Genomic DNA, 1,153,433 nt, shown 5'->3' with positions numbered 1-1,153,433 from the left:
TGTCAAAAAAAATTCTGTGATTGTGGTTTCTCTACTACTTCAAGTATTTTCAGTACTAATTTAGATCCAAACAATAGTTCGTCATGGAAACATTCTTGAGCACAGTTACCTTGATACGGGTGAAAATTATAAAAGTAGACTAAAACTCCACACAGTACCCAGAATTTATAGGGAAGTCTTAGAGGTTTAACTCAAATACGATGTTTTCAGAGAAATGTATTCCTAATAACATGCAATCTTTTTATCCACAACAACAGAATCTTCAAAACTTCCAGATTTCATTATCTATATTGATATCTTATTTAAAAGAGAACATATTGTAAAACTCCTATCAGCTTTACTGTTTTCACATTCCTCATTGTTACAAAATTATATGATGCTCTTCTAATACAGAAAATGATTTCTGGACATTGAATTTTGGATAATAGATGCATTCATATCTTACTTATTTGAATAGTTGTGCCTTGTAGAGGATAATTTATAATAGCTTGAAAACATTATTACTCCTATGAATGATATCACCAAATATATCACATTTGTTCTTACTCACTGCATAATACTGTAGTGTTACTTTTACAATATTATCATATATTTCAGAGTCATAATTTCCTCAAAAGTATATATGGGACTAGAATATTCAAGAGATGCCTTCATATGTGTGTATTGTCTATATGTCAACTATTGGTGTAAGTTATAACATGTTAAGCCCTGTTCAAACTTGTCATCCGGACACTGCAGTCAGGGTACTATGGTATCCTATACATTATCTCAGCATCCTATTTGGAGGGTAGACATTTAAAAAAAACTCTCAAATGAAATATTTTTCATATATTGTTATCATACCCCGTGACCCTGTAGTTAGGATGTAGCGGGTTGGATAATGGGTGGATGGATGGATGTTATCATATGAACAAAAGGCTTTTAAAAAACATTTACATAGGTACGTACTACATTGCATTAGTTTTAGTTGTTTTGCTTTGTTCAATGGGTCACTTAGTAGTTGCATTTTAAAAGCAAAATATTTAAACATTTGCAAACTGAAAACTTTATGATTTTATCGTAAGAAAAATGATCTAAAACAATCTATTTATATCAAAGTTATTATAAATGAAGTAATTAAAGGGAATTAACATTTTTAAGAAGGTTTCCTCTAAAGAGGACACTGGGACATAACAGGTTTTAATCATTGTTTTGACAGATAATGCACTGAAATTTACAGCACAAAGTTGATTCTTTAGTTCCCATTTGTGACCCTGACCAAGTTACTTAATATGCTTGTGCACACATATATGTAACAATTGTACTGTATCCTAATTAAAAGGAATCGACTCACAGAAAATAAAAATAAAACAAGGTACTTGTTGTTGTCACAGCTTTTATTTTATAAGTTAATTGATTGTTCCTTAATTTGTATTTCAAAATTTCTTTTTCAAATATAGTGTGCTAGAGAGGAGCTGGAGCATATTCTGGCCTCCACCAATCTTGGACAAAACAGCACTCTTTACAAGGTATCTACTGGACAGTACGTAGTCCTTCTTTGTTGTTTTTTTTTTTTTTTTTGCTGTTTTACTTGAAAAGAGTCTTGTCCGTCATCTATTGTTTTCTAATAACAAGCAGTCAATAAAGTTATTACCAACTGAGGCAGTCACTCATTCAGTGACATTTGCACCTGTGAGAATTCATCTTCAAGCAGCTGGGTTAATAAAATATTCATAAAGAAACCATTCAGCTGTACTAATCATCTGTTTCAGAAAATATCTTATGAACTCGCACATTTTTACAGAATTTCCTAGGAAGAGATACACAACATTAACTTTGTCTGGTGCTGCAGACTGAAAACAGAAACAAGCAAATGACACTTCAATTAAGGAAATTAAGTGTCTGTTAAATACAAATAATAACAAAACCCAGCAGTCTCCAGAACCATGTTTGAAAATCACCGATCTACAAACATCGTTCCTGGTTGGCTGTGAAGAATAACTGAGATTGCAGGTTTTAGTTTAGACCTATTTTTAAATCTTACTTCTTTGTAAAATTTAGAAGGATGGCCTGAGTTAGATGGGGGTGTATAGGAAATGGCAGTACAGATACATACTATTTTATTTCAGTTTTTAAAATTTTTTATCACTTTTTATAAACTCTTATGTTGTTATTCTTGCTTGTGTTTGTTACCCCAGTGGTAAAGTAGTCCCATGGATATCACAGCTACTGTTCACCCCAGAGACCAGGGTTTACTTCTTAGTAAGGTTATTGTACAACCTCCAGAAGCTGAACTGTGTTTTGTCTGGTTTCCTTCCATCTTAAAAGTATAAAGGTTAGGATAATTTGAGAATTTAAATTAGTCTAAAGTGGGTTCCTTCTGCAGTGGATTGTTATGTGTCTGGTCCAGCATTTATGCGTAACTTAAACTTAATGCTGCTTGAATGTGTTGCTGCTTCATGAGTCCCTGTAATGGGAAAACATGATTTGGAATATGAAGAATTTTTAAAATTTGTTTATTTCATTTTTATTACTCAGCAATTTTCTTATTTTCAACCAAGATTGAAAAAAATAGAGGAAGTTATTTGGAATTGCCTGCACCTTTGTATTCTTGTAGAAAAACATTTAAAAGACATTTTTGAAGAAATGATTATGAATTACTTTTCTGTATGAAACATTCTGAAGATGCTCTCTGAAAAGTGTAATATATGCTGGTAGGAAAAGTTGGGGGGTGGGGGGAGACACTGTGGCACTGTAGTTAACATTGCTACCTCACCTCTTTGGGTTTGACTGTCAGGCTGTATTCAGGATAAACACATAGTGATGACCATGGATCTTGCATGTTCTTCCCATTTCAATATGGAGTTTTCTCCTTGTATTATGGTTACCACCCACATCCAGGCACCTTCTTTCCTTGTGGTAGATTTTACCAGAATAAGCTCCTGTTCTTGGAAGCCTGAATTTGATTAAGTTGATTAAAAAAAACAGAAGTCACCTATTAGGGGTCTGGTTTAAGACAAGAGGTTTTTTGGACACTGACCTGGGGAACTGATAGTGGCTATTGATATTTTTTCCAAACAGTATTTTGATTATCATTAATGTCATACATTGTCTCATCTATTACTCTGGAGCATCAATACTTTAAAACTGTGTATATTTCATTTTAGTGAAAAAGTGTAATGTTACATGCTCTAGGTCAGGGGTGGGCAGATTTAGTCCTGCAGGTTTTTGTTCCAACCCAGTTGCTTAATAAGAAGCACTTATTGCTCAAGTAACACTTCTGCTTCACTTTAGTTGTCTTGCTCATTAAGATTTGGAACCCTTATTGCTTATTTTAGTCTTAAACAGCTGTAGTCTTGGTTTTTGATTGCTTCTTATTAGCAACAAGATGCAAATGGCAAATTAAACCAGCATTTCTCCATTTAGCTTGTTTCCATTTACACCTGTGTGTATTTAGCATGCACTATTGGGTTTAATTAAATACTTGGAAGGAAAGTGAAGAGTAAAAAGTGAAGCACTGAGAATAACTTGTCTGTTTTAGACTTCAAATCATTTGGATGATATCCTTAGAAAGGAAAAAAAATCTAGGATATGAGAATGACTTGATATGGCAGAGTTAAAGCACTAGCAAGCCATTAAATTAAATAATTGACAAGGATTGTTTTTTAATTAAGCAACTGGGTTAGAACAAAAGCCTGCAACCACTGCAGCCGTCCAGGACTGAATCTGCCCACCCATGCTCTAGGTGCATAAATATTCATGTCCTTTTAGTGCAGTCTCTCGTAAAGATTCTGATACCTTGATTGGTTCTCTTTAAAACAAGTATGTAAAGAACAAAACAAACTAATGAGTAGGCACACGTTAAGCCCTCATTCAATAAAATCCACACTTGTGTGTATCCTTTATAAAGTAGCTGCCTTAATCAAATATCTAAAAAAAAAACAATTTAACATATTGATACAGGCACATTTATGAAACTTTTAATTTCTAATAGTACATCCTTAGGGTAGAAGCACATTAAGCTGTTCGATAACACCTGCATTAGTGACTAGAATTGGCCTCTAAATAGCAAATTATGTAATAGCAGGCAGTAGGCACTGGATGTATTTGGAAAATAATTTGCCTAGGGCAAAATCCCCCATGGTTGCCTTTTTTAAAATTTAACTGATTTCCTAATGAGAAAATATTTTTTGTCCTTAATACATGCTTCTGCTAAACTGAATTTTGTTTTCATTTCTATATTGCAGACTCTGAAATCTCTCCATGTGTAAATGAGTTCCATAAGAAATTAAGGAATATATTTAGAAAGGCTAATTAACAGTCATGTCATAAACCTGCTGCATTTAGGGTGCATCACATGGAGTGGACAATGGCATGCCCCAATTTTAAATGTGGCAGAATGAGCAAGTGACCCATGATGGCAGTACAGGGATGCTTGTAGCATTTTGTGGTGTGATGTTCACAAAAAGCAGCTGTGTGGTTAAAGTTTAACTAGAATGTTTTCATGTCCTCCAACCTTTACCGATCACACCCTTCAAGGGCACTAGTAATACTAGTAATCAATGTCTTATGTGTCATATCTAGTTCCAGTATTGATACCAGTATTTATTATTTGCCATTATTTTTTCTAGATATTGTTTAAACACAAATTGCAGCCAAGGTACATAAGTTACTATATAATCTAATGATTTAAGTGTGTATATAGTAGTCAAATGAGTTATTTTAGTATTGTTTTCCATTTAACTTGGTTTCAAGGGCAAATTACATTCAATTAGCATGCACTCTAACCATTTTTATTTTGCCTGTGCACAAGTGGTGGACTTTTATCCTCAAGTGCTTGAAGCATATTTTATGTACACACAAAGACCACATACTGTAATCTTCAAGATTTTCATAGTTCCTTAGTCTTTGTGCCTCTTGTGCAAGGTAGTTTAGAATTACATTTATTTCAAATTGTCATTTTTGTACAAATTAAAATGTGTTAAGGTATTCACACTTCAGTGTAACTATCTGTGCTCTACCATCTACTGGAGTGCATATGAAGTGCAGAGTTTTAAGTTGTGAGACATGGATATTCACTGCATAGAATAAAAAAGAATCCTCCAACCAATAAAACATTGCAAGAACAAAGAACTGACCAAATTTCATTTAACGTTTTAGCCAACATTTAAGTTTAATTAAATGGCCAGTATGATGAATATTCTTAAAATTCATTGATGACGTTAATGTTAAAAGAGACTGGAGGCGAAGAGGAAAAGTGTTGTGGCATCCTCATAATCTAGAACAAGAATAACCCAAAATTGTTTTTTTCATTTGATGATAATTTGTTATGGTTTCCCATTTCTTTCTTACTTATCCAGTACATTGTCATGGGGAGCCAGTGCTAATACCACAATCAATTGACATAAGGAGAGAACCATCCTTATCACTGTAATGAGTATATTGTACTATAAGCAGAGAAAGAACATTTTCAGGAGTGATATTTAAGATCAGGAGCCCTAGCTGCAGATAGAAAATTCAGCACACTTACAAGTATTGGCATCCTGTAATGATGTACTCTGTGAAAGTACAATATAAAATAAATATATATAAAAACAAACTTTGTTCAATGTGTACATTTGCTTCTGACTCCTCAGAAAATAGCATCTTTAATGTTCACATTCAGGAACTGGCCAGGTAGGGGATATTTTTTAAAAAGATACATTTTTGCCCCAACTATCCCCCAATACCCCAAAATCCAGGGGTATTTTATAAATAATTTGGAGCATTGTGCAAAATACATAACAAAACAGTTTACCTCATCAGAATAGTGAAGCGACCTATTTAGACCCATTAGCAGATAGTAGGAAAACTTACAATGTATACCTTTATTTTCCTTTCTTTCTTTGTTATAAATTACGCTTGCATAGATTAAATACCTGTTCTTTTTCTATTAAAAATGATCAAGGCATAAGCAGTATATTGTTCTAATCAAAAGAAAGACTCAGGTTTAACTCCATCATCATAACAGCTCTTGGCCATTAGGAAAGTATACAAGTGATATGTCTGATAGGACTGGTGCAGCTAAAGCAGCTCCTGCCTCCTGCCATATGGAATTCAGACTGTGGTGGACTTAAGATAGACCTGATCTTGAAAATGTGTCAACCAAGGGAAAGGAGGATCACAATAAGCAAATAAGAGCAGGAAGGAAAATTACTGAAGTAAAAGTTGTTACTCTAGTGCAAGAATATCAAACTGAGATCCCAGAGGGTTGGAATGGTTTCAAAGTTTCATTTCAGACACTTTCTTAATTAGTAATTGATTACTGATGGTATTAAAACACACTTTATTTGCTTTAATTTTAATTGAATTGCTGTTTAAGGTTCAGAACTCTTACTGGTTATTTTCTCCTTCACCTGCAGCCAAATAATAAAATGCAAAATCAGTCAAATTTAGGTCTCTGGGGTCTCAGTTTGACACCCCAGTTGCAGTATAATGGTAAGGTATGCAAATACACTACCAGTAACACAGTAGTGTACAGCTTACAAAAAAATTGTAATTACAGTAAGGCAGAATGGTGACAGTTGAGAGTGAAGATACCTGTACTTTATAATATTGAAAAATCGCAATTACAGTTTTCCTGCTCTAACTTTTTCTTACAGATTAATCCTGTTGGCAAATTTTGAAACTTCATGGTAGTGGTGTTACACCAATTTCTGGTGGATCAAAGTTCTCCTAGATGTCAGGCAGTAGCCTGGTTGCTGTAAATATCTATGGATGTAATGGACTGACATGCAGTATCTGAGCAATTTAGAGCTCCTTTTGATCTGAAATGATAAGTGGCATCTTGCAATCCACTTAACTAACACTGGTGGACCAGAGGTGGTCAGGGGACTGCTTACATTAGTTTCCAACCTGGTTTGCTAATGTAATGTTTTAGCCTACGTTATCCAACTTTTTAACTACCTAAATTAACTAATTAATAAACATTGATCTGAGTTATTATTACAAGCTATATGCAGATGAGTGGTGTTTGATCAATTGATGCCACATCTGAAAGATACATATTTTTTATATTTTCACTATGTTTCATGAGGGAAAAGCCTGTAAACCTTGCAATAAATTTAAGATTCTTTATAAATATTTCTATTTCAAGCAAATGTAACTTTCATTTTTCAATGGTTTATACTTGTAGACTGACCCATTTAACAGTTGTCTATCATTGTTTAGGTGGTGGGGTTGTAGTCTATGTTGCAAGGCTGTACATTTTGCAAATGAGAGCATTTTCACAGTCACCACACAAAGGATGACGGGGAAGTTCTAAATATTTGATATAATTAAAATCCATAGTGACAGTCATACATTTTAAATTATTACTAATAGTACATGTCATTTTGAGGACTTCTATGTCTTGGTTATTTCTGATGCAGTACAAAATATAAATAAAACACAGGGTCCACATGATGTGCATTCCTCATTAAGTTACATCATAAACCTTATCATAGCCAACAAAAAAAACAAAATATTATTTTCCTTTGCACAAATCTTGATTATAACAGTTACACAGACATTCTAGTAAGCATTTTAGTTGAATACAAATGTTTTTTGTAAGCTTTCTGAACAACGAGTGGTCCTTGAGGGTTATATCTTGGGCTACAGTATGTGTGAATTGTAAATATCCTGGAATAAATTTCATTAGCAACATTTGAAAGATTGTGATTCTGAATTAAATCTGGTAGCACTGGTTTGTAAAGTAAAAGGAGTTAATTATTTATTTTTCCTTAATCTCCTCAAGAGACTAATAGTTGCACCTAATGGTTACTTTATACTAATTGTTTTCTTACATATTTGCCATAGCATATTTCCAAAACTTGAGCCAATACAACAAGTACAAAAAATGGATCAGTATACTGTATATTTTGATTGTGTAGAATGCAGTCAATATACAGTATATACTGGAGAAGTACTGCAGATAAAGGATTTAAGTCCAAGCACAATACAATGAACAACAAAAAGAAACTCCATAGCAACTCAGAACAAAGCTTTTTAGAATACTGCCATGTCTTAGTTAGGGTTCATCCCCTGGCTAGGGTTCAAATTCATATTTTATGTGTCTTTTGTTCAGCTTTGATTCTTTTATTTATGTTTATGTGCATCTTTCTTTCTTTTTGGTTTTGTCTATGAGTATAAGCTGCCTTTGTTATGTTCCATTTGTTTAATGGGGGATTCCCCACAAGGAGGGGTCACCTGCCAAGAACTGTCCCCTGCCCAATAAATCTGGAGGGTCTTCTACAGTTCCTTGCAGTTCATCGTGAATGCGCTTAGGAGTGTTGAGTTCTTGTTTTTCCTTGTGACTAATGAATTGCCAAACTTTTTTTAAACTGTTGCTCTGTTTTTGACTATTCTTGGGTTTTGTCTTGGGACTCTGACTTTAGATTTGCCTTTTGTGCTTTTCAATGCTTCTCATTGTTAGAGAGCATTTGAGCATTTTTCTTATGAGGAATAAATAATTTTATATATAAAGATTTATGTTTGCCCTTGTTACAGGCCATGTTTGATGGCTTTGCCCTCTAGTGGACATTTTTCAGACTACGTCTTTTGGAACACCTAGTCCGTGACAAATAGCTTGTGAATACCTTGTATTGTTTTTCTGTCACTGTCATCTTCACTCATATTCGTTCTACTGGTGACTAGAGTTTGTCTTTGATAGCATGCACATTAAATGGATCTGAGGTTTTTGTATTTACTACATGATGATTATCTATTTTAATACATTCTGTTAAAGCATCTGTTAATGCATGTGTAAGTGATAGCAGATATACTGTATTATTAAAACCATTAAAAAACAGATTTGCTACACAAGATTAGCATAAAAGGAAATTATCAAGGAGTTAAACAAATAAAAGCACAATAAAGAATTATACAGAATAAGTATTTGATTCAGTGATGTTTAAAAACATAAAATTAACAAAAATGATTAATAATACTGGAATTGTTGGAGAAAAAAAATAACTAACAGTAATAACTAAAAATACAAAATAAACAATCATATAATAATCACATAATAAAAAGGATCATAAAAACTGTAACTAAATAGTATAAAATGCAAAATTGAAAGACAGACACACATAGAAAATAGAATACATTGTATTAGAAAAATGAGAAACAAAGTAGGAATTACACTTAAATGAATGATAAAAATAAGAAGAAAAATGAGAAAGAAATAAGACAACATATACAGTAATACTATACAATAAATGACAATAATAACCAACTGGAACAGAGAGGTATTTAACAGTAAATATAAATATCTCTTAATTTGTCTTGCAAATAAATACAAGTCATTAAGAGATATCAATTGAATGTAATGTTTTCATCATACTGATGTGCTGATGTGTTTTTAAAGCATCCTTTGTTTTCTTAATTTCTGCTACTTGTTTTTCTTGGTTATTTAAATCAGGGCCCTATATAACTCCATTGGGCTCTTAAGAAAGGCCCTAAGCCTGCAATTGCTCTGTCCTGGGTATGACATTAATCTGCATCCAGCCCTGCAAGCAGGTGCTCCAACATGCAATGAAAATTCGGGGACTGGTGGCAGGATTGGTACTCCAGCCACTGTAAAAAACCTCACACTGTTCCACTCCATTCGAACTAGTGTGGTGCTGAGGTGTCACCTGTTGCATGGCTGCGCTCGGGCCCTAATTTGAGATCCTGAGGTGGTTCATCGCATGGTGGGTGTGGCAACACTCTGTATCAGTGCATGCTCCCAACCTCTCTCTCTCTCTCATATATAACAGAAACAAGCATAAGGCAAGAGTAATCATATTGGATTTGAGAACAACATGCTTCCATAAACATAATAAAAAAAATAATAACAACACAAAAATATTCAACAGTGATGGCTCAGAAGATACACGGACTTGAACGGCTGAAAAAAAATATGCGAAAAGCCAATATTGCCCTCAAAGATTAGATTGGAATGAGTGGAGGCTGACATACAAGACAGCGAACCTTGAAATGCCATTACTCAGGTCGAACAGATTTTAAAAAAAGGCTCAATACTAAAAGAAATAAAACTCCAATAAAAAAACAAAAAAAACAAAACAACAGGCACTTTAAAACTAATTGGGGTAAAGCAGTTGAAATGCATACATTTCCTATGCTTGTCTAGCTCTATGTAGTCAAATATGAGTGCCGACTTAAATAACCAGCTCCTAATGAGTAAAACTATCACCCCACTGTGCTGGGAAACAAAGCAAACAATTAAGCAACAAAAAATGCAGGAAAGGCACAAAATAAAATAGTCAAGTAGTAGCTTCCAAACAGCAAAAACAAAATGTAAAAATGACACAATTTAGCTTTGTAAATTAATCAGAAGAGGTGATCATGTTAATTGTGCCCCCAGTGCTTTTTATAAAAGGAAAATGGCTGTTCTGTTGTTAAAGACCAACTAGGACAATGGCCATCAGGCTGTTTTCAAAAAGAAAAAACTATGGGCCCATCAAATCTTAAACAAGAGACTTCAGAATAAGAGTTAATAATAATAATTTTTATTTTTTTTTAATTTTATTTTATTTATGTAGCACCTTTCATACACTCAAGGACACTTTACAATTCAATAAACACATTAACAAGACAATAGAAATTACATACAAGAAAATGAATAATGCTCATTGAAGAGATGTGTTTTTAACAGGAGTTTGAAATGAATAATACTGTAGATTTTTCCTCGTGAAGACTGACAGGAAGAGAATTCAAAATTTTAGGGGCTATCACACTGAAAGCTCTGCCACCCGTAGTTACTAACCTGCATTTAGGTACAATGAGTAAGTTAATGTCCAATGATCTTAATGCACATTATTTTATCACTTTTGATTTAAAGCGCCAATGTGTTTAAAAGCAAAAGGTGTTAAATAGGAAGCTTTAAATTCAAATTTACAACAAAAAGAAAAAGAAAAAAATCTGCAGCAACATATTTGTGTGTAACATAATATTTTTTATAAAGCAAAATTATAAAGACTCATGAAGTCTCAAGAAATAATCAAAAGTTCAGATATTGATAGCAAATTCTGATAAGGAAGAAAAGTTTTTTCAGAAAAGCAATAGGGGAAAACCCAATAACTAAAAGCAAAAATAAAAACTTGGAAATATAAATAAAATATTACTTATATATATATATAAATATACACCAGAAGCAAGCTTAAGTAAAAACAATCTAATCTGGGAAGGAAGCCATAACTGCCCCAGCACTAAGCAGTGCCCAGAAACACACTTTAAATTGGGCAGACTCAAGTGACTGCCTAATGACAGCATATCTGATGTAAAGGGAAGCACCACCCCTAGGGTTGAGGGAAAGGAACTGTCAAATATAACACCAATTATTAAATAAAGGAGAAAGTAACTAGCAAAGAAAAAGAAAATATAAAACAATTAATTAAATCTAAAGTGAGAACCTGACATAAATAATAATATTGTGAGAATTGTAGAGACTGATAAACAATGAAAAATTGCCATCCAAACAAAATAGCATGGAAACAAAATTCATTTAATATGTAAAATATTACCTAAACAAGCCCTCAAATATGGCAAAATGGGTGACATTACTGAGGAATGCAAAAAGGCCTCTTTTTAGGTACATCAGTCCATTGCATGTAAATAATTGTTCAGTCTCTGATGGTATGAAATATGCAATACAAGGTGAAACAAGTAGGCAAGCAGCAATTAACACTATTTTTGTTTGTGTGGTATTAAGTGGGAGGGTGGGCAGTAGTAGTAGTAGTAGTAGTAGTAGTAGTAGTAGTAGTAGTAGTAGTAGTAGTAGTAGTAGTAGTAGTAGTAGTAGTAGGCGGCTCTATAGTAGGCTGTAGTAGTAGGCTCTATATCAGGGGTGGGAAAACGTTTGGGCCAAGGGCCACATACAGTTTTGAAACTGTATAGTGGGCCATTTTAGGCTTCCTTTACACATAGCCTAGGCCTTATGAAAAGTCATTATCTCTTTTTGAAAGATAAAGCAAATACAGTAACATGGTTTGTATGCGCTTGAACATCCAGGCCTCTCTCGTACACAAAACGTCTGTCCCAGAGCATCTCTAAAAAGTTCTTTCACTGGGAAAACCAACAACCAAACATCTGGAAAAAACTCCTGAATCACTATTCCTGTCTGCATTTGATTTCAGATACATTTTTTTATCCTGGAGAAAATGTAACTATCTCTAGGTTTCTGGCTACCCTTGATCAATCACATGAGTCTGCAAGCTCATTTCTCAATCCTCAAAGATATAAAACTCTGCTGAGTCTGTTATTGTGCACTTCTAAGCCACAATCTGTTGACTATTCCTTCTCGTTTTCGTCACTGCTTTGTGGAATTATAAGCTTCATTTTGCTATTTCACTGCCATATCTGTTTCACCTCATACAGTAATTTAATCAAACTTGTGGGCACTTTAACTATGCAATGATCAGTCCTTATATATTCTGTAAGTTTGCTTTATACCATACTAGGGGCTCCGTCCCCTGCTCGCTTTGTTTGCCAACCCCCCGGGTTTGATTAACTGGAAATAACAATTTAAACACATTGTTATTTTCATGGGAATTGTTATATATGCATTATTTTCACTTTTACTTTAAAACTTCAGTAAAAACAATATTTGGAATTAACTTTTCTTCAAGATCACATTGAATTTTGATTCTGTGTTTGATCTTACATCGTAATGTTTCTTTCTCTCCAATAAATAAACAGACTTTTTTGATTGTTTGTCCCTGTCATTTGTTAATTGTCATAGCAAAAGCTATTCTCACTGGGAACTGTAAACATTTTAATACGAATGGCATATCAAGATCTCCTTTTGTGTCTAATGTTATCCGCGGAATATGTACTACATTACCTTTCTTGTCGCCTGTTAAAATTTTACATGTTAGAATTGTTCGACCAATTTTCAATATAACGAAAATTGTCCCATTGCATAGTCCATCACTTATACATAAATTACGCAATAACATTATGATACATCCTTCTTTCAACAGTAATTCAGCCGGTGGGAGACCTGATGTTGTTAATGCTTGTAGTTATTCTATGGGATATTGTAAATTGATGTTTTCATCTTCCACACTATCACCACCAACTGCTTCAGCATAGTCTATTGATACAAATTTAATCAATTTGGCGTGTAACCAATTTACAATTTTCGCATTAATTCATTTCACTTCATCGTTTCTCACTGCTAGGATTGCCTGTGTACTCATTTCTTCTGTTGATAATCCTTCGGGATAAAATTCTTCAATAAGATTTGGGAGATTTTGAATTTTACAGTTGCCAATGTCAAGTAGCCAGTTTGCGAAATCATCCGAAGTTTGATTTGCTCGCATATTTTTTTGTAATTTGAATTGTTGAACAAAGACCATAAAGGCCCACTCTTTAGGCATGCATCGTAAATTTTCCTTCGGCCTCCTTTCTTGACTACTGGTAGAACTTGCCTAAAGTCACCTCCCAGTATAAAGGTTTTATCTGCAAATGGTTGTTCGGATCCAAAAACGTCCCGAATTTGTCAATTACATTTATTACTGTTTGTGGGACCATTGACGCTTCATCCCAAATAAACATTTCGTTCTGTTGCATTTCTTGTTTCATCTTCTTTTTCCATTTCAATGTAACATTTTCGTCTGTGATATTTAAAGGTAGGTTAAACGTTTTGTGAGCCGTTTTACCGTATGGAAGAAGAATTGCTGCTATACCTGTCCACACTATCGATGTAATGTTTTTGCATAAGTGTTTGAAATAATGGACTAAATATTTATACAAAAATGTTTTTCCTGTTCCGCCCGGTCCATCTATCAAGAATTGACGGATTTCTGGTCATTGTGGATTGCATGTCATTGTAATAAATAAATCTGGCTGACCGATAGTTCGGGATATTGCCATTACATCATGGTATAACTGTTGCAATGCTCTTGGACTACCTTGATATGATGATGGTAATATTAATGTTTTAACTACAGTAATCCCTCCTCCATCGCGGGGGTTGCGTTCCAGAACCCCCCGCGAAAGGTGAAAATCCGCGAAGTAGAAACCATATGTTTATATGGTTATTTTTATATTGTCACGTTTGGGTCACAGATTTGCACAGAAACACAGGAGGTTGTAGAGAGACAGGAACTTTATTCAAACACTGTAAACAAACATTTGTCTCTTTTTCAAAAGTTTAAACTGTGTTCCATGACAAGACAGAGATGACAGTTCCATCTCACAATTAAAAGAATGTAAACATATCTTCCTCTTCAAAGGAGTGCGCATCAGGAGCAGATAATGTCAGAGAGAGATTGAGAAAAGCAAACAAATCAATAGGGCTGTTTGGCTTTTAAGTATGCGAAGCACCGCAGCACAAAGCTGTTGAAGGCGGCAGCTCACACCCCCTCCGTCAGGAGCAGAGAGAGTGAGAGAGAGAGACAGAGAAAAACAAACAATGAAAAATCAATACGTGCCCTTCGTGCTTTTAAGTATGCAAAGCACCATGCAGCATGTCGCTTCACGAAGCAACTGCACAGAAGGGAGCAACGTGAAGATAATCTTTCAGCATTTTTAGACGAGTGTCCGTATCGTCTAGGTGTGCGAACAGCCCCCCTGCTCAGAGAATGTCAGTGCAAGAGAGAGAGAGAGAGAAAAGTAAGTTGGGTAGCTTCTCAGCCATCTGCCAATAGCGTCCCTTGTATGAAATCAACTGGGCAAACCAACTGAGGAAGCATGTACCAGAAATTAAAAGACCCATTGTCCGCAGAAATCCGCGAACCAGCAAAAAATCCACGATATATATTTAAATATGCTTACATATAAAATCCGCGATAGAGTGAAGCCGCGAAAGGCAAAGTGCGATATAGCGAGGGATTACTGTATTTTGAATTTGTCTGAACTATTGATATTTGAATTTTGAACGTGATCAATGAGACCTTGCATATGTTCCATTCTAAGTTTTGTTTGATTTGATTTAATAAAGAAGAGACAATTAGCTTTTACTTTTAGATATACAATAATAATGTAATGTTACAATAGACGTTGAGATGACAGAAGTTGGTTAAATACATTGGAACGCATCGCTAATTTTGACCTGAAATATTGTGTGGGTGTTATTTGTTTTTCAGAATTTGTGTGTTTCATATTGTACATCCGTCCTGTTTCGACATCAGGGAAAAGCAAAGGAAAGAGTAAAGGACCGGAATGTGGCGATTTATTTGACAGAAATGACGAATCGTGCTTTGCTTTTGGATATACACAAATATCTACTATGTCTTTGATATCTCCGTCTTTCAAAATTATAATCGCTGACAATTTGTCACATGTTTGTTTATTATAAATGATCTTTTGGAATCACATAGAAATCCAAGAAAATTTCTTTGTCCATGTTTTGCAGTTAAACATGGTAAAGTGTGATACTTTTGGATGTATGGATTTTTATCCATTATTGGCTGTATAATTTCCAATACATCTGATCATTTAACTCTTTCGATTCTATGTTGCATCGCTTCTCCATGATCATAAATATACACCTGACCGAATTGTGGTTTCTTCATAATTAAACTTGTCATAGCTTTAATTGTTGTGGGACCACAGATTCTCATAGCGTAAGGTCCATTATTGTGTAAATCTACGTTTTGAGCATAATCTACAAGTCTCTGATATATAACCTATGTCCATATATTCGATCTCTTTTTCTTGTTGTTATTTCACTGAGTAATAATTTCTGTTTGTTAGCGCTAATGCAATCTTTGCTATCATTTTTTGAGTTTCGAATTTTAATACTTTCATAATCTGTAACTTGCTCTGCATGTGCATCGCGCCGTTTTTTTTGAGCCTTTCAAATTCCACTGCTTTCATAATCTCTGTATGTGTATCGTGCCAATGTTCTACTCTTTGTCTTTTATTTCTCACCCCACTTGGACCGGCTAGGTTTTCAACTCCACCTGGTCCGGGCTGATTATTATTTTATTTTCAGAATTTGCACATAGATTATTATTGTTCTTTTTTGCATTCTTTTCTCCCCAACACTTTTGAGTCTCTTTTCGCCGCGCTGCTCTTTCTTCTTCGCTTAGTCGTTGACATGTCATCTAGAACATATAAAATTTATAAGAGCTGAGAGTGTGTCTGCCAAAAGAATTCCAACAACTGAGAGATTAGATGACCATGGTCTTGTTTGAAACACAGGGCATGACTTGCAAAAGTCACTGTCTCACAGAACTTGCTTCCAAAGTATGACATGACTTGACAGTCTAGCGGGACGTGCAAGTGTCTCTCTTCAAAAGATCACGCCTCATTGTAGGATAAAAAGTCTCATCTTGTCCCAAGATTTTTTTATATAATAGAGATATATTTAATTTGTCTCACTTTTATTCTCATGATGCTAACTTGTACATGCCATCTTGACATCAACCAAGGTTTACTGTTCAGTGTCTTCTACTGACTTTCATTACTGGGTACCATCAGCAAAATTTGGAAATTCTTTCTGTGTCCCCTGCTCCTATGAGGGGTGTTTAATAATTTGCCTACCTGAGTATGGAAGAAAATAGCAAGTATGTTGAAACAAGTCTGGGCATGTAGTGACATGTCTCAAGGTTACTCATGCACAGTTGTGGCTCAGTGCGAGTCTAACATTCCAAGAGACAGGATGTCAGGAAAGTCCTTGTGTGAAAACTGCGCCAGTTCACATGTTATGTCAATCATAAGCTGCCATCCAAGAATGTGGGGTCCAGCAGCTGAACCATCCACCCTACAGTCCTGACCTGGCTCCCTCAGATTATTTCCTGTTCCAGGTTTTGATTAAATCTCTCTGTGGACGGCGGTTTTCAAGTGATGAAGACGTCAAGGCAGCTGTGATGTCCTAGTTTGAAGGTCAAACAGAAGATTTTTTTCAAAGGGGTTAAAGTCATTGCAGGGTTATATTGAACAATAAAACAAAATTTTGAAAACTCTTTCTACTGAGGTAGATAAATTATTGAATGCCCATTGTAAGCTTAAAACATTTCATGGGTTTTGGTGTTACAAGCTACTACATTTTCATAAATATTCAGTTCAATTCTGTTTATTTTTTGTATAGTACTCTTCGCCAAGTGCTGGTGCAGAGCACTGTGAGAAGTTCACAGATGAAATGGAAGATACATATTTTACAAAATACTAATTATGTAAAGAATATAGAAAAACACAAATATGAAATAACCATAAACCTCAATGCAACATTAAATTCTTTATTGGCATGACACAAAACCACAAAGACCTGACAAAGGAAGGAGACGACATATTGGGGAACTTTGCATCACGGTGAAATAACAATACTTGTCCATATAAGGCAAACCCCTTTCTAAGAGATTTGACAAAAAACTTTTATAGCTGGCGTGAATAATGGCAGGACAGAACAGAGAGTGTCTTCACTAACAATTGCTTGCTCCATTAGCAGATTAAGTCAGTTGAATCAACAATTACAGTGTTGTCCACGAGGCTGAGGGAATGTGCTCATATTCTACCACTTTCCCAACTGCTAAAACCTTCTTGAGCAAGCACAAAACTTCACACGCATTTTTTACCAATGCCATCAAGTTAAAGACCTCACAACACTTAGTCTCTGTGGTTCAGAATAGAACAATATAAAAACATTTACCAATGTTGTAAAACAAAGAAAGACTAGTCACCCGAAAGGCTAGAAGTGGTTTATATATTGTATTGTGACCTTCCTAACTTTGTTTTGAAACCACAAAAAGCTAATTATATAATAGGTTAGTAGATAATTTAAATCTAACAATATTCTTAGAAGAAAATAAGGCTGTATTATCAATAGTCAGAATGGTATGAACTACTTGTATTGAATGTGCTCGGTTAGTGGATTTTGTATAAAGCAGACTGATTCCTAGTAAGCCGAAGCTTACCCATGGATGACAAGGGAACATGCACCTGTAACTGGTATGCCTGGAACAAGACCTGGGAAGTGTGCAAGCATTTTGCATAATATATAAAAAACAATAAACAAAAAATTGGTTTATTGAAAATGAAAATTGTGGATCACACAAAACAAATTTTGCAATTCCAGAGTTTGTAATGATTGGAGAAAAAAAAATAGGTTGTATACCTGTAGATATCTACAACAGAAATTAAGAGATAATAGTGTAATGCACTTATCATAAATATATTTTGTGTATTTGTACATATATAATGTGGGTCACTAAAAAGGGCCCTCATCCAGCTCAGCTATGAGTTCTCATTATGTTCACTATACAACAAACTACATGAATCAGTTTTTGTCTTAAGCTTTTTTTCTATATTTTAGCAGATATCAATATCAAAAACTTTTACATTTATTTGCAGTATTCCAATACAATACTGCAACATAACTTAAAACAGTTTCTGAATTTAAACCGTTATTTTGCATTGTATTCAATTTACAGCTATATGCATATCACAAGGCCTTTTTGCTGCTTCTGCAGTCTTTTTTTGTCATGGAGCAGGTAACACTTTACTATGTACTGTACATAAAAGGACCTAAAACAGTGTTTTATGGAGGGTTGTGCATTTTCCTTCATACTTCTTCAGAATCCAAATGCTTTACCATTTCTTTTATAATGTTATAGAGATAAAACATAAACATAAAAAGACCTGTAGTCATGAAATATGCAGAGAATAATGAAGAATAATTTTCATGACTGGTGTTTCAGTTTGTTTGTTGCCAATTTCCTTTCTTCTTCAATGGCTGAGGAGAAAATGTCAAAAATAATAATTATATTAAAATGCAATATATATATATATGCGCAAAGTAATATTATCTAGATGAAGTCATATTATTTATATCTGATGCTCCAGAACTTGAGTTTTAGAGTATATTGAGGGCTTACAGGCAAGCTAAATCTCACTGGATGGGCATTTCATAATGTAAGTTACTCTGACCCTTTTGTCCAGCGGCAAGGACAGATATAACACAGTATAAGTAAATTTAAGGTACTTATATGTGAATATCATGATTTAGGGACTGGGGAAAAACAAACAGTTTTACAGGTGGCGAGGGTCTGGTGGCTCCAGTGCCTTGAAGGACATCTTCTTACCTAGTGAGTAATTGGTAAAAGTTATTAATAAATGTGTCCCTATGTTTTCACTTCAAACAAATTTACACTCATGAAATCTTTTTTTCTGTTCCATTTACACACATTATGTCTATTACAATGCCCAGGTTGGAGGAGGCATAGGAGGCATGCACAAAGTAGATGGGACCAGCAGCGTCTCCACTATCAATGAAAAAAAAAAAAAACACTGGTTAATGGAGAGCCTATACAAGTGTCATTGTACTGTCATTGGCCATTATGAAGAGAATGATAGGTCATACATGCTCAAGATATCTTTTGGAGGTCACTGAGGACATGCAGAAGCATTGAAACTCTCTTAAAACCATCAGCTGGCAGGGAAATGTTAAAATACAGAATAGATGATGTTCTGGTTCATGCTATGATGAGTCACTAATGGTGTCTGTCTTTTTAACTGTACATTGGGCTAAGTGTTACAGCATGCAACACCTACTCCTAAAAGAAAAATGTTTCTAGATGGGAATTAGCATTAAGCTTATCATAGGACAGAGTAAACCTTTTCTTTCATAACTAGTTTTAATTTGTGATAAAACATTTTATTTTAATAAAATGTTACACTGTTGAGGCGAGTTCACAACTTATTTAACTTTTTCACAGCATTTCCATCTATTGGGAGATGGGGGTAGTGCCACACTTGCTCTTAATGCAGAGTTTTAGCTAGTTAGTAATAAGGCCTATGATAATGATGTGTTCAGTAAATGTAAAAAATAAAATTTGGGCTGTATTTGGCCATACACAGCAGAGCAAATGACTTGGAAAAGTACTTTGTGGGTGCCTGGTTTGGGGATTAGTGTGTTGGATGTTATACAAAGTCACCAGTCAGTCTAACATACTCATGCTGAAGTTGAAAAGGAAATGAGTGTACCACTAGAAAACTACAGACAAAAAGGATAATGTGAAAGGTCACCAGAGTTGAGAATGATCATTGTTCACTATGTGATTTCACTAATTCCTAAACAAGCATTCAGAGGAAATAAGAGTATTGTATGATTTATTACAAGCAATACTCTTTCTACCCTAAGAAATAAAAAATATTACTGCATTAACAACTGGCTAAAAGGCAAGCATACTAAAGTAAATTAAGTGCTTGGTGAAATGTGCAGCATATACACATTACCTATTACCTTCAAAATTGTAACTTATCTCCCTGCAAAAGAAATGATATTCAATAATTTTCATCCCAGTAAAATAATGATATACTAGTTTTTTAAGTAAACTTGTTAGAAACCTACTTTCTTTTGTTGGCAGTGGATTCTTCTCAATAGTCTCTGTTTTTCTTAATTTACTTTTGTCAAAACCCATAATTTCTTCCAGGCTTGGCTTGTCCATTTTCATAGAGATTCTTAGTGTAAAAAAAGGAAAAAAATATATCAGTTACCCTATATGATGTGCCATTCTTTCTTTCCTTTTATCATTTTACATACAGCTTCGCATAACTATTCATTAAATACTGGTCAGCACTTACTGCTTCATTTTTTGTTTTTTCTTTCTTAGATTTCTTTACCAGCCACTATTCTCCTTTGACAAAAGCATAAACAACAATGTGTTAAACATATTTTATTATTACTAAATTTTAAAGAAACAGTTTTATAAATGAAATATAGAAAAATGAAAATCATTTTTCCAAATTTCTCTGCTTCTAGGGTGTAGTCAATTGTAGGAAGGTCACAAATTCCTACACAATCATTTTCACTCTATTTACATTCAGTTAGGGGCACCAATTAAACCAGAAATAAATCTTGCTTTTACAATCAGATAGTAGTCCAGGAACAATAAATAAAAATAATAATATTCATTTATTTCCAATTACGATCATTGAAAACAAATCAACCCCCACCCCTGAGAAAGAGAGCATGGCCAATGGAGTAAAGCTTAAAGCTAGTAAAAATAAGTAAATTAATGCGTTTAATAAGCGGATAAAGATAAATGGAAAAGAAAAAGAAATGGGAAGAGAATCTGCTTCCTCAGTGCTTTAAGAGCTTAATCTAAAATGTTATTGATTAGATCCTGCCAGGTTTTGAAAAAGTTCTGCACAGATCTTCTAAGTGAGAATTTGATTCCGGGTACTCCGGTTTCCTCCCACAGTCCAAAGACATGTAGGTTAGGTGCATTGGCGGTCCTAAATTGTCCCTAGTGTGTGCTTGGTGTGTGTGTGGCCTGCGGTGGGCTGGCGCCCTGTCCGGGGTTTGCTTCCTGCCTTGTGCTCTATGTTGTCTGGGATTGGCTCCAGCAGACCCCCGTGACCCTGTAGTTATGATATAGCGGATTGGATAATGGATGGATGGATAAAACATCAGTTACCCACTGACTTAAAAGAGGAGAGTTAGAATTCTTCCAGTTTAGCAAGATAAGTCTATGTGCCAATATTGTAGTAAAGGCGATCACAGTTCGTTTGACCTTCTCAACTTTAAACCCATCTGGAAGTACACCAAACACATCTGTTAATGGGATGGGGGAGATTGTGACACCAAGGCTGTCTGAAAGGCACTTAAAATTTTTGTCCAGAATGATGTTAATTTGGTACAGGCCCAAAACATGTGACCCAGTGAGGCTGGAACTTGATTGCAGCGTTCGCAGGTTGGATCTTGCCCTGGAAACATTTTGGACAATTTTAAACAAGATAGATGTGCTCGATATTTAATTTTGAGTTGAATAATTGTATGCTTTGCGCATATGGAGCTCGAGTGAATTCTCTGCATTGCTACCTTCCACCCCTTTTCTGATATGTTGAGTGAGAGATCCTTTTCTCACTGTCCTCTTGGATCTTTGAAAGGGAGGGACTGTAAAATGGTTTTATATATTGCAGAAATGTTGTCTGAGTCCTCAAAACTGAGTAATATTTTTCCAGCATAGTGGAAGGTGGGAGATGAGGAAAATCAGGCAGGTTCTGTTTAACAAAGTTTCTAATTTGAAGATAGTGAAATAAATGTGTTGCTGGAAAGTTAAATTTGGAATCTAATTGTTCATAGGATGCAAAGATGTTGTCTATATTAAGATCTGTAAGTAATTTAATCCCAAATGTTTTCCAGATATTAAAAACTGCATATGTTTGCGAGGGTTGAAAAAGGTGATTCTCATGCAGAGGTGCCACAGATAAAAGCTTCTCCATCTTAAAATACTTCCTACATTGGTTCCATACTCTGAGTGAGTGAAGCACAATTGGGTTGTTAGTATATTGGCGATAACTTGCATTTATAGGGGCACAAAGCAGGGAATATAGAGAAGTACTGCAGGATTTTATTTCTATTGCGGACCAAGCCTGTGTATGTTCATCTATTTGTGTTCATGTTCAGATTTTTATAGCTTATATGTTTGCTGCCCAGTAATAAAACTTCTGCCTTAGGTCTTTGTAGGCTGGCTCTTTGGATATGTGGATGTTTTAAGTTCCAAATAAATGAGGTTATGGTTAAATTTAATTGCTTAAAAAAATATGTATTGATGTATATTAGAATGTTTTAAATAAAAAGAGAAGCTTAGGAAGGATATTCATCTTAACAATGTTAATTCTACCAGCTAGAGTGAGATGAAGGGTTGACCATCTATGCAAGTCTTGCTTAATTTTTTCCATACAGACGGCAAAATTTTGTTAATAAAGAGCTTTATGTTTACTTCTGATATTTACCCCTAGGTATTTAAACTGATCTGCAATAATAAAAGGGAAGGTGTCCAATCTAATATTGTATGCTTGAGAATTCACTGGAAAGAGCACACTTTTATTCAAATTAATTCTGAGACCAGAAATCTTTTGAAATTCTGTAAGTGCTGTTAGGACTGCAGGCAACAGTATTTTGTGGGTCTGATATATACAGTACCATATCATCTGCATATAGAGAAATTGTCTGTTCAAGTCCTTCTCTGATAATCCCCTTTATCTGATAAGCATTTCGACAGTGAACTGCCAGTGGCTCAATGGCGACTGCAAAAAGTAGTGGTGACAGGGGGCATCCTTGTCTGGTACCACATTCTAGTTTAACTCTTTTAGGGCTAATTTTTTTTTGTTTTTTTCTCCCAGGGCTGAATATTTTTCCAAAAACTAACTTTTTTACAAAAAGAACACAAACCATTTGTTTAACATACTGTATCAAATCAGCAAAAATTTTTTACTTTTGACAAATGTTACTGTCTTGCATGTTGTATGAGCCTGCATACTATATGATTTCACATACTATGATTTCACATACATATCACATACATGTTACACAGCAAAGTCCTGCAAAGTATGATATCGTTCAAAGCAGCCAATTGCATGCATTGCCACATTGCAATGCTTACAATATGTGTTGTAATGGTGTTTCATTTTAAATTGTCTATTGCTGCACTTTCTCACATATATTGTTAGTGTGTACTGTAGAGAGACAAGTCACCCGTTTGACATCGTGCCATGCCACTGTCACCAAGTTTTCCGCCAGCATGAAAACCGCATTGTCACCTCTTTTCAACTTCAGCCTGTCTGGCTTCAACTGTGAAGGCATGTCTTTCCTGTTCATCCTCACTGTGCCACAAGCTCCAATTCCCCTGCTCTGTAGTTCCATGAAAATGTGTCCATGTACACAACATGACTCAAATGTTCATAGCCCTGAAGCAGCTCCAGCACAACCTGACTTGTCAAGGGACAGTTCTCTCTTTGAAAGAAATACTTTCCTGTATATGTAAGTACTTTCAGGCAGAAATCAGAGTTTGCTTCTGCCAGTGCAAAATCCTTTATGCCATACTTTGCAGGCTTGTTTGGCAAATATTGGCAAAAAAAAAGGCGTCCCTTTTATTTTACCATAGATTCATGCACAGACAAATCACAGCCAGGCTGATAAAATTGTTTATATGTTGGTTCCACAATGTCTAGAAGGGGCTGAACTTTATACATGGGGTTATAGCCTGGCTCATCCCTTGGGATTTGCTTCTGGTTATCACAGAAGTGAATAAAACTTTGCAGCAGCACATACCTATCACACGGCATAACCTGTCCAAAGCCTCCATGGGACAAAGCACATTTGGACCAATGCTCCCTGAAGTTATATCACCAGTCTAGTCCCATCTCTATTTGTAATGCCACAAAGCCCTTCATCTCGTCTTTTGTCGTGGATTTCCACTTTGAAAAATGAGAATGCGGTGCAAGTGCAGCCCGCGATTCAAAAAATTACTCTGCTTACCTGTTTGTCTCGTCTGACAGTAGCTGAAAAGCAGCATCAGGAGAGAGCAGCCTGAAGTAGTCCAGCGGCTGGTAATCTGTCAAGTCCAACAGCAAGCCATGCTGTCTTGTGAAGTCCGGTAGCCAGTTTGGCTCCCACTGATCAATGTCTGGGCATTCCTCCCACACGAACATTGCCGTAAGTGCGTCGGCTGCACTAAAGCGCTGAGCTGGCAGCCAATCAGCTGGGGAGGCATCGGCTGTTGTCCGATCAGCTGATGCCAGTTCCTTACTCTCTTGCTCGATCTCCTGATCACTGACAACAAAATCAGATTCTGAAAAATCAGAGTTCGACTCAGCGAAAATGCGCAAAACATCACCTGCAGAGTATTTTCTTTTCTGCACTCTCTTCGCTCCCTTGTGAGATGTCGATGCCATCTTGCCTTTGTTTACATTTGTTTACATTTCGTAACTCACGCACACACAAAGATTAGATGCTGAGTCAATGAGTCTAACGTTCCTTCTAGCAGAGAGGGAATACCTGTAACGTAACAGTGAGTTTTGTCTCTATTAACTTCTGATTGTGGCCCTCTACCCCTGGATGTCAACTTTTGTCAACATACGCCCTCAACCCCTCCTGTTGACAAAAGTCGACATCTGCCCTAAAAGAGTTAAAGTAGTCTGAATTAATGTTAATACAAACTGAAGCTTCTGGATTGGTATACAGTAGTTTGATCCATGCACAAATGTTCGGGCCAAACCCAAATTTCTCTAATGTAGTGAAAAGGTAGTTCCGTTCAATTATATCAAATGCTTTTTCTTCATCCAATGATAATAATATCTCTGGGGTGTTTGGTGAATATATTATATTAAACAGGCATCGAAGATTGGAAGCTAAGTGTCGGCCTTTAATAAATCTAGTTTGATCTTGTGATATTACCGAAAGAAGAACTTTCTCAATACTACTGTCAAGAACTTTGGAGAGTATCTTAACATCGTTATTTAGAAGTGAGATTGGTCTGTATGATACACATTGTAATAAGTCCTTATTTTGCTTAGGAAACACAGTAATTAATGCTTGGTGAAAGGTTTGAGGTAGGATTTTATTGTCTTGTTTAATTAGTTTTTAACTTTTAAGAGTTTCTCCCAATGGTTTACATCAGCCATATTCAGGTTTTTATTGTTTTCATTTTTCTGAATTCATAGAATGTCTTTTTGTTCATATCAAGGATGGTGCTCAGCAAGTTTCAGAGACTGAGAGAAAAACATGGATTAGCAATGCACCGTTACTGCACATTCTGGTAACCCAGGAGAAATAATGTACAGGAACACTGCTAAATGAGAGTAAGATGTGCAATCTGAAAGAAATCTTGTTAATGTCTCCCTACACAGACAATAGAAACAGGACAGTAATGCTTAATGGGATGCTTGATAAGAAAGTTGCTTTGGAGTGCCTTGGCTGGAGGATAGGAGGGAATAAATAAGGTTTCAAGTAAAGAAAACTGTAACAATGTTGACTGTTTAAAAGTAAAGACTGGCAGTAGATTAGTAATTCCTCAAAAGCCAAACACATGTTAGCATATGGTCTTAAATTTGAACAAATGGCTTGATTATCTAAAAATTACAGAATGCCCAGAAATGGAGTGATCTCAAAAGTGATCCTTGTGCTCTTTGGCCTGAGAACTTATTCACTTAAACTAGATAGTGTGGCAAGCGGCTGGGGGTGGTACCCAGACGGGACGCCCAGAAGGACTGGAGGAGGGCTTACGCCTCCTCCAGACCACGAGGGGGCGACTGCCCTGGTGGTTTTGTGGACCATGGGAACTGAGCTTGGAAGCTCAACCCTGTAGGGGCCTGTGGTCACCGCCAGGGGGCGCCCCGATGCCTGGAGAGCCCTGGTTCTCAGCACTTCCGCCACACCCAGAAGTGCTGGGGGGAAGATGACCAGGGACACCCAGAGTGCTTCTGGGTGCGCCGCCAGTACTTCTGCCACACTGGGGAGTGCCGGCGGAGGCTAATCGGGAGGCACCTGGAGCACATCCAGTGTGTATAAGACAGGCCGCCTCCCTCCATTCGATGGCTTGAGTCGGGAGGAAGAGAGATGGAGCTCGGGAGGAGAGGAGTGGAGGCGGACCTGAGGAGAGGAGTGGAGGCGGACCTGAGAGGAAGAAATTGGAGAAAGGCTTGAACTTTGGGGGAGTTTTGGGGTTGTATGTTTCACCTGTAAATAGTAGTTAGTGTAAATAACCGTGTTGTGGTGCTTAAACGATGTCTACCTATCTGTGTCCGGGCCACACTCCACAATGCCGGGTCTTTACACGAATTTTGTGCAGGTCCCAGCCCAAATGGATGGACCGGAATCCTGCTGGCTAGGCCATGTGTGTGAAAGGCACTATATAGCGCCCGACCCAGCACAGACTGACACAGAGGCACATGTAAAATCCAAACAAGACTTTTATTTTCTTCAGCTGGAGGGCACATCTTCCCCGTGAACCCCCCAGCCACAACACAGTCCCAAAAGCACTGAACCCACAACACACAATCTTCCACCTTGGCACCACCACTCCTCCCAGTCAACCTCATCCTCTTCCTCCTGATTCTGGCTCCTGAGGGGTGGATGCTGGCCCTTTTTATAGCCCACCCGGAAGTGCTCCAGGTGCTTGACCATCTGTTGCTAATTGCACTTCTGGGCGGGGGTGTAGAGGTGTCCATGTTGGCTCCGGGATACATGCAACACCCGCTGGCGGCCACCCCAGATCCCCACAGGGTTGTGGAAAACTCCATCTCCCATGGAACCCTGCGGGAAACTGAGGCACCTTAGTCAACCAGGGAGGCTGCCACCAAGCATCACGGAGGAGGTACTGAGGAGCTCATGGCTGCTCTCCCAGAACATAAGTAGAAGGGGCGTCCTGGCCGGGCATGGTACCTGGCCGCCCGCCACAATAGATAGATAGAGAGGTAAAGGCCTGATATTGAGTGCATGTTATAGACTCCCACAAATGCAGACTGTAGTTTCAATGCACATATTGATAATAATGGCCTGTTATACTCTGTTATACTCTGTGGACTGACCAGTGTTTCAGGCAGAATGTGTGAGATTTTTGTTAACCAGCAGCATAGCCAACATCCTTCTCTTTGTTACTCCCTCCAGGGAGTCCAAGCTAGTGCCTAGAATATATCCAACCCCTTTGATTAACCTGTTTCTTTTGTAGGTATTTCCATGTCTCCCACTGCTGTCCTAGGGAGTACAGAGGTGAACAAGAGAGGTCACTCTACTTGAAAGAGTTAAATCTCTACAAAGGAAGGTTGGAAAGTTAAAGGGTATTTTTTATCTTGTATATTATCTTGCAAAAAAGAGAAAATGAGCTTAAATCGAATAAGTTCTATTAATACAACAGGATAACCCATGCCTTCTGAAGCCAGTAGATAAGATCAATCATTTATTACTGTGTCAATGTAATCTATAAATGTAATGAATAAATACCAATTCATATACAGTGCAACCGGAAAGTATTCACAGCGCATTTTTCCACATTTTGTTATGTTACAGCCTTATTCCAAAATGGATTAAATTCATTTTTTTCCTCAGAATTCTACACACAACACCCCATAATGACAACGTGAAAAAAGTTTACTTGAGATTTTTGCAAATTTATTAAAAATAAAAAAAATTGAGAAAGCACAAAATTGAGAAAGCACATGTACATAAGTATTCACAGCCTTTGCCGTGAAGCTCGAAATTGAGCTCAGGTACATCCTGTTTCCCCTGATCATCCTTGAGATGTTTCTGCAGCTTAATTGGAGTCCACCTGTGGTAAATTCAGTTGGTTGGACATGATTTGGAAAGGCACACACCTGTCTATATAAGGTCCCACAGTTGACAGTTCATGTCAGAGCACAAACCAAGCATGAAGTCAAAGGAATTGTCTGTAGACCTTCGAGACAGGATTTTCTCGAGGCACATATCTGGGGAAGGTTACAGAAAAATTTCTGCTGCTTTGAAGGTCCCATTGAGCACAGTGGCCTCCATCATCAGTAAGTGGAAGAAGTTTGAAACCACCAGGACTCTTCCTAGAGCTGGCCGGCCATCTAAACTGAGCGATCGGGGGAGAAGGGCCTTAGTCAGGGAGGTGACCAAGAACCCGATGGTCACTCTGTCAGAGCTCCAGACGTCGTCTGTGGAGAGAGGAGAACCTTCCAGAAGGACAATCGTCTCTGCAGCAATCCACCAATCAGGCCTGTATGGTAGAGTGGCTAGACGGAAGCCACTCCTTAGCAAAAGGCACATGGCAGCCCACCTGGAGTTTGCCAAAAGGCACCTGAAGGACTCTCAGACCATGAGAAAGAAAATTCTCTGGTCTGATGGGACAAAGATTGAACTCTTTGGTGTGAATGCCAGGAGTCACGTTTGGAGGAAACCTGGCACCATCCCTACAGTGAAGCATGGTGGTGGCAGCATCATGCTGTGGGGATGTTTTTCAGTGGCAGGAACTGGGAGACTAGTCAGGATAAAGGGAAAGATGACTGCAGCAATGTACAGAGACATCCTGGATGAAAACCTGCTCCAGAGTGCTCTTGACCTCAGAATGGGGCGATGGTTCATCTTTCAGCAGGACAATGACCCTAAGCACACAGCCAAGATATCAAAGGAGTGGCTTCAGGACAACTCTGTGAATGTCCTTGAGTGGCCCAGCCAGAGCCCAGACTTGAATCCGATTGAACATCTCTGGAGAGATCTTAAAATGGCTGTGCACTGACGCTTCCCATCCAACCTGATGGAGCTTGAGAGGTGCTGCAAAGAGGAATGGGCGAAACTGGCCAAGGATAGGTGTGCCAAGCTTGTGGCATCATATTGAAAAAGACTTGAGGCTGTAATTGCTGCCAAAGGTGCATCGACAAAGTATTGAGCAAAGGCTGTGAATACTTATGTACATGTGATTTCTCAGTTTTTTTATTTTTAATAAATTTGCAAAAACCTCAAGTAAACTTTTTTCACGTTGTCCTTATGGGGTGTTGTGTGCAGAATTCTGAGGAAAAAAATGAATTTAATCCATTTTGGAATAAGGCTGTAACATACCAAAAGGTGGAAAAAGTGATGCGCTGTGAATACTTTCTGGATGCACTGTAAAATGCATCGTGTATGTGTATAACACTGCATTTGTCTGATTATTACTTAGCATTTCTTGGGCTCAGCCAGTAGCAATTTTAAGAAAGTTCTTTATTTTTCATAAAGTTTTTGAAGAGCAATGTGACACTGATGGTTTTATTTTACCAAAACAATGTTTTATCTTAAAGTTACAAAAAGTGTTAGGATAACCTGGCTTTTTGAGACCACACAACAACTGGCCTCTGGACACACAGATCTTTAAATTGAGGCCCTCCTTAACATTCCACCCTTCAAACTTCTGCATGCTTTGACAGCATCTGTGGAACATCAAGAGCACCTTGGCTTACTGCAGCACTCATCTCTTGTCAACGTTTACTGAGGATGTCCTAGCAGTGGATGATTGTGGAATGCTGCAAGATTCTTCATACTTAAGTATAAATTACATTCAAAGTAAAACTTATTATTAATGTTGCAAATGATTTGTGGTGCTGTTGTGATTATTCGTTGCTATTGTGGCTTTAAGGTAGCACCGGAAGCAGGGCAATCTTTCCACATTGCAGTGTTGAACCTAGTTTATTCATGGTACTAAAGCTTCACTGCTAGACAAACTCTGACTAAAAAAATAGTCAAAATATGAAAAATATGGTGGTATAGAAGTTCAAAGAGAGTTCAAATTCCACCCGGGATACTATTTGTGTGAATCTGGCACATTCTGACAAGTTTGCTCCAGCTGTTCACATTTCCTCTTAAGTCTCAAATACATGGCTATTCTGTTTTATCAGTAACTCTGCATTGGCCTGCTATCAGGGAACATTGGTTTGTAGATTATGCATTCAGACTGGCTGTTTCCTGGGTGTTGAAAGTGAAAGTTAGAAATTTCTGGAATCCCATTACTTGGTAACTATAAATAAGTGGGTGCAGGAAATGAATCAATGAATGTCAAATTCTCCCACACAGGAAAAAGCCACGTAATATTCAATGTTTTTATTTTTATTGTTTTCAAAGTTGACACCTGGAAGTCACTTAATGCTCTTTATAATATGTGAAAGGCCTATCAACATTAAACGTCTTTAGCACCACCATAATTTGCAGCCTTATCAATTGTTTAAATAAAAAGAAAAAAAATAATTTCTCACCAGAATTAACTGCCTGGAATGCCCTGCTGCTGAATGTAGCTGTAGACTTAGAAAGAGCTGACTTATACAGAGGGATATGCAAATGACAAGGGGTCTGCTCATCCAACAAAGATCATAGGGATCATGTGAGCAATGCATTGTACACAACTAGTTCCTTAATTTTTAGTGCCATCTTTAAGAATAGTACAGCATATTGTTTTCTCTGATGTGTGCTATTGTAAATAATGCTGGACAGGCACAAATTAAGCTTTGCTCCCTTAGAGCAACAATACAGGCATAGTTGGTTGAGCCGGAAAATCTCATTCTGGATGAACTGCATATTAAATTATGCAAATGTAAACCTTAGCATTATGGGATCATAATACAGCAGAAGTAAAAATATCAATAAACAAATGTATATGTATTATGAAGACATCTGTTGGGTCAGGATGAATACTTCATATTGCAAGACAGCAAGTTACATAATATTGCACCTTGCTTTTTTTCCCTAAAGACATTATAGTTGTCAGAAATTCAAGGATAGTTATATCCAAGTTAACTGATGTGGGTTGCTAACAGTACAGTATTGGGTTTTAGGACAGTTTTATCAGCATTAATAAATTTTAATGTAATGGCCACTGGAGGGCAATAGGAGTTTAAGGATATGTTCAGTATTTTTGAAGTCAGTCATTTTTATATACTAACAGCATACTGTACATTCATTTGCTCTGAAAACATGTAAGGAAAGCATTATTTATTGTTATAGTCTCGTCGGGGATTTACCCTTGTTTGTTTTTGCATTGAAAATGTTCAGTTATTAGTAGATTTAAGAATTATTTGGATTTGAATCTTATTTGGGTGGGCCACCAATTAAGATTAACTGTGTCCTGCTGCAGCTCATTATGAGGAAGACATTGTGGCTTACTCTATTTAAAGCACCTTAGTGGATTAGTGTTGTGCAGAAGTATTCCCTACTTTATCCCTAATACTGCTTGCTTTTCAGCCCTGATCTTCTTTTTCTCATTTTTTATGCAGTCTGGATACTTTTTGTAAAAACTAAACTTTACATTAGTGTTTGTAGGTTTAGTGTTTTGTTTTGTAGTTCTTAATTTGAATTTGGTTTAAATGTTGTTTTTGGTTAAATTGATTTGTTATTTTGGGGTTTTTATAGTAATTTTGAGTTTGAGATAATATTTAAATTTAGTTCATTTTTATTTTGTTTGATATATAGCCTATAGTTATATATTTTTTTATTTTTTTCAATTTTAGTTTTCAAATTGTAATTTCAATTAGTTTATGGAGTTTCTTTAATAATTTGCAAATGCTCTAAATTCTTTCATTTGTTAATAAATTTTTAAAAATAAAGCCTTAAAACTTACTTTAAATGTTTATTTTAGAACAGGTATTGTTACAAACCACTGATTAACGTCTTGAGTTGTCACATGTATTGGAAAGGTGCATTTCTATATTACTTTTTCAAAAATATATTTTTTTCTGAGACTAAGGGGTGTGGTTACTGGTATCTTGCTTTATGAGCAACAGTCATTTCAACTTTACTTTGGTGACTATTTTCAATATATTTTTTGAACAAAGAAGTGAACATACAAGTATCCTTGCCTCAGAAAAAATAGCAGCAAGGATTTTAACTAAAAATTTGTAACTTTCATAATTTTTTGTTATGATAAACATACCTCCAAAACATAGACAGCATGTTTTCTGAAATCCAAACCTTTTCTACTTCATAGTATATTTGTCAGGTTTGAAAGCTTTTATTTCATATGTGCTGTAGTACCCCATGATCCATCTTTGTAAGCCAGTTCCTAGACATTTTTTTAAATTATAAATAACGTTTCACTTGCCTTAATTGTGAAAAAATAATTTGATGTCAAAAATATTGAACTTAAGCTTGCAAAGTTAGTGGGGAAAGCAAGCGTTCTAGTATTTCACTCATTTTCACTTCTCCAGTCATCATCAAGCACCTGGATTAATCCTTTTTGCATAATATTTGACACTTGTAACTTCTCACTCATCATTTGTCATTCATCATTTTTCACTTACCTGTCCTAGTGAGTGTGTCTGTGCATTCTCCTAATGATGGACTGGTGCCCTGTCCAGGGATTGTTGCATTGTTTGTAGGGATGGATGCATCACTAGTCATCTGTCCCTTTTGCTCATGATTCATTATTTGTGACATCATGCATCACTATCAAGTAGTGCTCTGCCTCAGCAACAACATTACATTACAAATGATAAAACAAGCCAGACTGAAAAAGTGCAATGTGTTTTTTTTATTAAGCTTAAAAATTTGTGCCATCAGTTTTAAAGCCCCAGCAGATGTTATGCAAAATATGTAAATTAATTTTAAATATTTATAATGATCCTCAACTTTGTCATCTTAAGCAATTTTCATGCCCTATGTAATAGAAAAGATTTCTTTTTGTAGTATATAAAATCATTTTCATGCTGGAGCTGGAACAATTGGCTCTCCAGTGTTCTGTGTATGCTCATATCCAGTCTGAATTTTTCAGTTTAGCCAAGTTGTCTTTGCCAGCTGTTGTTGAGTTTTTGTGTTTTTTATTTTTAAATTGTGCATATGCATTTATGGTTCAAATTTTTCACATTACGACAAAAAGCAATGAATGATTTTATTGGCCAAGACATTTTTTTTTTTTTGATGACTCTCCAAGTATTACATGACAGATATACACACAACTGATGACTACACACAGGCATACACCATTTATGAGCCTGATGACCCGTGGAAAGAAACTGTTGTTCTATTTGCTTGTAGTTTAGTCTATAACACCTGGCCAATGGGAGAAGTTCAAAGAGGTTGTGACCTTGATATACAGTTAGGTCCATAAATATTTGGACAGAGACAACTTTTTTCTAATTTTGGTTCTGTACATTACCACAATGAATTTTAAATGAAACAACTCAGATGCAGTTGAAGTGCAGACTTTCAGCTTTAATTCAGTGGGGTGAACAAAACGATTGCATAAAAATGTGAGGCAACTAAAGCATTTTTTAACACAATCCCTTCATTTCAGGGGCTCAAAAGTAATTGGACAATTGACTCAAAGGCTGTTTCATGGGCAGGTGTGGGCAAGTCCGTCGTTATGTCATTACCAATTAAGCAGATAAAAGGCCTGGAATTGATTTGAGGTGTGGTGCTTGCATGTGTAAGATTTTGCTGTGAACAACATGCGGTCAAAGGAGCTCTCCATGCAGGTGAAAGAAGCCATCCTTAAGCTGCAAAAACAGAAAAAACCCATCCGAGAAATTGCTACAATATTACGAGTGGCAAAATCTACACTTTGGTACATTCTGAGAAAGAAAGCAAGCACTGGTGAACTCAGTAACGCAAAAAGACCTGGACGTCCATGGAAGACAACAGTGGTGCATGATCGCAGAATCATTTCCATGGTGAAGAGAAACCCCTTCACAGCAGCCAACCAAGTAAACAACACTCTCCAGGGGGTAGGCATATTGATATCCAAGTCTACCATAAAGAGAAGACTGCATGAAAGTAAATAGAGGGTGTACTGCAAGGTGCAAGCCACTCATAAGCCTCAAGAATAGAAGGGCTAGATTGGACTTTGCTAAACAACATCTAAAAAAGCCAGCACAGTTCTGGAAAAACATTCTTTGGACAGATGAAACCAAGATCAACCTCTACCAGAACGATGGCAAGAAAAAAGTATGGAGAAGGCATGGAACAGCTCATTATCGAAAGCATACCACATCATCTGTAAAACATGGTGGAGGCAGTGTGATGGCTTGGGCGTGCATGGCTGTCAGTGGCACTGGGACACTAGTGTTTATTGATGACGTGACACAGGACAGAAGCAGCCGAATGAATTCTGAGGTGTTCAGAGACATACTGTCAGCTCAAATCCAGCTAAATGCAGTCAAATTGATTGGGCGGCGTTTCATGATACAGATGGACAATGACCCAAAACATACAACCAAAGCAACGCAGGAGTTTATTAAAGCAAAGAAGTGGAAACTTCTTGAATGGCCAAGTCAGTCACCTGGGGCCTCATGTATAAACGGTGCGTACGAACAGAAATGTTGCGTACGAACCTTTCTACGCTCAAATCGCGATGTATAAAAAAAAAAAAACCTAAACTTGGCGTAAAGCCATGCACATTTCCACGGTAACTCATACCTTGGCGTACGCAATTTCTCCGCTCGGTTTTGCAGACTGGCGGCACCCAGCGTCAAAGCAGTGCTACTGTTCCTGTGTGATCGCCCTTTCTTTCTTAGATCCACATTCCTGACGCGGCTTTATAAATACACTGAAACTAACTGCATATTGTTTATTAGTGTAATGCATCTGATTGTAATTAACCTGTAGCAATATAATGGTCCAGGTAATAGCCATAGTATTCCAAATACCATAACTGCTTTAGCGTTGTTACTCTCACTGCATCTTCTTCTTCTTTCAGCTGCTTCCGTTAAGGGTTGCCACTGCGGATCATCTTTTTCCATATTACTCTCACTGCACCACTCGGAGTATTTATATCACTGTATATGAGTGTGAATCACAGCAGCAATTGATCGGAAAGAGAATTATCGGTATACAGTTTCAAGTACACACTACCTCAACCACGGCAAAAAGCGTCAAAAGCTTTTCCTGTACGGACCTCGCGTTTCAGAAACAGTTTCATCTCAAGAATTATAAACGCACCCAATCAGTCCATCAAGTGCTCCTTGTAGAACTGTTTGTACTTATAAGTACAATGACCTCACTGTAAACTTACACTACACTTATAATATTGCACAACCTGCGCCACTTTATAAAGCGCGTATGATGACAATATCATTTTTAAAATGAAATGCAGCAAAATATGTTGCTTATAGTATACAGATAAAACTTTAACTTCATTTAAATAATCTGTATTGTTAATAATTAAACATGTGAAGACACGGTGCCGCAGCGCTAGCTAGTTCAGGGATTGTTCCTGCATTGCGTTGTATTCTTGCGCTGACGCAACACTGGAAGGATAGACGGATAGAATAATTAAACATGTACTATGAAGATATATCAATGTTCCTTAAAAGTTTTGAAGAATCGGCGTTCTAAGCTTACAGATGGCTTAACGTCTATTACAGAGCTGATTGTGTGGCGATTGGGTATTTGGAGAAAGAAAAGGAAGGACAGGAATTGGAGATTAGTACGTTTGAAAGAGACAGTAGTGCTGTGATAAATTATTTCATCGAAGGTCGCACATGGCGCAGCAAGCCTCTTGCGTGAGATATGAACAATCACTGCACCACCGTGTTCCCATGTTTAATAACATGCTTTCATTCCTATCATCATGAAAATGATATCACGTATACATCTCAGTATTTTAATTATTCAGAGAGCTGTAATATCATAAATGTAATGGATTCTGTGTCCTGTCGGAGAAAGAGAAAGAACGGAAGCACGTAGTGATTCACACACATAGAGCACATAGAAGATCAAATACAGAACAAAGCATTTAACGTGCTACTTGAGAAACTAGTAAAATAAACGATTTTAAGATTAAGTTTATGATGTTCTACTTTAATGTCACAATAAACTACGTGATTAAAGTGGAAATTTCGAGATTAAAGTTGACATTTCGTGCATTTTTTTCCCACTGTGTGCCTATTTTTTTTGTCTGTTCCCTAATAAGCTTTCATATGACACTAAGACGGTGGGCTACGACTTGCTTTTCACGGCAACTTTGATATGTGATTTCTTTTTTATTTCGGGCACTGTGCGACTTTGTGAATTTGATCTTTCGAGTTTCTCCAACACTCTGTCACTCGATCAACTTTCTTTTGTTGATTATACCACTGTTTAAACCAACAAATAGTAGGTTTTTCCTTTGCCTCCACTTGGTATTCGCTGAAATTCTTATATTTTCCCCTGTGCTTTTCCCATTGTCTTTTCACAGAAGGCTATTTATATTGATTTGCATATTCAAAGAGGCGTAATTCTGGGAGGAGTTGGGGCGGGACAGAAGGTGCGTGCACATGCGTTACGTTTCACGCTGATCGGGATTTATGTAGTGGAAGAACGTGAAATTTTACGTGCGCACAGATTCCTGCATCTGGATTTTTCTGTGCGTACGCACAATCCCGCTTTTGTGCTTACGCCATGTTATAGTGTGAGTTCTACGCACGGCGTTATACATGAGGCCCCTGGTGATGTCCATGAGTTGAAGACTTCAGGCTGTCATTGCTAGCAAAGGATTTTCAACCAAGTATTAGAAATGAACATTTTATTTCCAGTTATTTAATTTGTCCAATTACTTTTGAGCCCGTGAAATGAAGGGATTGTGTTAAAAAAATGCTTTAGTTGCCTCACGTTTTTATGCAATCATTTTGTTCACCCCACTGAATTAAAGCTGAAAGTCTGCACTTCAACTGCATCTGAGTTGTTTCATTTAAAATTCATTGTGGTAATGTACTGGACCAAAATTAGAAAAAAGTTCTCTGTCCAAATATTTATGGACCTAACTGTAAGGGATCAGTGGTGATACTCCCTTCCCTCCTATTCATGACTTCAAATAGTGCAGGTCCTGTAAGGTGGAAAGTGATCTTTCAGCAGGCTTGACTATTCACTGTAGCCAGTTCTTGTCATGTTTAGTTGCTGATACAAACCACACTGTGATGGATGAACTTAGAACAGATTCAATGATTACTGTGTAGAGTCAGCAGCTCCTGTAGTAGATCGAAGAAGTATATCTGTTGCTGTGCCTTTTTTACGATGGAATCTATGTTGGTCTTCCATGTCAGGTCCTGGGTGATTATGGAGCCTAGAAATTTGAATGTTTCTATAACTGACACCTTATTGTTAAGTATGGAGAGTGGAGGTCATATTAAAGGGAACCTCCTGAAGACCACTGCAATCTCCACAGTTATAAGCATGTTTAGCTCCAGATTGTTCTGACTACATCAAAGGGCCAGTTGCTCAACCCCCCTTCTGTATGCAGACTCGTCACCCTTCCTGATGAGTCCAATGATGGTTGTGATGCCTACATATTTGACTAGTTTGACAGAGTGGTCCTTACAGGTGCAGTCATTAGTATAAAGGGTGAAAAGCTGTGGGGAAAGCACACATTCCTTGGGGAGCACCAGTGGTGATTGTATGGGAGCTAGAGGTGAGATTCCCCAGTTTCACCTGCTGTTTCCTATTTGTCAGGAAATTGGTAATCCACAGAGAGGTGGAAGCAAGGACAGAAATCTGGGTGAGTTTAGAATGGTTCAAGGATGATTGTGTTAACCACTGAGCTGAAGTCAACAAACAAAATCTTTGCATAGGTCCCTGGGTTGCAAAGATGCTGCAGGACCCAAAGTGCAGCGTAGTGTATATCACGGTGCAGCGTAAATCATAGTTTAGCATAGGGTAATGCAGACCCATACTGATCAATTTACTCATTAGGCAAACTGAACTTTGTCTAACAGGTTGACTGTGATGTCCTTGAAGTGAGCTGGTACCAGTCTCTCAAAGGTCATCATTACCCTAGATTTCAAAGCTATAGGTGTGTAGTCATTCAGTCTTGTTATGTGGGATTTTTGAGGATTGGTATGATTGTGGCTTGTTAAAAGCATAATTGAACTTCACACAAAATTAATGATTTGTTAAAAATCAGTGTAAAGACTGCGGCCAGTTGATCAACACAGATTTTCAAGCAGGAAAATGAGACACCATCTGCAAATCCTGCTTTCTAGGTGTTTTGTCTTTTGAAGACCCAGTACACTTCCTCTTCACAGATATTTAGCGCAGGTTGAATGTTAAAAGGTGTGGGGAAAAAGGTCATGATTGTTAGTAAACTAGGGGGGCTGGATCTGGTGTGGAGTGTGATCTGGGGTTTATCAAACCTGCAGTAAAACTCATTCAGGTTGTCAGCCAGGTAAATGTTATTAGCAATGTGGAGGATGGTTTCCTGTAATTGGTGATATCTTGCTAACCTTTCCACATTAATGCAGTATCACAGGGCAAGAACATATTTGTAAGCTTTTCAGAGTAACTCTTCTTAGCAAGTCTAATATCTTTTGCCACCATTCCTTGACTGCTTAAACAGTGTTCTGTCCCCCTTTATCGGCAGCTTCCTTGGTCTGTTGAAACTGCCTGAGTTTTCCTGTGAACCCATTTAAAGACCCACACAAATCGCTCCAGAAATTCCTTTCTACCCAGTGTCATATATCTTTTTAATGAGGAATATCAGAGATAATAAATGTTCTCAGAAGTGCAGAGTTTTATTTATGTATCGTGTAACTATTTTAGGTAAAAATGTACCATCAAATGGCTAGAAACAGTTAACAAATAATCTGTTTTTCAGTTAATGTAAACATTTGGAATTTCTGTGTAAGTTTTAATTTGCCTTGTCTATTTTATTTGATTTCTGTCTGTAATTTGGATGCAAATGAAAAGGCAAATGTTCATGTTTTCTTGTGTAAACATGACTAAATAATAACCTTGCACTCGTAATATGTATATGCGTAACATACAGTAGGTTGTGCTTTTATGAAATTTCCTTCACTTAGAACAATAAGGAGACCAAAGTATCAAAACATAGTTTTTATTTTAAGACACATGTTCAAGCTGGAATAAATAATGTGTAATGAAGTTCTGGTAGCATACAGTATACAGCTCATGCAGTTTCTTAATTTCCCCCAGCACTACAGAAATACATTAGAGAAGGCCAGATAGACTGCTCTCCCCATTATCCTTGCTGAGCCATATTACATAATGTCCTATACAAGCTTGAGAAACGTTTTAATACGTGTCTCAGGTTTTTGTATAACCCAATTTCCTGCTAAAAGCATCTCATGCTGATCATAAATTGAGATGCTGCACAAGGCTGTGGTAAGTCTTGCTGTGGGGCTGTTGTATACCATGTATGAGTGTGTAACTATTTATATATTTTTCATTTTGTTTAACTAGTTATACAGAAGTACTTACCTTGAATTGTTGCCAATGAGAGCACTCTTTAATGGGAAATGGCAAGGCTAGGGCTATCACTAGCTTTTGCAGGTCCTGGAAATGTTTTCAGCCAAATGACAGCTGAAAACTCACCTGAAAATGGCACTGTGGACCACGCTGATGAATGAAGCTGTTTACGACTGGGCAGGATTTTGGGGCTGTAGACGTCCAGGTTGGATTTTTACCACTATAGACGTCAGAAGTTGCTCACCTTGGAGTTTTGCAGTTTTTAGTGGCTACACATGACCTTTAAAAATAGCACAAAAAAAAAACTCACTCCGCCAAATCTAAAATTTTCTCTGCACCAAAAAATAGTCCAATTTTGCAAGAAGACCACACATCTGGCAAATCTGTTTCACTGAGGAGTTTACAACAGTCATACATGCATGTCAGAACACATGAATGCCTGAGATCAGCTAAAAATCTGGAAGCCCTCCCACCAGTGATTACACTGGACAAGGTAGCTGCACAGGTGTGTGCACATCTGAAGCAGTGTGGGTGCGAGCAGTGGAGCACTACACCACTAGACCCAGCCTGGAAATTAGGAGTCAAGCTATGTGAAAGAGGAAAAGTTTGATAGTGACCAAAGGGCCCGATAGAGGGAGATTTGCTGGAGTCTGGCGTCTGCAGCATGGTGTGTGCAAAAGCATGGAGAGTGGATTTATTGGTAATTGGAAGGGGCTAGGTGAGGCGTCCATTGGGACTGGAGGAATGGATCCTGATGGACTATAAACACAGAGAGAAGGATGTCAAAGATCACCTTTTTTTGCAACACAGTCTGTCGCCAGTGCAGGGTACACCACAGTACTCCTGAGCACCCTGAATAAGAATAGGAAGTGGTGTACTAACTCTTAATTATCCCCTAGAGAACAGAGAGGTATGCATAATGTGATGAACTGGACATTAGTTTTATTTGAGCTATGTTTCTTTTGGAAGAAGTCCTTCATTCCTTGGAACAGCCTGAAAGAAGGTGACGGAAAAAGAACAGAGAATTTTGCTGTGTATTTGGTTTTGACTTGTGATGTCCTTGGAGTCCATTCAAACAGCGCGGACAAGGCAGAAGGGAAAAGGGCCTAGAGTCGCAGAGTTGATGATCATTTTTTTGGAATGTTATCTTTTTATTTCTGTTACTTTTGATGAACTTACTTATGTCATTTTTCACTTAAACAGAGGATTTTTAACTTTTGATATTTTAAATTTTTATATTAACTTGTTTTTTTTTTTTAGCAAAGAACAATCTATTTTTATACAATTTTGTCTGTGTCTCTCTCACCTCACCCTAGCTTATCTTGGTAAGACTACTAAATGCCCCAAGGTCAAACCATTGCAAGGTATATGGTGAATATGGGGCATTGTAAAGGCATAGACTGAATACAGTCAAAATAATAATAAGTTAAACTGCAGACCACCACTAAAATGTACATAGAAGTGCTGATATTGAAAGTGGTTAAACAAAGATTTCAATAATCTCTAGTTTTTATTCTGACAAGTCATGGCAGCGCTGCTCTTACACCACATCCCTTTTCCTTAACAGCAGAGTTTGTCAACAATAGGCAGTGACTGATGTGGCATTCAAACTATGAATTCAACTTTAGTAATTGGATTTACTTGTATATTGTTTACTTGTAGATGATACTGTTCAGTGGATGCAGTGGATTCTCCATGATTGACAGGAGCCTGCTTAGAGCCCGTCGCTCTGCCACAGATATCAAACTGTCCTGCTCCATGCCTATAATAGAGCCTGCATTCCTCATCAGTTTGTCCAGGCGTGAGGTGTCCTTCTTCTTTATGCTGCCTCCCCAGCACACCACCGTGTAGAAGAAGGTGCTCGCCACAACCGTCTGATAGAACATCTGCAGCATCTTATTGCAGATGTTGAAGGACGCCAGCCTTCTAAGGAAGTATAGTCGGCTCTGTCCTCTCTTGCACAGAGCACCAGTATTGGCAGTCCAGTCCAATTTATCATCCAGCTGCACTCCTAAGTATTTATAGGTCTGCACCCTCTGCACACAGTCACCTCTGATGATCATGGGGTCCAGGAGGGGCCTGGGCCTCCTAAAATCCACCACCAGCTCCTTGGTTTTGCTGGTGTTCAGTTGTAGGTGGTTTAATATGCCTATTTATGATGATAAAGGACTTCTTCTTGAATTTAAAGCACTTTTCCTTATCAGGTATGACAATGGATACTCATATTAATCAGCATCCTCTTGCTTGTTTGATGGCATACATTATACAGAAATATATACAGTAAGGTGACACTGGTCAGTGACTAATTCTAATAGTTTCAGTTAAGATTATTATTTTAATAGTGCTTTAAAAACTCAAATATTATTCTTAATTATCTAATTATATGTCCACCATCCATCCATTTTCTTCCCTACTTATACAGGTCATTTTTCATAGTGGAGCTGCTGCCTCACAGTGAAATGGTGTGGCCAGACAAATGCAGGCACCCTCACACCCAAACACTACTCCAACCCAATTCACAGTCATCAATTAAACTTGCATGCACACCTTTTGGATATGGAAGGACAAAAGGAGTACTCCATGGAAATCCCACTTTAGCCAGGGCAGTATATGTCAACTCCACAAGCCAAGTGTTGAAACTCAAGATTCTGGAGCAGTGAATAAGCAGTGATAAAGAATTCACCATATTAGTCATGTATGCAGAACATACTGTGAAGTTCATCATTGTGCTTTTTATTTCTTAAAATATTTTAGTTAGTTTTGCAATTTACTCCATTCATCAAATCTGCAGTTAAATATTTATATATAGTGTCTTATAAATTAAAAGGTCATTTTTTATGTAATATCAGGGATCTTTAATTAAAGAATTTGTTTAGAGTCACATAGTGAAATAAGGATGAAGACTGAGCCAGCATCAGCAACTACAGCAATACAATGACATAGTGCCAAGTCAGGTCTCTTAATAGCATTTACGTAAGTGTTTAGGGACCAGGCCAACAAAAGTGAGAGAGGCTTTTAAAACAGGGAGGTGTGCATTATTTTCTTAATATCATATTATATGTGAAATTAGTTTCAATAAATGACAATGCAAATAAGGTAAGTAACTCATTGTCTATTGATCTTATGATTTCTTAAATCGCTTGTTTGGCTCAAGGAAATGGGGAGCTGGTATCTAACCTAGTTGTAATGGGCACAAAGGGGAATCAACCCTGGATGGAATGCAGGTACATCATAACTCATGTAAACACCAGTATTTATTTACAAGGGGGCAGGTTAGAGCTAGACATTTAATTGATCTGTACATCTCTGGAATTGTCGGAGAGAAATTGGAGTCCACAGAAAAGAAAACACACACAAACAATGTGGAAAATGTACCAGTCACTAGGCCAGGATTTGTAAGGCAGATGTAATCAAGTACAACATGCTTGATTATTTTGCAGTTCTTTAAAATGAACAGCAGAGGGTACCCAAGGCAAGGCATTTCCATTCAAGAGGTACAGAAATAGGTTTAAATTTTCAAAAGGTATTAGAAGTGGGAAGGCCTTTGGGGACAACCATTTTTCCATTTTTTTATCCTACTTATTTCCTTACAGGGCTAATTTATGTGAGGAACAGTCCTTGGAAAGGATGATAGTTTTATTTATGGATATGTTAACATTTGCTGATATCAGGCATACATAGAATTACCAGTTAGCATGGGGTTTGGAAAGAAACCAAGATGCACTAAGAATATATAGTGTATGTGAACAAAAGAAGAACATGCAAATCCCAGGCAGTGGTTATGTCAGGAATGTGATACTTATTGCTGGTAAATGTCACCAATGTGGAACTTCTCCCTGAGACACTGACAGAAAAAGGAAGGAAGTTATTGTTTTTTTAGTGTTTTTTAAGCCTAGGTCTCTGAGAAATGATTTTCTACACTTAATGGCAAATCATGTTTATTTATTTTTAAATATAACCATTGTTCCATATTTGCACTTCTGCATATAGCTTGTGGGTTGAATTGGATTCATGTTTGACTCTTGTGCCCTACTGTTGTCTTGGTGGAATTTACATATTCACTCAGTGTCTATGTGGGTTTTTCTTCTATTGCTCTAATTTTCACCCTCATCCCAAGAACAGCAGCCAGGATTGTTTTTTTTTAATTTGTGCTCATTGCTGTAGGGATAGCTTTCAGGCTCCTTTTAAACAAAACTGGGTTAAGGCCATTTCAATATGTTATTGGAACATTATGATAATTTTGAAACAAACATTCCATTCAGCCCAACAAAGTTCACCAACCCTATCCGTTTAGTTCTTCCAAAATAACCTCAAGTCTAGTTATGAAGGTCGCGAATGTCCTACTGTCTACCACACTACTTGGTAACTTATTCTGTGTGTCTGTAGCTCTCTATGTAAAGAAAAACTTCCTTCTAACAATTTGTGCAAAATTTTCCCTTAACAAGTTTCCAAATGTGGCCCTGTGTTCTTGTTGAACTCTTTTTAAAGTAAGGTGAACTACCACAGCTATGCAGATGACACGCAGCTTTATCTTTCAATAGCACCTGATGACCCTGATGCTCTGGACTCTCTGACCCAATGTCTTTCTGGTATTTATAAATGGATGAGTAGCAATCTCCTCAAGCTAATTAAGGAATAAAACTGAAATCTTCGTTAGTCATTACTAAAAATAGAAATAATGAGGGCATTAGAAATAAACTTGATTGAAAGTAAAGAAATTAGGTGTGTTAACTGATTCTGACCTAAACTTTATATCACATATAAACTATATTACTAATACTGCATTTTTCAACTTAATGATCATTTCAAAAGCCAGACTTCTTATAACTTTGCAAGATGCTGAGAAATTCACACTTTTGTTGTTAGTCAATGAGATTTCTATAATACACTCCTTACTAGTCTACCTAAGGAAGACATCAATCGGTTGCTGTTAGTCCAGAATGCAGAAGCAAGTATTAATTCACAAAAAGAAAATCTAAACTCACCACCAGTTTAAACATTGTTCCATTGGTAATTATATCCATCCATCCATCCATTTTCCAACCCGCTGAATCCGAACACAGGGTCACGGGGGTCTGCTGAAGCCAATCCCAGCCAACACAGGGCACAAGGCAGGAACCAACAATCCTGGGCAGGGTGCCAACCCACCGCAGGACACACACAAACACACCCACACACCAAGCACACACTAGGGCCAATTTAGAATCGCCAATCCACCTAACCAGCATGTCTTTGGACATTGGGAGGAAACCGGAGTGCCCGGAGGAAACCCACGCAGACACGGGGAGAACATGCAAACTCCACGCAGGGAGGGCCCGGGAAGCGAACCCGGGTCCCCAGGTCTCCCAACTGCGAGGCAGCAGCGCTACCCACTGCGCCACCGTGCCGCCTGGTAATTATATATAAAGCTTTAAATAATCTTACTACTATATATTGGAGTGCCTGTCCTCTTACATTCCAAGTCCTGTACCTTAGATCTTCTAAAAGCAGCCTACTTATTATTCCAAGAGTCAACCATAAGAGAAGTGGTGAGCCAGCCTTTTGCTGTTATGCACCAAAAATCTGGAAAACTTTTATCAATAAAAATAGGTCAGGCTAACACTGATCGTTTTAAAAAAAAGTCCTAGAAACAAGCCTTTTCAATTTGCCTTTTAAAATGTAGTTCCACTCTTAATAAATTAGGAATTCATAGAATTATGATACTCTTCAATGAAACTGCAACCATTATTAAACTGTACTTTTCTCTGTTTCCGGTTCTTCTATGGTGGCTCGAATAGCCACCTAATCAAAGTCCTATGAAGCCACCTGTGACATTTGAATGAAAGTGAATACCCCAATCTGCCACAAGACCACTGCATTGAATCGTCTAACACAAAGCCTTGAAAACTGAGAAAATTTATGTCCGGCAGATTTTGTATTTTTCTAGCTTAACTGGGATATTTTTTTAATTTTTTGTTTTTATGTCCACCTGACCTTGTCATCAGACAATCATTTACAGACTTGAAAAACAATTGTGTATTTAAGGAATCTGTTTCTCTTAGTTACATATCTGTTTTATGTAAGTGTGCATTGTTTATTGTTGGATATTGTTTATGCATTATTTTTCTAATCTAATTTTAATTTGTTTTTAATTGCATGTAACTACTTCTTTGACCTTTGAGCAACATTCGTCGTGAGAAAATGAGTTATAGAAATAAAAGTTGTTGTTAATAACTTTGAACACTTCAGTTATGTCATGTCTTAATATCCTTGTGCTTAAACTGAAAAGGTTTATCTCCTTTAAAATATTTCATAACTCATCCACCTGAAGTCCTGGAATCAGCCTAGTCGCTTTTCCATGGAATTTTTGTAGCACTGCTATGACTTTTATGTAGCAAAGAGACCAAAACTTTACACAGTATTTCAGTTAAGGCCTCATTAGTGCATCATAAAGCTTAAGCATAACCTCTGCTTACTTTAACTGCACACATTGTGCTATATAACCTAACAATCTGTTAGCCTTCTGAATGGATTCTAATCACAAAACTCCTAAATCTTTCTAATAAGCAGTACTTTTAATATTCAGACCTCCCACTCAGTATTCAAATGTAACATTTTTACTTTCCATGTGTAATACTTGTATTGACATTAAATTTTATCTGCCACATATCTGCCCAAGCCTGTATGCTGTCAAGGTCCCTCTGTAATGATTCAATGGATTCAAGATTAACTGCCAATCCACCTAGCTTGGTGTAGTCTGCAAAATTAACCAGCTTGTTGTTTAAATTCCTACCCAAATCATATCATGTATTTTTTTAAAATTAGAAGTAGCTGTAGAACCCAATGTTAAATACAACCATAGTCTGCCATTTTCATCATTTTCATTTCCATTTGAGCACTGGAGAATTCAAATCAATACACATTGACTTTTGTGGCACCACACCCATTGTCTCTAAAAAGCATTAATATTTCAAATAAGTATTAGACACATGCACATGCAGCTCAAAGTCTCATCCACAGGTACAAACTGAAACCTTATAGCATGCAGTTGAGTATTAGTGAACATCTCCACACTTACCCAGGGTCTCTCCAGTGGTAAACCTCCGGAACAGTACCCAGACCGGCTGCCATTAAGAAGTCTGTTTTCAGAGAAATTGCTATGTGTTACCTTTGGCTTTACTTCATATGATTCTTCAACTGTAGAGCTCTTGATCATGTAATGAAAAATGAGCCCACCAACCCTATGCACAAACTTCATTTTGGCTACTTCTTTGTACAATCACTTATCTGTAAGTAGATACAGAAAGCAAATAGTAATATATGAGGATGGAGATTGACATTGAGTGGGGAATTAAAAATTTGTCTTGGCTTCTCCATCTCCAATAACATACAGTTCAGAGGATGAAAAAAAAATAAAACTTTGATGTACACAATTATGCAATTAAATAGTACACAATTTGTTTCTCTGTGATGCCCAGGTTGCCCACTGCTTTCATTCTCCCCTTGCACTTGAGTAATCAATAGTTGTGAACCAAGGATGAACTGGGCAATGAAGAGCCATAATAACAGAGGTACTGTAGGTGCAAAAGAGTTCTTTGTGACATTTCTTTTCAATCTAACGAAGTGTTCAAAATAAAGTGCAGTGCAGTCTTCTTAATAAGTAATCCTCAACAAATAATCCCAAATAAAATCAGTAGTCGTACAGGTTAAAATTAGTAATAAATATTTCAATTAATAATCCAAATGGTTAAAAATCCAGGTTAACACAATCAAGATCAGTCCCTTTAAAACAAATCAAGTGCTTCAGTGCCTCCTTCTTATTTCACATTCTGGCTGCTCAGCAACCAAAGACACACTCCGACAAACATAGTCAATCTTTTAACTGCCTCATGTACCCACCACTAGTGTCCGCAGTGGCCCAGCGAGCCTTGCTCCCTTCTCCTGGAACCAACACTTACAGTACCATCCGCAGAAATCTCTAGGAGAAGATGGTCACTCCTGCTACTCTAGATGCCCAGCAGGAGCAACCTTGCCCCCAGAATGCTACTGCTCCAGCCAGGGGCATCGTCCCAGATCACTTTCCTCCACTCAGCCACACCAGGTCTGACATGATGCTGACTTCTCTTTTTACTTCCTTTTCTTTTAATGTTACCTTCTTTTCTTTTTAGGTTCAGTTCCTTGTTCTTTTTCAATCCTCCATCTATCTATTTCAGGCTGTTTATATCTTCTGCGGGTGCAGGTGAACTCTAATGACCTATGGAACGTTAATGAGAAAACCAGCTAAACTGATTCTGCTTTCACACCTCCTTAATAATTCTATATTCCTTGAGCCTGAGTATACTTCTTTTTTTTTAAGAACTTGCACACTGTCACAGTCCTCTAACACACATTGTCAAGTTCAGGTGCATAGTCAAGTGTACATTGTACAGTGAAATTCATATTTGCAAATCTCATCAGAGCAGTGACAAAAATCATAGTATTTTTGTATTTTGACTAGAGTATCCTCTTGTTTTATCCTCTTTGTTGGGATTGTGTTCTTTCAGTGTATCATGATATTCAACCTCTTTGTGAAAACAGATTAAGCAAGCTGACAACCATTATGCTGACTAGGCTATGTAGCCAGTTACTGAAGAAAGACAGACAGCCAACATGTTGCGATTCCAGCACCACACAATAGCAAGATGAGCAATGCCTTCAAAAATATCCACAAAACACAGGCCAGAGTCCTAACTGGCCTACCTAAAAATTGGTCTCAGCCCAGGGAGCCTAACCCTGGGAGATTAGGAGTCTTGAGCCAACAATGCCCTAAAAAAGGTAGGGCTGGCAATGTCCTAGAATGTACACAGTAAAATGTAACTATATAAATATAAATCGATAAACATCCCTCACTGAGGAAAAACAATAAATGCATGGCTTGAACAGACAAGTCCCACAAATAATTGTAATTAAAAATTACAATATTTATTGACAGCTAAAAGAAACAGCAAAAGGTGAAAAAAAGGAGCAAAAAGGAATTGCCTAAAAGCCAAACAGAAGCAAACAAATCCTAACATGAAATCCAGAAGACTGATCTAATAAACTGAAATAAAAGATGAGAAGCCCAGCAAAACAACAAAGATACACTATAGCAATACTCACACAGTACCTCCTCCAAATTGCATTCAAAGAACACACTTTCCCAGCCTCCTTTTAAAGGTTGGGTTCCCTTAAAAGTGAGGTAAGGGAGGTCCCAACTCTTGGGGATCCACCCACAAAATACAAAAAACATAGTACAACACAGTCACACACAGAAAAACTAAAAAGTAAATGACAATTTACAAATAACAAAAAATAATAATAATTAAACATGAGCTTAAAAATAAAAAAAAATAAAAAATCTCTTCACTGTGTTTGCATACGTATGTGCACAATTGTTCAGATTTCATGGTAAGCATACTGTAATAATGCCTGTATGTTATACTGTAGTTAGGCAGGTAAATACTCAGAAATTGTAGTGTACATACACTGTATTAGGGAACTTATTGTAAAGTGGTACAGTTTATTGCAATATTCTGACACAAAAAAGACATCTCTGTTTCATTGCTTTAAATAAACAAATTCATGAAGTTTCCTTTCATGTTCATTCAAAATTGCATGAAGATTTTGAAAATGAGTGAAAGTGTATGAAAATGTGCTCTAGAAATAGATGTTGTTGTTGTTGCTGGATCTCACTCAAGGAGATGAAAACCCATTGATTGGAAACATTCTTATTACTACTAGGAAGAAAAAAATTAAAGATTTTGAGAAGAGCTAGATATTATTAAAATAAAATAAGGCATTTTGAGTTTTAGCTTTGTAATCTATTACTTTGAAGTCGCAAAAGCCATGCCTATATTTGGATGAAGATGTTAAGCTATGTTTTTTTGGACTTATTAGCAGTCAGTACCACATCATGAAACCAAATAGCTAAAACAAGTGAGGCACCTGAGGTAACAGTAACAACTAACTGCTGAACCTTACTAGGTGGGCCCAAATTACCCAAATACAGCATTTGAAATGTCTACAGAGATTTCATTGAAACAACCAACATATAAGAAGTGGATGATGGCAGGCAAAAAATATTGCACCATGACAGAAAATACAAGGAGATTTGGAGCTTTGTTCACAATAAGTTTATTTTGCAAATAACTCAAAAAGAGTAACAAAATGTGAACATTTCAAGTAAAAAAAAAACAGTTTGTTTTCAGTTATCCTTTTTCCTTATTTTACTATAAAATTTTAGTCTCTTCTACATATACAGTTTGTGGAACATGAATGCAACTTGCACTAAACTAATGTTTTTTGAAATAAATCTTAAATGTACATAATTAATTGCATTTTATGGTGACCATGAATTTTTAACAGAAGTTTTAATCATGTATAACGCCATGTGTAGGATTTACACTAAAACATGGCATGGCATACAGACAAAAACAGAAATATGCATACGCACAAAAAAATCCAGATGCATAAATCTTTGTGCACGGCAACATCCATGTTCTTCCGCTACACAAATCCCAGACTGTGTGAAATGTAATGCACGTGCACACGCCTGCCGCCCCATCCCAACTCCTCCCAGAATTATGCCTCTTTGAATATACAGATCAATATAAATAGACCCTTAAGTTCAACGTTGTGTGAAATGACAATGGCAAAAGCATGGGGAAAATAGAAGAATTTCAGCGAAAACCAAGTGGAGGCAAAGAAACATGTAGTATTTGTTGGTTTAAGCAGTGGTATTAACAACAAAAGGAAGTTGATCGAATGACATAGAGTGACGGAGAAACTCGAAAGTTCAAGTTTAGAAAGTCACACAGTGCCCGAAATAAAAAAGAAGTGGACAGTTATCATAGTCGCCATGAAAAGGCTGTCTATTTTTTTTTGTTTTTTCTGTCCTCCATGGCCATCGGTCCTTACTTTTTTTCTATGTTAATTAGTATTGCCTAATTTTATTTTTACATTTTGTCTTTTTTCTCTTTCTTCATCCTGTAAATCACTTTGAGCTACATCATTTGTATGAAAATATGCTATATAAATAAATATTGTTGTTGTTGTAGCCCACTGTCTGAGTGTCATATGGAAGCTTATTAGGGTACAGAGAAAAGAAAAAGATAGGGACGGTAGGAAAAAAGCTTTAAATGTCAACGTTAATCTTGAAATTTCCACTTTAATCACGTTGTTTATTTTGTCATTAAAGTAGAAGTTCATAAACTTCATCTTAAAATTGTTTAATTTACTAGTTACTCAAATCCCATCGTAACTAAAGTAGCACGTTAAATGCTTTGTATTCTGTGTGTTCTTCAATGTGCTCTATGTGTGTGAATTACTACGCGCTTCTTAAATGGGCTTTCTCTTACACTGACAGAACACAGAATACATTACATTCATGATATTACAGCTCTCTGAGCCATTTAAATACTAAGATGTGTACTTGATATCATTTTCATGATGATAGGAATTAAAGCATGTATTAATCATGGGGTCACGTTGGCGCAGTGGTAGCGACAAGCTGGCACCCCTTCCCGAGATTGTTCTTGCCTCCCGCAAGATGCTTGCTGCACTTTGTGCGACCCTCGATGAAATAATTTACTGCAGCAGTAATGTCTCTTTTGAATGTACTAACCAATTCCTGTCCTTCCTTTTCTTTCTTCAAGTAACCAATCGCCACACGAGATCTGTAATAAATATCAAGCCATCTCTAAGCTTAGAACATAGATTCTTCAAAACTTTTAAGGAACATTGAAATATCTTCATAGTACATGCTTAATTATCCCATTCACCTATCCATCCAGGCTCGTGCCAGTCCCAGCAACCATACAGCGCTAGGCAGGAATAATCCCTGAACAGGGCACCAGCTCCTCAGTAGCACTGTCCACTGTGTCCACACGTTTAAATATTAACAGTAAACATTACTTAAATGAAGTTAAAAATTGGGCGGCACGATCGCGCAGTGGATAGCGCTGCTGCCTCGCAGTTAGGAGACCCAGTTTCGCATGCCGGGACCTTCCTGCGTGGAGTTTGCATGTTCTCCCCGTGTCTGCATGGGTTTCCTCCGGGTGCTCCGGTTTCCTCCCACAGTCCAAAGACATGCAGGTTAGGTGCATTGGCGATCCTAAATTGTCCCTAGTATGTGCTTGGTGTGTGTGTGTGGGTGTGTGCGTGCCCTGCGGTGGGCTGGCGCCCTGCCTGGGGTTTGTTTCTTGCCTTGCACCCTGTGTTGGCTGGGATTGGCTCCAGCAGACCTCCATGACCCTACAGTTAGGATATAGCGGGTTGGATGATGGATGGATTTTTAAAAAATTATCTGTAAAATGTACTATACATATTTTACTGCATTTCTTGTTAAAAATAATATCAAGAGCTCCAAGAAGATAACACTTGGAAATGTAAATCAACGTAGAAGCCAGTCATCATCATAAGTAAATATGTGCTTTATAAAGTGTCTCAGGTTGTGCACTATTACAACAGTAGTGCAAGTTTACAGTGAAGTGATTGTACTTATCTGCGGTGGGTTGGCACCCTGCCCAGGATTGGTTCCCTGCCTTGTGCCCTGTGTTGGCTGGGATTGGCTCCAGCAGACCCCCGTGACCCTGTGTTCGGATTCGGCGGGTTGGAAAATGGATGGATGGATGATTGTACTTATAACTACAAGCAGTTCTATCAGAAGCACTGGATGAAATGATTGAGTTTGTTTAAAGCTCTTGGGATGAAACTGTTTCTAAACGGCAAGGTCCCTAAAGGAAAGGCTTTGAAGCATTTTGCTATATGAAGAAGTTCAAATAGACTGTGCGCATGGCTAAAGCAGCATGTGCTAGATGCTGTATCCCGATAATCCTCTTTCTGATCAATTGCTGTAGATACAGTGGGTTAAAAATACTCTGAATGGTGTGAATCTAAAAAATAAAGGGAAAACATACAGGAACAGTAAAACTGCTTTGATGCTGGGTGCCGCCAATTTGCAAAACCGAGCCGAAAACTTTTGTACGTAATGGTTTGAGCTGGCATGAGAATGAGTGCAGCTTTCCGCCAAGTTTAGTTTTTATACATTGTGATGTGAGTGTGAAAACTGGCGTATGCAACATTTTTTTGTGCATATGCACTGTCTATACATGAGGCCCCAGATCCCTCTCAGTATGGCTTTTGTATGCTCTTGCCGTGTTTGCATTACTTTTTTTGCTCAGTCCTCTGATCTTGCCAAATACAAAATCCCTGCATGTTAGGTAAAATGGCAACTGTAAACTGACCTGATGTGAGCATGTGTGTCTTGAAAACCCCATCAAGGGTTGCTTACTGTCTTGTACCAAAGGTATATAGGTTTTGCTAAGGTTTCTAGCTGCCTCGTATTGGACAAAGTTTATCTGAAGATTACATTGCCTGATACTAACTGATTAACTAGTGTGGTGCCGAGGTGTCACCCATTGTCCAGCTGCATTCAGGTCCTAATTTGGGATCCTGTTGTGGTTTGTTGTGTGGTGGGTACAGCAGCATGCTGTATCAGTGCATGCTCCTAACATCCTTCTCATCCTATTATAGAAAGAAATTAACAAAATGGTTGGATAAAGACAGCACTGAAGGCTGAAAGTGAGTAGTCTTCATTGCTTTCTTTCACACTATTTGTCCAAACAATATAGTATTAAAGCAAGTTACATTTTCTTATCTTAGCTATACATTGAGTGAATAAGTAACACTAAAACATAATACATTTAAAATACTCTGTATGAGAGAATGTCCACAAATGTAAACTAAAGGACATGGGAATAACAGCATGGCTTAAATGAACTGAAACATTATTGTCATTTTGTAGCATTTATGCACGTGTTCTGAGATGCTGTTAAAATAATGTAGCAGACCACACTGTAGTATGAACATTTTTGTATATTGAGTGCTTTGGCCGTGCAATGGGTTTTGCCATGCAAAACAATTGATTTGTTCAACAAACACTCTTAAGTATACAGTTAACAGCTGATCAAATGAGAACAAAATAGATTGAAAGATGAACCGATCAACACTGAATGCCTGTTAAATATCAATTAAGCAATGCAGATAGTTTGAGTTCCATTAACTTTTTAAAGTTTTGATAATAATATAGGATTACAGTACTGTACTTTATTTTTGTTAACTAGTACGCTGATTGTTCTTTAAAGTGAGTTTAAGTTTTAAAAGGGAATAATGGAAAGTTTATCTAAAAAGTTAGCAATTTTGTAGTCCTTGGCTTTTGCTAGTTTTGTTCACTCTTGATAGAATTGCCATGATGTGGCATAAAATAACTGGAATAGGCCCTGTTATACAACAAACAACCTTCTACTTTAATGACATTTCTTAAGCACTGCCAAAACCAGACCTCTGCCTTAGGATTTGCTGGCCACTTCAAAACTGAATTTTTACATAACCTTTTTCTTAATCTTAAAAACTGGGAATGCTGCAGCACTGGTTCAAGTAAGATAAGTACAATTACATCCACATTTTCATCGAGCAGTCTTTGATGTGCCAAATAAAAGGCTACTTTGAAGTTTCCACTCTTTATATAGTTTTCCGTTAGCACAAACACTGTCTTTCCACTGCGCTGGATGCTTTGAGAAAGGTTGTCAATGACAGGAACCCCTGGCTGCCAATCTCTTTCTTCTAAGCATGTTATGAAGAGTCGTTCACCTTGATCTTCAAGCTGAACTCTTAAATGATTTACAACCCAGTCTGTCACAAATGGATCTTTGGAGTCAAAAGCTATAAAAGCATCAAATGTGTTATTATTATGTTCCAATGCTCTATAACCCTTCAATCTGGCAATGAAAAAATGATAGAAATACCAGGCATCCCAGTAAAACAAATGCTTTGCAAATGCTACAATCAAAGTAAGAGTAACCAAAACAAACCATAACACAAATAGTATTGCTGACATACTTCCATTAACACACGAATAAAGGTCAAAGGTTACAATTGCCCTTCCTTTTTGTTCTCCAGGTGAGGAACAGGCGACATCAGTGGCAAGGCGTTGAATGTGAACATCACTTTGATCTATCCACATTAGAAAGTCCATGAGGTCACAAGTACAGTGAAATGGGTTCCCTTTCAGTGACAATACTTTCAAGTAATTATTTGATCCTGAGAGAAATGTTGACTGGTTTATCACTGTTAGTTGATTGTAATCCAAAAAGAGACTATGAAGGTTCTTGGCTCCTTCGAGAAATCCATCTGAGAGCTCGGCAATGCTGTTATAACTTAGATCGAGTATTCGTAAGGTTTCTGATAGCATCCCAAGATCCTTCGTTACATGTGTTAACTTGTTTCCATGTAGATTAAGTACTTCGATTGAGAGATTCTTTAGATTCTCCCATTGAAAATATTTTAATTTATTATTATGTAAGTTTAGTATGGTTAGAGTTTTTGGTAAAGCAAAGAAAACTTTGGTCGGAATCATTTTTATCTTGTTGAATGATAAATCAAGCACTTTCAGACTTGTGAGATTCTTGAACAGATTAACGTATCGTTTGTCACCCTCTTTCCATAGAATATCAAGTCTGTTGCCTTGAAATCTTAGCTCTTCTAGAGTCCTGCTCTTCATTTCTGTGTCAGTTAAAGAAAATATTTCATTGTAACTCATGTTCAGCACTTTTAAATGGTGCAATTTGCTAATAAACGTTAGTTTTCTGGTCACTCCTTTGGCAGTAAAATAATGGGAATTATAACTGAGATCCAAAACCTCCAATAGTTTTAATTCAGAAAAGGCATAGTCATATGCCAAGTCAATCTTGTTAAAGCTAAAGTCCATATACTTCAGTCTTTGCAGATAGGTAAATTCAGTTCCATTCAAAGCAGCTGAAATGCCATTTTTTGAGAGATTTAGACAAGCAATGTCCCCAAAACTCTTGAGCTGTTCAGGTGCAATATAAAAAATGTTATTCAAACTTAAGTCTAGTACTTTTCCATAATCAGAACACTTGGTTTTTACTACCAAATTACTTAATATGTGATTTTTTTCATTAAAGCCAAGCTTACTATTTTTAAAGTATTCTGACATTTGAGGTTGATTTACAACAATATTGTTTGTATAGCCTATGTCATGAGTAATAGATTTATTGTTCTCCTCAGGGGACAATCTGTTTTCAGATAAACAGACAATCTTCAGATTTTTAAATTTCTGTAAAACAGCAAAGTCTGCATGTCGTATGAAGTTTGTTGCTAAATTCAGTATGGAGAGTTTTGGCAGTTGAAACAGTGGGGCTAAGTCATTCATGCCAAGTTCCTGAAACACATAGCCACTGATATCTAGAACCTGAAGAGAGTATAGCTGGGCAAATGTTGTAGAAAGTCTAATTTTTTGAGGGTAACTTTTAAGTGCATAATTAAACGATAAATCAATTTTCTCCACTTTAGGAATTTTGCTTAAAAACTTTGCTTCTGCGATCTCATTCATTAACTGGTTAAACGAAAGATACAGATGTTTAATATTTTGACAGTTTTCAAACCATGCAGTTTTGACTCGCTTCAGGGAATTTTGTGAGAGATCCAACACACTTAGCTGGGTAAGGTTCTGAAAAGCATTGTCATGGATGCTGATGAAACCCTCATTGGGGCAAGACACACACGGGAATGGAGCATTAAAACAGTGAGGACAATTACCGGAGAGGTCGAGATATTTCAGCTTTGTTAGATGCCTGAATACACTCTCCTCAATGTGCTGTATTTTATTGGATCCAAGATCCAGCTTTTCAAGATTTCCTGGTAAATCTTTTGGTACTTTTGTCAAGTTATTGTATGACAATAATAACATAGTTAACTTGCTCAGGTTTGCAAATATATTTCCTAAATCTAGTGAATAGTTGCAAGGATTTCTGTAATAACAGTTCTTTCTCAGAGATATATTAGCAATGTTTGGAAGATTTAGAAGTTCTTTATTGTTTACTGAAAACAGAGAATTTGAATCCAGACTTAAATCATTCAGTCCCGGGGGGAGATCTCTTGGTATCATTTTCAGATTATTACCATCCAATAACAAAGATTTAAGTTTTGTCAAAGAAGAGAAAACTCCATCAGAAATTATTGTTGGTCCTTGTTGGTGATAATTCCATCTTAAGTCTAGGTAGGTAAGGTTTTTCAGATTTTGTAAAGACATTTTACAAATGTTGATCTTATTTTTAGAAAGGATTAAATGTGTAACATTATAAGCAATCCCTGTAGGCACTTGTGTTAAATGTCGATCTTGGCAATCAAATATAATTTTGGTTTTGTTTCTTTCCACACTGACATCACATGGAAGGGTTTTTGGTACCCAGCACTGAGCCTGGAGTTTGCCCATTACTTGCAATACTGCAAAAAAATGTAGATATCTCAACTCAGTGAGCTGAAAAAGATAACAAACAAATATATCATCAAAAGATGTTGCTTATTAAATTACACAATGCATCATTTTTATTCAAAACACTGTGATGTTAGTTTAGATATCCCCAATTAAAGAGTTCTTACAAAGGAATTAATTTGTAATTTGTAGCAGATAGTTACGAGGATGTTTAGGATAAAAGTAGCATAGATGGACCTAACAGAATCTATTCTTATTAGTAGCTAAAGAGCCCACTGCTATTGCCAGTGTAACAAAATGGGGACGACCAGTGACACTAAGAAATATTTATGACTAGTTTAGGCACGGAAGTGTAGTAGAAGCCATGGAAACCAGCTGATAACCAAAGAAAAATGCCCTAGGCCCAGGCCTAGGCCTACAGCAGGTAGAAAAGGGTTTATAACTAGAGCAACTGGAATTTTGATGCATATGATAGAAGGCAGGCATTCTTGGAACTATCATGTGTGCCAGGGCTTTGTGAGGGATGACACACGAGGACTGGCGTCAAAGGCCGGACTTAAATTGGGAACCTTACATGGCAGGGATGCCAATATTATGAAAAGACAGGAGAAGGCATTATTTTCAGCTTATTGTCTTCATCCATACGCTATGTGGCAGCATTGCTGGGCTGCGGTACCCATATGAACACCCGCAGGGAATGCCAGGAATTGTAGTCCAGGAGAGCAGCCCTGCCACTAGGGGGTGCTTCAGGGAGTTACACTCCCCATCCTTGGGGACTTCTGCATAGCCCGGAAGTGCTTCCAATCGGCAAAGTCCTGGAACTTCAATAAAAGAGGCTGCACTGCCTTTTACAGGGGAGTTGGAACTGAGAGCAGAGACAGGCAACACTTGCCTTGAAGGAGTAGCAGTGCAGAGCGAGAAAAAAAAGAATGGACAACTTGTGTGATTATTATAAAAGGTATTTCGTAATGAATCTCTTTTATTTGACCTCAGGACTTGTTTTGTGTATTATTATTGTGTTTGGGGCTCAGTGGCACCCCATAGCTTTCATAAATTTTAATTGTGAAAAATGGCCCAGGGTGCATGAATACAAGAGGCTGCTAAAATGCTCTGATAAATGGTCTCAGATATTTTAAAACAAATTCCTGAGTCCATAAGTGATTCCAAGGGTTGTCCTGGACATAAGTTCTAGCCTCAGTTTAAAAGCTTCTCCTTGTCAGTGGTTTTTAATGCTAAGAATTCGGGAGTGATTCTGGGCTAAGTTTCAATTGGCATTGAAATAGAGAGGCCAGAGCAAAACAGAGAGGATCCGAAATAGAGAACAGAGGGTTAGAGGAATTATTTGGTACTTCAGCCCAGTGGTGACCCCAGGATTTCATGTAAGGGTGTCCCTAAATTTGTCACGAGTGGGCCTAGTGTTATTTCATTACTGTTAAATATACATTTATTCACAAAAAAAAAAAATTATAAGTCCATTCATATTAACCTAAGCTTTTTTGTCCCTCTAGTTTGAATTTTTTAACACTAGTGTAAATCTACTTACAAATGATGAAGATAAACAAACTGCCTGGCTTTTGTTGATACATAAGACATACCAGCCAATCGTAAGGCACAAACTGCCAAATAATAGCCGTTATACTTTTGACCAGTATAGCAACATTTTACGTTAGTCTTATTTTCTAAACCTTACTATGTAGGCATATGCTGTATAGTCGCCATATATGTACTTTCAACATACTTTTTAAAAGTTAAATGACCTTTTCTAGTGATAAAGTTTCCTAGTGTGCAAGCCTATAATCAAGTGATATTTTAATCAAGGGAGATATTTATTAAAATGCATGTATGCAGACAGGCAATTTTCATTTGAGGAAAAAAATTAATTAAAAAGCTAAGCTATAGGGTAGGTCAATGAGAAAAGTGTGTGGGCCTAGACCCACCTGGGCCCAACACTGGCATTGCCCCTGCTTCAACCATTATGTTTAAAGTGGACAAGTGTGCAACATGGAGAGAGAAACAGAGAGAGAGTGAGAGAGACGGTTGGTCAGCTAGGTTATACTTTGTCACTCTTCTTTTGCTGTACATTCCTCTTTATATTCCTTGATTTTGGTATACATTTTTAACTTAAACCACTATCCTCATTATTTGCATGCTTTGTTTTAAGTTAGTATGCCATCCATGCTTGCACTATTACACTTTCTACTTAACTACATGGTAGTTATGTATTGTTAAGCAGACATACAGCTTCCTAAGTTATCAAATGTAGAATTATAATGTGACATGTGACATAGAGGACATACTGTACACTGTAACAAAGCATTACTACACTGTTGTTATACAGGTTGTTGCCTACTGATGTGTCGCTGGTTGAAACAGATAAATTCAGTTTAAGTTTGTGCAGTTCAATAATCGTGAACACTGAAATAATAAAATAATTTACGATACTTGATTGGAAAAACAGTGTAATGAAAGACAAAACAGAATGTTTGCAAGTGACCAAAGAAAGACAATTATTGCTCTGGAACTGACCCCAGCTTCCTTTACTGGCCAATTGGATATGACTTATGTAAACAGGCTTAAGGTCACTTGTGAAAAGACAAAACCCTATAATACCGCTGTAAAATTATACTTAGTAACTTATGACTTGCTGTGATCTATAAGCATAGTTTTAATTTTAAAAATAGCTGGCTAAGAAAATAAAGATTAATCAACTAACAAATTTTTATAGAAGTACATCAGAAAACATCTAGGGATCAACAGGTGACTGAACAAGGTTTTAGGAAATTTCAGCAGCCTAATTTTATATAAAAAGTAATGAGAAAATACAGCAGACGTCAAATGAACCTGGACAGCATTATCAATAGTAAAAAAAATGTACATTAGTTTAGGCTGATATTAAATCTTTTTGAACACATGTACTTACTTCATTGGTTGATTTGAGAGAAAAACTGCATGAAGTTATAAAATGGTGTGGTGGGTTCCCAAGGAAAGTCCCGCAACTCTTTTTTTTTTACACCATTAGCCACTGAGACTTTAACTATGAGAGAAAACCAGATATGCCACTTGCTTTCACTTGCAGCGGTTAGGCCTTTTCCTCCCTGCCTGCTTGGACACTAACATAAGGTGATGACAAGCCAAGGAAAGTGTGTTTTATAAGAAACAGCGCCATTGTCTTAGAGATGCAGCTTCCTAGACCTCTACCCTTTCGAGGTGTGTGTGTGCAACAAGAAGCTATTCATTGGAGTGACCCAGTATTTTATGTGTGGGTCTGCCTGATTTCAACTTGCTGGTGACAGTTAATTAATAAACAGGACTCAGACACCTGCACAGGGTAAGGATGTTGGAAAGTTTCAGTCAGATGATGGACATAGGGTCAGGTGATGGGAATTAGATAAAGGTGAAGACCTGCCAAGTGTGCGTGATGAGCAGGACAAAGCACTATTCATTTTAGGCTGGGAAATATTGATGGACCTAATTGGAAGCAGGTCCAAGGCTACAAGATGATTGGGAGTCAGACAAGTATGAGTAATGGGTTTTATAATAAGAATTGCAATAAAAGTATGGTCTGCCCATTGCTTGGCGCCCATTTCACTTGATTTGAGTCTGTGTATGCATCACACAATAAAGCTTGATTCTACTGACTTCCTGAGACTCCATGTGCCTTCTTGAGAAAAGTTGGGGCTGCCACAACATGAGCCTAGTGTCAGAAACTTGCTGGTCACACATTTGATTTTGTCTTAAAAGTCATAAAGAATGCCTTGTATGTGTATGAGAACTTCCAAGCAATGGCTGTTCATCTGGAAGTACAATGCATTAAGTTCAGCTTCAAGGAAACTGTGAAAGCACTTGTTTTGGATATTGCAAGTAGAAGAGAGGCTCAGCTATGCGATGTCTTGTGCCTTATGTACTACTACAGAATGAGATTGCAGCAAAACTCACCTTCCTGGAAAGCACTCTTACAGCACTGGCACAGTCAGGCAGCATGTTGTAGGCTGTCAGTAAAAGGAGCTTGCTCTTAATACTTTAGAAATGTAAAACTATGCTAGAAAGCCATAATGGAATTGTGTAATTCTTCATCCTTAATAATAATAATAATAGGTTACATTTATCGAGCACCTTTCACAAACCCAAGGTCGCTTTACATACAGAGTAAAAAAAAAAAAAATACACAGAAGACTAAAGTTTGTAGAAGGGGAAAGTTTTGAGTTGCGATTTAAAAGTGCAGAAACAGGAGTAATTTCAGAGAGACTGAGGAAGAGAGTTCCAGAGTTGAGGTGCTATAGCACTGAAGGACCTGCCTCCCAAGGTGGAGAGTCTGGTGCGTGGGACAGTAAGGAGATTACTGCTTGAGGACCTGAGAGAGCGACAAGGAGTGTAAGGAGCTAGGAGCTGAGTGAGGTAGAGAGGGGCAAGGTTATGTAGGGCTTTGAAGGTGAGAAGCAGAATTTTTACTTTAATCCTTCATAGAGCCGGTAACCAGTGAAGCTGGGAGAGAACAGGGGAGATGTGAGCAAAACACTTTGTGTGGGTGAGGTCTTTGGCTGTGGAGTTCTGAATGTACTGTAGCTTCTGTATAGATTTTGCAGGGAGGCCAATGAAGAGGGAATTACAGTAATCAATACGAGACATTATGAAACAATGAACCAGAGTTTGAGCATCAGACAAGGACAGAAATGGACGGAGGCGGGCAATGTTACGGAGATGATAGAATGATCCTTGAGATATCATGAGAAGTGTCCATAGTATGGAGTATTTTAAAAATAAATAAATAAAGGAGCCCTTGTACTTCAGTGATACAGGTGCACGTAGTAGTGCAGATCCAGAGTTTTGTTGAGGTCCTCGACTGATTATGCATTCACATACAGATAAGTGCTGTTTGGTTGATTGCCTCATTAGCTCTGTAATCAGCACCATCACACCTGCTTCCCTAATAGTATAAAAAGAAGCCTCAGCAAGAAATTGAGAGATTGAGAGACAAGAAAGAGAAGCATGGAGGTTAAACAGAAAGTAAAAAAGGCAAAGAAAAGAGACAGGATTACGGCTAAGCTGATGTTACAGGCTGGAGACAGGTTGTCAGATTTGGCCCCAAGAGGCATGTGTGACCGGCGCTACAGTGTCAGGGTTACTCCTTGTGGCACCCGGACGGGGCTCACGCCCGGCCGGGACACCCAGGAGGACAGGAGGAGGGCTTATTGCTCCTCCAGAACGCGAGAGGGCGCCCGCCCTGGTTGTATTGGGGGCTTGGAAGCTCTACCCTGTAGGAGCCCGTGGCCACCTCCAGGGGGTGCCCTGATGCCTTGGGGACCCTGGACCCCAGCGCTTCCGCCACACCCGGAAGTGCTGGGGGGAAGAGAAGAAGGGACACCCGGAGTGCCTACAGGTACACAGCCGACACTTCCTCCACACTGGGGAGTGCCGGTGGAAGATTGCCGGGGAGCACCTGGAGCACATCCGGGTGTGTATAAAAGGGGCCGCCTCCCTCCAGTCATGGACAAGAGTCGGGAGGAAGGAAGGTGATGTCAGTAGGACAGCAAGGAGGCGGCCTGAAGACAGAGAAGGCATTGTTGAGAGGCCAGAACTTTGGGGTCTTTGGGGTCTGTGAGCACAGTAAGACTGTAAATATTAGTGTAAATAAACCTGTGTTGGGTAACATGAACGTGTCTGCCTGTCTGTGTCCGAGCCAGTTGCCACATCCTACAGAAAAACCCTAGGGTTTTCTGGTGGTGGTGGTGAATAACAGATGGAGCAGGTCTTATGAGATCCTTGCGGTCATCATGGGATGATGGCAAGGGACACAATCTTTGCTTGGGGTGCCCCAGTAAGGCACTGCCTAAAGTGACTGGGGCCCAAGCTGATAAGAAGGTGGACTGCATCTGTTGGTGAGTGTTTCCTTGGGCTGAGGAGATCTTGTGGTGAGCTGAGGAGACATCAGAGTGAGAGGGCACTGGGGCAAGCTAAGGATTTAGAGAAAGATAGATCCTGTGTGTTTTAAACTTGTTTTATTGATTATTTATCGATTATTTAACCTCCACAAAAGACCCTATTCTGATTGAGAATATTTATTTATTATGGAAGATTGCACTGCCTTGATTTAGACTTTTGTTTGGAATTGAAAAAAATGATAGCACAAAGCACTTTGTACAATCTCTTGCTTGGTTATGTGCCCTCATTGCACTGACTCTTTTGGTCTTGAGTATCAATTGTTCTGGGTTCATGGATGATGTGGCAGCTGGAACGAACCCCGAACAGCGCAAGATCAGCAACTGCTCTCTTCAAGTTTGACATCCCTTCGGACTAGAAGTCACATAATGTGATCCCAGCTTTAGGCAGCTTCCTGTTTACCTTACTTAAAATGTCCAGATGGTCTCATTCTTTACACTTATAAATCATGTGCTACAGCTAAGGTTTGGAGGGTAACAACCAACAACAACCAATCTCCTGCCATCCTGCTGGAGTCCACTTTTACAATAGCAACATATTGTGTCATCTATTGACCACAAGTTAGTTCAACTCCTGCCGGCCCTTCTTCACTTTTATGTCTCTTCTGACAGATGCTCAGGTATCTCAGGCCTTAGCTGAGTATACAGGTACTAGAAAAATATTGCAGATTTCTCCATGCTGCCCTCCTCTTTTGATCTTTTATTTTGTTGCGCCTTTCCATGGTATCTACTATACTTAGTTGTAGTAGTGCACATTTTGGCTCCTTCTTACCTTTTCTTTGGGCCTTTGAATGTCCTGTACAACCCTTTAATTTAGGGTAACATTTGATTACCAGACCATCCATTACATTAGATACAGTATATCAGATCCTGTATGGAATGTGATGTTAGGCAATGCCTTGAAATAAAAAGGCTTTGTAGTTACTAGGTGCCAAAACTTGAACAGTAAGATAATACACCACTGAATCCATTTAGATCTGCATCATAATAAAATAATGAGTCTGAGTGACCAACACTACAATCCTACCGGCCCCACACTAGTTCAAAACAAACCACTAGCAGTAAACAATGAAAAATGAGATCAGTACTATCTTAGGAAACAAAAAAGATCAATAATATTCATAAATCCACTTTGTGTTGTAATGCTCCCCAATTTACAGCAATACATTTAAACAGCAAAACATAAACAAGATATAAAACATTTCCCAAGCTAAGATGTATAATGATATAATACCAAATCCAAATAATTAATACAATTAATCTATTTTTTCACTGCTCAAATGGCAGTGTGTTCACTATTCATGACTTTGTCATTACCACAAAACACTCAACAACATTTTAGGTGGAAGCAAACTGTAGAAATATAAACATAATGCTATGGACTGATTTTACTAATCCATTTCACTTCTTGTTATTGAGCAAGCCAAGAAAAAAGTGGTTTAACGTGCCCTCTTTTGCTTCCCTGAAAGAAAGTGACACTGCCTGCATGAGTAAGAGCAACACGCTATTTTTGATTATATTATTAATTAGTTACCTGGAACCTTATGTGGATAGATATGGTGGCCATTCAGCCCTCACTTTATAAGTCTCCACTGTAGGGACTGACCCTTAATAGATAGATAGATAGATAGATAGATAGATAGATAGATAGATAGATAGATAGATAGATAGATAGATAGATAGATAGATAGATAGATAGATAGATAGATAGATAGATAGATAGATAGATAGACACAAAAATGGTCTGAACACAACAGAATGACTAAAAAGGAAGAAAAATTTAAAAAGAAAACTTCTGACTTGGCAGTCCCAGTGACAGTGTTGTATCGTGCAGGCATTAGTATAAAGGAGTGACAGCAGCATTTCTTCACCCACTGTTAGTGTGTCAGAGAGAGGATCTGCATCATTGTTCATAATTGCACTCAGTTTTGTTTTAATAAGTGACCGGTCAATAACCAGTTCCTTGGCTTTACTGATGTTAAGTTGCAAACAATTGTATTTACACCAAGAAACAAACTTTTTTACCTGACACCTATATTCAGTCTCATACCCCTTGATTGATACATCCTATAAATGCATGATCATTTGAGAATTTCTGCAAGTATCATGACCTGTGTTATTTTTATAGTCTGAGGTGTTCAGAGTGAAGAGGACAAGAGACAGGATTGATCCTTGTGGTGCTCCAGTGTTGCTCACATCCATATTAGAAACACAGTCCTTGAGTCTCCCAAACTGCGGTCTTCCTGACAGACAGTCCTTTATCCAGGACACCACAACCTCATCCACCTGCATATCTCTGAGTTTACCCCTGAAAAGGGACACTTAGATGGTATCGAAGGCACTAGAGAAATCAAAAAACTTATCCTCACAGTTCTGCCAGCTTTGTCCAGGTGAGAATAAGCCTTGTGAGGCAGACAGATAATTGTATCCTCCACTCCAGTCTTTGTCCAAAAGGCAAACTGCAGTAGGTCCAGGTGGTCTACCACAAGAGGACTTATATAGTCCAGGACCAGTTTCTCAAACGTCTTCATGATGTGAGACATAAGTGCCACTGGTCTTTAGGTGAAGAGGTGCCCACTTTTTTTGGAACAGGAACAATGCAGGATGTTTTCTTTAACAGCTGCACTTTGAAGCCTTAGGGACCGACTGAACAGGTGACAGGGGACACCACAAAGTTGGTCAGCACAAGCCTTGAGATCTCGCGGACTGACTCCACCAGGTCCAGTAGCTTTTGCTGTTTGTGGTTTCCTCAGGTTGTCTTCTTACTTGTTCTTCAGTTATGGACAGTTCACACTGATGGTCCGAGGTGGACTTGTCATTGGCCATTACAATTGATGTGGTAGGAGTTCCTGTTGTAGTAGGGGTGGTCAGGAAAACTTGTCTTTGGAAAAAGATAGGAGTGGGAGGGAAAATCTATTACAAAATTTAGTTCAGGGTGTTAGCTTTGTCCACATCCCCTTCTAGAATTTGAGCCTTGGATTGTTGAGTCCAGTAATTAGTTACAGTCCATTCCAAACATATTTCATGTTATTCAGAGGTTTTTTTTTTTTTTTTTTTTTTAGCTTTGTAAGCCTGCTTTCCATTACTCAGCTTTTTCTGTAGTACTAACAGTGGGAGTTGAACATTATTATGGCGTGAATGTGAACAGAGTAATACTAGTTTTTGGGTTAAGCAAAAAAATAAAAATTAAGCCATTTCCAACTAATTCAAATAAATCAAATCAGATTCTCCTGTTCACTTACTACTCTCTCTCTTTCTGTCTCTTTCTGATTCTCTGCCTTGTACACTTTGAAGTAACTCCTCAGCTTTAAACTCAAAGATAGATCTGCAAGCAGTAAACTCCTCACTGGAGTTACCTTGGGAGCCACAGCTTAAAATCAATTCAGAGAGCAGACGTGCCCAAGCAAAATTCAACAGCTGCTAGACTACATCAGATCTCTGAGTGCACCCTTTTACATGCACTCTCATTAATGTTCAGAAAAGCTCCAGCCATCTTACATAGAGCACCTTTCCTGCTACCTACTAGTATGAGGGACTATGTCTGATTTCAGGCCTACCTACACAATTCTTTTATTCTGAAGCCCTAGGAACTTTGAAGCATTTACTCATTTGGCATTTTCTAAATGTGCCTTGGCACCCCAATTCTAACCAAACATTTTAGATGGAATTTCTGCTATCTCTTGAATGCTATTTTTTCTGTAAATGGACCATATTGGGAATTTCTCCTGTTGTCTCATATAATAGCCAATTCTCTTCCAAACAAGTTTCCACTAGTAGATCATCAGATTGGACAGCTTTGTCTTTGATTTTCTTTGTTGTAACTGACCATGGACCCCCCAAGAGCTTTGATTTCTCCATAGATGCTTCTTACTCAATGTTTTGTTTTCCTTTTCTCTGTTGTCAACTGGCCACAGTTCAAAAATTAATTAATGAACGGATGTTGCTGGGCTCAATTTATGTATCAGTTTCACACTACTTTGTTTTTCCTGTCTCTTTAGACAAATCTGTGTCTTTATTGTTACTATTAAACATATAGTTCCTAAATTAGAAGTGATTACTTGAATATCTTGTTCCAATCTATATTCCCTAGAGCAAATATTTACAGCTTAATAAGAAAACTGCTTAAAACAAAAACTATTTGCAAGCAGTATCTGGAACAAGCCAAAAATGGAAATATGGTGCCTTATAGGAGCAACACAGTCTCATTTCAACCAGCCAGGGGTGACGTCCTGCCTCATAGCATCTACACATGCAAGTATTAGCCTTCTTCCAGTTTTATCAGTCCATTCCAAAACTGAGTGAACTGATATTACCTTCCTCAGCTGATGATTGTGTGTTTACCTGTTGGTCAGGAAGCCTTACATCCTCTTGTTCACCATAAAAGGTGTCACATTCTCATCAAGCAGACAGAGGACACACTCAGCCCTTCCATCAGCAACTTTCTAAGAGATCTGTCCTCTTCTCTTTCTTCCACACTTCTCTCTCTCTTTATCTCATTTTTTCCCCTGGACATTTCCTTTCTAGAAAATAAAACTTAACAGGGTCTCTCTTGCACCCTTATTAGCAAATGTGGAGATCTGGATATGTGCCTTAAAAATCTTGGAGTTACCATTCCTTAGACCGTACCAAGATGGTAACTCCTTCTCACTACCGTAACCTGTCCAAGTTGAACATCGGTGTTTCAGAACCAATAGAACCATTATAAGTGGCAATATTGCTATTCATGCCTAAAAACAGGATAGGCTCTGGCTACACCAACAATGCGTTTCATGATGGATTGATGGACACATGGTTCTGGATTTCTAAAATTTTCATTTAATTTCTGTAAAATAAAAAGATGATAATCATCAAAGGCAGAACTTCATTGTAGTTTATATGCTATCTGCCATTATTCCCTGCCAAAGGCAGCTTTTGAGTACAAAAGTATACTGTATTTGAATAATTTTAATATGAAATCTATTTCCAACTATAGATGAAAGAGTCTTATTTATTATGGATTTACCTTTTCTTTATTACCACATAAATAATTATATATTAGAACTAACATGTACATTATGTATTATGTGGCAATTGGCAAAAAATATGAAATCAATCAATTAACTAAGAATGCAGACTTAAAATATGTACTATACCAGGTAGGTTGATGGATTTTGCTCAGTACCCTGTCTTAAAGCAAGAAAAACTAATGACTTCATGACTTCTGTGCTTTTAAAGTAAAAAAAAAAATGCATCTCCAGCAGCACGTTTGTTAAAAAAAAGATAACTGAGGTATTAATACAGCAGCCATAGAAGGATTCATCTATCAGCTTTCTATACAGGCCAATTCCTGTACACGCCAATTCCATATACAATTAGTTGTTGTAGGCAGAACATATCCTGGCATGAATTAGCCCTGAATAGGACCTTGGTCTATTTCATGCACACTCATGCACACACCCAGATTTAATGACAGTGAAAACAAATTCTGTGGAAACAATGATGACCATCTATTCAAACTCTACTGAACTGTTTCAAATGTACAATTATAGAAGAGTGCTAATACTGTGAAAAGCAAGCACCAAATCTCTAACTGCATTTAATTAACATAAGTAAAAAAGAATTAATAAGAAAGATAATTCAGACTTACCATTCTGCTTTATGTTCCAATTAAAGCCACTTCTGCATGGAAGGGAAATTGTCTACTGGCTTGACTTCTCTAATTTTCATTAAAAGTAACTTACAGTTAGTAAAGCAGAAACTCTGTCATGGTGTGCCACAAAGAATCTGATTTAGTAATACACTTTTGCTTCCTAAATCTCAAGGCATATTTCTTTAGGTGTTATTTTTTCTCTTATTATTGTCATTACAGGAAATTAACTTGTAGCAGCTTGGTAACTATCAAGAAGACATCCTACCCCAAGTCCTCCTGGATTCTTTGCTCTGTCCACTGCTTACCAATAATTATCATCAATAAGGTAAAATGCAGGATCAATTTAGAGGCAGAGATGTTAAACTCAATTACAAAATTATGTACAAACATACATTGTATATCCAACATATACAAAGTATACTTTTTAAAATCTATGGAATATGTTTGGGATTGTGAATATGTATGTGAGTGTGGTTTACAATGTACCAGAACACTATGAAAGGCTGGCTGTGTCCACTGTTATCAGAGTTGTCTACCATTCTCCACAACTTTATAATGTTTTTATATATTAGAGAAATGCCTGAGTCCTCAAGACTAATCAATATTTTTCCGAAGTAGAAGTAGGTGAGGAAAGTCGGGCAGGTTTTGTTTAACAAAATTTCTGATTTGAAAGTAGTGAAAGAAATGTGTTGCTGGAAGGTTAAATTTGGAGGGTAATTGTTTATAGGATGCAAAGACATTGTCTATGTACAGATTTCTAAGTGATTTAATCTCGATGTTTCCAGACATTGAAAGCTGCATACATTTGAGAGAGAGGAAAAAGGTGGTTATCATGCAAAGGTACCAAAGATAAAATCTTCTCTATCTTAAAGTACTTCCTGCATTGGTTCCATATACTGAGTGAATGAAGCACAATTGGGTTATTAGTATATTGGCGATAGCTTGAATTTACTGGGGTACAAAGCAAGGAATATAAAGAAGTACTGCAGGATTTTATTTCTATTGCGGACCAGGCCTGTGTACGTTCATCCATTTGTGTCAATGTCCAGGTTTTTATAGCTTGTATATTTGATGCCCAGTAATAAAACTGGAAGTTAGGTAGAGCCATGCCATCTTTTGCCTTATGTCTTTGTAGGGTCACCCTTTGGATGCGTGGATGTTTTGAATTCCAAATAAATGAGGTTATGATTGAATCTAACTTCTTAAAAAAATGATTTGTTGATGTATATTGGAATGCTTTGAAATAGAAAAAGAAGCTTAGGAAGGATATTCATCTTTACAATGTTAATTCTTCCAGCTAAAGTGAGATGAAGGGTAGACCATCTATGCAAGTCTTGCTTAAGTTTTTCCAAGCAGATAGCAAAATTTTGTTGTTAAGAGCTTTATGTTTACTTGAGATATTTGCCCATAGGTATCTGAACTGATCTGTGATGATAAAAGGGAAGGTGTCCAATCTAACATTGTGTGCTGGAGAGTTCACTGGAAAGATTACACTTTTATTCAAATTAATTCTGAGACCAGAAATCTTTTGAAATTCTGTTAGTGCTGCTAGGACTGCAGGCACAGTATTTTGTGGATCTGATATATACAGTACCATATCATCTGCATATAGTGAAATTTTCTGTTCAAGTCCTATTCTGATAATCCCCTTATCTGATAAGCATTTCGACAGTGAACTGCCAGTGGCTCTACGGCGATTGCAAAAAGAAGTGGTGACAAGGGGTATCCTTGTCTAGTACCACGTTCTAGTTTGACGTAGTCTGAAATAATATTGTTAATACAAACTGAAGCTTCTGGACTGATATACAGAAGTTTAATCCATGCACATACTGTATGTTCGGGCCAAACCCAAATTTTTCCAATATGGTGAAACGGTAGTTCCTTTTAACCATATCAAATTCTTTTTCTGCATCCAACTATAATAATATCTCCGGGGTGTTAGACTTTGTGGGTGAATATATTACATTTAAAATGCGACGAAGATTGGAAGCTAAGTGTCTGCCATTAATAAATCCAGTTTGGTTTTGTGATATTATTGAAAGAAGAACTTTCTCAATCCTACTGTCAAGAACTTTGGAGAGTATCTTAACATCGTTATTCAGAAGTGAGCTTGGTCTGTATGATACGCATTGTAATAAGTCCTTATTTTGCTTACGAAACACAGTAATTAATGCTTGGCGAAAAGTTTGAGGTAGGATTTTATTGTCTCTAGCTTCTGGAAATGTTGGTAGTAAAAGGGGAGCTAACTTAATTGAGAATTTTTTATAAAAGGGCCTGCTGCTTTCCTGCTCTGAAATGAGTTCATAGAATCTAGTAATTCTGATAGTGCTAGAGGTTTGTCCAATTCTATTGCACTGAGAGTATAGTTGTAGTATTTGTAATGCATCCAAAAACACGTTAGGTTGTGTCTTTTGTTCTTTAGTCTGAGTAGAATATAAGGCCTTATAGTAGTTTCTAAATGTGTGTATTATATTTTTAAATGATCAATGATTTTGTCTCTGTCTGTGTTGGTAATTGATGTTATTGCATTGCGAACTTCCTGCTTGTGGATTTGTTGAGATAAGATCTTATTAGGTTTCTCTTCATGTTCACAGTAATGATGTCATATTTAAAAATTAGTTGTTCTGTTTCTTTTGTTGTACACTTCTCATCTGCTAATAACAGTGGGTTAAGGCACCATCTGCGAGATGAACATATGGGGCAAAGTGATTTAAGCTCCATGATCAAAGGGACGTGGTCAGAGATAACAATAGCGTCGTACTTACAAGCTTTAATTGTGGGCAAGAAATTGTTATCTATGAAGAAATAATCAATTCTTGAGTAACAGTGATGCACAGGTGAGTAGAAGGAATATGCTCTTGAATTTGGGTTTAGGAATCTCCAGGGGTCTAATAAGTTATGATGAGTTATAAACTATGTGATTGTTTTTGCAGTGTTAGATATCATCACTCCTGTGGCAGAAGACCTATCGCGGTCTGGATTTAAAACACAATTAAAGTCACCAGCCATTATAATTTTATGAGTGTTCATATTGGGAATGAATGCAAATACGTTTTGGATGTGTCCCTATCATCGACATTGGGTGCGTAGATATTTATCAAAATTACTTTACAGTGAAATAAATTACCCATGATGATCACATATTGCCCTTCAGGATCAAATACTACATCTGATACTACAAATGAGATTGTTCTATGTATAAGAATTCCCACACCTCTAGTTTTCTTTGTAAAGCTGGAATGGAATATTTAGCCAGTCCAATCTCTGTGCAGCCGGACCTGATCCTTGCTTACTAAGTTGGTCTTCTGCAAAAATACTACTTTAGCATTTAGACCTGTTAGGCGGGCAAATACTCTCTTTCTCTTTAATTTGTGATCGAGACCTTTAACATTCCAGGTCACAAAGTTAACTGTTTGGTGATCTTTTGTTGACATTCTGTAATCTTAATTTAAGATAATAGTACATTATTACATAAAACAGCTTTGACCTTAATTTCCAATTCTTCCAGGTGTTATTGCCATGAAGTCTATTGTTATGTTGGCTCTTTCCAATATAAGGATTAATAGGATAGATAAGAAATAGCTTGCTCTCTTTCTCCCCCCCCCCCTTGTCCCCCCGCCCGCCCCATTTTGCCTCCCCAAGAAAGGCTAAACTGCACTTCACAAAGTCCCAGTCCTCTGACATACCATGCCAGCATGTCCAAAACAAAACAAGCCCCCAAGCAATGGTGCATGAGGATTAAAATAAAGATATCTATTGATCGTACATTCCAAATACTATAAACATAACATGTAATCTTAAACAGTTTGAGAAAATAAACCCAGGGAATGATGTTAAACAGTAGACTGGATAAGCAGATCACATTTGATAGTAAGCCCTAATACAATGAACCAAGGGTATAATGTTAAACAGTCCACTATGAAGAAGCAAAAAAAATCCATATACATACATACACTCTTATAATTGTAATTAAAACATAAAAAAATGGCAGATAAGGGAATAGAATGTGTAATTATGGAATGAGTTTCATTGCGAATGGATCCTACAGCAGGTAAGATTTTTCCGTGCTAGGACACAATGCAACTCACGATCATCTTTCAAAAAGTGTTGGGATCAGTTTTCGTAGCTCTTTTTCTGCTTCCTTTGTTGAGGTAAAAATGTAGAACTTGCTTTGAATATCCACTTTCAGTTTGGCAGAATACAAGAGGCTGTATCTGATCATGGCTTTCCTAAGCTCGGTTTAATTCTGTGTTTTGGGACACATTTAGCAGATGTTGAGGGTGAGAAATAAGGGAAAATACGAATGTGGTTATTTTCAAATATAATCTCTTGTTTCTGTCTGAGAAGTAACATTGTATGTAGTTTAAACTGTAGTTTTTCAAGCACACAATGAAAGTCCTAGGCTTTGAGGTATTCGATCCACATATGCGGTAAGCTGCTGCTATCTCAGTGTCTGATTTGAAATCCTCTCCAATTATTTTAAAGAATAGTTCAGCTACAAATTTCACTGGGTTTGGACGTTCACGATTTTCAGGGAGACCTTCGATTCTGATATTATTCCTTCTGCATCCATCTTCCAGTGCAGCAAGTCTGTCTCCAAGCACTTTGCATCCGGAATTAGCAGCCATTGCTTTTTCATCAGCGGTAGATGCCAGTTGTTCCGCTATTTCAATATGAGTCGTGAACGTTTGCTTAACGCCTTCAATCTGAGCACCAAGTGCTCTAAGCTTATTCTCAAATTTAGGCGCATTTTCCTGTATTTTTTCCTCAATCTTTTCTAGCATACCTTTAAAGGCTGCCTGAAAGCGATTGCTTAAAAGGGTTTCCTGGTCTTTAATATCCTGAAACAGCTTCTCGTTTGTCTTGTGTATGCCCTTTATTTCTTTCCTTATATTGTTTATGGGGCAACACGGTGGCACAGTGGTAGCGCTGCTGCCTCGCAGTTAGGAGACCCAGGTTCGCTTCCCGGGTCCTCCCTGCGTGGAGTTTGCCTGTTCTCCCCGTGTCTGTGTGGGTTTCCTCCGGGCGTTCCGGTTTCCTCCCACAGTCCAAAGACATGCCGGTTAGGTGGATTGGCGATTCTAAATTGGCCCTAGTGTGTGCTCGGTGTGTGGGTGTGTTTGTGTGTGTCCTGCGGTGGGTTGGCACCCTGCCTGGGATTGGTTCCTGCCTTGTGCCCTGTGTTGGCTGGGATTGGCTCCAGCAGACCCCCGTGACCCTGTGTTTGGGTTCAGCGGGTTGGAAAATGGATGGATGGATATTGTTTATGTCCTTTATATTATCATTGAGCTCCTTTATGTCTTGAGCGGTGGCCGTGGTGGCGATCATTGCCTTCAGCTCGGACAGATCATTTTGGTCTTCCCCGAACTCTGTGGGTGAAGTAGCATGCCCAGTTGTAGCCGATGTTATTAGCTCGCAAGGGGTAGATGACAAGGCGGAAGGTAAGGCCATTTTCAGTTTCATGGAACCTTCTGGAATCGGCAAATTATCCCTGCCCGAATCACTTGCACGCTCGCTCCCACTTTTGCTCTTGGCTGGGGATGATGCAGCAGCATCAACAGTTCCCGGGAAATCTGTGCTTTTTTAGATTTGCATGAAGCTTTAGCTGTCTTTTTCATTTCTTTCAGAGTCTTTTTTTTGCCACTCATGCTTATATATGCTTGTATATACTGGAATTGAACCCCCCCCCCCGGGTTGAGTAAATACAGAATAACTCAGAATTATAAAAAAAAATTGAAAAAGTAGCACCGCTTCTAACAGAGTTCAGCCTCAGACGTCCATCTCCCGTAGTGGACAAGACCACTTTATAGTGTTTAAACCAGATGAAAGGATTGTTACAACTTAGTGTTGTGATGTTTCAAAGCTTCATATAATAGCAATGGATCAATTTATATTATTTTGCAAAAGCATTTAAATTGACACCTATTTATCCATCCATCCATCCATTTTCCAACCCGCTGAATCCGAACACAGGGTCATGGGGGTCTGCTGGAGCCAATCCCAGCCAACACAGGGCACAAGTCAGGAACCAATCCTGAGCAGGGTGCCATCCCACCTCAGGACACACACAAACACACCCACACACCAAGCACACACTAGGGCCAATTTAGAGTCACCAATCTATAATTTTGCTTATTTACACTTTACTGAAAGAAAAACAACCCAATAACCTAGAAACAGGTGTTTTTATCTCTTGACTAAAAGAGCAACAAGGAACATGAAGAAGAAGAAACACAATGTAAAACTTTTGATTGGGACAAAGAAAACTACTTGCATTATTACTTGTCTAAGTGGGACAGCTTGAATCTTGGTCCCAGTCATTGTCTGTCTGCACATTCTCCCCTATGTGTTTGTTTTTTATCTCCAGGATTTCTGTTTTTTCTCCCACATCTCACATGCATTTTGACTGTATGTTAGAGTGTGCCTGAGTGGGCTGTGCAATGGACTACTGTCCCCTAGGGAAGTTTCCTGCCTTGCACCCAGTGCTGTTATGGTAGGTTCCAGCCCTCCCTAAACCAGAATTAAATTAAGGAGGCAACTTTTGATTTGCATGCTGTTTTTCAAAAGTGGCACTAATATTAATTTCGCTGCTGACTGTGCAATAATGAAATGCAAAGCTCATTAAAAAGAAATATTTGAAAGTTTTAAAGTTTTTTTGGAGAACAAGGAATATTGCTTCCAAAAGCCCGTGGACACTTGTGTTTACCTAAGTGCTTTCCTGCAGCCATGTAATGCATATAATTTGTCATACACCAGTAAAATCAATTCTATGTATGCCTAAAATTCATTTCACAGTGGAGGTGCTTAAGGCATTTTTTTAAATGTGACATGCTGTATAGTTTCCATACTAAAACACATCATCGTGCACACTACTGTGCTTTCTCCTCGGGAAAGTCTACAAGGGAGCAAACCTTTAGCTAGCAAGTGCCCTTTCTAATTTCTTGAATCCTGCAGAAGACATTGAGGACATGCACGTTCCTAGCACCATGGATCTCCACGCCTCTTAACAGTCTTCAGGCTGTAATTGCTAAGACTGTCATCATAATTGGCAGACTGGCATTAAGAGAATGCTTCTGTCAGCTAAACAGAATGTCTACATATGAGAAGAAGGTATTCTGGCAAGAAAAAATGAGAATGACTGGAAGAAAAAACATAGGAAAAAATAGAAATGAAGTAAAGTAAAGGCCTGAACCAGGGGATCAAGAACAAGACAAGAACAAGGACAAGAAGGATTACAGAGTTCAGAATCAGTAAGAAATCAAACACTAATTGAAGAAATTAAAGTACAAAAACGGTTTTCGAATCCAAGTAGTCAGATAAGGAAGTGAACCTAGAATGACCCTTTAATCCTGATGAGTAATGACTGGCAGGATCACAACCTCTGAAGCTATGCCCATTACTGGGGGAAAAAACAGGCAATTTAGCTCAGCTAAACAAAAAACAGAATGGTGGCAGAAAATGGCCCAAATCAAAAATGAACTTTAAAACAATGCATTGAATCGAAAAACAAACAATTTCACCAGATTCCTCAGTGTCAAAAACCCCTATAATGATATGCAGTTCAATACACTCAAAATTCAACAGGTTGAATGTGAAAAATTTTATGTTATAATTGGTTATTTTACAATTATGCTCATTTAGACTAGAAGGTAGGAGAAAATGAGAGACTATTCAAATAAGCATAACAGTTCTGACCAGCTGGGGTTTTTCCATTAAACAACATGGGATACAAGTTGTTGGAAAAGACTCTGCACAAAAGACAGAAATGCACTTTAAACATGCAAATAATGAAAAAAAAATGAATATATTCTATTATAAAAAATGTACACAACTACATTTCAAAATGCCTACAGAACAAAGCCTAATGATTAAGCACATGTGGGTTACCACAATGCAAAAATAGAAATATAAAAACATTTTTGAGAAATGCTATGGAGAGATGTTGCCTAAACTTAACAGTAAATGATTCAGACAAACTTTTTTTATTCAAAGATTTTCTTTAGTTCCATGTAAGGGGACCATGCAATCTTGAGCTTCCTTTTTTGTCTTGAAGCATGGTGGCGCAGTGGGTAGTGCTGCTGCCTCGCAGTTGGGAGATCTGGGGACCCGGGTTCGCTTCCCGGGTCCTCCCTGCATGGAGTTTGCATGTTCTCCCCATGTCTGCGTGGGTTTCCTCCGGGCGCTCCGGTTTCCTCCCACAGTCCAAAGACATGCAGGTTAGGTGGATTGGCGATTCTAACTTGGCCCTAGTGTGTGCTTGGTGTGTGGGTGTTCGTCCTGCGGTGGGTTGGCACCCTGCCCAGATTGGTTCCCTGCCTTGTGCCCTGTGTTGGCTGGGATTGGCTCCAGCAGACCCCCGTGACCCTGTGTTCGGATTCAGCGGGTTGGAAAATGGATGGATGGATGGATCCTCTGTGATTCCAGGCATTCTGCTCCAGTGGTTAGCTGTTCTGCCTCATAGCTCCAGGAAATGTAGTTCAAATCCTGACTCAGTCACTGTTTGTGGGGAATTTGCATTTTTTTCTGACTACAGATGCATACAGTTAGAATAATAGGTACACTTCTATTGGCCCTGCATGTTAATGATTGATTTTTTTCAATACTACTATTACAAACTCAAGTACAATAAATACAGTGTCTTTAAAAATCATTCGCCCCCTTCGGAGGTTTTCACAATTTAATGTTATATCAGATTGAGTTATAGTGGATTTTGACTTTTTGACACTGACTATCAGAAAAAAGACACTCTAATGTCAAAGTGAAAACAAACTTCTGCAAAGTAATTTAAATTGACTACAAATATAAAACACAAAATAATTTATTGCATAAGTATTCAAATCAGTAATTGACTGATGCACCTTTGGCAACCATGATGACCTTGATTCCTTGCAGACATCAGCTTTACACATCTGGAACCTGCAATTTTTCATCATTTATCTTTGCAAAAATTTATATCAGGTTGCCTGGGGATCAGGATTGAACAGTCTTTTTCAGCTCTTAGCCACAGATTCTCCCTCTGCCACTACACTACAATAACATTCTTCTTTTAAAGCCATTCTATTTAACTTTGGTTTTATGCTTGTGGTCGTTGTCTTGGAAAACAACTCTTCCCCAAGCCACATGTTTCTTGCAGACTGAATTTCCTTCAGGATACCCCTGTATTTTGAAGCTTTCATTGCTCCCTCTTCCCTTAAAAGCCTTCTAATGTCTGTGGTAGAGAGGCATCCTCATAGCATGATGCTGCCACCACCGTGCATCAGGGAGGAGATTGGGCATTCTTGATAATGGGCTGTATTTGTCTTATGCCAAACCTGATGTTAAGTTTGAAGGCCAAAAAAATATTGGTCTCATTAGGCCATAGAACCTTCTTCCAGCTGATTTTGGAGTCTTCCATGTGCCATCTGGTAAACTCTAACTGAGACATCACGTGCATCTTTTTTTAAAAGTCACAGAGGACTCGAAGAATTAGAAAGCAATCTGTTCCTCGGAGAGTTGCAGTCAGGGTGGTTGATGGAACAGTTCTTACGGATGACAATGTAGTTGTGTTGGCTACTTTGAGCAGCTGTTTAAAGCTGATCCTCCAGCTAGGACGTTGCACAGCTCTGGATCCATGGTTCTTGAGGCGAATCCTCCAATTATCTGTGAACCAGCCAATCTCACTGAGATTGCACAGGCAGTAAGGGTAGGGTAGGCTGCGGGGATCTGTGGTATCCGGGGTGAACTTCTCCAGTTTGGTGGTAAGGCTGTCCTCCTGGCATTGCAAGCAATCCTTGCTTCTCTATGGGAGATTGGCATCATCCCAACTGACTGGAAAACGGGACTTGTTGTCCCTATCTGTAAATAAAAGAGTGGTTGCCTGGATTGCAGCAACTATAGGGGGGATAACACTGCTCTCTGTGACAGGTAAGGTCCTAGCTAGGGCCATCCTCAATAGGATTCGTGATCACTTGCTGACCTACCAGTGACCGGAGCAGTCTGGTTTTATGCCTTAGAAGTCTACCTTCGACTGCATCCTGGCACTAAGGGTTCTCATGGAACGCGGACACAAATATTGGCAGAGTTTCTTTGTAGCCTTTGTAGATTTTCGTAAGGCATTCAACTCAGTTGGTCAATCTGCCTGTGGGACATCCTTAGACTCTGCAGAATCCCCTCAAGGTTGCTGGATATCATGGCCTGTACACTTGTACTGTGAGCGCTGTGCAGAGTGGAGGAAGATCCTCTGCACTTTTCCCAGTTGATTCTGGGGTTCATCAGGGGTATGTTCTTGCTCCTATACTCTATTCAGTGCTTGCATGGACTGGGTGTTGGGCAAGGTTGTTGGGTCCAGCAGCTGTGGGGCATCAGTTAGTGAAGAAAGATTCACTGATCTTGACTTTGCTGATGATGCTGTGATGTTCGCGGAGTCAATGCGGACTCTGATCAGGGCTCTTGAGAGATTGAGCGAGGAGTCTTAGTGTCTGGGCTTGTGAGTGTCCTGGAAAAAAACAAGATCCAGGCCTTTAATGACCTCTTAGGCACAGCCATCAACAGTATGTCTGTCTGTGGAGAGAGTGTTGACCTTGCAAAGAGGTTTACTTACCATGGCAGTGACATTCATGTCTCTGGTGACTCTTCCTATGTAGTCAGTAGACAGATTGGGAGAGCATGGAGGGTCATAAGGTCACTGGAAAGGGGTGTGTGGCACTCCCAAAATCTATGCAAAAGGATAAAGGTCCAAGTCTTTCGGGTCCTGGTGCTTCCTGTCTTGCTCTATGGTTGCAGGAGATGAACGCTATCCAGTGGCCTGAGATGAAGACTGGATTACTTTGATACTGTGTCTCTTCAGAGAATCCTTGGGTACCACTGGTTTTTTTTTTTGTCAAATGAGCAGTTGCTCACGGAGTCCCGAATGATGCACATTACCTGTATTGTGAGGGAATGTCAGTTATGGAACTACGTCCAATTGGTGTGATTCCCTCAGGGTGATCCGCCTCATAGGATCCTCATTGTTGAGGACCCGAGTGGCTAGACCAGGCCAAGGGGATGGTCACGTAACACCTGGTTGTGGCAGATAGATGGTCATTTCCGGAAGGTGGGACTAGACCGTGTGTCTTCCTGGGAAGTTGCCAACCAGGATACTGAGCTGTTTCAGTGTGTTGTGGGTGCGGCAACACGCTGTACTGGTGCTCCTCAACCTGACCTGATCTGACCTGACTTCTCCTTGCCAAGCATCCATAAAGTCGCAACTGTTGATGCATCCAGGCAACAGTTGTATGCATAGTCTCTCCAGTCTTAGCCACTGCCACTTGTAACTCCTTCAGATTTATCAGAGACCTTTTGGAGGCCTCCCTCACTAGTTGTCTTCTTGTGCAATCACTCAGATTTTGTGGACAGCTTGTTCAAGACAGATTTGCAGTGGCACCATACTCTTTCCACTCTTTACTCTTTCATACTCTAAGGGATATTCAGTGATTTGCATATTTCTTATCTCCATCCCCTGTCATGTGCTTTTTAAACACTTTTTTTGAGTGTTTGTTTGTTTTCATTGTGTAGGCCATGTTACCATATTGACTCATCAAAGGTTGGACCCCCCAGATATGGTGCATTCATTCTACAAACAATTAAAACCCCTTGAGTTCAGACAAGTGATCTCCGTTGAACTAGTGATCTTCTGTGACTTCTAAAACCAATTAGCTGCACCAGTGATGCTTTAGGTGTGTCATATTAAAAGGGGTGAATTCTTATGTGGTCAGTTATTTTGTGTTGTGTATTTTAAATTAATTTAGATCACTTTGCAGAGATAATTTTTCATTTGGATATTAAAGTATTTTAATGTTGGTCAGTATAAAAAAAATTCACTGTGATTCAATGTTGTATAATTATTAAATGTGAAGACTTCCAAGGGTTAAATAATTTTGGTAGGCACCGTACTTCACATAGTATGCACATCTTTGGGATGTGGAAGAATAACCGGCATACCCACAGTACATTTGTGAACCTACAAACTCCACAAAGGAGTCATACTGTAGTAGTCATAGTGGTAGTAATGTCTCATGTACAGAGAACAGTGAAATTATTAGTAACGCTAAGCAAGGCACCACAATGTAACCCTTGACAACAAACTGAAGTCAGCAGATGCAAAGGTAGTGCTGGTCATTGGACACATGTTCATGAAATATTTTTAGAATAAGCATAAGGCATTGGAACAAGTTTAGTTTAATGAAAATAGCATACAATATATTTTAGGAAACCATAGTAGAAAAGACCAGAGGAATCTGATCGATTCCTACCTGATATTTAATGCATCAAATATGCAAATTCAATAATAGTAATAATGATAGTATGGGTATGAATGCACATATGAGAATGTGTATTTGTATAGTGTATATACATATGAAAATGAGTGTTTCTGTGATTATGACTATTAATATTTAAGTAAATACCTTAATACCATAACATTAGTTGTAAAGAAGTTTATGTGGTAAAGCTTAAAACATCCATACAAACATACAACATAGGTTCAACAGTCACAATCACTCCCTAACAGCCAATTCATTTGATAGTCATATGCTAAGGGCATATGTGTAAAGGGTAGTGTAATATATGCAGCCGAAAAGTATGGAATTGAAGACATTTTGTTCAAGTATGCACAATAAAGAGTATAACAGTGGAAAATAATTGGCACTGCTGCTTTACATGCCCATAATCTTGGGATCAGATTTTAGCCCCAGCAGTACAAGTGTAAAGTTTTCATGCTTTGTCCATGTCCTTCTGGCTTTTTACTCCAGGTACTCCCCTTTCACTCAAAGACTTCCCTCTTAAGATAATCGGTTAGTTTAAACTGTCCCTGTGTGTGTGAGTGTTGCTTGTGTTGAACTGATGCCATGGCCTTGATTTGATTCCTGCATCACACACAATGGTGTTACAATGTCCAAAACACACAATGCTTTCAAGTCAGAGACACTATTCTCTATCACCATTTGTCAAATTGTGTATTGAAGTAAGTTATTTGGTGTATTATTCAGTGTTAGGTAATCATTGAGAAAGATTTCACTGATTTAATAGAACATTAATAATCTGTTCCTTGTGGCAACACTAAAGTAGGGAAGACTTTAGAATTTCATAAGCATTCTGTTTTTACTTAATCCAAGTAAAAATCCCAATGTGATAAAAAGTTCCATTTTGGTTTGAAAAACTGATATGTGGGCTGATTTTTGTAATGCGCTCGCTAGTCTAAGGCCGTATAGTCAGGGCCTTGGAATTGAGCATGTAGAGGAATCTGTAATAATGATGGAAGAAGCCCAGTATCCAGAAGAAAGGATAAGTTTATTTCCTCTCAGATTGTTAGGTGATGTCCAAGATAACCAGAAAAGGGGACAACTCTGTGTTCAGTCATGGGTGCATGGGAGCCAAGAAGTCACACCTCCAGAGGACATTACTAACCCTAAGATTTTAATGGCCAGTTCATTAATGCAAACTCAGTTTGGAGCTAGGAGGCACTAGAAGACAGCACTGTGACAGCGTTAAGGGTGGCTGAGCACTAAAACTAATAGAAAAGAAGGTAACAGGAAGGAGGAAAAAGAAACAAAAATCTGTCCCATCTTGTTGTTAACAGGGTTGATTTTTTTGGATGTATGCATGCATGAAGATGCTATGAATTTAAGGCAGGATTGAGTTACAGTACAAAACTATGCCTGTTACCATTAGATTTTGAATAAAGCTTCCAAGAACAAGGTTTTTGAGTGCATACATTTTCCTACCAGCTTATCTGTTCCATTACATTGGTAAAATAGCATATCCCTTTCAATGAGATCATGGATTTGCTGATGCCTCTGCAATATATCATTCTAGAATCAACATGCTTTCTGCATGCTAGTACAGTGGAACCTCGGTTCACGAACGTCTTGGAACACGTACATATCGGGTTACGACCAAAAAATTCGCCAAACTTTTGCATCTGTTCACGACCACACACTCAGTATATGAACAAACCAGTTTCCCTTTCGGTTTGTGTGCACCGATGATTTCCGCACGTGTTCAGTCTCTCCCTGTGCTGTACATTGTTCTCGGTGCATCACGCAGAGGGACTCTCCCTCAAAACTGTAACCTCCTCTCAACCCAGCTTCCTCCTGTGGTATAGCGGGTCCACAGCTCCCGTCAAAAAGGCCAGTTTTAATAAATAACTAAATAAATAAAGCTGTTGCAGGAAAGAGAGAGCGCAGGCTCGCGTGCTACTGAGAGAGAGAGAGCGTGTGCAGCTGAGCAGGGAGCCTGGGTGTTTGTCTCAGTGTTATTCAATGTTTTTACATTAGTTTACTATTACACTGTGCATTCTATAGTATAATTAACGATTTTTGTGCTTAAAAATCTTTAAAGAAAATATATTTACATACAGGTTGTACTGTCTGGAACTGATTAATTGTGTTTACATACAATCCTATGGGGGAAATTACTTTGGGTTAAGACCAGAGTTTTGGAACGAATTATGGTCGTGAACCGAGTTTCCACTGTATCTGACTTTGCAGGAAACAATCAATCACACATATACTCAAACCAAGCTAATTTAGACTTACCTGCTAATCAAACACAAATTTATTTGGAGGTCACTGGAAATCCGCGTACCTGGTGGAAACAAACACACATGCTAGGCAGATATGAAAACTAAATAGAGACAGTACATGGCTATGACTCAGTCCTAGAACCTTGGAGTAATGAAGCATCAGAGTTAAATATATGGTCAGCATGGAAGCAGAGGGTGCTTTAGAAGTTAAATGTTGCTGCATTTTTTTGTTGATTATGTGATCCTGCATCCCTCCTTTCTTCCAGTTTTCCAGTATAAGCTTGTATGAAGTTAGATTCAACATTGGATGGGATGGTAGTCCAGTGCAGGGTATACTCACACAAACCTAAACTTACACATAAAGAGTCAACAGCTAACTTAACATGGACATTTTGGCAAGCAGAAAGAAAGCACAATGACTGGACAAGATGACATTATAAATGCTTTAATCAGGTTAGCCCTGCTGCCATTACCCTGGCAATCTGTGTTCTATCCCTAGTTTTTCGTCATAGTGTGGAGCCTGTATGTTCATTTCATATCAGCGTTTTTCTGGTAAAAGTCTGTAAGACTGGTGCGCTATTCAAAAATGGTTCCCACCTTGTGCCTGATATGCCTAGATAAAAGCTGACTCTGGAGACTCAAGATTTGAAAATAGTAAATTGGTAAATGGATGGATAGATTTAAAATGGAAATCAGTTCAAATCAGTCCAGCCTGTAGGTTTGTATACTATTATTTTTGTGTGTGAATCTGGCAGTATTTAAATCTTTCCTCACAAGTAACTCTTGATTTTCACATGCAAGTAATTGCTGAAGATCTCACCCAACTCTGTTTCATGTTCTCAGACTGACAGACTGGCCACAAATCTGGTGCCTCTGAGTTAGGAGTGAATGCTTGTACAGTTTTGTTAAGACAAGATCAGAGTACCTGGGGAAAATAGACACATAGAGGATTAGAACGTGTTAACTCCATGTATCTGCTGAGCTTGGTCACTTGAGTTGTGAGAAAGTAATGAAGAATTACTGCATTACCATCTTTCAAAAAATAAACCTAATTGAGTTTATGAATTTTGTTTTTGTGTTTTGTCATGTGATTTGTTTTGAGTTTTATAAACATGGGTGTCATTGGGTATGGCTATATGGGAGCTGTTTTGGAGTTTTACTCTTGTTTGTTGTATCACCTGCTTTAAATAATTATTTCACTAAAAATGTGACACAGCTCTAAGGAAAAAAGCAAAAACTGACACAAGGTGTAAACTATTATACATTTACACAATTTTGCACCATGTTACTGATCAAACAAAGATATTTACTCTGTTTAAATACAGAAAAAATGTCAAAAATGAAAGGTAGCTCATATTTCCAACAATTTATTGTGATGAGAAATGACAGGAATATAACTTGTTGTATAATGTTTTGTTATCTACTCTAATCACTTTTCTCAGGCAGTGCCAAAAATAGACTTCGGCAGGAGGGCTTTCGGGCCACTTCAGAATGGATTTTTTACATAATCTCTTCCTTAACCGTAAGAACTGTGAACTCTGAAGCACTGGTTCAAGTAAAATGAGTACAATCACATCCTTATTTTCATCAATTAGTCTCTGGTGGGCTAGGTAAAATGCTGTTTTGAAGACTCCACTCTTGATGTATTTGTTTGTCAGAACAAACACTGTCTTTCTGCTGTGGAGAATACTTTGGGAAAGGTTGTCAATGATAGGAACTCCAGGTTGCCAGTCTCTTTGCTCCAAGCATAAAGAGCATGCTTTATTGCCATGGTCCTCCAGTTCTACTCTAAGATGGTTTAGAACCCAGTCTACTACTAAAGGATCATTGGTGTCGTAGGCAATAAAAGCATCATAATAGTTTTCTTCACAGTTCAGAGATCTATACCCTTTAAGAGTTGCTTTGATATAGTGAAAGATATACCATGCATCCCAGTAAAACAGATGCTTTGTAATAGCTGAGGATACGACAACAACAATTGTAAGAGAGAAAATTACAAATAACATTTCTGATAAACATTCATCAGCACATGAATGTTGGTCAAAGGCTACAATGCTCATGCCAAGGTGATCTTTTGGTTTTCCACAGGTAACATCACTGGCCAAACGTGGAATCTCAATGTCTGTTTTGTATACCCAGAGGAAAAAGTCAAGGTTTTCACAGGTACAGTGAAATGGGTTTCGTTTCAGAGACAGGACTTTCAAAGAAGTTACAAATCCAGGTTGAAACACTGACCGATTTAATGAAGTGAATTTGTTACTGTCTAAATAAAGATATGACAGACTTCTGGCATCTTTCAAAAAGTCATCAGAGAGTCTGCTTATTTTATTATTGCTCAGGTCCAGTTTTAGAAGGGAAGCTATGGAAAGCATGTCCGCCACAGACACCAATTTATTAAATCTCAGGCTAAGCACTTCCAGGTTCTTCAGGTGTTTAAATTGGTCCCATTCAAAAGTACGAAGCTCATTATTATCCAAGACAAGCGTGTTCAAAGTGGTGGAAAGATTTCCAAGGAATTCCACAGGTATTTTTTTAATTTTATTATAAGAAATGTCTAGATGTTTAAGGCTGTATAAGTTTCTAAATATGGCAAAGTATTCACTATTATGACTCCACAATACTCTCAAAAGGTTACCTTTAAATTGTAGCTCCTTTACTGAGCTGCTGACCAAGTGCTTGTCTGTCAGCATAAATATGTGATTTTCACTCAGATTTAGTACTTTTAAATTGGGTAGGTGTCGTAGAAAGGTTAATCTATGTATTACCCCAGGCACCTCAAAATAATGGAAGTTGTGACTGAGATCCAACACCTCCAGCTTTTTCAGTTCAGAAAATGCATATTCATAGACCAGATCAATCTTATTAAAAGAAATATCCAGATACTTCAGATTTGTAAAATGGACAAACTCTGTTCCATTTAATGCATCTCCAATTCCATTATTGGACAGATTAAGGCATGCAATATTTTCAAAACTTTTGAACTGCTCAGGAGAGATAAAGAAAATGTTGTTTCTGCTAAGATCCAGTGTCGGACCATAAGCAAGGCATTCCTTCTTGATAGGCAACTTTTGAAAATGGTAGTTCTTGTCCTTGTGTCTTTTTAATGACCTCTTTATTCTTTTCAACAAAGGAGCCTCCATTGATTCATTTCTTTTACTGTAGTTTGTGTCATTTTTCTGAGTTTCAGGAACTAGCCTGTTTTCTGACAAGTAAATTAAGGACAGGTTAAACTGATGAAATGCTTCAAAGTCTACATGTTTCAAAAAATTTGTCCCGAGATTTATCAATGTCAGATTTTTAAGTTTAGAAAGAGGGAGCAGATCAGATTTAGAAACAGATTGGACAACATAACCTTCAATATGCAAACTTTTGAGAGACTGAAGTTTTGCAAAATTGTCAGAAAGTGAGAGGTTTTTATAATAATGTTTTTCAAAATAATTATAGGAGAAGTCAATCATTTCTACCCGAGGCAAAACTGAGAAAAAATCACCATTTTCAATTTCATTCACCAAATAATTGAAGGACAGGAACAGATATTTAAGGTTTGTGCAGTTCTGAAACCAAGAAGGATGTAATGTTCTGAGAGAGTTCCCTGATAGATAGAGTGACTTCAGATGGGACAGGTTCTCAAAAGCTTTCGGATCTATATTGATACTTTTGTCTGGAGTTGAGCATGCTTCGCAAGGAAATGGGGTATTGGAACACCTTGGGCAATTGCCGGACAAGTCGAGAACATGCAGGTTAGAAAGATTGGCAAAGTCGTGTTGACTAATGTTTTCTATTTTATTACTTGCTAAAAAAAGTTTAGTCAGTGAAGGTGGCAGATTTTGGGGAACAGTTTTTAAGTTATTATAATTTAAAAACAAAGTTTGTAACTTTTTCAGGCCTGAAAATGTTCCATTTTCAATTTTCAGTGAGCTGGTACAATCATTCCTGTAATAACAGTTTTTGTTCAGGCTGATCAGTACAATACGAGATAAATGAGTGAATGATTTCTTAAATACTGCTTTGATTCCATTAAATTCAATGTTAAAACTCGTAAGCCCGGCAGGAAGTCCGTACGGTATTTCTGAAAGTGTGTTGCCATCTAGAATTAATTTCTTTAGATTGGTCAAGCTTAAAAATGTTTCATTTTCAATTCTACTCAAATACTTATTCCATCCAAGGTTAAGGTATGTAAGATTTTTAAAGTTGTAAAATGACCATTTTGCGAGTTTTTCTATCTTATTTTTGGAAAGATCCAGACTTGTCGCATTCCATGTAATATTAGGAACACTCTCCAGTCGACGATACTTGCAGTCATAGTCTATCTTTGTGCCATTTTTTCCCACGGTCACATCACATGGAACTGTCTTAGAAACCCAGGGAGGTGAAGAGAGTCCACTGGTTAGCCACAGAAATATGAGGAAAAATGCTTTATGATAGCAAATGAGCACTGTTTCCTGACAAAGAAAGATAAAAAAAAATATTTAGAACGTTTACCTTGCAGCATGTTTAACATTCAACACATTCAAATGATTTGTCTTACATTTTAGTTATTCACTTAAGAGGAACAATTGTCATCCTGGAACAATTATTTTCATCAAAGCAATTTTGTCAGAACAAAATCAAAAGGAAAATGTTTTCCTAGGCAATATTTAAAAAGTCATATAGTGTAAAAATCTGTAAAATAGCTCCTAAAGTGTTTGAAAAAATGTAGATAAATGTTTTTCACTAGCGGGAGGCACGGTGGCACAGTGGGCAGCGCTGCTGCCTCGCAGTTAGGAGACCTGGGTTCGCTTCCCAGGTCCTCCCTGCATGGAGTTTGCATCTTCTCCCTGTGTCTACGTGAGTTTCCTCCGGGTGGTCCGGTTCCCTCCCACAGTCCAAAGACATGCAGGTTAGGTGGATTGGCGATCCTAAATTGTCCTTGGTGTGTGATTGATTGTTTGTGTGTGTGTGTGTGTGAATATGCGCGCACTGCCTGGGGTTTGTTTCCTGCCTTGCGCCCTGTGTTGGCTGGGATTGGCTCCAGCAGACCCCCATGACCCTGTAGTTAGAATTAGGGTTGGATAATGGATGGAGGGATATTTCACTAGCTCAATAAACTCACAGGTTAATTGAAAAAAATGTTTTTAAAATTTATAAGCAATCTAAAATTGAATTTTTTTTTTTTTAATGTATAAGCAATTTAAAGGACACCACTGATCAATAAAAACATTCATTAGAAATGAAATATGAGAAAATAAGTTTTAAAATCCATTTCCTTAACTCACATATCCAGGGAAGGGCCACGGGGCAGCTGGAGCCTTTCCCAGAAATCACAGGAACAACACCTGGACAGAGCCACCCACACACATACCCCTCCACGGGGTAAACACCCGCACGGTTATTAGGGGCCAATTTACAATGATCAATTCTCCTAACCTGCCCATCTCTTTGAATATGGGGGAAAACCCACATGGACACATGGACAACATGCAAACTTCACATATGGAGCGCTCAGGAAGTGCACCCCAGTCTCCTTATTGCAAGGCAGCAGCACTACCATTGCACCACAGTACTGACAGTTTTTAAAATATCAATATGCAAAATAATAAAGTCAAGCATACTGATGGAATTGCTAAAAATGTTTACACTTTTTATACATAACTAGCCAACCCGCGGCGTACCATACGCCACATAATTAGGCTGGGTTTTTAATGATTTTTAAGCACAGGGAAAAAATTAACATTTGAAAAATCCGGAGGAGGGGGGAAGGACGCCCATTACGCCCCATCCGTCATGCTAGTCTGCTGATTTCTCGTTCAGTATCCTGTGAGTAGTGATGGGCGGAGTGAAGCCTCGCGAACCATCAACACGTTTGAAGCAATTGTGTGGGAAATCGTATCGAAGCTTCGAAGCATTTAACACTCACTTCTCTAGTGACACCTCCTGGCCATTTTCATTAACGTTACAGAAACTTATGATACACTTGAATGACGTCTGTTAAAACTCGTATTGCTTTTATTTTTTCGCAGCTACAGACTGACAACGAAGAGAAGGGTTCGTCAGCAGCTTCTAGTGTGTGATGTGTAAAAAATATAAATATAACTTGTTTAACTGCCTTGTGGCGGTGTAGTAGTACGGCTGCTTTGCAGTAAGGAGACAGTGGAAGATTGTGGGTTCGGTTCCTGGTTCCTCCCTCTGTGGATAGCAAATTATCCGCGACAAACAAACTGTTTTACACGCTGCAAACCAACCCGAGGCGTAGTATACGCCGCTTTTTCAATGTTTTTTAAGCAGAGGGAAAAAAATGAACATTTGCAAAATCCGTAACGCTGCTTTCAGTAAGGACAATGCACACGCGTTTAGTTTGTTGGTGACTTTTTGCCAGCTGTCTTTCCTGGTTTGGGCTGTTTCTGCAGTGTTACCGCTTGTGCATATTAAATCTTGAATTCCTTTGAGTAACTAATTAACTAACTAACACCCACCCACTCAGCTTGTGTGAAAAAAATGCGCCCGTTCTTTCATCATTTTGTTGCAGCAATATACATTGTGTTTTCACTCAGCGCGGAGGTACGCATTCATCTCGGATTATTACATCCAGCTAATCTGCTACAGGACTGCGTTTGAAAAACCGACTTATCCCAGATGAGTTTCACCGGCATTAATGATTAGGAATCTGGTTGGAACAAAACACTGCAGCCACAGGGGTTCAGCAGGACCGAGTTTGGGAAACACCGCTGAACACTCGTGGCTCTTGCCAACTCACGGCGTATCATATGTCGCATAATTATGTATTGATAGGTGAACACTTTCTGAACGACACAGTTGTCCAAACAGAAGTGAAAGTAAAATCGAGACTGGTGCATTCTTTAACTGCATTCTCTGTCTTGTAGCGCTGTGGTAGTGTTGCTGCTTTACAGTAAGGTGACTGGAAGATTTTTGGTTCGTTTGGGCTGCATTTGCAGTGTTACCGCCTGTGCATATTAAATCTTGAAATCCTTCAAGTAACAAATTAACTAACACCCACCCACCCACACACAGCTTGTGTGAAAAAATGTGCCCGTACTTTCATCATTTTGTTGCAGCCTATCAAATACTTGCTGCCCCCAACTCAAGGTGGCTCAGAGGTCCATGTGTAGCGTACAACAGATGAACATAAATGACGGCGTTTTTTCCAAGGCGTCGCGTCCCAGTTAGTAGGCGTGGCTCTGCGAGTTGTCGTCGTATCCAATGGTCATAGAGTTAGTGGGCGAGGCTCTTTCCTACTTGTCGGCGGCTTAGTGAATTCACGCCTCTTCCTGCGTGCTTTCATGGGTGTCTTGTTTTCGTGTGCGTGCTTTCATGGGTGTCTCCCCCTTCTGGCGTCGACTTTGTGAATTATATATATAGATGATTTCAGCCCGCTGCAGAACCCCAAGTTTTAGTTTAACATGACATTAGTTTTGTAAAGGCAGCTTCAGGTGAGACAAGGACAAATAGAAACAATCGAAATAATGATGGAAATGTACATTTGAGAATTAATATGTGCAGTGAAAAAAAATGTCTGTTTTCCCAGAGTTCTGGAAACACTAACTGGATCTTTGGACCATGTCAGCATAGTTCTATTTGCTGCGTCACCCTTCAACTCTTCATTATTTGTCATTTTGAAAGTAATAACTATATTACATTTTGGCATAATGGAATAAGGAGCATGAGTGACACACCTTTCATATTTCTTAAAAAATAATCTGTCAAGGGCGGCACGGTGGCGCAGTGGTAGCGCTGCTGCCTCGCAGTAAGGAGACCCGGGTTTGCTTCCCCGGTCCTCCCTGCGTGGAGTTTGCATGTTCTCCCCGTGTCTGCGTGGGTTTCCTCCAGGTGCTCAGGTTTCCTCCAGGTGCTCCGGTTTCCTCCCACAGTCCAAAGACATGCAAGTTAGATGCATTGGTGATCCTAAATTGTCCCTAGTGTGTGCTTGGTGTGAGGGTGTCCTGCGGTGGGCTGGCGCCCTGCCCGGGATTTGTTCCTGCCTTGCATCCTGTGTTGGCTGGGATTGGCTGAAGCAGACCCCCATGACCCTATGTTAGGATATAGTGGGTTGGAAATTGACTGCCTGACATTGTCTGTGCCTCAATAATCAGCATGTTCAGTTACACCATTTTCTTTTTTTTTCATTCAGAACACAGAATGGCAATAGGCCCAAATGCTCCTTTTTTTGAGAAGCATGTGACCATCATGTTTTTTTGAATGGGTAAAACCTTCCACTGGGGTCATGTACATGTAGAAGTCACTTACATCGTGGCATGTCAATTAGACCAAACGTGTAATTGATTGCCCACGATTGTATGTCTGGCATTACAGAAAGCAAGTGTGAAAGTTCTGCTTCTGGCTGCTACAGCTCTATGATGTCATACTGGCCTCACAAATCATCATGGGGTGTTTGGAAAAAAAATGTTCACCTAAGCCAAGCATATTCACTGCAAAAAATATTTTGTCAAATTTCACCAGTCAACAATCACTAGTCAGCAAACTGTAGTCAATGAACACCCTGTCTGATTCATTAAATGGTGCTTTATTTTGAGATTCTGATGAGGTAACCAAAAGATGGTGACTAGAAGTACAAAGTGTAAATCCAAATACGTGAAACCCTTTCTCACCTCCCTGAGATCTATAGCTCAAGGACCAGACCCCTTTGCCACCTAAGATCACATCTCTAAGGCTACACAAATGCTGCAGCTCAATTCTACATTTTTTTCACTCATATGTGACACAGATTCAATTTTCAGAGAAGTGTAAATGGCAAAAAAAAAAAAAATTACAAAGAATTATAACTTTTCAGTTTGGATTTAGACAATTTTCATATGTGTTGCTAGCCCATGATGCAGGTACATGCAACTCAAGTGTGACCTACATCTGAATGTGGAAAGTCTATACATTTACACTGTAATTTTCCATCACTGTTTATGTGACATTTATAATACCTCTGAACTGAAAATCAAGTTGGATAAGAGTACTTAAGAAAGAAAGTGAGGTGCTGAACTTAATAACCAGACAACGCAGCCCAATTGCTACATGTGTTTTGATGAAAATTATGCATATTTTTCAGAGAGAATATTTGAAGTCACAATGGCATACATAATCAAACATCCTTCTTGACATACTGTTATTGTTAAACCACAGTTTTGTATTAAACCCTCTAACTGTCACCCTAACCAGCCCTCGCTTCTCTCTCTTGTTCACAGGTTTTCTAGATACAGAGAAAGCAGTGAAAATTGCACTTAATTATTTACCTACTACAGTCGATTCCGCTTAATTGGGCCACCGGTTAATTGGGGCAGCCACTTATTTGGGCCAAATCTCAAGGAATGAAAACCAAAATAATAAACTAATACATAATTTAAATGCTTAATTGGGACAACATTCTGATAATTGGGACAGTAGCAGACGCATGCTGCAAGTCAGTCATCTATCGTCGCCCGTCGAAGAAGCACTGGTAAGTTTAGATAGTACAATCTTAGAGTGGAGTAGCACATGTCTGCTTAATAGTTTTCCATCACCACTACCGAACCGTATTCAGTTACCCCTACACCACCTCGCGTGTACATATAACGTATAAGTAAACTTTTTTTTTGTCAATTTTATTTATAAAATTATAACCCTTGCCAAGATGCCAAGAAATTATTTTACACTTTCAAGTAAAATTGCTTTGCTGGATAAAATTAAAAGCCAGCCATTTAATACAAGCTATCGTAGGCTCGCTGAGATAACTGGTGTACCAAAATATACCATAGTGCGTCTCTTACAACAAGAAAATCAACTGCGTGAGGAATGGGCATTACAGAAAAGACGAACTGCAAAGGACAAAGTACAAATTTACAAAAACAAAAGACAGACTACACTTGATGAATTTTTGCAGCATTAATTTGTATGTACATACCTAATTATTTTACTTTAGAATTTATTATTATTTTTTCTTCACAGCTTATATTATTTTCTTATAATTTATATTTGGGTTCAATAATTTTATTAAAATATTGAAAGAAAATTATTTATTGTTTAATTTTATGTGGAATATGCTTAATTGGGGCAGCCGCTTAATTGGGACAAAATGTTCTAGTTCTAATGTGTCCCAATTAAGAGGAATCGACTGTATCTTTCATTTTCTATTAGTCTTTCTTGCTATCGTGAGATGAATTATTTGCAGATGTGTACAGCTGAAAACAATGTGAAGTACTGCAGCAGTTGTGCTGTTGGTGTTCATGGTGGTCTGCTAGCTCTCACATGACTGGCAAATTTGTTTTTCTTCAATTTTGCTCATGCACAACACATTCAGGCCAGAAGTCTGTAGATACTCATACCTTAGGTCATTTCCAAGATTAACTTAAACATTCATTCAATAAAATTAGATTAGAGCTAAAAATTGGAATTGAGTCACTTTAACCTACAGTGTGAATGTGGTCTGAGTGGCAGAAAGGGACAGAACAAAAGCTGCTCAAGCAGTGATACTTCTACATGCTTTCCTGTTTGTGACTATTGTTCCCTTTTCAGCTTTTTCCTGGAAATATACACACTTTCAATGTGATGCCATTTACATGTGACTTCTATATGTCACTGAATTGATTAGTGGAACTGCATGTTAGAAGAAACTCTGTATAGTCAGTGGAGCACAGAGGATAAGGCACTGGACTATATTTCACAAGTCTGGTAGCACAACCCTCATCTCTGACTCACTCTGTAACCCTATGTTAGGGACATCCAACTCCAGTCCTGGAGGGCTGCATTGGCTAGAGGCTTTCATTCTAACCATTTTCTTAATTAGTGTGCAGATTCTGCTACTAATTAAGTTCTTTTGCCTTGTTTGTAATTGACTTGCTATTTATGATGCAACTCCCTTAATTTTGTTTCTTTTGTCTTTAATTACCAGTCAAACAATAATGAGACTAAGTGAGCCAACACACGACTAGCTAACCTGTGTCCATCATCCAATATCTCAAAATAAAGAAAGGTGAAGGCTTTAGTCATGTTGATTTACTCAGATCCAGAACACATTTAGATGTTTTTCTTAGAAGAAAAGAAAATCAACTGTTTTGGCAATGTCTGCTGTGGCAGAATGAGAGCACCAGCAAGCCATGAAGGTAAATGACATGTTTAATTAACAGCAAGAATCGTCTTCTAAGTAAGAAACTGGTTGGAGAGAAATAGGTGGAAGTTAGCTGGTCATCTGTTGGCTTACTTTACATCTCATTTTTGTTTGGGTGCCATTTAAGGGGAAAAAAATCAATTCAGAGGAAAACACAGCAATTACAATGAAGGAATGGAAGTCAATTACCAGCAGAATTTGGTCCCTGATTAAGAAAGTGACAGGAAGGAAAACCAACAGCCACTGCAGCCCTCCAGGATCAGAGTTGGACACCACTGCCCTAAGTGTTCCAAAAGTAAAATCTAAGTGTAATTAACAACAACATTTATTTATATAGCACATTTTCATACAAATAATGTAGTTCAAAGTGCTTAACATGATGAAAAAAGAGAAAAAAAAAAAGACAAAACAAGAATTAAAATAAGAGAACACTAACATAGAATAAAAGTAAGGTCTGATGGCCAGGGAGGACAGAAAAAACAAAAAAAACTCCAGACGGCTGGAGAAAAAATAAAATCTGTAGGGGTTCCAGGCCACAAGACCACCCAGCCCCCTCTAGGCATTCTACCTAACATAAATGACCTCAATCAGTCCTCATTGTATTCATGGTTCTCATGGAAGGACTTGATGATGATGGTCATGTGGACTTCTGGTCTTTAATCCAATTAATTGTAATGTAGCCTGATCTTGTCACATGGGGTAAATGTATTATTGTGTAGGGCACAAGGCAGGAAACAAACACCGGGGAAGGCGCCAGCCCACCGCAGGGCACACACACCCACACACCAAGCACACACTAGGGACAATTTAGGATCGCCAATGCACCTAACCTGCATGTCTTTGGACTGTGGGAGAGCTGCTCAAGCAGTGATACTTCTAGATGCTTGCCTGTTGGTGACTCTGGAGCACCCAGAGGAAACCCACGCAGACACGGTGTAATAAGAATGTAAGTTTAATGTCACTGTGCTCTGTACAAGAAATTATTTTATAAATCCATTCACATGTACAGGCCAGGCCAAAAGGGGCTCTCAGCATTTAGAAGTGCTTAGCCAAGCATAAGACAATGTGGACGGAGACAGCTTGAGGAATGTGTAGTCAGCCTAAAGACAGGTGTATGCTATTTTGTCCTCTGTTGGAAGTGAGCAGATGATCTTCTTTCCTTGTTTGCCAACGTGGAGGAACCAGTATAAAAGGCCTGGACAGCAGCCAAACACTTTGAAGCTTATGGACGGAGGATTATGTCATCTGTCCTGAAAATCCTTTCAGCGCAGCAACGAAAGATGGCAGACTATATAGATTAGGATCCCACCTTGATAAAGTTTGCCATAGGCTTCCCGTCTGTAATGCTGCGTAAATCGTCAGTAAAGAAAGCTAAGTTATTTTCTCTTATGTGATTTTTACTGCCGTATCACTATGGGAGGGATATCACCTTTTATATCATACCTCTATATTTTTTGGTTATTTAAAACGCCGCAATTTCAAAAGAACTTATTCCAACTAGGGAGCTATATCGCCCCCTAAAAGGAAACACACGGGAAGAACATGCAAACTCCACGCAGGGAGGACCCGGGAAGCGAACCCAGGTCTCCTAACTGCGAGGCAGCAGCGCTACCACTGCGCCACCGTGACCCAAAAATCAGTTTAATTAAAAAAAAAAAAAAACACTATTTTGTGTTTGTAAAAGTTATGCTTTTTTTTTTACTTTTTTGGCTAAAATTGCAGAGTCAAATTGAGGAAGGAAACATAACAGATGGAAACCAAGCACACAAGCAAGAGATAAAAAAAGAAACAAATGCAATGCCATATGAAAACATCTCCATTTTTAGCTTTTTGTCAGTATTCAATTCACTATGAAGGACAAAAGAAAAATCTTTTTTTTGACCTCGTATCTGCTAATGGCTTTGTGAAAATCATAAGAAAGAAAAAGTGCAGATTTTCGATAGAAGACAAGCCCAGAACTATTCAAATGTGATCAAGTATGGCAAATAACTGAACAGCTTGATATAGAATTGACACACAAACAAATGGCAGCACACATTCTGAGCACCCCATTTGGCTTTTGTGTAATTAGATCTGGATATGTCTAATAACTGGACACAACTTCACTAAACGTGTAAGCAGACTTCAGGGCTGCCATATCTTTCTTACTTTCTCAATGAGTATTGTGCACCTTGAACTGTTTGTGGAATTAAACTAATCACTGCTGATCTTTTAAAAACCTTATTTAAAAAGTCTATAATCTGGAAAACATGAACTCTCCATGGATAATGGTTTTAAGCGTAATTTTACAAAATTAGTTTGCAATAAAAGTTGAAGATTTTCTTTACACAGATTTTAAGGAACATATTCTTTTATGGCTTTTTAGTTTTTTTAAGTTGTGCTTATTATTACAGAGGACCTGGTTAGAACTGCAAACCCCACCAGTTTTCTATGGTCTTGTGTCTGTCCTGTATTATCTTAAATCCCCTACAGTCTGGGTTCCAAACTGGTCCAAAAGTGCTCATTAACCACACTTTGTTGTCGTATTTCTCATTTGAACTCTAATAATAGCTGTTCACACATTCATGCATACATATATGTTGAGCTATATGGAGACTCTCAGATCGTGAATTACACACACTTTTTTGTCAATAGTAACAATGTGAGCACTGTTAGTGAATTTTACAGACACAAAAAATTATTTAAGATAAATGAAATTCACTACACAACAATCTTCTCTGCAAATGTCTAAAGTTCCCCTTTATATTTTCACAACATATCTATCTAGCACAAAAAAGAAAATGTGATCATTGAAATAAATTTTACAGCTCAGCTTACCATGTTTGTACTTGTAGCTATAAGTGTGACCGTCTTCTAGAAAGGAAGGAACAATAAAAAACACTTAACTGCTAAGAATGAATTACTCTATGCATGCCTCACAGGGAGAAACAGGAAACATCACAACCAACAGTTTGTTCAATAAGAGTGTATATTCACCAAATCAGGTTTTCAGTAACTCAGTGTGGTATTAACTCCATTAGAGATTAATTATTCTCTTGGGTTTTAGGAATGAAGGAATTTCAGGCAACTGGTATGTCACTACTGCTTATTTGCCTCTAATGTGACAAAAAACAGAGAAGAGGAGACCACAAAGTACATTAAGCTTGATGAGAATATTAATCGTTAAGTTGTTCAAATATTGTGTCTAGACACTTTTTAAAAGTTTTCAATGTTTCCTCTTCCATTACAGAAGTTGCTAGTTTGTTGTTCTAACGTACCATTCTCAAACTCTCTTAATCCAATTTAGGGATGCAGGAGGTTGGAGCCTATTATGATAGCATTGAGCATAAAGCAAGAAAGAGCTCAAGTCAGGGTGCAAGTCCATCTCAATTGCCACTCAGGCACATACCCACACTCATGCTCTTACAAGGTCAATTAGAAATCTATAATGAACCTAACCTGGGTAAGTGAAAGAAAAAGCAGAGCATCCGGAGGAAATCCCACACAGATGCAGGAAGTATGACACCTCCACACAGACATCAACTGGGTATTGGATTCAATAGGTCCTGGACTCCTGTAATTCTGAATTTGATTAAGTGGGATATGATATTTTATGATATGTAAATACTGTTATGTTTTTATGGATTGGTCCAGATTCCAATGATTGTGTGTAGGAACATTTCTTGAATTTTGTTTTCAGTGTTGCTTCTTTATTGCAAGTTTCAGATTTTGAAAGAATCCTGCTGGATCAACCCTATCATTGCCTTTAAGAATTTTGAAGACCTAGGGCACTTTCCCACTTTAGTCCATGTCACATTTGACAGCTTTTCCAGCGATTTTTCAGTCATAGCCTTCATTTACATAACCTTAGGCAGTCATTCACATAAAGACAATTGCCTAATGCAACACACCTAACAAGTGAGACCAATTAGTCTGCGACTGGCTAGAGTAAAATAAAACAGGTTTGATTTTCTTGCTAGTTGGAGAGGCATGCAGTGCGCGCTGGAGAGTTGACCGCAAAATTAACCAAAAGATGCTTATTAAGAAATAGAATGTATCGAAAAATAAATAAGGAACACTATTGTTTTTGACCTGACAAACAGAACAGAAGCTTGTCTATCTGTTGCCTTGTGTTGTACATTATATAACAGAATAGAACAAAAGAATTAAGTGGCACAGTTTTCAGTTGTGTAATTTGACATGGTGTAGCAATGATACCAATGACTGAGATTGACAAATCTATGACAAAAAGTTGCCTTATTTGACATTGTGGAAACCAGGGGCGCACCTACTGCCCTGACACAACACAAACAGGTAGAGACACCAGTTCAGTCCAACACAAAGACTTTTATTCAGGGAAAGGCTCCCCGACCCTTACCAACAGTCACAAGCAGAGTAAAACTCTGTCCCTTTCTTCCAGAGCCTTGCAGTCCCCTTCCGTCTCCACACCTCATAGGCAAGCTTCTTCAACCTCCTTCCGATTCAGGCTCCCTTCTGTGAGGTAACTGGATCCTTTTAAGCCGCACCTGGGAGAACTCCAGGTGGCTTGTTAGGGAGACCAGGACTTACTCCCAGGAGTGGCGGAAGCCCAAAGTAGGTCTTTGCAGCTCCCGCTTTTCTCTCGGTCGGCATCCTTGGAACCCAAGCCGAGCAATACCAAGTCCCATATAGCCCTGTTGGACTCCAAGGGGCTGTTACACCCTGGGGGACTGTCAAACAGCAGTTTGGGGGAGATAATGCCCTTCATAAGTCATCTTCCCCTGCCCTTCCATTGTGGATGCATCCCGGTCAGGTAATTTGCACTGGCCACCATCCATCACAAAATAAACTTAGCCATACCCATTAAGACTAAAGTGGTTTCATTTCCTTGTCCTTCCAGAGTGATACATGCCCATTACAGTTTTTCTCAGTTGCTTTGGTGCATTTCTCACAACAGACTTAACATTTGCATAACAGCGAGTGCATTTCTCAAAACACTTAGTGCAAATGGCAAAACATCATGGATGACCAGCAAAAGCAGGTAATCTCTTCAAAATCCTTAATCCATGCCTCAAAAGCAAGTATTTACATCGCTGAATATGTCAGTGCCATCAAAATGCCAAGTCCATGAATCGGACATGACAGCCAAAATGTAAAGTCATGTTATCAATATAAAATTGGCACAATCTAAACATTTTCTGATGCACAAAACATCTGAATGACAAGGGCAGGAAACATAAAAATACAAAACACCGATTGCGGGAGATTGATTCAAGAAGAATATTTTATTGATTGCACAGGTATATGGTGACATACCATGCACTGCACTTGGAGTCTAGCAAAAAATGCATTTCAATACTTTATGCATAACATATGAAATGAAGGAAAAAAAATTACAACATTGAAAACAATATATACATACTGAAACTCTAAATGCTTTCTACAATTGCTGCTGATCCTGTATATTGGACCACATGTTCTCATCCACATCACAACGGATATCTTCCTTGGCAATGCAGCGTGGAAAGAACCTCCTAGAATGTCTTATCCAGCCTCTGCAGGAGTCTGCTGTTAAATCCCCACACGCAGCTTCCATGGCAGCAAGCAGTGTCATTTGTGTATGTGGGTTATGCTCATAAACCTTCCACCTCCAAGCTGAGTAGAACTCCTCAATTGGGTTGAGGAATGGGGAATATGGAGGTAGGAATTCCATCAGCATCCTGGGGTTGTTGGCAAACCATTGTCTGATTAGGTTGGAGTGATGGAAACTCACATTATCACAAATGATCACATACTGTGGTACATTTTCTTGACCAATCTCCTGTTCAGGAATGAGAGAGGGTGTTCATGAAGGTCAGCAGATGTTGGGTATTGTATGGCTCCACAAGAGGAATAGGAGTGTGGACCCCATTGTCTGCAATAGCCGCACACATAGTGATGTTCCCACCCCGCTGGCCTGGCACATCAACAGTAGCTCTCTGTCCAAACAGATTACGCCCACGTCTTCTTCCTTTGGCCAAGTTGAAGCCAACCTCATCCATGTATATGAAAATATGTGGTGGTTCACTTGATTCCAGGTCCACTACACGCTGTATCAAACAAGATACTACAGTAAGTTTGATGTAAAATGTATTTTCATTTTGGAGACAATAGAGTCAAATCTAACATATTCATGTTGCTTTCACAGCGGTAGCAAATGTGTCAAGGTGAAATCAACTGTACTGCATGTTTATGTGGCCCTTATTTCATCAGAAACTGACCTATGTGTTGAACCTCTTCTACCTCTTCTGTTTTGTCTCCTTACATCACACACCCCTACTCTTCTTGGTCTGGGCTGTTGGCCCTGTCCATTTTCTTGCTGTTCTTCCATTTTCAGGTTGTCCTTCCTTGATGTTCTTCCACGCTGCATTGTGCCTTGTCTTTATATGCTTGCCAGCTGCAGGTTCAGGAGCAATTTTAAGGGACTGCTCAGTGATTAGTTGCTTGATTGATCTAAGATCTCACACCTGCCCCGAATAATGTGTCACCTGAGAGCAATTTAAAGTGGTGCAGGAATCATTAGTATTGTGAATACAAACCAAAAAAAGTTTTGTAGAAACCTATAAAATACACTTGACAGCCAATGATATCTTGTTGAATACTTTTGACTGCAATGACTTACACAATGAAAAAACGACAAGTTTGTCTGGAGTGTAAGACTATGCAAAAGAGGGCTACACAATGCATTTTGATCATCATGACATAAGCAACCGCTGATGCATGATATAGCTTAGAATTGCACATAAGCATCTGCCTGAGTGAACTAAAGCAATTGCAAAATGACGAAAACACACAGAAATTGTTGTTATGATGTGCACAACTGACTAAAGGTTGTGGGAATTGAACGAGCAGTTTTGAGAACTGCAATTCTGTTGTGAGATATGCACCAAAGCAACCGAGAAAAACTGTAACCAAATTTAATTGGTCATCTTTGGAGAACTTCTAGAGTTGCTTTGTCTTTTTTGTACTATGGTGACCAAAGTCAGGGCTATTGATCAATGGGCTAGCATCTCTTCTGTGGATGTTTAGATCTTTGTGCCTAATAATGATGTAGTAAATGTTCTCATGATGTACACATAATAGCAAAAAGGGAATGAGGTCTATATCTGTTCTTCTTCTTCTTTTGGCTGCTCTGTATCTGTTCTGCCATAGAAAATGAGAATAACTGGAAGAATAGACATAAAGAAAAAACATAAAAGAAGCAAGGGTCTGAACCAGGAGAGCAAAAAAACACCAATTACCAAAGTCACAAATCACGGGACAAGAACAACATCAAAAAAGATTGCAGAGTTCAAAATCAGTAAGTAAATAAACACAAATTGACAAAAATAAAGTTCAAGAAGGGTTTTGGAATGTAAGCAGTTGGATAAGAAAGTGAACCTAGAATGACACTTTTATCCTGTTTAGTAATGACTGACAGGCTCATAACCTGTAAAGCTACTCCCTTTACTTGGTAATTTAGCACAGCTGAAAACTATGGCAGCGGAAAATGGCCCAAATTGAAAATGAACTTTAGAATGAAGAATTGAATCGAAAAAGAAACAATTTTATCAGATTCCTCAGTATCAGAAACCCCAGTTACCACATGCATCCAATACTAGAGCCAGAAGATAACCTGTAAAAAGTGTTTAAAAGGTCCTAGAATCCTGATAGTATCACTCATACAGTAAAACAAGCCTGGACATTCCCTATCCTATCTAGAATAGACATTACCTGACATTAAATTCTACTGGCTGGCTTTGGCTTGTCCGGGCACCAAAAATGGGGAACAGGCCTATAAAGTCCTAAATGTCCAAATGCATATTCCCTCTTAATGGATAGGAAAAACATAAAAAAAACTTTGGCTTGAGAAACGAGCCCACAAAGAATCTTTATAAAAGTAGAATTTATTTACATATTTGAAAGATAAACAAAAAAATGGCATAAAAGACAAAAGGACTTGCCTAAATAGACAACATAAGGTAAACATATCCAAATCTATAAAACAAGAGTAAAATCAAAGAATAGAAGCAACAAGCCAAGAAGCAAGAAACGTAAATACTCACAAGAAAAAAGTAAACACCAAACTTCAGTGAACTACCTAAGAATCCGCTCATCAGCCCCACGATATACTGATTGAGGTGACATCAAGACGGAACCCCCTCTTGGTGTTCTAGCCACAAAACACAAACAACACAACACAATACACAGATATTAAACAATAAATAAATAGAACAATATCAACACAAATACAAAATTACAATAGAAAGGAAAAATAAATAAAGACTGCACAAAAAAATAAACATAATAGCCAGGGAACAAACCTTGGCTATAACATAACAATAGGCAGCGGATCCCTGGGTTCATTTACTGAACCATGAATGTTTAGACAACTGATAAATGAATGATGCCATATTATTTAATGTATAGTGGGAAATAATGTAATATATTGACAAGGGCATTACCATTCACATGTGCTTGATGGGGGACAACAAAACTGCAGAAAAAAAACCCCACAAGGTTCTAGATCTATTTTTCAAATAACTACCGGTAGCAGGGCTCTGAGCCAAAAAATCAGGATAACCAAGTTACAAAAGCTAGTGTGCAAATAAAACTTACAGTTTAATAAGCACACAGAACAACTCTCTAAAAGGTAATTAAATGTACCAACATATATGTTTTTTTAAATCCAGAAACTTGAACATAGAAAGTAGTCCACTGTCATCTTATACTGGTTTGGAAGTGAACGATGACATAAGATATATTGTGGCCCTCATGGCACATGACCAGCAATGGATACAGCAACCTTACATACTGTAATATGGCCAGTACCATGCAAAAGCACAGAAAATGGTGTCACCATTACTATTCATATATCGAAAATGGTGGCATGGAAATGACACAAAAACAGTAATTAAAAATATTAACATTATCAAAACAACCGGAAAAGTAAGCACAAGAATGGATTCAGCATGGTCTAAATCCTAAAATTGTACAACACTTCCAGTCAGCTGACCAAATTCAAACTCACAAAGCCCATTCAGGATGGAAAGAATACCTTTATTAAATAGCAACTTGAACCCCTGTAGTACCAGGAAGGAGGTGATTGAATTACAGATGTTGATAGCACTTCTTAAATACACATTTAATTACAGATGTACTTGATTAATAGGCATTTCTCATGTCCTTACAAGTTACTGATAAACAGACCCTTTTAATCAAACTGTCTAAAGTTGCGAGCTTTCACTGCTTTTTCTAGTAACAGCAGGACTTGGTCACAAATCAGTGAGGCTAATGGCAGAAAATAAGAGTTTAAAAATATGAAGTCAGTCAGTCAGTCAATATTCAATATAATCAATATATAACCAAATACTGAAAATCATATTTAGCAGTACATACTAGCAGCAAGGCTACATGTGTTATGGAACCAGAGTGTGGAAATCAACCATTATGCTTTTCATTTGACTGACAATGACATTGTCTTAATGCACACACCCCTGCAACTAAACCTAAATTAGTTGTTCATTCAATGTGGCACCACAACCCTTTTCTGTTGTATTTCTCTCCTAATTTCCCAGTATACTTCGTCATTATTATGTCCCTTGTGCAATTTTAAATAATCTTAACTTCATTTCTATGGATGAAAAAATTAATCTGTAAAAAGGCTAAGTGAAAGTTTTTATTACATTTTTACACAGCTGTCTTCTTGAGATTGTCAATTATCAACATGTCACCATTATAACATATACAAACTGTGATGCATTTTGCAGTTGCTTTTCAATAGCACCCTGAATCAAAATATTTATCTTAGTCTGCAGTTCATCCAAAGAACATGGCTTAGTTGTGTGGTGCATCTTACTTGCAATGTGTTCTAAATCTTCTTTGGTTCGCAATGACCGATTTTAGTTTGGCCATCCACAGGATACAGTTTACTTTCTCTTCTATTGATGTCATTGGTCAATCGTAATTCTGAAAACAGAGTAATGAACAAATAATTAATTAAACATTAAAAACTATTACAAATTTATTGCTATACAATACAATACAATACAATACAGTTTATTTTTGTATAGCCCAAAATCACACAGGAAGTGCCGCAATGGCCTTTAACAGGCCCTGCCTCTTGACAGCCCCCCAGCCTTGACTCTCAAAGAAGACAAGGAAAAACTCCCAAAAAAAACCTTGTAGGAAAAAATGGAAGAAACCTTGGGAAAGGCAGTTCAAAAAGAGAACCCTTTCCAGGTAGGTTGGGTGTGCAGTGGGTGTCAAAAGAAGGGGATCAATGCAATACAATACACAGAACAGAACAAATCCTTAATACAGTATAAAATAAAAAGTTTTTTTTTTAGAAGTAACAAAAATAAAAATTTTAGACGTACAGAGCAGAATTTAACAGTAGATGATATCACATAATAAGATTAGGATATTTTTAGAGTCCTGGAGACTTCATCCATCAAGCTGCCTCCCCCATTTGGCCATTCCACGGGTGAAACAGTGCTGGGCCAGCCAATCCGATGAAAAGACCCCTCTTTCCCACGATGACTTTACCTTAGGCAGGCAAAACAACTTGGCAGGTGGGTCATGGCACCAAGTGCCACATTTGAGTACCGAGAAGAGAAACAGAATAGGTGAGGGTTAGTATCCAATTATAACTATCATGTTACTTATGTTTTAGTGCTAATGACTAACGACAGAGATGCAGTCTGTACAGTTAATCAGCAGCTCTAGTCAGGATATGCTAAACTGAAGTAGTGAGTCTTCAGCTGGGATTTGAACGCTGAGACCGAAGGGGCATCTCTTATAGCAGCAGGCAGACCATTCCACAGTTTAGGGGCCCTGTAACTAAAAGCTCGACCTCCCATTGTTATTTTATTAATCCTTGGAATCATAAGCAGACCGGCATCTTGAGATCTTAATGTGCGCTCTGGTTTGTAAGTCATGATAAGTTCAGACAAGTAAGCCGGACCTTGGCCATTTAATGCTTTATATGTTAAAAGGAGGATTTTGAAATCTGCCCTAAACTTAACCAGGAGCCAGTGTAAGGATTTAAGAACTGGAGTTATGTGTTCGTATTTTCTTGTTCTTGTAATAATTCTTTCAGCCGCATTTTGGATTAACTGGAGGCTGTATAAAGAACAGTTTGAACATCCAGTGAAAACCGCATTGCAGTAGTCAATCCTACTATTCCTAAATTGTAATAAAATAAATACAGAATTTACAGGCAAACCAAGACTTTTCAGCTGACAATAAGAGTGTCTGGTAGCAGATCACTAAGCCTGGATTTGGGTTCCAGCCTGACAAAATAGATAATGCCAGTCTGTCCTACAGCAGTGATTATTACTGTATTCTGTCTGAATCCCAGCCTGTCATTGTCAATGCAGAATGTGCAAGGTTTTATTTCAGGTAATTCTAGCTTGGCTAAATGGCTACATCATACTGGCACAGTGATCATAAATGTGCCATTTTGAACAGTTCATGTCCCGTTCAGGATTTATTCTAGAATGGACTATGGCTCTCCTTAAAGTTGTATTGTTGACTACAGACCAATGGGATTCACTAGAATTGTGATGAAATGCTTTGATAGACTGGTGCAGGGACACATTAGAGGTAATATTTTGAATAGTTGGATCACCTCCAGGGCAGCACGGTGGTGCAGTGGGTATCGCTGCTGCTTCGCAGTAAGGAGACCTTTGTTCGCTTCCTGGGTCCTCCGTGTGTGGAGTTTGCATGTTCTCCCTGTGTCTGCGTCCAAAGATATGCAGGTTAGGTGCATTGGCGATCCTAAATTGTCTCTAGTGTGTGCTTGGTGTGTGTGTGTGGGTGTGTGCATGTGTGTGCCCAGTGGTGGGGTGGCGCCCTGCCCAGGATTTGTTTCTGCCTTGCACCCTATGCTGGCTGGGATTGGCTCCAGCAGACCCTCGTGACCATGCATTAGGATATAGCGGGTTGGACAATGACTGACTGGACCACCTACAGTTTGTATATCAATGTGATCAGTCCACAGATGATGCTCTAACGAGGGCTAACACCTTTAAAATCACTGATGATCTGAATTGGACATGGATCTATTTTCATCAAGAAGGCATTCCAACACCTTTACTTTCTCAGATAAGTGTGGAAAGCCTGGGTGTCTTCATCAGTGCCCTTCAAAATCTATAGGTAAAAATTATATTTTATCCTCATACTTTGCATATCATTCTAGTTTGACACCTGCTCAGCTGTGGACTGCAGAGCTGTGGACTGCAGAGCATAAGATGGAAAAAGTTGGCACAGAATATTGCTGTCTCCATCTTCATTCTTTTCAGGACATATAAGACATACTGGCATAGCATATATCGATTAAAGACTTTAGGCATCCTGCATAGTCATTTTTGCCACTTCTCAATTATAGCAAACAGCTTAAAGACAATAATGTCAGTTTTAATCCAAAGGTCATAAAACTATTCAACAGCCACTAACATTAGCATTACTGTTTCTTGTATCTATCATGGGATTTTGTATTTAATGTGTGATGTTGTATTCATTGTTTACTGTTGGTATTGTACTATGGTTACTAGTATGTGGGAAACATAGAAGTTAGAATTTCTGTGTGCTAGGTACAGATGACAATTAAGCAAAATCTGAAATTTGAACATGATCTTCTTCCACTTTTTCCACTTCTATGTGGGGTCAATGTTGTTGATCAGCCTTCTCCAAACAGCTCGGTTCTGTACCTCTTCCTTATTCAAACCCTTTTTTTCAGATCTTCTTTTATTTTATCCAACCACTTCTGATTTGGCCTCCCTTGTTTTCTCTTCTCCTGTACTTCCATTCCTATCACTCTTTTGCCCACATATTCATTGTCTTTCCTCGTCAAATGTCTATACATCTTCAAGCTACTTTCCTGTACTTTATTAGATATCTCCCCCACTTTTGTTGTACCTCTGATTGTCTTATTTCTTACTCTTTCCTTTTTTTGTAACTCCACACGTCCATCTCAACATTCTCATTTCTACCACATCTAACATTTTCTAATGTGCTCCCTTTGCCGCTCATGTCTCAGCTCATTATTTCATTGCTGATCACACCAGCATCTTACAAACCTTTACTTTTGACCTTCTCTTTAATTCTTAAGTAATACAATACTCTTGATTCCTTCTTCCAAGTGTTCCATCCACACAGCACTCTATGAGTTATCTCTGCATTTAATTTTCCATCTTGGGCTTCCGCTGATATTTAGAGCATCCAATCTTTTCAATAGCTGTCCCTGCAGGCCATCTTCTGAATCCTGATTATCATTAAACCTCATTTATTCCTCCTTCTTCATATTAATCTTTAATCACCTATCTTCCAAAGCCCTTCTCCATTCTTCCAACTTCCTCTCCACTTCCTTTTTTCTGGAGTTACATAGCACAATGTTATCAGCAAAAAGCATGCATCTGGGGGACTGGTCTTTTATCCCAAGGAACATAAATTAATTCAGTAAATGTATGCATAAGGAATTTGTAATTATTCACAGATTCTGTCCTCTGTAATGGTGATTCATTTCCTCAAAGAATACTAATAAGTGAATAAAAATGATTAAAATATGAAGATAACAAATCAAGTGGATTCCAGAATATTAATTTAAAATAGTTTATTTAATGAGAATGAGGGACAGAACTGTGTTCAAATCCTGGAGTTTGTATGTTCTCCCTGTTTTGGAGTGGATTTTTTTTTGTTCAGATAAATGGGGAGGGTTACGTCAGGAAGGGCATCCGGTGTAAAATTTTGACAAATCAATATATGGACAGGATGGTCCGCTGTGGCGACCCCTAATGGGAGCAGCCGAAAGAAGAAGAAGAAGAATGTGTGTTTTAGGATAATTGGCAAATTGTAAAGGACTAAAAATGAACTGTCTTAAACAACTATTATCATACACTGATAATTTCTGTATTATCTAAATCTATTATTTATTTATTATATTACATATCTTACACATCATTATTGCTGCTACTTCTCTGTCTTGTCTTTGTACAATGTCTTGTCTTGTTTGTGTTTTAATTTTAAATTTAAATTTTAATTCTATTTTTAATTTATTATTTGCACGTCATGTTGTTACACTGTGGACCCTGAGCTTCGCAATTTCATCTATCTGTATACTTGTATATGGTTGAGATGACAATAAAGTTCACTTTGACTTTGACTGTCACCTGTACAGAACTGCTTCCTGACTTTTGATCCATGCCTTTTAGATAGACAATTCACCAGGACACCTAATTGAATTTAAAAATGAACGAACAAATAGACAAATTTTGGACAATATATTAAAACAGAGGTTTCTGAACTGTTTAATTCACACACAATGATGGAATTCTAGAAAAAAATATGTAAAAAAAGATGTTCCTCAAGCAAGTTAAAGTATTCCGTATTAGAACACATAACAGTGTGCATCACAGTGTGACTCACAAAAGACTGTCATTCAGTCCACAGATCATCTTTAGTGAAGGGGATATAGTCTACCCCAAACTCCATAGCCATGGAAGAAAATGGGAGACTGGACAGATACAGTAAGTAGACAAACACAGAGAAGGTTTTAGGGAAAGCAAGAATCCAAAACTATAAAGCTTGTTAACTCTTAAAACTTAATTAAATGAGTCTAATGGACTAAATGGTCTCCACTTGTTTGTGGATCTTCTTAAGTTCTTCTTCTTATGTTTAGCATTGTGTTTATCTAGGTAACCTGAAAACTATCCTGTTTTCTGAATTTAGAGCCAATCACTTAAAGTAAAATTATGGCCATGTTGTTTTTTCCTCTTTCAGTATGTTCAATTCTTCTCAAGTTCACTAATAACATTTGACCCCACGTTAGTTTACAGATTTTACACTTTGTCATTTGCACCAATCTGTTCCATTCATTTGCCTTTTATGGGTATGAGTTTTAACTCTGACAGCTTAGCACAACATTCAAGTGTAATAAATATAATAAATATCTGACTTCATTGTGCTTCCTCTTTTTCAAAGATTTCCTCTTATAGCGTGGCTTTTGTCAAATGCTGCTTTTTCAGAAACCACACACTATCTTCACAAAGAACACAAATTAGCAGACATTACAAATAACTATTAGGATTTCATTATACTGTATAAAGCATATGTTTATATCTTAACTTGTTATTGCATCCTTAGTGTTGCATGTGTTTTTTATTAGATATTTTCATTTAATGCATTTACAGTACTTTAAATTCATGAGCTTTGACTTTTGATGAATAAAACAAATTCTTTTTAGTGGGTAACAGTGGTGAGCCCTGTTGTTTCACAGACCCATCGTCCACGGTTCAAATCCTGTGCAGTCATTGTCGGTCTGAGTTTTCCTCCACACATTCCAGTTTTCCTTCCCAAAGACTTGGGTTTTAGGTTATTTGGCAAACTGAAATCAGCCGAGGCATCTGAGTGGAAAGTTTAATTGATTCGACTCATGCATTTCATAAATCAAAAATCTAGAAGTCCAAATATTCACATTTATTTGTTATATAACAACTTTCTTTTATTAAGTGTATTTAAAATTGTGGTCATGGTCCACAGTTTTTGTCCTCTGATGAAGAATGAGAAATTTCATATTTTTGAAAATAGAAACTTTTCAGTACTTCTAACGACTGTGTTTTTTTAAATCAATAAGGATTTTCTTTAGTTTCAGATGTATTATTTAGACTTAATCTGTGCACCAGAAGGACAACTCACCTAGTTAATCATACACTATGACAAGCCAAATTAACATTTAGACATGTCTCTAAATTAATTCTGGATATTTTAAATCTTCTCAGATATGTGAAACTCATTTCAAAATACATCAGTTTATTTAATTGAGCTTAAATTCTTGGTGGCTGCGAGAGACATCTGTCACACATTTATAATATCACATTAATAGAGTCCCTACTAATGTTAGAATATTAGAAAGCTTACCAGTCCTATCCATTTAAATACCCCAATGCTTAACAACATTTGATATCGCAAAAATACTGAGCACAACTTGATTTTAATAGGGTTCAACTGGCTTTAAACACTTAGCAACTCATACTTCATCAATAAGAATTACCAAAACAATTAAGGCCTTGCTGTCACAATATAGCATACTAGTGAGCACAGAGCTATTATCATGTCTTTGGCTTATGAAACACTAGCATCATTTTTATGCTTTGATTCCATCATTACTTCTTGTGGTGTCAGGTTTTACGAACATGCATGTGCATAACTCAGATGTATTGTTGGATGATGACATCCATTAATGCTTAACTTAGCTTAAAGCTGAGCATATTCTATATAGAAAATGTTATTTGTCTCACAGTAACAATGTCTGATATTTTGTTTTCATCTTTTGGTGTAGGTAAACAAAAATTCCTGATTATTACATTATTCTGACTGACATAATCCTTAAATTTCCTCATTTGATTAATAAAGTTAATTAGAGTACTGTATATTAGAGTAGATAAACTATATTAATCCCATGAGGAAGTTCAGATGCATACAACAACAAAAACATAAAAAACAAGGATACATACTCACAGAACAAATAATACAGCCACTTAGCCTAGCAATCAATAAATAAATAAATGGATAATGTGCTGATATTTAAAATTAATTTAAATAATAATTTTCCACAACAAATCTATCTATCTATCTATCTATCTATCTATCTATCTATCTATCTATCTATCTATCTATCTATCTATCTATCTTCTAGTGTGTCCAAGGTTTACCCTGTGATTTCCTGATAGGTTTGTTCAGGCATTCTGCTTCTTCTGAGTTCAAGTTGCTTTCCCAGGAGACTGCAGCGTAGAACAACACACTGGCTACTGTGGACTAGTAGAACATTTCCAGCAGTTGCTGCATAAATCAGGAAGTACAGTCTGCTCTGGCCCTTCTTGTATAGCACCACTGTGTTGACAGACCAGTGCAGTTTGTTGTTTATGTGAAGCCCCAGATATCTGAAGCTCTGCACCACTTCCACATCTTCCCCTTGAGTGGTGACTGGTCACAGGGGCTCCTTAGTATACTAGAAGTCAACCACCATCTCTTTTCTCTTGCTGATATTGAGTTACAGGTTGTTGTCCCTGCAGCAGAAGTCAAAGACCTCCACGACTTTTCTGTACTCTGACTTGTCTCCATTACAAATACAGCCTATGACGGACAAGTCATCTGAAAATTTCTGTAGGTGGCAAGTGCTGGAAATCTGTTGTGTAGAGGGCAAACAGGAAGGGAGACAGGACAGTCACCTGTAGTCCTCCAGTATTACACACCGCCATTTCTGATACACAGTCCCTCAGCCTATCTATTTTATCTAATCTAATCTCAATTTATTTAATGTATCTAAATTTGTTAATCTTCTGTTTATCAACTTCTTGAATCTTTCTGCAATACAATGCACATAACCGTTACTATCACAAAATAAACAAAACCACCATTGACATGAGAAAAAGAGACACAGGTATAGAGCACACATATGTCTTTTAGGGATAAAATTTTAATTTTTAAAAAAATTGAAAACATTTTTGGAAGGAAAGGAGAAGGCTATTCTTCTTTTAATTTTGGACAAAAAGTGTGCCACTGTCTCAAAATTATGTATAACCAGTAACGGCACACTGCATGATAACATGCAGTGAATACACTTGACTTGAACATTCATAGTTTTCATTCTCTTTCTCTGTATGTTTATTATTCATTTGCTCGGAGGTTGATGCGCTTGCTGCTTCCTGAGCAGCTCTTCTTTTCTCCACCCTAGCGGCCCGCTTCTTCTCTGCTTTCGTTGGCCTCTTTTCACGTTAAAACAGTGTTTGTGTTGCAATTACTTAATATGTTTTCTTTAATTTTTCACTTAAGCTGGCACTTAAGTCTTCAATCTGCCACAAAAATGATTTAAGATATGAAGAGTTAGGGGAAGAGATGGCAAAGTTGGTAGGGATGAGAACTGTGCCTGTATGCACGCGCCACACGACCGCACTGCCGCACTGCTGGCCACTGCCAAGAGTGGATTATACACTGAAATAAAATAAAAATAAAAAGAGGCATAACCTTGGAGGTCAATCATCACCCCGAATGCAGATAGTAGAGGTCACGTAGTGTATGTGTACCAAAGTTCAGGTCAATAGGTCAAATGGTTTGTGAGCTACACGTGATTTCAAATCCTGGACAGACAAACGAACAGCCAAGGTAGCGTATTATATATAAAGATTGTAATTGTGACACTGAAAAAAGCAGTATATTACCCATGGTTTATTACAAAACAGCTCATTTTTGACCAAGTTAATACAGTATATCTTTTGTTTATTAAAACTCATCTTTAAAAAGTACAATTTGAACAACTTAAGTACAAAGGTTTGATTGAGTTCTCAACTGAAAAGGCAATGCCAAATGCAAAGGCATCCTTAAGAGACATTTCAAATACCTTAGTAATCCTCCATAAAAGAGAGAAATGCATTCTGGGGGTCACAGAGCAACTCTGATTGCTAGAGTAAGAAGACAGAGGCCACTTGGTGGCCCACTTTATCATTTAAGCTACCCTGGAATTGAAACATCTACAAACAATGGTGCATCTCTAGACAAAGTGAGGGGTGCTCTGGGAGGTAGTGCAACATTTCCCTATAAGATTCTAGTGAATGAGTGACCCAATAGATACTAATGGTATCAAGTGTTCAGTTATGACAGAGAAACAGAGAGAAAGACCATGTAGAGTTGGCAAAGGTCATGTTGTTTAACATGCAAAAGCACATGGTTACTAGCTGGGAAATATGTGACCATGTGCTCAGTACAAGGGTGAGGCCACAAATGTGTTGCAGAATGCTGGAATTGATCCACCCAGCTGGTAAGGGACAGCATAACACCCAGAAGTAGAAGGAGTAGGACTGTGAACCTCTTTAAGGTAATTTAAATTTATTTCTAGTGAAAGAGAAATGAGAATACTTTGGTGTAACTTTTGTAAGCTGGACAGGAAAGCGAGTCACCAGACCATGAAAGCAGGCAGGCAGGGCAAATACTGTGTACGTGAAGGCAGGCTTAGAGATGGTTTTGTTTGTTTGCTTATTTTTTTGTTCTTTTTGTACTTTGGGCTGCCTCATTCTGTGACATATCTATTTAAAATATGCCACAATTTTTTTACTGTCTGTAGAAAAGGGGAAACGAGAAGTGACTTAAAGGTGAGAGGAAACAAAAGTTCAATGCCTTCCTCTGCTTTGCCCACTTTTTCATCTTCCCCTTTTCTTCAAAATCCTGAACGGCATGCACCTGGTGTGCTCTGACTGTTTTACTTTCAGCCCCCTGACTTATTCACTACCTATTTCTTACAAAAAGTACCTAAGATAAGCCCAGTGTAATATGATAAACATATTCAAAGTTGCTTGATAGCCCACTTACTAATGGACGCATTTTTCTGTCAAAACAAGAAAACCAAAGGCATAGCAAAATAATTCCAAGTACATTCAATTGAGCAGACGTCATTTCTATTGATAGTCAATGGACATATGTCAGTGTCTCCTGTTTTTTATATATTTTTTCATGTCGCCTATGGGTTATTCATTAATATTAAATAATAATCCTGGTTTTGAGTATGCTTTTTGATTTGGGCTGTTTTTTCACCACCATTTTAATGTAGCTATTGTTGATTCCTGTTGCCCTCAGAGGTTCTGGTCTATCCATCATGACACAATGAGATAAAAGGTCATCTAAGAGCATATTTGCTCAGTCAACGACATGGATTCCAAAAACTTTGAAAGCTTTAAAATAATTTTTCTTTGTTTTATACAATCCTTCTGACTTTGATTTTTGTTTTGTAATTCTTGGCTTTGGTTACTCATTGTTGTTCTCTTGGTTTTAACCCTCACTTTTCACTTTTCTTCCAGTCAACATTTTAAATCTTGTGCCAGCTGGGTATAACAAACACTTCTTAGTTTTTAGCTGACCCTAACCCTAACCCTAATTTTACAAAATTCTCTGTGCTAAGTATATATACTGTACATTTTTAATTTCTGCCTGATTAAATGATTGCATTTATAGTTGTTTTAATTGAACAGTTACAGTGTACCTGTGTTCAGAGATTTAACATGACACCAGGTTTTTATTGTCCATATTTTTCTGTAGCCGCCGAAGTATAAGGCGAGATCAAGCACGGGTAAAACGCGTGCCGAAAGAAATCTCTCAGTCCAAAAGTGCATTTTAAAAATATTTAGTGAAAGTTAAAAGCAAATAATCCACACAATAATAAAGAAAAAAGTAGTTACACACTTAGAATAAAAGGCAAAAACAAGAAAAAATGTATCTTCTCTAAACTTAGGTTTTCTTGAGAAACTTTAGCTATTTCTGTACTTAAAAGTTCTTTACTTCTTCTTCTGTACTTAAAGATTCTTAACTTCTTATTTACGTAAAGATTCTTAGCTTCTTCTTCTGTACGCTTTAAACGTATGGCACAACACTCAAATAAGCACTGTGTTCTTAGAGTTAATTCACACACTCAAAACATCCATAGGCCCGTAGGCACGGGCACGATTTTAAACCTTGTGCCCTCTACACCTTACACATGGCAAGGCTGGTCACTAACTGAGAATAATGTTTAGTCAGAGCTGTTAGAAATAGCTACAACATACCAATTCAATTCTACTTATGGGGGGTTATAGGAACCTTCCATAGATTATTCATTGTCATTTAGTAAAACATTTATGAATCTTATGTAACTAGGAAAATTGCTCTTACACTTTCTTTTAAATTTGTTCTTCTTTTAATTGACTCTACTCCATTGGGCCCTTGAGCAAGGATCTTAACCTGCAATTGCTTCATCCTGAGTGTGACATTAATCTGCATCCAGCCCTGCAAGCAGGTCCTCTAAGTTACAGAGAAAAATTGGGGGTTGGTGGCAGGATTGGCACTCCAGCCACTGTAAAAAAAACTCACACTGTTCCAGTGTGGTGCTGAAGTGTCACCTGCTGCACTTGGGTCCTAATCCAGGTGGTTCAATGTGTGGTGGGTGCTGCAAAGCGCTATCAGCACATGCTCCCAGCCTGCTGCTGCTGTTTACATTACAGGATTATTTATGCATTTTCATTCAAGTAAATATTATGTTTTAGTAAGATAAACTACATAGCTAATAAATCATTAAAGTGAGGTGTAAAGTTAATGCTGGCCAACATCAGAATAAAAGTGAATAATGTGTTGACGTCCACAGAGGCCAAGAGTAACTTACCCTGGTAAGAATCCCTGGAAATAACTGTACCAGGGTTGGCTTAATAAGGGAAGAACAGTGGGGGTACACCAAATTGTGTGCCCAGAAGGCTAATAGCAATAGGGAGTTACACTAATGTATTTGTGGCTGCTTACCACTTTTATTATGCCTACACCTGTAAGGATGCCTGGGAGGTGGAATTTTCCTGAGCAGTCCTGCTACCTGAAGTGATCTCCAATATGCCTTGGTAGCAATTCAGAGCCCTGTTTTAAACATTTTCTGACCATAAATGATGGTTTGATGACAACAGACCAACTGGTGGGAAGAAGTGAGGTCAGTGCCATTGCGAAGGTGAGATATATGTTAACCTCTTGACCAAGCTGTGCTTCACCTTTGAGATCATAAGACAGTCTACATTGTGAGAACTCGGAAAAGATTTGGTATAACAACAGCGTCTCTACTTTCTGTCATTACTAAGGAGGGTCAGACTTCTCTATTCCATCATTACAATCTTCTACAGAGCCACCATAGAGAGTGTACTGATAAACTGTATCATTGTGTGGTACAGGAATTGTAAGGAGTGTGACTGGGGAAAGCAGACCAGAGTACACTGTATAAATGTTAGGGTACCAGGTGGGTCACCCCTTTCAATGAACAAAATGAAAATTATAGACACTCTTGCACACAAACAGAAAATAAAGTGGCTTCAAACAGCTTTAAGCACTCATGGAAGTTGTGGGAGCTCTGTCCTCTTTTGTTAGTTAGACTTCTTATAACATTGAAAGACGCTGAGAAATTAGTTCACGCGTTTGTATTCAGTCGACTAGATTACTGTAACGCACTCCTCTCAGGACTACCCAAAAAAGACATCAATCGTTTGCAACTAGTGCAGAATGCAGCTGCTAGAATCATATCTAGGAAAAGAAAATCCGAACACATCTCTCCAGTTTTGATGTCACTACACTGGTTACCTGTGTCATTCAGGATTGACTTTAAAATTCTGCTTATGGTTTATAAAACTTTAAATAATCTCACTCCATCTTATATATCGGAATGTCTGACATCTTATATTCCAAATCGTAACCTTAGATCCTCAAATGAGTGTCTCCTTAGAATTCCAAGAGCAAAACTTAAAAGAAGTGGTGAGGCGGCCTTCTGCTGTTATGCACCTAAAATCTGGAATAGCCTGCCAATAGGAATTTGTCAGGCTAATACAGTGGAGCATTTTAAAAAACTGCTGAAAACACATTATTTAACATGGCCTTCTCATAACTTCACTTTAATTTAATCCTGATACTCTGTATATCCAATTCATTATAATAATTATCCATGGTGGCTCTAAAATCTGTACTTACCCCTACTCTCTCTTCTGTTTCTTTTTCCGGTGTCCTTTTGGTGGTGGCGACCTGCACCACCACCATCTACTCAAAGCACCGTGATGTTCCAACAATGATGGATGGATTAAAAGCCAGAAGTCTGCATGACCACCATCATCAAGTCCTTCCATGAGAACCCTAAATACAAAGAGGACTATTTCATTTATGTTAGGTAGAATGCCCAGAGGGGACTGGGCGGTCTCGTGGCCTGGAACACCTACAGATTTTATTTTTTTCTCCAGCCGTCTGGAGTTTTTTTTTGTTTTTTTCTGTCCTCCCTGGCCATCGGACCTTACTCTTATTCTATGTTAACTAATGTTGTCTTATTTTAATTTCTTACTTTGTCTTTTATTTTTCTTTTCTTCATTATGTAAAGCACTTTGAGCTACTTTTTTGTATGAAAATGTGCTATATAAATAAATGTTGTTGTTGTTTTGTTGTCATGTCAGGATCTGATGCCACCTTCTGGGAGCAATTTGGTTTTATGGTACAGGGCACTGGACATTGTGTGTGGAGCTATGTGTCCTAATTGGGCAGCTTTTTGATGCTACTGGGAAAAGAGAAAACACTGTTAGTGCCAGCACCCCTTTCATTCCAGGGTGGTACAGTTTTACATTCTCATAGCCTTGAAGGTGGTCCCCAGGTAAACATGTATGACCTCTGCCAGATTGCAAGACTCTCCAGTGGATTGTGGAGCCTACAGAGAAAATCATTGTGTCCCTACCCTTAATCCAGCACATTTTTAAAAAACACTCTATTCACAAGGCCTCCAGCATTGTGGATGAAACATCCCATCCCTCCCAGAAATTGTTTGCTCTCCTCCCATCTGACAGAAGGTAACAGAATATCCAGACCAGCACCGCCAGGCTATGCAATAGTTTCATTCCCTAGGCTGGCAGACAACAGCCTTCTGCCTCCAAATTCAATTTGGATTAAATCACTGCACAGCCACTATTATTGCTGCTGTCTTCTTATAAAAAAAATCTACTGACTGTTTGTGACTGTTTAAATATTTTGGGACTTCACAAGCTTCATGTTTGCCACTGGCCTATCTTGTTTCCTCATGTCCAACGTGCTTGAATGTTTATAAATGTCCTGTCTATGTTTGTTGTATGCTGCATTGTTATATTGATTGCATTGTAAAACTCCCACAGTGTTCTTTAATTACTTAATTGAACATATTTATAGATTTACTTACTGTATATGTATAATCCTTCTTGTATGTATCCCTCCCTATGCTTTACAGATAAAACTTGCTTTAGTTTACACTGTGGTACTGGGGAATGACATTTTGTATCATTACAGATGATGATCCACTGGACTTGACTTGTCTTAGCTTGAAAAAAAAAAGGTGGTTCCATGTATCATGACAGTATGCAAACTTCAGCAGCTAAACGTTCTGAGAGGCAGCAACCCTTAGAGGAAACTGTTTATAACAGTGAGAGGAATGAAGCACACTCTGTCTCTGTGGTAAGGAGGTGGCAGAGTGAGGTTTGTGTCAATGCAGACAGCAGCATGAAGTGCCTCATTGAGTGTAAAGAGGTGGAAATCAGCGGGCACTTATACATGGCGTGCTCCGGAGCCAGAATACCAGAGCAGATTTAAGGATAGTAGTGGCCTATTCAGTGGTCAGAACACTGGAGCAGTTTGTAAGGTGATAGTAGGGTGCTTCAGGTGCCTTAAACAGCAGTTTTATAAAGCAGCGCCATGTTCTGGGCTCTTAAACACTGGAGCTAATTAAGTGAATACCTTCCCTTGCCATTATAGTGGAAGGTAAAAACTAAATAATTCTTGGTCTAAGTTTTTGTTTTCTTTTTTTTTTTAACTCTGTCTTGAATTAACAAGCCATTGGCTCAGTTGCAGTTAACCTTGATTGCCATGTTCACGTTTTTATACTCTAACTTGGTAGCTTATTACAATTATAAGTTTGCTGCTTTACCTCTCCTTGTGTAATTCCCTTCCTTTTATTGTTATTCTGTAGTACTAGGGTGTTGTACCGTGTTAGCCATTATGAATGTAGAGAAAAGCCAAGAAAAATGACACCTTTTATTGGCAAACTAAAAAGATTACGATATGCAAGCTAATCACATCTTACATCTTGCCTGAAGAAGGGGCCTGAGTTGCCTCGAAAGCTTGCATATTGTAATCTTTTTAGTCAGCCAATAAAAGGTCTCTTGTTATTCTTTATAATAACATTTAGTACTGTTGAGATGTCAGAGGGGGATATTTTTTGTACACTGAGTGGTTTTCATTTCTCTTTTAGGCAAAGGAACATGTAAATGCTACATTTAAAACACAGTAGATGAAGAGGCAATAGGCATCCATTGTTGGGACAGGGGTGCGAAGTTAGAAATGAACATGTATTGATAGTTGGTAACAATACTTTTTGTTAACCTGTGTTTACATTATTTATTAAACCCAGGAAATTTGGATGTCCCATTGTTTAATCCATCGTCCTGTTGATCTAGGCAGGGACAGAAGAAGATTTAAACTTCTTGGCAGGAGAAGGCAGGAAGAGGGACAGTCCACTGAGAATGCTGCCAAGACCACTCACACAGAGCACAGGGGCTCGCTGGCAGACAAGGGTACATGGCTGGTGTGACGTGAGGCACAAAGACAGCAACACTTACCTCCAGGGAGGAAGAGACAGCTCCACAAGAAGACACCGGTTGTGGGTCCAGCGAGACAGGGAAGCCACATGGAAGGACCAAGCAAAACTGGCTGACGAGAAACGAGGAGTGCCTAGGTCTTAGCAACACAAGGAGCCCAGAGTGGGAAAAAAAAGAACAACAAAGAGACACTGAGAGTGATTTGACAAAACATCTGTTGGGAAACGAGTGTCCAATAAACAGAGTACATCCGTGGACAGTTGGACAATTAATTGTTGGGGTAACACAGTGCGCAAACTGGACTCTACACCACTAAAGGTTGTATCCTCCACTTTATGTTTTTTAATGGACTTTTAGAGTGTGGACTGTGTGCTTTCCTTTTAAAAAAAGGTTTTTGTCCCTGATATTGTTTTTTATGTTTGTTTATCTTTTAAATGTATAATGCATAATAGAAGTTACTGTGTCTTCCATTGTATGTTCACTCATTGCCCAACGTAAAGAAACTTGTGCGCTATTATCGGTAAATTTCAAGAGTTCCCAGTCTCTTAATAAAACTGGGTGGCATAGTCAGATATTTTAACAGTGTCTAGGTTAGACTACCTGTAAGTGTTTCCAGGCACCTGTCACAGAAACACACAGACTTATGGTCCTAAAATAAAAAGCAAATAATATACCAGTTAAAGATAAGGTGCTGCTGATAGTTATTTTTTCTAAATAGGTACTTCTTTCAGTTTCTCTCAAAGTTATAATGTATTTATTACTTGTAGATGCTCATACAGAGCAAGCTAAACATGGGTTTGTGGGGACCACAAGTTAAAAATTAAATAATTGTTTTATTGAAAGCAAGAAAAATACATCAAAACATACATCAAAAATACAAATATTAAATATATGTTATCTAATGGCTGAATGTTTCTAGTATTTGACGATCTTCTCATCTGACATCATGCACTTCTCTCTTGTTCTTGTATTTTGTATTCTGTAATTTGTCTTGCATGCCAATAAGCCACTATGTTTGTCTGCTGCTCAATTGCTCTATATTCAGGATTGCATCTGCCATTGCTAAGTGCCTCAGTGACTTGTCTTCTTGTTGTTTTTCATTCTCTGTTACTTTCAAGTACTGTCTGCAATTTACTTGACAGTCAGCAGCTGTTGCTACTCACCTTCCTCCTCCCTTTCTGGTGGCTAGCAGTTTGATTCTCAATTTCTTTGCCATAAACACATGTACACAGGTCACTTTACCATCCTTTATGGATGTTTAATAAAGTTGTGTTTTCTGATCAATAAATACAATAGATTCCAAAATTGGATGTTGGTTTTATAAGCATGTTGTTTATACAGGTAAAGTGTGGAGACTTTCAAGTTAGTGTAAGGGTTGGGTCTCATAACTAATGGCTAGGAATAAAGCACAGTAAAATCTCCACCAGTTGTTTACTCACATAAAAACTTACACTTGATTATGAATTTTGAACACATATTTAACCATCTTCTTGATTGTCGGTATGTATTTCTCGTTCTTGCATTATGCATTCACCCTTCACACTCAGCAGGTGTCACTGTTCCTCTTCTTTTTCTACTTATTATAGTGTTCTTCACCACAGAATCACCCTGTGTAATTTGCTTGATGCTCAGCAGATGTCACAGGTCTTCTTCTCTTTTCCACCATAGCAGTTGGTTTTGCGATCCCCTGGCCATAATAAACTCACAAGCACAGGTCACTATGCCGAGGTTGCCAAGGCTTCATTCCTTCTTTAATTTCCAGAGCATGTCAGGTTTGTCATGATCTGGGCTGAATTTTGGGGTCCTATAGTCTTTTCCTAAAGTGGAAGCTATTTTTGTACCTTTGTTAGGATTGCAACCTGCGTTTCTGAGTATTCATGCATATTCCTACATGTCACAGAGGCATAATATTCAAAGTAAGTATTCTCTACAGAATCAGATACTGTGTGTGTTTGAGTTGATATGTTTACCAAGATCCCTATACAAACAGGTTACAAATATTGTCTTCACTATCTATCACACTTCTACTAAAATCATTCTATTGACAGGAAGAATATGCTTTCTCAGTATAATTAGAATGGAGTGGAAACAGTAGATTTTAATAACAAAAAGAAACTACAGGTTGCCTCTTTTGTATCATTCATTTTTATGTATCAGTCTTTATTCTCTGAATGCTATCAATGCAGAGTGTAGTAATAATTTATAATAATTATGCATGTAATTATGGAGTGTGTAGGACACCACTGTACTCACTGACGCTTTGATTTAAAAAGATTTTTTTTTTACAATTACACTTCTAAAGTAGTTATGCTCTTTCTTATTCCGTTTGCTAAATGCCATTTTCTTGTCATTATCACTGGAATTTACAACTTTCTGCAATGTGATATTGTCCAAGTAGTACTTCAGAGGGTATAGTATTGTGAATTTCCCCTTGGGATTAATAAAGTATCTATCTATCTATCTATCTATCTATCTATCTATCTATCTATCTATCTATCTATCTATCTATCTATCTATCTATCTATCTATCTATCTATCTATCTATCTATCTATCTATCTATCTATCTATCTATCTAGTAACAATTCTGATTTAAGACAGGCTGAGGGTTTTAAGTAATCAACAGAAGTTGGGACACTTGTGCAAACTGTTTGCTTCAACGTGCAAGGCTCAATTAACTTTAACTACTGCAGAACATCTGTAGGTTGTAACCTATTAGTTGTTCCCTGAACAAGGTCCATGTGTAATATTCTGTGATTTTTGACATTTTTTCATTTTTTGCCAACCTAAACTTTCAATTTAAACCTCTGGCAATTTACTGCTTAGCTTCTCGCCATTTTAGGCAATTCATTGCATTTCATCTGATAAAATTTAAAAACAAACTGGAAAAAGTGAGGTGTTCTTAAACCGGTAATGTAGATTAAAACTTTCATTAATTTATGGTAAATATTATTATCCATTGTTCGCCACTACCTCTGACACTCTTCACATTCATTCCTGGAAAGCTTAAAATGTTGGGTTGATCTAGTCCAGTACGTGAGATGGATGTCTGAAGCGGAACTCTGTTAGCAGCGGCGTTATTTTTTCTCTTTTTTTATCATCCCAGGGTATCATGTATTTACTTAACCCGAGGAGGCTCAATTACAGTATATCCAGACATATATTAACATGACCAGCAGAAATAGGGTTCAGAAAAATACAGAAAAGACGGCTAAAGCTCCATCCAAGCCTAGAGGGGCATCAAGCCCAAGTTCAACTTCAAGGTACGGTCTTTCAGAAAATGACCTAGAACAGATTTTCTTGGACCAGACACTACTGCATCATCTCCAGTCGAGAGTGAAAGTGGGAACGATTGTACAAGTGAATCGGACCAGGATAGCTCGTCGATTCCAGATGATTAATTGAAACTGAAAATGGCCTTACCTTCCACGTTGTCAACCACTCCTCACGAGCCAGAATCATTGACTTCAACTGGGCTTGCCATTTCATCTGCGGTGCATGGGAAAGACCACAACGAGCTGTCCGAGCTGAAGCTAATGATCGCCGCAATGGCCACCACATAAAAGAGCTCAAGAATGATTTAAAGAAAGATATAAGGAAAGAAATAAATGATATAAGGAAAGAAATAAAGGACATACACAAGACAAACGAAAAGCTGCTTCAGGACATTAAAGACCAAGAAAGACATTTAAATAATTGCTTTGAGGCTGCCTTTAAAGGTATGCTAGAAAAAAACAAATACAGGGAAATGCATCTAAGTTTGAGAGTAAACATACAGCACTTGGCACTCAGTTAGAAGATGATAAGCAAACACTCACAACTCGTACTGAAACAGCTGAACAACTGGCATCTACCGCTGCAAATTCCAAATGCAAAGCACTCAGAGACAGACTTGCTGCACTGGAAGATGGATGGAGAAGGAATAATATTAGAATAGAAGGTCTCCCTGAGAATTGTGAAAGTCCAAACCCAGTGAAGTTCATAGCTGAACTATTCTCTAAAATAATTGGAGAAGACTTCAAATCAGACAACGAGATAGCATAAGCTTACCACATACGGGATCACAGGGATCAAATCCCTCTAAACCTAGAACTCTCAATGTGTGTTTTGAAAAATTACAATTTAAACTTCATATAATGTTACTTCTCAGACAGAAACAAGAGATTATATATGAAAACAACCACATTCGTATTTTCCTGGATTTCTCACCCTCAACAGCCCCTAAACATGTCGCATTTTACAACATTAAACAAAACTTACGGAAAGCCGAGATCAGATACAGCCTGTTGGATCCTGCCAAACTGAAAGTGGACATTCAAGGCAGGCTCTACTTTTCTACATCTAAGGAGGAAGCAGAAAAAGAGCTAAGAAAACTAATCCTGGCACTTTTTTTAAGTATGATTGTGGTTGCATTCTGTTCAGGCATGACAAAAAAGATCTTACTGATGGTTTGATCCACCTGAAATGACACTGGTACCATAATTATACATCCTATTTACTTCTCAGCCACTTTTTGTTTATATATTAATTACAATTACATGCATATATGTATGTATGTATGTATGTATATGTACACCTTTTTTATATTTTTTAATTTATTTTTATTTAAAGAGGCTGTTTAACATCATATCCTTGGTTTATTGCATTAGGGGTTACTATACTTATCCAGGGCTACTGTTTAACATCATTCCCTGGGTAAACTCTCTCAAGACTGTTTAAGATTATATTTTATGCTTATGCTTATAGTATTTGGACTGTATCGTCAATTGATACCTCTATTTTGATCCTTATACCCCGCTGCTGGGGGGCTTGTTTTGTTTTGGATCGTGCTCTGTCTCTAGGTATGTCAGAAGAGTTGGATTTTGTGAAATGTAGTCTAGCCTCATGTGGGGAGCCAAAATGGGGGGAGTGGGGGGGAGTTACTAGGGTGGGAGAGAAAGAGAGCAAGCTATTTCTAATATGTCCTTTTAATCCTTATAAGTGCCAACGTAAAATTAGGCTCCTGGGATAACTGGAAATTAAGGTCAAAGCTGTCTTATTTTAAGTTAAGACTACAAAATGACAGCAAAATCTCAGAAGCAAGATCTTCATGACCAAATAGCTAACTTTGTGAGCTGGAATGTTAAAGGGCTAAATCACAAACTAAAGAGAAAGAAAGTATTCTCTCCCCTAACAGGTCTAAATACTAAAATAGTATTTTTACAAGAGACCCACTTATTATGCAAGGATCGGTTTCGGCTGCACAGAGAATGGACTGGCCAAATATTCCATTCCAGCTTTACAAAGAAAACTAGAGGTGTGGGTATTCTTGTTCATGGAACAATAACATTTGTAGTAACAGATGTAGTATCTGATCCTGATGGGAGATATGTGATTGTCATAGGTAAATTATTTAACTGTAAAGTGATTTCAATAAATATCTATGCACCCAATGTAGACAATAGGGACTTAATCCAAAACAATTTATCAGACCCATGGAGATTTTTAAACCCAAATTCAACAACATATTCCTTCTACTCACCAGTGCATCACTGCTACACAAGAATAGCCTATTTTTTTTTTAGATAATAATTTCTTGCCTACAATTAAATCTTGTAAGTACAATGCTATCGTTATCTCTGACCAGACTCCTCTGATCATGGAGCTAAAATCACTATGCCCCACATACTTATCTTGCAGATGGTGTCTTAACCCATGTTTATTAGCAGACGAGAACTGTACAGAATTTACATCCAAACAAATCAATTTTTCTTTATACACAAAAACATCTGGTTTTTGCAGGAATATTCTAAGTAACTCTGAAGGCTTTATTAAGAGGACAGATTATCTCATATCTTACCCACAAAAATAAACTGGAAACCAAGAACGTATCGGAGCTAATCAGTGAAATTTCCAGAATAGATCAAGAACATGCCAGGGGCCTCATGCATAACGCTGTGCGTATAATTTGCACTATAACATGACGTAAGCACAAAAGCCGAAATGTACTTACGCACAGAAAAATCCAGATTCAGGAATCTGTGCATTCGCCAACGTCCGCGTTCTTCCGCTACATAAATCCCGCTCAGCGTGGAAATAAACACACGTGCACGCGCCTGCTGTCCCGCCCCAGCTCCTCCCAGAATTACGTCTCTTTGAATATGCAAATCAATATAAATAGCCCTTAAGCCCAGCATTCTGTGAAAAGGCAATGGCAAAAGTACGAGGAAAAATAGAAGAATTTCAGCGAATACCAAATGGAGGCAAAGAAAAACGTACTATTTGTTGGTTTAGACAGTTATATAAGCAACAAAAGAAAGTTGATTGAGTGACATAGCGTGTCGGAGAAACTCGAAAGCTCAAGTTCACAAAGTCGCACAGTGCCCGAAATAAAAAAGAAGTTGTCCCATATCAAAGTCGCCGTGAAAAGGTGAGTCACAGCCCACCGTCTGAGTGTCATTTGAAAGCACAGTGTGAAAAAAGCACGAAATGTCAACTTTAATCTCGAAATTTCCACTTTAATCACATAGTTTATTTTGTCATTAAAGTAGAACATCATAAACTTCATCTTAAAATCGTTTAATTTACTAGTTTCTCAAATCCCATCGTAACTAAAGTAGCACGTTAAATGCTTTGTTGTGTATTTGATCTTATATGTGCTCTATGTGCCTGAATCACTACGTGCTCTTCCTCCGACAGGACACAGAATCCATTATGTTCGTAATATTACAGCTCTCTGAATAATTAAAATACTGAGAAGTATACGTGATATCATTTTCATGATGATATGAGTTAAAGCATGTTATTAAACATGGGAACATGGTGGCGCAGTGATTGTTCATGTCTTACAGCAAGATGCTTGCTGTGCCATGAGCGGCCTTCAATTAAATGCTTTATTACAGAAGTACTGTCTTTTTCAAACATACTAACCCCCAATTCCTGTCTTTACTTTTCTTTCTCCAAATCTCCAAATACCTAATCGCCACACAATCAGCTCTGTAATAGACGTTAAGCCATCTGTAAGCTTAGAACGCCGATTCTTCAAAACTTTTAAGGAACATCGAAATATCTTCGTAATGTTTAATTATTCTATCCATCTATCCTTCCAGTGTTGCGCCAGCCACAGCATGAAAACAGCGCGAGGCAGAAACAATCCGTGAACAAAGCTCAAGCTCGCTTGTGCTGCGGCACCGTGTAGTTAAAGTTAAAGTTTTATCTGTATAATATAATCAACATATTTTGCTGCATTTCATCTTAAAAATGATATTGTCATCATATGTAAATATGCGCTTTATAAAGTGGCTCAGGTTGTGCAATATTATAACTGTATCATAAGTACAATTACCTCACGGTAACTTGCAAGTACAAACAGTTCTACAAGGAGCACTTGATGGACTGATTGAGTGCGTTTAGAGTTCTTGGGATGAAACTGTTTGTGAACCGCGAGGTCCGAACAGGAAAGGCTGTGAAGCGTTGGTCAGATGAGAGCAGTTCAAATGGCTGCGGCAACGAGTGCTGTATACCGATAATTCTCTTTCCGATCGCTGTAGATCTGTGATTCACACTCAGATACAGTGATATAAATACTCCGAGTGGTGCAGTGAGAGTAATATGGAAAAAGATGATCTGCTGTGGCAACCCCTAACGGGAACAGCTGACAGAAGAAGAAGAAGGTGCAGTGAGAGTAACAATGCTAAAGCAGTTATGGTATTTAGAATAGTTTGACCATTGTGTGGACCATTATATTGTTACAGGTTAATTACAATCAGATGTGGCACCTGTACACGAGAACGACCTTTTTCCTCCCTCTCAAACGTATGCAGTTTTTAATGTCTGGAAACATCCGGGATTAAATCACTTAGAGCTCTGTACATAGACAACATCTTCGCATCCTACGAACAATTACACTTCAAATTTAACTTTCCAGCAACACATTTCTTTCACTATCTTCAAATTAGAAACTTTGTTAAACAAAACCTGTCCAATTTTCCTCACTTCCCACTTACCTCTATTCCAGAAGAAATATTGATCAGTCTTAAGGACTCAAACAGCATTTCTTAAATATATAAAAACATATTAAAGTTCCTCCCTTTCAAAGATCTCAGAGTTCAGTGGGAATAGGATCTCTCACTCAACATCTCAGAAAAGGACTGGATGGTAGCAATACACAGAATTCACTTGAGCTCCATATGTGCAAACCATGCAACTTAAAATTTTATATATCAAGCGCATCTCTCTCATTTAAAAATGTCCAAAATGTTTCACGGGAATGATCCAACCTGTGAACATTGCAATCGAGCTCAAGCCTCACTAGGTCACATGTTTTGGTCCTACACCAAATTAACATCATTCTGGACAAAACTTTTTAAGTGCCTTTCAGACAGCCTTGGTGTCACAATCCCTCCTAACCCATTAAGTGCCTTGAGCATGGGAAAGGCGCTATATAAATAAAATGAATTATTATTATTATTGTTAACAGGTGTGTTTGATGGACTCCCAGATGGGTTTAAAGTGGAGAAGGAAAAGCAAACTGTGATTGCCTTCACTACACTACTGGCACGCAGACTTATCTTGCTAAATTGGAAGAATCCTAACTCTCCTGTTCTAAGTCAGTGGGTAACTGATGTTTTATATTACAGTGGAACCTCGAGTTACGATCACCTCTGTATACGAGAAATTCAAAATACGAGGAAAGTATGAGAGAAAAATTCAGATCTAAATGCGAGCATTGGCTCGTGTAACGAGCCACGAGCCAGGCTGTGGGTATAGCTCGCGACTTAGCGAGGGGGCATGGTAGCAGTTGCGAGCCGCGATCTGCGGTGTCTGCGTTTCTCACTTAAGTGCACAGGTGGGAAACTGCCCACATCCATGATTGTTCCTGTGGCTGATGGGCTGCAGCTGCCATGTCCTCCCCGCATATATAGAGAAGCGCGAGCCGGTTAAGTGGGAGAAGAAGTAAAAGAAAAGAGAGAGAGAGAGAGAGAGCGAGAGCGCGCGCAGGCAGGCAGGCAGGCAGGAAGTCGGTGCGGGAGAGCGAGCGAGTGAGTACAGGCTCGCGTGTAGCTGAACAGTGAGCTGAACAGGCGAGCCAAACAGCTGAAGCAGGACAGTGTAGAGAAGGTCAGCTTGCATTAAGAGTGTCTCGCCTGTTGCAGAGCCCGCAGGTGAGACGCTAACAGAGAAGAAGCACCGGGGATTGTCATCTGTTTTTTAAAGACTGCATCCTTTTGACGTTTTAACCACGTGTTAAAGGATTGTTATTCTTATGTACTTTAAACCTCCACTTCACAACTGTTTTAAGGATTATTTATTTAAAGATTTATTGAATGCTCTACTGCACTTTGGACACCTGTTTTGATTCATTTAATAATCAGTTATATTATTTACCAGTGTTATTTATTAAAGGTAGACTACAGTATATATAATTTATCAGTGTTATTTGTTAGGAAAATTGATTTTTATGTTAATATATTTGGGGTGCGGAACGGATTAACTGGATTTCCATTATTTTCAATGGGGACGTTTGTTCTAGATACGAGAAATTCGCTATACAAGCTCAGTGCTGGAACGAATTAAACTCGTATCTAGAGGTTCCACTGTATTTGAAATTGGAAAAAAATCAAATTCTCACTTAGAGGATCTGTACAAAACTTTTTCAAAACCAATCAGGATCTGTTAAATAACATTTTAGAATAAGCATTTAAATTGAGCAAGTGGATTCTCTCCCCTTTTTTTCTATTCTATCTATTTTTATTTATTTACATATTTTTTATTATTATTAAAGTGCTACTCTGCTGACCTACCTCTCTTTCTCATGGGAGGGGGTTGTTTTGTTTCAAAACTAGTTTTTATAAACTTGACTTGCATGTATGGAATGCTTTTTGTCAGTTTTTTTCAGGGACTTACATTTAATTAATATGTAAATAGTTTATGAGGCTACATGTTAAGATTATGATTGTGTTGTCACCATCACCATAAGCTACCTGCTAGGTTGGTGGATTGGCACTGCTCAATGTTAATTTACTTCACTATTGTGACACAAATTTAATCACGGCAGAGAAATTTGAAATGCAAAAATAACAAAGAAAGCCTCTTTGCTACATGTTTTCTGAAATGTCACACCTAAAGTGTGCATTTTTCAGTGATAGTTTTGTGATAATTATTCAAATGCTCATCTCAATATTCTCTATGTCTCATTCCCACCAGTCCTGACTCATCAGGTTTCTACGAACAGATCCAACACGGATGATTCCACTTCCAGCACCTTTGAAAACTGGACATTGTGAATTGATGAATTTGTAGACGTCCTGCCGTGTGACCAATTTGAAGTCAGCATGTCATTATGTACCTGATATTCATGGTTATCTGTTAGGTTGCATCACTTTGATGAATTAATGTTTATTAACTTTGCAGAATCAGGGTAGATGTTTGTATGCAGTCAAAATGTAAAATATGTGATATGAGCCAAAAATCAGAATTGAATCCCTTTTAAGTACAGTCTCGGTGATGCTTTTGTGGCCTCTAGCAACATATAGACCCAAACATAGTCATTATGGACTTTTCATTTTGTTTTTACTATCACAGTTTTTCTCTAGCATTTCCCCCTTAAACCTAAAAACTATCGAATGTCAAAATGAAAACAGATCTCTGCAAATTTAGACCAATTTGCAGGGAACTCTTTTCACTTTGACATTAAAGAGTCTTTTTCTGTGGATGTCAAAAAAGAAAATTCAATCAACTGTGTTTTGATATTGTATAATAATAAAGTATGAAAAGCTGTAAGGGGTGAATATTTTTTATAGGTACTACATATATAAGTACTGCATTGAGGAACTTGATCATTAAAAGTGTAGCTAACACAAGACAAGATAAATACACAGATGCGTTTTAATAAGGCTGTTAACGATACTTTTTATTGAGGTTTAATAGACGACTTCTGGTGACAAGCAGCCTGGTCAAACACTGCTAAGAATTTCCTTGTACTCTGCAATGTAACAGTACTACTACAGCTACTGTCTGTTACTACTACTACTGAATTGCTTCTTGTCTTGTGAATAACTGCTTTAGCTTTGTTCAATTATACAACTTTTATAGTTTTATTACAGGTTTACCTTGCATAAAAAAATACCATTCTTTATTTTTATACTTAAAAATATCTCTTGAAAGGAATTCTTAGAATGATGGTACGTACAAACACTGATACTGTGTGTCACTGTTGTACTGTAAAACAGTTAACTCAAGCATTTTTAAATGAGTGTTGCATTAAAAAATATGTAAATTTATTATGAATGATACAAGATGTGTTTATTTACAAATAAGAACATATATACAAGTTACCACACAGAATTCTGGACCATATCTTTGCTTCTTCAACAATATAATGGTAAATAACCTGAAGCATAAGTGACACCGTTTTTTAGTGTGCAGATTTTATTTCCAGTTCAATCGTTGTCTGTGTGGACTTTGCGTATTCTTCCCGTACATATGTCAGATTTACACTGAATGGTACACTTTTCTCCCCACATCCTAAAGACATGCAACTTAAGCTAATGTTTAACTGAAAAATATAAAACAACTGTTGCCATGTAAATGTTAGTGTGTATGTGACTGTGCCCTGTAAGGAGCTGGCGCCCCAAATAAGGCTGGTCCCTGCCTTGTGCTGAATGTTTCCATATATTACTCTAGTAGTGATTAATAGGGTTTGGAAAGGTTTTATGTTATGAATTATGTTACAAATGACATATAAGGACACGATAACAATTATAAATCAATCCTTGTCTAATTTTAGTGAAACAAAAAGTAAATATCTTCTCAGGTTATTTAATGACTTCTTTTCATATTTGAAATCTCCTGTGTATAATATTTGTTATTTTTCCTACATACGCTATAGCCAGAATTGACCATGGACTTATTTGTACATCAAGAAAATCACAATATGGTGAGTTCCTCCAAAGTGTGATATTTTAATGTGACTGCTATAAAGCATTATGTCTTTTTCTTCATTATTACATTTGTCTCAGCTAGTCACTAGACATATAATAAAGTGAACAGCAGCATGTTATTTGAAACTTACTCTTCTTTGACACTTCCAAAAACAGAAAGAGTGTACTGATGTGCAGGAATAGTAGCCTCTTATACTAAAGGCAAACTGCCGGAAGTTAACCTCTTTACTGCTCAACAGGAGACTTGGAAATTGTGAAGTTGTACACCAATGTCCTTCAGGGTGATAACCTGCAGCACAGACTACTTCCACTTTGTTAATGGAAGGGAGACTTCATAAAATGCTCACCACCTTTGTCTGTCTCTGTCATTGCGTGATGCATTTCTTTAGGACATTGGGACTTAACAGTATGGAGTCGTGTGCTCTTATTCAGCAACAGAAAAATGAAAGAATGAATAATGAAAATAATGAAAAGCTTGCTGTTAAAAATGCAAGCCATATCAGTGGATGTTGTGGTTAAACTTTACCAGCCAAATTTTTGTAGGGCTGAATCATCTGTTCTTGTCTAGATTGCTCCAATAGTCCAAAGTATTTGGAAGAAACTGCAGTAGTGACATCTTTGGTACAGCGGGTAGTCTCTATAATGGGAAACTACTAGGAATAAATTTTAATATTATTTACAAAATCTGTTTAGGAGTTCAATCTAGGAGGAATAAAGGGGTTTTATCAAAGCAAGGTGCAATAGTGAATCCTAATGGGCTTTACATGAGAGTACATATTCATGTACAGTATGTTATGCATACCAAAGAGTAGTACACATTGCTATTTAACGTTTAAAATAATATGCAATACTATCAAGATGCAGGATTTGAATAAATGGGCAGGCTTTCAATAATATCCATAAACTACAGCACAACATTAAGTAGACTTATCACAAATACAAGGTTGTACAGGGGGTCGTCGAGTTACAATGTCTCGACATACGACGTTTCGAGTTTACAACGCTCACTCCCATAAAAACTTAAAAAAATTGAGATGTGAGAAGGAATAAAAGTAAGGATTTTTTTTACACTCATTTTTTCTGTTACTACCGTACAGTGTACAGTACAGTATATTTATGTCCTTTTCCTTTTTCTGTGGCTTAGTTGTGTTTTTATGTGTTAGGATAGGTAAGTGACTTATGCTAGGGTGTGTTTCGACTTACACCAAAATTCGGTTTACATCACTGTTGTACGAATGGGACTGTGTCGTAACCCGAGGACCCCCTGTACACTTAAAAGAAGTCCAGGTTGCACAGTGTGTTATTGAAATATAATAATGTGAGCAGACAGCCATTAAAGAAAAATGTCAAAGAAGTAAAACATCTGTTTTAATAAATTAAACACTGAACCATGCACTGAACTACTTGAAATTGCCTTACTTCTTGATCCAGAAAGTGCAAATGTAAAGAAGATCCATCTCCATCCTAGGTGATTAACAGCAATGTTATGCACAAGGAGTGTGGGGTTCACTGCATGTACACTCACTGAGCAAATTATTAGGACCACTATACCAACACCGGGAAGGGCCTACATTAGCATTCAAAACAGCCTCAGTTCTTCATAGCATGGATTCCACAAGATGCATTAAACATGCCTTAGAATTTCCGGCCCATGCTGACATGATTGAATCACACAAATCAGTTTCTGCAGATTTGTCAGCTTCACATTCATGCTGCAAATCTCTTATTCTACCACATTCCAGAAGTGTTCTGTTGGATTCAGATTTGGTGACTGGGAAGTTCACTGAAAAACACTGAACTCTTTGTCATGGTCATAAAACCAGTTTAGGATGACATTTGCTTTGTGACTTGGTACTTTATCATGCTAGATGTAGCCATTAGAAGATGCGTAAATTGTGGCCATGAAAGGATGCGCATGATCAGTAACAATACTCAAATAGTCCCGAACATTTAACCAATGATTGGTTACTATTAAAAGGCTCAAGGTGTACCAAGGAAACATGCCCCACAATATTACACTACCATCATCAGCCTGACTGAAATGATGACACAAAGCAGGTTGGGTGCCTGGGTTCATGCTGTTGGCCATCTGTGTGTCTCAGCAGAAATGGAGATTCATCAGATTAGGATACAGATTTTCATTCTTCATCTGTCCAGTTTTGATGAACCTGTGCCCACTGCAGCCACAGCTTCCTGCTGTTGGCTGACAGGAGTGGAACTCAATGGGGTCTTTCACCAGAATTGGCCCATTCTGAGATGCTTTACTGCTCACCACAGTTTTACAGAGTGGGTATCTCACTTACTGTAGGCTTTCTGTCAGTTTGAACCAGTCTGCTCACTGATGTTTTTTGTTTTATGAACCACTCAAAGTAAACTCTAGAGACTGTCATGCAAAAGCCTCAGACGATCAGAAGTTGCAGAAATACTCAAACCAGCCTGTATGGCATAAACAGTCATGGCAGGGTTGAAATAATTCAGATCTTGTCCCCATTCTGGTGTTTGATGTGAACATTAACTGAAGCTTTTGACCTGTATCTGCTTGATTATATGCATTATGTAGCTGCCACATGACTGAATGATTTGGTAATTGCATGTAAAAGCAGGTGTGCAGGTATTACTAATAATTTGTTCAATCAGTGTATGTTCAACATTGTTACTCTTGCTTCCATTCTTAGCCCTCCTTATTTACAGGTATCCCTGCTGTCAGAGCTGTCATAATTAACAGGAGTAAACCTTTAGAATCTTCCATGGATTAGGCCTCAATTGGGCAGATCTGTAGACCAGCTAAGGACTAAACACATAAGTGGTAGAGAGAATAGCATAATAATAATCTGTTTAGTGGTACCATCACTACATTGTAACAGGTTCACAAGTTGAACACACCTATCCTATATTTTCATAAGATCTTCCTTGATGAATATTTCTAAAGTTCATGATTTCGTTTTTTTTTGAGCCACTGAGTGGCAACTCCTAAATAAGTTAGCAGTGTTCATATAAAGTGATTTTACTCTGCTCTAATGACAAATGGGCAGTACTGCTTTCCAGTCATACACTATGGCATGGTATATAGTATAGGTTAAAGAAAGGAATCACTCTCTAGCGACGGTGGTAATCACAACAGCTATTGCGCTGGATTGCTTAGTGTATGAATAGTGTATGTAACAATGGTTTGTGTAATGAAATGAATAACTGTAATCCAAAGATATGTGCAATAATGCATAATCCAGGGGGCAGCCTTAGTCATATTCTTAAAAAATGCCTGACAGAAGGTAAGTTATTTCAGTTTTCTATGTGACATCTCTTTTCCTTGTTAGATTCTTTTAAAATTTCCTCAGCTAAATTGTCTGATGTGCAATAATCTTTTCACTTTCCAGTGTAATCAGAATCACTATGACTAATGCATAATATTTGCTTTAAAGATAGATAGACAGATAGATAGATAGATAGATAGATAGATAGATAGATAGATAGATAGATAGATAGATAGATAGATAGATAGATAGATAGATAGATAGATAGATAGATAGATAGATAGATAGATAGATAGATAGATAGATAGATAGATAGATACTTTATTAATCCCAAGGGGAAATTCACATACTCCAGCTGCAGCATACTGATAAAGACAATATTAAATTAAAGAGTGATAACAATGCAGGTATACAGACAGACAACAACTTTGTATAATGTTAACGTTTACCCCCCCGGGTGGAATTGAAGAGTCGCATAGTGTGGGGGAGGAACGATCTCCTCAGTCTGTCAGTGGAGCAGGACATTGACAGCAGTCTGTTGCTGAAGCTGCTCCTCTGTCTGGAGATGACACTGTTTAGTGGATGCAGTGGATTCTCCATGATTGACAAGAGCCTGCTCAGTGCCCGTCGCTCTGCCACGGATGTCAAACTGTCTAGCTCTGTGCCTACAATAGAACCTGCCTTCCTCACCAGTTTGTTCAGGCGTGAGGCGTCCCTCTTCTTAAGGCTGCCTCCCCAGCACACCACCGCATAGAAGAGGGCGCTCGACACAACCGTCTGATAGAACATCTGCAGCATCTTATTGCAGATGTTGAAGGACGCCAGCCTTCTAAGGAAGTATAGTTGGCGCTGTCCTTTCTTACACAGAGCATCAGTATTGGCAGTCCAGTCCAATTTGTCATCCAGCTGCACTCCCAGGTATTTATAGGTCTGTACCCTCTGCACACAGTCACCTCTGATGATTACAGGGTCCATGAGGGGCCTGGGCCTCCTAAAATCCACCACCGGCTCTTTGGTTTTGCTGGTGTTCAGTTGTAGGTGGTTTGAGTTGCACCATTTAACAAAGTCCTTGATTAGGTTCCTGTACTCCTCCTCCTGCCCACTCCTGATGCAGCCCACATTAAAGGAATAATCCACCCAAAAATTATATTTTTTTAATATGTTACTTGCCCCATGTAGTTTGTGACAGGTGAGCAATGCTGGATAGCAGGAAGTGGTATCAAAAACATCAGGGAAAAAGTCTCACTTTAATCACATATATCAAAGAGAAGGACATCTAGTTGTGCTGCTCAAAACATACAAAACACATGTATTTTTTGCTAAAATGTTTTTAAATAAATAACTTCTCAAAATAAAGGTTGCCCACAAACAGGATGCCCCTTCACACGAGGTCATGCTTTTGAACTGAAGCCATCCTCTCCCCCTCATTCACTGGTCAAGAGTCCTGTCTTCAATTCCAAATCACAATTCCATGTAAAAGGGGCCTCCTGTCTGTGGACTGCTTTCATTTTCCAGATTAATTAATTTAACAATTTTTTATCAAAAAATGTATGCATTTTGCCTGTTGTGAGCATATGACTGAATCACTTGAGATGTAGATTATGCAGTACAAGTAACATGAGTTTATTTTTCATGGGTGTCTTTGTTGTCCAGCATTGGTCACCTTTGGGTTCCGCTTTATGAGAAACTTTGTGATGTCTGTTCTCCAAGAAAAAGGGAGATTCAAAAGTTTTCTCGACTATCAGTACAACTACACGATGTAAGTAACATATAAAAAATATCATTTTTGGGTAGAGTATTCCTTTAAAGAGACTTTTGCAAATTGGAAAGTCCAATAGATTATGATATCCACTGGGAGGGAGATGTTTTAGTCAAGTTTACCATCTGATCATTTCATTTCTCTGTATCCCATTTTGGGACTCAACTCATTGTAAGAAGAGCAAAGGTATTAATGTCCCAAATTACGTGATGGCTGCTTTAAAAAAAAATCAGACAATTATCAATCAAAGTTTAATACAAAATATTATGTTGAATCCAATAAGATAAAAATATTAAAGTCATTGATCATTTCAACAGGTTACACAAATAATAATAACATTAGATACAGAAAGTCATAAATGCAAGGGTTGGAAGGGTTTGGATATTTTGTGTATGTAGCAATATGTTGTCAGTTGGAAATATGTAACTTAAATGGATTCTTTAAACAGTTTGTTATATTGTGAGTAGTTATCTGTAGCTAAAACACTCTTCAGAGACTGCCAGAAAAATCCCTGGGCCTGAGGGTTATTTGGCCACTCTAAAATGGAACCCCTGCAGAGTCTTTTACGAAGCTTTACATATTTGGAACTATGACGAACCTTTTCAAGAAAAACCAGAATAATGACGTCTTCTTTCTCGTCAATGAGCCGTTGATGTGCTAGGTAGAAAGAGGTCTTAAAGATTCCACTCAAAATGTACTTTTTAGTGAGCAAAAATACTGTTTTTCTGCTCACTTGTATGCTTTGAGAAAGGTTATCTATAAGTGGTAGACCAGGAACCCAGTCTCTTTCATCCAAACATAATTGAAAATGGATGTCCTCTTTATTTTCTAAGTGGAAGAGCAACTCATTTAAAACCCAGTCAGAAACCTCAGGGTCTTTCTTGTCATAGGCAATGTAAGCATCATAACAAGTTTTTTCTGAAATGATAGGATGATATCCATTTAATTTTGCAATACAGTAGTGGTAACTGTACCATACATCCCAAAAGAAAAGATGACATGAAATTGAGGTTACGATACACATCAGAGTGAGAAACGTTGTTAAAATATGTAGAACAAGTGAAATGGAATCCATTTGGCATGTATGTTGGTCCAGAAAAATGACACTGCGTCCTTTTTGTGTACCAGGAGCTGCACAAGTGACATCTGTAGCCAGACGAGGAATGTTAACTGAGGTTTTGTTAATCCACAAGACAAACCAAATAGTATCGCAAGTGCACATGAATTTATTTCCATTCAATTTCAAGACTTCCAGGTTATTGATAATATTTTCTGGGAAGCTGGATTGCTCAATTTTTTGTAGCTCATTGAAACTGAGGTCAAGATACCTCAGGCTTTTGGCATCTTTGAGGAAATGTTTGGTGAGCTTTGGGATCTGATTCTTTTGCAAAATGAACTTCTGCAAAGTTTTGGTGCAGTTAGAAAGCTCCCGAGGAACAGTGGTTAGTTTATTATTACTCAGATCAAGTATCTCTAAATGTTGTAGTTTTTCAAGTTCTCCCCAATTAAAACCATGTAATTCATTGTTGTTCAAGTACCATTCATGTAATTTTGGTGGCAAGCCACTGAAGACCATTTGTGGTATAAAAGTAAGACTGTTATAGGAGAGATCAAGATATGTCACATTGTACAGCTTGCTGAAATATTTGTTAAATCTTGTGTCCCCGTCTTTCCATAAAACATCTAAACGATTTCCTTTAAACTCCAAAATTTCTAGGGATGAACTTTCCATCTCTGTATTGGTGGACGTGGAAATTAGATTGTAGTTTAGCATTAGCTTCTGCAGGTAGGGCAGACTTTTGGTAAAGTTCAGCATGTGTGTAACACCCTCCGCCACAAAATAATGGTCATTATGACTTAGATCCAGAATTTTCAAGTTTTTTAGTTCTTGAAATGCCGAGGAGTAAAGCAAATCAATACGATTGAAAGAGAAATCTAAATACTCCAGGTTGGAAAGAGAAGTGAATTCAGAGCCGTTCAGAGTCTGACTCATTGCATTCCCAGAGAGGTTTAAGCATTTTAGTTGATGGAGCTCTTGAAATTGTGTGGTATCAATGAAAAATATGTTGTTCCGACTTAAATCCAGTGTTTTTCCAAATGTGCTGCAATCCTTTTTAACAAGTGGAATGACAGATCCATCTTCTTTGTCATTGGAAGTGCAGCTGCGAGCAAATTCATCGTACTGGAAATATTGAATTTCTCGCACTTCTCCGTTATAGTACTGTCCTGTGGCACCCAGAGGGTTAACATCAGAATGACTTGCAGCACATGAGTTAGCTAGAGATTCACCAGAAGGAGAAATTTTGTTTTCAGAGAGATTTATTATTTTGAATGCTTTCAAATGTTGTAAAATGTTCAGATCAGCCTGTTTAATAAAGTTTGTACCAAGATCAATGATTTCAAGTTTTGTAAGATGCTTTAGTGGTTTAAGGGCATCATCATATAATTGTTTGAACACATATCCTTTAATTCGTAGTACTCTGAGTGAGACTAGACTGGAAAAGTCTGCTGAAAGTTTCAGGGATGCTGAATATTGTGATTGTTTGTAGTTGAAAGAAAGGTCTAGCTCTTCAAGATTTTTCAGAGTGTTTAAAAATTGTGCGTCACTTATTTCGTCAGCCAGAAAATTAGATGAAAGATCCAAGATCTTTAATTCTGTCATTTTATTAAACCATTTACTCTCTATTTTTTTAAGAGAGTTACTATGAAGACGTAAAATGCTGAGATTACGTAAAGAGTTGAAGGCTTCAGGGTGAATGAAGAGTGGATTGTCATTTGGACACGGAGTGCAGGGGAAGGGAGCATTGAAGCACCGCGGACAGTTTCCACTCAAATCAAGCACTTCCAGGCTTGTCAGATTTTGAAAATCAGTTTTAGATATTTTTTCAATTCCATTGTTATATAGATAAAGTTCCTTCAAATTGGGTGGAAGCATCTGGGGAACACTGGTGATATTATTGGACTTCAGGGACAACAAAGAAAGTCTGTTCAAGGAACTGAATGCCCCAGTCTCAATGTAAAATGTAACATTGCATGGATTACGATAATAGCAGTTTTTCCCCAGGTATAATTTTTCCAAGTTTGTTAATTCTGAAAGATTTCTCTGATAAATGGAGGAAATGCTGTTTACTTCAAGACTGAGCAAAGTTAAAGTGGGTGGCAATCCTTGAGGAATCTGTGAAAGCTGATTACCGTCTAAGTAGAGAGATTTTAAATTAGGAAGATATGCAAAGCTTCCTTCTTGAACATGCAATCCTTTGGTACAGACATGACTTTTAGGGCCTATTTTAATAGGAACACAGTTGCATCTGAAATCTATCTCTGTAAGGTTCATCAGTCCATGAAATGACTTTTGAGAAATTTCGGAGATGTGGTTTGTAGTAAATGTCAAATTTGTTGCATTTTTAGGGATTTGTTTAGGGATCTCAGTGAGCTGTCGATCCTTGCATTCAACAAGGACTATAGTTCCATTATTTTCCACCAATACATCACATGGAAGACTTTTGGGATACCACATTTTTGAGAAAAATGTTGGAGTAAAAGAAAAGCATAGAAGTACAGAGGTTCCTAAACTGAGCAGGCTTCTTGTGGTAACCTGAAAAGGAAGCAAAAAGAAAAAGTGATAAAGGGTCTGACTGGGGAGGAGGTGCAGGACTGAGCTGTTTGGAGAAGGTTGATCAAGCGCATCAGCCTCATAGAGAAGTGGAAAAAGATGAAGTGGAAGAAGACTCATATCATTCACATACAACACACTGTAGTAAGGGATAAAAAACTTAAATATTTGGCAGAAAAATGAAAACAAAACTCTAATGTATCTGTGACTGAACGCGTATTGCAACAAGTGAATTTCAGAGTGGGAAGAAATCAGAACAAGCGGGTAAATACTTACAGTGGCTGATGGTACCATCTGTTTACTGGTAATGCAGCAGGTGTCATTTGTGAGGTAGATCAGCTATTGAGTAGGCATTCGGTTTGGGAGGCCTACCAGCCATTTGTACAGTCTTGATTATTTCTGATGCCACTTTGCGGGAGATGCTCTATCTGCGAGTACACATTTGTCAGTGTGGGATAGAATTCTTGCTATTGGTTTCTCTAGGGGAGGCAAATGGATGCACATGGAGGAGACAATCAGCAAGAAGTGCATGCATGTGCGAGTAAACACTGCTGTCTAGAGACAGTGCATGCACGTCAGTAGGGCACAGATGTGTCAGCTGTGAGGCTGGAGAAAGTATAAAAGCCAAAGTTATTAGTAAAACAAGCTGGTTGGTTTAATGCTTTGAGAGAGACTCTGCAGATTGGTTTATGTGAACATCTGTGTGAAATTTACGCTTAACATGTTTCCATCTGAGACTCTGTGTTCCAGTTGAATAACTCCATGTAAGCAAACAGCTTGGATCCACTGTATTAACCCCTTTAATAAATTAAAAAAAGAACAAATTACTGAAATCAGCATAATTGCTCTTCTCTGGACTTTCTCTAGGTCTGCTATGTTTATTTTATAGATCCCCTGAGGAGGTGTGGTGATTTTTTTTTTCTGGGAAGCAATCTGTTGTGCACCACTTACTATATAATGTGCACCACTTAATATCCTGCATGCACCTCTTACTATCTCATGTGCACCACTTACTGTAATATCCTGTATGCACCACTTACTACCCTATGTGCACTACTTGCTGTCTTGTGCACACAATTTACTATCCCATATGCACCACATACTATCTCATGCGCACCACTTACTATCCCATATGTACCACTTGCCATCTTGTGCACACCACTTTCTATCCCGTATGCATCACATACTATCTCATGTGCACCACTTACTATCCTGATCGTACCATTTACTATCTCATGCACACCTCTTACTATCCCTTATGCACCACTTACTATTCCATGTGCACCACTTGCTTTCTCGTGCACACCACTTACTATCTTGTATGCACCACATACTATCTCATACACACCACTTACTATCTCATGTGTACCACTTACTATCCTGTATGCACCTTTTACTATCTTGCATGCACCATTTACTATCTTATGTGCACCACTTACTATCCTGAGCGCACCACTTACTATCTTATGCACACCACTTATTATCCCATGTGTACCACTTACTATCCCGTATGCACCTTTTACTGTCTCACGCATGCCATTTACTATCTCAAGCTCAAAACTTACTATCCCGTATGCACTAGTTACTATCTCATGAACACCATTTACTATTTTGTGCGCACCACTTACAATCCCGTGCCAATTATTTGATACCTTGAGCCTGTGCACCACGTACTTTGAGGTTGCACCAACTAATACTAGTACGGCACATAAATTCAGATCACCATCATATACCATTGTGTGCAATCATTTTCTGTGACCAGGAGATATTACTTATTACGTAACAGTTTAATGTTATGCACACAGTTACGAAGAAATCGATATTGCCAATTTTATTAAAGTAGGTTATACATTCAAGCCCAGGTCATTGGATCCTCAAAGCAGCAGCGCTAACCACTGCACTACTGTGTAGAAAAAGGAAATGATATTAGTTAGCTAACTACTTGCAGCTATGTACTAGCTCACAGCCAGCTTCTTATTCACACAAGTTACGAGAGGAATTCATATTTCATATTTTGATTGTATATGAAGTTTCTACATTTCAATGCAATTCTCTGGTAAACTTGGCACACTCACTTATCTACATCAATGGATGGTGGTATTTAACATGTACTCTAAAGAGTTAAATCCAGTTGGGCTCCTTAACTATCACTGTTTTCTCACAAGAGATATGCCCTTAAAATGAGACAAGATGGATTCCTGAGTTAAATTGTAGGTGATAAATATTTAACCCAAATGTAGGTACACTAGGGAAATTCATTGGACAACTTGCCGAGTTATTGTGTTTACTGATAGATACCACAGTTGTAATTATTCTAGGAAACAGACATTTAAACAGGTCAGTGGGAACCTGGTGATTTTGGGTTGAATGTTCCTCAGTCCAACAGATAGAGGCAAGGGGGCCATGTGCAATGTGAAAGTGTCAGAATTTTTTTCAACTAGTCCTTGGTTACATAAATATTTAAAATATATTTTTTGGGGGTTTAGAGACCAAAGAATTTAGTGGTTGTATTTGTGTGTTGATATGAAGAATTTAAGTTTCAATATAATTGAAGTTAAATCATGTTCTGTTTTGACACCATTTTGTTTTTCTTCTGCGTGCCACAATTTTGAGAGAGTTGTTTTTATATCTGCCATTTCAGGACTACCAGGAGTGTGCAATGCATGACACCACTACTACTATGTCAGTATAAAACGTCAGCATCATGCACTTCCTGGTTTGTCCAAGCTTGTGGATACAACCCAAAAAACCCTGGTGTTTGTTTCTTTTCACTATAACTGATTAGTGGATACAAACATTTTTCTGTTCTTTATGACCTTGACCTTCAGTTTACATTTTTGGCTTAGTTCGAGTGCTTTGCAGGTTTTTGAATGTCTTCCTCTAATTAAAATTTTTGGACTTGAGCCTGTTTCTCTCAATTTTTGTTCTCCTAGTTTATGTTTTCCTCCCTTCTTCAGATTCCATTCTTCATTCAGACTGCTGACATTTAGTTCAGTTAGTACAACATGGAAGCTTGCTGCTAAACTGTGCATAGGGGACGTCGAACCACCTGGGAAGTCTCTGTTTCTTTACATATGGACTGATGCTCTGGGTCCCAGTGGCACCTCAGGAAAATAATGGAAGCTCTGGAAAGATGACTCTAGAGCATCCAGAACAGCATACTGACCAAGAATGTACTTAAAGGAATTAAACTAGAATTAGCCAGATTATGAGATGTATAATCACCTCCTCCTCACTAACCAACTGAACTTGGAAGGAGGATGTGAGTCAGGGCAATGTTGAAATAGTAGGTGGAAGAGAGACCAGGGAGTGAAGGGTTGTCAAAGTGGTAAGGAAAAGAAAAGTGAATTTGTATGTGTATGTATAGGTGGATAAGTATGGCAGACTTCCCACCAAGTAGAAAGGGATGCCATTTCTGCATTAAGGAGATGTGGGGCACTGCCTTCCCATCCTCCATCAGATGGCGCTGTAGTGCAAAAGCTAAAAAAGTAGTAAACTTGCCTTAAAAATGTAAACATAATGATAGATAGATAGATAGATAGATAGATAGATAGATAGATAGATAGATAGATAGATAGATAGATAGATAGATAGATAGATAGATAGATAGATAGATAGATACTTTATTAATCCCAGGGGGAAATTCACAAATGTAATAGTGCTAACAAGTTGCATCAGTCTTGGGTTAAGTCACCCACAGTATGGGTATTCCATTATGTAAAAGGACAGCTTCAGCACCAGCTACAGGAAAACCTATAAAAAACTATAAAAACACCAGACCTGCCAGAGTCACATATCACTTCCATCTAGTGTGGCAAACAGTGAGCCACCATTTTATGGATAGCGAGCTACCTGAAAGACCAATGTAAATAGTAATATTGTTTAAATGGTTATAGCTAACAAAACTTAGTTATCATAGTCCAGTTTTTACAGTTTTCCATGATATACTCAAAGAAAGTTCTGTATGTACAAAAAATATATATATTTTTGGAAAATGTAATTTGTTTTTCGCCCAGCCCATTTCTAAATTGCTTGGGCAGGCCACTCAGTCCAGTAGTATTCTAGGTATGGGTTGGTAGAAGGAAGGATGTCTGTCCTGTATCATTTATATAGCAAAGAATTCCTGCTACCTTTACGATAATCTGATACCCTGTTAAAACAATGTTACTTGCAATTAATTAAAATATACAACTTTGAAAACTCTGCTTAATACTAACATCTACCAAAACAAAGGCAGCAGCATGGGGCTGCAGAGTGATGAAACACCATATGCCTCATGGATACCTTTTAGGTATTACCTAGGTCAGGGGTGTCAAACTCCAGGCCTGGAGGGCCGCAGTGGATGCAGGTTTTCATTCTAACCATAAAAAATTAACTGCTAATTAACTTCTTTTGCCTTTGTTTTAGTTGACGTGACTCAGACCCCTTTAGTTGTCTCTTTTTCCTTAATTAGCAGCCAAACAATAATGAGACACAAAACAAGCCGCCACATGACCAGCTAACCTGTGCCCATCGCACAATATGTGGAAATAAAGAAAGGTGAAGGTCTTAGTAAAACAGAAAATCAACAGTTTTGGAAATGTCTGCTGTGGCCGAATGAAAGCAGCAACAAGCCATGGAATGAAATCCATCCATCCATCCATCCATTTTCCAACCCGCTGAATCCGAACACAGGGTCACGGGGGTCTGCTGGAGCCAATCCCAGCCAACACAGGGCACAAGGCAGGAACCAATCCCGGGCAGGGTGATGGAATGAAATGACGGGTTTAATTAACAGCAAGAATCAGCTTCTCATTAAGAAACTGGTTGGACTGAAATTGGTTGGAGTTTTAATCCCCAGTTTAATTGGTCATCTGTCAGCTTGTTTCAAATCTCATTTCTGTTTGGCTGTCATTTAATGAAGAAAAGAATCAATTCAGGGGGCTGAATCCTTAAAAACAGGGCTAAAGAAAAGAAGTTAATTAGCAGTGAAAACTGGTCACTTATTATAAAAAGGGTTAGAATGAAAACCTGCAGCTACTGCTGCCCTCCAGGCCTGGAGTTCGACACCCCTGAAATAGGTAATACCTAGCTTTTAGAGCACAATAAATGTGAGGTAAACTATAAAGTAAATGCAAAGTGCCTTTTGCTGTGTACGAATGACACCAGAGGCCTATTATGTTTTGTTTTTTTATCCTTGCATTGTAATTTCACAGTTTGCTTATAAAAACCGAGAACACTTATAGTTTAGGTACTGCAAAAAATGATCTATTACTTATATACTCTAATGGAACGAGATCTCAGCAATGGCTTCTTTTGGTGTTAATGGCATTTACAAAGCATCACTAACGAGGATATTCATCTCCGTGCAGTGTGACATTTGATATGCTGGTAAAATGACTTATGAATATGAAGGACTCACAAGTCAGTTATTGAAGTATGCAATATCAATAGACATATGTCTCATTTAAGAATCTTCTGACCCTTAGAAAGTGATGTTATTTTAGAAGGTCACATTGCACAGATGAATAATCAGTTTACTGATGCTTTATAATATTAGAACATTAGGACAATCTTGACAAGTATCGGCTATTCAGCTCAACAAAGCTTGCAGTTCCTATTCACTTAATTCTTCTAGTAAGTGTTGTGAAGACCAAAGAAGCCTTTGCTAATGTCTTGTTACATAAGAGGAAATGAGTAATAGATGCATTGTTGCAGTACCTAAACTAAAGTGTTCCTGATAAATTAATGTTGTTTTCATTAGATACAATACATCAGTCCTGGTCATATTGCCATTGAGCATTGAAAAGGCACTATATAATACAATGAATTATTATTATTATTAACATTCCTCTTACAAATGCAACATCCTGAAACCTGCTTAGTCCAAGTGTTGTGTTGTGGGAGGCAGCATTGGGTCCAAGATGAGAGCTAACCCCAGGTGGTACAAAGTCACACAAGATTAATTTAGAATTACCAATTAACCTAAAACACTTGTTTAGGAAAGAGGAAGGAAAACCCACACATCATGGGAAAACTGTCTAAACTTCATATAGACGTTTAGACAATTTAGAATGGGTGGGACACTGCTGCCCATTAGTTGACACAGTTATGCAAAAATGAAATAAGTAGTTAACTCGCCTCAAAACCTAATATAATAAACATGTTGTAAAGGTGCTGACAAGTTGTATCAGCCTGGGGAAGAGTCACCACCATTATGAGCTGGTATTCCATCATGTAAATGAGGAACTTCAGAGCCTGCTGCAGTGAAGCCTATAGACATGGCAAGCCTGCCACAGGCACATTTGAATCGTAGCTAGTGCAGCAGCAGTGAGTGGTTCTTTAAAGGACTGTGGGCTACTCAGAAGTGCAATTTAAAGAGCAAGTGTCTATTTGTACTTTATATTAGAACTACAATGTTAGATTGGGAATAGAGATCTTTATTGTTACATACACTGTGAGAGCATAGTGAAATTTTTGTGACACATGTAAATACCCCAGAGGACAGTTGGGTGTCCTGCCCTGAATGGAGATAAAAGTCCTTAGCTGACCGGGATGCCATAATGGGAAGATGGACTTAATTGGGGCAATACCCAGCCGAGACACCTGATCATTTCTGTACTGGTTGGGATGCCTGAAGACTACAAGAACTTGCAATAGAAGACGGCAAGGAGCAGTTAATCCCCCACTTTTAAAAGGTGTCAGTGCCCCTCATATAGAGTCCCAGTTGGGACACCCACAGGGCTGCAGCCCTGTAGTAATCCCTGATAGAGGGTGCTGTTAGTGGAGGGCCTCCCTGGCTTTCTTATGACTCTGAGGTGCTTCCAACTGGCCACATCATGCCTCTAGCAGTACTCCTGGGTCCGCAGTAAAAGAGACCGCGCTGCCTGGTCCGTGAGAGTCATATCTGTGAGGAAGGAAGGCAACACTCGACTGGAGGAGAGCAGTGCGGTGGGAAAAGAGAAAGTGCAAGAGTGATAGAGGAAGAGAAAAATGACCTGTTAATTGTGTACAAAGTATTCTTGTAATAAACAACCCTTTATTTGAATCAGGGACTGTATTTTGTCTTTGTGTTTTGGGGCTCACTGGTACCCCCTAGCCTTCACACATAGTAGCAGTGATATATAAATAAATACAGAAAACAAATAAATGCATGCATAATTAAATACAGTAAATAAGATTTAAAACAAAAGTAACATACATTAATTACACATAAACTAACAGGTGGGTACAGCACACAGTAGGTGCAGGGCAGGTATGACCAGGTTAATGGGAGCTGAGTGACATTATGGCCTACGGGAAGAATCTGCCCCTGAAGCCAGTGGAGTGAGTGGTGAGGCTCTGGTAGCTAGAAGTGAAAACGGGGAATGAATAGGGTTGCTGTCTTCAGCTGTCCTCCAACAGCCGGTCGAGTGGATGGCATGAAAGTGCAGAAGGTCAGCCCCAATTATTTTAGAAGCTGTACAGACAGTCCTTCAGAAGAGTTTGCAGTCCTGGCAAGTAAGGTTATCAAACCACACCATGATGCCTCTGGTTGGGATACGTTCAGTATTGCAGTGGTAAAAGTTCACTGATGTTTTTGTTCTCACCCCAAAGCTCTTTAGCCTTCTCAGGAAAGGCTAAAGCCAAGTGGTATTGATGGACCAGTCGGTGATGTGGACACCAAGGAGCCTGAAGCTGCTAACTGTTTGCTCAGAGGAGCCGTTGATGTGCATTGGAGCGTGACTGTGTTATTTCTTTCTGAAGTCAACAGTGGACTCATTTCTTTTGTTGACATTATTAAAAATGTTTAATAATTATTTAAGGCTGGAATAATGAGGCATGACTGGAAAGCACTATGCTACCGTGCCATTAACTAAAACTAAATAAATTATTGTTGTACATACAATCATTTTGCAGTTAATATGGTTTGCGACTACTGTCCTGATTATTCAACACCATTCCCATTGTTGTTTGCCCAATTTTAAAAGCTATCTATGAAATGTGGCACTACTGTGGTTAAAAGTCATTGGCACATAATGTATGCTTTACATGTACAGTAATCCCTCCTCCATCGCGGGGGTTGCGTTCCAGAGCCACCCGCGAAATAGGAAAATCCGTGAAGTAGAAACCATATGTTTATATGGTTATTTTTAGAATGTCATGCTTGGGTCACAGATTTGCGCAGAAACACAGGAGGTTGTAGAGAGACAGGAACGTTATTCAAACACTGCAAACAAACATTTGTCTCTTTTTCAAAAGTTTAAACTGTGCTCCATGACAAGACAGAGATGACAGTTCTGTCTCACAATTAAAAGAATGCAAACATATCTTCCTTTTCAAAGGAGTGCAAAGCAAGCAGTCAAAAAAAAAATCAATAGGGCTTTTTGGGTTTTAAGTATGCGAAGCACCGCTGGTACAAAGCTGTCGAAGGCGGCAGCTCACACCCCCTCTGTCAGGAGCAGGAAGACAGAGAGAGAGAGATAGAGAGAGATAGCTAGAGACAGATAAAAAAAAATCAATACGTGCCCTTTGAGCTTTTAAGTATGAGAAGCTCCGTGCAGCCTGTCCTTCAGGAAGCAGCTGCACACAGCCCCCCTGCTCACACCCCCCTACGTCAGTGCAAGAGAGAGAGAGAGAGAGAAAGTAAGTTGGGTAGCTTCTCAGCCATCTTACAATAGCGTCCCTTGTATGAAATCAACTGGGCAAACCAACTGAGGAAGCATGTACCAGAAATTAAAAGACCCATTGTCCGCAGAAACCCGCGAAGCAGCGAAAAATCCGCGATATATATTTAAATATGCTTACATATAAAATCCGCGATGGAGTGAAGCCGCGAAAGGCGAAGCGCGATATAGCGAGGGATCACTGTAATGTAATAAGAGCTCCGTCTGTAGTGTCAAACGTTTGGTTACTCACACATGTTCGGAAGTTGTTTAGTGAGGCTGAAAGAACAGTGTGGTTAATTCACCAGCTTAGTGAAAACTGCTCACTTCTGAGCAACGAACCGCCCTCAGTAAATCAGTATCTGAAACACTGCAGCTGTTACAGCAAACACGGGGTGACCGAGGACATTTCTCCATATCTGTGTAATTAGTGAACATTTAATCTTCTGCTTTGTTTAATTGTTGTAGAGTCTCATCTTTAGGTGCCGACTTGGACAGTTTAAAACTGTGTGTTATCTTCTAGACCTAGTTTTATCTTACTGTGCTAAAAAAAAATCTTAGCTAGTTTTAGGGTTTTGAATTATTTCGCTAACAAGCAGTGCATATATTTCTGTTAAGCTGCTATCTTAATTTCATACCAAACACTGCACTGTCTGTGTGCCAAGTTACAGTATATGACTTATTATTTGACAGATGTATTTATCCAAGGTAACTGACAACCTGAGATACAATTGATTTTTTTTCTTTTTGTTTTTTCCAATAGGAGCACAGGCAAGTGAAGTGAGTTGCTCGTGGTCACACAGTGTCAGTAGTGGGATTTGAACCCACAGTCTCACAGATTGAAGTCCAAATCTTAACCACTACACCACACTGATATTTATACTGTATATTCTGCTTAAAGTCTTTAAGTGTAATTCTGACAGTATCATCCCAGGTATCTAAAGAACATGTTAACCATTATAGGTTTCCACAGTAATGCGGACCTAGAGGTGCAGAATAAATCCATTGTGGCATCAGTATCTGCAGTTTACAGAGTAAGAATAACTTTGTGACATGTTGCTCGATAAATATGATGACACATTAATTGTATGCAACTAAGGCAGGAAGCCTAATTGATTTACAGCACTTGGAACACCATGACGTTTACTGGTTTAAAATGTATTCTGCATGGTTATTTGTATCATGAATGCTAACAGCAACAATCATGTAACACATGCTTTTGTTGTAAACCCTGAACTGGATTAAGTAGTTGTGAGATGTTCAGTATTAGGTTATTATTGACTACAACAGATTGGCACACTCTTTAGGTTTGGCTCCTACCCTACCCTTGGTGCTGCTATGATAATCACCATCACCATACAACCCTGAACTACATAAGTGAAGTGCAAAATGGATGTATAGTAATAATAATGATGGGGATGATTAGTGTTAGTGAGATATGGTGCTGCTACCCCAAAGTCCTTCTTTCAAATCCCAGCCCAGCCACTTTCTCCCCTTGTTTTTTTTTTTTTTTTTGTTTTGTTTTTTTGAGTTTGTTTTAAGTGCATATTTGTTCATTTTTCTACAATACTCTAACACCCCTTGCAGGTTTGGCATATATCTGCTTTCTAGTTCTGCCAGGAGTGTTACTTGTCCCCAGTGATCCTGAACTAGATAGATAGATAGATAGATAGATAGATAGATAGATAGATAGATAGATAGATAGATAGATAGATAGATAGATAGACATGAAGTGCACTAGATTGACTATATACAGAAGCTTAATAAATAGGTAAATAAATATGTAAATACAATAATTACACACAAGAGGGTGGCACGGTGGCGCAGTGGTAGCGCTGCTGCCTCGCAGTACAGAGACCTGGGTTCACTTCCCGGGTCCTCCCTGCGTGGAGTTTGCATGTTCTCCCCGTGTCTGCGTGAGTTTCCTCCGGGTGCTCTGGTTTCCTCCCACAGTCAAAAGACATGCAGGTTAGGTGGATTGGTGATTCTAAATTGGCCTTGGTGTGTGTGTGTGTGTCCTGCGGTGGATTGGTGCCCTGCCCAGGATTGATTCCTGCCTTGTGCCCTGTGTTGGCTGGGATTGGCTCCAGCAGACCCCCGTGACCCTGTGTTTGGATTCAGCGGGTTGGAAAATGGATGGATGGATACACACAAGAATTGCTCAATTTTCTGACTTGGCTTAAGACAAATGTGCAGTCACAGTCACACTGAGAAATTATAGGACTGATAGATTAAGCACAGGTGTTTCATTGTTAACATGTGTATAAAGTCAAGCACACGGCCATACAGTCTCCGTTTACAGTAGAAAGGGTCATACTGGAGAGCTCAGTGACTTTAACCGTGGAACTGTCATAGTAGGTGCCACAAGTCAATACTTGAAATTTCTGCTCTGCTAGATCTGCCCCAGTCAACTGTAAGTGCCATGATTGTGAAGTGGAAGCGTCCACGAGCAGCAGCAGCTTAGCCATAAAGTGGCAGACCACCAAACTCACAGAGCGGGGCTAGTGAGTGCTGAAGGGCATAGCACGTAAAACTCATCTGTCCTCTGTGGCATCACTCTAAGTAGTGTTCCAAAGTGCCTCTGGAAGCAACATCAGCACAAGAAGTGAGAATAAGGAGCTTCATGAGATGGGTTTCCACGATCATTCTAAGTTTACTATGTCAAATGCCAAGCTGTGACTTAAGTGGTGGCCACCATTGGACTTTGGAGAAGTGGAAATGTGTTTTCTGGAGTGACGAATCATACTTGACTATCTGACTGTCTGATGGACAAATCTGGGTTTGAAGGATGTCAAAGGAACACTACCTTCTGGGCTACATAGTGCACACTGTAAAGTTTGGTGGCAAAAGGGTAATGCTATGGGTCTATTTTCCAGGTTTGGACTAGTTCCCTCGGTTCCAGTGATGGTTATTGTCAAAGCTACAGCATGCAGATATTTTAGTCAGTTTGGGGAAGGCGCATTGCTGTTCCAGCATGACTGTGTCACGGCGCACAAAGCCAGGTCCATAAAGGTATGGAGGAACCTCCCTAATTTTACATATGAAAGTGGTTCTACCAACTGGTAAAAAAATCCTTTTCTTTTTGTTTCACTTATGGGTTCTTATGTGATTGTCTTTCCTGGTAGCTTAGCTGTATGTGTTGCACTGCTGGATTGGCAATATCTTCTAATATTTTTTTTTTCATTCAGATGTGCTGTTTCCAAGAATCAGAACAAATCATTTACAAAACATTGAGTGGAAAAGGGGAAGACATCAATAGTTCTGAAGAAATAACTATTGTGATTTTGCCAGGCTACTATTTTTGTATTTACTGCATAACACAATGTTCGCTATTCACTTCCTCGATTTCATTTTTTTTTTGTATTTCTCAAAATAAAAGAGGAAGTAAACAATACTGAATTAGATAAAGCTAAGCAAGGAGAAAGATTGTGTGTGTTTTTTGTACAGAAATACTAAATTAATAATAACTTGAAAACTGCAAATGCAGACAAATTTAATAACATAAAAAAGTGGAACAAAAAATGGGTCTCAAGAGAGCCATTCACATGATCTGACCTCAAAAGTCCCTTATTATTAAATCTAGTGTAGTGTGAACTTAAATAAACGAAACGGGTCCCACCCTGCCTGTAAATTACTTTCTGTGTGTATAAGTGTCACTGCCTCACTGTGCTGAATATATCATCGGCTTTGTCGCCCCAGCATTCCACATGACAGCACTTGGTTTTTGTTTCTAATGTATGTTTACTTTGGCCATATAGAGCTTAACTTAGATAGATAGATAGATAGATAGATAGATAGATAGATAGATAGATAGATAGATAGATAGATAGGAAAAAGCATTATATACAGTAACTGATAGATAGATAGATAGATAGATAGATAGATAGATAGATAGATAGATAGATTATAATTACAAATATTCACTAATTAATATTTTACAGTATGGGATGTCTGTGATTGGCACAGTATATTGGTACAGTATACTGCACATATCGGTATTGTCTGTTAAGATGTCTGCTAAATCAGCTCAGTACCATGTGAAATATGAATTCATTAATATTAGGTTGTAAAGTGCAGTGTGAAAAGTGTGAAATGTAAAGGGCAGCAACTAAAATAAAATGTAACAAACAGTTCAAGGTGGTTGGTGGAGGGTTGGGTAATGAGTCAAAGTCTGTTCCAATGGCATTGGGATGGAAAGCAGGAACCAGCACTGGGCTGGGCACCAGTTCATCATAAGGCATACACCACACTCACACTCATCAGACCAGTTGCCAGTGAAGTTAAACTGCATATCTTTGGGATTTGGAATGAAAGCCAATGTACAAGGGGAAAAAAACCCAAACACAGCTACAGGAGAGCACACTCTGCATAGACAGTGAAGTGAGGAGGACTCAAACGCAGTGTTCTGGAGCTGTGAGACAACAGTGCTAGACACTATAAAATTCAAAAATTCAAAATGCATAAACTGTAAAGTTAAGTAAATGGTTTAATATTGATCATTATGTATTACTTACCACATTCTAACAATTACACAGAGATAGTATAAATATTTGCAGTGAAGTGAATATCAACAGCAAACTCAGATATATTAACAACAAGAATAGTTCGTCTGAATGGATAGATTATTTTTGATTCCATGTGCCAGTTATGTAGGCTCTGCTGAAGTATCGCTAACATTGTCACCTCCTTCTCTCCCTGTGGCACAAAGAAATTACCAGTATGAGCAACTGACTCCGCCCCTCCTGTTTTACTGTACATAAAAGCCCCGTCTTCCCTGAAAGAGGGGTCCTTTTGGCAAGAGCCAATCCCTGGAGGGAGCTCCCAAACTGCTGGACCCTGACCTATGGCTAGAAGCCAAATCAATCTTCAGTACCCTTTTGTAGCCCAAACACAAGGACAACGATGCTAAAGGAGCATTATTTTCGTTTATTTTTGTTTAGATAACTAAATGTGATCACCTGGTTGGCGCCCATCACTGTCTTTCCTGTAATACCGATTATTATTATTATTATTATTATTATTATCCATCCATCCATCCATTTTCCAACCCGCTGAATCCGAACACAAGGTCATGGGGGTCTGCTGGAGCCAATCCCAGCCAACACAAGGCACAAGACAGGAACCAATCCCGGGCAGGGTGCCAACCCACCGCAGGACACACACAAACACACCCACACACCCAGCACACACTAGGGCCAATTTAGAATCGCCAATCCACCTAACCTGCATGTCTTTGGACTGTGGGAGGAAACTGGAGCGCCCGGAGGAAACCCATGCAGACACGGGGAGAACATGCAAACTCCACGCAGGGAGGACCCGGGAAGCGAACCCGGGTCCCCAGGTCTCCCAACTGCAAGGCAGCAGCGCTACCCACTGCGCCACCGTGCCGCATTATTATTATTATTATTATTATTCCCTCCTTTCAGTGCTCTATAGTACAGTGGTGCATTTGCCAGACCACTCAGGCTTTGAATTCAGCTTGTTGTTCAGCTAAGGACTTGTTGAAGAATGCAGGCCATGGGGTGCAATCTTCTGGATCTCTTTCACGCTGACTCTACATGGGACTTTGTCCAATTGCTCTTGGAACCTGATGGTCCTTCTTCTTCTTCTTCTTCTTATTATTATTATCAGATAAAACCACCATGAAAAATCCCCTCCATCCCCACCAGAACACTCTCTATTGAAGCATTTTTAGCTACAGGTTCATTCTACCATAGTGTGCTATCAAGTAAATTAGTGCTTCCTCCCAATTTACTTGATAACTTCATTGTAAAATATCTGCACAATATACCATTATTAATTTACTTCTATTTATTCATTTATCAATTGATCTATTGGTTGGTTGTATTATTTGTTTGTATCCTTTTTTATATTTCTGCTGCAGTATGCATCTGAATTTCCCGATTGGATTAGTGAAGTTTATCTAATCTAATCTAATCCAATTTAGTCAAATCTAAATCAGTGAGGCAGTGGTGGAGAGATGAAAACCTTTAAATTTCTTGCCACTTCTAATAGTGAGGATCTTATCTCATCCCTCAAAACTATTTAATTGATAAAGAAATCTCAATAGTGTTTGCACTTCCTGATCAGGCTAAAGGAATTTGAAATGCCAGCCAGAATCCTTGGTCACTTTTAAAGGGGTACTATTGAGATCCTTCTTACAAATGGTCTGGTTTGGTAACTCCACTGCACAGGATAGCAAAGCCCTACAGCAGATGGGCAGGACTGCCCAAAACATTTAAGGAACAGCTCTTCCATCGCTAGATGATGTTTATTATCCCAGAGTTATCAGGCGGGCTCATGGCATTATAAAGGACAGCATCCAACCCCAACACAGTCTATTCGCAATCATAGCATCAGTCAGACGCTATAGTAGTGTGAAATCAAGGACTACAAGACCACACTACAAAATTACATTTGGAAATAATTCCTGTCTTTTAGTTTTCCTCCTCACCATGTGTGACTATGCTGGAAGAGAAGCCCTTCTAGAAATGTGGCTATCCTATTCACCTTTTGATTTATGATGTTTGCTTTACGTTGTCTTTGTATTATATATGTTTCATTCTCACTATCTGATTAAAATGTTTAAGTAATACACACAGTATTTGCATTATATGTATGCTCACATTGTACTGAAATATTTATTATGAAAATTTGTTTTTTTTTTTATCTATTCTCTGTTGAATATTGGCACTTTAATTGTATTTTGTGGCATTTAATTTGTGTATGCTGGTGCAGAGTAAGCTCAGACTCAGTTCAACTTAGTCCACATCAGCATCCATATATAAATCCTATACAGTGCTCTTCATATCTACGCTATCTGTTTACTGCTTATGCGTGCCTTTATTTAGTGACTTTTATATCTGTCTATCTATATTTTAAGGTGTCTTTCATAAGAATCTATCTATCTATCTATCTATCTATCTATCTATCTATCTATCTATCTATCTATCTATCTATCTATCTATCTATCTATCCTTCTTTTTATAGCACACTTCATGTCTATCTATGTTTGTAGTAGATAGTGCCTTCCTATCTATGACCATGGAAACCCATCTCATGAAGCTCCTGATTCTCACTTCTTGTGCTGATGTTGCTTCCAGAGGCACTTTGGAACACTACTTAGAGTGATGCCACAGAGGACAGATGAGTTTTACGTGCTACAGTATGCCCTTCAGCACTCAGTAGCCCCGCTCTGTGAGTTTGGTGGTCTGCCACTTTATGGCTAAGCTGCTGCTGCTCGTGGACGCTTCCACTTCACAATCATGGCACTTACAGTTAACTGGGGCAGATCTAGCAGAGCAGAAATTTCAAGTGTTGACTTGTGGCACCTTCTATGACAGTGCCACGGTTAAAGTCACTGAGCTCTCCAGTATGACCCTTTCTACTTCCAATTCTACTGTAAATGGAGACTGTATGGCTGTGTGCTTGACCTTATATACCTTTCAACAATGAAACACCTGAGCTTAATAATTTGGAGGGGTGTCCAAATATTTTTAGCCTGTGAGACAGAGGTTTGTGGCGGTGTTATAACGGAGTTGCATAGGTTCGAGCAGTAGTGTGGTAAAGCAGCCCCAGGGTGTTGATGGGAAGATTGGCACCTTTCACATGCAGTTGTGTGTGGTTTGGCCAGTTTACTCATTAGTGCTCTGTGGTGCGAGACTAAGGCACCTGCATCCTCATCAGTTGGAAAGGAGCCTGAACAGGATGGTGAAGAGGACCACAATCAGACTGAGAATAAAAGAACGGAAAGGCATAATCAGGAGTGTCAGTTATCACAGTGGGGAGGACGAAGGCAGTTAGTGGCCCCACTGAGGACCGAGCAGATGCCACTCCAGGGTGAGATTGTTTAACAATGAGCACCATAGAGGACTGGGGAATGATTGAGCAGCCTTCTAGGGATACTAGACTCCAGAATGTTGGAGTCTAGTTCCAAGTGTTCCAAGAAATGCTGAAGGAGGGAGTCAGGACAAGAGTCGGAGAAGGGGACTGCAGCAAGAGGCGTCTCCGACATCCGAGAAGACCTGCTAGGGTGAGCTGGGGTGACAGAGAAAGAAAAGACAGGTGGGCATAGAAAAGGGAACCTGAAGTCAACACGGTTTCATTTGTAGATGTTGTTTTCATTCAATTTATGGGAGTTTAATTTGGTCGAAGGCATTTGTTTTTATTGATGACTATTTACTGAATTCTTTATTGATTGAAGCACTGCACTTTTTTGCACTTAGATGTTTGAAAGAAAAACACAATTGCACTTTGCAACTTTCTCTGTTGCTGTTGTGTGTTCTTAGTTCCTGGCTCATCCATCTATCTATCTATCTATCTATCTATCTATCTATCTATCTATCTATCTATCTATCTATCTATCTATCTATCTATCTATCTATCTATCTATCTATCTATCTATCTATTATATAGTGCCCTTCATCTATCTATCTATCTATCTATCTATCTATCTATCTATCTATCTATCTATCTATCTATCTATCTATCTATCTATCTATCTATCTATCTATCTATCTATCTATCTATCTATGCATCTTTTGCATGTTCTCCCCATCTTTACACGGATTTTCTTCCCACATCTCCAAAGACATGCAGTTTAGTTTAACTGGCACCACCAGTGTGGCCAGGGCTGTTTTTCTCCGGGCACCCTGCGCTGCCAGTTTTTTGGCTCTGACCCCAAGTATCCTTGCATTGGAAGAAGTGGATTTGAGAGTACACAGTATGTACGCATGTATGAATTGGACTGAATATCTACTGATGTTCTGCATGCAGTTTTATCATGCCTGCCAAAGTTTTTTGTAAACTTAGTTAAAATTTTTACTTTTTTTAGTTTTTAAGAGTTTCTGAACTATAGAAAAACATAAAGTTGGTATTTTAGATACATTAATGTGTTATGCAGTATTTTGCAGATATTTTTAAACCCAAAACTGCGAAACAGCTGAAAGAAATCAGGAAGTGACACTTACCATTTTTCCTGTAGATTGATGAAAACGTTTATATTTTGCTTTTCCTTTGCTTCATTCCTTTTCTAAAGCATTTCAGTAGCATTCACCCCGTTTGCAGTAAGTGGCCAATTCCATGTCTCTCCACTATCTGCTGATGGAACTGAAGATCTTTGTTTTAGATGAAACAACCAAACACCTTTAGCATTTACATTTTTTTTCTTTAATTCTGAATATAGAGAGTGTGGTTGAACACAGCAGTGCTGGAAAGCGAACATTCAGACCTTTACTTCCCTAAACCTGACGATGTAAAAACCCTTCAGAATTTTGACTTCCTCTGGCCTGAATAATGAGAACAAGGCTGTGTGACGCCTTTTGAGAGAGTGCTCAAAGTCACATGGCCTTGCGTGCAGGTGCATAGGAATCATGGTGAATAATAAAAGAGATGGGGGAGACTGGGTAAAGTACACTGCAGCTGTTATTAGAAAATAGAAACAGCCACTTACTTAAAGAACTTTGATTGGTTGTGTTTTACTGGAGTTGTAAACACAGTGCTTATATAAATGGCCACTACTGTTGGGCTAATTATCAGAAATATGTTAAAACCATTAGGGCAGAATATTACTGACATCATCTCCAAAAGTTCTCATTCTTCGAGAGTCTTATTTAGTTCAATAGATTCATGTGTTAAACTGTTGCCCTTCTACTTATCCCAATGTAACTGCTGAAAACCAAAAAATGCCAGAACTTCTTAACTGATGAATTTAGCATGATAAGAACTAATGCTTTGCCTTCCACCCATGATTCCTCTGAGCTAAGATTAAGTTCCAATGTCTTGAAGCACTTTCAGCCTGTGCAGCCTTTGATACCATCGCTCACTCCATCCTCTTATGGATATGGTTGGTATTCAAAGCACTGCTTTAGAGTTGCTCATTTCCTGCCTAAGAGATGGGACTTTTTCAAGGAAGATGATGACGTTTCTTCTTCTTCAGCATTTATCACCTGTGAGGATCCTCAGGGTTCCATTTTGGGCACTGCTTTGTTCTCATTGCATATGCTTCCATTAGGTACACTTTTTAAAAAAATATAACATTTCCTTCCATAGTTATGCAGATGACACTCCATTGTATCTGCCACCATTTAAATCTGATGAATCATTAAACACTTGTGACAGACATCCAGGGACCTTGCCCCATTGGGATGCCAGGAGAAGGGAAGGACTGGGAAAAGGGCAATATCTCCCCTGGAACGCAAGAGGGCAGCCTCCCTGGATTGCATGGGGGCCACAGACCTGCGGAGTCCAACCCTGTGGAGCAACGTGGAACTTGGGTATGCGGTGCTTCTCCCACACCCGGAAGTGCTGCCGGATGTCAATTGGGGAGCACCTGGAACACATCTGGGTGACGTACAGTGCATCCGGAAAGTATTCACAGCGCATCACTTTTTCCACATTTTGTTATGTTACAGCCTTATTCCAAAATGGATTCAATTCATTTTTTTCCTCAGAATTCTACACACACAACACCCCATAATGACAATGTGAAAAAAGTTTACTTGAGGTTTTTGCAAATTTATTAAAAACAAAAAAAACTGAGAAATCACACGTACATAAGTATTCACAGCCTTTGCTCAATACTTTGTCGATGCACCTTTGGCAGCAATTACAGCCTCAAGTCTTTTTGAATATGATGCCACAAGCTTGGCACACCTATCCTTGGCCAGTTTCGCCCATTCCTCTTTGCAGCACCTCTCAAGCTCCATCAGGTTGGATGGGAAGCGTCGGTGCACAGCCATTTTAAGATCTCTCCAGAGATGTTCGATCGGATTCAAGTCTGGGCTCTGACTGGGCCACTCAAGGACATTCACAGAGTTGTCCTGAAGTCACTCCTTTGATATCTTGGCTGTGTGCTTAGGGTCGTTGTCCTGCTGAAAGATGAACCGTCACCCCAGTCTGAGGTCAAGAGCGCTCTGGAGCAGGTTTTCATCCAGGATGTCTCTGTACATTGCTGCAGTCATCTTTCCCTTTATCCTGACTAGTCTCCCAGTTCCTGCCACTGAAAAACATCCCCACAGCATGATGCTGCGACTACCATGCTTCACTGTAGGGATGGTATTGGCCTGGTGATGAGCGGTGCCTGGTTTCCTCCAAACCTGACGCCTGGCATTCACACCAAAGAGTTCAATCTTTGTCTCATCATACCAGAGAATTTTCTTTCTCATGGTCTGAGAGTCCTTCAGGTGCCTTTTGGCAAACTCCAGGCAGGCTGCCATGTGCCTTTTACTAAGGAGTGGCTTCTGTTTGGCCACTCTACCATACAGGCCTGATTGGTGGATGGCTGCAGAGATGGTTGTCCTTCTGGAAGGTTCTCATCTCCACAGAGGACCTCTGGAGCTCTGACAGAGTGACCATCAGGTTCTTGGTCACCTCCTTGACTAAGGCCCTTCTCCCCCGATTGCTCAGTTTAGATGGCCGGCCAGCTCTAGGAAGAGTCCTGGTGGTTTCGAACTTCTTCCACTTACGGATGATGGAGGCCACTGTGCTCATTGGGACCTTCAAAGCAGCAGAAATTTTTCTGTAACCTTCCCCAGATCTGTGCCTCGAGACAATCCTGTCTCGAAGGTCTACAGACAATTCCTTTGACTTCATGTTTGGTTTGTGCTCTGACATGAACTGTCAACTGTGGGACCTTATATAGACAGGTGTGTGCCTTTCCAAATCATGTCCAATCAACTGAATTTACCACAGGTGGACTCCAATTAAGCTGCAGAAACATCTCAAGGATGATCAGGGGAAACAGGATGCACCTGAGCTCAATTTTGAGCTTCATGGCAAAAGCTGTGAATACTTATGTACATGTGCTTTCTCAATTTTTTTATTTTTAAAAATTTTGCAAAAACCTCAAGTAAACTTTTTTCACGTTGTCATTATGGGGTGTTGTGTGTAGAATTCTGAGGAAAAAAATGAGTTTAATCCATTTTGGAATAAGGCTGTAACATAACAAAAGGTGGAAAAAGTGATGCGCTGTGAATACTTTCTGGATGCACTGTATAAAAGAGGCTGCCTCACTCCACTCAGGGAGCCGGAGTCGGGTGGAAGAGGAGGGATCTTGCGAAGGAGGAGTGGTGGCAGAAGAAGTAGCGAGAGAAAGAAAACTCCGTTTGTTGAATTGTGCATTGTTTGTTGTGTCATTGTGTGTTGTGTAATAAACGTCTGTATTTTTTGGAACTTTTGACCGCCGCATCTGTCTGTGTCCGGGTACAAGGTTCACACACTACTTGTTTAGTAGATGTTAAGCATTGGACATCAACATCATTTTTCAGGTAAATGTAAATAAAATTGAATTTATTATATTTGATTCCCCAAATTTTATCAGCAGTATAACCAACATCTTAGAGCCTCTATCAGCAAATGTGTGCACCCATGTCATAAACGTGGTGTCAGCTTTGATCAGCTTTTTAAATTAGATAGGCATAAAAACTAGGCAGTAAAAGGCAGATTCTTTCCACTTAAGAAGATTTCCAAATTGCAGTCTGTGCTTTCTTTTAAGGACCTATAGATTGTTGTTCATGCATTTATTCCTTCTCGTCTTGACTATTCCATTTCTTTCTATTCACTTTTGTAGCTGGTCCAAAATTCAGCCACTCATCTCCTGACTGGTACAAAGAAGGCAGAACATGTTTCTCCAGTGCTGGCTGCCAGTATAATGCAGAATTAATTTTCATGTTTAATTATTTGTCTTCCTGATCATCCTGATTGTTACCAATGCCAAGTTCACAGACCAGCTTTATTAGGGTAGTAGAGGCCAAAGACACCAGCCAAATATGTGAGGCCCCTTTAACTCTGTACTTGGGCTCTAAAGAGTCCTGGGGCCACCAGTGAGAACTTTGAGGAGAAAATCACAAGACTTGTTAAGAGTCTGCCCCCTAAGTAACCCATGTCTGGGGAATAAAGCTGCCTTGGCTCAATTATATGGATGGGTTTAAAGTAGGAAGGTGAGTTTGAGAAGTACACAACCTACTAGAGAAGTAACATAGCAATTGCAATGTAGATCAAGACGGTGTGAGGCTGCATTTATGGATATTTGTGAACCACATCTTTTGTTTGGCTGGTGAGCTAGCGGATGAGCCACCACACATAGAAGACAGGATCCAGAACCTGTTAAGCTTGACCAAGAGAGACGGCTGGGATTTTCTTCTTGTTAATTCATTTGTTACTTTTGAGTTATCCCATTATTCATTATTCATAGACTGGGCCAGAGAGCACCAATGCTTCATAATTGGAATTAACTTCTTCAAATTTTCATCTCTCTTTCCTTCCTTGGCTAACAGTCTTAGAATGAAAGTTTACTTGATGAATTAAGTGACATGACAGATGTTTCATCGCTACCACCTGGAATTATTTTTGGTGTGGTAATTAGTTATGATTTTTTTTTAAAGCCATCTACCAAATACACAATAATAATGGAATTTACAAAATACATCCACATCTACAGGCACCCCAGTGGTAGCGCTGCTGCCTCGCAGTTAGGAGGCCCAGGTTCACTTCCCGGGTCCTCCCTGCGTGGAGTTTGCATGTTCTCCCCGTGTCTGCGTGGGTTTCCTCCGGGCGCTCCGGTTTCCTCCCACAGTCCAAAGACATGCAGGTTAGGTGTATTGGCGATCCTAAATTGTCCCCTGTGTGTGTGCGCTTGGTGTGTGGGTGTGTGTGTCCTGCGGTGGGGTGGCACCCTGCCAATGACTGACTGACTGGCTGTACAGGCACAGCGTTAGTTCAGTATTCCCTATCTACCACTAGATACAATGCATCTCTTATCTTTCCTTTTCTCTTCCCTTTTCGGTTAATTATTTCCTTTGAAACTGTTGACTTTCTAAGAAGTGTTGTGCTTTGAAATGCTGTGATGTTCAAAAATAGAAAGCAGCATCAACAGCTAAAGGCTAAATATATTGGGTGGCAGTGCAGTGGTTAGCACTTTTGTCTTACAATGCCTTGCTTCACACCCTCATCTGGGGAGAACAATGTCTCCCATATCTCAGAGTCATTCAAGGTATGTTAATTGTGTGTGAGTGTGCAAACTGGCACCACATCTCAGGTTATCTCTTGTCTACATGCTGGGCTGCTAAGTTAGGCGTCCTCTTACTGTGACTTTAAATGAATGAATGAATGAAAACGTTTTTGTTATTGTTTTGTACAAAATGACAAAGTTTGTGTAGGTACATCAGAAAAATCAAGGCTTCAGAGACTACTTTTTAAAAACATTGTCATTTGTGTTATATATATATATATATAGGTAAAATTCTGTAACAACAAATATCTTTACAACAAAATTTTCATTACAATGAAGTATTTTTATGGTTCCGACAGTTTCCCCACATGACACAAGACTATAGAAATCTTACTACGAAATACATTCAGTAGATACTTTCATTACAATGAAGTGCCCAAAGGACCTTGAAATGCCTGAATGAATCATCCACAGAGCAGTTAGTTCTGTGGTCGCAGCTCAGTTGTGCTCAGTTGCGCTCCTCGGAAGCCCCCTCTTAAACGGTGATACAATGGGAAACAAATACAGTTTTGTTTTACCTCCTCTTTGCTCAATCAGCTGCTGCTGCTGCTGCTACAGCTGGTTTGCATGAATTGAGCTGTATTTATTTATGGCCTCAATTACCCATTTTAAATAAAATAATGTGTATGGAATAAACCTCACTGATTACAGTGGCACAACTTTGGCTACAGAGCCTTGGAGCTGGATACTCTGATCTAGCTCTGACATCCACTCCTCCATGCCTCAGCTCCACGCAAGTGACCAAGTGCTGCCTGGAAAGACTGAGGAACAGTGTTACGTCAAGATGGGGACTTTAGTGCCCAAACTCTTATACTAGAAAGAGTCACGCTGCTCAATATTAGGTTGCAGTGTAAAATGCAAAGAGCATCCCAGTGATGTGAGAGCAGCGTGCAACTCCACACAACATCAGACATCATCCTTAAAGGCTTGGTGTGTCTGTGATACGATAAATTAGCAAACAGCCAGCTAAACACCTGCATTCTCAAATTGAATTTGTTACCGGACTGTAATAAGCCCATAACTGCGTTAAGAAAACTTTCAATTTTTACAGATATTTTACAAAACTAGAAATAAAAGCCTTGCATCTCAATAGACAGCAGCAGGTTAGCCTTCTGTCACACAAGATTGTGCATCAGAGCAAAGGCCTGCGATGGCCGCCTGAAATCCCAAAAGTGGAATGCTAAGCAGAAAGGCTTATAAAGCCAAAAACATCTAAGAAACCAGCAGAGAGCCAACCCCACTTCCAAACGTCTAACAAATAGAATTAAGTTTGTCTGTGAAAACACTGAGAATCTTTTCTTTGTCCTTTTGCCTGTTAAACAAAGGTGAATTACCAAATTACAGATTTTAGTTTTTATTGCATTTTTAGAAAGTGTCCCAACTTTTTGGGAAACTGGGGTTGTATATCTGATAAGCTGTCATTTATTTTGATATATAAGGAGTTATCATTTTTTGGCCTTATATTTATTAACAGAGATCAAATTGTGCTGGAATGAACTCTTTTTGATCAAAATTTTCATTTTAACAAATTATTTTTGGTCCTGTCCAATTTCTTAAAGAATCAACATTTTAAAAAAAAAAGTCTGTTTTATAGTCAAATACATTACAACAAAGTAGAAAATCCACTGAACAGCCAATGAAATCGCACGTTTATGTCACGTGGTTTACTCGATAGTCATCATACTCTCGCAGAGGAGCAGAGCTCAAGAAGTGTTACGGCAGACTGGCGGCCTTGTTGGTGTGTCTAGGGAAGGCCATAACTGCCAATCAGATTGGACTTCAGTTGCTCTTGCGGAGCTCTGGAGGTTCACCGCAGCTCGACTCTGTCGCTTACCTCCGGGTTTCTTGAGGTGTGGTTTGACTTCGCTGAGCACATTGATCAGACTGAGGGTTGGTTTTTGGTTTGCCCTTCAGCAATACTGCTGACTGCTGAGCTACCCTCATGTTTTTGCTACTCAACCAGCGTTTTACTAATTCACTGAGATTTTACCCATAATACACTTGCACTCTATAAACTTACAAAAAATAAAAGTTACATTTGAATGAATGTGCCTCTGAATTTTGTGCTTGTAAATGTATACACCTAAAGTTTTTTATTTACAAATGTGACTTTAATTCCGGCGGCACGGTGGCGCAGTGGGTAGCGCTGCTGCCTCGCCGTTGGGAGATCTGGGGGCCTGGGTTCGCTTCCCGGGTCCTCCCTGCCTGGAGTTTGCATGTTCTCCCCGTGTCTGCGTGGGTTTCCTCCGGGCGCTCCGGTTTCCTCCCACATTCCAAAGACATGCAGGTTAGGTGGATTGGCGATTCTAAATTGGCCCTAGTGTGTGTTTGTGTGTGTCCTGTGGTGGGTTGGCACCCTGCCCAGGCTTGGTTCCTGCCTTGTGCCCTGTGTTGGCTGGGATTGGCTCCAGCAGACCCCCGTGACCCTGTGTTCGGATTCAGCGGGTTGGAAAATGGATGGATGGATGGATGGACTTTAATTCCCTCAGACTTTTTATTGTGATCTTTTTATGTACACTTTTTCCAGGTTAAAAATAAAGGTCGACTCACAAAAGAACAGAGGACAGCCAGAGAGAGTTGGTCAACCCAGTAAGCGATGTCACCCGAGTGGTGCCATTTCTGAAAATGAATAGTCATGCCTTATGGACACCGAGGGTCCCCATTTATGTAACTTAAGCACAGCATGCTCTGGACACCTAGGGGGACCCCTAAATCTCCCTCTCCTGGACCTCAAAGTCGAATAATACTGACTGTACGCTATGGACACCAAGGGATGCTGGTTTTAAAAAAAAAGTTTGGAACTTTTCACTGCCATTAATGATAGCAAGAAGTAAACAGACGTTGCCATCAAGTTTGACTTTGTCTGCTGTATGTGTGAACAGATTGTGCTATGTGCTATTTTCTAATTCTATTATAACGAAATCCCTGTTACAACAAATTATTTTTTCAGTCCTGAGCTTTTTGTTCTAATGGAATTTGACCTGTATATTATTTTGTTCTATAGACTGAAATTCATTTGATATACAATGGCCAGGAACCCGACCTACACCCCCCTCAGACGCAGTGCCAGGCCCACCATAAAGACTGTTACAACCTGGCCTGAAAATGCACTCTCCAAATTACAGGACTGCTTCGAACATACGGACTGGGACATATTTGAACACCAAGAGCTGGAAACATTCACAGGAACAATACTGAATTATATCAGGTTCTGCATCGGAAATGTGACTGTGGACAAAAACATTCGGGTTTTCCCAAACCAGAAACCCTGGATGACCAGCCAGGTCCGTACACTCCTCAGAGACCGCGAAGCTGCCTTCAGGTCAGGTGACAGAGCTCTGTACAGGGCTGCCCAAGCCGCTCTGAAAAGAGGACTTAAAAAAGTCAAGATGGACCATAAAAGGAGCATAGAGTCCCACCTGTCCAGCCACAATACACGGGAGGTGTGGCAGGGAATACAAAACATCACAAACTACAGAGGCTGTGATGCAACAACAGGAGATCTGAGTGCATCGCTAGCAGAGGAGCTAAACTGCTTCTTTGCTCGCTTTGAATCATCACAACAGCAGCACACACCTGCTCCAGCCCTGCTCCCACCCTCACCGGGTTCCTGCACTACTCCACTCACTGTAAAGGAGCATGATGTGAGTCGGGTGCTCCTGGCAGTGAACCCCAAGAAGGCTGCTGGCCCAGATGGAGTGCCTGGTAGGGTGCTCAGAGCTTGTGCCCACCAGCTCACCTTTATCTTTACCAAAATCTTCAACCTCTCCCTAGCCCAGGCAGTCATTCCATCCTGCCTTAAATCAGCCACAATTATTCCAGTGCCGAAGAAGTCTCCCATCACCAGCCTAAATGATTATCGCCCCGTGGCCCTCACTCCGGTAATCATGAAGTGCTTCGAGAGACTGGTTCTGCAGCACATCAAGGACTATCTCCCCCAAGACTTCGATCCCTACCAATTCGCATGTCGCACGAACCGATCCACAGAAGACGCCATTGCTGTAGCTCTCCACTCTGTGCTGAGCCATCTGGAGCAGCAGCAGAGCTACGTCCGGATGCTCTTTGTGGATTACAGCTCAGCTTTTAATACAATCATTCCTGACATTCTCATCACCAAACTGGTCACTCTTGGCCTCCCCCCTCTCACATGTGTCTGGATAAGAGACTTTCTTACCAACCGGCTCCAGACTTTGAGACTCGGCCCCCACCACTCCTCCATTCGCACACTAAACACCGGTACCCCGCAAGGCTGTGTGCTGAACCCCCTCCTATACTGTCTCTACACCCATGACTGCAGTCCGGCCCACAACAACAACCTCATCATCAAGTTTGCTGATGACACCACAGTGGACGGACTCATCTCAAAGGAAGACAAGGCAGCTTACAGAGAGGAGGTCCTGAAGTTGGCAGCCTGGTGCTCGAAGAACAATCTGGCTCTGAACACCAGAAAAACCAAGGAGATCATTGTCGACTTCAGGAGGCACAGCACCGACTTAGCCCCCCCTTTACATTAATGGCGAATGTGTGGAGATGGTCCATACCTTCCGGTTTCTTGGCGTCCTTATCTCCGCTGACATCTCCTAGACAGACAACATCACAGCAGTCATCAAGAAGGCTCAGCAGCAGTTACACTTCCTGAGGGTCCACAGAAAGCACAACCTGGACTCCAAGCTGCTACTGACCTTCTACCGCTCGTCCATCGAGAGCCTGCTGATGTACTGTATCGCAGTATGGTACGGCAGCTGCACCATGGCAGACAGGGAGAGGCTTCAGCGAGTAGTAAAGGCAGCACAGAAGATCATCGGCTGCCCTCTCCCCTCCCTGATGGACATTTACATCTCCCGCTGCCTCAGCAGAGCAAAAAACATCATCAAGGACAGCTCCCACACTGGCTCTGATCTGTTTGACCTGTTGCCTTCAGGGAGGTGCTACAGGTGCATCACAACAAGGACAAACAGACTCAAGAACAGTTTTTTCCCAAAAGCCATAACCATTCTAAACTCACACATGCACTGACTACGCAGTCTAACCCCCCAACCCCTGGACTTCCTTCTATCTATCAACTGTGCAATATCCAATATCTAAATGGTACTGATAATAACTGTGCAATATCAGTATACTGTACAATATCATTACTCTCAGGGTCCAGCATCCACTACTCACTGCACATGATCATCATTATTGTGCAATATTTACATTATGTGCAATAACCCAATAGTGCAATAGTTATTTATTCTTTCCAGTACTTAAATAATGTGCAATAACTCGATTTAGTTATTATTCTTTCCATTTGTAAATAGAGTCGCAGAACTTTTTTTGCAACTTTTTGCACCATTTGTTTATTTTATTTACTTGTTGTGTTCTACATATACAGTATGTCTGCACTGAAAGGAGCTGCTTTTAATCTCATTGTACATGTGTATAGTGACAATAAAAGGCATTCTATTCTACAGTTAAGAAAGTAATGCATGAGCCTTTACTCGACTGTCTAATGAATTACTTGCAATGCTAAAGGCAATACTGATCATTAATGTACAGATCAATCAACTTCTCTCAAAATATCAAGTAGCATTTCCTTACACACAATTTCTCACACCATTTTGGTTCAAGAACAGCTTGAATTCTTTGAGGCATGGATTCAACAAGGATGCTTTTCTTTAAGGTTTTGGTCCACAACTCCAGTCCTGGAGGGCTGCAGGTTTTCTTTCTAACCCTTTTCTTAATTAGTGACCGGTTTTTGCTGCTAATTAACTTCTTTTGAATTCATTGTAATTGACTTGCTCTTTATGACTTGGAACACTTATTTGTTTCTTTTTCCTTGGTTAGCAGCCAAACAATAATGAGAAACAAAATGAGCCAAAACAACTGGTGTCCGTCATACAATATCTGAAAATAAAGAAAGATGAAGGTCTCAGGATTATCGATCTACTCAGGTCCCCAAAACATTTTAACGATGCTCTTAGAAAAAAGAAAATCAACAATTTCAGAAATGTCTGCTATTGCATTATGAGAGCAGCAACAAGCTGTGGAGTTAAAGAACGAGTTTAATTAACAACAAGACTTGGTGCCTAATTAAGCAACTGGTTGGAGTGAAAATGGTTGGAGTTTGAGGCCTTGACTTAGTTGGTCTTCTGTTGGCTCCCTCACTTCATATTTCATTTCTGCTTAAGGAAAGAAAAGAAGCAGTTCAGAAGAATGATAAAGAAATTCAGGGGAACAAATCTTAAAAATAACAAGTCAATTAAAATGAAAGGAAAAGAAGTTAATTAGTAGCAACAAAAGATCACTAATTAAGAAAAGGGTTAGAATGAAAACCTGCAGCTACTGCGGCCCTCCAGGACCGGAGTTGGAGACCACGGCTTTTTAGCATTATGTAGTTTCTGTTGAATTTTTTGGCTGTGCTTTCATACTGCAGACCACCCGTTCAATCACATACCAAATAAGCGTAAGGCCGCAGCGACACTGGATTGGCTCAAAAACAGAAAGGTGAAAGTTTGGAATGGCCAAGTCAAAGCCCTGATCTTAACTCTATTGAGAATCTAGGGCACTATTTGAGAACTGCTGTCCAGAGACTCCATCCCAAAAATTCTGCAGAGAATGGGGAAGAATCACTCCTAAACAAAATACAAAACTGGTACATACTTACCTGAAAAGAAATAAGACTGTTATTGCAGCAAAAGGGTTCTCAACTAAGTATTAATGTGAAGGGCTTGAATATTTATCCAAACACTAACTTTTGAGTTTTTCTTCTTCCTTCAGTTAAATATCTACAGAAAATGGTTTACTTGACTTTGGAAATGTTGTGTTACAGCATAAGAGTTCACATTAAAAATACTGAAAGGGTAAATATGTGTGCAGATCTTTTGTCATTCAGAAAATTAGGATGACTTTCAAAGGGATTGAATACTTTTGCATGTCACTGTAAACACAAGAGGAAAATAGAAGGAGAGCACAAGCCACCGAAAGGCAGAATTGGATGTGAGCCGCTCTCACAGAGCACTAAATAGTACGTTCTGTTCCATCCTGAAATAGAAGCACAAACCAGCATTGTCCAGTTCCTAAAAGTAATCATGTTCAGAGTGTGCATTCTAAAAAAGTCTAAAAATTAAAACTTGTCCCATAATGCATCTCTTCCTTGACATATGGTGACAGTCAGGCTGTCTATCTGCAGTTATTTTTAAACTTAAGCTATATAATACACATAAAATACTGCATTACTCAACAAGTGCAAGCAGAACAAAATAGAAGAGCTCCACATTGAATAAATGTTTAGTGGCACAGTTCACGAACGCAAAAGAAGCAGACAGCAATTTGTTAAAGGCTTTGGTTAAGTCACACAGAGAGCTGCACCCCACTGTAAGAAAATGGCAGGCTATGCCACACAGTAAGTCAGAATGAGTCGTACAATCAACTTATTAAATCAACAAATGAAAATCCAGTCAATAAAGCTGATAAAAACTGGCAAGGGATACCTCAGGCAGAGACGCAAAAGAGGAGGTGAAGGCAGTCAGACGTGAAGTACCACAGACTGCTGCCATTTTTCTGGCCTTGCACATGCATTATAAGACCCCTCATCTGGTCACGTCTATCTCTACTAGACAAACAGCCATGACTCGAATGTTTCTCTTGTGTGAAATAAATTGTTCATATATTCAGTCAGATATACTGTATGACATTAACGGTGTGTTCTATACACACTCCATCCATTTATCCATTTGCTCTGCCTGATTCAATTTCTGGAGCTGGAGTCTGTTCCTGCAAGAACCAATGCTGGAGGAAAAATAAAATGTACACCAGTTACTGCATGAACATTTTTAACATATATACATTTTATAAATGTTATATATTGGGTTTATTACAGTCAGTCATCGTCCACTGGAGACGGTGGCACTGACCAGAAAGCAGGAGACAGAGCTGGAGGTAGCAGAGTTAAAGATGCTAAGATTTGCACTGGGTGTGACGAGGATGGACAGGATTAGAAATGAGGACATTAGAGGGTCAGTTCAAGTTGGACGGTCGGGAGACAAAGTCTGAGAGGCGAGATTGTGTTGGTTTGGACATGTGCAGAGGAAAGATGCTGGGTATATTGGGAGAAGGGTACTAAGGATAGAGCTGACAGGGAAGAGGAAAAGAGGAAGGCCTAACAGAAAGTTTATGGATGTGGTGAGAGAGGACATGCAGGTGATGGGTGTAACAGAACAAGATGATGAGGACAGAAAGATATGGAAGAAGATGATCTGCTGTGGCAACCCCTAACAGGAGCAGCCAAAAGAAGAAGAAGATCCTCCATTTTCTGAATTGTTTTTTCCAGTTAGAGCCAACTCCAGCAATATTTGATGCAAGTTGGTAAGCATTCCTGGACAGAATGCCAAACATTCAAGGGGCATACTAACCCACACTTACCACGCTGAGTCACGTTATACCATCCATACACAATGGCACAAAGTAACATTGCCTAGGACTACGACACAACATAAACACAGGACAAGCGCAAGACAAGGGGAGAAGTGTACAATACTGTAATATACTGGCTGTACTACTCCTCTAAGATGGGGTGAAGTCTAACTAATCATTTATTTGATACATGCATTGTCCATTTAGTCTAATATAATAATACGCACCTGATGTCGCCTTTTCATCTTTGGATAGAGACACCCATTTTCTCCTCTTCCTCTCGCCGTTGCTTGTCGAACTGACCACTCTTCGAGTCACAGTGTTTTTGCTGGGAAAATGCAGCGGTGGTCGCTAGCGCATTGATTGGCCTGGTTTAGCAATTCTAGCCTAGGCGTGTCAGAGCTTTAGTTTCCTGAGGTGCGCTTTGATTTATTGTTATTTTCACACATCCATTGCTCACAACTTGGTTATCAGTTATTAGGATTAAAGCTATAAACCTTGTTCATGTGGCTCGTGCAGGTGTAAGAAAGGCGCTACCACACTGCTGTTGTTGGCAGCATATAACATCGGACAACCAATAAGATTGGTTTTCTTATTTGGCATTGCTATTTTTTTTTAAACTGTTCTTCTACATGTTTTCCTATTTTAAAGTTTTTCTTCCTGACCCCTAGCAACTGGATGGACACACACACATAGAGACACTTGTCCTTCTATTAAGGTGGATAATAGATAAATAAATAATAGATCATAAATAGATAGCAAAAAGTTGAAATAGACAGTAATAAAGAAATAACAACAACAACAACTAATATCATAAACACCAATAGTAGCAAAATTACTGTATATAGACCACTAGGAGCAGATCTGAGGGCTGGGGGGGGCAGCACAGAGTTCAGACAGCCATGGGGTAGAAGGTGTTGCAGAACTGGCTTGGACACCACAGTACCTTCTGCCAGATGGACGTGGAACAAAGAGACCATGAGAAGGCTGGGAGTGGTCCTTCACAATGCTGTGGGCTTTGCAGAGGCATCGCTTTATAAAGATGTCTTTAATGGAGGGCAGAGGGGTCCCACTGATGTTTTCTGTTGGGCGCACTATCAACATGTAGGACCTTATGCTCAGAGACCCTGCAGTTCCCAAACCTGACCATAATGCAGCAGGTCAGGACACTCTCTATGGCGCCCCTCTAGAATGGCATGGACTCGTTCTCCTTAGTCACTGATGGATGCGGAGATGCTGCTGCATCGTCTTGGCTATGGAGGTAGTGTTAATTATCCAGATAAGGTCAGCTGCCATGTGCACACCAAAGAATGTGGTGCTCTTGACCAGTTCTACCATGGAGCCCTCGATGTGCTGTGGACTGTGGACAGCATGGGCCTTCCTGCAGTCAATGATCATCTCTTTTCCATCTTGAACACACTGCACCAGTCTGTCACTCACCGTACCTCCATTCTCTATCCCCATTGCTGACGAGACCCACCACAAACTTAACTTATGGTGTTAGAGCTGTACGTCGCCATACGGTTATAAATCAGCAGAATGAACAGGAGTGGGCTGAGTATGCAGCCACTAACAGACCTATCAGCGTGTAGTTGAGATGTGGAGGAAATCCCCAGGTACACAGAGAAAACATGCAGCCTTCACACAGACGTAGTAAACGCTGGCAAATCTAACGAGAACAGTGACATGAGGATTAACGTACAGATAAGAGGAGAGAGGTTAGGAGCACGCACTGATACAGCGCATTGTCACACCCACCACACGACAAATCAACTCAGGATAAGATTAGGACCCGAGTGCAACCATGTGACGGGTGACACCTCAGCACCACACTAGTTCAGATGGAATGGAACCAGTGTGAAGTTTTTTTTATAGAAATAACCCGAAAATGTAATCAAATGTCATTCTGTGAACTATCCAGTATTTTATTTTTTTAATTTGAATCTTTTCTGATAAGAATGTAATAGTGAAGTGCACGGATTGTTTTTTTTTTCTCCCAGCACCTCATAAACCAGTGCATCTGAACACAAGTCACATGCTTTCTAGCCGCACCTGCTTGTTCATCAGAGTAAAACCACTCGCCGATGTGGGGGTCTTTGTTAGATCCGCTTTGTAGCTGCAGGAGTTAACCATCAATTGTTGGAACAAATCAGGCGGCTCGCTTTCAGTTAACAAATGACTGAACGTGCAGCTGTTGTGAAACTCGGGCGTTTGCATTTCACTTTCATCGGGCTAGGAAACGGTAACTGAAATGGTGACTGACATATTCTAATTAAAGCCATACACGCTTTATGTAAATTACAGATACACTGTACTGTACATACATACAGTACATCCTCAAACCTGCTGAATCAAACACGTACTGTACGGACTTTGTGTGGATTTTAGTTTTGTAAGCGGTTTTCTTTGCATTTCCTCTCATTTGCCCACATTACGTTGTTTTGTGACTCAGAGGTGAGTGTGGGTCTTGTAATGACCTGGCATGCCATGTTTAATTCCTACTTTGCATTCATGAGGCTTACCATAATCTAATAATGGAAACAGGTTTTTATAGAAGATATACATATTGACAGTTTTCTTACAAGTAAAATATTGCTGCAGACACCCTTAACTGGTTACTTCTACAAAGACCCTAGGTTCAAGCCCCGACCCAGTTTGCATGTTCTCCCTGTGTCAGTGTGATTTTTTTCTTTATTCGCCAGCCAGCTCCCACCAACATTGCAAGACAGGCTTTTCCTTTATTTTCTAAGCCTTCTCATTCTAATACAGGGTTGTGCTGAGCTAAAGTCTCTCCTGGTAGCATCAGGTAAAACAGGCAGTAACAGATCCAGGATGGAACACCAGTCACTACAACACATATACACTCACGGTGGGCCAACTTGGAGTCACAATTCCACCTAACAAACACACAAAGAGAAACCTTGGGAGTAAATGGAGTAACTTGACAAAAAACAAGCCTGAACCTCAATTTGGGCTAACTACTGCACCACTTTGCTATTCCAAAAGACATGCAAGCTAATTTTGTGTTCTGTGTGGCAGACTGGCGCCTTATCCCAGACTCTTTATAATGTACAATGCATTAATGTAAAATACACATTCAAGAGTGAGATGGAGCTACTCACAAAGCATGCTAACTAATAACACCCGAGAGATACTGTGAACATTAGAATCTTCCCATCAGTCAATTCCATCATCAGAATAGATGGCTCAGCACAGACCTGAAGAATGGCCCAGAGCTAGTTGGCGGAGGTCTCCAAAACTATAAACGTGCTGTAATAAACAAAACACTTCCACAAAGGAAAAGAGTTGGAGACCGTCCCTGCATAATGTCCAATGGACAAAAAGAAAAAAATGGTGAGGCAAATAGGTGATCAAAAACCATTTACATAGCAGCTGATAACGTGTATACAAAAGATGGCATTTTTATACATTGACAAAATGGTGGACGGAAATGAGGTGGCAGGAGATGATGTTGAAACTGGTAGATGGATACGGCGTCATCAAAAGGATGGAGGAAGTGATGGAGGAAGTGACATCATCTTTGGGAGACCGGACTTATCGTTATTGGATAGAGCCAAAAGTGACATCATCAGAGGGGGCCAGAAGTGACATCTGGCGACCATCTTGGGAACCCCGAAGTATGGTATGTACTTTATTTTTCTTCTTTGGGTCTCACGAAAAAGAGAGAGAGGTGTTAGTACCATAAATCAACGCCTTGTCTTGCGATATTTCACTCACCTCCGGACTTGTTGACTGCCTCCCAAACGCACATGTGTGACAGTGCATTGACTTTGTCTGTTATAACCGACTGTGGACCCCCCCAGAGGTTTATCTTTTCCAGTGGTGCTGCTGGGTGGAGTTTTGGTTTTCCTCTCCTCTGTTGTCACCTGGACGTAGTTCAGCAGTTCATTGAGAGATAGCCATTGTAAATGGGGTCCAGCACTATTTGAAACAAAGATTAATTGTTCCCCGATTTACTCTTCCGCTCCACAGTTTAAATCGACTGACATCCATGGGGACACCATGATGAGCGAAACAGGCCAACTTTCAATTTAATGAAGTTGTATGGAATTTGAAACTAAAATTACTTTCACAGGTAAGTGTGCAAATTGCAAAACATAAAACTCAACTAAAATGTGTTTTGGGTGGAATTACTGCTTCCTAAAGCCTCATTTACTGCTGCGTGTTTATCGGTGTTCTTTTGTTTAGCTGCATAGGTTTTACCGTTAAAAGCTCTTCTATTTCTGCCTCTTCTTTTCATCATTTTTTTTTTTTTTTTTACATCTTCTTGCTTCCTCCAATCTCACACCAGTTTCTCAGACACCTCGAATTTTGTTTCAGCAGTGCAGTTACCAATTTCTTTCACAACTTCAACAATGTTTAATTTAAAACCGGCTTCATATTTTGTTCTGATCAAATGTTTCATCATAGATAAAGGATGCTCTTACGATAAACGTGTATGAGGATGTGAGATACAAAAAACACAAATCAGTGCAAACGTCGCTTCGGAATAGTTTGGGTATTACCGTGTGGTCACGTAGGCACAATACATAGAAAATAAAAAGGCTGTGTGCTCCGTGGTTAATAATTCATTCATTCATTACATTTATATAGCGCTTTTCTCAGTACACAAAGCACTATCCACACAGGGAGGAACCGGGAAACGAACCCACAATCTTCCACAGTCTCCTTACTGCAAAGCAGCAGCACTACCACTGCGCAGCAATAGCGTGAGTTTTCCGCATTCGACTTATACGACCGACATTATAAAATACCAGAAATTTATACTGTAAAATCAAGCCCTGACTTCCGCGGGAGAACTTTTTAGTGAGTATATATGGTAAATAGACTATGAGGCCACGAGAGAAAAGATTCTACAGTCTGATGAAACAAAAACAGACCTCTCTAGGTTGCACGGCAAGCATTTAATCTAGAAGAAATCAGGCAACACTTATCACGGTAGTGGCAAGAACATATTATGGGGTTCTTTTTAGCAGCAGGGTTTATGAGGATTACCAGAATCAAGAAGAAAGATGAACAGGTCACAGTAGACACTGATTCTTGAAGAAATCCTCCTCAAGAATGCCAAGGACCTCAGGATTAGGTGAAGATTCACCCAATAACATGACCCAAAGCAAGGCAGGACAAGAAGGTCAATGTCCTCAAGTGACCCAGCCAGAGTCTGGACTTGAACCTAATTAAACATCTCTGGAGAGACCTGAAAAGAGTGGTACATCGAAGCACCACATCCAACCTGACAGATCTTGAGAGGTTCTGCTATGGAGAATGAGAAAAGGTGTCAAATCCAGGGGTGCCAAGACCTGTAGCACTGTATCCATCAAGGCTGTAACTGCAAGTACTTGAAAAAGGTGAAGTAAAAGTAAAGATCTCAGTACTTACTGGGCCAAAGTCACAGGCACTTAGTTTACAAAAATATTGTGTTAGACTATTATTTTAGGTCATCCGAATTAGTGCATCAACAGAAAAGAAACAGATATTAGATTCACAAAACTTCCTTTTGTAAAAAGTGAATCAACAGAAGAAGAAAGTTGAATGTTCTTGAAGAAGGAAAGTAACCTAGTAATTAATAGACCACTTCCCAGTTAAAGCAACTTTGTAGGCATGTAGCCCAGTGCTTGGTTAAACAAATATAACAAACAGGTGCCAATGACCAATGACATCAAGCATAAGTTGAACCAAAGTGATTCACTGTAACAGAAACAGCTGTGTAGTGGGATTTAAACTGGGCACGACAACTAGACAAAAAAATGAGGTTGCATTTGTACCAAATCTTACACCATAGCAAAAGTGGGTATAGCGACAAGGCACAAGGTGGTCATCCTGCATCAGCAAGGTTGCCCCCATGCAGAAATTTCACAGCAGACATGTGTTTCCAAATGTGCAGTCCAAGCTCTTCTGCAAAAGTACGAACAAACGAGCAAAGCTGAGGACCGTAAACGTAATGGTTGGCCACAGAAATTGAGTGCAAAGATTGAAAAAAAATGCATCAAGCTTACTTAACTTCAAAATTAGAGAATGTTCAGAGATGCGTGAGAAACCACAGGGCCCTAGCATACCCATTAACAGTCCAGGGAAGGTCTTATCAGAAGTGGTCTTCATGGAAGATTTGCAACTAAAAAGCCAATCCTAGGTGGTGGGAATAAAACTAAATGACTCGGCTATGCATGAAAATACATACAGCGAGGGGACGAAAAAACGGCAGCAGGTGCTCTGGAGTGAGGAGTAGAAAATTCAATTTTTTGTCTTGAACAGAACGACGATTGTCCTCCAAACAGCTGGAGAACAGAACATGGATGAATATTTGAAGGTGACAGCCAAGCTTTGTGGAAGGTCCCTGTATGTTTGGGGTTACACTTCTGCAAACGTCGATGGTGATTTAATCAAACTTTATGGATAGACTCCTTAATGCTGAGATGTACAGGCAGACTTTTATCCATAATGCAGTACCATCTAATGGGTCCCAATGGCCCTTAACCTGAAAACTGCTCCAGGGGTACTGAACAATGGCTGATCCTGTGCTCTGATCTTCAAAGTTCATGCAAAAAGACGTCTTCCCCTCAGGGATCAAAAAATACAAAACAAACATTTTTGCTACACTTGTTCTGATATTCTATTCAGGAAACTTAACGGACGGTATCTTTCTTTTTTTTCCATGAAGGACCACTGCTTATGACAACACCAACATCACTGAACACTGATACCCAGTTATGTATCGTGACCTCTCCACTTCTCACGGTGCACAGTTTGAGAACTACTGCTATAGAAATCTGTTGGTGTGGCTGCATCAGGCAAGCATCTCAGATGGGTTAAGCTGACTGCATCAATCACTTATCAAGGTTTTTATTACTGTGAGATAACAAAGACTTGTGCATAGCCAGAGCTGATCCAGCATTTCTGTGACTTCTGTCTGTGTGAAAGTGCAATGAGCCAGCTCTAGAAAATGACACCACCACCTGAAACGTGACAGGATTTCATTTCAGGGAGGCTGGGTAGTGCAGAAATTAGGACTTCTGGTCAAATTTTTGTCCACAATAATTGGCACAGCATAGTTGGCAGAGGATTCCCTAACCCTCAGGAACATTTAACAGACCACTGCACTATTATAATCTACTGAAAACTAGTTCAGTTTCTCATTCTCCATTGACTTCAATGAATTTTGCAGAGTTTAGCGGAATTCCTGAACATTTCCACGTTTTCACCAAACTCAGACAATTCAGCGAGGTTCGCTCATCACTAATCATCCATCCATCCATCCATTTTCCAACCCGCTGAATCCAAACACAGGGTCACGGGGGTCTGCTGGAGCCAATCCCAGCCAACACAGGGCACAAGGCAGGAACCAATCCCGGGCAGGGTGCCAACCCACCGCAGGACACACACAAACACACCCACACACCAAGCACACACTAGGGCCAATTTAGAATCGGCAATCCACCTAACCTGCATGTCTTTGGACTGTAGGATGAAACCGGAGCGCCCGGAGGAAACCCAAGCAGACACGGGGAGAACATGCAAACTCCACGCAGGGAGGACCCGGGAAGCGAACCCAGGTCCCCAGGTCTCCCAACTGCGAGGCAGCAGCGCTACCCACTGCGCCACCGTGCCGCCCCCGGCGAGGCGTCGTCGGATGGCGCCTCCGACGTGACGGCCGGCAAGGGTGTCGGAACTGGCGCGGCTCGTCCCCGCCACCGGCCATCCACGGAGCGTGGGATGGGGGGCTGGGACTTTTAGGCGGGGCCTTTCCCCGAAACTGCCGTCGCGTCGGCGGACCTCCCGGGGGTGGGAGGTCCCGAGACCATCACTAATCATCAATCACATTTTCTGAGCAGAAATTTAAAGTTATAACAACATATGCCTCTGTAGTGTAGCTGTTTAGGAAGGACAGCAACACGACATGCACCCGAATTAAATACTGTAAATGTAAAACATTAGCTGGCATCCCTTGTGGCACTTCCAGGGTTAATGGTTCAGAATTCTTTTACTGAAACAGAAAATAACTGGATATTTTTATATTCTACAAGCAATATAAAAAACACCCCCACACAACAACACACTCTAAAGTATTTTAGCATTTATTTAAAGCAGCGCTTAAAGTTTGGAACTGGTAAGGATAAACACTGTGCCACAACATAAATGTAAAAATGAGAGACAGTAAAGAGGTACATTACCAGCAACAACCCCTAATCTCCAACAGATAATAAATTTATAAAGATTACTCCCCCCACCCACCTTAAAAATATACACAACTCCTGAAAAAGCAATTTGGAATGTTATAACATTTTAAAAGTGTCAGAAGAGCTTAAATAAATTCACCAAGTGGTTACAAATAGCAGTTCTGTATGTGTACAGGTTTACCATTCTGATATTTGTATTTTAACTAAGCAGATGTCCTTGCACAAGTACATTTTTTATAGAGTACTTTTTATAACAGACTTACTTCCTTTACCTGCTTGTAAGAAGCTGAAAGAAATGCACATAGAAAGTATTAAGACCCCTTCACTTCTTTCACATTTTGCTATGTTGAAGCCTTCTGCTAAAATCTTTCAAATTCATTTTTCCCCACATCAAGCAACACTCAATAACCTAGAATGACTATGCAAAGATGGCATTTTAGAATTTTTTTTGAAAATTTATTAAACATTAAAAATGGAAATATCACAGTTTGCAATTTTTTTATTTTTAATAAATTTGCAAAACCTTCTAAACCCCTCCTTTTGTTGTGTAATTCTGGGGCATTGTGTGTTGCTTAATAAGATTTTGGTGTCAAGGCTGCAACATAGCAAAATGTGAAAAACGTGACGAGTTCTGACTACTTTGTGAATGCACTGTTCAAACACACATTTACTTAAATTCTTCATTTGGATCAAGCCACAGCAATCAGACAGACTACTCAAAGATATTACCCCACGTAAGACTTTTTTTTTTTGCAGTTTAAGATCAGAAAGGAACTCATTGGAAAGGAGGAATCAGTCACTTATTTGGATGCTCCTGCTCATGGGCCTGCATGATTTCAGGTAGTGGACTGCAGACATTGATGAATGATGTAAAAATAGTAATCAGTTATCTTCTCATAAGGGGACATGACTAAATAAGTAGGATACAGATTCTCCATTGTGTGTTCTGCGAATTGCTTCAGCGAGGATCATTGAAATATCAATCACCTGAGGAGGACAAAAAAAATATTTCTAACAGTTTGTCTTTTTTGCATGCTTCCTTTATCTTTCTGTAAACATTATGAAGAACACCCACATACAAATTCGACTCCCGATTTATTCACCACTGCAAAACTACACTTTTAATTTGGTTTGTGAAGGACTGTGTGAAGAAAAGACTCAAGATAAAATACTGTTTCACTTAAACTTGCTGGATCACATGGGCTATAAAATTCCTGCTAACACTTCAAGCATCAATTCACATTCACTCTACAGATCAGTGAAGATCCAAAGCCTAACCTGGAATCGTCAGGTACAATGCCCATGATATTCATGAATACCCAAGGTAATGCAGAGTCACCATTCAGCTACATTTTCTATACAGCATAAAACTACTATAAAGAGTTTATTCATGGGTAAATCTTCATGACAAAATTAAGTGTATAATTACAGGGATAATCTACAAACTCATCACTTATCAGCATACTTTAGATATATTGTGTGACCCTGTGGTCGAGATACAGATCTTGAGTCTGCCAGATTGCTGGCTAAAATATCAAGACACCACAGCAGATCACTTAATACAGAGTTTATTCTGGGAATAACTGGACAGGCTAGAGACTACATTATGCGGTCCGGAAAAACATATGACAGAGAAAAACAGGACTAAGTCTTTGTTAATTTCAGATCAGTTAATTTTACAATAAACGAGTGAAGGTTTTACTAGTTTGACAATGCGTACCAAAGGCAAGCAGCAAGTCATAAAATTGAAAGATGAATTATGGGTAATCATAGTATAACAACAAATATAAGGAGCTATAAACAGTGTAAGGCAACATCTAAACACATTGGACATTTATATGCTAGTATTACTCATTATATACTTCTGTACAATATACATATAGGTGAAGAAGTGCATTGAATATGACCTAAGCTAGGTATGGCCTCTTAAAGCAAAGCCAAAAGTAAAAACTGCGTAATTACATTATTAATATTTAAATATCACTAGGCCTTTTCGGGAAATAATACGAGGGATGTTCAAAAAGTTTCCACACTTTATTTTTTTTAACCATTTATTAAGAATTTCAAAAACAAATTACATCACTTTTCTACATAGTCACGTTCGCTTGTGATGCAATTTTTAATGCCCCATTACTACTCCTTCCGCCTTCATCGTTTCCAACGAAAATATAAAAGTGCGGAATCATTTTGAACGTCCCTCATATTTACAAAATAAAGAACAGTCCGCAGGAAGAATTTATTTTTGTTATGAAGAGTCTATTAAACTAACAGACATAAAATAAGAAGATGCATATGCAGAAAAGGGCACACAAGGAATGTTTTCATTGGCTTTCACATTTGATAAGAAATGTACCTGAATCTTTGGACAATGCTTCATTTTTTCTTCTTGAGGAATGGTATTAGTCACAACAACGGCTTCAAAGGCAGCATTATTTATTCGAGAAATGGCTGGACCAGAAAAGATTCCGTGGGTTAAGATGGCATAGACTTTAGTGGCTCCAGCTGACAATAATCTGCAATAAAACAAAATGGTGATATTGAATACACAGTAAAAAAAAAAAACAAAACAAAACCACAAAAAGGATCTGAAGCTTACACTCTGCACTACTGAAATAGTCCTAAAAAAATCTATCACCGATTTAATTATGAGACCTGGGAGAAGCATAAAGACAAAGACTAATTCATGAAAAGCAAAATAATTATACTTGATCAGTTAATGTTCAATTTGGCAAAGGATTGATTTGAATTAGTTACAATTTAGGGAGGTTTCTGCTCTGGACTCACTTGTCTGCAGCATGGCAAATTGTTCCACAAGTGTCAGCCATGTCATCCACTAAGATAGCTATGCGATCCTTCACATCACCCACCAGGACCATTCTGTCCACCTCATTTGCTTTCTTTCTTTCTTTGTGAATCAAGGCAAATTCAACATTCAGTCGGTCTGCAATAGATGTAACTCTAAAAAAACAAAAAAAACAAACAAGCTTCAGGGTTAGCAATGCTTAAAAGAATCTAAGGTGTTTACAAGTTTACTCCTGAAGGAATTCAGAGATTGTGTGCTTTCATTATAATTACTTGATCAAGCTAATCTGGATTTAAAACGCTTAGCCAAAATTAAATGCCCTTCCTAAGGACTGTATACATAAAGTTTTCACCCAGTGTCTGCTCCAAACCATACTTTTCACCATTAAGACTGAAGAAATAATTTTCACTGTACTATTAACATATAAGGGAACATTTATAATTCTTTGGCAGAATGAGTAAAACATTCACACTTCTGTGGACATTTCAGTAGATGGAAAAGTTAAACAAAAAAGGAAGAAAAAAAGATTATATTAAATACAAAATGCTGTAGGTTTTAAGAGCTCTCTGTTCCCCTATTCTTCCCTCCGACTAAAGATAACATACATATATCAGAAAATTAAATAAAAGGCACTCTGCTGTTGCCTTAGAATTTGAAGTGAACGGTTATTTGATTTATTCAGGTTATTTGCTTATAGCACTGCGACCCTCACCAGGTCAAGTAGTTAAGAAAATGAAATGAGATTTCATTTGATTATAGTCACTTCTGGTTGGAGTATCAGTAGATTTAAAAAAAATAATAATTGAAATGAAAAATTTATTTTATTATAAAGAAATCTAAACAAAAAATGAACACAAACAAATATGGACAAGTATATCTGGGAAAACACTGCTCGGCTAGTAGGTTAAACTGAGCAAAAGATGTCTATCAAAATAGTGCTTGGTATACAGTGTGGTTAGCAAGTGGGAGGAACTGAAATATTTATAAACATTACACCAAAAAAACCTTGAATGGCAGATAAAAGTCTGTGACTTTAATATACATATATAGCAAAATAAAAAGTAAACTGTTTAAATACAATAATTACAACAGTTTCAAGCAATATGGTGTTCTCATTCTGACAAAACATATCTATAGATGAATCATATTAAATTTCAAGACCTCAAATCAGGCTGGTTGTTTCTCACATTCAACCCAGTACTGCTAAAATAGGCTCTGGTCATCCTGAAATGGAGTTTAAAAACATACACTTTCATATTTATCTAATGCCAACGTGGTGCAGTTGGTAGTGCTGTTGCCTCACAAATAGAGTGTTCCGAGTCAGTTTTAAACTCACAGGTGGTACCCAGGTTCAATCTGGGTACTGTAGAATTTCTTAAAATGCTTGTTTTTTTGTGGATTTTTAAGTGTAATAGTGATACTAAATTGGTCCAGGGTGAGAGGCTGAGATAGTTGGCAAGCTCTGTGATGGACTGATGCCCAGGACAGGTTTCTGCCTTTGTTCCTAGCAAGAAAATACACAACAACAAAAAACTACACTGGCATTCCAGTGAGTCCTTATTCCTAAAACGATTTCGGAAGTCAAGCTCTGTACATAGAACTTGCTCCCAAAGTGCACACCACTCTTAAAGTAGAGTGCCTTTAAAGTAATTCTATCCACATCTGAATGCCTCACTACCACAAATGTATTTCTTTCACTATGTAATGAACCATACCAAGATTGACTCCTGCATGATCATAAAAAGAAAGACAGGCTTAAAATAACTCAGTCAAATGACTGAATGCATAACAGAATCAAGCCTGAAACACTGTGTTGTTTATATGAACACAAAACATACTGTATTTCTCTTGACATAAGATTGTAGACCACAATTGATTTTTTCTTACTTTAAAATAATTTTACAAACAAAAAGGAACATTAGCATGCCTCTGGCACTGAAAATGGATAAGCACATCTTATATGTTTTTAAAATTTCATTGGGCTGGGGGGGGGGGTGACACTTGATTCAATGAAAATCAAATTGTAAAAGAATAAAAGGGAGAATAACTTGTACTCTGATTCATACTGACCTCTTGTGGCTAAACTGCATCTGTCACTTTTAAAAATTTGTGTATTAAATTGCAACACTGAAACTACACTGCTCAGTAAATTTAAGGGACACTTCAATCACACATTGGATCTCGAATAAAATATTCAAGTAGAAAATATTTATTGAGTAATATTGTGTAACACATTGAGAACAAAGCGATAACACAACAGTAAATGTAAACCAAAATCACAAACCCATTGGGGCCTGCATTCAACATTTCACTGAAAATGAAAATAAAAAACTGAAATCAAATGCCGATCCAACATGCATGAATTTCATCACGGCAACTCATAATATGACTCAGCAGTGTGTGGGACCCCCATGTGCCTGTATGCACCCCCAACAATGTCTGGGCATGCTCCTGAGGGAGGGTATGCTGGGTCATCCCTTCCCAGACCTGGGTCAAGGCATCAGTGAACATCTGGACAGTCTGTGGCACTACTTGGTGGTGTCAGATGCACTAATGCATAATGTCCCAGAGGTTCATAATTGGCAGTTATGAATGTGACATCCTGGAGGAGCTGGACTACCTATGCAACCTGAATCAGCTGCAGGTATTGGCTCATGCTACCAGTAGTGACAAGGGCACTAGCAAAACGCAAAACTAGACAAGAATAAGTCAGGAAGGATAAGGAGAGAGCGACTGTGGCCATCTTTCCCTTTTTGGGGGTTGTCGTGCTGTTGCCTCTCCATTGCACCTGTTGTCACTTTCATTGTCACCAAAGCAGGTGAAGTTGATTCACAATCGCTTCTACTTCCTAACTGGGGAGATTAATATCCTTGAAGCTTACTTGACTTGATATTAGACTGTGATGATTAAAGGTTCCTTTATTTTTTTTTTGGATTACCAACACATGACATGATGACAAGATAACACAGTTCAGTTCTATTGGAATACTTGTTTTAAAGATCAGAATCTTAATCTGTCAAGTTAAGATTATTTGAACAAGTAAAGAAAAATAAAAGATATGAACTGCCCACCACAAGGGAGAAGTGAGTAAACAGAACAATGCTGTGAAGTACTCCACACACATTGTGCTCATAACTGCATTAACAGAAATGAGAATATTTAAGTAAAACTTAGTAATAGAGTTTACCTTACATTTTACCATTAGTTTAATTCTTGTTTTACTATTTAACCACTTAATAATAATAATAATAATAATACATTTTATTTGAAGCGCCTTTCAAAAAACTCAAGGTCACTGTACAATCAGGTTAAAAAATAAACATTCAATAACTAGACAATTTAAAATCCAAATAAAACATCAGATAAAACAGCAATAACAGTTACAATGAATAAGCAATTTTGAACAGATAAGTTTTAAGATTAGCCTGAAATTGGTGAAGGGTAGTCATATTCTTAAGATAAGCAGGTAATGAGTTCCATAAGGAAGGTGCCGATCTGCTAAATGCGCGATATCCCATCGTAACAAGACGTGCTGGTGGATTATTTAAGTTAATGGAAAAAGAGGATCTGAGCATACGAGAGGGTTTAGTGACTTGTAGGAGCTGTGAGAGATATGTGGGGGCAAGATTATGAATGGCCTTATATGTAAGGACTAAAATTTTGTAGTTGACCCTAAACTTTATTGGCAGCCAATGAAGCTGCTGAATAACGGGTGTAATGTGATCAGAATAGGGTGTTTTAGTAATTATACGAGCAGCCGAATTTTGAACAAGTTGAAGTTTATGTAGTAACTTTTGAGGCAGACCAAAGAGAAGTGAATTGCAATAGTCCAGGTGGGAGGTAACCAAACTGTTGACTAAAATGGCAGTAGAGTGATTTGACAAAAATGGACGCAAGCGATTAATGTTTCGCAGGTGAAAGTAAGCTGCTCGAGTAACAGAACTGATGTGAGACTGGAAAGATAACGTGCTGTCCAGAATTACACCAAGGCTTTTTATCTGATCAGTACAGGTAACAGAAGTATTGTCTATTACTACTGAGATCTTTGATGCCTTCGCTATTGCAGATTTCGTGCCCATAAGAAGCACCTCAGTTTTATTAGAGTTCAACTGCAAGAAGTTGGAAGATAACCAAGACTTGATCTCAGCAAGGCAATCAGTAAGTGAGGATGGTGGAAGCGATGCAGATGGTGAAGTGGAAATATATAACTGCGTGTCATCTGCGTAACAATGAAAGTTTATCTTCCATTTACGAAAAATGACACCCAAAGGAAGCAGATAAATGATAAACAGCAAGGGGCCAAGGACAGAACCCTGAGGAACCCCAGATACTACAGGAGTGGGAGTGGAGGTACATGTATCCAGCTGAATGAATTGAGTTCTGTCTGTAAGATATGACTTAAACCAAGTTAATGGAATGTGAGAAATACCTAGTGCAGATAGCCTTTTTAGCAGGGTGAAATGACAGACAGTGTCAAATGCAGCACTGAGGTCAAGAAGAACAAGGATTGTGATTAGGCCCGAGTCTGCAGCCACTAAAAGATCATTAGTGATCTTAACTAGTGCCGTCTCAGTGCTGTGAAAACGTCGGAAGCCTGACTGGAATGGTTCGTATAAACTGTTAGCAGATAAATACTGATGAAGTTGGGAAGCCACAGTTTTTTCAAGAACCTTTGAAATAAAAGGAAGATTAGAAATTGGTCGGAAATTATTAAAGTCAGTAGGGTCAACCCCAGGTTTTTTCAGTAGGGGGTGAATCACTGCAGTTTTCATAGACTGGTGAACAATTCCGGTGGAAAGTGACGAGTGAATAATTGAAACAACAAGAGGAGCTAGTGAGGGAAGGCAGGTTTTAATCAGAACAGTGGGAATTGGATCCAGGCGACAGGTTAAAGGCTTAGAGCTATTGATGAGATCCATGATTTCTGAGGTGGAAGGAAGCTCAAACATGGAAAATGAATGAGTAGGAGGAGGAAAATCATCAATGGTGGAGTCAATAGCAACAGAGCCTAAATTATAATGTATTGCCTGGATTTTATCATTAAAAAATGTCATTAAGGTGTTACAAAATTCATTAGAAAGGCAGTGCAAGGAAAGAGAGTCTGGGGGACTTGTTAGCGATCTAAGCAAGGAAAAAAGTGTTCCAGAGTTCCCCTTGTTGGAAGAAATTAGGGCAGTAAAATAGGCAGCTTTAGCATGCCGTATGCTGCCCCTATAGTGATGCATATGGCTAAAATACATTTCTTTATGAACATTAAGACCTGTCTTCCTATACAGCCGTTCCAACTGCCGACCTTTAGATTTTAAAATGCGCAAAGCTGGTGTAAACCAAGGGGCAGTGTGTGTAAATGAAACTGATCGGGTTTTGAGTGGGGCTACCGAATTCAAAATGTCAAGAAGTCCACTTAGCAATTTTAAATTGGTTCAGTGTAAAACTGGCCCCAGTCCAAGGAGATTATATATATATATATATATATATATAGGGTAGGATTCAAAAGTAATGAGCCTCATTTTGTTCTGACGCGAACGTACCTTGCCGCGCGCCCCACTTGCCAGCGACGGCGGGTAGGATCGGCCTTGACGGGAAGACCTGTGCAGTAGTGCGTTACACGGCGGAATGGAAAGTTCGTTAGAGCAACGGTACGCATTGAAGACGAAGACCATGCTCATTGCCTTCTTCGGAGTGAAGGTGATCATCCACTACGAGGTTGTCCCATAAGGACAGACCGTGAATGCTGCTTACTATTTGGAAGTCCTGAAAAGGCTGAAAAGAAGCATCGCGCGCAAGCGAAGGGACATCAAGAACACCTGGAAGCTTCACCACGATAACGCGTCCAGCCACACTGCCTTCATCGTGAGCGCCTACCTGGCCCGGGTGAACGTTCCGGTGGTCCCCCAGCCTCCCTACAGTCCGGACGTGTCGCCTTCTGACTTCTTCTTGTTTCCGCGCTTAAAATCAGCGCTGAAAGGAAAACGCTTCGACTCGATCGAGGACATCCAAGCAAATGTCAAGGCAGCCCTTGCAGCCATCCCGGAACAGGCCTACGTGGACGCCTTCGAGTCATGGAAAAGCCGCCTACAAAAGTGTATTGATGCAGGAGGTGCCTATTTTGAAGACTATTAATTAGTTGTACCGATTTGCTCAATAAATTTGTCTTTTTGAACAAAGGCTCATTACTTTTGAATCCTACCTTGTATATGTATATGTATATATATATATATATATATTTTACACACACACACACACACACACACACAGGTATATATTTTACGCACACAAACACTACATGGCTAAGATTATGGAAAAACAGAGCATCACACCTATATGGGCTTCAGAGACATCCCATTCCAAAACCATGGGCATTGATATAGAGATAGCCTGCCCTTTGTGGCTATAACAGCCTTCACTCTTCTAGGAAGGCTTTCCACAACATTTTGGAGTGTTTATGAAGGAATTTGTGCCCATTTGTCCAAAAAGCATTTCTGAGATCAGGTATTAATGCTGGACAAGAAGGCTTGGCTCACAATCTGCACTTCAATTTTCCCCAGAGGTGTTTAATAGGGTTCAGGTTAGGGCTCTGTGCAGGTCACTTCAGTTCCATCACAATAAACGAGTCAAACCATGTCTTTATGGACTTTGCTTTGTGTATTTGTATGCTGTGGCAGTCACAGTATCCTTCACTGGAACCAAGGTCCCTAGCCTAAACCCTGATAAACAGCCGCAGACCATTATGCCTCCTAAACTAAACTTTACAGAAGGCACTCTACAGTCAGGAAGGTGGCATTCTCCTGGCAGACTGCCAGATAGTGAAGCGCGATTCTTCACCCCAGAGAACACATTTGCACTGCTTCAGAGTCAAAGGATGGTGTGCTTAACACCACACTCAAGCAGACACTTGGCATTGCACATTGTGACCTTGGGCTTGCGTAAAGTTTCTGGGGCATGGAAACCCATTCCATGAAGCCCCTGACACACAGTTATTGTGCTTAATTAACAAAGGATAGGCTATTTTTAGAAGCTTTGCACTACTACCCTCTGTGGCCCTGCTCTGTCAGATTGCATGGTCTACAACTTTTTGGCTGAACTATTGATGCTACTAGATGCTTCCAGTTCACAATAACACCACTTGCAGTTGACCAGGGAAGATTTATCAGAGCACAAATTTCACATACTGACTTAAGGCAAAAGTAGAAGGCTATGACAATGCCACCATTCAAGTAACAGAGTTCTTCAGTATAACCCATTCTACTGCAATGTTTGTCAATGGAGATTGCATGGCTATTTGCTTGATTTTGTGCACCTGTTAAAGTGTGTGGCTGAAACACCTGAACTCCACTATTTAGAGGGAAGACCACATACTGTAATTATTATATTATACACTTCAAAATTATTTTTCAAGTTACTGAATTCAACAATGTTGACTCATCTAGTTCCAACTTTTACATTGTTTTCCAGTAGTTTCCTTTTCTCAGCAAATCATTCATTATGCACTCCTATAGTCTACAGAATTGGATAAAACACTCCAATTACTGAAATGCAATTATGTAAAGAGAAAAACTATACCTTTTTGCACCGCCAGCATCAGGTGAAACAATAATGCAGTTTTTCCATTCAGGAATATTTTCCTTAATCCACTGTAGAACTGCAGGCTCTGCATATAGATTATCCACCGCAATATCAAAAAAACCCTAGAACATAAACACACTTAAATTAGCCACATAATTTATATGTTAACACATTTACTTTGTGTATACAGTAGGTCTCAATTACACAGGTGAACAAAAGTTTGTTGTGAGCCATGCAACTATAAATGTTTATGTGATATAACCTGCCACTCTGCTTCATGATCACATATAAAACTTTTAATTTTATAGCATATATTAATTTTGATTGCATTATTAGGTAAAAAAACAAAAATAAAAAAAAATCTCTCTTATTATAAAAACACTAAAAGAAAATATTAAATGACAATTCTGGACTATGCAAACAAATTTAGAAGTATAGAATATCCTTTTCCATGATCTCTCCGGGAGTATTTATACAACTTTTTTGGCCCCCATTTAAGTAAGCTATAAGTACTTATGACCCATTAAACATTTCACAACACATGTATATCACTTACTGCCTACAATTATGTACAAGGACTACCGATTACAAGATAAATTTGCATTAAGCACAAGACATTCTCCCAGATCACTGCCTGCCTGCTAGGCCAAATCTTGGCTAATCTCACAATTATGCTGCTCTTTAGTATTAAGATTGTTTACTTCTACACATTACATAACCAAATAAAATTCTGAGAAATGCACATCTTTTGCCCACCTGGATCTGGGATGCATGCAAGTCCATTGTAATGATATGATCTGCTCCTGCAACAGACAGCATGTTTGCCACTAGTTTTGCAGAAATAGGAGCACGGCTCTGAAATGAAATATTAAATAATCAAACAAGCAAATAAAAAATATTAGACCTGACTAAAAATTTGCTTTTTTTATGATGGCATAGAAATTCTGTACCTACAAAAGGTCTTGACAAACATGCCAGTGATTTACTTGTAGAAAACAGTTCATATATCTTCTTAACAATGTTTCTTTAATTACACACACACACAAACAGATAATGCGTACATAAACACATACTGTACATTTATATACACAGAAAAACAGACCTTGAAAGTCTTTTGAGCATGCGCTCTTAACTCTACATTTACATGATAAAAAACACACATATACAGGAGGCTTTCTCAAAATCATTTGGTGAGCCAGTCATGAGAAATAAACCTGAATCAGGGGAGCTAATTTGTGGGTAAAGGTCGAGTTAATCAGGAATGGCGTTAAAATCAATCAGAACATACTGTATATCTATAAACATGTTATTTCAAGTGAGCCTGCTCTATGTACAGTGACTTTAAATTCCAGTATAAAAGGACTATAACATTAAATGCACTTTTTTTAATTACTGTACTGTTAGAGTATATTTATCCTTCTGTGAAATTTACACTGAAAAATACTTTATACAAATTTTGTTTGTTTGCTTTACTAAGAACAAGTGTGGAAAAAAAGCAACTAAGACAGAGAGAAAATAAAGCAAAAGCAGACCTGCCATAAAAAAATAAATAAAAAAGTTTTATCTTTATAACAAGGAAAAAAACAAATCTTTAAATGGATCATGTTTTGGAAATGCTGTTTTTCCTTTTTTGCTACAGTGGTAAGAATTTTCACATGATGCGAGAAGAAATACTGTATATTAAATAAGTACTTAATAGCTATGAAATGCTGATTCTGAAACTCTCAGAAAGGTAGATATACAAAAACTACTTAATCGCCAGGATAAATGTAAACCTGATAAAATTTTCTATTTATTTTTCAAGGTCTTTCCTTACTCCTGTTTTCTTACCACTTATCCAGTTATGCTTGTATTTCCTGAGCCCTTGTGGAACAAATCATGAGAAAAACTCCACAGCTGCCAAACACTTTCCACTGTTACCACCCTAAGCAGCAGTTCCTGCTATTGTCTACAGTAAAAACCAACTCTGCACATTAAACACGTAAATGCTATTTGCTAGTTGTACTTGCTTTTTAAATAATTTCAGTTATAGTAACACTGATCTAAAACTTTTGCAGAAATAACATCTGTTCCTCCACCTGTTAAAAAATTTACTTTTATAAACAACTGTCAAAGTACATAGGAAAACAAGGATTTCAAGCAGTGTAATTCAGAAACTGAAAAAACCTTCAAAACACTTATAAAATAATGTGTTAAGTAAAAGTCCAGTACACAAGAGGGAAAAAGCAAAGCACATATTTATGTAAACATTCGTGTTCTGCTAAGATGATACAATTAACACTGACACTCGAGATCAGTTATTGTTTTAATAATGTAATGAATTTTATTCTGAGAACTACTTTATTTGTACATGTGCAATAACTACAGTTAAATTTCAACTCTAAAAGTCCAGTTGCTGAAAGTTATTTTTTTTACATACTGTAAACAGCTGACTCCCACACTGTGCAGTGGATACTACTTATTACACCTCAAACCTCTCAACAGGAAAAAGCCTCAAATTAGATCACATCTCAAATTAGAGCCTTCTCTGGGTCATACAAGTGTGTTTATGGTGTAAAAGAGAGAGGGTGGTATTTTTGCTGGCCTCATGCACATAATACAACCAAGGAGTCAAAATATACATTAGTGTTCAAATATTTGGAATCATCCAGAAGTTTTCATGTTTTTAATAGAAATGCATACTTTTTTTTATCATGGCACCATTAAATTGTTTTAAAAATATAGTCAAAACATTACTAATATTGTACATGCTTGAAATGACTGATTTTGTTTTTAATTCAATATTCACATATGACTGCAAATCTCAATTTTCAGCTGCCATTACTCCAATGTTCTAATGGTCAGCTCCCTTACGTTATCCTTTATTAGTCATGTTTAAATGCTAATTGGTTATTTTAGAAAAATATGTAATTGTAATTGTGTTAGCATAGCTGAAACATGCTATTCTATTCAATAAAGCAAGTAAATTATCTTTGCATTAAGCACGTTTATGAAATCGAGATTTAGCTCATTGAACCTCACTTGAATAAGTCTCTTTTTCCAATGGAGGTTCAGTAGGATCCAGAAACTGAATGTTTCTAGTTAACTCAAGACATGCTTTGGTAATCCAGATTATGTGCACACTTGTGAGATTCAAGCAGCCCAAACAACAAATTGTTAATTACATCTATCATAGTTTGGAAAGTGCAATATCTGAAGATTGAGTTCTTATGACTTTAAGCATGAAACTAATAGGATGCATGATGCATTATAGCACAGCTTGGAAAGGTTTACAGTTTTAATTGTCATAAAATAAAAACAAAGACAATTGACAGCCTTTCCAGCAGTTAATCAAAAAATAATAGTTAATCTATAATAACACACAACAAAAATGCATCCACTATAAAAAAGGCAAATCAAGCTGCATGGCTATCCACAGCAAACCAATCTCAAAAGTACATTACAGTTCAGAATTTGTATACTGCAAAATTAAATATTAATTGCATTATTCAAATTAAAAGTTTACTTTCAATTGCCCAGTTTGTACTGGTTTGTGAACACCACTCTTCAAACACTTAAAAACAGGGACAGACGTGAACAATGTTGGTACACCTCTATGAAAAAGAACCACCTACAACTGTCACTGAACTAACTTCAAACTGACAAAAGTAATTGGCACCCATCATTCATTCATTCATGCATGCATGTATGTATGTATGCATGCATGCATACACACATACTCCAGCAGCAGCATACTGATAAAAACAATATTAATTAAAAGACTGATAAAAACACAGTGCCAAAAAAAACAAACAAACAAAAAAAAAGCAAGGTAGAGAGTGCAAGGCAGATATAATAGACAATAATCTTGTATAGTGTTAACGTTTACCCCCCAGGTGGAATTGAAGAGTCACATAGTGTGATGGAGGAACGATCTGCTCAGTCTGTCACTGGAGCAGGACATTGACAGCAGTCTGTCGCTGAAGCTGCTCCTCTGTCTGGAGATGATACTGTTCAGTGGATGCAGTGGATTCTCCATGATTGACAGGAGCCTGCTCAGCGCCCGTCACTCTGCCACAGATGTCAAACTGTCCAGCTCCATGCCCACAATAGAGCCTGCCTTCCTCACCAGTTTGTCCAGGCGTGAGGTGTCCTTCTTTATGCTGCCTCCCCAGCACACTACCGCTTAGAAGAGGGCACTTGCCACAACCGTCTGATAGAACATCTGCAGCATCTTACTGCAGATGTTGAAGGATGCCAGTCTTCTAAGGAAGTAAGGCCGGCTCTGTCCTCTCTTGCACAGAGCATCAGTATTGGCAGTCCAGTCCAATTTATCATCCAGCTTCACTCCCAGGTATTTATAGGTCTGTACCCTCTGCACACAGTCACCTCTGGTAATTACAGGGTCCGAGAGATTTTCTAAAATCTACCACCAGCTCCTTGGTTTTGCTGGTGTTCAGGTGTAGGTGGTTTGAGTCGCACCATTTAACAAAAAAAATCAGACTTTAAATTATTCTGTTAAAACAAAACCCTAAACAATAACACAAATGAAAATCTCACTGACAAAAAACGATGGGACCCGTAATGTAATAATTTTGTTGCACAACCTTTAGAAGCAATCACTGCAAACAAGCGGTTCAGCGAGCTCTCAATTCAGGGAGACGTCTGAACCAGTCAACAGGTAGTATGGCCCACTCGTTTTGATCAAACTGCTCCAGCCGTGTCAGGTTTGAGGGGTATCTTCTCCAGACTGCACGTTTTCAGTTCTTCCCACATATATTCAATAAAAATTCAAATAAGGGATCAAAAGGCATTCTGAATAGTCCAATGTTTTGCTCTTAGTCATTCTTGGGTGCTTGTAGTTGTGTGTTTTGGGCCATTATCCTGTTGGAAGATCCATGATCTGAGACTGACACAAAGCATTCTGACACTGGGCAGTATTTCACTTCAGAACATCTTGATAGCCTTGAGATTTTATTGCTCCCTGCAGAGACTCACGGTACCCTGTATCTGATGCAGCAAAGCAGCCCGAAAAACATAACAGCCACTGTAGGAATCGTTTGCTTTTCTTTGAAAGCTTCAATTTTGCATCTGTGAACAAAGAGGTAATGTGACTTGCCAAAAAGCTCCAGTTCGGTCTCATCTGTCCGCAGGACATTCTCCCACAAGCATTGTGGCTAAGTGCCTTGAGCATGGGAAAGGCGCTATATAAATAAAATGTATTATTATTATTATTAATATGGATTTTAGCAAATTCTCATTTGGCCTTTTTATGTCCACCCATTGTAAAATAAGGAATACTTTATCTCTTTTTAAACTTGCTTTGCTTTACTCAACAATATACCAAAGGCATGCATGTATACTGTATAAGGGACAAATGATTTTCATTTTACCATTCTTCAAGAGATATACAGCATTATTTCAATTAGTTATAGGGTTACCAACAAATCTGTCAATGTTCATATTCGATAGCAATATGAAAACGCTTTCAGCAGTAATTGAAAATTATATAAAAACATAACTTACATTTGTTCTGTTTTAACAATGAAAAAGTATATTGTACATTTCATAACCAAAAACAAAGCTGCAGCTTCTGCCACTGGTGTGATGTACCAGTGTCACTCCTGCTCAAGGAGTTTGCCTTCATGAGAATGTCTAATTGCACAATATGACTGGTCTGTGTCACTTAAAAGGGATGCTCTATGCTCTGATGTTACAGAATTATTTGTATTTTACGTATTAATTCTCTAATTAACTTGGCACTTACGCTATTCACACAAGTGCAGTCTATTGCACCTATGACATTTGGAAAACTTAAGTAACAGTGTCAAATTTAACTGATACAACTTTGGATAAATGTATCTTACAGAGGTTCACTCATCACACTCCACATTTTATGCATTGAATTCAACCACAAACATCTGTATAAAAAACATTGTCATAAGTACTAGACCAGACTTAACCTTTTTTTATAATGTTTCTATTTCACCAGCATATCCTCAACTACAAAACATTTTGTATTTTAATTTTCTATCGGAGAGAGAAAAATAATGTGCTATAATTGTAATAAAGGGATAAAGTCCATTTAATTTGACCTGCCTGTGCTTCATCTGGAAAACCAAAAAGAAATGTAACCAATTGAATTATAAAATGTTGCATGTCACCTTGGATAAAGGCATCAGCCAAATAAGTACAGTAATCCCTCGCTATATCGCGCTTCGCCTTTCGCGGCTTCACTCCATCGCAGATTTTATATGTAAGCATATTTAAATCTGTATCGTGGATTTTTCGCTGCTTCGCGGGTTTCTGAGGACAATGGGTCTTTTAATTTCTGGTACATGCTTCCTCAGTTGGTTTGCCCAGTTGATTTCATACAAGGGAAGCTACTGGCAGATGGCTGAGAAGCTACCCAGCTTACTTTTCTTTCTCTCTCTCTTGCGCTGACTATCTGTGATCCTGACGTAGGGGGTGTGAGCAGGGGGGCTGTTCGCACACCTAGACGATATGGACGCTCGTCTATAAATGCTGAAAGATTATCTTCACGTTGCTACCTTCTGTGTGCAGCTTTTAAGTATGCTGCACGGTGCTTCACATACTTAAAAGCTCAAAGGGAAGTATTGATTTTTTTTTATCTGTCTCTCTCTGCTCCTGACAGAGGGGGTGTGAGCTGCCGCCTTCAACAGCTTTGTGCCGCGGTGCTTCGCATACTTACAAGCCAAACAGCCCTATTGATTTGTTTGCTTCACTCCTTTGAAGAGGAAGATATGTTTGCATTCTTTTAATTGTGAGACTGAACTGTCATCTCTGTCTTGTCATGGAGCACAGTTTAAACTTTTGAAAAAGAGACAAATGTTTGTTTGCAGTGTTTGAATAACGTTCCTGTCTCTCTACAACCTCCTGTGTTTCTGCGCAAATCTGTGACCCAAGCATGACAATATAAAAATAACCATATAAACATATGGTTTCTACTTCGCGGATTTTCTTATTTCGCGGGCGGCTCTGGAACGCAACCCCCGCGATGGAGGAGGGATTACTGTAAATGTAATTATCAAGGTGTGCAATTGCATCTATTTAGTACAAGTTATTCCTTATTATTTTACAATTTACAGACAAATACTGCCATTTAAAATTGGAACTGACAAGGGGCTTTCTTTCTATTCACTACTTTGGCTGGTGGTTTATAAGTTTTTCCTAGTACACGAGAACAGCAGCCCACCACGGTTGATCCTATAATTTCTTGAAGTGGGGCTTTTTCTTGTGCATTACATTACTAGAAACATCTTTGCATCCTCACAGGTGGCGCAGTGGTAGTGCTGCTGCTTTGCAGTAAGGAGACTGTGGAAGATTGTGGGTTCGCTTCCCGGTTCCTCCCTGTGTGGATAGCGCTTTGAGTACTGAGAAAAGCGCTATATAAATGTAATGAATTATTATTATTATTAATATTTGCACTACTTTAAGGTTTGAGGGTTACTAGTATTGATCTAATTAAAACTGACGACTAACATCATGACTCACTCCCTTTTTTTAACTTTTTTTTTTCTATTTCTATACCCTTTGCTTTTATCTCTCACTGAAAAAAAACAGCAATTGGATGAATGGCATAATAAATTTAAATGTGATATATTAATTCATTCTTGTTTTTATTTCAATAAGCAGTGTAGCTTTTAATGTTTTACCACTTTGCAACAAATAATGGGTCCATTTAAACAATAATGTAACTAAGAAGGCAGTCCCATTAAATATGCTACAAAACCCTGTCACTTAAAAAAATGTTGGTAATGAATAACATTTTTAAATGTAGCTTATTTTTCAAGGGTAGTTTAGGTTATAATGTTTTACCATTTTCTAATGACTTTTGTAATGAACTTTAAGAAACAGATGACTTACAAGTCCTTAGTTGGCTGCTTCCTTAAATAGTATATGCCTGCAATAATATATGCAAATACCTTTTGCAACTGTAGTTGTATATAAGAAGCCATGGAAAAAAAAATGTGCTTCAGTATATCGGTTTAGTTTGATTGATGAATAAATGAATAAATGAATGAACCTGTTTGTGCCTGAACAGATTAAATAAACATGCTTCTAAATTAAACATGCCACTTTAATACATACACTTTCAAGCGTGTGATGTAATGTATAATAATTTCACATTATTACTCATGAAGAGATAATTATGTAATATTATCAAGGTAATGTAACTGAAAATTTTCCTCACACTCTTTTTTTCACTAAATAGCTATAAAACTATAGGACTATGTAGCCTAATGAGTGCAACAGTTTTCAGCTGCCCAGATGTAATTTTTTTTTTTTTTACACTGATACATAGCAGCAAAAAGGTAAATAGAAATGCACTGCCTGGAACTGCTCTGAATATGCCACCGACAGTAGCAAAGTCAGTGTATAATCAATGACGTGGTGGCTGGGTATGTGGAACACATTTTAAACCACATTCACAAAGATAATGTAAAAAGGCTAAGGACTGTGACACAGTGAAAAAATACAAACCTACTGAAGAAGGAAAAAATGACCTTGCTTAAAAAAAAAAAAAAAAAAACCACAACCAAAAAACCTTAAACTTTGCCTCTGCAAAAAGCTGGTATTTAGTCACATCAGTTGATAGCAAACAAAAAGACAGTAAATACAATGGTACAGTCATTTCTTGAATGTCGAGAGTATTTATGAATTACCTCCCATCATTGGGTACTATGAATTACTTGATACTGCTGCCAAAGTAAACAGCCTGGACAGTGATACTGTACAACACAAGTTTGCACTTTATCAGATGTTCAAATGATAACGCTACAGTTGGCTGAGGCATAAAAGGATCCCTGTATCTTTCACAAGCACATGATTCTCCGGTACCTTTGCTATGGAGGGACAGCATGCATGTCTTACCTTTGTCAAACAGCCATTTTTAAGCTAAACCTAAAAGTAAAATTAAATAATTCCTTCAGAATAAAAACTTACTGAGGCAAGTCAACAAGAACAAAAAAGTCTAAGAAATCATAAAAGTAAACTGACAATAAGACAGGAGAAGTGAATATAGAAAAATCACGCATGCTCACAACCTGCACTCAATGAAGCAGCAAATGGATCAGTTCTTAGGTCAGGGACAGCCTCCCAACTGTTTCTGGAACACCAGGCTAGAAGGCCCTCTAGCGGCTACTTATGATCTAGCATTTCCAGAGCAAGTACGCCAAGGCAGTAGTTCATCCTAACAGATGGATGCATGAAAAATGAAACACTCAAAAACATTTCACCACTGTTTTTGAGGTTTTTTTTTTTTTTTCAGGAATGCTTACTTTCAATGACATGGTAGAAGTATGCCAGTCAACAACGAACAACAAACATCTAATTAGTATATATATGGTATTTTGCAATTGGTTCAAAACTGCTATTTGTACTACGCAAACTGTCATGATCTCCTTTCAGACACATTAATCAAATAGGTTAATGGAGCATTTAGCCTAATACAGTTTAAATGACAATGACAGTAGATACATAAAATGAAAATACACATTTTAAATTAATTCAAATACATATGGTCTCTAGTTCATGGAATTGCAAATAAATAAATTAATTAATTAATGAAGTGTGCGTTTTTCAAACCACAATGTCAATAGCTCAAAGAATGAAATGGTAGCAGAGACAGTGAAGTTCAGTGTCTGAACTTGCTTCTTCCTGTTACTGCAGTTACCCCCCATCCCAAATATATATAAGTCTAGATAACTGAGGTTTCCTAAATTGGCTAAGTAAGTATTTATGTCTGAACAAATATGCTCCCTAATATGCACGATTCTACAGCAAGTACCTACATTTGTCTGATGTTAATGAAGCCTCACCATGACACTTGGAGGGAAAAAAACAAAGTACAGAAAATGGGCAGACAGATTTACAAAAACGGTGGTGCCCAGACTTGGTGCATTTTAAAGAGATAACTACCTGGCAGTGCTGTGGGCAGGGGTAGCAGAAAATTCTTCCAAATACATTTCTTGTGCTGTGAATATTAACTTTTATACTGGAGGCCATACATTCCTTATGCCACACGGTCAGATAAATGTGTTTTTTTAGTTAGTCCAGTACTATTGCTTTGTCTAACTACCATTTATCAAATGTATACTCAGGTACTTAGTAATATAGCCCATCCCTGAAATACAGCTCTATAAATAAATTTGTTGGTGTTTTCTTATACAAAATATGTTCATGGTTGTATTTATATGCATTTGTAAAAGTTATTTAAAAATTTAATTAGAAATAATTTTAAAAGAAATAATACAATGCCAGACCTAGTGAAACTGAAACTGGATTATTTAATGACATGATTCCAGTAAGAGTACCAAATACATGCCCAGCCACTACAGTACAAGCGTATACTTGGGGAAAAAACTAGTTAAATTACCCTCCAGTAAACAATACCCTACTTATTATTTAAAAATTACTGGCACTCATGTTTTTGATAAAGAATGATAAACTCTGCAAAGACTGCTACATCTTTGCCTGCATCAGTGAAAAGGAAACATTTTTAACTAGAACTTTTAATGATTGGCACAGTTTTACAAACTACAAAGCTATTCAGCTAATATTTATATTTATTGTCAGCAAAGCACTAATAATTTTTTAAATGCCTGAAAGCAAAGTCAGTTTTGAAGTATTTATGATGAAAACCCTACAAATTGATTCTGAAAGTTTAAAAAGGGAAATGGAATTGATTCTCAGAGAACATTTCAGCTCATTGGGGACAAAGCAGCAACAAGTACAACCTTACCAATTTGACATCTTATATTAATGTGTTTTTACTTAAATGCATTAAAATGCATTGCTTAATTAAAAATATTCCTATAGTAATTGAGGTAGATGCTGAACACAGGATGTTCACAGCATGCCAGTGAAAGCTGGAAGCAGCCTCATCTCTCTGCTTGCCATGTGCAAGTACAGTGGGGTGCACAGTTCTTTAGTTTCAAGGGTAAACAAGTTCGCTGAAAGGTACTCGTGAATGTAAAAACAATAATCTGGATTATTACACCACCCAAAACAGCATTCAATCTCGAAAATAATCATTAAATATTAAAAAGCATTTGCATTATTCTATGCAATAGATTAAATAAATGGAAGTAAATGATTAGCACTTTTATTAATCATTATTGGCAGACACTATACCTCAGTGAACAACTAGCTATCCTCCTTCATGTTAGGAATACTATCACACTGTATTTTTTTTATCCAAAACCGACTGTTTTATTCAAGCTTCCAATAAAACCGAATATTAACATCTTCTGTACTTACACATCAACACCACAAAAATAACTAGGTATGCTCTGATCAAGTTTCAAATCAGAATTATTATTTGTTGAAATCTGCTAAAGGTAAAAAAATTGGTAGCTTAATGTTCAAGTTTGTATGAGGTATACAGTATGTACTTGTTAATCAAAGTTTGTTGAAAGCAGTTTCAAGTGATTATTATAGTTACCTGTTAATGTCTGAAGAAAACAAACACACACACAAACACACACTCCACATCTTTTTCTTTTTTTAAAGAGTAAATGACTTTTTCCTTTTGCCCACAAATTTGTAGCATCTTAGGCACCACTGTCATTGTCAGCAGGAGGAAAGTGATTTATACTTCAGTTTAATTTTGTACAGCACTCTTCATTGAGTACAGGCACAGCGTTCTGTAATATGTTTATGAGTAGAATACAATTACCAATTTTACAAAATTACATAATGTGCACATAATAAATGTACAGATTACTTTAAACACAAAGTCACAAAGTGACAGTGAAAGAAGAGTCATTAGTCCGTTTGTAACTTGCAGGTACAATTCGATCAGTGCTGCCACAGATGACAATACAATGTGATAGTTCAAAATCTCTTACTTAAATTGGGCCCCTGTGACTCATTGTCATGTTCCACAGTTACACTTAGAGGACAATGTGTTTAACCTTGGTGGCCCCCCTCAAGCACAAATTCCAAGGATTTAGCATATGATCAAGTAAGAGCCATTATGACATCGGGATTGAGCATTTGATTTTAGATAGTGTATGTACAATTGGGGTAGCTTTCTTGAATGTTAAGCCTGAATGAGGGTGCTAAGTCAACACTGGTAAACTGTGAGGAGTCACTGACATTGCTGTTTTCATCTCTTGTTGCAAGTTCATCTCTCTTGTTATTATATATGATCTGTGTTACTGTGTGGTCTCTTTCTTCATCCCATGATTTGTCTCTCTCCATCTTGTCATTTTGCTCTTCTTCATGCACGATCATTGCAGCACTGACCAGGTGTAGTTGTTGGCTGGCTTAAAGGAAGTAAGTGTGTACGTTGACTGACAGTTGAAGTAAAGAGATACATCTTTCTTGTCGTTTTGAGCACTCCAATGCACCTGGAGTGCACTTACCCATTGTTTAGCAGGATAGCATGCGGGGGAATAGCTTTGGGGACACAAGATGCATTTAGGCATCATATGTCCCCTCAGTGCATAAAATAAATAGTTGTAACTGGCAGAAGTAGTGCACAGCTTTTTCCAGGTCAAAATTAATCTTAAATGAAGAATAAATTGGGTCTAGGAACGTTACATGCATCGCTGTGCTGAACAGCTACTTCAGCTGACACGGAGGTTGACAAGAGATTACCATTAAGCTCCACTAGAAACCTGTGTTTGAAATGCTAAAAGATGCTTTATTTCACTAGAGAATCTAACAATGTCACTGGTGGCAATAAAACCTGACACACCAAGGGAGAAAAAAAAAAATGCTCTTATAAGTGATGTTTGAACATAGGTACGTTGTATAGCTTGGACAGCATAAAAGTCTTTAGTAAAATATCTGTCAGTGAAAAGTCGAATATACATATTTTAAACTCAGTCAAGGTCAAAAACTTTCAATATACTTATTATTCTGACTTGAATGCAAAATACCTAATGCACACATACATTTTTTAACTCAACAGAAATGCTTCACGGCTCAAAGTCATTTTTATTTTAAAAATGCAGAGGACGTCAAGTAATGTAGTGGGTACTGCTTCAAAGTACTGGAGTCTTAGTTCAAATGAGTAATATATGTGCACAATTTGCACATTATCTAATGTTCTCATATGCATCTTCCCATCCTTTAATGACTTTTACACAACTACTGACACTATGCTGCTAAAAGAACTGTGTAGGAAATGTTTATTGATGTGTTCTATGCACCGAAAAGCTGGATTCCCAGTCAGGGGTTGAAATTTGGTAGTTTCAGAATTGAAACATTTCAATATACAGTGATCCCTCGCTATATCGCGCTTCGCCTTTCGCGGCTTCACTCCATCGCGGATTTTATATGTAAGCATATTTAAATATATATCGCGGATTTTTCGCTGCTTCGCGGGTTTCTGCGGACAATGGGTCTTTTAATTTCTGGTACATGCTTCCTCAGTTGGTTTGCCCAGTTGATTTCATACAAGGGACGCTATTGGCAGATGGCTGAGAAGCTACCCGGCTTACTTTCTCTCTCTCTCTCTCTTGCGCTGACGTAGGGGGGTGTGAGCAGGGGGGCTGTGTGCAGCTGCTTCCTGAAGGACATGCTGCACGGTGCCTCGCATACTTAAAAGCTCAAAGGGCACGTATTGATTTTCTGTGGCTCTCTCTCTCTCTTCCTGCTCCTGACAGAGGGGGTTTGAGCTGGCCTTCAACAGCTTTGTACCGGCGGTGCTTCGCATACTTAAAAGCCAAAAAGCCCTATTGATTTTTTTTTTTGACTTCTTGCTTTGTTCTCTCTCTCCTGACGCGCACTCCTTTGAAAAGGAAGATATGTTTGCATTCTTTTAATTGTGAGACAGAACTGTCATCTCTGTCTTGTCATGGAGCACAGTTTAAACTTTTGAAAAAGAGACAAATGTTTGTTTGCAGTGTTTGAATAACGTTCCTGTCTCTCTACAACCTCCTGTGTTTCTGCGCAAATCTGTGACCCAAGCATGATAATATAAAAATAACCATATAAACATATGGTTTCTACTTCGCGGATTTTCCTATTTCGCGGGTGGCTCTGGAACGCAACCCCCGCGATGGAGGAGGGATTACTGTAGCAAATATTGAGAATAACAATATTCCCTAATAAAATGGTTGTATTCTTCATTTTAGTACAATTCATGTTATCATAATGCAGATTCAGTAAAATATCTTACTTTCCAATCATTTAGCTGGAACTGTTGCACTTTGTTATTTGATAAAGCAGGCAAAGGAAAAAGCAAAGAATCCAGCGAGTCATTAACTGTGCCCATTAAAAATGACCCCAGCAATAAGTTCAAACAAATTTAACGCAGTAATTCTACACAGGGTGGTTGAATTTTAACCTGGAACCAAGTTGTGAAATATTTTTTAGGCTAAGGGTTATAACTAATTTAGGACTGTAGGTTTTAAAATGCCCTTCAAATGTAACAGGGTATCAAACAGCACTAAACAAAAATGCTCTGCACATGAAAATGCATTTTTCAAACCAGTCTTCATCTTTATGAATAAAGCATGCAGATAAACACCTAAATAGAAGATAAAACAAAATACATAAAATCTGTTTGAGAGTAATGTTTAAAGAATATAAAAGTTGTGATGCGACAGTATGTAGGAAGATGTGCTGTAAATTAGATATTTTTCATCTTATATTTACGATTGTGAATATGTACACTTTCAGATTAAGTACTTGGCACTGCTGGTACATGCACACATACAGACATCAAGTCATTCTTATGAGTTTTAGAATATTATTTTGCCATTTGCATGTTGTTCATCAGGATGAAAATTACTGAAATTAGTCGGATCGGCACCAGGATTTTTCAGTATTGGGGTTATTGCAGCAGTTTTAAAAGATGAGGAACAGTACCAGTAGTGAGAGAAGAGTGGATTATAGCAGAAATAAGAGGGGCCACAGAGGGAATCATAATGGTTATGATTAGTTAAATACCTGTTGCCACTCTAAGGAGTAGCAAAAGTGATATTGTCTTGATTAGGTTTGCACAAGCCACAGCTTCTGGTATTTCAAGTTTTACTGGGGAACTGTTTGCAGTTATGAATAGCTATCAGATGAGTAAAAGATGAAAACCTCTTTCAAAGAAAATTTCAATTAGCGACTTAAACTGTCATTTTACAATTTCAAATATTACCAAATTTGTCATTGCTTTTTAATTGGAAATTTTTCATATTTAAAAAATGTATACAGTGTGCTCTATTCAAGATATCTTACAAAAAATTAACTTTCCAGGCAAACGTACTTGAGAAACAAAAGGTACTTAATTTCAACTAAACAGGCTCACAGGGAGCCATATCACTTCACGCAGACAACAACAGGTGCTTTTCTATCGATTTTTTTTTTTTGTATGACAAAAGGATACAGTTAACCTAATTTTTATAGTATTTCAGAGTAAAGCCAGTTCAGCTGGGACCAGGGTAATTAATAATTCAAAAATTAGTAAATTACATAGGTGTCATAATTTTGTGAAACTTCACTCCTATACCAAAACATCTGTGCTTACTGGGAGTTCTTCAATAATAGTAACCATTACCTTGTCCTTCTTGTCTTGTCTGGCATATGGAAAGCAGGGAATTACTGCCGTCACCCTGGAGGAAGATGCAATTTTGCAGGCATTGATCATGATTAGAAGTTCCATCAAGTTGTCATTGATTTCTCCACAGCCACTCTGCACGATGTACACATCTTCACCCCGCACACTCTCTCCAATCTCTACGCTGAAAAAGCAAAGCACAAAATATTATTACTTAATGCTGTTCATATCTCTTCTACAGGAAGATTTAACACTTGATTATGGCTCATTACAAAAGTCAAGGTTACATTTTTAATGTGCCTTGATGCTACAGGTTAGCTCCACACTCCCTGGACCTTCCAGGAGCCTCTCAAACCTGTAACTGTAAATATTAACATACTAAGATGAGCCGGGCAAATGAGGAGGCGCACATTCAGCAAGGGTGCAAGTATTCTGTGTTTTTGCTTTGCACCCTCCCCCGCCATAACCTATAATCGTCTATTGGGGAGGAGCGAATGCTTTCGATTCCTCAAAAATTTTGATCTCTGGTTTTTGACAGATTGATGTTTCAGGGTCCCTCGATATCAAAAACACGGATAGTTCGATGATGGGTGTGTGTCTGTCAGTGTGTGCGTGTGTGTCATAGTTTCTTGACAATCTAGAGCTAAAACTGCTTGAAGGAAAAACACCAAACTCAAAAATTTAGCCTGTTATGAGATAACAATGTGTTAATTAGTTTTTGAGCCAAATAGTGCAAGAGAAAGACGCATTCTAGAGGAACTCTTAAATACCATAATTCTGCAAAAATTATGAATTCTTCTCGTTAGTTGCTATCGTAATGAACTATTTTATAATCAGAAAGTTCAGCATCAGAGTTGTAAATAATTTTTTTTTTTTATTTTAAAATCGAACACACGTGCAAGAAGTGCAGTGCATAAAAACTCTTCCATAATAAATAAAGAATCTAATAAAAACTGATATCTGGGATTTAGAATCAAATAATCTCTGGATAAAACCACAATAAAACACAGTCATCAGGTCCATGATGTTCTTCCGCTATTCCGTGCCGAGCCTAGCACAACTCCCTCTCTATCTCCCCGTTTCACCCATAGCTCTCTTAGCTGGCAGAGACTATAGCAGCTATGGACATCTGCACTGATCCCCATTTTGGCAGCTTCTAGTCATGTCTGGCAGCCTGCTTGGGAATGGTGGTCCTCCCTGTCTTCCTTCTCGCTCCTCTGGCATACCTCAGATCCCCGAGGGGGACACCATTGCCATGACACCCTGCTCCTCTAAAATATCAGTGGGAAGAACGATCTGCGCCTAGAGCACAGATCCTTCGCCCTTCTGCAGAGTTAACGATCGTGCTGCTTCTCACTCGCCTACTGGCTGACTCGTTGCCAAGTTCTGTTTCAGCACCCAATGTTGGTTCTCTCTTTTTCTGTTAATCCTTTGTTTTCCACCTCTTGCATGCAGGCTCCCCATTATTCTGCCTGATTGGGTGCAAGTATGGTAATCTGTGTGCCCTAAGGTGTGAATGAGGCACCTGACCGATCTGCTCACATTTCCATCCGAGTACATGATCAGCCAAGCACCCCAATCAACCCTCGAGTGATGCATGCTCATGCACACCCACAGCTGATCATGTTTCGCCATGGACTCCATATCATATGTGCCAATACCACTGAGAAATATTAGAAATAAATTTTTCAAAGACGTGGACAACTAAACATATACTCACACATATAGTATCACTTTATTATCTATCATTATACTAGTGAGAGTGATTAAATTCAGGACTAAAATTTAAGTTACTGTAAATTAAAGAAAATGGAGAGCAAAACAAATAGCCCATTCACTTCTAACACTGTTTGTGCACAGCAGGTGCAAGCCAAACTCGATATGAGCAAAAGTACAAACATCGATCCTGAAAACGCTCCACATACTTAAAATTACTAGAAACAGACAGATGCAACCTAGACGACAGTAGGAACGGGCTGTATACTTGAACAATGATATCACAATATTGCTTTTAGTAAATACTGGCATATTTGTATAATGTACACTGTTCTGACTGAAACTTATTATTTTAACAAAGAGAAAATGCATTAACCATCCACAAGTGCCTCTCATCATTTGAAACGCTTGTTAATGCTCCATAACTCATTTAGATTATGGAGCAGGTGTTCACTTCTACAGCTTAAACCAATGGAAATTCAGCTTCTTTCTAACTAATGCAGCCAAGCAAAGAAAGGAGAATGTCGAAATTAGTATCACATATTACCATGACTTTTTTTTTTTTTTTTTTTTTTTAAACAGTGTTACATATGAGTGGGGAAAAAAAAAGTGTGTACTTATTCAAAGAGGTCAGAAACACTCACTGGACATCTGCAGTTTACCTTGCTGCACCCACAATTTCAATCTTTTTTTTTTTTTTTTTTTTTTTTTTTTAACATTTAGCATCCTGTAATTAGCAAAGCTGACAAGTGAGGATGAATGAATGAGGAAATTGAGCAGTTACTTAATGGGAATACAGGCGTCGTGTTAAGTATAAATCAAGACAAATTTTGAAATGACAATCTATTCCTATTGCTAGTCTACAATAGTGATGTTACCCATTTCACAAGCACATTCTCTCTATTACTTAAAAATTTTAATTGAAATTTTAGAAGTGTTTTAGATTTTGACCTTAGCCAGTTGCTTGGGCGGCTCAGTAAGGAAGATCACTCTAATGGTACTTTATACAATGTGTTAATGACAACACATTCTCAGAGTCAAGGTATTTAGTAGGGCTGCTAAAAAAAATGAGAATCAGCTAAACAAAACTTGTTCTATTTGTTATGGACACTCTGTTGTCTGTAAAAGCCTAAGATATTATGAGACATGAAAATACAGTCACACTTGGGTCATCATCGGTAAAGTTCTTTTAATTTTCTTAAAAAAGTATTGTAAATGTTTTAGCCAGCCATTTTCTGGACATTATAAGAGGGGCACAAGAATGCTAATATACAAAGTGCAAATTTACTTTGCTTATTAAACACCCAAATTTCACCATCTGTAGGTTACAGTGTACACAGAACATTTGCCAACAGCTGTTTGCAGTTAGTAAAAGATAAGAAAGGCTTCTCCACTATCATTAACAAAACAACCCAGGCACAAATTGAACATTTCCTGTATCAGCACATTTATGAAACGTTTTCTCCTTAATTCTTGAGCATATACAGCATATGTAGCTCAGCAGATTATAATGTACCTATAGCAACAGGTCGTTGTCCAAATAGATAACCATATTCAATGACAATGCATCTCTCTCTTCAGTGTTACCACAGCTTTTTTCCTCTAAAACATTGTGTATTCATTCATTCAACGCTCAATGGTATTAAACAATTACTACAAATATTTGTATAATTAATTATTAAAACATTTATTTATTGGCTCCACTTCAAAAATATAAAATTATGCTGTAACTGTGCAACTTTTGTTGAAAGTTATGTTATTTGCAGCCCACATTTTCAAAGATGTAACATGAACACACATGCATAGTTTTTGGTTTTGTAATGAGTTACACTAAAACAACTGCATCCTTTCATTGTAATGAGTGGTACGCAAGCATGCTGTGTTGTGCTAGAGGTTTTCTATTTGCAGTTTAACTTCCATTCCTGTAAGGAAATATGAAGATGTTCAGAACTTTTATAAGGTGTGCAGCATTAAAAAAATCCTTTTAACAGTTCAGACATTGGTAATCTTAAAGCAAACATAAAATACATTGAAAAGCTCAGTCAGCATGTCCAGAAATTTCACAACTCTTTAGATTTAAGGAGACTATGGATCTATCCATTATAAGAAATTTGTTAACTTATACCTGCAAGGAAAAAGTAGACCTCGTTGTTCCTCAGCAATGGAAAAAGTAGACCTCGTTGTTCCCCAGCAATAGATTCAAATGCTTTATGAAAGACCCCAAGAACTTCCATGAGAGATAACATGCAAAGTGCTCTGCATCTACTAAATGTGATTTTTTTTCCTAATCAACTGCCAAACTTCATACCATACTCTGATAATTATAACCAACACAAAAAAAAATGAATTCTGTTATTTTAATGTCAAACTTTCATTTCTAATTAATAAACAAAAACCAGGAACACATGGGAGTCCCAACATGTAAACTACACTATAATTAGTAAGCCTTGATCAAAAATTCACCCTGTCACTTCACCTGGAATGGATAACACAAGGTCTACTAAATTGCAACAGTGTCAGACTTGTAATCATCTACGATACTCAACTTGTGTTGATACTAACAGCATTTTCCTAATTTTGGTACAGGAAATTAACGATTGCATATAGGCACCTCTCGCGCTGTCATATACCAGCACAATCGGAACTCTAGGTGGACACCAACCCCCAGCTCTTAGAAGCAATAATTGTATATTAGCACACTATAAAATTCCCAGTCCAGTGGGACGAAGTAGCTGGGAGTTTGGGTGGGAGAACTATTTGTTATTTACTTCAGTATTGGTACCAAAGTCAAATTTTTAGTACAGATCCAACACTACACTCAACAGAGAATGAGGATTAGAGGTACAATACTTTAACTGCTTCACCATTTACCTCCCAAAACAAAGAGGAGGTGCTCAATTACGGGTGAGGAACCCATTATCTCAAATTGAACAGAGAATTTGGGATTACACATGTACAGCCTTGAGCAGAAATTATTGCGATGTTTCAAATGAGAAGTCAAGCAAAATGACACCTTTTATTGGCTAACTGAACAGATTACAATATGCAAGCTTTCAAGGCAGCTCAGGCCCCATCTCCACTACAACTTGCCGAAAGAAGGGGCCTTGTATAAAGCTTGCATATTGTAATCTGTTCAGTTAGCCAATACAAGGTGTCATTTCCTTGACTTCTCATTGCATCCATAATGGCTAACACACTAAAACACCTTACTACTGTGATGCTTTTTTAAGAGGGAGGCACAGTGATTATGCAAGATTCTTGTCTGTTATTTGCACTGTATCACTGTTCTCTCTCTGTCCTGGAATGTTTCCTGCATGGCATCCTGTACTGCCATTAAAGTCTGCAGCCCTCCAACAGCACCCTGAATTAGACTAAGCATATTTGAGAATATAAGTCTATCTATTCAAGGTCTTCCCTAGGCTTTTGACGTGGAGCATTACCCTAATGAAAAAGCTCATTCTCAGTTGTGTGCTCCTCTGTCATGAAGAGATGCATTTTGTTCTATGGCATATCTAAGCACCATAGTGCTTCCCGAAAATAAATTTTCCACCACTGCCACAAATTCAAATGCCTGGATGCTGCCGCTATAAATGTGAATAGGTAGAGAGTAATCTGGTTACACTGTTTCATCTTAATATTCGTTTTGTGAAGACCATTAAATCAACATGGTGTCTTTTTTGTAAATGACACATGTTCATAACAAACAAGAAAAAGATAGCGACTAGTTATTTCTGTAGTATTTTTTATTAAGCTGGCAGAATGGCTTACTTCGTCCCAGATTTTCAACATGCCGCCAAAGTTTTAGTTTCATTAAAACAACAGTTTAAACAGTAAAACTACAGTTTTCAAACCTTCTCACCAACAAAGTCCAAACATCTTTTGAATATGGAGCTGAATGTAGCATCACAGCTACAATTTTAAAGCGTTTCATGCCAGATAAAATTAAGGTAGTTATGCAATACACCTCAGTGATTTCAGATTTGATTTCTAAGCTGAGTAGACAACAGCAGCAAAATACTTATTTGTGTGATAATTTGAAGTTGCAAGTTAACAATTCCCATGAAACAGAAAAGTGTCAGTGTGCACTAATTATTAAGTGCATAAAATGGATTTAATGTCTATTCAGAGAAAGCATTTAATTGAAAATTCATTTCTGTGTACTTTATTATATAAATAAATCCAGTTAACACATATTTGTTTAAAATGAATGTTAAGACAATAATTGGGGAAAGTAACATTTTCTTTTTCTTTTTTTTATATAAACTGCTTAGATAAACATTATGCAAAATAGTAAAAATCATCATTTAGGTACATGTATTAAATTAATCCAAAAATAAACTGCAAACACCAAAATAATGAAACTAAAGGAAATTTTCATGTGACAAAACCAGCCAATTGAGATTTCTGTGGGAAAACACTACTGGTCTGTAATGTGGACATACCAGTATGATGGAATCAAAAAAGTGTGTTTAAGTTATCTTTGTAGTGGTATAAACATGAATAGATAGAATAGAATAGATGGAAACAAGTAGTCCTTTGACCAGGTAAAATTGTTCTAATTGTCAACTGTTTGTGTTCCTCAGATTTACATTTACTTATTCGGCTGACACCTTTATCCAATGTGACTAATAGCTTACATGAATTGGTTACATTTCTCCTGGTTTTCCAGTTGGAGCATAGGCAGGTCAAATGGCCTGCTCAAGGTCACACAGTGTCAGTAGTGGGATTTGAACCCACAGCCCCAGGGTTTGAAGCCGAAACCTTAACCACTACAGCACATTGCCTAAATGCTAGATCTTGGTTGTCAGTGAAAAATAAGAAATTGTGTTTTTGATGAAGCACAAACGTCATAAGGAATTGTGCATTCTGACAAGATTCCCTTGCAGGTAGGCTGTATTGATCTGTATGGCGAGTAACTGTAAGTCTTTGGTTAACTCCACACAAGTCCTCTCTATTCCGGTAAGCTAACTTACATTATTCACCCATTTCCAATTATAGGACCAGTGTTGCCAGATTCATCTATAGTGATAGCCAGTTTTCAATATTGCCATGATACTGTTGAGAAAAAAAAAAAAAAAAAAAATCAGAGCAGGGTGGTTGCTCTCTATGAACTCGTACACATGCATTTGCCACTCACTATCCTCCCAGGTTCAAAACTACCAAAAATCTTTAGTATTGCGAGTTCTCCCTCTAAACTGCATACACCCAATCCACTGGTACTTATTAATGTTTAATAGAACTGTCTATATAACCGGACTAGAAAATGGATGGATCTGATGGATATAAACCAGTGAAATAAGTGGGAAAAGCAAATGTAACCAGCAAAACACTCTTGCCATTATATCAGTCCTTTAATACAGTACCTTTTAGCACTGTCACCTTGCACACCGATATAATGTTTCACATTAAAATATACATTTAAGTAAACCTGAATGTGAATTAATTTAAAAGCTGCAAGTACATTCACACAATTATAAAGACTATTAACATGAGATATTTTATAATGTATTATGACAAATTTACACATTCTTAGTCATACATTTTAGTTGTAAATACTGGTTAAGTTAAATATTAATTAGCCATTGGGGAAAACACAATCTGGTAATGTTCTAAATCCCTTCTTGATAACTGTTTTTTCAATACCTATTCTAAATAATGGAATAATAATGAAACTACTTGTGCTCTACTCCTCTGAGTAATTAAACTAAAAGTAATTCCTAAAATACATTCTATTTATATTGACATTTTGTAACTTTTTTTGAATAAAGTAATTAGTATTTGAACAAATAATAATGATTCAATCTCGCTCACTGCTCACTACAATAATGACTTAGAACAACCAAATGTTCAGTTTTTGAAAGCAATAAAACCTCACCATGACCCACTTTAAATAAAAGAGACAGTGATCCATTTTAGCCTCTGGCAGCACAACACAGTTGCTGGAAACAAAATGACAGTGAGCTATTCTGTCAGTGATATTTTTTTCCTTTATAAAATTCCTGAAGATGTCTGATTAAATGAAATGTTAAAGGAATGCAACTATGAAACTCCCCCATCACACAGCTTTTAAAACTAGAAGTTTACAGTACAATTTAAACAGATAATCTCTTAATTTGGGCAGTAGGTTTTGATTCAAATCAGACTCTTAACTAATGACCAGTCACAGTTGTAAAATACAGTAGCTGCTTTCCCAATAAATAATTTGTCCCCGGGGGAAATTAATCTCTTTACAGAAACTTTGTAGATAGATACACAAACACACTATGGTCTGAACACACACCAGAATGACTAAAAAGGAAAAAAATTTAAATAAATAAATAAACGTTTGACTTGGCAGTTATAGTCACAGTGAGGCATAAAGGAGCTCCAGCAGTGTTTCTTGATGCACTACTGACGAATAATTTGCTGGCTGAAAGTACTCAATGTTTAGTGTGTCACAGAAAAGGTGTGCAGCCCATTGTTCATAACAGCCATCACTTAGGTCTTCATTCTCTCCTCCTCAACTTCCCCCAGGTTGGGGGGCGGGGTCTTTTCTCTGCTTAGCCGTTTCTGAATTCAGTACTGCAGGCGATATAACACATCATTCTATTTAAGGTACACATATTATTGTTGTCAAACGTTTTAAAACCACAGGGCTTAAAGGAACACTCTAAAAGTAAAATTATTTTATATATGTTACTTTCCCCATGTAATTTCTAGAGGAGGCTGAGAGAAATTTTTAATCTCACATTTTCATGGAAAAAGGACATAAAAGTTTCAGATAGATATCAAAGATGTGCATGAAAAAAAAAATCTCACACTACTTTTGTCACATAATCCATACCTCAAGCCATCCAGCTCTATGCTCACAACTTGCAAAATGCATGTAATTTTTGCTGAAGTATTATTAAATAAATAACTATGGAAAATGAAAGTAGTCCACAAAAAGGAAGCCTCTTTACAAAGCATTGTGCTTTTTGAATTGAAGACAGGGCTCATGCAACACATTCACTGGTCATGTTGTAAGCATACGACTGGGTGATCTGACATCTGGATTTTCGTGGATGTTTTTGATCTTGTTTCCTGTTGTTCAGTGTTGGTCACCATTGAGTCCTGTTCTATTGAAAACGATTCTGTGTCCTTCCTCCACAAAAACATAAAATGACATTTTTTCCCCCCTTGTCCACCACTACAAACTACATGGGGTAGGTAACAAAAAAAATGTAATTTTTGGGTGGAGTATTTCATTAACAAAGTCAGAGCTGCTGTGATTAGTGCTGTTGCTGCGTCATGGCTCCAAGGGACACTGTTCAAATCCCAGCTGGGTCACTATCTGTGTTACTTTTTCATGTTCTCCTTTTGTCCATGTGGATACCCTACTAGTTACTTATGGTGGGATCCAAAAGACACTCATGTTAGGCTTAACTGGCTTCTCCCTATGTGACGGATGTTGGTCAATACATGGGCATCTAGCTCAGGGCTGCCATGCAAGGACTTTGCTAAAACCGGCCCTGAGCACCTTATGACGCCAAATGTTCAGTAAATTGGTGGATCAATCAATAGAATACTTCTGCCTAAACATTACATGAAAAAGATGCTAGAATAAATTATATTGCACTCTCCAGTAGCCTCATCATGTGCCACTTGTTATCAAGGACTACATTTAATTTTAATTGGGTGGGGTGTAATATATTTTTTTTGTTTTTCCTTTATCAATTTCAAACTTTACTGAAAGGCAACATAGTTGCTAATAATTTCACTAGGTGTTACATCCATACACATAACAAGGGAATTACGATTAACACAATCCATGAAATCATCAACAATATATACAGTAGTACAGAAAAATACACTGCACAAAACACAAATATACAGAAAAATAATATAGGATTGCACTCTTTTCAAGTAACATATCAAGTAAATCCTTATAAAATAAACACAAAATGGACATAATTTAGATTGGATGGAGGAGTAATAGCAAAGAAGCTGTTTCTATGTCTAGTAGTTATTACCTTTAGTGACCGGTAACATTTCCTTGATGGGAATAACTGAAAGACATGGTTGTCTGGGGAGTGTATTCTTTGATTATATTTCCTCAATAGAGTTCAATTACAGGCTTACCAGCTTTTCTGAAGTCTGAATAATATGCTGCAGTTTATGTCTCAAGTGAGCAGATGCATTGCTATACCAGACAGTATGGAGAAAGAAAGGTTGCTTTCAAAGCTTTATAAAACTATAACAGCATTGATTGGGACTGGTTAAGCTTCTTCAGTTGACTGAGAAAAAATACACACAGCTGGGCTGTTTTTAATAAGAGCAGTTATGTTTTCATCCAAGTTTAAATTGTGAGTGATAGCTGTGCCAAGAAATTTAAACGATTCCACCCTGCTCAATGTGACATCATTTATAACTAGCGGTGTAGGAGGTGAGGAATGTCTTCTATAATCCTTAAACATTTCCACTGTTTTCAAGGAATGTTTGTATCTGCAAATGTCATTATCACTTAATTGAGAATTACACTGTTACAGTGGTTTTGCAGGGATGAACAGATCAGTAGTCTGGATGCCTGGGACTACCAGATTTTAATTCTGGATCAACAAACTATAGACTTGCAAAGTCCAGCGGACTACCTAATGTTTTGATTTTTTGGTCTATGCAGCATTTTCTTAATCAATAACAATTTTATAAAAATAAAAGACCCAATTCTTCATGTACGATCTTAACTTGGCTTTTAAAGAAAGCTTCTTATAAGCAGCATGTCATAAGCCATAACCACCATCTAAACACACTCACACCAACTAGTGAGCAATATAATGAAACTTTGCATCAAGTCTACAAAGATAGCATGAGAAACAATAGCATTAATTGTAAATCAACAGGGGCAGTGAGGGCAAGAATGCCAAAAGTAAATTTTATTTTCATGTTGTTTACCACAAAATAATGTAATAAATAACATATACCTTGTTATTATAGATTTTAAAAAAAAAGACAGTACAAGACAAACCACTCAGCTACTGCTTCAACACCAGTTAAAAGTGAAAAAAATTGTGATTACACGCAACATTATGACAAAAATACAGTTGGCCCACTGTATGCTTGGGGGACTGGTTCCATGACCCTCTATCATTACAAAGAATATCAACTTCCAATTATCAGGCAGTAGCCGCTGACCGAAAAATTAGTTGCAACCCAGTGGTTAAGAAACACTAATGTAGAGTGTGCAGAAAGTGAGGAAAGTAAAAAGGCATGGATAGCCTAAAAAGTTGAAAAGTGTGCAGAGAGTGTAAAAGAGTTGAAGATCACCAGTTCTAGTCTGGATCTGCTGAGCAATAGAGCAGTCAGGACAGTGGAATGTGTGCAGCTGGTTCTGAAAGCTTTAAAGAGAGGAGTGGTTGATAATTATTTCACTCGCATGGCTTCAGCATAGTGCTTGGCAAGCTGAAAGTTCAAGGTTTTCTTTTTAAAAACTTCTGGATTTTTTGTTTCCCCCCACATTGTCTATCCACAATTGATTGAATCCGCAGATACAGAGGCCCAGTTGTAAACAGAAAATAATTTAATGCTGAAAGAACTTTTTCAGTGGATAATATCACAGAAAGTACCATGCTATATGCAGACAATATCCAGAAACTACATGTAAAAGTGGTCTTTTGTTTTCAGGCAAAACTAATTTTAGGAGTGGAAAGTTGGGAAAGCATAGTAACATTAGACTGTTATTATAATAGTCACCTCACAAAATCTAAAACACTGATGCAGTGCAGAAGTCATTTCATGAAATGTTCACTGATTCAGCAGGTAATTCTTTTCAACTGACAGTGGTACTTACTACCACTGAGAAAAAAGACCTAAAATATTCAACAATTTGTTAACCACGTGTGATGGCTTGACTGTTCCAACAATGCTCCTATCACAAATTTTCAATTGTTCATCCGCAGGAAGTGAACATTACCCTTTTGAAATCAGAGGGCTATACTCTATTACAAACAGATCTTGCTTTACACAGTCACAAAAAAGGAACAAAGGTAATCTGATAAAAAATAAGATGCTAATTATTAATCAATATGTACTCTGGGCTCCAAACATGTATATTTGAGATAAATATGCTCCTTAATATTAACCCAAACGAGTGTGAACATGCTTTTTTCAGGCTTAAACCTCATCTAGTAAAATGAAGACCCACTCAAAGGTCTGATGATGTTTTTGACAGAGAAATTAATTGGTGGAGTCTAAACCATCTCCGAAAACATAATTCGAGAAAGGGTTGAAGGTAAATAGGAGAAGACAAAATATATCGTATGAGGTTTAATGATGATCAGTATTCAAAAGTATAACCTGCAGGAGAGCTATTGAAAAGAGTGGAAATATTTAAAAATCTAGGATCAGTGCTAGTCCAAGATGGAAAATTAGATGCAAAGATAATTCATTGAGTGCAGTGTAGATGGAACAATTGGAAGATGTGTGATCAAAGAACTAAGGCAAAGGTTAAAAGGTAAGGTTTTTAAGACATTGCTGATTTTACCACTGATGTATGGAGCTGAGACATGGGCAATAAAGGGGGCGCAGGAGAACAGGTTAGATGTGGCAGAAATAAGAATGTCGAGATGGATGTGTGGAGATACATATAAAAAAAATAAAAAAAAAAAGAATATGAAATGAGGCAATCAGAGGTACAACAAAAGTGGAAAAACTAAGAAAAATATAGGAAAGTAGGTTAAAGAAGTATGGACATGTAATGAGGAGGGACAATGAATATATGGGAAGAAGAGTGATGGTAATGGAAGTATAGAGGAGGGAAAGCAAGGGAGGCCAAAGTGGACGTGGATGAATCAATTAATAGAATATGTTAAGGAAAAGGGCTTGACTTGAAAGGAAATGCAGGACCAAGCGTTTTGGAGAAGGTAGATCAAGCACACTGACCCCACATAGTAGTGGGAAAAGATAAAAAGTAAGAAGCAGAATATTAATGCAATATTTTAGTTTATTTTGTTTTATATATTTTTTGTACATTATGAAAAAGACCACACAAACATGGCACAATTCTTTCAAAATCATCTACTTACTAAAATATTCTCTTTCAAAATGCAGATTGCGTTTATATTGTAAAAGAACTCTTGCTCAATGAAACTTCATAAATAAATATTGTTGTAAGTATTTGCAGGTAATCCTCAACCCAGTCTACTACATTTGCAAAGCTGGTAGCCTAGCAGACTACCACATGCATTTACAATGTGTACCCCATTCTGGATTTCTGATAGATATACAAGGGAAAAAAAGAAAATGATTAAACCTGAAGACCGACCTGTGGTTCTCCTCTAGTCATTGTGTCACATTAAGTAAAATTACTTAACCTCCCCCTACTGAAATAGTACAAAAACACTACTGCTACATTGCATTCTGATCTCGCGAAATACACTGGATAATCGTCAAGCTCCAGCCATTAAATGGAAAACTCGGGGAAAAAATTACTAGTGCTTCCTCGAGCATTATCTTATACTTAAAGGTGTATTTTGGAAACAAAAGTAGATAACGCATACTATCTAATCAATTCCTTCAAATACATGTATGAATACAGGCCCTCCGGGACCGAAATTGCTGATACCTGCAACTACATGAAAAGAAAGCTCCTGAGCTCCATAAATAACAGCGTGCCACTTAAAAGGCAGGTACGGCCAGCCAATGGGAAAGCGCGTACGCGGATTTACGTCACCACAATTCCCGAAGGTGGTCCGACGCCCCTCGTCACGTGAATAAGGACAGGTTAGACAAGAAGAAACTGGACCTGTTCTCGTCGCACTGTGACCCGTTCTGTGAGATGTTGCACGTAGGAGAATAAAAGAACGTACGTAGTCGGGTCCTCACTGAAAGGCTTGATCGGTGCACTGTTACTACACTGTCAAACAATTGGCGCCCTTTAACATCGCCGCCTTGACTAACTTGCCAGTAATGGAAAACGATCGAGAAGTGACCAACTCCGCCCACCATTTCTTTCTTGCACAAACTACTATCAAACCATTTTAAATGAAACGGAGGCAAAAAGTACAGAAGTCCAAACTATCAAGCTCGTTACTATCGAAGTCGCCCGCGAAACATTTTCTAACGGGTGCGACAAAAACCGCGCTTGGAGTTATTCCCGCGCCATGTTATGATCTACTTATTTTTTTGGCTTTTTTTTTGTTTCCCTGAAACACACGACAGCCACACCACAAACCGAGGCGAACAGCGAGCTTCTCTGCGAAGGGTAGTTGTGACAGCACGTGCGCGCCAGCCGCCCCGCGGGAAGCTGCCAGACCGGCCAAGCCAACGCGCTAACAAAGCTCCCCCGCCCCAAAAGCACGCTTACCACGTCTCCTGGTTGCTGAACTTCTTGGTGACCACTTTCCCCAGCTCCAGCCCTAGCCGGTCGGCCACTTTCTGTGACAGGTCCTGGTGGGAGCTCCCGCTAAAAAGCACAATATTGGGCATGGCGTGGAGAGCTTTAACGTTGAGCACACGAAGCAGAATGTGGGGGGAAAACACACACGCTGCACTGCCAACTCGGTTCCGTCCTGGGCCTCTGCACTGTAGTTTCTTCCGGGATGATATTCTTTATCCGTCTTTCCTATTAACTCTTTCTGTTTACTTTATTTTTCTTTGCTAGCTTTCAAAAAAAAGAGCGTACCGAAGCGTGAAATGCAGGAGCTAATGCGTGCAGACCTGCCCCTTCGCCCACCCCTTTCAAGCTGAGAAGCCTGCATTTAAAGGCACAGGGCTCGCCCGTGGCCGGGATGGACAGAGACCCCTCTCTTCCTTCGGGTTTGGCATTTCCACTGATATCTGATGGCGAAAGCGAATGTTATCGATTCGAATTTCCCAACCATATATCAGTAATTTGATTACAGTTTTCCTAACGGATTACTCAACCACAGAGCTACACGTTCACCTTTCCTCCAGAAGAGACGTGGGGTGGTTGTATTCTATAGTGTGACTGAAAACTCCGCAGATCATGCATTTTTAAATCAAAATCCAAGTCATTTTTTTTTCTTCTGATTTTAGAGACATGTGAGGACATTACCCAAAACACACACCGTTGTGTGATCTTTCCTTTTCACTTAACTGTGGGGTTTGTTCTATGTTAATCTATAATTCTAATAAAATGATTATACATAATACAAGGTTTAGCAGGGTTCATCGGGAAGTACTGCTCCCTGTGCACAGTGCTTGTATGAATTCAAGGATGTGGATTTCATCTTTATTCTAAAACAAGGCTATTAACCTGAGGTCTGTGGACTCGTAGGGTGTCCATCAGGCCCGGTCTTAGGTATTATGGGGCCCTAGGCGAAAGGGGGGTCCAGGGGCCCCCTGAGGGGGGGGGTGGAGCCCCCCTGGAAGCTCTGTGAAATGCGTGAAAATTAGACCAAGGAGTCGATCCGGGGCCCCCTGGACGCCGGGGCCCTAGGCGGTCGCCTACTTCGCCTATGCCTAAGGCCGGGCCTGATTGGGACAAATAATGCTGTAGTATATTTAAGTATATATGACAATTGCTCACTCGGACAATTTGTTTTGGGGGCCCCCAAGAAGGCGGGGGCCCTAAGCTATAGCTTGTGTAGCTTATACGTAAATCCTGCACTGGTGTCCATGGATAGGTATCAGGGGGTCCGTAAGGGTAAGATAAAAATTAATATTTATATTTACTATACAACCCAGTACTGTTGATTTAGAGTAGATGTAGTAGTAGTACTGGTAGTAGAAAATGATCTGTAGATCTGTTTTAATTTGCACAAGAGGATTGTATTTCATAATTATAATGCGTGGCCATTACTTTTTGCATAAAAAAGGAGTGTTTTTTTTAGATTGTTTACTTTAAAGTTTAATAATACTTTGTGTATGTCATATATGTATGAGACAATCAAATCTCAATAAAATACATTATATTCATTGCATGCAAAGTTTTGTTTATATGACTATTGTTGGGGAAGGGGGTCCATAGCTTTCATCAGATTCTTAAAGGGGTCTGTGACTCAATAAAGATTAAGAATCACTGTTATAAAAGGTCTGACCTCATTTCCCAATCCAGGTGGTTCATTGTGTGGTGGGTGTGGCAACACACTATCAGCGCATGCTCCTAACCTAAGAAAATTAATCCTAACAAGAATGTCCTGAATGTTCACATACAGTATGACAGAAAGTTCAGCATTGTTCATCAAGAAATTGGGTTCTTTCCATAAAGTGCTTGCTTGAATTCAAGGATGGGGATTTCATCATCTTAAAGTTGTGTTCTGTTTTGTTGTGAATTTCTTCCCACAGAACATAAAAACAATGTACGGTTAATTTCAGACACTGTATTGGTACTGTATGGCTGTAAGCATTGGAGTCCACTACGAAGGGCTGATATCTCATCTGCTTTGCTTCTGTTGCCACTGGTATAGCATCTGGTTTCCCACATCAGTATGGAATGGTCTATTCAGTACTTCCATGTAAATTACACGTTAGAGATACTGTTGGAAATCATTCAACAGGAGAGTTTAAATACAAATGATTAAACTGTACATAATATAGAGTCAAGAAAAATTAATTTATATATATTATGTACACAGATAAAAGGAGAATAAAATGAACAGGAAATTTATTCAACTAAACACATTGTGTCAAATGTGGTAAGCAAGCAGCAGCGACAGACAGGTTGGTACAGGGTATCTTAATTCCTGTATGTCAAACTTCACAGATCTATTTTATATGTGTTTGTTCATTACTTTCTCTGCATTATCAAGTATATGCTTTAGTGGGGCAAAAAGTCTGTCAGCTAACTTCACTTATGTATTCTTTGAGTGTGGGTGTGTATGCATTCCTCTTTGTGTGCGCACATACTGTACATGTATATTTAAATACATTATGTATCCCAAAAGCTATCCTTGCTAAAATGTTGCAATTGAATATGCCTGGTTCCATACAGCCTGCAATAATCCCAGTTAAATGTATACAAGTTCTATGGCACTTATTGTTTAGACATAGGTCAAACTGTTTTTGAAGGGTAGGATAATAAGTACTGGACTAAAAACAATAGGCCTTGAGCCTGTAACAAGAGAAACAATACAATTGATTGAAGAAGACATGTTCATTTGTTCAGAAGTTATCATTTTACATGGGTCTCATAAGTATCTCAAAGTGCTCTAACATGTTCAGCCTTTGTTAGGATGTAGTCATTCAGGAGCTCTGTACAATACAAAAATGGTATCATTTTTCAGCAAAAATTCTAATTTTAAGATGGGAGCATCAATTTAGAATTTTTTTACATATAGAGACACCATGCTAAAATCAACTTTTCTCAATGTTTTGAACAGTGTAGAATCAGAATTTGAACTTAAGTCAATACCGAATTGTTGACCCCATCACCAAACTTCTGCTTACATGGAAGTAAAACTAGAATATGGCAGCACTAAAAACAAAGGACTCATAGGGACTATAAAGATGCTGAATACTATGTATATAGAAGTATGCATTGAGAACAAGTAGTAAGATAAAAGGAGGTGACTTACCAGAAATATCTTTAAATTATGTTAACACTGCATCAGAGGAGAAAACTTGGAAGCATCTTTCTCTGCCCCATATTTCAGAGGATGTTTACCTAATACTCCAGTTTTCTCACATATTCCATCACCAAATTCCCATCTACATAGAAGTAAAAAAGCAGGCTTATAACATGAATGGTTGTTTAAGCTGAAAAATGTGTTCATACAGAATGGAAATGGAATTTCATTCTGGGTACATATCTTGAAAACACCAATGGGAACAGTTAGAACATGATGCCAGGTTCACTGCTACCTAAAAAGAGACTTCCACCAGCTTGACACACAATAGCATGTACCAAAACTGCTCTAGCTGCAATGTTAATGTAATTTTTTAAGCATATCCCTAAACCCATGAGTGTAATTTCCATGTAAACTTGACTTTCTTTACAAGTAGAGGTCCTTTTTATGGAATCAGAACAAAAAAAAAATCAGTGATCAATTTTAGGTTTACTTGTTTTTAACTCTTACTACAAAAAATAGTTTAATAAATCAATTTTAATTCAATTAAAATAATTTATTGTAGTTATACCTTAGTGAACCATAAAATGCTCCCAAGTGTTGGGAGAAGAAATATGTAGCAAACGATACAGCTGACACAGCAGATATAGGTCACTCAGCAGAACAATGTCAATAAACAACAACAATTCATATCAATAAGTAAGTAACAATCACATAACATTATATTTTCAAACCCAATTAATCCAGTTCAGTTCCACATAGCCTATCGTAGCAGCATCTGCAGCAAGGCAACACACAGCCCTAGTCAAGACAGCAGTCCATCAAAAGGTCAAGTTATGCTCTACCAATTTAGAGATACCAGTTAGCCTAACCTGCACATCTGATTGTGTGTGTGAGATTAAAACAAGGGAAGTGTAGACTCCATGCAGACTGTGACAAGGTGCAGGGATTTGAACCAAGGGCAATATTGTAGATGTGGGATGCAGAAGTCCTAACCTCAGACCCTCTATGCTACCTATAAGTAATAGTATTATATCATAAAGAAAGAAATTATATAAAGAAATAAACAAAAAAAAGATATACACATAACTATGAGACAGAACAAGTAAGAAGAAGGCAATGCAAGTAACAGAGCTATGAGCGTCAGAGTGCTCAGCAGCATTGCATGGGTATTAAAAACTGATTAACTGATTGTGTGAGTGTTTAAAACAGTTCTGGCCACAGGTCATGCGGATGACTGCTTGTGAGTAAACTGTTAAATGGCTCAAGGCTGAAAACTATTTACATGTTTGTTGGTATGGTATCAAATATTACAATATCACTTGCTGGACAAAGAGAAACACATTTTGTAGCTGTAATGTGTAGTGTCTAAAACTATGAAAAAATAAGACAGTTCATAAAATTGTTATGGGCATTTACCTTGTCTCCCCTCCACGGTTTTGTTTTCTGTTTGCAAACCACTTGCAAAACTTTCTAAATAAGATTTGTTTTCTTTTGTGAGAGAATGAGTGTAGTTCTACCATCATTAAGTCTATAAAATGGACTAGTATGATTTGCTACTTTTTTTGTTATCCAATCATCTATCCATCCAGCCAGGTATTATTACACCTGCTTAATCCCATTCAGACTTCTGGGACCAGCATTCATCCTTGTAGTGCTGGACAAAAAGTATAAACCTACACGTGATCTGGTGTCAGTTCATTGTAATTTTATTATTATTGTCATATTCAGGTTTGCAAGGCCCAGATGCAGCAACACTGTATGTAAAGCAGCAACTATCTGTGGATAAAGTGCCAGTCTGTCATAGGGCACATTCATGCATCCACCCACACCTCCACACCTAGAGTGTCCAATGACATTTTTTAGGACGTTGAAGGGTGGGGATGGCCCATACATTTATTATTATTGTTATAATCTATATATAGTTGACTGACTGACTCACTCACTCATCAACAAAACACTATTTTCCATTGGAAGAATGGTATATACCTAGGACAGTAGGTATCCACTAAGAAGGACATTTTGATATATTAGGGGTAAAACCCCTTCTACATTAGAAAAGCAAACTATTCCAAAATCTCAGAAATGCCTTGACAGATTTGATTGAAATCTAGTGACATTACAGAAAAAGAAAACTAGATGACACAGTTTTTTTTATTTGTTGGTTGTGTTTAATTACATAGTAGATAGCAACAGATAGAGACAGAGAGAGGTTTGGAGCATGCACTGATAGCATATTGCCGCATCCACCACACAATGAACTATCTGGATTGGGACCCAAGTGCAGTGGGGGACACCTCAGCACCACGCTGGAACAGTGTGAGGTTTTTGATGGTTGGCTGAAGTGCCAATCCTGCCACAAATAAAAAAATGAAAAACTCTTTGTCCAGTCCCTCTGAACAATCTGAATAGCCAGTTTGCCCTTGGTAAGTGAGAGTTTGAGATGCACAAAGAGGAGTAAAGGTGCATGAGCCATGCTGTGGAATGGTCTGCCTGCTACTATAAGTGATGCCCCTTCGGTCTCAGCTTTTAAATAACGGCTAAAGACTCACTACTTCAGTTTAGCATATCCTGACTAGAGCTGCTGATTAACTGTACAGACTGCATCTCTGTTGTTAGTCATTAGCACTTAAACATAAGTAACATGACAGTTATAATTGTATACTAACCCTCACTTATTCTGTTTTTCTTCTCAGTACTCAAATGTGGCACTTGGTGCCATGGCCCACCTGCCAAGCTGTTTTGCCTGCCTAAGGTAAAGTCATCCCTGATGGAGGATCGCAGGAATCATGGGAAAGAGGGGTCCTTTCATCGGATTGGCTGGCCCAGCACTGTTTCAGCCGTGGAATGGCCAAATGGGGGAGGCAGCTTGAAAGATGAGGTCTCCAGGACTCTACACAAATCCAAATCTTATTATGGGATATATCATCTACTGTTAAATTCTGCTCTGTACTTCTAAAATTTATATTTTTTATTTCTTACTATATTGAGAAATTGTTCTGTTCTGTGTACTGCATTGTCTTGTATTGTATTGACCCCCTTCTTTTGACACCCACTTCACGCCCAGCCTACCTGGAAAGGGGTCTCTCTTTGAACTGCCTTTCCCAAGGTTTTTTCCATTTTTTCCCTACTAGGTTTTTTTGGGAGTTTTTCCTTGTCTTCTTTGAGAGTCAAGGCTGGGGGGCTGTCAAGAGGCAGGGCCTGTTAAAGCCCATTGCGGCACTTCCTGTGTGATTTTGGGCTATACAAAAATAAACTGTATTGTAATTAATATTTTGCTAACTTACATACTCTGCATTGTTCTGAGAGCATGCTTTATACAAGGCTGAAGTTTTCTCCTTACTTCTAGATTTAGCATTTTACGCATTAAGTGTGTATTAATGTTAAGGTTGTTATAGCACAAAACAATAAGAAAGCTGTATGTGTCGCAACAGTTGGTTGAATTTGTAAAGATGAGTGCAGCAGCATTTTCAGTTCATGATAGTGATTATGTGTTCTATTTTCTTTGTATATATTTGAATTGTTTTACTAGGGTGTTATACTGTGTTAGCCATTATGAATGTAGAGAAAAGCCAAGCAAAATGACACCTTTTATTGGCTAACTAGAAAGATTACAATATGCAAGCTTTCGAGGCAACTCAGGCCCCTTCTTCAGGCAAGATGTAATCAATTATTACAAGATTACATCTTGCCTGAAGAAGGGGCCTGAGTTGCCTTGAAAGCTTGCATATTGTAATCTTTCTAGTTAGCCAATAAAAGGTGTCATTTTGCTTGGCTTTTCTTTGAATTGTTTTGAAAGATGTGAGAAACACATCCACAACACCCCCCATTCACGGTCCTCATTCCATGTGCCAACCCTGCACAACTTACAAAATGTTTTTTTTTGGTAGCATATTAAAGGGCACAAAAAGGAGCCACAGATACAATCAAAAGATTGTAAATCTTTGTCAGTCCAAGCCCTCAAGCTTTAGCTTAGCAACTGATTTAAAGACAGCATAGGTTAGTCCCCTGATAGATAACAAGAAAAAATGGTAAATGTTTCACTTCTATCTTAAGACATCAAAAAAGAAGGAAGGATAAATCAATTTGGAGGAACTTTGTTTTCTTCTTTAGACTATCTTTGTTATTCTGCAACCATCATTGATTAGAAAATAAACAAACTCATCAACTTACTGCTGGTTGTTAAGAAGACAGAAGCCAGCAAACCAAGTTGTGGCTCAAGTGGCATCTTTGGTTGATGGTAAACATGGTGATTGTTTTCTGTGATCTTTGCCAGAGTAGTATGTTAGCACTTTTCATGGATTTGATTTCAGGCCTGGTCACTGTTTGTGTGAAGTTTCTGTATTCCTCTTATATCCAAGCATGTCTTCAGATTTCCACCATCACCCCAAAGATATGTTTCTAATGAATCTAAACTGCTGTAGTGTGTGTATTTGTTTGAGTGTGTCCTGAAATGGAGTGGCATCCAGTTCAGGGTTTGGCACATTGGTATGGGAGGTTCACTGAGCAATTAATGTAACAATCCGATTATGCCAACTGTGATGATATTAATCTGTAAAATTTTTTAAGAGGGGATAGAGAGATGAAAAATTAATAGTCAAATTTCAGGGAAAATATTGCAAATACTGCAGAGTAAGTAAACATAAAAGATATGTGTATAATAACTGTAACAAGATAATATTATGAAATAAGCACAAGAAGTTATCATAAAGAGTTAAAGCACCACGTGTGACCCTGTATAACTGATGGAGAAAAAGACCAAATAATAAACACATAAAATAGCAGAACGTCGTCACAGACGCAAGTCTTTCCAATTACTGGCAAAAGATGGAGGTGGAGCCGGTTATGAGGCATGGCAGGCAGAAGAGGCAAGTTCAGGTGGCTGAAAACTCGAACTGACATCTGTGGTCTTTGTCCATCGATCTTCCACTCTGCAGAGGGAGGAAGAGGAGAGGCATTTAGAGATGGCACCAACCTGCGACTCAGAGTGAAAGTACCATCATGCAGGCCCTCAAGTTGTCCCCCAAGTACACCCACAATAAAAGACAGCTGAACAAAACCAATCCCAAACAAAAAGATTCTCTGTTTGGAATACATTATATGAGCTCTGTCTGTTTTGAGATCTCGGTCACTAAATTAGACACTACCTTCTGGAGCAACCTCTTTTTAAAGAGTCCTGATCAGAAGGGGCTTGCCCTGCTTTAGATGACACAGGCAGGGTTAGGAGCCCTTACTTGACATCTTGACAACAAGAGAAGAGACAGTTAGCTATAACATCCTCTCTTGTCCTGGAGTGGTATCACTTACCTTAACTGAGCAAGGAAGATGATTCCCTAGGCATACATGTATGTATAAAAGTTGATCCTAAAAAATTAAAGGAGCTTGACACAGCTGTGTTCCCTTCAGCAAATAATGGCTGACTTCTTATTAAGTTCCACTTTATACTCCAATGTCTAAAAGGGGAAGAATCTGGAAAGTGCAGATGTGATACATGCATTGAAGTCTCAGGTTTGCAAGCTTTAAACTTTGTTTTATTACTCATGTTAACACACTTGAGAACCATCAGGGAGCAAAAATGTAATAATAGCTGGGTTTTCATTTTAGTATTTCCAATGTTTAGAGGTGGAGATATACTCTAGAGAGGAAAGGAATGAAGGTCAGTAAGAACAAGACAGAATACATGTGTGTAAATGAGAGGGAGGTCAGTGGAATGGTGAGGATGCAAGGAGTAGAGTTGGCGAAGAGTGGTGGCTCTGAAGCTAGGGATCTGCACTGGCAATTGGAAGGTTGCTGGTTCGAATCCCGTAAATGCCAATAGGGACTCTGCTCTGTTGGGCCCTTCAGCCAGGTCCTTAACCTGCAATTGCTGAGCGCTTTGAGTAGTGAGAAAAGCGCTATATAAATGCAAAGAATTATTATTATTACTTAGGATCAACAGTACAGAGTAATGGGGATTGTGGAAGAGAGGTGAAAAAGAGAGTGCAGGCAGGGTGGAATGGGTGGAGAAGAGTGTCAGGAGTAATTTGTGACAGACGGGTATCAGCAATAGTGAAAGGGAAGGTCTACAGGACGGTAGTGAGACCAGCTATGTTATATGGGTTTCGAGACAGTGGCACTGACCAGAAAGCAGGAGACAGAGCTGGAGGTAGCAGAGTTAAAGATGATAAGATTTGCATTGGGTGTGACGAGGATGGATAGAATTAGAAATGAGTACATTAGAGGGTCAGTTCAAGTTGGACGGTTGGGAGACAAAGTCAGAGAGGCGAAATTGCGTTGATTTGGACATGTACAGAGGAGAGATGCCAAGTATATTAGGAGAAGGATGCTAAGGATAGAGCTGCCAGGAAAGAGAAAAAGAGGAAGGCCTAAGCGAAGGTTTATGGATGTGGTGAGAGAGGACATGTAGGTGATGGGTGTGACAGAACAAGATACAGAGGATAGAAAGATATGGAAGAAGATGATCCGCTGTGGCGACCCCTAACGGGTGCAGCCAAAAGAAGAAGAATACATAAAGAGCTACTTGACAAGTTTTCTGCAAATTTACTCATGGTAGCTACACACAGTAATGACTAAATATGTGGCTACATAACATTTACAACGTTGCTGGGTCCACATGTCACAAATCATCCCCAGAATTTCACACTGGTTCATTGCAGGCGCCAATTGTTCATAAACCAATGCTTGTTAATGATTGTCAGCTTAGCCCCACCAATTAATCTTAAAAGCTGTAGTTACCACATGGATGGGACGGGCATCCCAGCCAGAGGAGGGGATGATTCCTTACCTGGACAGAAGGCTCCTAGTAGGCAGACAGGCATCCCGGCCAGGGAGGAGAAGGGGATCAGATCCAGAAGGAAGGACCAGAAGGGTTGGACGGACAGCCCACTGAAGATCGAAGATGTTGCTGAGGGCTTTTTACTCCCCCAAGACGCTAGATGGTAGCAGCCCTCGATGAAGGCGCCCATTCGGGAATTCTGAGAGATGTAGCAGCCCTGCTGGGGACCATACTTGCTACAAGGGGGCACTGTAGGAAGTTGCGCTTCCTAATTTATGGGACTTCCATGTGACCCGGAAGTACTTCCTTTGGGCAATCACCCTGGCACCAGAAGTACTCCCGGGTCCATAATAAAAGGGACCACACTCCCTTATCCAGGTGAGTCAGAGCTGGGAGGACATACAGCAACAATCAACTGGAGGAGGGCAGTGTGGTAGTAAAGGAGAGGTATAGATAGATAGATAGATAGATAGATAGATAGATAGATAGATAGATAGATAGATAGATAGATAGATAGATAGATAGATAGATAGATACTTTATTAATCCCAAGGGGAAATTCACATACTCCAGCAGCAGCATACTGATACAAAAAACAATGTTAAATTAAAGATTGATAATAATGCAGGTAAAAACAGATAATAACTTTGTATAGTGGAGAGTTAAGACTTTTGTGGAGGAATTGTGCAATAAACCCTCCATTATTTGAACCCAGGACTTGGTGTGATTGTGTTTAGGGGTTTGGGACTCACTGACGCCCTTGGGATCCATCACAAAGCATATACCTTTATAAGTTGTGAGGACAACAGGAGTATCTTGAGAAAAAACTACATAGGATTTACTGTATTGTATCACTTTTGAGGGTGTGATGAAGTAGTATTATCCAAAGCAACACCATGATACCATTATACAATACACTATATTGTTCATACTATCCATCTGTTTTGTCATTCTCATCTCCTCCACTGCCTGCAGTGGATTGAGAGTACAACCCATAACTGAGCTTGCCCTTGTAATCAACTTGTTCATTCAGTGGGGCTTTCCTGAAGTGATGTCACTGGCTCAGCACACCAAAGCCCATAAAATTCACACTGCCCATCACAGAGTTATAGAACATGTAAAAGATAACACTACCCACATTGACGAAAGGACGCCGTCTAAGAAAGTCACCTCTGATCTGTCTTTTATAATTCCTCTCTGTTTTGAGACCACTCCAGTCTGTCATTGATGTGGACCCCTAAGTACATATAAAATCATTGAACTAATTGGTTGCTGTACTTTTTTTTTAACATTTATTGTGCATAAATGTTTTATGAAGTCTATGAAAGGTTTTACTAGCAGGTAAGTCAGTCAGTCTTGAAATTCAAGGCTGTTGTAATAAATCTTAATGTTTGTTTTTATTATTTTTTTCTGGGCAAGCCATTTTGTGTTTTGTTTTTTCAATTATTGCCACCAGTTCATAACTAGTCATCAAGGCCCCCTTATAAAAGATGGAGGCATACCACTTCTAGCTTTTAAGCTTTTGGCTTTGTAAATAAAACCAAATGTTACATATAGTATAGTGTTAGTTAGGGGCAATACATTCAAGCTAGTTTTAGGACCCTTGCAACATTATTCTGACTATGGTTCTTGCTTGGTGGCTCTGGATTCTGAATTTCACGTATGCCTCTTTGCCATTCTGACCCACTCTAAGATTGCATTTTCTGCCTAAATCTTTCATCTCCTTTTCATTTTCCTTTTTCTAACCCTCTGGGCACATGTCTTATATAAATATCCATAAGTGTTATTTGTGCATAATTTTAGTAATCCTCTTTAATAAAATCCCTATGTGCGTCCAGGTGTCCGTGTGTGGGTGTCTTCTGGTGAAGTGCGCATGCGCGGGGCATGGTGCGATGCGCGATATTACTGTCAGAGAAAGTTTGAGGCGTTTTACGGAAATACAAACCAGTATTACTGCGAGAGGAAATTAAAGGTACACAATACAGTGACGCATATTACAGCCACATACAAGCCAGTATTACTGTCTGAGGAGATTAAAGGCATATTACCGACGCGCACGCCTGTATTACCGCCAGAGAAAATTAAAGGTATATTACGGACGTACAAGCCAGCGGACGTACAAGCCAGCGGACGTACAAGACGGTATCCTTCAATAAGGCGTGCACAGGCATCCTTCAATAAGGGCGCGCACAAAAAGGCAAGCTTCAAAAGGGCGACCTCAATTCAGGGCGGCAAATAAAGGCGTTCGTAGATAATTTAGTTCAAATGGCTCTGGAATATGTGAAGAGCAACAAAGGTGCAGATCTTTATTTACGCGCACCTTTATTCGCTGCGCCCTTATTGAATAGAGCCGTACAAGACAATATTACTGTCACAGAAAATTAAAGACACACAATACACAGTGGCAGCCCACGAGGAACGGTCAGCTCAGCAAGTATACATCAACTAAAGAAAGGCTGAAAGAAAGAAAAATACGACCAACAAAAAGAATGAGGTCAAAGTCCCTTGCCATTTAATATAGACTGTTCCTACTAATGTTTATGCACTACTGTTCTAGCGCCTGTTATTGTAACAGGCTAAATGACTAGTTCTATATAATTTAATTTGATGGATTATGTGACATGTCTCTGGATCTTTCACTTTTTAAGAAACAGATGACAAACAGTAAAGATGGACAAATTTCAGTCAAGGCCCATGATCCGGAACACAGGGTCCTGTCAGGGCTGTGTTCCGTCCTTTTTCATTTTCTCCATCTGTACTAATGACTGCACATCCAGTGTGACCTATCAGTTAAACTGATAAAGTTTGCTGATGACACCACACTGTCCTCATCTGAGGATGAGGTGCCATACAAAAGGGAGGTGGATCAGCTAGCTAGTTGGTACACCCTGAACAATATGAACTTAAATATCCTGAAAGCCGTGGAAATGATTGTGGATTTTAGGAGACACTCCTTTCCTCTTACCTCCCTAGTTATAAATGGTTTTACTGTCACAGTGTGGATTAATTGTAATTTCTGGGCACCACTATCACTAACTGTCTGAAGTGGGATGAAACCATAATTTCTGTTATCAAAACAGATCAGCAGTGTATACTTGTTTTCTGCCAGTTTAAAGAGTGTAATCTATCCAAATCAGTTCTGGTTCCATTTTATCAAGCTGTCATTGGAAGCATTCACATTTTCTCCATAACAGCCTGGTATGGCAATGCATCTGCTCACTCAAAACATAAACTGCAGCATTTGACCAGCAGAAAGGATTGTGGGACTGAAACTAGACTCTATTGAGGTCACATATACATCACAAGTCAGAATATGTGTTGTAGATATAATTTAAGATTACATTTGCCTGGGCGACCATCTCTTTCAGTTATTACTATCACAGACGCATTAGTGGTCACAAAAAGCAAGAACCACCAGACACATAAAGAGTTTCTTTTCTACTGCAGTCATGCTGGTTAAACACAGTCTGTGATTCCTGTCTGTTTCTTACTAATCTCAATTTTTTTTACTATATAAAAGTTTACAGTACATGATATAAGTAGGCATGAGTGCAATTCTGCATTGTCAACTTGTTTTATGTATTTGTGTTTTTAAGCAATATATTATTATTCTCTATGACAGTATATTGTGATGTTAATTGTATTTAATTTTGTTATGAGTATGGGCATAACATCAAAAAAAGTTCCTAGCAAATGTGTAGCCTTGAAATAAAGTTCAGTTTTATTTTATTCAATTGTTTACTCTTTTTCCATATGAGTTATGTTACAGTATATGGCAAAGTTCTCTATTGCATCTCTGTTGTGAATAGCATTATATTGAAGGGAAATGTAATTATATTGAATACTTTACAGCATTGAAATACATTCAGAAAATGTTAGGAAGAAAGTTATAAGTTAACATTAAATAAATCCTAGTCTGCCTAAGGACTTGTTTGTTTCCCTCATGTCAGTTGTATTATGTTGTGGCTTTGTAGAACACTTTCTGAGTAGCACACACTGCCTCTGTATAACGGCAGGGACACTACATGCAGTTCTTTTTTCCAGAAGGGAGAATCTGTCATTCTAAAATAATTTAGCCAAGTAAGCAATTCAGCCCTCACTATCACTGTATTCATTTATTTATTTATCTATTTATTTAGATAGATAGATAGATAGATAGATATTTTGTCTACTAGTGAAAACTTGCTTCTAGTTTGTCTTCCTTGGAATTGCAAACCTAAAATATTTACCTGCTTAACAGGTTTAGCTGGCATCCTCGGTTTATTTATTATACAGTCTATCATGCAGGGGGTAAGACATTGTCTTTTAACTTTTATTTTGTAGTCTTTCTTTTAAGTGGCAGAGATAACAATGAAGAGTCCATCATATTTAGTTCTGAGCTCAAAGTTCTGCCTGTGATAAGTAAAATATATCGCTTAACCTTTTGATTTCAAGTTGACTGCCAAAGACATGCAGGTGACTGTAGGCTCATTGGCAGCTATAAATTTCAAACATAAAAATGAATGTGTGCACCTGAACAGGGTTTGTTCCAGCCTTGTGCTACCCAGATAAATGCCAGCTCTTCACAAGCCTCAGCAGGATAGGTAGGTTAAAAGATGGATGGTTTCATCCCAATTGTAATTCTTTTCTGTTAGGTTTCAGTCTGCAGAGCTCCATTTAACTGTTTCTTCATCTTATGTGATCTTTTTGTACTTTTTTACAGTTAATAGAGTGGCAGAAGAACTGACAAATATGTTCATATAGACTTAAAAAAGTCAATATTATGTGCCTCTTAAATTGTAGCCTTCTGCCCACATTTAAGGATAAGTATCAACATCTAATTAAGGTATTAAAAAGCAATAAAAAAGCATTGTTAAGTGCAGTTAGCTAGGAAGGTGCCATGAAAAGGTGGCAGAAGCTAATGGACCTCCAATCCAGCAAGAGAAAGAACAGAAAGCACAGAGTCTGCCTGGGAGACCTGGCCATTTGAGGCATCCTGAAAGTTCCTGAAAGTTCAATGATGCACAGAAAACAAGTGTCCACTTGATGGAACTCTAACTTGGTATCCTCGTAGCTAAAGAAAGTATGCGCCTAACTCTGAAACGTATTCCAGAGATTGGGCAGGACTGATGTGGAAGTAGGGCAATGCTGTATTACATTTACTTCAGTAGTCAGATGTTGGAGATGGGAATGATGCCACACCGAGTTGACCATGTTCCAGTAAAACAATACAAGCACCTCCAGGAAAACATTTGTTTTGCTTTCTATTTTGGAACACAGACAACTACTAAACAATGCATTATGTGGTATTTTGCACATCCAAACACTGTAGCAACATGTCCACAGATAGAGGTTGGACAGGAGTGTGCATATGACTGATTTAATGAGACACAGATAGACAGAAGTGCTAATAAAAAGTGTAATACTTCAGCTTTTGTTTAAGTTTTCAGTGTACATTGCCATTTTGAATTGACATCATAATCTGTAGTCGAACAAACTTGGACTTGACAGACCAGCCCTGAGTTTCCAAGTAGGAAATCCGACTTTGGAGGGGGGGGGTTCCAAATCCCAACTTTCCAGTTCAAATGAAACGCAGCGTTAATCTACCACCGGCCAGAAATCATATTGAATCAAGAGTTGCTGGAGGGAGTTGGGCTGAAGACACACTGATGGTAGGAAGATAGACAGAACGTGGGTACGAGAGAGAGAAAGAGAGGGAGACACCAGGTGAAGACAATGCTTTGGAGGTGAGCAACTAGATAAGCCTCTCCATCAGACAGATGTGGAACTTGTTTTGGAGACCCGCAGTGGCAGCAGGTTTCTTCTTTAGTCATTTTGTTTGGACTTTGGACACTGTTTTAAAATGAACATACTGTTTTTGTATTAGAGGTTTATCTAGCATTTTTCAAGTTATACTGTATATACCTTTCTTGTTACACCTGATTAATCTGAAAGAAAACTAAAAATGGTACTGAAGATGATCTGCTAAGTAACATACATAATGAATCAGATTTTGGTTTTTAGGTGTTGAGACTAAGTACGTTAGTCAAATAATAAAAATTTAATATTACCTCACAAGAACTCTTGTCTCTAGACCCTGCCCTCTTCTTCACCCCTTCCCTCTAAGGATAATTTTAGATTAATTGACATAAACTTACAGATATAATGAAATGTATTTTTATTTACTGTAACTTAAATGAATTCACAATTAATACCTTTATTTAATGCAGTTCCTTTCATATCTATCTATCTATCTATCTATCTATCTATCTATCTATCTATCTATCTATCTATCTATCTATCTATCTATCTATCTATCTATCTATCTATCTATCTTTACCTTTAGCCCTTCTTTGCTGTGTTCTTTGTTGAAATAAATTTATGAAGAATTATTTCAGCTAAATCAGTCCCTGCTTAATAAGGGAGCACTTACAGCAATTAGGAGTTTTACTTCTAATGCATTTACTCTTTTATATTGTGCTATATAATAGACTGAGAAATGAAAGAAGAGGGCTCCATTTGCCAAAAAAGCTTTCTAATGTTAACTCAGTGTTGGAAAACATGTATGCTGACAGCAGACTAAACTTACATTGAATGATTATAAAGTTTATTTGTCCTTTTGAGTTGCATTTGTAAAGTTGTGCCAGGTATCTGTGGTATGTGTCCAAACTTTACTTTAGTTATTTACAGTCTCCTTGCATTTTCCACTTCCTTGTAGAGACATTTTAGGAAAACACAAATATGCGTTTTTTGTCTAGAAATACCATACAATACATAAATTAATAAGATTCTGATTTGATTCTACATTTACATTTAGTTACAAATATACAGTATTTACATGGCACTTTTATTCCAGAGACATAAATTAGTTGTTCAAAGTTTACATTAGTGAGTCAGTGGTGCAGACTGACTGGAGAACCTAGAGGTTTACAATTTAACTTATTAGCCTTTGGGCTATTATTTGCCACATCCCAGTTGAAGCATAAAAGTGTCACAGTTTAATGCAATCTTTTGATTTAAGTTTAATATTCTGTCTGTGTTTCATAGCTCATAATGTACAGCAAAAAAGTACTGGGTAATTTATGCTGTCATTTAATTATGAAGTGTTGCATGGGTAAGTACAGTAGAATAGTTTCTCAATCAAAATTCACTTGCATGATATGTAAGCATACATTTCTTAGTAGAAATTGTAATACTATGGAGTAACTAACAATATTTTATCAAAAAAGCCTGCATTTGGCATGTTTTGAGTATACAGCTGGATAACTGACATGTGGATTATGCAACACCAGCAACATACTGTAAGTTTTTTTTTCTTTTTTCCATGGATGTTTTTTCACGTCATTCAAGTTCTTATTCCTCTTCTGCCATCATACACTGAAGATGAAAACGTTTTTCACAACAGGACTTTGGAACTGTGAGGCAGCAGTGCTATAGAATGTGTTACCGTCCCTCATTTGTCGTATACCAAAACAATTACAGTAATTTATTTTAAATCTTATTTTAATAAATCTTTGATTGGTTAAAGAATTTATTGGTCTATTTTTTTTTAATTAATTATTTAATCAATTAATTAATTTATACACACAGTGCCCTCCATACCTGTTTGGGACAAAGACTAATTTTTTCCTTGATTTACTCCTGTGCTCCACAGTTTAAAATTACAAATCAAACAATTCAGATGTGATTAAAGACTTTCATTTAGGGGTATTTGCATACATTTTGTTCACCCCATGTAGAAATGACAGCACTTTTTCTACATGGTCTCCCCATTTCAGGGCACCATAATGTTTGGGACAATTGGCATCACAGGTGTTTGTGATTCCTCAAGTGTGTTTCATTGCTTCATTAGTTCAGGTATAAGATACCTCGGCTTGTTTCTACCTACAGCCTACTTTTGCAGTCTGTTGTTTCCATTGTTCAATATAAGGACAAAAGCTGTGCCAGTGAAAGTCAAAGAAGCCATCATGAGGCTTGAAAACAAGAGTATAACCATTCAAGACATCGGTAAAACCTAAATGAACTGTCTGGAATATCATTAAGAAGGAAGTACGCACTAGTGAGTTCAGTAATCGCAAAGGGACTGTTAGGCCAAGGAAGACCTTCATTGCTGATAACTGATGAGAATAAATACTATAGTAAAGAAAAAGCCCCAAATGCCTGTCTGAAAGATCACAAACAGTCTTCAGGATGCAGATGTGTATGTGTCAGAGATGACTATCCACAGAAGACTTCATGATCAAAAATTCAGAAGCCACACTGCAAGATGTAAACCACTATTTAGCCACAAAAACAGGATGGCCAGATTACAGTTTGTGAAAAAGGACTTAAAAGAGCCAGCAGAATTTTGGAAAAAGGTCTTGTGGACAGGCTAGACAAAGACTAACCTGTAAGAGTGATGGCAAGAGCAAAGAGTGGAGATGAAAAGGAACTGCCCAAGATCCAAAGCAAACCTCTTCATCTGTTAAACATGGTGGTGAAGGTGTGATGGTTCAGGCATGTATGGCTGCTACAGGTACTTGAGCACTTATCTTCTTCTGAGGTGTATAGAAACATTTTATCTGTTCAAGTTCCATAAAATGTCTCAAAACCCATTGGACTATGCTTTATCCTACAACAAGATAATGATCCCAAAAATTCTTCTACGACAACACAGGAATTTTTCAAAGCTAAAAAATTGATCCATCCATCCATCCATCCTCTTCCGCTTATCCGAGGTCGGGTCGCGGGGGCAGCAGCTTGAGCAGAGATGCCCAGACTTCCCTCTCCCCGGCCACTTCTTCTAGCTCTTCCGGGAGAATCCCAAGGCGTTCCCAGGCCAGCCAAGAGACATAGTCCCTCCAGCGTGTCCTGGGTCTTCCCCGGGGCCTCCTCCCAGTTAGACGTGCCCGGAACAGCTCACCAGGGAGGCGTCCAGGAGGCATCCTGATCAGATGCCCAAGCCACCTCATCTGACTCCTCTCGATGCGGAGGAGCAGCGGCTCTACTCTGAGCCCCTCCCGGATGACTGAGCTTCTCACCCTATCTTTAAGGGAAAGTCCAGACACCATACGGAGGAAACTCATTTCAGCCGCTTGTATTCGCGATCTTGTTCTTTAAGTCACTACCCATAGCTCATGACCATAGGTGAGAGTAGGAACATAGATCGACTGGTAAATTGAGAGCTTCGCCTTGAGGCTCATCTCATTTTTCACCACAACAGACCGATGCAGCGCCCGCATTACTGCGGATGCCGCACCGATCCGCCTGTCGATCTCACGCTCCATTCTTCTCTCACTCGTGAACAAGACCCCGAGATACTTGAAAATTCTTGAATAGCCAAGCCAGTCATCCAATTTAAATCCAATTGAGCAGGCCTTCCATATGTTGAATAGAAAACATAAGGGGACAGGCCCGTGAAACAAGCAGGAGCTGAAGATGGCTGCATTAGAGGGTTGGCAGAGCATCATCATAGAAGATCCTCAGCACCTTGTGATGTCTATGAATTACAGACTTCAGGCTGTCAATGCATGCAAGTAATATGCAACAAAGTACTAAATATGACTGCTTTACTATACCGACCATTTATTTGTCCCAAACATAATGGTGCCCTGAAACATCTAAACTGATTTGTAATTTTAAACTGTGGAACAGAGGAGTAAAACAAGGAAAAATGTTTCTTTGTCTCAAACATTATGGAGGGCAATGTATCTATCTATCTATCTATCTTACACATACATATTATATATATATATATATGTCCTGCGGTGGGTTGGCACCCTGCCCGGGATTGGTTCCTGCCTTGTGCCCTGTGTTGGCTGGGATTGGCTCCAGCAGACCCCCGTGACCCTGTGTTCGGATTCAGCGGGTTGGAAAATGGATGGATATATATATATATATATATATATATATATATATATATATATACAGAGAGAGAGTATTATATACTAGCCAACCCACGGCGTAGCATACGCTGCATAATCACACTGCTCTTTTAATGAGTTTTAAGCACAGAGAAAAAAATGAACATTTGAAAAATCCATAATTTAATAAACCACCAAGAAAAGTACAATTGCAACAATGCACGCCACGAACCAACATACAATTGTCCCTGACTGAAAACTGGAGGACCGCCGTCATGCCTCCACCTCCCAGAGCGAGGGATGGGGCCCCCGGCCCCCCCGCCATTCATTGTTCTTTGCAGTTACGGCTGCTTTTCTATATATAATCCACAAGTCACCCGACCATGGTAGTAGCGAGGGGGTTTGTGTACAAAGGGCAGGGACGTAATCAGTGCAAGCGTATGACCCGCACTTACTGGGAATTCCTCGTTCATGGGGAACAATTGCAAGCCTCGGTCCCCATCACGAATGGGGTTCAACGGCTTACCCACGCCTGTCGGTGCCGGGTAGACACACGTTGATCCATTCAGTGTAGCGCGCGTGCAGTACTGGACATCCAAGGGCATCACAGACCTGTTAATGCTCAATCTCACGTGGCTGAAAGCCAGTTTTCCCTCTGTCACAGGTGGCTGGGTGTGGTCAGCAATCAGCCGCCTATTTAAGGAGCCACCTCCCTGCAATCAAGGCTGGAGTCGGGTGAGGAGGAAGACGAGGTCGGTGCAGAGGAAGCGAGGAGAGGCCCAAGTGTGATTTGTGTGAGGAAGAAGAAAGTGGCTATTGAGAGCCTGGACTTCGAGAGGAGACTGTGGGGGGTTTGGTGGCGGTGCAATTAGAGACTGTAAATAGTAGTATTGTGAATAAACGTGTGGTGATGGCTGAATTGGTGTCCGCCTGTGTGTGCCCGGGCCGCCCTATTTCACACCTCTAAGAAGTTGGACGCCGACTGCTTGACAGGTCGGGTAACTATTTAGCAGTAGGGAGTCTCATTCGGCCGTACGGCCGCCCTGCTGCTCGCTGCCGAGAGTTGATTCTACAATAAAATAAAATAAAAATAAAAAGAGTAATAAAAATCATCACCCCGAAAGCAGATAGTAGATGTCACATAGTATATGTGTACCAAATTTCAGGTAAATACGTGAAACAGTTTGCGAGCTACAGGTGATTTAAAATCCTGGACAGACAAACGAACAGCCGCAGTAGTGTATTATATAAGAAGATATAAAAAAAAACTATACATAGAATTTTAATTATGCAGTTGGATTGAAATGTAAAGTTTTGCTTCTAGATGAATAATTGTTTCCAGTCTCCTTGGGGTGTGTTCAGCCCCCCTCTTCACAACAGTGCGTAGCGCTGGAGGGGAACGGGGTAGGGGTTGGCAAGTGAAGCGAGCAGGGGGCAGAGCCCCCTAGTATATACAGGTATATAGCTTCAAAAAATGTGTTTTTATTTGATCCAATACCTTAAACAGGTTGCAATTCTCGTTTAACAGACTTTCTTCCACAATATCTCCTCCCTCTCTCCTCCAGGCAAATTTTGTCCACCTCCTTGTGACTCAGCTCACCTGGATGTGGCCGGGCAGCTCCTTTTACCTCCGGACCCAAGAGTGCTTCCTGTGACAAATGATTACAGCCTGGCAGCACTTCCGGATCAGGCAGAACCTCCTTTGAGGTGTGCACCTTTCTTATAGCTCCCTCTGGCAGCAGCCGCACACTCTGACATGGTTGTTTTCCGAAACTACATGTCCCAAAGTGCCCTGCGGGAGTATGAATGGGAGCTTTGCCTGAGGGAAGCTGCCACCTAGTGTACTGGGGGAATAAACAGTCCCCAGAGACAGTCCTTCCCTGTCGTTCCATTTTATCCCGGTCAGGAAAGTACTGAAAACACATCTAGCCAGGACGCCAATCAATCCACCAGGGGTTTCCTGTTTCGGTAAAGAACCTTCCTCTTTCAAGGGTCGGGATGCCCATCCATCCACCTGAGGTCTCTATATGCAGCTCTATATATGCAATTAATCCTCGATTATCCTTCACTCAGTTAACAATCAGTCTCCTTTAACCGTCAGGTTCAAAACAAAAAAAAATAAATAAATTGTGCACACCGGAGCCTGTCTATTATTGTACTGCTACTGCCGTATGGTATGTGATGAGCTCTGCACATTGGAACAACTCTCACTTGTGCTCACCCATAATGTACTTCCCAGCACCATATATCATGGCATATTTTGAAATCACTGTGTCAGCTACATAAATTCTGGATTCATAGGATTTTGTAGCTTTTCACTTATGTTATAATTAATCTATTATACATTGTTATGGGGGCAGCACGGTGGTGCAGTAGCTGCGAAGCTGCTGCCTCGCAGTTAGGAGACCCAGGTTCGCTTCCAGCATGGGTTCGCTTCGCCCGGGTCCTCCCTGCGTGGAGTTTGCATGTTCTCCCCGTATCTGTATGGGTTTCCTCCGGGTGCTCCGGTTTCCTCCCACAGTCCAAAGACATGCAGGTTAAGTTCATTGGCGATTCTAAATTGTCCCTAGTATGTGCTTGGTGTGTGTGTGTTTGTGGGTGTGCCCAGTGGTGGGCTGGCGCCCTGCCCGGGGTTTGTTCCTGCCTTGTGCCCTGTGCTGGCTGGGAGTGGCTCCAGCAGACCCCCGTGACCCTGTGTTAGGATATAGCGGGTTGGATAATGACTGGCTGACTGATTGACATTGTTATGGCTGATAATTGTCACAAAAATATAACTTATTAAATGTTTACAAAACAGCAAAAGTATTGTTTCAATTTACAGAGAAGGAAGAGCAAACAGAGCAATGTAAAGTGTGATGCCGACAAAATTGAAAAAGTGTTGAAAATGGAAACCATTGACGGCAATGTTATTCTGTATTAATATTAATGTTCTTCTGTATTGTAATTTTCTTATTAAATTCTATCATGCTTTGTTAAAATATTGTGACATGCAAGAAGCTTGTGATGTGCTGTGGGGAAGCAGAAAAGGTGGAATGAATAATCTAAGTGATGGGACGGAGTGAAGGGCTTCTGTTCTGTGAGGGGCAGACACGCCTCTTAAAAGATGGGTGACAGAAAAAGGACGGTGCAGCGGAAGAAAGTTTGGGTCAGGATAAGCAGGAGTGTTTGCAGTATAGAGAAAAAAAAAGAGGAGATAAACTGATTGGTAGGGAAAGCTTTCTTTTATTGTTTTGGAGGTGTGCTCTGTAACCCAGATAATGGAGTATAAGACAAGGCACCTTTGTTGGGGAACGAAGACTCCAAGTAAAATGTAGAAAACACCAGTGCCTCTGAGTTGTGTTTTTCTATTACACTGGTTGTTACAAAATTATGAAGTAATTAATTTTGTTAATACTATATTTTCTTAATAGTTTTGTTTTGTAAATAAATAAGACTATTTGTTAAACTAATATATTGTATATCATTTTTACAGTACCCATTTTTTGTGTCATCTTTTTTACAGTTTACCCATCCTTTGTCTTATCCATCACAGCTTTGGGCCTGACCCCTGATGGATAATGAATGTTTACTGTATATATATATATATATATATATATATATATATCCATCCATCCATCCATTTTCCAACCCGCTGAATCCGAACACAGGGTCACGGGGGTCCGCTGGAGCCAATCCCAGCCAACGCAGGGCACAAGGAAGGAACCAATCCCGGGCAGGGTGCCAACCCACCGCAGGACACACACAAACACACCAAGCACACAGTAGGGCCAATTTAGAATCGCCAATCCACCTAACCAGCATGTCTTTGGACTGTGGGAGGAAACCGGAGCGCCCGGAGGAAACCCACGCAGACACGGGGAGAACATGCAAACTCCACGCAGGGTGGACCCGGGAAGCGAACCCGGGTCTCCTAACTGCGAGGCAGCAGTGCTACCCAATGCACCACCGTGCCGCCTATATATATATATATATATATATATATATATATATATATATATATATATATATATATATATATATATATATATATATATATATATATATATATATATATACACACTCGTATATATATATATACATAGTAAACATTCAGTATCCATCAGGGATAATAATAATAATAAGAATAATTCTTTGCATTTATATAGCACTTTTCTCACTACTCAAAGCGCTACGCAATTGCAGGTTAAGGGCCTGGCTCAAGGGCCTAACAGAGCAGAGTCCCTATTGATATTTACACGATTCGAACCGGCAACCTTCCGATTGCCAGTGCAGATCCCTAGCCTCAGAGCCACCACATATTCAAACATTGAGTGAGTTAAAATTATAGGTTTAATGTTAAGCTATGCTGCTGCCTTCTGACTTCAAGATAAAGATTAGACAGCTGTTGGAAAATCTAAAAGGAAAACTCACATAAAACATTGCCATTGACAAGAAAATATCTTAATGATCATGTATGAATTTTGCATTGTTATTTTGATACAAAAGTTCCTCCAAAATGTTTATACAGTTGTGAATAAAGCTGCCAGATTTTCATTGTATTAAACATTCTAAATAAATGCAGGGTTGCTCATCATTATCTCTCTACAATCAATAAACCAAAATGGCCTTGTTTATTGAATGTTAGAGTGCTCTGGTAAAAGGTGGAGGTCAGTCAGTTCACAATGTGGTTTGTTCATCCTTCCGTAAAAATTGGAAACTGTGTTTGTTAAGTGCCCTTAATGACATGTAATAGGTCTCTTTTCACTATACCTTTGGAATATCAATGAAATTTCAGACATCTTTATTGATTTTATTGTAACGTCATAGTACTGACTCAGATGTGCCTTTTCAATGCTATACCATAATTAGGGCCCCCACATTTCCACTTGCTCAGCCTGCCACAAAAGTGCATTTCTTACAATTTATGTTTTTAGTCCTAACACTTGATTTATACATGTCTGAAAAGTGCATTGATATATATATATATATATATATATATATATATATATATATATATAGAGAGAGAGAGAGAGAGAGAGAGAGACATGTGTATTCATAATAATTCGTTATTTTTTTATTTTATACATATATATCTAATGTGAAAGCTAGGGGACACCACAGAGCTCCAAACCCCAAACACAGGTTCAACTAAAGGGGTTTTATTACAAAATACCTAGTACCAAACAATAACGGGTTTCTTCTTCTTTCTCACTCTCCTCTCTCCCTATACTGCACTGCTACTCCTCCAGTCGAGAACTGCTTATCTTCATTCTGAGCTCCAACTCGCCTGTATAAGACAGTACAGTCTGTTTAATTGAGGACCCAGGAGTACTTCCGGTGATGTGCTGTAACTAGTTGGAAGCACTTATGAGTTATGAGCAGGCTAGGGTGAACTTCCTCAGGGATCCCTACAGGGCTGCTCCTCTGGACTCCAGCTCTCATGCAGCCCTGTGGGTGTCCAAACTGGAACTCTATATGAGGGACATTGCCACTATTAAAGTGGGGGATAAACTGCTCCCTGCCATGCTTTCCTGCCAATTCTTATACTCTTTGGGCATCCCACCCTAGATGGGAATCATACTGCCCCTCCACTGGATATTGCCCCCATTTACTCCATCCTTCCATTATGGCATCCCAGCCAGGCAAGGACTCCACCTCCATTCTAGGCAGGATGTTCAACCGTCCTATGGGGAATCTACAATATATACAGTCACGTCCATAAGTATTTGGACAGAGACACAATTTTCATAATTTTATCTCTGTACACCACCAAAATGGATTTGAAATAAAGCAATTATTATGTGATTGAAGTGTAGACTTTCAGCTGTAATTTAAGGGGTTTACCAAAAATATCTTATAAGCCGTTTACGAATGTCAGCCATTTTTCTGCATAGCCTCCCCATTTTCAGGGGCTGAAAAGTATTTGGACATTTGACTGACAAGCTGTTCCATAGCCAGGTGTGAACAGTAACCCTAACCCTAACCCTTAATTATTTCATTAACTATTAAGTAGGTAAAAGGTCTGGAAATGATTCCAAGTGGAATTTACATTTGGAAACTGTCGCTGGGAACTCTCAATATGAGGTCCAAAGAGCTGTCCATGCAAGTGAAACAAGTCCATCATTCACCTGAGAAAACAAAACAAGCCCTGTAGAGAGATAGCAGAAACACTAGGAGTGGTCAAATCAACCATTTGGTACATTCTTAAAAAGAAGGAATGCACTGGTCAGGCCTTGAAAACCACAAAAGAGAACTGTGCTGGAGGATTGCAGAATTCTTTCACTGGCAAAGTATATAAGCCCTTCACAACTTTTAGCTAATCTAAGAACCCTCTTCGGGAGGTAGACCTATCATTGCCAAAGTCTACAATCAAGAGAAGACTTCATGAAGGTAAGTACAGAGGGTTTACCACAAAGTGCAAACCACTGGTAAACCTCAAGCATAGAAAGGACAGATTAGACTTTGCCAGAAAACATTTTTAAAAGCCTGTACAGGTCTGGAACATTTGGACAAAGGAAATTACAATGAATACATAAAAGAATGCCTGAAAGAGAAGAGTATGGAGAAGAAATGGCTCATGCATACCACATCATCTGTTAAACATAGTGGAGGCAATTTTACGTCATGATCATGCATGGCTGCAAATGGAAGTTACTCACAGGTGTTTATTGATGATAGAACTGCTGGCAGAAGTAGCAGGATGAATTCTGAAGTGTACAAGGCTATACTGCCTGCTCAGATTCAGCCACATGCTGTAAAACTGATGGACAACGCTCCACAGTGCAGATGGACATTGACCAAAAACATACTGTGAATACAAATTCTTCTTTATTACGTTCCATTAGCATTGTGGTCATTCATTGTGACCTCAATCAGTGCCAGGTAGGCTGTCATTCACCTTCAACCAATCAGTTTTGAAGATAGTCTTAATGCTCGACAACATGAATCATCAATATCGATTTTACCAAGCCCACCTCACCAGTGGATCAAGGCACCATGTGGCCTAAACTCCAAGCTGGACTATCCCCGTGTTATCTTTACAAAAAAAGAAATATAGAAGCTGTTTTTGAGCGATGCTGGAACAAACACACAAACAGAGGCCAAGTCAACTTTATTACGCACATATAGCTATGATTCTTATGATTATGCAGGTATCATTTGAAAAGTTCACTGTAAATATGAAGTGGGAAAAAATATTCCATTTAGATGTTCAAACTTAATATGCTCAGTGATTCCAGTTTATTATGAGATTTGACTTAGCTGTGAGGTTAAAACTAGAGGTTAAGAGAGAGCAGCTTCAAATCCAACAGGGAAATGCCGCTGAGCAGGTTGGGAGAGTGATTATGCTGGCAATCACAAGAATAAATAGCTCAGAGGGCAATATGACCTCACTCAGGGGCCAAGACAAAAATAGTGAGGGAAATGTTTAATATAATGAATGAGGATCAAATCCAGGTCCTCTGCTTGACAGGGTTATGTGCTGGCCATTACAGTCACACTGCAACTTGCATGGCACTCTTACTACTACACTGTACAATAGTATTTCTTCACACTTGCACCGACCCCAGGGTTCACTCGCCACCCCCAAGGAGTAAGACCAAAATGATATGCTGGAAGCCTGACTTATGGTGAGAAGTACCAGCATGCTAAATTTAAAGCATGTGGCTTGAGAAACAAGGCTGTACATGAAGAACAAACAGACAGACATTGTGCTTTATGCTGTAGGTATAGAGATATGCCAGCCGAACATACACAGTATAGACTCAGTATATATACACATACTACCATGAAAAAGTCTAAGGGCACCTAACACAAGGTGACTATATGGACAGCAATTGTTTATTTGCTTCTAAAATACTACACATTCACATTGACAGAGAAAAAAAAATAAAAGAATATCTTTTATATATATGTTTTTAAACAAGTCAGTTTTTGTCTGACATCCCTTAGAATGCAAAAATGAAGCTATTTCCTCTGGTATACTGAAGGTGTCATTTTTGTTTTTCAAATATTCCTATGGTATATTCTAGAATGACCACCGAGATGGAAAGACTGAGACACACAACGAATGGAAGTTAAGCCCAATAATGGACACGTTTATTCCACAAGAAATCATTTACAGCAGTCTTCTAGAAGAATCAGACTCGCAAATGCCCTGTAGAGAAATAACAGTCGCTTCACTAGTCAGGCTGTTCTATTCTTGCAGTGTTCTCAATCGTTGTCCAGCTTCTCAGGTTGTGTCCCTTTTCCCAGTTATCCCCATTATCATCTGCAAGGCTGCATTTATAACACCATGGGAGTCTCCACCTGCCTTATCGGACTTCAAAGGTATAACAGGAAAGTTCCAGGGGTTGCTGGAACACAGAGCTCAACACACTTGTGAACACCCTGCCGTCAATCACCTGTCCAGAACCTGCCCATCTCTAGGGTAACAATGCTGGCCATTATAATTCTTCCAAGGCGTATTGCGGGATTTGCCATAACCCTTCTTTCGTCTTTGGCTACTTTTTGTTGATTTCCCTGTCCAAATGATCCTACACAGCTTCAGTTACTTTGTGGTCAAGGCTATGAGGGGGGCAATTTAATACAATTAGTGATCTTTGTACAGACTTCTCCATTTAGAGCTTGTGTTTTGAATTAGAATTGTGTTTGTAGTGTGTTTTGGGGTCATTATCATGCTGAATGATTTTAAAATAAGACATTTTTTAAGGTACTGCATGATAATTCAAAGTCTGTTTATATTCCTTGTTGGGCGTCATTGCTTTAATTTCAACTTGATTTCCTACAGCACTGACTATAGTACACCGCCAGAGTATAACTGAGCCACTACACTTTATGGAGGAGTTCAGACAGGCATCACTGCCCTTCTTTCCAACTCTTATTCTATAATAGTTACTTTTTTGAATCAGTCGATTCATAACATTTCCTGCCACTGACTGTCACTCCATATTTTATCATCTTTCATATAGTGCAGTTTCTTTTGCTTTTCACACTTCCACAAGAGTAGTTTATTAGCTGCAACACTGCCTTTAAGACTATTTCTTTAAAGAGTTTTTCACATGATGGAATTAATTTGGTGCCAGATGACTCTGCCAGATGCTAAAGCAAGCACTTTCTTGAATTTCTTATCCTTTAACAAATTGATTTTGAAATATTTCTTATTAGATGCGAACAGCATTTTAGATCTTCCACTGTGTCGTTTTGTCTTCAGCTTGCTCTGTTTCTTCAAAGTTCTATACAAGAGCTTGGTAACTACAGCCTGGTTGATACAAAAACTATGATTTTTTTTGTCTATCAAATTGTGCAAATTCACTTTCAAATCTTTAAGATAACTTGAAATAAACTATTAGATATTGTGGACACCAGGGATGCACCAGCTCCCCAAACCCGACACAGACAAACATCAGGCACAAATCCACCAACACACATGGGTTTTTATTCAGTTGTGGGAAACACTTTCTAGTCATTTCCCACCAATACACAGTACAATAAAGCACTAAGCACAGATAAAGCAGCACACAGCACTTTGGCTTATTTTCTTTCCTTCCACCTCCTCCAGCAAGCTTTGCCATCCTTCTCCCAATGGTGCCTTTCCGAAAGAAAGCAAGACAGGTGTCTCCGTTTATGCTGCACCTGAGAGTAAACCAGGTGGCTCGTTAGCAATGTAACATTCCCAGGTGTGGTGGAAGGCCAACAAAGTAGTGCTCTGCAGCTTCCCCCTGGGGGCGCCCATGGAATCCGAGGCACAGGGGGTTGCCCTTTAGCAGTACCTTGCGCAAATTCACTCCCCCGGTCCTCCCTTTAAGAAGGTGTCCCAGCCAGGTAAGGTCACTGGCCATCCATCGAAATGTATAAAAAAAGATAAGACTCATTTTGAGAATGTATTTTATAGTGACTCTGAAAATATTTCGACCCGCTTTCTGTGCAAAAACTAGATATCTGAAATACATCTGAGGCAATATGAAGGTATCCGAAATAGATTTTAAGACATCTTGATTACATTTCCAGATATCTTAACCAACCAGACTATGTTGAGATATCTGAAATGCTTTTCAAAATCTCAGAATAACATGTTGCTCATTTTGAGATATTTCATTTCATTTCAATGTACTGTATTTTAAAACAGATAAGAAGTTCTATTAAAAACATACACAATTCTATAGAAGTCATTTTGAGTTGTTTTGAATTGCACTTGAGATGTTTTGAATTGCAAAATCCCTACTAAATTATTCCAAGATATCTTGAAATGCATTTGAAATATCTTAACATGAATGGAGTATCCATTCATTTTACAATTCTGCAGTGCATTTTGAGATACATCTAAATGTTAAACAAGCTTGTCATAACCAGAAATTGTAAAAGAACAGAAACAAGCAATATTAAAGAGGAGTGTGTCTTGCTGTGCAGAGGTGGAAAGTTTACTGGCCACTTCACCAGACAGGTATGATGGATAAATCATGTAGAAAGGCCAAGAGAAGCATCAGGATCTTGTTTCTCTTTTTTCTATGTATTTGTGTATGTTGCGATTGTTGAGAATTTTCCATACTAGTCTTTAAGAATGAATGTTTAGGGATGCTCACAGAGATTTCAGTTCTTTGTTTAACTGTGGATCAGAAACAGACAAAGTACAATTTGGTACACCAACAATAGAGAAGGATAAAAAAAAAGTTTGTCTATTGAGAAAAATAAAGAGAAGAGAAGGAAAACACTAAAAAGCAACGATGAAAGAAGGGGTGAATGAAGAGATATGTAACCTCTCTGATTTGCCCTCAAATCTCTACCACTTGATTGTCTTCTCTATATCAATCTGTTTTAGAAAGATCAAAAGGTCACAACACATTTCAGTCCACACTGACTAATCCGCAGAAGTTTGTTAGTCTTGGCAAAAGGGGGTCCAGCTTAGCATCAGTCACACAAGGGGGTCCTCAAGGCCCTGTCCTTGGCCCTCTGCTGTTCTGTACTCCTGTAAAAATAATGGTTCTTTAATGGCAATTTTATGGTTCTTTACTGGGCTGTGTGGCTCCTTGTAGCACATTTAAAATGTAATCTATAATATAAGTTAGGCTACCTAGAACTTAGCCTGTGTACGTATGTAGCAAGAGTCCTTTTAAAAATCATGACCCATTGGTATTTCACAAATATGTTACCATCTATTACCATACTATATACCATCAACCATCTTGCAATTGGAAGGTTGCCGGTTCAAATCCTGCAAACGCCAAAAGTGACTCTACTTTGTTGGGCCTCTGAGCAAGGGCCTTATCCTGAAATTGCTCCGTCCTGGGTATGACGTTAATCTTCATCCAGCTCTACATATAGGCCTTCAAACCAGCACGGAAATACCTGAGGGTTGGTGGCAGAATTGGCACTCAAGCCACCATAAAAAAACTCACGCTGTTCCATTCCATCTGAACTAATGTGGTGCTGAGGTGTCACATGGCTGCACTTGGGTCCTAATCTGGGATCCTGATGGCATGGCATCCTGATCCATGGCATGAGTGCAGCAATGCACTGTATCAGTGTGTGCTCCAATCCTTTCCCTCTTACCATCTATTTATTATTATTTACTGTATGGAGCCTGTTGCAGATTTTAATAAATAAAGGTTCTCTCTGGAACTTTAATGTAGTTGGATATTTTTGAAATCAAAAATGGTTCCCCTATGGCAGTGCTCTGAAGTGCCACTCTAGCACCTTTATTTTTAAGAGTTTATCTACACCCTTCCCCTTGGCCACATTAGTCATAGCTTTAGCTTGGATTATCATTTATATGTGGATGATGCTCAGATACACTGTATTTCAGTGTTAAATTGAAAGTTCAGAGCTTTCTCAGCTCACAACTTGTCTCAAAATTAAAACCTGGATGGAATGTACCCTTTAACATTAAACTGCAATAAAACACAGCTCAGCTTAAGAAAATGAGCTCCTTTACAATAACTCTTCAGATGATCTCATCTGATCTTTTTCTGGTAGGAATCTTGGTGTCATATTTGATTCCTCCCTCTTTTATTCCACCCATATAAACCACATTAAGAAACTTTCTTACTTCCACTTCTGTAACATACCCCGTGTTCACTCATTCCTCTCCCTTTCAATGCTGAGAGACTTGTCCATGAACTTATAACATTCCACATGGACTACTGTAACTCCCTACTTCTACACACTCCTTCTAATTTGTTATCACAGCTCCAGTTGGTCCAAAATTCTACTGCAAAAGTCCTTACACAGACCTGCAACCATGAGCACATCCTGCCCATCCTGCTCCACCTTCACTGCCTCCCTATATTCCACAAGTTATTACAAAAGCCTTAATAACCTAAAAAGCTTTAAGAAGCCTTGCACCAGACTACATCAGTAAACTACTCCATCACTACGCTCCAAACCGCCATTAAGGTCCTCTGGTTCTGGCAGTCTTGTGCCCCAAACTAACCTGTGCTCAATGGGTGTAAGAGCCTTCATCTCCATTGCACCCAGACTTTGGAGCGACCTCCCTAAATTAATTAAATCAGCCAACTCAATCCATTCTTTCAAAAATAAAAACACATTTGTTCAGGAAGGCATTTAACTTACCTTGACATTGTGAGCCTCTTCTCAGTTTACCTTCTTTGTCCAAAGACTCTGGATGATGTGTGTGTGTATCACAGATTAAGCTATTTGTTCAGGGGTTTCTTGTAGTAGCTTATATTTTATTGTGGTTTATTTTCTGTTATTCTAGTTCAAAGCGTTGTGCTTCTAGTATTTTTATTATTTAGTCTTTTATGGTTATATTGTTTTGTATCCACTATTGTGTGTTCAGTCATTTCTCAGCTTTTTCCTTGTTCATTGTTTATTTCTGTGAAGCACTTTGAGCATGGAAAAGGCTCCATCCAGGGCCTTCTGCTAGAGGTATTTTTCAGGCTCTATCTACACAAAATACAATGAGTGAACTCATCAACTTCAAGGTCTCAGAAACACACAGAATAAATAAAGCAAGTGACTATTACGAGTCTTAGCTTTAAAATGAATGGCAAAAATCTGAAGAACGGAAAAAATATGAACTGGGTCTCACATCATTTCAGAGAGAAAGTATGCGCTGTCAAAGCTTATATTGGTAATTAGCCATTGCTGCCCAGCTGACAAGTAATCATCACAAACAAAGGTTTAAAAATTTATCTATAGGACCTTGTTGAAAATGCCTGCAGTAAGCAGAAATATCAAGTACTTCAGAGGTCAGTCAGTCAGTCATTATCCAACCCGCTATATCCTAACACAGGGTCACGGGGGTCAGCTGGAGCCAATCCAAGCCAGCACAGGGCACAAGGCAGGAACAAATCCCAGGCAGGGCACTAGCCCACCACAGGGCACCCACACACTAGGGACAATTTAGGATCACCAATGGCAATAACCTGCATGTCTTTGGACTGCGAGAGGAAACCCATGCAGACACGGAGAGAACATGCAAACTCCACACAAACTCTCCGGGGAGAGCGAACCCAGGTCTCCTTACTACGAGGCAGCAGCGCTACCACTGTGCCACCGTGCCACCCATACTTCAGAGGTGATTGTCAATATTAATAGAGACAAATGTTTGCTCTTCCAGATTTCTTTGTAAAAAGACCCTTGATCAGATCACTAAAATCCAGATTCTGAAGCAGATCACCCTTAATTGACTCCAGAGTCAAATAATTCAGTCTTTTCTGCCCCATTATGGATCGGAGGCTATACTTCACTAGCCTGAGCTAGGAGAAAGATTACTTAGCACTTGTATTTGTGACAGGTAAAGCCTGTAAGCCATTTTTTAATTCTCTAAGACACAGTAAAATGGCTGGAGTTGGTGAAATGGCTTCAGTTCATATGAATTCCCTGAACTGGACAATCTACTAACCACGGCACCACCATACTTCAAACAACAAAAGACACAGAGGAACAATAACCTCAAACAAAATGCAACAAACACTCAGAAGCTAGAAATAAGTAAACAAACAAAAAAAAAATGAAATCAGAACAAATCTCTGCACTCCTGAGCTCGTAATACTAAGAGGTTGTGAAGCACAGGACCAAATCAAAACAGGATGAGCGTAAATGTTATGATTAGCAGTCTTTGTTTATTTTTTGTAGATTCTCCTGGACAGATTTTCGATAAGTATTAAGGCTTTCAAAACGATCATTATTCAAATATCTTTCAAATCTATACAAAAAAAAAATGTGGACAGTCAGTTGTTAATGTATTATTTCACCTCGAACTAACCTCAGCATCGTCTTACTCCAGAGACTTTATGCTGCAATTGTGCCTCAGATCGTGTGTGCCATCTAGGCTGACTACGGCACCTAGTGATAATGCAATGAGCACTAGGACTCTACTACATCAATAATTTTTTTTTTTTATGTATTTCTAAACCAGGTTCTTTTTCAGGTTCCACACATTGAAACTGTGGTTTCCCATATACAATCTTGCAAAAAAACAAAATATATAAAAAAATAATGGCAAAAATGTCTAACAAGATTTGAGACTGAAATTGCGTCTTCAACACCGACACCAATCCGTGCAGAGAAAAACCATGTCCTTTAGAAACCGGAAAGAGCCCACCATACCCAAAGAACCTTCCACCACTATCTGTGGTCAGGTTCCTACTTCACGAGGCACCTGGCTTAATGTAGAAGCTGCCAGGCAGGTTCCACTTCAGTTCTCTCCACCACCTTTCACCTTAAACGCCTAGCCTCTTGAATTCCTATTGCTCCGGGGTCTAACCCTTTGCAGTTCACCTTGCTAGCCAGAGTCATTTTCTCAGTAAGAAAACTCATTTTAGCCCCGCAGATTGCTTAGTGTCACTTTGAACAAAGATAGATAGATAGATAGATAGATAGATAGATAGATAGATAGATAGATAGATAGATAGATAGATAGATAGATAGATAGATAGATAGATAGATAGATAGATAGATAGATAGATAGATATTATCATTGTCATCTTTTAACGCATAAGCGTTAAAAAGACAAGAAGAAAGAAAATAATAACAAACCGAATAGTAATAAAAGTAATTTACAAAATATACAAATTGCACTTGTTAAACGTACTAATTTCACTGTTTGACTTAAGGTCTGTATTGCACATTGGGAGAATGATATGTAGCAGTTTTATTCTGAGTTCAGGGCCATGATTGCTTTTGGATAAAAGCTGTTTTTAAGGCGGTTCCTCCTGGTTTTCATTGCTCATAATTAATGACTATGTCCTCAACTAAAAACATAAAATCTTGATAATTAAAACATTAACATGAAAACTAAAAACAGTACTAAAAAACCTCAAGCACCTGTACAACCTCGTTGTCTGGGGAGTATTTTTCATACGTGGATTACTCGTTTAGCCGGATGTAATTGTTGACGATTTGGCATGATCCTGGATCTGTCGGTTTTTCGAAACTCTTGCTGGAAGTGTTGTCATAGCAACAAATCCTAATCCTCAAACCTGCTCAGAGCAGGTTTGTTCGATGTAAACAAGGATTAGCTCACACACTTAATCAGTGTCCGTGCATGGAATTCATTCAGTCATGACTTCGCCGTTCATGAATGAGCGACCAATTGATATCGGTGCGCAAATTATAAGAAGAGAATTTCATATAGAGAGGGGTTTGAGTGATCGGCAAGATCCTTTATTGCTCCCAGAGGAAATTCTTTTCGAAAGATACCGCTTTAGCCGAGAAGGGAAAATTGTACCTCAACAATTCATTAGGACCTTATATTCGAAGTCAAACTCAGTGAAGTCGGGCTCTCACAACCACACAGACAGTATGCACTGCTTTGAGGTTTTTTGCAAGCGGCACTTTTTTTATATACTGTAGGTGATGCGGAAAATCTAACTAAAAGTGCAGTTTGCCAGACAATTCGTAAAGTCTGTTTGGCTCTGAAAGATTTCCTTTGGGTTTTGATAGTGTTTCCTGGACACCTGCGTGTGCAGACAAAAGAGGCGTTTCATGCCATTGCATTGTATTCCATAAAGAATCTCACAATCAGCCTAACATTCTCATCACCAGGGTTTCCAAATGTGATTGGGGCACATGGGACTGATCAGAGTGGAGTTTGATCAAACATTATTTGGAAAATGTACCTCTCCTCCTGATGAATAATCAGACACAGTGTCTTCATCAAATATTTGACCTTTGTCAATATCTCGTTGGTCAGACACAGGTTCTAGGGATATGACATTCCCTGCAACTTACCCAACAAAAAAGAGGGCTATATGGAACATACCTATGGCACACATTGAGGACAAATATATACAATGACCATCCTTTACCTGAAATGAAGTGACCACTGCATCCTGACACTGGTTCTGAGGAGGAGCTTCCCCGTGGAATGCCCCCAGAAACAGGGTGATGGGCATTTTGCTGGAGAGTCAACTCTTCTGCAGGGATTAGGTCTGAACCACGTGGACCTCCACCTGTTTTTTGCTTGTCTGCCTTCTTATTAGCTTTAAAATTAATGTTCTTTACATTATACAGTATATGATTCTTTATGTCATCAATTCTTTAAATAGTTATATACCAATATTTACCAGTTTGAAGTATATTCTTGTACTTCACTTTAACCTGTTCCCGTGGTCTCCTTGTGCTCACGTTTGATCTGGAATTATGACATATTAAATAATAATTAATCTGACACATAGGAAATGAAACGCTGCTTTTGGTAAGTACGATGCACACGTATTTAATTTGTCGGCCACTTTTTGCCAGCCGTCTTTTCTTGTTTGGGCTGCTTTTGCAGTGTTACCCCTTGTGCATATTAAATCTTGAAATTCTTCCTGTCCTTCAAATGAAAGGTCTTGCTCCGCATGTGTGTGTGTGTGTGGGGGGGGGGGGGGGGGGGGGATTATGGATGCGCCCGTTCTTTCGTCATTTTGTTGCAGCCTATCAAAGATTTGCTGATCATGTTTTCTAGACTCAATATATATGGGCTTTTCAATCAGCGCGGGCGCGCGCATTCATCTCGGATGATTAGATCCAGCGAGACTAATCTACTACACAGCTGCGTTTGAAAAACCGACTTATCCCGGATGAGTTTCACTGTCATTAACTCATCCAAGATGAGGCATCTGATCTCGGATGGTTTAAGCGACGTACGGAAAATACCCCCTGGTCGCCCCATTTATTTATTTATGTATTTCACTAACTCAACTTCACCTGCATGGGAGAAATCAATAATTAACCCATCAATTAATCAATGAAATGAAAATTCTAATTGGTGGGAAAACACACACACATGCAATACATCAATTAACTCAGCTTATGAAAGAAAAAAATCTAATTTAAAACAAACGTGAATAATTCAAACAATAGCTGACAAACCGTGAATCATTCTCACTTTAAACAAACACAATTATTCAAACCGGTGACACAATACTAAGTGTTTTGCCTAGCACTTCTTTTTTTCTGCGTTTTTATCATTTTTAATTTTTAGTTTACATTGTCACGAGTGTACTAACAGCAAATTTTAAATATGCCTCCTGCCCTAAAAATACATCTGCTCCTAATCCTGCGTTTTGTTTCACTCATGAACCCGAGATCTCTTATTTATCGGTGTTTTATATTAAAACTGTTAAGCATTCATCATAGCAAGCAAAATCTATTTTTCTTTCTCATTGGAAAATAACTTCACTATTTCAGATTTTTCTTTTATGCTTTAAAATAGATATTTTAAATAGCATTTTCAGCGCCAGGAAAGGTACCTCAACCAACTCGGGTCTTTTGGTCACTGCTGGCTTGACACGTAACTCCTAAAACAAAGGCGAAATTAAAAAGAAGTATTAGGGTCACGTGTTATATTTTTTGCTACACCTGCGAAAGAGAATTCCTTTTGTATTAATCCTGCCTGTTATTCTTTGACCACTGAATTGACAAATTAGATCTCCCCAGGAAAAAAAATGTCAATCAACCCTCCAAATCCGCACCTTTTTATAATGTCAAGGCTAAAGCACACACTTCTCTACGGATCAGCACAAGATTCTGTTCCGCTTCATTGCGTTAAAAAAGTTACTTACGTTTACGAACCTCCAGCCTACATCAAGAAACGCGCTCCGAAGTGCTACCGCTCCCTTACACGTGCAATGTGCGCTCTTTGCTTGAGTCCTTTAAGGTGAAGAGTTCTGAACAAAAACGAAGTATAGCAAGCAGATGTGACTTTATACATACGATTATTTTGCATGAGTTAGTTCTCCGGTTTATGGCATGCAGCCTGCCCAAGTATAAACGATCGCAACCAGAAGGGAGCAGGATTACTAACCTCTAATCTCTCGAACTGAAAATTCAGCAATTGCCAGTGTGCAAGTGTGTTCTTTACATGTATTCTAAAGAAACCCATTAAAGTATAATAATTACAAAGCCTTTTATCATTTTTCCCTGCAAATATGTAAATAATTTGTATTTTTTTTTATATAAAGATATAGCCGTTAGGAAGCACAAAGCGTTATTAAATACAACGTACTTCATGTCAATATAGAGGCCCTGAAGATGACAAAATTTAATAAGCCTCCTTTTGCTGCAAATGTTCTGTTCTGTTCTCAAAAAGCCTTATTGGAGGGAAGACATTACTGCAGAAATGTCACTTTTCATAAGGTTGCTAGCTCCTCTCTTTCTCTCGGGAGGGGTCGAATGTTGCTTTGATTTGTTGACTATGCCTTGACTGTATGGAATGTTATCTTTTTCTAATTAAAATGGATAAAATATTTAAAAAAAGAAAAACAAATTTTTACTAGCATATCCTTACTAATAATCAAGTTTTAAATGTATACTAATATAAATTGTTACTCTGCTTTCTTGTTTTATTCACTGAAATGGCACTTACCTGGATCAGACCATTTACACTTTAAACATAAAGGGCTTCAAAGTGGATAGATATATAAGCTCTCTTACATGTTGAATAAATCATGAATAGGAAATCAGAGTTAAACAATTATAATTTACTGTTTTTACTGCCTGACAGGTAGGTCATCAGATTTGGTCCCCCTCTAACTTTATGTATCAGTAAGGAAGAAGAAATCAGTTGATACGTGTTCTGAGCCACGTTTCTTGTGTCTCATAATATAAATTGAAAAAGCATTCAGTTTAATTCTTTGGTTGACCTGAAATTAAAGGGGGAACCATAATTAATGGCTATGTCCTCAAATTTGCTGCACCTATAATATAATGTGTCAGTTCTTATAAATACGGTTCTTTTGATTTGTTTTAAAATGTTGCTCTGTATTTTTTCACTTAGTAGCAGAATTTTTAAGTTACTATTAGTAAAAGTGTTTGCCAAATAAAAAATATGACGAGGAGGGAATGCTCAACAACCATTACAATGTAATAAACTCAAATGGGGCATTGACTTCACGTCTTTTGCACCCAAGGATTAGAATGGCATACAACAAAGCCTAGGGCTGGAGGACAGTGGGGAAGACTAAGGTGTGCGTTTATTGTGCTTAAGGAATCAAGGAGATGGAATGATTTTGTAGCCTCGCAAAGCATCATGGGGTGCAGGGAGATAAAAAGTTTTGTTAAACTGGTCACATGACAAATTTTTTGAAAATAATTGAACTAACAAGGTCACCAGCAAACCCAGCAAATTTGCAGCAGAAATAATTTTCTGGGCGTCCCCTACAGGTTGGCGTCTCAGACAACTGCACTGATAAGCCCTTGCTAAAATGGTGATATATAAATTAAATGTATTTTTAGTATTATTATTACTATTACCTATGGTACATGGGGTTTGAATACTTTCCAGCGAGCAAACACAGCCAAGTGAGCATCAGAACCATCCCTACCTTTGCTAGGGGTCACCACGCTAGACATTTCCACTGTAATGCTCTTGTTAGCAAAAGAGAATTGAATTTAAAAGAAGTAAAAAATATATACAGACGAGAAATTATAAAGGAGCAAGCAATAAAGTGGTCTAGAAACAGACAAAAGGTCAAAATACAGAGAAATAAAAAGGAAGAACTAGGAGGGACGTTCAAAAAGTTTCCGCACTTTTTTTTTAACTCTGTTTATTAAGAATTTCAAAAACAAATGACATCGCTTTTCTACACAGCCGCCTTCGTCGTACCCACATTTTAATGCCCAATTACTACTCCTCCCGCCTTCACCATTTCCAACAAAAATATAAGAGTGCAGAGACTTTTTGAACGTCCCTCATAATTGTCAAAACCAAAATCTTTAGCTAAAGGTTGAAGTCCAAAGAAAGCAAGCAAAAAGTTTAGTACACATCTATAAAAACCAAGGAACTGCTTTAAAAGATTTGAAGCATAAACTAGGATGGTAATGGTGCCATTCCTTTGTGAGTGGCAACAGACACTGAAACAGTCCGCTAAATAGTGCTGACTGAACGAAACCAAATAAAAACAAAATAGTTCAGCAGAAATATAAAAGTAAATGTTATTAACATTTAATGAACAAAAATGAAAACACTGAAAGGGTTCCCCAAATTGATGGTGACTGAAATTTAAACAAGTTAAAACAAAATGGTGAATCAAAAATATCACACTGTTACTTTTTAATAAACAAAAATAATGAATAGAATTCTATAAAAAGATTTTGTAATCAATTCATATTTATAAAAAAACAACATTTATTAAAACCTATTCATTTGTTTTAAAAGAGTTCTCCTGCTCCTACCAAACAGATCCTTTGTCTCTCTCTGCCTGGAACTGCAGTGTTCGCTGCCCCCTGTTTTCCTGGAGGTCTTTCATCCTCTGTCCAGCCCTCCAGGGCCTCATTCTCTTTCTATATATAAAGGTTAAACTGCTCCCGTCAGTGCACTTCTTCCATCACTAGCATAAAGACATGAAGTGACACTGTTAGTCATACTATTTCTCCTTCTTAAAGAGTCCCTCCGATGGCCGTGCTGCTCTCTGCTTCTGCCCAGTGCCACCCTATCCTGTCTGGCAACCTCATTCACAAAAAACAACCCATCTCAGTGGATTCACAAGTGATTACACATCAAAGAACAGCTCTGATTACTTTCTACTTGTGGATTGTGGTGAATGAGTTCACTTCAGTTCATGCAGAAGAGAAACTGGTAACAAAATGAAAAGTTAAAAATTTAGAAGTAACTTTCATTTCATCAGAATATTAGCGGCTCTGAAGTTTCTACATTCTATTTCCCTCTGCACAGTGTGATCATTACAAACCTTATCAACATCCCGTCCCGTAACACACACATCCTTGCTGCTGATTCCATTGTGTTGTTAGTGTGTATTGTGTAGAGTACGAATTTAAGTGTGTCTAAGTGTTTACTTATGTAATGTGTTAATTTTTGCACAGTGTGTGATTGGTGGATTCATATTTAAGTGCATTATTATTAAGTGTTTAGTCTATCATGTTAATGTTCCTCTACTATTGTGGGCTTTGCACAACACTTTTTAACTCACTTGTACATTTGTGCTAAGTGATGTGACAATAAAAGTGACTTGACTTGACTTGAGAAATCAACTTTCAAATGAGAATATTAAATATTGTATACAGGAAATTGAGTCCACATTGTACAAGATGAAAATGCTAGTACAGTGATCCCCTGCCTATTGTGGAAGTTACATTCCAGACTCATCAGCGATAGGTGATAATCCGTGATATAGAAAGACAATATAAATAAACATTTTTTTTATAGTTTAAGCCTCAAAATACCCCTCCCACACGCTTTAAACACATGTAAACTTATTAAAACACACTTTGTAAACACATATGATATGTGGATGTCGGGCTAAGGATATGAGTAATATCTCTCTATTATGAAAAAAAATCTTGACAGAGAGACCAGGGAGTTGAGGCGTGATCTTCTTGGAAGACAATTTGATGTCCCGTGAGAGACATTTTAATGTCACGCAAGACAAGGCAGTGAGACAGAAGGACAGCTGCTGTACAGGATTTTAAATCATTGACGTGCAGAGCGACAAGCAGAACAGGCATCTTGGCAGAAGCAGCACAAAGCCAGTAGCTGATCCGTCCACTTCTCCTTAACATGCATTCAGCTCCCCCATTTCACAACACGAGCAGGAGAGACGCGAAGTGGCAGGTGCATAGCGCCACTTAGGGGGGGTTGAGCAAAGCGATCAAGACCAGATCATCTCGGAGAGACACTTTGACGACATGTCGAACCTTAGGAAGCAAAACCCGTGTGACTTTTGCACGTCACACCCTACTTACAAACACTTTAAAACAAGTTCATGGACATCTAACCTCGCAGTTGTTGGAATGCTCTTGGCAGACACACTTCATGTGCTCCCAGCTCTTAAAACAATGACAAGCAGAACACACAGCTCGCCAGCAGATAATCCGAGCGCTTCTCCTTAGCGTGCATTCAGCCCTAACCTCCCCCACCCCCCTTCAGAACGCTAGCGGCAGAGACTCGAAGTGGCAAAAGGACAGCTGCTGTACAGGCTTTTATGTGAGCGAAGCAAAGCACGACAAGCAGAATACACAGATGGCCAGCAGCTGAACCAATCACATCTCTTTAGCGTACGATCAGACTCCCCCCTTCACAACAAGAGCAGCCTTATAACTCCCGTGAAAAAGAGATTTAACCACACCCAGGGCAGGAAATAAAGGACAAATATTGTTTTTACAAATGTTTTAAAGTAAAAATGAAAATAATGCATATGTAACAATTCCCATGAAAATAACAATCTCTTTAAATTGTTTATCCAGTAAACCAAACCTGGTGGTGGGCGAGCAAAGCAAGCAGGGGGCAGAGCCCCTTAGTAATAATAATAATAAATCTGTGATGTAGCGGGGGCGCGATAGCTGAACCGCGATATAGCAGGGGATCACTGTATTTTAAAAACAGATGTCCTTTATAATAATCAAAATATTAGTGTCGAGCCTTTTCTTTCATAATAGAGAATGTTACAAAGCACACTCAGTCTCACCAGTCCATTTGCCAAACCTGCATGTCTTTCGGGTGTGGTAGTGAAAACTATCGACAGAGCAGTAAATACCATGCAAATACAAGAAGAACATACAAACTCCACTCAGGTGGTGACCAAGCATATAATCTGAACAAAGCCACTTAGACTTACTGCACCCACATGTCACTCTATTCAACTATTTTTTTAAATGATCATCATCATCACTATTTTTAAAACAAAATCAGCAATAAACTCAATTGTACCTTTCTCACTGAAACAGCCTCACAAATCAAATGTAGGTCTGTCAGCTGTCACACACGTGCATGGTAGGCAGCAAGGGGGCCTGGTTAATGCTGAAACTCCGGTACGCTGGGCTAATCAGGTGTACTAATGCCTCTTTTCCCATCACTGAAGGAGCAAGTAAGATCTAATCCATTTCCTCTTCTGGCACAAGACCATGCCCTCCGATGACCTCACTTCTGCTCTTCCTCTTTCTTGGCTACAAAAACCCACTACCTTTGCTCAGCACTCAGTCCTGTTTTGTGACTCAGTCATAAGTTACTACTCAACAGAGTATTACGCAACGTTTTTCCTGCAGCATAGTTACAATACATGAGGTGGATCCCTAAACCTTTGTCTTTGTTTCTTCTTTCTTTATACAGCGTTAAGTGGTGCAATCACGTAGTGCTTGGCAACAGAGTGTACCCAATTGGGTATCTACTGGTTGAGAACTCCTGGCAAATATTAGGTTGGTCCTTTCCTTCTTCCAAGAGCAGGCACCTAGGCATCTGAGTATATTAACTGAAAGGTTTTTGATTTCTTATTAATGAAAAGCTGCTCAGAAATTCAATATTCAGGTTAAGAGAAGTAAAGAGTATCTTATTTACTTTACAGTCACTTTATTTACCGAACACAGATGATGACCAGAAGGCTAATTTACAGACTTATGTGATGGCCGGTATTGCTTGTATTTATGCTGTTTTTTGATTAAATATTTTTTCAGGCAGTATGGCCTAGCAGGTCAGGGAATTAGTTCTTGACCCACAAGACTGCCAGTTTAATCCCTGCTATTCATTCACTATTTGATCCCAAGTAAGCCACTTCACCTATTTTCTATTCCAACTGTAAAAAATATATTATATATTGTATCCCAATGCTGCAAGACACCTTGAATTGCCACTATATCAGACAAATGGGTAGCAAGCAAATTTCAATAATATGTTGTGTTAGCTAGCGGTAGAGTATAAATCTCAAGATGGCTTGTTTAATCCCTGCCACTGACTCACTGTGTGGTCCCACTTAACCTGTCAGGGCTAAAGATGAGGAAATATAAAACTAGTCGTGATTTGAAAGGAAAGGTGCCATTGATATAGAGATAACAGTGTTAGAGAATGTCCAGATGAGATTGACTAGGTTCATTCCAGGACCAAGGTTAGCCATGAGGGGAGACTGAAGCAGTATAACTTTTTTCTGTTTAAGCAAAGGGAAATTAGGTGGTGACGTGATTACAGTGTTTAAAATTATGAAATGAATTAGTACAGTGGATCCCAATTGTTACTTTAAAATAATGTCTGCAACAGGATCACAGGGGCACAGTTTAAAACTCCTTACAAACATATTTTGCACAAATCTTTGAACATTTTTCTTCATGTAAAGTACCATAGACACTTGGAATAAATTACCAAGTACTGTGATGGAGAGCAGGAATTTAGGGACATATTTCAGATTTCAAGTTGGTATCATTTTGGATAATCTACAATAGGCTGAACAGGATGGACAAGCTTGTTGGACTGAATGGTCTTTTCTAGTCACAGTCATGTTCGAATGTAACATGAATGTGAAAGAATTCTTTTGACAGTTCATTTAATCCATTTCTTTATGATAGACATCTGCATTATTTTGGAAGTATTTGAAAGTGTTGACTTATTGAATTTTTGTAAAAATAAATTTAATGCATCATTTTTAGAAAGACCACTGCAACATTGAATTAGATTAAGTGGCCAGCTAAAATTAAAGACTTAATGAAAGCATAAAATAGCACAGACAAATGATATTATATGTCTTGAAATGAAGAACAGATTATCAATTGTGCAATGTCTTCTTATGTTCTGCATGCCGGCAATGGTGCAAATAAAGAGGCTACTGGCTAGAAATAGGGCGGCATATTGGATAATGCAGCTATCTTAGTTTAAAATCCTGGTTCAGTCACTGTGTGAAGTAAAACATTCTCCCAAAGTCAGTGTGCTTTTTTTGGTACGGGGGCGGGGGGTATCCTGGATATCCCAAAGGCATTGTTTAGGCAAGTTGTTGATGCTAAATTAGTAGGAATGTGCTCTGCAATTAAAAGATGGCTCTCTAGGGTTGGTTTGTTCATTTTATTTGACATTGTATGGATAGGCATGGGGTGACACGACAGTGGGTTAGAAAATGACAGATAAATGGATAGTTAGAGAGAAAATAAAAGATTATAGATAATATAATAAAAAGTGTATTGCTAAATCAAGCATGGGCCACTAAAATGGAGAACTGCTTACAAAACATGACAATAATGAAAACATCACTTGAGGAACAGGTTTGTCAGTAGAGCCTACCATGCTCCATACCAGTCTACAGACAGATATGAAAAGCACTGTAACAGATAGATAGATAGATAGATAGATAGATAGATAGATAGATAGATAGATAGATAGATAGATAGATAGATAGATAGATAGATTTAATTAATCTTCAAAGAGAAACACACAGAAAACAAATAGTATGAACACTGAACTATTTGCACAATATACTGATAATGTTGACATAATATGAGGAAATATTATCTCTGTACAAATTCTCGACTATAGTATGTTAATGGGAATATACATTGTAAAGTTTAATGGCTGTGGCAAACAAGAACCACAGTGGATGTTCTTAACACAATGTGGTGGAATGCACATGTGCCTAAAGGTGCTCATGATAAGGATAAGCAGCTTTAGGTGTGATACCCTCTAATCTTGCCACCCTCCTCTATTCTCACACTATCTGTTGTGACTCTATGGTCAGTCATATCATGCAGCCGGCCTTTATGATAATTTTATTCATCTGACACCCCTTCTGCTGGTGTTCATACTCCAGCAGACCACCGTGTAGAACAATGCAGACCACTATTGAGATACGACATTCCCTTCAGCCTCTCACACTTATGAAAGGATGTAGGTGTCCTCAATAAAGAACAAATTGCTCTGGGCCTTTGTACTGCAGGTCTGTGATGTCCATCTAGTCCAATCCATTGTTAATGTAAACATCTGCACTATCTCAACCTCCTTTTATTATTGTGACTAATCTCAGGGACTCCCAAGTATGTCAAGCATCCACCAATAACTTCTTTGTCTCTGTAATTTTTAATCCAGGGTGAATTTTTGAAGGTTACTTGAGGTGCTGAACTAATATGTACATCCATCCATCCATTATCCAACCCGCTGAATCCGAACACAGGGTCACGGGGGTCTGCTGGAGCCAATCCCAGCCAACACAGGGCACAAGGCAGGAACCAATCCCGGGCAGGGTGCCAACCCACCGCAGCTAATATGTACAACAAAGTAAAATAAGAATCAGAATGGAATGGTCCATACAGTACTTCATTGTAAATTCTGCTTTTGTGATACTGCAGGAAATCATTCAATAGAAGATTTTACAATATAATACAATTGATTGTACTGTAAAGGAATATACAATCAAGTACATTAACTTATGTAATATTTATGTTAGACAAATACATGTAGATTAAAATGAACATGAAACTGACTCAAATGTAAGTTGAAACTAAACACATTGGGTCAAATGAAGTAAACAAGCTGCATGGATACTGTAGATAGCTTGGTACAACGGTGGCTTAATGCCTCTATCTGCGTTGATCATTACAGATTCATTGCAGAAATGTTTGTGTGTGTGTTTTGTGTTCAATTCTTTCTCTTCATAATCCAGCATGTGTGCTGGCAGTGCAAACAGTCAGTGATCTTCACTTATACTGCAAATTTCCTTGACTGTCTGACTGCACACACCTGCTTGTGCCTCCTATGCATGTGTAGATGTATTTTAAATGAATTATATACCTCCAAAAGTACTAAATAGAGAGGACTGCACGGCAGTTATTGTTGGACATACTGTAGGTCAAACTGTTCCAAACTAGACCAGAAACAACAGACATTGAGCCTGCAACAAGACAATCATGATGGATGTTTGAAGAAGTCAGGTCCATTTTCATGGAAGTTATCATTATACATAGGTCTTGGCATTCAGGGTGGATAGTTTGGAAACCACTTGTTCTAAAATGTTCATTGCTGGGATTTTGTCAACCAGGATCTCTACCCAATGCAAAGAAAACATAATCTTACAATGAAAATCATAATTTTAAGACATGAAAATACATCTTGGTTTTCCACTGACAAACAGACACCATGTTAACATCAACTTTTCTCAGCATTTTGAACATCATAGACTCAGAATCAGAACTTAACTCGATAGTGATTTTTAGACCCCATCATCAAACTTACATGGAAGTAAAAACAGAATAATGCAAAATTAAAAACAAAGGACTCATAGTACATGGGACTAAAAAGGTGCTGAACAACCATTTATATGGAAATATGCATTGAGTGCTAGTAGTAAGCTAAAAGGAGGCGACTTGCCAGAAATATCTTTTCATTCTGTTAACATTGTATCAGAGAAGAAAACTTACCTTAAGACATCTTTCTGTGCTGCATGTCACTGAAGATGTTTATCCAGTACTACCATTCTTCTCACACATTCCAAAAACATGAATATTAAGGAAATTGACAACTCTAAGGACATCTTCACAGTTATTTTGTTTGGACCAGATGCGATTTAGTAACTCCAGTTCGTTTAGGTGGATGTGAACACACAAATCACACTCTAATGCAGACCTAAACACCCTTTGGAAAGGGTGGTCTCAGTGTGGTACCTTGGAGCAGTTTGCATGAGGTTTGATTGTGATCCAGCACAGAACTGATTTTACTACATGAATTTTGTGCATTATGTGTGACATTTTGCATGCTGTGGTAATCAAGCTAGACTTCTTCTGTCTGTAATTGGAGAATCACATTCATGGTATAATGAGTTGCGGGTTAACACGGAGTATTAGAAACTATAAAAAGGTAAAAACAAACATTCTAAAAAATAAACATTAATGACAAATATGTACAAGAGTTCAGACAGCAGACATGTGATTTGAGAAAAACTAAATTGAGGATGCATTCATATTGTGAGTACTGGATAATAAACATGCTACATCATACAGTTAAATGAAAAGTCTAAGTCTAAGTCTACTGTTTTAAAACTGAAGCACATCATCAACAGAGCTTGTCTTTTCTTGTACACTCGGCTATTTAAAACGTGTCCTTCAGTGCATAAACTTGGTGGCGCAAAATTTTCAATTAGTCTTCCAGTTAATAATTATGGAAAATGTAGCAGCATGCAAATACCTGGAATGAAAATGTTTCTGCCCAATGAAATAAGTCCACAACATACCCAGAGGATTTTTATTTATATGTTTAGTTCACTTGAAAGTTTACAGTGTGAAAGGCAACCGAGCTAACTGGAAATTGAAATAAAGTAACGAAATGGACTATGAGTGTGAAAACGCCTTAAAAGTCACCCTACGTGAAAGACTGTGGGCAGGTAAAAGTGCGAGGGTGTCCTATCATGCACTGGTATCCAGGTAGGCTCTGGTTTTGCACAGCCCTGTTACAGAATGAATGAGTGTTGGCCTAAAAAATTTGAATCTGAGAGAAAAAGTAAAACTTCACAGATGAAATGATCAGGCTAGGGCCATTTAGTTGTGAAGAACCAGAGCTAATCACTGTGCCACAATGCCACATTATTTCAAAACTACTTGTAACAAATGACTGTAGGAACTGAAAAGAAATAAAAACATTTGGCACTTAAAGAGTGATACTTGGTTTGATTATACTGTACTGTACACCAACACCATGAAACAACCAGCTTCCATTCTTTATTATCTCTTTTAATGTATTTAAATAAGGTAGGCTGGAAAACACAATTTTTCAAACAGGAGAAATCTCATGTAATAATTTGTGTTGGGAATTTCAGTTGGTTGAACATATTCTTTTTTTAATGATTGTCTTTATAACACAGTATATGTAAAGTTTGTTCAGAAATAATAAAATATAAATTAAAAAATACATTCAAGGAAAAATGTAGGGAATAATTCTAAATAATTTTTCTCTGATTTCCTTAAGACTTTCGTAAGACTGAAAGTAAAATGTAACTGTTATAAAAGAATGTATACTGTATGAATAAAAGTTATTATATATTTTTTAATAGTTTGCATTTTGTACTTTTTATTTGGTTATTAATAATGATCTAAAATCTCAAATAAAAATTTCAGATTTACAAAGCAAAGCAGTGCTACTGTAATGTATATGCATAAACATCGCAGTGTCGTATGCCACTTATTTCTCATTAAAAATCTGAGATTTCCTTGTGTACACATTGTGGACACTGCATTGGATAAAAAGCAATGTAGAAGCAATGAACAAGTGCATTACGAAAAATAACTTTTGTTTTTCTTACAGTCTCTTTGATGTACCCTTCTTGAGCCGTTAAGAGAAATATAGCTCTTATAATATATTTCATTATAGCGTATATAAGTCATTAACTTTTTACATATAAAACAAATATACATAAAGTTTCTTACAGTAGTTCACAGTGTGGAGATCCCACATTTAAGAGAAGAATAAATCTATGTATGGCTTTGCAAAAGTACATTACAAAGAGTAAGATGCTATTCATTTGTTCAGAAGTGTTTTAAGTGAACGTGTTAATGTGCTTACAATAGCATACATGGTAGTTGAATGTCGTGCCAACACTTTAACGTTCTGGCCACAGGGAACGCTACCTGTTGCTGCCTCAGCTGCTTTGAGCAAACAAATATAGTTCATTACCACCTCATCTACTTTAGCTACGATCTCCCGTTGCTGAGTTTCATCCTCCATAGCTTTCACTAAACACATGCAGGCTTCTGTTAAGGAGCAGAGAACCTGGAAACTGGAAGTCACAACCAGAATCATTTCTTCTGGACTTTTTTCTGCCTGAGATATTTTCTTACATGCACTTCCCAGCTCCTTGGACTCAACTGACAGTAGCTGCTTATACTGTGAAAGTTTGGATTCCTGAGGCTCACATTCTCTGCCTTCCTTCCTCCCAATACTGGAGCGAACTAGTGCAATCAATTCTCTTGCGTCTTTCTGTGCAATGGAAAATCCCTCTGGAAGTGAATAAGTTTTGTCCTTCAGTTCGTTAATCCGACTAATTCTTGCATCAAAGCTCAAGTCATTGAAATCAACCTCACCGTTCTGGTGATCATTTATAATGACCTCGGTAGAAGTCACAGTTTTTACAGGATCAGGTGTTTCATTTTGAAGATCAGCAGCTGATGCCTGATCAGTTGTTGGTAATGTCCCTGAAGGTGCCTGTGAACAGTAAAGCCTGGAGAGTTTATCTTCATCCTCCTCTTCCTCGTCGGCCTTGCTGCCTTTATTAAGAAAACAATAGCTAAAAGGACCATGGCACCTCCACGTGCTTGTGTCCAGCTTTGGCAAATTCCTGAATTGCTTGGCATCTCTATGCACTGGCATCACAACCGAAGACCTCCTCTCCTTAGTGTCACTCATTATGGACCAACATGAGGAGCTGGTAGCAACAGAACTTTGAGAGAAACTTTTGGACAATCTTTTCCCGAAGGGAAGGTCGATTCTCTTCTGCGATTTGCATTCGGCGGGTTCTGGAGACTGCAGGCATTTGGAGCCGAGACTGGATTTGGTTCTCTCAAAGAGCACTTCAGCACTGCCAGATCCTGCCGTCACACTGCTGTTGCTCCTCTTTAGTATTTTTCCCTTCTGTGGATGTCTTAGATTCCCCCCACTGAGATCAAAGGGTGTTAAGCTCGAGGATGTTGATTGAGCATGGTCCTCCTTGGGTAAGTCTGTGATTTCTTGACTTGGCACATTAGAATCTGTGCAAATGTTTGATGGCAGTGGAATGGGCTTGGCTTTGACCTGTTTAGAAAAAGCTGCGGACATGCCTCCTCTTCTTGCCTTCTCGAGTTCTGTGCAAACTACACTAGGGGTATTAGAAAAACAGAGAGAATCGTTAAGCATCTCCCTGACAACATGCTTAGTTTCAAAATCAGGTTTGAACTGTTCATCCTCATCCCATAAACGTCCAGGAGTCCTGGCACCACTTTCTTGTGATTTCCTTTTACTCAGACATAGCAACATTTCCAAATCACATTTCTGGTCTAAATGCCCTTCAAGACAGGGTAGCGAGTTTCTCCTCTCTGTTACATCTTTCACTTCACGATTGTTTAGGGGTTTCTGAGCATGCAAATCAAGACTTGTCTTCAACTTACTTGGTAAAGTGGCCGAGAAGAAATGCTTAGGAAACTTACTTACACTTGAGTTGGAAGACCCCGTTGGCACTACTCTTTGCTTTTCAAGGAGCTCAAATGTCGGTGGCATGCAGGGGGACTTGGCACTCGAGTTAGCTCTACCCCTAACAAGCTCTAGAAATCCTGGCTTAAAACATGCATGCTTTTTATTGTCCTTATTTCCCTCCTCAGCCCTCCAGCTCTTTCCTAAACCTACCGGCCGTTTCAGCTTTCCACTCTGATACATCTGAGATAAAGTAAGAAAATTTAACATTTGGTTATAAGCTTCACTGTTACTCCCTTCTTTTGCGTTATTTTTACAAGTGCCCTGCTTCACATAAAGATCAGACAAAATATTCCTTTTTGCTGTACCTGTGGTTTCTTTTATCTTGGGCATCCGATGACACCCATCTCTTAAGGTGCCAAATATTGGTTCAGAGTTTGATGATGCATGCAAATTAGGCAGTGTTTTCCTATGAAATGTCCCCTCTGCTTGTTGATGATCTTTACTCTGAGTCCCGTGGCTTGACAGCAAATGAGATTTTTCATCAGATGTCATGTAACTTAAATTTTTTAGAGATGATTCTGTGATTATGTGCTTACTGTCCGGCGTGCACATCGGGGAGTCCACTGGAGTAGCACACGTACTACTGCCAGTGCTGCAGCCGGCATCAACAGAAGAACATTGGGAACTCTGGAGAGAAAAATGGCCCTCGCTTTGCAAAGAGGACATTCGTTTGGCCAAATGGTATTCACAGAGCCTGGGCACAGTTTGCTCAGTGGGAAGGGGCTTGGACTGGGGATCGTCAGCAGGGAAGCCGATTTCTTGTGAGTCACTTATTTCTTTGGTCACAGGCACAAATGTGGTATCTGCATGGACGTTCCCTTCCTGCCTGTGCTCAGAAGTGTTGCATTGCTCTCCTTTCAGTTCAACTTCCTTTCCTTCTATTTCGGGTCTGCAAACAGTGGATCCTTTCACTGAGCTTTTTTCATTTGCAACCCCGAGAACTTGTTTCTCCACCGCTTTAACGTCCGAAAGCGGGTACCACCTTTGGCTTTTTTCACGGAAAGATGTTCTTTCTAGGTCAAATTGGCTTAGACGATGGGCATCCCTTGAAGTAAAAGTATTGTACTTTGCAGCAGGGTTGATCTCCTCATTTGTCTCCATCTTCTTTGCTTGCTGTCTTTTAATAGTGGCACTGACTTCAAATTGTACTCTAGGTTCCATGTCCCCCTGTTTAATTTTTCTCTTGCAAGAGTATACCAACGATCCCATATGCAGCTTACTAAAGTAATCTGTGACCGATTTAGTCTCCATCGTCTCTGGCTCCATTTCAATGTCATCAGAGTGAATTATCTGCTTGGAGGGCACTGCTTTATTCTGCATTTCAGTGTCCTGCCGACCCATGGGCTTGAGAGCTGCATCCCCGCTCTCACAAGGAGAGACAGGAAATTCGGTTTTCTCTTCCACCAATGGCTGGTATCCTTCAGTGGTTGCTACAAATAGGCGCATTGAGTTCTCTGAAAGCTTCTGTGCTGCAGCTAGTTCAGAATTCTCGGTCATTTCAGAGGAGTTTGTTTCATTTCCAGAATCTGAAGATGACTCGGGACTATAAGCCCGTGATATCGTTACACCTGTATGTCACAGAAAGATAAACAGCTGATTAATAAAATACATTAAAGGCACTATACACAGTTTTAACAGTGCATGTTTTATTAAAACAAAAATAATGTGGTGAAGTGAATGCATTTTTACAAAAAAAGAAAGAGAAGACATTATCAGAAAAATGACACACCACAGCAGATGAGCTATGCTGTTGAAATTAATAGGTGACATATGGTTTATGGAAAAATGAAAATGAACTCTGGAATGGATACAATGCAAAAAAAAAAAATTTACATCAATGAATAAATGTTACTATGGTGTAAGAACCTGAGCTATCGTCTGTATGTTGAAGGGTCTGCTCTTCAGATGCTGCCAAGGCTTCCAAGGCTTGGAGAGTGGAAACCACGGCATCGTCCAGTGCTTTCTCTGTGCCGCTGTCACTTTGAGTTGGAATTGCATCAATCAGAGAGACAGGAATATCATCTGTGCTGTTTTGGGTGTTTCCTTCAATACCCTGAAGTCCATGGTTCTGAGTGTCTTCCTCATCTGAACTATCTCTAAAGCCAGGTGGGGGAGCAGCAATGGCAAGGTTTAAAGAATGCAGAAGAAAATCGTTATCTTCATCATCGTCACCTTCAGGCGGAGGAAGAGATGTGAGATCAATAATATCATCACTGGAACCTGAAAGACTCAGGAGAGTGCTTTTGTCCATCTCTCCAATAACAATGTCCTCTTCACAGCTGGCTTCATCATCATCCTCTGCATCATCTGTGTTTTCTGCATAGCAGATATCATGCAGCAAAGGCTCTTCAATGCCTTCGGCATTGCCAAATATTTTGGCATCATTGATATTGGCATAAACAGTATGAGTTGCAAAATGGAATCCTTCAGGGTCTGAAGATGGGTCCATAACCTTAAGGTCACCATCAGTGTGTAGAAACAATGACCTTTGCTCATCTAGTACCTCTGGACTTTCATCCATTAATCGTTCATATCCAAGATTTTGTGGATTAATGCTATCCAAGTTATGATCTCCAAATATAAATGAAACTTTAGCACTTCGTGGAGAATCCTGTGCTTTATTCCCTGCTACACTCAGAAACGATTGAGCACGCACACCTCCGTTGCCTAATTCCATGGCTTCTCCTGGCTGAAGGAGGTTTTGACCATAACTTGTTTTATGAACCTTGGTAAGATACATAGGAGTTCCTTCATTTTGGCTACTCGGGCTGTCCAAGAAATTTGAAGCATTGTCACTTGGATCTTGAACACAAGGCTGGTCTTCCCCCATTGTAAATGACGTGCTATATGTCCAATCAGTTTCATGAAAATTATACTTTGACTTTTGATCTGAACCTAAAACAAAACAAAAATGGTTAATTATAGCAGAAGAGATGTTAGAATAAAACAAAAAAAAATACCTTTAAAAATTATTTTAAAAAATTTGGTCATAATTTTATTTTGTAAACTTAACCAACCTTTATACAGTGTTGTATTGTGGCTACGACATTTTAAGCCCCAAGACTGTCAGATTAATTCTCACATTTGACTGACAGTCAGACAGTTATGATCTTTGTTCATTATTATTTATCTATATATTTATTTATTAACTGCTTTGAAAGATTATATCTTTTGTAGCACACACACTCACATAGGGATCATCCACACAATGCTATTGAGGTAAGCACATTGATACCACCCACTGGGGAAACTAACAGCCTCTGTCCTTTCATTTGCAGACAGTTGTTTAATCACCAGTTAGTTTGTCTAATGTGAGGAATATGTTGCAAACATTTTGAGCTCATCATCTTACTGTTGCATTTGTGCAAACAATTCTAAGTAGTGCTTATTCAATTTATCAGAGCACAAAATCATTTATTTGATAGCGACAGAGGCTTTCAGTGTGTGATTTGAGAAAAATCAGGCAGGCTGTTTCGGTAAACACTATGCTCATCAAAGCAGGCAGAAACAAAAAAGAGCAAGAAGAATTCCTGTGTCTTTAAGGAGGCAGGAGATCAAAACTAAAAGAAAACCAGAAAACAAAGTCGCTCAAGAAGCTAACCATGTTTATTGATAAATCTTAGTGCAGAGACTAAATTAACCATATCTTGGGAATTAATAGATGACTACCATGATGGGCACTTGATGTGCATGTGCAAATTCACCCAAACAATGCACAATACTGTAAGCATAAAATGACGCAGATAATGTCATCAAATAAATAAAAAATAAAAAACAAAAAACATAAACAAAAAAGCACTTACAAAAGTTTGCTTAAACTTGATAACAACTGAATGCAACAATCTCAATATTTTAAAGTGCATGCAGTAAGTAATTCAGTAATGTACAGCTGTATATTCTACAGTATTTACTAAGTCAGTTATGCTTATGACAGCATCTCCAGCACTACATGCTTCCCAAGTCAGTCATGAAGTAACTAATATTCTCAAAACTGCTTAATCCAATTCAGAGTCACAGGGAGCTGTAGTCTACAGCAGCATCATCAGTCAGGGCACGCTTCCATACACACCCACACACATTCACACCACAGTACTTTATAGTTATCGGTCGATCCAACGGGCACATCTTTGAAATGTGGAAAGAAAATTAGTTTGCCAACTCCACTCAGACAGTGTCCAGGGTAGGGTTTCAAACTGGTCCCTTTTAGCTGTTAGGAAGCAGTACTAATCAAAGCACCACTTAAAACTATCAGAGCAGACAAAAATAAAACTATACAAGGTAATATAAAATGCAATCAAATATTAATTATTCAAATATAGCTCTAGTCTAATTTCTCTGTAACATGCTGTTACCAGAGCAAAAAGGTGTAAAAATATAAAAACATTTTAATAACAAATAAATAAATACATACATGCATACATACATACATACATACATACATACATACATACATACATACATAATGAGCAGTGGGTTTATAGCATGATGCAAATCCATAGGGGCTCCAGACCTAAATGATAAAGACAGCATCTGAAATGCGAGGTTGGGCATGGTGCGATAGCGTCCTAAGACACCAACATATAACAGTTTACCTGACAGCGAGGGTGGGATTGACTTGACATGATATCTGGAGAGGGTTTATCCCAGCTAAATGACCCCTGGTAGCTGGGCCTGAAGGTTTGAAAAAGCTTGCTATAATGCATGTTGCAGGACAAAGTGGGCATTGCCCATTCTGCAAGGCTTTTGTCACACACCAGACCTGTTAAGAAAGCACATTTAATATGGATGCAGGCATCCAGCCGCACAAACTCCCCACTTGAATTCTAAACTAAGTGACTCAACTTCAGCTACTACCTGGATCTGCTTGGACTTCATCAGATAACAAAGGTGTACTTCAAATGTGACCTGACATTTCTCCAGAGGCCTCTCTACAGACTACTTGAGCCAGATTGTGTGGAATGGACTCAAGCAAGGACAAAGAGCTGTAAATCTGATTAATAGAAGACACACTGATTTTTTAACTGGAAGTGACTTTAATCCAATCAGGAGAGGGTTCAACCCTCCTTTAAAACCACATGGAATTCTCTCTGGGAGGGGGAAACTCTCCAAAATGACCTTCTGAAACTTGGTCTCTGAAACTTAAGAGGTTATGAGCCTAATAAAATTATAAAGCAAAAGTGAAAATGATGATGTGTAAGAGAAGCTGTGAGTGCAAAGTGTGTATTAACATGCACACTTATACATGCACATATACTTACATATATAGGTAAGTATACTGTATATGTATGTATATTGTCACACACGTGCGAATAGGAGGACCAATCAAATGTAATTCCACGCCAGGCCAGGGGGTGGCGGGGTGCACTAAACCTTCTCCTGTTATCACTGCAGACCAGCCACGGGAAAACCTGTCTGATTTAGAGCAGATGACGTCCCTTCCAGTTCTGGCGCCCAGAAGAATATCACTTCCGGCACACAATCTGACATCAGAAGAACATCACTTTCGGTTCCCTTATGTCACTTCCTGTCTGATCCCTTAAAGCCACCATCTTTGCAAACCCTCAGCAGTTCTGTTTTGGACTCTGTACTGAGAACATCTCTGTACTGTTTAAAAGCATTTTGTAGCCAGGAATAATATACGGGTGGCTGCCCCAAACCTTTTTAAGTGTATTGAGTCTATTCCTTTTACATTATGTAACAGTAAGCAATTATTCTACCAGTTACCAGTTCTTGTTTCTTAGGAAGAGCACTGTTTTGTTAGTTTTGTCAGGGTTCAGCTTTGAAAAATTTTATTGCACCTAAGGGATTACTTTCCCCCAAGTGGCAATAAACAACAGAAATGTTGTTAAGGTTTTCATTAGAAATACATTTATTTGTCACAGGTGTAATCGATTAATTTTACTCTACAGTTGTAGTAACTGTGTTTAGTTTGTTCGTCTCACATTCTAAAGAAGTGTATGGTAGGTTGGTTGCCAATCCCAGATTGCCCTTTGTGAACGCGAGTCTAGGTGTGTCTGTGTTCTAAGTGGGTCCTGCGGTGGTCTGGTGCCCTCTTCAGGACTCATTTCTGCTTTTCTTTAATTGGTGCTCCAGTCCACTTCTGTCCTGATTTGGATTAAATAGTTTTTGGAATGCTATACTGAGTAATTCAGTTTGGCTAAAGTGTAAGACATGCTTTACATACAGTTCAGAAGACAACCCATCATTGACCTCTGCAGTATCAGACTAGCTCTTCCTGTTCTGGCCATAATAGTGGTTAGTTGAAGAAGGATTTGAGTCAAATGAGTGCTGAACCACAAACCAGATAGTTTTTTTCAGTTTTTCAGAATTTATGAGTGTAAAATCCCACAGAAAACTATAAAATTTGAAAATGTGAGATAATAACCAAAGCTAGTACAAACAGAGACCTGTATACAGCTTTATTTAGATTCACTGTAAAGGTTTCAAATGCATAAAGTGTGTCCAGGCTCATAAAGTCAACTTTTATATTCCATTTACGCAGAACACTGCTGCCTACTGATGTGAAATACTGGAAAAGCACCCGGACAGTCCAGCCCTATTTACTCATTCATTGAACTAATAATTGCTTACATTGTATTTGCAGTGTTTATTAGAACTAACCAAAAGTTATTTTCTGAGTTCAAATATTCAAAGTACAAAACAGATAAACTGTAATTTTTTAAACAGCCATTCAATGAATAAGATTAATTCCAGTATATAAAATATTCATGGTGTAAAAATAGAAAATATACTTTAATAAAGGTAGTATATATTTATATTTTTTTCCTGAAAATATTTGGCCTATATAAAATTGACTTAGCTCTAATATAAGCATGATGCCTGATTTTTTTAATATAATTTTTTTTTAGTTCCCTCAATGGGACTTTTTTTTGTATTTTCTGTTCCAAATGGCTGCTGTTGCTCCACAGATCATAAGGCTACTCAATAGCCGATTATATTAATTTCCTCTAGGGGATTAACAAAGTATATTTGAAAAAAAATTGTAAAATAAAAAATGCACACTCTCTCATATAAAGTTAAGCTGCATAGCTTTCCCTGTATTAGCCACTAGGGGATGCTAGAATCTCAGTAGCAGGTGCAAGAGAAATTTCATGTGCCAGTACATTTACCTTGGGGAAGATGGTATGATATCATTCTTTTAACTGTAGTAATTTTATTTAAGAAGTATCTATTTAAGGAAAAGATGTTTAGCAAAGATATTTAATTTCTCTACATATTTTGGTAACTTCTAAAGTTACATTCGGCAAATTGTCCAAGCCTTCATAAACTCAAGCTCTCAAGCATATTTCTTTAGTCTTGTCATAGTAAACTGAGATGTTCATAGGCAGGTCCCATCAGATCTTTTGTAATAAGGGTTGTCCATTGGAAATATTACAGTGATGATTGTGGCTGTTATTTAAAGGAAAATTAGTATTGGGTAGTAATATAAGCTCTACTGCTGATTTTGGAGTTCCCTAAACTGCTAGGGGTCAATGAGTTAAATTCCCACAAGGATATTGGGGAAGGCAACCAACCTGGCCATCTCAAGTACACCTCTGCAGTAAGGCTAATGTGTAGAAATACCTGGTACCACTGCAGGAAGTTCTACCCCCATGAAATCAGAGACTGATGCTGTCCTCCAGAACTCCAGAAGTGCTTACAGTGGGGTATGTGAGAGGAGTTTGAGGCATCATAAAAAAGGACCCTGAGTTCTTTGGTTGAGAGAGCTTAGTCTTAGGAAGTAGCTGGTGACAAAGGCTCAGCTGGCCAGAGAGAGGAAGGACAGACAATGTATTAGAAGATGAGAAGGGGAAACAAGTGACAAAGTAGCCAGGGGTTGCTACTGTTTAACTAAACTCAGAACGCAGAGATATATCATTTTCATTAATAATATCTTTTTTTACCGTTTTTGACTCCCGTGTTGTTGTACATTGCATCCTATTCGTACTTTTTTGTGTATTTGTGTTTACAACACATTTGTGATGACTTATGGGTAGTCCAAACATGCACAGTGCAGCACCCTGCCATTAGTGTAATTGAAGCTAAGACCAAATGAACATGGACGCACTACTGAGGGATTGCACCATTGTTGAACAATGTGCTGTACCAGCAAAAACTGGTAACCATTCAAGAAAAGGATTAGAATGAAAACCTGCAGGCACTGCGGCCCTCCAGGACTGAAGTTGGAGACCACTGCTTTAAACCTTTCTACCCACTCACAAACGTTCATTTGAGTCGTGCTCTTCTCACTTCCATACTGAGCCAACATCCTTTGGTGAATTTCAGCAGGTTTTACTCTCTTCTGATAAAGGAAATTTCACTATGGCACTTTATTCAACAATGGTGCAATCCTGCCACAAAGCTTCCATGTTTATTTGACCTTGGCTTCAACTAAACTAATTGTAGAGTGCTACGCTGTGAAAGTTCAAATTAACCATAAGCCATCATAAACATGTTGTATAGGTGTCAGTTTCCATCCAGTACGGTTACTGCATAATTTTCAAACTGCCTGTATTTTTTGATTTACCCACATATTACTGTTCTGAGCAGACACACAAGTAGAAATTTTATTATACTATACACTCATGACAAAAGTTGAACTTGAACAAAAATAAACTGTATGCAAAGGTGAGAATTGTGGTCATACATTACATAAAATAAAGTTTCTGTAAGGAGGATTGTACTTCCTCCTGTATGTATAAAATCAGGATAATTCTGATTCATCAGTAATGAAACTCTTTTTTGACTTAAGTTGGTTCACAGTCTAGATTCTTGTCAGTTGTTAGTAGAAAGACTGCAGTCAGCAGTTCAAACTACTTTAACATACTGTGTGGCACCTTCTGTGGGGCTGCAGCAGTGTTAATACTCCCCAAACCATGAGAGGACATTTGAACTGAACATAAATGAAACTCTAGTAGAGCTACATTACTGCTTTACCCTGGGATCTGCAACTTTGTGTGTCTTCGTTGTACTTTTAATGTATGTAAATCTGTATCCACTGATCTAGTCAGAAAGAAAAATGAAAAGCTGTCATCAATGTAGAATGGATATTGGGTAATAGTATTGTACATTTGCCAGACTGTAAGGAACGGAATGATTCGGAGGAAATGTCTCGATTCAGGGTGATTAGTGAGACCTAAGCACATCTCTACTGGATTAAGCACTGGCTTAAAATTACCTGCATCAATATTTCCTATATTTTTCTTGTTTGCCATGTTAAAGATCGAGCGTCTTGAGTCCACCAGCAATCTGTAATATCCAGCTGTTAAACAAGCTAAATTCATTGCATCACTTGATTCCATGAGTAATGTGATAGGCTGTAAAAAACAAAAACAGAGTTCAAATAACAGCAGGAGAGACGACAAATAACCGCAACAAACAAAACAAACCAAACTTTTTTTTCTCTTTGCCCTCTGCCCTCCTTTTATCTGCCTGTGGCTACCTTTGACCCCAGCAGCCCCAGCCGGGACTGCTGGGAGATGCAGTTCTTAAGTAGCACTGCTACAAGCACTGAGGAAGAATTGACATTTCAGTTGTTTGTAGCTAAACTATTTCAAGTAAAGGCCTCATATATCTTGATCCCATTAGTCTCTCTCTGCAAATCTGTGACCCTATGACCATGATTTTGTAAAACTTATGCATAATCTAAATGTGGACATTTTCTAAAATTTGGGTCAGTTATGTATTGAAATATTTCATATAGTTTTGAAATGGTAAATTAGGTACATTTGTAAACCATACTAACAGTCTAAGGTAGGACCTTTTATGATTTTGCCAACATACAAGAGAGTTCCCTTAATGTGACTTTGAGGTGTAGAAAGGAAACGTATAAAAAAAAAAGTGTCAGCTAATCAAAGAATTTTTAGAGAGAGTGGACTTGGTGCTCCAATGGGTGATGCCTACTCAGTCTTGTCCTACTCAGAGAAGTAACCTGCCTGATATGAATATGAGTTGTGATTAGTGATGACTGAAACACACAAATTTCAATTTGAATAAAGTTTTGCAAAATTTCAATTGCAAAATGCAAAAATGTACTCAAGAGTGTTTTCAAGTTCTAAAGGCTGTGTGGGTGGTAAACAGGGAATATTACTCCTTAAAATTTCATTTCACTTCATCTTTACATGTGTAATTTCCTGCAGCTGCATAAAGCATATAATCCATAGCACAGCAGTAAAATCGTTTCTATTTATGCCTCACTGTGGACATGCTGCATATTTTCCATACATTAAAACACATCATCATTTATATTATTTTCTCCACAGCAAAAGTAAGTATCCAGAAAGTTGCTGCTGTCAAAGCCCCCTTCCCACGCCATTACCTACCAAATGTCTTATCCTAGCTGAGGATATGCACACTTGATTTGTTCTCTGCTAGACATCTTTATATAAGGACTAAATGTCAGGCATACACATGCAGAATTAATACATGAAAATTCATCCAGGCAGGGACAAAATGCCCTCTTCTTGTGTAAATGGCATGAATTTCACTGGAAGTGTAATGCAATCTATTTGCTAATTCAATTCAGGTTGCGTGAATTGTTTCGTTCATCACGAATGGTGAGTTGCTATTGGATTTCTAAGCTATTCGTATCAACAATCAGCTTTGTCAACTTGAAATCTGATCTGAGGATGTATGTTTTGGACATTTGTGTTAAGAGAAGCATTGCAATGCCAACTGATTATCACTTAGTGCTGAGTGCATTTCACAGAATGAGCTGGACGAACATGGGAGCAGCTAGAGGATCCTTCTGTTCAGGAAGAGTCCAATTCTCACTCCCTGACGAGCTTCTCTGACATCTCAAGTAAGGTCATGGAGTCAGAATGAACACTTTAAAAGACCTCAGTAGTGGAAGCAGCTGTAGGAAAGTAGCTAACACATGGCCTGTCTCTATCATGTTTCCAACCGTAGGGCATGCTGATGAACACTGATAATAAAGGAAGCTTTCAATTTAAAGAAAAAGGCTTTTTGTGTAATGTCCTCGTTTAACTTTGAGGTACAAGTAAGTCGAGCAGCTTGTGACAGATGCTACAAGAGTATGGAGAATGTGAAACTGCTAGATGGCATTCAACATCTTTATTTGTTTGCAGACTTTACATTGAGTCATCTCTAATTAAATTAAGAGTAGGAGTCTTCAAAGTGGGTCTCACCTCCTCTCCTTTTTATGATTTTTAAATGCATGAAAATGTGATACTGTTAAATATTCATTGCTATTTTAACTGGCATTGCTCTGTCTAGTAATTTGTGCCTGCCATTCTGTCATGTACTGTATGATTCTGCACCAGTAAGACACGTAAAAAAAACCAAAACATTTTTATGTCACTGTGAGGCCAGAGTCCTCAAGTTTAGTTCTGATGTTTAGTTTACATTTAATTGCGCCTTTTGAAGTCAATGCAGATAACATAACTAGTTATTTGACTTGTTAGTGCAGTCCTTCTGCCATTGTAGATTTGTCTTTTCTGAGAATATCATTCAAATAATTTCAGAACAGATAAGTAATTCTCAGTCCTTTACTTCTTGCTGTTCCTTTTACTTTGTAATATCTTATTAAAGCAGATATTTTATGATGAACACACAGAGGTATAAACAGGGCCATGTTAGATAGAGAACTGCTGGTTCCATTGTAATTTTCATCTTAGTTTTATTTTATTGGTAACTGGCAGCTAGTTAAGAAAATTAAAACAATTAAATTAATGAATGCTACTATTAAGACTAAATGAAGTGATAAAAAGTTAGGGATCTTATAAAGTGAGATCACTCAAATAAATCACATAAATTTGCTTGCACAATAATTGTATCAGCAAAATTAATTGGCTTCTAATTACAAAATAATTGTGTTGGATCATAAATCTGCAGCTAGTTTAGTCCTCTAGGACTGAACTTGAGGACCTGTGCTGCAAAGTATAGTGACATTAAACTAAACTGAAATTGAAACAACCTTAGAAATGATACCTCGATGCTGCTGTGAGTGATTATAACAAATTTGAGCAGTCTCATACATCTAGAACTAGCTTAGAAGATTTGACAAAGAAGATCTATAATAAGTTTTGAAACATCATCCTTTTGAAAACTAATAACAAATTAAAGAGACTCCAATAAAGGAAGGTTTTCTACACCCAAGTCTGGAAGGAACTTTTAAAGTTAGTTTCTACTAAGTCATCTGGATGTGCAATCTACTCTACTTTATACATCCTTCCACTGTATTAAATGCACACATTTTCACCAGCAAAAGGAACAGTAACCTCAGCCATATAATATTTAGCTCTTAGAGTTTTCATTTTGTCATCCATCGTCTTGTTGATTTCTTAGATATGTCTTTGTGACTTCTGTGTGTAACAAAAATTAAGCCAATTCAGGACACACATCAAAGGATGGTTCAAAAACTGTAATAACAGAACAAACACTGTACTAAATCAGCAATGTATTTAGACAATAAAAATAGGATTTTGGTGGTTTACATAACTTCAAGGATCAGAGATGGTCTTGTCTGAATGGTACTGTCTCTGAAAAACAGCAGGTCATTAAAAGCATAAGAACATAGACTGTAAAAGAGAGATTATGCAGACCATCAAGCTTGTTTGGTCATGCTGATAACAGTCAATGGGAGAATATCAACACATTCTGGAAAAATTCCTCAGTTTCCGCTCTAAGTTCTGTCAGGGAAAGATGACTAATTAACATGTCTTTGGTATTTACAGAATAATACAACGTTAAAGCCTAAGAAACAAAATATAATGTAAGATTTGAAAAAAAAGTTAAATAGTAATGAGTAAAATATTTTACCTTCACATCCAGCACATGTAACTCAACTCGCACGTTTTTTTCATCTTCTGTAAACATTTCAATTTTATTCACATGGCTAAAATCTGCCAGCAGAGCTACCAGATTTGTTTTGGTGTTTATAACATGGCTTATCCCATATCTTGGACCGACTAACAAAGTCACTTCTGTGTGTTTTTCACCTTGCTGTTGTAAAGATTAAAAAGACAAGCAAAACATCAATTACGTTAACATATATTCAATTATTTTCCTTACACTGAATTTTTTTTTGTGTCTAATTTGTATGAAAGTGTTTCATAATTAAATCATTTTCTTAATCTGGTAAATTAAATCCAATATATTAGTAATGATAAGTGAAATAATTAGGGAATATTATTATACCAATTTCTAAAAGAATCTATACTACCGGTCAAATGTTTTAGAACATCTCAGTCTTTCCAGTTTTTCTTCAAATTTAATCAGTTGAAATGCAATGAATGACCCTTTTCAGTAAGCAGTAAACTGCCAGAGGTTTAAATTTAAAGTTTAGGTTAGTAAAAACTGAAAACAAGGAAATTTCAGAATATTACAAATGGGCCATCTTCAATGGAACTTCTAATAGGTTACAAACTACAAATGTTCTTCAGCAATTAAAGTTAATTAAGCTTTACAAGGTGAAGCAAACAATTTGCACAGGTGTCCCAACTTCCATTGATTACTTAAAAGCCCTCTGTCTGTCTTAAAGCAGAGTTGTTACTATACCCGCTGAAGTACTACATGGACAATTTTGTACTGTAGAAAGTTGTAAATTCCAGTGATAATGGCAAGAAAATGGTAATTAACAAATGAAATGAGATTATTATTATTATTATTATTATGAGAGCATTATTATCCTTAGAAGTGTGGGGCTTTCATTTAGAGAAATTGCAAAAAAAGTGTCAGTGAGTAGATTGTTGTCCTACATAAAGAATCTCTGATAGGAAGAGATCTGGCAATCTCAAAGTCACAACCCAATAGAAGACAACTTTCTGAGGGTCACCAGCTGGTGTGAAAGCTTAACAGAGGTCAAAAAAAGCAAGTCTCAATTTCTACTGTAAAGGGGAGACTTTGTACAAGGCTAGTGGCTTCATTCCTTAAAGGACAAAATAGGGCCTTGAAATACCGGCTATGGACTACTGCAGACTTCAAGAAAGTCTTATCGACTGATGAATCAAAATTTGAAATTTTTGGTTCATCATGCAGGGTGTTTGTATGCCATCAAGTTGGTGATGATGATGGTTCCTCAGTGTGTGACACCAACTGTCAAACATGGAGGAGGCAGTGTGATGGTCTGGGGTTCTTATGCTGGAGACTGAGTTGGCGACTTGCATTGTGTGACTGCCATTCTGAATCAAAAGGGTTACACAGTCTGGCTGTTATATCAGCATAAGGTGGCTACTTTGATGAATTAAAAATCTGAATTAAATTTTGTACACTTAACGATTACTTGACTTTTCTTTTTATTTGCCATTGTTTATTTGCTCTATGCCTTGATTTCATGAAACATTAAGAAATTAACCTGCGTGCATTTCCATAAAAACTGAAAAAAATGAGCTGTTCTAAAACATTTGACTCTGGTAATGTAATTTCACAATATTTCTGTCCATTTAACTGGAACTTGGGTGTTGATAAGAGTAAATGCAACATTGAATACGAGTGCCAAAACAGTTCCCAGTGCCCAAAAGCTAACTGATTAAATGATCCAAAGTCAAGATCTGAATGGAAGAAAATAGAACAGAACGTATAAGCAAACACATTTAAATAACAACAAGTTTTACTTCTACCAGTTAAGTGTGCTTATTCATTGTACTTTATTGCTACAAAGATTTTCCCACTCACTTTTCCTTCTTATTCTCTTTCTTCCCAGCCATCTAGTCTTTACTCACTTTACCTCAAAACTCAATATTTAATACAGTTGTGAAGGACAGCCGGGTCCCATGCCCCTGCTGCATCTGTTCTGGGGGAGCCACCATGGGCAGCTCAGTACCTCCCCCGGGACGCTTGGTGGCAGCCTCCCTGGTGGACGATGATTCCCCAACGTGGCGCAAGGCTCCATGGGAGATGGAGTCCTCCACAGCCTGGTTGGGGGCTTGGATGGCCGCCAGGGGGAGCTGCATGGACTTTCCAGCCCAGCTGGTCGACTCGTCAGCCCCACCCGGAAGGTCAATTAGGGCCAGGTAATCAAGCACCTGGCACGCTTCCGGGTGGGGTATAAAAAAGGCCAGCCACCACCACTCGAGAGTGCCAGAGTCGGGAGGAGGAGGACTAAGCCTGAGGAGGAGGAGGAGGAGGAGGAGGAGGAGGAGGAGGAGGAGGGGTGGTGGTGGTGCTGAGGTGAAGAGAAGTGTGGTTTGTGAGTGTTCCGTATTTAAGTGCTTGTGGGACTGTGTTGGGCCTGTGGGACACGGGGAAGGCGTGCCCCACGGCTGAAGAAATAATAAAGAGCGTTTTATTTAAGTACGTGCCTCTGCCTGAGTCTGTGCCGGGTCGGGCGCTATATAGCGCCTTTTACACAGTAATGGAAGGGAACAGCATTTTATCCCACTTTGTGCTGATTTTCAGGTTCCTTTGACATCATTTGCTAAGTAAGTTCTGGACTGTCATCCCTTAAATATAAATAGAAGAGCTCCACTTCTTCTTTGTGATACTTGTGTGATGCCTCCTAGTGCTCTTGAAGAACAGTGCAGACTCTTGGAAGTGCTCTTTGTTCACCAATTTTGGTTCAGCTTGATGGAGCCATCTTCTGTCTTGTGTTTTTAGTATACCATCTACCTATTTTGTGAACCTTGTGCTCCCAGAAACCATTTGACAGCCAGGCAGTCTATTATAATGTTTTAATTAGTTATTTCTTTTTAATATTTTATGTTTTCCAAAAAACATATTACAAACAAAAGTTATAATATGATGATAAAACATATATGTCAGTGAAAAAAACGTGTTGCGTCAGAAATCAATCCCATATATCATTGAAAGAATTAGGATTTGTAATTATTAACCACCCGCACCCTCATTCGGAACAGAGAACTAATTGCTAATAAAAAATGTCCCATTGAGTTATTCAGCCTCATTAATTAAAACCCTAGGAGTTTGGCAGAGACAGCAGCGGGAGTCCAGCAGACTAACTTTAGAATAATATAATGATTTCTTGTTAAATTCTAAAGAAGCTTTGCACAATTCTACACAAAGAAAATTTCATTTTTATATTTAAGATGATAAAAGGTATCATTTTCCCAATGAGTTATGGAAGGTACGTTATGATTCTTCCAAATGAGCAGACTTAGTCGATGCACTAGCAAAGTAGTGTAGGAAATAATAATCAGTCCATCACCATAGTCTAAACCTGTCTGAAAAACACTCCAAACACTGCTGTAAAAGGAACTACAGTGATTTTAAATCTTATATTGTCTAACAGATAAGACAAAAATCTTTTCCTAAAAGTGCTTTAATTTTGGACAGTCTCAAAACATATGCCTGGGTGAGACTGGAGCTACCTGGCATTGCTCACAATAAACGTCTAGTCCCTAAAATATTTTAGATACAAATTTCAAGTGAATTACAGGACTTTTATTTGCACAATGATTGTTCTGAATTAATGAATTTCACTCTTTCTCTGAGATATTTATAGAAAGGTCTACTTCATCACATTGCAAAAGGCAGTCTAGCACTAAGTAGTGTGACAATAATAGATATCATCTGAAAATTCTGCCAATATTTTCACCACTAATTAAATATTTTTTTGAATGCGTATATTTGTGGAGGATTAGGGAAGTTAGGCAAATTCTTTTTTTACAAATCTCCTAACTTAACTTGTTAATAGAAAAATAAGTGGGTTTGAAAGAACTTTCTTTTTCAATTGGCTCAAATTACAAATACTTGCAACCCAACAGTATAGCTGTGGACTGGGCATTGCTAGGCCACCTTCTGCTTCTGATCTTTCTGATGCTAACTTTTTATAAGTGGTCTTTTTGCCTTCCATATAAAGTAGGCTATAATAGAATTAAACTTTTCAAAAAAATGATTTATTGATAGTTACAGGAATACTCTGAAAGAGGATTAAAATCTGAGGAGAACATTCATTTTAACTATTTAAACTCTGCCTGCTAAAGAAAGATGAAGAGTTGACCATCTATTGACATCTCGCTTAGTGCTATCCATCAATCTGCCAAAATTGTGCCTAAAAAGATCTTTATGCTTCCTTGCACCTGTAACTCTCAGATACTTGAACTATTCTTGAATTATTCGATACTTTGTACAACATTAATTTTAAATCCTGTGATCCTGTAACAATCATTTAATACATTTATCAAGATCATCAATTGTATATATCTGCATAGGGAGATAATTTTTGTATCATTCCTTCTCTTATAATTCCCTTTATTTCTGAGTTTTGTAGAAGACACAACATGACCAGAAAATGCATAAATAATAATTAAGTTGGCTGCATATTGTCACATGTACAGAGTATAGTGAAATTCTTACTTGTCTGTGCTAATCAACATGCAACATGTCGCCACTTTAACTAACGTACCTTGAAACGTCTGTCTCCTTTATCTTTCTGCAGTGATGTTAACAGAACGTCTCTAACATTGAAATTTCCTTAATCATTTTTTACACATTAATAATATTAGTAATAGTATTACCTTATCCTGCATCCTTTTGTTTAATCCACCTTATAAACCTACGAATGTTGTCTTCTGTCAGACTGATTTCAAATTTACTACTCATATCACACTCATATATTTGGCAAAATGCATCGGTAAACATTTTCTTAGTATCTCTCACTCCTAAATCTTCAACTCTGAAGGGAGATCAAGGATTACGTGTTCCTCCAGCAGGGAGCTATTACTGGGCAGACTGATATTATCAAGGAATGAGAGGGCAAGTGGGTCTTCACTTCAAAAACTTGACCTTGCTTGAGTGTACTTCACTGTCATGCAGGAAAGGATTTTCTGTAAATTATAACATTAAACCAATTTTCACAAGAACAGGCAATTCAGCCCAACAAGCTCATCAATTTTAGTCCCCTAGATTCTCCAAAATAATATCAAGTCAAGATTTGAAAGGCCTTAAAGTTCTACTCTTAACACATTGCTTGATAATTTATTTCATATGTCTCTGCTTATTCGAGTGAAGAAAACCTTTCTAATATTTCTGCGAAATTTACCCTTCACAAGTTTTCAACTATGTCCCTGTGTTCTTAATGAAAATTTTATTTTAAGGTCACAGGAGTGATCCACTGCACTAAGTCCCTTCATAATTTTAAACACTTTGATCATGCTGCGGTGGGTTGACACCCTGCCCAGGATTGGTTCCCTGCCTTGTGCCCAGTGTTGGCTGGGATTGGCTCCAGCAGACCCCCGTGACCCTGTGTTTGGATTCAGCGGGTTGGAAAATGGATGGATGGACTTTGATCATGTCACCTCTTAATCTCCATTTGTTTAAACTGAAAAGGTTCAACTCTCTCAGTCTCTCCTCTGGAATGTCTCAAGTGCTGCTATGTCTCTTTTGTAATATGGGGGGACCAAAACTGTAAAAGAACTCCAGATGAGGCCTGACTAGTGACTTTATTTAGGTCAAGCATAGCCTTCCTTGACTTGTACGCCACACACTGTGCTGCAGTATATAAACTAACATTCTATTAAACAAGTCTCCTATGATGTCCAGGTCCTAATCATAAGGAGTAACAGATGCCAAAACTGTTATTTTTGGATGGAGCATTCATTTAAACTCACAGAGCACACAAGTAATTTGATCAACCTAGGAAGGTTTTCTGTGACTTGGGTTATTTGACATCACTGTTATCAGAAAAGATCCAATAAAACAGGTCTTATGGTTTACTCTTCCACTGTATGTCCCGTGAACACATAATCCTTCTACTAAGTAATCGACTTACTGTATACGGTTGACCTTCTGTAAAAGAAATTCATGAATAAATGGTGTTGCTTCTTACTGGTAAATTATTCCAAATAAAATGCTTATTTGAGTAAAATCAGAGCCTAAAACTATTAAATATCTAATATATTCTTTAATTCCTCCACCCCCCCATCTAAAATATATTTTCAATTTGAACAAAACATGAAGTATTACAAGTCTGCAATCATAAGAAAACATCATTTCCAAAACTCTCTAATAACAGGACTATAGCTGCAGCAATACAGAATAAAGATCTTACTTATTACATTTTGCTTCTCATTAATTGGCTTTTTGTAGTTTCTGAAGATTAATGTAAATTATTGCCTAATGTAATAATAACTTAAAATAAAAAAACAAATTTTATTACCAATAAAGTAGACTTGAACACACGCCCACCATACAATCGCAGATCACTAAGGTACTTCAGATAATGCACTTTTGCTTGCAGAGCTGAGAGCTGTAAAATTAAAATGGAAATTAGCATAGGTGAATTAATATATCACAGGTATAAAAAATAATAACTGAAAACCTAAAATGGCAAGAGAATACCTATGGCCACTGCCTCATCAAATTAAGTATACATAGAGAGTAAGGCCTGACCATTCTGACATTTAACTCAATTTCTTCCTCATTAGCACATTCCACTGACCACAGGGTCAGTGTTCTTATACACATTTACAAATATAATACAGTAACAGTAAAGTACAAAACCTTCGAACATTTACATATGTAAACACATACTTCAAGTTAGTAACATAACATGCTAATGAAGGATCCACAAAAGCAGCATAGATAGATAGATAGATAGATAGATAGATAGATAGATAGATAGACAGACAGACAGACAGACAGACAGACAGACAGACAAATAGATAGATAGATAGATAGATAGATAGATAGATAGATAGATAGATAGATAGATAGATAGATAGATACTTTATTAATCCCAAGGGGAAATTCACATACTCCAGCACAATTTCTTTCACTGTCTTACTGAGTGCAAAGGCCCAAACTTATCAAATATATGGACGCGGGTCAAAAATTCCCAGATAATACATAAATAATAATTTATTTGGCCACATATTGTCACATGTACAGAGTATAGTGAAATTCTTTCTTGTCTGTGCGAATCAACATGCAACATGTCGCCACTTTAACTAACTTCCATTGAAACTTCTGTCTTCCTTATCTTTCTGCAGTGATGTTAACATTGAAAACTCCATCATCATTTTTACATATTAATAATATTAGTAATGGTATTACCTTATCCTGTATCCTTTCGTTTAATCCACTTTATAAACCTATGAACTTTGCTTTTTGATCAGACTGATTTCAAATTTTACTACTCACACAACATTCACATATTTGTCTTTGCTCTTCTGTGACACTACAAATTTTCCCACAAATCTAAATATTTTGCATTTCTTTTCCAATTTGTAAATGTGTCAGAGATTAATATTTTAAGCTTTACCTGTCAACTGGATGAATGTTAGTTACAGTAGGTATATTTTCCAATCCACTCAATTCAGATGCATGTCATTGGTTCTGTATTTCTCCTTTTGTCCCCCTGATCCATGTAACCATTGTGGGTTCTGTCACTGGATACTGCGAGTGCCAGAATTCAATATCAGTTTTGATGCTTCTAAAGGAGGGTCTTGTGCTGTGGCAGATGTTGCTGGGTGGTGTTAAATGTTAGGTCTGCTGGGTCCGGATCTGGGCTATCATTTATAGGGTCGGGACAAGAGTTAAATGGCCATTGTTCACTAATAGCCTAATCATGATGAATAATCCATTTGTCTATAGTTTTACATTTGCTAGTTAACTTTCAATTATGATTCTGCAAATTCTGATGTGATGTATAGAACTGAAATCATAATCCAAAGAAAATCACTCATGGGGACAGAGTAGATAGAAACCATAAGTGAATGTTTAAAGATAATTATTATTAGTGCATAGAGGACAGCTTAAGGGCTCTAGTGATTGTAATTCCCCACTGCTCCAGGGGATGGCGCTGTGTCCTAATGCCCTTTCTCTTCACATGTAGATTTGTTCTCCTTCTCTGACAAAAGTTTTATATCTACATACCATATTCATTTCTGGCACACCGTGATAGTTTTATTATTGCCTGTTTTAAATATTGATTCACTCCCATGGGAGGTATATTTCCAAACCTATTCAGTTTTTGAACTGAACACTTGTAAATAATATAGAGCATAATATTATTATAGTGTGCAGTCTCACAGCTCACTATGTCTCACAATGCAGAACATGCTGGGAGTACAAAGAAAAGACTGCAAAAGAGAAGACTCCAGAACCTGTTCCGCTCCTTTTAAGGAAGGGTTCTGTGAGTGCATCATGGAAGGTGCACGGCGGCAAGATAGCCAGCAGATATCCCCAAGGGATGACCTACTTCAGAAGTTGAGAGGCCAGGCAAGAGGACTGCACCTTTCTGTCACAAAAAGGTATAAAATGGAGGCAAAGGACAGAAAGAGTCAGATATCATATAGTTATTCCTCAGCCTTCCAAAAAAAGTGAACGATAAAGCACAATCAGCATGTCTGTTAGTTGTGTATCTTGGTTTGTTGAGTGCCCTCTAGTGGTAAAAGCGTATTAACTATAATATATTAAAACAGGGGTAGGCAACGTCGGTCCTGGAGTGCCACAGTATGTGCAGGTTTTTGTTCCAACCCAGTTCCTTAACGAGAACTCAATTATTGCTGATGAAGCACATATTGCTTAAGTGACATTTTAATGCTTCATTTTAGTGGTCTCGCTTGTTAAGGTTCTCCAACCTTAATTGCTTATTTCAATCTTAAACTGCTGCATTCAGTGTTTTAATTGCTCCTTATTAGCAATAAGATGTAAAACAGGGGTAGGCAATGTCGGTCCTGGTGAGCCGCAGTGGCTACAGGTTTTCATTCCAACCCAATTGCTTAATTAGAAACCAATCATTGCCAATCTCAGACCTTATTTAATTTTATGGCTTGTTAGTCTGTGCAATGTAAGGCTTTTATATTGTAGATTTTTTTCCTTTCCAAGGATATCATCCAAATGATTTGAAACAGATCATTTTCAGTCTGTCACATTTTTCTATTAAGTGTTTTATTAAATCAAACCGTGCATGATGAACACACACAGATGTAATTGGAAAAAAGCTAGCTGGAGAACTGCTGGCTGCTTTGTCTTTTACATCTTATTGCTAATAAGGAGCAATTAAAACACTGAATGCAGCAGTTTAAGATTGAAATAAGCAATTAAGGTTGGAGAACCTTAACAAGCGAGACCACTAAAATGAAGCATTAAAATGTCACTTAAGCAATATGTGCTTCATCAGCAATAATTGAGTTCTCGTTAAGGAACTGGGTTGGAACAAAAACCTGCATATACTGTGGCACTCCAGGACCGACGTTGCCTACCCCTGTATTAAAACATGCTGAATTCAGTTAGGTTCGGTTAGAGGGTGGCAGATCCTAACCTGGCAGAACTGGACACATATTTTGCCAGTTCAAAATTTCTAATTAACTTTACTTTCACTTATTTGGAAATGTCAGAGAAAATTCAAAAAACGCATTACAACTGGACAAGGGATTCAATCAAACCAAAGGGCACTGGATCTCTGAAGTAGTAGTGCTAACCACTGTGCCAGCATAACTCACAAAATTGAATTAAAATAAAATACAAAATAACTTTCAGTAAAAGACAAAAGATAGATATTTCACACATTTTATTTATTTATTTATTTATTTATTTATTTATTTATTTATGTATGTATGTACAGTGGTGTGAAAAACTATTTGCCCCCTTCCTGATTTCTTATTCTTTTGCATGTTTGTCACACAAAATGTTTCTGATCATCAAACACATTTAACCATTAGTCAAATATAACACAAGTAAACACAAAATGCAGTTTTTAAATGATGGTGTTTATTATTTAGGGAGAAAAAAAATCCAAACCTACATGGCCCTGTGTGAAAAAGTAATTGCCCCCTTGTTAAAAAATAACCTAACTGTGGTGTATCACACCGGAGTTCAATTTCCGTAGCCACCCCCAGGCCTGATTACTGCCACACCTGTTTCAATCAAGAAATCACTTAAATAGGAGCTGCCTGACACAGAGAAGTAGACCAAAAGCACCTCAAAAGCTAGACATCATGCCAAGATCCAAAGAAATTCAGGAACAAATGAGAACAGAAGTAATTGAGATCTATCTGTCTGGTAAAGGTTATAAAGCCATTTCTAAAGCTTTGGGACTCCAGCGAACCACAGTGAGAGCCATTATCCACAAATGGCAAAAACATGGAACAGTGGTGAACCTTCCCAGGAGTGGCCGGCCGACCAAAATTACCCCAAGAGCGCAGAGACGACTCATCCGAGAGGTCACAAAAGACCCCAGGACAACGTCTAAAGAACTGCAGGCCTCACTTGCCTCAATTAAGGTCAGTGTTCACGACTCCACCATAAGAAAGAGACTGGGCAAAAACGGCCTGCATGGCAGATTTCCAAGACGCAAACCACTGTTAAGCAAAAAGAACATTAGGGCTCGTCTCAGTTTTGCTAAGAAACATCTCAATGATTGACAAGACTTTTGGGAAAAAACCTTGTGGACTGATGAGTCAAAAGTTGAACTTTTTGGAAGGCAAATGTCCCGTTACATCTGGCATAAAAGGAACACAGCATTTCAGAAAAAGAACATCATACCAACAGTAAAATATGGTGGTGGTAGTGTGATGGTCTGGGGTTGTTTTGCTGCTTCAGGACCTGGAAGGCTTGCTGTGATAGATGGAACCATGAATTCTACTGTCTACCAAAAAATCCTGAAGGAGAATGTCCGGCCATCTGTTCGTCAACTCAAGCTGAAGCGATCTTGGGTGCTGCAACAGGACAATGACCCAAAACACACCAGCAAATCCACCTCTGAATGGCTGAAGAAAAACAAACTGAAGACTTTGGAGTGGCCTAGTCAAAGTCCTGACCTGAATCCAATTGAGATGCTATGGCATGACCTTAAAAAGGCGGTTCATGCTAGAAAACCCTCAAATAAAGCTGAATTACAACAATTTTGCAAAGATGAGTGGGCCAAAATTCCTCCAGAGCGCTGTAAAAGACTCATTGCAAGTTATCGCAAACGCTTGATTGCAGTTATTGCTGCTAAGGGTGGCCCAACCAGTTATTAGGTTCAGGAGGCAATTACTTTTTCACACAGGGCCATGTAGGTTTGGATTTTTTTTTCTCCCTAAATAATAAAAACCACCATTTACAAACTGCATTTTGTGTTTACTTGTGTTATATTTGACTAATGGTTAAATGTGTTTGATGATCAGAAACATTTTGTGTGACAAACATGCAAAAGAATAAGAAATCAGGAAGGGGGCAAATAGTTTTTCACACCACTGTATGTATGTATATTCCATACTAAATATAGTACAGTTAACAGTGTTTGCTCTGTATACTGCAATGAACCTATTTACTTTATATTCCAGGCATGCTGGACTACATGCCATTAATACTGTAGAGAGGGCATTTTATGATATTATGACTCTGTGGACTAACAAGATTTATACTCCTTTCAGAAAGGACATGACATCATCTTCCTTTGTGAATTTCCACTTTATAAAGGAACATTGCCCTTCGTGTCTTGACTGTGCGAACAGTCACTAGTGAGGATGAATGCTAAATGAACCTCTGACCATGTTGTACAGCAGTTTAAATCTATTACTTGACCTGCAGAGAACCTCCACGGCATTATTTGCTGCAGGACATTAACAGCAGATCACTGGGAATGAATTTTAGGAAGAAAGATGAAAAGCTTTTACTGAGGACACACTTGTACTTTTTAGCTGACCTAGGCCTTGAACAAGGATTCTTTACAAATTCTTTATGCTTTATGTAATAATTCTGTACTACAGCCTTAAATGGGATATTGTCAATTTACTTTTGAGGGCATATGTTATTTTAAAGAGAACTAAAATGAAACCATCCTTTTAATAACAAATGCTGTAACGTGATACAAACTCATTTACCTTCTTTTCTCTCAAGATCACACGATTTTCCCCTGCCATTAAGAAGCCCCCGATCCCTTTTTTTTAATTTTTATTTTGAAGCTATTCTTTAATTCACTTCAGCAGAGTTTCTCTCATTGTGTTTTGTATTTACATGAGTGGATGATGCAGGAATTGGTGTTCTTATCTCATATCCGCAGTATCCCACTCACATTTGTTTTCTGTGAGAAGCATTAATGTTAGCCCTGTGTCTATGGGTGCAACTATGTGCTTCTGTGCCCATATTTATTAAGCATCTCAGAGCAGGAAATATCAGCGCAATATCCTATCTTAATAATGTTTTATTTCTTCTTCTACTAGTACTTTGAATATTATCATTATCATCATTATCATCTTTGTGGTGCATCCTTAGAGTTAGTATGAAAAAACTAAAAAACGCCATCACGAGTTTCAATTCGGGTGTCTGGGTGTCATGAAGTCGTGACATCATTTACTCTCAAATGTGAATTCTCACTCCAAGTTAGAAGTGGGTGTAGGACACTTTGCATATACTGTACTTCTTATATCTTACCCTGAGATAGTAGAAATTCTTACCCTTGAATGATGTTTATTGAAATTCCTAGGATTAATTCTGATACACTTGATAAATAACAGCTCTGGGGTCTCTGACAAAGATGTTTGTGCCAGATTAATTAGTGATTAGAAGTTGGCCCTGTATTTGTGTGTCTGAGTTGGCCTTGCGCTGGTCCAGCAGCCTGTTTACAGATGAACTGGCTTAAGCAGGTTAAGGAATGTTACATTATTTAAGTGAATGCTACCTTCATTTCAGTACTTACTTCCTATGATATCTTAGAATCTCAGATACTGGTACTTACCTTTTATTTTTTCACATAAAGATTTTAAGTGTCATGATATGAGGAGGTTTTTATCTATCTATCTATCTATCTATCTATCTATCTATCTATCTATCTATCTATCTATCTATCTATCTATCTATCTATCTATCTATCTATCTATCTATCTATCTATCTATCTATCTATCTATCTATCTATCTATCTATCTATCTATCTCTTGGCCATTAGATTTAGAGTTTACGGTTTTGAATATTGTTTTGTATTTTCTGTTTTTGGTTTTCTGTCCTTGTTACTCCAGCTCATAGGGCTCTTAGTCTTAGCTTACTTAATTAGACCTCTCTTCCTTTTAAAAGTTTGTTTCTTTCTATGTTCCCTTTTTTAATTTCTTACTAGATTATGGAAGTTACTTTTCAGTTACTTTTGAGTTGAGTAATTTTATAATTTTTGGCTATTTTTCAAAGTTTTATTTTGTAATTGATTTTGTGAAAAATTAGGAGATTAGGAAATATTAAATTGTGTTTTTCCCTTGCTCATGGATGACCCTTAGTAAAATGTTGTCACATTGGTCATTGTCAGCTTTACTATTATATTACAACCACGGTTTATTCCCAAGCTAGTATTTATTTTCTGTTTTTGTTAACTCTGAATTTTTTTGCATTTCTCTAAGTAATTTCTCTTGGTTTTGTTTATTGCTCAATAATTATGCACATTCTCTTTAAAGTTGTTTATTATTTAATTTCTATGTTTAATGAATTGTTCTGTCATGTTGCTTGTGCTTTGTGGGTGAAGCCCCAAGAGGCCATTGCTACTTTGATGTCACTTTTATAATCAGCCCGGACCAAGTGGAATTGAAAACCTAACAGGTCCAAGTGGGGGCAGAAATAAAAGACAAAGAGTAGAAGACAAAGTAGAACATCATAAAGAGGTTCAAAAACGTTGGCACGATACACATGCAGAGCAGGATAAAGATTATGAAAGTACTAAAATTCGAAAGTGTCAAAAAACTGATAGTAAAGATCGCATTAGCACTAACAAACAGAAATTATTACTATGTGAAATAATGGAACAGCGAAATGAGATCGAATATATGGACATAGATGACATGACAGAAGTATGTAGATATTGTTCGGCTTTAAAGTTTAAGTCGGATACTTGTAGATCGTATTAATTCATATTGCCATCAGGGAAAAGTAGTGTTTCTTCCCAATGAAGAGGAGTATCCGCAAGAAATAAAAGATCTGTTATTTGGTGAAAGTGAAATCCACAAACACTACAGGCAAAATATCTGAATCTACAATAATCTGTTCGCATTCGCATCATTCAATGCTCAAAACTTAGATTTACATGATTCAGGACCATACGTTATGAGAATCTGTGGTCCCACAACAATTAAAGCTACTACAAGTTTAATTTCAAATAAACCACAATTCGGTCAGGTTTATATTTATGATCACGGAGAAGCGATGCAATATGGAATCGAAACAGTTAAACGATCAAATGCATTAGAAATTCTACAGCCAATAATGGATACAAATCCATATGTCCAAAAGTATCGTACGAAATTTATCTAAAAAACACGGACAAAGAAGTTTCTTGGATTTCTAGATGAATCTGAAGGATCACGCTCGCTTTTATAATAAACCAAAATGTGATGAATTGTCAGTGATAATAGTTTTGAAAGATGGAGATATCAAAGACAGAGTTGATATTCGTGTATATCCTAAAGCAAAGCATGAATCGTTGCAAGCGGCAGATCCAGGAAATGATGAGTGCATAGGGCCTGCACGGGGTTTTAATAATAATAATAATAATAATACATTTTATTTATATAGCGCCTTTCCCATGCTCAAGGCACTTCACAGAGTTTAAGAAAGAACGGCAGGGTATACAGTACATAGCATTGTACAAACCAGATAAATAAATAAAGAAGATTAAGACAGTAAATTCAGAGAAAAAGCCTAACAGACAACATAATTGATGGTCTCGCACACACACACACAGGTTACATTAGCATCTTGACAGAAAGGTAAACTGAGAGAAGAGCAATAAAGTCAGGTAGAGGTAAAAGCCTTCCTAAACAGATGAGTTTTGAGTTGTTTTTTAAAAGACTTCATGGAGTCAGCTGATCTAATTAATTTCGGTAGGTCATTCCAGAGTCTGGGCGCTATACAGCTGAAGGCCCTGTCACCCATGGAGTGTAGATTAGTGTGGGGTACAACAAGATTGCCAGAATCAGAGGACCTTAGTGGGCGGGCAGGCACATAGTGATGGAGAAGGTCACTGATGTAGTTTGGCGTGAGGTTATTTAAGGCTTTGTAGGTTATTAGTAGGATTTTATATTCGATTCTGTAAGACACAGGGAGCCAGTGAAGACGGAGCAGGATGGGTGTGATGTGCTCGCTGCTGCTGGTTCGAGTAAGGACTCTTGCAGCTGAGTTTTGAAAAAGCTGGAGCTGTGATATAAGATTAGAAGGGGCACCTGCCAGTAGGGAATTACAATAATTTATGCAGGATGTAATAAAAGCATGGACAAGTTTCTCAGCAGTAGAAAAGACAATAAGAGGGACAATCTCAATGCTTGATTAGGAACTTGTATTAAATTTCAACAGCATTGTGAGGGGGACCAAAATCAGAAGAAGAACATTTATTTGTTTCCATTTCAAACATTGTGTGGAATCCTACTGTATATGTTCATATGTTCATTTGTGAGGGTTTTTTTCCCCCAGATGATCCCTCTCTGATGGTGATGAGATGAAGCACACATTAAACAAATCAGGATCAGCTTTATGTGTGGGTGAACATGCTACACAAGTATCCCAGTTTCAGATTTTGAAAATCTGGTCGAACTATGATTTACCATCAAAATGCCACATATGATGTACATAATCGTCACTTGTTGTAACTAAGTAAAGAGTGTGTGTGTGTGTTATGTGTGTGTGTGTGAGTGGTCCCAGTGATTGACTAGAATCCTGTCTAGGCCTGTTTTCAGCTCTTTGCCCAATCTGTGGATTCAGAAGGTTCCAGAACCTTTCTGCTAAATGGAGTCCATTGAGAACTAAAGTGTCAGACTTTGAACACACCTGAGTGTTATGCCATGTGTACATTTTCCAACTTATTTTATATTTGGATTGTGAGCTGGAACAAGGATTGCCCTTTTTACTTTTTTTTGGTATTCTTTGAATGTTCTCATTTATAAAGATTCAGCACTAGAACTTGTTGTTTCAAATCAAAGATGTTATGGTTGCTTTGTCTAGAAGGAAAGTATTGTGTATTTTTTTATCTTATGCACTTTATAACCGTTTGTTTGGAACTTTGAAAGTTTCTTCCTTATTTTGAGCCTAGTAGGCTGAATTCTCCCTGTGGAGTCAAAAGGTCAGGCTGCCTGGAGTGAGTCAAATTCTAGGCAGGCTAGAAAGGCCTACCATGTCTTGTGAAGATTTTATGAGGCTTTGCTACCTCTTTGCTATAGAAAGACACGTAACAGTTTCTCTACTGGGGAAAGATGCTAATCCTACTTTTGTGTTGATTCTGACAGCTATGTAGAGTTTTAGGATTTCAGATAGGTTGCAAGACATCAGAAATAGTCACATACACAGTATAAACATTTGTTAAAGTATAACTCAAATTAGGCTAAAAGAATATTACATTAGGATGATGCAGTGGTAAGCTCTTGTGCGTTATGGATTTAACATCCTGGGTTTAAATCAAGGTGTAAAATGCAATGAGTCTAAGACCCCGAAATGAACCCTTCAGACATCATAAAGTTCTCCAAAAATATTTTTTTAATACATATTGCAGTATTTTGAATCACTCAGTGCCCATTTACTGCCATTGCCAGAAAACAATGCTAAAATATGAATTCAAAAGATGATCATTGTGTGGTGGACGGCCAGGGCCTTTGTCTGGCTGGGTGCCTCCACGCTGGGATGACCGGGGAAGCAAGCGTGGCCAGAGCGTTACCTCCCCCAGAGCGCTAGATGACAGCCCCCCTGGGTTGCAGCGGTGCCTAGGACTCCCACGGGGCTCCATGGAAGTTGGAGTTTGGTGCAGCCCTGTTGGGATCCGTGGAGCACTTCCAGGGGCATTATAAAAGGGGCCAGCAGATACTATTCGGGGAGCCAGATTCAGGAGGAGCTTGCCGAGGAGGAGTGGAGGAGAATGAAAAGAAAAAGAAAGAAAGAAAGAAAGAAAGAAAGAAAGAAAGAAAGAAAGAAAGAAAGAAAGAAAGAAAGAAAGAAAAGAAAAGAGTTTTGTGTGGGGTTGTGCTTTTGGACTGTGTTATATCTGTGGGAACGGGAAGATGTTGTGCACAAGTGAAGAAACAAAATTAAAAAAAATGGTGTTTTTATCAGTGTGCCTGTCAGAGGGGGACACTTTTACATTTTTTTGTGCACTGGGTGGTTCCATTAGGCACCCACGGTTGGGACTGGGGGGTGAGAAGTTAAAAGGCTGTCTGTACTTATTAATGGTATTTGCTGTCTTGCAAGGGAGTCACTGCTTTGAAGTTTGGCCTTAGAGAATGTCTGTATTTACCTGGCTTGGAAATATTGGTTTCTAATCAGCATATCTGTACTTATTAATGTTTGGTAACCATACATTTTGTTAACTTGTGTTTTTATTAATTGTTAAACCCAGGCAATTTAGATGTGCCATTGATTAAACTGTTTGTCCAGGACTGACAACAGAGAGGTGAAGTAAATATAAACTGCTGGCCAGCAGAAGGCAGAAGGGAGAACCCACAGGAAACGCTGCCAAGACACTCGAACAGGGCACAGGGGCTCGCAGGCAGACAAGGGTACCTGGCTGGCACGACGTGAGGCACAAGGACGGCAACATTTACTTCCAGGGAGGAAGAGACAGCTCCACAAGGAGACGCCAGTTGTGGGTCCAGCGAAAGAGGGAAGCCGCATGAGAGGACCAGGCAAAGCTGACAGACGAGGAATGAGGCGCGCCTAGGTCCCAGCCACACAAGGAGCCCAGAGTGGAAGAAAAAGGAACAACGAAGAGACGCTGACAGGGAGTCAACAATTTGACACAACTTCTGCCGGGGAACAGAGTGCATCCATGAACAATTAAGTGTTGGGGTAACACAGTGCCCAAACTGGACTCTGCACCACTAAAGGTTGTATCCTCCAATTCTTGTTTTTACGGACTTTTAGAGTGTGGACTGTGTATTTTCCTTTTAAAAAAAGGAAATTAATTCCTGATATGTTTAGGTTCTGTTATGTTCGTTTATCTTTTTAATGTACCTTATATTGTCTTGTACAATAGAACTTACTGTTGTTTTTTCTAAATTACTGTTGTGTCTTTCATTGTGTGTTTACTCACCGCCCAATTTAAAGAAACCTGTGTGCTATTATTGGTAAATTTCAGGAGTTCCCAGTCTCTTCATAAAACTGGGTGGCGTAGTCGGATATTTTAATGGTGTCTAAGTTAGATTACCTATAAGTGTGACCAGACACCTGTGACACGCCTCTTGCGTCTGTCTGTGTCGGGCTGAGTGGCTGCTATGCCCTTTACATTTGTCACAGTTGTCATAGTGCTTCCCTTTATTTTAGCCGTCGTACCCAAGAATTGCAATACTCCTGTGGTCTATGCTCTTAACTAACTTGAGTTTCTGTGCTGTTCTTTGGGAATTTGGCACTAATGATGTTTTTTATTTAGCCTAACTCTTCTTTGAAACATAGAAAAGAAATTAAACTTCTCGGCCTGAAAACTTTTGAATTAGTTTAAAAAAATCCAAACATAACAATTATTCCAACTGAAAGATTCGCTGCTGTTGGAATGAGCATAAGCACCGCTACTGTTATGATCCTGCCAATTCAAAAATCTCAAAAAGGATGTGGGTCTCATAAACAGAAGCAACCCCTAGGCTTCAGAGCAGGGCTGCACTAACAGAATAGGCCTAGACCCGAGTTCAAGAGGCAGGCTTACAACTAGTATGGTGTTATGTTTCAGCCATGGGGTTCCATTTCTGTCAAGGGACTGCCCGCAACCCTTTAAAGATGAGGAAATAAGCAGTCCCTTGTGGTTCATTGAATGTGCTTATGGAATTGGTGAGTTTGTGGGATTTTGATTATTGATTATGGATTTACTGAATTTTGACCTTTGCACTGTTCTTTGACCACTCTTTGCATTTGTGTTTTTTGGAACTTGTTTGCTACCAGATCAGCTATTTCAGGCAACTCTTTCTGGGCCTTATTGTTCTCCTTTGAGCTTTGATTCTTACAGAACATTTTCTTGGAAAATACACTTTTATTTATAAGGATTTCTTTCTTTGCCCTTTTATGACTAATCAAAATTTGACAGTTTCCTCCCCCTCTATTTCCTTTATTTGAAGGCCTCACGTCATTTTGGTCCTGCTGGAACACAACACACAGGCTCATATTTCGGAAAGTGCAAAGAAAATGTAAAAATATCAGTAAAAGGAGAGAGGAAAAAATAATATTTCTTTAATTTTTAGCATTCATTAGAAGGATTCAAAGAAAGCAAAGGCAGCAAAAAGTAAAGGAAGCAAAATCGAACACAGAATACCAAAGCCAAAGACAAGTACCTGAAAGAAATGCAAGAAGTTGAAAACCATAAATACAAAATGCAACATTAAGAATGAAAGGACAGGAGAGTTAAACAATGCTGGAATAACACCTTAACATACTGCTTCTGCTTAAATACTACTGGGGTGGAACTGCATATGGAGCATCAGACTACATAGGCACAATACGGGCCAAAGGAAAGACATTACATAATCAATAAACAATACATAAACTATAAAAAAAAGGTATTTACAAAATAACAAACAATAAAAATATTAAATAAAAAGAAAACACTTGAGCCAGGGATAAAATCCTGGCTGGACCATGACAGCTATGACAAGTGAATTGGCAGTGCCTGCTCTACCACATAGAAGTCCACACGATTCTGCATGATGCTGGTCAGAAGTGCAAGGTGGCATTGCTTTCATTTAAAGAGTGCGTACATGTGTGTGATGAGATGCATATATTTAAGATATGTGATAACATTCTACATACTGTAGCTAAATGTATATTCCTCATATTCAGAGTAAGATTTCAGTGTTCGGACCAACTAGCAGGGCCTGCCAGTTACTAAGGAGTATTTGGCACCCTGGTTTGCACCAATCATTGTCCAGGAAGAGTTTGCACAATTTCCTTGTGTCTACTGTATTTTCCTTTGGGTACTCCAGTTTGTCTGCCACATCCCATAAGATGATTGGTTATTTGGCAATTTCAAGTTGACCCATCTGTGTGTGTGGGCATCCTGTGATGGACTGGACTCTTGTCCAGTTTTGTTTCTTGCTTTGCTTTTAGTACTGTCAAGATATGCACCAGCATCCCATAGCTCTGAATTGGACTAAGCAGGTTTGAGAATGTCATGTTACGTTAACAAAAACTGGTCCAGCTGGCACCAGCAGATAATATACTTTTCTATGTATCACATTGGACATTATCAACATGCAAACACCGCACAAATCCCACACAGCTTATTGTACACCTTGTGAACGTGTCCTGTGTGCTTTTCTTTTATAATCAGTATGGTAAATGACATTTGTGTTCCTAGAAATTGGTGTGCAAAGTGATGAAAATTATTACTTCATATACAGTCAGAGAAAAAACTGTTTGTGTTTTCATGAGAACAGATTTTTTTGTTCAGGCTGAACACCTATAGACCAGTTGTACCAATTACCCAGCCACACAGATTTATACTTATGAGCTAATAAATGAGGACCAAGCTGTGATTAGCAGAATTGTCTTATTTAGTTTTTATATACATATAATTAAATAAACAATGGCATTTAAAATGAATAAACTGACATATGTAGATGTGTTTTGTATTAAGCTACACTACCCAATACAGCTGTGAATGGCTGAGCTAAGCTACACTGAAATGAGCTTTATATATACTTGAATATTGGATCAGCTTTAAATTATGTGATTGTCAGTCAAAATAATCCTGCTGTTACAATTCCATAAGCAGAAAACGTGGGATAATTGAAAGTGTTGATAAACACATTAAAATAATAGTTTTTCTCTCCAATTCTCTCCAACATTATTATTAAGTTTGTTTAATAAGGAGGGGGAAGATGGTTGTAGGTGCAGTAAACATTTTTTTTTATTATTAATGGAGTGTAATTATGGAAAATAATGAGCAGGAGATGGAGCAGAAGTCTGGGGGAAGAGAAATTATATAAAAGTCAATATATATGTGTGTGTGTGTGTATGTATGTTCCGAACGGCTGGAGCGCTTTTCATGAAACTTGGTACACATGTTTCTCATTGGTCGACTAAAAATACTGTAGGGTGAAATCAACCCTAACCCACCCCCTTCTGGGTAGGGTGGGGGGTGATCTTGCGGTCTTGTATGCATGTTATCATCCAGTTGACACTCGGAACGACCACCAGAGGGTGAAATGAAGGTGACTGCCAGCATTCTTTATTTTTGAGCACCACCGCACCCCTGTTGCTTTTCAAATTAAATAGAGTTGGCCAGTTCCGAGCAAGACAAGCACATAAGTGAGTCTTCATTGTTTGTTAATTTATTTATATTTTTAAAGTTGTGTTTTTTTTATTATATTTTTCTTAAACAATTAAAAATAACACTTTATTTTTGTCCTGGGCAACACTGGGTATTTCAGCTAGTCAGGGACATGAAGGGCAAAAAGAAGAGGAATAAAGAGAGAAAGGGAAAAGTGTAGCACCAGCAGTACCAGAAAATGAAATCTAGAGCTCAGAGAAGACAGAATTCTCTGCATTTGGGAGGAACATACATATTCTAGAATTTAAGAACATAAGAAATTTGACAAATGATGGAAGACCATTCAGCCCATCAGACTCATTTGTGTAGTTAATAGTTAAGTGTCCCAAAATCTCATCTCATCTGACCAATTTAGAACCATCAGTTAACCTAAAGGCCATGTCAAATTAGATGAATTGTTGAGAGATTTTCAGTTGTAGTCCTCATGCATATAATATTAGCGAGTCAAAGTAATTCAGAGGCACATATCTGTCATGTAATGTGACATGCCCAGTGACAAACTTCAAATAGTCCACAACTCGCTGCGACAACATCAAACAGGTTGTACAAGAGGGCTCTTTGTGTATGAGGGCAGACAACCAATGAATGCTCATCCAGAAGTACAATGCATATAATGTAGCCATGAGGAATAAGAAATTTGGATCTCAAACAGAAGAGAAGCTGGTCTGTCCAGTGCCTCATGCTTTATGTACTACAACAGAATAGAAAAAATAAAAATGGGAAAAGACTGTGGCAGTACTTGCTGTTACTTGTTAACCCTTCGTACAGCTAAAGCACCATCAGGCAGCACACTACTGGCTGTCAGAAAAAGGGGCGAGAAGGACTGTGCTGGAAAGTTGGTGTGCAGTCACTAAATTTGACATGCCCAGCCAATTTCAATCATGTAGAATAAGGGTGTGGCAGAGAAATGGAGTGCTGGTAGGAAAACCAAAACAGATACAGAGGAAGCTGTGTAAACCACATATAGACAATGAACCCTGGACACTGAATCTGCAAGTCAGCAGTACTAACCACTGTTTCACCTTCATTTCCTTGTTCTAAGACTATTAAATGAGAGCATTTCATTCCAGATTTTTCTAGTATATTTAGGACATGGTGGTGCAGTGCTAAGCACTGTGTCCTGTGTTTGAATCCTGTGTGCATTTGCTGTCCGTGGGGACAGCATAAGGTATTATCAGTTAGTATGCTTTTCATCACACATCCAGAAAACATGCATGTTAGGTTAATTACCAAGTTCAATTTTGGCTTCGGTTGGATGTGTCAAAAAGTGAGTGGGTCTTACAAAGGACTGTCACCCTGTCCAGGGTTTGTTTGATGAAAATATCATGTTATTTCAAGACATCATCATTTTTCACTTCTTTAGCCATCAAGTTTCAGCATTAGCCCATGTCACTGGTCATTTGTCACTTCTCATTTATCACAGCTCACTTCTTACTAGTCACTCATCACTTCTCACTTGTCACATTTCATTCGCAGCCCCTTTTTAACATAACCAATCACAGCCATCAAGGCCAAATCATTGGTTCACTCAAATATCAGTCTGCTAGCAAAATGTTGAAAACAATTCATAGGAAGCCTGCCATTTTATAACATTTAGTAACTCTTTCTAGACTCTCTCTGATGACTGTTATCCTTAAAATAAATAGTAAAAGATTGTCCTGATTTACTCATGATTGTATTTTGCATTATGACATGGAAAGTATGTTGGTCTATTTTTATTATGGAATACAATTCCTGTTAAAATGAAAAAAAAGAAAATGGTAATTATGAAATAAATAATCACATGAACAAGTGCAGTGCTATATATAAACGAATCAATACAATGTGAGAAAAAATGCACAATAAAACAAAATTCATCTAATTAATGTCATTGTTGTATTTTGGTTCAATGATGTAGTTACCACACATTTAACTATTGCAGGTTTTATTTCAAGTTGGCCTTGTTTTTAACATTTCTGAAAATGTTTGTGCTGGTTATTTCAAACTGCTTCTTTTCATGATGGCTTCATCATCAACAGGCTGACCCCGCTCTTATTGCTTATTCCTGTTCTGCCGATTACTTCTTCCTGATTGCTGGCAGCAGGTTACCAAAAATCTTTAGCGCACTTGCATCCTATCTGACAAAGATGTGGAGGGATAGTTTTACAAACAAAATAGAAGGAGACCATTTAACATATAATGCTATTTTGAGAAAAAATGATGATATATTGGAAATGCTTAGACGGACAAGTGCTCTTCAGATGTTGACATTGATGAAGAAGTTGTTAATAGCTTAAGACTGAATGAGCATCATGCCTGTGATCAGGAAAGAAATTGCATAGGCATGTAATCATGTTGAATGTTCGAGGATGGAAATTCCAGGTGATGTGCATCCAGGTGACCTTCTGTGCAAACATGTGGCTCACACAGTTTTAAACTCCTGACAATCTAGTCATCTATGAGAATATTTTGAAGAACACTTACCCATCCTAGCATTCCCAATGTATTTCTCAATTTGTCTTAAATTAGCATAACTTTTTGGATGACAGAGGGGTCCTAAGATTTCAGAGGATTAAGTTCTTTAATCACAGAGACTTTCACAGAGGATAAAGAGCAGCCCGACGCAGGAGTTATGGGGTTGTTCTGGGTGGATTGTGAAGGGAGAGAGAGAGAGAGAACAACAATGAGGACGATGGGAGATAGAAACACTCTTATGTTAAGAAGTGGGAACAGTACGAGAGTAGCAGCGACTTGTCTTTGGTGTTTGCTTTTTGTTTTATGAGGCTTTTCCCATTAATTGTAACAGAAGGAAAACGCAATTAGTTAATCAAGCTTTTAAAGTTTAAAGTTTTAAAGATTCATGTATATATATACTGTATATATTGTAGTGTGCGGCTCTGGATCTTCCAGGGCCGGGATGCTTCCACGCTAAGAGGACCGAGGGAACAAGTGTGGCCAGAGCATTACCTCTCCCAGAGCACTAGATAGCAGCCCCCCTGGGTTGCAGCAGTGCCTAGGACTCCCACAGGGCTCCATGGAAGTTGGAGTTTGGTGCAGTCCTGTTGGGATCTGCGGGCGCCGCCAGGGGGTGCTGCAGCAGGATCAGCTGAGCCCTTTTGGGCAGTTCTTCTGCCACACCCGAAAGTACTGCTGGAAAATAGGTCATCAAGCACCTGGAACACTTCCGGGTGCGTTATAAAAGGAGCCAGCAGCCACTGCTCGGGGAGCCAGAGTTGGGAGGAGGAAGATGAAGATTGACCAGAGGAGTGGAGGAGAAATAAAGGGAAGGGAAAGTATTGTGCATTGTACTGGGAATTGTGCTGTACTTGTGGGAAATGGGAGAAGGCGTTTCCCACGAGGTAAAAAAGCAAAAGTAAAAATTGTGTGTGCCTTGAACTTGTGTCCCACGCCTGTCTATGACGGGTTGAGGTGGTGGTGCCAGCCTGGTGGTCCACAATGTATATGTATGTACATTTTCATATGATTATTAGACATATATAAATGAAAGTCCTCTGTGTGTGTGTGTGGGTGCGAGTGCGTGTGCGTGTGTGTGTGTGTGCGTGTATGGATCAGTCCGCTCTGCTCATGCTCAACCACAGCCACTAGATGACACATGCATGCACTTTTTAAATTTTTTTAGCGCTTCCATGTACCTCACTACGATGACCTGTGTGCAGCAAATGCCACTACGTAACAATGACATTGTGCTAATGACAAAGATGAAAAGACAGAACATAGAAAGGAAGCAAACACCGCGACTCAATAACTTGCAAGTGAAACATCTCAGCAACGGAGGGAAAGGCTTGAAGTTTTAACTAAAATCATTGTCTATCTGGAGTTATTCTCTTGAGACGAAAACCAGTCGGGCAGCAACCACAGGTGTGTCCACGTCCTCTACACTGGATCATTCTTAAGAGTTAGCTGACGCCTCTCCAAGATCACGAATACAGTAAAACTGTTAGGGAGTCTTTGGGAGTCTTCGGGTTGTTTTTTTGTCCTGAAGACCACATACAGCTAGTTTATTCCATAATTGTCATTTTAATTATTTAATTTTGGTACAAATGTAATGTAATTTTCTAACCCACTTAATAAAAAACTGGGTTGCCGGGGAGCTGGAGCCTATCTCAGCTAGTATAGGGTGTGAGGCAGGATCAAATCCTGGACAAGGCCTGAATCAATCACAAGGCAAACACACACATATACAGTATACACACACCAAGCATACACTAGGGCCAATTTGGTGTCGCCAGTTCACTAAAACTGCACGTCTTTAAACATTGGGAGGAAACCAGAGCAATGAGAGGAAACCCACGCAGACACACAGGGAACATGCAAACTCCATGCAGGGAGGACATTGGATGTGAACTGTGGTCTTCTTACTGCGAGGCAGCAGGGCTACCACTGCACCAAAGTGCCACCCTTTGGTATTCTAGATTTTCATATGTCAAAATTAATTAAGTCACTGCCTGATAACCCTGACATGTTGAGAAAATGAATGGATGGAAGTAATCTAAAAAGAAAAACTTGCTGATCATAACACTGGAATTTCACAGTACTCAACACATGACAATAATCTTGACTTTTAACTTTATGGATCCATAAGGAAACCATTTGTTGTTTTCTTCTCACAAAGTACTAATTTCATCCCAGCAATTTTTAACTGCTTTATGCCTACAATATTCAAAACAGCTCTAAGCTACTTGCAATGCGACAGCTGGTCAAACATTGCCCAGTTTTGTTTATTTCCAATTTTACAGAGTCATTCCTCTACATAACCACTAGATGTCAGCCTCTACATCTTTACATGTGAGTTCCAGTTGCAGTAAAGAAGGCACATCTGTTGTCTGCTTCTTGCAAAAAGAAAAATGCAATTTTTCCACTGTTTTCAGATAAGCAATGAAATACACATTACCTATTAATAAAGCCCTCATCAAACATAAAACTATGAGCAAAAGCAACGGTAACCCATAGTGCAGTAACTCAAAGGATTTGAAACTTACAACATGTCAATAAAATGAAAATGATGCAGGCTACAGATAAGCTGGCTCAATGAATTTTGGGAAATCCCAACCTGCTACTACTAATATTTAGAGGAGGCAGACCTGTTGAAAAACAATAAAGCACCACAGATGGACAAGAACCACGAGTCTGGGGATCAACTGTCTTTTGTATATTTTATACTAGGGTGCTCCACCCCCAGGTCGCTTCACTCGCCAGCCCCTGGGTTTGGTTAACTGGATATACAATTTAAAGAGATTGTTTGATTATTTTCACTTTTACTTTAAAACTTCAGTAAAAACAATATTTGGAATTAACTTTTCTTCAAGATTGCATTGAATTTTGATTCAGTGTTTGAATTTACATCATGACAACGCAACGTATAACTGCCCATGAGTGAATATTGTTTCTTTCTCTCTAATAAATAAATAAATTTAGAATGTCTGTCCCTGTGATTTGTTAATTGTCATAGCAAAAGCTATTCTCATAGGAAACTGTAAACGTTTTAATACGAATGGTATATCAAGATCTCCTTTGGTGTCTAATGTTATTTGTGGAATATGTACTACATTACCTTTCTTGTCGCCTGTTAAAATTTTACATTTTAGAATTGTTCGACCAATTTTTAATACAACTAATCTTGTTCCATTGCATAGTCCAACACTCATACATAAATTACGCAATAACATTACGATACATCCTTCTTTGAACAGTAATTCGGCCGGTGGAAGACAGGACAGTGTGAACACTTGTAGATATTCTATGGGATACTGTAAATTGATGTTTTCATCTTCTGCACGATCACCACCAACTGTTTCAGCATAGTCTATTGATACGCATTTAACCAATTTGCCCTTTAACCAATCGACAATTTTCACGTTAATTCGTTTGAATTCATCGTTTCTCGCTGCCATATTTAGATGAATGGGTGATTCTAAACTGGATCTTCGTAAGTGTCTGTGTGTGTGTGTTCATAAGTAAGCCCTTTAATGGACTGGTGTCTGTCCAGGTTAAGTGACGGAATGCACCTGATGACTGGTCTTGCTTGAAAATAGTTGTAAGTAGTTTGTGGCTTGAAAGAATCTCATGGCAAAAGTCTTCATCTCGCATGACTTCCTTCCAAAAAGTCTCTTCAAAAAGTCACATCTTGTCACATGATTAGTCTCGTCTCATCCCAAGATTTTTTTATTATAATAGAGAATTTTTTTTATTTTTCAGATTAATTTTGTACCCTAATATGGCAACAACATTGTTTTCTTTAGTTGCTGGATGACTATTTGAAAACAGCTGTCATTTGGACATATACAGTAGTGTGCCTCATATTTGCTATTTCCTACATCTCTTACACTGATTGTGCCCACCAAGTGACTTCTCCCATAAATGTTCACTACACTAGATAGATAGATAGATAGATAGATAGATAGATAGATAGATAGATAGATAGATAGATACTTTATTAATCCTAAGGGGGAATTCACAATGAATCACTATGTTAAAGATTTAAAAACAAACAAACAAGTGAATAAAAGAACACAAAATGTCAACATACCTTTTTTCCAGGTGGAACTAGATTTTGGTTTGCTTTCAAAATGTGTGAAAGGGCCTTTTTAATGTTCTTTTCCTTCATGCTTGTTAATACTGCAGGAGGCAGAAAGGTGTCTAGGCCCCATTCTTTCCTTGTAGAAGAGAAACAAGAAATCTTAATTAATATTAACAAGTTTTTCTCTTTGCACTTACTTTCACCTTATCATGAGATACAAGCAATAAAGACTTAAGAACCTTATTTAAAAAATAAGTACTTAATGTTGCTTTTTATTCAATTGGTGCTTCCATTTGATGGCCTTCTTGACTAATATCTCAAAGAATTCTTTACAAACACCAAAATGTAACTTAATGGGATGCATTTATTTAAATGTACGGAGCAGGCAGGTTAAGAAACTTGCATATAAATATAGAAAGAACTTGGAGGGCAACCCTTCAGCGCCTGTGCCAAACTGCTTTACACTCTTTTTTGCCTGTGATGCCTTGCAGCCCAGAAAGGGAACTGAAATCTGTGATTATGGAGCCTTTTTTAATTAGTCAACATACAACTTGATTTTTTTATTATAATAATTCAAATTGAAAGAAATTAAATTAGCTTTAAGTACAACACGTTGCTCTCATACATTCTTAAATTCTTAATTCAATTCAGGATCGTGGTTAAAAGAGGGCATAAGGCAGGAAGCTGCCCCAGACTGGGCTCTGGTCCATCAAAGGCTTTCAATCAGCTGTTGTTTGTTATATAGCACTAAATAAAAAAAGACGTATTGGTTTATCACATACGGTACAAGCCCAAAACATGAGCAGTTTTCCAATGCGGCTGTATGCATACAGTATCTTCAGGCCATCCTGAATGTTTGAATTAATCAATTGAGTTTTACAGATAAACTCTGTGTGGTAGGGGTTTTTGTGTAGACAATAGTGTTGAAACAACCATCTAACCGAACACCACCATTGAAATCAAGCATATCGTAGTACATTTAATTACATACAGTATGTGTGTAATTAGCAGTTGTAGGGACAGAAGTGGATGCAAGTTCTCCTCAGATTACAAGTCTCATGCATTTTACATTATCTTTCATTGCCATCCACTCAACCAGAAGATGATCCACTAATATGGAGGAGAGGCCATGCATCCAAGTTACCTCACCTTGACAAGGTTGATAGGAAGCTTTTACAAGTTCCAGAAACAGGAGTACCATCAGAGAGACTATTCAGAGCGAGTGGGCACATTGTCTGCCCTTACAGGTCTTAGATGAAGCCCCACAAAGTAAATATGTTCTATTTACAATGCAGGAAACCCAATACATCAGAGATTAGACTAGAATTGTTTCATTTGTTTATGAAGTGTGTGGAAATGTCCAGCACTAACACACACAGGCACAGTGACACATAAGTCCAAAAACACTTTTATTTTCTTTTTCTTGCCCTCTTCACAGCACCATGCCTAAATCCCCAGCAGCACTATTGCTCAGTCCCCTCTTTTTTCCATCTCTATTTCTTCTCCATCTTTTCTTCTGCCGCCTTCACTCCTCCACACAAGTTCTGTTCTCCGACTCCGGCTCCTCAAATGGAGTGAGGCGGCCTCTTTTATATTGCACCCGGATGTACTCCAGGTGCCCCTTGACAATCTTCCGGCAGCACCTCCTGGTGTGGCGGAAGTGGTGCATGGGCACCCGGAAGTACTCCAGGTGTGCCCAGATTCTCTTCTAACAGCACTTTCTGGTGTGGTGGAAGTTCTGCAGTCCAGGGCTCTGGAATTGTCCAGGCTCCCCCTGGCGGTGGCAACAGGCCCCAACAAGGTTGAGCTTCCAAGCTCCAATCTCGTGGCCCCGATGCAAACCAGGGGGGCTGCTATCTCATGTCCCTGGGGAGGTATTGTCTCTCTTTTACTCCTTCCATCCTACAGGCATCCCAGCTCGCGCCACAAGTGATTTAATTTCACTGCTTTGGTTTGTTTTGTTTACAAAGTTGTTCAAATCATGTGTCTTCCATCTTAAAAATGTTGGGAAATTAAGGTGCTTCTACATAAACAGGATTCTGAGTAATTAATTCATGCATTTATTTCTAGTAGGATTGACTACTGCAATGCGGTGTTCACTGGATGTTCAGACTGTTCTTTATACAGCCTCCAGTTAATCCAAAATGCTGCTGCAAGAATTATTACAAGAACAAGAAAATACGAACACATAACTCCAGTTCTTAAATCCTTACACTGGCTCCCGGTTAAGTTTAGGGCAGATTTGAAAATCCTTCTTTTAACATACAGTGGTGTGAAAAACTATTTGCCCCCTTCCTGATTTCTTATTCTTTTGCATGTTTGTCACACAAAATGTTTCTGATCATCAAACACATTTAACCATTAGTCAAATATAACACAAGTAAACACAAAATGCAGTTTTTAAATGATGGTGTTTATTATTTAGGGAGAAAAAAAATCCAAACCTACATGGCCCTGTGTGAAAAAGTAATTGCCCCCTTGTTAAAAAATAACCTAACTGTGGTGTATCACACCTGAGTTCAATTTCCGTAGCCACCCCCAGGCCTGATTACTGCCACACCTGTTTCAATCAAGAAATCACTTAAATAGGAGCTGCCTGACACAGAGAAGTAGACCAAAAGCACCTCAAAAGCTAGACATCATGCCAAGATCCAAAGAAATTCAGGGACAAATGAGAACAGAAGTAATTGAGATCTATCAGTCTGGTAAAGGTTATAAAGCCATTTCTAAAGCTTTGGGACTCCAGCGAACCACAGTGAGAGCCATTATCCACAAATGGCAAAAACATGGAACAGTGGTGAACCTTCCCAGGAGTGGCCGGCCGACCAAAATTACCCCAAGAGCGCAGAGACGACTCATCCGAGAGGTCACAAAAGACCCCAGGACAACGTCTAAAGAACTGCAGGCCTCACTTGCCTCAATTAAGGTCAGTGTTCACGACTCCACCATAAGAAAGAGACTGGGCAAAAACGGCCCGCATGGCAGATTTCCAAGATGCAAACCACTGTTAAGCAAAAAGAACATTAGGGCTCGTCTCAATTTTGCTAAGAAACATCTCAATGATTGCCAAGACTTTTGGGAAAATACCTTGTGGACTGATGAGTCAAAAGTTGAACTTTTTGGAAGGCAAATGTCCCGTTACATCTGGCGTAAAAGGAACACAGCATTTCAGAAAAAGAACATCATACCAGTGGTATGGTGGTAGTGTGATGGTCTGGGGTTGTTTTGCTGCTTCAGGACCTGGAAGGCTTGCTGTGATAGATGGAACCATGAATTCTACTGTCTACCAAAAAATCCTGAAGGAGAATGTCCGGCCATCTGTTCGTCAACTCAAGCTGAAGCGATCTTGGGTGCTGCAACAGGACAATGACCCAAAACACACCAGCAAATCCACCTCTGAATGGCTGAAGAAAAACAAAATGAAGACTTTGGAGTGGCCTAGTCAAAGTCCTGACCTGAATCCAATTGAGATGCTATGGCATGACCTTAAAAAGGCGGTTCATGCTAGAAAACCCTCAAATAAAGCTGAATTACAACAATTTTGCAAAGATGAGTGGGCCAAAATTCCTCCAGAGCGCTGTAAAAGACTAATTGCAAGTTATCGCAAACGCTTGATTACAGTTATTGCTGCTAAGGGTGGCCCAACCAGTTATTAGGTTCAGGGGGCAATTACTTTTTCACACAGGGCCATGTAGGTTTGGATTTTTTTTCTCCCTAAATAATAAAAACCACCATTTACAAACTGCATTTTGTGTTTACTTGTGTTATATTTGACTAATGGTTAAATGTGTTTGATGATCAGAAACATTTTGTGTGACAAACATGCAAAAGAATAAGAAATCAGGAAGGGGGCAAATAGTTTTTCACACCACTGTATAAAGCATTAAATGGCCAAAGTCCGGCTTACTTGTCTGAACTTATCATGACTTACAAACCAGAGCGCACCATTAAAATCTCAAGATGCCAGTCTGCTTATGATTCCAAGAATTAATAAAATAACAGTGGGAGGTCGAGCTTTTAGTTACAGGGCCCCTAAACTGTGGAATGGTCTGCCTGCTACTATAAGAGGTGCCCCTTCGGTCTCAGCTTTGAAATCCTGGCTGAAGACTCACTACTTCAGTTTAGCATATCCTGACTAGAGCTGCTGATTAACTGTACAGATGGCATCTCTGTTGTTAGTCATTAACACTAAAACATAAGTAATATGATAGTTATAATTTGTTGCTAACCCTCACCTATTCTGTTTTTTTTCTCTGTACTCAAATGTGGCACTTGGTGCCACGGCCCACCTGCCAAGTTGTTTTGCCTGCCTAAGGTAAAGTCATCCCTGATGGAGGATTGCAGGAATTGTGGGGTAGAGGGGTCCTTTCATCGGATTGGCTGGCCCAGCGCTGTTTCAGCTGTGGAATGGCCAAATGGGGGAGGCAGCTTGATGGCTGAGGTCTCCAGGACTCTAAACAAATCCAAATCATATTATGGGATATCATCTACTGTTAAATTCTGGTCCGTACTTGTAAATTTTTTATACTGTATTGAGGATTTGTTCTGTTCTGTGTATTGTATTGTATTGTATTGTATTGTATTGTATTGTATTGTATTGTATTGTATTGTATCGGCCCCCTTCTTTTTGACACCCACTGCACGCCCAACCTACCTGGAAAGGGGTCTCTCTTTGAACTGCCTTTCCCAAGGTTTCTTCCATTTTTTCACTACAAGTGTTTTTTTGGGAGTTTTTCCTTGTCTTCCTAGACAGTCAAGGCTGGGGGGCTGTCAAGAGGCAGGGCCTGTTAAAACTCATTGTGGCACTTCTTGTGTGATTTTGGGATATACAAAAATAAATTGTATTGTATTGTAGTTGTGACCTTTTCATACTAGCAGTTGCATATTTGATTGGTTTGTGCAAGAGTTTGGATATAGTTAAAAATCTGCATTTTGTATGTCTACTTACAAAGAGTGATGCTTAGGTCAGTTATTTATGATTTATTTATGTCCATTTATAGCATTTGACATTATAATAACTGGTTTAAAACAGTTGAGACAGTGAATTTTTGCTTTTTTAAATAACAATAATTTATGTTCTGTTTCAATATACATTTTTTTGTTTTTAAATTACCACATTTTAACAACACTGTGATAATACCAAAAACTACGATAATTGGTCGCTTTAATCATGATGTGAAATTTTGTTACTGTTCCATCTCTAGCTGGCACCCTGGCTGGAGTGGGTTCCTGCTTTGTACTTAATGCTTCTGCACTCTGCCTGTCCATAATTCTGAAGTGGAATAAGCAAGTAGAATACATAAATGAATGAATGTGAGAAATAAATAAAATATGAACGAGAGGCAGTAAATGTGCAACACAAAGAGCACTGTACCAAATACAAACGATGTCAGATACGTTAAAAGATCATACAACTGATGCTTGTGTGTAAAATAACATAAAGTGATAAAGAGTAAAGTAGATTGTCAGTCTTTTCTGTCATAAACACCCATCTCCTGCCAAACTCAAGGGAGCCAGTGAACCTGGAGAGGCCCATCCTGGCATCATTTTGTGCACAGTTGAAACCAACCCTGCAAAGTGCATCAAGCCACTGGAAACCAATTGAAATAAGTAAGAGAAATAATAATGTTCAGTTGTAGGTACCGTCAAGCATTGTGTTTGGAAAACAGAGGAAAATGAATATATGAAAAATACTTTATGTTAAGAAAAAAATACAGAATATTTTACTTTCCCAAGTGTATTGAGTTGATAGAGAATGGACCTGCATGGTTGGAGGTCTCAGATGAAATGTTGAGATGTATCACAATTCTGCCTATGTTTTCTTCAAGGAGTTTGAACCAAAAAAAAATTGGTTGTTCATTCTTAAACTTACTGAGCAAGTTACTTAACCTACATGTGCTACAATTTAAAAAAATGCATATAATTTATCTTGATTTTATAAGACATCTGGCAGACATATAATAATAGCACAGCCCAGCATGGATGTGTGAAAGACCCAGCAGTGCTTTAGTATCCTATTCGGAGCCATCTGTGTCTGTGGCTGCAAGGCACTCCATGTTCCAGTAACAGAAAAAGAGCAATCAGAAAATGAATGGGAAAACGGGTTAGCCGGTTAGCTAAAAATTAATTGTTAGATGATAGCCAGTTAGCTGATAGCTAACTCAGATACAGAGATGCCAGCACTAGAGGAGGTGGTGCAGTGGGTTTAGTATACACAACCGCCTTCTATTCAGAACTTGTGTTACACTTACTGTCTTAGAAACCCAAGGAGTATTATTAAAGACCACAGCGTTCATGAACATTCACTTCTCTCCCTCTTGTTCTCCCTCCTGTTCTATTAAATGGTATAGGACCATTAGCACTTGCACCAGTAGATTTAGGGCCAGCTTTTATACAGTGTGGCAAGTGGCTGGGGGCGGTACCCAGCCGGGATGCCCAGAAGGACCGGAAGAGGGACTACACCTCCTCCGGACCACGAGAGGGCAGCCGCCCTGGATGGTATGGGGACCATGGGAACAGAGCTTGGAAGCTCAATAATAAATAATAATAATTCATTACATTTATATAGCGCTTTTCTCAGTACTCAAAGCGCTATCCACACAGGGAGGAACCGGGAAGCGAACCCACAATCTTCCACAGTCTCCTTACTGCAAAGCAGCAGCACTACCACTGCGCCACCTGTGAGGACACCCTGTAGGGGCCCGTGGTCACTGCCAGGGGGTGCCCAGATGCCTAAGGAGCCCTGGCCCTCAGCACTTCTGCCACACCCGGAAGTGCTGGGGGGAAGAAGACCAGGGACACCCTGAGTGCTTCCGAGTGCACAGCCGGCACTTCCGCCACACAGGGGAGTGTTGGCAGTCACTCACTGGGAGGCACCTGGAGCATATCCGGGTGGGTATAAAAGGGGCCGCCTCCCTCCATTCGAAGGCTGGAGTCGGGAGTGGAGAAAGACGAAGTTTTGGAGGAGAGGAGTGGAGGCGGACCTGAGGAAGGCATTGAAAGGAAGGCCTGGACTTTGGGGGAGTACTGGGGTTGTGTGTTAGCACTAATTGTAAATAATATGTATAATAAACGCGTGTTGGATGAACTATCGATGTCCACCTGTCTGTGTACGGACCAGTCTCCAAAACAGAGTTAAAGTGCCTATGTAAAGTATTCACCCATTGGAAGTTTGCATAAAGAGAGGAAAATGAATATATGAAAAATACTTTATATTAAGAAAAAAACTGAATATTTTAGGTCAGGGATGGTATGGGACATTTTCTCCTACACTCCAAAGATTTGCATGTTGCATTAATTCCTAGTTCCAAACTGACCCAGAGTTAGCGTGGTTATGTGTGTGAATGCATCCTGTCATGGACTGATGCCATGTTCCTGGGTAGGTTCCACCTCTCTGTGACTCTAAATTGGATTAGGTGGCTTTGAGAATGTGATATCTCTTGGACAAGGTTTTATTAAAATACACAACAACACGATCTGCTACAAAGCATAATAGCACTGAACTCTTAACTGCTGCTCAAGAGCCAGTCCCATGCATTAAGCTGCCTTTGCAATAGCTAGCCTTATGTGTTTAAACTGAGCAATTGGTGTCTGGCATCAAAGTGCTGAAAGAAAAAGATTAGACAACTTCTTAGAATGTGAAAGCTGTCAGTATACATTTTATACACAATGTATGGTTTTCTATGTAATTTTATTTGGCTTCAGTGTCTCCCCAGTGCAAGATGCTCTAGGCCGCAGTGCTTTCAATGTACTCTATAGATAGTGCAGCCTTGTGTTTTCATCATTGTTGATTTATTCAGGATGTACAGGGCAGAGAAGATCTTTGTTCAACTACATAAAAATACTGCAATACCCTCAGCAAAAAGTTGATGGTCATGTCAGGAATAAATAATGAGGAAAATTCACAAAAATGAATGGAAAGCTTGAAGCGTAAGAACTAATATGCAAATTATAGAAGCCTGAAGCCTGATGTACCCCCAAAGAAGAGCTGACGTCCAATCTTTAATGTGAGAAACATGCAGAGCAAGCGGCTGGTGATATGCCCCTGCAAAGCTTGAGCTTTCATGGGTCAGGAGAGTGCAGCTAGAAAATTGAAACGTGAATTAATGCTGGGAAGACCAGCACCATTTTTCCTCTTATGAACATTACACTCATCTGTATAGCAGGCATTGACTAGCATTCATTAAACATTTTCTTAACACAAATGACACACTTAGACTGGCACAGCACTTTGCTCATACCGTAGAATGAATAACAATGTCTGCAAAAAATCAAACAATGAAGAGAGTAACTTGCAAAACAAGTTGTTTTATATTTTGCACTGGTGAAAAAATCAAATCTAACTCAATTCTTCATGTTGTTTAATGACTATTAGAAAATTCATAAGTAATACTAGAAACTGAAATTTAACAGAATTCTTCAAAAAGTTTCTGCACTTTATTTTCTTTTCAAATCGAGTGCAAAGCCAGCACTTTCACCTTGACATTACTGGTTCAATTTGCTCTAGCGTTATTCTGCAGTGGAGGAGAACAGTTGTGCTAGCTTCTTTCCAATACTCATCTGAGGTTGGCACTGTTGACCATCCTGAGTGCTCTGCATTTATCACACTTATCTAACCAAGTGCAAGGTAAAGCAAGTGTGTGAATTTCAGGTCCTCTAATATCTTGTGCACACGCAAATTGCACAATTCTCAGTTACTCTTTGGTGCAAGCTGATGGATGTAGGGGGCTGTATTTGTGACTAACATCAAGGTCAGCAGCACTCGAGTCGGTCCTCTTACCACCAGACAAGTGTTATAATGTAGCAGTGAGCTACCTTTCCAAAAAAAGTGAATAAACCTTTTGAAGGACCCACATTTAAGTTTGATGTGTTTTATACTTACTCAATGTACTTCAGAGAAACCTTCTGAGACTGTTTGGTAGTTACAGTTAAAATATACATATGCAGTGCTGCAAGTCTCAATGCCATGTCATACTTGAGCTCTGGTCCAAACTTCTCATGAACAACGTCATTGCAACTCTGGAATAGCAAATGGGAACATGTATCAAAGGAAGCAACGGTAAGTGAAGCTGTCCTGATTACAAAAGGCTGTCAAAACTCATTTGAAGCAATTAAAATTTATAGATCATAACAAGCTAAGAAGTTTTTATAAGTAAAAGAGTTCCATTCAGTTCATTTACCGTGTTTGGATGGCTAATGATTTTATTGTCCCAGTTTCTCATCCAGTAAGTTCTCAGAAGCCTTTGGTATTTCTGTGTCAATTATAACACTTGACATTTTTTTCTAGTCTGTGAATTTGAAATGCTTTTTACATAAGCATGAACTTGAAAAACATACATTTTCCCAATCCTCAGTTCTTATATAACTTCAATTATGATTTGATGAATTAGAGCCCACCTCCAGGATCACCTGGGGTCTTCTCTTACCCTTTGTGCTTATAATTATCGTGAGCATTACCTAATATAGATCAACAACCATGATACAACCTTTACTGATTTTATTCCAGAATCCTATAGGAACCACCTAGACAGACTCTTAAGCAAATATAAATGCATGTATTTTATCGGTTTAGGTGCATTTTCTTACAATCAGCATTATACACACACAATCTATATATATAATTACCTAAGGCACGACTAAGGCACGCAAGACAACCATGAAGCACGCAAGACAGAGCCATGCCCGCCAACTCACAGAGCCCTGCCCACCAACTCTAAGACCATGGGATACAACGACAACTCACAGAGCCCCGCCCACCAACTCTAAGACCATGGGACGAGAACGCCTGCCCGCCTGCCCGCCTGACTGTTACCAGTATTCACCGCAATGTACTGGAATGTGGAGTGTACTGGAGAGAGGGCGGGGAAGCGGGCCTGAGAGGTAGCAGAGACGAAAGCGACTGAGGCGGTGTTTGGTGAGTTGTTGCGTCCGGGCACATGAGCAAGCAGTGCCTCGAGAGCCTCTGTTGTTCGTATCCCATGGTCGGGCGACTTGGTGGATTATATATAGAAAAGCAGCCGGAACCGAAAAGAATAATGAAAGGTCAAAGTGGCTGAGAGCTGCATGTGGACTGTAGCAGAGACGAAAGCGACTGAGGCGGTGTTTGCTGAGTTGTTGCGTCCGGGCACATGAGCAGGCAGTATGAATGCCTCGACAGCGAAGGTGGACGTGGACTGGGGAATAAGGAGTACGGTATGAATTTTTGTAGACAAACGTTTTCCGTGTTCCTGCAGGACCATCTAAGAAGAAGCATGTTTGTTGCGGAATGTGAATCGCTGTATGCAGCATGTAAAACAGTTTGCGACGAAAAGAACAGTCCACATGCAGCTCTCAGCCACGTTGACCTTTCATTATTCTTTTCGGTTCCGGCTGCTTTTCTATATATAATCCACCAAGTCGCCCGACCATGGGATACGAATGACAGAGGCTCTCGAGGCACTGCTTGCTCATGTGCCCGTACGCAAGAACTAACCAAACACCTCCTCAGTCGCTTTCGTCTCTGCTACCTCTTGGGCCCACTTCCCTGCCCTCTCTCCGGAGAGGTGGGGGGGGGGGGGAGCCGGGGCAAAGTGGGAGTCCTTCCCCTCTCCCCCCGTTCCGCCCTCCGTGCTCGAGCACTGTCCAGCCCCGTCCCTCGCTCTGGGAGGTGGGGGCATGGCAGTGGTCCTCCAGTTTTCAGTCACGAACATTTGCATGTTGCTCTCTCCAGAGTTCCATCTTTTCATTCACTTACAGTCGTATCCTCAAACCCACCCCATTTGGAAAACTGTGTCTTTCACGAAGTGTTCACCCATCAATACATAATTATGCGGCGTACGCTACGCCGCGGTTTGTCTAGTAAATATATAAATCTTAAGCACTCAGAGTATAACACCATTTGCTGGATGGATGCAACAATGAAAGGTGGTTCTTGAACACAATATATTTAAGTTAATGAGCTATACAGCAAAACCATTAAAGTAAAACATCACTTCTCTTCACAGGTACAAGACAGATGAAAAGAACTAGAGAAACCAGATTGTTTGAAATAATGGTAGAAAATTATATCTGAATTCTGTAAAGTGAGCATTACTTCAATGTACACTGGAGTATGGTTACTTATTTAACTGGATCTACAGAGGTAATGTGACAGACAGACAGACAAACAGACAGACAGACAGACAGACAGACAGACAGACAGACAGACAGACAGACAGACAGATAGATAGATAGATAGATAGATAGATAGATAGATAGATAGATAGATAGATAGATAGATAGATAGATAGAAGGGTAAGTCAATAGTTATCTATTTGGTGATAAATTTGAAAGGGTTAGCTCTACAGTTTTTTCCACGCACATCAGTCAGTTTCTCTTGTTGTTTTTTAGGAGTAAACATGGCCACCTCACTCTCCGTTTGTATCAAAGAAGAGCAGCGAGCAGTGATCTGCCTTTTATGACTTGAAGGTGTCCCAATGGCCAAAATCTTTATTGGGTCATTAGAATCATGGTGCAGACTGGTTCAAAGTTGTGGTCTGTAGTGGACGTGGACAGGCGTGCCCCTGCTTCTTTGTGCTTAACACATGCAGATAACTATTGACCTTGACAGATAGATAGATAGGTTTGCATTTTTGTGGAAATTCTTTGTGAAATTTGCTGCAAAAACCATAAAGATTAATCATTGGCTGGCCACTAAGTGTGCCACTAAATTGAGGACAAACTTCTTTTGCTAATGATAGTGATGTACTACTAATTAACTTTCAATGAAAAATTGAGTAGAAGTTTCTTATTCTGGGATAGCATGATAGAAGAGGCAGCAAATGGACATAAAAAATAGCTACTGGCCACCTAATATTAATTGAGGTGGTGGTGAAAAAAAAGAAAGTCTACAGCAGAATATCAATACAAATCTTACCTGAACATAAAGATACTCAAAAGCCACAGCATCTCTACGAAGAAGATCTAAAGGGTCCTTTGGAACAAAAGTAATTCTGAAAATGCATTTCATCTTATGTGAGCCTGGCCTTTGTGTCACCTAAATGGATACAATACACAGGAAAAACAAAACCTTAAATTCAGAATACAAACAGTCCTGTTTTTTACATCATTAATCCAACATTTCTCTCATTTTCCTTTTGTGACAAAATCATCAATAAAAAAGGAAACTTTATTTTCCAAAAAAATAAAATATTCTGTGATGCAATAATCAAATCGTGTCACTATTCAGTTTGATCTAATGACATACCCAACCTGCACACTGAAAAACATAAAATTGCAAATTTTCTAAATTAAATTCTCCATCTGAGAGTGATAATTCAACTTCTTATTCTTTTTCTGCAGATTCTAAGTATGTTAATTTGAAAAAAACACAACCAAAAATTATGAGTATATGATTACAATGAGATATACATAGCAAAAATAACACTTTAAATATAAATAATATGAAATGAATGGCACCCGACCCCCTACTTACACCATACAACCAAACTCTCAAAAGAGTTAATTTACCAGTATAAAACAGATTTCAAAGCTGAAGTAAGCCACTTTGTATGACTTGATAGGTACAGGGATGTTTGTATGAGGCATTGTGAGGTGCAGCGTCTTGAAGAGGCTCATGGCAGTGACCATCTCAGCACACTCCATTATTCATTTAATTGTTTTGTTGATGTCACTATAATGTTTTCATCAAATATTTACATTATATTGATTCTCCATCACATTCATGCTAACAGATACTCAGAAGAGATACCACACAATGAAAATTCACACCATCTGGCATCTCAGGCAACCCCACTATCAGTAGCTTGTAACCCCAGCTTTAAGAAGCCCTCTGTTAATCTCAAGCTAAAAACAATGCAGCCACATACTCACGTGAAAAGTGTGCATACTTACTATTTTACGATGTTTTTCTAAACTGCTTAACCTATTCAGGCACAGGTGGTGCCAGTCCTCGTTAATTAAATTCAAATCAGTATTTTCGATTTATTCTTATAATTTCATCTTTTGCCAATAGAAGTTAATACACAAACATGCACAATTTTGGTTTGAAGGTAAAGAAACATAGCCAAATTATAACATGCCCAGGAGGAACTGCAGTAGGCGGCAATTAGGTATAGGCCAACATGTCCTTTTATTGTCGACCTATTAGAGAGTGTTGGCCTCCAGTATTTTTCTTTGGACTTTGTTCCATGAAAATTGTTGTTTGCTTTTCTTGTTTACCATCTGGTCACAGCTATTGTAAAAAATAAATTACAGGCTTGTTAGCATTTATAAGACAAACGCATGTTGATTGAAATCATTTTAACTGACTTTGAAAGCCCTATTTGTTTATGGACCCCCGTGACCCTGTGTTCGGATTCAGCGGGTTTGAAAATGGATGGATGGATCGATGTTTCTTTATTATTATTAGCAATATATACATACATTCTCAAATCTGTTTAACAGAGCTGATGGCAGATATGAGTCTGACCCTGTTAGGAAACAACTCTGGGCAGGAACATTGCATGGCAATTATTATTATTATTATTATTATTATTAAAATATTTTCTGGGATTGTGCCTTTGCTGCTGCCTGTATCGGGCCTAGGCCATGACACAGGAAGGCTTATGGGGAGTGTATACATGTCTTAGGGAAATGTGTTTGTATTAAGGAATTTCCTCAGTATGTGTTGTGTATTTAAAATAGGTGCTTTCTGCAGTTTTATATATGTGTACTGGATTATACACTAACCAGCCACTTCATTAGGTACACCTTGCTAGTACCGGGTTGGACCCCCTTTTGCCATCAGAACTGCCATCATTCTTTGTGGCCTAGATTCAACAAGGTGCTGTAAACATTCCTTAGAGATTCTGGTCTATATTGATATGATAGCTTCACGCAGTTGCTGCAGATTTGTCGATGCACATCCATGATGCAAATCTCCCGCTCCACCACATCCCAAAGGTTGCCTATTGGATTGTGAGCTGGTGACTGTGGAGGCCATTTGAGTACAGTGAACTCATTGTCATGTTCAAGAAACCAGTTAGAGATGATCTGAGATTTGTGACATGCCACATTATCCTGCCTTCAAAAGTTGGTTACTCTACGGTTTTAAAGAGAAGGACAGGGTCAACAACAATACTCAAGTAAGCGGTGTCATTTAAACAATACTCCATTGTTACTAAGTGGCCCAAAGTGTGCCAAGAAAATATCCCCCACACCATTACACCACTACCACCAGTCTGAACCATTGATACAAGGCAGGATGGATCCATGCTTTCATGTTGTTGATGCCAAATTCTGACCCTACCATCTGAACGTCACAGCGTGAATCGAGACTCATCAGACCAGGCAACATTATTCCAATTTTCTATTGTCCAATTTTGGTGATCCCGTGTAAATTGTAGCCTCAGTTGTCTGTTCTGAGCTGACAGGAGTGGCACCCGGTGTGGTCTCCTGCTGCTGTAGCCCATCTGCTTCAAAGTTCAATGTGTTATGCTTTTAGAGATGCTCTTCTGCATACCTCGGTTGTAACAAGTGGCTATTTGAATTACTGTTGCTATCCTATCAGCTTGAAACTGTCTGGCCATTCTCCTTTGACCTCTGGCATAAAACAAGGCTTTTTTGCCCAGACAACTGCTGCTCACTGGATATTTTCCTTTTTTCCCACCATTCTCTGTAAACCCTAGAGATGGTTGTGTGTGAAAATCCCAGTACATCAGCAGTTTCTCTCATACAAAAGTATGTCATACAAAAGCATATAAAAATAGCACTTTGAGCTACTTTTTTGTATGAAAATGTGCTATACAAATAAATGTTATTAATATTATTATACTCAGAGCAGTCTGTCTGTCACCAACAAGCACACAACATTCATAGTCACTTGAATCACCTTTCTTCCCCATTCCAATTCTCAAGTGAATCGAATAAAGTGGCTTGTGAGTGTATGTAATAAATGCAGGCTTTTGTAGTAGTAGTAGTAGTAGTAGTAGTAGTTTATTTACAGTATATAGCACCCTTCACAGAGAAAAGGTCACAGAGCTCTGAACAGCAAATACAGTACAAATACAACAGTGAAAATAAAACATAAACAAAACCAATAAAAATAATAAATAAACAAACTGGAACTATTCAGCACTGATTAAAAGCTTGTTTAAAAAGAAATGTTTTAAGTTGTTTTTTAAAAGAATCAACAGACTTGATTCCACGCAGACCACAAGGCAGGCTATTGCATAGTCTTGGTGCCACGGACTGAAAGGCACAATCCCCACGGGTTTTTAGCCGAGTGCAGGGGACAACTAGAAGGCCCTGTTGCCCAGATCTAAGAGTCCGACAAGCTGTATAGCATTGGAGCAGACTAGTTAGGTACTCAGGAGCTTGTCCATGCAAAGCTCTGAAAGTAAGTACCAAAACTTTAAAATGAATTCTATAAAACACTGGGAGCCAGTGCAGTGTGTGCAAAATGGGGGTGATATGATCACTCCGGCTAGCACGAGTTAGGGGCCTGGCAGCTGCATTTCGGACTAACTGAAGACGTGAGAGAGAGGACTTGCTCAAACCTGTAAAGAGAGCATTACAGTAATCAAGCCGTGAGGAAATAAAAGAATGAACAAGCACCTCCAATTCTGATTTTGAAGCAGCATTTCTTAGTTTTGAAAGATTTCTTAAATGAAAGAAACACGAGCGGCTGAATGACCTTACATATTCATCAAGCATCAGGGACTGGTCAGAAATAACCCCGAGGTTACGTAGACTTGACTTGATAACAGGAGAGACAGAAGATTTTGTGTAGCATATGTGAGATGACACCTGTGCTGGATACAACAATGGGTATAATCTTCACCTTGTCCATTCTCCATAAGCAGTGTATTTCTTCTGTCAGTTCTGTGCCCTTCTGCATTGTATTTGTGTGTGTATTTTGTAAGTTGTGTGTGTTTGGTATGGCAATGTCAATAATATCTGTAGTTTTAATTTTGTTTGTCTACCAGTGTTATGTCTGGTCTTCTATAGTGGATAGTTTTGTCGGTCACTATACTTCTGTGCCAATGTCATTAATGGGTGGGATTTTCTAATACTGTGGTGGGGTTGGGTGTACTTCTACTGTAAATGTTTGTAAATGTTTTCTAGTTTGTGTTGTCGTGCCAGTTAATGGTGTATAATGTTTGCCATCTTGTTGTGTCTGAGCATGTTTTCTGTCTGTGTCAGTATCTTACAACCTGATGTGATGTGTTGAATTGTTTCTTGTTCTTTGTCTCAAGGTACTGTCGATGTGTTGAATTGTTTCTTGTTCTTTGTCTCAAGGTACTATCTGTAATGTTAAGAGTCTGTAAGAATACATTTTCTATAGTTTATCATGTTTATAACTTGATCTTGTATGGATAGCATTAACCCTTCCTATCAACACGGCTTAGCCAGCTATCTGACATTATCTTACCCACACAAGGCTGACCAAGTTTATGAGGATATCTGCCATGCAATGTTTTCTGTGTCCATGCTTATGTTTTAAGTTGTATAGTTGTTATGTCTTCTGTGATGTTGTCTTTGGTATGTAGATTCATTTTCTGAAATTATTAATCTGTGTATTGTATAAATTAGTTATATCTATGAGACTCCTTCCTCATTCAGCACGTGGAAGAGTGAGTCATTCTGTAGCTACTTTAGGGTGGTGTTGTATGTGTTGTAGGTTCCAGAGAGGAAGGTCAGGCATCCTGGCCAGGATAAAGGAAGGTTTCATACCCGGCCAGGAGGCAATTTTTGAAAGACTGGGTGAACAGGCATGCTGGGAGAAGTTTATTCCCCCAAACGATAGGTTTCAGTGTTCCTCAGGGCTAAACCTGATCAAGACACTCAGGGTGGTGTAGAAGTTGGAGTCCCGAAATGCAGCCCTGCCATGATCTTTGGGGACCACCAGAGGGCTCTGCTGGGGGAGGACTTCCCTGGTCTCCACACAACCCAGAAGTGTTCCGGATGACTTGGGCAGGGGACTGGATGCTAGTTTTAAAAAGAGCCTGCTGACTCGCTTACATCATTTTCTTGGAGGTGGAAGGAAGATTGTGAATGGGGTAATTTTGCTGCTGTTTTTGTGGAGTAGGTGTTTTGTCAAATAAAAATAATTTATTTGAACCTGGGATTGTGCTGGGTATTGTTGTGTCTATGAATCGGGGCTCAGTGCCCCCTCTTGTGGTTACAGTGTTTTGTGAGTAGTGTTCATGTTTTCCTTTGGAGATCTGTTGTAGATCTATTTCTGTTGTAGATCTGTTTGTGACCAACATATACGTCCAAAGGAATACGTGAGCATTAGCATGGCATATGTATTGATGGCTTTAATTGTTTGGCACGCATGCAGGAGTGTTCTTAGCATTTGTGAAAGACGTGTAAAGAGTACATTTAATTTGTTTGTGTTGCATGAGTTTGCCCTGTTGAAGGTATTTGTTTAGCTGACCATCTGCCATTGCCTCAGTTCAGTTGCCATTTTGAGGGTATACCCGCCTTCTCTAAGGATTAAATTTTCTACATTATTATTATTATTATTTATTATGGTTATTATTATATTTTAGTTTTTTGGTTCTCACAGCCTTTCAGCTGGTATGAAAACTATACCCACTTAAGAGACCTCTTGAGAGGGGACATAGTTAAAAGTCATGGATAGGGGTAAATTCCAGAATTTAGGTCTAGTCTGGGTTTTGGTCAGGGTCATCTCAAAGGAAAATGTTTGGTATTAACTAATTAACATGGACGCCATGCATATTACCAATTGTTTTTGTAAAAGAGAGATGTTGATGTTGGGCAAGATCTTTTCAGTATATTGCTTGATAACCTCAGTAGCACCTATGATGATAGGGACTATCTCTGCGTTTGTTTTCCAAAGACGTTTAATCACATTTTAGAGCTGATGGTAGTGCTCTCATTTATGCTTTTCTTTTGGACTGCTGTTAAAGTCCAATGGCACTGAGATATCTATTAAAATGTTTTATTGGTGGATTGATTTGTATAAATGATATATGGCTGGTTAGCAATGACAGTGATATCTGTTTGAACAGGGAGCTTCCAGAGAATCTTAGCTGTAAAATTTTCCAGATTTTATGCTCCTCCAAACTCCATCTCTCTCATTGCCTTGGCACTTGGAAATTATTGTCTTTATCTAGAATTCAATGGATATATTTTACCAAATTGTGGTGATGCCATAGATAGGACTAGTTTCACAGGTACTGACAATGATAATTTTTTAAATAGGTGGCACAAGCTATCTTCTTGTAGTTGTTTGAGAATTTGTCTTATGTACTATTCAGTTTTTCTGTGCCTTTACATTATTATTATTAGTATTATTATTATTGTTATTAATGTGATCTGTTTCGGTACTGCATGGGCTGTGGGAAGTGCAAGCAAGGTTGGGGGTGGTGTTTTGGGGGAAGCACTTTATGAGGACTCAGGGCACCTCCCTAGAGAGAGTTGAGTGACAAGGGTCAGGTTTAATTAACACTAGAATCCCTGAAGCCTACAAAAATATTCATAATGCTGGGCCACATTAAATTCTCTTGCACCTATTCATCAACGCCTTTGTTTTTTCAAATGTGTCAATCAGCACAAACAGCAGGCAGCCTGCTCACTCATCCCCCACCGACGCAGCTGAAGTCAGACGTAAAATTCTCAGAGCTCAAGTCTGTTTATTTGGGTATGAGGTGTCTGGAATTGTATAGGGTAAATAATATATCGTTATTTTGAATACATACATTCAATGGGTGTTCAGTGTCTACAACGATCTGTGTAAATGTAGCATGACTGGAAATGTAAGGTAAGAAACGTTGAACACATAACTAAAACAGAAACTTTTTTCATGTTATAGTAATAATGACAAAATGTGGATTTGAACTTTATAATGTGTGAAGACTGAAGTCCAAATATCAAATAAACACTTTCACAAAAGGTACAATAAAACAAGTCCGCTTTTATTCAAGAATATAACCAAGGAAAAAGAAATTATTCAATTTATATGATGCTGTCAATGTGTAAAAAACAAAACTCAAATATTAATCAACACAAAGTAGACATGTCTGCTTGCCTGGTGCAGAGGTAAGAACTGCTGTCTCGTGATCAAGAGGTTGCAGGTTTGATCTTGGGTCCTCCCTTCATTTACCGTTTTAAGTAGGGATATGCTATTATTATTACTATTATATAATAAAAACATACATTTTATTTGAGTCTTTAACTCCCGGTGTAAATTTATGGTACTTGTAAAAGTTAGCGTTTCTCTTTTTTTATATACTGTTTTATTCTCTCAGTCACGTTCACACTCGCCCCAATCTGACATTATTAGTTTTCATATAAAGATGTGGTATAACGAACTTGCCTCTCCTACTGTGAGTTGATGGCGTTTATCTCCATTCTTTTCACAAGAGCAGTGTTGACCATAATTGGTGTTATGCTTGATGCCTGCTCAGAACTATTTGTTGTTTCGTAGGCTTCAGGGATTCTAGTGTTAACAGTGCTTTCAGGCAAAAAGAGGGTGTGTGGTTGGCAAGCAGAAGCATTGGAGGTAGGAGGAAGACAGCTAGAGGAAGACAGCATTGCGGGGAGAGGGGAGTGAATGGTTAAAGAGCAGGCAAGAGACAGACAAGCTAAGGCTATCTGTTTAAATTTTTTTCGAGATGTCCACTGTGACCCAGACAACGGCAGTGGTAGGGCACCATTTATATCACAGAACACCAAATAAAAAGCCAGACTCCCCTGAAAAAGCAGCTCCTGTGCATCTTATTCAACAGGTCGTCATATTATTATTATTATTAACTTATATATAACTTAAGTACCATATTTTAATATCACTGTGGTGGGCTGGCACCCTGCCCGGGGTTTGTTTCCTGCCTTGTGCCCTGTGTTGGCTGGGATTGGCTCCAGCAGACCCCCGTGACCCTGTAGTTAGGATATAGTGGGTTTGATAATGGATGGATGGATAGATGGATGGATGGATGGATTTTAATATCATCACCTTTTTATGTTTATAATTACGTTGTGATGACCTACCTGAATTAGCCAAACAGTTGCTTTACTGAGTGAGTTTGCAGGTATATATTTGTAATTCTACCATACAATATCCTGTTGCTGCCTGTTGTTTGGGTTACTTTGTGTGTAGCCTGGCACTGTCCAGGTTTAGGATCAAGTTACATTGAACTTGTGAGCAGGGGGCTGATGACAGGTGTAAAAGGTGCTATAAAGGCACCCGACCCAACACAGACTGGACACGGAGGCACACGTAAAATAAAGCAATTACACTGCACAACAAAGTTTTTGCTTATTGAACACTGTTGGGTGTTTACCGATCACGTACCGTTTCAGAGAAATCTTCAGTTTTGTCATGATTTGTTCTTATATTTTCGCTCCCGTAAGTGACTTATCAATAACGGTTTGTGCAGCCTGGGCATGTCCAGGCATGGAATCATGCCAGGTTGGAAGCTGTTCTGTGGAAGTTGACATCCTGGGCAGGTCAGAATGAGCTTGACGCTGTCTCAGCATGCTATAAACGTGTCTTGCATACACCGATCCTGCTCATTTGGTTAATATAGATAGTCAGTGTGTATGTATAGTATCAGGGTAGTAAAGTATAGTATCTGTAGCAATATAACAGTAAGTAAGCTTGATACTATAGACATTTCAGTCTCGGACGATATGTCTCGTCAATGTTGTAACAGCCGCAATACATTCTGCTATATCTGTGGCGAATATACACTTGCGCCTCAGAAACGTTGGATGAATGCTTTTGTGAAGAAAGATGATCATCTGTATTTTGACTGCAAAATTGGTGATCAAGACAAGGAATGGACGCCTCACATTTGCTGTGCGACATGTGCTGTCAGTCTGAGAGCCTGGCTTAGAGGCACTCGAAAGACGATGCCGTTTGCTGTTCTGATGATATGGCGAGAACTGAAAGACCATGTGACGGACTGTTACTTCTGTTTGACTGATGTGTCTGGTTTCTCTGCCAAAAACAAGAAGTCAATTGAATATCCTAATCTGCCTTCAGCAATGAGACCTGTGCCACATGACGACAGTCTTCCAATTCCGAAACCACCAGAGGATTGGACCTTAGACAAACCAGATGAAGAAACTGCAATGCAGGGTGCTGACAGTGACATTGACCCAGATTTTGAACCATCAGGCGATCCACATTTGATAACACAGTCCGAATTAAACGATTTGGTCAGAGATCTGGGTCTGTCAAAAGCAAAAGCCGAGCTGCTGGGTTCGAGACTGCAGGAATGGTGGTTGCTGTCACCAGGTATGGAAAATTCTGTGTTTTGAGGCTGACATCATGATATAATCAAATTTTTTGCACAAGTCAACAGTCTCTGTTTCTGTTGTGACATTGAAGGATTGTTCTCGGCCTTGGGTTGTGATCACAACCCGGAAGAGTGGCATCTCTTCATTGATTCATCAATCTTAAGCCTGAAAGCTGTTCTGCTACACAATGGCAATGTTTATCCTTCAGCACCTGTTGGCTATGCAGCACACATGAAAAAAACGTATGAGAATATGGAACTGTTGCTGAAGCACGTCCAGTATAGCAGGTACAACTGGAATATCTGTGGAGATCTTAAAGTTGTTGCTCTGTTACTAGGACTGCAGCTCGGCTATACAAAGTACTGTTGCTTCATCTGTGAATGGGACAGCCGTGCCAAATAGTCGCATTAACTGGCCACTCCGTAAAAAGTTAGTTCCAGGACAGAAAAATGTGGCACATGAATTGCTTGTCAACCCGTCAAAGATATTTTTGCCTCCTTTTCACATAAAACTGGTACTCATGAAGAATTTCGTGAAAGCACTGAACAAGGAAGGTGAAGGTTTTTGTTATTTAAGACAGATGTTCCCAAGAATAACTGATGCCAAGATCAATGAAGGCATTTTTGTTGGCCCCCAGATAAGACATGTTATGAGTGACAAGCAATTTGAAGATCTGTTAGTTGGGCCAGAAAAAATTGCCTGTAAAGCCTTCAAAGACGATGCAGTAAAACCAAAACTATATTTGTGCATACCCAGTAGGTACCTGTCACAATCAGCAAAAACTTTTCAGGAAGCAACACTTTAAAAAAAAATTGTTGTGTAATGTTATTTATTTTTCTTCAGCTGGAGGGCACGTCTTCCCTGTGTTACCTAGCCACAGCACAGTCCCAAACCACCAAATAAGCACCAACACACTCTTCTTTTCTACCACCACTCCTCCATCAAGCTTCGTCCTCCTCCTCCCGACTCTGGCCATTGAGTGGTGGTTGCTGGGCCCTTTTATAGTCCACCCGGAAGTGCTCCAGGTGGTTGATTACTAAGTTCCGGCTGCACTTCCGGGTGTGGTGAATTCACTGCCCATACAGGCTCACGAGTCCCAGCTACAGCACCCCAACAGGGCTGCACCCAACTCCAACTCCCATGGAGCCCTGCGGGAAACCGAGGCACCACTCCAACACAGGGGGACAGCCATCTAGTTTCCAGGGGGAGGTATTGCACCGTCCATGTGTGTATAACAAAAGGGTGTCCTGGCCGTCCGCCACACAGGTCACCTTACTGTAAGGCCAGAAGCACAGAGTGTGTCTCTTACTGTCCTGTCACTGATTCAAGTACTGTATCTGCAAGCAGTTTCAGCTGCAGTACGAGTGGCAGATCTGAAACCATTTCTGAGACCAAATGTATGTGTCTGTCCAGCTCTGGTCTGGACAGATCTTAGATGGTCATCAGTCCTGTCAGTGTGCTTAAACCTTTCTTGCAGGCAGAATGCAGTGAATTGGCTTAATCCATACTATCCGCAAATGCTGGCGTATTACATGCCTTTTTGCCATCTGCCAATGACATTCTCTCTTTCTTTTGGTAAAAATTTGACATGCACAAAAACTACCCATGTGTGTCTTGTGTCTTGCTGTAAATTAAGCCATTTTTAAATGTGACCCGGGGAAGAATAAGGAAGGACAATATTAAAAAAGAAAAAATACTGTTTAATTAATGTATAACTATTTAGAAATTTAGGTGATGGGAATACAGTAAGTGGTCTAGGTCTGTAGTGAATATTTAAAAATGTTTAAAGAAAGTTAATATCAGCATGAATTTTTGAGTGGAAATTGAAACAGATGAAAGTGAATTCCAAGCTGATACATTAAAAGACAATTAGAAATTCAATTTTCAGTAAAAATACATGAAGCAACACTTTTTTAAACTTAAAAAAAATTAGGTGAGGCCCATACAATGTTATACAAAGTCTGCTCAATGCAACTGAGCTCTTACCTGAGTTAAGGTTTCTTGTTCATGCAGTAAAAGTAATTTAATTCCAGTCCCTTCTGTTCGCTGCTCCAGCATGAGGGAAAAATGTTCGATGCATTTAATGGACAGCTTCTCTTGAAGAGTAAGGATAACATCCTTTAAAAAGAGAATTGGAAGCTGATCAGTCTAAAGAAGTACACATATTTCTCACAGCAGTGTATAGAATGAAGGATCTAAACAGAGTCATGAGTAATACGTCAAGATGTGAAGTTTGAATTTTTCCACATCATTGTGACTTGAATTTTTGGCAGATACATAAAATGTATACAGAAACTGACTTTTTAAGGGATATATTGAGTAAAGTAGGTCAACCAATTAAATTAATGTCACGTTGTGATATTTTTTGTAGAAATAACCTTGTACAATTCAGTGTTTTTATATATACAGTATATATAGATAAGTTTTATATTTTTGTTTTATTTCTTCTTGCCCAGAGGATTTATTTTTGGCACGGTAGGGGCCTTGCATGTGGTCTACAGGACCAGGTTCACCTCTCAGCTGGTCAGAACATTTATGTACAAGTCCTTTGAACTGCAGGTGATGAAAGCTGGTTGGCAGAAGGCCTTGTACTGTGCTTTAATCTACCATCCTCCTGGCCCAGCCAGTTTATTTTAATCTGAATTTTCTGATTTCTTAACCTCCATTATCAAGCTCTATAAGGTGATACTGCTTGGGGATTTGAATCTTCATGTTGGTGATGACTCCTTGTGCAGTACAGCCTTTGATTTTATGAGCATTACTGAGGCTTTTAATTTCACAAAGCATGTTTTAAGCCCCACTTATATAGGAGAGCACATGTTAGACCTCATTTTTTCTCATGGTGTAAATATTGCAGCTATCATGTCGAAACACATAACTAGCAGTGATCACAATGATTCTTTTAATCTGTCCTTCATTTCAGATTTTGTTCAACCCAAACTGGTGAGTCATGCTCATATTATCAATGAAACTATAATTACACGATTCTCTGAAATATTTAGTAATATTGCTGATGTGAGCAACAATGTTGAACTTTTGGTTCGGTATTTTATTGATCAGCTTATTTACCAACATTCTAAACATTATTTCCACTATTAAATTAAGATCTAAATCTGCTGTTAACACATCTGCCTGGATGAATGAAATCTTCCGTCATTTCAGATGTGTCTATTGGCAGGTTGAGCGTTTACGCAAAGCCACTAAACTGAAGGTGCACCTTCTCCATCTTAAAGATCTGCTTTTTACATATAACAACATGGGACTGGTTCCCTGCCTTGTGCCCTGTGTTGGCTGGGATTGGCTCCAGAAGACCCCCGTGACCCTGTGTTCGGATTCAGCGGGTTGGAAAATGGATGGATGGATGGACAACATGGTGAGAGAAGCTAGAGTTTTGTATTTTTCCACTCTTTTTTCTAAGAGTAAGTGCAACCCTAGAGTTTTATTTGATATAAATTCCAATATTGTTTCACCCTCTACATCTAATATTTTGGTCTCTTCAAACAGCGATTCTGATGATATTCTTAATTATTTTGTTAGCAAAGCCATAGTTTGCAGCTCCATTTCTCCACATATGCCTGCTATTCTAGATGTCAATCCCTCAAGTACTTCAATTTTTGACCCTTTTAATCCACTTTCTCATGAGGATTTACTGTATTTTCTCTGATTAAGAAAATATAGCCATCTTCTACTTCCTCAGATGTTTTACCAACATCCCCGTTTTTAAAAGTTCTTAACTCTATTGACCTTAGTCTAATATCTGTTATTAATAGCTCTCTGGTTGTGTCACCAGTTTTTTAAACATGCTGTTGTTCACCCCCTGCTGAAAAAAACTGATCTAGATCCCAACATTGTAGAAAACTATAGGCACGTCTCAAAACTGCCGCTCTTTCCAAAGATTTTAGAACAGCAAGCAACAACTGTCCACCTTTCTTGAGACAAGCAAGGACCCTTTACAATAAGGGTTTTAAAAGAATCATTCCACCCAGACAGCCCTACTAAAAGCCTCAAATGACTTACTAATAGCTGCAGATGCTGGCAAGTGCTCTGTACTGGTATTGCTTGATCGTAGTTCAGCTTTTGATACTGTTGGCCATAAGATCCTTTTAGATAGGTTATCCCACTCTATACGTATCAATGGCTCAGCTTTAGCCTGCTTTTCATCTGATTTAACTGATAGGACTTTTTCAGTTCATGTGGGCAAGTTCATGTTAGTCAGTCAGTGCTTCTCTGTTTTGTTGGGTGTCCCCGTGTTCTGTCTTTGGGCATACCCTTTTTATTATTTTATATGTTACCATTAGCTCATATTATTAATTCATTCAAGGATACTTCTAATCATTTTTATACCAATGATATCCAGCTCTATTATTCTTTAACGAGCCAACAACTATACAATTTTGCTTTTCTTGTTGATTGTCTGACAGAGATTAATAAATGGCTTTAAACCAACAACTTAAAGCAAAACTCTCAGAAAACAGAGCTTCTAATTTTTGCCCCTCCTGACCTATACACTGAAATTAGCCAAAAGCTAATCTCTCTGCTCGACTTAGGTGTTGATTTCCTGAATTTTGATTCCCATGTGAGGTCCCTTAGTCGCTCCTGCTTTGTTCACCTTTTTGCTGTTTCTCAGATCAAGGTGGAAATGCTCATTCATGCTTTTATCTCATCATGCATTGATTTTTGTAACTCTTTACTTGTCTAAGCAAATCTGGTTTAACTCGCTTTCAGACCATTGAAAACGCAGATGCCAGGCTTTTAACACACTCCCATAAGTGGACTCCCATTTCTCCTATTTTACTCTCTTTGTATTGGCTTCCAGTAGAATTCAGGTCACATTATAAAATTCTTATAGTCACAGAGCCCTGCATGGTCATGTTCCTCTATACATTGTGGATCGCCTGCACCATTACACCACTAGTCAAGCCCTGAGTTCCAGCCAACAAGGCCTTCTTTCTGTCCCCGCTCCAGGTTGAAGACGCATGGGGGTCGCACATTTCAATCTGTTGCTCCCAGACTGTGGAACAGTCTTCCTCTTACACTGAGATCGGTGCAACTGGTTAAATGGTTTAAAGCCCAGTTTAACACTTACCTTTTCAGACAAGCTTTTGGGTAGTTTTTGTTAGTATATTTTTACTTTATTTTATTTATATTATAACTTTGTTTTTATTTTATTTTATTGTGCAGCACTTTGTGATGCCTGTCTAAGAAAAGCACTTTATAAATACTTTTTACTTACTTACTTATAAGTGAAGTGCATATTACATTATTTATCTTGATTTTCAGAAGGCTTTTGATAAGGTACCTTGTGAAAGGTTAGTGATGAAACTAAAAGAAGTGGTAACTCAGGGAATGGTCAGTAGGTGGGTTCAGGATTGGCTCAGACATGGGAAGAATTTAGGTTGTGTTGAGGGGAACTTTCTCAGCATTAGGTAATGTTAAAAGTGGTGTCCCTCAGGGACTGGGGCCACTGCTCTTTTTGATATACATAAATATATCAGAAAAGATAATGGGATATTAGGTTATATATCACAAAGAATAGAGTATAAGTCAAGAGAGGTTATTCTGAGCAACAACATTCATGTCTCTGGTGACTTTTCCTATGAAGTAAGTAGACGGATTGGGAGAGCATGGGGGGTCTTGAGGTCGCTGGAAAGGGGTGTGTGGCACTCCTGAAATCTATGCAAAAGGACGAAGGTCCAAGTCTTTAGAGCCCTGGTGCTTCCTGCCTTGTTATATGGTTGTGAGACATGAACGCTATCCAGTTACCTGACACGAAGACTGGACTCCTTCGGTATTGTGTCTCTTTAGCGAATCCTTGGGTATTGCTGGTTTGACTTTGTGTTGAATAAGTACTTGTTCGCAGAGTCCCGAATGAGGCACATTACCTGTATTGTGAGGGAGCTTCAGTTACGGCACTACGGCCCCGTGGCGCGATTCCCCGAGGGTGATCCAACTCGCAGGATCCTCATTGTTAAGGACCCAAGCAGTTGTACAAGGCCAAAGGGAAGCCCATGTAACACCTGGCTGCGGCAGATAGATGGTCATTTCTGGAGGGTGGGACTGGACTGTGTGTCTGCCTAGGTGGGTTGCCAACCAGGATCCTGAGCTGTTTCGTCATGTGGTGGTTGTGGCAATGCGCTGTACCAGTGCATGCTCCCCATACTGACCTGACCTGAAGTTATTCTTAAGCTTTACAACACACTTGTGAGGAGTAAGTGGTATGAGCTATGAGAAGAGACTGAAGGAGGTGAACCTTTTCAGTTTAAGAAAATGGACATTGAGAGGGCCCATGATTGAGGAGTTTAAAATTATAAAAGGAAATGGTACTGTGGATCCCAGTTGTCATATTAAAATAAATTCTGCAATAAGAAAATGGGAACAAGGTTAGAAACTTGTAAAGAGCAGATTTCGCACAAATGTTAGAAAGATTTTCTCCACACAAAGAACCATAAACACATGATATAAATTACTAAGTAATGTGGTGGTGAGACCTTCACATTTTGGCTTCATGTTATTTTAAACAATCTAGGTGAATAGGATGGATACGTTTGTTGAGCTCAATGGCCTGTTCTTGTCATAATTTATCTAAAGTTTGAATGTTCTAAAAGAAAATGTGACAGTTCTTTTGCATTCATTTATCATAAAACTGGTCCCAATTCAAAAGACATGTTGTGCTTTTGGTACAGGGTCTAGCATTTCAACAAACTGACGTCTCATCTACCCCCACAAATAATAAAAAATCAACATTGAATTAAAAACTGAAATATGGTTTGAAATATGGTTTGATTGTTTTTTAGCAATGCATTATCAGGTAGAATAACATGCTTCTCCTGTAGTATTCATAGGCTTTTAAGATACTTTTAATGAGATCCCAATCCCAACAAATATATCTGAGAAAAAGTTTTATTGCAGACAACTAAGAATTCTCATTCACACAAACAAGCCAAAAGAACAACACATAAAGTGTATCAATGAGATCTTTGTATTAAGAAAGACATTATTTTCCTCAGCTTTGCAAATTGAGTTAAGTCACTAAACAACATTACATCCAAGAAGAATTTAAAATGTACTTCTCTGTTTTACAGTATTATGCAAAAACAAATTAAATCTGATGCTCTTGCTGATAGATATATTATAATTCCAGACATCATATATTAAGATGCAGTGAAAATTCAGACAAAGTTGTACTCTGTGAGCAAAGATAATTGTTTGAATCGCCTCTGAATTTAATTAAGTTACTGCTATCAGATCTCTGAATCTCAAAGATTTTATGCAGTTAAATTTTAAGTTTTGCATAAGTGGCATATATACAGCTATATAATGTACCCAGCAAAAGTCTTGGGTCACCCAATAAAATTATTTTTAAGCTATTTTCCTGGGCAGTATCTACTTACTTGCTCACGACACATTATATGTCTTGTATTTTTAAAACAATTCAGTATGTTGTCTGCCATCCCTTAGAAAGCTTGTTACTTTCGTTCACCGTTTTTCAAATAGTCCGGTGATAAATTCTTCCACGCTTGACTCTTCTTCTAAATTTTCTGCTTTTGGCTCTTTTTCTTGTCCAAGCGATGAGATGCATTTTCCGTTATGGTGAGGTTGGACCTCACCAATCTAATGCTGTAGGTAAGTCTCAGTTATATTTGCACTGATGTTTTTACCATTAATTAATTTTCCTGAACATACAACACAATGAATCAATATGGAAAGGTTTCATGTGATGGGGTGTGGTGTACAAGTCAAGGGAGTTTATGCTTAAATTCTACAATGGATTGGTGAGGCCTCACCCAGAGTACCATATACAGTTTTCGTCTCGGTGATACAAAAAAGATATATCAGAGCTAGAGAAAGTGTAGGAGATAGCAACTAGGCTGATTCCAGGACTAGGAAGTATGAGATATGAGCAAAGATTCAAAGAGTTGGACCTTTTCAGTTTAGTCAGAGTATTTAAAATAATGAAAGAAATTAGTATAGTGCATTCCAGTTGTTATTTTAATGTAAATACTTCATCCCTAACCCGGGGACATAGTTGGAAGCATGTTAAGGACAGATTTCCCAGAAATTTTAGAAATGTGTCCTTCATGCAAATACCATAGACACATGGAATAAATTACTATGTATTGTGGTGGAGAGTAGGACTTTAGGGACCTTCAGATCTTCACTTGATGTTATTTTGGACAATCTAGGATGGAGGAGCTTGTCAGTTGAACAGCCTGTTCTCAACACTTAACTTTTTGACTATGAACTTTTTAATGTTTTTGGTTTTGATTCTGTTTTTTCTCTGTATTCACATATCAGCCTCCATCAGTCTTCTGATCACATATTTTGCCTGCTCCCTTCTATGTTTTTCACCATCATTATTTCTCTTTTTCGTCACCGGTATACCTTAACAATATTTCATTCAAAACTTTAAGTCCCTCGGGTGTTTATTGATATTTTAGGTATGGAAGCCACTTGAACAAGCTAAGCGATTCTGTCTAATAATGATATGTACTTTATAGGCATTACAATGTCATAAATCTTGACATGCTCGTTCTCATTGACGTTTAACAGCAAAGATCTGAAGCAACTGAAAAGAACAGAATTATCACCAACAAGTGCCAATGGGGATCAGAAATATCAAAGGTAATATGTCTAGTAATTTAAATGATACATGAGAAAAAGCAATGCAGAGTAATAAGAAATGAAAAAGAGAGAAGTTTACTTATTTTAAGAAACAAAAATAACACTTTTTTCAAAATTGTAATATCAAAAATGATTTCAAATTCATCTGTGCAGCAATTAGAACTAATCTATTAAATGAATGAGTTAACGATTTTAATCGATTAGGAAAAGTAAAAATGAAATACCACTAGACTAAATATTTATTGAAATTAAATAAAAGAATTTTGGTTCAAGTTCTTTTTCATGCTCTGACCACCTACGTTTTAATAATTATTTAATGAACGTCATGGTATTAAAATTTAAAGTTTCTATCCAATAGTTCTCAGTGCAATCCACAAGGAATGAGGTCTTATCAAATGAATGCACACAGTTGTTCCTATTTATTTATATCCCTCAGGGCCTACCTAAGGTAACTTATCATGATATATGACTTGAATACAATATAAAAAACTAAAAATGCTATTAATAAAGCATGCATAAAGTACTATCATGTAAATGAAACTTTTCAATTTAATTTAGCCTTTAGAAAATTCACTTTGTAATTCTGCTGACCTACCTTAATGCAAGTGTTGCTGTCAAACCGAAAAGACTTGGTCTGCCCATTTTCAAGATAAACCTTCAAAACATTTGGCATGAAAAGGAGAGAGTTGTCCTTCACTGTGTCCTGATAAAAAGAAAGGGATTTAAAAATTCATTAAACAAAACCAGTATTCTTTTTACGTATTCTACACACACATACACATATTCCGACTCTACCACATTAAAGTAATTTTCTGTTTCTAACTCCGCTTAATCCAGACCAGGGTCACAGGGAATTGAATGGAGATTATCTCAGTCAGCACAGGAACAAACCCTGGAGAGGGAGCCAGTCCATCGCAGGACAAACACACACACACACTTCCACGTGCCAAACACACACTAGGGCCAATTTAGCATCGCCAACAGCATATATTATATATGGTGTGCTTTCTTTCTTGTATTGTTCTTATTGAATGAATGACACTTTTACTAATGTATGTGCAGTCTGTTTCATTATACAGACCTACCCATGTTATGTCATTTGAGGCCCTTTTTCAGATGTCAATTACCATTTGTCTATTTAACTACAAGTACCTTGATGAGAATCAGATTTACTTTAAACACAACTCAAAGCACTGTAAGAAGATGTTGATTAAAAAAAGTAATTTCTAAAAACCAAACGACTACAAACCTTGCCTGGAAAGAGAGACCTGGACTAGGGAAACAAAGAGTAGCAGTGATGAAGAAAGGGAGGTGTGCTTCAGAAGGCCCAGATTCCCCTGAGGTAGGGCCTTATCGTGAATTTCAAATACCAGTAGGATGAACTGTCTTCTCTTTTTGGGAAAGCTGTAAGCCAGGGCACTGCACTCCACCCTTGTACTATAATCCATAAACTTAAACAAGTCATCCTTTTTTGAACCTGTCACTTTCAGTTTGATCTGCTTCACTTTAATTCAAGTTTTTTTTTTCCTTTTCTTTTTTACTTACAGAGAAGCCAATACATCACATTAAAATCTTGCATTTTATTCTACTGACAAGTTGTCAGATAAAGGAGCACTGGAGTCATCGTTTAGAAGAGTCCATTCTTCAGGCTGGCTGGCATGGCATTGACTCAGCTATTGAATGGCCGATAGTGGGAAGGTGGCTTTTTGGCCGAGGTCTCTAGGACTCTGACTGTGTCTAGCTTGTCTCTGACTCCTTTTCAACAATCTGGCTGTGGTTCTACAGTTCACTGATGAACAGATATTGATGTTTTTCATATATTTTAAATAGTTTCTACTTTGTTATAGATGTAGTTGAACAAACCTGTATCCTTATATGTGATAGTTGTGTATTTAGTGAGTGGTATAATCTATTTTTGCATTTTACCTTGAGAGTTGTTGTGTCGCTCGGTGCCTGCACTTAGTGAGGAGTGCTGTGCACGAACAAAGTAGTTTGTACTATAATATTATTTTTCTGAGGTGGCAACGTTAGATTGGACATCTAGCTCTGTGAAGGGGGTTACTTGTGTTCTGTTTTGTGTATTGTATTTACACCATGTTGACACCCATTGCACACCCAACCTTCCTGGAAGGGGTCTCTTTCAGAACTGCCTTTCCCAAGATTCCTTCCATTTTTCTTCCCTACAAGGGCTTTTTTGGGGGGGAGTTTACTTTTTGCCTTCTTAGAGAGTCAAGGGTGGGGATCTGTCAAAAAATATTGCCTGTTAAAGCCCATTGAAGCGTTCCTTGTGTGATTTTGGGCTCAACAAGAAATACATTGTTGTTGTTGAATGTTCTCATATTTTGCAGTCATCAGAGCCTAGCATGATTTTGCTATTGACTTGTGTGCTTACCAAAGATCAAAAGTTTTACTTTTCCTTGATGGACATATTACATACTGAGAGACGTTTGTTAGAGATTTCTTGAAGTTGAAGTAATAAAATATGGCACAAGAGTGACTGCAGACTTTAAATATACAGAACTTTTGCCAGTATTTCTTGAAATTCTCAAGGTAAACAGAACAGTGTAAATCCACATTTACTGATATGATTCAGATTTCTTCCTACACATCTGACAAAGATCAGATTTGGTATAAACACCCCAAAACCACATGATATCCCATTTTCTGAGATTAAATACAGCCTATTTTCATTTGTGGTACTGAATTACATTTTGTCCATATCCAATCTGAGTTTAAACAGTCAGACTGGATTTTCACTGAAGAATGTGGCTTGATTTTGTCATTTCACTGCAACATATTACATATTAAAAGGAAAGGAAAATGTGGGAAGAGACAATTGTAGAGATATTAAAATGTTATTTGTCTCATCTGAAACTTCACCACTGGGATTCATTAAAGCAGCTTAACAGTACAGTCCCACCACTCTTGACTCCTGTTGTGTATCCATATTCTTTTCTGAATTGAGGCCAAGGAAATTATGACAGAAAATGCTGAGGCATATAATGCTTTATTCCTTCTGTGCTGACTCAATATATTTAACACTTGAGACCTGCTTTTAATGTAGAAAACTGTGATTAAAATTAAAATGGAACTGCAAAGTTGCTTCTTTCTTTCTGAGACAAAAATACCACTCTGTAGAGTTCGCTGCATGGACTTTATTTTGGCTAGTTATTGTTTCTAAATTTCATGACATGTTTATATTGCATGTTGCTGTTTTATTTGTTGCTTTATTTTCTGGGGTTAAATAGGTTTCATTTTAACCATTTATAATGTTGGAGATGATTTTGTTAGGTGGGGGGACAATTAATGACGTTAGTGTTCAATATTTGCTGAATCCCTAAACCTCATTTTTCACATAATCACCATCAGGCAGTTATGAATATCTAATTGTGAATTTCAACAGTCTAAAAATGTGGGGTTTGCAAGAGATTCCTTAAAGGACTGCAGATCTAGTGTTTCTCTAAACTGAGTACAATATAAACCAAAGAAGGCTGAAACAGATATCTATAATGCAAGGGAGCAGCTGATAGGTGCAATCCTGCCTTAAGCAATGTTCTACACCAGGGGTCTCCAACACGTCGCTCGCGAGCTACCAGTAGCTCGCAACCCCTTTCCAAGTAACTCGCCAAAAGGCTAATGAATCCTACATAAATTTGAAAACTTGATTTGTCAAATTAGGGGTGGGCGATCTTTCCAAAAAATCATATCACAATCCTTTTAACACAAAATCACGATCCACAATCTGAATTGCAATCTATCTTTTCAATGTGGCATGCACTTAAGAGAATATCCGGACTCAGACTCATCAAGACCTAAGTAACACTTTATTTTAAATATCAAACAACGTTGAATTCAATTGTTCTCTCATTCGCTAGCTAAGCAGAGCTAAGTAACATGCCCCAAAGCTGGCGAGTGAGTGAGGAAGGCCCCGCCCCCCTCCCCTCTGCCCGCTGCGTCTCACTCGGATTCACACAAATAAATCGTTACCGCAAGCGAACTACGATACATAGCGAAATGACAGAAGTCACAAATTCAACTGGAATGTTCGAGCAAATTGTAGAAAAATAAACCTGATCTCGATCTGTTAAGTAGTTCTCTCGTGAAACGCGGACAGACATATATACAGACAGAGAGACATTGGATTTTATATATTATATATAGTAAACCTTCAAAATAATGTGCAGTTAAAGTCTCAACAGCATTCTCAGCATTTCTGGAGTTTAGTAGAGCCAGATAACTATAAGAATCTTCACCAAGCAGCTCTGAAAATGTCTGCTTTGTTTGGGTCTAAATACCTCTGTGAGTCTGCCTTTACTGACACGAATGTCATGAAATCAAAGTTTAGAACAAGACTGGCATTTAAATGACTCCATAAGAGTGAACCTAAGTGGCTACACTCCACCATACACCTCTCTTGTTGACTCCATGCAGTGCCAGTCATCTGACTAACTAAAAAACACATCACACATGCAACTGGACATGTGAATAAAGTGAAACAGTGACATGGAACAAAAGGACAAATGAATAAGTCATATCTGTGTATTTGGAATTGCATTGTTTTGACAGCATTCATGTTTTAAATCAATGGTGTGAGATACACTAGAAAATGCATACAGACATACAAAACGAACTTGCAGGTGAACTAAATATTTTTTGTGATGTGTTAATGCAAAATGTGAGTTGTGGACACCAACATTTTGTAAATATTCAGGCAAAACAAGCTTATTCAGCTTGTTTGGGTTGAAATAAGCTATGAGAATAAACGTTAGAAAACATGAGTAGCTCTCGGCCATTTTCATTTTGTAAAAGTAGCTCTCAAGTGAAAAAAGGTTGGAGACCCCTGTTCTACACTGATGTTGTATCTTACAGTAGGTGCAGAATGCTCTTCTTTTCCAGTAATCTCTGTCACCAAGCCCCTTGACAAAATTGAGATAGTACATTTGAAACAGAGTGCATTCCATAAATTAGAACTCCGTAGATAGTGGAGCTGTAGTTGCACCCATTGACACTGGCTATTGCTTTCTTTTAATGAATCTCCTGTGGTGAATTTCATATTTCATCAATTTCTTAAGCCTTCATTACATTTTCATAACTGACTGGCCACACCATTTCCCAAACAGATACCCAACCATTTAGATGTAGACATTTACTCTTGAAAACTGAAATCTGCATGCTTTAATGCACCCCTAAGTCATAAGGCATATTGTATAATAAACGTCCACAAACGGAAGTGTGTGTGTGTGTCTGTCTGTCACACGGAAGTACGAGGCTACAGCATGAAGGTCAAAGAGCCAGCAAGGTGACCCCAAGTTAACAAGTCAGAAGAAGAACGAAGTATGAGGCTACAGCAGGAAGCTGAATGAAAGTGACTCCGTTGCCAAAGTGAAACCGCTGAGGAAAGACAAACTTAGCTGCTAATACACAAGGGAGGCGAGCACATCGGCAAAACGAAACCTCAAAGGAGAGAGAAACTCGCTTAGCTGCTGGTAGACAAGGGGAGTGAGCATGTCCGCAAAACAAAATCTGCATTTCAATTTTTTTTCTGATGTTCAATAGTTTCTAGGATCTCAGGCTTTTTACAGCAAGAGCTTACACAGCTAGTATTGTATAATTGTGGAGTAAGCCATCAGATATATGATTCTTCTGACAGGCCCTTCAAGACTCTACTGAAATCATGTATTGAACAGTTCTGAATAGGGGACCAGAGTATTTCAAGATAAACCAGTGTAAACTTTTAAAGTAAAATCCTTGGATACTTATACTGAAAAATATCCAGTTGTTTGTCACATCCACATAACAAATGGATTAAGACAGTGAAATGCAATGGTTCTCAAAAATTCCTTTACAGATCTTACTCTCACAGAATAATAAACAAAAAAACAATCAAATACTCATTTTCAGTCCCAATTTTTCCAGGACTTGGAGGCTGGAGCAAATTTCTACAGCATCGGCCAAAGGGTCTGGCCAGTCTACATTCACCAATTAACTTAACCTGCACGTCTTTAAGATGACGGAACAAAAATGGAGTAACTGGAGAATGTTTAAATGCTACACAACTGCAACTCAGGACTTTTTTTTCATCTTGATAACCAGCCTTATAAACAAACAAATAAATAAATAAATAAATTTCACCATGATTCTGTGATTTTCAGGATGTTACAATAAGCTTTATTGTTTAAGTCTTGGGATTAAGTATGTCTTGCAAAAGTTCCCAATCATAGCCATTGAAATGGCTTTTTTATTTTAATTGGTTGAACTACACGTGTAGTCTGTAGGACAAAGTGGACATTGTGCATTCTGGTAGGTTTTATTGGCACACCAGGCCTGTTAAGGCAGCAGATTATGCAGACATCCTGCTGCACCATCCCCAACTTACATTCTAAACTAAGTGACTGAATTCCAGGTGGTACCAAGATCTATCTGGACTTCATCTGATAACAAAGATGTAAATCAGAGTTGCACTGACATATTTGCAGAAGGCACAAAATTAACTCAAGCGAGAACAAAGAGATGTAAATCAATGAATGATGACTGTCATGGACAGAAGAACTTGCTTAATGAGCAGGCCCTGATTTTGTAACTGAAAGTGACTTTAATCCAATCAAGAGAAGTTATACATTCCCTTAAAACTCTCTGCACTATCCTGAAAGGAATCTTGGGACACTCTTTGGCTCTCTCTGGTGGCTCTCTAAAATGACTGCTGAGGGAACTCCCACAGGAGCTCTGCTCTCACTTTCCTAATTAACTAAAATCCTCTGAAACCTGCTCGCTGAAACTAAAAAGCTAGGAGACACTCTTCCTAGGATAGCTGATCCAGACACTGTTCTAATTGTGAACCTCAGAGCTGAGATCCAGTTTGCCAAGCTAAACAGTGAGCCAGTCTTAAAGCTGAGAAGCAGCCATTACTTCAAGAAGGGATCTTCAGCATCTAAACTCCTGTGGCAGAAAGAGTAGTGCTTTTTCCTACGAAGTTGCAGACGACACAGCAAAAAGCTTAACTGAAAGTAGCACTGCAGACCACAGACAAAGGCTCATACAGAAAAGAGTGTGCTCCAATGCAATAAGAATCTTCCACTTGAACCTGGAGCAGCAACAAAACAACAACTCTACACAACATTGGACATCACCTTTAAAGACTTGGTATCGTAAAACTACTTATCTATGCCAAGATAAATTAGAATACTAAATTACCAGTTTTACTAGCATCTCTGTGTTATTTGTTTGTCTATCTAGTCTGTCTGCATCCTGTCTTATATGTCAACATATATATTGTGGCGGGATGCCTTGATGGTGGAAGAGAGACAATACCTCCCCTGAAATGAAAAAAGGCGACCCCCTGGATTGCATCAGGGCCATGGGCTAGGAGCTTGGAAGCTCAACCCTGCTGGGCGCCTGGGCAGTGTTGGAGCCTTGGACTGCAGCATTGCCGCAACACCTGGAAGTGCGGCCAGGAGAGGATCTGTATGCACCTGCAGTGTTTCCGGGTGCCCATGCAGCACTTCTGCCACACTATGTAGTGATACCGGATGATTGTCAGGGAGCACCTGGAGCGCTTCCGGGTGCAGTATAAAGGAGGCCCCCTCACTCCATTCAAGGAGTCAGAGTTGGGAGGTGGAGAACAAAGCTTGCAGGAGAGGAGTGGAGGCAGCAGAAGAAAACAGAGGAAAAAGAAAGCGGAAGGAAGAAGGGATTGAGCAAATATTGTGGGCGATTTGTGCACTGTGTGCTGTCTAAGGAAAAAAAGAAAGAAATAAAAGCATGTGTGCCTGGACTTGTGTTGTCACTGTGCCTGTCTGTGTCGGGGCTGACTTCCACAATATATATATATACATGGAAGGACCGGAAGAGGGGCATCAGGGCCATGGATTGGGAGCTTGGAAGCTCAACCCTGTTGGGGTCCGTAGCCACCACCAGCGGGCGCCTGGATGATCCTGGAGCCCTGGATGGCAGCACTTTGCCACACCTGGAAGTGCAGCCAGAAGAGGAATCAAATGCACTTGGAGTGCTACCGGGTGCCCATGCAGCACTTCTGCCACACCAGGAGGTGCTGCAGGAAGTTCATCAGGGCGCACCTGGAGCACATCCAGGTGCAACATAAAAGGGGCTGCCTCACTCCATTTGGGGAGCCAAAATCAGGAGGCAGAGGACTTAGCTTGCGAGCAGGGGAGAAGAGGCGGCAGAAGAATAGAGAAGAGAAGGAAAAGGAAAGTAAAAAGGACTGAGTTTATTGTGGTGGTTGGTGTATTGTGTATGTGTGCAGAAGAAAAATATTAAATAGAGTGTGCATTTGAACATTGTGTGTCCTTGGTGTCTGTCTTTAGCCGGGCCGGTCTTTCACAATATATATATCTTCTTCTTCTTTCGGCTGCTCCTGTTAGGGGTTGCCACAGTGGATCATCTGTCCTCTGTATCTTGTTCTGTTACACCCATCACCTGCATGTCCTCTCTCTGGCAGCTCTATCCTTAGCATCCTTCTCCCAATATACTCAGCATCTCTCCTCTGCACATGTCCAAACCAGCGCAATCTCACCTCTCTGAAATTGTCTCCCAAACGTCCAACTTTATCTGATCCTCTAATGTACTCATTTCTAATCCTTTCCATTCTTGTCACACCCAATGCAAATCTTAGCATCTTTAACTCTGCCACCTCCAGCTCTGTCTCTTGCTTTCTGGTCAGTGCCACCGTCTCCAACCCATATACCATAGCTGGTCTCACTGCCATCCTGCAGACCTTCCCTTTCACTCTTGCTGATATCCATCTGTCACAAATCACTCCTGACACTCTTCTCCACCCATTCCACCCTGCCTGAACTCTCTTCTCTTCCACAATCCCCATTACTCTGTACTGTTGATCCCAAGTATTTAAACTCATCCACCTTCGCCAACTCTACTCCCTGCATCCTCACCATTCCACTGACCTCCCTCTCATTTACACACATGTATTCTGTCTTGTTCCTACTGACCTTCATTCCTCTCCTCTCTAGAGCATATCTCCACCTCTCCAGGGTCTCCTCAACCTGCTCCCTACTATCGCTACAGATCACAATGTCATCAGCAAACATCATAGTCCACGGGGACTCCTGTCTAAACTCGTCTGTCAACCTGTCCATCACCATTGCAAATAAGAAAGGGCTCAGAGCCGATCCCTGATGTAATCCCACCTCCACCTTGAATGCATCCGTTACTTCTACCACAGACATCACCACGGTCACACTTCCCTCATACATATCCTGTACAACTCTTACATACTTCAACATCTTAAGATAACAATAAGATGCTGCAGATTTTCTATCAGACGGTTGTGGCGAGTGCCCTCTTCGACGCGGTAGTGTGCTGGGGAGGCAGCATAAAGAAGAGAGATGCCTCACACCTGTACAAACTGGTGAGGAAGGCAGGCTCTATTGTAGGCACGGAGCAGGACAGTTTGATATCCGTGGCAGAGCGACAGGCACTGAGCAGGCTTCTGTGAATCATGGAGAATCCACTGCATCCACTAAACAGTATCATCTCCAGACAGAGGAGCAGCTTCAGCGACAAACTGCTGTCACTGTCCTGCTCCACTGACAGACTGAGGAGATCGTTCTTCCCCCACAATATGCGACTCTTCAGTTCCACCCGGGGGGGTAAACGTTAACATTATTCAAAGTTATTGACTGTCTGTATACCTGCATTGTTATCACTCTTTAATTTAATATTTTCTTTATCAGTATGCTGCTGCTGGAGTATGTGAATTTCCCCTTGGGATTAATAAAGTATCTATCTATCTATCTATCTATCTATCTATCTATCTATCTATCTATCTATCTATCTATCTATCTATCTATCTATCTATCTATCTATCTATCTATCTATCTACTTCTCTGCCACTCCCGACTTCCTCATACAATACCACAACTCCTCTTGAAGCACCCTGTCATATGCTTTCTCCAGGTCCACAAAGATGCAATGCGACTCCTTCTGGCCTTCTCTGTACTTCTCCATCAACACCCTCAGAGCAAACATTGCATCTGTGGTGCTCTTTCTTAGCATGAAACCATACTGCTGCTCACTAATCATCACCTCACTTCTTAACCTAGCTTCCACTACTCTTTCCCATGACTTCATGTTGTGGCTCATCAATTTTATCCCCCTGTAGTTACTACAGTCCTGCACATCACCCTTATTCTTAAATATCGGCACCAGTACACTTCTTCTCCACTCCTCAGGCATCCTCTCACATTCCAAAATTCCATTAAACAATCTGGTTAAAAACTCCACTTCCATCTCTCCTAAACACCTCCATGCTTCCACAGGCATGTCATCTGGACCAACGGCTTTTCCATTCTTCATCCTCTTCATAGATGTCCTTACTTCCTCCTTGCTAATCTGTTGCACTTCCTGATTTACTATCTCCACATCATCTAACCTCTTCTCTCTCTTGTTCTTTTCATTCATCAGTCTCTCAAAGTACTCTATCCATCAGCTCAATACACTTTCCTCGCTTGTGAGTATGTTTCCATCTTTTTCCTTTATCACTCTAACCTGTTGCACATCTTTCCTAGCTCGGTCACTCTGTCTAGTCAATCGGTAAAGGTCCTTTTCTCCCTCCTTAGTGTCCAACCTCTCATACAACTTATCATATACCTTTTCTTTAGCCTTCCCCACCTCTCTCTTCGCCTTGTGCCTTATCTCCTTGTACTCTTGTCTACTTTCTGAATCTCTTTGACTATCCCACTTCTTCTTCACCATCCTCTTCTTCTGTATACTCTCCTGTACTTCCCCATTCCACCACCAGGTTTCTTTTTCCTCCTTCCTCTGTCCAGATGTCATGCCAAGCACCCTTCTTACTGTCACCCTTACTACATCTGCTGTTGTTTCCCAGCTGTCTGGTAACTCTTCACTACCACCCAGTGACTGTCTCATCTCCTCCCTAAACTCAACCTTGCAGTCTTCCTTTTTCAACTTCCATCATTTGATCCTTGGCTCCACCCTCACTCTCTTCCTCTTCTTGATCTCCAACATCATCCTACAGGCCACCATCCTATGCTGCTGTGTACTTCAGGTACACTTTCCCCTGCCACCACTTTGCAGTCTTCAATTTCCTTCAGATTGACTCTTCTGCATAGGATGTCATCTACCTGTGTGCATCTTCCTCCACTCTATGTTCCTCCCTCTTCTTAAAATATGTATTCACCACAGCCATGTCCATCCTTTTGGCAAAATCCCACTATCCTCTGACATTCATTCCTCTCCGTGAAACCATACCTACCCATCACCTCCTCGTCTCCTCTGTTCTGTATATATATGCAGTTATCATATTTCTATAATTCTCCAAAGACAAAACTGATAATTAATTAACCAAATTAAAATTAATCTTCCCAATTCTAACAAAGCTTTGCTTTCATTTGATTTCTACCCAACCCCACTCCCTTCTCTCAAAACTAAACAAACATATTTTTCTACTCAGTTCCACTTTGGATGACATGGCTGTGATGCCCATGCAGAGTTGCCATGGTGTCCATCATTGTACATTTTGTAGAAATTAAGCAATTAGCATGTGATTACAAGGTGTTATATTTTTAAGGTGTTGGTTTTATCGTTTAAAGTAATGGGCATCAATCAAACACCTCTAATTAAAAAACAGAAAAAGCAATCTGTGTATATTTAATGAACACATAAAAGGACAGAAAATTAACAGCCACATCCTTTTCATATTTTCATGTCTATTTGTACCCAGACTGAAAATTTAATGTGGAAATGCTTCTGCTGTTTATTCATTTATTTCTATTTCCTTTCAACCTGGACTACTCCATTTCACAGATGTGGGAAGATGGACTCTATTCAGGAGCATTAGACACAACCAATTTGTTCCTTTACCCACTCCTAAATCCCCAACCTGCGTGTTTGAGGATATGGAATAAATCAATTAACGTTCACTTTCTGTAAGCCATTTCACAATATCCTATCACAAGCCACATAACAAAGCAGTAAACTAAAGTTCAAGAATGCAAATGTATAATTGCCATAGGAAGGTCATCTATTTAGCTATGCCCATCTGCATCAGGAGGTCTAAGGATTTAAATTGTACTGCTTTGACTCTAGATGTGCATTATGGTCTTTTCAAAACCCGTCAAGAAAACAGCAACCTAGGACCATAACATTTCTTGATCAACACATCTTTATTTTTTTTATTTTTTTATTTTGATACACTAATTGCAAATATTTTCCCCTTGACTAGGGCTCTCTATCCCATATTTAATAGGTGGCATGTGCACGAGTGAAAACTGTAGAAAGGCACATCTCCCATGATAATGAAGCATAAAAATTGAATTACTTAATTTAATTTGGCTATATTAATAATGTAAAATATTATAATGTACTGTCTTATTAAATTAAAAAAAACTCCTATCCATCCATTTTCTATTCCCTCTATCTAATTCAAAGTCACAGAGTTAATATATATAATAATACATAATTTAATTTAATTTTATTAGCACAATTTAATGAAGCTTTATTAGAAGGGATGTTTAATACTGTTTAATACTGATAAATTGAGTGCCTAGAAAATTAATAAATGACCAATTTAATCTTTTTCACATAGGACTTAAAAAATCATATATATATAAACTGTATATACATTTTAGTGTGATATGATTACAAATTATAGCAATTAGAACTGCTAAATAGCTCGTATCTTTAGAATATTTAATGGAGCACATAATCAGCCTAAAATATTTCTGTTTTCTATCTTTTCAAAACCTTATAATTACTGTTGTTACTAATGAAGCAAGTGAACCCACAGTCCTAAAATAAAATGCAAATAAAAAACAACTTAAAGATAAGGAGCTTTTGATATTTCTTGCTTTTTAAAAAGTTATTTTTTCAGTTGCACTAAAAATCATACTGTATTTTACTATTTTTAGTGGTTCATCTAGAGCGAGCAGAACTTTTCTATTATGGTAACACATTCTTTTGTTTTTAACATTAAAAAATGCAGCTTTATGTTGATCAGATTGCTGATGTAACTTTTGTTAAGTAGTGGTCTTCAAAGAAACATCAATGCAATGATTGAACGTTTTGAGTAATTGACTAATTTCCAGATTTTCCCTGTGCATTTCTGTCTCTTTGGTGTTCTTGCATTCTGTATCCTGGAATTTGTCCTGCATGCCTAAGAGCCTTCGTGTTTAACTTCTGCTCTGTTGGTCTGTATTCAGGATTACTTCTTGCTTGTCAACAGGTTTCAGTGTCTTCTCCTCTTCCAGCTGGGGTGGGTGGTGGTGGGGGGGTTTGTGCGACCCAACAAAAGACTAGATGTAAGCAGTAAACTCTCTGCACGATTTTCAACATGGATTTCTCAGTTTTTCTCATTATTCCATTCTGTATCCCACATTTGATGCTCACCAGATCTGGTGACTGTTAATCCTTCTTCTTCCAAAGGTGGTGTTTTTCATCACATAATCAACCTCTGCAATTTGCTTGATGTTCAACAGATGTTTCTGCTCTTCTTTTTCTTTCTAACTTGTCATTCGATTTTGTGATTATTTTGCTTTTATAAACCTATGACCACAGGTCACTTTCCAGAGGTTGTCTCTACATTAATTTTTTTGAATTTCCAGAACATACCAGGTCATAAGCTTTCAATTAAGATCAAGGTTCTAGCCTCAGAATTTTTATATATATATATATATATATATATATACTGTATATATATTGTCACACACGTGCGCATGGGTGGCAGTTAAAGGGCTCGAGGGACGGCAGTTCTGATACATGCCGGGAAGTGGCAGAGTGCACTGACTCTTTTTCTCTTTTGCCTGCAGACCGTTCCCGGGGGATTCCACCTGGCTCTCGTGACATCATTTCCGGGACCGAGCCAATGGAAGGAGACCTGACTGGCTCCGGCCCCTCTGACGTCATGTCCGGGCTCGGTCCAATGGAGAACGAACACATCCCTGATCCTTATGACCTCACTTCCTGTCTTCCTGCCCTCTTTCCTAAATTCCTCAGTCTTATCCTGGACTTAATTGTATGCACATCAGTGCTATTCATTGGCTTTCAATGACTTTGCAGCCGAGGATTTTGAGATTATATGGGTGGCTGCCCCAAACCTTTTTCTGTCTCAGACTCGTTTTGTGACAATATATATATATATATATATATATATATATATAGAATGCTGTATATGTGTGTGTGATATGCATTTATTTCCAAACCTGCCATAAAAAACTACAAGATAGAGCCTAAGTAGTGCAATTCTGTCAGTGTGTGCACTCACACATTCAGATTAACCAATACTCATTCACACAAGGCCAATTTAAAGTTGTTAGTTGATAAAATTGCCGTAAATCTATGATATATTGATAATCAATTGTCATTTGGTATTACTGTTCATCGATATATTGAAATTACACTTTAATAAGTACTTTACCATGTTTCATCCAATTCATAATTTGTTTGTAGAACTCTAGTAACCATAAGTGGGAGATGTAATGTACAGGGCAGTAATTTACCTCCATTATTCTTCACCGCCCCTGCTGGTTTTCTTTCTTTTTTTTTTTTTTGTTTGGTAACTTCATTTTGGCATTCATCCACTCTCAAAAATAAAATGGTGAATAAAGACAATGGAGATTTTTGGGGAACGTAAAAGACAAAGTGATGTGTGGAATGTCTTTGGATTTTACAGTATCTGGTGTCAGACATGTGAGCCTTGATTTAGCATTGCATCAGTACGACCAGAAAAGTTACACCATGTATAAGCCACCAGTGAAAAGTTTGGACACACCCATGATTTAAAAATACAGACAAGATATTATTAGGTCATTCCCAGGCAGTACTGAAGGAAATAGCACTAACAGAGTTTCGTTATTTGAAAATATTTCCCTTCATTGATCCTCCATTCAAGATATCAGACAACCTAATTTATCCCTCTGTCAGTCCAACTGCACCTCCACTTTATGCATTTCTGAGAATGAAGTCTGTTTGCTCTTCCAGAGGCAGAAATGTCATAAAGCTTCTGGTTCAGACAATACTTTCTTTCCACACTAAGTCATTGTTTTGATTAGGTCTTATCTCCTGTATTTACAGAAATTTTCACTCAGTCTTTGGCCCTATGCAAAGTCCAGTGCCTGTTAACACAATCATACCAGGGCTTCTCCATAGCACACTTTTCAGGATGAATGTGGACTACGCCACAGGTCTCTGGATCTCTGGAACATGGGAAAATTTCAGTCAGGGTACCCTGAGGGCTCTGTTCTGTCCCCTCTCCTTTTTTCTCTGCACACCAATGATGACTCATTGAGTGACCCATAAATTGCTGATTATACTGCCCTGATTGACATGATTAAAGGAGACGATAAGGTGCCATATCAGATTGAGGCAGGTCAGCTGGCCAGTCGGTTCACCCTCATCAATCCTAATGGAGTTCTCATGTTACAAATGATTGTGTGGCAGTTGTTGAGCTGTGCTCCACCTTCATCTTGTCATTTATTAACACACCTGTCAGTCACGTCCCACACTGACAGTGGTGCCATAAAATGTCTATGAAACTCACGTAAAGCATGTAGGTCCCATAATAATCATTTAAATAGAATACACACAATGTGTCTCACGTAGGCACCCCTTTATCTCATGTTTCGGTCACGTCCGAAGCGTATCTTTAAGATATATAAACCCCTGGGTCTGGTTAGTTGTGGTACACAGCAATCTAAACCTCTGTCTGTGCGCTTCTCTTTGTCTTGATCCAACCGTGGAAATCACTCACCTTGTAAGTGTCTTTTAAGGCTTTATTGTTTAATGTATACTCTCTGCTATGTATTGCTTTGTAAATCATTCTTTTTAGTCTTTTGTTGTACACCTGTATATACCTGTATGTTTCTTTTGTATATATTTCAATTTACAACGAGGTACGTCCAGTAAAAGCCTTCAAGAAAGCTCACCTCTTGTTGTTTTTATGTGGATGTGCCGAGTTGTTTAAGCTCTCTGTCACCGCGTTGCACGGAGAGCGCAGAGTGAGGCTAAAAAGCAGTGAAAGTACAAATGATCGATTCACATTTGAGATGAAGTGTTTTGTATTGCAAACTGCTACCTATATGAAATGCTTTCAGAGGTGGAATGTAAATTGGAAACTTTACATTGTGACCCAAAACCTATTTATGTCACAGACAAAGCATGTAATATTACAAATACCTTGCAACTGTTACAGCATCAATACATTGGCTGCACAGCGGATTGGCTGATAAAAGTCAATAATCAGTTGGAAAAAATATCCAGATCATTGATGCGTAATAAAGGAATTGATGTCAGGCTTACTATTTGCCCTAACGTGCACTTCTTTTGGAGGTGGGAGGAAAACCAAAGTCCCTAGAGAAAAGCCTGTATAGTAAGAGGAAGAACTGTCAAGCTCCACGTAGTCATGACCAGGCTGGGCTTCAGACCCTTCAAACTAGAGCTGTGGAGCAGCAGTGTCACACTATTGACATTTTATATTTAAATGTATTACAATGCAGTGATTTTCAATTAATGAATCAATCATTCTTTATTTTATATTGTGATGGAAACCAGGGTGTTAGCGAGCCCCAAACCCCCAATCACGATCACACTGAGTCCTGGGTTCAAATAAAGAATGGTTTATTAACCAAATTCTTCCACAAAGTCGCACAAGCACAAGTAATTTCTTCCCACAATACCTCTCCTCACAATATCTCTCGCCACTGCACTGTCTCCAGATGAGTGTTGCTCTACGTCTTCCCTGTTCCAACTCACCTGAATAAGGGAGTGCGTTCCCTTTTATTAAGGACCCGGGAGTACTTCCGGTGCCAGGGCTACAGACCGATGGAAGTATTTCCAGGTCATATGGAAGTCCAACTTATTAAGGTAGACCCCTTGTGACACCCATGTTCCCCAGCAGTACTGTGTTGACGGATTACATCTCCCATCATCCCCCCGCTGTTTCCCAAATGGGCACTGATACAAAGGACTGCTGCCATCTCATGTCCAGTGGGAATAACCTGTCCCCTGCAGCATCTTTCATTCCCATTGGACTGTCTGTCCATCAACATTACTTCCCATTACTTCCGGGTCTGGCTCCTTCCTTTCTCCTGGCCGGGATGCCTGTTCAATCCATGTGGCATTTACAATATATAATATTCATGGTGCTTTGAAAGCAATAATAGATTTCAGAATAAAGGATATATATATAAAAGCTTTTAATACAAGTGAAGAACAAAATAATACAGTGGAGAAAAAAACAACCTGAGAGACATTACCCTACAATTGGGATTAGTAAATTTGCTATAAGGAGAAAAGTATAAAAATACAATGATCATCTTAAATAGAGAAGAAGTGAATCTTTAACTGAGATTTGCAGGGCTAAACCAACGGTGCTCCATGAAAAGATATATGATAAACATTCTGGATATTAGAAGCCTGGGGTAAGGCAAGCATAAGCAGATCCCAATTGTCTGATGAGTCAGTGAGATACATGTAGGGAGGACAGGTGTTGAAATTAACATTGTGGTAAATCAGATAAAGATTTCCAAAGATCATTTGATATAGTTAAGAAAGCCAGCATTGTTGAGTGAGATGAAGGCTGATGTGTTTATTGTGCACAGTCCTTCATTAACTGGTCCTTATTGAAATCTTTAAATTGTTGTTAGGAGATCTCCATTTTTAACTTGCGTAAGCAAATTTTTTATTTTGCATTTTATTTTTACACTGTAGGGACGAGAAAAACATTATAAACAAGCCAATTATGAATTAAAAATATAAATTCTTTTTGTGTATTACCATTAGAAGCCTTTGACTATGAGGGGTGTCTAATGTGAAGTGAACCTACCAGTGAAGGAAGTGGCACAGCACAATGCCAGTTTAGGATTTCTCAATGTGATCTTCCTAAAGGTGAACACACCTCTCCTATCAATCTCTGGATACCCTCGGAAAAAAAAAATTAAACTTCTTTTTTTTTAATTTTATTTATTTTATTGTCATCATTCCATACAAATAGTCAATTTTTACAAAAAATAGGATTGAAAACAAATCAACCCCCACCCCTGAGAAAGAGAGCATGGCCAACGGACTAAAACTTAAAAATAGTAAAAATAAATAAATTGATGAGTTTAATAGGTGGATAAAGATAAATGGAGAAGAAAAAGAAATGGGAAGAGAATCTGCTTTCTCAGTATTTTAAGAGCTTATTCTAAAATATTATTGATTAGATCCTGCCAGGTTTTGAAAAAGTTCTGCACAGATCCTCTAACTGGGAATTTGATTTTTTCTAATTTCAAATAGTATATAACATCAGTTACCCACTGACTTAAAAGAGTAGAGATAGGATTCTTCCAGTTTAGCAAAATAAGTCTGCGTGCCAATACTGTAGTGAAGGCAATCACAGTTTGTTTGTCCTTCTTCATTTTAAGCCCCTCTGGGAGTCCACCAAACACAGCTGTTAATGGGTTAGGAGGGATTGTGACACCAAGGCTGTCTGAAAGGCACTTAAAAATTTTTGTCCAAAATGATGTTAATTTGGTGCAGGCCCAAAACATGTGACCCAGTGAGGCTGGAGCTCGATTGCAGCGTTCACAGGTTGGATCTTGCCCTGGAAACATTTTGGACAGTTTTAAGTGAGACAGATGTGCTCGATATATAATTTTGAGTAGAATAATTGTATGTTTTGCGCATATGGAGCTTGAGTGAATTCTCTGCATTGCTACCTTCCATTCCTTTTCTGATATGTTGAGTGAGAGATCCTTTTCCCATTGTCCTCTTGGATCTTTGAAAGAGAGGGACTGTAAAATAATTTTATATATTGCAAAAATGCTGTCTGAGTCCTCAAAACTGAGCAATATTTTTTCCAGCATAGAGGAAGGTGGGAGATGAGGAAACTCGGGCAGGTTCTGTTTAACAAAGTTTCTAATTTGAAGGTAGTGAAAGAAATGTGTTGCTGTAAAGTTAAATTTGGAATGTAATTGTTCATAGGACGCAAAGATTATGTCTATATAAAGATCTCTAAGTAATTTAATCCCAAATGTTTTCCGGATATTAAAAACTGCATATGTTTGCGAGGGTTGAAAAAGGTGGTTCTCATGCAGAGGTGCCACAGATAAAAGATTCTCCATCTTAAAATGCTTCCTACATTGGTTCCATATTCTGAGTGAGTGAAGCACAATTGGGTTATTAGTATATGGGCGATAACTTGCATTTATTGGGGCACAAAGCAGGGAATATAAAGAAGTACTGCAGGATTTCATTTCTATTGGTGACCAAGCCATCTATTTGTGTCTATGTCCAGGTTTTTATAGCCTGTATGTTTGCTGCCCAGTAATAAAACTGAAAGTTAGGAAGAGCTGTGACACCTTCTACCTTAGGTCTTTGTAAGGTAGCTCTTTGGATACGTGGATGTTTTAAGTTCTAAATAAATGAGGTTATGGTTGAATCTAATTGCTTAAAAAATGATTTATTGATGTATATTGGAATGTTTTGAAATAAAAAGAGAAGCTTAGGAAAGATATTCATCTTAACAACATTAATTCTTCCAGCTAGAGTGAGATGAAGGGTTGACCATCTATGCAAGTCTTGCTTAATTTTTTCCATACAGACGGCGAAATTTTGTTGATAAAGAGTTTTATGTTTACTTGTGATATTTACCCCTAGGTATTTAAACTGATCTGCAATAATAAAAGGAAAGGTGTCCAATCTAATATTGTGTGCTTGAGAATTCACTAGAAACAGCACACTTTTATTCAAATTAATTCTGAAACCAGAGATCTTTTAAAATTCTGTAAGTGCTGTTAAGACTGCAGGCACAGGATTTTGTGGGTCTGATGTATACAAAACCATATCATCTGCATAGAGAGAAATTTTCTGATTCAAGTCCTTCTCTGATAATCCCCTTTATCTGATAAGCATTTCAACAGTGAACTGCCAGTGGTTCAATGGTGACTGCAAATAGCAGTGGTGACAAGGGGCATCCTTGTCTGGTACCACGTTCTAGTTTAAAGTAGTCTGAACAAATGTTGTTAATACAAACTGAAGCTTCTGGATTGGTATACAGTACTTTGATCCATGCACAAATGTTCAGGCCAAACCCAAATTTCTCTAATGTAGTGAAAAGGTAGTTCCATTCAATCATATCACATGCTTTTTCTGCATCCAACGATAATAATATCTGCGGGGTGTTTGACTTTTCAGGTGAATATATTATATTAAACAGGCGTCAAAGATTGGAAGCTAAGTATCAGCCTTTAATAAATCCAGTTTGATCTTGTGATATTACCAAAAATAAATAAATAAATAAATAATTTAAATCTTGTTGACTAGAACATTAAAACCGTCTGGACGAGAACAGGACATTCAGGCCAACAAAGCTCGCCAGTCTAGTCCACTTAAATTTTCTAAATAAACCTCAATTCTAGTTTTGAAAGTCCCTAAAGACTATTCAGTGAAACTCCTATTTTTACCATGTGCTGCTCAATGTTTACGTAGACGTTATATACAGTAGAAGTCATAAAATGTGTTAAATGGAGGTCACTTGTCTGTAATCAAGGGGTTTCAATTGATTGTAGTGTACACATACCTTACCTGGAAAAATCTAACTTGTGGTGAGTTAGTTTGGTGGTCTGACCTACACAATAAAGACCCAAGGAACACTCCCAACAAGTCCATGAAGAGGTGATTGAAAAGCACAAGTCAGGGGAATGGAGACAAGACAATTCATTTGGACTACTTTGCAGAGATCTATTTTAACTTCAGCATTGAGGGGTCTTTTCTGTTTTTTAAGGTCAAAAATGCCAAGTTAAATCCAATGTAATTCAATGTTGTATAAAAATAAAATGTGGAAATTTCCAGGGGGTAAATACATTTTATAGGCTGAAGGCTGAAATAATGCACATCCACACTCAAAGATCCAGGTGGTCCCCACCCCTTGAGCTTGGAAGACTTTACAAGAAGATACAGCTGCTTCAATGATATGGACACCATTGTAGTGAACGTCCCCATCACTGATATACAGCATCCAACTACAGTAGTGTTTTTACATCCATTTACAAAAACGTTTCCTGCCAGACAAGAACCAGATGCTGTTTATACATTAAAAGAGTACAGCAGCTCAACAATGAATAGGATATTCATACAAACTCGCAAACCTTGAGATCACTAAAGGATAAAGTATAGGAAATCCCATAACAGTTTTACATGGCTTAGAATCCAGAACCTACGGTGATTGGAAGGGACCATCATGACAACTGCCTCAGAAGTGACACCTCAAAGGAAGAAGATATAAGATATGGTGTCCTTATCAAGAAAAATAAAATCAAAGACGGGATGAGTGGAATGGTGGCTCTACGGCCAAGGAGCTCTGTCGGTATCCAGATGGTTGCTGGTTCGAATCCCTGTTACTCCCTGTTACCCTGTTACTCTTCTGGGCCCTTGAGCAAGGCCCTTAACCTGCACTTGCTCCAGGGGTACTGTACAATGACTGACCCTGCACTTTGACCACAAGGGGTATGTGAAAACTAACAAATTACTAATACAAGAAATCATATAAGGTGAAATAAAAGAACAAAAGCATAGCAAAACCTAGATGTACAAAAAGACAGACAGGACCCCAAATCCTGTCTAAATAGCTCATGAACCATTATCTACCTGGTGGAGTGGCTCATTCATTTGACATCTACTAAGTATTATATCAGCACTGCTGTCACATTCCATTTCTCTCTGTTACTCTTTCTATCTCCAGTCCCTGAAGACATTAATGCAGGCCTTGCTTCTTTGACTACATGTGAATTTCCCCTTGAGATTAATAAAGTATCTATCTATCTATCTATCTATCTATCTATCTATCTATCTATCTATCTATCTATCTATCTATCTATCTATCTATCTATCTGTCTGTCTGTCTGTCTGTCTGTCTGTCTGTCTGTCTGTCTGTCTGTCTGTCTGTCTGTCTGTCGGTCTACATTATTCTGCTTTTGTGTTTTGATTTTGACGTTCAGTTTCTTTTTTGACTCTCTGTGTTTGGAGCATCGGCCTGGTCCTGACCTTGCTTTTTCTTGTCAGTATCTTTTGCCCTGGTTAGATTATTTTTCAGACTGTGGATCTTTGCATTCACAACAATCATAAGTGGAACTTATGGACTGGCCTTGCTCATAGATGACAACTGAAGAACTAGAAGAACTGCTGTGGGAATCCTTCCACTGACTGCATTGAACCACAACAATAATCTCAAAAACAATATACATTTTGTTAATATATATATTTGCATTATATTCTTGATTTGACAAACACACATGCTGTATAGTAAATTTGTCATATTAGTCATATAAATACATTTTCTTTTTACTTGCATAATCATCACTGTTTAGTTTGAAGACATTTCTAAAAGTTAATAAAAATGTGATACATGAGCTACTTTGGACTTTCCCAGCTAACTAGGATTTACCCTGCTATCATACTATCATATGTACTCGAGATATATCATTAATATGAAAACACATTAGTAGTAGTACATACAGAAAGCAACTGTCAAAGGAGGTGTTAGATTGATTTATGACTTTAAGCCCCGCCCCCAAATATGAAAATATGAAAATATAAAATATGAAAATATGAAAATATAAAAAATATAATTTATGAAAATATAAAAATATGAAAATTTATGAAACTATAAAAATATGAACTATACCCCGCCCATGCGGGGTTGGACCACCGTCATAATTGATCATCTCTAAACCACACCTTTTAGGGTGGGTCTTTCGTAAATCGGACACCTATCACGCCCCATTAACAATACTCACGCCCCTGAGGTACGCCTTTATCTCTCAATCCGCCTATAGGGTTAGGGGTGAGGCGTGTCTCTCACCACCGACTGTGGGAGGAGCCAAAAGAGTTCTTGTATAAAATTCTAGACATTCAGTGAAAACGCCACGACACACAAAAGCAAACAGAATGGACGGTCTTGTGAACGCTCCTAAGAAAGCAAACAGGGTGTCCAGAAGAACGTTACGGGAGTTACGGGAACCACGCTTCAGCTCAGTCTGGTACGACTCTAACTGTGCTTTGTGCCGGGTAGAGTTGAAAAGAAATGCTGATGGACAGCTCATGATCGCTGTTTCCAAGAAGGAGCCTATCCTTCCCGAATATAACGAGGCCAGTCACGAAGAGGAGGAAGATAAAGAAAATGTGCTAAAGGAGCGAGTGACTGAAATTAATTTTTCTATAAAAGACTGGACTTTTTTTAAAGCTCTTATGCCAAATATTGATGAAGCTATTTACCAAGGGAAACTGTCTGACCAGATGAAAAGAATTAAAAGAAAATTGGAGGAGGAGTTTAGCATGTTGAATAATTCATGCTCGGAGGAGGAGGAAAACTGGGAGGCAACCACCCCTAAGTGAGTGGGGATAAATACAGAGATCTTTTCCCCCCAGTCTACATTAACCTAAAAACCTATCGAGATGTCTTCAAATACTTACCCTACTGAAGCTGGTGCTAGCTGGTCCGGTCGTCTCCCTGTTCTCTCGGCCTCTGAGGTGGCAGAAGTCCTCGACATTCTGATGCGCTCCGAAGAACCAAGCTCCGGAGGTATGGAACATACGTCCGCCGCTGACTACCTTTTTTGGCCGGCTAACCTTCAAGCCAACACCGCCTACTCTACTCCCGACGAGATGATTGACACTAACCTACAGCCCTGCTACTCGGCTGCTGACCAGATGCTGACAGACAACGATGTGTTTTGGTCGGGTGACAACCAACACCCCGCCGGCTACGCTCCTGATCAGACCTGTTGGTCTATGGAACAGACGGCGCTCTGCGACGGCCTGTTTTGGCCCGACGACATCGTACCTAACTCCGGGTACTCTGTCCCTAACAACTCTCCTTCAGACCCACCGTCTTGGCCGGATCTTCTGATGCCCTCAAACGACCAGATCTATTGGCCTGAACCTCAGTTACCTGCCCCTGATGATATGTATTGGCTGGACTGTCTCCTGGAGAACCGTACAGTACCTGACCATTTTGTCCCTGCTGAGGATGCTCGGAGGAGCCTAACGGGAGCTGAGGAGATAGCCGTGCAGGCCATGCGGCAAGAAGAGGCCATGGACAACCTGGTAGATGCTCTGTCCGCATGGAAGCCATCGTCCCGGCATGCTGATTATGAGAGTATGGACATTGAGCAAACTGACGGGCCCCTGGGTCAAACACTTCGAAAGACTCTGAAACTGGTCAAGAGTTTGATTGCGGCTCTGCTGGACATAATAGTCGATCGGGACCTAAAAAGCACCTGTCATGGCTGTTTCATAGATCACCCCAGCCAGACGCAGCATACGTGTCTGTTTGAGCCTGACTCTGTTTATCGGGTTGGCCGCTTTCAAGAGGTTCTGACTGTTTTCCGCAAACCATGGCTCAGGAGCCTGGTCATAAAGACTCTGGGTTGCTTCAACATCTTTCCGCCTTTTCACAAGGTTCATTCATTTGTGCAAAATGCCGTCGATGAACTGGAAAAAGAACATTCTATTAGCGAAGCCATTGTACAAGCCTTTCACAACATGGACGATCCCTCTTACTCGAAAATACGTGAAATAGCCGATGCCTTTTCTAAAAGACATTTTTCTGAACCGACCGATGCACCTTTGGGGTTTTACGGGGAGTATGACTTAGAAAAATCAGACGAAGTGTCTGCACTCAATGTTCCTGTTCTATGAAATGTTTTAATCATGTTTTTTAATACTGCCGTTTTGAAATTTTAATAATGTTTTTAATCATGCTGTTTTCAAATTTTAATAATGTTTTTAATCATGCTGTTTTGAAATTTAAACAATGTTGTTTTGAAAATTAACAATAAAGACTCATTTGATTTTTAAACCATTGACATTTTTCTTTCACCGTCGACGATGGAGGGTTACTTGAAAAAAGTTTATTATAACCCGGCAAATCCTGGTAGCTTTGGGGGAAAAGACTCTTTGAAAAGAGCTCTTGAGGTTTCGGGTCAGAAAAGTAATGACCAACAGGTGTCGGATTGGTTATCCGGTCAATATGCTTATACAATTCACAAACCCGCTAGAAGGCATTTTAGGAGAAATAAGGTTTATGTATCCGATATAGACTCGCAATGGCAGCTGGATTTAGCGGACATGACAAATGTGTCCGAGCATAATCTGGGGTATAAATATTTGTTAACATGTATCGACGTACTTTCTAAGTACGCGTGGATACGCCCCCTGAAGAACAAAACGGGTAAGGAAGTGACAAGAGCCTTCCAAGACATTCTGAGTGCCGGTCGAACTCCAAAGAAGCTCCAGACCGATAAGGGTAAAGAGTTTTTCAACCGAGATTTTCAAAAACTGTTAAAGAAGATAGGAATAAAACATTTCACCACAGGAAACGAATTAAAGGCCTCTGTGGTGGAGAGATTTAACCGCACACTAAAATCTAAAATGTGGAAATATTTCAGCGCTTATAACACGAGAGCCTACATCGATAAATTGCCGGATCTAGTATACTCTTACAACAAAAGGTATTTTCGACCCAGCTGTCCTTTCAAGTGTATAGTTTCATCCTTTTCACCCGGTACCACGTAGACTCTTCTTTCCACAGCATTATAACTGAATTTCGCAGAGCTCTCGGAAGGGACAAATCCAGCTGCAACATCTGTCAAAGTGGGCAGGTTTAAGGTTGTCGAATTCATAAAAGACAGTAGGTCGTGAATACCTTCGTAATATCCGTATGGAATGTAGTAATGTTTTTTAACCCCTGGAGCTGAAACGTAGAATTCGTTATCCGGTTTGTCTATGGTATTCCACGTATGTGGGTACTGAATTTCGGCTAGACCGACTTCCCAAGAACCTTCTAATTCTATGGGTTTAGCAAGCTTCGTCGTGAAATTGGATATTGTGTTTTTAGGGAAAATGTCTGAGGACGCGTTGCTCGGTAGAGTCACAAAAAAACTTTTGCGCTCCATGGTATATCGCTAGAGAATGAAGAGTCGATTAGGAGCGTTCTGGATTTTATTGAACATCTTGGGCTTGGCTCTCCGGTATCCAGCTGTTAAATTTTTCTGGCCAGCCGAGCCATTTGACTAAAATGAGTCGTTTTTTATTCTTAACTTTCCTAGCCAGTATTTTTTCAATCCTGTAAACGTCTGTGGATCCGAATTTAATTTTCTGTAATTCAGGGTCGTAAAAGGATCCTACAATCTCTTCACCATCGTAGTCTTTCAGTTTGTACACTGCCGGTTCCCTAGGTACAAGTTCAGATACGGTAAAGATTTCATCTGAAAATGATTGCTCATAACCTTTCTCAAAAGGATGTCTGGTTTTAGACACCCTAACTGTGTCTCCTACTTTGAACTTAAACATCGGCGGACCCGGGGGGCTGGCTACGCCGTATAAGTTTTTGAAAACTTTCCAGGAATTTAACGCGTTAACATCGGAAGGAGCCATTTTTATGCTTCGATGATAACTTTTGTTGTAAGAGTATACTAGATCCGGCAATTTATCGATGTAGGCTCTCGTGTTATAAGCGCTGAAATATTTCCACATTTTAGATTTTAGTGTGCGGTTAAATCTCTCCACCACAGAGGCCTTTAATTCGTTTCCTGTGGTGAAATGTTTTATTCCTATCTTCTTTAACAGTTTTTGAAAATCTCGGTTGAAAAACTCTTTACCCTTATCGGTCTGGAGCTTCTTTGGAGTTCGACCGGCACTCAGAATGTCTTGGAAGGCTCTTGTCACTTCCTTACCCGTTTTGTTCTTCAGGGGGCGTATCCACGCGTACTTAGAAAGTACGTCGATACATGTTAACAAATATTTATACCCCAGATTATGCTCGGACACATTTGTCATGTCCGCTAAATCCAGCTGCCATTGCGAGTCTATATCGGATACATAAACCTTATTTCTCCTAAAATGCCTTCTAGCGGGTTTGTGAATTGTATAAGCATATTGACCGGATAACCAATCCGACACCTGTTGGTCATTACTTTTCTGACCCGAAACCTCAAGAGCTCTTTTCAAAGAGTCTTTTCCCCCAAAGCTACCAGGATTTGCCGGGTTATAATAAACTTTTTTCAAGTAACCCTCCATCGTCGACGGTGAAAGAAAAATGTCAATGGTTTAAAAATCAAATGAGTCTTTATTGTTAATTTTCAAAACAACATTGTTTAAATTTCAAAACAGCATGATTAAAAACATTATTAAAATTTGAAAACAGCATGATTAAAAACATTATTAAAATTTCAAAACGGCAGTATTAAAAAACATGATTAAAACATTTCATAGAACAGGAACATTGAGTGCAGACACTTCGTCTGATTTTTCTAAGTCATACTCCCCGTAAAACCCCAAAGGTGCATCGGTCGGTTCAGAAAAATGTCTTTTAGAAAAGGCATCGGCTATTTCACGTATTTTCGAGTAAGAGGGATCGTCCATGTTGTGAAAGGCTTGTACAATGGCTTCGCTAATAGAATGTTCTTTTTCCAGTTCATCGACGGCATTTTGCACAAATGAATGAACCTTGTGAAAAGGCGGAAAGATGTTGAAGCAACCCAGAGTCTTTATGACCAGGCTCCTGAGCCATGGTTTGCGGAAAACAGTCAGAACCTCTTGAAAGCGGCCAACCCGATAAACAGAGTCAGGCTCAAACAGACACGTATGCTGCGTCTGGCTGGGGTGATCTATGAAACAGCCATGACAGGTGCTTTTTAGGTCCCGATCGACTATTATGTCCAGCAGAGCCGCAATCAAACTCTTGACCAGTTTCAGAGTCTTTCGAAGTGTTTGACCCAGGGGCCCGTCAGTTTGCTCAATGTCCATACTCTCATAATCAGCATGCCGGGACGATGGCTTCCATGCGGACAGAGCATCTACCAGGTTGTCCATGGCCTCTTCTTGCCGCATGGCCTGCACGGCTATCTCCTCAGCTCCCGTTAGGCTCCTCCGAGCATCCTCAGCAGGGACAAAATGGTCAGGTACTGTACGGTTCTCCAGGAGACAGTCCAGCCAATACATATCATCAGGGGCAGGTAACTGAGGTTCAGGCCAATAGATCTGGTCGTTTGAGGGCATCAGAAGATCCGGCCAAGACGGTGGGTCTGAAGGAGAGTTGTTAGGGACAGAGTACCCGGAGTTAGGTACGATGTCGTCGGGCCAAAACAGGCCGTCGCAGAGCGCCGTCTGTTCCATAGACCAACAGGTCTGATCAGGAGCGTAGCCGGCGGGGTGTTGGTTGTCACCCGACCAAAACACATCGTTGTCTGTCAGCATCTGGTCAGCAGCCGAGTAGCAGGGCTGTAGGTTAGTGTCAATCATCTCGTCGGGAGTAGAGTAGGCGGTGTTGGCTTGAAGGTTAGCCGGCCAAAAAAGGTAGTCAGCGGCGGACGTATGTTCCATACCTCCGGAGCTTGGTTCTTCGGAGCGCATCAGAATGTCGAGGACTTCTGCCACCTCAGAGGCCGAGAGAACAGGGAGACGACCGGACCAGCTAGCACCAGCTTCAGTAGGGTAAGTATTTGAAGACATCTCGATAGGTTTTTAGGTTAATGTAGACTGGGGGGAAAAGATCTCTGTATTTATCCCCACTCACTTAGGGGTGGTTGCCTCCCAGTTTTCCTCCTCCTCCGAGCATGAATTATTCAACATGCTAAACTCCTCCTCCAATTTTCTTTTAATTCTTTTCATCTGGTCAGACAGTTTCCCTTGGTAAATAGCTTCATCAATATTTGGCATAAGAGCTTTAAAAAAAGTCCAGTCTTTTATAGAAAAATTAATTTCAGTCACTCGCTCCTTTAGCACATTTTCTTTATCTTCCTCCTCTTCGTGACTGGCCTCGTTATATTCGGGAAGGATAGGCTCCTTCTTGGAAACAGCGATCATGAGCTGTCCATCAGCATTTCTTTTCAACTCTACCCGGCACAAAGCACAGTTAGAGTCGTACCAGACTGAGCTGAAGCGTGGTTCCCGTAACTCCCGTAACGTTCTTCTGGACACCCTGTTTGCTTTCTTAGGAGCGTTCACAAGACCGTCCATTCTGTTTGCTTTTGTGTGTCGTGGCGTTTTCACTGAATGTCTAGAATTTTATACAAGAACTCTTTTGGCTCCTCCCACAGTCGGTGGTGAGAGACACGCCTCACCCCTAACCCTATAGGCGGATTGAGAGATAAAGGCGTACCTCAGGGGCGTGAGTATTGTTAATGGGGCGTGATAGGTGTCCGATTTACGAAAGACCCACCCTAAAAGGTGTGGTTTAGAGATGATCAATTATGACGGTGGTCCAACCCCGCATGGGCGGGGTATAGTTCATATTTTTATAGTTTCATAAATTTTCATATTTTTATATTTTCATAAATTATATTTTTTATATTTTCATATTTTCATATTTTATATTTTCATATTTTCATATTTGGGGGCGGGGCTTAAAGTCATAAATCAATCTAACACCTCCTTTGACAGTTGCTTTCTGTATGTACTACTACTCACATTAACAAAAATTTTTCATCAATTAAATAACAATACTAAGAAAGCACAAGACTTTCTTAAATAAAGAATATTAACTACAGTATGTGATGAGATGACACTAATCATGTACAGGTTAAGATTGCTTCATTTGCAGTTTATATGTGGGAGAGATGAATTCATGCAAATGCAAGTGGAACAAATGGTTTAGTTCTCTCCCTTTATTTAATTAACAATAGTTTCTTGTTAATATTAATACTCTGTGTATAGCATGCAGATGAAGCAGAGATATAGATCAAAAGGTGTCTGATACATTTTCATGCAGATCATAAAATATAGATTGGTGGTCTACTTACTGGAACCTGACCGTTTATAATGACCTCCTCAGAGAAGCGCACTTTGACAGGGTTTGACTTTAATCTGGCCTTTTTTGCAGCACTGATGAAGGCTGATTTGGGTGACTGAAAAGAACACAGAAAACAAGTATGCAGAAGCTTTGCTGTTTCAATGAATTATACTTTTCCACATTAGATGTCAAGTCCCATCTAATGCTTTCCCAATAAAAACAAATGCAAATTTACAAGCGCGCATACACATGAAGAAAACAACATAAATTACATTTTATGACTAAGTAAGTTAATTTCAAGTGAGTACGAGTACTGGCTGTGTGAATACCTGAAAAACATTATGCTGAGAAGCGTACAAAAAAGAAATAGAGAATCACTGTAACCAAATCTTAGTCCATACCTGAATATCACAGTTTAAACATGTAAAGGTTTTAAAAAGGAGACCTTATGAGGTCCAGATAAAGAGTAAGTTTGGTAGCTTTCAAGAAAAACTTTACTGTGCCTACTCTTGAGGTCTAAAATGGCATCTATAGGGTACACATCCAAACAGGATTACAAACCCCTTAAGACTTACTGAATATGTCTACTTTGAACCTGCAGGGTTTGATTTAAGCACACATGCTGTCCACCATTCTTCAAGGTTTTCTTTATTTTTTAAGTAAATTTGGAAGTAATAAATTGTGTTACTGATTATTGACACAATTTTCCCTAAGAATACATTCCTGTACACTTGTCTGTTCACAGTGACTGTCATGGTTTTTACGTAAAAAAGGAAAATAGCACAAAATCACTCTTGTGTTTGAAGCTATTTAGAGTAATGTTGTTTTTTGTTGGGGTTCATTTGTTTTGTAAAAATTGATTTATTTGTATGGAATGTTGTGTGATTTCAATAAAATCAATACAATTAAAAAATATATATTGTCTTTTGAATAAAATGGTTTGAAAAATGTTTATATCTTCAATGTAAAATAAAATTTTTTAAAATCAACAGTTTACGGTTGCCATTGATCCCCATCGCAATCGGGATACCTTAAAGTTAATTTGCGAGTTGTCCAGAGCCTTGCTTATAGGCTCAGGCTATTTTCCTCCTTTTCTCCCATCACATTCTTTCTTTCTCTTTTTTCTCATTTTCAGTCTGTTGGAGTTCCTTATCAATATATTCTGGTTCATACAGACAGGTGTGAATGATCTTAGGGAGACAAAATTTTGACGCAATCGTGGTGAAAAAGGAGCTGAGCCGCAAGGCGAAGCTCTCAATTTACCAGTTGATCTATGTTCCTACCCTCACTATGGTCATGAGCTATGGGTAGTGACCGAAAGAACGAGATCGCGAATACAAGCGGCTGAAATGAGTTTCCTCCGCAGGGTGTCTGGGCTCTCCCTTAAAGATAGGGTGAGAAGCTCAGTCATCCGGGAGGGGCTCAAAGTAGAGCCGCTGCTCCTCCGCACCGAGAGGAGTCAGATGAGGTGGCTCGGGCATCTGATCAGGATGCCTCCTGGACGCCTCCCTGGTGAGGTGTTCCGGGCACGTCTAACCGGGAGGAGGCCCCGGGGAAGACCCAGGACACGTTGGAGGGACTATGTCTCTCGACTGGCCTGGGAACGCCTTGGGATTCTCCCGGAAGAGCTAGAAGAAGTGGCCGGGGAGAGGGAAGTCTGGGCATCTCTGCTCAAGCTGCTGCCCCCGCGACCCGACCTCGGATAAGCGGGAGACAATGGATGGATGGATGGAAGACAGCAATGAACATGACAGATAATAATCACAGTCAAAGAAGCAGGCAAGGCCGTGATACCAGGATACCAGAGAACACAAGCTGACTCTCCAGAAACAAGCGACAACGTCATACTGAATAAAACAGGTAAGAGTCTTAGTACTCGTCATAATCTGTCTTGGCCCTGAAAAAATTAGTAAGATGTTGTTTTGGAGGTTTTCAAGGTCAGTCAAATTCAGTGGTTCCATTTACTTTTTGATTTGACGCATTTTTATGACTGCTTCCTTTTTTAATTATTTCTTCTACAACGTCATATTGTTTTTGTGTAAATGTCACAATTGGTGTGGAGCTGTTGTTAGATTAATGTTTGGAAGTGTGCATCGGGTGACGTCATCGCAGAAATGGGAAAAAGGTTGGTATTGTATATTTCCAAATTCGATTACTTCTAAGAATTTGGCATGCATCTTATTATATTAGTTTGATCTCTTGGTTTTGGCTTGTTTCGGTTTCCTGATTTTGATTCTTGCCTCTCGTATTGGTTAATAAATAGTGCTCAACTCCAACCCTCTCGCTGTGTGTTGTTTGACCCAGGTTTCTTCGTCATGATTTGGGCTTCGCTTTTCTTACCTTGTTCCCTGAACCTTAATCTAAAACCATCTATGACTGTTTCTTCTTACACAGGAAGTGCCTTTCAGATTCTTCTAATACTAATGGAGGTGTGAAAAGGTTAAACAGAGCAGAGACAAAGTCAGAGATGGGCATTTCAAAGACTATCGTTTTTAGCATAAATCACATTGCCACAGCCATGTAAAACTAGCTTGGTAAAGTTGTGCCCACAAGCAAAAGCTAAAAACAAAACAGCAATATACTGACGTCACTATCATAGCAATAAAAAACATTGAGGGATACATGAGCATTCGATAAATTTATAAAAAGGGAGAAATGGGAAACACTGATCCCAAAACCTAGTTTACAACAGCACAGTTGAGCAATGAGGCTACATGCACCCTCGCTTTCATGATCACACATGTCGTCTCTATAAAATGACTGCTTGATTGCCTAAATCCTGACAATAAGTTTACTCAGTGCTCTCAGATCACGCTCAAAATAACAATGGCGACTGCTGCATTCACAAAACAAGCTACAGGAAATCAAACTCCGGAGGGGAAAAGATTGATGATGAGGGAAACAGGCAATGAAGTGACTACTTTCAAAATGGCAGAATGTTTCCAAAAATGACATGCACAGCTTTTTAAAATTAATTGTTACTGACAAAGATCAGTGTTCTTGGCACTAAAAAGGACAAATTGAGTAGGTTTTAAGGATTTTGCTTTCAAATTTAGAGGGTGACCCAGTAGACACCATTTTAAAATGCACGAACAGACACAGTGTTTTTCTTTAATTTTTAGAGAATAATTCAATTAAGAATACAATTACCTTTGGAGTTTAATTATTAAATACTGTGAAAGTTCAAAGGGAAAAACACAACAGAGGAATATAAACACCTGAAGCCGCTGTGTGCCCTCCTGCATATGGTAGTTCCACTAACTATTTCTGTTGCCCATTCTTCTCTACTGAGCCCCAAACACCAAACGTGCTTTCAACACATTTATTTTGCTCAGTCCATTATTTCTCATGATAGTCAAGATTATGCCAACCATTGGACTCCTGACTTCAAGCTTCATAGGCCTCTTAGTTGAAGGAAGCAGTTCTCAAGTTTCAGAATCATTTCCAGGGTCAGGGACTACTATATATTTTCTCTGTGGACACCAGGATAGAGGCGTCTTTAGTGGCTACTGGAGCATTTTGGAAGTCTTAACAGTCCAGACCTTAATGGCATGACCCATGCTGTCTTGTCTCCCTGAAGGACACTGCTGTCTCTTACCTATGTACCTTCTGTCACTCTGCATCTGCTGCCACCGTGACATCTCTTTCAGATCTATTCTAATTCCTCTGCGTGTAGCTCTTCCTAAACACCCTGCACCCACATAAGTACCATCCATCCCCTGTAGACCTAAAACAATTGAAGATACATGGTGATGCATGCACATGCTTTGTCAGGGCTTTGCATGGCCCTGCAGTCTGGTACTATAAGGTCGTCTCATGCATTCCCATTTCTAATGCGGTCCCTCTCTACAAAGAGAGAGAAAGGGGGAAAACAGCTTAATAGACAAGAGCTGTGTACTTCTACCTTAGAATGTAATGAATAAACTGCATAATCACATATCAGCAATTTAGAACCCAGCATGGAAACTTGAGGGAGAAAACTATATAATGTATATGTCTGCTAGGTGCATAATGCTACCTTCAAAATTACAGGCTCTCCTGTTACTTTAAATTATGATGGCTATCAAATTGAAGAGACCATATAATTACAATTGCTAGAAACCCTTATCTTCTTCCTTCTGACAGACATGGTCTGTCCTGGGGGAATTTTCATAGCCAATAATGCTGAGGCTGTGCTGAACTGTGTGACAAATGGGGACAATTAGAGTCTTAATTAGTAGACTGGAGATTCCACTTGTTCCAGTCCTTTTACAGGGGGATGGTGTGGAAGCGCTCCTCTTATATCATGTGCCATGATTCGTCCCAAATTATTTCTCAACTCACTAGCAATTTTAACTGCAGCTGCTGAGGCCACATACCTCCAGACTTTGATCTCAAGGCAGTCAGAAAAACCATTAGTGCAAATGAAGCTAATAAAATTTGCTAATCTGTAGACACTGTCATTAGTTATGCATTAAAAAGGGAGAGGAATTAAGGAAAATGTGAAAAAGGTTGTTTTTTTTAATCTTTTAAGTTCTGAATCGACCATCTTGAGAAAAGCCATTACCCATAAAATGTGAATAACACAAACAGCAAATATGTGTGGTATACTTAGAAGTACGGCATTATTTTACAGAGTGTCACTAAGGCTTAATATTCATTAAGGGAGCTGAGGAGGACACATTTCACCATATTATATTGTAGACATACTGCATGGAAAACAGATATTTGGATGGTATCTAGTGTCAGCTCTGTAGTACTAGATAAGATACCAGATTTCATTTGAATTTATTTTCATTATGCAGATTTATGCATCTTTTATAATATATTATTTATTATAATTTTCTTTCTGAGCTTGTTTACTTACACTTAGAGTGCCATATATATTGTAATTAGTATTGTACAGGAATGGCAGTGAGGTGTAATGGTTAAGGCTTTGGATTTAAAACCCTAAGATGGGTGGGTTCACATTCCATTACTGGCTCTTGGTGACCAAGAGCAGGTCACTTTACATCTTGTGAGGGATGGCCGGCTAAATATTCCGGCCCACACCTCCAGGCCGCCAGATGGAGCCCTCCCAGCAGCATGGATGGTCCCCAAATTCCAGCAGGGCGTGATGGACATTGTAGTCTTTATAAACAGCCCTGCTGGATACCGTGGGGACCACCAGGAGCCGCTGTAGGGAGGCTCACAGAGTGCTACGTGCCCTATAACCTGGAAGTGTGTCATGATCACATGATCGGAAGGGACGACGTGCTTCCGGGTTGAAGAAAAGGTATTTTAATCTGACCCGGAAGTGATGAGAACTTATGGCTTGTTGGGATGGAACTACTTCCGGGTCAGGGACTATAAAGGACTCTGGGAAATCCCAGACGAGCGAGCTGAGCTGGGAGGAAGGGTGGCTAAGTGTCTGGGAGAGGAGGAGTGAGAATTGTATTAGTAATTGATTATTGAGTATTGTATAGTGTTTATGAGTAGTGTGGAGTGGAGGGTGCTTAGTGCACATTGTTGTAATAAAAAGAATAATAATTGTACATTTACCTGGTGTTTGGCGTGGTACCTGACGGTTCAAGGGAGCTCTAGCGCACCTTATTGTTACAATGTCAGAGCTCCAATTGGACAAAACAAACTAAAAAAATGTAAACACTTTTATGAAATGTCACCTTAAATAAAGGCATCAACCACATAATATATACAGTCATATGAAAAAGTTTGGGAAACCCTCTTAATTCTTTGGATTTTTGTTTATCATTGGCTGAGCTTTCAAAGTAGCAAATTCCTTTTAATATATGACATGCCTTATGGAAACAGTAGTATTTCAGCAGTGACATTAAGTTTACTGGACTAACAGAAAATATGCAATATGCATCATAACAAAATTAGACAGGTGCATAAATTTGGGCACCCCAACAGAGATATTACATCAATCCTTATTTGAGCCTCCTTTTGCAAATATAGCAGCCTCTAGACGCCTCCTATAGCCTTTGATGAGTGTCTTTATTCTGGATGGAGGTATTTTTGACCATTCTTCCATACAAAATCTCTCCAGTTCAGTTACATTTGATGGCTGCCGAGCATGGACAGCCTGCTTCAAATCATCTCATAGATTTTCGATGATATTCAAGTCAGGGGACTGTGACAGCCATTCCAGAACATTGTACTTCTCCCTCTGCATGAATGCCTTTGTAGATTTCCAACTGTGTTTTGGGTTATTGTTTTGTTGGAATATCCAACCCCTGTGTAACTTCAACTTTGTGACTGATGCTTGAACATTTTCCTGAAGAATATGTTGATTTTGGGTTGAATTCATCTGACCCTCGACTTTAACAAGGGCCCCAGTCCCTGAACTAGCCACACAACTAGCCTCCACCAAATTTGACAGTAGGTAGCAGGTGTTTTTCTGGGAATGCGGTGTTCTTCTTCCGCCATGCAAAGCGCTTTTTGTTATGACCAAATAACTCAATTTTTGTCTCATCAGTCCAAAGCACTTTGTTCCAAAATGAATCTGGCTTGTCTAAATGGGCATTTGCATACGACAAGCGACTCTGTTTGTGGCGTGAGTGCAAAAAGAGCTTCTTTCTCATCACCCTGCCATACAGATGTTATTTGTGCAAATTGTGCTGAATTGTAGAACGATGTACAGATACACCATTTGCAGCAAGATGTTCTTGCAGGTCTTTGTGGGTGATCTGTGGGTTGTCTGTAACCATTCTCACAATCCTGCGCATATGCCGCTCCTGTATTTTTCTTGGCCTGCCAGACTGTGCCTGTGGCCTTAACATTTCCTGATTACATTCCTTACAGTTGAAACTGACAGTTTAAACCCCTGAGATAGCTTTTTGTAGCCTTCCCCTAAACCATCAGACTGAACAATCTTTGTTTTCAGATCTTTTGAGAGTTGCTTTGAGGATCCCATGCTGTCACTCTTCAGAGGAGAGTCAAAGGGAAGCACAACTTGCAATTGACCACCTTAAATATCTTTTCTCATGATTGGACACACCGGTCTATGAAGTTCAAGGCTTAACAAGCTAATCCAACCAATTTGGTGTTGCAAGTAATCAGTATTGAGCAGCTACATGCATTCAAATCAGCAAAATTACAAGGATACCCACATTTTTGCACATCCAGTTTTTCACATTTGATTTAATTTCATACAACTAAATACTGCTTCACTAAAAATCTTTGTTCGGAAAACACCCCAGTACTTAGATGTTCCTAGGAAATGAAAGGCATACCACTGTTATCTTTTTTGTTGAAAATAGAGTAAATTATAATGCAGGCCGAGAGGGGTACCCAAACTTTTTCATATGACTGTACATATAGTTCAATATAGTCAATAGTTCAGCAATATATATATATATATATATATATATATATATATATATATATATATATATATATATATATATATATATGTTTCAAATCTGATTTTAATTCAAATTACTTTTGACTAGGCCTAATCAGTTTTCCAAAGTGGATAGTTCAAACTACATTATCCTGAATTCAACATACAGCTCCCAGGACAAACTGATTTGTCCTAATCTAAACTAGTTTGTCCTGCAATTGCACTTTCCTGGGCAAAACTGATTCATCCTATCACTGTTCAGACAAACTGACTTGGCCTAGTCTTAACTAGTTTGTTCTAAAATCAGGTTTGGCCTGTAACATCTGTTTATAAATGTATATATACACAGTACACAGTATATATATATATATATATATATATATATATATAAACTATTTCAACCATTCTATGATCTGCTCCTAACAAACTGAGGGCACCGTGGCAGATGTTAGCAGATTGCTGGCCAACCACAAGCGTTACCTGGTAGGTAACCACCCATACAATCAGATTGTGACACAGACTACGAATGCCGTGAATGTAATTACCCCGATCTACATGCTGTCAAATAAATGAACCACACGCCGTGGCACAACGTTAGGGGCATCGCCTCTGCCGCTGACGTCCGAGGTTCGATTCCCGAGAGGGAGTGCAGTGGAGTGTGTACACCTGATGAGCCCAGAATGAGGGCGAAACACGTGTCGTGTACTCTTTGCATTTATTTGACAGTAAACTATTTCAACCATATATATATATATATATATATATATATATATATATATATATATATATATATATATATATATATATTTGTTGAAGCTATTGACTATGTATAGTACATGTATTGTACATTCCAATTACTTTTGTTTTCCTGTATGTGTAAACACATCTGTGTCTTTATATGCATTCATTATGTAATTAGAAATTTCTAAATTTTTCATTACAGTGCCTCCAATCAATGAAGAGCACTATAGAAGAATATTCTAAACTGAATTCAATTGAAATTAAATCTATTTCCACCAGTATATACAATATATTCACACCCTTTGCCCAAAGAAATCTCACTACGGTGTGTTGCTCAACAATGCTGCAATCACATAGTGAGGCATCCATGTTCATCTGACTTTAGCTTCAACTAGGCTAATGGCAGAGCGGTGCACTTTGTGTGTGTGTGTTTAAACTACCCATAATCCATTGTGAACATGTTGTATTGTGGCAGATTCTACCTGTTGCAGTTGTCATGTAATTTTCAAATTACTTTTACTTTTTGATTTACCTTCATATACATATATATACTGGATATATATATATATATATATATATATATATATATATATATATATATATATATATATATATATATATATATATATATACAGTGATCCCTCGGTATATCGCGCTTCACCTTTCGCGGCTTCACTCCATCGCGGATTTTATATGTAAGCATATTTAAATATATATCGCGGATTTTTTGCTGGTTCGCGGATTTCTGCGGACAATGGGTGTTTTAATTTCTGGTACATGCTTCCTCGGTTGGTTTGCCCAGTTGATTTCATACAAGGGACGCTATTGGCAGATGGCTGAGAAGCTAGATTGCTTACTCTTCTCTCTCTCTTGCGCTGACTTTCTCTGATCCTGACGTATGGGGATTGAGCAGGGGGGCTGTTCACACACCTAGATGATACGGACGCTTGTCTAAAAATGCTGAAAGATTATCTTCACGTTGCTATCTTTTGTGCAGCTGCTTCCTGAAACGTGCTGCACGGTGCTTCGCATACTTAAAAGCTCGAAGGGCACGTATTGATTTTTGACTGAAAAACAAACTCTGTCTCTCTCTATCTCTCTCTCTCTCTTTGTCTGCTCCTGACGGAGGGGGTGTGAGCTGCCACCTTCAACAGCTTTGTACCGGCGGTGCTTCGCATACTTAAAAGCCAAACAGCCCTATTGATTTGTTTGCTAGAGATTTTTTTGTCTATCTATGTGACATTCTGTGCTCCTGACACGCACTCCTTTGAAGAGGAAGATATGTTTGCATTCTTTTAATTGTGAGACAGAGCTGTCATCTCTGTCTTGTCATGGAGCACAGTTTAAACTTTTGAAAAAGAGACAAATGTTTGTTTGCAGTGTTTGAATAACGTTCCTGTCTCTCTACAACCTCCTGTGTTTCTGCGTAAATCTGTGACCCAAGCATGACAATTTAAAAATAACCATATAAACATATGGTTTCTACTTCGCGGATTTTCTTATTTCGCGGGTGGCTCTGGAACGCAACCCTCGCGATGGAGGAGGGATTACTGTATATATATTGATAAATTAAAAATACAAGACAGTGAACAAATGAGAATGATAGATAAAAAGCAATACAACAACAAAGCAACTAAGAAACGATAACAGGTTTGCACATTAAGAACTGTAATTTTGCAATTCTTCAATATCCTGTGTGATCACCTTTTGCAGACACCACTGCTTGACACCTCTAAGCACTGGGCCAATGGCTCTTCAGTTGACTATTCACTTCTGGCACCTCATCCCACTCCTGCAGGAAAGACTGATCAAGCTGCTGGCCATTGCCAGGCAGAGGATCAACTCACTCAATCCTGTTTTCCAGGTTTACCCAAAGATGATATGTAGGGTTAAGGTCAAGAGAGAAGGCAGGCCAAAGCTGTTGGGTCTGGGAAGTATGATCAGAGGGTATCTGCCAGAAGCATGGAGCCTCTCTCTCACTGTTCAGTCACAAAAATGGTCATTGTGTGTGCCAGAACTTTTGGAAGCACAATGGGCAACAGATCTAAAAACAATCTGCAGGGCCCGATGGTTCTACTCTGGTGTATTCATTAAAAAGATATGAGATCATGGAAGGTCTAAGCGAACATTTATGGATATGGTGAAAGAGGACATGCAGGTGATGGGTGTAACAGAACAAGATGCAGAGGACAGGAAGATATTAAAGAAGATGATCCGCTGTGGCAACCCCTAACGAGAGCAGCTGAAAGAAGAAGAAGAGATCATGGATGGACAGTGTGATGAAACCTCATCTGCAGTCAGAGGCTTTATTCACAGTTTTTGGTAACGCTTGTACTCAATATCCCTGCCTGCAGGATGTCAGTAGCTTTCTCCCTTCTGTTAAAATTTAAGGTTTTATGGAATGCACAGAAGACTTACAAACTGTGGCCTTTGTCTTGCTGTGACTCACGCTTTGAAATAAGGACTTTCAAAGGTGACCTGATCATTGTTGCCCTGGGATTTTGTTGGATAAAAGTGTACCTAATAATCTTTCATGAGTTTGACAAGTGGCAATGCTTTGCTGCACAAGATTTATTGTTATGTCAGAGATCTAAAACCAGTTGACAACATTTTCTGAAAGTATGCAAACTATCAGGAGAGTTTTGTCATTCCAGTACATGCTGTGTTTCTTTATTCTATCAGTATATCTATACCAGGCAGACATTCATATTGAATTTTAGAATATTTAAAGTCAAATCTGACTTACTGTATATGGAATTAAATTTGAATATGCAAAGTCAAATGTGTGTGTGTATGGTGTAAATTCTGAATATATACTGTACATACTGTCAGACACATAGCTTTGGGAGTATTTTACTTTGGATAATTCAGTTAAACCAGGCTTTTTCAAGAGCCCAACATTCATTTCTCATCTTTTTTCATCTTTTTACTTTCTTGTATATGAAGTATAGGGAAAGCATTGTAATCGTCCAAAAATTTGATGTCGAGATTTTAATGAATCTTGATGTTTCAGACCTCCCTGATTTTCTTGTATACGAAGTATTGGAACAGTATTGGAATCCACCAAAAATTCCATTTTGAGATTTTGATGAATCTCGACATTTTAGACCTCCCTGAGTTCAAAAATACCATTTTCGGAATTATGTCTGTGTGTCTGTCTGTGTGTGCGTATATGTAAACACGATAACTTGAGTACACTTTCACTTAGTATCAGTTAAAAAACATAGATTTCTATCAACTTTTGGGCTATTTCCATTAACGGAAGTAGTATCCATCCATCCATCCATTTTCCAACCCGCTGAATCCGAACACAGGATCACAGGGGTCTGCTGGAGCCAATCCCAGCCAACACAGGGCACAAGGCAGGAACCAATCCTGGGCAGGGTGCCAACCCACCGCAGCAGAAGATCGTATTTTACCTTTTATTCATGCAGTAGCAGAGTCTGATTTATTCAACTTTACTTTTAAACTATCCATCCATCCATCTATTATCCAGCCCGCTATATCCTAACTACAGGGTCACGGGGCTCTGCTGGAGCCAATCCCAGCCAATACAGGGCGCAAGGCAGGAAACAAACCCCGGGCAGGGCGCAAGCCCACCGCAGACTTTTGAACTAATTGTTCAATATATTATTAATTTGATTTGATTTGCTATTGATGGTCCTTTAATGTACATAATATAAAAATATAATCATAGTCTTGGGGTTTACTCCTCAAATATCTATCCCCATATCTGAGTATACGAGAAAGTCTAGGGGAGACCACTCTGGAGTTTTAATTTCCAAATAAGGAGAGGTTCCAAGTAAAACATACTACAACACAATAATACAAAATATGATTGAATAATTCAATTAGTTTTGATTTCAAAGACGGAAAAGGCTTACTTGATAAGTCAGTATATGTAGATAGTTTTTCCTGTTCCCAGTATTATACTGCCATTGCTAGTCTATGTGCGATTTTTAAGGATTTGATAACAAACTTGAAGTACAAAAGTATAATGTTAAAACTAAACATTTCTATTTTTCTTCATAATTGCCAAGTAATAGAAGTAAGACCTACAGTACTTACAGGGTATGGCTGTACAACTGTCAACACAATAGATTCTTTGCAGCTCCTAAAAGGCAAAAAGCAAAATAAAAAGTAAGATAAATGTTTTAAAAATTCTCTTTTTAACAGGGTTACATTTCAATCAGCTCTACCATTCAATAGTTTAAAAAACAATATCAAAGAAAATTTAGATTTGATCTATTATGTTGTTTTTAAATCACAGATAATAATACATTAAATGATAAAAGTTAACATTTTTCATCTTATATCCATATCAATCAATCCACCAATGATCCCCAATATACGGCATTTGTCTTTAGAAGGTACTTCACAAGGTGTGAACAGATGCCAGGTAGAGGCAGACATGATGGACTCTTCTCAATATGTTAACACAGGAATTCAAAAGCAAAGTCAACCCCTGGAGCTGCAGCAGAAAACGCTAAGCATCTGTAGGCCTAGCGCCATGGGAGGTAGTGGGGTGATGAGTGGGATGCTCCCTGAACTGAACAGTCCTGCCTCCTCAACTCTGGACAAAAAACGTTTTGAACACTTTTGCCTACTTACCTTGCACCATAAAAATAGTTGTACTTTTTCATTGCACAAAACATGACATAGGTGGAGTGGTGGCTCTGAGGCTAGGGATCTGCACTGGCAATTGGAAGGTTGCCGGTTCGAATCCCGTAAAATGCCAAAAGGGGACTCTGCTCTGATGGGCCCTTGAGCAAGGCCCTTAACCTGCAATTGCTAAGCACCTTGAGCAGTGAGAAAATCGCTATATAAATGCAAAGAATTATTATAATCTGTTAATTCAAAAAAAAAAAAAATCACTGCAGTGTAAGAGTTCATCCATCTCATTCACACTGACTGTGTTTCTTATTATGGGAATAAATAAAAATAGCATCCTCTGCAGCTCTCAAAAAATCTTTTGTGTAATTTTTTCAGCATTTATGTATCAGTTATGAGATAAAGACCTTGGCTGATGATTTTACTTTTGTTCTGAACTTTGTAATTACAAATATTTTAAAAGCAGCAAGTTGTTACAATTAAGAAAAAAAATACTATGTATATAAGTCAAAAATTTCTTCATAATCACACAGTGGCAACCTGAATTACAATCTAAACTAATGATGAGGTCCCTAGTGATTCTCAACTTTACAATGGATGGAAGTTCATAGGTACCACTTACTAAAGATATACACATACTGTACATGTAAGTGCTGGTGTGTCGTATATGTAATTTTACAGAATGCAATAATTGTTAATAAATCAACTCTGACCCCATTTAGGGTTGGTACATGACTTTTGCTCAACTCTACTGGAATATGCTCTGGTTGACTTTGACTCCATCGATAGTATTAAGATGATCAGAAAATGGTTGGATACATTTGTAAATTAAATTTAATAAATGTTGGGTTTGTTTAGTTTACAGTCCTAAATATGTCTTATAGGGGTGTGTACATACAGTAAGTAGGCCCTGTAAGAGACTGGTATCCCATCTCTGATTCTTTCTTTCTTGGTTCCTGATGCTGCTGGGAGAGGTCCTATAATAAAATACTACTACTGTAAATTTTCATCCATCCATCCATTTCCCAACCCGCTGAATCCAAACACAGGGTCACGGGGGTCTGCTGGAGCCAATCCCAGCCAACACAGGGCACAAGGCAGGAAACAATCCTGGGCAGGGTGCCAACCCACCGCAGTACTGTAAATTTGCCACTTGTTATTTATAAACATAAGACTTTACACTTGACTATGAATTCTGAGCACTATGTACCATGTGCTTGCAGGGCCATGTTTTAATTACAATAAACTTTTCTGCCAACCAAGTTGCTGCTAGATTTTTTTGAATTTCTAGTACATAACAGTAATGAGAAGTCATGAAAAATGACACCTTTTATTCAGCAAGTTGTAATCTTTACATTCTTTATAGTTAGCCAATAAAAGGTGTTATTTTGCTTGACTTCTCATTACTGTATATCAGATATCAGTCCGGTCCATGATTGTTGTTCAGGATTCTGACTGTTACATATTCTGGTGGAAAGGCCCCGAATGCTTCGGAATCTTTTTCCCAAAGTGTAAACAGTGAGTGTGAAGGGTGTGTTGGGTCATTCACAATGCTGGTGGCTTTGTGGATGCAGTGTGTGGTGTAAATTGTCATGATGGAAGGAAGAGAGACACCGATGATCTTCTCAGCTGTCTTCACTATCTGTTGTAGGGCTTTACGATCCCTGACCGTGCAATTTCCAAACTAGACAGTGATGCAGTTGTTCAGGATGCTCTCTATGGTTCCTCTGTAGAATGTTGTTAGAATAGCTGGTGGAAGATGGGCTTTTCTCAGCCTATACAGGAAGTAGAGCCACTGCCTGGGCTTTCTTGGCTAAAGAGCTGTTATTGTAGGACCAGGTGAGGTTCTCTGCCAGGTGGACACCCAGGAATTTGGTGCTATTGACGACCTCCACAGTTGAGCCGTCAATGTTCAGTGGCAGATGGTCACTCTAAGTCTTCCTAAAAGATTGGTGGAGATAGAGAGAAGAGGACTAGGAATTGTGGTGTGTTTTGCGCTTTGGGAATGAGAAAGATGTTCCACACAGGAAAAGAATAAATAAAGGACATTTGTGTTTTATCAGTGCCTCCCATGTCTGTCTGTGTTGTGTTAAGTGATGGTATAGGGCCATCTGCTGTCACTGTCCCTAGGGGTAAATTTGGCTTTTTACAGAAGTCAGTCAGTCATTATCCAACCCGCTATATCCTAACACAGGGTCACGGGGGTCTGCTGGAGCCAGTCCCAGCCAGCACAGGGCGCAAGGCAGGAACAAATCCCAGGCAGGGCACTACCAGAACGCAGTCTAAGAATAAAGAGCCTGCTCTGCCCTTTCTTATTTAGTTCCTCTGTGTTTCATGAGCAGTACAACCTGTCTTTAATGTGGACACCCCACTTGTAGGAGTAGACCACCTCTTCATTCACTCCTTGATTAGTGACCAGACATAGAGGCTCTTTGATGCAGTGAAATTCAATAACCAGTTCCTTAGTTTTGCTGATGTTAAGATGCAGACAATTCTCTTCACACCAAGAAACAAACTTCTCCACCTGACTTCTACACTTGGTCTCATCCGTCTTATCAATACCAGTGAGTTTAGGTGGGTCTGTGAGTGTGCACAGGGGCAGACTACTTCCAGGAGGGGCTCAGGTTTTGAGCTCAATGACCCTAAACTGGACTAAACAGTTTCGTTTAATGGATGAATGGATGTTTTTCTTTAGTAGGTGTCTTGTGAAATTTGTTACAACAGGCAACATTCAGTATATGAACCTGCTTATTCTAGTTCACTGATAAATGCCCGCTCTCAATGCACCCTCTAAGTGCAATCCTATTGTAATGAAGAAGTACTTTTAACTAAAAATAACAAAAAATGGCTAGAAAAAAAGTAGATACTGGTATGAGAAAGTGAGCTAAATATAAAGCAGATGGACTTAACCACAGGGTAGTGTGGCGGCCGAACAAAGTCTGAGGAGCCTGCAGTAGGACCATTTTTAACAAATAATATTCATGCCAAAATTATGTGCCACATCATCAATATTTTAACAATTTAAAACTGCTGCTTAACATAAAGTAAAGAGATTTTTTTTTAAACTGAGACTGAAACTGAATAAATCTAATAAATTACATATTTATTCAATGAATTTAAGAATGTTACTTCACTTAGGAATAAGAAAAATCTAAGAGCAGCGTCAAACTACACGACTCTGAGTCAGAGGGCATGTCACACTTACCGTATATACTCGTGTTTAAGTTCTCCCGCGCATAAGTCGGGGCTTGATTTTACCATATAATTTACGGTATTTTATAATGTTGGTCAAGTCGAATGCGGAAAACTCACCCTATTGGTCCAAGAGATTATGATATGCTAACACCCACCTGAGAGAGTAACCACAGAGCACACTGCCTTTTTTATTTTATGTATTGTGCCTACGTGACCACACAGTAATACCCAAACCATTCTGAAGCGATGTGTGCACAGTTTTACATTTTTTGTATCTCACACCCTCATACACCTTTATCGTAAAAGCATCTCTTATCTACAATGGAGCGTTTGATCATAAGAAAATATGAAGCTGGTTTTAAATTAAACGTCATTGAAGTGGCGAAAAAAATTGGTAACCACACTGCTGCAACAAAATTCAATGCATCTGAGAAACTGGTGTGAGATTAGAGGAAGCAAGAAGATGTTAAAAAAAATAAATAATGTCATTTTTTTGAATGGTCATATAAGACGGGGTCTGATTTTATGATCGATTTTTCGGGTTTGAAGATCCGACTTATACGCAAGTATCTTGTTGCCCTGGAGATGTCAGATTACATGACTAGGAATTACAGGGGATGATGGATTACATGACTCCCTCACAACTTTTCAGCAAAAGTTTGCAAGGTTAACCCATTTTAGCAGCCAACCAATGTGCAGTATCTTTTCTTTCTCAACTCTGTGTTGGTGCATCAAAGTCGAGACAAACACACATTTGCACTGGCTCCAAAGTTGTGCAAGTTTGTATTCCTTAACTTTTCTCTGTTCTTCTTTTTGATTGGACTATGCTCTGTTTTTGAGCATTACATGCATTGTACTCCCAGCTGAGTGCTCATTGGTTTTCAACAGTCACACACAGACGAGCCTGCCCTACGACTTTTGATTTTGTCTTGGCTAGTCGCAGATTGTTATCATTGAATAGCCTGGGATATCATGACAGGTGATCACAGCATGAGCACTGGGACTATCCATGACATACTAAGATTATGTGAATGAAGGCGAAAACTGAAAAAAACTGGAAAAGTCATGTAGCATGAAGGAGGTTAAAATAAAGGGGTGGCAACATGATCCATGCATTTTTTAAAGACAATAACTACTGTACCTAACAAGTAAAATAAAGAGAGTAGTTGTTTTTAAATTTTATGATATATTAAAAAGAGGCTTCTTAACTTGACCAGTTCTTTTAATGAGGAAGATAATGGCTTTACATCTAAACCAAGGGAGCAGACTGTCTGAGGTGTAAAACCAGTCTACATGATGAGACTGAGTTAATCTCATTTCATTTGTTTCTCTCCTGTATAGTGTTTCAGTAAATTGGGATAAAAACAATTATTATATTACCTTGATAACATTAGTTTAATAACAAAATTAACACTGTAATTGAGGCATAGTACAATATCTGAGCAGCTAATGGACTCCACAGATTCATATCAGTGGTACTCTTCACTTAGAGCTCCCATATTTTGTTGTACTTGCAAGGATTTTGTTGGTGGACTCGGATTTCCTTCCTCTCGCTCAAGATATGCAGACCAACCAGCTGGTGCTTCTGAAATGCTCCACCATCAATCTGCAGCTCTGTTTTTTGTCCCCATTAGATAGATAGATAGATAGATAGATAGATAGATAGATAGATAGATAGATAGATAGATAGATAGATAGATAGATAGATAGATAGATAGATAGATAGATAGATAGATAGATAGATTCTTTATTAATCCCAAGGGGAATTCACATACTCCAGTAGCAGCATACTGATAAAGACAATATTAAATTAAAGAGTGATAACAATGCAAGTATACAGACAGACAATAACTTTGTATAATGTTAACGTTTACCCCCCCGGGTGGAACTGAAGAGTCGCATAGTGTGGGGAGGAACGATCTCCTCAGTCTGTCAGTGGAGCAGGACATTGACAGCAGTCTGTCGCTGAAGCTGCTCCTCTGTCTGGAGATGACACTGTTTAGTGGATGCAGTGGATTCTCCATAATTGATAGGAGCCTGCTGAGTGCCCGTCGCTCTGCCACAGATGTCAAACTGTCTAGCTCCATGCCTACAATAGAGCCTGCCTTCCTCACCAGTTTGTCCAGGCGTGAGGCGTCCCTCTTCTTTATGCTGCCTCCACAACACACCACCGCGTAGAAGAGGGTGCTCGCCACAACCGTCTGATAGAACATCTGCAGCATCTTATTGCTGATGTTGAAGGATGCCAGCCTTCTAAGGAAGTATAACCGGCTCTGTCCTTTCTTACACAGAGCATCAGTATTGGCAGTCCAGTCCAATTATATAAAATATATAATATATTATATTATATATTATATAAAAAATATGTAACAATATATTGTTTTCTCATTGACCTTGAGCACAATGTTCAGGTTTGGAAAATGGATGGAGACATATTGTGATGTGATCAAACAAAAATAGCATTGCAAGTCCAATTAGGATTCAGTTTTATTGATATAAGCTATGAGAAGTGTGAGAGTCATCTTCATCTCTTAGACTAGCCCATCACTATGGTGTTTTAGCCTGGTAAGTCAATGAAAATTAACTGCCAAGATGAGTTCAAAAAGCAGGCTTCTTGGTCACCATTAGTATTTACTACCGTACAATCTATGGTATATGGATAAGTTTCTTCTTTGAAACCTCCATTTGACATGGGAAAATGTTATTAAAAAAAACAACTCAAAAGCCTGCAGCTAAAATATATTTAATAAAATTGCAAATGAAGCAAAATAATCTTAGTTTTAATCACTTTTGTGCAGTAGTGCAGGAATATAATAATGTGGGCAGATTTCTAAACAGAATGTAAATAAGAAGTTGTTTATGCACCTGGAGTGTTCTCTTCACTGATTCATGAACCTTCAAATTAACTTCTGCTTATAATACGGTTAAAGGTTTTTGTCAGGCAATGCCAATGTAAAAGAATGGAATTAAGTATTACCATTGTATTCTTAATCTGATGTGACTCATTTTAATACTTTAAAGTGACTTTGCAGATTAAGTATTTTTTTAAAACTCTGTCCTAAAAATTGCAGTTTAATTTGAGTATGATTTATGGATATTATGTATGGAAGAAAAGGGTGGATTTAATAAATGGTATTGAATTGGTATTATTAGATGGTCATACAGCAGGTATGGGAACTCTTTTTTTTACATTTTAAAATTATATAATAGGTATAATAATACAACTTTTACAACTTAATAATATATACCTGTAATAATACATCCTAATATTCTTGGTTTATACTGCTTTATGGGAGTAACTTTTGAATTTACAGTAACATTTTACAGTGTATATTTCATAAACTTCACATAATAAGAGCATGAAATTTAGTTTGCCAGTGCCACATGAAGTATTGATCAATATATTTGATAGATCACACAGCAGTGATGTCAAAATAACTGCCACTGTTTCACATTGACAGCAACCATAAATCCAACCAACCCAAGTTTTTGCTGCCAGTTTTTTATTCTTACAAGGCTTACACACATTTATACAAAAAATACTGGCTGTTGACATGTCCCGCGTAGTGACATAATTGTGTTATTGTGCAAGTACTCTTTACAATATGGCTCATTTGAAGTTACGTGCATATAAGCCAGTGAAGGTCCATCTGCTCAATAATGCTTTAAATATATGGCCATAGGTGTAATGGCATTATTTCATATAGTTGGCACTATCACCACAAGTCACTCTCTTTGTTAGACAGGAACAAAAAATGAAAAATAATTGGTTTGGGCAATGGAACATTCTTTTCAATCAAGAATTTGTTCTGGATTTGGACTTCCTGGGCTCATCTTCTCTCGTTTGCTGTTTGACTCTTTCTTGCTAAACCTCTCCCTACACATCAAAACATTTTTCTTATTCCGTTGATATGAGGAATTCATGCCATGGCTCAAATGTAACTGTAATCTCTTCATACAGCATCTGTATTGTGAATCACTTCATCTTTGAGGTATAAACTAAGGTCTTGACTTCTATGCAGAAATAAAAAAATAAGGTCCTCCTAGGCAAGGAGAACTCAAACTAATATTCACACGTTTACTACAAGTGCATATCCAATGCAACTGCTTCAGATAAATTCTTTATCATGTACTTTAGGACACCAGTGGAAATGAAGAGGAAGACAATAAAGGCAAAATCCAGGGAGAAATTCAGTACACAACAGGTCACAGAAATATGCAACAATTTAAGCAGAAATATTAAAAACTTTTGAAAAGTTTTTGAATGAGTTAATCAAGGAATTTAGCTACTAGGAAACCAAACCAAATGAACTTGATGAACAAAATGGCTTCATCTTGTTCACCATATTTCTTATGTTTTTACATTCCACAGTTTTCTCTTTGATAAAGCTAATTAATAATAATGAGTTAAAATATACAGACTTAATTTGTAATACTATGTATATGGTGTCAATTGTGTGAGCATGTTATGAGCCATACAAAGATTGGTTTGAAGGAAACACCAGAGAAGAACATTTAAATGACACTGGAAACTAATCATCACTTCCTCCAAGGAATTCTGATGAAACCACATCCTGTACCCTTTCTCACGTCCGGTTCCATGAACCTACAGCTTGAAAAACAGCTTTTGAGCAACTGAAAGAGGCACACTACTGTGACCAAAGCACAGCCTCTCCAAGACAACTGTTTTCTTTTTCATTTTGCCTCAAAGACTTAAACAGGATTTGAATGTCTTGGATTCACAACGCTTCTTTCAATGTACACGTTTATGTATATGTACATGTATGAGAGGTAGTCAAAGTTCTGAACCTTCACCTACTGTAAAAGGGGTATGCTACATGGAGGCTGATATAGGCAAAATCAAGAATTATGCAGTCACTAAATGTCTTAGACTATAGAACAATATGCCTTCATTCCCAATGTGTAGTAGGACCAGTCCCTGTGACGGATGGGGAATCCACAGTAAATGACTGACCGACTGATATGCTGCATATTTTCCACAGAAAGGCACACTAAAACACACCGTCATGCACATTACTGTTTTTCTCAGCAAGGAAAATCTCAATCTCTTAATCTATGTGAATTTCCCCTTGGGATTAATAAAGTATCTATCTATCTATCTATCTATCTATCTATCTATCTATCTATCTATCTATCTATCTATCTATCTATCTATCTATCTATCTATCTATCTATCTATCTATCTATCTATCTATCTATCTATCTATCTATCTATCTATCTATCTATCTATCTATCTATCTATCTATCTATCTATCTAATTACTGCAGAAGAGGTTGAGGATATTCGCTCTCCAAGCACCATGGACCATCAGTTTTTTTCTGTATCCAATGCATCTTTAGGATTGCATGATTGTGGCTCAAGAAAATGTCTATACAAGGCAGGAAATGATCCCATGTTTGTTGTTTTTTGACTAGAAATCTTTATTCAAACACTAACCGAATGGCAGACGCATGTTGAATTAACTGCTTCCAGACAGGACTAAATGCCTTTCTTCTTTCGACAATCGGATGAATTTCACTGGAAGCAAAACACAATTTGTTTGGTTAATTTTTTTCAATGAAAACATTTTGGATGTTTACTTTGACATCCAAAGAAAAACCCAGTAGGTCATGTGGAACAACTACCATTTTGAATGTTTACATTAATGTTTTTTTCAAGACTTTGCTAACACAAAATTCATACAGTACAATATAAAACCTTAAAGGTTTGGACTTTATTTAAAATAAATAAACAACACCTACGACTTAACAATATAGACTATCAAACATATACACTGTTCTGATTAATGGACTGCAACTGGACAGGTTGGAATATCTGGTTGACTGCATAATGGGGCAGGAGTATCTGCAGTCAGCTTTGCACAAATAAAAGTGGAAATGGGGATTCTGTTTGCTAATATACGCAAAAAAAGTCATGGCTCTGTTCATATGTTGTTCCGGTTCACAGTACATGAAATTCCATGTGACAGATGCAGTGGTACACATGGGGTGATCAACCTTTCAAACAGATGGGCAACTGAACAACAGCCAGATTGGAAAGCCAGCTTTCAGTTATGTGTTCACCAGTTGTCTATGACTAGCATTATGGGTACTTAACAAGTACACAATTAAACTTGTGGCAAAACAATCATTTTCATATTGTGGAGACTCTTTTAACTCATTTCTGAAAAAAACACATATATATGACTAAATTTCCTGTTTGTAACATTATGTAATGGAGCAAACATCCGAGCCTGTTACAGAACTCTTGATTGCATTTACGCCTCCAGTCAACAACTACATAGTAGATGCCTGTCAGGGTTTATCTCAACAGGTTGATGCAGGAGGCCTGGAGAACTCTCTTGATGACTTGAGTTAACAGCTTGGGACCCCGTTATACTAGCATCAGATGTGGGAAGGCCTTGAGAAGAAATTTAAATCAGGGAGAGTGTAAGAGAACTAAACTGTGAGCTCTGACATCACACTCCTCTGTCAACAGCAATAAAAGCCTTCTGGGGTACGGAAATGTTCCTTTACTTAAGCAGGCTGGGTGCTTTTTTCCTGTACTCCACAGGCGGGCTTCAGATCTCAAAGTCGCAGCCCAGCATCCTGGAGGTGGCAGCTCACAGCAAGAACCTGTTAGAGTTATATAAAATGTTACCATGAAAGGCAAGCTTGAAATGCTTTTTAATAGGCCATGTGATAAAAAATTATGACATTGGTCTTGTTGTTGGGGAGCAGTGCCAACTCAAAAATTCAGATTAGTTTTCATGCAATGTATATAGTCTAGAGCTACATTTACAGATCTTTGATTTTATGGAGAAATGTCTATGTGAATTTAAAATGTACTGTGGAATCTAAACTTTAAATTAAATTAAACTGATGTTTACTCAATTATGTTGAGCACTTTTGCAAGTTGCTTTGGATAAAAGCTTCTGCTACAAAAATAAATGCACAATAAATGTAGAGGCAAAGACAGATTAAGACCTCCATGGACACCTAGTTGTCAAAGCTCAAAAAGCCCCCCTTACCTCATGTCACTACCCCCAACAGGCCCACATGTTATAAATATCACATATGTCAATAATAAACACAGTACAGGGATTTAAATATATAAAAATCCCAAAAGTTATATTAGGCCAACTTCATATTTCTTTTTTGTTCATTTGTATATTTCAATGAATTTATAACTAACTAATTAAAAAGTGCATCATAGCATCTGCGGAAATCTACTCTCATCTGATTGGTTAATGAATATCAATTAAACATTTCTAAAAGGCCAATGCCACTTTAATGTAAGTGATTAATATAATTAAGATGATGGCAGCTTGTATACATACAGAGGCTTTGCACTCCATGAAACAGAACTCTTTAATTTGCATTTTGGGTTTATTTACAGTGGAGTGTCACTTATGCACAGGTGAACATCAAATACAGTCATCACGAATGGATACACATTGGCTCTGTGCACAGGTGCTGTGTGTTTGACAAGCAGCACCCAGATCATAACATCCTAGCATAGCTAGTCAGACCGTCGGGGTCTCCCTGGATTACAATACCAGCTGGAAGGTGGCAGAGGCAGTGCAGAATGAGGAAGAAAATGTGTGGCAGCCAAGCCAATATAAGTGCTAGACTAGTGAGAAACCCGCTCAAATCTCCACTGCCAAGTCTCTTCATCTCCAATGCAAGGTCGCTCCTAAATAAAACAGAAAAGCTGAAACTTACCATCTCCATACAGAAAAACATACAAAACTACTGCATTATGGTCGTTATGGAGACAGGACCAGAGTCTCCAGTAAGAGCAGGTGGGGAGGACTGTGTGTATACACAAACAACAACTGCTGTACAAATGCTAAGATCATTAATATTCTCTTTGCCAAGAGAACTGTATACATACCTCGCTGTATACATGCCTCCGAAAGCTCAACACTACAATTGCCTTGGGCTTTATGCTAACTGCCATTAGCAAACAACAGAATGCCCACCCAGACCGAGTGTTTGTAATAGCAGGTGATTTTAACCAGGCAAATTTAAAGGCTATGCTCTCAAATTCTATCAACATGTCCACTGTCCCACAAGAGGAAAAAACACACTTGACCATGTGTACAGTAACCTCAAGCATAGGTTTAAAGCATTACCTCTCCAACATCTGGGCCATTCTGACCACATCTCTCGGTTTTTAGCTCCAATCCTCTTATCAACACAGTCAAACCAACAGTAAGAGACTTGTAGGTGTGGCCAGAGGAAGTTTCTGAGCAGCTCCAGGACTGCTTCGGTACTGCTGACTGGACGTATTTGAAGATGTTAATATTGATATATACACCTCTGCTGTACTGTTATATATAAAGAGCTGCATAGACAATATCACTGTAACAAAACAAATCCGTGCTTTCTCCAACAATAATCCATGGATGACAAAAGATGTACAAATCTTGTTAAAGGCTCACAATAAGGTTTCCACTCTGGTGACAAACAGCACTACAGTACTGCCAAGTCAAAGCAGAAGAGGGGTATTAGTGATGCAAAAGTAGCCTACTAGCTAAAAATTGCTAAAAAGCTAAAATTGACAATTATTTTGATAACTCAGAACCTCAGTCATGTATGGCAAGGTGTACGTCACATCACAAAAAAAAAACAACAATACCTACCTGGCTACCAGTAGCAGCAGTTCCTCACTGGCAGAGCAGCTCAATGGCTTCTTCGGATGCCATGAGGAGGAGAGACCAGAGACTGTCATGACCACCACTCCAGCTCCAGATCCCAACAGCCAGGTACTCACTATACAGTCTGCTGGTGTCATCCTCACATTCCGGAATATCAGCCCCCAGGATGGGTTCTCAGAGACTGCACTATGGAGTTAGCTGAGGTATTTACAAATATCTTTAACTAATCTCTATTACGATGCATAGTTCCTACCTGCCTGAAGACATTCACCATAGTACCAGTTCCAAAGCAGACTGCAGTAACCTGTCCCAATGATTACAGGCCAGTAGCATTAACAAAAGTAATCATGAAGTGTCTGGTCCTCAGGTACATCAAGGCTGCTCTCCCATCCACTCTTTCCCCTCACCAATACACATATAGATCCGATAGGTCAATAGACAACGCCATTTCTGCTGCCCTCCACACTGTACTGCTCCACCTGAAACAGCGAGGAACATATCCACGGTTAATGTTTGTAGATTACAGTTCTTCTTTTAATACGCTTATACCCAGCAGACTGTATTCCAAGGTGTTCGACCTAGGCCTCCTGCATATCTTCCTGTTGATACAGGACTTTTTAACTAACTGGTCACAGTTAGTCAGGATGGGCCCCCACTTTGTCACTCAGCACTGTATACATACGACTGCATACCAGCCCATAACACCAATGCCATTATTAAATTTGCAGACGATACAACAATAGTGGGGCTGATTATTGATGAAGGTGAATCTGCCTACCGGGAGGAGGTAGGTAGACTAGCGGACTGTTGCAAAGAGAGTAACTTGATACCTGACACCAAAAAAATTAAAGAAGTGATCATTGATTTCAGGAAGAAGCAGAATGGCCACTGTATATAAACAGCGACAGAGTGGAGAGAGTCTGTAGTTTCAGGTTCTTGGGTACCTACATCTCAGAAGATCTCACATGGACAATAAACACAAACTCAATGGTTCAAATACACACAAAAAGCACAACAGCAAATTTACTTCCTGTGAAATCTCAGGAGGGTTGATCTATCACAAAAGCTTCTGATGTCTTTCTATCTTTGTTCCATTGAGAGTGTCCTGACTCATGGGATACTTGTGTGGTACAGCAACAGTTCAGTAGCTGACAAAAAGGCTCTGCAGAGAATCATAAAAACAGCAGAGAAAATTACCAGCACACCTTTGCCTACCTTGGAAGATATCAACACGTCTCGATGTCTGTGGAAGACATCACAAAGGACTTGTATCACTCAGCACACAAACTGTTTGAACTTCTCCACTCAGGGAAGAGATATACTGTACGTCTATTAGAGCGCGGATCACAAGACTGATGAAAAGTTTTTATTCCAGACCAGTTGTTACACTTAATTCTGTGCTGAAATTTGAAATTTGGACAACAAATTCCCCAGGTCTGTCATATTCATTATGGAGGATTTTAACAACAGTTACATGAAAGATGATCTGCTCAGATACCACCAACTGATCAACTGCCCTACACATGAGGGCAGAACATTGAATCACTTTTACACCAACATTAAAGGGACATTTCACCATTTCTCGCGTGTATAAAGATCAACTGGAGAAAGGATTCAATAGTAACAGTCAGGCAGTGTGGAGTTCTCACAAAAACTCACAAATTACAGGCAGAAGTGGTTCCAAGCCTCTCCTCTCCCATTTTGGCTACTCAGCTAAATTCATTTTATTGCCGGTTTGTTAAAGACATGAGACCCTGTTGAACTCTGACTTTCTGCCTTCTATATCAACAGTCCCCCTTTCTACTTCTCACAATCAAGTCAGTGTCACCACCCCTCTCAATAAAGTCAGGTTCACCTACTTCAGCTTCCCTTCCTGCCAGTCATACCTCTCTGTTCCCCCGATACTTTCTGTGAGGTAAGAGGAGGTACAAAAACCTTATAGGAAACAGAATATCAAGAAAGCAGCTAGCCCTGATGGAGTCTCACATAGTACTCTTAGACATTGTGCAAATCACTTAACATATTTCTTTACTGATTTATTTTAATACTTCACTGCAGATGGGCAAAGTTCCAGATTGCTTTAAGGTAGCTATTATCATTCCAATCCACAAGAAGGATGAAATCTCTGAACTTTATGACTATAGACCAGTTGCTTTTGGTTATGAAAGTATTTGAATGTGGCATGCTTTCCTACCTAAAGTTCACCATTAACCCTCTCCATGATCCACATCCGTTTGCATATAGTGCAAATCGCTCAGTGCAGGACGTAATTAATTTATGCTTCCACTACATTCTTCACCACCTGGACTTGTCTAAAACCTATATCAGGGTCTTGTTTGTGGATTTCTGCTCAGCCTTCAACATCATTGTTCATTCAGAGTAAAGTAACCCAGTTAGGTGTACCCTATGGTGTCTACCTACTATAGGGGGCTTTTTTTAAAACATAGGACTAATTTTTACTTGGTTCAGTGTTACGTTTCACATCTATATATATAATTCACAAAGTCGCCTCCAAAGGGGGAAGACACCCATGAAAGCACGCACACCAAAACAAGACACCTTTGAAAGCATGCAGGAAGAGGCGTGGATTCACTAAGCCGCCGACAAGTAGGAAAGAGCCTCGCCCACCAACTCTATGACCATTGGATACGACGACAACTCGCAGAGCCACGCCTACTAACTGGGACGCGACGCCTTGGAAAAAACGCCGTCATTTATGTTCATCTGTTGTACGCTACACATGGACCTCTGAGCCACCTTGAGTTGGGGGCAGCAAGTATTTGATAGGCTGCAACAAAATGATGAAAGTACGGGCACATTTTTTCATACAAGCTGTGTGTGTGTGGGTGGGTGGGTGTTAGTTAATTTGTTACTCGAAGGATTTCAAGATTTAATATGCACAGGCGGTAACACTGCAAATGCAGCCCAAACGAACCAAAAATCTTCCACAGTCTCCTTACTGTAAAGCAGCAACACTACCACTGCGCTACAAGACAGAGAATGCAGTTAAAGAATGCACCAGGCTCGATTTCACTTTCACTTCTGTTTGGACAACTGTGTCGTTCAGAAAGTGTTCACCCATCAATACATAATTATGCGACATATGATACGCCGTGAGTTGGCAAGAGCCACGAGTGTTCAGCGGTGTTTCCCAAACTCGGTCCTGCTGAACCCCTGTGGCTGCAGTGTTTTGTTCCAACCAGATTCCTAATCATTAATGCCGGTGAAACTCATCTGGGATAAGTCGGTTTTTCAAACGCAGTCCTGTAGCAGATTAGCTGGATGTAATAATCCGAGATGAATGCGCACCTCCGCGCTGAGTGAAAACACAATGTATATTGCTGCAACAAAATGATGAAAGAACGGGCGCATTTTTTTCACACAAGCTGAGTGGGTGGGTGTTAGTTAGTTAATTAGTTACTCAAAGGAATTCAAGATTTAATATGCACAAGCGGTAACACTGCAAAAACAGCCCAAACCAGGAAAGACAGCTGGCAAAAAGTCACCAACAAACTAAACGCGTGTGCATTGCACTTACTGAAAGCAGCGTTACGGATTTTACAAATGTTCATTTTTTTCCCTCTGCTTAAAAAACATTGAAAAAGCGGTGTATACTACGCCTCGGGTTGGTTTGCAGCGTGTAAAACAGTTTGTCGCGGATAATTTGCTATCTACACAAAGAGGAACCAGGAAGCGAACCCACAATCTTCCACTGTCTCCTTACTGCAAACCAGCCGTACTATGTAGCTGCGAAAAAATAAAAGCAATACGAGTTTTAACAGACGTCATTGAAGTGTATCATAAGTTTCTGTAACGTTAATAAAAATGGCCAGGAAGTGTCACTACAGAGGTGAGTGTTAAATGCTTCGAAGCTTCGATACGATTTCCGACACAATTGCTTCAAACATGTTGATGTTTCGTGAGGCTTCACCCCGCCCATCACTACTCACAGGTTACTGAACGAGAAATCAGCAGACTAGCATGACGGATGGGGCGTAATGGGCGTCCTTCCCCTCTCCTCCGGATTTTTCAAATGTTAATTTTTTCCCTGTGCTTAAAAATCATTAAAAACCCAGCCTGATTATGCGGCGTATGGTACGCCGCGGGTTGGCTAGTATTTCTATATTTACTACTAAAGGCATAGCAGAGATGGCCATTAACTGAGCTGGAGCTGGTGGTGGATTTTAGGAGGCCCAGGCCTCTCATGGACCCCGTGATCATCAGAGGTGACTGTGTGCAGAGGGTGCAGACCTATAAATACCTGGGAGTGCAGCTGGATGATAAATTTGACTGGACTACCAATACTGATGCTCTGTGCAAGAGAGGACAGAGCCGACTATACTTTCTTAGAAGGCTGGCATCCTTCACCATCTGCAATAAGATGCTGCAGATGTTCTATCAGACGGTTGTGACGAGCACCCTCTTCTACATGGTGGTGTGCTGGGGAGGCAGCCAAAAGAAGAGGGAGGCCTCATGCCTGGACATACTGGTGAGGAAGGCAGGCTCTATTGTAGGCACGGAGCTGGACAGTTTGACATCTGTGGCAGAGTGACGGACGCTGAGCAGGCTCCTGTCAATTATGGAGAATCCAATGCATCCACTAAACAGTATCATCTCCAGACAGAGGAGCAGCTTCAGCGACAGACTGCTGTCACTGTCCTGCTCCACTGACAGACTGAGGAGATCATTCCTCCCCCACACTATGCGACTCTTCAATTCCACCTGGGGGGGTAAACATTAACATTATTCAAAGTTATTGTCTGTTATACCTGCATTTTTAACACTCTTTAATTTAATATTGTTATGCTGCTGCTGGAGTATGTGAATTTCCCCTTGGGGATTAATAAAGTATCTATCTATCTATCTATCTATCTATCTATCTATCTATCTATCTATCTATCTATCTATCTATCTATCTATCTATCTATCTATCTATCTATCTATCTATCTATCTATCTATCTATCTATCTAGCTGTCTTGGAGATCTGGTGTTTTTACTGGAATGGATTTCCAAATGTAGAGCTGCCGAGTTTGGAAGTGATTCCAGAATACACCTGGAAGTGACCAAAGGATGGAATTTAAACCTGCCCAGAGTAATCAGTGAGACAGAGAGGAAGGTGGATAATGGAGTCCTAGTGTGGAATAGTACTGAGGTGGATGAAGTCACATTTGAAGATTTTTCCAGTATTTTTAGTTGTAACCTTTATTTACATAATCTTAGCAAGTTGGAGGCAGTCAGCAGTGGACCCTTATGAAGCTAGCTGCATAATGTGACATGCTCTGTGACTTACTTCAACTGATCTAAGACTCTGTCTGACAAGATCAAACTGGTTTGATTTGCCTTTAGTCACAGGGCGGGACTGTGTGTATGCAGGAGAGCTGACAACCAATGAATGCTCATCTGAAGGTGCAATGCATATAATACAGTGACAAGGATTAAAGAGGCAGGTATTTTGGACCTAACAAAGACGAGAAGCTTGTCATTGTGATATCTTGCATTTTATGTACCACAACAGATTGGTGAAAAAATAATAAAAGGGGCAAAGATTGTGATTGAACTCGCCTTGCTTTTTAACACTTCATACAGCACAGGTTTTGTCAGACAGTACATTATTCCCTGTCACAAAAAGGAGCAAGCACAACTGTGCTGGAAAGTGGCCACGCAGTTGTTAAATGTGACATGTGCAGAGATTTTCATTCATGTAAATTGACACGGTTTGGCAATGAAACCAACAACTGACCAGTGACATGCGGTGAGGTTCATGGCTGGTGAGGCACTGCCTCCTTTAGAGTCAGATTTACAAATATATGAACCCAAAAGAGTAGGTTATTCACTATTCAATTGACAGCATGCACATTGACTACTGGTTATGTTTCATATCTCATCAGCATTCTTTACACACACATATAGGTAAGGCACATGTTTGGATAAGAAAGAACGTTACATTTATAGCAGAGACAGAGCAGAGAGAGCGTGTTTATTGTGATTATTTTTTAAGATATCTTTTTTATCAACCTTGTCTTTATTTGTTTTCAGGGATATGACAAGAGCAACACGTAGTGTTCACAAAGTTCATTCATTCATTATTCATTTGTACCCAGTTATTTCAGGGAGCTGGAGCCCATCTTGGCAGCTTTAGGCTCAAGTCTGGAGTCCCAGTTTAATGCAGATTACACACCCATAGTTGGACAACTTTGAACTGTCATTCATCCTAAGCTGTACATTTTTAAGATGTATGGGAAACGTCAGAATGATTGCATTTTTTTGACAAGCTTTTAAACTCTCCACAGAAAAGGACCTGGCTAAGATCTGAACCAAAGTTCTAGCACAGCTTTACAAAGTGAAACATAAAATAGAGACTGAATGACACAAACAAAAGCACAAGGATTATTTTGTAAAGAACTTTTTTTTCTGGCATGCATCCTACTAATACTGTATGTTTTACAGGTGTGCTACACTGCTTCAATATCTCTCCAGTGTGATCACAGGCAGATTGCCTGCCTCACTCAAGGTCATCTAGGGAGTCAGTGGTGCGTATTGAGCTTGTCACCTTCTGTTAGCCTCTTGGCCATAATGTCTAGAAATAGCGTACGGTTATATTGACTATATGTTATGATATCATTCTGCCAACCACAGCTAACTTTTGCACTTTCGTAAGGTGTCATTTAATGTAATATGAGCTATAAAGAAGTCACACTCCAGGCGGAAAGAATATTGAGAAAATCATTTTACTGGCCTGGCAGTTTTCCCACTGCAGAATATTTCTTGTCATAAAAGATTGGGGCTGCTCCAGCCAGGCCACAAAATAAAACAGAAGTGTTTAATAAAGCAGCGAGTTTATAGCTACAAACTCTAGTTGTTCTGTGATATTGATAACTTTTGTAGGTATTCTTGAAACAAGCTAACAAGAATTAATTTTATAGGGCACTCCTGTAAAACTATTTCATTTAAGTTACTAGTTAGGTTCTTTATAAGGCCCATTAGACTGCCTATAGAAAATAGCAAGGATGATAAAACAGATTCACTGTTAAAGAAAATATTGATTAAGAGAAAGTTTATTCTAGTGGTTGGAATAATGCACGTTTAGTGCAAAAGACTTTTTCCAAAATAATGCATTTATCATGAAATTATTTATCTATTTCAAGGTTGTGGAGGCCTGGTAGCTTTGGGTACAAAGTAGTGTCTAAATCTGGGTAGTTTTCCAGTTCATCACAGGGCCCATTCATGGACTCCTCAATTAACTTGACATGCATGTCTTTAAGGATGGGTGAGATAAACCTGAGTACGAACACAAAAATCCACAAAGAAAAACCAAAAGACCAGGCATAGGACTTGATCCCATGAGTTTAGATACTTGAGTCAACAGCACAACATGAGTTCCTTAACACTCCCCGGTACGGAAGATGCTTTAAACTTTTCTACTGACAGATTTCAGGAAAACGGCCAAGGATTGAAAGCCTTGTGAGGCTGGACAGGAATGAAGTACATTCTGGGAAAGAATAAGGGCTAAACAGGGCGTTAATAATAATAATAATAAAAAATTATATATATGTATATATATATATATATATATATATATATATTTATGTACCTCATATTATAGATAGATAGATAGATAGATAGATAGATAGATAGATAGATAGATACTTTATTATACAGTATATATACAGTATACAGTGGTGTGAAAAACTATTTGCCCCCTTCCTGATTTCTTATTCTTTTGCATGTTTGTCACACAAAATGTTTCTGATCATCAAACACATTTAACCATTAGTCAAATATAACACAAGTAAACACAAAATGCAGTTTTTAAATGATGGTGTTTATTATTTAGGGAGAAAAAAAATCCAAACCTACATGGCCCTGTGTGAAAAAGTAATTGCCCCCTTGTTAAAAAATAACCTAACTGTGGTGTATCACACCTGAGTTCAATTTCCGTAGCCACCCCCAAGCCTGATTACTGCCACACCTGTTTCAATCAAGAAATCACTTAAATAGGAGCTGCCTGACACAGAGAAGTAGACCAAAAGCACCTCAAAAGCTAGACATCATGCCAAGATCCAAAGAAATTCAGGAACAAATGAGAACAGAAGTAATTGAGATCTATCAGTCTGGTAAAGGTTATAAAGCCATTTCTAAAGCTTTGGGACTCCAGCGAACCACAGTGAGAGCCATTATCCACAAATGGCAAAAACATGGAACAGTGGTGAACCTTCCCAGGAGTGGCCGGCCGACCAAAATTACCCCAAGAGCGGAGAGACGACTCATCCGAGAGGTCAAAAAAGACCCCAGGACAACGTCTAAAGAACTGCAGGCCTCACTTGCCTCAATTAAGGTCAGTGTTCACGACTCCACCATAAGAAAGAGACTGGGCAAAAACGGCCTGCATGGCAGATTTCCAAGACACAAACCACTGTTAAGCAAAAAGAACATTAGGGCTCGTCTCAATTTTGCTAAGAAACATCTCAATGATTGCCAAGACTTTTGGGAAAATACCTTGTGGACTGATGAGTCAAAAGTTGAACTTTTTGGAAGGCAAATGTCCCGTTACATCTGGCGTAAAAGGAACACAGCATTTCAGAAAAAGAACATCATACCAGTGGTATGGTGGTAGTGTGATGGTCTGGGGTTGTTTTGCTGCTTCAGGGCCTGGAAGGCTTGCTGTGATAGATGGAACCATGAATTCTACTGTCTACCAAAAAATCCTGAAGGAGAATGTCCGGCCATCTGTTCGTCAACTCAAGCTGAAGCGATCTTGGGTGCTGCAACAGGACAATGACCCAAAACACACCAGCAAATCCACCTCTGAATGGCTGAAGAAAAACAAAATGAAGACTTTGGAGTGGCCTAGTCAAAGTCCTGACCTGAATCCAATTGAGATGCTATGGCATGACCTTAAAAAGGCGGTTCATGCTAGAAAACCCTCAAATAAAGCTGAATTACAACAATTTTGCAAAGATGAGTGGGCCAAAATTCCTCCAGAGCGCTGTAAAAGACTAATTGCAAGTTATCGCAAACGCTTGATTACAGTTATTGCTGCTAAGGGTGGCCCAACCAGTTATTAGGTTCAGGGGGCAATTACTTTTTCACACAGGGCCATGTAGGTTTGGATTTTTTTTTCTCCCTAAATAATAAAAACCACCATTTACAAACTGCATTTTGTGTTTACTTGTGTTATATTTGACTAATGGTTAAATGTGTTTGATGATCAGAAACATTTTGTGTGACAAACATGCAAAAGAATAAGAAATCAGGAAGGGGGCAAATAGTTTTTCACACCACTGTATATATATATATATATATATATATATATATATATATACACTATATATTTACGGCATTCGTAGTCTGAATCACAATCTGATTGTATGGGTGGTTACCTACCAGGTAACGTTTGTGGTTGGCCAGCAAGTCAGCTAACATCCGCCACGGTGCCCTCAGTTATATATATATATATATAGTGGCAGATGGCCGGGGCGCTTACCCGGCTGGGATGCCCCGACAATGGAAGGACTGGGAGAGATAACATTTCCAGGACATTTCCTCCCCTGAACTGGCAGAGTGCAGCCCCCTTGGATTCCAACGGGGCCATGGGTCATGAGCATGGAAGCTCAGCCCTGCTGGGGACTGTGGCCTCTACCAGGGGGCACCTGGACACTTGCAGGGCCCTGTTTGGCAGCACATTCACAAACACCCAGAAGTGCTGCCGGAAGAAGCTCGTTGGGCACCTGGACTCCTGCCGGGTGCCCTATAAAAGCAGCCAGTCACCATTACTCAAAGGCCTGAGTTGGGAGGAGGAAGACTGAGCTCTGAGGAGTGGAGGTGGAAGGACTGGCAGCAGAAGGACTGTAGCATGGGCTGGTGCTGAACGGTGTTGTGAATAAATAAACAGTGTGCAGTGTGGCAAAGTCGTGTCCTGCCTGTCTGTGTCAGGGATAGGGCAGCTGTACATACCCTGGGCTTCACAATATATATATTTAGAATATTTTGTATAGCCAGTCTGTTAGAAGCTTAGTGTAGCTTTCACATTGAGCTTGTGTGATAAGTTACCTGTGTTTGAAGAAATGGTAAAAGTGTTTGAAACTTTGCTAGCAGATAGTAAGGCAAGTGTGTGCTTTAATTGGTTCAGAAGTGTGGAGAGAGACAGGCTGTCTTTAGTTAGAATTTTCTTTAAAAAAAATCTCTGTTCAGTATTCAGTTCAATTTTTAGTTCAGTTGGTGCTTTGTTGCAAGAATGGAGTGTTTGGCTTATTTGCTGCTTTTCTGACACTTTGAGAGGAGTTTTCTGTCTGCTTAGCTGCTAGACACTTTCTAATGTCTCTGTCTCTTGCAAGAAATCTTCCTTTTCACGTTTTGATTAAGGATATATAACAGAGGAACTGGGCCATCTGGGAAGTGACGTCTCAGACTCAATAAAGACTGCATAAACCACCCAGCTTGTACAATTCTTTGTATTGCTTATATTTGCTGCTGTTGCTTATTATGCAAATAAATATAATTTTTAAGTAAAAGCTTAAAATCAATGCCCTTGTCTGATTATTAGCATTATTAGCATTGCTGAGTGCTGACTGATCATTCCATGTTCAGTCCCTTAAGGGCACAAATGACACTTTGTGAAGTCCTCTATTGGCTGTAAACAGGGTTGAAGTAAAGGAATGGAAATAAAAGTCAGTCCTAGTCAGCGAGCAGCCTGCCATTAGAGGCCCCAAAGGTTGAATATGTGGGGTGTAATAAGGACAGTGAGACAGGTGAGAGGTTAAAGGTAACAGCTGCACAACTGCTTTTGACATTTCACCTTATCCCCCATTAAGAAAAGAACCTGAGAGGTAAGTTGGTATCTTTCATGTTAGGTGTGCATCACAGGCGAGCTAATATCATAATAAAACATCCCCTCACTATCTTAATGTCCGGCATTAGTTGGGAGGAGAGATGAACACCATGGTGGTTATTGGTGTTCATTAAATTATTCTAAGTGTTTAATTAGGAATGTTAAGTAGTCACTGGGATGATATTGTATTATAATCTGTAAATAGTAAAAATCAGAACAAGGAAGATCCTTTAAAATCATATGCCTAAACCAAAAAAGTTTCCAAAAGTCAAGGAAAACATTGCAAAATGCTTATTCTCATGCTTATTATAATAATTTCTTTGCCTCCAATCAACTTTAAAAAGGATAGTTTGTCTTTATTTAAAAAAAAAACAATATGGTTTGGAAAATAATGAGGAAGTATTGCTTTGTATGGCTTGCATTGAAGCATTGGCTGTCAGGGGCAAAGGCCACACTAGCTGGTCAAACCAGAGAACTGCAAATCCGTGAATAAAACTGTGTTACTTAGAGCGTGGTGAAGGTGGACAACTCATTCCAACAGAGCAGATTACATTATGCTTGCAATATTTAGAATTAAATTTTTTTCAGAAAATATCTATATTTAACATATGATTTTTTTCTTTCAACTGCTCATCATTTCCCATTACCTGTTATTACACCACAAGTATTACATAATGTACACTACTCTATTTTATTTATTTATAAAAAGGTTATGTGCAAAGGCCAAGGTTTTTGTTTGTTGTGTTTTTAATGTGATGTGTTGGTCTGAGTGCAAAAATCCTGTTAACAGATCAAGTTCCCCAATTGGGAAATTTAACTTGAATTGAATTATCCAAGCAGTACAGGGTACAAGACAGGAACAGTCCCTGGACAGGATAGCAATCTAAGATAAAGCTGGTTTAGATAGATGGATGGATGAATGAATTGAATTAAGTTATTTGAAAATCAACATTTGCAAGCATGGCAGAGTCATAGGGGCTGGATGGAGCCCCCAGAGTTGTGAGAAAACACAGTATTCCTAATAACAACTGGATATGCCTGATTACAAAATATCACTTTTTGAGTTATTTATACAGCAAAACCCTCTGTACATATCATAGGCATATCATGCAGGGTCTTCTTCTAGATATGTTTTTGTATCTCTGCTATTCTTGGTTATGGTAATGTAAACAAACCATTATATGTTTGCAGGCAGCATCAAACAGTCATGCATAGAAGTACCTGACTGTCATATTACAGATTAAAGACTGTTATCTGATTTACCTCCCTAATTTTAACATATCATAAAATAAGATGCTCAAAACTGCTTAACCCAACTCAGGGTCACAAGAGGCCAGAACCTACCCTGACAGCATTGCATGTAAGGCAGGAACTAGGCCTGGACAAAGGGGCACTAAAGGCAAGGCCCACCTCGTGGACCTATCCACACAGGGCCCATTTAGATTCACCAATCAACTCAAAACATACAGAGGAAGGAATGCAGGAATGAAGAGAATGGCCAAACTCCATAATCGCAATAACTAAGCACAGGATTTAATTCTAAGACAGTGAATCTATGAAGCAGAAGAGCAAACACTCTGCCACCATCAGGGAAATTTGAAACACATAGGTTTAGATAAACCAAACCTTAATCCAGCTGATGCCAAACAATTGTAAAAGTGTTTTCTCATTGGCATTGCCAATTAACATGGCAATATTATAAGTAATGAACTAGCCTTAGTGTGAAGAAGACATTCCGACAAGTGACCTTATTAGCATGCCACATTGTGTCTCTCTTTGCTTTGTTAGCGTCTACAAATGGAAGGAGCTCTCAAGAGTGCTCATTTGCTAACATTCCATACCTGTCAACTCCTACTGCCGTCCCCCAAGTCACACAGTTTTGTGCTTCGTATACTGTAGCATCCACCATGAAACTGGCACACGATTATGATTTTTCCCAAAAGACAGACACTTCATAATACAAATTTTAGTGCACTGTTGCCTTTTTCTATCCTTTTTTCTAAATATATTCTACAACGAAGATGAGAAAGCAAATATTTATTTTAAAATAAAACTAGCAACAAATTATGCTAAACATTTTTGAAATCGGCCTAATTAATTTAAAATTGTAATTAAAATACTAATCATGCTGAACTTTTTAAAATGACAACAGCAGTAATACTAAAGAGTTAACACATGCATTGCTGAGTTCATTTTCTCCACTATGGAACAAGGCAATTTTGAAGAAAGGATTGTGGCTTTGTGCACTTTAGACACAGAGCACTATGATTGGTTTATTCATTAACCTTGTTTTGTGATGTGAAATTTTGCATATAAGTTGATAAATATTTTGTATGTCTTTATTTGTATGGTTAAGTACCCCTACCCCCATTTAGGACTAAGTCTGTTTGTAATTTTACGACAGGGTTGGGGGAAGTGCCTCAAACAAAGTCGGGCAAGTGATTCTCTGCAGGACTCTCTCAATCAACCCCAACAGGAAAGCCAGACTACAAGCTGGCACACTTCAGCTCAACAAATGGTTTTGGGGGCAGGTGTGAAGGTATTCTGTGCCCCATTGGTCTGAAGTATGGCTGTTTGGAACTGGCTTGTATCAGATGCCTTTAAGTACCATGACGCCCTATTGGCTCTAGGGTTTGGACATAAAATCTATAAATTTGCTCGCATTACCCCTCCCTCTCTCTCTACCAACTTAAGAAAGAGTATCTCAAATGCCATGAACCGAAAAGGACAACACAATGGAGAGCACAGCTTGGTAGCCATATTGAGACAGGCATGTGGCCTGTTCTGAAGAAAGCTGACCACAAATGAGGACTTAACTAGAGACATTTTAAGTAACAAACAAGTCTGTGTGCCGCCTGAAACTACACATCAGCATTTATCAGGTTGTATGGTTGTCAAAATTCAAATGTACTTTGCTTATTGTTATTATTTATGAGTATTATCAATAATAAATTATTTAAAGTGTCACTTAATCTCTGCTTGTCTTTTACTACACCTAATTGCCTGAGGTTATAAATGTAGAAGGGAAGGTCGGGAGAAGTTATATGGTACAGTACCTTATAAAGAGTGGTAAGTCTGTGAGATTTGAGGCATTTTGACAAAGGCTACATATTAATAATACAAAAGGAGAAAGTAGAGTAATATAAATTATTCTACCAAGACAAAATACCTTGTTAAGAATTTAAGGAAGAACGGGTGTGATTTATGTCAAATAGACATGGAGCTTAAAAATGGCCGTTTCCCATAGGTCAGTAGGTGCTGCTGGGTCACTTTGAACTAAAAAACTAAAAAACACCTGAAAAATATGCAGTGCCTATAAAGAGTATTCACCCAATTGGAAGTTTTCAAATTTAATAATCATAAAACTGTGAATCACAGTGAATTTAATTTGTTTTTTTTTAAATTAATCAACGGAAAAAGTTTAAAAAACTACATGGTTGCATGGGGATCACAAGTGAACAGCCTTTTTGAAGTCACAAATTCTGAACTGTGGATATTAATCTTCTTGTTATTAAGTTATTCTTTTGGATTTATGCTTGGGGTTGTTGTCTTGTGGGAAAACAAATCTTCTAAGGCACAGGTTTCTTGCAGACTGTGTCAGGTTTTCCTCCAGGATTCCCTTGTATTTTGCTGCATTCCTTTTTCCTCTCTACTCTCATAAATCTTCCAGAGGAGCATCCCCATAGCATGATGGTGCTTTCAAAATGGAGATGCTGTGTTTCTGATAATGTGCTCCATTTGGCTTACACAAAACATGGGGTTTAGTCTGATGGTCAAAAAGCTATGTTTTGGTCTCACCAGACTATAGAATCATCTTCCAATTGATTTCATCGTCTCCCATGTGCTTATTGGCAAACTCTAGCTGAGATGGGAAGTGCATGTTCTTAATAGGGCTTTCTCTTTATCACTCTGGAAAGAAGCTACAAGTCCCACTGTGCCATGTAACTATTTCAGAATTCTTATTGGCCTCCCTCAATAGTCTTCATCTTGCACAATCACTCAGTTTTTGTAGACAGCCTGCTTTAGGCAGATTTTCAGCAATGTCATACTCTTCCCAATTCTTCCAAGGGATTTTCACTGATTTGTTTATTTTCTTATCTCCATCCCATGACTTGTGCTTTTCAGTCACATTTTCATGAAGTTGGAGTGTTCTTGTGTCTTCATTGAGTAGGGTAGGCCATGATTCTGAATTGCTACAAGATGAACCTTTCAAAGAAAATGCAATCAACTGAAACCTGTTGACTCCAGACAGGTGATCTCCATCTGGCTAACTGTGTGACTTCCATACCAGTAATGATTTAGATGTGTCATAATAAAGGGTTAATAACTATGCAATCAGTTATTTAGTGTTTTATATTTGTAATTCATTTAGACAACTTTGCAGAGATCTGTTTGCACTTTGACATTAAAGGGTCTTTTTCGGTTGATCACTAAAGCCAAATTAAATTCACTGTGATTCGACACTGTAAAACAATAAAATGTGAAAACCTTCAATGGGGTGAAAGTTTTAGAGCCACTGTACATTTTTCAGTTTTTTTTAGTTTCACAATGATAAAGCAACACATCCTAATGTAAGGGAAACTGCCATTTTCAAGCTCCATGTTTATTTAGCATAAACCACACCCCTTCAGGCTAAAATCTTTAGGCTAATGAAATAAACCAATCACAGTGTTCTGTGTCTAAAGTGCACAAAGCCACACTCCTTTCTTCAAAATTTTTTCTTCCAAAATGGAGGAAATTATCTCAGCAAAGCATGTGTTAACACGTTGGCATTACTGTTGTTGTCATTTTAATACTTCAGCATAATTAGTAATTTAATTTCCACTTTAAATGGATTAGAAAAATGATTAACATAATTTCTTGCTTTATGTTTCTATTTAAAAATAAATATTTGCTTCCCCTTCTTCATTCTAGAATACATGTAGGCAGATTTAGAAAAATGATTAACACAATTTCTTGCTTTACATTTTAATTTAAAAATAAATATTTGCTTTCTCTTCTTCATTCTAGAATAAATTTAGAAAAAAAGACAGAAAAAATGCAGCAGTATTGCAAAATTGTATCACAAAGTATCTTTTTTATATCAAAAATCATAATCGCGTGACAGTTCCCTTGCTTCATAAAATAGCTATGCAAGTTAAACTTTCCATCTTAGAATGAGAAAGGCCAAGGAGATCTGGGACTAGCTGTCAACGTAAAAGAAGTCTCTGCAAGTGAACAGTGTACGTTTATTATTAATATTTCCCAAGACAGGCTTCACTGGTTACAAAAAGAAATGAAAGGAATGAGTCCATGACTAAATCATGGATTTAAGTTATTAGACTTGTATGAGTGCCATCTCAATGTCTCTCACTGTGTTCTGAGTTGCCAAAAGAAAATCTGCCTAATAATTTTTTTCTGTTATGACCAAATGAACATTATAAAAATCAGGACTGCATCGTGGGTGGCATGGTCACACAATAGGTAGCACTTCTGGCTCAGAGTTCATATCTCAGCCTGGCCGCTGTCAGTCTGGTGTCTGCATGTTCTTCTCATTTCTTTCCATAATGTGTTTTTCATCCAAAACCCAAAGATGTAAGTCAGGTTAAGTGACGACTCTAAATTCACACAGTGTCAGCAAAAGTACCTTACCTGGTACCTAAACCTGCTGGCATAAGCTCGGACTCTCCCTGGCCCCAAAGAGTGAAAATAAATGGATAGATGGAGTTTTGAATCATAAGTCATTGAGAGTCTTAGGACAATTGTATATTACTAATAGTGTTCAGTAACAACATATGAGGTTGTGAGTGAAGCTTCAATATAAACAATATAAACAATACATAAAATGTCATTATGTTATAACTTTGTAATGACCTATACGTAGTGTTTAAAGTGGTCCACAGTACCGGCTCTGTGTTCTGCCCTTTGGAGTATTGTGACGCTTTCCCTGCATGACAGTACTTCTCACAATCTCCTGCTCAAACACCTGATATGACACCACCAGGAAGATGGATGGTTGTGAAGAATAATAATGACTATAAGAAAGACATTATACGCAAAGCTAAGTTCACCGCCAGAATCAATCCTAGTAGTAAGGAGAATAAAAAAAATGTGTTAACCTAATTGACAAAAAATCATGAAATATGCCTCTTATCAACTTCTGCATTCATAAATACTGTATATAAACATTTTTTAAAAACTAAGTTATCATTGGGATTCTTTTCTCAAAAAATAGAATTGCGGCATCTACAGGGGGGTAACACTGCTCTCAGTGCTGGGTAAAGTCCTTGCTAGTGTCATCCTCAATAGGATCCATGATCACTTGCTCACCTACCAGCAACTGGAACAGTCTGGTTTTACGCCTAAGAAGTCTACCATCGACCACATCCTGGCACTGAGGGTTCTCATCAAGCACAAACACAAATATCAGCAGAGTTTCTTTACAGCCTTTGTTGATTTTCCTAAAGCATTCAACTCAGTTGATCAAGCTGCCCTGTGGGACATCCTGAGACTTCACAGGATCCCCCTGAAGTTGCTGGATATCATGGCTGGCATGTACACTGGTACTGTAAGTGCTGTGCAGAATGGAGGCAGAACCTCTGCATGTTTTCCAGTTGATTCTGGAGTTTATCAGGGGTGTGTTCTTGCTCCTACTCTGTTCAGTGCTTGCATGGACTGGATGCTAGGCAGTGTCATGGGGTCCAGCGGGCATGGGGCATCTGTTGGTGAAGAAAGATTCACTGATCGTGACTTTGCTGATGATGATGAGTCAATGGACGCTCTGATCGGGGCTCTCGAGAGACTGAGTGAGGCATCTGAGTGTCTGGGCTTGCGAGCGTCCAGAATAAAAACCAGAATCCCGACCGTTAATGGCATCTTGGACACAGCCATCAACAGCGTGTCTGTCTGCGGAGAGAGTGTCTACTGTGTCAAGAGGTTTACTTACCTTGGCAGCGACATTCATGTCTCTGGTGACTATCCCTTATGAAGTCAGTAGATGGATTGGGAAGGCATGGGGGGTCATGAGGTCTCTGGAAAGGAGTGTGTGTCGCTTCTGATATCTTTGCAAAAGGACGAAGGTCCAAGTCTTTAGAGTCCTGGTGCTTCCTGTTCTGCTGTATGGTTCTGAGACATGCAGGCTATCCAGTAACTTGAGATGAAGACTGGACTCCTTTGGTATTGTGACTCTTAGGAGAATCCTTGGGTACCACCGGTTTGACTATGTGTTGAATGAGTGGTTGCTCATGGATTCCCAAATGAGGCACATTACTTACATTGTAAGGGAGCATCAGTTATGGAACTATGGCCATGTGTCGTAATTCCCTGAAGGTGAACTGGCTCACAAGATCCTCATTGTTGAACAGGCCAAGGGGATCCCCATGTAACACCTGGTTGCGGCAAATAGATGTTCATTTCTAGAGGGTGGGACTGGACTGCATGTCTGACTGGGTTGTTACAGTCAGGATCCCCAGCTGTTTCATCATGTGATGGGTGCGGCAACGCCCTGTACCAGTGCATGCTCCCCTACCCAAATGACATGACATATCGTGTGATGTTGCATTTATTAGATGTTTTTATTCATTGTCATTGGGGTCTAGAGCCTCATTTTGACATTTTCACAACAAATGCACCTCTTTCTTGACACAAATGGTAGGTTTTTCCATTCACAGTTACATGCAGTTATTGTATCATTTGATCATTTATGTTAGGTAGAATGCCTAGAGGGGGCTGGGCGGTCTCGTGGCCTGGAACCCCTGCAGATTTTTTTTTTTCCAGCTGTCTGAAGTTTTTTTGTTTTTTCTGTCCTCCCTGGCCATCAGACCTTACTTTTATTCTATGTTAACTAGTGTTCCCTTATTTTAATTCTTATTTATTTTGTCTTTTTTCTCTTTCTTCATCATGTAAAGCACTTTGAGCTGCATTATTTGTATGAAAATGTGCTATATAAATAAATGTTGTTGTTGTTGTACTTCTAAGGTAATTTTAAGGTATATAACAAATACAATAGTACAGTACATTACCCGCAGTGGGTTGGCGCCCTGCCGGGATTTGTTCCTGCCTTGTGCCCTATGCTAGCTGGGATTGGCTGCAGCAGACCCCCGTGACCCTGTGTTAGGATATAGCAGGTTGGAAAATGGATGGATGGATGGATAGTACATTACTCTTCAGTATCCCATTGTACAGTGTACAAAAGACAATAAACTTAAATTTGACTGCACCGTTGTCCTTGAGTTTGCCAAATTCAGTTTATTACTAATTAATTTTGAGTTTTCCTTTTCTAAAATAGCCTAATATTTTCCCTCATTTCTCTTTTCACATTATTTTATTACACAGACTTTTGAATCTTTTTAAATGGTAAGCTAAACAATCTTATTTGTCAGTTCATTTTCAACATATACTCAACTCTGTTGTCAATCCTGTCTTGTTTCTATCTGGAGAGAGATATGGTGTAACACAGAGTTCAGTGCAGGGCATGATATTTTGTTTTAATATGTTGACACAAGGAGATATCATTTGGAAACACATTATAATAATAATTCTTTACATTTATACTTTTCTCACTACTCAAAGCACTCTGCACGCAGGGAGGATCAAGGAAGCAAAAACAAAATCTCCTTACTGCAAAGAAACAGCGCTACCACTGCGCATTTTTATTTACCAAAGTGAAGACAGGACTGAAAAAAACAAATAAAAAAAATAAATAGAAAACAAACAAAATGCAGTACTACAGTAATAGCAGTGGATGCACTTTGTGTTTAATGTGCATTTTCCAAAATAATCAAGAGATGCATGCCTACTGTATAGAGGATTTATTACTGTCACTATGGCCAGTTTATACTTCACACTCTGAAGACATGTGCATGCATCATGACTGCCACATGTTCCCAGCATTCTTTTGACAAGTCTTCGCAAAAATCTAGGTGGCGTGTGCGTTCAGGTTTTGGTACGGATGTTGTTTTCTCACTGTGATGATTTCTTGCACTGCCATCTGGTGGAATCCTTCAGATATACTTAAAGTACACACGCGAGTATAGTTAGTACACTGCTTGCATAGCAGAAGCATCCTCAAGCCAGCGCATTGCTTAGCGTTAAGTATCTCCCTGGACTTAGGCTTACACAGAAAAGACTACTTTAAAGGGGATTACTATGCAAGGAAATGTAGCCAAGCAGAAAATTCAGCCTTTTTGAATATCAATACAGTAATCCCTCGCTACTTCGCGGTTCACTTTTCGCGGATTCACAACTTCGCGGGTTTTTAAATACAAGTGATTGCCCGCCTATCGCGGAAGTTATGTTCCAGACCCATCAGCAACAGGAGAAAATCCGCGATATAGAAAGACCATATAAATAAACATTTTTATAGTTTAAGCCTTAAAATACCCATCCCACATGCTTTAAACACATGTAAACTTATAAAACACACTTTGTTAACACATATGATATGTGGATGTCGGGCTAAGGATATGAGTAACATCTCACTATTATAAAACATTTTAACTTCATGCAAGACAAGACAGTGAGACAGGAAAATAGGTGCTCTACAGGCTTTTAAATTATTGACACGCAGAGCGACAAGCAGCACAAAGCCAGCACGAAGTCCACTTCTCCTTAGCGTTCATTCAGCTCCCTACCCCCTTGACAATGTGAAGTGGCAGGAGCGTACTGCGCCTCCGGGGAGGGGGGTTTGAGCAAACGTGCATTCAGCCCTCACCCATCCCCACTCCTCCTCCTCCTTCCGAACGCGCAGAGCGACAAGCAGGCATTTTGGCAGAAGCAGCACAAAGTCCATTTCTGCTCAGCGTGAGTTCAGCTGCCCCCCTTCACAAAGCGAGTGCAGACACATCGACGTCTGATCGCTGCGTGCAGTGTGCAGTGTTGGTCTGCGGTGTTTAAGAATGTAGAAAGTGTTTAAGAGCATAGGAAGTGTTTATAAGAGTGTGGGAAAGGTTAACAAGAGAGTGAGAAAGGTTTATAAGAGTGTGGGAAGGGTTTATAAAGCCTTAAAATATGTATAAATAATAAAATAAATATAGGTCGCTACTTTGCGGATTTTCACCTATCGCGGGGGGCTCTGGAACGTAACCCCCGTGATAGGTGAGGGATGACTGTAATTAAATCTACAGAATACCCAAAAATTGTAGTAGGAGAAATGAAAGCAAAAGTCAAGAACTGAGACATATTTATAGCACAATTAATACATACACAGGGATAGACTTTTCTTTGATTATCTACAAACTCAGACAGTAATACATCGGACATTCTTAAAGTGAATTTTGATGACATCAATCACGTATCTCCTGGGACCACATACCATTGACAATGGCAATAAACAGTAATACTACACATGGAAAAACAAAATGGTGCCAAAAACAGATACTATTTTCTAATTACGGATTGAAATGAATTTTTCTAATAACATAATCAAAGGAATTAACTATTAATAAAAGCAGACTAAAACAAGTATATAAAAATTTGTCAACATAAAGAACCATAATACTTCCCCATTACAAAAAGACGCGGGCAAGAAGGAATGAAGAGATAGATCTGAAGTCAAAAAGTCAGAAAAAAGAATTATCAACAATAAGTAAAAAATGTATACACTAAAGGATTCCTAAAGTTTCCTGGACCAAAATTCAACAAAAAGATATGCACAATTTTTTTAGGTAAATGACAATCTCAAATGAAGAAGAATTTGTCATGCATTGTTATAAAGCTTTGCATCAATGATTTCACATGACCAGGAGTGCATCTTGGCAACAGGACGCATCAAAATGGTAGTGCTCATAAACAAAGCAAAAAGGCATTGTGGTAAAATGTAAACATTATAATAATAAAATTATTATACTTAATATCAGACATTAATTAATGAACAAGACACGCATCCAGAAATTATCTATGAATTATAAAACTCCCACAAATGCAAAAGAAGAATTAAGAAAAAATGTATTATTTGCATAATAATTTTTTCACGACATTTTAATCATAACATTATTGTTGTGCTCAGTATATTTACATTCTAAGATCCTGAAACGCTCATCTTGAAAGCTTTTACCATTGATATAGGTCAATATATATTAGTGTTACTCCCAAGGAACCAATGTGTTGAAGAGAGAAGCAGACAGGTAAGAACGAGTATTGCCACTTCCTGTCTATTTAAACATTTATCAACAGTCAATTTCTTTGTTTTCTCTTTTTGTTAAGCTAAAAAAGTGAGGCCGTAAAGTATTGTGCAAAAACCTTTTGTCATCGAAAAGTTATTTATGCTTTGTTTGTTAAACGCTTCAACCATGCTTCTTCCAGATTTGCTGGTCTGGCTGTGGATTGCAGTTGTAAAAGTCTCAGGTGATACACCATGCTTCTGTTTTCTTTAATCATGGCATTATACATAAGGTCCAGATAACTTGACTTTTGTCACTTATTTCAAGAAGTGTTGAAGTTAGTTTAGTTGCAATTTTGCAAACTAAACTGAAACTACCATGTTCTTTGCTCTCCTTGCTAATATTAAAAGTCATATTTGCTCATTATTTTTCCAATGGTAACTTTTACCATCCTGACAGAGCATGTATGTTGTAGACCTTTAGATGTACAGTAGCTTATAGATTCTGTGTAATTTCTCAGTGTCAAGATCTGGTGTTAGTTTTAATTTTTTTTAACATATCTCTGCTCTCAAAAAATAATAGAGACACCATTTTAGGGGGTTTTCAAGACAGGGAATTAAATTGTTTTCCATTTGATGTGTTTTTAACATTTTTAAAATCCTCAGACAGCAACTTTTCCCAACCATCCAAGAACAGTTTGGTGACAAACAATGCCTTTTCCAGCATGATGGCACACTGTGCCATAAGCCAAAAGTGATAACTAAGTAGCTCAGGGGGAACAAAACATCAAAATTTTGGGTCCATGGCCAAGAAACTCCCCAGACCTTAATCCCATTGAGAACTTGTGGTCAATCCTCAAGAGGCGGGTGGACAAATAAAAACCCACCAATTCTGACAAACTCCAAGCATTAATTATGCACAAATGGGTTGCCATCAGTCAGGATTTGTCCCAGAAGTTGATTGACAGCATGCCAGGGTGAATTGAAGGGGTCTCGAAAAAGAAGGGCCAACACTGCAAATATTGACTTTTTGCATAAACTTAATGGAATTGTCCATAAAAGCCTTTTGAAACTTATGAAATGCTTGTAATTATACTTCAGTATACCATAGAAACATCTGACAAAAAGATCGAAACACTGAAGCAGCAAACTTTGTGAAAGCCAATACTTGTGTCATTCTCAAAACTTTTGGCCACGACTGTAATCAGAGTTCACGTTCTTCAGTGTACAAGGCACATTGTCCAGCAAAGTGACATGTCCTACACCACAAAATGTGTGTTTGTGACATTGTGTTGTCATTGCTGTGGTGTTACAGTAAACCAGCTTGATATAGAATTATTTTTTACATAGAAGTGATAGCACATACAGTACTGATCATTGCTTAAGTACACTTGATTAACCAGCATTGGCTCTAATGATCCCATGAACTGAAACAGAAGCAGTAAGGCCCTACTTAGTTTGGCCAAATGGACATAGTTTAAGAATTAATTAGAGTTATTAAACTAGTGTTTAGTTCTGGCAGTACCATGCTGGCACTTCAGTACATGAGCAATGGTACCGAGATTGCAGTCAGATTTCTTTTGTTGGGCACATACACTGTCAGATCTAAACACTAGTGTGGAATGTCACTTGCATACTGAAGTGTCTATAGCTGCAGGTGAAAGCTGCCATAACACTTTTCGTAACTGATCTTTTCCTGAATAAGGAGTAGCATTGACATGTACTTTGTCAACATGCCCATGTTGATCAAACACAGGAAGCTCTGCAGTCTACTTGTGACTTTACACTGTAGGAAGATAAGTAAATAAATATAGGTAAACAACATTCAATGTGGTGTTTATATAAGTAACATATAAATGTTTTTCATATCAAGACCATCAAGAAACATCACAAACACGAACTTTGCACGATACCTTGGAAAGCACGTAAGCCCTGCTGTTTCATTGAAGGACATGTATATAGCAGTTTGACTGGCAGGACAATGGCAAAACTGTTGCTGCATCCAAACAGTCCCATCTTTCGCCTTTACGCCTGGTGCAGAAGCATTATTCTTATATGTGAGTGGATGTTTCTTGCGGGGAGAGCTTCTGTTCTTTTTCTCCGATGTAGAACCCTCATCCTCATCTTCACCTCTGTTATAGCACGTTTTTATTTAAAAACAGCAGTGTCAGATCATGGGGAGCGTGAACGTGACTGAGAGAATAAAAGTGAATAATTAAACAAAACACTAACCTTTACAAGTACCATAAATTTACACCGCCTGTTACAGACTCAAATCAAATGTAAGTTTTTATTCTATAACAGTAACAATAAGAGCAGCTCACTACTCAAAATGGGTAATGTTAGAAGGGCCTGGAATCGAACCCGTGACCTCTTGATTATAAGTCAGCAGTTCTTTATCGCTGTACCACCCAAATTGTCACGGCAGTGTTGTACACTAACCCAATTTCTTTTTCTTCGGTTATATTCTTGAATCAAAGCAGACTTGTTTTGCTATACTTGTACCTTCTGTGAAAGTGTTTATTTGTTATTTGTACTTCAATCTTCATGTCAAAATTTTGTCATTAGTACATGAAAAAGTTTCTGTTTTAGGTACGTGTTCAACATTTCCTGTCACCCTACACTTACATAGATCGTTGTAGACATGGAACAAACATGAAATGCATGTGTTCCAAATAATGATATATTATTTACCCTATACAACTCCAGGCACCTCACTCCAAGATAAACAGACTTGAGCAGGGAGAACATTTTGTCCAAGTTGAGCTCCGTCAAGGCGGGGGATGGGACAGCAGGCTGCTTACTGCTTGTGCTGATTGACACATTTACAATCAGACGCTAATGGAGAGGTGCAAAGGAATTTAAGGTGGCCCGGGATTATGAGTTTTTTCGTAGGCTTCAGGGATTCTAGTGTTAAACCTTGCTTGGATAACAAAAACCACAAGCCTTTAGCATAACTACTAATCTTTTAGTCAAGTAGGCCAAGTGCTAGGTATTCCTATACATTTTTGATCGCCTCCTTTTGACTTCTGATTTTTGGTTTTACTCTTGTGTTTTGCCTGCTTGATTTATTGGTGCCCTTTTTGCTTTTGACATTGCCTGCCTCCAATAGAATCTGAGTCTCACGTTTGCACCTGCTCATCTTTTCCTTACTGTTAACAATTCTTAGAGATTACTGTTTGGGGGCTGTTGAGGAACAATGATTACTGATATCCTTGTTATATACTTGTATCAATATTTTATTTATATAAACTTCAAAAAATTAAATTGTATGCAACTGGTGTTGAGAACGCAGTAAAGTGAAGTATCTGACCCTGTCCGTCTGCCTTATGTTATATGTGGGATGAAATGCTTGGTGTTAAAATGAAGATTAATTGTAGACAGTTGCTTCTTTTATTATTTAAAGCTGCTGTCAACTATGTTGACACTCTGTATTATTTAAGCAACTGTTATAGAATTGCCCTCTTCATACAGGGCAAGGTGTGGGAAGTAAACAGTTGCTGATGCACAACTTCAGCTGAGAAGAAAAAAATGATGCTTTAGTAATAAAATATGTCTGCAATTGTGCAAGCATTTTTATGACTGATCTCATTTCTGCCCATTTAATTTCGAGTCATTTGTTCTACTATTAAAATGTAACAGGTATGAAATGCTGAGCACTGAACTAAAAAATTGCAGCTGAAAAAAAAACGTGTTTTCTTAAATTCCCCTCATAAATATTACGTATATTTGTTTTTATAAAGCACCGAGTGAAGAAAAGGACAGGGAGAGATAAATGTATAATCAGTATCTGAGCAGTTGCCAATTAGTTGCACATTTAAACTAGAACAGTGGCCCCAGGGTTCAGAAGCAGACTGGAATAAATGAAGGAGAAACTTTTAATGGGAACAGAAAGAACTGTACAAAATAAAAAGGTGAGCACTTTGCATCATTTTCAATTTATTTGCTTTACATGATTTTTCAAAAGTAGACTTCTTAAAATTAACTTGCCAGAGGATAACTCATAACATAATCTTCAATAGGAATCAACTCATGCTAATTAGCAATGAATGTCACTGCTTGGGTTGCATTTTTGTAGACATTTTTCAAATTGTGGTTAGGTATTTGATTCTAATCAGTTTCAACGTGCCTGGCACAGAGGGTGGCTTACTGGATTTTTCTAGAAAGGCCCACACAGACAGGTCATAACATGGAAAGTGTGGTCTTATGTGGATAGTTTTGTGTTACTACAGAGATCAAAAACAAGTGCATTCCCCATACTGTATCTGGCCTGGGTGCTGCTCAGAAGCTCTACTTTTTTTAAGCTGAAACATTTTACAGCTCCAGTCTGGGATGCCCACTAGCCATCAGAAGGCAGAAGATTACAGAGCTCACGCGTCCCCTGTCTTCCAACTTAAACACAGGATTTGTAATGATGGGGACAGACAGACATGGAGTGGGAGTCGAGACAAGTACTTCTGAGGTGAGAGCAGCATAAGTCTGGTGTGAGAGGAATTGAGGAGAGATGAGAAAGAAATGTAGGCTCAGCTATTTAGCAGAAAGGTTCAAACAAAGGAAAAAGGTCTCTCTCTTTGTTAGCCAGCTTTTTAATGATAGCTAATTCCTATTATTGTACCTTTTGCAGCTTATTGCTGTTTTGTTTTCAGTTGAAAGTGTTGGCCAAGGATGGAGCAGAGACAGCTGAATGTCCCTTACTGTATCTTTCATCAACTATCTAAACAAATCTGGCAACTGCCAGTTTTATTAAAAAAATACTTTTGAAAATAATACTGGTACAGTAAGGGATAGTGAAGAATACTTAAATGATATAACTACTTCTACATTGAATAAATAACAAATATTGCTATAGTATTTTTAAAGGGCAGCACGGTGGTGCAGTAGTAGAGCTGCTGCCTCACAGTAAGCAGACCAAGGTTCACGTCCAGGGTCCTCCCTGCATGGAGTCTGTGTGTTCTCCCAGAGTCTGCATGGATGCTCCATTCTCCTCCCATTGTCCAAAGACATGCAGGTTAGGTGAATTGGCAATGCTAATTTCACTGTAGTGTGTGTGTGATTGAGTTTACCCTGTGATGGACTGGCGCCCTGTGCAAGGGTTTGTTGACCATGTTCTATCTGGGATAGGTTATAGCACAAAACCAAAATACCCACGCAAGACCCTGGTCTGGAATAAGCATATTAGAAAATTAATACAATTTGATCTATTTTTTTACTTTTCTTATATATTAAAACTCTGTCATCTCACTCCATCATTCCATGTTCTGTAGCAAAGTGTACTCGCTTAAGTGTGTATGACTGCTGGTGTTTCACTGTTTTGCTCTCAGGAAAAGGTTGTCGAATGAACAAAATAAATTTTTTAAATATACAAGTTGAAGTAACAGCTCTCTCAAGGTAAATTGAACAGTAAACGAATCTGTAATTGACTTTGTTCAGAATGTCTCTCTGTTTTAAGATTGGTGAGTTCCCAGATTTTCTTACACATTTCAATGGGAGATTCTGAAATTTCAAAATGTGTACAACATGCTGTATTTAAAATATCTTAATTAAAACTGAACTGTCCTGAGAAAAAAAAAAAAGCATGCCAAATTTCAATAACATTGATCCACTGGGAGCGGAGTTGTTTCACACAGACAAACAGATGAACACACGGACAGACAGACTTGGCTATCATAGTATGTGCTTTTTGCATTATATGTAAATGTATCCAATAAGGTTTTCCATTAATAAGGAGAGGGTCATGAACCCATCTATGTAACCAGTTAGTGAACTTGATTCTTCTAGATTTAAGATAAACAGGAAATACAGCCTGCTCCGATAACTTTGGCTGCAAGGCAGAATCCAACCCTGGACAGGCAAATTATAATTTAAGATTTATTAAGTCCAAGTGACACATTCATTGATCCATTTTCAAATCCACCTAATCCAACCATGCCATCCTTGGAAGCCAGAGAATGTCCAGGCAGAATCTGACAAGAGCCAATCTTGGAGAGAATGCTGGTCCATGTGGTGAGTTGTGCTAGAGGTCTGTGGCAGTGCAAGTTTTAAAATAAAAATAGTGCTGCTCAGGCTACTTGAATGTTCATGTTTGTGCAGCCCCAGGATGTTTAATGGGGAGACTGAGGTTGACTGCACTTACATATTAGTGCACAGCTAGTGCCAATTTAATCATTGTCTCTCCGTGGGTTGTAATTAGGACACTGTGACAACGGAGGTATAAAGGAGAGTAGTAAAAAACAGTGGTGAAGGTAAAATTTAGGGGCATTCAAGACTGCAGGGATCATATAAGATGGAGGTATTGCTCTGAGCGTTCCAGCAGTTGCCAAAGGAGGGAGAGCCAGAGGATGGGACTGCAGCTGCTGGCATCTCTAGTGGTTGAGAAGACCAGTAGGGTGAGCTTGAGAGGTGAAAAGTGGAAAATTAGTTGGGCTGGGAGAGTGAGATTTCAGAAAAAGAAACCCGATGTCTATATGGTTTTCTTCTGGGATTTGTTTTGGGTTTATTTATTGTTAATTTTAATCTTAACAGAAGACCACCTGTTTTTTATGGCGTATTTATTGGATTATTTTTTTTATTAAAAAGAAATGCTTTGCACTTTTATTTTGCACTATTGTAGTAAATAAAAAAGCACTGAAAACTTTTAATGCACCTAACCTTGCTTGTTTGTGTCCTCGAACATGACTATTGACTGACCTCGTTTCAAAGGATGCTATGCCTAGCTTCAGGCACCTGGGCTATCACAGTCCATCGAAGGACACACTCACTCATACACCCATGTTTATTACTACTGGGCCAAATTAATGTTTCCAATGAATCTAACCTGCAAGACTTTGGGATTTTGGAGGAAAAGTGGAACAGCTACAGAAAAAACAGAACGCAAACACGGGAACAATGTGCACAATCCACACAGACAGTAAATAAGGACTTGTGCAAAGGAGTCTGCAGCTAACTCCATTACCACATTTGGAATGCCTAAGAGTGCCCCAGCAAGAGTGCAGTCTTGTGGTTAACGGTTCATTTCCTAAGCTACTAGGCCACACTTCACTTTTGGCAAAAAACTCACTTAACTTTGGGACTTTTGGGACTCTCTTGCTCTCTCACTCTCTCTGTATCTTCTCTGGAAGCCTTTTTTGAGAATTTGTCTCTGAAGATTCTTTGGCTCTTAATTTCAAAATGAGATGTCTATTGCTTTCTAAAAATAGCAGGCCTTTATTCACTCTGTAATGCTTCATGTCATCTTTTTCTATTGTCCTTGTGTCTGGTGTGCTGATTGTTGACTTTACAGTTGACATCTGCCAACAATTTACATTTATTGCAATGTTTTTCAGACACACAGTGAAATAAACCCATCTACTGTATATGTTCCCTTGAGACATACAAGTAGTTCAATATAAAAAATAATATATAAAATAAAGGCTGATTAATTAATTAAAACAGACCAAGAGAAACAGTATACAATTTGAGAAATCTCAGCTGGGTTATCTTTCTCTTTGTTTCTCATTTTTTGAAACAGCTCAATTTGGAAGAAGCAGATAGTAGTGTCTGCTCAGAGCTCCAGGGTCCTGGGTGCTACCGTCAGCTTGGACACTGTCTTAGTGGATTATGCATACTCTCCCTTTGTGTGGGATTCACCCTGGCTTCTCCCACTTCTCAAATAGGCATATATGAGGCATATACATTTTTTAATACATTTTTTGAATTGCAGAGATTCTGCTGTTATCGCAGATGTGAGTGTTGGACCATGTCAACTGCCTATCTGCCAAGCACCAAACTTGAGAGATGTCATGGGGTGAGCATGAAGGATCTGTTGGCTACCTTATATCTATGACATCTGAAGATGTAGGAGACTCTGAGAAATGTAAAGTGGGATATACAGTATTACATATTCCAGTACTTAGTTGGTAGCACTGCAGTTACTACTGCTTAAGGAGTTGTGTTTCACCCTATTGGAGGAGCAGCTTCTCCAAGGAGGGAAGGGGCAAAAGTCTGGAGTGACGATAAAAGTAAAGTTAAGAGGTTTCAGACCTGTCCTAAATCCATATAATTGAGAATGTTTGATCGCTTTTATATAAATTGAGTGAGCCATCACATCTCATGGCGATTTCAGGTATTGTGGCATTAGATTAGATTAGAGAGTAGACACATACACTGGAAGAGCATAGTGAAGTTCTTGTGCCACAGCTTCAAGGGACATGGGGAGCAGAGAAGTATATACTGGGAATAACACAATAAGATAATGTATAAATAAATAAATACATAAAATAAGATTAGCAGAAGAATGTGCATAGTGCAAAGCAGAACTTGTATTAAACAGTAGTGGGGAAAAAAGGTGCAGATGGCAGTTCACATTTAACACACAGTAGAATTAGACATAAACTAGCAGGTGGGTACAGCACAGGGGAGGTAAGATCAGGATACCGAGAATTCAGTGAGTTTATGGCCAGGTCGTAGATGCTGTCCCTGAAGTAAGTATAACATATGACAAAGCTTTATTTGCTTTTACCAGAAGGCAGAATTGAAAGCAGGAGATGAGCTGTATGGCTGTCGTAAATGATGCCAGATTTAGCTCTCCTCAGATATCTGGTGGAGTAGACAGTATGAAGCTATGGAAGGTCAGCCCCAATGGTTTTAGAAGGTTTAGGGACAATCCTTTAGCAGAGTTTGTGATCCTGGCTACCAAATCACATTGTGATGCATTCAGGCAGGATGCTTCAACAGTGGATGTGGTACAAGTTCTGTAGTATTGTAGTTCCTACCCCAAAGCTGTTTAAGCCTCCTCCTGTAAAAGAGCCTTTGCTTGTCCTTTTTGAGGATGCAGATAGTGTTGACAGACCATGAAAAGCAGTTTGTGATCTGGACACCCAGGAACCTAATGCTACTAACTGTCTGGACTATCTGGGGTAGGAGTTGATGTGGAGTGCATTGTGATTTCCTTTGTTCTTCCTGAAGTCAATAATGTCCTCCTTGTTTTTTTCAACATTCAGGGAGAGGTTGTTGTTCTGGCACCATACAGTCAGGTTTTTTACCTCCCATTTGCAGGTAGCCTCCTCATTATTGCTGATGAGGCCAGTCACACTGGTGTTGTCCATGAACTTGATGCTCCTGCTACCCTCATACTTTGCTATACAAGTATAGGTGAATGGGCTTAGCCAGCAGCTTTGCGGAATGCCAATATTGGTGAAGAGCATGGAAGAGTTCTTCTTGCCAGTCCCCACTGAAGTCATGAAATCATTTTGTGTACCATGAAGAACTGGTTAAACGTCTCATTTTAATACTGGCTACATTTGGTATGATCAGATTGAGTGGAAAGAGCAGGAGAGGGCACAATAATGAATTCAACACTATAATTAAAACTAAATGTGTGATCCATACATTGAAATGTTGACTAACTTTCTCCACATTATGTCTAGGGAGATAAGATGCATTATCATAACTAACTCATTGTGCTCCTAAAACTCTAAGGATGAATTATTATGACTTTAGAATGTTGGTGACTTCAACAGGGAAACAAACCTCTATCAGCATGTTCCACTCATGAACAAATCAAGCTTGGCCTACTCTATTTAAATGTTAATGCCTTAAAATATAAACCTGTTGTGTAACTGGGCAGGTGTGATCCCAACTTAATCCCACCTACAATCCTGTTATTGACAGCAACAACTATCTTATTATCCAAGTCACAGGATCTTATGCACGTTTGTGGTGTGGGGGATGATGTGTTTTGTAATATTGATTTTATTCTTGAGCTTCTGTAAAGTTTTAATTTCCACGTGCGGACAATACAGTGTTTTTGATTTAATCTAATCTAAAATGGCTCAGTATTAGTGTATGTGGTATTGTGCTCTGAGATTAATCAGTTAGGTTTCTTTTTGTGCCTAATGCTACCAGGACTGCGATCCTGAAGTAAATTAGTAAATTAGAAGATGGATGATATTTTCTAAACCTGCTAATTATAGGTGTGTGGGATGCTAAAGCCTTGATTATTATGTGCAGCACAGGAAACAAATATGAAATGAGATGCCAGTCCATCACCAGACACAGACATCTACTGTATTTCCATTTACACAGAGTTAATCTAGAGTTGCCAATTAACACAACATTCCCATCTTTAGATAGAAACCTGAAAACCCACACAAACATACCTAGGATTTGCAAACAACCCTCAGACAGTGCTGGCATTTGAACCCTGGTCACCACAGCTGTGGACCAGCAATACTAACCATTGAGTCCCCATGGATAATCATATGCTGCAAAATAATTTTATGTCATTTTCTTTCTCTAATTTAAAAATAGGGAAACATGCAGTGATAACGATTATCAGTAACAACTTTTGATACTTGAGCATACTGTTAAATTACTTTTCAGATTGGGTAAAGACAAAATTCTACATTTTCCTGACAGCTGAGCTGAGAAATACCTCTTCTGAAATGTAAGAGAAAGAGAAAAAGAATTTCATGAGAGCAGATACACAGGATGATTTCTGAGATATCTGATTAATGAAACATAACAAGCAGACAGTATCAGTTCATCCAACCATCCATTTTTCTGCTGCCACATCATCCCTTTCAACATCATTAGGGTGCTGAAGCCTTTACAGCCTACAGTAGCTGCAAGACAAGAACTCTGTATACGTGAAGCGTACTATATCAAACTGCTCACTCCATTAACACAACACAGAACAACGTATTACCTGACAAGGTCGATGACTCTTTCCCTGGGAGCAGTGCTGACTGGCTCCTCATTTATCATTATGATTTGGTCTCCTGGAATAAGTTTTCCTTCTGATGGTCCCCCTAGGAGTAAAAAAAATGTTAGAAGTAAAAATACGTCCCACTAAGGTTTCATAGGTAGCTTAAAAATGATTACATATAAAGGAGTTAGCATTATTACTGCACATAGTAATGCCTACAGTCTAGAGTATACACTGTGATCACAAGAAGCAGGACTTCTTACATTTCCTAAGATAAATAAAACCACAGTAGAAGGTAAACCTATTGGAGTCTCAGTCTCTGCACGGATTTACCAAACAGTATATGGAATACACCACTTTTAAATCAAGGCTAAAGACTGATACTTTTATTAGGGCTTGTCTGTTAATTTGATCATGACCAGTCACACAGGACTCCCCAATATCGTTTTTTTTTTTTTTTTGCACACTGATCACCTTAATGACAGACTAAAAGGGAAAGCCTCACACAGATATGCCTGCTATGTCTGTGAAGCACCGCTGTGATGTCCCATGCCAGCAGTCCTTGGCACTGTACCATGATGAAGCATCAAGTAGTTAGCAAGCAAGGATGAACTACTGGCAAGTGAAGAGACATAGACATTTGCTTGGTCTTAAAAAAAGTGCCAAGAACAGCTACCAAAAGAGGTGGAAAGTCAGTAGGAATGATTACAGCACCAAGCAAAAGACAGAGAACATCATATAAAGAGAATAGGAATAGAAAGTTACGAGGGATGGTCACAGCGGCTGGAAGCTTATGGAAGTGGCATACTGGGCAAGGGAGGTAGAGAGCCTAGAGTAACGCTTCCTACAGCTGGAAACTGCCCGGGTGAGACATCCCTGAATCAAGAAGGTAGAGAGTGTAGAATACTCATAGCGACTAGAGACTGATCGACAGAAACATAAGGACTTAAGAGAAGCTGAGACCCCTCACCAGCATAAAAAGCCTTACGAATCTAATCACTTATGGCATTGCCATACTGTACATATAGTGCCTGCTCGACATGTAAATGCCAGAGGACCACTGAGAAAGTAAGGAAATAAATGCAACAGCGGCTTTAACAGTAACTCCTTGTGTGATTATGCTCCCGTATCTAACATTGCTTCCAGGGATCAAATTTGCCAGCACTGCATAGCTCTCGGATAGTAAGAGGAATGAAGTGGTATCTGTTGTAGAAAAGGCAAAATCAAACGTTCCCTGATTAATAAGAAAATAAAATTAAATACTGTTTATTTTTTATAGTTTTGAAGGTGTAATCTATCTGTTATAGATGGGTAACTCACTCTGTGTGAGATACTATTTGGATTTTACATTGTTCCGTCCCAGCCTCTATACATTTCATATTCTTGCAGATGGGTTGGTATGGTGGCACAGTGGGTAGTGCTTCCACCACACATAACCAACATTCTGAGTTGGAATCCCTTGCCTGGATGATGTCCTTGTGGAGGATACACACTCTCCCAGTGCTTTTCCACAAAGTACTCACAATTCTTTCTCTAGATTGCCAAAGACATGCAGTTAAGGTTGACTGGCAATAGACTGGCATCCTGTCTGGTGCCATTTGCTGCCCAGTGCCCAGTCCTATGGGGACAGGCTCTAGTCTACTACAACTCAGAACTGGATTCAACATGACTGAGATTGTTTTCTTTTGCTGGTGAAATGAACAGATTCTATGCCAAAGCACACAAGGACACGTTAAGCTACAAAAAATAAAATTTCATCAAACACCAAAACAGTGATAAAGCAAGCCTCTTTGAAAAAGATTCAGAACTGAATTTTGGCTGTCAGTTCTATGCCTCCTGAAGATATAAATGCACACTGAGTATCTGCCTTTGTCACTGTTACAGAATGCTTTTGCTGCAGGCCTACACACACCATCTGTGGCAACACTACCAGTATGGGTGGTGATCAGATGGCAACAAAATAACGCTTTGTGACTTAAAGAATGTGAACCCAACTTTAAGATCATCAGTCTGTACATGTGACTGAAGTCTCCAGAAAGTATATTTATTGATCTGATAAAAACTGAACATCTAAGACATTCTTGTTTATAAAGAAGCTACAAGGACGCTCTTTACAAAAAAAAAAAGGGTTCTTTGTTTTACAAACATATCAGGCAATGTTCTTCCTCAATATGGCACAAACAGCGCTCTTTAAGACAGGACTAGGGATGATGTTCACCACTGACTGCCTAGTGACCGGGTGTGCTAAGCATCACAGTCAGATGAACAACAAGGGGGAGTCAAGGGGATTGTCAGTTGGGTGGCACTCATACTTGAACAGGACAAAACCTTTTTCAATTGAAACAAGCACTTAAACTGGGGGGCTGGTGTGACAAATCCAAATGTACAGGCAACATAAACAGCTGGACTTGTACAAGTGTGACTTAACAGCACACTAACTGTTTCTATAAAGGAACACGTCCCGAAAAGTCTGAAAGCAGCAAAGTGAAAATTCTATCTACGAATAAACAATCATAAATATTATAAGACTTATAATGATTTCCATCCATCCATCCATTTTCCAACTCGCTGAATCCGAAAACAGGGTCACGGGGGTCTGCTGGAGCCAATCCCAGCCAACACAGGGCACAAGGCAGGAACCAATCCCGGGCAGGGTGCCAACCCACCGCAGCTTATAATGATTTGAACCGTTTATTAAAATTATTGCAGCATGCCTCCTTGAGTGCAGCGGTCTATTTGAGGAAGGTTTAAAAATTACAAATGGCATTAAAAGCAAAAATGAGGGCAACGTGCCAGCTGTATTACTGTGTGTGCCCACTTGACAAGAATTAATGCTTTTCCATGATTCCATTCTGTGCTTGTCAGTGTAAAAATCTTTATAAATGCAGTCTCAGAGGAGTTACACCTTTTACAGTAATTTGGGTTGTGGCATAATAAGCTTACAAAATAAAGAGTACCCTTAAAAGGCCACAGAAGAACCATGGAAGCTTAAGAGAGCAGCTCATCACTCTTTTCATACTTATCACTTAGCATAATATAATCTTAAGAAAATGTACAGTACATTGTGATGTAAATAATCCAGAGTGTTATGTGGGTTGTCTCTTCTGAAATAAAGAATATGTGCAAGGGGAGACACTAAAATTGTTTACAAAAAAACTTTATTATAAACTTCCAGCTATTCCCATTTAGGCACCTTCAAAATACTCTCCTTGAGATGCAATACACGTACACTTCTACCATTCCTGATAACATTTCTGATCTTTTGTTACCATGTCTACAGACTCGTGTGTTTTTTTCCTGGACTTCTAACATGGCACCAAATCTTTTTCTCTTCAGCCTTAATTTTAATTTCAGGAACAAAAAAAAAAAAAGCACAGGCAGTGAGATCTGGCAGATACTTAGGGTGTGAAGCAACAGCTACATTGTTTTTACTCAAAACCTCTGACTAAAAATGCAATGCACGCTGGTATGCTGTTATGGAGCAAAATGCAGTTTTGAGTGCACCACGTCATCAGACATTTATTTTCCTGATGCTTTCCATTAGACATCTCAGCAGTTTAATTTAATGCTGCAGATTTTTCCACGAGAAGCTGACTCTTTATGAACAAGTACTATAGTACTAGGGTGTTGTACCGTGTTAGCCATAATGAATGGAGTGAAAAGGCAAGCAAAATGACACCTTTTATTGGCTAACTAAAAAGATTACAATATACAAGCTTTTGAGGCATCTCAGGCCCCTTCTTCAGGCAAGATGTAATCACATCTTGCCTGAAGAAGGGGCCTGATTTGCCACGAAAGCTTGAACAAGTACTACAATGTCGAAAAACACGATCACTACCACCTTTTGAAAATCTGCCCTGGTGGCTTGAGAAAAAAGGTGGCTTGGTATCCGAGTTCAGCATCTAAGATGTTAGGATCTAGAGCTATCTATGTATATACAGTATCTATCTATCAACACAGGGACAGTGGATATTTAGCCCAAACTGATAACCCATATATAGCACTTTTTGTTAAGCACGGCTTCTTGCAGTAAACACCACTCAGTGCTCATTGGAGACAAAGCATTACAGACATATGGCAATGTCATTTGTATGTGTTACTACTTTCCTTTCTGTTGTAAATGTGTAGTATCATAAAATGAAATTATTATAAGGGCTTACTTTTTAGCTGGATTTTGTATATTTTATCCATGTATTCCCCATATTCTATAGTTTGCTTTTCCCACATCCCTAAGAAATGCTTGGTTACGTTATTTGGCTCTGAATGAGTGAGTATGGGTCGTTCATTGATATTTCATAGGTAAACAGAACATTTTCATCTCTAAAATAAAATTGAACATTATAAAATAAATAAAAGTAAAATATAAAAAAATAAAATAAATATAAAATAATAAAAATGCAAAATATTCAGTATGTTAATATCCATCCATCCATCCATTTTCCAACCCGCTGAATCCGAACAAAGGGTCACGGGGGTCTGCCGGAGCCAATCCCAGCCAACACAGGGCACAAGGCAGGAAGCAATCCCGGGCAGGGTGTCAACCCACCGCAGAGTATGTTAATATTTAAAAGGAAAACAATTTATCATGTACTGTACATGATAATTTCTTTTCCTTTGAAAAATAAGATAGCAAATAATCCCATTTCTGTTTTGTTTTCTTTCATTTGTATGACAGTTGATCATGGAGTGTAACAGTTTATTCAAAATTCATATAAAAAGAAAACACTTGTTTAAGGTGACTATGTAAACTAGTTACATATTGGACTGTAGCTAAGTGCTATTGTGAATATTTGTTGTGCTTTCATAGAAACCAATGTGATGCGAGTTGAATCTGATTGATGGACTGGGCCATCATCATAGTTTAGTTCTTGCTTTCCACCTGATGATGCCAGGACAGACATATTGCTCAGCAAACTTGTCCTACAGTAAATGGATTCCTACAGTGCTATCTTGAGCTATCTTATGAGCAGTACTTGTTGCTTCTCAATCTTTTGGCTGTTCTAATTTGGTTGACTGATTTATCTAAGCCTGAGCTGAGAACTCTTAATTGCTTTCTAGTCTTGAACCAGAGGTTTGGAATGATCACCACATGCTTTTGCTCTTTAGAGCATTAGAACAATCGAGACAAGAACAGGCCATTCAGCCCAACAAAGCTTGTGAGTCCTACCCACTTAATTCTTTTAAAAAAACATCCAAGTTGAGTTTTGAAAGTCCCTAAAGTCTTACTGTCTACCACACTACTTGGTAGCTTATTCCAAGTGTCTGTCGTTCACTGTGTAAAGAAAAACTTCCTAATATTTGCACCAAATTTACCCTTAACAAGTTTCCAACTGTGTCTCCGTGTTTTTTATGAACTCATTTTAAAATAACAGTCTTGATCCACTGTACTAATTCCCTTTATAATTTTAAACACTTCAGTCATGTCAACTCTTATTTTAATCTTCTTTTGCTTAAACTGAAAAAGCTCAGCTCTTTTAATCTTTTCTCATAATTTGTCCCCTGTAGTACCGGAATCAGCCTAGTCGCTCTTCTCTGGACCTTTTCTAGCGCTGCTATGTCCTTTTTGTAGCCTGGAGACCAAAACTGCACACAGTACTCAAGATGAGGCCCCACCAGTGCGTTATAAAGGTTGAGCATAACCTCCTTGGACTTGTACTCCACACATCGTGCTATATAACCTGACATTCTGTTTGCCTTCTTAATGGCTTCTGAACACAATCAGGAAGTCGATAGCGTAGAGTCCACTACAACTCCTATATCCTGCTCATAAGGTACACAGTAATATTGAATGGAGATGGTGATGCAATTTTTGTGAAGAACAACATAGCAGTCAGAAGGAGACAAAGATACAATCAAAACAGATGGAATGCTGCTCTATTTGAAAGACAGAAGGTGTTGAGTAGAGAGCAGTACTTCACAAAGAGGTTCTGCAGAAGCTGCTCGAGTCTGAATCAAGAGAAGATGAATTTAAGGTCAGCAGCTTAATTGAAATAATTTTTAAAATGTTTAGGGTGACTGAATTGTATTTAGTGATTTGGAAAACGACAGAAGAAAGTTCATCAGTTCATGTTGAAGGATGTTGTTTTTGTTCCATTAATTGTTAGACCAGAACAAGAAGTGACTGTCATGTTGCACTCAGAAAATGAAAGTTTAGAGTACTGCATAAAACAAAGTTGTTGAACAGATATTCTAAAGTACTATATTGCTTTCACTTGAGAAATGAACATGATAGAGAGGCAAGAATTACAGAATATGGGACCAGTTACAGCAGGAGAATAAGTATGTAGTAGACTTACGTATCTCCCACAATTCGTAATGGCAACTTGGCAGGAATCACATTCTACATGAATTAATCAAAACCTTTTAGAAAATGTGCAGAAGGTGGTCATGTAGCAACTATCTGTGTTAAAGTGAAGTATAGAAAATGTAGAATAGAGGAATATAGTATGCAGAGTATGGACCAAAAGAATAACTTCTAATGTTTGTGGAAAAATTTCACACAGATATAAACAGAATTATATGTCAATAAAGACTATCAAAACGAAATAAGCATCAATTGGGGAAAAGACAGAAGAGAGGAAATAATAAAGACTTGAGTTACTCAGCACTACAATATGATAAAACAAAATGCATCCCCACAGATGATGAATAACTAAGACAAGGTGGAATTGACTTGTCCCAAAGTCCAGTGAATTTGCAACACCAGGAAATGTGATACAGAAATGGAGTCTGAACAACTGTTTGCTGTATCTGCTTTCTAATAGTCAAAGGCTATTTTACTGGTGTTATTATAGTATTAAAATATGTACTAGAGAAAAAATGTTGTGGTTTAAAAGAAAATTTTGCTTTGTAACTTCTCAGTTAATACATAAATAACTTGCCTATTTGCTCTGTTCACCACAAAACAAGTCAGAACCAGTTACCAATGGAACATGGGGTTATCTAAGTTGGCCCATTAACAGCAGTTTAAGGAGGTTACAAGACAAATTTAAATTTTTCACCCTAACCCTTGGTCACAGGTGGAGTGCTGATTGGTAGAAGGTTTGAGAATATAGTTTGTGCCTAGCCAGAATTGGTCCAGAGGTATATGGCCAGAACTGTTATGTATCAATTTCAGTCAGTCAGTCAGTTCTCCAAACCGCTATATCCTAACACAGGGTCGAAGTGTGGGGCGGAGTGGTGGCTTTGAGGCTAAGGATCTGTCCTGGTATCCAGAAGGTTGCAGTCACTGCCAAAAGAGATCCTACTCTGCTGGGCCCTTGAGCAAGACCCTTTACCTGTAATTGCTCCAGGGGCACTATACAATGGCTGACCCTGCGCTCTGACCCCAAGGGGTATGTGAAAACTAACAAATTCCTAATACAAGAAATTGTATAAGGCAAAATAAAGAACAAAATAAAAAAGGAGTCACGGGGGTCTGCTGGAGCCAATCCCAGCCGACACACTCCTTTTTGCCTACCTGGTATCATTTCTTTTGCTCGTTTAATCTTACACTCTGGGTTACTTATTAGACTCACAACCCCTGTATTCCTATGCTCATTAGCACTTAGAATGTCAATTACAGGGAGTATTATTTTTTGGCTGTGTAATTCTGGCTTCTGAAAAGGAAGGAAAATAGGAAGTCAAAGCAAAACAGTTGATATGGAAGAAGAGTATGAATTGGTTGGAGGATGAGGAGGCATTTGAGGAAGTTTATAAAGCTTACAAAGTGTGGTGCTCATTAAAAGAGAGGTGTGAGATCAAAGAGGAGTTGGAATTCTTCTTTCCTTCTGGCTTTTCCCTTATCTGGGGTCTCTGCAAAACCATCTGCCAGGTAGGTGGAAAGTAATTAAGTAATTTTTTTGTTTGAAAAAGCAGTTAAACAAGAACAGGAGAAATTAAAGAACTACAACCGAAATTAGAACAAGGATGGACATTGGAGAGATATGGATTTAAGGGAATACTCTGCCCAAAAACTTTTGTCTGCTACTTACATTGTGTTGTTTATGGTGTTGGCAGAGAAAAAAATTTAAATTCATGTTTTCATGGTGAAAGGAGATAAAAAAAGTTTGTAATACAATGGGTTTCAATGGGGGCCTGCAGGATTCCAATACCAGATAGCAGCAAATAGCATAAAATCATTCATGACAAAATCTCAAGTGTCAGAAGACATATCAGTTACCCAGCTGTATGCTAACAACATGCACACCATGTGCAGCCTGTTTTATTTTATTTTTTTCTAAAACATTGTTAAATAAATATTTCTGGAAAATAGAGGAGGGAATGTATATGAGGCACATTCAAACAGAATCAAGCTATTGAATTTGAAGATTCACCTCTCCCTCCTCATTCATTGGTCAAGAATCCTGTCTTGGATTCTTGGCAAAGCCATTTGGCATTTTGTTTTGGAAAAAAAAGGAAGAAAGAAGGAGAGAGGTAAAGATGAAGAGTTCTCATGGCTTAAGGCATCAGTTCCTCACTCCACATTAGACCTGACGTTTTCATATTATCAAAGCACCGCTCTGGCAAACTGGAACTATTTGCTATTAACTGGAAGCCATTATATTCACTTATTCTTCAATAATTCTAATTGGGAGTTTACATCCTGCCTTAGGTGAACGTTAATGAAGTACAGTAGCAGTTAGCAGATCACTAGTTTGAAGAATAGTCTTGCAATCTTCCCATTATATTGATATGTGCTTTTAATAATGCAAACATAACCATAGAGCTTCCCAGATACAGTTAGAGACAAAAAGACGTTGGATCACTGCTACTGCCCTATAAAGGATGCACACATGACTTTATCTCACGTGCTGCTGGGTACTTCTTACCATGTTATGCTACAACAATATAGCATTTTTTTCATACAACAATGTAGCTCAAAGTTCTTTTCAAGATGACAATGAAAAAGTTATAAGAAAAGAAAAACAATTAAGTTAATAAGTTGCTACGCACTTATAAACAAAGGCTAAAATGAGCTAAATCAGTAAGAAAATCTATGCATTCATGGACTGATGAGTCAGTCGAATCATTACAAGATTGTTTGGACAATGCTTCTGAAAACATTCATGATCTGAATGACACTTGTCACACGTGCGCATGGGAGGCAGCTAAAGGGCTCAATTGAAGGTAATTCCATGCCAGACCAGGGGATGGCAGGGTGCACTGATCCTTTCTCTTTTCATCGGAACACCGCCTGGATTCGACGACATCACTTCCAGTTCTGGCCCCGAAGATGTTACCTCCCCTGCCAAACTTTAAAGCCGCCATGTTTGCCTGTCTATTCATTCATTTGTTGGACTGAAGTCTATTAAGACCTGTTTAACCTGAACTAAATCTTTCCTGTGTTTGTCAAATTCTTTCACACACTGTTACATCATATATCAGTTTCTGTGAAGATGTTTGCATTCCTAGCAAATCTAATGTGATTTACAACAAAGGAAAGTTGTAGTTCACCAAAGAACTAAGGAATCTACATCAGGTAAAAGAAAAAGCCCATAAAACTGGTAATAAGGATCCCTACAAACAGGCCAGGAATACGCTAAACAATGCAGTCAGAAGTGGAGCTTCAGTGTTCCGCAAACAATAGCTTCCCTGTGGGGAGAAGCCTTTAGTCTATTACAAAATACAAAAAGATCTCCCAGGGCTTACTCAGATTTATCTGTCCCTGATAAACTTAACAATTTTTATGACAGTTTTGAACAACAAAGTGCTGAGTATCTACAATCCCTTTGGCTTATCCAGTTCTGAAGCGGTTTTAACACCAGCCACTTCTTCAAAAAAGCCTCATCCACCTCCTTCCTTTTTGATAAAGGTGTGCAATGTCTGGAAGCTGTTTGCAATACAGAACTGCCAAATTCTGTCTCATCTGCAAGAATCAAATATGTCCCAGGCAGCTCACTCCTCTCCTCTCAGACATATTTGAACAGTCTTTTGCACAGTGTACTGTACCAGATTGCTTTAAATCTTCTATTATTGCTCCTGTTCCCAAAAGTGATCAAATAAGCTGCTTCAGTGATTACAGACCTATTGCTTTTACATTACTTCTAATGAAAATATTTCAGCGGCTTACTCTAACCCATCTGACGTCTGTTTCTGCTACCTATCTTGACCCTTATTAGTCTGCATATCAAGCAATTGGGTCTGTGGACGATGCCTTTGACATGGGCCTTCACTTTGAGCTAGAACGTCTGGACTGTAAAGTAACTTATGCCAGAATACCGTTTGAAGACTTCAGTTTGGCTTTTAACACCAGTGTCCCTGAACTGTTATTAACTAAACTTCTAGAGACTGAATTGAATCCTTCCATCTGTAAATGGATTTACAGTTTTCTGTCAAACCAGAAACAATATGTTCATGTGAGCTTCCACCTCTCAGATTGTCTCCATATTAGCACAGGTACCCCTTAAGGCTGTGTAGATGTATACTTTCCCCCTACTTTATTCCCTGTTCACTAATGACTGTGGATCCATAGATTTTACAATAAAAATAACCAGGTTCATTGATGACACTACCATTATTGGACTAATTAGTTATAGCAACAAAACAGCTTACTGAAAGGAGGTGTCTTGTCTTGTGTCTTGGTGTCCTCAATACCATCAAGACAGTGGAAATGGTCATTGAATTTCACAAACAGCAGTTACAACCTCTCCTACTAGAAATGAATGATTCTGCAGTCAATATAGTGGATTCCTTTAAATTTTTGAGCATGACTATCATAAATGCTCTCAGCGGGGACATTAACTTCACATCCATCACTAAGAAGGCTCAGCAGTGGTTGTACTTTTTATGCCAACTAAACAAATGAAATATTTCACAGATAATCCTAGTACAATTTTACAAAGCCATTATTAAAAGTGTAATCACATTCTCCATTGTTTTCTGGTTTGGTTCAGCAATGGCACACTCCAAATATAAATTACAATTGGCAGTACTCTTCCATCTATGGCAGACTTGTATACAGTGCATCCGGAAAGTATTCACAGTGCATCACTTTTTCCACATTTTGTTATGTTACAGCCTTATTCCAAAATTGATTAAATTCATTTTTTTCCTCAGAATTCTACACACAACACCCCATAATGACGACGTGAAAAAGTTTACTTGAGGTTTTTGCAAATTTATTAAAAATAAAAAAAACTGAGAAATCCCATGTACATAAGTATTCACAGCCTTTGCTCAATACTTTGTCGATGCACCTTTGGCAGCAATTACAGCCTCAAGTCTTTTTGAATGTGATGCCACAAGCTTGGCACACCTATCCTTGGCCAGTTTCGCCCATTCCTCTTTGCAGCACCTCTCAAGCTCCATCAGGTTGGATGGGAAGCATCGGTGTACAGCCATTTTAAGATCTCTCCAGAGATGTTCAATCGGAATTCAAGTCTGGGCTCTGGCTGGGCCACGCAAGGACATTCACAGAGTTGTCCTGTAGCCACTCCTTTGATATCTTGGCTGTGTGCTTAGGGTCGTTGTCCTGCTGAAAGATGAACCGTCGCCCCAGTCTGAGGTCAAGAGCGCTCTGGAGCAAGTTTTCATCCAGGATGTCTCTGTACATTGCTGCAGTCATCTTCCTTTATCCTGACTAGTCTCCCAGTTCCTGCTGCTGAAAAACATCCCCACAGCATGATGCTGCCACTACCATGCTTCACTGTAGGGATGGTGCCAGGTTTCCTCCAAATGTGACGCCTGGCATTCACACCAAAGAGTTCAAAATTTGTCTCATCAGACCAGAGAATTTTCTTTCTCATGGTCTGAGAGTCCTTCAGGTGCCTTTTGGCAAACTCCAGGTGGGCTGCCATGTGCCTTTTACTAAGGAGTGGCTTCTGTCTGGCCACTCTACCATACAGGCCTGATTGGTGGATAGCTGCAGAGATGGTTGTCCTTCTGGAAGGTTCTCCTCTCTCCACAGAGGACCTCTGGAGCTCTGACAGAGTGACCATCGGGTTCTTGGTCACCTCCCTGACTAAGGCCCTTCTCCCCCGATTGCTTAGTTTAGATGGCTGGTCAGCTCTAGGAAGAGTCCTGGTGGTTTTGAACTTCTTCCACTTACGGATGATGGAGGTCACTGTGCTCATTTTCAAAGCTGCAGACATTTTTCTGTAACCTTCCCCAGATTTGTGCCTCGAGACAATCATGTGAATACTTATGTACATGTGCTTTGTCAATTTTTTTATTTTTAATAAATTTGCAAAAATCTCAAGTAAAATTTTTCACGTTGTCATTATGGGGTGTTGTGTGTAGAATTCTGAGGAAAAAATGAATTTAATCCATTTTGGAATAAGGCTGTAACATAACAAAATGTGGAAAAAGTGATGCACTGTACATTTCATCCCACTATCCATCTATCCATGTCAAAAGGATCACCATGGACTCATCTCACTCAGGTAATCACTTCCAAAAACTCCCCTCTGGTAAATGCTTCAGGTCAATTAAAATTAAAACTAACAGACACTTCAACAGTTTATTTCCCAGAGCCATAGCCCTCTCAAACCAGTAACTTAGCCTGTCTTCTTTGCATATTCTTGTGTTCTGCCATATTCTGTATGAAGGTGTGTGTGTTTACATTGTATATACATGTATGTGTGTACGCGTGCATACACACTACACACTACACACTCACACTTTCACTTACACATCATCATTCATGGTTAGAGTTTGTGTTCTTTTCTTAAATTCATTCTTTTAATGTTTCTAAAGTTGAATTTACCTGTTAGAGATTTAGCAGTGTATTTGTAATTATGATTTGTTTGTTGTTTTCAAATAGTTTTTTCCTTGTTGGGCATTGATTATTGTTTAATTGCTTTCTCTTTTGTCTTTTAAATGTGTGCAGGAGTTAGGCATTTCAAACCTTGTTAAAGAGCTCTTTAAGCTCCAGTCTGATTGATCTCTGGAGCACAGTGTTCTCCTTGTTGTGTTCCTCTTCTCTAAGTTGTTGATTTATTGTTATTGTTAATGTGTACCTTTTGAAGAATTAGTTTTTTTTTTACTTAAAGCTGTTTGGTTTTGAGGAGTAGCACAGTGGCAAGTGTTATAGCTGCTGCCTTGCAACAAGGAGACCGTGGTGTTTCATGTTCCAGGTGCTCCCAGAATTGAGCTTGCATGTTCTCTCCGTGTCTATGTGGGTTTCCTTTTGGTGCACAGGTGTCCTTCCACAGTCCAAAGACATGCTGAGTAGGTGAATTGCTAATGCCCAATTGGCCCCTGATGTGTGTGTCTTTGTGTTCACTGGTGTGCTGTCTGGGGACTGTTCCTGCCTTGCACCCAAGGCTCTAGCTTCCCCGCAACTCTACTCTGGATAAGCGGGTTAACGAAATGGACAAATGGATGGTTTTGGAGTTCCTCCCCTTCTTTAGAATAAGCCTTTTGGTAATTTAGTTCAAAGAATCAGTACCATATTTGGACGGTTTCACATTAAGGTAATAAATTTCACTTGTTTTGTTAGTTTACCTATTTTTGGGTTGTTTATTTATATTTTTATTTTCTCTTTGTTTCATCTTTGTGTTTGTAAAATTGGTTGCTTAATGAAATTGGCACATTTGTGTTTAATTGATATTAAGTTTAATAAATTAATTACTGGGCCTAATTTTTTAGGGTCTCATGGTCCTTTTCCTTTCTCCTTGCATCCAAATCATAACAAGAATATACTAATATTTAAAGCTTAAAAAATCAATGCTACAATACAATGTATTATTCATTGAACCTAAAATTTGAAATTACATCACAACAGACAAAAATGTGTCAATATATCACACCTAATAAAAAGCAACTCTTGGCTCAATATTTGTCATTTATTCATATATATTTTTTATTTTTAAATACTGGGGATGGATTTCAAGAGGTGGGAATTGCCAGGGGCCCTACAACATGATCTCCAAATGCATTCATTCTATTCTCTGAAATATTGCTGTTGTTTTCCCTGGTTTATCTGACTTAAAGGAAAATCTTATCCTTCTAGGCAAAAATGTGTCAATTAATTACACGTTGGAAGGGAAAACATGGACTGAATGCTAACTAGTTTAATACATAGTTTAATTGTGGAAATGAATGTAAAGTATTTAAGATCACTGCTTATAGTATATTTTCTAACTTAGCTCTGGAAGAATCCTTGTCATATGAGTGTTTAGGTTTGTAGAATTTCAATCAGCTAAATAGTGAGATTAGTTTAATTAATATTTAAAATGTTCTTTTAAAATATTAAAAGGTGTATTTAAAATTCTTGGAGCTATCATAAATGGTACCACAAAATAATTGTATACCACTGCCTCGCTATTGTATCAGTATATGAATAATCTTTCATACTGTTATGATTTGCATGGCATCAAGACTTCAAGGAGATCTATGAACAAAATCAGCCTGGTCCTAAAATTAAAAAGCAAGCTTCCTGGTCTGCACAACCCAAAATGGGCTGAAAATTTTAAAGGAAGAGAGGAAACTATGTGAAAAAATCTGACCTAAATCATGAACAAAGTCCTTTAATCAATATAGAATTCATTAGTAAAAATAAATAAATAAAAATAAATAATTGAGAAAAAAACAAGACTAAGAGTCCAGAACCCACTTATCAAAATCTAGAGACGCAAGTGAAGTCCAAAAGCCAGGATATTGAAAATGAGACGAGATCCAAATCTGAAAACCCAATATCCAGAAAGAGAAGGATAGCCAAACAACATCAGGGAGCCTCCTAACTCAGCCCTGGTACTGGGGTTTCTCCAAACATGCAACGGTCTGGGGCGGTCCAACAGCTGCAGCGGAAGGGAGGGGAGCAGCGCACCTTAGGCTCAACATAAAGAAAACAATGGACATTAAACAAAGAACTAATACATACATACATACATCATTAACATAATGCAGCAAATAAAAGGTAAAAATAACTAAAAGATATTAGCATAGAAAATGCAAATAGAAAGAAAAAGAAAAAACAAGAGGCTCTTGAGACAGAAATGAAACCTTAGCTCTTTAATGATCCAGACACAGTGTTGAAAAGCATTTGGTTATAAAAATTCAATATTAATAAACTGTAGAAACAGGAACCCCCTGTATACGTCACATCCACACCCCAGCTGAATGTCTTGTTCTCAGTTTTTCCTTTAAATATCTCAGTATATCTGTATATTTTCAGCCTTGAAGTGCTCCAATCAGCTGGAACTGAATAGACAGGTCCTAATTTGTAGTGTGCCAGAGTACCTGATTTTGATATGACATTGTTTACAAATTGAGTTGAATTCTTTTATTGTAGCCACATTTTGAGAACCAAAATTAACCCAAATGCTTGACTTAAATGTGAACAGAGCCTTTTGTATAGGAATTTCTGCAGCAGTACTAGCTTTTGTGGGGCGCCATCTGTTAGAGTTCATTTTATTATGTGTGTACTAGTAAAGCAGTAAAAGGCACAGCTTTTACAATTGTGCAGATATCACATTTCACAGAATAGCAATGTTGCAGAGATTGCCATCTGTATGAGACATAGGCACTGGGAAAAAAATCCTGATGCTTGTCCTTGGTGTATCAACTATATTGTTACAGTCATTTTGAAGCAAATGTGCCGCAGATGTTTTAGTTATGGTCATTTTGCAGAAAATTAGCTGTTGAAGTAAGTAAGCTCCGGTTGTGCATTTGAATTATGGTCTTTTTAAAATAAGTAAGCTACAATATTGTTTTGTGCCAAAGAAATGACCAATCGTCTTTAAGGGCTGAGCAAGAGAGCCATCTGTGAGCAGGCAGAAGTGAACATACTAAATTCCCAATAATCATTGTATTCTTGATATGACACTACAATAAATTCAAATTTGAAAAAGTTCCAAACTAAATCTAAATCTATCTATCTAAATAAAGCTACATGTATCTGATTGGCTCACTGACTAACTTACAAGAAATTCTTGGCTATTTGTAGACAATCTAAGGTAAAACGATTTTCATGGCCCTGAGGTTCACAAAAATCCAACATCGCCAAAAAATTAATTTAATCATAAGTGAAACAGGAGAAAATCATAATGACGTTTCACATTCAACAGTGAGAAAGGGATATCTCAATGGAAGTTGTTATGAACTCCAATACTTTGTCATTTTGCTCTATGATTTTATTTAAATTTTCTGGATACTCTTCTTAGATATGCAGAGTTTTAATTTAACAAAAGTGTGTGGGACATACACGCTGACAAAAGAGCACAGTCATAAATGCATGTGCGACAAACGTATTCAGCTAAACAGCTGCTCTTTCCAATTCAGGAATTGGCTGTCGGAGAAAAGTGCAAGAATTTAATTTACAAAAATGACAAACCACTTGCCTACTGCTTTTGAAAACTCATGAGTACTTTTAAATGTAAACCATATGTAGATGCCAGGAAGGAAGGACAGGCATCTTGGCTGGGATAAAGGAAGGTTTCATACCTGACCAAGAGGCCATAGTAGAATGACCAAGTGAACAGGCTTACCAGGAGAAAATCACTCCCCCACACAACAGGTGGCAGTGTTCATCACGGTTGAACCCGATTAGGACAACCACAGGGTGACATGGGAATTGGAGCCTGGAAATGCAGCCCTGACAGTGTCTTTCGGGACAGCCAGAGGGCCCTGCTGGGGAAGGACTGCCCTGGACCCTGTCCAACTTGGGTAGGAGATGGGAAGCGGTTCAACTTTAAAGGAGAGCACAGGAGGCAGTGGGGAACGCTTTCTTAGAGGAGGAAGGTGAATTGTAGATGGTGTGTTTTTGCTGGTGTTTTGCAGAAAAGGTATCTTTGTCAAATAAAAATTATTTATTTAAATTTTAAATTGTGTTGGGTATTGCTGTGTTTGTGGTTTGGGCCTCAGCAGTGCCCCCTAGTGGTTACACATGTTATATCACAAAGAAAACAGGCAATGTGATTTTGTATCAGTGCATTAATGTGTTATATGTACTGTCTTGGTGCATTTGTTGCCTTGTTTGTGAAATATATGCAGTAAGTGAGCCTCCCTCTTTAAGAAAATTGCCCAGAGTGTTGTGCAATTTCAAGCAGGAACAGAGATACAACAAAAGGCCTGCTGGCAAATTTAATTGAGCAGCAGAGTGTTAAGAAGCGCTTCAACAGATAAAGAGGTGAATTATTTGGGAAAATTATGTACAAGTGCATTATCCAAGTATCTAGTGAAATCATCCAAATTTTTAATTATAACCTAACTTTGCAACTCCTACAGTGACCTCCATAATGTTTGGGACAAGGACACATTTTTCCTTGATTTACCCCTTTGCTGTACAGTTTAAAATTACAAATCAGACAATTCAGATGAGATTAAAGTGCACACTGCAGACTTTCATTTAAGGGTATTTGCATACATTCTGCCACACCATGTAGAAATGACAACACATTTTCTACATGGTTGCCTATTGTCCCAAAAATTATGGAGTGCACTGTACATCCAAATGAAGATATGTTGAGGTTAATCAGTCAGTCAGTCAGTCATTACCCAATCCACTATATCCTAACACAATCCCAACCAGCATAGGGCGCAAGGCAGGAACAAACCCCGAACAGGGCGCCAGCCCACCACAGGACACACACACACAAAGCACACACCAGGGATACTTTAGGATCACCAGTGCACCTAACCTGCATGTCTTTGGACTGTGGGAGGAAACCAGAGTACCCGGAGGAAACCCACGCAGACACGGGGAGAACATGCAAACTCCACGCAGGGAGGACCTGGGAAGTGAACCCGGGTCTCCTAACTGCGAGGCAGCAACGCTACCACTGCGCCACCGTGCCGCCTGAGCTTAATCACAAGTGTGTATTTGGACACTTTTAGACTTGCTGTTAAGGGTTGCACAGTACAGGTACCCTGCTATTTACATGGGTTTGTGGTCCCTCTTAATTTGTTTTAAGTGTAAAAGTATTTCTCCTGCTATATGTTTTATATTGTCCTTATTTTGTATTTTGCTTTGATATTTCATTTTATTCTTTGTTTTATTGTTCAGTGCTTTGTGACTTTTGTCTCTGATACGCACTTTATAAATACATCTGTATTTACTTACTTATTAACATGTTTTGTTAACCTACATATACATTTCATCTATTTTAATTAAAAAATATATATATTTTTCCAGGAAATAAAACTAAAGCTGAAGAACGGTTACTAGTTGTGTATATTTGTCACCTTGTGCTTTTGTTGGCACATAGTTGTTGATAGGCGGTGTCTCCTACATTTTGGTAGTGCTTCACAAAGATCAGATATGAATACATTCACAATGTTCTCGTCTAGTGTAGAAATATAATGAGATAACTCTTTCACTGGGTCCATGTATATAACAATTCCTACATGTAATTTTTTACATTTACTAACATTAAATTTCATCTGCCACAAATTGCTGAAGCCTGTACGCTGTAAATGTCCCTCTGTAATGATTCCACGGATTCCAGATTATCTACCAATCCACCTAGCTTGGTATCATCTGTAAACCTAACCAGCTCATTATTTATATTCCTATTCGTATCTTTTATATATATTAAAAATAGAAGTTGTGCTAACACTGACACCTTTGGGACACCACTCTTACCTTCATCCAGTTCTGATAAGGTTCCTCGCACTATAACCCTCTGCTTCTGTTTTAGCCAATTCTGCACCCATTTTCACATTACGCCCTGGACTCCCAATTCTTTTAGTTTGATACCCAACCTCTCATGTGGGATTTTATCAAATGCTTTCTAAGAGTTAAAATGAATAATATCTCATACACCTTCTGTTGCTTCCTCATAGAATTCCAGCATGTAATAAAACATGACCTACCTCGTCTGACGGTGCGGACTGTTCAGGAAAACTCTGTTCTTACCATGTGTTGCTCTTATTCTTAATAGTTCCTTCCATGTCTTTAGTACTAGGATGTTGTATCGTGTTAGCCATCATGAATGTAGTGAGAAGTCAAGCAAAATGACACTTTTTATTGGCTAACTAAAAAGATTACAAGGCAACTTAGGCCCCTTCTTCAGGCAAGATGTAAGCCTCAAAAGCTTGCATATTGTAATCTTTTTAGTTAGCCAATAAAAAGTGTCATTTTGCTTGACTTCTCACTAGTTCCTTCCATTAATTTACCTGAGCTGCACGTTAAGGTTACTGGACTATAGTTACTTGGATCTGCCTGATCACCTTTTTTATATAATAAGATAATATTTATGCTTTAAAGTGTTCTGGAATTTCCCCAGTACGCAATGACTTCCTAAAAATATGCATCAAGGTTTTATATATGTACTGACAAACTTTCTTAAGAACTCAAGGGTAAATATTATCTGGTCCTGGAGATCTGTTTGATTTCAGCCTATTTAATCCAAGCTGCACTTCTCCCTCTACAATTTCCAAATCACTCAGTACCCCCTAAGTAGTCTTTTTTACAGCTGGGAGGCTACCTACTGTCTCACATTTGAAGACCTCAGACAAATACAAGTTTCAAGAATCAGCTTTTTCACTGCCTGTGTTTTTTAATTCCCCTTTACTATTCATGATTCGCTTCGCCTCCTCCTTGACTGTTCTTTTTCTACTAAAATACTTAAAGAATCTCTTTGGGTCATCTTTCGCTTTATCTGCTATATTCCTCTCTAACTTCCTTTTAACCTCTTTAATATCTTTCATAATGGCTGTCTTCATGCTCTCATACTCACTGTGATTCACATTGGAGTTAACAGTCTCATATGCCTTATACAGGTGCTTTTTTCTATTATTTGCAAATTCTTTTTGACTCTTTAGTTACCCACTGCAGAGTTTTTTTAAATTTCCTACTAATTTCATATTGTACGATGTACTATACAGTGTACCTGTCCTTCACTGTATGTATCACATTTTTAAACCTGTTCCATTGCTCCTCAACTTTCTCCACACTTAAAAGCTTATTTCAGTCGATCCTCCTTAGACTTTGCCACATCTGTTCAAAATTTGCCCTACCTGCGCTATACATTGGATTGTAACAGCTAAATCCCAAGATATGTACAAGGGTAATTGTATTTAAATTCTGAGTCCAACAGAGTGTTGGGGTTAATGTTTTTTTTTCCTGATTATATTTTCTGTTTCTTTATCTGCTCCATTTGCACTAGTAACGAGACGCGTTACTATGCGACATGTCCTATGTACATGCGATGTGCATGTTCTCTGCTGTTTGCACTTTGTTTTTTTTTAAATGACTACATGGTAAGGAAAAACTAATTACTCATAAACCCATATTTGTTTCAGGAGAAACAGGATGCAATACTTATGATGGACTGGCACCCCAAATGTCTAATTCCTGTCTTGTTCATTGTACTGCTGGGGTGGGCTCAGAAGCTGAGCCCATGAATTGAATTAAGTGGGTCTGAGAATGAAATTTTCTTACAGACTGTATTTAAGAAAATTACAAAAGTGAATTATCATGCTTCATTAACCAATTTAATATTTCCATTTTCGAATGAAATAATGTATATATATATAAATAACTACAAAAAGCATCCAAACGTGTATTTTTCATGTTTTACTGAAGCCCAGAAAAAAACATTCAAGAAGTCTGCAGTAAGAAAGTCATTTCCTGTTAAAAAATAAAATGAATAAGTACTAATTTTAATATGCTATCTTTCCTTTCTCCACGTCCTTTTTTCATCCTGTGTCTTTTCAATTTCAATTTTAAATCACCATTGACAATTTCTTTAAGAAAATGAATCAGAGATACCTGCTGTTTTTGTAGCAGGTTGCCTCAAACTGAAAATGGAGCCCACTATACAGTATAAAGGTTGACTGGAATGAAAAATGTCGTCTTCTTGTGAAAAACTACTCCTCTTATAGTTAATATACCAATCAGAAATTTGTTATCACAGCTCATTTTATCAGCATTGTATGTCTTTTAGTGAATGATCAAGGGGTATATGCAGTTCTTAGTTAAAATGTTCATTCACCTTTGAATTTGAGACCTGACAACTTGGAAAAAAAAATTCACAAATCAGATATCTTAAAATGCATGGGAACTTATTTTGAGATATCTTGAATTGCACTTGAGATATCTCAAAATAAACACTGTCAAGATATACTGTATGCATTTAAGATATCTGGAAATAGTCAAATTTTCAGGTATCTGTAATATATTAAAATGCATTTGAGATATCTCTAAATGTTAACTCATTTTGCATACCAAGTCTGCCATTCAGTGAAATTTTGAGTGTCATCAGCAAAAAGAAGGACTTACAACCTGTGGCTATCTTCATTATTGTGAATTTCCCCTTGGGATTAATAAAGTATCTATCTATCTATATCTATCTATAGCACACAATTTAAACAACTGCAGTCTAACAAAAGTGCTAACACAGTTCTTACAGCATGTTTGTGTTCTTACTGAAGCAAATAATATTCTGCATTGTGCGTCCTCATGTATTAATAGGTCCATTACACACACTTTGATAAGCATGGCCATGCCTCTATAAATACCTTACAAATAAAACACAGTATGGACAATTATAAAGAGTTGCCGATCAGACATTAGTCATGTCGTGGAACAGAAAAGCTTTCTAGAAACTCAAAAGGCTGGCACTAAATTAGCAATGCACTTTGATCAGTTTAGATAAGATTAGATTAAATAGAATTTCATTTGATTATCAGACACAATACAGCAGTCCAATATGTGCAATGGTCCTACTTGTCCAAAATAATAAATGATAGTGTAGGAAATCTGAGAAATTTATTTTCAAATTTTAACTTCCTCTTAAACCTAATGGATATAGCAGATGCTCATGTTGTCATTGACTAAATGTGAAACTTTTTCAGCGTTTTAGACAAAATAAATAATTGAAGATGTAGAACACCACAGACCCCTTAAGCTAACCTAGCTGCACCCCATATACTGAAGATAGTGAATTAAACTTTACTAAAATAAACCTAGCTGTTCTTCACAGAATAATCACTCAATTAATAATGTTCACCATTTCCTTGATCTGGCCTCTACAGGCTTTTTAAAGAAATCTCTGTCTCGCTAATCAACATTATACTCAACCTAGTTACCGTATATACTCGAGTATAAGCCGACCCGAATATAAGCTGAGGTACCTAATTTTACCTACAAAAACTGGAAAAACTTATAGACTCGAGTATAACCTAGGGTGGGAAATGAAGCAGCCACTGGTAAGTTTCAATAATCAAAATAAATACCAATAAAATTACCGTACATTAATTGAGGCATCAATGAGTTAAATGCTTTTGAGTATTTATTTCAAACAAAAACAGTAAACTAGCTCTGTAAGTGGAGAAGAGGGTCAACAAAAAAAATATGGTATCTCTCTCTTGCTTGCTCGCTCTGTCTCTCGCGCACACGCATGTGTGTGTCTCTCTCTCGCGCATGCGTGTCTGTCTCTCTCTCTCGCACGCGCCCGTGTGTGTGTCTCTCTCTCTCTCGCTGCACAGGGAATGCACAGGGACAGACCGAACATGTGCAGAAATCATCAGCGCGCAATCCGGCTTGTTCGTATACCGGGGGGCAGCGGGACCTGACTCGAATATAAGCCGAGGGTGACGTTTTTCAGCACATTTTGGGTGCTGAAAAACTCAGCTTATATTCGAGTATATACGGTAATTGTTTGTTGGATTCTGTCATCTTTCCCAACTTTAAAACTTATTTTTACTTAAGAAAAATAATTTGGATTGATTAAAATATATTAAAATTAGATCCATTTTGGGAGACATGCAAAAAAGGCATACATAATGTGGTATAGTGGACAAGGTATGGATTTTGAACCCCATTTCTACTGGTTTATTCCCCATCGGTGACTCTGTTCTAAGCATATCTCTTAACATATCTATCTTCCACCTGGAAATTGTTCACTGCAGGTAAGGAAATGTAATGTATGCTAATCTCGTAAGACAGCTTGGGTAAAAGCATTTACCAAATAAGCAATAATATTTATGCTCTATGCAACACATAAAAAATTTGACAAAAATGAGAGGAAACCACTCAGTCCAAGTTTGTTTGATTAGCTAATAGCTAAGTATTAATATTTAAAGTAGTATTTAAAATCCTCAAAGGCAGCAACATTATTTCAGCTTAAGGGTGAATCACATACTTCAGAACATCAGTGGAAATTAAGGAGAAGTGCATTTAGGACTGAAGCCAGGAAGCACTTCTTTACTCAAAGAGCTGTGGGACTCAAGCTACTGCGACATGCATTTGATGCAGAAACCTTGACAACCTTTAAGAAGAACATGGAGAAGATATTGGGAGAGCATCGCTATTAGCTAAACAAATAGCCTTGATGGACTGAATGGTCTCCTCTTGTTTCAAATTTCTTATGCTCTTATGTTCTGTTATCTAAATTGTCCTAATATCTCATCCAGATACTTCACTGTGATCAGTGTTGCATTAATTGAATGAACAGTTATGGAAATAAAGCTTTCAAAAATGTACAGTATAATTGGTTGACAGATTATAATTTATTTTATTGATTGATTTAAAATTAAAAATATATTTTAAGTGCATTCTTAGCTATGGTCATGTGAGTGCCTGTTTCAAAACATCTATTGTCTGCCACACTTGAACGGTGCACAGCCCAAAATCGCAGTAATCCTGGAAATAATAACAGCAACATCATTCATTCTAGCAAGGCAACTGGTGCAATTCAATTTGACCAGGCTATCCTTAAAATTCTAGTTTGAATTAAAGAGAATTAGTTGCAAACTTGTCATGTTTTACTGACTATAAAGAAAAGTAGATAAGCGACTGTTGTAAAATTAATATTAAACCCCCTTCCTTTTAATATTAAAACTTTTCCTGCATATACATTAGCTTTGAATGTAAAAGAGTTATATCAAACTTTGTACTAAAATCCATAACAGTTATCCAGTTGTGCAAATGTCTTCTTTCTGCAAAATTCAACAGGCTAAAGCTTCTGATAGGTATGGAGACTTCCCAGTTTATTTTTGATCAGAAAACAATTTCTGGCTTTATCAAAACAGTTTTTTTTTTACATTAAGTGTTCATAATTGGAAACATTTACTGCATTATGATAATTTCTGGGAGACATTTGTACAGACCTCGAGATTTAACTCAGTTCCTTGTGAAATTTTGCCATGTAATTGAAAGAATGAGTGCAGAGCTGAGGCAACATGTGCTACACTGATACAGCGATATCTTGGTTAAATGTGGAAAATAAATAAGCAGAAGTTTGATCAATTATGGTCTCTTCAATTCAAGAGAACAATTCCAAATGTGAACATTCCATACACTTCTACTGTTTTAACTACATTATACATTAAGAAGCTCATGAAAATACTGGAAATGCCTGGCATATAATAAAGGAAATGGATGACATTAAGGCCAGCAGCTATGGCTGGGCCATTTCAAAATACAGCAAGCAGCTATGATCAAAAAAGACTTTGCTCATACCTGGTGTGACAGATCGGACAACCACAGGCTTCTCGCTGCCTGCCACAAAACCAAATCCTAGCACAGGGTCTCTTCTCATTTCCACCTTGCGGGGGGCTGGAGGAATAATTTGGTTTCCTTCAAATCGCAATTCTTCAAATGGTGCTGTATGAGTCATGTGACTGCAAAAGAAAATGACACAAAGTTGTCAAAAATGTAGTAATACATTCAAATACATAGCTTAATGTTGCCTTCTGTACTACATTTCTTGTATGTTATGTGTCACACATGAGCGATTAGGGGGCAGTTTAAGGACCCGACGAGGTGCAGAAAACCACAGGACAGGGAACTAACACAGCGTATTAATGCTTTTCTCTTTATTCCACCAGGAAAACCGAAGAACAAAAGAATATGGCATCTTGAATTTGTCGCAAAAACATCATCCCGAAATCCGAAGAACTTCCGCATTACTCCCGTCTTGCCCTGATGAATTCACCTCTGGTCGCTCTCTGATGACGTTTGTTCGCCATTGATTGTCAACTGTTTTTTCCAAAACCTGACCATTGTACTTGCTCAAAGAAGATTTCTATTGGGCCACACAGTATACAGGGGACAGATCCCCAACCCTTAATCTGTGTTTCTGTGTTTTCTTCACATATGACATACAACAGTTTTCACAGAATTGTATTGTGTAATGTTATATAAATATTTGACATTAATCACTATATAAATTAAAATTACAACTACTAGAAGGGAAAAAAGGCCATACAAGGGAGGGATGTTGACACGATAGGTTGCTCTATCACATTAGGTGCTTGATTACTCTTTAAGTAGCTTGAATTCCAAGCTGGCAAAAGAAGTGTCAAGATGGCGCTGCCTCAAAGCTACAGTCAAGCTCACCTGGGGTGCCTTTAGTCACTCTTGTGGAGTTGTTTTGGCAGTCTGAGAACTAACAGTATGTCTCTGAGTGAGTAAAGGTTTACATTTACATTTACAACATTTAGCAGACGCTCTTATCCAGAGCGACTTACAACAGTGCTTAGTAGTCTACAACTGTTCTTCAGTCTTTAAGGTTTAGATGTCCTTGCAATGGACAGACATGCTGTCTTTCAGACAGAACTAATTCCAGTCTTGTTTCTAATATTTTGGCTCCTCGTGACCCTTTGCAGTACTGGGGAGATGATATACAGGAAAGGAATAGGAGTCTGGACATAGCAAACAAGGCACATTTTGTTACAGGTATAAAGGATAGTAATTGTTTTTAAAAAATGATAAAGTCATGGAAAGGATGTCCATAATTCACAGAGCACAGAGAATCAGTTTATACTTAAATGCAAAGCTAACACATAATCTTTGAAGAAGAGCAAGCCAGACTGCCCTGAGGAAGTCTGTATTAACATGAGTTTGCAAAGCTGGTGCATACCAGAATGAATCAAATTCAGGATGAAGGATTACATATTGGAGTGTGCTAATGCAATTTCAGAGACTTGTTATTCAGGTCTGTAGTAAATACCCTGGGCTTGGCTTTGGTCAAATTACCACAGAACCAAAACAGTTAAGAGACAATATTTTAAAGCATTGCCTCCAGTGTGTGCATGTTGTCACATTGCATCATGCTTCACTTCTTCATTTTATAATTGTTTGCTGTTTTAGGGGATAGGTGGTGTAAGAGAAGAACAACTGTTAAAATTTAAAGCATTATTTTTCATTCCACCTTTTGTTAATTGTTAATGTTGTCTAGGGTTTGGGCACTATACACTTCAATTATTTTACTTTAACTATAGTTAGTAATAAGGTTTGATATTACAGAAAATCCATCCATCCATCCATTTTCCAACCCGCTGAATCCGAACACAGGGTCACGGGGGTCTGCTGGAGCCAATCCCAGCCAACACAGGGCACAAGGCAGGAAACAATCTTGGGCAGGGTGCCAACCCACCGCAGGACACACACAAACACACCCACACACCAAGCACACACTAGGGCCAATTTAGAATCGCCAATCCACCTAACCTGCATGTCTTTGGACTGTGGGAGGAAACCGGAGCGCCCGGAGGAAACCCACGCAGACACGGGGAGAACATGCAAACTCCACGCAGGGAGGACCTGGGAAGCGAACCCAGGTCCCCAGATCACCCAACTGCGAGGCAGCAGCGCTACCCACTGCGCCACCGTGCCGCCCATTACAGAAAATAGTTTTCTTCAATTGTTTGGCATATTGGCACAGTCGCTAGTATCACTTGCTGAAGGCTAAAGATAATGAAGCTTCAATGACAGGCTGCTACTGTCTGTGTGGAGTCTGCAATTTCTCCCACAGTCTACATGGATTTTTTTCTCCAGGTACAGTAATCCCTCGCTACTTCGCGGTTCACTTTTCGCAGATTCACGACTTTGCGGGTTTTTAAATACAAGTGATTGCCCGCCTATTGCGGAAGTTATGTTCCAGACCCATCAGCAACAGGAGAAAATCTGCGATATAGAAAGACCATATAAATAAACATTTTTATAGTTTAAGCCTTAAAATACCCATCCCACATGCTTTAAACACATGTAAACTTATAAAACACACTTTGTTAACACATATGATATGTGGATGTCGGGCTAAGGATATGAGTAACATCTCACTATTATAAAACATTTTAACTTCACGCAAGACAAGACAGTGAGACAGGAAAATAGGTGATGTACACCTAAAAGCCTGATTGTACAGGCTTTTAAATTATTGACACGCAGAGCGACAAGTAGCACAAAGCCAGCACAAAGTCCACTTCTCCTTAGCGTTCATTCAGCTCCCCACCCCCTTGACAATGCGAAGTGGCAGGAGCGTACTGCGCTTCCGGGGAGGGGGGGTTTGAGCGAAGGTGCGTTCAGCTCTCACACACCCACACACACACACACACACACACACACACACACTCCTCCTTCTGAACGCGCAGAGCGACAAGCAGGCATTTTGGCAGAAGCAGCACAAAGTCCATTTCTGCTCAGCGTGAGTTCAGCTGCCCCCCTTCACAAAGCGAGTGCAGACACATTGACGTCTGATCGCTGCGTGCAGTGTGCAGTGTTGGTCTGAGGTGTTTAAGAATGTAGAAGTGTTTAAGAGCATAGGAAGTGTTTATAAGAGCGTGGGAAAGGTTAACAAGAGAGTGAGAAAGGTTTATAAGAGTGTGGGAAGGGTTTATAAAGCCTTAAAATATGTATAAATAATAAAATAAATATAGGTCGCTACTTCGCGGATTTTCACCTATCGCGGGGGGCTCTGGAACGTAACCCCCGCGATAGGTGAGGGATTACTGTACTCCAGTTTTCTTCCAATATGCCAAAGATGCACATGTTAGGTTAATTGACTCTAAAAGATGTGTGTGTGTGCGCGTGTGTGTGTGCAAGTGTACCCTGCAATAGGCTCACTTCCCATAAGCTTCCCAAGCATCAGCTCTCCATGACTGTGAAATGGTTAAGGCAGACAGCCAAGCAGTTGGACCAAAAGATGGAAAAATGCTGAAGCAAAGTTTAGAAATAGGATAGGCTTAAGTATCGGGAAGTCAAAAATAATGTATTAGAGGTTTTTATCAAATAAACAACAAAAACCTCTCAGAACCACTCACAAAACTACTACAAATCCAGAAGCTTGGACAATGGAATGTAACCTTTACAAACTCACATTAGTGATATCACAGTGTTGAGTTCCATATATGGAAAAAGGGTGTATGTCCTCCAAAATAATCACAAAAATAGGCCAGTAGTTTCACTGGCAAGCCCAGAAGAGCATAGCCCCCAGGTGCAAGTCCCCAAACTGCTACCTGCAGGCCAAATAGGCCTAACAATGTGGTACTTGCTTTAAAAGTTAAAACAAAAGAGCAATAACATTCACAAATTCTCAAACATGCCTTACAAGGGAGATAAACTGTAACAATCTGGCATGTAAAGACAATCCAAACTTTAATCTTAATAAATTTACAGTTTATTTAACAAGAATATAAAAACAAGGAAAACAAAAAAATATATTTTTTTAAAAGGCAATCTGAGGCGAACAAATCCCAAAACACAATACAGAAGCACAAAAGTTCAAGAAGTCAGAAAAATGAAAACATAACAAAACTCATAGTAAATGTTAATGCAACCTTATTGCAGCAATGCTGGGTTTCTCTTTCTGGCTGACTTATAAAGCTGAAAGGAGGATCAAGCCGTAATAATATCAAAATGGCTCCATCCACAGTGGAAACAGATTTAAAGTTACAGAGCATGAATAACAAATAATAAACAAGTCTAACAGAAATCTTCTTATATAATACACTACCGTGACTGTCCGTATGTCTGTCCAGGATTTGAAATCACGTGTAGCTCGCAAACCATTTGACCTAGTGACCTGAAATTTGGTACACATATACTATGTGACCTCTATTGTCTGCTTTTGGGGTGATGATTTTTATTGCTCATTTTATTTTTATTTTATTGTAGAATCAACTCTCAGCAGCGGACAGCAGGCCAGCCGTTCTCATTCCCTACCATCTTCGCCGTCACTTCCCCTACCTCTTCATATCTTAAATCATCCTTGGGGCAGATTGAACACTTAAGTGCCAGCTTAAGTAAAAAAATTAAAGAAAACATACTAAGTAATTGCAACACAAACACTGACTTAGTCAGTTTTAACGCGAAAAGATGCCGACAGAAGAAGAGAAGACGTGGGCCGCTACAGTGGAGAAAAGAAGAGCTGCTCAGGAAGCAGCAAGTGCATCAACCTCTGAGCAAATGAATGATAAATGTACAGAGAAAGAGTATGAAAAATATAAGTCAAGTGTATTAACCTGCAGTACGCGGTTACTGGTAACTTATATAAAATATGAAAAACAAATCAAAAACGGGCATAAAATGGAAAATAAACACAAGCCAGGGAAAAAATCCTGGTTGTAACACAACACATGGTTCGTCATCTCATGCAGATGTAACATGCAAAACAGCTCAAAATGGTGGCACCCATAAGAAAAACATAATGAAAGTGAGTAAAGACTCCAAATATTTTTTAAACATACTGAAGAAGAACACTGGTAAGAAAATAAATTATAAAAATGAATTCCATGTGATGTAAACAGCAAAAAAAAAGAGGAATAGTTTAAGGAAATATAAGAAATGATCACAGAGCAAAATTAAAAGATAACTGTATGCATGACAGAAATATGAAAGTAAGTTGGAAGACATATTTCATTTCATTGCCATTTATAATTACTGTATAAGGTATAATGACTTGGAAAAATATAGATTTAACAAATCATTTTTTATTTTTCTGTGCATTTCTCAGGAACTTTGTTTAAAACACACAGAACACCATGCAAACTCCATGCAGGGAAGATCCGGGAAGCGAACCCAGGTCTCCTAACTGCAAGTTTAATCACAAAATACACCTTTTCACTGTGTCCTTAATTTTTTTCTCTGTGGCTCAAATACAGCATTGTGCATTTTGTTGCTTTTGTGAAGGTGCAAATAAAAAAAGACGGCACAGAAGATGGTATGTGAGACTTTTAAAATGTATCGTGTCATGACAATGGGGAATACATATGCTTGAATATAAAAGCACCACGAATGCAGTTTTATGTTGGCATTTTGCTTCACCACATCAAACCATTCATCAAACATCGAAGCGCGCACATTTGTGAAAGCACTGAACAAGGAAGGCAAAGGTTTTCATTATTTAAGACAGATGTTCCCAAGAATAACTGACGCCAAGATCAAAGAGGGCATTTTTGTTGGCCCCCAGATCAGACATGTTATAGTGACAAGCATTTTGAAGATCTGTTAGTTGGGCCGGAAAAAATTGCCTGGAAAGCCTTCAAAGACGTTGTTGACAATTTTCTGGGCAATTACAGAGCCCCAAACTGCATTCAGCTGGTAGACAAACTTCTCAAAGCATACAAGACAATGAAGTGCAACATGTCACTCAAGATTCATTTCCTCCACTCACACTTGGACTTCTTCCCCGCAAATCTCGGTGCTGTCAGTGAAAAGTGAAAAGTTTCACCAGGACATTGCTACAATGGAGAAACGATACCAGGGCAACTGGAATCCATCAATGCTTGCTGACTACTGTTGGACACTGCAACATGATGCACCAGACATTGAATACAAAAGAAAATCAGGAGCAAAACACTTTTAATTCTGTTGAATTTAATAGCTTATGCAAAACATAAACGTGACTAAATATGTTATTGTCAGTAAACATATAAATGTCAATTTCTCAGAGTTCCTACGTGAAGCAGTATAACCAAAACTATATTTGTGTACACCCAGTAGGTACCTGTCACAATCAGCAAAAACTTTTCAGGAAGCAAGACTTTAAAAAAAAAATTGTTGTGCAGTGTTATTGGATTGAGGACACAAAGAAATCCTTTTTCAAAAGCACAGTCTTAGTTGGGTGGCACAGTGGTAGCACTGCTGCCTTGCAGTTAGGAGACCCAGGTTCACTTCCCGGGTCTTCCCTGCGTGCAGTTTGCATGTTCTCCCCGTGTCTGCATGGGCTTCCTCCAGGTGCTCTGATTTCCTCCCAAAGTCCAAAGACATGCAGGTTAGGCACATTGGCAATCCTAAATTGTTCCTCAGTAGTGTGTTTTTGGTGTGTGTGTGTTCTGTGGTGGGCTGGCGCCCTGCCTGGAGATTTGTTCCTGCCTTGCGCCCTGTGTTGGCTGGGATTGGCTCCAGCAGACCCCCATGACCCTGTGTTAGGATATAGTGGGTTGGATAATGACTGACTGACAAACTTAGTTTGAAATTTATGCTTAGTGCTTTCAAATTGTTTTGTTATTTTTTTTTACCCCGACTCTACCTTCTCTTTCAGTTTTAATGCAAGATTTTCTGATTTTCATTTCAGATCCCTTCTTGTCTTTAGGACGATTCTATGCCTTGCCCCAATATACTAAGAAACGCAATTCCAAAATTTTACAGAACATCCACACTCAAACTAGTGGCCAGACCTGAGTACCTGCCTAAAATAAGCTATCTCTTGTAGAGCAAACAAAAACCAAAGTCAAAGGAAAAACAAAAGCAATAATAGGAAAATACAAATCAAGCTGAAGAGAGAAGTGTGGTTGTCAGTTATTAGTCTGATTGTGATTACTCCATTATGAGGCTAAATGATTATAAGTAGTGGGTCCTAACTCTTGAAATACGGTAGTCAGATGCCATTGATGTAAAACATACAGGGACTACTAGAATTTGTCTAGTAATCTAATTACAAATTAGATTATTACAGGATGGTGAAAACTGTAAATAGCCATGCACTATCATTAACAGACAAAATGCGAGCAGTATAGGGACATAAATGTCATTTACTATGTAAATCGATCATGTTTCATTAATAATGGTTTTAAAAATGTGAACTAAGGTTTCATTTCTTTCCTTAGAAACATTTAAATGTTCTTAGATAAACACGGTCCAGCCTTCAAAGAGGTGGTCAATGCATTTCGGGTGCCATACATAAGCAGTACATGACTGGTGTAAGGGATGAAAGTTAATTGGAAGTGACAAGCTCCATTCCATAGCCATTCACGCGGACGCGTCAATCCTCTTGTGAGAACTAGGAGTCTGCACACTGACTGATGTGTTAGCTCCCCGAAGGACTGCATTTGCAATGTATTTTGTTTTCCTTATTTTTCTATTGTATTCTGCATTTTGGGACCCCATGTATAATTGGGTTAAGTATCATAAACTATTAAAGAAAATGAAAATGATCCTTTTTTAAAGACAGAGAAAATAACTTTTCTAATTTTCTCTCTTTGATCTTGATAAAAATAATTCATGGTATAAACTGTGTGTTAGGTCTGAAAGGTTAAGTTTTGAATATTAATCTTGCTTTCAATAAAAACGTTTATTTATTTGCTGAATATCCTGTCATCAATAAAATACTACGCCTTTTTATTTTGTTTTTTTCTTTTATACACTGTATTTAGCATCATATTTTTGATTGTTTACAGTGAGCTGACTGCTCAAACATAAACACAGCGATTATTCAGCAAATATCAACATGTATAATTTGTGCAGGTTATATCGTAAATGAAGGCAGCTGTACCTCATCAACTTATTTAAATATTTTGGATTTAGACAGGTGAACCTTGAGGTGATTTGTACAACTGTCATCATTTATTTAGAGTCTGTCAGCACAGACTGCCACCTCAAATGCTGATAAGCAAGACAGGAGCATAATGTGACTAATTTTGTTAATTATGCTCTTGTATTACTCATCTGCATTTTCAGATGTTAACAAGTGGAAAGATTTTACAGCTGCTGAGCTCGATTTTCATCATGATTTACAGTAATTTCAGAAATAGGTTTAATGTAGTGCTGTATAATAAAAGAGCAACATTTATGTGTTGTGTTTTATATTGTTTATTTTTTTCTCCTAAAAATGGGTGGATATTTTTAATATCAGTTGTTAAATTTTACGGATAGTGGAAATGGGATGTGTGCTGCATCTCCTAAATGGGTCCAGGGAGTAGCATTTGTCACGGAGTCTGGAAGGATGTTTTGGATTAAAACCTTTAGAATCAGATGAGAGAGAGATGTAAGACAAGGGAAAAAAGAGAGCTGAAGATGGCTTTATTCTAAGAGGATTTCCAAACCAGTCAAGGGTCCTCCCCAGTATCTGATATATTGTAGACTTCTGCCAAAAGATCTTTGATGCCATTGCACGCAGTTAGACTTCCTACCTGCATCATACCATTTGAAGCTGGCACTAACAAGTACTAAACCATTTTGTTGCAGCAGAGACTCCCAAAATGGAACAACTGTGGAGTGCATTATGCCAAACTTTTATGTCAACATCAGAGTTAAGTGTTACAGAGAAATCCAGATCAGGTAGAAAGGGGTCTTAGAGCATTTCTCTCTGGAAATAACTCTTGTAGGTGTGAGTGTGATACATGGTGGCCCACAAAAAAGTGTCCCGCCTCCACTGAGATGATTGCATTACGTGGTGAAGAGAAAAATTATCAGATTTGGTACTCACATTTACAGAAGATGATGAAAGTGATCTCCTTGTGCATCAATACATCTCTGTGGCCATTTCAGCACATTCACGTACACTCTTTGCAACGTCATGGGATCGATTCTCTATATCGCATTTTCAATGTTCAACTTCAGTTCATTTACAATCCACGGATTTGTATCATACACTCGGTCCTTTAAATGACCCCACAAGAAACAGTCACACGTTGTTAAGTCAGGCGATTGTGGTGGCCATAAACCCTTGCTACTAATCTGGCAGTAGACGAGACAGGAGTCGTCTCAGTGGAGGTTGGCCACTTTTTCATGGGCCACCCTGTATAAATGGCTGCCTCACATTTCAGTGGGAAGAGGAGCCCTGTCAACTGAGAACTGGTGGATCAAATTATCCATTGTGAAAGCACAGCAATGTGTAAGAGGCACTGCACGTGTTTTTTCCTCCAAAGCCAGCCAAGAGTTGGCATGGGATGCCAAATAACCATAGGAGTTGGTATGGACCTTTACTTGGATGGTGGCTGGAAGCTGTTCAGAAAGTTGTCTAAATCATTGCCTGGAAAGGATCCCATTGAGTCATCTGCATGTAGGGGAGGGTATGTGTGATGAGCATGTCACAAACAAGACATTGAAGGCTGATGTAGATTGCCATATAATCTTAGTCCCCATTAGCCTCTCAGAAGCAGCAGGAGGCCGTCATTTTGCTCTAGCCTGTTTTAGGTGTCTAACCCAGCTTCTAAAGAGGTTTTGAATTACCTGGAAGTACTTTCTGGATGAATGGCCTGTGCTCTGGAATTCTTCTATGGTCAGATTTAAAAAGGATTTTCAATCCCCATGTTGGGCGACACTGGATGCGGGAGTGAAGTGCAGACAATCGCTTATCGAGCAAGAAGAAGGAAGAAATGACCAGAGGTATATAGTTAGAAGTAGAATGCACATTCTTTGTAGAGGTAGGCCAAAAGAGGCCCATAGATTTATCGTTATTGCTTGTATGAAATCCTATACTCCTCCCTTTATACTCACTGGAACCTTCAACTCCATGTAATACATCCCTATTTTTCATTGAATCGTAGGGGCTAGGAATGCTCAAGTTTTCTATCCATCCATCCATTTTCCAACCCGCTGAATCCGAACACAGGGTCACGGGGGTCTGCTGGAGCCAATCCCAGCCAACACAAGGCACAAGGCAGGAACCAATCCCAGGCAGGGTGCCAACCCACCGCAGGACATGCTCTAGTTTTTTTTAACACCAATACCAGTAATCGATTTTATTATGACCTGGCCAGCTCTGATACGGATTTTGATTTTTTTCTCTTTATCATTTAAAATGTATTTTTACACTAAGCTCCGGCATAATCAGACATGTAAAAGTCTTATGTTCTGTATTAATGCAGGCTGTCTTTCTGCTGAAGATGCGTCTCTATTTTCCTCCACTCCAAGTTCAGATGCACATTATATCTGACATTCCTTACCATGCACAGGACGACTTTTCTGATTCCTTGTTTTCAATTTATTACTCCAATTTCATTAATAAAAATAACAATAATCTAGTTTCCTCTCTCTTCAAAAGTTTGACTGACTACACTGTATGAAGGAAATTATGGCAGCCAAACAGCATGTGAACTTCCTCAAATGCAATAATTTAGATTTTTTTTTAAAAATTTGATACACTTTGTTAATCCCCAAGGGGGAACTGTCTTTTTGCATAACGCTCGGGAGTCAGAGCATAGGGATAGCCATTGTATAACATGCCTGGAGCAATTTTCAGGTTAACAGCCTTGCTCAAGAACCCAACAGAGTAGCATCCCTTCTGGCAGTAATGAGATTTGAACCAGCAACCTTCCAGATACCAGTGCAGAGCCTTGTCGTCAGAGCCACCACTCCACCTAATAGAAGGCTTTGCCTAAAGAAGCACTACTAAGTTACCATAAAGTTTAGAAAAGCAGACACTAAAAAAAATCATTTTTTTTTAAATCAGCTCATTTACTAGTTGCCAATCAAGTCATTTGTAGTGAAAATTTTACAATTTAGATCAGTGGCCAATCGATCTTAACATCTTTAGTGAGGGCATTAGGAGCTCCTGCTCCAGGTCATACCCTGCAATTAGGAAGGGACACTGACAAATAAGAGTATGGTGAAACAGGTGAAATGGTGAAATCTTGTGAGTGTTTGTTAATTGCACATTGTACTTTGTATATACTGTATTCCTCCTTTTAACCCCCTGGTGGATTATATACAATAGTTAATCCGTAGGTTAAAAACTCAGGTGATTTTAATACAATGTTGGTTTGCCTTCATAAAGTAGGAGTAGGCATTGTTCATAAACACCAAGATCCACAAGAGGGAGTTCTAACCATCTCAAAGACAGAGACATATTCAGGAGCAAGTTTGGAGCAAGAATTCAAATAACAGAAGAGAGAGAGGCCAGTGATATATTAGAGAAAGAAAGAAAGAAAGAAAGAAAGAAAGAAAGAAAGAAAGAAAGAAAGAAAGAAAGAAAGAAAGAAAGAAAGAAAGAAAGAAAGAAAGAAAGTGTTAACCTATTCTGAAACCTGCTTAGTCCAATTCAGATTCATGTTTCATGTGTTTTGAGATAATGGGTGAGTGTGGGTAAGTTCACGTGTGCGTCTTGCAATGGCCTAGCACTCTGTTTCTTGCTTTTACATAACGCTGCTGAAAAAAGGCTTTAACCTCTTATATCCCAGAATTGATTTAGGTGGGTTTCTAGGTGTTATGAATATGCCCTTGCATCTGTAAGGAGAAAGTGTGAGTCTCACTGGCTTTCCACAAGCTTGTGTGACAGACAACTGTGGTCCCTGCCTGGCCTGGAGGCTGATATACCAGAAGGACCAGGGAAGCAGATATGCACAGGACAATGCCTCCCCCATAGCACTAGAGAACAGCCCCATCGCCCCAGGCCCGGGTTTCTGTGGCTCCACGGATTCCCGCAGGGCCTCACGGGAGTTGGAGTTTGGGACAGCCCTTTTAGGTTCCATGGGGGCCACCAGAAGGAGCTGCAGAGCCCTACATTGGGCTTCCACCACACCTGGGAGTGATTCCAGATCTGGCTAATGAGGCACCCGGACTGCTCCCTGGAGCAGTATAAAAGGAGCCACCTCACTTCACTTGGAGAGCCAGAGTTGGGAGAAAGATGGATGAAGCTTGCCAGAGGAAGAGGAGTGGAGGCAGAAGGAGGAAGAGAAAGGAAGAAAAGAAGTGACTGTGTATTGTGTTTGGTGCTTGGAAACTGTGGTGTTGTGTGGAGCAAGCAAAAAGTGCGTCCCCATGTAAATAAAGCCGTGCTGTGTGGCAAGACCTGTGCCTGCGTCTGTCTGTGTCAGGGTTTGGGCAGCTGCAGCGCCCTCTGGTGGCCACACTTGGCATGCAATAAAATTTGCAAGAAGATACTTGAATTTTTTCACAACTTTGGTTGGGCTTCTTCTTTACAGTTCTCATAATAAGTATATAAAAACTTATTTGATAATTATGTAATACCATTGTGCCATGTGATGTCATCAGTCATGACTTCCAGAGATCACAGTTCTATCAATCGATAAAACATCTTGACAACCAAAGTATCATACTAAAAAACAAAGATGGTAGTGGGACAAAACAAAAACATTCTGATAAGCATTAAGACTAAATGGCACCATAAAATAAAAATGAAAGTAAACTGACCATACTTTTGAGTCACTAAAGAAAAATACAAAGTGCCCAAGAAAAATGTATGAAACCGAAGGAAAACGAACAAAATTACTGGAATTCACAACAGTCTTATACTATACTTTATTGTTTTATGTCTTGTTTTGTTATTTCACTGTTAAATGAGAATTTTCTCCAATGTAATGGGTTTGATTTATGAACACAAATTTCAATCCTATCCAAGGTTTAGAAAATGGTGTGTGACATTTTCAAATTAATTTACTTGCTAATGTTTTTTGGACAGGCAGCCTTTTATGCCTCAGTTAGGAGCAGCTGAAAGGTTTCTATAGCTTCATGAAGAGTGTAGCAGGACTCATTTCTGTGGCTGTGAACCTTAAGAATGTTGCACCATCTGTCACCTGTGCATAAAGCCTGCCAAGACCCCAATATTAGCAGATTTAATCATTAGCATGGAGCGTTTCACACAATGTCTATCACTGACAGACAGCACAGCAACAATCTTGCTAAACCAAGAACCTTGTCAGAGCTGGCTTTGTCCAACCAATTACACGTGTAACATCAGTGCTTCAGTGCAGAAACTGAAAACTTGTCCTTACTAATCTTTACCTTGCTGTGGTGTTTAGTGCTGTCTTCTCACATTGTGTCTTTGTTCCTAATGTCTCATGTATAGATGAAGCCACTCTCCCTTGGTTTTTGTCTCTTCACAGACTAAGGACTTATTCCAGGACTTATTTTTCGTACTATATATTTTTTTATTTAATTTTTTACTGCTCTTGATTTTGCTCTTGAATCAGGTACTAGGATTGATCTGGTATTTATGCAAGTTGTTTAATGTGAACTTGTATGCATTTGTGTTTTTTTTTTTGTATTGAGATTCCCTAATTTACAGATGAAGTGTTTCCCATAATTATAGTATTATAGTACATATTTCCTGTAGTTAGACTGGTCCTTGTACGGATCACATTTATATCTCACATGAACTAGATCAATGTTTTCTTGGTACTGCACTGAGACCACTGTTTGCAAAGGGTCTCAGTCTGGTTAGTCCACACTAGAATGAGATTGTCGTGACCAGAACCAGACTAGACTACAGGGGCAATTGCTCCAGAGTTTGAAAAAACAAGGCTCCAAATGAACTAAGTGTGAAAACACCTTTAGATACAAAACAAAAGACCAGAATTCATCACAATGGTTCACAGATAATGCTTTATCTTGTTTATTTTTTTAACAAATGGACAATAGGTATGTTAAGGGACTTGGTAACAATTACACAGTGAGGCCAAGGTGGGTATTGAATAGACAGCCTTGAAGTTTAAAGCCACCACACCATGCTGCTTTTGCCTAGTTAGTCAATCTTAATTGTCCCAATATGTGCATAAATGTAAAATAAAAAATGTGTTAGGAAAAGAGATGGATGGATGGATGATTAGCTGGCATCTGGTTCAGACATGGTTCCTGAATTGTGTTAGCTGAAGCTCTAATTAGCTTCACCTATTTTAGACCCTAATGAAGAAAATGTAGGCCTAGAAGATAAGTAAGTGCATGACTGATTAATCCAAACTTGCTTGTTAGACACCTTACGTAAACTGACACTTCGTTTGCTGCAGGGGTTCTGCAATGTGGCTAATGCCACAATATGCCACCTCTGAGATGCTGCAGGCTTTTACCAAACAAAACTTCTGTTTCATTATGTTTGGGGGATTACTACCTTAAAATGAAAGACAAGCCCTTTTAAAGACTATGATCCATTTTGTCTTTATATCTGATGTCTGTAAGGATGATTTTACTGAAAAGCAACTGTTTCAGACCATGTAAACATTTGTTGAAAGAAAGAATGTTTAAATCATCAGGATTCAATTCTACTGCGGTGACCATTTGCTTTGAGAGCCTTGAGGGAGAGTAGCTGTCTGAGCCCAGGCTGTCAAAATGTTATGGAACATATTGTAATACTAAAAAACACTTTCTGATAAAAGTCAAATTACTTCAGTTATGATGTCTCTTTACAGAAAGAGCATATCATTACCATATCTTTCAAATAAACTGTTGATTTCTACTTTTCTCCCAGTGCTATCAGGTTGAGCTACTCGGGATCTGGAACATTTCGCCCTCCACATTTTGCCCCTCATACAATTTCGCCCCCCACATTGTGCTCCTCACACTTTGCCCCAGATTTTTCCTATCACTTACCTGGATCATTTATACTTTAAAAATAACTTATTATTAACTGTATTTTCTTGTTTTTTTTTATTTTATTTTAAATTTCAAAAAAGCATTCCATAGAACTAGAGTTACAGGATTTCGTGGAGTTTTTTCATCAGCACTGTTACTCCATTTAATGTGTCTGAACACACTAAGGCCGTCACTGTGCGTTTGCTGTTTTCACCGCCTGACTATCTGTGGTGCTAAAGAACAAGCAGCGCAGTGCAGACAGTGCAATACCAATAGATACGCCACCACGCCACGCACCGCGTCGTATAATATTATAAAACTTTACATTTGCAAAGAGAGTTCCGTCAAATTGAGGCAAAAGAAAATTGATAGATGATGACAAACACATTTACATGTTTTCAAAGAAAACGGTAAACCAAAATAAATTACAACATTAGGTGCATTATTTATATTTCTGTAACCTACTCATTATCTAAAGGGGGCAAATTGTGGAAGGCGAAATGTGGTAAGGGCGAAATGTGGTGGGAGCGAAATGTGAAGGGCTAAATGTGGGAGTCAAAATGTTGGGGGTGAAATGTGAGGGGCAACTTTTCCGTAAACCGTCCATTTGGTGCCATTTTGCAAACACGAAGCGGGCTTTCATGTGTTATCTGGCCACTCTCTCATAAAGTCCAGATGGTGGAGTGATGCAGTGGTGGTTGTCCTTCTGCAAGTTTCTCCCATTTCCACAGAGGTTCACTGGAGCCCAGCCAGAGGAACCATCAGGTTCTTGGTCACCTCTTTTACCATGGGCTTCTCCCTAGTTTCTCAGTTTGTATAGGCTACCAGCTGTAGGAAAAAGTGATGCCTCTTCCAGACTAAGAATCATGGAAGCCAATGTGCTCATGGGAACCTTCAATGCTGCAGGAATTTTTGTATCTTTCCCCAGATCTTTGCTTTGGCACAATCCTGTTTCTAAACTATGCAAGCAATTCCTTTGTCCTCATGACTTGGTTTCTACATCTGCTGTTGGACCTTCTATAGACAGGTGTGTGCCTTTCCTAACCATGACTAATCAATTTATTTGACCACAGGTAGACTCCAAACAAGGCTTAGAAACATCTCAATGATGATCAATAGGATAGAATGCACCTGAGCCCAATCTGTAGTGGTATAGCAAAGGATCCAGCATACTTGTGTCAATGTGACATTTCAGTTCTTTTGTTATTAATAAACTAGCTGTGTATGGTTGTTGGAACAAAAAACAACCCAAAGACTCCCTAGCAGTTCTACTATATTGGTGAATTTGCAGAGGCATCAGTTAAGTGGGCCAGGAGTGGTCGTATCTTGTCCAAGATGAACGTGTAGTCGAGTCCAGCTGTGGCACAAATTGAGCAGGACAGGATGGAACCTGCATCAGGCAAATGTATGGGAGCTCGTTGTGTGAACGTGCAATCTGCACGTACCACACAGCTGAGTTTGTCTCTTGGGTTGAATGAAAAGTGAGGTGCATGCAAGCGCTGGAAAAATTTAATAGTGGATGCAAGCACCATCTCACTATGCTTGTATAAGCTTCTACATCTTCAGTACAATTCACACCAACTCCCATGGTTGTGGTTGAGTGTGAGCAGAGAGAACTACTCTGTTCACACACATACACAGACACACGCACATGTCTTTCGTAGTAAGAAGTGAGGTGCGTGAAAGCGCTGAAAAATTTTAAAAGTGCATGCATGCTCCATCTCACTAAGTGGAAGTCACACTTGTAAAAGCTTCTGCATCTCCTGTAGAATCCACACCAACTCCTGTGGCTGTGGTTGAGCATGAGCAGAGCGGACTGCTCCATACACACACACACACACACACAGGATTTTCATTTATAATGTCTAATTTGCAAAAAAAAAAAAATAAATAAATTCCTGTTTTCACTTTATCATTCTGGAGTATTGAGTGTTGTTTGATAAGGTAAAAAATTTATTTAAATGACTTTACCGCAGGGCTGCAGCATAATAAAATGTGAAAAAAAGTAAAGGGGTTGGAATAATTTCTGAAGACACTATATATAAAGGCTCTCTATTTTATTTTCATTACAAGTTTCACTGTGCCTGTAAAAATCATTACATTCCAAGTACATGTTTGTAAACTGCGGTGGGTTGGCATCCTGCCTGGGATTGGTTCCTGCTTTGTGCCCTGTGTTGGCTGGGATTGGCTCCAGCAGACCCCCGTGACCCTGTGTTCAGATTCAGCGGGTTGGAAAATGGATGGATGGATGGATGTTTGTAAAACTGCATGTAATTAGCAAGGAATCATATACCCAAAAATAAAAGGATAAAGGCTGACAATCGTCCCAGTGCAATTTGTGTAGAAGTACGTGGTGTCCAGCTGAGAGTGTGGTGTGGTGTTAAAGAGCTGGGTTCAAAGGCTGTATGAGCAAGTCATGTAACTCATCTGGGCTTGTTTTGTGTGAATATAACAACAATTATCCTGTGTCTGTATTCATGCACTATGTTCACTGTGATAGGTATTTAAAATAAAGAGTATGTTTTAAATACTGTAGAATTGTGCTTTAAATTACATAAATGTTATATAAAACTGAACTGCTGGAGGATTCGTATAAGGTGATTTATGTTTTTTGTGTCTCCGGTTCATTTGTACTAAACCTAGAGCTTGAAAATGATCAGTTTTGTGAATTTAAGTTACTTGATTAAGTCAGCATGTTTTTCAGTTGGCAATAAATCAGAATTAAATGTATTTTCCCAGAAAGAGGCAGTACATTTGACTAGAATGTCCAATTAATAATTGCACTAGAACAGGAAAAGCTCCGCTCATAATTAAAATGACACACATTCTGCAGTGTCAACTACATTATCTTTATTTAGATATTTGTTTATCTTGCACAGGGACCTGCAAATAGCCATATTCATCCAGTCAGCAATGTGCAATTATACATAGCCTGAAAACAGCTTTGCATGCCATTTTATTACTATTAATTTTTGTGCTGTTTTCCAAGGGTGATATGCTTTAATGAAGACAAAAACAGAACAAAATCTTCTGCCAACCATTTAGCACTAGGTCAGCTTGAATCAATACATGCATAAAATGATAGCAGTTTTATACATTTCACTGCTGAAAAAAAGTCATTCAGAGAATTGTAAAGTTTATCTTATTTTTAATATATTTTTTTAACTCTCTGCTCATCTTCCAAAGGCACTATAGTCTATTTTGACAGGATTAGTCAAGTCAAGTCAAGTCAACTTTATTTATAAAGCACTTTACATACAACAGCCGCTGACCAAAGTGCTGAACATAGGCTAAAATAAATTTTAAACAAAAACAAAATAATAAATAAGTAAATAAAATACAATAAATAAACTAATGAAAACATAGTAAACACAACTAAACAGAGTTAAAACAGAGTAAAATCAACTGCTCACACAGGATCAAACGCCAAACCAAAGAGGTAAGTCTTAAGAGCAGACTTAAAAATGGGCAGTGAGGAGGCCTGTCTAATGTGGATCGGCAGTGAATTCCAGAGCCTTGGAGCCACAACGGAAAAAGCCCTATCCCCCCTGAGCTTTCGCTGAGTCCTAGGTACATCCAGAAGCAGCTGACCAACTGATCTGAGTGAGCGGGAAGGAGAGTGCATATGCAGCAGCTCAGCGAGGTAGGGCGGAGCAAGCCCATTTAAGGACTTAAAAACAAATAAAAGAATCTTAAAATGAACTCTAAACTGAACAGGCAGCCAGTGCAGTGAGGATAACACAGGTGTAATGTGCTCATTCTTTCGTGTGCCAGTTAAAAGGCGTGCAGCAGCATTTTGCACCAGCTGCAGCCGAGACAGGGTGGACTGGCTAACACCAACATACAACGAATTTCAATAGTCCAACCGGGTTGTAATGAAGGCGTGGATTACTGTTGTAAATTGATTTTTGGAAAGAATGTTTTTTATCTTCGCGAAACATCTTAGCTGAAAAAAACAAGATTTCACCACCGCACTTAAGTGCAAAGCAGGATCCAGCTCTGGATGGGATGCCAGTTCATTGCAGGTTGCACTCAATTCACACACATACAGATCCTCACAAAGGACCAGTTTATCATCTGAAGTCTACCATACAAGTACTTCTTTGAGATTTAGAAGAAAACTAGAGTACCTAGACAAAGCCAGCCCAGACAAAGGGGCAACTTGCAGATTTCACAGAGACAATGATAAGGCTGGGATTTAAATGCTGTTAACTGGAGTAATAAGGCACAGGACACTTTGGTCTCCTATTATATCACTAGATCTTTACAGTTCTCTATATAAATAAATAAGGAAGCTATACTGAAAGGGCAACTCCAGTCATGTCATCCAGTGTGTCAGGAAATAGCAATCACCGATCAGCCACAACATTAAAAGCACTGATAGGTGCAGTGAATAAAATGGACAATCTCATTGCAATGGCACCTGTCATGGAGTGGGCAGTCAGTTCATGAAGGTGATGTGTTGGAAGCAGGAAAAATGGGCAAGTGTAAGGATCTGAGTGACTTTAACATGGACCAAATTGTGATGGATTGATGATGGGTCAGAGCAGCTCTGAAACAGCAGGTCTTGTGGGGTGTTCCTGGTATGCAGTGTTTAGTACCTACCAAAAGTGGTCCAAGGAAGGACAGCCAGTTAACTGGCAACAAGGTTCTGGAAGCTCAAGGCCCTTTAATGCTATCCTGTCTAGTCTGATCCCACAGAAGAGCTACTGTAACACAAATTGTTGAAAAACTTAATTCTGGCCACAAGAGAAAGGTGTCAGAACACACAATGCATGGAAGCTTGAAGCTTATGGGGCTATGTAGCTGCATACTGGTGAGAGTGTCCATGCTGACCCCTGTCCACCGCCAAATGTGCAATGGGCACATGAGTATCAGAACTAGATCATGGAGCAATGGAAGAAGGTGGTAGGGTCTGATAAACCATGTTTTCTTTTAGATCATGTGGATGTCCAGGTGCTTGTGTGTCGTTAACCTTGAGCAGAGATGGCAGCATGATGTGCTATGTGAAGAAGGCAATCCAGCCAGTGGAGGCAGTGGGATGCTTTAGGAAATGTTCTGCTGGGAAACCTTCATGTGGATGTTATTTTGACATTTACCACCTACATAAAGATTGTTGCAGACCACGTACAGCCCTTAATGGCACTAGTATTCCCTGATAGTAGTGTAGAATCCTTTTTCAGTAGAATAATGCACCCTGCCACACTGCAAAAATTGGTTTGAGAAACATGACAAAGAGTTCAAGGTGTTGACTTGGCCTCCAAATTCCGCAGATCTCAATTCATGGGATGTGCTGGAAAAACAAAAAACACCTCTCAACTTACAAGACTTAAGGGATCTGCTGCTAATATCTTGGTGCCAAATTCTATAGAACACCTTGAGAGGTCTTCTGGAATCCATTCCTTGATGGAACAGACCCTTATTATGCAGATCCTCACTAGGACAGGAGAGCCTCCCCCGGCAGCTGCCTACTGCAGCTCCCAAACAACAGAACTGAGCTATCCATGGGAACTACAGTTCCCATAATACTTGACAGGTGTTTAATTGGGACCTTCCTAATAAGAATGCTTCCACCCAGCACACCCAAGCTGCAGTCTTCCACTGTCCTTCAGCTATTTTGTCCTCTCAATAAGGAAAGGGAACACCAACAATCCTGGTCAGAATGCCCATCCATCCAGAGTGTCCATCCCTGACGGCATTCTGGTTAGAAAAGTTAGCTTTAAGCTTTTTGATTGGGATGTCCATTTATCCCTTGTAACCATTCATTATAATGGCTTCCAGGTCAGGTAAGAGTACAAAGTCTATTCCAGCCATGATGCCAGTCCGTTCCACACTTGGGAAAGAAAAAGCCTGAGATGAAACATGAAAATTAGACATTTTCATGTAAAAATCAAGCACTCCAGAAAACTTCCAAGGAAGGTTGCCTGTCTTTTCAAAACGACAGTAGCACCTTCAGCTGAAATGAGGTGTTAGTCTTAGTTTAAAGTTTCTAATTGGCCCAACTTTCTGTGTTCAGAAAACCGGACTTTCTGAAGGAAATAACTTTTTTTTGTAAGACATTCTTCATTGTAAACACTGAGTGTTTACACACAACATCAATCAATTAATCAATCAATCAATCAATCAATCAATCAATCAACTGAATTAAAGCTGTTTTGCCAGCAGAATATTGTATATATCTACAAAATAACTACCGTATATACTCGCATATAAGTCAGGTCTTGAAACCCATAAAATAAAATCAGACCCCGACTTATACCCCTGTTCAAAAATGCAACGCTTAATTTTTATTTTTTTTTAACTTGTTTTTGCCTCCTTCAATCTCGCATCAGTTTCTCAGACACATCAAATTTTTTTGCAGCAGCACAATTACCAAATTCTTTCATCACTTCAACGACATTTAATGTAAAACCAGCATCATATTTTCTTCTGATTGAAAGCTCCATCGTAGATAAGGGATGCTCTTACGATAAAGGTGCATGAGCGTGTGAGATACAAACACAAAACAGTGCAAATGTCGCTTTGGAATAGTTTGAGTATTACCGTGTGGTCACATAGGCACAATACATAGAAAAAAAAAGGCAGTGCACTCTGTGGTTACTCTCTCAGGTGGGTGTTAGCATGTCATAATCCCTTGTACCAATAGCGTGAGTTTTCCACATTCGACTTTTACAACCGACATTATAAAATACCAGAAATTATATGGTAAAATCAAGTCCTGACTTACCGTGGGAGAACTTATCTGTGAGTATATATGGTAATGTGCATTTTAATTTTTTGTGTGAGCTACAGTAAACCATCAGACTCCATCCTTGTCCTTGCAGACACACAAGAATTAAGCTGCATCTATTACCAGAATTTATATAAAATGGCATATATATATATATATATATATATATATATATATATATATATATATATATATATATATATATATATATATATATATATATATATACACACAGTGCATCTAGAAAGTATTCACAGCGCATCACTTTTTCCACATTTTGTTATGTTACAGCCTTATTCCAAAATGGATTAAATTCATTTTTTTTCTTCAGAATTCTACACACAACACCCCATAATGACAACGTGAAAAAAGTTTACTTGAGATTTTTGCAAATTTATTAAAAATAAAAAAATTGAGAAAGCACATGTACATAAGTATTCACATGATTGTCTCGAGGCACAAATCTGGGGAAGGTTACAGAAAAATTTCTGCTGCTTTGAAGGTCCCAATGAGCACAGTGGCCTCCATCATCTGTAAGTGGAAGAAGTTCAAAAACACCAGGACTCTTCCTAGAGCTGGCCGGCCATCTAAACTGAGCGATCGGGGAAGAAGGGCCTTAGTCAGGGAGGTGACCAAGAACCCGATGGTCACTCTGTCAGAGCTCCAGAGGTCCTCTGTGGAGAGAGGAGAACCTTCCAGAAGGACAACCATCTCTGCAGCAATCCACCAATCAGGCCTGTATGGTAGAGTGGCCAGACGGAAGCCACTCCTTAGTAAAAGGCACATGGCAGCCCGCCTGGAGTTTGCCAAAAGGCACCTGAAGGACTCTCAGACCATGAGAAAGAAAATTCTCTGGTCTGATGAGACAAAGATTGAACTCTTTGGTGTGAATGCCAAGCGTCACATTTGAAGGAAACCGGGCACTGCTCATCACCAGGCCAATACCATCCCTACAGTGAAGCATGGTGGTGGCAGCATCATGCTGTGCGGATGTTTTTCAGCGGCAGGGACTGGGAGACTAGTCAGGATAAAGGGAAAGATGACTGCAGCAATGTACAGAGACATTCTGGATGAAAACCTGCTCCAGAGTGCTCCTGACCTCAGACTGGGGCAACGGTTCATCTTTCAGCAGGACAACGACCCTAAGCACACAGCCAAGATATCAAAGGAGTGGCTTCAGGACAACTCTGTGAATGTCCTTGAGTGGCCCAGCCAGAGCCCAGACTTGAATCCGATTGAACATCTCTGGAGAGATCTTAAAATGGCTGTGCATCTGATGGAGCTTGAGAGGAGCTGCAAAGAGGAATGGGCGAAACTGGCCAAAGATAGGTGTGCCAAGCTTGTGGCATCATATTCAAAAAGACTTGAGGCTGTAATTGCTGCCAAAGGTGCATCGACAAAGTATTGAGCAAAGGCTGTGAATACTTATGTACATGTGATTTCTCAGTTTTTTTATTTTTAATAAATTTGCAAAAACCTCAAGTAAACTTTTTTCACATTGCCATTATGGGGTGTGTAGTGTGTGTAGAATTCTGAGGAAAAAAATGAATTTAATCCATTTTGGAATAAGGCTGTAACATAACAAAATGTGGAAAAAGTGATGCGCTGTGAATACTTTCCGGATGCGCTGTATATTTATATATATATATATATATATATATATATATATATATATATATATATATATATATATATATATATATATATATTTTAAATGACATGACATCACACATGAGCAGGTGGGTAAACTGTTGTCAAATATACAACATATATATTGTTTGCTTGACAATAGTGTTGATCGACAAAATTCACCAAAGTGTTTTTCACAGTGAATATGCTGTGCTCATCAAATATTTTCCTGGAAATTTGGCATGTGACTTTCTTAGATGAACTTTTTTTCCCAGCACCCCATGATGTTTTGCAAGGCCAGCGTGACATCACAGAGCTGTAGTAGGCAACGTTGGGTGAGACAACCCCTGAGCATACTGTATAACTCTGATCCTAGTAGTGGGGTAAAAATTAGCAGACAACTTGCAAATACCTTTAAATACAAAATTGGCAGACTGGAGGAAAGTGAAACTGTGTTGGTGTATTTGTGTCTTAAAGGTAATGTCTTTTGTATGGACTCATATGTGCTCTGTGTGTAACACTGAGCATACTTCTTTAATAGTATCACCCAGATTGCTGTGCAGTTGATGCACATGGAAAGAGTGAAGAAACTTCATGCTTTAGTGTTGTGCTTATTTGGTAGCAGTGGCAGTGAACAAGAGGAACTATCAAGAAAAAAAACATACAGTACTTTTCAGTTGAAGAGAAGTGAGTACCTGTTTTCAAATCTGTGGAGGCCAAGACTCAGTGAATTCATGCTTTCTGTCTGCAATGAATTTTATTGTTCTGATATTTTGTTTTCTTAACTTTATCTCAATTAGGCATGGCGACTCAGTGGTTAGGACCGTCTCACAGCTCAGGCAATATTTTTGGCCACAATAATCTGTCCATTAGGGACAGTTTAAAAATTTCAACATTATAATCAACTCCAAACTGACATCAATACATTTTGCTGAGGTCTGTGAAATTCCTAAACGGCTCCACAATTTCTCCATACTCGAGGTGAAGCGGATTCAGCATAGTTCGCTCATCACTACTTGACAACTTTACAATTCCAAAATATAAACAAATGCAATGTAAAATGTAAAAGAACAATTCACATGAACACAAAACAAAGCACAGCAAAAACCAAATGGAGCTGCCCCCAGATCCTGACAGAGATCACATCGCTCTGCACACACAGAATTAGTTTTTGACTTTTCCATTTCTGTGATTAATTCTTATGTCTCTTTTGTTCTCTTAAGTATTTTTTTCTACTTAAACAAAGAGTCTATCAGCATGGACATTGGAATTGAAATGATAATGTAAAATTGGTGCTAGGATCAGTACAGTTGGCCTCAAAATGAGTATGAGTTTGCAATGGCACAATATTTGACATTTTGTGTAGTGCTTTGAAACTGAAATTACTTCATACAAAGATTGATGACTATGGCCAGCTACTGCTCACCCAATGAATATCAAAAAAAGTCATAGAAAATGTTTCTAGTTGTCAGGAGATTTTTTTTATTTCTAGCAAGCAGAAACTGCAGAGCCGTAAGGAATGTTAAGATTGATACATGCAGCAAAATAGTTGAAAATTTCAACTTAAATATACAAAGATATAAAAATCCCTGGCTCAGCTGCTTCTGAAAAGCTCATCAATTAAAACATGTACAGTTTTTCAATTAGTTTTACTACAGAGAAAAATGGTGTTGGTAATTTTTTAATGCAATCCTCCTGCAGCTGCACAATTTAAAATGAATGATGTGATTAGCCCTTGCCATTAAAGGTAAATAACTAATACATTAACTTATAAATCTCAAACATACTTGATCTAATCTTATGTTACAGCAGAAGAGACCAGTCCTGGTGGGCCGCAGTGACTGCAGGTTTTCATTCTTATCCTTTTCCTTTTCCTAATTAGCGAGCAGTTTTCACTGCTAATTATCTTTTTTCCCTTCATTTTAATAGCCCTGTTTTTAAGGAGTCAGTCCTCTGAATTGATTCTTTTCTTCATTAAATGGCAGCCAAACAAAAATTAGACGTGAAACGAGCCAACAGATGACCAGCTAAATTGGGGCTTCAAACTCCAACCAGTCTCTTAATGAGAAGCTGATTCTTGCTGTTATTTAAACCTGTTATTTAATTCCATGGCTTGTTGCTGCTCTCATTCTGCTATAAGAGACATTTATAGAACTGTTGATTTTCCGTTTTGGTGACCTGAGCAGATTTAACCTTACTGAGACCTTCACCTTACTTTATTTTCAGATATTTTCAGGTACTGTGGTTAGCTGGTCATGTGGCGGCTCTTTTTGTGTCTCATTATTATTTAGCTGCTAAATAAAGAAAAAGGAACTACTAAGAGGTCTGAGACAAGTTAAATAAAACTAAGGCAAAAAAAGTTAATTAGCAGCAAAAACTGGTCACTAATTAAGAAGATGGTTAGAATGAAAACCTGCAGCCCCCTGGTTTAAGGCAAGAGCTGACTGCGGAATGAGGACGAGTCCATCTCATACACACACCCCACACACACTTTCAGTTTAGAATTTCCACTTCTATTATTTCAAAGACGTTAAAAATGTAAGTTTTTAACATGAAATTCCATGAATCATTCATTAGCTGATTAACTATAGATTCAATTGAAAGTGAAGCTATCCCACCTTTTTTTTGGATAATGTTGTCTAAGTCTTTGCAAAGCAGGCATACATTTAGTGATAACAAAAACATGACAATTCTAACATAGTTGATTTCACATTGTATCCTCTTTAATAAAATCCCTGTGTGCGTCCAGGTGTCCGTGTGTGTGTGTCTTCTGGTGAAGTGCGCATGCGCGGGGCACGGTGCGACGCGCAATATTACTGTTAGAGAAAGTTACAGGCATTTTACGGAAATACAAACCAGTATTACTGCGAGACGAAATTAAAGGTACACAATACAGTGACTCATATTACAGCCACATGCAAGCCAGTATTACTGTCAGAGGAGATTAAAGGCATATTACCGACGCGCACGCCTGTATTACCGCCAGAGAAAATTAAAGGTATATTACGGACGTACAAGCCAGCAGACGTACAACACAGTATTACTGTCACAGAAAATTAAAGACACACAATACACGGCGGCAGCCCACGAAGAACGGTCAGCTCAGCAAGTAAACATCAACAAAAGAAAGGCTGAAAGAAAGAAAAATACGACCAACAAAAAGAATGAGGTCAAAGTCCCTTGCCATTTAATTTAGACTGTTCCTACTAATGTTTATGCACTACTGTTCTAATGCCCATTATTCTAATGGGCTAAATGACTAGTTTATTATATTTATTTTACATTCTATTTTTCTATTTCTAGTACTTTTCTTTTTGTCACATCTACATGATATGTCAATAGTAGCTGCAGTTATTAGCCAGGTAGTTCAAGCCGATGAAGCAATATTAAGCCAGCAATGGTGAAAAAAAAGATCATTCATTTTAGCTATAATACCAATTTGCACATAAACTGCCAATTATTATTTTTTTTTTCAATAAAGCACTCCTAGATGATCACAAAAATAGAAAGTTCTGTTTTTGATGACTATGTAGATTTCTTGTAGTAATTTCCCTAAATAAAGATCTCTTACTGAAACAAACACCTTGAATGATGATACTAGGTGAGGTGTCTTAATGATTCCGAATGGGCCTTTTTATTATGCATCTGAAAAACAAAATGGTCTTCGGTGGCCATCAGAAAGAACAAATGGTTCTGCACTGTAGTGTACAGTGTGGTGATGGTGTTGTAAGACAAAAGTTTTGACATAAGGAGGAGGCAGCAGATTTAAAGGTAAGGTAATTATACCATCTAATCGTGGTGCCGGGGGTAGCAATGTGTTGATTAGCACATGCAAGTAAGAATTTCACTATACTTTGCACATGTGAGAATAATGACCCTATAAACACTTTTAAAAGATAGAAAAATGAAAAAAAAATTGATTTCATGCAAAGTTAATAATAGATAGTTGATAAAGTAAATGAAGATTGAATGCCATCACACATACAATAATTTCAGTCATTGCATTCAGTGGTGTAGGGTAGAATTTGTAGGCTCCTTCCTCAAATAACTTTAACTTCTAAAATGAAACCCACTACTTAACCCTATATCAAGTGCCAACAAAACTAGTAAAAAGTGCAATGGATGCTTTGCAGCACCTATTCTTAACAGTATTAACGGTTCATTATTGAATGGCACAGTACCTGATACACTAAAATTGTAAGTCATCAAACCATTATTTAAAAAGTCAGACCTAGACCCACACAGAGTTAATAACTAGATCAATTTCAAATTTAGCCATTCTCTCTAAAATACCTGAAAAAGTACTCGCCAACCAGCTTCACAATTTATTTGAGAAATTCCATACTGTTCATAGTACAGAAACGGCACTAACACGTGTTGTAAACGACATTCTGATATCCTCTGATGAAGGAAACTACACTGTAATTATGTTGTTAGACTTAAGCACAGCATTTGACACCATCGACCATTCTATTTTACTGCACAAGCTAGAAAATTATGTTGGGCTTACAGGCACCGTGCTCGCTTGGTTTAGTTCTTATTTATCAAATTGATTCCAATATGTACAGAAATGTGCTGATAGCACTCCATCATTATACACAGAAGTTCAATATGGTGTCAGGGCTCAGTATTGGCAACTTTACTGTTTTCACTTTACATGCTTCCATTGTGATCTATCATTAGAAAACATAATGTTAATTTTCACGCAGATGACACCCAGTTATACCTTTCTTTTAGGCCAAATGAAGTTTCTCCCGTTTTATCTTTAATTTGTTGTGTTAGTATGTTAAATGAGTGGATGGATGAGAACTACTTGTCTTTGAACACCGGTAAGACAGAGATGTTAATTATTGGGGGGAATGATGCTGATCACAACAGTATTTTAACATTATTTAATTCAGTTGGAATCACCATTAATTCTACTGAATCAGGTGCAATCTAGGCATTATCTTTGACTCTAGCATGTCATTTTAAGCACACATTACAAAACTGTCCAAAACATGTTTCTTCATTCTTAAAAATGTTGAGAAATTAAGCTGTTTTCTAAATAAGCGGGATTCTGAGAAATTAATTCATGTATTTATTTCTAGAAAGATTGATTACTGCAATGCGGTGTTCACTGGATGTTCAAATTGTTCTTTATCCATCTTCCAGTTAATCCAAAATGCTGCTGCAAGAATTATTACAAGATCAAGAAAATACGAACACATAATTACAGTTCATAAATCCTTACACTGGTTCATGGTTAAGTTTAAGGCAGATTTCAAAATCTTCCTTTTAACATATAAAGCTTTAAATGGCCAAGGTCCAGCTTACTTGTCTGAACGTATCATGACTTACAAACCAGAATACACATTAAGATCTCAAGATGCTGGTCTGCTTATGATTCCAAGAATTAATAAAATAACAATGGGAAGTCGAACTTTTAGTTACAGGGCCCCTAAACTATGGAATGGTCTCCCTGCTACTATAAGAGAGCTTTCAAATCCCAGCTGAAGACTCACTACTTTAATTTAGCATATCTGACTAGAGCTGCTGATTAACTGTACAGACTGCATCTCTGTTGTTGTTCATTAGCACTAAAACGTAAGTAACATGATAGTTATAATTTGTTACTAACCCTCATCTATTCTGTTTCTCTTCTCAGTACTCAAATGTGGCACTTGCTGCCACTGCTGACCTGCCATGTTGTTTGCCTGCCTAAAGTAAAGTCATCCTTGATGGAGAATCGCAGGAATCATCCAGTAGAAGGGTCCTTTCATCAGACTGGCAGGCCCAGCGCTGACTCAGCTGTGGAATGGCCAGTAGTGGGGAGGCAGCTTGATGGTTGAGATCTGCTGGACTCTGAAGAAATCTGAATCATATTATGTGAAATCATCTACTCTTGCATCTTGTGTTCTGTTCTGTGTATTGTATTGTATTTTCCCTTTTTTTTGGCACCCATTGCATGCCCAACCTAACTGGAAAGGGGTCTGCCTCATATCTGTTTATTTTTTGTTCAAATATATTTTGCAACTAATCCAAATCTGTCAATCCTTCATGTGCCCTGCATGCACAAAATGAATAAATTATTTTTGACAGATGCAAACTAAAAGATGCTGGTTGCCACTCTACTTCACATCATTTCAGAGCAGGACTTGTGTGAATTCATCAGCTCATAATGGCAAGGAAGAGAATCAAGAAACAAAAGATGACAGCTATTGGATTTATTCCAGCAGGGATTCTGTACATCGAAACAAGTGGCCCAAAAAATAGGAGACAGGACTCGGGAGAGAGATGTGGACGTTTTGGGTGCAAAACAATAATTATGTGGGTAGTGGAAATACTTTCTGAAAAGTTTTGAGTCCATGACATTGTTTGCTGATCATGTAAAATTTGAGATCCTTGTCACAGACGTATGAGTGAAAAAAAGCAAGAATTGAGCTGTTTAGTGGATGGAGGCTTTTTTGGTTTTACATATCAAATACAATGTCATACATGAGAGTTTATAACAATGGCACAGTTGCACTCAACAACATAGTGCTAATCATGAAAAGGAATAATAATTGGATGTTATGTTTCAGCCAGCATTCTCCCTGTAGCTGGGGTTCAAATTCATATTTGGGTCTATTTTGTCTAATTTGGTGTTAATTATTGTATTTGTGTTTATTTTAGTTATTATGTATGTTTTTCTGTTTGTATGTTGGAAAAGGGGAAGGGCCTTAGTTATGTCCCTAGTGCTTTGTGGGTGGTTCCACAAGGGGTGGTGCCACCTGTCCATCACCGCCAAGAATGACCCTCCACCCTGTTTAAGGGAAGGCCTCCCATAATTCATTGAATGCGCTGGGAGTGTAGAGTGTTTTGTTCAGTTTATGTGCTATTGCTTTGCTTTGCGTTTTCTGGAATTTCAACCCTATGCTCTGCTTTTGACTACACTGCATCTCTTGGATTCTGTTTTTTGATACCATGCTTATTAATATATATGAACCTCTATTCTGTTTTTTGACCATGATTTTTTAATTTCTTTTTTGTTTTGTTGTGTATCGCTTTTCTGTTTCAGGAATCTCCTTGTGCTTTTCGGAGCTTTGGGGTTTGCACAGCCTTTTGGTAAAAATAAGCCTTTTATTTTAACAAGATTCATTTCTGCCCTTTTTGTTTGTAGTCAGGGTATTTTGGGCAACCTTGGAATTGTGTTTGTAGCCTTGTTTTTTGAACTCGGGCCACTACATGACATCAGAAATAACAAAAAATGGCAGCTAGCAGATTAAATAGACCAAATCAGGAGACTTCAAACAGGATGATAACTATTAATCCTAAAATATCTGCAGTGAAAATATACACAAAACACCCTGAACACTGAACCCAGACCCATAATAACAGGATCCTAAGAAATCCTTGACAATTTCCTGACTGTAACACTTTTTTTTTTGTCAGTCCCTAGAAAAATTCTACCTGAGCGGTCTCCCATATTTCACTCCACTGAAATAAGAAACTATTCAAACAAATATTTAGAGTTTAAATTAAACCTGTGCTATGCCTTCCCAATTTGTTGTAGTTCAGAGGAAACCTGATGTGTTATTAACATAAAAAAATGAAACATTATGAAACCCCAAAGGAATTATTTATTTATTTCTATTCAGATACTAAATATCATTATATTTGCCTGTGTCTGGCACTGTCAGGTTGCTCAGCACATTAAATAAGTAAATAAGCTTGAGGTCGTCTGCCATGGGAAGAGGTGGGCAAGGAGGAGTAGGGGAAGAAGACTTTACTGTTACATTTGCTGCAATGCTCGATTCACCTCATAGTAGTTTGCCCCACTTATGACATGGGCAACATTTCACCAGTTCCCTCCTCCACTGATGCTTTAAGCACAGATGTTATCTTTGGCTGCAGTGGGTTGGCACCCTGCCTGGGATTGGTTCCTGCCTTGTGCCCTGTGTTGGCTGGGATTGGCTCCAGCAGACCCCCGTGACCCTGTGTTCGGATTCAGTGGGTTGGAAAATGGATGGATGGATGTTATCTTTGGTAGCTTGGCAATGGTCTGTTGTGCCAGTTGCTTGATTTGGACAGCGATTAGCTATTGTCTTTTTCTACTGATATTTGACCTTCATTGTCTTCTTGCTAACTTATAGATTTTTTTCGCATTCACTCATCTGTTGCCTGTAACATCAAATGATGTGACATACCAATATCTCATTGTTTCATTTAGCACAAAAATACATAAAATATTTTTTTTGTTTTTTCAAAAATTACAGATATTTTTGGGGCTGACTTTGTCAAGGTTGGTGAGGGGGCCCTTTGGGTCTGGAAGTCCCCCTGCCTTACTGGGGCTGCAGGAGCCTCCACTACCCTGATTGAATTATAGATATGATTATCAGTATGGTCATATTTTGGATTTTCCAAGTTTGTTCAGTGTAATGCATGTGGTATAATAAATTACCTTATAAGGGGCACAAGTCCAGAATACAATCCTGAAAAAGCTGAGAGAAGGTCCTCTTTATTTTAAAGAAAGAATAGTGTATGACCTGCAGGCTTAAAAACAGAAGAAAAAAATGTACAGTAGCTGATCCAATAAACCTGATGCCATATGAAGAGGATTTCAACAGGCTGGATGGCTTGTGCACCTAGAAATACTCAGAAATGTTGTAATTCAGAGATTTCACAATCTGAAACATGTTAGGGTCCAATTAGTTTGTTTCCAGATTGGTTTTGTGATGCTTAGAATATGTTTATGTTATAACAGTGTTGTGATTTTCACATGTTCTTGCCATCTGTGTTGTCATATGGACGCCACCACTTTGTGATTACTTTTAGGGTTGCGGCCTTGTTGCTGTTGACAACACTGCATCGTTTCCTGCCACATGTTTACAATGGTAGCACGTGAGGCCATCACATGATGTCTGCATAATATGGTGGCATGGTTCTGCATATATCCATGTATTGAAACTCTTTTAACCTTCAAACTTTTCTATTAGTGTTAGCAGAAAGTAGAGAAAAGCCAAGCAAAATGACACCTTTTATTGGCTAACTATAAAGATTACAATATGCAAGCTTTCGAGGCAACGCTACATTCATAATGGCTAACACGGTACAACACCCTAGTACTACTGTTAGCAGAAAGAAAAGCTACTTCTGAGAAAGTTTTAGTGTTAAGACCTCCTGCCTGTTTTCTAGATGTGTTTTTTTCTGGTTTGAGTTTTTTTGTACATCTCATCTCATCCTATCTCATTTTCTGAAATCACTTTTTATGGTGAGGGTTACGTTGGCAGCGGATCAGCCCAGATTTCACTGTTGGGATTGTGAAGTGCAGTGCCAGTTTAGTGGTAGGCATAGGTGGGAAAGACCTACAGTAGATGGACTAGGTCCTGGCAATGGAGTTTTTGTAAAAGAGGATTTAATTTCTGACTTTAGCTTTCACTTTAGTTTTATTGGTGTCATTCTATATTACTGTCTTATTTACTTGATGCCACTTTGTCCACATTTTGTCAGGATCTCATTGTGACAGGAGCTGGGATTAGTGATGGTGTTTCTTCTATAAATATGGCAGTCTGCAGCGAGTTCAGTTTTTCTTTGTGGATATTTCAAACAAGTTAAATATTTTACAGCCGTTAACTTCTTTATCAAGTAAGCCCTAGCATTAGGATTCTTGTATTGGCTCTGACTTAAGTTGTTTCTGAACTTCATGCTTGTCTTTCCTCTTTTGTTTTGAACGTCTTTCTGGCTTAGATCTTCAGTCAGATCTTACACATGACACGTCTGTACCATTGCCCAAATGACACTAGGGACTAGTTTTTTTAGTACTGTTTTTACTGCCTGAGTGACGCTTGTGTTTAATGCTAAGGAGGTTTAAAAAAACAAATTCACATACAATGTCTCAACCTAGTTATTCACAATCTTGGATGCTAGGAAATGCAAAGTTCTGACCTTTAAACAATTGCACTAGTGACATCATGGGTTGGAAACTTCTGACATAATTTCCTCCCAGTGCCATAGCAACCGCTCCACAAAATAGCAGTACCCATATTAAACAAAGGGTACAGGGAAAAGATGCAAAAATATTTGAATAAATTGTAAAATTGAAATTTACTGTCAAAGCTGAAGTCTTCATACCTCAAAACAAAACCAAAAATTTTCCACAGACACAGAGAAAGCCTGTAAACTCCCACCAGAGAGCCACCAGGCTGGGATATACACCTGGGGCCTCATGTATAACGCCGTGCGTAGAATTCACACTATACAGTAATCCCTCGCTATATCGCGCTTCGCCTTTCGCGGCTTCACTCCATCGCGGATTTTATATGTAAGAATATTTAAATATATATCGCGGATTTTTCGCTGCTTCGCGGGTTTCTGAGGACAATGGGTCTTTTAATTTCTGGTACATGCTTCCTCAGTTGGTTTGCCCAGTTAATTTCATACAAGGGACGCTATTGGCAGATGGCTGAGAAGCTACCCAGCTTACTTTTCTCTTTCTCTTGCGCTGACTTTCTCTGATCCTGACGTAGGGGGATTGAGCAGGGGGGCTGTTCGCACACCTAGACGATACGGACGCTCGTTTAAAAATGCTGAAAGATTATCTTCACGTTGCTATCTTTTGTGCAGCTGCTTCCTGAAACGACATGCTGCACAGTGCTTCGCATACTTAAAAGCTCGAACGGCACGTATTGATTTTTGTTTGTCTCTCTCTCTCTCTCTCTCTCTCTCTCCTTCTCTCTCCCTGCTCCTGACGGAGGGGGTGTGAGCTGCCGCCTTCAACAGCTTTGTGCCGCGGTGCTTCGCATACTTAAAAGCTAAACAGCCCTATTGATTTGTTTGCTCTTCTCTCTATCTCTGTGACAGTCACTGCTGCTGACACGCACTTCTTTGAAGAGGAAGATATGTTTGCATTCTTTTAATTGTGAGACGGAACTGTCATCTCTGTCTTGTCATGGAGCACAGTTTAAACTTTTGAAAAAGAGACAAATGTTTGTTTGCAGTGTTTGAATAACGTTCCTGTCTCTCTACAACCTCCTGTGTTTCTGCGCAAATCTGTGACCCAAGCATGACAATATAAACATAACCATATAAACATATGGTTTCTACTTCGCGGATTTTCTTATTTCGCGGGTGGCTCTGGAACGCAACCCCCGCGATGGAGGAGGGATTACTGTAATATGGTATACGGACAAAAGCGGAAATGTGCTTACACACAAAAAAATCCAGATGCATAAATCTGTGCGAACGCCAACTTCCACGTTCTTCCGCTACATAAATCCCAGTCAGCGTGAAAAGTAACGCACATGCACGCATCTGCTGTCCCGCCCCAACTCCTCCCAGAATTACGCCTCTTTGAATATGCAAATCAATATAAACATCCCTTAAGTGCAGCCTTCTGTGAAAAGGCAATGGCAAATGCACGGGGGAAAACAGAAGAATTTCAGCGAATACCAAGTGGAGGCAAGGAAAAACGTTCTATTTGTTGGTTTAAACAGTGATATAATCAACAAAAGGAAGTTGATTGAGTGACATATAGTGTCAGAGAAACTTGAAAGCTCAAGTTCACAAAGTCGCACAGTGCCGAAATAAACAAGAAGTTGCCACATATCAAAGTCGCCGTAAAAAGGCGAGTCGTAGCCCACCGTCTGAGTGTCATATGAAAGCTTATTAGGGTACAGACAAAAAAAATAGGCACACAGTGGGAAAAAAGCACAAAATGTCAACTTTAATCTCTAAATTTCCACTTTAATCACATAGTTTATTTTGTCATTAAAGTAGAACATCATAAACTTCATCTTAAAATCATTTAATTTACTAGTTTCTCAAATCCCATCGTAACTAAAGTAGCATGTTAAATGCTTTGTTTTGCTTTTGATCTTCTATGTGCTCTATGTGTGTGAATCACTACGTGCTTCCGGGCTTTCTCTTCCTTCAACAGGACACAGAATCCATTACAATCGTGATATTACAGCTCTCTGAATAATTAAAATACTGAGATGTATACGTGATATCATTTTCATGATGATAGGAGTTAAAGCATGTTATTAAACATGGGAACATGGTGGCACAGTGATTGTTCATGTCTCACGCAAGATGCTTGCTTCGCCATGTGCGACCTCCATTGAAATAATTTATTGCAGCAGTACTGTCTCTTTCAAACGTACTAACCCCCAATTCCTGTCCTTCCTTTTCTTTCTCCAAATACCCAATCGCCACACAATCAGCTCTGTAACAGACGTTAAGCAATCTGTAAGCTTAGAACGCCGATTCTTCAAAACTTTTAAGGAACATTGAAATATCTTCATAGTACGTGTTTAATTATTCTATCCATCTGTCCTTCCAGTGTTGCGTCAGCACCAGCAAGAATACAGCGTGAGGCAGGAACAATCCGTGAATGGAGCGAAAGATCCTTGCTTGCGCAGTAACACCGTGTCCTCATATGTTTAATTATTAACAATATAGATTATTTAAATGAAGTTAAAGTTTTATCTGTATAATATAATAAACATATTTTGCTGCATTTCATCTTAAAAATAATATCATCATCATATGTAAATACGTGCTTTATAAAGTGGCTCAGGTTGTGCAATATTATAACTGTATTGCAAGTTTCTAGTGAGATAATTGTACTTATAAGTACAAATAGTTCTACAAGGAGCACTTGATGGACTGATTGTGTGCGTTTAGAGTTCTTGGGATGAAATTGTTTCTGAACCGTGAGGTCCGTACAGGAAAGGCTTTGAAGCGTTTGCTGTGTGAGAGCAGTTTAAACAGGCAGCATGGCTGAGGCAGCGTGTGCTTGATGCTGTATACCGATAATTCTCATCTGTAGATCTGCTGTAGATTCCCTACTCAGATATAGTGATATAAATACTCCATATGGTGCAGTGAGAGTAATATGGAAAAAAATGATCCCTGTGGCAACCCCTAACGGGAGCAGCTGAAAGAAGAAAAAGAAGGTGCAGTGAAAGTAACAACACTAAAGCAGTTATAGTATTTGGAATACTTTGGCTATTCCATGGACCATTATATTGTTACAGGTTAATTACAATCAGATGCCTTAAACTAATAAACAATATGCAGTTAGTTTCAGTGTATTTGATAAAGCCGTGTTAGGGATGTGGATCTAAAAAAGAAAGGGTAACCACACAGGAACAGTAGCACTGCTTTGACGCTGGGTGCCGCCAGTCTGCAAAACTGAGTGGAGACCTTGCATATGCCAGAGTATGAGCGACCGTGGCTAGTTTAGGTTTTATACATCGCGATTTGAGCATGGAAACGTTCGTACGTAACATTTTTGTGCATATGCACCGTTTATACATGAGACCCCTGGACTTTGGAGCTATGAGGCAGCAGTGCTAAGCATGTGTTTTGTTTCTTCTTAAAAGTTGTTAATCCAGGACAGGGTAACATAACTAAGAATTGTTGCATTGGCAAACAATCTGAATAATTTAACCTGTGGTCAAATTAATGATGTTTTCTAGCAGCGTAAGACTGTGAAAATTGGACCATCAAAAAGAGTAAACCAAATCACTGGTATTAGACTTGCAGAGTTTGTCAGTTAATCAATCATTTGAAATGCATTTTGTATTTTCATAGCCTGCATAAAAACAGCTATTGTTATTCAGGATGTTAAACCATGCATAATATTGAATTTGCAGCAACCATTTCTTTTCCAGGAGCTACTGTATTTCTTTAGCCATATTTATTTACTTTAATACTAGCTATGTATTATCAAAACATACAGCTGCTTGTTCAAGCTGAGCAACATGAATGCTTAGGGGAAAACTTAAAAATGAAGATAAGAAATATGAAAATCTGTACCTCAGTCCTCCAAGCCCATTTTTAAAAGTCAGCTCTTGCTGAGTGAGAAGAGTTACAATTAATGCCTCCTGTAAATGGTATTTGGGTCAAAAAGGAGCATCAGGTGGGTGTAAAGAAGGCAATTTTGGTGCTAAAATGAATGTCAGAAATTTGAAACGATGAGTGTTCCACAAGTTTTGACTAGATTTACAATGCCTTAACAATGTATGTAATAACTGAAGTTTATTTCAAGCCAAAGTAAAAATCAGCTCCTTGCGCTGATCACCACGCTTTCAGTAACGACGTACAAATATTGTAACACACACCTGATTAGGGCTTCACAGAACGGCATTCTCCAGCAGACGGATTGGTCACAGTAGGCTAACAGTAATATAGGGTGCGCGATTCTTCAGTTATTCCTTTGAATTTTATTGACTCATGTCAAAGTGCTCACTTTGAAAGGATCTTAAAAACCTGTGACATGGAAGCAGGTGTTGGCAATTGTTTTATATTTATCTATATTTTTAGGTTTAAAGCATGTAAGAAGAACATTGTGTTCTACAGAAAATTCCCACTGTAATTGTTCAGCTAATAACTAATGTTAAACTGCTTGCTTTGCTTGCCTATCAACTGTTCAGAACCAGTCACAAGAGCATCCTGAGGTTGGTTAATTTGATATGTGTCTATCTTCACACTTTAACCACAAACTTGGGCTTTCAATGTTTCGGCTTAGCTTCCAGCCATGAGTACAACACTGATTGGTAGAAAGTTTGAAAACATAATTTGTGAATTATTAGGACTGGCTCCAAAGACATGAGGCATGCACATGAGAAGGGGGTTAGCTCCTAAAGTACAATACCACAGAGGGTACAATAAGGAAGGCCAACATAAATTCAGGGTCTACCTTTGGTGTCTCTCTCTGTCTCTATCAATCCCTCCACAAATTTTTCCAGAGATCATACTGGATCAAAGACCTATCAGTTCAGAAGAATGACGCAAGACTGGAAGAGCCCCCTGAAAATCGAAGCACACTTCCATAAAGAAGAACTGCTACCCATCTAGGTTGTATGGGGTGTTTATCATGCTTACCTCACATTGCTTTTGCTTTAAGCACAGTAGAAATCTATATAATGTTACAAGTAAATAAAATATTGAAACTGCTCCTCTGCTTGCTTTGTACTCTGTTGTACTGCCTGAGAAGTAGATGATTAAATAAAAACGTGAAGTTACCAGGGCCAGCGTGATTCAATTTGATAAATTAATTTAGAAGTGGAGCTGCAGACAGCAGCTGCATTTCCATGACAGGCTGGTACGTTTATATACAACTAGCTGTGTAAGCCTGTGTTGTAAAAAGCCTGGGATCCTAGAAACTATTGAAATAGTCAGAAAAAAAACTGAAATGCAGAGTCGGTGCATTTCTATCAGTGCCTAAGCGAGTTTCTCTCTCGTTTGTCTTTCCTCGGCGGTTTCACTTTGGCGATGGAGTCGCCTTCTTCTTCTTCTTCTGTAGCCTCACACTTCTTTCTTCTTCCGACTTATTAACTTGGGGTGATCTTGCCGGCTCTTTGAGCTTCATGCTGTAGCACACACTTCCACGTGCAGACTTTTATATATAAGAAGAACTGGGGTCAGATGGCTTGCAACATTCAGGTCTACACATGAAAGGGCCATAAAGTGAGGAGGGACTCTTCAGCAGACCTTTCAACGACAGAACAAGTCTGACACATTCCCTGACAAAATTTTTAATTTGTGTAGAAGATTGGCTAATTTTTTTTTCTTTGATGCTTTAAAACAGTTAATCCTGTTCTGTTTAGGTAACATGAAAAGGTCTTAATGTGCTCAAGGGTCTCAGCATGTCTTTCAGGACACATCAATTGCCAAGTGGTAGGAAATCTAAATGATCTAAATAAAACCTCCCTCACTGACAACTGTAAATTTGTATTTTTTTCCCTGCCAAAATCTTCAAAAAGAAAAAGAAACTTGGGGCTGATTTATCGAAAGTGAATTCAGTGAAGCAATTATTCTTTTCCTTTTACCACATCTCTCACAATGACAAGTATTAAAAGGTGCTTTACAATGCAGTAACATGAATACAATACAAGACTAGTAGAGCTTGCAACACATTTAAATGGGGGCTATGCAGTTTTACATAACAACATCAGCCATTATTGTATACTGATGGAATAAAGAAATACAACCCTTGTTGTTAGACTTAAATTTCAGTTTTCACTGCTGAAATAACAATAAGAAAATGAGAATAATAGGAATTCAAAGCAGTACAACAATAAAATAATAGCAAAAAAGGAACATTAATGACAATCATCTTCCAGTTCTGCAGTATCTTGTGTGACCACCGCTTGTAGGCACCAATGCTGCCAAACTCTGTCACCTGTTTCTTAATCTGCAGTTGGTGGATGTTATTCCAGTCCTGAAGGAGGATGTAATGCCATGTGGGCACCAACCTCATTCAGGACATCTGATAGGCATAAACCAAGATGTACTAGGGTGAGTGAGAGGCAGAAAAGACTTTCTGTTTAAAAATGCAAGTAGAAGTTTATTAAACAATAAAAAAATGAAGTGCCACAGTGCTTCAATAAATAAATATTCTTAAAACCATGCCCAGTATCTTTGGGTATAAGAAATAAATATAACTTACTAAAGGAATACATTTCAAATGTGTCCTCTCGTCAGGCCATCACAATGAATTTCTGTTTTATAGCCCACTACATCCTGACCTGCCCTGTAGACCCAAATGGCCACTTTGGTTGGTGTTCCACAGCATCTAAATTTCCACCATTGCTAATGAGCTCAGCTCATCTAGCTTTTTACCCCCTACATGAATGCCACTATACCCTGGATCCTCCTGTCTGCTTAATGTTCCTGCGGCCTCTCTGTATATTCTTCTGCTTGCTAAAGTCAGCAGACTTGAATATAGCCACAAGCACCAGCCTTCAGTTCTGCTCCCTTCTGTAGTTCAGCAGAGCCAATGTTGTCCATCCTGTCCCGTGGACAACAAATACCTCTCGATAAACCAATCTGACAAGCGATTGCTCTTTCCTTTCTCATCTTTACTTTTCGTTCTCTTTTCATTTCTCAATCTCCATTTCATTCTCCTCGAGCACTTACTCAATCTCCCTTTTAAATTGTGGCAAACCCTGTTGATGCTTGTTAATTACTCTGCTTCTCCCTCTATTAACTTAACATGGCAGTTGCATGCTGTGATTGACGGCCGGCGGTTCAGTCAGGCCGGGACGTCCCTGAAAGAAAAGAATGGCGGAAGGTAGCCTTTTCAGGGCACTGCATCCCCTGGGATGCTAGGTGGCAGCTCCCCTGGACGGCAACGGTTCCCCGGATTCCCTCAAAGCATCCTGGGATGTGGAGTCCGTTTTCTCAGCCCTGTTGGGTGCCATGGGTGCTGCCAGGGGGAGCTCACAAAGAACCTGGGGACTACTACTGTTACAACAACCCGGAAGTACTTCGAAGTCACGAGGACGGAAGCCCGCAGTACTTCCGGGCTACTTGAGAAGGATGATGTGGAGATTAACCCGGGAGGAAGACTTCCAGGTCATGGACTATTTAAAGGACTGGTGAAGACCCTGCAGGGAGAGCCGGAGTTGGGTATTAGAGTGACGGAGCTGCTGGGAGGAGTGGAGGATTGTGATTATTGATTATTGTTTATTATTGATTTATGAATTGTGGAGTGTGCGGTGCTTTGTACACTTTATTTGAAGAAATAATTAAAGAATTCTTCTTGGTGCTTTTAAACGTGTATCTTGGACGTCTGTCTGGTGGGTTTCACGGGGCAACAGCGCCTCTAGCGTCCACAATGCATTTACATGCAAATACTCATCCAAGGTGGTTAAGCCACTAGGAAAGTACCCAAAGACCCGTTAAAATCAATAATAAATGAATCCCTTTAAAACACCCCTGGACTTAACTTATTACAGAGAACTCTTTTAAAGTTGCTGGCCATTTGCAGGAATTAAGGTGATGTCTTTGGATGTTGCAATTCAGGACATTCCAAAGGCACTCTGTGAGGTTACAAGCAGGAGAGAAGGCAGGCCAATGATAGCACCTGCACACCACCACTCATGTTTTAGGACATCTGGGACTACAGCAGCTATGTGACCTAGAAGGTCAGGTCATATAGGAAATATGAGTAGAGGACGTCTGATTGGATGCCTCACTTTAAGTCCTATCACAATGCACGCATTCCAGTGTCTGCCGGAAGTTGGTTGGTTCTGTTGTGCTGTGGTCATTCAAGGAAGACCAGATCTGGAATGGCCTAGTGTCCTACCATTTTTTCTTACCTTCAGTCTGGTCATAAGGTAACTTGACCATTGTTCTGTCTTGAACTTGTTGTGTAAAAGTCCACATAACAAGTTTTCGTATATCTGGCAAGTTGCAATCAGCTGTAGAAGTTGTATTGCTGGTCAGTGGACTACAACAAATTTACAGCTTCTTGTAGCTTTCTCATTCAGGTAAATGCTGTATTTCTTTTTACCATCACTATATGTGAAATAAAGAGGACTGCAATGAAACATTATGAATACACATTAATTATGCTGGTTCTTTCATATATCTCAATATACCAAACTACAGTTTAAAGCAACTAAGGAAAACATTGTAATGAAACACTGACCTACAGAATTAAGGGAAAAACCAGTAAAACAAACACGTTTATTTTTTAACGTAATCCTTAAGAACACTAATGTACTTGTTATACAGTTCATAGAAATTTTGAATATCCCTGAGGTAAAATGTAGTTAAAATGTAAAAGCTTGTAGCCTTTTTTGTGATCAAATTTTCATCAAATAGAATTCAATGAAGAAAATAATTAAAACAGAATAATAACCCCTGAATGGCACCTAAACAAAAAGAGCTTGCTCTGAGAATATTTCAAACACAGACAGTAGATGCTTACACGCACCAGGGGTGTCGTTTATAAAACTTTCTGTGGATTTGAGCATTAAAATATGCATACTCCACAAACACAGAAAAACACCAAAAAAAATCTGACTTATAAAAACTAACCATATGCACAATTGTATGCAACTTACCCTTTATAATTCTCAATCATTTTGTAATATGTGCATATGTAAACATGTCTTGGTCCCCACCTGGTTGCCACCCTGAAACAATAATATATAAACTATGCTAATGAGTCTTTTATATATCCAATCAGACCTTATTGCACACGTTCATTGGTTGCTACAGCAGCCTCTGACCTGATGCACCGGCCACCTTTATCTTGCCTGCATTGCATTAAAGTGCTGGGTCAGGGAAAGGTGTGCCACTTGTGTCTGAGCGGGTAACCGCTGTCACATGTCCATGTAATGACTTGATTCCTGTTACAATGAATAGTATAGGCCATAGGAAAATCTATGTGTTTAGCCAGCTATCTTACTAATAATTCTAATATTTAGAGATTTCTGTGCGCAGGAAGTGAATCACACCTGTGTTTTTACTGTGCTTTGGTTTCTAATCTTGACGAGTAACAAAAGTTAGCCTAAACTAACACAAAGTTCTTCCATGCAAATACACAGCATATGCCTTCTTAAAATGGAACTAAAAAGAGTCTATACATCATATTCATCACTTTTATACTTTAATACGTTTCTCACTTCAACAGTGATATGAATTATTTTACGTGTGAGATGTCATTTTGCTGGTTTGGCTGCATTTCCCTACTTGATCAAGGGAGGTGTCATTTCCTACTTTCTCTGAAATGTTGTGTACGGAGGAATTGACATAAAAATACACAAGTTCTCCCATCATGTTTTCTTGTGATAAATCCCGGCTATTGCATAGAAACTTGTGTACGCACATTTCCACCCTCTTTTTGTGTGCAAATGACTTTTGAAGCCCATGTCATGATTATTTCATTTGATTGTTGGACATGTTGACTAAATGAGAATTAATCTTCTAAAGGATATTGCTGTCTAGAGTTGGAAATTCAATTAAAGAATAATACTTCATTTTGCAGTTTGATATTCACTTGGTTCTGGAACATGAAGAAGCTCTTATATATATTTCTCTTCTGGTTCGTCCTTCTTCCACTTCAAAACCGGTCCTGCCCACACGCAGCCGACATGGCATTTCTCGATTCCTATTCGTCCTCTTCCATGTCATGCACTATACTGGCCTGCTGAGCGTAATACATCCAACAAGTACTCGAGGTGCTGCCACAACAGTAAAGTAGCTTTAGAACCTTTGTAGGAGCCACCTGTGTCTTTACAACAGCTTCTTACACAGCAAATATCAGAAGCTAAAAATTATCGTGAACACATCCGAGAATATAACTCTTCTCAAGCGCTTGCTTCCATGGATGCACAGATAACTCAACCTCCTGGCCACGGACCATACTGTTTTAAAATACACGGGCAAATTTATCACCAAATCTTTCCACTATACCCTAACATTTCTACCTCTCCAGGATACCGACAGATGTATGTTTTTGACACAGCGCAAGCTATTGAAGTATGATTATAAAATAAAGCAAGCTCTGCATGCAGCAAAAATTTACTTCTCCAGCTAGATTCCATGCTCAGAACCATCAACCACTTCACTAAATAATACAAACACATGCATGAAATTGCTCAGTCCAATCCAACAACATCTGTATGAATGGTTTTAAAGGAAAACCCTAGTCAGGATTTACGACGATACAATGCCCCGACATGGCACACCGATGTTGCAGCGCTTTTCGTCAGACAAGATGGCGAAAGGGACATTTGCATCTATCCCATAGGCAACTCCTGTAAACAGATTTCCATGCTCAATATGAATTGCGATCCTATGGTTTACCCACTTTTATTCCCTTACGGAGACATTGGCTGGCACAAAGATTTACAACATGTTCCCGATGAAAGATCCGCCAAGCGAATAAGGCTTACTCAATGCCAATTTTACGCATACAGATTAGCAATGAGGAATACATTTAGTATTTTGCACTCCAGCGGCAAACCATTCCAACAGTACGTCGTAGATGCGTATGTTAAAACAGAGGGCGTGCGTCTCAACTATCTCAGATTACATCAACAAGATCTGCGCGTGGAACAATACAATGGACTATCAGACGCACTAAATAAAATAACAACGTACGTGTAGGCAAAATGATCATATTACCGTCCACATTTCCAGGAAGTCCAAGATACATGCAACAAAATAATCAGGATGCCATGGCCATAGTACGTAAATTCGGAAAGCCTGATTTATTTATCACTTTCACATGTAATACTGCTTGACCGGAAATTCTACATGCACTGTCGGATACCCAAAGACCGGAGCACAGACCTGATATTGTAGTACGAGTCTTTTGGATTAAGCTGCAGGAATTACTTAGAGACATTCTACAACAGCATCGTTTTGGGGTTGTTATTACACTGCCTTATGCTACAGTGGGCGTCGGCTAGTACACTATAAACCAGAATTGCTCGACTTAGAACTCGGAAGCTAATCTGTGAGCATTGTAAATCAGCACTTGAAAAATGCTACAGTATTTTTGGGTTGAAGCTGAAAAAAGTTCAAAAAGTTTTCATCATTCTGCCTAAATACATTCATACCTTTTCATTCTTTGTTAATTCTATTCACAGTGGCAGTGGGTCAATGTGTATTGTGGCAGCACTCAGGGCACGACAGTAAGCAATCCTTTATAATGCATGGTCCCTTAGACCGACACTCACAATCATATGGAGTCAGTCTAGACTCACCAATAAAAACATGCACTTCTTTGGGGTACTTGGAGGAAACCAACACAGACGAAGGGCTCATGTGCATATTCCATCTAAACCTAGAAAGCTGTTTCCGTGAGGCCTCAGCACTACTTACTTCACAACCTTTATTATTAAGGATTATCTGTCAAAAGGCATCGGAAAAAGATTTCAAGAGCAATATTTTTTAGTCTTAATTTTACTTTTATAGATGCAACTATCAAAAAGCATTGTGCAAATACTAAAGCATAATATTACAATCTATATTTAATAAAGCTCAAATATTGCTGTAAAACAAGCAATGAAAATAAATGTGGAAAGCAAGATTTTATGATGCCTTTTATACAAGATACTATCAAAAGCATTTAAAAAGATTGATAATATTACTGGTCTTTATTTTCTATAATCAAAGATTGATAATATTACTGGTCTTTATTTTCTATAATCAGTAAAACTTCAATAGTAAACAGTATCAGAAAGAAATGTACAAAGAATCATGAACAATAGTACATCGATTTATCATTTTAGCTAATGGCTCTCTTCATGCTCACTTTCATAAAGTACTCTTAAAATCAATTAAGAAAACATGCTCAAGGTTTATTTCTAGAAGACATCACCAAAAAATCAAGAGTACCTTCATTCATTCATTCATCCATCTTATAACCAACTTCTTCAGTTCAGGGTCATAAAAGTAGCCACAGCCTGATCCAGCACAACTGTGCAGGTTAAATAAACCGAGAGCTCTGAGGGTGTATGAATGAGACCTGCCATGCATTTGTGTCATATTCAGGGCTGGTGTCGACCTTGTGGCCAGTTCTGCTTAGATTGGTTACTGTGACTCCATGTTATAGCCAATGGGTTTGAAAAATAAATGAACAAATGACATACTGCTTTACAATAATGAACATAAACCCAAGGTATGCCAAATGTATAGATAGGTAGTGCAATAATAAAGACAGAGAGATAGACAGATACCCATTACATATTTTAATAACTGCAGTCGTACATAAACCAACAGGCAAAAAAAGTTAACATAATTGAACATGCCTTCTGCATTTAGGAGGTATATTTATGGAAACAAAACAAAGGTAAAAGGAGTTCATTGTTATCGCAGACTGTTGGCACTATGTTTTTGTGAGTAGGATACGTGTTTTTTTCTTTGTTCACACCAGATGGTGTAGGTGGAATATACACATAAACAAAATCGGGTATAAAGAAAGCTATGGTATAAATTGGAAGTGTTAGAGTAGCATATTTAAAATGCATATTGTTAAAATATATCTCCTTAAACAGCTTAGATCTACATGCACATTTACATTTATTCACTTAGCAGATGCATTTATCCAAAGAAACATACAAAAGAGGTAAAAAATAATTGAGTAACATTCTGGGGTACTGTTCAGGAACAGGTTACAAAAATTTTTGATCACAAGTGACAAGCTCTAAAACCAAACAGAACAACACAATACTAATTCATCTCATCTTAGCTAGTAAGACGCTCACATCAAAACTAATGTCAGTTACAAAGATATTCACAGAACAAGTGAGTCTTCAAACGCTTCCAAAACACACTGAGGGAGTGAGCAGCTCAGATGGAGGTGGGCAGCTCGTTCCACCAGCGAGGACGCCTCGCATCAAATGAACTGCAGCCAAATGTGGAACAAAAGCTTTAAAGCTTGTGGAAGATTTGAACATAAGAACATGTCTGCATGTTAAGTTACCTTTTAACGTCATTAGAAAACTAGTTCAAATTAGTTCATTAATTACCATTCTAAAATTATAATGTTGATTCAGTTTTAGAAATTGAGCACACATATATAGAAATGTATGTTGTGTAAGTTTTTATTAATAATTCTTTACATTTATATAGAACTTTTCTCTCTCTTCACACAGGGAGGACCCGAACCCACAAGCTCCTTTCTGCAAAGCAGCAGCATCACCACTGCGCCACCTGTGAGGATATGTTATGGATATGTTACATATGTCCTCAATTTTCAATCATGGAGTGAGCTTCTTGAAGTTACCAGTGTACTTTGATAACACTTTGTACAATGAGTACTTTTTAGCAGCTCACATTATTAATTATAATGGAGGCTTACTCCAGCCACTCAAAAATTTAATTGATTTGCTAATCTAATTTTTGCATAAATCAATCCCATTGGATTAATAAAGTTTATCTAACCTAATCTAATCCAATTTCCTCAATTTTTTATAGTTCCTGGAAACATCAAAATTATACTTCCAGATCAATCATTTACTTTTAACCATTCTACCTTAACAGTAGCCTCGGATTTGATAAAACAGGAATGCATTTTTATACTTTAATAATAATGGTCTTAAAACTGTATTTGCATTAGAAATGTATTTGATAGGTTTCTTTTCTCCTTCCAAGGTCATTTTGCATGCATTTTTGAAAATGACAAAAGAAAAGTATTCAAGGGGGATTTTGCGTGCTTTTTAACTTGTTGCTCCTTTTTTGATATCAGAAGCTAATTGGTTAAAGGTAAAAACCTGCCAACCTGGAATGCCAACCCTAATGTCTTTGCAGGAATAAAAACAAATGCAAGCAAATCAAATGCATCTTCTCTCATGCCAGTAGCATCGTGTGGGTATACTATTGTCAACTTGGGCGAAAAGAAAAGATGCCACATGTGCGAAGCTGAAATGCGAAGGCAATCTGGATCCAGAAATACATCCATCCATCCATCATACAACCTGCTATATCCTAACTACAGGGTCACGGGGGTCTGCTGGAGCCAATCCCAGCCAACACAGGGTGCAAGGCAGGAAACAAACACTGGGCAGGGTGTCAGCCCACCGCAGGGCACACACACACCAAGCACACAGTAGGGACAATTCAGGATCACCAATACACCTAACCTGCATGTCTTTGGACTGTGGGAGGAAGCAGGAGCACCCGGAGGAAACCCACGAAGACACGGGGAGAACATGCAAACTCCACACAGGGAGGAACCAGGAAGCGAACCCAGGTCTCCTAACTGTGAGGCAGCAGCACTACCACTGCCATGTGCCACCTCAGAAATACATCATACATTAAAATCATCTATTTAATTTTAAAATGAAATGGTGTAGAAATTAGCAGTCTCGTGTCATAGCTCCTTTGGCCCAGGGTTGTCACAATCTGTGTGGAGTCTGCTTATTTTTTCTGTGTCAACATTGAGATGATTGGTATGAGTGAGTGTGCACTCTTTTGATACTCTTAAGATATTGCTCCAAACATTTTACAAAAACTTCTTTTGGAACAGTTTAAGAAATAGATTCAGCACAGGAGTAGTACCAGTAATCCACAGTAAATCTGAAGCCGTCACATTGGCAATTGCATAATTGACTAAACTAATGCAGACAGCAACACATATGACTAGGTGAAACATAAAGTCCAGTTGTACAAGCACTGCGTATATGAGAAGAAGTTCTGTATTATACACAGTGTGCCGTCTAGTATGTAAATTCTTAAAAGTATATACATTCTATGCTGAAGCACATTTAGTCTATACTGAAGCTACTGTGCTATATAAATAAAATGTATTATTATTATTACTATTAATAATAATAATAATACTGAAATTTTTATGCGGTTAGAAAATGCATGTAGGATAAATGAAAAATGTAACAATGTTTTTGTGTATGTGTGTGTTTTAGAAAATACTTTGTAAATAAAAAAGACCTGAGGAATCGCCATAAATGAAGTTCAATGGTGTCTTTTATTTACACCAACTGGTGCAGACTCACTGTGAGAGCAGCAAAACTCTCCATGGCAAGTCAGATCAGTCTTGAGAGTACAGCTCTTGTTATCACTTAGGTTCATTTACATATAGTAGCTAGTAAACATTTTAATCTCACCCATGAGCACTCAGATAAAAGAGTCAGTCTAGCAATGCCCTTCTGCTATTAAATAACATCCAGAGGTCTCAAAACTAAACTAATCATAAGTCTTATCCATACAGTATATTTACTTTACACAACTTTACTCTATCAGCTTTGCACATCTGGACACTGACATTTTTTCCCATTCTTCTTTCCAGAATGCTCAAACTCTTTCAGGTTGCTTGGGGGTCAGCAGTAAAACAGCCTTTTTCAAGTTCAAATTCTCGGTTGGATTTAAATCTGCACTCTGACTTGGCTACTTTAGGGCATTAACAGTGTTGGTTTGAAGCCATTCCTGCGGAGTTTTGGCTTTATGTTTGAGGTTTGTAAGGGACGGCAGGAAGCTCAACCCAGCTGGGATGCCCTGAGAAGGGAAGGATGGGGTATGGCAACTATGTTTAGACACTGCCTACCCCAAGACACTAGATGGGGACTTCTCTGCAGCATAGTGGTGCTCCAGATTCCCGCAGGGCACTATGGGATTTGGAGTTCGGCTTCACAGCCCTACAGTGGGATAACGATTTTATGAAAACATCACATGAGGCTTGCCTTGGAAATTTAGATGTCTCAAATGACGTTCATAGGTGTAACACGAGTGTTGTCTCGGCTGTAGGTGTAATGTGAGTGATGTTGTTGTTACTGCAGTCTGCAGTTACACTCTATTCACATTTTTATATCTGATCTCAGCATCTCTGCACCATCTGCTTATCTCTATTTAATTTGCTATCAACTTTATAGCAGTACCCCTTGTTTTCTGGTTAGGCCAGTGACTTGTTCGGACAACTTTTGAAACCTTTGCAGGCTTCGAATATTAGCAATGAAGAACATTTTCCTTTTAGGCAATACATCTGTGGCTAAGAATCTGTGCTCTGTGGCTAAGGATCTACGCTGGTATCTGGAAGGTTGCTGGTTCAAATCCTGTTACTGCCATAAGGGATCCTATTGCAATTTCCCCTTAAGGAATATATTTAAAAAAACATAATTTTTTAAAAATGGGCACCAAAAGTTAATGTAGTAGCTAACCATAATTCTTGAGCTGGAGCATTTAATAAAGCAGTTTAGTCCATAGATTTAAAGCATCAGGATTACTGAAGGGGGCCAATGGGAACACAACTTTTTTAACTTTATTTCTACATTTTTGAATATACATTTCTGTACCGTCTTAGCTAGAAGTTGGTTTTGGGCTAATTAGTTGCCAACACTAGTTTTACTTCTGGATTCCTTTACTTCATATCCCATTCATTTGTCTTGTTGTTGTTTTCCATTTGTCTTTTTTAACATGAAACTCAAGTGATACCAGTTGCTCTGAACTCAGAAAAGAAATAGTATAAACTAGGAAAAGACAAAGGTAAATGCTGTGATCAAATTACTTCCTTTGCTTTGTTATCATATTGCATTGAATGGAACATAGGAGACGTTTTGTGAAGCCAGAAACTTGCACAAATGATTGTCTTAAATTAACACTTAACATTCATTTTAACACTGAAAGAGATATTGATTTGTTTATTTATTTCAGTCTGGTTTTAAGACACACCACAGCATGGAGTCTGTACTTTTAAGGCTTCTAAATGATCTCTTTCTAATAAGTGACTCTGGGGATACTGCTGTCATTTGCTGTTAGATCTGACTGCAGCATTTGATGCAGTTGACCATGACACCTTTACCACCCGTCTTGAGAAGTATGTGGGTATACAAGGAACTGCTTTGGAATGGTTCAGGTCATACCTCACAGACTGAAGCTTTTCAGTTAGTCTGGGCAATCTCTCATCATCCTCAGCCCCTATCACCTATGGGGTCCCTCAAGGATCTATTCTGGGGCCTGTTCTTTTCCCACTGTACATGTTGCCCTTAGGATCCATTTAAAAAAAACCACAATATTTATTTTCATTGCTATGCGGATGATACAGAAATATATTTTCCACTGAATCAAATTCTGTTAAATCTTTATTGGAATGTCTAGAAGATAGAAAACCATAGATGTCACTTAATTCCCTTAGTCTACAGCCTACTGTAAAAAAACCTACTTTGCAAAAAATCTTGGTGTGGTTTTTGATAATGCCCTCAAATTTGATAAACAAATTAACTCCATTGTTAAAGCCTGTTTCTATCAGCTCAGGGTATTGGCTAAGGTCAAGTCCTTTCTTTCTGTACATGATTTTGAAACACTAATTAATAATAAGTTTGTCTCTTCTCGGCTTGACTACTGCCATTAATTATACATTGGAGTTAATCAGTCATTCTTCAGCCAAGATATCAAAGGCGTGGCTTCAGGACAACTCTGTGAATGTCCTTGAGTGGCCCAGCCAGAGCCCAGACTTGAATCCAATTGAACATCTCTGGAGAGATCTTAAAATGGCTGTGCACCGACGCTTCCCATCCAACCTGATGGAGCCTGAGAGGTGCTGCAAAGAGGAATGGGCGAAACTGGCCAAGGATAGGTGTGCCAAGCTTGTGGCATCATATTCAAAAAGACTTGAGGCTGTAATTGCTGCCAAAGGTGCATCAACAAAGTATTGAGCAAAGGCTGTGAATACTTATGTACATGGGATTTCTCAGTTTTTTTATTTTTAATAAATTTGCAAAAATCTCAAGTAAACTTTTTTCACGTTGTCATTATGGGGTGTTGTGTGTAGAATTCTGAGGAAAAAAACGAATTTAATCCACTTTGGAATAAGGCTGTAACATAACAAAATGTGGAAAAAGTGATGCGCTGTGAATACTTTCCGGATGCACTGTATATATACTGTATATGTGCTCTATAAATAAAATTGACTTGACTTGAACCCTAGCAATACTGTAGTTTGAAAATTAGCACTTATTTCATAGTAACATCATGGCTTCACTGGTTATGAAATATTCACCAGTTAAGAATGTGCAGCTCTTATATAAAATGCTGGCAGTGACCATGAATGTAATTACTGTACATAAAGGCTGGCACACAATGATTCAAGGTGAACACTGAGCAAACATCTTTCTTTTATATTTCAAGGCAGCACAAGCATACTTAGTCCTGTCATAACAGCAAAAATGAACCATTTTTCCTAATTTCAAGAAGCAGATAGACAAGCTGCCTATGGTGAAATGGTCTCAACTGCAAGGAGGATTATTTTGCAAACATTTATAATATTTCAATACATATACAATGATCACCTTGGCACATGGTGAGTTTTTCTATACAGACTGACTCCATGTAGAGTTGGTTTCTACCGGGCGTCTGACAGTATAGGTACCATACCACTCCGACCTTAAATTGGGGAGGTTGGTATGTATGCTGCACTGTATGCGTGTCCTGCTGCACTTCAGACATCAGCGTTCTTGCATAACGATTTAGTTACAGTTTAAACATGACAGAAGAATGCAAAAAAGAGACTGAGCAGAACCAAAGCATTTGGGACCAGCAGGTATGGAGCATAAACTCTATTTAAGAAACAAAACTGGACAACAGCTCATCCTCTAAATTAATACATGAATTTTTTTCCAGAAACACTTCACAATAATTTGTAAATTACATCATTCTTAAATTGTGTGGACTATCCTGACACATTTCTGCTACATCAAGTTTCTTCCAGTAGACGTTAGATAAATGTGTGATGAACACCAAGGTTGGATGAGCATCTCAACTGGGATAGTTAGTGTCTACTTTCCCGGTGGAAAGGCTACCGTAGATGGACAACATGACTAGATCAGAACCCTGGCCAGAATGATTGTTGAAAGACAGAGAGAAACTGCCTTCTGGGGCCGTGTGTTTCCCCAGTAAACTGGGAGGCAGAATCCTTCTATCGTAGCCCTCATTTGGACACCCACAGGGCTGCAGGGGAGTTGTAGGTCTGGAGGGTAGCCCTACAGGGGTGCTTAGAGATGGCTGATTGTCAGATTGACATTCCACCTGACCTGAAATTGCCTCCTGGTTCATTCATTTACTTGCCAGAAGTACTCCCAGGTCCGGATTGAAAAAGAGCCCTATACTTCACCCAGGTGAGCCACAGTCAGTAGAGAACTTGTAAATGGGGAAAAGGAGAAGGAAATGGAAGGATTAAATCCATATTGCTGGTGCCTGTATTGACCGCATTGTTTTGGAATATATGGATCCATGTAAAGGTAGTGTACTTAATAAAAGGAGTCCATTTAAACCCCGGACCTGTCTCTGAGCAGTTGTGTCTGGGATGTTAGCTACCCACTTGGGGTAATATAAGTAACAATGTTGATACGATACAATTAAAAAAAAATCAGACATGAGCATCAGTAGGCTTTGCATTCTAGGAACCATTCTGAACTATTCTATAACATTTCAGTAATTATTTACCGTTCTGATGCTGATCTTTCTGATCATAAAATAGTTAATTGCGATAGCAATTGACTAGACGAATTCATAAATAATTGCAGAATTATGGTATTTAAGGGTTCCTCTTTCTCTTGCGTAATTTGGCTGTACCACTAAGCAGCACATCATCATCTCATAACAGGCTTAAGTTTCAAGTTTGGTATTTTTCCATCCATCCATTTTAGCTTGAGACCGTCCTCAAGAAACTATGACACACAGACACACACCCAGACAGACAGACAGACACGCACCTATAAACGAGATATCAATGTTTTCAGTATCAAGGGACTGTAAAGCATCAAGATACGTCATAAAACCACAGACTGAATCTTTGATGAATCAAAAGCTTTCACTCCTCCCTCCTAGACGATAGGTTATGGTGGAGAAGGGTGCAAAGCAAAAAGAAATGAAAACTGTTTGTGGCAAGGTGGATTGTCAGTGCTAAAATGGCCCTATTGTGTGTGTTCCGTGTCTTGATGTTTATGTGTGTGTGTGTGTGTGTTTGCCCTGCGATGGACTGGCGACTTGTCCAGGGTTTGTTCCTGCCTTGCACTCTCTGCTGGCTCTAGCACCCCCCGCAACCCTGGTCTGGATTAAGTGGGTTAGAAAATGACACATTCCTGGTAAACAGTCTTTCAGCTTGAATTAGATCAGTTTTCTATTGATTTCAAATTGTCTCAGAACTGTTAGAATATCTAGGCATTACGCTTACAAACATGTAAAAATATATTTAAATATAATTATTGCAACTTGATGGAAAGTATCAAACAGAATCTGAAATTATGGTCACCTCTTCATTTCACTTTAACTTGGAGCATTAGCATTGCTAAAGAGAATACCAATCCAGTACATATGTCCCTTTCATAACGTATATACTATTTTTTTTCAAATTAGATAGTTTTATCTTTTTCATTAGTAACAAAAATGACATTTAGAGAAAACAGAATCTTGCAAATACTTAACACGGATGGTCTAATTCTACTACCTAACTTCTACTTTTACTACTGTGTCGTAAGCCTACTGTATGTAGAAGGTAATGAAACTCTACTGTACTGTTTGGCTAGGCATGAAGAGAAATCCTCTTCATTGCTCTGTCCACCTGCCATTATTAATTATCGCCATGTACCCACTACTATAGTGCATAATCCCTCACAAAAAATACAACACCAATATAAAACACATGATAAGACTGAAATGCTACTCTTAATTGCTCCTGTAAACAACAAACATTTACTTCAGCTATCCTTAATCTCAACAGCACTTAAATCATGGAAGTCCCTCAGGATCTGGAGTGTCAGAAAACTCTGTATTGGCAATATGCTTACATCCTTTGAACAATTACACCTCAAGCACCATCTTTCACTAACACTTTTTACTATGTTTAGTTAGAAAGTGTGATAAAAGAAATCTGCCCAACTTCAGCAATCTTTCATCCTTACATTGAAAGCGTACTGTCTAGTAATGATGAAGATAAAGGCAGCCTTTCTAGACTCTAACAAATTATTTCAAGTGCAGATTATCTAAGGCAACACTGGGAATGGCACCTTCTAATTAGACTCTCACATACTGAACGGGAACTCAGCCATCAACAAGCAACCATCCCTGTAGGTCATATAATTTGACAATGCACTGGGCTCAGACCATATTGGGGAAGGATCTTGGATTATCTGTGAGATAGTTCTGGATTCACAATTGCTCCAAATCCTAAAAGTGTTATCAGGAGAAATATCAAATAAAGGCAAGTCACAAAAAATGTCACGTCTTACATTGTATTTCTTGCTCGTTGTCTCATTATACTCAACCTAAAGAATCATAAGCACTCAGTGGCAAAAATATGTCTTTTTTACTTAAAGATAGGGAAAATAATTCTCTGTAAGGTATAGTTATAAGGTTTTTTACATTGTGAAAGCAATTTATTAATACTAAAATTAAGAAAGCTGGTCCTCTGTAAAGTTTTTTAAATATGTCATTACATATGAGCAACTACTTTATTAAGTTCTCAGATCACATAGCTCTCCAAACTGGCTAAGGTAGTGGTAGTGGAGATTGATGTGAAAGATCTATAGGCTGCAACTCTGATTGTACACTTAATTGATTAGTGTTTTATTCACTGTAATGTAATTTACAAAATCGGTAAAAAATATTCCATAATTGTAACGGTTTCAAATCATAAATGAAATGCGCATACAAAACTGAGGATTGTTCTGCCATTCTGGGGTTCAATAAGAGGATACCTGGCACTAACAATTTGTGTTTCATTTCATGCAGAACAGGTCCAAAACAAGAAAAAGGTATTAGAATCAAGCAAAATTATCTGCCAATATAGTGAGAAAGTTTAACTTGTTAACTTGTTAAATTTTGTAAAAATGAGATTATATATCTTACACATACAAATCTGCTCAAGTCAGTTATTCTTAAAATAAAAAAACAAGATCTATTATTTCTTTTCAAGATTTTCTGGCTTGTTAAGATTTCATTTTTTGCAGTGCGTGTGCCTTGGGATGGTTTTGGTTACAAAAAATGTGCCACTAAAGAAAAAGGGTTGGGAAACATTGCTCTAGACCAGGGGTAGGCAACGTCGGTCCTGGAGTGCCACAGTATGTGCAGGTTTTTGTTCCAACCCAGTTCCTTAACGAGAACTCAATTATTGCTGATGAAGCACATATTGCTTAAGTGACATTTTAATGCTTCATTTTAGTGGTCTCGCTTGTTAAGGTTCTCCAACCTTAATTGCTTATTTCAATCTTAAACTGCTGCATTCAGTGTTTTAATTGCTCCTTATTAGCAATAAGATGTAAAACAGGGGTAGGCAATGTTGGTCCTGGTGAGCCGCAGTGGCTACAGGTTTTCATTCCAACCCAATTGCTTAATTAGAAACCAATCATTGCCAATCTCAGACCTTATTTAATTTTATGGCTTGTTAGTCTGTGCAATGTAAGGCTTTTATATCGTAGATTTTTTTCCTTTCCAAGGATATCATCCAAATGATTTGAAGCCTAAAACAGATCATTTTCAGACTGTCACATTTTTCTATTAAGTGTTTTATTAAATCAAACCGTGCATGATGAACACACACAGATGTAATTGGAAAAAAGCTAGCTGGAGAACTGCTGGCTGCTTTGTCTTTTACATCTTATTGCTAATAAGGAGCAATTAAAACACTGAATGCAGCAGTTTAAGATTGAAATAAGCAATTAAGGTTGGAGAACCTTAACAAGCGAGACCACTAAAATGAAGCATTAAAATGTCACTTAAGCACTATGTGCTTCATCAGCAATAATTGAGTTCTCGTTAAGGAACTGGGTTGGAACAAAAACCTGCATATACTGTGGCACTCCAGGACCGACGTTGCCTACCCCTGCTCTAGACAATAGCATGAGGCTAAATTTTTGATAAGCTTTGTGAAATGACTTAATTTAATCAGAAAGCAATTGAGGAAGGAAAGGAGGGCAAAATTTATGTTCAAGTAAATACAGGTATCCTGATTGTAAAGGCAGAAAAAGGTTTAGGTAGGACATGTCCTATGTATACTGTGCAAGACAAGTTGAGGGGCGAGATATGTTTTAAAATGTGAGGTTCTATGGATATTACAATGAGAATTTGTGCCCAGGTAAGGTAAGCCTGGTAAACTTGCATAGGACTGGGCAGACTGGCAGCAAGTGCATAATAAAATTAAGGTGGCAAATGATAAACTGGGATGCAAGACTTGATAAAAATCAGAGGACTACACTGCAAAAAATGAAAGCTAAGCAAGTGAAAAGTATTTATATCATGACATTAAATCTTGTTTTCCTTATTGTAAGAATTATTGACTTATCGAAAAATTTGTATTTACGATTATTTAGCTTACTTTAAGAAATCTTGTCAAGTAAATTACCCCATTGGCAGATTTTTCTGCTAAATAAAAGCAAAGCAACTCCCATTTAAAAGTTTTTTGTCTAGTTTTTGCATATGCATTTTTTGCAGTGTAGTAATTTTATTATGTGAAATTATGGAATACAGTGGAAATGGCCAAGGACTGGGCACTCTATGAGCAGAGGCAGAATAAGATTTGGATTGGACGTATGCTAAGGATGTGTTATAGAACTGACGGAAGTGCACGTTATTGGAAGATTACAGAGGTGAGGGTCCGGACATTATGGTGTATGTTTTGGCAGAATGGGGAACTGGGCAAGTTGGGAGAGGAAGAGGAAGAGGTGGGAAATTTAGAGATGGCTGTAGTATAAAATGTGGGTAGAAGGTGCATCTGTTCCTTTCCACATCTGTAGGGCAAGTTATGAAAAGAATAAGGTGATTTTTGGAGCACAGTACAAATGGGAAAGCAGCCATCAGACTGGGCAGCATGGTGAAAAGGACATAATACATTTTAGCCTGGATTTGTCCTAAGGGTCTGGTACTGGACAGGCAAAAATGTGCATTGACACTATGATGAGGACCAGGGGCATCATGTATAAACGGTGCGTACGCACAGAAATGTTGGTAAGAACTTTGCACATTCAAATCGCGATGTATAAAACCTACACTTGACGTAAAGCCTCGCACTTTTCCACGGTACCTCATACCCTGTCGTACGCAAGTTCTCCACTCGGTTTTGCAGATTGCCGGCACCCAGCGTCAATGCAGTGCTACTGTTCCTGTGTGGTTACATTTTCTTAGATCCACATCCACGATGGAGGCTTTATCAAATACACTGAAATTAACCGCATATCGTTCATAAATTTAATACATCTGATTGTAATTAACCTGTAACAATATAATGGTCCACAGAATGGTCAAACTATTGTAAATACCATAACTGCTTTAGCGTTGTTACTCTCACTGCACCTTCTTCTTCTTCTGTCAGCTGCTCCCGTTAGGGGTTGCCACAGCAGATCATCTTTTTCCATATTACTCGCACTGCACCACTCGGAGTATTTATATCACTGTATCTGTATCTGTATGTCCTCACAGGTGGCGCAGTGGTAGTGCTGCTGCTTTGCAGTAAGGAGTTTCATCCCAAGAACTATAAACACACTCAATCAGTCCATCAAGTGCTCCTTGTAGAACTGTTTGTACTTCCAAGTTACCGTGAGGTAATTGTACTTATGATACAGTTATAATATTGCACAACCTGAGCCACTTTATAAAGCGCGTATTTACATATGATGATGATATCATTTTTAAGATGAAATGCAGCAAAATATGTTGATTATATTATACAGATAAAACTTTAACTTTAACTACACGGTGCCGCAGCGCTAGCGAGCTTGGGCTTCGTTCACGGATTGTTCCTGCCTCGCGCTGTATTCATGCTGTGGCTGGTGCGACACTGGAAGGATAGATGGATAGAATAATTAAACATTACGAAGATATTTCGATGTTCCATAAAAGTTTTGAAGAATCTGCGTTCTAAGCTTACAGATGGCTTAATGTCTATTACAGAGCTGATTGTGTGGCGATTGGGTATTTGGAGAATGAAAAGTAAGGACAGGAATTGGGGGTTAGTACCTTTGAAAAAGACAGTACTTCTGTAATAAAGCATTTCATTGAAGGTCGCGCATGGCACAGCAAGCATCTTGCTGTAAGACATGAACAATCACTGTGCCACCGTGTTCCCATGTTTAAAAACATGCTTTAACTTATATCATCATGGAAATGATATCACGTATACTTTTCAGTATTTTAATTATTCAGAGAGCTGTAATATTACGAACGTAATGGATTCTGTGTCCTGTCGGAGAAGAGCACGCAGTGATTCAGGCACATAGAGCACATATAAGATCAAATACACAACAAAGCATTTAACGTGCTGCTTTAGTTACGATGGGATTTGAGAAACTAGTAAATTAAACGATTTTAAGATGAAGATGTTCTACTTTAATCTATAATAATAAAAGGCAAAGCCCTCACTGACTGACTGACTGACTCACTCACTCACTGACTGACTGACTCACTCATCACTAATTGTCCAACTTCCCGTGTAGGTGGAAGGCTGAAATTTGGCAGGCTCATTCCTTACAGCTTACTTACAAAAGTTAGGCAGGTTTCATTTCAAAATTATACGCGTAATGGTCATAACTGGAACCTCTTTTTTGTCCATATACTGTAATGGAAGGCAGCAAGATGGCCGTAGGAGACTGAGTTGCGTGTCGCGTCATCACGCCTCCCACGTAATCACGTGAACTGACTGTGAACTCAGTACGTAGAAAAGAAGGAGGAGCCCCAAAGAGCGCTGAAGAAAACACTCATTACACAATTGACAAGGCAGCGAAACAATAAGAAGCGAGTGAGTGACGCATACAAGCATCTTCATAAGACACGAGGTATAAAAAAGCACGGTGTAAACCGTAAGTCTAATTTACTTTATAGAAACGCTCCCGCTGCCGTTTGCAATACCATATTCGCGAGATACAAGTTTAATGAGAAGACACGAGGTATAAAAAAGCACGGTATAAACCTAACCTTAAATTAACTTTATAGAAACGCTCCCGCTGCCGTTTGCAATGCCATATTCGTGAGATACAAGTTTAATGAGAAGACACGAGGTATAAACGAGAGTTTGCATCACTTTGTAACAGAGTTAAAATTGCTGTAGCGAGAAACTTTTAACTGCCGGGTCTTAGCTAACATTAAATAAACCCGTGGACATCGCAACATCACAAAAGAGAGCGGCTCACGTGAAGTGACTGAACGCAGCAGGAGTGATCACTTCCATGAATCAAACCTGTTCAAAAAACACATTACACAATTGATAAAGTAGGAAAAGAATATGAAACAAAGCACGGTATAAACCGTAACTTCAAATTAAGTTTATAGAAACGCTGCCGTTTGCAATACCATATTCGCCCCTGCGAAGCGCGGTGATTTTGCTATATATATATTAAACTATTTCAACCATTGTATGATCTGCTTCTCGCAACTGAAAGAGGGCACCGTGGCAGAAGTTAGCCGACTTGCTCACCAACCACAAGCGTTACCTGGTAGGTAACCACCCATACAATCAGATTGTGAATCAGACTACGAATGCCTGCAATGTAATTACCCCGATCTACATGCTGTCAAATGAACGAACCACACGCCGTAGCACAACGTTAGGGGCTTCGCCTCTACGTCCGAGGATCGATTCCAGTAAAGGAGTGCAGTGACTGTGTACTCCTAATGAGCCCACAATTACGGCGAAACATGTGTCACATACTATGCATCTTCAAAGCACGGTGTAAACAGTAAGTTTAAATTGAGTTTATAGAAACGCTCCCGCTGCCGTTTGCAATACCATATTAGATGACTTTGTAACAGAGTTAAAATTGCTGGAGCGATAAATTTTTAACTGCCGGGTCATGTCGCGTGTTCTTGGGTAGGTACACCAAAAAATGTATACATTTATGCATGTAATGGGCAAACAAAAAATGTACTATACCCGAAAGCACTACAGTAGTACTCAATGTATCTTTACTTCTTAAATGTTAATGTTTTACTGTTTAATAATTTATACGCTTCTTATATGTTATTCAGATTCTTTTATCAAAATACCAGTAACAGCGCACTGCACGATAACGTGGAGTGAATATACTTGACATGACCATTCATAGTATTTATCCTCTTTCTCTGTACGTTTACCATTCGTTTGCTCAGAGGTTGATGACCTTGCTGCTTAATGAGCAGCTCTTCACCCTAGCGTCCCGCTGCTTCTCTTCTTTCGTCGGCATCTTTTCCCGTTAAAACTGATTTTTTTTAAAACTTAGTATGTTTTCTTTAATTTTTCAGTTAAGCTGGCACTTAAGTCTTCAATCTGCCTCAAGAATGATTAGCGGAGGTGGTAGACAATGAAAACGTCAGCCGTACGCATCCGCCACGCACGCACTGGTGCGCGCAGCTGTGAGTTGACTCTACAATAAAATAAAATAAAGATAAAAAGAGTAATAACTTGCAGCACCGCTATTCAATTACACTTGCCTAACGCCTCTCCTAAGGGGAAATACTGTGGGATCTGGGCATCCGTCAAAGCAGCAATCACAAGCCCGATTAGAAAGCGGGAAGCTGTGATTTGTCCTCTCCCTCCCATGTAACAATCGCAGTCCGTGTTGCAACGCACTATGTATGTATATGTATATATGTGTATGTGTGTGTATATGTATGTGTATATATATATATATATATATATATATATATATATATATATATTTGTTCATATGTGTGGGAAAGCGAATAGTAGATGTGACGTAGTATATGTGTACCAAATTTCAAGTCAATAGGTGAAACGGTTTGCGAGCTACAGATGATTTAAAATCCTGGACAGACAAACGAATAGCCACGGTAGCGTATTATAGAAGAACATTTTACTGTTTAATAATTTATATTTATATGCAATGTGCTTCTTATATATTACTTCATATTCTCATATGATAATGATGTTAATGTTGTTTATATTGATTTCTATGTTATTGTAAGTGCCCTTTATTTGTGGAAAAATAAATTTGGCAATTAAACTTATTTTATACATACATTTTATTTTTTTCTCTTGCACTCAGTGAGCGAATCCACTGGGTAATCAGCTATATATATATATATATATATATATATATAGATAGATATGTATGTATGTGTATATATATATATATATAGATAGATAGATATATGTGTATGTATGTAGATAGATATGTATGTATATGTATATATGTGTATATATATGTAGATATACAAATATGTATATGTATATATGTGTATATATATGTAGATATACATATAAGTATATGTATATATGTGTATATATATGTAGATATACAAATATGTATATGTATATATGTGTCTGTATGTGTATATATATGTTGATATATGTATATATATATGTGGATGTGTATATGTATATATATATATGTATATATGTTTATGTATATATATGTTTACATAACCTCTTTAACACACTACTTCTCCGCTGCGAAGGCGGGTATTTTGCTAGTGACAAAATAAACTACGTGATTAAAGTGGAAATTTCGAGATTAAAGTTGACATTTCATGCTTTTTCCCCACTGTGCGCCTAGTTCTTTTTTCTCTGTACCCTAATAAGCTTTCATATGACACTCAGACCGTGGGCTTCGAGTCGTCTTTTTACACCGACTTTGATATGTGACAACTTTTTTATTTTGGGCACTGTGCGACTTTGTGAACTTGAACTTTTGAGTTTCTCCAACACACTATGTCACTCGATCAGTTTCCTTTTTTTGCTTATATAACTGTTTAAACCAACAAATAGTACGTTTTTCTTTGCCTCCATTTGGTATTCGCTGAAATTCTTTTATTTTTCCTCATACTTTTGCCATTGCCTTTTCACAGAACGCTAGGCTTAAGGGCTATTTATATTGATTTGCATATTCAAAGAGGCGTTATTCTGGGAGGAGTTGGGGTGGGACAGCAAGCGCGTGCACGTGCGTTTATTTCCACCCTGAGCAGGATTTATGTAGCGAAAGAATGCGGAAGCTGGCGAATGCACAGATTCCTGCATCTGGATTTTTCTGTGCATAAGCACATTTCGGCTTTTGTGCTTATGTCATGTTATAGTGCGATTTCTACGTACGGCGTTATGCATGAGGCCCCAGAAGAGTATGTGGAATGACCAGATAGATAGAAGTGAAAGGCATTATATAATAGATAGATGTGAAAGACACTATATAATAGATGGATAGATGTGAAACGCACTATATAATAGACAAGTGCTACTTCAGTTTGTACCACCAAAAACTATGCCAAAACCCAATTTTTTTCACCAGCTGCCACTGATTTCTTGCATATGCCACAAAAGTGGGTACAAACGGCCTGTCATTACTGAGCACTACAGTCGCTATAATAGCTGTGTTAGTGAACAGTATTCTCAATTCAGTCTTTTCTGCTCAATGCTTTCTCTAATACAATGACCTTGTACCAGCTTCGAGATTAATTTACTTAAGAGAAGGAAACAAACATGTTCATTCGGTTGCATAACCCATAATACAATGACATTTTCTTGTGCAAATTAACTTTGAAACATGACAGAATTAATCAATTTACTATTCCGTAATGAACAAATGATACTTTTGATTAATCTTTCCGAAAGACTATGCATTACAGATAAGGCTTTTAGAGCTTACAGATGAGCACTATTTAGAAAAAGGTGTCAGCATAAAAATGTTAAAGATCTGTCCATTTATCTATCCACTTTCTAAGCCTGTTTACTCCAATTCTGGGTCACACACAGAAGAGGCAATCCAAGCAGCATGGACATACATTATAGAACCTTTGAAGGTACAGACAACCACTCAAAAAGGGTTCATTTTAATTCATCAGTTAAATTAAACATGATGCAGCGAGAAACTCTAAAACACAGACGGAGACATCAAGAGAATGCTCAGATTCTGCGTAGACAACAGGATTAAGATTTGAAACAGTAGTGCTAAACACTTAAACACCATACATTTATGAAAGTATTTGTTTCTCAAAATAAAGAAACATTTTTATATTTATCCGTCTTAGTCGGCACCTGTATAGTCTGTTTATAAAGATAATCTGAATAATGCTGTAAAAACAATGACAGAGAGATGGGAGGCCATGTTGTAAGTAAAAGAGTAGTGGACAGTACAAAAGGCAGAATTGGAAACAGATGAATATAAACATTGTAACAGGAAAAAAGATACTTATTTCCATGATTACTAAGGATGGAGACAAATGTCCAAAAAATAATGAGAAAAAAGTGAGAATAAAATGTGAACTACGTGCGGCTGACAGGATAGTCATAATGCTGTACACCTACTACTGTAAAGACTGACACTAACAGAGAACCTCTTGATGTAAGTGTCACTTCCTAAATTTAAGTAACATTGTTTAAAGTGGGACATGTTTAGTGACTCAGGGACAGATCAAGGGTGCCCCTACAGTCCACCCTATGAAATCTGTATATTTTTCCCATGTCTGCATTGGCGTTTAATCAATGATGTGCATATTGATCTAACTGAAGATTATGAATTGGCAATATGTGAGTTTAGTTCCTGTAATGGATCAGTAGCACATTTAAGGTAGGTTCTTACCTGTGCCCAGTGCTGAAAGACTAGCTTCCTGCTTTACTGGCCACAAGCAACTCTGATTAGGATGAAGCAAGTTTTATAATATTGTTTCTTGAATGTATTACATTCAACCTGCTTTTAGTAAAGAAAAATCTAAAAGCCTACCTGTCTTCAACAGCAACAACAAACAGGAGAATAGGAGAAGCCTCTCACATAATAAAATATCAAATAATCCCAACTCTGTTACAAAAGGCAAGAATAACTATTTTTACATTGAATCAAGTCCATTACTGCTTCAAAAATTTCATTTGCTTTTGCTGAAATATAAGTAAAGAAAAATGAATGAAAATATGCATAAGGTAAGGCCCATGCCTTCATCCTGTGAACCATGCAGGGAGGTAAATCCTTGTATTCTATAGCCCCGAATAATGCCAGGAAGACAAACTGTACGTGATTTACATATTAAAGAAAGAATAAACAAATGCTTACATTACTTTGGGCTCCCAGATGTGGTCAGAAATGCTCTATAAAAGCCCTGGTGTCATCCATAATTGGTTTGCTCTGACGGCCCCAGGTATTCCTAATGCAATGGTACAGGCAAATCTGCTGACACCTGATAACTTAAAGTACAAGATGCCTTCCTGCTGCCAACTAGTATATATATTTAAAGTAAATACATTTTTCCTTGTTCTATGGACACATTAACATAGTCATTCAGTCCAGAAGATGCCAAATCAACTGTAATAATAGTCCTGACCATGCATACTTTAACAGAATTTACTGGTCCATTTTTGTGTTATATACAGGAGTCATCTGCATGTTTGACAGGAAATGCACAGTAAATCTAGAGTTTGAATAGGAAAACACAAATCTGGTGTCTGATTAATGTAGTCATTTTGTTTCCCTCTCAGAGAAGGAGGTTGCAGGATGGTTCAGTCGTTAATATTGAAAGCTCACGACTCCAAGAGACGAGGTTCAAATTGTGTTCACTGCCTGGGTGTCCCTATGCTAAGTTCTCTGGTTTTCCACAGAGACTCGAGGAAAAAAGTAGCTGGTAAACTAATGACAGTGCTTTATAAAATACTATATCATAATATCCAAAATTGAAGTTTAGTACAAACAATAGTCACCAAATCTTACTCCCATGGTCAAAAAATGTAAAAAAACAAAAGAAAACTGAAATCAGTAGAAAAAACAAACATGACCACAATACTTTTCATTCTTCCTTCATCAGATTGTTCAAGGAAATATAAAGATGTCCAAAAAAGAAATGATACACACAAAAATAAACCAACATTCAGCTCACCAGATTATCCCCAGTTTCACCACTAGGGCATAACAGCAGATGTTGTGTACTCCCATCCGTCTTATGGGTTGGTCAGAAGCCACCATTCACTGAAAACAGACTCAAGGTAAAAAGTCAACCTCTAGTGTCAGTTTTCCTATTTTATACAACAGCAGGATTTTGCCCTCCGTTCCCTGTGGATCACTCTACAGCCCACTCCAAAGATGTCACGTATTTTCATGCATGTTACGCTACGTGTCTCAATCAGGATGCAACTCTTTATATTTATAAACACGCTAGCGTGTGTGTGTGAGTTTGTGGACCCTGAACTTCAGTATACCCACTGTTTGCTCATGGACCCTCTTAATGGCAGCACTAATCTTTTTCCTCTACTTCACAGCATTGTGTATGCACCGGGATGCTATGCAGCCGTTTATTTTACTAGAGCACCACGTTCTAATTAACACTGCTTAACTATTTAAACAAATTAAAAATAAATCTACATATTTCACATACATTATAACAGACCAGTAACGGCACACTGCACGATAATGTAGACTTAAACATTTATAGTTTTCATCCTCTTTCTCTGTACGTTTAGCATTCGTTTGCTCAGAGGTTGATGCACTTGCTGCTTCCTGAACAGCTCTTCTTTTCTCCACTCTAGTGGCCCGCTTCTTCTCTTTTTTGTCGGTATCTTTTCGTGTTAAAACTGATTAAGTCAGTGTTTGTGTTACAATTACTTTGTACGTTTTCTTTAATTTTTCACTTAAGCTGCCACTTAAGTCTTTAATCTGCCTCAAGAATGATTTAAGATATGAAGAGGTAGGGGAACTGATGGCAAATGTGGTAGGGAATGAGAACGGTGCCTGTACACATGTGCTACATGGCCACCCTGCTGGCCACTACCGACAGTTGATTCTACAATAAAATAAAATAAAAATAAAAAGAGGAATAACTCTAATCATCACACCGAAAGCGGGAAGTAGACATCACATAGTATATGTGTACCAAATTTCAGGTCAACAGTTTGTGAGCTACAGGTGATTTAAAATCCTGGACAGACAAACGGACAGCCATGGTTGCGTATTATATAAGAAGACTGAATTCCATGATGTGACCTGTCAGACCTGACAACACTGCATTGGATTAAGCAGGATAGATGGATGATTAAATAGTTGAGAATGACGTGAGATGATGCTAGTGGCATGGCTATAGACCCAGACAGAGTAGATTATGTTTAAGAAAAAAATACTCCTGTAATGTTGACTAGCTAGTTTTTAAATAATACATTTACAGTACTTTAGTACAACTGTCTGACATTTCCAGGGGCTTGGGTCCAATTCCTAATCTAAATCTGCTGTGAGTACGTTCTCCCTGTGGCCACATAGCTTTTCTCCACATCCTATAAATATGTATTAAGTGCTATGTGTGCCCTCTGATGGAAATTGAGCTCCAGCCCAGGGTTCATGCTTGTTTTAATGGGATAGACACCATCTTCTGATGACCTTCTATTAGAATAAATAATGAATGAATAAACTTTAGATAATGAATAAATGAAAAGGAATCAACTTAAATAAAATTTCATAAATGGAAATGAAGCTCTCTACAAAAAAAACAGAAGTGCTTGCAGGCAAAGCTTTAAATTTGAAATTCTTTGAGAAGGCAGGTACACAAGCAGTTATTTCTGTGAAACGAAATAATTTATTTCTTTTGTGAATCAATGTACCAGTGGTTAGCATGATATCTGTGGCCATTTCGTTTTTAAACAGAATTCTCCAGTTTTTATTCTACACCACAAAAGAATGTTATTTGCACTTATTTAGAGACAAGATGTAAGAATGGATGTACATTTTGTCACGCATGTGCACATAAGAGACAATTTAAGGGCTCAGGTGATGTTAATTCTCTACTGCTCCAGAGGTTGGCACAGTGTGATAATACCTTCACTATTCCTCCCTCTGCAGACCAGAAGATTGATGGCTTTTCTACCACCAACATCTCTCCTGGTGTCTGTCTGCCTGGACCCATTTCTTCCTATCAGAAGTCAGCATAACTGGAAACTCCACCATCTTCTGATCAGTCAGATCCGTCCCCATCTAAAAAGACATTTCTTTAACACACTTAATCACATTTTATTTTTCGTTTTGAAATTCAATTATATGAGGTTTGGGGCGGCATGGTGGCTCAGTGGGTAGCGCTGCTGCCTCGCAGTTGGGAGACCTAGGGACCTGGGTTCGCTTCCCGGGTCCTCCCTGCGTGGAGTTTGCATGTTCTCCCCGTGTCTGCGTGGGTTTCCTCCGGGCACTCCGGTTTCCTCCCACAGTCTAAAGACATGCAGGTTAGGTGGATTGGCAATTCTAAATTGGCCCTAGTGTGTGCTTGGTGTGTGGGTGTGTTTGTGTGTGTCCTGCCCGGGATTGGTTCCTGCCTTGTGCCCTGTGTTGGCTGGGATTGGCTCCAGCAGACCCCAGTGACCCTGTGTTCGGATTCAGCGGGTTGGAAAATGGATGGATGGATGGAGGTTTGCCCACAGGCACCCCAACACTCCTTATTGTTTCTTCTTGTTCTTACAGTATAAATGTGCCATATCATTAAATGGTAGTCCATTCATTGGTGATTCTTGCTTTGGGATTACTGCATTAGAGACAGGTTTTTGCTTCAAATTACCTTAAAATGGTTTAAGTTTGTAAATGGACAGAAAGAATTTGTCTTGTGTAGCTACAGTGCTCTAACAGAACTTTTGCCTCGTGTACATTTCTTCTCAGCTGGATTACTGCACTACTTTCCTCAGAGGACTTTGTGATATTAGAATAAAATGGATCAGGCTGTTTGGAGATCCCAACCAATTTCATGCCAATTCTGCATCTTAATCGGTTTCTTTACCTCAGAATATTGTCGAAAAACAGTAGTGCTTGTTTAGCTGAATATATGCCTATATGCTATCTATACAAACCTGTAACAGGTCTCTTATCGATCTGAACCATTTTTTACATTCTTCAGCCCCAGTGAGCTGCCAGGCCAGGATTTTAATTGAGTTACACATAAACATGTGTTCTCAAATATTAATGAACTAAAGCATTGTTATACGGAGAAATGGGAAAAATGTGCCCATTGTAATATAAGAGATCAGGAAACTCATAGAGAAAATGACTATTTCAAGTTATTCCTACTACATGCTACTGAATAATAGGGTATACCTAGGGTCACAGGGTATTGCTGCTTACTTTTTGTTAAATAAAAAATGTATATATCAAGTCTCAAGCCCATGTATTACTATTTAAGTTTCTGTGGCACTGGATTTCCATTTTTCTTTTTCCCCACATAGCTCGTCTCATCACATTCCCATACCACTTTAACCTCCTTTCATGTACTTCTGTAGATATTTCTCCAACTTTTGTTGTATCTCAGTTTGTCTCGATTCTTATTCTGTCCTTTTTTGTAACTCCACACATTCATCCTGGGTATGACGTTAATTTGCATCTCAGACCTGCAAGCAGGTCCTCCAGTTTACTGAGAAAACTTGGGGGTTGGTGGCAGGACTGGCCACCGTAAAAAAAAAACTCACACTGTTCAAGTGTGTGTGGTGCTGAGGTGTCATCCACTGCAGTCAGGTCCCAATCCAGATGGTTCATCGTGGGGTGGATGCGGCAACACACAACCAGTGCATGCTCGCAACCTCCATCCTTCATACATCATTACTGGTCTTACCATCACCTTGAAATCTTTAACTTTAACTCTGGACTTAATTTTTCAATCACACACTGTCCCTGATACCTTCTTTTAATTGTTCAAACCACACAGCACTCTGTGGATTTGCTTTGCATCTAATTCTCCATCTTGGGCTTTCACCCATCATAGATATATTAAACCCCCTTTTCAATAACTCTCCATGTGAACTAAATTCTGAATCCTGATCATCCCTAAACCTCATGTATTCTGTCTTCTTCCTATTTTTCTTCATCACTCTATCATTCAAAGCCCTTCTCCATTCTTCCTGTCCCTCTCCACTTCCTTTTTTCTGATGCTACCCAATACAATGTCATCAAAAAAAAGTATGCACAAGGGGATTGATCTTTTATCCCATGACCCAACACATCCAGAACCAAATCAAAAAGGTAAAGACTTAAAGAAGACCCCTGGTGCAGACATCCTCTAACTGGGATCATGTCTGTTACCCCAACACTGCCTTTAGCCCGAGTTCTCACTCCCTCATACATATGCTGAACAATCCTCATGTACTTCTCTGGTAGTCCTTTCTCTGTCATGCACCTCCACACCTCTTGATGTGGCACTTTATCATAAGCCTCCTTCAATTCAATCAAACACCATATGAAAGCCTTTCTCTTTTTCGTGATGTTCCTCTCTGAGCCGCCTCATTGCAAAGACTGCATCAGTTTCTCCTCTCCCTGGGGTAAAACCAAACTGCTTCACCCTTATGGTGGTCTCTTCACTAAGCCTTCACTCCGTATCTCTTCATTGTGTGTGACATAAGCTTTAATTCCTTATAGTTTCCACAATCTTGAATATTTTATTTAACGATCAAAAGATGGAATTAATCCAATGAGCTTGTGCTTTTCTCTGACAGCCAGTAAAGCACTACCTGACAGAACTGGGGGTCTGTGCAGGGTTTACAGACACAGCAAGTTCAGCCCAAATCCTGGCCCTTTCTTTTTTCTTTTTTTACCCTTAACACCAATCTTTTTTCTGCTTGTGAGGTTCAAAACACCTGCATTTCTTATTTCTTATCACTGCGCTACTTTCACATTAAATCGCATTGTTGTCAGCTCTCATTCACACAAAGCCTGTTTGATTTCAAATGTGTTCTGTTTTCAGGGCGAGTCTCAGACTAGTTGGACTGAGTCGCTGCGTATGTCATACAGGAAGCAACCTCTGAAAAGGATTTAGGGGTTTATGTTGGCACAACATTTTCATTGACTAAGCAATGCAGAGAAGCAATAAAAAGGCAAATAAAATGTTAGATTATATCATTAAAAAGTACTGAAATTGAAATTAAGGGAAGTATTAAAGTGTTGAAGTTAAGGAATGTTATGCTCAAACTATTATAATGCACTAGTAAGACCGCATCTGGAGTATTGTGGATTTATACACAAAAAGATAAAAGGTGCTGTAAGGTGCGTGAAAAGCCACAGTAGACACATAAATTCAATTTCATTACAGTACTACAGATAATATTTGTGATCAGTCTGCTTTAGGCTTTTCTACAGGGACTCTCTGAGCTTGTTTCAGAATTCTTCTCAGGATTCCATTTGATTAGAAAACATCCTACAGCGGCTTACGTCCCCATCCTACTAGAAAGTGTTTAGATTCATTTATTCACCACAGCAGACACAGCAACTGCTTCAACCTTCTTTTATCCTTTTTGTCTTATGAAGCAAAAATTGGAACTGCTAATTTATTCTTAGTTCTCCAAATAAATTGATGCTTTGAGGTTAAACTTCAAATTGCTTCTTTTATCATTTGAGTCCCAAGGCTCCATTGAGCTCAGGCATGTAGCCATCCCTCCAAAGATGTTAGTTGGGCTTTTTTTTTCCTTCTTCCATTCCCTGATTCAGCGGTTGAAGAAATTGATTAAACGAGTTTGGCATCAGAATATACGTATGTGAAGTGATTCTCTTTTTCAAACCTTTGTTTGACCTTTTTTTCGTTATACTGTGTTTTTTTTCTTTGTTCTGTTTTGTTCCTCACAGTGTTGGGCTTTGCTCTGTGCCAACACTTTGTTAGATAATTAAAGTAATGCTGTTGAAACAGGCAGCATATAATTTTCCATCTTAATCCTGATCCTAGTTCCGTCTGCTCATGAAAAGGAACAATTAATCTTTCAAGGCTCTGGTGAAGTGCACAGTGTGTTTGATCAAGCCCCTCAAAGCTGCTGCAAAAGGGTGAATAACTAGAAGTCAGCTCTTCAGAAGAAATACATATTCATCTCTGCATGTATGAGGATTTTATGGTTTGCTAATATTTGAAAATCTTATGTTAAACAAAATCTCTTTGCAGACACTCTTATATTACAAAATGTTCTATTCTGCCTCTCAGTATTAATTTGGCACTGTTTGAGGGATCTTTATCTTAGATTAAGTACACAGTAGTGCTGCACACCTGGTCTGACTGATTCAGGCAAGCTGAATTCATTCTGCCATCCATTTTAACTCTACTTTTGCTCGGTAGCACTTGGCAGTAACCCATTCTGGACATGGAGTCAAAGAATCATAAGGAAAACACATCCACAAACATTTACATTTTGATGGCTTAGAGCTGCCTGCTAAAACACATATCTTTGAGAAGAAAGAGGGAACCGGGGAGGGGAACACTTACATAACTACGTGGAGGATATACTTTATAAACTCCATATCTAATGTGACTGGCCTGCAGGAGCAGACTAACTAACTTGAGGACCCCCTAGGCTGAGGCTAGGTTTGCCCCCCCTAAACATGACCTTTAGGTTAATTATAATGCCCCACCTCTCTTACCTTCAGGTAGTGACCCAAAGTAAGCATGAATTGCAGATCATGATATCAGCAACAGTGACTGAAGGTATAAGTGGTGAGAATCAGTTGCAAACAACACAATAGGAGCAACAAGGTCACTTCTGAAAATGTACACAATGGCCTGCTGCTGTCTAGCCAGCCAACCCACATCATCCACAAACCTCAGGTGAATGCAGATCACAAAATAAAAACGTAATAGCAAAATACATGTTCTTACCTTCATAAGCTTTTTACTGTGGTGTTCTTTTGCAGCAAAATCCTTTATTATTGCTATGAAATGCAGCTGATGAAGGGTCTTTCCTGTTGCACCATAGACCATGGTCTATTTTAAGCTGTAGCCAGCTTTGATAAAGAGCACTCTTCATTGGCAATAGTGATAGGTAATCAGGGATGGATTGGCATCAGAAATTGGTCCTGGACTTTTGCCCAGGCTGTAACACCACAGTTAGCCAGGCAGCTGCTATTCTTGCACCTTTCAATGCACATGCCCTGTTGATTTATAAAGTCGTGCAGTGCACTCATGTTCAGTCCTGCAAACCCCTCCTCAGTGCTACAGGTTTTTGTATCAAGCAGATTAGTGGGACAATGGCTGGTCCATCCCTGCAGGTAATGTAAGGTACAGCCATATATTAATTCTAGTAACAAATTAATCTATTTACTTTTTTTTTTTATTTTTTCTAACTGGGACCCTACAGTCAGTCGGGGCCACTAGGCTGCAGCCTGGGTTAGTTCACTTGTTAATCTGCTCCTGCTGGCCTGCCACTGCAGAATGAGGCACCAGCTCTAATCACAGTGCCACTCCTAAATCTTCCTAAAAATAAAATATAATTTTATGACCTGTTAAGTGATTAAACTAAAATAAAATAAAATGCATAGGCAGCCTGTGTTTACTGTTGCTGTCTCAAACTCACAGAGGCCTGGGTGCAGATTTCAGTCAAGTCAATGTCTGTAAGCAGTTTGCCACATGTTCCTCACATCCCTGCGAGATGCTGCCCATGATTTACTTCCATCACGACAAAAGCTGAGGGCAGGAGTACAGATCGTTTGGTAAACTGGAATTTTTGTTTTTGAATTCCACCACAGACAGGTATAGCATCTGCAAAACAGCTACCACCAGTCTGCTTGATACTCATGATACTTGGACTCCTTTGCCAAGGGAAGTAGTCTCCCACCCCAACTAGACAGAGCAATCTACTCTTTTCTGAGAGAGAACCATGACTTGGTGGAGTTGATCCTCTTACCAGCATCTGATTAGCAACAATCAATAAGTTATGCGCTTTGTTGACTTACTCCTACAATGTCATAGCATCATCTCTACCTGTGAGCCACCAAAGCCAAACTAACAAATGAAACCAAAGGCAAACTGACCAATGAGATTTCTTGGATGCTCCAGATGCAAACACACACCTAGATAGTAACATTTTTATTATAGAGGAGATTTCAAGCACAGGTGAAAAACTTCAGAAGAGATGCCTTTCATGTTGCTTTCATTACATTTGTCTTAAAATTGCAAGCATTGGAAAAACATAACATTCAAAAATAAACTATAGTATTAAAAATTCACTCAAAAACCAACAAAAAATATATGCTGTTCCAGCTCTCTGTTCTTCTAGCCTTCTGTTATTCAATGAAGCCATCACTCAAGATGGTACTACTACTGTTGTGATATTCATAGGACTTTATCGTGACATTCATTCACCCATTTTTCTGGACCTGCTTTTTTTATTACTTTAAATGTATTTCTGGAGTTTTTCGACTGAGGTGTAAACACATGCCTTCAAGTCAATTAGCTTATGAGGTTTACATCAAATTTAACATAATATAAAATTACACAGATGAAGGGGCTAGGGCCTATCCTGGCAGCACTAATGAAGTTCAAATATTAATTTACATTTCATATAATATGTAATAATAATAACATATTTATATAGTTTGAAGATCCGAGGTTTCTTGCATCCCAGACCCCAGACACTACCAATAAGATGAGACTTCAGATCAAATTAAATAGTCCATGTATTATTTAACTTGCACCACAGCACAATCTACCACACTGAGACCTTTTTCTTCTCCTCCTTTAACTCATTTGAGCCTTTGTCCTTCCTACACTCCCGACTTTAAAGTTCACCCAGCTGAGGAAGGGAGGTCTTGTTTAAAGCTGACCCAGGAAGTACTTTAAACACATCAGAAGTGTAGTCCACAAGCACTGCAGGTTGAATGGATGAAGGCTGCCCCCTAATAGTCCCCTCCAGTAGCAGCACAGATCCCTGGCAGGGCTGCCTTCATCAACTGTAATTCCCATGCAGCCAAAACTGGAGCAGTGCCAGAGGAATGCTGCTACCCAGTGTATTGGAGGGACAGTATATTGTGTCCCCTGGCACAATTATTGTTATCCCAGTCTATCTGTCAGTTCAGCACCCCATTTATCTTCAGCTCGGCTCATTATCACTAACAACTGCCAAGTCAGTACACAACCTTGGATGGTGATCGATGACCAGCTGTCATTCAGAGACCATGTTACTATGGTCTCTCAGTCCTGTAGAGTCATTCTATACCATATCCACAAGACCAGACCATATCTAATAGATTATACAGCATAATACTGGTTCAGGCTTTAGTCTTGTCAGATCTGGACTACTGCAACTCTCTTTGGGCAGGAGTACCGCTATGTGTCAAAAAGCCATTGCAGATGATTCAAAATTCAATAGCACATCTGATGTTCAACCATCCAAAGTGATCACATGTCTCTCCTCTTTTCAAATTACTAAAATGGCTCACTGTAGCAGTACACATTTAGTTCATATCCTTGATACTTGCCTACTGAGTAGTTAACGGGTCTGCAACTATGTAAGAAAGGCTCAGGGCACCTTTTCCCAACTCCGTTCCATCTGGAGGTCTAAACAATACAGCCTAAAAACAAAGATGTAAAAAACGTAAAGTCTGTTCTCCTGTATGGTTCAGAATGTTGGCGTGTGGTCAGTACAGACATAAGGAGACTTGAGGTCTTTCACAACAGATGTCTCCGACGAATCTGCCAGATCTTTTCGCCCAACAAAATATCAAACCAACAATCATACAAGAAAACAAACAGTCAATGCATCACCAAGGACATTACATTAAGACGCTTAAGAGGGCTTGGACATGTGTTAAGGATGGAGCAAAACCGCATCCCAAGAGTTGCCTTAAGATGGACACCACCTGGAAAAAGAAAAACTGGAAGACCCAAAAACACCTGGTGTAGAACGGTGGTACAAGAGCTTCAAAAGATGAACCTGTCATGGGGAGAAGCACAACATGCTGTAAAGGACCGCAGGCGATGGAGGGAGCTCATTGAAGCCTTATGTCCCACAAGGGATGAAGAGGATTGATTGATTGATTGAACTATGTACCGTACTGTATATGGAGACACTTGTGGAGTCCTAGACTTCTTCTCAGCCACTCAGGCCTGCTGTTGAATGCCACCTCTGCGTGTTATCGAATCTCAGTCCATACTCTTTTCATGTGGAATAAGCTGCCCATCTCCATTTGAAATACTGACTCCCTCAATGTGTTTAAGAACCATTTAATGACTCTGTTGTTCGGTGATTTCAGTCAGATTTCTGTCTCACTGATATTAACTGTTAGAATTTGTAACCTAGGAAGTACCTGTATGAGTAGCTTGTATTTAGTTCTGAGATCTTCACTTGCAATAAATATGTCCTGTAACACTTGCTGCCAAACGGTCCACCCAGACTGAGGTTTACTCATTTATGCAACCTCTTTTGTAATTCACTTTGGATAAAAGTGTCTGCTAAGCAAATACATGTAAATTAAAATGCATTACCCTGACAGGCAGACCTCAACTTCCCATTTGTCATACTAGAAGATTAGAACAATTTTTATAAAAAAAAGTCCTACTCTCTACCACACTACTTGGTAATTTATTCCATGCTTCTTTGTGTGAAGAAAAACTTTTAACATTTGTGTGAAATTTTCATTTAACAAGTTTCCAACTGTGTCCCTGTGTTCTTGTTGAAAAATATATCTTCAAGCGACAGCAGGGTTCCTCTGTACCTCCTTCATAATTTTAAACATTTTAATTAAGTTACCTCTTAATCTCCATTTGCTTAAATACTGATTCCACATCATCCATGTCCTTCTTCAAAATTTAATTTATATTAATATTTAGAGGCTAAATTTCTGCTATTGTTATTTAATTAGTCGTTTAAGTACAATATAATGAACTGCTCCCTGTTTTATTCTTGGCACTGAACACAAGGTAGAGGTGCCCTTTTATTTTCTCTGTTGACTATTGAAATTCATCTGACAATTAGAAATTTTAAATGCTTCTGTTTTTACACAAGTATAACACAGCAAATGTGTGAAATGCACTCTCGCTCTCAACCTTTCCTGATTTTTTACACACTGACTTCTAACCTAAAGAGGATGAGATAGTGTGGGTGGTCCAAGTAAACGGCAGCAGCAGTGGTGTTAAAAGAGAACATAACAGCACAGTTTGGAAAGCATAGTATTAAAAATAAAATCAGAGGTTGTTACTGAAATACATAACATATTAACTAAAACCTACAAACCTATGAAGACATTCAATAATTGAGTGTGACACCAAAAACTATGTGTACTATAAAACTTTTTATATATTATATAGAGTGCATCCCTAAAAAAAAAAACAAGAAAGAAATTAAAATTTTCATTATAAGCAGTCAGTGTGGCCTTGCAGAAAAGCAGCGAATACTGCTAAGCAGAAAGTCTTTACCACCAACTATGAGACCCTGACTTACTAATTTTACCGTAGCAATTGAAAATAGAATTAGGATTAAAAAGTAAACCAAAAAAATATTCAGCATTTCATTTTAAAATGTACTTTACCCGATTCTAGTGTTGTGATATAACAGTTTTATTCAGTAGCCCACAGTAGAAGGCAGAAACCCACCCAATTAATACACAAATTCATTACAGGGTGCACTCACTCATTAATCACTCGACCTAACATACTTTGGATGTAAGAGTGAAGACCAAGAGAACCAAGAAAAAAAAACGCATACAGACAAATAAAGAATGAGGAAATGCAACACATAAATCGATATGGCCAGAATTTTTAACTACATCTCTTGGAAAGTGAGACGGTACTGGCAGACATTGCCTCAACCACGGCACTCACTGAGTTAATAAATAATTATTGCATATCTGTTCTTTCGGTATGACTGACTGATGCATGTTTGATCTGGTGCATTACTTCAGTTCTTTAACAAAGTCTTTTTATTTCATGGATGCAGGATCTATTTTAAATGGTAGGATGGAACAGATGGTAGTGCTAGTGGCCAACAGCTCCACTCTCTTAAAAATAATGCTTCTTTTATGGCACTTTACTTTGTTGCATGGTTTCTTGTAGGTCCATTACTTGACTAGGAACCATTTCATTCCGGAAAGGATTTTTTTTTTGCATATGAATTTTGTTCTTTGGCCTTTAAAAAGTTCTTAATATGGGGACAAAACTGAAATGTTTAATGTATAGTCCGCTACCTTGCAAGATACTACTAGATTGAGGAAACCTGAACTTAGACATGCAGCGACAGTCTTTTTACAATTTAGGAACTCTTTGGTATTTCATAAATCTGTTATCATATAGTCATGTTTATATATGGAACCTATGAATCTAAATAAATAAAGATCATTCTGGAACATTTCAGGTGGATACTTCTTTAAGTAACCAAAAATGGTTCCCCTAGGTATCACTCTGAAAATCCGCCTTGTCAGTTTTATTTTTAAGGGTATAGCAGACTGGGTTGGAATCACAGTACAGGTAGTTTGATCGGCAGGCTGTCAGGGAAAAATTCTTGATACCAGATTATTTTATTTGATTTCTGATTCACTTTATCAGTTGTATACAAAAGTGCTCTGGACTCCAAGAAGTATATAAGAAATGTATTTAACAATAGATGCAACTATGCAATAGCATCTTTAGAATATAGCTAATAGAGTGAAAATTATATGGAAGTATATTTGCTTAAAATGATAAAGAAGAAATATGTAGATGTGAATATTGGAATATATTTATGGTGCTGAAACTCAAGGTCAAAGGTTTCTTCCTCAAGAAGCATCTGCACACTTTAAAGCTGATAGAAACATATCAGAATAAAGCTTCTTTGTTAAATTGGTAATCTTATTGCATCCATTCAAGGATATGTTGAGCACGGCTTCATCTCTAAGAACAATATTTGCTTATTTAACAGTCTGTCAGAAGAACAGAAGATGCTAAAGGATTATTAAAAAGATTTTCTCCCCCATGGCTAAGGCACTGGACTTAAACCCAGAGTTTGCCAGTTCAATTCCTACCTCTACATTACTGTATGACTTAAGTAAATTATTTTTTGTATTGCATTGTAACAAGATGACAGCTAAAATACTAATTAAAAATGTTATAATCTCAATTAACTTTGTCTGCCCATTATCCACAAGTAAAAGGTTATGGAAATGGATTTGTAAAGTGCCCTGGAATGGTTTTCTCTACAGAAAAATACAATATAAAATAAAGGTAGTTTGTCTGTTTGGAGTTTACACATTCTCTCTTTTTCCAGGACTGGTCCCTGCCTTATGCCTGAGGTGTTAACTTCTCACAACTGTGAAAGAGGATTATGAATATTTGAAAATGAATGAAGAGATTGGCTTAGTTAATAGATGGATTCATGTTATGCTTCTTGAATGGTGATGTATGCTTGTAATGATTGCCTAATTCAAAAAGGATACCATTGTATTACAGTTCAAACTGCTAATCAATATTATTTTTTAGCACAGAATGGTGCATGGTAAAATTGTAGTAGTGTTTCTTCTGAGAGTAGTGTACATTCTTCTTTTTATTTCCAACTGTTTGGTGAGTAAAAACAATCGAAGACAATAATATGCTACAATAATTTACGTATTCAATATGATACACCACTTTGTCTTATATATTCTTCTCACCCAATAATTATCTCCACCTCCCGCCCACAATAAATGAACAGTAAAGAAGGACTAATCTCTAAGATTGCCCTGATTTTTCTTTTTTTCTTTTTTTAAAGATACATCTAAACCATCTAAACCTATTTTTCAAAAGAGTGAGGTAACTTTTACTTATTGTAGTTTCAAATAATATGGCAAATTACTACTCTAGTGAGAAACAGAGGTTACTGAAAGGTAAATCCTGTTAAGCAACATTTAGAAGTAATGGAACAAACATTAAGGTCAATATCAGGGCCAAGGTCTTTTTATTGTCACATGTGCAGTGTACAGGGACATTCTTACTTGAGTAATGTATTTACAGATATAAAAACCAACATAAAACATCAGGATCGTAACAAACAAAAGAACAGCTCAAACTTAAATCTAATATTAATAATACTCACTGTGACTGTAACACTAAACATAACATTACATACACTCAGGGTTGGCGCCACCATTGAATTAGGTGAATTAGGCATTCGCAGAGGGCACAGATCGTAAGGGGAGTGGGGGTTGTGCGGGCCAGCCTGAAGGGTTAGCGACCAAATAGTTGGTTTGGCGCTCTAATAATCTTAGCCTAGGGCACATAATAACATAGCACCGGCACTGCATACTCCAGAACCACAGAAGATATAGCACTTAATTTGTTCAGTTGATTACAAACAGTTTATCACTTATGGCAAATGATAAAAAATTATTTTGTTACATGCAGAAAGAAACTGTTCTTAAAGCTCACTTATTCAGTATTAATAGGGCCTGATGGGAGAAGGGAGAAAAATATCCATGTAGGGTGACTGGGGTCCTTAATGAATCGTTTTGCATCTCCCAGACAGCATTTGGCAAACATGTCCAGCAGAGATGGTATCTGTGCACCAATGATGGACTCTACAGTACATTTATAAAGGTTGATGAAAGCTGCTGGAGACATTCGGGTCTTCATTGGACATCTGATAAAATCAAGTTTCTGATTGACCTTTTGGATGAATGCTGTAGTGTGTTCTGTCCACCTAAGATCATTGGTGATGGTAACACCCAGGAATTTTAAAAAGTTGACCTTCTACCCCTATCTAAATGTAATGGGGATGCAATTTACTCATTTCTTCTTAAAAGCGATGATCATCTCCTTAGTCCTGCTGACATTCAGAGAGAGGTTATTGTCCTGACACCAGTCTGACAGGAACCTAAACTACTCTTGATAGGCTGTCTCATCCATTGTCGGTGATCAAGCCTATGATGGTGGAATCATCAGCAGACTTTATGATAGTATTGGAGCTATTTTTGTTCATGTAGCTGAGAGTATATAGCATCTATAGCACCTAGGCACTAAGACCTAGGTGAAGGAGCTTGGTGATTTATATGAACAGATTTATATGGAGCTGCAATCTACATATAACAGTCTGACATAACAGCTCTTTTTATCTAGATGTTCCAAGGTGCTGTGCAGTGCAAGGGCTACTTTGTCCTTTGTAGACCTGGTCATTGGTCATTGAAAAAGGCCAATATCAAAGATGGCAATACATGAACTGTGAACTATTGAGACATCAGGGACATTTATCAGCAAAGTAAAAACTGATATCCAGTAGAATGTGAGTTGAGATCAAAGTCAAAGGGTGGCCTAATAAGAATGGCGGTTGACTTCCTCTCACACAGATGATCTAATCTCAGGTAGATTTGTGTGTGGAGAGTTAACTAAAGTGAACCGTTTTAAATTGTATTCATTCATATCCAGCAAAGACTAATGCATATTCATTCATTATCTATAAATAAAAGTAAGATATCACTGACATTTTCTTACAAAGTCCAAGGGTGTTTTGTAAACTGCCTGGTTTCAAAGCCAGCTGAATGCATATTCTTATTGTTTATATTAATCTAATTATTTATTTCTTTGTTTTTCAAGCTGCTTTCTTTGGCTGGGGATCTTCCATTGTTTTCCAATATTCACATTGTGGCTATGGAGACACGTGTTTGTGTGTGATGTCATGCCAACTATTTCATCTTGGAGCACAGGTATGAATTTCAGCCCGTCTAGTTTTTGTTTTGGGAATGCCTGGCTCTATCACTTGTTAATATTGAAACCTTCAAATAAAATGTTAATTTTCTGGCACATTGTAACATACTTTTTCGTAACAATATGATGCTTATTTTGTGCTCCTATAAAGGAGCATTTCATTAGGCAGTCACTTATGTCTGTTCACGTAGATAAGAAGTAAGCAAAGCAACTGTTTAAAGTCATGACCTGATGGGAAGTATGTATATATGTGAGAGAAAGACAGATAATAGATTTTCCAGGTGAGAACCCACCCAAATATTGCATTTTTACTGAGATCAGAAACACTGTGCTCAAGGACACCAAAGTATGAGTTTCCCCAGTATTCCATTCCTTGCCCCACCATTACCAGCAGTTACAGTTATGTGGGGCAGGAGCAAAAAGCAGGCATACAGAGGACTATGGGCAGAGCCCCCATCAGTTTCTGACAACTGAGTTTTTGCAGCATCCTTTGCAGTTCTTGTTAATAATTCAAACACAGTAGGGCTTTCAAAGAGAGAAAATCCATAAACACAGTAACCCATGCCAGTGCAAGGTGAAAGACATATAAATATAATCACAATACTGGAGCATCGGCATTTGCTAACCCAGTAAGATAGAAGAAATTCTGATCTGTCTTAGGCTTCTGAGGTTGCAATTTTTCCCACACTGGCCAATTTCTTATTTCAGATTTTCTGTTTAATATTAAAGTAAGATTTATTTATAAACAGGAATCAATTGGGAGACTTTGAAAAAAAAATCATTTTAACTGCAATACTTCTTCCTACCAACGTCAAATTTAAATTGGACAAGTTAATAAAATCCTGTCTGGTTCTTCAGAGAAGACAAATGCAATTTTCTTAAACAAGGGGGTACTATAAATTTGTATCTGTAAAAGATATACATCTTTTATTTATAATTCATTATCTGTAACATAGTGACTAGTGACTAGAAACATACATACTTGTATAACTTGTTTAAAACAAAGCTTCAGAAAACAGTGTTAGCAAGGATATTAATTTGGACCCTAGCCCACAATGTAGGGGGCTCTGCCCCCTGCTCGTTTCACTCACCAACACCTAGGCGCATGCTGTCTCGCAGCTGAGCCACTCGAAGGGCGTTGGGGCAGAAAAGCGATTGTATTTAAAAAGATGGTATATAAAAGAGAATATGTGGCTCAGGATGAAAATAGTTTAGTTGTTAGTTATTATTGAGAGAAAATCAGTTGCTTGAGTATTTCACTACAGCTGTCTATTTTATATACCAGTGAATAATACAACGTAGTAAAAAGTAAAAGTAAAAAAGTAAAAGTAGAAGTTAAAAAGTAAAACATAATAAAACTTAAAAAAAAGTAAATAAAACATTAAATTACATTAACACCTTGTCAAAAACAATATTGTAATGTTCCTTTCCAGGTGGGAGAAACAAACCACACAGGTAAGTGGTTGTAGCAGTCCAAAACAAAGGTTTCATTGATCTTCTGCCTTAACTGGACAATTCAAACTCAGAAAAACAAAAACAACGGTGCCTCAAAAAACATGAAGAACAACTACATGTTGAACACCTCTTGCACTCGTTTTTTACCTCCTCCGTACGTATATTTTTTTGCAAAAAAAACTAACCAAACTTCCTTAACAATTTCCTGTTCCCCAGCATCCCAGTGGTTACTTTATTTAAGAGAGGCAGATTTGGCTCCTCTGCCCGCCCCTCTTTACAGCTCTCTGAGCAACCCCATTTGCATGGCTTTTTAAGACACAGTGCCTCGGTGTTACAATACTGTTACAATGTTATGAATTATTTTATCCTCTAACTTTCATTCTATAATCAATTCTTTTTCGCATTTCTTTTTACATATTGTTCGGGGTATTTTTCTTATTACAGTATTGGATGATTCTCATTGTTCTTGATTTTTATTATATGCTGCTCTTTTTTGTGCATTTTCTTTTTTTTTAACATTCATTATCAGCTCTTGCAACTCTTTTTTATCGCAATCTAAAATTCGACATTTTTGAATAGATAATTTGCTTTTCTTTCTTGCCATTATAGCAGAATGCAATGAAGAGTGAGTTAGCACTGAAAGTGTCACGGGATGGTACAGAGAGACGATGCATGCAGTAGGAGTAATTATTGGGTGAGCGGTGTGGAGGGGAGTGGTCAAGGCTGAATAACGTGGACACGCCGGAAACGTTTTTAATTTAATACATGTTGTGGTTGTGGTTGGTCGGCCTGTAAGCAAACATCCAAAATGTCCTGTCAGTTGTGAGAAGCAGATCATAGATATGATACTGTATCACATATCTATGATCTGTTTCTCGCAATAGATAGAGGATGTGGCGATTGGCTGACCAACCACAAATGTTACCTTGTAGGTAACCACCCAAATAATCAGATTGGGACTCGGATCTAAGAATGAAATACTCCAATCTTCATCCTGTCAAATAAGTCAACCAGCCACCGTGGCACAATGTCAGAGTCTCCGCACTGTCTCAGGCACTGATGTCCAAGGTTTGATCTCTGTAAGGGGATGCAAAAGTGTGTACACCTGACGAGGCCCAATAAGGGCAAAACACGTGGCGTATACTTTTGTATTATTTGGCCAAAACTGTGTCATATTTATATGTATATATATCAATGAAGTGTACTTAGGGAACATCTTCAGGGCTTTGAGAAGGTAAGTAATAACATCCCAAGCAGAAAGGGGGCAGTCTCACTAACTCCACTGTATTTTCGACGATAGGCAGCTGGGTGACACATGACTCAGCTTCCACATCACTAATCCAAACAGGCTAGCACAATAACACCAGCAGAACCACCAGAACTCAGCATTCACTTGAGGACCATCAACCAAGGTGGCTAAATGCTTACTCATTTTTTACACCCTCAAGTGCTATTTATTCGCCCTTTTTTCATTGACTACATTAAACAAGCTTTGTCAGCTGGTCCCCCTAAAAGTCCCAGCCATTGATAAATCATTTATGTTCCTATAAAATGACAGAAGACATTATTTTCCTATATAGTGGTAACTGCTATTGCCAGGTAACATATATCAGTCTTTAAAAGAGAAACAGATTTGTAAGACTTTATAGCAGTTTATTTGTTTTGAGATAAACACACATAAACAGACATAAAAGCCTGGTGCAGATTTCTCTAACACCTCATTTCTTTCTAAACTCATTTAATCCAGTTTGGGGTTATGGAAGGATAGAGCTTTAAATCGGATTCTTTCTTGTTGCTTAACATAATGGATACATTAAGGGGAATACATTAAAACCACAAGGTTTTGGTGTTCTAAAAATCACAAGAATAAATAAAGCTACCATATGAGGTCAAGATTTCTTTTACAGGGCCCCCAAACTGTGTGGCAATCTGTGTGCTTGTACAAGGGATGCCCCGTCGGTCTCAGCATTTAAAACTAGGCATACCCTGATTAGAGCTATGAATTATGCTGTTTATAATCTAACTAGATGGTATCTTTAGGTATGGTTATCAACCTTTTATTTTTCTCTTTTTTCTCTCCTGCTATGTCATTTGGTGCCACATCTGCTCTGCTATACTTCAGTCTCTATTCATGGAATGAGACATCAAAGAGGTGGAGTGCTCGAATAACACAAGAACTTCTCACTTTAGTTTATACTTTTATGCACTTCACACTTTGCTTATTAAATTACAGAATATTCAGAATGAAAAGACTAGCCATGTTGCATAGACCAGTGAAGTAATGACACTAATTGTTATGGATGACCTTGGTTGCACAGAGTTTCGTTTTCTCCAGGAATGCAGTTAACTGGAGTTTTTGATTTCCTTTCCTACCTTGTCACAGTCACTAGTTAACAGGAATTTACTTTAGCATGACAAAATTTATATTATAGCTTTTAGATTGCCTTATATTTTACTATTTGTTTACCTTTGAATATGCATTTATAAGCATTGTAAGGCTTTGTATTTTACTGTTATCGTATTCTAGTTATAAATGGATGTTAAGGGTTTTGAGCTTTTACTCAGTAAAAATCACTGCCAAGGGCTAAACTGAGTTGAATTGAACTTTTAATAATGTCTCATTCTTCAAACCTTCATGAAACAAATTTGTTTGGAAATTCAGGTAGCAGTCTCTCCTCCTACAAGATATGGTGGGATGTGACTCTTGCACTGCATTCAATGCATGCTACAAAGAAATATTTTTATTATCATTTGCATTGCATTGCTGTGGACTCGCACCATGAGCCATCTCAGCTAGAAGAACTGGCGGCAGATTCAGAGGGTCAGCCACGAATTTATGATGCGTGGATTACAAGGATCCTCAGAAGCAGCCTCCCTCATCAGAATGAGCTGAAGGAGTATTCTGGTAACTGTTTTCACAAGGAAAGGATGTAAGCAATGTGAAGTGGAGCAGTGACTGGTGGTGCCATCTGAGCACTCTCTCTCTCATTCAGCTCCCACTGTACTGCACAGCACCACTACTACACTCCACCTGTCCACAGTTCAACAGCTGCTGACTACGCCAAATGTATTGCTGTGGACGCACATCACGAACCATCTCAGTTGGCAGATTTGTCTGGATTACCAGGGCTATTCCCTTATCAGCCTCTGAGTCTTAATCGTTGCGAGACTGCTCCTAAACACTTCAAGTAGAGAACTTCATGGTGACGTCAGGTGAGTTGTCTGCTCAGCATTCTCCTTATTGTGCAGCACTGACACCATATCAATGTTTGTTTTTTTGACCTAGGCAGTGCTGTTTTTCTCACCTAGTTTGAAGCAGATAAATTGTTATTACTGAATTTAATTAACAAGGTATCTGCTTGGTAAACTTACCAAATCTGTTATCTTAAATAAGTTGAAAACGTAATCATTCTAATAGTTTGCAGTATTTCTAAGTGTTTTTCAAGGACGATCTTCCTACAGTCTCTCAGTTTTGCAGATTTACTCTGTACAATATCTGTAAGATCAAACCGTATCCAACAGAGTATACAGAACAACTCCTAGTCAAAGCTCTGGTCTTGTCACGGCTGAACTACTACAACTCTCTGCTGACAGGAGCACTGGCATGTGTCACCAAGCTACTGCAGATGATTTAAAATGCAGTGACACATCTTGTGTTTAGCCAGCCAAGGTAGGCCCATGTCACTTCTCTCTTCAGTTTGCTCCACTGGCTTCCTGTTGTGGCACATATTAAGTTTGAATCCATGATGCTTGCCTACAGAGTAGTCAATGGGTCTGCACCCATATATATGGAGACACTTAGGGTGGAGTGGTAGCTCTGAGGCTAAGGATCTGCGCTGGTATCCAAAAGGTTGCCGGTTCGAATCCCCGCCACTGCCAAAAGAGATCCTACTCTGCTGGGCCCTTGAGCAAGGCCCTTAACCTGTAATTGCTCCAGGGGCGCTGTACAATGGCTGACCCTGCACTCTGACCCCAAGGGGTATGCGAAAACTAACAAATTCCTAACACAAGAAATTGTATAAGGCGAAATAAAGAACAAAAACAAAAAAAAAAAAAAAAAACACTTGTAGATATAGACTGTAGACGATTGGCATTTGGTGATACCCCATTTGTGTGGATTCAAATCTCAGTCCAGACTCATGTGTAACTCTTGGCTGGTGAAATGAGCTGCCCACCTCTATGCGAAACTCTGACTTCCTCAATATGTTCAAGAACCAAAGATTCTTTTGTTTGATGAACTTATGTCTAACTAATAGCTCTTAGGTACAGGGGATTGTAAGTAGATTATATTTTGTTTTGAGCTTTAGGTTTGTGGAAATCAATTCTGTACCCTTCTCCTGCAACTCTTGCTCCCAAACAGTGCCCAGATTCGATTATGTTGACCTCTTTTGTAAGTTGATTTGGATAACAGCATCTGATAAGCATCCATCCATCCATCCATTGTCTCCCGCTTATCCGAGGTCGGGTCGCGGGGGCAGCAGCTTGAGCAGAGATGCCCAGACTTCCCTCTCCCCGGCCACTTCTTCTAGCTCTTCCGGGAGAATCCCAAGGCGTTCCCAGGCCAGTCTCTCTTTGTTTACATCTAGATTCCACCAGGACCGAGCACAATTGTCTCAGCTGTCAGTTACACTTCTGACCTCCACCCCGGCTCCTTGTTTCCTGTGTAAACTGTGCCTTCTGCTATCCATTCCCGCATATTGGTTGGCAGCAGTTCTCTGATACAGTTAGGTGAAGTGAAAGAGATAAGATTTCTAGCTTCATGCCTTTCATCCACTTAAAAGGCTCTTTGTAATTTAACCCAGAGCTAAATGGAATTTTATTGAAAATTGATTTCTCTTTTTTAATGATCTTTGTGTGTAATAAAACAATTTCAATCTTTTATTGTCTGTCCAGCTGCACTTTAGTCTTCCTGCTTATTTGTAATCGTTGTTTTACCTTAGACTGATCCACATCCTCTGTTTCTGATATGGCTACCATTCCTATTCAGATGACTTTCTTGTAAGTAAGTGTCTATAAAACACACTTTGCAAAGATAGTGATGATTAAAATTCTGAAAATTCTGAACTGGTTTTCTAGTTGACTGTAAGAAACTTAGAACTGTCTTATCAAATGTTTGGCAAACCCTAAAGGCACTGCTGGCCAGTATGGACATAACAGTGATGTCTGATCTGTACATGTGTTACAGTGAACTAATGATACTGCCCTGCATAGAAAGTAATACTGCTAGAAGCCCACTCTTCAAAAGATCTTTTTTTACCATAACCTATCAGGTCACTTGGCTATTCTTTGGTGGAGTTTTTAAGCAAGATGATTAAGATTTCATCCTGGGAGGAAGAAGGTTATAACTGAACTTAGTCCAAGTGTGCCTTTTTAAGAGCATCTTAAATGTGTATATAAATACATATACATATACATATATATATATATCCATCCATCCATCCATTTTCCAACCCGCTGAATCCGAACACAGGGTCACGGGGGTCTGCTGGAGCCAATCCCAGCCAACACAGGGCACAAGGCAGGAAACAATCCTGGGCAGGGTGCCAACCCACCGCAGTATATATATATATATATATATATATATATATATATATATATATATATATATATATACAGTATATATAAAATATATTATAATGTAACATAATATTATTAAATAATACGTTATATATAGTGGCGTATGGCCAGGGCCATTGCCTGGCTGGGACACCTCTACGCTGAAGGACAGGGGAAGGGAGTGTATCCAGAGCATTACCTCCTGCAGAGCGCTAGGTGGCAGCCCCCCAGGGTTGCAGCAGTGCCTCGGACTCCCACAGGGCTCCATGGGAGTTGCAGCTTGGTGCAGCCCTCAAAGGTTCCGTGGGCGCTGCCAGGAGGTGCTGTAGCTACTGCTGAGCCCTTGGTTGCTTCACTTCTGTCACAACCGGAAGTGCTGCCAGAAGAAGATCAACCAGCACCTGGAGCACTTCCGGGTGTCTTATAAAAGAAGCCAGTGGCCACTACTCAGGGAGCCAGAGTCGAGTGGGAGAAGACAAAGCTTGCCAGGAGGAGTGGAGGTGAAGGGAGAAGTATAAGAGAGAAGGAAGAGAGTTTAGTGCGGGAGTGTGTTTGTGCTTGTGAATGTGCTGTACAGGTGGGAAATGGGGGAAGGCGTGAATAAATATGAATGCATGAATAAATATGAATACATGAATAAATATGAATAAATGAATACATTTATACTGAAGCATACATTCCAATCTAAAGATACTGGTTCTTGTAGAAAATTAAAGTATAAATAAAACTACAGAAAAGACCCAAACCTTTAGCTCTATTGTCCCGAAATGGCAGAATGATCTGTCTGCTTGTGTATGGAATGCTCAATTATTTTGAACTGAGGCCGAAAGCTCAGCAGTGTAGTGCACCATATCCTGATTAAAACTGCTCATTAGGGTCTTCAGGTGGCAAACATGTATGTTAGTTATTTATTTAAAAATGAAAGCTTTGGAATCACTAGGAATGTTAATTTAACCTTTTCATTTTTTGGCATCCTGTGTCATGATTGTCTGGGATATTTTAAAAACATCTTGTATATTGGAATAACTTATTATACTTGATATTTAGATTTTTGTATGGGTGGCACCATGTTGTTTACAATTGCTATGGCCATTGTTAGGTGCGTAACACATGGGTCATGTGACCTATGATATCATGGCAGCCGTAATATAAAAGCTGGCAGGAAACACCTCACCGTGTCAACGTTTTCAGATTTTCCAAAATGTCATGTATTCTGACCTCCTCCTATTAAGATTCAGTGCTCTTTGATATGTTTGCTTTATTCCATCTTGGCATTTACATCTTCTGTTCTATCTGCCATTACCATTTATAGGACAAGCCTTTTTCGTTAAGGCACAGTATACTGCTTTAGTGATGCCACATACTGCTTAGAGCTCCTTCTTGTTTAATACAATTTTTGAAACAAAAGTCTGAACATTTAATATTGGGGTCTGTGCCTTTTAAGCAAGGTATGCAAAGAGGCAGATGATCCTATTGGCAATGTAGCTTTATTCTTTTTGTTTTCTTCATACACTTTATAAAACAGAAGTCATGGATGCAGTGTGAACTTTTTAAAACGTCATACAAACCTTGTGGCAGTGACACGACTCTCCTGGAAGCAGCCTTTAGGATTTACACAACCAGAAAAGCAGTAAGGTCAGCAGGAAGCCTTTTGGCTATATTTGACTCGTTGGTGCCCTCAAGGAAGGGGCGTACTTCAGAAGGACTTTGTACACTTCTGGAGTTTGTTGGTAGGCCCAATTGTTAATCCTTTTTTCAAGAATGGTTTGCCAGGGGGAGAATCAAATACAGCAAGTTATTTCCCATTTGGATTCGCATCACACCTCTTACACTAAAAGGCTTTCCCAGATCTTAACCTAGCCCTTTAAATTAAAATAAAATGAATCCTATTAAGCTATTTTAACAAAGCATTGATGTCAACGTAATTTAATTTAAATAAATGTCAGACATGCTGATACACTAATCAATCAAGCACTTATTTGAAGAGATGATTTGCAGCAGTCAGTGCCACAGTGAGCAGCAGGCAAACTCATCAACAGAACAGACCTCTCACTCAAATGCTGCCCTATAAAGTTAACCAAAGAACAGAACTGAGCCCAAGCCATTAAAATAACATGCAACCAGCCAATAAACACATTGCAGGCTTTCAACACCATGATGGGTGCTGCAGGCTTAATACAAGACTATATCAATCATAAAGTATATTAATCAAATGCTGCAGACTATATTAATAACCCACTCAATTCAAGAATAGCCCATCACTAAGCCAGGCAGGTCATGTTTGTATAAATCAATAGAAACACCATGGCTGGTACAGGATATGCACGCACACCACAAAGCATGGGAAGGGATCAAAGTAAAAACTTGCCACATGTGTAGCTCCCTCTCTTCTTGTTCAGTGCCACCTTGTTAGTATTTTCTGTCCCCAACTCATCCACAGTGATTAAACTTGTCAAATGTGATTCAGTCTGACTCTGCTCAGCTCCTTTTTCACAGCTTATGCTATCACAAGTTCCCCTCATACTGCTTGGTAGTGAAATTTCATCACCCATGCAGGGATCTGCCGTGCAACATCATATAGTTGTGTAATTCAGTAGTGGTAGAGTAATTTCCAGTATTTTCTAATATCTAATTTCTTGAAAATGATGGTTTCTCTTTGTAATTATCAACAATCTACTTTGGCAAGTTCAAAAATGTGCACAAGCTCTTGCCGACGTAACGTCTGATTACTTACCAGTCTAGCACGAGTCATAGTCACTTAGGAGGTCACCCATCTGTCCAAAAATCGACTATTCAGTTTTTAGTGAACTTATAAGTATCTATATTTGTGATGCAGTGGGTCAGCTCCTGGCTCCCTCTTCTATTATGGGAAACTCTTGAACCTGACACTGTCAGTACCATAACCGAGATGAGCATGACTGATGAGGACAAAACACACATGAGGCAAGGGGATGGTGTAAAAATGATCAGTGCTTTTATTAAAAACCAAGTCCAAAACAAGTGTTCAAAAGGTGCAGTGCTCAGAAAATAGGTCAATAAATAAATAATCCATAAAAACAAAAGGTGAAGTGGAGGTTAAAAAAAAACCAAATAAATAAATCCATTAAAATGAGGTTAAAATCAACTGGCTGGAAAGCCCAGTGCCTTCTTTCTCATTGGCAGCTCCTCTGCTTATCCCATATGGGTCTTGCAGCAGAGGAGTTGCCCTACTGACAAACGCAGCTGACCTTTTGCAGGTCTGGGTCCCTGCTGTTCCATGGTTACTAATAAGGCTCCCTCTCCAGACCTAGGCTTGGGACCCTAATGGCCATGGCGCTCACGTTGGAGCTCTCCTTGTCCCTCGCTGCCAGTCTTCCATGAAGAGTCGCTCCTTTTAGTGCACATCACACTAGCTCCCTGAGTTGCTCAGTCAGAGCGATCACTCCTTCAGCCCCCAAGGTGCCAGCCTCTCTCTTTCTCCCTTTAACCTCCGTCTTTTCTTCTTTCTCGATTCTTGATTCTCTCTGACTCGCTCTTACCTTTTAAAATAGGCACATGGAACAGCTGGGGCAATTATCAGCTCCTGGCGTCAATTAGGTTTGCGGATGATCCTACACCTGGGCACTAAGTGCAGGTCCGTCTGCTCCTGTATTGCACACAGGAACCGCTCACCACACTACCACGCCCCCCCACCCACCTCCCCCACATTAATATGCAAATGCAGCGATTGTTTATTTAAAATGCCAAACATCCATGGACCTCACTTTACCCCAATATTTTATACAAAAGAGTATTTTTTCATCATTGTAAAAATATTCATGGACACGCCTAGCAATTTGATTAGACACAGCGTCAAGGCTCAACACAGATGCTAGATGCTCAGATGTTAAGCTGACCTGCTTCTAGCTCGTAAAATGAAGATGGACCAGCAGAGAAAGACACAAGGACAATGTTTAAGGTGTGAAATGGTGCCAAGTACATATTTATTGAAAAATTCCCACAAAAACATAGTCATTATACTGGTGCATGTAAAATCAATCAACAAATAATGTCCATACATAGAGTGCAAAAAGTGTTTGAATATATAATTAAAATCTATAAAACCCAAAGAAAAATATCAATCCTTTCCACAGAGCATCAATCTTTAAATGTGTCCCGATACTCCACCTTTTGATAGGAGTCTCATTGCATACTTCGCCCCTTTACTAACGAGGCAACTTAGCAACTATAGGCTCACTCTGCCAACTCTGTCCTTGCACTCATGCTTGCACAGTTCTCCCTCTGAAGAGCTTCTCATTCATTCTTCTCCCATTCAGTAGTTCCACCCATCATCCCAGGATTTCACTCTTGGACTGTCGTTCTGCCACCTCCCGTCGGTACCTGCAGAACGATCAGGTTCATACTGTCTCCCCTGAACCTAGCTGCATCAAGGCAAGATCGACTCTGCTCTCCTTGAGGACTGTCTTCTACATCAGGAGACAATCTCACTCACAGGGCAGCCCTTTTTCTTTCTGTGTCTCACATTATTTAATATCTCCTCCTGGCTAGACTTACCACAGAATGTCTTCTGATCACCTTATCTTATTCTTCCAAGCTCTCTTTTTTTCTCTTTCCTACACTCCCTTTGCTCATTCTTCTTATTACTGGCAGTGTAGGTACCGCACTATCTGACCCACATAGCACAGTGCATGAACGCAGAGGCCCGAAGCTCTCTGTTTAGATGCCAATTTGTTCATTATTTTATATTCGCTATGTTACTTTTAAGCACAGTGAGCAGCTGTAGTCAGTCTAGAATAGTTCACATAACATACCTGTATAGTTTGCTAGAAATACTGGTTATTAGAGTGAAGGGCCTTATTCCACCACCACCTCCCAATATCCCTGACAACCTTTTCAGCACATCGGTGCCCACCCGGAAGCCAGCATCCATGCTCGACTTAGAACACCCAGACTATAGTCAACAAGATCAACGAGCTGAGACTGAGGATTAGGTCGCACAGGATGAACAGCTGCACCTCATGTTTCATCAAAGCCTGGCTATTGAGCTTGTATGCCGGACTTTTTACCACTCGGATTGGACTGCTAAATCCAGTAAGGATAAAGGTGGCAGGGTGTGCATATACGGAAATAATGCTTGGTGCACATACACGGTCATTGCTGAGCAATTTTGTTCTCAGGACTTAGAATTCATAACACTGAAGTGCAGACCTTTCTGTCTGCAGAGTGAATTTACGGTTGTGTTCCCCACTGCAGCTTATATCTCTCCACAAACTAATGTCAAACTGGCATTGGCTAAACTGCACAATGCCATGAAAGGTCTGCAAAATATTCATACAGATGGCATGTTTATCTTAGCGGGTGATTTTAATCACTCCAGCCTAAAAACTGTGCTCCCCAAATTTTATCAGTTCATTCATTTCCCAACCAGAGGGAATAATACACTGGATCACACATACTGTAATGGAGTGAATGCTTATACAGTGTCACCCTCCCCGACCACAACCGGTCTGATCACATTTCTTTGTTCTTGATTCTGGCATATAAAACCCAGACTGAAGGAGCAATAACTGAATTACAGGACTGATTTGATGATACAGATTGGGAACTGTTCGAACAGGGAGCTACAAAGGACAATCACACAGACTTAAACGCCTATGCCTCCTCTGTCTTATCTTACATTAACTTTTGTATGGACAATGTCACTATTGCTAAGAGCATCTGTACTTTCCCTAATAGTAAACCCTGGATGAACAGGGAGGTCCAAGAAGGCATGTGACATTGCTTTCCACATGGGTGACCCAGAGACCTACAAAACATCTAGGTCCAATTTGAGGAAAGACAATAAGGAGTCAAAGAACTGCTGCAATGCAAAGATAGAGGAGCATTTTAACAGCTTTGTCTTCTGGCAGATGTGGCAAGTCATCAGGTCCATCACAGACTACAAGGGTTACACCTGCTCACCTGTTTCTTCCTGATGACCTCAATCACTTCTTTGCACAGTTTGACAACGAAGGCCACCAACCTATCACCAGACTAACCCAAAAAGAGGCCCCATTATGCACTCTTGCACTGAATGCACATGAGGTGAGATGGGCTCTAAGCCTCAATAATCCTAAAAGGGCAGCTGAGGTTACTAGATGGGTTCTGATGCATTGTATGGAACAGTGTTCACAAGCCTGTTTAATATCTCTCTAGAACAGGCCACTGTCCCCACTTGCCTCAAGTCCACTACAATCATCCCTTTTCCAAAACAGGCAGTGGTGAGGTCCCTGATCTATTATCGCCTGGTGTACCTGACCTCTATTGCTATGAAGAGCTTTGAGTGACTTGTCCTCAGACACATTAAGAGCAACATCTTCACCTCCCTGGAACAATGCCAATTCACTTACAGGGTAAACAGGTCAACTAAGAACGCTGTCTCACTTGCCCTTCACCCTGCCCTGCCCTGTCACACTTGGATCAGAGGGATAGGTATGTGCAGATGCTGTTCATTAACTACTGCTTCACCTTCAACACATCCAAACCCACAAGCTGGTTATTAAACTAAACAACTTGCATCTCAACTCACACCTGTGGAAATGGATTTTGGATTTTCTAAGTAACAGACCACAAACTACAGTATGTGCATGGGTAAGCACTTCTCTTCATCCATAGTACTGAACACTGGGGTACCCCAGGGCTGTGTACTGAGCCCTCTATTTTACTCCCTCTTCACAAACAAATGCAAATAAACCCATGATACTAGCATCATAATAAAGTTTGCAGATGACACCATTGAGATAGGACTGATCTCCACTAATGACGAAGCAGCCTGTAGAAAAGAGGTTTAGAATCAAGAGAGATGGAGCCAGAAAGCAACCTTGCACTTAATTCCAAGAAAACAAAGGAATTTATTCTGGACTTGAGGAGACTGAACTACAGCAGTCACCATCCCATCAGCATTAATGGTGAGAGGGTGGAGACAGTCCAGAGTTTCAGATTTGTGGGAACCCACATTAGCCAGGAGTGTCACGGACAACAAACGCGACAGCAATGGCCAAGAAAGGTCTTCAGAGGCTTCACTTTCTGAGGAGCTTGAAGAAAGTATAACTCACACAACAGCTACTAGTTAACTTCTGCAGGTGCACCATAGAGCCTGTCATCACATCATTCATTACAGAGTGCTACTCTGGCTCCACCTCTGAGAACAGAAAGGTCCTCCAACAGATCATCAAAATGGCTCAGAGAATTACTGGTGCTCAGCTACCATCACAAGAAAACATTTTCACTACCTGCTGCAGCAGAAAAGCAAAGAACATTTGCAGAGATCCAACCCACCCTGGCCATAGCATTTTCATTCCTCTGCCCACTGGCAGGTGCTTCAGAGCCCTGGATGCCCTGCAATACCAGGCTGAAGAACAACTTTTACCCTAAAGCAACCAGCCTATTAAATGTACAGCGATCACTGCCCCTTCCTATGACATAAACCACCACTGATTGAACTGAACTTCTGCATTAACCACAAATAGTCACACACTTATACATGACACCATGTGGAATTAATGACCATTACATTGACTGTAATCCTCACTGTAACATTGTTTATTATTTATCTATTTGTGCTTGCATATTTACTTTTACTTTTGTTTATGTTTGGAATAGTAACTCTACTTCTCATAGGTTGTTTACTTTGTGATGGATGAGCTGGGATCGCGCCTTACCGGGAGGCCTGGAGAAGCAGGGGACCGGGAGAGGGGCAATTCATACCCCGGGACATGATAGGGCAGCCCCCCTGGGTTGCACTTGGGCCATGGGCTTGCGGCTTAGAAGCTCTACCCTGTTGGGGTCTGTGGCCTCAGCCAGGGGGCACTGGGACAGTTCTGGAAACATGGTCTGTAGCCACTTCCACCACACCTGGAAGTGCTGCCAGAACAGGAGCTGGATTCACATGCAGCATTTCCGCCACACCCGGAAGTGTTGCTGGAAATTAATCGGGAAGCACCTGGAGCACATCCATGTGCATTATTAAAGGGGCCGCCTCACTCCATTCAGAGAGCCTAAGTCAGGAGGCAGAGGACAGAGCTTGCGAGGAGAGAAGTTGAGGTGGCAGAAGAAAAGACAGAGAAAGAAAGGACTGAGTTTATTGTGGTGATTTATTTATTGTGTTGTGTGTAAAAGGAAGAGTGGAATAAACGTGTGCTTTTGGACATTGTGTGTCCTTGGTGTCTGACTGTGATCCGGGCTTCTTTCACAACTTTTAAGTTTGTGCTTCTTGTAGTTTAATGTCTACTCTTATATACCTTTATCTAAGGCATCTATAGGCTTGCTCCAAATGATATTTCATTGGATTATACAGTGACAATAAAGATGTCTTACACCTTCTTATATCTTAAGAGGGATGAAGGTGTAAACCACCAACCTGCATGTGCACAATTAATTACTCCATTCCTCCATTACTCCACTCCTTGTTCACACTACCGATGCAGAATAGCACTATTTCAATAAAATAACAGAATTATACGGCACCATATCCATCTGCCACAGACCCTAGGCATGCTGTGCCATACACAGCCCTTCCAGGTCCACCAACAAAAATGGGTCTGGTCTAGGGGGACTTTTGTGTGTTCAAATATATTATCCATTTCTGGTATTTGTACTGTAGAGAGTTGAGTATATTTTGGTGTAATCTGTAGTATATTGCTGTTTCAGTTTATTCTGGTGTGACTGTCTTTGTAAACAGATGGTGGGATCGTATTTACAGTAGAAGTCTGGTGTTGGCTTCATCATCCATCATAATTCATTAAAGCCTAGTACCAAGATTGAGATATGGATTTCTGTGTATTTTGTTTTATTGTTTGTGTCATTTTTTAATTATTGTTTTTATGTATGGTCTGTTATGTTGGTAATTATGTGCTGTTATTTTTAATGTGCCGCCATTCCTTGAACTTTGTGTTGTGGAGCCCCAGGAGGCAGAGTCACCTTAACCTCATCACTCCTGAGCCCTATCTTTGGCTGTTTAGGACAGAACAGAGGGTGTTCAAATCACGAGATCTTTGCGTTTGTTAGGAGATTTTTTAAGTATTGCTGTTTTTGTTTGGATATTCTTCTAGTTCTGCACACTTTCTTGCTCTGTTTTAAGAATTCTGTTTTTGGATTGCCTTTTAAGCAACTCCTTTTTGCATCTTTTTCCTTTTTTTTGAGCATTTTGTTGTAATTTTCTATTTTTGTGAATAAGTCTTCTATTTCTAAAGATCCTTTGTTTTCCTTCCTGTCTGCAAGCTGGAGGTTTATAGTCCTCTCCCTCTTGTATGGCTTTTTGCTATATTTTGGGACTTTTATAATTATTTTGCCTGTTGTCCTTGTATGTGGCCTGCTAAGGTGAAACTTGTAGATTTGCAGTGAGGAGTAAGCTGGACTGGGTGAGCCTTATCTGAGCTGGCTTGTGAAGGCCCTGGCTTGTTTTCTGGCTTTATTTTGGAGACATCATACCCATTCAGCCAAGTCCGTGCCTCTGTATTACAATAGCTGCACAATTCTGTTGGTGACCTTGTTATCCCTAAAATATTCTGGGTTCACTTTACATTCTACTCTTGCCATTTTTTAAGCTACTGCTCCTGTTAAAGTCAGAATTTAGGGTCCACCACCTGTACAAGTTATCACCATTTAAAAATATGTTTTTTGGGTTTTTTTTCTATCTCACAGGCCAAACAGATTCTTGCTGGGATTTTAGTGACACTAAACCTATTTAGTTATAATAAGGGTGACAAACAGGGGACAGAATGATATTCTATTCAAGAGGAAGTCCTTCATTGAAACAATCTTCTGCCAGGGAAGACAGTTCCACAGTGGCAAGTAAAATGACTAGAAAGGATATCCAAACTTTCCAAATTTCAAAAATGATAAAGTACCTAACACTTTCCATGTTATAATAGTGCTCAGCATGCTGAACAGTCAACTAGAAGCTAAAATGACAGCCAGTAAAAATTAATAATGCAGTGCATGTTTCAAAATTACTAATATGCAAAAAATGGGAAAGGCATGAATGCATTTAACAGCATCATAAAGTATAATGTCATTTTACATTACAAGTAAACTTTTCATTCTTTGCACCTTTCTTTTTTTCATAAATTGATAGGTTTAGGGCATTGTTTATTATGCTCAGAATATCTTTTCCATCGACAATCAGTGTTAATGTGCTGGCCTGCATTGCTGAGCTGGGTGTTATCTTGGGGAATCAAAATGTAAGCTGCTTATTTTGATTTTAAAAGTGTACAAATTGATACTTACAGTAACTAGAAGGGTTTCAGGACTAATCCGCATTTCCCAACATAGCCATCTGCTTTAAGCCTGCTATTTGCTAGTGCTTAACGTAGAATGCACAGTTCTTTTCCTCTGTTTACTGTTTTTTTTTTTTTTGATATTTTTCATCAAGTGCTCCTTAGGCTGAATCACTAATGATCATCCACAGTTTCAGCTCACCAAATGGAATACTGTTTTTTGTTGTGTTTTTAGCAAATCTCTCCAATTGTATGACTCAATAATATGTCTTAGTTTATCCCTTCTTAAATTCCACAAACAACATAATGAATTACATTGTATGATTTTACACTGACATAATTATAGGGTTAACCATTACTCAATGATTCTACCCTCTTATAATATTTACTTTTGTTTTGAAATTCTCAACTTGGCAATATGCAGCTTAAAGTCTTTCTTTTGTATGGCAGGCCTGTAGCATGGCTTGTTCTCTAATGCAGATGTGTGGAGGGCCGCAATGGTTACAAACATCTGCGCCTGTCAGACTCCTTATTAGGAGCCAAAGGGACACAGAATCTGCAATATGTGAAATTTCTGATAAGAAAGGATGAGGACACTAACAAAATCAGAATTAAAAAGTTAAAAAATGAAATCAAAAAAGAAACTGAACTGAATTGAACTGAACTGAAGCCTGTCTAAACGTTTTGAAGTGATGTTACCAGCCCAGCTCACCATGGTGTAGATGATCAAACTGGCCATCACAGAGTTGTAGAAGTTGTCACTTCCCGCAATAAAGTAACACAGTCTCCTAAGGAAGAAGAGCTTGCTCTGCCCTTTCTTATATAGTTCCCCTGTGTTATGAAACAAATCCAGCCTGTCACTGATGTGGACCCCCAAGTACTTGTAGGAGTGGACCACCTCTACATCTTCTCCTTAAATTGTGACCAAACATAGATGCTATTTGCTGTAGTGAAAGTCAATAACCAGTTCCTTGGTTTTGCTGGTGTTAAGAACATTAACACATTAGAACACTCTAGATGAGAACAGGCCATTCAGTCCAACAGAGCTCGCCAGTCCTATCCACTTAATTCTTCTAAAAAACATCAAATCTAGTTTTAAAAGTCCCCAAAGTTTTACAGTCTAATACCAGTCTACGTGGTCTATGGTTCTCTGTGTAAAGAAAAACTTCCTAATGTTTGTGTGAAATTTACCCTTAACAAGTCTCCAACTGTGTCCCTGTGTTCTTGATGAACTCATGTTAAAATAACAGTCTCAATCCACTGTACTAATTCCCTTCATAATTTTAAACTCTTCAGTCATGTCACCTCTTAATCTTCTTTTGCTTAAGTTACAGACTATTACTTCTGCAACAAGAAGAAAGGTTCTCCACCAAACTCCTATATTCTGTCTCACCCACTTTATCAACACAACCCATAATTGCAGAATCATCTGAGAATTTGTTCAAGTGACATGACCTGGTGTTATTTTTATAGTTGGAGGTGTTCAGAGTGAAGAGGACAGGAGACAATGGACTGTTCCTTGTGGTGCTGCAGTGTTGCTCACATCCTTATCAGAGACACAGTCCTTGAGCCTCACAAACTGTGGTCTGCCTGACAGATAGTCCGTTATCCAGGACACCACAGGCTCATCCACCTGCATATATGTGGGGTATAATCCATTATCCAGGACACCACAGGCTCATCCACCTGCATATATTTGTGTTTACCCCTTAACAGGGATTGCTGGATGGTATTCAAGGCACTGGAGAAATCAAAAAACAAAATCCTCACGGTGCTGCCAGCTTTATCCAGGTGAGAAAAAGCCTTGTGGAGCAGATAGATAGGCCTAATTGTATCCTCCACTTCAATCTTTGTCTGATAGGCAAACTGCAATGAGTCCAGGTGGTCTACCACAAGAAGACTCATAAAGTCTAGGACCAGCCTCTCAAAGGTCTTCAATGGTGTGAGACATATTAGCTTATCTTCCTTGGCAATGGCAGCACAAGAGTACTGATTGCTGTACGTAGTTGAAGTCTTACTCAGAAAAGTGCTAGCCATTCCTCAGGCACAATATGCCAATCTACATGAAACCAGGAGCAATTAATATATGAGATGGAAACAAGTAAGGCCTAAAAATAAAAGTTGTGAATAAATAAAACAGGTTTAGTTCTAAAGGCACTTTTGTAATTGCCTAGGGTTATGTATTGAACTTCTAATCCACCCAAGCTTTATTTCTCATTTCTTTGTTAAATGACACTATTTCTGGCACATCCCAAGAGGATGCATTAGTAACAAGTGTGAGTTTCATGTAAGCTTGTAGAAATTCATGTTTCAATAAAAGCCCTAAAATTAACAAAGGAAAAATTAAAAATGCCTCTCAGGGTTTATCTCCATCAGAATTTTTCAGCTTGGTGACAAGGGTAATAATATGAGCGGGAACTTTGTGATCAATGAGTTTGTTAATGCAAAATAAATACAAATTGACAATTTTGAGGCAGTAAGCCATTTTGGATCTTTGAGTTCACCAACCACAGGACTATAAGTATTTTTGTATACTGAAAAACAACCATTTAATACTTGTTTGTTAAGATTAAATAAATCCAGAAACCACAAAAACACGAAAATAAAATAAAATTCTCTTGAGTTCTGACTTTTGAAAAAGTAGTCAGGAGATTAATTAATTAATGGAATTTTGTAAATGATAGATCACAGTATATTTTAGTTTGTTAAAATTGTAATCTTCATTCCTCTGTTCTGGTTATTCATTTGTTCAGAAATTATCAAAAAAGTTGTTTTCAGTTTTTTGTATCTAAAATACAATTTCTTTATTTGATTGTAACAGTCAAATACTGTTTTATATGTTTCCTGAAGTAAAAAGTTCAACTCTTTAAGATGCTGAAGTATGTCTGCAGGGTAACATAACTTCATGTTCCAATGTGTACCCTTTAAGAATTGCACAAGGTCATAGTTTTTGTATGATAGGAATATAAAAATTTCTGTACTTAGTTCATCATAAAATCTATGGAAAGATGTGCCATCACAAAAAGAAGCAAACATCCACATGTAATAATAAAAATAAGAAAAATCTAACTTGAGTTATTTACTCGCATTGGTAATGATTTTTCCAGTAGCTACAGCTGATACAAGACATTATGACTGATGACACTTGGAGCTTCTATAAGGCTGTGCAAAAAGGAACATAATTTATGGAGCACTGCATCAGACAGTGGTTAACAATTTCCAACCATCAATTGGTTTTTGCAGACCTGCTGGGAAGCAGAACCATGGCACATTATATCACTTATGCATTCACATCCATTTTTATTTTTTTCAATAATGCTAATCCTTCTTCTCACCCTGTATCCCAAATGTTGGCATGTTAAGAATGAAATATCAGGTCAGAAAGGTCTGAGATCTAAACTTTGACAAAGTACTGAAAACGAAACCCCACATACAAGATCTCTGTTGTTCCATCTGCAACTACATTAGAATGTTGACTGTGTTCCTTCCAAGAAGGACATGAGTTACAAATGCTATGGCAGACTACACATATGTACAAACAAACGTCGAGTGTCATCTAAGTCAAGAGCTAAGCCAAAATGTGCTCCAAAAGTGCTCAGATTGTTTCTTTTTTGGGCACATAATGTATGATGGTTGAATAGTTTGTTTTGCTACCTCACAGTTTCAAAGTTCTAGGTCCAAATTCTGGCCCAGTCATTGTCTGTGCAGAATTTGAAAGTTTTCTTCATGTATGTGCGCTGTCGCAGTGTAAACACATGCAATACACTAATTGGCAATTCCAAACTACTCCCATATGAATGAATGAAGGTGTGTATTTTGTGACAAACTCCAATTTCCACCTTGTGGTGCCCATGATCAGGAACTGCTTTTGTACTGGACCGGCATCTATTTATTTGATATTTATTCTACTTGTCTTTTTGTGCTATCATCAGGAAAATTCTGAATCTGACATAGCCACATAACTAATTGTAAGTGAATACAGGCAGCAGTTCATAATGGGATCTCTTCCAATCCTCACCCACCAGAAATAAATACTTATGATAAAGTTAATTTTTTCCATAGATAAAACAGAATAAAATATTCCTTTTGTTCATGTGAACCTTCCAGAGAGATCTTTTTCACAAGGAAATAAGTACTGCATATTGCCATTTTAAATTTGTTACAAATTGGATTTATTCTGCGCAATCCATAAAGGGTTTTTGGTTCCATTTTTTGGTTTGGATTTATTGGTGGAATAATTCTTTCATGGTTTGGAGAAGGTGGCACTGACCAGAAAGCAGGAGACAGAGCTGGAGGTGGCAGATGTTAAAGATGCTAAGATTTGAATTGGGTGTAACGAGGATGGACAGGATTAGAAATGAGTACATTAGAGGGTCACCTCTGGTTGGATGGTTTGGAGACAAAGTCAGAGAGGCGAGATTGCATTGGTTTGGACATGTGCAGAGGAGAAATGCTGGGTATATTGGGAAAAGGATGTTAAAGATCGAGCTGCCATGCAAGAGGAAAAGCAGAAGGCCTAAGAGAAGGTTTATGTTTGTGGTGAGAGAAGAAATGCAGGTGACAGAGAAGGATGCAGAGGACAGGAAGATATGGAACAAGATGATCTGCTGTGGCAACCCCTAACAGGAGCAGCTGAAAGAAGAAGAAGAAGATGGAATAATCCTTTCATCCATTCATATACAGTGGTGTGAAAAACTATTTGCCCCCTTCCTGATTTCTTATTCTTTTGCATGTTTGTCACACAAAATGTTTCTGATCATCAAACACATTTAACCATTAGTCAAATATAACACAAGTAAACACAAAATGCAGTTTTTAAATGATGGTTTTTATTATTTAGGGAGAAAAAAAATCCAAACCTACATGGCCCTGTGTGAAAAAGTAATTGCCCCCTTGTTAAAAAATAACCTAACTGTGGTGTATCACACCTGAGTTCAATTTCCGTAGCCACCCCCAGGCCTGATTACTGCCACACCTGTTTCAATCAAGAAATCACTTAAATAGGAGCTGCCTGACACAGAGAAGTAGACCAAAAGCACCTCAAAAGCTAGACATCATGCCAAGATCCAAAGAAATTCAGGAACAAATGAGAACAGAAGTAATTGAGATCTATCAGTCTGATAAAGGTTATAAAGCCATTTCTAAAGCTTTGGGACTCCAGCGAACCACAGTGAGAGCCATTATCCACAAATGGCAAAAACATGGAACAGTGGTGAACCTTCCCAGGAGTGGCCGGCCGATCAAAATTAACCCAAGAGCGCAGAGACGACTCATCCGAGAGGTCACAAAAGACCCCAGGACAACTTCTAAAGAACTGCAGGCCTCACTTGCCTCAATTAAGGTCAGTGTTCACGACTCCACCATAAGAAAGAGACTGGGCAAAAACGGCCTGCATGGCAGATTCCAAGACGCAAACCACTGTTAAGCAAAAAGAACATTAGGGCTCGTCTCAATTTTGCTAAGAAACATCTCAATGATTGCCAAGACTTTTGGGAAAATACCTTGTGGACTGATGAGACAAAAGTTGAACTTTTTGGAAGGCAAATGTCCCGTTACATCTGGCGTAAAAGGAACACAGCATTTCAGAAAAAGAACATCATACCAACAGTAAAATATGGTGGTGGTAGTGTGATGGTCTGGGGTTGTTTTGCTGCTTCAGGACCTGGAAGGCTTGCTGTGATAGATGGAACCATGAATTCTACTGTCTACCAAAAAATCCTGAAGGAGAATGTCCGGCCATCTGTTCATCAACTCAAGCTGAAGCGATCTTGGGTGCTGCAACAGGACAATGACCCAAAACACACCAGCAAATCCACCTCTGAATGGCTGAAGAAAAACAAAATGAAGACTTTGGAGTGGCCTAGTCAAAGTCCTGACCTGAATCCAATTGAGATGCTATGGCATGACCTTAAAAAGGCGGTTCATGCTAGAAAACCCTCAAATAAAGCTGAATTACAACAATTTTGCAAAGATGAGTGGGCCAAAATTCCTCCAGAGCGCTGTAATAGACTCATTGCAAGTTATCGCAAACGCTTGATTGCAGTTATTGCTGCTAAGGGTGGCCCAACCAGTTATTAGGTTCAGGGGGCAATTACTTTTTCACACAGGGCCATGTAGGTTTGGATTTTTTTTTCTCCCTAAATAATAAAAACCACCATTTACAAACTGCATTTTGTGTTTACTTGTGTTATATTTGACTAATGGTTAAATGTGTTTGATGATCAGAAACATTTTGTGTGACAAACATGCAAAAGAATAAGAAATCAGGAAGGGGGCAAATAGTTTTTCACACCACTGTACATCTCATTCATAAGGATGAAATCCACCTTGAATGAAATACACAATCTGCCACTGGGGATGAATAATCTTTTTTATCTGAGCTGTTTTTAATTTCTCATATTCATCCACTTAAACAAATCATTACCAAAAATAAGAATTTTAAAAGAAAATTAATTAATGAAAAATTGCCTCTTTGATGCTTTGCTTTCCTAAAACACAACCCGGAAATGAGGCACATACTGTGTTTACTGAAAACAACAATACTGTATATTCCTTTGATTTAAATGCATCTATTTAATATTTTAGGGTGAACCTTAGTTCAACTGCACACCCAATAACCATCGGTGTAGAGTTTATGTTTTCTTCCTGTCTCTAAATGGGATTTCTGGTTTATTCTCAAACTCCAAAGAGGTGTTCAAATTAATTGGTGCCTCTGTATTGATTATGTATTAATGCTTTTGTACAGCAACTTTAGGGTGAATGGGCCATGTGACACAATGACGTCCCATCTTGTGCTGGTTTTGTATGCTTCTGGTCACCTGGGGCCTCATGTATAACGCCGTGCATAAAATTCATACTATAACATGGCGTACGGACACAAGCGGAAATGTTTGTAAGCACAAAAAAATCCAGATGCATAAATCTGTGTGAACGCCAACTTCCACGTTCTACCACTACATAAATCCCGGTCAGCGTGAAAAGTAATGCACATGCACGCGCCTGCTGTCCCGCCCCAACTCCTCCCAGAATTACACCTCTTTGAATATACAAATGAGTATAAATAGCCCTTAAGCTCAGCCTTCTGTGAAAAGACAATGGCAAAAGCACGGGTGAAAATAGAAGAATTTCAGCAAATACCAAGTGGAGGCAAGGAAAAACATACTATATCACTATTCTAACAGTGATATAATCAGCAAAAGAAAGTTGATCGAGTGACAGAGTGTCGGAGAAACTCGAAAGCTCAAGTTCACAAAGATGCACAGTGCCCAAAATAAAAAAGAAGTGGTCACATATCAAAGTCTCCATGAAAAGGCGAGTCGTAGCCCACCGTCTGAGTGTCATATGAAAGCTTATTAGGGTACAGAGAAAAGAAAAAAAAAAATAGGGACACAGTGAGAAAAAAGCTTGAAATGCCAACTTTAATCTCGAAATTTCCACTTCAATCACGTAGTTTATTTTGTCATTAAAGTAGAACATCATAAACTTCATCTTAAAATCTTTTAATTTACTAGTTTCTCAAATCCCATCGTAACTAAAGTAGCACGTTAAATTCTTTGTTTTGTATGTGTTCTATGTGCTCTATGTGTATGAATCACTACGTGCTTCTTAAACAAACTTTCTCTTCCTCCAACAGGACACAGAATCCATTACATTCATGATATTACAGCTCTCTGAATAATTAAAATACTGAGATGTATACTTGATATCATTTTCATGATGATAGGAATTAAAGCATGTTATTAAACATGGGCGCAGTGATAGTGACGAGCAGGCGCCTCGTCCACAGATTGTTCCTGCCTCCCGCAAGATACTTGCTGCGCCGTGAGTGACCTTCGATGAAATAATTTATTGCAGCAGTACTGTCTCTTTCAAATGTACTAACCCCTAATTCCTGTCCTTCCTTTAACTTCTCCAAGTAACCAATCGCCACACAATCAGCTCTGTAATAGATGTTAAGCCATCTGTAAGTTTAGAACTCTGATTCTTCAAAACTTTTAAGGAACACTGAAATATCTTTGTAGTACATGTTTAATTATTCTATCCATCTATCCATACAGTGTCGTGCCAGCCCAAGAAAGAATACAATGCAAGGCAGGAACAAACCCTGAACTAGCTACTGTAGCGCTGCGCCACTGTGTCCTCACATGGTTAATTATTAACAATATAGATTATTTAAATGATGTTAACATTTTATCTGTATAATGTAATAAACATATATTGATGCATTTCATCTTAAAAATTATATCGTCATCACATGTAAATACACGCTTTATAAAGTTCCGCAGGTTGTGCAATATTATAACTGTATTGCAACTGTATCTATTTCTCCGAGTGGTGCAGTGAGAGTAATATGGGAAAAGATGATCCGCTGTGGCAACCTCTAATGAGAGCAGCTGAAAGTAGAAGAAGAAGGTGCAGTGAGAGTAACAACACTAAAGCAGCTATGGTATTTAGAATAGTTTGGCCATTCCGTGGACCATTATATTGGTACAGGTTAAATTACAATCAGATGCCTTAAACTAATAAACAATATGCAGTTAATTTCAGTGTATATGATAAAACCACGTCAGGGATGTGGATCTAAAAAGAAAGGGAAACCACCCAGGAACAGCAGCACTGCTTTGACGCTGGGTGCCGCCAATTTGCAAAACCGAGCGGAAAACTTGCGTATGCCAGGGTTGGAGCTACCGTGAAAATGTGAGTGGCTTTACGCCATGTTTAAGTTTTATACATCGCGATCTGAGCATGGAAACGGGCTAACGCAACATTTTTGTGTGTACGCATAGTTTATACATAAAGCCCCAGGACAGGCTTTATCATCCTATGACATAGAACTAGCAGAAGACTAACAATCCAGCCACCCACTCATCAATTTTCGAACTCACTTATCCAGTTTAGGATCACAAGGAGCTAAGACCTGTTTTGACAACATTAGAAGGCAGGCCGGCTCAGTTTAAACCTTACTCCAAGTATGTACATTTACACTCAAACGTATCTGACGATTTCAAAAATATCAGTCAACCTGGCGCACACACACAATTGTTCAAATAGGAGTACCAGGAGAACAACCCAATCAGATATTGGGAGAATGCTGTAAACATGACACAGGCAGTGTTTTTGCCGGATCTGAACCCAGGTATATGAAGCTGTGAAGCAGCAGCACTATTTCCTGCCATAATTCCACCCAGACTGTTCTATAGTTCATTGTAACATATCTCTTTTTAGTTTTGTCAAGTACACTGTTCTCAAACATGCAAGTTTGGTGAGTGGTTTGAGATGACTGGTTTAAAAGGACACCAGGTAGATGGAAAGGTTGGTCATACGGTCAAACCACTAATGCTTTATAGTTGTTTTGTCTTGGTAGACTTCTATATTACTCTGCTTTCCCCTTTTGTATTATTAATACGTAGCCTTTGTCAGAATGCCTCAAATCTCACAGACTTTCCACTGTTTATAAGGTATTGTATCATATAATCTCCCCACCTTCCCTTCTACATTTATAACCTCAGGCAATTAGGTGTAGTAAAAGACAAGGAGGAGTTAAGTTACAACCTTAAATAATGTATTATTGATAACTAGCAAAATACCCGCGCTTCGCAGCAGTAAAGTACTGCTTTAAAATTTTAAATAATAAACTGAGGGAAAATGTACCAATAATTATTTGTTAAGGATCTCTTTGTAGATATACCACGTTGTCAGTTTGCCCCTCTGGTTGTAATATGACCAAGCTGTGCGCTGAGCTTACTCTTGAGCATGCAACGTATAGTTGGCCATGTGAAAAGCAATCTTGCCTCAAATCAATGCCAACCTTTTGTAGGGTCTGTCCCTGAGACTTATTAATTGTCATTGCGAAGCAGAGCCTTACTGGAAATTGGAGGCGTTTGAATTGAAATGACGGAGATGCGAGGAATAAAAACTCTCTCCCCTGAGCCACCGCCAGTAAAAATAGTTGCCTCAATTAGGTTCTTTTGCAGGCATGTGACCTGAAGTCTCGTGCCATTACAAAGTTTCGGTGGCTGTAAGTTTCTCAGTAACATTATTGGTGCCCCAACCTTCAAAATTAGATTATGCTCAGGAGTGCCTGGAGGATTCAGAGTGTGGACCGAGCTGCAGGCTATGGACGTATATATGTACGTAAATAGGATTCAGTTAGCGTTGGGAACCCGCGTACCAAATTTCTTGAAGATGGGCCCATTAAGTAACAAAGACTGTTGGAAAGTTCAATATGGCGGCTGACAGTGGTGTCATACCACCGAAATAAGTACGTACATTGGTTTCAGTTAGCGCAGGGAAGCCGCCTACCAAATTTCGTGAAGATGGGGCCATAAATAAGAAAGTTTAACATGGCGGACGCTGTCGACCGTTATGACCGTTACGTGTAGAATTTCGAAATGAAACCTGCTTAACTTTTGTAAGTAAGCTGTAAGGAATGAGCCTGCCAAATTTCAGAATTCTACCTACACGGGAAGTTGGAGAGTTAGTGATGAGTGAGTCAGTGAGGGTTTTGCCTTTTATTAGTATAGATGTATATGTGTAAGTATATATGTGTGTGTGTGTATATATATATATATATATATATCCATCCATCCATTTTCCAACCTGCTGAATCCGAACACAGGGTCACGGGGGTCTGCTGGAGCCAATCCCAGCCAACACAGGGCACAAGGCAGGAACCAATCCCGGGCAGGGTGCCAACCTACCGCAGGACACACATAAACACACCCACACACAAAGCACACACTAGTGTGTATGTATATATATATATATTGTGATAGTTAGAGGCCCTTGCCGTCCTCTTGAACCCTCAGACTAAACTCCAGACACCAGGTAAAAGTCCAATAATTATATTTATTCAGACAATACAGTGCACAAAGCACCCTCCACTCCACAATACTCAAATAATAAATCACAATAATCAATCAATAATCATCCACACTTCCAGACACTTTGCCACCCTTCCTCCCAGCTCAGCTCAGTGTACTGGGCTTCCCAGAGTCCTTTTATACACCCTGACCCGGAGGTGTTCCCGTTCAACAGTCCACAGTTCCTTTCCCCTTCCGGGTCAGGGTAAACAGTTCTTTTCTTCAACCCGGGAGCACATCGTTTCTTCCTGTCACGTGACCGTGACGTACTCCCGGGTTATAGGGCACATGCGAGCCTACGAGCCCCCCTACAGCGACGCCTGGTGGCCCCCAAGGTATCCAGCAGGGCTGTGTATAAAAACTACATAGTCCATGAGGCCCTGCTGGAACTCGGGGCATGTCCACGCTGCTGGGAGAGCTCCTCCTGGCAGCCTGGGGGTGAGGGCCGGAGAAAGAAGCCAGCAATCCACCACAATTCCCCCCCCTTAGCGAAGCCAACTGGGGCGAAGCTACCAGCCCCGTGAGGGACGTCCTCCTCCAGAAGAACGCATCATCCGGACCTTGGCTACGTTGTCTAGATTCCCCGGCGAACCTTGGGGGAACGGTGTATCTTCTTTCCCACCGCTCCCCTGTCCTCTGGGGACAACTTCGCCACACGTGGCCCGGTTGCCGACAGTTGTAGCACCGCCGACGTCCTCCTGGTGGCCTCTCTTCCCGAGACCTGAAACATCTCGGGAATTCGGTCAGCTTCACCTTCTCCTCCGCCAAGGAGGGGCTAACGGCCGCTTTGCTGCTCCCTGCCCGTTTCTTTAATATGTCAGGAGACCCACGTGTTAATTCGGGGATCTCCTACTTTCTCTGGGGCTTGTGCACAGCATGAGGCTCTCTATGGAGAAGAGAGAGCCTCTTTGCTGTTTGCACGACCGTTGTCCTATGTATTATAGGAGGCGGCGTCATTAGTACCACATCGCTCCGGGTAACAGCACTTTCCAGCTGCCCTGGTTTGATTGGCACTTCCTCCGCCCCTCCAGTAACTAATGACAACTCCCTCGTCCAAGGGCCGGGTTGCCTTCTTTGGCAAACTGCCGTCTGTCTTTATTAATTTGTCGACAGATCAATCAGCTACATCCCGGCTCTTTTTACCTTCTTGTGGGTTGAGTGGTGCTTCGCTCGCCTCCCCCTTCCCTTTTGGAAAGTCCAAGTCTGTTTTTTCTTAGGAGAAGGAGCAAACAGCAGGACGTGGACCACCTCCTTCCCAGAAAGCTTCGGGTTGGGTCACATGTCCCTTGTCGGCTGCCGACATGCGGAAGTCAGTCATCTCTCTCACCGGCTCGAACGAGAGCTTGCCACCGTTTACAGGAGTCTTGTCTGCATCCCGCAGAGCCTCCGGATGATTCTTCCCGAGGTATGTGCAAGGTACAAAGTGAGTTAATTCAAAATTATTTTTAATTATTTCCCCGGCACATACCTCGATGCAGTCTTCCTCTGTAGGCTTCTCCCGCTTCGTATGGTCGCTCCTACGCTCCTCCCGAGCGTCGGCCATTATGAGAAGAGCTTCTCCACTGGCGTTGCCGCTCTGCTTACCTCTCTTCTTCCCCATAACGGACCTGGTAAAGGTAGGTTCAGGCGATGTTGCTGCGTGTCTGGACGTTGTCCTCTTAGGGTTCTCTGCCCACAGTAAAATTTATTTAAATTCAGGTCCTCTGCCAAAATCGACGGCCAGAGAATCCTCCTGCCGACTACGCCAACTGTGATAGTTAGAGGCCCTTGCCGTCCTCTTGAACCCTCAGACTAAACTCCAGACACCGCTGGGAAGAACACTAAATGAGATAAAGTAAAAGTCTACTAAACTTCTTTATTATAACTGCTTTATTGTAGAAGGTGAGGGGACGCTGGCACACGCTTGTTGTTGCCGCTCCTCCCTGTTCACAACACTTTCCACAAAATTCGCCTTAATTCTGCACTTTCTTACGCTTGTTTTATTTCGTTTATTGTATGTATAGTTCGTGGATACAGCTGACTCAAACTGCATGGATTTGGCTTAATATTTACAGATTTTATGGACTCCACTTTACTGGGAACAGCTGAGTCTGTGGATCACGGGACGAGACCTATGAACATTTCTTTGTATCTGGTGATCTAGCACCTCGGGATGATCTGCCTCCATGATTATATTCGCTATGCTGATCTGCTCCCGTTTCATCTTACAGTACTCTATGACTGGGAACTGATCTGATGTTCATACTAACCTGGCTTATGGCTTATGGCTCCGGGGCGATCACGCCTGAAATTACCAAGCGTTACTGTTTATGGCTGTGTATTGGAACATCCAAATCCTGCTTCCTCATCCTGCTGTGCTTTCTGTTGCTTGCTATCGCCGCTCACCTACGCTACCACACCCGCCTGTCCTACCAGCTCCGTTGTGCTGTGCTGCTTCTACACTGCTATCAGCTAAGTATCACTCACTATTTTAGCGCTTTGAGTACTGAGAAAAGCACTATATAAATGTAATGAATTATTATTATTTATTATTAAACACTAAAGTACAAAAACGAAGTAGAAAGTAACACTAAACCGCAACACCGCCGGGAACACCAGCACACCGCGTCTACTAAACACTAAGAAACACTAAGTAGAAACACTAAAGGAAAAAATACTATTCAGTAAGTACCACGTCTACTAAACAGTAAATCAGTAAAGGAGAAAGGACTAAACACTATGGAAAAAGAACGGCAAGACCGTGTCAGCTGCTGAGCTCAGCTCATAGCGAAATGAAGTGAATGAAATCAGATGAATGGGAGGGGAGATGATCACGTGACTCCCCCACCTGCCTTAACTCTCCATCCCTCCACAAACACAGTCTCTCGGATCCCAACTCTCCTTTTGCACACCGCGTCTACTAAACACTAAGAAACACTAAGTAGAAACACTAAAGGAAAAAATACTATTCAGTAAGCACCGCGTCTACTAAACAGTAAATCAGTAAAGGAGAAAGGACTAAACACTATGGAAAAAGAACGGCAAGACCGCGTCAGCTGCTGAGCTCAGCTCGGAGCGAAATGAAGTGAATGAAATGAGGTGAATGGGAGGGGAGATGATCACGTGACTCCAACACCCGCCTTAAGTCTCCATCCCTCCACAAACACACAAACACAGTCTCTTGGATCCCAACTCTCCTTTATATATATAGATATTCATAAATAATAACAATACGCAAAGTACAAGTGAATACTGGCAACCATACTACCTGATAAATGCTGATGTGTAGTTTCAGGTGGCAAACAGACTTGTTAGTTACTTTAAATGTCTTTAGTTAAGGTATCATTTTTGGTCATCTTTCTTCAGAACAGGCCACATGCCTGTCTCAATATGGCTGCTGAGTTGTGCTCCTCATAGCAATGGTGTGACAGAGAGATGCTTCTTCATGGTGATGTTTTTAAGAGAGGGAAGGGTCAAGCAAGCAAATTTATAGATTCTTTGTCCAACCCCTTACATCAATACAACGTCATGCTACAGAATGGCCATACTTCAGAACAATGGGGCACACAATACCTTTTACACCTGACTCCAAAACCATTTGCTCAGCTGATGCTTGCCAGCTCAGTAGATTGGTTTTCCTGTGGGGGTTGATTGAGAGAGTCCTGCAGAGAATCACTTGCCAGACTTATTTGAGGGACTTCCCCAACCCTGTCTTAAAATTACAAAGAGACTCAGTCTTAAAAGGGGGAGAGGGTTCTTAACCATCTAACCATTGCTGTTCTTATCAATAATCCATCCATCTATTATCCAACCTGTTATATTCTAACCACAGGGTCATGGGGGTCTGCTGGAGCCAATCCCAGCCAACACAGGGCGCAGGCAGGAAACAAAACCCCAGGCAGGGCACCAGCCCGCCACAGTCTTATCAATATCCATCCATCCATTGTCTCCCGCTTATCCGAGGTCGGGTCGCGGGGGCAGCAGCTTGAGCAGAGATGCCCAGACTTCCCTCTCCCCGGCCACTTCTTCTAGCTCTTCCGGGAGAATCCCAAGGCGTTCCCAGGCCAGTCGAGAGACATAGTCCCTCCAGCGTGTCCTGGGTCTTCCCCGGGGCCTCCTCCCGGTTGGATGTGCCCGGAACACCTCACCAGGGAGGCGTCCAGGAGGCATCCTGATCAGATGCCCGAACCACCTCATCTGACTCCTCTCGATGCGGAGGAGCAGCGGCTCTACTCTGAGCCCCTCCCGGATGACTGAGCTTCTCACCCTATCTTTAAGGGAAAGCCCAGACACCCTGCGGAGGAAACTCATTTCAGCCGCTTGTATTCGCGATCTCGTTCTTTCGGTCACTACCCATAGCTCATGACCATAGGTGAGGGTAGGAACATAGATCATCTGGTAAATTGAGAGCTTCGCCTTGCGGCTCAGCTCCTTTTTCACCACGACAGACCGATGCAACGCCCGCATTACTGCGGATGCCGCACCGATCCGCCTGTCGATCTCACGCCCCATTCTTCCCTCACTCGTGAACAAGACCCCGAGATACTTGAACTCCTCCACTTGGGGCAGGATCTCGCTACCAACCCTGAGAGGGCACTCCACCCTTTTCCGGCTGAGGACCATGGTCTCGGATTTGGAGGTGCTGATTCTCATCCCAGCCGCTTCACACTCGGCTGCGAACAGATCCAGAGAGAGCTGAAGATCACGGCCTGATGAAGCAAACAGGACAACATCATCTGCAAAAAGCAGTGACCCAATCCTGAGCCCACCAAACCGGACCCCCTCAACACCCTGGCTGCGCCTAGAAATTCTGTCCATAAAAGTTATGAACAGAATCGGTGACAAAGGGCAGCCCTGGCGGAGTCCAACTCTCACTGGAAACGGGTTCGACTTACTGCCGGCAATGCGGACCAAGCTCTGGCACTGATCGTACAGGGACTGAACAGCCCTTATCAGGGGGGCCGGTACCCCATACTCTCGGAGTACCCCCCACAGGATTCCCCGAGGGACACGGTCGAATGCCTTTTCTAAGTTCACAAAACACATGTAGACTGGTTGGGCAAACTCCCATGCACCCTCCAGGACCCTGCTAAGGGTATAGAGCTGGTCCACTGTTCCGCGACCAGGACGAAAACCACACTGTTCCTCCTGAATCCGAGGCTCGACTATCCGACGGACCCTCCTCTCCAGGACCCCTGAATAGACTTTTCCAGGGAGGCTGAGGAGTGTGATCCCTTAACCGTCACCCCTCCTTTAACCGTCACCTTATCGTGGTGGAGGGGTTTGCGTGTCCCAATGATCCTAGGAGCTCTGTTGTCCGGGGCTTTATGCCCCTGGTAGGGCCACCCAAGGCAAACTGGTCCTAGGTGAGGAATGAGACAAAGAGCGGTTAAACAAACCTCCTATGAAGAAAAACCATTTTGGACGGCGTTTTCCCTTGCCCGGACGCGGGTCACCGGGGCCCCACTCTGGAGCCAGGCCTGGAGGTGGGGCTCGATGGCGAGCGCCTGGTGGCCGGGCCTGCACCCATGGGGCTCGGCCGGGCACAGCCCGAAGAGGCAACGTGGGTCCCCCTTCCCATGGGCTCACCACCTATGGGAGGGGCCAAGGAGGTCGGGTGCAGTGTGAGTTGGGTGGTGGCCGAAGGCGGGGACCTTGGCGGTCTGATCCTCGGCTACAGAAACTGGCTCTTGGGACGTGGAATGTCACCTCTCTGAAGGGGAAGGAGCCTGAGCTAGTGCGCGAAGTTGAGAGGTTCCGGCTAGATATAGTCGGGCTCACCTCGACGCACAGCTTGGACTCTGGAACCAATCTCCTTGAGAGGGGCTGGACTCTCTACCACTCTGGAGTTGCCCCCGGTGAGAGGCGCCGAGCAGGTGTGGGTATACTTATTGCCCCCCAACTTGGAGCCTGTACATTGGGGTTTACCCCGGTGGACGAGAGGGTAGCCTCCCTTCGCCTTCGGGTGGGGGGACGGGTCCTAACTGTTGTTTGTGCGTATGCACCGAACAGCAGTTCGGAGTACCCACCCTTTTTGGAGTCCCTGGAGGGGGTGCTAGAGGGCATACCTTCTGGGGACTCCCTCGTTCTGCTGGGAGACTTCAATGCTCACGTGGGCAATGACAGTGAGACCTGGAAGGGCGTGATTGGGAGGAATGGCCCCCCTGATCTGAACCCGAGCGGTGTTTTGTTATTGGACTTCTGTGCTCGTCACGGATTGTCCATAACGAACACCATGTTCAAGCATAGGGGTGTTCATATGTGCACTTGGCACCAGGACACCCTAGGCCTCAGTTCGATGATCGACTTTGTGGTCGTGTCGTCGGACTTGCGGCCACATGTCTTGGACACTCGGGTGAAGAGAGGGGCGGAGCTGTCAACTGATCACCACCTGGTGGTGAGTTGGCTTCGATGGTGGGGGAGGATGCCGGTCAGGCGTGGTAGGCCCAAACGTGTTGTGAGGGTCTGCTGGGAACGTCTGGCAGAGCCCCCTGTCAGAAGTAGCTTCAACTCCCACCTCCGGCAGAACTTCGACCACATCCCGAGGGAGGTGGGGGACATTGAGTCCGAATGGGCCATGTTCCGTGCCTCTATTGTTGAGGCAGCTGACCGGAGCTGTGGCCGTAAGGTGGTCGGTGCCTGTCGTGGCGGCAATCCCCGAACCCGCTGGTGGACACCGGCGGTGAAGGATGCCGTCAAGCTGAAGAAGGAGTCCTACAGGACCCTTTTGTCCTGTGGGACCCCGGAGGCAGCTGATAGGTACCGGCAGGCCAAGCGGAATGCGGCTTTGGTGGTTGCTGAGGCAAAAACTCGGGCATGGGAGGAGTTTGGGGAGGCCATGGAGAATGACTTTCGGACGGCTTCGAGGAGATTCTGGTCCACCATCCGGCGTCTCAGGAAGGGGAAGCAGTGCAGTGTCAACACTGTATATGGTGGGGATGGTGCGCTGCTGACCTCGACTCGGGACGTTGTGGGTCGGTGGGGGGAATACTTCGAAGACCTCCTCAATCCCATTAACATGCCTTCCAATGAGGAAGCAGAGCCTGGGGACTCAGAGGTGGGCTCCCTCATCTCTGGGACTGAGGTCACCGAGGTGGTCAAAAAACTCCTTGGTGGCAGGGCCCCGGGGGTGGATGAGATACGCCCGGAGTTCCTCAAGGCTCTGGATGTTGTAGGACTGTCTTGGCTGACACGCCTCTACAACATCGCATGGACATCAGGGACAGTGCCTCTGGATTGGCAGACCGGGGTGGTGGTCTTATCAATAATGTAACACTAATATTACATTGCTTTGTCTAAATTACAAATTTAGACATACAAAATATTAATCAACTTATATACCAAATCTCACAACATAACATTAATGGAAAATAATATCTAACATATAGGTTGATAATATTTTTTATGGTTAATGTGCAACAATATAAATGTTTAAGCCTGTGGATTTACCAAATAAGAGCTTTGCATGTAGCCCCTAGCTGAAATTTCAAAGCAGGAGTTTACTGGCCAGCTAGCCTGGGGAAATACAGGTGGTTATGACATGAGTAGTCCACAACTGAAAAAATCAAATGGACTGGGGAGGTGTAGAAGGCTTTGCTTTGATGTACTTGTAACTGGTTTTACAAAGGTACATTGCTGTAACTCTGTGGAAATGTCAGAGGCACTGTTCTAAGTACTCTTTCCACCTCCAGGGAGAAAGACTGGGCTGGAATGGGGGCTGTGATTCAGGAGGTGTGTCAGGAGCTACAGAGTGACACTAAGACAAGGCTGCAGACTGAATGCCCTCTTTCAGTCTGCCATTTTACATCCATGCAGTAGGCCAAGTCATCACTCATTCCATTCAAATGCCAGGCAGGACTAAAGACTAATCAAACATTGAGCCACCTGGTAGCTTATTATTAGGTAGCATTATTATAATCACCACTCCTTGTACTCTGTTTTCTTATATTTTGGACATACTATCTATAACACATAAATAAATGTGTAACACATTTACCTCACTTTCCAGTTTTGGTACTCTGTCTTGTTGTCTGAGGTCACAAGAATGAAACCTGATGTAAAACATGAGGTATATAGCAAGAATTTTCAAGACATTTTCTTAAGGTCTAAACAATAAAGAGTATAAAGGTGGGAATATGGACCCTGGTATGACAAAATATGCTTCCATTTCTTTTTCCAGACAAGAGGAAGTCTCACCTGATGTGCAATGGCATGACCTTCACTCAGTAAACTCCTCCCATTCAGGTCCTTGAAGAATAAAATTTCAACAAACAGGAAGTCAGTCATTATTTGACTACAAGATGCTGAAAGAGGCACCTTTGGGTCAACTTAAGGCTTATAGCATGATGTTTCCTGCCGTCATTCTTCAGTGCTACTACTATACAACTTTGTCTATTAAATGGGCCTTCCCAGTTGGGACCCTCAACTCTTTTTTCATATTTTGTTTGCTTTCTTTCATACTCTACACACTGTTAAATAAGCAATGATTCAATGAGACTGTTTTTTTCAAACAATTCTCTCATAAGCACATCCACGGGTTAATTAAGGAAACAAGGAGAAAATATGTTTCTCACATTATTTTAGAAGATGCCAGGAAATGATTTTCTGGAGACATCTAAACTGCAAGCTGAGTCAGCGATATGAACTGGCAGGCAAAAGCAAACTTATGCCTGATAATTGTACAAATAATAACATTTTTAATTAAATGAGAAAGAATGTATAGAGGGATTATTTAAGGCTCTAAGGAATTCTGATAAGCTGTAGAAAAATAATTGTGAGCAAGTCATGTTCTTGAGAATTGCAGGATCAGCTAGATTTGATTTCAGCGCGAAGCTCTGTGCTTACTCGATCAAAATCTTTGCTCATTTCATAATAGTAAAAAATGTAGTTTTTTTAACGCCTTAAGTGTAGGAAGTGTACCTCATTTAAGCAATGTTCCCTTTCAAAAGGTGCTTAAATTGCACCGATTTCCAATGCTCCAAAAGCACTTAAAGATACCATAATTTGCCTTTATTACCCTGTCCTTACACAGATTTTAAATCATACAGAATATTTTAAAGTATCAAAGAAAAATAACTGTTCTGTGGTCAACAGATAATTATATGCAGTAATTATCGTTAATATAGAGTGGGAAAAAATCTTAAATACTGCAACTCTTAAAAAAATGAAATTCCCAAAGGTTATTTTGCAAACATTATTTATACTAAAAAAATGAAAACTTTACTTGCAGCAGGTAAAGAGAAATTTGGAGTAGGGCTGCCGTTCTAAGCAGAAATTCATTCAATTCTCAATTACCTTCACAATATTTGTCACCCTTTTGAGGTAAGGTATGTCTTTCAGGTATGGAAGATAGAAGTTTTAAGGTAAGGTAGTTATCCTCCATTTTTATGACTCTGTAGAATGTTGCATGTTGATTAGCACATGCAAGTAAGAATTTTCCCGTACACTGTACACCTGACAATAATAACCCTACAAATCTATCCATCTATCATTTTCTGAACCCCCTTTATACAGCAAAGTGAAATGGGATTTGTTCTGCTTTATAATACATTCCAGCAAATTTTGTTCCCATGTTTGCCTGGGCCTAATCTTTGTTTTATTTTAAATTCTTGAAAATGTATCAATCCATTCATTTATTTGACTAATTAATCTAGTTCTGTTCCTACAGAGCAGTTGTAGACATCCCAGCAGCTATGGGAGCAAAAAAGGAGCAAACAGCAGAAACTGTGCCAATACGCCTAAAAGAATTATTTTATCTTCTGAAGACAGCACACCATTAACATCTCATTTTAGTTCACCCATTTAGATTAAGCACATAGAATAAAAATATATATTTGCCATTAAGATATTATTTATTTAAATTTTAACAGCATATTTTCAGGTACTTGACATAAATATACTGCAAGTATGTATAAGTGGTGATTAAAATATTTTCAGCATGGCTTGTTAAACGACAATAAAACTAAACAAGTTTTACTTTTCAACATAATCTTTAAAAACATTAATGTACTTATTATAACATTCACAAATCTTTTCCTTTTACTCAAGAAAAAAATTTTGTGTTGCTAGCTCAATCCAGTTTTCTGTAGCTGACTTGATGTCTGCTGCCTCTTTCTTCAGTATAAGGCTACTAAAACTTTAGATTTGGGTACCACTGGTTTGAGATTGTGTTGAATGAACGGTTGCTAATGGAGTCCCAAATGAGGCACATTACCTGCATTGTGAGAGAGCGTCAGTTACGGCACCACGGCCATGTGGTGCGATTCCCCGAGTGCGATCCAGCTCACAGGATCCTCATTTTTGAGGACCTGAGTGGCTGGACCAGGTCAAGGAGATACCCATGTAACGCCTGACTACAGCAGATAGATTGTCATTTCCGGAGGGTGGGACTGGACCGCATGTCTGACTGGGGGGGTTGCCAACCAGGATTCTGAGTTTTTTCGTTGTATGGTGGGTGCAGCAACATGCTGTACCAGTGCTTGCTCCCCAATCTTACCTGACTTGACCTGGTAATCACATTGTATATATACAGTGGGTACGGAAAGTATTCAGACCCCTTCAATTTTTCACTCTTTGTTATATTGCAGCCATTTGCTAAAATCATTTAAATTAATTTTTTTCCTCATTAATGTACACACAGCACCCCATATTGAAAGACAAACAAAAAGAATTTTTGAAATTGTTGCAGATTTATTAAAAAAGAAAAACTGAAATATCACATGGTCCTAAGTATTCAGACCCTTTGCTGTGACACTCATATATTTAACTCAGGTGCTTTCCATTTCTTCTGATCATCCTTGAGATCACCTTCATTTGAGTCCAGCTGTGTTTGATTATACTGATTGGACTTGATTAGGAAAGCCACACACCTGTCTATATAAGACCTTACAGCTCACAATGCATGTCAGAGCAAATGAGAATCATGAGGTCAAAGGAACTGCCTGAAGAGCTCAGAGACAGAATTGTGGCAAGGCACAGATCTAGCCAAGGTTACAAAAAAATTTCTGCTGCACTTAAGGTTCCCAAGAGCACAGTGGCCTCCATAATCCTTAAATGGAAGACGTTTGGGATGACCAGAACCCTTCCTAGAGCTGGCTGTCCGGCCAAGCTGAGCTACCAGGGGAGAAGAGCCTTGGTGAACCCAAAGATCACTTTGGCTGAGCTCCAGAGATGCAGTCAGGAGATGGGAGAAAGTTGTAGAAAGTCAACCATCACTGCAGCCCTCCACCAGTCAGGGCTTTATGGCAGAGTGGCCTGTCGGAAGCCTCTCCTCAGTGCAAGACACATGACAGCCCGCATGGAGTTTGCTAAAAGACACCTGATGGACTCTGAGATGGTGAGAAATAAGATTCTCTGGTCTGATGAGACCAAGATAGAACTTTTTGGCCTTAATTCTAAGCGGTATGTGTGGAGACAACCAGGCACTGCTCATCACTTGTCCAATACAGTCCCCACAGTGAAGCATGGCGGTGGCAGCATCATGCTGTGGGGGTGTTTTTCAGCTGCAGGGACAGGACGACTGGTTGCAATCGAGGGAAAGATGAATGCGGCCAAGTACAGGGATATCCTGGACAAAAACCTTCTCCAGAGTGCTAAGGACCTCAGACTGGGCCGAAGGTTTACCTTCCAACAAGACAATGACCCTAAGCACACAGCTAAAATAACGAAGGAGTGGCTTCACAACAACTCTGTGACTGTTCTTGAATGGCCAGCCAGAGCCCTGACTTAAACCCAATTGAGCATCTCTGGAGAGACCTAAAAATGGCTGTCCACCAACGTTTACCATCCAGCCTGGCAGAACTGGAGAGGACCTGCAAGGAGGAATGGCAGAGGATCCCCAAATCCAGGTGTGAAAAACTTGTTGCATCTTTCCCAAGAAGACTCATGGCTGTATTAGCTCAAAAGGGTGCTTCTACTAAATACTGAGCAAAGGGTCTGAATACTTAGGACCATGTGATATTTCAGTTTTTCTTTTTTAATAAATCTGCAACAATTTCAAAAATTCTTTTTTTTGTCTGTCAATATGGGGTGCTGTGTGTACATTAATGAGGAAAAAAATTAATTTAAATGATTTTAGCAAATGGATGCAATATAACAAAGAGTGAAAAATTGAAGGGGGTCTGAATACTTTCCGTACCCACGTAAACCTGTGGCTTTGCTGGAGACCTTGCTGAAAACGGTGTATGAACTTGCTGGAGTGATAGGTTCTACTTAAAGGAATTTTGACTTGGTGTCCTTCACAAAGGGACATAGAGTGTTTCAGAAAGGATGGGAAATGATTCCAGAAATGATTATGGGCTGGGGCTTATAAGAAACTCTTGTCCAGGAAGCTATTGAACTTGAAGTTGGACGGAGAGCCAGACAGGGCTTCACCTGGTAAGAAACAGAGAGGTCAGATACATTTCAGATAAGGTGCTACAAGAGAGAAAATTAAGTAGGTCGATATTCGGTACAGGTGGGTATGTGCTATAGGGACCCCATCAGCTGGTCAGAAAATTTTTATGTATTTATTTATGAGAGACGTTTGATGGTCAATGCTTCTTTTTCTGCTTTACAGTACACTTATACCCAGTGCTTAATTTGTGCTGAAGCTGAATAGAGCTTAGCACTCCAGGACCTCCAAAGACACACTCCAAGACATCCACATAGGTTGTGGGTCCCGAAAATCTACATAATATATTTGTTTTCAATCTTTTATAATGCAGTATGCTTATTTTTTTGACTGGCAAGATGCACAAAAGCTAGACACCATACAAATCAAAATTGACTGTAAGGTCAGTGTAGTGAAAAAAAAAAGAAAAAAAAAACACAAAAAAACCCCAGCTGTTCTGGTGCAACGAGTGTGGATGTTGACATGGACATTAAGAGATAAAGGAAACAGGAGTGAGGTAATAAGAACAAAGTTGCATCAAACAAAGTTGAGCAGGATAAAAACTCCATATTGATTGTGCTGCACAGAGTATGAACAGCGGACAACATAAGATTGCAAGATCCATAAGTAACATACTAATTAATGCGTCTGAGTATACATGTAAACAATACTGACTTCATATTATTAGGCAGATGACATTATTCAGCGTTTAACAGTGCTGTGCTCTGGTGCCCAAATTGCCGTTGCTATCACACCCAGTTACTATGGGCACCTTATCATTCACAAATTAAGCACCTCTTATACCAGCAGTCTACAGGCAACTGAATGTTTCCAGAAAGACAATTTTAGGTTGAGTGCAAAGCAAGCTGTCAACCACTTCTTCCACCTTGTCATCAACTGCAAATGAACAACTGGTCCAAGTTGTAATGTGATTTCCATTATATTTACTATTCTGTAGGTGAGAAAGATTTCCCAAGCCTCTTATTACTAATCATTAGTAGTTGATGTTGATAGTTTTCCCAAACGTTCTGTGTCCATCACACTTGTTACATTAATTTTGAACATGTTTTCCATTCATACTGTATAAAGTACAGTGAGTTAAGTTGTGTCGCCATACTGAGCACATAAATGGGTGTGAATTTCAGCTCCTTATACAGCGTCTAGCTGCAAAAACTGAACAACTCTACTTTTCTTTGGTGACAACTGGTAGGCACATATCCGTCTTTACACCTTAGTGGAAATCTGCTCACTGACATCAAGGTCAACAGCAGTAGGATACTTATTCACCAGACTAAGGGTTGCAATTTTGTCTCAGCAAGCTACCTCACAAACATGACACTGGAACAAAAAAGTGCAGAAACCTTTTGCAATATTCTTTGATTTAAAGGTTTTGAAGACTAAGATTATATAATTCTACACTCTGTGGAAGCAATTCATTTGTCACTGTAGGAAATATAAATCAGGAAACAAGATGAGATTAAAAGAGACAATATAAAACAAGTGCATTGTGAAAGGGGCATGAAAAATGAAGGAAATAGTATCCCGATATTGGAACTGTTGCTTTGAATATGAGCACAGTGCTGAGGAATAGAGTGAACAGAACACATTTTTGAGGATCTGAGTTAAAAAAGAATTTTAACATTTCTTTCTGTTGATATCATTAATGTGGAGGAATAAAAACAGTAAATATCTTGGCTTCACCTGACAGTCTTACACCAAAAGACTTTGCCATATCAGTCTATTTGATGACCTACATGGTGGAAGGGATGCAATCCTAAACCAAACACGTGGCAAAGTGAATGTCAGTAGTGTGTATAACTAATTAAACTTAATTCAGCAGCAATTAGGACTTTCCTAGTTGGTACCTCAAATCGGATCTCTTCAAAGACTGAATAAAGAAATATGAAACTTCTGTAGTTTGCACAATTGGTCAAGGCTCTTTTCTTTTTCTTGATTTTTGGATCCAATGGAATTACTAGACATGTGTCAGGACATTTATCGGGTTTCAAAGCTCGTTAATAATCTATGTTATGTTTTGTTTGTGTGCTTTCTGACTTTCCCCTGTATATAGTGTCACACACGTGCGCATGGGAGGCAGCTAAAGGGCTTTAGTAAGGGCAGTTCTGAATCATACCAGGATGTGGCAGAGTGCACTGACTCTATTTCTCCCTTTCCTGCAGACCATTCACGGGAGATTCCACCTGGCCCTTTTGACGTCACTTCCGGGTCCGAGCCTATGGAGGAAGACCTTACCGGCTACGGCCCCTGTGATGTCACGTCCGGGCTCGTGCCTATGGCTGAAGACCATCATGAGCCCGACCCCTATGATCTCACTTCCTGTCTTCCCCTTTAAAAGCCTCCACCTTTTCCCTATTCCCTCAGTTCTGTTTTGGACTCGGTTTTGTGCACATCAGTGCTGTATTCATTTTTCGATTTTGCAGCCAGGATTCCAATTATACAAGTGGCTGCCCCAAACCTTGCTATGACTCTGTGTGGAGTTTGTGACAATAGATACTACTGTGATGTCACGCAAACCCGACCCTTCCCGTATGCAGACCACGCACTGTGCATGGGCACAAGATCAGAGAACTGATGTGTTGGGTGGGCATTGAGGGTTCACAGACCTCTGAATTGGAAGCTCTGCTGGAAAACCAATTGGATTGCACATTTTTGTTGTTTGGTTTATTTCAACTGAGTCAGTTAACTTGCCTCATATCACTTATCTTAACCATAGGGTAACTGGGCATATCGCATAACATCACTGATGTATAATGCAAAGTGACAGCCTCCTCAATGAGGTCTGCAGCTTGATTCTATTGGGGTTATTACTGTTTCATGAATTGTCAAATTAACATTCTTGACAGACACCTGTTGCAATAATTTTACATTAATAAACAGAGACATAGCTTCAGTCAACACCAGTCAGGAGTGCAGAACAAAATGAAAGCATGAAGAAGCAGCTTGTGCTGCACTTGTAGTTGTATTTAGAAATCTAAATTTGTCCAAATTCCAGTAAGTAAGCTAATGTTACATCAATTGCTACTACACTAAAGCTAGTGGTTTACTGGAGTAATGGAGTAGCATTATGTGTAATAGTTTTGATATTGAGTTCATAACAGATATTATCTGATGTTACAGTAATTAGATGACACATTAGAACACTCGATAGACGAGAACAGGCCATTCAGCCCAACAAAGCTCGCCAGTCCTACCCACTTATTGTGTAAGTTGAGTTTTGAAAGTCCCTAAATTCTTACTGTCTACCACACTATTTGGTAGCTTATTCCAAGTGTCTATCGTTCTTTGTGTAAAGAAAAACTTCCAAATGTTTGTGCAAAATTTACCCTTAACAAGATTCCAACTGTGTCCCCATGTTCTTGATGAACTCATTTTAAAATAACAGTCTCGATCCACTGGACTAATTCCCTTCATAATTTTAAACACTTCAATCATGTCACCTCTTAATCTTCTTTTGCTTAAACTGTATAGGCTCAGCTCTTCTATTCTTTCCTCATAATTCCTCATCCCCTGTAGCCCCGGAATCAGCCTAGTCGCTCTTCTCTGGACCTTTTCTAGCGCTGCTATGTCCTTTTTGTAGCCAGTAGACCAAAACTGCACACAGTACTCCAGATGAGGCCTCACCAGTGCATTATAAAGGTTGAGCATAACCTCCTTGGACTTGTACTCCACACATTGAGCTATATAACCTGACAGTCTGTTAGCCTTCTTAATGGCTTCTGAACACTGTCGGGAAGTTGGTAGCTTCGGGTCCACTATGACTCCTAAATCCTTCTCATAAGGTGTACTCTCGATTTTCCGACCGCCCATTGTGTAATCAAACCTAACATTTTTACTTCCTATGTGTAACGGTTTACATTTACTGACATTAAATTTCATCTGCCACATATTTGCCCAAGCCTGTATGCTATCCAAGTGCTTCTGTAATGATATAACGGATTCCAAATTATCTGCTAATTTGGTATCTTCTGCAAACTTAACCAGCTTGTTACTTATATTCCCATCTAAATCATTTATATATATATTAAAAATTGCAGCGGCCCTAGCACTGACCGCTGTGGAACACCATTCTTAACATCAACAATTCTGCACCTACCTACAAACATCACCCTGAACTCCCACTTCTTTTAATTTGATGCCCAACCTCTCATGTGGCACCTTATCAAATGCTTTCTGATAGTCCAGATAAATAATATCATCTGCTCCACTTTCATCGTATCCTTTTGTTGCGTCCTCATAGAATTCCAGCATGTTAGTAAAACACGACCTCCCTTTTTTGAACCCATGCTGACTGTTCAGAATAACTCCTGTCCTTGCCAGGTGTTGCTCAATCTTATCCTTAATAATTCCTTCCATTAATTTTCCTGTGATGCATGTTAAGCTTACTGGCCTGTAGTTGCTTTGTTCTGCCCTGTCACCCTTTTTATATAATGGGATGATATTTGACATTTTCCAGTCCTTTGGAATTTCTCCAGTGCGCAGTGTCTTCCACATGGGTGAGGACTACCGCCATACTGTATGAACCTCAGGACCAACACACATTGATAAAGGCTGCTAATGTTAGCCGACATATGATGTGCTCTTGTATTGAGGACATGTTGGTAAATTTCACTGACAAAAACAGACTCTTACTTACTAGTTAGTCATCAGCTGAAATGCTGAAAAGCACCAAGCAAACAACTTTGACATACAGAAAGAGCAATTAGCTTAGTTTATCTTCAACTGCTGGTTCATTTTATTAGCAGCTAAAATTACAGATTTAGTTAATACCTTATTGTTATCAGCTGTCATTGGAAGGACAAAATGAAGTTTAGATAAATTCATAAGTGTAGGTCATATATTCATGTGTTAATTTTTTAAATATCTAAATATTCAGCTTCATTTTGACCCTGTATTTACTGCATTAAGCAAGTTAGTAATAGTAGTAGTAATTTTTACTGTGTTATTATTAATAGTAGTATTATATATATTACTATCAGTAATAGCAGTAGTTGTATTTTATTTTATTATCTTTATTATTATAAGTAGTAGTAGTACTACTTGTATTAAAAGTGTTTTTTATATGAGAGTAACAATGAGTAACAGCACAATGACACCCTGGACCATTATTATTATTATTAATTAGGATTTCATTTATAAAGGAAGAAATTAATTGGTATATCATTGCATTAAATACCATTGAAGTCCAAATACCATTGAAATCTATGGGTAGCCCTCCAAAATGCAGCAACCCTTCCAGTTAGCAGTTTTTCTCAACTTAAGCAAAACTTACCATTCCAGTTAGGGCCCCAGTTTGACTAGAGGCAGCACTGATACCATGTATAGCGTCTTTCACTACAGCAAATGCAGGCCCTGTGCCTGATCCTGTCCAACACAGCAATCTGGTGCAATTCATGATCTATTCATCATTACCTGATATTTGAAGCATGGGAACACAGTTATTTTGTCAGCTTTTTTGCACTTTCAAAATGCTGGCAACAATGAAGTAAGTAAACAGGTCTCAAATTTTACATAGGAAGAAACATGGAGATAATTCATGAAAAAAAAGTACAGTGTACCATGACTTGCTTTATGTATCATAATATCAGTATGTTGTATTTTGGATTAACCAATTGAAATATAACTGATTTTTTTTTTCAGGTGCCTTCTGTTGAAATGTGTAGCTGATGTGTTTTATAAGGTTTATACATCATTTCTTTCTACAGTTTATCAAAACTACAAGCTCATATTGCTGCCTTTTATGTGGGCAGAGTAATAGCTCACAAGTTAATTTGAGGTTGCACACCTTATGATTGAGGTTTGGGTGCTAAACTATACATGATGATGCTCGTTTTTCCTTTGTTGACAGAATTAAAGCACTAAGATGAAATCACTAAAGCATAAGGGGATGAAAACAGCCCGGCCCTATCTGTAAATTGTTCTTATCTCTTTTTGTCATGGGCTAATTACCTCTCATCTAGATTACTACAATTCTCTCTTCAATAGTCGTTGTGTGAGAAATATTATCGAGTTGTCCAAACTGCTATAATTAAAGTCCAGAAAGGCTCCAAGAGCCAAAGCTGAACTGAATACTTTAGCCTCCTGTCTTTTCTCTTAAATATTCACACTCTTTTACTGACCTCCTAAGCTTTACGTGTGACCCTGCATTATTACTTGTAGAATTAAAGAGCACTTCTGTGGTAATGAAGACTATTGAATGCCTTATTCTGAATTACCTCAAGAATACTACAAAAGACTTTCTGGACCCGTTTCAGTTTGTATAGAGACCCAACCGGTCTGTGGATGATGCAGTGAATTTAGGTCTGAGCTTTATTTCCCATCACATTGATGAGCCAGGGGCAGATGTGAAGATCTTGTTTGTGGACTTTAGCTCTGCTTTCAATACAATCATCCCAGAGCTCCTAGATAAGAAACTCACCCAGTTCAACCTGCAAAGTTCAATCTGTCATTGGATCACAGACTTTCTTACAGCTAAGAAACAGGACATGCGGTTGGGCACACACACGTCTGACCCATTAACACTTAGTACTGGTGTACTGCAGGGATTTGGCTTTCCCCAACTGCTCTCCTCACTTTACACAAATAACTGTGCCTCTGGCAATTCGTCTGTAAATCCTATTATATTTGCAGATGACATAACACTAATTTCAATCAATGATACAGTAACTCCATATACAGACAAGAGGCTGAAAATCTGACATTGTGGTGCAGCCATAATAATTTGGACCTTAACATTCAAAAAACTGAGGAGATAATCACAGATTTCAGGTCACCTGCTCCCCTATCACTTGTTTTAAATGGCTCAGCCACCGGGATTAACAGAATCATTTACAATTCTGGGCACTAAGTGGAAAAATAATATCATTTGCATTATTAAGAAAGCCCATCAGAGAATGTTCTTTCTGCATCAGCTGAAGAAATTCAATCTCCCTCAAGCAATATCGGTCCAATTCTACACAACCATCATTGAGTCCATTCTGACCTCATCTGTAACTGTCTGGTTTGGTGCTGCCTCTGTTCAGGCTAAGGCCAATCTGCAACACATTATCAAAGACAGGTGAAAGAATCATAGGCTGTAACTTACCGCATACTGAATCCGATATGAGTTCAGTGTAAGGAAGAGGGCCACAAAGATCATTGCTGATCTGACTCACCCAGGGCATCACCCGTTCAAAAGACTTCCCTGGAGAACATCTTTGTGCAGTGAAAGCTAAAACAACACATCACCTAAACAGTTTTTTCCCCATGAGCAGTTATTTTTACTAATCAGGTCTGTGGGTCTACTAACTATCTATATACTGTATACCTGCACACTAGACTGCCTGGACATTTTAATCCTACTATTGCTTTATTTTTGGTATTGCCCTTGTATGCTGTATCATATTTTATCATTTTATGTTATCATTTTGTATTTTATCTTCTTATATTTATCTTTTCTATTTTGTGAAGTCTTTGTATGTTGCAGCAATATTTTCAAGACAAATTCCTACTACATATTAATCTACCTGGCCAATAAAGTGAATTCTGGTTCTGATTATGCTTAGGTTCTTTATAAGCTAAGGAAGGAACATCTTGAGCTTTTAAAACAGGCCTTTTTCAAAGGGTCTTTGTTATGTTCTCTGCTCTTACTTTGCAATTCAATCTTCTTCTGAGTTTCCAATAATTGTTTTCAATATTACTATTATTATTTTATGATTTTCAAATTTTCTTGATATTCTGAGAAACTGAAACTTAGTTATGGAGGGCAGTATATAAATCAGTATACATATATTTATAAGGTTTCCTGAAAGAGTCCTTAAATTCAGTCGCACCGAAAAAACAAAGGTGACTAGAGCGCACAGAAACCCACTCTGGCTTAATAGAAGTACTTGCACTCTTAAATTAGAATGTTGAAAATAAGCGTGTAGATGGAGATAGAGAAATAAATGAAAAGAGATAAATCACCATGTACTTTTTAGAACAGCTGATAATCTGACAAATTGAAATTCTGGCCTGCTATGCAAAACGCCTACAAACATTAGCAATGCAGAGTTTTTGAAATGCTTTAAATGATAATTTAAGATACCAGATTCCAACATGATCTTGAAAACTAAACTAAATATTGCAATGTCAGATCACTTTTTATTTGGTAAGAGGACAGAAAATCATAATGTTAATTTCTACTACCTGTCACATAGACCACTAGTGAAAAAATCCAAGTCATATCCACATATCCCTAATAATTAAATTTACCTTTTCATTATTAATTATCTGAAATTTGTATTGTTGTCCTCATATTGATTTGGCAAAATTTTACCATTTTGGGTTGGAGACAGTGGCACTGACCAGAAAGCAGGAGACAGAGCTGGAAGTAGCAGAGTTAAAGATGCTAAGATTTGCACTGGGTGTGACGAGGATGGACAGGATTAGAATGAGGACATTAGAGGGTCAGCTCAAGTTTAACGGTTGGGAGACAAAGTCAGAGAGGGGAGATTGCGTTGGTTTGGAAATGTGCAGAGGAGAGATGCTGGGTATATTGGGAGAAGGATGCAAAGGATAGAGCTGCCAGGCAAGAGAAAAAGAGAAAGGCCTAAGAGAAGGCTTATGGATGTGGTGAGAGAGGACATGCAGGTGATGGGTGTAACAGAACAAGATGCAGAGGACAGAAAGATATGGAAGAAGATGATCTGCTGTGGTGACCCCTAATGGAAGCAGCCAAAAGAAGAAGATTATTAATTATCTGAAAATGTAGTCACCACACAGCTTAAGTCTTTCCTTACACATTACAGTTCCAGTTTGGCTTTCTCACCAGTCACAGTACAGAGAGGGCACTAACCCATTTTGTAAGAGACATTTTAATATCTTCTGTTTAAGGAGATACTTCAGTAATTATGTTGTTAGATTCTCTTACATAGGCTGAAAAATTATGTTAGACTGTCCTTGTGCGGCTTATAGTTCATATTTATAAAAGAGATTTCAGCAAGTACAGAAATGTACTGACAGTACTCCACTGTTATCTTCAGTAGTTAAATATGGTAGCCAGAAGGGTTCAGTATTCAGAACTTCACAGTTTGCACTTTACAAGGTTCTGCTGGGAAATAACCCTAGAAAACATAACATTCACTTCACTTATATTTAGCTTTCAAGTCCGTTCTGTTTATTTTTATGTAGCGCTGTTCAGGTGTAGGTGCCGAGTGCTATAACAAATTCTTACCAGGTCAATAAAGACTTGCTAAATATTCCTAAAAAAACATCTTGGGGATGTAGGAGAAAAAATGAAGTACTTACATAAGTTTCAGTAAAACACAGTTTTTAAACTTGACAGACATTTTTTTAACAAAACCTTAAACGCATGAACTGTATCTAATCTACTAAGTAATTGTAAAGTTGCACATCTACCGCCTATGTATTTCTAACTTAATTTTACATTCTCAACTGTTGTTCCTTTTTTTAACTAAGAAATAATTTGTCTGTGTCACTGTATGCCTCCTCCAGGTTCTGCCAACTTATCTTATTTCTATTTGAACTTGACAGTGTTCATAAATAAGAAAAATGTCTTGTTTAGGAAAAGCAACAAGTGTAAACTAATGTCACTTTGCCAATATGATAAGTTTGCTGTGTTTTTATTTGTTTGAATCAGCTATATTTGAATGTTAGCAATTCATTTTTTTGTAAAACAGATAAACACTGAAGTAGCTTTTTTGCATGTAATTTCTCATCATTAATACTCTGGCTTTCAATTAAAGTGCTTGTCATGTTGGTCTCTCTTTTCTACATCACTGTGGTTTTCCAACTCCTCGCTGTTGTAAATCTTGAAGAAAAAAAAACTCAAACAGATCATCCCATAAACCCCACATATTTCAAACCAAATTGCCAAAATGTCTACTTTTTATCAAGGTGATAGCAATTCCTTATCATCATCTAATGAAGTGCCTCTGATTAGTACCCCCTGGTTCTAATTATCTTCTCAAACTAATGATGCACTTACTTTTTCACATATACATTCCATATATTGACTTTTTCATTTAATAAATAATTTCAGTTTACTTTCACTCTGGTTCTTGTGGTGAAGATTGTGGCCTGATAAACCAGACTACAGTGATCCTCCACCGCGGAAGTTACTTTCCAGACCCATCAGCGATAGGTGAAAATCCACGATATAGAAAGACTATATAAACAAGCATTTTTTTTTTTATAGTTTAAGCCTTAAATAACCCCTCCCACACACTTTAAACACATGTAAACTTATTAAAACACACTTTGTAAACACATATGATATGTGGATGTCGGACTAAGGATTTGAGTAACATAATAAAAATAATAATAATAATAAATCCACGATATAGCGGGGGCACGATAGCTGAACCGCGATATAGCGGGGGATCAATGTACTCTGTTTTCAACAAACACTTTGTACTCCTCCTGAGGAAACCCAGTTAAGAGATGTAAACCCTCCAGCATGTCCTGGGTCTTCTCCCATAGAAGAAAATGATTTTTAAATGTCCTAAAGGTGACCCCTTGGAAACATCAAAATGCTCGTACTGCTTGATTTGGGTTCTCTCAATTCTAGGAAGCAGAGGTTCTACACCAGACTCCTCCAGATTTACTGAGTTGCTCACCACATCACAGACATTAAGTTCACCAACCCTTCTGAGGAATCAGTCATTTGTACTTACGATTTCATTCTTTCTGTCACTACTCAGTAGATTTTGGAAGTCTTAATCTTATGAGGTCAGGAGGGCAACATCATCTGCCAAGTGCAGAGACGTGGCATCTCTTTAGAGTCCCAAACTGGATACTGTCTAACATTGTTCTGTGCCTTGATACCCTATCCTCAAAAATGTTATAGACAAGGGAAGCAAGATGTACCCTTTCTAATTGTGCACATCAAGACATAACTAACAATCATCTGGTTCTTGCTAAAGCCTGAAATGAATGTACATATAATGCCACTCGACCAACAGCACTAAGCAAATTTAACTTTGTCATCATTCACTACAAATTCTTGCAGCTGCGTCCACTACCTATTTAAGTATGCAGTGGTGCACAGAGGCATCCATAAATAATGTCAATTTACAATTTTTGATGTTGTTTGTAAGTTGTGGTCAGATTTATCTTAGTTGAGTACTAGCACACTAGAACATCTAGTGGGGACTAGATGATTAATTATGTTCTGTGACCTGCAGGGGGCGTAACAACTAGACTCCCTGGGTGATGCTGTGATGATCCGGATTGGCTCCATGTCCTTTGGCAGGTTCAGCCCAGCGTCTTCAATATTCATAACTGAGAATGAGCCGGGCAAATAAGGACACAAAGAATCAGCAAGTGTTGGTGCAAAGTGATAAGAACTTTATTGACATCAAAGCGTTCAAAAAGTGCAGCGCCAAAATCCCTCATTCAATAAATAAATAATCCAATAAAGCAGGTGTTCTGTGCAGGCTAAAGAGTTCAATAAATGATTCCATTAAAATGAAGTTAAAACTCGGGCAGGTCTTCCTTTGAAAACATGAGAACCAAAGACTTTTCATAAAACCTGGTGTCTTCTCTTGCTACAAGACCCTGAAAGAAGAAGCAGAGGAGATGCCACATTTTAAAAAGAGGCACTGTGGCTTGCATTTGTTTTTAATGGATGGACTTTTTCCTGCCTGTGTGATTTTTACTTTCAATTTGTATGGATCTATTTATAGTTTGTTTTTAACCTCCCCATTTCACACTGCTTTTATTGGATTACTTATTTTTGGAGTGTCACTGCATTTTTTGAACATTTTGTTTTTGTGGAATAAAACACTTATCACTTTGCACCAGAGCTTGCAGATTGTTTGTGTCCTCATTTGCTTGGTTCATCCTAGGTTATGACTATCAATGGCTTTGGGTTCAAGCTGCCAAGGAGAGTGGAGCCATCTCAGACCGCTTCCGTCAGAGTTAGAGTGGTTACTTTTCCACCAAAACCCAGGAATACTTCCAGGGCAACAAGATTTGTCCCCTGGAAGCAGTTTTGGGTGAAGCAGAACCACTTCATGACATAGCAGCCTACCTCCAGCAGCTCCCCAAGCTGGACCCGAGGATCCTAAAAGGGCTGCCCACCAAAACTCTGATTGAAAATATATGGGTGTCCAAATGGGAGCCATACTAAAGGGATACCGCCACCTAGTGTACTTGGGAAGTACATGGCTCCAAGAAGGCAGTCTGCTACTTTCCTTCCCTTAGTAATGGCCTCTGTTGAAGCAGATTAGGTAGCACAGACACCCTCAGTCCCAAAGAAGGCACTCGAAGTCTCAGGACAGGCAGGCAGAATCAAACTTTATTATGTAATGCATACACAGTCCCAGTTCAAATGAACTGAGCAATTACTGAATACGGCAATCTTGTATTTATTGCAATTCTTATCAAAAGTTTCACCTCAATCAATTTCACTCCACACTTCTTTCTGACTCCAATTTCCCATGGCCTTGGTTCTACCTCTTACTAATTCCACCATTGTTTCCTAGCTTAATGAATATGGCATTCTATCTTATCCTTCAATGGCATCTGGCAGGCTTCCTCCCTTCCTGGGTCCTGTCTAGTTCCTGCCACCATTATTTGCAGCCTTCAGTCCTTGACCGCCACCTGAAGAAGGGGGGTGGGTTGTGGTAGTCGTTGGGGGAGTGGGCTTTCTTTGCATACTTGACCTTGAGTCATAAAATACTGGTAGTTTCTAGCTTGCTAAGAAAAATAAAAAATATACAGCCACAAGCCTTTTGTGACTTAACCCTTACTATACAAACATCTATTAGGATATACAGTACTGCTTACTTTCATACTTGCTTATGATTCTTTTTGAATATATGCAAATCATCAACTTTAAGAATATACTTTTCTATACCTCCTGACTGGCAAAGGTACTACTAACCAACCTGGTCAGGACACCCATCCATCCATCTCCTTCCTTTATGAAAGCTTCCTGGCCAGTTAAGGAACCATCCACCTTGGCCGAGATGCCAGCCAACCAGTGTCATCTATGATAGTCCTTATAGAAAGTATAAAATCACAGAATCTGTGGTACATGCTTTTCACATGACCAAATGTGACTTAGTGGTTAGTCTGCCTATAGTTCACCTGAAGAAGAGTGCAATAATGAGAGTAAAGTTAACAGTGAAAATATCTCAATTCATCTCAAAAAGCACAAATTTAGAAAGACCAACATTCAAGATACAATGCAAGTAAGACGATTTTACCAAACATAAATATTTTATGGCAAATCCTTAGTCCTATGTTATTTTTTCCCAACAATACTATGTTAAATATGCATTACTACAAAATGCCCTCATGGTACTTTGGGCATGTTTATATCAAACGGCTCCGTTGTAAATATCTTCCTTCCTGAAACAGCTTCTCTTTGTCCCCATTTAACTGGTCCTACATTACAGTGCAGCCATAGCAAATACTGATATTAAGCCAAGGCAGAACAAAATTTGTTTTTAGTTTCAGTAGTGAACATTGAGAAATCTACACATTTGACCTACATCAATTTAGATAAAGTAAATGTATGAATATTTGGCCAGCTTTCAATTTTGGCAACGAGGGGCTCTTTGATTTGAATATTATTTTATCACATCATTATCTGCATGCACTATCTCAAGGCACTTAGCATAGCAAAAAACATTACATTATAATATTAGACGGACAACTGATCATTACAATAAAGACTAAAAAGCAGATTTAATTAATAATGTTAAATGCAGACCTAACTGATACCAGAAGGCTTTTAAAATTATATCTTAACATTTTTAACTGCAAATATTACAGGAAAACACCTACACAAAACAGCTAAAATATAAAAATACAAAGAAGACTACCTGGCAAAGTAAAAGAACAGGATAAATAAGGCCAAGATAATAGTATCAACAACTAAACATACTCCAGAGCATCTCATTGGTTAGCATGGACAATTTGGCAGATCAAGTAGTCATTTCAGTCAAGGAACATCAGGGCTTATAAGGCAGCAAGCTGGAAACAAAAACTGAATGAGGTGCCAGACCATCAGAGGACACAATCTCTCACACACATTCCATTTATCATGTATTTGCTTGGGATAGGGAAACAAATGGAGAAGCCAGAGAAAAGCTTATGCATATACTAGGAGAACATGCAAAGCACACCCAGACGACACTCAGTCTATGAACACAGTTCCTTTTATCAGTGAGTTTTAGCTGGTACTGTTAAAAGTCATAAATGACTGCAACATAATCAAAACATGTGAAATCTGAAGACTAGCTGAGCCTAAGGAGCCACATAGAAACACATTGGAAGTTCTAGAGATTGGAAGCCACAAAGGTTATAGAGAGTTCGATGAAGTTGCTAATGTAAAAGAGGTAACTGAGGGATGATGTCATCCAGAATTTTATGTATGCCAAAACTCTAGTAGCAGCATTATGGACCGGATGTACAGTAATTGATGTATAGTTGATGTAGGGAGGTCTTAGTCCAAATGAAACATAGTTAGACTCTGGCAAGGCATTATAAATGCTAAGGCAAAGTTCTGACTAACCTTCCACTGGATTCAATGATTAGGCTAGTGTCTCGTATGACTCCATGGCTGGTTACAGTGGTCAGTGGTATGGTTTGGAAGTAAAATAGGAGTTAAGGTTTTGGATTTGTCTAGATAATCAACAACAAGTAGTTCAATGTCCTTTGTGGTGAGTCATTGGAAGTCTGAAGCCAGTCAGGGAATTAAGCCTTTGAGGCTAACACTTAACTTGTCCAAGGTGAATGTGGATCCAGAAATTGTATTCAGATTAGGTTGGGTGTCACACTTTGATTTACAACTAGGCTTTGTAGTACTAGGGTGTTGTACCGTGTTGAACCGTTACGGCTATAGCGAGAAGTTAAGCAAAATGACACCTTTTATTGGCTAACTAGAAAGATTACAATACACAAGCTTTCGAGGCACCTCAGGCCCCTTCTTCAGGCAAGATGTAATCAATCAACAATGCTTTGGAAATGGTCAAGTAATGAGCTCTAAGAAATGCCAAAGTAGGTTGTTAAAGCTCACCTGTTCTAAAAGGGGAGAAGAGTTTGTAGATGTTCTAATTAGAGGTTAGGATAATGAAAATTTCATGGGCAAGAATTTTAACAAATATGTATCAGTGCTCCAATGGCCCCATATGCATGAATGTTGATGTGTACTGTACATGAGTTTGCCTTACAGTGGTCTGGTGTTCAGTCCAAATCTGCCAGTATAGGTATGTACAACAAGTTAGAAAATGTGTGCAAGGCATAGCAATCAGGTGTGTTTGGTGGCTAAGTTACACTGACATGAAGGTGAAGCATTATACATTCTTTTTACTTCAAGAGTTAATTATGTTATTTTTCTTTATTAAATATTTTTGTAGCAATGAGTCAAGTTCAAAAATAGCAGTGATAATAGGAAGCAATTACATGTCTTAGTAGGCTACATTAAATACCTGCTTCTTAACAGTACTTGTCATTACGTTAAAAACGTAACCTAAATAGGCTTGTGGTGGCTCAATAGCTTTCGTATATAAAAGATTCTAATTCAAGTGATCTGAAAATGGCATCAGTTAACATGTGCTAGTGGTGTAGGGTCTGTGACTAACTTTTTCTATTTTTATAAACATAACATTTTTGAAAGTATACCCACTAGAGTAGTATCCAATAATTACCAAAAGGAAAATAAGTACTAATCCAAAATGACCAAAAGTAGCCTTAAATTGCTATTAGTATTACCTTATGAGAGGAGAACAGCAACTGAAATAAGCTCCCCATCCAGAAAATAATGTTAGTTAAAACCCTGTAATTCATTAAAATCATATAAATAATTAAGGATTTGGTAAGGAACATTTATTGTGTAACATGAATACCAAACGTGACACTAACCTTAAAGATGTGAATTGCAGTCTCATGATACACAGAATCTTGTGTAGCCCAAAACCACACAGAGAATGCCTCAATGGGCTTTAACAGGTCCTGTTTATGACAGCCCCCAGCCTTGACTCCGTAAGAAGACAAGAACAAACTCCCAAAAAATGTTGTCAGAAAAAAAATGGAAGAAATCTTGACAAGTGATTCAGAGAGCTAACCCATTCTAAGTAGGTTTGGGCGTGCAATGGGTGTCAAAAATGGGGTAAATACAACACACAAAACAGAATGCAAGTAATCCTCTTCACAGAGTTACAAGGCCAATGTATCATCGCCACCACAGAAATACAGCACAACAATATAAACTACTTTGTTCTTGCACACTGCTCACTTACCAAGTACAGGCTCAAAGTGCCTCAAACAACAAAAGTGACTCTTTAGACATAAACTGAAGACTCGACTCAGATTATGTCACCCAATCTTTAGACATAAACTGAAGACTCGACTCAGATTATGTCACCCATTTCCCACTAAGCAACTCTTTTAGAATGGCACAAGATAGAGTTCTGCTTCATCCTTCATCATCTACGACACCATTAAACTCTTCACGCACTGTGGAAGCTGAACATCGCAATGTAGTTTTTGTTGAATGAATGGCAAGAGGCTCCGTCTTCTGTTTGCATATCAATCACAGTTCCCTTTCTAAACTCATCATAGGTTTATACTGTATTAATTAGTGGAGCTGCATCCTTCCCATGTAATTAATTAGTTCAAACAACATCTAGTTGAAGGTTAGTAATGCAAGTTCTTTACAGCAATAATCTGCAGATAATTTATGTTCAGTCAGTTCAGTCTTATATACAGTATGCTTACATAATTGCTTTCCTCTTCCATTCATTTCCTCTGTGTGTGTGTGTGTGTGTAATTTTATATTTACTTCCCTAAAAGCAGCAGGACAACAGTGCTGCTGTTTGAGCTCCATGCACATTCTTGCCCTTTCCATGGTGTTGTACTGGGGATTTGAGTGTCTGGTGGACCACTAAAAGAGGAAAATATACAAAATATACAAGTTGCGGTAAATGTTCTCAATGAAAAAAACTGAAACAGTAAACTAATTTGTAGTTGAAGTCATACCGAAAGTTTCTCTGTTTTAAATCAGATGTGTTTACAGATTCGAAAAAGCATTTCAATGGGAGATTTTGAAATTTCAAAACATTGTACAGCACAACCTATTTGATATCTCTCAACAAAAATGAAACTGTCTCAACACATTTCCTTGAAGAATAAATATGCCAAATTCAACAAAATCATTCCATAGGAAGCTGAGTTGTTTAATTCAGATACTGTAGAGGTGGCTATCACTATAGGTGCTTCTTGCATTACATGCAACCTAAAAATGGTTTAAGTACCATTTGTTTAATGAACATCCTAGAGGTAATGGTATCTTTAATTATGGTTGCCTTACATTAGTTAAAAAAGGTGTCGCTACAGACAAAGCAGACATTAAACAAACATATTATATGTAGAAAACCCCATATACACTGCAAAAACAGCAAAACCAAATGAAATATGGCATTCAATAATAGGTAAGATATCCTTTATTAGGAAATGTAGTCTCAATGTTCTGAGGCCAAGTCATCTGAGATGTGCATAACCCAAACAACTGGAGCAGCCATCCATTTCAATTGATGTGGGACCAAGCCGTTCCAATGAAGAACAACAATATAACTGCATCATTTACTTATAGCTTTTTCTACTCTGTAACTAACTAACTAATTATTTTTAGGGCATTAATAGTACTATTATCAAAATAGTAGTTTTAACTCAATTTGCAAAAATATTTTACATTTACATTCATTTACACATAGCCAGTCATTTAAAAAGCTCAAGGAATTTTGTGGCTTGTAGGCTGAAGCAGAATGCAGGAGAATGCGGGTCTTCAGAAATTTTCAGTAATATGACTGCACGTCCTCATAACACCACTAGGTGGAGAAGTGAAGGTTGATTTGGTGTGCGTTGCATTTGTGCTTCTATCAGAAAAACAACACGTCCGAATCTCAGTCGACAGTCAGTGACAATCTTTATTCACCTAAAAAATGTAGTTTGTTTACTCTGTCATGCATGCGTGTCAAAGAATCTCCTTGCTGGCTCACTTTTTTGGTAACCCACTGGGGCGAGAGGGGATGCTGTCGCTAACTGTGTTGTCTCCTTTTCTTCAGCCGCTCCAAAAAAACGCCCAGTGAGGGAAATTAGCTCCGCCCCTTCTGGTCCTCCCGTTATAAGAAGCCTGACTGCCTCCTAAGCACTAAGGTGTCTTTTCAGACCGATACCTGATGGGTTCAGAGCTCCACAGAAAACCTGCCATTTGTTAAGAAGGCTAACCAGAGCCATCAGCTTATGCAGATTGTTGCTAGAAGGCACTTTTTTAAGTTAAAGAAGAAAAATCAGAGATTAAAAGGGACGACCCGACTGCTATCCAAACTATTCTTCACTTGTCACAGCTTTGTTTTGACATGCGCTAGGCCACATCACAGCTCTTTAAACTTTGATTTATTTTAAACTCTTATCATAATGTAGTTTTTGAACATGATAGATATTTTTAAGATTTACAGGAACACAACAAAAACCCACAACTAATTATGGTAGTAAAAAATAAAAACACTAATAATAATATAGTTTATTAAATTGGGCTTTTCAAGATACACAGGGACACTTTTCAATATAAAACCTAAACTACACGGAGATGATAGCAGTACTGTAGCCAAACACTCAATGAAAATGTGTTCCATTCTCTTCATCCATATTTTATGTAACACTGATATACACAGTAAGTGAGTAATGGTGCTTTTGTGTATTACTGTAAAGTTTAAGTTACTGTATAATCTTCTATCTTTCTCTAACAAAATATACTATATTTCAAAAAAACTTACTGAGTAATCTTTTTTAAGAATATGTAATGTACAGTAATAACACCACTTGCTGTTATTGTAAAAAATGTACTGATTTAATACAAATTGAAGATGAAGGTAATATTAATATGGAACCTTGTATCTGAGCAGCTAAAATATAACAGAAGATTGGAAGTATTTTGACATTTCCTTTAAAGATTTTTATTGCCTTTATTGTGGTAGTGGATAAAAGACTAATGTAGCATAGTGCACTCATGCGGTTCTAAGATGATGTGAGCTTTGCTTTCTTTTTGTCCTTATATAACGGTAACACTGCTATAGAGAAAACATTACATAAATAGAGAAGCACACTAGATAATGCTGCTGAGTTCAATTCCTGACCGTGGCTGTTGTTTGAGTGTCCAAGTGGGTTTTTCTTCCACTTCCACAAGCACCTGTACATGTAGTAATTTAATTTGACTCTTGCCAAGTGGCTTTTCCACCTGCTTCAAAAACATAAGAAAAATCTCTTTATTTTTAATTTGATGTTACTCTTGGTTATTTTGTGCCCTGTGATGGACTGGCACACTGTCTGCAGTGGTTCCTGCCTTTGTGCCTAATGCTGTTGGGATGGGCTCGACCCCTCCACAAGCCTGAACTGGATTAAGCAGGTCTGAAGATATTATGCTACCTAGTGTCTTATAATATTGTTTGGTTGCTTTATTTTAATATCCTTTTTTTCTTTTTGTACTTCACATTGGGTAGGATAGGTCATTTAATGACAAAGAATATGCCAGTGTACATCGCTGAACAATCTGAGATGGCTATTGCCTATTTAGCATTCTCCAAAACACTTAAAGAACTGTAAAGCTGTGAATTAGATTTTCACAAAAAAAGAATTATTAAAAAAAAAAAATCCATCCATAAACTGAATAAGCTTAATGATGTTTTATAGTTGCAGGGAGTATATGGGATGCAAGGGTAAAGCAGGGTACAACATGAGAAGAAAGAATAAATTGTTGGATCTGTAAGGAAGCAGCACTGCATCTTTAAAATATAAACTATATATTTAAACGTTAGTGGCCAAACTACCCAAATTTCTTAAATAATGTAAAAGACCTATATGGTTAGAGTCAGCAGGACAGCCATGGCTTTTTCATAGATTGATTTTTCCTGATTTAGCTCTCCAATGTGTTGCGAGGCAAGTACCATGTACTGTAGCTATCTGCTTATGGGAGATAGTAAAGAATTTGAGCTAAATACCTGCCACATAGACTGACAGTAACATTTTACAAAGATATAGTGCTGTTAGATGTTTAATAGTCACCAAAGCTGTGGCAATCGCTTTTCCAGCCTCACAGTAGGTAGCAAGCCTGTCAAAAAGCATTTCTGATAATGCAGGAAAAATGAAAAGAATCTATACACTTTGGAGAATGACTGAAATAGCATCTTAAACGCTGGCCTTTACGAATGAAGGATATTTAATTGATTTTGATATTATTGCTATGAGCCAATCAAATACTACTTGTTTATTGTCAAAAAGCATGACTCGACCTCCTAGTGCGTCCTAGACGTAAAAACCATATCAAGCTGTATTTTAGCTGTCTGTCTCCTGCAGTTATTGCACTAAGCCAAAGAAGGCTAGTAAGAACCCCTGAGGAAGTGGATCCCTATGATGAAATTCGGAGGAATGATAATAGTCTTTAAGATAATAACAAACACACCATGAAGCAGATAAGATGTCAAAACAGGAAACTGCACACCCAGTAGCTGACAAGGACTAGATGATTTGTATTAAACAAGTGGTGGGTGATAAGGAAATTAACCTGTTTAAGGAACTTTTGATTTCCTGCTCACATAGCCACACAGATTTCAAGAAACTGCCTTTAAGCAAACGGAGATTAAGTGGTGGCATGATCAAAGTGTTAAAAATTATGCAAGAAATTAGTGCAGTGGATCCCTGCTGTTAGTTTAAAATAAATTCTTCAACAAGAACATGGGAGCAGAGCTGGAAACTTAAGGGCAGATTTCACACCAGGCACATGAAATAAATATCCAAGTAGTGTTGTGGAAAGTAGAACTTTCCTTCAAAACTTGTCACAACCTAGGAGAACAGGATGGACAAGATGAGACAGTATGACGTGTTTATCCTCAGGAACTTAGAAAATATATGCCAACTGTATTTACTTCAGTATCTTCTGACTGACCATAAGCTGGTATATTTTGGTAGATTAAATGCATTAAAAATAATTTAGTAACTACTGTAACTTGGCTTTGGAGTCTTTCTCTGATATTGTCCAAAGTGAACAATGCACCACTTTGGTTTAGACAGTTTAATTACTGCCTAGGGTCAGAGCAGCTAAGGCCCTGGTGGAAAAAAAAATGAATCATGAAAGTCTGCCTTAGTCAACCGGAAAGAATGGTGAGAAGCTGTGAAGGTGTAACTGACTACTTTTACCACCCTTATAATTAGTAAAGGGGGATAGGGACATAACTAGTACGCGGCACAAAAGAGCACCAGTCCATGAAGCAGATCATTCTTTACATGGTTACAAGGTGACCATCACAGCAGCAATAGATGTGACACAGGGGCTTGCAACTGGCCATTAGTTGTTACACTCACACACACGGTAGAACCATTCTCAAAACAGAGCTAATAAATTTTGCCAATCAACCTGAAAGTACAGCTTTAAACTGGCAGAAAGTTCAAGTTCAGGGAGAAAACCTGCTTAAAAATAAGGAAAACATTTAAATTCTTCTTAAAAATCGATCTGGAGCTCAGGCATTATACAGTGTCACGCATGTGCATCCGAGGATCTCCTTGCTGGCTAATTCAAGGTAGATGGTAACCAACAAGGGCGAGAGGAGGTGCTGTCACTGTGTTGTCTCCTTTTTCCCCGTAGCTCCCAGAAACCTCCCAATGTGGGAAACTAGCTCCGCCTCTTCCGGTCTTCCTGTTATAAAAAGCCCGGCTGCCTCTGCTGAATCGTCTTTTGAAACCAGTTAATGATGAGTGAGGGCTCTATGGGAGACCTGTATTTGTTGCAATGACCAAAGTTAAAAGCTTAATTTTCTTTTCTGTTTTGTATCCTGCAGGGTTATGTTAGCTATTGCCAGAAGGCACTTGTTTAAGTTTATAGAAGAAAAGCAGGGAATTAAATGGGACTACCCAGCTGGTGTCCCAAATATTCTTCGTTTGTTCTGAATTTGTTTAGATCCGTGCTTGGCTAGCTCACAACAGCAACATTACTGCCTGTAGTGATGGGCCACACTGCAGCTGATAGTCAACTTAAAAGCATGTCTTTGGACCAAAATAGGAAACCGCTCTGAATACAATGAAATTCTATGTGGTAAGCACATCAACTTACTTGTTTCCCAATTACTTTTTTTGTATGTTGCATATTTTTGCAGTATCAATATTTTCTACTTGAGAGAGGCTCAAATAAAAGTGTTTTCTGTTTCATTATTATGAATAATGACAGTGCTGAAATAATTTTTTCTGGTCAATTTTTCAATATTATTATTCTTCACTAACAACATTCCACATTGTAAATAAACCTAAAAAATGAATTTGCAGTTTCCAGAATGACAATTAAGGCTAACCTAGAGCAATACAGGAAACTATATTGGGAGATTGCTTCATATTCACTTATTCAGCCTGCATGAATGGAAACAACCAAACAGTTTAGATCAGTGGCTCACAAAGTGTCTCAGTCTAATGTCAATGTTATGGCAGACCACTTAAGGCAACAGTTGTTTTATGTATTTACATCTTACAATGTGTATTATAGCTGTAAGCTTGTGGCAAGGCTCTCAGCATGCTGCCCGTGAAGAGCACATTAAACAAAGCATCGATAAGTACATGGCACACACATACTGTATACACACACCCAAACAAAAACATACAACAGTAAATGACAACAGTTCTGGTCATTTGGAGGTGTTCTTAACCATTCTTGAGAATTTCATACCCATCCACAGGTATATGGTGCCTTCAGAAAGTATTTACACCCCTTCATTGTTTCATATTTTTGTATGTTGCAGTCTTATGCTAAATTAATTTAAATTGTTTTACCACATCAAGCTACTCTCAATATCCCAGAATGACAAAGTGAAAACAGGATTTTAGAAATTTTTGCATATTTATTAAAAAAAAAAATGGAAATATCACATTGACACAAGTATTCACACCCTTTGCTATGACACTTCTATATCTTGTTTAGGAGCCCACCAGTGATCAATTCAATTAACTGGACTTGATTAGGAAAAGCATACACATGTCAGGGTCCCGCAGAGGCCAGTGTGCATCAGAGCAAAAACCAAAACATTTCCTGAACACCTTAGAAATAGGATTATACTGAGGCACAAATCTAAGGAAGGCTATATATAAATTCTTATAGCACCGAGGTTTTCCAAAAGTTCAGTTGCCTTCATTATTCTAAAAGGAAGAAGTTTTATGTCTCTTTTAAGTCTCTAAGAATCATGTTTGGGGACAACTTGTTAAAAAGTTTGCAGTCAACAGCCACTGAAGAGGCTCCGCCCACAGAGTTCCTTCCTAAAAAAATGCCTCCAGTTTCTTCCAGTCCGTGCTATTTAAACATTTGGGGTTACAGTGTCCCATATCTCCTCATATATTAGACAACTACGTAAAGTAAGTGTAAAAAGACCAGGAGAGAGCAAAAGAAACTGAACAAAAGGCTTGAGGAAATACAAGGTTAAAATTACTGTTATTCATTCAAGAGCTCTGTAGCACAAGGTAACTAACACTTAATTAATTTGCTGTAATTTTGACTTTTGAATCTCTATATGGTATAAAAATGCAACAGTGTGTAGAGAATGTTATGGTCTATATACTGTATATTGACATGCACTTAATTGATCCCAGATCTGAACAGGACATTTGCTGTACTTTCTGACACATGACAGTGATAATGTGAATTTACCCTTGGGGATTAATAAAGTATCTATCTATCTATCTATCTATCTATCTATCTATCTATCTATCTATCTATCTATCTATCTATCTATCTATCTATCTATCTATCTATCTATCTATCAAAGCAGTCGGCAGTGAACGTGAGACCCATTGAATTCTGTCTTGTACACCTGAGGTTGCCAGGTATGGTACATTGATTAAGTGGCCCTAGATAATGGAAAAAACTCCCTTAAAGACACAAATAGGAAGGACTGTTGAGTTACCTAAGATTTTTAGCCAAAGCCAACTGATGTGAACAGACGAAAAAGGTGAAGTCTTTCATTCTTTTTTGTGTTCTTTGTGTTACAATGGGTGTTAATCCTTTTGAACAAAGTTCTAAGATAACTCTGTTTATGTGATGAAGGGTGGATGCTGGAAAAGTGTGATATTTTTTCTGCATAACAATCCTTGCGATAAACACTCATAATTAAACTGGTGCTGTTACCTCTTTCAATAGAAATGTCAAGGAAATTGATGCATCCATTCATTTCTTTTTCCATCGTGAATTGGATTGCGGGTAATACTGAGTTGATGTGGTTGTAGAATTCATTCAATTGGTTACTTTTTAATATGACGAATGTGTTGTCAATGTAGAGTATTCAGAGTTTATGTTTGAACTGAGTTAGAGCCACGCTTTCAAATCACTGCGTGACCAGTTCAGCTGATCTCTATTACCAAGACTCTTAGCAATCAGGAGATAGACATTTATAGGAAGCTTGGTTCACTACCACAAAATCAGTCCTACTTTTGTCACAGTTCAAAATGCTTATTCAAAATCAAAGTCAAGAAAACAAGACAGGTCGAAAATTAAAAGCCTTTTATGAAAATAAACACAGTATCATACACATAATTTAGCACGAATGTCTGCAAACCTGGATACAGAAATGACAAAGATGCTAACCTTTGCACTGACACATGGCTGAAGTCACAGAGATACATTCTAGCACAATAAACATAGCAATGTCAAACAAATAGCAACATAGCAATGATGAAAGTAAAATGTGTGTGATTTAGATTTGGCACTATTCAGTAATAGTATGAGTTCACGTATAACAACTACTTCAAGCCTGTTTATACACAATAACCATAAATAGACCAAAAACAAACCCTAAAATAACACTGCCTGGACTTTACATACTATAAAATGTAAAATATGATCATTACAACTTTCTAATCAAAGCAATGTTTAAGAAATAATTAAACAAACCTGAGACAATAAACCTAGGCTGCTTATAAATCAAAACCAATCTATTCAAACCAATGTGTCTCAACTGGACTATGTATGCAAGCAAATATATACAAACTAATGCATAAATCCGAATGGATGTATCTGTGTATATATTGGGCGCGGCGAATAAAGGCACGTGTAAATAAAGGCGAGCTTCAAAAGGGCGACCTCAATTGGGCGCAGCGAATAAAGGCAAACGCAACTATGTGCAATGCCACGTAGATATTTTATTATTATCTAAATTATCTACGAACGCCTTTATTCGCTACGCCCAATTGATGTCGCCCTTTTGAAGCTCGTCTTTATTTACGCGCGCCTTTATTCGCCACATCCAATTGAGGTCGCCCTTTTGAAGCTCGCCTTTATTTACGCGCGCCCTTATTCGCCACATCCAATTGAGGTCGCCCTTTTGAAGCTCGCCTTTATTTACGCGCGCCTTTATTCGCTACGCCCAATTGAGGTCGCCCTTTTGAAGCTCGCCTTTATTTATGCGCGCCTTTATTCGCTACGCCCAATTGAGGTCGCCCTTTTGAAGCTCTCCTTTATTTACGCGCGCCTTTATTCGCCGCACCCAACTGAGGTCGCCCTTTTGAAGCTCGCCTTTTTGTGTGCGCCCTTATTGAATAAAACTGAATATACCATCAACCATTCCAGAATAATATACATTGCATACCCCTTGCCCTGGTCCTCAAGGGATGGCTGTGTTTAATTACTTCTTTTTAAATATCCAAGAAAATGAAATTGTTAAAGACCAAAAATAATAACAAGAAACATTTTGAAAGGCAGAGCATGATAGCTACACCAAGATGGAGGAGGTGGAGGAGGTAGGGTATGATGAGGCCCAGGTTGAAGCCTAGAAAGATGTGATTGGAAGTTGTTTCATATGTTATCAAAACAATGTGTCTTTCCCAAAAGGATGCCCAGGACTGTGGAAATCCAAGGGAAAAGATTTCAGAGTTTGGGCAACTTGTTAACCTGGCCCGGAAAATGACTGATAAACTGTTGTTGATAATGATGATGGAAGTCTTAAACCTAAAGTACAGTTAGACATTTCATAAAGTAAAGAGGCAATCTAAATACTGGTTTTACATCTCATAAGAAGCACTTGGAAATATCTGAGCTCTGCACTAGTGCAGCTCTCACCTTTTATTTGCTCAACCTACAATTTAAAAGCGATTGAAAAGTAATTAGAGGCCACAACTGATAATGAGGAGACAACAGAAGTCTTTATCCCTAGAATGCATGAAATAGCACAGAAAGCCAAACCTGTACCCAATAATGATAAGTTATACTCATGCTAACTCATATACATAGGCGGGGAAAAAACAAAAAAAAATGTGATAAACATGGGGTTACTGACAGAACTTAGGCCAGGTTGTGACATGAAATTGTCATATATTTGCATTTAGGAACGGTAGGTAGATGAATGGAAATTTCTGTAATAAAGACAGTCACAAAGGTTTTATAAGCCTGACAAGTTAAGAAGATTTTTACTATTGCTGGCTGCCCTCCAATTTTTGAGATATGCAGCCTAATCATTACCTAACATAACTCTGTTCTAATAATCAAGTAGAGATCACAGAAAACACTCAATTAACAATGCCCTTAAACATCTTACTTCTGGAGGAATCCCAAAAAATAAAAGTCTGCAGTGTTTTGTCTCCTTGCCTGTAAGTCAAATTCCTGACATCAGAGGTGAGAAACAATTGTTGGCTTGACCCTGTCAAGAACAGACAAATAGAGGAAACATAGAACGTGTTCCATGTGTTCTCAATTGGCTGAATAACAGAAAACAATAAAAATGAACTAGCTTGGCTACTGTATATTTCAGCTTTAATAGATTATCTCATATACTGAATGCGACTTCTTCAGAATAACCACTATAGTAAGCACTTTCTGTATTTTAATTTACTTTCAGACTACAACTTCTGAACGTTTACTGCAGCCACATACATTACTTTGTTGAATCAAATCTGCATTTCATTTTTTATTTAGCTACAGATATGTAGAGATCTAAAATTAATACATTTTACAATGTAATTCACAAATAGTTCTCTATTGGTTACTGGCACTATTACAATCCTATTTCCATTTTACACTTCAGCATTGTCCTTTTCCAAAGAGATCCCTTGTTTATAAACAGTATTTTTTTTCCTGTAACTACTTAGCAACTAGATTGTAAAGCTGCATTTTATCAGATGTCTTCAAGATAGCATTTCCATCAATTAATTCTGTCAATCCATTGTTTTCATTTCAGGGTCATAATTAGATATAATTTATCTTGGTATAATCACCCTCAAGGTAGGAACAAACCCTGAATAATATGTCAGACCCAGTTAGACATCTTGAACTCTGATATTGACGCTTCTGAAGAGATTAAACCCGTTGACTTGGGCCTCCATCTAACTATAACGAACCTGTCTGTACCTTTCACCTAAGGAGATGCTCCTGAATCACCTACTACTGTTATGATTTGTATTGTGTATATCTTTATTATATTCTCTCCATATTTTTTTTATTCATTAGTCTGCATGCTATTTTTGTTTTTGTGTTTTTGGTTTTTATCTTAAGACCCTGAATCCATTTCTGACATGTGTTATCTTAGATTCAGACATTTTAGACAGCTAAAAATATTGTAAATGTTCTTGTGACGCCATTTTGTTTTTCCTAGGTGCCGCTGTAGTGCAAGTTTCATATGGTAGTTGTTAGGGTGTTACTATGGGTGACATTTGGGGTAGCACATTGTGAGACATTTGTGATGAAAGATATGATGAACTTCCAGATTTTATGAGTTTGTGGATAATTACTAAAATGAATTTAAAAGTATTAGCAAGCACCAATTTGGAGTGTACACTGTCTCTTTAAAGGAGACTTGGACAAGTCCCTGTGATTCCATCGTGCAAAGCATGCTAGATAACTGCTCCTCGAGTTTAGTAACTTTATGCCTGAGGTGCTGGATTTGCTGACATCTTTTGTAGATATTGGCCTCCAGGAAGTGAAGAAAGGAGACTCATCTATTACAGTGGTTCAGGGCAGATCATTACTGCCAAATTCGCACCAATATCCCTTGAGAATTTAAAACAGACTATTATGTCATATGCAAATCAAATTCTATTCCAGTTGTTGAACAGAAACAGTGGGCACTATCTTTCCATTCTCTACCGGCCTCCTTCCACTTTCCGCTGCCATTTCTCTGATTGTTACCTGTTGATTCTCTCAGATAAGTCTGTTTATATTTTCATATATTATATTTTCACAATTTCAAAGTTTACGCTTTATTTAGCAAGACATGCTGGTTAGATGAATTGGTGATGCCAAATTGGCACTAGTTTGTTGTGTGTGTGTGTGTGTGTGTGTGTTTTGGTCAGGAAAGATTTCTCAAGTGCCATCAGTTGGCTTTGGCTAAAAATCTTAGGTAACTCAACAGTTCTTCCTATTTGTGTCTTTAAGCTAGTTTTTTTCCATTATCTAGGGCCACTTAATCAATGTACCATACCTGGCAACCTCAGGTGTACAAGACAGAATTCAGTGGGTCTCACGTTCACTGCCGACTGCTTTGATAGATAGATAGATAGATAGATAGATAGATAGATAGATAGATAGATAGATAGATAGATAGATAGATAGATAGATAGATAGATAGATAGATAGATAGATAGATAGACAGATAGACAGATAGATAGATACTTTATTAATCCCAAGGGGAAATTCACATACTCCAGCAGCAGCATACTGATAAAAAAAGAAACAATATTAAATTAAAGATTGATAATAATGCAGATAAAAACAGTTCCCAAGACGCACATACTGAGGTCAGTCTTTAAGATAGTCCACGATCCATGCCACCAGGTATGAATCTACTCCCATCTCTGTCAGCTTGTCCCTAAGGAGCAGAGGTTGGATTGTGTTGTTTTTGGATTGTGTTGTGTTTGGGGGGTATGAAATATTTTGGGCAATGGTAGTTAATTTAAATTACCAAAAAAAAAAGTTTAAATGAAAAGGAAATGTGTCAAGTCCACAAAGAGGGAATTCAAATCAGTAAAATTCACCTGTCAGGATTGTTGCCTTTAGTAATCCCTTAACAAAAATAAAAAATAAAGTTTATAACTCTCCAGAACATTAAGGAAACTCATAAAATACAGCAGGGAGCATAAGTTCTAGTAATAAATATGAGCAATAGCAGTATTTCACTAGTCAGTGACAAATCTCCATATGATAGCACATATAATAAGTCAGAATAAAATATTTTGGTGAGATGTATTGATGTGGCATTCACAATTTTTATGATGATGAAACTTGAAGATGCAATAGGCAACTAAATGAGCAAAACAGTTTATGATTGTCAAAAGGAACATAATAGGAACAGTTGATCTTTACAGTTATAGTATGTATTTTTATTTCTTGAAAATGTGAATCTATTCTTCTAACTCGATAAAACTGTAGTAATACATATATGAATACACATCAAATAATTGACAGAACTTTAAAGAAATTTATATCAAATAATGAAAACACATTTAAACCCAATTTTGATATTGCAGCGTACAAGAACCACTGCTGTTTAGCACAGTATAACATTCAAATGCCAGAGTCTACTCCAACAGCACAAAGCAAACACACACACACAATAGACCTGCCAATTCATTGAAATTCCATGTCTTTGGGCTGGATAATCAGATGAAATTTACACAATAATTCTATCGTTTTGCTTGGACTCTGTTCTTGTCTTGAGTTTTGTTCTTTGTAGCCCATGTTGCAATTGAAGTTTTCTCCAAAGCAAAATACATTAGGCTTCTCAAAATTCAGCCAAGAAGCAGGCCAGGATCTTCACTGGTCTGCCCAGTAGAAGCTCACTTATTTCAGCCAGGCCAGAAATAATATCTACTGGCTTCAGATGGAACAGGCCCAAAAATGGAAAGCTAACAAAAATACTATAAATATCACAAAAGTAAAGCAAAAGCCCCACAAGAAAGAGGGACATCATAAACCCCTGGCTTGATCATAAAAGGGCAACATAGAATCTGTATACATAAAGATTTATTTAAAAAAAAGGATAAATAAAAGGGAAAATCTCACAAGAGACAAAAGGATGCAAAAAGGAGTTGCCTCAAAAAAACAATCCACAGTAACCAAGTCCCAATACATTTTAGAGAATTTCAAAATCATTAAACAGAGCCCAAAAAAATGCCAAATAGCCAGAAAATCCTAGGAACATGGTTGCTATAAAGAGGAGGACTCACCAACACCAAGCACATAAAATGTACAGCAAGGGACTGCATTTCCCATGACCCTACCTCTTGGGGAACCACCCAGAAAACACAAGGAAAATACTCTCATACATAGAAACTAATAATCAAAACTGACAAAAATATATAATTATACAAATAATAGACATGAGTAACTATATAAACATAACCAATAATATCAAAAGGGCAAACCCTGAACAAAAAAGATAAAAAAAAGAATTTAAACATAAGCTAGGGGAGTCTGTTTACATGTTAATTTTTTCAAATTGTTATGTTATTCAGTTTTTACTTAATTCTTTTGCTTATGCTAAATTGTTTTTTCTTTGAGATTATTCTTCTTTGTAATGATTTTGTTGTCCTTCAGTTACATTAATTTTGTTTCTCTCTTTCCTTTTTATGTTGAGGCCTCCTACGGTTGCAGCTGCACAGCTAACTGGGCTGCCATTAGAGTCCTTATTTAAAGTCTACTCAGGCCACAGGCCAACTTCCGAGTCATTGAATATTTCTCTATGCTGTTTCCTGCCTATTCTCTTAGATCTTCAGGTCATCTTCCTTTCCATGATTTTCTGTGTCTAGCTGATAAACTAGCTGATAAAATTCCTTAATATATATTTTCCCTGTTAGTGTAAGTTGGCTCAGTATGAGTGTGTTGGTCTAGGGTTGATTCCTGCCTAAATGGATTACTTTTGGCATTTATGAAACCAGCCTTGCTTTAACTTTTATTACCTGCTTCCATTAACTTTCTTGAATGACACTGTTTGCACATATATGCGTTCATTTGTCGATTTTTGGCTCCAGTTGAGACTGCCCATTTGATCATATGTTAGTTACAAAGTGTACAGGTCATTGTAATTGAGGCTCTATTGGTCTGGTGTGGGTCACCAGTAGACATACAATAACTAATGGTATGGAGTAGAAAAAAAAACAATCTGCAGGTCTCGACATCTGCATTTCTGCTCCTTGTAAAGCAATGTTTCTCAACCACTCGTGCCTCCAAAAGGTCACAGGTTGTCCTAATTAGTTCACAATTGGGTCGAAGTGGGTCACCTAAGCCAGTGTTTATCCACTGGGTCATGACCTTGATTTATTACTGTGCCTGATTTTGGCTATTTCTAGAGCATTATTACCCTATTGTTCCACTATGGTCCTTGGACATAAGTACGAATCAACTCAACTCGGTTGGACATAAAGCAACACATGACTGTATATATATTTTTACAGTATATGTATTATGCACTAGGTTCTTAAAGTATTCAGGCCCCCCACATTTTTCACATATTGGCATATTACAGCCTTGTGTTAAAGTCAGTTAAATTTATTTTCTCCACATCAATACCCCAGGATGACAAAGTCAAAACAGGACTATGGAAATGTTTACAAATGTATTAAAAATAAAAAACTGAAATATCCCATTGACACAGGTATTCAGATCTTTTGCTATGACACTTGAAGTATGGCTCTGGTGAATTCCATTCTATTAATTATCATTGAGAAGTTTCTACGTGTTGTTTGAAGTCCATCTGTGGTAAATTCAATTAAACGGACATGGTGTGCACCTGTCTATGTAATGTCTCATAGTTGAGCAAAAAAACACCCATGAGGTCAAAGGAACTGCCTACAGAGCTTAAAGACAGGATTGTGTTGAGGCACAAATCAGGGCAGGTGACAAAAAAATCTTGCAGCATCAAAAATTCCCAAGAACATAGCTCCCTTAATAATTTTTAGATGGAAGAAGTTTTGAACATTCACAACTCATCCTAGAGATGGCCATCCAGCCAAACAAAGCAATTGTGGGAAAACAGGTAACCAAGAACATTATGGCCACTGTGGCTTAGCTCCAGAGACCCTGTGTGGAGATGGGAGAATCTTCCAGAAGAACGACCATCCCTGCAACTCCACTGATCTGAGCTTTATGACAGAAGCTTCTCCTCAGTAAAAGACACACGAAAGCCTGCTTGGAATTTGCAAAAAGATGGTGGAAAACAACATTGTCTTGTTTTTTGAAACCACGATCAGGATTATGTCTGGAGGAACCTAGGCACTGTTCATCACCAGCACAGTGATGCTATGCTATAGGGTTACTTTAGGGTTAGGTACAGTGGAAAAGCAGGGTTGGGTTAGGGGTAGGGTAGGGACTGGCAGACTAGAAAGGGTTGAGGGAAAGCTGCACACAGCAAAGAAAAGAGATATTCTTAATGAAAACCTGTTCCAGAGTGCTCTAGACCTCAGGGAAGCTTCACCTTCCAATAGGACAATGACCTTAAGCACAAAGCAAAGACAGAATCTCTGAGTGGCCCAATCAAAGCCTGGAATTGAACCCAGCTGTACACCTCAGTAGAGACCAGAAAATAGCTGTCCACCAGTGGTATCCATCCAATCTGACAGAGCTTGAGGGGATCTGCAGAGATAAATGGCAGAAAAATCCCTATATCCAGGTGTGCAAAGCTTGTCATGTCAGAGGAGAAAAACTCCAGGCTGGAATCTCTGTCAAAAGTGCGTTAATGGAGTACTAAGTCAAGGGTCAGAACACTTGTGACAATGTCATAGTTCAATTTTTATTTTTAGAAATCTATTAAAATTTCTTAAATCCTATTTTTGCTTAGTCATTTCGGAGTATTGAATGTTGCTCATTATGGGGAAAAAAATGAATTAGATGACTTTAGCACATGGCTGCCACATAACAAAATATGAAAAAAACTGAAGGGGTCTAAATATCTTCTGAATCCAATATATGAATGATTTTCTGTATTACTTACTCTATATGCTGAGAGTAAATGAAGAGAAACAATACTCATTGTCCCAATTTCCTAACCTGCATTTTCATTTCTACATTTACAATGAAGCTGCCAAGCATGAAACCCTGAATGAGGTACCAGTAAATCAAAGAGAACACTCATGAATACACCCATGACCCAGTCATAGCAGCATTTGTAACAAAATTCAAGCAATAGGCTCTGAATATTCATATTCATTAGAATACATTGGCTTAACCTTCTATTCAGCTATGTATGATGTGCATGTGACAGTAATGGCCTTATAAAGTGGTAGTTTTGCTTAACTTTAAGGAGGTAAAATGATTATAATAAATGAGTTATAAGAAACGCAAAACCTGAGTCTGTTTAGTTATCCCAGAGCTCTGTCAGCACTTACACAACACTCATAAATTAAACATCAATTACTAGTATACATACATGTAGAGTAATGGAGTAGCAGTGTTACGTTTTAATAGTGTGGAGTGACTTAACAATGAAACAACGTTCAGTATTTACAGTATGTGCCAGTGCTACACTAGCTACTCTAAAAAGGGGGTTTGGAGCATTTGAAACAATTTAGAAGACAGCCAAAGTGCTCCACGTGGTATTGTAGCCAAATACTGTACATCACATTCTATCATTTTAAACAGAAAAGAACAGATCTTATGTTTGGTGTACTTTTCCTCTGGATACCTGTTACCTGACAGTTATTAAAAATGTGTGAAGTCTTTTGTTACATTTAAGCCTAAGATTTTCTTTCTCTTTCACAAATGAGCAAACCATAAGCAATTTTACTTGTATTAACTTGAAAGTATAAGGTGAAGAAGACTAATAAAATAAATGCAAACAGTCATTGAACTCTGTCCAGCAGTTCTGAATGGCCTGGTGATGATTCTCAGATTTCTCCTCTATACTTATCTGCTAGGCCAATTACTTTTAAAACAAGTCACCATAAATCCCCTAGAGCAAAAGTCTTCACCGTTCACCAGTGGTTTGCATAATGTACTATAGCACATCGTTAGATTTGGTATTGTCATCTTATCATTTGCTTTATAAGACATTTTGGGCTTGTGCTCATTTTAAAAGAAGCTACAGTGCATCCGGAAAGTATTCACAGCGCATCACTTTTTCCATATTTTGTTATGTTACAGCCTTATTCCAAAATGGATTAAATTCATTTTTTTCCTCAGAATTCTACACACAACACCCCATAATGACAACGTGAAAAAAGTTTACTTGAGGTCTTTGCAAATTTATTAAAAATAAAAAAACTGAGAAATCACACGTACATAAGTACATAAGTATTCACAGCCTTTGCTCAATACTTTGTCGATGCACCTTTGGCAGCAATTACAGCCTCAAGTCTTTTTGAATATGATGCCACAAGCTTGGCACACCTATCCTTGGCCAGTTTCGCCCATTCCTCTTTGCAGCACCTCTCAAGCTCCATCAGGTTGGATGGGAAGTGTCAGTGCACAGCCATTTTAAGATCTCTCCAGAGATGTTCAATCGGATTCAAGTCTGGGCTCTGGCTGGGCCACTCAAGGACATTCACAGAGTTGTCCTGAAGCCACTCCTTTGATATCTTGGCTGTGTGCTTAGGGTTGTTGTCCTGCTGAAAGATGAACCGTCGCCCCAGTTTGAGGTCAAGAGCGCTCTGGAGCAGGTTTTCATCCAGGATGTCTTTATACATTGCTGCAGTCATCTTTCCCTTTATCGTGACTAGTCTCCCAGTCCCTGCCGCTGAAAAACAACCCCACAGCATGATGCTGCCACCACCATGCTTCACTGTAGGGACAGTATTGGCCTGGTGATGAGCAGTGCCTGGTTTCACACCATTCACACCAAAGAGTTCAATCTTTGTCTCATCAGACCAGAGAATTTTCTTTCTCATGGTCTGAGAGTCCTTCAGGTGCCTTTTGGCAAACTCCAGGCGGTCTGCCATGTGCCTTTTACTAAGGAGTGGCTTCCATCTGGCCACTCTACCATACAGGCCTGATTGGTGGATTGCTGCAGAGATGGTTGTCCTTCTGGAAGGTTCTCCTCTCTCCAAAGAGGACCTCTGGAGCTCTGACAGAGTGACCATCGGGTTCTTGGTCACCTCCCTGACTAAGGCCCTTCTCCCCGATCACTCAGTTTAGATGACCGTCCAGCTCTAGGAAGAGTCCTTGTGGTTTCGAACTTCTTCCACTTACAGATGATGGAGGCCACTGTTCTCATTGGGACCTTCAAAGCAGCAGACATTTTTCTGTAACCTTCCCCAGATTTGTGCCTTGAGACAATCCTGTCTCGGAGGTCTACAGACAATTCTTTTGACTTCATGCTTGGTTTGTGCTCTGACATGAACTGTCAACTGTGGGACCTTATATAGACAGGTGTGTGCCTTTCCAAATCATGTCCAATCAACTGAATTTACCACAGGTGGACTCCAATTAAGCTGCAGAAACATCTCAAGGATGATCAAGGGAAACAGGATGCACCTGAGCTCAATTTTGAGCTTCACGGCAAAGGCTGTGAAAACTTATGTACATGTGCTTTCTCAATTTTTTGATTTTTAATAAATTTGCAAAAATCTCAAGTAAACTTTTTTCACGTTGCCATTATGGGGGGTTATGTGTAGAATTCTGAGGAAAAAAATGAATTTAATCCATTTTGGAATAAGGCTGTAACATAACAAAATGTGGAAAAAGTGATGCGCTGTGAATACTTTCCGGATGTACTGTATATATACTGATCAGCCAAAACATTAAAATCACCCGCCTAACATTGTGAAGGTCCCTCCTGGTGTTACTAACACAGCTCTGAACCATTGAGGCACTGAAGGTGTTCTGGCACTGAGATGTTAGCAGCAGATCCTTTGTGTCCTTTAGGTATAGGCACCAGGCCATCCACATGATCTGAACAACAAGGTGATTCATCAGACCAGGCCACCTTTTTACATTGCTCATTGGTCAAGTTCTGACGCTCATATACCCATTGTAAGTGTTCTTTGCGGTGGAAGGGGGTCAGCATGGGCACTCTGACATATATGCAAGTTATGCAGCCCAATACACAGCAAGCTGTGATACATTGTGTGCTCTTACACCGGTCTCTTTGTGCCCAGCATTAAGTTTTCTGCACTGTGTGGTATAGTAGCTCTTCTGTGGGATCAGACAGGCTAGCCTTCGCTCCCCATGCATCAATGAGCCTTGAGCGCCCATGACCCTGTTACCAGTTCACCAGTTATTCTTCCTTGGATAGCTTTTGGTAGGTACTAACCACTGCATACCAGGAACACCCCACAAGACCTGCTGTTTTGGAGATACTCTGACCCAGTTGGTCAGCTGTCTCATTTTGGCCTTTATAAAAGTTGCTTAGATCCTTATGCTTGCCCATTTTCCCTGCTTTCAACCAATCACCTTCAAGAACTGACTGTTCACTTGCTGCCTAACACCATCCCTTGACAGGTGCTATTGCAATGAGATAGTCAATAGTATTCACTTCACCTGTCATTGTATTTAATGCTGTAACTGATCAGTTTAGAGAAAGAATTGCTTAATTGATATTGAAGTGGTAAACATGAACTGCTGCACCCAATATAATATCCTTTTTGAATCTGCCACACTCCCTGACTAATGATGAGTAAAACAGACTTTTGTTTTGCATAAAGTTTCACAAGATTGCCCCTATAATTTATTTTGCTTGCAGTTTCACAATTGTGAAACACAAATCTCACTAATATGAGGTTTTAGAGTTTTTTGAGGGTGTTGAAAGCAAACAATTTTCCTCCCTAAGGTTCATTCCAAAGCCAAAATCTTTTTCTGCCTCCTAATTTCCCATTGGGATTAATAAAGTATCTATCTATCTATCTATCTATCTATCTATCTATCTATCTATCTATCTATCTATCTATCTATCTATCTATCTATCTAATCACCCACATATCCTTCCTTCCACATTCACACCACTCATTTAGGATCAGAGGTAAGCTGACTCAGGCCAGTGGATTTTAGAATTGCATGCTGGTAAGCGCCGTCTACCCAAGTGCTGCTCCTTACTTGTTTCTGTACCAAAATGAATTAAGCTATGCTTTTGCACATGGAACAAGTGTTTGTAGATGAGATGAAAATACATGTGCTATTGGTCTCCCTTTTTATATGTGGCGAAGCACAGTTGAGTTGTTTTGCAAATTCAAGTTTACATGAATTGTTTTGCTCATCACTATCCTTAATGTTTATCACAAAAAAGAAGGCCAGATACCAAGTTCTTTAAACATTTGAATTTTTTTGGAAAAGGCAGGGGTTCTGTGTAATTTTGTGTGCCTAAGCAAAATGGCCATGGGATGGACAGATATTGACAGAATTGTATTCAAGGGAGTAGTCGGATAAACCAGAATAACATGTCAGTACAACCCAAAATTCTAACCAAAGACAGTCATAAAACATTGCAAAAAGTACTTACATAGATTCAATTGTATTGGCAATCATTTACACTACAAACCCAGGTTTGTTTTTGACTAAGATCCAATAAAGGGATGTCAGACTTATTCCCTCACGTGACCTCCATGTCATGTCATTGCCAACAGATGTAGTGAATTCAAACAATATGGCAGTGACAATGTAAAATGTCCACAATATTATGGTGACCATCCAAAAGCAATATATAAAATTATGTTAAGGTGATGCAATTTTGAAAGCATTGACATAGAAAAACAAAAAAAGACCCCATGGAAACTACAAAACAGATCAATGTTGGTTTGATGTAGTAGTTAAAACACTGAACTCAAAACCCATAGGGTCTGGATTGTGAGCCACAGTTTGATCTGAGCAGGTCACCTAACATGCCTGTGCTCAAGCTATAATAAAGAAAATAGATAGATAGATAGATAGATAGATAGATAGATAGATAGATAGATAGATAGATAGATAGATAGATAGATAGATAGATAGATAGATAGATTGCATAAGCAGTTATACCGTATCATCAACTCATAAGTAAGTTATCATTTCTTGCAGACATTGTTCTATCAAAGATTTCTGGTCATACTTTAGTTTAAAACAGTTATTAACTACTCAATAAACATTTTATAAGTATGTAATTAACAATAATACAGATAAGTTATTAAAATAATAAAACTCAGTATACAGTATTTTACTCTTGTTCTTCTTCTTAGTATCATTTTAAATAAGCTTAAAATAGAAACTAAATATTTTTTCAGCATACTAGTAATAGCTGATTATAATGGACACCTAAACTAAAGTGTAACCAAAGTTTCTTCCTTATGATACAGATTCCAAACATGCTATTAAATAGAAAGAAGTATGTTATAAAGCAAGTGAAGCAAAAATATTAATGGAGAGCAAAGAAACAATAATAACAGCAATCTTCCTCTGCCTCACCAACAGCAACTAATAAAGAAACAATAACCTGCTCTTCCACCATCTTCATTTTATGGCCACCTTATTGTAAATATAATTACAATAGAAGGCAGTCATGAAACATATTTTACACACCTACAGAATTGAATTTATAAGAGAAATGTCAACTGTAATTGGGTACCGGCTGACGCACAGAGTATTTTTGATTGTCCTGTAAATCTTTGATTTTGAAGATTGCAAAGTAATATCAATGGCAAGTGAGAAATGAGGTGGGTTGAAGAAACGCCTCATTTAACATTGACTTCAGGCCTCCTGTTGTTCTTGTTAAGCCAAGTTATTAGTTGACAAGAGACAAGCTGTACTTAATACTGAGTCACTATCACTCTTCCATAAAAAAGCAGTTAAAATGTATATTTTATGTTTTAGTTGATATTCATCTACATAGTTAAGAGTTAAGAAGTAAATATGTGCATTACATTGTGCAAAGACTTCACTAACGCGTACTAAGCAAGTCCAACTGTTGCATCCTGGGCTTTAGGAATGTTAGTTTATTTCGGCAGTCTAAGATTTATTGTTGCCACAGAGAAGCTGGACAGATTTATGTAATGCCGTAAGGTTTGAATGTTAGTAATGACCTATGGTGGATGTGGTACATTGAGTATAATGAGAGAATTTAACATAATTAAGGAGTGAACATGTTGAACTGGGCAGAACATGGATTACACCAATCATCCACCTGAAGAAGAGTGACAATACCCTCTTAAACTGTAACAATGTGCATTCAGCTTTTGCATTTTTGTTTTTCATTCTGTTGGCTATTACAAAGTGTGGCACTATGAATCATATATGAAAAAGACTAATATAGCAATGCACGATTTGAGCTTCCTTTTATCTATTTATTATACATAATTAATAACTACTCTATAAAATGCTAGAGCTAATAAAAATAAACACAAGGCTCCTATTGTATGCTACAAATATGTAGAAGCTATTTCATTATTGATATGATTTTGTTACAGGTGCCAGCAATGCTAAATGCAACTCTGTGTGTACATATGAGGATGGGGAACCAAACTATTTTAAAACTGAATGAAGTGCTATTATAGTTTAAGCAAACTTTGCTAGGTTGCTAATTCCAAATTTTTGATTGTTCACATTAAAAAATGGTTGTTTTGTGCTTTTTCTTCCAATGTGTGATCAGATTTAAATCCATAGATGTTCCTATTCATTCTGGTTAATTTAGCATGACTGTTCCTAACAAGGATATTTTTATTTTCTGAATAAAATTAGGGTGGTTCATTTAAACACACGGTAGAAAAAACTTTGTCCTTGTTTTGTATCAAAGATAATTCTTTTACAAGGCCGAAATAACTAGTAGCATTGCTATTTGCGTTATTATTATAACAATAACCACTTTTTCGCACAGACATGTCAGTTTATTTTATACTTAATATGTTTAATACAATGGTGTTAGTTAACTTTCCATTGGATAATCATACAACAGTACGGTTCCTCATTAATACAAATAACTAAAGCTTTTTATATGTTAAAGTATAACAATATTAAAAGCAGAAGAATATGTAAATAATTCACTACTAGTAAATATTGCTGCAGTTTAATTATAGAACATGCACTCATAACTTGAAAAGCAGACCACACACACAGAGACGAGTGATTTATACAGCTGGTTTTTTTCCCTCCATTAATAAAGCTGCCAAGCCATTTTAGTGCCGGGACAAGGGCACAGTAATCCTTTATAAATGCACCAGCCTCCCCTGGATCTTTCTAGCTGTTTAATTCATTCATTTTCAATAGGAAAAGAGCCAACACATTGCAGAATTTGTATGATGAAGCCTTACAACAGAATGCAGCACCGCATTGAACATTCCTCTACAGAGAGCCAAGCTAAGCAAATTCAATTTGTCATTGTGAGCGGCTGCCTGTGACACTGCAGTTCCTACAGTCGTAGCAAAACTCTACAGCAACTCCTAGCTAAGCCAGTACAACACAAATCAAAATGGTATTAAAAAATAAAAAAAAGCATGAAAAGACTGGTATTTACCTGTCATCTTGTATGAAAGAGCCAGTGTTCCCTAACTGCAGTCGCTGATGGCATCCCTATATAACACAGCACTTCCACTTCTATCTGAGATTATAATTAAATAGCTGCTAGCAGCTTTGTGCGCTTTCATTTCTAACTATTGACTTCATCTTTTTTGTTTCACGTTCTCTTTAGAAAACAGTCAGCACAGCTAAATCTACTGAAACTCACTGCAAGCCAACTATCTCTCTCTTTTTTTTTTCTTTTGGCTCGCTCTTCTGACTAGTCAAAGCAACACATCAGTATGCTTCATACACAACAGCAGGAGCGCAAGTGGTAGGCAGTGACGTGTGAGGAATAATTACATACTGCAGTAGCTTCTAAACATCTGTAGCTCCTCCATCTCTCCCACTTACTTGATGTAGCAGTCTTTTCCCTCTCTATTCGTCGCCATCTCCCATCCATAAGGTGGTGCCTGTGAAGAGGTCCAAGTACCAGATGGTGGTGGCCAGCCTGCAGATTTGTTCTTGTGGCTGCAAAGGAGGAGAAGAGAAAAATTTTAAAAAATTATAATACTTTCTTTTTTATTCTGATTATGCTAATACCAGGCAAAACTTTATGTTAATGTCAGACAATAATAAAAAGCAGCCTTTGTGTTTTAAAATCTTTTATGCTTGTTTTCTCAGGCTTGGCGGATGCAGCTGATTCTGTCGCTTCTGAAATGGAATGATCAGTGAGGAAGTGCTAATGTCAAGAAAATGGTGTCAAGTGCATTGCTCTTCAATAGTCTCACTGAATATTTTGGCTTATTCAATGTTGAGTGTTTAATCATGCATGCAGAATATAATTCCAAAATGTATCACCAAAAGTTACGACTTTATGGCTACCTATTGTATTAGTGAACAAACATCACATACACTATCAGGTACATTTCTTTTATATGTCATCAAAATATGTTTAGTTTTAAAATAATATAACTTTCATTTAGGTTAGTCCAGTTAGGGGTCTCAGCAACTCTAAGCACAAGGCAGCCCTGGACAGACCGTCACTCCATCACAGATCCCACTCCTGTAAACACCCACCTGATGAATAAGGAACTGCCAGTTAGGGTACTCTAACACATCTTTATACGTGTGGGAGGATGAACCTACACATACAGTAGGCAAACTCCACAGTAGCTGGTGCAGGAGTCAAAACCATCAGGCAGCAGCTTCATGAACTATGCCATGATGTCAAAATAATGGAAAAATTAACCAAGACATACAAAAGTGATTACAGGAATTACAGATTTCAAGCTGTGATTACAGTATTAGCTTCCTCAAATAGTGCATCATAATAATAATAATGATAAAGACAACGCAAATAATAACAAGTAACATTTTCAGAATGTAAAATTAAAACAAACAAACAAATAAATGAATAAATAAAAATAGCAAGATCACAGTTCTTTGCCTACTAAAATGCACACACACTTTTCTTTCAGTGAACACACAGCACTAATGTTAACTTGGTGAGGTGAGCATACCTAGTGATGTTATTCCTGATAACACAAAAACCTTGTTGTAATAATAATAATAATAATAATAATAATAATACATTTTATTTATTTGTAGGTGCCTTTCTAAACACTCAAGGACACCAAACAATAGATAAAACACAGATTATAAACAAAACTAAAATACAAAAATTTAAATATTTCTAAGCTCAGGTGGTAGTGAGTTCCAGAGCTGGGGAGCACAGCAACTGAATGCTCTGCTCCCCATACTGGTAAGACAGACGAAGGGGACAGTCAAGTGGATGGAGGAAGAGGATCTAAGGGTACAGGAGGAAATGGCAACATGGAGGAGGTCAGACAGATATGGAGGCGCAAGGTTGTGGATAGCCTTAAAAGTTAGTAGGAGAATTTTGAATTGAATTTGGAACTGAACTGGAAACCAATGAAGCTGCTGCAAAACGGGAGTGATATGGTGAATAGATGGGGTTCTAGTAATGAAGCGGGCAGCTGAATTCTGGACCAGTTGAAGCTTATAAAGAGATTTGCAAGAAATAATCCAGACGAGAAGTGACAAGGCTATGAACAAGGATAGCAGTGTTGTGGGGAGTGAGGGAGGGGCGAATACGATTAATGTTACGCAAGTGGAAATATGCAGACCGGGAGATGTTATTGATGTGGGACTGAAAGGATAAAGTATTGTCAAGGATGACACCCAGACTGTTAACCTGTGGGGAAGGGGAAACAGAGGAATTATCAATAACAAATGAAAAATGATCAGTTTTGGATAATGTTGATTTTGTACTAATGAGGAGAACCTCAGTTTTGTCACTATTTAATTTAAGAAAACCAGGATTTGATTTCTGCTATGCAATCAATAAGCAAGGAGGGTGGAAAGGAAACAATAGGATTGCTAGTGAGATAGAGCTGGGTGTCATCAGCATAACAGTGAAAGCTAATGTTATATTTATGAAAGATATTTCCAAGGGGAAGAAGGTAAATAATGAAAAGCAGGGGCCCCAGGACAGAGCCCTGGGGCACACCTGAAGTAACAACGGTGGGTTAGGATGTGAAAGTTTTAAGCCGAACAAACTGAGTGCAGCCTGAGAGGTAGGATCTGAACCAATCTAGTAGAGTGTGGGTAATGCCAATCGAAGATAATCTATTGAGAAGAGTAGTGTGACAAATAGTGTCAAAGGCTGCACTCAGATCAAGGAGGATGAGAATAGTAATTAAACCAGAATCAGCTGCCATAAGGAGGTCATTAGTAATTTTTATAAGCGCCATTTCTGTGCTGTGGAGGGGACGAAAACCAGACTGGAACTGTTCATACAGATTATTTTGAGATAAATGAGAATGAAGTTGAATAGCCACTATTTTTTCAAGAATTTTGGAAATGAAGGGTAGATTAGAAATATTGGATGAAAATTACTGAAATTAGTCGGATCGGCACCAGATTTTTTCAGTATTGGGGTTATTGCAGCAGTTTTAAAAGATAAAGGAACAGTACCAGTAGTGAGAGAAGAGTGGATTATAGCAGAAATAAGAGGGACCAGAGAAGGGAGGCAAGCTTTAACTGTAGGGAGGAGGTCCAGTTGACAGGTGGATGGCTTAGACTTACAGACAAGATCTGAGATTTCTGAGAAAGTAGGAAGCTGAAAAGAGGAAAATGAGCGAGTTGGTGGGTGAAATTCAAAGGAAGTACTGGAGGAATCCGTACCGAGAGACTGATCAATCTTCTAATGTACATGCAGCCATAAGACTGTTGTGAATTAAAACCCAAATTCAACATTTTTTTGCATTTACATTTTTTTAGTACATCACTGCTCACTGCTATTTTCAGTTCGCCTTTAGTACAGAGGTTACCTATAGTAGCTTCCTCTGTTGATCGATTTCTACATTATAACAAGACCTTAAACACTTTGTTTGCTCTTAGTCTCCAACCACAGTACTAGCACAGACACATTTTTTACAGTCAGATACTTTGGAAAACACAGCCTCAGTGTTGTAATGTGGACAGGAGGAAAATGCAGATTTTTGAAAATCGCATTCTGATTGGTTCATGCTTATTTTGTGGCTCTTACCTGACTGGATCCTACTCATTACAACATCTCATTCACTGATTCATCACCCTACTTGGACGAAAACCATATTCCAACATAGCAGACAGAGAAGAGTTGCTTACTTGTATGTATCTGAATTGCATTTTGTACAATGTGAATGCTACATACACATGAAAAAGACAAATAATTTACCAGTGGATAAATTTTTGTAATACACCCTGCAGCCATGGCATTACCTCTCCTTCAAAGATTTTTCTGCCGATGCGCGCATGCCCAATACAGGCAAACATCGGCGTCATATGTGTTTTCAGTCATTTCAGTTTGGATGGGGATTCTTTCGTAGACAATGCTAGTATGGAGAATGATTGTTAGTTGTTTAAAAGCACTATTATTAAATGAAAAAGTTGTAGTGTAGATTTAGACTTACTAAGATTTGTAAAACATCAATAAGGCTTTAAAATAGCCTTGCCCATTTTTTTTCTTTAATTTGAAAGACAAAAGTCTGAATTAGCATAAGCTGCCCTAGTTAGAGGTATTCATAAGGAAGGTAATGATTTACTTTATTAGGTAGAAGTACACAATTAACAAGAATAGGTGCATCAAACGTTTGAATTATTAAAATGTGTGTTTAATTTAAATGTTTATAATCTAAATATTCTCAATTGTAATAGAAATAAAATAAAAATGAACATTATATGTGTAATTATTGACCTCAAAATAGTTTAAAACAATACCCAACATGCTTATGTATAAATATTGTCATTTTTAACCTTCTGGGTGTGGCTTTTCTAGGGTAGGACCATCAGTTAAGAATCAAATATCAAAAATATTATCATATTTGTAATCACAATCCTCAAAATAAGATAAAATGACACCCCACATGCCCATATTGACAGATCCAATTTTTTTGAAGTTATGTGAAAAAGAGTAACTTTGACCCCTTGTATCCCATAAGAGGGTGAATCCCTGGGGTTGGTTGATGTGGCATGAAAAACGTCAAGTACTTCTGATCATTTCTGCTGAAGATGCCTTATCATAAGGATGTCATTTCTTGCACAAAATATAGTCTGAAAATGACCTACAAATTAGGGTTTTTGGGTCAAGAGGGCTAAAAATATGAGGAAGTCCTAAAAACTGGATGTCTTGTATATCTAGACAATAAGACGCATTGAACATTTATTGAATTTATCATACTGGTGTGTTAAGATGCACCCAGCAAAAAAAAAAAGTAATTTCAAAGCATTGACAAGTAATTCTTAATTAACACAAACGCACTTGTTGTCGCTTGCCTACTACTTTAAGTAGACTCATCCATCTGACTGCCAAACAGAGAAACATGATTTGTCACTCCATAGAACATGTTTCCACTGCGCCACAGTCCAGTAGCAGTGGGCTTTACACCACTCCATCTGACCCTTGGCATTGAACTTGGTGATGTTAGCCTTGCATGCAGTTGCTCAGCCATGGAAACCTATTCCATGAAGCTCATGAAGCAGTTTTTGTACTTACATTAATGCCAGTGGAAGTTTGGAACTCTTCAGCTATGGAATCAGCAGAGCGCTGGTGACTTTTACGCACCAAAACATTCTTGCTTTAAAGTGAGTACTGAATACAAAATCAGATATTTGAACAGTTTAATATACAGTAGCTGCACAATAAAATAGTAAGGAATTATGGCAACACCATGGCTTGAAATAAGTATAAGAAAGTGGAAGTGAAGTGCACTGAGAGCAGCAGGGGAACAGCAAAATATTGCATTAACTGCTAGCAAATACAATTAAAGGTGATTCTCACTCTGGAAAAAAGCAACGTTTTGGCTATGTAGCTTTTTTATCAGGTGTGCCTCTAAACTTCTTTTTTTGTTTTTCATTATGGGAATAACCTTCAGTGCTTTCCATTTGTATATGTATTTGATATTTGTTTGACTCCTTGAATAGGTCACTTCCATGTTTGTAAATTGCAGGAAATATGAAAGTCATACTATTTTATTTGTAGATGAACAAAACTGAAAAAGTTAAAAAACCAATGAATCTGCACGAGAACCACCTTTTTCCACCGTCTCAAACGTGCGCAGTTTTTAATGTCTGGAAACATCCAGGATTAAATCACTTAGAGCTCTGTACATAGACAACGTCTTCGCATCCTACAAACAATTACACTCCAAATTTAACATTCCAGCAACACATTTTTTTCACTACCTTCAAATTAGAAACTATGTTAAACAAAATCTGTCCAATTTCCCTCACCTCCCGCCTACCTCTATACTGGAAGAAATTTTGATTAGTCTTGAGGATTCAAATAGCATTTCTTTAATATATAAAACATTTGAAAGTCCCTCCCTTTCAAAGATCCCAGAGTACAGTGGGAAAAGGATCTCTCACTCAACATATTAGAAAAGGAGTGGAAGGTACCAATGCACCGTATTCACTCAAGCTCCGTATGTGCAAAGCATACAATTATTCAACTAAAATTATATATCGAGTGCATCTCTCTCGTTTAAAATTGTCCAAAATGTTTCCCGGGCAAGATCCAACCTGCGAACGCTGCAATCGAGCTCTAGCCTCACTGGGTCACATGTTCTGGGCCTGCACCAAATTAACATCATTCTGGACCAAAATCTTTAAATGCCTATCAGACAGCCTTGGTGTCACAATCCCTCCTAACCCATTAACAGCTGTGTTTGGTGTACTTCCAGATCAGCTTAAAGTGGAGAAGGACAAGCAAACTGTAATTGACTTTACTTCACTATTAACACGTGGACTTATCTTGCTCAACTGGAAGAATCCTAACTTGCCTCTTTTAAATCAGAGGGTAACTGATGTTATACAGTATATTATCTAAAATTGGAAAAAATCTAATTCTCACTTAGAGGATCTGTAAAAAACTTTTTCAAAATCTCTCAGGATCTGATAAATAACAATTTAGAATAAGCATTTAAATTGAGGAAGTGGATTCTCTCCTCTCTTTTTCTATTCTATTGATCTTTATTTATTTACATATTTTTATTATTATTAAAGTGCTACTCTGCTGACCTAGCTTTCTTTCTTATGGGTGGGGGTTGATTTGTTTCAAACCTAGTTTTGTTGACTTGACTTTTTGTATGGAATGTTTTTTGATTTTAATAAAATAAAACATTAAAAAAAAAACAATGAATCACTTGGACTACAGAGTTCTTAATTACAAGCTAGTAACTAGATATATACAAACATGTAACAAGATATTATTGGTAGCCAGAGCTTACTTTGGAGTAGATTTGAAACTGGAAACTGCTGGCACGTTATATTAAAAAGCTGATTGTGGCAACCTTGGTCATTTAGGTCAAGCCAGAAATTCTGAGGTGACAGCACCTTGCGGTGGACAGAAAGTACATGTCCTTGGGGCAAATGAAAGGCCAGTATGGAATAAAAAAAGTGGTAATGGACATTGCCACAATAGGCCTCCAGAAGGAGTTTTAAAGCAACAGAGGGAGAACCTTTGATCACAGAGTATGTCCAAGGACTGTCACCTGCCAAGCGATAGCAAGACTAGTCTCTGCAGGAAATCAGAGACACAGGAAGTAAAAAGGGATTTCCTTGTTCAGCTTAGGTATCTGTGCAAAACCAACTCAAATATTATGAGATATGAATAATCACAATAACGATTAATAACAATATTAAGTGGAATTCTCAGAGAATTTAATTAAATTTCCAGTCTGGTCAGTGTCTACATGGAGCTTGACTGTCCTGCGTCACCATGGGCTTTGTCACCATGGGTCATTTGGTAGGTTTAATTGTACATGATGTGAGTGTATTTGGGTGTAGGAGTGTGTCCTATGATAGACTTCTGTCCTGCCCAGTCCGGGACTGGTGTCTGCTTGTACCCTTTGCTGCCAGTTACAGGTCTTTGGCTGACAATGACTTTGCAGTCAGAAAATGAAGACTTGGTGAATGAATGGGTCAAACACGTATTTTAAGTGACTCTATGAGGGAAAAATGCTTAAGCAATTTACAGTACATACTTCTAGACATGTTTTCATTACAGTTCTGCTGCAACATAATTAGGTCATAATCTTCTATTGTGAACATTAGTAGATCACACACAACTGAAAAAATGAAAGCTAAGCAAACATATCAAGTTTAATAGAACAGTATTTTTGTACTAAGCTGTTTAAGATGAAAACAAATAAACGTCATTTCTGTGTCACATGTGTATGTTTTAGTGGTAGCTGCCTTAGCATTTTATCTTTAGTTTTTTTTTTCCCTTCCCCTTGATGGTTTAATTGCTTTTGAAGACATTTCAGGAATCTTTAATTATCGTGTCAGGCATGAGAATAGTGGAATATTTCACTTACTTTTCAATAATGCATGGGTTTCGAACTTTCAATTGGGAACCTTCTTTTATTCTATTTTTACATGCACTGTATTCATAAAAATCATTATTGGTTTCTCTGGAAACACTAATGTAAGATTCACATTCAAGACACGAATGAATTTTTACGTTTTATGCAAACATTTTCAGTTACACTTCCTTCTAAAAATCATTTTCAAATGTAATGTGAACATAACCTGAAGTAGGCTAACCTAAAATAAAACAACTTTTATAATCATTCAATGTAAACTTTGAAAACTGAATTTTTGGTAATTAGTTTTTTTGTGCTGTCCTAAAAGATGTTGATTTGGAGAAGACTGACAAGCTCGTTCTTGGACATCTTATTTCCAAGAACACATGAGTAATAAACAGACAGACACAGTAATATTCAAATTCTTTGTTAGCGTTCAAATAATGAAATAACACTTTACATCCATTAATGTAAGAAAGCAAACATAAAAAACCTTTGCAATAAAATGCTTAATGAGAAGCATGGCAGTGCAGTGATTAGTGCTGCCACTTCACCGAGCCAGTGTCCTCTGGAGTTGGCATATTTTTGCCTTCAGGTAATCTGTTTTTATTTCCACTTCCAAAGATTTGCAGGTTATGTTACATGGTGATTTCAGATTTTTCCATTTGTGTGTCACAGGGGTCTGTAATGGACTGGAATTCCATCCCAGTGCTGCTGGGACAGGCTCCAGCATCATAAAACTGAATTGGATTAAATGACTTTGAGAATAATATGATATGATGAAATATAAGGAAAATTAATTTGAACTGATTCTATTAAGAACTATGGAAGAGCAAATTGTCATATTAAGCTGCACTTTGCTGAGGTTAATATTGACATGTTACTTTCTATAACATGTCCTGCTGAAAGCACTTATCTAACAGCGAAGTAATTTATTTGATCTGACTCTAGAGTAAAATGAGTCAAATAGCTTTTTATTGCAATTTCAAAGTTAATGGTAGGCGCACTAATTAATGTGAATGAATTATTATTAAAGTCATCACAATGGAAGTAGCTCCATTATCCAGGCCTCAAATCCCAAACCAGGCACTGTCTGTGTGTAGCTTCCTAGTACTCCCCAGGTGTTTGTGGGTTTCTCCTGCAACTCAGAAACATCCATGTTGGTGTAATTGTGTTGAGCTATGTTTCAATTTAATCACCAGGAGGCACAGGAAGAGATCACAGTTACCCACTAGAAGTCATTTTTACTGCAATACTGTGTATAGTTATAATACTTTAATTTTAAGATCCATCGAGACAACTCATTAACAAGCATACTGTAACATCACATAGGACATCTTAAATAGGGTTTGACTGGTTTGCCGTCAGTTACAGTGCACTTGCTACCACCACTAGATAAGTAAATAGATAACAACCACATTGGACATAAAATACTTGTTGAAGAGTATAATATAATAAATAATAAGACAGTTTTATCTTTCACCTCTCTGTTCACAGTCCGTCCTCAAAATGAAGGTCTCATTGCCTTAAGGCAGGCATTCAACAAACATCCAGTCCAGGATCCTTCCATGAACATCCTCATCAGACTGGCAGAACTGGCTCTTAACCTCCAACCTTTCTCATTTGACAACAATTATTTTCACCCAGTCAGTGGAGTTTCAATGGATACTAGAATAGGACCTAAGTATGCTAACCTCTTCGTCAACTGGTTAGAAGAGTGTTTCTTTTCTTCCAATGGAAGTTTTGTACCAGACTTGTACAAAACATATGTCAATGATTACGCTGACGCTGATGCTAGTTCCAGGTGTCAGTCAGAGGAATTTATTAATGATTTTATTAGTTTCCATAAATCTCTCTGGTTCACGATCAATGTTTCAACCATATAGATATCAGTCTTTTTATCAGGTTTCTGGGACTTAAAACCTTCGTCTATTCCAAGCAAACTGACTACACAGATACATTCTCTACAGTTCCTTTCACTCCTGGTATACTAAAAACTCTCCTTCACCGTTCCTTAGACTCCGCCACCTCTGCAGTGATGAAGTTGACTTCTTTATTCTTTGAGAGAGGATACCCTTCTCATATTTTACACAGGGCCCTCAATCAAGATAACATCCACTCTAATAGGAACCCTAATAATTAAATCTGCATCTTGCTGGTTCTCCCATTTCACTCTCTCCCACAGGTCATTTTACAAAATTTCACAATTTTGCAGACTGATCCTTCCACGGGAGCATTTTTCCCTTGATCTCCTTTTGTCAGCCACCTAACCTACACAAATTTGTCTATCAAAGCTAACTTCACATTCCTTCACAGGCATTTTGAGTGGTAACTGGAGCTGCTGTGTCACTTGCAAATATGTAACCAACAACATCCTTGTATCTGGTCCCTCTGGTAGATTCAATATTAAACAAAAGGCCTCCTGCCAGTCTAAAAATCCTATTTACTGCATTCGTAGGAAGTGTCCAGTCATATCTACATGGGTGAAACAGAGCATGCCATTTCAGGGAGCAAGCTCAAACCATTGAAATTAATGTCTTTATGAAGTCTGCTATAGAACACTTCACACTCCTTGATCATATCCACACTGATCTCTCAGTCTGTGTTCTTTCACAGGGTCTTCAAAGACACTTTTCATACAAAAACAGAAGAAGTACTTCTCCAGGTCTTAATGACTGAATTTTTAATCTCTTCCTTAATCTTCTCTAATGACAGCATTTTCACACCTAGTCTCACCTTTCCTCCTTTCATCTCCTCTGGCTTTATTCCCACCTATATTTGTTACATGCATTTTCTTTTTCAGTTACACACTTGAAATATTGTTTCATTAACCTTCTTTCCTTTAAATCTTCAAAATAACCATTGACCCTTATTTTCTTTGCAGGTCCACACAAAAACTGTCCAGTTTTTTACATATGACAAATACATAAAATTGTTTCTTGTAACAAATGGATCTTTATAAATTGTCGAACCATTCTGTCTGTCCTATTCTAGAATGAGATTGAGAGTCACTAACATAACTGTAGACACTAATAGCGTTTAAAAGATTCTGAATGAGTTGCTGGGACAGCCTCACTAATAAACAACCAAGCTCCAAGGACTCTCCATTAGGTTAGCGAGCCGAATGGCTCATCTGTACTCTCCACCCTTGAGAATTCATTATAGGATAACCAGTAATGAGTGGAGTGCATATTTTCTACTTATGTTTTCTTGTGTTCAAAAAGCCAAAAGGGATAAGAATAATAAAGCATTTGTATGTTATTTTCTCTTGGGCTGACTTGCACAATATTCACATTTCTTAATTGTTAACACGTTTTAAGGGTCATATTTAAAGGACATCATATTTGTGAAATTGGTGCAATAATCATTCATGACACATTTACTAACATTATAATACAGAATTCTGTAATACATTTTACAATTCTATTTTTTATCTCACATTCCAAAAATGAGCATATTAGGTTAATTAACAACTCTAACTTGACCCTAAATGGGTGAGGGTTGGTTTGTTTGTGTGAACAGGCCCTTCAATAAAATGGTGCCACATCTAAGGTTAGTTTGTGCCTTGCGTCCAGTGTAGCCAGGTAAGGCACCAGGTCCCTGGGACCCAGAGCAGAATATGTGGTTTCATAAAATGGATGTCATTTATAAGCTTGATTGAATATAATAACAGATTGATATAAAATACTTTATTTGTCATGTAATTTTCTAACCTGCTTAATCCAGATAAGAGTCACAAGGGGGGTTGGAGCCTATCCCATCTAGAACAGGGTGCAAGGCAAGAATACACCCTGGACAGGGCACCAGTCTATAAGTAATCACACACACACGCATAAACACATCAATTATATACATGGGCCAATTTAGGTTCACCAACCCACCTAACCTGCATGTCTTTGGACTATGGGAGGAAACTGGACCACCCAAAGGAAACCCACACAGACACAGGGAGAACGTGCAAACTCAAAGCAGGAAGGACCTGGGATGCAAACCCTGGTCTCCTTACTGTGAGGCAGGAGTGCTACCACTGCACTACCTTGCTGCCTATTTTATTTGTCCAAATGGGAAATTTAACTTTTACAGAAGCTCAAGAAATTTAGAAATAGTATAGCAAAAAACAATAGCAGGCCCCCACCCCCCCCTACCAGAAACAAACACAATAATTTCAAAAAACAAGGAAATGACAGAAGAGCAATGATGCTCTCTTATCCTGGGCGATAAAGGAGCAGTGACAGTGAGGCATTATAAAGGCACATTGCTGAAGGTATGAAGAACTCTCGTTAGCGCTTCTTGAAAAGCTCCTCCTGAAGAATTTGATAGTGTGCCATGCAGAGGAGTTGCAGTATTGTTCATAATAGCAATCAGTTTTATCTTCAATCTATTCTATTAATAATTTATGACCTGGGGCTGTGTGAGACAGAGGAATGGTCTTAGCACTCTATACAAGGGTGGTGGTAGATGGTCTTTTGAAGAACCATTGGTTCTGAAGAACCCTGCTGCTCTCAGCACTTGCATGTTACTGGCTACTTCATCTCTGATCCCACCCATACAGTGTATGCTGCCTCACTTCCCTCTAGCTGGGGTCAGAAGCAAACCTGTCTCAGAGGCTGGCCAGCACCACACACCCAGGTTGGTGGACTTGCATCTGAAGTGTGTCTTGAAGTGCTGTATCTGGGCCACAAACCCCACAAACACTCTCAGAGGTTGCCTTTATGACAGGCTTCTCCAGGCATCTCCTCCCTTGAGAGAGTCCTCATTCACCTAAGCAATCTGTTCCTTTCAGGGCCAGGCCACGGACATTATGCTAATTAAGTACAACAACCACACAATCATAAACAACATAACATCACTTTATTCTTAGTAATCCATTACATATCTAGAATTTAACATTGAATGAAATATCTTTTTAAATTTGTGTTAAATAGCTACACAGATTTAAGTATTCTGAAACTGAGTTTAGTGTTTTTGGATGTTGACACCTGATTTTCTGTGGGAGCAGTTTGAACAATTTGGATGGTAAAAAAATGTAGAAATGGCACATTGGTCTCAAATATAATACTCTTTCTGTAGCAAAACTTGATCCTGCTGACCCCTATGGCCATTAGGATAGTTTGTCTACGATTCATGTTTTTTCTCAGCATCCAGAAACTCAAATGAATTCAAGCTCAAAGTCACTGGCCATTATTGCTGAACTGGTTATTGACTTGTAATATTGTTTGTTCAAACTTTCATTTAGAATGACTGTGATTTATTAACACTGTATTGGCAACCATATCTGGACATTTTTATTGAAGCCTCTCGATATAAATGAATTTAAAAAAATCAGTTAAGCTTTATTGAATGTAGTGAGCTAATGGCGTGTTAATGTAATGGAAATCTTACAAGAATTGACGTGCTGTATGCAGTATGTTAGAGCTCCAATTGCAAAATAAAATATAGTAAACTGTCTTTTTCACTGGCTAACCCTGGTGCATATATTGGCTTCACAGTTATATTCCACAAATTTAGCCTCAAAACCCAAATTACTTTGCACATTTTTATTATAGCACTTTATAAACATTCTCACCAAGACACCCACAACTGCCTATTACCTGACTGGCAGCTACTGGCAGCTACTACTATTACACACTGCTGTCTTTACATGTGCTTACTGCTATAATTACTCATACCATGCAGAAATGTAGATGATTTGCTGTACTAAATTCAAATAAAGAATGCTATACAACTCCACATGTCCAGTGAATTATTAGCTGCTTTAACTGTGTACTAAGTTATTTGATAACAGTCAACTGTTGTCATGCATACATTAGGCATCAAATTGCTAATGCATTCAAATCTCTCACATTTCTAAAGGATTCTGCCAGATCCTAACTGCAAATGTCTATAGTCAGCCACCTCTGAGTGAATTTATTAATAAGATACCATACTTCTTCCAGAGGGCTTAAAACTATGCATTTCCTTAGACAAATCTCATGAGTATTATGGAAATGGTAAAATGAATGAATAACAGCAGCTACTTGCCTCTTTGTGGCCTTTTTTCCCCTTATAAAGACAGTGATGCATGAAATGTTTTAAAAAATTATTCTCTCCAGTTAAATATATTATCTGCTCTTACAAACAGAGAATATGAAAAAAAATGTTTGCAGCCCCTGTTAATTGATACATTTGTTTTATAACTCATTAAAAAGCTACTGTAATAATAATAAAAACAAATTTGCAGAGCACATTTCACACTGTGAGCTCAGCTGAAAGAGCTTTACGGACAAACTGAAAACTTTAAAAATATGTAAAAACATGTGAATAAGCTAAATGAAAAAATAAAATGATAGAAGTGGCACAGCAGGTAGCCCTGCCACCTCACATACAGTATGTTTAAATTTTGTGCTCAGCCACTGTCCCTTTCAGGTCTAAATGTTCTCTGTTTTTGCATTAGTTTTTCTCCAGCACTCCTGCATTATAATAATAATTAAACATTATTAGTAAATGTAAATACAAGTAACAATTATTATTATTATGTAACAAATCTGTATTTTTAATAAATATTGTATATACAATTGTATGTAATAGTTTCAGAATATTTTAACATTTTTGACACCAAGCCATTCAGGCCAACACGTAATCTAACTCATTTCTCCAAAATAACACAAAATCAAAACCTGAAGGTCCATAAAGTATTGCTCTCTAATACACTACCTTGTAAATTATTCTGTGTGTCTCTATTTATCTTTGCAAGGAAGAAGTTCCTAAAGTTTTTCAAAACACTCCCATACAGTAATAAGTTTCATTTGTGTCTCCAAGTTCTTCTTCTCGTGCTTTTGTTGAAAAGTGTATTTTAAAGTAACAGTTGGGATTCCATGTACTAACTCCAAACATCATTTTAATCACTTCAATCATGTCACCTCTTAATCTTAGCTTGCTTAAATTGAGATGGGTTCTTAAGTCTGTCTTCATAGCTCATGCCTCAAAGTTCTCTCTCCTCTGGACCTCCTCTTGCACCACTGTGTCTATTTTTTTCCTAATATCGAGACCAAACCTGCACACAGTACTCCTGATGTGGCCTCACTAGTGCATTATATACCTTAAGTATAACCTTCCTTGACTGGTCTATATAACCCAATTCTTTGACATGCATTAATGGAAAGACTTCAATGGTTGCTTTGTAATCATTATATGTAAAGTAACCATTACACATTACAGAAACACATTTCATAGATGCAAGTGTCAGAAGGCCAGGCAGGATTGCTCTCTGTAACCAAAAATAACAGTAAGTAAGTAAGTCCAGCAATGATCGCAATAAATCGTGTCTTGTGAAAAAGGATTTTAAAGAGTAACCAGGAGAAAAGACATAGGTAAAAGACAGAAATGGATTAAATAACGGGAGATCAGGAATTACAGCAACCAAATCCAAAACATGACACAAGAATCACAGTCGAAACAACTTAAAACGAAGGTATTTAACCAGCAGTAAAAGATGGTAATAGCAAGAAGTTGATTTTTCAATTCCATGAACTTGTACAGTATATTCGGTGGAACTTCTATCCCATCGTGTTGTGATTGATGGTTTTGCAACCTCAGAAACTGGAGCTCAGAAAATGGTGGTGGAAATGTTCTAAAATATTACACAAAAACAAAACTAAGCCATAAAGTAAAAAAAGTAAAGTCGTAACCAAAGTCCCTGGAGTAGAAAACCCCCAGATTATGTACAAATTTGTATCAAATGAGCCAGGAAAGGTTGGAAAGATTAACTAAGACAAAATACCCTGCGTAATGTTTGCAACTCTTCTTAATAAAAATGTTATTGGCTCTTAACGGATAAGTTCAATGTTTTTCAAGTCAAAGTTGTTTCTTCACAAACATGGTGTGTATGCATTTGACTTGCGAAACTGAGTTCTAAAGTTAAGCATTCTCTATAAATTTTTAAAAATACATAGCCTGGCATTTTATTATGGAACCTAATGGGGACAAGGGACACTGAGAAAACAACAGCTGAAAAACACACTAAAAATGTTCTCTTTGAAGCAGCAGAAGTTTTGATATAATAACACATGGTTTTCTTGTTTCTGATGCATACTTCTGAAAATCATCATTTATCACAAATTCCTCATACTTTTTTATTACGGTAAACAATACATTTTCTATTTAGTTGTGTGATAGCAGTGACCATCGTGAGAGGATTTCTCAACAGAATACCAAGCACATGGCACAAATAATTTACTGTATTTGTCTTTCGAGAGAAAACTACACCCTGGGGAAGTGAAAGCTTGCAGTAGAAGAAGACAAGCGTTGAGGTAACATGAACAGCTGGTCATAATAACGGTGTTTTGTTTGTTTGAAAATGACATGTATAAAATGCTTTAAAATGTTTTTGTAATCGCAAGACACAAATCAATGCTCAACAACTGTCTTGGCTTGTGGGCAAATTTTTAATTAATTTTTATTTAATTTTAATTTGCAATGTTTGGGAAAAAATAACTTTGACTTGACAGATAATAAACTTATCCTTTACAATTCAGAGCAAAAATATTCCTAACCAGGAATTCAAAAGCAATAAACGATGAAGACAAAGGTCTTTTGATTTGAATCCAATCAACTACAACCACAATATAAAAAACACAAAAGTCTAATCATGACAATGGCACGCACACAGTGTCTAACCTGGTCATATCACTTTTGAAATGAATATAAAGTAACCAATCTATTTGTGAGATTTGCCCGATACTTCTTATCAATTGAATCTCCCTCCGCAGCAACCTTTCACTTCCCAGGTGAGTGGTTTCCACTCGCTTGTTTTGTGAATGTCGGACATTTCTTTCAGGATTTACACAAATAAGCTATCATATTAAATTGCTAATATTTTAACATTTAGCATAATTGCTGAACTGTATATATGTAAGAAAAAAAATTGTAAATTGTTTTTGTACATAAGGCATAGTTTCACCAAAATGAAAAGCAGCATATAGTGCTGTAACCGCTAATAATGGTAGCTACAGCATTTTGTACATTAAGTAATGGCAAAATACAATATTTTCAAGGCAATCAAAAAATACTTATGTTTACTTCTTTCTACTGTAAACCATAGTATCCAATACATGGTCACAGATGGTTGGTACCCCGACAACACTGTGGGAAAGGCAAGAAACTAGCAGCAGGAAGAACAACTCATACACAAGCACGCACAATCCCATTCACACTAAACTGGATTCACCATTTTATATTATCTTTAGTGTTTGATTGTTCGAGAAAACACAAAGAGAACATGCAAACTCCACACAGACGATGACCGGGCACACGATGCAAACCTTTGTCGCTAAATCCATGAAGTATCGCCACTAACAATTGTTCTAGCCTGTCACCCTACTTAAGAAGTACTCATCTATGCAGTATCTGATTTTTTAGCAAGCGACATTGCTATTGTTATTATTCTACGGCTCTACATTTCAGCCTGCTTCAGCTGCAGCAAATTGAATCACCTGAAATAAATATGGAATTCATTTTAGATTTGAGAATATCTTGTTGTTATTATGCATTATGACTGCTTGCATACCTTTTAATAATTTGCAGTGCCCTATGTTTCTTGTGAGCAACCAAAAGTTATTAAAACAAAAGTAAGATGTAGCTAAAACCCTATTCCTGATACTTTTAGAAGCAGTGGCAGTGGTAGAGGAGCCGTCCTGTGGCTGTATATTTTGATTTCCTTTATTCCTTGACTTGTTGCTTTTATAATTGCTGTCGTTATTAACATAATATAAAATATTAACAGATAAGAAAACTGGGGAAAACAAAGCTGCTACAGTTTGGACATTTGTCAATCACCATGACTACATTACTATTCAGCTTGCTCAAGTACATTGACCTCCTGATCATTCATAAAGCCCTGAAATCAAACAGCTCAGACTTCCTGCATTCACAGGTTACTGCATTATTTCTAAAAATCTTCTAAAGCAGAACTTTTTGTTATGTGAAAGCATTCTGGTATGCTTAGAAACCATTATGTGGTTTTGTATGGCAGCCATTACGACGTTTGGCTTTGAATTTAGCTCAGTTTTAAAGTTACAAAGCAAGTCTGTAGAATTATGTTTTAATTGCATTGTTACATGAATTGTTCAAGCTATATTAGTTGTTCTTGATTTAACAATGTCTATTTGTTCCAAGTACTTGGAGTTTAGTGCTGATGATGGGACTGTGATTCACTTCCTGCAAGCTGTCAAATGTGTAGTCAAAAACAAGGACTGATTGAATGACCTCCTTTTACTTACATGGAGTAGCTGCTATGGATTGGTGACTCCTCATACATGAAGTGGCTAAATTATGGACTGCTATTTACAGTCAATAAAATTATGGGTGACTGCCTGGATGACATGTGGTTTGTTAACTTATTGACAAAAAGTCAATTGTAGCCAAAAGTTTAAAAGCATTCTGGACCTGTCACTCACTGCCTAGAAAAAAATCTACATATGAAATAGGAAACAGATATGTGAACCTTTTTATGTCACATAAAATAAAAATAATAATACATCTTTTGCCCTGCGGTGGGTTGGCACCCTGCCCGGGATTGTTTCCTGCCTTGTGCCCTGTGTTGGCTGGGATTGGCTCCAGCAGACCCCCGTGACCCTGTGTTCGGATTCAGCGGGTTGGAAAACGGACGGATCTTTTGCCTGGTCTGAGAACATCTAGAAATTTTCCAGGAGGATCTAAAGAATATTATTGGTAAAATCAAATTTTGGTTCTCACCAGGAAAAGTGGAACTGATGAGTAGATACAATAAAAGAGTTCAGTGTTAAAAATGACCTTATTCTTACAGATTGCTAAAAATACACTAAATTGAGACTATTTGATCAATTCTTATAGATTTATACTGGAGTTGTGTTGTCCATCTTAAGTAGATTCCATGAACAGGCCCTTAGAATCATCATTTAGTTTGTACCAAGTTTACCATTTGATTTACACTTCTTAATTCACAAGTCTTTGATAGTGTTGATTGGCAAAATAAACTTTACATTTCATAAATACTCATTGTTTGGATTTGTCATATTTAGCCTGAAGTTATACAATTCCTCTCTCTATAGGGGTATTTTGGTATATTTTGGAACATTTTAAAGTATATCCAGGGCCTAGTGCAGGTTGAAGCTTGTCTGTGGTCGTTAGGAGTTGGCTGTCTGGAAGGAGATCATACCTACCAGGTTGGCGACTGCCCTCACTCTTTCTCTATCGTTCAGTTAACAAACAGCGAATTGAAAATCAACTTTAAAATCAAGAAAATTTTATTCAGAGTGGTTGGAATGAAGTTTTCTGGACAGCATAGTGAAGAATTTGACTCTTCAGGTTAAGCAGTGAGTGAAGCTGGTACTGCTCCAAATCACAACAGATCTGAGGTGGTTTGGGCACCTTTTTGATTTCTAATTGCCTCCATGGAAAGTGCACTGGGTACAGGCAACACAAGGGAGACTCAATAATAATTATTTGCATTTATATAGCGCTTTTCTCACTACTCAAAGCGCTCAGCAATTGCAGGTTAAGGGCCTTGCTGAAGGGCCCAACAGAGCAGAGTCCCTTTTTTGGCATTTACGGGATTCAAACCGGCAACCTTCCGATTGCCAGTGCAGATCCCTAGCCTCAGAGCCACCACTCCGTCCTCCGTTTCAATGAGAAAGTCAGGAGGCCATAGAGAAGTCACATTTATCTGCTAAATTGGAAACATTGCAGGATCATCAAATGATAAGATGGGTATTCCTGTTGGAGAAAGGGAACTCTTGTCTTTCCTGGACAGATTTTCATAACTGTGACCCACAACACATCAAACAGTTACACTAAATTACTGGAAAATTATGAAGTCTTGTGCTGAAATGGAACTCTCAGAAACTGTTACATAAACTGAGAGCTCGATACACTAAGTTAATTTTGTAGATCCCATGCTAAAGTACTCATTCCCAGTACCCTCAGTTTATAAGAAATCAGCTACTTTAAGGCGTATGTATGTGATTGCTCTAGGACAGCAAGGAAGACAAGGAGCTATTTTTCAGGGCACTGAAGATTTACTAATGCTGCCGACAACCTCAATTTTCCTAATGCACTGAACCTCTGCAAGCAGCATGTGCTTTTTTTAATATCTCACTTTATATGGTGCTCTAAGTGATAGCAAGCATAACCAATGCATATAAAATCTTATAAACTTCATGAAAGCTTAGCACCAACTAAAATACTTTTCTTAATTAAAATCTGTCAGTATAGTGCTGTTAGATTTTATAATGACATGCAAAGCCAGAAGGTTGCATGTCATAACCTTGAGATGATGTGAAATATAGAAATGTTTTTTAAAAGCAAGACACAGTGAAGTACTGAGGTGGTTTAAAAAAAAGGGTCCTGTAACCTCATTAGATGTATCATAATTTAAATACTGTACATGGCCACCTTTAACTATTTAAACAAGAGGTTTAGATATAAGTCCATGCTGTTAATGCAGTGAGGTGTTTAAAATCAACATTTTTCCCAAATTCAAATTTACTTCAGGCATGTGTGACTATCTCCCACACCAGGAATACATTTTATAAGTCTTTGACCATTCAATGGTAAGTTATTAATAAAACTGAATTCACCTTCTACAAAATAAAAGCTCACTTTGATATTAATTAATAAGTTTAAAAACAAAGCATAAGTTTAGGACTGGGATTGGCTCCAGCAGACCCCCGTGACCCTGTGTTTGGATTCAGCGGGTTGGAAAATGGATGGATGGATGGAAGTTTAGGACAAAATACATTTAATCTGCTAAAATTCAGCAAGCAATAGGTATATAAAAAGACACCTGTTTGTTTAGTTTCTGAAAAAATTGACAGAAAAGCTGTTTATGTACTGTATGTATGAGGAAAGGCATTTAAAATTTCTAAATGTAAACACTTTCCTATTGCTAATGTCTAAACTAGGTGAATCTCACTCTAAACCAGGAGTACCCCTGACACCCACTCTTCATTAATGGAGGAGGAGCTTTCATGGTGGATTTTTCAGATGAACACTTTTATTCTTTACAGATTGTCTTAATGTGTGTTGTTGTAACTGACAGTATTTTCCTAAAAAACATCAAAATGGATATTAATGACTGATACAGAAAGATCTTTTTTTGAGGGCAAAGAGAAAGAGGAAGAGCAGTCTGAATTAAACAGTATTCATCTACCAATTAGACTGAGATTACTACCAAATCAAAAGGGCAAGACAGATTCAAAGTTCCTGAAAATCTGGTAGCCTCTTCCCAGCAAATAACATTTTCTGAGCATGTGGTTCTTACATAAAAAAATGAACACTATGATGTGACACATGTGCACTCTACAGACACATCGCTAGTAATGTAGAACATCATACAATCATGTTCTGAAATGTCAGCTCATGGTAAAGTTATCAAGTAGCAGCATCATAGAGAAGACTAATACAAGGAAGAGAAACAAAAGACTAAATGGTGGTCCTGGTATCTCTGTTCCCTTCTTTTACCAGTTTAACAAAGCGAGCACTAGCATTGACACAATGTTCAGGTCAACTTAGATGATTCAAGGAAAACACAAATCACAATGGAGAAAATACACCTCTTGCCTGGTCTCAGAACATCTAGGAATTTTTCAAGAGGAGCTAAAGACTGCTGCTGGTGAAATTATATTTTGATTCTCATCAGAAAAACTGGTACAGATGAAGAGATATAATAAAAGAGTTCAGTTTTAAACAGGACCTTATTGTTGCAGATTGCTAGAAATTCAATGATTTGAAACTAAGTATTTCATACTTTTTCAATAGAAATAACCTGTAATTGTGTTCTCCATTTTATTTGGTATTTGGTACACTGTATTAGTCCCTGAGTTTTAAGTAGATTCGCTGAACAGGTCTTTGCAATAATCATTCAGTTTGTAACAAGTTTACCAGTTCATATTCACTTTCTAATTCAATTTCTTTAATCGTGTTTTTCACAGTAAAAATGCTGAAAATTTTCTTGGAAATTGACCTTGCACCTGGCTTAGACACAAAATTTTTTCCCAGCGCCCCATGATGCTTCGGGAAGCCAGTGTGACATCATGGAGCCGTAGCAGCCAATGCTGGATAAGACAGCATCCCAAGCATATAACACTGATTCTAGTAATGGGCTAAAATCTACTATATAACTTGCAAACACATTTAAACAGAAAACATACAGATACAGTGGTACCTCTGGTGACAACCATAATTTGTTCCAAAACTCTGAACGTGACCCGATTTGGTCACGACCCAAACGTAATTTCCCCATAAGTTTGAATGTAAATACAATTAATCCGTTCCAGACCGTATGAACTGTATGTAAATATATATATTTTTAAGCACAAAAATAGTTAATTATACTATAGAATGAAAAGTGTAATAATAAATTAAATGCAAAAACATTGAATAACACTGAGAAAACCTTGAAAAACAGAGAAAACTAACATTGTAAGAGTTCTTTCTAGACCTTTACGAACCACTCGCTGTAAACACTTTTTTATGAGTTTTAAGCACAGGGGAAAAAATTAAATGCCACTACTCTTGCGAAACTTTTCAAACCATCCTCTACTGGCTTTAAATTCCTCACTTTCGCCACTTAAAGAAGGATTTTTTTTCAGCAAATCGCCATGAATCGTCCTGGCTTTCTCGCATATGATCGCCTCGCTTATGCTATCCCCTGCAAGTTGTTTCTCGTTCAACCACACTAGCAACAGTTTTTCCACCTCCTCCACCACTTGAGACCTCTGCTTGGTTAACATTGTAACTCCTTTTGCAACATCAGCTACTTTGTTAGGCCCTGTATACACAAACAAAAGAAAATGGGAAATGGAGAATGGGAAATCATCGGCGCGTACGAACTGGAAGGGAAACTGGCCGCCAATGTATTTGTTCGCCACCAGAGCATGTAGTCGTGAACAGATGCAAAATTTTGGCAAACTTTTTGATCGTAACCCGATTTGTACGTGTTCAGAAACATTCGTGACCAGAGGTTCTACTGTAGAAGGAAACTGGAAATGTGTCGCTGTACTCAAGTCTTAAATACGATGTCTTTTTGTATGGACTTGTATGTGTCCTGTATGTAATACGCAACCCTATCCATCCATCCATCCATTTTCCAACCCGCTGAATCCGAACACAGGGTCACGGGGGTCTGCTGGAGCCAATCCCAGCCAACACAGGGCACCAGGCAGGAACAAATCCCGGGCAGGGTGCCAACCCACCACAGGACACACACAAACACACCCACACATCAAGTCCAATTTAGAATTGCCAGTCCACCTAACCTGCATGTCTTTGGAGTGTGGGAGGAAACCGGAGCGCCCGGAGGAAATCCACACAGACACGGGAAGCGAACCCGGGTCTCCTAACTGCGAGGCAGCAGCGCTACCACTGCGCCACCGTGCCGCCCATGTAACCCTATCCCTTCAATAATATTATCCATTGTGTAGTGTAATTAATGCCACCTGGAAGGATGATTTAGTATTGTGCTTATTTGGTAGAAGTGACAAAGAATGAGCAAAAGCTTCAGGGGAAAAAAAATAAAACCTGTACTTTTCGGTTTAAGAGAGCACCAGCTATCAGATCTGATGGGGGCAAGCCTTAGTGAATTAATGCTTCCTGTCTGGCCACTGTCTGCAAGAAATTTTACAGATCTGATATTTAATTATAATCCACTCAAAACTAGTTCAGTTTCTCCTTCCCCATTGACTTCAATGCATTTTGCTGAGTCTGGAGAAGTTTTCAAACATTTCTGTAATTTCACAGAACTCAAGGCAACGCACATTCATCAGGATTCACTCATCACTAGTCTTTAACAAATACAAAATTGTAAGTCATCTTTAAGATCAAAAATGATCAGGTCCTACCCTTTCTTCGTCGTTCCCTGCATTGATCTATTCTACATGATCTGAATGAATGCAGTCCTACTCAATGCTGTATAACCTTCAATTATCTAGACATACATGAACATTTATAGTAAATACTAAACTAACCAGAAAATTTATTAGGAAGAACTTGGAAAGTCAATGCTAACACATATGGGCGAGTTTAGTGAATTTTATTTATTTTCTTTTTTAAAAATTTTGTTTGTTTGTTTGTTTGTTTAAACCAGGAGTGTGCAGCACATGATATCAGTATTGTAATGGTATAAAGGTCACTTGAGAAAAGAGTGGTAATAATTAGAAGATGTTCCATATTAAAGAATAAAATGTAAAAATGATTGATTTAAATAGCAATCTCATATACTTCCCCTGATTCAGTGCTATATTAAATCACATTAAAACAGTCACTGTAAAGCTTTCTTTGTACGCCCACCATGGAACCACTCAGGGTTATGAAAAAAAAAAAGAAAAAACTGATATCAAGCACTTGGCTGTTTTAAATTACATTGTTTTTTTAAAATTGGCATAAAGACTCCCATGTTTTTTCAAGAATAAAAGGGTAATAGTGCAACTCAAAAAAATAATAAATAATTGCACACAAAGTTAATAATAGATGGTCCATGTACCGGCTGCCCACTTGTACTGTTTCTTCAGTAACCACCTAAGATATTGTTGGGATCAGTGAGCCCCTGGTAAAGCCCCTGGTCAATCCTTCCCTCTGCCGTACATTTTGCAACAATGATATCTGGGTTTCTGTTTTGCTACTTGCAATATGTAATGTTAAGAAAAATGTTCCATGAAGCAAAAATCTTAGTGATTAGCATAATAGATATAGCGAGGATATTGAAAATAAACTTGAAGCCTTAGGTTTAAAAATTAAGGTGGAGGTAAAGAATTTAGGGGAAATCATCAACTCTGACCTCAACTTTAAATCACGAATTAACCAGATTGCTAGTACTACATTCTTTCACTTAAGGAATAATAGCAAAAGGAACTTTGCAAAATACTGAAAAAATAATTCACACGTTTGTTTTCATTCAGCTAGATTACTGTAATGCATTTCTAACTCAACTGGCTGCAATTACTGCAGAATGCAGCAGCAAGAATCTTAACTAGGAAAAGAAAACTTGGGCACATCTCACCTGTTTTAGCATCATTACATTGGTTACCTATGTCGTTCAGAATTGATTTTAAAATGCTGCTGATGGTGTATAAAGCCTTAAATAATCTTGCCCCATCCTGTATTTTGGAATGCCTGTCACCCTACCTCGTAACCTTAGATCTTCAAATGGAGGTCTGCTTATAATTCGAAGAGCCAAGCTTAAAAGAAGTGCTAAGGTGGCCGTTTGCTGTTATGCAACTAAAATACTTGTACTAATCCCCACTGTTCTCTGCAGTTTCTTCTGTGATAGTGATCTACACCACCACCACCTGATCAAGGCAACATGCAGCCGCCTGAGAAGCTGAAATGAAGGCAGATGTCTCAGCTTTCAATGAGACAGACTTCATCAGATCCTATCATTTGAAGCATGAAAACTAAGAGCTTTGATTTAGGGACATTTATGTTAGGTAGAATGCCCAGTGGGGGCCTGGTGAACTTTTGGCCTTGGAACCTCTGCAGATTTTGTTTTTATTTTTCACCAGCTTAACTGGAGTTTATGTTTTGTTTTTTTCTGTCCTACCAGCCAATAGCAGGGCAGTAGTTATCGAAAATGCCTCTAGGTATGCCTACAGACTAGTCAGTCATTCGTCAGAGTGGAATTGTGCCGAGTTAATCGAGCGTTCGTTTTTATAGTTTACTAGATGAGTAAACCCATGCTGTAAAAAGCCTAGAAACTATTGAAATTGTCAGAAAAAATTGAAACGTAGAGATGTGAGGTAATTGAAATGAACTACTCTGGGTATATCTCTCCTAGGAGGATTTGTTTTGCCGACGTGCTTGCATCACTTGTCCATTAGTTAGCAGCTAAGCGACTTTGTGTTTCTTTGGGAGTTTCGTTTTGCCAACATGCTTGCCTTGCTTGTGTATTAGCGGTGGGAGGAAAAGTAAAAGGGATACTGTTTTGCTGATGTTAGTAGCTAAGCGACTTTGTCTTTTTTCTGAGGTTTCATTTTGCTGATGTGCTGGCCCTGCTTGTGTTATTAGCAGATAAGCAAGTTTTCTATTACCACGGAGATTCAGCCCATACCCCAAGTCCACCTTTCACTTCCGGGCCAGACAGACACAAACACTTCCACACGTAGACATTTATATATGATTGTACAATCATGCATGCGACTTTGGGAATTTTTTCTCTAAGTTTCCATGACAGATTTTCAAAAGACAATGATGATCATGTTTTCCGACATTGATGGGCTGTTAATCAGCAACATTATATTTAACTCCTGAGGCATCAATGGGAAAGCATCTGGGAAAAAAATACTTTAAAAAATTGGTATACCCAAAACTGCTTTTTGCACCTTAGCAGTTGTGTACCTACATACACCAGAATCAAACACAATTTGGCTGTTGCTTTGCAGCCCCCATATTCACCAGATCTCACTCCCTGTGAGTTCTTTTTGCTTCCTAAATGAACATTCAAACTGAAGGGAAGAAGATTTGCTACTGTGTTAAGACTTCCAGGGGGCTCTTAACAAAAAAGGAGTACAAGGAATGTTTCCAGGAATGGGAAAAAGTGTTGGGACAAGTGTTTTGCATCTCTAGGAGAGTGTTTTGATTATTTACTATTTTATTATTTCGATTATTTAACCTAACCTGTATAACAACAGGTTGGTCAGAACTTTCACAGTACTCCAAACTGTGACAATACACTTGAACTTGAACATTTGTGGGATAACATTCATACAGATAACATGCCAACTGCATGCAGACTTGAATCTAACCCATTTCCTCTCAGCTGTTAGGCAGCAGTGTTAAATTCTATTCCCTGTACTATCAATAAAAAAAGAAAAAAATATTCAAACACTTGGAAAACTTATGAAAACAAATCGGCTAAGTAGAAAAAAACCATATAATTACTTTGAAAATGTTCAGCAGTCTAACTTAGGCAGGGTGGTGTATTGCCTAAGGATTTGTATTCTAAGCCCCAAGGTTGCCAGCTTAATTCCTGTCAGTGATTATGAGCAAATGAATTAATGTTTGTGCTCTACTGTACAAAACTATAAAGTAATTTATTCTGATCTTTCACATTGCATTAGACTTAGGCATCATCCAAATACACTATGTAGTAGCACTAATACATTTCAGGCAACAAGATGTGGAATTTCTGGCTAAAAAGAGAACAACCATGGATGGTAAATCCTTATTAGCTTTGAATTATAGCTCTCAACATAGTCAGACAATATCTTTAATTGTTTGTGGCACTTCTGGCACATGATGACATATCCATTATCTGAGATGGCAGTCTCCTGGGTACAGATCTACTCCTGGGGGTCATGCCAAGGTAAATCTAATTATATGGATCCTAGTGAGTAATTCTTCTACTGTCTAGAAAATCATTTTCAGTCCCAAAACAATCATAACTCTCCCCCCAAGAAAAAAAAATTACAATTGATAAACTAAGCATTAGAAATTCCTAATTACCCATTTTTTCATACAGCATGTAATATCTCTCAAAGACTGTGTTTTGCTGAAAACATAGTTAACAAACGTGTCTTATTTATTTCAGACAACACCATGCACCAATCTGATTTCAGCAAAGGCCATTCTATTGAAAGTGCCCTGATTTGGTCACAAATGCTCTTAGCTCTGCTTGAACTTTTTCTGTAACTTCTGGCCTTATTCTTCTCAGTCTTTCATCTGTTATCACTGTTAACACCTGTCTGCTTATCACTTCTTTTCAAAATCTTAGAAGCACAGGTTATTCATTAAACTGGCTCAGTTTTAACCGATTCTCCGTGCATGATGGTCTAACTCTGCCTTCTTCTTACTCTTCTTGGAAACTCTGCAGAGATGTCTGTTTTTGTCTCATTTCTTCTCCTAATACTTCCTGTCAGATGATGCACAGATCTTTATTTCGATTATTCCTTAAACTTCCTCGATATCACTGGGCAACAATATTTTTCAAAAAGTTTGGTTCCGAGAGAAATTTTGTGATTATGATGGATAGCTTCAAGTGAAATAAAAATATAATTTGAGATTGATTCATTCTTCTTCTTCTTCTTTCAGCTGCTCCCATTAGGGTTTGCCACAGTGGATCATCTTCTTCCATATCTTTCTGTCCTCTGCATCTTGTTCTGTTACACCCATCACCTGCCTGTCCTCTCTCACCACATCCATAAACCTTCACTTATGCCTTCCTCTTTTCCTCTTCCCTGGCAACTCTATCTTTAACATCCTTTTCCCAATATACTCAGTATCTCTCTTCTGCACATGTCCAAACCAACGCAATCTCGCCTCTCTGACTTTGTCTCCCAACTGTCCAACTTGAGCTGACCCTCTAATGTACTCATTTCTAATCTTATCCATCCTCGTCACACCCAGTGCAAATTGAGATTGATTCATTATTACATATTAAATAGGAGAAACATGAAATAATCTTTTATTGCATTTAGCATGTTTAATCACTTAATGATGCTGACACATTGCATTAGTTCAAATAAGCTAAAAATGTTTTGCTGCTAATTTTAATTTCTGCTCAGCATCTGATGCTTCTTGTTTCAGTGTCCAACAATAGTCAGCCAGCATTAATGGATTCCATTTGCGCTGATATCCCTTTTCCATCATTGCAATGTCATGACAAAACCTTTCACCATGTTTATTACTGACTGTACCATGATTTGAAGGGAAGAAGTCAAAGTGTGAAGATAGAAAATTAATTTTTAATGATATGTTGCACTTCATGGTTTTGTAAGCTTGAAGTATGTTGTTATCCAGCTAGACATATTTGTCAAGGAAATTCTGAATAACATCCTTGAATGACTTCCATGCAATTCCCTCTGGTTCACTCTAAAAAGAGAAAAAGGGCTCTTTTTGATTTAACGTAATTTTAGTATTTGTAATGAACTATATTAATATGTTTGTTCACCTAACGTAATTTTTTGCTTTACTTCAAATTGAAAAACCTTGCTGTCGCTTAATGTAACTTCTTCTGTTTAGTCTAAAGCAAAAAATCGCTTTGGAGACCTTGCCAGCTCCGACCCCTGTGATGTCACGTCCGGGCTCACACCAATGGCAGAAGACCTACATGAGCCCGACCCCTTTGACTTCACTTCCTGTCTCCCCCTTTAAAAACCTTCACCTTTTCCCTATTCCCTCAGTTCTGTTTGGACTCGGTTTTGTGCACATCAGTGCTGTATTATTTTGAAAAGCAACTTTGCAGCCAGGAAACCAAATTATACGGGTGGTTGCCCCAAACCTTTATCTGACTTTGCCTCGAGTTTGTGACTATATATATAAAATTTAAGTTGGCATTACAGTGAATACAATAATGGACAAAATTTTAATTTGAGTCCATCCATCCATTATCCAACCCGCTATATCCTAACTACAGGGTGACGGGGGTCTGCTGGAGCCAATCCCAGCCATCACAGGGCGCAAGACAGGAAACAAACCTCGGGCAGAGTGCCAGCCCACCGCAGTTAATTTGAGTTTTTAAAGAAATTTGGTTTGAGCTAAATACATTTTTTGCTTTTATTCAAGTTTTTGAAAAGGTTAAAACAAACTCAAATGAATTAAGTTTACTCAAATACTTTTTAAAATTTGAAAGAAATCAATTAAATTGCTTGTTACCTTGTGAAGTAATTTATTTAGGTTGATCCAACAAAACATTTTTTACAGTGTTCCACTAGCAAAGTTCAAAACTGCTTGTTATTAATAACATGTCTAACTTGCGGAGCAACAAAAATGCCTTCCTTTCATGAGTCCAGGTTTCATATGTGCCATACTTTTCTGCACTGGAATCAGCTGCTTACAGAGTGGTTAGTTTGTTTAAATGTAATGAGACTCTATAGTGTGGCTTCCCGTTTCCAAATGAAACAGCAGTACTTGTTAGATCCGAGCTGCATTCCTAGTAATAGGGCCACTACGTTTAGGACACCACAGATTTTCCAATTGTAGTTGTCGTACTTCAAATGTATGTTTATAATATGAGAGGAAGTCACAAAAATAGGCAATTGCAATAAAAAGGTCATTTTTGTCATTAGTAGGCCAAAATCAATAAGGTATGCCCAAAAGTGTTCAGGAAGAAAAGTATTTGTTGTCCAGTGTGTCTTATACTTGCCATAATTCTCTATTAAAACATGCTTAAACACTGTCCTTGGTGATGACACCCCTTTCACTATACAATCATATCAGGAATCTTGGTTTAACCCTGAATTATTCTCTCTCCCTCATCCAACACATTTCTTCATTTTTAACAAGATATGACCATCACCCTGTACCTTTGCCATTCAATCCCTCATTGTGGATCTTGTTCTCTCTCAGCTGGGATACTTCAGTGCTTTCCTGGAACAGTGCCTATCAGTTGCTGTCCAATTTCTCCAAGTTCTTCAGAATGCAGTTGTCAACTGTTCGTGGTTTCACCTTCACTAATCCTTTTTCTTTGCTCTCACCACTGGCTTCCAAATTATAGCAAAAATCCAATTCAGAACTAATTTCCTGACCCCTGCGTGGTTTTGCTTCTCAATACTGTTAGTCTCTTGTCTTTCCATATATACCTTCAAGAAGCCTCCTTTCTGCTTCAGTCTGTCTGTTGACTGTCCAACTCTTGCCAGAGGAGCTAATAGTAGATGGTATTTTTGAGTTTTGTGTCTCTCCCAAGCTGTGGAATGACCATCAACCTTGTGATCATCTCCAAACCAACTGGTGTCCAGGATGTCTTAATTTTCTAAAAATGTAACATCATTTACACATTGTTTTGCTAGTCTGTTTTAATGATGTTAACAAAACATGTAAAGGATAAGTTGTTGGACCTTAAACTTGTAGGGTAACAATATAATGGCACATAGTCACAATACAACAGTAAGCAGACAAAGTAAATTATTGAAGAATAAACTGGGGTTCTAAATATTTCAATTTTATATCTACAAAGACATGCATTTTAAATAAACTGCTGATTTTAAATTAATCCCATATTAATGAGAATATGTGCATGGGATTGAGGTTGTGTCCTTGATGGAGTGGTGTGCCACTAAAGCTTTAATGCTTTGAATTCAACTCTACTGGGATAGGCTGGGATAAAATGGTCACCTTATTAGATAAGCATTTACATAGATAGATAGATGGGTAATAATTTTTACTTTGTAAATTATGCATGGTTAGAAGTGGACACATTTTATATCACCCTTTAAAAAAATTCACTTTTGAATGCCAGTGCAGGGAAAAACAAAACAGCATTTTTCACATAGTTAAGCTGGATTTAAACTGCCAGAAGCAAACATCTGCTGACCCCTGGAAGCCAGTTTAGGCTGACACTTTTATTTTTGCTAGAACTGTCAGCTGGTTTTTAATTCTTTTTTAATTTTCCAATGGGATGCAATGCTAATCAGGCCTTTTTTGTTTCAATAGCTAGTCCTCTGTTTGCCACAGAGCTTTGATTCAACAAGATTAAAGAACTGACACATTATTGATCCTCATGATCATAACACATAGTATTTATAACACAAACAAAAACAGCACATTAGAAGAGCCAGGGTTTAGTTGCTTAGCAACAGTATAAACATCAAATTCTCCCAGCCACAAAGATCTACTCTAAAGCACTTATCTAGAGCTTTTCTGGATCAAGTTCTATATTTTTATTCTGATTCTCATGTTTTGCCAACATATTTCATTTGTTCAGATATATCTACGTACCTATAATAGTAGGTAGACTATTGTTTTACATGCTTTACTAACTTAACCTCTAATACCATTCTGTTTAAAACAAAAAGCAGCTGCTGAAATAAGAATTCTTTCTAATGTATCTTGAACCCTTGAAGAAGGTTAAAAAACTGTTCTGAGTATTCTCAGATTTCAAAATACAAGTAGAAGATGATGAAATATTTGTGAGGCTATGGATTTTTTTAAGAACGGAGGACAAACACACCTACTGCACCTGATCTGACACTTTGATGGTAGTGTCTGGGCTAAACAATTTGTAAGAGCCAGTGGTTAACAGGAATATACTACTACTACTACTACTACTACTACTACTACTACTACTACTACTACTACTATAATAATAAGACTGTGTGTGATGAGTCTATAATTAATGCAATTCCTTATTAAGAAACTTAGCACAAGAGTACACTGATCTAATGCAAAGGAAAACTTTTTTCAAACATAATCGGTACATTGTGCTGCGGCAACACAGCAAATGCTCTGCCCAGTCATTGGGTTTTTCTCTAGGTACGTCACTTTTCCTCTCATGTCCTCAAAGACATGCATGTCAGGTGCTGATTTTAAGTTGGCCTCATGTGAGTGTAGGTGTGATCATGAGTAAATCATATATAATGGACTGGTGTTCTTACAGGGTTGTTGTCTGCCTTTTGCTCTGTACTGTCAGGATTGGCTTTAGCTTCTCCATTTTTCCAATATATGTATGCAGTCACTACAGTAGAACCTCTGGTCATGAACGCTTCAGAACACGTACAAATCGGGTTACGATCAAAAAGTTTGCCAAAATTTTGCATCTGTTCATGACCACACGCTCTGGTGGTGAACAAAAACACTGGCGGCCAGTTTCCCTACCCGCGTTCGTACACTCCAATGATTTGCCATTCTCCGTTTCCCATTTTCTTTTGTTTGCGTATACAGGGCCTAACAAAGCAGCTGATGTTGCAAAAGGAGTTACAATGTTAACCAAGCAGAGGCCTCAAGTGCTAGAAGAGGTAGAAAAACTGTTGCTAGCGTGGTTGAACGAGAAGCAACTTGCAGGGGATAGCATGAGCGAGCGGATCATATGCGAGAAAGCCAGGAAGATTCATGCCGATTTGCTGAAAAAAAATCCTTCTTCAAGTGGCGAAGGTGAGGAATTTAAAGCCAGTAGAGGATGGTTTGAAAAGTTTTGCAAGAGAAGCGGCATTTATTTTTTTCCCCTGTGCTTAAAACTCATAAAAAAGTGTTTACAGCAAGCGTTTCGTAAGGGTGTAGCACAAACTCTTACAATGTTAGTTTTCACTGTTGTTCATGGTTTTCTCCGTGTTATTCAACGTTTTTACCTATAGTTTACTATTACACTGTGCATTCTATGGTATAATTAAGTATTTTTGTGCTTAAAAAATATATATATTTACATACAGTTCATACGGTCTGGAACGGATTAATTGTATTTACATTCAATCTTATGGGGAATTTAAGTTCGGGTCGCGACCAAATCGGATCGTGTCCGGAGTTTTGGAACGAATTACAGTCATGACCAGAGGTACCACTGTAATTATAAAATATTGCCTTACAGAAATAAATATAATGAAAATCATATTTAAATATCACTACTGTTTTTTGCTATACAGTATATTGTTTATCTTTATAAGACTTTTGAAATTTAGAGCAAATAGAAATGCTTAGTCTGTATGTAGTATAAAAGTCAAACTGGTATAATCAATTTATCACTATATTTCATATGACACACATTTCATAGAACTTAAGAAAATGTTTGGTGAATAAGGGGCTTTTCAGCCTGCTGTATTGTAACTCAATTGTTATTTATTTATGTTCCTTGAAATGCAACATTTTAATGTGAAGTTTCCGAAGGTACTGCTTTAAAGTAGACCACTATATAACATGCTTCATGATTCTACAATTCTTGACTAGATAGATAGATAGATAGATAGATAGATAGATAGATAGATAGATAGATAGATAGATAGATAGATAGATAGATAGATAGATAGATAGATAGATAGATAGATAATACTATATTTGTCCTAAAAGAGTGTTAATGTTATAACAAACCTCAGCATCCACAAAACAAACAGAAGAACTTGTTGCTCAAATGATTTAAGAGCTGGTGCCATTTCATGCTTGTTCATGGCAGTAAAATATAGTCAGATCTGCCCAGTTGTGGCTCAGGTTTACATTTAAAGGAATTGACTGTTTGCTGTTCCCACAAATGGAACATGCTGGTAGAAGTTTGTTCTTCCCAAAGGTTCCCTGGTAAAAGTCATCAGCAGTTTAGGGTGAGAGTGATTCATCATTAGAGTGTTGGTAACATAGTGAATAATTTCAGTTGCTGAGTTAATAAACATTAACAAGGATGATGTAACTTATTTCCATAGGTTGTAACATGGACAAATTTCAGTATTTCAATATCCAAATTATACATATTAATTCTAGTTGTAATGTGCTTGCTTTTTTACTGCTGCTCATACAGATTTTCAGTCCTCCTCCTGCCTTTTCCACTCTGACTAATTGTATTGCCTGTCCAGCATATTTCTAACTCTTACACAACATATACTCCTAACCCATCTTCCAGCTGTGTCTGTTGTCCTTTTTGAGGATTTAGTTACATTTTAAAGCTGACAGGTGCATTACTTATTTCCTTTGTGTTTTTTTTTAATCACATCATGTCCATTATCCTGCCTCAGTTTTCTCATACTTTGGCTGTTTTAATCATTCCTCACAATTTACACCTTGCACTCTTTATGCTTTTCTTAGCATTGTTTCTATGATTTTCCTTCTTTCACGCAAGTCAACATCTGTTGATTTATGCCCTACACAATGTGTCCACTCTATAAGCACCCATCTTTGTAATCACCTCTGCACACTTTCTCCCTGTAGAATAGTAAAAAGTCCACTTCTCAATAGCTTCACTTCTCATATGTGAAAGTTCACTTTTTGATAGGTGCTGTGTATCTGCCAAAGTTGAAATTTGTTTTTCTACTTCTGACTGTGAAGAATTTGCTAACTTTAATGTATATTCCAATCTTCTTAATTTAGGCCATCTTTTCATTGAGTATTGAACCCTTTAAACAGAGTTTACACTCAGGACCCCACTTTTGACATTTTATTTTTTCAGGCACCCATCAATTTTAAAGGACTATGTAGACAATTAGAACATTAGAACAATCTACATGAGAATAGGCCATTCAGCCCAACAAAGCCCGCCAGTCCTATCCACTTATTTCTTCCAAAAAAACATCAAGTCGAGTTTTGAAAGTCCCTAAACTTTAGGGCCTAAAGTGTTACTGTCTACCACACTACTTGGTAGCTTATTCCAAGTGTCTATTGTTCTTTGTGTAAAGAAAAACTTCCTAATGTTTGTGCGAAATTTATCCTTAAGAAGTTTCCAACTGTGTCCCCATGTTCTTGATGAACTCATTTTAAAATAACAGTTTCAATCCACTGTATTAATTCCCTTCATCATTTTAAACATTTCAGTCATGTCACCTCTTAATCTTCTTTTGCTTAAACCATATGGGCTTAGCTCTTTTAATCTTTCCTTGTAATTCAACCCCTGTAGCCATGGAATCAGCCTAGTCGCTCTTCTCTGGACCTTTTCTAGCGCTGCTATGTCCTTTTTGTAGCCTGGAGACCAAACTGCATATAGTACTGCAGATGAGACCTCACCAGTGCATTATAAAGCTTCAGCATAACCTCCTTGGACTTGTACTCCACACATCAGGGAGCTATATAACCTAACATTCTATTTGCCTTCTTAATGGCTTCTGAACACTGTCGGGAAGTCGATAGCTTAGAGTCCACTATGACTCCTAAATCCTTCTCATAAGGTGTACTGTCGATTTTCCGACCGCCCATTGTGTATTCAAACCTAACATTTTCGCTTCCTATCTGTAATACTTTACATTTGTTGATATTAAATTTCATCTGCCACAAATCTGCCCAAGCCTGCATGCTATCCATGTCCTTCTGTAATGATATAACGGATTGCAAATTATCTGCTTATCCACCTATCTTGTTATAATCTGCAAATTTACCGAAGTACAAAGGCAACAGAAGGTGTGGCACACAGTCTGATGGACTAATCGACACTTTCCCAATGTTCTCCAGGAAATGTTCCACATATTCCAACAATGTTGATTGTACAGCGATAGCACAGCCTCTTAAGATAAAAGTGATGCCTGCAATCAGGCTACAGAAGTTGTTCTTTAGCTCAAAAAGTGGTGTTTTGTCTTTCTCTCTTTTCCGGCCATTCATACAAGAGTAAGGGGATCAATGCCATATAGTGGAAAGGCACTGAGTAAGTGCTAAATCCAAATATGATTTTAATCCCAATACTGTGTTTCTTTTTTACAACAGAAAACATCCTGTTATTTTGGTTGAACTCATTTGAACTGTATTTTGCACTGCATTTATTAGTTAAATGTTGCATCTAGTGCTGGATCAATTTCTGACTGTTCTTCATATGTTAACACTTGTTTTACTACAACATCCTACACATGTATGGGTTAGGTAAATTGGAGTTAAATTGATCTCTTATGTGTGGAAGCAAGTAGACGATGTGCCCTGTGATAGAACTGAATCCCATCTAGAGCTGGTTTCTGTCCTTTTCTTGATGATGTCTGGATAGGCTCTGGCCTTCATGACACTGAATTATATTAAATGAATTGATGATTTTTTCAATTTTGATGTTTTTGAATACTATGTGGTAACATTTCATATAATCTTAATACATTTCAGTCTTTTTTCAAAGTATGCCAACAAAATAAGATTTACCACACTGAGCGTTATTTTTGACACTGTCTCTAGTGCCTAATTGTGTTGTCATTGTAATAAACACTTCAGAGACACAAGCAAATCTGTATTGCTATCCCCCTTAAGGAAAACACATTTACTTTTTAATCACCCCTTCATCCATCATCTCTTATTCATTCTGTTGTGTGATTATGCTCCCTTGGTGACTGCCTGATAAAAATCTGTCGCTCACACGTGGCACATTGGATGCCCAGCTGCCGCCATGAAGCAAAAGAAAGCTGGATTTCCACTTTGCATTAAAGGATACAATTAATGGATTGATAGCTTTTGTCATTGCATTAATATGCTTCAGAATATATACTATAATGTATACGCTTTAATTTATTTTAAATAATGAGCTATTCACTTCAGATCCTGACGTGATCATTTGAGCAGCATCATTCTTAGCTTGAGTAGCAGATTGTAATTGCTTGACTAGTAAAAGCTTTGCCAATAGAAATGACAGAAATGACACATGAACAGTAAGTACTATCAAGGCATAGTAATCAGCTAACCCTTGGAAACGGAAATTAGACTTATCAGTACTTAAAAGGAAAATGTTTAAAAAACCATAAATCCAACCATTCACAAACCTCTTTGGTCCAAGTTCTTTAAATGTTGCATGAATTCAGAAGCCAATCAGGCTAGAAATAACCCCAGATAGGCCAAAAAATATGACTTTATTTGAAGGTTAAATTCAAATAACCATCATGAAATTTATGTAGTATAGCCATTAACTAAACAATCACTAGGTAATAGTAATAAATTCTACTTCATAGATTGAATACACATTTAAAAATTACAATGCAATTCACATGATAGATAGATAGATAGATAGATAGATAGATAGATAGATAGATAGATAGATAGATAGATAGATAGATAGATAGATAGATAGATCTTGAAGAATAAATTAATGATTTACAAAATCATCATTTCAGATGTCACTGTAGTGTAAGATCAAGTTATATCATGGCTACTGACTTTTTTGAAGTAAATCACATTTAAAGAACTCCAGAAATGTTAATTATGTACTGTAAATATTGAAAATAAACTAATTTTTTAACCAAAAAAAACCATCAGGGGGTGACCAGAGTGAGGAAGAAAACCTAGTCAATTAACAAAATAAACCTTCCACCTTGATGAGCCACACTGTCCAAGTTTTGCAAACATTTCTACCAAGTGTGTGTCTCTCTCTTGCCCACCTCAAAATACCACAAAAAAGGTCTCATTATTCCATCCTTCCCACTAATGTCTATTTCCCTCTCTGCCTTCTACCACTTCTGTATGTTACTTCACTCATTTATCAACTCTGCAAACAAGGGGTCACCAGCAAGGACAGTTCTTAAAGATGTACTCAGTGTATTCTGTGCAGTCACTTCAGGGGTCAAGAATGCTGCTTGAACCTCTTGGGACCAACTTCCCAAAGCTCCCTCAGGTGACCCCTGACATCAAAGTGTTGGCATCTCTGATGTTCTCTCAGTTAAAAGCAGGTGACCATGCAGAGTCACAGCACAAACACACACACATAAGGAAGGCTGCCCTCTGGTAGCACCTGTATTGTTGCAGAGAAACGGGGACTTGTACTGCATGCCGCACTTTTTCAACCCTGGTTGAGCCCCCCCCAATACAATACACAGCACTACCAAAAGTGACAGTTTTCTGCATGGTCTGTCTAATGCAATAGTCAACCAAACAACCAATTGATCAATCCTTGATATACCTTAATATCAGGAAATATTAATTAATATATCTTTTAAAACCATGAAATATAAAATGCTGCTATCCATCCATCTATCTTAATCCAGTTAAGTGACAAGAGCAAGTCAGCAACCATATCTGGTTTTTGTGCACTCACCTACACAGCCTCACACACAGGCACACACTAGTACAGGACCAAATACTAGGATAGATCAGTTTAACCAAAATATTTTGGGAAATCCTAAGAAGACCAAGAAACATGAAAAAAATCCAAATAGAGAAAGAAAAAACAAAGAAATTTCACATAGACAGGAATCCAGCCTCCTGGAGCTTTTAACAGTACTGCTAACTGTCACAGTCTGTAGCAACAAAAGGTGATGAATAACATAATTATTTACACATAAAATGTAGAAGATAATACATTAAAATTAAACAATGGCACTAGATTTAATTGTCATAATTTGTTTTACCTTTCGAATTTTGGTATGGTAACAAATCTATTTAGTGAAAACTAAAGAATGTCCATCCATCCATCACAGGGTTTCAAGGAGCATGAGCTGGAGCCCATCCAGGAAACCCAGAACAATATGACGCAAGTAAATCTCAAGTAAAAGCGAAAGCACACTGTTACACATATGACATTACATGATATGCTCATGTGTTTGATATGTAGGAGGAAGCTGGAGAAACTGAGAAAGCACAGAACAAAGGAGAATGTGCAGACATTTAGAGAGCCACATATTAGGAGAATTAAACTCACACCTTTGGAACTATGGTTCTCCAAACACCCTTGGAACTATGGTCCTTCGATATTATCCATTTTTCCTCTAAAAGCAAAGATTATGTTGCGCTATTAAATCATACCCAAATCTATATTAAAGGATAGTGCTTACAGAGATGCCCACACATAGAAAAATTAAACAAAAATACGCAGGCTAAAAGAGCACTCTTCACCAAAACCATCATACAGAGATCTGGCTGTGTCCCAGCAAATTAGGCAGTGGCTAATTTTACAGAATATTTTAAAGTAGAACTCTTTAGTGTATCACCAATTATAATTAAGCTTCTTAACACTTTGTAATTGTTTCAAGATTTCAGAAAGACTGCAGCTAGAACAGAAATTAAAGTTTAGTATAAATATTGGCTGCAGTACTGGATATATAAGAAGATAAGAAAGGTCTAAAAATGAAAATAGAAGTAGCTTACAGAACAAACCATCAATGAGGATGGTGTGATTCAGTCAAAGTGACAGAAAATACAAGCTCACGAATGACTGTTGGTATGTACATAAGTGTGTCCTACTTTGGATGTCACAAGCATGAATTTACTCAGAGTCCCATTACATTCCATTTCACGTCCTCACATAGCGATTATGTCCAAACACTCAGCCCTCAGTGACAGTAAGCAGAAGCTTTACTAATTGGGCCAAAGAGAATTCCTTCCCTACTATTGGAAACAAAGTAACTACTGTATCTGTCCATCACTGGGTTTCAGGGAACCGCAGGGCAAAAGGGTGCCAGTTTAACCAAAGGGCAGACTTACTCATATAATCTGACTTGACCAAACTGCAGATGTGTCTGGCATATGATAGTAAATGATTTATTTTCAATACTTGAACTAGTCTGCACGTCTTTAGGTAGCTAGTAGCTGGTATCTTTTCCAGAAGCACTGATCATAAAACAGAACTATCCTTGGGTGACACACGAAACTCACAGACACATCAGTACAATTCAGTGGTAAATTTAAGAATTCGTACCTGCTGCCTTAAATGAGCCATCTTAGTCTGCGGGTTCATGTGTAGACAGTGTAAAAGCATATACTTTAATAATGAAAAACAAAACGCCTTACAAAATTTTTGATTTTCTGAGTCCCTCTGAAGTTTGCCCTTCTATGCTTAGTTTTAAATTCTCAAGATATTAATTTATCATGGAGTGTTGACAGAACATAACGGTCAAATTATATGGTCCTAGTACCTATTTTGTGGCCTCTGAGGAATCAATCCAAGACAGAATGAAGTGATTTGGGTGACATGTTGTATCACTTGGATAAAGCATAACTGGCCAAGTCACAGTGCACATGACAAGTTGACAGGAAAATATGCCCTGTGTCACGTTGGTTGTCAAAAATGTCCTCTGTTTTGACAGAGGAACTGGAGTCTATGTGGAATTTGTGAGTTGTGGTGCTTGCTTCTCAACTTGATTTTATTTAGTGAACATCTCATGATGGATGAATGTAATCTAACAGTAGCTAGGAGCAGAAGGTGTTCCTTAGCAGTAATTCATTTATTTTAGAAAAAAAATCCCATGCATAAAGTGTACAATGTAACTACAATACACTGCTTTACATGCACTTCACCTACAACAGCAGTCAAAGTTATACTACAAATGATTACTGTGTGTGTGTTTTTTATATTGACAAAATAACATTGTTTAAAGCTTTAACAATTCAATTCAGTTCAACATAGTTTATGTTTTCTGTATAAGTCTCTTCACAGAAGAACCTTACTGCTACAATGCAATAACAGAAACAGATACATTCATAAATATACAAATTATGTTAAACACACAGTAAGAATGAGCAATTTCAACTTGATTAACAAATTCAAATATAAGTCCATTAATAATTTAAGATAATTGATAACGAGAAGAGAAAAATTACTGCTCTAATCAGCAGAACAGAAGAAAAGTAAATCTGCGAGTGGTCCATGGTGAGTTATAGCAGGTAAAGTCACTGATCTGGTGACCTCGGCCAACTGGCCCCCCAAAGGACTATTCCACAGTATTATAAGGACATGATGGGCAGTTTAATAAGACAAATAAATTCATTCTTCTTTTGCATCCAGTATCTCTGGTGTTAGTTTCTTTCACAGTATAGGAGTGGCACCAAGTGGTAAAGCAGGACACCGAGAATAGAAGAGGGTCTGTAAATGTTCATAAAGATAGTAACAAACAGACTAACAAGAAGAACTGCCATATGAACAGCTAATCAATGGCTCTAATCAGGAGATGGTAGGCTAAAGAACTGAGGCTTCTTCTGTCACATTCCACAATGCAGCTCTGCTCAGGGTGAATACGTAATTGGAGCATATCTTTCTATGTGAGTAATAGAGAGAAAAGCCAAGCAAAATGACACCTTTTACTGGCTAACTAAAAAGATTACAATATGCAACCTTTTGAGGCAACAAAGGCCCCTTCTTCAGTTGAGTTGAGTTGCCTCGAAAACTAGCATATTGTAATCTTTTTAGTTAGCCAATAAAAGGTGTCATTTTGCTTGACTTTTCTCTTCATTCATAATGGCTAACACGGTACAACACCCTAGTACTATGTGAGTAATGGGAGCTAACTTCAGTTTGGTTTTCTGATGTGAAAGGGTACAAGGCAGTATTAGGGCACCATCTTGAAAGCCTTCAGAGAAGAGAGATAGAGAGACACTCTTTCAGGGCGCTAGATGCAAGAGGTACCTAACCTTTAATGTGAGCCATCGAGACAAGAGGTGAGAACTTAGGATTACTAGCAGTGAGACACAGAGAAATGTTAACTTTTGTAAAGGTGGACTAGTGGGTCATAACCTCAAGCATCTCATGGTATCAAATTGGAAGGACTAGAACCATATTTCCTCATCTTTTAGGCACACAACAAGGGGGCTGACTTGGAGATTCAACCGTTTAATATAAATAAAAGGCTCATGGGTACATGAAAAACACAGTTTCAGCATGATGTTCCTGAAATAAAACTTAGGAACAACCAGAAATGATTCCAAAGCTTGGCCAGAAACAATGTAAGGATGGGGTTTTATATGCTTCCCAACTAAAGATTTCTGAATGGTGTTGGCCTCCCTGCCAGGTCCCTAATGCCTCTGATTTTTTAACTCCCTTTTGTGATAAGGAGCAGTTTGCCATTTTCCCAGCTGAGAAGCTTGTTTTGCTTTTTTGTTGGTCTGGAGGACCTCTAATAGTTTTCTGCCAGCACACAAAATCTGCTTTATATCATCAACAGGGGAGTTCAAGGCACTTCGTATGTATACTTTCTAGCCCTGCCCATGATGATTTCTCTTTTTGTCTCAATGGCTATCATTTGGCCTATCCTCTTCCTTGTGCCATTCAAGCATGCCTTAATCATCATTTTGCTAGGAGGGAAGCCTATTATGTTAGATAAATGAAAGGTGTTGCTTCATCTGTTTGTCAAGTCAATGGTTTAGTGATTGATTCATTAGCTTTCAGTATACACAGGGTAGTGTAGAGGTACACTTTTGAATTGTCAAGACGCAGTACCAGTCAAAACCCATATGGGGACCTTGGTGTGGTCCGGAGTGTGTGCCCATTAAGTTACCAAAACAGTGACCCTTTATGTCCGTAGCACAAGGGAGGAAGGTGGGGATTTCAGAGTGCACACCATTTGAGATACATAAACCATGTCCTGGGCTGAATCCTAGCTCTAGTCCCCGTCTGGTCTTGTGATGTTACAGTAAGTTAAACATCCTCAAGTTCCAGACAAGTGTTTTATAGAAAAAAAAATGCGATCTAAATCTATTAAGTAGTTCTCTTGTGAAAAGTGGACAGACAAACAAACAGACAGACATTGGATTTTATATATTATATACCAGTAACGGCAGACTGCACGATAACATGTAGTGAATACACTTGATTTAACAGTTTTCATTCTCTTTCTCTTTAAGTTTAGCATTCGTTTGCTCAGAGGTTGATGCGCTTGCTGCTTCCTGAGCAGCTCTTCTGTTCTTCACCCTAGCGGCCCACTTTTTCTCTTCTTCTGTCAGCATCTTTTTGCGTTAAAACTAATTAAGTCAGATTTTGTGTTGCAGTTACTGTATTTAGTATGTTTTTCTTATTTTTTCACTTAAGCTGGCATTTAAGTGTTCAATCTGCCTCAAGAATTACTTAAGATATGAAGACGTAGGGGAAGTGACGCCAAAGGTGGTAGGGAATGAGAACGCCGCCTGTACACATGCGCCACATGGCCACCCTGTCACCTGCTGCCCTCTGCCAAGAGTTGATTCTACAATAAAATAAAATAAAAATAAAAAGAAGGATAAAAATCATCACCCCAAAAGTGAATAGTAGACGTCACATAGTTTATGTGTACCAAATTTTAGGTTAATAGGTCAAACGGTTTGTGAGCTACAGGTGATATAAAATCCTGGACAGACAAAGGACAACCACGGTAGTGAATTATATAACAAGATTAGTAAACCTTCAAAATAATGTGCAGTTAAAGTCTCAACAGCATTCTCAGCATTTCTGGAGCTTAGTAGAGCCAGTTAACTATAAGAATCTTCACCAAGCAGCTCTGAAAATGTCTGTTTTGTTTGGGTCTACATACCTCTGTGAGTCGGCCTTTTCTGACACGAATGTTATGAAATCAAAGTTCAGAACAAGACTGACAGATGAACATTTAAATGACTCCATAAGAGTGAACCTAAGTGGCTACACTCCACCATACACCTCTCTCGTTGACTCCATGCAGTGCCAGTCATCTGACTAAATAAAAAACACATCACACATGCAACTGGACTTGTGAATAAAGTAAAACAGTGACATGAAACAAAATGACAAATGAATAAGGAATATCTGTGTATTTGTATATTGCATTGTTTTGTTTTGACAGCATTCATGTTTTAATTCAATAGTGTGAGATACACTAGAAAATGCATACAGACATACAAAATGCACCTGCAGGTGAACTAAATGTTTTTTGTGATATTTTAATGCAAAATGTGAGTTGTGGACACCAACATTTTGTAAATGTTCAGGCAAAACAAGCTTATTTGGTTTGTTTGGGTTGAAATAAGCTATGAGAATAAACATTAGAAAACATGAGTAGCTCTTGGCTATTTTCATTTTGTAAAAGTAGCTCTCAGGGGAAAAAAGGTTGGAGACCCCTGCTCTAGGACATTTTAAAATTCTCCACATGTCCATGCTAATTATGTCTGTGGTTTCAGTTTCCTTCATATTTGGGAATGAAATATTTAATTTGCTTAACGGTGCCTGATTTGTCTTAATTTTACCAAGAAATCCCAATATACTAGGACTACAAATAAAAAAAATATAATAGATTTCAAAGCATTTTGATTGTTTCAATGTCAAGAACGTGTCATAATGATGTATGAATCAAACACAATTGGAAGTTCATCATACAGGTAAAATAGTATATCCTGCTTTGGCTCTTCAGCCTGTCGCATCTCCACTGGTGCTGTTAGGTCAGCTACAGGGTCGTCAGCTAGAAACCACCGTTCACGGATGTTTAGCCCCCTAAACCAGTACATCTCCCAGCAGGGGGATCGGGGGCAGTGGCATCCTGGGGACATCTCCCTGCCACCACCCTGCAGCTGCCTTCACTGGGGTGTTGACCCCCAACCAATGTCTTTCATCCACAGCCAAAGCCAGTAGCTCCCTTTCTCCGCTTCCTCTCCCAGTGTCTTTATGGCTTTCCTCAAGCTGGAGCCCGCCACTCCCACACTGTGCAACAACTGGACTGTCGCTTTGCCAACAAAGCCCTGGCAACCGACCTCCACGGGGTAAACTCTGGCTTTCTAGCCAGCCTCTTGGCACTCTGCTGCCAGCTTGATATACCTTAAGTGCTTCCTTTCATGGGCTACTGTCATACCCTTTTCTCAAGGGATGGTTAATTCGACAGACAGACAGACAGACAGACAGACAGACAGACAGACAGACAGACAGACAGACAGACAGACAGATAGATAGATAGATAGATAGATAGATAGATAGATAGATAGATAGATAGATAGATAGATAGATAGATAGATAGATAGATAGATAGATAGATAGATACTTTATTAATCCCAAGGGGAAATTCACAATGAAAGGTTCGATGAGCAGGACCCTCTTCTCCACCTCAGACCACATGACAATGTTTGGCCGGAGAGTAGTTATTGGAACCTCTCTTGGGAAGACCAGCTGTTTCCTGTGGTTTGCCAACATCTGCCACTCTTTGCCAGGTGTAAGCATGCTAACCCTCTTCTGCACATTATTATGTTTAATAAAATCGACTTGTTTGTAGGTATAGTACTGGAGGTCTAGGCTCCTTGATTCAAATAGCAATTGGCCACTGTCTATGTGGGGGTTCTTCTTCTCTCTTTACATACATGGGCTTTCCCATTGTACTAGGAATTCTGTCTCTGTCTTAAGTTAATACAGTATATGCAGTAAGAGTTTTTGATTTTTAAGAAAATAAAGATCAAAAGTTTAAATTTTATACTCATCTGAGCAAGGTTGAGAATCAAGACAAAACAAGAAGGAATGTCAGGAGAGAGCTGGAGTTGATACAGAAATCTAAGAAATCACCAACCATGAGGTTGGGAGCATGTGCTGATAGCGCGTTGCCGCACCCACCACACGACGAACCACCTGGACTGGGACTCAAGTGCAGCGGGTGACAGCTCAGCACTACACTGGAACAGTGTGAAGTTTTTTACAGTGGCTGGAGTGACAATCGTGACACCAAACCCCAAGTTTTCCCTGTATGTTGGAGGACCTGCTTGCAGGGCTGGATGCAGATTAAAGTCCTTCCCAGGACGTAGCAATTGCAGGTTAAGGGCCTTGCTCAAGGGCCCAACATAGTAGAGTCAATTCTGGCGTTTACAGGATTCAAACTAGCAACCTTCTGATTGCTGGCACAGATCTCTAGTCTCAGGGCCTACACTCCATCCAAAATAAGAGGGAAATTTAGCTCTTGTTCAGAACATACAGGAAGTGCAAAGCAAAAGTCAAGAATCCAACAAAAAGAAATCCCCATAGTAACTCTTTTTTTCACGATGAACAAAATTTATGTGCTTTGAAACAAAGTGTAGGCAGTTACAAATAATGTGGCTCACTCTTAAAACAGGATGGTTACCACATCTATGTGAGGTCACACACAAATTCACATAGGACATGCCACCTAGCATCATATGACAACATAGCAACCAAATTCTGAAATGGTAACCCATGTCACCAACATGCAACTAAATATCTATGTTTCAGCGAGGGCTGTTGCCTTGGTACAAGATTTTATCCTGTTTAATATGTAGTCTTTTCAATGTTATTTGAATATAAGTTTTCATATTATCAAAAATGATTTTTTTGGTCTTGTTTTGTTTTTATATTTATGTAATATTATGATTGTTATTAATATGGCGTTATCTATTGTAAAGACATGGGTTCAAAGCCACATGGATTTGTGGAGTCAAGTGAGAACCCCATTTCAATGATGGTTTGTTGCAAAAGGCTCAACATAAATTGTACACAAGGGTGCAAAACTATAGCCATGCCTGTATGAAAAGAAGGAAGCATGGCCTTCTGCACAGGACCGTCTTCTGGTCCACAATCAAAAAAGGATTTTCAGTGGTTTGTGTACATTCTGGAGAAGGATTAAGTTGAACTGACATCAGTGCTTCTTCACTTTAGAAGCGTCCAGACTGTAGATGAAGAAAAAGAGTATGTTACCGATGGTATTGCTTACGTTTTTAGAGTCCTGAAGATGACACACTATTTATTTGCAAAATGATGTGTCTGTACGTTAGTTTTCTGTGTTATCTGCCCTGCCACCTGCATTTGGAGCCCAATGATGCTGATGCTTTAGCATTGTGCTCCTGTTATTAATTCTTGTGTTTTTGTGTTTCTGAGTTCTGGATTTCTGGTTTGACCCCCAGCTACTGTTGATGGTACTGCCTTTAAATTTAGTATTGGATGCATTCCCTTTAGGCAAAACCTATTTTTGCTCTTCTTTCTGGCCTTGCCTTTTTGTGATTAAATGGACAATTACTTCATTTTTTTCTGAAAACAGGGGTTTAACAGTTTTCTTCTTTTTGTTGGTTGACAACTTTGAACTTTAGCCCCGTTTCTAGAGCAGTGCAACCTGGAGACTGCCATTTGAGTAGGGGCTAGACTGCCTCGTGTGAGACCAATCTAGTGACCCAGACCTCAATTACAGGTAGGTCTGGCCTTTTGTGTTTTTGAATTAATATTTACGACATAATCATGACAGTGTTCATATATATGCTGTTTGATAGAATGCCACCCCATTTATGGTTTGAGCCCAAATGTTGGAATGACTGGTGGTACTTACTATGACTGAGTGTGGGACTAGACTGCAGTGATTCAGTATTTGGATGAATTAACATTTACTGGTAACACTGTTGATATACTGAAGTCAACTAAAGACATGACTACAATAATGAACAGTACAACTGTCTTTCCTAACTGAAAGATGATACAAGGTGTTTGTTTTATTGCCCTAATAAGTACTAAATGAATAATATTATTTCCACAAGAATGCTGAATGCTTTCATCAGTTAGTCTTTTAAAATTTATTGAAAGGATCTTCTAAAAATAAACTTCAGGAAAGCTATCCAGAGGACTAATCAACGGGCATCAAGTGCAGGACGTACTACAAGTCAAAATTTTGTGGCTCTGCATTCAGGAAGAAGAGCTCAGTGTGTTTGGAGAGCTTCTCAAGAACCCTTCAGGTTTCATTCAGATGCCACCCAAAAGGCAGATGGTCTAACAACAGGGAAGGCTATGGACTGCAGCTGGCAGAAATGAAAGTGAGACACAAGCCTCAACTGAGTCTGATTGAAAGCGCATGATCAAGAATCAAGCAGATGGAGCAGGGAGCCAGACTAATTCAATTGCAAAAGAGCAAACACTTGACTCTGTTTGCTAAAACATTTGTGCCTATAAAAAGCAGGAGGCTGATGGATTGCCTTTAATACAAGGCTGGTACAAGAGAAGAAAATCAATCACTGGGGATTCATGTTTTAATAAACATGTCATACTAGACAGCCATTGCATTCTTCGTAAAACTTATGTGCCATCTGAAGTATTACGATGACTGCCCTGTTATCAAAGAAAAAACATTTCCCTTAAATTCACTCTGAAGGAGAAGCAGAGCTGATTCGTTGACAGCAGTTAATCAATCCAAATAGTAATTTATAGACATGGTATAAAACCTCTGTGCATTATCTCATTCTTTCATTTGTTGATTTTTGAGACAACTATACATTTGTCTGTAGCTATTTATTTTAGGTGGGAAGGATGAAGTTATTGAAATTTTTATTATGCTAAATATAAAGAATGTATGCCTATTTCAATAAATCAATAGCTGGAAAGCAAGCATAAGAATATGAATTGCCTCAATATGTTCTCTGCAGGTTGTCTTCTTCTATTTTTACTATCTTACATTCTTTGGCAATGGCTCCCCATAGCACCCTGTGCCAATTTATTGCTGTCTTGTAATAGCTCCTTGAAGTTCTGGGTTCAAATCCAAGCTCACTGCCCATGAGGATTTTTTTCTTATTTTGTGTTGCTTGACAGTGGCTCCTTTGGTAACAATGCATGCCACATAAACACATTTTTGGACCAGAGAGTCACCTACCTGGTTTCAACTGCATTTGTTTTGCTTCTGTGTTTATAGACTTGGACATTTATGTGTTTTCCTGCCTACTGTGGCAAAGTGAGGTCCATGGCTGATCGGCACCACTTTAAATAAATAATCGCCACACTCGTGGCTTTAAGGAGGGGTCGTGGTAGTGTGGGAGGAGCGGTTCCCGGGCTCGATGTGGGCGGTCCTGCACTTAACTGCACAAGTGTGGAATCGCCCATGGTCGTAATTGATGTTGGGAGCTGCCAATCACCACACCGGTGCCACTTCCCAATTTTAAAAGGAGAAGCGCGTGTGCAGTGGGGAGGAGAAAAAAAATACAGAACGAAGGTTAGTGACGGCAGAAGGCGAAAGGGAGTGAGTGAGTGAAAGGGAGCAGGCTCATTGGAGAGAAGGCAGAGAGCTGGAAGAAGAGCCCCTGTAAGGAGTGTATGACAGACACTTGGGGGCAGTCTAAATGGGTTGCTCTAGCAGAGCTGTTTTGAGGCGCAGGAGTGACCAGGAGTTTGGATGACTTGCTGCGGAAGGCAGCGGGGTTGAGGAGGCGTGGGGGAGAGCGCCCTGACTGTTGGGAACCCAAGTCTCATTCCGGTGATGGAGCCTGTACGTAGCCGTGGTACAGAAGGCAACCGGATGTGTGGAAGGTCAGCTGCGTCTGCAGATAGGGCGACTCCTCTGCTGCAAGGCCTGTGAGGGATTAGCAGGAGAGCTGCCAGTTAAAGGAAGGAAAAAGGCAACGGGTTTTTAGAAAAGAACAGTTCCCCTCAGAGGATTTTAACCTTGTTTTAATGAGATTTATTGGATTAATTTAACCTCGACTTTTCCACATGTTCTTATGGATTATTTATTTATGGACTGTTTTGAAACACTGCACTATTTATTTGGACACCGTTTGTTGTTTTTAATAAAGGCACTGTACACTTTTGCACCTTCCCCTTGCCTCATGTGGTGTACTCAACACTGTCGACAGTGTTGGGTTCAAGAGGCTCCCAAATCTGGAAGGGGGAGCATGGAGCAGGCCCCGCACTGTTGACACCCACATCTCGTAACGTTCCTTTTCCCTTAGGCATTCAGCCTGATCTTGACTAGGCCCATGTCATTCGCTTTGTTTTAGTTCAAGCCATACACTGAACCTTTGCCTCAGAGTGATCCTCCAGTCATCTGTCAAGAAACCAAACTACCCTGGCTCAAAATATTGAAACTGGCTTGTGAAAATGCAAAACCTGAGCAATGAGCTAAGCATGAGGGTTATAATGCCAGTTTAAAAAAAAAAATAGAAAACATATAAAGTGCTGCACAAAAAAAACGGTTCTTTTAAACTACCATTTTTATTTTTAATACTCTGAGAAATACAGCCTGAGGAAGCTGATCTTTTCAGCTCTTACAGTTTGAAATAACTAACTGAATAATACTCATAATAATGTGTTTAAATAGTGTTAAGTGTGAGGTATGGGGCAAATGGAAGTGAAAATTGAAATAGAAATAAGAAAAAAATACTTATGGAAAGAAAAGTATCCATTAATTATGTGCTATGGGTTGATATACATGGAAAGAAACTATTCACTTCAAAAGAAGTATTAACTCATCCCTGAAGGAAAAGTTTATAAAGAGGTAGGAGGACCTGGACAACTGCACACAGACGTTTATTATATAAACAGAATGAGATTTGTACAATTAGAAAGATCATCTTGAAGACAGAGTGGGCGGTCACTGATGCCGAACTGTTTTAAGACTATTATTTTTATAATTTCTTCTTTTTTAAATGTAATCCTCTTTTTTATGCTTTAATAAATAAACTAAACTCTATTCATATTAATTTGGTCTAGATTATTACCCTTTTTTTTCTGGTATCAGTGGTTCAAGGGTGGGGTTTCATTGAAGGCCTAAGCACTTTTAGCCTTGTTACAGGTATGTAAGACAATACCCTACAATGGGAAACAAGACCTGTAAAAATCTCAACACAAGGCGCTAGGACCAGAGATTGACGGGGTGAACCTTGAGGACCCTTGGGCCACCATTGCCTCCACACCTCTCACCTTCCTAGACTGGTAAAGAGAGACAGATAACCTGAGTATTACTCCAGAGCTGGTCTTACGATTTCAAATGCACATTCAAACAACCCCTATAGAAGATCTCATCTGTCAGCAGAAGCCCAAACCAAAAGAATAGGTGGGTGCATCAAAAAAAATGATAAATGTCCAACATTTGAGGAAGTTTTCTTACAGAATATTTTCTGTTGCTTTGGTAAAACAGCAAATGGCGTGCTATCCATGTACACAATATTTGGCAAGTACAGGCAAGCAGTGGTTAGTGCATAGCTGTATTTTTCAGGGACATCTTAGAGTAAATAAATAATTTAGTAATAGCTACTTGTAGAAACATGGCATAAAAAGAATATTGGAAAATATTTTAATGAAAAGCCTGTTCTGTGAGCAGAAATATATCTTTCTATTAAAAGCTAATTTGCTAGTAAAAAATATATCCAAGGATGAATTAATCAAGTGGACTTTCCATTTAAACAGAGAACCAAGCAAAATGACACCTTTTATTGGCTAACTAGAAAGATTACAATATGCAAGCTTTCGAGGCAACTCAGGCCCCTTCTTCAGGCAAGATCTTGCCTGAAGAAGGGGCCTGAGTTGCCTCGAAAGCTTGCATATTGTAATCTTTCTAGTTAGCCAATAAAAGGTGTCATTTTGCTTGGCTTTTCTCTACATTCATAATGGCTAACACGGTACAACACCCTAGTACAACAGAGAACCAGAAATTGTAGTTTTGAGGGCTTACACTGTTCCCTAAAATTCTCAGCAAAACTGCGCCTGTCAATTCATTTTGTTTCTTTTATTTTTTAAGCATAGACAACTCTTGGCAGTTAACTTTTAATTGGCACATGCAGAGAAAAACACTGCAATGAAAAGTTGTCCTTGAAAGTGAAATGTGAAATGCAGCATGACATCATCAAAATGGTGACAACAAAAGAAACAATAATAAAATTAATTTTCAAAGAAATAAAAAGTGTAAAAATTCCTGTAAGAGCGTCATGATTTATTTAACTCGCTGACACATTCAGCTCAGCATGAATCATCAATTGTTTATTCACCCAGTGTTGTCTAAAACATATTGACATTTCAAGATTGAGTGGCATATTAGCACAGTGTTCATAAATGGTCGGTTCCTGAAGACTTAGTTTGCATCTGGACTCAATCTCTCATTCAGCATTTTCCTTGTGTGTGCATTGTTGCTTGTGCCAGATCTCATGTTGGTGTTTTTATGTTAATTGCTTAGAATGACTGAGTGAGGGTGTGTGGGGTCTAAGGCAGGCTGGTGTCCCACCCTGGGTCGATGCCAGCGGAGATGCTTCCTGGAAATGTTCTGACACCTGTGACCCTGAGCAGGAATAAGTGAGTTTTGTAAATTGGATTGGTTAATGGAATTGGAATGGTTTCTACATGCACTGATGTCTACATTGAAGAATATTTTATATCTCACTGCATTATTCCTTATTTCTTACAAAATGTAAATATATGTAAGGGACGGCTGGGACACCCAAGAGATGGAAGGATGGGGGTAGGCAGCTTCTTTAGTGAATTGCTTCCCTCAGAATGCTAGATGGCAGCTCCCCTGGACAATTACCCAGGGCATCATGGGACTTGGAGTTCTTTACCTCAGCCCTGTTGGATATTGTGAGTGCCGCCAGGGGGCACTGCAAAGACTGAGGAGCTTTTATGGCATGGGGTTTCCTCCTTACCCAAAGGTGCTTACAGACAACTTCTGGATGAGGACTTGCCGGCCTCACAGAGGTGAGCCAGAGTCGGGTGGAAGGTGGACGACGTTTGTGAGGAGGAGTGGAGGAGACAGTGACCAATAGAGAGAGAGAGAAAAAAAGAGTGCTTTATTGTGCCACGACTTGTGCTTATTGCATAATTTTACTTGTGGCTATGGTGGGAAACACTTTGTGAAGAGTAACCCACGTAATAAAAGACTCTTTGCCCTTTTAAATTGTGTCCTTGCCTGTTTGTATTGGGTGTTTGGGGAGCTGGAGCGCCCCCTACTGTCCACATATAGCACATCTGTCACATTTTCCCTTGTTTCCTAGGCTCAAATGTTTCAACCAATTCATTATTGTGCATTTCTTTTAAATACTAAATAAATTACTTCTATCACTTCTGCTGTTACCCTTTGTTTGCTAGGATCAAATGCTTCAACTCCTTCAGTCTTTGTTAGTGGCTCTTACTCTTCAGTTCTGTAACACATTACTTTAACATGGCTTTCTCAGAACTTCATTTTAATTTAATCCTGATGCTCTGCATATTCAATTAATTATCATTACTATTCATGGTGGCTCCAAAATCCTTACTAACCCCTACTTTCTCTTCTGTTCTTTTTCCGGTTTTCTGTGGTGCTGACCTGCGCCACCACCACCTAATCAAAGCAACATGATGTCCCCACATTGATGGATTAAAGGCCAGAAGTCCATGTGACCGTCATCATCAAGTCCTTCCATGAAAACCCTGAATACAATGAGGACTGATCATTTATGTTAGGTAGAATGCCCAGAGGGGGCTGGGCGGTCTCATGGCCTCGGAACCCCTGCAGATTTTATTTTTTTTCTCCAGCCGTCTGGAATTTTTTTTGTTTTTTTTCTGTCCTTCCTGGCCATCGGACCTTACTTTTATTCTATGTTAATTAGTGTTCTCTTATTTTAATTCTTACTATGTCTTTTTTCTCTTTCTTCATCATGTAAAGCACTTTGAGCTACATTATTTGTATGAAAATGTACTATATAAATAAATGTTGTTGTTGTTGTTGCTATAATATGACTAATAACTCTTCCCTTAAATTTCAATAGTGTGGTTATGAAATGCAGACACAATCTGGACCCAGCATTCAGTGTGTAGTTTCTCAAGTGTGTTACGTAGCTTAACCGTTGATTCTCAAAGATTCTATTACACACTCAGCAGTCTATTCATCTAAACCACAGAGTAAACTGTGAAGAACTGTCAAAAGACTGAAGCTGGCCATAGAGAAACAAAAATACAAAACATAAAAAAAATATTAATAATAATAATAATAATAATAATACATTTTATTTATATAGCACCTTTCCCATGCTCAAGGCACTTACAGAATATAAGAAAGAATGGCAGGTTATACAGTATATAGCATTGTACAAACCAGATAAATAAATAAAGAAGATTACGACAGTGAATTCAGAGAAAAAAAAAACAGACAACATAATTGATGGTCTCGCACACACACATACACACAGGTTACATGAGCATCTTGACATAGAGGTAAACTGAGAGAAGGGTAATAAAGTCAAGTAGAGCTAAAAGCCTTCCTGAACAGATGAGTTTTGAGTTGTTTTTTGAAAGAATTCATGGAGTCAGCTGACCTGATTAATTTCGGTTGGTCATTTCAGAGTCTGGGAGCTATACAGCTGAAGGCCCTGTCACCCATGGAGTGTAGATTAGTGTGGGGTACAACAAGATTGCCAGAATCAGAGGACCTTAGTGGGCGGGCAGGCACATAGTGATGAAGAAGGTCACTGATGTAGTTTGGCGCGAGGTTATTTAAGGCTTTGTAGGTTATTAGTAGGATTTTATATTCGATTCTGTAAGACACAGGGAGCCAGTGAAGGCGAAGCAGGATGGGTGTGATGTGCTCGCTGCTGCTGGTTCGAGTAAGGACTCTTGCAGCTGAGCTTTGAATAAACTGGAGCTGTGATAGAAGATTAGAAGGGGCACCTGCCAGTAGGGAATTACAGTAATCGATGTTGGATGTGATAAAAGCATGGACAAGTTTCTCAGGATTAGAGGAGGAGAGGAAGGAGCGAACACAGGATATGTTACGGAGGTGAAAATAAGAAAGTTTCTTAATGTGATTTATGTGGGCGGAATAAGAGAGAGAGGAATCAAAAATGACACCAAGATTTTTTACAGTAGAGGCAGGTCTGATGAGATCACTGCCAAGATAGACCGGGAAAAAGCTCATTTTATTAAGTTGTATTTTAGTCCCAATTTGCAGGAGTTCACTTTTATTGCAATTTAATTTTAAAGAGTTCTGCTCCATCCAGGTTTTAATTTCACTAAGGCAGGTTGTGAGCTGAGAAAGCTCTGATGAAATTTCACTTTTAAAATTGAAGTAGAGCTGAGTATCATCTGCATAAAAATGATAACCCAGTCCATAGCTACGGATAATATGGCCAAGGGGAAGCATGTAAATACAGAAAAGCAGAGGACCAAGGACAGAGCCCTGAGGAACTCCTTGTGTGACTGGTGCTGAGCTGGATCTGCTGTTGTCAAGACTAACAAACTCTTGACTATCCATCAGATAGGACTTGAACCACTGGAGGGCAGTGCCAGAGATACCCAGCATGTTCTCCATTCTGGACAGTAGAATGTCATGTCTGACAATGTCAAATGCTGCACTGAGGTCTAATAGAATTAATATGCTGGTTTGTCCAGAGTCTGCTGCCATATTCACAACTGTATTTACAGAGATCGTTTTTTCTGCCTAATCCGACACTCTAACCATTCTGTTTCCTTGTATGCCTTTTTTTTATTTCTGTACTTTCTGTGTTTGTACAGGTCGTATTTCAGCAACTTAAAGTACAGAATGTTTTTCAACAGTGATATTTTGTGCACATCTTTCATGGCCTTGTCCAAATTATTTGCAGTTGCTATGCCCAGGTCTTGAGATGCGGAAATATTGTGACATATTACATTATCACATTCTGCCTAGGGTGGCATAGTGGTAGAGCTGCTGCCGCGCAGTATGGAGACCAGGGTTTGTGTTCTGGGTCTGCTCTGTGTAGACTTTGCATGTTCTCCCAATGCTTGTGTGGGTTACCTCTCACTGTCCAAATACATGCTTATTAGGTGAACTGGGTGACACTAAAATTGCCCTAGTGTGAGTTTGGTATGTGGGTGTGTGCTTACTCTGCGATGGACTGGAATCCAGTAAAGGGTAATTCTGTCTTGCATCCTATGCCCTCTCAGTACTAACCAACCCTGGTCTGGATTAAGCTGATTAGAAAATGACATGACATGACATTCTGCCTATTTAGGATGGGGGCTTGGTGTTGGTTGCATCAATGTATGGGAATCATTTACTAAGCAAAACAAATGTATTTTAGCTTGAGTAAAACAGTCAGTCAGTGATTTTCTAACCTACTTAGTCCTAAACATGGGTCTGCTGGAGCCTATCCCAGCTAGCATTAGGCACAAGACAGGAACAAACCCTGTGCAGGGTGCCAGCACACATACACACCCCAAGCACACACTTGGGCCAATTTAGAATTGCCAGTTCACCTAACCTGCTTGTCTTTGGACAGTGGGAGGAAACCCGCACAGATATAGAGAGAACATTCAAACACTGCTCTGGGAGGCAACAGCGCTACCACCATGCTGCCCTTGGATACAACAATTACCAGGTAAAAGATCTTTTTACTTGCTCTACTTTGATTTTAATTGAATTTCTGTCTTTCTGTCAAATGGGCTTTGATGATTCTGGTAGTCAGGCTCTTTACCTGTAAGTGTCCATTACATCTAACTACTGGTCAAGCCCCTAGCACATATAATGTGTGGTGATTCTAGAGTGATATATTGCAGCGGCGTGAGCTATTTCCAAAGAATTACTCAGAAGAGGAGGCATTAACCCAAAGTAGTGGATGTGTTATTTTGGAAAAACTGTTGCTTTGTCCACAATTTATTGCTGTAGTATGAATACTATGGACTGCTGACCGACTGTTGCTCATTGCCACCAGCAGCCAAGTTAACAAAGGAATTTTTCTGCATTGACATTTACTTTAGTGCATGCACTTGTAAAATGCATTCGCTTGTACATGGTTCATTCTACACAAATACATACATGGAGGCATGGTGAAGGATACAATGTGAATAATGCACACCAAGCAGAAGTAAGTTAGCCTGCTGAATGTATGTAGCATCTGATGATATGGAAATATTGGACATATATACTTACTAACTCAGTACAACTCTGGTATAAAGGAATAGATTTTCCTTATTTATTTTGGCCTTACAGGCAACATTTGAGTTTGGCTCAATAGCAACCTCTAGAGATCACAACTGACATATGCAGTATCTGATTGATATTGAAGTATGCTAGCCACACTTACTACAGAGTGAAACAGTTGCTTAAATGAATAGAATGCAACTCAGTTTTGTTTGCTCAGTTCTCTTGATTCTCTGTTTGATCCCAGTGCAAAGTAAGAGTTGTCATACCCTCTGCACTCTCATATCCTGGTCTCAGCCTTTAGAACAATTTCCTTGATCTCTAAAACTTTATTTTTATGACCTCTAAAACCAACTGAGTTAGTCAGGGAGTCCTTGCACGCCCAGATCACTGTTTATGCATGCAACTCAGTGATATTTACCATTTTCCAGTAGTGAAACAAACAGATGGAAAACGCTACATAAAAGATGATGCAAAAAAGTTTTTTGATTTAATATTTAAGCTGATGGATTACATTGCATGACTGGGGTTTGGGATACTGGTAAAGATCCAGTATTGGTGATTAATTTGGGCATGTGCCACTTTGATTCAAACTTAAAAATGCAAAAAGATCAAACTTCCAATGGGAGCTCAGCAAAAAATAATGGAAAATCAAAGCAATGAAAAGGACGAAAACAAAAATTCTGGCATCTTGGAATTTCCTATAAGACATCAGAATCTAAAAACATTAAACCGCAAAGGATAAAAAGCACCGAGGCAGCTACCTCACCTTGTAAAGTGAGGGTAGTCATTTTTGAAAACTGAACAGGGTATCTGCTTTAGCTACATGACTAGACATCTTCTGGACTGTGTGATGAAGTGACTGACATTGTTTTCCACTGTTTTCCTTCCAACTGTTTTCCACTCATGTCCTTTACTCATTGTTTTATAAAGGGTACAATTAAACCAAAAAGGGTTTTCAGAAGAGATTTTGATGATTAAAAAACAAATTACAAAGAGTGCCAGCGATGCAAGCAAGATTGCAACCTTTTAGGCCTGTCTTTGATCATCTCAATTATGTTTCATTATGTTATGAGTATGAGTCTTTCACTGAAGGATTGACAAATTATTTTTTTGTTTTTTTTAAGTGTTGTTATTTAAGCTTATTACAGCTCATGTTATGTGTTTACTACTCTTCATCTATCTTAGAACTTCTTGAGCAGATTTATGGGGTCCCTGGATGCTAATCAAAAAACAAACTGCACACAGACACTTTCACTAAGGTACTGTAGGTCAATTTAGAGTTACCAGCTAATTTAAAAGGCATGGGTTTACTAAACATTGCAAAATACTCAGAGAAAACGTACATGAGGACACATCAAAATGGCAGCTAATGGGCTGGGAATCAAACTTCAATCCATGGCCATCCCTCTGCCAATTTTTATTTTAGTTGGAGGGTGAACTTTGATATGGATGCACAAGGGTTACTGTTACTGCCTCAAAGTTCCTGAGTTCAAGCCCTGGTATGGATACTCCCTGCATCAAATTTGCGCTTTCTTACCATTTTGTCTCCGGTTAAACAAAATCTGTGTGCCTCTCAAAGATGTTCAGTTTATTTTGGCAGTTCTACATTTTCCTTGTATGACAAGTGTGTGTGAGTGAGTGTATCATGTTATGGGCTGTCACCGACCTCGTGCCCAGTGAAGCCAGAATAATCTCTTGTTATGACTGAACTGAAAAATGGTCCACCTGAAACAGCTAAAGACCTGGAAAATTGCAGGTTTTGAAAGGGGAAAACAAAAGTGTAGACAGGAATCAAAACTAAAACTCTTTTTTGAAAGATGCTCAGCTAAAACACTGTGCACTAATCTTTTATCCTTCACCTCACTAACCTAGAACTTGTCTCTATTAGCAATAAGGTCTAAAGTTTGAAAGGTAGTGTCACCATATTTTATGGGGTGATGATGTTGTGTGAAGAGACAATGGATGCAATGAATGCCAGATATGACTTCTGCACACAGACACAAAGCTATAATGGATACCAGAGGTACACCTACTAAATAATGACTTGAAGTGGCTGCATACTTTTGGAATCAAATATTTTTGTTTTATATTCCTAACTAATTTACATTATTTTGCAGAGATGTGTTTTCACCTTGACATTTCTTGGCATTACAGAGTCTTTTTCTGTTGATCAGTCTCAAAAAAGCTAAATTAAATTAATAAATAAACAATAAAACTATAACAAAATACAGTAACAAAATAATGAAAGCTTCCAAGGGGGTTTAATGCTTTTTATAGGTGCTGTATACACTATATAGATATTTACAGATGCACCCTAATACTGCCCTACACTAACTCCATATCTCTCTATTATAATAAAAAAATCCTGGGACGAGACAAGACTTTCTCAGAGAGATACTTTCACGTCCCGCGAGATGAGACTTTGTGCCAAGAGATTTAACCACGCCCGGGGCCGGAAATAAAAGACAAAGAGTAGATGACAAAGTAGAACACCGTAAACAATTCAATAACATTGGCGCGATACACATGCAGAGCAAGTTAGAGATAATGGAAGTACGAAAATTCGAAAGTCTAAAAAAATTATAGTAAGGATCGCATTAGCACAAACAAATGGAAATTATTACTCGGTGAAATAACGGAACAGCGAAAAGAGATTGAATATACTGTTCAGATTTAAACTTTAAGTTGGAGACTTGTAGATCGTCTAATTCATGTTGCCATCAGGGAAAAGTGGTGTTTCTTCTCAATGAAGAGGCCTATCCGCAACAATTAAAAGATTTGTTGTTTGGTGAAAGTGAAATCCACATGTGCGAGTGGCAGAGACGCGAAGTGGCTGGCGCATAGCGCAGGCCAGGGGGGTTGGGGAGCGAAGCCCGCTAGTGTATACAAATTATTAGGAACACCTGTACACCTGCTTATCCATGCACACATCTAATCAGCCAATCACATGGCAAATTAATGCAGAAACAGGCTTGGAGCTTCAGTTAATGTTCACATCATATACCAAAATGGGGAAAAATGTTATCTTGGTGATTTTGATCGTGCCATGACTGTTAGTGCAAGGTGGGCTGGTTTGAGTATTTCTGTAACTGCTGATCTCCTGGGGTTTTCATGCAAAACAGTCCCCAGAGTTTACTGAGAATGGTGCAAAAAAGATCCAGTAAGCAGCAGTTCCGTGAAAGAAAATGCCTGGTTGATGAAAGAGGTCAGAGAACAGTGTGAGCTGACCACTCTGTACAACTGTCGAACCATATTGAATGCATGACACATGAAACCTTGAGGCAGAAGGGCCTACAAAAAGTCACTGACCCGTTTGAATATTTTTTTTAGGTCCATACAAACATGGGCTCAAATTATAAGCATTCCAAGAGCAAGTTTCTCCTATATTTACAGTGATCTGTTTTACTGTAAATGTCATGTAGTCCTTACATCCTTTTATGTTCTGAACATGCATAGATGGGGCCATGATTTGTTATAAGAGACAAACACACAGATCTGATGGCCTAGGTCAACTGGCCACCCTGCTAGGCAACGTGGAAGCAGCACCAAGAGCCACAGCAGGTTATAGTTATGGAGAAGAGTAACAGAATAGGAGACAGTCAGTAAGAGATCAAAATGATTGCCAAGTCTTTATTTTTGAGCTAATGACAACAAAGAGAGTTACTGTAAGGACAGCATAATCAGCAGCTCTAATGAGGGCTTGTTGTATGAGTGTCTATTCCAAAAGACTATTGTCTGATTTAGTTTCAACTTCTGTCATCTTTCCATTGCTAACATAGTGATATTTCTATATAATTAACCCCGATCAGATGAAAAACAAACAAACAAAAAAAAGAGATAGACAGAGGATACAACTATGTACAGATTTGTGAGTTCAGGAGGGCAACTACTTTTAGATCAATCATCATCATCCAACGGTCAAGTGAATACGCAAAACAAAATCTCGACATAATGGTGAATTCTGCATGCAGGCAGGTCATCACCCAAGGCTCACATTTCACTTTAATATCATTTCACTTACAGTCTAATCAGACTCAAACACTCACACCCACAAACGCATTCACACTTGCACCCACAGTGCTTGTTGTTTATCCATCTGTGGCCGTTCTTTGAACAAGCTGAAGCTCACAACCACATGAGGACATTCCAGCTTATAAATATTGTGTCACAGTCAGCTGGCAAGAAAACACATAGTGTAACACACATGGTAAACTGAAAGCAAGTTTTGCCAACACAACACTTATTAATCATGTAAGCTATTCACTTTACACTAGTTCTGTCATGCCAGTTTTGTCACACAACAAAGTTTTTTTTATATATCCCTAGATTAAAATGCACTATAACCCTTTAATAAAGTTAAGAAGACACCTGCTGATCTGACCCTATTACTGTTTTACTAAAAGACATGGAATCAAAATACAATGGAACAATATCACACTTACATCTTCAGATAACCTTTCTTCATAATTGCTGTCTTTAGCTTTCCAAGGTTTAGAAAAATCCATGGTATTTTTTTGTTGTTGTTGTTATTAAATTGACACTTTTTTAGCTTGGTAAAACAGTCGTCTGTTTGGTCGTCGGATCATAATGACTCATTGCTCCACAAGCTGCAGCATTTACAGAGTGCGAAAGTCGAAGTCAGAGCACTGCAGTTACCGTAATGTAAGAAGACTGAAATTGTACCCCAGGATCTGTCATTAATTATTGATGTTTTTACTGTCACAATCATAGCTAAATAATTGATGGTCAGTATAGTATCGACCATGTAGAATTAATGATCTAGGAACTCTGAACGGTACTGAGAACAAGGATAATTTGTGACTCTTTCAAATAAACGGTACTTAGATATAATTTACTGTTGAATGTGGAGAGGTAGGCTTCAGGATCCATAGGTGTGATCTGTAGACTTAGCAAAAATCAGAGCACAGGAAGTGGGCAATTTTATCTTTTACATGTGAATGTTTTCAATTTGTATAACCTTATGAAGCTGATTGTTTTCTGCTTTTTATAGTTTTTAAAGCATTATAATTAATTTAGGAGGTGCATGGATAATGTTATTCTCTTATAGCTAAGGTTTATTGTAATTTTTCTGGCTGATGTCATTATCCAAAGAGATAAACTATCAAGGTGTGTTACATGACTTACTTGGGATTATTACCATGAGCCGCAGGTAGGAACAGAACCTGCAGCCTTGGAGTTTTATGCTCAGTGCTTCAGCCAATACGCCACATTAGTAGATAGTTTAAATCTTTGCCTAAGCACTATTTCAGTTTGTATGTTCTCTTCATTGCTATGTGGACCCTTTTGCATGGATTAAAAAGATGAATCGATATGTGTATGCTTCTCCTGGAAGGAATTCAATCACTGGAATATATGAAGGTGTATAAGAGGCAGCACTGGATTTCTGTTTCTGTCTTCAATGATTTGTGCAACTTTGTGGAGGTCACTTAAACTGCCTGTACTCCAAATGTAAAATATAAACATAAACAGATGTAATTTCAATCATACCAACGATGAAAGTCATACATTGGTACACACGTGCACATGGAAGGCAGCTAAAGGGTTCAAAAGAGGGTAATTCCATGCCAAACCAGGGGGTGGCAGAGTGCGCTGATCCTTTCTCTTTTTCCTCTGCAGACCAACTATGGGAAATTCCACCTGGGCCCAATGATGTCACTTCCAGTTTCTGTCCTGATGATGTCATTTCCCCTGTCCGGCTTTAAAAGCACCATGTTTTGTCTGTTATTTCATTTCTGTTTCGGACTCAAGTCTGTAAAGACCTATTGTTCATATTTTGCCTTTAACTGCTGTGTTTGGTGTACTTCCAGATGGGCTTAAAATGGAGAAGGACAAACAAACTGTAATTGACTTTACTACACTATTAGCACATAGACTTATCTTGCTTAAATAGAAGAATCCTAACCTACCTCTGTTAAGTCAGTGGGTAACTGATGTTATATACTATTTCGAATTGAAAAAAAAATCAAATTCTCACTCAGAAGATCTGTGCAAAACTTTTATAAAACCTGGCAGGAACTAATCAATAACATTTTAGAATAAGCATTTATAAAAGACTCCTTTCTTTATTTACTGTTCTCAACAGTTTTGCTCTGGTTGTTGGCCTTCCTCTCTTTCTCATGGGTGGGAGTTGATTTTAATTTAGTTTTGTTAAGTTTGACATGATTGTATGGAATGTTATATGCTTTTAATAAATTCAATAAAAAATAATAAAAAAATATATATTTTACCTTTTTTTCTGGACCAATTTTCAAGTATACAGGGTGGCTACCCCAAACCTTTTTGTGGTGTCCTTTGCATCATTTCACAGCATCTATATGCCTGTAACCTTTGGATTTTATCTAAGTGGAGTAACATTTCTTATTTTTCTTCATATAAATCAATGGTGTTATGGAGTATTTCTATTGTAAATGGCTTTGAGTTGGTGTTAGTGAAAGAAAAGCATGCTATAAAAGTATTTGTTTTAATTGCTTAAACAAAACCTCTTTCCTAGAGGTCATTCCAGTCTATTACAAAGTAGTAAAGTACTAAACTGGTCAGGAATTACTGGAGGTGTCATTTTTATGCCAGGTGTCTTCCCCTGGGTTATATTTCAATATCTTTTTTATGCCTTTTTTTCATTTTTGATTGCTTTAGTAAGTAATAAAATATTGGCATGTGTCTTTTTATTGTTTGCTGTTATATATTATATACCAACCTGTTTGCTTTGCTCGCCAACTCCCCTGCCTGCGCTATGCACCAACAACTTTGTGTCTCTGCCGCTCGCATATGTGGATTTAATTTTCACCAAATAACAAATCTTTTAATTCTTGCGGATATGCCTCTTTATTGGGAAGAAACAGTACTTTTCCCTGATGGCAAAACAAATCAGACGATCTACAAGTCTCCGACTTATATGCTTCATAACTGAACAATATATTCGATCTCTTTTCGCTGTTCTGTTATTTCACTGAGTAATAATTTCCGTTTGTTTGCACTGTTGCAATCTTTACTGTCATTTTTTGGAGACTTTCGAATTTTTGTACTTCCAATATCTCTAACCTGCTCTGCAAGTGTATTGTTCCAATGTTTTTGAATTCTTTACGATGTTCTATTTTGTCATCTACTCTTTGTCTTTTATTTACGGCCCCGGTGTTGTTAAATCTCTTGGCACAAAGTCTTGTCGCGCAGGACATGAAAGTGTCTCTCTTCCCAAGATTTTTTATGATAATAGAGAGATACTGTATATATACAAGGTGAGAAAAAAAATTAACTGGACTGGGCTTGGGGCTTTCCTGGAAAACCGTCTGGAGGTAGGCTGGACATGAATCATAGAACTATACCCCCACCTACAAGGTCTCTCAAACTGCCAACCGGCTAGGTATATCCTGTGAACAGACCAGTCAGTATTTGCACAACAATCGCTACACGAGTTGCCACGATAATGTCGGGTGAAAAAATCAAACAGCGAATCAACATCAAATTTCACACGAAATTGAACAAAACGGCCACAGAAACTTATGAAATGATAAAAACAGTGTACAGTGATAACAGTTTGTCTTACACACAAGTTTTTGAGTGGCACAAATGTCTGAAGGAAGGACAAGTAAATGTGGAAGACGTTCAACGGCCAGGTTGAGGGGGGAGGGATATTTCACCAAGACAACATTCCTGCGAACAATGCTCTTTCCGTAAAACAGTTTTTGACTATGAAAAACATTCCTCTCCTTGATAATTCTCCCTATTCGCCCTATGATTTTTATTTTTTCCCAAAAATCAAAAGTGACCTGAAGGGAACACATTTTCCATCAATGGATGAAGTGAAGACAAAAACAGCAAGCCTCTTAAAGCGCCTCAAGCAAGAAGACTTCCAGCACTGTTTCAATCAATGGAAGATACGTATGGAGTGGTGTGGAGATTGGGAGTGGGAGTATTATAGAAGGTGATAATGTTTAGAATACTGTAATTCATTAATAAGTATGTGTTTTTTTTTACCAATCCGGTTATTTTTGTGTTTCACCTCGTATACACATATGTATATATATATTTATATATACAGTAGATAGATAGATAGATAGATAGATAGATAGATAGATAGATAGATAGATAGATAGATAGATAGATAGATAGATAGATAGATAGATAGATAGATAGATAGATAGATAGATAGATTTTCTAAACCTGCTTCAGAAACTATCCCTCTCAGACAATGCAAATATGCAAACTCCACAAAGATAGCAACCTGAAACCCAGAATGTCAATGTGCTACCCATTTACTTACAGAAACCAGTTTTATCCAATATAAGTTCTTAGAAAGCTTATTCACATGACGATTCTATACTTTTTCCTCTATTAAAGCAAAAATAGGTATTTTTAAAGTTAAGAAAAAGAATTGCCTCATGTTTGATTTAGGAGGTAATGTCTGATGTGCAAGTCAATTTTGGGGTGATGCTACATACTGTTATAAACACCAGGAGAAGAACTACATGGATTTAGTAGGGCCATGGTGTCACACCAAAATCTGAGTTCATCCCAAAATAGACACCATAATAATGGACAATTAAGCTACATTTTTTTGGATTGCAGGTAGACAATAAAGAGATCATTGCACAAAACCAAAACTAAGACAAAAAAAAACAAAGAAAACAAAGGAACTGTTCATTGGAAGCAAACCAGACTAACATCTACAACTGCTAGGATGCTGTGGAGAAAATCAAAAGATTTATTTTTTGCAGTAACCATCACTGATGGCTTGAACTAGGCAAACAACATCTTGGCTATCATCAAAAACCTCACCAGTGCCTTTACTTTCTTAAATGACTAAAGAAAAGCCCGGTCAGGTCCACCTGTGCTCAAAGATGTCTATACATAGTGAAGTTTCTCCTCACAAACTGATATGGCAGCTACTCAGTTACAAGAATGCAGTTACACACAGTAGTGAGGGAACCCTAAAACATTGCTGGCATATAGTTCTCGACTCTTCTGGAAATACATAACATGTCTTACAAAGACTAATAGTATTATTAATGACCCCTGCCATCCTGCATAATCAGTTTTCAAGCAGAGGTCATAAAGCTTATTATAGTGACAGCTGCACAAGTGTTTCTTGTACAGTATCCATCATCTGATGTTGTATTTAATGTATAATGTTGCATTCTCTGCCTGTGTTTGTGTTAAATGTGTTCAGTATTCTACTACTGCCACTAACTAGTGGATGACATACATTTCAACATTTCATTGTCCTATGTACACATGGCAAAAAAACCTGAATGTAAACTTGGTAATTGCTCAAGCTTGGCAAAACAGTAACACCAATTAAAATGATTTTAAAACTCTCAGGCTGGAACTTTATCTGAATTACATTATTTCCATTTAAAAATTAACCTCCTGGCATCTAAACCACATTATAATAGTGTACAATGTGGGGCACCGCTATTCTGTAATGGATATAGATAGAAGAAAGGGAATTTACTATTACATTTATTTATTTCTGGGCTGCTAGAAACTTTCCATAGCAACACAGAATTTGGAATATGCTGGAGATCAGTTCAGAAGAAAAACTGCACATCCTTCAGACAATGACTGGCTAATGACTTACTAAAACACGGCACTGAATAACTGACAAAAGAAGTGATAAGTACTGCTGGCACTGCACGACCCACCTCAGTAAAAGCAGCCAAGTTCAATCATGAAGGAGGATGTTTGAAGGGTGAAATACAGTACCTTTAAGAGCTTAAAATACTAAGTAATTCTACCACACAAAAGAAGTTATATCATGTCTGCAAAAGTAAGAGAGTAGAAATATTGATCACAGCTATGAGTAATGTAGAATCTCTCGTCTGAGCTGCAAGTCACACATCTTTCATGTTAAAGCTGTCACAGCAAAAAATCAGAACATCAAATTAAACACACATTTTTTTAAATATACAATAAATGGCAATATTATGTCAGTGAGTTTGCTTCAGACTGTGAATAATACAGAGCTTTGACTAAGAGGGCTTGTGTCAGTCGGGTGGAGACCATGTGTAGATTCAATGTTTTCACATGTGCAACCTGCTAGCAAAAATGACCCAAAGATGGCACTCCTCATGCATCACATTTAGTGATAGGATTGTGTCACTTACTCTCTCACTGTACACTATTAAAACCATTTACTACAGAATTTAAAAGCTGCTAGGTCACTTGTGATGAAGTTTTTGAAAAACATTTTGGAATACTGCCTGTTTTCAATTTATATATTTTGTAAAAAGCTGTAATGTTCTGCACCTTCACTTTTCACTCATGTTTTACTTACATTGAACTCTTGAGTTTATCACACTGAAAAAATGCTTACTTTTTAGAAACTTCTTAATAGAAAATATAACCAATCAAAAAATGAATATCTATGAGATGCTAAATATTACTTTAAGTGTGTATAGTTTTGCTACTACAAGGATTACTATAATCTAGTTATTGTGAATACCAGTAACCAAAAATCTCACAACCTAAAAGACCAGACTTCAAATCTGGAATAGAGATTTGAAAGACCTAGATATAATTACTAGAGAGGGTCAACACTCAGGTTTTCAGCATTCTCTCTGTGGTGTTTTGCTTTAGGTTTTGGATGGTATCAGAATGGGTATCTGTTCACCATCAGAGACAGTAAAAAGTAGAACTTATGCCATGGAGGACACCTCATGAGCAACTACTACTACATTGTTAATGAAGAAGGCACAGCAGTGTCTTTATTTTCTCAGAACATTAAAGAAGTTAATTAGTCTGAGCAGCTGCTGATGTCATTTTACCGATGTTCTATAGAGACAGTCCTCACTTATTCTCTGAAGGTGTGGTACTCCAATTGCTCCACAGCAGAGAAAACCCTTCTAAAAGGCTCAGAAACACAGCACAAAAGATCACTGGGACTCTGCTTCTGTCCATGGATAACACCTACTGCTCCTGTTGTCTCCATAGGGCTATTAATTTCACTAACGATTCAAATGACCCCAGTTACTAACTGTTCAGGACTCTGTAGGTTCAAAGGCAATGTTTACTCTAGAGGTATTATTCAACTAAATCCAGTACTAAATGCATTTGATCCATCAGGAAGTTCTCACTTTGGGCACCCAGTGGCGGCTCGTAGCTAAAATTAGTGGGGGTGCTGCTCCAGAAAATTTTTAGCCTTTGTTTTAAAATTGTGTAAAAGGAAACAAACATGTATAAAAAGAAAATTAATTCAGAAACCGAAGAAAAAAAAGAATCAAATAGAATAGCTGGGAGCAGGATAATAATGTACTGTAATTGTACACTTCATCACATTCAAGACTATGGTACATGGCACAACACACGCGGAGTAAAAAAAAAACCACTACCTTCCACCAGCACGCCAGGGTCGGCACTGCGGGAGCGACAGTGCTCTCGCTCCCGCGCAGCCTCGCGTGCAGGTTCCTATGTGCGCATGCGCACAACAGCCAAATACCACGCCGCTGGAACTATGAAGCGCACAGTTCCATACAAAGATTTTTGTATCTTTTTCATAAACTGGGGGATGGCTACTGACATTAAGCTTAAGGATTAAATATTGTACAAGTATAAAGAAAGAATTAAAGAAAAAGGGACTCATTATATTAAATGTTATCGATAATATCAAGTGGAAATAGGGGGTGTTGCAGTTCCACAGTGCCTATACGCGAGCCGCCACTGGGCACAGCTATCTTCATACACTGTTTTTATTAGGACTGTTTTTTCACACCTAACTATGCTTTATGTTTATATATATACTTATTTTCATGTACTTTATATTTATTATTTATATGTTGTTATGTTTAAATTTACATCATACTGAGAGCTGCCACTAAATTTTGTTGTACACAGTGCAATGACGATAAAGGCTATTCTAATATTAATTCTTATCAAGTGTAAAATGCCAAGAACTGTAAAAGAATAAAGTGCTTAGTCCAGGCAATACTGTACTATTGAAAGTCCAGAGAAAAGTAGCTAGGCTAATTCCTGGACTGCAAAATAAGAGCTATGAGGAAAGACTGAATGAGCTGACGTTGTTTAATTTAAGCAAAGACAGATTAAGAAAGGATATGATCAATTTGTTTTTGCTTTGGAATTAAAGTATGAAATGCCAAGAACTGCAAAAGAATAAAGCGCTTAGTCCAGCCATACTGTAACTCTCCAGTTAGAATGAGGGATGATGAATGTGTTGCTGGGAAGCAATGGTTAATTATCAGATCTATGGCTACATACACATTACAAACCTCATTGCTCCATTCCAATTTTTTGCTCAGATCGGATTTGCCTATCTTGACGGTTTGCATTCACAGGTACTAATGACCGGTATCTAACTGTAATGTGAACACATCTAAATGAAACTGTACATATGCACACATTGATACATTTGTGCACGAGTCACCTGTGTCCCTAACGACAAAAAACTTCATATTTGTGAGACGACTCGTGGTGTTTAAACTGAAAAAATGAACGCAGCTAGTGTATACATCGCATTGTGCTCTGGAGAACAGTTCATCTGCTATACGTGATTAGGTCAAGAAGGTGAAACAAAGCCTGATGGTTAGCTTTTCTGGCACTGCTGCACCAAGAGCCATGTGAGTATGAGAAAGGAGCCAGCAATGGTGGGGTAGTTACTGTTGTCACAGATGTAGATCTCATCCTTTGTTGTTTTGCTCTCCTGCTTTTGCTAGCAGGCCATGTGTATAAGCAAAAAAACACACGAATCATGATCTGACCAGTCTTATTCATGTCGCCTGGACACAAATTTGATACATATCCGATATAGAATCATGTATGAAAGTGACTCAACTTTGATTTGAAAAGATCAATTTTATATGTCCACAGAGCTCTGAAAACATCAAATTTGAATCACAGTAAGGCAAAAAAATCAGAATTGAGTCACTTTAACCTGGTATTGTGAACATAGCCTAGCAAAAGAGTTTCTTGAATTAGAGAGTGTTTCTTATTTTCTACATAAACTTTTAGAAAGAGGTTACCACAGCCTTGCATTCTTACATAAGATATTGTTAACACTCATTTGCAAAGGCATTATGGCAATAGGAAAGAATCTCTATACATAAAGAGCAACTGAAACAATGACATTATCATATGCATAAACTGTAGAGATCGAGTTTTGCTAAAATCCTGGAATTCTATGAGGACGCATATGATCAGAAAGGTGCATATTTGAATACAGAATGGGAGGTCCGAAACTTGAAAGTACCCCTCATGAGAAGGACCAAAGAGTCATAGCAGACTCACCACTCACTAACACCAGACAGTATACTGAGGTGATTAAGAAAGCTAATAGATTAAGTTATATTACCCAATGTGAGGAGGACAATTTAAGAGAGGCCATATTTAAGCTATATAACATTTAAGTCATATAATGTATAAACTGCAGAGGGTGCAGACCTATAAATACCTGGGAGTGCAGCTGGATGATAAATTGGACTGGACTGCCAATACTGATGCTCTGTGCAAGAGAGGACAGAGCCGACTATACTTCCTTAGAAGGCTGGTGTCTTTCAACATCTGCAGTAAGATGCTGCAGAAGTTCTATCAGACGGTTGTGGCGAGCGCCCTCTTCTACGCGGTGGTGTGCTGGGGAGGCAGCATAAAGGAGAGGGATGCCTCACACCTGGACAAACTGGTGAGGAAGGCAGGCTCTATTGTTGGCATGGAGCTGGACAGCTTGACATCTGTGGCAGAGCAACGGGCGCTCAGCAGGCTCCTATCAATCATGGAGAATCCACTGCATCCACTGAACAGGATCATCTCCAGACAGAGGAGCAGCTTCAGCAACAGACTGCTGTCACTGTCCTGCTCCACTGACAGACTGAGGAGATTGTTCCTCCCCCACACTATGCGACTCGTCAATTCCACCTATGGGGGGTGTGTGAAATGATAACATTATACAAAGTTATTGTCTGTTTTACCTGCATTTTTTTTATCACTCTTTAATTTAATATTGTTTCTTTATCAATATGCTGCTGCTGGAGTATGTGAATTTCCCCTTGGGATTAATAAAGTATCTATCTATCTATCTATCTATCTATCTATCTATCTATCTATCTATCTATCTATCTATCTATCTATCTATCTATCTATCTATCTATCTAACTATATAACATATTTAAGCTATACTGTATATAGTGATCCTTGTCTGGAGACTATATACAATTTTTCTCTTTCCGTGCTATAAATATAACATATCAGTACTAATGAAAGTCCAGATAAAAGTAGCTAGGCTAATTTCTGGACTGCAAAATAAGAGTTATGAGGAAAGGCTGAACAAGCTGAAGTTCCATCCATCCATTTTCCAACCCGCTAAATCCGAACACAGGGTCACGGACAAGCTGAAGTTGTTTAATTTAAACAAAGACAGATTAAGAGAGGATATGATCAACTATTTTTGCTTTGGAATTAATACGGTAGATCACTGCTGTTACATTAAAATACAGATACAAACTTAGCAAGGGTCAAATCTGCACAAGTAAGTTTTTCTTTACACAGAGAATCATTGACCCAGTATATGGGATGAGTTACCAAGTAGTGTGGTAGACAGTAGTACTTTGGGGGCCTTCAATAATCAACTTGATGAAATTTTAAAGAAATTAGGTAAATAGGATTGAGGACCTTGTTGGATTAAAAGGTATGTTCTTATCAAACATTTTCAAATGTTTTAAAATAAAAATTACATAACATTTTTATATACAAAAATAATAGAAATAACAAGGAAATTTCAAGAAAAGGTTATATGGAGCGCCCGTAAAAGATGAATTTAATGAACAGCCGTTGTTGTTGACTGGAAAGTGTAGTATGGAGAATATGATTACAATGAGTAACATCAGTGCATGGTGTAAGAGAAAACACTCAATTTTCGATTTATTAAAGGATGCCTGTATTAATTAGACAAGCTACTAAACTAGCTAGAATTGTCAGTTCATCTCCTTTAATAAGTTGTTTTATTAATTACATTCACTTTCCTTAGTATTTATAGACATTACTATGTATTAATTATAGACATTATAATTTATGACAGACGAACTGACGAACTGAACAATGTTCAGTGCTCAGTGATTGATACAAACTGATGTAAGTGTATTGTCTATATACTAAAGCACCGTTTTTAATTTTTTCTGCAAAATATTAGTTTCTTTAAATTATTTCAGCACATCACCATACTTTAAAGGAAAATCTTGCCTTTCTTTCGTTTTCCTCCGATGCATAGTAATGACAGGCAATTAATAAATAATATTTTTTTTTCTTATCCCCAGAGCAATTCTCTCTAGAGTATGTTAATTTATCATCTTTGGTATAATTAATTATACTGCCATTTTGAGTCTGTCATTCATTCTGGCCTGTAACCTACAGTTTGTTAAAATTTAAATAAAAATGTATTTTTGAATCATTGACCTTTATTATGTATATCAGCATCTTATTGCACACCATCTGGAAATTCTAATCAAAGCTACTGAAGAGGAACTCACAAATAAGAAAGGCAAAGCTTTAATTTAGTTTACCAAAACATCAATGGCTTAGCAAAGTGATCGAAGGCTGGTTTAATTCTAATTTTTATTGTTATTCCTTAGTTCCTGCAGATCATTGATTTTAATTGCAGATACCTTTCTCATTTTCCAATTCCTGCTTCTTTTCTGACAGAGATGTATTCCTCATTTTTATCGCATTAGCATCTTAACATTTGCTGCGGTTTCTATGATAGTATTGCTGTGCCTTCATCACAACAGTATTTTGTTATTTTTATGAGGAATTACAAAAAATGCTTCTTACTAAAACCTTGATTTTGCAAAACATTTTTTAAATTAACTGCCAGACTACAATGAGTTCAATTGCTGGTTCATATACTTAGGGGACATAAGTTTTAAATAGTTTTAAATGTATTGATGCATGTGGTATTACCTCTTGATGTTGTACTTGTGAAAGTGGAGAATGGAATCAATAAAGTTGGCTGAGCTATGGCCTGACTGATCATCCTCGGGGCTCATTAATTTGCAAATGAGAGAATGTTTTTGATTTCATCCATCTTGTTTTGTTAGCTAATAGATCAAATGCCCTCTATTCTTACTTGTTAATTTATAAAACAGCGTTCACTTCAGCTATATCACTGCAGCAAGGATCTTGCTCCAGACTCCCATAATTATTTTGTGTAAAAATGGCTACTTCTTGGTGTTCTCATTAAGGGCTCTTCAATTTACATTTTGTTACTATCTAACATTATTTCATTTCTTAGATTTTTGTTAATATTTCCAAAAATATGAAGTTTTCCTTTTTGCCAAAGTCTGAACATGCTGAGTTTCCCAAGCCTATTAGAGTCAGTCATGCACTATTTCCAACTTGTTTTATCTTCTAGTTCTGTATTTTAAACTTTGTGCTTATTCATTTTCACTCACATTAACTCTGTGTCATTACCCTGCTTTGCTTTAATAAATGCAACACTCATCACATAGATCTCTGAAGGGATATTCAAATGGCCTCACCCCAGGTAAATCATTCTTGTATTTGCTGTATTGCAGCTGGGGTTTGGTCCCTATCCTATGCTCATTTTCCTTTTTTATTGTTATGTTTTTGTAACCCATGGTAGATATTTAAAGACAGAGAGAAAGACACAGGGATGTCTTGAGGTAATAGTGACTTCTTAGTTTTATCAGTGTGCTTATTGCAATAAAATATGGGTAGAATAAAAAGGCATGAGAAAGAAATATCTCCGTAACGGGAATTTGGCTGGGATGGGGTGTGGATGAAGACACTGAAAGAAGGGAGGAAGGAGACAAGAACGCCAGTGGATTTGTTTTTGGATTGGCTGAAATGGGGATTAGAAGAAGTATTGCTAGAGCGCAGAGCAAGAAGTTGTATTATATCTCGTTTTTCTACTGAAGATACTTTTATTTCCTCTTCATTTTTTATGTGATTTATGTAAGCAAAGAGACATTATTAAATGAATTTTGCCCCACCACACGCAAGAGTCATCTCAGGCCTGCAACGTTAGGACATAAACTTTTTAATTATAAAGTGGGCCCACTACTAGAAGGAAAAAGTAAATGAACCCAGGATTTCATTTTATAAGTGTAATAAGTGTTCAAATACTTTCAAAAGGACCATTGGAATTTCTGTATCATTGTTTCGTATTAACGTTTAAGAAAGTTTTCTTTTTTTGTCTAGTAAAGCTCCGTAAGTAGTTTGAAATATTTTTCTCTTTGATTAATTTTCTGTATTTAATTAGTACTAGAGTGTTGTACCGTGTTAGCATATTGTAATCTTTTTAGTTAGCCAATAAAAGGTGTCATTTAGCTTGACCTTTCACTGTATTTAATTGAAAGTTTAAATGTTTATCCTTAGGACTCTGTGGTTACTTACTAGTACAACAACCTAATTTCAGATATATTATTAATATTTTAAGGGAACTCAAAGAAATTATTGAAAGGTTGGTACATTTTAATTATTTTGTATGCTTTTATGTACTTTCTATATTAATTATTGTGTAGTATTTATGTACTATATCTTTAAATATTATTGCATTGTACTTTGTACTTGATGGGTGGAACCTCAGGAAGCAGGGCTACCCTGATGTCACAGCAGCCTTTACATCGAGGTAAAAGTGAAAGTCCCAGCAGTGGTTAATTGAGTGTTGTTGAAGTTCTTTGTGATAAGTATTGTTTGAATATTTTCTGTTTTTTCACTTTTTCTTCACTTTTTGTGAACATTACTTATTAAATGTCATAATATGATTTGAGGAAAACACCACCTTATTTTTGGGGATTTATTTGTGTTTATTTTTATTTATGTGAATAAATTTGTTAATTTTATAAAGTCTTTTGTTGGGAATATTCAAGACAGAGATTTGAAGGTTTCTTAGTCTTTGATATTTATGGGACATTTATAGCATTTGTTTAACTTTAAAAGCCTCATTTTAGGCCTGTGCAGGCTGAAGTCTAACTGTGGAGTTTGGGGTAAGGTGACATGGGATGAGACCTATCTTTAGATGGGCTAGAGAAAGTCCAAGTCTGGTTTATAGGTCTTTTGGAGGCCACAAATCTTTTTCAGTATTTGGAGTGCACTCATATTACAACAGTTATATTTATGTATTAACTTTATAAAAGTCTAAGTTGAATGGGGTGGCGTATGCCCTTATTGATTTAGGAAGCTTTCAGATTTATTTGTGACTATAGTTACAATCCCATCCTAAGGTCAATCATTTTGCCACCATTTTCTAAACTTGTTTAATCCAAACTCAGGGTCACAAGGATTACCAACTTTCCCTACCACATTGAAACAAAGAAGGAGCTAAATTGGACAGCAAACCATTCTAGTTGCACAGGATCATAGGTGTCATCCAAACTTTAAAGGGACAATCTCAGAGTAATTATAGAGAAGAATCAGGATGGTAAAAAAGTTGCAAGTCCACACTGACTGCATTTGAGTATATATATTGCTACAGGATACTAAGGCTACATTCAGACCAAAGTGACTCAATTCCAATCTGTGGCTCAAATTAATTTTTTTTGGTTGATTGTTCAAATTAATTTTTCAAGTGATTCCAATCTGATATAACTGTATTTGGGTATCTATCCTGAATCTGCAAAATGAATAAAATTTAATTTATCAGAGAGCTGTGACATAATAGAACATGAAATGGACCATGAATACTAGCTACAATCATTACTGCTAAAAAGCTGACTTCAGATTGTTTACAGTGCAGGACTCTATGAATATGTCAGTGCATGATGGGAAGTACTCAAAGATGCTTTGAGTGATTATACGTAAAAATGGTGGACATGAGAAATGAGCCTCTTTGCAAGACTGTCTCTGAAAAATGTATTTCAGAAAACATGTAGCAATTGGGCAGAACTGACTGGCTATCTTTTTGACATATTTTAAATGTCTCTAAAAAGATCAAGTCTGTCTCACATAAATGAAAACAATACTGTTGAAGAACAATATGGACATAGCTGTAAACAGGTAACTCTCTGTTTAACTCTTTAGCTAACAGATAGCTTACACTGACGGTGACAGCACAATCAGTCTTACCAAGGCATCCCCTAAAACCACATAATTAAATGTAGGTCTCTGACATGAACTAAATATCCTAATATTATTACACAATTAAGTGAAATAAAAAATGATAATCTTCAAACATTTATCCAATGTTTCTGTTTACTGTGCCTGCGCTAATGTGTTCAAATAGCAATATCACCATCTAATCAATGCACAATGTCAGTATTTTTCCAGTAAGAGACTGACTATGAGGAACTTTTTTAGTGTGCTGGGGTGAATGTAAAGAGTGTAATCTATCAAGTTAGAACTGGTGGTAAACAACGGATAACGATATTTGCAGAGTTTTAATGAAACCCACTTGAGGAATGCTTATACTTTGAAGAAAACCAGTCTTTATCAATGCATTCACAAACTGAGGTTGCAGTATTGTTGCTGTGTCTATCATTTAATTTTACTGTGTCTATGCTCTGTTATGTCAGTTTGAGGATTACAATAATAATAAGAAGAATCATTAGTATTACTGTTGTCACTGTTATTTTTGGATTATTGCTTATATTGTAATTAACGTTATTTGCACATTCCCCAGTGTTTATGACGAGTCGGCACCAGTGCAAGGGACGATCACACAGACACATGCACATGTACTAAAATCAAGTAAATATAAAATTGCCAACTAAGTCCAGTGTCTTTGAGATGTAGGAGAAGATGCAGAATACTCATAAAATCATGCAGACAAATGAATAATGCAGACTCCCTACAGACAGTACTTGGAATGTAATCCCAAAATTGTGATGCTCTACCTGTTGTAAATGACTGCTGTAAATGTAACATAACAACTATACTCACTCTGTTAATACAATTTTTTTCAGTTTAAGGTTTTTGTTTGTCTTTAATGTATCTAGTATTGAGAAATCTTTTCATTACACCATTATTTTGGATACATCTTTTATATATTTTTTTCATTAAATATTTCTTTATTGGGCGGCACGGTGGCACAGTGGCAGTGCTGCTGCCTCGCAGTTAGGAGACCCGGGTTCGCTTCCCGGGTCCTCCCTGCGTGGAGTTTGCATGTTCTCCCCGTGTCTGCGTGGGTTTCCTCCGGGCGCTCCGGTTTCCTCCCACAGTCCAAAAACATGCAGGTTAGGTGGATTGGCGATTCTAAATTGGCCCTAGTGTGTGTTTGGTGTGTGAGTGTGTTTGTGTGTGTCCTGCGGTGGGTTGGCACCCTGCCCAGGATTGGTTCCTGCCTTGTGCCCTGTGTTGGCTGGGATTGGCTCCAGCAGACCCCCGTGACCCTGTGTTTGGGTTCAGCGGGTTGGAAAATGGATGGATGGATGGATATTTCTTTAGTGAAATTGGACTCTTGTGACCATCTATATATATAATTCACTAAGCAGCTGCCAGCGCAAGCAAAACACCCATGGAGCACGCAGGACGGAGCCATGCCCACCAACTCTAAGAACCATTGGATACGACGACAACTCGCAGAGCCACGGCCACCAACTCAGACGCAGCAACTCACAAAACAGGGCGTCATTTGCGTTCGTCTCTGCTACACTCCACATGCACCTCTGAGCCACGTTGACTTTTCATTATTCTTTTCGGTTATGGCACACGACCGCGTCCACCATCGCAAACTGTTTTACACGCCATGGTCTTAGAATTGGTGGGCAGGTCTCCGTGAGTTGCTCTTGCGAGCGGGTACATGACCAGGCGGTGTGTATGCTTCGAGAACGAGGGTGGACACGGCAGGACCATCTAAGAAGAGGCATGTTTGTCGCGGATGTGAATCGCTGTATGCAGCGTGTAAAACAGTTTGTTTGTCGTGGATGTGAATCGCTGTATGCAGCGTGTAAAACAGTTTGCGAGAGGTATCCCATGGTCTTACAGTTGGTGGGCGGGTCTCTGTGAGTTGCTCTTGCGAGCGGGCACATGACCAGGCAGTGGTATGCTTCGAGTGTGAGGGTGGATGCGACAGGACCATCTAAGAAAAATCATGTTTGTCGTGGATGTGAATCGCTGAATGAGCGTGCGACGACGGTCCTCCAATTGTCAGTCACGGACAATTGTATGTTGCCCTCTCCAGAGTTCCATCTTTTCATTCACCTACAGTTGTATCCTCAAACCCACCCCATTTGGACAACTGTGTCTTTCAGGAAGTGTTCACTCATCAATACATAATTATGCGGCATATGCTATGCCGCGGGTTGGCTAGTTTTTACTATTTCACTATTTAGACTGTGTTTCACATTTAAATTTTCAATTTATTACCGTGGATTCAGAACATATTCAGAACGCTTAACTTTCTGTACACTTTATTCTGTTGTGGATTTAATTTTACAATGGTAAATTTGCCATTTCTGCACATCAATCTACACTCTATAATCTATAATGACAAAGTCAGAAAGATTTGCAAATGTATTCATTCTTAAAAAGTGACTTTCCTATAAGTATTGAGACCCTTTGCTGTGGCACTCCAAATTGTGGTCATGTATATCCTGTTTGCTTTAATTCTCTTTTGAGAGTTGTCTGGAACTTGATTGGAGTCCACCTGTGGCAGAATGATTTGATTGGACATGGTTTAGAACACAGGCACACACCTGTGTATGTAAGCGCTCACATTTCACACTGCATATCTTTCAGATTGCTCTGAAAAGCATTTACTGAGTTAGAGGATGGAAATTTAACTATTAAGGCTTCATGTAGCATTTCAATGTATTATGGTTACAAATACATATATATACAATCACAATGTATTATGACATTTCAGCTTAATGAAGGTAAACACGTAACACACCCATATATACACAAAATGAAAATTAATTTGAATATGTAAACACAATGACAATATGTAGAAGTTGAAGAGAGAAAATGGACTTTTGTGCTAAAAAGTGCTACTACCTTCGCAAGCGTCTCCCTTGTTTAGGGGACTGCATATCTCGTTCCCCTCCTCTATTTAAAGGCTTCACGTGGCTACCATTCACTTTCACACCAAATCAACCTCACATCTCCAGGCAAGTAAAAATCAAGCCCAGTGTTGTAATGTATTAAGTCATGTCCTGTGAGTTCTACGAATGTCCCAGATAAATACATTCAACAAAATGTTCATGTTCTGTTATCAAATATTGTAACAAATAAAGTCCACTCATTTTTTGTTTCTTTAGGTCAATTACTGCTCTTGTTTTACTTCTAAATATCTATTTAAGAATGGAGCTTAAAGGATGCTTTAGATCTAAAGAGCCTGAAACATTGTTATTTGTAAGATACAACTTTTAAAATTACATATCAGTATCCAAATGACATCTGGTTCCTCTTCCTCTCAATGAAAATTAAAGATAATGGGTATCCCTCTTTTTCTCTTTTTATAAATTTATTCGCTTCAAAATTACCTTGTTTGACAGGCATTTCAACATTACCGATGCTATTTTCATCTACCATCAGCAGCCATTTTTGCTTTTGCTTTGAGTTTGGCATAACTCTTTCTGTGATGGGAGCATTTCATGCTCTCTACACCCTCATTGACTGTCATTTTTCTACATAGTTCCAAAAAAACAACCCATATCCTGAACCTTCCTACATATACACACACACACACACACACACACAAATAATAGATTAATTCATTTGGATTCATGGAGCAACTGAAAAAATAAATGTTTCATTAGATTGTATTATTTTATGCTTTATTTTATACTCATTAGGAGGCTGGGTGGACTCCAGCATCCTGAGCTTGAATTTCATGTGTGCCTAATGTCTGCGTGGAATTTCCGTCTCTCTGTTGGTATTCCAGCAGGTACTCCAATTTTCTCCCAATTCCCTAAAAGAAGTGCATGTCAGCTTGACTGGCAATTTCAAATTAGCCGTGTGAAAGCGAGGATGTGTATGTGTTCATGAAAGGGCCCTGAGATAGTCAAGCATACCATCCAGGATTTTCGACTTATGTTATATCCAGTATCTCAAGACATATTTTGCCCCCCTGTGGTTCTGAAATGGATTAAGCAGGTTAGAGAATATTATTATGAACTGCCTTTCCAACACAATGCTAAAATTATAGATCTTTAACGTTTATTTATTTCTGACACTGATGTGACATCATAAATGAATGATTATCCATTAATTATTAATTGTCATTAATCATTTCCAAGCTTCTCCCCTTTAAGTAAGTATAGTAACCAATAGCATGTGTAGCAATTGTCATACATGAGCGCTTAGACGGCATCTTCAGGGCTACAGTAAGGTGAACAATACTATCCTGAGCTGAGAGGGAGCCCTGTCACTAAAAGCCTCTCCTTTTATACCTGCAGTTCAGAGGGAGGTCAGTTGAAGGATGACTGACATCAGATCCACAATGACCATGGAAGGCCTGCCCATGCTGTGAATCCGGTATAAAGATCTGACAACAACCCGAAGTGGTCACTCGTTACGGATACCCAAATGACAACGATAGAGCTTCGAGTCATGAGCCATTTCAACCGGCTTTTGTTTATTCATGGCAGAAGATGTTATTTAGTACCTGTATGTGCTCTTTTCTTTGGCCTTTTTCATTTTGCAATGCCGGTATCCCAAATCTTCATTTTGACTTCTCTCCTGATTTATTAAACATTGTATGCTATGTCCTCTTACTTCTTGACCTTTAATTTTCCACTTCTTGGAAAAGCAATGATTTGTGAACTTGAAGGTTTAAGGGGAAATTACAGTCGCATATAAAAGTACTGTGAAATTCTAGCTTGCATAGCCTAATCAAAATTCAACATGATGTAACTCTTCAGTGCCATGTCTAGTAGTTGTTGGGGAAGGACAAGTAGCAGGAGTGGTGCAAGCCCATTATAATAAACATGGGTACATAAGTGAAGATTGCTGAAAAGTCAACGCCATCACACCATGTAAAATAAGGTGAAAACACTCCTGTTAAGTAAGGTATTTTAGCTATTGATAAGGATGAGGTACAGTAGGTGCAGATTTCTGAAGTCATTGCACCCAAAACAGTAAATGTGCTTTACACCACTCTAGCAAAACACACTTCCAATAAAATGGAATTGGATGTTTCTCCTAAGACATGTAGTACATTTTGAAATGTCAGTTTTAATTGTGCCTTAAACTATTAAGTTAAAAATTGCTTCACTTGTGTTTTCATTTGTACCCTGAACATTCAAGTGGACAGAATTGACGGAATGTTGGGCAGGTTTTAAGAAAGCAACCCTGTGAGTGTACACTTTTCAGCAGTGGATTTTGCCACTATCTGCTACCACACACATTTTTAGGAGTTGTCTCCAGATGTGTATTCTCATCCTTGTGAGACTAGCAATATGGGCCCCAGGGTCTATCAGCTAATGGCCAAATAAAGGTGTTCAGCGTGGACCATTGACGGGCCCTCACAATTGTATTAACCCTGAGACAATTTGAATTCAGTTTATGAGGCTCAAGGACAGTGTCTCTGATACAGATGTGAGAAACACTGGAGCACCACAAAGGAACAGTCCTGTCTTCTTTTCTCTTCACGCTGTACACTTCCAACTATATAAATATAACAGCAGGTCACGTCACTTGCAGAATTGGTGATGATGATTCTACGCTTATGCAATGTATTGAAAAGGTGAATGAGACAAAGTATGGGAGTCAGATGGAGAACTTTGCTTCTTGGTGCTGAAAGAATTGTCTGTAACCCAATATCAGCAAAACCAAGGAACTGGTTATTGACTTTCACTGAACCAAAGACCCTCTATGTTCGGTCACTATTCAGGGAGTGGATGTGGAGGTGATCCACAGTTACAAGTATTTGGGGGTCCACATCAATGCCAGACTGGACTGATCTTGTAACACAGAGGAGCTACAGAAGAAAGAATATAGCAGACTCTTGATTAATTTAATGTGGGTAGTGACACCCTCTGTGATGTCCAAAGTAATTTTTTTCGCTGTGCTTTTCTGGGCCAGTAACATCATTTCAAGATAGGCCCACCAAATCAACAAGTTAATTAAAAAGAGGAACTGAATAAGGTTCAGTTATGGGATGCACTCTCGACCTGCTGGAGGTAGTAGGGAAGGAGACAATGAAGACAAAACTGATGGACAGTACTACACAACCCCTCTCTGATACACTAACACTGAGGCCTTTCAGCCAATGTATTAATCAGCAGAAGTTTATCTAGAAATGCTGCTAGAATGAACACCAACATGGCTAATAGTGGAAAATTTAGTAGGGCAGTTGCAATAACAAGAGAAAATAAGAGATCTGACCAAAGCAAGAGTTAAAAACAGATAGTAGCCCAAGTGCATAAGCAAGTACCATCACTTCAAAAATATGAAGGACTCAGCTGTCACAAAATAAGCCTCAACCCTACTTAAACACACACCTCATAACATGCCTTCCCATTAATGTTATTAAGAGCGTGGCATGTAAATCATCTTGACACAGAATGAGGCCCAGTGCTGTTAGACATCAATAGTGCCACTGTTCTAATCGATATTACTCGTTTCACATAACACTGAAATGAAGATCTAAATTTGTGAAAAAATTGCAGAAGCCTTAAATATCATGGTATACATCATAAATATACATTGTAGTGCTGTACTTTAATTAAATATTTGAAATAACCGCTTATAGGCATTGTCCAGTGATGGACTATGACCTGTGTGTGATGCTGCCGGAATAGGCTCCAGTTCCTGCCAACTTGAACTATGCAGTGGATGCATGATGACTTAGAAATGTGCTTAATTACGTAGCTCCACCACTCACCTCTTAGTTCAGACTGTTACTTGTAACAAACATGCATGGCTGATTTGATGAGTTAGACAACAAAAGAAAAAAGAAACAAAGGTAGCAGATGTTTGCTCTGCTTTGATTAAAAATGCAGACAAATCGTGCCATTTCTTTACTTATTCAACACCTGTTTTCTTTTTCTCTTTTTTATTTTTGGAAAAAAAGAAAAAGAGATAAAAACAGACTTTTATATTCAATAAATCTCAAGTGAGAGCTTCCAGAAAAGTTATCAAATGCAAAGTATTTGGTCCAGGCCATTTCATCTCCCTGATCTCTCTGATGAGACTGTAGCCATTTGTGTGTATTTCAAATGACCAGCTTATATAATTATATGAAGTTATAACAATGAATTATTAAACATAAGGATATGAACTGCATGTAACTGCAGGGTTAACCTAATGTTGCTTTAAGCCTAGGCATGTGAGGCTGTTGCCTCGTCTTACAGGAGCCACCAACATAGTCGTTAAGGTTAAAATGAAGTAGATGAGTTACAAACACCCCTATAAAAAGCAGGAATAAACTAATGGGAAAGCCCAAACACCCCTCATATGAAGTGGCGCTAAGATCAATAGAAGAGTCTGCAGATCACCCCATTTACAAGGCAATATTCAATGGGAGAGACAAAAGAAGTCAGATTACACTTGTGGCACTCATTGATTGGGTGAAGCTCTGCATATTATGCATGTTAAGTGTCAGATGATATGATATGTATTAGATGAGGTCATGTAACAGAAAAGCATAACGGCAGTTGAATTGTTTTCTTGATTGCTCACTCCATGGACATTTGTGCATACCTGTGTACAAATAAACAATCATTCAGCATTTTCATCTGGTCTCTGTGAATGACGTCTTTGAAGACAGAGGAACGTTTTTCCACTACAAGTTCAACATTGGAAAAGGCAGGGGAGTATGCACTGTGTTTGAGCTGTCAATGGAGTTTACTGTACTTTATGTCATTGTAATAATCATCTGGTACTACGCCTCAGACAGAATGGACACATCATGAGTGTAGCACAAAGGTAAAAAAGAGTCAACACCCACTACAGAATTTAGAATTTATTGTGTCACATATTCCAACATATTGCACTTCCATCTAGACCTCTGCAGGGTGGCAATGTGGTTAGTGCTGCTGTCTTGCACTTTTTAGCTCTGCATGAGAGTATTGTAAACTGTGTTTGGAAATTATTCAAAAAAATAAGACTGCAGATTCAAGGTAAAGTCATTACACTCATTAATCATAGTGACAGAGAAAGCTGATTAGCATATGCATGTAAGAATTTAACTATACTGTATACATACAACCTTTTAAGTCTGTAAATATTAAGCATGGTCTATGTGAACTTTGCATACTTTTCAAGTGTCTTTTTTGGTTTTCTCTGAACTTTTCTACCCAAAAGTAAAGTGGCCACAAGGTTGCCTTAATATTTTATACCCAGAAATTTCCAGAACAAATCAGGCTACATTCAGGACTATGTTTTTCTTTTTGATGTACTTCAGCATCTTGTCTGCTTATTGTTTCTTGGTCTTCATCACATAATCACCTTCTGTATTGTCACTGCTCTTCTTTGTCTTTTGTTGTATTACGCTGTTCTTTGTCACATTTGATGATCACTAAATAAAGTACTTACACTTCATTTTGAATTCTGAACATGCATGTCCCATGTCGTAGGGAGTATCAAAAGATGGGCTTGCAAAGACTATCCTTTTATTAAAATATACTTTTCTCCCCACCACTGAAGTGGCCACCTAAAATATTTTGAATTTCCAAAATATATCTGAATCCATTCAGAATTAATTCTTGCTTTTCTGTGTGTTTCAGCATCTGGTCTTCGGCAATTAATCACCTTCTATGAGGCGCATGACTCTCAGCAGATGTTGCTTCTCTTCTTTTTTTTTCTTTCCTCCTTCCTATTATGTTATTCTTTGTCAGTTATTGGCTTAATAGCTTGATGTTCAGCAGATGATGATGCTCTTCTTTTTCTTACTTCCTATTACAGTGTTCTTCTTCAAGTAATCTATTTCTGTGATTTACTTGATGCTCTCCCATTTCAATTTCTTGATTACTTTGCCATATTAAACACACAACCAGAGCTCACTTCGCTGTGATTCCTATTACCTAATTTTTTTTTTAAATTTCCAGAACAGATAAGGTCATAAGCTTTGGACTAAGACCAAGATAAAATTTGTAGCCCCAGTAGTTTGCAGCTAATCATCTGACAGATAGACAAATATTAGCATTTTATATATATGTAGATATGTATAGGTATGTACTGTATTGTCAAATGTGCAGGCGAGGTCTGTTCCTTATGAGGAAGGAGTTAACCTTTTTATCCCCAGGTTGGAAGATGCACCAAGAGAGGAACAATGCCCCTTCACCTTCACCTCTCCTTCAGGAAGTAGCCATTATCTTTAGGGCTGGCAGAATAAGAGCAGACCTCTCAATAGCTGCTAACTAACTGTTGTGGTGTGAAATTTTGCATATAAGTTGATAAATATTTTGTATGTCTTTATTGGTAACTTGTAACACTAATGTCTATCATTGATAAGAACAGCAATGGTTAGATGGTTAAGAACCCCTTCTCCCCTTTTAAGAACCAGTGCTTTGTAATTTTACGACAGAGTTGGGGGAAGTGCCTAAAACAGGTTTGGCAAATGTTTCTCTGCTGGAGTCTCTCAATCAACCCCCACAGGAAAGCCAGACTACAAGCTGGCAAACTTCAGCTCAACAAATAGTTTTGGGGTCAGGTGTCCAGGTATTCCCTGCCCCATTGGTCTGAAGTATGGCTGTTTGGAATTGGCTTGTATCAGAAGCCTTTAAGTACCAGGACCCTCTATTGGCTGTAGAGGTTGGACAGAAAATCTATAAATTTACTTGCTTTACCCCCCTCTGTCTTTCTTACAAACTTCAATGAAGAAGCATCTCGCACCATGAACTGAAAGGGACAATACAATTAAGAGCACAGCCATATTGAGACAGGCATGCGGCCTGTTCTGAAGAAAGGTGACAAAAAATGACAACTTAACTAGAGACATTTTAAGTAACTAACAAGTATGTGTGCTGCCTGAAACTACATATCAGTATTTATCAGAATGTATGGTTGCCAATATTCAAATGTACTTTGCATATTGTTATTATTTATGAATATTATCAATAATAAATTATTTAAAGTGTAACTTTACTCCTGCTTCTCTTTTACTCCATCTAATTGCCTGTGGTTATACAAGTAGAAGTCAAGGTGGGGAGAAGTTATATGTACCTTATAAACAGTGGTAAGTATGTGAGATTTGAGACATTCTGACAAAGGCTACATATTAATAATACAAAAGGGGAAAGTAGGGTAATATATTACTCTACCAAAGCAAAACACTAACTGTGCATTCTTCTGCTTGCTGCTTCTATTCCAACCCAAGGCTGATAAATGGGGTCACCATCTTTTCCTCATTCTTGTCTTTACTATATACATCTGCACTATATAAATCCATGGCATCAGAATTCATTTGGAATTTTATGGTGTAAGTGTGACTGTGACAATTACAGATGTGCTATAGCTTTACAATAGTTCTTTTGGATAAGATGTGTTAAATTATGCACATGTATGTACTGCCTTTAGAAGACTATGTAATCTTACGTGAGCAGCTTGGTACATTCCTCCCTTTGGGTCATAGCTTGCTGACTCAGTGACACAGTAACCAGTCCTTAGGTGAGAAACCATCCATGTTCAAGTATCAAGTTAATATATTAATTTATTTCTTTTGACCGAGATCCAGCTTTTTTTTTTACAAGTATTGTGGGAGAATTTTTTAAACTTCTTTCCAGGAAGTTGACTTTTCACTCCACACCTGCTTCTCCTCTGCATGTCTCCCTTTTATTGTGTAAAAGACAACAGCCCCCTCACCTGTAGCTCTGATTAGTCGTGAATGTGCCTTTACACATTAATGACCATGATAACTATTATTTGAGCAGCTAAACACAGTCTCTAAAACACCACTTGATAATTAAGTATGCAACATGCACTTTGTTGTCTATAGCTTATTTGAAAGGTATTATATAATTCAACAAATTCACAAGAAAGTTTAAAAATTGCACATGTTTCTGCTTTAAAAGGCATAACATGATGGTGCCCCGTGACATGCACATCTAATTAATAATTCAGAGTTTTCCTCAACATTTGTCTTAATCCATATTTAAACCCACTTAATCCAGTTTCAGGGTTGTCAGAAGCCAGAGCCTATTCCTTCGGCACTGGACTGTGGACTTGGCACCAGCATGGCCGAGGAGACAATTTCAGTATATATTGTGTATTCCCATCTAATTATATCCATTTGCTTATGGTATCTAAATACCTATATTTCAATGTTCACAAATATATTTAAATCATTCCCTCTGTTTTCAAAACCATATTGTCTGTCACATCACATTATACTTACAGGGAATAATAAATACTCAGAAGGAACAACATCCTATCACCTGGCTGACCCGTGTATTGTTTTTAATCTCGAATTCAGTGGTCCCCAACCTTTTTGACACCAAGGACCACTTTACTAGAAGCAAATTTTTCCAGGGACCGGTGAGGGGTGGAGGATTTGGGGCGGGTTCGTAGGGCAGTTTTATACAGAATTTACATTACATTTCTATTATTATTAAGTTATAATATCATAATAGAAATTATACAACTTACCATAATGCAGAATCAGTGGGAGCCCTGAGCTTGTTTTCCTGCAACCAGATGATACCATCTGGGAATGATGGAAGACAGTGACACGTGAAGTGTGTTGCTTATGTTCAGTCTACTCTGTAATCTCGTTTTGGTTGCTGTCACTGCAGAAAACGCTGGGATGATAGGATGTTGGAAATGGAAGCAGACTTTTCAGTGCGTTTTTTTTGCAACCTCAGGATATTCCACCTTGACTTTAATCCAAAATGTATGGAGATTTGAAGTTGTCTCAAACATACTTATAAGGCCACCATCATTTGCAACCTCATGGCAATTGATCCTCTTCAAGCACAGACAAAGTTGATTCACCTGGCTTATTCACAAATGGGTCACGGATCCTTTCCATCCCATTTTGGGGGTCTTTTGTGGTTGGGAATAATGCTCATACTCTTGAAAGCTGAGATCATCCACCAGCTGGGAGAAAGAATGCCCTGGCTTGGTATCTTTCACAACCTCTGCTAACCTCTGCTAACGTTTGAAACATATCAAAAATCTCATTGTTCACTTGTCGGCCCCATAAATCAAGTGTGGCTTTGAATGCAGCTACTTTATCTGCCAACTTGAACAATGGGTATCATTCGGCCTCTGCCCCATCTGCTGCTGCTCCACCGCTGCCTCATATTTTCCTCCTAAGGCTCCTCCAGCACTCTTCCAGCCTGGCTGGATACTGAGTCTGCAGAGTGGGTAAAGGTGGGGTGCCCAATAGTGCCTTTATGCCTGTTCTTATTGTGAGGTTTCTGAACTCTTTCGTGATCCCACCCCCACCCCACCCAACGGGAACGTCACGCTGAAGTGTGTCCCAAAGCGTGATTGCCGCGTCTGTGTAAGATTGTTTGTCCGTTGGTGGGGCAGGGCAACAGCAGGCTCACAGCGCTGCAGTGAAGTGCCACAGAAGTGAATCCTAAAAGATCGTGGTCACGCTATAAGTCCCTGTCTTACACCCCAAAACACGAGGCTGAGTCTCAGTACTTTAGCAAAACCAGCTTTATTCAGCTTGAAACAGGAACAACACACTTATTTATTGTAGCGGGATCTGCCACTCTCCTATAAACAGACACAGCAGTCAGGCAGGGTTGTGACCAAGTTAGTGGCCAAGTAATCCTGTTCCCTGCATTTACAATATTCCTTGCATCACCCATCGAGATCTTTTCTGTTTGCTTTGGTGGAGAGACGCAGCAGAGCTGTGAGCCTGCTGTTGCCCCGGCAACAGATAAACAGTCTTCCACAGATACGGTGATTGCACTTCGGGACGCTCTTCGCCGCGTTGTCCCATTGACGGAGGTCCCAAGAGAGTTTAGAAACCTCACATTTTCATGAATGAGTGCTGCATTAATAGGAATGTTTCTTGAACGAGCATCACTGAACCACATAAAAACGGCTTTTTCAACATCTTCAAATGCAGCAGTTTGCATACGTTTGCAACCCAAGATTTTTCTTCTTTTTTGCATATAACAAAAACATTTGATTTGCATAGATAGATAGATAGATAGATAGATAGATAGATAGATAGATAGATAGATAGATAGATAGATAGATAGATAGATAGATAGATAGATAGATAGATAGATAGATAGATAGATAGATAGATAGATACTTTATTAATCCCAAGGGGAAATTTTCAGTTATTCACAGAAATTCACTGTTATCGTTTTTTCGTGTCTGCCGTTTCCATAGGAGGGTGGCCGTGAGTTAAATTCCAATGAATGTTTTTCAAATGTTGACGAACAATAAGCAAAAGGTATCACTGAAAACCACCGAAAACAAAAACAGCAAAAAACAGTATGAGGAAAGTTCAAAGAAATAATTTTTTTTACAATGTTTCTGTTTGGGGATTGTTGTGCAAATGTGCACAACTGAGCTGCGACCACAGAACTAACTGCTCTGTGGATGATTCATTCAAGCATTTCAAGGTCACTTCATTGTAATGAAAGTATCGGCTGAATGTACTTCATAGTAACAAGATTTCTATAGACTCGTGTCATATGGGGAAACTGTCGGGACTATAAAAATACTTTGTTGTAATACTCTCTCACCTCGGTCTCTCTCCTCTCTCTGTGCTGCTGCAAAGCCCCGCCCGCCTAGCATTCTGAAAAGTGTCCTCAGTAAAGGGGGCAGCCATTTTGCTGTAGCCCTTCACTGAGTAAGTCTCCGTTGCTGGCAGTTCTCTCTAGTGGGCCGTGGACCGGGGGTTGGGGAACCCTGCTCTAATTACTTAAGAATGTATAGCCAACAGATTAAATGAACACATCTCCAAAAAACTGAAACTAACCCTTAGAGAAGTAAAATGTTGAAAGCAACCTTGACTGGAGGTCATGCAACTCAAGAAAGAAAATTGATTATCATTGCAATACTGATAAAAATATTCATCCATTTATCCACTTTCTGCACCAACGCACCTCAAAACTTATCTGCCTCTTTGAGACCAAAACAGTCCAGCACAAGGCACACCCTACACACATTCACAATGGGACAATTTGTAGTTATCACTGCAAACCAACGTCCAAGTTGTTAGGATCAGTAGCAGCTCCAGGATTTTAAAATAGGATGGGCCTATATTTGTCCTGAGTGGGCCTAATGTTATTTTTGTTACTATTGAATACAATAATGATTCTTTATATTTAAATATCACTTTTTTAATACCCAAAGATACATTGATTTAAAAAAACATTTTAGAAATCTAGTCTTTGTAATGTAAAGAGGGTCATCATTTTTTGTTAACATTAATTTAAATCCATTTACAAATGGTGAAAATAAACTGACTGCCTACCTTCTGATGATACATTCAACCTCAGTACAACAATAACCAGAAGCATACAGCCAAGACAATGATGGAGTGGCTTGGGGACAAGTCTCTGTTTTTGACTAGCCCAGCCAAAGCCCAGACTTAAACTTCATAGAACATTTCTGAAGAGACCTGAAGAGGGCAGTTTGCTGACACTTCTGATCCAATTTAACAGAGCCTGAAATTATCTGCTGGCAAGAATGGGATAAACTGTCCAAAACCAGGTATGCAAAACTTGTAGAGCCATACCCAAGAGGATTTGATGTTGTAATTGATGCCAAAATGGCTTCTCTAAAGTAATGAATTAAGAATCTGAATACTTACATGTATAAGAGATATCAGTTTTTGATTTTTAATAAATTTGTAAACATTTCTTAAAACATTTTTGCACTTTGTCTTTATGTATCCATTTAAAAATGAAATGTACAACATGATAAAGTGTGCAGAAAGTGAAGGGTGTGGAATACTTTCTGAATCCACTGTATACATATCCAAAGAAATGAAATGTAATGCAAATGCCAAAAGAAAAGATGTCTCTCTAACAGTTTAACTCTCTACTCAGCTCATAATTTCACATAAAAATTTATGTTCACACAATGCAATCTCTGACCCTTAATGTTTAAGACTGATAAAGGATAAAACATGCCCTTTTCAAAAAGTCATTATTAACAGTTAAGCCATCACATCATAAACCCTCTCCATAAAACTTTCATTTTAAAGTTTTAAGAAATTTTCCAAATGATTTCAACCTTCATGCTTTCATCTGTCAGGGTACACTCAAAACCTGTAGCTATTTTTACAATGCATAAATTGAATTTTCTGCACTATTAAATTTCTGTCCAAGGCAGAAACTACCTGGCTTTCAAAAGTGATGTTAATTTTGGGAATCAGACTGAATAATTATGGCAGATGGTGAGAGTGCTAGCCCAAAAAGTGTCAGGTAGCAAAGCCTCTGGATATCATTCCTGGGTCACGCTGGCTATTATTACCCATGCGAAAAGATCCATAATCATATTGAAGCAACCACCTACTCTGACTGCAAACTGTTTGGTATGAATTAAATTAAATGTCAATTAAATTATACAAAAAACGAACATCATGAAATATGCTTTGCTAGGAACTCAGCCAGGTTCCAACAGGAAACCTTTAATTTCATTTTGTGTAGTCATAAAATGTTATGTTCTATTTTAAAAGCACCACAATAGCTGGGAATTCAAAAAAGGGATTGGCACTACTTACTATAAACATAATTTTTCATTTATCAATCAATAAAAGAAACAACAGACAAAAAAAACTTTCCAACAATACGGAATCAGTTACTTTCATTTAAGTAAATAAGTATGAATGGTTAGTGCTACTGCCTTTTAAATTCAGTGCCTTGAGGTCAGCATCTAATGCCTGAACATTACATGAACTTCACAACACTGATCAGCCAGCTTAAAGAGAATGGCTCACAGTGGTGCCAAGAGGTGATTATAGTCTACAAGATCTAGTATGCAGGATACGCTCATATCTTAATGGAAGGTGATGCTGAGAGTCAGCAATGTCACTTTTAGCTATCGTCACTGATGACCTAAGATAGGCACAACATAACTCAGCAAGAAAAACGTCAAGAATTTACTTTCAAAGATATCGAAGAAAAGCGCAAATGTTTCCATTAAAGTTTATTGTCTTTTTGATAGATAGATAGATAGATAGATAGATAGATAGATAGATAGATAGATAGATAGATAGATAGATAGATAGATAGATAGATAGATAGATAGATAGATAGATAGATAGATCTGAATTCTATGTAAAAATGGTTAAGCCTGAGTGTTTCTCAGGTTAGGCTGTTATGATCAGATGTACAGCAAAAAAGCCTGAATAATGGTTGAAAACTATTCTGCTGCGAACTACTGGATAATAAAAAACATGTTGCAAAAAATGATGACTACCTCAATGTGTTTTGCCATGATACTGTAACTCATCAATATTCATGAGTGGGGTGGAGCCTTCTACCAAAACACACAATGGTGTGGAAACAAAAAGCTGTATAGCCAGATTGACAACACATGGAAACTGAACCATTAGTTGGCAAAGTTGTCGATCAAACACATGAAGCTCTGCAGTCTACTTTACACTGACTTTACACTGTATGAAGATAAGTAAATAAATATAGGTAAACACATTCGATGTGGTGTTTATATAAGTAACATATAAATGTTTTTCATATAAAGACCATCAAAAAACATAATCACAAACAGCTCTGTAGGCCCTGCTGTTTTGTTGAAAGGACATGCGTGTGGTACATTGACTGGTAGGATGACGCCCGACCTGTTGCTACATACAAACGGTGCCATCTTACGCCTTTACGCCTGGTGCAGCTGTGTTGTTCTTATGTGTGAGTGGATGTTTCTTGTGGGAAGGGCGTCTGCTCTCTTTCTCCGATGAAGAACCCTCATCCTCATCTGAGTTCACCTCTGTTATAGCACATCTTTATTTGAAAACAGCAGTGTCAAATCAGGTAGAGCGTGAATGTGACTGAGAGAATAAAACTGAATAAAAAAAAAAATGTAACCTTTACAAGTACCATAAATTTACACTGGCTGTTACAGACTCAAATCAAATGTATGCTTTTATTCTGTAATAGTAACAATAAGAGCAGCTCACTACTCAAAATGGGTAATGTTAGAAGGGCCTGGAATCAAACCCGCAACCTCTTGCTTATGAGTCAGCAGTGCTTAGTGCTGCACCACCCAAGCGGTCATGTCAGCATCGTACCTTAACCCAATTTCTTTTCTTCGGTTATATTCTTGAATAAAATCACACTTGTTTTGTTATACTTGATCCTTGTGTGAAAGTGTTTATTTAATATTTGGACTTCACTCTTCACACACTATACACTCCATGTCAAAATTTTGTCATTAATACTAAAACATGAAAAAAGTTTCTGCTTTAGGTATGTGTTCAACATTTCTTGCCTCACATTTCCTGTCATCCTACACTTACCCAGATCATTGTAGACACGGAACACACAAATAACTCAAGGACCTCGTATGTAGATAAAGAAATCTTGGAGTACCTTTTTCCTGAATTGAGCTGCGATGGTGGGGTTGAGGTCTTGTGGTAGATGAGATAGCAGGCTACTTGTTGCTTGTGCTGATCGACACATTTACAAAACAAAAGACGCAAATGGAGAGGTGCGAAAGAATTTAAGGTGGCCCAGGATTACAACTTTTTTCGTAAGCTTCAAGGATTCTAGTGAGAAGTGATAGTGATGACAATATCAATTGGCCATCAGATGTTGACATTGACAGTGAAACTGATTCATACAGCACTCGTATGAACAAACTGCCATGTTATGCCTAGTGAACCTAGTCTTGTGAAGGGTCACCATAGAGCAAGTAGGTGCATGGGGAAAAAAGGCAAACTGTGATCAAGTGGAAGAATAAGAACTATGTTAGCCCCCTTAGCAATCTTCACAATGCAGCCACTGGTAATGTTTGTGTCAGGTGAAACAGGGAAGTTGCTAAGCCTTGTGCTGTGGTAGCCTACAATAACACAAAGGGCGGCTTCCATCTTGCAGATCTCCATTGACATTCTATATATATATATTGACATATAGTGTGCAAGCAACAGAAAAAAATATCATAAGAAAAGTGCTCAAAGAAACACGCTGCTACTGACCCGACTGCAGCCCTGGGATCTGCGTTGGTAACTGCATCAAAACATATCATGTGGAGGATGTGTAGTAAATCTGCATCAGTACAACAGTGGACACTGGGTATAACTTTCCTATGGTATTGACATTGACTTAACAATATTTACATGTTTCTATTAGACAATTAGTTTCTATTATAACAATTCAAAGTTTTTGGTTTATTTTTCCAGAAGTAAACATAACACTAAGGAGGTTACATAGTGACCTACACATGGTACATCTTTACAGGGTGCATAATAGAGTATAATGTAAAGTCATAAGATAAATGCACATAGTAAGGTTAAATAATGTAAAGGGGACATTTTTCTTAATTTCATTAAGTAAATGTTTTGTCATCACGTAAAGCTAAACACAAGAATTTCACATACTACAGGAAGCAATGTTTTTCTAGGTAAGTTATAACATTAAGCATGTAATAGAAAATTGGAAAGCAACTGCTTAAGAGGACAAAGCTACAGGTTGTTATAAACATTTTAATATTAAATTACAGAACGAAGCATGTTATTTATTTTGCATGGCATTTAGTGGGATTGTGAACCACTTACCCTTATTAACAGAGAGACACCTTTGCTAACAATGTACCAGGAAATGCATTTCGAACCGCAGCTCTATCGCTTCATTTCTAAAACTTACCTAATAATATGGCATAATACTAGTCAAGATTAAAATTGCATTCATCTTTTATTGAACCAACTGAATTAAACTCAGGATCATAACTTATTTAGAAATGGAATTCACTTTTGCTTTACAGCACAACCTGTCCTCATGGTCTGTCTAGCCAAATGCTAACACTTGGTGAATCAAGTTAACATTTGCCAAAAGCAGTGAGGGTGCTTGTGAAATGCTAGCTATTATCTAACAATTTACATTTTAAAGCAGATATAATGCACATATGTAATATGTTTATTTTTTAAAAATATTTATTTTCAATAATTTGTGATGAGAGGTCCAGTAGATTTAACCTCATAGTCCAGGTTCAAATCCCAGATGAGTGGACACAGTCTATAAGGAGCTTGCATGATTCCACAATGTCTCTATGGGTTTTTATCTCAATTTCCTAACCTCTCTCTCAAGATATATGTGTTATGTTGACTGATGGCAAACTTAAAATGTCTCTTGAGCAAGAACAGGAGGATATATGTAAGTGTGCCCTAAGTTGGACAGGCAACCTATCCAGGGCAGATTACCAAATGACACCGAGTGCCATCAGAATAGTCACCAGTTCCCTGTGACCCTGAAACAAATAACACAATAAAAAATGGATTGGGGTTTCATTACCAAAATCCAAGTGTCACATGCTGTGCCATGAAGGTGTTAGTGTCACATCCTTATGAGGATTCATAGCAATAATTAACTTAAAACATGTTGCAATCTGTTGTCCCACTTTCCTTTTTAAACAAATTCTTTTATATTTATGGGACACCAGTGAGTCTTTGAAATTGGTTTTCAAATGAGATTTGCATTAGTAAGATAATTTATGACTCTAAAAATTTTTAAGACATGGCAAGTTAATTAGCACAGCAAGTTAATCTATAAATACAGCACTTCATTACAATTTACTACAGTGGGAGGCAATGGCTTATGGGTGGAGAAGTTCTTCGAGGTCCAATTTTGGGTTAACAAAGTGAAGTAATTTAAGAGAGATTGTTGCAGAATTGAGACTTATTAGAAATGCAATTTCATTACAAGATATAATTCTGATCTCTTCAGATTCTCTGTAAGCAGAGCCATTTCCCTTGCAACACTGTAAAGTGTCCTGCTGTATTTGTTATGGCACAGTTGTTCTGATTACATTTTAATATCAATTCAGTGTACCAAATATAAGTTTACAGCTAAATAGAAACAGGCTGCATTTAAACATCAAACCAGAAAAGTCAAAAACATGCTTTAAATTAGTAGCATTCTTTTTGGATGGTCACAGGGGGCCACAGTGGGAGCTTGCAGTCCACCCTCTGCTTTATAAGTGATTGCTTTATTATTTGACTATTCAAAATACCATTAAATTGTTACATCGGTGAAAGTCTGGCAGAGGCATCATAAAAATTGTACTGAAATTTTCTTCTTTTTTTGCTGTTATTTCTTTGCAAATATTGAATTATGAAGTCATAAAAAACAAAATTGGAGGAAACAGAAGAAAAATGTGAACAGTGACTTGTTTTTCATTTATTTTAATGCACAGCTGAAAGCTATGAATATAATTCATTATAATCCCACACACTGACTTTTTTTGGGGGATTGTGTAGGAATTTTTCGAAAGCTGAAAAAAGGTTTGTCACATTAAGCCTGTCTTTTCACTTATTGAAACACTTACTCCGTTCAAGGCTCATAAGGATATTAGAACAGTTTTTATAAGAAAAGAATGTTCAGCTTAAAATTTGTCACTAGGAAGTCAAAGCTAGCAATGGGTTCAAAACTGAATATGATGCCAGTCCATCAGCGAGGACACTTGCAAACACGGGTGGCTCAGAATTGCCTATTCAAATAATCTGGGGATTAGTGATGGGCAATTTGAATCATTTTACTGATTTGATTCTTTTGAACTACCTATTTAAATGTTACAATTTTTGTAATTATTTTTATTGGTTAATCAATAGAATTTGAGTTTGCAAAATCCAGGTCGGGCAGAGAGAGGTGTGGGGATGTTGGGAAGGTTGTGGGGTAACAGAGGATTTGAACTGCAAATATATATATATATATATATATATATATATATATAATATATAATAAAATAGAACTTCTGTCTGTGGGTATGTTTTACTACACCCTGTGATGAGTGGCTTACGCCTCCTCCAGACCACAAGGGGGCGACATCTCTGGTGGCTTTGGGGACCATGGGAACAGAGCTTAGAAGCTCAGCCCTATAGGGACCCGTGGTCACTGCCAAGGGGCGCCCCAATGCCTGAGGAGCCCTGGCCCTTAGCACTTCCACCACACCCGGAAGTGCTGGGGGGAAGAAGATCAGGGACACCCGGAGTGCCTCCGGGTGCGCAGCCGGTACTTCCACCATACTGGGGAGTGCTGGCAGAAGCTAATCAGGAGGCACCTGGAGCACGTCCGGGTGTGTATAAAAGGGGCCGCCTCCCTCTGTTTGATGGCTGGAGTCGGGAGTGGAGAAGACGAGATCTTGGAGGAGAGGAGAGAAGGTGGACCTGAGATGAAGGCACTGGAAAGGAGGCCTGGACTTTGGGGGAGTTTTGGGGTTGTGTGTACTTTATTGTTGTAAACATGAATAAACATGTGTTGGGTTTTGTACCTATGGTGTCCACCTGTTTGTGTCCTGGCCAGGTTCCACAACCCTTTGACCAATCTTAACAAATGTTTGCAAAGTTGTTCTCTAGAACTATACAGACAGATTAGACTACTTACCCACAATTTTTCCCCTGGTGGTCCCAGTGTTTTTTTTTTGTTTTCTTTTCTCCTGTGTACTGCAGTTTCTGTACCAGTGCCAGCTGCTGGCTCAGAGCAAGTTAAACAGACGGACGTCAGACTAGCAGACCTTAACATTACTATAATACAAAAAGGAGGGTCCTGTGCTTTTGCAGGGGGGGCGACAGAGTGAGGCTTAACCGAGAGCAGAAGTTTAGTGCAACACAAGGAGAATCAAAGGGTTGTTGTTTAACTCCTGCTTTGTTTGGCTTTTACTCATAATCTAAGTACTATGAACATTCCATCTTTAACTAACAGGACAACTCAGACATACTGTATTAATGTTTATGGTTACAACCCTGCAAGGTGTAACCGCACTTCTTTATTCCAAAAAGAAACATATTCTCAACTCACGAGAGCAGAGATATTGTTAGTGAAACAGTTTGGATGACGGATGGGATAACAGCTAGCAGTAGCAATAGGGTCACCATTTTAGAAACACATAAACTTTTGCTTTCTTTCCGCAACCCATTCTACAAATACACCCAAGCAACTCTGGGTACTTCAGCTATTAACTTAATAATTTATACAATATTGTACATAATAATTATATACTAAACATGCTGATTATTCATAAGACATTAACCTTTTTCAGTACACGAAGCTTGACAACACAACTAAAATGTATAGAAAAAATAAGACGAAACATCAGAGAATCATAAATGAATAAAGATTGTGCAACTTGTTCTTGTATGAAGATACAGTTCACAAAACAAATGAACGCAAATCATCTACCTTGCTCGTGAGTAACCATTTGTTTGTGAGTCAAATATATAAGAATCATGTGCTTTGCTCCAAAGTAATGATTCGTTCATGATTTCAGTGAATGAAAAATATGTGCCTCATTCCTGAGTAAAGATTAATTCATGAATTAAATTAATAAAAATCATGAGACTTGTTCTGGGGTAATGATTCATTCATGAATCAAATGATTGAGAATCATTAGACTCGTTCTCAGGTAATGGTTTGTTCATGAATTAAATGAACAAGAATTGTTAGACTCATTCTTGGGTAATGTTAAGTTTACAAATCAAATGAACAAGAGTAGTGAAGTAGTGACTTGTTCTCAGGCAATGATTGAGTTCAAACTTTAAAAATATCAGTGAATGACATTAAATTTGAAAGCAAATAATTGTTAAAAATTAGAATAATATATGTATAGGATTTAATTTTGTGTGACTGATTTGTTGAATGTTTAAAGGGACATAAATGTATTAGTTTAATGTTATGTTGATATATATTCTGTTGAAAACAATTCAAATAACAAATTATACAAAAAAATTCATACATTTTAATATGTGTTGTTGCTGTATTGTACTTGTATGATGAACAAAAGAATCATCAGTGAATGTTCTTGTTCACTGGTAATGATACAGGTCAACCTCGAAAAAATCAAAACTGAAGTGCAATAAGAATCAGACAGGCAGTACTTACACTTGTGCTGTAAACATCTACTGTTTCTACCTGCGTCATGAAAGATGATGACAACATGTCTCACTCCTGGTGCACTTCACTGAATCAATTAGTTTGTGTTCATGAATCAATTCATATGACTCACAGAAAAGAGTCATTAAAATAAAATTAATCATACGCAAATCGCCCGTCACTAGCGGGGATATCAGAAGAACGTGCAAATTTCATTAAGATTTCCACAGCTAATGCATTTATTTCCAATGCTTGTTATTGTAGTTTGAGGTTATGTGGAACTTACAATCACTTGAATGCAAGGTAGGAAGTGAAACTTGGAGGAATCAAGTGAATAGGATTGGTGAACTTTTTTGGGCTGAATGGCCTATCCTCGTCAAAATGTTTCTAATGTTCTAATTTCCAGATTTGCTTGCTTTTATTGGATTTTTAATGGCTGAGAATGGTCACTAAAAATTCTAAACAAACATAACTGCCAACTTAAGAACTGTCAAGGGGTTGCTAATGGGCAGAGTCAAGATTATATGCCCTGGTCTTTTATACTATGGTGTTACATTTATCAAATGTATATTAGTAACAGATAGGTGATTTTAAAAATAAATTAGTTTGGACTGTTAGCAGCAGTTTAAGGAGTTCAATTATACTGATAGTAGACTTAATAGTTTTGAATTCAGTACAACATAGCTCATCGATCTGTGTTCATGTCACTTTTTCAATATATCCTCTAACCTGACTGTCCCCAAAATAGCCCCAATAGCCCTAATAAGCTTAATTGTTTATTCCATACATGTATTATTATTGTCTGTGTTTTACTCTCAGACATTTCTGTGAGATTAACCCTTGAACAGGTTCACTTGAGTCTTGTGTTCTTATTGAACATTTCATTGTGTCATGTTCTGGGTTTTATTTTAAAAATCTTCACACCGTACCTTAGTCTCAAAAAATATTTTATTGATTTTGGGGCTAGAGACCAAGGAATAAAGTGGTCACACTCATGTTTTACTTCTGTAGATTTTCTTTTATGTTAAAAATTAGTTACGTTCTCCCATGGTTCTATTTTGTATATGTATGAACACTGCCATTTTGAGACACTTAGTGTCTGTCGTTTCCACAGCATTGCTAGGTAATGACAACCAGATATGTGCGGTGCATGACATCACCAAGATGTTGAAAGGTCAGCTTTGTCCAGGTTTGTAGATGCAATCAAAAAAACTTTTCATTATTATTGTGTATTATAATGAATTGATCTCTAGTTACGGATCTTTTCTGTCTTTTGACTATATAACTTTCATCTTGTGTTTTGGCTCCATTTACATGAATTATTTAGATTACTAACTCCCTTGCTACATTTCTTGAACTCCAATTTTTGTTTCATGTCCTGAACTTTATTTACTAGATTTTTGTTTATGTGGTTGAAATGTTGTCTTGTTATTAATATTCATCTTCTGATTCCATTCTTCTTCAAAACAGTTGCTGCCCTACACAGCTGCTATAAACACTTGGATCATACTTGATTCAGATAAGGAAGGTTATTCTATTTTTCACAAATCCTAACTAAAACTGGATAATTGTAGTCCATACTACAAACTTCTCCTCCTCTGGTTCAGTTAATAGAAGGCAAGGACCATGAAGTACAAAAAATTTTGGATTCATCACGTCATGGCACTCATGTGGGATATTTAATACATGGGCAGGGCTATGATTATGAGGCCCATTCTGGGGTCAAAGCAGATCATGTACATGCCCCTTTATCATCTGGTAATTTCATTACAGAAACTGTGGAAAGCCTGATGGATGCGTCTAGTGGACACGTGCCAAGTCATGTATGTTTTTCTGTGGCACCTCTTGTTTTAAAGTCGACACTGACATTTTGAGACGCTTTGTGTGTATCGTTTCAATGGCATTGCTAGTTAAGGTCAACTGAAAGTGTGCAGTGCATGACATCATCAGGTTAAATGTATAAAGGTAAGCATTGTGAATGTCCTGGTTGTCCAAGTATGTGGATGCAACTATAAGCCCAGCATTATTGTAGCATGTTATAATTAATTGATCTCAAGTTACAAATTCTTTTCTGATCTTTTTGACTATGACTTATGTCTTACGTTTTGGTTCGGATTACATGGAATACTTTTGTTACTGACTCTCAAACTACAGTATGTTTCATGACCTATGATTTTTGTTGAATGCCCTCAGTTTTATTTACTAGATTCTTGATTACCCCATTACAACCGTGTCATATTATTATAGTTACTATTCATCTTCTGATTTCATTTCTATTCAAAACAGCTGCTACTCTGTACAGTTAAAACACATTCTAGCTATCATCCACCATATTAATCCCCTTCATAATTTTAGTAATTTCTTAATCTTTAATTAATTCAGCTCTTTCAGTTCAACTAATTCCAAACCTTTACAAGCTAAATATACAGTTACTAGCTGTGTAAGCCTTTGCTGTAAAAAGCCCGGGGTTCTAGAAACTACTGAAATCATCAGCAAAAAAATTGAAATGTAGAGATGTCAGGTAATTGAAAGGAACTACTCTGGGCATCTCGGTTTTATTTTGCCGACATGCTTGTATCATTTGTGCTATAGCGGTTAAGCAAATGTCTTTCTTCAGAGGTTTCGTTTTGCCAGCGTGTTCACCTCGCTTGTGCATTAGCAGCAGGAGGAAAAGTAAAAAGGATACTATTTTGCCAATATTAGCATATAGTATAGCTGTGGCTTTTTTATTTTAATTTTGTTACTTCCTTTTAAAAACATATTCCATATGTGCAGCAGTTTGCAAAATAAAATAAGCATTTCAAATATACATTTTGACCTGGATATTACCTTTATATATGGCATCCCATCAGAGTAGAAAATGTGCATTGTATTTATACTCCTGACATTTATGCATGACCACCAACAGGACAGCAAAGGGACTGGGATGTCTCTGAATCTAAATAAAACTTTTAAGGAAACGGTAAATGTATAAAGGCAAGGAATACAAATTCTAGTGGTTAAAAATACAGGAGTTAGGAAGCCTGAGTATTCACCCTGATGCTTACTTGTTAACACAGTTCAGTTTGGTCAGTGGATAAAGTAAGTGCAAATAATAAAAGGTTTGGCCTATTTCTAGAGTGCACCACAATAATTTCATGTACTTATTCCAGAGAATTTTTTGCTCGAAAGATACTGTCAAAGCAAATCTCATGTTAAATGGATGGATGTAAAAAAGAGCAAAGGGAATCGCTGCGAAGCTAACATCACACAACAAAGAAATAAATATTACTTGACACTAGCATCATTCTGCTGATGTCCATCAGGCTGACCTATCTTTATGTATTGTCCACACATAACTTAACAAAGCAGACCTTGCAATGACTGTAGGATTTGGTGCATAATGTTGCTAAATAATGCGATCACATGCAACAGTGAGCAGGTATTTGCTGTGTCAGTATTTGTATTCCTTTGACACTACTGTGGTCACTGAAATGATCCTGCACATCACATTTACTGTACCAGTTGTCATTGTCTGGTGCCCGGGTGTGGGGGGGCTGGGGATGCGAGCATTGTGTCAGCATAAATATCTAGTGCCTTTTCACTATGAACTTCTAGTAACACTTTCACCTTGAGTTTACAGGGAATGGTTTGTTATATACTTGTAGGCTACACAATGCAATTATTCTACACGGAAATAAATTTTTACAAAAATGTTTTTGATAAACACTCCATATTTGCTATACTTTGGCAAAGTTTGCTTATCTGATAACTTTACCCCAAATAAACCAGCTATTAACAGTTTACTAACTAACTATTATCAATGATAAGTTATGATTAGAATATTATGGCCCATGGGCAGCAGGTGGTAGCGCTGTTGACTCAAAATAAGAAGACCAGGGAATTCCCTGCATGAAGATTGCATCCTTTTGGAGTTTGCATTCCTCACGTAGTTCAAAGATATGCAGGGTTGGTGTTCCTAAATTGGCTGTGGGGTGTTTGTGTGTGTATACCTTGTGATGGACTGGCACCCTGTCTAGATGTTGCTCCTGCTTTGTGCCAAATGATTGCTGGGATGTGTCTCACGACTCTATCCTAAATAAGCTGGTTAAAAAGATAGATTGATGTGAATTAAGGCCCTTGAAATAGGCTACTGTCATTTTTCACTGTTTTATATCATGTTAAAAAAGATTTTAATATTCTGTGTAACCTGAGATGAAAAAAAAAACTATGCCTTATTTTGATCTCCGAACGTGCTTTTTGTTTATTATAATTAGTTAGCTTACACACGTATATTTTGAGCAGTATACTGCATAAAATTTGCTTTTACTTGTGAAAAGGGGACTTTAATGGTGGTTACTGATTTGAAGAGGTGTATTATTTCTATCTGAGAGAAGTTAAAGCTTGTGATGCAAAATGGGCTAAATTGGTGGAAGAGAGCCTAATTTGTGCATATCATTGGTCAGCAGAACCTGCAAATGGCTCACTGAATGTGCTAAACTAGTAGCACATCGTATTGGTCAATGGAAAGTGTGAATATATGGCCTGTCACAGCATCATTGACCTACTGTAGAAGCCACCTTGCACAGATTGAAGAAAAATCCCTCCTACTCCTCTGAAGATAGGCATTCAGGTGTTAAAGATAACCACTGAAGGACTGCAAGATAATTATGCTATTCACTTTGGCTGTATCGATGTACTTATATATCATATTAAATACTATAAGGTTGAGAGGGACCGACCGTTCTCCCTGTCAGGATGGGTCCTGCTCCCTTGCCTGACCAAGAGACCATAGGAAATGAAGGCCAGCTGGGGAGTGGTGATATTCCGCTTCCATGCCAGGGCATGGACCTAGAAAGAGTCTGCAGTAGCAGCTACACTGGGGTTAAAGTCCCAGCAACCACAGAGGGACACTCTGGTCGGGCTTGCGTACCTGAAACATCAGGATAGTGGGGCACTGCTATGGGCAGAGCAACTCCTTGTACACTGGGTGGCAGAATCCCATGTGGCAAGACCCAGTACAGATACCCACACGGCATGATGGGAGTTGTGGTGCCATGTTTTGTAGGGGCTAGCAGTGGGAGGCTGTGGGATACTTTTGGCACAATAACCGTCGGGGTCTTGCCCTAGCCCAGAAGTGCTTCCCAGAGACAATACATTAAGCTCCCAATGTGCTCCTAGGTCCAGAGTTAAAAGTGAGCCCTCCACTTGGCCCAGGGAGTTGGACTCAGGGGGAGGCGGACAAGGCTTGTTGAGAAGACAGGAAGGAGGACACTGGGAAGGGAAACTGTGGACTGTTGTACTGTATGTTGTGAAGAAAAGCCTTTTGAGAGGAATTTCCTAATTATTAAACTATTATTTGCCTATTATTTGCACCTGGGACGTGGAGTTGTGCAATTGTCTCTGGGGTTTGGGGTGCTGCTATGCACGCTACTGGCCACAAATGTATGTTCGGAGTGAAATCATTTTAAAACAAGTTAAATATATCCTTTCTTTGGCACCTTTTTTCTCTTGTCTTAATATCCCCACCATGGGAATGCTGAGAAGGGAATACAGTTATGTTTAGATTTAAAGTATGGACTGCAGTTCTAAAAGAGCATATTCCTAGGGAGCATGAGCCCATGTTGGATAGGTGGTCTTTAACATCCAGACTGGGTTAACAGGTTAGCAAATGAATGGATGACAGAATGATACAATTGTTGAAAATTATGACTGGAGCAAAAAAGCTGATCTCTTCAACTTCATTTAGTTATTTTATAAGGTATTTCCTATAACTCTTTCGGCGTCTTTAAGTCTCACCTCAACACTTCATTAGGAAGCTGAAGTAATGGTCTTTGCAACTACTTTAAATTGATGTATCTCTTATTACAATTTTCTTACACTGTACATGCTGGCCTAATTACAGTGGAACTGAGAACTATTACTGTGCCTTTACTGTGTAAATCGAGCAACATTATGGTAAGCACACCTTTTCTCTCTTAGTCTTTATCTGAATTTCTACATATGCATTTTTATTCCAGTTGCACAGAAAAAACATGCTAGTAATGCCTAATTACATTGTAGTGGAGCAGTTAATTACTGAGTAATTACAGTAATAGTACCCTGTAATTAGAGACAAAGCAAAGTTTTTTTGTCTTATGGAAATGATCTTCAGTCCATTCGTCATTTACTTGAAGCCAGTTATGCTTAAGTTAAATATTCTAGTACCATCCAACTCTCCATCTTCTATACCTGCCTTATTCTGAGCAGCCAAAGCCAGCACCCATCCCAGCAACCACAGGGTGCAAGGCAGGAACAGCCCCTGGACACCACAGTGCCAATTTAGCATCGTCAATCCACCTCACCAGAATATCTTTAGACTGTAGGAGGAAACCCAATACCCTGGAAGAAACCCTCACAGACATGAGGAGAACATGAAAACTCCACACAGGATGACTCAGAACATGAAAATCAGCCTCCTTATTGCAAGGCAGCAGTGATATCAGAGTGCCACAGTGCTACCCGATTCCAGGACCTTCAGTTTTAAATTATTTAAATATATTACTTCAGATGGCAAAACATTTAACCATTAAATATAACTATTTTGAAAATAAGTAACAGAAGAAACTAATATATCTTATGAACATTAAAAAAAGACTGAAGTAAAATAAATATGCTTTTTTACTCCCTGGCTGTTTCCCAATGCCTTAGACTTTCTAAAAAAAATCACTTTAAGCCTATTTTTCCCTAATTATAAAACAAATAAATAAATAATAACAATCATATACTAGCTAAGAGCAATGTTCACGTCATGCAAAACTGCATCACACAGAGTCAGTGGAGTGCAGCTGTTATAATTGAAATCAGACAGCCTTTAATGATGTTCCTTTAGGGTAAATTACAGTCACTGACAGCCTATTTTTTACTGTACTACTTTATATATTTTGGTGTTTATTAACTATATTATTATCCAACGGCGATTTATAATAAGCATTGCTTTTCTTAAGAAAGTAGGTGTTTAACTGTTACAGTTGTATAGCTTAGCCTGCTGCTAATTCTCTAGGAGATTTTTCTAACAATGCTGCAGTATTTTTTTTTTTACTTCAGGTCATTTTAAAAAATATCTTAGCTATATTATATATCTTTATAAAATGTATCACCCTGTTTGTGCAAGGTTTTGCCAGTTACTCTGTATTGAAAATAGTATAAAGTCACAGTGAACATTCATCCATGCTGTGAACTTCAGGGCCATAGGGAGCCAGAGGCTATTCCAGCTGCTTTGGGCACAATATGGGAGCCATCACCAAGTAACGTAACCTGTGCGCAAAATAAACTTGGAGTGCTTGGACAAAAAAAGCTGTAGGGAAGTTGTACTGTTCATTCTACCAAAATATTAAAAATCAACCTCCAATAGTAGCATTCTCTAGGTTTGTTTCAATAAGCAGTATAGTATCAATGGACTGTAAATAATGAATTTTCAGGTTTAATGCCTAACACTGACTCATTGTGGGACTATGAGAAAAGCACGTAACTTGCTAGTATTAATATTATACCGATATGGAAACAATGGCGGATTCCTTTTGTGAACTTTTTTGTGGTGTACTCTGTGAAAGGTGCTAATAAAATATAAACACTATTTTATTGAAACCTCTCTGCAGGCTTGTACAATTTCAGCATCTATCCACTGAGTAATCTTTCATTAATTACTGTACTTAACTGTAACGCAAACAGAGAAGAAGAATAGTTTATAAAATAATTGTGAAAACAAAGAATAAACAGATTGATACACATTCTGCATATATATATATATATATATATATATATATTGTCACACATGCATGCTTAGAGGGCAGCCAAATGGCCTAAATGAGTGTGAAAGAACAAAGGATAGGGGTTTGGAAGACTGATAACACTTTTTTCCCTCTTTTGACAGACCATCAGAAGAACAATAAACTGCTCTTACCTCAATCTCAAGCCCAAATACCACTTCCAGCTCCCTGTCATGACTCCACTACTGCTTCCGTCTCCCGAAGACGTCATTTACGGCCCCATGCTGATGACCGCACTTCCATCCCCCCATAACAACTTCACTTCCTCTGCGTCCATGATGACATAATGTCCTGACAGCTAACTTCCAGTTCCTATCTGTATCATTTCCTTTCATCGTCATATAAAAAGATCCAGTCGAATCTCCTAATTGTCAAATGTCTTTATTGCAAATTTTGACCTAAGTATGAGTCTTTAGTGACTACTTGTCATTGGAAGACGTTATATGGGGAAGTTCCCCAACTCTTGACATAGATAGATAGATAGATAGATAGATAGATAGATAGATAGATAGATAGATAGATAGATAGATAGATAGATAGATAGATAGATAGATAGATAGATAGATAGATAGATAGATAGATAGATACTTATTAATCCCAAGGGGAAATACTCCAGCAGCAGTAGTGGATGCAGTGAATTCTCCATAATTGATAGGAGCCTGCTGAGTGCCCGTCACTCTGCCACGGATGTCAAACTGTCCAGCTCCATGCCTACAATAGAGCCTGCTTTCCTCACCAGTTTTTCCAGGCGTGAGGCGTCCTTCTTCTTAATGCTGCCTCCCCAGCACACCACAGCGTAGAAGAGGACGCTCACCACAACCATTTGATAGAACATCTGTATCATCTTATTGCAGATGTTGAAGGACGCCAGTCTTCTAATGAAGTATAGTTGGCTCTATCCTCTCTTGCACAGAGAATCAGTATTTGCACCTGTGTTTGTTTCTTCACAATATATATATATATATATATATATAGATATAAATATATGGAAGCAAAGGTCTGTGATACGGTTTGCACATTCGTAGCTAGAGATCCACAAAGGGAGAAAACAAGTCACGTATCTTAAAATAGCTTTTTTCATTCCTAAGCTTTCGACAACCTGCCAGGTGTCATCATCATAGGAAAATGTTTACACATACAAGAATCAAAGGTAATATATAACAGGTGAAGGGTGGGGATAGAGGGGGAGGTTGTAAGGGGGTTTGGGGGTGGATTAGTAAGGTGGGGTTCAGAAGGTGTTGATCATAAAGTCTTTTTTTATTATTTAAATGTTCTTCTTTTGAAAACCTGCATATTCTGGGTTCAAGTCCAAGTGTCTGTTAATGGCATTTTCATTAGGCAGCCACAATTCAGCCAGTTCTCCGGGACTCTTAGTGTTGGCCCTGAATTTAACTTACACAGGGTCCCAGTTAAATGTGTGTCCAGTGGAACTCATACATGTGTAAATCAGTGACCATGGGTCTTTTCTTCTGATGGCATTGTGATGGTCCTGTATACGTGTTGAGGTATACATATATGTATATGTATAGTAAAGCTTGTCCTATTTGAATGCATGGTCCACAGGTAATTCTTCTGCTCTCAATACTTTTCTATCCCAATCATTGCTCTTGCTTGATCTAAGATAAGGCTTTTGTATACCTGGCTGCTTCTACTTGATGGCAAACTTCCTCCGCTGCCAAATGTTCAGATGGTGTTGCTTTTATCCCGGTAGATTACCTTTTTCCTATGCCTAGGTTCCCTCTGCCTTATTGGACAAAGCCCCCTATACCCCGATGTTGAATGGCTGATATTACATCCTGTCCTGCTACAACCATAATCCAAATTGAATCCCCTAGTGCAGGGGAATTTTTCACCCCGTTTACCCCATGACAAAATCATTTTGAAAGTAAATTTATCCTCCCCTGTTTTGTTCAGTAATTTGAGTTTATACTTCTAATATAATAAAGCAAAAGATGCTGTTTTTAACAATTTTTTTTATTTTGGGTTCAAATAACAATAATAGGGCGGCACGGTGGCGCAGTGGGTAGTGCTGCTGCCTCGCAGTTGGGAGATCTGGGGACCTGGGTTCGCTTCCCGGGTCCTCCCTGCGTGGAGTTTGCATGTTCTCCCCGTGTCTGCGCGGGTTTCCTCTGGTTTCCTCCCACAGTCCAAAGACATGCAGGTTAGGTGGATTGGCGATTCTAAATTGGCCCTAGTGTGTGCTTGGTGTGTGGGTGTGTTTGTGTGTGTCCTGCGGTGGGCTGGCACCCTGCCCAGGATTGGTTCCTGCCTTGTGCCCTGTGTTGGCTGGGATTGGCTCCAGCAGACCCCCGTGACCCTGTGTTCGGATTCAGCGGGTTGGAAAATGGATGGATGAATAACAATAATAATAGCACATAATAATGCTATTTCACTAATGAAGAGCTGATGCTGGTATACCAGAACGAAACACATTGAGTCGATGAGAACACATCAATCAGTGAGACATTTCGCCTACAATTTGGGATATTCTTGGCACAGTTGTTAAAAGAGCAAGTCTCATCTTGTCTTTGGGAACTAATCAAGATTTTTTGTGACCAGCTTTTTTAAGAAAATTTACCGCAAGAGTTGGCAAAATGTATACCCAGGAGGTAAATTTGCCCCTAGTTGGGATCTTCTGCCTTGTGGCTAACTACTATTATGGGAGAGTGTAAATAAAACATTCAGGCTACAAGCTCATGCTCTCATTTTCATGTGAAGGCCTCTCTCTACACACTTAAATTCGCCAGATCCATGTGGAGCAAACTGAATTAGCTCACCTACCTCAAGTGATCCTTCATGTAAAATAGGCCTGAGTAGTAGTATTGTCACATGAACAGGAAAAACCTTACTTGCTATACAGCAGTAAACAAAACAAAAGGTAATGCATAAAAAAGTATAAGGAGCTTCAGTTGGAATGTCCATAGTAGCTACATCAACGAAAACACCAGCTTTTCTTTTTGTCATGTGCTAAGAACACAGTCCAAAGACAGTAGGTCTGCCTGTTAGGCTTAGAATGGACACTGAAGCACAAGCATTAATATGATATAAGAAAATGACAATCTAAACCATTTAAGAGTTCATATCTTCATAGAAGGATTAAACGTTGACTAGTAGGTCTGTGCAAAAATGTAACTAGCTTATTGGGTGCAGGCCGAATAAGGCATTGAACAGTTAAGTCAAAACCTTATCAGTGCAACATAAAAGCCTAGTAGTCAATACCAACTCTGAGGAACTTCTAAGGAGTGATAACTGGCTTCACTTTATTATTAACTAGCCAAAGTACCTGGCGATGCCTGGGTGTATTCATAAAATGCGGTTAAGGAAAGAAAGCAAAGGTTTATGTGTTTTTTAAAAGGTGACTCTGTTGTTATTACTAATTTTTCCAATTCGTCATTAACACTGCCTCTCTATCAATGTTTCTACTCTTGTGAGCCAAGAATTTATTCTTTTCTGGTCCGATTGGATTCCAGAACTGCAGCACCTACCTGTTTGTGGGTTCTAACCATGAATGCTGTCACGTCTGACTTGTCCTCGTAGTTCAAGGTAGACAGTTCATAGTGCTTAAATTATGAGAAAAGCCATCAAAGTAGGAGTTAAACAACAACCCCCTGATTTCCCTTTGTGCTGCGCTGCACTTCCACTGTCAATCGAGCCTCACTCAACAAAACCCAGCAAAAGTGCACAATACTCCTTTTTATATTATGGTAGATAGAAGAAGTTAAGCTGTGTCATTTAGACTGTTAGTCTGACTTCGGTCTGTTTGGATGCTTCACTTGCTCTGAGCCAATAGGTGGCACTGGTGTGCAAATTGTAGAATACAGGAAAAAAACAAACAAAAAAAACCACTGGGACCCCCGGGTCAAATATGTGGGTTTCCAAAGTAGTCTATCATGTCTGTATGGTCCTAAAGATCAACTCTGCAAAATTTCATCCGGATCCGTCAAAGTGTGTAGGATTGCATAGGGAATATACTGACAGACAGACGTTCTATTTTAAATATCAATATGTGTATGACTTGCCACATTCTGTCATCACGGGTTCCCTTCTTAAGTAATAATGAGCTGTGCAATTGTACAAAAAATGCAAAAAAGATAAAGGAAGAGCTATCTCTTATCAAAAGAGAATAATATATAAACATAATTTGAAAAAAAATGTTGAAGTAGGGTCACTGCAGCTTTCCACACAACTTAAACCTTCGTAAGCATTCTTTATGCTTCATCAATGAAATGTCATGCAGATGAGCAATTAAATCAGCAGCTCATCTAATGGTAGACAAACTGACCAAAAGATGTAAGTACAGTGTCCAAATTGTTAACTTCTGATGCTACTAATAAACAAGTTGTTTCCATAACCGGCTTCAGGTTTCAAGCTTTTATTACTTAGTGGAGACGTATAGCTGAAAAAGACTTCCAAGGAATTAATAATAATAGGGGTCACAAAAAATTACTAAAACATTACTTACATATAAAAAGTACTGCTAAAAGATTAAAAAAATGTCAAACTTAACAGTAACTGGAGCTGGGCATAACATTCCATGAATCCAAGTATAATGACAATCAATGTATGAATGCCTTAGGGCTAAGATAATTACTGATAAAACAAATCCATTCTTTAAATGCAACTGTCAGCTACATCATTTGTTACTAATTTTCTCATTGCGCATTAAGAATTAAACTGACAATCTAATTTTATTTACTGTATAAAAAACACATTTTCATGTGCTAAGCTAATAGGAAATTAAATGTAAGATGTCAAGACAATTAAACTCCTTTGTCTTCCTATTGCTTAATGAGGTTTCTCCCAATTTTATTTGAAGATGGTCAATGAAGGATGCCTAAAACATCATCTCTCTATAAATGAAGATGTTAAAAATAATAGTACTGTCTGTTCTCTATTCACTCATATCCTTTTGTATGAACTACTGTATCACTTTAGAAATGATAATTGTTATAATGACCGATATGCAATGATTAAGATTTTCTTGATAGATTATATAGTAGCAGAATGAAAATTATGTACTATTATTACATCTTTAGCAACTATATTAGCAAAGTGACCTCCAGTAAGGCAATTAATCACCTCAAGGAGGAGTGCCAATGTCGTTTTTATCAGCATACATTGAAATGCATAGTACAATTATTTTTCTTAGGTAAATGATTGATTTTCTTGTCATATTAACAACATCAACAATGATTTTACCTTGACCATATGACTCAACAAATCATGGCCTCTGTTAATTCTCCTTGTTATGATCTTGAATTATACTTCCCCAAACACTCACAGTACAGGTGGTAACTGTTGAGTATCCTGGCTAACTATGCCATGACTAACCATAATGTCATACCTTTGTAAGACTTTCTAATTTTAATTCATGGTCGTAGAAGACTTACTGTATGTGTATCCCAGATGGACTTGGGCACAATGTAAGGCAGTGGTTCTCAAACTGTGGGGCGGGCCCCCCTAGGGGGGGCACGAAGTAACAAAAAGATGTGAAAAAAAGAAAACAAGAATCAAAAATATGAAAAATACATCTATTGAAACCAAACCAAATTAACTTAAACTACATTCTGATACTAGAAAAATAAATATATAGTAGAGTTAGATAAATATCGATAAAAGTTAAGTAGGTATAATAAAATATGCATCTATGATATATCATTAATTACAAATGAACAAATTGGTATTAGTGGGCTCCTTTCAAAAAAACATTAGGGGGGCGCGATTAAAACCGTTATGAAAACTCGGGTCACAAATACTTAAAGGTTGAGAAACGCTGATGTAAGGATTGACCCTGAACAGTGTGCCAGTCCATTGCAGGGTCCACTCATGCACTCCTGAACATATGGCTAGCTTGGAATCGTCTTCCACCATTTTATATAAAAGCACTGCTATTCATGAAATTGTTACACTTTGAAAAAAAAAAAAAAAAAAAACAAACAACCTGAGAAAATACAGCAGGTTTTGGACTCTGTTTATAAAACCTGTACATGCATATCTTTATGGTGCTGATCTTTAGTCTTAACATGTTTTGAGAACATATCATGATAAACTGTATGGCCAAATGATTACAAACAACTGAATATCGCACCTATATGAACTTGTAGGATACCCCATTCCAAAACCCTCGGCATTAATATGCAGTTGGCTACCATTAACAGCTTGCAGTCTTCTGGGAAGACTTTCCGCAAGATCTTGAAGTGTGTCTGTGGAAATGTGTGCCCATGCATCCAAAAGAGCATTATTGGGGCCTGGTACTGATGTTGGATAAGAAGACCTGGCTCATAATCAATACTCCAATTCTTCCCAAAAGTATTCAGTAGGATTGGGGCCAGGACTCTGTGCAGGCCAGACAAGTTCCTCCATGTCTTTATGGATGTAGTTTTGTGCAAAAGCATACAGTCATGCTAGAATAGAAAAGGTCCTTTCTCAAACTGTTGCCACAAAGATGGAATTAAACAACTTGTCTAAAATGCCTTTGTATGCTGTAGCATTAACAATACTCTCCACTGGAAACAAAGGACTTAGCCCAAACACTTAAAACAGCCCCAGACTATTACCTCTCCTCTGCCAAGCTTTACAGTAGCCATTATACAGTCCAGAAGGCAGTGTTCTCCTGGCATCCACTAAACCTAGATCCATCCATCAGACTGCCTGATAGTAAAGTATGCTTCATCACTCCAGAGAACAAGTTTCCACTGCTCCTTAGTCAATGGCAGCATGCTTTACACCAGGGGTAGGCAACGTCGGTCCTGGAGTGCCACAGTATGTGCAGGTTTTTGTTCCAACCCAGTTCCTTAACGAGAACTCAATTATTGCTGATGAAGCACATATTGCTTAAGTGACATTTTAATGCTTCATTTTAGTGGTCTCGCTTGTTAAGGTTCTCCAGCCTTAATTGCTTATTTCAATCTTAAACTGCTGCATTCAGTGTTTTAATTGCTCCTTATTAGCAATAAGATGTAAAACGGGTAGGCAATGTCGGTCCTGGTGAGCCGCAGTGGCTACAGGTTTTCATTCCAACCCAATTGCTTAATTAGAAACCAATCATTGCCAATCTCAGACCTTATTTAATTTTATGGCTTGTTAGTCTGTGCAATGTAAGGCTCTTATATCGTAGATTTTTTTTCCTTTCCAAGGATATCATCCAAATGATTTGAAGCCTAAAACAGATCATTTTCAGTCTGTCACATTTTTCTATTAAGTGTTTTATTAAATCAAACTGTGCATGATGAACACACACAGATGTAATTGGAAAAAAGCTAGCTGGAGAACTGCTGGCTGCTTTGTCTTTTACATCTTATTGCTAATAAGGAGCAATTAAAACACTGAATGCAGCAGTTTAAGATTGAAATAAGCAATTAAGGTTGGAGAACCTTAACAAGCGAGACCACTAAAATGAAGCTTTAAAATGTCACTTAAGCAATATGTGCTTCATCAGCAATAATTGAGTTCTCGTTAAGGAACTGGGTTGGAACAAAAACCTGCACATGCTGTGGCACTCCAGGACCGACGTTGCCTACCCCTGCTTTACACCACTCCAGCCGACGCTTGGCATTGCACATAGTCATCTCAGTCTTGTAAGTGCAGTTGCTCAGCCATGGAAGCCCATTTCATGAAGCTCCTGATGCACAGTTCTGCTGCTGATGTTTCTTCCAGAGGCAGTTTGGAATTCTGTTGTGAGTTATTCAACAGAGGATTTTTTGGCACTAGGTGCTTCAGCACTCAGCTGAATTAGTGTGGCTGAAAAACCTCAGTTCAAAATTTTGTAGGGCTGTCCATATACTTTTGGTCATATACTGCATATCGAATATCCCATTTTGGCTCAAAATAAGTGGCCTTCTATCTAGTGTGGCTTTCTGCCTATTGCTGTCTGGGCAAACATAGGCCCTCTGCCACCCTCTAACCTGCTGCCTACATATAGTAAGGTGCAGCACAGTGGTTAGCACTGATCCCTCACAGCTTCAGATTCTTGGGCTTACATCCCAGTCCAGGCACACACTGTGTTGTGTTTTCAGATATTCTCCTGATTACATGGCTTTTCTTCCCACATCCCAAACACAAGCAGGTTAGGTTAATAGCTTGGTGTGTATGAATGTCGGTGTCTGCCTTGTGCCTAATAAGGCTAAGATAAATTCCCACCTTCCAGGACCCTCTGTTTGGATTAGGCAAGTTCAGTAGATGGAAGGGTGTTGTACAACTTACATTATTAAAATGTTCATCAAAAGAATAAACATATCTGAACAGGTAAGCTGCTGCAAGTAGCAGGAACACACTAAAGAAGAGTGGCACTTAACAAAGGTTGTACAAAGAAGGCTTGGCATTTTGTACAAAACATTCTAAGGAATTCAAATCTTGTCAGATTATGTCCCACCCACGTGCATAGCTTTTTTTTATCATACCAGCTTTTATGTGCACATGAGTCCTCCACTGTTATTATTTCTATTAAAAATAAAGACAAACATTAAAATACTTGCTGTGTGTGACATTTTGTATCTGCAATTAGAGAGAAAGCAAAGAAAGAAAAAGAAAATTCACGTTTTTATTCTCCTACTCCAATGCATCAGAACTTTTTATAGTTGACTCTTGATAAAAATGTAATTTGGTGTGACTCACTTGTTTTAATAATTTTTACATGAATATGTATACAGTACACACAGTAAATTGTAATCTGTCTATGCATTAATTTCTGAAGTTCTGCAGCATTAGGTGCATGGTCAAGACCAGTCGTTATGGGACATGAATTCCTGCAGAATGCATGTTCATGCATATGAGCACAAAAATCCAATTTAGAGACATTACAAAACCTAATATCTACATCTTTGGGGTGCATTAATAGAGGTAGTGAGTTGATTTATAAACAGACCCTGTCTTAATGATACCAAGGTTGCATTTCACACCCATTCCACATCATTCTCCAACTCTCTTAATCCATTTCAGTATCTGGAGCCTATCCTGGCAGCATTGGACACAAGGCAGAAAATAACTTTGAACAAGGTGCCAGTGTCTCGCAGAGCTCACTCACACACACTCTTGCACATGGGCCAATTTAGACTTGCCACTTAACTTAACAAAATTGCATGTTTTTGGTGATGTGGGAGAATAAAACAAAAATCCTAGAAAAAAAACAAGCAGATACGGGTAGAACATGAAAACTCATCACAGTCTGTGACTAGGGCTTGGGACTTGAACCCAGGAGTCTGCTTATGTGAAAAAGCAGTGCTAACCCCTGTCTGTCCCTGCATTCCATTTATATTAAATATATAGCTGACTGTACAATTATTGATAAGGTATCGCAGCCGAACAGAAGAGTCTTTACTAAACTTATTAGTCTTTCCACTTTATCCCTGGTTTAGAGCAACCTGTTAGTAGTCTTTCATTGAAAGATTATTATATAATGGAATTACATCATAATTGAATCCAGGTCAGACATTTTGCACTGTGGAAAACAGTTACTAGCTGCAAACTTGCAATGTCTGGGTTACAAAGGTTCTCAGAAACAGCTCTTTCTATACCATGAACAATAAGCAATGTCCTATTGTAGCAAGAAGATTAATTGTGCCAATGTAATTTGTGAAAATTGTTTCACAAATTCATATAATTTAGCTAAGGGAAAGAGAGACAGCCAGGGAGACTGAAAAATGACAGCTGTAAGTCAGTTTAGGGACATAGGAAGAAAACATGTGAAGGACACAAGCAGGTTGTTTTGGGAAGTTCTGACATTTGCTTAATCAATATGGTTACAGAACCCAATGCTTATGAAGGTATTAATAAGCAGCCAGTTCTGACACGAATGCTATAAATATGTAGTGTTTATAATGACGAAGATCCAGCATGACGTCAGAGGCGTCACTATACCACAGACATTCCTAGCTGGATGGGACATCTGATTTGTCAGCATTCTCCCACTTGGCTAAGATGTCCCAATGCTTCTCTCCAGTCTAAATATGTTTGTATGCAGGGTTATGTATTATATTTCTGGGAATGAATGTTACCTTTTAAAGCAAATTAAATACATATATCTCTTTTTGTACCATATTTCTCTGTTGTAATCATTTTCTGCCTGGGTACAAAAGGTATAGTATTTGGGTTCTGGTCAATACAGCATCAAGAATCAAATTCCAGGGAGAAAGAGCGCTCTCTGCTGGGTACACCTATCCATGTTTGCACGAGGACTACCTGCAAGCACGGAAAGTGGAGCACTTCCTGGTGATATCAGCTGAGACCTCTCAGTAACTCTGCCCCCATCTTCTGCACTGCACCGCCACTACACCTCATCCGTTAACAGTGCAAATCCTGTCAACGGCGGCAAGTGTTTTGTTGTAGAATCACACCGCAATCCATTCCAGGTCACACATTTTGCATTGTAGTAACATCTACAATGATTGGATTACAAAGGCCCTCAAAAGCAGATTCTTCTGAATTATGAGCAATAGAAGAGCTCCTATGCTCGGTCACACAGGGACTTCCTGGAAAAACTGCAAGCGGGATGCTTCCTCGTGACATCAGCTAAGCTGTTCTTCTCACTCAGCACCCACCTACTGCACATCACCAACCCCTAGAAAGACAATATATATAAATATATACATGCTCAAACATGCTTAATGAAATTTGGGAGGAACAACCTATCCTGGCAATATCTAATGAAAGGCAGGAACAATCCCTGGATAGTACTTTACATGCTCACACTTTCACCCACACTAACTAAAAAGCATAACTTACAACGGAAGTTCATAAGCCTCCACATTAGATTCCAGTTAAGTTTAGATCCTATTTTAAAATTCTCCTTTTGGTTTATAAAGTTATAAAAGACTTTGCCCCTCCACAACAACTATTAATGCCTAGCCCTAGAATAAATCCAATTATTATAAGAAACTAAGCCTTTTGTTACAAAGCTCCAGTATAAAACATTTTCAGGATATTCTGTCATAAGATCTCCAAAACAGAAAATCCATAGTGGGTGCATCAGCAGTTAGTGTTTTTGGTTGAAATGTTATACATTGTTACTGTCCGTATGGAGTTTGCATATTCTCCGTAAGAGTTCTCCAGGTACTCCCTAAAAATGTACATACTAGGTAGTCTCGCAGAGCCAGAAAAATAATGTATATGTCTGGAGTCAACCTTGAGTGATTTTTGGTTAAAAGTGGGTGGGAACAATTAAATGGCTCACTGAGTGTCACATTTCCAAACTAATCCAAACCTCATGGAGGTGGCGCTCAAAGGAGGGGCAGTGATTTTGATCTGATGGAAAGCAAGCTGTTAATTACAATGAATTGTCTACAGCAGAAAAGACTCCTTAAAAGATGCTTATTGAACATATAAGTGTGTCTTGCAAGTGCAAAGTCGAAAATAAACATAACCTATTGCAAGGAAAAACCTTTCTGTAAAATCAGATTATACATTATCATTCGAGGGCATCAATGGACTAAGGGTAAAAGTGAATTAATACATTGTCGCAGGTGCTCTCTATTGTTCAGTTACAACTACAGTGTAAGGCAGCAGTTCTCAAACTGTGGGGCGCGCCCTGTAACAAAAAAGGGGGCGTGAATGTTGCCATATGTGGCGTAACTTCACTATTCGTAGGGAAATTTTAAACTTGTAGCGGTGTATTGGCAGCAAAAAATATAGGAATAAATTTTATTAGGGTTTCAAAAAAAGATGGGGGGGGGCGCAATTAAAACTGTTGTAAAACTCAGGTCGGAAATACATAAAGGTTGAGAAACGCGGGTGTAAGGCCGGATTTATACTGCACACGACAATGCAAACGTTGTATTGTTTATACTTGCGCACATACATTACATAAATCTGGAGGAATCTGCCAGGTGTCAGTGCGAGATACTGTATTATCATGGTGAGAATATGTTCGGCTTCTCTTTGTTGTGAATTGCCTGGAACACCCATTAAATTCCGATGACACCTTACCAGGAATATGTCCATTCCAGCAAGCATTGGGCACGAGTGAGAAACAATCCCTGGACGAGGCCTCAGCTCATCGCAAGGTGAATACAAGCACGCACATACACTAGCGTCATTTTACCGGCACCAAATCCCCAAATCTGCATATTTTTGGATGGAAACTGGAGCACACTGAGGAAACCCAGCAGGAAAACATGAAAACTCCAGGCAGGGATTATCAGCGACGTGACTCCCTGCAAGACACACTCTGCCACTGTGTCACCCCCATGTGTGTAATTATTAACAGTATTCATTATTTAAACGAAACTATCGATTTATCTGTAAAATGTAATATACATACTTTAATGTTTTTCATCATGAAAGTGATATCAAGTATAAATCTAAGGATTCTAAATGTGCAGAGAGTTGGAATATCATACATTTAATGTGCTCAGTGTGGCGATCTATTGCTGGCAATCCGCTGCTATCAGGACCAGAGGAAGCCCTAGAAAAAAAGACGGCATAAAAGATGGAATGTGAGACTTTTAAAATGTATCGTGTCATTACAATGAATACATCTATATGTCGGCATTTTGATTCACCACATCGAACCATTTATCAAACATCGAAGCGCGCACACCGATCTCGTAGGATCCACAAAGCGGCTTTCTGTCACATGTAGATAGTATACAGAGACTCTGACGTCACATTCCAACTTTAAGCACAGTGCGCCCCCGGACTTTTTGCTGGCACTGCAACTCGCGCACGCGTCGTGTTAATTTCTGAGGACCTGCTCAGAGGACGCGTCAAATGAATGCTGGGAACGTGTGGCAGCCATGATGTGGGCACGTACGCTTTCTGAGCATGAAGTATTAACGAGCCCTTAAGAGTTGATGTAAGGTTGCAATAACTGGCAGCTATGTTTGTGAAAATATAAATTGCAAAATATGCATTCAAAGTAAATAGTATTTCACATCCCATCAAAAGAAGATGAAGAAGTCTGCTGTTGAAGAGAGTTGATAATGAAGAGCAATAGGAGAATTAGATTTAGGTACTCAGAACACCTGAATCAGTAAATGGACCTAACAGCACTTACACAGAACTATGGATGAGGCTGCACAGCATCCACCATCTGAATGCGCATCTAAATGAATCTTCTTCTTTCTCTTCATCTTTTCTCACTTCTATATGGGATTAATATAATTGATCAACCAACCAGCCCTTTTCCTTCAGATCTTTTACTTTATCTGTTCTCCGCTTTAGCCTACCTCATTTTCATTTTTCCTGTATTTCCATTCTCATCACTCTTTACCCACATATTCATTGCTTCTCCTCATCATATGTCCATACCACTTCACCCTACTTTCCTGTACTTTCTCAGATGTCTCTCACACTTTTGTTGTACCTCTGATTGTCTCATTTCTTATTCTGTCCTTTTTTGTAACTCCACAACATTCTCATTTCTGACACATCTGACTTCTTCTCCTGTGCTCCCTTTACTGCTCATGTCTGAGCTCCATACATCATTGCTGGTCTTACCATTATCTTAAAAACCTTACCTTTAACCTTCTCCTTAATTATTCAATCACACAATACTCCTGATACCTTCTTCCAATTGTTCCATCCCCATGGCGCTCTTTGGGTTATTTCTGCATCTAGTTTTCCACCTTGGGCTACCACTGATCCTAGATATTTAAATTTATCCATTCTTTTCCATAGCTATCCTTTCCTGATGTTGCCATGTTAGGCTCTGCCCCTCTGTGTTATTGAACTTGTAATATAAAGTTCATGACTTACAACAGATCACTTTGTGAAAGCCAAATAGGATATTTTATTGTCCTTGATAAGCGCATAGTAATTTGGACTATAAATATATCTGGATTAAACTGTGGTACACCTGGTACAACTGCAAGTCATTATATTCTAGGGGCACCCAGATCGAGTCTAGGAAGGCCACAGTGGCTGGAGCATTTTGTCACATTTCTTAGTTAGAAACCAATAATTTTAATAAAGGAATGTGCCATCTAATTAGACACTGCACCCAATATCATTTTGTAGTGTCAGAATACACAGGAGAAAATTAGAACCACTAAATAATTGTGTTACTTTCTCCTCAAAGTTGAAAAATTTAGAACCACAAAATTGTTTTTGTACCTTTTTTCCCCAACGTTTTTATTAAATGAACAAACTCAGACAAAATTACACCAATTTAGCTGATGAGCTGTTGTGTCCCTTGCTATTTTGGTTAATGTCATTCTGGTTAATAAAAAGAAACAAACAAAGTAAAAGTCTTAGAAAGCAAGTGAAGTAAAATGAAATACAAAACTAAAAAACAGATGTCTTTCTTAATTTGAGTAAGAAACTAAAGAGACTAATTTTAACTAATTCTCAGTTAAATAATAACAGTGAGCCTTCAGATTAAATAAAGAGTTCCACTAACAAGAATGACAAAGAATAGAAAAACCTGCAGCCATCGTAGACCCCAGGACTGGAGTTTAGCATCACTGATACAATCTGTGTTCCTTTGTACAGCACATACAGTAGTTTAGCGTGATGTATAATGTTCCAAGGTTTTAAACAGTATGGATATACTCCTATAAAATATTATGGTACAACGGTTCATTAATTTGTTCTAAAGTACAGTGTCAGATTTTTTTAAATGAACATTTTTTCTTCTAATATAAGTGATGTCCTGCTAGTTTCGGCATTAAATCATGGCTAAAAAATCCATTATTTTAGCATATATATCTGTAAGAGCTACAGGGAAGGTTCTCTTCTTAACATAATGTTCTCTAACCTGCTGAAGCCAATTCAAGATCACAAGTGGCCAGAGCCCATCCTGGGAACACCTGCCACAAGGCAGGAGGCAGACTTGAATAGGGTGCCACTTCATCACAGAGTCCACTTATACAAACAGCCAGTGTAGAATCAGAACATAACTGGCATGGGCTGTGGAGAGAAATTAGAGTACTTAAGTGAAACCTATGCAGATATTGGGAAAACATTGAAACAACGACTGGGGCAAATTTTAAACGAAGGAAGCTGGATGCATGAATCACACATTGCACTTCCATGTCACCCCGGTTGCTTTAAGTGCTTTTTAATAACTGTGACAACACCTTCGATCCACTATGTGTTCCCCATATTCTTTCTCTTATTGGTGTCGATTTGTGGTGCTTTGCCTTTCTCCCACGGATAAGTCGGGACTTGATTTTAACGTATCATTTCTGGTATTTTATAAATCGAATGTGGAAGACTCACGCTATTGGTCCAAGAGATTATGATATGCTAACGCCCACCTGAGTGAGTAACCGCGGAGCTCACTTCCTTTTTTTTCTATGTGGGTGCGGCAATGCGCTGTATCAGCACTTGCTGCTAACCCCTCCCTCTCTCTCTCTATTGTGCCTACGTGATCACACGGTAATACCCGAACTATTCCGAAGCAACGTTTACACTGATTTGTTTTTTCTGTATCTCACACCGTATCGTAAGAGCAACCCTTATGCATGATGGAGCGTTCGGTCAGAAACAAAATATAAAGCTGGTTTTAAATTTAACGTTGTTGAAGTAGCGAAAGAATTTGGTAACTGCACTGCTGCAACAAAGTTCGATGTGTCTGAGAAACTTGTGCCAGATTACAAGAGGCAAGTAAGTAAGCAAGATGTAACAAAAAAAAATGTAAGTGTCGCATTTTTGAACGGGCGTATAATTCGTGGTCTGATTTTATGATCGATTTTTCGGGTTTCAAGACCCAATTTATGCGTGAGTAGGCCTATATACTGTACTTCTGCTGGACTTGCTACAAGATTACACAGTGGATGAGAGGCACTAGAATCACTGCTGCTTTGGCACAGTGTCAGACCTTTACATGCTTACGTCAAAATTACAGACACTTGCTTACTTAGAAGTGTAGCGCAGTGTTCAAAGAAAGTGGCTGAGTGGAAAAGTTTGTTTCCTTTCTCATTTGTCAGCTGGCCTAAACATGGGTAAACAGTAGAGAAAATAAATATGGCCAAATTACGTGTTGAAGGGTACAGAAGTCTCATTGAGAGCTCCAGGAATCGCTTGTGCACCAAAATATTAGGTTAAGGGTCCCATCATTTTTGTCCATGCCATTTTCATTTGTGTTATTATTTGAAATATTCTTTTGAATTACACTTTAAAGCAAAATCTGATTTGTGTTAAATACGAAATGATGGATGCCAATTACTTTTGTCAGTTTCAAGTAATTTCAGAGATAATTGTCGGTTTTTCTTTTTTTGGGAGGGGTACCAACAAATTTTTTCACATTTGTATTACATTGTGGCTTATATCTTACATTGTGGCTTTTAAAATACTTTTAAGTGTACTACTGTATAAGCCAGCAAATAAAAAGTGCACAGTATAAAATAAGATTGCCTAAAAGAAAATTAGACTTGGGCACACCAAATTTAGAATCAGAAATAACTGTAATGGGTTGTGAAGAGAAAATTACCCAAGCTGACACCTATGTAGACATGGAGAAAACTGGTCTGATGACTTATTCCAGAATTATTATTATTATTATTATTACAGTGCAATTAGGGTGTTGTAATTATGGTTTTATTAAATAGAGTTGGGTGGTACCGGGAGTAAAATGAAATGCCAGCAGGGCTGTTTGAATGTTTCACATCACTTCACCAAATTGCATTATAACCCCAACACTGCACATTGCAATGACAGGCCTCAAGTGGCAGGACAGCAGTATTCCCAGGCATTTTGGGAGCCCATACATTTTATAAGGAAAGTGGCACTATCTTGCACTTTTCAAAGTTTATAGTAACATTTATAAAGACATAGCTGTGTAAGCCCGTGCTGCAAAAAGCCCAGAGTCCTAGAAACTATTGAAATCATCAGAAATCAAATTGAAATGTAGAGATGAACAACTCTGGGCATATTTCTCCTAAGAAGTTTCATTTTGCCAACGTGTTCACATTATTTGTGCATTAGCGGCGGGAGGAAAAGTAAAAGGGATACCATTTTGCCAATGTTAGCGGCTAAGCGACTTTGTCTTTCTTTGGAGGTTTTGTTTTGCCAACGTGCTCGCCTCGCTTCTGTATTAGCGGCTAAGTGAGTTTCTGTTTCCTTGGAGGTGGAACCCTTACCCCGACTCTACCTCTCACTTCTGGGCCAGACAGACATACACACTTCCACGCGTAGTCGTTTATATATAAGAAAGTAGTTTATGTGCTGCCATGGATCTACTAACTCATACATACTGTTCTTCATTCAGAATATTTACAAGGCCGCCACCAGCCAGTTCAATTTTCAATCACAAAATCTTTGCAGGATTTACTGAATGGGATTAAAAAGAAGACCATTTATGGGTCAATAAATTAAATATTTGGTTGCAAAACAGACTGAATAGTTTTTACATAATAAAATGTGACCTCCTAATAGAAATAATTGATTTAGTATGGATGTATACCCCGGAGTCAACTTCCATCTGGTGAGCCAATCAACTGGGAAAGCACAAAAAACTCAGTCTGGCTTCATAAAACCACATCTGTTTCTTATGCATGCTAAATATAAATTGTAATTAAATCTTTTGTGACCCCCTCCAGCATAAAACAGTTTTTGAGCTCAGTCAGAGTTTATCAAACTATAAAAGATGAAGTACAAAATAATCATCTGGAATACTTAAAAGTTAATTTATAGGAAAAAGCAAAGCTCTCTCTTAAATTTGAACAGCACATCTATCTAGCTGTCAGCTGTTTCCCTCAGAATTAATCACAGGAGAGCTTACAGGAGCTCAGAGCCTTCAACGGCTACATGGTGCATCCCTAAGCGCAAACAAGCACACCCACTCCAATAGTCGGTATGCACACTTGCACCAATTTCGTATCACCAATCAATCTGACAGAAAATCTTTGGATACTGCAAGGAAGCTCACATGAGTACAGATGGATCACGCAATTATTGCACAGAAGGCATTCTGGCTTTCATTCATACCGTGGATACCTCAAAAGATAAAGCATAGGAAGCTGAATTAATCTGCTTCAGGCCGCACTGCATTCAATTTATCACTTGTCAATGTGCTTTGACTTTTGGTTGCTTTCAGTCAAATTCCATTTCATATTACATTTACATGTATTGATTTAGGTGATGTGCTTAATCAAAGCGAATTACAAATCACACTTGAAAAGTACAACTGTTTTCATATTTTTAAAACTGGAGCACTGGCAGAATAGGCAATTTGTTCAGAGTTACACATTGAGTCAGCTGGCAAATATACAAGCAAAAGCTTTAGCCACTAAGTTAAATTGCTTCCCAAAACACATACTGTAAATTAAACACTAAAGATCTACACTAAAGTATTACAACAAAACAAGATGGTGCAGTCATCGTCACTATTGCCTCACAGATCCAGTGCCCTGGGTTCAAGTCTCATGTGTGACGAGTGTGTGATGTATGCACATCATTCCATTTTAAGTGACATGTTCAGTGCGGTTTTCTGTGAAACCAAGACTTCATGTGACCGTCACTTACAGCAAAATTACCATAGGGATGGAGAGACCTGGGCGGCATGGTGGCGCAGTGGTAGCGCTGCTGCCTCGCAGTTAGGAGACCCAGGATTGCTTCCCAGGTCCACCCTGCATGGGTTTCCTCCAGGTGCTCCAGTTTCCTCCCACAGTCCAAAGACATGCAGGTGCATTGGCAATCCTAAATTGTCCCTAGTGTGTGCTTGGTGAGTGTGTGTGTGTGTCCTGCAGTGGGCTGGCACCCTGCCCGGGGTTTGTTCCTGCCTTGCGCCCTGGGATTGGCTTCAGCAGACCCCCGTGACCCTGTGTTAGGTTATAGCAGGTTAGATAATGCAAATCACTTCTAAAATGCAAATCACTTCTAAAAATTTAGGAAACTTTACATCCTTTGAGACATTCATTTTAAATATTAAAACAGATTCCAACACAATTATAGTGCTAGTCTACAGACCACCAGGGCCATATTCATTGCTCATGACTGAATTTAGCAACCTTCTATCTGATTTGGGTATAAATTATGATCACGTAGTACTGATGGGGGATTTTAATGTACACATAGATGTGGAAACTGACATTTTTAGCAAATGTTTTACTTATTTGTTAAATTCAGTAGGATTTTTGTAAGATTGTCAAAGGTCCAACTCATAATCATAACCACACATTAGATTTAATTATAATTTACAAAGTTGAAATTCAAAATTTAAATATTACTCCATTAAATGAAGTTATTTCCGATCACTACTTAATTACATTTGATTTAGTCCTGCCCTTGCCAACACACTCACAGATTAAAACAAAGACAGTGTGACATCTAGATTGTAATTCTGCATCAAATTTATAGATACTATTGAGTAAGTCGAGTGTAATTGTGGAAAACCATTTAGATCAGTTAACATCAAATGTAAATATGGAAAACAGTTTAGATCAGCTAAGATCACATTATAATGTAACCTTGAGAGATGCTCTGGACACAGTGGATCCCCTTAAAACAAAAGTGATCAAAGCACATAGAAACTCTCCCTGGTTTAATGAAAACACTTGAGCTCTTAAATTAGAGTGTCAAAAGCTGGAGCGCAGATGGAGAACAACAAAGCTACATGTCTTTCAAATTGCATGGACAGAGAGTGTTAATAAATATAAAAAAGCCCTCTTTAAAGCTCGCTCAGAATACTATTCTACATTTATAGCAATAATAAAAATCCTCGGGTACTGTTTAGAACAGTTGCTAAATTAACAAATGGAAATTCAGATCAACAGTGCGAAATACCAACAGATATTAGCAGTACAGACTTTATGAACTTATTCAATGAGAAAATTAAAAATATAAGATCCCAGATCTCTGCATCACAGTACAAACCAACTACTAGTTTAGCAGACCCTGTCTCACATTGCATTCAGCACTTTAGTAATTTTAATCCTGTAACTGAGCAGGAAGTCTTAACTTTAATTTCTAAAATGAAGCCCACTACTTGTTCCCTAGATCCAGTGCCAACAAAACTAGTAAAAAGTGCAATGGATGTTCTTGCAGCACCTATTCTAAACATTATCAGTAGTTCATTATTGCCTGGCACAGTACCTGAAGCACTAAAAGTGTCAGTCATTAAACCATTACTTACAAAGTCAGACTTAGACCCACACATACTAAATAATTATAGGCCTATTTCAAATCTACCGTTTCTCTCTAAAATACTGAAATGTCCTGACAGTACTCCATCATTATACACAGAAGTTCAATATGGTGTCCCGCAGGGCTCAGTACTGGGACTTTTACTGTTTTCACTTTACATGCTTCCACTGGGATCTCTCATTAGGAAACATAATGTTAATTTTCACTCATATGCAGATGACACCCAGTTATACCTTTCATTTAAATCAAATGAAGTTTCTCCGATGTTGTCTTTAATTAGTTGTGTTAGCGAATTAAAGGAGTGGATGAATGAGAACTACTTGTCTTTAAATACAGATAAAACAGAGATGTTAATTGTTGGAGTGAATGACGCTGATCATTACAATATTTTGTCATCATTTAACTCAGTTGGAATCCCAATTAATTTTACTGAATCAGCCTGCAATCTAGGAGTTATCTTTGACTCTAGCATGTCATTTAAAGCGCATATTACAAAGTTGTCCAAAACATGTTTCTTCCATCTTAAAAATGTTAGGAAATTAAGGCGCTTTCTAAATAAACAGGATTCTGAGAAATTCATTCATGCATTTATCTCTAGTAGGATTGACTACTGCAATGTGGTTTTCACTGGATGTTCAAACTGTTCTCTATACAGCCTCCAGTTAATCCAAAATGCAGCTGCAAGAATTATTACAAGAACAAGAAAATACGAACACATAACTCCAGTTCTTAAATCCTTACACTGGCTCCCGGTTAAGTTTAGGGTAGATTTCAAAATCCTCCTTTTAACATATAAAGCATTAAATGGCCAAGGTCCGGCTTACTTGTCTGAACTTATCATGACTTACAAACCAGATCGCACATTAAGATCTCAAGATGCCGGTTTGCTTATGATTCCAAGGATTAATAAAATAACAATGAGAGGTCGAGCTTTTCGTTACAGGGCCCCTAAACTGTGGAATGGTCTGCCTGCTACTATAAATGATGCCCCTTCAGTCTCAGCTTTTAAATCCCGGCTGAAGACTCACCACTTCAGTTTAGCATATCCTGACTAGAGCTGCTGATTAACTGTACAGACTGCATCTCTGTTGTTAGTCATTAGCACTAAAACATAAGTAACATGATAGTTATAATAGGATACTAACCCTCACCTATTCTGTTTCTCTTCTTGGTACTCAAATGTGGCACTTGGTGACACGGCCCACCTGCCAAGTTGTTTTGCCTGCCTAAGGTAAAGTCATCCCTGATGGAGGATCGCAGGAATCGTGGGAAAGAGTGGTCCTTTCATTGGATTGGCTGACCCAGCACTGTTTCAGCCGTGGAATGGCCAAATGGGGGAGGCAGCTTGACGGATGAGGTCTCCAGGACTCTAAAAATATCCAAATCTTATTATGTGATATAATCTACTGTTAAATTCTGCTCCGTACTTCGAAAAGTTTTATTTTTTTACTTCTAAAATTGTTTTTATTTTATACTGTATTGAGGATTTGTTCTTTTCTGTGTATTGTATTGTATTGACCCCCTTCTTTTGACACCCACTGCACTGCCTTTCCCAAGGTTTCTTCCATTTTTCCCTACAAGGTTTTTTTTTGTGAGTTTTTCCTTGTCTTCATAGAGAGTCAAGGCTGGGGGGCTGTCAAGAGGCAGGGCCTGTTAAAGCCCATTGCGGCACTTTCTGTGTGATTTTGGGCTATACAAAAATAAACTGTATTATATTGTATAGATAATGGATGGATGAATGATGAGATCTTATAACTCTTTTTATTAACTGTAGTATTTATGCATAAGAAGTTCCTATTAAATGCCAAAGATTTGTAATCTATCCAGATATTTTGGTGCCTTCCTATCTAAACCAAACACAAGATATAATATGGACTTTACCATTCTCTCAATTGTAATTAATGTTAAAGTGTGTGTTTTATAGCATAAACATGTCATGTAAATTATGAGGGATGTTCAAAAAGTTTCCGCACTTTCGTATTTTCGTTTGAAACGGTGAAGTCGGGAGGAGTAGTAACTGGGCATTAAAAAGTTGATATGACGCTGGGAAAATTGCATCTCAAAGGAAGGTGACTATGTAGAAAAGTGATGTAATTTGTTTTTGAAACTCTTAATAAACATAGATAAAACTTTTTGAATGTCCCTCATGTCTTAGCCTGTTTAAGCCCAAGAAGTCCCACATTTATTCAGCATTTGTCGTAGTGAATTAAGCTCTTCATATACATGCTCCATCAGATCTTTTTTGTAATAAAAAATGACCAATGGAACCAATGCAGTGGTGATCTCGGCTGAAACTAAGAAGCCCAAGTGTCCCTATATTACAGTATGTGCTGGGCATGTCCTGAGTTTATGTACGAGAGTGTCCTGAAATGGATTGCTGCAGTGTATGGCTGTTTCCTGCCAAGCACTTGATGCTCTAATTGCAGGCACCAACTCCTCCGCATGACCATGACATGAATAGCAAGTTTGCAAATGGGACTTCTCGATCAACCGCTTCCTTTTTCCTTGTCCAATAGATGACATCCCAATGATTATCAAAATTCAAAGTTCAGTAATTGTTATTTTAATAGATGCAGTTCTGTGTTTGCAGCTCTTTGTCAATGCCACTGTCACTGTCCACTGTGACCTTGTGGATGACACTTTACATTTTAAACAAGATATTTGCCAGTTCAGTCCCCATTTTTGTCTGACTGCATGATCCTGTGAATTAAAAACAGTTACACTATAGTTCTCTACTCCTAAAGGATATTGATGTGTTTAATATAGAAATTAAGTTATATGAAATAGGTAGTGTTTGTTAAGCTTATTTAAGATATATTTACAGGGAAATGGTTGTGAATTGCTTAGGGTGGCAAAAACCAGGCATTTGAAATATCACAGGAATTGCTGTGTATTACGTAACTAATACAAAAATTAAACAATTAGATTTGATTCCTCCAGTATGCTTTTTATGGTTATGGTTTTATGGTCTTAAAATGTCATATCATTTTCTAACCTGCCCAATCCAGACCTGGGTCATAGGGGGCTGGAGCCCATCCCAGCTAGAATAGGGCACAAGGCAGGATCAAACCCTGGAGAGAGCACCATTCCATTGAAGGGAAAACACCCCCCCCACACACCAAACACACACCTTGTCAGTTTAGTGTTAGTGTTTAGTGTCAACATTTTATAAACCTGCTTCAGAAACTATCCCTCTCAGACAATGCAAATATGCAAACTCCAAAAAGATAGCAACCCGAAACCCAGGATGTCAATGTGCTACCCATTTACTTACAGTAACCAATTTTATCCAATATAAGTTCTTAGAAAGCTTATTCACATGACAATTCTATACTTTTTCCTCTATTAAAGCAAAAATAGGTATTTTTAAAGTTAAAAAAAGAATTGCCTCATTTTGATTTAGGAGGTAATGTCAGATGTGCAAGTAAATTTTAAGGTGATGCTACATACTGTTATAAACACCAGGAGAAGAACTACATGGATTTAGTAGGGCCATGGTGTCACACCAAAATCTGAGTTCATCCCAAAATAGACACCATAATAATGGACAATTAAGCTACATTTTTTTAGATTGCAGGTAGACAATAAAGAGATCATTGTACAAAACCAAAACTAAGACAAAAAAAACAAAACAAAACAAAGGAGCTGTTCATTGGAAGCAAACCAGACTAACATCTACAACTGCTAGGATGCTGTGGAGAAAGTTAAAAGATTTATTTTTTGCAGTAACCATCACTGATGGCTTGAACTAGGCAAACAATATCTTGGCTATCATCAAAAACCTCACCAGTGCCTTTACTTTCTTAAATGGCCGATGAAAGCCCGGTCAGGTCCACCTGTGCTCAAAGATGTCTATACGTAGTGAAGTTTCTCCTCACAAACTGATATGGCAGCTACTAAGTTACAAGAATGCAGTTACACACAGTAGTGAGGGAACCCTAAAACATTGCTGGCATATAGTTCTCGGCTCTTCTGGAAATATATAACATGTTTTACAAAGACTAATAGTATTATTAATGACCCCTGCCATCCTGCGTAATCAGTTTTCAAGCAGAGGTCATAAAGCTTATTATAGTGACAGCTGCACAAGTGTTTCTTGTACAGTATCCATCATCTGATGTTGTATTTAATATATAATGTTGCATTCTCTGCCTGTGTTTGTATTAATTGTTCCCAACAGGAAATAACAAAATATCTGCCTTCAATAATGTACTTCTAAAATCGTAGCTTTATATTGGGATTGTTTTGTACTAGTCCTATCCAATATTGTTTAAATTTTTTTCTATTTTAAAAGTCTCTTTATTTTATGTATAGCTCATAGATGACACCTTATATTTCACAAATTTGAATCTCTCTTGCAGCATATAGCTTGACGTTATGCAACATTTGGAAAGAAATGCAGTGCGCATCATGTGGAAATGAATGCAGTGAATATGTAGATAGTAATAAACACACAGCTCTAAAGTGGACAACTTCCATGCAGAATGTTTGTGTTTATATCCACATTACTGCATTGGTTTTCATACTACATTTTGGCATGCAAGCACACATGTCATTCCTCCATCTCCATTACTCAACAAACTTTAGATATTTTTGGACTTCATTTATCATTGCCAGTTTTTACACATGACCAAGTTTATGTTATTTGGTCTGGAGCAACCTCGAGAGCAAAAATTGAAGTAAAAGTTCTGCAGAAGATCATGCAAAACAAATTCCCAATAAAGACATCCATCCATCCATCCATTTTCCAACCCGCTGAATCCGAATACAGGGTCACGGGGGTCTGCTGGAGCCAATCCCAGCCAACACAGGGCACAAGGCAGGAACCAATCCCAGGCAGGGTGCCAACCCACCGCAGGACACACACAAACACCAAGCACACACACGGGCCAATTTAGAATCGCCAATCCACGTAACCTGCATGTCTTTGGACTGTGGGAGGAAACCGGAGCGCCCGGAGGAAACCCACACAGACACGGGGAGAACATGCAAACTCCACGCAGGGTGGACCCGGGAAGTGAACCCGGGTCTCCTAACTGCGAGGCAGCAGCGCTACCACTGCGCCACCGTGCCGCCCCCAATAAAGACAGTGTTTGCCCAAAATATTCTGTATGATTTTCTGCTTAAACATGCAATTTTTTCAATAAGAGGTTACATAAGTATACTGTATGCAACAATCACTTAAGCATACAAGCTACATACTGTATATACATAGAAGCATGTAAGCGTACAAGTTATTTTTCCAATTTCTCATCCTTCTTTTGCCCTTAAACCCAGAAGCACTGTGCCCCCGTTCAATATCACAGCCTTCATTCCATGGACAGCAGGTTGTGCAGTTACAGCTAGTTTCTTACATTAATTTCTTGCAGCATAGCTACAAAAAGAAGCTTCTCAAGCTACAAAACTGAAGTCAAATAATCACGTTTCAATCATTTTTTTGATTATATAAATCTCTAAAATCAATCTGTAATTTTACAAGTCATACTCATGATGAAAGAATTTGCTTCACAAAGAAGTGAGCATAGATGGCAGCAGTTTAGATAAAATCTAGAGAGTGTTAAAAACATTTTGTTAAATGTATTGTCTATGCATAATTTAAATGTATTATTGTAGTTGTTTTTGTTATTGTATATACAATGTACAATATGGGCGGCACGGTGGCGCGGTGGGTAGCGCTGCTGCCTCGCAGTTGGGAGACCTGGGGACCTGGGTTCGGTTCCCGGGTCCTCCCTGCGTGGAGTTTGCATGTTCTCCCCGTGTCTGCGTAGGTTTCCTCCAGGCGCTCCGGTTTCCTCCCACAGTCCAAAGACATGCTGGTTAGGTGGATTGGCGATTCTAAATTGGCCCCAGTGTGTGCTTGGTGTGTGGGTGTGTTTGTGTGTGTCCTGTGGTGGGTTGGCACCCTGCCCAGGATTGTTTCCTGCCTTGTGCCCTGTGTTGGCTGGGATTGGCTCCAGCAGACCCCCGTGACCCTGTGTTCAGATTCAGCGGGTTGGAAAATGGATGGATGTACAATATATTATTGTATTTTGCATTATGTTGTAGTTTTCTTGTTGCTGTTTTACTTTTATAGAATCGATGGAAGCATTCGTAGAGTTGTAAATGAATGGAATTATGTAGAAACAGACTGACGTATATTTTTCCTGTTTGGTAATTATTTCAATATTTTTATAACATTATTGTCATTTTAATATCTTCATTAGACCAGTGGTTCACAGACACCATGTCCAGCCTAATTTCTTCTTTTAATTTGACTCCTACTTTAATTATAAAGGCTGTAATTTCCTAGTTTTTATATTTTGATGTCAAATCAGAAACTACAAAAATGGATTTTCTATTTCTTTTATTGCAGCATAGAATGCATTTCTGCTTATTTCTTGGAGAAAATTTACCATTTTTATCTTCATTTTGTAGATTTTTATCATCATCATCTTCTTGATTTCATGTTTGCAGGTTGTCTGGTTATTTAGTCTATTTACTAATGAGCATGTTAGACAATCTAACCACAAGGCCTTTCGGCATTCAGTGTTGTTTGCTCTCATGTCTGCTCCGGTTGTCGCTAATTGTCATTATTAGGATACAATTAAGGAAGCAAACTCCACAGAAAAAGGCCAATTAATGGGAAAATGACAAAATAGTGTTAAGTGCTATGGCAAAACTACAAAAAGTTCTAAATTTATTAAGGATGTAAATCTCCTACTGCAATGCTTTTCTGAAAACAGAATAACTAAAGAAAAATAAAACAGCAGTTTGTTGACCAACAAGATCAATTAGAGAGAAATGAATCACTGTTTGTGAAACTGGGTTGAACAAAAGCCTGTGGCTTCATGAACTTTCCCAGGACTGAACCTGGGAACCACTTCATTATGCAAGTTGTTGGGAAGTTTAAATATTACTTCTTATAGTTAAATAAAGTAAATAGAATAACATAACGAAAATGGTGAAAGCACAAATGATATATATTTGAGTGGTATAAGAGCAAATAGGATGCAGCTTCAGTTTAGGAGTAATTGTTGCTGTTTGATTCAGTGACATATTCTAAGGTAAGTTTGTTATAATCACTGATCATGACTTCAGAGATTCACAATGTGCTACACTGAAGGTTTCCAATTCTCAAAAAAATATATTTGAAACAACTACAGCTCTTCCTAAAGTTGACCACCTGGCCAAACTGAGCAATCATGGGAGAAGGTTCTTGGTAAGAGATATGACCAAGAACCCAATGATCACTCTAGTTGAGCTCCAGAGAACCTGTTTGGAAATGGGGAAAAACTTGCAGAAGGAAAACCGATCCACTGATCTGGGCTTTATCACAGAGTGGCAAGACAGAAGCCTCTTCTCAGTAAAAGACACATGGAGTTTGTGAAAAGGCACCTAAAAGACTCTAAGACTGTGATAACCAAGATTCTCTGGTCTGATAAAACCATGATTAGTCTCATGTCTGGAAGACACCGTTAATCATGTGGGCAATACCATTCCAAAGGTAAAGCATGGTGATCATCATGCTGTGTGGTTATTTTTCAGTGGCAGGGACTGGGAGACTAGAAAGAATTGAGGGAAACCTGAACAAAGCAAAATACAGAGATATACAGAGATAACATCTCTAGAAAGATCTGATGACAGCTGCCCACAGAAGGTCTCTGTCCAACCTCACAGAACTTGAGGATCTGCTGAGAAGAATGGCAGAAAATCTTGATGTGTCAACCAAGGAAGACTGCAGGCTGTAATCACTGCCAAAGATGCTTCAGCTGGGTAAAGGCTCTGAATACTTGTGCCAATGTCACATTTCAGTTTTTATTTTTAACAAATTTGCCAAAAATTTCAAAATCTGCTTTTCACCTTGTCATTCTGGGGTATTGAATGTTGTTGGATGTGGGGGAAAATGAATTTGAATGATTTTAGTATTAGGTTGCAACATAACAAAATGAGTTAAAAGTGAAGGGGTCGGAGTGCTTTCTGAATCCACTGTATACAGCATGTGGGAAGAGATCACATTTAAACCTTGGCTTGATAATATACAGTAAGTCTCAACCTATTTAGTGATTTTTTTTTCTCTCAGTAATAGCATTAGAGACTTCATCAGGCAATTGAGATGATTGCTCTAGCGGACCAAGCAGTTGAAAAAAAAAATTTCCTTCAGTGTTATTACATTAGTCAATCATTTGATTGAGTGGCTCCTCCTGTGATCGATGTGTCATGATTCAGCATTGTGTTGCAGAGCTTGGATGAAATATGAACACACCAATTGGCACAATGTCTGCACTTTAGCTAGCTACACAAGGCATGAGCTACACTTAATCAATATTACAAATCACTTTAGCTGGCATCCAGGCTTTTGTTTGCAGCAGCCTGTGTTCCAGAATGAGCAAGACAGTATATGTCTTGGCTCTTCTTTAATGCAGTGTCACAAAAATTAGAAGAAAAATTTATCTGGAGCCCGTGCTCATTTCACATTTCTCTTGCTGACACCTAACTTGTAGAGGGTTGTTAAATATAAGAGGAAATAAGGGTTTGATTAATAGTGTACTAACCTTCACAATGTCTTTACAGGACCAGAGCCAATATGCTAATGTTGTACTGTATATGAATTCATCACATCCTTTTTTAGCAGGTACCGCCAATCAAGATTTAAACCAAAGTGCATCATTTCATTTAAGTCCTATAAGAGGCAGTTTTGGAAAAAGAGTCTAAAAAAGATGGAGGTGCAGATGATATCCCTTTCTCATCAAAATGTAAACTACTTCTTTATCATTATTAAATACTGTAAGTTAACAGTAGTTTTTTTTGTGCTAAACAGTATGCTTTAATGAAGACAGAAAGACTACTTTCTTAAAACTACATTTATTTCATTATCTGCATCATTACTTAATTCCTTTTTTTGTTTTTACGATTTGCAGACTGTAGCTGTTTCTTTTGTCCAGTTCTGTTTGTTATTTCTATATTGTAGCAATCAGAGTAGCTTTGTGTGAGGTGTCACAGGGCTAGTGTAGTTCATCATAATTTCTAATGTTGTTTAAGATGGGTGGATACTTTACATCCTGGTCAAACAGCACAATGTTACTTAGTGATTAAGTTAAAAAAAAACACCAGACGCTGAATTTCCACGGTGGCAGTGTTGGCTACTCCAGCCTTTTATTGTTAGTATAACACCTGTGAAGTGTAGAAAATAACTTCCTTCAATCCAAATGGTTTTGTTGTGTGCACAATCCCCTGCTATGAATGACTGCACTATCTATGATGACTACACAGATGCAAATAATGCAGACTTCCATCAGCGTTATTAAATCTTTGATCCGGTTATTGAAAAGCAAAAAACATTATTGTTTACTGCAGGCTAATGTTGTCTCAGTTCATCAAAGTACACTTGCAATATATTCATTGATTTATTTGCTAAATCTGCTTCTTCTAGTTGGGAGTTTCAACAAGTCAATAAACTGTGCCAGCAACATTGGGTGCACACCAGAAACTAAACTCGGATGGGACTTCATTTCATAGCAAGATATTTTCACATACGCGCTGACACTTACTCATACCTTAACCTAACATGCACATCTATGGAGTAAGTTAGTAAATTAGAACATCCAGACAAAGTAAATATGAACTCACAGAAAATGTGTTAAATCCACCCAGACCAGTAACGAATCCAACAACACTGTTTTTTGTCAACACTGATAAAGTATTTATTCACCCATTTACAGTACATAAAGATACTTTTTACTCAGGGATTTGCTAAACCCATAAAATACGCTGACACCCTATCCAAGGTATGTTCCTCCCTGCTGCCAATAAACTGGATACGTGTCTTAGATAAAGAGCAGATGAAAGATAAATGGACTATACTATAAATTAAACTAAATCCGATGTCACATTATGTGACTTCTAGTCCTGGGGTATGTCAATCTTGCAAACTGCTTTGCTGATTGTGTTGCCAGACCATTTCAGGTTTACCTGACTGAAAATCGCTAACCATGTCACATTTACAGTCCCTTTTTGTGACAGCCAATAGTGTGCTGCCTGAGGAAGCCCATGTGTATGAAGGGTTAACTAGTATGATGAGTTCAGCCACAATCTCAGGCCTTTTTTTAATTTTGTCCATTCTGTCATGGTATGTAAAATATAAGACATAGGACAGACGATCCTTTCTTCTGTTTGCTAGGTTCACTGCATTATATGTATTACTAGCCATCCTATGCGGCTTCGCCTGCGTAGAAGTGAAACTGAACAGTGAGGAGGGTCTTGCCTGGCTCCCTACTCCTGACGTCACTCTTCCCCCTCCACTCGACCTGCAGCCTCTGTCTCGGATTAGCATGAATATGTTGCTCCTGTAAGCAAAGTATGATTCGTTGCGCGATGAAAAAAGTCACAAAATCAACTGGAATGTTCAAGTAAATTATAGTAAAAAACCCGGTCTAAATCCGTTAAGTAGTTCTCTTGTTCACTAGCTAAGCGGATGTAAGATACGCCCCGAGGCTAGCGTGTCAGTGAGGAGGGCCCTACCCCCTTCCCTCGGCCTGCTGTGTCTCTCTCGGATTGCGCAAATAAATCATTACCGCAAGCGAACTATGATACTTAGCGCGATGAGTGAAGTCGCAAAATCAATCGGAATGTTCAAGCAAATTATAGAATAAAAACCCGGTCTAAATCCGTTAAGTAGTTCTCTTGTGAAAAGCAGACAGACAGACCAACGTTGGATTTTATATACTGTAGATTGTACTTCTGGATAACCATTCATTGGTTGTTATCTCTCATGCACACAGAGCCTGCCGTTATTTCTAAAGACAAATTTTGTCAGAGTGAGTTGATGCCAAAAAACACCCCTGATGTTACCTTGCAACTGCTTCGTCCTAGTTGAGGATATGCACACTTTTCATTAGAGATCTTTATTTAATTACTGAATGACAGACAGACACTTACAGAATTATTCTGTTAAAATTCTTCCATACAGGAAATAAACACCATTCTGCTGGTGTGACTGGCATGAATTTCCCTGGAAGCATAATACAATTTATTCTGTGAAATTTTTTGTGAAACAAACTCTTAATGTCACTACAAATTCAGTTTTACGCAAATCATATCATTATTCGCAATAAACCCAAAACTGTGAAAGAAGTGTAAAAAAGGGATTCAATTTGGTGCAAAACGATAGTTAAAGAAGATATTACCCTGTTTGATTCTATCAGAGTGAAGGTAAAAGAAGGCCGTCACATACAAACTTCAAATAAATCAACCTGTCAAATACACATTATGATAACTCTTTACATTAGGAGCTGCTTAGATGCATCTATTAGTCAGTTACTGTGGTGTAATAAGAAATGAACAACTGCTTTCTTTGGTTCTGTTAAGACTTAAAGAACAAATGACAACTAGCATGCATTTTTTGTTAACAGCAAAAGAGGTCTGGTTGGTGATGAACTCCAAGTAAGGAGACCAGAAATTCACTGTTAAATGTGTTTCAACTGAATTCATCCAGCTAAATAATGAAGTTTATACTCTAAAAGACTTGTTAGAACTGAAGCAGGAGGGTATTCAAGATGGAAACCAGCAAATAATTCATCACAAAATCTGGTATAAGTCAGGAACAATCTACAAAGTAATATGAGTGAGGTGGAGATCCTAAAGATTCGTAAATATGAATGGATAAAATATTTTTAACACCCAATTTATTCATTTACTTTAAAGGGCTGAAACCTTTCCTGTTCTTTGCAAATCTTCCGATGCTTTAATTTTTTTCTGTTTGATCTAACTGTTCAGTGCCCACTTCAGTGCTCCACCTCCAAATCTCTATTCATATAATTATACTATTAAAAATAATTCCTTGTAAGTCAGTCAGTCATTTTCTAACCTGCTTAGCCCTGAACAGGGTTGTGGGGGTTGCTGCAGCCAGTATTAGGGTGCCATTCAGGAACAAACCCTGGACAAGACGTCAGCCCTTTGCAGGAAAGACAGACAGACACACACACCAACCAACTGAGGATCACCAATTCATCTAAACAGCATGTCTAAGGGCTTTGGGAGGACAGCCACACAGACACGGGGAGAACATGCAAACACAAACCCTGTGAGGCAGCAATGTTACCACTACACCACCGTGCTGCCCAAATCTCTGTAAGTGATCTCTGTAATAATTTCAATTTAAACTGAACTCCTGTTTAATTTTATATACTGGATTTTTTTTCATTCTGTTCTCATCCACTACTTATTTAGTTGGTGTCATTACTAGTTCAAAACCAGCATGTCCATGAAAAGATTAATTTTGAAAGCAATTCAGCAAACTTGAAAAGGCAGCACAATATATCAAAAAGACAAAAGTATTTAAATTGGTAAAACAGAGATATTTATTTGAGATATTTTACATACCATCTGTGAAAGTAATAACCAGACACCAAAAAGGGCACTGCGTACTTTGAGACACTGCACACTCAATGTCATCCCTTGAAGAATTCTGCTCAGCTCTGAAATACCATAAAAATGCTAATTCACTAATGAAAAAAGAGGTATCTTCATAAAACAACTTTTGTAGAGAAGGGCATTTGTATTAATACCTTTTATTTGACATGATAGGACAGAAGACATAATAAAGGAAAATTAAATTAAAATTAAACTAGCTAACCAGACAAACTGGGTTGAATCAGAACAAAAAGTTACATTTTTATCAGGGCCATCGACTCTTCAGTAAGCAGAAAGATTTTGGCAGATTTTTTAAGAGATTATGTTGCACATGTGGATTTTTGTAAATGGCAAATGTTTTGTTGTTGACAACTTTATGTGTTGGATACCGGAACAGAGAACAGCTGGTGTGGATTGATTTACATAGTTACAAAGATTTTTGCAAACAATTACATGTGCAATGTGTAAAACTGAAAATCTTAGAATTTTAATATTTTTAACACATATGGTATGTTATGAAATGGTCTTCCATAGCCTAAGTCTTGATCTAACTGCAATGCAGAGTAATAAGATGTTAGATTAATCTGTAGTAGTACTAATATTATTACATTAAAGTTAGATAAGGGCCTGCTTGCTAAAAGAATGCCATAAAAGCCAAATATTAAAACTAATAATGCAAATAATCTCACAGTCAAATCACCTTGCAGATTTAAAACACAGATTCAATGATTATAACCAACTTATTTGTCTTTTACTTCATTTTCTCTCTAAAATCTCTCCATTAAGAAAAAGTAAAGTTCAGCACTTTCGTTACAATAAGAAATCATATGCTGATACACATGAGTGTAAAAACGAGGTGTTACCTGGGGTCGTGACTTCAGAGTAAAGACATGAAGACTCACAGTTAGTGATGAATGAATCAGGCAAGTTTCGATGTAAATGCAGTTTCCCAAAAGTGACATTAAATTCATTTTCCAGGATATTTTGCAGTTGCGAACCACAAAACTCATCAAAGAGTTTTTGGGTGTTTTAAAGGTCTTTTTTGAGTAGAATCAAGGAATATTGTTTTCTAAAGCTTCTATCACACTGAAGTGTTTAACTGTATTCTTTTCTGCAACTGTGTAAGGCATGCCTGTCACTCACGTTAAAGTGGATAACATTATTCAAAAATCTGATATGCTGCATATTCTCCACGCCAGATACATCATCTTCTACATTACAGTGTTTTCTCCACAGCAAAATCTCACTACATGTAAGGCGGTTGTTGCTAAACCCCATCACCATCTGCTGTTACCTTGCAACTGCATTGTCCTAGCTGAGGTTATGCACACTTCAGGTTTTTTTTTTTTTTTGTTTCACTAGAGAGCTTTATTTCAGTACTAAATGACAGACAGACGCTTTCAGAATTAATGCATGAAAATTCTTCCAGTCAGGCAATAAATACCTTCCTTCTAGTGTGACTGCCATGAATTTCATTAGAAGTTTAATGCAATTCATTCCGTGAATGTTTTTTTTTTTGTTTTAAGAAGTTAAACATCTAGTTTCACTGCAAATTTAGTTTTATGCAAATCGTTTCATCATGCGCCTTGAGCATGGAAAAGGTGCTATATAAATAAAATGTATTATTATTATTATTATTATTATTATCACTATACACAATAATATTCACAAAACTGTAAAATAATTTTAAAAAAGAGATGCAACATAGTGCAAATTATTGGTTAAAGAGGATAATATCCTTATGTATTGTAAGACTTTAAACGTTTGAATTTCTTTTTCATTTTTCTGATTGATTTTTGAATTACCATATCTCTCTATTATGAAAAAAAATCTCGAGACGAGACAAGGCGAGACTATTTCCAAGAGATTTTATACAAGTCCTGCCCTCCTCTCAACCATTTACATTTAACAGCCCACGCCTACGGACCTCTCACCTCTCATTCGTGTGAATGCTTTTGTCAGGCACAGTTCCTGCGCTCTCAGCTCTTATACATTTTTACATTTTCTTCATTTTAAGCTCCCAATAAAAGAAGACTTATTATGTCCAAATCTTAATGAAGAATTTCATCCCCAAGGATTATCAACAGAAGAAATGAGTTCACAGGCAATCCTAGCACCAAGAAACGATGAAGTCAAACGAATGTACTCGAAAATTGTCAATCAGCTACACAGCAAATTGGTTAAATGAGTATTGATAGACTATGCTCAGACAGTTGGTGGTGATGTTGCAGAAGATGAAAACATCAACTTACAATATCCCGCAGAATATCTACAAACGTTAACACCATTTGGTATTCCACTGGCCGAATTACTGTTGAAAGAAGGATGTATCGTAATGTTATTGCGTAATTTATGTATGAATGATGGACTATGCAATGGGACAAGATTATTTGTATTCAAAATTGTTCGAACAATTCTGACATGTAAAATTTTAACAGGCGACAAGAAAGGTAATGTAGTACATCTTCCACGGAAAACATTAGACACTAAAGGAGATCTTGATATGCCATTTGTATTAAAATGTTTACAATTTCCCATTTGAATAGCTTTTGCTATGACAATCAACAAATCATAGGAACAAACATTAGAAAAATTCAGTTTATTTATTCACTCATGGCCAGTTATATGTTGCGTTGTCACGATGTAACTCCAAACACGGAATCAAAATTCAAAGCAATATTGACAAAAAGTTAATTCCAAATATTGTTTTTACTGAAGTTTTACAGTAAAAGTGTAATTTTTAAAAGTATTTGCGTGTTAATGTCAAAGCCAAACAGAACAAAAAAAGTATAACACAACAAATACCTCTAACGCAACAATTCAATTTATTATGTTTTACTATTTTTTACTATGGTTAATTACTCGCTGTAATGTAAAATAGTTAGGTCTATTATGCATATGTAACAATTCTCATTAAAATAACAATCTGTTTAAATTGTACATCCGCTTCCCCATACGTGAGCGGCAGAGCCACGAAGTGGCTAGCACCAAGGGGGTTGGCGAACAAAGCGAGCAAGGGGCAGAGCCCCCCAGTACTGTACAATTAACTAAGTGGTAATTACAAATGCTGAATTAAAATATTAATTTATCTCTTTCAAAGCCATATTTTATTATCACGTTCTCTGAAAAATTGAGTAAAGATTTTAGGTATTGAATGTGCACTGCGACATCAGTGTGCCTTGCCCAAAGTTAGTCCCAGCCTTCAGTTGGACGCTACTTGCTTAGACTCCAGCCTTCTGTTACACTGAATTTAGTAAAGCGAGTATGAGAATGTTATTTATATTAGGTAATCCTACTGCATTTGCTGAATTAATAAAACTTTAACAAAGTGGTCTCTTCCGTCCTTTCATCCATTTCTACATCGTAAATTTTGAGGGAGAAATAAGCAAGTCATAAATCCTAACACTGATAAGCATTAAAACAAGATTAATAGCCCAGTTCCTGAATATACATTTCACACGAGAATAAAAAGACATAGTATCACACTTCGGATGATTTGTATTTCTGAGTATCCATCTCACAGATTAGAAGGTGCTCATCTCACACATGCAAATCAATAGCAAACAGATGGTCTTATGTCATGAAAACAGGAGACATGAAACATCAGCTTTAACAATAAAACTGAATTGAGCTTTACTGGAAAAATGTGCTTTTATCAAAAAATTATGTTCCAGAGATCCCGAATTTGCTATTCATTTGGAAGACTGCAATTCATTCAAATATTTCCATGCTACTATTGAGTACTAAGGAAATTTATGGATTACAAATAAAGAAATTCTGATGTGTTTGACTAAATAGAGCACCATTAAAACAACTCACACTTCAGTTGATACATTTACATTTGAAATGCTCACATTTTCATAAGCCTGAATTGTGAATTCAACATCATACTACTAGGAATACAGAGAATCGACTGAGGCACACCTAATATCTAAAACAGGCACAAAAAAAAATAGTATTTTACTTTAATAATAATAATAATTCATTACATTTATATAGTGCTTTTCTCAGTACTCAAAGCGCTATCCACACAGGGAGGAACCGGGAAGCGAACCCACAATCTTTACTTGGTGTGTCATTATTGGCTGCACACAGCTCATTTTTATGTTTATTTTGATTCTGGAATTTCCATGAGCCATCTTGAACACAATCACTTAAGAAGGTCTCAAGCCTAAATACTGGTTTACTAGAACCTCATGTATGTGAGACTCAAACACATGACATGCATGTATAAAGTGAAATAGCCAGACCTTTGTTAGGGTGAGTGTTGGTTAACTACAGTTAACTTTCTATTAAGAAGATGACAATGTGGATATACAGTAAATCAGAGGTGGTGATGCTTGCATTATTTTACATTGAGGTGAAAACCCATTGAGAATATTGGGCATACCGTTTGAAGGATAAAGGAAAAGTAATGATGCTCATACTATGCTAAACAATCTAGACAATTCATTATACTCCTTGACCTCAGTTTGACCTTTGGCGAGTGTCCTCTTACTGCCATTCTCATGTAACAGATTACTTGATCTCTGACAACGCATGTGCACACATTGCTATTTAAAGCAAGTCCCAACAGAATGTGTGTAAAATTAAAAGCACACAGGGACACATTCATAGATGTATGCACCTCTAGAAACATCATGAAAATGAACGGCCACATGCTGCAAATCTCTGAACTCGCTGACTGCCGCTACGAGGACAATAAGTATGCAGAGAATATAAACATTTTGATGGATCAGTCCTCAAAGGTCCCAGCAGTGCAGGCAGGAAGTGGTGGTATAATAGCATTGGTGACTTTTTCATGGGAAATAGAAGGTTCTCTGATATAAGAAAGGCAATGTTTGAATATCACTAGACATCTGAACATGTTTGTTTATTGGGTTCACCCCTTAAAGGTAGCAAAGTACCCATCTGCAAATGAGCTTTATCAACAGAATGATTCTAAACATTGCAAATGTATAAAAATTATGGAACGTTTTCGGAAACATGACAACAGATTGATATCATCTTAACCCAATTGAAAACCTGTAAATGCATTTTTCGACAAAAATGGTACCTCCAGCTAATTTGCAACAACTACGGAACACTGTGAGATAAGCAGCTTTCCGCTTCCTCTGTAACTTTCCAACTTGTTTCTCCCATGTCTTGATAGATTAATTCTATTCAAAAAGCAAATGGGGAACCAACTCACTCATAGAAATGTGTACCTAATAAAGTGGCCTTTCAGATTATTGCTTTTCAATTCATTAATAGGCTCGACTGTGTGTTTTTTTTAGTGATGGAAAGCATAGATATACTTGAAAGGAGATTTAGGTGGAGAAATAAAGCATGTGGCTCACAAAAGCCCTTTCATAACAAAGAAAAAATGTAATAGGTATGATCAAGCTGTATTAATCCCATGGGGAAATTCATAACTAAGAATGAAAAATCAAAGAAACAAAATCTCCTTAATATCTTTTTGGTTTCTCTTAGACAACAATAGATCAGAAATAAATAAAATGGAGACATTGTCTTTTGTCTTATGATTCTCATGTTTTTCTCCTGAGAAAAAAAAATACCTTAGTGCTCTCTCATATGCCTCTTCATAATTTTCAGCAGAGATCTCAGCAAAATCGCACAATCAGCTCTGGTCTTAAAAGTAGTATCTTGACATTTTGAAAGTATTTGCATTGTGTGCTCAGTAATATATTGCGAAATGTATGGATAGTTGCCTGTGGTGATAAAACACATTACTATGATTACAAAACTATGGTCCTAGCTTCTTGATACTTGTAATACTGTTAGTTGCTCTAATTTATATTGCTGCACCCCAATTAGATCATACTCATTCTAGAAGAAAAGCCAGGCAGTGTGGCATAGTGGTTAAGACATTGGACTTCAAATCCCACTACTGACACCACTATGTGACCATGAGCATGTCACTTCGCCTGCCTGTGCTCCAATTGGAAAAAGAAATGTAACAGATTGTATCTCAAATATTCTGTCACTTTGGGTAAAGCAAATAATATGAAGTCTTGAAAGAGATTAAAACAAGACTAGAAAGAGATCTCACCAAATATAACATACATTTCAAACCAAACTCTCAATTTTGACACTTTTTACCTCAGTTGTATCTCATGTCTCCTTTCTGTCTAAAGCTATTTCACATCTATGACAGTGTTGCTTCTTACATGAAACATACTTGAGAATCTCTTTTAATTCTCACAAGCCATCAAAGATTAACCTTTGAGGAGTAAGAATTTCCTATGGGTGTTATGCTGTAAAAATTATAGGTTGTCAGACACGTAGGCATTAAGAGTGTTTATGGGTTTGTGCTGGACAAATACAAGGAAGTAATCAAATGTGGCACAGTCGCTAACATGTATTCCACCTGCTTCTTTAGACTGAAGGTATAAAAAAGCCCTGAGGACCACTGAGTTCACATCTGATATCTGTAAAGCCTTTCCCCTTCTGGTAGTGGAGATATTTAAACTAATCAACAACCGGAAGTCAGCATTCAAACTCGGACTGTCTTTGGAGGAGACTGAAGCTGTGCTCTTCTGAGGAACTTTTATTTTGAAATGACAACCACCCTTTGTTTTTCTTGCCATCTTTGGCCTTTGGACATTACAATTAAATAAGGCATCCTATGGAACCCCAACCCTCATTTCTTCTGTGTTTTATCATTGTTTACAAGGTCAAATATATGTTTTTGTGTATGCCCATTGTATTTATAAATAAGAAACCATCCATCCATCCATTTTCCAACCCACTGAATCCGAACACAGGGTCACAGGGGTCTGCTGGAGCCAATCCCAGCCAACACAGGGCACAAGGTAGGAACCAATCCTGGGCAGGGTGCCAACCCACCACAGAAGAAACCATAATATGCATTTAACAATATTGTCATTTTCTGACCCACCTAGTCCAGACCAGTGTTACAGTAGGGCTGCAGCCTACTCCAGCTGGTATAGGGGGCAAGGCAGGAAGAAACCCTGAACAAGGAGCCAGTCCATCACAGGGTGAACACACACACAGGTCAATTTATCATTGCCAATTCACCTAACATGCATGTCATTTAGACAGTGGGAGGAAACCCACCCAGACACGGGGAGAACATGCAAAGTCCATGCAAGGAGCATCAGGGATGCAAACCCCTGCTGTCCTTACTATGAAGCAGCAATGTTACCACTGTGCCATCATGCTACCTCCATTTAACAATATGAAATGCAATAATTAAGATGGGTACAGAACATATGCAATAAGAATCAAGTCCAAAATAATAAAAAATGTGAAATAACAGTAATAGTAACAGGCATGTTATTTTAAAGTGATAAAAACCCATGTAAAATATAGTTTTGTTATACAGTCATCACAATGAATAGATTATGTAAGAGATAAACTCCTTGAGAATTAACCAAAGGATTGGAGTTAATAAAAATGTGATTATATTTATTATATACAGTATATAGTATTTCCTTTAGACTAAAACAATAACTTTTCAAATAAAATGCCATATTTAAAACACATTGTACTAGCATTTCATTAGAATAAGTTATCTCAGATGTATATTTGTTAATGAAGTAAATTTTGCTATGTTTAATTTAACTCTCACCCCATCCAGGGTTGCTTCCTCCCCTGCCCCTAATTCTGTCCTAACAGCCTCCTGCCCTGCTATCTTAAAATGGATTGAGTGGACCTGAGGACATTATATTATGTTATGTGTATCAATTTCTCCTCTTAGAAGTTATATGTTTGAATGATTAGATTAGAAAAATGGCAGTTATTGATTCCTCTTTTTGCTTATTTCACTAACGAAAGAGCCCTCTTGAATGAAAACGGCCTGTGAAGAAGCCACACAAATGCATACAATGTGTGATGAATGGTTGTCTTTGGATGTTCAAAAGACTGACAATTTCATTCAGTAAGCTGACATTAGTTTTTTTTTTCTATACACAGAATACTGTTATAGAGAAGTGGCTCTACCCGTCCCCTGAAATGTGTGTTAAACAATACAAATAAGTTTAAAAAATGTGATTTCTGTCTTTTATAAAAGGGTTTTTTATCTGCTTATTTTAAAATGCAAATAAGGCAGATAAGCCACCTGTAAATGCACTCTCCTTAGCCCGTCAATTTTATCTTGCTGGGTGAGATGGGGATCAAATTTTCATATTCCCTAAGAGTAAAGCAAAATCTGGATTAACAATAATAATGCAAATGCACATCTTTGCTTCTTTCTGGCATCGCAGCTTCAGCACTAGACGTGAAAGTTAGGCAACTTAACAATTAAATCCTTACACCTGTTTGTTTTCAGGGGAGGTTGTGACTGTCACTTGACTTAGCATCTCATGAATGATTCATGTGCACCTGCGCTCATTTCTCCAGTTCAACACATTTATCATATGACCTTAAAAAGCGCGTAAAAGGTATTTGATAAACAGCACATTTTAAAATAAATGCTGGATAATGCATTTTATCCACTGATTGCTCTTTTACAGTTGAAATGTGACTAATAAGAGACATACTTTTATGCAAAATGCTCCGACCCCTGCAAATGAATGAAAGCTACTAAACAGTTCCTTTCAGGAAAGGACTAAACGTGGCTAACACTGGCTAGACTTCCATATCTTTACGATGCAACTAAGTGGCTGCTCAGCTTGCATTCATTTTTAGTAAAGGGGCTGAATTTAAAATAGCAAAGCAATGCATTTAGCAGCTCTGCTCATTTTGTGACTTGAATTCTGACAACCTCTAAAAAAGCTTTCTTTCTCACTTCTGCCTCCAAGATAGAGGAACCTCATTACTTATCTGCTGAGACCAATAAGGATCTGGATAGTAGTGGGCAAAATTTGTAGTCTTGTTTAAAAAGAAGTGAACTGTTAGGTAGGCAGTAGTAAAATGCATCGAGGTGCATGGTAATTTAGCAAAAATAAGCCTGCAGCAATAGTTAGGCTCCCGTTTATAAGGGATCCCATTTTCATCTTCTGCAGCCACCTACTGTATTCATTTTGCAAAAATATGTTAAATATTTTTTTTGCATTTAACCAGGAGACTATTATGCAAAACTTACTTGAAATATGTAGAAAAACACACAAGATAGATAGATAGATAGATAGATAGATAGATAGATAGATAGATAGATAGATAGATAATGTAATCTGTATAATAGATTGAACATGCAAGGTAGAAAATATAATTTTCTACACATAAATTAATACATATCTATAAACATATAAAAACTAATCAAGGTTAAATGCAAATACGTAGTATTTTGATATATGATCAATATAATTTTCAAAAAGGTATATATTATACAGTTATACAATAAAGTTAATATGTAGTGTTTATGAATGCTCTACAGAAAACTGTTTAGTTTACAAATAGAAAGAATAGCTTTTGTGATTTAAAACGTACAGGAATATCCTTACAGCATTTCAGAAATAGTTTTGTTTTCCTTTTCTCCTCTTTGAATTTTAAAAAGGCATTTACAATCTCTGTCAACTAAACACTGGCAACGCGAATGCAATCCCAGCAGCAGCCCACGCACTGAATGACAAAGCTTACCTTCTGCTGATTCTCCCTTTTCATCCGGCGCTACAGCAGGTTGAAGTTTTCATCCCACAACTAAGGCTGAGAGTGATGCTCTATGCTAGAATCGCATGCCTCAGCTCTGTTCTTGCAAAGGGATTGCCTCTAGAGATAAGCGCTGCCTCTGTTAGTGAGTCAGCCGTTTTCTGCAGACTGAGCAAACCCAACCCTGCCTCCTGTTTTTGAAAATTCTTTTGAATGCCAACAACGCAACTACTTAAGACACCCAGTGGCTCAGCTCTGGAGTAATTGCGTGTTGTTATATGCTTTTGCTGCCAAATGAGTAAGAAGACTTGAAAGATGATAACCTCTTTTGTGAAAGTGCTCCACATTACGCAGGGCATTTGCTCATTTTCTCCCGTTTTTGTCCCGGTATGACTGAATTTTAACACATCCTTTAATCATAATGCACCTGTATTCACTCCTCACACCCTTTTTTTCTTAGTAAAGATTGATATTGCTCAGTATGCTCAATCAAATCATTTTTAGACGGTTACAATGCTTAAGCAGTCCCTGAGAATAACTCTGTCTCTGATCCTGCTAACTGCATTTCTGTGTGAGCCGACCATCTCCAATATACTGCCCCTGCTCTCCAGAGAGAAGTATACATTTATCTGAAACCTGAGCAGAATGACTAACACTGATACAGACTCTGCATCGGCAATTAGACTTTCTTCGTCTCATATTTACTCCAGCCAGCTGCACATTATCTTTGAAAAATACAGCGCTATCCATTCTTACTTCCAATTTTCACCTTCTTTTGTTTACTTTTCATAACCAAAGTGTTTTTGCCTCTTCTTTTTATGCTTTATCCTTGTTTCTTTGGTTTGTTTGAGCAGAGATTAGATGTTGTTACAGGTTTTTACTCTTCTTTGTGCAGAGCAACAATTACAACAGTCACATTTCTATGGCACATTTTCATGCAAAGGATTTAGTACAAAGTGCTTTGCAAGATAATAAAAAAGAAAAACAAATTAGAAATAAAGAATAATCAAAACATTACATACCAAAGATATTTGAAAAAAGTACAAATTTACATAGATGTGCATGCAGCAGGAAAAAAATACAGTCTCTAAAGATTTGTTTTTAAGTCTGTAAAGATAAATCCAAGTACAGTGAAATTCTTACTTTCATGTGCTACTGATACCTGTTAAATCAAAGGTGAAGTGTGACTTTTAAAACACTTGTGTATTGGCCTCAGCTCTTTTAAAATGTGTTAGCAGTAAGAGCAATCATCATATAAAAAGTGGAAAACTGCAAATAACTTTCAACAGAATTATGAAATCTGAGGAAAGCCATAATCATTTAAAACACAGAAAATAAAGGTAACTTTCTCAAACATGTTCAGGGTCAGATAACAGACAGCAACTGGGTGTGGGATTGAAACCCAAAATGCTAACCACTGCATCATTGGCCAGACAGACAGACAGACAGACAGACAGACAGACAGACAGACAGACAGACAGACAGACAGACAGACAGACAGACAGACAGACAGACAGATAGATAGATAGATAGATAGATAGATAGATAGATAGATAGATAGATAGATAGATAGATACTTTATCTTAAGGAGAAATACGGATTTTACAGATGCTCAAAATATGTTATAACAAACAGCAACAGCAAGAACCCTCCCTCAAACACACACATACAAATTACAAATAAGAAAAATAAAGCAACTTGAGACTTCACTAAAGATATGAATGCAGTCACAGTGAGGAATTATGCAGGTGTATTGTCTTTGGTATGAAGGAGCCCAAGCAGCCATTTCGTCACCCACTTATGTTGAATAAGTTTGTTATCTGAAACCCCTCAGTGTTAGTGTGCCAGAGAGAGGATGTGTAGTATTGTTCATAATGGCAGTCAGTTTTGTCTTCTTTTTCTCCTCCTCTACTACCTCCAAGGGGTCCAGAGTGTGTCCCATAACTGAGTCTGTCTTTTTTAATTAGCTTGTTGGTTTGTTGGTGTCTCTTGAAGTGATGTTACTGGATCAGCACATCACAGTGTAGAAAATCACACTAGCTACCACAGAACTGGAGAGCATGCAAAGGATGTACAAAAATTGTACTTTTTACAGAAGTAAAAAAATGGTACAGTAATCGCGGGGGTTGCGTTCCAGAGCCACCCGCGAAATAAGAAAATCCGCGAAGTAGAAACCATATGTTTATATGGTTATTTTTATATTGTCATGCTTGGGTCACAGATTTGCGCAGAAACACAGGAGGTTGTAGAGAGACAGGAACGTTATTCAAACACTGCAAACAAACATTTGTCTCTTTTTCAAAAGTTTAAACTGTGCTCCATGACAAGACAGAGATGACAGTTCTGTCTCACAATTAAAAGAATGCAAACATATCTTCCTCTTCAAAGGAGTGCTTGTCAGGAGCACAGAATGTCACATAGATAGAGAAAAGCAAACAAATCAATAGGGCTGTTTGGCTTTTAAGTATGTGAAGCACCGGCGGCACAAAGCTGTTGAAGGCGGCAGCTCACACCCCCTCCGTCAGGAGCAGGGAGAGAGAGAGAGAGAGAGAGATAGAAAGAGACAGAGTTTGTTTTTCAATCAAAAGTCAATACATGCCCTTCGAGCTTTTAAGTATGCGAAGCACCGTGCAGCATGTCGTTTCAGGAAGCAGCTGCACAAAAGATAGCAACATGAAGATAATCTTTCAGCATTTTTAGACGAGCGTCCGTATCGTCTAGGTGTGCGAACAGCCCCCCTGCTCAGCCCCCCTACGTCAGGATCACAGATAGTCAGCGCAAGAGAGAGAGAAAAGTAAGTTGGGTAGCTTCTCAGCCATCTGCCAATAGCGTTCCTTGTATGAAATCAACTGGGTAAACCAACTGAGGAAGCATGTACCAGAAATTAAAAGACCCATTGTCCGCAGAAATCCGCGAACCAGCAAAAAATCCGCGATATATATTTAAATATGCTTACATATAAAATCCGCGATGGAGTGAAGCCGCGAAAGGCGAAGCGCGATATAGCGAGGGATCACTGTACTTCCAAGTAAATTTCACTTTAAGTGATACCACGGGAAATCACTCAATGCAGAGTTGTTTGCAGAGGGTGCAAACCTATAAATACCTGGGAATGCAGCAGGATGATAAATTGGACTGGACTGCCGACTATACTTCCTTAGAAGGCTGGCGTCCTTCAGCATCTGCAATAAGTTGTAGTGAGCGCCCTCTTCTACGCGGTGGTGTGCTGGGGAGGCAGCATAAAGAAGAGGGACGCCTCATGCCTGGACAAACTGGTGAGAAAGGCAGGCTCTATTGTAGGCATGGATCTGGACAGTTTGACATCCGTGGCGGAGCGACGGGCGCTCAGCAGGCTCCTGTCAATCATGGAGAATCCACTGCATCCACTGAACAGTATCATCTCCAGACAGAGGAGCAGCTTCAGCGACAGACTGCTGTCAATGTCCTGTGCCACTGACAGACTGAGGAGATCGTTCCTCCCCCACACTATGCGGCTCTTCAATTCCACCCGGGGGGGGGTAAACGTTAAAATTATACAAAGTTATTGTCTGTCTGTATACCTGCATTGTTATCACTCTTTAATTTAATATTGTTCTTTATCAGTATGCTGCTGCTGGAGTATGTGAATTTCCCCTTGGGATTAATAAAGTATCTATCTATCTATCTATCTATCTATCTATCTATCTATCTATCTATCTATCTATCTATCTATCTATCTATCTATGGGAGATTTTTATAATACAATGCAATCGATTGTACTGTATATTAATATACAATCAAGAAAATTAATGAATATTTATTATGTGCACAAATAAATGTAGAGTAAAATGAACAGGAAGTTGAATGAAGTGAAAAAAATGTCAATAATTGAAACTAAACACATTAGGTCAAATGAAGTAAACAAGTTACATAGATTAACAGATTGGCTCCGTACACATAGACCTAAGTGTGTGTGTGTGTGTGTGTGTGCATGTGCGTGCATGTGTGTGTGTTCATTTTATTGTCTTTGTTATCTAGCATATGCTGTGGTATGGCAAGCTGTCAGTTATCTTCACTTATAAATTTCCTTGAGAACCTGAGCGTGTGCGCTTGCATGCACATACACTTATATTTAAATAATCGACTACTCCTGCAAACATGTTGCAATTCACTAGGGCTGGTCCTATGACTAAACATTGTATACTGCAAAAATACCAGTTAACTTAAATAGTTTCTACAGCAGTTATCGTTGCGAAGAGGTCATGTCATTCTTAAAGGATATGGAAATAATTACTAGACCAAAAAAATAGGTTTGGAGGTTACAACATGACAAACACAATGCAACTTGTTTTTAAAAAGATAGGTCAATTTCTTTGGAAGTTATCGTTGTGCATAGGTTTTCACACAGACTCAAATGTAGACACCATGCTAAAATAAATTATTCTCAACATTTTGACCATCAAAGAATCAGAATATGAATTTAACTCGATAATTTCTGAACCCATCACCCAATCAAAGTAAAAAGAGTCTGTTCTGCCCCTTTCTTACATAGTTCCTCTGTGTCATGAGACCAATACAGCCTGTCATTAATGCGGACCTCCAAGTACTTATTGCAGCCTATTTGAGCTGCGAAACTCATTAACCAGTTTCTTTGGTTCAGCTGATCTTAAGTTGCAGACAATTCTCTTTGCACTATGAAACAAACATCTCCTATAATCTATCTCATCCCCCTTTGTTCATACACCTCATTAGTGCAGAATGATCAGAGAAATTATGCAAGTGACATGATGTGGTTATATATTTATAATTTTAGGTGAGATAAAAATAAAATGAATATGAATAATGCAAATGCAACATCAGTTTCTAAATGTGTATTGAGAGTGAGTGCCACAATCAGACCAGCTAACTGGTTTTCTGAGATTTTTAAAGCCTGTTGGGCCACTGCCAGACTAAAGTGAATAATAGGTAAGAGTTAAACCAGAATCTTATGAATGTATAGTTAAGAGTTTAGCCACCATACTGCACTGTTTACCTAAGTGTTCAGAAAATTAATAGCTACTGTACATGGCCGGATTGAGAGTCTGGCTACAATGGTAAGGTTTCCAAGATGTGGGGTGCTAAACTTGAACTTTGAAGTTAGTAGTAAGCCTCCCTCTATAATGAGTGTGTTCAAATATTCATAGCAAACACCACACTAAACTCTATTCCCATCACAACATTCACAAGTTTTCCATACACACCTTTTTCTGATTGGGGTCAAACTGAGAGCAGAAGCCTTTCACAGAAGCAGCAGGCTCTAGTCCAGGAGCTGACACATTCCCACACACTTGCTCACATCTAGCCAGTTTGGTGTCATCTGTCAACCTGACAATACAGTATGTCTTTGGTTGGTGTGAGGAAAATAAAAGGACTGTGGAGGACATCCCTATAAATCAAACTCAACGACCTGGGAAATAATCCAAGGTGTAAGCTTTGTCAGAAACAAAATATTCTGCAGAAGAGTTCTTCATGGCTGTAATGTCAAATGTTGTGTCTGTCATCTGAGAGTTTAAAGAGTAAAAGACAACTTGGGCGCAAACCTTCTTAACAACAACTTCAAGGCTCAGTTTTTTTGAAGAACTTTTCACCAATCCAAGTCCTTGCTTTAGCAGCCTGTGGGCTGTTTTTACACAATATAAATCATAAATCCATTTAAATGTCAAACAATGTGAAAACAAGAAAAGAGTATGCAACAGCTTTACTTCTGTTTGTTTACTTGGACTGAAACAATGTGTAGGATGGTATAGACAGCAGATTTTGTAGCAAGCTGCCTTCTGGCGCAGTGCTTATTATTTTCCATTCAGTTTTTTTTTGTCACTTTTACTTTTGCTGGCATTTTCAGGGTATTACATTTTGAATACTTTATAAGTGCAAGGTTGGGAGAGTAATACATTTTGCTGTTAGGCTTTATTTCATGGGGGTATTGCTGTTCTCTGATTTATGCATTGCAAATATCTGGAAGCATCTCAGTGCACTTTGAGGCAACTGACTTCTTTTCATATTGAATGCCGATATTAATCAGAGTGGGAAGTAATTACAGACTAATAGTTGTTCAGCAGCACACCCCGACTCATGAAATAACACAATGTTAAAAACCAGAAACTTTTATACTGTCTGCTTTGTTTTGTTTTCCTTGGCTTTTTTAGACATTCCATGTTAAATTGCACTAGTAAAATAATCCAGGTTCTCAAAGGAGTCAATTCAATAAAACATTCTTTATGACAAATTGAGATCCAAGTTTGCAGTGCACCATCGATTGGGCATATTAGTAAACTGCATTGCATTATTCACTCCAGCAGATGGCACATCACAAACACTAGCCCTGCTTTCACGAATCCCTTACCAAATGGCATGTAGCAGAGATAGAGCAACCGAATGGACATAAAGATACACACAGAGACACTTGTCTTTTTATTAAGGTAGATAATCTTATTATTACTTTGGTCAGAACTTGCATTTGTACCTTCAGACATGATGTGGTAGGGAAGTGGTTAGCAATGTTGCCTCCTGAATCCAGAGATTCAATTCCTGCACCCTGTCACTGTGAAGAGCCTGGATGTACTTCCAGGGTCTGTATAAGTTTTTCTTCAGATGCTTCAGTTTTCATTTCAGACATGTACATTTTAGGTTGAATGACCATTCTAAGTTAGCCCCTGTGCATGTGTGCAGGTTAACTGGCACCTCATTCAGTTTAGTCCATGCCTGCACATGATGCTGGCTGGCTGACAGACAGACAGACAGACAGACAGACAGACAGACAGACAGACAGACAGACAGACAGACAGACAGATAGATAGATAGATAGATAGATAGATAGATAGATAGATAGATAGATAGATAGATAGAACTTTATTTGTTCCAAGGGGAAAATTTGGCTATATACAGAAGCTCTGTAAATTCAGTAACAAAAAATAAATAAATAAATGAGAAATATGGAGCTTCTGTAACACACAAAAACATGAAATTTGCCTTCACAGGGTAAAACTTACTTGAGATATTTCCATAATTTGAAAACACTACATTTGTACACATTTGATAGCATGTCTTTTTATATGAAATGCCTATATTGCAAATATGAAAAACTCTACACTTTCTGAAGTTTTATTATTTCTAATATTCATTATTAAAAAGACATATGGCATTTGGAAGAAAAAAAAATTCTGGAGTCATATGTGTGTGTCTTTAAAGCGAATGTCCTCCCTTTGTTTGATTTGTCAGGTAATTAACTCAGGCAATGAAGCTGAAGGTAATAAGAGACTGGATCACACTGTGATAAAAGGACAACATGAGGGCCTTGTCCAAATCTAAATTGACATAAGTGCTGATTGTATTTAGAGTATATTTTTTTTATATTTATACTATTTTTATATGAAGGTTATTATCTAGGATAGTTCAAAAGTACTTACATTAAGTCACTATTTCTACCTCCTCAAGCAGAATAATAATTGGTGAACATGCACATTCCTGTCACTTATGGACAAATATCATTTCATTAGTGTTTTTGATGTTCAAAGTAAGATAGTTGTTATTACACCAATTTACTAAACGGTGCACATAGTTGAAATAATGTCTTTCAACATCTGCAGATATGCTTCCCATCAGCATGGTGTCATCAGCACCCTTCATAATGGAACAAAGGTCATTGTTCAGCCTTAGGTCATAGTTCAGTGCATATAATAATGGAGATAAAATACAGTCTTAAAGAGGACAGTTCCTGTCTTTGAGAGAATGATTTTTGGAATTGTTTAAGGTGGATTAACAATATTTCTCCCTTTACTGTAGTCTTTAAATGATACATTTGATGCTCTTTTCATCACTTTAATCATGCTCCCTTTTTTAAGGCAGCTGTTTTGTGCATGGTCATGGGGAACAGAAGTCACTTCAATCAGACACGGATGAAAGCTGAGAACAAGATGGTGTCAGCAATGTGCTGCCTATGTTGACCTCTCATTTTGAACTTGTGTGACATCATCTTCCATGACTAGTGATGAGTGAAATGACTTGTGAAACAGTTTTGCAAGAAAAATTGTGAAACAAATACCATCTTGTGCTGTTGACACAAGAAAAAAGGTGTCTGTTTCTTGTCTGGAGGTGTTCATGCATTAATTCCACATACATCTGCCTGTCATTTAATATTTAAATAAAGATCTGTAGTAAAAAATAAAAAAAATCACTACAGTCATTTCCGATCATGTTTAGATATTTTGTTGAACCTGTGTAATGTGATTGTTCTGGTAAGAGGACATTCACTTTTGTCAATTATGATGACAATCTTGACAATCACAATCCTAAAGATGACACAGAGACAGAAGTGAAACTTGGAGAATGCAAACCCGTACTGATAGAATCAAAGAAATAGGAAAGGGTGGTTGCTAGGTAACAACAGGAGGAGGGGAAACAGCACTCTGTATATAGTGAGATTTCATGTGGAGAAAACACATCAGAAGAACATGCAAACTCCAGACAAGGATAAAATTAGGATCCAAAGACTATGAAGTTCATAAACCTCTGGCTGAATTTATAGAAGTAAGCATCCTGACTGAAAATCAGATCCATTTTAATCATTTTATTTTGCAAAATTATTTGCTAAGTGCAGGACTAGCTTTTTCTGTGAATTCAATTTTGTGTGAATTGCTTCACTCATCTATACTCTTTAGTACTAGGGTGTTGTACCGTGTTAGCCATTATGAATGTAGAGAAAAGCCAAGCAAAATGACACCTTTTATTAGTTAGCCAATAAAAGGTGTCATTTTGCTTGGCTTTTCTCTTCATCTATACTCTTAAGACAGATTGCTACAGCAATAACCTTGCAGATTGCCAAGACATTCCAGACCATTCCTTATTTTACAGTTTTGAATCTTTGAAAACTTTTATGAAAATATGCTAAAGAAAATGCAAACAAGAAAAAAGCAATTGAAATAGATCTGATTTTCAGTCTTAAAGAATAATATAGACAATGTGGAATAGGGTTACAACATAAAAAAGAGTTTCTAATTACATACTGTACCTTTGTCTTTATAATTTATAAGATAACATTTACAAAACTTCTAAATACAATTGAATATTGTGGGAACCATAGACTGGCCTCTTAGTAATTCTTCATTTTAAAATCTAAAAAAAAATTAAGCAACTATCTTAAGAAATATTATACACATTTAGATATTTTCATTTTTTGAATGATCTTTCACTGTGCTTGGTGCTCATGAGAAATCAGGTTGCTTACTGCTATGGGATGCACTCTGGACCCTCTGGAGGTCATAGCAAAGAAAAGAATTACCACAATACTGAGTGCCATTATGAACAATGAATGTTACACATCCTCTCTCTGACACACTAACACCTTCAGCCAACAAATCATTCAGCAGAAGTGTGTAATGAAATGCTACTGGGGCTCCTTGATACCAACAGTAATACATGTGCATAATGCCTCACTCTGACTATAAATATATGTCATATGCATTTATTTATTTAAAGAGCATCCGTAAAAAGCCAAATCTCCCACTGAGGACTAATAAAGATCTATCTATCTATCTATCTATCTATCTATCTATCTATCTATCTATCTATCTATCTATCTATCTATCTATCTATCTATCTATCTATCTATCTATCTATCTATCTATAAATTATTAAATGTTTCTCAGTCAGAAGTTTCACTACTTCATAACCTATGCATTCCAGTTGTATCCCTGTCTGGAAAACATTTTGTCTGGAATTTACATGTTCTTCCTATGTTTTTGTACATGGTGATGACTATTTCATTCCCATCCAATGACAGGAGGAGGAGGAGCAGGAGGTTGGGAGTATTCACTGAAACAGTATGTTTCTGCACCCACCACAAATTAGGACCCAAGCACAGCCATGCAACAAGTGATACCTCCGCACCATACTAATTCGCAAAGTAAATGAAGTGAACGATTGCGGTGAGTTGGCACCCTGCCCAGGATTGTTTCCTGCCTTGTGCCCTGTGTTGGCTGGGATTGGCTCCAGCAGACCCCCGTGACCCTGTGTTCGGATTCAGCGGGTTGGAAAATGGATGGATGGATGGATTCTTCACAATGAAAAGAACAACAAACGGCTGGTTACAAGGAACAGGGCCAGAAACACTATTTCCGACTTGGACAATGTCATGTTTCTTCAGCTGTGTTCCTGAAACTCTTACTCTTAAATTATAGGTCACCTTAAAAGACCTCTTTCAAAGGAATTAGATCTCTTGGTCATTACTCATATTTAAGGCAGTTATGTGCTTCATTAGGGGACTGCTGATTATTATAGAACTCCATTCCTAATCCAGACTGTTTCTATTTGAATTCATATAAAATGTCAAACCATTTAAAGATTCTTTACACTAGACACTGATTTCCTTAATAACCAGCTTTTACCTTAAATTGGCAGTGCCACTAAGTTAATGAACTCAATGTCTTAAAAACTTTTTCCTAATCTTTGAAACCGGGTTATTTAAGGAGAACTCAAATACTTTTGAAGATATTTTTCAAGGTGCCTTTTTCTTTCTTTATTTCCACTGTTGTAACAACGTTTGAAGAGTGGGTGGCCTTTTCCCCCAATCATAAGAAGATGATGAGTGCTAAAGAAGTGGTGTCTAAATGCTTTTGTATATTTAGAACTGAGCCAGAAACCATTTGTTGGTTGTTTTATTATAATATAGTTATATTTATTATGTCTTTAACTGACTCGATATATTCTTTGTAATCATGTATGTGTGCTGTATATCTATCAACTTATCCAGTCATCCACTTTTTGAGATTCAGACCTATCCTATCAGTTTCAGAAGTAAGACAGGAGCAGACCTCTCAGGCTGATTATTTAAATGGCTGAAGATTAACTCATGTGAATGAAAATACATGAATTACAAGCATCCAGCATTTGTAGTTTATAGTGTACTAGCTGTCCCTCGCGGCTCTGCCCGCGTAGTAGTGAAACAGGACAACCTTTAAAAATCAATAAAAGAAAAATGTAATTTGCATTGAGAAGAATGTATATTAATAGCTTTCTTATCCAAGGGCCTCTTCATATATAATATTTTTGTTTTTTCTATCAGGGGCGAGAATGTAGCTGTGATCTCTTTGCCAAAAACGTGAAAAGTTGGGAAGGTATGTCTGGCCAAGCAGAAGGTAGATACGCTCCAACGTCAAACATTGCCACTGTATCTGATCGTGTTGAGCTGTGATGGGCGAGCACCCCCCTTGTGGAGAGAAGAACATGTGGCCATGATATCTCTGGCCATCAGCAGCTACCCTCTAAAACACACGTAGCTCTGATCTCTCTCTCAAAAATGTCAAACGTTACTCCTTAACAATCTCTAGATGATAATGTCCGCTAAGCAAACAGGTATTGCTAGCTGAGCAGAGGCAGGGTACGCTCGAACACGTGGCAAGATGTACACCAACTCAAACGAAGGCTGGTGTGTGAGTGAGGAGGGCCCTGCCCGACTCCCCATTCCTGACATCATGCTTCCCCCTCCTCTCAGCCCGCATCTGGTCTCTTGGTTTCGCACTAATAAATTGCTGCCGGAACCCAACTATGATACTTAGTGTGATGAGGGAAGTCACAAAATCAACTGGAATGTTCAAGCAAATTATAGAAAAAAACCCGATCTAAATCTATTACATAGTTCTCTCATGGACAGACATGCAGACAGACAGACATTGGATTTTATATATATATATATATATATATATATATATATATATATATATATATATATATATATATATATAGATGCTTCTTGTTTCAGAATCAAGTCAAACTGAATGCTAAGAATTGCAGAATCAAGTAGTGTGCTATGACTCAGTTTCTAACACTAGTAAACAGTCTGCCTTTGGAGGATAATCAAATTGGACGAGGATCAGCTCCTTTCATAAAACACAGCCCAGATGAGAGCTACAGAATTATGGCCCTATGTGACTGCCACATTTTTCCAGATCCAAATAATAACCTCCATTAGAATGCACTATGCCAGTTATGAAGACATTAATAATTGTACATGAAGGACAAAATATTTTCATAGACTGACAAGACTGACTTTGACAAGAAGAGGCCATTCAGTCCCACGAAGCATGCCAGTCCTATCCACCTAATTTCTTCAAAATAGCCTCAAATTGAGGTTTGAATGTCCCTAAAAATCCCACAATCTACCATACTACTTGACAATATATTCCATTTTGTCGGAGGTTGTATGAGTGCTTTTAGTTCTTAAAGGACAATTTGGGTAATTTTCAAGCCAAAGTTATTTCTTCACAAACATTGCATTTATGTATTTTGCATGCAAAATTATGTTCTAAAGTTAAGCACTTTCTATAAGTTTCAAAAAATATCTTGCACAACAACCTTTCATCCCTCCAGGTGGTGGTTTACTCTCAAAAGTTCAAATCACAGAAGACGTTTTGTGCCACATGGTTGGTTTTATTTTAATTTACTTCTTTATTTATGTGAAAACTCACACAAGTAAATAGAAAATGTATCCTTATCACACAAAAAAGTACTAGGAATTTTTGATAAAATTATTATTTCTAGATGCCTTTTGTTGTCACAAATAAATTCCAGAAACACGGAAGGGGCAGACCAATACTTGACAACTGTCTTGGCTTGAAACAATTGATGTATTTGGTAAGTTTTTAAAAACTTTTACTCCTTTTAAAAACTTTTCCTCCATGCCTCGTACACTCCATTGGAATGCACCAGTGTGGGCGCAGATATTTTTTTAAATACGTAGAAAGTACTTAACTTTAGAACACAATTTCTCAATTCAAATGCATATACACTATGTTTGTAAAGAAATAACTTTGAACTGAATAATACCAAACTTATCCTTTAATGAATCACAAGCCAGTGCATCTATAGGAATAATAAGAAAGCAACATGAATTAGCATGTAGGCATGATATACATTGCTAAAGTTGACGGGAAAAGCAATATCAGTGACTACTTCATGAATACAGTGATCCCTCCTCCATTGCGGGGTTTGCGTTCCAGAGCCCCCAGCGAAAGGTGAAAATCTGCAAAGTAAAAACCATATGTTTATATGGTTATTTTTATATTGTCATGCTTGGGTCACAGATTTGCACAGAAAAACAGGAGGTTGTAGAGAGACAGGAACTTTATTCAAACACTGCAAACAAAGATTTGTCTCTTTTTCAAAAGTTTAAATGTGCTCCGTGACAAGACAGAGATGGCAGTTCCGTCTCACAATTAAAAGAATGCAACCATATCTTCCTCTTCAAAGGAGTGCGTGTCAGGAGCAGAGAATGTCATAGAGAGAGAGAGAAAAAACGAAACAATCAAAAACCGATAGGTGCTGTTCGAGCTTTTAAGTATGCGAAGCACCGTGCGGGAAGCATATCGCTTGAGAAAGCAGCCACCCAGCAAGGAAGGGAGCAGTGTGAAGGTAGTCTTTCATCATTTTTTAGACGAGCGTCCGTATCCTCTAGGGGTGCGAACAGCCCCCCTGCTTACACCCCCTCCTCAGGAGCAGAGAATTTCAGAGCAAGAGAGAGAGAGAGAGAAAAGCAAACAAACGAAAATTAATGGGTGCTGTTTGGGCTTTTAAGTATGCGAAGCACCGTGCGGGAAGCATATCGTGCAAAAAAGTAGCCACAAGTAAGCCCAGCAAGGATGGGGGCAATGTGAAGGTAGTCTTTCAGTGTTTTTTGAGGAGCGTCCATATCCTCTAGGGGTGTGAACAGCCCCCCTGTTCACAATATATTTGAGGAGTTTTATTTAATACGTAATACGTGCTCTGATTGGGTAGCTTCTCAGCCATCTGCCAATAGCGTCCCTTGTATGAAATCAACTGGGCAAACCAACTGAGGAAGCATGTACCAGAAATTAAAAGACCCATTGTCCATTGAAACCCACGAATCAGCAAAAAATCAGCGATATATATTTAAATATGCTTACATATAAAATCTGCAAAGAGTGAAGCCGCGAAAGTCGAAGAGCGATATAGAGAGGGATTACTTTACTTTGCTTTGACAATGAAAAAAGCCATGTCTCCTCTAATTTTACATGATGCACACGGTAATTAATGGCACTCTTATACATCACGAGTTATATGTGCTGTACTTTTTAAGAAGGACCAAATCATAAAGCACACAATATGGCACCTTGTTTGGATATATGGCGGGTCAGGTATTTGGTTACTTCCAGCCTTTGAATACAGATGGGTATGAATCTGTTCCATGTCAAGACTAAAGGTACCACTTTTTCAGCATATAGCAATGGTGCCAAATCCTCATTGTTAATGATCATTGTTTGCTGAACAAATCCCTTTGACATGTTAGTAAAACGAGGAGAGGAGAGGTTGGAAGCAAACACTGATACAGCACGTTGCCACATCCACCACGCAAAGAACCACCTCAGGATCCCAAATTAGGACCCGAGTGCAGCCGTGCAATAGGCGACACCCCAGCACCACACTAATTCGAATGGAGGGGAAACAGTCTGAGGTTTTTTACAGCGGCAAGGGGTGCCAATCCTGCCACCAACCCCAAAGTTTTACCTGACAGTTGGAGGACCTGCTTGCAGAGCTGGATGTAAGATAATGTCATACCCAGGACAGAGCAATTGCAGGTTAAGGGCCTTGGGAGGCAGTCAAAGGGTTGAAATCGGACATTGACACGTATGACCAGGGTTGGCACTGAATATTAATGCTTCTTCTCCTCTTCCTACAGAACTTCTGAGGAAAAGACCAGCTAAATCACTCCCTTCCTTCTGGTCTCGACCTCACATCTGGCCCCTACTGATGACACCACTACTGGCACCCACAGATGACCCCATGCCACTTCCTTCCCATTATAAATGCCGCTGTTTTTTGGATTAGTCTCAATAGACTACTCATCTTTTTGCATAATATACGGGGTGGATCCTCAACTTTTTTGATTAATCCTGTGCTTTATTACATGGCCTTGCTCAAGGGCCTAACGGAGTGGAATGATATGAAAATATTTACAGTATATACTTATGGTATTTTTTAAATGATCTGAAGCTTTTGTGTCTCATTCTCTGTTAACTGAAGTGTAACTGTTAAATACTCATCATTCCTCATGTGCTGCAATGTAGTGGTTCAGACTCTTCCACTTGGATCAAAATTACAAATCATTTCCATTCATCAAGATATCCGCCACTGGGATATTAGTACCATGAGATACATCAGAACAAAGCTGGTTCATGCATGACATCTAATAACATCACATTCTTCATCACCATTTTCATCATGCTTTCCTGGTTTAGGGTTCTACTACACAATTTACACTTGTAATTCCGTAATAGCGAGGGAAGGAGGACACAATCTAGCATCCTTTATAAGTATCACGCAGGCTAGTTCTCAAGTCTAAATAGAAATTACATTTTTGCTTCGAAAATAGTGTTTTGCTTGATTTGTTAACCTGAATGTCTTACTTTATTGCTTTTTTCATTGCTAGTTGTAGGCATACAAAATGGTCATAAAGGCCTCACAGAGACCTTTAAATATGTCATTTCTTCATAACAGCATAATGAGACGGTTGCCATTTGTAAATATCATTGTGGATTGCAAAAGCCCAAATTGTAGTTGCTTTTACAATACAATCATAGAAGATATTCAAAACCCTTTCACAAACAGTTTCCTTTTCCCGTTATTTCTTAATCTCCAACATTCTATAGTGTAATGATTTAACAAGTGACTGCAGCACAGCATCACTTTGACCTTTTTTGCTTCACTATACCGCCTCGAAGTATTTTCAGCACAGTGCCGGAGGCTGTCATCAGTTACTGTGTCATTACAGTTTTGAGCTCATCCTTCAAGTTCAGTCCACAAGATTTTTATTGACAGATGGCATTTGAAATACATTAATGCCTCCAAACAAAAAAAAAAAAAAAAAAGTTCAGCAATATTGAAAAGGAAGAAAAAAGTTACAGTTTCATACAGAACAGCAGTTTTGCTGTAAAAGTTATGAAGGTTTAATTGTTATTATGTATTATAGATATCTAAGTATCTTTGGTGTTATCTCAGGCATAAAAAGGATTTACCTTTTATTTTTGAGTCTTCAACAGCTGACTTTTAAGACATCAGTCATTTGATTATAGTGTTCTCTTAGTGTTACTGTGTATGTTTTGGCTTTACTACATTTTCTTAAATTGAAGTGAATTGAGTTTTTGGGGACAGTGTGAGATGCAGAAAGTACACTGCGAGTTTTGTTCCATAAAGGGCTGGTGACTGCCTTGTGTTTTAGTTTCCCCTAAAATCACATTATTTAGGTTTAGATAAAGGACAGAAACAACAGATTTTTTGCAATTATTTGTATTTTCATTTTATTGAATAGTTAGTATCTTTCGTAACATGATGTCATCTTATCTTAGTACTCAGAAGCAGTTTAGTTTTGGTTGTTGGTCTTAAAGCACAGTATTGTTAGTTCAGCTTCAAAGTCATTGTGTGACACTAGTCAAGTCACAAATTGTAAAAAAAAAATATAACAAAACAATTTTAATATATGCCAATGTTCTAGGTCACCTTTGGTGAAAGGATATGATTAAAATGTGATAGTAATAAAAAAAAATGGGTGAAGAGCTTGATAATACATAAGCACAGGGAGAAGCTAGTTGAAGTAATTGAGGTGCGTACTTAGGAGACCCCTAAGTCCCTCTAACAGTGAGAGAAGACTGCTAGCAGAAGCTACACTGGAAATATTATATCTAACATAATCCCCAAGAGGAGCTGGGAACTAATAAGAGGAGTATATGGTGGCTGTTTGGTTGTGAAAATATGTCTGTACAGTAACGCAGCCGCTTTATATTGACCCATGTCTACAGCTTTGTCTGCACCTGGACAGCTGCTTTAAGCAAAGAGACTTACTAGCTTGGCACCAGCAAACCAAACAGTCATCTTCAGATCTGAGCTACACCTGTGCCAATCACCAAAGCAGGTGCCCACTCACTGCGCTACTTTCTATTGGTGGCCTTCCTCCTCACCTGCTAACCGTGGCAGCCACATTACACTCTTAAAAATAAACAGATCCGAATGGTTATTCAGAGCAATGCCATAGGGGAACCAGTTGGTTCCCAAAAGACACATGCACATGAAGGTTCCAGAGAAAAAACTTAATTTATTTAGACCTGTAACAGGCTCCATACGGTGAATAGCCATGAAGAGATGATAATAGATTGTGAAAAACAGTGGGTCATGATTTTACATCCAGTAACACAGGGGCTTAGCCCAGGTTTTCTTAATCTGTTAGTGTCCTGTGAGGTAGCCTACCATACATTAAAGACTTCAGTTTGTTTTTCTACATATTCACACTTTTTTCAAAGTAGGAAGAGCCAACTTCATATGCAAAGAACCCTTCTCAAAACAAAATGTCTCTTTGTCAAGCAATGGCTCTATGAGGAACCACACATTCCAGTAAAGAACCATCTTGTGCCATTAAAGAACCATTAATTTGTAGGTGCTCAAAAACAATGTACGCTGACTCATACAAACAATGTAACATTAATATTATTATAAAGCAAAAATAAGAAAATGGTAGAAAAAGTAGATAACATAGTTGAAAATGCACAGAGACCTTGCCTGTTTCTTTGGGAATTCAGACATCTTGTCTGGGTGACAATCTTCTTTCTCCTGTTCTTCTTTTACAGTATATTTGTTCTCCTGTTTATGGGCATCATGCACCCAACTCATAAAGACCTTTCTTCCCACAGATTTAAGAATAATTGCACAAATAATTAAAACTCTTAAACCACTGACATGTTTGCATTATATTAGTGCTTTCCCAGGCTGATGTCTCTTCTAATCCTATATGTAACCTTGGTGAATAAATTCCAAAAATATGTCTAGCAATCTGTTTTTGAGGATTATAAAAGAATCATCTAAAAGATACAAAGTTCAAATCAATGCAGAGGTTAAATCGATACCTAGAAGTCTGCATTACATCCAGTTTCTATATCATTTGTTAGTGCAGGTGTCCTGATTAATGGCTACTTAAACTCAGAGTTAGTTTTTACGGCACTCCATCTGAGAGGTAAATGTACAGTTCAGATTTGGATTCAAATTAAATATCTGCAGTGTAAGTTCCTGTTTAATAGATTGTCCAATGCATATTTCATTACTGTTTGTTTGAACACATATTGTTTATATGGTATATTTCTATCACCATACAGTGTCCTAACCTCTCCTGTTTGACTTGTTACCACTGTGAATGTAACTGGGAAAAAAAAAATTAAAATAGTAAAGAAAAAAAAAAGATCAAAGTAAAGTGAGAAAAATGTAATAATAATAATAATAATAATAATAATAATAACAAATACTATGTAATGGTAAGGAGCCATAATAACTTTTTATAAAAAGGTTGAGTTTGATTTTAAGTAACACTAAAAATAGTTATTTTGTATAATTTTCCATTGATTACTTTTTATAATTTGTACAATCCCATGAAATCTTTAACAAAAATTAAATATAATAACCCTAAATATAATACCACACTCACATTTAGAACTATAAGTGAACAGTACCACCAAGTTATTTTCCCCAAAGGAAACCTATGTGAATACTGGGAGGACAGTCGAACGTCACTCTAAGAAGCTCAGCCAGACTCAAACTGCAGTCCATGTGCCATGAGGCAGCGATATTTAAATATCCAGATACAGTGTATGCTCTCAGTTGACCCTTAAATCTGTTTCAAGATTCTGTCCTTAGTGGTAGGATGTTGTAGCATGTTAGCCATTGTGGATGCAATGAGAATTCAAGCAAAATTGCTTCTTCTTCAGGCAAGTTGTAGTGATTACAAACACCCTGAAGAATAGGGTCTGAGTTGCCTCAAAGCTTGCATATTATAATCTTTTAAGTTAGCTAATAAAAGGTGTCATTTTGCTTGATTTCTCAAAGATTTTGTCCTGATATTCAAAAACAAATATGCTTTTGTATTATTATCAGGTTATATAATGTGTTAGATGAAGACAAACTGTGTTCGAAAAAGTATTTTATAGGGAAGAGAATTCTTCAAATTTCAGCAGCAACTTATTTCCAGCCATCCATCTACCCATCCATTTTCAAATCCAGTTATCCCAAGTGGATTTGCAGGGAAACTGGAATCTATCCTAGTAAGCTTTGGGCACAAGGCAAGACCAATCCTTGAAGAGGGAACCAGCTTATCATAGGGTGAACACACTCACATACCAACATGCAAGAGGGTTAATTTAGCATCACCAATTCACCTAACGTACATGGCTTTAGATGGTGGTAAGAAACCAGAGCACCTGAAGGAAACCCAAAGGGACACAAGGAGAACATGCAAACTCTACACAGGGAGCACCCTTAGAATATATAACAATTATAATAATAATATCCATGGTTGCAAATTGACAGAGTTGTTGACCCTGTTGTCTCTCAGTTCAAGGGAAACAGAAATGGCTCCAAGGTTAATCTTTGAGTTTGCACTTGGCTATGAATAGTTCCTCTTGGCGTTTCCAAAGACATAAGTGTTAAATAAACTGGCAGATCTAAATTGTTATGAGTGAGTGTGGGTGTGTATGTTAGGCTGGTGCCACATTAAATAACTTTGAGTTGGACAGCATGTGACACTTAACTGCAGTTTCTGGATCTCATTGCCTTAAGTATGTCAGATCATACAAATAAGAATCATACAGGGATTGCGGAGTACCTGACTCCCTCACAACTTCTCAGTAAAGTTTCAACCTTCCCATTTTGCTGTGAATATTTCCCAAGATCCACACTTTTTGGAATCCACTTCACATGGAACCTAAAACATCTTTTTACTTTCTTGTATAGAAAGTATAGGGAAAGTATTGTAATCGTCCAAAGATTCGATGTCGAGATTTTGATGAATCTCGACATTTTAGACCTCCCTGACTTTCTTGTATACGAAGTATAAGGAAAGTATTGGAATCCTCCAAAAATTCCATTTCGAGATTTTGATTAATCTCAATGTTTTAGACCTCCCTGAGTCTGAAAATACCTTTTTTGGAATTATGTCTGTTTGCCTGTGTGTGTGTGTGCGTGCGTGTGTGTGCGTGTTTGTGCGTGTGTGTGTGTGTGCGTGTGTGTGTGTGTGTGTATGTAAACACGATAACCTGAGTACTCTTTCACTTATGTCAACCAAATTTTGCATACAAGTATTAGGTACAAAACATAGATTTCTATCAACTTTTGTAACCAGAAGTGGTACTTTATCTTTTATTCATGCAGCTGAAAAGTCTGATTTATTAAGCTTTACTTTTATAATATTTTTTAATACATAATTAATTTGATTTTATTTGTTGTTGATGGTTCTTTAATGTACATAATATAAAAATATAATCATTGTCTTGCGATTTACTCCTCAAATATCCATCCCCATATCCGAGTATACGAGAAAGTCTAGGGGAGACCACTCCTGACTTTTTATTCCTCCTTTTGTCCCTGCACAACAAAGATGAGTCTTGAAACAGATATTTGTTCTTGTTCCAAAGATCCACAGGCTATTTTCTTTGTTTCTTGAGGCTATCAGTACTCTTCTGTGTTCTTTTTCTTGTAGATTTAATTGGACACGTCTCATTTTGTGGCCATTTTACACATTGTGTTTAAAGTGCTCATTGGTTGTCTGCTGTCATACACACACAGAGGAACCCAATCTACTACCACAAGGAACTACAATTTACAAAAATATCAAACCTAGCCCCATAGAGCTATAATTGTTGGTGGGGATGTTACACTATACGACTGGACAGCATGAAGGGACACCGTGTCTGTCCATGACTCTCTAAGATTATGTATGAAGGCTACAAATGAAAATGACTGCAGTGCTTGTTTACTATGACGGTGGCTATACTGTGCCCTTTGGCTGACTGGTCGATTTATCCAAGAATACATCCTGTTATATACTTAACAGTGCAAGAATAGTAAAAGACCCTTTAATTGAAAATAATGAGTCAAGTATTAATGCAATAATATATATTTTTTTTCAAGAATGCAAGAGTGGATTGTTATCTTCATAAGTAATTCTTATCTATTGGGCAGTATTACAAAAAAGCAATTCTCTCAGTTACTGTGCGCTCATTGATCCAGCATGTGTATGCCACCTCAAGAAAAGCTTTATTGAAGAAGCTTCTTTTACCATGTAAAATACGAAATGAAAGCACATTTTAGACAAACTCAATGTTTTTGATAGTCAGACTATGAGTGATTGCTTAAATGAATTCTCTGATGGCCTAGTAAAATGTAAAGGCAGTAAAATACCATTTCTGGCATTGTCAGTGGCAGCCCACCTTCCTTGGATTTTCTATAATTTCATTTAATTAATGATATTGACTGTGTATATTTATATTAAAGATATTAAGGTAAAGTTTAGCTCTTGAATGTGCAGTATTATTAAAATTCAGTGCTCATCTGCAAAGACAGCTAGTGAAAACAGCACAATTCAATTGTACGGGTCCATAAAATTGTTACATTTAGGCTATTTGTTTTGAGGTCTTTTGTAATGATATATATTCATATTTTGCCAGATGGCACTGTGAGGATAGAGCCACTTTGTGATCTACAATTAGAATCTTATAAAGAGACTGTTTTGAGTATAATTTCATACAAATCAAAGCAATAAGTAGTTATTTCTGTTTTGGACACACTAATTTATGGGGTTTCTTTCTTTGGATGTGTGATGCAATATAATAATAACAATGATACAGCATTATTAAAGTGGCTTAATAGTTAGTTCTGTTCAGATTTTGATCTGGCCACTGTCCTTATGGTGTTTGCACATTAGTCCTGTGTTTATTGGGATATTCCAAAGATCTCCAGCTTATTCCCACATTATAATAATGTCAATATTAGACTTGTTTACTTTAGGTTGGTCCTGTAAACGATGGCCAGTGAGGTGCAATTGTACATTCTCATAAGTGGAATTTTGTGATAACCAGTTCAGAAGGCACTATCTAATTTGGTCATCCCATATGAACAAACCATCCATCCATTCGTCCATCCATCATCCATCCATCCATCCATCCATCCATCCATCCATCCATCCATCCATCCATCCATTATCTAAACCCACTTTATCTTCAGAAGGGTTGCAGAGAAGCAGGAGCTGATTCCAATAACTAGAACAATGTCTGGACAAACCAAAATATTTTAAACATGCAGTTTTTAATGATACAGTAAACAATACTGTATATCTATGGATGACCACCTTATTTTTGTAAAACATACCGTACCTAGCCAACCGCACACAAGATTTCAATAATCATTAATATCTCATTTGTTCATAATGATAGTTTCATGTATTATATTACCTTAATAAACAATACTAACAAATCCATCCAAATATATTGTCAACCTACATATTCTAATACCAAATCAAAGGGTGACAGAGCCTTCCAAGAAGCATTATACACAGTAATATAAACTATTAAATATAAAAATGTTGCCTCTATTTGAAGAAGTTAGCTTGAATTAAATGAGTCAATAATTCTCAAGACTAATTTATCGTATTATTGTGATGAGGTAGGTAAAGGGGTGCATAGTGCTTGCATTCTCATCTCTTTATATTCTTTTAATTTAAATCTATGTATCCATCCATTTCTACCTATTCCATTTCATGGTGACATAGAAATATAGCACAATATAACATTTTCAAACGTCGCCTGTCGTGACTATATCTGAAACAATACCGGAGTAAACGATGGAAGCTTAGTCAGTGCACAGAAGAACCCACACACACATACGCACACATCTACATATGTATTAACATTTGTTAATTTTAATTATTATTATTTATGTCTAAATTATAAAAACACCTCACAAAATTCACAGTTGAGAAGAAAAAAAAAATTAGCATTGAGTCTGACCATTTCACCCCATTAATTAAGAACAGTGACAATAAAGGTACAATAAATGTGGCTGGGAAAAAACTTCTAGGAAAGATGATTGCCTTGAGTTTAGCAATATTTCAAGTTCTGCACGTTTTATTTGGGATTTTGTAGAAGAAAAGTCAGAAATGGTACTTAGGGTTAAGGTCATTGTCATATCAGGATGAGGAAGATTTCACAGATTAGTGATGACAGTTAATTGTGCCTTATAGAAGAGTAAAAGTTAGGAAAAGTGGTGTGGTATTGGAGGAAAAATGGTAGTGGGGTGTTGTACCATATTAGTCATTATAGATGCAATGAGAAGTCAATCAAAATGATACCTTTTATTGGCAAACTGAACAGATTACAACCTGCAAGCTTCCGAAGCAGATAAGGCCCCTTCTTCAGTCAAGGTGTAATACAAAAACTGTAATTCCCTGTGTTTATACAGACACCAGGACAGCGGCAGCATTGGAAAACCTTTAAGTGGGTCATCTCCAATGTAGAAAACTAACGGACTCTCCAGCCTAAGATTCATTTAGCAGGAGAGGAGAACAATGTACAGTCAAGATCTTTTGATAACATAACTGTCCAGCAGAACCTTTTAAAGTTCTTGATGAGTTTTCTATACAATGTGAATCAGTCTGAGAAATGTAAATGGGAAAAGGGTAAGAGATGGTTGTCTTTGTATTGTGTTATTTTGGATTATAACAGTTTCATACAGTACCAGTGTATAGTATTGCATACAAACAACTAGACAACAAGGAATATTTGCAATGTGTTCAGGAAATTTTTCATAGCAAACAATAGCTGAACTTTAACCACACTTAATGTAAATGTGAGGTAAGTAATTTTTTTTTCATATCGGTGGTAATCGTATAAAATTCTCCTTCCCCAATAAAGAAGGGGCATTATATAAGATTAAATAACTTGTTGCAAAAAATCCCAAATATTCCATCACAATTTCATAGAATAATTACAATGAATCATAGCTATACTAAAGGCAGCTAAGAATGTAGTTGATATTCCATCTATTGGCTCATTTTGTAAACTGTGATATTTAAGTCACACGTACAATGAATTGGGACCTAAAACAACAGTTAAGTTTGTGATGCAAGTACGCTCAGTGAGATACCTCACCATATTTCTACTACATCTGTGAGTATTTGAAGAGAGAAAACAAGAAATTTCCAAATGAAATGGTATTGCATTTGACTCTTAAAAAGGAAATTTTGACTTAAACTAATTATTTACCAATATATAAAGCACAATAATAAAACCACCAAGCTCCTTTAGAGAAGTTATTGAATATAATATAGGATTATAAAGGTTCGTTTGTTGTGATGGACTGGTAGCAAGTCTAGGGTTTGTTCCTGCATTGCACTCGGTGCTAACAGTGTTATAGTCCCTGGCTCCTTTCAACACTTAACTGCAATAAGGGGATCAAAAACTATATGAATATCAAATGAAATAAAACCTGGAATAAGTGTAAGCATACAATTGAAGAACCTACAGTTAATTCTCAGTAGACACTTTAGTCTTCGCTGCTGTCTCACAGCTCAATGTCAGTACAGATTTTGCTTGTTTTCCATGCAGTTTATTCCTTCTGGTACTTTTTTCCCCCACACACCCCATGTGAACAGGTGTGGATGTGTTTATTAGAGTCACTTACAACAGACAAGCAGGTCCAGAGTTATCCTAACTCGTATTTCATATTGACAAGATAGGCTACAGCACATGTCATCTTAAACTGAACTAAAAGGGTTCTGTAATGGAGGGAACAGATGTGTGAATCTGGGTCCTGAAGTATGTACTATAAGTTAAGAAAATTCAAGTTTTTTGTTGTTTTTTTTCCATAATATGGCCCGAGAGGTGTACTTTTGCTGCCCCCACTATAGAGAAACATAATATAATGAAAAGGACAGGTTTATTCTAACTGGAAAAAAGTAATAATACAGAAGGTTGCAGGGCCTCTGTGTCAAAAATACAAAAATAAGAAAATAAATCCAAAAGCCACTTCACACCTTTCCCAAACTACTCCTTCTACCTTACTTCTCTTTTGCACTGCTCTTTCTTCTACATTTTTTCAGCCAACTGTTAGTTCACTGAAGCCTCTTTTAAGTCTGATGCCCAGAGTTCTATCAAGATCACTTCCTGTCTCCTCTGAGGCACTTCCAGGGCACACATACTGCATTCTTACATACCTCCTGGCATCATCTACTAAGAGCTCTCTCATAGCTCCATTTTTACCAAACAGGTCAGCCAATCCTGTACAAGCCTTGCTGGCAGCAATTGGAGGGATGAGGAATGTACAATCTTATATTGTGCATTACACAATGTGTTTCCATCATACCCACTTCATTTGAATAATTCAAGGGGGTTCTCTTGCCTGACTCTCCTTCTGGTATCCTTAACATGGCAGGCTAAGACTAATTTCCTACCTAGGATGTCATCTAACACCTGCTGACACAGGCCTGTGATGCCCGGTTTGCCCACAGCTGGCATTACCTCCTTGTACCCAGGACATTGATAGTCAGGAAACTGAGATGGACTGGGCAATGAGGATGGAAAGGTTCAAGTTCAGGAGTCTTTTTCTCTTTTTTTTGGATTGTATTGCTTTTAATAACAAATAACATTCCTTACAAAAAAGTCAAGTTTTACAAGACTTGGTTCAAAACTAGGCGGCACGGTGGTAGCGCTGCTGCCTCACAGTTAGGAGACCCGGGTTCGCTTCCCGGGTCCTCCCTGCGTGGAGTTTGCATGTTCTCCCCGTGTCTGCGTGGGTTTCCTCTGGGTGTTCCGGTTTCCTCCCACAGTCCAAAGACATGCAGGTTAGGTGCATTGGCGATTCTAAATTGGCCCTAGTGTGTGCTTGGTGTGTGTGTTTGTGTGTGTGCACGCCCTGTGGTAGGCTGGCGCCCTGCCCAGGATTGCTTCCTGCCTTGCGCCCTGTATTGGCTGGGATTGGCTCCAGCAGACCCTCGTGACCCTGTGTTCGGATTCAGCAGGTTGGAAAATGGATGGATGGATTCTTCCAGTTGAGAAAGATAAGTCTATGTGCCAATAGTGTAGTAAAGGCAATTATAGTTTGTTTGTCCTTCTCCACTTTAAGCCCATCTGGGAGTCTAGGAATTCGCCAGGCTAATACAGTGGAGCAATTTAAAATACTGCTGAAAACACATTACTTCAACATGGCTTTCTCATAACTTCATCTTAGTTAAATCCTGATGCTCTGTATATTCAATTAATTATAATAATAATAATTCTTTACATTTATATAGCGCTTTTCTCACTACTCAAAGCGCTCTCCACACAGGGAGGACCCAGAACACGAACCCACAAACTCCTTACTGCAAAGCAGCAGCACTACCACTGTGCCACCTGTGAGGATTATCATTATTATTCATGGTGGCTCCAAAATCTGTACTAACCCCTACTTTCTCTTCTGTTCTTTTTCCATTTTACTATGGTGGCGATCTGCGCCACCACCACCTAATCAAAGCACTGTGATGTCCTTACATTTATGGTTTAAAGGCCAGAAGTTAACGTGACCATCATCATCAAGTTCTTCCATGTGAACCCTGAATACAATGAGGACTGATTGAGGTCATTTATGTTAGGTAGAATGCCTAGAGGGGGCTGGGCGGTCTCATGGCCTGGAACCCCTGCAGGTTTTATTTTCTTCTCCTGCCGTCTGGAGTTATTTTTTTGATTTTTCTTTCCTCCCTAACCCTAATGTTAATTAGTGTGCCCTAATTTTAATTATTTATTTTGTCTTTTTTCTCTTTCTTCATCATGTAAAACACTTTGAGCTACATTGTTTGTATGAAAATGTGCTATAGAAATAAATGTTGTTGTTGTTGTTGATGATTAGCAGTGATTGTGACACCAAGGCTGTCTGAAAGGCATTTAAAGATTTTGGTCCAGAATGATGTTAATTTGGTGCAGGCCCAAAAAATGTGGCCCAGTGAGGCTGGAACTTGATTGCAATGTTCACAGGTTGGATCTTCCCCTAGAAACATTTTGGACAATTTTAAATGAGAGAGATGTGCCTAATATATTAATTTTGAGTTGGATAATTGTATATTTTGTGCATATGGAGCTCGAGTGAATTCTATGCATTGCTACCTTCCACTCCTTTTCTGAGATATTGAGTAAGAGATCCTTTTCCCACTGTACTCTTGAATCTTTGAAAGGGAGGGACTGTAAAATGGTTTTATATATTACAGAAATGCTGTCTGAGTCCTCAAGACTGATCAATATTTTTTTCCGCCATAGAGGTTGGTGGGAGGGGAGGAAAATCGGGCAGGTTTTGTTTAACAAAGTTTCTAATTAGCTCATTTGCTCTAGCTCAAATGCTATGATGCCATCTACTAGATGGCAACAGCACAAAGAGCCTATGCGCAGGGTGGGTGGGTTACCTGCAATGCTGGACATCCTAGATAGACTACAAATGCTATATGTCACCTGGATGAAGGGAAGAGACACTCCGATGATGTTCTCATCCGTCTTAATGATACTCTGTAGTGATTTAAGGTCAGCTGCATTACAGTTTCCATACCACACGGTGATGGAGCTGGTCAGCGTGCTCTCTATGACTCCCCTATAGAGTGTGGTGAGAATAGAAGGATGAAGACTTGCCTTTCTCAGCTGCCCTAGGAGCAGCTGAACAGTTTAGGCTCCAGGTAAAGTCCTCAGTGTGTATACACTAAGGAACTTGATGTTTTAACCCTCTCAGTAATGTGACCATTTATATGGAGAGAGTGGTGAACCTGACAGGACTTTCTGAAGTCAACAACAATGCATGTCTAATGTTACTCATATAGTGTTATGTAATAAGATCTTAAGAAAAGGTTCTTTTGGTCTTAATAGCAATTTTGAAGCATCAGTAAAGAGGTTATTCTTTACTGGGCAGTGTGGCATATTAAGGGCCTGTAATGCTCTAGTAAAATTACTTGTGAATCTGAAGGATTTACTGAAGTATACAACATTAAGACAAATGTGTTATTTAAGCTACCTCTGACCATTCCAAAGTGAAGTTATTTTAATAAACCACACTACTACTACTACTAGCTACTTTACTTATGCTTTGTGTTATTAAGACCAAAAAAGCCTTTGTGAGTAATAGATGCATTTTTGCAGTACCTAAACTAAAATTTTAACAAAGATTATTCTTATCCCCTTCAGATGATTTTAAAAGTCTCATCTCATGATTTGAGAATTTGTTTTCCTGATACTGCTCCTTCATTCTGCAGTTTTAATGTTAAATGTTTGGTGGATCTTTATTGGCTTTAATTTTTTTGCATAATTTCACGTAGATCCTTGTAAATATTGTGACAATTTCACCCATATTGATGGCTGGCTGCATTTGGATTTTCCAGCTGGACAAGCTCTGAGAAATGAGCTGTCAAGTGAAGCCTGTTTCCTGCTCCTTGATCTTGCCTGTAATATCAAACTCAGTACTGTAGAACTAATGGATAATACATTTTCTATACTGAGGTGTTTTGTTAAATTTTGCATGAGTTGTATGTTGTGAAATCCAATACTGTTTATGAATTATAGGTTTACTTGATTTACTGAAAATAAGTGTAAAATACAGAAATAAAGACAGTAAAAAGGGGCAGTGCTTAGGGGATGCATCCTTTTTAATAATGCATATTGTACACTACAAAAACACAAGCACTCTAAACTGAAAATTTCACACCGTTGTTGCCAGAGTTCTGACAGAAAGGTCAACTAATAAAAGGTTTAAAAACAAGGAGATGGACAATTAAAATCAAAAGGCAGGAGGCAGGTGTTCAAAACTAATCTTAAATCAGACCCAACCTCTATACAAAATGCAGAGTCAAAAACTGTTGAGAGACATTTTTTACACAGAGGCCCTAAAGAAATATATGAAGAGGATTTGTAAGTAAAATCCACAATCTTGGACATCAGTAGTAACATGGTACTGGCCTTAAGCATCAAGTTAATGACCTCATGACATGCGATGTGCAACTTCCGGGACCACTGAGAAATTCTAAACATAACATTGAATAAAATGGAAAACCTGCAAAATAAACTGTAAATTATAATTCCATATTGTAATATGAATATCCTCTTTCTGGTATTCAAAACCACATAAAAGAGATCTGTTCTCCTGGATACATTTGATAAATCCAGGCTTAGCTTACGTACATACATACATAATAACATTTTAAAAAGATACTCTAGTCTAATATGTACATAAGAGCTTGCTAACTGAGGTTTCAAGAAGAAACATATGCAAAGTGGATTAATATTCCATGTTTAGTAATGGACAGCAGATAGTTAATGGATTTGTCAAAATGGTCAAAGAAGGCATATTCTATATATAGTATTGGTCAGCAGAAAATGCTTTTATATTTAATTATTTATGTTTTTGGTAACAATGGACCGCCATAAGAGTAAAAATGACTGCCATAGTCTTAAGAAGCTGTGTCCTATCTGATTGACAGACAGAAGACACCCTCTTCTGCCTTTGCCTTGGAGAATGCTGCCAACTGCCCCGAAGATGGACACACAATCCTTGAAGATCCCACTGTGGAATTCAAAGACAATTGTACTGTCCTACAGGCTTCCATCAGCTCTATGTAACTATGGAATGAATTACTCAATTAAAGGAAAAATAAATAACTCTTCTGCGGTGGGTTGGCACCCTGCTCGGGATTGGTTCCCTGCCTTGTGCCCTGTGTTGGCTGGGATTGGCTCCAGCAGACCCCCGTGACCCTGTGTTCAGCTTCAGCAGGTTGGAAAATGGATGGATGGATGGATGGATAAATAACTCTTTTCCTGAACACCATATTTGCTTGTTTTAATATCTTATCCATGGTTACTGATGGGAATATTCTATTTGAAGTATGGATGCAAATCTAGGAAAGCACATTGTGAGTGGGACATCCATTCCATGCTTGAAACAGCTCTGTAAAGAAATAAATACACTGTACAGTGAAATGCATACTATGTCTAATGCAATGTATATACTTTCTAAGGAGGTGCATACACCGTCTGTTGAAACAGGTACACTCTACAGTAAAATGCACTAAAATTCAGTCATTGTATATGAACAACATACAGCTAAATTTAATAAAAATCAACATTGGGATATTTATAAACTGGTCTATGTCTATGAACCAGCTGGTGCCAGGATAACATCAGTCAAATGACCTCTATTGAGCCTGAACTTGAAGTTAAACTGGGATAAGAGAACTTGGTGATGGCCAAAAAGGAATATGAATCCATCAGTTTTCATGAAAACCATCTGTAATATATAAATTGTAAAAATGAAGCATTTTTAAATGGCAAATGGTGAACATATTTTCATGTCTTAGCCAGGGTACCTCCCCTGGCTGAGAATCAAATTCATGTTTGATGCTCATTTTTTAATCTTTCATTAATGCTGATTATATGCATCATTCTTCTTTTTTATTTATGTAAATAAGCTGCGTTTGTAATATGCCATGTGTTTTGTGGTTGGTCCCCCATGAGGTGCTCTCTGCCCTATAAATCTGGAGGGTTTTCTGCAGATCTTGGCTGCTCATTTTGAACATGCCTGGGAGTGGTGAATTTACTTGTGTTAATTGTGAATTTTGTTAATTATTGGATCTCTGACATTTCGACTTTCTGCGTTGTTTATTGTCTTTGTCTTTGTTTTTTGGGACTTTTTTGGATTGAATTGTCTTTTGTGTTTCAGGCAATTCCATTTTTCAATTGAGCTTCATTGTGATTGGAATACTTTTTATGAATTTTATTCATTCTTTATTTTATAAAGCTTTGGCGCTTGCCCTTGCTAGTATCCAGGGTTTGACAGTGATATCCCCCTCTGGTGGGTATTATGGGAAGTGCTGTGGCACTCTATAGTGCTTCGGAATCATAGTTCATGGCACATACTGTATTTGTAGGAGAAACGTGCTGAGTTTGTCACAGCACAGTGGCAGTTGGATAACTTTACTTAAGCACTTGAGAATGGGCCTACAAACTGGTAAGAAAAGTTTAACAGCACAGTAAGCCCAGATTCGCAGCTGCCTTGATTTTACTGTTACTCAGTTGCCTATACCTAGGAAATTAAGGCATTTTAAAGACAGTAGTCAATTTGATACAAAATGTGCTGCTGTCAGTTCATCAAGAGTTGATTATGTAAAAGAAAGTATTTCATTACAGGGTGTATGAGACAACATGTCAGTATAATGTATATATATATATTTTGGTACCCGGATGGGGGTGGTACCGAGCCGGGATACCCGAGAAGACCAGAGGAGGGCTTGTGCCTCCTCCAGACCTTGAGGGGGCGACTGCCCTGGGGGCCCATCCTGTAGGGGCCCGTGGTCACCGCCAGGGTGCACCCCAATACCAGTAGGACCCTGGACCTCAGCACTTCTGCCACACCCGGAAGTGCTGGGGGGAAGAAAAGAGGGGACACCCGGAGTGCCTCCGGGGATACAGCCGGCACTTCCACCACACTGGGGTGACTCGGTGGGAGATTGCTGGGGACACACCTGGAGCACATCCGGGTGCTTATTTAAAGGGGCCGCCTCCCTTCAGAGGGGGACTTGAGTCGGGTGGAAGAAGGATGAGGTCTCTGGAAGAGAGAAGGAGGTGGTCTAAAGAGAGGAAGAAAAGCCATTGTGTGTTGGCCAAGGACTTTGGGGTATTGGGGGCTTGTGAGTGAATTATTGGAATATGGAAACCCTAAATAAATGTGTGTGGGGTAAATCTAACGTGTCTGCCTGTCTGTGTCCGGGTCAAGTTCCACAATGGCGCCCAACGTGGGGCCCTCCGTCTGTTCCAAGATGGGGACCCCAAAACAAATATTTTGTGGACGGCCCAGAGCAGCAGGCACCCCCGCACATGTTCCAAGGGTGCGGAGTGCTCACGGCCCAGAGAAGACAAGAAAACCCCCAGACCGCCACCAGAACGCGGTCAACTTCCTACCTGGTGCGGGAAAACACCGACGGGCGTTGGAGGAGTACAGCGGGCTCCTGTGAGTGTGCTGCCGCTGAAGGCGCCCGGGACGGCGTGACGTATTGGAAGGCCAGGCCGAGGCAGGCGCTTCGGTCAGATGGGATCCGGGAACTACGGTCCCTGCATGCCGGCAGCCAGCCCTGGAGGGCTGAGCTTGTTTTGTGTTTTGCAGGTAGGGGTTGCACGGGTCCACACGGATGGCAGACGCACGCCGAACCACGGCACTTTGTGGACGCGGCAGTGGCAGGGAGAGCTGCCGGAAAGAAGATGCTGCAACTGGAAGAGCCAGCATGCCGCCGCACCAGGAGGAGAAGAGCCAAGATGGCTGTGGACCGGAAGTCCCTCCCTGAGACAGGCACGGGATTGGACGGTGTGTCTTGTGTGCCCACCAATGAATGGATAGAGGCGGGACCAAGGAATGTCCGTCTCGTGCCAGGGACAGACCCAATTAGGCTAGAGGAGCCTCACAGGAAGCAGTCGATGAGCATGACTGACACTCAGGTAAGTCAATCGTCGGCTGACTTTCTGTGCTTGTCCCTGATGCGGGTGCTGAGTGCCCTCCGTGCTGACTTGCAGGAGCTGAAGGGGAAGGTAGTCGCATCGGTGACGTCACCGGCAACGACAGAACGACGCGAAGCCGGAGTCTTTGGCCGGAGAGGTACTGCGGAGATGGTGAGTAAAGCCGACTCTGTACAGCATAAAGGAGAGCCCACCGAAAAGGCCAACAGTAGACGCGACGGTGAGTGCTGTGCACGAGGTGAGGGGAGAGACAGAAAGAGGGTTGGCAGGACGCGGGCTGATGAGTGCCCTGGGTCCTAGTGCCCTACGCCCCGAGCCTGCAGCAGTCTCACGTTGCTCTATAGGGACGCAAACCGGACAGGGTCTGTACCTTTCCCATAGGCAAACTCAAACCATTATAGCGTCCCAGAATAAAGGGAGGAATCGAGGGGAGAATGCCGGTTCCTCCGACAAGGGAGGACACGAGGCAGGACGCTCATGTCCAGAGAAAGGCCATCATCTGCAGAGGCAGAGAGAAGCCCCGGAGTCAGTAGGGAAGACGACAGTGAGAGTGGACCCGTTGGCTCCAATCAGGTGGGCAAGGAACCCATGGAGGAGGTGCCGAAAGGGCAAGTAGGACCTGCTTCGTTGGGGACCTGCCCTCACGGGACGGGACGCTTCACTGGAGGATTCTTCGCTGGCGATGGGGCGCTCCCACTGCTGGCTCGGACCAAAGGGGCACGAAAACCTTGGAGGGGGTGCCGAAGTGGTACGTCCCAGGGTGGCGGCTTGGACCCTGGACGTGTAGTAAGAACCCACTTAGGGGAGGAGTTGCCCTCGCGGGACGTGTCTCTCCGACCGACGTGTCTTCGCTGGTGGTGGGGCACTGTGGTACCCGGATGTGGGTGGTACCCAGCCGGGACGCCCGAGAAGACGGGAGGAGGGCTTGTGCCTCCTCCAGACCTTGAGGGGGCGACCGCCCTGGGGGCCACGGGTACAGAGCTGGGAAGCTGGACCCTGTAGGGGCCCATGGTCACCGCCAGGGGGCACCCAATACCAGTAGGACCCTGGACCTCAGCACTTCCACCACATCTGGAAGTGCTGGGGGGAAGAAAAGAGGGGACACCTGGAGTGCTTCCAGGGATACAGCCGGCACTTCCACCACACTAGGGCATGTCAGTGGGAGATTGCCAGGGACACACCTGGAGCACATCCGGGTGCTTATTTAAAGGGGCCGCCTCCCTTCAGAGGGAGACTTGAGTCGGGTGGAAGAAGCAACGAGGTCTCTGGAGGAGAGAAGGAGGTGGTCTGAAGAGAGGAAGAAAAGCCATTGTGTGTTGGCCAAGGACTTTGTGGTATTGGGAGCTTGTGAGTGAATTATTGGAATATGGAAACCCTAAATAAATGTGTGGGGGGTAAATCTAATGTGTCTGCCTGTCTGTGTCCGGGTCAAGTTCCATAATATATATATATTAGTCACACACGTGAGAGTGGGAGGCACATAAAGGGCCTGAATAATGACAATTCCACACCAGTCCAGAGGGTGATACTCTGTAGACCATTCATGGGAAATCCCACAGGGATCTGGCGCCCACGATGATGTCACTTCTGGTCTCGGCCTTTAAAACTGCCATCTTTACGTATTTGAATCAGTTCTGTTTTGGACTTGAACCTGAACACAACTCAAGAAAAAACATACCAATTTTGCAGCCAAGGCATATTATACAGGTGGCTGCCCCTGACTTTTTTGACGTCTCTTGTCAATTCTTGTTACAATATATTATATATATTATTGTATTTACAGTATCTGAAAACACTTCAATGTACAATATGTATTTCAGTATATGTTGTATATGTTTTAACACATATTCTATGTGTTTCAGTGTATAGTGTATGCATTTCAGTTCAGACAACAGAGTGTAGGTACAGTTAAGCATGATTTATCATCTAAATGGCACCTCAAACACTAAGCAATATCAGACTACAATGCATATCAGAAAGTATTAGAAAGGACACTTCTAGAATAGCTGGAATGGAACATGGAGAAAAAACACAACAAAACACTTTTAGGGTTAACAAACTCTTGTATTACTTTAGTCAACAAATTGTGGTTTAAATTTTTTTTAAATCCAGTAAATCATATACAGTAGATGCTGTACGAAAAGCAATAGTGAAATAAAACCTTAAATTCTATCTTGCTGAAATTTACTTTTTCCAAAATAGTGCTGTCTACTTTGTCTTGTTATTATCCGTTATATTTGTATACTAAAAGCAAGCTGAAATAAGTTATTTGCTCCTTACTACTTTCTAGAATGTATACAAAATGAACTGTAATTAATAGGAAATGTGTTAGGGCGATCTCAATAGAAAAGAATTTAGCTTTGGAGTAACACAATTGCAGAGTTGGTAGAAAGAAAATGAATCCGAGATTAGTGTGACAAATCAGATTGCTATCTTTTCATGCTGTATTTATTTGAAAAGAAAATTCCAATTTTTATGTTCAAATATTACTTTTTCCCAGGAGAATTTTCTGCATTAAGCACTAAATTGATAGCAAATGTGAAGAAATGGTTACTATTAGATCAAATAAATGGAGCATGTGCAAAGAAAAGAAAAGAACAAAAAAAGACATTGCAAGACAAATCAGTACAAAAACGAAAAATAATGAAGGGATGGAAACAGCGTCTGTTACATTCATTCATTGCAAAACCTCCTCAGTTCAGTACAGGCGTGTGAATTACCAGACCTTATTCTTGCTGCATCTGGAGCAAGAAAGGAACCAGTACTGGAAGGGGTGTCAATCTATCGTCAGTCACAAAACCTCAAACAAGACTAACTTCCATTCATCCAGTATCCAACCAGCTATATCCTAACTACAGGGTCATGGGGGTCTGCTGGAGCCAATCCCAGCCAACACAGGGCGCAAGGCAGGAAACAAACCCCGGGCAGGGCGTCAGCCCACCGCAGAAGACTGACTTAGAGTTGCTAATTAATATAACATCTTTGCACATTATTCATCTCAATCCAGATATCTGTGGAGCCAGAGCTCATTCTGACAGTTACCATCTATGAACACAACAACAGTCTATCACAAAGTACAGTCATAAACATCCCTACTCAACTTCACCAAGTTATTGTATAATTACAAAACACCTAGAGATGCTCGTCTTTGGGATTTGAGAATTAGAACAATAGAACAGGTCATTCAGTCCAACAAAGCTTGCTGGTCCTGTCCAATTAATTCCTCCAAAATAACATCAAGTTGAGTTTTGAAAGTCCCTAAAGTTCTACTGTTCATCACACTACTTGGCAACTTATTTTACATGTTTATAGCCCTCTCTCAGGAAAAAAAACTGCCTACTGTGTGCACAAAATTTACCCTTAAAAGTTTCTTTGATACCATATTCTTATTAAACCCATTTTAAGTAACAGCCTCCATCCACTGTATTAATTCCTTTTATAATTTTAAACATTTTAATCATATCACCTCTTAATCATTGTTTGCTTAAGGTGAAAAGGTTCAACTCCTTTAATCTTTCCTCATAACTCATATTCTGTAGTTCTGGAATCAGCCTAGTTGCTCTTCTCTAGACATTTTCTAGAGCTGCTCAGTATTTTTTGTAGTCCAAAGACCAAAACTGCATTTAGTAATCTAGGTAAGGACTCACCCGTGCGTTATAAAGCTTAAGCACAACCTCCTCCTTGACTTACTCTACACATCATGGGTGCTATAAAACGTAACATTTTAATAATGGCTTCATAACACTGTCTGGATGTTGACGGCGTCGAGTCCACACTGACTCTTAAGTTCTCCTCATAAGTAGTATTTTTAAATTTCAGCCCTCCCATTGTGTACTCAACAACATTTTTACTTCCTGTATGTAATCTATATATATAATTCACTAAGCCGCTGCCAGCGCAAGCAAGACACCCATGGAAGCACGCAGGACGGACTACGCCCACCTACTCTAAGACTATTAGATACGACGACAACTCGCAGAGCCACGCCCACCAACTCAGACGCAGCAAGTCACAAAACAGGGCGTCATTCGAGTTCGTCTCTGCTACACTCCACATGCACCTCTGAAGAAGCATGTTTGTCACGGATGTGAATCACTGTATGCAGCGTGTAAAATAGTTTGTTTGTCGCGGATGTGAATCGCTGTATGCGGCGTGTAGAACAGTTTGCGAGGGGTATCCCATGGTCTTACAGTTGGTGGGCGGGTCTCTGTTAGTTGCTCTTGTGAGCAGGCACATGACCAGGCAGTGAGTATGCTTCGAGAGCGAGGGTGGACGCGACAGCACCATCTAAGAAGAATCATATTTGTCGCGGATGTCTTCCGCCCTCCGCGCACGCCCGCCGTCCAGCCCCATTCCTTGCTCTGGGAGGTGGGGGCGCGGCGTCGGTCCTCCAGTTTTCAGTCACGGACAATTGTATGTTGCTCTCTCCAGAGTTCCCTTACAGTCGTATCCTCAAACCTACCCCATAAGAAGAACCATGTTTGTCGCGGATGTGAATCACTGTATGCAGCGTGTAAAACAGTTTGTTTGTCGCGGATGTGAATCGCTGTATGCGGCGTGTAGAACAGTTTGCGAGGGGTATCCCATGGTCTTACAGTTGGTGGGCGGGTCTCTGTGAATTGCTAATGAGAGCGGGCACATGACCAGGCAGTGTGTATGCTTCGAGAGCGAGGGTGGATGTGACAGCACCATCTAAGAAGAATCATATTTGTCGCGGATGTGTTCCACCCTCTGCTCACGCCCGCCGTCCAGCCCCGTCCCTTGCTTTGGGAGGTGGGGGTGCAGCGGCGGTCCTCCAGTTTTCAGTCACGGACAATTGTATGTTGCTTTCTCCAGAGTTCCCTTACAGTCATATCCTCAAACCCACCCCATAAGAAGAAGCATGTTTGTCGCGGATGTGAATCGCTGTATGCAGCGTGTAGAACAGTTTGCGAGGGGTATCCCATGGTCTTACAGCTGGTGGGCGGGTCTCTGTTAGTTGCTCTTGCGAGCGGGCACATGACCAGGCAGTGAGTATGCTTCGAGAGCGAGGGTGGACGCGACAGCACCATCTAAGAAGAATCATATTTGTTGCGGATGTGAATCGCTGTATGCGTGTAAAACAATTTGTTTGTTGTGGATGTGAATCGCTGTATGCAGCGTGTAAAACAGTTTGCGAGAGGTATCCTATGGTCTTAGCAGTGTCTATGCTTCAATGTGAATCGCTGTATGCAGCGTGTAAAACGCTGTATTGTATGTTGCCCTCTCCAGAGTTACATCTTTTCATTCACCTACAGTCATATCCTCAAAACCAACTCGATTTGGACAACTGTGTCTTTCAGGAAGTGTTGACCCATCAATACATAATTATGCGGCGTATGCTATGCCACGGGTTGGTTAGTACTTTATATTTACTTACATTAAATTTCTTTTGCCACAAATCTGCCTAAGCCTGTATGCTATCTAGGTCCCTAATTCAACGGTTTATAGATTACCTACAAATCCACCTAGTTTGGTATCATCTGAAAACTTAACCAGCCTGCTATTTAAATTCCTATCCAGATCATTTATGTATATTAAAAATAGCAGCAGCCCTAGCTTTGACCCCTGAGGGACAACTCTTCACCTAATACTGACAAGGTTCCTCCTATCATCACCCTCTGCTTCTTGCGTTTTAACCAATTTTTTCCTATCTGCACACCCTGAACTCCCACTGAAATACTGCAGCGAGTGAAACACAAGGATGGCCTTGAAAGTCCACATAGGCAGTAATTTAACTACCATGAAGTGAAGCAGCATTGCTACCCGCTTTGCCAGTTATATTTAGTCAGATCTTTTGGTACCACTTTATAATAACTTTTGTTATGTCTTTAATACACATTTACAATGGATGAAACATTTCAACTAAGAAAAGTTCTACAACAAGTACAGTATATTACTAATGAATAAATGACTTACAGAGATATTAAGAAGCATTATTTAATCTGTATTAATAATTTATTATTGATAGTTGTATTAAGTAACTAATATATGATTAATTTATTTATAACTATTTGAATGTACACGATCTAATAATCTGCTAAACATAACATCACGCTTCTGGGAACACTCAAAGCTTTAGAAATGGATTTATACCCCTGCCCTGATCTTTGCCTCATCACAATCATGAAAGTCCATAGACAGTTTCTTGGACTTCAGGGCTTGGTTTTTGTCCTGACATGAAGTGTAAATTGTGGGACCTTTACATACACAGAGGTTTGTGACTTTCTAAATGAATGTCTAATCAACTCAATTTGCCACACGTGGTCTCCAGTAAAGTTCTAGACACATTCCAAGAATAATTAAAGCAAACAGGATGCCTCCAACCTCAATTTGGAGTGCCACAGCAAAGGGTCTGAATACTTATATTAATGAGAGATTTCAGTTTTTGAAAACATGTTTTCACTTTGTCATTTTGGGTTACCAAGTGCAGACTGATTTGCAAAAATAATAAATTTATTAATTTATAATTAAATCTACAACACAATTAAACTTACAGAAAGTAAAGGGATCTGAATATTTTTTTAAAGCACTGTGTGGCATGTGAATCCCTGTCTTGCACCCCAAAACACAAGGCTGAGTGTCAGTACTTTAGCAAAACCAGCTTTATTCAGCTTGAAACAGGAACAGCACGGTTATTTAGTGTAGCGGGATCTGCCACTCTCCTAATCATAGACACAGCAGTCAGACAGGGTCGTGGCCAGGTTGGCAGCCAAGTAATACTGTTCCCTGAATTTATAATGTCCCTTGTATCACCCATTGACGGCAGGTGCTCATAGCGTGACCGCGATCAGCTTGGATTTGTTTTTGCGGCGAACTGCCACAGAGGTGGGAGCCCACAGTTGTCCAGGCAACCAACAGGCTATCTTCCAAAGACGTGGCGATCGCACTTTGGGACGCTCTTCGGCATGTCGTCCCATTGGAGGGAGCCCCAAAAGACTTTAGAAACCTTACAACTGCATATGGACAGACAGCTCCACAGAGACCTATAGGACAATGATAACAAGTACAGAATAAGAAAATATGTGCTTAAAAAGCAATTGTTTCTGATTTAGATAGATAGATAGATAGATAGATAGATAGATAGATAGATAGATAGATAGATAGATAGATAGATAGATAGATAGATAGATAGATAGATAGATAGATAGATAGATAGATAGATAGATAGATACTTTATTAATCCCAAGGGGAAATTCACATACTCCAGCAGCAGCATGCTGATAAAGAAAATATTAAATTAAAGAGTGATAACAATGCAAGTATGCAGACAGAAAATAACTTTGAATAATGTTAATGTTTATTTTGCATCTTCTATAAGTTTAGAAATGTTAGATTAATATAAAAGGTTTGGATTTATAACCATTGCAGCCCGACTCACTACATTATGAATAGAAAGCAAAACATAGCTTTACTTAATCAAAATACAAAATCTTAATATTTACAGTACATATGCCTTATAAACGTAGTATCCATCCATCCATTTTCCAACCCGCTGAATCCGAACACAGGGGTCTGCTGGAGCCAATCCCAGCCAACACAGGGTACAAGGCAGGGAACCAATTCCGGGCAGAGCGCCAACCCACCACAGGACACACACCAAGCACACACTAGGACCAATTTAGAATCGCCAATCGACCTAACCTGCATGTCTTTGGACTGTGGGAGAAAACCGGAGCACACCCACGCAGACAACATGCAAACTCCATGCAGGGAGGACCCGGGAAGCGAACCCGGGTCTCCTTACTGCGAGGCAGCAGCGCTACCACTGTGCCACCCTCTAAACATAGTATAAAGGGATTTGATATAATTAGAGGAACAGAATCTGTGGCATATAGAGAAGGAAATCTGCAGTATTCAAACATATGGAAAATGTTTCTTTAAAATAATAAAGCTGGATGTAATTCTGTTGAATCATTTTAAGTTAATTCAATACTTATGCAAAGAACACAAAAAGGTGAATACAGTAATCCCTCGCTATATCGCGCTTCGCCTTTTGCGGCTTCACTCCATCGCGGATTTTATATGTAAGCATATTTAAATATATATCGCGGATTTTTCGCTGCGTCACGGGTTTCTGCGGACAATGGGTCTTTTAATTTCTGGTACATACTTCCTCAGTTGGTTTGCCCAGTTGATTTCATACAAGGGACGCTATTGGCAGATGGCTGAGAAGCTACCCAGCTTACTTTTCTCTTTCTCTTGCGCTGACTTTCTCTGATTCTGACGTAGGGGGATTGAGCAGGGGGGCTGTTCACACACCTAGACGATACGGACGGTCGTCTAAAAATGCTGAAAGATTATCTTCACGTTGCTATCTTTTGTGCAGCTGCTTCCTGAGACATGCTGCACGGTGCTTCGCATACTTAAAAGCTCGAAGGGCACGTATTGATTTTTGATTGAAAAACAAACTCTGTCTCTCTCCCTGCTCCTGACGGAGGGGGTGTGAGCTGCCGCCTTCAACAGCTTTGTACCGCAAGCCAAACAGCCCTATTGATTTGTTTGCTTTCCTCTCTGTTTCCTTTGAAGAGGAAGATATGTTTGCATTCTTTTAATTGTGAGACAGAACTGTCATCTCTGTCTTGTCATGGAGCACAGTTTAAACTTTTGAAAAAGAGACAAATGTTTGTTTGCAGTGTTTGAATAACGTTCCTGTCTCTCTACAACCTCCTGTGTTTCTGCGCAAATCTGTGACCCAAGCATGACAATATAAAAATAACCATATAAACATATGGTTTCTACTTCGCGGATTTTCTTATTTCGCGGGTGGCTCTGGAACGCAACTCCGGCGATGGAGGAGGGATTACTGTATTTCCTGGAAATTGATATTAGGTAGGTGAGAACAGTAAACGTTATGTGACAGAATAGTGATTTTGTACTTCGGACTCAAATCCCATGGGTCATTGTATAAAGAGGTGCAGGTCTGACTGACCGGCTATTCAAAACTGGCTCACTATGAGTGACAGTGGGTGTGTTTGGGAGTTTAAAGAGTGATGCCCTGGCTCCTTGTGTTGTATCTCATGTTGCAAAGATGATCTCCCAAAAGCTTTACCTGCGATAAGCAAGATCAGAAAAGGCATGGATATAAATTGCCTCAAAGATGAAGAGATTTGGCTTTGAATTCCGGGCTTGTCACAGCTTGTGTGCATTCTTTCACAGGGAGAGAAAGTGACATGCAAAAGGAACAGAGTGGGCTGGAGGACAAAGCATCGTCAAAAAACAAGGCATTGGTTTGTTATCAGTGGCACATTCATGAGCATGGTGAGGCTCTTGAGGGAGACTTTTCATGCTTTTACCAAACACCTGGAATGAAGGTGTAACAGTCATTTACGATGTTTTCATTTCTTACTTTTGAAAGAACAAACACTGCCTGAATGAAGGCTGGTGTCACACTACCCCACCTCCAGCATCACCCCTTCTGGGCTGAAAGAGTGAAAAGTTAAAAGGAAGCGCAGTCATTTGACCCCAAATCTTCAGAGACAGCAGATGGCAACATCTTAACAATATACTGTTAACACATTTTCACTGAGGCAAAAAAACGGGGTCTTCTCTCTGGAACCTCAACACTTTTCATGGCTTCTTTTGTTTATTTTCACCAGAAAGACTAATAATGTATGTCTCAGCCAATATCCTAAACTCAAAGTCAAAAAGAGGTAAGAAAGAGTTTATAAACAGAACAAATCACAGGCAGGCAAATACAAATATTTTCAGAATGTTTCCAGACACAGTAAGTTACATGTGGAGCAAGTTTAAATAACGTCCCACTGATGGTGCCATACAGCACAACTTAGGGGACTACACTGCCCTAGCTACCCATAGTCACATCGTAACAGTGGCTGCTCAAAATGGCAGAACCCTCTTAAAATAAAGTGGAGTCAAATTAAAATCTACTATATAATAAAATACTAAAGTCAATATGTGTGTCCAGTGCCTACGAGCAATCTGACTGGTCTTCTTGACTTTGGTGACATAACTTAAACAGGAAATGTGAGTGTGAGGCACACAAGTAGAAGTAAAGATGCTGAAGGCACAATGAGCGTCGCCTTCAAAGATGGAAAGTATAAAAGAGAACAGAAGGCAAGCAAGACACCACAAATAACAGAGTCTGAGAAGTAGGATTTACGGGAACGCTCTTGACAAAGGAAGAACCAATCAAGAGAGGCTCAGAAACAAGAGGATACCGAGGAAAGGGGCACATGGCACTAGAGACAGCAAACTGTTTTAAATTTATTCTGTTACCTGTCTTCAACAAGTAATGTGGAAAGTAATATTTAAATTTAACTAAGCCTAAACAGGAATTCTAATAGGAAAATGATAGTATATTTATTTATTCTCTGTGTTTCAAAGTAAAGTAAAAATGATCTGGTCTACTAAATAAACTTACAAATATTTACACCCTCCAATAATCATAAAAGTGCATGGTTTGCACCTTCTCCCCAGCTACTCTTGTTTTTGGTTACTTTATTTATTTAAAGAGCTTTAGGCAAATTTACCTTTGGTGATGAATTAAGTTCTATCTAAATATCCATCTATCTAAAACAGTCAGTCAGTCAGTCTCCAACCCGCTATATCCTAACTACAGGGTCACGGGGGTCTGCTGGAGCTAATCCCAGCCAGCACAGGGCGCAAGGCAGGAACAAACCCTGGGCAGGGCGCCAGCCCACCGCAGGACACACACACACACACCCAGTAGGGACAATTTAGGATCGCCAATGCAGTTAACCTGCATGTCTTTGGACTGTGGGAGGAAAACCACGCAGACACGGGGAGAACATGCAAACTCCACGGAGGGAGGACGCGGGAAGTGAACCCAGGTCTCCTTACTGTGTGGCAGCAGCGCTACCACTGCGCCACCATGCCGCCCTATCTAAAACAAAATGTTCAAAAAATGTTTGTTTGACACACAGAATTATGTGATGGTGTGTGTTTATCCATATATGTGCCCTGTAAGCGAATGATATTCTTGCCTTGTGCATGATGTGTCCAGGATTGACTTTGACCCATGATGGAGAAACTGTTTTCAAAAATGAATGGATGGGTAAAAATAGAAGTATTCAGTTGTGATTTTGGCTGCAGCCTGTTATAAGTTCTGCTTTGTGATTTTCTCCATGTCCCTAATATGCGCATTTGCATAATAAGACTGACTGTAATTATACACATTCAGGGCCAGCCTTTTACCGTAAGCTCATGGGCTTTGGGTTTTTCCTTGTTAGGGAATTATCACAATAAGAAAATAGCATTAAAGATAGATGTTTAACTGAAGCCAACAGCATACCTTGCAGAGTGCTACCCTTCCTGGATGTGATATGGGAAAGCTTCCAAAATCAGCTAATGGTTCCTTGTAGAGAGTCTGGTTGAAAAGCCACAACCCTCTTGGATGTTTATGTGTTTATCTTTTTATTTGTTTCTCTATTCATTGTTATTGACAATCTGCTTCTTATAATACAGATTACACAAAATACATTTGCTAATCAGTAGTTTTTGTTTAGTAATCCAAAATGCAAACCATACTGAAACATTTCTCTTTCTATTAATGTCATTTGTGTACACAGTAAAACTAGCTCAAGTCATAAGATGTAGAAGATAATGACAGGAGTCTCATCAATCAGTGCAGCCACCACGGCAAAATGCCAAACCATGACCATAGTCATCATGCTACCAAGCCTTTAAGTAGGATCAGTATTACCACCACATTTCTTATAAATGTAACATAAATGGTTCACTTAAGTCTTGCCATCATCAGAAATGCTCCAAGCACATTTAACTCAAAGACACACCTGATATTCTCCACATATTGAACTAACAATTTGATATATGAAGATTGTCATTTACTCAATTTAATTTTAGAATGTTTATTCTAGATATTGTATAAGCTCGTAGTTGTCTTTATAAGTTTCACTTTACACTAAAATAAAAAATAACTAAATTTTAAGTCAAGATAACTATTTCAGAATCCTAAGTATTTGATTGTTTCTCTTATTTACTCTTGAATTTTTTTTTTATCTTGCAAGTCAGAGACTTAACTTCTTTTATCTAATTTTTTCATTTAATTTTCTCCATTTTCAAAATGGTACCTGTGATATAATACACTGCACATCAATGATATGATTACTTAACCAAGTTGATGCTGCTTGATACCAATGACAACAATCATAAAGTAAATAATAAAATAAATCAAAACAATGTGTGCCAATAAGACACTGGAACTTAAACACTTTCTATCCGGAATGCATTAATAAATCTATATTAATATTTGTCTTGAATAAGTATTATAATTGTTTTAATTATTATTGCTATTTTTGTAATGATCATTTTGTCATTAGGACTTCGTGTGTTGCTAGGCACATGAGACACTTGGTACATCACGAATGAATTCATATAGCGTTCACACTATAAAAGATGATCACATGCATTAAATAGCATTATACATTTATGAAAGGAAATGAAAGAATCTGTGACAGACTTTTGCTCTGATAGCACTTACAATAGATGATGATCTTAGTTTGGATATACTGTAGTTGTACTGATTGCACTGGGCGGCAGCAGTATGAAGAGAGAAAAAGGGAATCAGGAGATGGTAAAATAAATTAGTTGAGATCAAAACTGTGAAAGTAAGAATCAAGTAACAGAAGTCCAGAAAGTGAGACAAAAAGCATACTCATAATTCAGAAATCGAGAAAGTCAAAACCAAGAATTTACTCATTAACTGAGCCAAAATGTAAATTGAAGAACTTGGTCAAAAGGACAGAATAAAGACTGTAGCCAAACTCAAAGTTAGATTTAAAAAAATAATGTTAGGTGTTTTTGATTGTATCCACAATCTTGGACAAACTTGGAAGTGTCCGATTCCAATAACTTTACACCTACAATCCTGTGATGTTACACATTGCACACTTTCAGTTCACCTTATCAAGCAACTACCTAGCGCAGAGACAGAAAATAAAAATGGCAGCACCATTAACAAAACAAAATGGTGCCATGTGAGAAGGTAATTCATTTTTAACAAAGTGAAGCAATACAAATGCAAAGATGATTATAAAATAATAATAATAATCCATTTTATTTATTTGTAGGCACCTTTCTAAACACTCAAGGACACTGAACAATAGACAAAACACACATTATAAACAAAACTAAAATGCAAAATTTAAAATCAGACAGCAATTGTAGTCAAATAGAAAAAGCAGTCTTAAATAGATGAGCTTTAAGTTTAGATTTGAAAAGTAAAAATGATTCAATATTTCTAAGCTCAGATGGTAGTGAGTTCCAGAGCTGGGGAGCAGAGCAACTGAATGTTCTGCTCCTCATGGTGGTAAGACGGACGAAGGGGACAGTCAAGTGGATGGAAGAAGAGGATCTAAGGGTACGGGAGGGAATGGCAACATGGAGGAGGTCAGACAGATATGGAGGGGCAAGGTTGTGCATAGCCTTAAAGGTTAACAGAAGAATTTTGAATTGAATGTGGAACTTAAGTGGAAGCCAGATAAATGCAACACCTAAATTCCTGGACATGTAAAACCCTCAAAAGGATATCTCATATTTAAGAGGCCAAGAAACAACTATAAAATTAAAAGAAAAAAAAACAGTCGAATCATGGCATGCTTTGGTTCTTCTTTTTATTATTTCAACACTAACGGATAGCAACATTAGTCTTGCAGAAAAATACTTCCAGTTCATGGCACTGGAGAATGTTGAACTGTTAAATGTTGGTCAGACATACAAGTCAAGAATTTCAATTGTACTCTGTATACTTAAAAATAAATACAAGCTTGAATGTGGGAGAGTGAGTCAGTCATTTTTAATTTTATATTATCACTTTTCACAGCTCTAAAATGGATTAAACAGGTTTCAGGATGTTTGTTATGTTATGTTATATGTCACACTATAAAAAGTACACCAAAATCATTGTTCTCATCCTCATCATTTTCACTCTGCTTACCTAATATGGGTCTTAGAAGCAACGCACTGACTTGAGCTAATCAAGTTATCCTATCTTCAGCAACTTTATTCCAGAATCTTTTCGAGTGATGCCAGATTCTACGAGACATCTTGAGTGTGCCCAGAGTGTGTCTCTGGACATTCTACCGTGAAGCTGTGCCTCGTACACTTTTCATTGAAGACACCAAGGAGGACATCCCAAATACATCCCTCAATTACCTGTTCCAACAACTGTTCCTCTTCTATTGTTCAGCGTCTCAGTAACTCAAAGAGAATGAGCCCAGCAATCTTGTGAAAGAACCTCATTTTAACCACTGGTACTTGCAATCTCTATTGTGTTAGTGGCTACTGATTAGTGCTGAAAAAAGCAATGGACCACAAGAAGAGATCTTAGACTAAAGCAAAGGTCACAACAGGGAAAGACAAAATACTATTATTGAAAATAAAAAAGTGTATGAAGAATTGTAGTCAAAGGAAAAGAGCCAAAGGATTTTAAAATAGAAAAATATGTTGGAAATAGGTTTCACTAACAGTTTCCATGCGTTATCCACAATATTGGATTGAGACAGGATGTTAGAATTGATCTTTTATCTCATCATGCCATTAATGTCACGTGTCACAACCGCTGAGACTACATCACTGGGCGTCCACAGTGTATGTAAAACAAAATGTAACAAAATATTTTTAACCACATTTTATAACTGTCAAATTGAAAAACCCCTGGGAAATCAGGAATTATCATACTCTAAAACCTATAACAGATGCAAAAGAACACAGCCGCAAAGTTTTTGTGACTTTATAAGGAGAATAATGATTTAGACTGACTGATTAAACAAAAGAGTCTGCTTTAGCACCACTGTCTAGTCCAACGTCCTAAAACTGCCGCCACTACACTGATTCATTGTTTATCTTACTATCATTCCTTCCCTTGCTTGTGAACAAGAACCAATGGTTCTTAAATCTACAGATTTATCAACTGCTCACACTTCACCTAAAGAGGTAGGGGCTCTTGTACCTCAGTAATACTTAAAGCTATGTTATCTAGTAGAGCTTTCAGATTTTACTAAAAACAAGAAAACTGATGAAAATAAGAATCTCTTTTTATTAAGTATGAAAAACACAACAGAAGAGTTACAATTGGTCTCATAGATGCAAAACAGAATAAATTTAGATAGCAGTTCAAAACACATTGAAATGTTCTGGGATGTATTTAATATGAACATTACGTTCAATAGATCCTTCCATGAAATCAGGTGGGTCCACAATATGCTTATAGTTTAGAAGGTCAGGGAGCTGCAACCTTCATTTCTATCACTGTTTCTTCTACTATACTTACAGTGATTACACTGAAAATACATGTAAAAAGCATGGCTAATTTTAATAAAATGAACAAGATCCTTTGACACGTGTAAACTTGTTTGCATTATAATGGAGACTTATACTGACACAAGGCCTACATTAATGTGACAGAAGTGGTGAAGAACAACACTCCCAAAATCTTCAACATGGATACTGGAACAATGAACACTCTGGCCCATTAGTTTATGCAGGATGCAATGGACTTTATTTTGGCTTATTCTAATTCCTTCATCTGTTTTAGCATGTAAAAATGTTTTAGTGTCCAGTTCAAGTTAAAGCTCACTCAGAAGATGTCTGTCTTGAAGGATGTCATATCTGTGTTCCCTACATTTTTTGGCAGTGCAATTGCCTCTGCATAGGTAGTATAGTGTAATAAACTGTAGTATGGTATAGTATAGCAAAATTAAATTAGCTGCTGTTATCGCAAAAGGAACTGGATTTTCATTCACATACCAATGACATGAAACAGACATGATCCAAAAAAACAGCACAATTTTTCTTTTTTTATTTAGTTTTTTTTTTAAATATAATACCAAAATACAGTACACTCAAAATAATTATACGTGTACACACATATATATATACTGTATATATATATATATATATATATATATATATATATATATATATATATATATATATATATATTATATATGTATATATGGCAAATACAGTAATATGTTTTAATGACAATTCTTGAAAGGTCAGCACACACCCTGCACCCACCTGTAGGAGCTGTACAACAAAGGAGCTTATTTAATCCCTTTATATTTTAAATTCAATTCAATTTTTGTTTTTGCTTTTGTATTTATATAATATTATGATTTTTAGTTATGTTTTATTTAGTAATTGTTTCTCATTTTTGCATTATGTTAAATTTCTGTGTTGTCTGTCCTGCATCCTCAAGTATTTTGAACCAAAGGAGGCAGGACCACCTAATTATGCACCTAGCAATATAAATGGTGAAAATGCTGTTCTCAGATCAGATTTTGCATTGCTGCTTTTAAATTCCTAACTCTTGATTTGTAATTCTTGTTTTGTGTGGATACCCTGGTTTTGACCCCTGCTCAAGTTCTGTGTTTGGTTTGTGTAAGTTTAATTTACTTTTTTGCTGTCTTGTCTTTTTGCACCCCTTTTAATTTTTAAAGAATAAATAAATTTTGTTTAGTTTTCTTTGACCCGAGGTTTTTAATGGTTTTGAGTAATAATGTCTTCATGTAAGTTGTACACTAAAGGATATTGCTACTGATTTTTCATAAGAGGATGCTATCCCATCTGGTATTACTACAGATATTGTTATTAAAGTGTTAGGAGTGATTTTAGATCCAACAATATCCAAGATGTGCATACAAAATTTTGTGTGGACCATTCCCAAAATTATTGTGATGTAGCAGCACAAAATAGTCAAGGTGGTGGTAGGCCATTAAAATTTTATTACCAAGAAGGCTCAAATCCTAATCAGCCTGCCCAGATAAAGATACTCTTGGCCAGTTTGATTTCCTGCTTTACTGGTTTGGTTCGGCTAATACCTGACCAAGTAGGCTTTGGCTTCAAAACATCAAAACGTATAACCTACGGTCACAGAATATAGCCAAAGCCCTGCCAGAGGGAAGATGATTTTAAACATCTAGTTTGTGGGTGAAAGGACAAACAAATAATCTTGCTTATCAAAGAAAGTAGCTTTATCCATAAAAATCCAAAAATATAACAAAATGCTCAAAGGAGTACCAATACAAAATACTAAAACAAAATCATCATTAAATAGAAGCAAAAATAGTCAAAGAAACGGAAAATTTAATGTCAATATCAATAGCAATACACCAACACTCCATTAAAGTGCATTTAATGAACAGTAAGGGACTCCACTTCCCAGCCACCCTTTTATGGGGCTGGGGGCTGTCCATAGCGGTGAGGTAATAAAGGCCCTACCTCTCAGTGGTCCACCCATAAAGTACAAGGAACATAGGCAAACATCTATTCACATATAGCAACATAATAATAAATAAGTAAAATAAATTTGACATTGCATACAGAATTAGACAATAAATCAATAACAATACTGACATAAACAATAATAATGACAGAATAAAGAATGAACAAAAAGGGGATTTAGACATAAGCCAGGGAAGGAACTCTGACTAAAACGTAACAAAATTATGTGATTTAGCAGTAAGAGTGCTTGATGACATCACTTCCAACTTAGATACACCAGAACAATTTCTAAAACAGAATAAACAATGAAGGTTTTGGAGAACACATCATTCTCACTGAGATGCTGTGGAGATACTTTAAGGGAACTCTGCACAAAGAAATGCAGAAAAAAGCAGATAGAAATACCTTCAAGCAACGATGAATTGCAGCAGTGTTATAAGGAGGAAGTGGCCAAAGTTCCTCCAAAAAGACACAAGAGTTAGATAAAAATGTATGGAAAAAGAAAGATTACTTCAAGTCATTGCTGCTAATTGCTGTTTTTACACAGAGTGCATTTCTTTCTTTCACTCAATGTGAACTGACAATGTTAAATTGGCCCTAATGTGTGTGTGTGTGTGTGTTTGTGTGTCCACCCTATGATGGGCTGGCACCTGCCCAGGGATTGTTCCTGCCCTATGCCCGATGCTTGCTTCGAGAGGCTCCTGCTGCCCCACAACTCCACTCTAGATAAGCAGGCTAGGAAGATGAATGGACAGACAAATAGTTTACACATTTTGACTTATTTTTTGCTGAATAAATAATGACAAACTGTAATTTTTTTCAGAAAAGATTAAACTAATTTTAAGGACTTGATGATTTTTAGATTTCCCTACATTTGTAAAACCATAGAATGGTTAAAACTTATTCTTTCACATGACTGTACACGTAAAGATTTCACAGTTTTCTATTTTTCTGCTACAGTGTTACATTTATAAATCTGTATAAACACTTTGTACCTGTCTACTGAGAAGTGTGCTTTAAAGTAATACATTAAATCAAATAAAACAATACAGTGTCGGAAACAGAATAGCACTTTCCAGATCTTTGAAGTAATTACCTTTGTGAAAATGACTGCTGCACTTTCTCCTTTAAAAAAGCTTTGCAGTGTGATGTGGCGAGAAAAAGGTTCACCTGAAGCTGGTTAGAAGGCACATTTACTAACTCCAGCTACTTGATAACATTTTATGCAATGCATAAATCAGCATATATTTCTTAGTAAAATGTGCCTGGTTTCCTGAGACATCACCTAAACAATAGACAGACCAGCACAGACACATAAATAGCCTATTATTTAAAAAACACTGTGCTTTCTTTCACCTGACTGCTTCAAGAGAATGTCAGAAAGTGAAACTGATATTGAGATCATTCAGCCAGAACGACACTTGTTCTTGTGTCTTTTACTGTCCTGGCCTCTCTGTATCTGCTGTTCTGTACATTATATTTAGTCTTTTGTTTTGGTCATCTTGAATTTGTAAAGTCCATTATGATAGTGTTTTTAAAAAATTGTATTGAAAACTGTGAATATATGCTATTTGGACTGAGGACCACTTTGCTAAAGTTAAATCTAACAGTGGACCACTTGAGTCTGACAGTCACCTGTTAGTTTAATTCGGGTTTCCTTCCCCACATTCACTTTATTAAAGGCATTGGTGTGAAAAATACTGAAAGATTCAAATCCAGTATTGTAAGAATTTTGTTTCTAAGTTCAGATTTTATCCTGTGATCAAATAAGAATGTCTTAGCCATTAAGATTGGCTAACAGTAGGCGACCTGTCAGCACTGATGTTTGCATCACTGGTGGCATGGTGTTAAAGGACTACCCTGACCAAACATTGGCTTTTCAGTGAATTTAAAAGGGAAACCTGCACAATGACTGAAATTGGCTGGACTGATAAAGAAGTGTTGAGTTCAAGAGAGAGAAGAGAGAGGGGCAGCCACAACAAGCAAACAGGAGTAGAGCTATTTTTTGTCAGTAAGAAATTTAGACTGTGCACTAAATGGTGATAGTTAAGTCATTTCATTTTCTGACCTGACCAGACTGGGGTCATGGGAGCGCTGGAGATTATCACAGTTAGCATAAGTTGCAAAGCAGGAACAAACCCTGGACAGGATGCCACTCCATTGCAGAGTGAACACATATACACACACACACTCACGAAAAAAACAGATGAGTGAATTTAGCATCACCAATTCACGTCACCTGTCTTTGGACAGTGGAAGGAAATCGGAGCTCCCAGAGGAAACCCATGCAGGCACAGGGAGAACATGCAGAAAGAATCCAGGACATGAGCTCAGGTCTCCTTATTGCGAGGCAACAGCACCCTCCCACCAATCGATAGTGATATTTTAACACCTACAGTATATACCTAAATATACTGACTTAGTAGCGCCAATGTCGACTAGCAGCCTTGATTGTTACAAATAAATGCTTAAGCTACTACTGTATAAGCAGACTAATGAATCTGAGCAATCTAATAGTCAGTTTGCCCTGATGACCGTCGCTTGAATACCACTTGTCTCACGCTTGGGGACTAGGCAGGCCACATTTTGAGAACCACTAGTTGAGTTTATAGACTATCAAGTGGACAAATTATCAACAGGATTTAGATTTCATAGGGTGATCAATTGAACCTTGAAGGCCTTAGAACATTAGGAACACTCTAGACGAGAACAAGCCATTCAGCCCAACAAAGCTCGCCAGTCCTATCCACTTATTTCTTCCAAAAAAACATGAAGTCGAGTTTTAAAAGTCCCTAATGTTTTACTGTCTACCACACTACTTGGTGGCTTATTCCAAGTGTCTATCGTTCTTTGTATAAACAACATCAGGGCTTTAGTGTTGGCAGTGCAGTTTTAACAATGGAATACATACAATCTGCCCAGTTCCTATAATTTGGCTAGTCCAGTGCCTTGCAGCTTCTGCAGACTGGATCTCTCAGCGCTGCTCTCTATTTATGTAAGGTTTACACAGTCTTCCTCTTTGTTTTTGCCTTTTTGTCCACTAGTAACTTTAAACTGGTCAACTAAAGCTGCATGCATGGGAAAGGTGCTACAGTATATAAATAAAATGTATTATTATTATTATTAATAATATTAATAATGTAAACATAACTTGTGATGGAATGTGACCCCGTCTAAGGTTGGTTTCTGCCTTGGGTCCAAAGAAAGGGCCCAGTACATTATTACACTACAGTATACTTGGATTAAGAGTGTTTGTTTGAAAATGGATGAGCATATTTATAGGGTGTATTATCATAGTCTTTCCCTCTACTTACCCTTTACCTGTTTTCTTTAAGGGTAAGTGTACTCATCCAGTTCGTTATCAGGTGGGTCTACTGTTGCACTTTAAGATGAACACACACACACATAGCTATACACATACACACAGACCCTAACCACAACAGTGCCCTATGAATGACACACATGCACACTGATTAACCTTTAGCACTTTAAACCACACAAGTGCTTTAAGAATAATACAGCCTGTCACTCAGCACTTCAAGAGACTTACTTATTATCGGCATGAACAACATACAATGTTTTAATAATATCTCAGACCTAAATATTACTTTTGGTCTACAAGAACACATTTAAACAAACAAAGGCACAGGACTCTTGACTATAGGCCATTTATCAGCCAAGAATACCTTACTTTACATACAGTTCCTCTATTATTGAGTGGAGCTCTCATTCGCAGCCTTAATAAACCTCGCAGCACAGAGGTAATGGCAAATCTCCGGCTGCACCAGGTACTCAAAGAAATCTAATTTATTACTTCAATCACTCTATAGACATTAAGACAAAGCATAGAAAGTTAAAAGCAGCTTGGTATTTATTACAGGAATAATAATAATTCCACTGAAACAAAGAATAATAGAAAATAGGACTGATAAAAAAGTTTGGATATATATAGTCTTTAGAAAAAGCTTACGAAAAAGTTACAGATGACAAGGATGAATGCCCCAGGGTGGCGTTTGATTTAGCAATTGATGTTAATGAAAATGCTGTTAATTGACGATCGGATGAAAACTGGTCATACGTGTCTTTGTTTTCCTTTCTGACGTCGCTCTTCCGTTGTTGCTGTTTCTCTTCTCACATTGCTTTCAAATGAGGCATATTAATTATAAAGTTTCATTCCGTGGTTTCACAACACATGATTGTTGCATGCACCTGATTGGCTGGCTGTCAATATGATGGATGAATTTTGCTCAAACTCTTTAATCTATCTTTCCCCAAATAATAAAGTTTTTTGATATTGCCTAAAACATTGCCATGTCCTCCTTTCCTAGGCTATAAACCAAATTGTTGTCCCAGATGTCCATCCATAAAGTAATCAATAACCTGCGGTATCGGCTCAGTCTTCCTTTCTCAGGCTGTAAAACCATTTTAGCACTATGATGTGAACAATTGTTATAAAAGTGAGGTGTAAGGGAAGAAGATATGCCTTTTTTTATAATGCCTATACAAGTGTCCTACATCTGAATTAATCTTGTTGGGATTGAGCAAAATATAGTAATAAAAATATAGAGAATAATTTGTAGATTTTATACACCATAGCTTAGGTCACTTTAGCAAGTTATGAAACATTACATTTTTTTAATGTATTCTACCACATTGAACGGCTAATAAAAGTTACCCAAAGAAAACAAGTGACAAGCCTTTAAAATTGTTAGTAAACAGGTTATTTAAGTTTATGCTTGGAGAGATGTCAGTGATTGTTATATCCCATTTAGATAATTTACAGCTGGTATACGTTAAATGCTTTACATTTGCATTCAAACAACATCTAAACTGAATATCACAGCTAATAATGATGATTCAATGTGATAGACCTGTCATTTAAACCCTTTGCTAAACGGTCTGATGAAATATTGTTTTGAGAATTTCCAAAGCACCTGTATGTCTTGACAGTTAACAGTTTATTTATGTAATGATCAAAGGAGTCGAGTGTGTCAGCAGGTGAATATAAAGAATGAAGACAGTGGTTAAGGACATCTAACAAAAAGTGCCTCAAAGAAAGTGCTGCCAGTCATCTGATCAAAGCACGAGAAAGTTATAAATGAATAAGCTGAATATCTCTCAGAGAGATCACATCCACTATGTACCATCCTAAGGCCACATCTTCATGTATGTGACATTTCTTCCCATTTTTAGGTGTGCAAGTGGTGAGAAAAAAAATTATTGTTGATTAGCATAGGTAGAGAAATGACTCTGCAGTCTGAATTATGTGCATTTATGACCTTAGAAATTCGCCCATTAGTTAAAGTCGCCTTTCTTGCCCTTTAGATTTTTATGCCCAAATGGAGGTCGAGAATCTGTACCAGTGTTGAATACAGCTGACACCGATTAGTGAAGGAATTAGTATTCTGAGGAACTGTATGTGGATGACATAGTCAGAATGTGGTGGAGTATGTAAATTCACTTAGAAGTAAGTATTAACTAAAGGTAAGATTCAAGAACATAACCAAAGACTAAGGCAAAATGTTCAGGGCACAAGACTTGAAAAACCTTCAAAATACAGCAGAAAGCATAAGGAAACTAAAAAATTAAAGTAAATAGAAACTATAATATTCCATGATGGAATAGTGGCTAATAAATTAGTGTTGTAGCTTTAAGGATCTAACATTCCAGTATCAAATCTTGCGATTTTGTTTTCCTGCCAAAGATGTGAGTATAAATTTAATAAACATTCCTATATTGTCCCTATATGGATACGACTGTGCTTATGTACAGTATGTGACCGGGCTCAGCAATGGACTGGTGCCTAATCCAGAGGTGGTTTCTGCCTTATTCCCGATACTCAGGTTTCAGAATGGCATGCTGTGAAGAATATACATCCATGAAAGAGAACTGAAAGAGTGCTAACTAGTGACATGTGTAGCAGGTAAGTTTTGATTCACATAAGATTTCACAAAACTGACGTTAAAATTTGTTTCGCTGGTGATTTCTCAATTATGAAAAGTAAAACTCACTAAAGATAGATTTTTGCATACAAGATAACAAGGAATACTGTGCCCAAAAGACTCACTCACAATTCCATGTTTATTTGTGCTCTTTTCCACAGCTGTGTAATGCTGGTAATCACCTGCACACCAATAAAATCAATTTTATTTATGACTGTAGTTTACAAGGTGCAGTGCATGTATTAAAAATGTGATACACTGCATAATTTCCACATGAAGACACACTGGAATTTAGGCAGTTGCTTCAGTTATTAATTACTAAATGTTAGCTCCCTTGAACCTGGGATCACTGATAGTCAAGAAACAAAATGAGCCAAACAATGAGGGCACAAAAGCAACAAGAATACAGTGCAGAGTGCAATTTTGCTTTCATTTAACAAAAGGGTTCAAAATAAGCCAAACAACTAAAAGGTGCAGTGCTTCAATAAATACATAAATAATCCTTGATAAAACAGTGGTCATAGCAGAGGTTAAAAGTCCCTAAACAAATAACATGAGCAGTTAAAATCACAAGGTTGAAACATAGCCAGGATCTTCTTATAAAACCAACAAGCGCCTTGGTGCCACTCTCTACAACTGATATCTCCGCTGCTCTACTTTTATGGTCTCCTTAGCACGAGGAGATGTCAACAGACCAGCACAGACATAACTGTCTTCAGCTGAGGCCCCAGCCACCTCAGACAGTACCCACTGGGACACCCCAACACCAGCACATGTCCTCAACAATCTACGGGAACCCCACAAGTCCTGCTTCTGTCTCCTGCCACCATCCCTCCACATCTGCGGGAGGCCACAGTTGGTCAGTTGCTCCTAGAATGTTAAGCTAACTGCTTGCTCATCTCAGGGCTGCTTCCCGACCGCCTGCATTCCCCCTTGTAATTTCAGCAGCTCCTCCACGATCCTGACTCTTTTGTTCATTTCTTTCTTCCTTTAAACCCCTTTGCTTCTCTCTCATTCTTTCTTTTGTTTTCTCTCTCATTCCGGATATATAATTCCTTCATCAGAGCAGCTGGATTAGAGTTGGATAGGTCACATTCTGAAGACTTGACACATCTTTCACAATGCAGTGCATGCATAAAAGGCTTTTTTTGACAGATTGTTGCATGAAGTATAGAGGACAGTCAGGAAAAAGTCCAACTTTATACTTAAATAACATAACTAGAACACTTCGTTTAATTCAGGTTTAGGAAGGCCATTGCATTCATTCTCATACCCAGAACTGCACCTAGGAATTGAGCTGGCACCCATGTGTTGTGAGGCATTCTTATGACAGCCCTACACATCATAATTTACTGCTGGCTTTATTCTTCACCCTACCGCTTTGGAAATGGCACAAACTGAACTCATTTGAACCACCCAGCTCTAGTGGTGATGACCCAAAGGATTTGTGGGAAGCGGAATTCTCAGTGAAGCTCAGTGTTTCACTTCACCACCAGATGGACCTTCCAGAAAATGTGTGTTTATACTACAATCCATGTTAGTCCCAGACTGGTGATTTCCATTGAAATAATTATGGGACTTTTAAAACTACTTGGCTGCACAAGTGATGATTCAGGTGAGTAATGCTAATGTGATTAATTATTTTATGTTTTATATTTGTTATTAATTCAAACCACTGTGTTCCATGTTATCTTCTTATATAATACACTACCGTGGCTATTCGTTTGTCTGTCCAAGATTTGAAATCACCTGTAGCTCGCAAACCATTTGACCTATTGACTTGAAATTTGGTACACATACACTACGTGACATCTACTATCCGCTTTCAGGGTGATGATTGACCTCCAAGGTTATTCCTCTTTTTATTTATTTTATTTTATTGTAGAATCAACTCTCTGCAGTGGCCTGCAGGGCGGTCGTGTGGCGTATGCGCACAGGCACCGTTCTCATCCCTACCATCTTCACCGTCTCTTCCTCTAACTCTTCATATCTTAAATCATTCTTGAGACAGATTGAACACTTAAGTGGCAGCTTAAGTGAAAAATTAAACAAAAACGTACTAAGTAATTGCAACACAAACACTGACTTAATCAGTTTTAACACGAAAAGATGCTGACAGAAGAAGAGAAGAAGCGGGCTGCTAGGGTGGAGAAAAGTAGAACTGCTCGGGAAGCAGCAAGCGCATCAACCTCTGAGCAAACGAATGCTAAATGTACAGAGAAAGAGAATGAAAACTGTGAATGCTCAAGTCAAGTGTATTCACTGCACGTTATTGTGCAGTGTGACGTTACTGGTATTTTATATGTGTAATTGATGGAAAACACTATATTTGTGCTTAAGAGAGAAGTAGTCCTAGGATTATGGGTTCAAATCCTGGGCCTGGCTACTGCCTATATGGAGTTGGCACATTCTTCTACTGTTTTATTCTGTTTTCACTTTCACATTAAGAGTCTACTGATCGATGTCTATAAACCCACATTAAATCCACTGTGATTAAATATTGTAACCAATTAAATAAGAAAGTACCTTGCGTGAACAGTTTTTATAGACACTCTAATCAAGCCGTGTATTTTCTGTTGATTGCACTTCAGATTGCTCTTTATGGGTTAACTAGTTGTAACTTTTATAATCTAGCAGACCTGACTATCTACAAATTCTGTTAATTCGACATTCATTTGGAATCATGGGTGTGTGTGTCACTGTGTGACTGCACGCAGACTCTGTGTTAAGCAGTAGGCAGGGTTGTTGTTTTGTGTGTGTGCCTGCTAAATAAGCACCCCATTTCTCTAAACCTCCACTAGTAGCAGTGAGTTTTAGAAAGGCATTAATGGATGAAACCAACTTTCCTACCCCCTATCTCCTAAGTACTTTCCAAAATGAATATGTTAAAGGTTTATAAATATATTGACTTGTGTCTCTGAGAAGGCTAATCTGTTGTCCAATTGCTTTGTACAATATAAGTCACTGCTGTGTATCGATCTCTATAATCTACAGATGATTTAATATGAGTATGTTCGGCAGACTGTGATTTACTATTTTGGCCTCTTTACCTAAGATACACTCGTTAAACACTGCTCTTTTATATTAATGTGTTATCACAAAAATATTTAAAACACTGTTCAGCCTGTACCAATCTATTTTCAGTCATCTACTCCCTCTAGTGAAGAATAAAATGATGAGCAGACAGCAACAAATTATATTCCTTTTTAGTAAGATTAATTTCAATATCTACTTAAAGCAGATGTCCTTAAACATTTTAATATGAGAACCCAAATAAGAAAACTGATAATATACTGGGAACCAAGAAGAGGATTTTTACCATAATGACAGCAGACCTATGCATAGATACATTAAAAGGGCTGTATAAAAATAAAAGCAGTGCTTCTCTTTCCAGGTAAACATTTTTCTCACATGAATATTACTAAAAGAGAAAAGTGGAGGGCAAATGTATCATTAATAAGACAATAATTATCATTCAAAACAGGGAATAGATTACTGAGGTATATCTCTGCCAGTGTATATGCTTATAATAAGGAGTGCACCGCAAGGATATGTTGATTTTTGCAAGGATATTATGAATGGTCATCACTTAGTCATTTGGCTCATGGCACGTCATAAGAAATAAATCAATTAAAAAATAATTATAATCACTGCTTGTCTTAAATAGCATTTCTTTAATAATGTTTTTCAAATGCACTCCTTCTGTAACAATACATTCTTCTGAAAGAGTTTGCAGTTTTTTTAGTATAAATTGTTCTTTTACTAACTCAATCAAATACATACAAGAGGTTTAGTCACATTGCTAAACTCCTCAAAATGTATGCACTATTTGTATTTTATATGTATGATAGAATAAATCTTGATGATGAATTCATCAAACAGTCCAGTTTAAAATGTTTAAAGCTGTCAACTCACCTCACGCTGAATCCTGAAGTCTACTCTTCAGTCTGTCTCACCCTTTTGATATTTTCTGGTGTTCTCAATGATCCAACAAACATATTTTTCATGCTATCAGCAGAATGAAAACGTATAGAACCATTTTAAAACAGTGCTAAGAGAAGGCATTTGTCCTTAATGCAAAATCTTCTTTGCATATCAGTATAGATTTGGAATCAATGAATGCAATAAGGTAACGATGAGGCACTGAACAATTGAACATGACCACTGAAGCTGCATTTAGCCTAAATCTCTATCACAGCACTATACTGACTGATCCCCACAACACCCCCACAAATTGTCACATCCTGGTGCCTTACCAGTTCTTTTCATTTTCCACATTTCAAACTACAGTAGTACCATGCTCACCTCACAAGCTTGTCTGTGACATTCCCTCCTGTCTCCCCAACTGCTATATGTGTCCTTGCTGTCAGTCATCCCTGTTTCACAGGTTGGTGTCATGGAGACCATTAATTATATTTTCATACCATAAAAATGAAGAAAGTCTTAAATGTGTCAATGGTATTGTTTATAGGCTACATCTCAAATACTGCCTTCACATTTACATTAAATAGAAGGTGATATATGTCTGACCACAAAATTTGTGCCTGGACAAACTCTGATAATTTTACTATACAATCATATGCTGTTGACTCACCCATAGTTTAGGAAACAGTGACCTAATGTATTACACACAAAACACACAAATTATAAACGTGCAGCTGCTTGGAGGCAGCATACATTTTTTCAAGTATTTGTTATTTTCAGATATATGCAAAAATGTAATAAGTGACATGCCGTTTTTAAATCAGCTTGATACTGACCAGGGTCACAGAAGGTGCTGGAGCCTATCACAACTTGCATAGGGCTCGAGGCAGAAACAAAACCTGGACTGGGTGCCAGTCCATCACATGGCAAAGACACATATGCACCAACACACACACTAGGGCCAGTTTAGTGTCTCCAGCTCACCTAACATGCATGTCTTTGTACAATGGGAGGAAACCAGAGCATCCAGAGGCACCAATGCAGGCATGGGGAGAATATACAAACTCCACAAAATGAGGATCTGAGACTTGAACCCTGGTCTCCTTACTGTGAGTCAACAGCTGTATCAATGTGCTACCATGCTGCTCCATGTAATAAACACAACCATACATTTATACTTTAAATGAAAATTTGACTGAACTGTCTTATGCAATTTTTATTGCCTTCATAAGAAAAATCCATATATCTCCCCATGTTTCCAAAATCCCCTTTCAGCACAAGGTTACAAGAAGGTGGCACTTGTTCTGGCAGCAACAGATATGAAGACTTTATGCTTCTTGTATGAGATGACAGTCAGTTTTACACCACACACAGAAATCTGTTTGATGCACCCATTTTTATTTGATAATATACATTTCATTATGAGCATTATCCATTGTACATCACTGTGGAACATGACCAGCTCCAGCAACTTATTCAGAGTCAAACAGTGACCCAGTGGAGGGGATTATTCGTGCAACTTTTACATTTCCATGTTAGCTCCTTGGTCACAGTGTCACACTGCCATTGTGCTAAACACTTAAAATTTTAAAATGAATGTAAAAGTAATAAACCATCACAACTAAACTTCTTGTAAGGCAGAATTAGAAAATATTTCACCTGAGTCCTAGGAAACTAGATCATTTGGGTCAAAATTACTTCAACAATTCCATTATTAAAGACAAATTCAGTACATAAATATACTTGTTTCATCGTCAAGCAAAATTCAACTGCCAGTCATTCTTGTTGGTCTACTTTTTTATTCATCATAATATGAAAAATTCCAAACATTCCTGAGTGACTAGCATTGACAGTCATAAGATAAATTTTAGTGATCAGCTTGATAGCTTTAAGTAAGCCTTCAGCGTGTATTTTCTGTGAAGGTTTATCAAAATGAATGAATGAAGGCTGTTTTAATAAGCATTTAGCTTAAAAATATTTTGAATGGAAGCCATCTGAAGTTATGGCTTCATTAAAGTGATTATTTGAATTCATTAAGGAAAGGAAGATTGGTTAGGATTATGATCATAAACTGCAAAACTGGCTATGGATTAGAGTGTAGCTGAAAGTGCCAGAGCTGTGCGGCTAAAGGCTACAAGAGTTCTGCCCTGGATTCAAAGAATTCAAAGAATAAATAGCTTGGAGAAAGTGATTTTAAAGGTTGTTTGTCAAGTAAATGGTAAAAATGCAGACATTCGCAACCCATCTATCTATCTATCTATCTATCTATCTATCTATCTATCTATCTATCTATCTATCTATCTATCTATCTATCTATCTATCTATCTATCTATCTATCTATCTATCTAAGTTAAATACTCTACCATGTTAAGGTATTTCATCATGATACTATGGCAAAACTAATACTGTCAAGGTAAAATCTGAATGTTCTAATCACCATATCTACAGTCAGGTCCATAAGTATTCAGACAGTGACACAATTTTCGTATTTTTTGCTCTGTACGGTTTGAAACAAAGCCATCAAGATGTGATTGATGTATAGACTTTCAGCTTTAATTGATGGGGTTTAACAAAAATATTGCATGAGCTATTTAGAAAAGACAGACATTCCTATACATGGCCCTATTATTTTCAGGGTCTCAAAAGTATTTGGATAAATTAACATAATCATGAATATCATAATCATTTTCAATATGTGATTAACAATTCTTTATGGTCAATGACTACATGAAGTCTGAACCCTTGGCCATCACCAAGTGCTGGGTTTCCAACCTAATGATGCTTTGCCAGTCTTTTACTACAGCTGTCTTCAGTTGCTGCTTGTTCGTGGGACTTTCTGTCATCAGTTTTGTCTTCTGCAAGTAAAATGCATGTCCAATTGAGTTGAAGTCAGTTGATTGACTTGTCCATTGAAGAATATTCCACTACTTTGTCATGAAAAGTACTTGGTTTGCTTTTGCAGTATGTTTTGGCTTATTGTCCATCTGTACTCTGACGTGTCGCCCTATCAGTTTTGCAGCATTTGGCTGAATCTGAGCAGACAGTATAGCCCTGTACACTTCAGAAATTATCCTGCTACTTCTACGAACAGCCATATCATCAATAAACACTAGTGAGTAACTTCCATCTTCAGCCAGGCATGATCATGCCATAAAACTGTCTCCACTATGTTTCATAGATGATATTCATCGGATTGGATCATGAGCCATTTCTTCTCTTCTCCATACTCTTCTCTTTCCAACATTCTGGTATATATTGTTCTTAGTTTCCATTGTCCAAACAAATTTTTCCAGACCTGTATAGGCTTTTAAAAACCTTTTCTGTCAAAGTTTAATCTGTCCTTCCTATGCTTGTGGTTTACCAGTGGTTTGCACCTTGTGGTAATCCCTCTGAAGTGTACTTTCATGAAGTCTTCTCTTGATTGCACACTTTGGCAAGGTCTTCCTCCCTGAGAGTGTTCTTGGTTTGGCTAAATGTTGGGAAGGGGTTATCCATTGCCAAGGAGAGAATGCTGTGATTATCTAGTACAGTACTGTTCTGTGGTTTTCCAGGCCTTCTGGAGTTGCTGAGTTCACCAGTGTGTTCCTTCTTTTTCAGAATGTACGAAATGGTTGATTTGACCACTTTTGTTATCTCTCTAAAGGGTTTGTTTTATTTTCACAGCCTAATGATGGACTGTTTTTACTGGCACAGACAGCTCTTTGGACCTCATATTGAGAGTTCACAGTGACATCTTCCAAATGCAAATTCCACACTTGGAATCATTGCCAGACCTTTTACCTGCTTAATAGTTAATGAAATAAATGAAGGAACTTCTCACTTCTGGCTATGGAACAGCTTGTCAGTCAAATGTCCAAATACTTTTGAGTCCCTGGTAATGGTTGGGGCTATATAAAAATGGCTATCATTCCTAAATGGCTCATACAATATTTTTGGTAAACCGCTTAAATTAAAGCTGAAAGTCTACACGTCAGTCACATAATGATTGCTTTATTTCAAATCCATCGTGGTGGTGTATAGAGCTAAAATTATGAAAATTGTGACACTGTTCAAATACTGATTGTGCTCCTGAATATCAGAGATGGTAGGATGCATTCTAATTGCATCCCCAAATCTAGAATAAATTTAAGGAGACCAAAAGATATTAACAATAATAGTTTATTATATACAGTAAGAACAAGGGATGAATGAACAAAGGGAGAGGAAAATAACAAATTAATAGAAAGCAAACCCAGTCTCTCCTTGTCTATCTGCATTCTAAAGGTTTACGTCTGCTACACAGGGTGGCTCTGCCACAGTGGAACATCTTTCAGCCCATTTTTTGTAGTCCTCTTGTAGTTGCTCACTAAAATGACCATCAGAAACATTTTTTCTTGTGGAAGAAACTGGAGCCTTACTGGGAAGAACTGTCAAAGCATCTCAGGACTAATTAGATAATTCATCCACCCATCAAACCTTTTCCTGAACTTAGTTTTAATATTGCGTCATTGCAAGCTTGAGACAACAGTATTGAGTAGGAAGTAGAGAGCCAAACTTGAACAGAATGCCAGATCACCATAGGGTCTGCTAGGTTCTTCACACATCCATTATCTAGGACAAAGCCAAGGCTTATATGATAATTCCTCAATTTCATTCCCTACCCAACCCATTGATTCATGGTCTTGTTGGATGGCATCAGACACATGGGTGGAAATAACTCACCCAGGGCAACTCACACACCTACAGTCATTCATTCAGGGCAGATTTAGAGTCACCAATCAACCTAATACAAACATCTATGAGATGTGAGAGGAAACTGAAGTACTCAGATCGTGATTTGGACCTGAGACTCTGGAGCTATGAGGCAGCAGTTTTGATTGTGCTACTGCCACCATTTAAAGTATTAGGGAGTTTAAGTACTGAAAGCACCCTTAGTTACAAATAAAATATTTAATGATTTCTATTTAATGCATAATGATTAAAAGTGTGCAGTGCAACTTTTTTTAAAAATCTCAACACAACCATATATAATGTAACAAATAAGAAGTGTTCTTTTCAATTGCATTTCTTAAGTTTCACAGATATTTAAATCCTGAAATGTTCTGAAAGTAACTACAGAAAAACAGAAACCCGTAAGCTTGTCAAATGAATGCAGACAGCGATTCCCTTGAGACAGTCGAGACATGAAGTTCAAGTAAGTACACTTACTCTCTGTTGCCTTTTAAAACTAAATGTGGTTTCACATGAGCAAATCTATGACAGGAAGGAGATAACAGTCCCACTTCTTCTTCATTCCTCTTTTCCACATCATCTCTTTCTCCTAACTTATAAAATTGAGTAGTGAGAAAAGCACTATATACGTGTAATGGATTATTATTATTATAAAGATAAATATTTTAACTTTGAATAGCATGGCAACCCACATACGAATTAAAAAAAATGGCCCCATGCAAAATTTTTTACCTCATAATGCAAAAAAGTAGCAACTGGCATCTAGTTTACCCATATAATGTATAACGTCAATCAGAAAAGCAGGCTACAGCAAACACACAGCATGTAGCAGTGTCTGTATCATTAAACATTTTTTCATTATAAAACATTGAATCACAATGAATTTAACTTTGCATTTTTGAGATTGGTCAACAGAAAACATAATATAGTTGATCACATAAGTTTTCACCCTTTTAATATGACCCACCAAAATCATTGATACCTCCAAATGATTTGAAGTGTCACACAATTAGTTTAATGGAGATCACATGTCTGGGGTTTCAATTGATTGAAGTATAAATACATCGTATGTGAAGGTAGTGAGTCAGTATGGTATCCTAACATACACAATGAAGACAAAGAACACTTTAATCAACTCAGTGAAAAGGTGATTGAAAAGCATAAGTCAATGGATGGAGACAAGAAAATATCCAAGTCACTGAAGATCCTTTAGAGTCCAGTTAAGTTACTCATTAAGAAATGGAAAATGTTTGGCATGTCAGTAAATCTGCTTAGAACAGGCCATCCACAAAAACTGAGCAAGAAGATGGCAGGTGATGGAGACAACCAAGAGACTTATGGTAACTCTAAAGGAGTTACAAGCTACATATTGGAGAGACAATTGGTACCTGGATGTTTCACAAATTGCAGCTTTATGGGAGAGTGACAAAGAGAAACTACTGTTTAAAAAAATGCATATGACATCTCAAATAGAGTTTGCCAGAAGGAAAATTGAACACTCTGAACTCAGCTGGAAGAGGTTTTCATGGTCTGATGACACCAAAATTGAGCATGTTGATCATCATATGAAATGCATGTTTGGTTTAAGCAAAACACAGGTAGAGCAACATAGTGGTTAAGACCTTCGACTTTGGAGATGGTGTTTTTAGATCCTGTTACTGACACAGTCACCATGAACAAGTTACTTCACTTGCCTGTGCTCCAATTGGAAAAAATAAAAGAAATGTAATCAATTGTATCTCAAATGTTGTAAGTCACCTTACTGGCAGCATTGCGCTACAGGCACTTGAAGGCTTGTTAAGGTAAAATGAATGTAGCCTATATACAGGGAAATTCTGGAGGAAAACCTAATGCTGTCTACAAGAAACCTGCACCTTGGGAGAAGATTTGTCTTCCATCAAGACAATGATCCCAAGGATAAAGCCCAAGCTGCTACGGAATGGCTTCAAAACAGCACTGTTAATGTCCTGAAGTGGCAGAGTCAGAGTCCAAATTTCAGTCCAATTGGGAATTTGTGGCTAGACTTGGAAAAAGGCTGTTCACTCACAGTCCCCGTGTAACCTGACAGAGCTTGAGTACTTTTGCAAAAGAAAATGGGGAAAAGTGCAGACTCCAGACATGCAAAACTGATAGAGAAAAAAGAACTGTGAACACAGATGTAAGGCTGTCATGGCAGCCAATGGTGCACATACTAAATACTGAATTACAGGGGGTGAATACATAGGGTTTTATTTTCATATTAAAAAGTCTTTTTCTTCTGATCAATGTCAAAAAAGCCAAATTAATTCCACTGTTGTTCATTTTTTTATAACAGTAAAATGTAAAAACTTCCAAGGTTGTTGAATACTTTTATAGATACTGAACATATCACAAAAACAAAAAGTACTAGGTGTTGTACCGTGTTAGCCACTATGGATGTGGTAAGACTAGAAAGATTATAATATGCAAGCTTTCTAGGCAACTCAGGGCACTTCTTCAGTTGCCTTGAAAGCTTGCATATTGTAATCTTTTTAATTAGCCAATAAAAGGTGTCATTTTGCTTAGCTTCTTACCAAAAACAAAAAAGAAAATTAAAAACAAAGAAGACATTAAGAGGAAACATTATGAGGAAATTTTCCAAGGGTTCTAAAAACCTGAAACTATAAAAGCACAGGAGAAGAAGTTTTAAACCCATTTTTCAAATTCAGCAACTCACAGTGCATGTTCCAGCAGCACTGAAGTGACCCTGGGTGAGGTACCAGTCTCTTGCAGGCCTATATCTTTAGGATGTGGGAGGAAAAACAGTGTAATCGGATTAAAGAAACCAATGGACGACTGTGGCAACTCTATTTAGGCCATAACTGTAGGACTATAAGGTAACAATACTAATTTCTGAAGCAGAAATTCCAAAACAAACATAATGGTGTACCCATTGTTTAACTTAATTAAGGGCTCTGTGAAGTTGGACTCTGAAGTAACACACTAACATCCACAGGCAGTAACTAGTACCAGGTGTGGAGATTGAGTGAAATGGCAGAGTCCCAAAAATAGTTTGCTGTGCCAACCGGGCCACCCGGTGTAATATCTTTTTCCCCCCCAAAAAGGGTTCCAATTAAATAAACAGGCACACGGGAGCACTAGAACACAAAGTATGTTGTAGAATCATCTAAGTATGAATTCTTTGAATGAACCTTCCAGGGACAGGTTCTTTATATATGTTTCTGACCGTCGGAGGCAGGAGTTGAGGGTGTATTGGGGGCGTGGTCTATTCACTTCCTAGGACGTCTCCTCTGTGCTGCGAAAGGAAGAGACAAGACAGTTGACAACAATGCCCCCTCTCTGCCTGGAGTGGTACTGCATACCTGATCAGAGCCGGCAAGGTGATCCTCAGAAACACATGCATGACATGATATAGTGGGACACAAAAACACATCCACATGCACAGTCACACTGGGTTAATTTGCTTTCACCATTCAACCTGAGGGCAGAATTTTGCAATATGAGGGGACGCCAAAGATCAAATTTGACTGAGCTTAAGTCAATTCATTGTTGTAGTGGTTGAAAAGATTTACAAATATTAAAGAAAAAACACAATACTTTCACATATAAAAACCAATTAATTATGAAAGTATAGAGTAATAAATTAACAAAGGGTATGTACCTTTGAATTGTGGACAGCCAGGGCCTTTCACTGCAGCATCAGATATAAGGCTGAAACCATTGCTGGACAGGACACCAGTCTATTGTGGAGCACGTTCATTTAGACACCCTTAACTGGTCAAGTTGGAGTAGACAATCTTTGTGCCATCGATTACACACTCAGAAGAATCAACAATTCCTGGTAGAAACCCCAGCAAACACGTGGAAGACATGCAAACACTAAACCCAAGCCACATTCAAGAAATGAACCAAGTATAACAAGGCCTCATTTCTGCTTCATGGGGCCCTGTGCCAGATAAATTTATATAATTTAAGGTGACAAAACCTTTTAAAGATAATATATATTATGCAAACTAAAACCTAATTCTTCTCTGGCAGCATTTATTGACCTCATTTTTAAGTTGTTTCAAGCATGGTACTGCAATGTCAAGTTAAAAATGTTGTGAATTGTGACTGCACAAGAGGATAAGGTAGAGGCACTTAAAGAGTGAAAGGTCAGGCACTGACTTAGTTTAGATACTAAGCAAGTCCTTTCAGCTCTTTGTACTCCATCTTTTTGTAATGTAAAAACTGAAATCCCATTGGCCAAATGTTTCAAATAAATGACTAATGCACAGCCTAATCTCACACAAATGGAATGCAAAAAAATGTATTTATAATTTACTGCAGGTGCTCATTTCACACAAAACCCTTAAAAATCACAATTATCTTCCAAACAGCAATCATATTAGCATACATTTAACACACCTTCCCCATTCTTTATGAATATAATTGAAAAGTGGTTGTTATAACGGAGCACAATCTTCTGTACACAAAACTACTGCTGAGAACTAAATGAAAAATGGTAACTACTGCTGAAAATGGATCAGCTGTCTTTTCATTGTTATGTATTGCATGTACTTTGGGCACAATGCGAGAAACAAGATTTAGATGTGTTGCTGTTCTAACGTACACCCAAACTGGGCCAATTTAAAATCATGCCTTGACCTAGCATGTCGTTGTTGGGTGATATGGAAAGAGTCCCCAGACACCGGAAAAATGGAAAACGTCATACAGATAATAACTGGATGTAGGGGCAGGATTCATACTCAAGACACTATGGGGGGGGGGCTACTATTTCATCATGCTGCCCCTAAATGTATATATATATATTTATATTGTAGATTTTAGTAAGTGCTCGAGAGCCGTACTCAAATCAGATGAACAACAAGATAATAAAAAATAAAGGGAATTTAGTAACAAAATAACTGAACCACAGAGGAGAGAAAACGATCATAGACAAAGGGAGAAAAACAATAAAACTTAAGCCTGGTTCTCTTTCAAAAAACCCCAAGGTTCCTGACTAGCTGGTGAAGGAACACATTCTACTGCTCACAGCACAAATTTTCCTTCACTCCAAACTTTTAGTTTCCCTTCCTCCCACCAGTTGAGCACTCGTCATTGTTATAATTTGTGTCGTGTCTTATGCTCTTTTCTTTGTGTTTTTGATTTCCCATGCTTCAATAATTTTGATCTGTTTCCATTTTTTTGTGTGTTTGCCCCTCATTTATGACTTCTTTCTACTTTAGTTAACTCTTACTGGCAGTTTGGGCCCTCAGATGATATTGCCAATTAAGCAGAAGTTACTTGACACATTGGCTGCTGGACCATTCATTGTCAGGACACTCCAGTATATGTCTATGGTTAAGTAATGAACTCTATCAAAAATCAAAAAAATATTGCAGTGATGGATCCACAAGACATACAGAGCAAAATGAGGCTCCAGCAGCACCCCCCAGTCCCCACCCACCCTGTCAAGATGTGCTGTCGAAGATGGTTCATCAAACACGGAAGAAACATAGACTGCCACCCAGGCGGAGTTTGCACGCCTAAAAAGAGCCGATAACAACTTGGATTTTGCATTCAGACAAGCCCACATCACAAATGACTCTTATTATCGTGAGAGAGAGGACGCAAGTTTTAAAACACCACAGATTTTTTGCTCAGATCACTTAAGAATGGACTGGAAATAAGGGGAGTAAAAAAAACAAAATAGCTAGGCAAGTTTGTAATACATAAACAAGCAAGGGCCAAAAATAGAAAGGGAAATAGATAATTAAAACCAAAAGGGAAGAAAGCAAAATTCGAAGCTAACAACAAATAAGTTTCGATAACAGATGGCAGGCTTAACAACAGCGGCTTGGCATTGTTTCCCCTAATTATACTTGAAAACTTTGTTTCGAGTGTTTCTTAGATCCACAAAGGAACATCTAAATGCTGAGCACTGCCATTTTTATTTTGGAGATGCAATGATGTTAACAGCTCTGTCCATTCTGTCATTTCTTTAGAGTACTTTCCATTTTCCATCTATTAACTCTTGAATGCATGATTGGAATTTCTTCATGTGGTTAATTAGACAGAAAGTATTTCTTCAGTGGCTCAATTTAGCATTATGTATCAGTGATATAGCTATTTCCTGATCCCGTGTAGGTCAAATAACTTGTACGCCACTCCACTAATGGGGACTAAGAAGTGGTAAGGAGATGGCTCTTATAAAATTAACTGAACTGAGCAAAAACAAAACAATTTATAGTAAAAGCTAACAATGATATGAGCAAACATAAATTTGTAAGTACAAATGATCCGAAAGAAATAAAAAAAATAAATCAACTGGTGTCATTGTGTTCTTAAAACATTTGTTGCTTACTATTTGAAATGTGGTTGGCATCTACCTATAGTTACTTTGGGTGTAAACATGTTGTGCATGAAAAAGGCTCTATGTAAATAAAATGCATTATTATTATCATTATTAGGCACATATATATACTGTATATATTGGATATATATTTTAGGAGGCACACAGGATGGATGAGCACCCTGGGCCAGGTGTCCAGAAGATTCCTTACCCAGACGTAAAGGCATCCTGGCCAAGAGAGGAAAGCAGGTCGCACCAGGACTAGACAGCCCTATTGGGTGGATGGACTTCCCAACCATAATGAATGGATCCTTACCCAGGTGGGAAGCCCCGAATAAATGGACAGGCGTCCCGAATGGACATAGACTTCATACTTTCCCTGGGCACAACAGAAGAAGAGGAACAGGAAGGACTGTCCCATCTTGGATGTTTATTTCCCCCTGGTGCTAGATAGCAGCACCCCTCTGTAACAGTGCCCATTCAGGAACCAGCAGGGAATGACAGGAATTTTAGTCCAGCAGCACAGCCCTGCTAGGGTCTGTGGGTGCCACAAGGCGGTGCTGCAGGGAAATGCACTCCCCAAAATATGGGACCTCCATATGATCTGGAGGTACTTCTATCAGGCATTGGCCCTGGCACCAGAAGTGCTCCAGGGTCCACAATAGAAAACCCTTATCCTTAGAGTCAGAGCTGAGAGGATGTAGAGAACACTCGACTGGAGGAGAGCAGTGCAGTGATAAAAAGTGAGGTATTGTGGAGAGAGAGAGACAGAGAGAGAAAACCTGTGTTTGTGTGCTGCTGCAACTTTGTGACGTACTGTGTGTAATAAACAAACCATTATTTGAACAGGGGGTATGAGGCTAGCTGATGCTCCTGGTTCCATTACAATATATATACATACATACATACATATATATATACTACATATTTACACACACTAGTTAAAGTACCCAGCATTGCAAACAGTCATAAATGAATGTTTTAGAATTTCAAGATAAAAGCACAACTCAGTGAACCAAAAGCTGTAATCCAGTGAATCAGTATAATTATTATCCAAATTAGTTGAAAAGAAAATGTTGTAGTTGAGGTCTTGAATAAAATCCTGCTTTGACTTTTACTCAAGTTTGTGTGCACTGATGATGATGTCCTCCCATCAATCCCAACACACTCCAGCAGCCTGATGGGAATTGCAGTCCACACATCAGCACTGGCTTTTTGGAGTACCCCCTCACACTACCACCCTCTCTCTAACATGCCATACAACATATATGTTAAGTTTGACCAGCAACAAATCACACATAAAGTTTCTTGAAAATCTGTTTTGCGTGATTTACAAACAAACTAATAGACACTATGATTTTATTATATATATATATATATATATATATATATATATATATATATATATATATATATATATATATATACAGTATATGTACACATATGTCAGTAGATTTGATTTTTGGTGGCCTGATTACCACTGTGGTTTCTAGATGTAATCTCCCCGAATGCTGTTGTGTAAATATTCACATCTTGGTTACTACTAGGGGTTCAGATTAAGGATGGGTATGCACCTCAGTCTTTAACCCCTGATAGATACAACAAAATCTTATTGTGTTAACACTAATTGAAATAAGCAGTACACTATGCTTATTCTATGAAACTGAAATAAGAACCAACAAGACAAGATTAATGAGGTTTAAGTAAACTTTTACAGTAAACGGGTGATAATATTATCCATCCATCCATCCATTTTCCAACCCGCTATATTCCTAACTACAGGGTCACGGGGGTCTGCTGGAGCCAATCCCAGCCAACACAGGGCACAAGGCAGGAACCAATCCCGGGCAGGGTGCCAACCCACCGCAGGTGATAATATTAACATCTGTTTATTGAAAATAAAAATAAAAAGTCTACCTTGCCACATGTAAACTGACCTATCCATTCAAAATAACGGTTATACTAAAAATACGTTTTTCTTGGTAGCTCACATTATTCTACAGACCACAGTTGATCACTCAAAAGGATGAACTGCATCAATACAGAGTGTTCATCTTGACATCAGATTATTAATTGCAGTATTATCCTCTTGAGATGATTCTCCCATAGTGTCCATTTCATTTCAGCACTTAAATGCCGACGTATTACCACAGCACCTCACTGCCTTGGTGAGTTATTAGTTTTCGGCTCCTGGAAGAATTTCAATTAAGATGACATCCAGGATTGACTTTGAACCACCACGATGCTTCATTTTTAACTTTTTTTTTTTTTTTGCAATGGCAAATGCTGTTTGTAAACCAAATGCTCTGCGTGACAATTTTTTCTTAACCTGATTGTATAAAAAAAGAAAAGACAAATAAATTTAGAGTTATATTTCACATAAATGACATTCCTGGGACAAACAACATGCTACACGGTTCATCATTTTGCATGTGTGCGTCCAGATGGTGCTTTCAAGCATCTTTTAATCTGGTTTAAAGGATCACTGTAGATCTTTTCAAGGGTTCATTTCTCTAGAATGGCATGTACTCTGACAAAGTAATATTCTTCTGAAACCAAGCTTTCTTGTCAAATTAAAATCACTCAGCTTTGTTGCATAACACACAAATTAGTAGGTCATGACTAAGCATAAAAAAGGAAAGAAGAGCAAGTGAACCATGAAGATTAAATAATCTATGTGTTGTGAACTGCAGACCACATGAAACAATTTTCATTATTAAATAGTTCTTTAACTTTAATTACATTGCATCGTTTCATGATTACTCTGGTGGCTTTTTTTCTTACATTACTTCTGTGAACATGCACTATGATTATTTAATTCCATTTATTTCTTAATTTGTGTTAAACTATTGCCCTCAAGAAAGAAATGAATAAGTCATCACAGTTTAGAAAGCATTAGAAGACATAACCTATTGGGAGGAAAGAGACAGCCTAGATATCCCTGCACAGCATGGCTCATATTACCTAAAGTATCCTTGCATGAAGTGTTGGTATTTCTGATACAGACACTTTTTAACTATCTAAATAGTATTTAACATTGAGCAGTTTCGCTTTGAGCATGTTGAATTGGATTAAGCAAAATTTTTAGGATTTATGGAATAATTCATAATACAGTTGAACATCCTGTGAGGGACAGCCGGGTCCCATGCCCGGCAGGGACGCCCCTGCTGCATCTGTTCTGGGGGAGCCACCATGGGCAGCTCAGTACCTCCCCCGGGACGCTTGGTGGCAGCCTCCCTGGTGGATGATTACTCCCCAACCTGGTGCAAGGCTCCATGGGAGATGGAGTCCTCCACAGCCTGGTTGGGGGCTGGGATGGCCGCCAGGGGGAGCTGCATGGACTTTCCAGCCCAGCTGGTCGACTCGTCAGCCCCACCCAGAAGGTCAATTAGGGCCAGGTAATCAAGCACCTGGAACGCTTCTGGGTGGGGTCTAAAAAAGGCCAGCCACCACCACTCGAGAGAGCCAGAGTCGGGAGGAGGAGGACTAAGCCCGAGGAGGAGGAGCAGTGGTGGTGCTGAGGTGGAGAGAAGAAGTGTGGTTTGTTGTGCTAACTGTGAGTGTATTTGGGACTGTGTTGGGCCTGTGGGACACGGGGAAGGTGTGCCCCACGGCTGAAGAGAAATAAAAAAGTCTTTTATTTAAGTACGTGCCTCTGCCTGAGTCTGTGCCGGGTCAGGCGCTATATAGCGCCTTTTACAATCCTAAATAACTCCAGTATCTTAACTCTCTGCATTGAATTTCAGTTATTTTAGGGCCAGTTTCAAAATGCTCCTTTTGACATATAAATTCATGATTAATTTAGATCCACATTATAGACACTATAAATGGAGATACACCAAAGTGCTCACTGTGATCACAAGAAGCAAGTCTTTTTAAAAATCCCCAAAATAAATAAACTGAACCTTTATTTGTATGGCTACCAAATGCTGGCATGATCTGCCGTCCTGTATTGGAGAGGCCCCATTACTTTCAGGATTTAGAATCTGCTTGACAACTTACTATTTCAGTAATTCTGCTAGAGTTGTTTCTGGGATGATTGTAATTCTTTACAAAAATCATCTCTTAATAACTTTTCCCCATTCATTTTTATCTTCTCCTGTTCAGTTTTTCTACTTTTATTATAATACCCCAAAGTCAATAATCCTAGCCTGAATGGACCCAGACGTCAATGTGCCTCATGAGCATGGACCAGTAGCTGCACCAAGATATCATTAAAGGTTGGCCCTAAATTTGTCATGAGTTGACCTACTGTTACTTTCATTTTTGTTAAATATACATTAATTTTAAAAAACATTTAAGAAGTTCAGTCATACCAATATAAATGGCGTTATCGGGTGTTTTTTTACACGTCTAGTTTGAATGATTTTTAACACTAATTTAAACTCACTTGCAAATGGTGAACATAAAACTGACTTGTATGTTTTGATGATACGTACGAGATACCAGCCCTTTACTAGGCACACACAGCCAAATCATACATGTTATAATTTTGACCAATCATCTTATATATATTGTGAGCTGCGAAGCTGATCGCACCCCCAGAAGTTACAGACGCCCCTGGAAAAACCCCTTTTAGCCAGCTCTGTTGCGTAATATGCCTCTCGCGCGGTGCTCCACCTTCTTAAAAAGCCTGCACGGGCTTCTCTCAGTTTGTTAAACTGATTGCTTCTCCTTATCCCTCTCTCAGAAATTCTCTCCTCCTGGGGAAACTGTCATCTCTGACTTGTTATGCAGGAGCACATTTAAACTTTTGAAAAGAGACAAATGTTTGTTTGCAGTGTTTTGAATAAAGTTCCTTTCTTTTCTACAACCTCCTGTGTCTCTGTGCAAATCTGTGACCCAAGCGTGACAATATATAAATGTCTACGTGTGGACGTGTGTGTGTCTGTCCAGCCCTGAAGTGAGAGGTGGAGTCGGTCTAAGAGCTCCACCTCCGAGGATACACAAGCAATGCCAGCATGTCGGCAAAACGAAACCTCTGAAGAAAGAGTCAATCGCTTAGCGGCTAATACAGGAGTGAGGTGAGCACATTGGCAAACGGTATCCCTATTACTTTTCCTCCTGCCGCTAATGCACAAGCGAGGCGAGCAAAACAAAACCTCCGAAGAAACTTTCAATTACCTGACATCTCGACATTTCATTTTTTTTTCTGACGATTTCAATAGTTTCTAGGACCCCGTGCTTTTTACAGCAAGGACTTACACATCTAGTACTATATCAACAAACAAACAGAATGTCGATTTTGGGATTCCCCGTAATTTGTTTACAAACTGCTGCCCTGTGAGTTTTACTTGACTGATCTTTTGATTGTGCCTGATGCGTGTGTTTCTAGTCTCCGAATCTATGAGTGAAATTGTCTTTAATTAGGCAATCACCAAAATGCCAAAATCACATCTTACAGTTATCTGTTGTCCCAATGAACTGCAAACTTGTACGCCTTGCTGGATGTAACAACAGCAGGAAACTTCTAATTCAACTGATCACTTGTGAATATCAAACAAATCCTTGACTTTGGCCTATCCTTCAATATTTGTGTGCCGGAATGGTTGTATATTTTCCATCACTCTCAGTAATAGTAATGGTAGCAAACACATCATTTAAGTTAGTGTAGCTAGCAGCCAGGCTTTCTCATGCCACTGAGGCATCACCCAAATTTTTACCTGTAGACATCACACTCTGGAATGTTTTACATTTCTTTTAATTTCCTTTTGCTATTAAAATCTAAAATGGTTGTTTGTCAAAACATCATGCACGTTTTTCTTGCCTTTTTCACGGGGACTTCCAACAGGACCTTTGTTAATAGGTTATTAACTTGATATCTTCCTGTTAATGTCAGATGTTTTCAGTGTTAGTGCCTGGTAAAACTTAAAGTCAATCTTGTTTTGTAAGGCTTGCTAAATAGATGTACGCTGTAAGATCACCAATCCATATATATGTTTTCTAAATACTGTCTGAGTTAAATTAACTCTTACAATGATAAGGTTAATACTGACAATTCTGCTGTTCACATTTAGAATTAATTGTAGTTTTAATGAAAGGTGATGTTCATTAGATCACATGTATGCAGTATACGCTAATTTTTATTTCGTGAAATAAATGATCAATAACACATTGGAAAAACAGAAGAAAAAATCATCAAATGGGCCATCCATCACTATATTAAATATTGCTATGAAGATTTTTATTTAAAGCAGATCCATTAAAGAAAATGCACCTAATGATGTACATATAGATGTCTGTTAATCACACAATGCCCAACAAAAGTGCACGATGGCGCAGCGATAGTGCTGCTACCTAAGTAAAGAGACCAGTGTCCCAGGCCCTTCCTGCGTAGAATTTTCATGTTCTTCCCCCTGACTGCATGGGTTTTTTCCAGGTGCTTAGATTAGGTGAATTGGAAACAATAAATTAGCCATAGTGTGTGTTTGGTGTATGTGGGTGTTTGTATCTGTGTGTGTTCACTGTGCATCGGACTGGTGCCCTTTCTTGTGCCCTGTGCTAGCTGGGATAGAATCCAACACCCACTGTGACTCCAGTCTGGATTAAGCAGGTTAGAAAATGACAGAAATGATAAATCTGTTGACACAATAATCAGGGACTACTTTCAGGACAAGGAATATATAAGTTATATAAAACAACACACAGGACATGGCCCAGGTGGCTAAACAGATTAAAATCATTTCAAGCACAGAAAAAGAGAGGATGTAAAGCAGGCACAATGCTGGAAAATAAAGTCATCCTGATGGTAACCAAATGCAAATGCAAATGCAAATGATTGTCAGAAAAAAGCTTTACCTTTTCATGCATAGTCACCTCTCTGAATTATTGCACATAACTGACAAAACTTTAAACGGATTGAAAGGCCTAAACTCTGATGCATGACAATGCAGGCTAAACAACCTGTCAACAGTATGAAGTATTCGTTTTACAGTAGCGTCTCTTTTAGCTAATTCATGAGGAACAAAAAATAGCAACGGTTTGTCAGGGATCTTCTCATGTCTAACAGGCTTACAATCCATAGTTGACAGCAGCATGTTAACAGTTGGAACAGATGTTTCAAGGTATTTTTTTCACTGGTCGCCTTACAAGTGTAAGCTATCGGAATAGAATCATGGGAGTGCTGCTTATGTCAGAGACATAAAATTGTGGAGATCTAAATGAATAACTGTAAGGCAATATTTTATATTTTTAAGGCAAGTCTCTTGCATGATTTAGCACTGCTCAAACCTGATCAAATTCATTCTTCTTATTCAAATTTGGCTATTTGCATCACACCACTTTACTAGTTTTGGATTATAGACACACATATTGTGGTATGGGTGGGTGGACTTCACTCCATATTCATAAATCATTTCACTGGATCGCTTTGTTAGCTAAGCTATTCATTACCCATATATACACTAGAAGGTGTAATTTGTTTTGTTTGGTTGCACATAAATCATTTCAACTTGATGCTGATTTCCATGATTCAAAATAAAATGGCTTGGTAATGACCAGCATTTCTAGCCTAGCAGTGGACCCAGTCAGAATAGGGATTGCATGAAGGAAAAGGAAGCATGGGACAAGGGCACAGCCAAACATGACGTTCCACCCTACATGTCAGATAAGGATTTGAATCACTGTGCCAGAAACACCGTAATGTTCTTACTTATTACACGTGTTTCTCCCTCGCTAATGAGTATCTGTATAATAAATCTTCATTTTTGTATAGGTTGGCCTCCTGGTCCTCGTTTTAGATTGGAGAATCATTTCAAAAGTGACTTTCATTTTCATGATTTATTTCCTACATTTTCAATATTGTTTTCAGCTGTACTTTACATTGTGTCAGTTATTACCTCATGCAGGCATTGTATTTACTCAGTAATTATCAGCTTAACTACTGATTAATTAAGTACTGTTAAAGTGTACTTGATGTGTACTTACTCAGATTCTTCAATGAGCTGTGTAACTCATTCAATTCATCCAAATCATGTACACTGTAATAAAATTACACTTAATGTAGTGTTGTTTTTTTTACTCATGTATGGTATGTTTAATAATTAATATTTAATCTTATTTATTTTGTATTATTTTATGACCATTCTCTACTATCTTAAAAAGGGAGATTCTTTGTCAGTGTGCGTCTTTCCTGTCAAACACAGTAGGCTATTACTACTTCAGTTTTATGGGCACCGGTTAAGGTATCCTTATATGCCAAATAAAGGGGGGAAAACATTTTCATTTTTAAACATTAGAAAATGTGACACAGACCAATTTTCACATACATTTTTCACACACGCCACATTCTCTGACTTAAGCATTCGTCCATTTTATAAACTCAATTTTCCATTACAAATTTGTGGTGTGTCTAGGGTTGCCAGAAGTCCCTTGTATACGGGACATGTCCCATATTTGAAAATTTTGTCCCCTGTCCTGTACTTACCTTTCAGGGACACCCAAATGTGCCAATACTTAGTTCATTTTCAAATTGCGTAATAAAAATATATTTTTACTACCGTCTTATAGTACTTAGTTGTAACTTTATAAGTAATTATACTTTCTTTTCTGTGATTCTCTTGATGAAAATAACCCAAATATAACGAGGAAACTAGTGTTTGCTGCCTGTTTGCAACTTGTTCATTTGCTATGGTTGGCTGAGGACAGCGACACTGTTACTGTTTTGCTCTCTAGCCGTGGTGCTGTGCAGTTCTGTATCAGCATTGCAACATACTGTGTCAACAAAGTATGTTGTTACTATTTGCCATGGCCCACTTTTTTTTAACTGCCTGTATTAAATAATAATAATATTTCTCTGTTATCTGTATTAAATAAATATTTTCAAATGATTTCACTTTTACAGAATTTTTTTTTAGCTTGTATTAAATAATTTTCAAATGATTTTACTTTTGTTTTCATCATAACCCATTAAAATTCTTGCTTTATGTTTTTAACTTATGTCTCTATGTTTATAAAATATATTGGTCTGGGTGTGTAGGGGGCATGTATAAATTTATATATCTATACTAATAAAAGGCAAAGCCCTCACTGACTGACTGACTGACTGACTGACTGACTGACTGACTGACTGACTGACTGACTGACTCACTCACTCACTCACTCACTCATCACTAATTCTCCAACTTCCCGTGTAGGTAGAAGGCTGAAATTTGGCAGGCTCATTCCTTACAGCTTACTTACAAAAGTTAGGCAGGTTTCATTTTGAAATTCTACGCGTAATGGTCATAACTGGAACCTGTTTTTTGTCCATATACTGTAATGGAGGAGGCGGAGTCACGTATCGCGTCATCACGTATTACGCCTCCTACGTAATCACGTGAAGTGAAAACAAGGAAGAGATTTACAGCACGAGTCAAACGCGGGAACGAAGGTAAATTACATTAATTGTTGAGTGTCTTTTAATACTGTGTAATTGTTGAGTGTCTTTTAATACTTTGTAAGCATACATATTAACAGATGTGCAATTAAACGTGTGCATTTACGGGGTGATTTCTCAGGCTTAAAGCTCGAAGTGATCACTCGAGTGAAGGCAGCTTCACAAAAAAAACAGATCCTTAACAAACTGTTATTGGTATATTTTCCCTCAATTTTAAAAGGTTTTCTTTTCTTCTTAATAAAAATTTAAAAGCAGAACTTCGCCGGTGCGAACCGCGGGGATTTGAGCGACTGATGCATACAGACATATTCATGAGTGCAGGTACTTCGGAAAGAAAGCACCGTGTAAACCTAAAGTTTAAATTAAGTTCATAGACCTACAAAAGGTTGCCATTGATTGGAGGCAAGATTGCTTTTCTCCTATACAACTATACGTTGCATTCTCAAGAGTGTGCTTGGACAGCTTGGTCATATTACAACCGGAGTGCTAAACTGACAACGTGATATACAAACAGAACAATCGTAAAAACAGGATTAAATAAAAAGGCTGCTTCCGTTGGCAAAGCAACGAAAAAGGAAGACCTTATATGACGTTCGTTTATAAAACAGCGGAGAGGCTGTGTGAAGTCAGTTTCACAAAAAAACAGATCCTTAACAAATTGTTATTAGTATATTTTCACACAATTTAAAAAGGTTTTCTTCTTAATAAAAATGTAAAAGCAGTACTTCGCCGCTGCAAAGCACGGGGATGTATATAGATAGATAGATAGATAGATAGATAGATAGATAGATAGATAGATAGATAGATAGATAGATAGATAGATAGATAGATAGATGTGTATGTATGTAGATATGTATATATGTGTATATATATGTAGATATGTAAATATGTATATGTATATATATGTGTCTGTATGTGTGTGTATATATATATATATATATATATATATATATATATATATGTGTGTGTGTGTGTATGTATGTATGTATGTGTGTATATGTATGTGTATATATATGTTGATATATGTATATATATATATATATATATATGTGGATGTGTATATGTATATATATATATGTATATATGTATATATGTAGATATGTGTATATGTAGATATGTATATATAAGTATATATGTTTATGTATATATATGTTTACATAACCACTTTAACACACTACTTCTCCGCTGCGAAGCGCGGGTATTTTGCTAGTATAGTAATATAGAGAGAAATTTTAAGAGTGTCCCGTATTTCTAATTTTCTAATCTGGCAACCCTAGATGTGTCTATAGTTTATATAGACACTAGAATACAGACATTCTGTCAATTTCATCAAAGTTGTAATGCTGTCCGATTTGCTGATCATTTGGTGGGACAGAGTCAGGTTCATAACATTGCATCTGTTCAGGCACAAGCAAGCAACAATTATGTGCCACATTATGCAGGATGCCACATGCTTGCACAATGCAACACATTTTCTGTGTTCTATAGAGCAGCACATTAATAGAGTGGAAATGCTTCCTATTTACATAAGCAAATTCATTCTTTGAAGTTTCCTTTACAGTGTAGCATCAGCACCAAGTGCCACAACAGACAGATTCTCTGCTCTTTAAATGGCTCTTTGAAATGACTCACTATCCTTAAAAGAACTGCATGCCTTTGCCACACTAGTTGGAAAAAGCAATATGAAGAGCTTTCGTTTTTATAGGGTCTCCTGGTATAGATGATGCAATACCAGCTAATTCTTTTGGTGATTCATCCCTGGCTGATGTAACTTGTCCAGTGCCATTGCAATTATAATGTGCATGCACTTCACCACTCCAATTTCATTTGGAAAACCACACATTGCTGTGAACTCTTCTTTTATGTTTGCCAGTTCAACCAAAGTGTAAGGAAATCTTATATATCTGGATGACAAGTGGATAATACCATCCCATACAACTGTCATGGCACAAGTCCATGTCGAAAAGCTCCTGTAGCTGAAAACCCAAGAGTGGACAAAAGGAGCAGGTACAGCACAATTCCTCAAATTCTGCCTTTGTAAAGCCGGTGCCAGTTAAACACACAGCTCCAAGAGGGTAGCTCTTGGAAATCGAAATCAACTTAGAAGCCATTCATCATCATCTATAAATACGCACTTCTAATTTTTCCATTTGTGATGTCTTCTAACAATGCTAAAGCAGATATGGAATAGTTTGGCCATTCCATGCACCATTATATTATTACAGAATGATTACAGTCAAGTGAATTAAATGTGTAAATGATATAGAATTAGTTTCGGTGTAATTGATAATACGCTTCATTCGTGAAAATCTAAAAAATAAAGGGAATCCACACAGAAACTGTAGCACTACTTTGACACTGGGTGTCGCCTGTTTGCAAAACTGAGCAGAAAAGTATGTATGCACAGTGTGAGGCTGCCATGAAAATGTGTGTGGCTTTATGGCAAGTTTACTTTTTATACATCTCGAAGTGAGCGTGGATATGGCCGTATGCATATGTTTGTGCATACACACCATTTACACATGAGGCCCATTATGATGACAGAATCTGCAAAATGTCAGCCTAATCAAAAACAAAATGACATTATGCAAAATGATAATAAATTGTTAATTCCATCAAACCTGACTTCAGAATCAGAATCCTTAGCACTCCACTCTTTCATCTTCTCTGTCTTTTCTTTTTCATTGATGCAAGCCTTGTTAAATTCTGCAGGTTGAAACCTTTTTTTTAAGTTACCGCCAAACTTAAAACTTAACTGGCCACTGAGAAAGTCCTGGCTTTATACCCAAGAATAGAGTAATTTTCATTGCAATCCCAGAGAATTTTTCCAGCGACAATAATTTGTCCTGCAAGGGGACTGTCCTACTGGAGCTCCCACTAGTGTTTCCAGGCATCCCCTGCAATCCTGAGCTGCAACAATCATTAAAATGGGTAGATAACCCAGAAGAGGTCAGAAGACAATTGTTCTGTCTTCTCCTTCTGTCCAGATGTAACTCAGAAGATCCCAGCATTGCACTCTGACAACCTTGAGGACTTGTAATAACTTACCTAATGTCTCCTTCTTCCATTCTCCAACCTTTGTTTCCCTGATGTCAGCACTCCCAGGGTCAGTCAGTCAGTCAATGTCTAACCCACTATATCCTAACACATGGTCACGGGGGTCTGCTGGAGCCAATCCCAGCCAACACAGGGCACACGGCAAGAACAAATCCCGGGCAGGGCGTTAGCCCACCGCAGGACACACACACACACACTAAGCACACACACATGCGCCTAACCTGCATGTCTTTGGACCATGGGAGGAAACGGAGCACCCGGAGGAAACCCACGCAGACACAGGGAGAAACTGCAAACTCCACGCAGGGAGGACCCAGGAAGCGAACCCGGGTCTCCTTACTGCAAGGCAGCACTCCCAGGGTACTCACTATAAATGTTAGAACTACTGACCCTTGGCAGTCCTGTGTTTCTTAGTCTGGCATATTAATAAATGGTAATTATGCCCAGTCCCTCTTCCTGCTACATAAAAAGGACCATTTAAAGTCCTGTCCCACTCTTTTAATAACCCTTCTTCCCTACAACCACAGGTCTGACTGAACACACAATGACTTTTTCCTCTAAAGTACTTGTATCTTTTCACACTTCTTTAAAACTTGTACTACAAGGATTGGGATCTTAACTTTGAAAGTCTATAAAGTAGCCCATCTGATAAAATAAGCTCTATAAAATGGAGACCTCTTTATCTCTTTAGAAAATTGGTTGAGGCACAAACTGCAGCCACATTGATCCCTCAGTACCTGGTTTGTGAAGCCATGGCTTAAAGAATCGTAACAAACTTTCAAAACATCCCTACTGAGCTCCAGTTTACAAGCATCAGTAAACATTCAAAAAGTAAGGCACAAATGGCGACGGCAGTTATACAATTTTCTCCAACTGATGAGATAAAGAGTTACTTGGAAACTATAAAAGAGATCTGTTTTGTCATCCTCAGGAAAGAAGCAATGGCTTAAAGCCTTGTTACAGTTAGCTTGAGCTGAGCCTTATAAAACTGTTAATGCGTGTAGCTGTGATAGACTCTAGCCATTGGCTTACAAGGATACCTCGGTCTTTCAATAATCTTTTCAGCCTTTGGCACTACGTATTACATTCATGTTACAGAGGTTTCAATAATCTTTAAATAACAGCTTGATGTTGTCTGAAATGTTCAACAAACAAGACGTTTATTATACACTCTGGAACTCGAAGAGGTGTTGTGTGGAACAAAATATAGAATATCTTCTATATTGATGGCCAATGACTTTTCACTTCTGACTCTTGTCAGGTTTTTATGATTAGATTTTGTAACTGTGAACTTTTCACATATGATTCTACACAATTGGACAATCTGTTTTACTACCCTATAACATGGCCTTCTGTTTATGTGCAATGGTAATTCTAAAAATAAATGCCTTTTAATGGTATAATCCAAGTGGAAAATGATTTTAATATTTCTTTTTTCACCTACAACTTAGTTGATCAGCACATGCAAGTAAGAATTTCAATGTACGCTGTACGTGAGACAATCCTGACCCTATGAACTCCACTGAACAGGCAGTAACAGTGTTCATGATCTCCATCAGAAAGAGCCATCAGGCACCAACTTATTTATATGGGAATGTTTATAGACTTATTATCCATTCATCTACTATTTTCCTATCTAGTTAATCCAAATTAGAAAGCCTATTCAAACATCCGGTGCAAGACAGTCATTTATTATAGCTAATTTAGTGAAAGACAGCATCTGTGCATTAACACCAAGATCTTAAGATATTGAGCTGTTAATGCACTGGTTCATCATTCATTTTATTTTACTTTGAAAAATGTTTCCAATAACTGAATAAATAAAATCCACCAGCTTCTCTTTTCCAGGAAACAGACGTTTCTTCGACTTGTTTTTTTATAAATGTTTGAGGTAATCAATGCAGTATTTTACTGTTGTTGTTGATGTGCATTGCACAATAAGGATGGTAATCAAAATTACAGTGATGTTTTGAACAGTTGTGTAAAATAAAATAAATAAAATCCACAATTTTCTGTTTTTTTCTTTTGATAAATATGGCACACTTAACTTGTTACTAGAACATTTCTTTATGTTCAGAATCTTAGGAACAGTAAACAAAAGTAAATATCATTTCTATTTCTATATAATTCAATTGAATCCAATGCTTTCCACTTTCATACAAACACAATTTAAATAAGCAGGAATTTTATAAACTGGTTACAGACAGGGGTGGGTTATGGTTAGCCGATATAAGGAGGAGTTGAAAATGTCACTTAATGAACTGACAGTATCTCATTTAAGTTTAGCAAGTTATTTCCTTTCTGTTTGTCGCCAGGAATTAGTCACGCATCATGACCCCATCCACAGCAAAAAGATCTGAAAATGAAAACTCATCCAATCAGCAATACACATGCAATGTACTGTGGACAATATTAATGAATCCGTTTCTAAAACCTAGTGTTAAACTCACCATTCTCTGCTACACAATTATAATATTTCAATATATATCATAAATTTATATAATACAATTTAGAAGAATAGTGTTGTCAAAGTTTATGCCATTGGTTAAAAAAGATGATCAGGCTGATCCAGGTAACTGTATGTCAGTAAGTTTAACGTGCATCACGAGTAAACTGATGAAAACAATTATTAAGGAACAGATCAAACAGATCAAATGGCAAGAACAGGTGCAACGATAAACAGTATGTGGAAGTCATGTTTCATTGATATGCTGGAATTCTATGAGGAGGCAACAAACGCATACGGTAATAGAGATCCAAATGATATGATTTATCTTGATTTTCAGAAAGCTTTTGATAAGGTTCCACTAGAAGAAGTGGGAATGCAAATCTCAGTGTGTAGATGGGTGCCAAATAAGCTTTTTAACACCAGGAAAAAGGAGTTATGGCAAGTAGGACATTTTCAGAATTAAAATTGGTGTTCAGTACTCAGTTCAGTGCTAGGGCTGCTGCTGTTATTAATATACATAAGGTGGGCAGTGTGGCATAGTGGTTAAGGCTTTGGACCCCAAACCCTGAGGTTGTGGGTTCAAATCTTGCTACTAACACTGTGTGACAATGAGCTAGTCGTGTGACCTGCCTGTGCTCCAATTGGAAAACCAAAATAAAATTAACCAATTATATTATAAATGTTGTAAGTCGGCTTGGATAGATGTGTCTGCCAAATATGTAAATGAATGAAGAGAATGAAATGAATAAAACATCTTGGCAAGAATACAGAAACAAGATGGTTCAGTTTGCAGATGATACCAAACTATGTGGTATGGCAGATAATCTAGAATCACTTGAATCATTACAAAGGAACCTGGACAGCATATACAGTTCATATGAAAAAGTCTGGGAACCCCTCTTAATTCTTTGGATTTATGTTTATCATTGGCTGAGCTTTCAAAGTAGCAACTTCCTTTTAATATATGACATGCCTTATGGAAACAGTAGTATTTCAGCATTGACATTAAGTTTATTGGATTAACAGAAAATATGCAATATGCATCATAACTTCTTAAATTTGAACACCCCAACACAGATATTACATCAATACTTAGTTCAGCCTCCTTTTGCAAATATAACAGCCTCTAGACACCTCCTATAGCCTTTGATGAGTGTCTGGATTCTGGGTGGAAGTATTTTTGACCATTCTTCCATACAAAATATCTCCAGTTCAGTTCAATTTGATGGCTGCTGAGCATGGACAGCCTGCTTCAAATCATCCCATAGATTTTCAATAATATTCAAGTCAGGGGACTGTGATGGCCATTCCAGAACATTGTACTGTTCCCTCTGCATGAATGCGTTTGTAGATTTCGAACTGTGTTTTGGGTCATTGTCTTTTTGGAATATCCAACCCCTGCGTAACTTCAACTTTGTGACTGATGCTTTAACATTATCCTGAAGAATTTGTTAATATTGGGTTGAATTCATCCGACCTTTGACTTTAACAAGGGCCCCAGTCCCTGAACTAGCCACACAGCCCCACAGCATGATGGAACCTCCACCAAATTTGACAGTAGGTAGCAGGTGTTTTTCTTGGAATGCGGTGTTATTCTTCCGCCATGCAAAGCGCTTTTTGTTATGACCAAATAACTCAATTTTTGTCTCATCAGTCCAAAGCACTTTGTTCCAAAATAAATCTGGCTTGTCTAAATGAGCATTTGCATACAACAAACGACTCTGTTTGTGGCGTGAGTGCAGAAAGGGCTTCTTTCTCATCACCCTGCCATACAGATGTTCTTTGTGCAAATTGTGCTGAATTGTAGAACAATGTACAGATACACCATCTTGCAGGTCTTTAGAAGTGATCTGTGGGTTGTCTGTAACCATTCTCAAAATCCTGCGCATATGCCGCTCCTGTATTTTTCTTGGCCTGCCAGACCTGGGTTTAACAGCAACTGTGCCTGTGGCCTTCCATTTCCTGATTCCATTCCTTACAGTTGAAACTGACAGTTTAAACCTCTGAGATAGCTTCTTGTAGCCTTCCCCTAAACCATGAGACTGAACAATCTTTGTTTTCAGATCTTTTGAGAGTTGCTTTGAGGATCCCATGCTGTCACTCTTCAGAGGAGAGTCAAAGAGAAGCACAACTTGCAATTGACCACCTTAAATACCTTTTCTCATGATTGGACACACCTGTCTATGAAGTTCAAGGCTTAATGAGCTAATCCAACCAATTTGGTGTTCCAAGTAATCAGTATTGGGCAGTGACAGGCATTCAAATCAGCAAAATTACAAGGGGACTCAAATTTTTTGCACAGCCAGTTTTTCACATTTGATTTAATTTCATACAACTAAATACTGTTTCACTAAAAATCTTTGTTCAGAAAACACCCCAGTATTCAGATGTTCCTAGGAAATGAAAGACATACCACCGTTATCTTTTTTTTTGAAAGTAGAGTCACTTATTATGCAGGCTGAGAGGAGTTCCCAAACATTTTCATATGACTGTATACTGTGGCAGATTAATGTAAGTATCCAGCAACATTCTTTTGGCTGAATGAGGGTCCTAAAACACCTGCGCCCATTTCCTCCAGTCTGTGAAGTCTAAACTGCCTGGGTTTCATGGAGAGAGGAAAAGAAACAAAACAAAAAGCTGGACGCTTAGAGAAAATAAAAGGTTAAATCCGCTGTAATCCATTCAGGAGCTCAACAAGCTTAACAATTACTCTGTACATTGTAATGGGCGCTGTGACAGTGGAGACAGACAGATGCACAGACTACAGCAGCTAATTGGCTCCGTGTTTGAGAAGTATGATAACTTTGTGTCATTTTGACTATTTCACCACTATGTAACATAACAGCAAACAGAGTTTAGATAAGTTTTGGGGTCTATGGATTTACTATGCCAATATTCTGGCATGGCATGTTTGCAATTCCAGTTAAAGAATAATGTTAACTTAATTTAGCTATTTTGTGTTATCAGGCATATTTGACTTGAGTACCGAGATCTGTATCTCCCATGGCTCTTCGTTATCAGCTCTCTTAACAGCAGTCCTTATCACAAGGTGTGACACATTGTTTGCTTCAAATGAATATTTTACTGTTCATATCTTCATGATCATGGCTGCCAATTCTTTAAACCTTACAACGACTTCTTCACTGTTGTTTGAGCTGAACAACAGACAGCACACGCAGAACCAGTGACAATATATCATTCACATTTACCACTCGTCCATTAATATCTTCAAACGACAATGTATAATCTGATGTTACAGAAAGGTTTTTCCATTGCAACTGGTTATTTTTAACACGTGCAATGTGATCTCTGCAAATGCAACATCCATGTTTAATAGAGTTTTTTTTTTGGAGAATTAGGAAACAGTTCATCATAATCAGAAGCCTGCTCTCTTTCGGACCACGTTAATGAGAGCACCACTGCCCCTTGTAGGTAAAAATCACCGTTCCTAGTTTGAGCGCTGCCTTCAGGAATTTGATTGGCTTACAAATGTGACACTGTCTAATTGTTCCCACCCAGTTTTAAACAAAATTCTCTCATGGTTGTCTTTAGATGTTGTCATGAATGGCCGGGGTCCTCTTCTCTGGGAGGACCGGGGGAGCAAGCCTGGTCAGGACAGTACCTCCCCCTGAATGCTAGATGGCAGTCCCCCCTGGGTTGCAGCAGTGCCTAGGACTCATGTAGGGCTTCTTGGTAGTTGGAGTTTGGTGCTGCCATGTTGGGATCCATGTGCGCCGCCGGGGGTTGCTGCAGGTGCTACTGAGCCCTGGAAAGCAGCTCTTCTGCCACACCCGGAAGTGCTGCCGGAAACAGGTCATCAAACACCTCAAGCACTTCTGGGTGGACTATAAAAGGAGCCAGCAGCCACCACTCCGGGAGCCGGAGTCGGGTGGCAGAGGACAGAGCCTTTGAGAGAGGAGTGGAGACGGCAGGGAAGAAGGAAAGGAAAAGGATTGAGTAACTGTGGCTGTTTGGGGGCACTGTGCTCTGTAGAGAAGAACAAATAAAAGCGTTTATTTTTGGGATGTTTGTCTTGGTGTCTGTTTGAGTCTGAGCTTTAATTTTCACAATGTATGTATTACATATCTGGCTTTAGTAAATCTACACAGCACCATACTGATTTTTGACTTGGTAACATACATACCAACTCCCCCTCAACTTCAACAGATAACCCACCGTAAAAAAAAAAAAAACAAAAATAAAAAAGTTTTTATCGAAATCAATGTGTAACCTTCTCTAGAATTAAGCCATCTTGGGACTGTTCAGGGAAATGAAATGTTATTGCTTCATATTTTTTAATCATGTGTTAGGTTGCTTTTGAAAGTTTCATACAACTGCATGTTTTATTGCCACATCTATTGTGCATTCATTTTTAAAAATGCCAGATGTTAAAAGAAATCACCTTGTCAACATCAGAAGCAAGCAGATGCCATGAAGTAATTTTCCTTTGTCGTTAAAAAGAATTCATTTATTTTAGCTGTCAGCTCATAATCTAGGGGTTTTGCCATTGGGACTGTTCAATCAATACCTTGGCTTTGTATGGGAGTTTAGACACAAGATTACAAATGTTTTCTTACTTATTTTTGTATTGCATACCATTTTGTACACCAGTTTACACCAACCAGCCCAGATCTGTAATCCCAAATTTTAATCAAAGCTTGGCTGCACCAGAATACCTCCTCCTCACATGAATCAGAATTCAGTCACTACAATAAGACTGATCAAGAAGAGGGTTGCTATCTTTATGTCTAATACTCTAAGAGCAAAAGAGCTATAAGTAGTGAACATTGATAAAGGTTTTAAAAATTCAAGGTATGCTGTCTGCAGTGGGCTGGCTCCCTGCCTGAGGTTTATTTCCTGCCTTGCACCCTGTGCTGGCTGGGATTGGCTCCAGCAGACCCCCGTGACCCTGTAGTTAGGATATAGCAGGTTGGATAATGGATGGATGGATGGATGGAGGTATGCTGTGTCAGTATGCAACCAGTAAAGGAGTAAACTAGAAGAATTTACTTCAACAAAAATTTAAAATGTTGGCAACAACCTGCGGTGGATTGGCACCCTGCCCAGGATTGTTTCCTGCCTTGTGCCCTGTGTTGGCTGGGACTGGCTCCAGCAGACCCCCGTGACCCTGTGTTCGGATTCAGCGGGTTGGAAAATGGATGGATGGATGGATGTTGGCAACAATGACCATTGAGCATTCCTTGCATTAAATAAAGCCAGCAAATAAATTAATAATTTATTAAATAATTAATAAATACTGCATGTCAACTGGCTTCAAATTATTATAAAACCGTTATTGAAAGGGTAAAAATATGACAGACAATCTGAATAAAGACAGCCACATTGTCATATCAAATATAATCTAAAAACTCTACCAACTGTTTCACTCATGTCACGCCTTCTAGAGCTGAAAGCTATAACCAGTCAATGGCTTTTGCCTTAGAAAAATGCTCTCGAGTAAATCAGTCAAATCTTTACTTTATAGAGGAAAGATAATTTCAAGCACCATAGTTGAGAATCTTGCAGAAAGCATTTTCTGCAAAATTAAATAGTTCCCTGGCTGCAATATGGCATCTGAGAATGAGATATGATAGATCTGACTTATAATTTGCATGCTTGGAAGAGAATCACTTTTTCCTCAGGGGATAGAACAAATACCGTTAGAGTCGTTTCCTCTGTACTTCTCAGAATACAAAATATACAAAATTGATTTCATGCTACTAGAGATTCCATATTTGACATAATAAGAGGATTACATTTAATGTTGTTTTACCCAAAAGAGTCCTGCGTCAGATGTTTGTGCTACCTAAATTACCAGAGGAAATTGTAACAAAAGCAATAAATCTTTTTCACACACTGGCTATGCAAAAAGAGCACAGGGCAAGTTAAAGGACTTTGAACGGTCTTATATATCGATGGGAGCCCACACAAGCAAACAGAGAATTCTTGTGCATCCTAATTGATAAAGACAAGAGCTGCTCAAGAGCACTCTGCCCTGCCAATCATACAAGTAGAAGTTTCTAATAATTCAGACAAAATCTGACCATGGGTATAGACCTGTGAGATTCCTCCTGAGTATTAGATATCACTTATGCCCAATCAGAGACTAGCAAAGGGACAGCAACTAACCAAAGATGAGGAAGAAGGACATTAAAGATATTGAGAGAAAAGCAGTAAGTAGGGATGATTGGGGTTGTGGGGGATGTGGAGGAGTCATTATATTGGACGCACAGTTTAAAAGTAACAGTTCAAATTATGTGGGGCATAGTGGCAACGTATAGTGTTAACAACCATCTGCACATGCCCCGTAGTATACTAGTTTTTTGTGCATATCCTCTTTTATTTAAAAGACATGTTCAAAGGATGATTAGCAAACTGTAAATTGACTTGACCCATGGGAAATAGGGAGTGGTCCTACCGTGACATATACTTCAGATCCCAGGAAATCAGTACACTGAAGACAATCTCAGATAAAAATAGGTAAGCTCCATTTTATAATCTTACAGCCAGGGTTATTTTTATGCTGGCTTGTATTTATTTTTTGTTTTGCTGTTGCTGTTTTTGGTATTTTAGACTTTTTCATGTTTAAATGTTATTTCTATTAGATTATTTTACTGTTTGTTATTTGTGGGCTGTTTCTTTAACTGTGTATCCAATCCTTGTTTTTTGGGGGTGGCAGCCCAAAAGGAGGGTACCACTACCGAGTCCGCCCTCTAGCTGTATACTTCATTAAAAAGAGTATCTCAGTAGTGGTGCATTGTGTTTGTTAGGAGTCTTTATGTAAATATTGTTTCTTTTCTCATTTCTGATTTATTGACTTTTTCACTTCTTTTATTGAATTTTGATTTTGGATGGAGTATTGGGAATTGTTTGCTTTGGATCACCTATAAGGCAAATCCATTTTTAGTCTTTTTGCTCAATCTGCCTTGTTTTCCTATTTTTCTTAACAAAGCTTCCTTTATAAAAATCTTCTCATTTTAATTTCTTTCTGATAGTCTAGGTTTGGGCGGCACGGTGGCGCAGTGGGTAGCTCTGCTGCCTCGCAGTTGGGAGATCTGGGGACCTGGGTTCGCTTCCCGGGTCCTCCCTGCGTGGAGTTTGCATGTTCTCCCCGTGTCTGCGTGGGTTTCCTGCGGGCGCTCCGGTTTCCTCCCACAGTCCAAAGACATGCTGGTTGGGTGGATTGGCGATTCTAAATTGGCCCTAGTGTGTGCTTGGTGTGTGGGTGTGTTTGTGTGTGTCCTGTGGTGGGTTGGCACCCTGCCCAGGATTGTTTCCTGCCTTGTGCCCTGTGTTGGCTGGGATTGGCTCCAGCAGACCCCCGTGACCCTGTGTTCGGATTCAGCGGGTTGGAAAATGGATGGATGGATGGATAGTCTGGGTTTTATGGTTGTCTCTCACCTGTGAAAATTTTTTGATGCATTTTGGGACTTCTTTGCATTTTTAAACTTTGAAGAAAAAAAAATCTCCCCGTTATTGGGTCTGCTTTGGCTGAAGTCTGTCTGCGTCCTTTTCTGTGGCTATATAGGCCAACGTTTATGTTCATTCAAGGCGTTATTTTTGATATCATTTTATTTTTTATGTAGCTCCTTTTAAATGTTGTTTATTTTTTCCATTTTGATCATGGGTGCCATTATATTCAGACAATTGTGTGGTTCACTGCAATGGTGATGTTTTCAAGAATCTGTTACGTGATATGTGATATCATCTATGGCAGCGGTCACAGTGGTCCGCGGACATTTGCCTGGTGGTCCGCGAGCAAAGCCTGAATTGCATGTATTTTAAAAATTAAAAACATGAAAAAGAATAGATGTTGTAACTTTTTGAAATTATTGATTCATTTCAGTCGCTAGATGGCGATAGCGAAAAAGTGCATTTCGATTTTATGTTTCCTTTTAGTAATTTAGTTACACCGGAAATCAGATGGGCCCTGGCGTCTTCCCGTTTATATTGACATTCAAAAATACACTTTTTTATTTGAAAACTAATAAAGTAATTAAATTGATTGAACATATGGATAGATTTTTAATAAAGAAAGCAACCGAACATAAGGACAACGATGATGATTCCTCAGACTCATCTTCACAACCTGTGTGTGAATCAAATGCAGTTCCGGATAAAAAAGACGAACTCCCATACGATGGTATGATGAAAAGTATTTGCGCTTTGGGTTTATATGCGTCATAGTAAATGATCAACCCAGACCACAGTGTGTAATATGTTCACAAATTCTTGCAAATGAAGCGATGAAACCTGCGAAACTCCGAAGACATCTTAAAACTAATCATACTGACTGCTCGGAGAAACCATTGGAATATTTTATGCGCAAGAAACATTCACTTGATAATCAGAAGTCTTGCATACTGCAAGCAACTAAAGTCAATGAGAAGGCTTTAAGAGCATCATTTTTAGTGGCTATCCGAGTTGCACAGGCCAAAAAGCCTCACACAATTGCAGAAACTCTGATAATGCCTGCTGCTATAGATATGTGTCAAGAGATGTTTGGTAAAGCCTTGGCAAGTAAACTGAAAACAATTCCAATTTCAAACGACACAATTCAACGACGTATAACTTTGGCGGCAGCTGACGTTGAAGAATAGTTGATTTCAAGGCTGCAAGATTGTAAACAATTTGCTATTCAATTGGACGAATCAACGGATGTTTCCGGCCAGGCACAATTAATAGCTTATGTCAGATATATCTGGATGGATGAAGTTGAAGAAGATTTTTTATTTTGTAAATTTTGTCCGGGTCACACAACAAGTGCAGAACTTTTTGCTATCCTTGATAATTTTATGGCAGCCAATAGCATCGAATGGTCCTGGTGTATCGGAGTGTGCACGGATGGTGCTGCAGCAATGACTGGAAAACGAACAGGCTTGTGGGAACGTGTGCGTTCTAATGTGCCAACTGCCACATTTACGGACTGTATGATTCATCGGGAAAGTCTTGCGAGTAAAAGAATGAATGCGAACTTGAAATCTGTTTTTGATCAGGCCATAAAAATTGTTAATTACATCAAGGCTCATCCACTGAATTCTCGTCTCTTTGCTTCATTATGTTCGAATATGGATTTTGATCATGAACAGTTACTTATGCACACTGAAGTTCGCTGGTTATCAAGGGGAAAAGTGTTTAACAGACTGTTTGAATTACGTGATGTGGTGAGAGAGTTTCTTGGAGGAAAAAATTCACAGCTTGTTGTTCATTTGAATGACAATTCATGGGTTGCTGCTCTGGCTTACTTGGCTGACATTTTTGAACAGCTGAATAAACTGAATTCATCTCTGCAAGGGAAGCACACAAACTTAATTACCCTCAGTGATAAAGTGTCTGCTTTTATGAAAAAACTTGATCTGTGGAAGACAAGATTATTTCAGGGTAACTTTGAAATGTTTGATCAATTGCATGAATTCACCGAGAAACAAGAAAATGCTGAAATCAACAATCCCAAGTTGGTGAAATTGATTTCTGAACATATTCAATCATTGCTGGATCAATTTAACTTCTACTTTGGTGATTTGAACGTTGAGAGTTTTTCGTGGGTTTCCAGTCCGTTTCTTGCACACATTGATTCATTAAATTTACCAACATCGGAATTAAACCAATTAATTGAACTGACCAGTGATACTACATTGAAGATGATGCATCCGAGAGTGAGCTTGATGAAATTTTGGACACAAGCTTCACATGAGTATCCAGAACTGTCTCAGAAAGCTTTCAAAATAATTTTACCCTTTGCGACATCTATCTTTGTGAATGTGGATTTTCTGCACTGGTTACAATTAAAACAAAATGTCGTTCACGGCTTGAAGTCGAAGATGAACTTCGATTGAGTCTTTCAAGCATTACGCCTCGTTTGGATAAGCTGTGCTCAAATTTGCAAGCTCAAGGCTCGCACTAAAATTAAATGTAGCATTATTTCTAATACTAACTGTTGTTAGCAGTAAGTGACATTTGTTCATTACAAAAGGATGCAATTACAATTTGTTTCATATTTGATATAAAAATTGATGAAACGGTGTATGCAAACATCAATGTAAATTGTAAAACGAATATTATACTTTTTAATTTGAAGTTGAAACATTTATTAAAATATATAATAAATAATTTTAAATATCAACTTTATTATACCTATAGTCAAGTCACTCAAGTGTAGTAACTGTATTTCTTATATAGTTACACCAAGTTAGTAGTACTAACTATTATATGTATAGTTGTATACGAAAGTATAGTTATATATTATATAAATTTCTAGTGCGCCAGTAGCAAAATTTTCAGTAGTGGTCCGTGGCGGAGACACACATTTTTTAAGTGGTCCTTGAATCTCAAAAGGTTGAGAACCGCTGATCTATGGGACCGTATAAAAATATGCACAAGCACTTCCACACCATCTGATATTGAATAAAAAGCCACAACTTATCTGTGACCTTTTCTTTAGTGCGTTTGTGGTTAAAATACTTTTTCTTTCTGAATGTTGACTTTGATTTTTGATTTATCCTTTGCTAACAACCAATAGGCTTGATTTCTGGATCACGAACCAGGCACAGCTTTCCTGTCCTTTCTAAAAATGGTTTCCTGTCTCTTCAAGATCGAACAGATGTAGTAGCTGGGGGACTAGCTGGATTGGGCTGAGACTCATAAATGTATGTTTGGTGGCTGGGCTGACACTTCCATGTTTGGGCGAGAATCTCTTCTGGGCTGGCCAGTGAAGTTGCTGGACTGCTTTGCTGTGAATTTATGGAGGTCAGTTTAGATTGCTGTTTAATGTAATTTATAATGTCCTTTATAATGTCTTATAAATGCAAGGAAAAAAAATAAAGTTTTTCTCAACAATATGTTTAAAATTAAACTCAGCACAGGTAGCAGAAAACATGATTAGCCAGATGTGGAACGGGTTCCATGGTCCAGTTACATTATATGGCTTGGCTAAATGGTCCATTATGATTTTGAGAAGATCCTTTTAATTTTTCAAATCTGTTATCCTAAGCTTTCAAGTTCCTGTTCAAGTCTTAAATTCACCTGTAACTGGAAATCTATTATTTAAGCTGAATGGATAATCCATTGATGAAAATATGAAGAGAAAACCAACTTTTTAATATATATTTCTGTCCAGTCATGTTGGCTTTACATCTCTAATTGGATATCTTTTTGTTGACTACCCTAAACTAGAACATTGCTTTGCATTAAGCCACCAGCCAGGCTAGAAGAAGAAGACGATAATACATGGACAGACCCACAATTTAGTGTTGCGAATGAGATAGCTCAGCTCAGATCCCTAGTTACATTCTCGACACTTAGGCATTTGCCTACAAGAACTAAAACAACATTCAACTGGTTTAGAACTTGTAATCCTTAAGGTGTTTTACACTGTTAGACCCTCACTAAATAAAAATATCTGCTACAATACAAAGAAGAGTCTATATTTTCCTAAAACATTTCAAAGCAAAAAAAATGTAAATTTAATTATTAAAATAAATTCATAAATATACACATTCACAAGTTCAATATTCTTTAAATGTACATTGGGTGGCTGGGCTGACACTACATGATTGGGTGAGAATCTCAGTGATTCGCGAGAGCCCCAGAGAAGAGTCACTGCTCCTCTGGAACGAGAAGAGCCAAATGGGGTGGTCTGGGCATGTTGTAAGGATGCCCCGCAGACAGGTCCCCCTAAAGCTGTTCCAGGCTTAGGTCTCACTGGGCAGAGACACTGCAGCAGACCCAGGATGTCCTGGAGTGATTATATCTGTTGGCTGGCTTGGGATTTCTCAAGAAGAGCTGGAATCTATAGCTTTGGATCAGAAAGACTTGCATTTCAGAAGATGAGTTGAGATGTATGGTGAAATACAAACTACAAATCTTAAAAAATAGAAATATATAAGTAAAATAAGTATTATTATTTTGAATTACTTGGGTTTAAAATGTTATTTTATGATATTCTATTTTATTTTTGAAAATATCAATGTAAGTGACCAGCAATTGGTTTCTGCTTTGTACTCGATGATGCCATAATAAGCTATGGCCTTCCACAACCTCAGTTAGATTAAGCAGATTCAAGAATCTTATGTTATGTAAATGTAATAGTAGTATGTCTTGTTTGCAGAGTGATCCATTCTGTTGTTTTGCCAGAAATGATTTGAAATTTTCATGTGTGAAGAGATCAATAAGTAGCTATGATCGAGTTCAGTTCTATCAGAAACAAACCTTGGACAGAAAGCCACTGGAGTGTGCATCTCAAACTGAGTCATTTGACTGAGTCATTTGATTAATATTAATTAAAGTATTTGCTTTGCTTTTGTCAATGTTAATAATTAACAAGTAATTTTGGTAAACCTTCATTTACTTTTTCTGTAGAATTATGTTAGCCATTTGACTTATGTCAAGTTACAGTAACAAAAGCCCACGTCTTTTCAGAAACTGAGCAATATAATTTATTGATAAACACAAAGATTATAAATTTAACAGCTTATTAGTTTTAAAATAAAAGAAGACATACAAAACAAAGGTTCATGTAGAGGTTTTCAGAAGACTTTTGACTTAGAAAAGAACAGTCCTGGTGTGCTACTGAAAACCTGTCGAAATGGGGGCAATGCCACTTTGTCCTACAGTAGCATGTACATTAATTTATGCCTACGGACACAGGGAAAATGTCCAATGTCCCCACAGTCAAGTCTGGGTCAAATGTTAAACCAGAACTGTTGGTGTGAGGTACTGTAGCAGTGCTAACTTCTACCCAGCTGTGCCAGCAACAGTATGTTTTTTTTTATGAATTTGATAACCTAGTCCTTATATGGTTTACTGTCAATCATGCAACAAGAACATAATCTTGAGATTAAGCTTTTTGAGAATTTTGTCATTTTCTCCTTTTGTTAGGGTAAATAATACATATACAGAATAAATTTTTCATCATTTTGTTTTACCAGTATAACAATCCTTTCTATTTTGCTTGAAAATAATTCAGATGGCATACTGTTTCTCTGAAAACGTGTTTACAGATTACTTGAATGTTTATTTTGATAGATGGGAATCCTCATTGCAGCCCGTACAACATGAAGCAATACACAGAAGGTAAAAGGCACAAAAATTGAAAAAATTATTATAAAGATAGTTAAGCCAATGGAAACAAAAGAAAATAGAATGCAAAATACAAATAAACAAAGGTAAAATGACAAAAGCTGCTTTCTTTCAGGGCATAGCTAGCTGGTCTTGAAACCTAGTCTAGTTGCTGGTATGGCCTGCCCACCTCTTAATACACCCTTTTTAGACCTTGGCTTCACTGTTCTGGCTACTTCACACAAAGAGCTTCAGACATGGAGATGGCTTTAAAAACTCACACCAGAGTGACTACTAGTCAAGCATCTGAATCACTTCCATATTTTTAAATGGCCTTTCACTTACTCCAAGGACACCAGACTACAACTTCCTTCCTTACCAGAGGAATAGATACAGTACCTGTATATGTTCTTCTAGCAGCTATGAGTTGTTGTCATCACTGTTTTTCATCATGTTTTACTGTATTCTATGCCAAATTTGCATATAGTCACCATGTCAGGAATTATATATCATATATGGCTATGTCCATGTTTTGGCAGATTATAATTATTTCACATTTTCTGTTCCCTGCATTCATTTTTTTTTACTTGTAATATAGTTATAAGTGGAATATAAATGGGGTGCTGAGCCTCGGAAGGCATCTTATTGACGCTCTTCAAGGAGCTCTGTGATTGTGTTTATGGTGTGAGAAACGAAACCTTTTTGCATTTGTACAATTTGGCGTGTCTTACAGGGTTCTGTATCTTTGAACTTTGCTTTCTTTTATACTTAAACAGGTGTGGCCGGGTTGGCACACCAAAGGTTTCTGAAACTTCCAATATTCTTTGCTTCAGTATATATAAGTTTTGATTTATATGTAAAATTGCTAATTGAAAAGCATGTGCTTTGAGGTAGTATGTAATCTTTAAATCCTTACTAATTTATTTAAACATTGTTGGATTCTACGGTAAATAAAGCAACATAATAATTATGTATGTGCAAATATTAAAAAAAACTCAGAAGGCAAATTGTTTAATTTTTCCTCTGTGTTATACTACAGCCACATCTTTCTAGCAGATTTCAAAATATACTTTAAATGTTTAAAGTAGGTCTGCATAAAGTATCAGCTGTTTACTGGTGATTACAGCCCTACCAGTCTTTAATTACACAGTGCTAATAATGAAGAATCCTAACATTTTTTTAACCTTATCAGACATTAAGAATATACAAAATAGATTTGCTGTACTGTATTCTCATGGCCACTAGATACTTGTTGAGACAGTAAGCTACAAGCGTGACAAAATAAATCACACATGAGAAAATAAGTTGGAAAAAAGAAAACTGTCAGAAGCAATATGCATGTCACCCTGAACCAGAAGGAAGGAAGCCTTTATTGCCATTGTACCAGTACAATGAAATTGTGGAAGCTACTACAACTGTAAAAGTGCAAGCATATCAAACAATGATGAACAGATAAAATAAAAAGTACAAATCCTATGACAAATAAATACCATACATTAATAAATAATTATTCAATAAAGCAATTGTCTTATGTACTGGAGAATAAAAAAATGATCACGGTTCATTAAAATTCCGATGGCCCAAGGATAAAAACAATCTCCAAATCTTTTTGTTGTACTTTTAATACTTTTTTTTTACTTGTACCACCTGCGTAGTGCAAACAAGGATTGGAATGGTCTTTCATGATTTTCCTGGCTCTGCAGGGGCATTGGGCACTGGAGATATCTTCCAGGGAGGGCAGAAAGCAGCCAATGATTTTCTCTGCCGTGGACATTACCCTCTGCAGAGCATTCCTGTCTGCTCCTCTACAGCCAGTATACCATGTTGAAATACAGTATGCTAAAACACTCTCAATGGTTGAGCGGTAAAGGGTCAACAAAAGCTTCCCTTTCATTTCCACTTTCCAGAGTAGTCTCAGGAAATGCAGTTGCTGCTGGGAGTTTTTGACCACCGCCAGAATGTTTGCTGTCCAGGACACATCTTCAGAAATGTAAGTTCCCAGGATATTAAAGAAGGTGACCATCTCTAATAGGTCCCCGTTGATGTAAAGAGGGGCTGGCTCTGCTCTGTGTATCCTTAAGTTAATGTCAATCTCTTTAGTTTTGTGGGTGTTGAGTGAGAGATTGTTTCTGGAGCACCACACTGACAGCTTCTGCATCTCATCGTCACCGGTTATGAGGCCTACCACTGCAGAGTCATCAGAGAACTTGATGATAGCGTTGCTGGAGTAATTAGATGTACTGTCATAAGAGTACAGGGCATTGGGAAGTGGGCTCAGTACACAGCCCTGAGGGGAACTGGTGCTAAGCGTGAGGTTGAAGGAGCTATGGCGGCCAGTGTTTTATAGTTTGTGGGCAGCCAGTGAGGAAATCCTTTATCCATTCGCAGAAGGAGGGGGAAAAGTTCAGTTTATACAGCTTATCGATTACTATGCTAGGAATGATTATAAGAAAGGGGATGTCAGATAAAAAAATAATAATATTAATAAGGTGTGTAAAATACATTCCTGGAACGCTGCAAATCTTATTCTATTTGTCGAGGTAAACCTGATATATTCACTAATTATGGTGCCAGAGAGTGGCAACATTGTGCATGTTGATGAGCACATAAATGTACAAATTTCACTGTGTAAATGTGACAATGGTGACCCTATGAACCTATAAATACTGTACATCATGGGCATCTGTGGGGGGTCACCAAAAAACGAAGTGATTTTTTTGTCAGTATTACTGTCTGTACAATGATGGATTTGGGCTGGAATTACTATGACAAGACTATTAATTAAATTGCAATTTCAATTTCCTACTGTTTTGCGAACGGTTCAAGCTCTGCGTATTCATAAACCAGTTGCATTGCTTTCTTTTATTACTTAGTTTGATTAGGCTGGCACTTAGTTCTGTAAGACTTGTGTCACACTACATGACTGTGACATGCAAAAAATGTCAGCTGCTGAATCTCACTGCCTCTGAGGTGTCAGTCAGATTATAAAACTGGCAATTACAGGGTGACAGATTATACAATTCCGTAATTATTTTTCAACACAGTTTCAAATAGACCTTTATCAGGTGATATCCTGCATAGCAAATGAAAAGAAAGGGGTCCGAAAGAATAAACATGTCTTGATAAACTAGCTGAATTCAACACTGAGAATTCTAACCAATCTTTTGCTAAATCAATAAACAAAATCCTAAATCAAAGTCAAAAATTCAGGTCAGAAGACAATAATCAGAAAGTACGTAAACAGTAAAAAGTAAAAAAACAAAATAATGTAGAAAGCCGCAGTATTCTTTAAACAATTTATGTTAACTATAGAGGTAAGAGAAATGTAAATGTTATTTGTGTGACAATTGTCTGATATACTCAACAAACAATACATTAATGCAACATCAGAAGGCTTATGCTAAGATGTAAATGCTGCAAGAGACCAATAATTTAGTTTAAGAGTAAGGAGGTTAACATTTATGTCATTTCTACACATACATCAATAATGTCCTGGCAGCTTTGCAAGTATATGGTTCAAGGGCAGACAGTATGACACTTAAAACACTTGTCAATTTAACAAAGATATTTTTGCCTCTCCTTTGTATACAAATTGGACAGATGAAAAATTTTGTAAATGCTATGAACAAAGAAGATGAAGGATTTCAGCATATGAGACAGATGTTTCCACAAATAACTGATGCTAAGATTAAGGAAGACAATTTAGATGAATAATTTCATATAAATGATGAACAAACAAAGTAAAGGATTTCTGATACTTGAGAGCAATGTTTCCACAGACAACTGATGCCAAGATTAAGGAATACATTTCTGTTGCTCCACAAATCAGACACATCATCAAGGACAAGCAGTTTGAAGATCTGCAAGTGGTGTTGGAGGAAATCCTAAGGAAGGCTTTCAAGGATATTGTTGAGAATTTTCTTGGCAACTACAGAGAACCAAACTACATCCAGCTGGCTGACAATATGCTTCAGGCTTAGAAAACCATGGAGTGCAACATGTCGCAAACAATTCCTTTTTCCGCATTCACACTTGGACTTCATCCCTTCTAATCTTGGTGCAGTCAGTGGTGAACATGGTAAAAGGTTTCACAAGGGCATTTCAATGATGGAAAAGTGGTATCAGGCCAGGTGGAATCCATCAATGATGGATGAGTACAAATGAAAATCATCAGCATTTTTAGCTCAACTGCACTAATGCGATGTGTCAATACATCATTAAGTGATTAAACACGCTAAATTCAATCAAAGTTAATTTTATGTTTTTCCAAATCCCTATGTGATACATTCAATGCAAAATTACATTTGTGTTCTGATGACGTTGTCTATCATTATCACCAAAGTAGCAAAGAAGCAAAACTTAAAAAAAAAACAATCAGTTATCAAACCTACCAAGATGAGACAGACATGGAAGAAAATCTTGAAGAGTAGGAAAGCACTGGGGGCTAACAATAAAGTTGTTTGATAAGTAATAAAACTTGCCCATCCAAATAAGGACAAAATTTAATGCAACTACTTAATGAAGCCAAAAACAAACAGAAGGATATTAATTATTTAGTTTTGTCAATTTCATATTTAAATGTTTCATTTAATATTCATATAAATTAGCACGGTATTACGATCTTAGTGATGTAGGCATGTACTGGATACCTATTACACTTGGATATGCATGAAAGAGCACCTCATCAGTTTAATCACTTGAATTTAATATTGCCTTTCTAAATATTGCCAACTGAAACATTGCCTGTTTCTGCCACAGACCTTTTATATGTTTAAACATTTTTACCGCCCTAATTAGCACTTACTGCATACTGTATCCTGAGATGAACCTGAGATATAATTATTCCTTACCATATACATCCATTTAACATCTCTACACGCATTAGCACATCTTTCTGTCCGGCACATATACAACATATGCAGGCTTAGAGCGACCAGCTCAATCACATTACACCCTGCTTTATTTGGGGTCAGTAGCACTTGCACCAGTAGATTCAAAACAAGTTTTATTCCTTGTGATAGAACACTACTCAGCTGCAGTCACACATAATGACTACTGTAGAAGCACCTGAAATTATTATATGCTTTAAGTGTGTTTGGTTAAATGATATATATAGTCAGATGCTGTATTTAATGAAGGGCTTGTATTCATTGTCTGCTGTTAATATTATTCATACTGTCACTAGTCTGTGAAAGATATGCAGGTAAGAATCTCATTTCTGTCATGCACACTTGGCAATAAACTTGAGGTTAAACTATAACTAGGCATTTGAATAAATAGGTGCAGATGGTTTTATTCTTAAGTACTACTGAAAAATATAACATTGCCGACAGGATTAATTGAACATCAAAATGGATTTAGCTCATATACAGTATACAAAAATGAATTATCCCTCAATGAGTTTGATATTTGTCCATATAATGTATGGTAAACTGAATTAGCAGTACACTGATTTTCTTACATCTTTTAAACATATGTACTGTGCATGCTCTCTCTGTCTCTGTATAGGTTTCCTCTGGGTGCTCTGGTTTACTCCGACAGTCCAAAGACATGCAGGTTAAGTGGGCTGGCATTGCTAAACTGGAGCTATTGTGTGTGTTTACCCTGTGATGGGTCGGTGCCCTGTCTGGGGATTGTTTCTGCCTTGTGCCCGATGCTTGCTGGGAAAGGTTCCAGCTTCCTTGTGACTCTGTGGTTTTCGAAGATGGACGGATGAATGGGTCAACATTATTTCCTGGGTAAACAGCCTTACATATTCATATCCAAAGAAGGATTTAAAAGAACACCAGATGGCATGAAAATTCACCTTAATGTCTTCCCACAAAACTGTCTTTCAGTTGCATGCTGTGGCAGCACTTGTCGATCCACCATCAGCGTACTTATATAATAACATGCAGTTTTACACCATATGCTCTATGGTAAATCTGGCAATGGAAAATTTCTATGGTGCCCCCCTCCCTTGATACCCTAAGAAAGTGCTTATTTTGCTTAATGGGTAATCCAGCCCTGGCACTCCTTCACCTGCAGCATTTGAGACACCTGATTAAGAACAGCAATGGCTTGTATCTATATATAAAAGTCAGTGTATGTGTGTGTATATGTATGTATGTCCCAGCATCACTTCCGAATGGCTGGAGCACTTTTCATGAAACTTGGTACACGTTTCTCATTGGTCAACTGAAAATACTGGAGGGTGAAATCAACCCTAACCCACCTCCTTCTGGGTAGGATGGGGGGTGATCTTGCAGTCTTGTATGCATGTTATCATTCAGTTGACACTCAGAATGACCACCGGAAGGCGAACTGGAGGTGACTGCCAGCATTCTTTATGTTTGAGCACCACCGCACCCCTGTTGCTTTTGAAATTAAGTAGAGTTGGCCGGTTCCAAGCGTCAACTGGATGATAATATACATACAAGACTGCAAGACAAGCACATTAGTGAGTCTTCATTGTTTGTTAATTTATTTTTATTTTTAAATTTGTTTTTTTTTTTATTATATTTTTCTTAAACAATTAAAAAAATATATTTTCATCCCAGGCAACGCTGTGTATTTCAGTTAGTTAAACATAAACTGGACTGGAATGGGTCATCATACTTTGTTTTAGTTTTAGTAGCATTGTCTTCCTGACACCTGCAATGCACTAATCTTCTTCTTCTTTCGGCTGCTCCCATTAGGTGTTGCTACAGCGGATCATCTTGTCCCATATCTTTCTGTCCTCTGCATCTTCTTCTGTTACACCCATCACCTGCATGTCCTCTCTCACCATATCCATAAACCTTCTCTTAGGCCTTCCTCTTTTCCTCTTCCCTGTCAGCTCTATCCTTAGCATCCTTCTCCCAATATACTCAGCATCTCTTCTCTGCACATGTCCAAACCAACTCAATCTCGCCTCTCTGACTTTGTCTCCCAACCGTCCAACTTGAGCTGACCCTCTAATGTACTCATTTCTAATCCTATCCATCTTTGTCACACTCAGTGCAAATCTTAGCATCGTTAACTAATGTCAGCTTTTAATTTTCTTCTCTTTGGATAATATTGAAGAGTCAGTGTGGCTGTTTCTGATTTAATGTGGGAGTTAAATGAACATTAAATTGTGAACTAAAAGTACCTTCCATTTGTTTTGAACATTTCCACAAGTTTTTTTCGATTGTTTATATTTGTTGGCATTGATTTTTTTTTCTTCCTTTACAAAAAACAAAAACAAAACAAAAAAAAAGTGTAACTATGGTGTTGTGAATTATATATAGGACACGTATCTAAATTATAGTGAAGAAAATATATTCTCCTTTAGTATATTTTTCAAATATTGTAATAGCCCTTGATTGTTCCTTTGAATAAAAACAAAGCATACAACAAGTAGCTCTCTGTTTTGCGTTTGTATAGTTCTTCATTTAGATTGCACTGAAGTATAATGAGAAAAAAAGACAGCTTAATTATACAGCCAAATGGCTGTCTCACAACTCCCTTTGATCTAATGGAACAGAACAACCTAAGCGCATTCTGTGGTGCAGGAACAACAGCAGGCATAAACTTGGATTATACAAAATTGCAAGTAAATTTTAAAAGAAGCATTTTCCCTTTTTTGCATAGAATATGGTTGTGCTCTCAACCCTGTATGTGCACAAGAATGCTTGTGTGTGTTAATGTTTTATTTCCACACCTTGGTTACTGTCTGGCCCTAAACAAGATGTGGAGTGCATTGTATAACTGCTCCTTTATCAAACTGCTTAATGCACTTCAGAGTAGCTGAGATCAGAGCCTATCCTAACAGCATTGAGCATAGAGTAGGAAAAAAGACAGGGCACCAGTTCCTACTATACAAAAGTAAGATACAAATCAAAGTAGAAAATAAATTGACTCTCTGAATAGTATCCATGAATAGGAAAGTCTGAGCTATTTAAATATTGACATATTAATACTTGAACAGGGTATCAAGCCATTATTCACAATGCCAGCCTTGCATCTTTCCAGTTTCTTTAAGAAAATGAAACTGTAAATGGACTGTGTTTTTATCATTTCTGTCAGGGTTTCAGACCTAGAAGGTGCTATACTTTTAAGTCGTCTTTTGGTACCCTACTGGTATGTTGATGGATGTAGACATTAATGAATTAACCATTAAGGTTCAATAACAGACAGAAATGAGATAAAACAAACAAAATTACAGACAAGGCAGGTTAAAACTTAGAAATTTGAAAATATTTACATAATTTGAAAAACAGATACTTTGTTAACTACTTTGATAAATATTATCTCTGATTTTCTTCATTAAAAAGACATAGGTCATTAGGAAGTGTTTTGGAGGGATTTGTTTGGGTCTTTAAAGTGACTATCCACACTGATTTACTGTACAGTAGTTACGTTCTGTGTGTAATGGGCATCTGTCATTGGTTGAGGTGACTTCCAATGTTTGTAACATTGCCCCCTGACACTCACTTACCAAAATAATGTACATCTGCCCCAATAACTGTAGTTGCATGTTAGGTTATCTGCTGGAGCTTTGTAAAATTTTGATTTGCTAGATGAGACTACCAAACTATGCAATAAAGCTGAAAGTGATGACAGATTGGAACATAATGTGATAGAAAAACAATATGAGGTCCTTGTCCATTTAAAGGAGGTGCTGATAATATTTAGATTAAATGTGTTTTGTATTTATATTTCAATTAAGAATATTATCTAGGATGGTCCCTAAGTATTTATATTCAGTCACTATTTCTACCTCCACCCCAAGGCAAATTCAAAATGCACATTTCCCCCTCTTAAAGTCAAATATAATTTCTTTTTGACATTTAGAGAGATAGTTGTTACTACACCAATTTACTAAACAGTCCACTTTATTTATGTATAGGCTTTCACCTGCCCCAGATATTCATTCTATCAACATGGTATCATCAGCATACCTGATAGTGAAAGAGTGGTCATTTTTCAGTCTCTGGTCGTTTGTGCAAAGCGTAAATAGTAATGGAGACCGGAACATATCCTCAAGGAGCCCCTGTCTTTGACACAACGAATTGCGAAAAAGTGGCTTGTATGTTGACTGTCTATGAACAATTTAAAACAAAGTCATAAATACATAATGTGATAAACAGGTTAACATTCATACTGTTCAATTTCTCAATCAGTATGTGAGGCTGGATGGAACTGAATTCTGAAGAAAAATTCAGAAATAGTGCTCTGACATATGAACCAAGCTTATCAAGAAAAGTGTCGATGTGATGAAGGCTAACAAGCAGAGCATCTTCTGTTTGCACAGTAAGCAAATTGGTTGTTATCTTGAAAGGATTTACTCTCTGTCATTAAGTGATTTTTCTTCAAGTATTTAAAGCATTTCATCAAAAAAGAAATGTGAAACAAAATCTGTAAAATGTGCTGGTGCATACGGCACCAAGAGAAGGGGGCACCCCTAGCTATCATGCTCCACACTCAACTTTAGTGGAACTTGTTTGTAGTTTTACTTATCTGCTGTGTCTAACTTTAACCTGAATTGTTAAAAAAAAATTTTGTCATGGTGAGCAACTAAACTTTACAAAGTTGGTGGTGCAGTGGTAGCGCTGCTGCCTCGCAGTAAGGAGACCCGGGTTCATTTCCCGGGTCCTCCCTGTGTGGTTTGCATGTTCTCCCCGTGTCTACGTGGGTTTCCTCCGGGTGCTTCGGTTTCTTCCCACAGTCCAAAGACATGCAGGTTAGGTGCATTGGCGATCCTAAATTGTCCCTAGTGTGTGTGTGTGCCCTGCGGTAGGTTGGCACTCTGCCCGGGGTTTGTTTCCTGCCTTGTGCCCTGTGTTGGCTGGGATTGGCTCCAGCAGACCCCCGGGACCCTGTAGTTAGGATATAGCAGGTTGGATAATGAATGGATGGATGGATAGTTTGAAGGTGCCATCAAATATCACACATTAAATACGACAAGACAGGCTGGATGCCTTGTCTCTGCTAAGTATACAAGCTGATTTGTTACACCAGATTAGTTTTGAGGACTTGATCAAAGACATTTTAATTAAAAAAAAGTAGGAGAAGACTTTTTAAAGTAAAAATAAAGTTATAAGAAGGGAATAATAGGCATTATTCTACATCTTTTGATCTATTTATACTGAAATGGTAAAGTGGTAGTGCTGCTGCTTTGCAGTAACAACATTGTGGGTTTGCTTCCTGGGTCCTCCCTGCATGGAGAGTGCTTCAGTAGTGAATAAAGCACTACATAAATGTAAAGAATTATTATTATTATTATTATTATTAAGATTACAAAGCAATTGAATAGAAGATGATATCTATCCATTAAAATATAAATATTTTTAAAACTGTCTTCCAACATCCATTTCTATAAAAAACAGATTTTTGGAATTGAAAAGTATGTTCTCAAGATAACATTAATTTCAGCAGAGATAATATCAGATTGTATTTTATCTTATAATCTTTAATAATGTAATAAAAGGAATTTTCAATCTTTTTTTGTATTTGCATTTTTCCTCTTAGAATTTTACCAGTAAACCCCCGATTCTCTAAAGAATCACAAATCCAAGAATGGCAATTACTTTCTGTTCCCTCCGATCTTTGTATAGATGAAAAATCATGGAGGGTGGGAGCATCCTGGGAAAGTTTTCATTTAAGTAAATAAATATATTTCTACAAAAGCTGTTTCTTTTTGGAGCCGTGACTCCTTTTGTTCTGGTGTTTCAGAAGCGCGTTGTAGGTGCCTTCGTTCATTGTTTTTATCTATGCAGTCTCGTTTTTGTTTTTCTATGGGTGTGTTGTTAGCTAGAAGTCGTTTGCTGTTAGGAATCATAATTGAACTTACCTTTAACACTGAATTACATTAATGTGGTTCAAATAATCCACACTGACAGCTGCCACACTGAGTGCTGGCACAGTGGATTAGAGCACTGACTGGTGGCACTGTGTAGTGGAGTAGCTGCTGGTACTGTGGAGTGGAGAACACTGACCGCTGGCACTGTGGAGTAGCTGACTGCTGGCACTGTCAGTAGTCACAACTACCTCAAGTTTAAATACATAGACATACAGTATATAGATAGACGGCGCATTCACTGTGTTTCCCAGTCGACACGATACGTCAGCGCATCAGCCTTATTGCGAGTGGCAAAAGTGCCATTTAAACTAATACAGGTAGACGTGGAAACCGGATTTTCTGATGAAAAAACAATAACGTTTAAAACAGTATCGTTTACATACAACAGATTTTGGCGAATCGCTTAAATGCAATTATTTATATCCATTTATACACTAGCAATGACAATTATTAAATAATAATAATTATAATTATTATTATTAAATAATTTTTCCCATATAAGTAACATTTCGGGGACTACCTTCTATCTTCGAAACATTTCCAGACTTTGTCCTGTTCTTACGCAACACAGTACTGAAGTATTGTTTAATGCCTGAGTCACCTCACGTATAGATTACAGTAATGCTATTCTAATTGGCATCCCACAAAAACTTATCCATCGCTTAGTTTGTGGAAGACAGACACAACTAAAGACATGAGCATAAAATGATGGTTGTCAATTTCAAACTGTGTTTCCTCAATGTGCTCCTTGAGAAAAAACATCATCAAGTTTGAGACATGTTAACAGCTAACAACAATCTACATAGGTAGTGACTAAATACGTTTAGCCAAAACGTTGTTTGGAGGCTCACTTGAGCACATAAATGCATAGCTTTGCTAGCTTAGCCTGGTTTAGCTAAAGTAAAGATTATAAAACGGGATTTTCTAACGGCCAAATATAACCAAAACAATTGTTCAGCCTTACCTATGAAATGTAATCCCCCGGGATCTGGTTTGGAGCATACAGCGGTTTGTACAATCCCAAGCGGCACATTATTCATTACTTCACTCCACACCAGTGCCACTCACAATATGGCGGCGACGTTGACGTACAATTCTGCTGGTCATGAGGCGTCTAGTTATTCTATGTCAATGTTTAAATATGTCACCATGGCAACTTGTTGGCGTGCACACTTTACCTCAAGTTTAGTTTACAGGTTGTGTTGTGTTGTTTGGGCTCCACCTACTAACTCTGGGAAGCCGCTGGGTTTGACTCTGGGGCGCTGAGGCGCTGTGCGAGTGCGTGTGTGTTTTGGCACGGGTTGCGTCTGGCATCCCTGCATATATATAACCTTCGTAAACATTACTAAATGAAGGTTGTATATGCGGTGGTGTGCGCATTCGCATTCGGGCAGCGGTTGTATTGTGACCTGAAGTTTAGTTTACAGGTTGTGTTGTGTTGTTTGGGCGCCACCTACTGAGTCTGGGAAGCCACTGGGTTTGACTCTGGGGCGCTAAGGCGCAGTGCGGGCTTCGGTGCGTCTGGCCTCTGGCATCCGTGCATATATACAACCTTCGTTTAGTAATATAGATTAAAAAATGCATAAAAAAGTACTAAAAATGGCAATTTTTTCTGTAGCCCAAGTTACAAGTAAATAGTTTGCTGCTATTTAGTGTTAAATAAATCTCTCTATCTCTTGCTATTTTAAGTGTATACAGTAATCCCTCGCTACTTCGCGGTTCACTTTTCGCGGATTCACGACTTCGCGGATTTTATATGTAAGCATATCTAAATATATAACGCAGATTTTTCACTGCTTCGCGCGTTTCTGCGGACAATGCGTCTTTTTACTTCTGGTACTTGCTATCTCAGTTGGTTTGCCCAGTTGATTTCATACAAGAGATGCTATTGGCGGATGGCTGAGAAGCTACCCAATCAGAGCACGCAGTTAAGTTCCTGTGTGCTGCTGATTGGCTCAGCGACGGAGTGCTGCATTAACCAGGAAGTCTCATCTCACTCATTCAAGCATTAACGTGCTACTGATTCAGGGGCCGTGTCCAAGCGCCAACAGAAGATGCAAATGATTGCAGAAAAGGTAAACGTTTTGGATATGTTGAAGGAAGGGAACAGCTACACCATTACAGCATCAATGAGTCCACGATTCTTTTTATTTAAAAAGGAGGAAAAGCATATAAGATCTACAGCCGCAGTGTCCTTTAACCAGGGCGCAAAACGAGTTGCAAGTGGACGTGATAAGGCAGTAGTCTGGATTGAATCTGCTTTAGGAATCTTTGCAACAAGGTCAACGACGTCATGACCGCCTACAAGCTGCTACATGTACTTCGCTATACAGTAAGTGTAAACTTATCTACCGATTTCATATTGCTTAGCAGTTGTCCCTGTTATTAATAGAGTAAAGGGTGGGTTGTAAACAATACAGGGAGGGTTTAAAAACGTCCAAATACACGTTAAATAATTAAATAAATATGGTGACCCTACTTTGCGGAAATTCAGTTATCGCGGTCGGCCTTGGAACCTATCTCCCGCGATAAGTGAGGGATTACTGTATTTATCATACTTTTGGGGTCTGGTCTGTGGTATGGCCAGGAAGAAAACTGAATTTTTAATGTCTTATTTCACCTACAGCACTTATTGAGTCTTTATGTCTTGTCGGTTAAGCAATGGAAGGGCCGAGGAGGCACCATTATTGGGCTGTCTTTAGGGCATCATTTGGTCTTAATTCTATTCTGACTGTAGATTAAAGAAAAAACATATCATCCTCATTAATATAAGGAAGATGAATTGCATCTAGTCTGTTTAGTTTTATAAAGGACTTTTAATTACATAAACAATATACACTGGCTTTAAAATACAAAAAGGCATCCATATGTGTATAATGTTGCCAGATGCCTGAGTAGCCAAAGGTGAACACAGAAGACAGGAAAGGAGGACACCATTAAAAGTTTTACTCATGAGCAGGACTGGCATAAGGGTACATGGCCACCTTCAGGCAGTAAATTTGTGTGCTCCGGCATCACGCTGTCCACAAGGGGGTTGGAATGTCTGATGAAGAAAGGCAAGAAGTAGTACAAAGAAAATGGGATGTAAGGCTTGGCATATCTGGTGATCAGAGATTCACAAATGAAATAAAACAGATGGATTTACCATTGTACCATTAATCCAGTTTGAAAAAACAGCCTTTTTACTACACTAGTTTGAATATGAAATCGAAGATAGATATTAGTGGCTTTGGTGTCCCCATCAAAGATTGGAAGGACTCAAGCCCCTTTAAAAGAATGGGGGTGGTATCCCATGTAAAAGCCAGACATTTTCTAGGTTGTGCCTCCTTCTGGCAGACATCTGGCAACCCTATCCATATACTGAATTTCATTATTCCAATTACAGACCCCAAAAATCAGGAATTTAGATTAGATTAAATTAGATAAACTTTATTAATCCCTTGGGGAAATTCAAATACATACAGCAGCAGAAACATAAAAAACAATGATACAGACTGTCAAGACAGATAATACAGCCAATCAATCAATAAATAAATCAATAGATAAATAAATAAATAAAAATTAACTTAACAAGTACTGGACATCTGGATAGCAGTGGTCAGAAAAGACCCCCAGAGGCACATCTTAACACATCGTGGTGGAATGAGACAGTAGCTAAAAGTGCTCCTAGAGAGCACCTCCTGGAGGGCATAGAGGGGATTTTTCATGATGGCATCCAGTTTCACCACCATCCTCTTTTCCATAACAGCTTTCAGTGTATCCAGCATTCACCCTGTGATGGGTCAGGCTTTCCTGATAAGTTTGTTCAGGAAGTTTATTGCAATTCTTTTGTGCTCAGGTTTCTCCCTCAGGAGACTGTAATGTAGAACACCACACTGGCTACCATGGAGTGGTAGAACATTTCCTGCAGCTTGCTGCACACATCAAAAGACCAGCATTAGGTTTAAATAGCAAGCAACACTGGATGACATGCCATTCTGTTGCATTCAGTCATACCGTGTAGTTTCTAATTAGCTGAACATACACCAGTTTGAAACTGACTACCAGAATCCACTGTGGCGGGCTGCCCCATGCCCGGCCAGGACGCCCCTTCTACTTGTGTTCCGGGGGAGCAGCCATGGACTCCTCAGTACCTCCCCCGGGACACTTGGTGGCAGCCTCCCTGGCTGACGATGGTGTCTCAGTTTCCCGCAGGGTTCCATGAGAGATGGAGTTCTCCACAACCCTGTGGGGATCTGGGGTGGCCGCCAGGGGGTGCTACATGGATCCTGGAGCCAACCTGGACAACTCTACAGCCCTGCCAGGAACTGCAATTACCAACAGGTGATCAAGACCTAGAGCACTTCCGGGTGGGCTTTAAAAAGGACAGGCAACCACCACTCAGGGCCATAATTGGGAGGAAGAGGACGAGGTTGCCCGGGAGGAGTGGTGGTACCAGAAGAAGGGTTGTGGTTTGTGTTTAACTGTGCTAGGGACTGTGTTGTCGCTGGGGGGTTCACAGGGAAGAAGTGCCCTCCAGCTGAAGAAAAATAAAAGTCTTTGGTTGAATTTTACACATGCCTCTGTGCCAGGTCGGGCGCTATACAGTGTCCAATTCACACCACATAGGGAGAATGTGCAAATGCCACATTGAGAGCATGTGACCCTGCAATCTAATCCAGTTTTCTGAACTTTACACTAAGCCCACTGCCACCATGGCAGAGGCAGGCACCATATCTAACACACTTTAATAATAACTAGAAATCCTGTTCCCGTCACAAGTCCTCATCTCACCATATTTTCTTTTTTTTATGAATATATGTTTCTATTTATGTTCAGTTTTCTAGAATTTCATAACCCTCCAGTTTCATAAATAATATTCTGTTTGTCACTCATTTTTATAAATATGGAGAGCGACTTTCAAAACATGACCCTATTTATTTTCCCAAAGTTTGCTCTATCTTTGAAAAATGAAAACAACAAGAAAGCTAAAAAATAAATTTCTTGACTTGAGATACTAGATAATATTTTGGAGGATTTATTGGATTGCTTTTCATTCAGATCTCATGGAACACAACTAATATCAGGCTGTTGTGTCAATACTTGTTATCTAAGGTATTAACAAATATAAGAAAGAAACAGAAGATATGAAATGTGAATATGTTTCGTCCCTTGGTGTGAAGCCTGCTTGCCCTTGTACCAGATTCCTATTGGCAGCTTAACCATCAGTCTATTCACAAAATGTAATGAGAGTTTAAGCAACGTTGTGGATTACAATGGATGCCTTTGCTGTTTTTTTGTCAAATACTAAGCCTCTCTTTTGTTGCTGAATATGACTATAAATAAATAAAGAAGAAAGAAAAACTTGAGAGACTAGTTAGTCAGCCAATAAAAAAAATATTTATGTATCAACAAAGTGCTGATTTTTCACGCATTTCCAGCACACCTACAATTACAACTTTTCATTGAGTTATGAGTAGAAAACTTTATGTACTGTACAAGTAAAAATAGTCATTTAAAAAACCCAAACATTTACATTTAGAAATAAGTGTGAGGTTTTGGATTACATTTTAATTAATTTTCTTTCCCTGATCATCAAAGCAGTTTTATTAAGTACAAATCCATGATTTACTTTTCAACTTAGAAATCTGAATATTTTAAGATCAAAACATAGCAGAAATGAAAAATTAATACATTAGCAACCAGGATACATTGAAAGTCCTTGAAATAGATTTCTTGAATCCGTATACATTTTCCAACCATTTGCTAAATCCACAATGTTAAGTGTCAAAGGTAGCCAAGCGTCTACCACACAGATAAGGCCGGAACCAAATTTGGACGAAGTGCCAGAACATGAAAAGCACACTCACTGACAGACCCACACTGGGTCAGTGTATAGATGCTATTCATCCATAAGACATAGGCATTTGAGCTGTCGGAGGAACACCAGAGTGTACAGAGAAAAAACCATCCAGACACCAGGAAACTCCACATGCACCAGCAATCAAACCAAGTCTTCTGGAGGCAGCAGCTCTAAGCTGTGCATGAATTGTACTCCAGCCTGCATGCTGTGATCACAACTCGTAGGCCTTCTGAAAATTCCCATGACAACTTCCCATCTGAGATAGAGTTTTTGGCAACCAGGCACCTAAATCCTGTAATGATTTTCCTGCCTATATTAGAGACGACCCATCATTTTTAGGACTGACAAAATAGAGAACTCATTTTTTTAAGCATAGCACACACTTGTTAGAGCTGCTGGTAATCTTCTTCATACTGTCATTCAATAACTGTGATAACTGAGGTGAGAGGCTCTTACTGACTCTTACTTCTTCCTATTTTCCTATTATTCCTTTGACATCCTTGAAGGTGTTACAGTTTTAATAAGGAGAGCCTCCTGAACTTAGAATGGGAACTTGGAGTGAATGAGAAAAATCATTCAAACATTCTGAGCAGTACATTAAATGCACCTGAATATCTAATAAATAATGATAATAGTAATTACCATCATCATTAACACACCCTACATCAACAAATCTGAGGGAACAGCTGTTTGCAACTGGTGTTGACTTCTTGGCCCTGTCTCCAATGTGTAATATGCACTGGAGTGGAGTGCTCAGGATGAGAATGAGCAAATACAAATCTGACATTGCTGTTCTTTACAAAGGAGAATAGGCCATCTTCCTGCTGGCAATGGGGGAGCAGCTCAAGTTCTTTTTGGTGACTTTTGTGTATTGTTTATGAGTAAAGGCAGTGCTGACTACTAGTGATACTGGTGATACTGGTTAATGAATGGTTGCAGGAGTTGCAGTTTTGCAATCATTGTATTGAACTCTGTTCATGAACTGGCAACTAAGCACACAGAGGAAATCTTTCATTTGTCAGTCTATATCCCCATCATCACTTATGGTTACAAACAGTAAACCAAAGAATAATGTTGTGAGGACAAACATCCAAAGTTAATAAACAGGCTGGCTGCATGTGTTCATAACATTTGCTGCTTCTCTGGATTGGGTGGAGCCAAGTTAAGTGGCCTGGACAACTCCAATTTGCTGTATAATGGACATAGCCCGTAGGTAGAAGTCCCAAGGGATTATATATCTTGGATTGCCCGAGAATGTCTTGGGATTTCCTACTTGGAGGCTTTTCTGAGTATAGGGGAGTCTGTTCTGTTCACCTATCACATTGACACTCTAAAATCTACCAGGAAAAAACGATGAAAGGTGACCAAATGCATTTTGAAATGTGTACAGCACTATAGGCTTGACAATATGAAATACTGTACCTCTATTAACAAAACAATACAATTACACAATCATTCTTCATCACAACAATAATACTTAGAACTGTATGATCCAAAGTAGTTCACTGCTTAACTAATCTGTTACTCATTTCAGGACTTGTGAATTACAGGTGTTTTCAAGTGGGCAATAGTTATAGAAAATAGTGTTTTTGAGCACTGAGGGAACATACACAAGATGAAGATGATACATAGTTATTATTTTTCATTGCATGCCACATAAGCTCTATTTATATATCTATAAATATAATATCCAATGTCTGCCTGTCTGTCTGTAAGTCTGTCTGCTTTTCAAGAGAGAAATACTTAATGGATTTAGATCATTTTTTTTCTATAATTTGCTTGAACATTCCGGTTGATTTTGTGACCTCTCTCATCGCAATAAGTATCATAGTACCAATTTATTATCTGAGAAAGATGCAGCGGGCCGAGGGGAGGGTGGCGGGGCCCTCTTCACTCACGCGCCACCATCAGGGCATATCTTACATTCGCTTAGCTTGCAAACGAGAGAACTACTTAACAGATTTAGATTAGGCTTTTTTCTAGAATTTGCTTGAACATTCTGGTTGATTTTGTGACTTCTAAGAATCATAGTTCGCTTGCAGGACCAATATATTCGTGGTAATCCGAGACAGAGGCTGCGGGCTGATGGGAAGGGGAAGCATGATGTCAGGAGAAGGGAGCCGGGCAGGGCCCTCCTCGCTGTCCTGTTTCTCTTCTATGTGGGCGTAGCCACGGGGGATGGCTAGTATTGGATAGACCTAAAACTAAGCCAAAACTTATCTATCTTTTATTAAACAGTGCGTTCACAAGGGATCGCTGCAGCTCACCAACAGGCTTGGACAAAAGTTGCACTGAATGCAGGACTTTTTATTGTGTTAAACGCTTAAACGCAAGAAAGAGTTTCCCACAGCACAATTACCTTCTCAAATCCATTGCACAGCAATACTGTTGTCTGTCTCTTTCTCCTTCACAAGCTTTATCCTCCCCCTCCCAACTCTGGCTCCCCGAATGAAGTGAGGCTGCTCCTGTTATCAAAAGCCCGGGAGTACTTCTAGTGTCCCAAAGCTGTTGCCTGGGAGTACTTCCAGGTAAGTATGGCTCACTAGTTCTCTCTGTCCCCCCTGGAACTGGAGCCAAAGAACTCCAGTTTCCATGATGCCCTGTGGGAATCTGTGGCGGTGCCGCAATACAAAGGGTCTGCCATCTAGCATTCTGGGGGAGACAATGCCGTTTGCATGCTATCTCCCCCGGTTCTTTCAGGCTCCGGGCATCCCTACTGGGTAAGGTCTTTATTTTAAAGAAGCAATTTTGTTGGAACATTGGTAAACACAGTTGCCTGAAAACCACAGATAATCTGGATTAGAGTTTTGGTCTGGCCACTTTGAGACTTTTACCCATTTTTCATTGATACTACTATTAAGGCCTGGAACTTATTTCTTTCTTACCATAATATAAGATGTAACATTATTCAATGTATTTGTACATGATAGTACAGCAGCAGCACCACTCCTACAGATAACAGGAACACCAGCCTCCAAGGTGTGGAAGTTCATTTTCACCTTATCGCATTAGGTTGCTTGTTTGCCTGCCTACTTGGAGCTAAGAGGATGACGTCAAGGTCCATACTCATGTGGGAGGTGTAACATGTAAGTACTAAGGTTAAACCAATTAGCTTTTCATGCTGTACACTCTGATTTTTGCTTTTCATCCATCCCAGGCTCTTTTTTTCTTTGCTTAAGTGGTCATCATAAGTTTTAATGACAGTATGTATGAGGATAGGCACAACACAACATAAACTCTGTAGCTGGGAGGATGGACATTACAATATGTGACTTATAAGGTCAGATGAATTCATTCCAAGCTAGAGTCTGAATATGAAGCAAAGGGTACTTAAAGAAGAATGAATCTTCAATAAATCAGTTAAGCAAATCATAATTCAATATGTGGCAAGAGACTACTAACAAGCTGTACTTATAGAATGCATTTACTATACCACTAAAAGCCTCAAGCACAATAAGCATTTTGCAGACCTTTTGACATGCAGCAAGATACTTTATTTAATCCATCAGAAATATTCTTTATAGATCTGTTAGGACAGATTAACTGCAAAATTGGCAAAGGCAGCGTTATATATAGTTCATGTTCTGTATGGCCACAAAAACATGTATCTATACATGCACCCATACAATTATTTTATTTTAAAAACATCCTTGGTCCACACAATTAAAAAAAAAGTAGTGCACCATTTGAAAAAAAAATTAGAATGGAACAAATGAAATGATTAAAAACTCAGCATTTATGCATGCTAACCATTTGTTTGACAGTGTTAGCAGCCTAAAATTTCTGTGAGACCAAAAACAGTAAAAATTAAGGACGGTTTCAGAAACAAAAACTGCATGCAGAAGGTGATTTCTCTATGTGAGGTTTGATCATTATTGGAGCCCCACAGGCATTTGTGCTTGGACCTTTTTTCTAATTTATATAAATGACATTGATTCTGATTTAGTTGCTAAAACTTCGGAAATTCTCACTTGACACCAACACTGAAGGGACAGTGAATTCCAAGGCAGCAAAAACAATTGAAAAATAAAAGGACCACCCTTAAAACTGGACAAACGCTTGGAAAATGCAGTTTAATGCAGAAAAAGACAGCATGAATATTAATGATAAAATACAAGGTATTCCACACTGTCCAACAGAAAGTAACCTCTGAAAATAGTAGATTGATAAAATAAAAATGTATATTCTCATCATGCATGCAATGTACAAAAGCAATTAAAAGGGCAAATAAAATGTTAGCTTACATTGTAAAAACTGAGGGACGTTATGCTCAGACTATAACTCACTCTTGAGATCACATCTGAAGTCCTTTGTGCCCAACTAGAAGTTGAGTAGAGAAGAATAACAGAGGATTTAAGGGCATGGCCTACTCTGACAGGCAAAGGGATTAAACCTCTTTAGTCTTAAATGGAAAATGAGACATCAGGACCTAATTCAAGTTTTCAAATTAATAAAGCTGACCCAGCACAATTCTTTCAATTAAATGGTTAATCATGAATTCAAGGACATTGGTGGAACTTACAGGGGACGTACTGCATATTTAAAAATGCAGCCAGATATAAGGTCCTGATAACCTGGAACAAACTATCACATCATGTAGCTTAAGGAGAAACCTATACAAGTTTTAAAAAGTGTTTGGACGGCATGTTGAGATAGCTTTAGTTATAAGCTAATCAAGCAAGCCAGATTGACTGAATGGTCTCCTATTGTTTGTGAAACTTTCTATGTTTTTCCATTCATGGATATCCATTAGCACTCCTCTTATCTTGAATAATTGCTCTAAATTCCTACACTTTTTTCAGGATTTATTTTGCATACTGTCTAAATGACTGAATCTCAAACTTAATGATTGGATACCAGTAATACTTCAGTGATATTTAATAATTCTAATCAAGTAAATGAAATAAATTACTATGAGGCCTCGTCTGGCTGGGACTGGTAAATATCTTACTGTATGCCCAGTGCTGGGTCATGTTGGGTTCTGTTATTTGAGTGGCTTGCACGCCTGCTCATTTTGCTTTTTAATAATCTGTGACATTTTTGTAATAGGATTTGAGTCTTCCTCAACGTCTTTATGCTTTTGGTGTTTAGAGGTAGCACTTTTTTTTTGCTACCAAGTTCATTAAGTTTTCTCATAGCACTAGAATGGCACTAAAGTGATACCTTGTGGTATTATTCAAGACTGGTACTGGGTCAGACCTTTTCTGTAATTTTCAAGCATCAGTAATGTTTGTGGTAGTGCAGTTTGGGAATCCTCAGGAAGAAGCTGAATGACTACTTGCCCAAGGGCAGATGGATTAGAGTATAATTTTGCCTTTTTTTCAATCATGTAAATTGCCTATAATTATGAAAATTAATGTGAACTCCAAACGTATTTTGCAAAGTCTGTTTAATGAATAATCAGATGTATAATACTAATAATAATACATATATTGTCCTGCATAGATGTGCCCTTTGATTAACTAGGAGTCTGTCCTGTCCAGCATTGATGCATATGATGGATAAATAAGGCTGAAACCAAATACTGCATTGACTGCCATAGTGATCTATTGGCCCTTTTGTAGTTTCAGTAACGTCTTTTAAGGGTAACTTCACATGGTAGTCTATGGGTAAACCTGCACAGACACTATTAAAATGGATCTTTTAATTCAGAATATATTATTTGACCAATAGTCTTTTAGGACTAATAAAATGTTAAAAGAAAAACCTGCGGTACCCCCGAGTAGATCTGACCATCTTACTGCCACCCACAAGCCTCTGATCGACAGCAGCTGCTCTTTTCTTCAAGCCAGAAGCTTTTCACTTGTGGTTTCTAACATATAATATTTATATTTTTCATGCACTTCTGTAACTATGCAGTCCACTACAATTTACACTATGTGTATAATTGCATGTCACATATAAAATTTGATGTTTTCAAGTGAATTTAGTACAGTTGCTGCTCTGGCTGATTTCTATGTCCTTTGTCTATTAAATTTCATTTTACGCAATACAATTAACAAATAGTGCCATATTGTTTTTTAGTACATGACTGTTTCAGGGTATCACACACTGTACTTTTCATATTTTTTGTATATTTTATAAGGGGTAATTTGTTAATTAAATTATTATTTATTAGTAATTAAAATCCATATCATTTGTATTTGTCTTTTTATAATATTGTAACTCATTAGAGCTTTTAAATTTATAAGGTGACAAAAAATAATGATGACATATTTCAATGTAGTGTACATGTTAACAGCTAGAATCCACTGTACAAATTCCCTTCTAAATTTTGAAAAAAAAAGTAATAGCGACCTGTTCAATTTTAGCCCTTCTCTGGACAAGCATCCTATACTGGAATATGCAGGTTCAGAAACTTAATTAATAATTAAATATCTTTTATCCAGCTTGTTTGAATCATTTGTCTTATTTTATCTTGTATCTACAACTGACACATGATAGTGACAGACACTGTTAACATAAAGAAAAAGAAAAAAATCTCAAACAACCCAAAATGTGACTAGATACGTGAGCAAAGAGAAGGACACTAAATCCATTTTCCCCGGACCCAAATTTGTTGTTACATGGTCACAAGACACTCAGTGGCATTACTTGTAATTTTCTCGAAAACTCTAAAGAAAAGTAAATTTCACCAAAATAGGATAATTAACAGCCATGCTAGTTCCTTCAGAAAAAAATAACACTTTTGCAAGCTAGATGTGCGTCACTCAGTTATTTACAGATGGCAAGCGCGGATTGCCTTAGCATCTTGATATCTGGAGGAGTCTTTATTGGGTATCAGTTAATCACAGTACATTTAACTATTTGTAGAATCATAAATCCCATTGTTTAGGAGTGAGTGCTAATCCATTCAGACCCTAGCATTTGAAATATTTGCAATCACGATAACTTGTATGCTTTCCTAAAAGGGGAAAGCATTCCTCAAGTCATTGGATCCATACATCTGCTAAATGCCAGCACAGTGTATTGTATAGACAGAAGATTATCGGAATATGCAGTTTGTGTGTTGACTGTCTATGAATATGTTGTATCAGATCTGATTATAATTAACAAGGCTGAAACATTAATCTTCTTTTACACTGCATTTAACAAATATTGAATGAAACCACATTTTACTTTTTCTCTTCTAATACAAGGCGACTTTTCTTTAACGTGCTAAAATGGTATTTAGTATGCATAAAATGGGCTCAAATGTGAGATTAGCTGTGACCAATAAGTATGGTGAGTGGCTGTGTGCTTCTCACATATGAATGGTGAACTATTAAATGAATTACAGTTGCTTTTTGGGCGCTGTGGCTGTAGGCTTCAAAGAGACACATGCTGTACACATGGCTTGTGGTCAGGGAACAGCAGATATGGGCTTCACAGAGCAGACTGCTGGCCAGATTCAAACATTATGCATCCTACTGGTTGTGCACCATGCTGGCATGATTCATGTTTTAAAATAACATGTGATGTTACAAAACTTATTTTCCATTTCCTAATTTCATTGGGTGATCATCAGAAGGGGAATGTCAAGGATTAATGCTACTTAGCAAAACAAAGCAACAATATACTGCAATGAAAATGAATACATTAAAGTACACTTTGTAAAAGTACATTCAGCACATGGTGTAGCGTGGTGAACATGTCATCTACAGCTACTGCTATGAGTTAGTGTTTTTATACCAGCGTACTTGCATGTTGTCACAAACACTAACTCATAAGAGTTAAGCGTTAGCCTGCTGGTGCAGCACACTCACTGGTGACTTCTGTGATTCCTAATATTCTTCTGCTATGTATCATTTTTGAATATTTTTTTCTGTTTGTTTATTTTTATCACTGTGATCGTGATGGCATTATGGCATCATATTACACTGCATTTTGATTGCATGGGGCCACCACTGCCATCCATTTTGCCACTGTTTTATTGCTTATTGTTTCTAGTCCGGTTTACTTGTCAATTGACAAGAACGTCATGTGACAGTTTATTGTTGTAGTTCAGTAACACAAAACTGGCAAAAAAAAGTACAGAACTCAAAACACCACAAAAGCTAACCGTGACTTCACTGGTCATGCCTAGAAAAAGACCTCACCCCAGCCAGCCTGGCCCCAAACTCAACTCCAAAATATGTCTCAGACAGAAACAATGAAGAAATCCTTTAAATACTCCAAAATGAGCAGAGGATAAATATGAACTTCTCAGTTAGAAGGACAAAAAAACATTGTCTTGTTTACAATTTTATATAACTTTATAATTAATGAGTTTATTAAATAACAAAAACAGAAGTAAAAAATGGCAAGGCACAGGAAAATGTAAAAATAGGACAAAAAAGGTATGCCTAAAAAGGCAACTCAAGTCAAATAAATCCAAACAACTATCTGTCATGATTTGTCAAGATGCCGGTCTGCTTATGATTCCAAGGATTAATAAAATAACAATGGGAGGTCGAGCTTTTAGTTACAGGGCCCCTAAACTGTGGAATGGTCTGCCTGCTACTATAAGAGATGCCCCTTCAGTCTTAGCTTTTAAATCCCGACTGAAGACTCACTACTTCAGTTTAGCATATCCTGACTAGAGCTGCTGATTAACTGTACAGACTGCATCTCTGTTGTTAGTCATTAGCACTAAAACATAAGTGACATGATATTTAGAATTGGATACTAACTCTCACCTATTCTGTTTCTCTTCTCGTTACTCAAATGTGGCACTTGGTGCCACGGCCCACCTGCCAAGTTGTTTTGCCTGCCTAAGGTAAAGTCATCCCTGATGGAGGATCGCAGGAATCGTGGGAAAGAGCGGTCCTTTCATCGGATTGGCTGGTCCAGCACTGTTTCAGCCATGGAATGGCCAAATGGGGGAGGCAGCTTGATGGATGAGGTCTCCAGGACTCTAAATATATCCAAATCTTATTATGTGATATCATCTACTGTTAAATTCTGCTCTGTACTTCTAAAATTTTTTTTATACTGTATTGAGGATTTGTTCTGTTCTGTGTATTGTATTGTATTGACCCCCTTCTTTTTGACACCCACTGCATGCCCAACCTACCTGGGAAGGGGTCTCTCTTTGAACTGCCTTTCCCAAGGTTTCTTCCATTTTTCCCTACTAGGTTTTTTTGGGAGTTTTTCTTTGTCTTCTTAGAGAGTCAAGGCTGGGGGGCTGTCAAGAGGCAGGGCCTGTTAAAGCCCATTGCGGCACTTCTTGTGTGATTTTGGGTTATACAAAAATAAATTGTATTGTATTGTATTGTATCTGAGGGAGTACCGAAAGCACAGTACAAAATTCTTTCAAAAAGTTGCCCACTAGTAAGGGAGAAAAACAACATCAAAAACCTCAACTGGAAACCCAAAAGGCCAAGAACAAATCCTTATAAAATAAAAGGTTTATTTTTACAAAAGGCTGTTCAAGCCTCAAAGATCAAAAGGAGATGCCTGAACGGCAAGGTGATATAAAGTAAACAAAATACCAATACTGAATACAAAAATTCTGGTCAAAAACAGAGCAGAGGTTCAAAAATATCAATAAGCACACTAACAAAAACAGAATCCAAGAGGCATAGTCAAAAAGCAGATCACAGGGTTGAAATTCCAGAAAACACAAAGCAAAGCAAAGCAATAGCTCACAAACTAATCAAACACACTCTCCACTCCCAGCATGTTCAATGAACCACCAGGAACTATGGGAGGCTCTCCCTTAAACAGGTTGGAGAGCCATTCCTGGCGGTGATTGGCAGGTGGCCCCACCTCTTGGAAAGCCACTCACAAAACACAAGGGACATACTGTAATCCAGGCCACATTCTCTTATAGATAAACACACAGTAAAATGTACAAAGTAAACATTAACACAAATAAATGGCATAAAATAACACAAAACAAACAAGAAACACAACTCTTAACCCCTTCCAGGGGAGACATACTGGCTGAAACATAACACTATCCAGTAATTTAGTAATCCTAAAAACAGATGCAAATACATCCACAATAACATAAAATTATAAAAGTACTCAAAAAGACAAACTATACACCATAACTCTTAATGAACCTCTGGACCTTCACCTCGGCCTGAAAATATAACAGCGATGTCACAGTTGATCTGTCTCTTGGGGTTCTACCTATTATGTACAAGAATCATAGCCAAAAAACAAATACACACAATACTTACTAACTAAATAATTAAACAATACAATTAAAAAACAGTTTTACATAAAGGCAAAACAAAACCAGATAATGAGAACAGTACTCACAAAGACAAACTTGTTATAATTTGTGTTTCTTTTAAATGAATTAATAATTTATATTAGTCTATTGAAACTCTTTTTATGAAATTATATATCTGATTATAGATTTGTGGGGTTTTAGAACCCTATTTTGGTATCCGTTTTCTGATTAGAGATGGTTTTCTAAGATAAGATCAGACTGTATTTGTCCCCAGGGAAAAATGTGGCTTTTTACAGAAGCTCTTTAAATAAATAAATAAAAACACACACTTTGGTCTGAACATGCAGCAGACTGACTATAAAGCAATGAAATTAAAAAGAAAGAAAAGTTCTTACTTAGATGTCCCAGTCCCAGTGAGGCACTATGCAGACATATTGCTGTTAGTGACACACTTCTGCTAATAACTCATTGGCTGAAACTCCTCAGTGTTAGTGTGTCAGAGAAAGGATGTGCAGCATTGTTCATAACGGCACTCAGTTTTTTTTTAATTCTCTCTCTTTTGCTATGACCTCCAGGGGGTCCAGAGTACATCCCATAACTAAGCCTCTCCTTTTAATTAGTTTGTTGATTTGGTGGACCTCTCCTGAAGTGATGTTACCGACCCAGCACACCACAGTGTAGAAATTCACATTGGCCTTCACATAGTTATAGAACATGTGAAGGAGATCACTTCCCACATTAAAGTAATGCAGTCTCCTAAGGGATAAGAGCCTGCTCTGGCCTTTCTTATGTAGTTCCTCTGTGTTCAGAGACCAGCTCAACCTGTTATTGATGTGGAGCTCCAAGTACTTGTAGAAGAAGATCACCACTACATTCACTCCTTGAATAGTGACCAGACATTGAGGCTCTTTGGTGTGGTGAAAGTTAATAAGTAATATAATAAATAATAAGTAATAAAAGTTCTAATAGTTATATATTTTACACGTCTTTTTCTAATGGCATGTCTGCTTTTCTGGATGTCTCCATTTTATGTATAAATTTTTAAGTCATTGTTATGTAACCACGGAGTTGACCTATTGCTGCAACAGGATAAAAGATTGGCACTGTGCACTTCCTAGACATCCGAGTTTGTCGATAATCCAAAAGAAATCTGTGTTGCTTTTCATGTTCATATTTAGACCGTTTTTTTATGACTTTGACATTGATCCTTGGTTTGTCATTTAGGTTTGATGAAAGATAGTACGAATTCTCACAAGTAAGCTTAGTTTTCTTTTTCTCTGCAAACATAACAGAATTATACTCCAGACATTATTATGACCCTTTCACCACAGCCTGAGTTATTAAGGCGGTCCCTCAACAGTGATATCATTATTGCCATTCCTCTTGGTTTTCCACCAATAAAATGCAAGGGTCATAACAATAAAACAAATATATACTTACACAATACTTACAAACTAAGCAATTAAAGAATACAATATTAAATAAAAACATAATTTTACATAAAGGCTGTTCTTCTATATAAGTTTGTAAGTGAATGATGAGTCAGATCCAGTGAGTGGCATAAGGCGAAAAGAAAAACAAGGGTCAAATCTGGAAAATCGAGAGCATGTAATATTATAGGTAACTGCAAGACAAAAATCATAGTCAAAAACTTCAAAAAGCAAAGTCATGACAGTAACGACTTCCACAACTCCTCCCATGATGACAGCAGTGGCGTCTTACCAACGGGAGATTAAAATAGCTTGTCAAAACCAAGATGGTGGTGGAAGTGATAGAAAAAAAAGATTCAAACTACACAGTATATAATGAATAAATGAAAGAACTGAACTCCTCATCTCCAAAAACCGAAACCAAAAATCACAAAAGTACATAAACCTAATAATGAATAAAGAAAATGATAAATAAATCATATAACATAACAAAAGCAAAAAAAGGCCAAAAACAGATTTATTAACAACAGATGAAAACTTACAAGAAACAATAAACAAGGAACCATCACTGCACCACAACATACATATATGTCATTACTGCCCAATTGTATAAGATGAATGTACCATCTTTGGGCTTCATACTTTGTATTTTGGTTTGGGATTGTTTGTAGTTTATTTTGGCTGTCAAATTCTGCCCTTTGACTTCTGATATTGTCACTTTTTTGTTTGGCCCCCATGTAGTTTACCTTTCTGTTTATGAACCCAGCCTGACTTTTGACCATGTTGTTTAGCTGTTCTTTTGTGCTTAATTCATCTGCTGATCCATTTTTTTACGTTTGTTTTCATTTTGAACTTATTTTCTATCCAAGATGTACACTACAGTGACTGAATGTGTAAAATAAGTAAAAATTCCTAAAGATTAAATTAGTTTTGATTTGAGATGTAATTGATCCAACCATGCTGTGCTTCTTTGCCTACTGTAGCTGCTTTCTGTCACATTTAGGTTTGAGCAGACCCTTAAACTTTGCCATTTAAATCTGAAAGTTTCTGATTGCCATTTTCGCTGCCATTTCTGTGCAGTCCGATTGCCAACAGGCAACTAGAAGCAACAACATGCTAATTATTTTCTGTACAGCTCGCTGACCTCAGCTACCCTGTTGGTGGTTAATTTCTGCATCTGAGGCCTCATGTATAAATGGTGTGTACACACAAAAATGTTGCGTACTCCCTTTTCCATGCTCAAATCGCAATGTATAAAACTTAAACTTGGTGTAAAGCCAAGTACAGTAGCTCAAACCCTGGCGTATGCAAATTCTCCGCTCGGTTTTGCAAACTGGCGGCACCCAGTGTCAAAGCAGTGCTTTTGTTTCAGTGTGGTTTCCCTTTCTTTTTTAGATCCACATCCCTGACGCGGCTTTATCAAATACACTGAAATTAACCGCATATTGTTTATTAGTTTAAGGCATCTGATTGTAATTAACCTGTAACAATATAATGGTACACGCAATGGCCAAACTATTCCAAATACTATAGCTGCTTTTGCGTTGTGTTACTCTCACTGCACCTTCTTCTTCTTTTAGCTGCTCCCGTTAGGGGTTGCCACAGCGGATCATCTTTTCCATATTACTCTCACTGCACCACTCGGAGTATTTATATCACTGTATCTGAGTGTGGAATCACAGCTCTACAGCAGCTGATCGGAAAGAGAATTATCGGTATACAGCATCAAGCACACGATGCCTCAGCCAATGCACTGTCTATTGAATTGCTCTCATATGGCAAACGCTTCAGAACCTTTCCTGTACGGACCTCGTGGTTCAGAAACAGTTTCATTCCAAGAACTATAAATGTACTCAATCAATCCATCAAGTGCTCCTTGTAGAACTGTTTGTACTTATAAGTACAATCACCTCACTGTAAACTTGCGATACAGTTATAATATTGCATAACCTGCGCCACTTTATAAAGCGCGTATTTACATATGATGATGAGATCATTTTTAAGATGAAATGCAGCAAAATATGTTTATTGCATTATACAGATAAAATGTTAACATAATTTAAATAATCTATATTGTTAATAATTAAATATGTAAGGACACGGTGTCGCAGCGCTAGCAAGGAGCTGGTGCACCATTGTTCCTGCCTCACGCTGTATTCTTGCTGGTGCTGGCGCGACACTGGGAGGATAGATGGACAGAATAATTAAACGTGTACTATGAAGATATTTTAATGTTCCTTAAAAGTTTTGAAGAATCGATGTTCTAAGCTTACAGATAGCTTAACGTCTATTACTGAGCTGATTGTGTGACGATTGAGTACTTGGAGAAAGAAAAGGAAGGACAGCAATTGGGGGTTAGTACGTTTGAAAGAGACAGTACTGCTGCAATCAATTTTTCATCGAAGGTCGCACAGCAAGCATCTTGCGTGAGGCAGGCAATATCTGGATGGGGCACCAGTTCGTCACTATCACTGCGCCACCATGTTCCCATGTTTAATACATGCTTTAATTTTTATGATATGAATACTGAAATGATATCAAGTATACATCTCAGTATTTAAATTATTCAGAGAACTGTAATATCACGAATGTAATGGATTCTGTGTCCTGTCGGAGGAAGAGAAAGCCCGTTTAATAAGCACATAGTGATTCACACACATAGAACACATAGAAGATCAAATACAAAACAAAGCATTTAACGTGCTGCTTTAGTTACGATGGGATTGAGAAACTAGTAAATTAAACGATTTTAAGATGAAGTTTATGATGTTCTACTTTAATGACAAAATAAACTACGTGATTAAAGTGGAAATTTCGAAATTAAAGTTGATATTTCGAGCTTCTTTCTCACTGTGTGCTTTTTTTTTTTTCTTTTCTTTGTACCCTAATAAGCTTTCATATGACACTCAGATGGTGGGCTACAACTCACCTTTTCATGGCAACTTTGATATCTGACTTCTTTTCTATTTCGGGCACTGTGCGACTTTGTGAACTTGAGCTTTCGTGTTTCTCCGACGCTCTATGTCACTCGATTAACTTCCTTTTGTTGTTTATACCACTGTTTAAACCAACAAATACTATGTTTTACCTTGTTTCCACCTGGTATTCAATGAAATTCTTCTATTTTTCCCCGTGCTTTTGCCATTGCCTTTTCACAGAATGCTGAGCTTAAGGGCTATTTATATTGATTTGCATATTCAAAGAAGCATAATTCTGGGAGAAGTTGGGGTGTGGCAGAAGGCGTATGCACGTGCGTTACTTTTCACTGGGATTTATGTAGAGGAAAAACGTGGACATTGGTGAACACACAGATTTATTTCTGGATTTTTTTGTGCATACAAACATTTCTGCTTTTGTCCATATGCCATGTTTTAGTGTGAATTCTATGCACGCCGTTATGCATGAGGCCCCTGGTGTGATCCGCCTAATATCAGCTGCTTACCCTTTTGGTTTAGATGTTCCTTCATGAATTTCTATACTGTCCAGTTCTTGCCCAACAATGAATCCTTGTTATTTTTGGAAATAACAGCTTGTTTAAGACTTCCTGGTTTTTACCACTACTTTGTTCTGATTATAATTCTGTATAATGTCGAGATTCTTGATCTCTTCCACCTGAAAACATAACAGTGAAAAATCTCGTGAGCATGAAGGGAAGAATAAAAATAGAAATATTTTTCTTTTTGTTTTTCTCTACCCAACTGAATTGTGACAGTTGTCAGGTTCTGTAAATGTTTTGAGGTCTTATTTCATAATTATTTATGTCTGGTATTTGATTCGTTTTACATTTGGTTGGTCACCCACTACTGTATTACTTTCTTCCTTCTTTTGTTGCTGAAGCTGCTAGGCACACATCTGCTGTTACTCTGCACATAATTGTGTGTGCTCTGGTGTGACATAACTGCTCTTGTTTAACACAAAGCCAAAGTTAACTTGTGCCACTCATATGAATTTTAAATAATTTAATGAAGAAAACAATTTTAAGATTATAGATCTTGGCTTGTTTCTTGTCTTTTCTCATAAAGAGATTCTTCATTGGCTTCCTCTGCCTTTTTAGCATTTACTACACATTTGCAATAGCATCTTTTAACTAGTATCATTAAAACCACATCTTACATTAAAAAGGTGGTCTTCTTATGCTTTCTGAATTCTTACAACAGAGTAAAGGATGTGTCAATATGTTTTGGGCTGGATTGAGCTAGCAGTTACTTGATATTCACACTATTGCCTATTCTGCAATGGCTGCAATGCTGCCATGACATTGTTATGTTAAAGTCAGGATTTATGTGTGTTTTTTCTTTTCTTATTGCTATTTTTGTTATTATTGAATTATTATTTTTGTTCATTTTATGTAATTTCTCTTCTTTTCATTATTTATGCTTTGTGCATTTAAGTGTATCTATGTTTCCTGTTTACTGTGGGTGAAACCCCAGGAGGCAGAGCCGCTCTGACTTTACTGCTGAAGGACCACCACTAAATGTTGGCTTAGTTTTATTTCTAATACATTTGATGTAATGTTTTACCTTTACGTATTTTGCTCACTACTATGATGTGTTTATTTCAATTAAGTTTGTTTTAATGGCTATGTTCTTTGTTGACGTGTTTTTAATGTTACTCTGTAGTCTATTTTAAAACACGCTGACAAACCAAATTTCCCTATTGAAACAATAACATTGAATTGATTTTTTTTCGTTAGAATTTAATTTATTCTGATCTCTCTATTCCTGATTACAAACAAATATTATTCTGCTTTTCAAGGTGTTGATTTTTGGTTTGTGTTTTCTGGTTTTGGCCCTTTTATTTCCTGGCATTACTGTTCATTTAAAAAGTTTCTGCTGTCTTGCTCTGAAACAGTACAGTCAGAGTTTTTACTCTTCATCTCCCACGTGGAGCATTTTTGTGTATTTTTGTATATTTTTGGGACATTTATAATTTTGAACTTTTAAAACCAGAGTTCCTTTTTAGGCCTGTGCGGGCTAATGCCTGTCTGTAGAGTTTGTGGGTGCTGCCTGTCTGGGAAGAGGCTGTATCTGGATAGGTTGGTGAAGGTGCTGCCATGCTTTGTGGGACTTTTAGAAAGCCTCACACCCTTTCACTTTGTTTTTGTTGCCTTTTCACAACAAATATTTTGTGTTTTTTTCCAAAGAAACAAGATAATTTTGTAGATTAATTATCAAATTTCCCTAACAGTGTAATCTTTATGACATTTATTTGTGGTACAATAAAAAGAAGACAAACAAAATAATTTTATTTGTTGTATTTTCTTAATATATTTATCCAATTTAAGGTCATGATTAATTAAAATAAAGATCAAGCTCATATATTAGATTGATGATACAATACCCTAGTAAATACATGCATTTCTTTATATTTATTGTTTGAATTCTCTTTATCAGAAGACCAGAAAAATAAAACCAAGTTGAACAAATTCAGTCAGAGCACAGACAGAAAAAAGGAAGTTATTCAACTTGTATGTCAAGATATATTTCTCTAGTAAGAGAATAGTTTCACATGTCAAACATTTTATGTAGGAAGGCATACAATTAGACATAGAATTAGGCATTCAGCAGACAGCTGGACTTTTTTTTGAGCAGTTGTGTCTTTCTGTCATTCAGTTTTCTGTATTTTTATTCCCTCTTTCTGTCTCTTAAATTTCCCCAGTGCCTGCTGCTGCAATTTGCATTCATCCATTGTGTAACATACAGCCAACTGACCCTGACAAAGAATGGCCACAACCAAATGCAGTATGGCAGGATAACAGAAGAGCTTAATAAAGACATAGTTTGGAAACCAACTGTAACAGTTTACAATGGCCACTAGAACTTTTGAATAATACATCTACATGGCAACAATAAACTCTCCATAAACAGGAATCTAAGAACAACACCGCAAAGAAAGCCACAAAAAGCCTAATATCAGACTGGAATCTGTAACTATACTGTGCCTGAAGACATTGAAATATTTATTACTCACGGCATACTTCATTCTTTGTACAGCTCTTACCAGAATAAAATGTTTTACAAAAAGGAGGATGAATATTTCAGAATGTTGTTTCATGATATTGTATTCTTTAATTAAAATTCATTTTATAACCTAATGATGGGGACTTACTGATAGACCAGGCTAACAAATTTAGCTTAATTGATTGGGTTCTCTTTGGGATACAAGGCAAGAACTAAATCTGGACAGGGCACCAGTTGATCCTAGGTTGACACATTATTGTCTATCATAATTTTGTTTTGCTAATAAACCTGTTCAGCTTTCTAGAAGCTCTCATTCTATCTGTTGGACTTGTTGACACAGTTATCTGACATTTAGTCAAGGAAGCAATAATGAATAGACTGGATTGACTGCACGTCCATACAGCATGGAGGGCTATGACAACAAATAGATGAAAGACAATTTATTTGCAAGAGTGAGTATGTTCATCATTTTGAGTTCTGCTTCCCAACATTATGAAATAACCAAATAATTCACTGAAACTGGTATACAGTAGATCCCATATATTATACCAGAGACAGAGCAGAAAAGAAGTTAGAAAATGTTGAAAATTAGATCACCTCAGTGCTTCAGTAACTGTGCAAATGGAAAGCAGTCACAGCACAGTGTGAAAGGAAAATTCTGAGAACGCAACAGGATAAAATTGTTTCCTTTAAAGTTCATGCTTTACATATTCAGAATTATGTTCATTTTATTGCACTCGGAGATTACTATTTGGTTAAAAAAAGAAGAAAAGTGAAGCAGCCTGGCATCATCAAGTTCAAACTTATTTTCAGCATGGAGGGGAATGAAATTGCTCAAACTGATAACCTTGTCCTCAGCTATAAAAATATTGTTTTGGCACTGCATGTTCCAACTGAAACTATAATTCTTTATGGTTATAATCATTTGCTTGGTTGTACTTTAGAATTCAATGCAGAATAATGTAACCACTATTAATGTCAGCCTCGAATAATAATAACATACTGTATTTAATGTAGCAGTTCTTTTTAATTAAACAGATAATAGGAACACCTTGTGATTGGTATAGTTTTTCTTTATTCTGACCTGAAAGTGATAAATAAAAGGTTAGTATTAAGAATTTTCTTTTTTTATTTTGTTATAAAATGTATAGTCGAAATGAATCCTTGCCGTTCACTTCTAACCCTGCTTCTCCTTTAAAAGCATGAAACACAAGGCAGAGACAAACCTTGATGAGATGCTAGTCATGGAGTACATTCACATGCATTATGGAGGAATATTTTGGACAAAAATAAATAAATAAATGAAAATGAGTTGGAATCTAACAATATATAAATATTAATAATAGCACAAAATTTAAACATACAAAAATAAATTTGTCAGGAAATATATTTTTGTTGTTATTTTGCTTTTATATCTTATTTCTTTACGTATTTATTTAATTGCTCCTTCATTTATTTATTTTGCATGTGTTTTGTATTGGTAGACTTCTATATTGCTCTACTTTCCCCTTTTGTATTATTAATGTGAAGCCTTTGTCAGAATGCCTCAGATCTAACAGACTTACCACTCTTTATAAGGTATTATAGTATATAACTTCTCCCCACCTTCCCTTCTACATTTATAACCTCAGGCAATTAGGTGTAGTAAAAGACAAGCAGGAGTTAAGTTACACTATAAATAATGTATTATTTATAATATTATTAAATAACAACAATAAGCAAAGTGCAAGTGAACCCTGGCAACCACACAGCCTGATGAATGTTGATGTATAGTCTTGGGCAGCACACAGACTTGTAGTTATTTTAAATGTCTCTAGTTAAGACATCATTTTTGGTCAGCTTTCTTCAGAATGGGCCGCATGCCTGTCTCACTATGGCAATGGTGAGACAGAGAGATGCTCATTCATAGTGATGTTTGTAAGAGAGAGAGGGAGGGGTAAACCAAGCAAATTTATAGATTCTCTGTCCAAACCCTATAGCCAATAGGGTGTCATGGTACTTATGAGCTTCAGGCAACTTTAGACCAATAGAATTCTGGTGTGACACAATGGTTTCACACCTGCCCCAACACTATTTGTTAAGGTGAAGCTTTCCAGCTAGGTAGTTGGCCTCCGTGCAGTGGTTGATTGAGAGAGCCCTGCAGAGAAACATTTGCCAAACTTGTTTTAGGCTCTTCCCCCAACGGTGTCATAAAATTACAAAGACTTAGTCCTAAAAGGGAGGGAGGGTTCTTAACCATCAAATCATTGCTGTTCTTATCAATGATATAACACTAATGTCTAAGTTACAAATAAAGACATACAAAATATTTATCAACTTATATGCAAAATTTCACATCACAACAGGATGTAACATGAAATAAGCCTGCTAACTAAAGCTGTCACTTTCACTAATCACAGTTGAGAGTGTGGGCCCTAGTAAGTATTGTCTTTTGATTGGTGACTTGTCCGCAGAGTGGATGTATGCGCTTTGCTTGATTTGAGAATCGCGTGGTTCATGCACAGACTCAAAGTTGTGACTGTGCACGTCAAATACAAGTGCAATAAAAAGTTGCCCAGACCTACCATGAAATGTGGCTATTTTAATTCAAGAAACTCCAAATTCATCATTAGGACTTTGCATCTGAAGAGTGTGTAAATGTTGCACTTGATTGGTAAAGGTTTACGTCTGCCCTAAAGACGATTCCCCAATCAAAAAACTATACTCCCTAGAACCTGGCCTCTCATCTTTGATGGGTTAAAGTGACAGTTTTACTTTCAGGGCTTACTTAATGTTGCATGTGCGTCACTGAAATAAATAAATGAAGTATTAGTTAAATACAAAAAGAAATAAGCAACAAAAAATGTATTTTGTGACATATTTTATTATTTATACCCCTATTTGTTGATGTTATTTATGTATTGGCATATTTCACAGTACTTGTATTTATTTATTTATTTTAGTTTGTCTGAAGTATTTCTCAATCACGCACAGCCACATTCATTCATAACTGATTATGGTGTAATTAAGCAATACTATGGTTTACTACTGTGTTTTTTGAAAAAGAAAATGCAACATGAATAAGTACAATTATGTAAAGTATACCATTGCTCAAGTAAGACAGTAAACACACCATGATAGTAATACTTAATTACACTGTTGGTAAGCAGGTAGTGACTGAGTAATTACAGTGCAAATACATTATAATAAGAGACATTTAATACAAATTGTTGCCAGTGTTTTTTCAATAAATCATCAAAATATCCTATGAGCCTAGCATTGCAGCATCCATTTTAAATGACTCAGGACAATATTCTTTTCCTAAAAGAAAAACATAAGAACTTTTAGAAGTCACAGAGCTTGGGTTACAGATTTTATGTTAGGATAGTATGCCTGTAAGCTAAAAATAGGCAGCCAGATTCATTGCCATCTCCTCACTAGTCTGGTGCTATTTTTGAGTGTGTGCTACAAAGGAATGGTTGTTCATTCGGGGCATGCTGTTCCCTTCAGATGCTAACATAAGTTCTGGTTCCTTGAATAAGCCAATAAGAAAATGGATGAATGCATGCTTTGATTAAATTCATTGGTGGGTGAAAAGATGGAAAGAAATCAATCGAAAACAAAAAGCTTTCCACCTGTCCTGAGTCATTGCAAGGAAGCTGGATGCAAATTCCTTCACTGCAACTACATTTGAAGAGTATTACATACAAATTTTAAAATAAAGTGAGCTGTTCATGGTCAGCACTCACCTCTGTCTTCTGAAGTATTCTCTCAGGCTACACTGAGCTGAGAATGAAGGAGCCTAATGGTTCATTTTGTGTAAGTTGGGCATTTGTCTAGCAGTCGAAGGAACAAGCTTAACTACCCTACAACCTAAATGCAATGCCAACCTCAGTTTAGTGGCAACCTAAATATATTGTTGTATTATTATTAATTTAAACATCCTCCTGTAATACTGTTGTTTTTGGTATATTATTTATCTATTTACAATTTCTGAAAAAAAAAGAATACATGAAACTTTTGTTTTATAATTTAGGAAGGAAGTAATTCCAATAACATGAAATACAAATTGACATGGACTATCAGAAAATTAAATATTTTAGTAGCATAAATCTGACAGTCATACAAATAACACTGATAGCCAGAGTATACAGTACCTTTACATGCCAGCTTGGGAAGATAGTGAGGGGCAGTAGGGGTGTGAGCCCCTTTAATCTCAGCAAAGGAGAGACAGAGAGAGGGTGGCACCCTAGGAAGCATTCTTCAGTGTCTCCTTTGGACATCAGTGGTGGACAGGACAGAATGACATCACAAAGGACTAGCATTACTTAACACCATGGAAAATGGTCAGAACCCAACACCTGACTGGGATGAATGGAACTGTGTGTTTGTCTTGTGACAACATGAGGGACGGGGAGGAATAGCAATAAAAAAACAAGTAAATAAGTAGATGCACTAATAAATGTTGTGTATTGTGAAAAGTACCAATAAAAAATTAGTGATACGTTAGCATAAATAATTAAATGTTTAACGAAATATGTTTTTATGAAAAATTTGGAATGCTGTCTAAAATATTTCTCCACAGTGGGACAACTTTGGAGTTCCAACCTGTAAACATTAATCAGCCAATGCTGACATTTAAAACAATGAGTTTATTTATAATGCTTTTACTTATGTTAAACGTCTTAATGTGACATGCAAGAACTGTATAATCAATCTATTAAAAAAGGATCTGTAAAGCCTTAACACAAGTAAATTTGAAGTAAAGTCAGCTTTAGGTAGCCAGTAATAACAACAAACTCCAAGAATGATGTTTTTGAGTGCACTCAGAAAAGTGATTTTTGGGGTATGTTGGTGATACCCAAAACAGTTAGGTTGACTTGACTCAAAATGGACATGTTTCAAAACTTTAAAAAGTACTGTATATATTTTGCTTTTGCGCACCTAACTTAAAATGTATTATTATTATTATTTTGGAGCTTTGTTCAATTCGGTCTATTTTTGTGCAGCACTCTTCACTGAGTGCAGGTGCAGAGTATAAATTAAAGTATAAATTTTAGAAGGAGCTTAATTTAATATATCAGTTTCTGGTACAGTATGCATTCTTTTGTTGAATGTTTACTAGCTTAATTTATGTTTAAACAGTGCAAGATCATTTCATTAGCATAGGACTACGAAACGTGTGTTCATATTAGAATGACACATGGTAATGTGAAATAGGCTGCTATTTTAAAAGGTCTTAGTCAAGAAGCTATTTTTTATATTTTCAGAAGCGTTTTAAGCAGTTTTTGGGTTGTTTTGGTAGCAGGTGTTTGCATGAAGCCAACACACCCACTCTGATTTTGAGAACACACCCAGTTATTATTGGTGAGAGCTTCACTCCTTGTGATGCTCCAAGTCTACACCCAATGGATCCTGTAGTTCACTGACCAAGATAGACTAGGGCAAGTGAGGTGACTACAACAAGTTAAGATGCAAGGTGAAAAAGAAACAGCAGTGCATATTTATTAAAGGCAACAAGCCACAGAGTCATTGTGCAGTGTAGTTAAAAGTCTTCAATAAGTAATTTGCAATAAGTAATTTTAAAAAGTGCAGTGGTGTCAAACAGTCACCACTCAATAAATAGTTAAAACAGCAATTTAAAATCAGAATTAGCCTTCTATTAGATTTGTCCTGCAGTGTCTCCCTCTCATCTCCCCTGCTCTTACTTCAAGTTAATCAACAGGTACAAGACACCAATGAACTCAGCCTTCACAGCTCCTTCTCGATCACCTCAGCCAGTACCTACAAAGAGTCCCTGGTGCCCAGCCTCCCTGGTCGCCACATCCATTGGTGCTTCCTCAGCAATCTCAGTGCTCTTCATTGCCTCTGCCCCTCTCACTCAACTGGAATGAATCAACATCTCCCACAAAAGCACACCCCTCTCATTCCCTCTGAGCTTCCCCAGACCAGTCCATTCTCTCTCTGTCTCTCACACTGGAAACACTCCACTGATTCTCCTCTCTGTCTTTCATTCCATCTTTCATTTTTGAACTCCTGTTTTCTCTCTGGCCACAACCTTTTTTACTGTGAGTGTAAACACTGCGCTAAATGACCCACATAGTCAAAAAAGAGGGATGGTCTCTCTCCACACAAGAATGACTAATTAGCATTCCCCTCCATTAGAGCATTCTATGGCCAAACATCTTCTCTTTACCCACACTCACAACTCCTAGAAGCTCTGATTTTTTAAACTGTTCCTTGCTATGTTAACACGGTCACACAGGTGGCACACTGTGCCACTCTCCTTTATATAGTGCAAGAGAAAGTTGTTTAACTGTGCAGTGCCACAGGTCTGTATGGTTATGGAAGAGACTTTGCCACATACCATAAATTAAAGAGACCTCTTTTCTTCTTTATGTGTTGACAAAAGGTTATTTCATGTCACCAATGTATTATCTTATTCAATTTACGTAAATGGAAATGTCTGTCATAGTAATAAAGAATTGCTTCAAAGTAAATTAAATTGTACAGATACCATTAGCAATGAGCTCTAACTAAACATGTCCTCTATTGCCCAATATAAAAAGTCCAGATGAATTGGATCAATGGGTGATTTCAGGTGAAATCCATAGAGTTAACCAAATTAAAAATAATTTGTTCTCGTTTGATCAAGAGGGATTGAGATCCTAGGGTCAATATGACTGTCTTTATTATTCTGCTCAGCTGTGTAAAAATAAAATAATGAGTGATGATTGAATAACCGCTGTTTGTACTCACATACAGTTTTTCAAGAATAACTCTTGAAATTCATTTTGCCTGCGGTGGGCTGGCGCACTGCCCGGGGGTTTGTTTCCTGCCTTGCACCCTGTGTTGGCTGGGATTGGCTCCAGCAGACCTCCGTGACTCTGTAGTTAGGAAATAGCGGGTTGGATAATGGATGGATGGATGGATTCATTTTGCTGGGGATTTTGCAATTGTGAAATGTTAAACTCACTGTTTTGAGGTGGAAAACAAGTCATATTCCTCCCTAAAGATTCATCAAACTTACATATTTACCTGTATTTTTTTAATGTAGGAAAATGAATTCTTAGTAAGCCTCTCATGTACATTACCATGGAGGTGCAGTGCATTTTTCAATAATGTGACTTGCTGCTTTTTTCCACACACAGATGCACAAAAATACATCATTGTGCACATTACAATGTTTTCTCCAAAAGAAAATGCTTGCCACCATTACCAATCACCCTTTCCTGTTTCCTGATTCTTGCGGATGAGGGTTCACATGCTTCATGTTCCGTGAAATGTTGAGTATCATTTCTGTCTGTCATGCACATGCAGGAGTGCAATCACCAAGATAGTCATCATAATTGGCAAAGTGGTCCTCCTCCTACCAGAACAAGCAAAATGCCTGTTTGATGACTTAACAAAATGTTTGCAGGAAACAGGAAGTGAATCTGATATTTTGTTTTCACTATAAACTGAAAATACTTCCAGACAGGAAATAAACACCTGTTCTTCTTGTGTCAATGACATGAATTTTGCAGGAAGTGAGACAGCATTTATTTCGCTAATATTTTTTGAAAAGCAAAACATTGAGTTTCACTGTGAATCGGTTCACTCATCACTGGTCATAATTATATTATGTTCAACCAGGTATTTTTTTAAGTGCAAATCTCTAGGGTGCAAAATATCAAGGGTTGCAAGAGAGAGTTGAATCATAGTGGTGCACCATAGTGCCTCTTTCACCTTCAAAGTTCTACCTCTGAACCTACTGTACATGAAATTAAAAGATGAACTGATGGATCTATTTTCAGACATCTGGTATTATTGTTTGATTGCAAAGTTATCCATTTCAGAATGTAGCTTACCTAAGACTAATATATTTCTTTCCATATGTTGCTTTATGCTTTTCTGTTTACAGTATGTTTTGACAGTACATTGTGTGTTTACACTGCATGTCTTTTAATAACTCCATATTATTAATTATTGCATAGTGTTATGGTGATCAAATATACTCAGAAATAAACTTAGTTAAGGATCACGCAAATGTAATTGTTTTTTGAAACACTGATTTGTTTTATTCTTTTTCTGTTTTTTTTTTTTACTTTGCTATGTACTGAAATTATAAGATTTGTAATTTAATAATATAATATCATTTATGAAATGAACTGGTTACATAAAGAAAGAAGCAGCTTTCTGAAAATAAGTCAGCGTAACTTCCAAAAGTTTTAAGAATGTGATCAATGATAGGAACCTCTGATAAATGCTGCGGGTTATCTGTGATGGGGAGAGGGAGAATTGTCCAGTGTAGATGTGAGGCTGTGTCGACATGTTAGACGACATGTTAGAAGTGTGGTTTAAATTTGTATGAGCTCCAGATAGCAAAGCATTATATGAATCCCCAAGAAGAAAGACTGGACTTAAAGGGACAAATAAAATTATGACTCTGGAAGAGAAGTAGGTTTGAGAAGGCAGTTTACGACCTAACTATCTGTGTATAATTTCTTTTCTTGTTTATCTGAAATTGGAGGGAATGCTTGCATGCAGGAACAGAGCAGCTGAACTGGGGGCTAGGTTATGCTTCATTGTTGAATTCTACACCCCCTCACTAGTCTGAGAGGTGTGTCTGGGGCAACAGAATTACAATATGTGGAGACTTGCATGCTGCAAGTTCTATCTCTGCCATTATCCTTAATGAGGACAAGCTATTTCTTTGTCCGTCTTCCTTAACTGCTGCATTTGTTGAGAAGGCCATTCCATCCAAGGGCCATACTGGATCAAATTTTACCAGAGATCAATCAACAGACTAAGACAGAGATCCACCTGGTAGTCTATTATCCAGGTTGTGCTAATATTATTTTACCACCACGCATATTTTGGTATCTTTTTCTCCTGCCTATTATGATATACTATCTAATTGTCTAGGATTGCAAATGCAGAAGAAAGAAATGTAAAAGTATTGAATTACATTAGTATTCACTCCTGACAGTGTAGTAATAGTATGGGATTTGGGACATCCTGTTATGTTCTCCTTAACACTGGTGAAGAGTCTGAAAGGGATACTGGGGTCCCTTCAGCATCCTACCACTGCAAAATATCTGTTAGTGCTGCTGCCATATTGATCCTGTATAATCATTGCCATTAACACAGCATCTGCATACTCCAGCTTTCTTTTCACAGGTCAGAAAACATGCAGATTACAGTAACTGGTGATTCCAAAGTGACCCATTTTATCTGTGGATCTGTGAGTGACTAGGCCCTGTTATTGAATTGGCACCATGTCTAAGATTGTTTCATGCCTCGTGTCCATTACTGCCAGGTTTGGCTTCAGCCCCCATAATCCTGAACTGAATTCAGCAGCCCTGAGAAATTTATGTAGTTGTTGTACACCAATAAGCAAGTGTAATAAGAATGAAATGAATTCAATTCAATTAGCCTCATGACGGTGTGTAAAATTCACGTCTGATAAAAGGGTCTACTCTCGCAGAAAGTACTGGGTTAAAGGCTCACCTAGAAGAAAGAAAACAGGCCAAGCTCCAGAGAAAGAAAATGAACCAGACATCTTTAATGTGACAGAGGAACAGCCACACCGTCCAGAGAGGGTATCAACCTATGGCCTACTGTATATTGCAAGACTGGTGAAATTTTTATTCAAGTTTGTTTATTTGATTCTTTGAGTTCTCTCCTTTGTCCTCTGTTAAATTCTAAAATAAACTATTTTTGATTCTTGTTTTTTTGGCATGATTTCATATGTAGAGATGCTGGGGCGTTCTTCTTTTAGACATCAAAAAATCCTTTCTTAGTACAAACAAATGTTAAGCCTGCTCCACACCAGATGTACCTCATAGGCAAACTCAGATAGAACTATGAACTTGTAATCAAGTGTCAATGGATGGATTGGGGATGCAAACAATTTAACATTTCATTAAACATTAAATACCACTTTAATTATGTTTAGAATCATAATGGGTTATAGTTAACTATTTGAAAGGTTTTATTTTAAATTAAGCTTGTACATTAAATATCAGTATAACAACTCCATCATTTAAGACATTGTTTTTACTGCAAAAACATATATGTTAACCATGAAAATAAGAAGTTTTGTAATAATTACAGAAACCCATAAATTATTTGGCCAATAAAAATCAAAATATGCATACTTCCTTACTTTTTAATTCTACATATTTATTTTTCTAAGAGCTACAGCTGAGCATCATTTGCCTCTTGACTAACTGGACTCACTGTAACTAATACCAGGACTTATCCAGTCAGGAAATATTTAGATTTCACTGGTCTTTGATGCATTTAATATTTTTCCTCTATTTTTCTCTCATTTCTATTGCTACTATTTTTCATTTTTTGAAAATATATAGCATCTTAGGGGTGTTGGTTTATGTTGAATGATGGTGCATTTGCTCTGCTGCCTTTAAACTCTATAACTTCGTAATCCTGACTGCGACTTCCCATAACTCAAGAAGTGGATCAATGAATGGCTAGACAAATGACATGTAAGGTGGCATGCTCACCATGGCATGACAGCACTGCAGTGGGTAAAAAAAAATGGGAAAATGTATTTTTGTGTTAAATCTGTGGATACATGAGCATTTTTACTAGCATATGGCATATATTGTGTGCAACATATGAATACCATACAATTTACATATTTTTGTACAGCACTCTTCAGTGAGTACAAGCTCAGAATGTTTGCACAACTTTTTTAGCTATACTGCAATGTCAGAATATTTAAACTTTGCATAACAATAAACGTATAATGTATAATGTACATACATGCATAATTAGGTTATTAGTGTACACAAAGTAAAAAAGCAATTTCAGATTGATTAACATAAAGAATTCATGATAATATAAATGCAGTAACACTATGATTGAAATATAGCCAGTTAACAAATGAAGAGAAGAAAACAAAAATTCCAGTCAACAATATTCCAGGAGAAAAGAAATCTCTGTCGGTTTTAGCAGACAAAGTTGTAGTCACATTCAGGCAAAGTCAGAGTCCTGTGTGACACAAGCCAGCCGGCCTCTCATCCCCACCAAGTCATTCTACAATTATTGACAACACCAGTTACGGCTGGTTCAGTACTGTGACCATGCAAAAGATAGACTGACAATTCTCAGGTAAATTATTATGAATATGATGATGGTGAAACTGTTAATCACTTGTCTTTAGAAAGAAAAGATCAACTTTAAAATAGATATACAGTAATCCCTCCTCCATCGCGGGGGTTGCGTTCCAGAGCCACCCGCGAAATAGGAAAATCCGCGAAGTAGAAACCATATGTTTATATGGTTATTTTTATATTGTCATGCTTGGGTCACAGATTTGCGCAGAAACACAGGAGGTTGTAGAGAGACAGGAACGTTATTCAAACACTGCAAACAAACATTTGTCTCTTTTTCAAAAGTTTAAACTGTGCTCCATGACAAGACAGAGATGACAGTTCTGTCTCACAATTAAAAGAATGCAAACATATCTTCCTTTTCAAAGGAGTGCAAAGCAAGCAGTCAAAAAAAAAATCAATAGGGCTTTTTGGCTTTTAAGTATGCGAAGCACCGCCGGTACAAAGCTGCTGAAGGCGGCAGCTCACACCCCCTCTGTCAGGAGCAGGAAGAGAGAGGAAGAGAGAGAGAGAGAGATAGAGAGATAGAGAGAGATAGAGAGACAGATAAAAAAAATCAATACGTGCCCTTTGAGCTTTTAAGTATGCGAAGCTCTGTGCAGCATGTCCTTCAGGAAGCAGCTGCACACAGCCCCCCTGCTCACATCCCCCTACGTCAGCACAAGAGAGAGAGAGAGAGAAAGAAAGTAAGTTGGGTAGCTTCTCAGCCATCTGCCAATAGCGTCCCTTGTATGAAATCAACTGGGCAAACCAACTGAGGAAGCATGTACCAGAAATTAAAAGACACATTGTCCGCAGAAACCCGCGAAGCAGCGAAAAATCCGCGATATATATTTAAATATGCTTACATATAAAATCCGCGATGGAGTGAAGCCGCGAAAGGCGAAGCGCGATATAGCGAGGGATCACTGTATAATTATATATTCAGTCTGGCACTTTTTTTTCAAATAATATTCTGATAACAAACAATTTTCAAGTGCATTATGAATTGTGACAGTCAATAAGAATTTATTTACATTTCTCCAGAATAGAATTCAGGCCTTTCAGTATTATTGGTGGAATTGGGTCTAAAGGACAGATAGTAAGTATGATTTGAGAAATTAAAATTATGATTTCCTGTTCAATTGTGCTGAGGTGGGCTGGTGCCCTGCCCGGGGTTTGTTTCCTGCCTTGTGCCCTGTGTTGGCTGGGATTGGCTCCAGCAGACCCCCGTGAGCCTGTAGTTAGGATATAGCGGGTTGAATAATGGATGGATGGATGGATGTTCAATTGTGAAGTTAAAATAACTAAGATGGTGAGGGATTGATACCACAATACTGTTTTCAAGATTACTGTGAAATCTGGGATTTTATTTTATCATTTCTATGAATTAAGAAGTTCATAAAATCTGTTCTGCTTACATTTGTGAGAATTATATATTTCATATTTTTCTTCTGTTAGCTTACAGTAGTAAAAAGGTATTTCTGGTTTTATGTCTTAGTCAAGAAAAGTATTAAAAATGGGAACATTTTCTTGTTAAATCAGGCTTAATCTTTTTGTGTTTTAATATGTATGTTTTTAGTGGGTTAGGAAGATAGATGAATGAAGCTAATGTAGCTAGGGCCTGCTTCAGAGTAACACTACAGTTATACATCTACTGATCTATTTTATTCTCCAGAAATAAGCTTGTGTTTCTCATAATATCCAATCTAGATATTGCAATGTTCTTGCTATAATCTGTGATTGTATTGGTAATGGCAGAACAAGTCAAATATAATCTAGACAGGGTTCTTCTCTTGTTGGTATTTTAACCTAATATATTAAAAAAAAAACGATAGATAGATAGATAGATAGATAGATAGATAGATAGATAGATAGATAGATAGATAGATAGATAGATAGATAGATAGATAGATAGATAGATAGATGCTTTATTAATCCCAAGGGGAAATTCACATACTCCAGCAGTAGCAGCATACTGATAAAGAACAATGAATTAAAGAGTGATAAAAATGCAGATATAACAGACAATAACTTTGTATAATGTTAACATTATACAATTACACCCCCAGGGTGTAATTGAACAGTTCTCCAGTGCTATAATATCTTAACTAACATTATTAATGCTAAGATATTATTATTTTTCAGGTATTGTAGAAGTATGAGGTAAGGTTGTTTGAGACACTAATCATGGCATATGAGTGGCCAAGTATTGCATATTAACTATCGCATGCAAGTAAGAATTTCACTGTACAGTAATCCCTCCTCCATCGCGGGGGTTGCGTTCCAGAGCCACCCGCGAAATAAGAAAATCCGCAAAGTAGAAACCATATGTTTATATGGTTATTTTTATATTGTCATGCTTGGGTCACAGATTTGCGCAGAAACACAGGAGGTTGTAGAGAGACAGGAACGTTATTCAAACACTGCAAACAAACATTTGTCTCTTTTTCAAAAGTTTAAACTGTGCTCCATGACAAGACAGAGATGACAGTTCTGTCTCACAATTAAAAGAATGCAAACATATCTTCCTTTTCAAAGGAGTGCGCGTCAGAGAGAGAGAGAGAGAGAGAACAAAGCAAGCAGTCAAAAATCAATAGGGCTGTTTGGCTTTTAAGTATGCGAAGCACCGCCGGTACAAAGCTGTTGAAGGCGGCAGCTCACACCCCCTCCGTCAGGAGCAGGGAGAGAGAGAGAGACAGAGAAAAACAAAGTCAAAAATCAATACGTGCCCTTTGAGCTTTTAAGTATGCAAAGCACCGTGCAGCATGTCGCTTCAGGAAGCAGCTGCACACAGAAGGTAGCAACGTGAAGATAATCTTTCAGCATTTTTAGACGAGCGTCCGTATCGTCTAGGTGTGCGAACAGCCCCACTGCTCACACCCCCCTACGTCAGCGCAAGAGAGAGAGAGAGAAAGTAAGTTGGGTAGCTTCTCAGCCATCTGCCAATAGCGTCCCTTGTATGAAATAAACTGGGCAAACCAACTGAGGAAGCATGTACCAGAAATTAAAAGACCCATTGTCCTCAGAAATCCGCGAACCAGCAAAAAATCCGCGATATATATTTAAATATGCTTACATATAAAATCCACGATAGAGTGAAGCCGCGAAAGGCGAAGCGCGATATAGCGAGGGATCACTGTACACTGAACAACTGAAAATAATGACCATATAAACCTATAATCAATTAGCAGCATAACATAATATTTTCAAATCTGATTAATGTAGTTCAGGACTGCAGGAAACTTAAGCTAATCTGGGAAGGGCTGGGCACAAGGCAGAAGGAGACCTTTAATAAGGGCCCACTGGAGCCCATTTCACATACACATTTCATTCACACTCGCACAGGGGCCAACCATTTATTCTAGCCTGATTGTCATTTGGGATCTGGTTCTCAATCAAGCATACGCAAAGTAAAACCCATGCAGTCCCAGGAAATAGGTGCAAAATTCATATGGACAATATCTAGGCTCAAGATGTGGTGTCAGGCCCTGAAGCAGCACTGCTAACCATTGTGCTACTATGCTAATCTTGATCGAATAATAATCAGACATAATTTCATTTAGTTGAGTAATACTGCAGTTTTGAAACACAACACATCAAGTAATAATTAGATTCAATGTATGATTGTGTCATTGTGTTGGACCTTTAACAATCTGGCAAAAGCTTACCGAGTTTAGTAGCTATGTAAAGGTTTCTGTTTCCATATCTATGTGAAAATTAAAATCAACATTATTAGACAGATATAAAAATCAACATTATTCGACAGATATAAATGAAAGACGCGTTTGTATGTGTAGCAGTCCACTCTACTTGCGCTCAACCACAGCCACTAGATGGTGCATGCACGCACTTTTAAATTTTTTTGGCGCTTTCATGCACCTTACTTCTCACTACGAAAGATGTGTGTGTTTTGCATGTGTGTTGTGTGTGTGTATGGAGCAGTTTGGTCTGCTAACGCTCACCCACAGCCTTGGGAGTTGGTGTGAATCCTGCGGAAGATATACAAGCTTATACAAGTGTGACTTTTAAATTTTTTCAGTGTTTTCATGCACCTCACTCCTCATTCAGCTCAAGCAGACAAACTCATTTGTGTGGTACATGCACATTGTATGTTCACACAACAAGCTACCATACATTTGCCTGAGGCAGTTTCCAGGCTGTCCCACTCAATTTGTTCCACAGCTGCACTCGACTCATCTCTTCCGGCTGCAGTGGAGGGTCCACGTCCTCTGCCTTGGGTAATTCTTAAGAGTTAGCTGACGACTCTGCAAGTTCACCAAGATGGTAAAACTGCTAGGGAGTCTTTGGGTTGTTTTTGTCCTGAAGACCACAAGCAGCTAGTACAATCATAATGTATAGCTAAGTATGATCAAGCCTGCCATATCTATTGATCAACAAGGAATATGGCCCAGGTGAACTATAAGTTAATACCATGATTGTGCTAGATTATGTTTTAATATCTGTTATGAACACCTACCTGTGAAAGTGCCAACATGAAACAATGTACAGTTTATCACATTAAATTACTTCAATTTAACCTCTGTAACAAATATTTTTTTGTGTTTAAGGAAATTAAAACAGTTTAGTGCTGCCTGAACTAAATGAATAGATTCAGATTTCCTAAGCCAGGTTTCAGTGAGAATCAGCAATCACATTGTGAAGTCAGTATAATCTTGCTAACCAAACAAGTAAGGAAATGTTTAGGAAACAGCATTTTAAGGATATTTCTCGGTGGGTTTTGTTTATTTATTTTAGTATGAATTGAGTTAATAATACAGGTACCACTAGTGAAGATTGTGTTTTTAACTCTAGGTCTGATTTTGCTTTTTGTTGGTTAGCTATAGATGGTTTGTGTTGGATTTTATAATCCAAATAATTTAGTATCACATTTCATTTGTAAGTGACTCAAATGCTAAATATACTTAAGCATTTAAAAAAATAAAAAGTCAGAGTGTTAAAAAGTAAAAAGAAATAGAAAAATCTGCATTTTAGGACACATTAAAACATTTCTGTTTCTAATTGATCTCTTTAAAGAAAAATTTGTTGTAGTCACACAATCTATGCACGTCACTGTCAAATAAAACGACGAACTGGCTGCAGAGATAGCTTCATACTTGATTGCTAGACTCAGTCTCAGCAACATATGAACAACTAGTAATATGAGATCTGAGGCAGTTTTATATACAGCATGTGCATTACAAATAAGTATTTTTAGAAAACAGAAATATGACCTTAAGCAACAGCTTCAATAATGCAAAATGTCCTTTATTTAAGCCCTGTTTTCTCGGACAATGCTGGAAATATACAAAAAAGCAAATTAATAAATTACTTCTAAAGTGAGGTAATGTACTCCTCTTAGTGAAAACTTTTCGAACAGAAAGACAGTATGGCTCATCATTTAAGGCTTGTTATAATCAATCTTTATTTTATCAAGCATGTTTTCTAGTGAGCACTGTCACAGTGAACTTTACATGTCAATGCAAAAGGATGAAACACTACAAAAAATAATCAAACAATCCAATCACTGTACAATGCCAAGAGGAGGAGTGAATACGGATATTTATTTAGTATCTGACAGCCTAAAGCTTTGTGATACCACATGGCAAGATTTTAACACAGAAGGAGCACTTGTAGTTAAACACATACCCTGGGCAGGGTCTCTTATCTAGTTACATAATTTTGCCTTGCAGAAGATTGAAGAATGCAGCAATTAGGGAAGGTATATTGGAAAAGACACATTGGAAATGCTCATAATCAAGTAGGATTGCTTCTCTCTTCAATGGATACTTCATCTAATGTTTCCGCATCTATCTATTGACATTGTCCCTAATGACAAGGTAATCAATCCTATTCTAACCCAGAGTCCCTAAAGAATACCAGAGGTAAAAACAGGTCATTCGTTAGACAGCACTGAAATGAGATAACACGTCGAAAGTCTTTAACTACACGAGAAGAGAAAAGAAGCAACACTCATTCCTTTAAATCACAAAACCTCCATCCTACACATATTCAGTCAAACATTATGCGAGTCCATTTCAGAGCTGTGGAAAGTAACAGCATAAAGTCCATAGCAATACCAATCCTAGATAGGGTTCCGGTCCACTACAGGCACTATATACTGTAAGTAAGACTCTTTGAAAACTCCATTTACATTATTCACATCACAAAGCAACAAAACAAAGTGTAATCATCTCATTTTACAAACAAAATTAAATTTGCTTCTTTAAAGTATGTGGTTACATATACCACAAATTACCTCATTAAAAATGTAGCACATAAATAAAATATATGATTCATTTAAATGAATCACACCATTCCATGATTTCATTTAGCTTTCTAACTACCCCAGATGGCCTGACCCCAGTAGGTTACAGCATCCCTGCTATTCACCAGACAGTGCACATATAAGAATTAAAAGCAAGGCTTCACAATTTTAATAACACCTTCAGGCAGGCCTCCCTTCCTTCAGAATGCCCTTATTGATTCACCTCCTATAACTACATCTATAAATTTACAAATGGTAGTGGGGGGTTGAGGTGGCAATATTTAAAACAAAACCAAGGATATGCAATCAAATAACTAAAATCACAGAACATCAAATTTTAGATGCAACTAGAATTAGAATGAGTATCTATCTATCTATCTATCTATCTATCTATCTATCTATCTATCTATCTATCTATCTATCTATCTATCTATCTATCTATCTGATAAAAAAACAATTAATTTCACCTTAGCATAAATTTTTGTGGTATAGTATTCATCAATAAATATATAATGAACACTCCTATATTATAAATTGAGCTTTACAGAGACAGAAGTAATTGTGCTTCGGTTATCAATGTGAGCATGGTTAGCTGATACTATTAAGTTTGGGTCATATGTTTTGTAAAATTCTGTTTGGAGACAGAGTGGCCGCGTGACTAAAATGCTGAACCTTAAACCACAAGGTTGCAAGTTCAACTCACTGTATTCCGACAGACCTTGACCCACATATACTAAATAATTATAGGCCTATTTCAAATTTACCGTTTCTCTCTAAAATACTAGAAAAAGTAGTCGCCAGTCAGCTTCAGACACACCTTATGCATTACAATTTATTTGAGAAATTCCAGTCTGGTTTTCGCACTGGTCATAGTACAGAAACGGCACTAACACGGGTTGTAAATGACATTCTGATATCCTCTGATGAAGGAAACTCAACTGTAATTATGTTGTTGGACTTAAGTGCAGCATTTGACACCATCGACCATTCTATTTTACTGCACAGGCTAGAAAATGATGTTGGGCTTACAGGCACCGTGCTCGCTTGGTTTAGTTCTTACTTATCAAATCGATTCCAATATGTACAGAAATGTGCTGACAGTACTCCATCATTATACACAGAAGTTCAATATGGTGTCCCGCAGGGCTCAGTACTGGGACCTTTACTGTTTTCACTTTACATGCTTCCACTGGGATATATCATTAGGAAACATAATGTTAATTTTCACTCGTATGCAGATGACACCCAGTTATACCTTTCATTTAAATCAAATGAAGTTTCTCCAATGTTGTCTTTAATTAGTTGTGTTAGTGAATTAAAGGAGTGGATGAATAAGAACTACTTGTCTTTAAATACAGATAAAACAGAGATGTTAATTGTTGGAGGGAATGATGCTGATCACAATAATATTTTGTCATCATTTAACTCAATGGGAATCCCAGTCAATTTTACTGAATCAGCCCGCAATCTAGGAGTTATCTTTGACTCTAGCATGTCATTTAAAGCGCATATTACAAAGTTGTCCAAAACATGTTTCTTCCATCTTAAAAATGTTAGGAAATTAAGGCGCTTTTTAAATAAACAGGATTCTGAGAAACTAATTCATGCATTTATCTCTAGTAGGATTGACTACTGCAATGCGGTGTTCACTGGATGTTCAAACTGCTCTTTATACAGCCTCCAGTTAATCCAAAATGCGGCTGCGAGAATTATTACAAGAACAAGAAAATACGAACACATAACTCCAGTTCTTAAATCCTTACACTGGCTCCCGGTTAAGTTTAGGGCAGATTTCAAAATCCTTCTTTTAACATATAAATCATTAAATGGTCGAGGTCCGGCTTACTTGTCTGAACTTATCATGACTTACAAACCTGAGCGCACATTAAGATCTCAAGATACCAGTCTGCTTATGATTCCAAGGATTAATAAAATAACAGTGGGGGGTCGAGCTTTTAGTTACAGGGCCCCTAAACTGTGGAATGGTCTGCCTGCTACTATAAGAGATGCCCCTTCGGTCTCAGCTTTTAAATCCCGGCTGAAGACTCACTACTTCAGTTTAGCATATCCTGACTAGAGCTGCTGATTAACTGTACAGACTGCATCTCTGTTGTTAGTCATTAGCACTTAAACATAAGTAACATGACAGTTATAATTGTATACTAACCCTCACTTATTCTGTTTTTCTTCTCGGTACTCAAATGTGGCACTTGGTACCATGGCCCACCTGCCAAGTTGTTTTGCCTGCCTAAGGAAAAGTCATCCCAGATGGAGGATCGCAGGAATCGTGGGAGAGAGGGTCCTTTCATCGGATTGGCTGGCCCAGCACTGTTTCAGCTGTGGAATGGCCAAATGGGGAGGCAGCTTGAAGGATGAGGTCTCCAGGACTCTATACAAATACAAATCTTATTATGGGATATATCATTTACTGTTAAATTCTACTCTGTACTTCTAAAATTTATATATATATATTTTTTTATTTCTTACTATATTGAGAAATTGTTCTGTGTACTGTACTGTATTGTATTGTATTGACCCCCTTCTTTTGACACCCACTGCACGCCCAACCTACCTGGAAAGGGGTCTCTCTTTGAACTGCCTTTCCCAAGGTTTCTTCCATTTTTCCCTACTAGGTTTTTTTTGGGAGTTTTTCCTTGTCTTCTTAGAGAGTCAAGGCTGGGGGGCTGTCAAGAGGCAGGGCCTGTTGAAGCCCATTGCGGCACTTCCTGTGTGATTTTGGGCTATACAAAAATAAACTGTATTGTATTGTATTGTATTGTATTGTATTGTATTGTATTGTATTGTATTGTATTGTATTCCAGTTGTAACATATACAGTCAATGGACACTTATAGCTTAGTGTTCTGCACACTCCCCATACAGTATCTCTCATTAACACAAAAAGTGTTGCTCTTCAAAACAGTTAGTTATGCTGCAACTCATGTATTTAACATTCAGACTGAATCAAGTAGTTTAGCTGTTGTTAAATCAGGAGTGGCGTTGATTGTTGATGCCAGATGTTGACTTATTCAAGTTAACAGAAAGCACCAAATACTTAAAAACAGCTCTTCATAACAGTGGTGTGTAGAATGACAGTTCACAGACTATCTGTCCTTTAAACAAATGGGCTATATCAGCAGAATAGCCACTCTTCCACTCTTGTCAGCTAAGAACAAGAAGATGAGGCTACAGCACATATTTACCAAAAGTAAATGACTGAAAATTGGTAACATTTAGCCTCATCTGACATCTATGTGTTTTCCCTGTGAAATATATGTTGAAGGGTCAAAATATGGTATAAACACGTGAATCTATGGTGCAGGTTGGTGGTGGTAGTATAAAGGGTTATGGGAACACGTTAGGTGCCACAGCCACCTTAAACAGGGTGGTGATCAAATGTCTCACTTGAAGGCCACAGTCTACTGTTTTTAAAATGGATACTTTCTTTAGGATAAAGTACCATGTCACAGAGCACATGTACCATGGCAGTGGCTTCAGTTTACTGCCATGGCCTCTCAATCCAACAGAGAACCTCTGAGATGATCTGCAATGGATAATTTGAATATATGGTAAAAAAAAAAAAAAAACTATGGTAACTTTGTGATTCTATCAAGTTGGAATGGAAAAAAAAGCTTTAGGGAATTTTTTTCAGCAAGTTGTTGAATCTGTGACTTGAACTATTCAGGTTGTTTTCTTCAAGTTCAAGTTTATTGTCATTTGTACATGGTACACATAGTGTGCACAGCACACTGAAATTCTTACATGTGTACTTAGAATAATTTGAAATAGTACAAAACCAATAAAAATTTGTATCAGGAAAAAAATATATAAAAAGCATTTGGATATACTGTATATTTGTATATTTTTTTCAATATTTCCTATTGTGACAGGCTGTTCATTAACCAGTGGTCCTGTACTGTTTTGCTGGAATGCAAGAGGGAGCAAAATGGCTGTACAGGATGGTTGAGATCTTTAATAATGGTAATTGGCTTTCTGAGATAGAAAGTATTGTTTATGTCCTGAACAGAAGGCAGCTGAGGGGCAGTAATATTTTGTCCCACCTTCACCATCTTCTATGAGGCTTTACAATCTTGACCCAAGCAAATGATGTACCAGCATGTGTCAGTAAAGAAGGACTGTGCTGTACACTCTACTGAGGCAAATGTGACTGCTACCCAGTACTGGATATGGTACCAAGTAAAGTGGCTATTATATTATATTATATTAGCTGTGTAAGCCCATGCTGTAAAAAGCCTCAGCTCCTGGAAACTATTGGAATCGTCAAAAAAAAAATTGGAATACAGAGTCAGCGGTTTCGTTTTGCAGACATGCTCGCCCCCTTGTCTATCAGCGGCTAAGCGAGTTTCACTTTGGCAACGGAGTCGCTTTCTTTCAGCTTCATGCTGTAGCCTTATCCTTCTTTCTTCTTCCGACTCGTTAACTTGGGATGCTTTGCCGGCTCTTAGAGCTTCATGCTGTAGCCATGCACTTCCAGGCCAGACAGACAGACAGACACACTTCCAGACGCTTATATATTATATTATATTCATAGACATTTATATATTATATTATATTAGCTATGGTGATAGAGTAACTGTAAAAATAGTTGATATAGCTTACTCTATGTTTACACTCAGTGTTCCCCTGTTGCCTTTCCTCTATATCCTTGTGCCTCTCAACTTCTCTTGCTTGGTGCTTTCTCTCTTGATTGCGTTCCTATAAGGCCTGCTCCTAAGAATGTCATTTCAAGATGTGTTGCTTGCCTCATAATCAGGATTTGAACTTCACACCTCTAATATATTGTGTATTCATCCCTATTACTGAGCCATCAAAGTCAAACTGGCCAATCACATTTCTCAGAGGGACCGGACTCACACACAGACAGTAGCATTTTATTATATAATAGATATTATATATATATATATAGTCTTAATAGCTCTAATCACTGCTTAGTTATGTTGAAACAAATTATTTGGGAGTGTAAAGAAGGAGAAAAAGGGAGAGAAAAACTGCAAAAAGTAGCCTGAGGACAGACACACTTCATCAGATCAGCTACAGTACATTTGAGTTGATCAGTGAATTGCCTCTTAATGTGTTACTCTTCATTCAAGCAGCTACTCAAGAAATGAACAGACATTTGTGTCTTGGGAGTATCCAAGTGTATTCCAACCATAATATATTCAGTAGGTGTTGAAGTAAACTCCAGATGGGAATAGGCAGATAGTTAACTTTTGTAGGGGTGTGCTACAAAACATGCATTTGCCCACTCAGTCCTGCTTCTTGGTATAACCATGAGTAAGTGATTTCTTTACTTAAAAAGCATGTGCTTTACTCTGTTTGAATTGAAAAAATATATAAATGACTTTGGCATTATGTCCATTGTGGAAATCCTCTACATAATAAGCAAAGTTGAAATGTATGTATGTCACCATGCATTTACAGTTACTTTTAGTATTTTTTTAGTATCATGCCTTCATAAAGTAAACTTTATTTTGTAGATAAAGTGGTCCATTATCTAATACTTTCAAACATATACAAGAGTAACTCAAATAACCACTCATTACGACCAAGATATGCAGAAGAGCATCTCTGAACACACAACACATTGAAACATGAAGCAGATGGGCTACAGCAGCAGGAGACGACAACGGGTGCCACTCCTGTCAGATAAGAAAAGGCAGCTGAGGCTACAATTCACATGGGCTCAGCAAACTTGGATAAAAGAAGATGTGAAAAACATTTCATTTTCTAATGAGTCTTGATTTCTTTCAGATGGTAGGGTCAGAATTTGGTGGCAACAAGCATGGATCCATCCTGCCTTGTATCAGTATTCAGACTGGTGGTGGTGGTGTAATGGAGTGGGAGATATTTTCTTGCCATACTTTGGGCCACTTAGTACCAACTGAGCATTACTTAAATGCCACAGCCTTCCTGAGTATTGTCACTGACAATGTCCATCTCTTTATGCCTTATATTTTGATGGCTACTTCCAGCATGATAACGCACCATGCCACAAAGCTCAGATCATCTCAAACTGGTTTCTTGAAGATGACAGTGAGTTTACTGTACTTAAATGGCCTCCACAGTCACCAGGTCTCAATCCAGTGGAGTATCTTTGGGATGTGGTGGAACAGGAGATTTGCATCATGGATGTGCAGCCGACAAATCTGCAGTGCGTGATGCTATCATGTTAATATGGACCAAAATCCCTGAGGAATGTTTCCAGCACCTTGTTAAATTTATGCTACAAAGAATTATGGCAGTTCTGAAGGCAAAAAGGGGTCCAACCCAGTACTAGCAAAGTGTACCTAATAAAGTGTGTATATGTAGTGTGTGTGTGTGTGTGTGTGTGTGTGCGTGTGTGTGTGTGTGTGTGTGTAAATAACTCTTTGGTATCATAATATAAGTGGATGATAATTATTTCCCTTATTAATGAACTGCAAAACAAATATTTGTAAACATTTGTTGTAAGGTATTCTTCTCAAAGAGTCGCATTGCCTGTGCAGATTCTGAAATAAATCTGAAGTGTCCTACACATTATTACTTTCCCTGTATGAAGCAGTGATTTTAAAATTTTGACTGTGGTACAATATTTTATTTATGGTTAGTTAACTCTATAAAGCAAAATCTACTGGAACTAATTTGGTCAATGTGAATCTTCTTCCAGCATGGATTCAGCGATTTCCTTTAGTTATTATTCACATATTGGCACAGAGGCAGACACTCTCTAGAAGTTGCCAAATTCTGTTCAGAGATGTCTAGAACATGTAAATCAATTGAAAAATGTTAGATATAGGAAAATGAAAAATAAAGAAATGAGTTGTTTAGTCCTTGTAAGTTGCTCTGGCATAGAGTTTATTAATGAATCAAGTTTTCCGTAATAAATAAGGTGAGCTTGACTGTTAATGATGAATTTTACTTTAATTTCACATTCTTGTGCTTTTTTATTTTCTTCCTTTTCTCGTATTCTTATTACCTTTCTATTATTCAGGAATTGAACTTCACAACTCTAATATACTGTGCATTCATTTATTATTCTATTATTCAGAACAGAATTACATTTTCATTGCACCTTCACAATGCACTTGGTGAGTTGTGGGATTACTGCACTTTCATTCTGCTCTTTAACCTTTGAGCTTTGGTTGAAGTTGTACCAGAAGCTTTATCTCTAAAGCACTTGATCTTTATTAATATCCAGCAGAAATGCATGCATGGCTGTGGGTTATTGCTATTTATTACTTTATTTTCCAGAGTGCCAGTGGTGATTGTGATATGTTCCAGTAGTAGCCTGAATCTGTGGGATAGTGAGAGTGCTTCTGTGATCAAAAAGCAAATCCCCTAAGAAGATTATCCCAACAGAAATCAAGAAAATCCTACAAGTTAAGTATCTTTATGCAAAATCTTTCTGGAAAGTCTTTCTTCAGCATGTGCAATTTGTCTGGACAACTAGAAACTGTAGAAGAATACACTCCAGTGGATAAAAAAAAAATCAATGTTTTAAATTAAAATATTCTAAAGAAAGCATTTTCTGCTTGCTCAGATATTGAACAGAATTACACAAACACAGCACCAACTCTTAAAGCCATCAGCAGAATGTATTAAACATTTCTGAGTCTGCAACAACCTTGAGAATTTTTTTTTAATGTAAGGGTTCTTGTTTTTACCTGGAGCAATAAATCAGAATTCAATATCATTAGGAGTTCATTTTTAATTATCACAGCCACCTATTTTGTTTGCCATCTATGAAATGAAAACCTACTATTAAAAGTAATCTTTCAGAGATTCATGTTTTTGCAACTTAATTTTAGCCAAAGTGCTGCACTTGTAAATAAGCAGAGCCTCCTACATTAGAGGGTTCTTGTGCAGCATGTTTAAACAATATTGAGAAAAGCAAACATTAGGACTTTTAATAAGAAGCAACATGGGATGCTTTTGATCACCCGAAAGCTCAAATATTTGCCACGTATAGTTTTTCATTTTTTCCCCCCATCTCAACTCTGGGGATTAAAGCAATATTTACAGAACATACCAAATGAAAACACTGGTTATTCTGATAGCGGAGTACAGCAGATCTACCCCTGGGATACAACACAGAGCATGCATAACAATCTCATGTGAAATTGTCAAGTATATTGCAGGCTGCTTTATAAATGAACATGTTTATCAGCAAATGCTCGACGTGACTAGGTACAATTGCAGTGCCACACTTTTTGAATTCTGTCATGCGTGGCCAAATTAATAAAACCAACATTACCAAATATTCTTTCAAATACCAAGAAAGGAATCCTAACAGTCCTGTGGTATTATAAACAGAGCCCTTGGATCCAAAATAATCAGAAAAGAATCCTAACAGTTCTTTGGAATGATAGGAGAGCCCTGGGATGCGGTGTGTTGATATCAAGAAGTAAGCTGTTTATTGAGCTGATAAGAATTCACACTTGGAGCTCATAATTAAGTTAAGCCCAAAAAGACCTGCCATCAAATAGTATCTCTTCTATCTCCATGTCCAGGTTGTATTGCAGTGCAGAGCTATCCATTGGCAACAAACTTGGTATGCATCATCAGAATCAGAAGCACATTAGTCAGAAGTGAGTTATCTGTCATTTCTACAGGCACCCACCATCTCTTCTGAGGCTTATTGCATTACACTATCATTAAATCCCCCCAGCATGTTGCTTTTTTTTTTCTCCTGTTCGATCCCCACATCTCATTATAATAATAATATTTCTGGCCCTCTGAGTGCAGCTCAACAACCCACAAAAAACATGCATTCACTACTGAACAGCACAAAGGGTAATGCACATAATAACACACACTTACCCTGAAAGCTTTGCAATCTTCACAAAGCTGAACACATCCATGTGTGCAGGTTACTAGAGTTTATCTCCGCTAGGATTTTTTGCTTGCTCCCTTTTTCCCTTTATTTTGTATTATTCTTGCTATTTTTTTTTATTCCATCTCCATGATGTAAATTTCTTTAGAGGCAAAAGAGACTCAGCAGTGGGGTAGGAATCATCATCCCCCCATTCAGGATTCTGCATTTCAGAAGCATTAGTCTGTCCCAGCCTGGGGAGATGGCAAGCGGACCCAGTGGAGCAGGATTTGGAAGATATTTTCTTCTGCTACATCTTTTTAAGGGAGCTTCCATCAGCTACATAAAGCCACCATCATTTAGTTTTCATCACTGTGATATAATGAGCTCAGACCGTGTGCTAACAACAGCTTTGAAGAGGAGAGGGAGGGGGGACGGGGGAGAGAGAGCAGAGAGGGGGACGTAAATCACTGCTGATGGATGTTCCTGATTCTCGTGCTTTTCCCTGACAACGTAGAAAAGATTCTTCCCATTGCTCTCTTTATATGATTATTATTGCTATTTCTATTCATTCTGTGCTTGCTGCTGGATTTGTAAAAGCAAATCAGACTCGCAATATGGATTTTAGTCATGGGAGGAGGTAAGGTAGCATAAAGTGGAAAAGGGGAGGGGAGGGTGATATAATGAACAGATGAAAGCCGGAATAGCGCTTTAGCAGATTGAATAGCTGGGGGGCAGAAAGATACCCTGCCAGTCTATTTATTGGTGCTGCTAAGTTAGCATTATAAAGTAGACATGAAAAGTACAGGTTGCTTTTTGAAGAACTGTTTGCATAGTCATGTTTAATTATCTTTCAAATGAAAGCACCAAGTCTACTACTAAGTCTACTACCTGTAAACACATATGTTACATTTAATTGAAGCACATCAGAAGATTTGATATGCTTAAATAAAAAGCTATTGGGTGGCAGAGTGGCACAGTGATTAGTGCTAGGTTAGTACTGAGGTTTCATTACTGCCTCCTGTGGCAGAAGGCTGGAGCCCTTACCTGGCCGGGATGCCCTGAGTATGGAAGGACCGGAGGTGAGAGCATTTTTAAGACCATTTCTCCACCGGAATGACAGAGGGCAGCCCCCTTGGTTTCCAGCGGGGTCGTGAGCATGGAAGCTCAACCCTGCTGGGGCCCGTGCCCACCACCAGGGCGCAGCTGAATTTTTGCAGGGCCCTATTTAACACCCAAAAGTGCTGCTGGAAGAAGCTTGTTGGGCACCTGGACTTCTTTTGGGTGCCCTGTAAAAGGTGCCAGTTACGACCACTCAATGGTCTGAGTCGGGAGGAAGTGGACAAAGCTCTTGAGGAGGAATGGAGGCAGAAGGACTGGCAGCAAAAGGGACTGTGATGTGCTCTGTGCTTTGCCTTGTGTGTTCTGGATTCTGCAACTGCGTAAATAAAACAGTTGCTGTGTGGCAATTAGTGTCCTACCTGTTTGTGTCGGGATTAGGGTGGCTGTACGCACCCTGGGCTTCACACTCCTAAATACAGCATGTGCACATTAGGTTCATCGCAGTTCTGAGTTAGTGTATTGTGAGCATGGGGAGGTAGTTGTGAGTGGATCCCATGATGGATCATAATCTAAAGCTAATCAAACATGGGAATATTCATAACAAATCACAGTAGTTATAATGTAGATATTCAATCATGATACAGCACATATATTGAAAGACAAATTTTAAATACTGTACTGTATATAAAAATTGAATATTAATACATAACATAGCATAACACTCTGAAACCTGCTTCATCCAATTCACTGAGCTTAATGCTGAAACTGACCCTGGACAGAATGCCAGTGCTTTGAACACTTGTACGGGTCCAATTTAGAAAAACCAAAAAATCTAACATGCATTTCTTTGAGACATGGGAGAAAAACCACAGAGCCTGAGAACACATGGCGAGAAAAAAATACAAACTGCATAATAGACATTACAAGCAGGCTTGGTTTTCAAACCCAGAACAATGAAGGAGCTGTATCAACAATTGCGCCACCATGCTGCCCCTGTATGCATCCAGAAAAAGGAAACTATAAACTATACAGGAATCATTCATGCCTTGTGCCTAATCATGCTGGATTTTGCTTACTCTTCATGCTACCTTGTTCTAGTAACAGTAAGTCGAGTGTACGGTTGGATGGACACATCAATTAATGAATGTATAAAATGAAGGGAGAGGGTGGAGCAAAACATTCAGTGATTTCTATAATGAAGTAATTCAGAAAAATTTTAAAACAATGTACTTTTTAATAAAAAGAAAACACCATGGACTGCATTTTAATAATGTATTGTAAAATAAATCACATTAACCTGTGCAGGTATGCATTTGGGTGAATTAACAGGTTGGCATTTGCACTAGTTGTGAAAAGGATGCACAGGATTAGGAACAAGTACATTAGAGGGTCAGCTCAGGTTGGACGATTGAGTGACAAAGCCAAAGAGGCGAGATTGCATTGGTTTGAACACGTGCAAAAGAGAAATGCTGGGTATACTGGGAGAAGGATGATGAGGGATGGAACTGCCAGTCAAGAGAAAAAGAGGAAGGCCTAAATGAAGGTTAATGGATGTGGTGAGAGAGGAAATGCAGGTGATGGGTGTGACAGAGCAAGATGCAGAGGACAGGAAAATATGGAAATGGATGATCTGCTGTGGTGACTCCTACCGGGAGCAGCCAAAAGATGAAGAAAAAGAAGAAGAATAGGTTGGCATAGTATTTTGTATAATGTTGTCTTGCCCACCCATTTACACTAAGATACTCAATTCACCTCACTTAAATTCACTTTTTAACCATGGGAGCATAGTGGAACAGTGGTTAGCTGTGCTGTCTCTCACCTCCAGTAGCCAGGGTTCAACTCTGGGCTCAGAGACTTGCTACAAGTCTACAGACTTGCTGCGTGTTTGCATAGCATTTACTCCCACATCCCAAAGACTTGCAAGTTAGGCAAACTGATAACTCTAAATGGGCTGGGGAGATGAGAGTGTGTGCAAGAATGAGCTCAGTAACAGACTAGGACTTTATAACACCTTATGCTGCAAGGATAGGCTCTAGCTGCTTAAAATGCAAGAACTGAATTTAGCGGGTTCAGCAAATAGATGGAAAGACAAAGGAAAGATAAAGTGGCACCATGACACAGTAATTAACAGAGCTGCTTCACAGAGCTAGGGCACTTGGCTCTCTCATAGCTGCATGGAGTTTGCACACAGCAGAATTGTCAGTGTTAAAATTAACATTTGAGGTACACATATATATATATATATATATATATATATATATATATATTTATATGTATATATATATATACAGTGTATATATATATATATATATATATATATATATATATATATATATATATATATATATATATATATATATATATATATATATATATATATATACTGTATATATATCCATCCATCCATTATCCAACCCGCTATATCCTAACTACAGGATCATGGGGGTCTGCTGGAGCCAATCCCAGCCAACACAGGGCACAAGGCGGGAAACAAACCCTGGGGACACAGGGAGAACGATCAAACTCCATGCAGGGTGGACCTGGGAAGTGAACCCAGGTCTCCTAACTGCAAGGCAGCAGCGCTACCCACTGCGCCACCGTGCCCCCCTATATATATATACACACACATATATATATATTGTGATAGACGGCCGGGACCTATGCCTGGCAGGGACGCCCCTTTGGCACTGGATCCAGTTGAGCAGCCATGGGATGCAGAGTACGTCTCCCAGAACACTTGGTGGCAGCCCCCCTGGGTTGCATCAGGGCCACAATTATGTTACACCGGAGCTCATCCTTGTTGGGCTCCATGGCCACCGCCAGGGGGAGCTGCATAGCTTAACGAGCCCGTGTGGGCTGGAAAGCAGTCACATCTGGAAGTGCAGCCTGAATTAGATTAATTATCACCTGAAGCACTTCTGGATGGGCTATATAAGAAGCCAGCAGCCACCACTCCAGAAGCCAGAGTCGGGAGGAGGACAACGCTTGCCACGAGGAGTGGTGGTGAAGAGGGTGTCTTGTTTTGGTGCTTTGTTTTATTTTGTTTGGTGTGCTTTTGGGACTGTGTACTGCCTGTGGGACACAGGAATAGACGTGTCCCACAGGTGAAGAAAAATAAATCTTATTGTTTAGTTTTCACGTACCTCCGTTGTCAGTCTGTGTCGGGTTGTGTGCCTATTTAGCGCCTTTCACTATATATATATATAATAATAATAATAAGAAGAATTCATTACATTTATATAGCGCTTTTCTCAGTACTCAAAGCGCTATCCACACAGGGAGGAACCGGGAAGCGAACCCACAATCATATATATATATATATATATATATATATATATATATATATATATATATATATATATATATATTGTCACAGATGGCTGGGGCTCTTACCCAGCCGGGATGCCTGGAAGGACCGGAAGGTGGCATTTATATCTTCCGGGTCACAAGGGGGCAACCGCCCTGGGTTAGGAGAGAACCACGGGAGAGGAGCAAGGACTTTCCAACCCGGTGGGACATTGTGGCCACCACCAGGGGGCGCCTCAAGCCTCCTGGAACCCGGGAAACATTTACTTCCACCACACCCGGGAAGATGGAGGAAGAGCCTTCCAGGGACACCTGGAGTGCTTCCGGTGCAAAGGACAACACTTCCGCCACACCAGGAAGTGCTGCCGGAAGAATGTCGTAAGACACCTGGAGCACATCCGGGGAGAAATAAAAGGGGCCGCCTCACTACAGTCTGGGAGCTGGAGTCGGGAGTGAGAGCAGGACAAAGCTCCCGTGAGGAGAGGAAAGGCAGCCATGGACATTGAAAGAAGCCCGGAATAGGGGTGATTTGGGAGCACTGTGTGCTGTGTGAGACTGTGTATTTGTGCTTAATAAATGTGTGCATTTTATAAAGATGTGGTTTCTGACTGGTGGTATCTGGGCAAGTCTCACAATATATATGAAAATAATGGTCCCATATATACACTTTCAAGGACAACTTTAATACAAGTATTGTTAATATAAACTGTTGATTTTACGGCACAAGCTCTCCCTGAGTCTGCATGGTTTTGCCATGAGTATTCCATTTTCCGTTCATATCCTACACAGTTTAAAAGTTATCAGTAACATTTAAACCACAATAAAATTTGAATAGAAAACACCAGTTCTGTTTAAAATTTTAGATTATTAATAGACAGAAGGTACCAATATTGGATTAAATAAGGAAGTTGTGGAAGGTGGCTCAAGTGGTACTACCTGCCCTTGCCTCAGAATAAAAGCAAAGCTGTAAAGTGCCCATGTCATGGTGATACTGATGGTGAACACTTACTTGCAATATCTCAGTGTAGTCACATCAACAGCACATCAGGGCAAATATATAATTAAAGGATTTTCAAGAATTGTACAAAAGTGCCTCAATACAGTTAGGGGCAGCAGAACAGACAATTGCATTCTTTCTGGAACTTTCTAGAACCCGAGGAGTTCCCTATGCTATTCCTACACCAGAGAGTGATCCCTCTGGATATACAGTAGTTCTAATACGCCATTCGGTGTGAAGGTATGGGTTGGCAAGGACTCAACTGGTGGAAAGTAGTAAAGTGATAGCTAAGAGGTGACAAAGGTGAAAAGGAGAGTACTCTTTCAGAGGGCATCAGTGAGCAACTATGATGGGTATCCTGCTTGCATTAAGGGAACTAATAATAGTTTAGGTAGGCCCAGAGGGCAGGTAGATGTATATTGTTCATGCCTATTTTGCTATTTATTTATACCAGCTCCTTTGAGTTATTTATTTCTGTAATTAATTATTTCAGTCACATTATTTGATGTGACTTCACAAAAATTATTGAACAGTAGGTTTGGGATCATCTCATGAGTGCATTTTTTGAGTTGCATTAGTGGAGCGGATACCAGCACACCTTCCCTTCTCAAAAAAAGCAGCCAAAAATATAGTATATGGCATTAATTTATTTTCCAAGAATGTTAGCTAATTTCCACTATATGTATTGTTCCATATCAATCATCTTTAATTTGTCAGTAATTTAACAAATTACTACCTACTGTATGTAAGGAAGCTCAAGAGCCCCAAAGCATGAAAGTCCCAAAAACTATCCAAAAATGCCCACTAGAGAGGGAAATCCTCCCAAAAACCCTGACTAGTATCACTGAGGTCAACACAGAATCTTGATAAATAAAATATTTATTTTCAAATAAAGGTCCTGTTATACAGGGAAGCTCCAAGGAACAGAAGAGCACAGCAGGGAACGCCTGCTAAGTCAAGACAATCCAGGGCAAATATGTCAAAGTCAAAAAAAAAACAGAGCACAGGTCAAAAATCAGGAATTACACAAAAAGCACAGAAAATCGCGATTGAATAAACTCATCTCTCCCAAGCGCATGTGAATGAACTGCAAGGTACTGTGTGTTCTCCCTACCTTTGTATAGCAGAGGCCTTTCCCATTGCAGTGATGGGCTGATGGCCCCACTGGTTTAGAGACAATCCACTAAACCCATGGTACATAACACAAAAGTAACATTAACATTAATAAAAGACTCAAAAATGAACAAATAAAGACATAAAACAAATATCTGAACCCCAGTCAGGAGCTGAAATACAACAAATGACTAATAATTTACTAACTACATATTGGATACTCATAAAGATACAGATTTGTTAAAACACAAATGCTATTTAAAATATTTGTTTAAGAAGGACAAAGCAGTTCCAAACTGATAAAGATAAATGAAATCTAACAATATCTGTCTATTATGAAGTAATAGTTACTTTAGAAAAAACCTACATTACCATGAACAATGAGAGGCCTCTCAAAAAAAAAAAACTTTCATGGGCATGACAAAACAAAACTTAAGTAGAAAACCAAGTAATTCAAAATGATTACTTTAAACCCAAATAACTGAATAAGTAATTCAAAAGAGTCACTTGATTATTAGCTAAAACTTAAGGAATGCCAAGGACCAGAATCACAGAAATAAACACTATACTTTTTATCACTACGATCCTTACTGGAAGAGCATGGGGAAGCAGGGTAATGCCACAGTCAGGAGGTGATCTTGTATACTTTCTTCTAGTAAATGCAGCCATAATTACTGCAGCAACTGAAGGCCCTGAATTCTAAAAATATTCTTTCTATTTTGAATACACATTACGTTGAAAATAATGAACAATTACAAGGAAAAAGTGAAAAGCAAAAAAGGGTTAAAGGCTATAGCCCAACAAGAGGGGCAAATACTCATTTACATACATTTACTTTTACATTTACATATTTGGCTGGCACCTTTATCCAAGGCAACTTACAACATTTATGGTACAATTGGTTCCATTTCTTTTGGTTTTCCAGTTGGACCACAGGTAGGTAAAGTGACTTGCTCATGGTCACACAGTGTCAGTAGCGGGATTTGACCTGATAGATTTCAAGTCTTAGATATACTCTTAGGTGCCATTTCAGAGCACTGTGACTTGGTGGCCTTGAGAAGTTATAGAGCTAGCACTGGTCCTGAAAATAGCTCAGAATAAGACAATGAGTCATTTTAAAAGGGTGACTTAAAGCCACTCGGGGCCAATGTCCCTTTGAACTTATAGTTTAGAACTGAATTATGTGGGTTAGAATCAAAATTCCCTGCCTAACTCAAGTGGACTGAATGGTTTTGTGGGTCTGCTTCATAAAACTCTACAGTCTTTGGTTGGAGGGGCAGGTGAACACATCGATATTGAGGGGCATTATCAGTTTGTGTTTGCTCTTGATGACAGCAGACAGAAGAGAAGACATTCTTTATATATATTTTACCACTCTTTCATACACAGTCTTTGCTGCAATAGGAATAATTTATAATACAGCTAAAGCATAATGTTGACATCAGTCCTGAGAGGTAGCCGTTATCAAACTCTTTGCTTCAAAATGACTGTCAACTAACAGCAGAGAAGTGTGAATTAATGTTAGTCAATAAGATAACATGAAGATCTTAAGCAAGCTTTCATCATTATGAAGATTCCTGCCAATGTTTTTTTCTCTTAACATAAGATAGGAAACATTGTAGACATGAGGAAGGGATTTTCTATTATAATTGAAATGCCAAGACACTTCTTCCTAATGAGGATTGTAAAAGTACACAAAGGCATAGCCAAACTTGACCACTTTTAAGAAAGAATTGGATGAGATAACTACATCAGCCTGTGATTGGCATACAAATGAAAAGATGCTGCACTCTGTAAAGTCTGAGGTAGTGCTTGGTAAAATTTTATCTATCTATCTATCTATCTATCTATCTATCTATCTATCTATCTATCTATCTATCTATCTATCTATCTATCTATCTATCTATCTATCTATCTATCTATCTATCTATCTATCTATCTATCTATCTATTTATGTGGTATGCATGATATGCACTGTATGCACACTTAGTCACTGCTTTTCTGTACCATGTTCATCTTCATATTAACCCATATTGGTCGTTTGGAGGAGGAGTAGTCTATCTTGTGACACTTACTCAATACATATATTATGTAGAAGTGGTCAAGAGATTTAGTTATTGCACAACACAACTTTAGAATAGCCAAGACAGACCATTTTGGGTTTTTATAAAGTGCTGTGATGAACAAAAGCACTGAGTGAGTGTCAGGTCTTCTAGCAAAAACACTTTTTGTAATGAGAGTGGTGAGTGGAAGTTCAAAGTAACAGCAACACAACAAACAGTTCTTTACAATAGTGGCATGCTGAAGCATTACATGCAATAACCAAAATTGGATAACTGAAGATACGAAAAATTTCATACAGTCTGGTGATTTTCTGTTCTGACAGACGGATGGCAGGGTCTGAATTTTGCATTAATAGGATGATAAGAGACATTTAGAGAAGCAGCAGCATGCACAACACAGACCTTCAATGTCTGATTCTCTTTTGAGCTCCAGGATCTCAATCTGAGACATCATCATCATCATAAAGTGAGCTGGAAGCATTCATGTTTGTTAGTGTGTGGATTTGGAAGAGCCAACACATAAGCTAATAAAACAAAAATTACAAATATTTGTTAATTAACTCTGTGATCTGAATGATTTGTAAAAAGGAAGTCAATTAATTGTATACAGTGGGGGAAACTATCATGCTAAAGAAAGCCAAATTCCACAAGATAGTTAAAAATTAAAAGAGCTAAAGGCACAGGGATCAAAATTACTAAATGTCTGATGAGTTCCAATAATAACATTAGCAAAGGCACTAGCAATGTCTTTCCCATACCAACATGTGACAGCTATGTAATTAGAGTTACAAAACTAGAGACACAGGGAGGGACCAGATGGAAACAACAAATGAAAGAGCATCAGTCAGTTGGTGACACTTACCATGCGCATCCCTTTATGACCACAGTCTCCATTTTCCAATAGAAAATTCATATTGGATAATACAACATGTCATAAAGTGTGCATCATCTCAAGCTGGTTCCAAGAACATGGCAAGGGATTTTAGTTTACTTTAATGGTTGGCACATCCCCCCCACATCTCAGTCATATAGTGTACCTTTGGGAGGAGCTGAAAAGGAAGGTAATGTGCAGCTAAATAATCTGCAGGAACTGTGTGATGCTATCTTGTCGGCTTGGATGAGATCCTTAAGGAATGTTTCCAGCACCTTGTTGAATCCATGCCTTGAAGAATCTGCATTGTTATAGAGGCAAAATTGGGTCAAAACTAATACATAAACATTATTATAGTAAGTATTGTGAGGTGTACACACATGGGAAACAATTTATGAGCTGGAGTGTGATTACCTGCTGAACCAGGGGTTGGCGCTGTGCTCTGACCCTTTTTCTGTTTCTGTCTCTGCAGACTAGCTGACTTACGACTTTACCCCCACTGACATCATTTCTGGTTTCTGCTCTCCTGGACTCGCCCCTTCCCATCTACCCAGCATAAAACCAGCACTCAATTTCTGTTGTTCAGTTCTGCTCTGAACTCATGTTTGATTTGTCCTTGCAAAAACTTAAAGCATATGGGGTTACCAAGGTGGTGCCTCCAACCCTTTTTCTGTGTTTTATATATATATATTTCATCTTTCTGATGCTATCATTACCGCACCTAGCCATAATAAATATATATATATACTGTATATATTGTGGCTGGATGCAGGAATGACAGGTTGCAAACAGAATGAGTAGTCCAGACAACCAGCCAGGTCATCCCATTTAATTAAAGCAGTCTAACAAAAAAAAAACACCTCTTGGTGTCATGAGAAACAGACTCTTGGGCAAAACAACAAAAGTATTCGTCTCTTTGCTGCAGAATACAAGGTCGATTACTGGAGCTTTGAGTCCAAAACACTTCCATGCACCATGCTTCTTATATCACACAAACCGGAGGGATGCCCTCACTGACTGGTTTCTCAGTGCTATGGGAAGAGAAGGGAAAGAGAGTGTTAGAGACAGAGACAGTGTCCCCTCATGCTCTGGTGGGTTATCATATACCACATATCTCGATTGAGCCCATGAAGAGACCCTCTGGTGTATATGCTTGACAATATATCTATGGATGGATGGATTGTATATATGTTGCATACTGTATATCATACACAATGGTTTCTTTATTTATTACATGGTGCTTTGCATGATTTTTACAAATGTGTAAAGTACTTTGAGTTTGTCATTTAAAATCAAACAATAAATGATACTAAATTGTAAGATTATTATCAGCGATAAATCTGCAGTCATATATACTGTTACCATTTATATTGGATATATAGAGCAGTTATATATTTTTTTTTGAAGACTGGGATAATGCCATTGGCATGTGTATTGATGCAGTACAAAAGAAGTATGTAATCATGCATTATTGATATAATGTGATGTTAAATCCCAAAATATGTTTGTATAAAATATGAAAATATGCTTTATCAGCTGTCTTAGTTTACAGTGCACATCATCATTTGTGAAGCTAACCAAATTGTTTATCAGATTTACATCATTATTGTATGATCATGTATTTATTTATCTGGAAACATTATTGTTTAGTTTATCATGAACCCTTCAGAAATACAAAACTTACTCCCATAAAAATAAAGGTTTACTTGAAATTTTTTAAGAGAGTGCATGAGAACTTGATCGTCAGTTTTACATAATGGTGTTAAGAAATAATGCATTGGGATAAAATGGCTTGGACTTAAGATATATTAGATATACATTATAAGGTTATCTGAAAAATAATTTCCTATTTCTGTTTTAAGTGTTGTCAAAAATAAGTTTTACTTATATCATAATGTGAAATAAATAAAACTGAACATTTAGGTAGGCAAAGCTGCATGTTGTCAAATACGTGTGTTTGTCTTCCAAGTCAGAGCACACATTATGTCAAATTCTCTGAAAAGTGACATGAGACCTTATAATTCTAAGGTTACAATATACAGCATGTGAAATGCCACACATTGTACAGTAGTTCTTTATAGCTTTTTGATGTGACATATCCCTGAAGCTTTTTTCATTTTGTTTTAAAGATCCCTTACAGCAAATCAAACAAAGCGCATTTGTGACATCCCAGTAGTTTTAAAAATGTTTTAGTTGAACATACTGATGCACATTGCACTGATTTTCAGTGATGTAATATTAGTTGCTGTCCTTTTTAAATCACTTTTTATTTAGTAAGAGGAAAGTTTTGTAAAGTATAATACTCCTTTTTTGTGTTTTTTCAGAGTCTAAGTATGAATGTGGTAAGGTGTTTATTGCTGCTGCCTTAAAGCTCCAGAGTCAAATCTTGGGCCAGAAACTGCCATGTATGGAGTTCAGATGTTCTTCCTGTGTCTTCCTCTAGGTACACTGGTTCGTCTGCCACATCCCAAAAACATTCACTCAATTGGACACCTAAACTGCACTGGTGTGAGAAATTATTGTAATTATTGAGAAACATAAACTGAAACCTAATCAAAATGTGTTCCAAATGAATTTTTCATGAACACATGCACTTCTATTTTAACACACACCTTTTGCATTTGTCTATTCATTCATTTTCTACAGCCCTGTATTCAAATCCTGGCCCAGAAAATGTCTGTGTGGTCGTTAGATGTTCCTCCTCTGTTCATGGGCTCCATATGAGTGATTCAGGAGTGAAAGTAAGTTATCAATAACATAATTAATAGTGGGGAAAATGGCCCAATAGAACAATAATAGCCCATGAGATAACTACTCCTTGGGTACAACTACGTGTGGGAGGAAACACTAATCATTCCCCATGTAGATAAGTGTCAGCAGAATGGCTCAGTTGCACATGAATTTAGTCAATATGGTTGACAAATAACATGTGGTTGACCTGGCTAATTTGAGTAGATTTTGGTAACCAGAATCTTCATGGACATCCAGGGCAGCTAGGCTGGAGTACTGTTGATCCAGAAGTGAACAGAATTGGGGTTCAAGTCCCTATCTGTTACCAGTCTGGTGAGCTCGGAGTTCGGAGTTTTAGAATAGGCAAGAGCTCACTTGACAAGGAGAAGCAAGGCCATATGAAGGAGAAAGGACAGAGGGAGTAAACTTGAGGAACAAGCTGGGCCAATGACCCTAACTGAGAAAGAGATTCAGGGAGAGGTAGAGGGAGATGGCACCTGTGTCTAGGCAGGGCCACAAGGGCTTTAGGCTTTGTTGTTTCCTTTGACATTTACCTAGGTTTTCAACATTATTCCACCCTTATATAACATATTATTTTTATTATGGTAAAAACCTTTCTTTATCACTCTTTTATCATTTGGGACAACTTAACTGTTAACTTAACTTAACGTGGGCTGGATGGTCTCCTCTCATTTATCAAATTTCTATTGTTCTTTCATTCTTACCATACTTTGGTCTCCTTGGCCTTCTTTGGGTGTGCGGTTTACTCACAATATACATGTTAGTAATGTTAAAAACAGTTTTATCAATCTCTTTGACTGAACCAGTTTTTGTGTTTAAAATTTGATTTCATGGTGAAAACAGTCACAAATCACTTAATAAATTAATAAATTTTTTAAAAAAAGCTGCATTAGTTTAATGAATATACTGTACATTGAATTATGATGTGATGTAAAAAAGTAACCTTCTTTTAATTGTACAATGTTACATTTCAGGTCTTAAGTACATTATCTTGTCCCCATCAAGTCCTAAAACAAAATAAATGTAACTGCAGGTGATAAGCAACACCTGTCATTATCTATTCAATAAAAATAATCTAACATGCTGAAGATATAAACAGCATATTCCGCTTCTAGATATTACATGCAAAAGAAAAGGATACGTTCACATAAATGTTGTGCTTTGATCCTCTGCCATGTCATGTTGTTTGGCAACTGGTTTGAGCCTGCCATATGGTTTTCTATTTTAAGTCAGTATTGAAGGGGGCCTGTTCATGGGTACTGCTTAGTTCTGAGCTTTATTCACATTTTGTATTTACATTAATGAACAAAAGTAGATAGGAGGGGTAGTCCGGAGAGAGGAGAAGACAGAGGGAATATCAGATTGAGGAAAACATGCAAACTCAACCATGGAGATTGGAGAGGAGAGGACAATACATCAGTTGACCAAATTGGAAAGCATGATTGAGCACTGGACTGAACCCAGAAGGCAGGCAGAATATTGGATGAAGACTTGACTCCATGTTGACATGCAAAGAGAGTAAAGAGTGAATATTGTGAGAGAGAATATTGTGAGAGAATGAGAAATTCCAGTTTGGGGGTATTTTTGTTTATTAATTTAGAGGTATTCTCTATAGAGCAACCGATAGCAATATTTACTTCAGGGATCAGAGTTTGGGGGTTACCTTTTTTTTTTTTTTTTTACAATAAATGCAGTGGTTTCATAAATTATTAATATCCTCTCAATTCCTTTAAACATTATTGTGTTATAGATTTAATTTTAAGCGGCTAAATCTGCTGTTCTTGCCCACTCAATAACCCATAATGAGGTTGTGTGCACTCTGGAGCAGGTTTTCTTGAAGGAACTCTCTGTATTTGGTTGTGTTCATCCTTTCCTCAATTCTGAGTTGTTTCCCCGTCCCTACCACTAAGAAAGGCCCCGACAGCATGATGCTGCCACCACCATGCTTCATCATAGGGCAGGTATTGGGCAGGTGATAAGCAGTTTCTTGGCCTCACCAGCCATAGTGCTTGGAGTTCTGCCCAAAAAGTTCAGTTTTTGTCTCATCAGACCAGAGAATCTTTTTCTTCAAGCTCTTAGAGTCCATTAAACTGTCATATGTCTTTTAATTAAGAGTGGCTTTTGTCTAACCACTCTGCCATAAACACATGATTGACAGAGTGCTGCTGAGATGATCATCCTTCTTACAGGTGATCCCACCTCATAAAAGAACTTCTGAAGTTCAGTTAGAGTGACCATTGGGTTCTTGGTCACTTCCCTAACCAAGGCCCATCTTGTCCAGTTACTGAGCTTGGCTGGATGCCTAAGTTTAGGAAGAGTTCTGGTGGTTCCAAACCTATTCCATTTCACAATTGTTGAGCCCACTGTGCTCATGGGAACACTCAAAGCTTTAGAAGTGGTTTTATTGCTTTGCCCTGATCTATGCCTCTCCGCCGTTTTATCACAGAGGTGTTCACAGAGTTCCTTGGACTTCATGGCTTTTTTTTTGCCCTGATATTCAGTGTGGAAGAATGAACCATGACATCGACAGGCGGATCGGTGCAGCATCTGCAGTGATGCGGGCTTTGCATCGGTCTGTCGTGGTGAAAAACTAGCTGAGCCGCAAGGCAAAGCTCTCAATTTACCAGTCGATCTACGTTCCTACCCTCACCTTTGGTCATGAGCTATGGGTAGTGACCGAAAGAACGAGATTGCGAATACAAGCGGCTGAAATGAGCTTCCTCCATAGGGTGTCTGGGCTTTCCCTTAAACATAGGGTGAGAAGCTCAGTCATCCGGGAGGGACTCAGAGTAGAGCCGTTGTTCCTCCGCATCAAGAGGAGTCAGATGAGGTGGCTCAGGCATCTGATCAGGATGCCTCCTGGACGCCTCCATGGTGAGGTGTTCCGGGCACAACTAACCAGGAGGAGGCCCCGGTGAAGACCCAGAACACGCTGGAGGGACTATGAATGTCGGCTGGTCTGGGAACGCCTTCGGATTCTCCCGGAAGAGCTAGAAGAAGTGGCCGGGGAGAGGGAAGTCTAGGCATCTCTGCTCAAGCTGCTGCCCCCGCGACCCGACCTCGGATAAGCGGAAGAAGATGGATGGATGGATGGATGGATGGATATTCAGTGTGAATTGTGAGACATTATATTCACAGGTGTGTGCCTTTCTAAACGATGCCTAGTCAATTAATTTTGCCACTGGTGGACTCCAAAGATGCTCTTGACACATCTCAATAAAAGCAAACAGGATGCACCTGACCACAACCTGGAGTGCCATAGAAAAAGGTCTGAATACTTATAGAAATGAGAGATTTCAGTTTCTTATTTTATTAAATTTGCAAACCTCTCTGAAAACATGCTTTCAGTTTGTCTTTATGGGTCATTGAGTGATGGGCAAAAATTGCAAATGTATGTATCCATTTAACATAAAATCTACAACACAATGATTTGTGCAGAAAGTGAAGCGGTCTGAATACTTTCTAAATCCACTGTACACGTATGAAATGAAAAGGTGAACTGTTCTAGTGTATCAGTGCATATATTAATATTATTCCTATCTATCTAGTGAGTATTCAATTTTTCTTAGTTCCTTCTATTGTCAAGTGTCAAACAGTTACTACTGCACTGCTTGAGTTAGCCCTTGAAGCAACCACTCTAACATATATTTACACAATTTTTAATGTTACATTTCCTTTTAAAGATAGTTATTTCAATTTTCCTGCTTATTATATTAAACTGCTAATAAGTCTTATAAAATATGTAAAATATTTCCACTGTTGATTTTGTATTTTCCATCAATATGCTTCTCTTTGACACTCTCTTTATCCAAAATGTATCTCCTAAAATGACTGAAAAAATGACTAGAATCTCCAACTCCTTGAAGTTCTCCTGCCTTTTTGGCCATATTCACTTGTATTAGTTTGATCTTGTTAATTATTTGTCTGCTCAATAAAGTTTTCTTGGGGTGGTCTTATTTTTACATTTCACTTTGTACTTATAGTATGTTTTAGGTGACCATTTTGTGTTTTATGGGAGCCGCCATCATTACATCGTGGTATGGTGGTTTTCTACAATCTCCTTCTCATGTGTCTCTTAGAGTTATTTTTTGTTCATGTTGTAATGACAGTTATAGTGACAACCACTACATAAATGAAAATTTAATTGAAATTGACTGATTGATACAGTTTGAAGGTAGTGTAGTGCATAGAGATTTACCCTGGATGCAGATCTCACTCTGATTATTATTTTAGTTACTGTTTTTCGATTATTCTCACCATTAAATGAAAAATTTTCAGTCAGCTTCCCATTATGTTCTAAATATGTTTATCTCTAAATGTTCATAACATGCAGGAGAAAGTCCTCTGATGATCTGGATTAGCATGAAGGATAAGTTTTGGATGTATAGCTGAAGGTTCATGCTGCTGTTTGACCCTGTAATAGAAAAATATGTGAATATGGATGGATGAATGGATGATAAATCAGAGGCTTTGAGTCTAGTTTCAGTCTAATTTGTCATGAAATTTCAATGTTCCTCCTAGATTTTGTAGAACAATACATATATGCTTAATTTGAATTGTATTTATGAGAATTTAAGTCTCTATTCAGGGTTTGTATCCTGCTCTGTTAACTTTAAATCCTATCACTAGAAAATATATATTTTGTTGTTTAATGATAAGTAACGCAAAGGGTTTCATGTTTGATAAATAGTTTCATACTAGTTATTTTCATTTAAGTTTCAACCAAATCTGTATCTTTATAGGTATATATTAGGTATATCATATGCATAAAATATTTCCACAGGGGGTCATTAGTGTTATGTGATGGTGATGTGACTTACTGTATGTCCTGTGTTGTTAAAGGAGTATTTTGGAGTTTAAAGATAAGCGGTTACTGATAAGACAATTAATGATCTCTGTAAGCAATAAAGCTGATAATATGTTTGCTAACTAAGGGTCACCAAAAGTCTCCAGACATGACCTAACTCTTGTTTGGTATAAACATTGTAGTTTGGGATTGATTTGTAAGAGAAGACTGTACATTGTTTTAATTGGGTATTCAGGACTTTAATGCTAAAGTGATGGATTAGCATTAATGCTAATAAAGATATCCTTCTGTTAAATTAAATATGATGGCTTAATTTTCTTCCACAATTTGGAATCCCCTTCAGACCATTCAAAAACAAACATCACTTGAACTTCTCTTTGATGAATTGTTTTATACAGCAATATTCTGTTTCAACCATTGTTTTCAAAGTGCATGAAATGGACAATTAAAAACTCCAACATTCTTTAAAAGAGAAAAAAAAAATAACAGCAGGTTGTAAATCTCAAGCACAGTAAGAGTTTAATAGGGTGTGGAGAAAGAGCACATACACAAGATGGGGTGGATGTTACTGGAAAATTGACAGGCACACCTGGTAAAATGAATGCATAGTGTGCTTTGAGTCACAGCCTCTCATCAGTCTTGACAACACTGGTATCCTGTCAATTTCAGAATCCTTTTCAGCTTGAGGCACTTGCAGTATTTTTAAACATTGAAAGCATTTTGTGCATTCAACACAGGACTTCTACATGGTAGCATATTATTTGTTGAATAAAAAAATCTATAGATAAGTCAGCTATACAGATCAATCTACAATTACATTGATCTGATTTTAGGAAGTCAGTTATGTCCAGTATGAAGCACGTGTGCTTGGCTGACATGCCATTTCCGGGAGCAAGGGCACCACTCTGATGCACAGAGCAGGGTATAGTCCTGAATATCGTGTCTTTGGGGGGGATATAGGAATGGAGAGATCTAGAATGAGAAACAGAGAGAGAGCAACCCAAAAAACAGGCAAGGGTCTTTACCTGCCAATGTGGGAATACAGAGGGCTGTAGGAGTTCTATGTGTCCCAGAAAGGACACAGTTAAGACAAATGACATATGTGAGAGAAAGCAAGAAAGGGAATCAGAATTAAATGATACATGTAATATGGGGCAGGTGACACAGCTACTGGCAGTGATTCCTTACCTCCTCCTCCATTAAAGAGAGAGAACAAAACCAAAGAGTGAACATGCCAGATGTTGTGATGTGAGATTTTACATATAACTTGATAAATATTTTGTATGTCTTTATTTGTTATTTAGGCAAAGCAATGTAATTTAGTGTTTACCCAAGCCCCTAGGAATGGGTCTGTTTGAATTTTACGACAGGATTTGGGGGATGCGTTTTAAACCAGTTTGCCTAGTGTTTCTTTGCTAAAGTCATTTCTACCCCTGCAAATAGGCTAAGGTATAACATATGGTTTAGGGGCAGGTGTTAAGATGTTCTATTCCCCCATTGGTCTGAAGTATGGCTGTTTGGAATTGGCTTGGTTCAGAAGCCTTTAAGTACTACGACGCCCTATTGGCTGTAGGGGTTGGACAGAAAATCTATATATTTACTTGTTTAACCTCACACTCTCTCACTTACCAACCAACATATGATGAAGAATTATCTCTCTTTTGCTAACCTGTGATGATGTAGAAGTATCTCTCTCTTACTAACCAACATCTGAAAGAAGCATCTCTCTTGCTAATCTGTGATGATGAAGACAATACAATGAAGAGCACAGCTCAGCAGCCATTTTGAACAGACATGTGGCTGAAAGCTGAGCACCAATGAAGCTTTAACTAGAGACATTTAAGTAACTACAAGACTGTGTGCCGCCTGAACTACCTATCACCATTTAATCAGGTTGTATGGTTGCCAATATTCAAATATACTTTGCATTTTGTTATTATTTATGAATATTATCAATAATACATTGTTTAAACTGTAACTTAACTTCTGCTTGTCTTTTTACTACATCTTATTGCCTGAGGTTATAGATATAGAAGGGAAGGTGGGGATAAGTTATATACAATAATACCTTATAAACAGTGGTAAGTCTGTGAGATTAGGCATTGTAAGGCTCCATATTAATAATACAATTGGAGAAAGTAGAGCAATATATATTACTCTACCAAGACAAAACACCAGATATGGCTGCTGTCCCTCCAGAGCTGCCAAGGAGACCTGACCCTATAAGTGCAACGGAAGCACTTATGTCATAAACATTTGGGGGCAAAAATCATAGGTGGCAACAAAAATAATAATAATCCAGTTTGACCTCATTAATAGAACTGAACAAAAAAGGTTTGCTTCCACAAATATAATTTCAGATTAACTGTATCACATAGAAATTTGGAGGTACGTGATAATAAGCTGAATTTAGGGTGCATTAGTGCAATTGAGCTAAAAATGTTTTGCTCCTGATTTTCATTTATACTAGCATCCGATGCTTCTCATTTCAGTGCCCAACAATATTCAGCCAGTTTGCCTTGATACCAGTTTTCCATTGTTGCAATGTCCTGGTGAAGTCTTTTATCATGTTTGTCATTTACTGGACTAGGATTAGCAGAAAATTAATCTCTAGTGACATGTTGCACGTCATGGTTTTGTATGCTCAAAGAAAGCTGTCAACCAGCTGGACCTTGTTTGGTGTTCTGTAGTTGCCAACATAATTCTCAACAACATTCTTGAATGCCTTCCATGTAGTTTCCTCCAGCCCCACTAGCAGGCCCATGAATTGCTTGTCCTTGATGACGTGTCTGTCTTTGAACCTATAAAAATGACTTCCTTAATCTTGGCATTAGTTGTTTATGGAAGCATCTGTCTCAAATTTCGAAATTCTTCACCTTTCTTGTTTATCACTTTCAAGAAAATTTTCATCAATTCAAGTTAGTATTAAGAGGAGGCAAAGATACCTTTCTGGTTCTGCAAGATTCTGCAACACCTTCTACCACTTGGCTATCAGGACTGTAAGATAAGATAAGATTCCTATATTGTCATTGCATAACATATACAATGAGATTCCGGTACACTACCTGAAATGGTGCTCAAAACGATACTTTTAAAAGCCACATATATAATATTCTCACATACACAGCTCACACATTGCACAATTGTCAGCATAAGGAAAAAAAAATATATATTTTAAAATGTCACCGATTCTGTTCATAACTTTTATGGACAGAATTTCTAGGTGCAGCCAGGGCATTGAGGGGGTCCGGTTTGGTGGGCTCAGGATTGAGTCACTGCTTTTTGCAGATGATGTTGTCCTGTTTTCTCCATCAGGCCGTGATCTTCAGCTCTCTCTGGATCGGTTCGCAGCTGAGTTTGAAGTGGCTGGGATGAGAATCAGCACCTCCAAATCTGAGACCATGGTCCTCAGCCGGAAAAGGGTGGAGTGCCCTCTCAGGGTTGGTAGCGAGATCCTGCCCCAAGTGGAGGAGTTCAAGTATCTCGGGGTCTTGTTCACGAGTAAGGGAAGAATGGAGCGTGAGATCGACAGGCAGATCGGTGCGGCATCCGCAGTAATGCGGGCGCTGCATCGGTCTGTCGTGGTGAAAAAGGAGCTGAGCCGCAAGGCGAAGCTCTCAATTTACCAGTCGATCTATGTTCCTACCCTCACCTATGGTCATGAACTATGGGTAGTAACCGAAAGAACGAGATCGCGAATACAAGCGGCTGAAATGAGTTTCCTCCGCAGGGTGTCTGGGCTTTCCCTTAAAGATAGGGTGAGAAGCTCAGTCATCCGGGAGGGGCTCAGAGTAGAGCCGCTGCTCCTCCGCATTGAGAGGAGTCAGATGAGGTGGCATCTGATCAGGACGCCTCCTGGACGCCTCCCTGGTGAGGTGTTCTGGGCACGTTTAACCGGGAGGAGGCCCCGGGGAAGACCCAGGACACGTTGGAGGGACTATGTCTCTCGACTGGCCTGGGAACGCCTTGAGATTCTCCCGGAAGAGCTAGAAGAAGTGGCCGGGGAGAGGGAAGTCTGGGCATCTCTGCTCAAGCTGCTGCCCCCGCGACCCGACCTCGGATAAGCGGGAGACAATGGATGGATGGATGGATATTTTAAAATATTGTACAGGTTCAGAAAATAAATTTTAATAATGGATATTGCATTTCACAATTATTTCTTTGAGGTGTGTGATTTCATTACAGAATTTAGTGTAGTAATCACTTTGGGATAAAAACTGCTTGTCAGTCTTGTGGTCTGCACTCTAATGAACATATAGCTTTTCCCTGAGGTGAGAAGTTCAAACAGTTCATGTGCTGGGTGATACAAATGCTTTATAATGCTGGATGTCTTCCACAAACATTGGGTGGTGCAGAAGTGTTTGAAGGTAGACAAAGGTGTGTTGGCAATTTTCTTTGCTGTTTTTGTGATTCTCTGCAGAGCCTTTTTGTCTTTTTAACACTGAGGCGTGTGTAAGAGTTCATATCCCCACTCCATATTATTGCTTTGAAACATTGCAACTTCACATGGGAGATTATTGCTTCCAAGTGGTGCATTGCATGGCACACCATGCTGGTGTTTACGAAGAGTAACGTGGTGCGAAATGCAGCATTCCATTTTCACCGATAACTCTCTAAAGTCCAAAGTACTAATAGATTTATAACATGTGTAACAGTAGGGGGCGTTAGAGCTCCCTTGAACCCTCAGGTACCACTCCAAACACCAGGTAAAACTCCAATTATTATTTATTTTATAATAATAATGTGCACAAAGCACCCTCCACTCCACACTACACATATAATACTATAAACACTCAATAATCAAACCAATCCTCCTCTCCCAGACGCATTGCCACCCTTCCACCCAGCTCAGCTCAGCGTCTGGGCTTTCCCCCAGTCCTTTTATATTCCCTGACCCGGAAGTGTTTCCAATCCTACAGTCCATGTGATTTCTTATCACTTCCGGGTCAGATAAAAAGTCCTTCTCTTCAACCCGGAAACACGTCGTTCCTTCTGGTCATATGATCATGACGTGCTTCCGGGTTATAGGGCACGTATAAGTCCTTGAGCCTCCCTACAGTGACTCCCGGTGGCCCCCATGGTATCCAGCAGGGCTGTGCATACAAACTACAACGTCCATGAGGCCCTGCTGGAATTCGGGGAACCTCCATGCTGTCAGGGGAGCTCCACCTAGAGGCCTGGGGGTGAGGGCCGGAATAGTTAGCCGGCCATCCACCACACATGGCACCAGTACTTGTGGTCAACCAATCAACACAATTCATCGCCTAAGCCCGACACCCAATAGTTCATACCCTGAAACAAGAGCTGAATAAAGTACAAAGAACTACAAATGGATTGAGTTTCTCAGAAGTCCCTGGTTCCTGAAACAAAAATCCTGTAGTGGGAAAATGCCTATCAGGAATGACTTTTGGTTTCAAATTTCTGACTTTGCTTACATTCTTACTCTCCTGGGGCCTCATGCATAACGCCATGTGTAGAATTCGCATTATAACAAAAAGCGTAAATGTGCTTATGCACAAAAATATCCAGATGCATAAATCTGTGCGAATGCCAACTTCCACGTTCTTCCGTTCCATAAATCCCGGTCAGCGTGAAAAGTAACGCACGTGCACGCGCCTACTGTCCTGCCCTAACTCCTCCCAGAATTACGCCTCTTTGAATATGCAAATCAATATAAATAGCCCTTAAGCTCAGCGTTCTGTGAAAAGGCAATGGCAAAAGCAAGAGGGAAAATAGAAGAAATTCAGCAAATACCAAGTGGAGGCAAAGAAAAACATACTATTTGTTGGTTTAAACAGTGGTATAAACAACAAAAGGAAGTCGATCGAGATGACATAGCATGTTGGAGAAACTCGAAAGCTCAAGTTCACAAAATCGCACAGTGCCCGAAATAAAAAAGAAGTTGTCACATAGTCGTAGCCCACCATCTGAGTGTCATATGAAAGCTTAGGGTACAGAGAAAAAAAAAAGGCACACAGTGGGAAAAAAGCACGAAATGTCAACTTTAATCTCTAAATTTCCACTTTGTAGTTTATTTTGTCATTAAAGTAGAACATCATAAACTTCATCTTAAAATTGTTTAATTTACTAGTTTCTCAATCCCATTGTAACTAAAGTAGCACGTTAAATGCTTTTTTTGTATTTGATCTTCTATGTGCTCTATGTGTGTGCTCCATTGCATCTTAAAAATTATATTGTCATCATATGTAAATACGCACTTTATAAAGTGGCTCAGGTTGTTCAATATTATAACAGTATCTCAAGTTTACAGTGAGGTAATTGTATTTATAGGTACAAACAGTTCTACAAGGAGCACTTGATGGACTGATTGAGTGCATTTATAGTTCTTGGGATGAAACTGTTTGTGAACCGCGAGGTCAGTACAGGAAAGGCTCTGAAGCATTTTCCGTATGAGAGCAGTTCAATAGACAGCATGGCTGAGGCAGCGTGTGCTAGATGCTGTATACCGATAATTCTCTTTCTGATCAGCTGCTGTACAGCTGTGATTCCCCACTCAGATACAGTGATATAAATAATCTGAGTGATGCAGTGAGAGTAATATGGAAAAAGATGATCCGCTGTGGTAACCATTAACGGGAGCAGCTGAAAGAAGAAAAAAAAGGTGCAATGAGAGTAACAAAAGCTAAAGCAGATATTGTATTTAGAATAGTTTGACCATTCTGCAGACCATTATATTGTTATAGGTTAATTACAATCAGATGCATTAAACTAATAAACAATATGCAGTCAATTTTAGTGTATTTATAAAGCCGCATCAGGATGTGGATCTAAAAAAGAAAGGGTAACCACACAGGAACAGTAGCACTGCTTTGACGCTGAGTGCTGCCAGTCTGCAAAACCGAGCACAGAACTTGCATACACCAGGGTATGAGCTACTGTGGAAATTTGCGTGGCTTAATGCCAAATTTAGGTTTTACACATCGCAATTTGAACGTGGAAACGTTCTTACACAACATTTTTGTGCATACGCACCATTTATACATGAGGCCCCTGGTCACCTCCTTTCATTCTTGTTGTCTTTCCCTGTGAAAAGCATAACATTAGGAACACCTTAGATATCTGTGTAGTTTGATTTATCTTTTTTGTGGATATTATCAATTTTTTTCTTTTTTGAAATGTCTTATTATTTGTTTATTGAGTTATTTGTTTTTATTGAGTGTTGCTGTTTTGTAGCTACAGACAGAGCATATTGCCAGGCAATTTGGCATGCATGCATCTGTGTGTTGTGTGATGTGGATATGATTAAACCTGAAACATAGGTGACATGCACAGCGAAGCATCCAGACATTAAGACCTACACTTGTTATAATATACTACGAAAAATACACAAAGCTACTTATGCTGATATTGCTATTTTTTGAGCAATTTTCATTTGTAGCCATGATATACATAAATCTAAGGAAATGAAAAGCAAGACATAGACAGTCGCAGTACGTACCTGCATCAATCAGTTATGCTTTGTGTATTGTATTGTTTTTACCCCCTTTTAGTTGACATCCACTTCACGCCCGACCTACCTGTAAAGGGGTCTCTCTTTGAACTGCCTTTCTCAAGGTTTCTTCCATTTTTTTTCTACTAGGGTTTATTTTTGGGGAGTTTTTCCTTGTCTTCTTAGAGAGTCAAGGCTGGGGGGCTGTCAAAAGGCAGGGCCATTGCAGCACTTCTTGTGTGATTTTGGGCTATATAAAAATAAATTGTATTGTATTGTAGTACTACATCCCACTCACCTCAGTCATGACACTTGTGTGTGCGAGAGTTGACAGTGCAATTGCAGTGCTGAATTGCCACATACAGTGAAGAAAAAGAGCGGCTGCAAGAAACAAGTCTAAGGGGATGTTTTTGGACTGTACAAATAGTGGACAGACGAGAGGCTCTTTGAAGAACATTGGTGTCAGATCATTTGCTGCACAATAAATGAAAAAAGATGAGCCAAGATAGTGGCTGAACTCAACAAACCCAAGCTCACACTGGCAGTAACTTAATAGTTATTTCCCATTATGGATTTTCTAAGGTCCTGAACATGAATTTTGCATTTATTGTAATAAAAGAGATTTCTAGAAGTTATGTGACTGATATTATTAGTGTATCACTTTAAGAACAGAGGCATCAAATGTTTCACAATCCAAGTCTGCTAATATACAAAGTAAAAGTGTCTTTCTGCATGTATTAGTTTTGCTATTTAGCCGTACTGGTGTTCACTTTCCTCACTATGATTTTTGTGTTTAGATTTTTGTACAGACAAAAAATAGGACTGATTTTTGCTTTCGACTCTACTCATTTATGTTTCCTGTGTTGGTCATTCCCTTTAAATGTGTTAGTCTTTCCTGATGCAAGGCTAACAGTAGTGAGGGAGTTGTTTAATCAATCGCCACTGCAATTCCCAGCTTTAAAGTTTGACACTCTCGGAGGAAATGAGATTCAGTAGCTTCAGTTGTAAAATTTGACATTTTCTCCAACTAGAAATCATGATGAGTTGTGTATACTGACACCGGGTTTTTTCTAACTTTTTAGCTTTGAAATTCACTTTGACTTTTTAACTTCTAGTTTATCACTAAGTTTTGAGGTAACACTGTTTGACTTCACATGTACCAGACCCCAGGTTGTTTACTGACTATTGGTTGCTAGCAATGTTTGCTATCATCGGTGGCACTCTGAAATTTAATAACTTGTATTACTTCCTCTGTCCACTTAAAACAAATATGAAATTAAGCATCTATTGTAAATTGAATGAGACCGAATTTATCAGAGGTATCCGAAAAAAACAAACTGTTTCAATAGTTTAAATGCTATTACTGAGCAGTAAAACTGTTTGCAACTGTGGAGTAGGAAAGAAATGCAAATGAACCTCCAGAAGCACTTGACCTACTGAGTGATACCGTTGGAGATGACAAAGTTGCTGTAAGGAAGACCCCCCCAACCAGTCTGAATTTAAGCGTTCGTCACTAACACCTGAGAGACGTCAACAATATGCCTGACTGGCCTGATAAATATAATGAATATATAAGACTGACAGAGAATTACTTCAGTGGATATATGTCTTTAAAACTACAGAACCAGCAGTTTACCACAAATATCTGAACATATTCATTTTAAGTTTTGTACTGATGCTTCCAAGGGCAACCTCTAGGCATTTTGAGTAAAATGTACAGCGTTGCAGCACAATGCGGAGTTTAGCACACATGTGCTGTCTGTGTAAAGTACATCTTGTAATAGCTTCTGAGATTCTGCACGCACACCTTCCTCCACATCAACCCACTCTCTGCTTCACACACTTACAGTACATCAGTATCTCAGTAGGCCATGATGAGCTGTGCAAGCTGTGATGTCAACCCATGGTGAGAAGACTCACATGGAAGGTCCATTAGTATAGTAAATAAAACACAGGCAAATTTCAGGCAAATCCCTTCTTTGTAAGATACCTTAAAATCAGAGAAAAAAAATTAAGTGAACTAAAAACCTGACTTTCCAGATGTAGGCTGCCTTATTTATTGTTAAAATAAGATCATAGCACAAATACCAGAACAGTCATGCCATTGAATTCTCAGGTGAAATGACACATGCTTTTTGACCAAATGCTATAATTTGTTAGGAAATACTGTAGTATTGTCTAATGGATTGAATCTGCCTCCACCACTCACTGAGAGTTTATCCTCTGTGAGTCACTTAACCTGCCAGTGTTTCCATTGTAGAAATATGAAAAATGTTAATACAGGAAATTTTGATTTGTACATTGCTTAGGAAAGGAACTTGTGCAAAAGAAATTGATGTAAATGATACCTGACAGAGTGGCAGATATGAATAAGAACATGAGACACCTGAAATTTAGCAGAATGATGTGTATCTGATTGCTCTTATTATTCATTTAATATCGGAGTATAACACATACCCGCATTAAATCTAAGCATTCTGCTCAGAATAACTCCACATTTTATACAAAGTCTACAAGATGGCTACATGAGGAGATTATTTTTTTTTAGAATTCCAATGTAATTTTTTTAAGATCCCATACAAAAACTCATTTTTGCAATAAATACTGACGTAGTGGCAGCTCGTTTATGTTGTGTCAGAAATGAACTAGAGCCCTGCCACTTGTGTCTCCCTTTAAATGCCGTTTTTCCTTCTAGTTCCTCCCATCTTCGGCTGTTGTTAAGCAATATCTCTTATGCAGCAGTCACATGATAGCTGGTCAAGGAACATTAACATTGACAAATCTTCAAACATGTCTATTTTAAAACAGAGAAACAATCTGTGTGACTTCAACTACGGTGAAAGATACATCCTACAGATGGGTTCATAGGGTATACAACATCATACACCCTCACCCAGGTGACCCAGCTAGGGTTGATCAAGCCTCGACTTGTGTCCCAGCAGAATTATGCCACAGTTCATCCCCTCTTAATCCAAAGCCACCTGGAAGCTCTTTCTTCTGCCTCCGTTGCATTTTTGACGGCTGTCCTTCTAAGCGTTCCACTCATGCCCAGCAGTGTGAAGATACTGTAGAGAGAGTGGCTGGCGAAGCCTCTGCAGCCTATATCTATGAATATCCCAGGCAGTCCACTTTGCTAAGGCAGGTTTCCAACTCCTTGATGGATATCTGGATGGCTGCCACATCTCTGAGGCTGTGGTCAAAAAGTTTTTCCAAACTTTTGACTGGCTTCTCATTGATAGATGTAATCTTGATGCCATCCACAGATGAGGGGAACTTGTGTGAAACTCTGTCTCTGTTCAAAGCAAGTGACCTTGACTTAGCAAGCTTAAAGCTCATCCTTACCCACATGATGAGTCTCTCCATCCCTTGAAGTATCCACCTGCTCCCTGGTACACAGGATGCGATGACTGTGCGGTCATCCATATAGGCTCTGAATGGGGGCTGTCTCACACACCAGACTTGGTTGATGGGCCTCTGCAGCTTATACTACCATGTTCATGTCTAGGGCAAGGAGGATGATTGACATAGTGCACCCAATAATGCCCTTCTTCAATCGGTGCCAACTTGATGTCACTGACCCAAAATTGACTCTCAATCTGAAGTTGTTATAATAATCCAAGATGAGGTCCTTGATCTTATTGGGCACATGGTGCTGGTTTAGTGCAGACTCTAACTTATGTGATATAGACCTGTATGCATTGGCCAGGTATAGCCACAGCACAATCAGATCTCCTTTCCCCTCATGTACCTCCCTGATAAGATGGAGGCAGCCTAGCATCCCTTGAGTTCCCCCCTTTTGCACTGAGATGTCAATGTAGTTGTTCTTGGACAAGACGTTTGTTAGCTGGTAGGACAGGATATTGAAGATCTTTGCCTTCGACACAGAGCAGAGAGATCAGTCTAAATTGCTCAATGTCTATGGAATTCTCCTCCTCGAGAATCCAAAACCACTCAGCAAACCTACACTGCTTGGCAATGACACCCCTGCGCAAGATGGTTCTCAATTGCTTACAGAGAATGTTGGAGTAACTCTGAACAGTGTTTGTACAACTTGTAAGGAACTTCTCTTGGTCCTGGAACTGAGCAGCTGTAGTGGCTTTCACCGTCTCCTGCAACTCTTTCAATCTCTGCTCCCTTATGTTAAAGCTGATTCTGGGGCTGTATGATCAGTGAGGGCTCTCTGGTGTTCCAAATCCTGATTTCTCATAGAATCATGCAGGGCAGCATGGAGGAACTGGTCAACTTCCTCCTTGGAACATGTGAGGCGCCCATTGCACTTGCTGCCAAGCAACTTCTTGTAAAACCCACGGGGTCGGCTACCCCTTCTTGTAGGCCACTCTGCTCTCCTCAGGGTCATGAGCTTCCTCCTTAGGATATCCCGTAGCTCAGCTAGTGGTGATTTCTCCTCTTCCCCTGTGCTCTTGTACTGCTTTGTGAGGGCCGCAATGTTTGCTGAAGCTGCTGGATATTTCCTGCACTACGATTCATGATGTGGGGTGATTTGCTGATCTCCTCCTTCTCCAAGCCAAATCCCTCTGCTCCATAGCTCATAATAACTGCAGACATGGCTTGCAGGTGACTGTCAGCATCCCCTTCCACATGTTTCCATCTTCCCCAAATTGGTGCCACTACCTCTGCTTGCTGGCTAGAGGCCATTTCACCTGAACGTTTTTGTCTATTTAACCAGGTGAAGGAGCTCCAGATGCATGGAGGTGCTGGGCTCTGTAAGGTGATTCCGGGCCAGCCTCCTCCTGAGTCTCACCAGGGTCAGACCCTGTGTGCTGTACTTTAGGCTCCTGCACCAAGCACTTCATCTTGGTCTGATGTATTTTAAGACCGTGCTGGTTCTTTTAGTCCTTGCCACAGCTGCATCTCATAATCATACTTCCATTTGCATTTGTCATCATCCTTAGTTAATTACTGTTTCGGATTTACCTTGGGAGCAGTTACATCAACTTGAATATTTTATTTTCTTCATTTATTTGTCTGACAGCCACTTAGATGCCCAATGCAAGTGAGCCAGATGCCGTGGAGGGAGCACGCACACAAGCAGCTAAAACACCAACACCCTGAACAATTACGTTCAAAATTTAACCTCCCAGCTACACATTTCTTTTACTATCTTCAAATTAGAAATTTTGTTAAACAGAAATTGCCCGATTTCCCCCACCTTGCACCCTCCACAATGCTAGAAAAAATACTGCTCAATTCTGAGGAAACAAACACTATTTCCGCAATATATAAAATCTTATTAGAGTCCCTACCTTTCAAAGATCCAAGAGGACATTGGGAAGAAGATCTCTTAATCAATATATCAGAAAAGGAGTGGAAGGTAGCAAAGCAAAGAATTCACTCGAGTTCTATATGCGCAAAGCATAGAATTATTCAACTAAAAATTATATATCGAGCTCATTTGTCTCGCTTAAAACTGTCCAAAATGTTTCCAGGCCAGGATCCAACCTGCGAGCGCTGCAACCAAGCTCCTGCCTCACTGGGTCACATGTTCTGGGCCTGCACCAAACTAACATCATTTTGGACAAAAATTTTTAAGTGCCTCTCAGACAGCCTTAGTATCACAATCCCTCCTAACCCACTAACAGCTGTGTTTGGTGTCCTTCCAGATGGACTGGAATTGGAGAAGGACAAGCAAACGGTGATTGCATTCACTACACTCTTGGCACGCAGACTTATTTTGTTAAATTGGAAGAATCCTAATTCTCCTCTTATAAGCCAGTGGGAAACCAATGTTTTATATTATTTGAAATTGGAAAAAATCAAATTTTCAGTTAGAGGATCTGTACAAAATTTTTTCAAAACATGGCAGGATTTAATCAATATTATTTTAGAATAAGAGAAATAACTATTATCGCATTTAACTCCCGTCTCCATCTCTTATTTATATAGATATTTACTTCTCCCCTTCTTTTGTCTAATGTTGCCTTATTAAAAAGCTTAAAGAAATTTTCCTTTAGCTAAGCTCTCCTTCTTAGGGGTGGGGTTTGATTTGTTTTCAAATTTGTTGGGTTATAAATTGATCTGTTTGTATGGAATGATTACAATGAAAATTAATAAAATAAAAATATTTAAAAAAAAAAAACAAAAAAAAAACACCAACACCCTTCTCTGGAAATAAATGGAAGAGGGAAGCAATTATGTTAGCACAAGTCTGAACTGACAGAACTAATAATATCTGCAGATTATTATTAAGAACCAACATTATGAACCTGCAGCTAAACGCTGATTGAACAACTTAATTACAAGGGGAAGGTGCAGCTCCTCCAGGTGATATAAACAAAAGGAGACTGCAGTTGATCTGCAGGTAGAAAATCAGAGCCGCTGGGCATGTGACAAGGATTGCGGCATGGTATGCAGTTTTGACTGGTGCCTAAACAGTAAAGTTGTGCAGCAATAGCAAAGATAGGACATGATTGCAATTTACACCATGCTGAAAGAGTTACTTAGCGGTATAACGTTGTGACGTGTGAGTCGCTGTCTTGTACCCAAAAGGCAAGGCTTCACAAAAAACAGCTTTATTCAATTTGAAACAGGAACAGCAAGGTTATTTATTGCAGCAGGAGCTACCACTGTGCTACATGCAGAAACAGCCAACGGGCAGGGCTTGGGCCAGGTCATTGGCCAAGTAATAATGTTCCCTATATCACCTGTGAAAGAAAAATTAACTTCTTGCAAGCTACTTTGGGTTAATAGCTGACAAAACCATTTTGCTCTAACGGCAGGTTATTCATACAGGCGTCTGTCATAAGACAGGGTGCAGTAAGCTGACCTAGGACAATTTCCAGTTTCTTTAGGAACGTGTCTATTTAACACAGGAACAGATGACCTTTCCTTCTTTAGGAGCTATCTGACAAGTAAAAAAAAATAAGAACAGATGGCCCATTAGCATAATAAAAAAATGCTTAAGTAAACAATATGCTTTTTGATTAAGTAAGGGGAAGGGGGAGGAAAAAGAAATTATAAAAAGCCAATCGAAAAATGGAACTTTGCTCTTCTGCCTTGCAACATAGAATCCAGGTACTCATCTGTGACTGAATAAAAAATCTAATTGATTGAACTATTCCTGTCTTCCATGGGGGGTTTCTTCTATACACCCATCAGGCGACAGACACGTTGCACGAGGAGGCGGTGAGCTTGTAGTTGCCTCTGTGACACTGTGAACCTGCGGGGTGCTGTGAATCTGCGGTTGCCTCAGCAATGGATAAGCAGCCCTTGACAGACGCGTCAATCGCATTTCGGCATGTTGCCCCATTGTGGAGGGTCTCAAAAGAGTTAAAAAATCTCACAACGTATAGAGAAATATGAGTGTGGTTTACAGTTTACCTATATCCAAAGAGCTACTATTACTTCCATGTTTATTAAGACTGGAATTAAAAACTTTTAAGGTAAATGTCACCTTTGGTATTCATGTTATTCAAAAAAATCAGTTCCTTTTCAAATTTGTAATTATTTGTGTCATTTTAATGGATTACAGGGTTTTAACTAATATTACTAGCTAGAGAGGGAGCTTACTTCAGCTGCTTTTCTTTTATAGGGAAATATTGATAGTGATTTTATTTGTCTAGTATTTGTCATTTTGTATTAAATGTTATTTTTCTTTTGGTAATTATTGGGTACTCCTCTATTAGGTATAAGAATGTTATGTTTAAGAAAATTAACATTGTTAGTCAAAGACCCCCCACCACTAAAACACATTAATTCATGCCATTTTACATCACTTGAATTGAAATCTGCTTTGAAATGAAAAGTATCAATCCACCACAAGCCTATTTAAGGATGCATTTTTAATGACATGACATTGTGAAATACTGTTAAAAAGAATATGTTTAATTTAGCCTACTAACACATGTAATTACATTCTACTATTGCTGTTATTTTTGAATAAGACTCACTGTTAAAAAATACTTAATAAACAAAAATCTAATAACTCTTGGATGAAGCAACCAAAAAATGTGAAATGCTACAACTATATATAAGTTAACAGCCATACATACATTTTCTAAATTGTAAAATTATGAAATACGTATAGTGCTTTTACACTTGTTTTGATTTCTATGAACAACATCTTGCTTTTTCTTAACAAATATTTCATTTTCCATTTTTTGGATTAGGACAAGTATTTCTGTCCTTCTGTGTTTAACAGTAGATTAATTTTTGGTTTGGATTTTTGTAATTTGATATTGTTGAATGTGGTCAGCGCTGCTTTACAGAGAGGCAAATCATGCAGTGTCCCCTGCCTGCTGAAGAGCTGGTGGTGGGGGTTGTGCAGTGTGCAGTCCCATCTCTATCAATGAAGTTGTAGTATTTAGTCTGATTTATAGTAATGTGGTGTTTTTATATATTTGAGGGCTGTAACATGCATGGATTCTACATTTATGTCTGACTGTGGATAGTCAATCTCATGACTGCGTTCATCGCACTGTTAACATCACATTATAAATAGGGAGCCATTTACATACAGCCTTATTCCTCAGTGGATTTAAACGTTGTCATTATTCTTAGCAGTAATTACTGTAGATTTCAAACAAGAAGGCCCTAGTGGCAGGAATATTCTGTCTCTTTTCTGCATTTAACTTTCTTTTCCATACTGTCATTCTGGTTACTTGTTTCACATTTTGTTTGGACTCTATGGTATTCTGACCCCTGCTTGTCCTGACCTCAATTTTGGCCACTTTAATCATCTCTTGACTTTGTGGTACTTACAATAATTTTTGGGGGAATGTTGTGTGCTTGTAATAGAAGTAAGCAAAAATAGTGTTATGGCACTGCTAGGACTGTTGCACTGGCTCAAGTTTGTTTCTCTTTTATTTAGTCTTTTTGTTCTTATTTAAATGTAAGTCTTCTCTTATTATTTTTGTGTTTGACTTTGTTTTGTATTTGTATTTATGAAATATTATGAGTTTAATTAATATGGTATTGTTTGTTAATTATTCCATGTCAATTTTGTATTTTGTTAATAACATATATTAATATTATTTGTCTTATGTCTTTTTCCCTTAAGGTTCAAAAGGGTCAACTGGAGAGCTGCCCCAAGGACTATTTAAAAGAAGAGGCCATTACATTTTGTGTTTTTTTCTGAATCCTTTTGGTTTTAAAGTCTTTGCCCCATTTTGGGCCTGTGTAGTCTGAAAGTCTCCAACTAGAGTTTGGGGCTAGAATGCCAAAGAGGCAATGGCTGCTTTTCTGGTCTAGATCTGTACAGAAGCGTAGGTCTGGTGTTACTTCTTGAAGTCTCTGGCCTTTTAATCAAAGCACATAGAGGGCAAACTGTGTTGTGCTGCCCCTTTATTTAAACCCTTGACTCGTCCCAAAAGAAATTAATTTTTATCCAAGCAATGGCTATTACGTTGTAATAACTTGAGATTTCCTTTTTAAGAATAATTCTTTTTCACATAGACATCAGCATAAAAATGTATTTTTGGATTAAAAAGCTAAAAATCAAGAATCACACCTTATAATTAATTTTTGGTTTTGGTTTTGGGCATTAATAAGATTTTTTCTGGATTAAAGCTATTACTAATAATACTCCAGGAATAGTGACAAAAGTCATTTTCATGCATCCATATTCTAATCTGCTTATCCCAATTTAGAGTTACAGACGAGCCACAGGTAAATAGTATTTTACATTAATCAATCTTAATTTTCCACCAATGGAAGGAAATTGTGAGTAGAATATAATATCATACCAAAATTCTACTCTTAATTTATAACATACTTCTCTATGCAATTAAGTAACTATATTAGGAGCTCATATTGCTATTTGTTCCAGAATCCTATCACTATATATTATTGATCATGAAATGAAGTAATTTAGGATTGAAACATTATATTTAAAACACTACTTTGCACAAAGATGCCATTTGTTCTGGTAATGTGTGACATATAAATCACCTGTTTATGGATAGGTAATAAGAAATAGCCTGCACATTACTATAGACTTCAGATCACTCAGGAATTTATTTCTATGAAAAAAAAATATTTTAATGGAGTTCAGAAAAATACATTATTAGTTATTAAAGGAAATAACCAATTAGCACAAAATTAGTTTTGTAAATCAAAATTATGAAATAAGTTTCCCTGACACCAAAGGTTTTTATTCACTTTGTAAGGATATGAAAATAAACAGTTTTACAAAATATAGTGGGGTGCTTTTTTACAGGACCTGCAAGCTGCTCAGCAAAGAATTGTAACTTAATTACTGTCACACACAAGTGCATGGGTGAGTGAAATATCGCAAGATGAAGGATCGATATCAAGCATTAACACCTGTCTCCTTCTTTCACCAGATTCCCAGAGGAGAAAAAAATGACTTAACTCATTTACCTCTATCACTTCTGGCTTCCCAAAATGGTGTCTCGAACAAGACATCACTTCTGCTTCCATCTCCCAAAGATGACATCACTTCCAGTCACACTCTGATGACATCACTTCTGGTCCCATTCTGATGACATCACTTCCATCTTTCTGTTGTGATGTCACTTCCAATTATACTTTCTTCTGGTCGGCATTTTTTATAAAACGGCACATCCAGCCTCTGTCTGTTGTCAAACGTTTGTGTTTTTTTGACCCATTGCATTGTTTATTTTTGCAGATTCGCTGGACATTATAAGGGGACAATTCCACAACTCTTCTGGAGTTTCTGTTGTCACTTATTTTGTCACAATTACATATTCGTAATGCAGTATTATGTTTATGTGATAACAGAAACCTTTGGGGTTATTTGTTAGATTATTACAGAAGAATAGTAATAGTGCAATACAGTCTTTGCCTGTAAAGACTTTTGTGGGTCAGAGTCATGCTAATATTGTACAAACAAGCGCCATCTATGAGTGGATAATGTGGAGCAATGGTAGAGCAAAGTCATGATGGCAAAAATGAGTTGTAAAGTCCACGCTCACTGTGTTCAAATCTATACAGTATGTTGCTGCAGGCTATTAAGTTTACATTTGAATTATAGCTAAAAGTGACTTAATTCTGATTTTTGTGCTCATATTTGTGTTTTTTTTTATTTGACTATCCCAAACCCCTGACACAATTATACAACAATAGTCCCAGTTCCAATTAACATTTTATATTCAGAAAATACACTCAAACAGACATTTTTCTTTCAAATACATTATGAGACATTTCTTTTTTTATCACCTAAACACCTCCCAGATGAACTTTGTGCTTCCTCTATACCCGACTCTGACTCGCCAGATTGGCCCTGGTGTATTTCCACTGCCATCACAGGACTCACTTCCAGAACAGTTGGAACCTTTTTAAAAACAGGGAATGCTCCTTTCCCATGGCATTCACTGGCAGCTCCCAAAAAACCTAGCAGGGCTCCTCTTTGGATGTACAACTCACATGCAGTTGTGCAGGTGTGCACATAGGAGGTCCACCAAAGGGATGCTGCCACCCATCACCCTGGTATAGTACACAGCCTCATGAGACTGCTTCAGCTCCATCTGTCTATCCACTACAAAACCTTCCCAGGTGGAACAAGGAACAATCCATTCCAGCTGAGATGCCATCCACTTTATATCCACTGTTACACTGTTCTCGTTAATTCTGTAAGTGATTCAAATTTGATTTGGTTGTGATTTATCCTGAATCTGTAAAAGTAATGAAAATTAACTCATTGAACAGCTCTGACCAAATTGACATCCATTAATGCCAGAGGCATGGTAACACTGGTTTACATTGCATAACATGTGCAAAATAATCAGCACATGCTGGCAAGTGCTCAAAGATGCTGTGAGTGGAATCATCTATATGTAGAAATCTGTGGAATGGAGGGAGGATCCATGACATGTGGGAATAAGATATGGAGTAGTTTATTGCAAAAGAATGGGTTAGCAACTTCAGAATATTGTTCAATTACTTATGGCAACATCTGTCTATACGTCTGCAACACAGGCATCAGGTGTGACTAATAAGAAAACATATTTTGTGTCGCATGAGTGAAAAATGTCACCATCGAGTTTTGAAATAAAAGGTGATAGCTCTCTAATTAACCAGCCTGCCTATCAGATACTTTAGGTAGTGATGGTGAAAATACAATCATATTCTTAACATGCAGCCCTATAAATTCTAAACACGCAAATTAAATTTAGGTTTCTGAAATAAATTGACTAGTCTAACTTAATCACAAAGTTCTGTGAAATGCAAGTATAATGATTAGCGTTAAACATGAATCCATGATTGAAGTTTACTGTTCCCTCACCAACATATGCAAAGAATGGAATATCACAAGCCAATTAATGCAAGTTAGAAATTTTTAAAGTAAGAGACTCACCATATAGGTTTGTTTTTAGTGTGTAAGGAACTAAAGTGTAATGTGGTTAACATACAGAGGGCAATATTTTCTGAGTTTAATACAAGTTTTAGTCAAACCCCAACTTAAAAGATGTTTATATTTTAAATTAAATTAGCCATTAGCAATGCATTTAAAGCATAAAGTTACAGTGCTGTTGCTATGTGGATCATTATGTGAGTTTTAAGATAACACACAATGTCATTGATCATTAGCACCACACTATGTGTCTCTAAAGAGAATGTGGTCTCTTACTATGTTAGTTTCATTCTTTAAGGGCATTCAAATATCACATTGCATTACTTCAGCTTTTGCAAAAGAATTGTTTGAAACTCTAAAATACAGTCTTTTTTATTGACACACTAATCCAGAAGACAAAATACAACTGTCTGAGTCAAATATTTGTTAAACTCTTTAAAGTGCCTGAGGCTTTGCACAGTACTGCATGTCTGTGTAAATGCAAGCTAAATCTATATGTAGAATACAAAAAAAAGCAAAAATGAAGTAAACCTTAAATCACAGCAATGCACCAATTATTGATTATGCTTGCTGCACACTACACCGCCCAAATTAACAAAAAATTAATATGCAGCGAGTATGGCCCTCTTCATATAAAAATGTCTTGGATTGACATACAGTATTATAGATGCTATAAAAATAAAGATCGATTAGTTGTAAAATCTGTAAGATAATGTGAATCTTGTAGCATATCTAACATCTATTGTATTTCAAAGTGGCTGCCTCTTAGCTGTAGAGGTTTATCTGTGAAATAAATTGCCTGAAAGAGAACTGAAGAGGTGGCAGCTATAGAGATAATTTGCATTGAAAAACTGCACAATCAGAAACATGTTTTTGCTTATATCAGTTAGATTCAGTTTAGCTTTTTTCAGAAGCCCAAGAAAGGTGGCACAACTACAGATTGATTATTTTTTTATCTTTCCTGTGAACTTCAAAAGGGTAATACTTCAAACCTATACTCTTGCTGTATACTAAGCCTAAAATCATAACATTTGGAAATATGAAGTGGGACATATATAAAGTTATAAATATAAGTATCCTAAATTAGAAATATTTACATTCAGTGGGCACCTTATTAGGTACACATACTCATTAATGCAAAAAATATGCCCTTCCAAACAACCAATTATGATGCTACAACTCAGTATAAACTTACAGACTGACATGGTAAACTGGCTTAATTGCTGTTTAGAATGCTTATTAAAGTAGGAAAGATCTAGCCCAGTTTGACCATGTTAGTACCTGACATGGTAGTTCCATCATTCCCGAAGCAGCTGCCCTAATGGAGTTTTCAAGCAGTTTTTCACTCTTTAGAGTTTTCAGAGAAAGGTGGGATAATCAAAAACCTTTCAGACAGAATAAGGGAACCACTGAACTTACGTATCTGACTCTGAAGTGGATGGGCTAGAGAAGCACAGGACCACAGTAGATTACATTCTTGTTAGATAGATCTCAGTTCAATAGATCATCTTTGGGCTGAGGTGGAATGATAGGTTTGAAGCATTAAAGTATTGATGAAAATCTCTAAGAACTGCTTGATACTTCAATGCCTCAAACAATTTAAACTGCTCTGGAGTATAAATGGGGTTGACATAGATAGGTTTACCTAATAAAGCAGCCACTGAGTATATACAAGTGGCAAGAAATAGTATGTGAACCCTTTAGACTGAACTGTTTTTCTGTAATAATTGGTTACAAAATATGATCTGATCTTCATCTAAGTCACAAGTATAGACAAACACCGTATACTTAAGCTAATAACACACAAACGATTATAATCGTTTATGTTTTTATGGAACACACATATCAATCATTCACAGTGTGCAGTGGAAAAAGTAAGTGAACCTTTAAGTTTAATAAGTGGTTGAACCTCCTTTGGCTACAATGACCTTTAACAGAAGCTTCCAATAGCTGCGAATCAGACCTGCGTAATGTTCAGGAGGAATTTTGGACCATTCTTCATTACTGAACTGGTTCACCTCGGGCATATTCTTAGAATGTATGGTGTGAGTGACTCTCTTGTTGTCATTCCTCATCATCTCCATTGGGTTAAGGTCTGGGCTTTGACTGGGGCTACTCCAAAAGGTGGATTTTCTTTTTTTTAAGCCATTCTACAGTAGATTTACTTTGAAGTTTACAGTCATTGTGCTGCTGCATCACCCGACTTCTATTTAGCTTTAGCTGGTTGATACCCCCACCACCCATTATTATCCAGTATGATACCATGATAAACTTAAAAATTAAATTTTCCTTTAATGATGGCAAGCTGTTCAAGCTCCAGATCAGCAAAGCAGCCAGTTCAGTTTGGGATGATATTTTCATGGATTTATGCGGTGCCCTTCTTATGCCATACATACTGCAGCATATTTTTCCTGAACAATTCAAGCTTAGTTTCCCAATGCATTGTGGACTGTCAGAATGGTCTTTGGCAAACTTCAAGCATACAGGGAGGTTTTTTGGAGGGCTGTGGCTTCCTCATTGATATCCTGACATGGACACCAAGCCTGTTCAATGTTTTGGGTATAGTAGACTCATGAACAGAGATGTTAACCTGTTCTAATGATTCCTTTAAGGCTTTAACTGTTATTCTGCATTGTGTCTTCTAGGGACAGCAGCCACAGTACAAAATTTTCTCCATTAATACACAGTTTGTTTAACTGTGGACTGATGAATATTTTAACTTTGAAATTACTTTGTAACCCTTTAAAGCATTTTGTAAACCAACAATTCTTGATTATAGATTTTCCGAGATCTCTTTTTTGCAAGGCATGCAAATGCAAAGGCAGGCAGCAGATGCTTCTTGTGAATAACAAACGCAAGATATTGGAGTCTTTTCATATACAGTAGGTTAAAGTAGCTCTAAACCACACCTCTAGTCTCATTTCATTGATTGGACTGCAGGTTTGCCAACTCCTGGCTCCAGTTAGCTTTAGTTGAAGTTGTCATCCTAGGAGTTCACATATTTGGAAACTATTACTTAAAATAAATTGTGTTAGTTCATTTTTGTTATTTAGATGATGATTGGACCAGATTTTAAGACAGATTTACAATGGCATGCAAAAGTGTGGGCACCCTTGCTTAAAATGTCTGTTACTGTGAATAGTTACAGTAAGTGAGCAGGAAATGAACTGATCACCAAAAGGCATACATTTGAAGGTGACACTTTTATTTAATATTTTAAGCAAGATTACATTTTTATTTCTGTCATTCACATGTACAAAATACAAAATAATGAAAAGGGCATGAAGCAAAAGTTTGGGAACCCGACATGGTCAGTACTTAGTAAGACCCCATTTGGCAAGTACTGTATCACAGCTTGTAAACATTTAGTGAGTCTTTCACTTCATACTTGGGTTATTTCACCCATTTGTCTTTGCAAAAGGCTTCTAATTCTGCAAGAATCTTGGGCAATGTTGTTTTGAGATCTATCCACAGATTTTCACTGATATGTAGGTCGGGGGACTGTGAGGGCCATAGCAAAACCGTCTGCTTGTACCTCTTGAGGTATTCTATTGTAGATTTTGAAGTGTGTTTTAGATCATTATTCTGTAGGACCCATCATCTTTTTAACTTCAACTTTTTTTTACAAATGGTGTGATGTTTGCATCCAGAATTTGATGGTATTTATTTGAATCTATCATTCTCTCTTTCCAATGATCTGTGTCACTGGCTGCAACGAAAGCCCAAAGCATGATCAGTCCACCGCCATTCTTAATAGTTGCAGATGTGTTCTTTTCCTGGAATTTGGCATATTGTGGCCAAACAATTTCTGTTTTGACATCATCAGTCCACAATACATCAGGTTTATTTAGATATTCATTTGCAAATTTCAGGCACTGAATTTTGTGGCTTGGATGCAGGAAAGGTTTTTTCTGCTGACTCTACCATGAAGGTCACATTTCAGGTTTTGCTGCACAGTAGAACAGTGCACCACCACTGCAGAGTCTGCTAAATCTGCCTGAAGTTGTTTTGCAGTTAAAGGGGGGGAGGGGTGGGGGGGGGGGGGGGGGGGGGGGGGGGGGGGGGGGGGTATTTGTCTTTCTAGCAATCCAATGAGCAGTTCTTCCAGAAAGTTTTTTTCATCATCCAGACCTCAGCTTGACCTCCACCATTCCTGTTAACTACCATTTCTTAATAACATTATGAACTAAGGAAACAGCTACTTCAAAATGCTTTGCTATCTTCTGGCAACCACAAGCTGCTTTGTGAGCTTCAAATTCCTAATGATGACTGTGAACAAGCCATAGCTGTAATGAGCTAATGAAGGTCTGAGACCTTGGAAAAAGTTATCTGAGACCTTAAATATCTTGTGGTTTTTTCACTCTACAGTGGTACAACACAAAGACAATACGCTAATCTTGCATAACTTTATGTCTTTCGGTGATCAGTTCATCTTCTGCTCACTTAATTATTCACAGTAACAGACATTTTAAGCAAGGGTGCCCAAACTTTTGCATGCCACATAAATGTGGTTATTTCCAAATGGTTTCACTATGTTTTTCTTGCCAGTATATAAAAAATTCAATAAGATCCATCATAGTTTTGTTTTATTATAATATCACTTGGTGTTGTGGAGCATGCTCCTATCTGACCATTGTCACAGGAGTATTGCCTCTGTGTATTGTTTGCCTTGTGTCTTTTTTTTTTAATGTATTAGTAAGTATACAAATGGACATTCTCTATTATAAAAGTATAATGACAGATTGTTTTTCTTCTAATACACCTTGTTATACATTTTGGAGGAATATTTTTATAGATAATTTTTTTCTGCATAATTTGAAAGCATTACACACATTTTGTTAATCACAGCTCTGGAAATGCATGTTGGTCAGACAGGCAAGTAAGAATTTCACTGTATTCTGTACAAGACTAAATACTACTACAAATAACATAACAATCATACTAACATACTACTGATTCCATGAATAGCTTTAATAAGAAAGCATAAAGAGGTTTGTATAAAGTCATAAAAAGCAACCAACACTGAATGTTACATATTATGAAGAACAAAAATATTGAAGTAATTTTGAAGGAGTTGAAAAAGACAAATTGGACTTTGATAATCTTATCTCTTCACAGAAACTGTTCCAGAGCTTAGGGGTCTTAACTGAAAAGGCATGGCCTCAATTTTAGTTTGTAATCCGCAACAGTAAAGAGATTTTTACATGGTAAATCTTAGAGGACACTCTGTGTTATAAGATGTTGAGAGTTTATTTATGTAATACGGAGCTAGTCCACGTTTTACTTTCAAATTATTACTTCTTTTAGCCAACTGTTAGCCAATGCGGGGAATTCAGGATGGAAGTAATATGATTTTTGTCACTATTATTATAGGTCTTGATACTAAAACTTAACGTAAAGGCAGTAATTGCCTACTATTAAGTGTTGAATTAATAAATGCTAAAATAAATGGTGGTATTAGCATAATCAAGGCACAAAAAACACTTTGTTTTTTACTTTTGGTGCCCCCTAGAGTAGGCGTATTTGTTTTCTTCTCTGCAATGCAACAGAAAAAAAAAAACTGCCGACACTAGAGGAATCAGATCATGAATTATTTATCTTTGCACAAAGAGAAGCTTTCTTTGCAGAGTCAGGAAGTGTTTCAGCTTGTCAACTCTAAGACAGCTAAATTTATAGTTGTTGTGATGAAATTACATACAGGGTTTGCACATCATTCATTGATATGTCAGTACATTATCAAGGACACATGGGTAGTTTTTGCTGTCCATGTTGCATTTAATATATAAACATCAACAAACGTTGGTTCAAGGATTAATTACAATTAATAAAACAATATTATTTACAATGATGTATTTTTAACATATAGTATGGATAAAAAAACAAAGTATATTTTGTTCTAAATCTTTTGCATTACACAGATGTTTAGCTTATGTGCTATAACCACTATTTCCTCCCTCCCTCGCATGCCCTTTGGAGGAATTACTTAGCCTGTTCTTACACAAAAAATGGTGTGAAATATAAAAGCTAAACATTTTTGTGCCGGGACATCCAGAGTTGCATACAATACCCCCAATGTGGTCTCACTAGTGCCTTATTCTACAATAATTACAATGTAACATAAATTAACTAGGGGGCTCCGCCCCCTGCTCGCTTTGCTCGCCAACCCCTGGCATTGGGGCATGACAAAGAGTGAGATGTATGAATTAGATATAGAATAGTGTGCAGGTTTGGATGATGCCTATCTAAATAAAAAATTGAGTGTTTGGCATAGAGTAATGTTTTATTGGAATATTTCTTTGTATACAACATTAGTAGTAAAGATGGTGTCTTGTCTTTGAATGAGTCTTCCTTGGCATGGATCATTTATAACTTTAACTTTAACGTCACATGAACGTCGAACACGTGAGAAGGCAACATAAAGTTGTCCATGTCCAAAAACGGGTTCAGAGAGGTAGATGCCAACCTTGTCCATGGCTTGTCCTTTTGATTTGTTGATGGTCATGGCAAATGCAGGTTTAAAGGGGAACTGCCGGCGTTTCAATGTAAAAGGTAATTCTAGGTCATAACTCGCAAGGTCAATTCTAGGAATGAGAACAGTATTGTTAGCATGTGATTCTGTAAGAACTGTTGCTTGAATAACACCGTTTTTAAGGGTAAGGTTGTGTTTTGGTCATCAGTCTGGGTTAATAGTGTTCAAATATTCTAAGGGGAAATTCAGATGTTCATTGTCGTCATCAGAGTCAACTTTGTCAGAGCTTAGAAAGAGCCGTGTCTTCCCAGGAAGTAATGAAATGACCTGGTTATTAATGTGATTAACATTAATATTTTTTGGACATAATATAGTGCGTTTTGTTAACCACATATGCGAAAGCAGTATGGGCCATTGCCTTTTGGTGGCCTGATATGTACTCCGGTAGATGCAAAAGCAAATGAACTATTGTAGGATCTAATGCAGTTCATAAAGTTTTTACTTTCAGGCACATCGTTAGTTAGAAGCTTCTGTAGATATTCAGGATATGAATGTAAAGGAGGCAGTGTAATCTGCCCCTTTTGACAACAATGTGTAAATTCATTATTTGTATTGCCAGTTGTTTCTTCTGGGAAGTTAAGTGATTGACAATGATTGCAAATGACATTCATTATTCCCAATGAATTTTCCTCAATAGTGGACTCATTATTGAAGGCGTTGTCAGCCAACTGGCGTAAGCGTTTAGCAGGTGTCTTGCGTTGATGTCCGCGACGGGCATGTTTTGCTTGTGGCGTTTGAGTGCCGCGTTGTTGCATGTCCATTATTTGTGACGCGCTATTTTTGATTTTTAATTGATTCGCCTCCGATTTGCCAAAAGTCCGTTTCAGTCTACGTCGTGCATTGTTTGTATCGAGCCTTGTCCGTTTTTGTATGTCGGTTAGTTGAGCTTTCTGCTTTTGGAGTCTTGCTTGCTTGTTTTCTGGCAGGTCATATGCGCGTTTCACACGTCTGCGTTCATTTATTCTGTCTCTTCGCTCCCTTTTTTGTATGTCTGAGACGCAAGCTCTTTCTTTTGAAATCATGCTTGTTTCGATGCAGTACTTTGAGACGCGCGCTGTATGCGTCTTCGTTCATTGTGTCTGTCCATTTGGGCACGTCTCTGTAACGGGGTTACTTGAGCTTTGCGTTTTTTGATCCGAGACATTTTTTCTCCCGGAGTTTCCTTAGCGCCTTGTGTTCGTGTGTTTGGTCCCGTTATCCGATCCGAATCGTTTTGTACCCGTGAGCGTGTATTCATGACTTGTTTGTTCCTCATCGTGCGAAATATGGATAAGTAATAAGGAGGATCGCACTCACTGTTAATATGGAGCCTTTTCTGCAGTTGAACGGTTAATAGTGCTTTATTGTAAGGAGATCCACCTATCCTCCCTAATGTGACGGTGTTGAGATGACGTATGTTTAATAGATAGATAGATAGATAGATAAATATGGACGTTTCCTTTAGATATGTGGCTTTGGGTGTCACTTCTTATTGATTTTTGGGGGGGGGGTGGGTGAAGATTGTTGTTGCGCGAGCGTCTTCTTTCTTTTTGTGTTCCAGGGGCTTGTTGAATCCCCCTCTTTGTGTGTGTCCCATCCGTTGCTTGTAGGGTGTGTGGGGTGGTTTTGTGTTCTTTTTTTTTTGTGTTCCATTGCCTTTTTAAATCCCCCTCTTGGTGTGTGTCCCGTCCGGTGCCTGTAGGGGGGGGGGGGGGGGGGGGTGCCTTGCTGTTGTTCGCGAGCGTCTTCTTTTTTTTTGTGTGCTAGTTTGGTTTGCAATCGGTTTCGTGCGCCGCCTGCTTTTGACTTCTTTTTTCTCTGCCTTTTCCTTTTTTCTGTGCTCGCACCGCATCATTTCTTTGACTCCTTTTTTCTGTGCTCACTCCTTTTTTCTGTGGTCTTGTCCGCCTCTCGCGGCCCCTCATCCGCTTCTCGCGGCCCCTCATTTCTTGGGGCGCCTGTGCAGTACGTCTTTTTGCGGCTACGGCCCATGGCCGGATGTCCCTGCGTCCATCTGGTTTAGCATTCTCGGTTAGTAATATGGATAATAATAATAAGATGATGATGTTTAATTTAAAGGGGCCTTTCAAGATACACAAAAAATAAAAACAGCAAACACAATGACACCAATAAAATCTAACATGATAAAACATTTTATGAGATTCCCAGCGTATGTAACCAAAGAAAGTATGCCAACCTAAACAGACGAGTTTTGACAGCAGTTGTAAATTGTGTCATAGAGTCCAATGGCTGGATATGAGAGGGAAGAGAGTTCCAGAGAATATATGCAGTATGGGAGAAGGCACTGACTCCCATGGTGCAGAGTTTGGTGTCTGGGACAGAAAGTAAACCTCCTGATGATGATCAGAAGGAGCAGCAGGGAGTTTAAGTCTGAAGAAGGTTATTGTGGTAGTAAAAGGCAAGATTATGCACAGCTTTAAATGTTAAAAGTAATTATTTAAAATGTATTTGTTGGGTGACTGGGAGCTAGTGAAGCTGAATGAATAGTGGCAAGATATGGTCAGTGGACTTAGAACATTTCATTATTGTGGCTGCAGAATTCTGTATGAGCTGAAGCTGATGAAGGAGCTTAGTTGGGATACCATAAAGAATGGCATTGCTGTAGTCTATGCAGGATGTAACCAAAGCATTGACCAAACGTTCAATGCTATGCTGTGTGAGGGCAGGACGGAGTCAAGAAATATTTTGAAGATGAGAAAAGGGTATCCTGGGAAATGTTATTTAAATATAAAGAAAAAGAAAGGGTGCAGTCCAGAATTACACCAAGACTCTTTACCGGCCTGGAAAATGGTATAACAGTATTATAATGTAAAATAGAAAAACTGCTAATCTTTGCAAGTGCTGATTTACAACCAATAAGAATAACTTCCATTTTATTATTGTTCTGTTGGAGAAAATCGTTGCTCATCCATATCCTTACATCATGCTGAAAGGAGATGAGAATATTCACGGTCAGAATGGCAGTAGGCTTGGTAGATAAATGAGCTGGGTGTCGTCAGCATAGCGTTGATATTGAAGGCCATTATGATGGTTGATGCTGCCAAGTGGAAGAAGGCAGATAATAAACAGGAAGGGCCCCAAAATAGAATACTGCAGAGCTCCTTGGGTAACTATAGTACCCTCAGAGTGAAAACTCTTCAGTTGAACAAACCAGGAAAAGAGCCATTGATATACAAGACCAGAAACCCAGATACTAGCTAGATGTACCAGAAGTAGCTTGTAAGACATTGTATCAATGGCTGAGCTATGATTAAGAAGAATGAAAAGAGATAATAATCTAATGTAAGTAGCACAGAGGAGGTCATTAGTGATCTTGACCAGAGCAGTTTTTGTACTGTATTTGGGATAAAAACCAGATTGAAATGGTTCAAAAAGGTTATTATTTATAAAATAGGACTGAATCTGGAATAGAGCTATCTTCTCAGGAACACTGGAAACAATGCAAAGGTTGTAATTAGACTGATAATTATTGAGGTCATCAGGATCTCAGCCAGGTTTTTAAAGAACAGGTATGACTGAGGCAATTTTTAGTTGGGTGAAGTATACCAGAAGTAACAGAAGCATTGATTATGTTTTTTAGGTAAGCTGGTGGGTGTAGAATCCAGCATCTAGCTGGAGATATATAAATTATATCTCTGAACATTATATTATAACTCTTCGTTGTCTTTCATATTGTTTCTGTGCACTGCAAGGAGGATATACGGCATCAATGAAAACACTTAAACCTTCTTCAGAGTTAACTTCCTGCAGGTCAGTACTGCCCATTGTGTGTTTATAATTCATGTTGTTTTACTGCATGTAGCACATGGCTGTTTGTAGTTAGATGGATAAGGTAAAGCGGCAGTGCTGGCTGAAAAGACCTGAAAGATACAAACAGGTAGTGAGGGTGCACTGGGAATGGACAGGGGATGTGCCAACTTCAAAGGAGCATTTTCTGTATCCTCAGAAAGGTCAATGACATTGACTGTGACTGTCATTCATTAAACCTCTGTAGTAGAAGCATCTTCAGAGAGGTGAGGCAAAAAGTGACTAATGCAATTTATGATGGCAACTACAGGAACACTTAGTAGATATCATTATTAAAGGAATGTGTCAAGCCAAAGAAAGAGTCTTTTTATGTAATGTTATCAAGAAAGTCTCCATATGCGATTGAGTGGTATCTGCAGGTGAAGAAGGTGGCCACTATAGCAGGACCTGAAGTGAAGGCCTTTGAGAAAAATAAATTTGGTATGGACAAAGAAAAAGACTTGAAGGCAGCCTTGGAGAGGTTCTCACAAATAATTTGATGGCTCAAGAAGTGTAGAATGTTCAGAATACTTTTAGCAAGGATGGCGAAGTATCGAGTTGCGTCCTCAGTGTGGGAGGGTCAACTTTTGTAATATTGTTTGGAACAAATGGTTTGCTGGGACTCGCCTTTTCAACTTTGCTATCTGACCACTTTTTTTTTTATTTTGGTCACTGTGCGACTTTCTGAAGTTGAACGCTGTATTACTCCATCAATTGCCTTTTGTTGCTTAAACCACTGCTTAAGCCAACATATGGTATGTTTTTCCTTGCCTCCACTTTGCATTTGCTGTAATTCTTCATGTTTACAGATGCTTTTTCCATTGTGTTTTAGCAAAACACTGAACTGAAGTGGCTAATTATATTGAGTTTTATATTCAAAAATTGAAAATTTGGGAAGGAGACAGGGTGGGGCTGTAGGCATGTGCATGTGTGTTAAAATTCACATTGACTGGGATTTATAAAGGGAATTGTGGAACTTGGCGTAGGCACAGTTTTATGCATCTGAATTTTTATGTACATACACATATTTCCAGTTTTGTCCGTACACCAGTGTAAATTCTATGCAAGGCGTTATACATGAGGCCCCAGGAGAGAGATGGAAAAAAAATGTAATTGAAATTTTAGTGGGATCAAAATATTGATAGAACAAAAAACAAGAAATACTAAAACTGAGACAAAATCCAAAGTCAAAAATACAAGCAAGAAAATTTTTTTAACTAACAACGCAAAAGAAGCAACATCACTAACACCACAAAGGATTTCTATTTTGTTTGAATCCAGAAACTTAGACAACCAGCAAGAGTGCAACACCGACCTTTATACCTTTATAATGACTTCAGTGTCTTGACTTCTGGTCGTCAAAAGGTAACAACATGGTTAACAACCAAAGACAAATATGGTTCTCAAACATAACAGCAAAAATATTAAAGTTTCTGTATAGTATACTTTATTCTTCTTTATCCAGTTCTTTGGCCTTGAAGTCAGTGGCTGTGGCATATAGGTAAGGTGGAACAACAGTGGGACCACATAGCTTTCAGTCTGTCATCTGAGGAGTGGGCAGAAGTTTTTCCTCTTAATGCAACCCCAACAGAACCACTTCAGTGTGAAATGTTCCTACCAATTACTGCTCTTTTCCACAGTTTTCACGGTCCACTCCACAAACAGGAACTGATTGTTTCCACATATCATCAAGTGGGTGATTTATTACAATAACCAAAAAAAAAACTATTGTGGCCACATATTTTCTCAATATTTTTGGAGTGTGCCACACTAGGACCCTGAAGGGGACATGAAAGGAGAAGTCTGACTGAAATATTTTGCTCTTACATTGGGAATTTTGCATTTAGTCAATTTTTAATCCCGAGTCTAGTGTTTAGTGCTATTAGCCTTGCTTTTGTTTTTTCATTTTGCCTTTTTGGCTGTGCTTGTACATACCTTTCCCAGTGTCTTGTCTGCTGTTTTATTTTTTTTTTTTTGTACTTGATCTTTGCATGCCTTTTTGATCCTGCTTTTGGATTTTTGTGGACAAACACTACACTCAAATGCATAACTTGACCAAAGGCTTTCACAAAAGTCCATCTAGTCTCTACCTTGATCTCCACATTAATTCATATTTCATCAATTTAATGTTGTCAATCTATAAACATCTTGAAGAAAACTTATGACGAGGCATGTGTAAACTTTATAGCTGAATACTGGTTTAAGGTCCAAGTACAGCTAAGTGACAATGTGAACAAGGACAACAGAGTTTCAGTTTGTCAGCTTTTTAACTTGCATTTTTAGGAGTGAATCAATCCATTCATTCCTTATTTTGCAGTATAGACTTCCAAAGATCTGATGCCTATCCTCAGAAATCAAATATGGACATGGGGTTAGTTTATCATGGTGTCATTCACTTGCACACTTATATCTGGTCAGTTGAGAGTTACCAATCAACCCACACTACATTTCTTTAAGATGTGGAAGAGACTCAGAGGACAAGAGGGAAACCATATAGACATAGGGAGACCATGAAAATAATATTAAAATGAAATGTCCTGACTACATTTTTAACCCAAGACCCTTAATAGTGACGTAGCAGAACTACAGTTAATAGTGTACTATCCCATTTCTTTTATGTTTTTGTACTTTATCATTATTTGTTCATGTATGAGTTTGTAGGCAGCACAATACATAAGCCTCACTGAATCCTGGAGTGCAGACAGATGGAATTCTCCTAAGCATTATTATACCCAATTGAAGGATAAGGATGGTGCTTTATATGTTACAGTACTGGAAGCAAGCACACAAATTGTAAGGCCACAGTTTAGCTTCATCCTTTTCTAGAATGCAACAGCCATCTGTTGTAGAGAGAAAATCAGAACATTTAAGTGACTTCTATGAATATTTGATTAACATAACCCTCTGAATGTTATTGATATCAACTGGAACACTGACTGATGCATATTTATGTAGTGCAATTGATATGCTAGTGAAAAATTTAGCTGTATTAGTGATTACTTTTTTGATTGCTTTATATATGTATGTAAAAATAGTCTGTGAATTCTTTTAAGTACAAAATGGACTTTGCCCATTATCATCCATGCATAATGTAATGTGCTTGAATAATCTCTGTTTATATCTGTTATTAAATTCTATGATAACACCACATAGGCTGTTTCCTACTATATTCGATAACATGAATTAATTTATCTTTGTTTGATAAAGCACGGACTATCACAAGGTGCATTATTCTTATCTTTAGCCATGCCACCTGCACTTCAGAACAAGTCATCCACCTCAAGCTAAGCACATTTGGGCCTGGCAAGTACTTGAATGGGAGACCATCTGGGAAAACCTGGGATTGTTGCTGTAAGAGGTGTTGGTGAGGTCAAACAATTCTAAACATTTATTATTATTATCCGTCCATTTTTTTGGTCAAATCCATTTACAGGTTTACAAGGAGAAAAACTGACTGCTGGTAGTTGTATGTTTCCCTGGCTGAAGTACAGTCTTTGTTTGTTTTTTTCATATTATTTTTTTGTTAATTTTGTTTTTAGTTTGTTTATAGTTTATGTATAGATTACTACTTATTTTATTTTTTATTTTATATTATTGTTTTTATCTGCCCTGTCTTCTGTGTTTGGAGCCTAAGGAGGCGGGGCCACATAAACACGCAGTTTTGGTACTGGCTCTGTTATCATTGGAGTTTCCATGAATGCATAAATAGTGTGAGACCTTTGAATACTTCATAAAAAGTTTCATTGGCCAGGCCGGCCTGCTTTGCCTCCCTGGAAAAGGCTTTACAAAAAACTTAAGCTCAATTCCAGTGGCCTACCTGAGACTTTGCAGGCCTAAAAGGAACACTATCCTTAAAATAAACTTAAATGTCTTAAAATATATACCAAAAGTCCCACAAGGGGAAGGATGACTATTCACCTTTGGCTTGTATGAATGGGACAAACTGAGATGATTAATTTTTGGAAAAAATGAATATGACTTGTTATGGTGCCTGGGTTAATAGATATTGCTGAGAAATCACAGATCTTGTAAATAGGGGCACACCACATTTATTTTAATAGTCGTTCAGTGGATTATTTTTTTTTTTTGTAAACATTATTGTGCAGTTACCAGAGGCACATCCTTTACATCCAAATAGAAAAATGCAAATATGAAGAAAGTATGTGATTTATAGTAATATGTTCATTTTAGTAACTGAAATAATAACAGAAACCCATGCAATGTATTAGTGTATAAAGGCTTAAAGAGGCTGGCCCTTGTACAAAAAATTGTATAATCTCTAATTAGAGAATCTGCAACGGACCATCTATATTCTTCATTTTTGCCCCTGCAGTTAAATAACATTTTGAGGTACATCCTTTGGTCTATAAATTTTTCAGGAGCCATTCTTTAGTACTGTATAGTCAGTTAAATAAACCACCTTTGCAGTTGTGCGACCTCCATTACTGTTGTTAGGTATGTTAGGAAATACCTGGTCCAAACAGACTAAAAAGAGATAAGGGTCAGAACACAGTCGTCAGTTTCTAACTTTTAAAGAAATCCAATGCACAAAACCCAATTTTTATGTGACTCCAAAATTAAATTGTAAGTAAAAAAAAACGTATAAGTGCTCCATCCAAAGATGATATCTATACTAATAAAAGGCAAAGCCCTCACTGACTCACTCACTCACTCACTCACTCACTCACTGACTGACTCACTCATCACTAATTCTCCAACTTCCCGTGTAGGTGGAAGGCTGAAATTTGGCAGGCTCATTCCTCACAGCTTGCTTACAAAAGTTAGGCAGGTTTCATTTTGAAATTCTACGCGTAATGGTCATAACTGGAACCTCTTTTTTGTCCATATACTGTAATAGACTGCAGCTCGATGGCCTTGGGAGGCGGAGATGCATATCGCGTCATCACGCCTCCCATGTAATCACGTGAACTGACTGTGAACGCAGTACGTAGAAAACAAGGAAAAGCTCCAAAGAGTGCTGAAGAAAACATTCATTAGACAATTGAGAAGGCAGCGAAACAATAAGAAGCGAGCGAGTGACGCATACAAGCATATTCATAAGTGCAGCTACTGCGGAAACAAAGCATGGTGTAAACCGTAAGTTTAAATTAAGCTTATAGAAACTCTCCAGCTGCCGTTTGCAATACCATATTCGTGACATACAAGTTTAATGAGAAGACACGAGGTATAAACGAGACTTTGGGTCACTTCGTAACAGAGTTAAAATTGCTGTAGCAAGAAACTTTTAAGTGCCAGGTCTTAGCTACCATTAAATAAAGCCGTGGACATCGCAACATCACACAAGAGAGCACAGTAAGCTTGCACGGCTTGGTCATATTAAAACCGGAGTGCTGAAATGACAACGTGGTATACAAAGAGAACTATAACAGTTGTAATAAACAAACAATAAAACAGCGGAGAACCCGTGGATTAAATAAAAAGGCTGCTTCCTTGGTGAAGCAAGGAAAAAGGATGGACTTATATGGCGTTCGTTTATAAAACAGCGGAGAAGCTGTGTAAAGACTGTTTCACAAAAAAAGAGCAGAGCGCCTTATATGAGCAGGCAGTCAGCTAAAGAAGGGAATTAATAAATAACTATAATCATAATAAACGAACAAAAAATAGAGGAGAATCCGCGGATTACATAAAGGAAATTGGTACCTGAACAGAAAAGTGAGTCTCAAATACCTACACAATAACTATAACAATCGTAATAAACGAACAAAAAAACAATACAGATCCGCTAAGCAAGGAGAAAGGACGGCCTTATATGGCGTTCGTTTATAAAACAGCGGACAGGCTGTGTAAAGGCAGCTTCACAAAAAAACAGATCCTTAACAAATTGTTATTGGTATATTTTCCCTCAATTTAAAAAGGTTTTCTTTTCTTCTTAATTAAAATTTAAAAGCAGTACTTTGCCACTGCAAAGTGCGGGAATTTGGCTATATATATATATATATATATATATATATATATATATATATATATATATTCATTGCATTCGTAGTCTGTGTCACAATCTGTATATATGTATGTCTATATATATATATATATATGTAGATATGTATATATATGTGTATATATATGTAGATATGTATATATATATATGTAGATATGTAAATTTGTATATGTATATATATGTATATGTGGATGTGTATATGTATATATGTATATATGTATATATATGTATATGTAGATATGTGTATATGTAGATATGTATATATATGTGTATATATGTATATGTATATATATATGTTTACATAACCTCTTTAACACACTACTTCTCCGCTGCGAAGCGCGGGTATTTTGCTAGTTTTTATGTTAAATACCCCGTATGGTTAGTAGTAATGACTGAGGAGGAGGAGGTTGAGAGTATGCGCTGATTACAGCGTATTACTGCACCCACCACAAGTCGAATCACCCAGTTTGGGACCTGAGTGCAGCCATGCAATGGGTGACACCTCAGCACCGCATTGGAAAAGTGTGAGGTTTTTTAGAGTGGCTGGAGTGCCCCAATGACTGAGAAACAAAAAATCTCATTCTTTAAATTCTAAACAGCAATACAAAGTTTATGATTGAGTAGAAGTGTAGGGTGATCAATGCTGGACAACAGCAAACAATATCAAAAATATCCATGGAAAAAATAGAGAACCCATTGTGTAAATTAATAAATGTGTGTGGGATTATGGGGTAAAATGTATACAATTTATACAATTACCAACTTCTGTCACATACAGTACAACATTTTCTATTTATGCTTACTAAATACATCTGTAAATGATTTGTGCTCAAAACGAAGTACTCCCATGGAAGAACAAGTGAGTGTTCATGGTAGGATTGTTTCCAAACATTTTGGGAATCATTTTCTGTACACATTTAACTTGGATGCCCATACCATTGTAGGGGATGAGTTTTGCAGCTATTATAACAATAAAATCACATTAGGTCCTAGATCCTCTAGCACATGAAAGGTCATGATTTCTTCAATGAAAGAACACAGTATGGATATGTAAAAGTGGTAAAATGTGCTCATTTCATAGGCACCCGTCACGAGACTTTAGAAAGAGTTTAACACTAATTGTATTTTTAGAAATACTCAAATGCACAACACTAATACAGTTTTCAGGGAAGCCAAATCATAGTAATGCTGTAATGTCAAAACTATACTATGTAAACCAGCACATTTATTATTTTTGCCTTGCCCCCGGCAGTCCCAAATGGAATAGGTTAACTGGTTTACATTTTCATTTTAGATATTAAGTTATAAACGGCAGGGCATGGTGGTACAGTAGTAGCACTGCTGCCTAGCAGCAAGGAGGCCAGGGTTCACATCCCAGGTCCTCCCTGCGTGGAGTTTAAATGTTTTCCCCATGTCTGCATGGATTTCCTCCAGATGTTGTGGTTTCCTCCCACAGTCCAAAGACATACAGGTTAGGTGGACTGGTAATTCAAAATTGGCACTAGTGTGTGGTTTGTGGGCATGTGTGTTTGTCCTGCGATGGACTGGTGCCCTGTTGAGGGTTTGTTCCTGCCTTGCACCCTATGCTGGCTGGGACAGGCTCCAGCCTTTCCCGCAATCCTGTTCAGGACTAAGCAGGTTATAAACTAAAATGAAGTTATAAGTTACACACTGCAATATTTTTTAATATACATGAATGATCTGGAAAAGAATAAAATTGATATGTTGGGTAATTTTGCAGATAACACCAAGCTGTGCAGATAATGCAGAATCAGCTAAATTGTTACAGAGGGACTAGGACAGCATACTATCTGGGATAGATTTGAGACAGATGAAATTTAATGTAAATAAATGTAAATTATTACATATAGAAAGTAGAAATGTTAGATTTGAATGCCCATTGGGAGGTCTGAAACTTGAAAGTACACCTTATGAGCAGAACCTAGAAGTCATAGTGGATTCATCTCTGTCTACATCCAGATAATTTACAGAAGTGATCAAGAGAGCTAATAGGATGTTAGGTTATACTGTATACTGTATCATGATGTGTGGAGTACAAGTCAAGAGAGGTTATGCTTAGGTCATATATCAGTCGAGTGTGGCATTCCTTGGTATACTATTTATAAAAAAGAGATGACAGCACTAGAGAAGAGAGGAATGACTAGGCTGATTATGAACTAGAAGGATGTATTGAAATACATGAACTGTTTTAATGTAAGCAAACTGAGATTAAAAGATGACATAATTGAAGTGTTTAAATTTACGAAAGTAATCAGTACAGTAAATTCCAGTTATTACTTTAAAATAAATTTTGCAACAAGAACACTGGGACACGGTTAGAAAACTTTTAAAGGCAGACTTCGTATGAATGTTAGAAAGTTTTTCTCCACACAAAGAACCATCGACACATGGAATAAATTACCAAGCAGTGTTGTGGTGAGTCAGATTTTAAGGACCATCTAATCTTGACTTGATGTTATTTGGGACATTCTAGATGAATAGGAAGGATGAGCGTGTTGGACTGAATGACCTACTCTTGTCACAATGTTCTAGTGTTCTAATAAAAACATAAACCAGAAGTTAAATGCCTCTCTGTTTCACTAAGACTTAAGTCTATACTTTTAGAATTTTACATGAAAATAATGAGCATTCTGCAAATAGAAGAAAGATAGTAGTTTAACGGCAATCACAAGATGAATTCTAGTATACAGTACAGGCCAAATTTTGTTCCAGGGAATTTTTTAATCATGACGTCAAAGCCAAGCCACTAAATTGTATTCAGAATAATAATATATTAGCAAGGATTGTGAGGCAGGAACACTAAATAACAAAGAAGGCACATTATTACTTTTGTCAACCGTGAAGTGCACAACACTTACAGTGATGTCAAACATTGAAAACTCCCAGTCATCATTGCAAAGTAACATGGTAGCAACTGCAAACAAATCAATTCACAAATGGTACAGTCCATGTAAAACAAAATAATGTTATGGAAGAGCAAAAATAATTTTGAAACTAAAATAAAATGATAGAAAATATGTTACAGGAAACACTAACAAATGTAAAACAATCCAGATTTTTACAATGAGTCAGTGCCTTCTGGCACTAAAAGCTTAGTGCAGTCATTAATATGGAAATGACTACAAAAGGCATAGTGCATTCGTTAATATTGGAATGACTAACCACAATGATTCAATGCAATAAACAATTAAGTATGTATGTGCATGAATTAACTAGATCCTGTAAACTCTGCTTTTTTAATAAAAAATTGTTTCAATAATACCGAAATGTAAAATATTCTTGGGTCACTCATGTTTTGTTCCTTGCTTTTGTTAAGTGACCTCTAGAGTGATAAATGATTAGAGGCAAGACAAAGGAGGAGAAAAACACAAAAAAAATGGGCAAAAAGTTGTGGTCAAAGGTCATGTAAGAACAAAATTCATAATGCCAATGTTATCCAACAAAATGAGTTTGTAACTAAGGAATCCTAATACTGTGTTTCTGACCCCTAAGTACCACTAACACAAGTTTGCTTTTTCAGATGCTTGGATATGTGTGCCACCCATCTGCCCAGGTGGGACAAGATGACTTAATATTGTTATGTTTCAACCAAGGTTTCCCAACTAGCTAGGGTTCAAATGTCTCATTTATGTAAGTTTTGTTCATTTTTTATGTTAACATTATTGATCATTTAGTTCATAAGTTTTTAAACTATGCATCATGACTCTTAGTTGTCACGTGTTGTCTGAATTTGAGTCATGTAGAGTTGTGAATCATAATAGTATTGAAAGGAAAAGGGTCATGGCCAGTTACAGAAGGCTACATAATCAATCAGTGAGGGCAGCTTAAGCAAACATCATTGCTCTTCTATAACACATGACTACCATTCTCCAAGGAGCAGCGATCCTCCTAGAGGAAACAGGATGATGATCTGTGGCAATTTTTCAAGCGAAACCTCCAGAGGTCAGTGGATTGTGAAGACACAAAAAAGGAAAAATTGGGTCACAAGAAATAAAGTTTAAGAACCACTGATTTAGTTTTATCATGTTTAAGTATTGTATTCTATGTGCAATGTGTTTTGTGGTTGGGCGCCCATGAGGTTAGGCCACTGCCCCATCACTGTGAAGTGACTGCCCTCAACCCACAGTCCCTTGCAGTTCATTGAATGTGCTGGCATTGGTGAGCTTTGTTGAATTTGTAATCCTGCATTTTTGACTTCTGTGCTCTGTTTTCAAACTACTCTTTGGGTTTGTGTAAGCCAGAAAAGGTTTCCATTAATAATGGCATCAACTTGACATCACCAGAGATGTTAAAATATAATAACTGAAAAAAATAAATATAATAATAAAAATGACAAAAATAGAAATGTTAATCTAACAAAGCTAAATTCAAACAAACAGAATAATGTTTACTTTTGAAATAGAACAAAAAAGAAAAAAGGGAATAGTTTTATTTTATTTATAAACCTTGGGTTATAGCATTTTGTAGATTAATTAGGAATTATTGTTATTCCTGCCTCATTGCTCAACTGTCCTGTTTTTAAATCAAAAGTGCAATCCCATGCAAAAGAGCTTCCTGTTTGTGGACTTCTTTTATTTTTGAGGTATTTATTTCACAATATGTTAGCAAAAAATACATGAATTTTTCACATTGAGAGCTTACAACTGGACAATTTTGCATGTGGATTATGCAACACAAATTACGTGACATTTTTTAAATGATTTTTTTGATACTGTTGCAGTTGTCCTGTGCTGCTCACTACTGGGTCCTGTTTCCTCAGAAACTTTGTAATGTCTGTTCACCATGAAAACATGAGAGTAAAGATTTTCCTTAGCCATTACTACCAACTACATGCAGTAACATATAAAAAATATCAGTTTTGGTTGGAGTATTTCATTAATTTACATTAGTTAAATGCTGAATCCTTTATTTTTGACAGGTGCTAAGCTTTTACTAAGTAAGATCAGCTGGATCTGTGCTCCATGTGACCTCACCAATTCAAAGGTATGAAGCTCAGCATCAAATGCTTACTGCTTGTCCAAGTTTGTGGATTCAGTTCAAAAATCCTAGCTTAGTTATTATTTGTTAAAAGGCTCTCTGTTTTTTATGTGTTTTGACTATCCAGTGACCTGAATCAAAGTCTGGACTCCTTTGGTACTCTGTTTCTTTGGAGTTTGACTTTGTGTTGAGCGAGCGTTTGCTCACGGGGTCCCGAATGAGGCATATTACCTGCATTGTGAGAGAGCGTAAGTTACAATACTATGGCCATGTGGTGTGACTGCTTGAAAGTGATTCGGTTTACAAGATCCTCATTGTTGAGGACCCGAGTGGCTGGACCAAGCCAAAGGGACTCCCATTGACAGATAGACGGTAATTTATGGGGCGGGGGACTGGAGCACATGTTTGCCTGGGGGGTTGCCAAGCAGGATCCCAAGCTGTTTTGTCGTGTAGTGGGTGCGGCAACAGACTGTACCAGTGCATGCTCCCCAAATTACCTGACTTGACTATGTGTTTTGTTCTATGTCATGGCTCTGATTACAAAAACCTTTGGTTACTGATCCTCTTGCTTCGTTTCTTAGCTATGATTATTGTTTCATGTCCCAAGCCTTATTTATCAGCAACATTGACTGGTTTTTACAACCTGTGCTTGTTACCCCAACCATAATCTATCACCCAGTTCCTTAATTGCCATCCTGTGCAGTTCAAAACAAAAATAAAGTTTACTGAGGGGAATTATGAAACACTGGAAGACTCTAATGTGTAGCTCCATAGTGTTTGCAGTGCATGAAGCATATTGAAAGTCAATAGCACAACGCACTTAGAAGCTCGTTGTGTGGAAAAACATAGAAAATCTTTATCTAATGCTATATATGATTAGATACATTCCAACAAAACAGAGGATTTGATGTTGTTCTTATTGCCAGTATTTGAGTCTGATCTCTACTCCTTAAAGATTTTGTATTTCCCTTTGCACAAACACTGTGATTAGGAAAGGTTTCCTGGGACTGATATTGTGATTGCTCAGATTCAGAACGTTGCCGGCTCAAGCCACTAACACCTCATTTAGAAGGATTTAATGGTTACTACCTTTTTTTTTTTTTTTTGGTAGAATCTAGGTTACTAGCAATTATTGTCTGTTCTAGCCTGGCAGATTGTGAAAAATTCACACTGGGTAATCCTGGCAGTCTTTTATTATATAAGAATTATATTGCATCGACACATAATTTTGGCCCATCAGTTTTAATTTTATTTACTTGTTTACATTTATATGTTTTTACTTATCTAAAAAGAGGTCTACATAATTGATTTATAAAAATAATTGACTTATAATGATGGCTTGCTACAGTTTAAAGTTAACAAAAGTACTCATACTTGATAGAATGTCAAAGCATACAAAAGGAAAGTCACAATTAGACATGTTTTGGATGTAATATTCAGAACCAGAAAACTGAAAACTTAATCAGTGTTTCCAAAGAAAGTTAAAGATAACTGCTTATCACAGTTTAGTTTTTGAAAATGATTTACACAAGAGTAGCATTGCATTTTTAACTATAGGCATTTTGATCAAAAGTCTGTTTAAAATAGCCTAAGCCAGGTGCAAAACTAGAATTTTACAAATAACATTGCACTAACTGTTAATAAGTAATTGGATAACCTCTGCATTTCTACACAAATCAACATAACACTGTGAAAAAATAGAACACTCTGTTTTATATCGGGAAATACAGAATAACCATATTTTACAAAAAAAGTAATCTAGACAAAACAGAACATACATGAAGGCTTTGCCCTATCACAAAATACTGAACATTAGAAATAGAAAGTATAACGAAAAATCCATCACAAATTAAAACTTTTGCCACACTATTAAAGATGAAGGCGTTCTGAAGATTTCATTCTAATACTTAACGATAACATTCATTAATTTCATTAATAAACCTTGGCAAATCTTTACTATTTAGATAAATAGGTTTAACTTTGGACTGGGTACTGAAAAAGATTAACAACTAATGAAAAAATATCTGTAAAAACATAAAGTTTAAAGCCTGCATAAAACTTTTATTGCTATGAAGCAGGCAGAAATATGAACTAGCCCAGTTTTACAGACCCTCCAACTTATGAACCACAAACTTCTATATGAGAAATAAAACAAGTGCAACTGGACTTCAAAGGCACATTTGTCACTCAGGTAGACCTACACATTGATAATGTGTTACTGAATACTAAAAAAATACCCTATTAGGCATTTGTTAAATTATTTAAAACGTTTAAAAACTAATACATAAATTATCATTTAATTATATTTATAACTAGTTACATTATATGCAATAAAAATTCTGTTAATTATTAAATAATGTTTGGTCATTTCTTATTAATGAATTTTATAAATATTACTGACCACAAGCATTTTTGTTCATCAAACAAAATAAACAAATTATATTAAGCGTTTAATTTACCATTTTCTTGTGTATGGGTGGTTCATGAGGGTATGGGGCTTTTTGATTATTAGACTGGCAACAAGAACTTTGCTGATTGTTTATGTAAAATGTTGGTTTGCCCCTCATCACAGCCTCACCAAGTAATCCTATGTATGTTACTTAAATGTCCTTTGCCAGTTTTATAAATATATGGATAGATAGTTTAACTGTGCATATGTAACTCCTGAGTCAATTTTGATAAGAATGTAAGATAAACATTCTTAAAACCTCACTCAAACATACTGTGTCCAGTTTTGTTGGACTTACCACTGCCCCTCACATCTCTATACACGTAGCTTTCACATCTTATTTTATGCAATAGAATAACTTCCACTTGTTAGATGTTTATAAAGTTCTAAAAAGCATAATATGAACTCAGATTCTGAAAAAGATCCAACTTGTTCTAGGTATACTATCATTCTACCTGTTCCATCATGATCAAATAGTTCATGATGTATTGAGGTGGTATTGTAGAAACTCTCCAATAAAAGAATAGTTGAATTTATGAGTTTAGTTTAAGTTCATTGTTACATATACAGGATATAATGATATTCTTACTCTAAGAATTAACATGCAAATACTAATGAGTTAAAAAAACAGCTAAATTTGCTTTACCTCAAGTTTGTCATCCATCCATCCATCCATCCATTGTCTCCCGCTTATCCGAGGTCGGGTCGCGGGGGCAGCAGCTTGAGCAGAGATGCCCAGACTTCCCTCTCCCCGGCCACTTCTTCTAGCTCTTCCGGGAGAATCCCAAGGCGTTCCCAGGCCAGTCGAGAGACATAGTCCCTCCAGCGTGTCCTGGGTCTTCCCCGGGGCCTCCTCCCGGTTGGACGTGCCCGGAACACCTCACCAGGGAGGCGTCCAGGAGGCATCCTGATCAGATGCCCGAGCCACCTCATCTGACTCCTCTCGATGCGGAGGAGCAGCGGCTCTACTCTGAGCCCCTTCCGGATGACTGAGCTTCTCACCCTATCTTTAAGGGAAAGCCCAGACACCCTGCGGAGGAAACTCATTTCAGCCGCTTGTATTCGCGATCTCGTTCTTTCGGTCACTACCCATAGCTCATGACCATAGGTGAGGGTAGGAACATAGATCGACTGGTAAATTGAGAGCTTCGCCTTGCGGCTCAGCTCCTTTTTCACCACGACAGACCGATGCAATGCCCGCATTACTGCGGATGCCGCACCGATCCGCCTGTCGATCTCACGCTCCATTCTTCCCTCACTCGTGAACAAGCCCCCGAGATACTTGAACTCCTCCACTTGGGGCAGGATCTCGCTACCAACCCTGAGAGGGCACTCCACCCTTTTCCGGCTGAGGACCATGGTCTCGGATTTGGAGGTGCTGATTCTCATCCCAGCCGCTTCACACTCGGCTGCGAACCGATCCAGAGAGAGCTGAAGATCACGGCCTGATGAAGCAAACAGGACAACATCATCTGCAAAAAGCAGTGACCCAATCCTGAGCCCACCAAACCGGACCCCCTCAACACCCTGGCTGCGCCTAGAAATTCTGTCCATAAAAGTTATGAACAGAATCGGTGACAAAGGGCAGCCCTGGCGGAGTCCAACTCTCACTGGAAACGGGTTCGACTTACTGCCGGCAATGCGGACCAAGCTCTGGCACCGATCGTACAGGGACTGAACAGCCCTTATCAGGGGGGCCAGTACCCCATACTCTCGGAGTACCCCCCACAGGATTCCCCGAGGGACACGGTCGAATGCCTTTTCTAAGTCCACAAAACACATGTAGACTGGTTGGGCAAACTCCCATGCACCCTCCAGGACCCTGCTAAGGGTATAGAGCTGGTCCACTGTTCCACGACCAGGACGAAAACCACACTGTTCCTCCTGAATCCGAGGCTCGACTATCCGACGGACCCTCCTCTCCAGGACCCCTGAATAGACTTTTCCAGGGAGGCTGAGGAGTGTGATCCCTCTGTAGTTGGAACACACCCTCCGATCCCCCTTCTTAAAGAGGGGGACCACCACCCCGGTCTGCCAATCCAGAGGCACTGTCCCTGATGTCCATGCGATGTTGCAGAGGCGTGTCAGCCAAGACAGTCCTACAACATCCAGAGCCTTGAGGAACTCCGGGCGTATCTCATCCACCCCCGGGGCCCTGCCACCAAGGAGTTTTTTGACCACCTCGGTGACCTCAGTCCCAGAGATGGGGGAGCCCACCTCTGAGTCCCCAGGCTCTGCTTCCTCATTGGAAGGCATGTTAATGGGATTGAGGAGGTCTTCGAAGTATTCCCCCCACCGACCCACAACGTCCCGAGTCGAGGTCAGCAGCGCACCATCCCCACCATATACAGTGTTGACACTGCACTGCTTCCCCTTCCTGAGACGCCGGATGGTGGACCAGAATCTCCTCGAAGCCGTCCGAAAGTCATTCTCCATGGCCTCCCCAAACTCCTCCCACGCCCGAGTTTTTGCCTCAGCAACCACCAAAGCCGCATTCCGCTTGGCCTGCCGGTACCTATCAGCTGCCTCCGGGGTCCCACAGGACAAAAGGGTCCTGTAGGACTCCTTCTTCAGCTTGACGGCATCCTTCACCGCCGGTGTCCACCAGCGGGTTCGGGGATTGCCGCCACGACAGGCACCGACCACCTTACGGCCACAGCTCCGGTCAGCTGCCTCAACAATAGAGGCACGGAACATGGCCCATTCGGACTCAATGTCAAGTTTGTCAATAACATGGAAATGTTTGGCATTTCATTGAACATGGCAAAATGCATCAAATCCAATTCGGAAGGAAAAACTGAACTGTGGATTATAGTGTTGTAATGGTCTTTTAAGCGTCCCTGAAAGCTAGAGAAGTTTCTTCCAACTACGCTGCACCAATTAGTGTAGTCAAAAATGTGGTCTGAGCTGTGAGGCAGAAGTGCTAGTCACTGCACCACTATGCTTTCCCAAAATACAATTATACTATAGTATATAACACTAAATCTATATATATAATTCATTAAGCCGCCAGTGAGTAAGACACCCATGGAGCACGCAGGACGGAGCCATGCCCACCAACTCTAAGACCATTGGATACGACGACAACTCACAGAGCCACGCCCACCAACTCGGGCGCGATGACTCACAAAACACGGCGTCATTCATTTTCGTCTGTGCCACAATCCACATGCACCTCTGAGCCACGTTGACTTTTCGGTTACGACGCATGACCGCATCCACCATCGCAAACTGTTTTACACTCTACATACAGCGATTCGCATCCACGACAAACATGCGTCTTCTTAGATGTTCCTGCAGGAACACGGAAAACGTTTCCCCGCCCACCAACACTCCTTATTCCCTGGCCCGCGTCCAGCCTCGGTCTCCAGGCATTCACACTGCCTGCTCATGTGCCCGGATGCAACAACTCACTAACCACCCCGTAAGTCGTTTTCGTCTGTGCTACAGTCCACATGCACCTCTGAGTCACGCTAAATTTTCATTATTCTTTTCAGTTACGACACATGACTGCGTCCACCATCGAAAACCATGGGAAAGGAACAATGAAGCCCTGCCCACAAACTCTAACCGTCCTCCCACGTGACAGGGAACGCACCTCAGAGCACCGCCCGCCAACTTGAAACATCCTCCAACGTCCACCCTCGCTCTCGAGGCACGGCTTACTCATGTGCCCAGCCCCAACAGCTCACCAAACACATACTCGCTTTGGTCTGTGCTACAGTCCACATCCAGCTATGAGCCACATTGACTGTTCATTTGCCCTCCATGGCTACCGCTTCAAATGTATTTCATGGAAACAACACTTCTTTCAATGTTATACAAATTCCTGCATCAGGTAACTGTTTGTTTCTATCAGTCGTGTTTTTCTGGAAAAAATGTCATTGACGAAACTGTTTCTCTCAAACTTCGCAACATGGCTCTTGGCTTTGTTTGCCAACATTGGGATAACTTTGGCGACGTGGTATCCGTTGTTGTTAGTCACAGAAGCATTGTTATACAGTCTGCTCAACAATACGCTAACTACTTGAATACGTCCGGAGTCTATGGTGGCCAGGCAGAAATTGTGGCAATGTCCCAAATGCTTCCAGCTACTATCACCATTTACTTCCGAGAATGTCCTCATGCCTCTCCTCGAGTTTACAATCTGGCCCAACGTCTCTCCATATCCCTGCTCTTTAGCGGTCCTTTGGATCATGGGCATTACGAGGTTCTCATACCTCTCAAATACACACGTGATAACCTTCTGGTGACATCTTTTGATGCTGTCGGTATGTGCACACAGGGTACACAACCACGTGCTCGCCACACTAATGTGACGTCACCTGCCCACTCTCCTCTTCCTGAAAAACATTTAAACACACACTCCCCTGAACAAACGCATTCCCACAGGACTTTCAATGCACCTTTTGTTCCAAAAGCTTCCGAGTGCAGAGACATCTGAACGCGCATTTAAAAAAACACAACACTAAACGAATGATGCAATGTGAACATTGCAAGCAATGCTTCAAAACAACTCGCGCTCTCAAGAAACACTTACAAACTCATTCCACTCTCACCTTCAATTGCACATTTTGTAACGAGGACTTCACAGGTGAGATGGATCTCCACAACCATATGCAGATCCATTCAACACAAACATTTGTATGCAAAATTTGCGACAAGCACGCAGATATCTTACTAACCATCTCAAAACACATTCCCTGATGAATTCTTTTCAGTGTCAACACTGCTCCAAAACCTTCACGCACCAGAAATATCTCAAAGCACATGTAAACACACACTCCACTGAACAAACGCATTCCAAACAGATCTTTCAATGCACCATTTGTTCAAAAATGTTCCAAGTTCAGAGATATCTCAACATGCATTTAAAAACACACTCTACTGAATGAATTATGCAATGTGAACATTGCCAGGAATGCTTCGAAACAACTCATTCCAATTCCTTTCAGTGTCAACACAGCACTAAATCGTTCATGCACAAACATCGCATTCAGTTTTCTGCAGCTTTTCAAGAAGATACCTCCATTCACGTCCAAGAACATAACATTGGCCTACCTACCGTACTATGTGCTTCTTGCAATGCTCTTCATTGGCCAGCAGAGGTCAACACATCCGGACATTACACTAAGTGTTGTCATGCCGGCAAGGTGTCTTTGCCACCGCTGTCCAAACCTCCTCTTTTTTTAGAAGACCTCTTGGCTGGCAAGAACCCGCTGTCCCAAAATTACTGTGATCATATCAGGGAATACAACACTGCTTTAGCTTTCGCGTCAATGGGTGCACACATCGCTCTACCATCTGGACAAGGACCGTATGCTTTCAGAATCCACGGTCAAATTTATCACCAGGTCTCTCCTTTATATAGCAACCCTGATACATCACCACAATACGGTCAGCTATATATCTTCAATTCTGCTGAGGCTACCAGTCAACGTTTGCAAAAGGAATGTAATAGCGCTTGCAGTGACATTTTGTTGCTGCAACTAGACAACGTGATACGACAGGTTAATCCCTTCACAAAGTCTTACATGCAAATGCATGACATTATCACTCACAGTAACCCTGTTACTGCTGTACGAATGGTTTTCATGGAAAATCCAAGTCTGGATATGAGAAGGTATAACGCCCCATCCTGTCAAACTGATGTTGCTGCTATCTTTGTAGGTGAAGACGGGGAACCTCCTGCACAACGCGGCATTTGCATATATCCAAGGGGAGATGCTTGCAGATGTATCTCTGTTCTCAATATGAACTGTGACCCCATGGTTAATCCACTGCTGTTCCCTTACAGAGATCCAGGCTGGCACATACAATTGACCCATGTTGAGGAAAAGCGAACCACGAAAAGAACTGTCTTTCCGGAAGTGCTTAGCCATCAATAACTAATTAGGCGTGAGATTGAGCATTAACAAGTCTGTGATGCCCTTGGATGTCCGGAACTGCACGCGCACTACACTGAATGGATCAACGTGTGTCTACTCGGCGCCGAGAGACGTGGGTAAGCCGTTGAACCCCATTTGTGCTGGAGACCGGGGCTTGCAATTTTTCCCCCCGAACAAAGAATACCCAGTAAGTGCGGATCATACGCTCGCACTGATTACGTCCTTGCCCTTTGTACACACACACACCACCCCCACCCACTTGCTACTACCATGGTCGGGTGACTTGGTGGATTATATATAGAAAAGCACCCAGAACCGCAAAGAACAATGAAAAGACAACGTGGCTCAGAGGTGCACAGACGAAAGCGACTAAGGTTAGGAGTTGGGGGCGGGCACATGAGCAGGCAGTGCGTACTGAACGAAGATTGTATGTTGGTTCATAGCATGCATTGTTGCAATGTTACTTTTCTTGGTGGTTTATTAAATTACAGATTTTGCAAATGTTCATTTTTTTCCCTTTGCTTAAAAATCATTAAAAAAGTGGCGTGATTATGCGGCGTATGCTACGCCACGGGTTGGCTAATATACTATATAGTCCTTTTTCTCTCCCTACATCTCCCAAGCTCTTATCACTACAGCTACATTATATCCTGTGATGCAAGTGATCAGTGTTATATATGGGGCAGCTGTCCCTGTCACTACCCAATCTGTGCTACAATTCAGCTCTAAACACATGATGTATAATGAATCAATGCACGACAACTAAATATTTTCATTATATTGTCATTATGGTCAGCCAATATACCCCTCAAATTAAAAATATGGTTTTACAATTTTTTTTAAAACACATGCAGGGTGCACATCAAACTGGAGTACTGATCGAGTAGTGACATCATACATGTGTATATGCCATAGATGAATCAACTGGGCACAAAGCAGATTCGGCATTGGCGTAAAATGTAAGGTGGAGAGTGCTTACAGTATGCCGGCGTGAAAGTTCTGCACGTGTACAGCACAAATTGGGCAGGTAGCCAAGATCAGGTAGTTAGATCTCCATTCAACATTGCCTGCTACAGCTCTGTGATATCACCCTGGCCACACAATACGTTAATGGCGCACTGGGAAACTTTCAGCAAACAAAGTCAAATTTTGCTGATCAACACTACATGCAAAACAGCATTTTTTTTTTTTTTTAATGGAGTATGGATCAATGAATCTAGGAGCAAGTTTCCAAGACAAAACTTTTTTTCTTTTCTTGCAACAAAGATTTTTGTTTCTGATTTCAATAAATTCTCTCAGACAATGATGCAACTTAATACAAGGACAAGCAAGGGGGAAACAATTATTTAGCATAAAGATCAAAAAACCATACGTTTTATGAACAAGAAGAGACCATTCTGCTTATGAAGCGTACTTGATGACTAATACCTAAGATGTTCCTTTGGTTTTTCCTTTGTTTGTGTTGTCTTTTCAATAGTGTGCAGATAAAAACTGCACACAATACAACTGACAATGTTTTATTAGTGCATTATATTTTGAACATTATGAACCTTGAGTTATATTCAACAGGTTTTACAGTATAGTTTTATCTACCAATTTGATTCTCCATACACAGTGAAAGTTTTTTTTGTCAATTTAAACCAACATTTTCTTTCAAGACTTGGTTACTACATTCCATGTCAAATCAACCGATTTTCCATAAATCCCATGTACTTCAGTCTCAAAAAAATCTGAAAAGAATACCAGGTATACACATGTCATCCTTCTCAAGAACTAAACCGTCTAGCAGGTTCATACTTTGCATACTGGTACCTTTATAGGTAACAAAATCAAAATGTTTGGCCCAGATGAAACCACTTGGTAAGAGCAGACCTTCAAAAATGGAAAAAAAATATTTTGCAACTTTGGCTTTGCCATGAATATGCTTTCAGAAAGCATACTTCTACTAATTTTTTTTCCATATTTAGATGCCTACACAAGGCTTTTCAAAAGGTTACAAACCAACAACAAACTGCATCTTGGTTTGACTGGCAGAGCTCTCTAATGTGAAAAAATCATTTTGGGATTAATTTTCAGACCAACTTAATGCACCGTGGGAATATCCAGACAGTTTTAAAATTATTTTTCCTGTATCCTAACTGGTCTCTTCTTTTATTCTTATGTGAATCATTTATTTTTATTTTCCATTCTAAACATCGATCAAATTCACCATTTATTAGTAATGACAATCATCAAGTTCTTCATCACTAACTTGGTTATAGGATTAATGGAAAAAAATAAATCACCAAAGACACATTAAGCAAAACACATGAACAACAGCTGCTTGATTTATCATTAAATACAACACTAGTTATAATGAAATGTTAACATCCTGGTATTGCAGCAGCAGGAACGTGACCCATTTCATTTCTGTTTCAAACAAAGTGCAGTGTGTAGGGCATCTTTGTCTTTGAGATCAAGGTGGTACTGCCTCCCACTTATCCTTGTAGGTGTACGAAGCAGTGCAGTGACATACTGTAATGTCACCCAACAAATATTGTCTCTAGGTGGCCAATAGAAAAACTGTGCGGCAGCACGAGATACAATATTGTCATTTGATATGAAAAAAAGTTTGACATTTTTGATAACTGATTGAAAACTCAATGAATACCATTAATGGTGCATTCAGCCTATGTTTTGGATGGAAAATAAACATGAAAGATTTGTATAAGAAAAGTAAGGTTTGTTTTTGAGAAAGAAGGGACAATGTAGAATAAATTAAAGATATTTTTAAAAATTATCTGCACATTCCCACATGCCGCTAGGGTGCTCAGAAAATTTAATCCAAAATGATTTTTGGATTTGAGAAGTCTGCTGTTCAAACCCTGATACGTTTACTTTTCTGTTTATTGCTTTTTTAGAGAGCTAATATAGTTATCTGAATGAGGAAAAAAAAATTAATAAGTCAGTGTTGGTTACAAATATGCGTTTCTGAGGCCTAAACATAGCTAAGCCAAAAAGTGAAATTAAATTTTGGTCAATTTCAAGGGGATGCTTTGACCATGCAGGGTCATCTGGACCAGATGTTTTAATTTCGTCAAATACTACACTAATAAATGTACCAGTTAATGCAAAGTCTGAGTCTGTCCAATGGTTTAGTTCTTGAGCTATGGAAATTTGATGAAAAAATGAGGCCAGATAAAATCAACAGCACCCCCAGCTATTTGGAGTGTCTATTAGGGGTGTGGATGTGGAGATCATTCAGGAATGGTTCTATTCAATAAGGGCGCGCACAAAAAGGCGACCTTCAAAATGGCGACCTCAATTGGGCGCGGAGAATAAAGGCGCACGTAAATAAAGGCGACCTTCAAAAGGGCGACCTCAATTGAGTGCCAAATAAAGGCGCCCGTAAATATAGGCGAGCTTCAAAAGGGCGACCTCAATTGAGCGCCAAATAAATGCGCACGTAAATAAAGGAGCGCTTCAAAAAGGTGACCTCAATTGAGCACGGCAAATAAAGGCAGAGCAGAGCCTTACTGAGCTGCGTCTTGAACAGCTTGTTGCAGGTCAGCCTATTCCAAAGCCAAGGAAGACCTACAGAGACACTTCGGAGTGAATTAAATTAATTGTCCTTGATTATGCTAATAGACCGCATCTCGAATATCTACGTGGCATTGCACATAATCTATAGCTTCAAGTGTAACTTGCTTTCACCTTTTTATACATTCAGTCATTGCCTTAATCTAATTTTCTGTAATTTTGAAAACAACGAAATAAAGAGAGCTTTAGAAATAGTTTGTTAGAAGTTCATGCATTAATTAATTGGATGTTTTAATATTCTTGCTTTCACCTTTTTATACATTCAATCATTGCCTTTATCTAATAAATTTTCTGTAATAATTTTGTTGCATTTGCCTTTATTCACTGCGCCCAATTGACGTCACCCTTTTGAAGCACTCCTTTATTTATGCACGCAGTTATTCGGCGCTCAATTGAGGTCGCCCTTTTGAAGATCGCTTTTATTTATGTGCACTTTTATTCGCCACGCCCAATTGAGGTCGCCCTTTTGAAGGTTGCCTTTTTGTGTGCGCCCTTATTGACGGATACCTTCAGGAATACCAGTATCTTGGGGTGTATATGAACAGTAAGTTAGACTGGTCCAAGAACCCACTGGTCATATATAAGAAGGGGTAAAGTAGGCTAAATTTCCTACAAAGACTCAGATCTTTTAGCATCTGCAACACTATGCTGCGCATGTTTTATGAGTGTGTGGTTGCCAGTGCTACTCTTTTCACTGTTGCGTGCTTTGGGGGCAGCATGAAAGTGTCAGACATTAAGAGGCTAAACAAACTAATTCAGAAGGCTGGCTCTGTGGTAGAAGATAAACTGAACAGCTTGGAAACTGTGGCAGATTGGAGAATGTTGTCTAGACTTCGGTCTATTATCGAAAATACTAATCACCTACTTCATTGTGTTGTGGTTGGACAGAGGAGCATTTTCAGTAGCAGACTGACTAGCATAAAGTGCTCCACTGAACGTCACAGGGAATCCTTTCTCCCCACAGCCATCAGATTCTAGAACTCCTCTTCCAGTCAATCATCCACACTATAAGCTGTTTCCTTTTTTCTCTAATGGATATCCCAGTACATTTTCAACTACTTAGATGTGCAATAATTTGTCTGTTCTCAGAATGTGCAATATTTTCACTTAACATGCAATATTATTATGTGAAATACTTCAAGCTCAGTATGCTATTACTGTCTAGTATACTTGGGATTTTGTAAGATACTTACATTCATAGTATTTATTGAATTTCATTACCATGTACTTGCAAAGCTTAGTGAATGATGATGTTTTTGTGCTTTATTTTGATATTTATAGTCTATTTATATGTTTATATTATAAATGCTGATTTTTTTATACTTGCTCTTAGTGTTACTTGTGCCTTTGTCTATGTGTACAATTGTAACGTAAATAATTTCCCTTGGGATTAATGAGGTTTTTTGATTCTGATTTAAATCAAAGACTACCACTTCATCTTTTTTTAGATGGAGAATGTTACTCAAGGTTGCTCAAGATCAAATAACATAAGCTTGGCTATTTGCAAACAATGGCAACGGTAGACAAAATGTCAAAAATATCTAAAGTATGCCAAGTGATGGCACACCTGCTTACACACTGAAATGGTGTACAACTCATTAACTGGGATAACCTTGCAGATGGAGGAGCACAAGAGCAGGAGTTTTTAGAAGTAATCAGTGACTGTTTTTTAACACAGTATGTTAAAGCACCAACACGGGGTGAAGCCTGTCTGGATTTAGTATTTTGTAATAATCAGGATAGAATTGGGGGAGTAGAGGTGATTGAACCACTAGGGTCAAGTGACCATAATATAATACAATTCTCAGTATTTTGTAAGAGTACAGATGCAAAGACTAAAATTGTTAAGTTGAACTTTGGTAGGGCTAATTTTGAGCACATGCGACAAAGTCTAAGTAGGATACACTAGGATAAGCTTTTAAGTGTGGAGACAGTCGAGGAGCAGTGGAACAGGTTTAAAAATGTTTTACATGTAATGCAGGACAGATACATACCTAAATTTGGAATTAATAAGAAACTAAAAAAAACTCCACGGTGGATTAATAAAGATTTAAAAAAAGAAGTTGCAAAGGAAAAAACTGCTTTATAAGACATATAAGACTAATGGCTGCAAAGTGAATTGTAGAACGTATGAGAACATGAGAGCAACCATTAAGAAGAATATCAGGGAGGCTAAAAGACAGTTGGAGAGGAATATAGCAGATAAGACGAAAGAAGACCCTAAGAGATTCTTTCAGTATTTTAGTAGTCAGAGAACAGTCAAGGAGGAGGTGAAGTGCATCAGAAACAGTAAAGGGGAATTAAAAGATACAGACAGTGAAATAGTGGATACCCTAAACTTACATTTTTCTGAGGTGTTTACAAGTGAGCAAGTGGATAACCTCCCAGAGGTAAAAGCGACTACTAAGGAGGTACTGAGGGATTTGGAAATTGTAGAGGGAGAAGTGCTGCTCAGATTAAATAAGCTGAAATCAAACAAATCACCAGGACCAGATAATATTTACCCTCGAGTTCTTAAGGAGGCTAGCGAGTACATATATAAACCCTTGACACATATTTTTAGGAAGTCACTGCGCACTGGAGAGATTCCGAAGGACTGGAAAATGGCAAATATCATCCTATTATATAAAAAGGGTGACAGGGCAGATCAACAACAACAACATTTATTTATATAGCACATTTTCATACAAAAAGTAGCTCTAAGTGCTTTACATAATGAAGAAAAGAAAAATAAAAGACAAAATAAGAAAGTAAAATAAGACAACATTAGTTAACATAGAAAAGGAGTAAGGTCCGATGGCCAGGAAAAGCTGGAGAAAAAAATAAAATCTGTAGGGGTTCCAGGCCACAAGACCGCCCAGTCCTCTCTGGGCATTCTACCTAACATAAATGAAATAGTCCTCTTAGTAGTTAGGGTTCTCACGGAGTCACTTGATGCTGATGGTCAAGCAGACTTCTGGCTTTTAATCCAAGCAACAATAGGCCAGTAAGCTTAACATGTATCACAGGAAAATTAATGGAAGGAATTATTAAAGATAAGATTGAGCAACACCTGGCAAGGACAGGAGTTATTCTGAACAGTCAGCATGAGTTCAGAAGAGGGAGGTCGTGTTTTACTAACATGCTAGAATTCTATGAGGAGGCAACAAAAGGATACGATGAAAGTGGAGCAGATGATATTATTTATTTGGACTTTCAGAAACCATTTGATAAGGTGCCACATGAGAGGTTGGGCATCAGATTAAAAGAAGCGGGAGTTCAGGGTGATGTTTTAGATGGGTGCAGAATTGGCTCAGACACAGGAAGCAGAGGGTGATGGTGTGAGGAACCTCAATTGAACTGGCCGATGTTAAGAGTGGTGTTCCACAGGGGTCAGTGATAGGTACCGCTGCTATTTTTAATATATATAAATGATTTAGACAGGAATATAAGTAACAAGCTGGTTAAGTTTGGAGATGATACCAAGATAGGTAGATTAGCAGATAATTTGGAATCTGTTATATCATTACAGAAAGACTTGGATAGCATACAGGCTTGGGCAGATTTGTGGCAGATGAAATTTAATGTCAGTAAATGTAAAGTATTACACATAGGAAGTAAAAATGTTAGGTTTGAATGCACAATGGGCGGTCGGAAAATGGAGAGTACACCTTATGAGAAGGATTTAGGAGTCATAGTGGACTCTAAGCTATCGACTTCCCGACAATGTTCAGAAGACATTAAGAAGGCTAACAGAGTGTTAGGTTATATAGCACAATGTGTGGAGTACAAGTCACAGGAGGTTATGCTCAAGCTTTATAATGCACTGGTGAGGCCTCATCTGGAGTACTGTGTGCAGTTTTGGTCTCCAGGCTACAAAAAGGACATAGCAGCGCTAGAAAAGGTCCAGAGAAGAGCGACTAGGCTGATTTAAGGGCTACAGGGGTTGAATTATGAGGAAAGATTAAAAAGAGCTGAGCCTATACAGTTTAAGCAAAAGGAGATTAAGAGGTGACATGACTGAAGTGTTTAAAATTATGAAGGGAATTAGTCCAGTGGATCGAGACTATTATTTTAAAATGAGTTCATCAAGAACATGGGGACACAGTTGGAAACTTGTTAAGGGTAAAGTTCGCACAAACATTAGGAAGTTTTTCTTTACACAAAGAACGATAGACACTCGGAATAAGCTACCAAGTAGTGTGATAGACAGTAAGACTTTAGGGACTTTCAAAAATCAAATTGATGTTTTTTTAGAAGAAATAAGTGGATAGGACTGGCGAGCTTTGTTGGGGTGAATGGCCTGTTCTTGTCTAGAGTGTTCTAATGTTCTGAATTCAAATATGAATGCATCAATAGAGTTATAAACACATATGTCTCTGTCAGCCTTAAAATCTGTAGAGTTTCTGATTTGTGCTTTGTACTATGTGCATATTTGCAGGATTCATTTCTGAATGTTGTGCAGATTTGCACAATACACTTCTTTGGAATACACATGTAAGATTCAGATTTGTTAAATCTAACGCATCATTTGTGAGCCATACATACTGTAGATTGAAGGATTACACAGATGTACACACCCTCTGAACCAATATAGCTAAATGATCCCAATATCTTATTCAAATATCTTTTAAAAAAATGTCAGGGGCCCCACTTCAACTACATGACTCTAATTTTCTTTAATTTCCTCTGTATGAAGAAGAACATCCTGGCTTTACTTTTAAATGCACATTCCCTTAATTTCTACTGGTGTTCTGAAATAAATGATTTGTTATGTATTTAAAAGAATTTTGCTTAAGCAGTTTCAGCAGTGCCTTTGAGAATGATACAGACCACAATTAGGTCTAAGTGACGCATTGGGTAGTGCTGTTGACTCATGAATTCAGCACCCTGGGTTTGAGTCCTGCGCTAGGCCATTGGCCCTGTGTCTCTATTAAGTTTCTATTCTATCCTGAAAGCTATTTGTTTGCTTCAAATTGACCATGTGTGAGTTTGTGAGTGAGTGAACTCTGCAATGGGCTGGCATCAAGTACAGGGCTGTTTCCTGCCTTGCTTCTAGGAGAAGTTCAGGCCATCCACAACTCCGAATTGGATTAAACTGGTTTAAAAATGTTACCTTATCCATCAACCTGTCGAAGCAGGACATGTTCTTTACCCCCAAGATGCACTTGGTTGGTCTTCTCTGCACAGCTTCTACCTTAGTGCTGCTTTGACTGGTTTGTAGTAGACCAGAACCGCACAAAACACTCCAGTTGTGGTCTCACTAGTACATCATACAGTCTGAGCATAACATTCCTTGATTTAGATTTAATAGTTTTTACAGTATTACATAACATTTAATTTGCATTTTAATTGCTTCAGCACATTGCCTAGATAATGAGAAAGAAAAAACACGGTCACATGTACTTATCATAAAATTCATGCTAATTATTTAAATAATTTCATTTCCACACATTTCTTTTCAATGAAGAATTAAAGCAAGCGCATTTCCATCAGTCCTAATTGCTTAGTTGTATACAAACTCTTTTGTTTTCCATGCATACGTTGACTTAAATCTTTACAATGACAAAATACTGACAGTTGTTCCATTTTTTCAGTTTAATTGGAAAACAGCTGCTTGATTGCCCTGGTTCATGACTAAACACATCTCTCCAAAAAGAATGACATAATATCTTTTCTCACCCTGGTGATGCTTAAATGTATTAAATGTTTGTAGCACATAGCATATTTGATCATCTGAAAGGCTTAAAACATAAGGTTCAAATTTGCTCAATTTTATACTTCTTACATTTTAAAGTAATTTAATATTATTCATGTCAATTGCATTCAGCAGTCCAAAAGAAGATAGCTAGTACAGTATTTTAAAAAAGAAAAAAAAAATTAAATTAGAGGGCAATCAGAATGTGACACATTTAAAGGGAATTGAAAATATATTGCCATTATCTATTTGGAGAAAAGTGAGCCAAGGATTAAAACACACACCTTCTTAGCAAACAGCTTTAAATAGTTTAGTTTCTATTGATAGCCATAATATGGCGTCACATGTAATTGGATTTGGGAAATGATGCATTTAGGACTTAAAATAAGAGGCATTTCAAAGCTTTTAAAAACTTTTGATTTTTCAGTACTGCTAGAAAATGAGTTTTTTTTTTTTGTATTTTTAAATAGAAAACTAATGCAATTTCCTCTGCAGTGGTGATATTTATGGAATAAAGTTTTGAATAACATAGGATCTCAAATTTAAAAAGAAAACCAAACTGTCCACATCATGAAACAAATCATCTTAGAGTATGGTGCTGCATGTCCTGCACCGCAGTGTCACTGCTCAAGAGTCTTGGGTTCAAGTTCTAGTCAGGACACTGGTCTTCCTGTTTGTTTTCAATGTCAATGTCAATTTATTTTTATAGCACATTTAAAACAACATAGTAATGCTGTGGCCAAAGTGCTTTACAATAATAGAATAAATAAAAAACAAAACAAATTAACATAAAACATAAATAGAAATAAAATATATGAACATAAAGTAAAATACATAATAAATAAAAGTAATGTTATATACATAAAAAATAGAAGTAATGTTATATAATCACAAAGAGGAAACCATCAGTATTACTGAAGGTCATGGAATGCAAGTGAATAGAAATGAGTCTTTAGTCTTGTTTTGAACAGTTCAGTTGTAGACGACTCATTTATATGACGAGATAAAGAGTTCCACAGGTGAGGCGCAGCAGCTGCAAAAGCCCTGTCCCCCTTAGTTTTACACTTGGTACGAGGGACAACCAGAGACAGCTGACCAGAAGATCTAAGCACTCTAGATGGCTGATGTAAAACACACAGTTCAGATAAATAGGCAGGAGCAAGCCCATGTAAAGATTTAAAAACTAGCAGCAAGATTTTGAAATCAATTCGAATTCGTTTTCATGAATTTTACATCGGGTGCTCTATTTGCCTTAGCATATCACATTTGCAACTTTATATTAACACAGTAAGTGTGAGTGTGGGTGTCTATTCATACTTTGCAATAGGCAGACACTCTGTCCAGAATCTTCATCAAGTGGCTTACCAAAACTTTTTAGAGTCTGTTTAAAAGTCATCCTCCATGCCGTCACCAAACTCTACCCAAACAAAGGCCTTCGTTTTGGCCACTTTTTTGGCTTGCTGGTTCCTCTCAATTAAATATAGAGATTGTCCTGTTAACACTGCACCTAAGGTTTCTTTCTAAAACTTGACAGCTTACTGTCCATCAGTGGGCCCTAAAGTCGCAACTATGAAAGGCACTAAACACCTTTGGCTACATCTCTCTTGAGCTGTCTGTACTACTGAGATCTTAAATATGGTCATTTCAGACCATATATCCCTAAGATGTAAGTGATGGTCAGCTGAATGAGCTGAGTCCCCACCTAGTCATCCACAGAGCAACCTATCTACCTGTGTAGGCCTTTCAGGTTAGTCCAACTCAATACCAAGTGGTAATAATTTCCCAGCTCAGCACCTATCTTTATTTGAGTGTCCAGAACATATGGCATCAGATCAGAAGACTTGAATACACAGTCAATCACTGACTTTTGGCCCAACTATTTCAAAGTATAGTTATGAGTAATTTTGTGTTTGAGCATGTTGTTCCTTATGGAAAACCGATGACTAGAACATAAATCCAATGAGAATTCACCACTCAATTTCAGGCCACTACTCCTAAATTCTCCACATTAGGTACCTCTGTGACATCCTACTCCCGGTAGAACTACAGAGTCACTACACTTTTTAGCACCAAATCCACCGTCCCTAAAAAGGCTTAATAGTCTGAATAGCCATTCGGTGTGGACACTCAAGCAACAGTAAAAGTTTTCCTCTCTCCAATTTATAGTCTCATTCAGGTGATCTTCTTGTCATTTGAAACAAACACAAAGTGTTTGACACTCAGCTGGGAGGTTATAAGGATCCCCACACCCACCCAGAGCCTTTCCCTGGAACAAGTCTAGAGTAAAATAGAGGGGTGAGTCCTACTATATCTAGCTGGTATTTTTCAGGTGACCATAAGAGATCTGGCTTCCTCCCACAATAATGTGTAGCATGCCTGGGTTCATCTCACTCTTGTTCACCACCTAACTAGCACTGAACCCACCCCTCATCTTGCTATAGTATTTTTTTGGATTAAGCCCAACAAGACTATAGAGGTCACCCACCCACCAAGCACAGGCAATTGAACACCACCCAGCCAAGCCTGGCTCCAACAATGGGTCCCGGTATCTGTTTCCAGGTTTGATTCTCTTCAGATTAATTAGAACATTCATGAGGGTCAGTTACAGATTGCAGACCCTTCCTCTTAGATCAATTTGCCTTGGATTCTCATAGCAGGAGCATATGTCTCCAGACATTATATCTCTAAGGATCATTCAGGCACACAAATGTGCATGTACCGTGCCAAGATCACAATCCTAGGAGGGGGAACTCTTTTTAATTATGTTTTTTCTCTCCAAATATTTAATTTAAACCTTCTAGTTAATGATGAACATTAGCTGTTTTCTCCCTTAAGGATAACTGCCCTCTGGATAGTATAGAAAAACAATAAAGAATGTAAAATTCTTGACATGTAAGTAAATTAAAATGGGATAAAAAAATGGTATATTAGGAATTTAATATACACTATACATCACGGATACAGTAAGTGTCTTTCTGAATTACAAGGAAAAATAAAAGTCACATCATAGTCAATTTCTGAGATGGCAGAGAGGGAGTTGCAGTGTACTGCCTGATTAAATGAAGACTTCAGTTAACAATAAGATTAATATTAAATTAAGAACTTGATAGGAGCAGAAGCCTGAAAGCACTGCAGCCCTTCAGAGCCAAGAATGTTTGTCCCTTAGCTGTATGAATGCCTGCTGGACTTAAGCAGTTTGTGGTCAATGGGACGGGCAAAACACAGGAGTACAAATGGTGATGAACTGAAGGGGTGGGCAAATAATTTAAAAAACACAACATCTTCTCATATTATGCTATAAAACATCTCATGATTAATTGCCTTTATACGTATATACATTAGATTGTAGTTTTAAGAGAGTATTGAGTGGGCTGAGATAATGAGGCTGTTATTTTTGTTTTACTTTATCCAGCAACATGGTACACCAGTAAGAAGCAACTCATGATGATGGGAACTGTGAGTTGGCTGGCATGCAAGTATACTTCATCTTATCTCCTAAACTTTGCTGAATTTATGTTTCGGCAATAACCAAAACATATAGTTAAATATGTAAAGAACAAAAAAAGAAGAAAATACCAGTAAACAATTCAAAAAATATTCAACAGGCTAACTAGTGAAAAAAAATATATAGGAAACAAATTAAACATTTACTGTTCAAACCAAGTGCTCCGTGATAGACTGTCATGGATTCCATTGACTCTGTAAAGGATAAAGTGCTGTAAGGAATTTGATGAATTTATTTAAAATATATTTTCCCTGTGTCTGTTCTGACTTATTTGTGTGACATCTGTAATATCATCCACGGCCCAAAAACATACAGTGGCTTTAGAAAGTATTCAGACCTCATCATTTTCTTCACATTTTGTTATGTTGCAGCTTTGTGCTAAAATCAGATAAATATATTTTTCCTCCCCACCAACCAAAATTCAATACCTAGAATGACAAAGCAAAAACAGCATTTTATGAACTTTTGAAATGTAAAAAAAATAATAATAATATCAAATTGACACAAATATTGAAACCCTTTGCTATGATACGTATATAATCTGGCACAGGTGCATCCCATTCTATTGATCATCGTTGAGATGTTTCTACACTTTGATTGAAGTCTACCTATGGGATGTAATTAGGAAAGGCAAACACCTGGCTGTAGAAGTCCCACAGTTGACAATGTGTATCAAAGCGAAAAGCAAGGTATGAGGTCAAAGGAACTGCCTGCAGAGTTTAGAGACAATACGGTTGTAATGGTGAAGCATGGCTGGGACAGCATCCTGCTGTGGGGTTTTAGGGACTGGGAGACTAGTCAGGGCTGAGGGAAAGCTGAATTTAGTAAAGTATAAAGATACCCCTAATGAAAACCTGCTCAAAAGCTCTCTGAACATCAAACTGACCGAAGCTTCACCTTCCAACAGGAGAATAATCCTAAGCACAAAGCAAAGACAACATAGTAGAGCAGCGTTTCCCAACCTTGGGGTCGCAGCGCTAAGTGGGGTCACGTGATATGCTAATGGGGTTGTGAGAAAATATTTTAAAAAAGAAAAAAACACTAAACAATGTACAGAATAGTGAATGTCAATATTTCAAACAGCTGGGGTTGAGAAAAATCTCAAATTTCAAAATGGGGTCAGAAACCAAAACAAAAGCTTGGGAACCTGTGCAGTAGAGGCTTAGAGTCAACTCTGTTGAGTGTTCTTGAGTGATCCAGCCAAAACCTGGACTTGAATTCAATCGCTCATCTCTGGAGAATCCTGAAAACAGCTGTCCATTGACAGTCTCCATCCAATCTGACAGCACTTGAGAGCATCTGCAGAATGGCAGGAAATCCCCAGTTCCATGTGTGTGAAGCTTGTCGTGGTATACTCAAGAAGACTCCAGGCTGTGATCACTGCCAAAGGTGCTTCAGCAAAGTACTGAGCAAAGGATTTGAATACTCGTGTCAATGTAATATAATTTAGTATTTTATTTTTAATAAATTTGCAAAAAATTTGATAATTCTGTTTTCACTTTGTTATCCTGGGGTATTGATTTTTGTTTGGTGGTGTGAAAGAAAAATTAACTGCTTGCAAGCTACTAAAGTTTAAAAACTGACAAATCCGTTTTGCTATAATGGCAGGTTATTCATACAGGCATCTGTCATAAGACAGGGTGCAATAAGCTGAGTTAGGACAACTTCCTGCTTTAGGAACAAATCTGTTAGACACAGGAAAAATGGCCTTTCCTTCTTTAGGGCCCCTCTGACACGTACTCAAAAAAGAAATGGTAGGACAGATTTGCGGAATATACGATGAAATGCTTAGATGCTGTTTCATAAGTAAAGGGGAGGGAGGAAAATAACTGTACAAAAGCCGACTAAAAACTGAAATGAGCTCATCTGCTTTGCAAAGCATGAATCCTATGTACTCATCAGTGACTGAATAAAGACTGATTGATTGAACTATTCCTGTCTTCCTCGGGGGTTACTTCCACAATGGAAAAACACAATTTAAATGATGTAACATAAGGTTGTAACACAGCAAATGTGCAAAAAGCAGAATGGTCTGAATACGACCTGAAGGCACTGTACATGTCGAGTTAATTGGTAATTCTAAATTATCTCCATTCAATGTGCATGTTTTAGGCGTGCTATTGTCCTGTTTTTGACTGACTCCTACCTTATTTCCAAGTCTGTTATAGGTTCCAGCTTTGCCTAACCCTGAACTGGATAACAAGGATAGTAAATGAATGGATAGGTGCATAGAAGGATGGATGATTAACTGTTTAATGTTGGTGAAAATATTGAATACAAAATAAAAGAAAGACCTAGCTCATGTCATCCTTGCATTACTGCTGAAATAAAGGAAGTAAGATGACAGCTAATGCATTTATGCAACAAAAATATACAATACCTATTTTTAATATACCTTTTAATTAACTCATGCATTCAACATTGTATTTAATTATTGTTTGTGTCATATTGTGGCAGGTGATGTCTGTAAATACATAAAAATAGACTAATTAAGTCTAGCAAATAAAGCCAATTAAAATTTCAACTTGCAGAAAGTATAACATATCCTTCCTTTTGTTTAAATGAATAAGGGCATAATATTTGTGGGTAGCGTATCCAGCATCCTGGTTTCAAATTCTGCCCCTGGCCATTGTTTGAATGGAGTTTGCAACAATCTCCACATGCTAATCCTGGTACTCCAGTCTTCCTCCTGCAACTCAAAGGTGGTGAGTCTCAAGTTAATTGGCAGTTCAGAGTGATGGACTGTGATGCAATGGCTCCTCGTCCAAAGCTACCTCCTGCCTCGTGTTTGGTACTGTTAGGATGGCCTCTGGCTCCACATAGTCTTGAACTGGATTAGGTAGGGTTGAAAATGTTATCTTATAATAACTGCCCAGAAAAAATAAGAAAAAGTTGGGAGACCTGGGGACCCGGGTTCGCTTCCTGGGTCCTCCCTGCGTGGAGTTTGCATGTTCTCCCCGTGTCTGCGTGGGTTTCCTCCGGGCGCTCCGGTTTCCTCCCACAGTCCAAAGACATGGTGGATTGGCGATTCTACATTGGCCCTAGTGTGTGCTTGGTGTGTGGGTGTGTTTGTGTGTGTCCTGCGGTGGGTTGGCACCCTGCCCGGGATTGTTTCCTGCCTTGTGCCCTGTGTTGGCTGGGATTGGCTCCAGCAGACCCCCGTGACCCTGTGTTCGGATTCAGCGGGTTGGAAAATGGATGGATGGATGTTCTTATTCCTTGTCTAAATTACAGTATGTGTTGTATACTGTAATTTGGTTTTAACACACTGCAGTTATATGTATAAGATAATTATTTTGATACAAACTTTTTAATGTTCTTACACCATGCAAGTATGATGTTATGTTTTCACCTAACAACAATACTTGGTCTGCCCAAAATTTTCTTGGTAATTCTGAATATGCAGAAAATAGGGTGGTTGTTTGTTTTTTATTTATTTATTTATTTACTTATTTTGGGAGCTTCAGTAACATTTTAATGTCCCCACGGGGGCAAACAAAGTATCTATCTATCTATCTATCTATCTATCTATCTATCTATCTATCTATCTATCTATCTATCTATCTATCTATCTATCTATCTATCTATCTATCTATCTATCTAATAATAAGAATAGAATGAACCCAGACATGTAACCAATGGAAATGCTAAATTTCATATACACATTTTCAATTTTTTCTTACTGATATATTGTATAGTTTAATATTCCCTTAGTGTTTAACTCAGTTTTACATTTTATTTGTTTGTCTGCTCCTCATTGCTTTACTGCTTTGATTGTGTATTTTTCTGTACCTGTGCACATTATAGCACTGATGTAAAGGTAATTGACCTCATGGGGTGATATGACCTGCTGGAACAACAGCAGTTTGTTTACCCACATTAACATCAGATATAAACTGTGATTCTGAGGGAGAAGCTCTGACCTGGAAAGACCTATCCAGCAAATAAGAACTGCAACTACCCTGGCTTTTTATTTTTTTATTTCTTTCACTTCTCCTGGTTTTTACACTTATTTTACAGTGATAAATAAACAATTGGAGAAACTGAACTGGAGTTACAGTAAAAAAAAAAGCTGTTAAGTAAGTAGCATCCAGCATCAAAACAGACATGAAATATATAAAATAAAAAATGGAAGACTAATGAACTTGTAATACCCATTAAAACATCCTTAAGGCAAAATAAAATTCCTATTGTGAATCAACTACTTTTCATCCAGTCTTATTACTAAAAATTCTGAATTTTTGTCATGTATAGTGCTTTGATTATCAAATAGGTCCTACAGAAACATCTTTCTGACATGCACACTGGTTAATGTTGCTGACTCATACATCCAGCATCCTGATTTCAGTTGCTTTCAGTGTGTACTTTGCATGGTCGCTGCAGGTTTCCTAAACCAGTTTTCTTGCAACATCTCCAAAGACGTGCACCTTAGGTCAGTTGATGATTCTAAGTTGTCTCAGTGTGGATGCTTGCATGCGTGTGACCTATAAGGGACAGGCACCCCACACAGCACTGCAGCTGACCAAGCTGGAATAGGCTCTGGTTCTGCCATGACTCTGAAGTGGATTTATTTCAGATAATTATACAGTGCCCTCCATGATGTTTGGGCCAAAGACACATTTTCCCTCAATTTAACCCTCTTCTACACAGTTTAAAATCAGAAATCAAACAATTCAGTTGTGATTAAAGTGTTCATTGCAGGCTTTCATTTGAGGCTATTTGCATACATTTCGGTCATAACATGTAGAAATTATAACACTTTTTATACATAGTCTACCCCTTTTGTGAAGCAGAGGAGTAAATCAAGGAAAAATGTGTTTTTGTCCAAAACATTATGGAGGACATTGTAAATGTTACTCTCTTTTCTTTCCCATGCTCTTTCATTATAGAGCTCAAACAGTGCACAAGTTCATTTGTTATAACTCGTGTGTAGATTATGCCTTTATTTGTGCAGACATCTGTGTAAAGCCATAAAATTACCTCTTACATCAACAACTTGAACATTTTTTTTCATATGGCAATTACCGCTTATTAAAATTTCCTTTGGAAGAGGCATTGAAGAATGAAGAGATGCTGACCTTTTGTTTCTTTACACACAGTACACTAGTGATAAGCAAACAGTGACAATAATTCTTAATTTATTTTCTTTCCCTCTCACAAACCAGCTGCCATTAAAGCAGATGTATTTTGTCAGATATTGCAATATTAGAACTCTTATTTTTGTTACTTTGTTTTTCTTTGTCTACAGTGTTAACCCACCATGCTAAAAAATGTATTTTTTTCATTTTTATTTTTACAATGGAATTAATTTTTTATTAAACTACATTGTGGTGGAGCATGTCTGGGTCCATGGCAAATGAGTGCAGGTGTTTAAAATATTGCAAACCAGAACTCATGAGTGTAGTTAACTGCAGGTTAAGCGGGCAACCATGAAGCACTTAATGGGGAAATGGCGCACACATGCATAAGACCAAATGTCTCTGCCATACCCCATTAATGCTTCATGGATCATTGAGGAGGCACCTGCACACAAGTATGAGTGAGGATCAAAAAATAAAGGCAATTTATCCTTTAATACCAGTAACTGTGAGCAGATAAACATAACAGTTATATTAGTTCTACCCATACTTTCCCTGTAAGTTGATGAACTTCTTTTACTGTTCCATTAACCTTTCATTCCTTAGGAGAAGAAGCTTTTTGGTTGCTTGCAAATCCAGGTCTGAAATGCTTCTCATCAGAGGTAAACCTGCTCTAAAAAACGTGGATCTTCTTCATAATGTTTCAGGAACTGAGTTGCAACCTCCACATGCTATTGCTTGTATGGATCAGTAAGCTGTCTGGGTACCCATCTTGCGCAGACTTTACCACAAGTCATTTTCCACCATGGCATGTGCAGATTCATAGCCCATATCCAAAATGCGGACAACACCATGTTGGTGTGGGCTTGTGTGTTCATGATCAACCAGGTTGAGCGTCGTCGGTTAAACTACTTTTTCTCACTTTAAACCTTTCTACCCACTTATAACCTTTTCTTTGAGTCGTGCTGTTTTCAGTTCCATACTGAGCCAACATCCTTCATTGAATTTCAACAAGTGTCACTCCCTCTGCCCAAAGAAATCTCACAAAGACATGTCGTTAAACAATCGTACAATTATGCAGTGGAACCTCCATGTTCATTTGACCTTGACTAGACTAGACCAATGGCAGAGTGCTGCGATATGTGTTAGAAAAGCCCATAAGCCATCACAAACATGTTGTCAGCTTCTATCCATTGTGGTTACTGCATAATTTTCAAATAGCCTTTACTTTTTGATTTACCCTCATATAGCAGGTCAAAAAAGGTCAGATTGGGAGGAAGAGAAAAGAGTCAGAAGAGAAAGCTGAGGAAAGGTAATGGGCAGGATTGAGTGTTTGATCAAGTACTGTGGAGAAGAGGCGAAGTGAGCGGGATGCATCCTGGAGAGAGACGGGAATGGTGCTCCAGGGGCTCATTGCATCTGCTCAGATGAGGAGCAGGAGTGATCGTAGCTCAGAGACCTGGAGATGCTGAAGGAGGCAGCAGGCCAGGTGGAGTCTGGCTCCGAGCATCCCACTGGGTAACAATGTGGGTGGCTGGGACGAGAGCCAGAAAGTAACCATATTAGCTGGTGTCTCTACTTTGTTGAGTATGCCTGTTAGGTGAGGGGAATGAGAAAGAGCACTGAGGGAACCAAAGGAAAGAAATGATCCTGTTGTTGATTTTATTCCTGGCCTTAACTATTCAATGGATTTACTTTTGTATTTTTTTTGTCTTCACTACACTATTTTATGGATTATTTATTGAAAAAAATTGGAAGTGTACTGCACTTTGGATACTGTTTGATTTGTACTTAATAAACATACTATGCACTTTTTTCCATCAAGACTTGTTACTTGTATCTTAGTTCATGACTTAGCTTGCAGTTCATAACTATTAATTTCCTGGGAAACAGAAGATGTGGGCACCTGGGGCATTACATTTTTTATATGATTGGAAAATGGATGGATGGATGTTGCATTGACTTTGTTAAGCATCACCTAAAAAGACAAATGCCAAAGAAACAGTACAATGGCTTTTTGAATCCATGTGTACACATTTCATTTGATAATTGAAACATGTATTTATTTTTTAATTCCTTATTTATTGACTTTTGAGTATTTTGCACCGTTTTATGCATGCTGGCAGTGTCATCCTGTAAGTAAAAACTTTATTTACAACTAGAAGACTGCAAGTTTGAATTCTAAAATCATCCCCACCTCACTACACTCTATGGTAAATTATTATATAGCTACAAGTGTGTAATTTCTGTCCCCTAACAGAATTACCTATTTTGGGGCAATCCTTCCTGTTTTCCTTAAAAGACCATGGAAGACCATCCAGCCACTGACAGACATAACAATCAATGAGAGGGACTTCGTAAAGTCCACTAATGGATTCATGTATAAAATTATTATATATGTTCATTAAGGCTTTTTTACCAAGAAACATTCTAGAGGGAGTGGTACCAACGTGTATGTTCTCTACCTAAGTAAGGCAGCCACATTTACAATTAGCCACACAAACACACACACACACACACACACACACATGCATTTTAATTAGGTCCATGACAAGACACATCAAAGGGGCTTCCAATTATTTGTCACTATAAACAATATGTCTATGGCCATCAGAAAATCTGTAAGATAATAATTCCTTCAAGAAAAGATTTGAATATAACCCACAATAAAATATGTTTAAATTTTTTTTAAAAATAGAACATGGAAATTAACTATGTTACAAATTCCAAAAATTAGACACAGATTCACTATGCTATTGTTGCAACATTGTCATTGAGAACAATGTCAAGGTGAACAACCATCATAGATGCCACTTTTTTTTTATAGAAACCTCAATATTCTAATACTATTGATATACTAAAGAGAGTATATATGTTTAATAATAAATGTCCAAAAAGGTGGTGCAGTGGTAGTACTGCTACCTTGTGGCAAGGAGACCTGGGTTCAGGTTAGAATGCTCCCTGTGTGGAGTCTGGATATTCTCACCATTTCTGGATCATTTCTCTCTGGGTGTCCTCCAGTGTCCTCCCACAGTCCAAAGACACACAGGTCTTGGAGGGATAAACTCCAGCTTTCCTGCAAGCTTGCTCCAGATACGTGGGTTTAGGAGATGAATGGATGTTCAACGAAAATGTACATAATGCTTGGAAGTACATAACTTATATAAACAATAAAATAAGTAATAATAAGTATAGCGGCTGAAATGAGTTTTCTCCGCAGGGTGTCTGGGCTCTCCCTTAAAGATAGGGTGAGAAGCTCAATCATCCGGGAGGGGCTTAGAGTAGAGCCGCTGCTCCTCCGCATCGAGAGGAGTCAGATGAGGTGGCTCGGGTATCTGATCAGGATGCCTCCTGGACGCCTCCCTGGTGAGGTGTTCCGGGCACGTCCAACCGGGAGGAGGCCCCGGGGAAGACCCAGGACACGCTGGAGGGACTATGTCTCCCGGCTGGCCTGGGAACGCCTTGGGATTCTCCCGGAAGAGCTAGAAGAAGTGGCCGGGGAGAGGGAAGTCTGGGCATCTCTGCTCAAGCTGCTGCCCCCATGACCCGACCTCGGATAAGCGGAAGAGGATGGATGGATGAAGTATAAAAACAGTCATATCAAAGTAGTCAAATTACAGGAGACTGTCATTGAAGTCTTTGGATCAGTTCCCCGGAAGAGAATCAAAAGTGAATTAGAAAAGTCCATCTCAATGCAGAAACTGGTCCAGAGGTGCAGACAGACACTAGTCCAACAACCAAGAGATATCTCAGAAGTCTTAGTCTTATGGTAACAATGTCAAGGAGGCCAGTACAACCAATGCTTTGAGACTTACAAAGGAGGTCAACATAATCAAGTAAACATCAGTCTGGGGGACTGTTTAGGAACACATGTTACAAAACTGACCATCACAAGTGAAAAGCTCTAAACCAAACAGAGCACAAGACTAGTCAACCTCTCCTTAGTTATAAGAACCTATCAAGGCCATTCTCAATTAGACAGATATTCACAAGACAAGGGTCTTCAAACATCACATACTGTACAATCTACAGTATATATAGAAGGTTAGTGAATTTGATATTGTTGGGTTTCTGTTGGAGAACATCAGGTCACTTCTTTAAAGACAGCCTCTGACATCATAAAGTTGAGTAGTTGAAAGTGAAAAACAGTCCAATTATAGGGGCTGAGGAGCAGTATATCATAATGGGGAGTCCTAATTATGCAGAGGATTCCTCTCATCCTGTCAAATTACCCCTTCCATTTCAAATGGCTGCAGTTTGAGTACAGAGTGTGACACTGTCCTTGAGGTGCCATTCTGCAATATATATGTCAATGGGAAAAGGATTAAGAAATAAAATGTAATGCCCTAGGAGGAAGCTTTCAGTGCTAGAGGAAAATGAACCCAGCCTACATATGGCCAGGGATCACTGGAATTGAGGGCAGTCCAATTTCTGTAGGGGTGCAAGTTGGAACAGATAATAAGACCTGTTTCTTGTTAATGGCACCTGATGAGTGAACCTCTGTCCTTCTGGTTCTTAGCCATTGGATACTGGGCTTACCTGAAAGTGTCTATCCTGTAAAGAGTCTGCAAAAACATACACATGCAGTGGTTACACAAACACATTTACATTCCTTACAATACATATTATATTACGGAAACGGCTGCGGTGGGCTGGCGCCCTGCCCGGGGTTTGTTTCCTGCCTTGCACCCTGTGTTGGCTGGGATTGGCTCCAGCAGACCCCCGTGACCCTGTAGTTAGAATATAGCGGGTTGGATAACGAATGGATGGATGGATTATGAAAATGGATGACAGCACTAGAGTATATATTAAGAGCACTACTTGATACTGTTTGTATTTTTCAAGTTCATCTTTTAGCTTTTTCTGCTCTAATATTATTGCATATAAATTATGCGAAGCACAGGTGGACCGTATTTCTACCAGCTTGGAGCCTGGTGAGATGGGTCACTGTAACCTAGAAGATCTTGAATACCCGTAAAAATAATATAAAAATGTCTCTATTCCTGATAAATCTTCTGTATTTTATAATGCAGCTATTAAAGCAAAGAACAGGAGATTCTTTATAATACCATAGCACACCATTTTCTAAACCTGCTTAATTCTGAGCAGGGTTGCAGGAGTCTGGAGCTTAACCATACAAGCATAGGGCTCAAGGCCAGAATAATCCTCTGCAGAGGTTAGCAGTCCATCAAAGGGGAACCCACTCACACACACACACAAACACGCACACTCTCACACACAAGCAAACACCACACTCCAAACTACAGGTCATCCTTTTGTGTCAACATCCATATCCTACTTTCAACTAAGGAAAATCTGTTTCTCTCCATTTAAATAAGAGAACATAATTTCTTCAGATTGGCTCAGATTCTAGTGCTCCTGGTAAAATAAAACTGTGTCTGGTGGCTAAGGTATTAGACTTTCAAACACATGGGTGCTAGTTCAAACCTCCACCTCCACTAATTCACTGCATTAATGTGGACAAGCCAATTCACCTGATAACTATGTGGAAGCAACTGATGCCCATCATGGAAATGTGCTACATAAATGAAAAAGTTAATGTTTTGTTTGAAGTAATGTGTATTGGGTATGTGTCAGTGTGCTGCCACATGGATCAGAGAACACAAACAAAATCATGATGACGTCTTCATTTCTTGTGTCCCGCAAAAATGCTATCCTTTTAAAGTAACTGCCCTTGCTGTTGTGTGCACGATGCAGTCCAGCTGGTTCAGAGTTTAGGCCCAGTCACTTTTTGATAAATTCATTTAAGATTTGTGTAAATTTAGTTCACTTGCTGTAGTGGTGTATGACCTATTACTGCAAATCAGTCTTCTCTGTGGTGTCCAATGCAGCATAACTTTCATTTGTGCTGTCAAACTCCATTGATTTATCCTTTTTGTGTTTGTCATTTAATTAAATAAAACATTGGGTATTCAGTATGAGTATAAAAAGTAACATATTCTATTTTATGACTTTTTCCATTTTTTTATGGCTGTAAGGACTACAATTCCCAAAACCCATGATAGTGCACATTGTTAGCTTGAATGTTCAATGCTGTAAGCTAAGTCTAGCTAACTCATAGAAGAGGTCCATGCCGTAAATATGCTGATTGACTTTCTATGATTTTGATTTAATCTTGGTCGGCTGAATTTTATTAAAAGGTACACTTGCCTTATCTTGAAAGGTTGCCATGAATTTGCAAAAAAGATTTAATTAAGATGACGATCAACTTTTTATTATAAAATGTATTTTGATAAGAGCTACAATTCAGACATTACAGTCTGAATCACATTATGAATTATCAAATTGTCTGAAGTATTACATTGTAGCCTATGGATGTAGAAACAGACAAAAATGTGTAAAGATGATGAGAGATGACTGATGAATTAGTAGTAAAATGAACTTAATAAGTAGCAATCCACTTTAATCTCACAAGCTGTAAGTGCACCGGAGCCTTTATGATTAAGTTGTGTTAAAAAGCAGACTTAGATATGTTTAACTGTGATAGCTTTTCACCCCCTGGAATGTGACTTAAAATAATGTATGTCTTATTAAATAGCATGAATTTTCACCTTCAAATGCAATGCAGTCATAATTCATCAACATATTTTTGTCCTAATTATTACTGAAAAAATACTTTTAAAATGGTGTATTCATAAAAACATGCTGTTACTGTGCAAGGTCTGTTTTGCATTGTCCCCAGGTTGTCAGTTGGATGGTATTTATTTTAGAAGTAAAAATCTTAACAAAAGCAAGAAAAACTAACCATAATGGATATTTTTTAATATTTATTTTTAATTAACAGCTTGCTTTGCTTTGGTTGCCTGATTAGCGGTTTGCTCCAAGGAGGAACATAGCATGCAACTGACCCGTTAAAATTCAATTTTCATTATTAAATCAAGAATTGTCACTAATGAATGTGTTGAAGGAATACAAAGAATGAAAGTTAAAGAATTTCTCCCCCAAAACTTATGAATAAGCTTACTGTATTCAATTACTGATCACTGAAGCTGTTTCTTATCATGAAAGTATTGAACACAAGGCAGCTCTAACCCCAGATAATTGTGTACGTTTATCTTAATGTGCAGATAATGTGCTGTCTCATGGAACCCACACCTTGGGGATGAATCCTATGCTTGGTTCTTCATCATGTGGAGCTTCTACACTCGTTTCATGACTGGGTCAGAATTACCCTTTGTGTCGATGTGTGTGAGCCCCGCAATGGACTGGCTCCTTGTCTACTGTTGTCTTCTGTCTTGCTTCCTGGAAAGATTCAAAGTCCCTTTGACTATGAATTGGTTTATAGGTGTGAATTGTATGCTACAATGCCTACAAAAGGTATTCACTCCCTTGGAAATTTTCACATATTATTGTTATATAACATGGAGTCAGTGGATTTAATTTGATTATTTTGACACAGATTAACAGAAAAAGACTCTTTGATGTGAAAGTGAAAACAGATCTCTGCAAAATGGTCTACATAATTGCAAATATTAAACACCATATAATGGATCAATTAAGTATTGACTCCATTTAATATGACAAATTAAATCATCACTACTGCAGTCAGTTAGCTTTTACAATTCACACAATGAGTTAAATGGAGATCACTTGTCTGGAGTGTGAGTAAACGTGAGTCAAATCTTTGTTTTATGTCTTTGTTCATATTAATTTTATTTATGTTAATTAGTATTTTTCTTTGTATTTGATTTTTTTCAAGGTATCAATGCCTTTGTTATATGCCTTGTGTTTTTTGGATGGTCCAGCATGAGGTGGGACCACCTGCCCATCATCGCCAGGCATAGCTCTATAAATGCGAGAATTTCCCACAGTTCCTGGTGCATCATCTCATATGTGTTTAAGAATATATGAGTGTTTCTTGTGCTTTTGCAAATCATTGGATTTTTGACTTTTTTGCTCTGTTCTTGACCACTCTCTGGATTTCTAAATGGAACTGTTCACCCTGATTTCAGGCAATTCCTCTTTTTTCCCTTTTTGTGCTCTGTGAAGCTTCATGTTATTTTAGAACTTTTACATTAAAAATAAATCTTTTTATAAATATTCTACATGGCCCTTTGTGTTACTAGACAGGGTTTTTTTGAAACAGGATTTCTCCCTCTAGTGGCCACTTTTACAACTGTTCAGGACTTACATGCTTTTGGACTCTCAGTCGGCATAACACAAAGGAGTTGCCTGAAACAACGGGCAATTCAAAGCAATCAAGTTCGAAAAACAGAATCTTGAAAGCAATGTAAAAAACAGAACATAAAGTAAATATCCAATAAATCACCACAGCACAGAGAAATTTAGTAACATTCATCAACTCACAAGCACATTCAAATGAACCGCAAAGGACTGTGGAATTACCTCAGCTTTTATAGGGTTAAGGGCAGTCCCCTGTGGTGTTGGACAGGTGATCCTGTCTCTTGTGGAACAATCCAAAGCATGTACATGACACAACAGAAGCAGCTTATACACAAAGAAAACAAACAATACCCCAAACTATGAAAAATATAACCCAGGGGTTTTCAAACTCGGAACTGGGGACCTTCTGTGGCTGCAGGATTTTGTTCTGTTTTCTGTTCTGTAATGTTTTCAATTAGACTCCTGGGCTAATTAAGTGAACTATTATTTCCCAGATTCTGTGTTTTGGGAACAATATAGTAATTAGTAAAACTAAGTTTGGTAAGAAAAAAAAATAATTTATTTAAACAATTATATGGGAATAATGTATTTTTCTTTCTTTTTAAAATTTTCATCTTGATTTTCATTCTGCTTTTCCAGGTGTTCTAATTATTTAATTAATTATTAATTAGTGGGGCTGACACTAAAGCAGTTGCAGCCTTTCATGGTTCAGTGTTGTTTGCCTGGGTGTCTGCTCTGCTCATTTTTAATTGTCATTATTAAGACACAATGAAGGGGGGAAACTTCACAGAGAAAGGGAGAAATATAATGAAATCAACAAAAGAAAGTTATGCGTTTAAATCTCTATCAACAATAGAAATATTTCTTATAAATGTAAAAATCATGCTGTTGTGCTTTTCTGAATGTAGAGTAAGAGAAGAGAAAAAAAATACCAGCAAATTAAATCAGTTGTTGAATCTGGTTAGAACAAAAATATGCAGCCACAGTGGGTTCCCAGGACCGAGTTTGAAAACCCCTGATACAATGAATATCATATTTCTGACATAATTCACAATATTAACATAAACAAATAAATCAACCATGAAAAATAAAAACATACAAACTGTATTTGAACCCCAGCCATGGGAAGAACACTGACTGAAATACAACACCATGAAGGCAAAAGAATACTCCAACCAACACTGTGAAAAGGTGACTGAAAAGCACAAGCCAGGGAATGAAGACAAAAAAATGATCCAAGTCAAGCACTGAATATCCCTAGGAGTCCAGTTAAGGCAATCATTAAGAAATGGAAACAGTATGACACAGAAACTGAGAGACTGTGCAGACAAAAACTGTTACCCGGGTGCCACACGACACCACAGCTAGAGTTTACTAGATGGTACATTGGAGACTCTAAAGTGAGCTGTAAGAAGGTTCTGTGGTCTGATGAGACCACAATTTGGCTTTTTGACTAACACTGCAAATTATCAGAACACATCATCCCCACCCTGAAGCATTGTGGTGGCAGCTTCATGCTATAGGAATGATTGTTGTCACCAGAACTTAGGGTAAAATAATACAGCGAAATTCAAAGAACCTGATACAGTCTGTAAGAAACCTTTCTACCAAGATTTGCTTTCTACCAAGACAACAGATCCAGGCATAAAGGCAAAGTTACACAAGAATGGCTTAAAAAACAACAATGTTAAGGTCCTGGAGTGGCCAAGTCACAGTCCAGATCTCAATCCAACTAAGAATTTGTGGAGGGACTTGATTATGGCTGTTTACTAACAAAACCAATGCAAAGTAGCATCTCCTGACATGAAGCTGTTAAATATTTAGGTAATCAGTTACTGTAATTTGTAATTAATTTAGGTCACCTTGCAAAGATCTGTTTTTCATTTTAACATTAAGATTCTTTGTTTTTGTAGAATGTCAAAAAAGCCAAATTAAATCCTCTGTGATTCAGTGTTTTATAAGAATAAAATGTGAAAATGTACAAGGAGGTGAATCCACAAACTGCTCTGACCAATGATTTTCCTACACCCCTTTATTAATACTTGACAGCTTATGAAGCTGATCAAAGATGCAAATGGTGGAAGGTCAACATGTCTATTATTAAAGGCAATTGATCATCTAAAAAGCACACATATTCTGTACAAAGGCAGAGACAGACTTTCTTCTAGTCTTTCTTGTCCTTCAGATTACAGTGGAACCCAAACCCGAGGATAATTCACTGTTTGTGGTGTACTGATTAGAGTTTCTAGTTGGTTCCTTTTATGAATTCTGTCTGCTGGGAAATCAAGTTTTTTTAATTGTTTAGCTGAAAGTGAGACACAAAATGACTCCCACCAAGGCATACATTTTCACTTTGAAAAGGTTTCTGAAGTCATACAGTATTTATGATCCCATAAAGCACATTACCCTTATGAAAAAAAGTTGTGTTCTCAATTTGCAGGGAGATCAGAAGAGTCTACTGAAAACAGAAATGGTGTCCCTATAATGAGGAAGATGTCACAGAGCAGCTTGAATTGCATGTAAAAGAGCTTAGCAATAAAGACCTGATGCACATGGAAGCACACATTTTAGAGCAGGTAGAAACCTATAGTGATAAAGAAATGCAGTAATTTAATAGTGAAGATGTAGCAGAAGCTTTTTGTCTAATTGAAGAACAGTATAAATTGTTTCTTCAAAACACTATGTATAAGCCATTTGCTACATCAGTTATTTTTTATAATACTTCATATTTCAAAATAAATAGAAACACTTGGGTACAATAATTTAACTTGAGCTGTAATTACATTTTGTTTTGTATAAACCGGGCATTCTCATGTATATTTGATGATACAAACTATTTGATTAACCAAACCAGCCTTGGTCTCCATTACTAAGAATAATCGACATTCTACTGTATCCTAATTCCTCAAATAAGAAGGTGGTTTTTGAAGAAATGTATTTATCCATCTAACTTTTGAGACCATTTTTTCATTAAATTAGATTAGATAAACTTTATTAATCCCAAAGGGGAATTTATATGCATACAGCAGCAGAAACATCAAATAAGAGTTAAGATTTAGTAACCTGAAACACAAAGCAATGCGGGTTAATGGTTTTCAAACCACAAACATGCTGGTTCAGTTCCTGGCTCTGATACACTGTTTGACCTTGAGCAGGGCACTTAATGTGCCAGTGCTCCTATTATTAAAAAAAAAAAGTCCTGTGAACAGTTTTAATGTACCCTTTTACCTTTATTTATTTATTTTTTAGTTTCCATTTGTTTGCAGACAGAACACTTCGACAGAGCACAACTCAATTAAACAAATGAGAATACCATAGCATATACATTAATACACTTTGAACACAAACTCGACGTCAAGACCCCAGTCGATAAAAAGAGCAATGTAATCTAAATTGTTCTTTACATATTGTAAAACAGCAAGTAAAATGAGATGTTAAACAGGCCTGGCATTTTAGTTTTCAATTATAATAACATGTTCTGAAAAAGTTTTGAAAAGATACTCATCAAGAGAATTTACCCAATGAGTTATAGAAGGTAGATTTGGGATTCTTTCAGTTGTGCAAAATATGTAGTTGTGCAAGTCGTGTGGTAAAGGACATTACAACGGATGTTTCACACACTTTTAACCCTACTGCCATTACTGCAAATTATCCTGTTAAGGTTTTAAAATCCAAGCCTATCTGTGACATATACAAAAAGCTTTGCCTGCAATTTTTAAGTGTAGGGCATTTCCAAAACATAGCATACTTGAAAAAGAATGCAATTTCAAGAATAGCTGAATTCCATTTCTTTTTCTGAAATTGTAATTGAAAGATCTCTGCACTGTCATTCCTTAACATCAGTAAAGGAGAAATTTCTTAATTTTTTTTTTAATTCTCTGGAGATGCTCTCTTCATCTTCATAGACACTTGCCAGTATTGCCTCAGGGATAGTTATGTGAAAGGTGTAATAAATTCAGTAGATTGCTTTTAACTAAGCTTTTAATCTGTATATAGATTAGCCAGAATATTAAACTTGGAGCTTAATTGTTTGAAATATGAAAATTATGAATATAGAGACTTCTAAAAATTGTCTCCTATATACTGAATACTTCATAGATGAGATAAGGTGAAAATGTGTGATTGCCAGGCAATAGACAAGAGCATCTCTGCTTTAAAATGTGGCCTAAATCTACGAGGGGGGACCCAAAAATAACCGGTATTTTGTTGTTGTTAGGTTATTTATTTATTTCCGGTTATTTTTGGGTCCCCCCTCGTATTTCATGCTTTTAGTAAATGGTGGGCAACTGAATTTTCATTTATTTGATAACATTTACTCCCTGGCACTGTGCAAACAGCAGCCATTTCACAGAAGCTCTGTATATTTCCATATTTCTTATTACTAGTTACTTTTATTATTGAAAATTACAATTGATCAGGCTTCTGGCTTGTCATCGATAGGAGCCACTAGAAATCAGAAAAATGGATTTGAAATTTACCGCCGAACTGCAATACACGCAAACCCATGCGCCGGGTTGTCACGGCTTACACTTCAAATGGACTGAGAACATGGAGTCACAAAGAGAACCTGAAGGCTGCCTTATGTCTGTAACACCTCAAACAGTAAGAGACACTGAGAAATTAAAAGCAGGATATATTAAATACTCTCATAATCAGCTACTTGCACTGCGATTGCAAGCACCTATGTAGCAACAGCTCAGTTACACTTTACTGCAGGAGCTGTTTGTCCAAAGATGGAGAAAGCGACATGCTGACACGAAAGTAAAAGCAAAGCGAAAATGTTTTAGAACTGGTCTAAGATGGATGAACTGTCTGCACTTATAGCGGGTCATGAAGAATACAAGTATAGTGGCATTTTGTGCTTTATGGACAGCTGGCTTAAACCTGATATAGCTGAAACTGTTTTAATGCTGAATGGATTTGATCTTATTCGAGCAGACAGAGACAGAGACCGAGTGGGGGACTGGACACCTATGTGAATGAGGAATGCTGTATAATTGAGCATATTAAAGTTAAAACTACAGTTTGCAATTCAGACATTGAAATTCTGGCTGTTGGAATTCGTTCACTTCATTTGCCAAAAAAGATTAATTACCCCATCCTTATTAATGTTTATATTCATCTCTCACCAGCACAACAAACTGCGACCTTGCAGATATAATATATGGTGACTTCAACCATGTGACTTTGGAAAGAACGATGACAAATTTCTATCACTTTGTGGCCAGTTCCACTTGAGGAAATAACAACTTGGACCTGCAGTATTCAAATGTTAAAGATACCTCTAAGTTTAATACTGGCTTCTTTAGGCAAATCTGACCATAACCTGATTCAGCCTGTTATTAGACAGCAACCTGTTACTACCGAAATGGTGAGGAAGTGAAGTCTGGAAGCTGAAATGGTTCTGAATGACTGCTTCCAAATGACAGACTTGGAAATGATGTGTGAGTCACATAATGGCAATAGTAAGGGACTCTGTCACTGCATCACAGACTATCTTAACTTCAAAGACAGTGCGTTGCTTTCTAAATAACAAACCCTAGATTACTAAGGAACTAAAATGTCTCCTGAATGAGAAAAAGAGAGCATTCAAATGTGGTGACAAAGAGACTCTGAAGGATGTACAGCGAGTTCTAAAGAAAAAGCTGAGTGAAGGAAAGGAAGCTTACAAAGCTAAAATAGAAAACAAACTCATTCAGAATAACATAAAGGATGTCTGGAATGGACTGGGTATAATTACAGGACTCAAGCAAACAGGGTTCAAGGGGTGGAGGGGGATGTGGACAAAGTTACCAAAAACAATTTTTAATAGATTTTTTGTCCCACTACCACCTTCTTTCAAAGATCAGTTTCCCAACACCATTCCTACTACATCAATAGCTCCCAACATGGCAACTGGAATGTCCAGTGACAAGTCCACCTATGACCATCAGTGTGGACTGTCCATAACTGGACATCATGTAAGGAGACAACTGAGGAAACTACACAAAGAAAATGCAGAGTGACTGGATGTAGTCAGTCTTCTATTTCTTAAAGCCTGAGCTGATCAACTTTGTGGTGTTCTCTATCATGTGTTCACCCTGTCTCTGAGGCATCAGAAAGTGCCACTGGTTTGGAAAACATCCTGCATTGTTCCTGTTCCAAAGAAGTCAGGTGTCTCTTCACCTAATGACTTCAGACTAGTGGCATTTATGTCTCACAATGTGAAGACCTTTGAGAGGCTGGTCCTGGACTATGTGAGTCCTCTTGTGGTCAACCAACTGAACCCTCTGCAGTTTGCCCGTTGGACAAAGACTGGAGTGGAGGATGCAATGATCTATCTGCTCCACAAGGCTAATTTTCATCTGGCCAAAGCTGGCAGCACTGTGAGGATTGTGTTTTTTCATTTCTCCAGTGCCTTCAGTACCATTCAGCCATCCCTGTTAAGGGGTAAACACAGAGATATGCAAGTGAATGAACCTGTGGTGTCCTGGATAGTGGACTGTCTGTTAGGCAAACTGCAGTTTGTGAGATTCAAGAACTGTGTTTCTGATACAGATATGAGCAACACTGGAGCACCACAAGAAACAGTCCTGTCTCCTTTTCTCTTCACTCTGTACACTTCTGACTACAAATATAACACCAGGTCAAGTCACTTGCAGAAATTCTCAGATGATTCTGCACTTACAGGGTGTATTGATAAAGGGGATGAGACTGAGTATAAGAGTCAGGTGAAGATATGTGTTTCTCGGTTCAAAGAGAATTGTTTTAACATCAGCAAAACCGAGAATCTGGTCATTGACTTTCGCTGCACAAAAAAGCCTCTATGTCAGGTCACTATTCAAGGAGTGGATGTAGAGATGGTCCAGTGCTACAAGTACTTGGTACTGAATAAACAAGCTAATTAAAAGGGCAAACTCAGTTATAGGATGCACTCTGGACCCCCTGGAGATAGTAGTGGAGGAGACAATTAAAACAAAACTGAGTGTCATTATGAATAATGCTGCACATCCACTCTCTGACACACTAACACTGAGGACTTTCAGCCAACAAATTATTCATCAGAAATGTGTCAAGAAACGTGATCGGGCTCCTTTATATCAACAGTAAGACACCTTCATAATGCCTCACTGTGACAGTGACATCCATGTCAACATTTTCTTTCTTTTTAATTTTTTTGCTTTATAGTTATTCTGGTGTGTGTTCAAACCCAAGTGTTTGTGAACATTTATTTATTTAAGTATTTATGTATGTATGTACTGTATCTATGTATTTATTTATTTAAACAGCCTCTGTAAAAAGCCAAATTTCTACCTGGGGACAAATAAAGTTCTATCTATCTGTGTAGATTTCTGTCAATTTCGGTTTGACTGAATCATAGAGCAGAGCATACAGAGAAGACTTAGAGCAGGATTTCTCTTCCATTGGAAACCAGTCTGGTATAAAAATATGGATCTCTGCCAGTTTCCAATATTCTATTGTAGAAATACGTAGAGCACTATAATACAACTGAAAATCACTATGCCACCTTCTGCCTTTATTAGTTCCAGATAAATGATGTTACAACTGAGTCTAACTTCTTGAAAAAAGATTTATGATGCATATAGTGATACTCTAAGAATGATATAGGTGTTTTGGGAGGATATCATTTTTACAGTATTGATTCTTCCTGCTAAAGTAAGATATAGGGAGGACCATCTATTAACATCTTGCTTGATGTTTTTCATTATTCTACCAACATTGTGTTTAAAGACATCTTTTATGCTTTCTTTGTAATTATCTCCAGATATATGAACTGTTCAGATACAATCAGTGAAATGTTTTCCAGTCCGATCTGATGTGCCAGAAAACAACTAGAAAAAGCATACTCTTATTTAAATTACATTTGAATACAGAGATCTTATGAAATTCTAACATCAAGTTTAAAAATAATAGTATAGATGAGTTTTTTGTCTAACATATATAGGACTATATCATCAGCATAAAAAGATATTTTCTGTTCAAGCCCTTTTCTTATGATCCTCCATTGATGACTAGCTAATGGTTTAATGGCAACTACAAAAATCATTAGTGATAAAGGACACACTTATCTGGTTCTAATTTGAAGTCATTCAAGATCATAGAATAGGATAGAATAGAATAGAATAGAATAGAATAGAATAGAATAGAATAGAATGCATTTTATTGTTACTATACACATGTACAATGAGATTAAAAGCAGCTCCTCCAGTGCAGACATACTATATATGTAGAACACAACAAATAAATAAACAAATGGCGCAAAAAGTTGTAAAAAAGTTGAAAAAAAAAAATTCTGCGACGCTATATACAGTACACATGGAAAGAATAAATAACTATTGCACTATTGGGTTATTGCACATTATTTAAATATTGCACAATAATGATGATCATGTGCAGTGAGTAGTGGATGCTGGACCCTGAGAGTAATGATATTGTACATCCATCCATCCATTCATTTTCCAACCCGCTGAATCCGAACACAGGGTCACGGGGGTCTGCTGGAGCCAATCCCAGCCAACACAGGGCACAAGGCAGGAACCAATCCCGGGCAGGGTGCCAACCCACCGCAGGATATTGTACAGTATACTGATATTGCACAGTTATTATCAGTACCATTTAGATATTGGATATTGCACAGTTGATGGATAGAAGGAAGTCCAGGGGTTGGGGGGTTAGACTGTGTAGTCAGTGCATGTGTGAGTTTAGAATGGTTATGGCTTTTGGAAAAAAAACCGTTCTTGAGTCTGTTTGTCCTTGTTGTGATGCACCTGTAGCACCTCCCTGAGGGCAACAGATCAAACAGATCAGAGCCAGGGTGGGAGCTGTCCTTGATGATGTTTTTTGCTCTGCTGAGGCAGCGGGAGGTGTAAATGTCCATCAGGGAGGGGAGAGGGCAGCCGATGATCTTCTGTGCTGCCTTTACTACTCTCTGAAGCCTCTCCCTGTCTGCCATGGTGCAGCTGCCATACCATACTGTGATACAGTACGTCAGCAGGCTCTTGATGGATGAGCGGCAGAAGGTCAGTAGCAGGTTGGAGTCCAGGTTGTGCTTTCTGTGGACCCTCAGGAAGTGTAACCGCTGCTGAGCCTTCTTGATGACTGCTGTGATGTTGTCTGTCCAGGAGATGTCAGCGGAGATAAGGACGCTGAGAAACAGGAAGGTATGGACCATCTCCACACACTCGCCATTAATGTAAAGGGGGGGCTAAGTCGGTGCTGTGCCTCCTGAAGTCGACAATGATCTCCTTGGTTTTCCTGGTGTTCATAGCCAGATTGTTCTTTGAACACCAGGCTGCCAACTTCAGGACCTCCTCTCTGTAAGCTGCCTCGTCTCCCTTTGAGATGAGTCCTACCACTGTGGTGTCATCAGCAAACTTGACGATGAGGTTGTTGTTGTGGGCCGGACTGCAGTCGTGGGTGAAGAGACAGTACAGGAGGGGACTCAGCACACAGCCTTGTGGGGTACTGGTGTTCAGTGTGCGAATGGAGGAGAGGTGGGGGCCGAGTCTCACAGTCTGGAGCCGGTTGATAAGAAAGTCTTTTATCATGTGAGAGGGGGGAGGCCAAGAGTGACCAGTTTGGTGATGACAATGTCAGGAATGATTGTATTGAAAGCTGAGCTGTAATCCACAAAGAGCATCCGGACGTAGCTCTGCTGCTGCTCCAGATGGCTCAGCACAGAGTGGAGAGCTACGGTGATGGTGTCTTCTGTGGATCTGTTCGCGTGATATGCAAATTGGTAGGGATTGAAGTCTTGGGGGAGATAGTCCTTGTTGTGCTGGAGAACCAGTCTTTCGAAGCACTTCATGATTATTGGAGTGAGGGCCACGGGGCGATAATCATTTAGGCTGGTGATGGGAGACTTCTTCGGCACTGGTATGATTGTGGCTGATTTTAGGCAGGACGGAATGACTGCCTGGGCTAGGAAGAGGAAGAAGATTCTGGTGAAGATCTTCTTGGGGTTCACTGCCAGGAGCACCCCGTCTGATATCGTGCCCCTTTACAGTGAGTGAAGCGGTGCAGGAACCCGGTGAGGGTGGGAGCAGGGCTGGAGCAGGTGAGTGCTGCTGTTGTGATGATTCAAAGAGAGCAAAAAAGCAGTTTAGCTCCCCTGCTAGCTGCACACTCAGATCTCCTGTTGTTGCATCACAGCCTCTGTAGTTTGTGATGTTTTGTATTCCCTGCCACACCTCCCATGTATTGTGGCTGGACAGGTGGGACTCTATGCTCCTCAATGGTCCATCTTGACTTTTTTAATTCCACTTTTCAGAGCGGCTCGGGAAGCACTGTACAGAGCTTTGTCACTTGACCTGAAGGCAGCGTCGCGGGCTCTGAGGAGTGTACGGACCTGGCTGGTCATCCAGGGTTTCTGGTTTGGGAAAACCCGAATGTTTTTGTCCACAGTCACATTTCCGATGCAGGACCTGATATAGTCCAGTACTGTTCCTGTGAATTTTTCCAGCTCTTTGTGTTCAAATATGTCCCAGTCTGTCTGTTCGAAGAAGTCCTGTAGTTTGGAGAGTGCATTTTCAGGCCAGGTTGCAACAGTCTTTATGGTGGGCCTGGCACTGCGTCTGAGGGGGGTGTAGGCTGGGGAGAGCAGGAGAGAAAGATGGTCGGACTGGCCGAGTTCGGGGAGGGGTATAGCTCTGTACGCGTTCTTGATGTTGGAGTAAACATGGTCCAGAGTGTTCTCCCCTCTAGTAGAACACTTAACATGTTGATAAAATTTCGGGAGTACAGTCTTCAAGTTGGCCTTGTTAAAGTCTCCTGCAATTATGTGAGCACCGTCAGAGTGGGCTCGCTGCTGTTCGTCAATGGTGTTCAGCAGGAGAGAGAGCGCCGTGTTTACATTGGCGTCAGGTGGAATGTACATAGCCATGACAATCACTACTGTTAGCTCTCTAAAATCTCTGTTACATCATTGTAGTGAAATTGGTCTGTGTGATGCATGTTATAGCCCAAATCTTTTTTTGCTTTTCTTTGGAAAGACAATAACTGATGCTTTATGTAATGCTTTTAGCTAACTTCCATGAACATTGCCAACAATAATGGTACTAACTAAATTTTCAGTGAGTTTACAGCAACTTCTATTACAGAGAGTTTTGGAGGTTTACCAAAAACTTGTGTACTCAAAAACAATTTCTGGCTTAGCTTGTTGTTTTTTTTCCCCTTATAGGTCTGTTTTCAGAGTCCACGAATGCATTACAGATCATTTTGCATTTGTTTTCTAAAGTAGTTAGTCATTTATCAGTGACAGTTACCAATTGTTCCAATTATTCAATGCTTGTTTTTCACTTGTGGGCGGCACGGTGGCGCAGTGGTAGCGCTGTTGCCTCGCAGTTAGGAGACCCGGGTTCGCTTCCCGGGTCCTCCCTGCGTGGAGTTTGCATGTTCTCCCCGTGTCTGCGTAGGTTTCCTCCGGGCGCTCCGGTTTCCTCCCAAAGACATGCAGGTTAGGTGGATTGGTAATTCTAAATTGGCCCTAGTGTGTGCTTGGTGTGTGGGTGTGTTTGTGTGTGTCCTGCGGTGGGTTGGCACCCTGCCCGGGATTGGTTCCCTGCCTTGTGCCCTGTGTTGGCTGGGATTGGCTCCAGCAGACCCCCGTGACCCTGTGTTCAGATTCAGTGGGTTGGAAAATGGATGGATGGATGGATGTTTTTCACTTATGCTTCACCCTGAGGTAAGCTCCAAACATTTTCACTTTATTTTCAGTTTTGTTAATTTTATTCTCTATGTTATTTTCAATTTTCTTAAGTTTTCTTACAACTTTACTTTGGACCTATTATTTGAATGTTCTTCACAATCTTTCATATCCTGGCTATTCTGCCAAGAGATAAAAAATGGTATGGCACTAGGGCAAGGTGTAATGTGTCTTAAAATGGAGTGAAAGTTAGAAACAGGTATGATGTAAACCAGAAAAGCGTGTCTATCATTCACCATGCCAAAACGTAAATCAAAAATCAAGATCAGATAAATTAAATCTTTACTTTGTTTGCCAGAAATCAGTACTAAGAATTGTAGTAGACTTTCAGAAAGTATTCACAAACTTAGATAAAGAGTTACTCTAAGGTGTCATGCTTGACTTTTTTCAGGCTGCATTAGAAAAAAAAAACCCAAATATTCCAGCACTAATGGTATGACATATGAGAGTAATGGTTAAAGGGATATTAAAGGTAAGCTAAAAGGCATTTAGGTAGAACTATTGCAAAAATGACCCAAAGACATTACTTCAGTATTTTAGTTGTAAAAGAATGGTCAAGGAGTGTTATGACTGTGTATCATTTAAATTTAGTTCTTATTTTCCTTGTTGCACTGTTTCAGATGTTTCATTCTCTATGAGGATATTTGTTTTGTGCTAAATTGAATTCTTTATTTTAACATTCAAATTTACTTTTATGTGGTTTGTATAAGTGAGGTAACTATCAAATTGCTATGCTGGGACAACTGAGTGACATGTGACATCATCCTTGTGGCAGTTTAAAGTTTAGTGTCGTGAACTTTCTGGATGTGTAAGATTATGGACTTGACGGTCCTTTAAAACTTAATTCAATATTATTTTGGAGAAATTAGGCAAATAGGATTGGGAAAGTCTCTGCAGTGCAGAGGTCTATGTCTGTCTTCATCTCCCTCAAACTGAGACAGATTGCGGTAATAACATTGACTTACACTTCAGCAGCTCTTTATCAGTCTTCTTCCTTTCTTTGAAGTCTTTCTTTCCCGTTTGTTTTCTTTGACATGGCTCTTTATACTTTCAGAAGTTCCACCAGGAGTATTAAAATACAGGATGTCTCAAAAATTAATAAAAAGCACACCACTGCCAGTAGAGCCCTGTTGTGGGCATTCATCTGGATGCTGGATTAGTACACTTTCCAGTTTTAATGTATTTTGATCTTGTAAGTTACCTTGGATATATTAATACTGTAGAAGGGAAAAAAATGAGACCTTAGAAAATACTCTTTGGATCATGGCCACAACATCAGTATTCCATACAGTAGAAAGACTGGATCGGAATATCAGCTACAACACCACCAACCTTTAAACATTTCTTAATTTTTGTTTAAAAAAAGAAGTAATTAACACTTTATAAGGATTTACATTTAATAAATGATGGAAGGCTAGGGAGGTGTGGGTGAAAAATTATATGGTTTAGCCTTTTTTATAAAAATTACTCATGAAAGTTTATAGTTTCAACTCTGCATTGGTAGTTAGTTGAGTTAGTTCTGCTGCCTCAGTAATCCAGTCTCCTGCGTACAAATCCTGTGGTGCTTCCTGTTGCTGTCTCTGTGCAGTATGTCATCCATTCCCAGCTGGTGATGGATCGGGGTTTCTTCCATAGTCCGTTCAATGCTGTGGATGCCACAGGGGATCAAACCTCCTTGATGATGTTTTTCCAAGCTCGGCGGTCCAATGTGATGGCTTTGGTTTCAAAAGGAAAATACAAGAGTTTTTTAGGTTGTCTTCGATGTGTTTTATCCATATTTTTTTTGGTGCTGCCCTTTGCACCTTCCACATCCAGGGTTGTTCTCGCCATAAGAGTTTAAACAGCATCCAGTTGTTGTTCATTCTGCAGACATGTCCAAACCAGCCTAGCTGCCTTCACTGGATTTTCACTTCTGCTGTCAGTTGGTTGTCACATCACATTAGTTTGGTCTCGTTTCGAAGCCAATCACCGAGGGAGATGCCCAGTATCTGGAGTAGACAGCACATTTGGAAGACTTCGAGCTTATTCCTCTCAGATTTGAGCATAGTCCAAGTTTCAGATCTATATAGGAGGATCAGAAGAATCAGCATTCAGAAGAGGTGTATTTTAGATCAAATGAATCTCTAACTTCCACAGGCACCACTTCAAAGTCTCTGTGAATACCGAGGTCGTGGCTGGTACCTTCTTTTCTTGGATGATCAAAAGCAGATGTTTAAATTCTTTTACTTGTTCGATCTGGATCCCATCTAGATTATAAGTTTCAGGCAATCTGTTGGTGGTAAGGACTTTGGTCTTATCTGGGTTGATCTTCAGACCATACAGTTTGGTGGCTTGGGCAATGGCATATAGTATATCAGATGCGTCAGCATCCGTCTCAGAGATAAAGGCGTTATCATCAGCAAACATCAAGTCTGTCTTTAAAAGTATGCAACGTCGGATACCTTAATCAAAGAATTATGCCTGTGAATAAGTTTTAATAAGGGCTACTTACACATATTTAGTTGTCAGTTATGGCAGCGTAACAAGATTTCAACAAACATTTTGGTCTTAATAAGACTTTTAAAGCACCAGCAATAATTTATCTGCCTATAATCTATTAGATAGATAGATAGATAGATAGATAGATAGATAGATAGATAGATAGATAGATAGATAGATAGATAGATAGATAGATAGATAGATAGATAGATAGATAGATAGATAGATAGATAGATAGATAGATAGATAGATAGATACTTTATTAATCCCAATGGGAAATTCACATAAATTAGTAAGTTACTATTAGGTAGCAAGTCATTAAAAAAGCTTGATTACCTAACAAAAAGTGACTAATAGACATAAGATTCAGCCCTTAAAAGCCTTTATTCCAAAGTATTATTATTTTGATTCAGCACTAAACGATTTTCATTTGGTGTATGTAGTTTGAAATAAACTTATACATCTGAATTAAATGACAAGCCAAAAGCCTCCACTTTCACTAAGATAAACTATACTTGATTTAAAATGTATTCTTGATGTATTTTTGTGCCAGATTTTTTTCAGCCACACATCAGGGAACCCATAGCATTTACAATCCATCCCAGAAGAACACGATGATGAATGTTTTTCTTAGTGAAGCATTTTAGTGAGACCTTTTCGGGTTAATGTATTTTATAACTTAGGAACATAACAGAGCAGATTAAGTAGAGGAGGCTGATGCAACAAGATATCACATTCATAATTAAAGGTTTACATTTATAATTTTACTAACAAATAATGAACAAGCTATGGCTTTTACAATAATCAAACCTGTAATAAATAAGAATCTCTGTATTGGCCTTCTGTATGGTAATGTATGGCACAGTCTGAATGATGGCAGGCTGTTTGTATTACACTGTCAAATAATTAACCAACATAAACTTAAGGCTGTCTTTCCCTTTAAAAAAATCAATAAGCTTATGACAAACATTAATAAGTTAAACTAAACAAAAATTAGAATAGGATACTGAAAAATAAAGTGCATTAGGGAGATCTGTCACACACAATTTCAATTCAAGTTGAACAGATCTTTTGTGCACCTGGGGGCATTTTTACCTTGAAATCATTTTGTTAAGGTAGCTTTTCTCTCTCTCTCTCTCTCTCTCTCTCTCTCTCTCTCTCTCTCTATATATCACTCTCTCTCTCTCTCTTTCTCTCTCTCTCCCTATCTTATTTGATGATGGATTTTTTTCTTTAGTACAGCAATAAATCTGGCTTGCTAGCCTAATGAAACAATGCATAATTGTGTTTCCTTCAAGAAGACATGAACTTTCAAAGAGTGTAGTCCACATATGTATATAGTGCTACCACAGTTTTCATCAAAAACCTTTTATAAGACCTTTGAGAAACTTCACATTATTTGTGCACTTTCAACCAATTAGGTTGTAAGTTTAAGAAAAAAAAATACTGGAGCAATATTTGTTATTTTATAGTATTCTCTATCTACTCCACCTGTCAAAGTTAAAATATTTGCTACCCGTTAGCCTACATGTATCTTCAGCACCTTTCCTCTGTTCTGTTGAGTGGCGCTACCTCTCCCGGAAACATTCCTGTAAGGGCTGCTTCTCTGACTATTTTTTTTTTGGTTTTATACTTGGCTGTCTTTGAAGCCGACTCTCTCAGCATGCTTCATATGCCTTTACTCCTCCTTGTGTGTCTCACACTTGCGCTTCCTCTGTCATTTTGTCATCAAAGCAAAACTGACAATCACACCAAAGCCAAACTGACCGATCTGAGAAACTGGACACACCGATCTTAGTGTTTTATTGTATAGTAGATTGTTAGTCAACACCTAAAAGTGCAAACCAATACTGTGGACAAGTTTGTGAATACCAGGTTTGTAAATGTGTCTGCCGTCTATTTATTATGACATGTTTCCTTCTCTATAAAAGCTGTGTTCTTATAACTTCCTATTTTATCAATTTCAGAGACTATGCAATCCTCACCCCCAAGCTGATGTTAAGTAATAGTAGCAAAAACTCCTTCTCATTGCTTTACACGTTTGTGTTGCACAGTTAAAGGCTACAGAGACTTAGGTAGATGGAAATTAGGCTGTAGTAAGAATGTATAAACATGTACAATGCTACAGACTGCAAGTGCCATACAGGATGCACGAGCATCCTGACCAGGAGAGGGGAGGGTTCCTTACACAGACGGGAAGCCCCAGGTGGAGGGACAGACATCCCGGCCAAGAGACAAGAAGGTTCCTTGCCTGGACAGGCATCCCGGTCGGATATATTCACAATACCATCCCTGGTCGGGATAAAAGACTAGGACAGGGAAAAACTGTCTCAAAGGGTTGTTTATTCCTCCAGGAAGCCAGATGGCAGGTCAAAGCCTGTTTGGACGCTAGCAGGGAATGGCAGGAATTGTAGTCCTCTAGCACAGCCCTTCTGGGGTCCTTGCATGGAGTTACACTCCCTACTATTTGGGACTTCCGTACAATTGCACTGCCTTGTCCAGCCGAGTCAGAGCTGGGAGGAAGGAAGGCAACACTCAACTAGAGGAGAGCAATGCAGAAGAGAGAGGAGAATAAGAAAAAGAGAAGAGACAACTTGTTTTGTGCTTGTTATATGAAGTATTGTTGTAATAAAACACCCTTTATTTAAACCCAGGACTGTCTTGTGTGTTTGTTTTTGGGTTTTGGAGCTCACTGGCACCCCCTAGCCTTCACAAGACATACAAGAAAATAAGTGAAGACATAAGAAATGACATATTTTCAGACTTGCAGACTGGATTACTGAATTATAATTGTTCTGTACACTGTTCATCAAGGTGTTTAAAGGTACTAGAATTCATAGTACAGTACTAAGAAAAAATTAGGTTCAATTTTTTGGAATGTGGAAAAAATGTAGTGGGAAAAGAAATATCATTCATTCAGTTATTCCATAATTTTCTACATTTTTAAAAAACATTACAGTAAATCTTTGCTCAAGGCAAAACAAAAAGCAATGAAATAAAGCTAGAGTATAAACTAGAGGATGCAGTCTTCGTTTGCATGTGTCAATACTCAGGTAGGAGCTGTGCTCATCAGACTGCTTTCTCCAGAATGACACGAGCAATGCTGGGAGTGTTTTGGTTTTATAGAAGAGGGACCAGAAGGGCCGGGGTCAATTTCTCTCTGTGGGCAGTTTCTCAAGGCTGTGGGAGAAAAGGGAGATGATATTGTCAGCAACAGCACCCCCTCATGTCCTGGATTGGTAGTGCTTACCTCAAATGAGCCTGTAAGTAAGGCACACCTCAGATGTTCATGTATGACATGACTTAAAACATATCAAGCTGACGCCACTTGATCCAGAAACACACAGATTCTACTCTGAAGTTTTCCCATGTTATTCATTTCCTGGACATTGCAAAGTTGACTATTCTCATATAGAATGGTGCATAACACACGATTCCTCAAATTCATTTCAGTGTCCCTGGAAGGGGTTCAAGTCCATTATGGGGCCAATTAAAAATCAAAAATAATGTACTTAACACTGCTGTATTTCTTTGGGATTTCAGAGGGAAAATCTGGTGGAAATAACACAGAAACCTAGAAAACATGCAAATTCCACAGAGAGCAAGCAGGTGCAAAATTTGAACCCTTCTTCTTCTTTCTCTAAATCCAATAATGCAAAATTACACATATGTAAACGACTTTTTTTTAATTCATCCTGTTTGAGCTCAGGTATTGTAACCCTATTTTTATTTTAGAAAATTTTAAACTAGTATCGTTTTCCCTGAAACAGTAATATAAAAAAGACTAAAATCCCTTTAAAAATAAATGTAAATACATACAGTGCATGACTACTATTTTAGTAGTCTTGCCCAAGTAACATCTTCTTGGAAAAGAAACTGAAGCTTTCAGTAAAACGCACTTCTGCACATAGTCAGGGATTCACTGCCAAGTACCTGAGGCTGTGTGCCACTACTACAGCCATGTGATCTGCTGAGCCAATAACCACACATATGAATACTGTCCATTTATAAAATAAATTAATTAAAAAAATCCTCCTTTCATCAATGATCAAATCTGATTAAATTAATTCAGGGTTGTCATGGGGACACGGCATAAGACTGGAACCAGTCCTGGAAGGGCAGCCAGCCATGCACACCCTCACATTCATGTATACATAGTACTCATAGATAAAAAGAAACTCTGCATTACTATAGGCTGTTTGCTTCAGAAGTAAACCATCTATGTTTTAATGAGCACCAGTGATTTGTCACACTTTTCCTGCAGAAGGTTCCTTAGTTGAGATGTAATACTATTGTATCTTACGTGTGACGTTTCCAGACTGATGCTATAAATTAACTTACATTTTTCTGTTGTTATGTGTGTAAGGCACAACATATTTTGTGGGATATCCATCTGCAGTAGAAGGATTTTGTGTTGACCAAGAAATGTTATATAAAGGCCAGTGGTTGACTGGTCAGTAATACCATGGTTAGTATTCCATTAGTCTGAAATGTCAGAGTGAATGATGGAGAATCCAATAAAGCAGGGGCTTGGAGATAAAGCTTTCCCAAACAATGAAAAAAATGTGAATTTAAGTAAATAAACAGTGAATATATATATATATACACCGTATATATATACTGTGGGGCAGCACGGTGGCGCAGTGGGTAACGCTGCTGCCTCACAGTTGGGAGACCTGGGGACCTGGGTTCGCTTCCTGGGTCCTCCCTGCGTGGAGTTTGCATGTTCTCCCCGTGTCTGCGTGGGTTTCCTCCGGGCGCTCCGGTTTCCTCCCACAGTCCAAAGACATGCAGGTTAGGTGGATTGGCGATTCTAAATTGGCCCTAGTGTGTGCTTGGTGTGTGGGTGTGTTTGTGTGTGTCTTGCGGTGGGTTGGCACCCTGCCCTGTGTTGGCTGGGATTGGCTCCAGCAGACCCCCGTGACCCTGTGTTCGGATTCAGTGGGTTGGAAAATGGATGGATGGATAGTCCTGACAGGTGGCGCAGTGGTAGTGCTGCTGCTTTGCAGTAAGGAGACTGTGGAAGATTGTGGGTTTACTTCCCGGTTCCTCCCTATGTGGATAGCGCTTTGGGTACTGAGAAAAGCGCTATATAAATGTAATGAATTATTATTTATTATATACTGTGAGTTGATTCACCAGCACAATGACTGATACACTTTGCTGCCAAGCAAACCCACCGTAAGCTAGTGTTAGCCTTTTTGTGGAATTATGATAAGTATAATGCATATTTGATAAGTATAATGTGTTATAATGTGTTTTTAAGCTGATTTTCATTGCAAAGTAGGCACATTTGTGAAAAATTGAATGTGGCAATGTGTATAATAATATACTATTAATGCTGCTGTATGAGAAAAATAATAAAAAGAATAAAATACACTGAGACAAATAGAAGCCACTAGAAAAATGCAGATCATCATAAATGACAGGCATTCAATTAGAGAAAAAGTAAATGGGCCACTTGAAAGTATTCATTTAATCTAGAATGAATATCTTTTAGATCAAGGAATAATCCACAGTGACAAGCAAAAAACATGTGAACACATACTCCACAATAATGTTGTATAATAATGTAGAAGGAATACTTGGTTGCTGTATTTTAGTATGTTTTGAGAATCCTTCTACTTTACTTGAGTATAAAAATGTTTTGTTTACTTGAATAAAAAAACAGTTTCCCAGTTCCATTGACAGCCATGCATGACCTTGCCATAACACTGCCTCCACCATGTTTCACAGATGAAGTTGTATGCTTTGGATTATGAATTCCTTCCCTTCTCACACTGGTAGATATCGATCTTAGGTTTGTCTGTCCATAAAGTATTCGTCCAGATCTGGGCAGCCTTTTTTAGTTGTTTTCTGCCAAATCCTAATCTAGCCCTTCTACTGTTGAGGTGTATCAGTGTTTTGCTCCTTGTGGTAATCCATATATATTTATATTTTCTTTTCTTGAATGTAGACTTTGGTAATGAAACATCTACCTCCTACCTCTTGACTTCTCTAGATGTTGTGAAGGAGTTTTCCTTCACCAAGGAATGAATTCTGCCAACATCTAGCACTTGCCCTTCATGGCTATCCAGGCCTTTTGGAGCTGCTGAGCTCATCAGTGTATGCGTTCTTTTTCTGAATGTACCAAATTGTTGATTTCACTACTCCTAATGTTTCTGATATATCTCTGATGAGTTTGACATTTTCAGAATGATCGGTTTTACTTGTATTTAAAGCTATTTGTACCTCACATTGAGAGTTTGAATCAGCAGCTGCAAGTTACTCCAGACCTTGTTACCTGCTTAATTCTAAATGAAATTAACCCACATTCATAAAACAGTTTTAACTTCAATATCCATCCATCCATCCATTTTCCAACCCGCTGAATCCGAACACAGGGTCACGGGGGTCTGCTGGAGCCAATCCCATTTGGTAAAAAGCTAAAGTAAAAAAAAAAAACTTAATCAATGTCCAAATACCCAAGGAAGAGTTGTATGTGCTATCTATACAGAGGCAGTGGGTAGCAAAATTTTCCCAGAGGTTAACTATTATAATATTTGTTCAGTATCCAACAATTGAGTATTTTTTTTTTTACCCTGGTAGAAATTACCGTTGAGGAACCAGTCACATTGATGACACATCTTTGGGCTGCCAAAACATGTACAAGCATCAAAAAAAGCAAACTTGTGATTCCATGATAGCATATGTGAAGTCATTTAAGTGCATCCTTAATTTTTTAGTTTTCATTTGTGCATTTCATAAAATCCACGATTGTAGCCACACCTCAAAATGCTTTCTTTAGCAGTAAATACTATTGCAGACTCAGAAAGAGCTGAATTCCATTCTATACTGCAGAAATCTTCCGAGAGCAAATAAAGATAAAAATCAATCACTGCCAGGTCACAGCTAGCATGAATCTGTAAAAGCCAAGAACTCAATTTCTAGGCCTGCTACAGATGGCTGTCACTGTGTAATAATGGTCCCATCGGTTTTACAGCCCCTTGGTTTAAGTTTCAGGATATTTTGGATTAAATTGTTACAAGGATTTTAACACAATGCAAAGCGAAAAATATGTGATAGTGAAAGTGAAAACCAGTCAAGTATTATTTCAAACACAATGAATACTACAGCGTTTATTTTGACTGTAAATTAGCATTCGGGTAAAGAAGATATTTTGATTGCTTATCTTTTATGTAAAAATATTTATACAAGTTTGTTTTTAAGAAAGAACCAAAGAGGTAATGTTATCACTTTCATGGTTTACTGCATAAATGTGAATTGTGTTTTGTGTTCACATGGATTGATTAACAACTCAACTGTTTAGAAGAGAAGTTGAATGCATGATCGCTCCACTTGATGGTCCACAGGTCTTAGCATTTGAGACTGTCAAGAATGTAAGTATCATATATTGACTCTGTTTTAAATTATGTAGTCATTTGCTGATCTCAAAAATTGCTAAGCTTTTTTGGGGGTTTCTAAAGTGAAGGAATTCAGTGGTTTCGTTTATTTTTTGTTCTGATGCATTTTTATAAACATTTCTTTAGAATTTGCTCTCCCATTACAGTATATTGTTTTCATAAAAATGCCACCATTTTTATTTAGCAGTTGTTAGGTTGTTGCTATGTTTAATGTTTTCAGATGTGCGTCGTGTGATGTTTTCACCATGATGGAATAAACGTCGGTGTTGCACTTTTATGAGTCATCTGAGTATTCATAATAGCTAGATAGATAGATAGATAGATAGATAGATAGATAGATAGATAGATAGATAGATAGATAGATAGATAGATAGATAGATAGATAGATAGATAGATAGATAGATAGATAGATAGATAGATAGATAGATAGATAGATAGATAGATAGATAGATAGATAGATAGATAGATACTTTATTAATCCCAAGGGGAAATTCACATACTCCAGCAGCAGCATACTGATACAAAAAAACAATATTAAATTAAAGATTGATAATAATGCAGGTAAAAACAGACAATAACTAAGTATAATGTTAACGTTTACCCCCCCGGGTGGAACTGAAGAGTCGCATAGTTTGGGGGAGGAACGATCTTCACAGTCTGTCAGTGGAGCAGGACAGTGACAGCAGTCTATCGCTGAAGCTGCTCTTCTGTCTGGAGATGACACTGTTTAGTGGATGCAGTGGATTCTCCATAATTGATAGGAGCCTGCTTAGCACCCGTCGCTCTGCCACAGATGTCAAACTGTCCAGCTCCATGCCAACAATAGAGCCTGCCTTGCTCACCAGTTTTTCCAGGCTTGAGGCGTCTTTCTTCTTAATTCTGCCTCCCCAGCACACCACCGTGTAGAAGAGAGCGCTCGCCACAACCGTCTGATAGAACATCTGCAGCATCTTATTGCAGATGTTGAAGGATGCCAGCCTTCTAAGGAAGTATAACCGGCTCTGTCCTTTCTTACACAGAGCATCAGTATTGGCAGTCCAGGTTAATTTATCATCCAGCTGCACTCCCAGGTATTTATAGGTCTGCACCATCTGCACACAGTCACCTCTGATGATCACGGGGTCCATGAGGGGTCTTGGCCTCCTAGAATCCACCACCAGCTCCTTAATTTTTCTGGTGTTCAGGTGTAGGTGGTTTGAGTCGCACCATTTAACACTAGAATTACCAGAGCCTACGAAAAAACTCGTATATCCGGCCCACCTTAAATCGCTTCTTAAATCCGTTCACACCTCTCCGCCAGCATCCTTTGTCCTCTAAATGTGCTGATAAAAGACAAGCTGCCAGCAGCCGGCTATTCCATCCTCCCACCGACTTAGAACGTGAGTGAAGTTTTCCCAGCTCACGCCTTGATTGATTATGTGGGAGTGAAGTGGAGTTTTACAGTGGAAATTAGAGGTCATTATTCTAAAGTAATCTGTGTAAACACATTGTTAAAACAGAAACTTTGTCATATTTTAGTAATAAATGTTACAAAATGTAGTAGGCATAAACTATAGAATATATAAAACCCGAGTTCCAAAGATCAAATAAACACTTTCACAAAAGCTTCAAGAAGGATTCAACAGCTTCTGTGGCGTAGTGCGTTAAGATTTGCCTCTTAGTGCAGAGCAGCTTTTCCTTGCCTCACAGACCTGAGTTCGATTCCCCGCTGGGGATGAAGTGTTGCTTTTTTTTCTTTTCTTTTAAACCTCAAACGGACATAAAATTTATACATTGGTATGCACTGTCAGTTACTGAGATCGTTATATTTTCATGTGGGATGCTCCTTTTCAAATATTTTTTTAACAATTGAGACTGCAATTAACAGGAACAACTGTCCTTATAACTTATTTTTAAGATCCATAACACACAGACAGACAGAGCACTGCGTAATAGAGAGGCAGACAGGCAGAGAAGTCACTAGATATAGAAATAAACAGGGAAGCCACGTGTACTGAAAGAAAAAAAGAACAACATGTGCGTTGTCCCTGACTCTCTAAGTAAGATCGGGGGAGGGGTGATGTTAGAGCGCCTGCGCTTATTCAGTGCAGTTGGGACAACGCACATGTTGTTCTTTTTTTTCGTTGTTTCGTTTTTTCGTAGGCTCTGGTAATTCTAGTGTTAACAAAGTCATTGATTAGGTCCCTATACTCCTCCTCCTGCCCACTCCTGATGCAGCCCACGATAGCAGTGTCGTCAGCGAACTTTTGCACGTGGCAGGACTCCGAGTTGTTTTGGAAGTCCGATGTATATAGGCTGAACAGGACTGGAGAAAGTACAGTCCCTTGTGGCGCTCCTGTGTTGCTGACCACAATGTCAGACGTGCAGTTCCCAAGACGCACATTCTGAGGTCTGTCTTTAAGATAGTCCACGATCCATGCCACCAGGTATGAATCTACTCCCATCTCTGTCAGCTTGTCCCTAAGGAGCAGAGGTTGGATTGTGTTGAAGGCGCTAGAGAAGTCTAGAAACATAATTCTTACAGCACCACTGCCTCTGTCCAAGTGGGAGAGGGATCAGTGTAGCATATAGATGATGGCATCCTCCGCTCCCACCTTCTCCTGATATGCAAACTGCAGAGGGTCGAAGGAAAGTTGAACCTGTGGCCTCAGGTGGTGAAGCAGCAGCCTCTCCATGGTCTTCATCACATGTGATGTCAGAGCAACAGGCTGGAAGTCATTCAGCTCACTAGGACGTGATACCTTTGGGACCTGAGGTGATGCAAGATGTTTTCCAAAGCCTCAGGACTCTCCCCTGTTCCAGGCTCAGGTTGAAGATGCGCTGTAGAGGACCCCCCAGCTCCGATGCACAGACCTTCAGCAGTCGTGGCGATACTCCATCTGGACCCGCTGCTTTGCTGGCACGAAGTCTCCTAGCTCTCTGCTCACCTGCACTGTTGTAATTGTGGGTGGGGATGTCTCTCCTATGCTGGCATCAGCAGAAGGATGTGTGGAGGGTGCAGTACTCCAAGGTAAGAGTGAGAGTGGGTTAGGGTGGTCAAACCTGTTAAAGAAGTTGATCATTTGGTTTGCTCTCTTCACGTCTCTCTCGATGGTGGTACCTCGCTTTGAGCTGCAGCCAGTGATGATCTTCATCCCATCCCACACTTCCTTCATGCTGTTATTCTGCAACTTCTGCTCCAGCTTTCTCCTGTACTGCTCCTTCGCCGCCCTGAGCTGGACTCGGAGTTCCTTCTGCACGCGCTTGAACTCATGCTGATCACCGCCTTTAAAAACCCTTTTTTTCTGGTTCAAAAGGCCCTTGATGTCACTTGTAATCCATGGCTTATTGTTAGCATAGCAGCGTACAGTTCTTACTGGAACTACACTGTCCATACAGAAGTTGATGTAGTCAGTAGTGCAGTCAACAGCTTCCTCAATGTTCTCACTATGTGACCCCTGCAGGATAACCCAGTCTGTAGTTCCAAAGCAACCTCTCAGAACCTTCTCTGTCTCCGGGGACCACTTCCTGAATGATCGTGTGGTTGTAGGTAGCTCCCTCACTCTTGGTTTGTAGTGAGGCTGAAGCAGAACCAGGTTATGATCTGCTTTCCCAAGCGCAGGCAGCGGGGTGGCGCTGTATGCGTCTTTAACGTTTGCATACAGTAAATCAATAGTCTTATTTCCCCGGGTGTTACAATCCACATACTGGGAGAATGCAGGTAATGTTTTGTCCAGCGTCACATGGTTAAAGTCTCCAGCGAATAGCACAAGCGCCTCAGGGTGCTGCGTTTGTAACTTAGCAACAGCAGAATGGATGATGTCACTCGCTGTCTCCACGTCCGCCCAAGTAGGGATGTACACGATAACAACAATGACGTGTCCAAACTCTCTGGGCAAGTAATAGGGATGCAAACTTACGGCCAACAGTTCGATGTCCCTGCAGCAAGTGGAGACTTAGACGTTAACATGTCCAGAGTTACACCACCGTGTATTGACATAGAGAGCGAGTCCTCCTCCTTTGTGCTTCCCGCAGGTACTTGCATCTCTGTCCGCTCTAACTGTGCTAAACCCGGGTAGCTCCACGTAAGCATCTGGGATGGTGGTAGTTAGCCACGTTTCGCAAAAGCACAACAAACTGCATTCTCTGTAGGTTCTGACATTTTTCACCAGCGCAGCCAGTTCGTCGATCTTATTTGAGATTGGGTTCACATTTCCCAGAATCACAGACGGCACCGAAGGCTTAAAACGGCACTTTCTCGCAAGCCGCTGCATTTTTAGCTTAGTGCTGGCTCTGCTGCCACGATACCGCCTCCTTACCTCGTTGGGTAAATAGGGAACCACACCGGCACTGGCATTTGTTCTCAGCGCTCGAAGTTGAGTACTTGAATAGATGAGTCTCGGCGTGTAAAAATCCATGCCCACGTTGTAAAAGTAAGTGTGTCCAGGGAACGAATCCACATAAAATCCACATAAAATAAAGTGATAGGAGTGATCAATAAAAAAGAGAAAAATAAAAGTAGAAAAATAAAGTCATACACTGAGCTGCTGAAAAGGCTGCCACACTTGGTGGCGCCTGAGTCATTGAAGTCATATTAATATATCTAACAACTGGGTGTGCAACTTACTATATTAGTTTAATAGCTTTGTTTGACTCAATTTAGTTTCCTGATTTCCGTTCTTGTCTTTCATATTGGTTAATGAATATTAATTGACCTCCTGACATCCAGCCCTCTGGCTATGTCCTTTTTGACCCTGTTTTGGGTTCTGTTTAAAACTCATTTTCTTTCTCACTGGCATTGACCTTAGTTTGCTTTGCAGTCTTCATCTCCTGAGCTTTGATCTAAAACCTTTATGACTTGTTTTTCCTATGCAGTCCTCACAGGATGCTAAATCATAGTGTTTACAATTGGGATTATCACTTATTTAAATTTTTATGTTTTACATATTTTTATTTTAATTATTGTTTTACCTGCAGTAATTTTATGTGCCATCTTTATTCATTTAAGTTTATTTCTGTCATTGCTTGCACCAGGTTGCTCTCCTGCTATGGCGTACTTGTAGCAGTGTTCCAGATGTGGTTTCACTATTGCATTATATTGTCTGTGCATTTATTTGTCTACTTAATCGCATCTGGCTTAGATGATAAAAATGTGTCAACAAAATCCCCTAAATCCTTTTCAGAGGTTGGTTCCTGTAGGACAGTGCCTCTCATCATATATGTATATATATCATATATATACAGTTCTAAAGCTTGTCTAAGTCTTTGTGAATTGTTTTTGCTGCTTCCTCAGTATTTACTATCATCTACAAATTTCACAATTTTATGAACTACTTTGGAATCAATGTCATTAATGTATATCAGAAAAAGTAATGGACTAAGGACAGACACAATTTTGTTTTCTTTATGGGTGCTTTGTGGGTTGGCATCACATATCTCCCAGTTTCTGGATAGAAATAAAGAGTTTCTGTGGTGTTTTGTACTGATTTCTCTTCGTCTTAAATTGGTTTGAGTCTAACTTGAGAGGTAGAAAATTCTTTGTAAGTTGTGGTAATTATACTTTGGAGACACATGATATTCTATATGGTGTTCCAAAAGGCTCTACCCTGGGTCTACTGCTCTTTTCAATTTACATGCTTCCTTCCATTAGTTAGATGATCTCAAGGTATAACATGAGCTACCACAGCTATGCTGATTAAACACAACTGTATTTACCAATAGTGCCTGATGACCCCGACTCTCTTAGTTCACTGACCCAATGTCTTACTTGTGTTTCTGAGTGGATGAGTAGTAATTTTCTCAGACTAAATAAGGAGAAAACAGAAATCTTAGTTATTGGCAAAAATATATATATGTAGTGAGGGTATTAGAAAGGTAAAGAATTTGGGGGTAATTATTGATTCTGACCTAAGATTTTAATCACATGTTAATCAGATTACCAGGAGAGCATTTTTTCAGTTAAGGAATATAGAAAAAATTAGACTCCTTATAACCTTGCAAGATGCTGAAAAAGTAGTTCACGCTTTTGTGTTTAGTCAACTAGATTACTATAACACACACCTTTCAGGACTACCCAAAAAAGACATCAATCAGTTGCAACTAGAGCACAATGAAGCTGCCAGAATCTTAACTAGGAAGAGAAAATCTGAGCATACCTCTCCAGTTTTAATGTCATTATATTGGTTACCTGTGCCATTCGGAATTGACTTTTAAATACTGCTTATGGTTTAGTACTAGGGTGTTGTACCGTGTTAGCCATTATGAATGTAGAGAAAAGCCAAGCAAAATGACACCTTTTATTGCCTGAAGAAGGGGCCTGAGTTGCCTCGAAAGCTTGCATATTGTAATCTTTTTAGTTAGCCAATAAAAGGTGTCATTTTGCTTGGCTTTTCTCTGCTTATGGTTTACAAAGCCTTAAATAATTTCGCTCCGTCCTGTATTTTGGAATGCTTGCCACCTTACACTCCAAACTGTAACCTTAGATCTTCAAACGAGTGTCTCCTTAGAATTCCAAGAGCTAAACTTAGAAGTGGTGAGGCAGCCATCTGCTGTTATGCACCTAAAATCTAGAATAGCTTACCGATAGTAATTCGCCAGGCTAATACGGTGGAGCATTTTAAGAAGCTGCTAAAAATGCATTACTTTAACATGGCTTTCTCACAGCTACATTTTAGTGTACCCCTGATAAACTATACAGTGTATGCATTCAATGAATTATAATACTTTCTCTGCTGTTCTTTTTCCGTTTTTTTTGTGGTGCCGATCTGCGCCACCACCACCTGATCAAGGCACCATGCAGTCCCTACATTGATGGATTGAAGGCCAGAGGTCTACTTGACCATCATCATCTAATTCTTCCATATAAAAGCCTGAAAACCATGAGGACTGATTTAGATAATTTATGTTAGGTAGAATGCCCAGTTGGGTGGTCTCATGGCCTTGGAACCCCTGCATATTTTTTTTTTCCTGCAGTCCATGTGGAGTTTTTTTTTGTTTGGACCTTACTTTATACTTTGTTACTTAATATTGCATAATCTTATTATTTTTTATAAATTTTTCTTCATCTTGTAAAGCACTTTGACCTACATCTTTTGTATGAAAATGTGCTATATAAATAAATGATGCTGTTGTTGATTTAGTGTCTCTTGGCCTTATTACTCAGCATTTCTTCTGACTGTCTTTATGGATCACATTCTGTGTTTTGTTTTCTGAGCTTTTCACTTTTGTTCTCAATCTTGGCTCATTCTTGACAAGCAATTTTTGATTAACATCTTTTCTGGTCTGCTTTTTCTCTTCCAACAGAACACTTAGAAGTGGTCTACATCATCAAGAATTTAATTGTGTTTTTCTAAAAGATACTTTACTAATCCTAGTGTTTTCTTTTCTTCATCCCAATGTTTTGTTTTCCTTCACTCAGAGTCCAACAATACCAGTCTTGTGTTAGCTGCATTTTCTGTTTGCCTGAATTCTTTTAAAATTTCACTCAAGGTTGATGGACCACTTCTTAAAATAAATTTTGCTTTTGTCTAATGGGTTGTCATTTCCTTCCCTGTTGAAGTATTTTTAGTCTTAACCCTCCAGTGTGACCTGCCTGTCTTGGGCAGCCCTACACATTACTGGTCACATCTTCATTGAGATCAGTGCTGGCGTTTTAAATATTGCCACTGGAGGCAAGGTACATTTTTGACAACACCCACAACCCACCACCACCACTCTATATTCATACTGGGTGTGAGACAATACACTTAATTCACATATTATACAATATTACCATGATACATTGCACCCTCATTTCCATAGACAAAATAATAAATTATAAAAAAATAAAAACATTAATTTTAAAACAATAAAACACAAAACAGACATAAAAGCAATAAACATTTATACATTTTTTTCTTTCCAAAAATATTTTTATTCAGTTTTGCGGATGTAAAATTAAATATGAAACACAACTGAGCTGTTTTGTTCATCCTCCACGCTTCTCTACTGTGGCACTTTCAAATTCTGTCCTGCCTTTCTTAACTTAACACTCACGTTATGAACTTAGGAGAGATTTAACAGATATTTTACAACTGACTGACACCTTAATAGCATTACAGAAATTAACAAAATTTTACAAAATGACACATTCAATATATACATACTGTGATACATAAAAATCAGGAAAACTAATGTCGATATCAAGAATTGACACATAGCTTCAAAATGCACTGTTTTACATTTTGGAAATCTTGGTGAAGTAGTTCAAACTGCGTTATATATTATGGCAGTATAAAGATAGTATATACATAAGGAACCAGATATGTATGTAATTCTTATGGTTCATAATTAACTCAATTTTTGTACTCTTATTTTATAATGTTAGAATACAAGATTTTATTGCATGAAAATCATGCCTTGACTGAAGTGCTTCCTGAGGCGATCACCTCATCTTCTCACCCTATACACCGGACATAATAGATAGGTACTTCTATATGTGACTGCTGCCATTTTTCTGTTGCTCTTTTGAACTTATATATCCTTGTAAGCAGTCTAAATCAGTCTTGAGTGAAGGGTGCTGCAAAGGAATAAATGGAATTTTTGGTTGCTTACAGAAATTATATCATGTTTCTGTGTTTAATAAATATGTAATTGTTTACACTTCAAAGTATTGTTTCATTCATCTTAATCAAAATAGAAAATTAAGTTTTCTAATTCTGAAAACATTTTGATAGACAAATGGATGGATAGAAGAATCAATATGCATGTGGGGATTGTCAATGGATTTTACCCATTCCTTACATAAGTGTTTCATATTCAGAATCTTTTCCTTCCCCAGCATAAGATCTAAATCCCTGTGACCCTGCCCAGGAGAAATTAGATACTGAAAATGAATGAATGTATGTTGCAAAGTCTTTTTCAAAAACTACTATATAAAATGTGCCCCATAGATGTTGTGAAAATATCTGGTGTGAGACCAGTAACAAAATGCCACTGTTAAATATGACAAAGTGAAGCAGTATGGGTTATTAAAATCTTAAATTTCCCAGAGTAAAATATCACAGCCTTTTGAACAAACATTTGTAATTCTGTAGTTTATTGTCACATTGCAAATAAATAAAACATGTTCATAAAATGAAATCCTTCAGAATATCTTATATTAGATGCATTGATATAATGGATGGAGTTCAGCGTTCTGAGATAACTGTAATTACTTTTACCCTCTTTTCCTACAGTGATATGAAACTGAGAAAATTAGGTAATGCTTTACATTAAGCGTTCCTAATTTTAGCACACTTAAACTGTAATTATTTAGTAAATGTCTTATTTAAGTACTGTTTGGCTATGTAGTGCATTGTTATGGACTATTTAAAATACAAGGCCAGGTAATGGCATGACATTATTATTCTGTAATTCTTTCATACAAATTATACATGCACTGGTATTTGAGCAATTACAGTATTGTACTTTAGAAATCTTAAGGCATGAAAAGATTTTTAGACAGAATTTTCTGGAGAAACTTGTATAAATACAAGCAAATGGAATTGAGAGATGGATACTTAAAATACAGTAAAAGTGCCCATTCAAAAACTGAACTGATATAAAACAAGAACGATTATTAGAAAATTCTCAACTTTGCGTTTTCCGTTTACCATCACCCAGTACACTCCAATAAGCAGTCAACATAATGTGAATACTCCAGATTGTTGGAATTTTACACATAACAGAGAAAAATTCAGTCTATCAAGATAATGGATAAGTGGTCCCAATATCTCAACCTGATGATATAATAACTCCTACAGCATTCAGCTTCAGTTACATCCACTGCTTTGCTATAGATTTACACATTCCTTTGCATGGAGAAATACTTACAGAATTTTCCCATAATTTCTTACAGATACACTATTTATCTTGAAGAATGATGCTCAATTAAACATTTCAGTTGCCTTGAGAACTAAAAAGAGCTTTTTCTTTCTCTTTTACCTGTTCAGTTCAAGAGGAAGGAGAATAATTTTTAATTGATTTCAGAGAGGGACATGCTCTTAAGTTCAGGGAGGTGAATAAAAGTGCACCACGGGTGCTGTGTAAAATTCTCATCGCAATTCTTCAAAACGTCATAACAACACAAGAAGTCTTGAAAAATGGAGCAACAAGTGGTGTCCCAGCATAAAGGATAACTCCTTGAAGGAGTATTTTCCACTTGTTTGTGGTATTTTTATGTTGCTATACACCTAAAGGACCAATTCTTGAATTTATTTTGAGGGACCTTTTTTCTGCATTTGCTCCATTTTCTTGAAATCATGTTAAGCATTTCATTTTTAAAAGCATAATAGCTAATTTCAATATATCAGTAAGAGAGAGTGGCTGCACATTTAGGGTGCTTGGTGGGACTCAACAGTAATATTGTTGTCCTTTATTACACTGTCTTCCATACACAGTGCTTGTGAAAATGACAACTGACTGTGAGGTGATTGAACAGTTTTAGTTTTAGAGTCATTCTGATTTAATTCGTAAAAATCTGTACAATCAGCTTATTACAGTTTCAAAGAATGGTGAATTTGCACTTTATTTCACACCCAGACATTAATCCAGTGTTATTTTTAGTATTATATTTATAGCCTTTATAAAGTATGTTGATTTTAGCAAATCAGATTCTTAAGCATTATAACGTTGCCTTAGTGTGCCCATGGTGGGTAATATGCAGTGCTTCACATTTACTTGACTGACTCTGACGCTATCCCTGTGTGAGGGAAACAAAAAAGCTCTTGAAATGGTCTGCCGTGTTGCATTAACAAGAGTGCAGGGGACGCCACCAGCTGGTGTAAGTAAAGGAACTCCATGTCAAAATTTTTTTAATAACGATGGCTCAAGGCTCTTTTTTATATACTGAGTATTTTTCGCAACATAATGCAATAGAAACTGAAAGTATACTTGACTTCAATTTTTAGATATTTGGATTCTGAGCAGCAGCGCAGTGGTTAATGTCCCCAATTCACAATTCAAGTAAACCAAGTCTGATTCCTAACTTGGGAAATTTCATGTGCATCTGTGGTGACTTCCTCAGTGTAAATATGTGTGATGATTTCTTTTACTGTTCTGCGTATACTAGATGGAAAATTACAACTAAAAATAACAACCCTTAAATGGCTGTCAAACGATAATGTAAAAAATATTAACTTTTTTATATAGCCTTTAGGTTAAAAAAATCACAAAAATGGAATCCTTGAGACTGAACACGGATATTTAACAGATAATCCAATAATTACAGCTACATTATTAATGTAGCGTGTTTACCCTGTACCTTTGAGTCTGTATTGTCCGATCAAGTTGTAATCATATTAGCTCTTTTGTCTTATTACATGGTTATTTACAAATGTGATGTAAATTTTCATCTCAGATTCACAGAAGAATATTACATCTGATTTCAGAGTAAATTACTTTAGTCACTAATAGTAATCAAGATAAAGAGAATGTGGAGATTTTATCATCTTATTCTAAGTCTTCCAAAATGTTTCTCTGTGTTTTATTATTCTTTTCTGTGGCTTTCAAATACAAAGAATTCCTCAGCGTTTTTATTTTTCTATTGTAATTTGTAACTTGTCAAAATCGTTTCCTGTTATGTTTGGAATCACCTGCAATACCATTTCTCTTTACACATGGGTGCTGCAATTTTGGCAAACTATTGCCATGATGTATGCCCTTTTGCTAGGGGATGTGGCACCGGAAGTCACATCACATGACATTGCACTCATTGTCGTAATTTGTGAATTCCTTGTAAAAGTTCTGTTTGAGTTTATGAAATTCTGGCAAAATAAAAAATCCCTGCTCTTTGCTATTGGCTTCCTGCCCTCCTCTTAAGATTGACAACAGTTAGTTTTGTTTTCATGGTTTGACCTTTGCAGGGTTTTACTACACCATTCTCTGTTTCAGAACAAGTATAAGTGATATAGCGGGTCTGCGGCTTCAAAAGAATGGCCAGATTTAAAATAATCCATTTGACCGTGTCAGTCTCCGTGGGCACGATCGGGCAGCCTTTCATGAGGTAATTGGGGCGAGTCCCACCTTCACGTGAGGGTGCGATCATTCTCAATTGCTTAATCGGCATCCTGTGGTGCGCGATGGAGACGCTGTGCTCACAGAGTCGAATATGTATGGGCCGGCACAGAGAGATGAAAAGACAAAAAGGAGGAAAAAGAGGCATGAAAGAAAGAGGCTTGGAGAGTGAGAGCACGGCATTGGGGGTAATGTAAGAGAGCGGATGAGCTGGCTATCTGATGAAAGAGGTCACTGCTTTCAGGGGTCCCATAAAGAGTGAAGGACTGGTGCTTGAGGGACGGATTGCACCCACTGATTATGTGGAAAAGTGGGTTTGATCATGGAGGAGTCTGCCCTAGGGATCCGAGGGACAACTGCATGTGTGAGAATGAAGACAGGAGACAACTGACCCCAAGTGGTCTGGCAGATGCTGGCGGACACAGCCAAGATGGGGGTTGGTAATGTGAGGACTGTGGCGGCTGAAGTCTCTATAGCTGAGCAATCCTTGGTGAGCTGGAGGGACAGGGATGGAGCTGTGCTTGGCTGGTGGGACCCCAATGTCTGCTACAGGATTTTAATCTCATTTTAGCCTGGTTTTAAACGTTTGCATTTTTCACTGGTTTTATGGATTATTTAATGACTGAAAACTGCACTATGTACATTGGTTTTGTTTTGATTCTTTTAAATAAAAGTGCTGTTTGTACTTTGCACCTTCCCCTTGCTTCGTTTGGTGTCCTCATTGTCCAGCTCATCCGGTTACATTACCTACAGTATCGGGTTCAAGAGACTCCCCGAAAGAGAGATGGGAGCATGGAGCAGGACCCGCATCATCACAGTAAAATAGGCAAGATACAGCAAATTCTTCCTATTTGTGGATTCCACTCTTGTGGATTTGCTTAACTGCTTCTCTAAAAGTGTAACCGATTTCATGACACCCGTGGTCTACTTGTGCCTATTCGTAGTCATGCGCAGTTCAAAAATATTCTGTGAGGCCTACTGTGCAGCAGCAACAAAGCTTCACCATGGGAAGCTGCGGTCACATTGGCTTCTGTTGAGCAAACATGTATAATATTCCATGTGCTCTCAGTGTTTTACACTGTTTTTCAGACAAATTTATTGCATTTTAATGTTGGCAGTGAAATATAGTGCTAATGAAGGTGTTTTGCCAACTGCTCCTAAGTGCAAATGTATTGTGAATATCTTAGTTGATTTTCGGTACACAAAACTTTATGTTTATTGTAACGGTATCAAAAGTGTATAGTGAATAGAGTCCACCGGAACCTACACTTATTTTTCTATAGGATTAGTGCTTCAGTATCAACGGTTTCTGTTTCCGCTAGGTTTGTCATGAATGTAACCCCTGTGGATAATGATAATTGACTACATATTCATTACTACAACCCAGAAGAGTTTCAGTCATACTTTCTTGCTAATGATAAAGCAGATATATGTATGGTATATCATTGTAAGGAATGTGTGGTTAATTTTTTATTTGTACTTGTTTTTGTCTTAAAGGCGTATTCATTTTTCTTCCCATGTAATGTTGATTTTCATTGATAATTCAGCAACATCATGCTCAAAAATACATTCCTTTTCATTTCTAATATTCTTATTTTGCTTTGTTGTATCCATCCATTATCCAACCTGCTGAATCTGAACACAGGGTCATGGAGGTCTGCTGGAGCCAATCCCAGCCAACACAGGGTACAAGGCAGGAACCAATCCCGGGCAGGGTGCCAACCCACCGCAGGACACACACAAACACCAAGCACACACTAGGGCCAATTTAGAATCGCCAATCCACCTAACCTGTATGTCTTTGGACTGTGGGAGGAAACTCACGCACACATGGGGAGAACATGCAAACTCCACGCAGGGAGGACACAGGAAGCGAATCCAGGTCCCCCAACTGCGAGGCAGCAGCACTACCCACTGCGCCACCGTGCCGCCACTTTGTTGTATACGTAACTTTTATTTAATATTTTGAGTTTGAAGTGTACACCTGTACTGAAATATTTGTTCCATAAAATAAAGCATTGAACACAGTAAAGCATCCAAATTTTGACTATATAGACGAAAGACTTTGTTGGAGATTAGCAATTAAATGACAGTCATTAGTAAAAGCTTTTTAGGGGAAGAAAATCGTATTGGACTTCTTGTTCAGTTCGTTTCTGTGAATCTAGTTCAGTTCTTGTAACATGAAGAAAGATTTACAACAAAGTCCATGTACAAACTCTGGTAATGTCCCTGACTATTCTGGTTGCTGAGTCCTAAATGAAAGACCTTTGAAAAATACATTTGTTCTTTGGGATTTCTGGCCTGTTTTATCGAACATGTTAATCATGCAAATGCCCTTTCAGAATGGATTATGGTCTTCTGCCTTTCCTTTGGAACTCAGCAAAATGACCAGCTTGATGGATGTGCCCACTGCCCACATACTTGCAATCCATTAATGATATGGCTTAAAGTACATTAGTTTGAAATTCTGAAAGACCTGTTTAGTATACTGAAAGCAGTATTATGCCATTTCACATGGTAAATGTATGTTTGGCACCTTCTTTTTAAAAATATAATATACAAACTGGCATCTATTATGAACTAATTAGGCCACAGATGCTAGAGCATTTAAAGCTTTTCAGACATGAATTCCACAGTTTAAACAGCCGATCCTTTGTTTAAAGCAGTAAGCTGCAAATAGCCAGGTTGTGTTCTGTGACACCAGCTGGAATAAGAAATTCAATCTCTTATTGAACAGCATTCTTTTCATTGATCCTGTTACTTAATTACTAAATCAATAATGGATAACTCTTAGGGTAGAATGGTAAAGCAGTGATTAGCATTGTTGCTTTACAGCTGCACAGACTAGGGTTCAGTTCTCTGTGTTCTCACCATCTGTACACATTCTCCCACATGTACTCTGGTGCCATGTTACATCTCAAAGGTACCAATGTGAACATGCACTTTTATTACTATTATTGTTATTATCATTGGCAGTAGTAGTAGTAGCAGTATACATAGTTCTTCCTTGCAGCCATAATAATAATAATTCATTACATTTATATAGCACTTTTCTCAGTACACAAAGTGCTATCCACACAGGGAGGAACCGAACCCACAATCTTTCACAGTCTCCTTACTGCAAAGCAGCAGCACTACCACTGCGCCACCTGTGAATACTACCATATCGCTACATACATGCCATACCGCTGACGTGGGAATTCTGGTATTTCTGGAGGTGGATGTAGACTCAGAGAACTAATAGATGCATGTATAACTTTGGCGTTGTAAATATCCTATGATAATTGGGATTTGAGAATCCCATAAGAATTTGCCTGCAGTGATTCTCCAGAGTCAAGGTTCTAAGATCTACATTAGTAGTAAAACAGAAGCCTTTATTGTACTATTGAATTTTGAGAATTAAAAAAAACTTATTATAACATCATATAACAAGCTATAACATTTTCTGTATAGATTTTTGTGTGATCACGAGTGAAACATCCCTTGTGGGATTAAGATAATGGAAAACTTTGCCTTCACAAACTTTGTAAGATAACGGACTGTGATGGAAACCAGGGTGTCAGCAAGCCCCAAACCCCCAAACACGATTACACAGTGTCCCAGGTTCAAATAAAGGAGTGTTTATTCAACACACTTCCACAAAGTAACAAAAGCACAAGCACCAATATCCTTTCTCTCTCTCTCTCTACAATTCACCTCTCCTGTCACCACCGCACTGCCCTCGTCCAGTTGAGTGTTGCTCCATGTCCTCCCAGCTCCAACTTGCTTGGGTAAGGAAGTGCGGTCCCTTTTATTGAGGACCCGGGAACACTTCCAGTGCCAGGTCCACTGCCCAATGAAAGTAATTCCGGGTCATATGGAAGTCCCATATTATGGGGAGAGCATTTCCCTGCAGCGCCCCCTTACAGCACCCACATACCCCAGCAGGGCTGTGCTGCCAGATTACAACTCCCAGCATTCCATACTGGATCCTGAATGGGCATCGGTACGGAGGGCTGGTGCCATCTAGCACGTGGGTGGAATAAATATCCCAGATGGACAGTCCTTCCCTGTCCTCTTCTTCTGTCATGGCCAGGGAAGGTATGAAGTCCATGTCCAGTTGGGACAACTGTCCATTTATTCGTGGCTTCCCACCGAGGTAAGGAATCATTCATTATGACTGGGAAGTCCATCCACCTGTTAGGCTGCCTAGTCCAGGTGCGACCTCCTTCTTTCTCTTGGCCAGGATACCTTTACACTCCCATAGGTCCTCCCGTCCGGGTAAGAGATCTTCTGGACTCCTGGCCAGGGTGCTCGTCCATCCTATGTGCCTCCTACAGGACCAAAATACAGATGCTCACTGACTTACAATCGCACTATTTTGTTTGCTTTCTCTGCTGACCGAGTGTACAGAACATGGAAAATCAAACCTGAGTTGCCTTCTTCCATTTATTTTCCTCCTTTAATCTGTACATCATGTTCTCATTATGCATACAGTTGCTTCCAATTCTTTTTCATCATGGCAGTCATGCCCAGAATGTAAAAGTGCACAGTTAAACAACACAAACCAATAGGGTACTAGCTTTAAAATGCAGATCTAAATAAATACTGCAACAGCAAGTCAATAAGAGAAGACCCAAGGCAACATATTTTGTTGTAAGTGATGTACTTTTATTTTTCCTCAGGTATTCATCAAAGTAGATCATAAGAATACAAAGGCATTTGATAGATTGTGTGCCTTTTCTTCCGTTTAGCTGTAGAGCAGCATGACATTTATTAAAACTTTGCTTAACCATGTGAGACCAGGCAAAATGAATCTGCCACTCAACATGATTGATCGCATCTTTTTAATTAGTTTACACTGTTCACTGGAACATGTTAACAAGCGCATGACCTTCATTATATTTGATACTGTTTATTTGAAATAAACAAATGAATAAAAATCTATCAGAAGCACTGAAATGTCAAAGCAACATGTTCTCTTCTTGAGATATTTATGTTACTTTGTCAACTACAACAATCAATAGCATTGTCATTTTTTAATATGTACATTATTTACCGGTGTGCTACCCAACAGCTATAATTAATGGAGGGGTAAAACCTGATGATCGTTAGAGCATATACATGTTTAAGGCAATTGTAACTAACCTGTAGTACGCTAAGACTTGTGCACATTGTGGTGTATTAGGCGCACTGTATTACGCACACAGATGGCATTATGAAAAAAGTTTAATGGTTAGCTTTCAGAATACTGACTCTTTATTCTGCAGCATCTTTTCATAAAGCACAGTTAGTATACCTTTTTATGTTTCAAATATTGTTAAAGTAAAATTAAAGTGCTAAAATGATCAATGGGATTAAATTCAGCACAATTTTCCTAATTTTGGTACTTTATGTTGTTAACTTTATATTACTACTAGCAATCCCCCACGGCTTCACCCACGTATTAGTGAAACAGGACAGTGAGGAGGGCCCCGCCTAGCTTTCTACTCCTGACGTCACTCTTCCCCCTCCTCTTGGCCCGCAGCCTCTGTCTCTGATTAGCACAAATATATCGCTCCTGCAAGCAAACTATAATTCTTAGCACAATGAGAGAAGTGCAAAATCAACTGGAATATTCAAGCAAATTATAGAAAAAAAATATCTAAATCCGTTAAGTAGTTCTCTCGTTCGCTAACTAATTAGAGTTAAGGTTATGTCCCAAGGCAGACACGTGAGTGAGGAGGGCCCCACCCCTGTCCCTGCAGCCCGATGAGTCTCTCTCAGATTCACGCTAATAAATCAGTTCTGCAAGAGAACTATGATACTTAGCGCAATGAGAAAGTCGCAAAATCAATGGAATGTTCAAGCAAATTATAGAAAAAAACCCAATCTAAATCTGTTAAGTAGTTCTCTTGTTAAAAGCGGACAGGCATACAAATGGGTCTAAAAAACTATAAGAAATTTTGCGCTTGGACCACGAAATTTTTAAAACCATTTCTTAGCAAGCACCTATGGGCCAATGGTAACCTACATTCCAAATTTCAAGTCCTCATGGTTTGGGAGATTTTGTGATAAGTGAGTCGGTGGTATTTGCCTTATATATATAGATTCATCTCTACATTTATTATCAAACCTGCTTGAAAGAATAACTCATCCAAAAATGAAACATTTTTATATGCTACTTACCCCATTTGGTTTCTAGGGATTGCAGAGAAAATGTTTTAATCTCATATTTTCATGCAGAATGAAGATAACAAAATTTTTGACAGAATAGGCATCAATGATGATCAATGCTGGATAACAGCAAATAGTATCAAAATATCCATGAATAAGTTACACATATTGCATAGTCCTCACGTCATGCCATCCATTCTGATGCTCACAATGTCCAAAATAAATGTATTTTCATTAAAATTGTGAAATAAACCACTTCCGGAAAATGCTCTAGTGAATGAAAATAGAAACTGCTTGCGAGCGCCCATGCATTTGAATTTAAGACCTGCCTCCCCATCTCATTCATTGGTCAGGAGTCCAGACCAGTCTGTTCATTGGCCAACATTCCATTGTACGTGATATCTATAAAAAATGTGGATTGAGAAAGATGATAAAACATTCAACCATAAGAGCATTACAAAAATTGTGACAAGAACATGCTCTTCAGCCTAGCAAGCTCATCCATCCTAGTCCCCTGGATTGTCCAAAATAACATCAGGTTGAGTCTGTTCAGCTAAAAATGAAAAGTTAAAGAAGAGGCAGTATAAGGAAAAGAATATGTCTCACACTTGTGCATATCTGTGAAGGTCAAGTCACCCATGCAGTTTCACAGACTGTCACTAAATGATCCCAAGGTACTTTAGATGTCAGTCACCGTTATGAATACAAATACAACAACAAGAAGTATGTATACAATTGCAATGTTCTTTCATATCCGTGTGTGTTCTATTTTCATTCACTGGAGTGTTTTAAATTGACAATATTTTAGTAAAAATAAATGTGTTTGGGACACTGTGAGCATACGACCGGATAACTTTACATATGGATTATGTGATAACATTATCACATTAGATTTGTTGTCTGGTGTTGGCCACCGTAGATGCCTTATTCTATCAAGAACTACTTTTTGAAATAAAACATGTGACTGACAAATTTTCAAAGTTTATGGGGTATATAACATAAAAAATATCTAATGTTTGGAGTGAAGTATGCCTTTAATGCAGTTCAGGGTCATAGAAGCTGAAGTCTATCCTTACAAAAATGAGGCAAGGAAGGAATCAGTTTCAGACATGGTGCGTTTGATTTGCTGTCTAATTTGAGTAGTGTTTTTATTTACTTTTTGGCGACAAGACTTTCAGCCTTTAAAGTATACAGTATTTGAGCAGTGGAGTATTATATGCTGTATTATATATCAATCAGTCAACTGATTTTTGTTTAGTGCAGTTCATTCATAATAAGCATTATCTTGGATGTTTTTAAAAAGCAACTCATAATGCAAAATAAATAAGACATTGACTGTATGCTAAAATAAATTAAAAAAAGATGGCACTGTAAATTGGAAACAATAATGTAAGTAATTTAGTAAGGATTAAGTACAACCAATTAACTGCAGAGATAACATGGAAAAATAGAATGGAAGGTATTAAAATATAATTGAAAATAGCAAGGTCTTCAGCTAATGCATTAGAAACAGTGAATCTACATTGACAAATATAGAAATTCCCAAAGACTGTGTACCTCAAAGTCAGATTATGTAGTGTTTACATAGACAATGGAGTCTTAGAAGATCTTAGGTAGTGTTTTGTCTTGGTAGAGTAATATTTTACTCTAATTTTCCCTTTTGTTTTTAATAATATGTAGCCTCAAATCTCACAGACTTACCACTGTTTATAAGGTATTGTACCATATAACTTCTCCCCACCTTCCCTTCTACATTTATAACTGCAATTAGGTGTAGTAAAAGAGAAGCAGGAGTTAAGTTACACTTTAAATAATGTATTATTGATAATATTCATAAATAATAACAATATCCAAAGTACATTTGAATATTGGCAACCATACAACCTGATAAATGCTGATGTGTAGTTTCAGGCGGCACACAGACTTGTTAGTTACTTAAAAATGTCTCCAGTTAAGTCTTCTTTTTTGTTTTTTTGGCTGCTGAGCTGTGCTCTCCATTGTGTTGTCCTTTTCAGTTCATGGTGTGAGATGGTCTTTCATCAGTTTGGTAAGAAAGGGGGGGTGGGGGGGTAAAACAAGCAAATTTATAGATTTTCTGTCCAAACCCTAGATCCAATAGGGCGTCATGGTACCGTACTTAAAGGTTTCTGATACAAGCCAGTTCCAAACAGCCATACTTCAGACCAATGGGGGGACAGAATACCTTCACATCTGCCGTCCAAACCATGTGTTAAGGTAAAGCTTTGCAGTTCCCATGGGGGTTACTGAGAGACTCCAGCAGAGAAATATTAGCCAAACTTGTTTGAGGCACTTCCCCGAACCCTGTCGTAAAATTCACTTTCCTGACTTAGTCCTAGGGGGTAAACATGCATACTTCTCACTAATGTAACACTAATATCACATTGCTTTGCCTAAGTTACAAATAAAGACATACAAAAAATGTATCAACTTGTATGCAAAATTTCACATCACAACAGGTAGCCTATAGGTTTATAAGAAAAGCATCTACTTCAGATAATAGTGCCCTGTCAATGTAATTTAATCATCTATGGAAACATCTATGCTTATCAACCTCCACATGTCCATTGTGGAATCATCTTCAATGGCTGTATAATATCCTGGTATCTGCACAACCCAGGACCACAAAAGAGAATGGTGATGTAAGCTAAGAATATTACTGCCATTACTGTTCATACAGTGCATTAGAATGACAAACAGTATTATTAAAGACCTCTTCCTCTTCTATTCTGGCAAACATTACAGTATTGTTAGTGTTATGAATACTGAGTTGGTAGTTGCTGTTCAGGGTGATTTTTAAAAGTGTAATAAGAAGCAGGAGATTGAAGAACCTTAAGGAGCGGACAAAAGCGTTAACAAATAAACTAGGGTCAAGTGAACTGAACTAATCCTCTAAACTAAAGAACAAAAACAGAAATAATAGTAAAAAAAATTCTGCCATGAACACTACGTTTTGATAATGCTTAAATGAGGCTTATCCTCAGAATCTAGTGTCAGGCTCCTGTAAGGCCTAGAAACTAAAATAGGCTTTTCCCTCAAAACTATAACTAGGCTTTGTTGTCTACAAGGGAGAAAAGGCCCAAAAATATTTTAAGTAATGTTAATCTTCAAAATGTACAAGATTTTCAGAAGCTGGTTGTGAGGGGGTACACTGTGAAAACTCTGGTCTCAAGAAGCAAATAAAATTCTTTATTTTTAGAGAATTTATTATCTAGATTTTTCATAAGAACAAAAACACAACAAAACCGGCTTGAGTTAAAATGCTGTTTTTAAGTTTGTTTTGTCACATTCTTTGTTAATAGTTCTGATCATTTAGTTTCTTTAAGTAACTGTGTATTCTGATGTGTTGCTTGTGTTTTGTGGGTGGTTCCCCAAGAGGCAGGGCAACCTGCAGATCACTATAAAGGGACTTCTCACAGCCCTATAAAAGCTAAAGAAAACCCACGGCCCCTTGTGGTTCATTCTGAATGTGCTCATGGTGGTAGTGAGTTCTTCTAGTGATTTTTGTTTTTGTGTTTTTTTGATTTACTAAATTTTTTTTTTTTTTGTGATTAGGACTTTGTTTGCTTTTGGGCTTACCTTTTGAAGGCATTGCCTTCCATGCCTCTTATGCTCTTTGGAGCTTATTTATGCCACAGAAGATTTTTGTGAAAATAAATCTTTTTATTTATAAAGGTTCCTCATTGTCCTTTTCGTGAGACTAGCTTTGTGTTGACAGTTTCTCCCTCTAGTGGACATTTCTGAGTATTTTTTGGAACATATTGTGCTTTGGAACTCTCAAGTTCAAAACAGAGTGGGATTTAACATTTTTTATTATTTGGGCTTTCCTAAACCTCTGCCCATCCTTTGCCTATGGTTTAGTTTTTTCCTTGTTGATTATTCTCATGGTTTCCCTGTTGCCTTTTGATATTTTGTGTCATATAAACATTCATTGCAGCATTATAAAAATAAACCTCATGAATATATGGAAAAGTAGAATTAGAGGATTTTATCATTAAAGTTGTGAGTGAATGGGAAGGAATGGCAATAAGTCATACATTTATTATTCATGTATTGTTCATTTGTGCCTCAACTATATCTCATAATTTCTCCAAATACTATAAACCACAAGACAATTGATAAAGCTACTATAAATCAAATTACATTGTAATAATATACAGAAGTCATTTGGAAATTTGCAGGTATGATGTCTTCCATTGTCGTCTGTAATTTTATATATCCACAAAAACAGATGCTTTACATTACACTGATTAACAGAAAAGAAAAAAAGAAAAAACATACACAAAGTTATTAACAAATAACAAAATACAGAAAAAATGAAAATAAATATGTAACGATAAATACAACAAAAGCCAAGGACATAGCACAATGTTGTCCAGATGATTGTGTTGGGCCAATCTAGACAAAAGCCCAAGGCCTACTTTTGACCTTTGTCCATCCCAGTGTACAAGGTGACATGCAGTACATATGTGAAGTGATCTCACTGCTGTTTTTTTATTGCTAAGCAGTTTTTATTCCTGTCTAATAGCATACCACATAATGAAAGCATGTCCAGGAGTTCATGTAAAGTTCATTTGGACTGCTCCTAGTGTAGCTTGAATGCTTCCATTCTGTATATTAAGGACTCTACACCAAGGACCTTAATTTCTATTCAGAGATGTGCTGTTCTTCTACTTGTGCCCCTTTATGTTAGTTCTCCTTTGAGTGCACCATCCTCAAGATTTGTATCCTAATCACGGTAAGTTCATTTTAGGGTCATACCGCTGACATTACATCTGTGTTGATGGGAGACAGCAGCTTAGAAGTGGATTGCATAATATTTAAAATAAATGGCTTATGTTTCTCTAGAGCTATTTGTATATGATTACATAGCTGCCTTGAAGGATTATTGGGAAATGCATAAATGTAATTCAATTATAGATTTCTGTTTGTGAAGAAGATGTACTTGTCTTTGTCTTTGCAGAGATATGCATGATGCCTTGAGAGCTGAACAATTTCACAAGTTTAAAACATGGAGCTACCCTCTAGAGATAGACTGCGTTTGAGCTACATCCCGAGAGAATAATTTTCCAAGAAAAGCTACAACATTAATCACGTTTCTATGTATAAACATGCATTAATGTATATTCCAAAGCACTTTACATTGTCTAGAGGATGATTCTTCTATTAGCAATTTATGGATGCAAAGACGTTTCTTAAGTCCTCAGGTGTATAATATTAAGATACGTATGTGATCTTGCGATGGAGATATTTCATTTGTCATTGTTTTTTATTTAAAAGAAAATAGTGCTCAGAAAAAACATAACAGGCAACAAAAACATAACAGACAATGTCAGTTAGACAGATATTCACCAAACAAGAGAGTCTTTAAACGTTTCATAAACACTTCAAAGGAGTCAGAATTTCAGATTGGGGATTGATGCCACGCAGAAGTGGCATCACCAAGTGACTTTCATTAGCAGATCTGAGTGGTTCAACAAGGAGCATAAGGTCTCACAAGTTCTCTATATACAGTATATGAGTGCTGGCCCATTGGCTACTCTGTGCACAAGCATCAACTATTTTAATTTAATATATATGGCTACAAAGAGTCAATGTAATGATATGAAAAGAGAAGAGGATTTTGAACCTTCTGCAGCAGCTTGGTGACACGTGCCAGTACTCGTTCCAGCAGAGAGTTGCAGTAATCGAAACGTGACAAGACAAAAGCCTGGACCAGGAGTTGTGCTGCACACTCTGTCAGGTACGGTCTGATCTTGCAGATGTTATGTAGAGTGAATCTGCAAAACCAAGAGACTACTGCAACATGGTCAGTGAAGGACAGCTGGCTATCAATCACCATCCCAAGGTTGCAAACAGACTTAGTGAATGTTAGAGATAATAAGTCAAGATGAACAGTGGACATCTCGGCATGTCAAATCTGGTAATAATTGACATCAGTGAGTGGCTCCCAGTTTTTGTATTCACACTGTAATGCATCATAGATCTTGTCTTATAGCCCAGATGAGTTACAGTGAGCTCACAAATTGGATGAATGTTTTATTTTTGTTCCACTGCACTTGGGTCTCAATCCAGGTGGTTCAGTGGGTGGTGGGTGCGGCAATGCGATATCAGTGCCTGCTCCCAACCACCTCCTCCTTACCAATACATGGTTACAGCTAGGCACTACAGTCCGGCTTTCAGCAGTGCTTATGCCAGCATTATTTATTCAGTCTTACTGAATAACTTAAAATGGTTAGAAACATATTTTACTGCAGAATCTTGATACCCTATAAAATGTACGGTAAAAAGGAAACACCTTGTTCACATTTAAATTACTTTTATTAGCAACATAAAAAAATTAAGAACAACCTTGTTAATGCTACTTTATTTCAGTTTATATCAATAAATATCTCTACTGTTGGAATTATTCTCTTTTATTTGAATGCTGGAGTTTAGTAGTTTCCAACACTGAGAACTTTATGCATTTACTGTAACAAATACAGCCTGTCGTACCATTTCTGCTTTTAAACTATGCATAGCTTTAAATACAAATGACAGTGCATTTGCATAACTGCTATTTAGATCATTAAAACTTCTTTGAGATGGCGTATTTAGTGCTTAAATGGTTCCACCTGCTGATCATGAACTCCTAAAAGGTTATTTCAATGCATGCATGGCACATAATGTTGACAAATGGAAGGACCAGTCTCACTGATCTAATTTTGAATAGGGAATAATTATTTCTATTGTCTGTTAGTTCTGGCAGATTCGTAACAAACACAATCATTTAGCTTAATGTCTTGATACATGTATTTATGTCGTTTAATTTTAGGATATAATTTTCCTGACCAAGCAGCTAGGTGGAGTAATGGGTAAGACCGCCTCATTGTGGATCCTGGGTTCGAATGCTATGCCAAGCCATCATCTTTTTTTTTGCCTATGTTGTTCATTCCTCTAGAGTTCTGTTTTTCTCCTCACTTCCCCAAATATGTACAGATTGCTAAATTGTCCAAGTGTGAGTGTGAAAGTGGGTGTGTGAACAAGTAGTTGTTGTAATAAAATAGCATCCCTGTCCATGGCTGTTTGCTGTCTTGTGCCAACTGCTTCCAGGACAGGATCTGCCCCCCCTGTGACTGTGAAATGAACTACTTTAAGTGGGCTTGAAAATGTCATTTTGTGATGTGTCAAGTTCTTGACACAAGTAAGATGAGGAGCCGAGTTGTTAATAGATCACATTTTGATGTTAAACAGGGTCAGACTGCAAGGGTAGAGGCTGGACCTCTGAGATAGTGAAGATGCACACATTCATATGCATCTATGTTTAATTATTTAGGGGTCCGATTCATAAAGAACCTAATTCTGACAATTTTTAAGTGAACTAAAAATGTTTACTTTTATTACTGTCCTGGTTTTCCATATGTATGAAACACTGTTTGTAGTGATCATATTACTGAAATGACAACCATGTGATTTCATGGGAAATTCTCTATAAGCATGCAGCACTAGTGTCCTTAGTTATCCCTCAATCGATACACAGTTCTCTGACTCATTAATGCTAGTTAGTGTCAAATTCAAGTTGGGCCAGTGCCAGATGTGTTTCTTTGCTTTTGATTGCTTCTTTCTTGATTTATGATTTTGTCTTACCCTTTGTTCCTGGTTGCTCAATCTCATTTGATCCTCGTATTTATGACCCTCACTATTCCTCTCAACCATGATCCATGATTTCTTGCCCTCTGTTCATCTCCTGGTTCATTTCTCACTTGGAGCAATCCTTGGGCACCTTGCGTAATGGGGTTGCCTTAGAGCACCTACCTAGTAGATACATCTTCTTGAGTTTGTTTCACCGTTTCACTCTGGATAAGCTCTATGGATTGTTGGATGGATGGGTCTTTTGCCAACTTTCACATCTAGAAAAGCTGCTGTTACTCCTCAGGAAAGATTAAAGTTATTGAATTTGAATAAATCCCCTTTAACACCACACAGCAGGAGATGACAACTGAGATAAAAAATGAGGTGCTTAATGTCATTGTGGCAGTGTAAGACTTGATGGCAAACATCTGTAGAAAGGGAATTCATTAGTTTAAAGAAGAAGCAGACCTTCTGTACAATGTTATGAGAAATTTCTTGGATTTAGCTAAGGTGATGTGCTAAGAACCAGGCAGCTCTACCTAACTTTCCATTTTATTTCTAGGCAGCATAAATAGATGAACATATACAGGCGTGGTTCACAATAGAAATCAAATCCTGCAGTACTTCTTTATATTCCTTGCTTTTTACCCCAATAAGTACAAGCCATCGCCAATATACTAAAAACCAAATAATGCTTCACTCACTCGGAATATGAAACCAATGTAGGAAGTATTTTAAGATAGAGAAGCTTTTATCTGTGGCACCTTTGCACGAGAACCACTTTTTTTCCACCCTCTCAAACATATGCAGTTTTTAATGTCTGGAAAGCATTCGAGATGAAATAACTTAGAGATCTGTACATAGACAACATCTTCGCATCCTACGAACAATTAAACTCCAAATGTAACTTTCCAGCAACACATTTCTTTCACTACCTCCAAATTAGAAGCTTTGTTAAACAAAACCTGCTCAATTTTCCTCACCTCCCACCTACCTCTATTCTGGAAACAATATTGATCAGTCTTGAGGACTCAGACAGCATCTCCATAATATATAAAACCATTTTACAGTCCCTCCCTTTCAAAGAACCCAGAGTACAGTAGGAAAAGTATCTCTCACTCAACATCTCAGAAAAAGATGAAAGGTAGCAATGCACAGAATTCATTCGAGCTCCATATGCGCAAAAAGGATACAATTATTCAAACATTATATATCGAGCATATCTGTCTCGTTTAAAATTGTCCAAAATGTTTCCAGGGCAAGATCCAAACTGCGAAAGCTGCAATCAAGTTCCAGCCTCATTGGGCCATATGTTTTGGGCCTGCACCAAATTAACATCATTTTGGACAAAATTTTTAAATGCCTCTCAGACAGCCTTGGTGTCACAATCCCCTCTAAGCCACTAACAGGCTGTGATTGTTGTACTTCCAGATGGGCTTAAAGTGGAGTGCCTTAAAGTGAATTGCCAAATTGTAATTGCCTTTACTGCACTATTAGCTCGTAGACTTATCTTTTTCAACTGGAAGAATCCTAACTCACCTCTGTTAAGTCAGCGGGTAACTGATGAAATATATTATCTGAAATTGGAAAAAAATCTAATTCACACTTAGAGTATGTGTATATAATCCTTCAAAACCTGGCACGATCTAATCATAAACATTTTAGAATAAGCATTTAAATTGAGGAAGTAGATTCTCTTCCCTTTTTTATTCTATTTATTTTGTATTTATTTATTATTTAGGGTGGCACGGTGGCGCAGTGGGTAGCGCTGCTGCCTCGCAGTTGGGAGACCTGGGGACCTGGGTTCGCTTCTTGGGTCCTCCCTGCGTGGAGTTTGCATGTTCTCCCCGTGTCTGCGTGGGTTTCCTCCAGGTGCTCTGGTTTCCTCCCACAGTCCAAAGACATGCTGGTTAGGTGGACTGGCGATTCTAAATTGGCCCTAGTGTATGCTTGGTGCGTTTGTGTGTGTCCTGTGGTGGGTTGGCACCCTGCCTGGGATTGATTTCTGCCTTGTGCCTTGTGTTGGCTGGGATTGGCTCCAGCAGACCCCTGTGACCCTGTGTTTGGATTCAGCGGGTTGGAAAATGGATGGATGGATTATTATTTATTTACTTAATTTTTCTACTATTAAAGTTTTATTCTGTTGGCCTAGCTCTCTTTCTCAGGGGTGGAGTTTATTTGTCTCGAACCTAGCTTTGTAAAACTTGACTTGCTTATATGGAATGTTATGTGGTTTTAATAAATTCAATAAAATCAAAAAGAAAAAGGCAGCTATAGGAGAGTGGGAAAGAAAGGCCCAGAAGTTAGATAAATTTGGAGGTGCCTTGGAAGATGACTACCAGTTAGATTTACATGCAAAATATGTAATATTGTTTAGCTTTTTCATGATTAATAATCATTTTTGGTGTTACATTTAAGTTGAATACACTACTTATGGATTGTCAGGCTCGAGTGGTGGTCCTCATTTTCAAATAAAAGAAGCTCATACTTCCTTAAAAGAGATCAAAACACTAAATTCCTTTTTCTTTACTTCTTTTTTCTAAACAAAAAGTTCTTATCAGTTACATTTTTTTTTGTTTTAAAACTATATTTTATTTCCAGTTTAATGTTTATTTCCTCTTCTTTTCTTTTCGTTTTTTCTTTGCTGCAGAGAAGCAGAGTTATATTTCATTCATACAGGAAAATTCTACCAAGAATGCTATGTTTACTGCCTCCATTTTGTGCTTTTGAACACCTGAAGAATGAAGTGTAAATAAATTAAAAGAAAAACAATATAATCAAAAACAGTCTAAACCTGTAGTAGTGGTAGTAGTAGTAGTAGAGTCACATGTACAGAGCATACTAAAACTCTTATTGTTATGTAGCGGCAATGACATGCTGCATCTGCTAGAGATGAGTCACCCATAGCATGAGTTGGCATTCTATCATTAGCAGCAATCGTTCAAAGTTGCAAACAGAATTCCAACTATGAAGCTATGTAGTGACTCCAGGGATAAAGAGACACCCTAACCCTAACCTAGAAGCCATGTAACAAACAGATTTATTCCAGCACTCGAAACCGAAGTATAATAAGACCTACAAGAAGACCACCTTAGCAAGGTGTCAAGTGCCACGAAGACCTAAAACAGTCTTGATTGGCTCTACTGACAAGGTCAAGGCTGAGATAGGGGTTTTGGAATGGCATTTGCAGCAGCATTACATGGGGGGAAGACAGCAGAGAGACTGCTACATCTGCAGGTCCACCAGTGTTTCTCCATCTTCTAAGGTACATTGGCCTGGATGTGTGGATGCCAGTGGAGATTAAGGCTTATGGAGCTGGTAAAAAGTGTGGCAGACTGAGTTGCCACTGACCCTGGGTGAGGCAAGGCTGGTGTTAAAAATGTGGTGGCTCCACACAAGTAGGTGCAGTGCAGTGCAGTGTTTAATACCTTTGCTGCACTGCATGACAGTGCCACAGTCAACATCCATGCTGCACCATGTAACAACGCAGCAATCAACATTTTGCTGCACTGCCTAACATCAAAGCACACAAGACCACTGCTGATGCACTTTTGTCGCCGAAATGAAGTCCACCCACCATTTCGAGGAACTGAGTGCTATTTCAAGAACTTGAAAATGATTGCTAGGGAAAGTGTCTTCCAAGGGAGGGCTATGTAACAGCACTGGCAATTTGCATCAGACAGGGATAAATCACCCATAGTATGAGCTGGCATTCCATTACCAGTGGCAGGGGCACATTTAAAAATGGCAAGACTGCAAAGTCACAAACTGAATTCTACCTACTGCGGCAACGGTGAGCAGTCCTTTAAGGGATAGTGAGACATCTAAAAGAGCTATGTAAAAATGAGGGAATTCATTCCGGCACTCAGCGCTGGTGTTACATTACATTATAAAAGAAGCTCCCCTAGATACTCACAGCAAAGATTCCTAACCAAAAGCTAACAAATTAGGTTATTTGCGTATATTGTTTTTCACATTTTTCTTACTATATTATAGTTTGGATTCTATTTCCTCATATTCATAACTGAACTAATTAAATCTTTATATACTGTAATCAGGCATTAAAGACAATATATAAAAAAACAACAGAATAGCTTAATTCCCACATACTTCAAACAATTACAGCTTTGAAAATTTCAGGTGTTTTCCACACATTAAATTACTCTTTAAAAATCTAAATGGTCTAGCTTGATATGTTATATAGATTTGTGAGCAGACAAGAAGGAAATATAAATACCAGCAGCACAGCAATCAACTTCTTCATAAATGAAGAAATGAAAGTGGAATATGCAACTAAATGAAATAAAATTAATTCAAGATATACAATGTTTTAATACCAAGGTTAAGTACTGGTTAAAAGTAAAACAGAATTGTATTCATATATATTTTTCCAATATGTAATTTATGATTTTAAGTGTATTTTAAGAGTCTGGCTAGGGACACAAGTAGGAAATTAGTAGCAGCTATAAATTCCACAGTTTGACTCCTGAACTGTAACTATGTTTAACTGCTTTGTCCCTGCTAAATATCAATAAATTCATACATTAAGCAAATAAAATAAATAATACATATACATAAATAAATAAATGGTTGTCAATAACCTTATTTAAGAACTCTCAAAATAACACAACTTTAAGAGTAAAGTCACCAAATGTTTACTATAAAAGGGATTTGACCATTTGGGAGTACGCATAGCCTTACGGTTTCTTCCTAATAAGTGGTAATCAATGAATCCTGCAAGGAGATATTGAGCAGCCAGTTGTAGTCATTAGAGAAAAAGAGGATGGAGATCAAAGCCGAATTAAGATCTCCCCACCTGGGCCCCTTGGTGTAGAAGCTCAAAAGGCTCTACTCACCTCATCTCACCTCACCTCACTAGCCCACCAGACACATGTGTAACAGAGGTTAAGTAGCCTTCAAATTACAGCCATTCAGTATTACTTATTTGTTTGTTTTTTATTTTAATTAGATTGAGAGGGCTCAAAGCCCAGGAATGTTTTGATAAGTTTATCATTTTAATAGGTAATAGCACCATTGCAGAGCTGGGAGGCAGTTAACATCATTAACACCCCTGTCATGTAAATGTTATAGTCCGAAAGGGAAAAGGTGCACATGCATCTGGGTGCACTCTTAGTTAAGTAATAACCGCTGTGAGGTTAGGGCTTTTCTTTTGGCTTCCTGTAGTGTTTCAATTGTTAATCATAATTATTGTTTAAATATATAAATTTAAACTTATTTTGTATTACAAGGCATACAGGTGATGAGACCCTGTAAACATTTTGTACTTCAGATATCTGTTTAATGTTTAATAATGTTCTTAAGAAATAATAAAGTTCTATAATGACTGCTGTGAGAGCATACAGGTGACGAGACCCTATATACATTTTGTATTACATTGAAATAAAGAATTACGGAGTGTGGACGAACCCTTTTTAGTGGCCTCTGTCTACAAACAAGCCACAAAGTAGTGGACAACTGCAGACGGAGGTCACACATACACATAATGAGCATTACATATATAATAATAAATCAGGTACAGGCATTGAAGTAGAAAAACCTACAAAATTATGTATCAGATGAACATCACCATCCTTTTTTGGTAACACTTTAGTTAAGGTACTGCAAAAATGCATCTGTTACTCATTTACTCTTAGGTAACAAGGCCTTAAGAAAGGCTTCATTGGTTTTTCATAACACTAACAATGTATTAGTAATTTCTCTTGATATTACATATTTAGTATAAGACCTGTGAATCCTTCATATTAACAGGTCATATCCCTGTGCAGAGATGAATAATCTATCTACTGATGCTTTAAGTACAATGAAGACCAAATAAAGCCTTTGGTCTTGTTACCTAATAGTAAATGAGTAATAAATGCATTTTTGCAGTACCTAAACTGAAGTGTTACCCTTTTTATGCTCATTACTGTATTACAATGAACTTATTGAACAAATTAATGAGTGCAACATCACATTTACAGGAAAACATATTTCTTCTGATAGCGCAGCTAACGAACATCTACTTAAACATTTTTAAAAGGTCTATGCCACTTTGTCAGAAAAAGGTGATATACTTTATAACTAAGCTTTGTGGGTTTTCATATTTTCAACAAATAAGATTAAAATGTTTCTTCAGGTATGGCATTTTCTGGTGTGTCTTCTTACTACTGCAGTGGCCATGTTGACCTTGTTGGCACTGTTGCTCACGTCTATGTTGATATTATTGGATGCTGTAGAACCAGACTGCACATGGCTCTAGAAGCGGTGAGATTAGCCTTTTCCAGACATACTGTAACTATCTGCAGCTCTTTAGTCAGAAATGCTGTGCTTGTGGCTTGCTGTAGTCACCATTTTGGCTTCTGGAAAATGTCAGTTATAGATTTCACCAAAAGATCATTTTTAGCTTTTATTTATTTATTTATTTATTTATTTACTTACTTACTTACTTATATACTAACTTTTTATTTTTTTTTATTTTTACTACACTGGTGGGCTCTTGTTATAATAATAATAATAATAATAATTCTTTGCATTTATATAGCGCTATGAATGATGCCCATTATAATTTTTCTTTTTTGCAAAACAATAACACAGCAAATGTACAATTCCATAACACTGACCTATTAGACACCTGCTCTCATTATGCTTCTCCCATATGGACCAAGCAGGGCGCATGTTTTTTTTTTTAATCTTTTTATTTTGGTCTGATATGATTGGTTTATAATTGTGAGGAGCGAAGTGGGGTATGGTATACAGTATGCTGGATGGTGGAGTGATGTGACTGCCTGTACTGTTGGTGAAAACATGGATGCTTACTGTTATTTGAATTTTTTACCTTGTATAAGATAAGGAAACTTTATGAGGAGAACCACCAAAGTGGGCACCCAAATCACCCAGAAGGTAGATGATGAATACAATGGCTGCCTGCCAACTCATTACAAAAAGTTAATTTTCCAGCAAAACTAACAAATTAACCAGGTCTATATTCAGATGTTGAGATGAACTAAAAATTCATTGTTGGAACTTCAAAAGGACACTGAATAGGATAAAGACCAAACAAATAAAACAACTGTTATACGTTCCTATCGGTTCAGTAACGTGGTACGCTGCTTCAGGTTTGGGCTGCATTTATTATTCCTTCTTTTCTCTTTCTGGTGCACCATGCAGGCAATAAGTGCTTTAATGATCATTTGTACTAGACCATAAATATCTTATTTTCCTCCCCACTGACTTTACCAACAATATGAAAGGCTTAATCTGTATTTCTGCCAGTTGGGTTTAATGTCTACAGTTGTGGTCTGCTCATGTACCTTGAAAGCCTCTTTACTGGCTTAAAGTCTACTGTCCTCATGTATTCTCTACTACATTTTAGACAAACCCCTCTCCAAAGAACTAAAACAACTTAAACTCATCATTCTTAAGAGAAGAAGACCTTATAATCAGTGTGGTCAGAATAGTGAAAGGCATCAAAAATGTACATCCTTCTGAATTCCTAGAGCTGTGAAGCAGGGGACAGAGTTAAGCTGAAGTGAATCTGATCGGGAAAACATGCAGCCCTTCCATCAAGTTAAGTGCAAGTGTCTAACATACTGCCTTGTTGATTATGACATGGCTGTTACACAGTAGTTATGTAAACCTCCTTTATGGTATTGTTTCAACCTCTTCTCACTTCTACAGCCTTTTAGTTTCTGTCTGTGTCTTCTTTTCTATTTCTTGGTTACCTATTTATTATGTTATACTGACACTTACTATCATAATAATGTGTTTTTTCCTTTAAATTCCTCTATCTCTGTCTCCCCTCGTATAAGGACTGGTGGTAGTTCTTCCTCACCTTACCTGTACATTCAGTTCTTTAAGATGACATTAGGCTTTCAACATTTAACATCTAGCCTGCCAAGGCTACTATAAGAACACTGTAGCAAACTACCAGGGTGGTGCAAGGAATATGGTTGTCAAATATCTGTCAAAGAAAGGCTTTAAACACAGTGGCTTATATGACTAAGGGCAGCCTAGTAGGGGCTTACAGATCTATAATAAGGGTGACAAGTTACCTTTAAAGCTGATTTCAAATTACAAGACTTCTAGTCATGGGATATGTCAGATTTGACAAACATTGTTGCTGATCTTGTTGCTGAAACATGTCAGTTTAAATGATAAATATGACCTGCTCAGCAATTGTGAGTCAACAGAGGACCTACCTTCCTGCACAGCCACTCGATTGCCCGATTTTGTGATAGCAACTGACTGTCTAAGATTATGCAAATGAAGGCTATGACTAAAAGTTGCTGGAAAGGTGAAATAATCTGAGCTGAATCTTAACTGGTACATGTAGAAGTGAAAAACACTTCAAATGGACTTTTTTATAAACTCCATCTAAAGTGCTAATTTCTGGAGAGCTAATGGTGTTTTCATCAACAAAGAGTATGATTGTTTAGCTTGAGAGAACTCCACTGCTTATTGTGAATAGACATAGAAAATGCATTCCACTGTTATTACCTACCAAAGGCCTAAGGCTACATAAGTAAGCCATGCACAAATGAGAGAAAGAATTACAAGAAAATGGAGACAGTTACTCACGAAAACATAAGCAAAGCAGGAGGACAACACTAACTTACCTGTCTAGCTAAACAGAATTACAAACTGTTCAAATGATTTCAAGAGCAATAATAACCAGGATGGCTGCCTTAAAAGCAAACAATTACATTTTTTGACAGAAACATCAAAGCCAAATCACCCAATCCTAACTCTCCATACAGATCCTTGGTCGGCTAATGATCTGTCAGTGAACTGGCAATTAAACTTTTGAGCAATAAACAGGGAGATGGACGTAAAAAAAACCCACAAAATATACAGCGTAACGAAACTGAAGTCCAATATGAAAGACAATAACCATGGTACAGAGAACAAGAGGTTCAAAATCGAAAGTACATGCAAGAAAAGAGCACAGAGATAAACTTTGAATACTTCAGATATTTGATATATGCAGCTCGGTTAAATATTTGCACCCATAGCCATCCTTTTACTCCATCATGTTGATAACGCAGGGGTCCCAACCTCAGAGGCCATGCCCCTAACAGCTCTGAAAGTGGAGCTAATGACTGAGGACCGAAAATCATGAGAAATCATTACGGTTAAACACAAATCATCTCCTCAATCTCTTTTTCCAAACCTAAACAACCTCCTTTTATAAACCCCAATCACAAACCCAGCTAATTTAATCACAGTGGGCAACAGACTTCAAAAAGAAGGCAGAAATCCAGAAGAAAAGCAAAGGTCAAAACCAGAGACCAAAGAGACAAACCACAAAACCAGAAACACTAGTCCAAGAATCAAAGTCTAGAAAAAGCCTTACCCTATTAATTTAAAGAAGAAAGCACATAGTTCACAAATATAATCAATTTTGGATAAACCAGAGGAGAATTTTTCTCAGCCACAACTAAAAAGTACATGGAATGAAGTACCATGTAAAAAAATGTAATTTTTGGGTAAAGTATTCCTTTAATGTGCTACCATCCACTTGCTAACAGTCATATGTTACAGCATGAGAACAATTGTGATGAAAACAGGCCTTTCAGCCTAACAAGGTTGTCTATCTAATTCTTTAATAGTGTAAAGTCTTGAAAAATATTGAATGGGCTATTAACAAAATATTGCACACCTTTCTTTGTATTTAAGATTTTAAACATTTGCAGAACCACATTAAGAAGGGAGATAAATGTGTATCTGTATATGCCAAAGCTCATGATATAAAAGCCCAAACACATAATTTTATCACATATTGATCAAACACTATGGTTGAAAGCTTGCATAATGTGTCGATTTTACCTTGCCCATAGCACAGCAGAGCAGATGCACAGTGACAGAAACAATTAGAGTCACACATTTCCATTCATAATAAGCCTCACAATTTTTGTGCACAAAAGTCTTGACTGTCTCAACAAATTACTAATGTGTTTAGTTAAAAGTACAGAATATTTCAATCTCTTTACAAAAAGCTATATTATACATTAAACACAGATTATGTCATTCTCATTCCTCCTTACATTAAGTTTCATGTTTATCTACAGCACATGGCTCAAAAATTGACATCTGAGTTGACATTAAATCTACAGCTGCAGTGCTCAAGGACATTCCTCTAATAAAGCTCACTATTTACAATCTGTTTTGGACAAGCTTTTTTTTATTAAATCCATATAAATTTTAACTCAGCCATTTGAAAGTACCATTATAGAAGCAAATGTTTTCAGAATTTATTGTAAACAATATAGCTATGAAGAATACTACAAGCATCAGCTATTCACAGTAATTAATGCTGATTGTCACTCACACCACTTTAACTAGGTACTTCTTTGTAGAGGAGGAAGGCCATATTAGACACTTGTGTGTCAAGGAGGATGGAGGACGCTAAATAAAGGAAGTAATTGCTGGGTGTACCATTCCTTCACCTATTTCTTGGTTGTGGGGTCTGGATTTTATCCTGATAGCATCGGGCCCAAGGAAGGCCCAGTCTTAAGTAAGTTTGTCACATTCATGCACATATCCACAGTCTCACATGGCCAGTATAACCTAACACGCATTGTCTTTGAGAAACAAAAAAACATGTAAACTCCAGTGGTCTCATTTATTATACTTTGCATGTATTTGAATGTTAAAATACATGTATGCCGAAAAAACAGGAAAATGTGTATGTCAAAAAAAACAAAATCAGATTTATTAAAAACCGGTGGTATGCACATTTCTACCTAGTTTACCTTTACACATAATAACAATCTTTTAAATGTGTGTATGTGAATGCGACTCAACGCTTCCTGGTGCTACAGACCTTCATTGGCTGGTTGAGTATCCTCCCACCTGACGCATCCAGCAACAGCCAATTGCATTTCAGGAGTTCTATGGCACACTGAACATGGCATTTGAACACCTCTCCTCTGCTCTGTGTGGGTTAGGAAAAGGCATCAGTGTCTCAGCAGGTAGCCAGTATAGATAGATAGATAGATAGATAGATAGATAGATAGATAGATAGATAGATAGATAGATAGATAGATAGATAGATAGATAGATAGATAGATAGATAGATAGATAGATAGATAGATAGATAGATAGATAGATACTTTATTAATCCCAATGGGAAATTCACATTCTTCAGCAGCAGTATACTGATACAATAAATAATATTAAATTAAAGAATGATAATAATGCAGGTGAAAAAAACAGACAATAACTATGTATAATGTTAAATGTTAACGTTTACCCCCCAAGATGGAATTAAAGAGTCGCATAGTTTGGGGGAGGAATGATCTCCTCAATCTGTCAGTGGAGCAGAATAGTGACAGCAGTCTGTCGCTGAAGCTGCTCTTCTGTCTGGAGATGATACTATTAAGTGGATGCAGTGGATTCTCCATAATTGATAGGAGCCTGCTGAGCGCCCTTCGCTCTGCCACAAATGTTAAACTGTCCAGCTCCATGCCAACAATAGAGCTTGCCTTCCTCACCAGTTTGTCACCTGGCAAATACAATGACACAATCACATCATGTACTGCACCATCCACAAGTCATGTGATCAACATTACTTTACTACTTTTTGGTATCACAGGTGACTTGTGCGTTAATAGAATGTAACTGCCTATGGTTAAAAGCAGTAACAGTGTCATTCTCACTGGTTGCCCTTATTGCAATGTGATGCCCTCTATTGAAATGATTACATTAGGAAAACAAGACACTGCTTTAAATTTCTTTTTTGTGTTGGGATGTAAAACAAAACCATATAGAAACAGAATGTAGTGTGGAACGGGCCCCAGACACAGACAGGCAGACATGGTACGTTGCACCACCACACGTTTATTCACACTATATAGAAAGTTCCGTGCCACACAAACAAACCCCAAGACTCCCCCAAAGTCCAGGCTTCTCTCACAGCCTTCTCTCTCTCTCTCTCCAGGCCTCTCCTTGCCTCCTCCCAGACCTCGTCCTCCTCCTCACCCGACTCCAGTCCTTAACGAAGGGAGGCGGCTCCTTATATAGGCGGGTGGCTGATGACCATGCCCTGCCACCTGCCACAGTAGTTCATCATCCATCATTCATTACCTCCAGCACAGTGGGTGTGATGAAGCTAAAGCCTGTCTGAGATATTCCAGACCTGTTGTCCAGTTCCCTCTGGTAGGTGTGTATTGCCAGAAAGCCAACTGTTGTTAAAATATGCATATGAATGGGTGTGGGTAGATTTAGGGCAGTCTGTCTTTCTGATGCTGGGGCCAACTCACAAGTTTCACAAGAATAGGACTTGAAGTCTAAATTAACTCATAAGACAGTCATCATCATGGCAAAAAACATACCATTCCATTAAAGCTCGTTTCCTTCATATACGACCATTTGCATAGTCTTGAGGCAGTGCTAAACAACCCATATTGTGTCAAACCTTTAGGCTATGAATTGGCTGTAAGGCATGAGATGTATTGCTTTCTATATGCAAGAAGTGAATCATGGCTGTGTTTTTACTGTGCTTTGGTTTCTAATCATTAAAAGTCACAACAGGTAGCTGATATAAACTGACGAACAAACAAAAATGTTCTTCAGTGCAAATACGCAGCATTGGCCTTCTTAAAAAGGAATTAAAGTTGGGTCTATACTTCATATTTGTCACTTTTGAGGGGTAATATGTTTATCACATCAATGCCCATTAGAATAAGAATTATTAAACATGTGAGTCGACATTTAATTGGTTTGGCTGCATTTCACTGCTTGATGAAGGGTGCCATCATTTCCCAATTTCTCCAAAATGTTGCATATGGATGGATTTTCTTGTATAAATCCTGACATTTTTGTTTAAAGATGCATACACACATTTCGAGCCTATTTTTGTTTGTATGCAAGTTTTATAAATCTGACACCAGATGATCAAGTGTAATTTATATCACACTTCATTAATATAACCTGTACATCTTTGAATGTGGGAGAGAAGCAGAATGGTTGGTGGAAGCCCATTTGGATGCTGGAAAAACATATAAACCTCCATAAACAGGCAATGGCTGGATTAAGATTTGAATCTAGGTCACTGAGGCCATGACACAGCAGCTCTGAACAACATTGTTTCATTAATATTATCATGACTATTAATAATTAATTAAATTTATAACAGCATTTTTCTAACTACTCAAATCAATTTACATAGATAGCAAAGAGCCACTTCAACCACAACCAATGTGAAGCACCCACCTAGCAGATGCGACAGCAGCCATTTTGCTCTTGTATGCTCACCACATAGTAGCTATTGGGTGGTGAAGGGTGACAGAGAAAGCCATTCAGAGACAGAGGATGATTAGGAGACAGAATGGATGAGGCATGATGGGTTATTTAGCCAGGATACTGGAGGACACTCTACTCTTTTTGAAAGATACCCAAGGAAATATACTGACCACAGAAAGTCATGGCCTTAGTATTACATCTCATCAGAAGGACAACACCATTATTTAGGACAGTTTTGCTGTCACGGCAATGGAGCATTGGAATCCACTCACAGGCCACAGGGTAAGTGCTTCGTGATGGTCTCACCAACACCTCTTAAAGTAGCAACCCAACCTTTCCTGGTTGGTCTCACATCCAAGTACTGACAAGGCCCAAGCATGCTTAACTTTAGGTAGGTTACCTGTTCAGAAGTGCAAATGGTATGGCTGCTGCCTATATTATTACTATTTATATTATTATTGTATGAGAATATAAAGCACTGCTGAAACGTACAGCAGAAGAACATAATACTTTAAAAAGTTTGGAATGAAAAAACATTAATTTCACTAAATCCTTTTGAAATTACATATACAGTGATCCCTCGCTATATCGCGCTTCGCCTTTCGCGGCTTCACTCCATCACGGATTTTATATGTAAGCATATTTAAATATATCGCGGATTTTTTGCTGGTTTGCGGATTTCTGCGGACAATGGGTCTTTTAATTTCTGGTACATGCTTCCTCAGTTGGTTTGCCCAGTTGATTTCATACAAGGGACGCTATTGGCAGATGGCTGAGAAGCTAGATTGCTTACTTTTCTCTCACTCTTGCGCTGACTATCTGTGATCCTGACGTATGGGGATTGAGCAGGGGGGCTGTTTGCACACCTAGACGATACGGATGCTGGTCTAAAAATGCTGAAAGATTATCTTCACGTTGCTATCTTTTGTGCAGCTGCTTCCTGAAACGACATGCTGCACGGTGCTTCGCATACTTAAAAGCTCGAAGGGCACGTATTGATTTTTGACTGAAAAACAAACTCTGTCTCTCTCTCTCTCTCCCTCTGCTCCTGACGGAGGGGGTGTGAGCTGCCGCCTTCAACAGCTTTGTGCTGCGATGCTTCGCATACTTAAAAGCCAAACAGCCCTATTGATTTGTTTGCTAGAGATTGTTTTCTCTATCTATGTGACATTCTGTGCTCCTGACACGCACTCCTTTGAAGAGGAAGATATGTTTGCATTCTTTTAATTGTGAGACTGAACTGTCATCTCTGTCTTGTCATGGAGCACAGTTTAAACTTTTGAAAAAGAGACAAATGTTTGTTTGCAGTGTTTGAATAACGTTCCTGTCTCTCTACAACCTCCTGTGTTTCTGCGCAAATCTGTGACCCAAGCATGACAATATAAAAATAACCATATAAACATATGGTTTCTACTTCGCAGATTTTCTTATTTCGCGGGTGGCTCTGGAACGCAACCCCCGCGATGGAGTAGGGATTACTGTATAACATACCATTGAAACCAGCACTGGACAGTGTACCAATCCAACTCAGAGCCCACTCACCTGCACATTTGCACATAACCCATTTAGAATGACCAGTCAACCTGACATACAGAAAACTGGGATAGGCCAGAATAACATCCATGCTGAGATGTGGGGAACATGCAAACCTCGGATTTGCTAAAGGACTTAAACTCAGGATTAGTGAAACAGTAGCCAAAGAATTTCACAAGTGGTGTTTTCATTATATTGAAAGTTCTTGATGTTAACAACACTTCTAAATGTACTTTGCATAATTATACAAGACAATAAACTGTTAAGTAGTTAATTTAGGGAATGCAAAGAGGGAAAATATCAATATTAATATACCTGGGGGATCTACTTATCTATTTCATCGAATTTAGTTTTTAAAAATGTCTTCTTTGCATCAAGAAATCCTATGCATAACTGATTTAAGTGTGATCACCGTTTATATTCTATCCCATGTAAACAATATGCCTGGGGACCCTACATGTCACCTTTGTTGCTTGTGTAATGTATAGTGCCCTATAAATAAAATTCATTATTATTATTATTATTATTATTATTATTATTATTATTTTGGGACTGCCCTTCTGTGTTGTGATTTTGGTCTGGCGTATGAAATTATCTTCCACCTGTTCTATATACTAACACGAGCTGTATATACCCGGCGTTGCCCGGGGCAGAAGTAACCTAATCGGTCAAACACTTACATATATACCAAAGTAAACCTAATCGGTCAAACAGTTACATATATAAAAAAACCGAACCTAATCGGACAAACAGCTAATCTGTATACATAAGCAAACCTAATTGGTCAAACAGTTACATAAATACAAAAGCAAACCTAATCGATCAAACAGCTTCATATATACAGAAGCGAACCTAATTGGTCAAACAGTTATGCATGTGCAGAATGATTTTACAAACATTATGCGTGTTAACAATCATTAAAAAGAAAAGATTGAGGAACTGTTCTTCTATATGTGATGAAGCCACTAATCAGACAGATTTTTTTCAGGACCCAGCTGTTTCATAACTAAACTACTGCCACCCCAAAATAATGCCTAATAGTGGTTTTTGGGGTAGCTGTGGAATAAAAAGGGTGTTTTTTAGTCAGTAAGAATCTGACACTACCCTTCAGTACGGGCTGAAGGGTGCCTATGTAAGGTTTTACATCCTTCCCGTATGGAAAAAAAAAACATACTAAACTTTTTTTTCATCATTACACATAATCTCAGTCAAATGGAAGTACGCATTCTCAATTTATTTTTATCTAATTTTTACTTTTTCACAAAGCCATCCCATGCCAATTTGTATGAATAAACTTTTGCTAGAGAGTTAGCAAAAGTTTATTCATGCACATATTTTAATACGGATAATCTATCTCTAATCAAGGTTCTCATTTTCATTCTAATTTAAAATAATAATAGATACTCATTTTTTTCTTCTGTTTTAGAAAAACCAATCTATGCCACCTACGTCTTCGTCAAGTCAGCTTCATCCAGCTTCATCACATATAGAAGAAGAGTTCCTCAATCTTTTCTTTTTAATGATTGTTAACACGCATAATCTTTGTAAAATTATTCTGCACATGCATAACTGTTTGACCAATTAGGTTCGCTTCTGTATATATGAAGCTGTTTCATCGATTAGGTTTGCTTTTGTATTTATGTAACTGTTTGACCAATTAGGTTTGCTTATGTATATAGATTAGCTGTTTGTCCGATTAGGTTCGCTTCTGTATATATGAAGCTGTTTGTCCGATTAGGTTCGGTTTTTTTATATATGTAACTGTTTGACCGATTAGGTTTACTTTGGTATATATGTAAGTGTTTGACCGATTAGGTTACTTCTGCCCCGGGCAACGCCGGGTATATACAGCTCGTATATATATATATATATATATATATATATATATATATATATATATATATATATATATATATATATAGCAAAATACCCGCGCTTCGCAGCGGAGAAGTAGTGTGTTAAAGAGGTTATGAAAAAAAAAGGAAACATTTTAAAAATAACGTAACATGATTGTCAATGTAATTGTGTTGTCATTGTTATAACTGTTGCTGTCTTTTATATATATATATATATATATATATAGATATATATATATATTATATATATAATATACACACACACATAAACATTTATATACATATACATATATATACATATCTACATATACACATGTACATATATATACACACACATACATAAACACACACATAAGACTTACTGAGTGAAACGGGCTTTCATTGACAATCATGTTACGTTATTTTTAAAATGTTTCCTTTTTTTTTCATAACCTCTTTAACACACTACTTCTCCGCTGCGAAGCGCGGGTATTTTGCTAGTATATATATATATATATATATACATATACACACATACATGCAGTTTTAATAACACAGAAATCAATATAAACATTAACATCATTATCATATGAGAATATGAAGTAATATATAAGAAGCACATTTCATATAAATATAAATTATTAAACAGTAAAATCTTCTTCTGTAATTTGCTACCGTGGCAATTTGTGTGTCTGTCCAGGATTTTAAATGACCTGTAGCTCGCAAACCGTTGCACCTAAACACTTGAAATGTGGTACACATATAGTACGTCACGTCTACTATCCGCTTTATGGGTGATGATTGTTTTAGTCTTTTTATCTTTATTTTATTTTATTGTACAATCAAGTCCTATCTGCGCACAGCAGGGCAGCCGTAGGCGGATGTGTATGGTGTATTCACTCGATGTTATCGTGCATTGCGCTGTCAGTGGTATTTTGATAAAAGAATTTGAACAACATATAAGAAGCGTATAAATTATTAAACAGTAAAACATTAACATTTAAGAAGTAAAGTTACATTAAGTACTACTGCTGTGCCTTCGGGTATACCTCATTTTTTGTTTGCCCATTACATGCTTAAATGTATACATTTTTTGGTGTACCTACCCGAGAACACGCGACATATAACCGAGCGTGGGAGAAGCATGGATTTTAAACACGCGTTGAGTTGATGTGCTGGTCTCCCTCGTGAAATAACTGGTAATGTTTGACTAAAATCTACAGCGAGTAAAACGACATTAGCTCCTATTTTTTTTTTTACGATCTCTGAGATGTTGCTTTTTTCGGTTCAAGGCTTCATAAGCTCTTTTATGTTGTGTGGTGTACTTATCCCAAACCATCATCTTTGAATGTTGCAACACTTTCGCCTTGTATGTAGATCGGGGTAATTACATTCATTGCATTCCTAGTCTGAATCACAATGTGATTGTATGGGTGGTTACCTGGCACTGTAGGGTTGCCACCCGTCCTTTAAAATACGGAATCGTGCCGCGTTTGAGAATGAAATTGCGCGTCCCGTTTTGAATCAATACTGGACGGGATTTATCCCGTATTTTTTTTATAATTTTTTTTTTAAAGCAGCGTCTCATGCAAATCATCCCACACGCATTTTATGAAGATGCCTCCTTTCCTACTTTTGATTGGGTAATACTTGATGTCATCGTTAGTTTGATTGGTGTTTTTAACTGTCCAGTGAGTAGGGCGTGTCTTTCAACGGAATGAAAAAAAGGCCCACCCGACGACCCACCCATTCCATTTTTATATATATAGATTGCTTTGTTTGTCCACATTTTTCTACTTCTAGAGGTTTTTTCACTTCACTTGTAGTTCCATAGTCTTTATCATAGCCATAGTTTAACAATTAATTAATGGACTGACATTGGTGGTTTCCATTTATGTTAATCAGTTTCAAATTGTTTTGTTTTCCTGTGTGTTTAAACAAATCCGTACCTTTATGTGTACTCATTATATAATTAGGAATTTATAAAGTTGCATTTGAATTTTACCTGTGAACTTGTCACAGCACTCTGTGCTTGTACTCAGCGAAGAAGGCAATACCAAAAAAACATTAATTGAATTGAACTTATCTGTTAACAAGCAAGGACCATTTGCTTTAGGGACAATTGTAGTAAGCGTTGCTCTTTCCCTTTCAACCTGGAATTGTTTTTTTTTTTTAATTTAACCCTTTTGGAACACTCGGCAGTGAGGATCAAAGGTCTATCTGGCTCTCACAGTCCTAAGTGGTTTAATTTGATACAGATTCTCTGGGTATGGATGCCTCATTGTTCTGGCCACAACACTAATCCTTAGTTTTTAGCTTCTTCTCCTTAATGGTTTTGATTCTGTGCTGTTCCCTCTCTTGCTAGTCTGCCTTTGATTTTATAACTGTTGATTTTTATTTTAAGTGTGGCATGGTTGGGTGGTTGGTATGCCTTTAGTTTGGTGGGTTATCATTATAATACTTGTTTAAATATCTTAGGATTCTCATTAAAATGTTGCCTCTTATGTTTCAACAAAAAAAAATACACAAAGGTGTGATGGTCCAGATGGGCTCCACATTCTTTGGCAGGTTTTGAATTCAGAAATCTCAATAGTCATACAGAGCCGGCCCTAGACAATTTCGGGCCCGAAGCAAACTGATACCGAGGGCCCCGTAAGTGGCCTGACCCCTGCAGCTAGGGGGTCCGGGGCAGAGCTCCGGCCGCTAAGCGATTTCCTGCATTCTGAGCTGCAGAAATGCGTTTTCCCGTCATCTACAACCATCACTTTTTGACGATTTCCATTTGACACTAACAACCATAACCGTAACTCACTGACAGGAGCCAAATTTGCAGGCTGTCAGCGCAGACTGTCATACAAGGCCCTGAGTGAAGGGTATGAGTGATGGAGGTCGGAGCGGGCCCGCATAAATGTCTTTAGTGACGATACATTAACAGATAAAGCTACATTTTAGCCAGCTTTTGCTGTTTCCACCAGGCAGCACGTGGAGGTAAATAGCTAGGCCAAGCACTTTTTTTTTTTGCTTTTTATATTTTTTATATATTTTTTTTATTTTATGAAGATGAGATCTACATTATTTTGTTTTTACATTTTTATTCGGTTTTAAAGCTTGTTTTCATACTTTCGAGATATTCAGATTTCCGTATAAAATAACTTACCGCTGTGGACGCAGCAACAGGCGCGCGGGCCTGAGTGAAGTGTAATGAAGATTGGAGTGCCGAGTGGAGATGTCCACGTGGATTAATTAGGTGATGGAATATGTTGCCCGTGAATTATATATATATAAAAAATTAGTAATAGAGGTTGGAGTGAAGGAGTCTATTGCTTCCTTTGGGCCCTCCGCAGCAGCGTCGCGCATCACAGGAAAAAAAAAAAACCTTTGGCGCAGTGGGCCCCCTCCAGCTGTGGGCCCGAAGCGGTCGCTTCGTTCGCTTCGCCCTAAGGCCGGCTCTGAGTCATAACCGACACACACACAATCAAGAGGTAGGTGCAAGTACTCTTATTCTCAACTACATCCAAATAAGAGTTCAAAACGCAAAGTGTAAAAATCAGTGCAATGCTAAAATTCTTCTGATTAAATAAATAAATGATCCAATAAAACACGTGCTCAGTGGAGGTTAAAAAGTTTAACAAATAATTTCATATAATGAGATGAAAACTCAGGCAAATCATCTCCTTAACAAACAATCTTGAGCTATGGTGCAACACTCTAAAATTGACATCTCCTCCATTTATCCTGTAAGAGCCTTGCTGTGGGAGAAGATGTCCACTGACAAGTGCAGTCAACCCATTAAACAGGCTGGGGTCCCCATCAGCAGTCCTTCAGCATCCCTGGAGCGCCATTCTAAGCCACACTCACATCTGCCACTGGCATTCCTGCTACTCAATAGGATCAACTCTCTTCAGATTCCTCCGAGTGTTGGTCACACACTTGTCCCTCAGGGGCACTATCTCCGACCAACTCCCTCCAAACTAAACCAACCAGCCCTCTCTATTCTGCATCTCATTCTCATTCATTAACCCTATTCTCTTGATCTTTCTTTCATTAATTCCCTGTCTCTTGCCCAGGTTCCCTTTTAAGCTGTGGATGGGTCCAGGTGTCACAAGCACTTGACTGACCAGCTCATGTCTGTACGTGATTGCACAATCGGGCAGGCACCTCAATCAACCTTGAAGCGGCACGTGCACGTTTTCACATGCACCTGCATCCCCTTGGAGCCTGCACACTCTGAATTATTTTGATGTAAGCAGTTAAATATACTGTATAGCTCAATATCAAAATCAAACACATACACTTAATAAAATGTTACCAATGGAAGTATTTGATTTTCTGTATTTCAAAAAACTGAATCAGAGTTACAGTAAGTTTTCATAATTTTAAATTATTAATACATAAACTCTTAATTCAATTTCAGGTAATGGTGGACCAGAACTGATCCCTGCAGCATCAGGCAGCATCAGGTACAAGACAAGAAACAACACTGAGCAGAGCACCAGGAATGTGTTAAACATTAATATATCATACAATGTCACTACATAGCAACGCTAAAATGTCACAATTTGAATTCAGTTTCTCTGAAAACTTTACTGCTATTCGATCGAGGAGTGAAAGGATCTGCTTTAAAAAAACATCAGTGCTAAGCGCAAGATATCACACAACCAGCATAAAGGATAATAATAAAAACGCAGCAACACATTGTAAATTCAGGGGTGATACAAAAGGTGTCAAAGACATTCCTTTAAATTATGAGCCTTAACATTAATTGATAAGTAAAAAGAAGATACATTTCACTGTGCTTTCCGTCAGTAACTTTGAAAGCAATAACATTGAAATAGTATGCTGGTAACAGAATGTTCTCAGATTTATTATTTTCCAAGATCTTTGTCAGATGATAGTGATTGAAAATAGCAACAGTAGTTTCTTTCATTCAACTAAAGGCCCAGGTGCTTATGTCTAGCAGGAGTGCTTTATTATTACACATTTGCACTTAGCATAGATATTTCTGAAATTTATTTTACGACTTAAGAGTGATAAAGTTATGAATAAGTGTGACATTTTAATTAAATTGACTGGGTTTTATTCCCCTATCTGATGAAAAAAGTTATTCTTTGAAAATTAATCGATTGACTAGAAATGCAAGTCTGAGGATGTGGTTTACTGTTGCAGTGAAGCCACTCCTGTTATGGCATTTAATCTTAATAGGCACAGGCGTGTGTTATGGAATCAGCTCCTAAGGCACCGTTTACTCATTATTATGAGCATGTTGTGAATCTAGTTATGTCTCAAAGGTATTAAAATAATAGTATGCAAGTATTTCTGCCTTTTGGTGGCCTATATTTTTGTTCTTCTTGGATACCTAAACTCAAAACAGTGTAGAGGTAAGCTAGAAAAAAATTACCATGTGTGGTGCCGGCTAGTGTAGGATGACCAGATGTTCCTATTTTTCTAGTATACTTTATGCTTTTGAACTGCTAGACTTCCACCTGCCCAGAGCGCCAGCACTAAGTGATTGAAACTGGAAATTGAACCTAACTGAGCTAGAAATTATACTTGCTGTCCATAAAATGTATTGTCACACACGTGCGCATGGGAGGCAGCTAAAGGGCCTGAACAAGAGTAATTCCACGGCAGACCAGGGGGTGGTGGAGTACACTAATTCTTTATCTCACTTCTCTGCAGACAAATTAGGAAATTCTGCCTGGCCCTGATAACACCACTTCCAGGCCCATTGATGATGTCACTTCCGGTCCCGGCCCTAATAACACAACTTCCTGTACTGGCCCCATTGATGACATCATTTCCTCTGCTGGCCTTTAAAGCCACCATCTTTTTGCTATCAAGACAGTTCTGTTTTGGACTCGGATCTGTGCACATCAGTACAATAATTATTCTTATTTTTGAGCCAGGAAATAATATACAGGTGGCTGCCCCAAACCTTTCTGTGGCTTTTTGTTGATTTTTGTGACAGTATCAAGTTTGAATTCTGATACTTCTGCCATGCTGTTCCTTACACAATTCAGAACATGTAAAGTCACGCTGAAACTGATTCAGCAAAGTGTACACAATTGCATTTTCAGCTCTGACATTGCCTCATAGCGACTTGACTACATGAGAGACATTATAATATGGAAGCAGCACCTGTCAATCTCTCAGCTCTTCCTCCCAGAATATAAAATTCTAAAATCTGTCATGACTTGCTCATATGTATATTTGTCATTTTAGAGACATTCCCCTTGTTCTTTAGAAGTTTGTTTTGGTGTACTAGAGTTAAGTAATTCCCTGTAAAACAATAAATACCCCTATTCATGTTGGGGATGAACTCCTTATTCTGTGTTGTGACTCTGCCTCTCCTGTCTCAATGAATAAATACAGTTGAAGTAAGGAATGGGAAAGAGCAGGAAGAACAATCAAAATAACAAGCTTTTACCATTTAGGAGAATAACCATGGTTTGGTGAATTCACCAGGGAGACAATTGTTCAGAGTTACCTTAATGCATGCTATTGACTCATGAGGACAGCCATGCCAGACACTTATTCCTGGCTGCTATAGAGATTGTGTGCTTAAGGGCTTATTGTATGAATGAGGCAGTAGGGGCTGACAGATTAGGCACTTATGGAATGAGTGAGGACATCTACATGCAGTGGTAAGTGCAGTCAGCAGGTAGATGAGATGAGGTTCTCAACCTATGAGTACCAGTGAACATGTCAGAAGGATCCCATTTTTTCTGTAAAATCTGGAAAGATGCTTGCAAGAGCTTAGGTAACCCCATGGTCTTTTGGTTGGTAGGAGGGATCGCTGAGTGGCTATGGAAGGATGGAAGGAGCTAGGGGAGCCAATGTCCTAGAGATCAGAGGGAAGAGAAGCTATGTTGTTGGATGGAGCAAGGAGAACCTACAAAATGCAGAGAGACAGAGGAGGTTCCATGAAATAGTAGCCATTAAAAAACTACACTCTGGAGAGTAGATTTCAAGACATTGGCTATGAGAGCATCTGAAAAGAGGCAAATCAAGGTGAAACGGGACTTGCCCTGTTGTCTAAGAGTGAGGTTGTTGTTTGAGTGGTATCCCACATGGCCCCTAACAGCAGGTAAGTTCTCATAATGCATGCTGGCATTATAAGATTGACTATATTGAGGAAAACAGTAAATATGCAGGTTCATGTAAAGTCGGGACCACTTATTTTGGGACATGTCTCTATCCCTCACATCTTTATGCTTGCTACAATACTTTCAGATGATTTGATTTAAAGCAAACCTGGAAGCAATGCTCCCAATATAACAGTAGAATAAAAGTGAAAGTGTAGATGGTGAAATGATGTACTCAATGACACATTTCGAATAAAAGAGTCCAATTGTTATTTACGACTTACCTTTTTCAAAATAAGTCAAAGTGTGACAGCACAGCTTAACTAAATCTCTGAATTTTTCAGTTTTTATGACTCCTGTTTTCACCGCCTTAGTTGGATGAACAACATGCTCACACAAAACATAGAAGAAAAATGCAAGTGGTCTAAAACAGTTGCAGTGTTTGAAGAAATATATATTGTTGGTAATATTTGTTGTTTTATTTTTCTGTATTGTTTTTAGTTTTCTAAATTCTGATCTCCCATTGGTAGCCAGTTTGAATATATGCATGTAACTTTAAAGTTGCCCCTCACAAGCTGCCTTACATTAGGGCAGTCCCATAGTAAGTTAGCCTTTGGCACCCATTTCTATAAGAGCTTCATGCTACCTGGCCATGTGCAAGTTCATCCAAATTATTTAAGCTCTTAGTATCATACTTAGTAAATGATATATGCCAGATTTTTTACTAGATATAGTATTGTGAATTATATTTTAATTGCAGTTGTTTTGGAAGAGTTTTGTGCAGTAATGTTCAAATACCTGGCAAACATACAGTATGTGCTACTATAGGTTGTAGCATTGCAGTTATTTATTGTTTTACTCTCTTTGTTTGTATGTGCCAAACAAATTTTGAATATTTCTAATTTCTTTGTAATTTCATGCTACACCCCCTCTTGATTAATTTGGAGATTTGTACATCTAGTGTTAAGCCGATATCCATGCTGCTGAATTAATAAAAGAAGACATTAAAGATGTCCTTTTTAAGACATCATCATTTTCTTTTTCTCTCACCATCAAGCATCAATATAAATTGATGTCATCTACCATATGTCACTTCTCAGTAGTCATTCCTCACTTGTCACTCATCATTTTTCACTCATGACACATCATTCTTAATGCATCACAACTTACTTGTCACTCATAGTGCATCACTTGTCATTCGTCACTACTCACTTTTTACTCATTACACATCACTAATCACCACTCAATTGTTGCTCATCATTTCTGACTCACAATCAAGTAACCTGCACAACTATGAGAGGGTGGATGTGGTGTTGATGTCTGGGTTCCACAGTAGGGTGGGGGCTGGGTGAGGGAGATATCTATCACCAGGATGCTCTCTACTTACACTGTGTCCTTACGTAAGAAATAGCAGAGCTATTCCTTTAGCTCACACTGACAAAGAGGCTGATTTTGAATGCTGTTAGTATCCAGAGGTTACATTTTTGTGGCTGGCTGCCAGCAGTTACTACAGCGCAAATCTTCAAACTGAGAAGGCTTGTGGTATGTGTATCTAAGACCATAAGAAAACAGTGGATTAGATAAATGAGCTGTATACGTAATGTAATGGGGTGGGGTTAGGTTAGGTTAGGTGGACTTTATTATCCCAGAGGGAAATTTGTCTGCAGCAGGGTAGAGATGTTTAACTGTAAAAAGAAATAATTACACCATTGAAATAACTCATCACCAATAGATCCATGGTTGACCTCCTTATCCTGAAATAGTCTCACCATGAAAGAGTCATCCATAAATTTCAAGATATATTTTTTTCTTATGTGAAGCTCTTTAGTAATTTGTGTAGAAAATAAACTCTTTCTCCCCTTTTTGTTTCTTTTCTGATTACGCAAACTATTATAACAAGTTACCAAAACAAGTATACTCTGCTCTATGTATTCAAGGTTAAGCTGATTAGGAGAAGTAGCACGAACACTTACAACCACATAAAAATACATTTAATTAATAAAGATAAACATTCTGAATGTGTTTACTTCCCTGAGACAGCATTAGAAGTAATGTTAATTAACAGAAATTATTAGAAAAAGATAGAAAAAGGGAAAAGTTTAACCAAACACAGAGCAAGACATTCCTGCTGCCATTCACTACAAGCACAGCATCCTTTATTCGAATATCAGTCAAATACCACCAGTCAAGGAAAATAAAATGTTATTTTGCAAAAGAATTGCTCTATCCTTCAATTATTGTTGCATTATTTTGCAAAGATATTGCCTTTCTTGTGACAGTTTGAAAATGACTCAGCATGCAATCAACTGACAGGAACCATTCTAAAGTTACATTTACAATTTGAATTGCAATAATGTTATATTTAGTGCAGATGTTTTGTGGCGTGGAGCTAGGATTTGTGGATCACAGCACCAGGATCTCAGATATGATTCCTAGCCTACTTATCTACATGGACTTTGCACATTTTCCTCATGTGTCTGTGGATTGATTGGTATGGGAGTATGTGTATTTTGCCATCCACCCCATGCTGACTTCTGCAAGTGACATTACATTGGAAATGATAAAGCAGAAAGGCAAATCAGACATCATATTAAAAGATGACAGAACGCAAAATGAGCTGAAAATCAGGATATGCAGAGTTCACACAATGCAGAGTTCATTCAAACAGTTCTGAAGACAGAATCAAACTGGTATCTGGAAACATAAGGTGAGTTAAATAATGCATATAACAAAACTACACATAAATCTGTCAGCCTTGATGCATGCTTCTGCAAACAATAATCTAAATTAATTTTCTAAAAAGCAAAGTAAATTACTGTAAGAATCTATCCTTTTGATAGTTTGATTAAAAAACACATTAACATATGTAAAAGAACATCAAAATACAATTTAATGATGTACAAGTAGATACCAAGCAGAAAATTCACATAAATCTCATTATAAACATTGTGGAATTGAATTACTTGAAGATGTGATGCTGTGGAATTACTATTAGTGTTACAGTTGCCATCTACTGAATATTCTAAATACATATGATAGTTGTCAAGAAAATAATCACAAATTATCTCAGTGATCATGGCTTCACAGAATGTGCAACTATCTGCAAGGCTAGATGACTTTCTCCACTTTCTATTCTCTACATAACAATACTACATAGTGCCTCGCACCTCCCATCTCCATCTTACTTCCTCTTGGCCCCTATGGACTTTCTTACGCTCCACCATTTTCCCCTGGCACCAATATACCTGCCAAATGTATTGGAAAATGGGAAAGAATTGACCTTTAAATCTAACAAAAGGGTAACTTCTGGGTCAAGCCAAAGCCTCACGTTTGGTTTCACAGACAGATTTAAAATGTTTTGAAGTTACCATAAAAGTGCAAGCTGGTAACCCTTGATGTTTTTCTACTGACCTGCATCCTTCAATCAAACTGCAAGATGTGTGTAAAAGCTGGGAGGCCCTCTTTCCTTAACCTACTTTGCTTTAACTGCATGTGTGACTTGGACTCAGAATTCTGTTATTACAGTTAACCCCAAGTCAAACTCAGGGTGACGTTTAATTATCCTGGTTTACATTGTCAAGGCCATTTAAAAATCATGAATATTTCTATGTGTTTTGCCACTTTAAGGTAGCTCATCAATATGCACAATTGGGGCAAAGTCTTCAACCAAAACACATTGGCATGTAAACAAGAAGTTATAAAGCCAGTTTTAGAACAAAGTAAAAGTGAACCATTAGTGGAATCAAATGAAAGTGATGACAATGTCAAATGATCTTCAAATGTTGACAAAGATAGTGAAAATGATGTGTATGGCACTGCTGGACTGAACCACCATGATATGCCTGGTGAAGGTTCACCATGGTGCAGGTAGCAAATCAAGCAGAAGAACAAGAAAGACATTTGCTTCTTAAGCACGCTTCAGAATGCAGCAACTGTCAAATTTCATTTGTGGAAATCAATAAGCCTTGCATTTTAGTAGCCTACAATAACATAATGGGTATATCGCTCATGTGAATCAGGAACTCATATCCCACCTTTTCACATGCAAACAAAAGAAAAACCATTAGAAGAAAAGTGCACAAAGAATTTCCCCTTGGGATTAATAAAGTATCTATCTATCTATCTATCTATCTATCTATCTATCTATCTATCTATCTATCTATCTATCTATCTATCTATCTATCTATCTATCTATCTATCTATCTATCTATCTATCTAGAACACACTTCTACTGTCCCGAATGCAACATTGGGCTTTGCATTGGCGAATGTCTGAAGACAGATCATAAGCAGGACATGTACTAATCTGCATCACTACAGCAATGGACACTCAATATACTTTGTCTACTGTATTTATGTTGACATTTTAGTATTTATAAGTTTGCTACACATAATAACATCTTTTCTTTTTGAAAGAAATTCAAAATTTTGGCTCATTTTTCCAGGGGTAAACATTCTCACAGTTAAGAATTTTTTACAGCCACCTACGGGTCTGTAGGAGTCTCACTAATTTCTTGCTATAAACCCACTGCCTTTTATCTTTGTTATAGATCAAGTTACCCTAAGCCTTTTTTGGTAGTCTTCCCTCTAACAGCCAAAGAGGTATACAATAACTGTTTTCCTAAAGCATCCTGATGCAATCTTGAAATGTCCCTTTGTGAGTGCTAAAATCTCGCTTTCTCTTGGGTGATTCCAGAGAATAACTGTCAGAGTTTATCTTTCATTCTCTCTTTCTCTCTCTACACCCTTGCATAGCCTATCTCTTATCCTGCCACTTTTGCCCCACAACCCTCACTCAGTAATACACGCATACATATACAGTACAGTACAGTACATACTTGTACCCAATCACAAAACAAGGTATCATATCCATGTGTCTGAATTACTGAAAATAAGTTATTTAGGAAGCAAAGTACAGAAATCATTGCATTAGTGCACCCAGCTGACAGAACAGCAAAATGACAAACATTTCATCCAGCTAATCCAGAGCCCAGCAGAAGTATTCATGTAGAAGATGCTCACTAGCAGAATGTGGCAAAGACAAGTTAATTTCTACAATTACCAACTGACAAGAAAAAACGCATATTTTTGTCATTATGAAATTAAAAAATATATATATTAATAAAGAACAGTTAACTTTCATGAAGCACATTTTTAAAATTTTAGATGCATATGAAATGAAAACCTTCAAATATGTGGAACCTACAATTTCAACAGTATAGCAACAATTTATTTTCTATGTTCTGTTGTTGAATCCTATCATTTATTTCTTTGCTGCAGCACATTACTTTTTTTTGCTCGAGTAAAGATTCAAGACCCTTTACATCTTTCTGAGGCACAGTTTCTCAAAAGTTTAACAACATGAAAAACAGCATCCACCCATGTTTAAACCTAGTTGAATACACATTGTTTTAACATATGCAAGCAATAACATTAGAGCTGTCAGTTCATTTTGCACTGATGCATGCTGAGTTATGACTGTACAGTATATATAAATTGCTTACTCAGAATATTAAGCAGGTTTCTACTTACTGAATGACAGTGAAGACTCCTATTTCATTGTTGTAAAGATCCATGCTTTTTCCAATCGGCTCCCTACAGCTGTGCCTTAATTATTCTTACCTCTGCCCCAAAGGATTCCTGTTTACTTTACGTCAGACACCTTTCTTTATGTTTTAAAATCCCTGCTAAGCATTTTCCTTTGCACTAACTGTAGATTTACAGCCTTACAGCCGTGCTTCCCTGGACAAACTCTAGACAACTGTTAACACATCGGCAGTCACGGGCAGAGTCGGCGGCACTTGCTCCAGGGAAAAGCAAACGAGTTTCTTCTGCCTCAGTAATGAAACAACATCAAATTCCAGGCCACTGCATCATCAGGCAAAAGAGGGATCGATGTTGTAAACAGCTGTCCTCTGGTGCATGGTAGAGCTAGCATACTAAAAGCTTGTAAAGCCATGGGAGAAAAAATTGGAAAGGACAGAGTAGCTTTAAGCAGTTAATTTCCAGTAGTTTTGGATTTTTGGTACTGAATGGAGTATCAGAATTAAATGGTAGCTTTAAGGGTCATCTGCTACACCTTGTGGCATTTTTTGTCTGATGAGCATTGAAAGGATGTGGCAGTCTGTAGTCATATATGCAAACAGTATGTTAACAGCGCTTATCAGATGCTACACAGGGAGCAGGCATTCTTCCTCGCTTTTCTAGGTACATTTTATTCACTTGCATTGAAACAAATACTTTAAGCTTGCAGCTATGGACAGCATCATTTACAAGGAACTGCTTTATTGTATTACAAAGAGGTTTTTACACACAAGCAACAGGGAAAAATTTAAAGTAAAAAAAAGTCTATTCCTTCATGCAACAGTTTTACTGGGTAGGGAAATACTGTAAGTTTGCCCAGCATCTCCAAATCAATGAGATACTACATTTTCAGTTGTGGTCTCTAGAGGGTGCTATGTGCTATTCAGCCAAACTCAAATGTTGCCTGTGCAACAGGCAATGAGCATAAAGAAAAATAAAGAAAAGAAACTAAAGAAAAATCTATTCATTTACACCAGAGCTTTTGTAACCTTTAAAAGTACTCGTATTTCATTGTTTGTCCAGAAAAAAAAAGTCAGTTTTAATTTTTTCCTCCTTTTTTGGCATTCCTGTTTACTTTGGATGTATTCCGTAAAACAAATGGTTTGCTTTGCTAAAAAACCACACAAGGCCCAATATGTAAGATTTACACATTTTTGTTGTTTCAGTGTGAATGATACACTTTTAGAAAAAGATCTTAAAATATTACTGTGGATGGAAAATGAAAACAGCGTTTTCAAGTTTATCCTTGTTAGTGATGATTATGCTTCAGTCTGCCCCTGAGGCAATTAACATACCTGCTGTCGATTACGTGTTTGTTTTTATTGGCAACATCACTTTTGATTGCTGCTTAAATTATTATTTGCTAATAAGTAAAGCTATGATTGCAACACTTATACTATATCTTTAGCAGGAAAGAAGTAGAATAATCTGAATTCAGAGTAGAAACATATGTCTGCTACATATATGTGTTCAAGGTAGCCACCGGGATATAGACAGAGAACAGGCACACAAAAGCATATATAAAAAAATCGTGAGTGTGCTCCCCTCAACTTTCTCATGTACTGAGATAGAGGAAAAGGTCATTAGAATCACTTCCAGTTGCACAATATTTCTCTTGTTTCTCATCATAACTAATTGATAATATTGATACACAATCATTTATCTCTATTTATAATCAAACTTTATATTAAAATTATATTTTCGCACTTAGGAAGGTCAAAAACAGTGGTGAAATTTTTTCGTGATTACATATGCATTATCTATATTACGTGCAAAGTAAAAAGAGTTATGGTCACCTAAAAACATAGAAAAAGTGTTAATATTATATAATATTTGTTGCAATAAATTGCTTTAGGTAAAACTGCATTTAGTTATATTTAATTATGATAATGATGGCAGAAATAAAAAAAATCATAAAATCAAATTTATTACCAGGAATATGATGGGGATATAGCTTATAGTTCCCATTACATCTTTATATTTTCATGGCATGTTCAATGTTTACACATTATTGTTAAACTGATGATGTATAAGTTAAAATATCTGTTTCATATCTGTTTGCATTTTGTCATTATAAATATTTATACAAAATGTGAATCATCTATCTGTAATTATAACTGTAGTTTACTTGAAAATTCGTGAAAGTATTCAGTTAAAGTACCACTTTTTGATATAAAGCAAGTGTACAAAATCTCATTGAGCAAGGTCAAAGCGTTGTCAGGTTATCATATTTACACACTGAGACACAGACAGACATAATTTCAAAAATGGTACTTTTGGACTCAGGTCTAAAACATTAAGGTTCATAAAAATCTCGAGGTCGAATTTCTTCATGATTCCTATACTTTCTCTGTACTAGGTATACGAGAAAGTAAAAAACAAAGATATCGAACAGAATGTGTTTTTGGATTAAATTCATAGGTATAAAAGACAAATCTCCTTGGTTCATGCTTTTTGCTGATGACATTTTGTTGTACAGTATAACACCAGGAAGGAGGAAGTGGAGAAGAAAATGGAGGCATGAAGATGGTCTTTTGAAGATTGAAGATATATAGGAAGAAAATAGAATATCAGGTTTTATGATGATCAGGATTCAGAGACAACTACTGAAAATAGTGTACAAGTTTAAATATCTAGGATCAGTGGTAGCCCAAGATGGAAAACTAAATGCAGAAATACCCTATGGAGTGCAGTGTGAATGGAACATTTGGAAGAAGGTATCAGGAGTATTGCGTGATCAAAGAATTAAGGTGAGGTTTAAAGGTAAGATTCAGACAGTGGTAAGACCAGTAATGATGTACAGTCATATGAAAAAGTTTGGGAACCCTTCTCAACCTGCATAATAATTTACTCTACTTTCAACAAAAAAGATAACAGTGGTATGTCTTTCATTTCCTAGGAACATCTGAGTAGTGGGGTGTTTTCCGAACAAAGATTTTTAGTGAAGCAGTATTTAGTTGTATTAAATTAAATCAAATGTGAAAAACTGGCTGTGCAAAAATTTGGGTCCCCTTGTAATTTTGCTGATTTGAATGCATGTCACTGCTCAATACTGATTACTTTCAACACCAAATTGGTTGGATTAGCTCATTAAGCCTTGAACTTCATAGACAGGTGTGTCCAATTATGAGAAAAGGTATTTAAGGTGGTCAATTGCAAGTTGTGCTTCCCTTTGACTCTCCTCTGAAGTGACAGCATGGGATCCTCAAAGCAACTCTCAAAAGATCTGAAAACAAAGATTGTTCAGTCTCATGGTTTAGGGGAAGGCTACAAAAAGCTATCTCAGAGGTTTAAACTGTCAGTTTCAACTGTAAGGAATGTAATCAGGAAATGGAAGGCCACAGGCACAGTTGCTGTTAAACCCAGGTCTGGCAGGCCAAGAAAAATACAGGAGTGGCATATGCACAGGATTGTGAGAATGGTTATAGACAACCCACAGATCACCTCCAAACACCTGCAAGAACATCTTGCTGCAGATGGTGTATCTGTACATCGTTCTACAATTCAGCGCAATTTGCACAAACAAAATCTGTATGGCAGGGTGATGAGAGAGAAGCCCTTTCTGCACTCACACCACAAACAGAGTTGCTTGTTGTATGCAACTGCTCATTTAGACAAGCCAAATTCATTTTGGAACAAAGTGGTTTGGACTGATGAGACAAAAATGGAGTTATTTGGTAATAGCAAAAAGCACTTTGCATGGCGGAAGAAGAACACCACATTCCAAGAAAAACACCTGCTACCTACTGTCAAATTTGGTGGAGGTTCCATCATGCAGTGGGGCTGTGTGGCTAGTTCAGGGACTGGGGCCCTTGTTAAAGTCAAGGGTCGGATGAATTCAACCCAATATCAACACATTCTTCAGGATAATGTTCAAGCATCAGTCACAAAGTTGAAGTTACGCAGGGGTTGGATATTCCAACAAGACAATGATGCAAAACACAGTTCGAAATTTACAAAGGGATTCACGCAGAGGGAGAAGTACAATTTTCTGGAATGGCTGTCACAGTCCCCTGACTTGAATATCATCGAAAATCTATGGGATGATTTGAAGCAGGCTGTCCATGCTCGGCAGCCATCAAATTTAACTGAACTGGAGAGATTTTGTATGGAAGAATGGTCAAAAATACCTCCATCCAGAATCCAGACACTCATCAAAGGCTATAGGACAGTGTCTAGACACTGTTATATTTGCAAACGGAGGCTCAACTAAGTATTGATGTAATATCTCTGTTGGGGTGCCCAAATTCATGCACCTGTCTAATTTTGTTATGATGTACAGTATATTGCATATTTTCTGTTAATTCAATAAACTTAATGTCACTGCTGAAATACTACTGTTTCCATAAGGCATGTCATATATTAAAAGGAAGTTGCTACTTTGAAAGCTCAGCCAATGATAAGCAAAAATCCAAAGAATTAAGAAGGGTTCCCAAACTTTTTCATATGACTGTGTATGGCTGAGACATGGCCACTAAAGGGAGTACAGGAGAAGAGGTAAGATGTGGAAGTGAGAATGTTAAGATTGATATGTAGAGTTACAAAGAAGGACAGAATAAGAAATGAGACAATCAGGAGTACAACAAAAGTACTAGAGAAATCTGAGAAAGTACAGGAAATCAGACTGAAGTGTTATGGACATGTGAACAGAAGAGACAGTGAATATGTGGGCAAAAGAATGATGGGAGTGGAAGTACAGAGGGAAAGAAAGTGAAGGAGGTTATAGCAGAAGTGGATGGGAAAAGGGAAAAGAAAATTTAAAAGAAATGAGTTTTACTGGGGATGAGCTGCAGGACTGAGCTGTATGGCGAAGGCTGATCAGGCGCATTAACCTCACAGAGAAGAGGGGAAGGATGAAGCGGAAAATGAAGAAGAAGAAGAAGAAGAATGGCACTATAGCAAATAGATTTAAAGAAGAATTATCAAGAGCTTTATGTCATTAACTGAATAACTTAACATTATCATTTTCCATTATTTTAAACTGGTGAAAACTAAAATTTAACATAGCTCCAAATCTCTTTAGCTACCAATTTAAAAAAAAGAACCAAAAAACAATTTTGCAAAAATAATAGGGTGTGCTTCATTTACAGTTGCATATCCCTTAATTAAGAAGTCACATTTACTGAAAGTCACATTACATTCCTTTCATATTTTAATGATGGCTCAAATGTTTTTTTTTCATTATCTCAGTGGATTTTCTTTGATTGCTTTTGTTTCTGCTCAAAGACTACAGTGTGAATGACGTTAGGTTGGCTGCCTACTCTGGGCTGATGTTTGTTCTGTTCTACACCTCTCCATTATATTTTTTCATATATTTTTCTTTGTGGTTTGGCTCAGCTACCCACAACTCTATTTGGAATGTTGCAATCTCAGAAAATACATACAGTAGATGGATGAATTTGCAGTGCCAAACATTGTATCATTTTTAGATTTCTTTATTTTCTATGTATGTCAGGTAAAATTGAATGTACAAGGAACATGATAAATTGACAGCCAGACGGTAAAGAGAAGAGATAAGCAGAAATAATGCAGATCAATGATTGAATCATTGCAATTTCAAGGAAGGTGTGTTTTATTAACACCTGCCAGTTGAGTGTAACAGTTGATTATACATCTCAGCCAGTACATTCCTAATTTATCCCTGGTCATTTCACAGCAGAAAATCTAAGCCTACATACTTAAATACTATGCATATTTTAGTGACTTAGAAAGCTTCATTCACGTAAGAGTCTTCTGACATTGTGTCACCAATTTGGAATTAACCTCTTAATGCTTGGTTTTCTAACTGCATTAGACATGACCAAATATAACCATTTCTGCATCAAGTACTGAATGGTAATTCAGGCCTAACTGAAATGCATGAATAATGACTAAAGAAGTGAGCATGATGGATCTAATGATAGTAGAGAAATAATTAATTATAATGTTTAACTTGGCTTGAAACTGGCAGGTACCAAAAATACTCAAAAACCAGGCCAAATGGTCAATTAAATATAAAATACAAGTAAATGACATAAATGTTAAGCACGTAAGCATACATAAATTGAAACTAGATGTAACAGCACCTCTGTGGAAAGAAAGCTGTAATATTAGACGTTTGCACAGCGTTTACAGCTATTAAGTGCAAAAGAAGGATGATAAAATGGATAAATAACACTGTAACTCTTTGTATATATAGAACTTGTAGGTTTGCAGCCCTACTGTATATACAGTATATGTGCATGCTTCCATAAGGGCCTTCATTATTTCTTCGTATTTTGAGAGTGTTTAGTTTAAGAAAAAAGTTTTGGTTTTTAGTTTAGGCTTTTGGCCTTTGTTCGTTTGGCCATGATTTTGTCTCTTGTCTCCTTGTCCTTGAAACCTTTGGTTTCTTTCTTTGTAAATTTTCTTATTTTTCAGTTGTTATAAATTAATTACCATTCATTTTTATTTTACAATGACAACAAATTATTTTGTATAGCCCAAAATCTCACAAAGAATGCCAGGAAGAAATCTTGGGAAGAAAATTCAAAGAAAGGCACCCTTCCAGGATGGCTGGGCATGCAATGGGTCTCAAAAAATAGGTTAAAATTCAAGATAGAAAACAGAATGGAAGTAGTCACCTCCTCAGAGCTACAACAAGAAACAGAGCCTATTACTTAGATGTCTGTGATGGGATGAGCAGCAATGGGTCTGTAGTTCTTTCAATAGAAGACTTGCTGTTTTGTTTTCACACTGATCTTCAGCACACACTACAAGGAGGATAGGCTAACATGTTGCAGAAAGACCTTTGGGTGCAGATTCCATAATAGCTTAAGAGAATAAAAACAAAATGTGCTAGAAATTTTAGAACTGATCATCCATCCATCCATTTTCCAACCCGCTATATCCTAACTACAGGGTCACGGGGGTCTGCTGGAGCCAATCTCAGCCAAAACAGGGCGCAAGGCAGGAAACAAACCCCAGGCAGAGCGCCAGCCCACCACAGAGCGTGCATATATACACACACACACACACACCAAGCACACAATAGAGACAATTTGTCTTTGGACTCTGAGAGGAAACTGGAGTACATGTAAACGTCACACAGGGAGGACCCGGGAAGCAAACCCAGGTCTCCTAACTGCGAGGCAGCAGTGCTACCACTGCACCACCAGAACTGATCATTCATTCTGTAATACTAGTATTTTTGAGTGCAATAGTCGCCTCTGGTATCCCTGGCTAGGACAGCCTGTATAAAGCAGAGGAAAAAAGATGGAAGCCTAGGTCAATGGACTTTCCTTGACATCAGGACATCTGCATATTTGCAAAGGATGCAGTAATAGCACCAATCTCCCACTCGATCAAATTTCTGTATGTCCCAGTTCCCAAATTTTCTTGCACTTTAATGAGTTAGAAATGCAGACGAAATTGTGTTTGTGCAATTGGCTTAAGGAAAGTGTCGTGGAATAATGAATTATATGTTAGACTAAATAAATGTGTTTTTATCCTAGATTTAAATATTCTCATTATCTTTGAGACTGGAGCATTTGCAGGTAGGCTATTCAAGACCTGCTGAGTTTTTACTATCCTTGGTGCTACTAGGAGACCAGAATCTTGAGTGATGAGCTGTTATGGTGGACAGTAAGAAGTAGATAAAATAAATATTCTGATTGAAGTCTTTTTACAGCTTTATAGGTCAAAAGCAGAATTTTATTATTAGTATGACATTTGACAGGTAACCAGTGAAGGCTAATGTGATCAAATTTAATGGTTTCTGTTAGTACTCTAGCTGCTGCATATTGAACTAACTTAAGTTTATTAATAGAAGTTGCCAAACATCCAATTAGTAGTGCATTGCAGTAGTCTATTCTAGAAGTTATAAATTCATGTGCAGGCTTTTCTGCATCTTGCATAGTCTGTATCCGTCTTATTTTTGTAATGTTGTGTAGATGGAAAAATGCTATCTTACGGACATGACTTGTGTGAGTAATTGAAGGATAGACCAGCATCAATGATGACAGCTAAATCATTTTTTGTAAGACATGGCGTGGTTGAAAAACCATTTATACAGACTGAAAAATCAGAGAACCTAATTCTTACATCGTTAAGGCCTACTAGCAATATGTCTATTTTCTTTAAATTTAACATCGCAAAATTATTACTCATTCAATCTTTAATATGTTTTATATAGTGTTGTACTAGGGAAAGTTTGACTTTTTGACACTGTGAGACTCCAGACATGGTAAAGGTTTGGGGCAGCCATCCATATAATATGTTCCTGGCTGCAAAATTAAAGAGTTGTAAGACAAAACTAGTTTACAAGACTAAGTTAAAAACAGAGCTCAAATCCAGAGGAGGGGAGTGAGGCTTTACAGGGAGTCTGGGGGAAGTGATGTCGCCCTCGGAGCTGGGACCGGAAGTGATGTCGTCCTCGAGCGGGGACCGGAAGTGACATGCTTTGAGCTGAGGCACCGGCTCCTGGCGGGATTTCCCGGGAAAGGTCAGCAGGAGACTTAGAAAGAGAGTCAGTGCACCCCGCTGCCCCCTGGGCAGATGTGTTAACATTATTCTCTAAGCCCTTCAGCTGCCTCATATTCGCACATGTGTGACAACTTCCTCATCATGTTTCCAGAGATGTGTAATTTTGTGTGTAATTTTGTATCATCGGCATAACAGTGGAATCTAATGTTTTTTTTTTTTTAACCTATTCAAGTTTTTTTTAAGCCGGGACAAAATTTTACATACACATAAAAAAAATGTAATGTTATCTAAGTAGCTGGAAAGACTAACTGAAATAAAATAATAATATACTAAAATATTTTTAGTTTTCGTTTTTTGAATGAGTATTCTTGCCGTTAGTCTTTAACCCTTGTAAGTTTTAATTCTAAAACAGAAAGTCATCCACCACGAGCCGCCCGCACATATTCATCCAGTGAATGGCTGCTGGTGATGGAGGGCGGGTGTTCACACAGCATTTGCGGTGACAGATCAAGCTGAAGTATAGAGAAAGTATAGTAATCATGAAAAAATTCAGCCTTGATATTTTGATGAATCTTGACGTTATAGACCTCCCAGAGTCCAAAAATACCATATTTTGAAATTATGTGTGCGCGCGCGTGTGTGTGTAAACACAATAATTCAAAAACGCAACTAGATAGATGGATGAAATTCGGCATGTGGTTGTTACACCACAATTGTAGATTTGTATTAACGTTTGGGCCAAATCTATCACCCGACAGTGGTACTTTACCTGAACGCATACTCAGTTTTTTTTTATTCATGCAGCTGCAGAGTCCGATTTATTCAGTTTTACTTTGTCAGAAAAATGACCACAAGACATTGAGAAGGTTTGGGGCAGCCACCCGTATAATTGTTCCCGGCTGCAAAACTGATTCAAAAACAGAGACATGTTTATTCAACTGAGTCCAAAACAGAACTGATTCTCTGGCTACAAGATGGCGGCTTTAAAGGCCAGTAAAGGAAGTGATGTCATCGATACCGGAACCGGAAGTTACGTCATTGGCTGCCCCAGAGCCGAGCGGGATTTCCCTAGAATGGCCTGCAAATGATCGAGAGGGAAAATTAGTGCACTTTGCAACCCCCTGGTCTGGCATGGAATCACATGTATTTAAGCCCTTTAGTTGTCTCCTAAACACACGTGTGTGACAACTTTTATAATAATTGTTCAATATATTATTAATTTGATTTGATTTGTTGTTGATGGTTCCTTAATGTACATCATATAAAAATATAATCATTGTCTTACAGTTTACTCCTCAAATATCCATCCCCATATCTGAGTATACAAGAAAGTCGAGGGGAGACCGCTCCCAGTTTTTGAAAATTAAACGGCACTGATTGAGAGACTGACTAGGTCATCATACAAGATCAGCATATTGTTGCTGACCAATCACTTTTGCTTTAAAAACATTGTTTAACAATGAAGTGATACAAACAAAGGTGGGTAGGAGAAGAGAGTCTGCCAAGTGATGAAAAACTAAACATACTACTGGGTTTTTGTATTTATTCTATATTTATTAATTTATCTTTTTTAGTTCATATTCACAACTCAAAATACCTGATATTGTGAAAGTAATCCATTAGCAGAATTGTATTTTAAAATATTTGTCTCCCTTTTTTCAATGTTTTTCTCTCTCTCTGAAAATAGATAGTTGAAATATCATATTCTTTTTGTTCTTAACATCAGCCTTATCATACATATTGCATACCAGGGACTTTTCCTGCTCTACATCCAAACCTGCTTGGGTAGGCTCCGGGTTTCCTGTGATCCTGCTCTGGATAAACAGGTTTAGATAATGTATATGTTGTTCTTAATCTCAGATACTGTCTCTGTTGTTTTATGCCTGTCTGTACTCTTATTACCTGCTCTTGCTCTGCTCATTATGGGTTTACTGTCCTTTATGTTAGGCTATTCAAGTCTCACTGCCCCTAACCTTGACACAACATGTTTGTTTTTCTTTGTTTCTCTCAATACAGCTAGATGGGGTCTGCACACCGATTCAAGTCTAAGAGCCCTGTTCTTCCTAAGCTCCCATGATTTTCATGAGAAAATATTTTAGAAATTATAAAATTGTATAAAATTGTTCATATTCAGTGTCTAGTTTTCATTATGCTTGTTTTTATCAGAAAAAAAACAAAACCAGATAGTAAACCAGGCAGTGTAGTAAGCTTCCACTAACATTAAACTCGTATCCAAATCCTTTAAGTATACAGTTCTGTCTGATTGTGACACAAAACTAAACTCCATAGAAGCTCCATGACATAATTACTAAAACTAAAACTGAAACTAATAGATATAAAAATAAAATACAAATGGCTTTGTGAAATAAAAACTAAACTAAAACTTAAAATACATGATGAAGGAAAACTAAAACTAAACTGAATTTCCAAGTAAGGTCAGAAAAAATATTGAAATAAAAACTAATATAAAAAAGGGAAAATTATAATAACCTTGGTCTCAAGTCTGAACCCTGGAGAACTCCATACTTAATAGGAGTTTATTTGGAGAGTTGCCCAATTATTTTTAACAAACTGAAATCTCCCAGTTAGGTATGATTTAAACCATGAGAGTTCACATCCACTGATTTCCCACAACACATACAGATCTTTTCAATGGTCAACTGTAAGCAGCGCTACACTAGGTTCAGGTGAATAAGTAATGAAACAAATAGTTCTGACCAGGCATCAAACACAGCACCACCTGTGGTCTTTGTTTCTCTTGTGAAAAGAATGGAGATATTGTAAATGCCATAATCTCAGAGAGGAAGAGGCAAGTTCCTCGTACCACGTGAACGTCACTGAGAGAATTAAAAAAAAAACACTTTTACAAGTTACTAAAATTTACACTGGGGGCTACAGAGTCAAATTAAATGTATGTTTTTATTATATAATTGTATAGATTACAAATGCAAGCTTTTGAGGCAGCTAAGGGTCCTTAACTGCCTCGAAAGCTTGCATTTGTAATCTATTTAGTTAGCCAATAAAAGGTGTCATTTCGCCTACTTTCTCCTGTATCAATCTATGGCTAATACGGTACAACATTCTACTGTTATTATATAATTGGAATAATAATAGTTGCTCACTATTTAAAATGGTAAATGTGGAGAACACCTGGGCTTGAACCCGCAACCTCTTGATTATGAGGCAGCTGTTCTTACCTGTACACCAGCCAAGCTGACATGGTTAGGTTGTGTCGATTGATATTTGGGCTTCGGTTTTTACACATTGACAGCAACATGTAAATTAATAATTTATTTTTCTTCAGTTATATTCTTGAATAAAAAAGTGCACTTGTTGTGTTTTCTGAAAGTGTTTATTAGATATTTGGACTTCAGTCTTCACACATTATACACTTCAAGTCAGCATTTTGTCATTATTACTATAACATGAAAAAAGTTTTTGTTTTAGTTATGTATTCAATGTTTGCCTTGCATTTCCTGTCATCCTACCTTAACACAAATTGTTGTAGACAAGGAACACACATAAAATGTGTGTATTTCAAATAGTGATATACTGTATTATTTACCATATACTGTACAATTCCAGACACCTAACTCCCAGATAGAGACTTCTGTTCTGAGAATTTTGCATCTGACTTGACTTCAGCTGCCACAGTGGGGGATAGGATAGCAGACTGCTTGCTGCTTGTGCTGATTGATACATTTGCAAAACAAAAACGCTGATGAAGAGGTGCAAGGGAATTTAATGTGGCTCGGCATTATGAATATTTTCATAGGCTTCAGGGATTCTAGTGCTAGACAAATGAGCAGCTCCCTCCCAAGTGTGATGAATGCTATCTTGCCTAATCAGACCAGGCTTTCCCCAGAAAATATCCCAACTGTTAATAAAGCCCACACTTTTTCTAAGCAACACTTAGACAGCTGATGATTTAGCACAAACAACCTGCTGTAGATTTCCGTACTACGCCAAATTGTGTATACCAGGCCAGAGCACATTACTGGCTCAGCATTATTTTGGCCATTTCCAGCATATCTACAAAGCTTCTTTTAGTAATTTCTGATTGATGTACCTGGAGTAGTGCCAACGTGAACATCAATTTTGGTGTATTTAATCTTTTCTTTAGCCAGCATCTTTAAAATTGCAATGAATTTGGGCACTCTGACACCCTAGGTTGCACATCCAACCCTAAAAAGGAATCTAAAAACACCTCACCTTCACTAGTAGCCTGCAAATTCCAGATGTTCTCCTCTAACTCTAAGATCTCCATTAGCCTAGCAGCTTTCTTACATTTTGGGCACGTAAAGCTATCACTGCTGATGGATTAAGAGTAGATATACTGTACATATTGTAGTCAGCACAAAGTATGAGAGAAGAAGTCATTTTACTCTTGTTTTTTACTCTTCTTAAGGATGCCAATGGAGTTTAAATGTAATCCGACATGTGGGCTGCTTGTAGCCACTGAAATTCATTTGCCGTCCACAGCTTCACTGGAGATCTGATGTGCAGGCTCTTCCAAACACTCAGTTGCTTTTGCACATAGCAGTAACACAAAATGGTAACACAGCTGTAACACAAATCATTCAGCACTCCTTCAACTTCGATTTGTAAGGATAGCTTCCTTAAATGAGACCACCTTGTTTTTGTTATGGGTGTTGCCATTTAGTGCAAGAACACATATTCAGAATGCTGGGTAACAGAAACTGGAGGTGGTGTTTACTGGCGTTATTGAAGAAATGATACTTAAACCGGGTCCTCAGTACATTTACTATCTGAGTTTGACTGCTACTGTTTGTGCTATTTAAACTTTTTAGTGTTTTAAATTCTTTGGCTACAAGTTTGTGACAGTTTCTTTACTTTGATTTTGTTTCACATTTTGAGCTTAGATATTTATTAGGCTTTCTTCCCTGGTTTTGACAGTGCTTGTTTATATACTTAAGGTTCATCTTCTGATTGATTTCTCTGTGGTCTGTGATTTTCCCTCTCTTGGTAGAACATAAGTGTAGAGACTCTACCTGTTCAGGAACCAAAACGAACAACTGGCTTGAGTAGACAAAGTAACAAAAGTGACATTTGATAGAAAGGGTCTCAAGAAGATGAAGTGACTACCATATATCTAAAATTATAAACAAATTTAAAATAAAGTAGCCTTCTATTTTTGTTGTCATATACAGTATGAAAATTCATGTTACAAGTAGTAATGATGAATCTGGCCCAGGACACAGCAGGTTATTATACCAATCAGCTGGCCTGGAAACTATCCGTCCTGGCATGCTGCCACTGCCATCCTTACTAGAATGAGAGGTTTAATATCTTTTGGTTCATACCTGGATGTCAGAGTGGAGCAAACAGTCTAACTTTGTTCTCTTTTGCACTTTTCCATTGTAAACACCATCCCAGTGAGCTTTTAAAATATATAGTAGAAGTGTTTATTTGTGGGTTTTTTTTGTTTAACAATTGGCACACTGGCAGATTTAAAGGTTCACACAGTAGTAGTGACTGCCAATTGACTGCACTACCTGGAATGATTAGTCCATGGACCAGTCGCTGTGGTTTTGGAATTTACATATTGTTTCCTTGTTTCTGTGGATTCCCTCTAATTTTTTAACAACATTCCAAATTTATAGACTGTGAGTATAGGCTAATTGGTATCTGTAATTTAATTTGATAATAGTCAGAGTAAGTGTGGGCAGAAGTGTGTAATGCCATTGACTGGCATTCCAATCAGACTTTTGTCGCCACCTTGGTTGTCGTAACATAATAATAGGTTCAGAAAAGTAATGGATTGGTGGGTAAGAATTATTATAACCATATTTATGATTTTTCTTCATTGTTATTTCATATGATTTAACACTGCACTTATTTATTTAAAATGAGACTTCATAGATATGTTAGGCACAGCTCCATTAATTATTGGTTTAATGAATAACAATCTAGAGGGGCAAGCATGCTGTGAAAATCCTTGCTAAAAAGAAAACTTATAAATATACATGTGCTAATGGAACCGAGTGATACAAAATGCATGAAGTTCACTGTTGGGCTGCAGACACCAGTATGTAAGTAAGACAGCAACTCTCTCCAGGGTGTCAGAAGTGAAGAGATAAACTCACAGCCAGTTTCTATACCTTAGCACAATCGTCATTATAGAGAGTGATCATGAACTTTTGAAAAGCTCTACCAATTTAAAAAAACAATTAAATATATATTCACTTTTACTTTGGAAATTACATATACAGTGCATCCGGAAAGTATTCACAGTGCATCACTTTTTCCACATTTTGTTATGTTACAGCCTTATTCCAAAATGGATTAAATTCATTTTTTTCCTCAGAATTCTACACACAACACCCCATAATGACAATGTGAAAAAAGTTTACATGAGGTTTTTGCAAATTTATTAAAAATAAAAAAATTGAGAAATCACATGTACATAAGTATTCACAGCCTTTGCTCAACACTTTGTCGATGCACCTTTGGCAGCAATTACAGCCTCAAGTCTTGTTGAATATGATGCCACAAGCTTGGCACACCTATCCTTGGCCAGTTTCGCCCATTCCTCTTTGCAGCACCTCTCAAGCTCCATCAGGTTGGATGGGAAACATCGGTGCACAGCCATTTTAAGATCTCTCCAGAGATGTTCAATCAGATTCAAGTCTGGGCTCTGGCTGGGCCACTCAAGGACATTCACAGAGTTGTCCTGAAGTCACTTCTTTGATATCTTGGCTGTGTGCTTAGGGTCGTTGTCCTGCTGAAAGATGAATCGTCACCCCAGTCTGAGGTCAAGAGCGCTCTGGAGCAGGTTTTCATCCAGGATGTCTCCGTACATTGCTGCAGTCACCTTTCCCTTTATCCCGACTAGTCTCCCAGTTCCTACTGCTGAAAAACATCCCCACAGCATGATGCTGCCACCACCATGCTTCACTGTAGGGATGGTGCCAGGTTTCCTCCAAATGTGACACCTGGCATTCACACCAAAGAGTTCAATCTTTGTCTCATCAGACCAGAGAATTTTCTTTTTCATGGTCTAAGAGTCCTTCAGATGCCTTTTGGCAAACTCCAGGCGGGCTGCCATGTGCCTTTTACTAAGGAGTGGCTTCTGTCTGGCCACTCTACCATACAGGCCTGATTGGTGGATTGCTGCAGAGATGGTTGTCCTTCTGGAAGGTTCTCCTCTCTCCACAGAGGACCTCTGGAGCTCTGACAGAGTGACCATCGGGTTCTTGGTCACCTCCCTGACTAAGGCCCTTCTCCCCTGATCGCTCAGTTTAGATGGCCAGCCAGAAGTGGTTTCCAACTTCTTCCACTTACGTATGATGGAGGCCACTGTGCTCATTGGGACCTTCAAAGCAACAGAAATTTTTCTGTAACCTTGCCCAGATTTGTGCCTTGAGACAATCCTGTCTCGGAGGTCTACAGACAATTCCTTTGACTTCATGCTTGGTTTGTGCTCTGCCATGAACTGTCAACTGTAGGACCTTATACAGACAGGTGTGTGCCTTTCCAAATCAAGTCCAGTCATCTGAATTTACCACAGGTGGACTCCAATTAAGCTGCAGAAACATCTGCAAGGATGATCAGGGGAAACAGGATGCACCTGAGCTCAGTTTTGAGCTTCATGGCAAAGGCTGTGAATACTTATGTACATGTGCTTTCTCAATTTTTTTATTTTTAATAAATTTGCAAAAATCTCAAGTAAACTTTTTTCACGTTGTCATTATGGGGTGTTGTGTGTAGAATTCTGAGGAAAAAAATGAATTTAATCCATTTTGGAATAAGACTGTAACATAACAAAATGTGGAAAAAGTGATGCGCTGTGAATACTTTCCGGATGCACTGTAATGTTCAATCTTTAAAACCCAATCTTTAAAACAAGAGATCTGTTATTCAGCTGCAGTCATTTTCTGATTTGAACCCTGAATGTCCTCTACAGGTTGTTATTTACTCTACAGCCAATAATCTTTCAGTATAACCTGTCAGTTTGTAAAGTCCTGAGGAGATTGGCCCAAGCACTTTTGCCCTGCCCTGGGGCAGATATCCTCCCCAGAGTTATTGCATCACCCAACTCCAGAGGAAGGACCGACTCATGGCATCTACTGTTAAGCTGTCTACAATTAATTGTTATTAGACTCTTGAGGAGGAGGGAAAATCCTTGGGTACTGTTGGTTTGACTTTGTGTCGAGTCCCAAATGAGGCACATTACCTGCATTGTGAGGGAGCATCAGTTACGGCACTATGGCCATGTGGCGCGACTCCCAGAGGGTGATTCGGCTCATAAGATCCTCATTGTTGGGAACCCAAGTGGCTGGACCGGGCCAAGGGGTCGCCCACATAACACCTGGCTGTGGCAGATAGAGGGACATTTCTGGAGGGTAGGACTGGATCGCGTGTCTGCCTTGGGGGTTGCCAACCGGGATCCCAAGCTGTTTCGACGTGTAGTGGGTGCGGCAACGCACTGTACCAGTGCATGCTCTCCAACTTGATCTTGACTTAACTTTGCTCCATTAAGGGATGAGGAGAATGTGCAAACTCCAAGAGTACAGTGAATGTTTCAGAGTTCTAAGCCAGATTTAATTTTCTTTTTTTTAAAAACAAGGGACATACTTGAAATAACTCATTGCATCAGCCACACAGGTATATGTCCATCACACTTTGGTCTGAACATGATGCCAATGTGGTGTTTCCTGACAGCAGTATAGCCCCCCTGAGTCAGGATCAGGCTGAAGGCAGGCTCAGAGTTCTTCTTCCAGGTTGTAGTTCATGTGAGTGTTGAGGAAAAAGACAAGCAGGTAAGTTGTGGTGTAGCCTCAAAATTCTGGTGTCCCCTGTATATTGGTCCCTGTAAAGCTTGCAACATGCTTATGCTATGACACCTTTAACCATTATTTGCTTTACTCAAAATAAGGAAAACATAAACTTAAAGAAAGGCAGTAAATACAAAATTGTTATAAAGAAAATAAATAGCTGTGTTGAAAAACAAATTAAAGTAAAGCTAAAGCTGCATCTGTTGAAATCTGCAAAGCGGGGAAGCATGCATAAGTCATTATTAATCTTAACAGCAGAAGATAAGTGTAAAATATAAGCTGACAGAGATTTAGAGTCTTATTGAATTTCCACCTCTGTTTATATATGGAAACAGTAAACAAAGAATATGAACAAAACAACAAAGATTTACTAGAATTAATATATATATATTATATATATTGTATATATACTGTATATATATATGCGGAACTGAATAAAAATATTATGTGCCTTTTTAATATGCTAAATGGTCTGCAAACTTGCTTAACACAAATTTACAATACACAACTATACAAGTTCCTTTCTAATAATCTTATATTTTATTGTCTGTCATGGTCTATCTAATATGGACACTTGTTAGTAGTAATTAAAGCTGGCATTTTATAAGTCATTTTGTTTTCTTCTTGTGGAATAGACAGCAGTTATCATGATAGTACATATAGTACAGAAAGAGAGAAATGCATAGAATACTAATGACTGGAAAAATCATTTTAAACTGCAGGCTAAATAAATGTGTAGGAGTGGCATGGTATTAGGTGCTTTAGCTTCAAATACTTTGAAAACTATGATCTTAGATGATTATTTTGTTTTTTGAGGGTCATTTTATGTTTTCTAATTATAATTAAGATATTAGATATTATTGTACTGTATATCTATTTGCGTTCTCCCGTGATGCCATTTTTTTTCTTTAAGTGTTGCTTTTTTTGATGGTTGCTATACAATAACTTAAGCAACGTCATGATTCAGGTGATTTTAGGAGTCATGGAGTTTAAAGGTCACTCTTTGGGCTCGATTGCTTGTCTGACTTTGCAGATTCCTTAAGTTTATTTGTAATTCTTGTTTGTTTAAGTTTAAGGATATTCTGACCCATTTCTGATTTTTTTGTCTACATCTTTTGCTCTGTGTGTTGGTTTTGTCATTAGATTTTCTTTGTGATCTCCTGGTTTTCTGACTTATCCTTCAGTATTTACCTCCCTTTCATATCCCAGTTCTTTCATTCTTTCTGACATGACAAGCAGCACATTAGGTATGTAAACTAATAAAAAACAATACATAATAGATAGAGATGGTAGTGGTTCTGATTTCGTAGGGGGTAGTCCTAATGTAATGAGTATAAATTAAAGAATAAGGCAGTGGAAAAGTCAATGGAAATCAAAAGATGTTATTCTGTTTCCAGATAATAAAATATTAAATAAAACTACATTTTTTAGATGAAAATGTTATTTAATAAATATCCCAATGAGCTGAACAATGTTAAATCTTTTTATCATAGAAGAGATAGTTTTATTTAATGCATAATTTAAATAGAATATTTTTGGAAATGGATATAATTTCTAAAAGTTTTAATAATTCTTTGTAAACAATGTTAGCTATGTGGGATGTAGGAATTAAAAATGAATTACTTATGTGATATTCATTATTATTCTTTCACACATAGTACTTTGCATGGGTTATGCTTCAAGACTTCCCCCAAAAAAGTGAAATTTGTGAATATTGGTGTTACAATTTCCTTTTGTTGTAAATTTTTTACAGGTTTGTTTTTTACTTTTTCTTGAATTTTATGATTCATTTAAGGGTGTTGAAGGCTGCTGAATTTCTTTTTTTTAATTTAAATATTTTAATTACATCTTGCCTGAAGAAGGAGCCTGATTTGCCTCGAAAGCTTGCACATTGTAATCTTTCTAGTTAGCCAATAAAAGGTATTATTTTGCTTAACTTCTCACTAATGTCTTTTACACTATATTTTGTTTGCTTGGTTATGTACTGTCGCTAGCTTTGGGCATGGGAAAAGTGCTATGTAAATAAAACACAGTATTACTATTATTATTCTTTTTGTTATTATTGGTCACATTGCTATGCAGTTACACCTGGAGGTCAATTCAATAAGTTCTGAGTTTCTGGACAGAAACATTGACAGTGACAAGTGCAATTTTTGTGTACTGATTTCCTGGTTAAAACCCTGTGCTTAAATTCTTCTGACTTTGATTTTTGGAACTACTTTTACACTTGGCAATAGATCCTTCCTCAGTTCTTTCTGTGACAAATAACTGGATGCTACCTGAAAGAGAAAAAGCTGCTTCATAAAATCAAACATATTAAATGTATTATGCACTGTAGAGAAGTGTTTAGTATTGCCATTCATCCTTAAAGGTATACTTAATAAACATCTACTTAATAAAAAGTAAAATTAAAGTCCCTTGTGCATACTTAATTAAAATCTTACTCAAAAAGTCATAAGCGAAGGTATGCTTAATGAAAATGTCCATAGTGAATCAAACCAGCAATCTACCTGTAATCTACACCATTGTGCAGTCGTCAGAATTGCTGCTTACCACTATAAGCATCACAGTTCAAATCCCAGGCGAGTTGTAGCCCACCATCTGAGTGTCATATGAAAGCTTATTAGAGTACAGAGAGAAAAAAAGGCACACAGTGTTAAAAAAGCACGAAATGTCAACTTTAATCTCTAAATTTCCACTTTAATCATGTAGTTTATTTTGTCATTAAAGTAGAACATCATAAACTTAAAATCATTTAATTTACTAGTTTCTCAATCCCATCGTAACTAAAGTAGCACGTTAAATGCTTTATTTTGTATTTGATCTTCTAAGTGCTTTGTGTGTGTGAATCACTACTTGCTTCCGGGCTTTCTCTTCCACCAAAGGGACACAGAATTCATTACATTTATGATATTACAGTTCTCTGAATAATTAAAATACTGAGATTTATACATGATATCATTTTCATGATGACAGGATTTAAGACATGTTATCAAACATGGGAACACGGTGGCACAGTGATTGTTCATGTCTCAGGCAAGATGCTTTCTGCGCCATGCTCGACCTTCGATGAAATACTTTATTGTAGCAGTACTGTCTCTTTCAAATGTACTAACCTCCAATTCCTGTCCTTACTTTTCTTTCTCCAAATACCCAATCGCCACACAATCAGCTCTGTAATAGACGTTAAGCCATCTGTAAGCTTAGAACGGCAATTCTTCAAAACTATTAAGGAACATCAAAATATCTTCATAGTACGTGTTTAATTATTCTATCCATCTATCCTTCAAGTGTCACGTCAGCACCAACAAGAATACAGCGCGAGGCAAGAACAATCCCTGAACTAGCTAGCGCTACGACACTGTGTCCTCACGTTTTATTATTAACAATATTGATTATTTAAATGAAGTTAAAGTTTTATCTGTATAATATAATAAACTTATTTTGCTGCATTTCATCTTAAAAATGATATTGACATCATATGTAAATACGCACTTTATAAAGTGGCTCAGGTTGTGCAATATTATAACTGTATCACAAGTTTACAGTGAGGTAATTGTACTTATAAGTACAAACAGTTCTACAAGGAGCACTTGATGGACTGATTGAGTGTGTTTATAGTTCTTGGGATGAAACTGTTTGTGAACTGCAAGGTCCATACAGGAAAGGCTCTGAAGCGTTTGCCGTGTGAGAGCAGTTCAATAGACAGCATGACTGAGGCAGTGTGTGATTGACGCTGTATACCGATAATTCTCTTTCTGATCAGCTGCTGTACAGCTGTGATTCCCCACTCAGATAGAGTGATATAAATACTCCAAGAGATGCAGTGAGAGTAATATGGAAAAAGATGATCTGATGTGGCAATACCTAACGGGAGCAGCTGAAAAAAGAAGAAGAAGGTGCAGTGAAAGTAACAACGCTAAAGCAGTTATGGTATTTGGAATAGTTTGACCATTCTGTGGACCATTATATTGTTACAGGTTAATTCCAATCAGATGCATTAAACTAATAAACAATATGCGGTTAATTTCAGTGTATTTATAAAGCCGTGTCAGGGATGTGGATCTAAAAAAGAAAGGGCAACCACACAGGAACAGTAGCACTGTTTTGACGCTGGGTGTCGCCAGTCTGCAAAACCAAGCCGAGAACTTGCGTACAGCAGGGTATGAGTTACCATGGAAATGTGCGTGGCTTTACACCAAGTTTAGGTTTTATACATCGCGATTTGAACGTAGAAACATTCTTACGCAACATTTTTGAGCGTACGCACCATTTATACATGAGGCCCCAGGTCACGGTGTGCAATTTGCACATTCTCATTGTGTCTGGGTGGGTTTTCTTTATATGCTCAGAGAAAATCCATCAGAAAATGGGGAGAGCATGCAAACTCCAAATTTATTGACTGGGTTAAGATTTAATCTCAGGACTCCAGAGCTGGACGACATCTTTGTCGTGCTGCCATATTGCAATGACAAAGGGGCACAAATGCTGTTAAGGATACATTTATTACCAATGTTAAAAACTCATTTTTCAGCCTAAGAATAGCAGAGACATGGTTAGGTATTAGGGTAGTTTAAATTAACATCTTCCTTATTATGATACTGGAAACATTAGCTGAATCATTATCTTTTGTGTGCTCTTATTTTACATGCATGCCACACTAATTAGAAAAACTTGCTAATAAAAGACATTCTCAAAAACATTTATACATATTTTGAAATAATATATGTTAATGATGTTAAACAACAGAGAGACAGAAAATAAGTGACACACACTATAGTATTTTGACAAAACATTGTTCTTCTTAGTGATGCTGGCCAAACAGTGTCTTGGGATGAGTTGGAGCCACCTTGAATTTATTATTACAGCAAAGTCTTCCTATTAGTCACAACCAAGAGAGAAAGCTGTTACCTAGCAACAAAATACTTGTCAAGGATAAGCATTATATAAAATTCGGCAATAAGTGCTTTACTTTTCACAACATTTCTTATTTTCCATGTGTGGGAGAACACTGTATAGTATTATTCAGTGATTTGTCATTGTTGGCTTGGAATATCAGTCAGTTGGACAGCAGTATTGCCTTTTTAGATAATGGCTTTCCTTACACATACACTATCTATTTAACACTTCACAATAAATTACTGTTATAAATATTAATCAAAGAAAACTTACTTTACAAGGATATGGCACTAGCAAACTGTCCTTTTAGCAACTGTAAAGTGATGATTGCTGCACCTTAAAGTGACTTTAAGTGATACATTTTGCCGATTCTGATATGCAATTAAATAGCAGAAACGCACAGACACAGCATTCATTATCTAATCTCGAAGAAACACTGAGCATTTATCATATTTAAAGTAATCTAAAATTCCTAAAACAACATTTGTAGTTATAAATTAAAAGAGAACTTCTGTGATTACTACTTATTATTATTCTACCATTTGTCTTAATGAACTCAATGTTTTCACTGAACCTGGATTAATTAATTGATAAAAGCAACACTCTGACTCAGCGAGGCAGTTTGTCTTCCTTGTAAAAGGAATGTTAAAGATACCTATAAAGTGAGTATTTTCTTCACAATCCTGCAACATTATATATGTGTATTCCCCATTATTATTACTATTCTTTATTCACAATTAACCTATTATTAGGATGCTGAAAGTAAAAATACTTAAAATAATAGGTTAGTTTCCTTCTATTCTAAATTAGTTAAAAATTAAAAGTGATGCTGTGGAATTGTTAAAACCTTTGACTCCTATATTACCTTCAATGTTATTCAATTGGGATAATTATTTTAATTTATATTACAGAAAGTGTCTTCAGCGGTCAAGTCATTATCTTTTTTCTTCATGAAAAAATCTCTTTGAATTAGAAATAATAATCGCAAATAAGCGTGACACATTTATTATTAACACAACTATTCAGTAAATTAAACTCTTTATGCGAACTCAGTCAGAGAACAGAACAACAGTACGCTACAGACAAAAAATAGTCAACTAGGGGACTCGAAGAGTTCTGGATTTTTTGGAGAGAACAGAAACTCAGCAATATTGAAAATGCATATATACATATACATAATATATGTGTATGTGTATATGTATATATATATGATAGCAACACTCATAACAATGACAACACAATTACATTGACAATCATGTTACGTTATTTTTAAAATGTTTCCTTTACTTTTTCATAACCTCTTTAACACACTACTTCTCCGCTGCGAAGCGCGGGTATTTTGCTAGTATATATATATATATATATATATATATATATATATACACACATACACATATATTATATATATATATATATATATATATATATATATATATATATATATATATATATATATACACATATATATGTATACACACATATATATATATAGATATATACATACATATATATATGTATACACACATATATATATATATATATATATATACATACATATATATATGTATACACACACATATATATATATATATATATATATATATACATACATATACACACATACATGCAGTTTCAATAACATAGAAATCAATATAAACAACATTAACATCATTATCATATGAGAATATGAAGTAATATATAAGAAGCATATTTCATATAAATATAAATTATTAAACAGTAAAATCTTCTTCTGTAATTTGCTACCATGGCTATTCGTTTGTTTGTCCAGGATTTTAAATCACCTGTAGCTCGCAAACCGTTTCACCTATTGACTTGAAATCTGGTACACGTATAGTACGTCACGTCTACTATCCGCTTTATGGGTGATGATTGTATTACTCTTTTTGTCTTAATTTTATTTTATTGTAGAATCAACTCCTATCTGCGCACACCAGGGCGGCCGTGGGCGGATGCGTATGGTGTATTCACTCCACGTTATCGTGCATTGCGCTGTCACTGGTATTTTGATAAAAGAATTTGAACAACATATAAGAAGCGTATAAATTATTAAACAGTAAAACATTAACATTTAAGAAGTAAAGTAACATTAAGTACTACTGCAGTGCCTTTGGGTATACCTCATTTTTTGTTTGCCTATTACATGCTTAAATGTATACATTTTTTGGTGCACCTACCCGAGAACACGCGACATATAACCGAGCGTGGGAGAAGCATGGATTTTAAACACGCGTTGAGTTCATCTGCTGGTCTCCCTCATGAAATAACTGGTAATGTTTGACTAAAATCTACAGCGAGTAAAACGACATTACCTCCTATTTTTTTTTTTTTACGATCTCTGAGATCTTGCTTTTTTCGGTTCAAGGCTTCATAAGCTCTTTTATGTTCTATGGTGTACTTATCCCAAACCATCATCTTTGAATGTTGCAAGACTTTCGCCTTGTATGTAGATCGGGGTAATTACATTCATTGCATTCCTAGTCTGAATCACAATCTGATTGTATGGGTGGTTACCTGGCACTGTAGGGTTGCCACCCTGTCCTTTAAAATACGGAATCGTGCCGTATTTGAGAATGAAATTGCGCGTCCCGTTTTGAATCAATACGGGACGGGATTTGTCCCGTATTTTTTTTATCATTTTTTTTAAAGCAGCGTCTCATGCAAATCATCCCACACGCATTTTATGAAGATGCCTCCTTTCCTACTTTTGATTGGGTAATACTTGATGTCATCGTTAGTTTGATTGGTCTTTTTAACTGTCCAGTGAGGAGGGCGGGTCTTTTAAGTACAGTCTGCAAAGTGTTGGCACTGGGATGTGGCACCCGCTGCAGTATGCGTCCCTTATTTTTTGTATTAAAAGTGGTAACCCTACCTGGCAGGTAACACTTATGTTTGGTCATGAAGTCGTCTAAAATCCGCCACGTGCCCTCTTTTAATTGTGAGAAGCAGATATATATAGCCAAATTCTCGCGCTTCGTTGCGGCAAAGTACTGCTTTTAATTTTTTAAGAAGAAAATAAAACCTTTTTAAACTGATCGAAAATATAACAATAACAATTTGTTAAGGATCTGTTTTTTTGTGAACCTCGCTTTTCACAGCTGTCGCGCTATGGCGTGTGTTTCGTTTATTTGACAGTATGTAGATCGTGGTAATTACATTCATGGCATTCGTTTTCTGAATCACAATCTGACTGTATGGGTGGTTACCTGCCAGGTTACGCTTGTGGTTGGTCAGGAAGTCGCCTTACATCCGCCACGTGCCCTCTTTCTGTTCCCAGAAGCTGATCATAGAATGGTTTTAATAGTTTACTTTCAAATAATGCAAAGAGTATGCGACACGTGTTTCTCCCTAATTCTGGGCTCATCAGGCATACACACTCACTGCATCCACTCTCGGGAATGGAATCTCTATCGTCAGCGGCAGAGTTGAAGCCCCTAACATTGCGCTCAGCAAGTCGGCTAACATCCGGCATGTGCTGTCTTTCAGTTGCGAGAAGCAGATCATAGAATGGTTAAAACTGTTGCCCCTAACATTGCGCTACGGCGTGTGGTTCGTTTATACCTCGTGTCTTCTCATTAAACTTTTATCTCGCGAATATGTTACTGCAATCCGCAGCGGGAGCGTTTCTATAAACTTAATTTAAACTTACGTTTTACACCGTGCTTTGTTTCCCTTATGAACATGCTTGTATGCTTCACTCGCTGGCTTCTTATTGTTTCGCTCCCTTCTCAATTGTTTAATGAATTTTTTGTTCTTCGCTGTTTGCGGCTCCTCCTTCATTTGTCCCTACTGCGTTCACAGTCTTTTCACGTGATTACGTGGGAGGCGTGATGACGTGACACTCAACTCCTCCTCCCTCGGCCATCGAGCTGCCGTCCATTAGATAGATAGATAGATAGATAGATACTTTACAGTATATTGTGAAAAAAGAGGTTCCAGTTATGACCATTACGCGTTGAATTTCGAAATGAAACCTGCCTAACTTTTGTAAGTAAGCTGTAAGGAATCAGCCTGCCAAATTTCAGCCTTCCACCTACACGGGAAGTTGCAGAATTAGTGATGAGTCAGTCAGTCAGTCAGTCAGTCAGTGAGGGCTTTGCCTTTTATTAATTAGTATAGATGCCCAGCTTCCACTAATTTAAAGCAAACATGTTTGGCAAGCCAATGTGTATTATGCATTATTTTCATGAGCCCACCTTTACTGATGAGTTTCATGGATATTTTGCCAATTTCCTTTTAAAAAGAGGCAGAAGTTTCCATTTTTTACATAGGCTTATGTGAACATTGGCTCAAAAATTTTACCATCTACCTCAGTAAAGTGGTTTCTTCAGAGAAGGGAATGGTGGGCAGATTGACAACACTGAAGCAGCAGAAATCGTGCAGCCAAGCAGATATCAGAGTAGATTAATAATAATAATAATAATAATAATAATAAAAGCATCCTGCACAGCGCAAGTGTATTTGCTGGTTGGAAGAGGGGGTATGAACTTGAAAAAGTACCAATAGGGAAAGCAAGATAGAAAGAAAAATCACTACAGAAAAACACAGCAGATCAGGAAGGAGTATAATTGTAGCAGTGGTAGTAGTAGCATTGTCATGTGTTTTTATTTTTAATAATATACATAAACTATTTGGGCAAGAATATAATCAATAAGCTGGTTATGTTTGCAGATGATACCAAACTAAATGGAAGGACAGATGATGGAGAGTCAACTAGATTTTTACTGAGGGACTTGGACAGCATACAGGCTTGGGCGGATTTGTTGCAGATGAAATTTAATGCAAGTAAATGTAAAGTATTACTCATCGGATGTAGAAATGTTAGATTTGAATACACAATGGGTGGTCTGAAAACTGAAAGTACACCTTATTAGAGGGATTTAGGAGTCGTAGTGGACTCAACACTATCCACCTCCAGAACTCATCAAGAAAAGCTAATAGGATGTTAGGTTGTATATCATGATTTGGAGAGTAAAGGCCATGGGAGGTTATGAGTAAGTTCTGCAGCAACATTGGTGAGGCTTCAACTGGAGTACTGTGTTCATTTCTGTTCTCCATATTAAAAAAAAAGATATTGCAATGCTAGAGGAAGTCCAGTAAATAGTTACTAGGTTGATTCCAGGACTGAGATGTATGAGCCAAAAGGAGAAACTGAAGGAGTTGAACCATTTCAGTTTAAAGCAAACAGAAATTGAGAGGTGACATGACTGAAATGCTAACTCTGATTAGTAAAATATTGGGGGGGGGGGGACTTTCAACATATAAGATGTTGTTCCTATGTTAACCAGAACCATGTCTTATAGCATTGTAATTTGCAACTTAACAAATGTCTTTTTAAAGAAAGTACAAATGTTTGTGATGTGCCATCTGTTGCAATGACAGAGACGAAGCAACAAGACAGATACACAGATATACAGCTCCACAGAGACTTATCCTTTTATTAAGGTGGATGTTTAATTTTAAAAGCTATGCCTGTTATGCTAGAGAGACTACCATAAAATATTTTTGAGAGTAACTGGGAAAAAACACATAGTCAAAAATCCAAAAAAAGAGTCCAGACTGGGATTTCTATCAGACCATTTCTGTAGCCAAAACAAAAGCCAATCATCAGAGGCAGCCTAAGGGGTGTGCGGGGCCTAGGGCTGACCAACCCCACGTGGGGCTGATTACGTCAAACTCTGTTACCGGTATGTGTGGACTATATAAATTTGCATGCAAATTTATTAAAAATAATGTTAACATATACCGGATTTTCTTATTACAGTATTCAGCTAAATTTTTGCAAGATGAAACACATGATCTATTAAAAAAGTGCAATACATAATTCATGACAATATCACGACAGTGCGAAATGCAATATGGTGTCATGCGGAAATTAGCAGGGCCTCATCTAGATAAGAACCCAAATTGCAAGTATACTCTGAGTCTCGATATGCAGGATGTCATAGTCATAACTCACGTTGATGTCATGTCAGCCAGTTATCATTAGCGATACATGTTTTTGTGCATTAATATTCAGACTATGGAATGTTTTTAAAGATGAACATTTACGGAATTTGACCTTGAAGAGGGATTTTAAAAGGGTTCCACTTATAAGCATCTCAAATGTATATATACTGGAGAATATAACTTGACAAATCCGCTCGAACGGGACTCGCGGAACTCAAAAGTGGGTCCCCCTTAGACACAGGGCCTGGGGTGGTCGCCTCACTTGACACCCCCAGACGCCACTCCTGCCAATCATCAAAGTCAAAAAAATTAATACAAGCTGAAGCCAGGAAAAAAGAAAAAATTTTGAAAAAAAGATTTAAAAAGTAAAATGACGTTTGACAAGAAGTTTATTGTAACTGAATACTCATATAAGATGTGTTCCTTTTCAACAGCTTTTAATCCCATTGTGTCGTTCACAAAGGTCACAACCTTTGAGGACATGCCCTCAGGAACGAAGGAAGTAGTCCAAACAATTGGAAGCCAAAATGTCAGCAGTTAATTGACCAAGAAACTAACAAAAGCAGGGGAATAGTTCTGGTCAAAAAACCTGATGTCATTTTCAAAATAAGGAACAAACAAATCCCCCAAAATCAATTGCAAGAATTTGCACAAAATGACTAAGAAACCTACAAATAAGTTTAATAATTGAATCCTTCATACAGTACCAATTTCAAGGTCATGGTGAAGTTTATTTTCCTCTAATGGGAAAATTACTTGGTCACATGCCTTAAAATGTAATAAGAAAAATATATTAGTTTGATTACATTGATATGAACAAACCTTTAAATTGTAGCAATTAACCATAAATGAAAATAATGTACTAAAATAAAAATATACAAATCAGCTCCATATTTTCCACCTTAAATGAATCTCTAAGTTGTTACTTCCTAAGAAGACCGAAGCATTAAGATTTCAAACTTAAGACTCAGTAGACATGGAGTGAGCGTGTTGGTGTGTGTTACATATGGCTATAGATACTGTATATAATCCTTACAGATGGTAAGTTTCCTGAAAAACGACTTATGGGTGATCCTCATCATTTACAGTGTGGCTTACAGATATACACTGTGTATTTGATGCCATACGCAAACTGCATGCTGCACTTCTGCTCCCATGAGGCAGTGTCAGATCAGCAAAGAATGATATTGTACAAGCTGTGCTGCAGGCTCGATTCAGATGTTTAGGATCCTTGCTGGTGGCCATTCTTTAAAGGAATGTCATTGTTTAATCTGGTTCAGGTATGTAAAGCATCCTCCATTCAAATATTATTAGTTCTGCATGATGGATAAACTGAACTACTTGATATATTAGACTAGACTACTTGATGACTAGACTACTTGATATATTATCAATTCATGTAGTATTTAAACCAGGATGTCAGGTTACTGTAGACCAGGGGTCTTAGGTTCAGTCCTCAAATGCCACAGTATCTACATATCTTTGTTACAATCTGATTTTTTAATTCTTTGCTGATAATGGAACTTTCCATGTAATTTATGGCTTTTTAGTGCTTCATTCTTCCATCTCAGGTCATTCTTATATGGCAGATTTTTCTTTTCTGAGAATTTCATCAAAATGATTTATGGAACAGAGCAGATTTGTATCTCTCATTCCATGTTTTTTTTCCTCCATTTCTTTCCAAATATTTTATAAAAACAGATACTTTGTAATGCACTCCCACAGATCTAAATGATGTCCAGTTAGACGGTGAACTGTTTGTTCCTTTGTATTGTTAAACGGCAGCTGGTTTAGGATTATAGGAAGCAAATAAAAACAACAAATGCATATGTCTAAGGTCAATAAAAGAAGACAAGCATTGGGAATCTTAATAAGTTACCTGAGATGTTGCATAGACAATTATTACTTCAGCTATAAGGATTGGATACTAATAAAGAAACCGGGTCAAACCGAGAACATGAAGCCGCAGCAGTCCTCCACAACTGAACATGGAGCACCTTTGGCCTAGACAGAATAGCTGAAAGACTTGACTTAAATTGTAATCAAATTGAAAATCATCAAGCACTGACTATAATCCTGAATACACACATTGAAAAGTTTTTATTTCTCAGCCACAAGTGCTCAGCATTTGATTTTGTTCTTATTATAAATCTCTTCTCAATACTATATGAGTCATACTTTGAGGAGATCACCAAATGCAAAACTGTTCTCCTGGAGAGACTACAATATCGAAATGAGAATGCCTAAACAATCGTCTAAGACTGCATGGTGGACGTGCTAAATGACAGAGCAGATCCATCAGCTCTGAATCAGACTATAATCATAGCAATTCACACTTTAGCTGTGATATCCCTTTTTACAACAAGGAGAAGTCACTTAGCCAAATGCTACAGTAGAATCTAGAGGACTAAAAAAAATTCTAATGTAATGATATACTAAAATAAATAATTAAAAAAACATGGATGTTGATTGGCTACCCTGTATGTGGGTGTGAACATGAGTGTGTGCATCATAAGTGGGCCCTCAGATGGACTGGTGCCCTCTCCAGGGGCCTCAAGTATAAAACGTGCTTATGCTGATAAACGTATGCAAAGGCTGGGATTTATAAAACAAACTTAGCATGAAAATGTGCTTAACGTTATGGCAAAATTTGACCATTCTTATGTTTATGCACACTTTTTTTGGTTTTGGCATTTTAGCAACTCCAGGTGGAAGGACAATGAAGTGAACAGAAGATCTTGTTTCATTGTGCATTTCAATGACACATCAGTCACATTCTGATGTTTTTGAACTAACTACGGACATATTCTCTCAATACAATACTACGATGCCTAAAGCCCTCAACTTAGACTTCTGTGCTGAATTGGAGCCTACATTAGACAGAATCTTGCACAGAAATCAGAAGATCTCTGTTCCATGACAGGTTTTAAAATGTAGGGTATTTTGCTAAAGACACTTTTCAGCGTAAACATGTTGACCAGTCAGAAATCTCACAATCATTCCTTACCTGTTTTATGCCATCTGTATGGGAAAGTATAATTAAGATTCTACCCAGATATATTACATGTTCCAATGGTCATGGTGAGCAAGCTGAGATCAAAAGGCAATTTGCAGCGATTGTTGATTTTTCTAATATAACTATCTCGATTTACTGTGCACATTTTACAATAAAGGCTCAACTACAGAATGAATTTGCTTTTTGAAACAGAAGCACTTTTATTATTATTAACATACAATTAATATGTCATGCTCAAATATGTCTGACTAGCATTGCTGCATGGGTGGCCCTACTCCACCCACAATTCCTTTGACTTTTTGGTAGTAAGTTCAGTACATTACAGGCAATTGGTATTATTTTTCTTTCAGGTGAGAGTAGGTACACCACAGGACAGGAGAAATAATGAAAGTCTCCCCTGAAAACGTTTGATGACTTAAAATTTAGATGCCGGTGTTTGGACTCATTGGGCAGCACACTGCTGTAAAACCCCACAAAGTTTTTTAAATGTGGTGGCTTGTGTAGTACTGCACAACATAGCACACAAACATGAACTGCCTCTACCACCTGATATAGGCCAAGATGACGGCATGGAGGACACATATGCTGTCCATCAGGACATCAAGACAGTGTCAGTTCAGAGATGTTTGCATGGAGAACGTCAAATGTAAAAAGACTTGTATATACAGTAGAGTCTTGCTTATCCGACATTCCGTACTATCTCATGTCCCACCGCAAAAAAAAAAAAAACAAAAAAAACGCATCAATCGGCAACAAAAACTGCAAGTTGCGAGCATGAGCGTAATCTGTTTTTTGTTGGTTCCGACTCTACCGCAGCTAATTAGTTACCCCGACTGTACAGTGGCGCGCCCGTCTACACTATGACTCATGTGTCTGTCATTCGCCCCACACTCTCTCACTCACTGCTAAAACTCACTACTCAGTGCAGCGTAGTTTATCATTGTATGTGGATCGGTTTATTGTCTGTTACATGTGTATGTGTCTGTGTGTGTTAATTTGACAAACGTTGTGTTGTTTAAAAGTTGAAATTTACGCAAGTACAATAGTATGGCGATGAAAAGAAAAAAAGTTGTATCGATGGAACAAAAACTTGAGGCAATCAAGAGACTGGACAAGGGAGAGACAATGCAGAAGGTAGCTGACGACCTTGGCGTTGGACGAGTAACAGTAGGAGACTGGAAGAAGAAACGAATAGAAATAGAAACATTGTGTGCATCAAGAGTTATGGAGGGTGCATTTAAAGAAAGAAAAACTATGAAAAAATGTGACTATGAAAAAGTTAGTGAAGCTTTGTATGTTTGGTTTACATAGTTCAGGGGCAAAGGTGTGCCTATTTCAGGGCCTATTTTACAGCAAAAGGCGCTGCATTTTCAAAATGAATTCAATGAAGGGAACCCAGATTTCACAGCAAGTGTCGGTTGGCTTGACCGATGGAAGAAACGCTATCCGTCAGTTATGTGTTTGTGGTGAAAAACTATCATCGAATTTTGAAGAAATGGAAGCATTCAAGAAAAGATTTCAGGAATTTATTGAAACTGAAAGCCTAACAGGTGATCTGATATTTAACCGATGAGTCAGGCCTTAATTACAAAATGTTACCTAGTAAGAGTCTTGTAGCCAGAACTGAAGCGGCAGCCCCTGACTACAAGCATAGCAAGGAAAGGCTGACAATTTTAGCATGCAGCAATGCTACAGCAAACCTCAAAATGAACCTTGCAATGATTGGAAAGTCCAAAAATCCTAGAGCCTTTAAAACAGTTTAAAAAAACGCTCTTCCTGTAAAATACTACAGTCAGAAAAGGACATGGATGAGTAGTGAAATTTGCAAAGACTGGTTTTTTAAGGAATTCATTCCTTCAACAGAGAAGTTTTTGAAAGAAAATAATTTACCCAGAAAAGCAGTTTTGTTGCTAGATAATGCTCCAACGCACCCTGATGCAGAGGAGCTTCAAGATGGTGACATTAAGGCAATGTTTCTGCCCCCCCAATGTAACCGCCACATGCCAACCTATGGATCAGGGTGTTTTGGAAACGATAAAAAGGAACTATCGCAGGAAGCTACTGCCCACAGTGATAGAAGAAATTGGAGAAGGACAAGACATGATTGAAAAATTGAAACGCATCAATGTAAAGGATGTTGCTTATTAGGTTGCAAGGGCCTGGGCTGACGTAAGAGGTCCAACAATTGCCAAATAATGGAAGAAGCTGCAAGGCGATGATGAAAGTATGGAAACAGAAAGCACAGATCAAACCGAAGAAACCATTCTACCTTTAGTGCAACGTATCCCTGGATGTGAGGATGCATCTTTGCAAGAAATCGAAAGTTGAATGAAGGATGATGATCAGTATGAAAAAAGATGAAGAAATTGTCGCTCTTGTCAATTGCAATGACAATGAAATTGAAAATCAAGATCAAGCACCAACTGTTCAGCCTCTCAGAATTTCACATAACGACGGAGTTAAGGCTCTAGAAACTGCAATTAAATACATTGAGCAACAAGAAGAAGCTACAGGAATCGATATAATGATGCTGCAAAGATGGCGAGACTTGGCAACGAAGAAACAGCACTCGTCAGGAAAGCAGACTACGAACAAAAATTTCTTTAAATCATCACAGGACTGAACTTTTTAAGTACAGTACATACTGTATTTAACTTCAGACAATTATGTAACTGAAAGTTCATTTTTTCAGTTAATTTTTTCTGTTGTTTTGTTGTAAAACATGATTATTAGGTTTGTAATGTGTAAAATTATAACATAGTTTGACGTTTAATAGGCTTTTTCTTAACACCTCCCATTATCCAACATTTTCGCTTATCCGACGTTCTGCTGGCCCGTTTATGTCGGATAAGCGAGACTCTACTGTATTGCAACATTGATATTTACATATTCAATAACAATGTCTCTCAGTTCTGTGTATACAGCCTGTGTCTATTCATACTGTGAGCTGGCGGCGATCTGTTCACTGCATGATGACACATTGCTATTCTTCTCTTCACTTAGCTGCTGCCACTTGCTTCCTCTCTTACTTTTTCTTTTATTTGTGACTTCCACAGGGAGAGCAGCAAAAAAGAACATTTTTGCAGTTTGTCTCCTCTGTTTTTCCATGGTTTGTAGTAAAGACATCATGCAGGATGGCCACACATCACACATGGCAAAATGTTTATGGTGATTAGTTCATGAATATTCAAAAAAGGTATTTTTTTATCCATATATGGTTATTGGTGGGAGATGACGGCTGTGGTGTTGTGGGTCCACAGCTCTTGTTTTAAGACCAGTTTTAAAATAAATAATCACCGCACTTGCGGCTTGGTGAAGGGGAGTGGTGGTTGTGTGGCTGAAACGGTTCTCAGGGCGATTCGCGATGTGGGTGTTTTTCACCTTGGTGCACAGGTGAGAAACAGACCGTATCCGTTATTGTTCCTGGGGCTGCTAATTTGCCACAGCTGCCATGCCCTCTTCATAAAATAGAAGCGCGAGTCGGCTAGGGAGAACAAAAAAGAAAAAAAAGGAAAGGAGAGAGAAGAAACGGAGGTTGCAGGAGAAAGCAGGAAGTAGTAGAGAGAGAGAAAGTCGGTGAGCGAGCGAGCAAATGCAGGCTCGCGTTGCAGCTGTGCAGGAGGCCTGGGTGTTGGGCCGACACCCGGGAGTAGTAGTAGTGGTCGCTCCCGCTGACTGATAATGGAGCAGGAGTGACCAGTGATGAAGGGCGGATGACTCTCCGCGTAAGGCCACGGAAGACAGCGGGAGTCGGGACTTGGGACGTGGTGTCCCCAGCGTGAGAGCCCTGGTCGTTGGGGAATCTCAAGTCGCTGTATGGAGGAGCCAACCGGAGCCAGGGGTCGGTAAGGCAATCCAAACAGTAGGACAGCGCAGAGAAGGTTCAGCTGCATGTAGAGCGACTCCCCTGTTGAGAAGCCAAGATGGGGGAAACAAGGGGGGCCAGCAGTAGTAGAAGAAGGATGCACCGGATTTTTAAAAGGACAGCTTTCTGCATTATTTTAACCTCGTTGTTTTAGAAGACTTTTTTTCTAATGGATTTTAACCTCCACTTTTCACTGTTGTTTTTATGGATTATTTATTTATTGAAGATTTGAGCACTGCACTTATTTATTTAATTTGAACACTGTTCTTGTTCTGTTGTTTTAATAAAAGCACTTGACAACTTTGCACCATCCCCTTGCTATGTTGTTGCCTCACCTCTTAGCTCATCGGTAACATTACCGACGGTGTAGAGTTAAGGGCTCCCGGACAGCAGATGGGAGTATGCAGCAAACCCACATCGTCACAGTGGCTAAAAGCGTGTGCAAAAGCACATAGTTTTAAGTTGATTTGAGATTTGTAAAGGAACTTCACATGGCATGTGGCATACGTGAAGTTTTTTTTTTTGTCCGTACACCGTTTTTGCCTTTTGAGGGTAAGCAAAATTTTTCCATGGAATCTAAGCAAGTATTATATATGAAGCCCCAGGGCTCCTTTCTCCATTACACCAAGTAGAGCTGGGAGAGACTTCTACTACCTGCATCCCTGAATTAGATTAAACAGATTGGGGAATGTTATGTTATGAATCATTATGTGAATTAGCATCTCTAGCAAAAGTAGGTTATAGTAAAATAATGAGATTTCAGTCTTAAATTAAGTGCTGGAACTAATGGGGCATTTCTTACATTTGCCAGAAGATCATTCTAAATTTTAGGAGCACTGTAATTAAATGCACTACCTGCATTAATTTTGTTTTTTCTCAGAAATGTGATAGCCTTTGTCTTCTCTGAGCAGGTTTATAGTCATTAATAAAGTTCAGCACGTTAAAGAGGAGACAAATCATTCACAGCCTTATGAGACAGAAGTCGGATTTGGAATTCATTTATAAGCTTAAATGGAAGCTAATGTAGAAACTGAACACCGGGTGTGATATGATTCTGTTTCGTAGCTCATTTTGTGAACCTTGCCAATGGATTTTAAATACAGTTCACTGTAGTTAGGAAACAATTCGAAATGGTTATAAAGTATGTTTGTAATAATTCATTTTAGCTGCTTTTAAGCAAATATAAAAATGACCTTTATTTTTAATTTAAGTGAAGCAGTAATCTTATGATGCAGTGCTCCGAGAAATGTGCTACATAAAATAAACAAGAAAATGTACGTTTTTCAGGTAACGTTCTCCAATAAATTAGATCTACTTAGATATCTTTAATTTGTAAGCCACAATGTCATATGTACTGTACTGTGCTCAGACAATAACAAAATAAAGAAAGAAGTTTGCACAGCTGAAGAATTGATTATTCATAAATAAGTTATTGAATCGGCTCTAGGACTGTGTAACTGCAGGAGACAATCTTTTAGCAACAGAGATCACCTATGTACAGCAAATACAATTATAAACTGTTTGTTAATATGTTTTTTTTTGTCAATCATGCAAAAATACTACACTAGTTTTCACAACATTTTGCATGTACATAGGCATGAGTAGAATATAAAAAATAGGCTCTAAATCATTTCGGGGAGTGAGGTTGTAATGGAGCAGAGGCAACTCAAAAACCAGTGCTGATGTAGAGACTACAAATCCATTCAGGAAGCAGGAGTGTGCTGGGGCTGATAGGAGGACACAGTTATCAACATGCACAAAATCTTGTATCGGATCATCTGACACCATAGGTAAAACATTTCTACTTATATAATTTGGGTATCAGTTTTAATGTCTTGCTGGATTATGGCTTTTGCCAAAGTACGTTATTGTGTCTCATTGTGGATTGAATTTAGTGATTTTGAATTTCCAGATTTGTTGCCCATTTTATTTTCATCTAAATCCTTTTCTGAGAAATACATCGGTCCAGAAGATGTGTACTGTATTGTTAAACTCTTAAGAAGCAGTTTTCCTTTCTTTTAACCTTCTCAAAAAACTTTTCAAAGTCTAAGACACACTTTTTAGTAAGTTTTCTGGTTGAAAAAATATATCCAAAGCAAAGTTTAGCATCAATTTTGCAGAACTGTATGTGAAAGGAAACTCAGCTCTTTTGCTCGCACTATTATTTTGTGATGGTCTATTACAAGCTGGTTTAGTAAATGGAAGAATGGATGGAGCGAGATTTTTACCAATAGACAAGGACAGTAGCAACTTCAAATGTGCAGATAGGAGTTTCACTGCACTGTGTACAATAATTCTAAAATGAACTGATGGCACATTTTTTATCAAAGTACAACCTTACATTTTTCAAAAATCCATTGCTATTGCACATCTGCATATTGTTGCGAAGTGCATGAGAGATAAGCTGTAATTAAATGGAATGAAATGCGATTTTTAGCACATGCTGAGAACGTGGCAGAAAAAGAATGATTGAGAGTATCTTGATGGTAGACATTTATTCAAGTTAATTTTATAATGTGGAGCTTATAATAATTATTAAGCTTTGATGCCAATACAGGGTTGCAATTTTAAATTAACATTGAATGAGTCAACACTGAATCATGTTCATAACATTACCAAATACGGGTATTGTCTCCTATAATAAAATGTTGAATTGTACTATAGTGACGTCTGAATTCCGCCCCCCTACTACTATAGCTGCTTTCCCGAGTCCAAGGATTCAATAATTCAACAGGCCATCCAGTTTATTATTTTGTGGGATTAAACATCTATTCATGAAACCACACTTAACCAGGAAATACAAAGAAGTAGTGTTTATGGTTCTAATCCAGCAAGGAGTTACCTCAATTATGGAATTCAATTACACACAAAAGGAACACATTCTTAACTGAGAGAGCAGAAAAACTGAGAGTTGGGTAGTGAGGTATTGTAGATGATGTCAACATTTAAAACACACATAAATATTTGCTTTCTCACCTTAAACCTTTACACAAATTAGCTCCAGGTAATGGCAGCTGCTATTATGTAATGTACAACTGGTGTTGTTAAGATATACAGTATAAAGAACACTGATCAAAGAAGTTGATCAAAAAAGGGATAAAGAGTACATGAACATCAAACAACTATTAATAATAATAACAATAATAATACATTTTATTTATACAGCACCTTTCCCATGCTCAAGGCGCTTCACAGAGTCTTAGAAAAAAGAAACAGCAGGGTATATGTAACATTGGATACAAATGTTTTCCTGAATAGAACAATGAAACAGATAACAAAGCATTAAATATAATAAAAGACAATAAACTAGAGTAAAATACTAAATTCAATACTAAAAGAAAAACCTAACAAATAACCTAATTTGTGATATAACAGACACACAAATTATCCTGAGCACCTGGACAGAGAGGTAAACTGAAAGAAAGGGCAGAATGTTAAGTTAAGTTGAAACCCTTGAGTTTGAGTTTTAATTTTTTTTTAAGAATGAATGGAGTCAGCTGATCTAATTAATTTTGGGATGTCATTCCAAAGTCTGGGAATGGAGGTGAAAGTCTGCTATGGAGGTGAAGGCCCTGCTGTCACCCATACAGTGCAGGTTAGTGTGAGGCACAACAAGATTACCAGAATCAGAGGACCTTAGTAGACGAACAGGAGCAGAGTGATTTAGAAGGTCACTGATGTAGTTTGGTGCAAGGCTATTTAAAGCTTTGTAGGTTATTAATAGAATTTTATATTCAATCCTGTAAGTCACAGGGAGCCAGTGAAGGCGAAGCAGGATGGGTGTGATGTGCTCACTGTTGCTGGTTTGAGTAAGGACTCTTGCAGCAGAGTTTTGAATCAACTGGAGCTGTGATATAAGATTAGAAGGGGCACCTGCCAGCGGCGAGTTACAATAATTGATGCAGGATGTGATAAAAGCATGGACAAGTTTCTCAGCATTAGAAAAGGAGAGGAAGGAGCGAACACGGGATATGTTACAGAGGTGAAAGTAAGAAAGTTTCTTAATGTGGTTTATGTGGGCAGAATAAGAAAGGGAGGAATCAAAAATGACACCAAGATTCCTTGCATCAGAAGAAGGTCTGATGAGATCACCGTCAAGAGTGACTGAGAAGGAGCTCATTTTCTTAAGTAGTGCTTTAGTCCCAATTTGCAGGAGTTCAGTTTTGTTGCAATTTAATTTTAAAGAGTTCTGCTCCATCCAGGTTTTAATTTCACTAAGGCAGGTTGTGAGCTGAGAAAGCTTTGATGATGTTGCACTTTTGACATTCAAATAGAGTTAAGTGTCATCTGCATAAAAATGATAACCCAGTCCAAAGTTACGAATAATATGGTCAAGGGGAAGCATATAAATACAGAAGAGAAGAGGCCCAAGGACAGAGCTCTGAGGAACTCCTTGTGTGACTGGCGCGGAGCTGAATCTGCTGTTGCCAGCACTAACAAACTCCTGCCTATCAGTCAGATAGGACTTGAACCACTGGATTTGGAACTCTGTCCAGCTGGTGAGGTGGGTTCATTCAATTCCTCACCTCAAATGATCACACAAAATACTCATTTCATGTCCTTCTCTCTCAAGCTCAACTGCATCAAGTGACTTCATACTGCCTTTCACACCTTCCAAGAGCTGGACATTTCTGACCCTTCAATGAAAGCTCTAGACCAGGGGTTCTCAACGTCGGTCCTGGGGACCGCCTGTGGATTCAGGTTTTTGTTCTGACCAGCTTGTTTTTAATTGGAATCCTGCGCTAATTAAATGAACTGTTATTGCCCAGATTCTGTGTTTTGGGAACAATATAGAAATTAGAAAACTGTATTTGGTAAAAAAAAAAAATTAAAATGTACTAAGCAGTCATATAGGAAAAATGTATTTTTCTTTCTTTTTAACATTTTCATCTTGATTTTCATTCTACTTTTCCAGGTGTTCTAATTGTTTAATCAATCCATTATTTACTAATAAGTGGCTCTGTGTCATGGCTTCTGCCTCACAACAAGGTGACTTGGATTCAAGCCCTAACTGTTCCCTGTGTCCAAAAGAGTTTCTTCTCGGTCCTCTGTTTGCCTCCCTCAGTTCAAAGACAAGCAGGTTAGATGAAATGGCATTGCTAAACTGGCCTCACTTTGTGTGTGTGTTCAGACTATGATTGGCTGGGGATGTTCTGCCTTGCGCCCGCTGATTTCTGGAACTGGCTTCACCTACTCTTGTACCCTGCTCTGGATGAGTTGGTTAAGAAGATGGATATTTCTCTGTTTTAAGAAAGAAAAAAATTGCAAATGCTTTTTAAATGGGAGTTTAAAAAATTTCACACATTTGTTCAGCATATTTCATTGAAACTTGAACTTTCCTGACCAATTTCTGTGAAGAATAAATGTATGGCAAATTTCAATTAAATCAGTCCACTGTAAGCTGAATTGTTTCATGCCAATGGACAGACATACAGATATAAAAATAATAATATGTGCTATTGCATTACATGTAAACATACCTAAAAAGTCATTGGTGTTACATTTATCAGGTTCTCTTTAAATAAAAAAGATCAGCCCTGCTCTTCACTAGATGCCACTATATGTCCTTTTTAGTTTAATGCCCTCTTCATTTTTATGGAGGTTATGCCTTTTTTTGCATCTGAAGACTTCTATTGTATGTAAGAAAAGTTGATTGGCAGATCCTGCTCTGTAGTCATCATGTCAGAATTTGTATAAACTTATTGTTATGTTAATGACTCTAAAATCCACATGAATGAGCTCTCCTTGATGCAGTCTAATGTGTTTTGTCTAATGTCTTACAATAAATGACCCTGACTTTGAAGGGGAGTGAGCAAATTGCATTTACACTGATGTATTCATTTTGTAGTTAGAGTAATAATACAAGTAAAAGGTGGTTCTGATTTGATAAGTAGAAGAGGAAACAGACATGACTAATGGTAAAAAGTCTCACAGGGTTTTGAATATACTCAGTACATGAACTGACAGAGCTAGATGAGTCAAATTTCTGTGTTATATTATCATGCATCTATTCATACAGTACATATTGAACATGTAGATATTAATGTCATAGCATTTATATTTCCTGTTCTGTTCTGTGAATATTGTTGCAGTCTTTTTTTAAGTCCTGGAAAAATATCCATGCAGCTATCTTATTTAATATGTAATGGTGGGAAGATGAAGCCAATCCCAATAGTGTTATGCACTGCAGACACTAGGGGGAACCCCAAAGCCCTAAACACCAGACACAATTCAGCTGGACACAATTCAAAGTAGAATAAAATTATTTTTATTCAACAAAAGTACTTTTATAGGTATAAATCAGTCCAATTCCATTTTATCCCACCAATATATATGTTCTGGCTCCTTCCACACCTTCCTTGCAAGCGTTGCCCTCTTCTTCCCAACTCTGGCTCTTCTATATGAGACAGAATGGCTCCTTTTATGTGGGACCTGGGAGTACTTCCAGTGTCATAGTACTGCCAGCCAAAACCACTTCTGGGTGACAAGGAAGACACATGAAGTGGTAAGCTTCTTTTTCCACACCTAAGGACCCCAACATGGCTCTACATCCATACTACAAGTCTTAGGCAACCTTGCAGGTGTATAAACTGGAACCCAATCAGGAGTGCCACCACCTTTCTAGTCGTCCTTTGTTCATCCATTATTTGTTCCATCCAACTAGGATAGAAACCGAGGCCACACCCGGCCAGGTTGCACCTCCATTCAGGCGTCCTTTACATTATGGCCTCCAAGCTAAGTAGGAAGTTATCCTCGACCCCATTCATGATGCTAGTCCACCCACTCTGGCATTTCCCACACATAGCAAGAACCCTGGAAAGGATGCTACTCCAATCCAGGTCACACAAAGACACCTACAGATAAATATTCACATACACTATGTTACTGTTTGTTCATTTTTCACTTGCTGTAATGGCAACAGCAAAAAGTGATTGTTGCTGTCAGTGTTCGCAAAGATGAAGCCTTTATGCTATCATATTATAAGTTCAGAGCTCAAAGTAAACTGTAATCTGTTCTACTCACCATGAATGCTGTGGCCCTTCGTGCACAGTTTGGGGAACCCACTTCAGCAACTATTGATTGAAAAATGGTTTGATTATTAGTATAACATGGAAAACGTTTCTGCTTTAGGTATGTGTTCAGCATTTCTCACATTTCTTAACATCCTACATTTACACAGATCTTTGTAGACATGGAACACACATGAAATGCATGTATTCCGAGCTGAGCTCCGTCAAGGCGGAGGATGAGACAACAGGCTGCTTGCGCTGATCGACACATTTACAAAACAAAAGATGTTGATGAAGAGGTGCGAAGGGATTTAGGGTGGGCCAGGATTATTTTTGTAGGCTTCAGGAATTCTAGTGTTAACAAGACAGGTGTAAATGAGATTTTATTTTGTCACAAACATGTTCATTGCCTGTCTGAATCTTTTTAAGATGACCAAGACTGAGTGAAGAGGAATTCCAGAATCATAGCCATCAGAGACCCGTTTGACTGAAAAAATATTCACTGCACATGAACACCTTGTCTGGTCACGTGAGAGAAAGAAGAACCAGGCTACGAGAAAGAAAGGAAAAAGACTTATTGAAAAACAGCCTATTAATTTAACTTTAAAGTGTGAACAACATATTCCAGCCATTGTCAAGAAGGCTCACTAATGGCTTTACTTCCTGATATGTCCAAGGAAAGTTCTGATTTCTCCATTTGTTCTACAGGTGCACAAAGGAAATAATCTTCACTGGTTATGCAGCATCTTGGTATGCCATGTCCTTGGTTCAAGATAATGGGTGGTAAAGGTGGCACAGAATATTACCTGCACTGAGCTGCCTTCAGTTCAGTACATACTGTCTATATCACACAATGCCTTAGAAAGTTATCCTGCACAGTCACATTTCTCATTTCTTCCTTCCACTCGCAAAAGTAAATTCAGAGATAGTTTCTATCGACAGGTTGTAAGGCTCCTGTATGGCAAGTCATAATGACAGTCAAAATGCTGGTGTTTTCAAATGTATATAGATATTGTCAGGCATGCGGTCATAAGGTCATATTCCTGGCTCAGCTGAGGTATGTAATACCACTCCGAAACGAAAGGGGGTGCTGTCACCTGCTTTGTCACCTGTTTCTACCTCCACAGTTCTGAGAAGACGCCGAAAGAGTTCAATTGAGCCCACCCTTTCCTGGCCAAGTCCTATAAAGTTAGTCACACCCGGAAGGAGGCATCTCACTTTGAGTTGAGCCAGACCAAAAGAAGAAACTCTCTGTAGAGATGAAACCCATTCAACTAAGCAGCAGCAGCGCTGACTTAAAAGAAGTCTACAGTCCTGTTTACGTTTCCAGTGCCATCATGCATTTCTATTGTTGCTTTTATTAATAGAATTAAATGAGACAACATGGTTGGTGTCCCAACATTTCTTTTGAACCTTGGGTTTCCTACCACCTGACCACTATATGTATATGTTTATATACTGTATATACATATATGTGTGTATATATTTGGTATTTATGAAAAAGTAAATAAAAACATAAGAAATGCTTTTTCTTTTTTAATATAAGGGGATGCCATTTTCATTTGGAGAAAGCTGGTATTGCCCCATCAAGAAGACATTTACTATTATTGTCTAGAAGTCTCTGACATAATCTTGGAGAAGTTTTTCTCATTCCTCCATGCAGAATTTTTTCAGCTGTGTCTTGCTTGCACGGCATCTTAATGGGATTCAGATCTAGGCTTTGAATTGACTGCTTCATAACTCTCCTTCTTTCTTTTCAGATTATATCTTGGTAGATTTACTGGTACGTTGAGTTTCATTGTCATGTTACAAGGCATACTTTTGGTTGAATTTCAGTCTCCTGACAGGTTGTCTCATGTTTCAGTCTCTGATACAATGAAGAATTCACAGGGGATTCTATAATGGTGAGATGCCCAGACCCTGACGCAGCAAAGCAGCCCCAAACCATAGCATTTCCACTGCCATACTTTACTGTTCACATGAGATTTTTCTGGTCAAATGTTGTCTTTGTTTTTTTCCAAACATGTCTTCTGGTACTGTCACCAAATAATCCTGTCTTAGCCTCATTCATCCAGAGTACATTGTTCCAGAAGTCATGGTCCTTGCCTAGGTGTTTATTGGTAAAATTTAATCTTGCCTAGATGTTCTTTCTGTACAGCAAACATTTTTTTCTTTTGTATTGCATCACTTTCACTATTCTGGGGAGACATGCAAGTAGGAATTTTATTTTATTATGTACTGTCACACACGTGCGACTAGGGGGCAGCCAAAGGACCCGATGCGTCACATAAACCTGCAAGACACGGGAGAAAGCCAGTGTACTAACCAATCTCTCTGTTCTCTGACAGGAAGGACGAACCACAAAAGAGCCTGGCACCGTGAACTCACCTCCAGTCTCACATTCAGACGGCCAGGCCACTTCCGTATTCCTCAGTCACGTGTCGTCTCTTCCTGATGACATCAGGATCCTCCCAGGATTCCCTGCTGTTCCCGACATCCTTTTCGCTATCCCCTCCTCCATAAATACGCCGTCTTTTCCGTCTGAAAGGCGTCTTGTGTCTATGTTTACAGTTGTCTGTAACAAACATAACTTGACCTGCTTATCCTACACTATATGGGGACGGCTTCCCAATCCTTTAACGTTGTTTCAGTGTGCTTCTTTTACAGTACATATGATAATAAACTGGACCTTGAACCTGCATATATTCACGGCATCTTAAATAGCTGGAGAATCTCCAAACCTTTGCCTTGCCATGCTTATACTTCTTTTATAGTGGCATAACTTATTGGATCATGCTGAGTCCAAACAATAGAGCCATCATGGACGACTCGGTCAGAATATTAGCAGAACAGGTAAAACAGGCCATATTCAACTTGTCAAACCACAGACACATTTTTTACTCATTCTTTTCCCAAATACTAAAGAAAGAGAAGAACTTGCTTGTCAATACCTGGTAAAGCTTGACCTTGACAACGCTATGAAAAACATAGCATGCATGCTTATGGAACAGAGGAGTAAAATGCAGCATCCATATAACAAACAAATGAATATGAGGAGAACATTAAAATGTCACATACAGAGTGCCTGGGGTAGAATTTTAATATATAACTCTCGAGCTGTGAGTACTAAACCACTGTGAGTCCTTAGACATTAATGTGCTGAGAAAAATAACATAAAAACCAAATATTGATTTGATGTTTACTGACTAAGTGTCAGTTAAATTCTTGATCTTGCAACTAGTATGAATGTTAATATTAAACAGAAATTAAATAAATGGGGTGCTTTGACTTTTAAAATATTTTTACAACCAAAATATCTCTGGTGTAGGCACATTTTTCATATTTCACTGAGCTCTGTGGCCCCTTGCTCAAAATTACATCTTTCTCATCTATTCTTAGTGACTCCTGGTTTCACTTTACGTGGTGTGTTGGGCATTTGCAAGGTCATGTAGAGGAGAAGAAAGTATTTAGTAACTAAGGAGCCCGATATTCAAGTGTATAACGTAGCTTTATTACTAACATAAATAACTGTTGCTCATTTCCCCCCTCTCTTCTGTACATACTGTATACTTTTTCCTATTATGTTATTATTTAGTATTATTATTTTGTTATTAGGGGACTGTACTTTCTCCGGTCCTGTTCAGCCTATATACATCGGACTTCCAATACAATTCGGAGTCCTGCCATGTGCAAAAGTTCGCTGATGACACTGCTATCATGGGCTGCATCAGGAATGGGCTGGAGGAGGAGTATAGGGACCTAATCAATGACTTTGTTAAATGGTGCGACTCAAACCACCTACACCTGAACACTAGCAAAACCAAGGAGCTGGTGGTGGATTTTAGGAGGCCCAGACCCCTCATAGACCCAGTGATCATCAAAGGTGACTGTGTGTAGATGGTGAAGACCTATAAATATCTGGGAGTGCAGCTGGATGATAAATTAGACTGGACTGCCAATACTGATGCGCTGTGCAAGAAAGGACAGAGCCGGTTATACTACCTTAGAAGGCTGGCGTCCTTCAACATCTGCAATAAGATGCTGCAGATGTTCTATCAGACAGTTGTGGCGAGCGCCCTCTTCTACGCAGTGGTGTGCTGGGGAGGCAGCATTAAGAGGAAAGACGCCTCACGCCTGGACAAACTGGTGAGAAAGGCAGGCTCTATTGTTGGCATGGAGCTGGACAGTTTAACATCTGTGGCAGAGCGAAGGGCGCTCAGCAGGCTCCTATCAATTATGGAGAATCCACTGCATCCACTTAATAGTATCATCTCCAGACAGAAGAGCAGCTTCAGCAACAGACTGCTGTCACTGTCCTGCTCCACTGACAGATTGAGGAGATCGTTCCTCCCCCAAACTATGCGACTCTTCAATTCCACCCGGGGGGGAAAACGTTAACATTTAACATTATACATAGTTATTGTCTGTTTTTCACCTGCATTATTATCATTCTTTAATTTAATATTATTTATTGTATCAGTATGCTGCTGCTGAAGAATGTGAATTTCCCATTGGGATTAATAAAGTATCTATCTATCTATCTATCTATCTATCTATCTATCTATCTATCTATCTATCTATCTATCTATCTATCTATCTATCTATCTATCTATCTATCTATCTATCTATCTATCTATCTATCTATCTATCTATCTATCTATCTATCTATCTATCTATCTATCATCCATCTTAGGGATTCCTCAAAACAAGTTTAATTGTTTCTATTACATGTACATTATTTCTGAGGCTATGTTTGAAGAATGTTTTCTATGTTTTTATTTTCATGATCCTCAGATTCTCCTAACTTGTGCCCAACAAGTGCAGGGTAAATTAATTGGCTCCTTCACACTGGCCATGTGTGGATATGTGTAAGTCGGCTCTCGACTGTCACCTTCACCACCTGCCCTGTGCCCACTGCTGCCAGCATAACCTCCAGCCCCAGGTGACACTGAATTCAATTAAACAATTACATTATTGTAGGGTTACACAAATGTGCAGTGGTTAGTGTGGCTGTCTCATGGATCCAGTCTCCTGAATTCTGGTCGTTGTCAGTCTGGAGTGCACATTCTCCCATTGTCATTGGGATTTTTCTTCTGAGTATTTTGACCTCCTTCCCACATCACAAAGATCATTTATTCCAAATTGGCATGGACTGGGTATGAGTGTGTTTATTTGAGCATTTACTTACTTTCTTACTCAATAGTCCATCATTCCATCCAGAACATAGGTAGTCAAGGAATCTCTTTCAATTGGCACAGTCACTAGCAATGTACTTCAGAACATTTCATGCTCTCATTTCCACTATCTAACAGTATTGCTCTCCTCCATGAATTTCTATGTTGTTTTCTTGTTCCTTGTATATTCCACTGCAGTCCAGCCTTAAATGACTCCCTGTCATCTTTCTGTAATGTATGTTAGATTATGTCCTTTAATTTTCTTATTAATATCTTTTTGGTGAGTTATTTTCACCAGATTCCCATTCGATATTACCTTAGGACACCTGATTTTACATTTTTGGATTACACATTGATTAATGAAGGCCTGCAGCTTTCCTTGAATTTCCTTACTAATCAACCATGTCTGACAGCCATATAGTAGAGCAGAGTTCACACAAGTATTAAATATTTTGATTTTGATATATCCATGTAAGTGCGAAACTTCCAGTGGAAGCCATCTGACTGTGTTTATTCTGATCTGCACATTTTCTAGAGCATCTCCAGCTTCATAGACAACACTACCCAAATAGATGAAGGTATCCACCCTCTCTACCACTTCATTTCTCAAATTATTAGTATTGTTGTTGTTTTTTTTTTTAATTTATTCTTATCTTCACTGTCATATTAGGGTTAATATGGAGATAAACCCTTTTTGATTTATGTTATTGATATTCTATTTTACTCACTGTACTTATGAGATGATAATCAGATATCATAGGCATAATCTAGATCTTCTGAGGTTTAGTTTAGTCTCCAATATTTTCCCTGGGGTTTCTCACTAAATCAATTAACCATGAAAAACTACCAAAATAAGATTATCAAGAGAAGACATCCTTGAACAAGAAACTATTTCAAAAGGCTCTCTAAGCTCAACATTATGCAACACCCTACACTTGAAGTGGTCATAACCTGGTATCATTAGATCGATCATTTTCCTAGAGAGACCTTTCTTATGTAGTACTTACCAGATATATCCTCTCTGCATTGAGCCAGATGATATATTATAATCTATAAAAATAGCTGTAGGGCTGAATGAATTCAGATGATAACTCTATTATTTTCTTTAAAATAGTGATTTGATCAATTCAGGTCTTATTAGGCTGAAATGCAGTATGCTGTTCAGAACAGTTTCTCGGGTGGATCCATTATTCTTTCCTAAACAATCCTACTGAAAACTTTAGTGATAGTTGCAAAGAGAATGAGTCCTCATCAGTTATCGCAATTTTTAGAATCTTAACAATTATTCCCACCTTCCAGTCTTTACAAAAGCACTCATTTTTCCATATATATTTTCCTAAACAGAAATTAGAGTGTGTTTGCTACCACATTCGGCACCTACAGTTTTGTTATTCTTTGTCGTATTTATTGTCTGGACAATTTCTCTCTTGGATGGAAGTCTTAGATTAATCTGTAATTCTGGTTTAGAATATACTGGTGCATCTTCTGCTTCACTCCTTCCAGAGTTCAACACTTCACCAAATGATCGGGATAAAGATATGAACCAATTTCTAAAGCTTTTAGTTTGTCCAGGAGCACAGTAGTTTCAATAATTGTGAAATGGAAGAAGTTTGGAACTTCCTAGAGCTGGATTTCTGATTAAACTGAGAAAATGGGCAAGAAGGGCCTGCTCAGGGTGGTGACCAAGAACCCAATGGTGACTCTAGCAGAGCTTTAGCAGTCCTCCACTGTAATGAGAGAACCTGTCAGAAGTACAACCGTATCAGCAGCTCTTCAACTGTCAGACTCAAATGACAGACTGCTCGGAGTTTGCCAAATGGCATTTAAAGGACTCTGAGAGCATGAGAGAATTGAGTATCTGGTATGATGAGACAAAAAAACATTTTGTGCAGAACTGAATACTTTCTGAATCTGGTGTATGTCATAATAAAAAACTGCCATGCTTTTTTAAATATAACTTTTTTGTTATTATTATTTGTATGCTATATGTGAGAGCAAAAGTATAAAAATCTGCTTGTTCCTTGGACTGACTTACTGACTGAAAAATAACAAGAGTGGCCTAAGCTGAAGTAGAACAAAAAGTGGAAATAAATAGGAAAGAAAACACTAAAGCACTTTGAACACAATAAAAAGTACAAGTGACTGAATATTGTTATTTTTCTTTCTTTTATCATAATGTATTTATAGTTTACTTTATTATAAATAGTAAGGCATCCAGTATTGCTACACTACCCTCATAGAGTGGTACTGGGGATCTAACTGTGGAAAATAATGGGGTGAGGAGGGTGGCTTAGCAAGCATGGGTGCACACAGAATCAGAAGAGGACATTAGAGAAGTGAAGAGTATATGCTGTGTCACCTGCTCACAAATGTCCTTGGATGCATTTCAAGCTTCCTTTTAGGGTACCAGAAGCCTCTCTCTCTCTCTGTGTGTTGAGAATGTATTAACATTATTGAGCATATTGACAATTGGTGACCCTTGCCTACCTTCAATGGTATGCACCTTAGCAGTGTGCCTCTGTCTCTGACTCTCTCTGTCTTTGGCCTTTGCCGTGCCCTTTCCAACACATACCTTGTGCCATAAAAATGTATTGATCCCCTGTTCCTGGCATCCCCTTGTCAGTCATGTAACCCTTTGCTGGTACTAATTCACCACAATGCAATTAGGAAAGCTGTAAAAGAGAGAGAGTTATCTTTATTAGCCTTGGAATGGTCATATGTGTGTAATAGTAAGAAAAGCGCCACCAGGAATGGAATTACCATCAGATCTTTATAAATCTCACCAAAATTCTTTATGGTTATTTACAGCACAGTTCAAGAAGCTTTGATTTTGCCTTTTTCTAATGATCCTGGCCCCATTGGTTTATTTTCTTTGAGATCTGTATAGTTGGTCATGATTTCTTTCTGTCCTCCATTGTCAGTGGTCTTTATTTTGCCATAATTTGATGTACCTTATATTATTCATTTTTAAACTGACTTTAATGGAAACCTACAAAAACATAATTAAAAAAATCACAAGAAAGGCAGCACAGTGGGAAAGTATTTAGTGCTGTTAGCTCAAAATTCCAGGGATCTGTTTTTATTTATGTCCATGTGGCTTTTTCCTCCCATATTCCAACAACTTGCATTGGGCGTTGATTAGGAAGTGTAAACTGGCACCTGTATGATGTGTGTATGTGAATGTGCCAAAGGAGTGTCAGTAATGGGTGTATGCTACTTTTTTTACTTTAGTTCAATTCTTTTTTGCCAGTTTGATAGATAGATAGATAGATAGATAGATAGATAGATAGATAGATAGATAGATAGATAGATAGATAGATAGATAGATAGATAGATAGATAGATAGATAGATAGATAGATAGATAGATAGATAGATAGATAGATAGATAGATAGATAGATAGATAGATAGATAGATAGATAGATAGATAGAGCACATTTAGATTTTTACAGAAGTTCAATAAATAAATAATTACAATATGACAAGCACTAAGCCCTTCTTAAATATTCACCAGAATGACCATAAGAAAGACAGCTTCTGACTTGGCAGCCACAGTCACAGTGAGGCATTATGCTGACATACTACTGTTGGTATAAAGGAGCCCCGTAGTGTTTCTTGACACACTTCAGCTAAATAATTTGTTGGCTGAAAGTCCTCAGTGTTAGTGTATGAGAGAGAGGGTGTGCAGCATTGTTCATAATGACACTCAGTTTTGTTTAATTCTCTCCTTTGCTACTACCACCATGAGGTCCAGATTGCATCCCATAATTCCCCTTTTAAATTAGCTTGTTGATCCGTGTTGAAGTGATGTTAATGGCCCAGCATACCACAGGCTAGAAAATCGCACCAGCCATCACAGAGCTATAGAACATATAAAGGATGTCACTATGTTATGAGACCAGTCCCACCTGTCATTGATGTGGACTCTCAAGTACTCGTAGCAGTGCATGACTTCCTTATCCACTCCGATAATAATGGCCAGGGGTAGAGGCTCTTTGGTGTGGCGAAAGTCAATAACCAGAGAATTGTTTTTTCTGCTGTTAAGTTGCAGACAATACTTTATACACCAAGAAACAAAGCTCTCCATCCCATGCTCTCATTCCTCTTATCAATACACCCCATAAATGCAGAGTGCTTTCTAAATTCATTCAGCCTCATGAGTTACTTAAATATTACTTGAATTGAAATTTAAGGTCTTGAAGTTTAAGAATATGACAGAGGAGGTAAGTTCAATGTCAGCTGAACAAACCAACAAGCAATTCAACTCTGAACATGATTTGTAAGCCATCTTTTTGTGTGTCAGAAGTATTCAAGGCGGACGCATCATTTCTCTGCACTAAAAGTGCAGTAAATGCATCTACACACTTCCATCCATTTTAAGGTATTTTGAAGATCATAAACAGTGGGAGCTCAGACAACCCGAGGCTACAAACAGCAGGTGTCAAGGAGACTGTAAATATGTGAGGATTTTTCATGATATTAGACCAACAAACATATTTGCTTGTCATAGTAAATACTTAATTTTGGCTCCCAATCAGAATCTATATTACATTTATTGTTTTGAAGCAGTAACATGGCATTGCTCATACAGAATCATAAAACAGAGCAGAAGAATATGGTGAACAAAATGACATCTGCCTATATGACTCTATCTGGGAAAAGCTGTCGTCAGAGCTAAAAATGTTTCATCCCTGACTTCTCTCAGAACATGCAAATATCAAGTAGCAAGACATATCCACAGTTCTTGAAAGAGCTTTGTTTAGCTGACATATTTTTAAAGGATTTAAATTAAAAAAAAATCATCAGTTAGACTCTCACCAAATTTGAATGTGGAAATCTGGGCAAAATTAGTCCTTGATGTCTGAGAGTTGCCAATAGGAACAAACAACCACCGCCCAATGTGCTAAAGATGACATGAGAAACGGCGATAGCTGACATTCTGATATCCACTTAATCCAAATAAGGGTCACAGAGAGGCAGGGCCCATCAGAGCAGCAAAAGCAGGTACGATCCCCGAATGACACCCCATCCATCGCAAGGTCTGCAAATGCCTATAGAACTAATTTAGATTGATCAATCAGTCTGACGTGCACAGTTTCAGGGATGTGAATGCAGAACTGAACCACAGCATCCTGAATCCATGAAGCAGCAGTGCTAACTAGCATGCTGCCATTCTGCCCAAAAACTGGGGATTTTCTTATTTGTGTTATTTTTTAAATGAAAAATGCCCCCTTATTTAAATATGTAAACCTCATACAAACACACATGTTACTAATGCTAAAGCTCTTCACACTAAATGTCGAATAGCTAAGTGATTACTGCAATTATCACTTGCTAAATTAATCAGCCAATCATTTTTTACGCCTTTTGTTTTAAATAAAAACTGAAGTTCCTATGTGACCCGTGGCTGTTTTGCAGTGTCAATAGGGCAGATCAGTCATTTTTTGCTAAAGATCCATCCATCCATTTTCAGACCTGCTTAATTCACATCTGGGTTGAGTGGGGCTATCTTGGCACCATCAAATGCAAGACAAGAGCACAGTCTTCACCACTGTCCCAAACTTTAAAAATAAAGTTTCTATACATATTTATTTAATCCATCCATTAACCAACCCGCTATATCCTAACTACAGGGTCACAGGGGTCTGCTGGAGCCAATCCCAGCCAATACAGGGAGCAAGACAGGAAACAAACCCCGGGTAGGGTGCCAGCCCACCACAGGGCACACACACCCGCACACCAAGCACACACTAGGGACAATTTAGAATCGCCAATGCACCTAACCTGCATGTCTTTGGACTGTGGGAGGAAACTCACAATGACACGGGGAGAACATGCAAACTCCACGCAGGGAGGACCTGGGAAGCGAACCCGGGTCTCCTAACTGCGAGGCAGCAGCGTTACCCACTGCACCACCGTGCCGCCATATTTATTTAATGACTAATATTTGTCATTGTACATTAGGTACAATAAATAAACAGCTGAAGGTTTAAAACATCCGAACGGATAGTTGTTTCTGCATATATTAAGAATCAAGCGGACAGAAAAAATTCTTACTACAATGAATCATCAAGATGATTTAAGCTGCAGTAGCTGAAATTTGTTACTTTTCATTTCCCATGTGTGCAGTGCCTTGTGTACAGATAAGGCTGTTCTTCATTTGCCATACTGACAATATTACAACTAATGCATATCCTCGGTATTCAAAGAATAAAACTACCTAAGCACGTCAAAGCTTAAAATATGTTAAAAAACATTATTTTCCTTCAAGGACTGTGTTCAAAATGCTTGTTGCTAAGCACTACTTCTTCAGCATCATTTTGTGATATGCAGAGTACTATCTGATAATCTTAAGACCAATATTTACAATTTTTGTCAACGCATCTTTCCTTTTGTTTTGAATTTTATCTGTTTGAATTTAATTAGCAGGTAGTGGTACAGTAATGTATACATTTAAGGTACAGTGCTTCTTTGTTACCATTTATTTAAAAAAAAAATGATTTGCAAAAACTCCTGCTTAGAATGGACTGTGGCTTAAATGTCACTTATAATCCATACAGTATAGTTAATCAGTTTCCCTGTAGACAGAATAAGAGTGTTTTGATAATAAAAGGTAGTTAATCTGAAAATAGCATGTTGGTTTCAACTCAAGAGAACAGAATTCAATTTATTCTTATAAATTGCACTTTCATTGAGAAGCCTAGTATGCTTAAATTAATTACAAATACAATGCAATAATGAAAAATGGCATGCAATTAAAATAAAAAACAAAATGTTGAAAAATCAACAAAGAATTGCCATAAAATAAGTTAAAAAAAAAAAGTATGCATGCATGTATACAGTATATATACTGTGACAAAATGTGTTTCTTACCAGTAGTGACCCAATCAATTCTTAATCATTTTATTGCTCTTTTAATCACCATGCTATGGTAAGGCAGGCTAATTCTATTATCTTCCTTATTTTACTTCTAAGAACCCCTTGCTATGCCACACTAGGATGGTGAAAGTGTGACTGCAGCAGGTTTGCCCTTTTTTTGGCTTCCCCTTCAGATGCCACTGATTTTAATAATAGTTTGCCAAATTAGATTTCTATCATTCACAAAACCATCAAGAGTGCCTCACGGGTTTTGGTCAACGGAAACATAGGGGAAAGATTAAGGATGTCAATCACCAACCACGCTTCCAATCCGCTGTTAGGAATAGCGGTGAACCCAAAGGAACACATCTGACATCACTTCCACCAAAGTTCACCAGAGTCCGGAGAACACTTTACCAAACACCCCACCAGAACCGGCCATAGGGCGAAGCAAACGAAGTGACCGCTTCGGGCCCACAGCTGGAGGGGGCCCACTGTGCCCAAGGTTTTTTTTTTCCTGTGATGCGACGCTGCTGCGGAGGGCCCAATGGAGCAACAGACTCCTTCACTCCAACCTTATTACTAATTTTTTTATATATATAATTCACGGCAACATATTCCATCACTTAATTACTCCACATGGACATCTCCACTCGGCACTCCAATCTTCATTACGCTTCACTCAGGGCCGCGCGCCTGTTGCCACCTCCACAGCTCATCTGTGCCTCTGTCCTCAGTAGGCGGCCACTTACGCTTCAGTCAGGGCCGCTCCGCCGCACTGCATTCTCGACAGAGCATAAAAGGGCCCCTTCTCTTCGTAAAGCCATCACTTTCCTTCATATCAATATATTTCCATTTTGTTAGAAAGAACGTCTTGTAGATAGTAGTTAGGCCTTGCCGAATTTCCACAGTTTGAAATTATTGTATTCCAAATGTCTTCAGTTCCACTGCTAAAGAAATATAAATCAGGTGCTCAAAAACGTAAAGAAAAAGCCAGTCAGTGTCAAACGGAAATCGTCAAAAAGTGATGGTTGTAGATGCCGGGAAAACGCATTTCTGCAGCTCAGAATGCAGGAAATCGCTTGGCGGCCGGAGTTCTGCCAAGGACCCCCTAGCTGCAGGGGTTGAGCCCCTTACGGGGCCCTCGGTATCAGTTTGCTTCGGGCCCGAAATTGTCTAGGGCTGGCTCTGACCCCACCATAAGTTGATATTCATTTCAGAACCTACTTTCAGCAAGGACTGAACTCCTGACCTTCACAAGTTTATGTAATCAGAACATTGAACGTGGATTCCCTTGTGACTCCGATTTTTCATCAGTCTAGTCTGATTATTTTACAGTCATGCGCTGACGTAGGCCTCTATGTGGGACCAGCAGTTTGACCATATGTCAGATTGGCCAAATTTTAGCCACAACATGAACAAGTCATTGAAAATTAAACCTCTGTGGTGTTTTTGAGTGTAACCGGTAAGCATACTTTAATTAGCCATACTGCCATCTGGGTCCATGTAAGGCAGTGTTTCTTAACCAATTTTGCTATACCTTTGGGTGTTGGGTTGCCAACATTGGCTCACAAGTGGGTCATGGTGGGCTGCCTAAGCCAGTGTTTTTCAACATCTGGGTTATGACCCAGGTTGCCAACAATGAGTCGCAAGATGCTGATGTTGGTTCGCGAGTGAATGACAGTGGGTCACCTAAGTGATTGGCAGCACTGTGGTATGTTTCCCTGGATTCTAAGTTAGCTAAGTTAGGAGGCAGTTTGCAGTTGCTACTAGTAGGTTGTCAATGAGCTTAAAAAGGCAAAACCGGTTTGCAAGACCATAAAGATTGAGAAACACTGGTGTAAGGCAAGGTTGAGCTGACTGACTGCATTAGTGAAGTGGAGCACCACTGATCAAAACAAACTGCAAAGGGCCATCCAAGAGTGAGAAAACATACGAAACCCTGTGAAACAGTAATGACCATAACAAAAGATTTATTACTGCGGCTGGTTTTGGCAATTTCTATACCATCATTACCTTTTTGTTTCCCTATGGCCTTAGGCCGTAAGTTCTAATTGCCTTAACTTGATTGGCTTTATATCGTCACATGACTGCTGTATTTCATCCATGACTTTAGTTCATCATAAAAAAACTTCATTATCAGAGGTAAATGTACAATAGGAGGAATACAGATACATATTGTAACAAACTGGCATGATGGGTAGCCATTGCCTCTATCCCGATACTCTATTGCTACTTTCATATGGCTCCATGAAATCTCATCCAATTTATCCCCTGCATGCACATTCACACTGCCAGCTTTTGCTGTTCAAATATGGCTGCCAAGCTGTGCTCTTCATTGTGTTGTCTTCATTATTAGAGGTTAGTAAGAGATGCTTCTTTCAGATGTTAGTAAGAGAGAGAGAATGTGGTTGAGCAAGCAGATTTATAGATTCTCTGTCCATCCCCTAGAGCCAATAGGACATCATGGTACTTAAAAGCTTCTGATCCAAGCCAATTCCAAACAGCCATACTTCAGACCAATGGGGGAATACAATATCTTAAAACCTACCACCCCCCAAAACCATTTGTTAAAGTAACCTGGCTTCCTTGCAGGGGTTGAAAGACTTTAGCAGAGAAACATTCGCCAAACTGGTTTAAAGCACACACCCCAAATCCTGTCGTAAAATTCGAAGAGACCCATTCCTTGGGTTGTAAACATGAATGCTTCTCACTAATATTACATTGCTTTGCCTAAATTACAAATAAAGACATACAAAATATTTATCAACTTATATGCAAAATCTCACATCACAACAGCATTCTACACCAAGAAACAAAGTTCTCCATCTGAGTTCCATACTCGCATTCCCCTTATCAATACACACCATAAGTGCAGAGTGATTTCTAAATTCATTCAGCCTCATGAGTTACTTAAATATTACTTGAATTGAAATTTAAGGTCTTGGAGTTTAAGAATATGGCAGATGAGGTAAGTTCAATGTCAGCTGAACAAACCAACAAGTAATTCAACTCTGAACATGATTTGTAAGCCATCTTTTTGTGTGTCAGAAGTCTTCAAGGCAGATGCATCATTTCTCTGCATTAAAAGTGCAGTGAATGCATCTACACAGATAGAACTTTATTTGCCCCGCTGGGAAATTTGGCTTTGTGCAGAATCTCTTTAAATAAATAAACAAATACATAAATAGGTAGATAAATAAATAAATATACACACACATTTTGGTCTGAACAGAGAAGAAAATTAATTAATTCTGATTTGGCAGTCCCAGTCACAGTGAGGCATTATGCAGACATATTGCTGTTGGTATAAAGGAGCCCTAGTAGTGTTTTTTGACACATTTCTGATGAATAATTCATAAGTCCTCAGTGTTAGTGTGTCAGAGAGAGGATGTGCAGCATTGCTCATATCTATCTATCTATCTATCTATCTATCTATCTATCTATCTATCTATCTATCTATCTATCTATCTATCTATCTATCTATCTATCTATCTATCTATCTATCTATCTATCTATCTATCTATCTATCTATCTATCTATCTATAATGGCACTCGGTTTTGTTTGAATTTTCTTCTTTGCTACGACCTCCAGGGGGTGCAGAGTATACTGTATATCATAGCTGAGCCTGCCTTTAAATTAGCTAGTTCATTGGGCAGGCCTGTCTTGAAGTCATATTAATGGTTCAGCATACCACATTGTAAAAAATCACACTGGCCATCACAGAGTTATAGAACATATAAAGGATGTCACAACTCAAATTAAAAATGTTCAGTCTCCTAAGAAAAAATAACCTGCTCTGCCTTTTCCTATATACTGTAGTTCTTCTGTGTTATAAGACCAGTCCCACCTGTTGTTGATGTGGACTCCCAAGTACTTGTAGCATTGCATCATCTCCGTATTCACCTCCATACTGTATATATATATATATATATAGCAGATATTCACGGTGGTGAAGTTTAGACCTATGCTGGTAGCAAGACAGGACCTGCAATTTCCAGTGCTGGAATATAAAGTCTGCTAAGGAGTGGTAAGCCATCTTTGAGTGCCAAATGCTTTGGAATGGCACCTGTATATGTGAGAGAAAGAAGGATCCTGGGTGAAATAATGCAATTTTACCCCAGAGCATTAGGGACCAGGTGATGCAAACACTGGCAGGGATGCCTGATACTGATACAACAGCTACTAGCAGCTAGAAGGCAAATGACATAGGAAGGGAACAGTTCTAACCTATTGAGATTAGACACTTGCGGTACTAATGCTTTTGAAACCAGGCCATTTTGGGGAAACTACATCAATAAAGCTGCAAGGACATCAAGAACTACTAGGAAGAAGTTTAATCTGGTGTCCCCGGTCAGCTCCTGGCTCAGGAAGTGATTCTGGAACTTAGCTGAAAGTGTCTCCAGGGGGAAGGGGGAATTTAAGCCTGCTTGTCACATGATGGACCACTGAGTGCTGATGTGGGAGCAGACTGAGGAGACAATTCATCTGGCAAGAGGTAGAGAAGCCAGGGTCAATAACAGAGAGATGGAGATGAAATGGGAGGAACTGACTGTATCAGAGTTGTACTTTGGTAGGTTGTTAGATAAGCCACATGACTAAATAGGCAGGGGTCCAAGACTTGTTTACTCAGATCCAGTGAGGGGGGCAGATTTTGCTGTTTTCCCTTTGTTGATTTATACTTTTCATTCTTTGTTTTCTGTATTCCTTTCTGTATACTTATTTTGCCATTTTAGTTTATTTTTAAGTGTGGATGACCACCACAAAAGCGGCCTTACTTCACAATATACAAATATTTAAAGAGTAATTGTCAAAGATTTTCCTTTATTTCACCTAAATTCCATTGTGTTAGGTCGCATGCCTTCACTGCATAAAATATAAATCTCTTTTAGTTTTCCAGATAAATATTAAGTCATTTGAAACTACATCTTTGTGCACTTATATTATTGTAAAATTTCATCTTAACCAGTTTCCAACCATACCCCCATTACTTGTTGTAACAGCTTTTGTTGGTCCTACTTACTGCTTTCATTATTTCAATGGCCAAAAAGAAGTTTCTTTGGTCCATACTTTTCAGAACCTGAAATACTAGAATTATATCTCTTCTAATCATTTTGTTGTAAGCAGCAGTCCAGAAGGGTCCTACTGACCATTCTAAAAGGTTTTTTGTTTGTTATTTATTAAGCCATAGCAAAGATAAGAGTTATACAGAGAACAAAAATGGACACATGTTCCAGATGTGATTTTGCAAATTCGTTATATTCATTATATTGTATTTCAATTACCACGAAGTGGAGACATTGAAATTAACATTTTTTACAATCATCTTACAAAAATAATTTAATAATGTCCACAGTTTTCTCTTTTTTCAAAAGACAGACATATATATGTGTGTTTTTATTTTTTCTTATTTTTAGAAGTGATTAAACGAAGACCTAAGTTAGTGTAGCTGATAATTCTATTATTCATTATGCATTATCTTAAAGGTCATGCAAAATGTCAGTGCTGATTTGCATAGTTCTGCTTATATGCTGTTACTGTGCATAGGCTTAGTTATCTGACAATTAATTTAATAAATCAACTATAAGTATCACCATGAACATATCAAATTACATGCATGACATCCGAAACCACTGACAATGTTCACTTTAAAATTGATGACTGTGGCCAACAAAGATTTTGTCAAAAAACAGTTTGGGGAGGTATTAAAAGTATTTTTTCATGCTGATTTCAGAAATGTTCAGAAATTCAGAATTTTTCTATCAGCCATAGTTTTTGAGTTATGTCTTTTTGAGCCCATATATTTAGTGTATTAACTCTTATTAAGGTGTACAGATTTTTTAAAGTTAAATTCAGGATGAAAATGTTTTATTACTGCTTTCAATCATTTCTAGGACTTTCTAGAATTGCATAAAATAAGTCTTAGTGCTTACATCTTTAATAATTAATTTATTGGATTCCCATCTGGACTTTTTCCCTGGAAATATCAGAGTGGTCAGCAGCAAGCATGGTAAGCAGCTTAATCAGGACATTTGTGAAACTGAAAGACGATACCAAGACAGGTAGTGTCCCAGGACTCTTGTTGCATTTTGCTGGACCCTTGAAAGGGATCGTCCTGAGGCAAAGTACAGTGGAAAACGATACACCTCTACCATTTAGAGGGGACATTCCCAGCGTGTATGTATATAGTGTATGGGTATTGGAGGCCAGAAGTGTAGTTTTGTAGGAGTCCTTGGGGGATGATAGGGGGTGCTGCAGTGGGTGGATCTCCCTGGTTTCCATATGATCTGGAAGTGCTACCAACAAGCCACAACATGCCACCGGAAGTACTCCTGGAGTGTAAGTTAAAAGAAGCCCGCAGCCATAGGTCTGGGAGTCAGAGTCGAGTGGAAGAGGGTCATGTGGAAGTTCCCCATAATAGGGATTCTTCACAGGCCCATGCATCCTCCCCAAGTCACTGCCCCCAGAGACCACAATAAGGTTGCCCTTCCTCACTACAAGTCCCAGGCAACCCTATGGGTGTCCAAACTGGGCACCTTACAGAGAAGCACTACCACCACTCACAGTAAGGGATGAACTGCTGATAAAATCCCTTTGTCCCTCATTCCTCCATTATTAGTTCCTCCCAGCTGGGATAGAAAATGGCGATCCTACTGGCCAGGATGTGCCTCCCTACCATGTTGTCCTTCTATTACAGGCTCCCCGCTGGGTTGTAAATTATCCTCAATCCTAGCTGAGATGCCAGTCCATCTGCTCCCACACTTATAATGCCTTTGTCATGCCAGTGCCTGTTCTACTCCTAATGATACTGCTGAAGAGAGATAATGCTAACATCAGTGATAGGACAGTGATAGGGACAGGCTCAATGCTGCTGGCCTTAAAGTAAGGTGATCTATCAGAATTGCTCTGCTCACACCACCGTAACTCTATAGTTGGGCACTGCCAGACCACACCCAATTACTCTGGTCCCAACTGTACAAAAGAATGAATGCTGATGTCCAGGTGCTTCCCTGGCCTGGTTGCTACCCTATAGAGTACCTTTTGGAAGCCCTGGACCATAGTATCCAGAGACATGACCCTCATGCCTACCAATGAGCTGCATCTTCATCAGGCTAGTCTATGGGAATTGGATTAACATCCACTTTCATGAGCTTGTTAGCTCTGAGGATTCAAGTAGTCATACAATATCCTGAAGAACTGAAAGATGCCCGTTGTGAATGTACATATACATTGTCATAAGCACGAGACATACACAGATAAAGGCTTGGGGCAGCCACCCGTATAGTCTGGTATCCTGGCTGCAAAAGTCATTTTTCTGGAAATAAATAGCACTGGTGTGCAAACAATCAAGTCCAAACAAGACTGAGGAATAAGGACAAAGGGCAGGGTTTTAAAGGGGGAGACAGGAAGTGAGGTCATAAGGATCAGGGATGTGTTCGTTCTCCATTGGTTCGGACCCGGACGTGACGTCAGAGGAGCTGGAGCCAGTAAGGACTCCTTCCATTGGCTCGGTCCCGGAAATGATGTCACGAGAGTCAGGTGGAATCTCCCGGGAATGGTCTGCAGGTAAGAAAGAAAAAGAGTCAGTGCACTCTGCCACCTCCTGGCATCTCTCAGAACTGCCGTCACTCAAGCCCTTTAGCTGCCTCCCATGTGCACATGTGTGACAACATATATTGCTTTGTCTTTCCATTATTCAATACTAGCTGTCCCCTGCGGCTCCATCCACGTAGTAGTGAAACAGGACACACCTTCTTCTTCTTCTTTCGGCTGCTTTATCTACTACCTCAATAAACAAACAGGTATCGCTAGCTAAGCGCAGGCAAGGTACGCTCCAAAACACAGAGGTAGACCGACTCAAACGGAAGCTGGCTCCCCACTCCTGACATCACTCTGGCAGCTTCTGTCTCGGATTAGCGCAAATATATCACTCTAGCAAGCGAACTATGATCTTTAGTGCAATGAGAGAAGTCGCAAATCAACCAGAATATTCAATCAAATTATAGAAAAAAAACCTGATCTAAATCCATTAAGTAGTTCTTTCATTTGCCAGCTTGGCGGAGATAAGGAATGCTCCAAGGCTGGCGCATGAGCGAGGAGGGCCCTGCCCGCTCCCCTCAGCCCAGTGCGTCTCTCTCAGATTTGCACAAATAAATCGGTACCGCAAGCGAACTATGATACCTAGCGCAATGAGAGAAGATGCAAAATCAACCAGAATGCTCAAGTAAATTATAGAAAAAAACCCGATCTAAATCCATTAAGTTGTTCTCTCATGAAAAGCAAACAGACATACAGACAGACAAACATTGGATTTTATATATAGAGAAAGTGTATATTATTATTTCAGTGATGTTGAAATTTTAGTTCAACAATTTTTAGGGTTCTCTTTCACATCATTATGATTGACTTGAGACAAAATGAAAAGAGCAAGCAAACATTTCTATTGTATTTGAGCAGTAATCATGTTTAGCTGTGCCATTTTAATAAATGTGATGCTAAATCAATACAGAAATGCATTAAAGAAATAAACAAAATGTATAATCCATTGTTATGAGGATATGTTAAAAACAATTAAGTACTTCTCAAGTCATGAAGGATGTATTTGGCCACCTGCTTGCACTTTGTTCTGTTTCTAGTGAAAGTCCAATTTAGTGTTTATAAAATTATAGCTACTTTTGTTCAATTTTGTTTCACATAGTAAATCAAAACAAATAATATAAATTATAATTTCTCTTTACTGTCTGAATAAGGGCGGCACGGTGGCGCAGTGGGTAGCGCTGCTGCCTCGCAGTTGAGAGATCTGGGGACCCGGGTTCACTTCCCGGGTCCTCCCTGCGTGGAGTTTGCATGTTCTCCCCGTGTCTGCGTGGGTTTCCTCCGGGCACTCCGGTTTCCTCCCACAGTCCAAAGACATGCAGGTTAGGTGGATTGGCGATTCTAAATTGGCCCTAGTGTGTGCTTGGTGTGTGGGTGTGTTTGTGTGTGTCCTGCGGTGGGTTGGCACCCTGCCCGGGATTGGTTCCCTGCCTTGTGCCCTGTGTTGGCTGGGATTGGCTCCAGCAGACCCCCGTGACCCTGTGTTCGGATTCAGCGGGTTGGAAAATGGATGGATGGATGTCTGAATAAAGAACTTTTCATATATTTGGTATTTCTAAACTCCACAACCTTGTGACTCTTAATTTAGTGAGAAACTGTCTGTTCGTCAGCTCTATTAATTGAAAACATTTTTTGCATTGACTGTGTTATGGTTCAAACTTTGTTATTGACATTTTTAAAATGATGTGTCAAATCATTTACTTGATTGCAGCTGGAGCTGCTATTCTCTCTCATCCTTTCTTTGTAGAGAACATATGAACACTTTAACAACCTTTTCTGTCATATTGGAAGAAATAAAACCTTACACCCTATGTTTCACTGACAGTTATTCCACAGTTTCTGATATTTCTGGCTAATTTGGAGGCATGGTGACCTTTTCCTTTTTGCATCATCAGTTTTGAAAAGTATTATGGTTTACACATTTTGCTCACAGCTGAATTTATTTATTTAGTTAGTATTTTGGAGAGTTTTACCAGGAATTTTCAAAATTCCAAAAAAACTCTTTTTACAGCTGACATTCTACAGAGAACTGCTAGAGTTAGGATTTATTTAAGAACAGCAGATATATTTTTAAGGAAGTATCGTTAGAATGGTTATATAGAGAAGACAGAAATTAAATCTTCTTAGCCAAAACAGAAGTCAGCATCAAAAATAATAGCTATGTTCTGGAAAGTGGACACTCAAAATAAATTGCACCAATGTCTATTTTGCATACAACCCAGAATTTTATCTACTACCAAAATTACTACTGGAAAACTACCTCATGAATATTAATGAACTAATGAGGTTATTTGTACCTGCTTGGTATTTCAGATACAGAACATAGGATCTCAAGTTTATGAGCTCTAAAACATTGGATTTTATATATATATATATATTGGTTACACACTTTAAGAGTCACTATCTAAATATTTCTGAAATAAAAACACACTAAAATAAAACACAAATGACATATTTACAAGTGATATTTAGCATATTGTAAAAGCACAATTTTCCAACAGCATTACAGTAACCCAAGTCATCGTGCACTATGACGTGTGCAGATTCATGGCTGATATCCAAATGTTCAGCAGCAGTGGCAGACCCCGTTGGTCTTCTCTAATGAAGGTATCCTCCATGTTGATGTGGGCTTGTGTGCATGATGTTGATGGTTTACCAGATTGAGCTTTGTCAGTTTCATTTGTTCTTCCCACTTTAAACCTTTCTGCCCATTCATAAACTTTTTGTCGAGTCACACTTTTTTCAATTCCATACTAAGCCAACATCCTTCTGTGAATTTCATCAGGTTTCAATCCCTCTGCCGAAACAAATCTCACGACAGCATTGTTCATTCGGTCTTTTGGCTTCAACCAGACTAATGGTAGTAATTTGGATGAGTAGTAATTTTCTCAAACTAAATAAGGAGAAAACAGAAATCTTAGTGATTGGCAAAAATGGATATAATGAGGATATTAGAAATAAACTTGATCCATTAGGCTTAAAAGTCCAGACAGAGATAAAGAATTTAGGGGTAACTATTGACTCTGACCTCAATTTTAAATCACATATTAATCAGATCACTAGAACAGCATTTTTTCACTTAAGAAATATATTCCTTATAGATTCCTTATAACTTTGCAAGATGCTGAAAAATTAGTTCACACTTTGTTTTTAGTCAACTAGTTTACAGTAACACACTCCTCTCATGACTACCCAAAAAAGACATCAATCAATTGCAACAAGTGCGGAATGCAGCTGCTAGAATCTTAACTCGGAAATTAAAATCCGAGCACATCTTTCCAGTTTTGATGTCATTACACTGGTTACCTGTG

The 1,153,433-nt window shown here is 38.3% G+C and overlaps 5 protein-coding genes across 11 annotated transcripts; all 5 read right to left on the bottom strand.

The window, feature by feature from the left end:
* Positions 1 to 53,484: 53,484 nt before the first annotated feature.
* Positions 53,485 to 56,673, bottom strand: LOC114650907 (toll-like receptor 8). The gene has a single exon (XM_028800830.2). It carries the CDS (start codon positions 56,631 to 56,633, stop codon positions 53,559 to 53,561), a length of 3,075 nt encoding a protein of 1,024 aa, XP_028656663.2. The 5' UTR covers positions 56,634 to 56,673; the 3' UTR covers positions 53,485 to 53,558.
* A 26,694-nt stretch (positions 56,674 to 83,367) lies between these two features.
* On the bottom strand, positions 83,368 to 96,670 carry LOC114650906 (toll-like receptor 8). The gene is made up of 2 exons (XM_028800828.2): positions 96,641 to 96,670; positions 83,368 to 87,179 (listed from the first exon to the last, which is right to left on the bottom strand). Exons 1-2 carry the CDS (start codon positions 96,641 to 96,643, stop codon positions 84,105 to 84,107), a joined length of 3,078 nt encoding a protein of 1,025 aa, XP_028656661.1. The 5' UTR covers positions 96,644 to 96,670; the 3' UTR covers positions 83,368 to 84,104.
* Positions 96,671 to 136,143: 39,473 nt separating this feature from the next.
* Positions 136,144 to 157,414, bottom strand: tlr7 (toll-like receptor 7). The gene is made up of 2 exons (XM_028800827.2): positions 157,080 to 157,414; positions 136,144 to 139,468 (listed from the first exon to the last, which is right to left on the bottom strand). Exons 1-2 carry the CDS (start codon positions 157,080 to 157,082, stop codon positions 136,301 to 136,303), a joined length of 3,171 nt encoding a protein of 1,056 aa, XP_028656660.1. The 5' UTR covers positions 157,083 to 157,414; the 3' UTR covers positions 136,144 to 136,300.
* A 21,175-nt stretch (positions 157,415 to 178,589) lies between these two features.
* Positions 178,590 to 219,017, bottom strand: LOC114650904 (ribose-phosphate pyrophosphokinase 2). The gene is made up of 7 exons (XM_028800826.2): positions 218,617 to 219,017; positions 204,582 to 204,765; positions 189,833 to 189,931; positions 189,074 to 189,198; positions 181,492 to 181,665; positions 181,061 to 181,220; positions 178,590 to 179,694 (listed from the first exon to the last, which is right to left on the bottom strand). Exons 1-7 carry the CDS (start codon positions 218,736 to 218,738, stop codon positions 179,602 to 179,604), a joined length of 957 nt encoding a protein of 318 aa, XP_028656659.1. The 5' UTR covers positions 218,739 to 219,017; the 3' UTR covers positions 178,590 to 179,601.
* A 47,706-nt stretch (positions 219,018 to 266,723) lies between these two features.
* frmpd4 (FERM and PDZ domain containing 4) lies at positions 266,724 to 1,088,571 on the bottom strand. 7 transcript variants are annotated; one of them, XM_051925669.1, is made up of 17 exons: positions 1,088,447 to 1,088,570; positions 613,230 to 613,346; positions 451,403 to 451,563; positions 427,075 to 427,177; positions 382,084 to 382,129; positions 369,961 to 370,065; positions 340,788 to 340,895; positions 333,557 to 333,688; positions 322,236 to 322,355; positions 319,224 to 319,360; positions 310,352 to 310,478; positions 288,789 to 288,878; positions 282,494 to 282,676; positions 278,892 to 279,030; positions 271,580 to 272,608; positions 270,019 to 271,281; positions 266,724 to 269,334 (listed from the first exon to the last, which is right to left on the bottom strand). In XM_051925669.1, the coding sequence occupies exons 1-17, from the start codon at positions 1,088,488 to 1,088,490 to the stop codon at positions 268,007 to 268,009; spliced, it is 5,232 nt and encodes a 1,743-aa protein (XP_051781629.1). In that variant the 5' UTR covers positions 1,088,491 to 1,088,570; the 3' UTR covers positions 266,724 to 268,006. The 7 variants fall into 7 exon arrangements, with proteins under 7 accessions (XP_051781629.1, XP_028656656.1, XP_051781631.1 ...); XM_028800823.2 differs by lacking the exon at positions 1,088,447 to 1,088,570 and adding an exon at positions 919,563 to 920,138; XM_051925671.1 differs by lacking the exon at positions 1,088,447 to 1,088,570 and adding an exon at positions 760,793 to 760,958.
* Between the last annotated feature and the right edge of the window lie 64,862 nt (positions 1,088,572 to 1,153,433).

Source organism: Erpetoichthys calabaricus, chromosome 4, assembly GCF_900747795.2.
Source record: "Erpetoichthys calabaricus chromosome 4, fErpCal1.3, whole genome shotgun sequence".
NCBI lineage: Eukaryota > Metazoa > Chordata > Cladistia > Polypteriformes > Polypteridae > Erpetoichthys > Erpetoichthys calabaricus.
Note: the sequence above shows the minus strand (reverse complement) of the source record. Positions and strands in the feature narration are given on the sequence as shown.

Bases quoted from the DNA above. Each gene is read 5' to 3' on its own strand.
- frmpd4 (XM_051925669.1), bottom strand. From the start codon at position 1,088,490: ATGGATCTTTACAACAATGAAATAGGAGTCTTCACTGTCATTCA. The intron at 370,066-382,083 runs GTAAGTACTGTA...TGTTCTTTTCAG, and splicing joins CAGTTGTACAGCCATACCCT to TCACCCAAATCAGCCTTCAT. The intron at 340,896-369,960 runs GTAAGTAGACCA...TCTTTTTATCAG, and splicing joins TTATAAACGGTCAGGTTCCA to GACACAGTGAAGGACAACTC.
- LOC114650907 (XM_028800830.2), bottom strand. From the start codon at position 56,633: ATGGGCAAACTCCAGGCTCAGTGCTGGGTACCAAAAACCCTTCCATGT.
- LOC114650904 (XM_028800826.2), bottom strand. From the start codon at position 218,738: ATGCCCAATATTGTGCTTTTTAGCGGGAGCTCCCACCAGGACCTGTCA. The intron at 181,666-189,073 runs GTATAGTTTTTC...TTGTTTTTTTAG, and splicing joins GATGCTGGCGGTGCAAAAAG to AGTTACATCTATTGCAGACC. The intron at 179,695-181,060 runs GTACATTTCTTA...TGTCCTCCTCAG, and splicing joins AGCATTGTCCAAAGATTCAG to GTGATTGATATTTCAATGAT.